Source organism: Phalacrocorax aristotelis, chromosome 19, assembly GCF_949628215.1.
Source record: "Phalacrocorax aristotelis chromosome 19, bGulAri2.1, whole genome shotgun sequence".
In the NCBI taxonomy this organism is placed as follows: Eukaryota; Metazoa; Chordata; class Aves; order Suliformes; family Phalacrocoracidae; genus Phalacrocorax; species Phalacrocorax aristotelis.
This window is the reverse complement of record NC_134294.1, coordinates 638,698-1,738,185: the sequence shown is the minus strand read 5'-3', so window position 1 is coordinate 1,738,185 and position 1,099,488 is coordinate 638,698. Positions and strand designations below refer to the sequence as shown.

Here is a 1,099,488-nt window from a genome sequence, read left to right as displayed (position 1 = left end):
AGCCCCGCATCTCTGCTCACTGTGAAAGAAAAAACCCCTCCGCCTCCCCCCGCGGCCGCCCTAGATGTGTAGGAACTGTTTACAAACCGCCCCGTCCCCGGCTTGCCAAGAATGCTGCTCAAGCCCCAACACCCGGGGACCAGCCACTGGCGCCCTCTCTGCTTGCGATGCTCCTGCAGAGCACTTCTGCTTTCGGACAGGACCTTTGTAGCATTAAAAAAAAAAAAAAAGAACCCAAATCTCTTTTATTTTTTAACTCTACTCCAGTGCATCGAAGCGTAAGTGCAGTCGGGAGAATGGCTTTCGGTTTCTGTATAGTGCTGTCGTGAGCGTTGTCTAATAAATTAACACTATTTTCTTGACCGCTTGCTTGTGCTGCCTGGCGTGGATGGACTGCTTGGGGCAGGACAGCGTCGACGGCGTGGGTGAGTGTTGGATGGAGATGGGGAGCAGGTGAAAGACGGAGTAGGGTCACCTCATTCCACATCTGGGCTGGAAGATGCTTTCCTCGATGCCTGAAAGCAGAGTGCGAACCCAGGGACGGCACCACTGGGATTTCGGCAGCCCAGACCGAGCATCAGCGAGTAAATAACCCCTGAGCCTGTTTCCAGCTGGAGTTTCCTAGAAAATAATAATAGTTGCTGGAAAAACCCAGGTGTCCTTGCCAAGACTGCAAAACCTCGCTCCTTCAGCGGAGGAAAAGCCGGTAGATGGAGATGCTGCATCCCAAAAGGGGAAGAGCCGATCCCCAGGGAGGGGGATGCACTGTCAGCGTCGCCCTCCGAGGCTGTTTCGGCCACCTCCAAGCCCGGCTCTTGGACTGAAGGCTGATTCTTGCGGGGACTTGCCTGCATGGAAAGTCTAAACCCCTCCGAGCGCCAGCGGCGCCTCTCTGCCCTCCGGGAGCTGGGGATTAGATCAGGAAATGAGGCACAAGCAGAGGTAAGAGGTTTCCTGAAATCCTAGCCAAGGCTTGAGTTATTAAACCAGGCTTCCTGAGCTTAAAAAGGAGGAAAAAAAAAAAAAGGAACCCACACAACCCTCGGAGGTTTTTTGCCTGTGCTTGGCAGTTTTAAAAGCAAAAGGGACCTGGGTGTGAGGGACCCATTTGCACCTTGGTTTCTCCCCCTCCACCGGTGTGTTCTGCTTGGCTGGTTTTGGCAGGGTGTTCCCAGCCTCGGGGGTCTGCAAAGTCCGTTTCATTATTACCAGGCAGCTCCTGCCCTTAGCTAGAGGCTAACAGGGCTGGAGACAAGGACGATGCTGAATTTGGGGGCAGGCAGAAGCTTTATGGGAGCAGCTATTAGATGTGTTTGGAGTCATTTGGATGGTTTTATCCATCCTTCAGCCTGGAAAACCAGGCTTCATATGAGATGGGAACACCTTAAAAACCGCTCTGTTTCTCCTTCAAGTCTGAAACTGTGTTTTCTCCTCGTTTTCAGAGCAGTCAGACCCCCTCCTGGCTGCAGAAATGCTCGTACCTCGGCACAACTGGTCATGGACTTGGTGTAATGGTGCAATCCTGCCCCACAGGTGAAAAATCACCATCTCCCCGTTGCTCATCCCCATCCCTGTGCATTCCATCACTGGAGAGCTTCTCCCGCCATCCCAGCCCTTGAGCACCCTCCGTTTGCTCCCTTACTGGTTTTGAACATGCCTAAAATTTGCAGGTTTTTAACCACCAGCGCCGGGCTCGGTGTCGCCGCCGGGCGCGGGGGATTTCGGGGAGCATCCCCAGCCTCGCCAGGATGCAGCCGGCATCCCGCGTCCTCCGGAAAGCCGCCAGCAAGCCGGGGAAAAGAGGGCCCCACGGTCAGCAATGCTGACTCCGCTGCCATGCAGGGGCTGCGGATCTGCTCCGCCATCCTCAGCCTGGGTGGGAAAAAAGGGGATTTCCGCCCCCCCCCCCCCCCCCCATCCTGGAATAAAGCTTTAAATCTGCTGCGGGGTTGCAGGCTCCGCGCTGCTGGGAGGGCAGATCGAGCGCTGACGCCAAGCGTGGAGTCAGGAGATGGGATTGGGATCCCAGATACCCAAATACTTTGGTGGGGGGGGGGTTTTATCCGAGATCATAAAGCAATGGCCTGACATGATCCTTTCATCTCACCCTCCGGCAGCACAAAACCCGGCCTAAACTGCGCTGGCGTGCTTGGCGCTGCACAAAATCCTCCTCTCTCCTTGCTTTTACAGTCAATTTAAAATTCATCTGGCTGGAAAGAAAAAAGAAAAAAACATGGCCCTGACAACCATTGGACCGATATGTGTTTATTGATTTTTTTTTTTTTTTTTAGTTTTAATTATTATAACTTTTCCCCCTAGCAGGCAGCAGTTTGGGAGGAGGAAGGGGCCGGCCCAGGTGTGGCATTAGGACCCAGCGGAGCCCCCATGTTGGAGGTAGGAGTGTGGATTTTTTTTAACTCTCATTTCAGAGTTTTTGAAAGCAGAGAGAAGAGACCAAGGCGGTGGGCAAGGGCAGGACCAGCACTAACACCCAGAGCGGTAAGGAGCAGGGCAGAGAGATCCCCCCCATCCCAGCCCCCCGCATCAGGCAGGGATGCTGGGGACCCCCCCAGCGGTGGATGGGGCTGAACCCCATCTTTGGCGCTTTGCAAAGTTGCCTTAAAAACTCCAGCGGTTGGGGCAGGCGAGCTCTCAAAAGCTGTTTTCAACCTTTTAATCTTGTAAAAAGAAACCCACCTTATTTTTGGGGTGCTGAAGAGCCAGCAGCTGCAGGGGGGACCCCATCCTTGCAGCCTGACAGCTGTTGTAGTAGATTTTTAACCACTTCAAAAAGTCTAAAAATACCATAACGTCTGAAGGAAGCCATATATTTTATTTTTCCATCCTGGAAAGAGACTGTAGAAAAGGGCTATTTTAATATTTCTATTTATTTTTCCCCCCTGGGGGGGGACGGGACCCTAATGAAAAAGCGATGTGTGAAAACGGGGATGGGGGAAAGAAGTTTTTCACCTTTGGTTGGGGGCCAAAAAAAATCTGAATCCTTTCGTATTCCCTTTGTTCTCCCACTCTCTGGCAACTGGAGAGCTTAAAAAAAAAAAAAAAAAAAAGAAAAGAAAAGAAAGGAAAAAGGGAAAAAAAAAGCGGGGGGAGGGGGGAAAGGCTGGGGGAAGGTGGGGTTTAGCAGAATGAAAGGGAGAGACTGTGGTGTTCTTTCTCCGGGGTTGATTGTTCCCAGATGTGCAGTTACAAAAACATCTGGCGCGGTTGGAGTCGCCGGACCCCTGCGCGGAGGGGAGAGGAGCTTGGGGCAGGGGGGGCACCTCGGGTCCCTGCCGGGGCGTCTCACCGGGCTTGCTCTGGTGGTAGGAAAAGCCGCGGGGGGGGGGAGGAGGAGGCTGGAGGTGGCCCCGTCCCCTCTTTGCAGACTTTTGGGCTTAAGGAAGATGTCGCGGCGACCCTCGGCATCGCTCCCAGCTGGGTTTGGGGGACGCGGCGGGCGCTTCGGTGTCCTCCGTCAGGAGGAGAAGATGTTGGCATCGCCACTGGGGGAAGACGTGACCCGTCTGTCCCCGTTCCACGGCCAAACCTCGCGAGCGCCGTCCAAGATCTCCGAGTTCAGGGGAAATTCAGGGGGAATTAGACCTCGAGAGAAGCCTTGGGCGCTTGCAGATTGCTGTGGGGCAAAAAAAGGGGCTGGCAGGGCAGGTTAATCCTGAGCCGTGTGGCCGTGTCCTGGGGATCGCTGGAGCGATGGGAGGATGGCTTGGGATGCCTCCGGAGGTGGGTGCCCACCCGGCCCCAGGCTGTCCTGGGTGGGATACAAGCACCGGGTCAGGGTGATTTGGGGCTGCAGGGTGTCGGTACCCGCATCCTGTGGTTTCCCGGCATCTGGAGAACCGGCGAAGGTCGGGATGGTCGTCTCCAACCCCTTTCTGCCACCTCAAGATAGCCCCAAACCTCCCAGTCCCCTGTTGCAGCCCAGTCCTGGCCAGGACCCAGCTGCTTTCCCAAACCCAAGGTCTGCCAGCAGCCGCTAAGGCTTGATAAAGCCTCCCAGTCCCCTGCCCAAGCGCCTGCCAAGCCCGGAGCCGCGCGCTGATCTCGCTCATCCCCGTGCAATCCCTTTTATCCCAGGACACATTTAGCCACGGTTAAACCTGGGTCTGGGGCTTCCTTTGCTGTGGGAAGCAGATGGAGCTTACAGGGACCCGGGTCCCAGCGAGGCGCAGCCGTGGGTGGGCGATGGAGCACTGCTGGGCGCTTTGTTTGGGACCACCAAACCCTGGCTGTAGGCTGAGCTTGGTTAGCTGATCCCAGCTCAGGTAGGGACCAGCTTCCTGGCTTTCCCAAAGCTGGGAAGAGTCTGGAAGTCAGTTGTCAACATCTCCAGTACCTGCGAGCCTGGGGATGGAGGAGAATGTGGTGCCCAGAAGGTGCAACTCTGGTGGTGGTGCAAAGGCACGATTGCTAGGAGGTGCTCCCCTTGGGTGATGGTGAGGACGTGGTGGCTAGAAGGTGCTCCCCTTGGGTGATGGTGAGGACGTGGTGGCTAGAAGGTGCTCCCCTTGGGTGATGGTGAGGACGTGGTGGCTAGAAGGTGCTCCCCTTGGGTGATGGTGAGGACGTGGTGGCTAGAAGGTGCTCCCCTTGGGTGATGGTGAGGACGTGATGGCTAGAAGGTGCTCCCCTTGGGTGATGGTGAGGACTTGGTGGCTAGAAGGTGCTCCCCTTGGGTGACGGTGAGGACGTGGTGGCTAGAAGGTGCTCCCCTTGGGTGACGGTGAGGACGTGGTGGCTAGAAGGTGCTCCCCTTGGGTGACGGTGAGGACGTGGTGGCTAGAAGGTGCTCCCCTTGGGTGGCAGTGCAGGATGTGGTCCTTAGAAAATGCAGGACTACGGTGGTGGTGCAGGACATGGTCCCTAGGAGGTGTTATGCTTTGGTGATGGTGAGGACACGGTTGCTAGAGGATGCCACATTCGGGTGATGATGCAGTCAGGCCCGTTGACCCCACCTTCCCCGGCGTGGCCTTAAACCCAGCAGGGACCGTGCTGGGGCCGGAGCTGCGTTCCCATCCCGGGTGCTGCACCCAGCTGTGGCTGAGCCGGGTGGGTGCCTGGGTGCCTCCTGGCACGGGGGGGCTGATGTTCCCCCTCAGCAGGGGTGAGATCCCAAGGGGTTCCGCTTATTCCCAACCGCGCCTCGGTTCCCCTGCTGCAGCAGCAGGGCCGGGGGTGCCAGGAGGGGTTCCCCATCCCTGCGGCATCTCGGTGTGCCGGGAATGCCGATGTGCTTCATCCTCGACAGCAAAACGCATTTGGTTGGATTTCCAAGGTTTTTTGAAATAATTTCTCTTCCCACCCCCCCCCAGTTTTCCCCCTGGGGCTGGCTCGGGCCGAGGGGGAAGGGCAGCCGGCATCCCTGCCAGCCCGCGCCGGGGAAGGGGGCCCGGCTCACCGGCGGCACAGCCGGCCTTGGCCCATCTCCCCGCCGGGGAAAGCAGACGCTCGACACGCAAATCGCCGCTTGGAAAGCGTCGGGGAGCCGTGAGCGCCCAAGGCTGCCAAACCCCAGGGCCGGCGCGGGATTTTTCTTGAAAGTGGCTTTTCCCTCCCCCAAATCTCCACATCCCCTTGGACTTAGGGGATGCCCGAAGAAACGCAGCATCCCCCGGCGGTGGGGACCCCCAAAACAAGCCCTTAGCCAAGGAGCGGGGCTGAAAACCCCAGGAAAGGAGCCCCAAACCTCCAGCTTGTTGGGTCTGTTATCGCCGGGGGGGGTCCAGATGCCTCCCCCCATGGTGGTGATTCAGACATCCCGGCATTTCTCATCCCTTGTCCTGCCCACGGGATATTTCAGGGCTTGGTCCTCGCAATTCCCGCAGGAGCGCGTGGTTGGGGCGGGAAGCCCAGCCTTCCTTTTTTGGGGAATTTTTTTTTATTTTTTTAGGGTTTGGGTTTTGGTTTTTTTGTGGGGTGTTTTTTTTTTTGAGTCAGCCCCTGGGGGCATCTCAGGCAGAGATGTGAGGGGCATCGTGCTGGGAGGGGGGCAGAGAGGGGCTGGGGAACCGAGGGGTTGGGGGGGCCACATGTCCCACCCCCCGTTCCGCTAACCCCTCTGTTTCCCTCTGCCCCATCCAGACGCCTCCGGCTGCATCCCGGCCCGCGCTGCTCCTCCATCGCTGCTGTCAGGATGAGAGCGGTGGGGCTTTTCTTGCTGTGTCTGCCAGGTGAGCGCCCCCTCCCCGGGGGACCCCAAGGCGAGGTGTCACCCCACTAAAGCCCAGGAGCTGGCCACCACCCCGTGATGCTTGGGTGCCTGCACCCATTTGGGGCAAGCATCCCCTGCTGCACCCCAAAATTAACCCAAAACCCCAGCCTAGGCTCCTATTTAGGCTGGGACTGGCTCTAGGTTGGGGGGCACGGAGGGCACAAGGGGTTTGGCACCAAGTGAATCCTTCTTGGGGACATGGAAGTGGCACCATGGGGTGGCACAAAACTGGCACCTCGGGACTGGGATGACATCCAGAAAAATTGCATTTGTAACCCCCTGCGGGGCTGGCAAAGGCGGGATGGAAACGAGGAGGGAGGTGACAGACCCGGGAGCCTGGAGCCAGGAAAACTTTGGGCGAAACCAGCTCGGCACAAAGGCTAACGAACAGATGGAAAACATTAAGCAGGCGAGGCTGAGGGAGCCTGGGGAAGGGGGGGCAGCACAGGGGGTAGTGGGCAGAAAAGATAAGTCCTCTCCCAGCCTCATTCCTGGTGGTGCTTTGCTCACGGATGCTGCCTCTTCCAAGGATGCGGCGGCTGGAGGGACCGTGGGGCATCGCAGCGTGTCCCGGGAATGGGTCCCTGCTGTGCCCTGGGGATGGTGGGTGACCCGATCCCCCACCACAAAGCACGCTGCCGGCGTGGTTACATCGGCTCATGCCGTTTGAACCCCGTGTGCCCCCCTGGATCCACAGTGGGATTAGCTCCCAGGGATGCCAGGGACGCCCTGGTACCCCAGGGTATCAGGAGCATCACTGGGCGCAGCTGGGTGCTGGCCCCATCTCCGGGTGGGGTTGTGGTACCCGGGTGCTGCGAGACATTGGGATCGCCCGGGATCGCCCCCAGCTGCCCCTGGGTATCGTAGGAATCCTGGGCTGGTGCTGGTCACCTCTCGGTGAGCATCCCGCCTTCCCCCCCATCTCCTTCTCCGGGCAGCATGCCCCTGAGGACAACTCCAGGACAATATTTTGGGGGACAATGTGAAGCTGGAGAGGTGGAGGCAGAGCAGGGAACCCCAAATTCCTGGGCTGGGGGCGGCCGTGCCCCTTCCAGTGATGCCTCTCCCCCCACCTCTGTCTCCCCAGCAGCGCTCCTGGTCCAGGGACAGTACAGCAGGTTTGAAGGCATCACCTACCCCGAGCCGGTACAATATTCCCAGTACGACCAGCAATCAGGTTAGAGCACCCTGAACTCATCTCTCTCCCCCTTCCTTTTTCCTTTCTTCTTTTTTTTTTTTTTTGCTTTCTCTGGCCAAATACACATCAGTCTGATGCCTCTTTCTGCTTTGATATCCTTTGCTCCATCCTTTTCCTCCTGCCCCTTAAATTTCCAACGTCTTCCTAACACCTTCCCATCTCCCCCCTTATACACATGCCTCCTTTCCCCTTTCTCGCACTGCCAATTATTTATTAAGCCTTTATTAGGCTTAAAAAGCCCTTGGTGTGATGTTGCCCAGGTTCATCTCTGGGGTGGCTGGAGGGTGTTTTCCCGTCACTCAGACCAACTGTAAAATTTTGGGGCGCTCACTGCCAAGTCCTGGCCCCCATGGGGTATGTTTTCTCCCTAAAACCCATCCTCAGCCTCTGTTCTGTTTTCTCTTTTATTCCCCAGAAATTCAGGATTACTACGACTATCATGGTAAGTGGCTCCCCTGCGGGATGCCGGGGCGGGGCGGGGGGGCAGGATTTCGGGCTGTGCCTGCACTGTCTCTGTCCTTGCAGATGTCACCCCCCGCGCCCCCGAGGAGCAGTTTCGGTACCAGTCCCAGCAGCAATCCCAGCAGGAAATCGTGCCGGCCCCGACCCCAGGTGGGTGGCAGCCGCCGGCCCCTTCCCCACCCCAGGGCTCGGGGTCTCTGTCCTGTCCCCGCACCCTTAGCCCAGCCATGCTCCCCCCGGCGCAGCTGCACGGGCGCCAGCATAAGGATGCTTCAGCCCTAAAACCCAGGGAGAGGGCAGTGGGATGCTTTGCTCCATCCCTAAATTTGTTCCCCCCATGCTTCACTCTCCCCACAGCTGCTGTCCCCGAGACTGAGCCCACGGAGCCAGGACCCCTCGGTGAGTGCTCATCCCCCCTCCTTGCTCCCCGGAGGGCGTTCATCCTCCTGGCCAGGGCAAGAATTTGCTTCCCCGGGGTGAAAATTAGGGTGGGAGGAAGGCATGGAGTGGCTGCGAAGCCCATCCCCGGCACGTCAGGCCTCCCCCCGCATTAGAAACCAGCTGCCTTTTCTCCTTGCAGACTGCCGGGAGGAGCAATACCCCTGCACCAGGCTCTACTCCGTGCACAAGCCCTGCAAGCAGTGCCTGAACGAGATCTGCTTTTACAGGCGAGCGAGGGGGAGCTTCCCCAACCCCGCCACCTCTATATTCTGGGCACCCCCTTTGCTTTTGCACTAACCACCCCCACCCCCCCCCCATCTTTGTTTTTTTTATTCCCCCTCCCCACATCCAGCCTCCGCCGGGTTTACGTGATCAACAAGGAGATCTGCGTCCGCACCGTGTGCGCGCATGAAGAGCTGCTGCGAGGTAAGGGGCGGGGGGGAATGCGCCCCAAATTGGGGTTGTCCCCATCCAGGTCACCCCTTTTTCCATGGTGGGGTGGGGGTGGAAATCCCAGGGACCAAATGAAGTTGCTCCAGGCATCGCTCCACAACCAGCGGACCAAACTGGGATCCCTTTTTATTTTTTTGGGGGGGGGGGGGGGGGGGGGGGGGGCTGAGCCACCGTTTGCAGCGTCGTTCTGTCCCCACGGCGGGGTCCCTCGCTGCTTCTCCCTCTGTTTTTCCTACACCCACGGACCATTTCTTTCCCGTTATCCCCGCAGCCGACCTCTGCCGCGACAAGTTTTCCAAGTGCGGGGTGATGGCCACCAGCGGGCTCTGCCAGACCGTGGTCGCGTCCTGCGCCCGCAGCTGCGGCGGATGCTGAGCTCGAGGGGACCCCCCTCCGCCGGCCGCAGCCCCGGGACCCCAACCCCTTCCCACCCTCCTCTCCCAGGTACCCGTCCCGCTCTGGATCCTCACCGTGGTGCTAAAGAAACTGTGCATGAAAGAGCATTTAAAAAGTCCATTTTTTGTGCACATAATAATTAAAAAACAAAAGGGGGGGGTATTATTTTTATTACTTTCTTTATTATATTGTAAAGGGGGGGTGGTGCGAGCCCCCGCCACCCCATTTTCTACGTAGAGTATCCAAGAGATAAAGCGTAAGGGTCGCTCTGGCTCCTGGCTCGTTATTTGGGGGGGGTTGTGTCCATTTTTGGGGGATGGATAATATTTTGGGTGGTTTTTTTTTTTTCCCATTTCTCAGGGTATTTTCCAATGATTTGAGTGATTCCCAGCCTTCCAGCCCTGGGCACAGGAGGAAGGGCTGTGGGTGATGATTTTGGGGTGCCTTAGGGTGTTTTGGGGCTTGTCAGATATCTGATTTGGGGGCAGATTTTGGGGGGAAAAGCACAGCTTGGAGGGGGCTTAATTTGGGGGGCTAGTTCTTATAGAAAAAAGTGTGGTATGTAGGCGTTTGGGGCAAATTTCTGAATCTCTTCTAGAAAATAATGGGTGTTTTGGGGTTTGAGTTGGGGTGTTGCCTGGTTCCCCTATAGAAAAGGGTGGAGGGTGGGTCTCTGCTGTGTTTAGGGCTGGGGTTCCCCTATAGAAAGGAGGGTGGAGGTTGGGGTTTGGGTCACTTATAATAGTGTGGGCTTTAAGGGTTTGGCTTGGGGAGTTTCTCCAGGTCTCTTACAGGCAATTGTGTAGCGTAGCGCTCATGTGTAGGCGGCAGCTCTCCTACAGAGCGTGTAGCTTGCTTATAGAGCACGCAGTTCTCTCGTACGGCATGTAGCTCCTGTAAGGTGTCACTGTCTTTGCGCAGCACGCTCACACAGGGCGCACAGCTCTTACATATAGCGTGCAGCCCTCCTATACTGTGCGGCTCTTACAGAGCAGGCACAGCTCTATGGCGTTCTCACATAGCGCGCAGTTCTCTTGCGGAGTGCGCGACCCATATAGCGCGCAGCCAGGGGTCTAGGTCTCTCCTACAGTGTGCAGTTCTCATATAGTACGCAGATTTCTCATATAATGTGTAGTTCTATACGGCGCGCAGCTCTATTTCGTGCACGCTCTTGCACAGGGTGCAGCCCTTACGTAGTTCCCTTACAGCGTGCAGCTCTCCGTATAGCGTGGCGCTCATATAGGGTGCAAGTCTCTTATACTGTATAGTCCTATAGCATTTAGCTCTCTCCTGCCTGCAGTTTTCTTATGTATAGTGTGGTTGTCTCTGGTATATACAGGGCGTAGTGCGGTTTTTATAAGGTGCAGCTCCCATTGGAGTCGATGGTCCCTTATGGGCGTGCAGGGCTATTCTATGGCACGGTGTTTATTTTACAGCGCAGTGTTTAATGTTGGGCAGTTTTCCAGTTCTATAGAAAACAGGCAGATGCGTTGGGGGTTGGGGGATTTTACTCCCATTCTCAGGGGTTTCAGCTCTGGGGGCTGCCTGGAGCGGAGAGCAAAGAGTCAGCGGGGGGGTGGTGTGGTTTTCTCCATCGTCCTTCCCCGTCCCCTCCCCGTGCTCGCAGCCTCGGGGACAGGAGGGGTTTGTCCTGCCCTTGGCGCTCAACCCCCCAAAAAGGCTTAAACCCCCCTAAAAAAGGCTTAAACAAGGAGAGGGAGGGCAGCAGCTCTCCAGAAGGATGATGCTTAATGGCTCCGATGCATCCCTGCGGCTCTCCTCCACGGCGGTGGTAATATTATTATTAATTACTCTTTATTATTATTGTTTTTTATTATTATTCAGGAACCTGACTCAACCCTGGTATCCTAATGGACACCCATTTGGGCATCCCCAAAACGCCACCCACCCCCCCCAAAAACACCTCATGGGCTGCCAGGTTGGGGTTTTATCCACATTTAATAGTGCCAGGACCGACCTGCGTTTTTCAGCTTGGCTCAGCCCCCCCGGCCTCGGGCTGCCCAGTAGCACCAGTAAAAACCTCAAACTCCGAAAATAGCAATATAAAAAAAAAAAACCTGCTATTTGCAAAAAAAACCCAAACCCCACCAACCTCGAGTAGCTTTTTTTTGTTAGAAAAATGGGAAAAATTAAGATTCCGGTGAATGTCGGGGCTTGTGAGGGCTGGAGGTGCATCGTGTATTGGGGGGAAATAAATCAGGTGGCTCAGCTGGTGCTGAGACAGGGCTCTCCTGGGGCTGAAAAAAAGGAGTATTTCCAAAGTTTTTGTTAAAAATTGCAATAGAAAAATGGGAAAAACAACCCATTGGGCCCCAACCTGTATCAAAAATACACGAGTGTCGTCATCTCGCTGGTAACGTGCAGCTTTTTGCTTTAGAAAAGGGAATGATGAGACAAAAATCAGTGTGGTTTTGTTTTTTGGAGCATGGGGGTGGCTTCCGCCCCCCCCCCCCCCCCGCCCCCCCCCAGTGAGCTGAGTTGTGCCGGTCTCTGCGGGCGGTGCGGGGGGGCTTTAAATGCTGGTGGGGGGACGGTGGAGCTCCTGCCCCTTCAGCAGCGCGATCTGGAAAGGGAGAGGGGATGAAAGAGGGGGAGCAAGGGCGGGGCACACGTGTGTCACCCCCGGGGGGTCCCCCCGCTCACCTGCTCCTCCAGCCCGCGGACGCGGTGGCGGTAGGTGCGCTCCCGCGCCTCCAGCGCCCGCTGGGCTTGGAGCTGGGCGCCGCGCAGGCGGTCGAGCTCCCGCTGCAGCTCCGGCGACGGCCCCGGGCTCGGCGGGGATGGCTGCTCCAGCACCGACACCTGCGCCTGGGGCAGGCAGGGGTGGCTGTCACCCCAAAACTGGGCAGCGGTGGCTCCCCTGGCTGGGAGGAGCCCCAAAAACGAGCCCAGGGCCCTCCCAGTGCAAGCACCAGCATCCCTACAAACTGCGATGAGCCCAGCACCGTCCCAGTACAAGCACCAGCATCTTCCCTGAACTGGTACGACCCCCAAAAAAAGAGCTCAACACCATCCTGGTGCAAGCACCTGCGTCTCCTCAAGCTGGGAAGCACCCCAAAAGGGGCCCAGCGCCATCCTGGTGTGCCAGCATCCCCCAGGCAAACGCAAACTGCGACAAGCCCAGGAACGAGCCCAGTGCTGTCCCAGTACAAGCACCAGCACCTTCCCCGAACTGGTGTGAGCCCTAAAAAAGAGCTCAGCACCATCCCCATACAAGCACCAGCATCTCCCCAAGCTGGGATGAGCCCAAAAGCAGCCCGGCACCATCCCGCTGCAAGGAAAGGCTGCACCAGGCAGGCGAGCAGCACCCACGGGTGCCACCGCCTGCCCCCACCCCACCTGGGTGCGCAAGGGGCCACCCACCTGCAGCAGCTGGATGCGCTGCTGCGCCGCCGCCAGCTCCCGCTCGGCCGTGCCCAAGGAGCGATCCAGCCGGCCCTTCTCCGCCGAGAGCCGCAGCGAGTCCTCCTGCGTCTGCAGCTTCTCCCGCTCCACCTGCCGCCCCGCCACGCCGGGGGAGAGGGGGGCACAGAAACGGGGGGGTGGGGTGTGCTTTACAGCCCCCCCCCGCTGCTGAACACCTTGCTCCAGCCGATAAAATATAGGGGTTTTTTTAACATAGAAAATATAGCAGATAAAATATGTATTTTTACATATAAGTATATGTATTAGATCTATTTTAAGTGCATATAGACTCTGCCAGTGGAGCAGCATGGAGCATATATATAGGTATATTAAAAAAGTATGTTTTATGCTTGAAAAATAATAACGCACTATAAACAAGCTGGTTTTAGGGCTTTGTAATTGATTTGCACCCAGTGCTGCCATCAAGGATGCATTTTCCTGTGTCCCCAGGGGACACAGCATCACATGATGCTCAGCACAGGGCCACCCCTAGGGGCACCCAAGGGTGCCACCCGCCATCTCACCTTGTCCAGGGTCTTTTTCAGGGCGCTCTTGTCCTTCTCGAGGCGCAGGGCGACGCGTTCAGCCTCCCGCCTCTCGCCCTGCGTGCGGGCCAGGGCACGCTGCAGGCTGCCCACCCGCTCCTGCAGCCCCCCGTGCTCCTCCTGCCGCTGCCGCAGCGCCTGCGCCGGGCGGGGGGGCGTCAGCCACAGCACCCCCTTAGGGGTGGGGCTGCGGGGGGGTCCATAGGGTGGGGGGAAGGATGCTGCATGGGGGGAGTAGGGTGCTGGGGCAGGGGGGAGGGTGCAGGGGTCTTCATGGGGGGGGGTCCATAGGGTGATGCTGGGGGGGGGGCAAGGGGAATGATGCTGTACAGGGACACAAAGGTGTGCAGGGGGCTGCATAGGTGGGGCAAAAGTTGCTGATGGGGGTAGGCAAAGGGTTCTGTGTGGGTGCAACAGGTGCTGCCCAGGAGGGGCAAAAGGGCCCAGGGTGCTGCCTGGGGACAAAGAACAGGGAATTTGGGGACCCCCCTCACCCGCCCCTGACCAGCGTGGGGTGCACCCACGCCACCCCTCACCTCCTGCTGCTGCCGGACCTGTGCCTCCAGCTCCTCCTTGCTCCGCTGCAGGGCCTCCTGCTCCTCCCGCAGCCCCCGCAGCTGCTCCCGCAGCACTCCCTTCTCCTCCCGCGCCTCCGCCAGCGCTCGCCGGGCCACCTCCAGCCCCTCCTGGGATGGGGGGGGGACACACCCCTGGTGACCCCCAAGCAAAGGCACCCTGGCGTCCCCTCAGCCGAGGGTGCCCGCTCCCACCTGCAGCGCCCGGCGGTCGAGCTCGCCCGCGGCCAGGGCGCTTTGGAGCTGCAGCAACCGCTCGTGGGCCGCGGTGCCATCGGCCAACGGCGCCGTCACGCTCCGTGCGTCATCCTTCGAGCCGCTCTCCGCCAACGCCGCGCTCAGCCGCTCCATCGCCAGCTGCAAAGCGCCGGCGCGCTGCTCGCTTTCCGCTAGCTACACCCCAAAAACGATCGCAAAATTAAATATGATCATTCAGAAGAAAATTAAAAAAAAAAAAAAAATCCATGCAATACGGATTTGGAGGAATTTGTGCCGTCACCTGTTTCTGGAGCAGCTCGGCGCGGTCTTGCATCACCCGCGCCTCCGCTTGCCGCTCGCCCAGGGCCAGCCGTGCGCGTTGCAGCTCGCCCTCCAGCACCCGCTGCTGCAGCTCCAGGCGGGTGCTCCGGCTCTCCGCCACCTCCAGCCGCCGCTTGGCGTCCTCCAGCTCGGCCTCGCCGGCTCGCACCGCGCTCATCCTCTCCTGCAAGGCATCGGAGGGCTGGCACGGAGCAGTCAGGGACGGGGACAGGGGCAGGCTGCGGCCCCGCCGTGGCAATGCCCACCTGGGCGGCTCGGCGCTCGCCCTCGGCGGCGTGCAGGCTCTGTTCCAGCGCCGTCACCTTCTCCCGCAGCACCTGCCTCTCCCGCTCGCCCCGTCGCAGCAGCTCCTCCTGCAGCAGCAGCGAGGCCTGGGCGCTGCTCAGCTCCCCGCCACCGCTGCGACGCCCTGCCGGAGCCGCCCCGATGCTACCCACCGCACCAGGGTGCGCACGGGGCGGGCTATGTGGGATGCACACGGGCTCTTCCCGTTTTATTGGGTTTTACAAGGGACACACAGGGACTTTTCCCAGTTTTATTGGGGTTTCTGGGGGATGCAGGGGACTTTTATCAGTTTTACTGGGGTTTATGGGGCAAGCACAGGGGGGTTACCAGATTTATTAGGGTTTACTGTGGATGCACAGGGGCTTTTACCAGTTTTATTCTGGTTTATGGGGGATACATGGGGAGCATTAACAGTTTTACTGGGTTTGCAGGGGATCCATGGGGGGTTTTACTGGGCTTCCAGGGGATCCATGGGGGGTTTTACCAGTTTTACTGCGTGTACAGGGGATCCATGGGGGGTTTCACCCATTTTATTGGGGTTTACAGGCAATGCAGGGGGACTTTTACCAGTTTTACTGGGGTTTATGGGGGATCCATAGCGAATTTTACCAGTTTTGTTGGGGTCTACTGGCACACATGGGGGGTTTTACTGGGGTTCATGGGGTTTGCATGGGACATTTTACCAATTTTACCAGATTTTTGGGGCCGTGCATGGGGTAAATCCCACTGAGCATCCTGCAGTCCCTGGCAGCATTGTCCTCACCCCCGTGCCTCAGTCTCCCCAAAAGCCCCTGCTCGCTGGAGAGGTGCCAGCATGGGACAAATCACCCCAAAACACCCCTTCATCACCTTCCTCGCTCTCAGCCACCAGCTTCTGGAGCTGCTGCGCCCGGGCACTGGCGTGGTCCCGCTCCTCCTCTGCCTCTGCCAGCCGCCGGCCCAGGCTGCCCACCTGCACCCGCAGCTCCTCCTGGGGCGAGAAAACAGGGTGAGAAAGGGGCTTTTTGGGGACGATGGGGAGGGGAGGGAAGCCAGAGCGTACCCGCTCCCGCTGCGTGTCCTGCAGCTCGCGCAGGAAATCCCGCAGGGCTGCCCGCACTGCCTCGGGCTCGGCTGCTGCATCGGGGTCCGGGGATGAGCCGGGGCTCCCCAACGCCTCCGGTCCCTCTCCTGGTTGGGGACAAACTGGGTGACACTGGGAGAACGGGGCACAGCACCCACGGGAGTATCGCAAGCTGGAGTGGGATGCGCCGCAGCAGGACGTGCTGCAATGGGATGCACCCATGGAGCAACGGAGTGATGCAGGACCCCCAAGGACACAGGGGGTGGAGCAGTAGGGTGATGGGGAACCCCCAGGGATGGAGCAATGGGCTATGGGGGGCTCCAGGGGTGCAAGAGAACCAGCAACAGGGTGATGGGGAACAAGGGATGGAGCACAGGGTGATGGAGATGCAGGGGATGGAGTAATGGGGTGATGGGGGACCCCTAGGGAAGCAGAGAATGGAGTAATGCGGTATGGGGGACCCCCAAGGATGCAGAGGACGGAGCAGTGGGTATGGGGGACCCCAGGGATGCAGGGGACAGAGCAGTGAGGTGATGGGGATGCAAGGGCTAGAGCAACATGGTATGGGGACAACTTCCCCCCCACACCCCAGGGATGCAGGGGATGGAGCAATGGGATATGGAGGACGCCCAGGGTGCAGGGAATGGAGCACCTCAGCGGGATGTGCCGCAGCGGGATGCATCCCCTTCCCCTAAGCAAGGTGGGGGCACCGGGGGTCCCCAGGAACACTCACCCTTGCCCGGGGAGCCGGCCCGCGCCCGGCCGATGCCCATGGTACGGCGTAGGGCAGACTGGATGCCGCCCAGGCGGGTTTCGGCAGCGCGGCGCAGCGCCTCGCCCCGGACCAGCTCGGCTTCCAGCCCCTGCGCCCGACCCTCGGCCGCGCTCAGACGCAGGCTCAGCTCGGCCGCTTCGCCCCGCGCCGCCTCCACCTTCAGCTGCAGGTTGCGGGCATCGGCCAGCAGCTTCTTCTCGTTGCCGCGAGCCTCCTCCAAGCTGCGGGCCAGGTCCTTCTCCCGCTGCTGAAATTCGCCCTCCACCTCCAACAGTCGCCGCTGCAGTTGCTGGAGCTGGGGTGGGTGGAAAGGGGGTGATGGGGAGGGGTGGGGTGCAGAGTGCACAGAGATGGGGTGATGGGGATGTGAGAGGTGGAGCACAGGGTAATGGAGATGCAAGGGATAGAGTAATGGGGTGATGGGGGACCCCCAAAGATGCAGGGGACACAGCAACAGGGTGATGGAGATGCAGGGGATGGAGCAATGGGGTAATGGGGACCCCTCAGGGATGGCGCACTGGGATATGGGGTACCCCAGGGATACAGGGGACAGAGCAACAGGGTGATGGAAGACCCCAAGGGATGTAGGAGATGGAGCAACGGGGTAATGGGAGATCCCCAGGGATGGAGCAGTGGGGTTTAGGGGACCCCCAGAGGTTTAGGGGATGGAATAATGGGGTATGTGGGATGCCTGGGGATGTAAGAGATGGAGCAACGGGGTATGGGGGACCCCAGAGATGCAGGGGACAGAGTGGTGGGGTGATGGGGACACCAGGCACAGAGCAAAGGGACGATGCACGGGACAGAGCAGAGACACAAGGGACCCCCCAGGGACACAGGGCAGAGAACAGTGGGGCAACAGGGACATAAGGGACCAAGCAGTGAGGTGACGGGGGCACGCAGGGACGAGGTGTCAAGCGAGGGAGTGGCAGGGACACCCAGGGACACTGGATACTAGTTATGGGGCGATGGGGATGCTTGGGGACAACAGGCACCGAGATATGGGGTGATGGGGATGCTTTGGGATGCGTGGCACCAAGCAACGGAGCACTGGGGACCCTTGGGGACCTCCCTACCTCTTTCCTGGCGGCCTCCACATCAGCCTCGCTCTCTGCAACCTTCTGCCTGAGGCTGAAGGCTTCGCGGCGGCTCTCCTCCTCCCGCTGCTCCTCCAGGGCCACACGCGCCTGCAGCTCACCCACCTCCTTGCTCCTCTTGCTGTTCTCACTGTCCAGGTCCTTCACCTGCCCAAGAAGGAGACGGGGTAGCTCGGTGGCACCCCAATGGGTGGGTGGGGTCCCCGCCATCCTCCTCCTCCTCACCTGCCGGCGCAGCTCCTGCAGCTCGCGGCGAGCATTGAGGCGGGCACGCTCCAGCTCCCGCAGGGTTGCCCGCAGCTCCGTCACCTCCCGGTCTGCCGCCGCCCGCCCGTCCTCCACCAGCGCCAGCTGCTGCTCCTTCTCCTCGCTGGCACGCTTCAGGCTGCGGGAGGGGGGAGAAGGGGCTGGCATCGCCCCCCCAGGGGCATCACCCTGGCCCTGAGCACCTCCTCATCCCCGGCATCGCCATGAGCATCACCCTGACCCAGAGCATCGCCCTCCAAGGCATCACACCACCCTATTATCTCCTAACTTGAGCACCCCCTGACTCTGAGCACCACCCCGACACCGAGCATCACCCTATAAACCATGGCACTATCCCATGTATCTCCCAACTCGAGCATCCCCTTGTCCAGAGCATCGCCCTCCGAGGCACTGCATTGCCCCACAGGAATCCCAGTTTGGGCATCCCTTTGTCCCAAGCATCCCACTGTCCCCTGTGTTATCTGAAAAGCGGATTTGTCACCCTGTGTGCAGTGAGTTTTATCAGTTTCTCAGCCCTTCTTCAAGGATACTGAGTGTCTATTCTTCTAATTAAAGATAGTTTAGCATCCTTTTAGTTTTAACATAGAAGCATTAAGGTTGGAAAAGACCTCTGGGATCATCAAGTCCAACCCCCAGCCCAACACCCCCAGGCCTCCTAAACCATGGCCCCAAGTGCCACGTCTGCACGTTTCTGAGCACCCCCAGGGACGGTGACTCCCCCACCTCTCAGGGCAGCCTGTGCCAGGGCCTGACCGCTCTGGCAGGGAAGGCATTTCCCTCACACCCAACCTAAACCTCCCCTGGCGCAGCTTGAGGCCGTTCCCTCTCGCCCTGTCACTGGTGACTTGGGAGCAGAGACCAGCCCCCCCCTCACTCCAGCCCCTCTCAGGCAGCTGCAGAGAGCGAGAAGGGCTGCCCTCAGCCCCCTCTTCTCCAGGCTAAACCCCCCCACCTCCCCCAGCCGCCCCCCAGCACACTTGTGCTCCAGACCCTGCCCCAGCCCCGCTGCCCTTCTCTGGACACGCTCCAGCCCCTCAAGGGCCTTCTTGTCCCGAGGGGCCCAAACCTGAGCCCAGCACTCGAGGTGGGGCCTCCCCAGGGCCGAGCACAGGGGCCCCATCCCTGCCCCTGAACAAAGCTAGGTTTCTTTCACCACTTGCAGCCCCCAGCTCGGGCATTCCCGCGTCCTGAGCATCGCCCTGACCCCGAACATCCAAATCATCACGCTACCCCATGCATCCCCCGACCCCGAGCATCACCTGATGCGCTCGCCCTCGGCGCGCCGCAGGGCCGCCCGCAGCTCCTCGTTGGAGCGCCGCAGGGCCTCCTTCTCCCTCGCCTCGTCTCCCAGGGCTCGGCGTGCCTCCTGCGCCTGCCGCCGCTGCGCTTCCCGGCCCTCCCGGCTCTCCCGGGCCTCCCGCTGCGCCTCCAGCAGCTCCCGCCGCCCCGCCGCCCGCGCCTCCGCCACCAGCCGCAGCTGCGCCCGCGCCTCCTCCGCCTGCAGCCGGGGTGCCCGGGGCTTAGCGGGGGGTATGTGGGGGGGTGGGAAGGGGTCTGGGGCTGGGTGGGGTGTATTCACCTCCCGCAGGGCACCGTCTCGCTGCTTGGCCGCCACTGTCGCTTGGTCGCGAAGAGTCTTCGCCTCCCGCTCGTGGGTCGCTGCTGCCTCCTCCACCTGCGCCTGCAGGCTGCGCAGCTCCGCAGCCAGGCGCTGCCGGGGGGCACGGAGCTCTGAGCCCCCCCAGCGGCACAGGGGGTCTCGGGGGGGGGAGGGGGGCGGGGATTGCAGCAGGGACAGTGCAGGGATGGGGATGTTCGGGTACCACTCCTGAGCATCCCCATCGCAAGGGGCTTGCAGTGGGGGCGGGGGGGGGCTTGCAATTAGGGGGCTGAAAGAAGGGTGGTCATTGAGGGGGTTGCAAGTGGGGGGGTGTAATGGGGGGGCTCACAAGGAGTTTCAGGCATTGGGGGGCTGCAATGCGGGGGCCATAGGGGATGCCCAGGCATGGGGGCTGCAACGGGAAGGGGTTGCTTAGGCATCGGAGTTTGCAATGAGGGGGGACACCCAGGCATAGGGGCTTGCAGTGGGGGCCACATGGGGCTCCGTGCCATTCAAGGGGGGTCCCAGGACCCCCCACCACACACCTGCTCCTTCTCCTGGTGGCTGGTGACCTCTCGCCGCTGCTGCTCAAGCTCGGTCGTGGCCTCAGCCAGGCTCCGCTGCAGCCCCTCCAGCGTCTCCGCCAGCGCTGCCCTCTCCTCCTCCTGCAGCGCCAGCGCCTGGGGGGGACACGGCTCAGCCGGGGGGGGACACCGCGGCTGGGACGGTGGGGACACCCCGGAGCTGGGATACAGGGGGCGACACGATGGAGCTGGGATACAGGGGGCGACACGACGGAGCTGGGATACAGGGGGCGACACGACGGAGCTGGGATACAGGGGGCGACACGACGGAGCTGGGATGGGGGAGACACGATGGAGCTGGGATGGGGGAGACACGATGGAGCTGGGATGGGGGAGACACGATGGAGCTGGGATGGGGGAGACACGATGGAGCTGGGATGGGGGAGACACGATGGAGCTGGGATGGGGGACACACAATGGAGCTGGGATGGGGGACACACAATGGAGCTGGGATGGGGGACACAGTGGAGCTGGGATGGGGGAGACACGATGGAGCTGGGATGGGGGACACAGTGGAGCTGGGATGGGGGAGACACGATGGAGCTGGGATGGGGGGACACAGTGGAGCTGGGATGGGGGGACACAGTGGAGCTGGGATGGGGGAGACACGATGGAGCTGGGATGGGGGACACAGTGGAGCTGGGATGGGGGAGACACGATGGAGCTGGGATGGGGGAGACACGACGGAGCTGGGATGGGGGACACAGTGGAGCTGGGATGGGGGAGACACGATGGAGCTGGGATGGGGGAGACACGACGGAGCTGGGATGGGGGGGACACGACGGAGCCACCCACCTGCTGCTTCTCACTCTCGTGCTGCCGCCGCGCTGCTGCCAGCTCAGCCGCCAGCTCCTCCTGCTCCCGCACCAGCCGGCCCCGCTCAGCCTCCAGCTCCTCCTGCTCCCCCCAAAAACCACCAGCGAACCCCAAAAATCAGGGTCACATCCCAAGAATCAACACTGCGCCCCATCACTCGGTATCGCACCGCAACAGTCAACATTGCGTCCCAAAAATCGGTATTGCACCCCAAAAATCAGCATTGTTCCCCAACAACCACCATCGCACCCCAAAACCCACCGCCCCCCTCGCCCCGTGCCCACCTTCTCGCGCTGCAGGCGGTCGAGCTCGTCGCGGTGCGCGTCACGGGCGCTCTGCAGGGCCACCGCCGCCGCCTCGGCCGCCGCCACCGCCTGCCGCCGGGCCTGCAGCTCCCGCTCGCGCTCCTGCCGCGCGGCACCCAGCTCCGCTGCGGGGAGACCCCCACACCCCGTCAGGGGGGGGGCCCCGGGAGGGCAGCGGGGGCACGGGTTAAGTGACAGGAGAAGGGACACGGGGAACGCGGTGGCAGAGGGTTTGTTGTGACCCTGTTGCAGGGGGATGGGGACAGATGGAGAGATGGGGATTGACGGGGGTGAGGATGATGATGGGGACGGACGGGGGTGGATGGGGATGAGACTGAGGATGACGATGAGGATAGAGATGAGGCTGGAGATGGAGATGAAGATGGGGATGGATGGGGATAGACGAAGAGGGGGATGATGATGAGGATGGATGGAGTTGGCCAGGGTGATGGCCAGGGACAGGCTGGGGATGGACCCCTCACCCTCCAGCGCCTCCTTGGCCTGGAGCAGGGTCCGGCCCTCGGCCTCCAGCTGCTGGTTGCGGGTGTCGAGCTGGGCCAGCTGCTGCTGTAGCTGGAAGATGTTGCTCTCCAGCCCTTCTTTCTCCGACCTGCCGAAACACCACTGGCCATAGCACCAAAACCCAGGGTCTGGCGGCCGGCAGAGGGACACCCTCACACCCCTGCGCTGGCACCCACCTGAGCCCGGCCGCCTCCTGGGCCTGATCCTGGCCATGCCGCTGGGCAGCAGCGAGCTGGACGGCCAGGCTGGCCCCCTCCTTGGCCAGCCCCTCGCGGGCCCGGCTGAGCCGCAGCAGCTCCTCCCGCAGCCGCTCCTGCTCCCCCCGCGCCTGCGCCAGCGCCTCGCCCGCCGCGTTCTGCTCCTGCACCGCCTGCCGGGGCATCCCCACCGCCCAGTTACCCCACCCAGCCTCCCGGTTACCCCACGCATCCACCATGGTCCTCCTGGTTAGTCCATGCACCCTCCCAGTTACGCTGTGCACGCCCCCATCCCTCCCAGTTACCCTGTGTACACTCCCCATCCCTCCCAGTTGTCCTCTTCACCCTCCCAGTTGCCCCATGCATGCTTCCTACCTCTCCCAGTTACCCTGTACACTCTTCCCATCCCTCCCACTTGCCTCACACACCCTCCCTATCTCTCCCAGTTGCCTTTTCCATCCTCCCCACCTCTTCCAGCTGCCCTATGCACCCTCCCAGTTGTCTTATGCATCCTCCCTACCCCTTCCCACTTGCCCCAGGTACCCTCCCCTCCCTCCCCAGTTACCCCATGCACCCTCCCAGTTGCCTTATGCATGCTCCCCACCCCTCCCAGTCACCCCATACACCCTCCCAGCTACCCTGTGCATCCTCCCCACCGCTCCCTTGTTGCCCTGGGCACCCTCCCAGCCGCCTCCTGTACCCTCCCAGTTGCCTTGTGCATGCTCCCCATCCCTCCCAGTCACATCTGCACCATCCCAGTTGCCTTGTGCATGCTCCCCATCCCTCCCAGTCACCCCATGCACCATCCCTCCCTCCCCAGTTACTCCCTGCATCCTCCCAGTTGCCTTATGCATGCTCCCCACCCCTCCCAGTTGCTCCATGCACTCTCCCAGTTGCCCCATGCACCCTCCCCACCCCTCCCAGTCACACCTACACCCTCCCAGTCACCCCATGCACCCTCCCCACCCCTCCCAGTCACATCTACACCATCCCAGTTGCCTTGTGCATGCTCCCCACCCCTCCCAGTCACCCCGTGCACTCTCCCAGCTACCCTGTGCATCCTTGCAGTTGCCCCCTGCGCCCTCCCTCCCTCCCCAGTTAACTCCTGCACCCTCCCAGTTGGCCCATGCACCCTCCCAGTCGCCCCCACCCCTCCCAGTTACCCTGTGCCCCCTCCCAGTTGCCCCCCCGGCCCTGCCCGTCACCCACCTGCCCCAGGTGCTGGCGCAGGCGCAGGTGCTGGCCCCGCAGCACCCGCAGCTCAGCCCGCAGCCCCCGGCAGCCCTCCTCGGCCGCCCTGCGCGCCCGCTCCAGCCCCTGCCGCTCGGCCGCCCCGGCCCGTCGCCCCCGCTCCAGCCGCCCCCGCAGCAGCGCCAGCTCCCGCCCCAGCTCCCGCGTCCGGATCCGGCCGCTCTCCCGCTCCTCTTCCAGCCGAGCCAAGCTCCGGCTCAGCTCCGTCTTCTCCCGCGCCAGCCCGGCCGCCAGCTCGCTCGTCTTGGCCAGGGCGTCCCGCAGCCGGGCCTCCTCCGCCTGCGCCGCCCGCTGCGCCGCCGCCAGCTCCCCGCAGCTCCCCTGCGCCTGCCGGGCACCCGCCGCGACGAGGGTTGGCGGGACTCTGCGCCATGCCTGCGCCGCCGCAGCGCCCGGTGCAGGGGGCACCCAGTGCGCGGGGGTCGCACCCGCTGCATGGGGGATGCACCCGCTGCACGGGCTGCGCCTGTTGCCTTGGGGTCGCACCCGCTGCATGGGGGATGCACCCGCTGCACGGGGGAGGCACCCGCTGCACGGGCTGCGCCTGTTGCTTTGGGGTCGCACCCGCTGCATGGGCTGCTCCTGTTGCTTTGGGGTCGCACCCGCTGCATGGGGGAGGCACCCGCTGCACGGGCTGCGCCTGTTGCCTTGGGGTGGCACCCGCTGCATGGGGGATGCACCCGCTGCATGGGCTGCGCCTGTTGCTTTGGGGTCGCACCCGCTGCATGGGGGATGCACCCGCTGCATGGGGGAGGCACCCGCTGCACGGGCTGCGCCTGTTGCTTTGGGGTCGCACCCGCTGCATGGGGGAGGCACCCGCTGCATGGGGGAGGCACCCGCTGCATGGGGGAGGCACCCGCTGCACGGGCTGCGCCTGTTGCCTTGGGGTGGCACCCGCTGCATGGGGGATGCACCCGCTGCACGGGGGAGGCACCCGCTGCACGGGCTGCGCCTGTTGCTTTGGGGTGGCACCCGCTGCACGGGGGTGGCACCCGCTGCATGGGGGAGGCACCCGGCCCGCTGCGCCTGTTGCCTTGGGGTGGCACCCGCTGCAGAGTGGGCTGCACCTGATGCAAACCCGCCAGGGTTTGCGACCTGCTGCGCACAGGGGCATGGCACCTGCTGCATAGGGGTGCGCCTGCTGCATGGGTGTCCCGCCTGCTGCACCCCTTCGTGCATTGGGCGCACCCACTTCTGGGGGGCACGAGGGGGGATCGGGGGACCCACCTTGCTCAGCGCCTCAGCCAGCGCCTCCCGCTCGCCCCGCGCCACCTCGGCCTCCAGCGCCGCCCGGCTCAGCGCCTCCCGCGCCTCCAGCAGCTCCCGCTGCGCCCCGGCCCGCTGCGCCTCCAGCTCCTCCACCTGCTGCTGGCTGCCGGCACCCGGGGGGGCACCCATGGAGGGGGGGTTTTGCAGCACCCACTCGGGGGAGGGGGGGCGTTGCAGCACCCACTATTTTGCAGTAGTCATTCGGAGGGGGGCGGTTGCAGCACCCGCTGGAGGAGGGGGATGCTGCAGCACCCGCTATCTCGCAGCACCCACCCTTTGCCCCCCCCCCCCCCGTGCCCCCACCTGCGCTCCAGCTGCTGGCGGGCGGCCTCGGCGGCGCGGGCGGCCTCGTCCCGGGCGTCCTCCAGCCCCTCGCCCCGGCGCTGCAGCTGCGCCCGCTCCTGCTGCAGGGCGCCCGCTCGCTGCTGCTCCCCCGCCAGCGCCTCCTCCGCCCGCAGCCGCTCCCTGAGGGACAGGCGGACACGGGTGGGCAGGCGGACAGACAGACAGGCGGACACAGACAGACAGGTGTGGGTGGGCAGACGGGCAGACGCGGGTGGGTGTGCCAGGGTGGAGGGGTGCACAGGTAAGCGCACAGACAGATGGACAGACATAAACCTACAGGGATGGATAGATGGACAGGCAGGCAGGCAGGCCAGGATGCAGGGGGACGGACATGCGGGGACACACAGGAATGGACGGACAGACAGATGGGATGGCTGGACAGACAGATGAGATGGGTGGACAGGGACGGACACACAAGGATGCATAGAGACAGCCAGACACAAGGAAGCAAGCACAGGGGCAGCCACGCGGGGACAGCCGGAGCTCGGGACAGACGGACGGACGGAGGGTACCTGCGCAGGACCTCGGCCTCGGCGCGCAGGCGGGCCACCTCGCGCAGGGCCTCATCCTGCGCCCGCCGGCACCCCCCGGCCTCGGCGCTGAGCTGCTCCAGCCGCCGCTCCAGGGTCTCCAGCCGCCTCTCGCTGTTCCCCAGCTCCCGCCGCAGGCTTTCGGCCACCTCCCGGCTGGCCTCCGCCTGGCCCCGGGCGTCCTGGGGACGAGGGGAGGTCAGCCTTCATCACCCTCCTCGTCGTCAGCGTCACCCTGCGTCCCGCCCCGGCGCCCACCTGGAGCTGGAGGTGGCGGCGGCGCAGGGCGGCGTGCACAGCGGCGGCGGCGGCGCTGGGCGAGAGGCTGCGGCGGGGGGACCCGGGGGCACGCGGGGGGGACTCCGGGGGCGGCGGTGGCTGCTCGGGGTCGTCCGCCAGCACCACCTGCGAGGGCACGGGGAGACACCCCCCCCCCCCCAACATTACCAAGGGGAGACCGAGGTGGGGAAGGAGACCCCCCTGGCTGGGTGCCCCAGCACCTGGGTGACGTCCTGCAGCCTCTGACGGAGCAGCTCCACCTCCGAGCGCAAGGCCTCCACCTCTGCCGGCGACGGCTCCTTGGCGCGCGAGGCCTCCTGCAAAGCCCATCAACGTGGCGTTGTGCCCTGGCATGCAGCGTGCGTTGCACCCCGGCACGCACCGTGCCCCGGCGTGCATCGTGGCTCAGCGTGCATCATATATCAGCGTGCATCACCCTCTATGCAGCATCAGGATTCAGCACGTGTCACGCCACGGTATGCATCAGATCCTGGCGTGCGCTGCACTGCAGCACGCATCATCCATTGCGTCCTGGTGTGCGGCCCAGCGTGCGCTGTGCATTGCACCCAAGCATGCACCACACTAACACGCACCGTGCATCACACCCCGGTGCACGTCACAGCCCAGCAGGCATCGTGCATCACGCTCCTGCATGCATCGTACCCCGGCCTGCATCGCACAGCACACTCTAGCATGCATCAGGGCTTGGTGCGCACCACACCCCTGGCTTTGGGGTATCACGCTCCGGTGTGCATCATGCACAGCACCCTGGCATGCATCCTGCCCCGCTGTGTGTCCTGGCTTGGCGTGCATCCTGCCGCGGTGCATCGTGCATTGCAGCTCAGCACGCATCCTGCCCCAGCATGCATCCTGCCCCACCGTGCATCACGGCTTGGCACGCATCCTGCCCCAGCGTGCCCCGGGCGTTGCACCCTGCCCTGGCGTGTACCATGCATTGCACCCCAGCGCGCATCACAGCTCGGCACGCACCCTGCCCGAGCGCGCATCCTTGCGCCCCCCGGCTCAGCATGCCCTGCACTCACCAGGTTTTGCAGCTGCAGGGTCAGCGCCTCCACCGCCCGCTCCTTCTCCGCATCCTCAGCCCGCAGGCGCTCCAGGGTCGCCGCCAGCTCCGCCAGCCTGCAGCGAGACACCGGGCAGCAGCGGATCCCCTGTGACCCCCCCACCCCACCCCGCCCCAAACCCCCGCGGTACCTGGCGCTGAGGGCGGCTTTCTCCAGGTCGGCGTCGCGCGCCCGCGCCGCCAGCTGCTCCTCCAGCTGCGCCAGCCGCATCGCCTGCTTCTCCCGCGCGGCGCCGGCCTGGCTCTCGGCCAGCCGCAGGTTGGCGGCCAGGTGAAGGCAGGCGGCGTGGGCAGCCCTGCCCGCCCGCGACGCCTCGTGGCTCAGCTCCGATAGATCCCTGCGTTGGGAGGCGCAGGATCGGACCCGGCCATCCCTGGGGAAGCCCCTGGTCCTCGGGGACCTCCAGGGACACCCTCCCAGGGATCCCCCTGACCTCTCGGTGGTGGCTTTCATCTCCCCGAAGTGACGCCTGAAGGCCACCACCTGCCTCCAGAGGGTCAGGAGGCGGCTGTGCTCGTTGCTGAAGTAGGTGTTGAAGGACTGCCCGCGGGACGGGGCGGCGTCGGTGCTCGCCGAGTCACAGACCACGGCAGCGAGGGGCCCTCCCCGCACGGCCACCCCTGCCTTGCAGCCCCCCCCACCTCCCCCGGCCCCCATCCCTCTCCCTTTGGGCCCCAAACCTCCACCCAACACCTCCATGATTGCACCCCTTTTCCCCGTGGGTCCTCCGCAGCCAGCGGCCCCCCACCCCGATTCCCTTCCACCCTTAACAGAGAGGGATGGGGAGGCATCCCTCTGCCTTGTGTCGCCCTCCCAGCCCATGCCACGTCCCCTGCACCCCCAAATTCTTCTCTGTGCAACGTCCCCCTTGGCCCCGCATTCCTCCCCACAGCCTCACATCCCCCCCTGCGTCCTTTCCCAGGCCACATCCCTGCACCCCTCTGCCTCGCGTCAACCTCCCATCGCGTGCTGCACCTCCTGCACCCCCAAATTCTTCTCCACGCGACATCCTCCATGGTCCCGCACCCTTCCCAGCGATCCTTCATCCCTCCCCGCATCTCTTTTCACGCCACGTCCCTCTGCCTCACACTCCTCTCCCTGCCAGCCCCCATCCTGCTCCCTGCCGCATCCCAGGGCCCCCCCAAACCTCCTCCTCGCGCCTCCACTCCGCCTCTCGCTGCTCCAGCTCGTCCCGCGCCCGCGTCCAGTCGGCCGTCAGCTTGCGGATGTCCTCGCTCAGCGCCGCGTTGGCCACGTTGGCTTGTTCCAGCTGCTCCCGCAGCATCGAGTTCACCTGCACCAGGCTGCTGCTCCTGGGACGGGGGGGGGGTGGGGGGGTGGGGGGGTGTCACACACGGCCGGAGCAGCCCCCCGGGGGGGTCCCGCAGCTCCCCAGGGACCCCTGCTCACCTCTGCTGCTCCTCTTCCAGCCGGATCAGGGCGTTCTCCAGCTCGTTGCTGCTCTCCTCCTCGGGCTGCGAGCCGCTCACATCCAGCTGGCTCTGCAGGGTCACCAGCCCGCTCGCCACCACCCCAATCTGGCGGGGGTTTGGCGCAGGGGCACCCCCCCAAAACCATCCCTCACCGTCAGCCTCTCCTGCTCCAGCTCCGTCGCCTTCTCCAGCAGCTGCTGCTCCACTTCGCCGCATTTCTTCTTATACTGTAACACCTGGGCGGGGCGGATAGGGTGGGTGATGCTGTGGGGGTCCCCAAAATGTCCCCGTGTCCCCCAAAAAGGATTTACCTTGGCTTGGAGCTTCTGCACCAGCTGGGCTTGCCGCTGCTGGCCCTCCTGGTACGCCTGCAGCTTGCGCTTGTAGGCGGCTTGTTCCTCCTCCAGCAGCCGCCGCAGCTCGATGTTGTGCTGCGCCAAGCTCCGGTTCTCCGCCGCCTCCCGCTCGCCCGTCTCCAGCCGCAGGGTTTGCTCCAGCTGCGACGGGACGCGGCAGATCCCAGGACATCCCACCCACCCATCGGGAGGGGAAACCGCGTCCGTGTCCCCCCCCCCTCCCAGCACCCACCGAGCGCCCCCCGACTTCACTCTCAACGCCCCACCCCCGACAAAGCGATCGCTTCAGGGTGGTCCTACGGCAAACCCCCATCCAGCCAAAGCTGAGACCCCCCGACAAATTTTGCATCCCTCCTCCTTTACATGCACAGGGAGGGGATTAATAGGAAATTTTGGGGGTGTTTTTAAAAATAACCCAACTTTGAGTCTGGGGGGTCTGGCAAAGCCCCATCCCGCTTTGCACCAGGCCGGCCGATGGATAACGGGCCCTTGGGCACAGCGGTGGCGATTCGCTTTGGGGTATTTTCCTGATATTTGCTCTTTTTTTGGTAAACAATCAGGCACAAACAGAAGGGCTGCCCCCCAAAAAGCCCAGCAGCCCCTTGATGCGGGCCTCCCCAGGAGCCACGCTCAGCATCTGGCCACTGCCCAAAGCCCTTATTTTGCCCCGTTGCCACAGCAAAGGGATGCAAAAGCGAGGGGTGGGACGTGGGGGGGGGGGGTCCCCTCTTCCCAAAAAGCAGCGGGATAAATAAAATAGGGAGAAGGGTGCTTTGTGCATCCCGCAGGGCAAGCCCCGGCAAGCCGGGACGGGTCCGGACAAGCCGGGTGCGCTGCAGCGAAATCCCCGTCGCCGGGACGTTGCAAGATGCCACAGAGTCTTCCGCTGTGAGCGTGGCGCCTGCAAGGGTTACGGCTTGTATCGCCTTGATTTCTGGGGCTAAAACGGGTGGGTTTGGGTTAACCCAGCTGGCGACTTACCCGCTCGCTGATGGCGTTGTACTTGATGGCCAACTCATCGCGTTCGGCCCGGCTCTGAGCCAGCAAGTCCTCGACGCGCGACAGCTCCTGCTGCAGGATGCGGTTCTCCTCCTGGAGGGACAGCAGCGAGGACATGGCCCCCGCGGCCGCTGCGGGACGGGGACGGCGCTCAGGGCGGCTCCGGGAAGCGGCGGGACGGGGATCGGCCCCGGGATGGAGCCACGATGCCCTTTGCAGCCAAGAGCTGCTTTGTTCCTTCGGCAGGGGAGGGGGGCTGGGCTGAGCCTTCCCCACGCACTTGGCCGAGGCCACAAAAAGCACCTCCCCCCCCCCCCCCCAAGCTGCAAACGCTGCGCCCTGTGCAACTCAGACATGCCGAGCAACGCGGTTTGCGGCGGCAAAACCGCTTCGGATTTGTGTGTGCAATTGCGAGAACACGGCGAATTTGTGTTTGCAACGGCAAAGCTGCTGCAGATTTGAAGTTGCAACCGCAAGACCGCTGAAGTTTTACAGTCACGATCACAAAACCACCGTAAATTTGTCATGGCAATCACAAGAGCGCTGCAGATTTGTGTTTGCAATCGCAGAACTGCTGCGCATTTGCAGTTGTGACCGCAAGAGTGCTACAGAATTGCAGTTGCAATCGCAAGAGCACTGCGAGTTAGCAGCTGCAATTAAAAAATCCCGCTGCAGCTTTGCAGCTGCCATCCCAAAACCGCTGCAAATTTGTGTCTGTGACCACAAGAGCGCTGCAGGTTTATAGTTATAACCACAAAACTGCTGCACATTTGCAGTTGCAATTGCAAGAGCGCTACAATTTACAGCTGCAATCGCAGAACTGCTGGTTTGTAGTTGCAACTGCAGAACAACCACAGATTTGCAGTTATGATCGCAAAACCGCTGCAAGTTTGTGTTTGCCATCGCATAACCTCTGCAGATTTGCAGCTGCAATCACAAAACTGCTGCAGATTTACGTTTGCCATCGCAAAACCCCTGCAAGTTTGCGTTTGCGATCACAGGAGCACGGCAGATTTGCAGTTATGATCACAAAACCCCTGCAAGTTTGCGTTTGCGATCACAGGAGCACGGCAGATTTGCAGTTATGATCACAAAACCCCTGCAAGTTTGCGTTTGCGATCACAGGAGCACGGCAGATTTGCAGCTGCAATCATAAAACCGCTGCAGATTTACGTTTGCCATCGCAAAACCCCTGCAAGTTTGCGTTTGCGATCACAGGAGCACGGCAGATTTGCAGTTATGATCACAAAACCCCTGCAAGTTTGCGTTTGCGATCACAGGAGCACGGCAGATTTGCAGTTATGATCACAAAACCCCTGCAAGTTTGCGTTTGCGATCACAGGAGCACGGCAGATTTGCAGCTGCAATCATAAAACCGCTGCAGATTTACGTTTGCAATAGCAAAACCTCTTGCAAATTTGTGCTTGTTATGACAAGAGCGCTACGGATTCACGGCTGCAATCGCAGAACCGCCGGGGCGGATTTGCAATTTGCAATTTGCAATCACGAAAGTGCCATTTGCACTTGCAAAACCCGCTGCAAAAGTGCCATTTGCAATCGCAAACCTGCTGCCGCCGTCGCCCCCCCCCCCCCCGCCGTGGTTCTGCGGCTGCTCCCGCGAGAGCGGCCGCCAGTTCCCGCCGTGGGGGGGGGGACCCACCTCAACCACAGCCTCCACCGAGGGCTCCGCTTCACTCATGGGCTCCCCAGCGGGGTCCGCCGAGCCCTTCGCACCCCCTTGCCGCGGCCTCCTTGCCCCGAAGCCCCTTCGTGGGGATTTTGGGGCTCCGTTTCGGCTCGTTGCCTGCGAGCGGAAAGCGGATGCGTGGTCGGGATTATCCCGAAACCCTCGCCTTCCCCTCCCGGCGTGACGGCGGGACTTGGGGACCCTCCTCTTCCTGGCCGCCTCGGGGGTCCCAACGCCTCCAGCAAGGCCACGAGCAGCAACGTTTTAGCATCCCCCACCAAAAATATCACCCAATACTCCCCCCGGCAAGCAGGGCTTTGTACACAAAAACAACCGACGAGGCTCTTGGCAGGGGGGGAATGAGCAAAATAAAGGAAAATATTAAAAAATAGCAACGCCCGGCGCTTCCCCGTGCCCAAAATCAGTGGAAATGTGCTTACTTTGCTGCGCTGTCCCCCCCAGGCAGGATGGTGCTGGCTCCCCCAGGGGAAAGGAGCTCCTTGGAGAGAGTAAGCCAGCGCTTTCGTTAAATCCTGGCCCTCGCTAAGCTCATTAAAGCCCAGAGGTTTTGCTCTGGCAGGAAAAGCCTCGGGGTGGAGCGTGCCAGGGTTGCTACGGGGCAAGGCGGCATTAAACCCCCGCCCCGGGGACGCGTCACCCCTGTGCCCGAGCCTCCGCGGCCACCCCGGGGCAGCAAATTTTACCCCCTGGGGTAATTAAGGGCTTTCTGCCCCCGCTCCAGCAAGGAAAGCCACCAGAAAATCCCCAACCCGAGCTCAAAATCCCCCGTGCTGGGGGCTGGAGGTATCCTGTCCCCGAAATAAACCACGGATCTGACCCCGAGCGACCCTGCAGAGGGTCGGCGTCCCCCAGCCGCTCTCCTCCCAACCCCGCAGCCCGGGAAAGTGCCCCTTCTCCTCCCCGAGAGCCACAGATTAACGGTGAGGGAGAGACAGCGCGGCGCAGGCAGACGGGACCGAGGATTTGCGGCATCTTGGGTCCCTCCGGCCAAGCAGGAGCTGCCGCAAGGCTCCCCCGCCTCACTTTGGGGACACAAGAAACCTCATTTTCCCCCCTCATTTCTTTCCTTACCTTCCCCTCCCGCAGTCCTTCACAACCAGAAAACCACTGCTAAGCAACGAGCGTCTGTTGTGCTTCACTGGCCGACACCGTCTCCTCGACACCAGCGAGGAGGGGGAAACACAAAAGCTCATCACAGCCCCTCCGAGCCCGCACGGGGCGGGGGAAAAATATTCATATTTGGCATCAAAACCATTTTATTATTCGCTTTGAAGCGTTACATCTGTCACCTGGGCTCGCATGCTCACTGCCAGGCAAAGTTAAGCTCTGAAACGGAAACGCTCGTCATCCAGTTGGAAATAATAAAAATCCGAGGCACTGACAAAAAATAAGCAGGACTTTGTACGTTGAAAGGCCTTAATATAAATAGGTAAGAAAATATTTATTTGTTTTAAAGAGGAATTTCAACCCCAGCTCTGTCAAAGAGACCAACTCCATTCTGTCCTTCATTGCATATATCACTTAATAAAATGTCCGCAGAAAGAAGTAAAAAATCTGCCTTCGAAATAGAGCAGGAAAAAATAAAACAACTTCCCAGAGCAAGGAATTTGCAATTTCAGCATGGAAACGCAGCGGTCCGGCTCCCGCCTCCCGCACCGCAGACTTAAGCGCTCAGAAAAAGAATCAGGGCGACTCTCGGCACCTCGGCGGGGCGTTCATCCAGATTTCGCAGGTGAGACGTCCCCAGGAGGGCGCTCCCCGCCGAGGGAAGGATTTATCCAGCCCAGATACGTGAGGAGAAAGCGGAGACGACTCCAAGGAGGCTCTATCGCATAAACCTTTAGCGAGAATTACCTGAATCGGGGCAGCGCTGCAAGCAAGAGTCCTCCTGCTCTGCGCACTCGCTCAACCTCTCGTTATTAAGGAAAGGTGATGAAGCTGATGGCTTTTTTTGCACAGCAGAGAAGCCGCAGGGGTTTGCTGTGATCCAGGTAGACAATAAAAGGCCCCCTGGTGCGGAGGGAGCTGGTGTGGAGTGTTTTAAGGCACGTGTTCGTTTGCTCTCCAGCACTTATTTCGGCATTTCAATGCCGGGGGTGGGATTTAAGGGCAGGAGCGGGGTGTCCCGAAGCCCCTGCTTTGGTCCTGAAGGAATCGTGACGATCCCAGAACCCGCGCGGGGAAGAGTGGATGAGGGGCCAGGGTCAGAACTGAACCCAGCCTGCGTTCGCCTGAGTCTGGTTAGAAGCTGACCTGGAGAAAGAGAGGGAGGGAGAGAGAAAGAGGGGGAAAAATTAGGTTTTAGACTTCAAAAGGGACTGCAGTACACAGGGAGGGAACTGGGCAGCCAGAAATGGGTCCTCCAGGGTCACCCCAAAACTCTCCCCGCTGCACAGAGCAGCCCAGAGCAGCCCAGAGCAGCCGTGGAAGACGGGGCATGCTGCCAGCACCCGGAGAAAGAGGAAGGCAGCACCCGCAGACCGGCCCTGAACTCTGACAGCAACATGCGCTGTCAGAGCTGCTTTTAAATCCCAAACGGGTGCGTGGATGGGGCAGGGCCCCCAGCCCCGCAGGGGTTTTCAGCAAAACCGGCAGGATTTGGTCCAGATGGGCGTTTTCTAACGCTGTGGGGATCGCCCACGCCACAAACCCCCCACAGCCTCACCCCGAAGCTTTGGCAAAGTCTCCCCAGACGTCGGTGGTAGTGGCAGAGGGAGCAGTAGCGGGCTGCGGCCAGGACAAGAGGGAGTCTGTTGGCAGCCAGGGAAGTCGGGAAGAGAGAAAACAAATATCAGGAGTTATTTCCCACTCTTATACCCAGATTCCCCCTCTGTTTTCCCAACTTTGATGGATGAAACTGGCTCTAAAGAGCTTTACAGCCATTGCTGCGTGACCACGGACCTGTGATGGGGGTGCCCGGGAGCTGGGTGGGTGCAGAGAGCAAAGACGGCCGCTCTCCGGAAGGACAAACCGGAGCAGAAGATTTTCCTCCGGGAGGTGGTGGGAGCAAGCTCAGGCCCCCAGGACCTGCGGGACGCGGTCTGGTGTTCCCTGTTGCTCCTTCCTTTTTCTTCATGTTCTGAAAGAAGAGAGAGAATTTGGGTGGCATCATGTTTAACTCCAGAGCCAGAGTGCGATTCCTCCCAGCCACAGCTCACAAATTGCTTTATTCTGGAGCAAAAAAACCTCCTGTGCTGCAACATCCCACCGCTGGAGGAACACGAGGGGTCAAATCAAGGATTATTTTTTTTTTTACACCAAATCCCCACTGTGAACCCACAGACCCAGTTCTGTAACTGGGAACTGTAACACAACCCCCCTACAAATCACCACATGTGGCGTTACCACAAAGAGCTCTGCACCAGGCTTCCCCCTGCACGGGGATTTCAGGGGGAAGCCACTACTTCCTTTTGTGCCACCCAAGGCAAAGGTTGGGAGTGGATTTAGCCAGAAAAGCCCCTCACCGCAATGTTGAGTTTGATGGTTTGCCCCTCCTTGAAGCTCAGATCCAGTTTGGGTCCCTGATCGGGGTTCTCGGCTTGTTTGGCCAGCTCGCTCTGTTGCCTCACCCATCTGCAGGGATTAATAAGCAGAAAAGGACTCGTGAACCACCGGCCTGAGGCTCTCCCGGACAAATCCTGACCCAAATCATCCCCCTCTGCCTGACAGCAGCTCTTTAAAGGCGCTGAATGTGATCCAAGACCTTGCCTGATGAGGCAACACACTTCGGGCAGCACCAGGGGAATGATTCCTAAGAGCAGCTGTCCGTGCTTGAGCCGCATGGATCCTCCAGCCAGCAGCATATCCCATCCTGCCCCAAAGCCCCACTGCCCGCCAGGAGTCAGAGCAGCATCCCAGCCCCTCAGGAGCAGCCCCTTGTCGGTGGCAAGTGAAGAAATGAAAAGGAATTAGGGAATTTGCCCAATTTTGGCCTGGGAAGCCCAGTTTGAGAGCCTGCAGGGCAATATTTGAGAGAGGGAGAGCTGCCTGTACAAAGCCTGCGCAGAGGAGCGGGTGTTTCCACCTCTTTACACCACGCTTGCCCGCTCAAGCACGACAGGAGCTCACAGCTTCCTCTCCCCCACCCTTTCTGGCGGACACCCGCAAAAAAAGTCAAGCTGAGAGGACACAGGGAGAGGCACAAACTCACTTAAAATGGTCTTGGAGAGCCACGTTGAAGTCAAAAGCATCACCTCGGTCAACAAAGCCGACTCCGATGAAAGCTCGGCGGCCTGGGGAAGGAGGAAGAGTAAGGGCTGGAATCGCCAAGCAGCAGAGGAAAAGGGATGGGATACCCTGTCCCGCGCACCCTCGTGCCTGCCGCCTTCTCCACCTGGAGCTGGAGCTCTGGAGACTGAGATACGGGACCAAAGATACCTTTGGTTCGTTGGTTGCATGTACAGGCTTAGTAAAAACAGATTTTCAATTAATATAAACGAGTCAAAGCAGAGGTTGGCACCACGGTGATGATCCTGCACACAGAGGCATCCTCACACTAACGCCAAGTAGCAAAATTAAACTGGGTTTGATTCATGGTGAAGGACAGAGCGCAGCTGGTGTGTGGGAGTGAGATAATTTGTCCCTTTGCCACGGTACACAGGGAATATTTATCCCTTGAAAGCAGAAATCCTTCACAAGTAGGAGCAGCGAGGGCACCGAAGACTTTCTGAGGTGATTCCCCGAAACCAGCCCCCATGTATCATGACGTACCATTCCCGTCTTCGATGCGGATGACAAAATATCTGCTGGAGTCCGTCACGCTCTCCACAGCGATGCCAGGGAACTGCTCCACCGGCGCCTGGGCAAACAGCTCTCCTGAAAAAGAGAAATGGGAGCGGGTCAATGCCACAACGGAACGTCTCTGCACCATCTTCCTCCCCATGAAGGGGCGTGAGCTGTCACCTCTCCTCCTCCTTACCCGAGGTCTTGTCCTCCAGCTTAATGAACGCGATCTTTCCCTTGGCCGTGATCCGCAGCCTGCCGCTCCACGCCGGCTGGTCCAGCTGCCATTCTGCAGCTCTGGTGAAAGAGGAAACGGCAACTGATGTCTGAGCTGCCCCTCACGTGCCAGGCACCACCACGGACCTATTTTAATGCTCCTATAACATGCCACAGAGTTATCCGCTTGACTCCCCTCGTTAACAGTACCAAAGCAGCACAAGCGACAACCTGCTTGCACCTACGCTCGCTGCACACAATGAGGTGGATTCGTCGCGACACCTCTCGTTTCACCCGAAACCAGCTGGTCCCCTGCAAAAACCAGGCATCGGGTCCCAGCAGCGACTGGGCCAGAATTGCACAAGAGGTTTCGCTTCCCTTTCCGCAGAATCTCCAGCTCGAAAGCAGTTTCTTGGAGGTGCTGAGCTGCGTTAGCTACAGCTTGGCTCTGCTAGGACAGGCTTTAGTCCAGGCTGAGGACTGAGGGGAGAGGAGACCCAAAATACACGGGGGAAGTGAGATACCCCGCTGGGGGCGTGGGGCCGGGACGGGGGGCAGAAATACTTCACGAGGGGCAGGTCTTGCTGCTCCACGGCGGGGGACAGGGCCCACACACCGCACGGGGAGAAGGGGGACCCCGCACACCGCCATGACAGGAGGGACAGAGGCCGGATGACCCATGGGGGTGGAGAGGGAGAGCAGAGGCACCCCACAGCGGGACAGGGCCCATGGGAGAGGGGCAGACCCCACCTGTAGCCGCGGTTGGAGGCCCGCGGCGGCACCCGGTAGACGTGCACCGCCGGCTTCACGCACAGCACCGCTTCGTAATCCCCTTCCTCCGCCGCCATGGCCGCCATCGCGGCGGAACTCCGCCCGCCGCCGCTCTGGCTCCCGCCTCGATGGTACGGCCCCGCCTCCACGGCCCCGCCCCCTTTCCCTCCCGCGGGGCGAGGGGAGGCGCTCCCGCAGCCGCCGCCGCGGCGCCCCCTGGCGGGCGGGAGGCCGCACTGCAGGGAGGTGCTGGGGAGCGGCGGGCGGGGAGCTGGGAACCAGCACGGTCAGCTCCCAGGCCGGCCCGTCAGGGCGCGCTGCTGCAGCACCTTCCTTCCCCGCTTCCTGACTCCGAGTCACGAAAAACCACATTTTTTTCCCTGATTTCACATTTAAAACAATTCTAAGAATAAGAACTAAAAGGGAGTCAGCGCCTGCGGGAGCTGCCAGCGCCCCCCGATCCCTCCCCGCCTCGGCTGGAGGCACCCCGAAAGCACAACACCTGAGCAGGGAGGCCACCACATGGCAAAAATAACAAGATGAAATAAAATAAAGACCACTTTTACCCTCCACAGCAAGAGGAAGCACAGTCACAGCTCACGCCCAGGTTTGGAAACCACATCTTCCCTCCCAGCATCACCACTTCCCACCCTTCTCAGAGCACATCTCCCCAGCGATACTAAAAATGGGGGGAAATTTCATCTTTTTGGGTAAATACCGGCCCAATTATGGCCAAACTCTCCCAGATTTTACCTTCCTGATGAATTTTTAAGCATCTACTCACGCTGGGAAACGTCCCTCTTGCAGCAGCCCCTGCGAGAGACGGGGATACAGGAAAGAAAAGAAAAAAAAAAGTCATTAAAAGTTTAAAGACATTTATTTAAAATACAATTTATAAAACATTTTCTCTTCGGTGCACGTTTTGGGGTGAAAACACGCGGTACCGTGTTTATCCTCCACCTTCCCCAGGATGAAGGGGCTTCCTGCAGGAACGCCGCCGAGCCCTGCCCGCGGGCGGGACGTATCCTGGTTGCTGCGACGGAGGAGCTGGGAGATTTTGGTGCCAAAGATGGAGATTTCGGTGCTGGAGGAGGCAGCAGCTTTAACACCAGCCAGCTACACCAGGAACTGGGTGGATTTGGGGGGGGGTGCTTTTTGGCCATTAAAAGCTATTTTCAGTAATAATTAAGGAAAGGCGTGGTGACTCGGGTTATTGCTGATGGCCTCCTCCCCTCCCGCTCCCCCCCAGGGGCTCACCCTGACCCCCAGCCTCGGGAGGGGGGTGGGGGGATAAATATAAGACACTCACCCCCCCCAAACAAAGCACTGGCGGTTGGGGTTCCCCAGGGGACGCCTGCCCGCCCGTCCCCACCATCCTCGGTGCTTTAATCAGCTTTCATCAGCTAATTAACGCTCTAGCGGATACTTTTGATACACAGGTAGTTTTATTTTACCAGTAATGGTTGCTTTTTTTAAGCCGTATTTCCATACACATCTTTTTGTACGGTCGCTTCCCTTTGGGTAGAAGACAAAGATTTGCTCGTTTACCCTTGAACCTACTGAGCACAAAGTAGCAGGGAAGGCTGCGCCCGTACAGAATAATCCGCCGATAACCAGAAATGGTTTTCTAGGTACCGTCCCCTCCAAGAAGAGCATTTAGTGTTCGTCTAATCCCTCGATATTAAGTGATATTAAGGTAGGTCAGCTTCATCCGGGGGGATGAAGTTCCACGTTCTGGCGGACCACTGGTCTCCCTGTCCTCTTCCTGGAAGCCAGAGGAGGAAAATCCCTTCCCTGAAGCCTCGCGGGGAGCCAGCTGCTGCCACGAAGGAATCATCCACTTTATCCAAGGCGGTTTTTGTTCCCCCGACGTCCGTGGTTTCCGGAGGCGAACGCAGCACGTACCGTGACAGAGAGATCGATCAGAGCCTTCGCTCCGTCGTTAAGCCACGCGGGTTCGGACCCTCGGGACATCCTGCTCCCTGTCGGGGCGGCAGCCGCCCAACGAGCGCGCGCCGTGCGGAGCGGGGCTTCCTCCCCACGTATTTATTTCACGGACCGGAACGGTGCCGGCAGTTCTCCTCGGAATGGAGCCCTAACTCTTCGCCCTCTGCCACAAACAGCAGCCGGGCAGCAGGCGTTTTCATGGGATCCGTCTATATTCCCTTCTCCCCAAATACAAAAAAAAAAAGAGAAAGAAAAAAAAAAAAAAAAGATGTATTTTAAGCTTTTCCTCACAGCCAGCACACAATACTAGCCAAGCTTTAACAGGTGCGAGACGTAAACTAGGTCGGACTCCGCCAGCTCCCAAGACGATCGGAAAGGCCAGGTATCCAGGAGTCCGCTTCCACACGCTTGGCAGCGGGAGAAATAGAGAAGGAGAAGCAAGAGCTTGCCAAACCCGAACCATTAAAGTCGCAGAAATCCATTGAAACTTGTTTTTTTTTTTTTTCCAAACACTTAACTACCTCTCTCAATTAAAACAAACAGTTAAAACCCTTCCCATGCACTCCGTTGGTCTGACGTACAGAAAACAAACGGGGGGGGGGGGGGGGATTAAAATAAAAGAGATCCTTTAAAACAGAACTTGCTCTTAAAGTGATGAGGACAACGTGCACGTCTGGGGAGGCTTCCCATTTTTTTTTTTTCCTTAAATCCCAGGTTACGAGTACAACAAACGTTATTGCTGGCGCTAGCTTCAACCCAAGTGGCACACACACGACTCCCTGCACCCCTTCCGAGTCCTTAATAACCCCCTCCCCTCGGCCCCTTTCCTTTCACAGCGACTCGGGGACAGCCCTTCTCGGTTTGCCGGTCACAGTGGGTGGAGAGGGGAGGTCACAGTGCGTGGGGTTGAAGGTCACAGTGGGCAGAGCAAAGGGGATCACAGTGCAAATAAACCAGGTAGTTCCCTTTGCTCAAGTCCGTTTGTCCGCCACGGCAGTGCGACCCGTGGCGGCGGACCCTGCCTTCCGCAGCAGCATTGCTCGCCCGCGTTTATCTGCGCTGTTTGAAGCCTTGTGAGCCATCGGGACCCAGGGGTTGCCTGATCACATTGTTGGGCTGTCTGGTGTCTTCGGGCTGGGAGATCCTCGGCGGCCTGAAAGGAGAAAGGAGATCAGAGGCAGGGGAAGCACAGCCACGCACGCTGCACGCCTTGGTGGGCAGGCGCTGCCACGGGACAATCGTCACACGTTGCTCCCTGGGATGGGAAGCTCTAAAACCAAACCAGCACTTCATGACTTTCCAAAGAGTAGCTGACACCCGCGCTGCAAAGAAAAGGGCGAGCTCAGTGCCTTCAAACAACCTGCATTAATTTAAGAGTGCTCATGCTTGACTCTCAGGTCTTTGGGACCTGAAGGAATGGCAGAGATGTGTGCCAGGGGAGGGTTAGGCTGGGCATTAGGGAAAGGTCCTTCCCCCAGAGGGTGGTGGAGCCCTGGCACAGGCTCCCCAGGGAGGCATCACGGCACCAGCCTGGCGATATTCCAGAAGCCCTTGGACAAGGCCCTCGGAGCCACGGTGTGAATTTGGGGTGTCCTGTGCAGGGACAGGAGCTGGACTCGGTGGCCCTTGAGGGTCCCTCCCACCTCAGGACATTCTGTGATTCTCTCCTGCCCACAGGCAGCAGCTCCTTTAAGTCAAAAACCTCAGGAAAGACGAGGATATCTCCTGCCAGGATAACTCTGGTTGTCCGCACTCCTCTCTACACCCCCAGCATGCTCTTCCAAGGCTCTAAGATAACCTCTATAGCCTTATCAGGCACTTGCACTTCCCTTAAGTCCTGCATATTTGAGATTTATGATGCCTCACTTGCTAACAAACCACTCCTATCTTCTGGATGGCCTCACTTTACCCTTCAAGAGGCTCATCCCCCTCCTTCTGATAGGAAGGTGTTTGCAAGAAGCGCAGGCAAAGCTGCTGCAGCACGAAAAGCTGCTCTCACCTGTCTAGAATGGGTTTCTCCTGCTCTTCTTCGGGGCTTGCGCTGCCCAATATTCGTTTCCTGGCTTCCGCGTACTCCGCCTCCCTTTGCGCCAAGGATTTCACAGGGAAGGCCGGCCTGCTGGCGGAGTTGGGATTGCTAAGCACACCGTTGGTCGTCGGCCTCTTCAAGATGCGGATCTGCGGGGGAGGACCTGCAGGAAGGCTGTCGTCCTGAATCACGATCGGCACTTTAGGAGGAGATTTTGACTTTCTACTGTTTAAAAGAAAAACATTTGGTTGGTACTTTTTTTCTACAGCAAGCATGTTTTTCACTGTGTGTGTGAATTCCTCTCAGTCAGATGTCATTCCTGTGATTAAGAGGCAGCCTGTAATAATTAAAGACCTCATTATATTTGTAACCCTAAACTAGAGCAGCAGGCAGGTTTGCAGATTAGCTCAGGAAGAGACAGAAAACCAGTCCTTGCTGCATTCGACATCTTTAAACTCAACCAAAGCAAAGGGAAGCAGACACTTGGCAAAAGTTTTAGCACTTCTATTCAAAGATATCGGTAACAGCGCCTTGATTCCATTCCTTGCCAGGAGTTTTAGGGCTCCTCTCACCAGGATGCCCGGTCTCCCACTGCAGCCCTGCCATTTCACTTCTCAGAGCCAGCCCTGACCCTCATCTCACCCTTTGAATTTTTTTTTTTTTTTTACGGTCCCTTCTCTGTGGGGAAGTCCCAGAGAAGTCATGCTGTGACTCTTCAGGTGGCCTAATAAGAATCAAAGGGGAAAAAAATATCCCAACAACAAAAGACTCATCAGGAGTGATTAGAAATATTTCTGCTAGAAGACAACAACACACACACACCCCTGCCCCAACCCAAAGTAAGCAGGAAAAGAAGGTCTTACTGACGCAAGGCACGGCAAGCCAATTTAGGGCTGCGAGCTGGGATTACCTGACTCACCCATTTCTTCCTTTGAGTGCCTTTTTCTTAAATGGCTTCCCCATAGCTGGAGCTACATCCAGTCTGGAAGACCCTGCTCTGAAATAAAATCCCTCTCAAGAAGCTTTCCGCTACCCCGCTATGGATCGAAAGGGCCATCTAGTGGCACGACAGAGATTTCCTCTTTCTGAACCCAAACCCAGTGCGCTCTGCTCAATCTGAAGCTGTTTCCCTGCTGTTCCCGCTCCCCAGGCCTTCAGATGTCCAACAGCACCTCAGGAAACAAGTTGTTGGGTTTTGTTTTGTTTTTACTTCTTTAACCGAACCGCGCAGCATCATTACCTTTCTTTCTGCGTGATCTTCAGCTTCTTTTCCAACCGTCTGTCTATTTCCTACAAAAGAAGGAGGTAGAAATCAAAACCTGAAGGCTCATCTTGGAGACTGGAGTTTGAGCCTGTGTGCGCACACATTTAGCTTCACTCTCCTGTACAGCGATACTATGAAGAGGGCAGAGAGAGCGTGTCTCTCCATCTGAGGATGACTTGCAAATCAAGAGGCAGAGAGAAGCAAAGCTGCCACGTATATTCTACCGTCGCCATTAGTACACCTACAGCAGGCTGTGGATTTTGCGTATCACGGTGAAAGGGCAGCTGCGAGGCGCTCATCCTTCATTTTAAGGACTTCAGCTGGCAAGAAAGCTCTATTAAGGGTAAAGAGCCACAGGAATACACAGCAAGGTATTCCCAGATCCGAGCAGGAACCAGCGCCAAACCTCTCCGGCAGAGAAACAGCAGCAGCAGCTGCCGGCTGGGGCGATCCACATCAGTCCACACGCTTGATTTCAGCGGGGCAGCTCAGCCCCAGAGCCTGAAGCCATTTGGAGGACTGGCCGGCAGGTCTGCATTCCTGCTGCTTGCAGCAATAACCCTCCTTCACAAAAAAGTCCCTGCCCCGCCTGACATGCACCCAGGGACTCGCAGGAGCTGAGCAGAGCCGTATTGTGCTTCTCCTTCCCTTTGCAATACAGCTGCTGAGTCATCAATCGGCGGAAAGATGTATTAATCACCCCCAAATGCCAACAGAGTGTGGCTTTAAGCGTGTCAACTTCTGTCCGAGGCTCGCATCTGCCTTAGCAAAGGTTTTGCTATCGGAGCAATTATGTGGAGAAACCTCGCTGAATAGAAAAATAAAGCCAGGTTTCAGCCCCAGTCTTCTCTTTAGGTAACCTTCCCCAACCTCGCTGGTATCTTTAGATTCTCACGACTGCGATGCTATTAAAAGAGCCTCTGAGACAGTCATGTGTTTTATTTAATCATCAATGAAGGAAAAACACTACCTGAGAGCGTCCTAGTTTCACCAGCTGATAACTGGCAATACTGAAGGAAATTCCAAGCTTCTGGCAGGACACACCTGCTCTACTTTTCAGGCCGGTTTGCTTAACTACACTGAAAGCTCGATGCCAGCAGAGCCTACCCTGCTGTCAAAAACCACAGCAGGCACAACCCGGCAAAGAAACTGGTTTGCACGGCAATTCACCGAAGTCCCAGTAAGCAGCGAATGAACTGAAGTCGCTACCAAATACCAAACCACGGTGTTTGCTCTTGGTCACACAGCTACACAAGCCCACGGTAGCCTCCACCTAGAAGGGAATAGTCACAAATCATTCAGGGAAGATAAATGGTGGGTGGGAGGCTGAATTTTCGATGAAACCCTGTAGTGGGAGGTGACGGGTGATTTGTAAGGACAAAACCAGCCAGGGCCTTGGTGTGGCATTGAGCTGAAGGCCAGGTCACAGCTAGAGCCTCCTGTTGAGGGCAAACACACCTGCAGTTTCCTTCAAGAGGACTGGGAGGAAAATCCCAACCCAATGCTGCTCAGGAGGGTGGAGAAAATGTGCATCAGCTGCCTGCAAAGACAGAATAAGGGCTGTCCGGGGACAGGCAGCAGGGAAACGGATATCCCGGCAAGGATGGAGACGTCGTAGAGTGGCTGGCAGCAAACAATGAAAGTCCAATTAAGGGGAAGGGGTTAGCTCATCTGTCCACACCGTGCCAGAAGAGGTTACATCCAGCTATAGAAGAGTCTTTAAAATACTTTTTCAAACTCAACTAGTTAACCGTGCCTCCCCAGGGCCTCCTGGAAGCAGTGGACTGGACGGAGGCTTCCTTAAATATTCCTTATTAAATACTTCAGCGCGTGGGGGAGAGGGACAACAGGAAGACAGGGCGGAGAGGCGGGGAAAGCACACTCGAGCGCCTCTCAACTCATTTCACTTAGTGTTTGGCACTGCAGTGACTACGAAGCCAGCTGTGGCTCAGAACCACAGTGCTGAACCACTCAACTGGGGCAGACAAGCTCAACGGCCCACAGTGAGGACTGTGGGGCACAAAGCATGACGATCCACATGGTAGCCACGAGGAAGGCTCCATTCCGCTCTCACCTCTCTCCTTCCTGGCAGAGGAGAGATTGCTTTGACAAAAGCCACTGCTCTACATTCCTGGTGGCTTTGCAGGTCAGCCCTGGGGCTAAAGTCGCGGTTCGTACATCAGACTACAAGATCCTGTAATTGCAAAGCGTCAGTTCAACCTCAGCATCTGAAAAACACTCTGATTAACACAACTGTCACACTGACTCTGAGCACTGCTGGACAGCTCTCCACGCCCTCACACGTGCCAGACTTCCTCTGACACCAGAACCTGCAGCTTCCCCTACCAGAAAAAAAAACAAACCCAAACATCTCTTTACTTTGCTCAACACATGCACACTTACTCAAAGGAATCCTTCAAACTCTGCCATCATGACACCCCTCGCCAAATGAGCCCTTTACAGTCTGTTTCACTCCTTCCTCCTCCTGTGCAGACCACTCCTTGCAGAATACTCAATATTTTCACCTCTCACCCCTCCGTAATCACCAGCAGTCGCTAAGCGAATGTGCAGTCCTGGTTCATAAGCCACCGCATGCAGGCTCAACAGCTGTTCTGCGCCTGGGGAGCTCCTCACCAAGGAGCAAAGTAATGGGCCGCTAAAATATCCTCTAAATTCTAACGTGAGCGGCTGTTAGAACCACGATGTACTCTCCAAAACAAGAGGCTTCCTCCACACGTAGAAATCTTGGCAGGATAATAGAAAACAATCTTCCCCACCAAATATACACGTATCACTCTCAACCCATCCAAACAACTGTTAGTCCTACATGATCCTCGTAATTCCCGGTGCTGCTGACCGGATTCCAGCTGCCTCCAGACATTCACTGAACTCTTGGTAGAAAAAGTTTTCCTTTGCATTCAAAGTGAATGGCTAGCATAAAAAAGCAGCTCCCCACCTCACACGCACCCCTCTCAATGTGTTAGAAGTTGTGTTTTCTTTTTGACCCCATCTTTTCTCAACAAAAGCCACAGTACTGCAAACTCCTGGTGTTTAATACTACTGTGTTTGGAATTGTAGGTACAGAGACATGGAGAGCATTGCCAGCTCAAATGGGCAGCCCTTAATCACCCCGCAAAAACAATCCAAGACATTCGCAGCCTCACACAGCTAGCAGATCGTGACAGGGGTTGCACTGCTTGAATTCACAAGCTTGAGAAGCAGAAACACCTTGACATGGCTTGCTTTTAATTAAAAAAAAAAAAAAAAAAAGAAAATCCCTGCTGCCGCTCTCCACAGATCTGTTCGTCTCCTGATGTCATTCCCTTACCACTGCGAAGTCACATTGTCACCAAGCTGTGAGAGTAACGAGATAAAATTAGGACCTGACTTACAGGGCAAGTGCCAGAAGCGCTGCAACAACCCAAAGGCACGGCTCACAGGAGAGGCAATTAGACTTGGCATTCGAGGACATCACGCTGCACGTACCCAGTAGCTGGCCAGGTCACACCATACAAAACCCAGTTATTAATCTTCTCAGGAGGCTCTCCTTGCTTTCATTTCCCAAACAAACTTATTTATATAACCCAAAAGTAAGCCTCATTTACACTCCCCCTTCAAAACACGCCCCCCCAAAGATTAGTAAAGAATCTTGACAAACTATTTTTAGTGCTATTATGTCTAGATGCTAAAAAGGACTCAAACAAACAGCACGAAGACGACGCTGTTCTTTGACATTTAAGGCGCATTTGTAGATGAGGACGTAATGGAAACTGAATTCCAGCCCCATCATAACCATCCTTCCTACCCTTTAACCTTGTGAAAAAGAGCGATGTATAGAAGGATCAATAAAATACCTCTTAGAAAACAGACACAGACACTAAGACACAAACCTGCTGCTGAGATCCCACAGCCTGTCATCCTAAATAAGAACCCACTAATACAGCTGCTAATTTTGCAATGTTATTGGTGAGTTGGAGATCAATGCTCCCCCCAACACCCCGGAAACGTGCCCTTCAGGAGGGGATGCCCCTGCGGGGGTCGGCTCCTATGGATCACGGCTTCACAGGGGGGTCTAGGCACCATCCCAAGCGAACCTGGTTCTCCAGTGTATCGCAAAGCACAAGCAGAGAGAGGCCCGAGTCAGCCCTAGCTGTCATCTAAAGAATTTTGTTGGAACAACTGTAATGCATCAGACACGTATAAAGAATTACCCTGCACGTCATTGCCAGCAAAGACTCTCTAAACAGACTAAATAAGAGCAGCTCCAAGCTCTGCTGATATGGGGGAAAGGAATAACAAGATAACTGCTAGCTATTTTTTATTTCAAGTGTTGTGCGTAACCACAACTGAATGTCTGAAGGAAGGCAGAGACTTGGGCTTCTTACAGATCCCTTACACTAGCAGGATTATTTTGCCCTCTACCTCCAAAATTTGGCTTCTTTGCAGAAGTCGAGGAGATACCTACCAGCCCTCCTGCCAGAGCACAGGATAGCCACTGATAAAGGAAGCTGTGCTCTCCTAGAAATTTGATAACATTTCAAATATGCAGCTCTAGAAAACCATTAGCCACATTCTTTGATGTATTTACTGGAAATTACTCCTGAACACAGCCTTCTACCCTCGCTCACTCACAAATAATGTGCAAGATCAAACCCAGAAAGAGGGAGTTTAGGCTAGAGTTGCAGCCTCCCACACCAACGCTAAAAACAAAGCCTCACCTGCTTATTAAAAGCACCACCAGATGCTCTGGCATTTTCTAAAGGACAGGAGATAAACTTCAAGGCCTGGCTAATGTTCTCTTCTTTAGAAAACAGAAATTAGATTTTAACATCTGAGATTACCAAAGCTGCTCATGGGCACCCAACAACTTACAGCTGCAGATATCTGACTCGCTGCTTCACCAAAAACACCATCAAGAAAGAGGAGTAGATAATCCTAAAACATCTCCAAGCTGACTCCTCATTAGTTACCTATTTCTTTCCTTTGAAGATAAATTAATCTTCTATTAATTACTGGAACATTCCAATTCCTGAGGCGACTGGGAATCAGACTGCTCCACTAATTAATTCTCCAAGATACCGTGCTTACGTTAAATCCTGGCAGTGGACTGTACCCAAGAAAGCCGCAGATGCTTTTAAGCTGCGCTGGCATTTACATCTTCCATAGGTAGATAACACTTCTCGGCAGCTAGAATACTGAGAAACAAGACACGAGAGTATTTTTGGGAACAAGCCTGGCAGGCGCCACACGGTATTCCCACCGCAGGCACGTTATGGACTGGGGGAAAGGCATTCAGGAGGGCCACAGCTCCTTCTCCCTCCCCAGCCTTCGCACCTCGTGTGGCAGGCGGGTTGCACGGACACTCCTCAGAGATCCAGATCGGGAATATATTTACACCCCTTATGAATCTAGAAAAAAAAAAAGAGGCTAAGATGTACCAAAAGCCCTCTCATTTCCACATTGTTTTGCAAAGGCATTGGTACATTCCTTAATGCACAGGATCACCCTTGCCTTCTGCACCCACGTCCCTGCACAGGGTCAGTCAGCACATCCAGGTGCTTGTCAAGGTCTGCGAGAGCAGGTACGAATCAGAGACCGCCCCCAAGTGACCCGGGCAGGGCCATACAGGACTTGCTGCAATATCCCCAAACCGAGACTCGCTTCACCGTCTCATGGCACCTGTTCATTCTCGACCTACAAGTATCACTTGTCTCATCAGAGAAACTACCTCTGCCAAAGCAACATGGAGCAGCAGGAACAGAAAGTTCCATTTCCCAGTTTCAAAATTTTTTGACTAATTACTAACACCTCAAGCAAATATTCAGTAAAAGTTTCACAAAAATCATTTTGGTCCGTGAAGTCAAAACCCATCCTCACAGCCAACCATCAAAAATCAGCAGTTATCCTCACAGGTTCCCTCCTGGGTACAGTTCCTGCATGCTAAAACCCCGCTAACTCAGCCTCTGATCACACGAGCAGTTACCAGACCGGAGGTCACAGCGTTACACTCTGAAATATTTCACTTTTGACTTCTCTGTACTTTGATCATATTTAGCAACTCAAAGCAATACCAGTGGAAAACCTCAATTCAGCCCTTTATAACCAGTGCCTTTGCTGGAGGGTGAAATCCAAGGCGAGCCGCCCTCTCTGCCACTCGCACACCGACCAATTTAGAGACGATAGAAACGAGGGGGGTTCTGCAAACCTCAGGTGAACGGTCCTCCCCCAGTGCCATGACACAAGCAGGCGACAATCCCCATCCCCGCACACGAGGGACAAAGTTCAGTCACCCACATTTGGCTGCTCACATCCTCCCCGAGCAGTCGGTTATCAGGTGATCGGGGGTTTTTCTCTTTCTCATGGCGATCAGCAAAGCAAAGCGCAGTCTAAACAAGGGACTTAGACTCTGGGCTGTGGCAGGGTAAGTTTTAAGCACCAGCGAGGAGGTTGCAGGCAGCAGCTGGGAGCTAACTGCCCTGCAAGCTGTCCATCAGCAAACTGAAGGGAAAAAAAAAGACAAGACACAAGGAGATCACTTTTTTTAAACTATTGTAAGGTTGCCAGGCTAATATTTCCATCTACACGGATTCTGACTTGAAATAAGTTACTAATTAAGAAGGCACTCAAATTCTAGTTAGCGAAGGAATAAGCAATCAATCCAGCTGAAGAGTGCCAATTCAGGGCTGCAAATTGCTTGTGGCCCTGGACGTGGGGCTTCCACCCCAGCTTTGGAGCCTAGCTTCCCACTTGATGCGTAATTATTAGTTTAACCAGGTAAAAAGACTCAGGTGTCACAAGCAGACCTCTCATTTGTGATTTCCCTCTTCCCTAAAGCCAGCTAGCCTTTAAGAAAAGAAAAAAACAAGCCACGCAGCCACTCATATTAGTGTCTACTAACCCAGGCTGGGTTTTTGAAGCCTGGTGCTTCAATCCTTAGTCATAACTTAGACAACTTGCTCGTTATTCACACACCCGTTTTCCATCTGTAACTCACGGACAAGCAAAACCTCCCTATTTCACAGACATTTCGAAGATTTAATCAGAAAGCATTTAGCTAACACGGATCCAGAGGCCCCACAGAGTTCCACTACACCAGCATCAACACTGCGGTGCCTGCGGGACTCCAGGGGTTGGTGAAGCTGCCGGAGCAGAAGGCATCTCCTTGGCACAACTCAGGGGGTGGCACGTACCCGAGGAGCTGCTCCTTTTTCTGGCAAGCACTGGGTAATTCTGGTGACACAGAGGCTAAAAGACAGAAGCCACATTAAAGACCAAAGGAACAAAAATGCTTGAGGATCTGTTTTACAGCTATTTGACTGACTGAACCAAAGTGGAAGGTCTGTGTCAGGTTTTTTGGGGTTTTCCCTCAACCTAATGAGATTTTAGTGCTGCCTGCTTTGGCAGGCAGATCTGCAAGAGGTAAGTGAAGTGATGTTATAACTTGGAGGCCATGGCACCTCTGGTCAGCCCAGAACTGCCTCTTGCTAAGAAGTACCTTCTTTAAAGATCTAGAGCAGAACTTCGCAGCCTAACACCAACACCTGCACACACAAGAAAGGACCAGTGCTGAAAATCTGATGTACTTTCTGTCCTTAAGAACTCTCTGGGTGGAACATTAAAAAATTACACACCGAGACGCAATGTATCTCAGAAGCCCACCACGGATCTCCTGCTACATCACTGCTGTTTCCTTAGGGGTGTGCTGAAGGGTCTAAAAAATTGACAACTCAGGTTTTCAACTGCATAAAGTGTTACAAGATTATGTGTTTAAAGCTGCCCCTTGGTGTCTTTTATGTTTTATTACATATTATTCTTGAGCACTGACCAAGAGAGTCGTGTCTTTCACCTTTATGCTGGCATCTGTCTCGTGCCACCTCATGCCAAATAAGATACAGATGGAAGAAGAAAGTAAAGGGAATTCCCTAAGACAAAAAAAAAAAAACCCTGCAATGACAGGACTAGGCCAGTTCATACGCTTTTCCTGCGCATGATTTCTCCCTCTCGCCCCTTCAGCAGCAGGCCCATCTCTTCGGGGCAGCTCCAAGGCCCACCGGCCCGATGACTGCAGCAAGGTTTCAGGCGCAGAGAACAGCAGGTGCACCCGAAATCTCTTTCGGCTGCTAACCAGCGAGTCGGTCACGCCACCTGCTCTACAGCAGAGCCTCTTCCTGCCCTCTCTTCCTCTTTTCTCAACCTGCCTACCTCCAGTAGCTTTGATTTCTGTAGCAGCACAGAGAGCTCGCAGTCCCTGGCCGCGCCAGCATCTATTTGGTCCTCAGAAAACAAGGCTGGGCTCTCCTCTGCTCCATCCTGCTTAGCTTTTCATTGCCTGCAGCCACCATCAGCAGCAGAGGGTCTCCTTCCTGCTGTCACGGTTTGAAAACGACCTTTCTAAACCATGACAGATGCCAGAAGGCAGCTCTCATCTCTTCTCTTACATAAGAGGAGCTCCTGCCGCAGACAGCTCACTTTCCTTGTTGCTCCAACTGCTTTTGCAGACATCCAAAGCCCCAACAACTGCAAAAGCAGCTGCAAGCGTGGCGGTGGCTCCTCAGGAAATCTCTCTGCTCAGCAGCACAAGACAGCACTGAGTTTATGAACACAGATTCTCAGCAGTTTGGACTGGAAAAGGATGTTAGAAGGAGCAGGTGACAGATTTTTTCCTTCTAAGGGCTTTAAAAGAACACCTAAAAGGTACAAGCTGAAAGGACAAAGAGACAACCGATGGCTGGGATTTGAGCAGCCCTACAATTTTAAACCATTACTCAAGGCCACAGCTATCACCAGCTCCCGAGACACAAGCTATGTCCCTTCATGGAATGATTTAACGAGCACTGGAATTAACTCTGCCACCCGGCACGAGGCTTCCTACGACTGCAGTCTCACAGTGTTGGCAAGAGGCGAGGGCGAGCGCTTCGCTTGTGCTGCCAGCCTGCTGCTGGCATCTCTCACGCTGCTGGGCGAAGGCGTTGAGTTACAGGCTCTATTTTGCTCCCCTCTTTCTAGCCAGGCCTAACCCAATCTCCTGACCAGAATCAAATTCGGTCTTTTCACCAAGTCATTGTTACAAAGCCCTTCTGCCCTCTGATCGTTAACGAGCCCACTGAATTTAATAAAACAGGAGACTGCCTGGCAGAGATGGTTTCCCTTCTCTCGTCACGCTGTTGTGAATACCCTGCAGATCACCCGCCCACGCTCCTGCTAAAATAATGATTTTATTCTGCAGGCGCAACACGCAGAAGTGCTTCGGAGTCCCCCAGCAGGGGAGACGTGACGAAAACTTCAGGTATTGAGCCAGCTAATGAAAGCGAGTGAGAACTTCAGCTACAGCACTGGAAGCTACGCTGGGCCACGCTGAGGCTCTCCACGTTTTGTCCTAACGAAGCACATTTGCCTCGAGCAAGGGGGAGAAATGGGTTTTGATGTGAACCCCGGCCACGCAGCCCAGCCTCCTCTCCCCAGAGGCCCTGCGAGGGCGAACGTTTTGTCAGAGCCCCTCAGCAGAGGAAGCAAGCCACCCGTCATCCCCACAGCGCCCACCGCACGCTCCCCGGCAGCGGGAGCTTTGTTCGGGGCTCGGCCACGACCCGCACCGACCAGCCGCTGCCGCCCTGCCCGCAGCCCCACACGGCTGGGGGAGGAAAGGGGTGGGTTTGGAGCCCAGCAGAAAGCGGGAGAAGGACGGGCAGGAAGGGGCTCCCCGCGGCAGCCCCGCCACCGGGGGAGAGAGAGGAGACGAGCAGAGGGGGCTGGGGCCGGGCTGCAGAACCCCACGCTGAGCGAGGCCGTGGTCCCTTTAAGAGGCCTATAAGGCGCTCCGGGCCCGCCGCGCCCCACCACCTTCCCGAAGCGCCGCCAGCGCCGCCTCCCCCTCTCCCCCTGCCGCCCCCGGCCCGCCCGCACCGCCCCAGGCAGGCGCCCTCACCCCGCTGTCGGCCGCCTCCTCCCAGCTCTCCGCGACCTCCTCATCTTCCATTTTAATTCCCCTCCGCCGCCGCCGCCAGCCCGCGCCCCGCGCATGCGCGCGCCACCCGCCACCCCCCCCACCCACCGCGCGCCTGCGCCGCCACCGCCTACCGGCACGAGCCCGGCGCGCCTGCGCACAGCGGAGTAAAGAGCGGGAGGCGTCATGGTGAGGAGCGCGTGCGCGATGGCCGGCTGCGGCCACGTGCGGCGGGGCGATGGCAGCGCAGCGCGCTTGCGCCCCCTAGCGGGCCGGAGGACCGGGCGAAAAGGCGGGGTGTTGCTCGCGCCTTGCACGCTCGCGCCTTGCACGCTCGCGCCTTGCACGCTCGCGCCTTGCACGCTCGCGCCTTGCGGAGCCAGCGCATTTCTCAGCACCCCACGCCAAGGTGCAGCAGCGCACAAACGGCGTCAGCAGCGCATAGGGTTCCACGCTCAAACGGCTTGGCGGTTTTGGTGCTTTTTTTCCTTAATTTAGGGATTATTGGCCAAAGGAGCCACTCTATTTTTAGTGAATCTTGTCCGTTGATCCGGCTACTCACCGCAGCGTCCCTCCTGAGGGCACTGAGGTGCCTGTGTGTCCTTCCATCACCGTGTTTTCACGTAAGCCCCCAGCTACTTTCAAGCCTCCAGAGGCGCAGGAGAGACCTCTTCAGCTCCAACCTTTAAAAACAGCTATTTTTCCCCCCAAATAAAACTAATTTATTATGTTTACCTCATTTGTAGCCAGGATATTCACCACACCGACATGTTACTTTGAGCGATACAAAGGTATCTGGGGTGAGGATCGCATTTAATTTTGTTCCAAGCAAGTTAAACCCCCCCTTCCTGCACCATAAAAAAATCAAACATTCACATAGGGAGCTACAGAAACTGCCCTTAAATCCTTACATTTTCTCCCAAGCACCCCACCTGAGTGCCACAGCTTGCCGGCAGATGGCGACGGGCTTCTTAATAAATAAATAAAAAAATAAATACTTCAGCTTAAAAAAAAAAAAAGAATCCTGACACGAGCACTGCGGTTTGCCCTCGCCCCCTCTGCAGCCACCTGGCCTCTCCCTCCCCTGCCAAGCCCAAAATCTGGGCAGGGAACCACCAAGCACCCACCCAGCCAAGTTTTGGGGGGCTGTTTATCGAAAGAGGAGCCGCTAGCGGGGTCTTGCGGGGCGTACAGCGCTCCGGGGGATTTATATCCTGGGATTTCAAACTTTTTGGCACCCTAGAGGGGTGGGAGACAGCGTCTCTCCTCCCTGGGAGAGGTGCAGGGCTCATGGGAGCGGCACGGGTGGGAGGAAAGGGTGCAGCAGCCTCGGGCTGCTCCTACCCATCCTCTGGGATTTTTCCAGAAGGAAACAGGAACCATGTTTTCAAGCAGCCAGTGCCCGGCATTGTTGGCTCGACCCACAGCCTATTCAGCATCCCAGCGGCATTATTCTTGGACATTTCCCTCCATCCTGCCGGTTTTGCCCACACTGTAAGAAATCCCATTCCTGGCCATGGCAGTTCGAGACAGAGCATCCCACAAAACTGTGCGGGAGCATCGCGGATCTTTTGGGAACATGAACTCAATGGTCGCACACACACGCCCAGGTGAATTCGGGGTTACTTACACGCTTATGGATGAATTCCACGTCTCCTTTCAGGTAATCCCAGCCCCCCGCAAGGCATCTGGGGCGTCCAATCCGGCAGGGAACACGTCCGAGAGGCTGAGCTCTGGGGTAGATGCAGGTCAGCAGAAGACAGAGGGGATGGCAGCGTCTTCCTCTGCCCCTTCCCCAGAGGAATAATGTCACCCCGCAACTCGGCAGCGCGACCGCGTGTCACAACACAGATCCCGGTGCACCCAGATACGTACCCCCACAGGGAAGGGCTCCTGCAGCACCAAGGGCTACCTCCCTTCCTCAACGCCGTGGTGAAACCGGCACCCGCTGTCTGTCCTTTAGGGATGGGTCCCCTCTCCTCTCCCTGCTGGGGATCCCCGCCTCGCCCCCATCCTCAGGAGGTGGCCATGCCTCTGTGGAGAGGCAAGGAGATGGCGGGGCTGCGGCGGGCGACGAGGAAGGTGCTGGCCCTGGGGGCAGGGAGGGCCCCCGGGCCCCAGCCGATGATGGCTGCGGAGGGGAGCTCGGGAAAGGTTGAGGCGTGAGAAGGGCGGCAGCCAAAGCCTGCGAGGCGGCCGGGGGGAAGAGGGAGCCGCCCTGCCACCTTCTCCACACAGCCGACCTGCCCAACATGGCGGCCTCGCCCGCCCGTCGCTTCCAACATGGCGGCGGTGCGGTGCGCGTGCCCCCGGCGAGACCTTCCAAACATGGCGGCCTCTCCGCCAGAGAAAGGTCTCCTTGCTATGGATGGGGCGGAGAATTGACCTTCCCATCATGGCACCCCTGCGCCACGTGACCCTCTCACCCCTCCCTCTCCGCGATCATGTGACGCGGGGCCGGCCTGCGCCTGCGTAGTGTGCTCGCCGCCGCGGCCGGAGCGGCGGCGGTGGCGGCAGGGAGGGAAGATGGCGGCGCCGGTTCGAGCCGTCACCCGGGCGACGCGGCGGCCCCGGGGTCCGCGGCCCTGAGGACCCGGCCCAGCCGCGGCGGGCGCTGGCCGGCGGCAGGTGAGCGGCGCCTTGCGGCTCCCCCGGGGGCGCGGAAGGACGGGAGCGGCGGCGGGCAGCGCCCCTTCCCCGGGGAGCGGGGTCAGGCCCCTCAGGGCGGGTCAGGCCTCGCCTCGGGGCGACCCCCCATTTGGGGGCTTGAGCCCCTCTTTCCCCCCCTTGCCTCAGTTTGGACGGTCCCTATGGGGCACAGAGCCCCCGGGGTGTTGGAGCCACCCCCATCGGGGGCTGCCCGTCCCGGTGAGGGGGGGCGGCCCCTTCCCTGCTCTCCTGGGGCAGCCCTGGGAGGGGAGCGGGAGGCGAAGGCAGAGCCCCGGCGTCTTCCTTAGCGCCGGGGGTGTGCAAAACCTGCCGATCCCCCCACCCACCCCCCCGGAAAAAAAACCCACCGAGAGAAAAAAATATAATCCTTAGGTTTACCCCAAAAATCCTGTGTTGGCGTTGGGCAGCGCCAAGGCAGAGGGTGTGGAGTCCGGTGGCTGCCCCGAAGGATCACGTCTCCCGTGTGTAAAAACAAAGGTGAGGTTCCGTCTCCAGTTATTCTCCAAATAACTCCATGCAGATCCGCATCTCGACTCACATCCGCGTTTCTGCCTCGCGTGCTGCTCGCTGTATACGTGTATATATATGTTTGTTTTGGTCCTGAAAGCATTGTATTAAATCCGTAGTGGTGGAGAGCTTGGTATTTATCAGCCCAAGAGGGTTTGGGGTGTTACTCCCCATTGTCTTCACTGATAATCTCTAGTCGGTAGCTTGATAATGGCTTTATTTATTACTATTTTTTTGTCACAATGGGGCTGGGCTGAGCAGACACTGCAGGGGCTCGTCTCAATGCGCGGGTCTCGCTCAGGAGATTATCTCATACTGCCTGCAAGATGCTGCCCAAACCTCTGTGGGGTGAAGCGCCTCACTTTAAGCCTGTTAGGGTCTTCAGATTGGACAGGGCATATCTTATGAACCAGGAGTGCAGGAGCAGAGCCTTGTTATCTTGCTCTTAATAAGCTAAACTCTAATTAATGTTCAGAGGAAGAACAAAAGAGAAGTCGTGCAAACTGAAATGCTTGTCTGCAGTACTGTGAATCAGTTGGTTAAAGTGAGGACTGTGTTCTGTTTGTCAGATAGCCCAGTTGATTGCAGAGGATGTTTTTTGTATTAAAATGGCTTTAATTATTACTGGTGAGACTGGCCTATACTGTAGATCAGCAACTGGAAGTCTTCACCTTTACTAAAGGGGATGGGAGTTAAAGTAAATTACATTTGAGATGTTGCTGACCTAAATTTGTAACCTGGGTGTAACGACGTCTTTTTACCCGCCCTGCCCTTCAAGAGCAGTGGAGCCCAAAGCCTGAATCGATCTGCTGCCTCGCGGGTGGCCTCGTGAAGCCCCGAATCAGTGATGACACTGCAGTGTCCTAACGAACTGCTTTATATCGCAACGCAGCGGTCACAGCCCAGGCTTGGCCCTTCTAGAGAGCCAAATCTCTGAGCTGGACGTTAATTGAAGAGTTAAGAGAGAATTGCTGTTATTTTCTCATTTCCGTAGCCCTGCTAGTTCCCACCACCATCTCTCCTTCCTTTTCCTTCCGCTGGTGCCGGAGAAAAGCCAAATACCGGTGGCTTTTCCTTGGGTTGTGTCCCTCAGGTTGTGCCTGGGGTTGGTCTTTTCCTGATGTCAGAACTGGGAGGGAAGAGAGCAAGATCCTGGGTGGGATCGTGGGCTATTTCCAAGGCAGGATGATGCCTCACTTGCAGAGGGAGAAATTACAGTTGTTACTGCATCGGGTTCAATCCTGTTCACCAGGGCTTTTGTATCCGCATGCTTCTAGCAGAAGCAGAATTGCATCCAGCGGTTGTTTTCGCATAGTGAAGATGTTTGCGTGTGTTTTTCCTGCTGTGTTACCTGGTATTTTAACTGACGGGTGACTCCACCCAAGCAGCATTTTTTCCATAGTGGGAAGTGAAACGCTTGGGTTTGAAAGGCACTGTACAGTTTTGATATTGCACTGGTTTATGACCCTGCTTTGATTTACTCACATGGACTTTTAAAGGCAGTAGGTTGAATTTTAAATTTTAACTTGAGTTTACTGTAGCCTTTAGCCTCTGGGACTCAAAACTTCTCTGTTTGGCTGTCGGAGAAGCCCTAGAAGAAATCTCGCCTGCAGAACAAACGTTATTGTCCTGCCTATGGTTGGTATAAGGGTCGGGGTGGTTTATTGCCACTGTTGAACATGCGTTACCTTTGACTTGGGGATTTCAATCCACTGGTGTTGCTGGCTGCTGCATCGGGCTCCTTCTGGTGGGGGTGTTTGTTCCCAGGGATAGCAAGGATGTGCTCAACTGGCCTGTCCTTAATCTCAGGAAGTTTAATGTATATAACCTTCACGTTTAACAGAAGAAGGGACACCAGCTGTAGCTTTGAAGTGGGAGGATGGGGTTGGTCTGTTCTCTGTGTGTTCCCAGCACGCGACTGAGTTGTAAGGGTCTGTTTTCAGGGCTTCGAAGAGGTGTTGGGTTTCGGTGCAGCCTGCTTCGCCCGCTGCCAATTCCAGCCACTTCCACAGGATGTGAGCGAGTGCTGCTGGAAAAGGCTTCCCACTTTCTGAGTAAACAGAGCTGTGCGTCTGAGGGAAGTTATTTTTCCCTGTCTATTTAGTCATGGCAGGCTTTTGTTGTAAAATATTGATTCAGGCTTTGCCCTAACAAATTTTCTGAAAGTTGAACGTAAATAAGCTTCAAACCCTTGGCTTTTGAAATGCAGCATCGCGTGGGGATGTCTGCAGAGGCTTATAAAAGGTGTTAGAGTCACAGCTAGGCTCAGATTTGGGCCAAATCTAGATAAAAGCTTGTGAAAAGAGGGCTCTGTTGGCCCTGATAATGTGCTCGATGGGTGTTTCTCCAGGTAAGAGCTCCTTTTGGAGTGTGTTTTCTGACCTGAGTGGGACCGTCTGCAGTTGGTGACTTCCCCGAGAGACACATCAAGGTATCTGGGCTGTGCTGCCATTAACAGCTAATGCAGGGTTTTGATGTAGTTTAGAAATCCAGGTCAAAATCCCTTCTGAACTCACTTGTGTCTTGGATTAAAGGAGAGCGGCGTGACACATCCGCATTGAAAATTGTGGCATGCGTTGAGCAAGATGCAGAAAACACAGATCTTGCCTTCGGGAGCTTGCTATTTCAAGAGCTGCAAATGTTCTTCTAGAGCTTTGGTTAATTCACATCAGACCATGCTGTGGACTGTATTTGCTTCCTCATTTCTATGGCAATTTTTAAAATATTTATCTTTGCGAGCTGAACACCTACTGAAACATCTGTGACTTAAAAATGTTCATTCCCCCCCCAATATAGTTCAGGCAGCCAGAACATGCTGTATCTCTTTGTATGTTTCAGACTCATTTTGACATGCTTGCCTGGCTTATCTTGTTCTATGCTTGTGCAAATTTTGTAGTAATGTGGGCTTTTGAAGGCTTAAGGTAAGTTGGTAAAGCTACTGGAATTTATTTGGGGCTTCTCGTTAGGTTAATATTGATGTGCTGTGGTAATGCTTCCTTCTGCCCCTGGTATTGTCAAACTTCAGATCAGCGGCCACAGCCCCGTCGGCACTTTAAGATGCTTTTAAGGACACCCCAGGTCTCCGCAGCAAGTCGTGCTTGGTGAAAAGATGCTTTTATTTGAGTTAGTTGCGAAGGGGCGATGTTAGGACGTGTCCTGCTGCCGGGCTGCCTCGTACTGGAGGTGTAAAAGCAAGAGGCTGTCGCTGAACGCTGCAAATCATTACCAAAAAATACACTGTAACCTTAGCAAAATCCATACTTTGTGATATACGTGCTGCCTAAGCAGAGCTCCCGGTGAAGCTGCAGAATTTATTGCTCTTGCCATTACCACCTGTGCGGTCTGTCTGCAAGTGACATATTTCAGCAGGCAAAAGATCATCTCTGGTTTGCTGAAGATTTTGGGTTGTCTGGATAAAAAGCAGCTCATAAATATAAAAACCTTGCTGCTAAATCGGGGTGAGTGTGGGAAGAAACGGTCCATCCTAGAACTTTTTACATCGGGGAATCTGTGATATGTATTAATCGTTACAGCTGGCTTTTTATCACGCTGGAGAGCCTGCAATGATATGAGTGATTTATCTGCACTTTAACAAAGGATCACCGAGACCTTAGATGCAGTTACCCTTGTGGGGAGCTTCCAGGGGAGGAGACTGAGCATATGCAGGGTATCAAACCTATTTAAAAAAGCATAATTCTGCAAAAGTCAAATATTTTCAGCGAATCTCTGGTTTTTCTTGTCACTGCTGTTGGATGCACGTGGGATTCTTTTGCGAACATGCAAAAGCGCCTGCCCAAAACACCTTAAACGAGAAAACCAAAGAGCAGCTACTTCTCTACCATTGTTGTCGCATCCATTCCGCAATTACTTAGTTCAGTTCCTCCGTCGAGCAGCCACCTTTAATCTGTCCTGTTGAGTGCATGCCCTTCCTGCATTTGTTTCTAGGCCGGCTGTTTTCTTTCCCCATCGCAGCTGCTGCTGGGGACTCCTGCAAACCTCCTGGTCTGGGAGCGGTGGTGACCAGATCCGCAGACACAGCCGCGCTTTGCGGCTCAGGAGGGGACGTGTGGGACGCTTTAGCCCGCTCTGGATCTGAGCCTTGGATGCTGTGAAATCCTGGGGTTTCATAGTATGTGATAATACGTGGTTTGCCCTGCTCTTGTGCTTGGTACGATGCCGGGATGTGCTTCTCAGTTAGAAAGGGGTGCCCGTTGGGGTGGTGGGAGCGCTCTCGTTTGGGATGTTAACGAAGGGAGATCTTGGGCTGGGGGGGGGAACTGAGTTTATGGTTAAGAGATAGGGATGAATTTAAAACCAGCACAATTTCTGTGACTTTCTGTTTCCGTATTAACATGATGTGGATTTGACATCTATGTTTTTCTTTCCTTTCTTAGTATTTAATACCTAGTATTTTTAAGCCTCACTAAACAACTAGACTTAAGGTACAGCATATGGGATAGAAAGATAACCCTTACTTTTCTCAGTGGTGATGCACCCCTAACTTGGCGATGCTTCCACTTCTCAGTGTGTTGCCTTTTTAATTAGCTGAGGAATAAAATAAAATAAAAAATCCTATAAAAAAGGAACGTAAATTCTTAAACTGCATGGAAACAGCAGCAAATCCTCATCCAGTCTGCTGGGTGGGTCAAACCCTAGCTCTTGTGAAATCTGTTTTAAATTGAATTACAGGGTTGTATTTTCCTGTAGGTGGCTCAGTTGCTTGTGAGGTTTGCTCAGTGGTGTTGCTGGTGCAACCCCTCACGTTGAGGCGCCTGAATCTTCCCTGTGGTTTGAGCCCGATTTCTTTGTCCTCTCAAGCCTTGGTGTCGGAGGGGACGCAGGGCAGTCCTTCCTGTTTTATAATAATAGGGTTACAATCACCACCACCCTGCAGGCTGTTGTGCACGCTTGTATCACCAAAGAGGAAAGTATTTATCCTTCCCTTCCCATCTGCTTCACCTGCTGAAGGATTTAAAGGAATCCTCCGCTCCTTGCTTCAAATGACACCGCTGTTTGCTGGGAGACGGTTGGCTTCCCCCCCACCAAGATGCTGGTTTATGGAAGAAATGTGTTTAGCGTGTGCTCGCCGCCAACACCACATTGACAGTGAATAAAAGAGATGCTGTCTAGACTGCCAGTCACTGAGCTAAGGACGGCTCCGTGGGGTTTTGAGTGATGAGAAGACACACTGCCTCAAAGTCAGTCCCGCCTTGAAGCCGCCGTTTACCTCTTTGCCGGGCTCTGGCGATGCCCTTCACCAACACGCACGTGTCGTGCTCGTGGACCCTTAGGCACAGTTCCTCTCTCATCCGCGTCACACAGTGCGACGAGGGGGTACGTAGTCTTACATTTGCAGAGAACAACGGGTGTTTGCCCTCCCCAGTTAATATCTTCTGCTAAAAAACCCATTACGAATTCAGGCACATTCTGAATTCACATGCTCGAACCCTCTGTACGGTGTCGAGGCAAGCGCTTAAGCTCTGTGCTTGCTTTTCATAAATCTTACTCTTTTCCATCAGCCTTTTATGTCTTGATTAGCGTATCTTTGTTTCCAGCAAGCCCGTCAAAAATAAAACGGAGCTCTTGGCGCTATCTGCATACTCATCTTAAGAGAGAGGCGGTGGTCTGATTTCTTCAGCGCAGGTCAGGGAGCCAGAAACCTCCGGTATTGTAATCCCAGTGCTGTCGAGGGCTTGCTTGACCTCGGCTTCTTGGAGCTTTTGTTCCTTTACCTATAAAGTGGGATTAATTACCGCTGTGGTGCTTACGAGCCAGGCACTGGGACACCCGCCGATGCTGCGCTTTTGTAATGTGTGAAGGCGTTTAAGGTTGCGTTGGGCAGGTACGTGCTACGTGGCCGGAGGGTTTCCTGGCCGGGTGCGCGTATATTGATGTAAATGCCTTTTTTTTTTTTTTCTACCATTGAGAGAGAAAATATTTTCTATATTGTTGCATTGCTGTTTAGCAAATAGATCTGCCTTTAAATTCTCTTTGGTGTGATCCAGCCCTGCTCCTGGGCAATATTTGCTAGATGGTTAACTCGGTAGTTGGCAGCTTTCATCAAAGGCTTTGTACTGGGAATTACACAAACTAGTTTGGAGGTGGCATACAAATTTATTTGATGTTATTAGACAAGTGGACATTGCAAAAACACGCAGTACGTGTTACGGCCGACCAGCTCATCTGCCAGGAGTTGGTATTGGGAGGAGAGCATCATTTGCAGTGCTCATACGCTGATAATGTCCGTGTCGAGATGGTATTAGATACCTAATATCTGGTACCCTGCTTGCTAACGAAGATAAAAACATTGCATCAGCGAACTGCTGCAAAGTCAGCAGTCTGTCTGAAAGCTGTGGATATCGATTTAAATTAAACCTTGGCTACCGAGCCTGCACTAATACACGGCTTTTCCCAGTGCATCCTTCTTTTTCTGGCCTGGAAGTCAGTACCCTTGAGCTTGTCTTCAAATGAAATGTCTTGGGGCAGCTCATGACTTACATTTCTTAGTCTGTAGAGAAGCGTTGCAGTTTGTGAATCCGGACTGCAAAATAACTTTGCTCTATCACAAACATTAAATTCTTCCCCACCCCTCCTCCCTCACGTGTGTGAGAAGCCAAAGACCATGTCACGGCAGGGGAAGCAGAGGCTTGAATGTGAGCCCTTGCATGACAAGTTGCCCCGCTGGTAAACCCCGACCTTGACCTAACATTTGCTTAACTTAATTTTCCTGAGCGCTAAAACTGTGTTCTTCATTCCCGCAGCAAAGCACGAAGCCTGAGTTTTCAGCAGTGTGGGAAACCTAAATCTTGACTGGTTGTCCTACTGCTCAAAGCAACAAGAGATTGCCTGATTTACATGGGCAGCATTGCAGCGTGGCTAGTAATGGTGGTTATTTAGGTCTCTTGAAGTGCTGATAGTTTCTGAAGGAAGTAGCATGGAGCAGTGCATTGTGTTTGCGTGTCTCTCAACAGGCTTTTGGTTTTTTGGGTTAGGTGTGGTTTTTCTTTTGGAAACAACTTCACGCTAATTCCTGATCCTATTGCCCCCTTCTGCATGACTCAGCCAAAAGATAAAGGTCTTAAAGACCCAGAGTTTCCCCAAGTTTCATGGGACAGGAAAGGGAGAGGAGAGATCCTGCCAAAGGCAAGAAAGCTCCAAATCTTGGAGACCAGAGGAGCTACCTGGGAGGAAGAAGGTCCGACCCCCATCGTGTGACCGCAGAGGCAGCGGCAGCTCACCCGCCAGCGATGCATCAGTAGGAAATGACATTTTGCTGCTTCCCGAGCTGCCTGTTCTGCTGGCTGAGCTGAAGGAGGTGGACGCGATCCAGGGCTTTCCCGGCCAAGGAAGTCGCGCGCCGGGTCGGACTCTGACACTTGCCGCGGGCTGCTTTCCTGTGGCAGTGTTTGCTTGACACGTGGGCACCTCGGGGACTGTGGTTTCCTCCGCGTGGGCAGCAGTTTAGTGGGAATTGTGCTGGGAGCAGCTGTTTGGATACATCGGGTTACACTGCGCAAGGAAAAGTTTATTTAAAAAAAAAAAATCCCAACCACACTGAATAAGTGTCTAATGCAGTCTGTCAGAAAATCGGGAATGAGGTCACCCAACACGTTTGGGTACCTCCTGGTTCTGTCAGCAAACCCTTCTCCAGGGTGTTATTTTGCCTGAGCAGGTTTTCTGGGCTGTTTGGACATAGAAATGGGCATGGGGCTATATGGAAATGTAAATCCCGAAATGATGTTTCAGAGTTGTGTTTTCAGACTGATTTTTCATACAGTCAAAACTAGACTGGTTTTTAGATCAGTTTCCCTCAGGGTTAGGCTGTAAATTTGCCTTCGTTTGCCTGAAACCTTTAGACAGATTAACCAGTCTTAGTGGCTTTGGTAGGTTTAACATGTGTCTAGAAACTAAGGAGTGCTGTGTCGTTTTTACAGGCTTTCCTCAAAATAATTAATTTAACTGCAGCTTTCCATGAGCTCCAGACCTGCTGCGCTGTCTTAGCGAAGGAGGGAGGTGACAATTATTTCCAGGATCTGCCATCATGTGTTTGCCTGGCGCTTTTGAGCAGGAGTTCTTGCTGATGAATTATTGCAGGCAGGTTTGGATAGGTACTGAAAACTGCATCGGATGTTTTTATCCGGACAGCCGCTGTGCAAACTGTTTATCCTCGGACAGTGTGTGTTATAACAGAAGCATCTGCATGTCTTCTTGTGAAATCCTCTATTTTCAAGTCTCAAAGCATTATATTCGCTTGTTTAGAGATCACTCTCATTTTCTGGCTAGCATGCAGTTTTTGCCTTCATTTTGAAATGAATCATGATTATTTGTTTTACTAGAAAAAGTTCAGGCGAGAATAATTTTAATTATCAGCTTGCAGGGAGCCGGTAGAGGGAGTGTGTGAGCCCAAAATACTACTTATTTACGTCCCTACAAAATTCAGGGTGATTTCAGCAGAGCGGATGGATCACAAGAGCAAACCTAGGAATGGTCCAGCCGATTATTGCACCAGAGCAGAACGGTTTGTAAAATGGGCCAAATTTGGGTCTCAGTGGCTGGAATGACCCTTTCTCAATTGGGAGAACCCCAGCCAGGGTTGATATTCAGACTTGTGAATTTATGGGGTTGGTTGCAGGGATGTAACGTCGTTGAGCGATTATTGAGATTTCAGAGCTGGAGGCGTGCACATGGAAGCCTGAATTTTTATCAGGGAAACCCGAAGAGGTGGTGCCCTGTGTGTAGATGCCTCGCCCACCCAGATCACCTTTTAACCTAAGGATAAATGTATTTAATGCCCAGTGTGATTCAACTGGAGGCTCGTTGGCCAGCACTATGTGTGTGAGCTCAAGCAGTACCTAAATAAGTAATCTAACAGCTGCTTTTGTGCTGCTAGCACTTATCGAGCCAGATTTCAGCAGGTTTTAAACAACTTAAGCTGGCTTAAGGGTAATAATACTGTCAGAAGAAACTAGAAAGTCTCCAAATCCCGTTTGTTGTGGATGCATTTGAGGGGTTTTGCTGGATGTTGGAGATCTCGGCTTGTTCAGCAGCGTTCTGCACAGGTATCTGGAGGCAGTCTTGGTGCCTTTGCTTTTTGGTCTGGTTCTTGGTTTGTTAATATTTTATTAAGCTTTTAGGCCAGTTCTGAGGTTTTTGTCCTGTTTACTCCATTATAGAATTTGAAGGACAGATTTTGCTATGTACACCTGAAGTGTGGCACCATTAACCTCTGATGTTTCCTCTTGTTCTCATGAACCATGCACTAGAGACAAATATATAGAACATGGACCACCTGGGTTTGTATTCCTAATCCAGAATAAACCTCAAATTTTCTTTCTCCTTTTCACTATTTTAATTTTGTAGGAAGATAGATCAGTCAGAATTTATTTTTAGGTTGCTGTGCTGTTTGTGCAATAAATCTTGCTGCGTAATGTTACATTACTATGTTTTTCTGAAAGCTCAGAGTAAAAATGAGCAGGAATCTAGAATAGCTGAGGGTTGGCCCATCACTGGGGTGGGAGGGATTTCTGGTGACTCTCTAAGCCTTTTTATTACAATAATATCAATTAAAATTCAGTTGTAATCATGCAGTTTCATTACAGTATGGTGCAGGTTATATGGTGCTGTAAAATGAAGTAGTGTAATTTTGAATTCGTCTCTGGAGTCTCTATAACTGGTTTAACAGGCAAAACACGTGGCAGGGAGGTAGTGCTGAAAGTTATATATTTGAATTTTCAAACTTGCAGGTGGAATTTAAGAAACCTTTATTTTCATGGGTAAAGCTAGGTCTTATATGAAAGAAAAAAAAAGTCAATTTCCTGTTGAGAGGCAGCTAAAGGGAAAAGCTGTGCTTCAAAGAACTTGTAATTGCATGTTTTGGAGGGATAAGAAGCAAAGCGTGGTGCAGGTGTCCCTGAGGTCTTGGTCGTTCATCTGGGCGCGATGCTCGATGGCAGTGCAGACAGGATATTGCTCATCGTTCGGTTTCCCAGAGGCTTTGTTTTCTTTTTTTGAATAAAATCTGCTTTTTTTTTCCCCATTGTTGAACTTGTCTAGCAGTTGATTTTCAAATGGGTGAGCTCTAACTGGTACAAGTCTTAGAGGACTGGAAACATCATGTTATTTAACAGTGTTTATCCCTTCCCCGAATCCCATGGCTCCCGCATACCTTTTGCTCCCTGTGCTGTTGCTTTCATAAAATAGTGTGCTTCTACCTAGGAAATAGTGCTTTATTTTTCCTCTTAGATCACTAGAAAAGGGCTCGGGGCTTCTGTTGGGCAACTGGTAGTAGCAAAACCTGAACGGTTTGGGGGTGGAAGCTGCCATTGAAGTCCTTGATGGCACAGCTGCATGAGACAAGCAATAAAACATCATGCAAGAATAATCCTTTCCAATACAGATAGGGATTTTTTTCAAGGAAAGCAGCCTAAGACTTCATATTAAATGTGTCCATCTGGTGGAATAGGCTTTTTTTTTCTTTTAAACCGAGTAAGAGAATAAGCCTAAAAGGTCTAAAAGTCTCCATGAATGCTACCCCACCGTGCCGATGGGGCTGTTGAGAAGCAGAATAAACAGTTGCAAAGAATGAGGAAGAGTCTGGAGTGGGTTAGAAGGAGTTGCTCTCTTCCACCCCTAAAATAATGCCGTAGCTCTTGGTTGCCAAGTGCAATTAATTGTTCTGTTCTGCAGAGTCCCTTTCTCCTTCCAGCAGAAGCAGTCATCCAGCCAGGGCTGGGCCCTTTCGTACACCTTTTTTTTTTTTCCTTCCCTGGGTGAGAACAGAGCTCTTACGATTATGTTTGGAGAGAGAATTTTTTGTGGCATGTGAAAATGAGCATTCCCTTATGACTAATGTGCTCTGACTCAGTACTATTACACGGCCTCTTGTTTTCATTCAAGAACTTTCCCTTGGAGGCTTTTTTCCCCTAAAATCTGTTGACTTCTTTTTTTTTTTTTAAAAAAAAAAAAAAAAAGCCAGGTCAAAACCCCTGTGGGTTCAAGCACTTCTTAAAACAGCTGAGAGTTGCGGAGACGAGGAGGTAGTTCAGGATGGGAACCACTGATGCCACCCACGCCTGTGAATTGGGGTCCATGGGACCGGCAGAGATGCCTGCAGGTAGGAAAACCTTCTTGGGTCGAGAGGGGTTTTGCAGGAGCAGGCTCCTGGCTGCCTGATGGCTCTACCAGGCTTCGAGAAGTGCTTAAACCTGGTGGTTTTTTTGCCTGCATTTAATATTTTTCATCTCTTTGTTCCACTGCAGCAGATAATTACTTTAGCAGAATAAATAGCAAGCTCTTAAATAATTTCAGGAGGGGAGAGAGGGAAAATTGAAGTGCTCTGAAAGGAGGAAAAGAGTTATAAAATGTTTTGCCAACTGGCAGAGACACAGCTTTTAGGACGGGGCCAGGCAAATTTGATCAGCACTGGCGGAGCTCTGTTTCGATTGCCCTTCTAGCGTTTCTTCGCGTGTTATTTTAAGCAGCTGCGATTCCTCTTTGGTAGAGCTTTAGGCTAATTTCTGAATGCCGTAAAATGATTCTGCCGCTGGAATATAAAGGCACTTCTCTGGGGCCAGGACGGGTGTAGGGTGCAAAGTGTAGTATGATGCTTCAAGGGGCTCGTGTTGGCCCTCACAGCGATCGATCCGAGCAGAACAGGGCTCCCGGATCTGTCCCGGCAAGTTAATTGAATTGCATGTACTTTTGGACGAGGCACAACTGCTTTAAATCCCTTTGCTGCGGCTTTTTAAGTGCTGGGAGATCCATTTTAGCCCGTGTACAGCTCGTGAAGTCCAGCTCAGTGCAGGCAGAGAGTGCCAGGACGAATGAGAAAGCACCTACTGCATCCCCCCAAAATGCCAACAGGACAGAAACGCTCTGTTCTGCTTGTCAGATTACTAGTAAAAACACTGGTGTGGGACTTTTTCTCGTGGATCTGCTGAATAATTGGTAACAGGAGTTGGCTGGGGTGCTTTAGTCTTACTGACTGCCTGGCTTTCTTTTCCCTTTTTCGATGTTGGAGCAGGGTTATAGGACAGGGCTTTTGCTGCTTTGCAGTCCAGGGGTGGTTATTCCTAGCCCACTGTTCCTATGCCATAAGACCAGAATCTGCATCCGTGGCAGGTCAAGCTTGAGGGGTTATTTTGACGGCAACTTGCCTTTTGGGAGTTGAGTTTAGTGCTAGTCTTGTTTTCCTTAAGAAAAATAACATGGCGTGGGTGTGAAAACATAGAGGATGGTTATTTTTTATGCTCAAATGTTTAGAAGGCAAGGACCTAGCAAAGTAGATGCATTTGACTAATATTATACTTGATCATGTAATATCTGGTGGTCTGGTAAGACCAGGGAAAACTCGGTGCAGCTTTTCCATCCCCAGATCTGCACGAGCACATGCTATTTGAGGCATTGAGGGCTTTCCCTGTTCCTTCTGCCTTTTTAAAATTGGCCTTAGAGATGCTTTTCTAACCCCCAAGCTGTTTTGTGCCTGTGATTAACTTGCTGTGTTGTGTCGTTCCCAAGTCTGCTCCAGAGGATTGGAATTGGGATTTAGTAATTGGGGGGCGGGGAACCCCTTCCTAGCTGGGTGATAGTTCCTGCACTTCTCAGCTGACTTCCTCCGGCAGGTTTTGGACATTATTTAAAGGGTAAATAAAAGCTGTTGGGAAACACACATAATCTTTGCTTTTAAACCTTAATAACACAACAGATGTCTTGTGTGAACCTGTCGAGCCAAGGCTTATGTTCGGCGTTGTCACCCGCAGGTGTCCCATTGTACCTGATTTGGATGCAAATGCACTTCTGTTTGGTTCTCTAGCACGTTTTTAGGGTGTGAAACACCTTCTGCTCCGCCTGGGTAGATGTGCTGCTCTGTCTTCCCAAGCTGCGAGCTAGGGACCAGCCCTCCTTCCCCCGACCTCCCCAGCTCCCAGCGAAACCGCATCCCGAGGTTGGAGTACCAGCAGCCTTTGGCTTCCTGCCATTCTGTGTCAAGATGGAAATCAGCACATACGCTTCATGACTATAGATGCTTTTGCCTTGGGAAAGACCTGATTCTCTGTTTTTTAATTATATTTTTAGTTCAGCTTGGCTTTTTTTTTTTCTTTAGTTTTCCATTTCTTAATCTTTGGGAATTTCTGTATTATCTGCTGCGTAATGCAGTTTGCTGGCAGCAGCAGCGCTTGTGCCTTTCTCTGTCATAACATTGACTCTAAGAAGGATTTCTGACACGGGGAAAACGCGCGGAGCATCTGTTAAGATGATAACTGTAAGTTTAATTTTGACGTGGTTTCTGCCGCAGATTGACAGCCCCTAGGATTTTCTGAAGCTGCTTCATCAGGGAACCTGACAAAACTAGAGAGTAATGCTGTCGAACGTAATTTCTCTGAGCATGAATTAGTTGTCATGGCAAGCTTTTCTGTCCCGCGTCTCCGCCGTCTGCTATTCCCATGGCTCTCCAGCTTGGTGTGTGCCGGGATGGGAAACCCTGGGTTTAGCTGGGGAAGATGGGTTGCATCACTGGAAGCTTGTAACAGCTTTCGTTTATTCCTGATAGCTGGGTAACTTAAATTCCTTCCAGCCATCTTTTCTGCGATACTGAGTGTTTAGTAAAAGTAAAATAATGGGGTTTATGACCAACATGGTACAAGTTTCTTGTATTTAAATATGTTGAGCAAAAAGCAGTGTCTGGTCTTCCCTCTTGAGGAGCAGGTTTGCTTCCTGGGCTTGCTGCAGGTGGGACTGTGTTGATCTGCATCCCACCATCCTGGTTGATCTGGGACCTGGGGATGGCTGGGCAGCCTCTGCCTCATGGAGCTGGGAGAAACTGGTGCTGAGCAACATAAGGGCTGAGAGCTGGCCCTGCTTTGGGTCCTTCATTACAACTTGCTGTGCTAGGAAAAGTTATAAAAAGGGAATTTGTGATTGCAGTTTCTGGAAAAGAAAGCCCCTGTGTTGTCCTCATGAGCTGTTAGTTTGTTTTGAGCTGTCGGTGCATGTGCAGTCACGGAGCAGTTGCTTTCCTTGGTCTTCACCCAGCGGCGTTGGAAGGGGAAACTGTCGCCGCTCTCACCAAAACAGGTCGGCTGCGTCCTTGGAAATAGGGTCCAGGGATTTGTTGTGCAGCGACGCGCATGGGTTTAACTGCACGCCACGCCAACTGGTCAAATTGGACACAGCCGCTTGTTAAGATGGATTTATTTCATTGCATGTTTGTCATTGGTACGTTATTTTATACTTAAGATGTTCTGAATAGCTGGAGATACAATACTGGATATTCCAGTTCTTTAATCAGCAGTAAATCCCGTGGGAGTATTTCTTTCCTCACCTACTGTCAGTAAGCAACTGCATGCAGGTACTTAATAAAAAAAAAAGGGGGGGGTGTTAAGGGAGAATGGGACAAGGATTTCCCCCCCCGCAAGCTGCTGAGAAGCTGCTTGGGGTAAAGCAGGCTCCCTGGTGAAACTGGTTTCGCAGGGAAGGAGGGGCTGCAAAGGTGTCGATCTCACCTTGGGTTGCTCTCGATTCGGTGGGGATCCCTTTCCCCATCGCTGCCCGGCCCCGCGGTGCAAAGCAGCTGGGACCACCCGTGCGGCAGCGTGATGCCTTCTGGTGCCCAGCGAGGGAGCGGGGGTTCGAGAGGCTGCAATTCCGCCAGCGGGTTTATTTTTTTGCTCTCTCTGGTACCATCTGTAGGCGACGGTAGGGCTGAGAGCAGTGAGAGGTGAAGTGAACCGGGAAAATGTTGCACTGATGGAGAACGGCTTGTTCCTAAATCATGTGCAGGCTCCTTCAAAGCGTTGCACAAGCCACGTCCTCGACTTGGAATTTGCAGGGGCAGAACTCAATAACCTTTGATGTAACACGCACAGTTTGCAGATGCATATCTGATGCTATTAATTTTCTTTGTGACCTTACTGTTGTCTTTCCTCCCCCCACCCCGGCCCCGTGAAGCTGTGAAGTGGAATGCCATGGCCAGTTCCTCGGACAGTGAAGATGACGGTTTCATGGCTGTGGATCCAGAAGACGCCGTGGTCGAAGGGACAATGGAGCAAGACGATGAGCCGCACGCTGAGCTGGAGGTCGAGGAGACAAGGCATAACAGATCAATGTTGGAGCTCCCAGAAGAGGTTTTGGAATATATCCTCTCCTTCCTTTCACCCTATCAGGAGCACAAAACTGCCGCCCTTGTCTGCAAACAGTGGTATCGACTAATCAAAGGTACAAACAGGTGTAGTGAGAGTGCGTGGTTTGTTTTTTTTTAACTGTGGGAACACAGATTCATATCCCAGCTGCTCTTGGCTTTGCTTTGCCTCGCCTGTTGTTTTCCCCTCAAACTCAGAAATGCAACTTCTGCAAAATGCCAGAAAAATAGCTACAGCCGTCGGGTCGCTTGCTTTGCTGAAGGCACTGCTAATAATGGCGCAGAATTGGGCCCCTCAGCCTCGCCTGTAGTTTAAAAGAGAGAAACCCCCAAACCCCCACAACAGAGCAGCTCGCTTACGTTGCTTTTGAATGTTCCCTGTGCGCTGCTGACGTGCAGCGCTGTTGACCTTGCTTCAGGCTTCCTCTCTACCACGCAGCAGCCCCCGTTGCCGGCATCCCATGTCTAATGTGGCTGTAATTGTGCTTCGTTTGCGTCTTGCTCAGTAATTAACATTCCCAAAGCTTACGCTTTCGGCTGGAAACAAAACCGTGTCTGGTTCTTACAGCTCTGTTGAAGATAAGTGGTATATAAAATCTACATTAATATAGATCTACATATTCACGCTTCCTGAAAGAGTAGCCCTGAGATACAGATACTTCACTTTGCCTCTGCAGCATTAATTCTGAAGCCTTATGGGGATATTTTAATGCTAGATATATATGATACGACAAATAGGTAGGTAAAGCTGGGACAAGGATACAAGCAAAGCTATCTGCTTCAGTATTTTTTGCATACACGGCATGATTTCTGTTACGTTTCTGTTGGGGACACACATTTTGATTGCAAGCTTAATTAAAAAACAGGCAGTTTAAGAGGAGACCACAGTTAAATCTGAAGGAAATGAGGCACGCTGCTGCGCGAGGGTAACTTGTTTCTTCTGGAAAATGCAGAGCGAGTGTCGGGTGAGAAACGCCTTTGGCAGGCGTGTGGGGTGATGTCTAATTTGTGGACTTCTCTGCACATGTAAAAGCATTGCTCAGATTCCAGGCATTTTCTGCCTTGCCCAGAGTTTAACAGGCCGGAGGTTAAAAAAAACAGAGCTTCTTCAGAAGGGAGCATCGCACAAAATCACTCCTTTTGCATAATTTTGGGTCAGCAGCAGCCCGCACCCCTGTTGAAAGGCTTTTCAAGTGTCCGCAGCCCTTGAGTCGCTGCTTGGGTGCACTTTCTCACGAGTGCTTTTTCCTGGAGTGGCCTTCAGAGATGCAAAGGATGCAGCTGGAACGAACAAGCACCTGGTGATTCACCCCAAAAGAGACTCTGCGGAACATCCCTGGAGCAGAGGGGAGGGATGAGCAGCCTGAGGCGCAGCATGGCGTTGCAGTGAGTTGTCAGAGTCTCAGGTTTCAGGGGGTGAGTGGTGCTGGGCAGCCGTGCCATTTTTGCAGCAATCATAGCAAAAAAAGAAAAAAAAAAAGAAGGGAGTGTAATTGCTAACCTGCTCTCCACAAAGCGGAGAGGTCACTTGAGGAAAATGCTTGATTTGTTTTCTTCTGGTTAATTTTTCCTGTTTGTCAGGATACATCTGCTATGAAATCCTATAGTTCGGGTTACATTTCCCGTGTGACTCTCGGGGACCAGCTGCTTGAGGACCCCAGGCTTCAATTTTTTTTTTTTTTTTTTTTTTTAAAAAAAACTTCCTGCTTTATATCCCAGAGTGTGATTTCTTGCTGGTGGTGTTCCTGGCACAGGGCTTTCAGTAAGCAAATCCTTGGGAAAAAACGTTGGCAGGTTGTGGCACCCTCAGTGTGAGGGCCGCTGTAGCATAGCGGATGCCACCGAGCATCTGCTGAGCTGCTGCAGCCATGAATCTTCACCTGACCCTTCTCTTTCCGCGGGGAGCAGTCTCTGACCCCTCTTGGCGCAAACGCAGACACATGTACTCCATGTGCAGAATTAATTGCAGCTCTGGGGCTGGCCTGCTCCGCCGGAGGAGCTGTCGTCAGCCAAATCCACTCCCTCACACAGCTAAGAAGGGATGTTTTCACCTAAGACACGCTGACTTTTATCACCAGTGTTTCCTCTTGTATTTATTTTAGATTCCTGTGCAGTAGCTGCGTGCACACTCTTAAAACTTTATGATTGCATGATATTTGTCCTCAAAGGTCCATTAAGAGAAGGGCAGCTGCTCCTCTGGGGGTGTGATTAGGGGACAGCAGGCTTGTGCTGCAGCAGATGAGGCTGAAAACCAGCTCTGCAAAGGCATCACACATGCTTACCTTTCACAAAGGCTTTGCTTTACCAAGCTAGAGCTGACAGATACCGGAAATGTAGTGAATCTGTTCAGTGAATGTTGCTGATTTTCCACATTTGCAGAGTCCCTCTTCTTTCTTCTCTTTAATCCTCTGAATTTCCACCAGCGTATTTATGATCTAAATGCAGGGCTTCTTTATAATTGCTGTCACGCTGCTTGTGCAACTGTGCAGGCATAGTTTGTTCCTAACGTGCCCCAAATTTTGCTGACATCTTGTTTTTCCCTAGGTGTGGCCCATCAGTGTTATCACGGCTTTATCAAAGCAGTGCAAGAAGGAAATATTCAGTGGGAGAGTCGCACTTACCCCTACCCTGGCACCCCCATCACACAACGCTTCTCACACAGTAAGTAGCTGCTGGGAAAAGCTCCGCTCACCCTCTTCAGCTCTGATTTGCACCAGAAAGCTGTAACGAGGGGTTTGCACTGTGTCACTTGCCATCTAGCAGTGCCACGCGTGCCTGCCACTGCGGCGGAGTTTCAACCGGTGGGTGTAACACACAGCTCTGCCAACACAAGCGCTTTGCACAAGAATAGGGATTCGGTAGCTCCTTGTCATGGTTATTGGCTCCTTGCTCCTAGGAGGTGTTAATGGAGCTAGGGCGGGATTTGTGCTTTCTCGTTTTGCACGTTTTATGTGCAGGTTTCATCTGCAGCTCCCCTTCGAGTCTGAGCTTTGTGCCCCCTTCCCCTTTGTGTCCCCTCACTCGGTAGTGACTTGAGTCCAGTGGCTGTGGAAGCCAGCGAGCCCGCATACGCGCAGCACTCGGATGTACGCTGGCTGCTTTTACAGCAGGTCGTCTCCATCTGTGAGCAATACAGTTTGGAGAAGGCTGAGTGTGGCTTGCTTCAAAATAAAACACAGAGCTGCACGCGAGAAGCGTTGAGGCAAGCGTATTTGCCGATAGAAGTAAGCAATTCGGTCGACAACGCCGCTTAACGTATGGGTGAATTTTTGCCCTGCTTCCAAGTTCCTGGAAGAGAACAGAAAAAGCATTCCTGTTGAGGGAAAGATATTTAAATCTTGTTATTTGTACTGCAATAGCATCGAGCTGCCTCAGCCTGCTCTGCCAGGCGACATAGTCAAATAGGACAAAAAATTCAGTCCTTGTGGCTTCGTCGCTGGGTCTGAGCCCTCCGGGAGGTGGTTCTTCCAGAAAGCAAATTTCATTTTTCTAAAGGTAAATAAACATGGTGTAAGCGGTGCAATTCCAAGAACGAGCAGGCATAAAATTTTCATATTCCCAAGTAATAATTTATGAAGCAACCAATGTGCAACTTCCTGCCAAGACAAGTACAGGAGACACTGCAGGAAGCTCTGGTGAAGTCATTGTGCTCTTCAAAGATCTCCTTGTTCTCCTAAAGAATAAAAAAAGACACCACTGCTTACAGCTTTTTTTTAAGCACCCGTGCTAATAAAGCGCTTATTGATGACTTGCAGATTTGCGTGTATTTCCCCCACAATTTTTGCAACCTTTTTGCAACTGGTGAGCTTTAAGGCTAGCTGGAAATTACCTGAAAAAGGGCCCAAATATTGCACCAAAGGCTGCTGTGTGCTCTTTATTCTGCTGCCCACGGGGGGCTTCCTCTGAGCATGCCGCTGTTGTACTTGATCCAAAATGAGTTGTCTTACCAAAGCTGCTGCCCTCGGAGCGTGTAATCTGTGTTAGCCTTGCTATTTGGCAGTGTCCTGGCTCTGGTCAGCCCTTGGTCACTACAGAAGCATCATTAACACACTCTATGCACAGAAAGCTAATCTAGATTAAGTTTGTTTGCTGAATTAAACTCTTTTTTTTAAGCAGTTTTCCAGATCTGCGGTATCTGCTTCCCCTACAGCAAAACGGTGTGAGTTTGTGGGTAGATTCAATATTAAAGCTATAAATGGTTAAAAGCAAAAATTCAAACTGAATCTCTATATCTATGACCTAAAATACTATGGTATGATGAGCCAAGGTGAAGTAAAAAAAGGAGTTTGGGGGGCGGGAGTGAGGGAGGATTCACAGACGCCTTTTTCAGGGGTGAGTGATGTGCCAGGTTTTGTGGGAAGAGGTCATCTACCAGGCATGAGTCGTTTGAAGTCAACAGGCAACGGTAACTGGCATCAAAGAAGCAGCTTGGGCGCTCACTCCCCCAGGATTTATTAGGAGTATCCCAGAAGTGCTGGTACGGAGCATAAAAGGACAAGCAAAAGAATTCTAAATAGTTAGAGGTCACTATGTCTTCTATCAATTCCGAAGGGAGTAATAGGAAAAAATGTTTGATAAGGAATAATTAATGGCAGTTACTGACGTTTCACGGGGAGGGAGGGTTTGGCAAGGTCTTTGATCAGACAACAACTGATAACAAACTTTACAGATGAGCTGTAGGTTTTCTAAAGGATTTGAAGCTGCAGAACATCATACAATATCAATAATGCTATTTTTTTTAGATACAAACTTACAGAAAGAAATACTTGGTCGCATAGGGTTTTGAGCCGAACACCAGGTATAGTTTGCAGTAGTCATCTCATTTTTTAGGCCTAACGTATGAACCTACGAATACCATAGCAGGGCGATGACTCATGTGGTTAAATAACTGGCCGCAATCAGAAAGCGATGTCGGAAGGCGCAGGAATGCAGAAACGGAAAAGCAGCAGAGGAATGCTGACCGTTGTGCCAGAAATATTGATCCTTTGATGGAAGAGTGACTAATTTTAAATACTGATTATTTTTTTTTTTCCATGCAGTCTGGGGAGCATGGCACCAACATGATGACTAATTAAAGCAATTTCGTGGGTTTACCCTGAGAGGCAGGGGAGAGGTAAAAGCTGGAATGTTGTTTGTTTTACAGGATGGGCTGCTTTTCTACCAGAGCTACAGCTCTTCAGATCACCTAGCCTTGCTCGATATATCGCTGCCTTTTGGCTGCACTGAGTCCCTGGACTCCAAGGAGCAGGAAAATAGTGTTTTAGAGAGTGAGATAGATTTAGGATTTTTTTTTTTCCCCACCCTGAAGACATGGAGGCACTTGCAGAGCTGAGTTTTCTGAGATCTGGAGCATTTTTATCGTGCCGTAACTTGCGGCGTAGTTGGTGTAAACACGTGTGCCAGCCGGCAGGACCGGGCGCTTTCATCTGCAGCCCTACCTCCTCGGTGCCGCCGTCCTGCCGGCTCTCGTGCCAAGCGCGGTTGGGCGCGGAGAGGTTACCTCCAAAACCCAGCCCCGCGTTGGAGGAAGCGGTGCCAGCAGTTCAACGTACAACGCTTGCAGCATCAGCTTGGCAGGGTCCTCCTGGGAACGCCAACACTGAGGGCTGTCAACCTTTAGCCGCAAAGCTGCGGCGCTGTTTTGAGCCGAGGGCTGCTTAGCAATGGTATTTCAATAGCCGGGCTTCTTTCCCCTCTCTCTGATGGGGAATACGACCTTTGAACTTGGATGGGTTACTTTATTTGATGTAGTCGAGGTTTAAAAAGTCAGTGCCCTTTAATTATCGCAAAGGGCATGTGTTTTGCATTCAGTTTTCCCTTCGCAGTTGATCCTTACTTTGGTTACCTTGCGCTCCGTGTGAAAGTCCCTGATGCTTTGCTGTGCAGTGGAGAGGGCAAAGAGAAATGCGTTCAAATCAAGCTGGCTTTGCGATCTGTTTGGGTATCAGTGTCTTCAAACACCAGAAATATTTATTCTCTTCATTTCCAGTTAAAAGGATATACCATCTCTGCAATACTAAAACTCTGGGACACGCTGAGTTTTACTGGGACTTAAGTGTTTAAAAAAGGGGGAAAAAATAAAAAAAACAAAACCTAAAAATCCACCCAGAGGTCTCCAGCTGGTTGTTTTCCATGCAAAAAAGAGCTAAAGGCGCCGGGGACTCGCACTTTCCTCCCCAACTTGTTCTACACCTTTGCAAGGCTGGTATAAACTGGAGTTTTCACTTGTGCTTTTTTTTTTTCTTCTAATTTCCCCCCCACCCCTTCCCGAACTGATCTGTCTTCCTCTGCTTCAGCAGCTTTAAACAGCTTGCTAAGAAGAAGTCGGAAAGCACAGTTTAAATTATTTTGTTCTAGGATTAAAATACACGCCATGTGGACGTCATGGTGCCTGTCTGGCTGGCCTGTTTTAAATCCAAATAGAGGAGAAGAATGCTGCCACCTCCCCTCAAAAAATAAGAAGTGAGTTGTGCTGTTGCGTGAAAGCCGTGCTTGCCACAGGTTTGGCGTGGGGAGGAGGTAGGAGGCTCTCAACCTGTCACGGTTTAGGTAGTGACTAGATTTCGAAGGAAACTAAACTTTTCAAGGAAGGTTGAGCAGAAAAACAGCGGCATTGCTTTGCACCAGGTTTTAATTGCACGTACTTAGGGTGCAAAGTGATGGTTGGTTCCTTCCTGGGTGGAGGTGACATTGCAGCCTACAACGGGTCTTACCGTGTAAAAATGAGATGGAGTCGAACCCTAAGGAGCCATAAAAATGCTGTTAATCAGCATTTCTTCCTCGATCCCAGCCCAGGTAAATCCACTACATCTCTCTTTATATATCCTCCACCCCAGAGAGCTCTCCGGAATGATGTGCCGTGGCATGTAGGTGTGTATTAGTTTGGCAAGATGTGGGCTGAGATGGAGACAGTTCGGTTGCACGTAACGACGTCTCGTGGATGCACACTGGGGAGAGCTGGGTGGTCTCACCCCACGAGCACCCCCCATGTCTCCAGCTCCCCTGTCCTGCTGTGTGGTCAGCAGAGCGCCCTGGACTTGTCACTAAAAGCCAAGGGCATGAGGGGTGGTGGCTTTTCAATAGAGGATCTGCATGACAAGCCCCAGGTCAGACAAAGGGACCCTCTGCAAAGGCCACCAGGCGTCATCGCATCCCCCGCCGAGCCATGGTATTGTCTGCAGGCGCTTGAATGTGCCGGTTTACGGCGTTGCGATTCATTCAGAGCAGCGAGATGAATATCGCTGGCATACGTATGGGTGGGCTGCGTTAGAGAGCTCTTTAACGCTGGAAATACGTACCTCCAGCCTGCAAAATGAGGGCTGCGGGGTTGGATCATTGGAAACCAGGGGCGTGCTTATACTGGTCTAGAGCGAAGCTGGAAGCAGGGACATCTTCACATGGGGATTTGCTCTGAATCGTTTTCTCTTGCTCCCAAAAGTAGGTTCTCAGCCTTTCATTCCAGATGTTCCTTTTTTAGGCTTTTCTTCTATCTTCTCGCTGCTGTTTAAAAAGATAAAAAGCCTTTTATGTCTGTACAAGCTCTGGAGCAGTCCTGTGTCCCCTCAGGTCAGCCCATCTTGGATCTATTTTTATTTTTTAACTGGTGAACAGCTACATACGTGTGGTGGAAAGAGAGGGAAGGAACGGCCAACCTGCACCCCTGCCATGTACCTACCTCTGCTTTTGCCTCAGCACAGAATAAATATTGGTTCTTTTTATCGAAGCCGCTGTACTTGCAGGCTAATCCTTCACCTTGTCGCTTCCCTTGTGCTGGTTATTCACGCCGGCGCGTGGTCCCCAACCTGGAGGTGCTCGGCGGAGGGGCTCCTGCTGAACCACAAGTACTTCTCCCCTCCGTCTCAGACCCAGGGCCAGATGCTGCCTGGGGCCATGGGCTGCCCACTTGAACTTTGACTTTTCCTCTTGCTTTTCGTGTTGGGCAATATATCGCTTGTCATCGCGAGGGTGATGACTCCTGCTCCCTCCGAGCCCCGGCTGGTACCCTTCAGTGTTCCCAGAGCATAAAACACTGCGGCTTTCTACTATGCACTGGTGCATGTGTGCACAGATGTGATTTATTGCAGGTTTTCGCCTCGCTAGACTTGATAATAGATGCTCAAGGAATCACTGGGGAGGCCTTGCTCATGCTGAAAGGGTTTATATTAAATTTTCTTATTACTTTTTTTGAGGGCACTTGTGTGTGAAGCTGGGCTTTTCAGAGAGGTGCTTTGGTTCTCAGTGGGATTCAGGCAGCGAGTCCTTTGAGATGAGTGCCGGTGCTCCCCTGGCTGGTGCTAAGGGCCTGCATGCAGGATTTAGTGTTTTGGGACCATCCGCATGTGTGCTGCTGAATTCCTGGTGTCTGGAGACCATTAAATACGTCCTCGGAGGCGCAGTAATGAGCAGAGCAACACCCCAACAGACAGCTCGAGGCTTCAGAAACAAGCTTGCCCTTCCTGCCAGCCACACTGTACTCTTTTACCAAAGCTCTGGGGGAAGAAAGGAAAGAATATTACAGAAAACCCAAGAATTGAGATTTCTCAGACTGTGTCAGGTCAAGGGAGGACTGAATTTCAAACACATTGCCGTGGTGTGCAGGTCAGCGGTGCGCACAGCACCCGGCCGATCGGGTTGTGCAGAGGCAGAAGAACCTGCTGCCCGATGGCTGAGACCAGCCCAGGAGCTGAAGTCACCTTCCCTCGTCAGTCCCCACTTGCAAGCTTAGGAACTGGCGTGAGTTTGTCTGTCAAAGCTGCCACCAAAGGACGAGGTTGCTCTTCCAGCATCGCCATCGGGCACTCGTCCCGCTTCTCATGCGTGAGGCAAGAGCTGGAAGAGATGCCGCTGCCTTGCAGGGATCTCGAGAAGGTGAAAGGCAAGGGGCCGTTGTACGAAGTCAGCGGGGCTTGTTGCGTTTGAGGAGGGAAACACAGAAATTGCAGGGGTTTAACTTTCTGAACACATTTGAATCTTGCTCAGCTTATCTGCCTTGGAGGAGAAGCAAGTCCTCTCTGCTCTATCTTATGTTTAATTTACTTCTCGTCAGAGGTGCCTGGGTACCACGGGACACTAACTGCCAAACTGCATATATTTTTTTGCTGCGGAGTTTGGTTTGGGGCCAAAAGCTCTTTATTTCCCCGAGTGTCTTTGAGGAGTTGTCAAGTGTCGCGTTCCCTCCCCGTTCCTCGTCTCGCTGCCTAATCCTTTCCCGTGAGGAGCAAAGGGAATGCTCGCGTAAGAGGCATGTTTTTCAGTGGTGCTTTTCTGCAGTGAGGTAGGATGAAACGCTGTCAGGTTTGGAAAAAGAGAATAAGCGACCAGGTCTAAGTACACAGGCCAGTTTCTTAGTCTAATTTGGCGACTCTATAAACTATGCGAACTAGCTTAGAGAAGGTAAGTGTGCTGAGTGCGTTAATCGTAGCTAATCTAATTAACTACAAGCTTCTAAGGCGGCTTTCTTTGCACTTTCATGAGGAGCTCTGCTTGAGGGGATAATTGTCTCAGGAGGTTCTTGCTGGAGGTTTACACTGGTCAGGGATACTCCTAAGCTGGCCCATGGTTTTATTGAAGTTGCAGCAGCCTGTCTGCTTTCCTCTCGTCTGGAACCCAGGAGGGGAAAGAAAACGATTGGGTTTTTTCACCCAAAAACATGAAGGTCAGAGAATTGGCTAACCTGCGTGTTTGGGTTTTCTGTCTAGGTGCGTGTTACTATGACGCTAACCAGTCGATGTACGTGTTCGGTGGCTGCACGCAGAGCAGTTGTAACGCCGCCTTCAACGACCTCTGGAGACTCGACCTGAATAGCAAGGAGTGGATCCGGCCCCTGGCATCAGGTGAGAGGTGGCAGATGGGCAACTCCCCCATCGCTTTATCAAAACTTAACCTCATCCCCAGGGCTGGCTGGTATGAATCTGGTTTCCCCCACATCTTTTATCACTGTCTGACCGGTTTTCAGGTTACATCCTTTCTTTTCTTTGCCGCAGACTATGCGTATCCTTGTGCCTGCAGCACTGCGCTGGGTTGTTTCTTAGTCTGGAGCAGCTGCTCAGCGCTCGTGCCACACAGGATGTGTGACACTTACCTGCGGCCACGAGAGCCGGCGTGGGTAACGGTTGTTGTCCCAAAGCTGAGATTTCATTTTTAATAACTTCGGTAGCTGCCACTTCAGGTATTTTGAGGAGTGGAGGAGACATGCCCATGCGGGCTACCCACAGCAACCAGGAGAGCGTGGGAAAACAGGTACATTCCTGCAGTCCACACGCTCTGAGCAGGGCAGGAAAACGCCACAAATGATTTCCCACACTGGTTTTTGTACTCCAAATGTCACACATGGCATGCTTGTTTTCCTTATATTTCTGAATTTGACTAAAATAACTTTGAGAAAAGCAGAAGAATTGGGGGAAGCTCTCGGAGCGGGGGAGGTGGTCAGTATTAAGCTAGCCATTTCGGCAAAAGCTTCACATTTTGATGGAGAAAGGGAAGTACGAAAGGAAAAGGAGGAAGAGGGGGGAAGTTGGTATTAAATCAGCCATTTCAGCAAAAGCTTTACATCTAATGAGGAGTAGGAAGAAGAGGAGGAGCTCAGCATTCACCAACCACTCCTCGCTGACTTGTCTGCTTGGGTGCAGACTCCCTCTGACCCTGCTTCATGTGCTCTAAGTACTGTGGATTACTCGGTTAGTGTTTAAAGTCATATTTTCTTGTCTGACACTTTTTACTTACACGAAGTCCTCCAAAATCCAGATGTTTCTGTGTACTGGTGTTATCTGGGAATTGGTTGGATGTCTGTTTGAAATGTTAACCTGTAACTTGGTGATTGATGGCTGCTCGCTGGATATCAGCCTACACAGCTCTTAATATTTTGGTTTGATTTTTGCGTCAACACATGCACTATATGATGGCTACAGGTGAGGATTAAGCAGTCATGGACTTAAAATGGAGGAAGAAAACAAACCACAGCCTACATGGATGTGGAAACCAGCTCTTGCTCTTCCGTGTTCCCTGCCGTAGAGCTCTCCCTCTGCTAAGGGTGGAGAAGAGGCCATGGGTAGCATAAACAGGATACCGGGCGATGCAGACCTCTGCTCTGACCCAGGACATCTATTCTTGCAGCCCAGTGAGTTCTTCCGTCGGATTGAATGCAGGGCACGACTCGCAGTCGCGTTAACGAGTCCAGCCGCCGGCACCCAGCTCTGCTCAGTCACTCTCTTGGTATTTCGCAAAGTCAAATTCCCACTGCCTTACTAACAAATAACACTCTTAAAAGAACGAGTCCTGTGGGAATATGTGTCAGAGTTAAGTCCCATGGGAAGATCCCCCGAGGAAATATTTCTGTATGCTGTCATGAGCGAGATGGGATCGCAACTGAAACTTCAGGCAGTCTCACCGAACAGAGAGCGCTCTTGTTCCTCCATCCTCAGAGGAGATGAGTCACCCTGCGCTTGTGCCGGTGGTGGTTTCTTACACATAGCTGCCTTTTTTTTTTTTTTTTTTTTTACTTTTTGGTGCCCTTAACCAAAGGGTTGGCACCCGCTGCCTGGGAAAGAATAGTGACTGGAGGGGGCAAAAGCAGAGAGCTTTGAAACTTGGGAGTCAGATGTAAATAAGGCAGGAGGGTTTGCCTTTTGGTTTTTTTTAAAAAAAAAAAAAAAAGCTGACATTGATTAATGCTTGATGTGTGTGCGGGCTAATTGCTCGTGGAGGTTGAGGAGGAGTTCCCACACCTGGCCCTATGGATTCTCTAGGGTACGTCTTGCTCCAGAATAAGATGGTGCCTTTTCCATAAGGCCAGTTCTAGCTTGGAGAGGTTCGATTGTGCTCTACTTGTGTCCTCATTAAGCACAGGCATCTTGTCTAATGAGACCTGGGTAGGGCTGCCTAAAGGAACAGGCAACATGGTGCCAGGGCCATGCTAAATGCCTTGGACGCAGCTCAGGTGAGCTGAAACGGCTTCATCCCATTCCCCTTCTCTGAAGGGCTTTTCCAGGAGAAAACACCCTTTTTTGTTGTTGTTTGTTCATACCTGTTTTCGTTCGGGTTTTCTTACTTGCGGGCATTAGATGACATCAGAGCTGGGTAATTCATCTCCAGCCTGAGCTGCTGCACTTCATCTAGGAGTAAATATTTAGCCTTCAAAGAAATAATTGGCCCATGTTTCTTTAGTCTCAGAGACGAAGGAGGGAGATAATTGCTTCCAAAAACCCTAATTTTTGAGGTTTCAAAGTATTTTTTTGCTTAGATCTAAAACAATGGCATTTGCTTTCTGCTTATTAGGCTGGAGCAGAACAAGAGAGTTAACGCCTAGCTTTTATGTAGCGCGCTTTACTGGTGGGGCTTAATGCTCTACAGGGGAGGGTAAGGCAGCAGGATCTCTATTTTAGGAACGTGAACAGGAATGCCTCTAAACTCTTCTCCCTCAAGCTCTTCTGGCCACTTTGGAGCTACTTTCTACCTCCTTCACTCCCACATACAAGTTGCTGGAGCAGGAGGGGAGTCGATAATTAATGGCCTGTATTTATGTGGGAAGCCTGCAGTGTTATCCCAGGGTAGGTGGTCCCTGGGAGGCAGGTGCCTTTCTCTGTGTGTTGGGGATGCTTTCTTTGCCTTTATTTGCATAATTAATCTGGGCCCTTCTTTGACTTTTAGCCTATCTGCACAGAGAACTGTGTTGGTTCTGAACTGATGGAGGACTGGAGGTGGTTTACACTAGAGTCTGTTTATCCAGCTAGAGGCAAGGGTTAGTCTCGACTCCTCTGTAACTCAAGCTGCAGCACGCCGCTCTTGCAGCAAGGGTGCAGGCAGACTGACTTTGGCAGCACTAGACCTCTGGTGCTCCCAAGAAATAAGCTCTTGTGCAGCTGAAACAGCCAGGAAATAAATAAAAACCCGTTTGAAATGGAGACTCCCAGGACTTAATGCAATGGGTAACGCAGGAGCTGCAGGGGTTCCCATGGTGAGGGATTTGGCATGGAGTTGCTGACGCCTGGAGTTGGCTAACCCAGGGTTTGGCCCTGGATCTGCTGTGCCGGTGGCAGGGAAGGTTTGTCCTATTTCCGTGCGGGTGTGTGAAACACTCTTGATGGGATCCCTTCCACCTCTCTGTCATGAAAACTGCTGGCAGGCCCTCGGAGAGGCTTCCTCAGCCACCAGCACTAACCCAGGCCCTTTACCGTCACCTGTCTCTCCTGTTTGTGTCATCCTCAGCCTGCAGCGGATAATTTATCGGCAGAATTGAGAGCGTATCCCCAGGCAGCTATCCTTCTGGCCCGCCTGTGCTATTTCAGACTGTGTTTCTGCAAACTTTCTCCCTTCCTGTATTTGTTAGTTTATATTCCTCAGGAGCCCTCTGCTTGGCCTCTGGCTGCCAGAACCCTACACTAAACTGGGAAATACCTTTTTTTAAATCAGGGAGAAAAATGTCGGTAGTTTGCCTGTGCTCCCAGGGGCTTACAGGACAGAGGTGGAAAGATTTATTATTTAAAAAAAAAAAAACCCAGATTCTTTTACTGTGCTTTTAAAGTAAGGAATGATGATATAAAGACCTGGCCTTCACAGGAAGAGGAGCACTAGTTGAAGTCCTGCGGGCTCTGCATCCTCCCTTTTCTGCTTCATCATCCTCAGCCAGGCACGATCCCCTTTGCTACCATCTTCCCTATGGCTGCCTTGGGAAGGCAAGAGAGCTGCAAAGACCCTGCTCCCTCCCTCGATGCCGCGTGTTTTCCCACTGCCGGGCTGTGATATCCCGCTCCGATATCAGCAGAGTTCAGGAGACTTGCGGCTCCGCTTTTCCTGTTTGCTGCGAAAAGGCTCGCCGTGCGGCCGGCCCCGCGTCCACCCTTCCTCCGGGGCGGGTAAAGCTCCCCTGGACTTGTTTCCTGGTGTTTTTGTCTCCCTGCAGTTATGCTGCATTCACTTTTGCTGGGGAAGTGGGAAAGCTTTCCAGCTCTTTCTCAAGATTTCAGGATAAAACCAGGCTTGGAGGCAAAACTTTTGTTAGATGCTCTGATCCTCTTTGTCCATGTTCACAGCATCAAGACACAGCCACATCAGTGCAGCTGATCCTCCCTGCTTTAGCCTGAAAATGAGTAGAGACCTTCAGCCTGAAGTTTGCACTTAAAACCTCCTGGGTAGCCTTAACGCGACGCAGTAAGTGTGCAAAAAAAACCTCTCCCAAGTCGGTTCCTCTTGGCTCTGTTCTTCCCCCAGGTCCCCTCTGTGCTTTGAGTGGGAGCCGCTGGAGTTTGAGGATCGGGTTTCCCCTTGTGAGCTGAGGGGAAGGTGCCTTTGATGGTGTTGTGTCAACAAAACTAACAGCCTAAAGGAGGTAGGAGAGACTCTGCTGTCACCTGCCCGAGGTGGTTGTATCAGATGTGGTCCCTCTGCGGTGGGAGGCTCTCTTGGCTGAGGGAGCCAAAAACCTGCCCGTTAGTCACTGAACGCAAGGAGAACAGTTTGCCCTTGATGAAGCTGTGCAAAAACCTTGCCCTGAGCGGGGTGAAAAAAAAAAAGCAAGCCTTGTTTTCATCATCTCCTTCTAGAAAACAAGGGCAAGTTTTCAGAACAGTTGGTGAAGCTGGTCCCGATCCAGGGCGAGCTTACTTGTTCAGGGCCTCCTCGGTGATGCGAGATTTGTGGAGCTGAAAGGAGATGTGTCCCCCAGCGAAGGACAGGGCTTCCCAAGGAAGGGGCACGGTGGCGCGGCTGCGAGCCAGCAGACACCCAGCCCTCTGCCTCCGCAAGTCGGTGAGGCGCCTTCACGCACGGCGTAAATAACACGGCGGAGCCATGGCTGCAGGGCAGTCCAGGGGATCGTTGGGGTCCCTAAATAGGAAACAGTTGTCAGAGTAGTGGAAACCTTCTCACTTTTGGATTTAAAACCCGCTGTGGCTGAAGATCTCCTGAGATTGTGCAGGTTGTTCAGTCCTTGGTTGTGTTTTGCATCTCTTTATCTGAATAGCGCTAACCAGCTGAGGCTCGTTACTGAAACACTCTGCTCTGACCCCGTACCACAGTTCTCCTGCTCCCACTGCAGGGTGACTTGCCTTGCGGTAACGTAGCGAGGGTCCTACGGCACATCCTTGCTTTGGGGATTAAAAAAAAGCCCTGCAACATCCTGACCTGGCCGTGCCAGTAGCCTCTCCAGAGCGGCATTTCTCAGTCTGTGGACTGCCGCCGGTCCCCGAGACACCATTTGCAAGATGCTTCTTAGCAAAAAAAACCCACCTTCCCATGTACGTAAGGAAGGAAACCAGGAGAAGCAGGTTTTGAAAATAAACTCTCAAAATTTAGCCCAACTCATTTCCGCAACAGCCCTTGAGGGGAGGACTGCAAACTGCCCTGCGTGTACCCGTGTGTTTCTGAATTAGTTGCGGTGCTGAACGGCCCTTTTTAATTGAAGGCACGTCTTTTTATTAAAATCTTGGGATCACCTTGAGCACGCTGAAGCCATGTTGTAGCTGCTGGCCTCCCGGGAATCAAAAGGAGTGAAAAGCTGATAGCTGGCACAGGATAATATCTCTAATTATGACTGCAGCTACTGGCTGCGGGTGGCTGCTACTTCAAAGTAGAACAGGTTAATGAAACGGATGGAAATCCCTCACAATGTGTACGGCGTCTTTCTGCTGTCGTGGTATTGAACAAAGCCTGGAAGAGAGGAAAACTTTTTCTCCAGCTCTTTTCCTGATCTGGTTTGTCTCTTCCTTACTGCCCTTTGAGTTCAGCAGCAGTAGGGCGTATTTCTGCCTTCGCAGAGCTAAAACTTTCCGTGTTATCATTGAAAAAATCCCTGACTTTCCCACCGCCATCAAAATGCTCTTTGCGCCCTCGAGCCCAGAGTGACTTGACCCCATTGGAAACTCTGCCTTAATTCCGGTGAGTCTGCTGCCTGACCGGAGCTTGCTTATCGCACAGCTAATTTCTGCTCTTCTGAAACAAAAACACGAGTTTCTGGGCTTCATTCATGCCATCCTTCGGGACGGATGCTGTCCCAGCATGGGTTGCTTGGAATTGCTTTCTCTGACTAAACATATTGAGGGTTTTTTCCCCTCTTTGGGCTCACAGGTTTACAAGGAGATGAGTAACCAGGAGCAGAATGGTAGTAGCCTTTGACAGCCGTATCCTCCAGCCTGGTGTTCTCCTCTTGGGCTGGGAGTGCCGAGGAGCACTGAGGGATGAAGCCTTTCTAAAATGTTAAGCTGTAGTGTGGAAATAAAAGGCAAAGTGCATCTTTTGAAGCAGAATCCTGGTAACTAAAGCTAGCTGGTGGTGCATATAGAAATGCTGCAAAGCACGTCAGGGTCGTCGTGTTGCAGGTACGTGGGGCGGTAGTTTGCTGCTCCCAGGTGAAAACAGCGCCTGTGCAAACCTTAAACAATTTCTGTTGCAAAACACGACTTTGCAGGGAGTGCGCAGGCAGCTGGGTTTGCTGTGTGTGGAAACAGCAAGCTACGCCCTGCTCTCCAAAGGGGAAGCAACATCCTTGAATATAGAGTTTCAACTTCATTACTGCCCTTCCAGAGAGCAAGCCCAGAGCTTGTTTGGCAGGCTCTGAGCTGTGGCTCCACAGAGCTCGGGTGTTTCTTGGTGCTTTTTCGGTCCCTCGGTTAGTCCGTGCAAGGCAGGCGGGACTCTAATTTGTTCCTTTCTTCACTTGGGCGGTTTTGAAAAATACCTCTAATGAAATTTTTGTTGTGACATATTTCAAGGGCAAGAGATGAAAAATCAGCAGGTGAAGGTTTTGGTTGGTTTGGTTTTTGTGGGGGGTTTGGGGGAGTTGTTTGGGGTTTTTTTTTGTTGTTGGGGTTTTTTTTTTCCCCAAAAGCACTGCTTGCGCATGGAGGGCTGGTTTCCAGGAGGCTAATCCATCGCTGTGTGGGTTCGGTAGGATCGCTCTGTGGTGGTGTTTAGATGCCTAATCTGAGTGGATTTAGGTTTACAACAGGCATCTACCCTCCCCTTGATGTACCAGGCGCTGTCCTCTGTCTCGCGGCCTCTCTGGCTGTTCCAGTTTAACCTCTGAAAGCTTTTTGTTGCCTGGATCCGTCGTCTTCTGAACCACGCTCATCCAGCGTCTCTGGATGCGGGGTAGCTCTTGCCCCTCGGGATGGACACCCTGCCGCCATGGACCCAGCAGCGTTGCATGAATTATGCCAGGGACGCAGAGGTAGAAAACACATGCAAATTGGGCGTGTGATCTGCTGTTTGCAAGGATCTATCCTGCAAATACCTTTGCCAAACCAGGCAGGAAAAGCTGAAAGATTCTCCGCTTCTTCCTGGGGGTCTGTAGAGCTCTTGGAGGCTTTCTGCCTGGGAATCTGCTCCCTGCAAAAAAAAGGCAAGGGCTTGGAGAGAGCGGTTGTTTAAATGCTTCAGAAGTAAAGCCCTTAAACTCTTAGCTGGTCATTGTGATGGGAAATGGATATGGAATACTGCTACCAGGGTTAAAAAACCCACCTGTGCCTCCTATTCTTGAGCACCGCATGTGAAAACTATCTCACTGCATGGCTTTCTCCACTTCCCCCTGCCCCTGATCGTGCCTGGCTGCAGCCTGCCCCTTGGCCCAGCCGACATCGAGTATGTTATCCTTATCGATGCACCCAAGCCAGGTTCCCGTAGCGTTTCCAAATGCTCCCAGTATCTGCAAAGGTCATTAAGTCACTCCATAACTTCGTTCCTCTCTTACAGCTTGAGGGTGGGGGGCAGAGTTTGTTCAGCAATTAAAATAAGGAGTGACTGGTCCTCACCTTGTCTGCAGGGACACTGGGGTGCTGCTGCCATCACCTCTCCGGCATCTGAGTGCGTGGCATTGCAGGAATGCGATGCCGGAGGCAGGCAGGAATTGCTTGAAAGAAGCCAACCCGCCCGCACGCAGAGGTGGGAACGGGCCCAGGGCTTAGGGCCGGCAGCAGCAGAGCCGGCTTGCATCTAATAAGCTGTCACGGTGGTGCTGAGACTTGGTAAAGATGGTTTTGCATCAGCAGATGAAAGCAATTGGTGGTTTCTCTCCCCCATTCCCTGCTCTCGGTGCGCCGTGATAGTTGGAAGTTCAGCAAATTTTTATCTGCAGGCAAAACATGGGGGGAAAAACAGTCCCAGCTGTGGGAAATGCGCTCCTCGGAGAGATGGCTCGCCTGCTTTCGTCAGCAGGTCAGCAAGGCGTGTATCTCTGACCATGGTGCTTCCACAGGGAAAGATGCTTTACCCTTTGGATGCCCTCCTGTCCTGCCTCGGACAGTTTGGCCTGACGTGGAAGGAATATGTAGGGGGGGAATATGGAGGAGAAAAGGCAACAGAGGAGGCTGGGACAAAAGTGGGAAATGGCTGTTTTAAGCAATGATCTGGTTTTCCTCTTGCCTCAATGCAAGTCCGGGGACTTGCGGTTCCCTGTAAGGCAAGGGAGGAGCCCAGCATCTGTACATTGGTGTAGAAACGGAGTCTGCAGGAGGAGATCTCAGGTATCTGTTCATCCTTGAGCCCGTGGGTTTGTTTTAGTCCATAGGATGCTGGATCTCTTTCACTGAGGTCTCTGACATAGAGGGCCTGGGGCTCTGTGTAGGCTGCACTCAAGATAGCCCTGAAAGAGGCTGGTTTTCTTTCCCTTCCCTGTTGCATTCCAGAGCTAGCTGGTTGCCACCCTTTCTTGCTCACGTTCAAAACGAGACACCCAGCTGGGCAGAAGAGCTGCCAGGGGTTTTTCAGGAGTGCTCGCTCAAATGGGAGCTGGCAACCTTGCTGTGGTAAAACCAGCAAGCCTGCGCATCCAAGAGAGCAAGAGACTTCTGATAAGGAGTGGTTTTGGTAATACTCTTGTCTCCTGGATGACGGGAGGGAGGGAGATTTATTCGGGACTTTAAACCTGCCTGTACAGCATTCATGTCTAGAAGCTTTCTCGTGTCTCTCTGGGTGGAGCAGCCCTTCTTAAGACACTATCAGCGTGGATCGAGCAGAAAGGCATGAAAAATGGCTTTGTTGGTTTAACCTTGTCTGATTTAGATTCTCAGAGAGAAGCTCCCTGGGCGCAGATCCCTCCAGAGATTAACGGAGGAATTTTTCCCACTATTGCCTTTATCGGCCTCCAGGACGGATGCAGAGAATTTTTAGCCTGGTCCCCGTTCGCGAAGCACAAAGGTAGCCTCGAGCAGGGAGAGGGCGGCTGGCTGTCGAGGGCTGGCTGATGCACGCCACTTTTCAGCATTGTGGGTAGTACACGCTCATTTTAAACATGACCCCAGGCCATCTGAAAATACTGCTGACAGTCATGCTATACTAAAATTGGGGAAAACTATTTGCAGCCCTGTTGGTAAATAAGCCGTCCGTGATCTGCAAAAATAGGTTCCTGGGGTTGGGAGTCCTTATATAGACAAATAAGTAGTTATGTCTCAATGGTGCTGAGCATCTAGTAGTAGCTCCCAGTGAGTTTGGAAACTTGAATGTCTCATATGCCTGAGATTTGGGTGAAACTTTGAGCACCTGCTGTTGAAATGATGAGTAGAAACCTCTCTCCTGCAGTACTCCTTCATCCGCCTTGCAAAGCCAGCACTTCCCTAAGCAGAAGTTAGGGTTGACTTTGCAAGAGGCTTTTTTTTCTATAAGCATTTTTTTTCTTTTCAGGGGTCTGACTTTTTCCTGAGGCTTGATTTCACAGCCCTGTGGAGAATTTAATTTCTTGCAGATACCTGCTCATCCAAGTTCGGCTGACTGGAGCCAAGGTATTTGCAAGCTGTGAGGAGGCTGCGAGACCGGCCAAGGCATCTGCAAAATCTCCTATTTTATTTCCTTTTCAGGAAAGGAGGCTTAAGAATATGCAAACAGGCGCTCCAGCCGCACATGCTGGTTGTTTACATTGGTGTTGTCTCAGATATAATTAACGCATTGCACCAGAGAGGAAGCTGATAGCTGGTTCAGGCTCCTGCCCGAGGCTGGTGCTGTCTTCCCGGACGCTGCCCTCAGCGAGAGGTGCAGGAGGTGCTGAGGTGTGCTGGAGGTTTGTCTGACCATGAGCTCCCCGGTCATTTTATATCGAGTTATTCCTTCCTGCTCCCGGGTCTCTCACAAAACCATCCCTCTGTGGCAGCTCCATTCACCTTCTGGGCCAGCTCCATTTTGGGGTCAGTGAAATAAAACACTGCTATCCCATGGCTCGATAAGTCTTGTCATCTGGGAAGGAGCTTTGAGGAGCCTTCGGAAAGGTCCTGCTCGGAGGCTTTGGGGCAGGCTGTGCTGACACCTATCGGCAAGAGCTCCTTCCAAGGCATCCCAGCCAGCAGGCATGCGTCCCGACTCAGGGTTTTACTTCTTTAAGCTGATGCTGCTGTTGTGCCTTTGCCTTAAGGACCCTGTCCACCAAGAGTATGTATGTAATACTCAAGATCACATACGCAATATTCACTCTGCAATATATACCCTAGACAGCACGATGTGCTTTCGAAGATTCTTTAAATCCTCACACTGCGTAGCCTGATTTTACATCTTTCACAAAAGCATCTGGTGTAAAATCTCTTTAAATGTGGTAGGCATGCGGAATGACAAAGCTCTAGCTCATGCTTGTCAGCAGTCCAAAAGGTGAATATTTATTCCTGACATGAAATATTTAGCGAGTTTGGCATTAAGTGCCGGATTTACCAAAACAAGAGGGGGAAAAGCGTACTCCTTGTGTGAAGAAAGCACAGCACAGGAAGCAATGGCTTGAAAATTAAAGTAAGGGGGAGGACAGCAAGCGAGAAAAGGGCTGGTTAAAAGGGAGATGCAAAGAGCCGGACCGAATATCCCTTTGTGTGTTGTTGTACTGGGGCTTTCAGTAGGTAGATGTCAGGCTTTCCGGAAAGTAGCTGCATTTTCCTTGCAGCAAATTTCAGGATGAGCACAGCCCCGCTCTTCCTAACGCTGAGCTTTTTGCACTTACTCAAGTAGACTTTTCTGACTGCCCACAGGATGCTTTAAAGAAAGGATGGTTGAGGTTTTTTTAGCCCCGTGGTAGCTGTAACCTCACCAAATTATACAGTAGCCGTTTCCTGAGACACCAGTAATTTTGGGGTTCTCCGACGTCTGCAGTGCCTCTGCTGCCTCCCTCGTGCTGTGGCAAACAAAACAGGAGCGTGACTTGAGCGAAAAGTGTGGAGCTCAGCAGAGCCGGGGCACGCTCATCCGCTAACCCACACATACCTCGGTCCCTTCCCTACAATTAGCCGGTTATTACGGCGTTGGGTAGTCTGATACAGCAATTTCCATCTCTCCGTTTGCCTCCTGGAGGGAAGAGGAGTCGCAGGAGCTGATCTACCCTTTCTCTCTGAGCACTGAGCTCTTTAATTAGCATCAGTGCTGTTTTGTGTAGGATGTCAGACTGTTACTCAAATCACTTGAAAGTCTGCAGGGTACAGTATCACTTAAGGGTGGGGGGGAACAACAAGTATTAAAGCAGAGAGGGGTGGATCTCTGGCTGGCGTTTTGATTCCACCCACCTAGAGGGAAAGGCAGCTTTTGCAACAGCAGCACCCTTTACCGTAGGGCCCAATTTGCATTTCCCAAAACCAGGTGAGGTGATTTCGAAGGGGAATAGGGGGTGACCTCACCCTAACGAGTACTTGGCACCTTGGAGTGATGCTGCTGCTGAGAAACACTCAGGAGAGACCCTAATGAAACCTCTCTCGTGGCATCGAGGTGCATGAATTGCAGCCATCCTCCTTTGCAGCTATTAAGAGAGATGGGGGCAAAGCCCTGGGGCATTCTGGCACTCTTATCTCGTTCGCTGTTTGCTCAACTTGCTGTGTAAGGACGTTTTTGCCAAGCATTAGCACAGAGTGACTCAGTAATCCTGTTGCACAGGGTTCAGAGGGCACTGCCTCTCCTTTTCAACAGCTTTATCCAGCTCAGAGTCGTGGCGTGTAAGAATTTCCCAGGTTAAAAAAAAAAAAAAAAAATTACTCTGACATTGCAAAAGCTTGGAGGTGACTTATCCTCCCCGGTGGGGATTTCTGCCTCTACCTTGTAAAGATTGCAAGAAACCAGAGCTTTGGTTCGACACTGTGGGTTTGACTGGGCTTATACCATGAGCCTGTGTCATTGTAGGGTGGAAATTCACCACCGAGAGCGTGGTGGAAACTTTTTCTGTGCGTAAACATCGGGGGCTGCTGTGGTTTGGTTACATACCCCCCCCTAACTTGCAAAAAAACCTCTGCAATGGTGCACAGATATTTCTCCTGCACTACCTGAGAGGTATTTTGTAGGCCTGCAAAAGTTTTTTGTCCCTGTTGGGGAGACAAATCGGATCTTGTTCAATTTTCCTTTTAAACTCTTGCAAAGCTGAATTCCTTGCTTGGAAGTAGACAGGAATTTTTTTTTTTTGAAGCCAGATTTGAGGGAACACTAAATCACATGTGGCTTTGGTAAGGGAAAATGATACTTTCCTGGCTTTTAAAGGCTTTAAGGTTTAGGCGGACCCAGTCAAAGCCGGTCTTGAAAACATTTGTAGTCCTAATGCCCTGTTTTGAATGTCTGTGGGATAAAAACAGGTGACTGTCAGATGCTGGATCCGAGGCAGCTGACCAGCGAGTCTTAAATATTGGGGTTTGACTTGGGGAAAGAGCCGGTGTGCAACATGCCAAGGAGATAGATGTCTGCAGTTCTCGTAGGAGCGCTCCTTTGGCGTCTCCCAAATCCGATGCTAATGCTGGGATTGCCAGGATGCTCGTCCTCTGCTGGTCGTGCCATATTCTGGCCTCTGGACCGCTGCTCCCCAGCTTGCTTCATCTTCCCTTCGTGAAACCTCACGAAGAGCTGGCAAGGGAAAAGCTTTTGGGTAAATCTGCAGAGTGCTGCGGAAAAATCCCGGCTGGCCTGGGAAGCAGAGGGATGTATTTTCCTTCTCTGGTTTCCCTTCCCGTTGAAGGGGAAAGATTTGGGGATTTCATGCTGTCATGCAAGCCTGGGATGGGCTTTCACATGATGGAGAGTAGGCTAAGGTAATCCCTCAGCTGGGGCAGATGATGGTGCTGGGGTGGATGAGGTTTCCGGATTAGGACTGCGATTTGGCATCTTTAAGTCTCTGCCAGCCCTAAAAGCCAGGCTAATAAATCCAGGCTGAGCATCGGGCTGGCTGCTGCCAGTCAGTCGGAGGCAGCGCAGCAGGTTTCACCCTCTGCCAAGTCACCAGGGAAGAGCATGAGCTCTCTGTTTTGCATGCCGCTCCCCCAGAGATGTACGTGGTTTAAAACAGCGGTGGGACAGCCAGCTCTTCCCCCGAGGAAAGGCCTGAGAGAGGGCTTTTGTAAGTCAGAGGCAGAGTGCAGTAAGTCCAAGCCATCCTTTTAGCCTCATTTCTGCTGTGACAGCTGACAGCTGGGTCAGTTTTTTCCCCTTCTTAAAAGGAATTTGCTTTTTACCACTTCTTTGTGACTCTCCCTAAGCAACACAAGCTCCTCGGGGTGAAATCCCGCAAAACTTTTTGTTCTTCTGCAGATGGGTTTTACTGAAACGCTCTGACTTTGCAGAGGTACAAACCATTTGGGAAACACGAGCACTGGTCACCAGCAAATGCTGCTTTTCATACCTGACTATGCAGGTTCAGCATCTCCCTCTGGCTTTTTTCTTTGGGATTATAATGTGCTCCACTGATATTGTACCCACCAAATTAAGTGCATCCTTGTGACGGGACATAATTTGTTGAACAAACATCATTTGTTCGCAGGGAGAGACTGGCTCTGCCGGCAGCTGCTGTGTTTCCAGTGTGGCTTGAGCCACAATGGAGCAGGACCATCGCCTTCCCCCTTTTTTGCTGGTGCAGGTAGTGGCTGTTAGCCCTGAGCCCTTCCCCAGGATGGTTTCCTATGCCTTTGGTGTGCAGATTGCAGGCGGCTTTTGAACCTGGGAGCTTGGCTTCCTTTACTCATTGAAATCCACTGGCTGCTGGACGGAGCTCACTTTAATTTCTCAGCTTTGAAATCGGAAGCGTGGCTGTGGGCCTGTTTTTGTTTATCCTGGTATTGCGTGTAAAGCGAATCGGGAGTCTAGGCAGAATAGCATCGTCTCGCTGGAGCTGAGGCGGCTTGAGAAATCCATCAGATCCGGCAGTAACGGCCCCCAGTTGTTATTAGCAGCTCTCGTCTCGCCTGTCTCCAGAAATCTGCTGTAATAAAATTCCCCAAAATTTATCCCCTTGACACAACCCCAGAACTCTTGCCATATCTTAACCTTCCCCCCAAGACTGTGCGAACCCTTGGCTCCGCTCCAGCGCATCTCTTTCACAATATTTCCCCAAATTATATCGATCTGAACCGATCCTTTCATCTGGGTAATCCCATCAAATCAGGCACTGCGTGATTTCTCCCTCCCCCCACCCCGCCCCCCTTCGTTTTTATTGTAAGCTCCACATGGTATCCGTTCGTGGAGTTGCTTGGGGCTGCGCCTACCGTAGGTAAAAGGCTGGTCTGGAAATTCATGTTACATGTGCCCTTACAGCCAGGTTTTTCTTTTGTGGTCGCAGAGCTCTGTGTGTGCTGCTCTGGTTGCATTAGAGGGCTGAATAAACGCGCTTTAAAAAAATGCTTATAAGGACAGATCCTAACTAAATAGCATCCAGAGCTTGTGTCAGAAGCGATCAGAGGCTAGCATTTCCCTTCCAAACATCCATGGAAGCTGGAGATCTTTGTTTGTTTGTTTTTTGAAAAGTATGTATCTGCTTTGTGAGCCAGGAAAATCCATCAACTGGAAAAAAATAGCTCAGACCAGCTTTTAGCTACTCGTTGCGACTGAATAAACAGTGTCAGCTGAAAAGAGATGTTGCCTTCTATGTTTAGGAGTAGTTAGTTGTGCACCCTCTGCATGCTTGAGTTTTTATCCCCAAGGAGAGGTAATCTGATGTTGGACTGGATGGCGTTATCAGGGTGTGGAGCCTGGAAACCCAGCCAGGAAGGGTCCTCGCTGCGCTCTGACCAAGGGAGCAGGTGAAGCCAGTGCGATCAGCTATCGATGTTCGGCAGGCACTTCGGTCCGCGGTGAGGAACAGAAGCCGTTTCATTTGCAAGCGTAACCCCAGAGAGGAAGCAGCCCTCCCATGTCAAGTATGTTCCTGCAAGCCTTTGAAACGCGGCTCGGCACATCCTCTAAAGAGCTCGGACTTTGAGCAGGTTGTTACGGGGCCCCACGTAATTGAGCCGTGTCCCTTTGATGTTCCTGCTGCCGTTGTCCCTGCACTCCTCCGCATACTTGAAACCTGAAGTCACAAAGGCTGCCGGTTGGTCGCCTTCCCCCTTCGCCTGGGCAGGGCAGGGGTTGCTGTGCCTCCCTCGAGATGCTCCTGCCCTTCCCCGGGACGGCGGCAGCAGCACCCAGCAGCTCTGCCCTGCTTTAGAGATAAGTGGTGTTAATTCTCCGGGCTTCAGCCGCTCTTTGTCCCCGTTTCTACTCAAGGACCGATCACTGAAGCCACCTCTGGTACGACACGCTTGTGGTGCGTCTCTTGCAGAGAGCATCTGTAGATACCCCAGCTGTCTGGCTGGAGGTGGCTTTGAGAGGCCAACTCTTCCTTAGCTTGTAAAATTCAAATTTTTCCTGCATTGCAGAATGAAACTCCGCTCATTTACACCCATACAACCTCCAATAACAGGCAAAGCTTCCTGAAAAACCAGGGCTAGCCTCTGCCTTGGGCTGTTTACGTTGTTGACTCATTTGGGAACCGTCTGGGTGTCTGAGGCTGGGGTTGACCTTCAGGTTACAGCAGTAGGAGGGTGGCTTTTCTCACTCTGCAGCAACCCAGACCTTTCTGAGCAAAGTACCAATCTGCTTCTCCATCCTGGGATGACTCTAGCTAAACCTTTTTGTTTAAAAACTTAAACCCAGCACCTTTCACCCCCTGCTGCCCTGTGGCATCCTCGATGGAGGAGCCCAGCCAGCCAATTCTCTACAAGTCACTTAGGATCGTTTCTAGCAATCTAGTTTGCGATGCCAGGCTTGGGAGAGCAACTTTGTGCTCTGCTGGGGAAATATTTAGGCTGGAAACCTGCTGGTGTGGATTAATGGATTGCATGCAGCCACGGAACAAGCCAGGACAACTGGAATTTGGGAACAAAGAGTAACCAAATGTGACCCTCTTCTGGCAGTCTTTAAGGAGTCCCTGGCCACACTATCTATGTGCCCCAGCATAAGAATTGTTTCCTGCAGAACTTCATTCCCTCTTTCCCCCACAGCCGTACACCTGAGAGCATCAGCAAGGTGTGCTTTGTCCCTGGAGAAAGGCTCAGAGACCCTGCAGCCATCTCCTCTGCGTCTGGCCGGGGCTTGCTTTTTGGCTGGGCTCTTACCACCCACCACCTGGAACCCATCGCAATCAAATTGCTTTTCTCAGCTGCAGCATCTTAAAATAGCTGCTCTGGTTTCTTTTAAAAATAGTCTGTTCTGCATGTCATTACCTGCTAAAAATGTTTCTCAGAGTCCTATTAGGACGTCGGAGGAGAGAGGTCGGTTTGGTGTATCAGCCTTTTTGGGAGGGTGACGGTGCTTCTGCGGCCACGTGGACGGCCTTGCCCTTGAGCTGCCCCTGGTTCCCGCAGCTGGGCACGCGCATCCGTGTTTTTTGGGCGATGTATTTGTGATTATTTTGAACGTGTGACTGCAGAGGTGGAGGAGTCTGCCTGGTGCTGGTGACGGCCGTGGGAAGGAGGATGCTCAGGCGTGAGCCCTGGCTGGAGAGCCTTTAGCTTTTCCTGGGAAGTAATTCAGTGCCTAACACATCAGCGAGGTAGTGACACAGCACCTCTGGCTGCTGGAGCAGGCAGGGTTTGTATTTTTGCAGCAGACCATGGCCGATTTCCTGACATAAATTCAAATGGGTCCCATCCTTTGATAGCTGCCCTCGCAAAGGGACTGCTTGCATTGAAGTTGCTCTTGCTCCAAGCTGCTTAAGGAGCGATGCAGCAGCCAGGGCACAGACCACGGGCAGTGGGGTCGTAACGGAGCAGCAGCAGGTTGACGGGTGAGCTCAGCGCTTTGCTGCGCTGCAGGAAATCCTTCGGGACATACGGCATCGTCTGAGCACAGCAAATCGCAATGGCACCGAGCCCAAGTTGCATCGTCTTGCTTGTGCAGGTCCTGCTCAGGAGGTCCTTGGCACAGGCAGAGCCTTTTGAACCTTGAACAAGGCAAAAAATCTCTTAATAATTTTTAGAGGAGCGCTTCCTTCTGCGGACTTGAGGAGTGGCTGTTAATTCACGCAGCAAAGCGTTCAGGGTTTAATCATGCTGCTTCCTGAAAAATGAGGTTTGGTGCGTGAGTACCCGAGCGATCTGCCGTGAGCGACTCCGGATGCATTAGAATTGGTATTCGTTCTCCCTCCTTCTTGGGGAGAAGTTACTAGGTATTTGGAGGTAATTATTGCTTTTATTCAGTGCTAAAGCAATAATTTCAAGGGATACATTAGAAAGCTAGCAATTTCCTGCCAGTGAGTGGCAGATGTTTTGCCATACATGAGATGTGCTTTCAGGCTCCTACTAATTACGATGACACAAATTGGCAGTAGTTTTTTTTCCCAGGCTCCCGACTCTAATTTTGCCTTCTTTTCTGCCTTTTTTTTTTTTTTTAGAAGTGGAGTCTCTGTCTTGTCACGCTTCCGTAAAATGGACGCAGAGTTCGGTGGCTGTGTTCAAGCGTGGTTTTCTAACCTTCCCCTTCTCTATCCTTGCCCAGGTTCGTACCCCTCGCCCAAGGCTGGGGCCACGCTGGTGGTCTACAAGGACTTGCTTGTGCTTTTCGGTGGGTGGACGCGGCCAAGCCCTTACCCTCTGCACCAGCCAGAGAGGTTCTTCGATGAAATACATACGTACTCACCCTCCAAAAACTGGTAAGAGCACATCTGGATTCAAAACCCAGGCTTTGATCCTGTAAAAATCTGTCTGTAATGCAGCTGGAGGAATGCTGGAGGGTGTCCTTCTGGGACTGGCTTGTAGGAAAGCTTGGTCTCCTAGGTGTGTCTGCAATGCTTTTACTGGAACAAAAAAAAATAAACCCAAAAAATACAAGAGAACAGCAGAGACCTGGCACGCTCCTGTCTGGCACCTCTTGGGTGGTGGTTACTTCCGTATGGCTCTCGACTTGTGCCTAAAATGTGCCAGACTCCCCAAGTGTTCCCCTCCAGCCAGGTGGGAAATCTGGATGTGGATGTTTTAAACACATAATCGATTTGGCTGCAAGACAGAGAGGTCTTTGAGGAAAGGAGGAGATAGAGCCTTCACTCCTGGATGTCCTGCTTTTAGCGATGGTCCAAACTCAAAGCTCCTGTGGCCCTCCAAGGGAGCCGTGATAAAGCAGGTACCTGCACATTTCAGTAAGCTCTCTGCCTTTACAGCTCCTGGACTCTTAATAAAGAATCCAGCAGTGACCACGGAGATGGCAGGAATTTTCCTTTTCCCTTTAAACACTGTTCAGCTGGTTTTAGACCAGGCTTTCTCACTGATGCTTGTGTGTGAGAAAGGAGCAAATGCTGTATCAAAGCGGCGATGGTTCCTGTTCCCCTTTCATTGAGAACTTTTCATCATCAAAAGCGTCAATTATCCAATGCACTTTTGGGCAGTGTCATTAGGACGCTGTAATTAAACCATGTTGGAAATAATTCAGGGCAAACTTAATTGAAAGGGGCAGTATTTCCAACTTGGCCTTGTGACTTTGTCATGCTTTAAAAATGTTTAGTACATTTGTATTTCTAATTAGTTTCGTTATTATTAGGGAAACCTCCAAAGATCCAGAGGTTTTCCTCTGTAAAATATTCCTGAGGACTTTGCCAGCCCCTGGGACTTTTTATTTTGCTGTTCATCTGGCACTTCACTTTCCGACCCGGCGGTGAATGTCTTCCTCCCTCTTTCCCCAGGTGGAACTGCATTGTGACCACCCACGGCCCCCCTCCCATGGCAGGACACTCCTCCTGTGTCATTGAAGACAAAATGATCGTCTTTGGGGGTTCGCTAGGATCTCGGCAAATGTAAGTCTGGGGTGAGGGTGTCTGACAAATGCTCCTGCAAGCGAGAAGCATGTTGTAGTGGTTCCAGGGTAGCTTGTAGCGTTTTGGAAGGAAATCTCTGCAGCGTTTTGGGGCCTGCAGGCTGCCTTAGCGCACCTTTCACATCTCTCAGCAAATCCCCTTGAGGCTTCAGCCTGCAGAAAAACTAATTCTGCCTTAAAACTCTGCCCTGAACCCATGCTTCAGACACCCGGAGGGCCTGGTTGTATCATCAACGCTTGTTGTCTCATCCTTGCAGGAGCAACGATGTCTGGGTGCTGGATCTCGAGCAGTGGGCTTGGTCCAAGCCCAACATCTCTGGGCCCAGCCCTCACCCGCGAGGTGGCCAGTCTCAGGTGAGCTCTCCTTCACTAGCTCAGCACCAACACACGCTGCCAAAGATAAGCCAGACACGGCTTAATTTCCAGCTTCCAGGCAGCTCTCTGCAGGTTGCCTGGAAGCTAGCGCCCAATTTCCAAGTTATCTTGGCAGCCTTTGCCCGACAGGCTCTTATTTTCTCTAGCCATCTGTTCCATGAGGGTGCACTTTTAATCTCCCTAACACTCAGGCAGGTACTGTGCCGTGTCTTGCACATGACTCAGAACTCTAATGAGCATTTCTAGAAAACAAATTGCTGTTTTCACCCAGCGATCATCCCCCGTGGCATTTAAGATCAATGAAGTGTTATCACAAGTTGGTTTGGCCTGGGGCCCTTTTGATCGCTCTGCTCTCCTGATTCAGTTCGAACCACTCCGGATTGTACCCGCTCAAAGCACAGGTCTGGCAGCGCCTGTTTTATTGCCTGCCCAAGGCAGGGAGCTCGTGGGAGTCACCCAGCTCGATGCAGGTGTCTCCATCACAGCTGGCACCCCTGCCTTCCCTTTATGGGTCCCCAAGAGGACCATCAGCGGTGCCCAGCATGCAGATCATCTCGGCCTAGCAGTGCGCCCAAAACAGATCGGATGGGTCATGCCTGAACATGCCTTTCTCTCCATCCACTGGAAGAGGAGGCTAAGGGACTAGCTTACCCACCACCAGCATCTAACCAATATTGCTGCAAGCACATGTCCCCCCAGACAATCCTTCCACCTTCACCTCTTTAGTGAAGAGGGGTGTCAAGTCCCTTGCCATTCAGCTCAGCTTCAGGAAGGGTAATTGCTTGCCTCTGTAGGAGGAACGGGTTTGTGAGCCGTTTGGGACAAGGCAGTGGGGTGAACCCTGCATCCCACTTTGCCTCGGGCCCAGCAAAACCGGCTCTCCATCCCAGCTCCACTCCTCATCCCAGGGCAGACAAAATTGGGCAGCGTCTGCACAGCTGAGAAGCCGTAACCTGGCTCTGCCTGCACTTGTAGGCTTTGCCGAAAGCACCAGGGGCGGCTTCACATCCCTCCCGGCCTGAAACGCTGTTCTTTGTCCCCTCCAGATTGTGATAGACAGCGAAACCATTTTAATCCTTGGTGGCTGTGGTGGTCCCAATGCAGTAAGTATCCTGGGGGGAGCGTGGGCATGAACTGCATGCGTCTCGCTGTAACTGAGCCCTGAGTGCTGGATTGGGAAGAGGGGGGACTCTGCACGTTACCTGGGTGGCATTTTATCCTGCAAATCTGGGCACCCACGCGGTAAATTTTCCAGAGAAGCTGTCTTGCTATTGCTAGAGCTGCTTTAATTAAGAAAAAAGCACCCCAGGCGCTATCTGAGCCGAAGTTAATTGAGCCTTGGAAGAATTAGCCCTGATTTTATACTGGGGTAGAAGATGGAGATGAAGGGATTTGTCCATGGCCATAGTAGGGTGTAGTCGCTCCTGTGTGGTCAGATCCTGATCTGGGTCACCATTCATCTGTCTGCAGCAGCAAAGCACTGCTCCTACCTCTGATGGAGTGATCTCAGCAGCAAACCAGGCTCCTAAATCTCAAACTGGGCTCCTAAATCTGTCACGCTTTTCTTCCCAGCTGTTTAAAGACGCCTGGTTACTGCACATGCACGCGAACCCCTGGACATGGCAGCCGCTCAAGGTGGAGAATGAAGACCACGGAGCCCCGGAGCTGTGGTGCCATCCTGCCTGCAGGGTACGGGCATGGTGGGGTCTCTGCTCTCTCATATACATCCATTCATCTTTATTGCCTGCCCGGAATGCTCCGTACCCCCTTATTTTCCCCTCCCAGTACAGTGCAAAGGGTCATCCTGCCATTTGTAACCTCTTATCTCCCCTTCTCTTTCAGGTAGGACAGTGCGTTGTGGTCTTTAGCCAAGCTCCCAGCGGGAGAGCCCCACTGAGTCCCAGCTTGAACTCCCGTCCCTCTCCCATCAGTGCCACACCGCCCGCCCTGGTGCCCGAAACGCGGGAATACCGCTCTCAGTCTCCCGTCAGGAACACGGACGAGGCTCCCTGCGTCAACGGCCGCTGGGGCACCCTGCGACCCCGAGCGCAGAGGCAGACCCCCTCGGGATCCCGGGAAGGCAGCCTCTCCCCAGCCAGAGGGGACAGTTCCCCTGTACTCAACGGTGGGAGTTTATCGCCTGGAGCCACGGTGGCCGGCGGTGCCTCCTTGGACAGCCCCGTGCAGGTCGTATCGCCCAGCACGCCTTCCGCGGCTGAAGGATACGACCTAAAAGTGGGGCTTGCCCTGGTGCCACGACGGGGATCGCTGCCGGAGCAGAAAGACCTGCGTTTGGGCTCCGTCGACCTGAGTTGGGAACAAAAACCGGGTTCCATCATCTGCCAGATGGACGGTGTGGAGGGCAGGACAGTCGGTGCGAGCGTGAGGAACCCCCCCGAGCAGACCAACGGCATCCACACGCCGCCCCACGTCGCCAGCTCCCTTCCAGGGGCTGTCTCCCCCAGCGCGCTCCGGAGGAGCCTGGAGGCTGTCAAAGCCCTCTCTTCCAAAGGCTCCTCAGCTTCTGCAGCGTTGAGCCCTCCCCTGGCTTCTTCCCCGGGGTCCCCGAGTGCCGAGACGGGCTCAGCGGCGCGTCCGGGCTCTACCCAAGGTGACGGCCATTCCTTACCTCCCATCGCCCGCCGCCTGGGCCACCACCCTCCCCAGTCCCTCAACGTGGGGAAGCCTTTATACCAGAGCATGAACTGCAAACCCATGCAGATGTACGTGCTGGACATTAAAGACACCAAGGAAAAAGGACGAGTGAAATGGAAAGTGTTCAACAGCAGTTCGGTGGTGGGGCCGCCCGAAACCAGTTTACACACGGTGGTGCAAGGTAGAGGGGAGTTAATCATATTCGGTGGCCTCATGGACAAGAAACAAAACGTCAAATACTATCCCAAAACAAATGCCTTGTACTTTGTGCGAGCAAAAAGATAATGCGGCCCGAGCCCTTCGCCGCCATCACCTTCTCCCCTCCCTCCCCGCGGCTCCTCCCCCTCCTTCCCAAGCCCTTACTCTGTCACGCAGGCGCTCAAACTGTGAATTAGGGAGCAAGAAACCAATAAAGTCCCAGCAAAACGTCCAGCGCTGCCCCGCCGGTTCCTGGTAAGACCCCAGTAAAGCGAATCGTGTTTACAGGCAGGGAAGGACCCGTGCCACTGCCATCCAAGCCAAGGATTTTGGCCCGAGCAGGTAGGGAAATCTGCCATCCGGTGTCCTCTCGAGGCTGGTTTTATTTTCCAGGGGTTTGAGAGGCTTCGTACCTCTCCAAAACTCCTCGCGGGATGTGAGTAAAAGTGGTTTGATACAAACCAAACCCCGGCAGCAGGCGGCTGCTAGCTTGCACGCACTGATTATTTCCGTGCTTGACTCCATAAGGGAAAACAACAGCAATACCCGACCAGGAATCTTCCAGCGCTGCGAACCTTTGCTCGACACAAACACGATGCCTTTTTTTTCTTGCCTCTCACTCCTTCGGCCTGGCACTCTCGTTCCTGTCCTCTGTACAGGACCGCAAGGAGGAAGGACAGGTTCTTTTGTGTCAAAATGCCAAAAATGTTAAGAATTAGCCGGGCGTTGGTATCCTCCCCTCCCTGCCCTGTGCTGGATCAGGCTTTGGGATCAACCCTGATCCCTCCTGATCAGCAAAAAAGCACCCCGTTCACTCTAAATATCCATTATTCCCCCAAAGCTGAGAAATTTGGCTGCCTGTTCCCTTCTAGACTTGAAGGCCTCATTTCATTCAACAGCCCAAACCTGTTCAAGGCTGAACCAGCACCTTGTAGCCTGGGAACAGGGGCTTTTTTTGCAGCCAAAAGAATGAATATTGGTAAATTTGAGGGCCTGAGCAGCCCCGGTAGCAGTAACTGCATCTCATCTTTGCACGTGCCTCCTTCCATAAAGATTAAAACAAATGAAAAGCCGAAGGGATTGAACCTGTGTGTCCTTCTGGGACAGCTTCCCTCCTTCCCTTTCCCCTCGAGGTGATCGGGGGGGTGGAAAAATGGGTGGATTCTGCCAGGTTTTGGTCAACAACCCGAAGCAGAGACCCTCCCCAAACCGGCAGTGCCATGACGTGGCCACTTTTCCCCTCCCTTTTATTTACCCCCTCCGTCCCCACTGAGCTTTTTGCCGGTTGGAGCCTTAAATCGCGTCCCAGCCGCATGGGGATGGGGAGGGCTTTACTTCAGCTGTGGCGTTTCCACCTCTGTAAATAAATCTCTGTTCAATCCAGGCTCTCCCGCGCCAATCCCAAACGTATCTGATTTGTCCTAAGGGAAGGCAAAATGCAATTTTTACCCCCAAAACCTCAGGAGCACCTAGGGTGATCTACGAAATATTTCTTCTCCTCTTCAAGCTTTGCCGCGGGGAAGGCAGTCGGGGCTTCAGCATCAATTCCCTCCTCCCCTTTGCACGTTTCTTATCATCCACCCTAATAAAGAAGAGTCAGAAACGGGATGGATGGCGGATCGGGTTGGGTTGACGTCCTCCCTCCGAGGAGCGCCCCTCGAGGGCTGTTTTCCCAACATTTACGTGGTCTCCGGTCCCAAAATCCCCCCAACTGGTCCCAAACCCGCCGAGCGGCCGGGGCCTTCCCTCCTCCATCCCTGTCGGTCGCGGAAAGGCATGTTCTGCGCCGGTAATGATAAATTCACCCCAAATTTTGACACGTGCACCCCCGCCCCTCCCCATGAGCTGCTGGTGCTGTGAGCGAGGTTTCCCCCCACCCCCCCTGCGACTCAGGTGTTCCCCCACATCGTCGCCCCCGGCTCAGCCGAGCGTAGGAATGAAAAGGGTTTTGGTGATATTTAAAATCTTGTGTACATTTGGGGGGGGGGGGGGTGGGGGGTGTTAATGGGTTCCTTCCCCTCGATCCCGATTAATTTTTAGCAGTTTAACAAATAAAAAGGAAAAGAAACAGATGGTTGGTCCTTTTGGGGAGGGGGTCGGGGGGGTGGAAATGCTGTGGAGGGAAACCCAGCTGGGCTCCCTGCGTGTTTGGGGGCAAAAGGGGGGATTTGAGGTCTTCGGGGGTAAAAAACAACAAAAAAGGGCAGTATTTCTACCGGGGAATGTCAGAGCCATGGATGGAGGTGGAAAAAGGGGGGCATGAGGCTGGGGGGAGGAAGGGGGGTCAGGAAAGGGGGAGGTGCTGGATATCGCCATAATCAGGGGTTGGGACCCCAAAGCGTGGCAAAGTATGGGGCTGGGACAACCCCCGTCCCCTATAGGGCTGGGGTCTCCTATAGCTGACAGGGCTGCCCCCCATCCCCTATAGGGCTGGGGTCTCCCATCGCCTATAAGACTGGGAACGCCCATAACCTGTAGGGTCCGGGTCCCCCATAGCCCCTCCCATAAGCTATAGGGCCGGGGTCTGCCCCGCTCCACGCGTTCCCCCTCCCGCGCATGCGCTGCGGCCAGGGGGCGGGGTGGACGCGAGGCCACGCCCCCTCTGACATCCTCCCGAGGCGGAAGCCGCCGCAGGTGAGGCGGCGGGGCCGCGTCTTAAAGGGACCGCGGGAAAGGGGGGGCCCCATGGCGCGGGGAGGGGTCGTTACATCCCTCCCGCGGGGTTTGGGGTGCAGAGAGCTTCTGGGGGGGTGCGGGGAGCCCGGGGGGTGCGGGGAGCTGCGTTGCCACGCCGTTTGCATGTTCGGGGAGGCAATTGGGGGGAGCAGCGAGCCTTTTGACGGGGGGGGCAGAGACACGGGGGGGGGGGACGGACACTGCGTTGCATCCCCCCGCAGGGTTTGGGGTGCAGGGACCCCATGGGAGGGTGTCAAGGACCCGGGGGGGGTTCAGGGACCCTGTCAGGGGGTCAAGGACCTCATGGGAGGATGCTGGGACCCCACGGGGGGCACAGGGACCCCGGCCGGGGCAGAGACCCAAAAGGGGGGACGAGGACCTGGGTGGGGGTCAGGGACCCCAGAAGGGAGGTTCAGGGACCCCATGAAAGGATGCTGGGACCCCATGGGAGGCACAGCTACCCGCGGCGGGGGGGGCAGTGATCCCATGGGGGGGTTCAGAGACCCCGGGGGGGGCAGGGACCCCGTAAGGAGAGGCGAGGACTCGGGGGGGCGGGCAGAGACCCCATGGCCGGGTCAAGGACCTCGTGGGAGGATGCTGGGACCCCAAGGGGGCAGAGGGACCCGGGGATGGGGGCAGAGACCCCTTGGGGGGGGTTCAGAGACCCCAGGCGGTGGGGTTAAGGACCCCCTGGGACCATGCTGGGACCCTGGGGGGGCTCGGGGCTCCCGGGTCAGAAGGGGATACCCTGCTCCCCCGAGCTGTGGGGTGCACTGACCCCATGGGGGGAAGGGCGGGGGGGGGGTTCGCTGCACCCCCAGGTTTCGGGGGGCACATGGCGGTGCAGGGGGGCTCCGTGCTGGAGCCGGGCTGGCTCCTCTCCTCCGCCGGCCGCCCCTACCTGGACTCCATCCTCCAGAAGAACCAGCGGAGAGTGTTCGGTGAGCCCCCGCACCCTGCCTTCCACCCTCCCCCAATCCCAAAAATGGGGTGCCAGCCCCCCAGAAACACATACACCCCCTCCCCAGGTCTGCTGGAGCGCCCAGCGCTGCCCCCCGCCTTGGCCGCCCCCACCGTCCCCTACAAACTCTTCCTCTCCGGCAAGAGCGGCGTCGGCAAGACGGCCTTGGTGGCCGCGCTGGCGGGGACCCCCGTGCCCCCCGTCCACCACGAGACCCTGGGTACGTCACGGGGTGGGGGGGCAGACACACAGCACCCCCCCGTGTCCCGCCGGGGTGACCGTCCGTGTGTCTGTCCCCCCCCCCTCCGCAGGCATAGAGGTCACCACCGTGTACTGGCCGGCCAAGCTGCGGGCCAGCGGCCGCCCCGTCATCTTCCAGCTTCATTTTTGGGATTGCGGAGACGGAGCCCTTAAAAAATTTGAGCATCTCCTGCCCGTGAGTCACGGGGGGGGGGGACAAACTGGGGGGGGACGGGACGGACGGACGGACACAGACAACACCCCCCCCGCCCCCATGATGGTGGTCATTCCCTCCTCTCCAGGCTTGTAAGGAGGAGGCGGACGCCATCCTCTTCCTCTTCTCATTCACCGACCGCTCGTCCTTCGAGGAGCTGCCAGCCCACGTGAGCCGGGTGGTCGGCCCCGAAGAAGAAAAACTCGTCAGGGTGGTCGTCGGCACCAAGTATCCTTCTCGGGGTGGGGGGGGGGGCAATCTGGGGGGAGGGTCTGTGTCACCCCATGAGTGGGTTTACACCCCCATATTTAGCACCATTTGGCACCTCAGGAGGCTGAGACCACTCACGCTTCGTTACACCGATGGATTTGCAGAGCCCACTTATTTTTAGGGGGTTTTGCCCTGCCCGAGGGGGGATTTTTCAGGGTGTCGGTGTCTCCCTTGACCGTTTGTCCCCCGCACAAGCGGTTTTGCACCCTGCCGCTCAATACCTTGGTAGGATGAGAACGTGCATACTTCGTTACACCAATGGGTTGGCAGATCCCACTTACTTTTATGGGGTTTGGGGTGATATTTTTCAGGGTGTCGGTGTCTCCCTTGACTGTGTCCCCCCTGCCCAGATTCGATCTGTCCCCACAGGCGGACGTGACGGAGGGGGACGTGGCAGCCTTCGAGGGGACGTGGGGGCTGCCAGTGCTGCGGGCGGGCAGCAGGCCGGGGGCCGGGGCGGGGCGCGGGGGGCTGGCCAGGGTCGCCCCCCTCCTCGACTCCCTGGCTGAGAGGCTCTGGCGTCGGGACCAGATCACTGCTGGCGTCACCCCGGGGGACGAGGAGTCCCCCCCTGCCTGACTCCCCTCCTGTGGGGGGTGAAAATGTGCCTTTTGACCAAAATTCATGTTTTTCCACCAAAAAGATCCCTCAGTGCCCCAGTTCACCTGATTTGGGGTGCTGGGGATTTGGGGTGCAACGGGGTTGTGGGGATGGGGGTGCTGGGGGGTGTTTGGGGGGATGGGGGTTGATGGGAATCTGGGGTGCTATGGGGTGAGGGGGAAGGGGGTGCTGCAGGATTTTGGGTGCTGGGGGATTTGGGGTGCTTCAGGGTGATGGGGATGGGGGCGCTACGGGTGATGAAAGATTTGGGGGGTGCTGGGGCCCGATCCAGCCCCCCGCCCCAGGCTGGGTAGACTCCCCTCCCCAGCGCGGTGGGAAACGGGCAGAATTTTTAGGCCGGAAAAAGCCGATTTTGGGTCCGGCCGTTTTCCGGCCCGGAGGGTGCGGGAAAAGGGGGCGCCACGCAGCGCCCCCCGCCAGGTTCCCTCCCCCCGCGCTGTCGGGGGGTGGGACGGACAGAGGGAAGCTCGGGTGGGCAGACGGACGGGCCGAGGGCTGGACAGACGGACAGCCAGCCGGCACCCCAACTGATCTCCCCCCTGCCCATCTAGCTGGTGGGCGGGGGGAGGAGCCGGTAGTAGCCGCCTGGCTCCGCCCCCTGCCGCCATTGGCTGGCGGGCCCCCCCCTTCCCACGCCGCTTCATGAATGAAAGGGGAGGGGGCTGGGGGGGAGGGGGGCGCGTTAACCCTTTCGGGGCCGGAGCTGGGGGGCGGGCCGGGCCGGGGGGACACGGTGCTGCGGGAGGGATCGGGAGCCCAGCGCCACGGGGTGGATCCGGGACCCCCCCACCCCAAACCCCCCGGCACGGGAGTGTCCCACCCCCCCAACCTTCCCACTTCCCAGCTTCCCATCCTTAGGCTCGTGGCCTCCCAGTTCCATACTGGTGGGTACTGGGAGCAGCTCCTGTCCCTTTAAGGGCGGGCGTGGCCGGGTGACATCACTCGGACATGAATGAACAGGAGCGGGGTGCTCAGCCCCACACGCCCCACAGCGCTGGGTGCCGCCGGTCGTGGGGTGCACACCGGGCCCCCCAACGCCCCCCCCCGCCATGGCGGGCACCCCCCCGGCCTTCACCCTCCTCTTCCTCACCGCCGTCACCTCCCTGGCAGCCGAAGAAGGTGAGCGCCGCTCTTTGGGGGGTGGGGGAGGCACCCCAAATCCCACTTATTGGGGTGCTGGGGGAGTGGGGGGGTGCTGGGTGCGCACCCAAAGGGGTGGGGGCATTTGGGGGTAAGTTTGGGGGGTTTGGGGAAAGTTTGGTGGTGTTGGGGGGCTGAGAGGTATGGGAGGGCTGGGGGAGCCCCCCAAAATAAAGGGTGATGGGGGGTGCCCCCCGTCCCTCCCAAAGGGCACCCATGGGTGCGGTGGTGAGTCACCGGCTGCCGTGGTCCGTTTTGGGGGGAAAAAGCTAAAACTGGGGGGTGTTAAAATGGGGGGGGGGAAGCTAAAATTGGGGGGGGAGGCTAAAGTGGGGGGGAGCTAAAATGGAGGGTGGAAAGCCAAAATAAGGGAGGGGAAAGGTGAAATGGGAGGAAAACCAAGAGTTTTGGGCAACTTTTCCCAGGCGGAGCAGCCGGCTCACGAGCCGGGGCCGGATCCTGCCGGGCGCCCCCCAAAAAAAGTCTGACAGGATGGTTGGGAAGAGGGGACTAATTAAAAAAATTTAAAAAAAAAAAAAAGGGGGGGAAAATCACCCAAAAATGGAGCGTTTCCCATGGCCGGCGATGGGCCAGGCAGGATCCAGCCCGGAGAGCTGGAAAACAATGTCAGGAAAACCCCAAAAAGTGCTGGGAAAAACAAGGAACGTCCCGGCCTCCACCTCACAACCCTCCCCCGGCTGGCTTTTGGGCTCAGTTTGGGGGGTTTTGCTTTAAAAAAAGGGAAAAGTAACTTTTTTTAAAAATATATATTTAATTTTTTGAAAATTAATGTTTCTAAAAACTCTGTCTGAAGGGTTTAAGCAGTTGCTTTTTGAGGGAAAGATGGAAGGATCCGGCCCCCGATGCAAATAAATCGGGGGCCGGGGGGTGGTTTGGGAAGGAAAACACTCCCCGTAACGATAGAAATGGGGTTAAAAAAAAACCAACCTAAAACAAGGAGTTTTTAAATGCTGGGGGCAGGCGGCGGGGGGGTCCCTGTGGCAGGGACCCCCCACCACCCCGACACGCTGCAGGGTTTGAGGCGCGTTCCTGAAGTGCCGGTTCCCGGGAGGGATCCTTGGGGGTATCGAGTGTTTGGGGCAGAGAAGGGGAAAGTGTTGGGAGAAACGCGGCCGGGGGGGGGGTGCTGCTTCCCATCACTTGGAAAGGGGGAAATCTGGTGGGAAGGGGAGGTTGGGGGGTGCTGGGTGCCCCAGCCGGATCCTGCCCGGCCCGGCCTGATGTTTGGGGTGTCCCCGGGGTGGGGAGGGGGTTCAGGGGGTGGTAAGGGGGGAAGGGCTGGGGGGAATGGAACAGGATGGTATTGGGGTTCAGATTGGGATTGGCGTGGGGACAGGATTGGGGTTGAGATTCAGACTGGGGTGGGCGTGGGAGGGAATTGGGGTGCACTTGATCGGGATTAAGATGAGGACAGGGATGGGATTGGGATGGGATTGGGGTTGGGACGGGGATGAAAATGCACCTGGGGACGGGGACAAGGATGCAGCCGGGGATGGGACGGGGATGCAGCTGCGGAGTGCGGTGGTGGTGATGGTGGTGATGGTGGTGATGGCAACAGCCGTGCCCGTGCGGAGGGAACAGTGACGGTGACGGTGCAGGGGCTGCAGGCGGTCGTGGGGCTGGGGGCGGAGGTGGTAACGCAGGCGCGGCCGAGGAAGAATAGGGTGTCATAGGGGCTGCAGGTGGTGATGGCGATGGCCGTGGTGGTGGCGATGGCCGTGAGGATGGTGACGGTGATGACGATGATGGCAATAGCAACAGCAGAGGGGGCGCAGGCGGCGCTGGGGTTGGGGGTGCAGGTGCCGACGGTGATGGCACCGGAGGTGCCAACGGCACCGGTGGCCCCGGGCGTGGGCGCGCCCGTGGGTGCTGCACCCCTTGACTCAACAGCCGCAGCCCCGGGTTTCTCCCCTGACTCAGCCCCGCCACAGCCCCAGGGTGGGTCGGGAGGGGACACCCTGCAGAGAACCCACCAACTCAGCTCACGCGCCAGCCTCCTGCCGGCTTTCCGCTCTCCGGAGGCGTGGGGGGGGGATCTCCAGCCACAGGAAAGCCGGGATATCCGCCCCGGCATCCTTCCTGACCCCGGGCATGGTGACGGGGGGGACGACAGAGCCACGTGTGTGTCCCCCCAACCAGGTCCTTGGGGTTCCCCCCTCCCCAGGCTTTACCCTCTTGGGGCATGTGATGAGTTTGCCTGCTCTCAGCGGGCCGGAGCAGGGGGGGCATATCCATCCCTGAGACTCCCCCACCCCCATGGGACCCATCCTGCCAGTGAACCTGGTGTCCGGGCACATTCCTGGGGGGTGATTCATCGAGGGGGGGGGGCCACCCGTCAGCACTTCCCTCCCGGCCCTCGGCGGCCTCCTCTTCCTCTCCCGGGCGCTGGATCTGGCCACCGCCCTTGCCGGGGCAGCCGGCGTGCCGCGGCAGGTCCGCCTGGCCTCGGCACGGTGCAGAGCTCTGCCTCGGTTTCCCCTCTTTTTGGTGGGGAGGGTCCCTGGGGGTCTTCTTATGGGGGTCACAGGGGAATCTGATGGGGCCAGGGGCATCTGTGCGTCCTGGGGGTATTTGCAGGTCCTGGATGTCCATGGGTCCTAGGGACATCTGTGGGTCCTGGGGGAATCCATGGGTCCCAGAGATGTCCATGGATCCTGGGTGCGTATGTGGGTCCTGAAGTACGACCTTGAGCCCTGGGGGACATCTGTGGGTCTCAGGGACATCCACAGGTCCAAGAGGTATCTGGGTCTATTGGTGGCATCTGCATGTCCCGGGGCCGCTCGTGGGTCCTGGTGGCATCTCGCAGGCTTGGCGCCCGCCCCACTAACGCCCCCTCTCCTCTCCCCACAGTGGTCCTGCTGGACTTCGCCAAGGCGCAGGGCGAGCTGGGCTGGCTCACCCAGCCCTACGGCAAAGGGGTGAGCACCCACCGGGGACCCAGGCGTCCGGCCCCGCCGGGCAGCAGCTCCCCAAGAGCCCACACCGGGGATGGGGATGGGTTCCATGGGGACAGAGACACCTACGGGAACAGGGACCTCCATGGAGATAAGGACGGGGACCTCCATGGGGATGGGGACCTCCATGGTGATGGGGATGGAAATGAGGACATCCCTGGGGACAGGGACCTCTGTGGGAGTGGTGATGGGGACACCCACGGGGATGGGGACATCCATAGGGATGGGGATGCCCCTGGGGATGGGGACACCTATGGAGTGAAGGATGGGGATCTCCATTGAGATAGTGATCTCCATGGGGATGGGGACCTCGATGGGAATGGGGACACCCACAGGGACTGGGACACCCATGAGGATGGGGACATCCATGGGGACCGCAGATCGGGACGGGGACCTCCATGGAGATACGGGGACATCCATGGGGATGGGGACACTCATGGAGATGAAGACAGGGACATCGACGGGGATGAGGACAAGTGCCTCCATGGGGAGCAGAGGCAGTGCCCACCCTGCCTCAGTTTCCCCCCCCATAGACCCCGCTTCTCTCTCTCGGGGGGGCAGTGGGACCTGCTGCAGAACGTGCTGAACGACTCCTTGATCTACATCTACTCGGTGTGCAACGTGCTGGAGGGCGAGCAGGAGAACTGGCTACGCACCAACTGGATCTACCGCGGGGTGGCCCAACGCATCTTCATCGAGCTCCAGTTCACCGTCCGCGACTGCAACAGCTTCCCCACCGCCGGCAGCGGCTCCTGCAAGGAGACCTTCAACCTCTACTACGCCGAATCCGACGTGGATTACGGCACCAACTTCCAAAAGAGACAGTTCAAGAAGATCGACACCATCGCTCCGGATGAAATCACTGTCCAGGATGATTTTGCTTCCCGGAACGTTAAACTCAACACTGAGGTGCGGTCGGCGGGACCTCTCAGTCGGAAAGGTTTCTACTTGGCTTTCCAGGATTTGGGAGCTTGCGTGGCGTTGCTTTCCGTCCGGATTTATTACAAGAGATGCCCGGCTGTTCTACGGGGAATGGCTCGCTTCCCCGAAACGGTGGCCGGCGTCGACTCGCAGACCTTGGCCAAGGTGCGGGGAACGTGCGTGGAGGCGGCGGTGGCCGACCAAGCCCCGGTGCTGCATTGCAACGCCGACGGCGAGTGGTTGGTGCCCATCGGGGAGTGCCTGTGCCGCGCCGGCTACGAGAAAGTGGGAGAGAAATGCCAAGGTAGGGCTTGGGCGGGGGGGTAAACTGGCATTGCGGGGGGTGAGGAGCCATGGTTGGGGGGATCCAGGGGGGCTGAGGATGCCCCAGCTCAGTGCATGCCAGGGGATAGAAGCAGCGGGGCGTGTGGAGAAATGAGGTGTTGGCCCCAAAATTCCCCATCCTGGATCTTCAACCTTGAGCGGCATTAGTGCAGCGAGTGCAGTAGGGCTCAGCTGGGAGAGGGGTGGGCTTGGGGGGGGGGGCTCCCAACAATAATAATGGAAGCTGAAAAATAAGGTAAAACACCCTAAAATTCCCAATCGGGGTTGGAGGAATGAGGTGGCAGCACCAAAACTCTCCCATCCTGGATCGTCCCCCTTGAGCATCACTAGTGCAGCGAGTGCAGTAGGGCTCAGCTGGGAGAGGGGTGGGGTGGGGGGGGGTCCCCATTAATAAAGAAACTGCAAAGTAAGGTGAAATACCCTAAAATTCCTACTCTGGGTGGTGGGGTGGGTTCATGCCTGCCCCCCCCAGCCCACCTGGGTGAGGATGCAGTGGGTAGGGAGGGGGGTTTGGGGGCCTTACTGATGTCATTGTGTGTCGTCCCCCCCGCAGCTTGTCCCCCCGGCTCCTTCAAGGCCACGGTGTCCCCGAGCAGCTGCCAGCCCTGCCCGCCCCACACCCTGCCCTCCCCTGCCGCCGCCACCGCCTGCCCCTGCCAGGACGGCTTCTTCCGCGCCCCCGCCGACCCCCCCGCCGATCCCTGCACCCGTAAGTGACCTTTTGGGAGGGGAAACTGAGGCACGGTGCAGCCATTCCCCTCCCCTGACCCCCCCTCTCTGCTCTCTGTCCCCCCCCCGCCCCACCAGGTCCCCCCTCGCCCCCCCAAGGTGTCACGGCTGTGGGGCTGGGGGCCACGGTGCAGCTGCGTTGGTCCCCCCCCGCCGACCAGGGTGGCCGTGGGGACGTCACCTACAGCATCACCTGCGAGCAGTGCTGGCCGGAGAGCGGGGAGTGCCGTCCCTGCGACGGCGGGGTCCGCTATTCGCAGCCCCCCCGGGGGTTGACGGGGACGGGGGTCACCATCACCGACCTGGAGCCACACGTCAACTACACCTTCACCGTCGAAGCCCGGAACGGGGTGTCATCGTACAGCCACCACCGTAGCGTAGCCGCTACCACCATCAGCGTCAACCAGACGGGTAAGGGACCACCAGCATCTCCCCTACCTTCCCTCCATCTTGGGGACACCTCTGTGACACCCCTGTCCCCATGGCAGAGCCACCCCGGGTGACATCGGTGAGCCTGGATGGACGGACATCCACCAGCTTGATCCTCTCCTGGACGGTGCCACCACGGCAGCAGAGCCGGGTCTGGAAGTACGAGGTCACCTACAGCAAGAAGGTCCGTCCCACATCAGGGCCTCAGCCCACCACCCCGAAACCCATGTCCCCCCCACCCATGTCCCCCCCACCCATGTCCCCCCCACCCATGTCCCCAGGTCGATGAGAACAGCTACTCGGTGCTGCGCTGCGAGGGCACCTCCGTCACCCTCCCCAAGCTGTCCCCTGCCACCGCCTACGTGGTGCGGGTCCAGGCGCTCACCCCGGACGGCCACGGGGCCTACAGCCCCCAGCACGAGTTCGAGACCCTGCCCGAGGGTGAGGACCAAAGGCGGGGGCAGAATTTTGGGGTGGGGGGTCCAGGGGGTGCATGATTCACCCCAAACCCCCCACCAAATTGTCCCAGCAGGTGCCGAGGCCATGGCATCTACTGCCATCATCAGTGGCTCCGTGGCTGGTGTAGTCTTCGTCCTCCTCCTCTTGGCTGCTCTCCTCTACGTCCTCCGGCGGTAAGGAGATAAAAAACACCCCCCCCAGAACCCCCCAAAAAACCCCCGAAATACCATTTTTCCACCACCAAAGAAGGACATGGGGTGATTTTTGGGGGCAAAACACTGCTTTTCCGCAGGAGGCGGAGGTCACGGCCACGTCAGTCTGCTGAGGACGTCTACTTCTCCAAGTCAGGTGAGCAGTAGGATGGTGGGGTGAATGGGGATGGTTGGGGGGTGACATGGATGCTGACCCCCCACCCGGCACCCCACAGACCAGCTGAAGCCCCTCAAGACCTACGTTGACCCACACACCTACGAAGACCCCAACCAAGCCATGCTCAAATTCACCACCGAGATCCCTCCATCCTCCATCACCCGCCAGAAGGTCATCGGCGCCGGTAGGTCCTCAGGTGGCTTCATCACCCCAAAGATGCCCCAAAGTTGGACCAGGGTGGGGGGGGGGTTAAATGTGTGTCCCCCCCTTTCCTCTGAGCAGGTGAATTTGGGGAGGTCTACAAGGGGACCCTGAAGCGTGGTAAGAAGGAGGTGCCGGTGGCCATCAAGACCTTGAAGGTGGGCTACACGGAGAAGCAACGGGTGGACTTCTTGAGCGAAGCCACCATCATGGGCCAGTTCTGCCACCACAACATCATCCGCCTGGAAGGGGTCGTCTCCAAGTGTGAGTGTTGTGTGTGTGTCCCCCAAAACCCCCAATTTCCCTGCAAAACACCCCAGAAAACACTCTACAAAAAGAGTGTTTTGAGCAACAATGTGTAGGGGGGAAGTTGGGGTTTTTTGTTGGTTTTGGGGAGGCTTGGGGTTTCTTTGTGGGCTTTTGGGAGGAAGGTTGGGGGGTTTGGGTTTTTTTGGGGGCTTGGAGATCTTGGGGGGTGTTGGGACAGGTTGGGAGGTTGGGGGGGTTGGGGTTTTTTGGGGGGGTTGGGAGGTTTGTGGGCTTCTTTAGTTTTGGGGGGTTGGGTTTTTTTGGGGGGTTGGTGGTTTTAATTTGGGGGGGTGTTTTCTAGGGGGGGCACGGGGAGGTTTTGGGGGAGGATTTTTTGGGGGGAGGGTTACCCATTTTGGGTCTTTTTGGGTTTTTTTTTGTACAGGCAAACCCTTCATGATCATCACAGAGTACATGGAGAACGGCGCGCTGGATAAATTCCTGCGGGTAGGTGACGCCTGGTGGCAACATCCCCCCCCCAGGCAAGGATTACCGGGGTGGTGGAACCATGGAAGGTGGGACGAGAGATGGATTCGAGGCCGGATTCTCCCCTTTTCCCAGGAAAAAGAGGGGGAATTTGGCGTCATCCAGCTGGTGGGGATGTTGAGGGGCATTGCTGCCGGCATGAAGTATTTGGCCAACATGAATTACGTCCACCGGGATCTGGCCGCCCGGAACATCCTGGTGAACAGCAACCTGGTGTGCAAAGTGTCCGATTTCGGGCTTTCAAGGGTGCTGGAAGATGACCCTGAAGCCACCTACACCACCAGCGTAAGCGCCACCAAGGCGGGGTGCTCGGTCGTGGGCTGGGGGAGGGTTTGGGGGCGTAGGTTTGAGCCCAATGTTGCCGTAGGGTGGGAAGATCCCCATCCGTTGGACGGCGCCCGAAGCCATCTCCTATCGGAAGTTCACCTCCGCCAGCGACGTCTGGAGCTACGGCATCGTCATGTGGGAGGTGATGTCCTACGGCGAGCGACCCTACTGGGAGCTCTCAAACCACGAGGTGAGCGTCCACCCTCCTCCTCCGACACCAATTTTTGGGGGGTGTTCTTGCAAACAGACAGCTTTTTTTTTTTTTTTGGAGGAGCATCACTCAACCTCCTCCTCCTCCTCACAGGTGATGAAGGCCATCAACGAGGGCTTCCGCCTCCCTGCCCCGCTGGATTGTCCGTCCGCCATCTACCAGCTGATGATGCAATGCTGGCAGCAGGAGCGCAGCCGGCGCCCCAAGTTCGCCGATATCGTCAGCATCCTCGACAAGCTCATCCGCGCCCCCGAGTCCCTCAAGGCGTTGGCGGACTTTGACCCCCGGTGAGCTGCGGAGGGAGCCGGGGCAGGGCAAGGGGGTGGGGGTTGGGGGGTAAGGAAGGGGGTTGCAATTTGCAGTATTGCACTTTTGCGTGCTCTTGTGGACTTTTGCATCTTTGCATTGCTTTTTGCATTGCGGTTTTTTATTTTGCAGGTTTGCATCCTTGCAGTCCTTCTTTGCACCTTGGTGTTCTTGCATTGCTTTTTGCATCTCTGCGTTTTTGCATTGGTTTGTGCGTCTCTGCATTCCGGCACTTTAGCGCATCTTGCGTTCTTGTGTCGCGTTCTGCGTCTCCGCGTCCTTGCCCTCTTTTTCACCTTTGCATTATTGCGTTGCTTTGTGCGTCTCTGCCTTTCTGCATTGCTTTTTTGCACCTTTGCGTTCTCGTGTGCTCTTTTGCATCTCGGCATTCCTGCGCTCCTTTTTGCATCTTTGTACTTTTGCATTGGTTTTGCGGTTTTGCGTCCTCTCATTGCTTCCTGCATCTCCCCTTTCTTGCGCCTTTTTGCACCTTGGCATTCTTGCGTTGCTTTTTGCGTCTTTTGATCCTTGCGCGTTTTGCCTTTGTGCTTTTTTAAATTGATTTTGCCATTTTACATTCTTGCGTTCTTTTCTACATCTTCACGTTTTTTATTTGGCTTTGCAGTTTTGCATTCTTGTGTTCTTTCCTGTTTCTTTGCATCTGTGCATTTTAGCTTTTTCTTTTCCCTGTGCCATTTTTGCATTGTTTCTTGCTTTTTCAGCATTCTTGCCTTATTTTTTGCGTTTCCGCTTTTTGCATTACTCTTTGCATCGTCAAATTTCCACGTTCCTTTTTACATCTGGGCATTTTTGCATCTCCTCTCATTTTTTTTATTTTTTTTTTAGCACTCTTTGCGTGATGCTTTTGCTTTCCTGCATGCCGTTTTGCATCAGACTTTTGCCTTTAGTTTTTGCATCTTTGCATTGGGGCGTTGTTTCGTGCATCTCCACGTCTTCACGCTTTGGGGTTGCTTTATTGCATTGGTGCACTGGGGGTTTTTTGCCCCTTTCAATTTTTGCACGATCTTTTGCACCCTTCCATTTCTCCGTGGATTTTTGCGCCCTTCCATTTTTTTGCATTAGTTTTTGCACCCCTCCATTTCTGCATTGGTTTTTGCACCCACCCACCCCCATTGCCGCCCCATTTCACGCCCCCCACGCCCCCCGCAGGGTCTCCATCCGCCTGCCCAGCACCAGTGGCTCGGAGGGCGTCCCCTTCCGCTCCGTCCCCGAGTGGCTGGAGTCCATCAGGATGCCCCAGTACACGGAGCACTTCATGGCCTCGGGCTACGGCACCATCGAGAAGGTCCTGCAGATGACCAGCGAGTGAGTCCGCGTCCCCGCGGCGTCCCCTCCGGCTCCCACGGGGACAGGGACGTGCTGGGAAAGGCAGCCGCTTCCGTGGCGTTGGCGTTGTTGGCCCGAGGGAAGGGGATAAAATTAGGCATTCCCTGGCCAGGATCCGGCTGGAGGGTCGGGATGAGCTGCGTCCGGCTGTCTGTCCCCCGGGAATGGCCCAGTTCGGGGCGGGGGGGAGGCAGTGATGGGCTCCCCTAAACCAGGGGGTGCCCAGGGCTGGATCCATCCCTGGGGGGATCTTTGGGGCAGGATTTGGCCCCATCTCCAGGGGGTCTTTGGGGCTGGATCCAGCACCACGGGGCGCCCAGGGCAGGACCGACCCCCCCATGGGATGCTCCCCAACCCCCCCCCCTCCCACCGGGACCCTTTTCGGACTCTTTCCGCCCCAATAACCCTCATTTTTAATTTCTTTTCCCTCTCCCTCGTTCCCAGCGACATCAAGAAGATCGGGGTGCGCTTGCCGGGGCACCAGAAGCGCATCGCCTACAGCCTGCTGGGGCTGCAGGAGCAGGCCGGCGCCGGGGGGGTCCCCATCTAACACCCCCCGCACCCCTCAGAGTACTTGAAAACAACCAAATGAAGACACTCCCCCTCCTCCCGAGGGGTTTATTTATTATTTCTATTATTATTAAGCGTTTTTTTCTTTAATAGTATTATTATTACTACCATCCCCGGGGTTGGGGATGAAGCCGGTGTCACCCCCAGTCGTCCCCCCGCAAAAAAAAAAAAACCCAAAATAATCATGAAAATTAAATTTCAAGCTCATTTTGGGCCGGGGGAGGGGTGTTTTTCTCTTTTTTTTTTTTCCCCACATTTCAGACGAAAGAATGGCTTTTTTTTTTTTTTTTTTTTTTTGCCTTTTTTTCCCCCTCCCTATTTATTCCTCTCCCGTCGGGTTTTTGGATGTGGTGGGTTTCCCCCCCCCCCCCACTTTAATGCTGATCTGCCAGTGTTACCTTTTATTTTTTAACCTAATTTATTCTATTTTTGTATATTTATTGTGAGGAAGCAAAGGTCCTGTCAGATCTGGGAGAGCAAAACGGGGAAAAATTTAAAAAAAAAAAGAAAAAGAAAAAAAACACCAAAAATCCCGTACCCCTTTTTGTTTTTTCTTGTTTTTCATGGATTTTCAGGGGTTTGGGGGATTTTCGTGGGGTTTTGATTTAAATAAAAATGTGCTTTTTGGTTTTTTTTTTTTCTATAATTTCGTTGTTTCCCACTGGTTTGCAGGAATTTGGGGGGGAAAGAGGGGTGGGGGGGGCGCTTTCCCCTCTGGTTTTAAGAGGGTTTAAAGGAGTTTTAAGGGGTTTTCAGGTTTTTAAAAGGGGTTTTAGGGAGTTTTAAGAGGGTTTTTAAGGGGTTTTAATGGATTTTAGAGGGAGGTTTAAGGGTTTTAAAAGGGGTTTTAAGGGTTTGTTTTTAGAGGGGTTTTAAGGGCCTTTTTATGAAGATTTCTAAGGGGTTGCACGCAGCTCGCGGAGCATTTCCCGTGCAGGACCTCTTTTCCTCAGCAAAACCCACGAGGAATTTGGCTTTTTTATCACCTGCCGCTCCCCCAAAGCCAAAGCCAAGCCGCAGCGGCAGCGGGGCCGGCTGCCCGGTGCCTCCAAATAACCGGGTGGAAAAAAGCCGGAAAAAGGTTTGGGTTTTGGTTTTTTTTCCAAAACCATTAAAAAAATGGGCGGGCGGTTTCGGGGGGGGGGGACCAGCCTCTTGCTGCGAAGGCTGCCCTTTGGGTGGGGTTTTGCCCCGCGCCGGGGTTTTCGGGCCGGTGGAGGCCCCACGCGTGTCACAAGTTCGCCGGTCTCAGCCCCGCCGCCACCCTCGGTCCCGGATCAAAGTCCGGCGGTGCCCGGGGAGGCGGCGGAGGGCGAGACACCGGATTTGGGTGCGTCGCGGCGGCGGCACCCGGCACCACCTTATCTCTGTTGGCCTCCAGCGGGGCCGGATAAGGGCAATGGGGAAACTGAGGCAGGGGGCGAGCGGGGCCTTTGGGGTGCTGGGGTCCCTACGAGCACCCTCACGCCGTGACCTGGGGGTGCTGCGGTCCCCCTCAGCTCACTGAGCACCCTCCGTGGGGCACGTGGGTGCTGCTCCCCACTCCCAGGGCCTCGCCCCACCCCAGCGCCCAGCCCAGCGCCCGCCCCGCTTTTGGGGTGTCTCCCTGGTGCTGACCCCGCTTCACCCCTCCTCCGGCTGAGCCTGGGCATGCCCGCCTCACCCAACCTGCCCCGCTGTGCCTAATCGCCCTGGCGGGCTTAATTACATCTTCGTTAGCGCCTGCCGCACCCTCCGCTCCCCTCAAAACCACTGTGCCCCTGTCTGGGGGGGCCCCACGAGCTGGGGGGGGCTTATCCCCCCCATTTCCCCCAGGATCTTGCAGTCACAAAGCACCCATCACCCTTATTAATTGCAATAATTAAGGATAATTATGTGCCGATAATTAGAGGGGGGAGTCCGGGGGGAGGGGGGGCGTCACTGAGACTGGGGTACTTCGTCAAGTGCTGCTGTGTGGTATCGGGGGGGTGAGACCCCCCCGAAATGAACCCCACAGGGCTGGAGGTGGAGGAGGAAGAAGAGGGTGCATTGATGGATTGATGTATTTCATGTAAGAGCACACTCTGCCGGAGAATATCCCCGTCCTGCCCCAGACTGGACTCCTGGGGTCCCCTGGCGGGGTGCAGGGGATCACCTGGGGGGGGCCAGGGGTCCCTAGAAGTCATCACTTGGGGTTGGTGAGCTCCTCGATTGCTCTCCGCAGCTGCAAGGGGACAGAGGAGGTGGGCTGGGGTCCCGTCCCCTCCTTGTCCCCCCCCTTGTCCCCCCCTCACCTCCACCCTGCTGACGGCTCCCACCAGCTCCCCGAAGCGGGTGACGAAGATGCGCTGCAGCTTCAGCAGCTCAAAGAGGTGATGGGCCTTGGGGAGGTGACAACGGGGACACGTGGGGACAAAGCCACCCCCCGCCACGTCCCCTCGCCGGGACACAGAGCTGGGGGGGGGGCTTGGTGGCTCCTGGCCCTGTGTTCCCCCCCCAAACCTGGTGCAGGGAGGTCCACGGCAAGAGCTGGAGCATGACGGGCTCGATGGTGCAGTTGTCCCCGAGCGTCCCTGTGGTGGCCAGCTGGAGGAAGGTGATATATTAATTTTTGGGTGGACAAACAGCATTTTTGGGTGCAGAGGGGTGCTTCCCCCCCTGCCTTGCCATTCACCTTCTGCCCCGGGGGTGCCCGGGGGTGCTCGTGGCTCTGGAGGAAGGCGACCAGCTGGGCTCTGCTGACGGTGCCCACCAGCGTGGGTGACCCTGGAGCACGGGGACAAGCCCGGTGATGTCCCCCCTGGTGCGGTCACCCCCCCCCAACACCCCCCCACATCCCACCTGCGCTCTCCACCACAGGGTATTCGGCAGCGGCGGAGGCATCCAAGGCCACCAGCACCTCCTCGAAGCCACTACCCTTGGCCAAGGCCACCACCCGGCGCTCCATGAACTCCTCCACCACCACTTCGTAGGAGCTGGTGAGCCATAAAAACCCCCAAATTTCCACCATTTCACAGCAAATCACCCCAAAATATGGGGTTTTTGGGAGGGGGGAGGCTTACGCCACGTGCCGGCTGCGGATGCGGGGCAGGTAGGGCAGCTTCTTGACAATGATGGTGCCGTCGTAGAAGGACGGTTGATGCTTCTGGGTGATGGCGTTGGCCACCAGCACGGCCAGGACGACGGGGAGGAGGTGGCCCAGGTAACCGGTGGCCTCGCACACCAGTAAAGTCGTGGAGATGGTGTGAGTCACCGAGCCCGAAAAGGCAGCTGCACCTGTCGTAGAGAACCAGGGAGGTGGTGGGGGGGGTTGGTGTATGGGTGCTGGGTGCCCCCCACCCGCGGGTGTCCCCCCCCACCCCTGACTCACCGGCCAGGGCGTAGCCGCCAGGGATGACGGGGCGGGGGTCCCCCTCCAGATGGAGGCCCCGGGGGAAGAGCAGGGCCACCGTCTCCCCCAGCAAGCGCCCGATGGCAGCTCCTAAAATGGGGGGGGGGGGAGGAAGAGGGGTGGGGAGACCCCAGCCTCCCCCCCCCCCCCAAATGGTGCAGCTGGAGGTGACCACCCTCCTGCAGCCCCCCAGGGCAGGACGCAACCCCCTGACCCCCAGGGCTGGATGCAACCCCTGTAACCGCCCCCAGGGCGAGATTCCTGCCCCCCCCCCCCGGGCTGGATGCCTCCCCTGTACCCCCCACTCCAAGGGCTGGATGCACCCCAGTGCTGGATGTCCCCCCCGGGGCTGGCCTTTCCCCCTGTCCCCCCCGGGGCTGGCTGTCCCCCCTGTCCCCCCCCGGGGCTGGCTGTCCCCCCATCCCCCCCCAGGGCTGGCTGTCCCCCCTGTCCCCCCCCGGGGCTGGCTGTCCCCCCATCCCCCCCCAGGGCTGGCTGTCCCCCGTCCCCCCCCGGGGCTGGCTGTCCCCCCTGTCCACCCCCGGGGCTGGCTGTCCCCCCCGTCCCCCCCCAGGGCTGGCTGTCCCCCCTGTCCCCCCCAGGGCTGGCTGTCCCCCCATCCCCCCCCAGGGCTGACTGTCCCCCCTGTCCCCCCCCGGGGCTGGCTGTCCCCCCATCCCCCCCCGGGGCTGGCTGTCCCCCCTGTCCCCCCCCGGGGCTGGCTGTCCCCCCCGTCCCCCCCCAGGGCTGGCTGTCCCCCCCGTCCCCCCCCCGGGGCTGGCTGTCCCCCCATCCCCCCCCAGGGCTGGCTGTCCCCCCTGTCCCCCCCAGGGCTGGCTGTCCCCCCTGTCCCCCCCAGGGCTGGCTGCCCCCCGTCCCCCCCCAGGGCTGGCTGTCCCCCCTGTCCCCCCCCAGGGCTGGCTGCCCCCCGTCCCCCCCCAGGGCTGGCTGTCCCCCCCGTCCCCCCCCAGGGCTGGCTGCCCCCCGTCCCCCCCCAGGGCTGGCTGTCCCCCCTGTCCCACCCAGGGCTGGCTGCCCCCCGTCCCCCCCCAGGGCTGGCTGTCCCCCCTGTCCCCCCCAGGGCTGGCTGTCCCCCCCGTCCCCCCCCAGGGCTGGCTGTCCCCCCTGTCCCCCCCAGGGCTGGCTGTCCCCAGCAGACGCCCAGACTCACCGTAGATGAAGATGGGCATGAAGTAGCCGGCGGGCAGGGGCAGGGTGGTGGCCAGGATCAGCATCCAGAACTGGGGGGGGGGGGCAGAGCCCAGCCAAAAAGGGGGGGGCCGTCATCCCCATGGGGAGACCGACTCTCAGGGAGGGGGGACCACAGGGACTGGGGGGGGCCACGGCTACCTTCATCAGCAGGAAGAAGGCCAAGGTGCCGAAGATGGTGGCGGAGGGGTGGCACCACTCCTGCCAGAGCCCCCGAGGGTCCACGCCGGTGGGGTCAGTGGCGTTGGAGACCAGCGTGCCCCAAGTGCGGTTGTCGAAGAGGGAGGTGAGGTACTCCTTCATGGTGAGCTGGGCGGACGGACAGACTTCCTGAGCACCCACTGGGATGTGTTGGGGTGCCCTGGGGAATGCCACGCTCCCCCCAACTCACCCTGGAGGCCATCAGCTGCCCCAGCCCGGGCGGGAAGGTGATGGAGGAGAAGAGCAGCACCACCAGCACAGTGTAGATGGGCTTTCTGGAGTGGGGGAGAGGCAGGGCTGGGGGCGCAGGGACAGACGGACAGATGGGGTACATGGGGCAGCCACAAGGACACCCAGGATGCATGGAGGCATGGGGGGAATACGGACACCCAGGGTGCACGGGGTGGACATACGGACACCCAGGGTGCATGGAGAAGGGGGGAAATACAGACGCCCAGAGTGCACAGGGTGGATGTTTAGGGTGCATGGGGTGGACTCACAGACATGCAGGGTGCATGGGGTGGACAGATGGACAACCAAGGTGTATGGGTGAGACACGCAGGGTGCATGAGGTGGGTGACTGGACATACGCACAGCACATGGGGTGTGCAGCATGGACACACGGACACGCAGGGTGCACGGGGTCGATGCACAAGGTGCATGGGGTGGACACACGGACACCCAAGGACGCACAGGGTGGAGGTGCAGGGTGCATGGGGGGGGACACACAGACACGCAGGGTAGACACGCAGGCTGCACAGCACAGACACACGGGGGGACGGGGACAGGCAGGCTGCATGGGGCAGACACACGGACACACAGGGCGCAGACAGACAGACACCCGGTACGGACTCGGTGGCCAGCAGCTTGGCTGTGAGCCGGTTCTCCCTGACGGCCGCCAGCAGCCAGCGCTGGCAGAAGAGGAAGGCGCAGCCCAGGAGCCCGCAAACGGCCCTGCAGAGGAGAGAGTGGGGTACAGGCGGGGTACAGGCGGGGTACAGGCGGGGTACAGGCGGGGGTACAGGCGGGGTACAGGCGGGCCCCCCCCCTTACCCCAAAATCACAAAAAAGAAGGTCTCCAAGAGGTCGAAGGGGAAATCAATCCTGAGGTCGCTCTTAAAAACAGCAACGATGGTTTCTGGGGAGGGGGGAGAGGAATGAGCACGTGGTTTGGGGGGAGAGCACCCTAAAAATGCTACACCCCACCCCCCACCCCGGGGAAGTAAAGGGGAAAGGGGGAGGGGCGCGCACCCTGCCTTGCCTTGCTCGCTGTTGAAGATGGTGAGGAGGCGAAACATGAACGCGCCGCAGGTCGCGGCGAAGAAGCCCCGCCAGTAATCCCGCACGGCGAAGTGGGAGGACATCACCTCGATGCTGAAAAGCACCCCTGCAAAAATGGGGGGACACCCCACCCCCCTTTAAGACAGGCTTTGGGGGTCCCCAGGGTGGGATGGGGGGGGGATCCTCACCGCTGACGGGTGCCCCGAACACTGTGGCCACCCCGACGGCTTGCGCTGCCACAAGCATCTCGTTCTGCTTGAACTTGTTCTGCGAGGAGGGGGCTTAGCCGTAACCCAGATTTTTTTAGGGGGGTAAAATAAAATCCCCCCCAATTTTGGGGGGATGTGGGAAATGCCCCCATTAATTTTGGGGAAGGGACAGCATCCCCACCTCATACTCCTTTGTGACCGAGGTCCGCATCTTCCCCAAATACGCGGCCGCCATGGCGGTGAGGTGGACAAAAGGCCCCTGGGTGCCGAGGTGGGGGGACACGGCACTGAGTGTGTGTGTCCCCCCCGCACCGCCCCGGTGCCGACCGAAACTGCGGGCAACACCAGGAGCCGGGCCGGGGGGGCGGGGCGGGAATTCCTCACCACTTTGCCGACGAAAATGGTGCTGCCGCATGCCAGGGTGCAGGTCAACCCCACCACCTTGGCTCCGAAGTTTTGGATGGCCAGGTAGTCCTCCAGCACGACGCCCGTCAGGATGGTCTTCAGCTCCGGGATGCCAGAGCCTGGGGGTGGGTATCCAAATTTTAGGGGACCACCTGCTCCCGGGGCGGGGCTGTTTTGGGGGGTGCTGGGGAGGTCGGGGTGCAGCTGGCTCACCTCCCGAGTGCGGGGTGATGCTTTGGGAGAAGCCGGTGGAGAAGGCTGCCAGCGCTGTGGGGTACATGCTCCATGAGAGGTACTTGAGCGCCAAGATGTCACCAACTTCTTGGTAAAGCCACAGGTGGGCTGGAGGAGGAGAGTTGGGAGGGAAGATGTGCCCCCCCAGACCCCCTTCCCAACCTTGGTGACCCCCCAAACACGGGGTGAAGCCCCCCCTCTGCCCCGCAGGAGCCCCTCGTTTACCCTGGTAGAGCCTGGAGGTGACCATGTCCATCACGAAGCTGATGGTGGCCATGAGGACCCCCAGGACGAAGAGGAAATACCAATCCTCCCCGACACGGAAAAGCTGCCGCTTCACCCACTCCAGGCACCCTGCGGGGGGGAGGGGGGGCAACGCGGTGATGACCCCCCCCAAATCACCCCAACCCCCCAAGATCCCCCCACGTTGGGTGTGGGTCTCACCTCGGAGCCTCCTCCGGGCTTCGGGGCAGGGTCTCCAGCTCTGCTCCGACACCAGCACCCTCTCCTCTTCCCGCAGAACCCCTGGGATGTTGCACTCCATCCCAGGGATGTTTTGGGGGGCAGGACACCCCCTCCTTTCTTTTTTTTTTGGGCACCCCCTCACCGGTCCTCCCACCTCGGCCGCTGCTGCTGGACTGAGTTTGCAAACGAGCTCATTAAAAACGACCTTGACGAAGCTGCCGGACCCGCTCAGGCCAGAGCGAGCCGGGTTGTTGTCCTACCCGCCCCCCCCCCCCCGCCACCTCCAACCTCCCAGTCCTCAAATACAACCCAGGGCAGGGAGTATTTAATAAGTATTTTAATTCATTATCATTATTATTCCTTAATAATAGGCAGGAATGCCGGCATCACATTCCATGGCGTTGAAGGGGGGTCTGGAGAAGGGAAAAATTTCCACTGTCTCAGGCGCAAGACCTAAATTTAGCCGGTTTTACAAGAGGTCTGGCAGGCGGCCGGGAGCCTTAACGAGGCTTTATAAAGCTCGTCAAGCTGCCCCCCCTCGAAATAACCGCTCCCGTTTTGCCGGGAGGAGGAGGACGAGGAAGGGGGCTTTGCTCTTCCTCCCCGGCGGGAGCTGGGGGTCAGAGGTGGGGGGCTTACACAGTGGATGACTGTGAAATCCTCGGCTGCTTTCCCATCGGAGCACAGCTTTCATCGCTCAGTGTCGCCCGCTGGCACCATGGAGCTTTTTGGGAGCTTCGTCCGGCCCCGTGGCGAGACTTTGGGGTTCCCAGGTGAGTTTGGGGAGGGGGGGACACCCCACTTATAGGGCTGGGAGCAAAGGAGGGGTCGGCGATGCCTCCTCTCCCCTGCCACGCCGGCACATCCCTGTCCCGGAGGGTTTGGGCAAGAATCGGAGCCATGAGAGCGGTGTTGGGGGGATCCCCCTGCTGCCAAACCGTGGCTGTGACCCCCCATCTCCAGCAGCTCGGCCTGGCAACACCGGCGCTGTGAAGACCTTGGGCAACACCTATCAGTTCACAGTGGACGTCAGTGACTTCGCCCCCGAGGACATCATCGTCACCACCTCCAACAACCAGATCGAGGTGCATGCCGAGAAGGTGGGTGCTTCCCTCCCTTCCCCACTCACCCCCAAAGCGTGGGGGGCCCCAAAATCCTCAGCTGACTCCCACGTGACTTCTTAACAGCCCTGGCCATAACCCTGATGGGGTTTAATTCACCATTTCCTCATCTTTGCCCCGTATTTTGCAGGAGTGAAGCCCACAAGACCCAACAATCTTGTGCCTTGTAATCACCCCTCTCCCGGGGGGGTGGGAACCGAAATAATGCACCATTGTCCCCCCCAGCTGCCACCCACATCCCACCCATCCCCTCGGGGAGATAAATATTAACACCACATACAAGGTGCCACCGCCAGCCTCACCCAAGGGCAGGGAACAACAAGCCCCTACCCCACCTGCACCCCAAAATCACCCTCTCTCACCCATTTTTTTTTCCCCAGCTGGCCACGGACGGCACCGTCATGAACACCTTCACCCACAAATGCCAGCTCCCCGAAGACGTGGACCCCACGTCAGTGTCGTCCTCGCTGGGGGACGATGGCACATTGACCATCCGGGCTCAGCGACAGCCCGCCAAGCACACCGACCACGTCCAGCAAACCTTCCGGACTGAGATCAAGATCTGAGGGCTCCGGGGTCCCTTTTTTCCCCTGCTTCTCCTTGTTAATTATTTGAGTAATTAGGGAAGGAGGTGGGATGTGGGGTAGGGGATGGGAACGCTCCCCCTGCAAGGTGCAACCTGTGGCAGGGGGCCGGCGTGGAGAGACGCATCCTGTCACCCACCGGAGAAGCTCCGGAGGGGAGTCCTGGCTCTGGTGATTTTTAGCCAGAGAGGGTTGATGGGGAAGATCCAGCGTGCCAAGAGTCCCACCAGGAGCGAGGTTCCCTTCCCCAACCCTCTGGCAGAGCTTGTCTCTGTATATACGGCTTGTGATAAATTATTGAGAACGCCTGACTGCTGCCTCTTCAGTTTCTAAGGTTTTCTTGATGCTTTTCCCCCAAAAGAACTGTGGGTTTAGCCCCAAGGGGCATCTCAGTAAGGGGTACCACGAGCGATTCCTCCCTCCTGACAAAAACGTGGGCGAGGAGCCGCCCCAGCTCCCCTCCATGCCCGCGGCCCCGTTTATTTCCAGCCTGGGGTGACTCATTTCTTCCCCGCCGGTCTATTTCTGAGCCATTCCCTCAGCTGTTCGGCCGCCGGCCCACCTGGAAGGTGACCAAATCCTCCTCCTCCCCTCGCCCACCCGCACCCATCGCCCTAGGGGAAGACCTGGGCAGCGGCATGAGCTGGGACGACAGGTCCCAGCCTGGCTGCCAAACCCAGGGGCTTCTTTTTGGGGGCCTAAATGCTCCCCCAAATCGCCCCCCCGAGGGCCCAGCTCCATCTCCCCGTGTGTACAAACAACAGCGAGGCGCCCGTTCAGGGCGAGCGGCTGTTTATAGCTACCACACGCCGCCCCCACTTGTGTTGCTGCTCCAGCTCTGAGGTCAGCTCGTCCCTTAACGACTCGTGACTTGCATTAACACACCTGCACGTCGGGGACACACACAAACACACGCGCCTTTTCTATCGTGTCCTCGGGTGGTTTGCCTATTGGCACTGCTGGTCACTCGGGGGACTCACTGCCACAGGCCGCTGTGAAGGAAAATCTTTTAAGTTATTAAAAAATCTCTTAATGGCTATAAAAGCCCCCAGCCCAGCTTAGGAAACTGGAGCCATGGGGGTGAGGAGCAGCGGCAATGCCCTGTCATGGATCCTCTGCGATGGGACGCGTCTGCTCTGCCCCGAAATGCCACCCCTGGGTGCCCGGGGCCCCCCAGCATCCAGGGAGCCACCCACCGCGGTCACAGATTGCCATCTAGCGGCGACAGGCTGCCGGGTGGCCCTCGCCCACCAAGCTCCAGCCAAAGGAGGAAGAAAAAAACCTTACTTTTTCTCCCCAAGGCCGGCTAGTTTTGCACGGCGATTTCCACGCCAGGGAGTGGGTGAAGGGACAGCTCAGAGCCCGAGCACTGACCACACCCCACAGCAGCATGGCCCTGCTTTGGGCTCATGGCTGGGAAATCCAGCCTTAGGGGGAAACAGGTTGATAGGAATAGGAATGTTATGCTTTTGGGGCTGTGTGCTCTCCAGCCTGCTGCCTGCACCAGGCCCAACGCACCAGCGCCTTACAACGCACGCCAGTCAGCAGCTGCCTTCAAAGCCCCATGCCACCAGGCCCTATACACCGGCCTGAGGGGGTTTGCCTGTTCAGAGACCCCAGTTTAGGCAACATCTTCAGCTCTTGGCCTGTGCTGACCTGCCGGGAACACAAGCCTGGGCCTGCGCCCTGTGGAGACACCCAGCCACCATCACAAGCAGCTGCCTGACACCTCAGCCTGCCGACACGCCTGAATGTGTGGTCAGCCTTATGGAGGGAACCAAACCCCTCAGGGGCATCCCAGCGTGGCGGAACAGGGCCCTTTAACCCCGCGGCTCGGTGCGGTCAGCCCCGGAGCCAGCCCCTCCCCGCCGCTCCGCCCGCACTGTCATGGCGGCGCTCTGAGGAGACGGGGGAGACACGCACAGCCACGTGACCCGCCCCACCGCCCCATCCGCACATGCGCGGCCCGGGCAGGGGAGCGGTGGGCCGCGCATGCGCCGTCGGTGGGCGGGGGAGGGCGACGCCGCTTCCGCCCGGCGGCAAGATGGCGGCGCCCTTTGTCTGGTCGGTGTCACGGTGAGCGTCGCGGGCGGCGGTGTGAGGCCCCCGCCGGGCCCGGTATGGCAGGTAACGGTGGGGAGGGCCGGGGAGGATCCCGGGGAGGAGCTGGGGGGCTGGAGGGGCTGGGGGAGCACGTGGGCTGTGAGGAGAAGGGGGCTGCGGCCTAGTTCCCTGCCTGGGCCACCTCTCCCCTCAAAAAGGAGCCGGTTTTGGGGTCACCCCGCTGCGCGAACCCTGGTTTTTTGCGGGGAGGCTGCGTGGGTGTCCCCCCATCCCCTTAGCACCCCAAGGGGGGCCGTGGTAGCCCTTTCCCCTCTCGCCCCGATTTGAGCCCCCCACCCCGTGTGACCCCACCCCACCCCCAAGCCGCTGCCGGGCTCTGTGCTGAGCCCCAGGGCGGCTGTCGGGGGGGGAACGGGGGGCTGCTGGGGTCCTGCCAGCCCCCCCGGCCACGGTGCTTGCATCTGCCGTGGGAGACATGTGTGTCGTCTCCCCCCACGCAGCTGTGGGGTGACTCGAGGCAAGGTCAGGAGCGAATTTTAGGGGAGCCTGAAAAGTTTTTAGGAGACCCACCACGTGTGGAGCAGCCGCCATTCCCTCGGGACACGGCAAGACATCTGTGGGGGACGCCACCCCGACAGCCAACGCCACGTGAGACGAGTCCCCTGGCGCCCCACGAGCTGTCTGTCAAGGACATCACCAACTTCAAAGCATTGCGCAGCAGCTCAAGGCAAAAAGGCTTTTTTTTCCTCCTCATCTAGCATCTTTTTTAGTGTGATGACAGCCCGTTCTGGCTGTACGTGCCCTCTGCAGGGATCGCTTTTTGGGTGCAGACGGCCCATTTCATGGACAAGCCGTGTTTCCTTGGTTGCATTTCTGCATCAGAAGCTTCTGCTGAAGTTTCAGAGATCGGGCAGCATTCCAAAGGCAGGGTTTTTTGCAAGAAGACAAAGGTTTCAGAGTTCATCACCCAGGCACTGTAGAAACAGGCGGTTTTCACAGCAGAGCTCAAGGTCCTGCGACGTCTCAGGAGCCCTGCTGGCTCCCTGCCCACTGCAGCCCGGGGCTCCGGTTACCTGCGGGCAGCCCTGCCTGCACAGCTGCATCAGGAACTGCACGAGCTTATCCATGTGCCTGAAAACTAAATAACTGAGGGGTCTGCGGGGTGTCTGTTTGCTGGGGGGTGTCCAGAGCATCTCTGCTCATCTCTCTCCTCGTGTCTTTCTCCTTTTATTTCCTTTCCACCACATTTTTTTCCAGCCTGTCATTGCTTGTGATTATTTTCCACCCCCTTCCAGCTGAATGCCAGCTCGCCTTCCAGTTTTGGTGCTGATCGTAAACTCCAGAGCCCTTCTCTATTTCATAGTTTGGATTATTAGTACATCTGGGCCTTGAATGTCAGATCAGCTCTTAACTGTATTTTTTTTAACTGAAAATGTTGCAGAATCGGTTACTGGAAATGAGGACAGACTCCTCTTCGCAGAGACTGAAAGGATTAGGGCTGCTTTGTTCCCTGAGCTGACACACAAGAAGGGAGATGACGGTAGGCAGAAAGTAAACCCCCTCTTCCTTTTTATCTTCTCAGCGTAAGATGGTGACAGCATTGAAAGGCAATGTTTAAACCACTATTTTTTTCCAATTTATCAAGGCTTTGGGGTGGTTTTTAATAGGTAGGTGCTCGGGTGGCAGGTATGGGGAGACAGGGAGAGGTTAGTGTTGTTAAGAAGTGAAGGAGCTTAGCAGAGCTCATGTGGGAAGCTCCTTGGGACAGTAGCTGCTGTATTTATCTTTGCGAGCGTGGGTGTTCTCATAACGAAGCTTTTCTGTGGTTAATCAGGTAATGAGAGACTCGACAGCCACATCAGGGAGAGGTTGGGAGGGGACACGGCATTTGTTTGCCCCTGACAAGGTGAAATCAGGGTGCCTGGTCCTGAGTCAGTGACGTCGGACCTTGGTGCCTTCAACACGCAAGGTTCGGGTTTTAAAATGGAGCTTTTCATCCCGTTTCTCCCAGGATGGCTGTGTAGAGACTGACCTGAGCACCGGGAGGGGGGAAAACTCTGGAGGAGACCCACAACTGCCTCGCCCACAGCCTCTGTCCTCCGGATACCTCGGCTCCTCGCAGCGCAAGGGTGAGGTTGGGCGCCAATCCTGGCTTATCTTTGTTTTTCAGGCGAGGAGCTCTGTCATGTGCCCTCAGATAGCACCGCTACCTTAAACAGCTGGCAGCGGTGGGTGTGCGCTAACAGGGACTAATTCGTCTGGTGTCGGGGGGAGCAGCAGTGCCTGATCTGGCATCTGCCCTCCCTGGATCCATCCCCATTTCAGCACATCCCATTTGGTCGGGGATGGAGACAGATCTCGGCTCTGGAACCACAAACTGGCCCTGCCCGAGCAGTGGCAAGGAACCAGGGCGGCATTTCGGGTGCACTGTGTGTGTTTTGATCCAGATATTTGGGATTTTTAAGGCTTGGAGTCAGTGATCTTAGTGTACGAAGGTCATCTCAGCTGCTGGGGGGCGCTGGGTTCGGGTACGAGGGCGATACGCAGCTCGCCCCAGCCTCTGCCCCGCTGCACTCGCCTGCTCTGATGAAGCTGTAATGTGACGTTGCGGAGGAAACTGCAGAAAAGATGAAGTTTTTTTGGGAAGAGTTGAGTTTCTTGGGATTTTGCTTCCTTCGCAAAGCTCAGGCATGATGCTGCAGCGAGGCCAATTGGAGAGTGATAAAAATCATCATTCACATGCAAAGTGCCTCCTACAAATTACTGAAAATAGCCTTTTAGTGCATCAAACCATCGTGATTTCTCAGATCCTGCTGCGCAGAGCTTTCCAAGCACGGGAGGCAGCGTTGTTTATCCTGCTGGGAAAATCCTCCCCACTTTTTTTCTCCAGAGCTTCCTTTGCAAACCTTACAGGGTCATAAGTGTGTGTGGGTTTAGACAGATTTTAATACAAATATTGAATTTTCTGGCTCTCGAGGGAAGTATTTTGGGACGGGCTGTGGGTGTTCGGTTAAAAAAATATCCCATGTTTTGGAGAGCTGGGGGAAAGTTGTGGTGGGTTATTAATTGCAAAGATAAACAGCATCTTTTGGGAGTGAAACTTTCTCTCTCCGTGCATGCTGTCGGAGGCGTCTGGGCTTCTCATCCCTGCCAAGAATGACTTCGGAAGCCAAATCGATCCTCGGGCGGAGGATCTTCACCGAGGGCGTTGCTAGCACCCGCTGCAGACAGGAGGAGGCTCCCTCTGCCCGCGGTGCTCGCCTGCTGCGTGCTTGGGCACGCTCGAATGGATCCTGGATCCGGAGGAGGGATGTGCTCATGGCTGCCTGGAAGCGACCGGTTTTCTGGATCCAAACCTGTCGCCTTTCCCCGACCTGAGACTACCTGTGCTGTTTTTAAGAGCTGGTAAAGTGGAAAAGCAACTGTTACGGGCTGGAAACCTTCAGAGAGACACTGAGCATCGACTTCGCATCAAAACCAAGAATTTCTCTGGCCATAACTTTGCTTCTTCCAGCATCCAGAGCTTTAGGGACTTCCTGGCCTTGGCAGGTTGAGCAAGAACTGTGGATAGTCCCCGTTTGCTTTCTCCTCCCTCCTTGCTCGTCGCTCATCCAGCAAGGAATGAAATGCTCCCTTCAGCCTGCAGAGGAATAATCTGAAAACGAAGCTGAGTGAAAACCCTTCGTTCTCTACCCCACAGCCCAGGAGGAAACCCCACGCCTGGCAGCAGTTGAAGCTTGTGGTGCCCCTCAACCTTTGCCAACAAGGACCTCGTAGGAAAATGGGCTTTCACAGTGTTCCCAGGAGTTTCCAGTGTTCCTCGGCCAAAGTTGTGCTTCGAACAGGGAGAATTCCCTCCGAACACACAACAAAAATACTAAAATCTCAGTATCATGATGCGAGTGCCTAAAATGAGCAGGAGCTCAAAGATTTTCATGAACGCTTTTCGCGCTGCGCCCTCGGCGGGAGCGGTGGCACAACCTGCTCACTGAAGGGGCACGTTTGCAGAGGCAGCAGGGTTCCCGCTCGGAGCTTGGGCCAGATGAAGAGCAATAAATGTATTTTAAAGGCTGTTAGGATGGCAAAAAAATATATTGACTGTTCAGTGAGGTCTCTGCAGCCCTGTGCTGGTGTTGTGCCTGTTATAGGAGAGGTTTTGGGGTTGTATTTAGTGGAGGAGGCGGGTGGCTGTAGCGAGGAGCTGAAATCAGGCTTTTTTGGGCCACATTTTTTAACAAACAGGGTGGTCAGGTTGCAGTTGATCCATGGCTTTGTTTGTGGTCCTCTTTCATGGCCCTTCCCGACACAGCATCAGGGTTTCGGCACCCATCTCACGCCCCTCCTGGGGTTTGCTTTTCTCCCCGCAGCCATGGATTTTCCCCAGCACAGCAAGCAAGTCCTGGAACAGCTGAACCAGCAGCGGCAGCTGGGTTTGCTGTGCGACTGCACCTTCGTGGTGGACGGCATCGACTTCAAGGCCCACAAAGCCGTGCTGGCAGCCTGCAGCGAGTATTTCAGGATGCTCTTTGTCGACCAGAAGGACGTTGTGCACCTCGACATCAGCAATGCGGCAGGTAGGCAGAGGGTTATCCAATATCCCTCTGAGCCGCTTAAATGAAGCGGTTTGGTGCTCAGGGTTTGAGGGAGGCTCCTCGGCCTGTTATTTCCTGTGCTTTGGGCTTTTCAAAATTGCACAGCTGAGATGTGAGAGCTTATTCCTGGTTGCATCGCCTCCCTTGCAGGCCTGGGCCAGGTTTTGGAGTTCATGTACACGGCTAAGCTAAGCCTAAACCCCGACAACGTGGAAGACGTGCTGGCGGTGGCAGGTTTCCTCCAAATGCAGGAGATCGTTAGCGCTTGCAATGCTCTCAAGTCCCTCGCCGTGCCGGCAGAAAGCCCCGCCAAGAGCCAGCCACCCCCCGCCGAGATCGGTACGTAACCTCCTCGCTTTCCCTCAGCTGGGGAGGCTGGAAGTCGCCCTCTGAAGCGACCACGCTCTCTGGTCACCGCCCAAACCCATGGCCCAGGCACCTCTGGTGTGCAAGGGAGTCTGGACAGGGTTTCATCCCCTTGTGAAGCATCAGCAGTTGAAGAACTGATGCTTCCTTGAACCTTTACGGGATTTGGGAACCCCCTAGCAGCTGTCAGGGTGCCCCTGCACAGGCGGCAAATGCTGGAGTGCTTTGCCTCTTCCCTCTCAGGGGCTGACAAGGTGACTGTCGAGGACAAGAGGCCGACTTCAGAAGCACTGGGTGATCTTGACAAAACAAAACTGGTTCCTCCCGACCCGGAGGGGAAGGAAGAGATGCCCGTGGCTGCAGCAGCACAGCCCGAGGCACAGGCGAAGTACCTGGATGGCCAAGAAGGTGAGCCCCTAAGGGAATGACACCCAAAATCCCCCATCGTTTCCCCCAGCACACCCTGTCCTGCTGCCAGGCTCTGCTGCGTGGAGCCTGATGTCTCCTCAAGCATGCCCGAGACGCTCCGTTGCTTGTAGGGGCAGGTGTTGCCATCCAGGAGGGCCCCAACGCTGAATTTCCCAGCCACCCGCAGCCGGCGGAGAACACGATCGGTGGCAGCCCCGCGACGAAGGGCAGCGTCTCTCCGGGTGCCGAAATGGGAGGTGTGTTGGTGAGCGGGGGCGGTCTTTGGGTCTTTGCAGACTTTTCTGTCCACCTACTCCCTTCAGCAGGGCTGAAATAAAGCAGGGCAAGGGTTGAATCCTTGTTTTCCATGTAATTAACTTTGTTAGCGTGAGTCTTGCTGTGCAAACAGTGTCTCCTGCGAGTCGCAGAACCCCCAGGAGCGGTTGCCTGTGGGGCAGAGGTTGGAGAGGTTGGGAAATGCTCTTCTCTCTGCACAGGCTGTTGGATTTTAGGCCTGATAACCTGCAAATTCAAAGTGACTCCAGGCAGAGGTCTTGGCACCTGTGTGGTACGATGGAGTACCGGGATCTCCCTGAGTACACTAGGGCAGGTCTAATCCCCAAAGCCTTAAACCCAGGCTTAGAGTTAGGAAATACGGGTGGGTTTTGTCTCTCTGATGCTGCTCCCAATCCCTAGCATCCCTGTGTTCTAAATGCCTGCAGAGATGGAGCTGGAAGGGAAGGAGGAAGAGGGGGAGATGATGCCAGAGGACGAAGAGGAGGCTAAAATCCCCGAGGAAGAGCAGCCCCGCTTAGAAAACGGAGAAAATGCTGAAGATAACGAATCGGGAAGCACCGACTCCGGGCAGGAGAACTCGGGTGAAACCCGTCTGCTGCGTTTGGGTACTTACAGCGACAGGACCGAGTCGAAAGCCTACGGCTCCGTCACGCACAAGTGCGAGGTGAGGCCGGCCGCGGCCTGGGCGGGCTCTCCGGTCCCTCGGGGCCGCCGGGCGTCACGGCTGCGCCTGTCTCTCTCCATCCCTAGGACTGTGGGAAGGAGTTCACCCACACCGGCAACTTCAAGCGGCACATCCGTATCCACACCGGTGAGAAACCCTTCGCCTGCAGGGAGTGTAACAAAGCCTTCTCCGACCCGGCTGCGTGCAAAGCCCACGAGAAGACGCACAGGTACGGCAGTGCTGGGGACTGAGAGGTGCCACCGGGCTGAGCTGGGTGGAGAAGGGCTTGTGACGATGCCAGCAGCTGGCCGAGGGCATCGGGGTTTGAGCAAGAGGTCGGTACGCAGCCAGCATCGCTCTGCCTCTCGCATTGGTCTGGAGAGGTCGGCGCTGCAGGGTTGGAAAGCTCCCAGCAGCTCGTTTGGATGGCGCCAGCCACAAAAAGACGCCGGCAGCACCTAAAAAATGTGGCTTTTGCTGCAAAACATCAAATCTTTGTGAATCCGGCAGCGTGGTGGGGTAGTCTGGGAGGAGATCTACCTTTCCGCCCCTGTCCTTTCCGTTTGCGTTGCTCCCAGACGTCCTGTGGGATCCCGACGGGTCTAGCTCGGTGGTGGTGGAGCTCGGATCGGGGCGGTGAGAGCTCGGCACGCCGGTTCTTCCCCGCGGCGTGACAGCCCCGTCTCCTCCGCAGCCCGTTGAAGCCCTACGGCTGTGAGGAGTGCGGGAAGAGCTACCGCCTCATCAGCCTGCTGAACCTCCACAAGAAACGGCACACGGGGGAGGCCAAATACCGCTGCGACGACTGCGGCAAGCTCTTCACCACCTCCGGCAACCTCAAACGGCACCAGCTGGTGCACAGCGGGGAGAAACCGTACCAGTGCGACTACTGTGGGCGCTCCTTCTCCGACCCCACCTCGAAAATGCGGCATCTGGAGACCCACGACACCGACAAGGAGCACAAGTGTCCCCACTGCGACAAGAAATTCAACCAGGTGAATTGGGGCGGGGGAGGGGGGGGGGAAGCCGGACCCAGCGGCAGTTCAGGTCCCTCCGGAGGGAGGTGGGGGTGATGTTGGGGGGGTTCTCTGCATCCCTCTCGCTGTCCCCAGGTGGGGAACTTGAAGGCTCACCTGAAGATTCACATCGCGGACGGGCCCCTGAAGTGTCGGGAGTGCGGCAAACAGTTCACCACTTCAGGTAGCGCGGGGCTGGTGGGTGGCGAGGTCCCGGTGATGGAGGTTTGGCTGGCCCTGGGGGGAACAGGGACTGCTCTGTGGGGGAATCGGAGCCGGAGGAAGGATTTCATCCCAGGCACGGGAGGTTTTAAACCTCTCACTGCAGCGCCACGGTTGTGGTGCATGAATTTCTCCCCCTCTGTGGGGCCAGGCTGGCGTCCCCCATGGGATCGCTCCTGGAAGGAGCCCTTGATCCAGTTTCTAGGGATAGAGATGTCTCCTCCCATCTCCCCAAACCTCTGTGGAGCTGGATGGGTCTGGATGAGCCTGAAGCATCTCTCCGTGCCCTCAAAACTGGGATGCTTGTTCTGGCTCTCCCCGCTGCCATGTTGCCACCCGATCCTCGGCTCTGGGGATCGGCGGTGCGGCACTCCTGTGGTCCCCGCTCTGTAAATAGCGATGAGGTTTCCTGATGGAGCTGCCGGGGCGCTGGGGAGGGAGGGAGGGTGCCGGTGTCCCTGTACCCCGCGGCTGAGCCTTGTCTGCTCTCAGGCAACCTGAAACGACACCTCCGGATCCACAGCGGGGAGAAACCCTACGTCTGCGTCCACTGCCAGCGCCAATTCGCCGACCCCGGGGCGCTGCAGCGACACGTCCGCATCCACACCGGTACGGACAAAGCTTTGCCACCCCCTTTTTCCCCCGAGGCATTTTTGGGGGATCCTCGTGCTCCCCATCCCTGTGTTGTTGACCCTCCCCCATCTCTTCCAGGAGAAAAGCCGTGCCAGTGCTTGATCTGCGGGAAAGCCTTCACCCAAGCGAGCTCCCTCATCGCCCACGTGCGCCAGCACACGGGGGAGAAACCCTACGTCTGCGAACGCTGCGGCAAGAGGTGAGGGCCCACCACGTGAATGTTGGGGGGCACCTCCACGGCCATGGAGGGTGGGTGGAGGTGCCAGGGTGTTATCGCTGAGGACGGGGATCGTGGTGAGGAACGTGTGGGGTTTTTTTCCTCACCCAGGTTCGTCCAGTCGAGCCAACTGGCCAACCACATCCGCCACCACGATAATATCCGACCCCACAAATGCACCGTCTGCAGCAAAGCCTTCGTCAACGTGGGCGATCTCTCCAAACACATCATTATCCACACCGGTGCGTATCACCAGGGCTCCCCGACAGCCCCCCCCATCATCTTTAACCACCCCCTAAACCTCTAACCACCCTCAAATTCCTCATCTCATCCCCAGGGGAGAAGCCGTTCCTGTGCGACAAGTGCGGCCGGGGCTTCAACCGGGTGGACAACCTGCGTTCCCACGTGAAGACGGTGCACCAGGGCAAGGCGGGCATCAAAATCCTGGAGCCGGAGGAAGGAGACGAGGTCAACATCGTCACGGTGGCTTCCGACGACATGGTGACGCTGGCCACCGAGGCGCTGGCTGCCACTGCTGTCACGCAGCTCACGGGTGAGCTTGGGGGGCCCCGGGAGCCTTCCCAAAAGGGAGGTTTATCCACAGGGTCCAGCTTTGGGGGCCTAAAAGCCATCCTAAGTGAGGCTTATCCACGGGGCGCAGCTTGGGGATCCCAAGAGCCATTCCAGAGAGGCTCGGAGGCTTATCCGTGGGGTGCAGCACCCTTTGCCGTGGCGGGGAAACATCACAGCCTGGCTCCAGTCCCCTCCTAAATACTGTGATGGGCACAATCCAGGGTCCTGCTCCTGCAGGGGTCTCCCCCCGTGCCCCCCTCGCCATCGCCTCCCCCTCCTCTCCCCCCACAGTGGTCCCTGTAGCGGCCGCAGTGACGGCGGACGAGACCGAAGCACTTAAAGCCGAGATCACCAAAGCCGTGAAGCAAGTGCAAGAAGCAGGTGAGATGGGGATGGGGAAGCGAGAGGAGGGGGGTCGGCCGGCTCCTGCCCCGCCACCCCCCCACCCCAGCGCCTCCCCTTTTCCCTTGCAGACCCCAACACCCAGATCCTCTACGCCTGCGATTCCTGTGGGGAAAAATTCCTGGATGCCACGAGCCTGGCACAGCACGTCCGCATCCACACGGCCCAAGCCCTCGTCATGTTCCAGGCCGACACGGACTTTTACCAGCAATACGGAACCGCTGCCGCTTGGCAAACGGAGCAGGTCATTCCCGCTGGAGAACTGCTCTTCCGAACCCGGGACGGCCCCCCCGAGCCCCCCGCCGCCCCCCTGGCCCCTGCGCCCACAGCCGGGGAGGGTCAGCCGCCCCCCGAGTGACCCCCCCTCGCCTTTATTTAAAAGACAGCTGCTTGGAAATGGTGTAAAAAGTGTATTTCTGGAAGGAGAGAAATGGAATAAATTGCAGTATTTTCTAACGGCTGATGCTCGTGGGGTGGGGGGAGATGCTGCTGCAGGCACAGTGTGACACCCCCCCAAGATGAGGATTTTTGGGGAAGAAGGGGGTCCCCCAGGCCCAGAGCCGCTGGGCTGGGCGGGAGGGGTTACCGAAACACTCCTTTAATTGCTAATGAGGGCTTGATGGATTGAAAAGGGGGATAATTGAGACAATAGAGGTAAAAAGGTGGTTCAGGTTTTGCCAGTGGGCTTTTGGGGTGAAAGAGAGGGGAGACCCTCACCCTGCGCCCCCAGCCCCGCCCAGGGCCAGCGGGGCCGCAGGCAGAGAGCCCCTTTTGGGTTAAAAGAAGGACAGAAAGGTGCTGCTGGCTCCCCGGGCTGGGAGCCCAGCCCTGCAGTTTGGGGCCACAGCTGGGGTCTCCCCCACGACCTGCTGTGGTGGAGGCGGGGACTGAGGGGGGCCAGGGGCTGTGCGTCTGTCTGTGTGTCTGTCCCTGTTGCCCTGCCCGGGAGCTGGGAGGATTCAGGCCTCTGGGGGGCAGCGCTGGCTCCAGCCCCATTGCCCTCAGTGCAGGGGCTGGGGGGGCTGTGTGACCCCAACGTGGGGGGAGCTGAGGAGGGAGGTCCAGGCTCGGGGCCCGTGGGGGGGAAGGGGCCTGATCCAGGCTCTTCTCAGGGCACCCGGGGCAGGACCAGGGGCACAAACCCACCGTGGGGGTGGGCTGGGGCCCTTGGAGTCAGGGTCAGGCCTGAAACCCCTCCCCATGGGAGGTGACGGACGCACGGATGGACGCACGGCCAGACGTGCAGCTGTCAGTGTATCCAGCTGGACGTGCAACCCCCTCTGTCCCCCAGAACCTCTCAGCACCTCGGGGTGGGGACAGACAGACAGACACACAGCCATGTGCATGTCCAGCCGGACACATGGATGGCTGCACAGCCATCCAGACACACGGACAGGCGTGTGGCCAGATGGACATGGGGACAGTTGTGCAGCCAGACAGTCACCGGTAGAGCTGGACACACGACTGTTGTACGTCTAGCTAGTTTTATGTCTGTCTGGACGGACAGACACCCATCCAGCTGCACACTCACTGCCTCCCCCCCCCCCACTGCCAATGTTTGTCTGTCTGTGCCCCATCCGTTTGTCTGGAGCCAAGATCAGGCCTGGCCTTGCCCCGCCCCATCCCTGGGATGGGTGATGGACACACAGATAGGCACGGACAGACAGACACATGGCTGCTGGGGGCTGGGCATCTCAAGGAGTCCGATCCTGCCCGGAGGTGGGGGCAGGGTTTTTGGTTTTCAGAGTGGGACCGTTGGGGCAAAAAAGCCCATTTTTGGGAAGGGTGGGGATGGTGATGCGAGACCAGATGGGCAGGCGTCTGTCTGCGTGGCCACCTGTCCATCCAGCTGGCCGCACAGCTGTCTGTGTGTCTGGCTACTGCAAGAGCAGCGCACAGCCAAGTGTACCGCACCCGTCCGTGTGTCCGTCAGTCTGTGCAACTGTCCGTCTGTGCGATTCGCTGTGAGTCCAGCTGGATTTGTGCTCGTCTGTGTGTCTGGTTGCACATACAGCTGTCCGTGTGTCTGGATGCCCCTGCAGCTGTGGGTTGCCACCAGCCACTCAGCCATCCATCCCCTCGGCCGTGTGTCCGGCTGGACATGCAAATGTCCGTGTGTCCAGCTGGACGAACAGCTGTGCCCCCAGTCCTGTTTCCAGCTGGAAGGTCACCTGTCCGTGCATCCAGCTGGATGTACACCTGTCCGTTTGTCTAGCTGGATGGGCATGTATCCGTGTGTCCAGCTGGGGGTGTGACTGCAGCGCCCCACCCCGCCCTGGGTCGGGGAAGGGGATGGGGACAGATGGACACACAGACGGGAGCAGGTTACATGGCCAGACCATGCAGACTGTTGCACGGTCAGCCACCCAGCGGGACACATGGACAGCGCTAGGTCCAGCCAGACAGACGCCCGCCCAGCCTCCTCACCCTGGCACCACTCCACAGCAAAATGGGCTTTTTTTGCCCCAAAGGCCCTGCTCCAAAACCCAGCAATTTCACACACACATAGCCTTTTTGTCCTGGTTTTTAACCCAAACCAGGCTCCTCTGCCGCCAGCCCGCTGGCCCTCAGCGGGGCGGGGGAGGGGCGCAGGTCTCCCCTCACCCCACCCCCGCTGGCCGCTCCGGCGGGGCCCAGACCCCAGATTTTCTCCTAAATTTCTTTTTTTAACCAGATCTTCTTGATTCAAACCCAGTCCCAGCAGCATCAGTGACGCAACCGAGGGTTTTGGCGGCTCCCACCAGCTCCTGGCGCCGCCTCCCTCCTGCGCCAGAGCACGGCCCGCTTTTGGGTGGAAAAGTGATGGAACCGTGAATTCTGGCGGTTGTTTTTTAAAGGCCTGTGAATATCAGAATTCAGGGGAATTTTTTTGCGAGTAGTTGGTGCGTAGCGAAATTAAACTTTGAATTTTATAGGAAAAAATTAGCAACATATTGGGTTTTTTTTCCAACAAATTAGTTACAACAGGCGAGGGAAAATAACCAAAGATTTGCATTTCTGCTGAGAAAATGTTCTTCTTTCTTCTTTTTTTTAAAGAGCACGGTGACGACTCCTGGGGGAGCCCCCGACCGTCCTTCCGCTCTCCCCCCCCCATCCCGAGCGGCCGAGGGACGAGATCCGAGCGCCGAGGTGTTTTGTATTTTTTAATAAAGTTTGTAATCCAATGGACACACAAAACAAAACTGCGCTGAGAAAAAAAAAAAAAAACAAAAACAAAAAACCAAAAAAACAGTTCCATAAATTAATAAGTGTTAGGGAAGGCGAAGGGGGGCGGGGGGGGGGGGGGGGGGGGGCAAAAGTCTTTTGTACAAGTGTATAACACTTCCACAGCTCATGAGACGAGGGGGGGCATGTTTAAATGAAGCGCACTTACAAATGAGTGACAATACAAAGTCTGAGTATGAAAATAAGATTTTCTCTGAAAACACATTTTTGGCACAGATTAAAAAAAAATGTATGTTGTGGGGATTTGATTTTTTTTTTTTAAAGTCAGTATTATATATATTTATATATATTATATATATATTTATATATACACACACCCACTGAGTTCTGCATATCCCACCAGGAAGGAAAATAGCTCTCCCTTTTGTGTTTTTTTTTTTTTGTTTGTTTGTTTGTTTTTTTCATTTTCTATTTTCTTTTTTTTTTTTTTTTCAGTGTAAACTGTACATCCCAGATGAAGAGAAGACGGCTGCAGCAGGGGCAAGTGGAGGAGAGGAAGGTTCACATCCAGAAAAAAAAAAAAATAAAACAAAACAAAACAAAAAAAAACCCCAAAGGGAAAAAAAAAACCAAAAACCAACCAATAAAATAAAAAAGATAATGTGTGAAATGCTCCTTGACCCACAGATCTCAGCAGAAGTCCCCAGGTCCTGCGTTTAGTCCACGGCGCGTGTTAATGTGTGTCAAGACATCCAGAACGTCACAGCGTGTCTCCAACTGTGCAAAGGTCCGAGTCACTAATTTAGTGCAAAGGCAGTTCAGGTTCTTTTTTATTTTTTTCCTTTTTTTTTTGTTAAAAAAAATAAGCCATCCTTTATCTTTTCCCCAAAAGGAGGCACAGAAACCCAATACCAGTCCGCCTGCTGAGTGCATCAGTTGTCCGTAAGCTAAAGCAATATGTAAACATACAAGGTAGCGGAACCACTACCCAGCGACAGTTTGATCGAGGCCGGTTAGGGCAGGAGGCTGGTAGTCTGGCAGCATTTTCTTGTTTCATTACTTTCTTTCTCTCTTTTTATTTATTTTTATTTTAATCTTTTTGGTGGTTTTTGTGGGCTTTGTTTTTTTTTTGTGTGGTTTTTTTTTTTTTTTTTGCTGCAGGGCCTTGGAAAAAAAAATTAAGTCAGTAACCGGTAAACAGCTCATACCGACGCGATGACAATCATCAGGTGAGGAGAGATGTTGGAGATGCTGGCGAGGAGGTCCGGGGCTAGGCGGGACAGGTGGCTTTCCGAAAATTCGCAGGGTGGGAAGATCTGCAGAACGTAGGCAGGCTGCGAGGGAGGAAAGAAAGGTGTGTGAGAGAGGAGCTAGGTGAGGGCTGGCCAAAAATGCAGGAGGTTTAACAAGGCCCAGGGCCGGGTCCTGCCCTTGGGTCACACCAACCCCAGGCAACGCCCCAGGCCTGGGGCAGAGGGGCTGGGAAGTGCCCGGTGGAGAAGGCCCTGGGGGTGCTGGCTGACAGCCGGCTGGGCATGAGCCAGCAGTGCCCAGGTGGCCAAGGAGGCCACCAGCCCCCAGGCTTGTGTCAGCACTGGGGTGGCCAGCAGGAGCCGGGCAGGGATGGGGCCCCTGTGCTCGGCCCTGGGGAGGCCCCACCTCGAATGCTGGGCTCAGGTTTGGGCCCCTCGGGACAAGAAGGCCCTGGAGGGGCTGGAGCGTGTCCAGAGAAGGGCAGCAGGGCTGGGGCAGGGTCTGGAGCACAAGTGTGCTGGGGGGCGGCTGAGGGAGCTGGGGGGGTTTAGCCTGGAGAAGAGGAGGCTGAGGGGAGCCCTTCTCGCTCTCTGCAGCTGCCTGAGAGGGGCTGTATTGGGGGGGGGGGGTGGTCTCTGCTCCCAAGTCACCAGTGACAGGGCGAGAGGGAACGGCCTCAGGCTGCATCAGGGCAGGTTTAGGTTGGGTGTGAGGGAAAATGCCTTCCCTGCCAGAGCGGTCAGGCCCTGGCACAGGCTGCCCTGAGAGGGGGGGGAGTCACCGTCCCTGGGGGTGCTCAGAAACGTGCAGACGTGGCACTTGGGGCCATGGTTTAGGAGGCCTGGGGGTGTTGGGCTGGGGGTTGGACTTGATGATCCCAGAGGCCTTTTCCAACCTTAGTGATTCTGTGATTTACTCTATGAAAATAGGACATTCGGATGGTTTTTGGGTGTTTAAAGGCTCATAAATGAACAGACTCATAGGAAAAGGGAGAGGCTGTCTGGCAGCCTCAGGTGTGGGTCCTGAGGTAGGGGGTTTTTCCACACCAGGGATGTAAGAACTGGTTTTATTGCAAAAGACAAAAATAATTCCCATTAACTATCATTTCAGCAGTTGTTCCACACGCCAATGCCTCATTCTGGGCTGTTTACACCCAGGGAACAGACTCAAGCTGATTCAATGCACCAACGCATCCGGAATAAATGCTCCCCATCACCAAACCCAAACGTTTTGCCTTTATGTGGCAAAGAGCAAGAAAACTCCAGGTGTCCTGGAAAAATCAGGGTATGATGTGAAGAAGAAAGAAGGGCTCTGGTTCCAGAAGAGTTGGAAAATGGGTTTGGCTTGTTTTCAGCCGAAGATGTAGGGCTGTGAAAAACAGAATGTACATTTGGGGTGGGTTTTTTTGGCTTTGCAGTTCGTCTTCATTAATTTTATCAATTATGTCGGTGCACTTTGGTGACGTAACCAGCCAGCATGGTAAACGTGGGGGCTTTATTTTGATGATAAAGACAGGCACCTCAACAATTTTAAGCGAAAACCTGGGTTGGAAGGCCGTAGGTCCTGTTATTTATCAGTTTAGTTTATCTACGGCATTTCAGGGCTCTCCCTGCCAATACCTGATTAGAGCCGGGGTTGGGAACGTTGATGATTCCTGCAGCTTGCTTCGCCTGCAGGTAGCTGATGAACGCAGCCTTGAGTGACTCCGTCTGATTCACTACGTCTTCCTGGTCTCGGCCACAAGGCAAGGCCAGTAGCAGGCAGTAATCGCTCTCCACCTGGAACGAAAATACAGGAATTCAAATGTTTGCTGGGAACAGGCCTGTTCCTGACGCACATTCGTGATCTGCAGAGGAAAATCCTCGCTTTGAACTCCTTCGAAGTTACAAAAGACGTGCTGAAAGCTCGGCCAGCCTAGACTGTGGTAAGGGCTGAAAACCAGTGATTTCCACGGCCGCCTGAACTCCACTTTCCACCTCACTCACACGTGTCGGAGCCCGCAGGAATTTATTCCGGCGCCAGGTGAGTTCAAAGGTTTCCCAACTCCACCATTCCCTTTTCTGTGATCGCAGAGCAATACCTACAGCTCACGACTTGCGGTCGGTATTTCACACTCTTGGAGACGAGGGAATCGCGCAGCGATTACCAGAATCCCAAAATAACACGACACAAGCAACAGGAGCCCAAGTTTCTGGGAGAATCAGTGGTGTTTTGTTACACGGCTGGTGAGAGCAGCACAGCTTTCAGCACGCAGGTATTAGCTCTTCCCAAACATGCGTCCGCACCCCGGCCCAACCCCTCACCATCATCCTGCGCGCGACGCCCTCCAGCTGCGAAGCCTCCAGTCGCATGCGCTGCGCGATTCTCAGCGGTGGCCCCCCCTCCGGCGCCGGCAGGGACCGGTGCGCCAAGACGTTATTACCGGAGACGAAGTGGAGCTGGACAGCGGCTGTGTCGTTTTTTAGAGCCAAAAGGCCCTGCCAGACAATCGGGTATTTCTGGAAAGAGAGAGAGAAGAAATATTGAAAGCAAATGAAGGACAGTGGGATCTTAAATCCCGCCTGAGCTGCTCATTTGCCTCTGATACTTTCATGGCAATTAAGACACCACTGCTTTGCTTTAAGGACTCGGTACAGGCGTAAGATCGTATCACTCCTCGTACGCACTGATCCGGGCTTGGGTTAGGTCCTGCTGTATCAGTAATTCAGTCCTTTTTCTTCCAGCTGGCTAAGATGCCTGGGTGGCTCCCTTCATCGTAACATCAGAGCGCTTCCCAGTCTTTCAGCCTCCCACACGGCACGAGGCAGAGCGGGGCTGTTACCGAACACTGTTTTCTCTTTTACAAATGGGAGAACTGGGAAACAGCAGCAGCAGGAGAGTTGCTCAATGTTATACGGGAAGTACTCAGCACCGAATGCAACCCTCAGTTCCTCGTCAGTGCCTGTTACTATCTCCCTCTTCCTCAGACTCTAGGCTTTGGGAGACTTTTATTTTTTTTCTTCAAATTAAATACACCATCACTCTCTCCTGCCCATGAAGAAAACCTTCCAAAGGAACAGCTGACAGTAAAAATGATGCAGCACTGCCTGCCTGAGCCTGCAGGCTGTTTGAAACAATAATGACAGAAACAGGGGCTGCTCTGCATTAGCAGCGCCTTATCTTGACACTCTAGGAAACGCCATATGAACGTGAACACAGCTTAAAATTCACTGGGGACAGAAAAAGCCCAGAAAGCAGACAGAAGATCGAGCGCCTTCTCCGCATCTGAAGCATTTGATGCAAGGGGGTCAGCTTTTCTCCCCGGATGAGGAGCATGAGGCTACTCGGCCAGGAGAAGAGGACGGAGCGACACTTACCGTCAGAAGCTGAACCATATCCACAGGTCTCTGCGAAACGGGGTGAGGAGACGGCTCTTGTTTGAGAGCAGACTGGGGCTCAGGGCGATTGAGGGGCAGCCCCGGCGGCGCCCCGGGACCCGACGTCGTCGGGATAAACATGGATTGCTTGGGCACCGCCTGAGGTTGATGTGGTGACGGAAGCTCCTGTTTCATCGAAATGGCAACGGGGGAAGGGTAGGAGGTCTGGCCCGTGTCCGCTTGTGCCCTCTGAAGGTGGACGTGAGGGTCTATCGGTGCCGCATGCCTATTTACAGTGGGGTGGTGGCTCTGTTCAGGCCCTGCTGCCGGCGGGCCCTTGGGATCCTGGGGGATCTGAGGAGTCTTGCTGCGTACCGGCTGGCTAGGGTGTGAGTGTTCGCCCTCCGGTAGACCCTGCGAAGCAGACGGCAGGGGAAAAAGGAAAGATTTTAGGCCATGGGCATATTGGAACTCGTTAATTCAACAAGGCTGCCAGGACACCAGCAGGTTGCTGCTGGAGAAACCTTGAGTGCGTCTCTGCACCACCAAACCAGCCCTGCTGCGCTGGTATCTGGACCAGCCTCTCCTTCCAAAGCCACCCCAGCAGCCCCTCACAGCCGAGAGCTGAAACACATCCCCTGAATCCTGCCCCAAGCCTGTCCTTAGCCACGCCATCGTCCAAGGGTGTCTGACCCATGTGGCACCTTGATGCTGGCAGTTCTCCCTCCAGCCCCTCTACATCTAGGAACCTCTAGGCAGCTTCACACCTTCTCGTTGGAGTCATAGTGTAGTTAAGAAAATGGAAGCTAAAGGCTTCCTCTAAAGCTAAGCAGTGTTCAAACCCTATTTCCCGAACAAAAATAGCTCCTCTTGTGCTGTGAACTCAAGCAGGGCTTGGAGACTAACCACAGAGAGCTGAACTCGGCTCCTGTGGCCGTGCAGAGCCACACTGGGGCTGTAATTAGCTCAAAGCACTCCAGATTTCAGGTAGACGGAGAAGAAAGGGGTTTACTTCTCACCTGAGATGGGGTCATGCTCCGGGAAGGCAACCCGATTGGCGAGGCACCCGGGAACTGAGGATGCCCGAGCTGTGCCGCCGTATGGTAATTCCTCATGTCTCCATACACAGACCGATAATCGTGAAAGGAGCTCCCCGCGGGGTGCATGATCTGTACCCCGTGCGGTACCACCACCGGCTGCGTCAAAGGCAGTCCAGGCAGCTGGCTGCTGGAGGGGACGCTGAGGAGCCGGGGTTCGCTGTGAGGAGAGTGTGCCATCTTGCCTTCGGAGGATTTTGGTGTCTCTTTTCCGGGCTGTGGGGTCTTGCTGACGGGGGGAGTTTTCACAGCCCCTTCAGGCGTTCGGGATTGTCTCGTTTCCGAGTGGTGCTCGCCCACAGCGGCCATGTGCGGGTGCATGATCATCCTCACGTCCCGGGGGACGTTGTACTGGTCGAGCCTGATGCTCGTGGGGTGCATACGGTAATCCGGCTGCATCACCAGGACGTCGGACTGAACGGGGGCTGGTCCCCTGCACACCGTGGTGTGGTGGTAGTGCATCTCCTCCTCGGGGGCATGCTGAGAAGACAAAGGAGGCATGACTATGTCCCGTATCGGAGCTGGCTGGGGCGTGCTGGAGCGCTGAGGTTTGATCTCTATCTGGGGTTGCAGAGCAGCTCGGGGGGAGTGGAGCGCTTCAGGGCGGATGCCGTAAGGGATGCCGGAGAGAGGAGGGGTGTTCATTCTCACCTCGCCTTGGGACAGATGGCCCAGGGACACAGTCTGTGTTACGCTGTGAGGGGGCATGATAACAGATTGCTCGGGGTGCATGCTGGATATGTACTGAGGAACGGGAATTCCCGGCGCCAGCATGACCGGGGTGCTGCTCGATAGAGCCGGAGATGAGGTACTGCCGGGATGACAAGCCCGGGGGAACGGCGATGGCGAGTGCCCGCTAGTACGCGGCGAGTGCGGCTCCTGTTTGGTGACCCCCAAGTGGGAAATAGCCCGGTCGGTTGGGGTGCTGGGTCCTGAGCTGACGTGGTTTGCTTCCGAATGCATTTTCCCAGAGAGGGAAGGATGGTGAGGACTAACTCCAGGACTCAGGTTGGAGGGCTGCAGAGTCTTGGTCTCCACTTTCAGGGCAGCTGGATCGGACAGTTTTTTGTTCACAACCATCTGGTTGTGGACGAGTACAGGTGGAGTGTTTACAGTCTGTGTGAGGACTTTACCAGGCTGAGACGCTGGAGTCTGGACAGAAAGGTGGGATGAGTCAGACTTCTCCAGCGCAGTGCGCTCTTGTTTAACGGAGGCGATAACAGGCGATGTATTGTAAGGTTGAGTTCCTAGTACCAAAGAAGAATGGGTGGAAACAGTCCCGTAGCCTGCCGAGGTCTGGGAGCCTTTCGGCGTTGGCTGAGATGGCGTGATAGGTTCCTGTTTAATCTGAGACTTGGATACAGACTGCTGAAACTCTATGTCGACAGCACTGGCTGGGGGAATCTGGCTGATCTTGGCACTAATTCGCTGAGGGCCTTCCGTCTTCTGCCCTGAGTAACTCAGAAGCACGACACCTTCCGAGGTGTTCACCCGCAGCCCCGGACTGGACCCAGTCTCTACAGGCCTCTCCTCAATAATAGACATTGACCCCGGATGAAACCTGCTGTTATCATTTGTGCTTGACCTCTGCTTAAATTTCGGCGAGGGGGCGTTGACGAGACACGTCTGGGTTTGGGGAGCTTGCTTCACCAAGGCGATCCTCGGAGCCTCCTCCAGATCCACACTGTGGGGCATCCTGCTTATAACAGAAGTGGCTTTGGGAGCAATCACAGTACTTATCTTTTCCTTCTCGCTGAACACCGGTGCTTCGGCCACCGGTGGGTCCAAGGCGTTGGTGACGGGAACTGCTGGCTTCTCCTCTGAAACTGGCTTTATGGCCTCTACTGCGGGGTGGAGGGGTGCCTCCTCCAAACGAGGCGCACTCACCGGCTCAGCGTGCGTTGTCGTCACGTGCGTGGAGGTTATGCTCGTCGCTGAGACGTACTTGGGCTCCATAAGTATCTTCCTCAAAGTGCTGGAGTTTGTATCAATATCTGATGCCTTTGTGTCTGGTGGGAGAGCGGGAGGGGGCGTGGAATGGGCACGGGGTTCCTCGTGCCTTACCATCCACTCTGGCACCTTGGCAGCGCCAGAGTGAAGGGGGACGATGGCGGTGGGCACCGGGGTGGGCAGCTTGGCTGCGGCCACTGCTGAAGGGACAGCAGGAAGGGCTGCATTTGGGGCGCTCGGCGGCGTGACGGGTGCGTTCTCCATGGGCGACCGTATCTTGAACCCACTCTGACTTCCCTCATCGAGGAGAACCGGTGGGGTGGCCAGGTCCAGAGGAGCCGGAGCGGGCGCTTTTGGAGAGTTGCTGCTCTCAGCGACAGCTTCGTGCACGGCCACAACGTCAACGGCTGCGGCCTTGCTGGCATCGGGAACGCTTGGCTCCATGGACACCTGAGCTGTGGTTTTAGGTTGCTTTTCCTCCTTTGAGGCTTCTTCAGGTTTTGTCTTTACTTCGTTGGCGGGGGGTGACTTGCTCTGCACCCTCTCCGGCTCAAAGGTGTTGACCTCAGCAGTGTCGCCCTTTCTGCCCGTGCTCCTTTTGCGCCTTTGCCGCGTGGTTTTCTGACGGCCCTTTTCCTTCCGAGCAACTTCAGCCTCCTGCAAGGTCTCGGCCTCCTGCGCAGAGTTGGATGATTCGCTGAAGCTGACTTCGGCCTCCTTGCTCTCTGTCTCTACAGCCGACGGGGCAGAGCTGGGAACCGTCTGCACCGTGGGCTCGATGGCAGCCTCAGTTTCTAAGATGTTATTCACCGCCTGATCAGTCTCGGGCTCCATCTCCTCCCGAGGCGATGGTAACACCAAGGGCTCTGCGGGGATTTCAGCTTCTGATTCAGCGGGATACGTCGGGGGTGCAGGAAAGCTTTCTGTCTCCCCAGAAATATCATTGATGATGGAGCCGATGGCCGCTGCCAGCTCGGTTTCACTAGCCTGATGAGCGGGTTTATCTCCTTCCTCCTCCTGACGAACTTCAGGCACATCTGCCGTCGGCTCTTTGTAGGCAGCAATTGATGGAGGAGTTTCGGTGAGTTTTGCAATGTTCTCCACGGCCTGCTCGAGTTCGATCTGTTTTGCTAATTGGGCAGCTTCAGGGGACTGCTTTGGTTCCCGCATCACCTCCTTTTCTGTTTCGGGGAACGAATCTTCTACCTCATTCTTAGCAAAATGGGGTGGCAAGATGTCATCTTTCTGGGGGCTCTTCATTTTGGCTGGCGACACTGCCACCGGCTCTGCCTCCTCCTCAGTTGGCCGCAGGGCGCCCTTGACTTCGTCCACATTGAGGCGTATTTCTACATTTTTGAGACACACAGATGCTTTATCTACAACAGTTTTGGTATTTTTATACCTTCCCCTTTTGGATTTCGTAACCTTTTCCGGTACCGGCTTCTTCTCAATGACCTCAACTGTGGGGATTTCTAGCTGGTTTTTCTCCGCATCCAGTTCTTTCCTATCACGTTTCTGCTCGCTCACTGCTGGCTCTTTCTCAGTGGCTTTTGCTTTATTACTGTTGTCACCAATGCTCGATTCCTGACCACTTCTTTCAGCAGTATCTTCAGATTCAGCCACAATATCAGCTTTCGGTTCGTTCTTCCCTTTCTTCCCCTGTTGGCTGGTAGCAGCTGATGAGTGACTGTGTGTTAGCTTCTGGGATCTAGGAGACCTCCAACCTTCTGCAGGCTTAGGAGCTTCCACAGCATCTTTAGTTTCAGCCTCCTCCAGCTCTTGCTGTACCGGTTCTGTCTTTATTGGAGAGATGTCTTCCTCTGGCTTACGGCGGGTCTTTGGAGGTCTTCCCCTCCTCGGGGTCGTAGGAACAGTTGTCACTGTCTCCTGCGTTTCCTTTTCCCCTCTCTTCCTAGTGGACCTAGTGACCTCCATGGAGTCCTTCACCGGAGATGGGCCTTCATTGTCCCCAGTGGTAGCGTAGACCGACCTGACGTTTCTGCGCCTAGTCCGGCCTATCGGCAAGCTTGGCTCCACGTTTTCTGGCTCTGCAGCAGAACTTGGAGATTTAGCAGCGTTCCTCGAAACCTTCTCTGCCTCCACTTTCAATTCGGAAAGCTTCTGCATCTCCCCACGGGGAGAACTTGACCTTTTGAGTTTTTCACGGTCAATTCTTTCACTCTTCCTCGTGACAGGCTTTTCTGTGACGTTAGCTGCAGCCGACTGCACGGGAGTCTTGGAGCGTTTACTCTTGTAGGACTTTTTATCTTTTACAACAACTGGAGGTTCGACTTCCATATCATTGTCAGAAACGGGTGGCAGGACCTCAGCAGCCGCCTCCACCTTTTGACTCGCACTAGCATCAGTGTTGGCAGAAGGCAGAGGGTTTTCTTCTTTAGGTTCGGCAGCCTCATCGGACTTCTGAACTAGCTTGGGCGGAGGTGGGATCAACTGGGCAGCATCAGGTTCTGGATCTACACTGATGTCTGCTTGGGGAAACGAAGCTCCGGGAGTAGGAGGCTTGGTATCCAAGTACGAAGGATGCTCTGTTGCCACAGCATCCTCCTCTGGTGCCAAGGTTGTAGCAACAACTTCTTTACTAGCTTCTGCGACTGGCAGGGGTTCGGTTTGCTCGGGTGGTTCGATTTTGACAGGAGCAGCAAGTTCAGGAAAAGGTTTTTGTTCCTCCGCTGTAGAAGCTGGTTCAGATGGTTTTTCTTCTTTCACAGCAGCTGTTTCCACCACTACCTTTTCATTTGCTACCTTCTCAGAAGCAACCGGTGCTGGTTCCTGTGGTAGGACAGCGACTGAAGAGGGACCAACCGCTGAGGAAGTTTTATGTTCTGGTTCTTTACTGTCAGGAACCGTTTCTGGTGTTTTCGGCCGGTTTTCTTTATCTTCCTGTTTTTCCGCTTCTTTTGGTTTCTGATCTTTCTCCTTTTCTTTCTGCTGCATTCGCGTTAGTTCAATGAACCTACTGTGGAAGAGAACCACCGGTTCTTGCACCAAATCTGCCGCACTGTTAGTCCCATCAGAGGAAGACTGTCTCCCATACAATCTACCAGAAATGAAGTCGAGATCATCGTCTTTTCTCTCTAAATGCTGCAGGCGCTTGGAGTCCTGTTCAAAGATTGAACTATGCAAAAAACGAGAAGCGAACAGTTCCTGTCTCTCTTGTTCCTCCTCTTTATGATCTTCTTTCTTATCATCCAGTTTCCCACCTTCAGAATCGGTCCTGATTTTTTTCTTTTTCATATACCAAGATGGAATAGGTCTCGGAGCTGAGTCAACCTTCTCTTTGTCTTTATTGTTTCTAAAACTAGCAAATCTTGAATCCCAATCTAGAAAGGACCAGTTTTCTTCTCTGGACGAAGAGAGAGATTTAGCTCTTTCCAGCAAGGCCTTTGTGTCTGGTGTGATTGTCTTGTCCAACGCAAAAGAGTAGAATTTGTTTCTTTCTAAGGAACTTGACAGTCTTTCATCTCTTTCACGTAACTTCTCTTCTCTGTCCCTTAATAAAAAAGACAACCTGGAACTCTCTAACAAGGATGAGGCTTTCGGGGAATGGGGTTTGTTTTCACTGTCATCATCCGAATCTGAAGGCACCTCCCCGGGTTCCAGGTCTCGGACAGACCGCTTGCGTATGCTGTCTCTTTTGACGATGCTGCTTGGAAAGCTGATATCAACTCTACCAGGCTCTTGCTTCACTTGTGTTTCCCACCTACTCGAGTCATCTTCAGAACTCAGCACGGATAGTTTTATTTTAGCCATTTCTGCCATCTGCTCCCTTCTGCTGGAATCGTACGGATTAAATTTCAGCGAGTCCTCCCTCACAGTCATGTTGGAGTACGAAAGGCCCTTTTCTTCTATTTTAGGCGACTCTTTGGTTTCCTTTAACGGCATTAGCCTTGGAGAATCGAGCGTGTCATCGTCCTCGTGGAAAGGGAAGTGTCTGATACTAGGGGAGCAGGATGTCCGTTCGGAGTCCTCACTCACCTGACGAGAACTTCTATAGTTTCTTTCTCTTTTAGTGCTAATTTCAAAGTCAAACTGGTCAGTCTTTTTCCTTTTACTTGGAGGAGAGTCATCGGTGACATCTTGTGGAGGTTTTCCCACCTCATGGACCAAGCTCCGTCTTTCATATTCATCCACATCTTTCTTTGGACTGCCAAACTTCTCAGACTTCGCTATCTCCATTTCCAGCTGCTGTTTTAACCTGCGACTTTGCTCCATTTGTTTCCTGTAGCTTTGCGTGTGGTCGATGTCAATGCCAATTTTCTCCTCCGTATCAGTTGACTGAGGCTTCTCTTGGCCAAGTTTATGGTCAGGTGTGTCTTCAGGAAGACCAGAGTAGTTCTTCCTTGTGTCCTCTCTCTCTGCTCCTTGGTCATCTAGTAGCTGTACCTGTTTATGCTGGGGTTTTACTGGATTCAGTTTTTTAGAAGAGATTTCCTGAACTTCCGCTGGTTCATCGGGTGTCTCCATTAACCTCGCCTGCAGATCTAGGGTAGGACGCATGCCGATCCCACCAACAGTAAGAGTCTCCTGAATTTCTTTGGGACTAGTAACAGGAAGAAGTCTTTCCAGTTTTAGTTTTTTAGATTCCCTTTTAAGCACCTCCTTCCGCAGGGGTTTTCTCTCCAATTCCCCTTCCCTTAACATTGTCGCTTCTCTAGACGAAGCCGTTGCATCAAGCTGCTTTTTCAAAACCATGCGTGCATCTTCCTCATCCTGGCTGCTTCTTTTTACTTCCAGTTTTTGCCTGTCAGGCTTCAGATTTGCATCAGCAAAACGTCTTTTACGAGCCTCCAGCTTGTCTAAATCTACTGCATTGGCCCCCTCAGAAGTTTGCTCTATCTTCAAGTGCTTTTTGGGCTTCAGTTTTCCCTCCTTATCCACCACTTCTACGTGACTGGCAAGGGCTTTCTCTTTTTGTACCTTGGTTCTGACAGGTTCCAGTTTAGACTGATCAGACTTGGTTTGCTCAGCTTGAGATGTCTGTGTTTTTTGTTCAAGAAGTGGGGACTTCATAGTGTCGTTATCAAGCTTTGCCCTCAGTTTCTCCAAAGCCGGCTGATCAATAACTTTCCCTTCCTTTTCTTTTACTCGGGTCAACACAACGCAGGGCATTAGTTCCAGGCGGTTTTTAGCTGTCCCTTCTTTGTCACCTCTCTCTTTACTTTGTTTGCTGTTGCCCTTCAATTTTTCAGGGCTGGGCTCTCTCTCATTCTCTTGATCCGTTTCAGAAGACTGAGAGCTGGGCGAATGGATTTTTGCTTTTCGTTTTTGCTTATCCGTTTTCTCCTTTTCTAATTTTTCTGGCTTCTCCTTTCTCACCAAGCGTTTCTCCTTGTCGACTCTCTCCTGGTCGAAAGCACGCTCTTTCTCTGTTTTTTCGTTTTTTGCATAACGTTCCACGCGGGCTTTGTCGAGCTTGTCGTATCGTGGAGGAGACAGAGAGCTGCAGCTGCCACTGCGATCCGATGACCTGCTGTAAATCCTCCTCTCCGAATCGCTCTGCAGCCTTTCCGATTGCGAGGGAGAGGCTCCAGGACTCTGCGGACGCCTGGAGTGTGTCGGACTCTGGCTCCGTTCAATGGGTCTCCGTTCGTGGTCTCTGTCCCGATCAGATTCGAACCGTTCCCTCTCCCTCTCTCTCTCCCGTTGCCTGTAACTGTACTCCCTTATGTCTTGCTCATACGGATCGCCCCTGTAATCCCTGTACTCGCGTGGGTCGTCGTAGTATCGTGGGTCATAGTAGTCTCCTTGGTAGGGATCCCACTCTGCGTAAAATTCTCTGCCTCGAGCCGGGTATTCTCGCCGAGGATCTTCAGGATACGTCCCTGGAGTCCGAACAGTCTCATAGTAAGTACGATCAGGGGCATATTCGTAAGATCCTCTTCTTTCATCTCTGCTAAATATAAGAATAGAGGTGTTAGTTTTCCTTCGCAAGCAACGTACTGCATTACCAATTCTTTATCATTTTATGATAATTTCTTCATACACACATTAAGGCAACTGTACACAGCTGCATTCAGAGATTTAACAACAATGAATCAGTCTGCAGTGGATTAAATACTTTGTTAGCTTATCAGACACTGCAAGGAGTTAACCGGTCATTTCCTGATGGCTCTGCCCAGTATCTTTTCACCACCCTCACTGCTTCGTTTTTGCCAAGTTCAAATCTCGCATTCAATTCAGGTCACACAGCACCTTGTGCGCAGTCTGTCATGGTGAAGACCACCCCATCCAAGAACCTGAAACCTACCTTTGAAAACACGAGTCAAGTCAAAATTCGAGATCGGAACCTCTCCATTACTAAGTAGTAAACTGGTAACAAGATTTCTTTGAAAATGCTAAACCCTGTAAGTGATGATTTAATTCCAAAATTAGCTCTTCCGCTGCCTGTGACATGCTGACGTTGCCTATTTACAGACCAAGTCACAAAAAAAAAAAAATCAGGTTGTTTATGAGGGCGGGTGAATCCATGGGAAGCATTCAGCAAAGTCAAGGAATTAGCGTTATCTCAATATCTCCAAACAGCAAAAATAAGCCATTTATAACACTGAACTTGCCTTTTTGGCATAGGGGTGGCATAGAGCTGGTGCTCCAATTCTCCACCACTACAGTGCTTTGCACGCTCTATTTCACATACTTTTCTTTGGCTTCACAGTTTATGCTTTATGTTAAAAGCTGACAGCTTCACGTTTTAACAAAGGTACAAAATTGGAAAAGAACACAAAGAAACAAAACATGGAGGACAAAAACCTCATTCTGCAAGAGAAGTGGGACATTGTGAAAGGCAGCTGTGAAGTTAAAAAAAATTAATCATGTTTCTTGTTTGGGGGTTTTGTGGTTCTTTTTCCTATTTAGACAGGGCTACAACTATAACCTAAGAGGAACTGGTTAGTGCAGATGTTAGCAAGGGACCATGAACTGCCAGTAGGAGCTCGGAGGAGGACTAAGAAGATGCAGAATCCCAAGACTCACTGCAGAGCTTGCTCAGTCACTCCGTGATTCATTCATTATTCCTAAGTATCTCGTAATGACTGCATGAGCATAATGACAGAAAAGGAAAAGCAAGACTAACGTGTACCCAAGCATCACGTTGTTCCAGAAATCAGTGTTCTACTCAGAAATCACTTCACAGCGAAGACAAGCCCAGCTGACTCCTGTGCCTTAAAAGATACTGCACTTCGCTGTTCTGAATATGGTGTAGTTCAGAGGAAATTATTACTGACTGCTTGCTGGCACATCACAACATCTGGCAAGGACTGGGGAACACACACATTCATTTCTATTCTGCAAATCCTGATTGCCAATTTCCAAACCCTCCTCGCTTTTAAAATCTGGCAATTTTGCGCATGTGTTAGGCCAATCTGTTTTGCTGCAAAAATCCAATGAATTTATTTAGCTCACAGGTACAATCAGTGTCACGCTGGGCTTACTCATAGGTAAACCAGAACCCTAACAATTAAGCCAGCCTCTGAGGGTAATAAAAAATGCACCCACACAAAAAGAAAATGCTTCCCATAGTCATTAGTAATAAAAACATGGGTGTTTTTTCAGCCACTGAAGGAAAAAAAGCACTAAATGCGAGCGCTTCAGTGCCAGGCTGCTCTCAGCCAGGGTCTGCGGAGGTTAAGCAGCTGTGCAGGGGGAAGACAAGCCTTTGCAGCATGTGCAAAATGGCCAGACACTGTCATGACAGATGCTGCACAAGGACATCAACACATTTTTCATGCCAAATAGCAAAAAACCAAATTGCAGCCTCACTCATATTTAATTATTTTATCAAGTTAACAAACTAAACTGTTGAAAAAGGGGTAGGTGGAATACCAAATTTTACTCTCTGCTCAGCAGCCGAGAAGCAGTAGTTTATCAGACTATATATACACCCATTAACATATGCACTTCTCTTGAGGATACGGGAAGGTATTACAGATAAGCTATTCTTTGCGTTCCTAAGAAATGATGACCAGCTCACAACTGTGTCCTGGCGACCCACCACAGTAACCAGATACTAGATACACAGAGCAGGCAGACGGCCGAAACCTCCTCCCAAGTACGAATTTCAGTAACCAACCACACTTCAGATGTGTGATATCCTGCTTTTTTAGTCTGCATGGTTTAAGTCTAACCACCTAAATTTGTTTTTAAAAAAAACATATTGAAGAGGTAAAAGACTTTAAAAATATGCTAAAATGTTGTTAATAGAACTTTAGAGAGAAGGATGAAGTTAGGAGGAACAAAAGCAAGTGTTTAATAATTATGGCCTGAAGAAAGTTTAATTGCACTTGAGACGATGCTGGAAAAGTAAAGGACTGTGATAAAGATATTGACACATGCCTTCTTTCTGCCAGCATTTCATAGAAGTCTCTGATATCTTGACCCGTTTTCTCCATGGAATGATAAAATGCCAACTGACTTTCTCGATTTGCAAAGTCCACCTGAAAAATAAAAGGTAAACCACGTTCAGTGAGAGAAACATCCCATTTTGACAACATTTCACTGCCTGCTGCAGAGTCTGGAGATGGGAGCAGAACTGAAAATGGGGATGATAATATTTAACAAATAAAAAGTCAAACCCTTCTTAGGACTGCTCCTACGCATCCCCAGGAATAAAGACCTTTCCCTCTTAACTCAGTGCAGCTGCATGGTGCTATTTAACTACCTCCTTACTGGGGTATTTTGTTGTAGCTGCCAGGCCAGAGCCTTCTGTTCAGTAAACCAGCAGGAAAAATATACCTTATTACCGTGGTATTGACATTTTTAATACTACGACTCCAGTTACAGTTCCAAAGTCCTTTTCACCTCAACGCAGTGCTACAGCAGGTCAGTATTATTAATCTATTTCAGACTCCACATTATTTGCCTGGGGTAATACAGCAAGGCAACAGCAGGGATGGGAAGGTAACCAAGCCTCCTGAATCGCAGCTCCCTATTCTAGCTACTCGAGGAGTTGATGTTTTCTAGCCAAGGGTGACAATATTAAGAAGCTAATGGCATAGCTGATGCAAAAAATTAAGGATTAGAGTGGATTTAGCTATGTGTATGCCACATAATGCAGTATTTTTAACATTCTAGTTCCTCTTTTGTTTTTTTCAAATCAGCCTAGACATTTGTGTAACCACAGCAGCGGAGCACAGACATACACATGTTAAGGGTGTTGCTTATTCCGAAGTCGCTAAGTAGCAAGACCCACAAACACAAGCTATGAAACTCTGAAATGATCACACAGTTTATTGCGTATAAAGGCTACTTATACTCAACCACCACGCTTAGAAACTACAGCATATCCAACTCCTAACCCCCACGGGTATGAAGTTGCTGGGTTAATACACCAGATGAGAGATCATGCTTGAAATCGTTACCCACTCTTTAGGAGAGAAGAAAGGAGGAGGAGGAAGATAATTCAGAGGGTTGGCTGACACCTCACGTCCCCAGTTAGTGGAACTGATGGGACAGTTGTAACAGGTATATCCACATTCTCCCAAATCCAAGACATCCTTGTAAGAATTAAGTGTTGCTCCAGAAAGAAGAACTTTCTATCTCTTTCTTTTAAAGTAGTGATTTTATTTTTTTAAATCTGTGACAAGGAAGGAGCTGCCACTGCAAGAGCAGACTAGGGCATACAAGGCACTGCAGACCGCCTCGGCCAGGTCAAGAGCCTGGACATCAGCACGGAGCTGCTGAAATGCAGCGATGTGTTACCCCGGAGGAACTCGCACCCTCAGATTTTGCTTTTCTAACCTGACAACGGACAAAAGTTTGCCTTGGATTTGGGTAAATGAGGTAGTAACACGGACACCAACACTCAGGAGCTTAGAGAGACAAGTTCAGTGAAACAAACGGCAGAATACTGGAAAAGGCTTTGTAAGTAACAGTTCAAGATACCCTAACATCTTGATAAGCCGAGTCTAAAAAAACTAGTTTCAGCCTTTGATGTGTGGGACATACGTGTCCCGCTAAGTATTCCTTTCAACTGGCAGTCTGCAAATGCCAGCATTTAAGGGGTAAGGCCTAAATACAATTTATTTCTCTCTCTTTTTTGTTTTTGTTTTGTTTTGGAGGTCATTCTGCACACCTTAATTTTATTCCCACCGATTTTCCTCCCCTTGGTCTCTTTTACAGCTGCTTGTGCATATTCAATCTCATTGTAGAGAACCAGGGCCATGCCTTTTAAGCGGTCAAACACCACCTGTAAAAAACAAAAAAACAAAACAAAAACCAAATAAGAGCCTCATCCACAGGACTTAATGTCAGTCCCAACAAAATCCTAAGTCATGAGGATACCAGTGAGAAAATAATTTTTAGCAAGGTAAATTTCCAGGCTTTTCTGATGAGGCATATTGTAATGAAGAGACAATAAAAGGACACGGGACTGCTTTGAATTGTGGATATTGTGGCTTGAGGTATATTATGCCTTTATTTTGTTTTTCTGTATTTTACTTTTTTTTTTCCTTTGGTGACTGAGTTTTGTATTTTCTCTTTGTTTACTTTCAGTTTTTTGAAAAATTTCCAATGTGTTTTAGGGGGGAAAAAAGGTAAAGGGAACATTTAATCCCAAAATGGAAACAGTTTTTGTTATCACAGTCTGCAGTACCACTCGTCAGTTGCTAAATGACCGATTTCCAAATATTAGCTTCCTTTAGCAACATAAACTTATTATTCAGGCAACAACAGCTACAATAAAGAATGTCAAAGCTGCAACACAAACCCACAAAAATCCTTTAAGGAGGCAAGACCCTGATCCTGCAAAGATTTACACACGCTGCTTAACTTTAAGCACATCGATGTCCAGCAGAAATACACGGGACAACCCACACACTTAAGTTTAAGCATGTGCCTCTAGCACCGACCCAGAGTGGGGCAGGTAACGTGCTCCCGCTGTGTGATGCCGGTGCGTTGCACAATCATTGACTTTCTCTCGTCTTTCACGTACTGTTGCCAGCGTGACTGTCCTAACTGCTTTTAAAAAGTCTTTTTTTTTTTTTTGTCTGATGAAAAAAGTATAGTTATGTCTAATTATGTAATTAGCACGCACGCGTGTAACTACGTAATTAGACTGCTGTTCCTCCAGTGTTAGCCTTCTAAACAAATTTTATTGGTGAGAGACTGTACTGCACAAGAGCAACAAATGGTTTCCAATACTCATTATCTCGGCTCATACAAAAGACTTTTTTTTTTTGTTTGCTTTCAAAACACCAGAAGCGACTGCTCTACGTATCGCATCAACAGGATGCAAAGCTACGGAGCCCTGTCGGCCAAATTACACCCCAGAGAGAATTTCTCTACCTGAGCTATAAAGCCCTGGACAGTTGGGGTTGAAAGGACAGGATGGGAAGAAAGGAAGACAGTAACAACTTCAAACCACACACCAAAGCCTCCCACCTACCTTTACCACAGGCCCGTATCGGCAGAAATGTCGAGTTAAATACTGATCCGTAACGTTTGTAGAAAGACCATCTAACCACACGCAGTTTGTAGGCATGCTCTTTCCAAAACCCAGCTGAACACAAAAGGGCAAAACTTCCATCAGTACAATTCACAAGCGTTAAACTAACTGAACAGAGCACGCCTAACTAAAGAGTTATTTGAAGAAAGCTAGTCATTTGTACCGATTTTCTAAAATTAGCATCTCGCGCAGGTGCAAGCAAAACAAAAATCAAATAGCAATTAATGAAAATAATTCTGCATGCTTAAACAAATACAGTGTTTGACAACATTTGTTTCTTCTAGGATTTGAATGTCTGGAAAGTGACAGGCTGACAGCTCTGGGGACTGACAGCCTCTCTTTACCATCCGTACTGGTACAGCCTCCCCGTACAGCCTCGCCAGATGCGGGCCTTCAAGGCCAGGGAATGTCAGTCCCTGAGTCTACTCAATCCTGGGGCTCCTTGCTGAGACAGCCAACAAGAATGCTGATTAATCCCAATTATGGTGGTGCTTGAAAGCACCATGCCCTGATCTGACCCACACATTAAAAAACACTTTTCTTCCAGAAGCAATGCTGCTGCAAAATATCCTATGATGTTGTAAAGCGAAGTAATGGGGAGAAGGATACAGTCCACAGGAGGATTTCTTTACCTTGAGCCGGTTATTTCCAAGATATTCCCCATCCATCTTCTTAATTGCTTTACACACACTTGCAATATCACAGTACTGCAGGAATGCATACTGGGGAACACCGTTCACCTTCTTAATGTCGATATCCTGGGTAAAAACACAGAACAGAACAACGGACAGTCAGCAACAGGCCAAAAAGGACATTCAACAGTGTCAGTTAGGTCTAAGCGGACTTTTCTTTGAGACACACACACACGGCATAGCAAGCACTCTCTAATTAATATTTTCTTCAGAGGGAGGATTTAAACAATGCAAGGCAGTTAAAACCTTCACTGTTCTGCTGTATCTCACTCAACGGCAAAAACCAAATCCTTACTGACACAGGGAAAGCTCCTCATAATGCAGATTTAAATTCAGCCCCACAGAAGTAAGCCTGACCTGATCGACAAATGGCGGCTTTCATTTGTTAGTATTACGTCAAGAAGAGACCACTCAGAATCAAAGAAATACAGATTAATTTTCGCTCACAAAAGCTGAAGAGAGAATAACCTGCTCCGACCCTCATTTCTGAGCCAAGAGGCAAGCAGGGTTTCTTTTCCAAATAAACACGATCCATCCTGTTCCTAGAAACAGAAAGTGATGCCGGACTCGTCCCTCGAACCAACTTGGCACTGACACGGCAAAGGCAAAAAAGATCCTCAACTTTTATCGCTGCTGGTATTTGATCCCAAGCCACCACAGGCCCATTCAAAAGTAAGCACAGTCATGAGAAAGCTACAAAAGCCTAATAAAGGCTGATTTTAATCAATTTTTAAAACCCAGCAAGCCTGGAGTTGACCTTTGGTTAACATTCAAGCTCAACACTAGTACTGGCAAATGTACCGAAAGCCTCTGAACAAACTCATGATATTATGATTCATTCAGAGCTGAAAATAGAAGGTGGAGTGTTTCGTTTTATTTGTTTAAATAGCACAAGTTTCCTTTGTGAGCTACGTGCCGATGCCAGCACACAAATTTAAGCACAAACATTCCAACATCCAGGACAGGCTAATTTCATGGTTAATAAATTTAGGCACAAGGCAGAAGTTTGGTAGAGTCTCACCCAAGAGATCTTTACCTGGCAAAACAGAAGTAAACAGGGAGATTTACACAACTATTAGACTTCTATAGCCCTGGCCTAATGCTTTAAGTAGAATACTAATAGAGGACTGCATTTCCAGGAGTCTGAAGAAGCACTACTGCAACCGTGGCAAATTATACTTGACCACTCACCCTGGGCAAGCAATTCCTTCTGACAGGCAAATAAAACATCATTACTTTGCTCATTATCCATCAGAAAGGTTATAAAGCTGGTCCTTTTTGCACCTGAGCTTGTAAGTTTTCATGGAAACTGTGCAAGGCAGCACTGCTGCCAAACTCTGACTGATTAATGGTGTTGACAGGACAGCACTATTTCACAGAAAAGCCAATTTACACGACAGTCCACTACCGCTGATAAGCATCTTTATCAGGACAGCTCTCCTGGTATAACATTAGAAATGGGTTTAAGCCACAGACACTGCATGAATTCATAAATCAGTGTTAATGTCAAGGATAGAGCAGAGGCTGGATGCATGAGAGCTGCCAGACATCATAAAATGTAAATATTTTATGTGTCCGCATCATATACGGAAGCACACCTCCCCTTCTTTTTTGGGGGGAGTATATATGGGGTTCCTGGTACGTGTGACTGATATCTCAATGGTTACGGAAGTATTTCAGAGCAGAATGAATAAGGCACAGCATGTTCATAAGCAGCCACAGCTACCAGAATAATATTGCACAGTGAGCGTATAAAACAAAACTATTGGAGCTGCAGCCTAGGTTCAATTAATTAAACTGACCGTGGATAGCTACTTTACTTTTCTGGAAAATTTCTCTTAAATGCAGTATTGATATGACTCGATAGAAAGTGGCATGAGGAGAGGAGAGGGGGATGACTGCTGCTCTATCATTCAGATAGACCTGCTCAGCTGAAACCCCAAATCCCACAGGTGTCGTCGCTAATCCATCCACTCTGCGCCTCTTCTGCCCTACTGTCAGGGCACAGGCTGCGCGAGCTGATGGCTACTTCCACACGCAGCAGCTAAACCCTTTGTTTCAGAAATCAACAGGAAACTGAGACTTCACAGAGTTGCACTGATTCAACATGAAAATAACATCAGGCATACTCACATCCCAACTACCTGGTTAGGCTTTTCTGCAAACACTCTGAGCTAGCAGAAGACGTATTTCTTGTAAATCCTCTGAGGACTGTTTCTACTGCTAAGTTATCCCCTCAATATAAATGAGCTAAGATTTCACTCTAAACACAAAGAAAAGCTTTCAGATATATTCTATCAAGACGAATGACTCAGATTATTATATAAAGACTGAATTATCTGTCACTGACGTTAAGATTTACCACTGCTGGCAGCGTTTTACAGGTCTGCGCAGCATGAACGGGCAGCAACACCCCACCTAGCAGAGAGAATTCACATACCACTATCCCACCGAAGCGCTGAAAGATGTTGCGAAGGTCATGGTAGGTGGTTGTTTTCTCCAGGTTGCCAATGAAAAGAGTTCTTGTTGCTTTCGGGTGAAATTCATCTATCCTTTCGTCCAAAGGACGAAATTCATTCTCACTTTCCGTTTCTAGAAGCAAAAGAACGCAAGGCGTTTGTAATGCACGGAGGTGTTTTTCATGTGGGTTCAGTTCACATTGATTTGTTTGTTCAAGTCTACTTCCTGACAAGCAGATACGATCTGAACGAGAGTAACCAGTGTCTTTGACAAAAATACGCAGTACTACACTTGTGAATTCTGTTATTTACATGGAATTTGGAATCTCTGCATCCTACCACTGGGTGAGTGCTGAGGAATCTGAGCATCCTCAGGAGAAAAGCAGCTGCATACTCCAAGTGCTTCTCTAGAATTTATTCTTTTAACAAATATTAACACCTACCATGAATTCAAATAAGGCTTCACTGTACTTGGGAGGGAACAGCACATGGAAGTTTGTTTTCACGAATCAATTTTTAAACAAGCAGCTGAAGTACAGACTAACAACCACGTGCTCAGCGCTATAGTTTTCACTGGTTGGTCATTGGGGCTATGCTGCCTTAGCCTCAAAAATGCAGCCATCGTTAGCCGTTTTAATTAAAAGCAGAAAAACCAAGCCTGTGAGGACTCAGTGCTGTGCTTACACCACCCACTGGCTTCTGCTCTGCTGAGACATGGAAGATGAGATTGTTTCTTCCAGCAGCCAACAGATCTCACTGTTTGAGAGGATGGCAGGTTTCCTTCTCTGAGGTTTCAGACTGGAACTCTCTCCCTGTTTGACCTAAGAGCATCCACTCATCTTGCTCTGGAATTTGTTCTGGCGTATTTCCCAGTTTCTGTAAATTATGTTTCTGCAGAGAGGCAGTTCTAACATTTCTTACTCCTATGCTGCCTCTTTACAACAGTCCGCAAATAAGCCCAGAGCGGCCACATGTCCAGTGCAAGAAGGGCATGGACCTTACCTGGCCCTATCCAGGCCGTGACTTCAATCTGCATGCCAAAGAAAAGTTTTCCTTTTGAGGCATTTAGTGCTTTTTCCTGGTCTTCCTGCTGTCGGAAGAACACCAGTCCATACCGTTCCTCAGAAGCCCCGTGAATCTGCACCGACGTCACCTTTCCGTACTTCTTGAATTCGTGGAAAAGTCCATCTTTAAGGCTTGTATCTAAACCAACAAATAGACATTAGTACTATAAAAACATATTTTTTTACCAATTTAATACCACCATAAAAGACATAAAGAAATCTGATCTTCCTTCTGGAATGTGACTTCACCCAGTTTAACCTGAATCTCAGTGTTCAACAGAAGTGCCTTTTTAATTTTGGGTGTTAATTTTGCCGCTGTCAAAAGCTTCTGGCTGATCTTTCTCTTTGCCTTGATTTTTAAACCCAAGAAACTACACATGCAAGGTGTCTATTGCTAAAGCTGGCAGGGTATGGTTATTACTTCTAAGAGGCATCCAATTCGAGTTGAAGAAGAAATAAACGTTGTTACTTCACTAATAATGCCACATGGATACTGCGTAGAGCAGTTTTCCAAAGCTGGGATGAGGCACCTGGAACAGAGATGAAAGGAATACTACAGAAATGAGATCTATAGAAAGAACGTTAACATTGCGAGGTATGCCGCTCTCGAAGTTAATACATATTATGGTAATTCAGTCAGTGCCTTTGTATCCATAAATTACAACTGTTTTACAAATGATCTCATGCTGGGTTTTTTTTCTGTGGGATCTCTCCTGCGTTCAGCACAGGGAACAGAGAATGATCATGGGCACTCCTCAGTGTGTGGTTTCTTGCATTATTTACCACGCAATATTCAATGCCATTATGAATATGCTCATGGGTGTTTTACAGCTCTCAACCCTGCAACAGAAAACCCTGGCATTTTTGTATTAAGAAAGAAACTGAGGCACAGCAAGACTAAACAGCCCGAGTTTTAAGTGAAAAATTTGAGATGCTTCAGGATTTTCCCCAGGGAAATCCACATTACTCTTTCAAAGCATCAGCTCCAGTAGCTGTAAGCGCTCAAGCCCCAGACCCGCACTAGGGACCCGCAGGACTTCTCACAGATGGTCACTAATTAAGCAACTCTCCCACCAAGGCAGAAGCAGAGAGAGAATCCTGTCCTTGGAGGCACCACACAGCTGCCGTGTCAAAGATACAATAAAGGTTATTTCACCAGTCCCTAACCTGCTTCCTAGTCCTTTTTTCCCTATTTCACTTTCCCAAGTGAATTTACCTGTTGAGCGCACTGGAAGATTTTGAACCTTGATCCCAAAACTTTTCCGGGGTTCATCTTTCTCCAGAGATGGAAGCAGCTGGGACGCGGGTGCTGGGACAGCTGTCGACTGAACTGACCGTGCTGGGGACTCGTCACTGGAGCTGCTGCTGGAGTCGCTGCTATAAACAGCATGAAGGAAACGACAGATGAACGCACGGAGACGCAAAGCGATCAGAGGACACAGGTAGTTTAATTAAAAAGCAAAATGTCAGGGTTTTTGCTCATCTGCAGGCCTTTCTCTCTCCTTTGCTTGATGCAGAAAATCCAGTTTCCATAACAGATCCCAGTTATACACAGGAATTCAGAGTCATTCTACAAATATTCTCCTACGAAGCCCTCAGAGGAGACAGTCAAGGAAACAGAATATGGGTAAAATGTCAGACAGATCCTGTTACGCGCCGTGACAATAGCGGAGATTTAATTAAGTGTAATACAATGTTGTATCAGCCTAGGAGCTGTGTGGGAAGACTGGAGAAATACAGAGAGGGTACGCAGGTCTGCCAAAGCCTAAAAATCCTCAGAGCTCTCATGTACAAAAAAAAAAAAAAAGAACTATTATCATGCTCTCAGGCGCTGCTGTCAATCTGAGAGTCAACCCTAGAGTTCTCCTTATTGCCTCCTGCACATCTTTTTAAAAAGATCCGTACCTCTGATGATAGGAAAAGCTCGCGCACGAAAATCACAGCAAGTTTTTGCTCAAGAAGAACCTAGGCAATGTATGAACCAGCAAATACCATTTACAGGCTCAGCCTCAACGGCCAACTTCAGGGTATGAAGAATTCAGATCCAAGAACATCTTTTATAAACAATAATTATGGCAGAACAGGATTTGCATATTAGATCATACAGGGAGTCAATCTAGTCTGCCGACTCTTGACAGTGCAGATCATTAGATGCTTCACAGGAGAGTAAGAAATACAGAGAATAATGTTATTAAAGCTTGCCCAGTGGGGACACGTCATCTTCTTCAGTGGCTGATTTCTTCCCCGAGGCATGAGGGCTTAGAACATCGCTAAAAATAATTTTGTCTGACATAACCCTGGAGACTCTCATTCTCCATTACACGAGCAGCCATCTAAAAAATTCTGCTGGAATTTTAGCTCGGAGGCTGGAGGGGGGAGATCTGCCACGTATAAAAATAACCCTGTCAGTTTTAAATTTGCTATTTTCCATCTAATTTTTATGTTCCTCTCCACACCATATCAGAAAAACGAGAAACAAGCTTCTCTTTGTTTTTACCTTAAATTACTTCATAGGCTTCTTATGCTCCCCCTTCACATTAAACCATTTAACATTTTCTAGCCTTTTCTCAGGGAAATAATTTCAGGCTTCTAATCATTTTCATTATTTGATTTTGTGACCTCTTCTACTACACTCCTTTTTTGCGGGTATACTGTTTATATAACGCCAGGGTAACAGCGAAAGAGTCGTTTTTCTTAAAACATTCCAGAAAACTGCTTTTTTTTCTGAACATCTTGGTGTAACGAGAGCTGTGGCACATTACTAAAAGCCCCTGGGCTCTGGCCCCATTATATTTGGAGGCACAGAAGAGAGGGCAATCTCTGTCCTGAAACGTTTACAAACAATGGAAGGAGGATATAAAAACACGGCAGACCAAAACAAAACCAAACAAAAAGGTCAAAAATGCAGAAGTAGTCATAAACACGAGAAACTCTCCTCGCAGTCTCACCCTCTCCTTACAACCCTCCCGTCCAGCTGACATCGAGCCACCTCAGAGGTTGGTGCCTTTCCCACGCACTCTCCTCCTACTCCTCCATCCCTGGAGGAGGAAGGTTCAGCGTTGCTTTGGGAGTGGAGAGAAAATAAAGCCATGCCAGAAAAGGAGTGAAAAACTGAGCCCTTCCTCTGCCCTTCTCTTCCGAGGCGAGCTCAGCTCTACGCTCGCCAAGGGGCAGCCGCCCTGCACCACCCAACCTGTTCCCTCATCTACAATAGTGTTTCCCCTTCTAGCCTGCAGTCCCTTGTGCTTCTCAGCTCGGAACTTCCTACTGCCAAGATGTCCATCCACTGCCTCATTTTCCTTCCAGACTTGTAAACCACCTTTCTTTTTGCCTCACCTGTATTTGTGCAACCTGCTTTCAGGCCCTCTGCATGAATAAACTATTTCATTGCTAAAAGTGAAGCACGCTGCAGCTCACTCTTCATCTTTTGCCCATTTATCTCGTTCCCGCTGCCTCCTACCTTTCTGCTAACTCTGGCAATGCTGGATCACCTCAAGTCCTCATTAAATTGAACTTCTTCTCTACAGCATCTTGGGAAAAGGAGGACAAACCCAGCCCCACATGAACAGCCCCTCAGTAGTCTCACGGGGTAACATCAGCAATTGCCTTCTACTACGAAATAAACTGGCAAGGAATAGAGAAACTTAGTTTAAAACACAAATATAGTCAGAGAATGCGTGTGGGGAGAATCTGAAAATAATTCCCAAGCTGAGAGCAGTACCGCGTGGCTTACCGTTCCCCTGGGGAGGGCTAAAATAAGATTTTAGGGCCACAGCCAGCCTCTGCCCCATGCGCGTTTTAACTTTCCCTTCTCGCGTCTTGACGCTTGGTATTATGATCAACTACGTACTTCCTAAAGCACTTTAAATATTCTACTTCACTAAGACTGTATCTTTTTAAGTAAGAGGCAGCACTGAATTTCTATTTCAGCAGTGCTTTAAAATGGGAACAGGCTATTTTTAGCTTTTTTTTTTTTTTTTTTTTTTTAATGAGGATGTTTAAAATATGGAACATGCTGTTAAATTCCCAGCATTCCACTGGGTAAAAAAAGATGATCTCCAGGTAACACCGTAAGACGTCCAAGCAATGAAAGAGCAGTCTAACAGGGTGACAAATTCTACAACAAGAGTTTGAATTCCACACAACTTTGAGAAACAAGGATCATGCTGATAATTTCCACTTCCCCAGGGAGTTTTAGGGATACGTGTCCCTCAGCAAATCAAGACTTTCTGAGACATTCCAGAAAAAAACTTCATTATTTCCTGACTCTGTTTTCAGAAAGCAAAAAAAACCTGGTAGCAAGAACAATTCCCCTTTCTTCAGGGAAAGCCTCATCACTTTTCCAATTGAAGAAACGTGGATATAATAATTCAAAAGTCAAAGGTTTTATGTTCTGTGAACAGAAGAATGATGGAAGAGTTAATTATAGCTGCTGTGTCATCCCGTTATAGCACAGAGCAGAATCAAAATAAAGCATCTGACAGTGAATTATGTGTAGTCTCAAGCAGGAAAACAGAACTCTTTTTCAACCTCCCCAGCTTTAAAAATACACAAAGCTAAAGCATGTAAGCCGCACAAGGACATGTTCCCAGAACACTAAAAGGAGAATATGGCTTTTCTTCTCCCTGTGAGTACTTTTGAAAACAACTCTCCTTTGCCAACTTGCAGAAAGTAAGTTATTAAAAATTCTTCTAGCAAACCTTACTTTAGAAGAAACAACTTGGGGCAATTGTAACCTGGGAATATAACAGATAGGTTAAAACAACAGCTCTGATAACCTCCTTCTTGAAAGTATTTCGAGTAATCAATAGGTCTTGGGGCAGACAAAGAAAATGGCTTTGTAACTTCATTTTGCGCTTCCGCTAACAGTATTAAAAGCGTGATGATTTTTTCCAGAAGCAGAGTGTGCTCTGGCACACAGCCTTTTCCCAACACGGGAAAACCTGCTCTTCAACATCCATGTAAACTCAGCGGAGCAGAATGCCAGCACGCAGCAAAACTGATCTCCTGAGCTGTCACAACACACGCCTTTCAACGAGAGGGAGCCTGTGCTGGGAATTTGCTTTTTTAAACACCTCAGGCTTACAGCTTCAGTTGCCTCTTTGGTGGTTTGCAGATTTTTTCTGGTGACGTACGCTCATTTATGAAAAACTTGGAAGTTTTAACCAGGAAGGATTTCAGATGCTCTTTCGTCCAGCGCAGAAAGCTTCTAAGATTAGTTTCACTCCAGCTTTTATCATAGCAATGTGGAGTAGAGATTGCTGATTTTACTGCTGGAGATAATTCTTACTTGAATAAGGAGGTGGACATGAAATCCTTCTCTTAAGCGTGCACTCTACTGCAAGCAGTTTACGAGCCCTTTTAAAATATTAATCTGCCCTACATAATTGCCTACAGTGTTTTACACATATATCGAATGTGTGCCGCCTTACTCACAGTATTTATCTATGTATCTATTGTGCATTAACCAATATAAAAATCTGTTAATAACCCAGTCTTCAGATTTTATCCATACAGGTTGCATCCTTAAGACTCAACGTGTGAGAACCTAGCAATGGGGTTCAGCTCACAAAAATGAGCCCCAAATATGCCTGGTTTTGGTACATGCAGCTAATCTAGCACACAGAATTTTCCTTTTCTTACTTACAACTACAAAGATGACATTTCAAATCCTGGTGCACACATCCCATATAACCAGTTTCCACAGAAATACCTCGTTTTCAAGTAATTGCATTTTGCAGTTCCAGTAACTATGAAGTTACATTCCATTTATGCATAAAAAATGTAAGCACTTGAGCAAAGAATACAAAGCGAGCCATTCTCTTTGATCCCCAGCAAAAAGGAGATAAAAGAGACTCCAAACCAGTCGATGTCACAGGATACCCGCTGCTTTTCATCAATGGCAGCTGCGCTGAATCAAGGGATCTCACAACCTGCCCTACCCTTTTGCAATTTTAAAATGTGGGACAATTGTCATTTCTGCGAATTGATTTGAGAACAGTGAGTCAGCCGTAAGGCCGGTGTCTACCATCCTTGTGGCAAGCAGGAAACACGGTGGCCTTTGTGGAAAATAAGGCAGAAAGAAGCAGCAACGTGCACCATGGGTGATGCGCGGCCGAACTTCAGGTTTAAAAACAAAACTAAACCAAACCAGCCTCCAATTGTCAGGGCAAGTTGAGAAACAAGCCACCTAAAATCACTGGAAACCTTTTTCATTTTTCAAGGCACCGTGTGCCCAATTTCAGCAGGGGAAAAAAGTAAAAATAAAATAGTTTTTTTTAATAGCTGCCTTCAAAAATGTTTAACCAGAACTGGTAAATGATCCAGGAGTCTTTTTATGGAAATATGCAGAGCGATTACCTTTTCTCCTGCCAAAATTAGCTGACATCAGGAACTCTGCCTAGATCAGCTATGATTCAATACCCTGTCAAAATAATCTCTAAGTAAAGATTATCTCCTAAAAAGATCTGTTCCGGACAATAACACAGGACAACCTCCCGCAGCACGCGTCCCAGCTGACGGCAGGTTATTCTCACGGCTGATGTCAGCAGCAGATTCCCAGGACGGGTCAGGAAATCCAAAGTTAATGTACAGTCAGAAGCAACAGGAACCTTTTTTTTTTTTCTCGTCACTCCCTTTCCAGATCCGAGTTAAGTCACCATAGATGATCTCTATGCAAAAAACACCAGCTGCAAAAGTCAGCTAGTGACAGCGCTGTGTGCTCATCAGCTCTACCCAGAAGACACAAATCCTTGTCATACTTTAGATATCATCAATAGGCTTTGGAAAGAAACTGCCAGTTAGATTTCCTGGACCTGGGAAAACAGCACCAGAAAATTGGTCAAAGTATCCTGAACACACAAATATCTTGACTGGAAAAAAAAGTTAGAATTAAAAAGACCCAATTATGGCCAGCCGACACCCAGCCCTCAGACCACACCGGGTCACTGCAGCAGTCCAGATGGCTGTTCTGCCACGTCTGAGGAGGAATAACCACGATGAAAATTCAGGAGGTCTGGGCAGAGGGTTAGCACCTCTTTGCTGGAGCTGATTCCAACACTGACCTAAATATGCAAGGGAGCAGCAGGTAGTTGTTTCGTACACACAATGCATCCTGCACACATCAGTGTATTTCTAAGGAGAAAAAAACATTTCTCACGTCTGCGGAAATAAATATGGAGGTTTTTTCCTTAGTTAAAAGGAGCTGTAGAACCTGAAGGTAAAGATATCAGAAAATGCAGTCTAACATCTGAAGTTTGTTTGTGTGAAGAGATCAAGAGGTAACAAGTCGTTACCATATTTTGCAGACTATGGACGAGCAGCTGAAGGGGCTCAGCCCACACGCGCATACCACAAAGAGCTTGAACTCTGCTCTTCCACTTCCTAACAAAGCTTTACATTTTAACTAAGTATATAAGCAGACTCTGGCCGCTCAGCATGAAAGGGTGGAGAAAGCAAGCCAGAGAGCAGAGTGTTACACCTAGTATCCTCTTGGTGTAATTACCCCGTGCCCATCACCCCGGCACCCAGCACCTTTGGAGCTCGCAGTACAAAGCACGCCGGCATGTGACTGCATGACATTCTTGGCACCCTTTCAAGCCGCTGAGAACTCGCCACCCAAGGAACTTTGGTTTGTACATATCACACACACAGCCTCAGAAGTATTTAACAACACTCAGCTACAATAAAACAACCTACTGAGGGGAAAAAAAACCCAACCTGCTGCATGTAAGCACATCACAATTTAAAACAAAGAGTTTACTGCTCTGAAGAAAGAGCATTAAATATTACAGACAAGTGAAATTAGGACATGCTCTTTCCCTCAACTTCTTCTGTCTTACCACACCCAGAAATGAGACTTAAGAAATCTCCTGCTAGGCTGGAATCCTAAATCGAAAGAAATTAAATTAAATTATGTTTAAAGGCCATGGGAAAGCAACACAACCGTGACAACGCACTGCCTTTCAGCTGGCCCAGTAACACTGGCTGTTTGCAGTACTTCTTTCAGTCTTTGACCAGTAACTTTTTTGAGATACAGTCTCCAGATAATATTTGCTATGTATTTAACCCACATCAAGTGACTAGCTTATTAACATCACATTTTAATTTCCGTGACAGAACATATTAATATATAAATATTAATATATTTAGTCATTTTATTATGATGACACCTGAACTTTGATGAGAAACAGCAGGCTGAAATGAATCACAGAAAAGACAGATGTTGCTCAGAAGGATGGAGGACTACCCTCACCCCCAGAACCACCCTTCCCCTGGAGCCACATGCTCTGAGAGCTTCAAGACAGCCATGGGCTTCTTTTAATTCTTTCCTGCAAATAAATCATCTATTATGATCACTAAAAATATATATGTTTATATTAATCGCCGTCTGGCTGTTGGAGACTGCGCCCAACCCACAGTTGGTGTTATCACCTCGCTCCTTGACCTACGTCCCTCTGTCCTCAGGCTTGAACTTCACACAGCCAAAAATCAGACACACTAACCTGGAAAAAACAAAATGTCTTGGTTACAAACACATCGGCCTATCTACGTAGCAAACAGCCAACTCAGCAGCCACAACAGCTTGCTACTGCTGGGAAGATGTTATCCAAGCCCTCTGCTCCCCGCGCTGGCTGTTAACTCAGCCGTGGATGGGTTTGGTGTTGAGCTTGGGAGCAGCTGGAGTTGCCTGCCTCCCCGGCTGCCGCCTGGTTGAAACACGGATGCTCCCGGGAAACGGTGGGACCGCTCACACTCAAAAAGGAAACTCCGGAGGAAATGCTTTCTCAGTAAACGGCGACGGTGGTGGAGCTTGGTGCTGGGAAAGATTAAAGTCATCAAGGCCTTGAGGGTGAAGCACAAAGCCAGCTCTTTGGTGTAGCTTTCCCACAATTACACTTCCATCCATGCAAAGAGGGAAGAAAGAGGGTAGGTGTGAGAATGTGCGAGCCCGAAGAGCCTCTGTTTTTTAACATTACCTTCATCAAGGGAAGCCCTGGGTCAAGAACCAGCCCCTGTGAGGAGTCCTGCTGCAGCCACCCTAAATTCCCACCCCCTCTGACCACACTGGGCTTCAGCCAATTATTTCAAGCACCACCAGGATCTGCCTGCAGAAGAGCTGCCGCTCAAGGCTGCCGGCACCGATAAGGCTGCAATCGCGGCGGCTTTTAAAAGAAAACAGCAGAGTTCCCTGCCACAGCAGAGGAACAGCTTGTTCGGTCTCGAAGAAAAATTGCTTTCAACCCTTTGGCCAAAATTAGCGTAATACTGTTAAAGTAAACAGCTTTTGTCAGCTCTCTGCACATGATCTAAATTAATATTTTGCAAGCGTCACCTCAGAGCATACGAAATCTTTTTTTAACAAAAAAACCAAACCCCAACATTTTAGTCCAAGACTCATGGGAGATAGGTATGTCTTAACATCCCTGCATTGCAGATGGAAAAATAAGGTAAGAGGAGGCCAAGGGCTTTGCCCAAGGTCATTCAATGAATCACTGAGGGAGCAGGCTGAGCAACTTGATCTCCTGGCTCACAGGAGGCCAAATCTTTTCAAAATACTAAGAAAGCAACATTTAAAGGCAGCTTGCTGAACAACAACTGCACTGCTGTCGTGTAGGGATCTACAAAGCATCTTCAAAAAAAAACCCAAACAAAACCAACCCTACTGCAAGTACAGTCTATAAGCCAGGATAGTAAAATGTCATTTAAAATGCAACCACTACTGCACTGAAGTATGTTACTACATGTTTACTTGAGTAAAAAGGAACTTCTTTTGCCTTAAAAGCGCTGTGAAATGATTTCCCAGGAAGAAACACTTCTTAATATGATGTTAGAAGCATTTGCTCTTAACTACACTGACATCGTGTTGAGCACTGGACATTTTTCAGAAAAGCCTTTTTCATACATAAGCTAAAAACAAAAAAGCATCAGCTCTGATTCCCCTCCAGGTTATTTCAGCCCTGGAGAGGTATAAATGTTTTTTTAACATAAAGCTGCTGGCAGATCACAGCAAACAGACCCACAGGATTCATTCTGTCTTTGTGTTTTAGAAAAGCATCACAACTTACCTTAAAAAAACCCCAAACCTGGCACTGTCTTTATGCCCTACATCCCTGAGAGCTCTCATCTGTCTGCCATCTGGCCCCATGCATGCCCCGTTCACTCCACCCTCGGCCGCTCCTTACCTTCCACTCCCCGGGGCCGCTCTCCCTGCCTGGGCAGGCGGCGAGCCCCTAACCCTGCGCTCTGCCCTGCCAAATGATGGGTGAGATCATCGCCTCTCTCTTCAAGGCACTGTTTTAGCGTTACACAAAACACCATTTGTTGAAATTCCTGATTCAGAGCAGTTTTGAAATGGTGCATCCTCTCTTACAAACAAATAGAATTGTTGTTCGGATGGGAGTTGCAGTGAAAGGCATGCCAAGATACACAGCTGATAAACAATGCCTCTTAAGTAAAACTGGGAACATGCAAAGCTTAATATAGAAATTCCATTTACGGCAGATAACGCTGTGGAAGTTTAGTACTTCTAAAAATGGTCACCATTGTCCAAAGAGCAAAATCTAGGAGAAAACGGACAAAGCGACCCTAGTTCTCCACCAGAAATAAGTACATTTATTAAGGGTGTTTTTCGAACAGAATTTCTATCTTCTACAGCCTTTTAAAGAAACACGAAAGAAATGAAGGGAAGAGTAATTTCGGAGGGTTTTGGTTTTTTTTTTTTTTTTAATACCCTTTTTTAGAGCAACTACAGCAACTGGAAGATGCTCACAAGCACTGTGTCAAACCGGAACGGTAGCTGTTATTCTCACATAAAAGGACTACTTAAAATGGAAGGCCTGGGAAAAAAAATGTCATTTCTGTGATCTCAGGCAGCATACGTTATAAAAGAGAAGACATTTGATGAGTTGTATGCTAAGGATTAATTTGCCATTTAAAAATGCAGAGAACAGATGGATCTTTTGGCTAGGACTATATTTGGGAATTACTTCATTTTCTGCCCACATGCAAATAAAAATACAACTAAAAGTAGAACTTTCTGTGAAATTTCATACGGGTAGAAAACACTTAAGTCACAAAAATGAAGAAAATGGACGATCTTTGCATGAAGCAGGTAAAGCGCTACAGCCTAGTGAACATGTATCACACTGGTGGGGAAAATGTGTCTTTAACGTTTTTTGAGCAACTCTATAGAGTAACGCCAGCCTTAGAAATTCAAAAAACCAAACCAGTATCATATGCGAGAGTGATCCTCGCATTTGTCTCTTCAGAGTAACTTCTGAGAAAGCATCCTGTTGTAATTTAGTCCAGCAGTATTTGTTATGATTTAACGATGAAACCTCCACATGGGCAGACATCCAGGGACATTTTTGTTGACCATCACATTAAGATGTACATCTTGCTGCCCTCCCCAAAAAGCCTAGGACAGTTCCATCATGCCAACCGGGGATCATAAAGCAAAGGGCAAGGACTTAGATACTGGCGGGAAAAATGCAAAAGCGGGGAAAAACGCAAATGAAAATGCCCTATGTCCTCACAACTCCCCAGCTTGACTGCCTTTACCGGGATGACCTCCACACCACATGGCAGCATATAGTTACTAGGGCTGGGAAAGGAGGAGCAGCACGAGGCAATGCAGCTGATATGCTGGAGATACGGGACAGAAGAAAAGTCCTCCGAGGAATTCCCACACGCAAAGCCCACGTGCCCCACCTGCGTGCTTCCCTTATGGGATTTAGCGCCGACAGAGAGCAGACTTTAAAACCTCCAAAGCATAGCAGCACAGCGAGGCACAGTCTGCAAGCCACACATACAGTATTAATTAAGCACCTTCCTTCTTTCACACGTGATTTCTAAAAGTTGCAGGGAAACTGCATACTAAAACGCAAACCCAACATAAACTACTTCTGAAATAATTGCTAGATAGCATCTATTTGTTGAAGAAACACGACAAGCCGCTCCTCACTTCCCTCCATCTCAAAACAAACAAACAAACAGAAAATTTACACACCAGCATTTACCCAGCAAAGCCTCGACCGGCACAGGACGTCTTCGGCGTATTCCCGGACTCTGACACAGGGATAAACACAGCTCCACGCGCATTTAGAAAGCGAAGAGGAATAGAAAATTTGTACTAACCCGATAGCTTCCTCTCTGTGACTATTCATCCTTCACAATCCAGACAACAGGACATACCAGGTGGTAAACAAACATTGAAGGGAGGGACTAACTTCAAAGCAACTGGGTAAATCTTACATAATTTGAGGGTTTGAGATCTTGCAGCAACCTCTTACCAAACGAGGTGTCAGATGATACAAGGAGGTCAAACCTGCAGCAGCCGGACTAAGTAGGGCACTTTGCATCTCTCCATCAGCCCAGTCCGGCACCATTTGTCCGTGGGGAGCCCGTGCTGCTCATTCTTGGGAATTCGCTTTCAGGAGGAGTACAGCGCCTTTCTTTCACACGTTGTCTCGCTAGGGAAGCTTTCTACTCTCAAACGGATGAAAGATAATAAAATAGGTGCCTGCCCTTGTTGCCAGGATCTGCTGGAGATGTGCCTTAATTATTCCCCTTTCTAAAGTGTTTGACGAAGCTTTTGTATTTTTTCCCCAGGTATAAAAACAATGAAGATTTCTGGACATCTGTGGAAAATATTAGGCAACTGTGGAAGAAATGAGACGGCCCTGAAAACCACTTCCCTCTCGTAGAAAGGATTCTCCAAAAGGTACTTCTGCTGCCATCCTAGAGTTCTGAGTGTCTTCTAGCCAAAAACATTGCTTTGAGCTGAATAATGCGACTGCACCCTGAACCCCAGACGTTTTTCAAAAGAGAAGTATCTGAAAGGCTCCACGTTTCACTTCTCCAAACAGGAGAGAGGGCTCGCAGTTGGAAGGAGACAGGGTGTTTCTGAAACCCAGTAAGCAGTGGGAAACGAAAGAACGGGGCCCCTACCTTTGTCACAGGATTCTTGCAAGGAGAAAGAATTCACGGAGAAGTCTTGTTTCTTAATGACCTATGCACCAAAAGGGCTATTTTTGTTCTTGTGTTAGGCACTTAGTAAGTAATAATGCAAGGTTTTCATGGTTTTTATTATTATGGCATCTATATAGGGCACGTCTCCCTCTGCCTCCTCTTGGAAACCCAGCTTTTGCTTCCCTTAAAGATTGAAAAAAATTAGGACTACGTCCTGGCACATATAAATTGTTTCTATACAACACTGAAGCCCTCACTTCTCTCTGAGTCTGTGATTTTCCACTCGTAAACATGCCACATCCTCTCCTCTGAGCGGCATTACCAGCTGACCGTAATGATCTGGAGGGGGATATCTAATCACCCCCTAAGAAGCTTTCATGCTTAAAACCATGGTGGCATCATTAGTGGTTTCAGCGCTTGCAACACCACAGCTGGACTGCACCCGATGCTCGGACGTTAGGGGCAAACCTAAGTGCATCCGTTACAGGGTTAATTCAATGCGCAAAGAGTGACGGATTATATTCTTTTTTCTTTTCCCCAGTAAGGTTTATTTTCCATTAATTCACATCCTGGTGACCTTAGTTTAAGCACAGCATCTTCTACCTGAAGTCGTTTTTAAGGTCTCACAAATACACCTCAAGGACAGCTGTTCTCCCAGTCCTTCGCTTTTAAGGGGAAGCCCTCCCGAAGACATTACAGTGCCTGCATCCACACCTCTGGCAGAGCCAGAAACATCCTCTTTGGGGAAAAAACCCAAATTGCTGTATTTGCAAGTCTGACCTTTAAGACACAAAGAGACGCTCCGTCTATGCTTTAATGGAAACACGTATGACTGAACACAGGCGGCGGCTGGGTTTTTCGTTTGATCATCATAATGACCAGCATTTTTTCAGGAAGCATTCAATACAGCCTTCCTCTTTTGCTACTCATCCCTCCCCGTGAATACTCATTAGAAATTATTAAAATGCCCATTATTGCAAAGGTCTTTATGATGGGAATCCTCTCCCCCACCTCCTGGTGCCCGTCATGGACGTGTCTCCATGCAAGCTGCCCAGACTCCATCATCAGTGGAGACAAGCAGCACTTCTAGACTATGATCCCTCTAATCTATTTTAGCAATGATTCACATCCAAGCTGTATTTCTCTCAAAGAAAAGGGAATCTGGACCATTTGCGCAGAGGGAGGCACCCAACACAGCCGTGTATCGCACTACGCCGTTTCCCTGTTTTGTTTGGCTTTTTCAGGGTTTGGTTTCCCCTTGCTCTTTCGGCATACAGCAGGAAGAGAACTGGAGGCAGATTTCTTCCTGCCTTCGGGATCCCTCCGACTAAGCCTGGCTTCTGAGAACTAACACGGGCAGCGTCAACTTCCCTGACCTCAGCTAATTCTTTCCTTCCCTCAGCCTACTCAAGATGATTAAGCAAAATACTTGGAAGGAAATCAAAGCCTTAAAAACGCAATTAGAAGTGACCATTTTGTTAATGTGTGCGTGCACAACCCCGAAGTCAAACCCAATCCACCAACGGCACCAGAGCTTCCTTGGGCTGCAGCATGCCCGCGGGAAGAAAATCAATTCTCGGGAGCTTAACGAACAGCCCGATGCAAAGCTCAGGAGGAGAACAGGTTTTTCCCACCATTCCTAAAAAAGGAGGTTAGGAAGACTTGAAATTGCCAAACCTCACACCAGATACCGCCTCCTGCTCCAGCAGACCTGCAGCTGTCCACAGGTGACTTAAACATGTTGTTTTTAAAACACAGATCTTCCTCCCCCTGCAGAGGAGAAGGCAAGTTCACATGAGGGTCTGGATTTAGCTACCAGAAACCCTCATATTTGCTAACAAAACTCTGATCTAACTGCAAGAAGCCTTTACAGCACTCAAAAATCAATTTTCTTTAACAGAATGCAAAACAATAAAGTTGTTCAAGATTATATTGATAATTATCACTGTAATAAAACAGACTGTTTTTGTAGGACCCCCTTCCTTTGCATCCATCCCCAACACAGTGCACCTTTAAGACTCCCGACCTGAAATTAATTTGGAAAAGGACGTAAATCTTTCTTTCTCTGCCTGTAGAGGCGAAGAAACCAAATGCACTTTGAAAAAGCAGCAGCAGCAGCAGTTAGGCTTCTAGGTCCTGCTACAGAAACAAAGACTGTCAGAGCAGATTTAGATAAACACCTACTTCTGCAAATTTAGGAAGAGGCTTAATTGCTTTGTCATTTAGAGCCAGCAATTACCAACCATTATTGGGAGTACTGCGGAGGATGGGGGGTTATTAATTGCAGCAAAACGTCCACTCTATTTTGGGCAGCTTGTGCAAAGAAAACTATGAATAAAATAAAAAAGCCACTTGACTATAATGTTTTAAAGGATTTTATTGTCTATTCATATAAAAGATGGGGGATGGGTTGTTCCAGAGAGGCTATCAGTGTTGAAATTTCTTTTTATTTCACAACTGCGTCCTACCTACCCGCCTCATACCACAGCAGTGGTGGTGTTAGGGTGTGGGGGCAGGCTCCAAAGCCACCCCCTTTGGGGGGTTTGGGGGGCTCATTCCTCCTGTGGGGAAACCAGTGCTCATTTCTAGAGCCGGCAGATCGTCGGGCGCTGAAAGAAGGTTTCAAAATAAAAAAGCGACCTAAAACTTAAAAGGTTGAGACTGAGAGAGCCCAGTTACCTCCCTCAGACCTCACTTTTACACGGGCACTACTGTTCCACCACGTAGCTGCGGTGCTTTCCTGCGCTGTGTGAGAAAAAAAATCATCCCCGAAGAGCAAAATCTGCTCCAGTGTTAGGGGCTGGGGGGATTTTTTATTTAGGAAGGGAGGGGAAAAAAAAAAAAAAAAAAAAAGGGGGTTTTGTAGAAAGCGGAGGTATTTTTAACCGGCGGGTTTCCAGGGCGGCTGAGGGGCGGCCCCGCCCTGAGGGCGGCGCGGCGGCGGGCCCGGCCGGTTCCCGCCGGTTCAGACCGGTTCTCGGGCACAAACAACCCGCCCCGCTGGCTGAGGCGGCTGCCGGCCCGGGGCTGCGCGGCCCCCGGCCCCTCACAAAGGCACGGCGGGGAGGAAAACACCCGCCTTTCGCTTCGAAACACCGGGGGAGGCGGCTCCGGTCCCCCGGCCGCCTTGCCTTGCACCTCCCGGCCGCGCCGCCATTACAGCGCCGGGACTGGCCCCCGCCGCCACCAGAGTCTATGGAGGCGACCGAAAGCGGTGGATTTTCAGGGCGAGATAAAAATCTTATTATGCAACGCACATTTTTAATAGATTACTCTAGAGTATACAGATGAGGTAATGCGAGTTGGCGCCCTCCCCCAGCCGCTCTGTCAGCAGCGCGGCGGCGGCGGGGCTCGGGCGGGAGAGCGCGGCTTCGCTCCCTCCGGGCGGAGGGGACGGATGGGCTGTCGCTGCTTCCCGTCCCGAGGGGACGGAGGCACCATTTGCTCGCCAGCTGCGAGGAGAGCTGAGATCCCGGGCGATGTGTTACTTTTCTTTTTTTTTTCTTTTTTTTTTTCCTTCCACAGGAGGATCTGTTTATGTGTAAACATGAGTGGGCGTGCAGGTAGTCTTTTTCGGCCGTTTTTGAGAAGGTATAAAGGTTTGCTTTCTGTAGTTAATCTCTTCAGCACAAAAATGGCTCTTTTCAAAGCTAGCTGAAGATTTTCTGCCCGTGTGCAATTTCAAGAAACTTGATATACTCCCAAGAGTAAAAAAAAAAAAAAAAAAAAAAAATGTTTAAGAGGATGATCTAGGTTATATTTAGATGAGAAGCAGCCCAGGCTGACATGAACAGAAACACAAGAAAGAACAAAGTGAAAATGCTCGACAGTTGGTAACAAAAACCTGAGAATATCTGAGTTGGATTTTTAAAATTTTCCTTTCCCTAATTCACATTCCCCTGCACAGAGAGAACATCAAAGCAGCACACGGCTTTATGTGAACAAAAGGTAAAGATTAGGTGTTTCACCTGACTCTTGCAGGATTTACTGTTGCCTTTGTGGTAACTGAAAAGCAGGCTTTCTACTCTATGCAATTTTATGTTGTGTTGTGTTTGTTTTTTTTTTTAATATCCTAGCCTAACTCTTTTTCCCATATAAATAGGAACGTGCTCAAAACCCTGTCATCCTACCAGAAAAGATTAAAAAATATTCAGGTGATCCCTACAGTGCAAAATTTATGTGGAATTACTTATCAGCAAAGGCCATCTCACCGATTCTTAAATGAAGACTGAAGAGCTACATTTTAACCTCCTTCCTCCTGATTTTTCAGCTGGCCCCAGCAGAGGCATCTCTCAACCCACTCAAAAACCCTAAATCCCATTCTAAGTCAGTGATTCATCACTTGCTGGCAGACAAACTAAGCGGGAAAGAGGAGATGAAGACAACGGTAGGGAAAGGTTTGCATTATGTCATGAAACTAAATTCACTTTTTTCTACTTTCACTTCAGTTGTTTAGACAGGCTAAGAAAGTCCCCGGCAAAATAAAATACACTGTAGCCGCCACGGGAGGTTTCAGGGAGCCTGGTTTTCCCATGATTAAAATTCTCTTGGCAGTATTTTTCATCAGTTTATTTCAATATTAAGACACATAAAATAACACATACGTATTCCTTTCCAACTGTAACTCATTGCTCCAGAAAGAATTTCATCACAGACAAATCTACAATTAAAAAACAATCTCTACTTACTTTATGTAAGCCCTGCCCACTTGTCATTAAAACTTTAAGTACAGCTATCACCATTACCAAAAAAAAAAAAATCCATTTTCAGACTTCTGTGTGTGCAACTTCTTACCATCGCTTTAATTCCACGCTACGGGAATGACTAGGCTCTCCTAAATCCTGGTGAAAATGAAGTGACTTTGCATCTAAGCTGAAGTTGCTTTTTTTAATTCCACAGCAAGATCTATTTTACATTCCAAGCTATAGGAAATAATTAATCTAACTTGTAAATCCTCCAGCATCCTTGACATCAGACAACCGAATAAGCACTCTTTAAAAATGACTTAAAAAAGAAGGCAGAAGGAAATCTCAGGTCACTCATCTGTAAACTTACGCATGCTGTGTTCACACTTTTCATGTTCTGGACATCACCTATAGGACATCAAATGCTTCTGCCAGGATTTTCTAAATAAGTTTAAATCCCATCTCAACAAGGTACTTCACCACATGCCCAGCTTTTAAGAGTGAAACGTCCCACTGCTCAGCGCCACACGGTTCAATCCGTTGCTGCAGCAAAGCTTTAAAAATAATCGCTAACACATGGAACACTAAGAAACGTGTAAAGCCATTTGACATTACCAAACTGACTAAAAATGCACTGAAAATTTTTTTTAGAACATTGCAACACCTCAACAAGCAGCCTAGAAAAGATCATTTTCTACAAAAAAAAAAAAGTGGGGGTAGGGAGGGGATGTTTTTTTCAGGAGGCTGGGCAGGGCACAAACAGAATCTGGCTTGTTTCCTATGGGATCCCACAGCTTCCATGCACGTTCAGCTTCTTCCATGACACAGTACAGAAAATATGTTTGCTAATATGTCATTTGTGGTGTGCGTTTGAATCAACAAAACAGAGAAATGAAGGCTTCTGGTGGCAGAAAATTAAAATACAATTTTTGAGGGTTTTTTTTACTCTTTCAAGGGGATCGAAAAAAGCAAAACCCAACGATCCTTTTCCACAACAGGGGTGGGGAATGAAAAAACTCAACATTCAAACAGACAAATTCAGACAACTTCAAAATGCAAACTCTTCCTCAAAGCCATGCGGGTGATGCCATAGGAGAAAGCAGCTCCCGCAGAAAGCACTCATGGCCCCCGGCCTCCCCACCTCGGCCTGGTGGGCAACTTCCAAGAGGCCATAAAACACACCAAATAAAGCCCAGCTTTGGAGAACCTGGTTTATTTTTACCATGTTCTTTTTGGTCTTATCTTCTACCTTACTACTATGCAGTTCCCATTACAAATCCCCTGTGAAGGCCTCCAAATGGACATTTAACGCTAAGCTTAGCTGAGACCCAACAACAAACTCCAAACCTTTCTGAAATAACGGGTTTTTTTCATGTGTGTGTTTTGGGTTTTTTTTAAACAATCTGCAGAACATCTTTCCTCATGTTCCTGCCCAGGAAACTCACCTCCCCTTAACGAAAGCTGTATTTCCTTCACACAAGCTATTTGAAAACCACAAGGAACGAAGCCCAGACTTCTCCTTCATCACCTTTCTGCTCGTTTTTCACAGCACCTGACAGATGGTGCCATGCACAAAAATTCTCACAAGCGCTTAACGCCCGCGGGCGTTCACAGGCTCCAGTGTTTGTCCCCAGACGCTCACAGGAGCATGGGTAAGAGACCCACCTCTCGAGGTGGACACAACTGGTTTTGCCTTTTCCACCCTGCCAGCTGAGACAGGACAAGACTTGAGTGACAAAGTTCTTCCAGACATACAATTTCAGAAGAATTCAGCGTCATGAAGACCTTAATAATTGCACAGCGTCACAAAATTGGCCATTTCCACTTAAAATAAAAGCCGTAAGAGGATCTCCACTTTGCTAAAACCCCTGAGAAATACTACAGAAATTGGAAGAAGCATTTCTTTGGACAATAACAAACTGCCCTTGGTTGTTCCAGATAAATCCCACTTTAGAAAGGAAAAAATGCATAGGAAATTTGGTAAATCCATCCAGGGATGACAAGCCAGAATTTACTGCCCAGGGTATGGAGGTGCAAATAAATCTCTGCCTGGTCTGGGTGTGTGAAACCCGAATACGCAGCACAGCCTGGGGGAGCACCTTGCCAGGAAAAAGGGGCGAGGTAGCTTTCCCTCCCCACCGGGTACGAGGGGCTTGCGTATTTATGTTGCTAAATTCAGAGTGGGTTAAAAATTAAACAGAAGAATCCATTTGTGCTTTAAAAGGCTTCAAGGCCAGGTGGGGTTTTGCTTTACAAACTAAAGGTATGGTTAAATGTTTATGAATATCTAACTCATTGTTCAGAAACATCTGAAACTCCTTTCTGATCCTTCAAAATGAAGTATGATCCACCAGATTCTACTACTTGCTCTACTAAATTTGAATTTACTGTATTAATAAGAAAAGTTTATTTCCCTTTCCTCGCAGAGCATCATCTAGTTTTCCATTACTACAACTAGAAATTGCCAAGAAAATGAAATGCTAAAGCACAGCAGACACTGCTTATCTTCTGATTAGATCTTGAAACTTTGTTCCAGTGGGATCATATTTAGTCTTCTCAAATGCAGAGCAGTATTTCATCCTGTCTCGACATTCCAACAATGACATTTTAAAAATATTACGAGTTTCTTGGACCACCTTCTATCCACTCTGCAACGAGCAAATGCACACCAGAGATATTCTTTTACTTCCCAGCTTGGGATTTTTTTTAAACCTTAAATATAACCAGGCCTCCTTTCAATTCATCTTCTCTAGGATAGGGTTTGTGTTTTTTTGAGACCTCTGGAAGTCTCACCAATGTTTTTTAAGCAGTAGTAAGTATGAAGATCTTTGGCAAAGGGTTGTCTTTATCTAAGCATTAAGATATCATCAAAGAGAGAGGTGTTGGAAATAAACAAACAAGGCTTCCAAACAGCCTAAAAGTTTTTTCAAATATTCTAGAGGTGCGCCTCTCTCCACCAGCCAAGCCAGGACCTGGATTTTTAAATCCAGGAGAAAAACAATAATTAAAAGAAGTAGTAAATAAATCTTTGCACGGTTCTTTAGACATTGTGGTGGGGGATATCAGAAGAGGAGAAACTGATTCCCTCTTCGTCACTTTTGCACACCCTCCCCAGTGTCAGCCCATCGAACCCTTCCAGAAGGTCCAACATTGGAGCAGGTAAGATTTTATGAGAATAATTACCTTGATTAGAGAGCTGCCAGTGGTAAAATTCCATTCCTGGTGATAATTGAACACCAAGTATTTATTACACCGTGTCATGGTTTTAGCTGGGATAGAGTTAATTTTCTTCACTGCAGCAGGCACAGTGCTGTGCTTTGGACTTAGTATGAAAACAATGTTGATAACACACCAATGTTTTGGTTGTTCCTGGGTAGTGCTTGTACTAGTCAAGGACATTTCCAGCTTCCCATGGTCTGCCAGGGGCACAAGAAGCCGGGAGGGGAGGGGGCACAGCTGAGAGAGTGGATTCAAACTGACCAAAGGGATATTCCATATCATGTAACGTCATGCCCAGTATGTTACCTGGGAGGGGCTGGCCGGGGGAGGGAGGCAGCAATCGCGGCTCAGGGACAGGCAGCATCAGTCGGCAGGTGGTGAGCGGTTGTATCGTTTGTGTTTCTGTTTTTTTTTCCTTTTCTCCCTTTTCCTTTTATTATATTATCATTATTGTTATTATCATAATCACTTATTATCATTATTATTTTCTTTTAATTATTAAACTGTTCTTAACCCATAAGTTTTTTTTTTCTTCTGCCCTTCCGATTCTCTCCCCCATCCCACAGGGTCAGGAGAGTGAGCAAGCTGCTGTGTGGTGTTTAGCTGCTGACTGGGGCTGAACCACACCACCGATATACTTATTTACTTAATGGATATTTTCAGTTTTGGAAAAGAACTGGTATGCGAAGGAAACGCTTCCAACTCTGGAAACCCTTCACCAAACAGAGCATAAAACATTTCCAGGTACAATGGCAGCTTGTTGGTTTCCGGTCTTAGGGTGAACTTACGCTTAAAAAGCTAAATACCTCAGAGACAATTCAACCTGAATTTTCAAATTATTAAAAGAAATCCAGTGCTTCGCTCTAGTACTCTTCTTTTTTCCTCCTGTACGTAGTTGATGAAGTCACACAAACACAGAACTACCGCGGCTATCACAGAACCAAGGACACGGGTGGATCTCTAGGACATGCATACTTGGATTTGTTTGGGGTTTTTTAATTCTTCCAGGTCTGCCCTTTGTGCTGCAAGGCAACAGTGGGAAAGGAATGGCAAGGCAACACATCAACCTTTTCAATGTTAGTGGCAGCAGGGAATGGGAGGAAACTGGACAATAACACTCATCATTTCCCAGCACTTTAAAATATATCCTTGTATTAAGTAGTTGGACCTTCAAATTTGCTTATTCCCTCACTTAAGGAAGTAAAATATTTGCCCCATTCTCCAACTGCACAGCCAGGGACGTAGCAAGGCCTCGTCTCCATACACCCCCACTTTGCCCAGCCAGCACCTCAGGGACGCTGCCCAGAGCCCAGAGCATGGAAAATAATTAACAACAGCAACAGCATTCCCTGCCGATCTGTTTCATGCCAACCTCATCTTTTTACATTTCACGCCAGTTTACTTCTACGTCAATGAGTAACGCTTTGCCACGCAACACGTATTTGCACAGCCCGGGCTCACAACTCCTCGCCGTGCCTCAGAAAACAACCCGCAAAACCCAAGGGACAGTCGCTTTGGGCCGGGCAACAACCGGCCGTGACCCTACCTGTCGCTGCTGGTACTGCTGCTGCTGCTGATGGAGTCGCTGCTGGAAGATCTGCTCCTGGATCCGCTGCCGCTGGGGGAGCGGGTGGGTCTGGACGCCTGGCTGGCCAGCCTCTGCGGGGACTGCGTCCTGGACTGGGATGAATGCGGCGACCGACTCCTGCTGTGCTGGTAATTCCTCTCTGGCCTTCTGCCTCGTACCTCCCGTGTAATATCATCCCTGTAGATATCCCTGTGTACCACACTGGGCAATGTAAACTGCTCCCGGGCCCTAGGTTCGTAACGGGGGTCGTGAGCATCAAAACGGTTTGGACTTCGACTCCGAGAAGTATAATAGAGCCCGTGTTGTAAAGTCCGCTCTCGAGGATCTCTATAGTAATCCTGATCGTAATGTCTTGTCCGATCAAATCCTCCCGTCCCCCGCTCATGGTGTCCATAGGCACTATGTTCATAAGCACGCTCCCTGTTATCTGAAGCCCTGCATTTAGGAAGGGGGAAAAATATTTCATCAGAGAGGGGCAAGCACAACTAAAAGCAAATCATGCAAACATTCATGTCAGCACTGAACTTGTTTTTGCGACTGCTTCTCCACTAAACAGCAATAACCTATCAAGCAAACACTGACAAACTTAAAAACATTTTACTTGACTCCAAAGTTATAACCGTATACGATAAAGCTGAGCAATTATTTCATTTTAATCACAATATCGGGCTTTCATGACCAGCGTCTTGCCTGCACGGGAAAAAAATGCTGCTTTCCAGTGCAGAATCCTCATTTAAGTGGTGCTTGTTTTTTTTTCTTTTTCTTTTAAATTCAGTAAACAAAAAAAACTTCATGTTTGTGGACATCATAATTAACTCCCCCCCCCCCCATCCATTTTTGCTTAAGAGCTTCAAAAAAGTTTTCTGGAATTTGGTAATTACTGGAGCTCTTCTAATTATCCTTCTGCAAAAATGGCATTGCAAATCGGGCTGTAGCCATGAAAGCCTCCGTGCAAAGCATGACCCAGAGGTAAGAAGCTGCTTTCAAAAGGGGTAGCATAACCCATAGAGAAGGCCCAGAAAATCAGGGGGTTTCTTGTGGTTGTTCTCATCCTATATATTTCATCCTCTTAGAGGGAATTTTGCTTTTATCGGGCTGCTACACTTGATGCTCATCAAAGCTGCGTACCCTCAGGAAACTTCTTGATTACTCATGTCAGAATACTTAAACTGCAAGGGCACAGGCCCCAAAAAGATGCTAAGACTCTAGGCAAGGAGTATAAATCACATTTTTCGGTAGGTGTTTTTGTCTGTTGAGACTACTACTGTTACTGCAATCACAGAACGTCTGCCTTCGCAAGCACGCTACCTGCACGTAGCTGAGGTCCATTTTGTTTCAGTATTTCCAACATTGTGTATGTCAATTGAGAAAGGCTCTATGTTCTAAGAAAGTTAGCGCAATCTCTCAAATAAAGAGATGGTAAAACTGGCAGATAAAGTTAAACAAACATTACAAATAATTTTGTAGTTTAATTTAGACAAGTACTGGGACAGTACGGCTAAGTTACGTCCGCAAAATAGAAGATGAAAAATTATTACATTGAATGGTTGAAAAATACTTGCAAAATTCTAAATATGTCAGGGTAGTCAAAGTTAATTTAAAAATTTAATTATCCATCTTACGAAGGACATTTCAACCTTTTTTTCCAGCCTTCTCTCTCAGATTCTTCCTTCAGAATCCATTATTAGTCACTTCAATCCCTCAAATCCTAATAACCCAATTCTGCCTTGCGCTTCCTCCTCCTCCTCTCCTGCATCACGAGTCTGTCTTCCATTTAAAATGGCAGAAGTATTTCAGGTATCTTTTATAAACTGAAAATGGAATTCGCATCTTTTTTGATTAGCATCTCAGGAAGTTACTTCCATTTCTTCTCCAATGAATCACTAGGTCCTTTATCCCCTAAATATATTCATCCTCTGTTGTTCAATTGGAACTCATTTTCAAGCTTTCTACAGAGCTAGCTCATGTTTTTGCCTGCGTTTTTCCTCTCAAATTATATATAAGAAACTACCTAACCAGTGCAACAGAATGTCATTAACTTATATATCTGCTTGAAATTCATTGTTGCCTTGCTATTTTTATTATCTCTTGCTCACAACAATGGCATTTTGAAAGATATTTCAGGATCTGGCACAGAAACATGTCTTTCCTTCCCCCCCCCCCCGCCCCCCCCCACCCTTTTGAAGGACCAAGATCAACAATTTCATCAACGATTGCATTTAGCATCCTACAAAGTGTTAATCAGTGAAAGCTGATTTAATGAGGTAAGAGAAAAAGCAGTATTTTCTAGAGGGTTACTGCTATATAGCTGACATAAAAGAACAAAGTCCTTATCCATGAAAAGGACACAGAAGACAGACAGAGGAGCTAGCAGAGCTGAAAATCTAATGGCTACAGTGCTTTTTTGATTTATCTATTAGTACTAAGTGCTACTGGAGTTAGTGGAAAGAGAGGGGTTGACTTGGGTTAGGAGAGGGGCTAATATACACAGGGCAGGACATACCAACCTTTTCCAAGTGTGGAAACACGACCTATATTCCCAATTAAATCTAGGGAGAGAATTGTGAACATAACTTCCCCAATTTTGGCCCCTCTTACAGGGGTAATCCACCTTCTTAATGGGCAAGGGTGTCAAATGATATTTTAGATGAACCAACAAGAAAAAAAAAATCTTAGTGACAAGACAAAAAAAAAATTCCACTGGAAGGAAGTAGTCCCAGACTGAAACCATAACTCTGAAACCCCCAGACTTCTTTCTTGAGACAGAAGGCACTTAAATAGATCCATTATTTTAATTTCCAGCCCTATGTCTGAATCAAGCAGCTGGTAGAAGATCACCCAATGCACGAGGGCACTCGGCGCTGCTGGCCAGCAGGCATCCTCTAGCCGCCTTTGTAACCATCCAGCCCAGTCATTTCTCACTGGCGTATCCACAAACTGGTATTAGTGCCACGTCCTTAAAACTAAAGTATGTTTAATGTGGAGTAGCAAAGAGCTTTTTTAAGAGACTAGATAGTAATCCACTCCCCGTGGCTACTGGCGTCTTGACTGTATACCATCCAATAAATTCAAGGCAGTAGTTCTTATCCCAGCATTTTAAAAAAACACACTATAATTTCCAAAATTTAGTAATGTCCATCATCTCTTTTTGCCAATACCATCAGAAAGAATAATCCCAATAACTTGGAAATGATGTAGATCCAAAATGGAACCATCACAAGCTGCCTTCGGTCTTCTCCATCCAAGCGTTATTTCCATGGCTAAAAGTTGTCTGTAGAATCCAAGGGGCCGCATCATTAAAGTCTACTAGAAATTTTGTGATGAACAATCCAATTAACATACCAACTGCGTACAGTGAGAACTGAGAGCTAGGCAGCGAGCTTTCACAGCATTTTAGGTTCTAGTATTCCGAAGATACTCCACAGAGAACTTCACCACATGTTGTAGAGTAAGATAGCTCCATCTGGCAGCAGGGATACATCCGAGCAAGGCCTTAATATTATCCAAGAAATGGAATCGTTACTTCTAGAAAAGAGTAACTCCAATATCGATGCTGGCCAAAGGAAATCTTCCATCTTAAAACACCTTATTTCAAGTGTAGATATCCAACCAGCTGCAGAAAACATCCTCTATGGATCCACAAGGTACCAGCCACTGGGATAGAAATCACTTCCGTTTCCAACCCAAAATAGGAAACATAGATAATTCCCAAAATTTTAAATCCATCTGGGGGCCCTAGATATGAGTTTGTGTTTCTCACCATATCAAATACAAAATACCTGCCTAGAGAAACCTTGGAACTTACCCATCAAGTCTCCGCTCATAACGTCCTTCCCGTGCATGAAGTGATGGTGGGGGGCCGTAAGTGGGCCCCCCCCCACCTCCTCTGAACCCAGAAACCTCTCTACTACGAGATGCTATGGAAACTGTATCATCCAATCCCCGAGCAGCACTGGGAATGGTTCCTGGTTCATTATAATCCGTCCGTAGGTCTCTATCTCCCATTTTGTTGACAGAGTTGTGTGCCTTCTGCGCACTTTTGATGTCCACAAAATCCACAAACGCTGCCACTCCGCCTTCCGACCCCCTCTTAGGGAGTATTTTGACGCTTTCGACACGTCCATATCTGGAAGAAAAGCAAAGCAGAGCACGTATGTTAGTGCTGGTAGAAAACGACTGTGTTTAATAACATCGCCTCGTGCAAAATCAACACCAGTTTCAAACCCTTTGCCCTTCCCACATGGCAGGAAAATCAATCTCAAAGCACAGCAGAGGTTGGCAGATGTGTCTTCAAAAAGTAGAGAGGAAAAGCCATTTACACCTTCTCATAGTAATTATCTCTCAACTCAACTCGAGCTATACTTGAAACTCCTCTCTTTTGGTTAGCCTACCACGAGATTGCCCTTTTTATAACAACAGAGCAACAGCAGCCAAAGAAATAGAAAGGTATTTGCAATTAGAGCAGCCCTCCTCATTTTTAATCTGACGAGCAAGACATAATTAAAACCAAACTGTGTCACAACAAGTAAAAATAAAGACATCCCAACAATTTTCTCAAGAAAAAAAATGACCTTGACATAGCAATTCCACTACTCCGATCTATGTTTAATCCATTCAGCGCTAAAACCAGACACTTCATTCTGATCCTCGTTCCTGATCTCAGACCCATTTATTCACAACTGCCTCGAAGGGCGCTTTTGAAGCGTGGCTGACACGGGCCCCCCCGGACTGGGCTGCTTCCGGGGTTCAGGTTTACGCCCCCCCGGCCGCAGACCAAGCTACGCAACAGGACACTGAGGAAAGCCGACGGGAACGTGACACCACCCTACTTAATGTATGTCAAATTAAGTAATTGCAACACAGGCGCTTACGGATGAGTAAATGTCTACGTAAAAAATAAATACAAACAAACATGTTTGTGCACATGAGAAAACACGCTGTAAAAGTGCTTTTAAATAACTTGCCTCAACTCATAGCAGAAAGGATAAAGCGGAAAGTACAAACACAGCAATGTTTTAAAACGGCTGAGAACTGCAGGTTGTGTTTTGGGTCCTCATCTCTCTCACCCAAGGGCTTTAACTGCAGCTGTTAATCCATGACAAAAGAGGCAAAACACATATTTTTGAGTGCACTGACAAATGGGAAAGGGACACGCACAAATAAAAAAACTAATCAAGAAATATTTGTAAACTCTATGAAGAATTACTGCAAAAATTTTTTCAATTCACAAAGGCAGCACAACGCTGAACAGATGTAAACAGACCTTAAAAAAGAAAAGCTGTTTTCAGCTACACACAGGAAAAAGCTAACACAGCTGCCTGCAGAGCAATGCTGTCAGCACCTGCACCTGACCGTTTTGTGCCTGCCACCTTTGTACCGGCGGGGACAGCACAGTGCCATGTCATTCTCTGGAGTTTCCTGACCTGTGATACCAAACTGGTCATTTTTTATTCTCATTAAAAGCTGCAAGGGGCAAATAACAGCAAATGGCACTGAAGGAAAGAGAATTCTCAAAGTCTGCACTCTGCCAAGGCTGGATCAGGTTATCTTACCTTGAAGGCAAGACTCAGAAAAAACAGAAAAGTAGAGGATATGGTTAATAAAACCTATGTGGTGAAAAAAATGGCCTAATTGGATGTGGCACATGTAAAGAGAGAAGAAACAGATAAGGAAGAAGGTGGAAGGAAAACAGGAAAGAGCCTGCTTGAAAAAATGTTCACGCCATGAATGAACGTGACAAAAAAATATGAAAAATAATTGGGTGCCCGAGTCAGCATCACCCTTTAACAGGAGTTTCGGTGCCGGTTCTCTACAGACAGCAAGGGAAAGGTGTAACCCGACAGAGTGCTCTAACTCTCACATCCGTTGAGTTTTTCTTCTAAATAACGTAGTTACAGAAGTGACTGGTTAGAACACGGACTTCCCTTTCGTTCAATGTTTACACATTTGGTTTCTGGCAACACAAGCCCATATTTTGTCTACAGTCTTCAGGGGGGGAAAAAAAATAGTGTCTTAGCGCTGCTCCGAAAACCTAAGATCCTAATGGAGCTTTCCGACTGCAGTCACCACAGCCTACTCAGGATGAAGTGCTGCCTGCCAGTTACGTCAGAAATGGGCTCTGAAAGACTCTTCCCACTCACCATCCTGACAATTCTTTTATTTCCTCATTCCGAAATCGTAACACGTATGTGTTATTATAACATACGTGCAGACCCCAACTATTTTTCTTCTGCTGTAGATCCAGAAATGCATTAAAATGTTCAAATATTTGAGCTAATGCTGCCCAGAAAGAGCAGAAGATACAGAACATTGACGTGATATGCTCCCCAGGTATCAATAAAATCACCCTTCAAACACACAACTCTTGTGGCCGGAGCTTAATTTTTATACTGGGAGAAGTGTACTTTGGTTACCATTAATTAACAAATTATTTGTGTTTTTTCCTCTAAATCAGAGATGGATGGGGGAGGCTACTACCGTATTCTACTGCAGCCACGGTCCTAAACCACCCCACTCGGAGATGGCACATTTTAGTCCATCCGTTATCCAGGTATATAAATATGTGTTGCGCTCTGGCGTCCTGCACCGTCCCCTTGATGAGCCCCAAGGATAATCTGTGACAATCGTCTTTGCTGAAAGAGAGGGAGGCAGGCAGGGGGAGGAGAAAGGGAGCAGGGGGAGGGGGATGAAAGAAAACCAAGGAGAGAGCCCTGAGCATTCAGGGACAGCTGCTGGGAGAGGAAGGTTTGCATTTTCCTTGCCCCAACGTGGTCCTGTGATTACACACATCCTTCAGTCCCCCACTGTGAAGATTAATCTGTCTGGTGATCCGACCCAGCCCCACCCGTTGGCGTCTCTCCGAGCTGCTCCCGTCTTGGCAGATGCTGCTGGGAGGAGGAGGAGGAGGAGGACTGCATCGAGGGGAGAGGAGGGGAGATCTGCAGTGCTGCATCACCAGACGGGTTTACTGCAGCAGAATAATACGTTACAAGGAGAGAAAAAAAAAAACCCACACAACCAAAACGTTACTTCTGGAGGGTCGGGGAGGAGAGGCAGCGATAATGCCACGTTTTGTTATGCGGATCGCACGTTCAGGCAAGATGGAGGCGAACACCGAGGAGCAACCTTTGTCCGGATCCCGAGGGCTGGGAAGAGGGGACAAAAGACAAGGGGAGGCATCACCACGACCTTTGGTAACGTTCGCAGAGCAGCTCCTCTCAACCTTCGCCTCGTATCTTTATACCCGTGCGTCAGCCTTTTCCAAGAAGGCTGCGTTTCACAACTGCTGGCAGACCCAACAGAAAACAAAGAGGCACGTTTGCTCAGCTCCGAATCCACAGACCCTAACGAAAACAAGGCTTTTTAGTGCCTCTTCCCGTCTGCAACTCATGCCGATTAATCATTAGCTCCACGCCGTAACAAAGGTGGCCGAGGCCGTATTTTCGGAGGGGTTTACAGTCCAACCAGAAGCAGAGGAGAGGAGGACGTGCGGGAGCTGTTATGTCACCAAGCCCCTCCACCAGCGCAGCACGATCACAGCACCCAGCTGTAAACACAGACCTAGCGGCCCTTTCAGAAAAAAAAAAGTTGCTCGATAATCACTGCTCGAACAAAGCCACGCTAATCCAGCTTTTCAGACAAAGAAAAGGAATTCATAATTTAAGCATTATCGGTTTATTCACTGTAGATCAAAGCACCTCTATAATCAAGCAGCTGAAATGTCTCTGGGCTCTTGGCATGGCTGCTCGGCATGTTTTCCTCGTTCTCCAGCCCTTCCTCCTCCCCAGCTCTTCCTCCCGTACCAGCAGACAGCGGGGCCGGGTTGGGAAACGCAGCCTCCGCCAACGCAAGGCCAGGCTGGTTCCTCCTCCCCAGGGGCGCGTGTCACCCAGACACAGCCAGAGTCATCCCTCACCCTACAACTTTCCCTGCGTGGGGTATCTGCACCCTCGGCACCCTCGCTTTTCCACTTCCAGTTAACCGTTTCACCTCCGGTGCTTACTCCAAACACTCATTTTTCCACACAGTCTCTACTGCTGCTGAGCAAAAGCATTTTAAACAAAGGACGGACTAGGAGAAAGCAGGCCAGCAGATGTTTAGTAAGCAAATGTTACCAGTTAGCTGCAATATTTTATAAACTGATTAGGATCTTTACAGGATGATACCTACACGATAGGAAATGGTAGGTCAAAATCAGGGCAGTTCGCCTTTTTAACTTCAACTGAATTGCACTTTACACCCTATTACCTGCTCAGCTCTCATGCTGATCTGCCCCTGAGCTCCTGAAGACCCTTTACACCTGCCCCTTCCATTACTGCACACTTCTGAAGGTCAGTTACATCCCAGCCCACAAAAACTTCAGATTTTACTTAGAAGTCGGCACGACGTTACGCTCCAGATACTACTAAATGCAAGACATATTGCAAGATCAAAAATAACGCGGGAGCTTTTGTGCTTGTTTCTGCACCGCTCATTAAGAGCATGATTTGACAAGACGTCCTGATACAGCAGGACATCGGAGTATTTTGGATCCGCTTGGATTCACTTTGACTAAAGCCAGATATCTTTAGCCATCTGAAAAGCAGGGATGGTTTTTCCGTGCCACGCTCAAACTCCTTCCTCCTCCATTATTATATAACCCAGGCAAGCCCCGGCCTGCGTTATTCAGTAAAACACTCGCACAGCTTGAAGCTTCTCTTGGCCAATCGCGCTCCTCTCGCATTGCTGTTATTTCATAACAAAGTGATGTGACCTGAAATAATACTTCTCCAGATGTCTGTGTCTCTTCTCCTCATTTTTAACTCCAAATCAGTCCAAGACCCTGCACTGGGACAACTCTGGCCCTCTCTTTTCCCCCTGCACGAAGCAGGTCTGCTCCAGATCCAGGGAAATGCACCACGTGCAGATGCGGAAACTGCTGTCGCCAGCTCCACGGCAGTTTTCAGCCAGACTGCCGATGGCTGTTGAACTCCATTAACGTCAGTTCTGGGGTTTTCTGCTGTCGTGGACATCCGCTCCATAGTCCAAGAACTTGCCCTACCACAACAGCACGTGCACCTACTTCCCATCCGTGTAATACAAAAAATAACACGGTGGCAGAGCAGCAGAACCCACCACACTGCGGACACCAAGCCATGGCGACAGCTATCCCAAAGAAATCCTGCTCCGAGTTAACCGCCAGCTTCCAGTATCACCAACAACATGTACTTCACAGCGACAATCCCTTCCAGAGCACCTCCAAAAGCAATGCTCGATATTCACCCCATGAGAGTTCCTAAGTCAGTAACACAAAGGGACCTGTGCCTTTACACGGGCGTTTGAAAGAACAAGGCGCTGTGATCGATCATAATGAGGCCATTGCTATAATAAATAAAATAGACCATATAATAGTTATAATATGCTTGGCCTAAGAAAATTACATACCACCATATTCCATGCTTCATATTCGTTACAGCCACATAGTTTACTGCCACAAAAAATATTTACATACTTCTGAATTTTATTATTGTTTTTTAAATGTGCCTAGTGTAGAAGGAAGACTCGGGAGCTTATACATAGAGAAGAATAAAGGAATTTAAACAAAAGGTACCCCAAAATGCACGGACTGCATTATAGGGTTTGGGCTCTTTCATACATACAGGTGTATGACAGAAAACCCGAAGACAGACCATAAAGATATGTGTACATGGGGCTGGGATGAAAATAATGCCACGTAACTGAAATATATTTGGTAGAAACAAGAAGCAGAATTCCAGAGTCCTGGAAAACTACACTTAAAATCCACTTTAGCAAACGTAGGGAACTGTCACCCGATGAACTACAGTCGCTTGTCTTTGTAGCGGTGTCACTCAACTCCGGAGAATTTGTCAAATGATATCTGAAATGCTTAACGACAAATATGGCAATGTACAGAGGGCCGCCGGCCTCCGCTGGCAGCTGCGCTTCAGGGAGACCAAAAGCAGTATTTACTATGAACAACTCGATGCCACATCTCATTACCGAGGACTTGATCCAAACGCGGCTGAAGGTAGGAGCCTGCATTCCCAAGGGCACCGGACCCCGCTCCGCACAGAGCCGGCACAGCGGAACGCTCAGGCCACCAGCAATCCCTCACATCAACGCACAGGCATTCCAGATCTGGCTGGAAAACTGAAAACTGGCTATTTGGGACTGTGGTAAAAATACTGTGAATATTTACCTAATATACATGCACACACCCCTCTTTGAGGAACCCACCTGCACAGTTTCATAACATTCCTCCAAACACCTCATCTTCCCCCCATTTTCTGAAGAAATAGGTTTAAGTGGCAAAACCCACTAGGGTACCAGCACAAAGGCTGCCAGCAACGTATGGAGCACTTCCAGCAGCCTCTAGAGGAGATGCAACGTATGGTATTGGCTCTCCTTATCTCCAGCTGCTATGCCACGTTAAAGGCTGCTAAAAATAAAACAAATTAAATGTCTCTATAATTCTACCTTTCTCGGCACAAAATTACTGTTTCTGTAACGATAAGGCATCAGGAGTGGCCAGGACAGCATTCTGAGTGATCATGAGTAGGAAAGCTCGTCGGCAAGCAATAAATCCACAGGATGCAAGGCTTTGAAAATCTTCCCAACGCCAGGCAAAATACATGCTCCTCCTATCACAAGGAGTGCTGGTTTTCAAGCCACGCCGAGAACAGACCTTGTGACAGCAATGATTCAGAAACATGCCCTAATTACCGAGCTCCCGTAATTTTCTAGATTGCAATCTGAGATGCTTTAAAACCTGTTTAGAGTGATCTTTATTGGCTCTGCGACCTTTGGGAGGGGGAAAACAACATTCTCCAGGGCATTCTCCGCAGCTCTTCTCCTAGCAACAAAGATCTTCAAGGGAAACCTCAAAATTCAGGAGCAGAAACCATCGACCAGGTCACAGAGCTCAGGCAGACAGCTTACAGGCACAGGGCGAGTCCTCAGCACGATGCTCCTCACCCTCCCCTCCTGCCCCAGCGCCCAGGTGAGTCGAACCCAGAGCTCTGTTAGGCTTCGCAGCTCCCTTTAGCCCCCAACAGCACTCAATGGGAAATCTCCCAACTCCAGCTACAAACGGGGGTTTTGTTAATGAGATACAGCACGTGTTCCTGCCACGCACCGAGAACAGCGAGGGCTTTGTCTATGCTCGTAATCCCTCCCTCAGAGATGACCAAGTAGGAAATTAAAAAGCTAGCATAGGCACATTCACCTATACTTCTGATACCTCTGTTATTTAAGAGCAACATGCTCGACATATCAGATAGTCTGGTAGATAACTCTGTGCTGAAATAAGCGCTCGCTTCTTGCTTTACAGCTCAGCCGAATGCTCCATTTTAAGACACAAAGTATGAGTGATCCCTAATTAAGACATTTTATTTAAGTCTTTATTGCAAAGTCACCGTTTGGATACTGCTGAGGTATTAATATACAAATGAAACTTTTATGTACCACCAGAGAGGATAGAAACAGAGGATTTAAAACCATTTATTCAGGACTGCTACTGTCAGTAGCAAGTACTTCTTCCAACAGTCAACATATGAGGAAAATTTTCCACAATCCTCATGACAAAAATTTTTGCCACAGGTAAGGTGTTCTGGCGCGTACGCACCAGGTGAAACTTGAATATAGATACACCCATGAGAGAGAGATCAGCTCCACCGCAACACCCCTGCAACACGAAACGGCATTCAGAAGGAGTCTCGGCAACATTTCCACCTGTAGAAGAGGACAGGGGAAGACAAACCCTGGACACTGGGATTACATGAAGCTGTATGAATAGGGGGGGAAAAAAAAAGCCTCAGCTTGACCTCAGCAACATCTAGCTGGGCTGCATTTAGTATCCTTGCCCAAGTCAGCAGTTCCGCTGCCTGCAACGTCAGGCGAACCCAGCGTTGCATCAGACCGTCCACAGGCTGCAGTCAGAAGGCAAATCTTGACCGAACTGTAATCAAGGGCTTAACGCAAAATTACCACATTAAAGTTGTGTAAACGTAGCTGAATGATAGAAGCTTCTCGTTCGCATGGCCACCTCGGCCAGCCAGAAAAGCAGCAGAAGCTCGGTTATTAAGGAACTTTTCCTCGTTGTCACTTCTGTACAATTAAGCATGCAAGCGTCCGCAGCAGGGCTTGTTGGTATGTATGTTATTAAAAAAAAAAAGAAATCAAAGTGGCTTTGTGAGCAGAAATAATAAAGACTCATTTCTTATGGATGCATGTCTTGAGGTCGAATTCTCCGGTGTCCAATAACTGCCAGTTCCCACTGCAGCTTTTCCCACGGTCAGGAACACCTCTCTCCCATGTGGATTCTTTAATGTCTAATAAGGGTTGCACTCTCGCTGCAGCTTTTCTCTCCATGGGGCCGCTAATCAGGTCTCTCTCCTCTATTAAAACTGCTTTGTTTTCACAAAACTCAAAGGAACGTTGTATCTCTGAGACTGTGAGTACCCCCTTTGCCTTCAAGTTTAGCTGAAACTGGCTAACGGCTTCAAAACTGATTAGGGAAGATATATATGTATGGCAAGATCACATCAATCTTGCTCTCCAAGCAGATGAGGATAAATATGACTATTCATACAGGCCTGAAAAGGTTACAAAAATTCATAGAAACTGCATGTTCAGCTGTGTGGTATCAAGTACGATGCACTGTGATTCTTCATCCTCCAACCTACGCAGATGCACAGCATCACGTTACTACGTGCTAGACACGGAGCCGCTGAATTTCATCTCCAGGGCATTTTTTCTTCCAGCTTAAAGCATAATCTGCAGATTTGCTTCAAAAATACCAGTGGTGATAGGCTACATGAAATGCCTTCTGCAGAGGAATTGCTCAAGCCTGATCTTTTGTGTGACTGGTTTTAGGATTTGTTTGGATTCGATTTTAAGAACATGCTGCATTGCAACTGTAGGGGAATCTCTTGATTAATCAAGTTTTACATTCTTACATGAAAGGGTAATCCCCCATCTCAGTCTTGCTTCTCCAAGCCCTGCTTTGCATGTATTCAGCAGCAGATGGAGGAAAATGCAGAGTCATAACATTATGGTCTCCCTGCCACGCTGCAAAGTATTTTAAATATGTATCATCTTAAGGCTTTTTAAGTCCTGGTTCATCCTTCTCTAGTCACACACTAACTTTATAACTTCTTCTCCAAGGTTTTGTACGTTTTCCAGAAAATGATATTTCAGAAGACAATAGAGTTTATCTGTTTCTTCGACCATCCCAAGTGACTGGATCCTTTTCTGCCTTGAACCACAACTCACTTTGCACAAGCGACCCGCTGCAATTCAGTTTGACAACTGTAAATTCATTTTGGATCCAAGGACTTGCAGCCATATGTCCCAAGTCACAACCCCAACAGCTCACCTACTCCTAAAAGGGTACGATCTTGAAACCAGGGAGGAAAAAAAAGTCCCACCACCCTGAAAAAAAGGTCAGTTCCCAGCCCATCCAGACTCCTCCACCAAGCCCTGTATTTAAGCTGGCCAGCTGCTCCCATACTGCCACGCCAGCCAGTCACCCAAATACAGATGTGCCAATGTTATTTTGTTGGTTTGTGACTCACCGCTACCATCACCTTGGAGAAAGTGCTCGTTCCTCTGACTAAAGCAACTGGCAGCGCAATACTCAGCGTGAGCCAGGTGTCAGCCCAAGGAAACTCATATTCCCCGCCGACAGGCGCCCCATAAGAGCCAGTCTCACACTCGGGTGTTTCGCCTGCAGTGACTACTTGTGCTCTGGGCAGTTTCTCCACAGGCAAGAGCTTAAAACCTTCCACAACTGAGCTCCTTGGCCAGCCAGATTTTATTGGCTTTTCTTTTGATGCAACTCTAAGTCATGATTTTGCAAAGCTGAGCTCAAGACAGGCCAGCTTGAATTTCATCACAATGGCAGGTGAGGTTTTTCACCTCATTTTTACAAGGCAACCTGAAGGAGGCCTCGCCGTACCAAAGAATTCAGCAGACCCTTCTCTCGAGGTGTGTGGGTACCACCAGGCCTCCCGGGCTCCTCCTGCGGTTTAAGTAGCAACCAGATACATCGTCCCATCCGCAACACAGCCGGCACATCACTGTAACTGCCAGGGAAGCTGCTTCCTAATTTTATGCAGTTTCAAAGACCAGTTTCACCTTTAAATGCTTCTTTTCAAAAATTAGTCTGACACAAGTTAGGCAAGAGCACGAACTGCCAGTAAAACCAAGACAGTGTGATCTCTGAATGGATGTAGAGGAAGAGATGCTTCCTGAGCTCAGCTGCTGCCAAAACCCAGCGTATCTCCATACCCACAACCAGCGTATCATCTACAACATCAGTGCTGAAGCCATTTTTGTTTTTTAAAGGTAGCGAAGCTTCTCTGCTACTAATACTTCCAACAAGTTGTTTCAGTTACGACCAAAGGTTTATTTAGACTTTGATTACAATGAGGTTACTGTGCACATCGTTAGCTGTCGAGATGTGGACTGGCTGGCTTTCCACAAGCAGTGTCTCACACATACAAGCACAGATCCCTGAAATTAAATCAGATGTTGATTACATATACAAGGGAGATAACTTATCCATCCTGAGCTTTTATTCTCCTCACAGTTAGGATGCTAATGAGGCCGGAAGACTGTTTTTCCTCCAAAGATTATGACTTTAAGCATACAACTTGGCAATTTATTTTCCTTATTTTGCCCTGTTAACTACTGCAGGTCACCCACAGCTGCCACAGAGAGCCTAAAGAGGGAACATTTAAATAAGCCTCTATGCGCTTTTTGGCAGCCGTCACTATTAATGAGGACAGGAGGTATTCACACCAGCAGCAAGAGCAGATGGACCACGGCTCAGTGCTTTGTGCCACGCGGAAGTGGCGAGCATCTCACCAAAGACATGTACACTGCAGTTGGGGAAATCTGTGACAGGGACATCAAGTTACTCTCATGAATCCCATGGATAGACAATATAACCAGCTCAGTTTTGTACCTGGAAAAAAAAACTGAAGGTGATTCACCACTTGCTAAAAAAAAAAAAAAATTTACAAGCTAGAAGTAGTCTTTTTATTGAGCTAAAAGATACTTCAAACCCAGCTCTGACTGCATACCTGACCACCTTCGTGACAAGAACTTGGTCTGAACCCAGCTCTGGTTTCCTACCACATCAGGGGATAACAAGAGGCATGCACGCTCCTCTGCTTGGCTAGGGGGATATCCAAGAGGAACCTACACACACTGTGATGGCACCGCCGCCTATGATATCCAACAGACAGCAGTGCAGGTCATCTATTCACACTCCTTCCAGAACACTTGGACTTATCCAGCTTTTCAGTGCTGAGAGGAGAGCACGTTCAGGGCATTCTGATCAGATCTGGAAGCTCAGCTTCAGATCTAAGTGTGCTTAAAAAAGAAAAAAAAAAAAAAAAAAAAAAGAAGTGCTTAAGTGCTTTGAATTTTAAGTTGCTAAGCTTAATTAAAAAGAGGAAGAGAAAGGAAGCAAAAAAAGCTCCCTTTTGTTCTCAAAAGATGCTTGAGTCTTTAAACAAAAAGCGGTCATTAAGACAGGCTGCTGCTCATCTCCCATGATTAGTTTGTCTGAGCGGAAAATTGATGTTCCTTTCACATCCGAATTCTGCTGCATTCTCACCCAAGTCTCCAAGAAGGTTTGGACCTTGGACAAGGCACGAATATACAAACTCTAGTCCAGGGCCAGCCACACGCAACACTACAGGACACACTTCCAAAAAATCTGTCCCGAGAAGGACATTGTTTCAACCAAATTCAGAGTCACTGCCTTCATATTCACTCTATCCAGCTAACAGATCAGACTGCAGCAGGCCCTGGAATATATCCTGGTGTATTTATGAAAAGTCTGTAACAAATGTTTATTCTTTTATTAAAGGATGTTATCTTCACACTGCAGGATTTTGCAGATTGCACAGGACGATTACACAGTGTTAGTAGGTTAAACAATAACTATGGAAATGCAGAAACCAAAGCAGTTGCTGTGTTTTATTCATCGTACAGAAGTCGTCATCACGTCTTAATATATTACTGCAGAACAGCACTGGAGTTGTTTTTTTCAGACTCGAGGAGACCAGAGCTGCCATTATTCACCAGGCAGACAGGAAGGTGAAACCTCCTGCGTTACCCCAAGATGCACAAGATCAGAAACACTACGGACTTGTTAGCTCGGGCAACAAAAAAAAATAGCAGCTTTTGTCTGATTTTCATTAACCATTCCAATAGACTTCAGAACATTACAAAGGCTCGTGCAAAGGTAAGCTGCCAGGCTGGTTGTATACTGTGAATTTCCATCTTCAGGCTCATATTCCTCCCACGAGATTTCAAATCAGCATGCCAAAGATGCAGCTAAACTCAGAATGTTATTACAGAGAGCAATCATATTTTCTAGTTTATTCCTCAGTTCATTGTTTAGGAGTGTTTGCCCTTGCAGTCTTTGGTTTCAGGGCGTTCTCAGACCTCAGCAAGTTCACTGAACTCTAATAAAAAACACAAGCAAAATATCTCACAAGCTCTTATTTTTGGAGGCTACCAAAACCAGAACATACCCACCCCACTAGCAGCTCAATAACTTAAATCCTTGTTGCCAGCAACTCTCCTGAAACCCTTACTTGTCTAAAACCAGCCAAGAGGGGTGGGTCACCCCTTCCCAAACAGCTTCAGAAGACCTTGCTTCAATATTCGTTATTCCTCAGGTGTGTCTTCATATGCAGAAAGCATCTCCTCCTCTTCTTCACAAGCTTACAACAGCATGAAACCACCTCAACAGCAAGACAGCCTGCAGTTGCGACGCACACAAAACAAAACTCCTGAGGAGCCCCAGGTTCACCCTGACTCACCGACTCAGCCAAAACCTGCAACCTGCCCTCTACTTATTTGGATGTTTACTTCCTTTTTTATGAAAAGCCAGCTAGCACCTCTTCGCCCTCAGCAAAGACAAGGACTAATTTTGGACGCACCTTACGACGGCAATAAGGTCATTTGCCAGAGAACTTGGCACGACTTTCTGTCCTATGAAAAGCAAGGAGGGAAAAAACCCAGTCAACAAGGCTATCACAAAACAAATTTAAGCCTTTTCTCACCCCGTCTTCTAACTTGGTGAGTGGATTTAACACCTGCATAAGCCTCCCAAGGCCTGTGAGTTCTCAACACGAAAGCCTGCTTTCTTGCAATCTGTGACAAAGGGCGCTACGATTACAGTATCACCATACCAAAGGAATTCAGAGTAAGGGCAAGAAATACTGAAAGCCAGCGTCACTTTGGAGCAGCTCTCAGCAACAACTGAGAGAAGCTGCTCTCGTCAAATCACAAACACACACAGCCAGGACCTTTGACAAAACTTCAGAGTATAAACAGTGCCAGAAAGGTTCAGCAGATGACAGAATTTTGTAACCAAGTGACATCAACTGTCTTCCTCACAGGGCCCAGTGTATAAAAACACTTAATAGAAGCTTAGCCTGAATCTGGGCTCTTCGCAGCTTTTCATTAAGTTTCTTTTAAATAATTATATAGGCATTTCCTTGGCCAGCGTGGCGTCAACAAGCTGCCACCTCAAGTGCATGCAAAGAGCAGAATCCGGAGCAGCCAGAGGACTCATGAATCTTAAACTGTTGAGGAGCCATCCTCTGCGTGACTCAGTCTCGGGAAAAGAAGTAGGTGGCTGCAGACACTCACTGCTCGGTAACATCCCCGGTACACCCCGGAGGTGATGCCTGGGCTGCTTTATGGTGCATGGTAAGCCTGTGCCAGGATCAGAATTATTGAAGGAGGTCTAGTGGAAAACAAAGACACAAGCCACCACCAGAACCAGCAGCAGCACCTCCCCCATCAGCCACCCGACTGATGAATGGCAAGACACCACAAGGCCAACTTTCACTAAGAACCGACCGAGACTCGAGGAGGCAGGACTCGCCTCCTGTCTTCCACGCCTTTCTTCCCCTTCTCATTCTTGGCAATTAATCTAATTCCCTTGCCCTAATCCCCCTGCCAACCATCCACCCATCGTTTTCTTGGGGTTTACGTTCTGCAAAACTAAGATTACCTCACTGGAGACGTTTGTAAAACACAGCACAAAAATGTCCTGATACACAAAAATGTCCTGATACTGCCCAACATTCTAGACATGGCTTCAGCAAAGCACGGGCATAATTTTTACCTTCCCCCTCCCTTCAAAGGCTCTGCACTGAAGAGGCAGGTACCTAATCTATCAAAACACCCTCACTTAAAAATTATATGAATCAAGAAAAAAAACAGCAATAATTCATTCTGTTGCCTTACTTCTGTATTTTCCTGAAATAAAAATACATCTGGACAGAGATCGCTATACGTGAAGCTGATTCAGAAGAACCATTCATGTGTTTGCATCCCAAGTGATATCCAAGAACCATTACTCAATTATAAGCAATAAAACCCTGGGAACATATTTGAGAGTTTTACTAGAAAAAACGGAGCGCTATTACTTCCGACTCAAGCCTGTTCCCGCGGAAAGGCACTGCAAGACCCACCGGCGTCATACGTGGGAAAAAGGCACCAGAAATGGCGCTCTTCTCACAGCCACCATCCTAACTAGGCACGGAGGTTTTTCTTCTCAGCGCTCAAGGCCAGCACACCAGCAGCGATCTTAGCCACTCTGCCTCGCGCACAATCTGTAGCGGAGCTGACCAAAATGCCTCTACTCCCACCTGTGTCCGTAGTGGCAACGGACCGAGCAAGGAAGCACAGGGATGTCATGCTCCCAGGCCAAATTTACACTCCCAGCCATCAAGACAATACATTTTGTTGTAAACTGACCAAATGTTCTCTAGAACTTATCGAAAGCCAGCATGTACTCGCCCTTATGACAGGTTTTTTGCTCCTCAGAGCAGCTGTGTTTGAAACGCAAACCACTTCTCCTGAAGGTACCCCCTGCGTCTCCTCAGAACAGAAATCAGAACAAGGTGCAGCCAAAAAAGCACGTCGTCCCAAGAGAAACCTTAACAGTCGTTTGTCTCCTCCAAGACCACTCTGATCTGTGACTTATTTCTAACAATTTTAAAGGAGCACGTTTGTTTCCTGAAACCCAGGGCTTCTCCTGGACTTGGTCGCCTCTCTGAACATCTTAATTCCCCCACAGAATAAGAGATGGCATACCAAAGTCACATGGCTCATAATCAAGAGGCTTTTACTCCTCCTGCCCTTTAAAACACCAATAAAGGAACAAAGCCACGTTCTTTCAGATAACTGGAAAAAAACACAGGGGCAAAAAAAATATGGAAGGCCAGCACTTGGGCTGGGGACAACTGTTACTATATTTAGTCGCCTTGTTCTGCAAGCTGCCGAGCATCTGTTTCAATGATGGTGAATGACTTTTTTCCTGCGAGTCAAGACAGCATTAATTAGGCAAACCCAAATGATTGCTACCACTGCTTCCCCGAGCGCCGAGCTCTCATCTCCTCTATCCTAACACGGATTTGCTGCTTATTCCATCTTAACGGCAGACCTCCAATCCTGGCACCGACTGCTTTCATATTCGGGAATTCCTTACTAAGGCATTTGAAAGAAAATACAGCACTTAAGAAATAAGTTTTTGAAAAGGGAGCATCTGGGTACCAAACAGAAAGCCCATAAGTTGTTAAAACACAACGAAAATCATTCTTTCGCAACACCCTTTAATATCAAGACAATAGATTAAAAAAAAAAAGGGGGCTTTTAAGGAAAAAAATAACACTGCTCACATAAGCCAGCGCTTCTTGAGACCAGCTTCAATATTCTCTCATTTGAGAGGAGGATTCCCAAGCAGAGAGCGTTATTTCAATTCACACTGAACAAAACACATCAAGTGCGTTTGGAAAAACAAAACCCCACAGTTTCTGCAAAACACCTCTTTCATCTTAATTCCTTCCTTAAAAGAATTACTTGTGAGACTGCAAACCCAAGCAAGGCTCCCACAGAAACTGGTTAACTGAAGGGGGGGGGGGGGGGGGAAGCAGCAAACCCCTTGCACTGAATGGATCTGCTGGGTTTTAAGTTTTAGGAGTCTTCCTTAATTTTTGCTTCTTTAGAAACAAAATGGTTCTGTTTCTCAAACTTGCCCCTAGCAGAGACTGTGCAACAGCAAGACCGCTCGGGTATAGGCTTTAATATGGAAATGAGAGTGTTTCCTAAGCGAAGTGGAAAAACAAACACTCCCATGGGCTGCACGGGGGCTGTAGGGGTAACACTATTCCCCAACCCTCCAAACTGAGATTCTAAGCGGTATTTCCCCCAAATTCCTCCTCCTGCTGCCATGGCTCAGCCTCTCCGCACTCTCTTCGCCCTATTCTCAGGCTGGGGGGATGGGTGGGAACTGGGTTTCGCCAAGCCCAGCTCCATCTGAAAAGACTTTCTCTCCAAACTCAATTGTCCTTTCCAAGGAGGTAGCCTTCCACACCCCCATCTCCGCGCTCAGGAGGCCGCCTTCCCTATGGATATATCCACCACGCTGCGAAACGTATCCCTTCCCCCAGGCGAGCACCAGCATACAAAGAAAGCCTTGCTCCATTGTCCACCTACAGCACCTATACATCCAGCCCGAGACCCGACTCGGCATACACCCCCTTTCCCAGCCACAGATATTGAGGTGTTTCCATCCCCAAAAGGGCTGCGGAGGTGGCATGTCATTTCCCCCTCCCCGTGCATCAGTACCTGCACCCGCAGCCAAATGTTTTGAAGCCTATTTTAACTGTGTTTACTTGCATGAGATCAGCCTCACCCAAATCCCGGCTAAAAAAAAAAAAAAATCAGTTTTGAAAAACAGCGAGAAATTGCAGAAATGAGGAGGGTTTGCCTGGCTGCAAATCTCCTTCCCAAACCTCCAACTACAACTCACAAAGGTTTGAAAAAAAAAAAACAAACTACCAAAATAAGGTAATTAACAATTCAGCGCCTGCCATTTTTTCCCATCCATCTCTAAGCAACAGTACCATAGCAACTTTTTTCCTGCTTTAATACATCTTACAAAAGGACGAGGACTGGACAAAATAAGACCCAGGAATGTCAAATTTCCACTTCGGAGTGCCTATTCCTTCAGCTAGCTACAGCTGGAATTAAACAACCAACCCAGAGCTGCTTTTCTTTCCCCAAAAACGCTTTCTTTGTACAACGCTGGGTCATATAACCCAGACTGATGGACAAGACAAACCACCTCCAACACAGAACCCCCGTCCCTCGCGCTGGCCCGGACCTTCTGGGCTCAAGAGGACAAAATAAAAGGTGAAGCTCAATTTAAAAAATAGGGTAATTTCTGGGCGCTGAGGTCGCCGGGATGGGGGCTTTGCTGCTGCAGCTGCAGCTCAGGCCGGGAGGGCGGAGGAGACCCCCGGGGGTTCCCCCCCACACCCCGGGGTGACCCCGGGACCCGCCGCCATTTTAGAGCCCGGGTGGCACCTCCGGGGGAGAGGGGGGAAACCCCCCGGCCCCTCCGCACCCCAGGAGCCGGGCAGGGGCAGCAGGGACCTTCCTTCCCCCTCTCCGTGTCACCGCATCTATTTTTCCCATGGTGAGTCATTATTAAGGACGCTCCATAATTTTTCCAACGCAGGAAGATTAAAGGAAGCTTCAAAATCCTTTTTGGGTTTTGGTTTTTTTTTTTTTTTTGGAAGGGGTTAAAACAACCCTGAGCTGAGCAGCCACCTGGGCTCGTTAGCCTCCTCCCCTCCCGCTAAAAAGACCAAAAAAAAAAAGCTTCCAGCGTGGGGTGCCGGGCATCAACTTTGTGCGAGAGCATTTCCCGAGGAAAAAGGTGTTCCTGAGGCGGCGGGGGGGGAAGCCGCCTCCTCCTCCTCTTCGCACGAAAAGACGAAGGGAGGAAAAAAAAAAATACAACCATGCAAACAACTACTACTTCCTTATGAGCAGGATTAATTTATGCAATGAAAAAAGAGAGGAAGGGAAAAAAAAAAAACACCAAACAATATAATAAGGAGTCCAGAGCGCTTCCCGCGTGGAGGGATCCGGGGAGCGAGGTGTTTTCTTCGTGGAATTGTGGTGTGGTTTGTTTTTTGGTTTTGTTTTTTTTTTTTGAGAGTCACGTTTTTGCAGCTGCAGGCGCTTCGGTTCCCACCGTCCGCGGCACCTCGGGGAGGGGGACACAGGCAGCATCCTCAGGGCCGGGGTAGCTCCAGACGGAGGAAAACACAGTTAAAAAAAAAAAAGGGGGGGGGGGGTAGGAGATAAAACTCCAAATGTTGAATAATTAAAACAACAACAAGAAAAAAAAGGCAATGGAGAAGCAAGATGGCCAGGCGTAGGGCTGCCTCCGAGGCACGGCGCTCCCCCCTCGCCGTGAAATCCACTCCGCGCAGAAAGCCGAGCCTCCACACGCTGCTCCTCCGTCTTTTTGCGGTTTATTTTTAGTTGTTGTTATTATTATTGGGTTTTTTTTGCCCTCCGCTCCGGCAGGTCGCCCCGCGGGTCCGTCCACGCCGCCAGCCCTCTGCGGACGATCCTCGCCACGGCGCGGGGGGGATTCACACGATTTTGTTTTCTTCCTCCTCCTCCTCCTCTCCACAGGCCGCGGGAGCATTCCTCCCCCCTTTTTTTCGTGTTTTTTTAGTGGGTTTTTCCCCTCATTTTCCTCAAATATAGGGAAGGGGGAACGGGGAAGCCGCGGAAAGGGCCTCCCCGGGGGAAGGGTGGGGAGAGCGGCCCGAAGACGCGGGAAGGACCGGCGGAGACCCCCCACACCCCGTTCCCTCCCTCTCCCCCTCCCCACTCACCGCTTGAAGTGCTCGATGATCTTCTCCTCACGCACGTTCTCCGGCAAGTTGCCCACCCAGAGGTGCCTGGTTTCCCGGACCATGCTGCGCGGCGCGGGGCGAGCCCGCCGCCCCTGCCCCGGCTCCCGGCCGCCGCCGCCTCCCCCCGCGCAGCGCTGCCGGCCGCCGCTCGCCGCCCGCCGCCGCCTCCTCCTCCTCCTCCTCCTCCTCCTCGCCGCCCTCCGCCTCTTCCGCCGCGGGGCCCTGCCGCCCTCAGCGCCGCCGGCTGCCTCCCCCCGCGGCGGCGGCGGCGGACGACACCATCCCCTCTGGGGGGGCCCCCTGGCTGGCGGGCCGGCTGGCGGGCGGCGGGCTCCCTCTCCGCCGCGGGTTTGCTTCCTCCCTGTTTCCCCCCGTCGCGGCCCTCGCTCGCTCGCTCCCGCTTCCTCCTCCTCCTCCTCCTCCTCCTCCGTCAGCGGCAGCGCGGCGCCCCCCCCCCCCCCCCGCCGCCGCCGCCGCCGCCGCCGCCGCCGCCTCCTCCTCCTCCTTCCCCCCCTCCGCGCTCCCGCTCCTCTGGCGGCCCCGCTTGCTCTCCTCTCCCCCCCCCCTCCCCTATCCCTTCCCCGCGCCTCTCGCAGCGCCACACGGGGGCCCCCGCGCAGGCGCACTGCGCCCCGGGGCGCGCGCCGCGGCCCCGGCCCGGGAGGCGGAGCGCGGGAATGCAAACGCCCCGCTCCGCTGCGGGGGGCGGCGGAACTGCGCGTGCGCGGAGCTGGGGGGGGCGCGGACGGCGAGGGGGCTGCGCCGCCAAAAATGAGGGGGTGCACTGGGAAAGGTAAAGGGGCTGCACCGCCAAAAATAAAGGGGGTGCGCTGCAAAAAAGAAAGGGGGGGCTAGGCAAAAAAGGGGGCTGCACTGCAAAATGAGGGGGTGCATTGCAAAAAAAAGGGGTGCTATGCAAAAAATAAAGAAGGGCTGCACTGCAGAAAACAAAGGGGCTGCATTGCCAAAAATATAAAGAGGTGCTATGCAAAACTAAAAGGGGGGTTCACTGCAAAAAATATGGGGGGAGCTATGCAAAAAAGGGGGGCTGCATTGCAAAAAATGAAGGGGGTGCATTGTCAAAAAGGTGCTATGCAAAATGGGGGCCGCGTTGCAAAAAATAAAAGGCCGCGTTGCAAAAAATAAAGGGGTGCATTGCAAAAAATAAAGGGGTGCATTGCAAAAAATAAAGGGGGCTGCACTAAAAAAACTACAGGCCTATGCAAAAAATAAAGGCATCACATTGCAAAAAATAAAGGGAGGCTGCAATGCAAGAGCAATGTCCTGTGCGTACCCAGCACCCTGTCCGCAGTCGGGCTTGGGCGGGCACAAGCCGCCTTGGCTCCCAGGTGAATGAAAACCCAGCTCGCTGCCATTGGCAGGAGCAAGATAAAAATTCTGTGCCCGGCCGTCTGGGTGCCTGTAGCCTGGTTTACCGGTAACAGCTCCAAAGTTCAGAGCTATAGGTAACCCCAAGCAGGGGGGGAGCTCACCAAATCCTTCCACCTGCCCAAAATACTTACCCCTCCACCAAAACAGGGAGGCCGTGTCACCCCAAGAATGGCAGGAATTAAAATGCCTGCTGGCAGAGACAGGGGACTGGGATGCGGGTCATCCCCCTCCTCTTGCCCCAAGTTTTTCTAGGGGCCTTTAATTAAAACAGGGCAAAGAAAATGCTCATTGTGAATACTACCCTGCTTGCAGAGTTACCTGAGTGGCGTGCTGCGCCCATCCCTGCTCAGAAGGCAGCTTCGCGATGGGGAGCTAAACCTTTTTCAAGCTGGGGGGTGTCTCATTTTCCACCAAAACGTGCCTCCGCACAGATAAAAATACACATTTCTAAGCCCAAAAAGGAGAACACCCAGCCGATGACCACCGCAAGGTTCCAAGCAGCGTGAGGTCAGGATAAAACTCAACACGCACACAGGGCCATGAGTCCTTTTTCCTTTTTAGAGGCCAGTTAGCCCTTTCACCAATGAGAACAGACCGTTATTTAGGTGTTTTCCTTGGCCAAAGCCTCCCGACAGTGCTTTTCAATTGGTTAAAACCATGTTTTATTTGTCGGGGCAAGCGGCGCTCGGCTTTGCTGCCTTTGCCACCCGAGTCCACCGCTGGTCAAAGCCATCAAGCTCTAGTTGGCTTAACAAACATGCAAATCTCCTCATTTAATCAGACCGCTGACACCTGTCGACTCGAGCCTCGGTGGACCCCAAGTCACCTCTAGCGCTGCCGGGTGGCTGCGAGCCCATCCCTTCACAGCCCCGTGCCTCAGTTTCCCCAGCGATGACGGGCGTTTCGCCGCTCCGCCAACCTGAGATCTACTGATTATTTAAAATCACCAAACTCCCAACAATTCTGCACGCAAACAATCTATTATTTAAAACATGTGACGGAGCCACGTGCATAGGAGAAAATGCCCTGCCAGCGCGCTCCACTGGTGCTTTCCACCACGTGTTTCTTCTCTGTGGAGGTGGGCTTAGCTCTCTGTTTTTAACCGGTCAGGAGCCCAAAGAGCAGTCGCTATGTCTCTACCTTGAGCAGCCTCTACAGGCACCCATTTCGGAGAAACCCAAACCATGCATCAAACAGCTTTTCGATGCCGAATTCTCCCCTCTCCGCCCGAGCGTGCTTGCTGTGACAGCTGTTTCCAACCGTTCTTCCCCTCCCTCCCTGCTTGGGCGGCACCTCCAAGGGACATGAGAAGACCACGGCAGCTCCCAGGTCCTTCAGAGAAACCTTGTGCAGGGTGAGTGCCGTCACACGGCCATCATGCCGGCGGGCTGGCCGGGAGGGACATCCAGGGATCGCAAACAAAGCCATCGTCTCTGTTGACAGAAGAGACAGTTGAAACGAGTGAAGGGCTCCTGTTACGCGAAAGCCAGCTGGAAGAGGAGCACAAAGCCTGGCCGGTGACGCAAAACAAAGCTCTGGACCATCCTGATACTTTTCAAATGCTTTGGTGGGAAACTGTTCCCAGTTGCGACACGCGACCACAGTGGTGATGCTGCTGTAACTGGATCCCTCCAACTCGTTTCAAGATTTTAAAGAACACAGACCCAGGCTAAGAGACCAGAATGAACATAACCCTCCTCTCAGCAGGCCAGAGAGGCCTCAACAAAGGACCAGTCTCACGCGGCAGCAACCAACACTAGCCTTGCTGCCGCAGAAGGGACGAGCATTGGCGCCAGCCTGCTGCCCTGCTGCTGGTGACAACACGACGAGCATCCAAGGGCGAGACACAGACACGCATCCCTCCTTGCTGCCCTTCCCAGATGGGCAAAGAGCCGAGGAAGAGGAGAGTTCAGCTGCTCTCCATCGCCCGATGGCCCTTGGCCTTCAGGAGATGCAAGGGCAGGGTCTGGCACACTGCGAGGCACAATTTAAATTACTCGCACCCGGGCGGTGGGTGTAGGCGAGAAGCTGGCTATCACCAGGCATCTCGGCCAACCCCGCAGTTAAAACTTTTGGACGTTTCTTATCGGCGCTTGTAGATTAAAATGCCTAGGTCGTGTATTAAAGAGGGAGCAGGTTATAAACCCATCTCAGCTTGAACACTATGTTCACGTCAAGAAAAGCAAAGCAAGAACGGGACAGATCAAAAGAGAGCCATTAAAGGCGTGAGAAAACAGTGCTGCCATATAAGGAGCTAATAAAGTTAGCAGCTCTCCAGTTTAGAGGAAAAAAAAAAAAAAAAGGGCAGGAGAATCAGAAAACATCCTTGGGGTCCACACAAACAGCCAGAGACAGCTTTGCATCGAGGAGGAATCGTCAATAAATAGAAGTGAGCAGACAACGCTTGAAAAGGCAAGTTTGTACATTTTTAATGCGGCGTCTTACCCAAGTGGCGGAGCTCGCTGCCACGTGTCGCCGGGATTGCTTGCCAAACATTTAAAAAAGCAAGATTAGATACCAAACAAGGACAGCAACCAGGGCTGTATTCGCTAAGACCGTAACTTCCTACACTTGCTCCTGGCTTAGCAATAGCTCCACATTTTGTGCCCGCAGCAGCGCAGCGGGAGGTGGGGAAGGGAGGTGGGAAGGGAGGCATTACGCATCTCCCCGGAGTTGGGGACACCAACCAGCTACAGCGACCGAGGACAGACACAAATTAGAGCGGTCACATTAGCAATGATTATTCCCCACCAGTGTCTAGGACACATCCAGCTTGCTTTGCTTTTTACAGAACCACAGTAGGTTACCCGGACAAGCGCTCTCGGACATCGCTAGAAACACTCAGAGCGTTTCTTTGTTCAAGCCGGCCAGCTCCAGCCACCATCTTGTCATTCTAAAATGTTATTTACGTGCCTTTCCTGCTCATTGACTATATTTATTAAAATGATGGTAAGGCAGCTGAATATCAAATTGCTAGCTAGGCTTTTATCTCATTTTTAAGCCAGCCTGAATTACTGGCCTAATTTTATTGCTTACCCATTACGTTTTATGCAACGGATAATTTTCTCCAAGAAGGAACTGGTGCTGTTTGATATTTGGGCTCATTTGTTGCCAAGACAGAGGATATCAGCTTACACGCTGATAACGCTTTGGACACGAAGCCTGGATCTTAAGCAACACAAAGTATGGGATTTGTATTAATAAAACTACTGATTTTGATTCTTTCCTCTTTGAATCAGTCAGTGCTCTGAATCTTCATGACAAGATGCCTCTGTCCAAAAAACTCCCTTCATGTTTTTGAAATGCAGTATTTAGTCATTTATTTTCAAAAGCTCTTCCTCACTAGAATTCATGCTCGTGATCTTATCCACACAGTACTGGGGATAGGGGCTGCCACAAAATACGGCTGCTCTAGCCGGTGGGTTAGCACCAGTTACCTTCTGCAGAGCAGTAAACACAGCTCAGGAGCCCCTGGAATGTGGTTTACACCGAACCCATTTGTACAGATATAAAAGCTCACTTCTCTTCAAAATACTTTGCTTACAAAACCAGACCTTTCTTCAGCAGCAGAGTCCGATGCGATTGCAACCAAAACACCATGTGCTGTCGCAGGACCACAAAAGAGCTTGCTCTGGGTCACTTGAAGTAGATGTCTTAGAATTAATGCCTGGGGGTTATTTTTACCTGTTGTTGGGAAAAATCCCAGCAGCGTCAGCTTCTGCCCTTCTTCCCCTTGCCCCCCAACTTTTGTGCGACTACACACCGAAGAGCTGCTCACCTCGCAAGGGTTTTTCCCAAACACGGCATTTCGCCAGCTAGACAGAGAGGACTTCAGTGTTCCAGGCTGCAAAATATTACAGGCTGCAAAAGCCAGCCCCACATGATTTGAGACCTGAACATGACAACTGCAAAGGATATAAGTACCCTAGGACAGGATAGATCACCTGTACTCCCATTTTTAACACCTGGTTGCTGCAGGACCACTACATAAAGGCCCCACGTGCAACGGCCAGGAAAAAAAAAAACCACAGAAATTACGCTGGAGACATTGCAGGACAAGGGTTTAACACAAAATCCCCAGTCCAAACCCGTGAGCTAAAGGCTGCTCTTCCCTACATTCCCCATTGGATCGATCGGCACACCCAGCACAAAATAAATACCGACCAGCCACCGTCAGAGCTTTTGCTTCGCTAAACATCATTTTGATACCAAAGCAACTTGATGGTGTTTTAAACAGAGCATGTTTGCACGGTTATTGCTTTTTCACTTCAGAGGAAGGCACAAAAGAAAAATACTTGTGCATCGAGACCCGCTGCGTTCACAAACCGCTCCAGCAATACAGCACAAGAGAACAGTTTCTCAGCGAGCTTTGGCTTTCACGTTACCTCTGCAGATCTCTCGATGCAGCTTTTTAACTCTTCAGGAAAATAGGAAAGCCTGAAAGGCTGCAGTCTCCCCCCTCACGGAGGAGGAGCGGAGGTTTCTATCGCTCGCTTGCTTTTTGGCACCGGAAATTCCGGTTTTGTTTAGCTTGGAAACCTCATGGATGGAGTTGTAGTTACTCTTCAGTCCAAAGCAGAGGGGTGTAAAAGTTCAGCGCTCACAAGGTAATTCTCACTCAGTTGTCCTAAACTGCCGAAGAAAAGTAATTCCGAGTCTCACAGGGTGTGCCAACCTGAAAAACGTGGAAACGTCCCCAACAGCCAGGTTCTTGGTCCGCTGTATCTCCATGCCAGCAAAGGCCTCTGATGAGCACGAGGCATATCTCCAAACCAACACATCCCTAACAAGAGAATAAAATTAACAACCCCGTCCACGCTGGTTTAATTTGAGTATAGACGAGGCTTTAGTCACAGGAGCTATTGGCAATTTTCACGTACACCACACACCGACTTTCCCCAGCTCTCCACCGCGGGGAGCTCAGTATGAAACCTGGCCTGGACACCTCATACTTACCCTCTGCTAAATTTTTGCCAGAAAAGCGTAAAGTTATAGTTGTGCTACAAATCACTGCAGCAACCAGACTGCCTCGCTGGCAGCAAAACCACTGTATTTCTCATGAGGCGTTGCTCCAGTTTAGCAGGGCAGGGCCTCTCCACTGGTCAGCCAGCGGCATTCATGCAACACCGATGCCAATATTCTCATTAGGGGAGGCTAATGAGAAGGCACCAATACCTAACACTCCTTGTGCACTAATGATTGCCGAGACTCTGCACCTTGAAGTCATGTGTGACCTAGGAGAGACCAGCACCGGGTGTTTTTTATTACCTTTTGCAACATAACAAAAGAAATTGCACCCAATAAGGAAGCATTTTCCTTCTTCCTGGTGAGTGAGCACAACTTGGAGGAATCAAGTAATAAAATAGCAGCATCTCGCAGGAGCAAGTTCACAGGAAAAAAAAAATAGTTCAAGGGGACCCTGATCTTCACCAGCACGATTTAGGATGTTGCAACACTCCCTCCGACAATAGCCCACTGCCTTTGCCTGAGCAAAATTAGGAATGATATACTATCATGTGTAGGACTGTTCGCTTCTAGGTAAAGGGGCCCCACAGTTTTACTCCCTGGAGGCAACCGTTCTCCCCACCCCTTTTGTGTGTATTTTTTTTATTTTAAATGTGCCACACATCAGCACAATGCTGACAACTGCATTGTATGTTTTCTGCCTATGCAGCAGTTCAAGAGCACACAACTCTGGAAGGTTTTTTTTTGAAAGGGGAAAGGGGGAGGGAGCTGTCCTTCACTATACCATTTTAACTGCACATGGCTTGCTCTTCTACGTGACCACAGGGAAGGGAAAAAAACACTAAGGTTTAAAACCAGTACCAATTTCAGCATCCAAAAGGGTCAAACTCTGTCTTCTCACAAGATACAGTGGAGCTTAGAGTAAAAGATACCACAGGCAAGAAAAAAATAATCTAAATCACCAGGGTTTCTCCTCTGGAATTGGAAGTGATCCCAGAAGACAGCTCGTCTGTCCTTGCTTATTGTTGTTACGGTCTCTACGTTTCCACACCTGCCAATGCCAAGATACTAGCACTGAAAAAGGAAAAATGGAGGGAAGGGTATGAAAAGCTGGACTGTCAGTTTTTCCACCTGCCAGCAGCAGCCCGATGGAGCCTCGGTGGCACTGCTCCAAAGAGCAGCGACCAGAGCGCGTTACCAGCCTTCGCAAATAAAGCTAATAGCTAATATCTCACACGCACATGCATTATACAGATAGGACTGGCAAACACTGCTTCCTTTAAAAATAAGGATGACTAATCCACAGCAGTTTTGCTTTATTATTTTTTTTAAAAAGGCCACAAGGCAGAGCTTTTTCCAGAAGCACCAGCCTTTGCTTTTGTGAAATAGTAAGCGGTGGGAAGGGGAAGCCCTGGGACCTACTCATGCTATCCAGACACAAGTAACCACAGAAACATTGTGGGTTTCTGTGGCCCATGTACAACACACACTTAAACAACCAGAGCCCTGTGCCCTACGCACCTCTTTAAGGCCAGATCCGACTGCCCGACGGCTCTTTGATTGCTGCGTGTTTACAATACTTACAAAGGTGGTATCTGCTGTGGAGAGGGGTTACACAAACAATCCTCCATTTCCCTGGGAAGGAAAAAAAAATAAGGCAGAAGACAGCTTTCACCCAAAATATTAAAACATCTACCTGGCTACCTGGGTCAGGGAAGGGATGCGCTGGGAAAAAGCGGCCTGCAGCATTCTGTGATGGAAGCAGAGCATCTGCATTAGCTCGGTGGGCCCAGTCCCTCAAGCAAGGTCATTGTGGCTCGCAGGGAGACACATTAGCACTAGCAAGCCTGCTTTAATGCAAAGCTGTGGTCAAACCACAGCGGAGCCAGTGCTAAAGGAGGTCACTCGGGGACTACGAAAAAAGTGATGAATTAAATCTATAAGGAGATGATTACGGACAAGCAGGCAAGTCCCCAGCTTCACTCTGGCAAAGAGCAAGAAGTAAGGGTCGTCTGCATGGAGCAGGCAGAGAAATAGCAGCCCAGTTCCCAGGACGTAGCAAAATACTCTTGCATCCAACAGAGAACACTGAACAGATTTAGGTTACAGCTTTTAGCCAGGCCCACATACCAACCTCTCCCGCCCCCCTTCTCCCCCCCGCTTTGCTTTGCAGTCCCAAAACCCACCAAATCTTTTTTTTTAAGCACTCAGAAATGGAGATTTGCCACCGACGTGATGATTTTTGGTGGTGGCACCATTAAAATACTTACCCACCTCACAGACAAGGGCTGTGAAGTCTTAAATTTGTGAGTGTTTGCAAATGATTTTGAAAGCCTTCCAAGGAAGGTGCTGTAGGATTGTAAATCCTTCCCATTATTAATAAAAAGGAGCTATTGTTCCAGCTCTAATCAAGACTTGTCTCCAGCTGGGCAATTTTAAAATGCGATTCAAAACACACACGCACACACAAAAAAAACCTTCATGAGGAAGCTTCCACCCACAGGCTACCAAGGGGAAAAAAAAAAAAAAATCACTGAAAGAGTAAGCTGTTCGGGAAGGGGAAGGGGAAAGAGAATAAAAAATAATAACCCTGCTATTTAAAATGAACTCCAAGCGGGAGCATGTCAGTGCGGGGGCAAAGCCTCCCTCCCACCGCCTGGGAAAGGTCACTTCTGCCATCGGTACCCTCGCTATGCCAGATCAAGGCTGCGGCAGCGCGTGTGAGAGAGCAACCCCATTGCTGCAAGCCCAGCCTCATCCATCTCCATCAGGAGAGAGCTCTGCTTTTAATTTATTTAGCAAAAGGGGAGGGCAAAAAAAGGATTTAAAAAAAAAAGCCCACCACCAAACCCTTGCAAACATCTCCCAGCACCCTTTTCAAGGATGGGGAAATCTAGCAAGGAGGAGAGGCTTGCAAAGAGGCTGCCAGCCGTGGAGAGAAGACAGGGAGAGGTGGTGCATCCTCCTCCTGCTCCTCCTCCTCCTCCCCCGGTGGCCGGGACCACGCCTGCCCGGCGCTGCGGCAAAGGCACCGCAGTGGGTGCTCCCCTCCCCCGTAGAAACTTCTGGAATAATCAGCCAAGCTGGGGAGAGGAGAGAAACCTTTATACCCGGGGAGGGGGGGGGTGGACGAGAGAGAGCAACAGAGCACATAATAAATGAGAGAGGATTGCACAAGGATCGGGTGCGTGCAGGAAAAAAAATACTGAGAGATATGTATATAAAAATTAAGCCCACGAGCGGCTTTGGCAGCTCCGGCTCAGCGGGGTTTTGCAGCCTGCTTGGCTTTAAATAAAACGCCCCAACACAAAGCACACAAAAAAAAAAAAAAAAATGGTGGTGTTTGGAGCGCGAGATGGTGGGATAAAGGAGCTGATCCCTCCTCCCGGATCTACAGCAAAGCCCTGCCATTGCAGTTGAACTAATTTGTCCTCTCTTTTTGTTGCAATGAATTGTCTGATCCGGACTATTCGATTGCATTCGCAGCTTCAGTTACTGGGGTTTGGTTTTGTGTGCTTTTTTTTTTTTTTTTTTCTTTTGGTTCTCTTTTATTGTTTTTTCTGGGTGTATTTTTCTTCCTCTGAATTTAAAAAAAAAAAATCCTCCCCAAATCTCCCAAGGAAAATCTACATCTGTGGAACAAATAAAACATTCAGGCACAAACTTCCACCATGGACTGTAAAAAAGAAATGGGTTGCTTTTTGGTTTTTTTTTTTATGGCATTTTTTTTCTCTCCTGCTTTTAGGATATATTGTAGTAGAAAGCCAATGGAGGAAAACAAAGGTAATATATATATATAAAATCAAACATATATATGGGCCAAAATTACAGGGGTTATATATTATTAAATCACAGTGTTTTAGGTGTGTGGGTTTATTTTATGTTCTGTAATCAGTCCCTGGAAGAAGACGATATTTATATGTAGTAAATATACAGAAATATTTCTATAGACGTAAAAATAAAAGAGCATCTGTATGGGCCTAAATCTGTAATTCCAGGAAAAAATAGCGGTCTTTTAGGCATGTGGGTTTTAACAAAGGGACGTTATAACGTAGCCTGTAACAACACTGGTGCAGAAGAAAGGTAAGGCAACATTAAAAAAATATATTTAAAGAAAAAGCGTACATGGTACCTTGGATGCAGCTGCCAACAACGAGCGTTTGTATGTTTTGGGTTTTTTTTTTACGGTATTACCACATCTGATCGCACAAAGGACATGCTTTTAATTAACCGAATGGCGGGCAGGTTGTCGTGAGGAGCAAGGCGAGCGGCGACGGCTTCTTCCGTGCACCACTCCGGCTCTGAAGATAAATCAATCCTGGGGTGTTTTGGCTTTTTGGTTTTTGTTTAGTTTTTTGTTGGTTTTTTTTTTTTTTTAAGTGCGTCTGGGTATTTTCCACGCTGTGAGTAGAGCGGGAGGTGGTGGTTTCAACCCCTGCGAAGGAGAAAAGCGGTGGAAGAGAAAGAATTAGGCATAAAACTACCCACCTTGGGGTGCGTGTGGTGATGATGAGGGGGGACGTGTGGAAAGAGCAATTCTGGGCCAAAAATCTTCATGCTGAGGAAAAAAAAAAAGCCAACTGAAATGCGTCGGTGCCGGCGGGCTGCGCCTCGAGGGGAACGAAGGGGAGAAGGCGCCGGGGGGCCCTGAAGGCAGCGATGCTGCCAGGTGGGGGGGACCCTGAGGCGGCGGGCGGGAGGCTGAGGCCTCCGCCACCCCCGTGGCCGAGTGGAAACGCGCATTTCTGGCCATTTTTCGTATCCTTTTGCAAAGGGGGAAGGTCAGGTTTCACCCGCAGCGTTTTCGCTGCCCGCCTGGAAGGGCTAGGCACATCAAGAGGAGTCCCTCCGCCGTGCTCCTGGCACGACTGAAGCCCACGATTGCCGCCCCAGCCCCCGTCAGCCGCGTATCGTCCATCCTTCCTCCCCGCTGCCCGCCCGGCGCCATTTTGTCGCCTCGGCGCCGCTCGCCGTGGCCCCGCCGGGCGGCCATTTTGTGAAGCGAGCGGGGGCGGGGGGGGGCAGCTGCTGCAGTACCGCGGGCGCGGCGGCGCTGTGGAGCCGGGGCCGGGCCTCCTCCTCCTCCCCCTTTTGTCACGCAAACACCTTCCCTTATTTCTTTTTCTTTACAAAACGTTGTGCCCTTTAAACGCTGGCTGGAGGCCGGTCGCCTCAGCGAGATTCAGCCTCGGACGAAGCAATCCGATAAAGGAGATTAAAGCAGATTCTCCCGGGAGGACTGTGAGGGAAAGTTTAGCCGCACGGAGAATTAAGGGATATATTTATATTTAGGAGCTATTCCCCCCTCCTTTCCCCTCCCTCCAACTTTTTTCCCAGCGATAAGTCACCGAGGTCAATAAGCCTCCTATGGGCTCTCATGGACGCTCAGCAAAATAAAGATGTAATCTAAACGGCATGAAACCAGGTCTGGGTGACAATTTTTAATTTTCAGGAAGTAGGGCTGCGGGATGCTGTAATTGCTGCTGATGCAATGAAAGAAAGCTGAGATATAAAATGTCAAAGACCTGCTTGCAGGCGTGTGCCATGCATCTATTTTCAGAAATAGGGTGGGTTGTTTTCTTTTTTCCCTTTTTTTTTTTTTAAATAAGCCAGTGTATCCCTCACAGCCTGGTAACACGCTTGCGTAACTGGTTGCATCGATTTTGCCTCATGTTATTGAAAACATGGCGTGCCTTAAAAATATATCATGGTGCTGGGTGTTTCAGTTTTGCAGGGAAAATGGGGGAAAAAGGAGAATATTGCAATTTTTTCTTAATACATCCCATCTGTGCTGCATTATGAAGCTGAAGAAATTCAGGGCTTGGGCGACTCCCAGAGTAATCCCTGCTGATTCCCCCCCTTCTCCCTTAGCCAGCAGGATCAGACCGCTTTTCATTTAAGAAACGTTAGGGGTTTTTTTAGGCTGTGTCAAAGACAAGAAAGTGCAGAAAACAGGTCTGAACACTAGGGTGACATAGCAGCAAGCTGTCTGGGATATGGTTGTAATTAACCTGGCTCTACCAAAGGAAGAATCCAGTTTTCCTCCAGCACTCTTCATCCCATTTTAAAAAAAAAAAAGAAAACCACAGGGAAAACCAAAACATCATCAGCACTAAGCACCCAACCCTCCTCCTCTCGGCGCCTTTTCCAGCCACCAAAGCCCAGGCGGCTGCTTCGGCCTCAGTTTCCCCTCCTGCAGCATTTTGCTCTCTGCAGCCAGCTGCTTCCCAGCACCTTCAAGGCGGTGATGGCAGAACGAAGGCATGCGAGGAATCCAGCCCGTCTCTCCCTCTTGGCTTTTTGCATTTCTCACGGCTGACCCGGGGGGATGCTGGGGAAGGCATTTTCCGGCCTGTTTCCCTTCACGGGCTTGCTTTCCTTGTGCCGCGCAAAAATCTTCAGCTTGCAAACAAAACCTGAAAAAAGGCCTTATTTGTTATGAAGCAACACTTAGGCCACTGATTTAAAAATATCATGGCCATGCCTGTCAGGTCCTCCTTTAATAAAAAAAGCTCTTTTTAAAAATCAGGCAGTCCTTTGAGTTGTGAGAAAGATAACCTTTGCTGTTTGTTTTTTTGTTGTTGTTTGTTTGTTTGTTTTCTTATGGGCTACACCGTTGTATTCCTGGGAGCAAATCAGGCTCGCAGTGGGGTAAGGTATCAGATGCTTTTGCTGGGAAAGCCCGGGGAAATTTTATCCCCAGGCCACACCCAGCCTGAAGTGAAGAAATATTTGCATTTGCTTCTCCTTGGAGGGCAGCCAGGTCCCTCCCCGTTCTCCTTGGCCTGCCAAGAGGGATTGCAAGAAAAGACAGGCTTATTGCAGCAGCCAAGGGAAGGGCAGGGACCGACTGGTGTGATTTGGGGGGGCGTATGGTCCTCTTTGCCCTTTTGCACTGCCACTGGAAGGAGACGAGAGACCTCGAGCGGGTTTTATGCCTGGGTGGTCTTGGGAGGCTCTGCAAGGCTTTAGGGTGCTCCCAAGGAGAGTAGGAGCTTCATATTGCTCTGTGCATGATACGTATTTATTTTATTTTTGCTAGCAGACCTGAGCACTTGCAAAAGCACTTGCGACAGGGCGAGGAGCCCAGGGGTGGGCTGAGCCGTCGTGGCTGACGTGGGCTTGCTCAGCAGCAGGATGGGACCCAGCTCCCACAGCACCACCCCTGCAAAATCTTCTCCATGTGGCTCCACTGGCTCTGAAAATTCCTCGAGATCCTCCCCGGGGAAAATGTGGGGCCGTGCTTTTCAGGCTTAGCGACACTCCCCGTGCCTTGACTTGTAATGCTTCTCCCCTTAGCCGAGAAGAAAATGGCTTAAATCAGTCTTTTATCCTCTTGCCTCCATAACCGTCCACCCCTGTCCCTTATCCTCCGCTCCTGGAAAAATAAGCAAAATCTGACCACTTCTGTGTCCCTTTGCCATGCCGCCAAACTCTCCAGCTGCACCTTGCCCTTCTTCTCGCCCTTCATCATCTTCTCCAAGGCTTCATGTCAATAAAAAACCTTTCCCAACCTGCCTCCGGCCAAAGATCGCTGCAGTCCCAGTGCCGATAGCCCATCCTGGCTTGCTCTGGAGTGGGAAATACCCTACCCCTTCCCACCATTAGCTCTGTGGAGGTGTAGTGTAGCTTGCTGAGCACCCAAGGGTGCTGCACAGAAGGTTAAAGCCAGCATGCAATGCAATAACAAATCCAAAACACTGCTCATCTTTGGCGATCCCATCCTTCCTGAATACCGCGCTTTGAAAAACAACCATATTGCCAAAAAACAGGGAACCTTTGCTCTCTGGGGCTTCCCTTCCCCGCTCCCTTTGGCCAGGGCCAAGTCTGCCCACATCTTTTTACTTTTTTACTATCATTTTGATGCCTGGTTTTCCCCACGGGACAAGAGGCTTTGGAAAGCAAGAGCTGACTTTGAGCACAGCACTTCCCCACTCAGCCTGACCCAACGCCACCTACTTGTGTGACCGGGACAGACCGCGACTTAACATCCTATTTCTAAATAAGTTTATAGCGAGTTATAACCTGATTGATGGCCTGTAGACACACATTACGAACATTGAGTAATAGGCTTTGTAGATGGGGAGAGTTGGCAGGAAATAGTTGTGGGGTCGGTGTGATTAATCAACCAGCCCGCCAGACTCTGGTGTGTACATTAACCATACATTAACCCTTTCATTCCTAAATACGGCACATGCTGGTGGGACATTATAGAACATGACCTAGAATTGTATGGCTGCTGGTTTGGCAGGGGTTTTTCTTTTCAGCAGCTCCCTTTTTTCATCAGGAAAGCATTAAACATCCTCTCAGCTGCTCTTGCTATTTTCTGCTCTCAATTTGTGGCTTTTTAAGTACTTTTGGTTAAAAGGAAAACCCCCCTTTCTCTGGCTGGTTTGCAACGCCCTCGCAAATAAAACCACTAAGCACCGGTGACATCGGTTGCGCAGATGTTGGGCATGCAGAGAAATGGTCTAATTTCTGCTGTTTTGGGGCTTGGACCAAGAGAAGATCAAAAAGCTTCCAATGGCAGAGCGATATGATCTTGGATAACATGCAAAAATGGGGCTGTCGTTTTTTCCCTGCATCCCAGCACTGTCGGATATAGTAGAGACAGCGTTTAGCTCGAGTTTTCCTGCCTGACTGGGGAATTTGTGTTCCGGCTGCCCTCTGCTGGCTCCAGGACCCGGCTGAGATGGAGCCCGGGCAGTGCAGGCTGTCCGCAAAAAAAGCCAACCAACCCCACCACCAAGCACCCCTTCATCAACACCGTGGCACATCGCAAAATCCCAAATCTGGCCCCAAAAAACGACCCTCCACTCTCCCCCTGGGGTGACGGTGGCATCTGCCAAATCCCCTCACCCCAAAATCAGCCATGTTATTGCCATGAGCGACCCGACTCTTGCCATGCCTATAAAATCTAAAGAGTGGCTTTTCTTTTTTCTTATTTTTAAACTCGTATTTTATGGGTTTGGAATGCAGGGCGGATGAAAGAAACAAGGAGTTTTAAACTCGGGGTTTTATTTAACTGTGAGTAACTGAATCAGTGCCCGCCCTCTGTGTCACCGCAGAGAGAAATGTTTAAGTGAAACCCCAAGGAAGCTCGAGAAGAAAGAAAAAACACCCAAGGAAACCAAACAGCCTCAGAAAAAGGAGTTTAAAAAAAGAAATAAGTGAACAAAACCTCAGCTCCTCCGCCACCACTGCTGTGCCAGGGCTTTTTATGTTTGTAATGAGCGCAGAGCCGTGCAGGGACACTACAGCTGCGCTTCTCCGCCTGGCCAGCCCTCGTCGGGGTCCCGGCTACGTTTCGGTGACAAAAACGCCAGTCCTGAGGCTGTTTTGGGGTGCAGCGGGCACCCAGGACTGGCCGCAGGGTGCATCCTGGTGGGTGCACCTCCTTTTTGGTGTCCAGCGCTGGAAGATGGAGGTTGAGCTGGGGGGTTTTAGCAGGACGACTCGTTCCGCCGGCGGATGTGGCAGGACTTGCAGAGGAGGTGGTCATCCAGGGGGTAGCATCCGTTCTCCGTCGGCTCTGGTGACAGGGGCGTCCCACAGCTCTGGGGGCAAAAGGGGAAAGGGAGGCCATGTTTTAGGGGTCCCCATGCTGCACTGCACGTGAGACACCACGCCATTGCATCCCACCTTTCCTGCAAAACCCACCAGCGCCCAGAAAAAGCAACAAACTACATCAAAAGTGTGAAAAGCTGAAGCTCTCCTGGCCGAACACATCGTAATTTCACTGGTTTAATTTATTTCCCACCCCCGTCCCCCCCGTTGCTTGCAAGATAAACTGGTGGCTAAAAAATAACCCCAGGGGGCTACAAGCCCCGTGGCCATGCTTCGCAAAGGCTCGGTGCCAAACCCCTTGGCTTTTGGGGGGCACTCCCAGCCCCATCGGGGCCATACCTCACAGCGGTAGCAGCTCTCGTGGAAACTGCGTCCCAGGCACTCGATCTTGTAGGTGTCCTTGTCCTCACGGGGGATGATGGGGTGCTCGCAGGCACTGCAAACCACTGCGTATTTCCTGATGGGAGCAAACCAGGGTGGCATGAGCCTTGTGGGGTGATGGGGATGAGCCAAAACCCCCCACCGTGGGGGACGCTTCCCTGTTTCTATCTTCCCCAACCTGTAGAAGTCGGCCACACAGTACACCTCATCCCGCTCGTCCACGGCGAAGCTCTCGGCGCCGATGGGCCGGCCGCAGGTGGCGCAGGAGAAGCAGCCGGGGTGGTAGCCCTTGCCCAGGGCACGGACGATGCGCTCCACGATCAGTCCCTGGCACTTGGCGCATTTCTCCAGCGTGGCCTGGCGTTTGGTGGGACGCACACCGTGAGATGCCAGCTCCCCCCCCGCAAAGGCACAGCATCTCCCACCCAACCCCCGAGGGTGCTGGGTGTCTCCAAGGGAGGACGGGTACCTGGTAGCAGGTGTCGCACATGGGGCGCCCATCTTTTTGGTAGTAGCGCTGGCCGGCCAGGAGCCGGTGGCAGGTCCGGCAGGTGAAGCAGTCGGCGTGGTACTGCTTCCGCATCGCCTCCACCGTCGGCTCCCGGGGCCCCACCGCTTTGTGGCAGAAGGCGCAGATGTCTGCGGGAAGAAGGGAGAGGGGTTCGGTGCTGCATGCCTCAGTTTCCCCAACTGGGGACGAGCCCGCACTGCACAGCTGGGCGCCCCCCCCCTTACCTCTGGAGCTGTCCCTCTCCAGGTATCCATTCGCATCCTGCCACTGCGGCTTGCCTGCTTGCTCCTGGCAAAATTTGGGCGGCCTCAATTCGGCAGGGAAGGCGGAAGGGGCCTGGTGAGCGGGGGAAAGCGAAGCCACATTACATTTATGCTCCTGTAGGTGGGGAAACTGAGGCACTGGGGTGATGGCACCCATGTCTCCTCACCTGAAGGGTGGCGGGTGCCGCCAGGTCCACTTGCTGCAGCGCTGAACCCAGTGCCTCTGCAGACAAGGGCTGGGGCGCTTCGGAGAGGACAAGGACTGGCGGGGACAAAGGCACGGGGGCCGCTGGGCGTGTTTCTGTGGCAAAAGCCAGACTTTTGGTGGGTTTAGGAGAACAATAATGTCCAACAACACCCCATCTCAATAATGCCCTGGCAGCTTTGCAGCGGCGCTCGCTGACCTGCCCCAAAAGCAAACTCTGTCCCAGCCAGAAGGGACAAACAGCACCGATAAGCACCCAGCGACAGAGAGTAAACACAGCCCTTCCCTGGCAGCCAGCTCCATCCTGGGATGGGTGCAGGGATTTAGGGAATAACGCCCCCCCCCCCAAACCCCACATCACCTCCTGCCTGCCCATGCATCCTTTAGCAAATCATCTCCTCAGCATCCTCGGCTCCATCATCATCCCCCCGGCACTGCTCACAGCCCCCCACGGACACCCCTCACCTCCGTTGGGCAATGCAGGGGGCTGCGGCGGTGGGGTCTGGGGGCGACGGGTGCCCAGGGCCTCAGCACCATCCGTCCGGGTCTCCCTTGGGGTTTTCTCCTTGGTGGCTGCCTCCCTCTGTGGCGGCACCAGGGTAATGAAGATGGACGAAGCGATCCTCTTCTCTGCTTTCCCCGGCAGCATTGCAGAAGCTGTGGAAGGGCCAGACCTGGGTTCGATTTGGGGGAAAATAAGATAAAAGGAAGCAAAACTCACGGGCGCACCGGCAGCTCCCACAGCCACGCCACCCTTCGGCCTCAACCCGCCTCCCTCCTTGCCCTCCCGGAAAGGGAGCAGGAACGAGCTTCCCTGTCCCACGTCATGGCAATAAATGGTCTCATGCCTGGGAGGACACAGGGTAAAGGGTCCCGGCAAAGCAGCATCAGAAATCACCCATTTTCATGCCTCTGTGGCCAAACCCCACCCTTTTGTAAGTGTTTTAACCCTCTTTATTTCTTTCCTCTTATTGCCCCCACCTGGGGTTAAATTCCCTGTAGGCAGCAGGAAAAACCCACCTTTCCTCTTAAAAATGGGGTTGCAATAGGATCTGCTTTTGCAAACCATTTTTTTGGGGTGTTTCTAATCCCCTGGCTCCGCATTCTCCCCCCATCACCCCCATTTCCCCACTGATCACTTCCAACTCAGGCCACCCCACCCTCCCACCCCCGCCTTTATTTTTGCAGATGGGGAAACCGAGGCACGATGCCGTGAATCGCTGCGTCCCCATCACCACAACGGCCCCCGAGCATCGCCTGGCGGCGCAGACAGGATGTGCCTGACCCCAATAAACCCCGCTCGGGAAGGAAAAGGCCTGTTTATTCAGCTTCCCAACGGGAAAAGCTGCCGGGGCAAAGCTTCCCCTTCCCAAACAGGATGGTTTGGGGGGGGGACACACACAGACAGACCCTGAGGCGCTGTACCGGTGAAGCAGGATTCATCCCGGAGATGAATCAGCGGCCTGAAAAATACCTGTGTGACGAGTTGCCTGGTCTCATGCCCCAGCACGGGGCAGCTCCGCTCCCCCGAAATCCCACTCACGGACGTCGGTGCATCCTTCCAGGGGACAGACAATCCCCCTGCGGCGGGGGAAAAGCTTCGGGACAGGCACGCTGGTGACTTCAGCCTCTGACTCAAGCAGGGGAAGGGATTAAAAAGAAAAAAAAACCCCGAGCGGCTTCGTTCCCTCCTTCCCTCCCTCCCCGCCGGCAAAACCCCAAACGGGCTCCAGCGCTGCCAGCCTTCGCCCGGCCGCTCAAATCCTCGCCCGCGGGAGCCACCGGTTTTCCTCCTCCCCGGCCGAGCTGCAGAAAATAAGGGGAAGAAAAAAAAAGAAAAGTAATAATCATAAAAAAACAACCCCAAAAAAAAGAAAAAAATCTCCGGGGCTAATGGGAACCATGTGCTCATCGCATTCCTCTTTGTGCCGGGGCTGACGGGATCCCGACAGCCCCATCGCGGCACTCCCCAGATCCCCCCCAGCCGGGGGCCGTTGGGGTGGTCAAGGCTTGAGGGGTGAGTTAATGGGGTTCATCCTCCCCCTTTTTTTATGGGGTTCCCCCTGCAGGAGCTCCATCCCGTTTCGGGATGGCCAAGGCCACGCTGGGAAGGGCCCCCCCACTTTGCTGCAAGCATCGCCCCCTCCCACACCTCCTGGGGTAAGAGCCCAGGTGGGACCAATGGGGATGGGGCCACTTATGGGTCACCCCCATGTGCCCCCCAAAATTGGGATGGGACATGGCCCTCCTAGAGCTGTCCCCCAACTCTGTCCCCTACCCTGGGGACCTCTCAGGGAGCACTTCGAGGATGCCCAAGGGAGAAGGGACAGGGTGGGGGGACACAGCCCTTGGTGTCCCCTTGTCCCTTCCCCGAGTGGCCTCGCTGTCCCCTTGTCCCTTACCTGGGGTTGTGGCCTTGCAGCCCCCCCACAATTCCCTGTCCCACACTGGGCAGCCCCCCAGCCCCCCTGTACTCTACCTGGGGGTGCCCTGTCCCCTAAGTGACGGTGGCCCCACCATGTGTCCCCCAACCTGGGAGCCCCCCATCCCCTCCCTGGGGGTGTCCCCCTTCCGCTGCCTGGGGGTGGCTCTGGGTCCCCCTGTCCCATCCCAGGACGGCTCTGCGGTCCCACGGTACCTGGGGGCCCCCCTGTCCCATCCTGGAGGGGTCCCGTGTCCCCTAGCTGGGGGTGTCCCCTACCTGGGGGTGGTCCCTGTCCCCTACCTGGGGAGCCGGTGCGGGTCCCTCCGAGCGCTCCGTGGGCGCGCCCTGCCCCGCACGGCGGGGGCAGCGGGGAGGCAGAGCCGCCCGGCATCACCGCCCCTTCCTCCCTCCTCCTCCTCCTCCTCCCTTCCTCCTCCCCCATGCCTGCCCCACGGCCCAGGGCAGAGAGAGGAGGGGGGCACATGTCTTTAGGGTGCCCCATGCACCCTGGGGTGCTCCACAGGTCCTTAGGGTGACTATAGGACGTGGGGTACCCCGTGCACCCCTCCCGGGTGCCCCAGATGTTCTCAGCATGCCCTGTGCACCCTGGGGTGCCCCGTGGGCCCCTCTGACTGCTCCGCGCGCCCCAGGGTGCTCTGTGGGGCCTCAGAGTGCCTCATGAACCCAAAGGTGTCCCATATACGCTCAGGGTGCCCTCTGAGCCCTCCGGCTGCCCCATGCACCCCGGGGTGACCTGTGGCCCTGCGGGTGCCCCGATGTGCTCTGGGATGACCCCCAGGACGTCCTATGGGCCCCCCGATTACCCCAGGCACCCTCAGGGTACCCCATGTCCCCAGGGTTCCTCGTACAGCCCTGGATGCTCCAACACCCCTAGGTTGCCCCATGTGCCACCCCATACACCCCCAGGATGCCCATGTGCCCCCCAACACCCCCATATACCCCCAGGACACCCCGTATGCCCCCATACAGCCCCAGCATGCCCCATACTGACCCAGCCCCTCTCCTGCTGCCCCTCCCCCTGCAGGGCCAAAGGGGTCTTGCCCACCACCAGGGCCTCCTTCTCTCTCCAAATCCTGCACCCCAACTGCGCAGGGCCAGATTCCCCACAGCGCGGCTGCCTGCTGCCAGGTGGGGAAACAGGCACGAGGCGGGACCTCTCAGCCAGAGGGTCACCCCCTCTGTGCCTCAGTTTACCTTCCCACGGAGGAACCGCACCACCCACCTCCTCCAAAAAGCTGCACCACAGCCACCCCGAAGTCCCTCTCCGGCTCACTCTGCCCAAGGATTTTGCTGGAAAAAACTTTATTTTCCAAGATTTATAAGCTCCCAGAGGCCCTTGCATCACAATGATGCAGCCCTGCAGCCACCGAGGATGGGGACATCTGTCAGCATCCTGCATCCCCGGCGGGACGAGGGAGCAAACCCCCACCACCGCCGCAGCCTTGTGGGGTCCCCCCAAAAAAACAGGGGCCATGTGAGCCTCCCCCCAACCTCCCCCACCCCGTGGGATGGGGTCGAGCACCTTCTGGGCACCCTTTTTCCTTCGTCCCCATGGGGGATCTGCGATGTGGAGGATTTGGGGGGTGTCTGTGTTTCAGGGAGCCCCCCTGAGTTTCTGATGCCTGGTTACACCCCGCGGCTTATCAGGATGCCTCTTCTGATCCAGATCCTGACCACCTACTCAACCGAGGCTGCTGGGTGAAATCCTGCGGGAGATGGAAGACGAGAAGCAGAAAGGCCCCTCACTGTGGCCTCAGGGCTGCCGCCAGCCCCTCACCCCGGCGTCGTGGTGGGGAGGTGACCCCATCTCACCTGCCGCCGGCATGCCTCCAGCATGACGCCGGCGCGCAGCAGGCACCAGAGCTCTCCCAGCAGCGAGATGAGGATGTGGAGGATGTCCATCCAACGGCCAACGGTGAGGAGGAGGATGAAGAGGCCGCCCATCCGTACCAGCACCGTCTGGTACACCGGCCACCCGCCGGCGCTCTGCCGCGGCTCCTCTGCAAGGACGCGGCATCGGGGTGGCCATGGCGGGGGGGACCCTGTCCCCTCCCCAGCCCCACGACGGGGGTACGCCATGCCTTTCAGCGTGCTACGGGGTGGCTTTGCCTATAGCCCCAGGATGCCCCATACTGCCCTATATACAACCCCAGGATGCCCCATATAGCCCCAGGATGCCCCATACTGCCCTGTATACACCCCCAGGATGCCCTATACTGCCCCAGGATGGCCCATATTGCCCCATATACAGCCCCAGGATGCCCCATACAGCCCCATACAGCCCCAGGATGGCCCATATTGCCCCATGTACAGCCCCAGGATGGCCCATACGGCCCCCATATACTCCCAGGATGCCCCATACTGGAACATACTCCCCTCACCCCTGAAAAAAAACACCCCCTAACTGGGGGCTTGGTCCCCCTCTCACCTTGCATGTAGATGACCAGCAGCGTGTAGCAGATGGTGAGCGGTGTCCAGAAGCGGACGGCCTCTGCCGTGGAGAGGAAGTCCCGGTTGATGAGCGCCACGGCGGCCAGGTCAGCCACGGTGAAGGTGACGGCCAGAGCGTTCCGGAGCAGCTGGGGGATGCCGTGACCAGAGGCGAGGAGGAGGATGCAGATGCCGCAGTAACGCGCTCGGCTGTGCAGCTCGTACAGGGTGCAGACGTGATGAGCCAGGCACCGGGCGTAGGCGGCCAGCAGCCCCGCCAGCCCCGCCGCCAGCGCCAGGTTGCAGGTTCCGTGGGGAGCCCCTTCCAGCAAAAAGCTGAGGCCGCAGGACACCCCGCAGCCCAGCGAGTACTGGCACAGCAGGTAGAGCTGGCTGCTGTGGGCACCCTGCGAGAGCGGGATGGCACCATCAGCTGCTGTGGGGGTTGCAAAGCAGCAAGGGGGATGCATGGCTGCAGAGTGATGCATAGTTTCCTCCATGCTGCAGCCCCCCGTAACCCCGTGGGTGTTGCAAACAGCAAGGCGATGCACGGCTGCAGAGTAACTCATGGCTTTCTCTGTGCCAGCCACCCCACACTCCCCACAGAGATTGCAAAGCAGCAAGGGGATGCACGGCTGCAAAGCAATGCATGGTCTCCTCCATGCCACAGCCCCTATAGCCCCTATAGTTGTTGCAAATCTGCAGGACGATGCAATGCACGGTTGCAAAGCAATCCTCTTGCAGCTCTGCAAGGGATGCACAACTGCACGGCTCCGTCCGCACCACCACCCTACCGTGCCTCGGTTTCCCCGCCCCAGCTCACCTTGCCGAGGGAGAGGATGGTGGAGACAGCGCGCAGGGAGAACTCCAGCACCACCAGTGCGGCCACGCGGGAGCCCACCAGTGCCAGCACGCCCGTCAGCACCACCACGTGCAGCGGTTCCAGCACCCACCACTGCGCCCGGATCGCCTCCTTCTCCGCCTGCCTCTCCGGGTTGCTGGGGAGAGCGAGGGGGATGCTGAGCCGGGCGGGATGTCCCCTTCCTCCTCCACCACCCTAAAATGGGGTGTCAGCCTCGGAGACCTCCCCGGTGCTTTGTAGCAGAGAGAGGAGGGTGCAACCCCTGCCTTGCTCAGGCCACTGCCAGCACCCATGGGTGCTGAGAGCCACCCCCTGATGGTGGATCCCTAAAGCAGATCCCAAAAGTGGCTCTCCAAAACAAAACCCCCAGGGACTGGAAGAAACGCCGGTGCTTACTTCAGGCACTGGATGTAGAGATAAACCTTCAGGAGGCTGCAGAGCACCGAGACGGCGCAGGCACCCACCAACCCTGCGGGAAAAAGGCAGCAGCGGGTCACCGGCGTCCCCCGGGGTGTCCCCAAGCCACCCCCGTGCCAGCCCCGAGGGCTCTCACCTTGCAGGAGCGCATCCAGCAGCGCCCAGCCCCACGCCAGCCCGGGCAATGCCGGCAGCCAGGACCCCAGAGAAAACATTTTCGGTGGAGAGGAGCCACAGCGTAGCCAGGCCCCGGCTCCAAGGTCCGCGGGGCGGAGGCTGGGAGCGGCCCCCCCGGCTAGTAAATCATTGCTGGGGCAAGTGAGGGCAGCTGGAGCCCTGGCTGGAGCAGCTGAGCTCCAGCTGCCCCGTGGAGGGGAAAATTAGGGTGGTGAGAGGAATGCAGTGATGGGATGCACATGGCAGGGCTCGGGGACCACCGGCAACTTTAAGTCCCCCCACCCTGTCACCATTATTCTTTCCAGCCTGATGCATCGCGACTTCTCAGGTCCTGGCTTTGCAGGGCACGAACCCGCCCCCCCACCGTCTCTGCACCATCCCAAAGACCCCGAAACAACGCCAAAAATAGAAAAACCCATTTATTAACGGCCGTGGCAGGGCCGGGAGCCCATCCTAGGGCCCCGGGGGCTGCTGGTGCTGCACCATCTTCCTAAGCTCATCCCAAAAGAAGAGGCTGAGGACGGTGTGGGGGCCGAGGCGGAGGTAGACAGCGCCGATGCCCTTGTACAAGCCCAGCAGCCCCTCTTTGCTGGAGATTTGCAGGATGCAATCCAAAAAACCCCGGTAGAGTTTGCCCTGGGGAGAGAGGAGCCGGCTGCGCACCCCTGCCGGATGCAACCCTGGGAAAAGCTGTGTCCCCCCTCCTCCCTCCGTCTTTTGCCGAATGGCCTTACTGTGCCGTCGGCATCCACCGGCTGATTGTAGAGGCGAGTGCTGACCACGTCGAAGGGCGTCATCGTCACCGCCACGGCCACGCCGCTCACCATGCCCCCCGCCAGCACCGCGGCCCAGCTGCCCTCTCCGAACCACTGCGGGAAGTGCCGGCTGTCAGCTCTTCCCCCCCAAAAAAAGGGGACCAGTGGCAGGGTGCTGGCGGCGGCCGGCTCTGGCACGCGTTCCTCCTCACCTGGCGCTCGCAGACCCAGTCCTTGGCGGAGGTGAAGGTGGCAAGCTGTGCAGCCGAGCCCACTGCCACACGGGGCACGGCGCCTGTCACCCCCCGCCACAGCCCCGCCACCCCGTGCTGCTTGTAGATGCTCCTGAAAGCCCCGGTGATGCTCTGGGGAAAAGAGGAAATTCAGGAAAAACGGGAACGGTGCATCCCACTCTGGGAAAATTTCCCACCCCGGCAAAATTTCCCACCTTGGTGTGTAAAACTCCAATGCTCGGCGGCGGCATGAAGCCACTGTGGCTCCGGCTGGGTGACACCAGTCCCGAGGGGTGTCCGGCTCCGGTGTCACGGCTCTGTGTCCCTCTCACCCCCCTCCCCATCCTCACACCGTTATTTATAGCCTCTCTACGGGGCTGAGCTGCCAAACAGCTGCTTTAAATACCCAGTGGCCAAAATAAGGTTGTCCTCACTGGGTCCCAGCACGTGCACGGCCAAGGTGCCACCGAACTGTGTGTGTCCCCCCCGCCGAGCCCATCCCGGCTCACCTCGTGGTTGTGCTGGTGGCCCACGGCCACGGCTGCCAGTGTCTGGGCTTGGAGGTGGGTCTTGACCTGGGGGGACACGACACAACCCCGAGTGAAGAAACATCCCCCCCAGCCCCTGCCAGGACAGGCCATGGTTCCCCCTCCCCACCCCCATCTCTTCTTAGCAGCTTTTTGGGGTGTTTTGAGCCCCCCTGGTGTATGTGGGGCACCCTCATGTCCTGCCCCCAGCAGCGCCTGCAGACTTTGAACCCCATTTCCACACATACCTCCTCCCCCGGGCAAAGGGCCCCCCCAAACACTCACTGCTTCCCCCCCTTTGAGCTCTGTGCCCCCAAAACAGGGGAGACCCAAAAATGGTGGACAAAACACCCGATTTCCTTATGAGGGTGTTCTCCCTCAGGTTCCCGGGCGGGGGATTTGGGGGAGAGCGTGCACAAAGCAACCCCACATTTTTGGGGGTGCAAAGCAAAGCGGGGGTGGGGGGGAAGGGAGGCAATGAGCCAGTGTTTATAGGATGCAGCCAGCTCCGGACTGGCCAAATCTTTTAAGGGGGGGGTGTCCCCAAAATCACCTCCCCCCCCCGAATGCCCCCCGCCCTCCCCCGATGCGAAGGCTCCCGGGGCAGAGCGACACTCACCAGGTACGCGGGGCTGCCCACGAAGGCTCCCACCGCCCCGGCCACGGCCCCGGCGGCCACAGTACCGCCGGGATACCCGGTCCAGCCGGCGACCTCGGCGTGGGAATAGCAATAAAAGCGGACGCCATTCATCAGCCCCTGGTAGAGGAGGCCGGCGGCCAGGCCCTTCTGCAGCCCCCGCAGCCCGTCAGCCCGGCACACGGCCCCCACTGCCCGCAGCACCCCCCGGTAGGGCCGGGGGTACGTCCCGGGGGGCTGCAGTTCGCCCTGCAACTGCAACCGCGTCTTGACCACCTCCAGCGGGTTGGTGAGGACGCAGGCCAAGCAACCGGCCGCCGCCCCCAGCACCAAATCGATAGCCGGTGGTACCCCCCCAGTTGGGGAATCCGGTGCGATGTGGGGTCTGTTTTGGGGGGGATAAGGGAATTCATGCAGGGAGGCGGGGGGGGGCCCGGGGAAGGGTGCGAGGGCCCCTGCACCCACCGCCATGCAGCACCTGCCTGCGGGGATGGCCCCGGGCTCCACCTTCCCCCCCACTGCGGGGAAAAAAAACCGGGTGAGCGAGCGCCGCCTCCTGCAAAACCCCCCCTCCCCAATCCAAAGCCGCCCCCCAATTTGGGAAGGGATATGGGGCAAAGGTCAGGCCTGGGGGTGGGTGTCGTCCCCCCCCCCGGCACCGACACAGCCAAATCCCGGCCGGGCGTCCCCGTCTCACGTGACTTGCGGCGCCCTGGCGCAAACGGGAAAAAAAAGGGCTGTTTCTGGGAAAAAAAAAAAAGGCGCGATAAAATTGAAATAAAAGGCGAGGAAGGGCAGTTTTGGGGGGCACGTGCGGCCATCAGCCCCCCCCAGCCAGCCAGATGAACCCCGGGGGCACGAGGACTGGCCAACTCATTGCACTTGTGGCCACAGTGCAGGGGGGTTTACAGAGGGGTGTCACCCCCTTCTCCCTGTGCCAGCCCCTCTTGGGGTCACCGAAATGGTTTGAAATCGGAGCTTCCCAGGCCAAAAAGCTGCGGGGGGGGGGGGTGTCCCCCTGTCTGTCCCCCCATGGCTTCCTATTTTTAGGGCTCCGCAGCGACCCCCCCACGCTGCAGGATCTGGGTTTACACCGTGGCTGAGGCTCTTCCGTGACTACTGAGGGTGGGGGGGGGGGGAAAGCCCCAAAGTCCCAAAGCCCTTCCCCCTGCAATGACTGCCCCATCCTCAATATCCCCCCCAAATCCCCCCCTTTGATCCCCAAAAGGTGAGGGGGGTTGGTGGGGAAGGTGGCTGACGCTAGGGGCTGGCCCTGTGGCTGTTTATTCCCCGTCTAGACTGGGAATATCTCCCAGATCCAGGGACAAACAGGTCGGGACAGATAATTCCTGGTTGAAGCTGCAAACGTGCCCCGCTGCAGGGTTAACGCCGCTGGGGTTCCGTGAGGAGCTGGGGTGCACGTCCTCGTCCTCTCCTGCCTAAATATCTCCTTCTCCCCGCCCCAAAGCAAAGCCAAGGCTCAAATATCATGGGGGGAGGAGGAACAGCAGCCCCCGGCACGGGACTTTCAGCCTGACGCATGTTGTAGGGCCAAATCTGAATTACCAATGAGTATTTATTTGGGGAGGGGGAAAGGAAGCAGATGTATATACATATACATTCAGTCACGTACGTTTCCTCCCAGAAAAAGGCCCCGTGAACATATATTACATGAGAAGGTCTCCAGATTATTATTACTTAAAAGCTGGCGTTGTGCCCCAAAGGGCTCGCTGCGGAGGGCAAGCGGCGGTGGGTCCTCACTGGCCCCGGACGCAGCGAGCCGAGGAGACGGGGACGCGTTTGGTGGCAGCCGTGTGACACCAGCCCTTGGGACACCTGAAGAACATGGGACTCGATCTCTTCCCTCCCCCAGCACAGGGGGCCAGCGCCCAAACCTCAGACTGGCTTCTGAGATCTCCTAAAACCACGTCAGGATGTTCAAGGCCACATTTTTGGCCCCAGTCCTTGCCCTCAAATCTCATCAACGGGCTGGGGAGTGGTTTTGTGATGTCCAGAGGCCCCAGGCGAGATCTCCTGGCCCTGAGAGATGCTAGGCGAAGGAGGAGGCGAAGCGGTGCCGTACTTGGTGATTGTATTAGCAAGGAGAAAACATGCATGGTAGCGATTTAGTGTTCCCATCTCGCCACCTCCGCGCCCCTACCCTGTTCTAAAATGAACAAGTCCTCAGTCCCGCTCCCCGCCGCCATGGGGGGATGCTCATCCCCAGCCCACCCCGCTCCTCCCCCCCCAATGCTAGGACGATATTATTCTGTGAAGGGCAAAATTATTTTGCCCCATGGCAGCTGGATGAGGAGGAGGGTGCAGGCTCGAGCTCGGCCTCGCCTCCAGCATGGTGAAGCGTCCGGCTGCTCCCCAAAACACACTGGGCTATCCCCAACTCCGTGGGGATCATGGTGGGGATGGGGGCGCGGGGTCCACACCTGCAGGCACGCTCCTGGTGGGGACCGAGCGATGGCAGGAGGGTTTGGGGTGCCAGCTGGCTGGGGGGCAGCCGGGTACAGGCCCTGCTCTCCAAATATGGGCCCCCGTCGGGTGTCCTTCCCCCTGGTCAGGGTTAACACCAGGGGTCCCGCTCCGCTCGCCCGCGGCAGAGGCTGTCGCTGCGCTGCCAGGCGCTGTCGATGAGGCTCTGAGCGTCCTCGCATTTCTTCTTGACAGCAGCATCCAGAATGGCCTTGTGCAGGAGGTCAACCTGAAACAGTTGTGTGAGGAAGGCAGGAGGGGAACAAAAGACAGCCGCTTCCACCCCTCGCTGTAAAACCACCTCAAAACCAGACACCGAAGTCACCTGTGTCATAAATATGGGTGACAGAGGGGGATGGGGCTGACCCACATTCCTCCCCACTGCCCTTGGCAGCCCCAGATGCTCATGGCCCAGGGACTCCCACACTTCCCAATTATACGGACATGGAGGAGCTCCACGAATCTCCTGCCCTTCATGGGAAAGCTGGGTTCACCCTGCAGGGAAAAATTCACCCCCTCCTTCCTCGGAGGGGCTGGCCCCACTCACGCTTCCTCTCTGGAGGAAGGGAGTGAGGCAGCCTCGCACGCTTACCTGGTAGATGTTCCTCCACGCATTGTTCAGCGCTGAGAGGAACCTCTCCAGTTCTGTAGTGCAACTAAAATAGAGGACCCAGGGGGGCAGGAACTGCTTGCGATCCTGAGCAAACTCCTAATCATCAAGAGAGAGGCCGGGCGTTACCACCGCGGTCCTTGCCCAGCCCTGGGCCGCCCAGCCCCGAAGCACCACGCTCACCAAGATACAGTACTCCTTGCCAGCCTCTGTGGAGATGGCGGTGATGTCCGTCAGCTCCACGGTGCCCAGCGAGCGGAAGAAGCTTGTCTGGCAGTCCTCGTGGCAGGTGAAAGCCTTCTCGTCCGTCAGCACGAGGCAACAGGGGACGCAGGGCGTAGGGGCAACACCCTGGGGAATCACCTGCACGGGGTGGGCGAAATCTAGTATGAAGGAGCCCCATCTCCATGGGGTGCCCCATGGGGAAGCCCTCCTGGCTCAGGAGAAAACTGCCTGCTCCATCCCTGCCAGACATCCCGCTCCTGTCGGCAGCTCTGGGCCCCAGAGGGGCTCTGAGCGAAGGAGGGGGTCAATGCATCCACGTTTGGGGGCCCATCCTGGCTCACCCCTTTGGAGACAGCCTGGCAGAAGTACTGCATCCAGTCCGCCATGTCTTCCTCATTCTCAGCACTCAGCTCCAGGGACGGCCGGTCTGTCAAGATCACCTGGAAGGAGTGGGGCCTGTCGGTGGTGTTGGAGCGCCGGCATCCCCCGCACTGCTCGCCGCTGGGAGAGAGGGGGGAGGATGGAGATCAGCAGGACAGACCAGCCAGTGCTAGCCTGAAAACAGCCTCCATCTGCCCTCCCTGTGCTGCACATCTTCCCCTTCCCCCCCTCAAGCACTCATTTCCCATCTGTGACATCCCCTGCCGTTGCTCCAAGGGTGGCCTCTGTCTCCACACATCGTGGTAGAGCTGGAGTTGAGCATGGTGGGTTTGGGGAGGTCGCCCAGCGTGGCTCTCGGAGGGGTACGTCAGCCCTTCAGAGGCCAGATCCCCATCAAAGGGTGGGCTTGGCACGCCAAACCAGGAGGAAATGAGCCCATCTCCAGCTACATGCACTGGAGCCAAATCAAACAGGCATCTGTGCCCAGCCAGGAGCAAGCAGGAAGTCCTGTGGCATGGACGAGATCTTGATTTTTTAAGTTGGAACACGGGAAGTTCCCCCTGAACATGAGGACAAACCCCTTCCCTGTGCGGGTGCCAGAGCAGGGGCACAGGCTGCCCAGAGAGGCTGTGGGGTCCCTTCCCTGGAGACATTCACCCCCTGCCTGGACGCGGCCCTGTGCCCCTGCTCTGGGGGTGCCTGCTCAAGCAGGGGTGGGACAGGGTGAGCTCCAGGGGGCCCTTCCAACCCCTGCCATTCTGGGATTCTGCGATGATTTGCCCTGAAAGACCTCCCTGAACATCGCACGGAGCTCCTGATCCCCAGATCCCCGCCGAATCTGGGCGCTACATCCTACCAGCCGCTTACCCCATGTTGATGGAGAGCAGAGGAGTGACGTCCGTGCGGTCCGGGTACTGGTACAAGATCCCGTTGCTGCCGAAGATGAAAGAGGTGGTAATTGGAGTCAGCTCAGCTTCGGCAACTGCACCAACACCCTCTGCCTTCGGTCCCGCAACCACTCCTGCCCTGCCCTCCCACCACGCGGTCCTGTGGGGTGGCATTCCTGCTGCTGGGCAGCCACAACCCATGGCTTTAGCCTCCCAGGTGACAAGATGGATCCTCTCCATCTCCCAGGCAGCAAACTGGTCCCAGCGCCTTCTCTGCCGAGCCCCGGCTGACCCCAGGCCCGACCCACAGCCTCAGTGCCCACCTGAGCACCACGAAGCAGGTCTTCCACTGCTCCTTGCCCAGGTAGGAGGTCCCCGCCTTGTAGTGCAGGATGCCGTCCTTGGTGACCGCGTTTTCAGCAGAGGTGTAGCTAGTGTTGGCGGGTCCCAGCGCCTCGTCCATGGGGTCTTCCCAGTGAACGAGGCCGTAGAAACGCACAACCACATCGCAGGCCTGTGAGAATCAGGTGGAGAAATCAGCGGGAGGGAGCCTCCCCGAGCCTCCGCCACAGGTAGCAATGGCTGCGATATCCAAACTCACCTCACACTTGGACTCCTGGGCCACGAACTTTGCGAGCGCCAGTTTCTCCATGGTGGCATCCGTGAGGATACTGGGGTACGGGGGCTCCCGGCACCCTTTGATCATGGCTGACTTCAAGGATACCAGGAAGAACCTGGGAGGGAGACAGAAATCTCTGACGAGGCCAGGGCAAACAGCCCCGTTTCCCTCACATGCTTTTGTGCCAAAGGGGCTTCCCTTCATCATGGGCCTCTGGTCTTCCAGACCAAAGGGTCTTGAAATCAGCCTGCAGACCAAAGGGGATGAGGGTTGCAAAGTCAGAGCTCCAAGAAGGAGATGGGTGAGACCGCGAGATGGACACCCATCTCAGCACAGACTCCAGTATGACCATCCAGGCCCTAAAGAGGTCACCTCCGTGAGCTGACAACACACAGAGAGACCTGGGGATGTGCCTTGAAACTCAAGACCTTGTCCCTACTCGTCCCGAGTGACACAAAGGACATGCAGCCTGCATCGCCTGGTGCCTGCAGGGTTTGGCCAGTGGCATCAAACCAAACCCTCTCTGGTAGCAGGACTTTGTCGTGAAGGGCTGTCACCAGAGGCTCCTGCATTCCCCGAGTCACGCCGGGAGCGCAAGGTGCTGGCCAGCGGTCCCGCACCGCGGGAGGAAAGTGCCATGGTTCGCCGCCCAGTCCCTGCTTACTCGGTGAGAGCCACATCTGCGGTGTCGAGCAGGAACTGCTTCCTCCGATTGGTGCACACCAGAGTCACCGTCTGCTGATCCAGCCCAACCTGTGCCACATAGGACCAGTTAAGGAAGCCAGGCGGGGGACGAGGGGCAGCGAAGCAGGACTGAACCTGGCTTCTGGCCCCAGGTGAGAAGGTCAGTGGTTGCTCTGCTGCCCATGTGAAGATACAAGCAAGCTGGGCATCCACAGAGGTGGCGTTTGAGGGGGGGTCAATTCTCTCAGCCTCAAAAGTTTCACTGGCCAAAATGCTCCTTGGGGACAGAGAGCCCCAGAGAGATACCCCACCGTGATCCTCCTGACACCCCTGCGGCCAGAGAGGTGAGGACCGACCCCCTTACCCACCTCCTGCTCCCCCCAGGAGGGCTGACCCAACCCAGGCTGCACTCACCGAAATGTAGTCCAGCTCGTTATAGGAAACGGCCTCCTCCACCATGTATGGCTTCTCTGCTGCCCCTGGCACAGACACAAAGAGCCAAGTGAAGGGGGGCAAAGGACCCCGGCGCTGCTCGGATCGGGGCCACCGCGCAGCAGCAGCGATGGACCTGTAAACCAAGCCGTGTCCCAGGCAGCACGGAGCTGCGGGGCACGTGTCCCAGGACTTCTTGGGGACAAAAACCGAGCTCCCTACTGTGACTGCCACTGCTCTGGGGGACATGAGGGAACTGGCAGGAGCTGGCAGTGAAGGTAGTGAGCTATGGTGCCCTTATGGGCAAGCCATGGATCAAGTGAGCCTCCCTCCCTGCAGCAGAGCACAGAGGCTATCAGGATGGGATACCTTTCCGGATCAGGTACACGTAGCAATCTGTCAGCAGCACGTAGATCAGCTGCAGGTTCCCTTCCATGTGCCCGGTGCTCATTCGGATCATCTGTGTGGAGAGAAAAAAGCAATCAGCCTGCAGCTGATGCAGGCACAGAGCTGGTCCTTCGCGGGAGACCAGTGGTGACCACCTTACCCTGAACAACTGTTCCTCGTTCTCCCGAAAGACGTGGATCATCAGCAAGAGCAGATGGTTGTTATCCACCCTGTGAAGAGAGACAGTAGAGGAGGGACATGGAGGTGGGGCTGGGTGAGGCCAGGAAGGGCAATCCCCTTCCTTATTGAACTTGTCCATGACTTGGGCACTTGTTGGCCACCCAAAACCTTCTCCTGACCCCTTGTGCCTCATCTTCATCCTGGAAAAGGATGGGCTTTGCCCCCCAGACAGATGACAAAGAGAAAAGTGACAGCTTGAGCTCAAGATTGTTTGGAAGATGCTCTCCCTGCTGAGCAAAACCCAGCCTCACCTGAACTCGGAGGGATGCGTCAGCTCTGAAGGGCTGCCCTGCCCTTCCTCCACACCAGAGTCCTCGGCACTGCTCGGGGAAGGGCTGGGCTGCTCCTTCTTTGGCTCATGGAGAGGCTGGGGGTTGGCAGTTTCTGTCTGGCCAGTTTGGGGTTCATCACTCGCCCCTCCAGACTCCTCTACTGCCCCAACTGCTTCTCCCTCTCTGCTTTCTTCCTCTTCAGGAGCCTCAGGGCTACCAGAAACATGTGGCGGTTGGCAAGGCCCTGGAGTGTCATGGTGGCCACCACCTGGTGCAGCAGTGTTTGGACTCTCAACGGTAAAGCGGTAGAAGTCCATGGGGGCTGAAATCCCCTTGCTAAACTCGCCAGAGGACGATCCATCTGGGGTCTCCCCTGGCGTGCCAGTCCGAAAGGACTGCCCGGGGGGCTCATGGGGGGCATTCCAGCCACCAGGGTCCAGCTGCCCGTTGAGCCTGTCCATCACCTTGCTCAGCGGCTGCCCCACGCTCTCCATGGACGTGTCCTTCATCTCAGGGATGCGTAAAGCCATCTGGCTGAGGGCAGAGCGCTCGCGACCCTCCTCCTGCCCGCTCGGGCTCGGCTCACCAGCCGGGCCAGCGGGATCGTCGTCTCTCTGCGGGTCTTCTCTGTCACTCAGCCCGTTCACACCGCTGTCCCCACTGGCCTGCTGGGTCTCAGGCACTACGGGCGCAGGGGTGTTCACTGGCTCCTCAGGCTTTGCTTTCTTCTTCTTGCCCGTTTTCTTCTTCTTGGCTAACCTGCATGTGAGAGACCAATAGAGATGTCACTCACCTGTGTCAGCTTAAACTTTTGCAATACAGAGAGGTGTCCCACCCTTTCCCAACCGCCTTCCTTTGCAGTTTTCACTGTTGCAGAGAAATTCTTATATCAAGAACATCATTCAATGTGCGGCCACACAGAGCCCCTGTCTCCATGCCAGCTGTCACAAGAAAAGCAGGGTATGGACACAGTTTCCTACCTATCCAAAAAAGAAAACAGGCATCGGCTGCTGCATGTATTATTTTGGCTACAAAGGGGATCACAGATGGATGCGGAGCTGAAGTGGCGTGGGAGAAATCCCTGTCTGAGAGCAAGATGCTGGGAAGGGAGGTTTCAAGAGGATGTAGGAATGCTGTGTCCCCGCCTGCCAGAAGAGGGAGATGCAGGCTGGAGCTTGCTCCAGAAGAACAGCACACCAGGATGCTGGCTGTGAAAGTGTTCAGGCCTCCCATGACACGCGAACTGCTGCCAGGTCACTCTTGTTTAGGAAGCGAGCACAGTGCTCCCCTTCCCGTGTGTTCCTTGCTCTCAGGTGTCATGTAACCCAGCTCCTCTGCTCCTCCCAGGAAAAACTGGGTGCAAGAACAAAGCACAGGCCTGCTGGGCTGGTTTTGGGTGTCCCCATCCCTGGGTTTGAGCAGACAGAGCCTTGAGCTCTTTGTCTGGGTTAACGGCCCCAAGGGACCCCCAGGGATCTCCTCTGCAAGAGTCAAACACAGGCCAGCAGGTCTGCAGAGGCATCTCCCTCAACAGGTTTAGCCGTGGCTCATTGGCAAACAAGAGGAAGGACGGGAGAGAAGATGTGAGACCCAGAGTTGCTGCAAACCTGCCACCAGCTGGAGAAAGCTTCAAATAAAAGCTCACGGCTTCCTCTGAGCTCTCCAATACAGGCTATCAGGCAAAGATGTGTATGTGGAGCCAGCCTGTAGCACTACAGACCCAAGGGACCAGCTCTGTTGATACCTACAGAGCATCAGTTGGTGTCTGAAGGCATAAAACTGCTTTCACATGATTGAATAAAGGCTACACCACAGATGCTCTCTCCATTGGGCTAGAAGGGGTGGCACATCATCAGCCTCTGGTAAGAGATGACACTCAGGGGCATGTTTCCAGGCCAGGCTACTCTGTCCCTACCTGATGACCTCCAGCTCTGTGCAGCTCTCAGACTGGTCTGTTCCCTCAGGGGTGGCTTCTGCTTTCTCCTGGGAAGCTGTGTGCACTGGCGTGGTCTCGGTGGAGGACAGCACATCGGCCTTCTCCTCGTTGAAGGGGTTGTAGCGCTGCGTTGGGCTCTTCACAGAGGCCTTGCTGCCGTTTGCCTCCGAGGCGGTGGAGCGTGGGCAGCTGAGCGTGTCCGTGAGGTCTCCATCTGCAAAGACAAAAAGGGAAGAGAGGGATTAATGTCAGCTTGGGCATCTGGAGCAACTCAAATTAAGCAAAGCTGCGTGCTGGGGGCTCGGGGCACTACGTGGTCACCATACCGCTCATAGTGACACCATCCCGGCCACTGGCAGAGCGCTGTTGGACCAGCTTAGCTTCAGAGATTGCTGCAGGCAGCAGGCTCTTTGCGAGGAGGGACAGAGAGGCCAGCACACGACCCAGCATCGCTCTGCATTTTGCACCCGCTGCAATTTAGACAATGCCTGGAAATAACAGCTCGGTCACCCAGGAGTCAGCAGCCGGATTAAGAAGTAGAGGTAGCATCCTTGGGGAGGAACTTGAGCGGTTCTAGGGCCACAGTGCTCCTTAGCAAGATGACACAAGCTAAAGAGGGTGCTGCCCCACATTGCTGCTTCTCCCCTGTTACTGGGTCTTAGGAAGATGCTTGCTCGGTTAGAACGGCAGAAACTGAGCCAGCCCGTAAAGCACCGATCCTCATGGAGCCGGCTGCTTTCCTCTGCTTGCACAAGACACACAACGGGGGGCTGGAAGTGTGGTGGGGGGCGTCACAGCATTCACCAGGGTTCAAGGACGGCAGGCTGCACAGGCAGGTTGTAGCACAACTGGCTTGGCCCATGTTAGTCTTCAGAGGGAAAAGGAGCAGTGGAGAAGGGCTACAGGAGTCATGCTCGGGGTTATCGATCCACAAAGTCATGGTTAAAGGAAGGTTACCCATGCCCTTCTCTTCTCCAGCACCCTTCATTTCCAAAGCCAGCTAGAAACCTCTTGCTAGGCAGGGAGGCCCCTCCCTGAAAGAAACCACAGCCCTGGCAGACTGATTCAGGGGCGTAGGTTTTGAGTAGCAAAATGAAACCTCTTATAAAAATCTAATAAAGGCTGTTTTGTGATGGCCGATTTCAAAATGCTGCTTTGTTCCTGCTGAAATGCCTGCCCCGCAGCGTGCAGGGTGTGAACCCTGTGAAGGGAAGTAAATCGGGTAGATTTTACATATCTACATTACAGGGAAAATAAAACAATTAAAAGCAATTTCAGCCCAGGCTTCTAGCCTGTATCACCAAAACTAATATAACTTCTTTTGCCTAAACCCTGCTGGTTCTGTTGAGACAAAACCATCTGTGTCCAAACTACAGAATTTTACCCTAAATGCGTTTGCTGAAAATGGGGAACTGCCTCAACTTTCTTAACCTCTTGCTCCGAGTACAAACAGCAAGGAATGCATCAGTAAGCTAACCTGGCGGAGGGTTACGATGAAAACTTTGCTATGGCCGAGGTTTGCTCAGCACACCGTAACCCAGCCCAGAGCAGCGGTGGATCACACCGGCACCGCTTTGCAACCGGGACCTGCACCTGGGAGCTGTGCGTGCCTCCTCGAAAGCCGCAGGGATCTGCCCCCAGCATCCCTTGGCTTCTCCCAGCCTGCACCCAACACCCACGGTTACATTGCTCGCTAGGTGTTGGGTTTGGAAATGTCATTTGTACCCTCTAAGTGTACACTCAAGTTTCAGGGACACGTCAAACCATCTCTGTGAGCATCTCTCTGCATGGGGTAAGAAAGAAGATGAGAGGGAGTGTTAGAGCCCAAGAGCCATCCACATGGAATTCAGGCAGAATTTCTCCAAATATTCAGGTGGTACCAGCCAAGGCAACTCAGACCCAAGGCTCCATCCAGCTTCTAGCTGCAAAGGTCAGAGTGTGGGTATATTTCCTCCAGGGGTAAAGCAGAGAGGTCTCCTACTCCCATAATAGTCATGTGGAGGAAGGAGAACAAGTTCCTATAAAATGAGCATCTGCTCGTGACCGTAAAGGCTAGACATAGTTGACAAGTTGTGTCTAAAAGTGGTAAAATAAAATAAAGTTTAAAAAAAGTGTAGTGACCCAAACAGCACAGTGATGTGCTGGATGTTGTGGGTTCAGGAGAGATGTTTTGATACAGGAGAGCAGGATCCAAGATAAACAAAACCTCCCAAAGTAATCCCTGCAAAAGGCCCAAAATTAAAGAAAGTGCAATTAATTTAGCTGCTTTCCCAGGCTTTCAGGAAATCAACGAAGGTGGATCAGTTTTTCAGTCAGCACCCTGCATGCTTTACCCCAGAGAGGAAATCTACAGCGTAAGGTCAGCTGGCAAGGTCACGCTCATTTTGCATGGCCACAGATCCCTGCCTGCCAGCTTCGCGGTGGGGGCGATTTTGCAGCTTTTCTTTGGTAACCTGGTATAAAGGCTCCTTTATCAACAGTGGCTGTAACGTGTCGAGCAGCCACAGCGCTGCACTTGAAGCTCCAGCCTTGCATCTGCTATGCCAAGTGCTGGGGCAGACACATCTAGAAGACACGGAGGCATCGTCAGAGGCAGGCAAACAGCCCTCTGCTCCGGGATATACAGCCAGGTGAGCGTGCCCACATATGCCACGAGTCGGGGAAAGCTTTGCACCTGGTCTTACAGATGAGACACACAACCTCCCACCTTGGGGGATCTTTTCCGCTCCTTTCTGCCTCTACCGAATTCCATCAAGATGTGGTTGCTTGTTAAAGAAATGAACCGGGGAGCATGCAGCAAGCTTCAGGTGGCAGCAATGCAGAGAGAAAACCAAAATGTTGTAACAGATGAGTATGTCCCACCTTCCCAGTCTCTGCTGGGCATGGTCTGCATTGCTGGAAAGACATCTCCAAAATCATAATCTACAAAAACGAGGGATAAAACTCAGGATTAGAAATACAAGTAGTGGGGGGGGAGGGGGGACAGGGGAGAGTACGAAGGGGATTTGGGGAGGGAGATGGGAAAGGAGAGAAACAAAACAATTTTGCACCGGTATTTGAAACGCATGAAAAAATAGTTAGGGAACATGGATGCAAATGGAAACCAGCTGCACTAAGGGTTGTTTCTGCTGGGTGTTTGCGTTATGGGAGCTACAATGGGGCCAGAGGAGGATGAAGGCTCCATTATGCAAGCTGCTGGGAAGTTAAAACAGAAAATGGTAGGTGTCATCCAGGGCTTCTGTACCTAATCAGGGATCCCCCGGGAAGCAATTTAATCGCTCCGTGCCTCAGTTTCCCCACTTCACACTCACCTCCCATAGACACTGTGATGTTTGACCCATTAATGTTTGCAAAGCCAGGGGTCTGATTAAAGGGAAAAACTTGTCCTCCGATCCTAAAAACCCCAGCTCCACCTACACTCCCAGGGTAGCAAGGTGCTCCTGTTGAAATGACGAGCAGTGAAATAGTTATTGAAGTTGAATTCCTCCACACTGGAGGAACAGTGGCAATGCCCGCTCTCCAGGGCTGCAACACCTCCACCGTCCTGGTCCTGCAGCAGGGGATGGCATTTCTACACCAGCACCAAACCCCTCTATGCACGGGGAAACTGAGACACAGATGACAACCGCTGCCCAGACACAACAGAATAGCTTGTGGCGATGCTAAAATCAAGATCTAGCTCCAAAATCTCCCAGATCTCTACTCCAAACCCTTTTTCCCTTCAGCATTAAGCTTCCATCCACCAGACAGGCTGGAGAGTATGGCCAAACCCAAGTGATAGCCCTTGCCCAGTCATTAGGGACAGGCAGGAGGTGCGCTGGCACCAAGATGTGTTCTGCTGAGGAAGGAACAGGAATACAAGCCCAGGGGGTGCAGCAGCACCAAAACAGCTGCTTATGCCAAACATCTGGGGACAGAGAATCTTCTTCCTGTGACTTTTATTGCTAGGCTCCTTGTGTTGTCTCCAACTTACCTGGCATGCTGGAGGTTTGGCATAAGCAAGTTCCCAAAATCAAACCCTTTCACGCTTACAGCATGAGCTCAGATGCTGCAGTGAGCCCAAAGCAGTGCTGCGCTTCAAAGCCCTTTACTGAAACGACACTAACACCCATCCCAGGCTGTTCCTTCTCAGCACCTTTAACGTCTGCAGTTTGTCTTGCACATAAAAGACAACTGGCAGACCCTTGTCTCAGAGGAAACTCATCCATTTGCGGACTCAGTCCTGGATTCACTGTATCCAATTAAGAGCACGCATCACCCCATCTACTCCAGAATCCCCTGATCTTGCTTTGTTCAAACTGACATCAAGAAAGGAACAGGGCCAACATATTTTGGATTAGGAACAGCAGCTGCAGAGCTGGTCCTTTATAAGAACATGCTTCCTGTGGTCCTTCATGTGAACGCAGTTCCTGCAGTGTAAGAGCTTCCTGCTCCAGTCTGAAGCAGGTTAAGGGGGCAGGCAAAAGGTACGCATCTTCTCAGTTCATCAGGAACACCACCCAGCCCTCTCTGATAGGGATAAGAGGGTGAGTATGACAACTTCTCAGACTGCTCAAGTTAAGATGTATAAAGAGATAAAAAACCAGCACCTCTGAGACCCCTGGCTGCCTTTCCCTCAGACTGCAGACATGGAGGAAAGACTGTGGAAACTATTCCCCACCATCTCCAGCGTATTTGGGTCCCTGGACTGCAAAAGAAGCAGTTAAAAAAGGTCCTCTGCAGCCCTGCATGCCTGCTCTGAACTGGAAGCCACGTTCAGATACAGATACGATTTTCACTCCATGGGGAGATTTCTCCAGTTCTTGCTAAAACACCCCCCCCAGGATGGAAACGTGGCCTGAGGTGACTAGCATGGGAAGTCCTCTCCTGGTCTGAGGTGAAGGGGCTGTCCACAGCTTAAATCCCAGCACTTCCCAAGGCAAGACGGGAGGGACTCACAGCCTAACTGCTGGGTCTCTTGCTTTGGTCTCTTCCAGCCCATCATTCGCTACCTCACTCGGCGTCTCATCCGGTGCAGCAGCTCAGCAAAGGAGGTGTGGGAGCACGGAGCCCTGACCGCACCTGTTGCCAAAAACCACTGACCTTCACTGGATGGAGCAATAGCGCTGTCGTCCCATTCCAGGTTGGTGGAGGTGACCGAATTGAAGGAGTTGAGGGACAGGCTGTCTGAGCCGTGCACAGAGCTGGGCAGGCGGTCCTCAAAGTCTAGCAGGTACTGAGGTTTGTAGTAATCTGGCATGTATGGGGCCAGATCCAGGTAAGGAGCATCCTGCAGAGCAGAGAGCATGGGGTGAGTCTGGCCCTGAGTCACTGCACAGAGTTGTTAGCACACTTGAAATGATGGGGCTGTCCTTGAATGCCCTCTGACTGTCCATTTCTGCTGCCTTTCAGAGGGAACCCAACAGCTCCACTGCGACACCAAGGGTTAGCCAGTGGCTTTGTGTTTACCTGGAAGGACGCCAGCATTTCATACCACACTTGCAGAGCTCAACTCCTTTATCCCCATCAATCTGCCCCGCAGCTGGCTTCCCCACACCTGCCTTGTTCCTCTTCTGAACAGTGTCGAGGAATAACTGAGCTGGATCTCCAAAGACACCAGCCTAGAACCTTTCCTAAAAGTGGTAGCTTCACGTTTTCAGCTGAAGACCGACAAGAAGGTACACCCCAGACCAAGCGGTGGGACCTGTGACACCCAGGACTCCCCATGCTCCACATACCCGCTCTCCCAGAGTCAAGACAAACAGATAAAATGCTCACCAGATCCAAGTCAAAGCGGATGAACTCCAGCCCAGACACCAGCGTTAAGAACAAGGTCAGATGATCATGACTGCAAACCAGGGCGTTCCTGCAGCATGGGTAAAACAGAAGAGCTTTAGAGATGTAGGAAAGAGAAGAAATAGCTACAAGCACTCTTCTGTTTTCTTGGTGGCGTGTCTCTGAGCTGCTGCATAAACAGCCTCAGAGCTGTGAGCCTGTTTTCCTCTTCCCAAGAGCAATGGCAGAACTTAAGGGCAGATATGTGTGGCTCAGAGCAGTTGGGCATCCACTACATGCTGTCCCCAAACCGAGCTACAGCCAGATTTCCACGCATCCACCAGAGCTGAGTCCCTGGACAAGAACTCAACAGCTTCTTGGAAAACATGGAAGAATATAAAGGGTACATCTGGGACTGGGAGTAAAAGTAGTAACTAGGAGAGATGCTTGCAAGCCCTCTTATATAGGACAGTGTGCCCACATCTGGGACCTTTAAATTAGTCACGCAAAACCTCTGCAAAACCCATAAGGAAAGGTCAGACTCTGACCAACTGCTCATTCCCCACTGGCAAATTAGGGCTCGCTTCTGACGAGGAGGAATGCCAACCAGTGCCCAAACGAGAATGAGCTGGGATACTCACTTGACATAGTACTTGTGCAGCAGGCTTAGGTTCTCCTGGAACAGCCTCAAATAGCTCTCCAAGGAGTTTTCGTTGAGTGCTAGGTACAGCCATGCCCGGCCTGAAAAGGAAGCAGCAAAGAGATTTATCTGTGGGGAAACAGCTGAGAAGCGAATCAAGCCTGGAAATAATCACAAATCAGTTAAAACACATCAGATCATTCATTCACATTTGTGTCATTTTCAGGGGAGCAATTGACCATTGGGGAAATCTGTGGGGAAAAAATGTCAGTGGGAGATGAAGGAGCAGATTGGTGATTTGGAGTGGGAAAAGAGACTGCATGGTAGCTGGTTGTGAAGCAGAGTCACAACTGTGTCTCTGCAGCGAGAAGGGAGCCCAGCTGGCATTTCCAGCAGGGATCAGGAGACAGGAGAGATGGAGGGAGAATCGCTCTGAATCAGCACAGGTGCAATTTGAGATATTACACAAATTCTGGTGCAGAGAGAGGTGATGGTGGAGTCTGCGCTCAGCTCTGCTCTCACCAGTACGGGGCTTGGGAGATGAAGGGGTGTTGGAATAATCAGGCAGAGAGGAGGTCTCTGGGCACTGTCTTGCATCAAAAGCGGCCTCGATGGTCCCAAACATCCACTACAGATAACTCGCAGCAGGGGAGAAGCAGCGTCACGCAAACGACAGCTACAGCGAGACGTTCTGGGGTGAGAGAGGTGATGCCTCCCATCTGCCAGAAACCCCTCCTGAGAGCACAGCCCAGCAGATCACTTTGGTTTCACAGCAGAAGAAGCAGAGCTACGTCTCTGACCAAACACCCAATCCTGAGACATGGTGCAATTATCTCTAGACTCGTCATGAGGTTACAGCAGGACTCCCACCTCCTTGGCCCAGGCAAAGCAACCTGGACTCAGGGGAGAGCTGCCTGCTGGCTCCCTCAATCCGCCTGCAGCTCCAGCCCTTGAACACGCAGCCAGCACAACCCGCCTGGGCCTCCTGCCAGAAGTCCCCAAACCAAGGTTTGCCCTCAGAGCCAGGGCAGCGTCTGCGAATACTCACTGCGTCCCAGGTTGGTGGCCACGTGCTGAAGCACTTCTATCTGTTTGATGGCTTCCCGGCGGGTGAAGTGAACGACCAGCACCCAGTAGCCCGAGGAAAGGTCTTGCAGGCTGGAAGAAGAAAGAAGCCGAGAGGAAGGTTAAGCAAGGACTTCGTTATCTCCATCCCAGTCCCTGCCTAGATGGCTTCCCTGTGCTGAAGCTACATGCTAGGCAAAGCATGGCAAAAAGCATCCCAGCAGCCCGGAGGCAGGCTCCACACTTACCCATAGAGCAGAGCATGGTCCAGATGTTCGCAGAGCCGCTGCAGGACCTTGTCATGGTTTCTGATGGCCGGCGTCTCGTCTTCACAGGCAGCAAAGTAGCTCTGCAGCTGCAAAAAGATGAGACGGGATGGGTGAAACACCCTTCTACAGCCCACTGAGGAGGCAGATGGACATGCCAACACACTCACAGCCAGCATTAAATAGCTTTTTTTAATCTCTCAGCTTGCTAAACCATGGTTCAGGTTACTTACAGGGTGTAGCAATTGGGTTTAAGAGTATCCTAAAGGCAGTAACTCATAGGGAGAATCCCACCCACAAAGATTCGTGCACTTTTCAGAGACATGCTGGCAGCGTGGCCACAGCTGCGCAACCAGCTTCCTTGTCTGTCGAGCAGGCGGGCTGAGCTGCACAGCCTCCTCCTTTAGAGCTAACACTACAGCGGGGTTTTGGTGGTTCCTCTGCAGCAGTGCAGCCATCGCAAAGCGGTTCAGAACAGAAATAAATCAGGGCTCTGGGCTCTGTTCCTGGCTCTGCCATGGACGAGTCCCCTCCTTGGTCTCAGGGTCTTGCCATGGGAAACCCTAGTTCGGGAGAGATGTTTCTTCCAGGTAAAAAAGATGCTCGGCGTCCAAGAGCCTCATTCTTGCAGCACGCACATTCTGGGCTAAATCCGTGTGAAACCTCAGCCCAGTTTCAGCATCCTGGGAAGAGAACAGAGGTTTTCTTGTCACAGGCAGCTCGAGTGACCGTCGCGATGCTGGGTATTGATGCCAGGCAGCTGAGAGCTGCCCCAGACTTTCAAACACAGGCTGGTACAGATTGCCTGGCCGCACAGCAGCGGGGACTCGGAGGGTGCAGAGGGCAGTGCAGATACAGACGGAGGCACGTGCATATGGGACAAAGGCAGCTCAATTAACCCCGAGCCCTTTGCTTCTGCTGGGGTGAGGCTACATCGCTACAACGCATCGCATCACGTAGCTGCCACTCTCTCAGAAGTCAGGATGGTTTGATTCATCCTCAGTTAACCCATTCACAGCTGCAAAGTTAGCTCTGAAGTCAGTGCTGGCCCCGTGCTCTGCTGACAACAGCCCTCAGAGGCTTGATGCAGTGTAAATTGCTGCAAAACCTGCTAGAAATCCTAGAAATCCCCCTACACCCAAATCCTATATCCCTTCCCAGCTGACCCTCCAGCCGCCTCCTGCCTCTGGAGCTTACAGATCTATTTAGGTCCCCATCTCACATACACTTGGCCTTCAGGCAGAGAGATTACTCACCCAGGATGTAATCTTAGCTGTATATGCCACGTTTGTTAGCTCTGGCTGGTGACAAACAAGCATGGTTCAGCTGATCCTACACACCGCATCACCTGTACATACGTTATTTTGGTGGCCCGATATGTCTTTGCCAAACATCGCCAGTTAGATGGTAGATTTAAAAATAAAAAACTTGATGACATTGTGCTTGTTGAGCCTGACCTGTCCCCAGAAACTGGTTTCACCTCCTGAATTATTACTCAGGCGAGAGAGGCTCCTTTAGAAGAATCATTCAACCTCAATGTAGACGTTATCAGGGGGACAGAGAACACCTCACGGCACCTGGGACACTGTTCCCAACAACCCTCTTAAAAGCATGAATATATCCAGCTCCAACACCCTCCTGGCTTGAAGGCCTTGACTCTCTCTGGAGTTCTTAGGTAAGACGGGAGAGCCAGGCCTGTTCCTGCACGGAGCAGGTCTCAGCCATTACGTGGGAAAGAACTGCTGAGACAGAATAATCCAGCCAAATTCCCTCATCCGATTGCATGGTGCAGTTCAGCCTGTCCCTGTCCCATCTAGTCCAGAAGGTAAGTCCCCTAGGGAAGGAAATATGCAATAACGTTCTGTTTGCAGAGCCACCCGTGGGTGCTCTGGCAACACACAGACTTTTTCACAACACCCAGGTGAGACCCGAAGCATTTCAGCTCAGCAGTTCTTACCCATTTTTGGGAGGAAGCTGTCCCAGAAGATTTACACTATTAATAGGCAGCCCAAACCCAAGCAGGGAGAAGAACGCCCTAAAATCCCACTATTCAAGAACTATTTCAGGAGCTACCTGCAGCCAGTGTTTAAAGCTCATTCCTGCAGCAAGGACACTATAAGAAGGTACAAATCATAATTTAGAGTCGTATCCCTCTGGCAGTGGACAGATGGAGCCATGGGGGATGCTCTCCAAAAGCTGTCTGGAGATCACTAAAATATCCCATTTTTGGGGAAACTGAGGCAGGAAGCAAAGCCATATGGGACACGAGCCAGATTCTGAAGGCAGAAATCTGCAGCTTGTCCCAACCAGGCTGTTGCCTCTGCAGAGGGCTGGGGCACCCTTGGAGGAGAGTTCATGTCCTGGGTGTTTCAGCAGGCTCTGTGCTCCCTTGAGGAAACGCATCTGTGGGAGACAGCTAGGGGAAAACAAAAATAACCAGGTCCTACATTAGCTTACCACTAAAAAAAAGGAGCCACTCAGCCAGCTCTGCACACACAGCTCGGGGAGGTTGTCTTGGAGGGAACTTGGAGCCTGTCTGTGCCACCAGCTGGAGGATTTCCCCATGACAGAGAGACTCCAAGCTTGGCCAGCAAAGAGATGAGCAAATAGAAGCATTTCCTCTTTTTTCTTTCCTTCCTTCTCCAAAAATAACTTAGAACTTTGTTACAGTCCTTCCTAAGGCCAGTTCACAGCTCCCAACCTTCTCTGTTGCTACATGGACACTGACCTGCTCCCATTATCAGAGGATGCAAACCATTAGCAAACAGTGGTTGTCTCATCTCAACATCTCTGAACATTAATAAGCACCAGGGAAATTTCTGAAAAACAGACTTCTCTTCCCTAGAAAAGCCAGATCTTCCCCCTATGAAGGGATCCAGGATTTGAAGGGCTCATTCTGCATTATATTAAGAGTTGGTGTTACTTTTAGCTGCTCTGCAAGGCGCACGCAGCCCCTGCCCTGCACAAACCAGCCACCCCTGCCCTGTACCCCCTTCCTGGGGAAGCTGCTGGAAAACCCAGCCCTATAGCGATGTCCAGAGCAAACCTACCCCAAAAGGCTCAAGTTTGCCCCTTTGCAACACCAGGAGGCAGGGGACGAGCTGGTGTGACTGTGCTTCGCTCTGAGTCACGAGGTCGTGCCAGCCCTGTGCACGTGGGGACCCTGTGAGCCAGAAACGTGTGCTCAGCAGTTTCAGATTTGGATTTGGGTACTCCAAGTCATGGCATTTTAGGATGTGTTGGTCACAGGGAAGCGCACCAAGGACTCGTTCCTACTCGCAGGCACAAAGATGTGCCACCACGTTCCCCAGGTGGTGCTGTGTCAAGGGGTGGTGCTGTTTCCAGCATCCCTCCAAAATAAACAGGGCCAATGGCTTACAGCCCTAAGCAAAGGACGTGCACAGCTTGCCGGAGCACAAGCCCCAAAAAGAGGTCAGCAGGAGAGGCTGGGTGAAACCTCACTAAGCTACCACGTTTCCAAGGAGGAAACAAGACAGAACAAGCCTTGGGATCTCCTGGGTGGAGTCATGCCTACAGCGAGGGTGGCGAAAGCCTGCAACTTGCAAAAGCTGATGGGGAGATATTTTCAGCTTGGGAAGAAGAGTGAAGACACAGAGGAAAGGTACGGTGAAACAGCTTTCCCAGTCAGGGAACAAAATCCAATTGCATCATTTCCCAAAGGGCTGCTGGCCTGCTCCAAGATCCACCTTGCCCAAAATCTGTAGGAATTAAGACCTCAAGCATCTTGGTGCAGAGGCACAGACCATGGACAGTCGCAGCATCTGACCCTGATCGTGCACAGCTCAGGCAGGGGTGATGTGGCACTGCCCTGAAAAAATGGCATTTGTATGGGGTGTTTACTTCTCTCCTGTAAATCGCTATAAAACACAGATGAATAATTTGAAGCCAACCTCTCCCTAATCACAGAGTGGCAGACAGACCTGTTTGGGAGGTGGCGACCAAACTTTATGAAGGATCCACAAAGCAGCTCCCTGCTATACCTGGGCAGCGAGCCGGGCTGGAGCCGGGAAAAACCGGAGGCCAGCAGTAAGGTTGAAAAGCATTAACCAAAACCGACATTGGCCGTCTCTCGGTTTTCCAGAGAGGTGCTCTTCCCCTGATCTCCTCTCCAAAACCAGAAGGGTTGGAGGCTGGCTCGGACAGAGGACTCGTATGGGGCATGGTGAACGCCTCGAGCCCTGACCCGCGGCTATTTATAGACATTCCTGTGGCCAAAATAAGCGTTGTCGGCATCCAGAAGGCATCCCCGCCACTCACCGAGACCACTCTGCAGCCCCAGCTGGGTCTGAGCATGGTATTGCAACAGCGTGGGACAAAACCTGCTTCGGTAAACTGGTTACAAAGCCCAAACACTCGAGGCTGGTGAGTTAGACACACTTAAGAAAGCAGAGCAGAAGGGCATTTGTCCAAAGGGGACAAAGAGCTGGTTTGCACTGAAGGGAACATGGGGTTTGTGCTCCTAACAATCGCACCTCGTCCCCATTGAGGAGAAGGTGGATTTAACTGCTGTTTATCAATCACTAGTTGATTTTTTTCTTTGCAGCAATACACCACACCCCACTCTGGCATGCACGAGAAAGGATGTTCCTTGCACAATTTTATAGCCTACTAATTGCACCCATTCTCAATGAGCATGAAGCTCTCCAGGCCTATTTGCAGAGGTCCTGTGTTGTAAGAGATGCCAAAAAACAATCAGGCAGCCACACTGTGAAGTCCACTCTCCAAATCTTGTGGCTCTCCTTTGAAATCTCTCCAGTATTTCTACAGCCTTACTGAAATATAGCCTCCTGACCTGTTCACAGCTGGCTACAACCCAACCAAATCTCCATCTTGCCGCTATAAATCTGGCCCGCAGATGTTTCACTAGCAGCTTTCCAACACCAAGTTACTTTTCCTTGTTCTGCTTGGTAATTCCCAGGCAGGACAAACATAGTGAAAGAAAAGCAAACAGCCCAGTCAGGCACCCTTTGCATTCCTCCGGCTCCCTAACCACAGTGCTCGCTGCATGGGAAAGGCAAGAGGCGCCTGAAAACCCATTTTCCCACCCACAGCACACGGGCTGGTGAGAGGTTTTCCCCAGCTGCAGGAATGCAAACAAAAGCAGTACCAGAAAGCAGCATGTGGACAGCCAAAACATAACAGAAACTGCAGCAGCCTTTTTTCAGCCTCAATTCCTGTCCTCTCACCATCTTCCCCAGTGGCTGGAAAGACACCTTCTCCAAGCTATCAAGGTGGTTTTCTCTGAGGGCTGTATTTGGTGAGCCATCCAGGCAGGCAGCTGGAGATGTAAACCCTTTGCTAGACCCAAAACCCTTCCCAAGCCTCCTCCCAGCACCTGCTTTTCCACCACGCTGCATGACTGGACAAGGATGGTGGCATGTTACTTACTGGACTGCACAGCCAGAATAACCCTCTGCAGCATGAGCAAATCCATATGGTTTCCTGTGAAAGCAGCTTGCAAAGCTGTCTAATGATGTGATTTAAAAAATGCTGATTAAGAAGCCAGCTCTGGGTCTTGGTGCTCAGTCTGGGGCTTCACCTGGAGCTGAGCAACTTCAGGAGCAAGCCTGGAGCTTGAGGAAGCACAAAAAAAAAGGCAGCAGATGACTGATCTTGTCCTGAGCAAGCAATGGCAGCTCAACCCCAAGGGAAGAGGCAATGGGAAGGGACAGGACAGACACATAAGAACCAGCACTCTCACACCTGCTCAGGGGAGTAGAGACATTCTGTGGCAAATGGATAAAGAGGAGGACGAACTACTCTGCCTGGAAAACCCCTAGTCTTCCATAACACCCATAAAAGCAGGCTGAATTTCAAGGCAGGGGTGTTACTCTCTCTTGTACACTTGTATAATACAAAGCCCTAAAACTTCAGCTCTAGCAGGATGTTTTGGAGGTGGCATACATGATCTGACTCAACATTTCTTACAACAAGCTTCCAATCCAGCACCAGCCTCAGCGCTCAGCTTCCCAACCCAGACTCGGCACACCTTGCCTGGATCTTGTGGCTTTCTCAATGAAATACATCTGCATGCTCAGTGTATCGGCATGATAAAGGCACCACGAGTGATGTTGGAGCAGCCTGGAGAGAAACAGAGCATGCTTGTGATGTGCAGAGACAGGAGCCTGAAACAGATGAAGCTGAAACCCACAGCAAAGATGCTCCACGCCTGGAAATGCAGAGCTCTGAAGCATTTGCAATCCAGCGCCAGCAAGGCTGTCACCTCCTGGGACACGTAGACTCGTCAGCTCCCACACCCTCAAGGTTTTTGCAGGGCTTTCCTTCGTTATTTCTGAGCAGCAAACCTTGCAGCAGGGTGGACCTGTGCATGGCTCAGCCAAGGACAGGATTTTTTCCAGTGGTGACATCTTGCAAGTTGCATGGAGCATCCCGCTCCTCTGTCACGGTGAGCATAGCACATGGAGTAGGGGACGGGCATGGAGGTGGCTGCCTGTGGAATAGGATCCCCGTGCTTGCTGAAGGCAGACCGAAAGGTCATATGCTCGGCACAACAGAAAAAGCAGATTTCATGGGAAGGAAAAAACAAGTCTGGTTGGTAAACACACCAGAAAAAGCGAGCACAGGGTGCTTGTGCCCTGCAAGTCTTGGTAACAGTGCTGCTGTTCCAGATAGCTGCTGCTTACTCACACGCTAGCTTTGAATCCCTCCCCATCAAGCAAGTCTCTGGCTCACAGTTATTTCAGTTTCTCCTCTTGGACCAGGACATCAGAAGTGGGGAAAGCTGAAATCGCTCAACAGCCGCTGACATTGTGCAATCGGAGGCAGACAGGCTCAGAGGCATTGCTTCAGCTCCTCATACAAAACCCACTGCTGCAATTCATCCTCCTAAACCAACTGCTCTCCCAGAAAATGCTTAGTATTAGTAGGAGAACAAACGGGATTTTTTTAATCCCCAGAAGGCTATGATGGCCTTGCCCACCAGAAGATCCAGAGCTGGTTTTGAGAAACACCTCCTCTGGGTACGAAGAGACAACAGCCATTTAGGTACCCGCAGAATCCAATGCCCTTGCAACTGCGGATGATGAACCTCTTATCATCACCAGGCCTGTGTCAGGATGCAGCATCAAGAGCTTCAGAAGAGATGAACCTTGAAATACTCAAGTAAGGCTGCAATCTCAGCAGAACCACAGCAAATGGCTTTGTTCACTTGTCAAACAGTGGCAAAGCCCTTAGAGGACCACCAAAACATGCAAGCTGCAAGCATTCACAGACTTCTTAAAGCACCTCAGTGACCCTTGTGTCTTCATGGCCAACTTACAAGCTCTGCAAGATTATTGCTAGCTTCGGCTGTGGGGTTCTGGCAGTCTGGCAAGCCTGGCCCATGTGGCAAAGGGACATGCCAAGACTGCCAAGGGGAGAGGAGTGCACGTACCGATGTCGATCCCTGCTGCGTGCTCCCCACAGCAACAGAGGATGTGGCCTGGAGCAAACATGACTGAGAGGAAATACCCTGGCAGAGATAAAAACCCCTGTGGTCTTAAAGCAAGCGAGGTGCCCCTCGATGGGACGCAGAAAGCAAGTTGCTATTTGGCTATTTTCACATCTCCAGAATTGCTACCTCTGCATCACAGCAGCTGGGCTAAATAAATCCACCCAGCTGGAGATGAGCAATTACCTACAATATTTGAGGAGGGATGCTCCACTGCAGTGCTACTTGCTCCTCTCCAGGTCATGGGGGCACTAAGTCATCCCCATATCTACCCTCCCTCGCCGTGCAGGAGAAGCAGAGATGCTGCAAGGCAGAGCTCAGGGAGCCCGGGGCACTGCAAAGACATTTCACTGGTACAGGGCTGAAAATCTGATCTGGAGACACGCAGCAAAGGCACAGCATTAATTCACTGTGGGGGAAATGGAAACCTTCCCAAAGTCATGCATAACCAGAGCAGATCCAGAGCTTTTGGCAAGAACTCCTGCAACATCGGCAAAAAACATCGCTCCACCTGATTGAGATGCACCAAGGATCAGCTGCTCTAGAGTTCATGGGAATGCGTGTCCTTCAAAGCCAGCAGGAAAGCCTGAAAAACAGAGAAGGGCCCCCAAATCTTGGATTCTGATCTCTTTTCTGATTTTAAGTTTAGCTCCTGGAATTGCCAACAATGAGCACTGTTTAAGGACTTCGCATTTTCACCACCTAATCACAAGCAGGACAGCAATAAATCTCTCTTTAACCCACTGCCATGTCCAGGAGGGCATGGAAATCCCACAAGAGAATACAAAACATCTATGCTACCAGCTTCAGCGTGGACCAAGTCACCTGTGATAGCTCTTAGCTACCAGGAGATGGTTGGCCACGGATGGATGTGAAGCTGTTGGCATTTCTAGCATGCTTATCATGGCAAGGGTTCAAACTGGGAGGCACCAGGAGGCAGCGCTCATCCTGCTGCGGCCGTGCACAGTAACCCCTCCTAGAAGAAAACAAGCACTTAGGTGAACAAGGGTCTGTACCCCACTGGGAAGGGGATGCACAGAAAGTGGTGAATGCACACTGAGCCATAACATGCCCATCCCCAGCCTTCTGCCTCAATAAAACCCTAATTCTTTAAAAAAAAAAATAGAAAGAAAGAAAAAAAGGGTCAGGCATCAGTTTGCACAGTACTTTGTGCTGGAGCACAGCCCTCTTAGCAGAAAGCAGGGTGAGGGAGCACTGGATGGGAAAGGGGAAAAGAATAGGTCACAAGACAGAGGAACAAGCTCTGTGGCATCAGACTGTCCACAAAATCAGAGCAGCAAGCACTACCCTCTGAATTAATTTGTGTCTCCCAGGGAGGACAGAGAGGACAAGCTGTAGATGGGAAATTAACACAATGCTCACAATTCCCTTGGACGGGTGCTGGAATTGAAGTGGGGACCCAACTGCCTACGGCTGAGCCCTCCCAACCTCTCCTGAAGCCACCAGGAGCAGCAGTCTCTTGACATCTCTCCAGCTGCAGAGGACAATTTATTGGGTGTCTAAATTAGATGTTCTGCCTCTCTCTCTGCAGTCGAGGCCCGGTCTCACACCTCTGCAGTCAATGGCAAAGCTACTGCTGATCTGAGATATGGGTGAAGTACGTGAATGATCCAGATCTGTCACTTGGGTATCACGCTGGTTTGTAATTACCCTCCCCAAGCAGGTTTGCAGCCCTACCTTTTCTAGCTGTGCTCCATCCCTCATATATTTCTAGGAAAATAAGAGAGAAACAGTCCTGTTCACTGGGGTTAGAGGGATTCAACTGTGATCGAAGCATTATCTTTGCCGTTGATTTGTACAGAATTTGCTCACTGCTTGTGCTGACCTCCCACCCCTGTAATTCAGAAGCACCCTAGAGAAACTGGTCACAGCCAGGTGAAGTCACAGCCACAGGTCCCTGTGGCACAAACCCTGCCCAAGGCTGTGCTGCTGCCACCAGAGGGAAGCTGACAAGCGTCTGGATAGTTTTCCCTAGGCCACTCGGTGAAAATAAGGTATTTTTGCTGCTGCTTCTGCTCAAAGCCTGACATTGTAACCAGATACTTCAGCCTTCAGTGGTGGTTTGTCCCAGTTTACCCAGTCTCAAGGTGGGGTTTAGTTCTGGCTGTCTTCTAAAATAACGTCTGACTTACAGTCCCAGACTGCTGAGAGTCCACAAACTTGTCTTTGGGTCTGAAGCTAAGAAAAGAAAACCTATCATCATTTGGCCAAAAAGTGGTGTGGCAAGGTGTGCACATCACCACAGCCTCATCCAAACCCTCCGCTCCACCACTCAAACCTGCAGCGATGGTGAAAGTAAGGAGCGAGCAACCTACACAGCTAGGAAGCTTTTGAAATCAGAGGCAAGATACTTGGAAAACTCCTCCACGCCCCATGACACAATCCCAGCGATGAGAAGTTGCTCAAGACGGAATCAGAGGTAGGGAGAGGAGGATGAACAAGAGCAGGATTTCCCAGCGCGCAGCCAGGGCGTGGGAAGGGTGTACCTGCTCCTCCCTTAGCCTACTACCTTACTCTTCCCACTAACACAGAGAAAAAGAGAAATAACAGTGACTTCAGGGCTGAATATCAGGGACGGAAGGGGAGCGATGTCCCCGAGAAAGGAGAACTGCATCCCGGGGGTAAAAAGCCGGGATGTGCCAGTGCTGGACTTTTGCCATGTGGTCGAGTTTGGTTTCACTGGCAGGGTATAATAGATAAGTCTGTCAGCCTGAAGTCGCACATAGGTTCCTACGTCTCCATGAGCTTCCTCGCTCTGAACTAAACAGGAAAGCAAAAGCAGCAGCACTGAAAAAATCCCCAAATCCCTCTTCAGCACTGGACCAAAACAGGAGTTGGCAGAGACTGAGGCAGTTCTAGGCAGAGGTGTGTTGGCAGAGCTGTAGTTGATGAGGAGTCCTGTTCAAGTACAGTAATAATTAAAATAACCACCATGTTGATTTTATAGCATTTCCAACAGGGATCCCCAAGGATTTTCTGAATGCAAATAAATTACGTCCAACGAATCCTGTGTAGGAAGTAGTACATCCTTATACCCATGGGGAAACCGAGGCAGTAGCGCTGCAGAGCATCGTAACAGAGGTTGGAGCAGGCTGAGCATCCACTGATTTCCAGGTAGATAAAAGTTTATCCGTAATTTTTAGAGGACAGAAAGGTGAGAGGCCAGAGGACAGGGTCACCCATGGAAGAAAAGAGAAAAGCTGGGAAAGGTTTGCACATCCATCCTATATCCCAGGGGCAATGTCAGGCCATCCCTTCCTCAATAGTGCCAGGAACTCACTTGCGATGGTCTTCGTAAGACAAGTTTTCATGGATGAATCTGTGTCAGGACACATTGCAGATCACAGGAAAACTCCTGTTCCATAGAGGAAACCCAACAACTGGAGAAATGTCAGCAAGTCCAGAAATCCTCCTTTACCCCCAAACTTGTGATGAGAACTGAAACAAGACTCCCTTTACCTCCTCAAACAGAGCCTGCGTTCTTTCTCAAAGATGGCTGGAGCTCACATGCAGCCCAGGCAGGACATGTGGCCCAACCCAAAACTTCCAGCACGTCCCTGCAACTCACTCCTGTGACCACCCCAAACAGACTCCAGCGTCCTGGTCCCCTCTGTGCCGGCATGCAGACACTCCCCACCAAAGGGATGGGCTTTAAGACACACTCTCACCGGCAGAAGATGCTGAGGGGCCAGGAGAAATGAGCGGCAAGCAGAAGGACAAGGTGAGAAACCAGGTATGATGACACACATCTTCAGAGCCCTCATTTTGAGGGCACAGACCAGGGCACGGCCAACACACAGGTATGACCCACACGTGCCCCGTGTCCATGCGGAGGGAGACCCTTCCAGGCCCTGCCCATCCAACCTGCGCCCCCCGCAGCATAGGCCTGGCTGGTGGGAGGGCTTCTGGAAAGAGGGCTTCATGCTGGACTCGTCCACATCCCCCCACCGCGCAGCCCCAGGAAAAGGGATCCCACCAGGATCCCCCCAGTCCTGTCCACAGGAGAAAGAAACTGGCGAAAAGGGGGAACCCTGGGGGGAACCCCACTATATCTCAACCAGCAGAGACAGGGCCTCCTGGGGGTGACCCCACATCCCCAGGGGTGCCTCTGGTGCGTCCCATGGCACCAGCAAAAAGGATGCCTCCAAGCTCACATCCCCAGCACAGGGGTTCTCTGGGGACATCCCCAAACCTACAGAGGAATCCCTAGAGGTGTCCCCTGCCGCGGGCAGAGGGGGTGGCGGGGTGGCCTTGACGCCATGCTCCTGTCCCGAAGAGTCACCCAGTGTCCCTGGGGTGTCCCCAGCGCTCTGGCTTGCGGGTGGTGGTGTGTCCCTAGGGACCGTCCCTCAGCCCCACACCTCTGCTGGTGGACTATGTCTGGCGGGTCCCCAGGAGCGTCCCCTAGCCCAGAGCAGAGGGGTCCCCGGGGCTGTCCCCAGCCCCACGGCCCCGGCAGAGGTGGGGAGGGATGTCTCCAGGGCCACCCCAGCCCCACACCGGGGCTCCCACCGCCCACCTTCTTGACGGAGAGGGAGATGTTCTCCAGGATGCGGTCTTTCACCTCCGCCGGCTCCATGGCGCCGCCGCCCGCCGCCGCCGCCGCCGCCGCCGCCCGCCGCCGCGCCCGCCCGGCGGAGGCCGAGTGCCGGCCCGCCCGCCGGGCCCGCTCGCCGCCCCGCCGCCCCCCGCCGGCCGGCTCCGTCCTGCCGGTTGCCCCGGCCCGGCCCCGGCCCGGCCCGCCGGCTGCGGGGTGGCGGCCTCCGCCGCCGCTCAGCGCGCCATGGCCGCGCCGGGGCCCCCCGCGGCGGGCGCGGAGGCGAACGGGGCCCCGCGGAGAGGAAGGAGCGGATCGGGGCCGCACTCGTGACGGGCACCGAGCTCCGCCAGGAACTGAGGTCAGGCGGGAGGGAGGGGAACGGCGCTGCCCGCCCCCAGCAGCCGGCAGCGGGGACCGCCCCGCCGGGCCGCCGGCTCCCGCCCCGAATGGCGCCCGCGGGTGCCCGCGGAGGCGGCGGGAGGGGCGGGGAATGGCGCTGGGTCCCTCATGAGGCAGTGAGGGACGGGAGGGGAGGTGGCGCTGGGTGCCTCAGGGACCTGGGCTCAGTGAGGGGATGTGGGGGGAGATGGCGCTGGGGACAGTGAGGGAGATGTGGGGGGAGATGGCGTTCGGCCCCTTACGATCCGGCGAGGAGCCAAGGGGCAAGTGGTGTTGGGTCCCTCACAGCCCTGGGCTCAGCAAAGGCATGTGAGGGGATGAGGGGAGATGGCGCTGGGTTCCCTCATGGCCCGTTGAGGGGACTGTTGGCCAAGGGAGGGGACATGAGGGGAGATGGCATTGGGGACAGTCAGGGGGCGAAGGGAGGTGGCATTGGCATAGTGAGAGGACACGAGGGGAGATGGCGTTGGGCCCCTCCTGACCCAGTGAGGTGACGTGAAGGGAGACGGCATTGGGTTCTTCTCAGCCCACGGTTCAGCAAGTGGATGTGAGGGGGACGAGGGGAGATGGCACTGGGCCCCTCACAGTCCCCTGAGGGGACAGGAGGGGACGTCGGTGTTGGCATCCACTGAGAGGACACACGGTGGGTCAGCAGGGCCCAGTTTGGAGACACCAGGCAAGGTGGCCACTGGACCCCCATGTCTCCTAGCCAGGTCCCAGCCCGCGGCTTTGCTGTGCTTGGGGGTGCTGGCCAGGGACAGCCTCAAAGGAAAGAGAAATATTCAGTGGCGTGAGGGAAAGATGGGGGGCATCCACACAGCACCCACCACCAAGGGCTTCAGCAACCCCTGAGTTGAACAGGGGATCCATCTCTCTGTGAAGGTTCATGTGCTTGGTGGCGTGGCACCTTGGAGCCAAAAATGGACCAGATAAGTGTTGCTCAAGCCCAAACCTCCATTGGTGGGGAAAAAATCCTAAAAAACCAAATACAAGCCCTGCTCGCTATCACAAGACAGAGCTAGAAGTTGGTGCAAAGGCTTAATGGAGGGGGGTTTTTAAAGAAATAAAAGATAAAATGAATAATAAACTCTCCTCCTGAGATTCAGGTGAAGGGTCCTGATGCTGGGGCTGTCCCTCAGGGCTGGCTTATCACCCTTGCAACTCAACCCTGATAACCGAAAATGGAACTGAAAGTAAAAACAATTTAAAAACGGAAAGCCAGCAGTTCTCAGGAGCACATTCCCTGTGCCATTCCCACCTCTTCCTCCGTAAATAACCTGCTGGCAGGGAAGGGAAGGTCTGAGCATGGACTTGGATGGAGAAAACAAGCCAGGCCAAGCCTGCTGTTTCCCTGCAGTCTCAGGAACGGCCCAGCCAGTTGAACAGCTTTGGAAACTATGGGAGAAACTCCCAGGGATGGGAAGAGAGCGCAGTTCATCAGTGCTTGGCTTAGAACTGAGCCAAACCATAAAACTCCTTTTCTCAGCTCCCCACCAGCAGCTGGAGAAGCAGGTTGCATCTCATGAGCTCCTAACAAGGATTGGAGCTTGTCTCAGCATCTGGGGAAGAAGGTAAAGTTCTCCTGCTGAACTGGGGGGAGATCAGAGGGAAATCACCCCACTAAAATGCATGCACAACTACTTAGTAGCAGTCCTGAGCGTGAAACATTTAAGCCTGATCTCTAACAAATCACTGGAGAGACCAGCAAGCTAAAGTCAGCCCCTTTTAAAGAAGCCCAACAGGTCCAACCATTTTATTCTTTACTGGTGATTTTTAGGATTTTAAGCATGCTGAGGGTACAAAGAAAACAAGCCGTACAGCAGGTAAGTGCATCTGTTTGCATTCTTCGTTGCTTTGAAGGCACCAGAGGCAGCACAGCGTATATGCCTGTATAATCCCATGGTACGGCAGACTTCCTGGTCTCCTACAGTTTTCCTGGATGTTTTGAATGCCCCAAGTCTCTGTTTTACTCCAAGTAAAATTAGTTGGTTGTAATTCCTCAAAGCACCCACCACGCAATTATGGATTTACATAGGACATTCCCTGCTCCCAGCATTCAAAGACAGCTCCCGTTCTCCGTGGACAAGCTCAGGAGGCACCATCCCACTCCTGCCACACGCTGGTCTGCTTCCTACCCTCTTCCCAAAAGATTTTTAACTCTGCTCAGTATTTGCAGCCTGAAGTTAGCATGAAGAACGTTACCCGCAAAGTGAGGAGCCATCAGGCATTTGTCACCAATGGCTAGCAAGGACAGACAGAATGAGTCACCGAGCCGTATCTCCTGCCGCAAAGCATGCTAAGTGCAAGGCACCATCCTCCTAGGAGACATACAGTGCATGCAGTGCAGTCGTAGGGCACCTCAGTAATGTTGCCAGTGATCAGGAAGGAAATTAAAGCAGTGCAAGAAATGTTTCAGGAGGTAGCAGTATAGATTTAGGCAAGAAAAAATTTTATATTAGGAAAAACCATGGAAGAAACCACAGGCTTAGCAGGCTAAGCAAACAGCGAGCCCTGCACCTTGTGGCCAACATGCAGCCCTGTGAGCACACCTCCATTTCCACAGCAAGGCACAAGTGTTTGATTTTAAAACACTTCCCATTTTCATTTGTTAACGAAGGGACTCAGAACTGGACGCTCCTTTGGCAGCTGCTATTGTGAGGGATTTCAACCACCAACCACTCACATCCTTGTCTGCGTGACTCAATGCTTTCATCAGCAATCATGACAGCACCTTGTAATTAGTAAGCTTGGTTGTCAGAGACAACTAGATAATAGTGGAACGATCATCACAGTGCACTTCCAAGGGGGTCCTTCACCCCCCGTTTACCCTCGAGGAAAGAAGAGGTACAGCAGATAATTGACATGAGGCCATAGTGAATCAAAAGCCAGGCTGGCCAGCAGGATTTCCCAAATCCCAGTCTGGTGACAAACCCACCCAAAAAGCAGTTCACTTGGCAAAGCAACACCAGGTACATGCTAAAACCATGAGCCTGCAGAGAAGTGAGGAAGTGGACCTACATGAGTTTACTGCATAATTAATGAGCGATTGTTCAGTCACGTCTCTTCTGTTGACCATTCTCTGAACTATTCTGGTGCAGGAAGCGGTATGATGCAATGCTCACCTCTCTGCATCCACCTCCTGCTCTTAATGAAGCATCTGCACCCACGCAACTACTCAAAGAAAACCTTTCATCTGTCATTTTAAACTCTAGACCTCTGGGGGGAGTCTCTTGTCCTACTCCTAAGCGTCCGTGAAAGATAACCAAGGAAGCACACCAACTTGCAGTAAGCTTTACATTTATTACATAGGGTCTGAACCTCTCTTGGCCATATAAGGGGCTGCAGATTTAAAAGTGCCGATGCCTCGATTCAGAAAGACTGGGACAATCTCAAACGTGAACACAGCTGTAACTGCAGTTAATTTGCAGTTGTGTACAGTACCAAAAGAAAACCATCTTCATAAGGCAGAACAGAGAGGCCCAAGCGCTCAAAATAGTTTTCAATCAGTCAGAGCATTTAGTCCTTAAATCATCTCCCTGCGGAAGCAACTACAACCAACTTTTTGGCTGTATGAACATGTTGAACGGGGCTGTAGCAGCCCACACATTAAAACCTTCCCCTTTCCCACCCCACGGCCAGGATTCAAAGTGTTCGTTTTGCCCTCCTAATTAATATCTGCCTTGATGACACGATTTAGCTATTATAGTGACAACATCATCACATGTAGAGCTCTGAACACATGAGGAGGAAACCACTGTCCAAGAAGTGCTCTGTCACAGCAACCGATTCATACCCCTTTGTGGTTTTGAGTGTCTCTGCTCATCTGGTCCTGACTGCTCTCTGGATAGCTGAGCTTTAAACCGGTGGGTACTGTCACTAAGCCACTCTCCATCATCTTTGAAAGGTCATGGAGCACAGGAGAGGTGCCCGAGGACTGGAGGGTAGCCAGTGTCACTCTAGCCTTCAAAAAGGGTAAGAAGGAGGACCCGGGAAACTCTAGGCCAGTCAGCCTCACCTCCATCCCCAGAAAGGTGATGGAACAGCCCATTCTGGGGGTCATCTCCAGGCACACAGAGGAAAAGTTTATCAGAAGCAGTCAACATGGATTCACCAAGGGGAGATTGTGCTTGACCAACCTGACAGCCTTCTATGATGGTGCGAGTGGCTGGGGAGATGAAGGGAGAGCAGTGGGTGTTGTTTACCTCAACTTCAGCAACGCTTTTGACACTGTCTCCCATAACACCCTCACAGGTGAGCTTAGGGAGTGTGGGTTGGATGAGAGGACAGTGAGGTGGATTGGGAACTGGCTGAACGGCAGAGCTCAGAGGGTCATGATCAACAGCACAGAGTCTGGTTGGAGGCCCGTAACTAGCGGTGTTCCCCAGGGGTCTGTGCTGGGTCCTGTCCTGTTCAACGTGTTCATCAATGACCTGGACGAAGGGACAGTGTCCCCTCCGCAAGTTCGCTGACGATACCGAGTTGGGAGGAGCGGCTGACGCACCAGAAGCTGTGCTGCCATCCAGCGAGGGCTGGGCAGGCTGGAGAGCTGGGCCCAGGGGAGCCTCATGGGATTCAGCAAGAGCCAGTGCAGGGTCCTGCCCCTTTGGGAGGAACAGCCCCCCGCACCAGCACAGGCTGGGGGGGACCTGCTGGGGAGCGGCTCTGCTGAGAGGCCCTGGGGGTGCTGGGGGGCAGCGAGGTGACCCTGAGCCAGCACCGGGCCCTTGGGGCCAAGGGGGCCAGCGGTGCCCTGGGGTGCATGGAAAGGAGTGTGGACAGCAGGGCGAGGGAGGTTCTCCTCCCCCTCTGCTCTGCCCCAGTGAGGCCACATCTAGGGTGCTGTGTCCAGTTCTGGGCCCCCCAGTTCAAGAAGGGCAGGGAACTGCTGGAGCAAGGCCAGCGCAGAGCTGCCGAGGTGATCAGGGCTGGAGCATCTCCCTTATGAGGAATGGCTGAGAGACCTGGGGTTGTCCAGCCTGGAGAAGACTGCGGGGGGATCTTATCAATGCTTATAAATACCTGAAGGGTGGGTGTCAGGAGGATGGGGCCGGAGTCTTTTCAGTGGTGCCCAACGCCAGGCCAAGGGGCAACGGGCACAAGCTGGAACACGAGAAGTTCCCCCTGAACATGAGGACAAACCCCTTCCCTGTGCGGGTGCCAGAGCAGGGGCACAGGCTGCCCAGAGGGGCTGTGGGGTCCCTTCCCTGGAGACATTCACCCCCCGCCTGGACGCGGCCCTGTGCCCCTGCTCTGGGTGTGCCTGCTCACACAGGGGGTGGGATGGGGTGATCTCCAGAGGTCCCTTCTGACCCCCACCAGTCTGTGATTCTGCTCTTCCAAGTCCTGCCTGAAGGATTCAACACCCCATCTCTGTAGAAGGGGAATACATTCATTTCTTGTGCCTGTTCTCAGGCCCTGCAAACTGGAATCATTTTAGCCACAGATTTCTACTCATTATGTTCAAAATAGCAACATTTACATTAAGGAAATTCTGTTAACTTTGGGAAAAAAAGCCAGAGAAGTATTTTAGTGCAGAGATGCTGACCTCAGAAATACAGACAGACCAATCAAGCAGCATTATGATAAAGTGTTTATTCATTTTTTTAAATATCAAATTTTTTTGTACACATCAATTTTGTTGATAAACAGTCCCCCAATATTAAAAAAACCAAACAAACCAAAAATCAAAAAAAATAATCAAGTGTGTATTACTTTGGGCAGAACCACATCCCATTCTCTGATGACACAACCACTCCTCCCTTCAGCCACCTGCGAGGACAACCGAAGTACGTTCAGCCCAGAAGAGTAAATGACACAAATGCAACCAGCTTTAGGATTCCTGAGTATTGATTCCCTCAAGTTCCTTAAATGAGTTTTAAAACTCTTAAGCTAAAAAGCATCAGTCAAAGAGTAACCCAAACCGCTATGCATTTGGATCACAGACTACGCCTCATCTACACAGTGCAGGAAGAAATCCCTTGAACGCTTCAGAAGGGAAAGATGTACATGAAACTGACCCCATTTCCCAAGCTGACTTCCGAGAGAGGCAGGCAAAAATACCTCTCGATTTCTCCACTTTGAATTCACGTTAGAGTTCTGGGGAGCCGTTTGGCAAGAAGTCCAAGTCTGGTGAAGAAACCTCTAGGATCTGTTCCTCCTTTTATGTGTAAATGGCATAGTGTTTTAAAGAAAACTTATCTGGAAGTTAAGCATTCACAGCAAGTACGCTTAAATATTGCTACTTTTGAGGAAAGGAGACTGCAAGAGGGAGAGACAAAGCCAGAAAGAAGGAACATATCTAGGAGGTACAAGGTTAACAGTCCTGGACGCCAAGTGTCTACGTAGAAAGTTGAACATACGTAGCAACAAGGCAGAGATTGTCACGATAACGCAGTGTAGCTCAGCTCTGTCCAGCAGCAGGTAAACATGCCAGGGACCGTCACCAGGAGACAATTTCCTCCTCTTGTCAGAATTATCTGTGCCCAGCAGCTTTCAGATGTCAATATTTCACTAAACATCACCTCTAAACTCACCTAGAGCCTCATGTACAGAAACACATTCAGCAAGGGGCTGAGTACATTCTTGCCGTATCTTTAAGGAAAAGAAATACATCTCAGAAACCAACAGCAAGGTACATGACCACAGTGGTCGGTCAGGGAACACCCAGAAACAAGCTCTGCAGACCCGCAAGGGTCCCCACAGGTGCTAGCAACTTTATGAAGGAGCTTCCGAGTGTTCCTTTATTCTCTATAGATGGACTTCTTATACTGAAATAATTTTGCTAAGCTGATGTGACATTAGTACATTAGAGCACTGATGAATGAGGAGGGAGAAGAGAGTGAAGAGCCTTATTTTAGGTCAGGGTACACGGCTCCTTGGAAACCTGAACAGCTTTTGGCATTAACTTTATCCCCTGCTCTAGCCAACAAGCTGTAGCAGTCTGCCTTCCCTGCTTAAACAGAAGTATTCCCACTTTGTGGGTAAGCAGAGAGACAGTTAAGGGACTGCTAAAGGCTCAGCAAAGGATGTGCGCATACAGCAGAGAGGACACACGTGCACGTTAAAACAGAAGACAACTGTTAGACAGCGTTTGCTAAGCACATATTCTATGACATTTTATTTTAACCTCGAATACCCACCACTGCCCAGATTTTCTCCAACATAAATCTTGCTTCTAAAAAAAATCATTCTCTAATTTAGCAGCATGTAGCCATTCACTCAAAGCAAGGCTCTGAAATGAAGAGATTTAAATCACCAGGCTTGGACCAACTTGTTAAATTGTTTTACAAGTATTTATCAGTTGGGGGTCAGGCTTTGTTTATAGCAGTTCAGAGAAAGTTACCCAGGAAATTCTAGCACTATTGATAAATGCTTCAGTACAGCTTTGGCAGAAGGGCAGATTTCAAAAATTATATTTGACAAAGAATAAAACTGAGCATTGAAGCAAGTTGGCTGATGCTCTAAAGCTTTTATAGCATAAATTCTTATATATGCAGTCTAAGTAAATGTGGCCATAAAACTAGAGCCTTTGACCAGTTTGGTGCAAAGCAGCAGTACTTCGTCTAGCGATTAGCAATTGCTTCCAAAACCATAAAGTGTAAATACGAAAAGGGTTTAACATTGAATGGCTAACATCCGATGCCTTGAGAAGCTGGCAGTAGGTGAACCTGCAGGCTAGGGGCGCAAATTCAGCGCTCGTGCATCCAAGAGGGCCAACCTGCAGCTGGTACCTGCGTACCAGGTTCGGGCTTGCTCCTACAACCACCTCACTGAGACATGTGGTGTGAATCGGGAGCAGATTCGTCTGTTTAGCTGAGGATGCTCTGGATCTGAGAGCTGGGAGCTTCATTCTTGTTGTTGCTTTTGATCGTGAACCAGATGCAGGTGGGAATGGGTCTACTTTATCTTATTTCCTAAGGCTTCTAGGGAGGGATCTGATGACACTGTACTCCTGTACCAGCCCAAGCATTACCCTTCACAGCGGGGGCTTTCGCTGATTTGAGGTGCTCGTTGTACAGAGAATATTTTAAAAGTACTTCAGCAGGGGTAACTCTGACCACCTGCACGGTAAGGATCATTAAGCTGTAGTCTTGCCTCAGTAACTCATTTTGAACAGAGCCTCAAGTGAATTACTCGACGCTGCTCTGGCAGGGGGTCCCCAAACAGCCAAGCACCGCTTCCTACATACGTACGGAGCAACGCCTGCTGCCGGCATCACAAATAGTGAGATGTGAGCAAAACGTGTCTGGGAGCCCCTGGCCCAGCTGGTACGTTCACAGCTGATGCAGAAGCTCCATTCAACAGACAGAGGAATGCCTTGAAGCTCTTCATTATTCTAAAGGACCTCCTGGCTGCCCAAGAAGAAAGAAAAATCTGACAACCACTGCTCACCAGAAACTCCTGCAAGTTCACAGATGAAACCAAATTTGTGTTGTTTTTAAATGCCACCCTACATGAAAAAAGCCTAGCACACACAGAGGCAAATCTGCTAAGCAACAGGGAAAACAAAACCCCAGGAACACAGCCTGAGACAATGATAACAAATGAAAGCCACGAACAAAAACATGTTTCCAGCCGCTGCTGACCAATCGCTTCAGGTTTAGCTCAAAGTGGAACGTTCAAGATGAACACTTGACATAAAACCACTTCAGAGATTTGCAAGTGGGGCTAAGTAAAAGTTCCTATTTAAAATTTGGTATCATGTTTCAGCCACACTTTCCTTCCCCCCTCCCCCAGCCCCAACAGGGTTTTGGGGCTTTACAGAGCAAATCACAAAGTTCATCCCCAAAAAAAGCATCTGGAAAGGGCTTCCTGCAGCACAGCCTCGGTGAGTCCTCATCATGCAGGCTACGCACCAGGGACCTCCCAGAAGGCCACGACGGTTATAATGCAGAAGCCATGTCAGTGCGTTTGTTTCATAAACCCTACTGGGGAGCCGTCGCTCTTTAAGAGGTATTGAATTAGTACCCCACCAGCCGCTCCAGGATTTCTGCAGTTTGCATTTCCACAGCTGAGAGGCTGATCATCCCCAAATATTGAGATAAAACTAGTGCAGAGCAGATTTCTTCATTCTGATCACACCTGTGCTCAGTGAATAGAGAATGCATCCACTGAAACAGTCCACCCTTCCAGGGGCAGAGGGGGATTAAGAACCGTAACACACGGTTGGTTTGTCACACAATTTCATCATTAAGGTTTTGCTTTGTGGTTGAGCTTGTTCTTTTGTATGGGGGAAACATGATGTGGGCAAAGCTAGAAAAAAACAAAAGTAAAAATATTCCTTTTCCCTTCCACCCCCCAGCCGCTACAATTAATACCAGCATTATCTTCAAATAAGTTAAAACGTCTCTTAAGTTTTGGTAGCACCAAATTCTGTCCCTCCCCTTCCTCTATCCCCATGTTGTAAACTTGAACACAGTGGCCCAAGAGCATAAAAGGGTTTGGCAGAAATAGGCATCAGCCTCCCCCATGCACACACAAAAAAGCACACGCTTCCCAAAGCCCCTCTCCACCCCTCGTTCCTCTTGTAAAGCATTACACATCTGTGGGCATCTACATACCTTTAGTAGCTGCCATAATAGTTTCATCAGCATCACAGATGGACATGGGGTTACAAAAGCGCAGCAGAGCTAAAACAAGTCCACAGAGTCCCTTTGGATGAGCGCCGTTTCATGCCTGCGCCATACCGAACTCGGCGTGCACGTCCTGTCCTGTGCACACGCACGGTCAATTCACTTCGCGATCTGCTTTGCGCTGGACAGGGCGGTGATATTAATGGCTTCTGCTTTTTATTCTTAACATTGGAGCTTATTCTAAAATTGTACATTTAAATAAAAACATTATTTTTAATCCAGTATGCATAATTAAAAGCTATCCCATCCACACAATGCTAGGACGTTTTCCTTCTTTTAAAAGGCCAAATCTAATGAGTGAAACAGAAGAGACAAGTTACTTTGGCTGCAAATAATTAAAAAACCTGGCTCAACATTCTGCTTGTACATTACGGTGTATAATTTAGATACGTTCTTTAAAAGAAAAGACACCCCAGTCAGCGACCTCTTCCATAGTTACGTAGGAACAACAATACTCTTGGCTAGCAAAATGAGAAGAGCAAGATCTGCGTTTCCATCTGCTTGTTCCAAAGCCTCTAGAGCTTCCCGTGTGGTAAAACCAGCGCCAAGGATCCGATCAACATCAGCCGCAGGAAAAGCAGGTGGTGGAGGAGCACCCGAGGTAAGTCCAGCAGAGCCAGCTGGTGGGCTCAGCAGTGGCTCCTCACGCCTACCCAACGGCCACGGACCTTCAGGAGCAGAACTGCTTCTTCTCCCAGGCGCTCCTGTGAACAGGCTCCCAGCACCCTGAGGTGCACCTTCATCCAAAGCGGGTGTAGAGGAAACGGATGCGTTTTGCTCTGAAGTCAGAACAGTTGGACTCTGATAACCTTCTGGCAAAACCTCCACCTGCTCAGGGCTCTGTTGCTGGTCAGGTGTTGCTGCAGAATTCACCACGACCAAATCACTCTTACCTGAAAACTTCTGAACCTCTAACGCACCTTCTCTGAGAGCTGACTCTGTGCGACTGACAGACCCAATGCCGATGTTTTCTATGCCAGAATCACAAGCCTGGCTCCCCTCTGCTCTTCCACCCTCAGACCTCGCCTTATAGAAGGAACAACTCTGTTCCTGGCTGGCTGGATCTGAGCCTTTCTGCTCGCCTTCAGAAAGCCCCTTCTGTTGTGCTGCTGGCTCTTTGTGAACCACTTCCAGCTGAGAGACTTCTTCAGAGGCAAAGATTTTACATTCTCCTTTCCTACTGAGGATCAAGAGTTTGTGCAGCTCTTTCAAGGCTGATGCTAGAGAGAAACATGGCTCTTCTGAAGGTCTTCCTGGATCTGTGTCCAGCCGATGGATGCTGGAGGGGGAAGAGCTGTCTTCAGCTGCTGAGTTAGACAACTCATTGTACTTTGCAGGAATTTCACTAGTGCTTTTAGACTGCGGGACAGCACCGGTGGGAAGTGGATCACTCAGGGAGGGTGCAGCCTTCAGCAACTCCACCTCCATAGAAAAGGTGTCCGAGTACAGGTCAGATACACTTCTGTTCTTGGCCTGCAGCTTCTGCTTGCTTGCTGAGCCGTGCGCTTCACCTACAGACTGCTCAGCTACATCTACCTCCATGAAGGCTTCCGTATGGATACAGCTACAGGAGGCTGACGTTTGGGTACTCCCTTTTGCACAGGAAAGACCTGCTTTCTCCTGTCGATCTCCTTTCATTTCTGTAGGAGGATTTTCTGGCTGGCCGGCTTCTTCCGCAACAGGTTTCTCAATGCCACCAACATGGCAAGTTGGTTCTTGGTCAGTTGTCTCAGTTTGCTCCTCTACATGTTCTTTCTCTGGTTCTGTGCGTGTCTGATGGTCTATGAGACACTCATGCTTTTGCTCCTGTTCTGAAGACAGACATACATCTTTATTTTGCCCGTGCTTAGCAGCAGTGTCAGTCAAACTATTTTCTTTTGTCACTTCCAAAGGATGTTCCTGACCACGGTCTTGTTCTTTAGCATTACATTCCTTTAGACTATCAGCAATAAATGTTTCCTTGTGTGTCTTCTGTGAAAGGCAAGCAGGATTGCAACAGGTTACCTCCCCTGTCTGGGGAGAAGGGTCGTTATTTGCCAAGGAAGCGTTATTGGAAAGATGCTGTAGTAAGAGAGGATGTTCTTCTTCTGGGGTTATCTGGCATTCAGTTGAAGACTCAAAAGACTTGACGGCTCTAGGATCAATGGGCTCTGCGAGGCTAAATTTGGATGAGCAAATTGAAGCAGGGGCAGAGACAGAACGATCAAGTAATTGATTTGTGGGATTACAGATCTTGGAATTTAGTCCTGAAGACTGGACTGGATTTTGAAACCCATCAGAAGCTGGTAATGAGGGCATTTCCAGTGAGGTAGTTTCTTTGTCACTATTCTCTAACAGAAGACAGACAAGAAAGAAGTAGTTAGGACACACGAGAACCACTGTTTTCACATAGTAGCAAAAACTCATAAACCGATGGCTCTAAGTACCTGGTCTGTGGCCCACTCCAGCTGCAGTAAACACACACTACATGCATCAAGGCTTCTGACGTTCTGTTTGGATTAGGAAATAAACACACCAAACTTGTGTTAGCATTCAGAGCACACCACATGCACAGTTATAGTCCTGTGACCTCGCAGCTCCCCTCCCAACTGTCCACCGAAGACAGCGTACGAGCAGCAGGAGCTCCTCACTTTGCTGCCTTCCAGGAGTTCCACCTAGGAAATTCGTTACATCAAGTCAAAAATAACTCTGCTGGAGAACAATTTAAAGGCTGTTCTGTACTATCTGCGCTGCAGGATGGTCCGTGGGTGATACTACACACTTGATAAAATATATGCAGCACAAGGCATGTGGCTAGCACCGTACCGGTGCGTTCTCCATACAGCTGGAGATATTCAGGAGCCGTGTTCAGAGAAGTGAGGATCAAGAGGGACTGTGCTCCCAGCAGCTATTGCCTTGCGATGGCTAGTGGCATCACAGGGAGGAGAAGGTGAGCAAACATCAGCTTGCTGCAAAAGGGAAGCGTAGAGATCCTAGGGCGAAAGGCAGAAATCCCCAAAAGGAACTGCTGCCTGAAGCTGGGAAGAGCAAAGCAAAGGAAGAGACAGCCAGAAGTCAAACCCAGCTCACTATTTCCTTCTCCACACGGAGAACAGATGAATTGCAGATCTCTATCAGTAGCACCAAACACTGGGTCTCGTTATCAGGACAAATTAAATAAGTGACCTTATCTTGCTAATAGTCTAATCTTGCTAATGTATCAGCTCTCATGCTCCTGTTAAATCGGTAACATGACCTTTGCTGTAAGAGCGCCTGTCCTCCCATTAAAGCTCTACTCTGCCCAGCGTCAGACACCCGAACGGCGATCCAGATTTTGTGCTGGGTCATTTGTTGCATTAGTTGCCTTCCACTTTCCAAAGGCCTCCAAATTCAGTGGTCTTAAACATATACCACTGTTCTACCTGAAGTCTTTCTTTTTTTTACAGACATCCAGGTGTACTGGCGGACAGGTAGCCACGCTCACACGTACAGCCAGGATTTCCTTTAGGTTTCACACGATGAAAGATATCTGCCTTTCTCACCTCAGCTACTTGTTTCTTTAATTTTCCCTTAAATCAAACTGGTGCACTACAGGCTGCGATACCGCCCCTCTGACCATACACTTTGATATAGAACACAGCGCTGCTGCAGGGAGCGATCCCTTGTGTTGGCTGCTCATCTGGTCTTAATGCAGCTACAACAACTTGCCGACGCTGGAGTATTAAAAAGCCAGAATTATCCTGCAGATTTTCAGACTGCTCATCTTTCCTAAGGGTGGCAAAGAGGCTCGTCACACAGGATATGGATGAGAACCGGAAGGATTTTTTTTCCGTTCTACGCGGTAGGATCATGTTCACGCTCTCTGCTCCCGAGCCAGTCCTTCAGAGAGGAAGCAGAACCGTCTTTTGAGTCAGTGGATCAGTAATAAGAGCCTGATCAAACACGTCAGGGATTTGCAACCATTTAGGCAGCAGAAATTGCTGGTGTTCTGCCAAGCGCTCCTCAGCGCCATCCTTCCCGAAACCCACTGTCATCCTCCTCCCAGGGTTCTACAGGAGCTGAACCCCAGCCCCATCAAGGATATCGATCCAGCTAACACCAGGAACAAACTGTTCTCCACAAAGTGCACCATCAGGGGTAAATCCCTCTCTATACTGGGAAAAGCCCAAGTTGTGTATGTGGTGGCAGTGCCTTTCTTATATCAAGGCTGTCTGGATGAAGAGCCGTATATGGGCAAGCTACCTGAATACGCTTCCTCCTGAAGCAACTGCAGTTTTGCTCCCTAATCACGGAACTTTTACCAATGGTGGTGGTGGGGAAAACACTGCATAGTGGCAGAAAAGAGCAAGCTCACAGACATAAATGAAGCAGATGTGGAGGATCCAGATCACAGTAAAACATACCAGGACTCCACTACCACCTCAGCTGCCTTGCCATGGGTGTTGGAGCACCAGCGAGTCAGCCGACAGAAAACATGAGGCTTGCTAAAGTGGGCTTTGGAAGATTAAATTAACCTCAAGGATAAAATAAGGATTAAATAAAGCTCAAGAATAATCCAGGTGCATTCAAAATGAGAACTTTAATAGCCTACAGATGTTTGCAGTGATTTCTGTTGTACCATCTACCAGCATGCAAAAATTCAGCAGCAAAAATTCCAACGGTTACGAGAGAACGCAGGCCTTGTGGGGTGCTGAGCTTCCCTGGTCCTGCATTACGTTCTCTCCCTCTCCAGCCTCCTGTTCCTTCACTTGGTTTTCCTGGTACCATCTAGCAGCAGCTAATAGTTTTGGAAGAGAGGAGGAGGGTATAAATCAATAATCTGACATCTTAGGATATAGCCTGTGAGCCAGAGGCTTGTAATATGCCTAAGACTTAGTCGCAGTCAATCTAAACAAGACCTGCCTTAGTTTTGTGCATGGGTGTTCTACAGGAATTAAGCGATGCACAAAATGGATTTCCTATTCTCAAAGATCTTTTACATTCCTGTAGGGCTCAGCATCAATGGAAAACAGCAGACTACCGATTAGTCTGAACAAAGCCACGTGGTCTTTACAACTGTAATAGTACATAAGCAGCTTTGATTTAAGTCATTTTAGGCACTTTTCATTTTGAAGCGCTCAACTAAAACGCTTTTATTCTAAAGACTCATCTATTTTGGGCTGAGGTTTGCTTTTTATTTGACCCCTTCAGCAGAGAACTAAATCCAACCAACTATGACGTCTGCAAAGTCTCATCCAAAATGGAGAGATATTGCAAAAACCAACCCAGGATTCATCAGGCTCCAAGTTTTAACAGGAAAAGAACTAATATTTACATCTGCACATTTTCTCTGCTGGGTGATGTGAAGAGACATGAGCCCAAGCTACCAAGTCTGACCTTTAGCGATGTCAAAACGGGGCAAGGTCAAATCTATGTTTGTGTTTCCCTCTACTTGCTGCAACTTAAGTTAAAAAGCATTCAAATTTGGCTTTAAAAGTCAAACGTCTAAACTGTTTTTTGCCAATTCATTAAAGCCAGGCCTTCCTTCTGAGGTTTCTACATCTCTGGAAAAGTTATATCCTTAGAATGGAAGAAAATTGGTCAAAGGGACCAACGAGTGCAGGTTCATGCTCCCCTTCATGTAAACAGCTTCATTATTCGCAAGGAGGTCAGTGCTTGCTCTTTGGACTATCAGGCAGCAATCGGGAAGCATTAAAGAAAGCATCCGTACATTACAAATATACGATATGGAGAGAGTTAAATCTGGTTATCGCACTTCAATTTTAAATAGGGACATGCTAGAGTCTTAAAAAATTAGCAATAAAAATGTTGAAGAAATCAACTTTATCAGCTTAAACGTGACCTGGCAAAGAGTTTTACACGTGTGTGGGAAGCAGAATCTTACTGTGTGCTTTCAGAGGGAAAAGTAGCAGTAAAACTCAGAAGTCTCTATAAAAGACTTGCATATAAAATGTTATCTTTAAAAGTTTTGGAAAAGGCCTAAGGAATACACTTTGTGAGGTGTTCACAGCTTCACTATAATAGCAGGGAAAAAATAATGAAGCTTTCCTCTAGTCAAAATCATAAGCTGAAGTTAAGGGAGGAGTTACACAGAAAATCCGAGTTTCAGGCAGTTTGGCTCATGGCTCCGCATTCAGCCCTGTTGGCATCCCCACCTGACTAAATTTTGCAGCTATCAAAATCTTCCGTAGCCCAGTCAGTATGCACCTGTGCGGCTTACGGATTCCAGGGCACAGGGAACAAATCCATGGCAAGGGTAAAAATTCTCTTTGCAGATCACATTTAAGGCTGATGATACACATTAGGATGTGAATTCAGCTGCCACTTTTGAAATTCAGAGCAACAGTAATCTTCAGTAAGAGAGGCAATTCACCTTCCAAGGGCACGAGCACCATTCTAAGGAAAAAAATGCTGAAATAGTGCTATTTCTAAAGATTGTAATGAACTTTTGTCAAGAGATTTATACTTTCTGCTACAGCTCCTCTATTTTTATATGCTGCAGCTATTAAGAACAGGATTTGCAGAAGACTCCACAAAGCTGTCCTTACATGAGGCTGCTAAAATATCACACAACTGAACCACGTCCCTGACTAGACACCACAACTCGACCCAGGTCAACGGGTGCCAGAGACAACCGATTATCTCCGCACCTTTGAAGGCCAAGAAACCAGAGCGGGTTGGAAGCTGCAAGGAGAGCACAAATTAAACAGCAAGCACCCCCAGATGCCTTCATGCAGACAGATTTTACTGTACAGAAAGGAAGAGAGAAGTGCAGTTAGAGTACACGAGTAAGAATAAAGCCCCTTTCTTTCCACCATTTACTCTCTGATACTGGATTAGACTATATCTCCTAGGAGGTGAGAAGGGGAACTGCTGACAGACATCCTGATGCACAGTAAGAAAACTATGCAGATTAATATTTCAACTGGCCTCCTCCCAGTACCTGCTTCCTCTACGGACTTCTGTATTGCTTCTGCTAGTTCCTGGTCTGCGATCTCCTCCGGCCGCATGTCCTCCCGCCCGGCCCCGTAAGCCAGCCGGGCACACTCTGGGAGCTCGCCCTCCGGGAGGAACGTGGTCTGCGAGCCAGTCGTGCCGATCACTAGTACATTCTTCTTGAGATCGATCGAACACTGTGGAAGAGCATCGAGACATCAGGGGCCTGCGTAAGAGGCAGTTGATTCCCAGAGAAGAAGGAGAAACAAGGTTAAACGATCCACTTCCAATGGGAACAGCTCATAGCAGCTAAGCAGAGCGGGCCAAGAGCACCGGCTATAAGCAAAGGGCTCCGTGTGACTTGATTTGTAATAAATCATTCAGCTGGAAAGCTCTGAGCATCTTTGATGAGAGCAAAAATATTCAGGGAGCAGCCAGACATCCTATAGCCAGACACCACAATGTATATAGTGTACGTACTTCTTTCATAACTGGCTGGAAGATAATCCACTATCAACTCTCCCCAGAGAAATCCTAATAAATTCACAGGCATGGCACTATGTTGCACTTAGCCTGGAAGAGCCAGTAACTGTTTCAGAAGATACCTGATGCCTCTTCAGCATATCCAGTCCTAGCAGCATGTCCATGGGCTGCTCTTCAAGGATTGAGAAGGAACATGCCAGGAAATCCCCTTCAATCTGGACCTGAGCTGAAATGCAAGGGAGAGAAGTTACCACCTCGCAACGCTACAGAGCAACAAATCTACTTCCTGCTCTTCCATCTCCTGGGAAAGGTCTGCACAAGCCTGCCGGGTAAATCTGAAACCGGCACTCTGATATACTGTTTGGGTCACAGAAAGTCGAGCTGTGCGAGGCCCAGGACTACCAGGCCTGCCTTGGTCTCGAGAAGTTAATTATTGTAAAAGCTGACCTGCTCTAGAGCCTGAAGGACTGCTTATCTAACCTGCCAAGCTAGAGGAGCTGCGTACAGCTCATTAGAGCACAAGTCTGAAAGCAACAACAGTGAAAAGAATCGATTTTTCAAGGGCAATCATCTGGCATCCAGAAAACCTGCACAAGAGCACGGACAGCCTTCTTTTCCCAAAGGAATAAGGAATATGAAACACTCCACTGTACCAGAACCCTTCCTGAGCAGCTCATACTGCCTAACAGTCCCACCCCAAACAGGAAAGATCCCACTATTTCACATTAGCCCTGTTTTTTGCACCCAGACTGAACACATCCTCTGAGCTGAGGATGCCCTCACCTAAAAGCGTTAAGGTAATTCCATTAAAAAAGCATGAAATGAGTCAGAAGCCAGAGTACCACGCCTGAGTCAAACATACATCTTGCAGATGCGCTTCCATTTTACTCTGCAGGAGTTTCTAGCAATTACAGCATTAAACCAGATACTCCTCGGTGCCAAGATTCTGAGAAACGCAATCAAACTGCCGCTAAAGCTGCCCAAAGAAGAATGCCAGTACTTACCTAAGTGCACTCTGCCAATTATCTTCTGCGTCCCTACACCTTTAGCAATGCCAGCCCATCGCCGATCTACCAGCCTCATTATGTTGCACCTTTCAGCACAAGCTTGGCTCATGATGGTCATCTGGGCACCTAACAGCAACAGAATCGGTGTTAAATCCTGACAGCTCATCACAAATTAAAATTCTCTCCTGGAAGGGCTTAAGATCTTGCACTCAGCAGCCGGGAAACCACACTGCATCAGCAACTACATTAGGGCATAGAGGCTTCCTGTGAATCCCACTGCGCTGAACTGACTGTGTATACACAGATCAGCACTGACAGTAAAGTACGTATTGCTGTAGAGCTGGAATAACCCCAAGTACTTTCCCTTTAAGGCTGTGGATGGGAAGCACAGCATTAAAGGCATGCAAAATCCCTCCATCTGTAAAATGAGATAAGACATACAAGTGGCAGTGACCTTTCTGCCATCGCAGTCCCAGAAATGCTCACAGCAGCCTTGATCTGGGGTATTCAAGCACTCACGCGCTCTGCTTCTTGCAACAATTTCCTCTGTTCGCCTTAAAACAATGCCCAGGCTGCTCTCAGGTTTTAATTAGGTCCTTCAAAATCTTGTAATGCACTGCTTTATTCTGGAATTTTTGGGCAAAACTTCTGGAGCATTTAGTCTCCCTCAGTGAGGGAAAGGAGAGCATGGAGAAAGAGATGAAAATGGGAGTAATTCACCTGAGTCAACAAAGGCTTTCACTGGATGTCCATTGACTTTGCAGTTAATATACAGCATCACCACCTGGCCAAAACTCTCGGGGGCCTCTTCCATTGCTATCGTCATGTTTTCTTCAATGTTTTGTTGCCTGAATTTAATGGAGAAGAGAGAGAAAAATCAGACCTTCCATGGGCCAAACCTTATAAGCATCCCCGACTTCCAAACAGATCTGGTAATCCCACCCACTGCAGCTCACCTTACAAACAGCACATTTAAACCACAAAAAGGACTGCTTTATTAGCTAAACATAGCCGCCTTAGCAGAGGGATTGCTAGTCATGATCTTGGCTTAATCCAGAGCCACCACGTCGCTCCCCAGCAGCCGTGAAGCCTGCTCCTTCCAACGCCTTGCCTAACTCACACAACAGCACCTGGCGACCTTCTGTTGGCAAGAGAAACCTGTCACCAGAGTTAACCTGGAGAACTTGTGAGAAAAAAACCTGCGTATTTATTAGTCACTCTAAAATAAAGCACTCAGGGCACACGATGAAGATGTTGCCAGTAGCTACAACGCTGGAATCCCACACAGCAGCTGAACATGAAAATCCTCCAACGTTTCCCTGGTATCTTTCCTTTTCCAGGCATAGGAAGGGAGGGAAGTGAGCAAAACTGCAGCGACACCACCATGAGCACAGGTCCTCACTGCAAATTCAAGCCTACAGAAGAAACGCTCTTCAAGAAGCCCATCACAGCCCCTACACTAACCCACCGCTTCCAAGATATCTGTAGCAACTGCATCCAAAATAGCTTTATCTACCAAAAGTGAAAAGGGCGTCCAAATTTTGATGCCATTTCCCTTTTCCTCCTCAGTATTCCCCTACTGAGGGGGAAAAACCCAAGCTCCTTTCTTACCTGTCTTCTGTACTGTGGTAGCCCTTCCCACAACAAGATGGGTAGACATGGTTTCTTGGTCGGCAACCGAGACCTGGCTTGCTTGGGAGCTACCCACTGCCAGCCTGTCCTGCTTCATATACACGTGAAACAAAGAGCCACACGTTGCCCTGTCTTTTATTATTTAAGCTTAAAGCGGATATACAGTGGTTAATCTTCAGTTTGTTTTCTTGTCAAATCCATTATTCTGTTTCCTCTGTGCTTGCCACTCTCTCCGCTTGAAGGGCAGGGGCGTGTCTCAGAAAATACGATGCTTGCAATAGCTTCCAATCAATCTTGGGCAGAGTGCATCTAATTAAGCAAGGAGTTCAGAGAAACTAAGTGGGGCGTGAAATCTGGGCACTGTTAGGTGCCCAAACTGTTCCCCAAGAGCTGCACAGCCTTGGGCACATCACCTTTATCTGTCACCTCATCTATGGAGGAAGGAAATCGTTCCTACGCCTGCCAGCAATGTTTTGCTACCTACAAGTGTATGCTAAGCTAAGCACTTATCCAGCACCAACACCTTGTCAGTCATAACGCAGGAATGGCTCTTACCACAAATGAATTTTGGTTATGACCAACTATGAGCCTGTATCACAAAGACATTTCTTTACTGGGGGAGAAAACCATCAGTCATGTTCTGACTCAGGATTTATCAATTTAAGAAATCAAGCCTCAGCCCAGTGCTGAAGAGAGCAAGAGGGAGTGAACGCTGATGAGCAGAATGTATTTCTACAGAACATCTCCGACAGCAGTGATGTTCAGAGCCTGGAATTAGCCAGAGAGACAAAACAATTAGCAGTACACGAAACCAAATCTCGAAGGCAGCTGGGAGAAATGACACCACATTGCTGTGCAGAGTGCTCAGCTTAGAGACTAACACAGGCCCAGCTCTTCAGTTCAAAACATGCCTGAGATGCCCAAGTGCCACTGCTCAAGAGGATCTCGGCTAAGCGCTATCCACAAGTGCTCTTGTTTCACAGCAGACCAGCTTAGACAGCTCTGGGACATCACATGCATGGACAGCGGTGCTGCCACCTCATGATCTGTGCTCAACTGCATACATCTGAAGGACGGGGTGTGCCTACATGTCTCAGATTCACAACCTTCCCACGTGCAAAGGGGGCTCAGAGGACTGCCTGTCGAGCATCTTAAGGCAGGATCTAAACACACCCCTTGTGTCCTCCAAGGAGAAATCACCATGGATGGAAGTGCCCTGTGGAAACAAGCGCTGGGAAGACGTCCAAAGCCTGTGAGCGACTTTGGTTTTCTACCTTATGTCTTCTTCTATCTTGGCCTGTGCCTCAAGATCAAAAGGGTCAGCTGAATAGAGTCGGATCCTCTCCTGCTCCCGCCGGGCTCTGTCCTGCTGTTGTTCCAGCAACACCCTGGTGAATTTCTCTGCAGTAACAATGAGATACAGAAATTCTTTTTACTGGTGATTATTCTTACAAATCAAGTTCTGGCACAGCAAACTCTTCTTTTTATGCCAGCGTACACTCGGGTAGACTCGGCAGCACGCACGAAAAAGGCTTCATCTGAGGGCAGCACGATGGACCTCAAAGGGTCGGTGGCAAACTGGGGAACCCACTGAGATGAAAAGCAACTGGGCAGAGATCTTTCTGCTTGTGTCTGCTACCCAAACAGCACAAGCAAGCTCAATTTCTTTCCACATACATTTTTATATGGAAGCAACATGGAGAAAAACATGAAGACAACACTATTTAAAACAAAGAGCTGCCATCAAAACAGGAATTCATTCTTCTATTGCAGCAAGAATTGCCTATGCAATACTCAAAAAAACCCAAGCCCCAGCTGCAAAACCAGCAGATAAATGAGACCCGACGCAGAAATCAGGACTATAGAGCTTGCACAATTCAAATTAAAAGCTTGAGCGCATGTGTCTTTTGTAAAAGCTTCAGAGAGAGAAGTGGGATTTCACAGCTCTCAGTTAGATGGCCCATCTACAAGACCAGCTTGTGAAATCTATCTTGTTTTACACTCAGCAATCCCCCATAAAAAAAACGGCCTGGAGATCCACCAAAGAGCAAATGCAAAATTACAAGATGTAAAAAAGCTAACAACAAAACTTACTGTAAACCCCAGCAACACAGGCAAAGACAGAGACACTATAACCCCTAAAGCTGAATGCCACCACCAAAATCAAAAGGTCCTAGACAGGACACCTGCTTCACAAAGTCAAGCAGCCCATTCTAAGGACACAGATTTTAGATCCCCACTTCTTCGATGGCCTCTAGCTATTTTTTACTCCTTGGATGTGATCATGTATGTTCCCAAAAGGACCTGGCAATAAATTAAGTTCTGTAAACACAGAAGGTTGTGGGTTTGCTTCCAGAAATGCAGCACCCATGAAGACGCTCTCTAGCTCAAAGGCTGTTCCATGTTCAGGAAGGCACTGGGTATGTTTCTTGTTTGTTTTCTTTAAATTAGCCTTCTGTATGGCAGGTGCCTTCTAAAGCGCTCGCGGTGCATCCAGCACAGTCACGTGGCACATATCTGCGTGTATTTGGGCATCAGGGCCAGAGCTGAACTGGATCTGCGCCCAAATACAGCAGTGTTAGCAGCACAGAATGATGAGAGCATAACCAGATCAAACCACTTCCTTCTGACAGCCGGCTGTGGCGATTTAGGACTAAAAATGCACATCTGATTCAAAGCTTAATGCGCACAAGACAAGACAGATCAGCAAATGAGCCAGTTCTGGGTGCCTTGGGCTTAATCTCTCATTTTCTGTGCCAAGAGCAGCACATCTTCTCAAGGTGATGGGAGAAACACCTGCACTATGGATGCAGCGCTTGCAAGAAGGATGGAGAAACTTGAGATCACAAAGGACATGGTTTTACCTCTGGATACGAACCAGAGTCAGAATTAAAAATTGAAATAGGCTGACAATACCCACGCAAGTTCCTGTCTGGCTTCCTTTGACAGAGAGAAATCACTAGGATGTAGCCTTGAAAGTGGAGAGGGGGGTACAAGTCTCCTGCTAAGGTTCCTCCATTCATTTCCCCAAACTCAACACGGTCTGTTTCCTAACTAAACATCTTGCAGAGGTTTAGCAGGACATCTTCTGATGCCCAAAACGCCACTCTGGTTTCATACTGAAAGGACACCAGAGTTCAAAGCTTTATAAAGAATGAGAGACCAACACCAGCTACTCGCCTGCAGAGGAAGCGAAGGATGCGGTACTAGGCTTCACCTGTGCCCAAAATACATTAACACTTTCAAGGTTAACAGAAACTTAAGCTCCCTAAAGACACTACGTATTCCTTTTCCTCTCCCTTTCCGACGCCCACTTCCATAGCAGCTAATCATTACGGACAGAGTTGGTTTGATAGCGTACCGCCCTCTGAGAGGTCTCAGTGGGCTCTGGGATGCAGCAAACATACCACCATCACTGGAAAACAGGCATTCAGGCAGTCTTAGCATACAAATCAGGAGCTGAGCCACTTGTCTTTCACAGAAACTCGACTCATCTGCGCATCTGCTATTTCAAAGTAGCGGATAGAGGATATTAAAAAAGCCAAGCAGGAGAAATATGCCCAACTTGCCAGAAACAGTCTTGTGAGAAGGAGAGGAACTCTGCTTCGAGCACTCCCAACTGGCACCTTTTACCGGTGTCACTGATGAGCTGGCAGCGAACATGCCAACTAGTTAAAAACCTGTGGCTGCCTTTTATTAGAACTGAGCTCAAACAGATTTAAAACGACCTCCCGCAGACTAAAAACCCAACTTACCAAGGTCTCCACTGAGCAACGCTTCCGCCAAGGGTGGATTGCGCTCCTTCAGCAGTGACAGCTCGTGGGGATTCGCAAGCAACATCTCCCGTAGCAGCGCCGGATTGTCCAAACCCTGAGGGAATGACGGTGCATCGGGAGGCGACGGGCGAAGACGCTGTGCTGGTGGCTGATGCTGCTGAGTGGATGTCCCAGGAACCGCGATGCTGCTGAAGTCTATCCTCGGCAGAGCTTGAGGGGGGGAAAAAAAGAGGTCAGAGGAGTCGGCGCTTCACGTTTACAATTCTCCGTGAAAAATGCACTGGAAAAACCGCAGGAAGGATGAGCTGGCTCTTAATCCGACAGTATTAGACTGGATTCTGCGACGAGCAACTCTTGTCGGAAGCACGGCCAGGTACTCAGGTTACTGGGTTAGGAATGCTAACACGTATTTATGTAACTGGTCTAGCCTTCTATCTGGCCCATTTTTAATCCCCTGAAATGCACTCAGTGAATGGCAGACTAGTTATTTCCAGCTTCACAAATGTGAATACCACAGGGAAGGATGGGAAGGCTAAAGCCAGTGACTCTAAGGCACTTCTGAATCTCTCGGATTAAGAAAAAGCAGGGAGGGGAAAGAAAAAAAAAAGTAGTATCTCTGCAGACCTGCATTGCAGGTACCAGTGCTCCAGCTGAGGCAGGAGGACGAGGACCTCAAGCAACGCTCCCACGTCCTTTTCAGCCAGCGGTACCTTCTTTTCCAGTGATATTTAACCATGGGGATTTGCTAGGAATCGCTGCAGAAGGCAGGGCAGAGGAGCAGGGCTCCACTCAGACGTTACTTGAGGAGCCTTTCGCAAGTACGCACAACTGCGCAACTGCGTTTGTCAAGATGCGGCTTCTCTGGGTGTTTGTCACTGTACAGATTCAGAGCACACATCGCAACAGCCATCTAATGTGTTTGAGCCGCACAGACCGCGTGTTATTGTGCCATCGCACTGTGCAGGAAGGGAACCAGCTGTTGTATGAAAATTCACACGGCTTTACCAAAAACTGCTGTCCTGAACCAGTTACCTTCCTCACTTTCTCTGTATTTCTCTAAAAGGACAGTAAAATGTTATTTGCTTCCTTGGAATAAAAAAAAACACCAACCAAAAAAAACATTAAACAAGCCCTTCAGGTAATTTTAAAAGCTCCCCACCTCATCCCTAGCCACCCTCCCTTCCTAAGCGTTTTGCCTAGCAAGGTGCTAAAGGAGGCTGACAAAAGATGGAGCTGGTGTTTGATAAACCTTGAGATCTTTGCAGGCTGAGAGCAAAAGTTAGCGCAAATCCATTCTCACCTGGGAAACGGATGGAGGGCCGTGGCTCTACGGTCTCCTTCTGTCGCAAAATCACCACGTCCCCATCTTTCAGGCCGTAGGAGGCCAAAGATCTGTTGTTGTCAGTTAGAGGCCGCTCCGCATAGACTATCTGTTCGTGGAGAGAGTGCACTGAAAAACACCATGCGTGATGAAGCGGACATAATCTGGCTTATTTTTATTTATTTGGGTTTTTTTTTAGGAAAGCATTCTGGTAAATCCTCTGGACCCGTCCCAAGCTTCAGAAGGGAAGGTGTGCCAGTCTCACCACGGGAACAGGCAGGCCCTGCCAAAGCACCCCACCTCAGGTGCAGAAAGACCTCAACAAGTTGGCGGTTGGACAATGACACGGAGTTGGTCTTACCGAAACCCGGCAGCGGTTTCTTGAAACCCAGCATCTCAGAGAAGGGCTGGTCTCCCTTAAGTAGAGGCCAGGATTTTTAACGGACAGCAAGCCTTGCGCCAGGGCTGTTTGCCACACATTTCCAACACCCAACCTCTACAATTACACAAGTCATGACCATCTTCTACAGCGTTATCTCCCCCCAAGTCAGCACCTACTGACCAAAGACCGGCTGTGTACGTGCAGGCAGCGCTGGTCAGGATTGATCCGTGGATGACCCAGCCCAATATCTATGATCTCTGCCTTTTCCAACAAGACAGTTCCCCAGAATAACCAGTTTTACAGGGACCTCAACAATTAGCTCAGTGAATTCCAGTCTACTTCACGAATGGAACTCTACGCCAGCTCAAAGGTTCAGCACCCAAAGACACCACTCCCAAGACTGCAGGCAGTCCACAGCAGGGAATTAACTTCTTTTGACTCTAAAACACAAAGTCACATCATTTTCTGTCACGATAATCTGATTTAAGAAGCGATCCATGGATTAAACACAAAAACGTATTGAAATAAAAATGAATAATCACCACGGGAACATCTCTGTTAACAGTAGATCTGCAATACCTACAAGTGTCATATACTACAGGGAAGCAAAAGAAATTAAATAAAGAAAAAAGCACTTTACGGGAACAAAAGTTCCCAGAAACAGTATCTGCTAAACATTAAGGTTTTGGTGCCTTCCTCGGAGCGCAACGAGACTAGGCAGATCAGTTCAACAGCCTCCTGCCCCTGGCGGGAGTCCAAAGCAAGAAGCGCCCAAGAACTCGGCCTAAACCCGTCAGACATACGATCAAATTTCACATTTACTACCTAGTTTAGTAAGACCGCGTGTCTCTGCCTCTGGAAAAGGCTGTTTCAGCAATGACAGGTTTGCTGCAGGTCGGGACTGGCAGAGCCGCGTGGGAGAAGCTTTCGCAGTCCTAGCCTGGATGGGCTCAGCTTTGCCTGATACTATCGCAAGCAGCAGACCCAAAAAGAAGACGCAAAAAAGCCCAGTTACTACGTGTCTTAAGGTCTGGAAGACACTACAGACTTTTACTGCAGCAGCTCAGAAATATTACACAGACATTACGCTAATGTGCTCTTACAGCAGAGATCCGTCATCAGCGGTGGTGCCAAAGGCAAGACAGAAAAAGCAAAAATAACAAGAACCACGTACGACGGCCACCAGAATTCGAGAAACAAGCACAAGCTTCCTACCTTCTCATTAATGACACACTTAACAACAGTTATTGTGGTGTTGCACCAAACTGGGTCCCTTCCAAAGCCAACACGGCTCCATCGCAAGCTGTATTAAGGTGTGCAGACTCTACTCCGATGGTTTGCAAGACATAATTACCAGCATAATTAAGGTTAGCTTCCAATGGGGAGAGTCCCAGCGCATCCTCTCACGATACTGGATGCGCCCCACCCAGCCTGGCTCAGTAATGCCACGGCCCGCGGAGAAAGCAAGCTTTTAATAAATCTGAGCTGCACGTGCAGATCTGAAATGGCAGTTCCCCTGCGCAGGCACTCTGGAAGAGACAAGTTAATCAGTTTAAGTGAGGTTTTACCTCTGTCATCTTGCTGGGATTGGATTTATGAGCATTCGGCCTTAACACCTCAGACAATGAATTAAGTGCCCAGCACTCACTCTACATCCATTAGCAGCATGGCTTAATGCGCTTTTGACCCAGTCTGCTCTGCTGTTAAAACAAACTGATTTAATTTTGCTGCTTTTTGTAGCATACTTTAGAAGGCAAGCTTGTAGGCTGGCCAGGTACCAGACACGGGCTCTTCTGGAGGTGACCCAGGCAGGGATGCCGGCACCGAGATGGCTCAAGAGTTGGATCTCGCATAATGCATAGGGTAGAACCTCCTTATGGAGCAAGGAGCCCCAGTCCAGGGTGCTAGATACCACCAGCAACCGCAAATCAAATCAACCCCAAACCCGTTACATCCTCCGGTGCGTGGCCAAGGGCAGGGAACACACAGCGCGTAAAGAAAGCAAAACAAAGGAAGTGACCGGCACTGCCAGGCGAACGCGGTGCTGCTGAGAGCCTCCCCGTCCCTCCTCCAGAAAAGCCGATGCCTCGATGCGTGGCGGAAACCACAATGAGCCAAATTATCTCCCCTCTCCTCGCCCTGCAACTTATCACCGCGCCCGCCAGCCACCATCCCCGTTATCGCACGCCGCCCTCTGCGCCTTGCGACCGCAGCCGTCCCTCGGAAACCTCGCAGCCCCCTGCTCGCCTCCACCCCAAACTGCAGCACCTGGAATTAATTTCACCAAATTAATAGAGAATAAGACTGGGATTAACGTGCCTCCACACACAGCTGTGGTTCACTCCACCCTGCGCAGTCCCTACTATCAAATTCATCCTCTCTTTTGTGCCAACGTGACACCTTTAACACAACGTGCGCCTTGGTTACGGAAAAACAGCAGTGAACCACCAAGTTTGGGAAATATAATTCTGCCTGCTTGCAGAGGATGGTTTGAGCACGCAAAAATCCTTTTACGCAACAAGCTGCTTCACTGATAACTTGTATTTTTGTTATTTTCTCTCTACTGAAGTTCCTCAAACCCCTTCATGAATGCTGGGCAGAAGCAGGAAAGAGAGGAATAAATATGTAGCTAAAAAACATTAAAAAAAGGAAGCAAGATGATGCAAAAACTCAAAGCAAGGGAACTCCCGGCAAAATCTAAGCAGAAAAATCCACGATCCCTCACTCTCCTCAAACAGAGCCAGATCTGGTGGGTGACCCTGACACAAGGGGAACAAGGCTGACGACGAGGAGTTTATGCTCCACGTGCCCAGAGATATCGAAGCCACTAAGCAGAGTCCCACGCGCAGAGGCTGTCCCCATCACTGGCCACAGATTTGGGTGCCTTGCTGGTGTCTGTGACCCAGGCACGGGGGCTTGCTGGAGCGTAGCAGGTGGGAGCCTTTAAATGAGCTGGTTTCTCTCTTTCTACCTACCAAAAATCAAGAGTTTTCCTCTAAAGGAAAATCCACTTCATTTTGATTTTCTACCCCTCCGCTGGGGACCGCTTCCCCCTCAAAACCAACCTCGCTCCCCAGAACAAAAGCCTTGCCAAAAGCAGAGGTAAAGCAAACGCCGCAGGTGAAGCGTCGGGAACCTGCTCGGCGAGGGAACGCGTCCACCTCAAGGGCGGCCGGTTCAGCCATTTTTTTCATCGCTGACTAATATTCGCCTGACTGGAAAAATACTTTATTAATTTAGACGAGGAAAAGGGTTGGAAAGCAAAAGCCATCGCTACAAAACTCCACCAACTCTGCCAGGCGTGGCCGGCGCCCCAGTAAAAGGAGCTGACATCGCCCTGTCCAGCACCGCGTCGCCGATAAAACAGGTAGAAATCACCAAAAGAAAACCAAACGTAAAATCAGAAAAAAACCTGGGACTGAACCCAAAACAGTGAGCAAACCCCAGACGGACAGACAGATGGACGAGAGCTGCCCCCACGCTGCAGCCTGCCCTGTGTTTTGGCACACTCACGACAAGCCAGCCCCGATTTTGGGCTGAAGGGGGATCTTTGCTGGAGGAACCCGGGGGGATGCGGGGGGAACCCGGGCAGATGCACCATCCGGTACCCGCACCTGTGAGAGAAAAAAAACGGGGGGGGAAGCCTCAATTTGCCCTTTTCCGCCCCAGACGCAGGCAGGAATTTGATGCGATACATGAAACCCTTTCCCGAACGTTTCAGCCTCGAGCCCCGGGGTTTGAGGGCACCGCGGGCCGCCACCTTTCCCGCCCCCCGACTCCCACTCCTCTCGCTCCAAACCCTTCCTCATTAAAACGCCAGATTCCCCTAAAAATTCACTTAAAAAAAAAACCCGAAAAGCCAAATAAACCATTTTCTTCTCATTTTCAGCTCCACCGCGGGAAGACGCCCAGCTTTTCCAGGACGGACACCGGTAAGACACCGAGCCGCCGGGGACCCGGAGCCCTCTACCCGGGGGAGGAGGAGGATTTTGAGGGAAAAGGGACGCGTTTCTCCCCAAAACACCCCCCAAACCCCGGGACCCGGCGGGGCGGATCCCCTAGCCGCAGGGGGGGCACAGACCCCGCGGGGGGAGAGGGACACACGGCCGTCCCCAGCCCAGGGGACCCCGGGGGTGCGGGAACCACCGGGCCCTCCCCCGGTCCTCAGCGGGGGCCGGTGGGCGGGCAGGGCCTGACCTGGCTCTCGGCCGCCGGGATGCCGGATTCCATCTCGCAGAGAGCCCGGAGGTTTTGCAGTTCAAAGTCGGCGTCCACCTGGAGGGAGAAGGTGAGCTCGCTGCGGTCGCGGCGCAGGCAGAACACGGTGAGCAGCATGGCCGCCCCGCCACCGCCGCACCCGCCGCCAAGTGCCGCCGCCGCCGCCGTCAAGCGCCGCCGTCGCAAAGCTCCCGCCCCGCCGCCTCAGGGGCCGGCCGTCAATCAGGGATGCTCGACCAATCAGGGGGCGCCTGGCGGCGGGGGGGATGTGCCCTCTCCCGAAGAGGCTCCGCACCTCAAACGCTGCCCTCCCCCCCCCCCCCCCCCATTCGCCCCTTTGGAGTCGCCCGGAGCAAACCCCGGCGCCCCCTCCCCGCCCTCCCCCCCGCAACAGCCCCGGAGCATCCCGAGAGCTGCTCACTCCACCCCCTGCCCCGCCGCTGCACTCCCAATTTCTTGGGATCACATCTTCCAGCCACTCCTTCCCCCCAAGACCCCTCAGTGCACCTTTTGGGGTGCTCCAAGGCCCTCGGTCAGCCTTTAGGGTGTCCCTGAACCCACCTGTTTGCTCTTCGGGGCACAGCGGGGCTTTTGGGGTGCCCCACCCTCCTCAGTGTGCCTTTAGGGACATCCTTGGTGCGCTTTTCAGGGTGCCCCAAGCCCCTCCGCTCCCCCTTTTTGCCCCTCAGCGCCGTCCGACTGTTCCCTCCCAGCCTGCCCCACGGCACAGCCAGCGCTGGTGGGGGGGGACACGGCATCCTGTGAGCCCCATGCGCTCAATCCACTTCGCTTCAACCCAGGAGAGGAACGAGACTTTATTTTGAGAAGGAATTAACCCGGAATCGACATCATTCCAACAGTGGGGTGAGCTGAACGCCGCGAGCCCACGCGGGAGTCGCGGTTCCACCTCTGCAGACGCTTCGGCGATGGGGTTTCTGCCCCCCCTCCTCAAAATGTCATTTTTCTTCATTATTAATCCCTGTCGCATGTAAAAATAAAAAGACCAAACGCAAATCCACAGCGCATCTGGCACCTACCAGTCCTCACGGTTACGGAGGAGGGTCCCGAGTGCCGCCCAGCCCTGCTGGCGCCGGGGAAAGGCCTCTTCCTCCCACAGGGAGCTCAGTCGGATTTCTCCTTCTCCTTCATGTGCAGGAAGACGATGCTGAACAGGAAGAGGCCAGCCATCATGGAGAAGGCGCCAGCATAGTAGGGGTACGCCGAGGGGATGAAACGTTCGTACTGCGTGTGCTGGAGGGGACGCACAGATACCTGCGGGGGGAGAGAGCAGCCCACTCAGACCAGCAGCCCGGGGAGCCCTTCCATCCGGGGCGACGGGCTCCCACCGTGCTCACCTGGGTGGAGGAGTAGAGGTGGGTGTAGCCCAGCCGGTTGTAATCCACTTTAAACTGAAACACGCCATAGACATCCGGCAGCTTGAACTGCACGCTGTATTTGCCACCTGACAAAGAGACACGGGTGACATTCAGGTGACACAAGAAGCTGTGGAGGGGTGAAAACATGCCAAGGCGGGGCGGGAAACCTACCATTCCTCTTCAAGAAGGTCCGCACAAAGGGGTCGATGCGGACGAACTCCAGCTGAATATCGTCTCCATCGAAGGGGACCCACTTGCCATCAGAAAGCTTTTCGATGACGATGCTGTACTCCTGGAACAAGCCCACAATGCACCAAGTCAACAAGCGATGCCTGAAAATGAACTGCGATCCGTTCCAGGTTCAAATTTCCCCAAATTCCTTTCCCAAAGGAGCTCCGCCCCGTCCCCCCTGCCCACACGGCATGCTCCAAGCGGGCAGCCTTACCACGAGGTCGGTGACGGTGTAGGCGTTGGGAGGCGCGAGTTCCCCCACGCGGTGGTGGGACACCGCTCCGACGCGCAGCACTCCCTCCTCCTTGAACACCCAGCGGGACAAGGCAACAGCCAGCTCGTAATTACCCGTCTGTGAGTACCTGCGGACAGAGGAAGGCTGAGAAAGGCTGGCAGCCATGCCGAAAAAACACGCCACGTGCCAGAAACCAAACCATTAAGAGCTGTGAAAGTGACAAAAAGCCAGCTGGCGTTAAAGGAGGGAACTGCTTCCCAAAATGCTTTGTGCCCCGAGGCCAAAGGAACACACGCATCACCCCTGATTTAATTCCAGTTTTCTGCCGTTTCCTTAAACACGAATAATTTTTGCCTGCTCCCCAGGACGTTCCTGACCAAGCAGCTCCCCAAATATTCCTCAGGCAGGGACCAGGAAGCCAACGCACCTCTTGGAGCCGGGGGTAGCTTTCTGCACAGCGGAACTGAAGAAGGCATCGCTGAAGAAATCCAAGGAGCCACTGAAAACAACACGGGCGTTGTTCCGTGCCTGGAGTCCTGCGATCAGGAGGGTGTTCTTCCCGACCGCGTGCGGGTACTGAAAAGGAACGTGTTTAGAAGAGCGTGGAGGCAGTGGAGGGGTGGTTACAGGAGAGTTAATCTCTGGGCGGCTGTGGGGTGGAACAGTCTGACTGTAGGTAGTGCAGACTGCAGTTCAGCAGAAACCAAGCTCGGAATAACCAGGAATGGATTCACAGCTTCTACCCTCTCCAACTGGAGCGAAACCCGGAGAGACACTTTGATCGGGGCTGGCCCTTCTTCCAAAGCATCCCCTGGGCACTTTCGCACCAATGAAGAGCAAAGATTCCCAGGGCACTGTCAGAAAGCAGCCGACAGCCTGACACTTCCACAATCGGGAGACTGAACACTCGAGGAATTTTCCACACTGGTGAAATGCGGGGGATTTAATCACAGAAGTACAGCCCTGAAGGGGAGAAAACGTAACTACCTGAGTAATGGGCTTATCCGGGAAGAAGGAGTACGAGGTGGAAGAGCCGGTCAGGATATCCAGCACCAGCGGGTTGTCAAGGTCAGCCACCATCCTGGCAGGGAGAGGCACGGTGAGCAGCACGGAGAACCCCAGGACCCCCCACCCCCAGAGGAATGTGCGGCCGCCAACGCGACTGCACGAACCTCCTCGCCCTTCGGACGTGGCAAGAAAACCGTGCACGCCAAGCAGCATTTCCTCAAGACATAAGGTCAGTCTTCACTGGTTTATGTGAAGAAACATCACTAAGTCAATAACTTTTGGAGATTTTCTTTTTATGGTTATCTGACATCAAGAGATTTCGTGCTCGCGTGAAGAGTCACAGCTGGCTAGCCTCACGCCTACCTCGCCGCAACACCGGTATTTTTTGCCTTGCTTCCCCAAGCACAGCCACCTCGCCCCACCTTGCTCCCCACACAGTGCCGCGCGTCGCTTACCCGACTCCTCGGAAAAGGATGGGGTTCAGCGCCGCCTTCCCCACGATGGTGGGGGCCTTCAGGAGGTTTTCCGTGTCTGCGACTATGAGCGTGTGCTGGGAGAAACGAGAGAGAGAGAGAGAGAGTGCGCGGGGTGAACGCGCTGTACAGTCAGGCCGATGGTTGCTCTGTCCTAACGGCAACAGCTTCTCATTATTTGAAAGTTAACTTTGGTTTCACAGACAATTAAGTCGGCTGTTGGATGAATGTTACACTCAATAAAAAAGCAGAAAACCAGCATTTTTTTGTTTTCATTATGATCAAATTAAGTAAATGTCGAAACATAAGGAAACGTAAACCATCTTTTGATAAAGACAGCAATACCTACAGTGTTTTACTTCCCTGTGTTTAACATCTTTCATCCTTAAAATTGGACAACATCCACATACTGCTTAGTTAAATTTAAATTAAAAAAATCAGCAGAGTATATTAAGTTCAGACCCTAATATAGATTTTAAAGTTAAAGTGCTGATGACACAACGGGAAAGAAGAATAATCACAGCCACGCGTACATTCCTGTACTGCTCTCTGGGACCGAGAATCCCCCTCCCCGCATCTGAAGCGTCGCACTCAGTATCTGACGCGCGTCACCCGCAGGTGAAATTCTCCCCTACGTGCTTCCGAGAGGTTCAGAACCAGCATTAATTGCAGCGCGGCCGCCTCAGACATGGCGACAACTGAAATTACTCAGGGCGGCGGAAAGATCAAACCCGGGAAATTCAGAGAGAGGGATTTGAGGGCAAAGACCCCAAACAAGAACAGCTTTGCAGTGTTATGTCATGCTGTCAAGCAGAACCATTTCTTGGGAGGAAGCTGAGAAAATAGAGAACGGATGGAAAGAAAAAAAGGCAAAACAAGGACAGAAGATTCATCCCCAAACCTTTACGCCTCAGTTCTCTTTAAAAACACCCGAAACATCCAGGCAAAGCTGTTTACCTGGCCTGGGTCGGATATATCATAGTTGTGATGGTCGATGACAGCTGTCTTTTCCTCATCAAACTCGATTCCACACTCGCTGCCCAGCTCTCGCAGCGGGTCACCTGGGAGGACAGAACAGATTCTCCGTCACGCAGCACATTCAGGTCGTGACACCAGCCTCAGCACTCAGATTAAAAAGTGAATTCAGCTCAGAGTCATGTGTTTGACATGCTACAAGGCGTGCCCCGAGGAGCACCACAACCTCCCTCATCTAAATTCCCACTCAAAATGTTAAATAAAGGCTATTTATCCCCCATTTCCTTACAGTAAAAACCCTGCAGTTCACAATGAGAAACGAGAAACAGTGTTTTCTCACAATGTTTGTTGCAGGAAACCAGAGAAGGATAAATAGACCGCATGCTCGCTGCAGAGTGTGAGCAGCATCGTTGCCTGTTACAAGAAGCAGCTGAAATGCACTAATTTGCTCTGATGAGCGTTCAGACTTACCGATGTCGGAGCTGGCGGCGACGAGGACGCTGCCGCCGCCGTCGATGAAAGCAGTGATGGTCTCCACGTTGATGTTTCCACCAAAATCTGAAAGTATACGCCAGAAATTCGCAACTTGTTCTCAGAAATAATACCACAGCAGAATGAAACCAAGTCAAAACACCAAGTCATTTTTATTGTGGCTGAAAGAACCACCGTTAAAGGCCTGGAAGCACCTGCAGTTTGCCACCAGGTACAAGATGCAAAGGCTAACATCTACAGTGCAAAATTTAATCAAAATTCACAAAACATTTGCAAATCCCCTTCCAAAAATGTCACCAAGCTTCAAAAGCGCTTGAGTTTTTCCCTCCTGTGTTTACCTTCTATGGATGGTGAGAAGATGATCAAGTTGTCATACAAAAACTCTCCATATTTTATCAGGGACAGGCCTGCATCATCCGCTGTCCGGAAAGTGAGATCGAAGCCCCTGTCTGCAGCCACAAGACAAAAATCAACAACTTTCACATTTCATGAAATCAACACCCATGGCAGCAAAGCAGCATCAAGATTCTGAGTTTTATTTCCCAAACAAACAGTGGTGTTTTTGGAAAAAGCAGCATGGGGGGCTTTAGGGCTTGGGTTTATGTGCCCCAAAAGAGTTCCTTTGATGCATGGATGCCCCACTGATGCCCATTAAGCGGGGACCAGCACTGCAGGGGACCCAAAATACAGGCATGGCTGGGGAAACAACCCCGATCTCCTCCCTCAGCCCAGCCAGGGGACCCCCATCTCCTACCTCAGTCTGACCAGGGGACCCCAACCACCCCTCTCACTCCCAGGAGACCCCAACCTCCTCCCTCAGCCCAGCCACGGGACTCCAATCATCCCCCTCGTCCCCAGGGGACCCCAGTCTCCTCCCTCTGTCTGACCAGGGGATTCCAACCGCCCCCCTCACGCGCAGGGGACCCCGATTCTTCTCCCTCAGCTCAGCCACGGGACCCCAAACACGCCCCCCTCGCCCGCAGTCTCCTCCCTCAGCTTGACCAGGGGACCCCAGCCGCCCTCCCCTCAGTCCAAGGGGACCCCAATCTCCTCCCTCAGCCCGGCGCGGGGTCCCAGTCTCCTCCCCGAGCCCTACCCGCGAGGCTGCGAAAGAAAAGCGAGTGCGTGTCCCGCAGGTTGCCGTTCTCCAGCAGCACCAGGGTGCGGGGTCCCCCCTCAGCGCCGGCGGCCGCCACCGCCAGGACCCACCACAAACGCAGCGCGGACGCCGCCATCTTGCTCTCCGGCGCCAAACTTCCCAGGAAGCGGCAGGGCGCGGACAACCAATCAGCGCCAGGCACCGCGCCCGCGCCTTCCAATCACCGACAGACACCTCCTCGCCGCCGGCCAATCAGTGGGCCGCCGCCGTGACCCCGCCCCCCGGTCGCGGCGCTGAGGAAGGAGGGAAGATGGCGCCCCGAGGAGGCGGGGTCGCAGTAAAAGCCCTCACAATGCTGGTGTCAGACTGGTTTATTGCGGTGGGGGGAGGAGGTTACAGGGCGCGGTGACCGCGGGCTCGTCGCCTTGTTCCTCCCCGCGATGTAGAGCCGAGAAGCGTTTTGGTGCAAAAGCAGAGATTCGGCGTCTTCCTGCGGCGGCGGGGAGTCAGAGCGGGCGGCTGTTGGAGCCGGGCGCGCCTTTTTTGTGCGGAGCCAGGGCCTGGAGGCGGAAGGGCCGGGGCTGGGGCAGGGCGGAGGCGAAGCTGGGGGCTGAGAGGAGAGGAAGGGGCTGCCGTGGGTGTCCCGCCGAGGGCGTCCCTCCTCACAAGGCACCAGAAATGGGCCTCGCCCCACAGAAACATCCCTGGTGAGGGAGCTGAGCCAAAAAAGCCCTCCCTCAAAAATAAAGAAATTTTAAGGTGAAGGCCGGCAATACTGGGGAAGAGGCAGGTTTACCTCGGTCCGTGGCCGGGTCGGGGTAGAGGAGGCGGCTGGCTCGCGTGGATCGGAAGTAGCTGCTGGCGATGGCCTGGCTGTCGCTCCTCTCCAGCGCCAGCTTGTAGCGGTCTTCCTCGGGCTGGAAGGGGAAGGTGCCGTCAGCGGCGCCGGGCGCTGCGCTGTTGTGTACCTTGGGTGAAGTGGAATAGCGCTGGAGTTAGTTAAGAAAGGATCACAGTTAGGAGTGGAAGCTAACGCCTGGGAATTGTAGAATAATCAAGGTATTAAATAATGCTTAGGCCAGGGAGGAGGGCATTCGCAACGAACACCTCACTAACAAGAACCTCCTAAAATAACACAAACCAGTAGAACTTCAAGGACCGACAGTGGAAACGTCCTGCTACAGAGCAGGGCTTGGAGGTAAGGGAAGGCCACACATCAGTGGTGAGAAAAGGGAACATCTTGCCCCAGAAGGCGCTGGAAAACTGGGCAGTTGGTGAAGGCCAGTAACTGAGGGGAAGGTAATTTGGGTGGGGGAGATTGCAACCACCAATTTGAGGGATGAAAGGACTTCCCCCGCGCTCCTTTTGAGCATGTGCGGTGAATTAAAATTGTACTGTAGCCTTAAATTTAAGCAAAGAAAATACAGGCCAATGGAAGAAGAGGATACTCAGTCAGGTCAACAGTTATGTATTAGATAGGTGTGGGGTGTTAGCTGTCACGTATAAATGTCAAAAAGGAATTACAGTAGGCGTGCACGCTGGGCAGAGAGATCCCCCATGCACCCGGCACTGAATAAAGCTACGCCTACTCTTTAACGTGCCCAGCGTTAAGGAGTTTTATTCCCGCTTTTTGGTGACGGCACCAGCCCACACGTTATGGCTTAGAAATATGGCAAAATCGGTAAAATACGATATGAAAATCACTGTACCGTTCGGTCTCCGCTGTTGGTTGAAGGGCTTTTTTGGGTAGGTTTGGGCTGTGGCAGGGCCGGAACCGCTGTGAGCAGAGATGGTGTTGAAGGGTCAATCCATACGCTCCCCGATCCCCAGCGCCGCCCCGGTCAGCCGTCACTGGGCTCACGGAGATTCCCGAAGGATCCGCGCCGCGCTCCGCATTACAACATGTTATTATTCAAATTTTTTAGAAAAACTTTCTGTCCGAGGAAGATGTCACAGGCGAGCACTGCCCCAACCTGATCTGCCGAGGCTGGAAGCAGCTGCGCGCCGGCGGCACCATCCAGGTGGTCCCCTTACCTGCCGGCAGGCGGGTTCGCTGAATGACAGGCTCTGGAATTTTCCAGCAACCAGTTTCTTCATCCCAGACGGATTCGCGCTTGATCTTCTCCAGATTGCTGTAGTTGCAGTCACGCCGGACGAGGGACTGCACCTGATCCAGCAGCTGCTGGAAGAGCATCAGGTCTCGCTCCAGGCGGCGGATGGTGCCGAGGTAATCGATCTTTTCCAGCTCAAACTCCGACTGCAGATCTTTGATCTCGGTCTCGGCAGCCCGCAGCTGGGATGTAAAAACAAAGTAAGTCGCTGGGATTGTTACAGAGAGAGACCAACGGTTGGTGTGAGTATGGGAATTTGTCAGGCAGATGGAAGGACACAAAAGCTTTGGCGTTTGAGACAGTTTCTAATTCATAATTAAGAATTAGGATGGGATTTGTGTGGGGAGATTATTCCTCGCCTGTTTTAATGAAAGATTTATTGCATTTCTGCAAAGCGCTAAGTCTTTGGATCTGAAGTTAAATGTAGTAGTGTGGTCTGGGTCCAGCACTAATGAACTCTTGGGAGCTCCTAACTTGCTGAAAACTGTGCAATATTTCTTTGGTAACCTAAAGAAATAAAGGGAGTTCTTAATGTGCAGACTGAGGACTGCACACACACACACAGATTTTTTTGGGAAGTGACTCTGCCTCATCTCACCAGAGCAAAACTGAGTTTCAAGTGTGCCTAAAATACCTAGTTATTTCCCCCCTCCCCAGAATACTTCTCACAGCCCCCGGGCGTGAGAGCTGGGACTACCAGACCTGGAGAAGCTGTGCAAGATGCCACAGGTCAGCAGAGGGAGTCGCATCCTCTCCCATCACCAGACCAGCCTTTAAAACAGGCGGGGTTTTGCGTTTCAGTAACTTAATTCACCGCCCTGAGGGCCGCTGCATCCGATATTTCATAAAGATACATGCAAACAACCTTCTAGGTACAGGTGCAGGCACGCGTATGAAATATTTCACGTGCAGCCGGAGTCATTCTCTAAACACACTGCCCTAAAACACCTCCTTCACCTAAAAAAACCCCAACACCCAGGTATGTGGAGGAGGAGAGATGCTCCCTGAATCTTCAGGCAGGGACACAAGGGACCTGCTCACCTTCTTCTGCATCTTCTCCAGAAGCTTACTCTTGGCTCGAACCTCCTCCTGGATGGAGTCATAGACGTTAAGCAGAACCCAGTCACCGCTGTCCTCGTTAGACTGCTGCAGCGCAGCCACCAGCTGCATCCTCCGCTCGTCCGCATATTTTTTCCGGCGTTTGTGTTTTTCTTTGAGATCCTTGTTTTCAGCCTGTTCTCCCCCCACCACTTGTTGTTCTAGCATCTGCAGCCTGGAAAAGGCAAACGCTTCTCTCAGCTCAGCAGCACGCAGCAGCGTCCTCACCTGAAGGACGTTTGGGAAGACATGAAAATAGCCATTTCTGACAAGATTTGGTGCCCTGAGTAATCGGGGCAAATTCCGCTTTTATTAACAGTTTCTGTCATAGATACGGCTCTGGACCAAAGGCAAAGCATGTGTTATTCTGAGCACCTTTGTCAACGAAGTACATCTAGAAATCTGTATCTACATTCACAGAATTCTTTTAAAAAAACCCCGTTTTGTGGAATTTCTATTTCAATTCTTATTTCTTGTTTTGAAAGACTCTTAAAGCAAACACAAAATGTGCCAAAATTATGTAAGCAAATATTTTAAATGGTGGTTACGGGCGTGACACAGCTGGAAGCCACAGTACGATTGCTTTTCTGGGGTGGTATCAGCCAGGGCTGATGACCTGGGTGATCTCAGCATTTCTGCTCAAGCGCTGGCACGAACCCTGTATATGAAATCATGCTTGTCTCATCTCCATGCCACACAGCCCCGGACACTCCAACACGGAGATAAAGCTGTGCTCCAGAGCTGTTCTCTGTCTGCGCGGGGGTCTGCAGCAGAGCAGATAGCTTGGGTTGGCCAGCGCCGGCGCAGATTGGAGAAAATACTCTTAATTATCTTCAAACCCATCCAAAAGGGCTCCTTCTCCACCAGAGATGACCTGCGATTCTAATGTACTGCACTTGCCAAGTAGCCTTCGCTTTCGTTTGCTTAACGCATGCTCGAATCCTTGCTCTGCTGCACGAGTATCAGAGCTGTCACAGCCATCCTGAAGTGTAAAGCTTTTACCAGGCTGCTTTGAAAATCCCCATGCCTGCAGAACCAAACCCTCCCACCTGATCTGCGGAGAACTTTGGTTTTAACAGTGGAATCGGAAGAGCATTTGTCACTTATTTGTCACAAAAAGGGACGCTGCAACAGGACAATTAAGTTTTTATAGTCAGACGAATGGTTTCTTTGGAAACCTCTCCATTAATAGACAGAATTGCCCCAAATTACAGACGCTGCTATTCTAGATTTGTTAATAGCTCCTTTTTCAGCTGGGAGCTTTTTCAACCGAGTGAGCACATGCTGCAGGAGCTCACGGTAAAGCTGAAAGACTGCTTAAAATACACAAGACTTGCCAGAATCAAACTCCATCACCCACAATACATCTCAGGTTGAGCATTTCTAATTTTAATATAATTCCACACAACAGAGTAAAAGAGAGAAATGAGCAGAATTTGCTTAAAGTATGTATTTCTAAAACAGCCCAGGCATCCCAGCCCTGCACTCCAGGCCCTGAGTCTAATGCTGCCCCTAAAATGTGATTATTGGGATATTTTGATGTCAGTTCTGGCTGAAGTCTTGCAAACATTGTCAGGTGTGTGAGTTAGAGGCAAAAGTAACAAGGGAGAGTTGTGGAGGACACGCTCTTGTCCACCCCAATGCACAGTGAGCTGCAGGAAGGCCTGCTACCTTCCTTGTACTGATGTGAAAGGGCTCTAAGTCCTTCAAGGACCTTCTGTAAGAGGAAACAGAGGCCACCTCCATAATCTGTTTGGGCACTTGAGCTCAGTCAGCAACTGCCAGGCTTAACTTCAGAAATTGCACCTGCAATTAGCCATAGAAGGAAGAGACTTCTGTGCCTACAGATCTAGGCAGGGTTTGTTATGAGGAATGCACACTGTTTTGCATGCACATCTGCTGACACAGACCTCTCCAGACTTTTCCCTTATAATTCTGGCACTTGGCATCATCCAACGCCACACCTAAAATGCTCTTTATAGAATCATAGAATCACTAAGGTTGGAAAAGACCTCTGGGATCATCAAGGCCAACCCCAAACCCAACACCCCCAGGCCTCCTAAACCATGCCCTGAAGTGCCACGTATACATGTTTTTGAACCCCCCCAGGGACGGTGACTCCCCCACCTCTCAGGGCAGCCTGTGCCAGCGCCTGACCGCTCTGGCAGTGAAGGCATTTTCCCTCACATCCAACCTAAACCTCCCCTGGCGCAGCTTGAGGCCGTTCCCTCTCGCCCTGTCACTGGTGACTTGGGAGCAGAGACCAGCCCCCCCCTCACTCCAGCCCCTCTCAGGCAGCTGCAGAGAGCGAGAAGGGCTCCCCTCAGCCTCCTCTTCTCCAGGCTAAACCCCCCCAGCTCCCCCAGCCGCCCCCCAGCACACTTGTGCTCCAGACCCTGCCCCAGCCCCGCTGCCCTTCTCTGGACACGCTCCAGCCCCTCAAGGCCCTTCTTGTCCCGAGGGGCCCAAACCTGAGCCCAGCATTCGAGGTGGGGCCTCCCCAGGGCCGAGCACAGGGGCCCCATCCCTGCCCGGCTCCTGCTGGCCACACCAGTGCTGACACAAGCCTGGGGGCTGGTGGCCTCCTTGGCCACCTGGGCACTGCTGGCTCATGCCCAGCCGGCTGTCAGCCAGCACCCCCAGGGCCTTCTCCGCCGGGCACTTCCCAGCCCCTCTGCCCCAGGCCTGGGGCGTTGCCTGGGGTTGGTGTGACCCAAGGGCAGGACCCGGCCCTGGGCCTTGTTAAATGTCATACACTTGACCTCGGCCCATCGATGCAGCCTGTGCAGGTCCCTCTGCAGAGCCTTCCTGCCCTCGAGCAGATCAACACTCCCACCCAACTTGGTGTCCTCTGCAAACGTACTGGGGGTGCCCTCGATCCCCTCATCCAGATCATTGATAAAGATATTAAAGAGAACTGGCCCCAGTACTGAGCCCTGGGGACGCCGCTTGTGACTGGGTGCCAAGCCAGTTATCTGCCCAAGTAGGACCAGGTTAATTTCAGGGTAAAGAATACGTGTCTGCCTAGTTTTGTGCTACGCTGAACTCACAGCTGAAGCTCCACAGTTGTAATATGACAGAAAAGTGTTGCTTCTTGCCTGTGTAGGTCGCAAGCAATGCACAAGAGGCAGCTAGCAGGAGCAGTGTAGTCACTCACCTGGCGAGCACCTGCTGCTGGTCTGCAGGGATGGAAGTCCCCTCAGCAGTGACGGCCACCTCTGCTCCAGTGCTCCCTGTGCTCACATCACCAGCGTCTTGGGCAGTCCAGGGTGCTACTGGGTCCTGAGGATGAGAGAAAACCAAAGGCCGCAGCTCTGAAGAGGCGCAACACGAGAACTGGGACAGATGAAGCACGACGCTGCAGCTTGGTTTTATTTGACCCATGGTGGGGGGAGAAGGACCCTGAAGGGTACCTGGGCTGGTGTTGGTTCTTCATCTGCTGCATCACCAGAGTCTTCGGGCAAAGGTGGCTCGTCAGGCATGGTTTCAGTCCTCATGGCAGCTGAAGAGTAAAAGAGGAAACACCCACAACATCAGTGATGAGCTCTGCAAAATCTGTGAAAACATCACCCAAAGTCTTCACCAAAAGCTAAGAACTGCACATCTGGAAGGGAAAGGTCTGTTATTTCCCTTCCTGTGCTGGTCACCTAAAGCCATCAAAGAGCCAGAGGGCATATCGGGTAAGGAATGCAGATCTTACGGGGTTGGGAAAGCCTGGGTCCGTGTTTGCACAGAAATGATCTATTTCAGAGGCCGGGGGGGTGCACATTTGTAATCAGGGGCAGGCGGGGAGGAGAACCTCTCACCCTAGAAAGTGATAGCATCAAAAATGAAGAATATAAGTTCAAGAAATAATACTGGAGAATAAGTGCTGCACAAGCACATTGCAAAACATGCTCTGAGGCACTGTGGAAGTATAAATGAGAAGTGGTAATGAAGAGAGCTGGCAACAGTTTATAGGTATGCGAGAGGAATATCCACCCTCTGGCAAAGCGATGGTGTTGATAATCCACCAGGAGACTGAGGGCTGCATCGCATTTGCATGCAATGGAAGAGACTGCAGCAGCCGCCCTCGTCTTGGGCGTGCGAGTTGTGCAAAGCCAATCGGATCAAGACAGAGCAGTGCCTGCCGAGACCAGTCATCTCTGCAGCTCACAGCTCTGCTCCAGAGAAACACTGTGCTAAGTCAGAAGAAACTCACAAAAATCACTTTTCATCGCCTCAAGGCTAGCAGGGTAGGGCCAGGCTGGTCCTGACAGGGAAAAGAAGTCAGAAAAATAGGGAAGAGGACAAAGCTGGGACACAGAGTCTCATGAGTGGCCCAGGAGAGCCAGAGTTACCACTCCTGCTGTTGATGAGGGAGGGTTGAAAGCAGGGACTGCTGTTGCTGCCAGGGAGCGCTTGCTGGGGTAGCAGTCACTGCCACTTTAAAGCTTGCAGCGGCGGCTGCCACAAATCTGACTTTGCAAAAACAGTCTGTGCCTGCTCGTGCCTAAAGCCAATCTCCTCACATATTAGCAGCACCAGGGCACCCTCCACCTGCCTTGTCCACACCTGCTTGCTTCCTGAGGTTCTCCTCGAGAGCAGACAGCTTGAGATCATAGCGATTCCTCAGGCTACTGATGTCCTCTTCGAGGCGGGCACGGGATGCCTGCTCTGCTTCGTAGCTGGCCTTCAGTTGGGCCAGCCTTTCTTCATACTCCTGAAAGGCACAGCAGACAGCCTGACGCAACAGCCTGTGCCTGTACGCAGGGTCACTTCTAGGTCCATTCTAGGTCATACCTTATGTCCACCCCAATAAAACTTTACCATCCTGTATTCATTGACTTTTTCCATGACTGAAGTCGACACAGTATTGATGAAAGGTGACTAGTTAGCCCTAGAGACTGCTCTCCTGGGTGGGTGTGGTGCCCTGGAAAGAGCTTTGTAAAGAGCAAGGAGAGAGTTTAATTTCCTTCTGGCCCCCAACTCATTCTTCCTCCCAGCTCCATATCCCCTCTTTATTTTTGTCCTTGTGCTGTTTCTAACACCTCTGACTACAGCTTTCCTCTTCCCTATTTCTCCCTCCTCTGACAGAGGGAATCTAAGTTTCACGTGTAGTCTCCTCTTGTTATATGCACTTCAAAAATTCTTCTTGGGAATCCATTCCAATTCACCTCCAGAGAGGGGGGGAACAATGCTGAGAGAAAGTGGCGTTGTAAATAAGGCCTCCATCAACACACATCCTGTCCATCGGAGAAGCCCAAGGACCAAAAAATAGGAAGAGAAGTGCTCTGAAAAGGCTGAACCACACAGCCCTATGCCATATTTGTAATGATTATTATAAAAACCCACACGCCTTAGTCAAAGATACTGCGGGATACCCACTCCTGACTTACTTCTCTGATCAGCTGCTTCTCTGCTTCCAGATCTAACTGGGGTTTGAGGAGGGGAGCTGGCTTCGCTTCCAGGTGAGCAGTCTCAGCAGGTAGAAGCCCTACAAAGCAAAGCAGAAATAAAAATCACTCTCAATTACTGGGTGGGATTGTCTGTAGAATGCCTGGAAACAGAACAAAGAGCCTGGCCGCCAGAAAAGAACATCACAATCCATGCGCTCCTTTAAACTGCGCTCTTGTGCCAGCATCTGTGCTGCCAAAACGCCCACCGGCCTGGGACTCCATAGGTGCAGGGAGAGGGGGAGTCAGCGCTGAGCACAGGGGGAGAGGTTTAAGCTTCAGGTATATGAAGGTGAATATAAATCTAATCTCTTTCACGGAATAACAACTTGTTTCCAGGGCTGTGCTAACAGATTTGGAAGATAAAAGATGCTGGTAAGAGGATGAAAGGTGCAAGGAAGTCACCTTCTTTTTTCACAGTTGTTTCTGCAAGGTGGCAGAAATGGGGGGGAAAAAAAAAATCTTACAGCCTTATTACTCTGCCGGGAGTTTCCCTTTGTTAGGGGATAACTCTCAAAAGGTGACGAGCTCCCTAAAGACTGCTCGTACGCACTGCTTCCCACATTTCCTATTCCTACTTCGCAGCAAAGAGCGAGTCTGCTGAGGCTGGGCTGAATCCTCAAAGAGGGGACAGTGCTGCTCTCCATAAGCAATGCCATCAGCAGGGCAAAACTTTTCTTGTAGTGTCAGAAATTCACAGCGTAGGGGCTGAACACTAAATTTGAAACCATAAATATATATTTAATACAGAATTTTACATTGTTATTTCTTTAGCAGCTCGTTTTTGCTCTGCCAGTTGAAACCCTTCTCCTGTGACTGACCAAACTCTAGCCACAATGACAAAGAACCACCAAGGATTTGAATCACATCAGCATTTTGTAACAGAATTTGTCATTATTGAAAATACTGGATAACTGAGATGATCTTTACCAGTGGAATAAGGTCAATTTTCCTCCTCCAACAGTTAAGAGACAGGTTAACATTAAATCCAGTGACTGTTTTTCATGTCAAAACCTCTTTTTTTCTGTCAAAGATAAATCATCTCTGGAGTCACTAAGGGCTCTCCTACCTGACAAGTTATTTGCACTCATCTGTTCAGCTAGAATGGCCTTCAGCTTCTTAATCTCCTCCTGATATTCCCTCAGCAGAGCATCCTTGGGGTCCTCATTGATACAGGGCTTGTTCTTGATGTTTTTTGCTCGACTGGCGTAGCGCAAAGTACTGAGGCTTTCGTCATAGTTGTTATCAGCTGGAGATAAGCACGCTACCATCAGCGTCTTGGTATTCCCTCCGAGGGAGTCTTGCAGCAGCCTGGTCAGCTTTGAGTCTCGGTAGGGGATGTGCTTACACCTGCCGTCAACCAGGGCCGAGATGACGTTGCCCAGAGCTGAGAGGGAGAGGTTGATTTTGCTGGCCTCCTTGAGCCGCTCCCCCGTGGCTCCAGTTTTTGACTGTCTCTCGCTTCCTGCCAGATCCACTAAATTGAGTTTTGCGGCCCTAAGGTGGTCCTGCCCTCGCTCATCTGCAAGAAGATAAGTCCAAGTTAAGATGTGTCCTCTTAAGAAGAGCCTAAGTGTCAAGAAACAGGACTCTTGTTCAAGTTCAAGCCCTGTTCTTTGTCTGCATTTGGGCATTAAGTAAATAAATACCTACTGAATCTTAGAACGACACGTTTTAGTGCTTTCCTGAATGAGCTCCTGCACAGTAAGAATTCATACCCATTCTTACTCTCCTAGTGAGCTCTGAACACACAGAGACACCCCCCCTCCATGTATTTCCACAGTGTTTAGATTTTCATGCAAAGTCCTCTGCAAATAACAAGGTCAGACTATGAGTTCATACAACTTTTTTCCTCCTCAGATTGTTTCACAAAGTCAAACAATGTCTGACAAGTGGAGAGGAAGGAGGGAGGAAGCATGAAATGAAGAGCCAACAGGCAGCAACTGGAGCAGGGCTGGTTGGAGAGTGCAGGCGAAAGAGCAGGCTCCCTGAACACCGACGTGACGTGGAGAGACAGGCAGGAAGGTTACCTCTACAGGCTACCGTGGAAAGGCTGGAGTAGATACTACGTCAGGAAACAGTTTTTCCACAAATTCCCGAACTACAGCTTTTCTCAAGAGTGGAATCCAACCTACCCTAATCAATGGATGTATTCAAGAGGTTTCTTGCTGTGCTTTGAAAGAAGAAGCACATCCCATCAGATACCATTGAGGTCCACCATCTGGCTTTCCAGCTCGAGACAGCTCGAACCTTCAAGAAGCCCAGCAGATCTCCCCTCTCGCCCAGATAGCTGTAAAACTGCGCCGTGACTCAGCACACAGGCATGCTCGGCGGCATCTGTTCCTCCTCAACTCATTACATTCTCAGTGAGAAAGTAAAACGAAGGAACAAAGGCAATAAACAGGAAAACGGCAAGAAATCAGGACTGCACTCAGCCCAAGCCACCTGGATGAGGAGCTGCATCTCAGCAAGTGAGGAGTCAGGCCCGGTGAGCTGGTACCATTCTCATCATGCCACTTCAAGGCAAGAGAGGGTGTAAGCTGAACTTAACTGCTAGCTCCCCAGCTACGTGCATGCACACCTCACACGTGTAATATCTGACCTGCATTTTGAGGCTGGATTAACGTGACAACACAAATCCCCTATGACTAAGAGAGAGCGCATTTGGTCGCTTTAGGAACCCCTCAGTTTCGCTGGCTACTTAACTTTCCCAGCCTCATGCAGAGCAAAGAGTTGGGCATGCATTCCCAAATCGCAGACTGCTGTCCTAATCGCTTTTGGATGTCCGGGCCCCAATCATCCCTCACCATTACAACCCAAGTTCAAGGGAAGAGCTCCCTTAGCGCCCCAAGCAAAAAGAACAAGGTTTTAACCAAGTCTGCTCTTTTCCAGACAGACTTCTACAAAACTTAGCCTTCAATTTAGTAAGAATTAAGCTTTACAGCTGTGGAAAATACCTAAACATGAGCAATGAATAATGTGATGCATTAGGGGAAGTTAGAACAAAAAAGCCTAAAAATCTATTGCCCCCGGATACTTCCCCAGTTGATAGCAACAGATCGTTAGCTGTGGAACTTAACATTTGCAGCACAGCAAAACTGTTGTTTTGCTCCAGATTTTTCTGCCATGTCAAGACGGGAGTTGGGGGGGGGGGGGGGAAGGGGAAACAGATAGAGCATAGAGCACCCCCTCACTATTCTTTCTGAGAGCTGGGGCAAGTGGAGAGTCACGAGTTTATGTAAACCAGTTTATGTAAACACTGTCAAGCAATTAAAAAGTTGTTTTGGTTCCTGCCAGTCTTTTTACCTAGGGCGGCTCAATGAGGAGCTCAGCGGTTTGGTTTCCATGGTGTAACAAGGTCCCCAGACTCTCCCTAAAATGCCTGCAGTGGCCCAAAAGTTTTGCCTGTCTTACTTCCCGCACAGCCCATCGGCCAGCTCTGGTGGCTTACGCACCGGGCACATCTACAACGTCTTTCTCATTAACAAATCAATCCCTAAGCACTGTGTAAAGGAATAAGGCATCTGCTACTCTAAATATAGTAAAAATACTGATGGGGACTTGCACATTTCGTACATCTGCAGCCAGAGGGCCCGGTATTTGCAATAATCCTGTTCCTGGATCTAGGTTGTTACTTTAAAGAGTCACTTTTGTCCACATAATTGCACAGAAATCCTTTAAAATACCAACTCCCTATAAATTATAATTTACTACAGGCTCAACTGGAAAATAAGTTTGAACTTCCCGAGGCATGTCTTCATGAAGCTTACAGATGACAACATAAATACCAGCAGCTTCATTAACTATTTCAGCTAACGATTACCCCAGTAGAACCATCAAGATACAGGGATTGTGCCAGAACCCCCAGCTTTCTCCTCAAATATTCCAGCTGTCTTCCATTTAACTGCCAAAACTGCACACTTCCCCACCTGCCATTCTGTTCCATGTAACAAGTTTTCAAAGCTTTAAATCAGAGAAATTGCTAAATTAAGCGCCCTGCACCCATCTGGAACACAAAAGATGAGAGTAAATACTTCTTTTTCCTTGTTAGGATTTAAGTTGGGATTTTATGACCCACATAATGCAAGGATTAGCATCCACCGCCTGTGCCAGTTGAGAAATTCCAAAAAATCACACACACACCCCATTTTGGATAAAGGAAAATGAGGTACTGTCACCAACATCTGGAACCACAAGACATTGTGTAACTTTCCCCATGACTGAGACAGCTGAGAAAGACGACGCCAAGCTGTTCACAGCCTCAGCCAGGGTCAAGGACTAGCCAGAATACAGGAGAATAATTCCTTTCTTAGTCCCAGAAAAAACCCTATCAAGGTCCATGTTCAGAGCCCACGAGGCAGCTTCATCAGCTAAAGAAACGCCAACGGAAACGAGACGCTCAAGAAAGGAAAATCAGTCATTAAAACATTATTAAGGGATTCTTTTAGTGCATCTTAAAACCCAGATTAGCTGTTTGCTTAAAAGACGTGCCCCGTCATTAAGCTCAGCGAAGGAATCGCTGGGCAAAATGATCTGACTTGCATTGTAAAGGAGGTCAGACAAGACAGATAGCAATACATGTTTCTCCAGGCTGTGCAGTGCATGAACTCCAAGCTGTTGTACGGGCTGTGAGATCCCTTTGCTGGAAATAAAGGTTTTAGACAATAAAGAAATGGAAGGAGAATTAAATATGTTCCCAGCTGGAGTGTAAGACATCTCTCTCCCAAGGGGAAATTGAGGAAAAACCAAAACAAACTTTGAATCCTCAGCCATTTCATGCTGTGAAGAATGTCCGGGTAAGGGCACAATTCTGATTTCTACTGGACCTAAAATCATTCAGGATCTATGTTTTGCTGTGGGATCACTGGTCAGACCGCACAGATTCTGGGCTCTGCTAGGTCCAGGCCTAACGCAGGACATCCAGCTACCTACCTACAGTGTAGATTTCCATATTGACAGTAAAGATGGAGTGGGAGCGGGAAGAGTCCTTATTCATGAGGGTGTAACCCACTGCTCGGTTCCTCCAGCCCGTCTCCATGATCCGCTCGCATTGCACCACGCTGCGCACCGTGTGCAGAGAGAGCCCCTTCACGTACACCCCTTTCTCCGGGTGCTCCTTCAGCTGCAAACAGGGACAACACAAGACAGGTTAGAACACGATGCGCTGCGACTGCGGGAAGGCACACTGGAAACTCCAGAAGCTTGAGGGTTACGCGAGTTTTGCACATGGAGAAATTAAATTGCAGTACGGCAAGAAGGTTATCTGGCTGCCACCAAAAAGCTTCAGTATTGCTGAAGCAGGAATAAAGCCACAGAAAAAGAGGGAACCACCTCCACAGCTCTGCAGGAAAAAAGAATTAAAAGTTCGCTGATTGATTCAGACATCTCCCAGGCCACAAGAAACCTGCGCCAAGCCGCCTTCTACCTCCCCTATTATTAAACTGCATATTTTAAAAAAAGAACTGAAATGTTTTTCACCTATTATGGCAAAGGCTCTAATATCTCTTCAGTCATAGGGAGCTTTTTAAAAATCCAAGCATAGATTCAATAGTCACAGATATTGTCACCAGTGCTTTGCTGAACCCCTCCGCTCTGAGAGGGCGTCTTGATCTCCCTGACGAAGTTCCCAAAGTCACACCCATCACGCACAGGTGGACTATAATAATTTTTCTCCTCGTTAGTTCATTTTTAAGATGCTCAAAAATCCTATTCAGGCACCTGGATAGAGACAGAGTGCTAAATACCTAACAGCATCTTGTCAGCAATTATCAGTCACACAGAAGAAAAATTTCATACAGCACGCTAATAAATGATTGAAGCGTTCCAAATCTTGAATGATCCATCAAACCTACATAGAAAGTACAAAACAATCGAGAGATGCCTGCACTCCTACACCAGCCCCCTCTGAAGCTCCTTCCACACTGGGAATTTTAAACGAGCTGAATTTGTCTCCAACAGCAGCGTTACGCCCCACATCTGCCGAGTTCGTAACCAAAACTCTCAACTTTATCATGTCAGCCGGGATATCAAGATACGGCTGTCGTGCCTCAGTGTCCCAGGGTGACAGACCCTGCCTTTGGCAGCATGACTTCCAAAGAAATCCTTACTTTAGGGATGCATGCGCCACAAGAAGCAATGTAAATAGTGTGTTTGCTTTTAAAAAATCCACACAGAACAGAGCAGAACTGGCTGAAAACTAAACTAGGCAGGATCTTAGTCTGGTCCTAAAGCCATGGCTGCCCAGGATGAATCCAGTTACAGAATCACAGCCAGACTGTCCATACACTGTGACTTTTGCCTGTGCTACAGGAGAACCCTGCGGCTGGCCTGGCTGTATTTGAGGGTGCTGCAGGGTCCCTGGGGAATACCCAACCAAGGATGTGACGGCTGTTTAACTTCACGACAGACTGATGAGGGCATTTTCCTTGCAGAGCACCTTAAAACCCGCTCTACACAGAGTTTCATGCCACAGGTGGTGACTGTGGGCTTCAGAGACACCAAAGAACAAACAGAAATGGGGTGTTGGAGGAGAACTGGGGGACAGACGGAAGCAGTAGGTCAGCCCCGGCTTTCGGTCTCTGCAGGACATGCCTCCCTTAATTACTTGGTGGAGGCAGCAACAGGCGGTGGCTGTCACCGGTGTGATGGTGTTACCCTGGAAACTGTTCTGCCCAGCTCCTGCCCTCCCAGTGCCAACTGCAGTCGTCATGGAAACCGGTGTCACTGCTAATGTGGAACAAAGGACAGGAAACTGCAGCAAGCGCCTTCTGAAACAGCGAGTCCCTTTCTCCCACCCCTCGCGCTCCACAGGCACATGCCAAGCACACTTGGAACACCGAGCGGGGAGGGTTTTGCCTCCCTGAAAGCCAGGAGCCTGTTAAAAAACCAGTCTGCCCCATAAAGCCGTTTGGGTCTGTCACCACCTCGGCATGTCTGTGCAGCAGATGGTGCTAGTGCCTCGGTTTTCTTCACAGGGGCAGCCCTGCAGGGAGGTAAATCAGGACAGATTTGCAGCTTCCCCCAGGAATACAAGCAAAAAGATCTGCAAAGCCACCAAGGGGTAAATCTTATAAAAATCAGATCTCTGGTTAGGATTTCAGGGAAGTTTACCCTCCCGCATCCCAGGAAGCTGCTCACCTTCCCCATGCTTTGTCCCTTCAAAAAGGGATCAGCCTTTTTTGTTTTAGACAGAAAATTAGATCATCCACAGCTACACTGGGCCAGGTTAAACATTTATAAGGCACAGAATCCCCCTGCTTTAGGGACAGCCGTGAGAGGAAGAGGATTAGGAAGAAATTGCCGCATGAGCACTTTATTCCATCATTGCCTAGTAACGATTTCCATGCAGCTTCTGCTAAGCTACTGGCTGCTATCAAGCGGGAGACATGGGACTGGATCCTGTTCCTTCGGCCACTAAACTTTCACTGAAGTCCCTCAAAATCTCCTCTTGGCTTCCGTATTCATCACTACATCTTCACATTCTGGCGTTCGGCTCCTGCCAGAGCATATGATTGCACTTCTGCAAGGCACTCGTGATAACACTTACCTGCGCGAATTAAAGCACTTCCTAATTAAGGAACATTGACTCCGCCTCACCTCCAGCTTCTGCTTGGTATCAGCTCCTAGAAGGTCTCGTATGTCTTCATTGTAAATCTCCAGGTAGGAAGCCCTCACCAAGAACTTGGCATTTTCAGCACACTGCACAAAACAAGAACGATTTTCAGGCAAGGTTCTCAAAATGAAGGCAAGTAGGCAGCCCACACAGATCCTCAATGCCAGCTGGGTGCCCACCTCCCGTCAGCACTTCATCAAGTCTCTCCTGGCATTCCCAGGTGTAACTACTCAACACATTCACTCCAGGGACTTTTGGTCCTTAAACACCTCAAGTGCGAGTCTTTAAAGTCAGCAGAGATGAGAGTGCAGCTCATCTGACTATACAGAGGCCTCAGCTTTAGGTTGAGAGGCAGCATACCCAAAAGCAGGTCCCCATTCTTGCTCCCGAGTGCAACTGGCACTCAGCCCTTGGGCTATGACACACAAAAAAACAATCTTTCTCAATGTTGCACCACCTTACAACGGGATCTTTTTCGCATCCTTGCGCACCTACCTGTACACTCTCAAAAATGTGTTCAAATGCCCTTGGTATTATCCCTTTCTGTGTGGAAGGATCCACGATTCCCTGCATGGTGAATGACTTCCCACTGCCAGTCTGGCCGTAGGCAAATATAGTGCCGTTGAAGCCTTCGGTGACACCCTGGAAATGGAGAAAAACCTAAGAAAAGAGCAGTTATCCTCACCCTTTGCATAACTGTAAGTATGTTGTCCAGATTCAGTCAGGTGTTTAAAGGAAGAGCTAGAAATAAACATCAAATAACTGCTTGATCTTCCTACGCCATCAGAGTATAACAATAATAACAGCAATAATAATAAAATTCTGGTAGCATATAAATTGATGGTTTTCTCTCAAAAATTGAAAACTTGAAGAAATGCAGGCATTGAAAAGCAGAAAGGCAGTTGACAACACTTAGAAGAGCAGAATATTTTTGCCATAGGGCAGAAAAATCTTACAAAACCCAGAGAGACAAGTAGCATGCTGGTTGACTGTAGGGTGGCCAGAAGGGTGGTCTCTAGCTTAGAATAATTTCCTCGTGGAAAGCTGGCTGAAGGAAGGGCTCACCTTCACTTGTTCTTGTTTCAGAGAAGCTTGGTAGGAACAGAAGATATTTGGATTTCTTAAGGTTTAAGTAAGATTTTAAAAAATAACCTATTAATCTCACTACAAGAAGGACACTGAGGTGCTGGAGCACGTCCAGAGAAGGGCAGCGGGGCTGGGGCAGGGTCTGGAGCACAAGTGTGCTGGGGAGCGGCTGGGGGAGGTGGGGGGGTTTAGCCTGGAGAAGGGGAGGCTGAGGGGAGCCCTTCTCGCTCTCTGCAGCTGCCTGAGAGGGGCTGGAGTGAGGGGGGGGGCGGTCGGTCGCTGCTCCCAAGTCACCAGTGACGAGATGAGAGGAAGTGGCCTCAAGCTGCGCCAGGGCAGGTTTAGGTTGGAGATGAGGGAAAATGCCTTCCCTGCCAGAGCGGTCAGGCGCTGGCACAGGCTGCCCTGAGAGGTGGGGGAGTCACCGTCCCTGGGGGGGTTCAAAAACATGTATACGTGGCACTTCAGGGCATGGTTTAGGAGGCCTGGGGGTGTTGGGTTTGGGGTTGGCCTTGATGATCTCAGAAGTCTTTTCCAACCATAGTGATTCTATGATTCCATTATTCTAGTCTAATAACGTACTGTTTCAGACCCTGCTTGTTCTCACAGTCAGGAACTTCCATCTTAAAAATATCACTAGCCATTTTATCCCTGTTTCTTTTAACAAAATTGTTTTTTTTAAGGGGGCATGTGGGTTTTTTCTCCCGTAACTAGTCCCTTTCCCACTCCAGCTGTTCACCATGCTGATGTGTTAACAAGGAAACAACATATCCCCTCTCATTTTGCCAGTCTAGAACAGGCTGAGGTTCCCTGTCCTCTCTAAAGTTTCTCGCTTGACAGTAAAAATGTCCCTGAAATCATCAGGAGTCTTATTTGTCTCCCTTCTCCTCACATCACTTTCCGCTGCAGTCTCTGTCCCGCTGCCATCTCTAGGGCCTGCTCAGGGCAGTTCATCTTTCACATAAACATCTGCCTAAAACAATTAGATGTAATTCTATCTCAGCGCCCTGCTGGCTGCTGGAAAAGTTTTGTTTCTTCCCGATTTCCCAGCCTACCGCCGGGACGCTGTTTTGCTCTCCTCTGCACCCCAGGGTTGCAGCTAAGCAAACAGGGGCTGTTTCTGTCCATAAATCGGCTCCACTTAGGGATCACCAACCCATGTAAAACTCCTCAGCCTGTGTCCCAAGCTACGTGTCAGCTGTGTCTGGCTTGCTTCAGGCACCACTCACCTCCACGAGTGGGTAGGCGATCTCGTTGTAGATCTGCTCCGTGTTGTGCTCCTGGTAGTACGCCCCATCAAAGGTGAACTGCTTTGGGGGCTCGCCGGCAACAGCAGGGTTTTGGAGAAAGCACTGGCCCCGTCTGCTCTCCATGCTGACAACCGCCTTGCAGCCGAGAGCCTTCTCACGCTCGTTCATGGGCCGGCAGCGCACAATCACCTTCACCGCCTCGGAGGCCATTTTTCAAGGCTCAGCTCAACCCCAGACGCACTCACTTAGCCAGGCTGGGGGGACACATCAGGGCCTGGGTAGGCCTGTGGGGTGGCAGGGGCAAGACTGACCCCAGGGCCTGCACCCCTCAGTGGGGTGGAGCGTTCGCCACTTGCTGGGGGCACTGAGGGGAAGGAGCCCCCCGCGATTTGGCATGAGGAAGGAGAGCTGAGGGGTGCTGCGAAATGGCTGGGGGAGAAGGGGAGACTAAGGAGAAGAAAAGCTTGGGAGGGATGAGGGGAAAGGGAGAGACTTGGAACAAGTCTGAGGGGGAAGTAGGGCAAGACGAAGGGAGGAAAGCTGAGGGGAGCCTGGGGGCGGGAAACCCTGAGGTAACTTTGGGAAGCCCAAGGGGGAATGGGCGAGGGAAAACCTGAGGTAAACCTGTAGGCGTCGGGCAAGCCTGAGGGAGCGGAGGGAAACCCGAGACGCCCCGGGGCGTGCGGAGGGAGCAGGGGGCTGAGGGGAGCCGGGGGGGCGGCGGGAAGGGCCGGCCGACCCACCGCGCATGCGCGCAGCGGCCCCACGCCGTTGCCACGGCGACGGGGGGTCGCCTGCCGCGAGGTCCCGCCCCTCAGCCCCGCCCGGCCACGTGACGGCGGGGACGCGCCCGCGCGCGGGCGCTTGTGCAAGAGCCTTGCGTGCAGCAAAGCGCTGGTGTGCAAGGGTTTTAGGGGGTTAGGGGGGCGTGGGAGGGCATTGGGATGGCGCACGCCGCGCCAGTGCACGAGCGTGACCCCCCCGAGCACGCAAGAGAGGGCAAGCGCGTGGGTGTGCGACAGTGCAAGCGTGTGCGAGCGTGGGCGCAGGAGCACGAGGGCTTGCGATTGCAAGTGCGTGGGAGTGCCAAGTGCGTGAATGCACACGAGAGTGCAGCACAAATGCGTGGTGTGGGGGTGCAAGTGCGTGAGTGCACGTGTGTGTGAGCGCCTGGTGCAATTATGCAAGAGTCTGCATGCAAGCGCGTGAGTGCAAGTTCACAAGGGTGCATGTGCATGAGAGCGTGCAAGTGCACGTACGCTTGTGCACTCACGTGCATGCTTGCATGCAGCGCCATGGTGGGGGAGTGGGAACAAAAAGCCGCCAACAGACCTCTCCTCCGGTAGCACAAGAGCCATTTATTGCACTAGGCGCGCTGTACAGCCCGCCAAGCGTGCACGCAGCCCGCGGGAGGGGAATAAATAAGGCAGACGGCAGCGATTTAAAGCTAAGTGGGGATTTTGGGGGTAGCCGTGCCTGAGCAGGGAGCGGCGAGGCTAACCCCGTTCATGCGGCACCCCAACGGGGGCGGCAGGGGCCCAGGCGGCCTCTCCCAGCGCGCTGGCCCCACCGCCAGGGTCCCGCTCCTCGTAGCCAGGGTTGCAGCGGCCGGGGGCCAGGCGGCAGAAGCAACCCCCCGGCGCCCCGGAGTAGTGAGCCAGCAGGGCGGCCACGCTGGCGAACTCGGCGTTGGAGTGCTGCCATGGGTGCCGCCGCCACAGGGAAAGAGGGGAGAGGTGAGCCCCCCGCACGGCTGGAGGCCGCAGCGGCCAGCGGGCCTTCCCAGGGTGCCCACGCACCTGTGCACTATGCACCCACCCACCACATACCTATGCACCCACGCACAGGTGCACCCATGCACCAAATGCACCCGTGTACTTGTGCACCACGCACCGACAAACCCAATGCACCCATGCACGGGTGCACACATGAATCAGATACACTGATACACCCCTGCGCCGATTGCAGCCATACACGCACATACTGATGCACCCGTGTGTCTGTGCACCGTGCGCCCACACGCAGCTGCACTCTGTGCGCTGATACACCCGCAACTCAAACATACCTGTGACCAGCGTGCCCGTGAATCAAACATGCTTACCAATGCACCCGTGCACCAGGTACCCATGCACAGATGCGCTTGTGTACCCACAAATCAAATGTAATTGCACACCAAAGCACGGATACACCCATGCACCCACGCCCACTGGTACCTGTGCGCTGTGCCCGGATGCACCCGTGCACCGATACACCCATGAAGCAAATGCCTCTGTGCACCCATGCACTTACGAAGTAAATAATAGAATCAATAAGGTTCAAAAAGACCTCTAGGATCAAGTCCAACCATCAAAATGCCTTTACACACCATTGTACCCATGCACTGATGCACCATACACCTGTGCACTGACGCAACCATGAAGCAAGCGGACCCAGGCATCCATGCACTGATGCACTCATGCATCCACGCACAGATGCACCAAACACACTTACACAGTGCGTCAAATGCACTTACACCCCAGTGCACCTGTGCACCGATGCACCAACAACCAGTGCACCCATGCACGGACACATCAAATGCACTCACCCAGGTGCAACCATGCACCGCTGCAACCGCAAAGCAACCGCACCCGTGCACTCATGCCTCAAGTGCACCCACGCCCGCCGCCCCCGCGCCCCGCCGCCCCCGCGCAGCACCCTCACCTCCACGCAGAACCTGCCCTGGTGGGTCCTGAAGAGGCAGTAGGGGACGACGCCGCAGGGCGCCCGCACCCACAGGCACCAGCGCTTGGCCAGGCCGGGCTCGGGGCGCAGGAGGAAGGCGCCGGGGACGTCCCGCCGCAGCAGCGCGATGCCGCCGTCCCTGGGGAGGGGACGAGGCGGCGGGTGGGCGCGGGGGAGGGTGGGGGTGACGGCGAGGAGCGGGGTGCTCCGTCCCACTCACCTGGCGATGCCGGCAAAGGCCCACACGCTCTCGGCGAGGACGCTCTCGTTTTCGGGGAGGAAGGCCAAGCTCCTCGCCCCTTTGCTCTCCCAGCCTGCCGCCGCTGCGGGAGCCTGTTAATCCCCTCATTGCCCCCAAAAAACCCACAAAATCGGGGTTACGTGCCCTCCCCCGTGCCTCAGTGTCCCCTCCGGGCACTCACCGGCGTCGCGAGGCGGCTGGTGGAGCTGGCTCTCGCCCCCGCAGTCCCGGTAAGCCCCCGAGCGCAGGACTTTGCTGCGGATGGCTTTTTTGCGCACCAGAACTGGGGAGCAGTAGGGGTTCCCTGGGCGCCAGGCGCCAGCTCTGCCCTCCGCCTCCGGCCGCCGCTCCTGGAGGGTGGAGGGGTGTGAGGGGGGGTTTGGGGGTGCCCGCTGTGTGAAATGTCGTGCAAAACACCGTGGGGGAAAAAAAAAAAAAAGCTGTACAAAAAATGCAAAAACCAAAAAAAGCTGTGCTAAACATCATGCAAAAATGCCATGCAATAAATGCTGGGGGGAAAAAAATGCCATGCAAATCACCGTGCAAAAGATGCCGTGCCAAAACCGCCAGGCAAAAAATGCTATGCAAAAAAACTTCTGTGAAAAAAACGTTTTACAAAAAGAAGCCATACAAAACGTCCCACAAAAAACTGCTGTGCAAAAAAATGCCATGCAAAAAACGTCCTGCAAAACACCATGCAGAATTGCTGTGCAAAAAAATGCTGTGCAAATACACCCCATGCAAAATGCCATACAAGAAAGGACTGTGAAAGACAAGGCTGTGCGAAATGATGTGCAAGAAAAGATCGTGCAAAATACTGTGCAAAAAACGACCCTGCAAAATGCCATTTAAAACAGGCTGTGCAAAACACCATGCAAGAAAAGGCTGTGCAGGATGGGCCTTGCAAAATGCGCTGTGCAGAAGTGTGCCATGAAGAACCATGTGCAAGAAAAGGCTGTGCAAAACACTGTCTATATACTGCTGTGCAAAGAAATGCTGTACAAAAAGGTTGTGCAACAAAATGCCATGTAAGACACCTTGCAAAAAACATGCTGTGCAATAATGTGTCATGCAAAATGCCCTGCAAGGAAAGGCCATGCAATAACTGCCACGCAAAATGCTGGGCAAAACGGGTCATGCACGTACGGCTGTGCAAAGAAGTGCTGTGCAAGAAAAGGCCGTGCAATGCACCATGTAAAAATGTGCTGTGCAGTAACGCACCGTGCAAAAATGCCATGCATGCAAACGCCCTGCGAGCAAACATTGTGAAAGGCCTGTGGAGCAGCACCCGGCACCGTGGCAGGGCGCACCTACCCCGATGCCCAGGGAGCCGAGGCTGGCGGGCGCAGGCAGACGTCGGAAGGAGACGAGGGCGTTGACGTTGCGCGACACCTCCTCGGGGTTGAGCGGCTCCCGCAGCACCCCGGCCCCGGGGGGCTCCCCCTCGCCCGCCTGCTCCTCGGGGTGCGCCAGGAGGTAGCAGAGCTGGAAGGAGCGGCAGAGCAAGAGGTGCAGGGTCTGGACCTGGCGGAGGCAAAAGAAGCTGCGTGCAAATATTAAAAATAATAATAATGGTGGGGGGGGGTTTTTTGGGGGAGGAGGTTGGGCCACACACCTCGCCCGGGGGCCCCACGAAGAGGTGGCAGAAGAGGGTGCTTGCGGGGCCGCGAGGGTTGCGGGCGACGAAGGCGAACTGGCGGTCGGCGTGTCGCCACGTGCTGTACAGGATCCGGCGGAGAGCGTGCGCCATCAGCAGCGTCTGCGGGGGACGAGGCGGCGGCGGCGGTGGTGTCACTGGGACCGAGCACCCCCGCACCCCCCGGGGCGCAAGCGACACCGGGGTCGCCCCTATATTTGCATGGCAGGTTGCGAACCTGCAAATGCGCAGCTGGTTGCAACCCTATTTGCAAATGCAAAGCAGGTTCCCAAGAGAAAAGCAATGATCGGAGGGGTGCAACACCCCTCCCAGCACCTCTCCAGCACCCGTAACCCCCCCCAGCACCCCCAACACCCCCCCCCCAGCACCCCCAACACCCTCCCAGCACCCTTACCTCCCCATCAGCCCCATAGACCTTCAGCCCCTGCAAGCTGAACCTCAGCACCACCAGCCTCCTCCTGGGGCAGTCCTGGCCAGGAGAGATGCAGCATTGAGGGGGAGGGTCCAGGCTGTGTCACCTGGGGGTCCCACCTACTATTCGGGGGCCCCCCGTTTCCTGGCGAGGGGGGACGGTGGTGGATGCCCAACCTTCAGTGCCTGCAGCTGCTCCTCCAGCCGCCCCGCTTGCTGCTGCAGGTCCAAGCCCTCCACCACGAAGGAGCCCACATACTGGGGGGGGGACAAAAACCCACCCATGTCAGCAACAACCCCCCACCACGCTGCAATCGCCCCCCCCGGGGCAACCAGAGCACCCTGAGATGATGGTTTTGGGGGGGGGGTCACGGGGATACATCTGCACCCAAACCCCATTTTGGAGTCCCCCCCCCATGGGTAAATCACCTCCGCCGGCTTGGTGATGCCCCGGGCTCGCTGCTGGGGGGCTGCAGGATCCGGCCCCCTCCCGTTGGCCGGCTTCTTCCTCATGGCAGCGGGGTTTCAGGGTGAAGGCGGATCAGGAGGGGGTTAAGCAGCTCCAGTGCCACATCCGAATTATCCGGAGCCACCCAGGGTGGCAGGGAGCCCGGATCTGGCCCCTGGTGGTGGTCCCTGTGAGGAGAAAGGGGACAGACACAACCTGCCCCCTCTATCCCCACCGTTTCCAGCCCGCTGAGCCCCGGGGAGATGCTGTGGTCCCCGTACGGTGGTCCCCAAGTCCTGGCCCCAGTGCAGACATCCCCAGGTGCTGGCCCCAAAGCGGGGCTCCCTCCATACTGATCCTAATAAAGGGGTCCCGAAGTCCTGACCTCAAACCCAATGCAAGGGTGCCCGTGTCCCCACCCCGAGCACCATGCAAGGGTCCCCCTGTGACCCCAAATGCCATGCAAGGGGCCTCACATCCCAATTCCAGCACAAGGGGCCCCCCGTGACCCCTAATGCCATGCAAGGGTCCCCACAGCCTGACCCCAACCCCAATGTGAAGGCCCTCATGTCCCGACCCCCCACCCACGGGTCCCCATGTCCTCCTCTGAGCACCGTGCGAGGGTCCCATGTCCCTGCCCCAAGCAGGGTGTAGGCAGCCCCCCCACGTCCTGCCCATGAGCATGATGCGAGGGTCCCCAGATCCCGCCCTCAGATGTGATGCACGCAGACCCCACATCCCAGCCCCAAATGAAACCCAAGCAAGATGCAAGTGGTCCCCACGCCCCCAGCAGACAGTCCGGACCCCGAGCAAGTTGCATGCAGTCCCACAACCCGAACCCCAGGAAGGTTTTGGGGTCCCCCCCCGGTGCTCTGTCCCACTCCCTGCCAGCCACGCAGCACCAAGACCCCTATGGCTGTCCTTCAGGGGCGATCCCCAAAACACCGGTGTTGGGGCAGCAGGTTTTGGGGTGCTTTTTCAGCCAGAGCACCCACCGAGGGGTGCGCCCAGCCCCTCTCCAGCCACCCAAAGGGGTTTTGCCCTCCGCAGCCCTCAGCCAGGCTGAGACCAGTGCAACTCGTGTCACAGAGGCCCCGCTGCAGCCCCCTGGGTGCAAACACATGGGAAAGGTGGCGGCTGGCGGCTCCAAGCGCATGCTAATGGGGGGCGGGGGGTCTGTAGGGTGTCCCCATACCCTTTGCAAGCTTAGGGCTGCCCCTCTCCTTTCCGGCACAATTTGGGGGGTCTCTCCCCCCCACCCCCCAGCCAATCCGCGGGCAGGCAGCCCCCAAGCACCGCCCCCTTTTTCCCACACTCCGTTTCTCAATGGAGCCCCCCAGCCCACCAGCCACGCTGGAGGACCCCCAGGGAGGGATGCTGCCCCCCAATTTGCGTGGGGGTGTGCATGCGACACCCAGACACCCAGCATCCCCAGGGACCCCCCCCATCCCGCTGAGCCCCCCTCCCCGGCTCACAGGCAGCTCGCTTGGATGGCTCCGGAGAAACGCAGGCGAAAATATTCCCCCTCTCCGGCTCTCGGCCTTCGCCGGTTGTTTTCCTTCCCCGGGCGGCTCCTCCGGCAGCTCCCGCCGCGGCGCAGGGATGCTCGACCCGTGGGCGTCAGGCCCTCGCCGCCAGCCAGGCCCAGGCGAGCCCGAGCCCACGCCGGGCATGGGGCAGGCAGCAAACTCTCATTTCCTGCCTCCAATCTGCCCGTGATGAATCACTGCAATTTACCTCCCCGGTTTTCCTCCGTTTCTTGGAAGTGACGGCGAGCAGAAACGCTCGGGCTTTTTGGAAAAGGCGGATGCAACTGATTTTTTTCCTCTCCTTTTTTCCCCCCCTCTCCTACGGCGTGCCCAGCGGAGAAGCGATTTCTAACCCTGACGCACAGATGCGGTTGCTCACTCGCCACCCCCTGCCCCGATGCTCAGACCCTTTTCACCCCAATTTCTGAATTCCCTGGGCAGTTTTGCCCACCGCTATCTGCTCTTACTTGGAAAAAATAAAGAGGGATGGCTCTGACCTCGCTGCAAAGTGGCCATGCAAACCCAGAGCCTCAGGTCTCCAAAATCCTCCGGGCGGCCAAATCCACGGGGCTGAAGCAAAAGCTGCCCCCCCAGTCCCGGGGACGCGCTTGGCTCCTGGACAGGGAAAGCAACAGTTTGGGGAGGAGTTGGGGTCTAACCCCCTCCGCGGGGTGCATCCAGAAATCCCTGTCTCACGCCCTGAGGGTGCGAGGAAAAGGGTCCCAGCAGCGGCGTCCAAACCTTGGGTCACCGCCAGCGCCGGCTGCTTCGAGACGCCGCGATACGCCCTGGCAGAGCCCGCCGGAAGAGTCAATAGCGTAAAAACGGCAGAAAAAAGGAAAAACCAGGACAGATGGGGCTGAAGAAATAACATAACGGAGCCCAGTCTGGCCAGGAAGCGGAGACTGGTGAAGAGTGAGCGGCGGAGCCGGCACGAACCTTCCCGAACGTGCAGTGGAGCCGCCGCTTGCTCTGCCAGCGATGTGATGCCGGTTGGAGACGCTCCTGTCCCATCCCGGCTGCTGCGACGCCTCCGGGGTGGCGACGATCAGGTCCTTTGGATTAAACACAACCAAACTCGCAGCTTTTTTTTTTTTGGCTCAGTGTGCAGAAATCATCTCATTAGCAATTAAAGCCATGACCAAAGAGAGTTTGGCGATGACCAAGGGAGCCAATCCAACAACAAAACTGGCTGGTTTTAGCACAACGCTCTAATTCGCAGCAAAATTAAGCCCTGCTCACGTGCGAAACATCGGCGTGATCCACACCAGGGCTTTAACCGACGTGGGGTTGTTGCGCTTGGGAATGTCGTTGGGAAGACGGAGGCTGCAAAATGCCCCACAGCTGGGCAAGGCCTCTTCGTCCCCACAAATATCCCATCGACGGGAGAGGCCGTTTCTCAGATTCGGCTCACCGCAGCGCCTGCCCGGGGGAAGACGCCAACAAACCCCCTTTTCGGTACAAGGAGCCTGAGGAAAGAGCCATTAACTAATGTTTCCACCTGCTTTACAGCCCCGCAGATTGCTCTTTGGGGCTTTCACCCTCCCAGTTCCGTATCGGCTGTGATTTTCGTTAACCTGCTCTTTGCACCCTTGTTACAGGGCTGGGAACAATTTAGGGCATTTCTATAAGAATTTTGTAAACTCCCAGTTGTCAGAGGTAGCACACCGCGATGGCAGCTGAAAAGGATAAATTCAATAAGGCTATTTTCTCCTTTTTTGCATTTTATTTCTAGAGGTACTCACGCTCCCCTCAGCACGGGGTGTGCAAAGCTCTTCCCAAAAGTGCGTTGCGCGAGCAGCCTGTCAGGTCACGTTGGCATCCCCGGCGCTGCCCTGTCCAAGGGAGCCGGGGAGCTGGCGGAGCGCGCTCTGGACGCAGGCGCCGGCCGCTCTCGTGAGCGGGGCAGAGGGGGGAAGCTTGCAGCGGGTCTTTTTTTGTCCCCACTGACTGGGGACACAGGGAGAAGAGGAGCAGCAAGAGGTTCAAACTGAGCTTTTTTCTTGCTCACCTTTGTCTCCAGAGAAAACGGGGAAGAAAAAGGTCACGAGTTGGTCCAACCACAGAGCTTGGCAGCTCAGGCTACAACAGCCACACTCCTTCATGCTGGCAACGTACTCTGAACAAAGATTTGCCTCTGCAGCAACCCACGGTGACGGTAACTCCCTGCTCTCTACATTTCCCAGAGGAGAAAGCTGTGGCGAGGAAGGCGAAGGACACACAAAGCACGCCTGGAATCTAGTTTCATTTTATTTTAGCAAACTGCATGTTCTTCACTTATCAACATCTCTACATTAGCAATTGTATAGCTCTCCAACTTCTCTTTAAAAAAGGGTAAACAAGAGGTGACAAAACTCAGGCTCTTCATCTCTTAAAAACATTTGCAAGTTGGATTCAAGAAGACTTTTATATATTTTGGTTTTAATAACAGATGTGGCGTGGAAACACTAATTCAAATCACCCGCCTAATCGAGAACTACCCCCTTTGGAGCCCCTGTGGCATCAGATGCTCAGTAGACGCCGTAGCCTCCGTTTACTGAAGATCTGACTCGCCGTCAAACAAACCTTGCTGGCCTGAAAGGAGCCGAACGCGCCGCCTCCTCAGCCTGTCGCAATAACGGCCGAGCAGAAAGAAGCACCTCCAGGACGCAGTGCAAGTGCTGTATATACACCGCTTCTTCACAGAAGCGTTAGGGACCTCGTCATGCAGGGGGTCTAGGGAGGACTCTTCTGCCGTTGTACCTTCTCATCAAGAATCTCATTCCCCATCCCCATCCTGTTCCTGCTGTCTAAAGATATAAAGATCTTCTCTGAAGAATTTTTTAAAAGCCAACCCTCCCCCCCAAACCCAAGAGGAACACCGTAAAATGTACAGATTATATATGTCCTAGAAAAGTCCTAAAATTATTGCAGAAACTAAAGATGACTCGTTCCAGGGGAGGGGCAGGCACGAGGCACAGCATTGAGGTCTAACAAATGCTCGGGTTGGTTTGATTTAGTTTTCAGCTTTTTCCCCATCATTCAAAAAAAAAAAAAAAAAAAAAATTAAAGAAGTGTTTAAGCATCAGAACTAAAATACAAATGCACGTTGACTTATAAAACAAGATTGTGGATTTGACCATGGGATTCCCTGACAGTGGAAAAATTTTACTTTTTTGCCCGGAGAGATTTCCTCATGGCGGATTTGCCCTTGGCAGAGGGTTTCACTTCCTTCCTCCCGCTGGCTGCTGGTTTCTTGGAAGAGCTGCCACCAGAGGGTTTCTTGATGGCTGGTGCTGCTGGTTTGGCTTTCTTAGCAGGGGTTTTAACCTTGGGAGGGGGCTTTGCCTTCCCCCGACGGGCTGCAGGGGTTTTTCTTGGCTTGGGCTTGGACTCTCTTCGCTTCATCGCAGGGGCCCTGCTCTGTGATTTCGGAGGTGGTCTCTTCTGCATCCTGTCAGAGAGAGAGACAGCGCAAGATCTCAGTGGAGGCGCAAATGCTACCCGGAGCAGAGCTGCTGTCATCAATTTGCATAAATGAAGCAGATCTTGGCATCCCTGTTCTTTACCGCGGGTGTTCCTTTATGCAGCAGTTCATTCCATTAGCTAAATCCCAAAGAGCAAGAACTCCTCTGGCGGATCTCGCCGCACTAAGCACTTCTCAATCCCCACAGTGCTCTGCCAGCGAGGTTTCAAACCCCTTTGCTGGGCATATGAATGCACAAATAACAACGACGAGTCAAAGTCAACTGTCGGAACAATTAAGAGACCTAAGCACTATCTCTCCTCTCTAAATGGAATTTTATTACTTAATTTAAATCCACATTCTGAGTAAGGCAGGTTTCATATCTGGCTACAGGACTGCAAATAATACTGTAGGGAAAAGTTTTCCTCAGGAAACGCTTAATAAATACAAAAAGTCCCGTGTGAAACGTCACACCTTTGTATCGCACAAAAGGTGACTTTAGGAGACCAAAAGCAATACAAAGAATAAATACAGGCTCTCTTCTCATCTGGAGGGGAAAAAGAGGTAAGCTTCAAAGTATGGAATGGGGGAGATCACTATTGCTGGAGCAAGGCATAATTAGAAACAACTTCTTCCGACGCCTCTGAGCAGCAGCCTCGTGGATAAATAACCACACCAAGAGACAAACCTGTGACTCTACAGCTGTGACAGACACTTATTTTATCCGAAGGAGCCCGTTTATCTCTCATGCTGCCATACCTCTTCTTTGGTGGTGGCTCCTCCTCCTCAGACTCTTCCTCTTCAGATTCTTCTTCCTCTTCAGATTCATCCTCTTCTTCCTCATCAGATTCCTCAGAGTCCTCATCCTGCTGCTTCTCTGGGTAGAGCACATCTGGGCTACAAGAGGGTTCTTGTCAGAGCGTGACTTACTTCTAAGGATACGACTGCAGGCTGAGCAAGCCTTGGGCCACCCTGGCTTTCATCAGGCACTGCTGCCCATCCTCCTGAACCCAGAAACACCCCCAAGACTTCTGTGTCTCTCTGGAACCAACGTTATTTAGTCTCTGCAATGGCCGAAGGGTGACAGACTGTAAGTAACCACGGGATGCCCCAGCCCTAAGCTGCTCTTTCTCCAGTTCTCTCCTCATCGCTCCTTCTGTGCAAACACAGGAAGGCAGACACCAAAGGGACAAGATGGGGTTCCAGCGACCCTGAACACAGGCTGAAGCCACTGAGGCCTTTGTACGTATGCAATAGAACTGTGGGAAGCAGAGACTTTACTGCCCATGCTGCCATTTGGCTCTTTGTGGGACACTAAGCCACCATCCCTGGGCTCCATGTGGCCCAGCAAAATATACACTCACAGCAGGCGAAGAAAGGCTGGTTTGGTCTTACAGAAGCTAACCTAGGTCATCTTCCCTCCTCCCACCTCTCCTCCACATCAGCATTAAGAGAGGCAAACAGCTCTTACTCCTTAGGAGCACCCTTGCATGAAGAACACCACACTCGGCCTGCTCGTGTGAGTTTGTTTTAGCATGGGAACACTTAAATATCCCCTATCTTGCAAAAAAAGCATCATGACAGAGTACCTGCGAAGACAGAGCCCAATATTTTTATTGCCCTTAAAAGCTTCCCTTGCCAATGAAGTCAGCTTTATGTTCCCTTACAGACATCCAAGTAATGTACGGGTGACAACGTGGTGGTTCATCAGTTATTAAACCCTCCACAAACTTCCCTGTAAATAGGGGATTGGCCTATGAACTTCAGCACTGCTGTCTGGCTGACCTGTGCGACACTCTTCTTGAACATCGTTTTACAGCCAAGCTCTTTACCTAGGATAATAAGGGAAGCAAAGCTGAAAGGTTCCACTGAAGCCCTTTCCAGAGATTTGCTCCATCCAGCCATTCTTCTCACATTTCTGCAGGGTTCTCTTCAGTAGGTGCACTGTGGGAAAAAAAATGTCAGAGAAAGGTTGCGTTACTATCTTTATCCACTTGTCTGACCTTAATGCTGTCTGCAGTGCCCTCTGAAATCAGAGATGGAGCGTCAGGATGGAGTCGCCTTTGCCCAGGACACCTGCAGAGGAACTGAAACAGCACTGAAGACTTGTGAAGACATCACTGCGTGCTCCTTTTTGCACTCAGCGAAGAGCAGCTGCTGTGCATAAGGCCTGGCTGGACCACTGTGTTTAGAAGTTTTAGTATGTCTTATTTAAAGGGAAACCCTCTTGCAGTTAATTTTCAGGAAGAAGATACAAGATGCAAGTGTTTGTTCCTGAACACTTAGCAAGAGTGGTTATAGATTCTCCAAAGGAAGAAAGGAACAGTACAGGTTTTTGATGTCACAATCAAGGGATCCTCCTTTATAAACACATTCAGCAGCACCATGTAACAACTACTGTCCAAATTTAACCCAAGTCCCAGCTTTCTTCAGCCTGTTCTCCAAAGTGTTTTTTAGAACAAGTCTTTACTCTGGTTTTGCCCTCCTGCTGTTCTAAATTTCACATGTGGTGCATCTTTCCCCCGTTCTGTGGTGATGGGGTTTTTCTAAGGAAAAATATTTGGTCTAGAAATACGACAAATGCACTTTTGATTTCAGTTTTCTGTTCCATTGTGCACTGTGTAAAAATGGTAACCGAAACTGCACAAGTACAGGGGACCTTTGTCTCTGGCAAAGGGCTGAAGTTGTTTGGTCAGTTCAAAACCATTTTCAGCTTGAATTAGAGGGACCATTTACATATTTAGCTCCCTCCAAACCAAGGGAAAGCAAGGCTTGCCCTCAGGCACATTCCAAAGAAGTTCACTTGAGGAATGCGAAGAGAAAAATCCAGAGAAACACAGCTGGCTGACCTGTCATCTGAATCTGTTCTGTACGATCAATGCAGAGGTATTCACTCCAACCACTTATTCAACACTCCTGAAATGGGCTTTTACCAAGAACGGACACTGCACAGCAAGAACCATCTGGGACAGCACCATACCTTCACCAGCTTGCAGGTTGCCTCTGCTGAGAAGTTTTACTCTGAATGGCACTGGAAGAGCTTGCACGGCAAATTGAGTCGATTGTAGCCATCAGTTACTAGTGTTGCAACATTAGGATTGTCACAGCTTAAGAACTCTTTAAAAACCCCACACTTTTATAAACAGGAGGAACACATAAAACAGGGCTGTTTTTACTCTAGGTACCAGAGATCAACAGCAGCACGTAAAGGATTTGACTCCAGTTGTTAAGTACGAGGTATAAAATGGGGAGGAGTGCAGAGCACCGGCTCTGCTCTGCAGTGCGTACCCGCCTGCAGGTCTTCCTCTGGTTGCTCTTAAAACAGAGCAGAGATCATCAAAATTCCTTTTATGTAATGGCAGGAGAAAGAAACCAACAGATTTGAAACTGACACTGAAACAGAAACTGAAATTTCCTTATCTGACTTGCAAGACTGACAAGCACTGGAGGCTGGCTAAACACACGCCTCGAAGGACATGGGCAGTTTCCAGTGGTCCTGAAAATAAATCGTGCACAGGCTTAGCAAGCCTGGAAACTCTCTTCCCTGCCCCAAGATTAAGAAGTCACACTTGACATCAGTCTCTAATCAGCAAAAGGCCTCAGGCAACCTCTTTAGCCTGCGTTCCTGCGAGGGAACATGCACTCCTCTGTATCAAACAGCCCTGCATCAAACAGCCGTGCTGATGCTGTGCTCCAGCTCCAGGTGAGGAGTGTGGGATCAGCAATCTCCTCTCCGGCCCCATGGCCTGAGGAATGGCACCAGCACCGTGACACCACAGTAACAAACTGATCTACTGTTAGTTTTGACTCTAGTGGAGACTGCTGTGAGCTCATCCTGCTTCAAATGACCTTCAGCCTCGGTTAAACAACCGCGTTGGGGCTCAGACCAAATAATGTAAATAAACCATTAGAAGATCTGCTTTAAAGTCTCTGTTAGTATTGCTTCTGCTAGTGCAAAAGTCAAAACAGACATTAGTGTCATTTCTGGGAACAAAGACATGCCAAATCCCTTCCCAAATACAACAGGATTAGTTTCTCTCCTCACTTGCTTGACCTTTTAAAATAAGAGCCAAAGGATCTCAAACAAATCAGTAAGAGGGGTGCTTGTGAATTTTTAAAAAGTTAGACTATGGAACTTCTCTAAATAAAAATCAACTAGGAACTGCATTTATGCCAAGCTGTAGCCTTTCAAAATAGAGTGAGACAGATGAAATCAACTTGGTGATTTAAGAACAACAAAATACTTGAATACAATTCCCTCTTCCTGGGAACTGCTATAGACAAGAGAAACATGCATTATGTCTCCCAAACTAGGCTTTGTCAGGCTTGAAAGGAACTAATGGGAATTAAAAACACTGAGCATCTCTGCAGCACAAAGAGCTGAGCAGCTGTCAGTTCCCCAGCAAGCTCAATGGAATAATTTAAAGGTGCTGCACAGACACATTTGCAGCTGCAAGACTCTTTTGGCATGTAAGAGAGAAGCGTTACGCAGGTCAGTACTTTACCCTGGAAGTTGGAGTTGGTCCCTGGGTGGTTTTCCAGGATATACTTCTTCAGCGCTGTGGTGGAGCAGGTCTTCGGTTCATTCATGGCCGCAATAGCAGACAGGATGGCGTCCTCCATCAGAGTCCCACCCAGCAGGGGCTTCTCCCCTGACTTCTTCAGCTATTTTCCAAGGAGGAAGAGAAAAGCATCAAGACAAAATTCTCCCAAACCAGGTCAGGACAAGCTCCTCTGCACCAGGTGGGTCGGCGCTCCTGCATTAGCACAGATATGTTTTATATTAAAACACTGCACAGGGAATGGGGCTCTCCCAGCTTTAAGGGGGAGGACAGGCCTATTCAACTGGGCTGGAGTGCTTTTTATCGGTAACACATTGTCCTAATCCCTAGACACACTGCAAGGATGTGGCAATCTAAGGGCCTATCACTCAGGGAAGGAAATAAATCAGATCTTCCTCCATCCCACAGACCAAATGTACCCAGGAGACTTCCATGGCATAGACAGGAAGAAAAGACATTTCAGACATCTGGGGTACCTACTGCACTTACAATTAATGATGGAAAGGAAGGCTTACCCCACCATCTCCCCTACTGTGCTAGTGAGTCAGAGCTGAAGCAGCGTGTGGAGCACGCTAAGCAAGGAAGGCAGGGGGGTCTGCTCCAGAAATGTAGACCAAGAGGAGAACAAGAGTTCTACTGCTTCACAGTTTGACAACTCCTGAATATGACAGGCTGCTAAAGAAAGGTGTACCCAATGAAACCGGGCAGGGAGAGGGCGTGTTAACTTATATCCAAGGCTTGTGGTCAATACAGTCAACAAAACAAGATGAACTCTGGCTCTGACCTGGAATGTCCCAGATGCTCCCTTCCCTGTGATCTGCTCTAACTGGCCCTTCTCTACAGCTCTCTGCAGGGCATTCTTCAACAGCTGGGGTCTGAAATACAGGAGGATAAAGCGTTACTGACACACACCGACAGCTTAAAAAACAAACAGAGAAACAACGCTTTATACAGAGCGTGAGCGGCGCAGTACTTACGAGTGGTACCTGCCTACATACAGACATTTTAAATGGAGATCTGTCAGCAAGCGCTGATTACATGAGAACAATGTACGTTAGCGGAAAGTCAACTGCAATGCTTTCTTGGTGTCACTGCGTATCCAGAAACAGACAAGCTTCCCTTGAAGGACTTACTCATCTTGAAAAGCATCTTTGGACTCGGTGGGCAATGAGTCCGTCAGCTCGCAGACAAACAAGGGACTGAGCAGAAGCCCCCGCAAGAGGTGACCTACAGGGTTTTCCTGGATTTGCTTCCTCCCCAAGCCTTGATCCCCTCTGTATGGACAAACTTAAAGACTACTGTAAGGGTGTGCCAGCTAAAGCATCCAGAACCAAGTGGGACAAGATCCCAAGGAGTGGCCGTCACATCCACGCAGCTAAAGTGACCTGGTTTTGGTGAAGGGCAGAGGTGTGTAGAGCAATGCTGATGTCGGCGTCAGGAACAAAGATTGGGTGTGGAAGGATGCAGAAAAAGGCACAGCTTTTCCTCAAGCTCGACAACACAGAGCACCACCTGTCTGCTGCCTGCTGAAATACTGAACTGAATCACTGAAGTGAAGCAAAGCCAGAGGAGGGCTGCGTTTCACTGCTCCTCTGCCGCTCTGCTTGCAAAAGCGTACTCCTGCACCTACCTGATATCTACTTTGAGTTTGGGGTAATACTGTGACACATATTTCTTGATCAGGCTGTAAGAAGCTTCCTTCGGCTCACAGAGGCGGGTGAAAGCCAGTGGCAGGATATCTTCCAGCTTGACTTGTTGCTCTGCAGTCGAAGCGGAAGTGCTTTTCTGAAATACACATACTTTTACACATCAGTGGGGCCTAAAACTCTGGGATTTCTGATCCAGCAATGCACAGGTGGGGAGAAGTGCTCCTGGCACTGGCCACAGATCTAGAACATCAAGTTCTGTAAGATAGTTCTTTAACAGTTTAAAAAGTTTAGCAGTTCAAGTAAAATCAAGCAAATTTGGCTGGAATTTTTATAGGAGTCTTAGGAAAGTTTTACAAATATGAGTTGCCGAGTATTTAACAACATCTGTATTTTTAATGGTTTCCTTCCTCTTTCTGCAGCCATTTTCCTCTGCTGCCCCTTAATGAGATAGGTGAAAATGATTCACGCTGACATGAAACATAAGAACCAAAGGCAAAGACCTGTTTACACAGGTCAAATCTTCCCAAAAATGAACAGCTAAACGGGAATGCATTTTTTTTTCAGATGATGGAATGAAATCTTGATTGAAGCCAACGCTCCTTTCTGAATTTTCCTCCATCCCTTTGTTACTATGAGGTGGGGATGATCAGGAAAAAAAAATGGTCTGTTCTTTATACAGAAAAGTCAGGGGGGAAATTTGCTGGAGTTTAACGATTTTGATGCTGAACAGCAGCTTTGCAGACGGTCAAACAGGTGAGGGTGCTCCTCACCCGGACAACTGCCTAACTGCTGGCTGAATTCACCCAAAACAAAAGCAAGCTATTCATTCTGCTGCACTAAGAACAAAGACACTGATATGCTGCACACAAGAAAAGTGATGTGTTAGCAGTTATCAGGTGCCTTGCTCAAACTTCTCGTGCAGCCAGTGAGCTCTATTTAAAAAGAAGTTACGCTGCAATTAGTTTCCTTCAGTGCCCTAGTGCCAAGGGTGTCAATGTTTCCTTCAGGTTTAGGACTTTTGGTCTCCCCAGTAGCCAAGAGATAAGCACCAAGGCGTTACAATACTCTCTGGGTTCACCCGTCTAAGGTGCAAGGGGATCAGCAATTCCAGCTAAGCATTTTGTAACTGCAGTGTTAGAAATGTGTTTCACACACCCAGCGCGGCAGGGAGTGGAGAACAGCGGTGCTGGAACCACGACTAATTGTGAGGACTAGGGTCAGAAAACCCCACATCACACTTTACTACCTCAGAACAATATACACCCAACAGTAGCAGCTTTCTTCCAGAAGCCTCAGGACATTTCCTTCTTCCTCCCTCTGCCCTCACAGCTGATGGAAAAGTGTTCAGCTGACAGCCCTGAAGACTGAAGTCTTCCGTTTATCCATGCAACAGATATAACAAACAGCAGTAGCATAAAGCTCTCTTACAATACCTGAGAGGCATCTCTCTCTACCAGGTAAAGACAGAAGAGGAGCTTCATGGTTATTCAGTTTTCTGCCTCTGAACCAAAGCCTAGGGGGTTAATGTAAACATTTTAAAACTAAGATTTTTATTATTCTACTTGGTTTTAATTTCTCACACTAGCTTTCTGATTCTGATTTTAATTGAACGGGTGTTTGAATAACTTCTTGGGGAGGAAAAGTACAGTAAGGAGGAGAACGCTCTTTGACTGGGGTCAGGCTGCATTTCGTAAGATACATGTGTTTCAGTGCAAGATTTTTCAGAGTATTGTTGAAAATATCCATCTTACCTTTTTGTCTCTGGCTTTTGGAACAGTTTTTCCTCCATTAGACACCACCACAAAGCTCCCAGAAGCTCCCTTTCCTTTCACCTAGTTAGAAATAATGACAGTTTCAATCTTTAACAAAGTAACTCAGAATTATAACAACTTGAAAGAGACTAATTGACATCGTTAGGCAGTTTTTGAATGCACGTCTCCCTGGCGATGGGCTGTTACGGCAGAGGCCCGATTTGAACCCACTGACATGTCACTAAGATTAGAAAGCACGGCCAGACATTAACAACATACTCTGCTGTCCTGACCAGGAGACCCTAACAGATACCACAGGCATACATTAGAGTGGTAAAAGAAACGTGCTGCTGCAGAAGTCACGTTGTTAGACTCAGTTTCAAGACGCATGCTGCTGCAATGCTACATGACACAACACCAAGAAACGGTCATAAATTGCACAAAAGACAACCGTGAAAAGTATCTGTTTGACAGAGCAACACAGAAATTCTGTCAGTATCTAACAAAGTGGAAACAGGGATTGATTAACCTCCACAAGGGAGAACCTGATCACCCCAGAGGCCTGCTAACGGAGTTTAAGAAACTCCTATGTAATTCAGTAATAGCAGCTCCAGTGCTGCTCCACAAAGCAGCTCTTACCTGTCTAATGATTCCTCTCTCCAGCTCCCTTTTCAATGCTTGCTTTAGAAGATAGCCTCTCCTCTCAAGCTCCAGGGAAGGGTATTTGTGGATGATGTATTTACGTATTGCAACGACCGATGCGCCACTCTTTTGGAAGCACGCCTGAAACAGAAGCAAAAAAGTTTGTAGAAACGACCTGCACTAAAATGAACCTGCTGTGGGTCTGGAAGAACAGAGACTGAGCGGATGCATACAGGCCAGCACTTTGGCACTGGATGCCAGGGCTGGCCTTTTTCCCCACAATGACTCAAGAGCATAAAGTAAGATAACAAGATACTTAACTTCCCCCTTCAGAGTAGCTGAAGAGCAGACAACACAAAAGCAGCACAGCAAGCACATTCAACAACTCCCCTGTCCTGAAGCACTTACACGTAATGGCTTAAGCACTACATGCTACTACAAAATACAGTTACCTTTTGGGAAACAATGCTGCACAACTGGTAAGGCATTTTACTAATGTCAGACAGAGTCATCATTGAGTCAGAACAAGTTGCCTGTTATTTTTTTAAGAAGTTGGAGGATTGACATCACTAAACTAGTAAAAAAACCTAAGGTGAAGTTCATATTTTGAAGATATAGCAGCTGAAAATTAAGACTGGGGGAGTCCAGGCCTCCTGCAAAGGCCACGTGTGTGAACCAAGCCTCAAGAGGAGAGCAGCAGCACAACTGGAACAGCACAGGTCTCTTCTTCCAACCAGGAGGGATACAGTAAACCAAGACCTACACCGCTCTGGAATGCAAGTTTACAGTATTGCTATATTCAGTTCATCATCATGATTGTTGTGCATGTATTGAGTTCATCAGTTTATCTGTCCTGAATTAGAGTAAGTTAATGCTGAAAAAATAGATGGATTAATCAGGTAAATCAAGTTAAATATGGCCCGAAGGCATGCCAAATTAACGATGACAGCAATCAACCGGGTTATGACATCCCAGCTGTTTCTAATAATATAATGGGGGGTGGGGGGGACAAATTCTAAACAAAGAAATAAGCTACAGGTTCCCTCATCATCATCATGGACTCACACTTCAGCAAGATGGGCCTCCAGGCAGAAGCACACGGGTCTTACACACCAGGTTTCCTGCTAACAGGCAGCACTACCATCCGTACCATCAGAAAGCTGAAACTGTGTTTTTAGGCGCACAAATTATTCTGCTTTGTGACAGATGAACAAGAAGAGAAACATTTGTCTCCTGCTTACCCTGATGGCCTCAGTTAAAATAGCATCCATTTTGGGACGTGAGGTGGCAGCCATCTGAGTTTGCTTCTGTGCTCTAGCTAGCTGGCTAGCAGAAAGAGTAGCCCACGCAGGAATGGTCTTTTTCACCTTCTTCTCCTTTTCCTTAGACTGATCCTTCTCGCTTAGGAAAAATACAAAGCAACAGTAAGACAAGAGACACTGTAAAACAAGCCGACAAGCAGAACAACAATGAAAAGTCCGGAACATCTGACACTGAAAATAATTTAAAGAACATTTGATGTTTCTATTAGAAAAAAGAGACCCTATCTTGATATTCAGCTTCACACATGTTCTAGAGCAGCACCTAGACTTGACCGGTAGCTTCCTCCTGAGAAATATGAGCACCTTTTTAAAGGACCCATCCTATTTTCCCCATCTCTCCCACCACCTTCTGTATCTGTAGAACCTGACTTTCTTCAGAATCCTACCCAGATCCCAGAATTCTGCACTAAGCAAGCCTTACTCCTTTTTGGTTTCTTCTGAGGCCTTTGTTTCCCCCTTCCCTTCATTCTCAGGTTCCTTTGGCTGTTCTGCTTCACTGGATGCAGCAGGCAGGGTTTCATTCTCTTGTTCTTCTCCAACAGAGGCAGATTCCTCAGAGGTGACTTCTGTATCTGAGAGATGTGAAAACGCATCAAGTTACTGCCTAAAACCAGCCCCTATTCTTCAGGACGGCAGTGGGGGGGTGGGAAGCTTAAGAACACACCCCCAAAATTATTTCCCACCAGACAATTTCTTTTCTCTAATTTGAACAGATGATTTGAATGTAACTTAAGTGAACAAAACTACTGAAAGTTTCAGTAAGGTGCATCATGTAGCATTTTCACAATGAACTAACTCCTCCAGTCTTCTCTTAACTCGAGAAGTTACTGTTGCAATCATCCCTCATCAGAGAGGCCTGGGTGGGGAAGGGAGGGGGAAATCAGTACCCTGAAACACTAAGATTTTCCCCTAGGTTGAGGCTTATGTGTTTTTAACTCGGAAAGGTGCAAAACTATACGTCTCCACAGGAAATTTACATAGATACATACAAGTAGCTTTGTTACGACCAACTTGTTTCAAACGCTGCTATTCCTGCATCCCACACTGCAGCACCTGAAGGATTTTAACCATTCAAATCACGTTTTTCCAGACTCGGCAAAGCTTTAGCTTGCACATGCATTGGCAGAAGCACTTGTCTATCAGCAGGATCAAATCCAGTCAGAAATCAACTCACCAAGCACACTAACTCCAGTATATTTAGCTGAGAACAGGCCTTAGAGATTGGGCTGCCTACTAGATAAGATGAATATAAACTGCCATTACCCGCTTTTTGGATAAAGAACTGTCCACCATGACTGCTCGATGCAGCAGACAGGTTCTCTATCTCTGAGAAGGAGCTTAAGCACTCCAGCTACGTTCCTGTGCATAGTTTTCCTATGGAGGCATTATGCATTTAAAATAGGCGGTGTATCAATAGTTAGTTTCGTACATAATTTATTTATTTGTGACACCAAAGAGGACAAAGTCAGTGAAACTAACTGAATATGATACCGAAATGACACATTCTGAGAAACTCAGGTGAGGCTGATAAGACCAGACACATCAGACTAGATTTCATGACACATTGTGGTAAAATCCTTTTGTTCAGGAAAAGAAAGAAAGAAAGAAAGAAAAAATACTTGTTTTTTCCACTCATTAACTCAACCTTTCAATCTTAAGCCATCTTCCTACTGAAACTTCACAGTTTCTACCTTTACTCTAAAGAATGCGCAAGCTTAAAAGGGACTATATTTAGCTATATTTTCATGACAGGAGTGTCAGGGCTTCACCACAGGATAGGAAGGACAAAACAAACGGGTTCAGACTGGAAGGAGTGGCTGCAAAATACAACTTCCCAATAATCCCAGAAAAGCCTGTGAAAAGAAGCTAAGCATCAGTAATATTTTAACCATACCAGTGAGGTTGTTTCAGGAGTTTCAGGACACATTCCTATGGTTGCATATATATTAACAATCCACTCTAGAACTATTACCGTACCCGCTTTGACCTCTTCACCTTCAGCAGGTTTGCTTTTGGGAGGAGTTTCCCGGGAAGAAGAATTCACCGAGCGACGGATTGGCATTGTGTCGTCTTCAACTTTCTAGAAAAAGTATACAAAAATCAGTATAGATGCTGCAAAGAATCAGAAAGTTTTTGAAATGGGATTAAAGTAAATCAAAGCAGCATATGTAGAAGTATCCTGGTTACATTTGGATTTTTCAGAATTTTAAAAGACAGCAACCCTCAAACCAGCTTCTTTGAAGCATACTAAGAGAGGACAGTTTCACATTTTACAGTTATAAAAGAGGTATCTTCTTTTCAATCCCAAATTAAAGGAGATGACCATTTGAGGATTTTGACAAATACAACATCTCAGGGAAAGCAGGGAAGGGGAAGGAGAGTGCCTACAGGGTTTATGAGACTCCCAATCAAGTTTCCTACAAGCAGCGGAGAAAGAATACTGAGTAACCTTCAGCAGGACTGGAAGTCAAGGACTGATCCAAGGGCAAGCTTGGAGAATGGGCCAGCCCCTACCTCACTTAACTTGTCCGTGTGGATCAGCTGAGCTCCCGTTAAGAGTGGAAGCGCCTTATGATGCACGGGTTCAGCTTCAGACAGATCAGTCGCCATTTAAATTAATTTCTAGCCCCAAGTGCAGGTAACACTGTGGAGCCCCAGGTTTTAACCCCAAGGACTTTTTCCTAATGGTTTTCACAGTGCAGTGAGGAGTCAACCTAAAGTACAGAAAAGATGTGGTGTGAAAATTAACAAAACAAAAACATCTACGTCCATGTATCTAACAAATTAAAGATCAAAAAGAAAAGAAGAATAAATGACTTACAGCTTATGACTAACATAACTGACAATCAAGACTTGCATTCAACAAAGATGCTAAAACATGTAGGCAAACTTGAGCGCTATGGATGTAGCAGAAATGGTAAAGGTGTAAGCCGGACCTGCAGCCTACTTCATTAAAACATATCTGAAAGAATAAAGAGGCTCTTTAAATTAACAGAAAGTGTTATCGAAAAGCAAGTATTGTACTGTGCCTAATGTAAGACGTTGCGGTAACTAGTAAGTCATTCACTTTGGGTTAAAGCAGGAGCTGACACACTGATCCAGCTTCTATCACTCTAAGGAATTAAACCATTAAACCTGTTAGAAAATATACACACTGGGGACCCAAACCATGCCCCTCCCAAACTAAACCACATGCAATTTATAGAAATTAATGAGTCCTTGAACAAGAAAATAACCATCAAAACAGCAGTCTCCATACCTTCTACAAAAAAAATTGAAGCTTTACAAAACTCTCCTCCAAACACATGCAATGCCATGGGTACTGAATGAGTTAAGCTTACTTTAACCCTCATCAGGTCTCACACCCGTTACTACCATTACACTTCTACAACCTTTCTTACCTGTTGCCCATCCTCCTGCATCAGCCTCTCCTAAGGAGAGGTGTTCCACTCTTTCATCGCACACCGGAGACTTTACTTGCTCATTCACTTCCTCTTCTCAGAAAGCCTCCTCTAAAAGCCTCAGAAGCAAAGCCTCACACCCCTAGCAAACCAGGGCTAGACCTGGCATCCCCCATTCCATCCAAAGATCAAGCTCCAGACTGCCCTCTTCCCCTCCATACAGAGAAATAGGCAAATGCTCTCAATTTCTACCTATTCTGTATGTTTTCTTCCACACAGACAAGGTGGCAGACACTTACCAGGAATTTTCACTTCTAGCAGGTATTTTCCCAGCCTTAGTGTCTTCCTCTTGAACGGAGACCTAACATCACTCCTGGCACTGTTTTCAAGACGACTTTCACCACGGTTTCAGCACTTTGCACTGCATTCTCCATTTTGGGGGGTGGATGCTCCATACCACATCAATACCACCTCAGTTACTCCGTATTCTTGCCCAAAAATACAGGCCTCTTATTACTCAGCAGTGGGGACCCCTAATCGATGGGAGGGACTCTCTCTACCTCAGTGATTTTCTCAGGCAAACCGAAACCCACCCCGTCTGCACAAAGCACTTCTGTTAAACCTCCAAGCTGTGCAAGTAGTTTCCATTAAGAAATCAGCCGCAGTGAAAGAAGAGTTGAGGGGAATGCGCGTCAAGATACGATGGTTCTCAAGGACTGGTGATGCAAGAGGCTACATCATTGTACCTACGAGATCTCCTTCCCAAACAATAAACCAGTAAATTAATAAACTAAATTCACTGCTGCTGTGGGTGGGTCACATCAGGGGCATACGCCTATGGCACAACCGACCAAGAGCCTTTCATTTCAGGACAACTAGACATACATGTCACTAGGCACCATTCCATGGGAGATGCTTTAAAAAACATTCATCTAGCTGGCCATCCTCAAAACGCAGCGCTTCTGACAGCTAAAGGCAGCCTATCCTCTCCTGCAACATCTACGACTTCTCCTTTGACACTAAACAGTCATTCTGAAAATCAACACTGACCGAGTCCTGCCTCAGCACCAGTAAAAGCAAAGGCGTGTAACAGTGCCAGATGATTTCTTCTGAGACAAAACAGAAAAATCAAAACACACTACATGCCAAAAACAAAATAAATGAGATGAATGAAGCTTTCTTATGAAATTTCAGGATGGGAAAAAAGTACTAACGGCCAACTAGAACAGACAAACTATGGCCCAGCACTTTTTTTTTTTTGGCCTATTTTAAGTGAAGAAAGCGAGAGGAAAAATGAAAACTTTCACCAGGCTTCAGCTCAGTATGAAATGTATTTTTTTTTTTAGCAAGCATAGCCTGAAGCTCTTTAAAAAAAGCCAGCGTTTTAAAGTGTGTCCTAAAATAACCAATTACAGATCCATCCTCAGGGCAATTGGTTGGGGGCTACAAAAGATGCTTTCCCTGAGCTCACTAACACACACATACAAGCACGCACTGTGGCTGACCTTGTCCTTGTATTTATTTTTAAACTGTGCAACCCGCATGTCACACACATGAAAACAAAGCACTCCCAACTTTGACTTCAAATTCCCAAGGTTCTAAAAATCCTTTTGTTTAGAGCACAGTGTAAACAATTTGAGTGTTTTTGCTCTGAAGAGTGCAACTTAGCACAGCACAATTCATAACTTCAGTGCCTAGGATACACGCAAATAAGCCATCATCCAGCAGTAATTCAGAGTGACCCAAACAGGAGCTCGTTGATTCCCTCTGCATTTCCATGCATAGATCATCTCCTGCTCAAAAGGCCAAGGGAATCAAAGGGGCAGGACGATTATCTCCTATTGACTTCAAAGCACCGATATTCAAGGGGCAAAGTCACAAGCACCACCTTGTGAAAGCATCACCTCTTTTAAGCCAGACTGCTCTTGCTTAGCCTATTTCTTTCCACAAAGGGATCAAAACTAGTTTTCTGGACTGAGTGTGAAATGTCAACTACAAACAGGCCTGAATTTAGTTTCTCAAAACATAAAGCAAAAGACTAGACGGGTTTGCAACAGCAATGCAGAAAAACTCTTCCCCCCCACCCCATCCCTCCAAATAAAACAGATTTATTTAATGGAAAAATCAAGTCACACAACCAACTTTTACCTGAACACCCTATTTCATATACGGGACACTAAGACATCTTCAAATGTGTACCACAGCTATGACTGCAAGCATCACTCTTAAACAACTGGAAAATAATAAATGTCTCTTGCGTTTACACAAATATCAAACAAACAAATATTGTGCTTAGAAAGTGGGAAGAGGCCATCAACTGAGGATGCAGGTTATCAAGGTGGTTGCTGGGTAACTCTCATGTACGCTTAAATCTGATCAACTGCCAGAAAAAATAATCACCATCAGCAATGAAACATCAGGACACCAATCTTTTCAAAATGTGGCTTGAAGTACAGCCAGTAACTCCTCAAGCTCATTTTCATAGAGTCGTTAAGGTTGGAAAAGACCCTTAAGATCATCGAGTCCAACTGCTGATGTATCACTGCCCAGTCCACCACTAAACCATATCCTCCAGCACCACATCTACCCTTCTTTTAAATACCTCCAGGGACGGAGACTCCACCACCTCCCTGGGCAGCCTGTGCCAATGTTTCACAACCCTTTCCGTGAAGATGTTTTTCCTAATATCCAACCTAAACTTCCCCTGGCGCAGCTTGAGGCCGTTCCCTCTCGTCCTATTGCTTGTCACCAGGGAGAAGAGTCCAACCCCCGCCTCGCTACAACCTCCTTTCAGGCAGTTGCAAAGAGCGATAAGGTCTCCCCTCAGGCTCCTCTTCTCCAGACTAAACAACTCCAGCTCCCTCAGCCGCTCCTCATTTTCCTATGGGTCATTTGAACTGCAAGTTCACAGATTCCCCAACCACCACGAACTAGATGTTTCAAAGCTGGTGAAGCAGCAAGGACCTGACAAGCAACAAACCCCCCCCCGCTTTCTGGATAAGCAGGAATGGCTGATAGTGTCCAGCCTCCCAGCTCAGTGAACAACCACTGACGGAAGATCCAGTCAAAGGTACAGGCAGCTTTCCATGAACTAGTATGAAACACTATAGCAATTTCCTCCTGAGCTATCGGCTCATTGTCAGGGAGAAAAAAAAAAAAAAAAAAAAAGGGAGGCTTCAGCTGAGACACACATGTTTTGGATAATATTTCAGGAGAGTGGAGACCCCCCACCAAGGTAACATGCACAAGAACCCTCTTTTTTAAAAAAAAAAGTCAATTTGAGGCATAGTTTGGCTGACTCCTTGAATTTCTGCTGGCCATAAGACTTTCCAGCTTATCTAAGATTTCAATCTCATTCGAGGGAAAATATTTCAGGATAAAATCAGGTCTCAAACATGGCAAGCCAACTGTCACAGGCTGGCGGAAATACCAAGTCACAAGGACTCAGGGTAGGGTGCACAGGCTGAGCTGACTGAAAACAAATATGCAATGGAAAAATGAGACAGCATATCCAACCCTGTGCCGTTAAGGGTGTCCACTTACTGTCACACGACACCGGTGATTGATGTACTCTTAGGCATGACTTGGTATGTGGTACACTACACAGGTCTAGAAATCAGGTCAAAAAGGGCTAGAAAAAAGTTTTTACGTTCTTGCAGATTCGAAGCGAGGGTGTCAAGGGATACAAAACCACCAACCTTACAGGCAACACAAGCAAGAATGACTTTATTATCAGAAAGGCTTAAAAAGCAAAATAACTGGATTTCAATAACAGGCTATTGATTATTGTGCAATTATCGACTAGTTTCTAAAGCTGAATTGAGCTGAAGAATTGAGAGAATTTGGCACATACAGGACACCCAGGTGATGGGGTGCCGTCAGCACAGGTTTATGAAAGACAGGTCCTGCTTAGCCAACTTGATCTCCTTCGATGGCAAGGTGACCCACATAGTGGATGAGAGAAAGGCTGTGGATGTTGTCTGCCTGGACTTTAGTAAAGGCTTTGACACTGTTTCCCACATCATCCTCCTGAAGAAACCGGCTGCTCATGGCTTGGATGGGCGCACCCTTCGCTGACTATAGCGCTGGCAGGATGGCCGGGCCCAAAGAGTCGTGGTGAAGGGAGTTAAATCCAGTTGGAGGCCGGTCACAAATGGTGTTCTCCAGGGCTCAGTACTGGGGCCAGTTCTGTTTAATATCTTTATCAATGATCTGGATGAGGGGATCGAGGGCACCCTCAGTACGTTTGCAGGTGACACCAAGTTGGGTGGGAGTGTTGATCTGCTCGAGGGCAGGAAGGCTCTGCAGAGGGACCTGCACAGGCTGCATCGATGGGCCGAGGTCAAGCGTATGACATTTAACAAGGCCCAGGGCCGGGTCCTGCCCTTGGGTCACACCAACCCCAGGCAACGCCCCAGGCCTGGGGCAGAGGGGCTGGGAAGTGCCCGGCGGAGAAGGCCCTGGGGGTGCTGGCTGACAGCCGGCTGGGCATGAGCTAGCAGTGTCCGGGTGGCCAAGGAGGCCACCAGCCCCCAGGCTTGTGTCAGCACTGGTGTGGCCAGCAGGAGCCGGGCAGGGATGGGGCCCCTGTGCTCGGCACTGGGGAGGCCCCACCTCGAATGCTGGGCTCAGGTTTGGGCCCCTCGGGACAAGAAGGACCTTGAGATGCTGGAGCGTGTCCAGAGAAGGGCAGCGGGGCTGGGGCAGGGTCTGGAGCACAAGTGTGCTGGGGAGCGGCTGGGGGAGCTGGGGGGGTTTAGCCTGGAGAAGAGGAGGCTGAGGGGAGCCCTTCTCGCTCTCTGCAGCTGCCTGAAAGGGGCTGTATTGGGGGGGGGGGTGGGGTTGGTGGCTTCTCCCAAGTCACAGCCAATAGGACAAGAGGAAAGGGCCTCAAGCTGCACCAGGGGGACATTTAGATTAGATATTAGGAACAGTTTCTTCACCAAAAAGTTTGTCAAGCATTGGAACAGGCTGCTCAGGGAAGTGGTTGAGTCACCATCCCTGGAGGTATCTAGAATACATGTAGATGTGGTGCTTAGAGACATGGCTGTGGACTTGGCAGTGCTAGATTAGTGGTGGGACTCGAGGATCTTAAAGGTCTTTTCCAACCTAAACGATTCTATGATTCCATGATTCTATGAGGAACACTTAAAAGTCTCAGAAGCTGCAGAAAAAAGCACAGGAAACGTTAATATTTTCACAAAGCAAAAATGGAAATCCAGACAAAACATGCCCAAATATTATCTACTAAATGGCAAGTTGGACAACTTTTTCCAAGAATTCTGGACCTCTGAAATCCTCAAAGCTCTCTCCTAAAAATCCAGCTCAGGTAGAAGATACCTTACCAAAACCCTCAATATCTCTAACATCACAGAATGTATCATGGAGCAACATCTTTGATACAAATTTGCTTTACAAAATGTATCTCTTAAAAGTTCTCAGCTGATTGCCTGCTTCACAAAGATGTTCCAGCATTTGCTGATCTCCCTTTTGTTTTTGCAGCTCACAGAGCTGCCTGTTGCCTTGATTAAGCCAGACCAGTAGTATTTAGTAATTTATAACAGCCTTTAAACCTGCAGAGGAATAAAATATCTCACTGAATACAGAATACAAGTTAGTCCCCACTTCTAATCCTTATTTGGCAACCTGCTCAGAAATTCACTCCCGTTTCACATCTGGCTGAGCATTACTTCACAACTGGCATTCCCATCAGTTTTGTTGCCATTCCACCAGTTTTGTGCCAACTCTGTCCCGGTCCTTGAGGACACCACACTGCATCAGTTTCCTGGGAGGTGTCCTAGTTAAGCAGACCTTTCAATCATGTGCCTCCTGATTAAGCTACAAGGGCCGTATTTGCAACCCTCTTGCAGTTGAGTCTCCCAGAGATCTGCTACAGGCTATCTGAGCCCCACGCTGCCACGAGCATTGAAAACCATCTTGTTTCAATTAAAGAAGAACTGGTCCAATACAAAGATCCAATAGCTCACCACTTGCCAGGCAAGAAATTCTTTGGCTTGACTAGTGTTACAGTTTCTATTTCCATCTACTCCTTCCCTATAGAGTGCTAAGGAGGGGAACAACAAATCCCAAGTACGTTAGTTAGGGTTCAGGGGAGCACAGTGAACACCTTTCACGACTCTAGTATCTAAACATGTGTATTCCTACATACAGAGACCCAAAGGAGAGTTTTTCTAAGTCTGAAGATACATCTTCATTTCAGGGTAGCACTGAATTCGGACCTGTGACTCCAAAGGCCGCAAATGCAACCTGACTTACACCTTGCCTATCCTGTTGACTTTTACAGAGGAGAACAAAGATTAAATAAACACTGCCCTTCTGCACACACAGGTGCTGCTTTCACTACTTAAAAAAAAAAGAAAGAAAAGAAAACAGCACATTAGTACAGTGAGATTGATGCTTTTCCTCCCCACCTGGGACTGAGCTGAATGTCTCGGCTAGGATATAACACTGGAACTCAAAGTCAGCTCAGTCTCAACAGATGTTTATTAAAATACAAGTAACAACCTGTGCCTCACCTCCACTATTTTTCACCACCAAGAATGTTGGCTCAATATAGAATCTGAAACCCAAGGTGGTTTTTTTTCTCCCTCAATCTTTGACCTACACAGAAGACAGTAGCAGCACATCATTTCCGTGGCCTGGATTATCTCCTCCTGTACCCAGGAGTCTTTCTTCACCTGCCCAAACACATAGCCAAAGCCAGGCAGTGCACAGCTTAAATTATGCCACCACCATACCGAGAAACTCGCAAGAACTTCTGCTAAGGGATTAATACAAATCAGAATTTCTGCTGGCATAGCTGTCTAAAAATAATCCCTCTCCGCACTGATGCTCAGGACTGCGACAATGACAACCTCTGTGGAACAACAGTTTTTGATCCTTGATCCAGATTCTCCATGTGCTGCCACTGACACAAGCAGCTAAGGAATTAAATAGCCTATATTAGAGTGCATGGGGTTCAGCTTCAGGTTTAGGTCACAAACTTAAAACTAACCCAACATGAATATCCACTGCTGAAAGTTTCACAGCCTTGGATGAAGTGTCTTAATTCCAGGATCCAACATAATGAACTTTGACAAACCACTGACACTTGAATGAAAATTCAGGCTGCTAACATTACATAACAGGGTAAGAACTTTTTTAGGCAACATCCTCCTTGCTTAGATGGATTAAACTTAAAACCACAATGGAAACCCTCCTCCCAAACTATTACTTGTTCAGCCATCACTTATTATTCTATAATTCAAAACTAGATGTAATAAAAGCTATGATTTCCTTACAGTCTATATAAAACCCACTCACACCTCGCATTAGAGTCCATTAATTTAAAACTGCTTTTATTCTCTCTCAGGGAAGTTAAATTCCTCAGAGCACCCTTGGTCACTTGTAACAAAACACTGACAAAAATCAACCCATCAGTTTCTATTGAAAGGGAACACAAAAGATATTCTGAAAACAAAAATAATTCAAGCAGCTACTACATGGGGAAAGTGCACGATGCACTGAAAAGCTAATTAATTAGGAGGCACACACAGGTAAAGGGGAGAAAGGCTGCAAAAGCCAGTAGATGTTTTCAAGGCTTATACACATTCCTCAGTTCTGAGGATCTCCCACTCTATCCACTAATCTCTTTAAGTCCCTCCTGAGGAAGGTTAAGTGTTCCCCAGTCCATCAAAACACCTCCATTCTGTAACCAAACTTATCAGCGATACCTTCCTCTGCTCTCATTCCCCCTACACACACTGTCCTCACATGGAGTGTAATAGCAGAGCATAACAGCATGACATTGTTTATAAACACGAGTACTTCTGAACCTTCCCCACCTCAATAAGATAGCTGCTTGCCAAAGACTGTTGGCCAACTATTTCTTGAAGATGCTAAAAATACTATTTATGGTAAAAACAAACAAACAAACAGTCACGTGTTTGGAAATCAGAGTGCAACTATTACTCCAAAGACCTGATTAGAACCAAGAAGTGACACGCTTGTTAACCCAGAAATAATTCAGCGGCCAAGTAAGACTCCTGAAAAGAGTAACCTGTGAAGTACCACAGATATCAGCAAACTGTCAGCCTCTGCTACCCTTTAAAAGGAGGAAACACGCCCACAACCCCACACTATCTAACTTTTATTCTCCTGCAGCACAGGCTGAGCAGTCCCTCATGGTTTGCAGACACTGGTGACTGTGAAAACAGCAAGAATACAGGCAGGAAGGATTTGTTCTGAACAGTGTCCTCAGGTACCATAAGCTGGTGGAGTCCCTCTGGCCTGGTAAGAGCTACACCAGCTTACCAGATTTTGCTATGCTGCTCCTCTCTCAAGTCTTTGCAAAGTTATCACCAAAAAAACAGTCCAGAGTGCCAATAAGGATAATGGCTCCAGAACGGAAGCCCCTCTGAAACAAAACTGTTCCAGACTGGAATCTAACAGGCTTCTCTACAGAGAAGCTGTTAGAGACAGTGTTAGAGACGCACGTCCAACAAGGGGAAGACAGAAATTAACATTCTTTAACCAGGCTGTGATCACCACGGGGTCTCGGGAAGGAATGCAGAAGCACCTAGTAGTCTCACGCTTAGGCCTGTATCCATCCCCAGCAGAACTGGGAGGGATTAAGAGCTTTTTTGGAAGCAGCACCCCACTGAAGTGTCAGAGTTTCTCCTCGAGCAGCAGCACTCCGGCCTCCGATGAAGTGGGTTTGTGGAGGGGGAAAAAAAACCCACGACCAAGCAACCAGAACGCGGGAAGGGTACCGCGGGAGCTAAGGCACTTCCTAAGTTTATAAATAGCCATTATTTATTGCGTCGCACCCCTCTCTGCCGCTAACCTGCCCCCCCCCCGCGACCCGTGGGGCACCCGCCGGTGCTTACCGCGTGTCAGCGGGACGGGGGCGGCGGTTCCGACGCCCTCACCTCCTTTGTGAGGGAGGCCGGGGGCCCGCACCCCGCCAGGCCCGGCCGCGGGGCCCGCACACACCCGAGGGCCGGGGCCGCCTCCGAGGGCCTGGACGGGGGCGAGCCCGGCGCACCGCGGGCCTCCCCGGGTACGCGGGGAGGGAAGGGGAACGCAGGCCGCCCACCGCGACAGCACCTCCGCCCCACGCAGCGTGTCGGCGACTCATCACGACATCCCCCCCGCCCGAGGCCTGTCAGGCGCTGAGGGGAGCTCCGGGGCCCCTCCGGCGGCCCCGCCAGGCCACCCCCGCGCCTCACACGCACCACTCCGCGGCCTACCGGGCCCGGCCCGGCCTCCCCCCCCCGCAGCGCCGGGGTGGGGCGGTGGGACGGGACTCACCAGCGGGCCCAGCGGACACAAAGCGGCCCCTCTAATGGCGGCGGCAGCGGCGGGAGGGGGAACCGGCGGGGGGGGGAGGGGGGTCCGGGGCAAAGGGGCGGGGGCGGGATCGCGGGGGGGGTGTGGCCGTGGCGCGCGGCGGGGGGGCGGGACCGCGGAGGCGCCGCCGGCCAATGGGAGGCCGCGGGCATTTTTCGAACACCGCCCCCCTGCCACTCCACGTCGCGCGGGCGGGGGGAAGAGCGGAGAGGCGGGGAAGGCCGCGCATGCGCAGTGCCTCCCGCGCCGCAAACACGGCGGCGACGCGGGGCGGGGCGCGCGCCTGCCCGCCCGGCGGCCGTTCGCGGCTTTGCGCGCGCGCTGGCCGCCGTCTCTCGCCTCGCTGAGGCGTTTCCCGCCTCCACCCCCCCCCCCGGGCTGTCACCTCAGCGCTGCCGGGCAGGGGCCGCCTCCTCATTCTCCTCCTCACCTTCCTCCGCCGCCGCCGTCAGAACCGGGCCCTCCAGTTTGGAACGTTGCCGCGTCGCGTCTTTCCTCCGGCTTCTCGCTTCGTTCCCCCTGCCGCCCTTCGCGATTTCTCTGCCTTCGTATTCCCTCACCTTATTCGTCACGCCCGTCACTCGCATTAGCTGTGTAATTCACTGCCTGCCTCAATTACATTAGTCCCAGCGCTTAGATCTAGCTGCAAGCTGGGAGTTTTCTGTCAAAACGCACTTAACAAGTTCTCACTTGTGGGAAGGATCCATTTTCTGGTGCTCCTTGCTGTCTTTCAGGCAGCTTTACCTGTGCCTCAGCTGCCTGAGGTGAGGATTACTGCAAGGAGGAGCAGAGGCATGACCCACACTGGTATTCTCACCGTCATCGTTATTTCAGGTCTGTGCAGGGTATGCCGAGAGGTAACAGAAGGATACCTCTAGCAATGCTCTTGCTCCAAGTTTGTTGCTTTATTTTTTTTGGCTAGGCCTGTGAGTAGTGGGTTTGGTTTCTTCTTCCCCCAAATCCCTGTACTTTCCTGTCACTTGAATTTAAGGTACAACTCCTCCATTCTCTTCCCTGCCTATTCTTATTTCCTTTCCCGCCACAAGTATGCTTTCTACAAGCTGTCACCAAATACACCACTGAACTTTTGACCTGTGGCCTCTTGCCCAGGCAGCTTCTTCTCTTTGTTTTCTGCACATAACCCTTACTTGTGGGCTGCCAACCTTTCTCCCCCCACCCGTGTTTTTACAATGCATTTATTTGGGCACCATGCTACCTTTTATCCCTCCTGTAGATGGGAAGCTCCTCTGTGATCGCTTATACCATTTGAAGCACTGTGGAGATGTCTCATCTCTGCCATAGTGCCTGGACTGTTTCTTGTCTAAGCTTTTTCCAACTTCTTTTTCCCCGCCCTTAGGTGGCTGCTGCAACAGTGTACTACACCCAAGACTGTCGCCTTCCAAAGACACGCTGTTGTGACCAAGGCCTGGCCTTGCTCAGTATCTTCTTCACTCCAGATTATTGCCGTGATGCTTTCCTTTCGTACAGTCCTTTGTCTCCTGCGCCGAACAGCCCTGGAAGCGCCTTAGCCAGATGGCTCCACTTTGCTGAACATTCCTGTCTTGCTTCTGAGTGCAAAACGACGACCTGTGCAGCTGCAGAAAAATATGTTATTTGGCGTTTCCCCCCTTGCGGTGCCTCTGGCAGGAGGGGAGGGATTGGAAGGTGGAGGAGAGGGGAGCGAGGGGGAAAGTGCTCCTTTACTGCCACCTTTTAAGACACCAAGAAGGAAAAGATGAAATCACTCCAGCTTCCCTCCCCTTTCTTGCTGCAAGCCTTTGTGCAAAACCCCAGCACCTGTGTTGGCTGAGCTGCAGAGCTACCCTGAGATGGAAGCAGAAGAGAAAAGCTTTTGTTGTTGCCTTCCCTGTTTTTTATCTCTAAATCCACCCCAGAGGGGAGCTGCGGGCCCTGTGCATTCCTTAACAGCCACATGCCTGCCTGACCAGAGTGGGCTCTTGAGAAAATACCACGCCGGGGGAAGGCAGCTGCATCCCGCAGCAAGATCAAACCCCGCTGCTCAATCGCCTCTCCCCTCTGCCCCCGCTTCTGGGGGGGGGCTTGTGCCATCTGTGCTCCCCTCCCTGTTCCCTCAGTGCTGCAAGCAGCAGGTGACGCTGGCAGGAACCTGTGACCTCGGCGTGAGGATGCACAGGAGGAAGGCAACGGTGCAGGACAGGGAAATCCATCGGGGAGTCTCGCTTCAGTGGGGGGCTGCTGTCAGAGTCGACTGTGAATGTGTAGAGCACTAGCATCATCTTAAAATACTTTTAATAAGTACTAAGCACTTTTAATAACCACTAAACACTTTCCGTGCCTTCCCCTCCCTCCCAGGTGCCATGCCCTGGTAGGGTTCCAACTGGTTCACAGACTTTTTTCCCTCCAAAAGACATTCAATTTTATTACCTCTTTCTGCAGCCCTAAAGCGTTTACAAGTTTGCCTCCAGCTTTGTGTTTCGACCGTCCAGCGCAGCTTGCAGTTTAAACCAGCTCATTTAGACATATGGCTGCCGTTCCCAAGGAGTAGCTGTACAAGTTGCATGTCCAGGGATGTACTGTTTCTACCCCGTATCCGGAGCAATCGGCATGGTTTTGTTCTTCTGTTAGAAACAAGAAACCGGTTGTGCTTCTGTTTTAAATACATCTGGTCACGGAAACTCCATTCAGGGCTCACAAGCCCCTCTATTAACTTTCTTACCCCACACTAACTCATATTTTCCCCATTTTGCCACATTTTTTTACTTAAAGTGAACACTTTTTTATTTAATAAGCGCCGCCCCTGTGTTGCTTCACAGCTACCTGCCACACAGAGTACAAAACACAAGATTATTATTACCTTTTTTTTATTACCCTTGTGCACCTTATACGTTGAAATCAGCTCCTGCCGCTGACGTTCTCGGCCCCGCCGGCTAAGCGAGCGCAGCGCCTTTGTCTCCAGATTCTCTTTTAATATTGACCCGCAGCTCCAAGCTTCATCTCCGATTATATTTAGGCCTTGCCTCTGGTGTCGTCACCCCAAGTTTTTGGCGAGTTCTTTCCTTTTCCATTTTTACCTCACCTTTGTGCATTTGTTTTTATAAAGACTTTCATACAGTTTCGGGCCACAGACCGCCTGGCTTAGATCTGTTGGTCCCTGAACGTGTACCTGAGGCAGGTTATTTTGGTTTGATGGCGTCGCTCGAGCAGGACCCTCGCTCCTCTGCCTTGGGGTTCCCATTCAGCCGGTGGCATGCCTGGCCGTGAGGGGACAGTTGCTGCTGTTTTCAGCTTGACCCGGTGGGTTTGCACCGGGCATGGTGCAGGGTTTAAACCACCACTGACTCAAACATTTAATAAACATGGGTGTCTCACATCCACAGTCGCTCTCCGCTTGTAGAGCCACACACAGGCTCCCAAGGGCCTTTCGCCTGCAGCCCATGAAGCCCGCAGTCCCACACGCAATTCTTGCCTTTACGCTTGAGCTCCTTTTTACTTTTGGGTTTTTTTCCCACCCCTTTCCATCTCCAGTGGAAATACAGACTTTCAGAAGAGGCGAGGCGACGTCCTTTAACCACAGTTTCCTCCTTTGTTGCTGGTTCACTCTAGCAAAGACACAGAACCGTAGAATGTCCTGAGCTGGGAGGGACCCACAAGGACCATCGAGCCCAGCTCCTGTCCCTGCACAGCACACCCCAAATTCACACCGGGTCTCTGAGGGCCTTGGCCAAGTGCTTCTGGAATATCGCCAGGCTGGTGCCGTGATGCCTCCCTGGGGAGCCTGTGCCAGGGCCCCACCACCCTCTGGGGGAAGGACCTTCCCCTAATGCCCAGCCTAACCCTCCCCTGGCACATCTCCCTGCCATTCCCTCGGGGCCTGGCGTTGGGCACCAGAGAGCAGAGACCAGCCCTGCCCCCCCTCCTCCCCTTGGGAGGGAGCTGCAGAGCGCCATGAGGGCTGCCCTCGGCCTCCTCTGCTCCAGCTGAACAAACCCAGGGACCTCAGCCACCCCTCGTACGGTTTCCCCTCTAAACCCTTCCCCAGCTCTGTGGCCTCCTCGGGACACTCTCCAGTAGCTTTATACCCTCCATGTCCTGCGGCGCCCAACGCTGCCCACAGCGCTCGGGGTGAGGCTGCCCCAGCGCGGGGCAGAGCGGGACAATCCCCCCCCCTCGCCCGGCTGCGATGCAGGGCTCGGTGCCCCCCAGGGCACGGCTGGCCCTCTGGCTGCCAGGGCACGCTGGGGGCTCTTGTTCAACTTGCCATCAGCCAGAGCCCCCAGGTCCCTGCAGAGCTGCTCCCCAGCCCCTCGCTCCCCAGCCTGTCTGTACAGCCAGGGCTGCCGTACCCCAGGGGCAAGACCCAGCGCTTGCCCTTGTTAAACTTCACACTGTTGGTGGTTGCCCAGCTCTCCGGTCTGTCCAGATCCCTCTGCAGGGCCTCTCTGCCCACAAGGGTGTCAACAGCTCCTCCCAATTTTGTGTCATCAGCAAACTTAATTAGTGTTCCTTCCAGACCTGCATCCAAGTCATTTACAAAGAGGTTAAAGACCCCAAAGGACATGACCAGTCATCACCAGATAATAATCTTTTCTCCACGCGTTTCCCGTGTCGCCCTACACCACCTCCCAGCTGATATCTGTTGCTGCCCCTCTCCAGCTACCCTTAAGGCTAAGTGGAAATGACGGCTCCCCTAAGGCAAGGAGAAGCTGAAGGCCACCAGCTTGGCGTTTCACCCTGGGACAACACACCTCTCCCAAAGCCGCATGTCCCCACTGTTAACGTCTGGCAGCAGGAATCTGCTAAATTCCTTTGCTCTCTGAGCCAAACACCATTTCAGATTAAAATCGGTTAGTAGCAGGCTGCAGCACGGAGCACGCAGCAGCCGCTCGCCTCGCCCGGGCAGGTAATAACTTACTGTGAGTAACGCCGCCCGCCTGGGATGCTTCTGCAGCCGCAAAATGCTCATTTTTGGCTGCCGCGCGTGCACCGTACACCCCTGCAATCAGCAGCACGCCCAGTGCATGCAGCAGCCTGGCTGGACTCGGGCCTCTGCGCCGGTCCTGCAGCCGTGAGGGAGCAGCGCCATGCCAGCGAGCCTTGCTGCGAAGGCAGAAAACCCTCGGGTTGAGCAGGAATTTGAAGCGTTTTTGGCAATGGCTCTTGCTTGAAGCATACGGTCAGCTCTAGTGCTGGCTCGCTCGCTTCTCTGTGGGAAATCACGTCGATTGGCTTTTCTTCGAGATGTCTCAGCCGCAGCTCAGGCTCCTGCTCAAAACATCCACCCTGCAGAGCGCTGAAGAGGCCGAGTGCCCGCTCCCTCCTCAGGCCAGCCACTCTTGGTGAAGTTCGCCGTTTCCCAGCACAACTGGCTCACCAAATGGGAGGTGGCCAGGACCGACAGATTATTCACTTTAGGCTGTCTTTAACAGCACAGAGCATTTAGACCAGATGCCATTTCAGAAGAGCTTATTCTGCAACACTGAAATGACCAATTTTCCTTCACGGGTGAGACCTGAAGGTACCAGCTGCATCCGCTGAGATGATCTTTTTAGCTCCCTTCCAGCTGTTCTCTGCAATGTGGTCATTAAACACTTCTAACAGTCCTCTGCTCCACGTTAGTTCTGTACCCTGCGAGCTTCGTAAAACTCTGCTTTGTGACAGTATCTGCTTAAACCTTGCAGGGGGCTGCAACGAGGCAACCAAGTGTGCCAGAGCCAGGCTTTACTGTTCTCCCCGCTCGCTCAGTAACACAAGGCTTTCCCAGCTGAACACATCGAATGCTGTCCCCAGGCCCCCTCTCCCCTTCCCAATTTGCAACCACGGCACAACCATCCCGGCAGCTGGGGCAGCAACTGCACGCTTGGACACATTCCCCTTTGGAAAGCGCTGAATGGAGCGGGAGCTGGTTTTATTTCTGTTGCCATTTCAGCACAGTTTAGCAGCTGAAAACGAGGAAGAGAAACCGGTGCCACATGAGCAAAGCTTTCCACACCCCACCATCAGGCATCCCTACAGCAGCATTTCAATAAGCAAGAGTTATTTCAGCCAACCACAGTTCCATGACGGTTACCTGCAGGTGGCAAGCAGAGCCCCTTGGAAAACATAAGGGTAGACAGCTTCTAGCGAAGTTCCCTCGGATATCGGCAGGGATTTAGTCGTGCTGCTGGAAGCTGAGGGGACGAATCGATCTCTCGCTGCGGTTGCTTGCCCATCGCCGTGGTTTTCCTGCAACGGCTCCTCGCGGGGTATCTATCCTCAGAGCTGGGCTGGGAGACGGGCGGCCAAGCAGGACCAAGCAGGACACCTCCTCATGCCCAGCCTCCATCCTGTGGTTGTTGCAGCTTGCACATGGCCCCCAGGCCACGTCAAACCGTTGCTTGGCGTTTCCATCAGCTCGTGGTGTCTCGTGCAAGCCTCCGGGTAGGCACCTTATTAAAAGAAAGTGGCGTGCGAAGAGGTCGCGCTCCTGCTGATGCTGCTTGGCTGCAGGTGCCGCTCAGTTGGCCTAGGATCAGGGAGCAGCAGAGGGCCAACACCTTCCGAAGAGCAGAAAGACCAAATTCCCTCTGCCAGACTGACTGCGTGACGCGGGAGCTCAGAGCACCTGCCAGCCTGAACGCCTCCTGACGCCTTCACCCCCACGTAGCGCACGGCAGCCCTGACCAAACTCCTACCACACAGCATCTCACCACCATCACATACCGACCCGCAGCCAAGGGACTTCAGTGCCTTGAGGCTGGTGGTAGCCATTTCCCTGGCGCAGTCCTCAGGGAAGGCGGAGGTGTTGGATCTAAGGGCATCAGAGCGCTCTGGGGGGCGTCCGATTTTTAGCTTACCACCCCTGGAGCTAAACCCTTTTGCATCTGTAAAATATATCAAGCGAGTGGCGCCAGGGGCATGGTTGTAACAGCTTTTCTGCTCTGCAGCGAACGCTTCTGACAAGGCAACCAGCTCCAGGTCCCTTCGTCTGTAAAAACGACTCACGCTGGAATGGAACGCAGCAGGAACGATCACAGCCACCCCTTTTGGCAACAAGATGCTGACATCTGCAATTGGTTTTAAACGTTTTCAGGATGCTCAGCGAGTTAACGGGAATTTTTAGAGGCCCTGTTCTTCCTTTACCAGAAAAAATGGTCCACAGGGTTGGAACCAAAAGCTCTGTGAGTCACAGGAATGCAGCAACAGCCAGTGTAAGTCACTAGTGGCTTAAACCCGCCTCACGGACACTAAAAGCCATCTCTGCAGAGGATCCCCTTCTCCTGAGCCTCCTCTGCCACATCGCCTCTTTGGCGACCAGCTCCTGCACCAGGGAGCGCTGATCCCGGCCCAGAAGGTTTTTCCACAGACCAAGGTCTGCTCCTGGACCCGAGGCTTCTTGAGGAAATGAGGTTAGCACCCAAACACGTTAACACAAGCAGACAGAGCGTCTGCTATCGGTGTAATTCCCTGACCTTGTTCACAGAAATGGCCGATCCATTTCTGAAAAGACTTTCCTAGAAAAAAACCAGCCTTAGGCAGACACCCGGCCTGGAAATTTGCTGTTTGACTTCTTCAGGTTTGGGGAAATTTTCAGCAATAAGCGGGGACACAAGCGATGCATCTGCTCCTCCTTGCCCGTGCCTTTGATAGCGTGCAGGCAGCCTTGGCTCCCAGCAGTGGAAATGGCTTCTAATGCAGCTCTTTCCTGCCGAGCTGCATTAACTCCCTGCCGTGTTCATGAGCCTGCCCAGAGGATGTGCTTAAAGGCCTGACAGGACCAAAACTGGGAAGAAAAAAAATCCAACACACCCAAACCTTTAGTATCCTTGGGGGAATTTGCTGTCCTCCCTGCTTAGGCTTTGCTGTAGTTACCCAGGGGTGACCACAGCTCACCTTGCCTCACTCAGGTAAAATGAAGCTCCCACAAATCCTGCGAGAACCTCTTTTTATTAATTACCCCCTTTTCTGTTTCACCAATCTCAGGTTTTTTTTGTATTTGAATACCCTTCAGGAGAAGACATGTTGCAAAGATCATCTGGGACCATGGGCTGCATCCTGAGGAGCCACAACTGCCCGTTGAGCTAGAAGGGGACCGAAAAACCACTGCATCTTGGTGCAGCTGCAGGTAAGCAAGCGGCACGGGGCAAACAGCGCAAGGAGAGCAGAGGCAGCCGTTTTGGGCCAAGACCGGTGTCGGATACGCTCCTTGCGGTGACATTTGTGGGAGGCTGAACCTCAAGGTAACACACCCGCAGCTGGAGACCTCAAGACCTCCTGCATGAACTGCCCACAGCACTTCACATGAAGCTTAACTGAGCTGGCTTAAGAAAACACACAGCTTGCCATGCTGCAAACCCACCTTTTCAGAGCCTTTGGGTAGTTCTAAAAAAAAACAAACAAAACAAAGCGACCCTTATAACCTCTGAAAACTGCCTTCCTGGCATTTGCAGGACATTAATGGGGCAAGTTCTCACCCCACTTAACATTAAAAGGCTCAAACAAGGAGGGGAGAGACTTTCCCACCTCTCCTCCACCCATGCGCTCACCAGTCCCGGGCTCTCCAGAGTTTTCCAACTCTTTCAGCAAAAAGATTCAACCTCCCCAGACAAATGTCCCTGCCCTGACAGGCTCAGATTCACGTGCCTGTTCAAAGGCTCCAGCAATTTCTTCCTTCCCGGTTCAAGGCAGTCGATAACCCAACGGCAGTCCTTGCACGGCACGCGCCGCTGTCGCACGCTCACGTTCCCAGCAGGGTCTGACACTGCCCGTCCTCAGAGAGGCAATTCATCAGGCGCCCCCGGCGGCTTGGCAAATATTTGGCCTCATTTACATATAAACTCGCATCCGTTTAATTGAATTATTTTAACTGCTACAAACCATCACGTACCCGCTCATGTTCTGGCTCGGAAATGACTTTTGCGAGAAGAGCACCCACACGGCCTTCTGCAGAGGTTGCACAGACGCACCAGGAGACCTGCTGGGTGGGGGGTTTCCATGCGGATGAGCCGTCCGGAGAGGTGGAGAGCGCCCATCGCCAAACCGCCGGGCCCAGCTGCGAGGCCGGGCGGGGACGTGGCCGAGGAGTCGCTCCACGGCGTGTAAGCCCATACGTACATATGGATGTATCAAGGGTGAATCTCTTTTCTTCTTTTTTTTTTTTTTTAACAAAGCATCAGAGAAAATTGGTTTATTGTTACTAAAAAAAAAAAAAAATAATAACCAAACCCAAACAATGCTCTAGTGTTTTAGGCCATGGATTCTCTAAGCTCAGATTCATGGCGTGGAACACACATTAACAGGGATGTCGCGGACCTCCAGCCATGACCAGACACCCTCCTCCCTTCCCCTCGGTGATCAAATAACATCCTTACGCAAGTACAGCAACCATTTACATGTAAAAGTAAGATTAGGAAAGTATCTAATGTATTTGAACCCTTTTTTTTTTTTTCTTGTTTTTCCTGTGTTTTTTTTTTTTCTTTTTTTTTTTTAAAAAGAAGTGATTTAGCAGCTGGAAAGAAAAAGACAGCATCATGTGAGCAGCTGGTGCTGCGCAGGCCACCAGCAAACGCTCCACAGGTTACTCGTGGTCCACGGACCAGAGTTCACAAACGACATTTTAGGGCTTCACAAACTTTGCAGACTGTGTTACGGTAGGCGTTTCTTCACAGTGAGAGCCTGCAGGTCATCTTTGGTTGTTGGAGAGAGAGACGCCAGAGACTTAACGTACTCAGCAGCAGCTCAGGTGGGAGGACTGCGGGGCGTCGGGGCGCGGAGGGGGTCCCTTCGGGCGCACAGAGAACGCGCTCTGTCCGCGCCGCGAAGCCAGCGCTGATCAGCTGTACCGGGGCTGCACTCGGGCTTCGGACACCGGCACGGGGCGGGCAGAGCCAGGAAGAGCACCGCAGCGCTTGTTCCACCTCCCGACTCGCGCAGGGCGCGCTTGTTTTCACCCGTACGGGCCTTCGGGCTCCTCAGGCACAGCAAGGCGGGTGCAGAGGGCAGCGGCGGGAGCTGGGCGGCGGCGAAGGGCTGTCGCTCCTCTGCTCGAGCAGCTCCGACCTCCGGAGCGACCGGGGCCCCCCCGAGTCCCCAGGACGGCGCCGCCGATCCGAGTCGCACGAGGGAGACCGCGGCCGCGTGGCTGGGAACAGCCCAGCCGGGACCGGGCACCGGGCGCCCCGAGGTCGCCTCGCGGCAGCGCGCTGGGAGCCCAGCGCGCCTACGCGGGACAGCAGCCCCGCCGGCTGCTCAGCGGCCGTCAAGTTCTCGCTGCAGAAAACGTCTCCCAAGCAGCAACCCCCTATTTTTTCTTTTTTTTTTTTTTTTTTTTTTTTTTTTTAAAAAAACAACAATTGCTCTCACCCCTCTTTTTTTGGTGGACACACATACATACACACGCTACATGTACAGTTTGGAACCGAGGACCTACAGAATGCAAAGGAAGCCGGCACCGCTCAGAGACGGTGCGCACATTCAGCAGCTGTCAAAGGAGAAGTCGTTTTACTTTCTTTTAAACTTGCAACGTTTGTCTTTATTTTGTTCTTTATATTTTTGAAAGTGAAAAGAAATAGTATTGAGTCAATTTCTTTTTTTCTTTTTTTTTTTTTTTTTTTTTAAATATTTGTTCTATGTATTTACAAGCCTTAAAGTTGCTCTAAAGGTTCTGAAAGTATCACTAGTACGGTTTTCCCCAGGGTAGCACTGTTTTGAATGAGTTACTTTCACAGAATGGAGCACTCTGGTCCGCAGCGGTTTTCTCAAATGCATTTCCTTCCGTTCCAAGGTTATGTACGTTTTGATTACTATTTTCTTTTTAAATTTCTGAAGCAAGCTGAGAGGCAGGCAGAAAAATCTGATGACAATTAAAACCAAAAATTGATCTCTTCCTCGTCTAGCTTACCCCAACCCCCTCGAAAGTTTTGTCTATTTATCATGCTTTGAAACAAAACTGAGGTGCATATGAAGGGGAGGGAAATTTATTTCTCTGCTTTTGTTCTATTATACAATTCGTTTACAGAAACTGCAAATTTAAAAATTACACTGGCATTTGCAGTCCTTAAAATAATAAATTAAAAGTTTTCAACTTTTTTTGTCTTTTTTGCTAAACAGATTTGTTTCGCTTTGTGTTTTTGTAAGTATGAGTCCTTGTTTAAAAAGAAAAGAAACAAAAAAAAAAAGATTAAAACGAAAATATTTTCTATAAATAATACATGTATTTTGGTTTAGTGCTCCCGCCCTCAGGTTTGAAGTTTACTTTTTTTTTTTTCAAGTACCTTTTTTCCTCCATGATCACCTCTGTGTTTATCTAGTTTTACCTCTCCCACTCGTGCACGTGTGGGGGAAAGGGGGGGTCTGCGCGAGAATTGGCCTTGCTGCACTGTGATTGGCGAAGACGTGAAACTTTTTAAAAAAATACTTAAATCGTTTCTTTTTTTTTTCTGTTTTGTTTTCTTTTGTTTTTCCCCCTCTGTATTTTAAGTTTTAATTATCCTCCGACTCCTCTTCGGCCTCCCGTAGCCACGTGAAGAACGCTGTGACAGATTTTAGCGCTACTCCTTTCCCGTTCTGCTCCGCTGGGTCCTTGCTGCTTTCCCACTTGTAGAAGGCATCCTCTGATATTACCTCCTCATCATACAGGCAATCAAAAAACATCCGCAACAAATCTGCAATAATGGAATAACGGGAGAGAACAGCTGTCAGCACTGCGCAGTCCAGGTCGGCGGACAAAGACGCGGTTACGGATAAGGGGATTAACGTGACCTTTCATGCAAGAGATGCAGATACAAGTGAAAGGAAAGTCTGCTCCCGAGTTACTGCCTCCCGGCTGGTTACGCACGGCTGAGAGGGAAAACGGGTCCCTCTGATGCCGTCGGATAACACGGGCTCCGTGGGAAAGGAGCCGTGGGAGCGTATTGTCCAGGGACTGGCCGGCAAACAGAGCCCACAGCAGCACCGTCCTCCTCTCCCTGGAGCGTGCAGCCTGGCTCCTCTCCAACGCCCGATGTTTCGCCGCTCGGCGGGAGGGACAAGGAACGACCAGCGCAAGGCCGTGGGTTGTTTTGGGCTCTGGTTTTGCGCCGCACACTCCCCGGCAATCCCTGTTTCTTTGGCAACTCCCTCGCCTCTTTCCCAGCACCGGTGTTCTGCAGTGCCTCCGGGACAAGACTCATCACTTGCCCACCTCATTTTATTCCCTCCGAGCCCACCGACACCTGTGGTGCAGCGATGCAGTTACGACGCCCGCTGCTCTCACACATCTAGGTATGGTAAACGCAATAGATTATTTTTCACTGCTCTTGTTTCTCTTCTCTTTCTATCGACAGAGGTTTGTCCTTCCTCCTGCATGGCTGCTTACAGGAGCAACCGAGAGAAGAGCTGGCCTCTGGCCAAGCGTCTGGGGACCTCCACTGCTCTCAAAGCTGGGGTCTGGACAAGCAGGAACCACCGTACGCAGATCTCGCTCATCTGCTCTGGACAAAAGTAAGGCAAAGCACATCCTCTCCCAGCCCCTACCTCTAGACCCTTGCAGAAACCACCTTCCCGTATACTGTCAGGGTTCAAATCCCCAGCAGAGAGGCGACACTTACTAGGAGGCTGATCAAGTTTTACTATTGATGCTTGTAGTGCATAAAGTGCTTGTAGTTCCTTCTCCGTGTCTGAGTCTAGGTACTTGAGTAAGATCGGCACTCTCTGTTTGACCACAGCAGTGTCCACACAGAGGCTAGAAGCGTCCGCTGAGGGGAAGAGGAGAGATCAGGGTCAGCTTTGGTACGCGGCAGCGGGGCGGATCTTTCATCGCCTTCATTTATTCAAATAGAAATCAGATACAGGTTAGTGAGGAGAGGAAAGAGGACAAGAAATGATGGGAATTATTTCTGATCAATGGCTTTTTCTGGAAGTCTTGTTTCTTCCAGTCCCCCTAAATCCACCCAAGCCAGCAACGCTGGCCCTAACCAGCCTGCTGACACACACAGAACGACGACAACCTTACTCTGCGGCGCAAATCGTTGTGTTTCCACAGGCCACTGAAGTCCAAAGCGCGTGCAATCTCTAGGGCTAAAATTTCAGTTGTATAGAACGTTTTTAGAAAATTATATCTTTTTTCTAAAAGTACTATGGAGGAACAGACTCACAAGCTGCACGTGATGTAGGAAATCAGGAATATATAACAATCCGCATTACGAGTCCCATCAGCAACATGGATAAATTATTCAGCAGCATTTAAGTAGATAATGCAACGCAATTAAGTGATATTTTGAAAACAAAAGGGAAAAAAAAACCACCCTCAATTAGAGGCAAGGTCAAAACGTAAACCAGAAGATGATGGTCCTGATACACACCAGGGAACCCTTAAACGTCCGTCACCAAACCCAGCGTCGTTTCGCCGTTAACACTAGGTGGCATCACAAAGGCTCTGTTCTCAGGGAGGAGAAAGGCGCCGGGCTCTTTCCCCTCGCAGCAAGAAGTTCTCTCCAAGCGTGACTCTTACAGCTACGAGCAGAACCGGCTGCTTTACAAGCGCAAATTTTTTGCCTTGCCAGACGCCAATAGTAAAGTTCAAGGAAACCAAGTGAACCGACCAGATGTTTCTGGCTGCAGCGCTTTAGTCGAGCTGCCCCGAGGGTCTGAGGCTCGCTCCTGACTTGGGAACCCCCCCTTGCCCCCGTTTCCAGCCAACTGCCGTGCATTCAAGTAATCCACATAAACCCTCTTTCCAAAATGGAAACTTTGGGACTTAAAACTATTAAGGAGACAGCGATGCAGGCTGGCTTCTCTTCTGCAGCCCACGCTTCCGACTCGCACGTGGCAATCTGCGATAGTAGGGCGCCCACGCGTACTTGCCGACACAGGAGTGGAAATGCTAATTAATTGTCTTAACATCTACGCGTTTCCACCTTCACTAGAAAAATCAATGAACAATCTGGCATTACTCAGAGTCGTCTGAAACGTCAGCTCTCGCAAGGTCACCGGGACACGCCAGAGCCTCGAGAGCTCCGCAACCGGCACAGCGCCTGGCCGCGCAGCGGGAACGGACATCCTGCTCTCGAGCACTAGGGTTCAATACGGTGCAAAAGTCCTAGTGCGTGATAAAAAACGGCCTCGGGGGAGGGAAAAGTGATATAAACCTGAAAAACATAAAAAAATTCTTTTCATGTTTGGTTTGTGTGGTGTTTACGCTGGGAGTTACTCACCTATAATAGCTGCTTTACAAACTGCTGTCATTAAAGCTCTAAGGAATGTAGGTGAACTCATCTGGCTTTCATCTAGATTAGCCTGAAATCGAGAGTAAATGGACCAGTTAAAAACACGTTGCCGCATGAGAGCAACCACTTCCAAACGCCACTGCTGAACTTGGCAGCAAGTCCGAGCTCACGGAAAGCTGCTGCCGTAGGGATCCAGCTCACCCCTCTGCAAAAAGGCTTTCCCATTCCCTTCCTGAAGCTAGCTCAGGTACCCAAACGTGCAACAACAGGCCTCACGCGATCGAGGCACCACCAAACTGCTCCCACAACTGGTCATTTGTCTCGATAAACAAACCGAACCAACAACGCTTGGCTTAGAAAATGCGTAAGGGCGTTGGAAAAGAGTTTTAGGCTTTTTCAAGAAATTTTACAGCATGCTCCTTGGGCGGCGATTTGATTGCTTTGTTCAGAGAATGGCTATTTAACTTGTCCAAGACTACAAAGAGCTTGTGGGTGTCCCCAGATTTACAGGGCTGTTTTCATTCCAGTATCGACTTCAACAGCAGCAGAAAAATGACTTTTCTAACGCACTGCTCCCGCAATGGAAATAACTGAAATGAAGCCAACCAGGATTTCCCTGTAAGCACAGATCTAAATGAACCAGACTGGGGATAACTTCAGGCTCTAGATTAAACATCTGGCTTAAAGGGTGCAGCCAGAGGCAGAGGGCAAAAAAAAAAAAAAATCAGTGGGTTGACATGGCTTTTTTTTTTTTAAAAAAAACCCTTTTTTTCCTTTTTCTTTATTTTCTCTTACAGTGCCCGGTCCATTGCAGTGGGGAGGGTACAGGTGCCCTCAGTGACTGCCCAGCCCGCTTCCGCAGCACGGCGGGGCGTGCGCTTGGGCAGGGCGGGATTTGGTAGGTCATGTTGCAAAAAGCAATGGGAAGCTTTTACCCCCTCTGTTGGGAAGACAGAATGTAACGGTGTGCTGGGTCTAAAATGCAGGAAGCGGCCAGAAGCAGCGTCCTCAGTGTCAGAAAGTCTACTCTGAAATAACAGACTGATTATATTTTAGATTTTAATTCTCTGGAAGCGTTGGTGGCCCAGACCTAATCATCCTCGAGTCCTGTGCCTATGGAGGAGCCTGCAGAGATGCTCCTTTAGGTGAGAAAATATTTACAAAGGCAGTTAACGGGCTGCGTGCAGGGAGGGTGAAAACAGTCTTTGTACCTCTACCCAGTCAAAGATCTGTTCATCGTTCGCCTTGTCCTCAACAATGAGTTTTTCTAGCTGCTTGTTCAGGTCTTCCGCAGAGAGTTCTTTCTCTGAAAGTGCTTCTGAGGAACTGGAACAGTCGGACTCCGTGAAGTCCAACTTCTGCAACATCAGAAGTGACGATGAGAATTAGTTAAATACACTTTCCTATGCTGAATTATACCAAATTGAGGCAGTAAGCTACACTTCATCCTGCTTTCTGGCATCTTTCAACGGCTAAGTTACCGTTACGACAATTTATAGACTTTTTCTGTTCCAAAGATTATAAAGCATTTTACAAACACGCGGGAACTGCATTATCCAGCGAAGACAAGCCGGCATCTCAGAGCAACTCCAGCCCTGCACGACACGACTGCACACAAAATAAAGCGCATATTGCTCAACTAAAACGACGGGGAGCTGGAACGCAATTAGCAGGGCTGGCATTCGCTCAAAGGAATTGCAGCTAACGCCCCAATTCGTTGCAAAATGTGACAGAGGATCTACAGTCCCCTCACCAAGCCCCGGGCCTTGGTAAGCCATTTCATTTCCTGCAGCGCAGCACTTCCTGAGTGCTAAACAAAACAGGGCAGGGGAGCACTCGGAGCTCCAAAGGGAGGCCTCCAGCTTCTTCCTTGGGAGCACCACGAGCAAGAGCTGCAAGGTGCATCAGTCCCGGCTCCTCTCGGTGGTGAAACCCTCCGGCATCGTCATGCAAGGTGGGATGAGTAAAAAATTGCTACTACTTATTCTGGCCCTTCTGCAGAGCGTCTGTCCTTGCTGCAAAACTCGTTCTCGAGTTCCTTCCCCCCAGCTGGAGAAAGAGATCTCCTCGAGGAAGCCAGCTGACAGGAGGTGTGCGCCTGGGATCGGAGGGGACAAGCCCGTCCTCCCGGTGTTTTGGAAAGAAGGTGCTGAAATAATCTAACCCCAGGTTGGTGAGGGAGACGCCTCCCCCACAGCCCACCTATATGTAAGGACAGGGTGGAAGAGGATGAACAAACGGGACACAGGGCCAAAAATCAGTGTGCCGAAATCGTTAAGCAGATGCTTGCTCTGAACTCACTTGTTCCATGAGAAAGGTATGTACATCCTCCCCTTCGGGCAAGTAGTCCTTCCAACTGAGGCCAGTCTCCCTCCATAAGGCTCCCACTTTCTTATGGCTCTGAAACACAAACAGTTTGTTCATTTTAAAGACTTGAGAGACGACCAGGGGAGCTTACGCAAGCCGGAGCGGTGCAGCTGTGTCAGGAGAAATAAAGAACCGTTCAGCCACCAAACAAGATGCCCAGCAACGAAGTGAAAACGCCTGGAAATCCCGTGCAAGAGAAATCACATACGCGATCCTGCCACAGGTACCCACATCTTGTCAAGTGGTCACACCGCGGTGCCGGGTAACGAACGAGGCATGACGTGACACGTGGGGTTTGCAACAACTTCAGCCAGAGATTACCTACGGCAAGCGACACGTCTCAGCCGGGCAGCTGCCCACGGCCGTGACACAGAGCTGGCAGATGACTTAGATTCTTCTCCTGACTCTGTCATTAACTTCCTCTGTGGCTCATTCTCCCCCTGCCTTGACATTAAGGCACTGGCAAATCAGCTACTTCCAGAAAATAATTATTATTTACAGGGCTGTTTCTGCGCAGAGGTCAAGCCTCAAATTCGGGTGCGTAATACCAAGTTGACCCCCTTCAATTCCTAGAATTTATTGCAAACCTTGGGAAAAGCTCCTTTGCAGCACATACAGTTCAACCTCCTGCATCCTCTAATGTCACGCTGACCTTCGGTAGCCTGCCTAATGGCGTCTATACAATTCTGACAAGAATAAAAATACTAGTGACGACCAGCTCTTTTCACCCAAAGGCTCTGCCAAAACCTTTATCTTGCAGCACCTGCGCAAGGGAGGTCACTGCGTAGCCTAAGTTAAGCACCGCCAAAAGCAGCCTGATTTTTAGCTTACAAAGCAGATTACGGTTTTAAGTTTATGATGCAGATCATCAAGAGCTAATTGTGCACAGTTCCTGCTACGATTCCTCAGGATCTGAATTGGATGACTGATCTTGCATTGAAATACCCGAGTCCAAGCGTTGGCATGGGCGAGATCAAATTAGAAAGCTGTGGCAGAAACAGAAACCCAGAGCTTCAACCTCCAGAGCATGGCAGCTTTTCTTTCAAAGAACAGAGAAGAATAAATGGAAGTCGACCATCCAGGCAAGCATAAGGCTCAAATAAATAAATAAAGTCACTATTTGCAGCACTAGACCGAAATGCTCCTGGAACATTCAACCTGATTTGAATGCATGCTTTAAAAATAAAAATAATAATAATAAAAAAAAAAAGGCAAGTGAGGGATTTTACAGGTTTTAAAATAGGCACTATCCAAAGTGCAGTATTTAGCTGGATTGGAGAAAAAATACCAAAACAAAATGACAAAAAATGGAGACAGAGTTATAGGGAAACCACCAAACTGTTTGGACACACAACTGTGACATACGTAAGGGAGCGCTAGAAGTTACAGGGTGAAAAGGTGTCACTACCCCTAGTGCTGGGTGAATCTTAAGAGTTGGCAGGTTTAGTTTGGATAAGCACCCAGAAGTCCGAGAGGCCATCTGAAGCTTATCCGAACTCTCAGAACCTCTCCAGTCTGCAAGAACAGCTCTCTCGCAAGATTTCCGGCACTTGCTGCTTCTGGTCAGCCCAGAAATACCTCGAGAATGTCCCTCTTGCAGTATTTCAGCACTCTAGCTTCTGGAAGAAGCCAGGTGCAAAGGTACCTGCAAAAGGGAAAAGCGATGAGAGAAAAATACCAGTTAACTTTTTGGAACATCATGAAGCTTGGTTTGAAGCTGGGGGCGAAGAGGCAGGTTTCCTAGGTTATCTGGACTGGTTGGCCCATCCCTAAATATCCTCACGTGGGAAACGTGGAGGCTTCACGCATAAACACGTACTCGCTGCACCCAGCTCCCATCTACGAACGGCGCACCTGGACACTTACCATTTGTTTGCATAGAAGGTGCAAGATTTCAGCAAGCAAGACGCCGGCTCTTCCCACAGGAAGCAAAGGTTTGCTAAATTCTCTAGAATGAAAGAAAACCAGATATTTTTATCTTGCGATATGAATTTGGAATGCAGGGGGTAGCGATCCAACCGAGGCGGGAAATCTCCTTTAACTTCTGCCAGGGATAAAGGATTTGGTCTAGCTCGCGCCGCCGACAGAACGGGCTTCAGGGATGCAGCGCGCTTGCCGCGACAGGGCTGACTACAGACACTGTTTATGTAACGTCAAATCCACCCATTTCAGCGGGACACTGCATTGGGGTAGCAGGACCCTTTCTGGGGAAAAGGCTGTTGTTTTCTTAATTCAGTACTTACAGGAAAAGGGAACCATTCAGCTGGCTACTAGTTAATCCCCAATTACACAAGGACATGTACAAAATACAGAAACTCAGGTCCTGGAAGCAGATCCCAGTCTTGCAGGCAGGGTTTGTGCCCGTTTAAGGCAATGCCCAGGCGGTAGTTATTACGCTCTGAGACTCCTTGCTCTCCTCAAATCCAGTTCTCAGAGCCTCCCTGTGCTCTCAGATGACTCCGACTGTACTGAACGGGGGTAAATATCTAGCTGAGCCAAAACAAACAGGATTGATGTAGATTTACAGATAAAACTTCCACCCCTGAATGGTGACCGGAGAGCAGCAAGCTCCCTGCCCGCCGCAGCTTTCAGGCTGGCGCCAGCCCTGAACGACGCGCAGCCACCAGCTTTTATCAACTCGCATGAGCAGCTGAGCCTCTAGCGCTAGTTGTCTTTTATCTACTGGTGGGAACCACGCTGTGAAAATCCTACAGCGTGGCCAGGCCGACAGCTCAGCTCGACCGCCGCTGAATAAGAACAGCATTGCTTACTGTATAAGTTCTCTCATAGAGATTCCTCCTTCTTTTAGCATGGGGGTCACCAACTCAGCTAGGTACAACCAAATATGGGGTATATCGATGGCCATGTCGTCCGCCATCTCCAAGGTATCTGAAAAACTTTAGAAAAAGGAGAGAAAAATTCAGGCATTAAATTTAATTCGATTTGAGACTCTAATTTGAGCACATCTGCGCTTTAAAAATCCTTTGTTACAGAGGAGAGAAGGGGAGAGACGGGAAGAGGAACACAAAGGTAACAAAACCCTCTATTGCTATAAAAGCATCAAGCTTTCAGTGCCTCAAAACTGCCAGGAGTGAATTTCTCTACGCGATAACACGGAGAGTACGTGGAAAAGGCATCGCCTTCTGTAAAACCAGCAGCTCCATCCAGGAGAGTTCCCTTTATAAACACTAATTGTTACATCCTGGTAACCAATGGTTTGCTAACTGGTAAAACCTGTAAAAGGGAAAAAACCATTCTTGTCTATAAATACAAAACATCTAAGAAATGGAGCCGCCTTAAAAATTTCCAAACCTTTACACGAGGGGGATTAATAGAAACAGAAGTCCAAATGTAAGGTAATCAGCAAAATGCCTGCAAGGATGTAAAACACCACAAGGAGAAAGGTCAGTACACCAGCTTCCATCCAGAGCAGGAGACGTGGCAGGATGAATTACAAAACAAATCGCCCCCGACTCTGGGTTCAGGTTCCAGAATCGCTCAATCCCCTTCTTCCCAATAAAAGCCTTGTAGGTGGCTTCACTTCCCATGCCTGGTACGAGAGGATCATTCTTGTGCCTCCTGCCACCTTTCATTGCAACTCATTTCTCCCTCTAAACCTTGAAAATTCCGCGCTCCAGTTTAGTAACTACAAACACATTTTTCTCTTGTGCTTCAAAACCAGAGACCGCCTCCTTGCTTTGCTCTTTACACCCTCTGCTACTGGTTCCACCTCGGTTTGTCCAAGCGTTTCTGCCAGAAATTGGTTTCCTGTTGTGTATCTCAGCCTTGTGCTGTGACCACTACTCATCCCATAACCCCAAATTACACAGTAATTTGTCTTGCGTGAATAAGTACAGTGGTTTTCGGTGCTCTTCTCATGTGCCCGCTGAACACCACTTGCCCTTTCATCATCTTCAGGAGCCGTTTCATTTTGTTTATGCCACATTCAGACCGCACGTCCCACTATTTCATCAAGATCCTACTTATTTGGCATCAGACAACCACTCATCCACACTCCAGGAAACACCGGAACGGCTTTAATCACAATCCATTATGGAAACGTATCACTTCCAACGAGTTGTTTTGACCATCAGTGACTGCATGGACACAGTCAAGTGTACTCCCTGTGGATATATATTTTTTAAAGGCTGTTCCATATGGTTTTCAACTCAGGCTTTTCCTGTGAGCCACTGGATTGCATCACGATGAAATTCACCGCTGGACATGGCACAGGGAGATCACCATCGGGGCGGTCAGTGGTGCCGTGCGAGACGTGATTCAAACACAGGCAGCAAGACGGAGCCAACTACCCCAAACTCGGTGTCTGAAGCACTATTCCCTCTGCCCGTCCCCTGGCTGCTTTTCATGGTCATCCCAGTTTTAATCATCCTGCTCTAAGCCCCAGCGAGGACTGAGCGGTGCCAGGGGCCTCCCTGGGAACACGGATCCTTTTACAGCCGGACACCAGCTCAAATCCAGGCTGGGAACACAAAACCCGGAGAGCTGAAACGAGCCAGTGGCTGAAACTCAGATCTGAGGAAGGTCCAACCTGTCTGACAGCCCATCTGGTGCATGTTCTCCTTCTCAGCCCCTCCAGGACACGTCCGCTCCTTAAAGTCGAGCTGCCCTGAGAAAGGGGCGAAGGCTTTTTTACCAGCGGGAGAGTGGCCGCAGTGCTGTGGATGCGCAGGGCTCCAGCCTACGGCGCTTCCGGGCATTAAATTCACGTGATGATCTTTGTCGTCTTCCTCCTCTTTTAATTGTATCCAACGATTTGCCAAAAGGAAAACATTGACAAGCGCAACACACGCAGAAACTGAACACACACATTTAAATATACACCTACGTGTCTGCTTAGAAGGAAATACTGGTATAAATAGGAAAATCTTTACATTCGCTAATGCACCTGAAATACTTAAAAAATATTACAATAATTACATTACTTATGAATACACCCAGGCAGAAATCCTCCTTCAGAAAGGATGCGTGGAGAAGGCAGGAGGCCAAAGCCAGGCAGGAGATCATTCTGCTGAAGAGAAGTACCCGTTTCCACGCGCGGAATACAAACCCCTTGAAGAAATCCTGCTTGCTCAGCTTTCCCGACTGCACCAACTGATGTAATAACTGGCCCATGTGATCCCTGGTGATCTGACTCCTCTCGAGCGTCGACTCCACTCCCACTCGCACGAAAACAGGCAGCAGGTTCTGGGCGCTCAGCTCCTCCACGCACTGCATCGCTTCCTGTTCGAATGACACACAGGAGCCGTTTGCCTCAACTGAAAACATCAAAAAACGGGGCAGAGGAGTATTTTCTGCCATAGTTCAGGGTGCAAGGCCTAGCTCCTGCTGCACGGGATGGGGATTCTTTTGACGGCAGATAAAAAGACTGTTAGCCTTGGGAAACGAAGCTGCCAGGCAAAGGTGTTGAACTAGGCTGTGGAACCTCATCGCAAATCACACTGAGATGGCAATCGAATAATAATAATATCAATGAGAATTTATACCACGCAGGCAACAGAATTTCACGATCAGGCTCCAGGGCACAGCTTGGCTGCTCAGGGAAAGGACGGGAATTGCCTTCTGGACGCCACCAGAACACCTATTATTTCATCAAATACCAAGCCAAGTCAAAAAGAGGACATTAGGTTTGATTCATCGCTGATCTGATCTGGCGCAGAAACACCCGTGTTACAAACCCACACCATATAACGAAGCCGAAAATATCTGGGTAGCATGTGGGGGAAAATCTCCCCTTTTCTAAAGCTTCCACTTTCCGGCACGTGTGTTTTGTAACCTCGGCAAATAAAATGCTCTTAAATGGAGACTTTCAGAGCAGCGCCCAATGTCCACTGTCGGCAGCAAAGGCCTTCCGCTGACCCTCTAGGCTCAGCCCAGCGGATCTCAGCGGGCTTCCTGACTAAAAGCACTTGCTCTTTGCCTTAGGTTATGCCTTCAGTTATCAAGACCTGGCAGCCCCGGACACATTCCGAGAGCCCAAAATGGCTTTTTTTATGCAGGTCACGAGCCCGGCGGTCCCAGCCCGCACGCTCGGGTCAGAGCTCTTCGGTCCCACATGCCCGACAGATCCCGGCGTCCCCGGGACGGGCGAAGGTGCCGCTGGTCGACCCTGCTGTCACTAGAGGCCGGCACACAGCTCCGCAGCTTTCATTTACAGTCAGGTTAAATACTGAAGACCAAACTCATGAGAAATGGCTATTCCTCTGCTATACGCTACATTAACACACTCACATACGGCCTTATTAATGTGAGTTTAAGCTGAATTAGTCAGAAACTTGAAGAGCGCTGAGAATTTACAGTTCTCACGTAACCCCCTAACGGAAGCTCAATCTGGTGTCCTTTTTTAAGCAGAGGTGCACCTGTCTAACCCAATTCAACTCTTATTTCCACCCAGTCATAAAAATACGTCATTGTATTTGCGAGCACAGAAACCGAAGCAGCCCCTGAGCCCCAGACATCCAGGGGTTTGACTTTGAAGTCTATCGCTAAAAGAAAAAGGACCGGAGACGCCTTTGTGAACCACCCCGCCGGCCCTGACTCCTCCTGCCGAGATCTGCCAGGCCAGCGAGCCGGGGGACGTCGCCAACCAAGGGCTGGGGCTTTTCCCCCCTCCAAACCCGGATTTGATAATTTCTCCTGATAACTACATGCGAACCCAAAACAATCCATCATAAGAATATTCCTCTTCCCGATGTTAATTGGAAGCGCTATGAAGTGCAAGCAGCAACTCTGCTTTCAGGGTGCCAAGCTAGGAACTCCCTAGTGCTGCCATTTCAAACTCGGCAGGTTTTTAAGGTTTATTTCAGCAAAATATAAAACCAATCAGCTTTGCAGCAAATGCAACACGTCTTGCAAACTCCCTGGACAAGCTAAAAATCCATTTACAAGGGGAACAAAATCTCAACCTTTACCTAGGAAGTGATGACAGCTCCTCAGTAATTTTCAATGTTTAGCAGAAATACTCTGGAGCGGTTTGTTCAATAATTAGTATTGCTTTATCTGCCTCCAGATCAGAACAGCACATGCTTTGATAACTGAATGAAAACCTCAGTTTATTTTCCCACTAGCTCTTCTGCTTCCAAAATTGCTGTTATTATGGAGCTGCTCAGTCATTCGTGACAAATACGCATACGTCTTGCTACTCAAAAACACGCAAGCTGGGCTATTTGTCCTATTACTAGCGGGACAGAAAACAAGTTTGGGAGACAACTCTCCTAAAAACGCTCACGGAGCTGCTGCTGCCCCAATTTTGGCAGGCCCCACCGCGTCCGTTCCCTCTGTGCGAGCTGGGCACTTCTGAAGACACCGTTCATGGAGAGAGAAAACACTCCAGTCCCACAGACCTTTCTGCTAAGTGAGCTTTTCATTTTGCTTACCTTAAAATCGTTAATATGCAAGAACTCATCAATGATAGATTTGCATTTTCTCTCTATTTCCTCTTCTGATAGCGAAGGCTTTTCCTGCGCTGGAGCTGGGGGAGCTTCTGGCTTGGCTGGTAGAATTATGAGGGAAAAAACATTTGGAAAAGGAAAATCAGCATCATTCTCAGAGACGGCATTCTGAAAGCAGAAGTCGCCGGAGCAAGGCGTGTCCCCCGTCCCGCCACCAGGTGCTGGTCGCTTCCTCCTCGGCTACGTTTCCCCCTGTACGATCTCCTCATATTTCTGTAAATCAACCTTCTCACAGAACCACAGCTGACACCGGACGCAACACCTCCAAAGCACTCTATCGACATTAAATAACGAACCTTTGAGCTCCTACAGCATGCTGCAAATTTAAACATGCTGACTGCAATGGGCAGCAACCCAAAGCCATCTCCTGACCCCGTCCCCAAAACCCTGCTCCCCACAAAGTTCTTGACAAAGTCCCAAAGCCTCAAGACAAGCGTGCGCTGTGCCGCGGCAGTCGAGGTGTATTCCTCACTGCAGCAGTTTCTAGATATTTCCCAGGGAAGGAGGAAAGTACTGTACTTGTCGCGGAGGTTCCGTCTCAGGGAACATTGCCCTAAGTGTCCTCAGTGTTTTCTCACTAACAAACCAGCTCAGGCCGGCCGGGGCAAAAAGCGGGAGCTGCAGCACTGACAAGGTGACGAGCCACCCCAGCGGGCGCTAACGCCACGCTGAGACCTGCTCGGAACGAGGGCTGGCAACAACGCGGCGCTGAACAGATACCGTGCGTGCTCTGTCCCAGCCCCACATCGCTGCTCTGGCCCTGGGAAATGTCTGGGCAGGGTAGACTCGGCCTTACTGGGCACTGAAGAGCCATTTCTGCAGAACTGACGCTGATTTTGGGGACTTCTAACCCAGAAACCAGCAGCAAGTGACAGGCTATGAGCAGGCAAGACAACGCCGCGGAGCGGTGTTTTTTTGGTATCTCCAGCCTCCCAACTCTGATGAATCCTAAGGAGAGGCTGGAGAGAGGAGATGACGCCAAGGCCTGTAGGAATCAGTTGTGTTTACAAACCTTTGGGAGGCAGATCACAGCTATCGCAGCTTGGCGATGCGTCACCGTGGGCCAAATATTCACACCGCTGCACAGAAATCTGGCACTTCTGCTAGATTTTTCCCCTATGCCTTTTCACACATCCGGCAGGACTCCCCAAGCACGGAAGAGCCACTCACCAGATTCCTTGGCTTTGTTCCTCTCTGCCTCTGTGCTGTTCCTGTCCATCTCCATGCCGCCTGTCAACTGCTTCACCGTCTCCAGCATCTCCCTCCGCTGCTCCTCTTGTGCCTGATTGTCGAGCAGCAGCTCTTTACTGCTGCTGCCCCGTAGGAAGGTGTTGGGACGGGAGAGGGAAGGTGGGAGAGGTTTGTCGTTCTTCTCCCTGCCCGTGCTCCCGCGACTGCAGAACGAAAACGCACGTGCTTAGAGATTATGGTACGAGCAACCCCCGCTCTCGGTGCTGGGATGGGGAGGAAAGATGCCGGGTAGCTTTAGAGTAACTGCAGGACAAAACCCCGCAGCCCAAATCCAGCCCAAATCCAGCAGGATTGCTGCCTCGATGTTTTACAGCTGTAGCTACACAGAATATAATAAAAATTAAGTCACGTCTCAGGGATGCACAAACATCCACAGAGCGGACAGGCAGAGCCCACGCTTCCTAACGAACACACGGAGAAGCAATAAACGTCCTCACAGCGCCCAATGCGTACCTAGAACGGTATAGTTTATAACATAAAGTCACTGGTTTACTGTGCAATGCTATGAGCGGTGTGGTTTTTCACCCATTTATTGAAAAATAGTTTCAGAATAGTGAAGGTTACCGGCAACAGGTGACAAGGATCTGTCTATTAACTGTGTTAATGAGTAAGACGGGCAAAACGACACCGACGTGGAATAACCTCCAGGTAAGCTGGAGTTTTAGGTGAAACAGAAGGGAAAGCAAAGAAACCCAAGAAAACAGACCAGCAGCTGGAAGCACTGGAAGGAGGAACCAGTGACATTTTAAATGAACTGTACCTTTATAAACCCTGCCCAGAGGTAATAAATTATTGAGGGTAATCCATGTTTCACACCTCAGGCTGGGGCGGCTCTAGCCCCGATGAAATCGGGTCGTGCGAGAGCACCGCGCAGCCTTACGCACGCGTCGCGGGATGCGGGGCGTGGGCGGGCACGGCCACACTTAGTGGGAAGGGTCAGACACCGCCAGAGGGTTTTAAGAGCCCTGTTAAATTTCTGCCAGTTTTTAGGCATGTTTTTCTGGATAAATCAACCTACTGACCTGGATGAATCCCCGCCCATTGAACCAACCGGCATACCTGTTCATTAGAACATTTTATCCAAAGAGTTTTTAACCTGTTATAAACCACTGGCAAACGTGTCCTTTAGATAAAGGGTGACTGAAAAGTGGAAACTAAAACGTTCACTGTAATGGCTTTCAAAATCAACACCACCTGTCTCTCCTATGAAATTAGAGAAGATTCATGTGTTTTAAGCTCGCTCGAAGTACACGGCGGGGCTGGGGGCGGGGGGGAAGGCCCAGCCGTTCCCGGAAACTCAATGAAATTCTCTTCTTTCCGTGCGCTGGTGATTAGAGCAGCAAGTGAAAAGCGTACAGACAGCGGAAGGGAAACCACCGGCGGATCGAAGCTTACCTAGTTAAGGCCCTGCGAGAATCTAATTCTGAGGATGCGGATGAGGCAGATACAGATGAGACTGAAGGCTGCAGTGCGGAAAATCTGTTCAAACTAGTGGCACTTGGTCGTAAGGAGTCTGGGAGATTGTAAAGACAACACAGAGAAGAGCGACAACAAGGTCAGTAGCCGGGACACCTCGGCATCACAAAGTCAGGCAATGGCTGTTTTTGGAGTGAGTGGGAGAGAACTGAAGGGAAAAGGCTGCTCCCGCCAGGCAGTCACACAGGGAGATGGGCACGCTCCCTGTGTGGGAGATGTGTTTCAGAAGGATGTGGAACTGCTTGAGCAAGTCCAGTGAGGAGCTACCAGGATGCTCAGGGTTCTGGAGCATCTCCCTTGTGAGGAAAGGCTGAGAGACCTGGGCTTGTCCAGCCTGGAGAAGAGAAGCCTGAGGGGGGATCTCATCAGTGCTTATAAATATCTGAAGGGTGGGTGTCAGGGGGATGGGACTGGGCTCCTTTCAATAGTGGCCAACGCCAGGCCAAGGGGCCACGGGCACAAGCTGGAACACGGGAAGTTCCCCCTGAACAGGAGGACAAACCCCTTCCCTGTGCGGGTGCCAGAGCAGGGGCACAGGTTGCCCAGAGGGGCTGTGGGGTCCCTTCCCTGGAGACATTCACCCCCCGCCTGGACGCGGCCCTGTGCCCCTGCTCTGGGGGTGCCTGCTCACGCAGGGGGTGGGATGGGGTGAGCTCCAGAGGGCCCTGCCAGCCCCCACCATCCTGTGATCCTGCGATTCCCGCCCAGACCTCGGCAAGGATGGCTGGTGGCAAAGCCGAGGGCGAGGACCTGTCTCGACTTACCCATCTCGCTTGCCTTGGCTCCACCACTGCTGCCCTTCCCCCAGCTGCCCAGCTGGGCTTTAGGCACAAGCTGAATCTTCTCATCTATTGTGGGCTGTAAAACACATTGAGACATACCATTACAAGGGAAAATCGTATATCTTAATTATAAACGGGGTATTTTTTGCAATCATCCCTGCCTTGCAAATGCCAAAATACGCTTCAACATGATTTTGGAAGCCCAAACCGCAGCCGAAGACAGACAACAGAGGGCATCGCAAACAGCCTCTCCCAAAGCGTCAGTGAGAGACACTCACTGGGAGCTCTGAAGCTCAGTAGGGAGGAAAAAGCGTGCTATATCAGTGCTTGAAAGGAGTTTGTGACGAGTGAAACGGTTCTGCTGCCCACCCCAGCCACCCGTCACGGCTTTGGGAGGAATCGGCACGGCAAGAAACGGAATTCAGAGGGCCAAGAATGACAACAGGTTGCAGAACTTGGAGGGAAGAAGTAGTGTCTGACAAGAAGAGAACGATGATGTTACAATGCTCAGTAGGTGAATTTATTGACGAGGAGGCTGCGACCCCGCAGGGGTCTCTGTACGAGTTCCTCTCGCCTTCCGACAAGGCAGCTGCTGCGGAGCTGGCTCTGTTTGTACCATATTTGTACTAAACTGAGTAGGACTTTTCCCAGATGAGCTGTAAGCCCAAACGCAGGCTGAATCCCTCCTGCTAATTAAGTTTTGGAGTTTGTTTTATGACCTTCAGAAGGAACAAACCGAGCTTGGCCTGCGGAAAGGCTACAATCCGTCCAGGTTCTGCTTTACAGCTCTCCGAGCATCCAGGCACCGAGAGTAAAAATTCAGGGAGAGTGACATTAACTGGGACGAGCGAATGTCTGGGAAACACCCTGATTTATGTGAAAGTCGGAGTTCTCCTTGGCGAGAAATCCCAAAGCTCTTCTGAAGGTCATTAAAAAAGGAGAAATCTCCAAGCTTGCCTAACCTGCAGCCTGGAACAAATGGCCCAAAAACCACTTTAATGGTAAAATAACAGGAAGACGCTCATCTGGAGGATGGCTATGGAAGTTTAACACATGCTGAGGGATGCAACCGCGCCGCACACAAGTCCAGAAGCACTGTAAAAGCGGACACAGTTCTCGTACTATTCGAACCTTTCAGGCATGGAGCGCTGCCATGTGGGATATGTCAGGAACGTTTTGGTTTCAAACTGAAGACAGCATCCTCATTCTACTAAGAAGCAGTGTCAGAACAGGGTCCGGAGAACTTGAGGCAGCAAAGGATTTCTATCAGACAGGTGTTTGAGACACCTCCTGCAGTAGCTGTGGATGGGCTCCAGCACCGTCACACATGAGACCCCAACTCACAATCTCTTAATCATTTAATAAACCCACCTTGGAGAACAACTGGGTCACTAAAAGGCCACTATAAACCTGAGAAGAAGTGTATATATACACCTTTCCCTCACAACAAGCAAAATAGGAACATTCAGAAGACAACAGTGTTTTCCTTTGTGCTTTATTTATGCACGGTACTAACTCTGGAGATTTGATGTCCCAAAAAACCAAGTTTTGACCTGTAAACACCATAAGGGTTTTCCTAGACAGACAGAGATGAGTAGGTAAGACCTTGGCATTTTTGTTGCTCTAAACAAGTCTTGTGCTGGCACCTACCTTGGTGATTTTAAGGAACTTGGTGGGGTCCAGCACTCTGCTGTTCTTCGCCCCCTGCACGGTGTTCCAACCGCCTTCATCGACCCGCTGGACACCTGCCAGACAACAAACGCAGCTGCCCTTAGCTCACCCCCGCTGCTCCAGCTGCGCCCCGTGAGAACGCGGGCGATTGTCTCCCGGTTCAACAGGAGGAGGAAAAGAAAATGGCTCGTTTCTGCTAAGCCTCAGCACAATTCTGTGCCGAAACCGTGCCCTTCGGAGCGTTTCTTCAGCCTAAGATGACGTAACTAGCTCACCTGACTTTACTATTACAATAATAGCCTTGACAGAAAATATTGCACTAATTTCAGGGGCTGGTTTTGGTAGTGATTCTTCCTGGTTAGATTTCTCAGCGTGTGTTCTTGCGATCTGGAATCGGCTGCGCTTGCTGCGCGTTCGCAAGCTCACAGAAGGAGCAGACGACATGCCTTTGCTAGCCCAACACCGTGTTTCTGGCACAGATTTCAGCAACGCTAGGCTAGTCTAGATGCAGGACCATTCAAGAGTCCCAGGTTCCTTACTTTCTCCTGATACCAGTTTTAGGTTAATTAAAACAAAGCCTACTTGTTTTGCATCTCCTTCCCCTGCTCTGCCCCACTCCTCATTCTCCCAGTCACTCCAAATTCCTCTTCAGGTCTACCGAGCCCCCTCGAGCGCCGGCAGCAATTTCAGGTAACGCCAAGACACTTTCTCCTGCTGAGTTAACGCCTCACGACTTTCGCAGCTAAAGACAACACGGCTGCTCTTGAAATTAGATGCTGCCGTATGCAAGAATGGATGGCAAATCTGACTCCTGCGTCGTAACTCGTAATGGATTTCTGGCAGCCTGTCACAAAATCAAATATGGCTCGCATGAATGTGAAACTTGAGCACTATTGGCCTGCGAGTGTTTATTTTTACCCAAGGGATTTGCCCGTGTAAAACCCACAGCGCCAATCCATGGCAAGGCTGCTCCTGCAGCCATAATCAGGCCCCCATTCCCTTTGCCCATTACACCTGGGGAAAAAAGACTTTTTTCTTTTACATGGGATTCCCTCTATGGCCGCTGGCTGTGAAACAAGCAGCCGACTCGGCTTTTACTTTACCCGGTCTCCTCTTCTCTTTGGTCATGAGTTGTTGGACCTTCCTCTGTTCTTCTTGCTCTTCAATCTTGGCTTCTTTATGAATCTGCTCGATGGTCTTCGGGCCCTGGTCTGCTCTCCGTGACACCCAGTTGCACTAGGGAAGCAGCAAACACGTGCTCAGGGATACTGCCAAATGAGCATCGTAAACGGGGTATTTTGGACACTGTGAACGAAGCCAAATCCTCCCACCCTTGTAATGTCTTAGAGGGGCCGCTCCCCGAGGGACTGGGGAAAATGTTCATAGAATCACAGAATGTCCTGAGGTGGGAGGGACCCACAAGGGCCACCGAGTCCAGCTCCTGTCCCTGCACAGGACACCCCAAATTCACACCGTGTCTCTGAGGGCCTTGTCCAAGGGCTTCTGGAACATCGCCAGGCTGGTGCCGTGATGCCTCCCTGGGGAGCCTGTGCCAGGGCCCCACCACCCTCTGGGGGAAGGACCTTCTCCTAAACCCAGCCTAACCCTCCCCTGGCACATCTCCCTGCCATTCCCTCGGGGCCTGGCGTTGGTCACCAGAGAGCAGAGACCAGCCCTGCCCCTCCTCCTGCCCTCGGGAGGGAGCTGCAGAGCGCCATGAGGGCTGCCCTCGGCCTCCTCTGCTCCAGCTGAACAAACCCAGGGACTCCAGCCGCTCCTCGTACGGTTTTTAATGTGGAGCTGGGGCACGTTGCAGACACGGTCGTCCCAGCACCACAGGTCAAAGCTGTGTACTCTGGTGTACAGACTGCGGTAGCTGTTTTGGTGCAGAATGGAGGCTGCAGCAAAGACCCAACTTTGGAGAGGAGTGACTGAATTCAAGACATTTTAACCCCTAGCATCCTGCACCTTCCCAGATTTCCAATCTTTCTAGGTTCAGAGGAAAGAGAAGGCTGCTGTCACTCTCTACCCATTTATTCATGACACTGTTCGTTGAAGCACTTCCTCCAAGCTTGAGAAAAAAAAAAAGAAACCCTGCAAACACAGAAGGAAGAAGCGACTGCATTTTATCAGGAGATGGTGCTTTGCCACCCCACGGATTGTGGCGGCCAAGACAGGAATGCCACAGAGAGAGGTGCAGCTGTCTCTGCACAAAACACTCCCACTGCTTGATGTGTCTATTCAACCACACACTGCCGAGATCCATCTATCCCCAGAATAACCAGACCGTCACTTGATCTTGCTACAGCCTCACTGCAGTTTCTGGGGTAATTTTCTTTGTATATCCTGCAGTCAAAACGGTGACTTCAGCCCCCACAAAACCCCAACCCAGCCTCAAATCGGCTATTTGAGGTATGAGTAAAACCTGCTCAGGACTTCAGTCAAGTGCTGTCTCACGGCTAAAGCCACGCTGCTCCCAGCCCCTACCCGTGTGAAATTACCAGTGCTGGGGAAGGTTTGTGCAACCTGCAGTCACGTCTTCAACCTCACGGTGTAGGGGCACCCTTCACTGTACGAGGCTCCAGCTTTAACACCTTGGCTATGGTTCAAAACCACTGTGTGGTGACAATGCGGGCAGGTACCCGTCTGCGCCCTGTGTGCGCTTGTCTACACCAAGTTATCTCCTGCCTGTAATTTTTGGAGCTTAGTGTGGTCCCACCATCATCACGCTCTGACAGAGCACAGGCTCCACTTGCTTTTGCCTGCACAATATGGCCAGCAATCAACCAGCAGGTGCTTGGTTGTGCCAGCAATACAGGCTAATACAGGACATCCTTCGACGAAATCCACGCTGCCATGAAAAAGAGCCCTCGTTTTTTACAGCCACGCTATCTGGTCCCCCTCACTTGTGGGGTACGCACCTCAGAGCGCAAGTAAGTGCTGGCAGGAAAGAGTTATACCCAGAGTGCATGGAAACGAAGACAGCAAAGCAGTGCGACTGACAGAGATGGGCACGGGAGATGCTGTCAGGGAAAAAAACACCCAAAACCTCTCCTGTGAAAAGAGCTCAGGCGTGTCTGCTGCAACGGGCCCGAGAAGCCGGGGCAGGCACGTGTCTAGCGTTAAGAACCAAGACACCCTACCAACCTTGGCCTTTGTCAAGGCAAAATGGAAAGACTTCTTGTCTTTAAACAGCTGGACTTTTGGGATAAGGGGCATGGATCCCCCGTAACACCCTGCTTCTGCTGTAAATACTGTAAATCCCTGCTCTTACGCGAGAGCTCTTCCAGCCTGGACATTAAAGGGAACACGCTCTTTTACTTACTCGAGGTGGCACCTACCAGCCTTAGGTCTATTACATCCTGAAGCATGAACCGAATCCTTGAAGACGTTTTCCTCTCTTTCACAATCTTCTCCATCTGATTAAAATACTGGTCCATGCGGGGCTACACAAGAGAAACACCATCATCGTCAACATGTCTTGGAAGAAAATAAACCCACTCCCGCAGGTGGGGAGTCAGCGGGTTCCGCGTTGCGACGTTGCCCTGCCAGAAGCGCCCCCGGGGACCCAGAGCCGCTCCCCGGAGCAGTGAGTGCTGGGGCTCGTCCGCTCCCCCCAGGGTGGGTTTGAGCGTGCGCAGTGCGGGACGTGCAGGGGACGAGGCACGAGTCTGCGGGCACCTCCTTCATTTAGCACACGCTTCCTCTGCCTTGGTCGTTACTTAAATAATCTACACCCTCTACATGGACATAATGAAGTTAGCATCCATTAAAAAAAAAGAAAAAAAAAAAATCCATGTGGGTTTTTTTCACGGTACAGCTAAGCTGATCTACCGGCTAGCTGCCACCGAAACGGGGAGCCCTGCTCTACCTCTGAGCTCCCCCTTTTCCAATCAGCATGTGTGCTCACCTCAGCCCAAGAAAAACCAGCTCATGAAACTAAACGGGCACAAAACTAACCTGCGAACATCGTTTCGATGCTTTACCTCCCTGAACTGCCTCAGCCGGGGTCAGGCAAGAGAAGCAGGGGCAGAAGCGCTGCTTCTCTCAGCAAGAAGCTGTGTAAGGGGCTTAGCTGTAGTATGAAATCCCACAAGCTCGTTTTCATCCAAAAAGTCGTGATCTGATGGAATCCAAATCAGTTTGCACTAAGACACGAAATGGTATCATTAGAGAAGCCTCCACTAGGTCTCATTTGACTTGCCAGGCTCCAAAAAGCCTTCTCCCCGCCCAGATGGGGGCTCTGACTGTTTTAAACAAAGAGTTTCAGGGCAGTTTTAGAAAATGTTTCCCACTCCCTTCACTAAAAGACTAGATAAATCCTTTCCCTTATATTTAAACAAACACAAAAAACCCTATTAAAATTTGGTCCTGGCCTTGCCTTGGAAAGTTTCAGCTCAGAGCAAATGTTTCCAGAGTTAAGAATGAGAGGGAAAATATTTAAAGTGGACTTTGTCCAGAAGCTTTAATTATAACGATCACTAACACTTCAGACTCTATAAAAACAAATAATAAAACGTCTCTCCTGTTAATAGAAAATAAATAAAGGATTCTTACTCAATCTTGATAGAAATAACAAATCACAAAGAGAGGACGCGGGCAGCTTCTCGTAAGGGGTACACGGTATCTGCAAGCGCTTCCCTGCTGCGTGCACGCTCCCTGCCACACGGTGCCGCAGCTCGAGGCCACGGAACCGGCCCGCGCACCGCAACGTTGCTCTTTTACAGCGTTTGCACGCTCGCAAGGACCAAGACGGCACCCAGGACTCATCCAACATGACCTCAGCTACTGCTTAGAGCTCAGACTCTGCTTTCTTCCCAAAGCATGTGGAGAAATTCTAATCCCTGCCTCTGGCACTTTCAAACCTGCATCAATAAGGCACATGTTGTTGCATTAACAGCGTCGGATATTTAGCCTGGGGGATTAGTGGTCGGCGACGCTGTTTTAGTCAATGCTCCACAACACAGTTTGGGAAACTGTTCCCCAGAAGGATCAGGACTGATCCTCCGTGATCCCTGCAACCCAGTGCCCTGTACGGGAACTCCCTTCCCCGAGCAGCTGAAAACAGTTAGCTCGGTTTGTTTCCAGAGCCGAGTCCAACTGATTTCTGGCAAAACCCTCGAATGGTTTTTCATCCCAAGCCTGGCTTTCGCGAAGGAGCAGCAGTTTGTCCGTGCCAAGAGAAGCTCATCGAGTGCGTAATGCTCCCTGCTACGTATACGTTTGTTGGAAAGTTGGGAGGAGGATGCTGGAGCGCTGCAGTTGCAAAACAGCTGCTTCATTCCAGCAGCGCTAGAGATGATGATGACACAAAATAAACCCATCCACCAAGGTTCAGGTGGGGGTTTAGGCCAGTTAATGAGGGGTGTTTTTTTAGATTTAACTCAAACAATATATTTGGTGGCAGATTTTGTAGGTAACATAGGCCCTTCAACGGCAAAGAAACAACTCTAAATGTTTTGGAAACTACAGACAAGAGGTAAATTCTATTTGGAAAAGAAACCCACAGGATATATTGAGCACTTCAGACCGTGTGAAGACCAGTCACACGAGTAGTGACTGGAGAACGCTGTTGAAAACGATACAGGCTCTATTAGAAAGGGGCAGGGAGGAGGGAGCAAGGCCAGGCCGTGATGAAACACGCACAGAAAAGTGGATGATTTCCTCATTCGGCACAAAAATTCCTGAAGTAAAAAGTAAAATCCTTGAATAAAACCACCCCACGCCCATTTTTCCATCCCTGCCCTGAAAACCTCATCTCCCGCTCCCGGTCCTGCTCTACCTTTGCTTTCTCGAAGTCCAGGTCCTTGCCAATGGTAGTTAGCAGGCGGCAAAGGCACTCGAGGGACTCCTCATCATGGTTTTTCAGCAGCTTTACCACACAGTCATGCATGATAGCCTCCGTCAGCATTTTTAGTTTGAAAAGCTCGCCAATGAATTTTATATTCCCAATGGATCTCCGTCGGGCTTTGTCCTTGGCCTCTTCCAGCTCGTCATGGAGCCGCGTCTTCTCCTCTGGCTGTAAAACAGAAAAACAGCTCTAAAAAAACATGTTCACAGAGCACAGAACTCTTCAAAAGATCCCATTTTACATTTACAGTTGCTCTTGTCCCTGTTTACTCTTTCTCTCCTAAAAAGAGGGTGGTATAAACCCATTAATCAAGGCAAATATTCTTTATTATACTCAGCCACAGTGACAGAATGAAACTCTGGACTCCAACATTCCCCGCAAATCGACGGCCGTCTTCAGAAGAGATCATTTGCAGAGGGAGCTCTGAGAATTTTTGGGGAAAAATACCACTTACAGTGGTAGCAGCTTCAAGTTCTTTCTGCTTCTTTTCAAAGACATCGTCGTCAGCCTTGTCCTTTTCAAACTCCTTCTGGCAGCGATTTAACAGCAACTTGCGGAAATTTACTGTGCTCCCAGGTTTGTCTGCCATGGGCACTTTCAGCTGTAGGAGAGGAAGGAAAACATCAGCAGAAATACGGCTGAACTCCAGATAGGAGCGAGGTTTCCCATCAGCCTTCTGTTGCATTCTGTTACGCGCTTCACACTGAGCAACGCGAGCCTGCGAGGCCGTGACAGTTACGCGTCATGACACGATTTCCAGCTGAGTTTTACATTTCACACGTAAAGCTCGGGGCTCCTCAGCACGGGAGGGACATGGACCTGTTGGAGCGGGGCCAGAGGCAGCCACAAAAGTGCTCCCAGGGCTGGAGCCCCTCCGCTGCGAGGCCGGGCTGGGAGAGCTGGGGCTGTGCAGCCTGGGGAAGGGAAGGCCGTGGGGAGACCTTACCGTGACCTTTCAGTGTTTAATGGGGGACTGTAGGAAGGGTGGAGGCAACCTCTTTAGCAAGGGCTGCTGTGACAGGACAAGGGGTGACGGTTTTAAACTAAAGGAGGGGAGATTTAGGCTGGATATAAGGAAAAAAATTTTTACAATGAGGGTGGTGAAACCCTGGCCAGGTTGCCCAGGGAGGTAGTGGAGGCCCCATCCTTGGAAACATTCAAGGTCAGGCTGGACGGGGCTCTGAGCAACCTAGTCAAAGATGTCCCTGCTCATGGCAGGGGGTTTGGGCTAGATGGCCTTTAAAGGTCGCTTCCAACCCAACCCATTCTGTGATTCTGTGATTCAAAACTCAGCTGACACCACCTCTGCCCAGAGACAGGTTACATTTCCATTCCTGGGATCCTTTAAACACTGCTTAAAAGCACTCTTGTTACGTGCTAAAGACTCTGGAGCCTTGCTCCTTCATCGCATGTCATGAAGGATCAGGAGGAAGAGGGGATTATTTTGTCCCAAATTCACCACAACGAGCTGTCGCAAGGTTGGCTCAGCACCTTGGGCTCCCCTTCGAACGGAGAGAGAGAAACCGGACTTTCCAAACGTGACTCACTGCATGTTGTGACCAGGCAGAGCGAAGTGTCAACCCCACACAACGCATCGCGCCACGCAAAGCCCTCTGCCTGCAGGCACGGCCAACGAGTGCCGAAGAAGAAATCCGTCATGCAAATTATTTTTATTTACATGCAGAAACTAACATTTAACTCTGCTCTCGCCACGCCTGTATTACTGCCAATCGGCTCATGGGGGTAACGTGCAGAACATTCACCCACGCAGAGGAATTTCCCATCTGACTTTGGCAGCTCTTACCGTTACAAGACACCTGCACATGTTGGCATATGCCACCGAGAAGCTCGGTTCGTCGATAGCCTTCTCGAAGACCAGGTCGATGACTCCTTTCAGCCTCTCTTCCGTGTCCACCGTCAGGTCTGTCACTTGCTTCATGAGCTGATTGAACATCTGGGGCGTCAGCTTGTTCAAGATGCTTCGTACCTTGCGGAACAGCTCCTGAAGGACGGGAAAACTTTAAGCACAAATGAGCAGGTGGCTTTCGGGAGCGAGGTAGGATGCGTCTCAAAGGTGAATGGAGATCTGTTGTACAGGGACTTCTAGGAAGCGGAGTTACACACAGTCCAGCTCCAGTTCTAGCTCAGCTACCGGCTGCCAAAGACCGGAGCTGTGGGGCAGGATTCTTGGAAACACCCAAGTGCTTTTTTCAAGAGCAACAGAGGCACAAAGCTCTTGCTGTCACCCAGCTGAAATATTCTTCTTGATATCAGTTTAGCCATGAGATATAAATTAACAGGGAGTAGCCCCCTTCTCCCTCAACTAGAGGAAATCAACTTCTCCTATATTTACTTTAAGGCACTTTTTTTTTTTCCTATCCAGAATGATAATTAGGTCAACAACGCTGCCGTTAGCCCCGAGAACAGAATTTCTGTGTCCTTCAAGACTATCCCAACTTATCCTACAAATTACAAGTTTGACCACCAGGCAAATACCCCCGCCCCGAGCAGCTGCCCTGCGGAGGAGAGGAGTGGGAGAACGACACAGAGAAACCTTCAGAGACGGCGCTGCTGGGCTGGGCAGGACAAACTGACAGAGGAACCTCAGTCTTGCTGAGGTTCAGGGCAGAAATGCAGTCTAAAAGGGGATGAAAAGCAAGTTCTGTGCTGGACGTTTGAGGTTGTTTGCTTTAGAGTGGAGACAGAAATATTCTAGTAAAATAGCAAGAGAAAACCAGTCCTGGAAGAGAGGTAGTAGGTTGTCTGGTGTTCCCTATTTAGACTCACTTAATATACAGGATTGCCATTTAAACTCCAGGTCAAGAATAAACACATGAAAAAAAATAATGAAGGGAGAGGAAAGCTGTGTTTCAAACTGGAATTCATTGCCCTTTTTCACTGTCTTACACAACAAATTACCATCCTCCTCCCGTTACAGGCTGCTGTACTCGGACGCGCTCAGCTAACGCTCTCACCTGGGTTTTGACGTTTTCTGGGTCCTCGGTTTGGTTTTCTCTCTTCAGGCTGGGCTTCCAGGCATTCTCTGCCTTCTTCAGGTGGACGTCCTCCTTCACACACACAGTGATGATCTTCCTGGGCTCTCTCCTCTGGCCTGGCTGAGATCTCCTCGGTCCAACATTCAACAACTAGGACAAAAACATTCCTTGTTATATCCCCTTTTAAACTTGCATCTTGATAAAACATTCCAGGGCACACGCCAACACCCGCTGATGGCAGCGCCGACAAGCAGCGACTCCTCCTAGGACTCTGAGGACTCCCTCCGACCCAACACACCGGCCCGGGTTGGTCAGAGGGAACATGAAGACATCAAACACGTTTCTCGCAGGCAGCTCTTCCCCAGTCAGATATGGGATGACCACTGCCTACAAGCATCGGCGATGCTCCAGATGCTGCTTAAGCGCCGCAGAACTCAACCCGGCTGACCGAAACTGTCCCCTGAAAGCCAGAAACCGCGTAACTGAGACATCACAGCAAAGGTGTATTTACGGATTAGATCGGTCCTTACAGGCGTATGTGAAACGTGCCATCCCAAGCAATTAGATAACAATAAATTAGCAGCTCTGCCAAAAATGTTAAGTTTTGCTGGAGATTGCTTCAAACAGAGCCATTTTGAGACAGGAATTCTATAAAACACACTAAACGGCGCATCAGCGCTGCTCTGGCATCGTAGAAACACTGATCCTAACAGATGTGGGTCAAACTCTTTGTAGTTTGACAGAAGAAAGGGAAACACAATGCTTTGTTTGTAACAGCATCAGGCGCTTCTCTGAGGTCCTGTATAACACGATGGTCGTCCTGGTCAAGCCAGGTATGAAAACTCCTGAAACCAGGGAGATTGTCATCGGCTGTACAAGCAATAGGGCACAAGACACCCGCAAACTCCCTCTTAATCATCCAGGAGCTTCTGCTTAAGGACTAAAGGTATCACATGCTGTCAGGAGGTTATTCTTCTCCTGCGCTCTTTCATATTTCTGAACTCCTGTATTAGAAATGTCCAACCTCAATGTAAAAATTAGCGCAGCAACAAAACTCCATTATCAAACCCCGTTACTTTCCACAGAAGTAATTCAACTCTCCAGTGGGCAGTAGGCAACCTCCACATGAAAGACGGGCCATTTAAAACATTTCTTTGTTCAACAAAGGGATTCAATGAGCATCAGAGAGGCAAAGACATCTCAGGTATTCAAACAGCCTCACTGAACACATGCGGAGGGGCTCTTAGCTGCTGCCTCTCGAGCCACGCATCAGCCCCAAAACCACCTTTGCACAATTAAAAAAGAAAACCCTCCTTAAAGGCGGGAGCTTGTATCTGTGATTTGAACGGCTTGGTTTTGATGACTTGAATATGTGCCGCCGATGACAGCGAACGAACGCAATCGCCGCCACTGCTGGAGCTCTTGCCTGGGCTTCGTTACGTGAAAACAGCAACAGAATAAGATGTTGTCAAAAGACAACGACCTCATGCCGTGATGTGCTTCGTACACCGAGGCGATGCACGGAAGAGGGCCACGTGGCGCAGCGCGTCAGCCTGCCGCCCCACCGCCCGCGAGGACGTGCGAGCGTTCAGATCCCGCTGGCACGCACAGAGATAACCCGCCGGGCTCGTTCCAACCTTGTCGGGTGCACGCCGTAACCGTAACGCAACCGCGCGAGTCGATCGCTCCCAAGGAATCAACGCGGAAGGACACAGCAAGAACGGGAAGCCTTCACGATGCTTTTGTGTGTTAGATGCCTTCCCAAAACCATTGTCAATCCCTCCCTCGCACCCAGAGCCCTCGGGTCGACAGCGGTACGATGCAGCAAACCCTACTTCGCAGCCCTGCGCTGAGACATCCACCTCTGGTTTTATGCAATTTCACACAATTTTGCTGCCCAGGTTCTACCCACGCTGCAAACGTATGGCTGTGGAAAGAAGAAATTTCCCTCCGGCTGAAAAAACAGACAATAATGCGACAGCCACGCGCACCAGACCTCGCCACACACCTCCTGGCCCACGGGAAGCTCGGTAACCAGAGCCAGACTGGCAGCGTGCCCTGAAAATCGAAACGTTTGGGGTATTCTCCCTGAGGAACACGGGCAAAGCCGGCGAGAGGTAGCCTGCAGCCGCCCCGACTCTCCTGCACGGGGGCAGCTCCGGTCTGAAGGACCTTCAGACCTGTCACCTTTGTTACAGCCGGGCTGTAACGCGGGAGGACGGAGCCGCAGAGGCACGGGTCCACGCAACGCCGAGGCGCGGGCTTTCGGAGCTCCCGCGCCTCCCTCGCTGACGGGACTACTGCCCTTGCAAAACTGACGGCCGCGAGGACCGCTCTCGCGCCTCCTGAATATCAGCGTGTTAACCTGGCACAGCCTTCTCAAACCAGGCTGCCTTTGAGACCAGACGCTTGTGCACTAACAGAAAAAAGACTTTTTTAAAGATAATATTTTTTTTTAAAAAAATATCTGTGAATAAACTCGCTTCAGACAGTTTGGACAGGTTTTAAAAGCAGTGAATGGAAGCCTCTGTTGGACGTGTAATAAAATAATATACGGATCAAACTTTTAACAGAAAAAATCTGGGGTTTTTTTGTTTCAAATTTACAAAGTGGCAAGATAAAGAGGCGCTTGAGCTCATGCCTGGCCTCCTTTTTGTAACTCAGTGCAGGTAAATAATAATGGTTCTGTAGCACCTGCGATTACAGCGCCACAGCTCGCACCGGTATTGGTAAATCGGTATTTTCCACCAATGGCCTGGAGAAGTGCCTTCCAGGTGTTACTACATTGATCTGAAGTACCCGTCTTCCGGATGAAGGGTGGGGGGGGGAAAGGAAAGCAGAAGGAAACAGGGAGAAGGCTCCTGCAGAGGAGCCAAAACCTCCCAGCAGCGCAGCACGACCTGGCGCTCCCCCTCACAGTCCGCGTCCGCTCTTGGCACACAAGTCACGCTAACGCTTTAAAAAACATCCAAGAAATGAAAGAGCCGCTTCTCCCTCTAGCACAGGCTTCAAATGCAGAAGGCGAAACTGAGGTTAGCTGCTAGGAGCGACCCTGCCTTCCAGGGAAGCGACTTGAGTTCCCATCGCCTCTCGGGAAGGACAAAAGCAGACGCGTCCCACCTCGGCGCACGGGGACGGACCCGTCCTCTCCAGCCCTACCTCTCCGTGTTTGCATCTCGTCACCCGCCGCACTCATCTACCTTCTTGTCTACACCAACAAGCGTCTCTTAGCTGTATTTTGTTCCTGTGTAATTGCACCCCTTGTGCTGTTTGACGCGACATTTGTTAGTTCTAAAAACAGTCATACAACACGCTTAAGCAAAAAGGAGGAAATAAAAGACGAAAGCCGAGGAAGCAAAACAAAAGACTCTCAACGTGCCGAAAGCTTGTTAGCGCTGAGCTGCTCGACATTATCTCGAGGGCAAGGAATAGGCAGTGGGGTTTAATGGTTTATGGGCATGGCCTGTGTAGAGGTGGAATGACCGAGGGGACAGACAGCGCACACGCGGGTTTTTGCCATGCTTTACGAGAAGATAACGTCTGCTTTTGCTCGGGGCTGAAACCCCGCTTGTCCTATAACCGCCGGCGTCGCAGGGCAGCGGGGCTTGTTAAATAACGTTACCTTCCGACCCTCCTCGAGAAAAACGCAGAGAAAGGCTCTGCTCTGTAAAGGCGCAAATGTAAGATGTATGTTATGTGCTGAATGCTCCAAATGAACGGGGTAAGCGGGACTTACCTTTTCTCCCCCTTTCCACAGGTCTGCAAAGTGCAGACCCCTCGCGGATCCCGCTCAGGCCAACGTCCCAGCATGCCCTCAGCTGGTGATGTCCCACCCACCACTGAAGACTGCCTAGAGGGGTACAATGCAAGTCTTGTTTCGTTTTTTTTTTTTTTTTTTCTTTTTTTTTTTTTTTTTAAACACTGTTGCACCTTTTTGTAAAGTTTTCTGCCAGTCGTGCTTTATCAACAGTGGGCGTTAGGGAAAAAGACAACTCTACAAAAAGGTGCAAAGACTTTGGGGGGAGAGGGGGGGATTTGGCTTACCCCTATCGGCAGGTTCCTCAATGGTGGGTGAGGCGAGACCAAGAGAGGGCATGCTGGGGAACCGCACCGAGCCAGGGAAGGCAATCCAGGGTTGCTCTGCACTTTGCAGGCCTGCGGAAAGAGAAAGAGCAACAGGGGCGTTACCACGGTGCCGAGAGGCTCGGGACATTCAGCGCATGAAAGGAGAGAAGGCGCCGGAGTACAACCTGCAAGTCCTAAATATAGGAAGCGATGTCGACCTCAAACAGCATCGAGGTTTCGGGACCGGGCGGTGCTTCGAGAGAAACCGCAACACCAAAGCTACTCCAAGACACGGACGCGCACCCCGGAGCCGAGGCACCGGCCACGGGACCACTCTCAAACCAGAACTATTGCATCAGCTCAGAATGGCCGGGTTCGACTCCGAGCCTCCTGGAAATCTGCACGCTTGGAAGTCACGGTTATCAGCGAGCTCTTCTAAAACCATCGGTTTTGAAAGATAAATGATGGCTATGTCGCTAGATTTATCCGGATGGATACAGTGCGTGTATCTGAACGGACGGGTGAAAGAAACCAAAAACATCAACGGCTGCACCTACTGGCGGCAGCATCCATCCCCCAGCTGCGGCTGACTGGGCGGTGCCGTGCCGGGGGGCACCTGCACCCCAACAGAAAGAGACGGCAAAGCCAAGAAGGAAGAACTGAGAGAGGGATTTCAGAGTTTGGGCAAAGCCAGACACAGGGAAAAGAAGACAAAGTGAAAGAAAAGCAGAGGAAAAGGCAGGAAAACAAGGAACGAGGGGACCAACACAACTTGTGGAAGCATAGAGAAAGCAAGAACACACACAGGCGCTGGGTATATTCTGGGTTTTTTTTACAGTTCTTAGTAAAATCCATTTGCTCTGCTGGCATGTTTTATAAGACAGACCCCTGTGACGACACACAGTGACGCCGGGTTGTTGTGTGAGAAACACGTGTTCGCACACGTGCGACTGCCAGGTCCTCGGCGTAGAAACACGTTTCCACACCTCTCGCATGGGGAACGGGGGGGGATTTAAGACCATTTAAGACCAATACGTACCAGTTAAAACCATCCACAAGGTTTTTCTAATTTGCCTACATTTTGACAGCCAAGAAAACATCCCCCTCGCATTCATCCTGACAAACCGAGAACCACCGGAGCATCGGAAGAGGCCCAGAAGCGTGAGGACGGACTTCATCGATGTTAAGGCCAGTTTTTAAATTAGCAAGTTGGGGTAAACTCACACTTCCAGGTACGTTTCTTCCACCGGAGGTTTGCCTCCCAAAATCAGCAAAGGCTGGCGTGAAGTCCGGTCCTCGAGGCAGTATCCGAGGGTCCAGAGTTCTCAGGGGCAATTTTGGCTGGTTGACCTGCAGCGTGGAGCGGAACAAACAAACGGGATCTGTTCAGCGGGTGCCGGAGCTACCGAAGCTCATGCAAGTCTACAGACAACCTCTGCTAAACCATAACAGTTGTATTTAACAGCCAAATTAATGCTTTTAACAAACTCTGCAAGTTTTATGCATCCACGCCTACACTACAAATAAGCATTTAATTAAAAATACGACTCCCGCAGGTGACTGTTGAGGAAACAGGTGGAGCTCAGAAACATTTCAAGGCTGAGCATGACTTAGGGAGGATAAAATTATGGCGACACAGGCCCGTCCTCTGCAAAACAAACGCGATAGTCTTGGTTCAGGTGGCAAAACTGCCACCTTCCCTCAGATAAACGTCTTCTGTGTTAACAAGACAGATAGCCGGCCGCGCAAAGGAAGCTCAAAAGCAGGCAGAGCGGTGAGAAGCAATCACGGAAAACTAGTAGGTGGATGAAATCGTTTTGGGAACAAAGCTGCGTTTTACAATTTGCCTGGGTATGAAATTCAGAGTGGAAATGTTTCTGCACATTAGAATCACCTATCTGCTGATCTGGGCTTCAATCTTAAGAGCGAGTCTGAAGCGGTTACATCAAAATCAATGAACTACAGAGTTCTAACCGAGCTGGGAATGAGGTCTTGGTGTCAGCACTTCAGAAATAACAAGGATTTCAATAAGTGCAGACATACAGCAGAGGAGATCTCATCTGTAATAAGGCTGGATAGAAATCACACAACTTCTTGAGAGTCAAGGTTTTAAAGATCTTTTATTAGATCAGCTGATAAACACGGACACAACCGTTTCAGACTAAAAAAACCTCGTTTGCCCAAAAGCTTGCCTGTACTTTCTAACTGTAGAATTGATCTAACAGGAGGCGCTGCCTCTCTGTCCAGTCTTGCTTTGCTTATATCCCTAGTTCCTCACGGTTATATCGTTTCAAATTTTAATAACAACCTGGTATAACCTAATCCAGACAGAGACCCTTAAAAACGCTTCAGTTTTTAGAACATCTGTGCACGTTCAGGAGGCACCAACGCCTTTATTTGAAGAATTTTGTGATGTGACATCAGCCAAATGTTTCCCCTTCCCCACAAAAGCCTGCATGGAAATGGTCAAGGAACAAAGCATGCATTAGGGATCTTTATTTATATTAAAAAAAAATAGCACGCACCTGTTTTATCGGCTCTCCTCTCACCTTGTCGAGAACCACATCGCTTATGGGAGGCAGCCCCTCCGGCTTTTGGATACAGGCAGGCATGAACTGGAAATCCAGCAAGAATTCCCGGTCGTACTGCTTCTTCCCCTCCGGGTCCAGGGGCTTCCACTGCTCTATAAGGAGAGAAGGTGCCTGAGATTCGTAGGTAACAAAACCCTCCACACTCTGAGACGCGTATCCGGTAAATCCAAAGGGAAGAGACTGCTGCGGCTGCTCGGGAAATTTTAATTTAACTTTATTTTAATTTCGAAGGCAGCAAGGAGAGTAATACACATCGTGTTAGAGCAACGCACACAACGGGGAGCATATGGCCAGCTCCAGCAGCAACCACACACGGGACTCATCACTAACTCCAGTTTTAACCCACGCCATCTCATTTTAACTCTCACTTCCACTCCCTTGCGCGATACGACAAAATGGGGACAATTCCCAGTTTCTGGGGGAAAATGCAAACGTTAAAGCAGGTGTTTTTGCGTAAGCCAGAGCAATAAATGCAGGGCTGAGGGGAGGAGAGCACTGCGCAGAGCAGAGAGGTCCTCTGAAAATGTGAAAACACTGTGTCTTTAACAACCCGTGCTGGAGACTGTGGCAGGGCCAAGAGGAAAACACAGAACCATAAGCCACACTCTAAGAATTACAACTTTGCACCCATTTTTTCCGAGGGCTTTCTGGGCAGGAGAACCGCCGTGTAGACGACCTTGCCTGATGCAAATAAAAAAATGTAAACCTACAGCCATTTCGGTGCAAGGAAAATTAGCGCCCGGCAGCCTAGAGACAGGGTTTTCTTTGCCGGCCGCAGAGTTTGTTTGAAGTCGGGAGCGAGAACACGACTCGCTCAGCAGCCAGGCTGGCTGTCAGGCCCCTAAGCGGGCGGCACGTTTTCATCTGAAGGAAAACATCCGTACGAGGTGCCGCCTCTGTATTTCACTGGTGCCAAACGGCGTCGCTTCACATTTATCGCGTCGTTAAGGTGTTCTATTATTTCTTTATTTTAGCCCCCGATCACCAGCTTTAGGTCTCTGCGTTCTCACCATCCTCATCCCTGCAGAGGCCACAAACAGGAACTTAATTCAGGTGATGGGTTTGAATAACTGGGAATGAAAATACGTAGAAGTAATTACAATTTTTAGCTCTTTGCACAGTTTTCTTTCTACAGAGCTTCAGGATAAAAGGGTGCAGAGAACGGTTTGGCTGGCTAGCCGCGTCCCAGGCAGAACTCCCGGCCAGCTGCCTGCCCACTGTGCCACACCACGCGCCGTTTATCGTGGAAAAGTACCGACAGCAACAAGAAACAGTTTCCAGTTTCCTTCTGGAAAGATCTTAACAAGCTGCTTTAACACGAAAAGCAGCTGGGCAGCGTCACAGACAGGCTTTCTGGGTCCCCAGTGAGGGGAGCGAGCGGGATCAAACGCCCAATTCCTCCTGGGCGGGACTGAGAGGCAAACCCCCCGGTTTTAGAAAGAGCAGAGCTGAAATCGAGGGTTATTGCACCAAGTGGCCAGGGCTGCTCTGCAGCAGACAAGTCCGACGCGTGCTGCTATCCAGGGGATCGATCCACCCCCTCCAGCCGAGCGAACGGACGTCCGGATCCGAGCGGCATCCTTCTGACTGCATCGAGTGGTTCGGAGAGACAGCTGATGAGTTACGGATTCGCTTCAAGATGTGCTTCCCTAACGAACTCGTAAGCTATCAGGAGCGTGCGGTGAACTATCGAGAGGCCTCTACGTTTTCTCCTAACGATACGACAGCACCAAATTAATAACAGAAAAGCAACTCGTGCCTTTGTCAGAACAAAGCAGCGCTGAAATAACGGCCTGAAATAATCACCGAATGGCAATGCTCCTTCCCCAAACCTTGTCCAGGCTCTCACCGCCCTTCCTTATTTTGATTTATACTCTTTTATTTCTGAGCTCTTAAGAAAACGACTAATTTATTTCGAGGGAGCTTCACCTGAATAAGAAATGGCTTCAAAATTGGTAGCAACTGCCAAGTCGGTCTCAAGGTCTCTCGTAATGAGGTGAATTAAGAGGTTCAGGTCTAAAAATTAAATATCTTAATAAGTAACAAACACACCCCTTAGGCAGACTATATCCAGTGCGAACCAGCAACGAACGGACCACATCCTGTGAGCCCACCCTTGAATTATTTTATCAAAAGAACTGCACGCTCGCAGTTCCATAGCGGAGCCTGGACTGAAAACCACACATTGTTTCTTTTCCTTTCCTTTCTCTTCTAGAAATCTGAAGATCTATGTAACTGTGTAGCCAGGGAATTAAATCTCTATAAACACACATACTTGTATTTAGCACCCAACCAGAACTTCCAAATCTCTTATTTAAGAAGCATGTCTGCTTATACGGAATTTCTTGGATCGCTCTCAGCCGCCGATCAGACAGGAACCAATTCCCAGCCAACATTCCCATGGGCAATAAACTCAAGGAATCGAGGATTTTCTCTTCATTACCACCAGCAAGAGAAAACCCATTTCCCTCTCGTGCTCGCCCAGAAGGTCTCTCGGCGTCTGTCGGTTAGTGGATCCCGGCGGAGCTGGGCACAGTGAAACGCTGTACCCCCTTCCAGCCCCACTGGAAACACCCTCCCTTCCGCGGGGCGGGTGCGCGGGCCGGAGCAGCCCTTAAGGAGCGTGGCAGAAAAGCAAGCGAGCTTGCAGGAGTCTGAAACAGGATTTACCTGGTTTATACTGGTACGCTGGCCCTTCGCTGGAGCCCTCTGTGAAGCCTGAGTTTGCATCGGTTCCTTCTCCCTCCGAAACACTCTCAGCACCGTTCCGCACAGGTTCTGCTTCCTGCTCTCCGTTTTCTTCCACAGGTTTCGCTTTTTTGAGTTCAGCGGGGTCCCTCTCCAGTTGAAACCCATGGCTCATTTTCTCCTGTTCAGATTCAAGTACTTTGTCACCTGAAAGTTCCTCTTCTACTTTAGGCTGAAGCAGAGACAGAAACACAGAGGTTATGTTAAAAACACCCTGCCAAAATTCGAAGCACGCAAAATGGCTCTTCGTTTATTCATACAGCATTTTCGTGTGCAGCAGGAATACATATGCATCTTAAGCAGCGACTGGAACAAAACACAGAACAACCGGATGATTTATCGGTTCGTTCCCAGAGATAACCCACCGCTAATTAGCGGCGCAACTGGAAAGACTTAGCGTTGCCCATGAAATCCCCAGGAGCTATTGGGATCGGATGGAAGGAACTGTGAAGCCCTAGAGCATGACAGCCGTGAGCAATCCCAGCCTGGAAAGGCGACCTCGCTTTTCCCCGCTCCTGCAGCTCGCCAGCCACCTTAGAGGCCCTGCCACGCTCCTTTTGGGGGATCCTTCCTTTAACTGGGCGCTGCTAATTAGAGCGGATTCCAATAAAGAAGGTAACATGACACGCAGCCACAATTTCAGCACCTTGGTTTCAGGAGAAAGCATTAATAGTACCCCCGGCTGTTCATTTTAGAGCTCTCCAAGGACACAGCCTTATTCTGCATTCAGACAGAGGAGGCGTTAGGAACGCGCTTCTCCTGGGAGAAACCCCAACACATCCAAGTGTTAAACAAAGGAAAGGCTTAATGGAGGATGCTCCGGAAGAGGCTCTCGATCCTGTCGCCTCCCTGCCTGAGGGCACTGCATCCTAAAATGCTTTTTGCAGATTTTTTTCAAGGGATTACTCTGAAAAATTAGCTTTGGTGGACTTGCCGAGTGGTCCAGGAGGCAAGACTTCCCCAGTAGATGACAAAATGTACAGCGAGTATAAACTCGCTGGCGCAGCCCCAGCGACATCCTTTTGCTCTCTGGCTTGAATACGAGCACAGGGATGCTTTTAATTTCCGTGGCTTACTCAATCATCCACTTTTCCGTTGCGCTCAGACCAGCTGTCGCAGCGTGATACCTTACACGTGAGCATTTTAAGCATCTATTCCCCCCCAAACAGTGGGGAGAGCGCTTATACACCATTCGTAACGCGTAAACAAGCCTATCTGCTGTTTCGGGGGAGAAACCGCACCCACTGGCTCACACAGAGGACGAGGTACCGTCCGCTGGACTCAGCGTTTACTCTGCAAAAACACGCTTTTGGAGCAGAAAGGTTCAATGATGTTTGTGGAAAGGGAAAGTGCAGACAAATAATAACCGAAGGAAAATTTGGAGTGAAGCAGCAACGCTTCTGTGTCACATCTGGCTGACATCAGTTTTTATCTATGCACAGGGCAGTCTGAATTCTTACATTTTTACTCTCTCAACCCCTCTGTGATCTATTCTAACACCAGTTTTACCCAGGACAGTAGACCAAGAGGTTTCTCCTGCAATAGCCCCACCAGAACAGCAGCAGGGGAGATTTCAGTTACTCATATAATTACTGTCAAGGTGGTTTTGCCTGAAAACTTCAACGTTTTCATTTCCCAGCTCCTCCATCAGGTGGTCATCAGCAACACTAACCTTCGGCCGTGACATCACAATGACATCACTGTGCAGCAGCAGAACCTGCCAAATGTCACCGCAGTGGCCTCGGGGACCCAAAACGGGGCAGGGCTAAGGGATTCCAACCCACTTTTCTCTCCTCCTTCACTGGAAGGACAGCAGTTACATGTTCTTGAATGTTGGGGGTCGTTACATTAAGCAAGGACGAAGAAAGCTTGAAGAGCTTCATCAGGGAACAGACTAAAACCAGTTCTCTAAAGGATGCTGGGGCACATCACAACTTCCCCCCAAAAGGTCTGCCCTGGATCCTCGCGAGACAACTAGGAAGCAACGTTTCTAAAATACAGTGTAAAGAGAGCAACATCATCATTAAATTTGGAGAAAGCAAGCCTGCGGTTCCCTCTTACCTCTGTCTCTGCCTCCATCGCCTCCTCAGTGGCTTGGGTCCGGTCTTTTGGTTTCTTCCACGTCTTTGGTGCAGTTACAGCTGTTTGGGCTGCAATATAAGCGTACATCTATTACAACACTAAATTACACGGAGCAGATTTGGCCGTGGGTGATGCGCTTCCCTCACGCACTGGTTTTACATACAGGAAAACGAGGCAGTCGCAGCCTTGCGGAGGATTCAGCTTGGTATAACCACTTCTTGTTTCAATGCCGTAAGAAGACAATCGTTAGTGTGACATTAAAACACGGTAATCGTTTTACAAGCCGCTCATTCAAGCTCGACATGGTACTTGTGATCGCGAGGAGTTTATTACCAAGAGTATAAGGATCACGCAGGGCAAAAGAAAACCTTCAGAAACTGATTTTCCTTCAAAGATCAAGCATTGGCTTGGGGTGAAGTTTGTTCTCGACATATTTGTCTCAAGGAATATTATAAGAACTAACCATCACCTGGCCCATAACCATCAGGAGGCCAAAAATTCCTGTGCCTCAATCAAAAGGACAACTCCTTCAATCCTGCAGCGCTGCTGGCTTTCCTGAGCTGGGTTTATATTTCAGTTTAAAAGCCAGTTAATGACTCCACCACTCATTACCTTCCCTGGCCAACTGATTCAAAGAAAACATATAATATTGCTAAGATCGGCAGTGATTTCCTCTAATCTCTTTTTCCGCCCCCCCGAAGGGTAAAAGAAACCACACAATATATTAAGGAAACAAAACCATTAATCCCATATGCTCGTAATTTGTTGCAAGTGCTACCAGCTCGGATTCTGATACCAGGCACACATGCGTATTTATCAGAGAGCGTAAACAGAATTGATTTCGTGATTGAAGTTTACTGCAAACAGATTGCCAGCTCCAGTCTCCAGTTTCTAGCAGGTACTGTGGAAAAAAACCCAGCGTGCGCTTGTTTTATCACAATAAAATACTATTTTGAAAGGCTCTTCAACTACAGGTAAGTGAAAGGAGTGGTAATAACGGCCTACTTTGTTCCTGTGGGCAAAGAGGAAACTGGAGTTGCTGCGTTCCCGCTGCCCCAAAAGATACGTACGAGCCTCAGCGGCTTCTTAACAGCGTTGCACCGTTTGGAGGGCGACTGCGGACCTGCAGAGAGACGGCAGGCTGCGGAAGTCACTACCGTCAGCACGCTGGCCCCAACCCAAAGCGCAACAGGGGCTATCGTCCCTGATAAAAGATTTTTATCTTCATGCTGAACACTACAAAAGCAACGGTTAATTAAAAAAAAAAAAAAGTCTAATTCCAATATTCAAACATCATCTGGTTGTTCACAGAACTGACGGTTCATGGAGGAGCTGGAAAAGTCACCCGGGTCTCCCAAACTCCGAGCCCCGCGTGCCCCATCCATCGCAGCACCCTACGGAGAAACTTGAAGCTTTAAGAGCAGGGCAGAGCCTGAATTCCGTAACCCTGAATTTCCTGGGGCTCAAAGGAGACCAGAGGCACGGATTGCAAAACGGCTTTGCCTTACACAACTGGGGACTGGCTTTTGTTACTGCTAACAGATGTTCTCTGAACCCTCCCAAGAAGAGCCGAGTTATTCTCATGCCTTGGGGTGAAATCGGGGCTGGGTAAGGACCAGGTGTCCACACAGGTGGTAATTTCCATGACTTAGCAGAGCGTGGACCTAAGCGAGGCTCCATGATTCCCTCCACCACAAAATCAGCTAAAATTTAGTGAAAATTTCGTGCTTTTCAAAAGTCAGCCCGCTGTTTGAAGGGTGGACATCAAGTCCCGCTGCCATGATATGATGCCTTCTTGTTTGATGATGCCAGTTCCACACTTTGGGGGGATCTCTTCAGGGAGGGGGTCACGTCTGCACGGTAATGCCCAAGATACTGCCAGAGCCAAGTAAGTTAATTGATTAACCCCAAAGATTTTAATTTGACAGAATTTCACTCCACTCAGCTCCAACTACGCTATGGAAGTCATCCACGGTGTAAAATAATGTTTCATTTTTAAAAGCACAGAAATAAACTCAGGGTCATGGATTGGGGGTTGGCAAAGTTTTGGGGCGCTCCCTTCCCCAGCTGTCAGGATGTGACCATTATTGCCTCTCAATAATACATTTTATTCCACCTTTTTTTGGCAGAAGATAGCTATATGAAGGACACAACCCTGCTGAGCCTCCCGAACGACTCTCACAGCTTGTGCTTTGTTTTAATCGTGCAGATCCTCTTCCTGCTCTGGGGCTTCCCTGCAGGAGGAGGCTTGGCCGGACGCTTGCCTTTACCCCCAAGACACGGCGGCAGCCTTCGCTTAGCCCTGTAGTTTTCCAGCCTGTAACTCCGTCCTAACACCCGACCGTATTTCAGAGCCGGCCAGGGTACACTGGCGAGATCTCCAGAGACGTTGCTCAATTTTTCCCCTCTTAAAATAGCAGACACCAGATTTTTTTTCCTGTTGAGTTCTCATTTCTGCTACAGGAACTGACTCAATAGGAGAATTCATGCTAATGTATGCTGAGAAAATTAAAGCGAGTTTAGGTGCCAACCCTCCAAAACCCGACCAGGACAAGGGCGCTATCTGGTGCCATTTGGAAATGGAGCTCCAGCTGCGAGGCACTCCATGAGCCGCAGGGAAACCAAAACCGAACCCGCACCGTTCTGCTCTCGGCAAGGGAGGTCTCGGGACACTTCTGGTCTTCCTCGCCATTCTCCTGCCCCCCACAAAATGTGAGCATTTTGTGCGCACACCAATCGTCAAATCTGTTCTCAAACGGAGGTTCAGTTTTGCCTGCATTCACACATCTCCCGAGCTTGTTTTCAGCCCACTTTGATGTGTTAGGCGGCAACCTCTTCCCGCTGGAAAAGGGACACCAGCAGACCCGGCGTACTGCTGAGCTCTTTGCTTGTTGCCGCTTACAAAAATATGAGGACCGGAGCGAATATACTGATCTACGTTAGAGGCCACATCTCATTTTTGTGTCCTTCCTAAAGTATTGCCTGTTTTATTACTTCTTTTTATAAAGATATTCCCCTCTTCTTTTATAATTTGCATTATAACAGAAGCACAATTCCATCGCAAAGCTCAACCGAATTAAATCCTCCAGCTGCCGTAGGACTGGGAAGAGTAGCAAAATCCTCTTCCAGACTATCCCAGACATCATTACTGGTGATACCCCACCACTGGAGAAGTCTGCTCAGCAGACCCATTTCTCCAGCTACATCGTGTTCTTCGGTGGAACATCCTCTGCAGGAGATACCAACCCCAGCAAGTCCGCAACCCATCAAGCGAGACAGAGAAGGCAGTCTCCTCTCTGATGTGGGTGCCAACTGCTAAGCATAAATTAGTACCAGCTCTTATATTTTTATTTTTTAGCCAATGTGCCATTAAAAACTAAAGCAAAGACTCACCATCGCCTTACAGCTCATGGGAAAGAAAATATATTCCAGTGGGCTATGGCAGCAAATCAAGAAAAAGGCGATACCTGATTCATGTTTCCAGCTCTCCGGCTTTGGGTGCTGGAGATAATTCTCCAAGATATTTCCAACTACTGCCCCAAGTTGCCTGTTACAGCCTCAGTTAAACCAGGGACTCGCAGGCAGTTGGGCTACTTTATACTGAAATACGTCTCATAAATTAGCTCTGCAAGAAACAGCCCTTTGAATCCAATGCGTATAAAGCTCTTTTGGCTTCCTATGCTCCTAGGAGCTCTGCCTGGGACAGACATCAATCTCTTATTTTCCTCTTTGCTTCTCGTAACGGCCATGATAGAAAGATTACATCAAAGGCGGGCATTCAGAGCATGCCCTAAAGGCTTCAAGTCTCTGGTAGCGCCGCCTTCTTTAGAAATTCTACTCCAGCAACAGAATTTTTCCTGTTTTGTTCCCTGAGAAGTGCTGGTCCTTCACCGCAGCCAGCAAAGCTACTAGAGAAAAACCAGAATTTAGTAACAAAAGCAACTGCGTGTCGTTGAGGACTTAACTGGAGCAATGTTTTCAGTAAGGATTGCAGGCTGAGCTGAGTTCCTCTCTTGATAATATCTGTATTTTATTTCCTTATAATGAAGATGAGAAGGAATTAATTATTTTAAAAGCTGCATGCTCTTGCCCTTTGCAGATAACAGCTCTGCCCATCCTGAAAACCTCAAGATAATCGTTCCTGAGCAGGCAGGAGCTCGCGGTAGGGTGAACGCGCCGCCTCTAACCCCACATTTTGGCAAATCCTCAGAACCGAAACACAGCTGGCAGCAAGAAACCATACAGCCAGGTACAACGTCCTGCTTGCAGGATAAGAAACCTGCAGTTCTCAGTGGTTTCATGCTCTGAAACCCACCAAACCTTCCCCATTTCATAGGGGATGACAAGCAAGACCAACGATGCCGATGAGCAGGCTACAGACGAATAGGCTGCTGTCAGACATCGAGACTGAACCACTAAGACGGCCACCTTCCTTATGCAGGCTGAGACAGCTTAAGAGTGGAGAGAATAAAGTGTAAAATAAAAAGGAAAACCAAGCGTATTCCAGTTTCTGCAAAATAAGAAGAATACAATGCAGGCGCTCCTTGTAGACAACCTCTGACCCTGGAAACGTGGTGGAGACCTAATGCTGGTGGAAAAGAAAGAGCAGAGGTTCCCCTGGATCCCGAAAGGGCAGTGGGGCTCTGCTCAGCTCCGGTCTCTTCCTCCAAACACTGAAAAATTCATTTTATTGAGCTGTACAAAAGAACTCCTGGAGAATAAAGATGTTTAAGGGAAAGCCTCTGCGGTCTGAACATATTTGTTTCTCTCTCTGTACGGAGCTTGATGGAACAAAAAAGAAAGGTATCGTTTCTCTGATGAGAAGGGGTACTCTGTGAAGCGCTCGAGGAACAAGCAAATAATTTCATTCATCCCTGAAAAGCTGTTGCCTCCACTGCAAAATATGGGGTCCACCTGCAAGTCTCAACAGCACTGCCCTGCCACGTCAGGGAGGAGGTGGGTTAGCGTCTCATTGCGAAACCCCCACATTTTCAGGCAGAGCAGATGATAAGTATGAAAAGGACAGCCAGGAGTAAGTCCTGCAGCAATTAGATTTTTCTTAGAGGTCTTGGGTTGAGTCGTCTCCCGGTCAAATCAGATCAGCTTCCATTAAAGGGAATAAAGTGGTATGATTTGTGGCCAACCAAAGAGTCCCTGTAACAAGTACACACTTCTGCTGAACCCCCACAGAAATAGTGTTAAAACTCAGAGCTCACGCTTCTCACCACGTGCTTGAGAAGTTTCCCTTATCCCAATTTCTATCATATCTCCAGAGACCATAAAAAAAAGACTCTTGGCCTTTAGCCCAAGAAAAAAAACGAAAAGACAACAATGCAGCCCCTTCTCCTTGCTCCTGAAGCTCAGCACCTGCGTTTTCCGGCGAACGGCAGAGACATGCGCTTCCTCGTTCAGCCGAGACGGACGCCTGAATTTGCAGTCGCCCTCAGATCACGGTACTTGAACCTCTCTTCCCATCTCCGAGGAAGAATTGGAAAATTATTGCTCAGAGGAAGGCTGGCAGAGAAATGCAATACAGCTGAACGTCATTAAAGAAGGGGTAAAGCACAAAAAACTGACTTGGGGAGTATTTTGCTTTCCTTGAAGTGTGGAGCTTTTAACAGTAATCGGAGTTTCCAGTGATCTTTTATGTGACTTAAGAAATATTTGTTTCTCTATTGCGGAAGCCAAGGTATTGGCTAATGCGCGCTGCCTAGCCTAATGACATTAGAGCATTAAAATTAATCCTCTGCATAATTAAAAGCCCAAAATGCTGTAATTTTTTTAAAAGTTTAAACTACAGGATGTTACAAAGCAAGCAATAATATTGCAGGCTGGAACCTGGCTGTGTAAAACCTTATTTACAGAAAGAGTCCCATTTCTCTATTTTGTAAGGAAATTAATTTGTGTTATGAAATAGCTCAGATTGAAAGAACAACAAGTGCCAGAGCAGTGAAGTGACCCGAGTAAAATAAAAATAGAAAAAGATTAACAGGGAAAAAAAAACCCTGTGGCTGGTACAGTGAAAGGATCTTTCTGATCTTCTCTAGATATTGGATTTTATTTAAGATCCAGCATATTGACCTAGCGCAGCATTACACAAATATGGAACAAGGCCAATCTCAGCTTTTCATTTAATTTAATCCACAGCAGAGTGCAGCCCTAGATGCTACTGATGCCCTCACACATCTATCACTCGCTTCTGAAAGAATAAACTCCAACCCTCCTATTTTAAATGTTACCTTTTGCTTTTAAGAAAAAAAACCACCAAAACCCAAATCGCAACCTAATTTTTTCTCCTTTGTTTCTTGTCCAAACTTCACCAAACACAAAGGATATATTTAAATAAACAACCTCAGCTTCACAGCTCTGCAAGGACTGCAAAACAGGGTATAAAAGATGTGACACATTTAAATGCTTTAACACTGCTAGGCGTGCGTGATAGCCACCGTTATGGTCCTCCCAGCAGCTAAACACAAGTAATTGATTTAACTTCTTTTTCACAGTTTCATTTCCAGGAAGTCCTGAAAAAAAAAAAAGCAGTTTTCTATAGAAAATACAGCAAATAAAAAACCAGTGGTCTGTATTAATCCATTAAAAGCTAAACCAGCAACGTGGCAGGACACCGAAACCCACGGCAGATACCAACACACAGAGGAGCCGCCTGGATTTTAACAGGCAGCTACAGAAATGTCAATTTTTAGTAATCTGTAACAAGCCCTTACGCCCCCAAACTAAAGCACCTTGTTTTCTGAAGATTTCAAGAACTGTGAAATAAGAACAGCCGAGCCGAGCGGGGAGAAGGGGAATTTTGCTTATGCACTACTTTTGCAGAGGGAAACCAGGTGCATGGTTGATTAAGGCTGGGCAGGCTGAGGTGTGTGCCACTCGTGCTCCGGGTGACTGGAAGAGCTTTAACGGTCCCTTTCATTTATCCACATCTAGTAACACCGTGACACATTTTTCTTATAGTTGGGAAAAAAACCCCCACCCCACCGGTGGGGCTCAAAAGGCTCACCCAGAGGGCTTCAAGGTCTGGTTAATCTGGTTTAGGCACAGGCTGATAAATCCAGAGCAACAGGTCCTCAAATCGACCGGCCATCTCAGAGAGAACCAGAGCAGCGTCCTCTGAATTCCCCCGTTAACAGCAGCTGGGAGTGCCGACCTGTGTCACCGTGAAAGCAGAACGCTGGCAGCTTACACGAGCCCAGCCAACCCCGGGACGCACATCCCGGTCGAATACCTCTTTTATGAACAATTACGAGGAGGGGTGTTATTGTCCCTGCAAACAAAGATTTTGCAATCACGACAGTCACGCAGCACGACCAGACTGGGGTTTTTCAGTGGATAGCAATGGAAACATCTGATGGAAGAACCACCCCAAAGGCCCCTTTCCTTCATCCTCCAGTCTACTGCACGCAGGCACGGTGCCAAACGCTTACCTGGGACAGGACTCTTGCTCGAGTTTACACTCTGAGCCTCCGTGCTCTCCTCCAGTTGCCCATCTGCCTCTGTCTCTTCCTTCTTTTCAATATCTTTTACCTCTTCATTAAGAGTAGTTCTTGTGCTCTCCTCTCCTTCTAAATCTCCCTGAACAACAGGGAGGGCACTAGGAGATGGAAGAGGAGGTGGAGAAGGAGTTGTAGTGGTAACAGCAGCAGCAGCAACAGAAACAGGGGGAGAAGGAGGCGGAGGGGTGGGAGGTGGGGTGGGAGGAGGAGAGGGAGCAGCGTGAAGAGCACTGGAAGATGGCACGCTTTCCACTTCTGCTGGAGGTGCTTCTGGTGTCTCCAACTCAACAGTCAATGGCGCAGCTTCCGTCTGGGCTACATCTACTACGCTCTCTGCAGCAGTTACTATTTCACTAACTCCGTTCATTTCATTAATTAGATTAGTACTAGCAGTCACTGGAATATCACTAGATGCTACACTACTAGGCTCCTTGCACACCTCGGCATCAGCCTCGTCCGCTGGCGAAGGGTCTGATGTGTCCGTGCAGGGTGCGGCATTAGATATAGGCATTGCCTCCTCTTTTGGGGAAGCGAGTTCACATTTCTCCTCTGAGTCAGCTGTGAATGTGGATTTACTAGAAACGGTGACAGCAGCAGCAGAAACGACTGCGACGGGGGCAGCTGGGGTTGGTGATGGAGCAAGGGGAAGTTCTGCCGGGGTTTCCACTGAGGTGCCCTCGGTCGTCTGGCCAGCTTGATCTTTTTTCTCCCCAGTAGGTTCTGGTCTGAGGACTGGAGAAGAAGGTTTTAATACTGGATCTGGTTTTGGCTTCTCTTCTGCGAAAGGAACAAAAAAATAAAAAAAGGCAGCGTTACAAACAGCAAGTCAACTCCATTTTCCTTCACTGCATCTGTCTAAGGCTCCTTCCCTCGGTTCCCCTTGCCTGTATTCCGCCCGCTATTCAAGAAGCTCCGAGGAAGGCACCAGAGGCACCTGAAGCTAACCTTGGCATCTCAAGGAAAAGTCCAGACAACCTGCAGCCGGCAGATCTGAAAGCGTAACCGCTGCTTCAATTTTTCTGAATGTAGCCTTTGCGGTAAATGGCAGTCCTTTACCGCAAAGGCACCTAAGTATGTTATAAAATGTAGATTTTATTTTTTTTTTTGCAGAAACTGCTGCTGGAAATAGAATTTTTCTTGACAGAAATTACAGAAGACAAAAATATGCTTTAGTTGGATTCTGCCTCAGAGGAGCCTGGGGTTGTAACAGGTAGCGCCAACCTGGAGCCAGGCTCTGCCGCTGCTCCCCCCCTGTGAATCGGGGAAATCGCTCCCACGACCAGGGAGAGGCCGTTCTCTCACGTACACCATGCGTCACGCCATTACTAATACGTGAGATGCACCGCGTTTATTCTTCCACTTGTTGCTTCTCAACTCCATCACCCTCCAGCGCGTCAGACTAAGGGAGACAACCCCCCTTTTTTTTGTTCTAGACTTCAGCAAAGATACCTTTTTCCCAAAGAAAGGAAACCCAAAAGGGATTTCAGCGCAGCTGCCACCGAAGGACAGCACCGTTACCTCCTGACGTTTGCGGGCTAAGGGTATCGAGCAGGGTGGGAAAAGCACGGCAAAATACGCACATGTATCAAAGCAAACCCCAGACTACCGTGCGCAGAGAAGTCCCTGTACTTATCTTGTGATTAGCCACAGACTTTGCATTACCATCCCTCCGTGACCATCGCGCAGCTCCCAGAGGTCTGCTGCAGCTCTCTTTACGCACTTATTCCCACTTCTTTTGAACAAAATATGAGCCAAGATCCTAAAAGACCCTTCTCCCGCCTCCGATTCGATGACAAGACGTAGACTGTGAGATCTTGCTTAGGAAAGGGCCTCTGTGCTACAGCTCTGCAAGATGGAGGAGATGGGTATCTCTCAAAGCCAATCATACAGATGGCAGGGACTCAACGGTCCAGTTCCTAATCATCATCTCAAGGTTTGTTCAGCCTTGAGAAAAGGAGGCTCAGAGGGGATCTCGTCACCGTGTACCAGTACTTAAGGGGCAGCTACAAAGAAGACGGAGACTCCCTTTTCACAGGGAGTCCCATGGAGAGGACGAGGGGGAATGGACACAAGTTGCTCTTGGGGAGATTCCGGTTGGACACGAGAGGGAAATTTTTCCCAGTGAGGACAGTCACCACTGGAATAATCTCCCCAGCGAAGGGGTTGGCTCGGCCACGTTGGGCACCCTCAAGAGTCGTCTGGACAGGGTGCTGGGCCATCTTGTCTAGACTGGGCTCTTCCCAGAAAGGTTGGACTAGATGATCCCTGAGGTCCCTTCCAGCCTGGGGTTCCGTGATCATTATAAGGGGTGTCAGCTTTATCTGTCCTCAGGGAGCTCTGCTCTGCTCCCTCAAGGCTTTCCGAGCACTGAAGCAACAGGGAACTCCTTCGGGACACTGCCGCAACAGCAAAAAGTAATCCTGGAAAAGCCAGAGGCACAAACGCTGCTGTTCAGTTAGGAAACTGAAGGCCAGAACCAACACCAACTCATCAAAATTCATGTAGAACTGCAGAGGTATGGCTTTTCTTGGTCCTTCTGAGCTCTGCTGGCTTTTCCATTTGGGGCTTATTCAACAGATAGGCTGAAGGAAAAGGGTTTTTGAAGGAGAACCCGTCCGAAACCACTTGGAGCATCAAACCCCATCTTTAGGAACAGCTGGAGCAATGAAGAGCTGTGCTTCCAGCCGTCGACAGCCCCAGCAGCGTTACACGGAGGACCACGGCCAAAGCAGTAGTTTATCAACTTAATGAGGCACGTAGGGAGATGACTTTGGAGGAGGATGACAAATGAGGAAAAAAGATGGGAGAAATTATCCCAACAGCTGATTTTGATTCTTAAGGCTCCGTGGAAGAAAAAGGACTTCGGAACTGCTTTAGAAAAGAACATGTGTCACCTCCTAGTTCTGGAACATCCTTTACAGACAGCTCATGGAGCATTCTTGACATTTACAGCTCGCTATAAACAACTGCCTGGATATTCTCTCTCGAGTCAAATGAGATTGCTCGGGGAAAAAAAAAAAGGCATTTGAAGTGTCTACAAAAACATTCCAAGGGATAAAAACAGAGCAAAAACATCCAACTGCATTTCAGAACCAGTGGTTCAAACACACTTTCTTATAACTACACCTTATTTGGGGAATACGTCAGCCACCGATACAGGCTGTGTGTGCAAAATTCAAGGAGAAGAGTCATTTTAGGAGGGGGGATTTCAGAAGAACGATGAGCAGATTTGGCTAATGAGAAGCAAATCTTAACTTGACTGACCGTCACGGAGAACAAATCTAAAAGTCCTGGCAAAGGAACATTCATCCCTGCCAACAACTACAGAAATGGTCACGTGAAACAACATACGGTTGGGAAGGGAAAGCTAAAAAATCAATGCAATTCATCGCAACTGAATCAGATCCCTTCTCCTAAATATGCCAAATCATTCCTCACATTATATTTAGAAAGTATTTACTGGAAGCGTGAGGCCATTCAGGAGGAAAGCTTCACTCCATCAACAGATATTCTTTAAAATCTCCAGATAAATACAAATCTTGCAAACTTACTCTTCATTAGAAATACTTTTACCAGCTCAGCAGGACAGATGCTTGCTGTCTCCTCCAAGCAAAGACATTAAAGCTAGAGAGGGAGCTGCCTTGCTGGGTGGTCGCGGTGGCAAAGACTGCCCAGAGCGGCGGACGGGGACGATTTTACGGGATACGGGACTTCGATTCTGCTTCGCCGTGTTTATCTGAAAATAATCGCTGGGCTTGCTGCCATTTTTCCATCTTTTGTCCCGATGCAAACATTCGCGAGGCGGTACTGACGCTGGCTTCGCAGGCAGTTTTTTGGAGCACACGTTACTGAGTCATAGTGTCAGCAGAGGGGCTGAAAGTTTTCCAGGCTTCAGGATCTGACATTAATCTATTTTCCACAAACCGTGTTATACATTCTCCATGCCTGGTACATTGCAGGATTGGGAAAGAAGTTTTTAAAAAAGAAATATAATAATAATAATGCTCCAAACATCCCACTGAACCTGTGTAAGCGGAGTAAACGTGGACAGCTCTGATTTCATGTACAATTATACCCCGTTACATCTTCTGCACCAGCTGGGCCTGCAGCCAGGTTCCTGCGTGCTCTGCCATCAGCTTGACCTAAATTCTCCAGCAATATCCTCGCCTTCTGTGGCCCTGCTGATATATATGCACCAGGGGCGCCTATAGGAACGACAGCTAACTGCTTGCCCCCAAATAATGCTACTTTTCAAGGTATTATAGCAGCAATTCCCATGTTCCTCCAAATCATATATAAAGCCTGAAGCCTGAAAAGGCAGAAGCTGCTGTAAAAGCAGCAAATGCAAACTGCTTGTCTTTTAAAGAAAAACCAAGGCTATTAAAATGCAACACAATCCCAAATTCAGCCTCGCTAACGGCTTCAACGCAAAAATAACAGGGACTGCGGATACTCGCAGGGAGAAGTAACAGAGGCCGGGTCTGCCGGCACAGCACACGTGCTCCGCTCCCGACCCCCAGCCCAGCGAGCGGGCCAAAGGCTGCGCGCGGTTATAAATAGCTGCAAAACGATCGCTGAATACCACAGAATTAGAATGACAGCTTTATACCAAATTTCAACGGATGCAAATGAGCGCACGAGGTGAAGGGCACATGGGAGAATCCGATCCACAGGATGAACATGGTGGAGGGGTCTTAAGGGAAGCAATAATACTGGTTTTAATAAACACTTGCTTAAGAAAGCCATGCAACCCTATCTGCAACTATTTATCTTCTGGAACGAAAAAACCAACATCAGGCACAAAGTGAAAAACAGTTTCAATACCTTGGCACGTATTTCTGGAAAGATGTGCCTCCCCTGGTCACTTGGGAGGGGCCTAAATAAATAATTTTCACGGTGTCTAAACTTCCTTCACCTTTAACTTGCCCTGTCCTGTGACTGACACCACTGCTGCTCTCCCCCACCCCAAGGCCACAGTCGAACGCTAATGGTGTTATTTCAGGGCTCGCTCTTTCTCTGCAATGCTTACATAAATGTGCTCTTTAGCAATTTTTGGACTGGAACAAATGTTTGAATCTTTCTGGGATGGAACGGAGATAAACACAGGAAAGCTCATCAGTGTTAAATCCCAGTTCAAGCCCTGATTTATATTTAAACCAGCACAGTCAGACCTGTGTAACTACTTAAATAAAGACCACTTACTTCCAGTTTACTTCCAGTTGCCTACGAAGGGATTAAGTTAAAGGGAGACAGGGAAGAGGGAGAAAGACCCGCTTGTCCTGGAAATACAAGTTTTCATACGCGAGGTTGGAACACGGTGATGTAACGGGCTGGATTTTATGGCTCAGCATCAGCTTGCTTGGAAGGGCAGATGCATTTTGGTGCCTGCGACTCAGTCATCAGTCGTTCAAGTCCCAGTGCCACCAGGCACCTCGGCGCGCTCCGAGCGCGTCCCTGGCCGCGAGTGGGACAAGAGCACATCGGCCCAGGGGAGACACGGACCTGGAGGAGCAGCCGCGCCGGAGCTGAGCAAGGTGCAGCTGCGAGCCGTGTTCGGCCAGCGCAATCGCAGTCCATTCGATGTATGTTAAGCCCCCCCACAACTTTTTCAGGTGACGGATGTCCAAGTTTTGCACAAAGATCTTGACAAAGCCACAGTCCCGCTTCAAGCGGGAGATGGGACCAGATGATGTCCAAAAGGTCCTTTTTCAACCATTTCTAGACACTGCAGCAGTCTAGAGATGTATCCGTGGAACAGTTTTCACTGAAGGAAAACCCTGAAGCCTACATTTTCAGTAAATTTTAGAATCTGATGCCAATTAGCCTCGGGGATACTCCCCTTTACTTTCAGACAGCCACCACGCTGCTATTTGGATCTGTCACATCTGGGGCATCAGAGGCACCATCTTTTCCTCTTTTCTACCTCTGTGCTTTTCTGGGGCTTAGTTTTCCTCTACCAAATACTCTGAAAAAAAGAAAATCTCGGCAGGCCCAAAGTTTACAGGCAACGCTCACGACTGGAGGATGGGGCTTCTCAACTCCCACGTGCACGCGGCTCTAGGCAGAAGCCCCCAGCGCTGCAACGCGGCCAACAGCCGGGAAGCAAACAGCGGCGCCGACCTGGTATTACAACGCCAAGTGTAAATGTGCGGGCGTAAACGCTTAGACGTGGCACTTCAGGGCATGGTTTAGGAGGCCACAGGAGTGTTGGGCTGGCGGTTGGTCATGATGATCCTAGAGGTCTTTTCCAACCTTAAGGATTCTGTGAAGTCCGTTAACACGACGGCAGTACACACATCATTAGCTACGGCTTTTTAATGGCTTTTAGGGGCTATAAAATTTCAGTGTGAGGAGAGACTTGGCACGCTCCATCCTCCCTCCTGGGACATCTCTTCTTTGAACAGGTTAAAGAAATCTCCCTTCAAATGTATATTCTTAGATATGAGAAGAAAACATAATGGCTTTTAGAAACTTCTTCCATCTGTGCCATTTTGACTAAAGTCAGCAAAATCTGTTGTAAGATAATTTGCACACTAACGTTTTTTTTTCCTGTAGGACAGGACACACAAGCAGCTCTGGAGAAGCCATAGGATGCTCTGGTTATGCGCCGTCGCTATGGCTGTTTGTCCAAATGATATAAAGCCTCTCTGGCTAAAAGCATTTTACTGACCTTCGTACACTTGTTTCGGAAGGGTGGCACAGGGGCGAGAGAGGTTGACACTTCTAGGTGCTCTGAAACAACGCTTAGGACGTACAAGCTTGGATACAATTATTTTTAACCAGTTTCACATTGGCAAATTTCAATTAATTCCCTTAGCAACACATTGTTAAAATGTTCCACTGGAGGAAAAGAAGTCCCTCCCCTCCTATTTCTGCTGACTCCTTGTCTCCGTGCCAAAAATATTCAAACTGAAACAAGAAAGTAAAAAAAAAAAAAAAAAGACTAAAAATAATCAGGGAGGAAATATCCATCAACAAACCTTGCTTCGGGTTGCTAGTCGCAGCGACAGGGGTGCCGGCAGCGAGATGGGTGTTCTCCACAGTCCCATAAACCACAGGGCTGTGCTCGGGGACCTGGCTGGACAGCTGCTGGGATTTGAAGTACAAAAAAGGGTGATAATGAGCGTGCGAACGTAAAAACTAGCAACATGGAGCACAAGCAAGCGGGGAGACGAGAATGGGGTGGGAGAGAAAAGAAAGACAAAAGGCAGGGAAAATAAAAGAGAAAAGATACACAGACCGATTGAATAAATTCAAAAGGTACATGGGAAAGGGAGGGAGGAAAAGGCAGCAGGAAAAGGGGAAAGAGAGACGATTTCTGTTAACAACAGCAAGAAAGAGACAGCACAGCACAGTTATTAACACACTTCATTCTCCAAATTCTTCTTCCAAGAGCAGCAGAAACGCTCCTCTGCATAGTCTGCAAAAGTCAGATCTACACCAAGGCCCCCGGACCCCTCCGTGATGTAAGTTTGCTTTCTGGACTTGTCTCCTTTCTCGACTTGGCAGTTATTTCAAACACCTTAGATATTTTAATACATATTTTTGTACTTTTCTATATATTTATAGGGATGTTCATATGCACCTATGAATAGTGTACATAGGTATCTCTATGCACACACATAGTAACTTGTATTGCAGTAATAAAATCTGGATTGGTTACACCTGTGTGGTTGTATGAAAAAACCACCCAATGCCTTCTGCAAACAGACTTACGGACGGTACCTGCTGGGTAACATGAGAATAAAACCGACTGTGCATCAGCCTACAGGAGAGCAGGAGGAGCTGGCTCCCAATCAATGCGGAGGGAGCCTGAGATTTCCTCTATATAAAACCAAAAATGCAAGACCAGCAAAGTCACAAGACTGAAAAAGCTACTGGCTATTGCAGAGGCCGCGTATTTTAACTACGCTCCCACCACTAATGGCACAAACGATGACTTCACTTGTGCTCACCAGGGCCTGATAACGACAAAACTCCCCCCCCTCAGTATCTCGCCTTGGAATCTAATGAAGACCTGGGTTAAGACTAAGTGACTACATCAAACTAAAATTTACAGGTGAAGCACTCGTGTGCATTAGAGTGACCATCCACTGGGCAAGCCAGCGATTCACATTTGCAAAATCCCCTTAAAACGCATCAGGGGCCACGCAAAGAAGAAAGTGGGGCTAAATTTAAACATAATACTCTACAGTGGAAAGCCACACAGCGTTTTGCAAGGGGCTGTTGTTATCTAGCCGTACACCCGTGCTGACTTCTCAGATCTCCAGGAAAAAGGATTTTTAAACAATCAAAACAAAGCAGAGTGCCCAAGACACGGGTGTCCAGTTCCATCTTTCGGACAGGCAGTTGGAAATCCATGCAAAACTTCTTTCCCTAAAAAAAGAAACTCTCTGGCAATCTGCTCCTCTTCCTCAGACTCTCTTTTTCTCTCATTCCCAGCTTTTTCAGCTACTGAATCTGGACAGTGCAGAATAAAGAGTGAAATATCGTCAATACACTATTTTTCACCATTTCAGGCAAGAGAAAGGTAAAGGAGAATGTGAAAAAGCACTCCTGGAAAAATCAAAATCTACGTGAGCGGCGTGAAAGGCTGAAATTTTATTTGGGATTGCTCCTTGTCCAGGACTGAGCCTGATGAGACTGGCTGGACTCTGGATGAAGAACTGCACCCCGACCTCCGGCCAAGTCTGAAGGAAGCCAAAGAAAACACAGTTTTACAAATGAGCCAGTTTCAAGGCTTTTCCCCTCAGCCTCAGTGGATCATTAGTTTCATTTTATGAAAAATTTATGGATAAAAGCAGAGGGGAAGGAGAATGTGATAAGGATCGCACCGACCAAGTGAGACTAGCAGACAAGAAATCTGTAAGCCTGGAAACTCCGTGGGTCAGTAAACGCGTTTTCCTAGGAAATCTGGAAAACACTCATTTATTTTGTGGGAACGATAAAAGCAAAGCAGTATAAATGGTACTGAAGGAGTGACTGTCACAGGCTCCCAGCTTCAAAATGGAGCATTTAGGGACTTTCTAGGAAAAAAGTCCCACTCAAAATTGCTCTCATGATTTATGATGCCAAAAGACCTGCTCTGTGCTGTTGCACCCTACCGCGGTCCATAGACAGAGCAAACACAAAACATGGCAAACTCATCGATACTTGGAAGAGGTTTGCCAGGAAAATCAGAGCATTTCTTATGCTTTAAAAGGTGAATCTTCTCTGTAAGTCAGCGCCGAGCAAATATTCTAGCCAGGTTCAATATGTGGTCCCGGGTTTTATTTATCTTCCCATCAGAAAAACAGAGTGTGAAAAATAGCGTCCTGCTAGAAACGTGTAAGTAATACCTCCGCTTACTGCCAGCTTCTCTTATGCAGGAACTTTAGAGCATTTTAGCAATTAAGCAACCACTGCGGAGGTGCTGGGAAGGCTCCACCTAAAGCACCTCTCGGTCAGTGACGCCGACTACAAAGCAGGGGATGGGAAAAGCATGGAAACGGCTGAAACCACGCAGCTTGAGGCTTGGCAGCAACGCTCGTCTTTTGGGCAGGTCCAGCATTTCCTTGACGTTAAGCACTTAATCTCCTGAGAGAAGAGGGTGCTTCGGGCTTGTGGTATCGAAGTTTTCAGTTGTCTTTGGGTCAGTTAAAAAAAAAATCCAAATATACGGGGTGGGGGGGGGGTAAGAAAATTTCGAATCAGGCAGCACAACAAGCCTTAGTATTATTATAAAATCATTTTAAAAAAGTAAAATTTGTGACAGGGGCTGGTCTACAGTGGTTCCTACACACTTCTGGAGCAAGTTTCTCCCTCTGTGGTTGTGTTGTCGAAATAACGGGATTAGACAACCAGATACTGGCCGTCAACACAAAAGAAGTGTTACTAGACTTTAACATGCTTTTAAAATACCATTGGATTGGGAGTCACTTCGATTGGATGATGCTTCGTCAAGCCCAGAGGTTGCATGTTCGCATTCTGGGTGTTCAACCCGACGAAATCTCATCAACCCCCGCCCACGTGCAGGCCTTGACTCAACGGGGCGGTGGAGCAAGACAGCGGCCACGATGCTCCCCTTGCACCTATTCCAGGAGCTGCCCTGACCTGGGAGCATTTCAAGAGGCAGGTATTTTCCCATGAAGCTCACACCGGCTGTTCACAGCTTTTATCAGCTGGGAAAGGGAACACAAAAAGCCCCAGCACGTTTCAAGCCAAGTTATGGCTGAATATTTAAAATGTACTGATTTTAGACTATTCAAAATTACAACATCCACCACTACTGGAATTCAGCCACTGAGCATAGTTATTAAGGCATCATCTAATTTCATCCAAGATACTATGCTTGTTCCAAAGAGATGAATCAGAGATGCTGTTGGGATGATAACAGACTCTCCTGGCTTAAGCAGGCTTAAATTTTCAGTGATGTTACACTAATGAACTTTTTCTGGTGAGCTCTATTTCAGAGCTCTTCTGTGATTAACAAAAGTGGTTCCAAGTACCTAATCAAAACGAAGCCTGGATATTAAACAATGAAGTATTTGCATACCTTAGAGTAGATGATTGGACATCACTGCTGTGCTCTGCATATAAATTACAGCTGATAAAAATCCATGCTTATTAACCTCCTCTTAAAAAACATCTATTTTGTCCTGTCTGACTTCATCGTAGTGTCTTAAAATAGATTTCAGAATGCAAAAATGATGCAGGAAGTGCCTGGATTAGCTGCACCATGCATAAACACAACCTGAAACCTGGCTGTTTTCAACTCTTCCCCACTTCCAATGGGGAAAGTCGTTTAGCATGAAGTAATGGGAAGAAGATCTCACCAACACTTCAATGTTCTACATCACTAGTATGTTCTCTCAGGGAAAACGCTTAGAAAAACGTTTAATTGATTCTATACGTGGCCAGCTCTCGGCTCTTCTCTCCCTCCAGCTGCAGCTGCTAATCATCAGACCACTCTCTGGCAGAAAAACAGCTTTTCCAGTCGAGCATTGCAGTCCTTGTTGCAAACCCACGGCTGGCCGCGAATTGCTCGAGCGTGGTGCCTCGCTGCTGCTTGCCCACGACGGAGACCAGGAGGAGAAAGCAGGTGACCAAAGCGACCGGTGATGTCGTCGTGTGACAAGAGGGTTCGACTGAATCAGGGCAACGGCCAAAAGCCGTAACTATCCCGTTGGTCTCAGCAGAGGGGAGATCTGCAGGCTGGGCTCTTCATCTCAGTGATCCCAGGTACACTGTTACTGGCTCAGCTGTAACCTCAAGGTCTCGCTCCAGCTCAATGGGTGTCTCAACACAAGCTCGTGCTTTCGCCTCGGCACAGGACAGTCAGCAGAAAAACTGTCCAGATGCAGAGGGGAAAGTAAGGTTTCAGCTCAGGAAAGGCCGTTCCACCTAAAAGCTGGCAAAAACTAGTCTCTGACATTAAACAGGGAAGAACTTAGAAGAAGAAATTGCACCCCAGCCTCAGCCAGGCTCCGATCTAAAGCCCACCCATCACTCAGAGAACCTTCCTGATATTTATTGTCTTCTTATCAGGTCCTAAGACGTGGACAACAACCTCCAATAAAACTCAGCCAATTCCCACGGCTTGTGCCAAGCCATAGAGTTTCTCCTTCTCCAATTGTTCAAAAACATTTGGGTTTAGCAGCCTGTGGCTTAGCACCATCTCTCCCAAAAGAGAGGGAGAGCTCAGACGATGTGTGAAGCAATCAGCTCTCCGTCTCCAGTGCTATGGGGAGATCAAGGAGGCATCACCTCTTCCTGCTGCAGGTGGGGAAGAGTTGGTCAGAGGAGAGAAATCATCTCCTCATGAGGTAACGCAGCCACTTCCAGCCCCGTCGGTTCATGCCGTGGTGGACTTAAGTTCGCGTCGGGACTGCTGGTCTGTAAGTCTGAGCGCGTTCTTTTCTTTTGGCCCTGGGTCGAAAAGGACTAGGACAGACCTGGATTTCCAATCAGTTTAATTTCCAGATATTACTCGTAGACTTCTCAGGCTTAGAAGGGGTCAGAAACTCAAAGATGTGAAACAAGGATTTTTTTTTTTTTTAAGCTACTTATGAGCTAAGGAAAATGTCACTTTGGGACATTTATGCGTTTTCCTATGTCAGAAAAATGCATTTTTAAGGTTGAACATGCAGAGACCACATCTCTGCCGTTTGAAGCTCTGTGATAAAATTCCTGAGCTACAGTCGTTCTGGTGACTCCAAAGCAACGCTACTAAAGCAGAAAGACATTAATATGGACAATGATGCAATTGAAGAGATACAATCAATCACATGCATGATACCGATTTTCCTCAGATACACAAGACACTAATGGAAATGTCACATTTCTCACATATATATTAGCTCCTCCTTTAACACTAAAAGCCTTTAGCAGATCTAAAAACTACTGCTGGTAATAAAAACAGGGAGAGGGAACTTGTAGCAGTGCTTCAGCTCCACAGTTTATAAGCTACAGTAAAAATGACCAAACTTGGAGAAAAATAATAATCCTTGAAGAACACGAACAATTTTGGACCATCCAGGTGTCTGAAGCAATCAGTGGTGTGGATGGGAGATACAGGAATTGACTCTAACGAACAGCAAAGCAAAGCAGACATCACTGGGAGAAGGCTTCGCGCCCATTTTGTTACCTGAGGTGGAGTAGGCGTGGAAGTGGGTCTCACGATGGGAGGCGTTGGGTTCCTGCTGCCCCCTCCAGACATTATTTCTTCTGTTATGTCTTTGCCCCCCTGGTTTGGATCCCGGATTCGGATCTACAGTATTGAACAAAGAAATAATTCAAACAAGTCTTCCCGTTACACGCTGTCCTTGGGGTTTATGGAGGGGACAGCGTGCACAGGACATAATTCCATTACGCTGGGTAGGAGATGCTCTGGGTTGAGCTGACGCTCTGCAGGAACGCTGGAATGCGGTTTGTTTCAATAACTGGCAATGCATGGTATGTCATCCCTTAATCTCAAAACCTAATTTACTCAAAACGCTCATCAACCACACCAGTTAGCTCTAAATATGTGCAACCCCAGTGCATGGCCCTGTAATTCAGAATACGGTCTCTACTTCTGGAAAATAAGCTTACTGCAACTGGGAAAATTTAGCAGTTCAGCTACAGAACTACGCTCGCCAGTTAGCGGCAAGCACAAGAATAAAAAAAAGGCCATGTTTTACCGTGATACGGAATTCAGTGACCTTGCCAACCCAGCTGCTGGCAAAGGGGGAAAGCAAATCTGCTCCGTCTCACTGAATAGGGGGAACAGTCAAGCTGCCTGGGTTCATTTGGAACAGAGTGTTTAATCTTCAACATCAGAATTGGAGATAAACCTGATGAAAGAGCTATCATTTGTCTGTCCACCTTCCCAAAGGCTCTTGGTTGGACTCGCTCCATCGGTTGCGTGCCGAAGTCCCCACTGTGCTGAGCGCAATGCACAGCCGCAAGGAAACCCAGAGACGCAATCCTTCCGAGGGCGGGGGCGCCACTGGAACCGCCGTGCTTCTTTCAATCAGCAACATATGAAGTCATTAGCTGCAGAAGGGTTTTGTGATTTGTCAGCTTCAGCATCGTGTGGTGTCTTCTTGACTCTTTGGGTTACGAAGACAGTACAATGAAGACTACACACGGTACTTTGGATGTTGACAAGATGGGGTCTTCTCTTGTTTTAGCAGAAAAACTTCAAAAACGTTCAATTAACCACAGCAACAAGGACTTACGAGTTGGCACGAATTCCTACCCTCTCCCCCTCCTGACAAGTAGTCAATAGCATTAAAACTCGCTTTCCCTGCCTGAAAGCTTGCAATACTCAGCTAATGGTGCACGCGGGTGTGTGTACATTTAATTTTCCTTCAATTTCTCTCATCTCTTCAGTTGCGACACAGATTAGCAAGTTGAAATAGCACATCCAGAGAAAAGCATCTCATGCATTTAAAAAGACCTTTTGCTTTTCCGCTTCAAAGAACTTAACTTCATTGGCACGAAACCGGTTTAACCACTGCTGAGTGTTTCTGAACATCTTTACATTTCAAACGGCATCAATGACCCGCCCATGTCATGTCGTGCTTTGTGTTTCGGACGCCGAAGAGAGACTCCTCAGGACTGAGGGGGATGGCGAAGAGGTGGCAAAGAGGAGTTGCATCACCCTATGCTGACAGCAGCTACACAAAAGGCCTTTCTTGCAAGCCCAGCTAAGGCATCGTTCAGTTCTTGCGGTTTCCCAAACCAAGTGTCGTCTCAAATTGCCTCCAAAAACATCAAAAGATACAGATATTCTGCATTTTGAGACATACCCCCCCCGGAAACAGTTCTTTTAATGTTTGCAAACCACCCTAACACACACAGTGCTGTGAAGTCATTTCCTTCGCAATCGTTCAGAACCAACTGTTCATTCCCAGGTTCGAGTCTGCCCCTAACTTTTTCTAAGTCTTACACTTGCCTTGTGTGTCTCTGCTATTCCCTACCACCATCCGCCTGCAAACGGGTTTAAATTCCATTAACCTGCGTCTCTCAAATTCTGACCAGTGAATTTGGAAGAGAGGCAATGTGGCCTCCAAACCTCTACCTGCTTTGATAACGCCATGTGTTCAGGTTCTTTCAATCCTGCAGGTATGTCCGCAACTTACTGTTTTCCTACTTCTTCCAAGGCATAATATTGAACAACGTCTTTCTTGTCAATTTGAACCAATTCCCAACAGTCTCCCAAACCGATCCGAGTTTGTTCCTTCCCACCTGGCTCTGCGGTGTAACTCTAAGCCGCAGTGCGGGCAGCCCAGGATCCCGGGCCTGGCGAGACGATGCTGCTTTTCTTTATGTTCGTTACAAAACTGGCAAAAACATTTTCCTTTTTGACTGGCTGAGGGGTCACAAACTCAGAGCAGAAAGTCCCCATAGAAAACTGAAAATCAGATAAACGTTGCAGCATTGTGCAGTGTTTAATTACACTTTGGCATGAAAGGTAAGACTTAACCTCTCTGTGAAGGTAAAGCTCAATTTTAAGCTTAAGATCATCATAATTTCCTTCAGCCTTAGAACCAGGACAATTCTCAGAAGGGATGTATCAGTTAACGATGGTCACTTACCGTTTTTTTCTCCCTTTTAGCTGGTGGAGGCTGCTGCTGCTGTGTAGGCACTATGATGGGTGCTGACTGATACACTGGCTGACTCGGGTAGAAAGGTGTTCCTGGGAAAGGGCGACACGATAGAAACAAGAGCGAAAAGATCAGTTCACTTGTTAATGAAACAAAACCAAGCGCAGGAGGTAAAACTGGCCACCTACTCCTCCCTCCCCTCAAAAACTAGAGCTTCCAGCTTGCCACCGGTCTGTGTTCTGCTCTTCCCAACTTCCACTAAAACAGAAGCTGCTACTCCAGCAAGACAAGCCAATAAGTCACTTCTTTTTTTTCCTCTGTGAAAAGAAAAATTCCGATCACGTGCATCCATTTCTGAGATGCTGCTGAAATCACCAGGGCATGAAAAGAAAAGTGGCCCGTGCTTAGACTCCTTTGACTGACAAACAGGTGGGTTTGTTGCTTGGGTTTGGTTCCCCCCCGCCCTTTGTAAAGAAATTCAGTCAAACCATTACAAAGAATTTGCAAGGTCAACTGTAACCTAGTTTGAAGCACAGCCAGGAAATGTAATTACAAGCAATGTTCTTCTCATGCTGCAACACAAAAAAAAGCACGACCACGGTTATTATTGCAAAATTACACGGCATTGTTGATTGCATTCATAATATCCAATATAGTTTCATTATGCTTTCCTTTATGGAGTAAGACTGGCCCAAAATGACCGAGTACTTAAAAGATGTGCCAGGCATCGATAAAAGCGGCATAGCAGCGCCGGCTTCTCTCTGTGGATCAGGTATCAGGTGAACTTGTAAGATGGTGCTGCTTTTTTTCTTTCTTCTAAGCTTTAAATGGGAATGAAAATCTGTGTTGCGCGTCTGTAACCAGAACGGGAGGTTATTGCTATCTCAAGCGAACGGTGAAACGCAAGAAAGCAAACGAAGCCAGCCCAGCAGAGTCTGATTTGCAACTTCAAAGGCCACGTTCCTCAAACTGGGAACTGGAAAGCAGAAGCTGGGCGCAGGCTCCCTGTCTGCACGCCCAGAGCAAGAACTCTGCTGCGATAGCAGGCAGGTAGCTGGAAGCGGAGAGCATTGCACGGCACCGCCATCAAGCTGCTGAAGCTCAGCCTGCTGCATTCACTCTCGGATGCTGCAATTAAGGTGGCCTAAATGATGCAATAAACTCTTCATTTTGAACTTCACGGTATGTAGCGTGACTTCAGGTCTGGCCTCAGGGCACAAATGTCTCCGTCAGCGTCCCCACCGCTGAGAACCCTCCAGCCTCTCTCCTTAGAAACAGTGATGAACTCTTCCAGCGAATGCTCTGGCCAAGCTGGCCAGGTGTACCACGTGAGTTTGCGTAACAGGAGAGGACAGGAGCAAGCCTGGGAGCCCTGCAATGCGCTCATTATCTTGATCTTTAGTTTCCTAGAAACCAGATCTAATCAGATAGTCTGTAACATGATCCCGGCCAGAGAGCAGCTACAGTCACTCAAGGAAGGACTCTTCCTTTGTGGAAAACACTTCCAAAAAAAAAAAGCAAATCCCGAAAAGTCAGAGTAACTTCTGGGAAGAACTATAGCTTCTGTGGCAACAAGCCAAGGCATATTTCAGTGCGACGCTCTTTGCTCTGCGCCCTGCCTTTTGATCCTTTCACTTCAGCGGCACCCAAGTTTTATTCTCCCTCCTTTCCGTTCATCATTTCAAGGCCTTTCCTAAGGCAGCATGGAAACTCGCTGATGGAAAAGAGAACAGTAAATTGCAAACCTCAGACAGTTTAAAAAAATGCACTGTCCATCTTGACAAGTTTTGCCTTCTGCTGTATCTTCCCTTATCACCTCCTTTACAGCCTGCCGAACTGCGGTGATTTTGACGCCTAGCAGCCACGCTGGCTACGACGTTCTGAGGTTTATGGGAAAGGCCACGGCCAGCAGCATTATCCGGGCCTGTACTGCACATTTAGTTGTCTCCCAACGTCACGAGCAGCGCCTGGTGGGAGACGGAACATTTCCAGTCCCTATATAAAAATAGCAGGGAAGCAACAGGAGGGAAAGGTGGACGAGTACAGGCAAACCTGCAATCATCCTCTTCCTCAGCTAAACCTTCCCTGCCTGGAAACGCCCTGCGTGACGGAGGGCTCCAGCTTCGCCCACTGATGCTTCCCAGACACAGCAACCTAAAACCAAGCTGGGACGGAAAGATTACACGCCTCTGTGCAAGAAAGCAGGCGCTTTCAGGAGTGGAAAGGAACCAGAAGGGAGCTTTATCCAAATTACAGAAGCAAAGACAAACGGTGCCAAGCAAGCAGAAAGTAAGAAAGCAGACCTGTAATAGCAGAATAAAATAAGAGTACTGGGTAATTTCCTCATTTAGTGGATCAGATTTAAAGAGCCATTGCAATATTTCATCTCTTTATTTTTTCTAGGATAAGCCAACAGGAACTAGCTGCCTTAAAATTGCTTTCCCTCCTTTTATTCAGAAATTGCATAACCAGGTCTGAAGGCTTCATGGCAACCATTCACAGTAGTCCCATTAGCTCTATATACACCAAATAAATAAATAATTAAATAAATAAAGAAGAAAGAAGGAAAAAAAAAATAGCCCAGACCTTTTAAAATGGTAAGCATGGAAGCAACTGGTGCTTTTCTCCCCTTTAAAAGGAATCTGTGTTTGTGAAGAGCAAACACGCAATTCTGCCGGCGGCACAGGGTTGTCGTTGTCTGTGTGGAAGGCAATCATTCACTTCGATGCTCTGAAATACCAACAGCTAAAGCCGCACGGAAAGCTGATAGTATCTCTGCCCCCAACAGGTTACAGAATGCATGTGGGCAGGTAGCAATCAGACTGGACAAAACACCTCACGTTTGATATCGAGAGGTGAAAATCCTTTGAAAAAAAAAAAAAAACGAAACCCATACAACAGGGTGATGACTAGAATAATTCTGGATTCTGGTGGACTTTTCAAATCTTCCCACAAGTGAGCAATGGAAGGTAAATTTTAAAAAGTAATAAAAAAGTGATACACGTGACTGCAGGATTCCTAATTCTGCATCTCATTCAAATACAGCTCGCAGGAGCTGATTTGTTTTACGTATCAAAACACACATGCCACAGAAAACCCCACAGGGGACTGTGATGTAAGTATGATATATATTGTACCTGGCAACACACTGGAAGTTATTACGAAAGGACTTAATTACTTATATGTAACAGATGACTGCCAGGAGGAGAGGCGTCACGGGACAGTGGAGGACAGTCACCCCCCCGTTACACGGGATCTGCAAACTGGGACCCAAACGAGGCAGTTGTGAGGCCCTGGAGGAGCCCAGGACCAGCGAGATGCAGACAAGAGGGATGCCCAGCACAGGACATGCAGCCTCTCAATTTTTAGATGCAGCTTTGAAGCTCAATACCCGGAGGAGTCAACCAAATCTACTGAATATAGCGTGCCAAACAACCACAGCACACGCAACAGTGCTGGGCGATCTCCCAGGCCTTTTGCTTGAGAAAAGACAAGGCCAGGAGCTGCCTGCTGAAAGGGCAAATTTCAGCCTGTGCACGGGTTACAAACTCTGCGACTGCACTAACTTGATCTTTGCAGCATAAGACCGGTGAGTCAAACCGCAGGGCTTGTTCTTCTCCCTCGCTAAATGCCGAACAAGGAACGCAGGGATAAGAAACATTCACTGCTGAATTGCTGTGAACGTGTTCAGGGCATAGCTCAGTGGAAACCAGGGCCTCCAGATGTATTCACAATACCTTAATAAATAATAATGATCGAGCAGGGAATAACAAATAGCCGCTATTCTTGTTCACATGTGATCGCAGGTAGCTCTGCGAGTTGCGGCCTTTCCTTAAGCACTCGTTCAAACAATACTCTCTTACTGTGAATTTTTCAGGAGTGAATAATAAGGGCTGTGACACAACCAAATTGAGCAGCTATTTGGAGTTCAAACAAATGCTAATCCATTTTGCTATTATAAATCTTCAGCTTGACAACAGAAAAACACACTCAGAAAATACTTTTTAAGAAATCTCTGAGCAGAACTTACCATAGGCGTTGGGGAATTCCCCAGGACCCGGTCCTGGATAAAAGGGTCCCGGTCCTGGCGGCTGAACAGGATACTGCTGCGGGGGCCCGACATACGGAGGGCCACTGTGACGATACTAGGAGGGGAAAAAGTAACCCTCAGTTTACAAGGAGTTGGGCAACTTCATGCTGTTGCATACAGAACCTGTAACCGAGCCCCCCCCCCCAGTCAACAGGGATCTCATTATCAAGCCGATTAATTACAGATTCAGAAATGTTACTGTCAAAACAAGTAAGCAAGGTAAGCTCTGTCACCTACAGACAGGACGGGGGGACACGAGAGCTGAAGTAGAAAACAGTCACTTCCCTGATTTCAGCAATATTGGGTTTTTACAAGGCCCAAGGTTTTAGACTAACTGTAGAGCTATTAAGACAGTTCAGATACATTTATAGCACTAAACATTTTCCAAGAGCTTAGTCTCACACCGGTTTTGAGGAGAACCTCAAAAACTAGAAGGGTGATTTATTCTTACTGCCTCCATGCACAGAACAACAAACGCTTCAGGCAGAAAAAGGACAGAGGCTAAATACACAACTGCCAGCTTCATTCCCCCTCCCTCCCAGCTCTGCGGCAGGTTTTGAGAAAATCCAGACGGGGCAGACGCTGCTCTGCGGTTCCTTACGTGGCCGGACAATGTATTTTTACCTGTGGTATACAGTACTGGGGGCCCTGAGGCATCGGGTAGGGCATTGGCAGGTGATTAACCATCATGATGTGCTGGTTGGTTTGATACACCGCAGTTGGCGTTTGCGCACCAGGACGGATGGAAGGGCTGCTGTTCTGGATGGTAGCTCTTGGAGGCTGTATCTGAGGCCTCTGAAAAAACTAGGGCAGGGAAAGGAGAGAGGAGAGAAACCAAAGAACCGGTCAGACTTTCTGGGAAAGAATTTGAAATTTCATTACAATATTATAACGCTACTTCCAAAGGTTTGCCACGCATTCGGAAAACCGCAGGACAATTTCTGTTTGTCTGGAAATCATGCTATAGCCTTCTATTTTACAAGATAGAAAAGAAGGTAAGAAACTTTAAACTCCAATAATTATTAGTTTGTATCTACCGAATTACACAGCTCAACTTTCAGAGCAAACTTTAGAAAAATTCTTTTTGTCAAATATATTTTTATAAGGTGGGTTGACTGCTCAAAAAGCCACCTTTATAAATTTGCCAGGGCAGTAAATGATCAGGGCAACTGTTCCAATGTATCTCCAGAAGAGCTAAAAAGGCAGATTTTTACAAAGGGCAGAGGCGCCTCATGCCTATCCTTTATGCAAACTGAGCTGGGTGGCTTGTCTTGCCCTCTGTTTTCAGAAAGGTGGCAACCTCTTCCAGGGTGGCACCAAACTCTTCTACCACGTTCGCATGAAGTGATGCCCCACGCGGATGGACCAGGTCCGGGAAACCAAGCAACCCGCTGGTACACGCTCCGTTCTCAACCCTTACGCGCTGGGAAAGGCATCAGCATCCACGGTATGGAGCATTCATGGCACTGGAAGACCTTGCTCTGGAGTCTTTGCAATCTCGAAACTCAGTCGCTAAGATATGCATCAGACATTAACGCATTCACTAACGGAGTAATGATACAAGTGAGAGAGACACTTATGCCATGCAGAACCAGGAGTTAAAATTACCTGTATAGGTCTGAATCCTCCCTTCAATAACGAAGCAAGAAAGCAGCAGGAAACAGAAAGAAAGCCAATGGAACAGCTTACAGATCAATAGGAAGGAATAGGATATAACATGCACCCTAATTGCACATAATTCCGTTCATCTTTCTATCCTGCTTTGACTCAACTCTTACAGAAACAGCAAGAAAGAGACACTGAACTGGTACCAAGGACTCTTTTACCAGAATCCTAAGGCAGGGGTCAGAAACTCATCAAGAAAAGTTTTATATGGAAGTATAAAAGTTAAAAAACAAAATTTTTAAAGGAAAAAAAAAAAGAAAAAAAAAAGAAAAAAAAAAAAGAAAAAAGAAAAAACCCCAAACCATGATTAACTGCAGGAAATACGACACTACAGAAAGACTTTGTTGTTTACTCTGCTCCTAAAACATGAAACATTTTTCCTATCTGGCCTCTCTCAGTGATACAGAGGCAGTATATAAAGCAGAAACCCCTGCTCAGATCATGGATTTGACCTCCACTTCGGCACCAAGACTGGAAGGATAAGAAACGCCACGTATTTAATTGTTAAGCAAAGAAAAACAAAAATTTAGGTCCTCGTACATCACATCACAGACTGCTGACTGATGACGTCATTCAGTGCAAACCGTCTGCGAGTAACTACATCATAAGCGAGCTTGTCCGCCTCGGTGTTCGGCGAATGGAGTAGGGCGGAAGGAAGCTATGATGCCTCTAGACTTGACGTGATGATGAACTTAAAATGGTCATTCTGGTGAGGACTTTATGACACCTAAGCTGTTCCCATCCCCAGTGATTTCTCCAGGAAAGCCACGGATGACTCCCCATCTCAGAAATCAAGATACCATTAAGATGAGCGTCATGCTTTCACGCCCAACCCTGTGAATCTGGATGAAGAGCTGTCACTGGCACACTGTACGGTGTGACCCGAATTCGGGGAAGGCAGCTCTCTGGGGAGGAAAGGCTGGTAGCGAGGGTGCAGAAAGAAAACCAGCAGAGCAACACACTGCCACGCTCCTGCGTTAGTAAAAGTTGTGGGGCTGTCTAGACGTGGGGGAACTACTCGAGTGTTGCATGAAACAAGGGCACATTCTCACATTCATGGTGAGAGTAACTAGAGTTTGCAATTGGTCAATACTCAAAGACACCAAGAAGTGCAAAAGTCCTTTCTTCTTTCACTGCAAATCGCTGAACAACGACTACTTCTAACCTGTTAGCAGGTTACAGCAGAAGTGTCCCGGGGGGTGGGAGGGGGGAAGCCAATAGCCACCATGAATCTGTATCTATGCAGAGGGAAACTGGGCTGGAGGTTGAAGCGAGACCCGCCTCTCTCCTGACAGTAACTACAGCCACAGGGCAGCACGGAAAAGCCTTTGCCGCAGAAGACGAGAATCCTCCACCGGTGCGAGTCACAGACGTGAACCCTGGTCCTCTCCTGCTGCACCCACGTAACCTGCTAATAACGTCACTGAACCCGTCGAGGGAAAACTTACAGCGACAGAAACTCCCGGCTTACAGATAGCTTTTCACCTCTGCCGCTGGTAACCGGCGCCTAAGAAACTCCATTTCGTGGAACAGAAGCCGGCGCTCTCCTGCCGTAGCAGGAGGAGGAGAGCACGCTCTGCGCACCACAACAGCTGGTGTGTTGCACAGGCTTGCTCTTCCATCAAGCATTGAACGCCACCATGGCAGCGCTAAGCTCTTCTACAGCAGGAGGACCCCCTCCGAACAAGAAACCCTCGGTTAAAAAACCCAACCTCTCAAAAACAGCTCTCAAAAACCTCTCCAATACTGCTCACACCATCGCAGAGGTGGCTCACATCCAGACATGAAGGAAAAAGGAGGAGCGTTTGACCACTGAAAGGAAGATGGACACAGTGAGGAGAAAAGCAGATGCATTATTCCATGCAACAAGGCCATCGGGAGCTTCTGGAAGTGCCAACCAGAGATCCCTCCGGCAAAGTTTGAGGTACTTTTAGCTACTCCACTTCCCGTAAGTCACACTAAAATTCTCGAGGAAACCAGGTATCACCAGAGCACCGTGCATCTGATTTGTACGTGGGTTGTACTGTTCAGAACAAGTATCATCTGGCTGGCAAACTGCTTTACACTCCATCCTTGTTCCTGTCCCTCCAAAGCTAAGCTAGCAATATTTAAAAGTCGTTCTTAGAAATGTTTCACTATTCTGACTTGATTTGCTAAAAAATCCGCCTTGCAAGGTCGAACGGATGCCTGCACAGACGACGCTTTTGAGTAACGCTGATGATGCCCCATGGGAGAGCACCAGGAGATTAAAATCTGAGACATTTTGCCTCAGTTTCTTCTAATAAGTGCAGGATTTGGAGTGAAGAACATACAGGACCCACTCAGGAGCAGAATGAAGGTACCCCGGACCACAGCAAGGCTTCTGATAGAAACCCTTTGCTACATCAACCCTTCCTTGACTACTTCCTTCAAAAATTAAGTCCTGCTACATCTAATGATGGTCAAATTAGTGTGAAACTTGCTACACAGTCGTTCAGCTACCAGCAAGGACCTGAGCCATGGTCCTCAAGTCAGGGCCCCATCCCTTATCTGCCCAGCTCTCTTAGGGAGGGATTTCTTGGATCGTTTTGGACTCAGTGTTACTGGTTAATAAGGTCTTTAACTTCTTCCTTCCTAGGGTTGCTCCCCTGATACACTTATAGAGGAGCACAAGTAAACCCCTCTCAAACATTGCTTTTATCGGCTGCCTCAAGCTCAACTCTTTCAGCCTGCTCATTTGATAAGTTTTCATCATCTCGGCAGCCCTTCATCTACCTGCTCAAGGAAGTCTTTCTGGAAGATAAGCAGAATTGCATACCCGCTCCAGACAGGGTCTCCCCAGTACTTCCCAACAGAGCAGTAACACCTCGCGGGCTCAGCTGGAAATAACTTGGGTGGTTCATCTAAAGATTGCGTTGCACAGGTTATTTCAGCTGATGAGCTCCCACTTTGCAGAATAAAAGCTCTCCTGAAGTACAAGGGCTTGTACCCTGCAACGCTGCATCACGCCTCGCTTCCATCACGCCAGTCCTCCGAGCACAGCATCCTTGTGCTAGCCACGTTTTCTAGCTGTGCACTCATTAAGTTTGCTGCAGACACCTACCTGCTATTTGTGCCAGAGTGATTAACATGAATATTAAGGAAATCCACTCCTAACCTCCTGCCTACCCTTCTCAGCACTACCCTGCCATTTACTTCTTAGTCACTCCTTAGACATACGTGCCTCAATATCTTTTTATTAACCATCACCTTCTGCTTAATTTTCTTCCCAGATGACCCTGTGTCAAAAGCCCCTTGAAAGCCAGCCAGATAAGATACCGTCATCTAGAAAAATCGATGACCAAAGAGCGCACCCACCTCCTTCTGATAAACCACCACTGCAACTTAATTGTTTTTCTATTTACTCTGTATTTCTAAGCCATCACTTCCAGTGAAATGTTTGTGGAGCACTTCCTCTGTGCTCTAAAAGCTTCACGGAAAAACAAACTTGTGGTGAGAGCACTGAAAACAAAGCTAAGCTTTGCCCATCGAGCGCAACGTGCCCAGGCACCCGTCTGTTTTGTTCTACATCGGCTCAAGGCTGGCAGCTGCGATGGGTCCACAAAGCCCTGCAGAACGTTGCGGAGGAAGGAAGCAAAAGGAAAATTCAACAAGTTGCCATCAATGCTAGCAATTCAAATAGCACACCCGAGCTCTCCGCTTCAGTTAAGCCTCTCGCACCCTGAGACAGCCCTCTTACTAATCTTTCGTCTTTTTGGTCCCACCAAGAAGGCTGGTGGGACAACCTGACCCTGACCTGGCGGAGGGAGGAGGGGGTGGCTGCCCAGGCAATACAGCAGGAACCACGCCTGCCTGCAGATGAAAGTCGGCACGTTGTATTTGATCTTTCGAACTTCAGCACAGGCACCGGGGCTCAGCTGAGGAGCTGCAGCCTTGAGGCATAAAGATCTGGTGCCAGAAGCAGGAGCCGCAACAGAGAGTCCACAGGTCCACGTCTCGCTTCCCCAGTGGCCACCAGCAACCTAGTGCCGCGCTCTGGGCCCAACACAAGACTTGGGTTTCCCCCTTGCCTCAGGCTTTCCCAGTTTTGTTATTTGCTAAATGATAAAACAGGGAGGGGGAAAAAACCCCGTTTTCTGTCAACCATGGGATTTAAAACTGGTAAGTCTTTACCCCCTCGTGGACAAAGACAGAGAAGTGACTACGGCAGCCGTTTCTGTTCGCTTTCTAACTTGAGATACCCCAAGCAGCTACAAAATGATTAGTCTTGAGTCAGCTGAGGGAGTAACTTCCCGACCTCTCCAAATCACAAGGCTTTTTAACAACAGTACACAGCCAAACCCAGTTTTCTGTTGTATAAGCTGTACCCAAAAGAACTCGAGTAACCCCAAGCTAAAACTGGAACACACTACACCAGCAACCTCAAACTGAATTAGTCTGCCATTACCAGTAAACTAATCTCAAATACAATTACAAGTCAGAAAGAGAACTATGACATTTCAGTTTATACTAGTTATTTCTGTTTTTAATTACATCGGCCTCTTCTGAGCATCCATTTTAAAATAACCCATACGCTCCTGAAGTCACTTCTTAAATTAAGGGTTATTCTACATTTTGGACTTCAGATTAGAAGAAAACTGCTATTTTCAATCGTGCTTTGTGAGGATCAGAAGCAACAAAGTGACTCAAGAGCCTCACTTAAAAAGATAAAAAAGGGATGCTCCGTGCACAAAGTGGGAAACGGAGCAGGACGCCGCGGCAGGGCAGCGGCTGCGCCCACTGCAGCGCCTGGAGAGAGACACAAGGCGACAGCATATTTCAAAATGCTGCCACAAAACACTTAGCAGGGCCCATTTTCTTTCTCCTATAAAGTGAGACTTCTCAGCCGTTTCTCAGGCAGCTGTGTTGCTGGAATCAACGCTCACTGATGCACATTTAACTTTTAATCAGAACCACGGCTGCTGTTTTCATTTGACTTCAGCCACTGCTAGAACAGCATCCTAAATCCCATTCTAGCATTTTCTCTGATACAGAGTTTGATTACGCTTTCCAAAGCATCAGCTGACTACCAACCACCAGGGCAGGCGTTCCCACCTGAAAAGCTGCTTATAAAGTTGCCAGTCAACTTCAAGCACTTAAATCGTGCTAATTTGAGTACTTTAAAGATCGAATAATTACAGGAAATAACATTAAAGAACAATCCATTATTTGATTAAAAAAGACACAGAATCAATACGAGGCATATGTTAATAAAATCACACTGGGATTGACACAGGAATCGTTGCAAACCTCATCGTGCTGCCGCCTCCTTAGAAGAGCGTATTATGTTGTTGCAAGAAATATTAGCACCACTACGGTCAATTTACTTATTTAGTACTTTGTAGGTTACCGAATCTCAAAGCCTGTTGCTTGTTACACAATTTAACTATTCCAGCACGTTAAAGGTCTTCCACATGAGAATAATAATTTATTTTGGCCTCACAAATCCTCTAAGGTTCGGGATGAATCTGCTTTGACAGCCGTGACCCTCCTGCACGTGTCAGTGGCAAAAATCCCCCTCTCCACCCCCCAGTCCGCACCACGGGCAGAGAGAGAGTTTTGGATTAAAAGAAATAAACAGCTCATCTACAGCCCAGGTTTCTCTGTGCCTCTCCCGATCCAGATATAACTGGGAATAAAGCCTGAAATGTTTTTCTAACAGTGACAGCTTCTCTCAGATAATTATAAGCAGACTTCAAATGTAACCGAGTCAAAAATCTAACTGCAGCCCAGTTAAATATGTAGTGATAAAATCAGGAAAACACTTGGAAACCACAAGTTTTTACCTGCAGGCAGGGTCATAACTGGGTCCAAAAGAAAGTTTTAAATCAAGTTGTGACAGATGGTGATAGAGTCGTACCAGTAAAACCACCAAGGGCTGAAACCGCTTCCTCCGGGGCTGCGCTGCCTCGAGGCTCGTGGTGCAAAACCAGCTCACAGTGAGTTCAGTAATTTTTATGAGAATATTAAATGGCTCACACTGAATATATCATTTGCCTTTAGTAACGCCCTGTGAAAGAACTACCGAGTTTCCGAACCGCGATGCATTTTCAGTATCACGTAATATAAACACAGACCTGAAGTTGAGGTCAAGAACGAAAGTATCTAAACAAGATACTAATTCCACGTTCCCTGCGTCGCCCGGTCACGCCGCAAACATCCCTCGCCACTGCCCGTCAACGCAATCGCTCGCCACGCACAAGAACAACTCTCTCTCTCACATGACGTTTGCCTGTGAGCAAACAAGTGCAAATGCCTCATTCTACTTTTTAAGCCTTTTTTTCTGTCCTGCTCTGGAAGGATGCCTGCCTCCCTGCTGCTCTCTGGGCTGGAAGGAACAAAGATTATCAGCTCTTTTGGGTGTCGGTGCCCACTTCACACACTTACCTGCTCTGCTCAGATAGTACTTTCCCAAAGGTGCTCGTCTCTACAGTATTAAACTGCTCAGACTAACAGGAGCGAAGCTGAGAACAAAAGAATTCTCCTGGAACAAACCTTCCGTGACTTAAGCCCCTGCCCCAACATTGCTGGAGTTAATGGGATTTTTTTCTTCCCTGTTAACTTGGGTGAAACAACCTGTTCCTTCCAAGCCAAGAGGAGGAAGAGTGATACGGAAACAACCAAATCCAGGAAAGCTTTCCTCCGCTTGTCACGCCTCTCTGCCTCTTTCCCACCCATCTGCGCCACCTCCGTCTCCCCGACAGCGACAAGAAGCAGCAAAACCAGTCCCCAGGGGGAAAAGGTTTTGGCAAAGATGAACGTAGGGGTTGATAGAACAGACAACTCCAGACACCCTGACTAGGACAGACGGGACCTGTGCATCTGTCCTGGCACTGAAGACGTCCTCGGGGTATTTCTGCCACCCTAACAAGCGCAGCCCATGAGCTTCATGAGCCAGAGCTATTCCTAATTTTCATTCTTCTTAATTAAGTGGTTCCTTACAAGGTCCAGGGCATGCCTCAGGAATACTACAAAGATTCCTAAATGTTTGGCTTTCATACATTGAATAAAAACAACGTCAGGCAATGTACTGATAACAGATAACCAGGCGTATCACACAAGAAATGCATGAATTGGAAAGTCATTTTTGCCTTGCTCTGAGTTTGAGAAGTTAGATTTTTCTCAGAGTTGAGAACACCTGGTTCTCGTTGCCATCTTCAGCTCAGGCAATTTAATCCACCGACTGGTTTGGGAAATATTCGACAAAGTTTCTAGCGACTTGAAAAGGCAACCAAGCCTCAGGAGTACCTGGCAGCGATCTCTACAGGTTCTCCTCTCCTAAGGAAAGGCGTTAAGTGGGGGCAGTTAACGAGGGCAGTGGCACCAACTGAGAGTTAAAAGCGTTACTCTACGCTGCAGGCGGCTTGTTAGCGGGGTTACGCACGCGCTCGTATCTGTAACGGGGCTGGTTCCGAAGCAAGCCTTCGCTCCGAGTTAGTGGGTGACCCACCTCCAACCTCCCGCCTCCCCCAGCCGATTAGTTTAGGATGAGAATGAAGGGGCAGGGTACTGTACCTGGTGATGGGCAGGTCGAGGCCCCGCTGCAAACTGAGGAAAGGCGGGAGAAACAAACACAAAAGGAAAGGCACAAAGAGTCAGAAACACCACAACGAAACCAAAATGTCACACTCTATGCAAAATAAACCCACAAGGAAAAAAAAAAAAAAAAAAGAATAACCAAAAAAACCAACAAACCACAAAACAGTCAAAAGCTTCGCTGCAGGACAGTGACAGACAGGTACTGAGATATAACGAGTGAACATCGCTACGGGGGGAAGTGTGCTGCTCGAGAGCTGGGAGGTAAACAGCCAAAGCTGCTAGTTATCTTAAAGGCACTCTAGTGTATGAATGCAGGCATTCTTAATCCTGCCTGGGAAGGAAAAAAGGAAAAAAAAAACAAACCAAACCAACCCAAAAACCAACTTAAAACAAGCAGCAGTGGAGATTTTAAACTGTTTAAGGTGGAGGTAAATGGTTAAAGCAGCTGGACTCAGAGCCGTTCCAAGTATTTGGTGGGAGCAGAGGATGGAGAGTCATGGCTGGAGAGCAGTTAGGAGCCAGGTAGGCACAGCTAGTGTCCTGCCGGCGAGGGGGCCGCGGGAAATTCCCTGCAAGGCAAAGATCAGCGATTCTTTGCACGTACACACAGTGCAGTTTCGTTTTCAGCTTTTTTATTTTCCCCCCATAACAATCACAGTATAACCCTCCCTAATGAGCTGGATTTGTCACCCCCATCTGAAAGCAGAGACACGTTAGCCCGTGGTGGCCCTGGGGAGCTGAGGGCATCAGCGGTAGAGCTCGGCTGCAGTACAGGAGCTCCTGGTTCCCAGCCCTGAGCTCAGGCTACTAAATCGCTTCCCACCCACTTGGGTTACACACAGAGGAAAGTAATCAGAATTTAACATGCTCGGTAAACATTAAAAGCATTTTCCAATAAGTAACTGATTGTTAAAATAGAAATAAAAATGAATGCAAGAAATGGAAAATAGAAATAAAGATGACAAGGTATCCTCTTCCAGAAGCCGAGTTGGGGCTTTAAACTCTTAATTCTCAGTGTAATCAGCAGAGCTCCACGACGAGAGCAGATAAATCTATTGATAATAGCTCCAATAATTAAACGGAGCAAATGAAACTAGACCCCATGGCGGCTTTTTACCCACCGCACGCCTCTACCTGTTGCTAGTTGTGACGGCTTAGTGACGTACGGCACGTGCCGAAGCACAGCACGGTCCACCTCTGCGAACTCATACCACAGGGACTCAGCACGTTTTACTTTCTGCCTGAGGAGGGTGATCAAAACTGGCTATTACCTATTGATTTTCTAAGAGGGTTTTTTTTCCATGAAGAAAAAGTGGCCCGGGGTTCACTCCCAGCCCTGCCTCTCTGCTATTTCAATGCCATCAGACGTGAGAAGCAAAGTATAAATATTCGCTGGTCCAGCGGATTTTCTCCTTTATTTTAATTTTAATTGCCTATATTTAAGATTTCCAAGAACTAGTCTACCAATACCGGTGTTTACATATCCCTTCTACCTTCACCTCATTGTGACACTTGGATGAAAAGTCATAAAAACCTTCAGAAACGAGAAAATATGCACACACAGACTATTTCTAGTACAAGAGTTTATAAAGAATGACCTGCACTGATTCAGCGACGTTTTCCCACCCTTGAAAACGTTCCCTAAGCCTTACATTAAAGAAAAAAAAAAAAAAAGAGCAAAGCATGATCATCTTGCACGACTAAAGAGCTAAATTTTCTATTTTAATAACAACCGCAGGACAGAAGCACTCAAAGACTCTCAGCGTCCTCCCAGGGCTCGGGGTGTGAAGAGGGCAGTGGCTCTGCCGACGGGTCCTACAGCGATGAGAAATGGGCCCCTGGACGAGTCTTGGGAGGTGAATGCACTTCAAGTCCTTATTTTCCTGAAGGAAGAACTCCTCAAAAGCAGTTCAAATGTCTTGTGTGTGAGAAAAGGGAATAAAGCTTACCCTGGAAGGGCTGACACCAGCCTTTCCGCTGGGGCTACACACTCCGTGTTGCACAGCAATGAAAAAAATGAATCAAAAGGAGAATGATGGGGTGCAAAAACCTTGCGTTGCTTAATTTCAGGGCTGAAGCACCTCTCTTATCACTGTTCCACGGAAAAGATTTGTTCTCGCTGTGTTTAAAACAAGAGCTGGAAGCTTATTTCTTAAGAAGCTGAAGTAAATCCCATGGTGGAAAGTAATATGTGTTACAAGGAAAAAAAGAAAGAAAGAAATAAAACCTCAAAGTTAGTGAAAAATACCCTAATCTGTTTTGCACTGGTCACCATTGGCTATTGATTTTTTTTTTTTTTAAATTTAAATTTTAATGAAAATAATTCAGGTTGATAGGATTTATTCCTATTGGTAGCTGTAAGCAACAGAACAAACTGTAGTCACTGCTGGCTCGGATTAAAACAGACACTTGGGGGTTTTTCCCCTCTGTCCGACAAAGGCAGTAGATAGAAAGGAAAACTTTACGAGACCCGGGTCCAACGTTCCCGCCACCCACGCTCTTCGTGGTCCTGCTCACTGCTTTGCGGGCAGCGGGGCGTGTTCTCTATCTGCTGGTGTTTTGCCGGCACACCTCAAGCCTTGCTGAAAATAACCACTTCTGGATCGCTCAGACGCCCTCTCCGGTCACAGGGGGTTTGGGAGACCTCCTGGAACTGGACAGGTGGTGTTAAAAGCACCTGGTGCTCGGGGCTGCCGTCGGCAAGAGCTAATGGATAATTTTCAGTAGTGCTGAACGACTCTGATGTCGTTTTCCTTTCCCCCAGCTGGAGCTGCACTTTGAAATTCCTGCTATCAGAGTGATGCTACGATGCTCATGGGGAGAGAACATGAAGCCAGTTGGATTGCAAAGGCAGCTGTCCTGGAAGGAACAGAAAAGCCTGAACCGTGCAATTGCCAATGGCCCTTGGATGCGGAAACAGGATGAAGGAAGCTCCGGCTGCTAGAGGAAGCGGGGTTAGGATCAACCTCATTAGTGCGACAGCCTACCTACCCACACCAGCCGTACCAGCCGCGTGACGGACGGGACTGTGCTACAGAAGCCTAGGGATGGCAAAGACATCCTGCCGCCTTCCTCGTCCCCGCTCCACCCTCCCCTCCCCACCAAAAAAAAAAAAAAAAAAAAAAAAGGTTAAAAAATAAATACAAAAAATAATTAAAAAAAAAAAAGTAAATCAAACCCAGAACAAAATGCAAGAGTAGTTCAGGACCGGGCTAGTCTTGCATTTGTTTTGGGGTGGGGAGGTGGAATGAGATGTTATGGGTGCGGCTCTCAGTGATGGGCGTGGAGATAGTCGCTAGCAGAGCGGATGGCAAAAACTGCACACAGGAGAATTGAACAAAAATAATAGAAAAATGGCTGACAACTGCAGACAAATTCCTACTCGGTATCTCCTCAATAACAGGGCCGAAGCCCTAGAATTTGATGCGTTCTGCGGCCAGATTTCCTGAAGACGTTGAGCGACAAACCCAAAGTCACCCTGCTCTGTCCTACACCAGGTCAGACCCTCCCAACTGCAGTTCAACTTCGGACCCTGCGTCGCCACTTAACCTGGCAGAAACTGCCACGGTAGCTCATGCTTTTAGCAAAGCAGCAAAAATCAGTGCATTTCTGTAGATCAGCCAACAAAAATGATGGGGTTAAAAAAAAAATAAAGGAAGAAAGAAATAAAAAGTGCCATCGGCACAATTGCCTGCAAGAAGGAGTACAGTTTGTTATATTGCTTACAATGCAGTATTTTATCCAGCCTCTTCCAGCCAGGGACCTGTAAACCGGACTCTGTTCCAAAACCTTCCTCCTCTTCCAGTTGTCTGTGCAATGTATTGGCACTGTTCTGCTGGGCTGTCAAAAAAACTGGTTTAGAGATGCAGCTCTTCAGTCAGGTTTTTGCTCCAGTTCTAACCATATAAACTTATTTGCGCTTTTCAACAATAAAAGATAAAGATGATTATACTTACTGAGAAAAGAGGGGGTTTTACCATCAGTATCCCACATTACTGATCAGAACAGGGGACTAAGGAGGCGGGGGGGGATCCGGTTACAGACTCACAGCTGTCCACATCACAGAAACGTATCAAAACTGGCATTAACTGGCTCGTTCATCACCACAGAGGTTAACGGGCCTCAGAACTAACCCTCCTGTGAATCTCCTAGAGGCAAAACCTCCAGAAGCAGGGCAAGCACATCGGTGCAGCTGCACACGGGGGAAAAGCTTGCCCTGTGTGCATATATATATATACCTGTTATGTGGACAAACAGAAGACTTCTGTCTCGGAGGCTTTCAGTTGCCGCGCTTCAGCAGCGTTCATCTTACTCTAAAAAGAGAAGAGTGCTGGGAACGGTGTAGTGGTTCTATAGGTAACCTGAAAGTGTTACGACGCGGATGTGGATTTGCAAGAGGTGCAGCGGCTGCTGCTCCCTTGGCTGACTGAGGCTTGAGACATCGCGATGGTAAGCTACCGTGCCTCCAGAAGCTGGGGCTAAGCATCTGATGGCCTAGGAGGGTCTCCTAGCATCGCGGGGAACTGTGCTACGAGTGGAGATTCCCCAAAAAGAGCCTGGTTTGGGGGAACCAAAGTCCTACAACAGCAGAGCAGTATTAAAACACACACACACGCACAAAAAAAAAAAGATCACGAAGGACAATCAAACCTGAAGTTGGATGAAAAAGGGGCTCAGCACAAAAAGATCTGGGTACGCAGAAGCTCTACGTTAAATGCGTGAGCACCTACAAGGTGCCAGGTCTGTAAATGGTTAGAACTGATCCAGTGGCACTGATTCAGAAGCAATGCCCAGAGGCCACTGGAGACTGAGTGCTGCTGCAGAGAATCGCTTTCGTTTACTGATCTTTGGTCTCTCAGTTTACAAAATACTTCCTTAAAGGGAAAAAAAAAAATGAAGAAAAGAGAATATTCCGGTAATGAATCTAAACTCTAAAATGAAGTGAACCTGAAAGCAACTATGCTAAAAATAAATCGTGTTATTTCAACGTAGATGAGGATCCCTCCATCGCTTCTTTTCCAATAAGCCACTTTAAAAGGAAAGTTATCCTACCAGGACAGTGTCTGAAAAATTCAGTCAAGATTTGCCATGTGGAACATGCTTCCAGTTCAGTAAAACAGGCTTTCCAGAGAACCGGCCCAGTGCTGCAGACACACACATACACACAGAGAAATACCCAAACGAGGAAGAAAGAACTTAAGATAATGCAAACACGGGCTCCCTTACCGGTGAGCGGGTCTGAGGCTGGGTGTTCATTGTTTGAGGGGCTTGAGGGTACACCAACGTGGTTGGAGCTGCATTCTGTCCTGAGGGGTAAGGAGCCTGCCAGGGAACAAGAGAAGTCAATTAAAAAATTAGCAAATCAAATGATTCATCCCAAAAGAGAGCAACTGGCCACGTTATCAGACGGACTGCTGATTAACACTGAGACAAAGACGACATAGGTGGCTCCGATGGAGAAAGCTGCCTCTGTCGAGGACCCAACCCATTTGCCAACACTACCCTACGCTGCCCGAGTGCCGCGGCGGAAAACAGAGTGCGGAGGCACGTCACCGCAACACCGTGCCACTGAAACCCTGCGTTGGCCGAAGCCCCGGCCACCTACGCTCCAAAAGCCTCCTCTGAACCCAGAAAGCTGGAACTGTAGGTATTGCCGACAAGAAACAAGCTCAAATATATTTAATGCAAGCTGCTGCTGCTTCAAAGCGTTTGTAACACCGCGAAATGGCCCCAAATCGTTACAGATGTGAGGCAAACCACGGGCTGTGCAAATTTTTCATAGTTCCACGGATTTCAATGGGCTATAACAATTTATACCGCCAGATGCTCTCCCCCATGTTATTTGCCCAAAGTAACAATAAACTGGAGCTGTAGCGTTATGCTGATTAGCTATTTTAACAAGATATTTAGAAGTAACTTTTCAGAGCACCTTTTCCTTTTTTTTTTTCAATTTTTAACAAAAAATCATAACTTACCTTTAAAAACAAACAAACAAACAAACAAACAAAAACCCCACAATCATTATTGTAATGGCATAAAAACCAGCCATAAGCCTGCAACAGCCTTTGCTTTCAAGAGGAATTAGGCCAAACTCCACGTGCTGCCCTGTAGCTCCTGCACAACTCCATCGCAAGCCGCTTCTCCAGCTCCTCAGCTCCTCCCCCTTCCCTGTCCACCCCCTGTGGTGCCAGCTCTGGATACTGGCATTACCGACGGCACCCACAGCCCCTCCTGGCTACACACCATCACATTTACTCAATGAATAAAGGAGCTCATCAGCTCTTGGGTCTCCTCTGGGAGAAGGTCTCTGGGCTCACCTCACAGATTATGGGACAGGATATGCTTAAAAACATTGCAATACCTCTCTGTAGACAGAACTGCCATACACTCACATCGCAAGCCTTGCTGAAGAATCCCTTCTCATCTCTGAATTTCATGGCCCCTGCATTAAGATTCAAGGGCAGGTCTAAAGGAGACTGTTTCGGTCTGTAATGTGGGATTGAGGGAAGAGGTTGCACTGCCCCAGCCCTCAGGCACGTTTCAGGCTATCTTTGATTTGAACTGAGCTATATTTGATTTGAATAATTTAGTTTTAAACAATAAAACTAAGTTATAGTTGGTAGGCCAAACCTGCTTGTACTGAAGAATGAAAAAAGAAGCTTATAAAACTTTAGCCATCAAGAATGGTGATCCAGCATAAGGCCTGAAGCTCTGTTTTAGGCAAGGAGCGCCTGTTCTAGGCTCAGGAAGTGGTGTGGAAACAACACAAAATGTACTGTTTCTAGAAAGAAACTCAGTCCTGAAACCTGCAAAATTTCCAAGTCTGAGTTAGCAAATAACGCCAAGTATAATCAGGCATGTTCTGGCTTCCAAGGGGGGATCAATCAGCCCTTACGAGAGGAAGGATGTGTGCTTTTAAGTAAAAAAAGCAATTTAAGAAGAGTTTTTCTTACCAAATGAAGCGGGCATAATAGCATGGCATTGGGTAAAGCATGTATTTACTTCTCACCTCCCAGGCTGAGTCCTACAGCAGGCACAGACCTTACCCACAGCTCAGCCTCTTCAGCCCTTTCAGTATGAGCAAAGGTAGGATGATTTTGGAGCAAGAACATGTCTTATTTTGGAAGAGCACTTAGTACATCTGATTGCTGAAAGCCATCTACCACCGAGTGCCCCAGCACCCACTGACCACTGTCCTGTGCCTCGCAGAGTGTCTAGGAGACAGCTGCCTCTCTGCGTTATTCTTTTTCATCCCTAGACATAAAATCCCCACTTGACCTCCTGCTGATCAAAATGCAATACAAGGTAAATGAAAATACAGTTTAGAAACAACCCGACCAAGGAATTTTCTAGTCTCAGAAAAATCAAAGAATCATAGAATCGTTAAGGTTGGAAAAGACCCTTAAGATCATCGAGTCCAACTGCTGATGTATCACTGCCCAGTCCACCACTAAACCATATCCTCCAGCGCCACATCTACCCTTCTTTTAAATACCTCCAGGGATGGAGACTCCACCACCTCCCTGGGCAGCCTGCGCCAATGTTTCACAACCCTTTCCGTGAAGACGTTTTTCCTAATATCCAACCTAAACTTCCCCTGGTGCAGCTTGAGGCCGTTCCCTCTCGCCCTGTCACTGGTGACTTGGGAGCAGAGACCAGCCCCCCCCTCACTCCAGCCCCTCTCAGGCAGCTGCAGAGAGCGAGAAGGGCTCCCCTCAGCCCCCTCTTCTCCAGGCTAAACCCCCCCAGCTCCCCCAGCCGCCCCCCAGCACACTTGTGCTCCAGACCCTGCCCCAGCCCCGCTGCCCTTCTCTGGACACACTCCAGCCCCCCAAGGTCCCCCTTGTCCCGAGGGGCCCAAACCTGAGCCCAGCATTCGAGGTGGGGCCTCCCCAGGGCCGAGCACAGGGGCCCCATCCCTGCCCGGCCCCTGCTGGCCACGCTATTCCTGATACAAGCCAGGATGCCATTGGCCTTCTTGGCCGCCTGAGCACAAAACCACCCCAAACCACCAAACCACCAAGCAAACCCACCCCCCCCAACACGTGGCAGAGGCATGAGGGGGCTGAGCATAGCCCAAAACCAGTGCCATCCCAAACACCTACTGCTGCAATACCTCCTACTGCTCCTTTGGGACCACACTCAAACTGATCATTAAAGAGCAAAACTTAAACACGAATACACAGACGCTTGAGGACAGCATTCCTACTACACAAACTAACTAAGCAGGACGTCCTGTTATTTTCTACCTGATTTTCACATTGCTTTTTGGGTCAAAGAGATGATAAAAATGTATGCCTCCAAGTGTATCACTAGATCTTTGCTGTGATCTAGGATGCCAAAGCACACTTGGTATTTGGCTGAAGAATGTTGTTCTGTAGTAGTTTATATCAATATGGCAGCAAGGACTCTGGTTAAAGAGCAATTAAATGCTTTAATTGGCTCCTGATATGGAAGCAGCAGCCTCCGGCAGGTAAGCAGGGCAGGTTTTCTGCTGCCCTTCCTCTCCTGGAGCTCATTTGGTCTAACCCTCTCCAGCCAGTGCTTCCCTCCCGTCTTACCACTGGTAAAACCTTTAATTCATGTTAACAACTAATTTGCAAGAAGGCTTCTAATTTTTTTGAGGTATCAGATGCAGCATCAAAATTTTCCCATTTTATTTAACAAGTGTGATTCTGCCTGAGCTGTTCATGTCAATGCTGTGCAATAAACAGTAGGTACCATGTATGTAACGACACCACAGCAGGGCGTAGAGTAACCGAGCACTAACGAGACGCAGGGAAATCTGGTAGCTTTTCGTCCACAACCTAGAGAAGTCCTGCGTCTGGAGTACCTTGCTGCTGCCCCTCTGCATCTGGGATCTGCCCAACGTGAGATTACGGCTTCTCCCCTTGGAGGGTCGGCGGCTTTCTGCGTCAGTCCACGCACCTCGTAAAGGGTCCTGGTGCTACTCTCATACCCTCCCACACAGCAGCGGCATGCAGGGTAGGCGACTGCGTCAGGAAATATTATGAACACTCACATGGACACGGGCCAGTCGACACCAGCTCCTTGGGACTCCAGCTCTGCGGCTCAGGAGAGGAGACCTTACCCCAGGCAGTTTCAACTGCTGCTCCCAGAGCATCTCAGCAAAAAGGGAGGAAAAGAGCCACTATTCTCCCTGTAGCTGCTATTCTCTCAGGCTCATGAAACACATTTTCTTCAGGCTTGATTTGCACGCAACAGAACAAAGCCTAAGTCAGATACAACTTCCCTGCTACCCCCAAAGTCCTCACTCACCTCCAGAACAGCCTGTTTTCTTTTAATCACCCAAGCAAAAGGAAATTCGAAAGAAAGGAAGTGCAGCTATCAGTAACCCTAAAAAACTATGAGTTTTAGCAGAAAGACCGTAAAGCAAGCATTTTTGAAAACAGTGCCAAAGACGGCCACCTCACTGGTAACAGATGTCATTCCTGACACTGGCAGGGCTGAGAGGCAAATGCAGGATGATGCAATTTGGTGTTAAATTTGCTTTGTATTTAAACCCTATCTGAATAAGTATAGCATTAAGTTATAAATAAAGAAAAAAGCATATGAAGGCTTGAACAGGAGCCACTGAAGGTTTCTGCTATTAAGCTGCCATCAAACAAGGAAATTTTGGACAGCCAGTGCTGTTTCTAACCCAGGCGACCGCTGCGGGTGCTAGCTCAACTGCAGCCTTGGGGAACAAGTGCAACGCAAATCCCACTGAAGACAACAAATATCACCTAAACAAGCACGTTTCACAACTATTACACAACAACAAATGCTTTTGCTCAGCACGCTTCAAACCAGGCGGAGGCGTGCCTTAGCTGGTATTTGTGTTCCAACCATAACGGCGGGGAGGAGGGAGGGAGGGAGGGAAAGAAAGTGCTTTATAAATTTTTGCAGGTACTTGAGTTCATGTGATAAATAAACTATCAAAACAGCTGACAGAAAAAAATCACAGCACTCCATTGCTTTTCAGACATGTCAGCTGATTAGAAGTATCGCATATACTCATCTGTCAAAAGGACTTTTTTCTGTGCCAAGCATCTAAATAGGTACACAAAGTAACACAGTCACATGCAGTCACGCTGGAAATACGTGGCTGAAATGCTGAGGGTGAGGTGAGCAAAGGAAGAGACCAGCGAAGAAATGCTCCACAAAATCCCCTAAATAACCTACCATGGAGGGGAAGGCAGGGAAGCAAACATTGCTCTGTATAAAGATTTTGGTTCAGAAGCATCTAAACGTTGGCACCAAAATCCCTGAAGTTCGGACAGCTGCAGCACCCCGAGCTGGAACAGAACGGGTGGCTGCCGAGCTGCCCCGCTTTTGAGGCAGAGCAATTTGCTTCCCTTAACGCTTTCGTCTTGGTGATTTTCTATTTCAGACGTGGCTGTTCGTGGCGGGAAGGCCCTGGGTTTATGTATTCCTGCGACTTGCTGGGGAAAGCCCTTTCTCTCCGTTCTCTGCGCAGTTTCCACCTTGGGCTGCTGACTGCGCTGGGGGGGGAAAAAATATCACTACCAACAAAACAAATGAAAAAAGTTATTCTTAGATGGGTTCCCGAGCTGGTTAATAAACACTGAGCCTGCTGCGTAACACGACTCCCTCGGTACTGACTGTACTGGGAATAAACAGGCAAAGTACACACATCAGGTTCAGAAAAAGCTGAGTCACGCAGCCCTCTGCTTCCCGCAGCCGGTGGAAATTGTTGGGGTTTGGTTTTTTTCGGGGGGGAACAAAATTCTTCAATCCCCAGGCAGAAAGGTGTCGCGTGCTGAGCCTTCGGCAGCGTGTCTGGGTTGGCGTGGGAAGGGGTTAAGCCCTGTCGCTGTTTCTTGAATCCTCCTGACTTAGGGCTGAAGTTCGGCTGCCTCTATATTTACTGAAGTTACATACGAGGAGGAGAAATGGTCTTGTAGTTCCAACACGTGACCGTGACTCAGGAGCTTGCCGCTCTATTACCATCGCTATCGCTGTGACCTTGAGTGAGAAAATCTTCGGACTTCCAGTTAATTCCCAGTAACACCAACGCAACGATCGCGTTCCTGTCCAGGGCGGGCTGAAACTCTGCTGAGTGCCAGCAAAAAGCTTTAATCTCTCTGGGAGGAACGTGGCAGCGTAAGCAAAACATTTTACAACAACACGAAGCGTGCTGGGGCCACAGGGAGCCCTCGGCTATCCCGGAGCAACCCCAAAGGTCGTTTTCCCTGTGTGGCTGCCGCAAAAAGCAATGTGATTCTCACACAGGATTTAAAAAAACCACCGGATACCTCGCAGTAGCGGTTTATCTCTCATTTGAGCGCTCGGGTCACTACACCCGCAAACGGGGAGCGCCAGATAAACGCTTACTGGAAGTGCCACCACATGGACTTTCAAAGAGATTTTTAACCAGTTTATGTTGAGACATAAAATATCAAAAAGCTCCATTGGATGGAGCTAGGACAAAACTGTTGCAAGATCCATCTCTGCCCCCAAATGACCCCCAGAAAAAGCCACACGTTTCTCTGGATGTAAACGTATTTCTGCACCGCAGTGATCTTTTACCAGGATATTCACCGACCCACTGAAATGCTCGGTATTGATGAAAGCCACACCAGGTGGGCACTTAAGAGTAGCGCTCAGTGTACTTTATACTGAAGGGTCCTGTCCCTGAATTTATAAATCCTTACTTATACAAGCTGCCTGACACAAAATGCAGCTGCCCCTGGAGCGACGTGCAGGAGAGAGCACGACAAGAAGCATCGGCGAGATCACTGCACGTCACTGCACTGTTTCCTTTTCATCCCCATTTTTAACAACCAGGCTCAGTTTTTCCTTCCAGCTGCTGAACTATTTTCCTCAAGGAAAACCACAACAGGGTACGTGGGACAGGCTATGTTGACGCACCAGCCCTTGAGGCTGCTCTTAGAAAGTTTTCCCCTGGGTCACTGGCCTGGACAGCAGGAGTTTGGCCTCGGATGCAGGTGAAGAAATCCCCTGCAGCAGCATAAACTGTCACTTGGTTCACAAGCGTGGAAGGATGGTGCCAGCAAGGATGCGGCTTTTAATTCTGAATCATCGTTTATTTGTTGAGTTGGGTTTGCTCTGCCCTCCCACAGCCTGGAATCAGATCACTGTACTACCTCAACGACGGCAACCGCGCGGTACCCAATAAGCACAAACCTCTCAGCATTCAGCTCGTAAAAACTAAGAGGATTATAATTTAAAACCTGTACCTTCATTTCTACCTAATAAACTCGCCCGCAGGCAAGCGCGTACCGGTGCAGCGGGTCTTTAGACTGCCCCTCCTACAAAGCCAGCACCTTTATTTTTCCTGAAGGTTTGGTTTCTGAATGGCCTCAATTTTACAAAAGGTTTGTATCAGCACGAACTCATGGTGTCGGCACCCGCGCAGGGAAGGGGTTTGTCCTCATGTTCAGGGGGAACTTCCCGTGTTCCAGCTTGTGCCCGTGGCCCCTTGGCCTGGCGTTGGGCACCACTGAAAAGACTCCGGCCCCATCCTCCTGACACCCACCCTTCAGATATTTATAAGCACCGATGAGATCCCCCCCTCAGGCTTCTCTTCTCCAGGCTGGACAACCCCAGGTCTCTCAGCCTTTCCTCACAAGGGAGATGCTCCAGCCCCTGATCCCCTTGGCAGCTCTGCGCTGGCCTTGCTCCAGCAGTTCCCTGCCCTTCTTGAACTGGGGGGCCCAGACCTGGACACAGCCCCCCAGGTGTGGCCTCACTGGGGCAGAGCAGAGGGGGAGGATAACCTCCCTCGCCCTGCTGGCCACACGCCTTTCCATGCCCCCCAGGGCACCGCTGGCCCCCTTGGCCCCAAGGGCCCGGTGCTGGCTCAGGGTCACCTCGCTGCCCCCCAGCACCCCCAGGGCCTCTCAGCAGAGCCGCTCTCCAGCAGGTCCCCCCCAGCCTGTGCTGGTGCGGGGGGTTGTTCCTCCCCAGGGGCAGGACCCTGCACTGGCTCTTGCTGAATCCCATGAGGCTCCCCTGGGCCCAGCTCTCCAGCCTGCCCAGCCCTCGCTGGATGGCAGCACAGCTTCTGGTGCGTCAGCCGCTCCTCCCAACTCGGTATCGTCAGCGAACTTGCGGAGGGGACGCTCTGTCCCTTCGTCCAGGTCACTGATGAATATGTGGAACAGGACAGGACCCAGCACAGACCCCTGGGGAACACCGCTAGTTACGGGCCTCTAACCAGACTCTGTGCTGTTGATCATGACCCTCTGAGCTCTGCCATTCAGCCAGTTCCCAATCCACCTCACTGTCCTCTCATCTAACCCATGCTTCCTTAGCTTGTCTGTGAGGGTGTTATGGGAGACAGTGTCAAAAGCGTTGCTGAAGTTGAGGTAAACAACACCCACTGCTCTCGCTTCATCTCCCCAGCCACTCGCACCATCATAGAAGGCTGTCAGGTTGGTCAAGCACAATCTCCCCTTGGTGAATCCATGCTGACTGCTTCTGATAACCTTCTTGTCCTCTACGTGCCTGGAGATGACCTCCAGAATTAACTGTTCCATGTCCTTTCTGGGGATGGAGGTGAGGCTGACTGGCCTAGAGTCCCCAAGGTCGTCCTTGCCCTTTTTGAAGACTGGAGTGACATTTGCTTTCCTCCAGGCCTTGGGCACCTCTCCTGTCCTCCACAACCTTTCAAAGATGATGGAGAGTGGCTCAGCAAGAACAGAATGTCACTACAATACCTGGAAACCTGTGCTACAACCATCCCTGGATGGTTCCTGCATCTGAACACAAACGTGACATTACTCAGCTCCAGGATTTCTCTTGAATAGACTTGATTTTTATTACTATTTCGGTAACTAGATGATTCAAATCTATCTTTTGGGGTTTTTTCCTGGCGTGCCCTGCAGTCAGCAGAACAGGGTCGCAGCAGACTTCGAAGCTGCTGTCTGCAATGACTTGTATAATGTGAATAATTTGAGTATGGTAGGAAAAAACCCTGTAGTATCTGTAATATATAGAACCAGCTCATCTGCAAATACTACAAATGATGTTGGAGAAGCCTAAATTATTAAATTTATTCATTTCAGGCTTTTCTGCACAGTGCCCTCTCAAATAATGCATAAAAGCATATTGTCACCCTACTCCTGTGAACTATCCCAGCTTTACAGCTTTAAAAATAGCACAACGATTAAATCAATAAATAAGGACAACTCCCCTCTAAATGCTCGTAGTTTGGCTTTCATTATTTGCAATGATACTTCAACTGCACATCAAACACACTATCAGATTATTCTGTTTAAATGTTAAGTCCTCATTCACAGCCACGTGTTCAAATACGCAGGTTTTTTGGTACACATCGCATCAAGAATGTCAAAATTTTTAAGCAGCTCATTTGCAAATTATCTGGCATCACTGAAATCAGCTTGTCCTCATCATAGCATCTCTGGGAAATAAAAGTACATGGCCGTTCTACTCTGCTGACTCTCTATAAGCCAGCGCTGCTACCCTGTAAGGCGCATCAGTAGCTTGGAAACACTCTGTTTTTCTGCATATATTGGTATATATTACTTGGAATATTCAAAGGCCCATTAAAATCAATGATGCAAGTACCAGAGCTCTTCTGTGACACTGAACAGGTTATGCAGATTAACGGCTTCCTCTTTTAAACAGTATTTAACACAATTACAGTGCAAATACCCTGAAGGCTGAAAGGGGCTGGGACACCGCTACGAAGTCTTTGCACATCAGATTTACAAGGAAGCTTCAAGGTTTGGATTTGGATGGAAGCAAAGAGTAAACAGGAACTGTGACAGTTTGGTGCGTTTATTTAGATACGTAGGGGGTTCTTCAAAAGCCATTTCCTGAAAATGCCAGATACTCGGTTAGCTCCAGGTGTCTCATCCTATAAAGGCAGCGTGGATTTTTGGGATTCACCAAACTGCAGACGAGAGGACCGAGCAGGGAAGAACCTGCACTGCTTGCAGCAGTCAGCATCCTCACTTCTCCTCCTCCTCACAAGCGCATCGGTTTCCACTCCCCCCTTTTTTCCATAAGCCCAGCCTTAAGGAGAATTCCCCAAGTTGGTAAACATTAAACTCAGCCTTTAAAAGAATAAAAACATTCTGACCCAGGAGGAAATACTTCTGTCCCAAATGTGGCTCAACCATTGTTATCTCTATTCCTCCGCCGCAGTTTGTCTCGGGGTGTATCACCTGGGTCATTACCTGCCCGGCTAAATTTTTAACAACCTTTTTTATGGCTTCGTATGATTTAGCGTCACGCATTCGAGCGGGCAAAGGCAGCAAGCTGAACAGCGAAGGAGAGTCCTGAGCAACAACCGCAGAACTACAGGCATTTTTCTTACTTGGACATAAATAATCGGATTCCCACCGAGGGAAGACGGTGAAGGAAACGTGGTTTCCTCTTCCCTGGACAAAGACGGTTTGTGCAACGGACAATATAGACACAAGATACTCGCTCCTTTCCTTCCGGCTTAAGACACTGTGGTTACTATTCCCGTAGGGATGTTACGAAGGAGGAGGGTGAAAAGGAAAAGCAAGACAGAAAGAGCCCCTGTTTGATGCGCTATCTCGGACTTACCCCACCGGTTTTTAACATAGTAAGTGCAATTATTTTATCAGCAGCTATACAGCTGAATGCAACTGCCCATTAACACCATGCTTCATGCAAAGCTAAATATGACACACTGTTTTGGGGAGGAAAGAACAATCTTTCTGCTTTTTTAATGAAACAAAAAAAAAAAGATAAGGCGCTCAAGCCGATAAGCCCATGCTTTCAGACCGCAGGGATGTGGTCAGCTGAAGATGCAGAGTGAAATATGTACACAAGTGTAATTTTGAGACACCGGGGTGGACAGATGTCCCGCTGCTGACTGTCCTCCTCCCAAAGACACTTGTTTATTAAATCCATCACACAGAATCCGCCTGGGTTCAAACACGTTGCTAACGAAGGCACGAGGGCAAGGATAATGCTACAGTAGATTATCATTTCATAACATCTGTAAGTACTCACATGGATTTACTTGGCTTCTTACAGAGGCTGAAATGACAGTCCCTGCCTTGACTGCAGCACATGGCTCGCAGCCTGGGGGTGGTCTGGAAACGAGCATTACATAATTAAGTGAACTGGTATTTTCCATAATAAAGGTACTCAAAAACACACAGTGTATGTATGTGCCTGCCTCTGTTGGGGGAGAAATTCCAGCATCTCCACTGTTGGGAGCAGACCTGTGGATAGACCCTGAGTTTACAAACTGTTTTTCATTTGTCCTATAAAATTTTGACCCAATTTAACCAGAGGATGCGCTTTGGGGACGAATGCTTGTGCTCGGGAACATGATGAGCAGTCAGCCGAGACCCCCACTCCATGTTAATGTTAAAGCAGCATCAGCAAGTCTGCAGCTTCCCTCCTACTTTCCTCCAAGATCCAACAAAAAGCTCCAAAAATTTGTCACTGTCTGTCAGTTCCCAAGGATGTTTCCATCCTCGGAGATACTCAAAACCCAAGTGGACACGGTCCAGAGCAACCTGCTCCAGCTGACCCTGCTTTGGGGGCACTTGCACTAGATGATCTCCAGAGGTCACTTCCAACCTTAACTATTTTATGAGTTTATGGCAGCCATCAGATTGATTGTTCAAGTTTTACTGTGTTACACTGAAGCCCAGAAATACCATTGCGTGTAACTTTGTGCAAATTCAGACAATTTAAAGCAACTAAATAAATTACTGGTTTCTAACGGCACCACGGGGAAGGGTCTATGGAGAACACAGGCACAGCCCCTCCAAGCTACAAGGAGCCAAAATGTGGAATTACTGCTCCGTAACCATCAAATCCTTTTGTGCTCTTTGTCCTGAGTGGGAAGCAGCACACCAAGACTTCAGCTTGCAAGAAAACCACACTGTCTGTTGATTTCAAGCCTTCACCCCTCTTGGGTAGGTCCTGCCTACGGAACTATAAATGGCTCCGGAGGTTATTCCTCAGTTCCTCGGTCTGACACAACGGCTAATGGTGGACTCCAGTAATTCAAGGGCTCCTTCTCCCCTGCTTTATCTAGTTGCAGGGATATTTTATGCCCTCTCCGTTTACAAAATGCAGACTGTGTAAAGCTCTGACTGTTGTGCTGACTTTGGTGTTTATTGGGACAGATTGCCTTCTGCAACACATTCTGTTTGTTTAAAAACTACGTATTTTTCTGGAGCACGCAAGAAAACGTCCATTAAATTGCATGGAACAGAAGGTATTGTTACAGAAGGAATACCAGAATAGAAATTATTAAACATAAGAAAATGGCAAGTTGCCTCACATTATTTTTGTCTTCCTACAGTATGAACAAAAATGTGGTTCAACAAGTGGTAAAGTCTGAAAAGCATCAAAATAAAGCACAGTCCACGTGAGCATGGGAACAGAGAACGTGCACAGGGAAGCCCTGAAGAAAGGCATCTGTAGAATTTTAAAACAGCTACAGAGGAGTTGGATTTTCTATTAAAAATGCTATTTCAATTTTAAAAAAAAAAAAAGCTACCGGGTATTTTAAAACTGCTTTTGATTCACAACAGTATCACAAGCCAGAAGAAAACTCTTCTGCTACATCATGCATCCAGGATGTGTTGCGTGGCCAAGACACCTACTGTGAGAGCTTTCTTGTTCAAAATAACTGGGATTACACCAGGGTGGACAGGCCAGGGAAGACTCGAGCCAGGCTAGGGTTACTCCTGAAAAACAATGCTCAAGCAGCAGCAGAAAAACCACATCATCTTCCCCCACTGGGCACACAAGGCCACACGGAGAACTATTAAACACACGTCTTGGAGCAGCAACCCACTGCAAGGTGTAGTAGCAGCAGTGAGGGGTGGGTCTGCAGGCAGACCTAGTCCTAGCTAGGCTCAGCGTTCGTGCTGCAATCCTTCCTTTGCACCTGTACCTGGTAAAACGGTAACAGATTCTTCTTTTTTCCCTTTCCTTGTTAGAAAAAAAGTTAAGGCTGTTTCTAGTCCTTCCTAAATGCACAGATATTAAAACCGATTAATTCATCCCACCCACCACTACGCCTGTTGAAAGTTAACTGTTTCCAAGGTTAAATAATTATTGAAGTTAATTGCGTTAATCGACATTTGAAGCTACATTACTCCTTCCCCACTCTCCCAGATCTCCCTTCCTGCAGCTCTTAAGCCCAGCTGCTCTCCCCAAATCAGAAGACACCCATGAGGTTGAGCATCCCTACGCAAAAGCACCCCGAAGCCCAAAAGGCACCAACAGCAGCTGCTGAGACACAGACGTGCTTTACATTTCCAGAACATATTTGCCCAGATTTAAACTGAGGAGGTAAAAAGCACAGCAGTGAATCAAAAATAATGCAATACGTTAGTTATATGAGCAAATACTCCCAGCATTATTAACCCAATCAAAAACCTACTAATCCTATTACAAACCGGAGTTCAGCTGCACTTCCAGCAGGTCTTTAACACAAAGGCCAAAAGAAGATTACGCTTCTCCTGGATTTATCAGCTACTAAATAACTCACATTTTCAGGTCTCCACCTGCAGTCACATTCACCTGCAAGCTCAGAATTAGCGAGCTGCCCTAAAAACATGCGTTGCGAAGTAGCCTGACCCGGATGTACAAAACATTGCACGAGAAAAGAAGCAAAGAGCACAGGAGGTCAAATTCTTGACTGCGCAGTAACAGTACATGAATGCACACGTCTGGAAGGCAGGTTCCTTGCCCACAAAGCACCATCAAGAGTTTAGTTGTTTAAATTTTCTTTATCCTCATTATCTGTCACAGACAGGAGACCCAAGAAACTGGAACGTGCTGTTCAGAGGGGCAGCACGCACATGTAAACGTCCCTCTTGGCCGGCGCAGCCCCGACTTCTTCGCTGACACAAGGGGAGTTTATCTTTCATTCCATGCCCACATCACTGTGGCCGCAAAGACGACTGCTAATCGTCACCCAGACTGACGACCACACCTGCTCTACAACTTACTGGATTCTGTGTGTTTTTAATCAGCATGAAATCCGCTATAATGGCACCTTCCATACAACAAGGAGGTTCACGTACAAAAAAGCTCTCTGGGTGAAGAGCTCCCCACAAAGCTTAGAGAACCGACTCCGACCAAGGTGCGCACAAGTGATGCTCTCCTAACAGGGAAAATGAAGGACAGGGCGTTTGCACCGAGACGATGCCATTAGGGAGCCCCTCGCGCTCCAGGGGCCGTGGAAGTCTGTTACCTGACGTTACACTTCGCGAAGTGCACACGGGCTTGGGTAACGGGGAATAGCCGCGTTGGGGGAGGACGAGTGTACCGCGCGCTTCGCAGCCCACAAAACACAGGAGGCAGCTGCCGGCAAGGCGGGGAGCGACGGCTACTGTCACGCTCACCGCATCCCAGCGCACCTGACTTATCACAGGGCACGAGCGGGCCAGGTTTCGATTCAATTACATTCCTCCTTCCGTTCCAATCCGTTAACAAACGTCACTTTATTAAAAGCATCTAAAAGTCTAAATTGGGCTACAAATGATGGGAGGGAGGTACTGAATAATCATCATGGTTACAGCAGGATTCCGGCTCCCATAGAAAGGATCCAAGATAATAAAAGAGGGGCTTGGGGGTTGCCTATAAACATGCCACAGATGGCACACAGACATGCTTCCCGGCACAGATTCCCAGACACTAAGGTACTGAGGAATGTCTCACTGCTATTACAAACGTTAATTTAGCGATGGTGACATTTTTGAGGACCAGAATGAGACCACAAAAGCCTTTTCACTTAAGGCAAAGAACCAGATGGTAACAAGTTTCAGCTGGTACAATCTGTTTTGGATTTAAATCAGCCACCTAAAAGTCAAGGTCTCTGTACACCAAGATCCTGAGAGCTCGTCCCTCTTGCACTTTTGTTTTCAGCGGGTGTATCTTGACATTGTCAGAAAGGGATAAGGGATTATTAAACACAGCTGTCAATAACTACAAGAGCTTCAGAGTAAGGTCTCAGTGGATGCCACAGGGTCCTCTCCTAACGGGGCACTCCATCACTTCAGCGTAAGAGGTAGCCATGGGCACACAGTGCCGATCTGCTCCACGCACAGCATGTTCTTAACAAGAGCGAAAGCTTTCCCTGATTACAGAGGAAATTCCTGGCGATTTGTTCCAAGTATGGTCAGTCGGTGCTTACAAACTGTGGTCCCAGGCTAAAAGAATCCCTCGGCATGTACGTCGGAGCCTGCGGTTTTAAAGCTGAGGCAGAGAAAAGCCGAGAGTCTTTTCCAAACCATTCCCCTCTTGCGTTGCTTCATCTCACATGCCAGAACCGGCTACACTTGTTCCTGGGGATCCTTCAAAGCACTCCTAGGTCACAAGGTGGGGATGAAATTGTCTTCTCCTCATGCCCTACGCTTCACATGCTGCCTCCTGCTCGTGGTACAACGGGAGGAGCCCTCTCCTTCTCTTTCGATCGCTCACCGGAGAGAGGGAAGCACTGTTCAGCTGCATCCTTCCAAGCCCCAGTGTGGTTGCTTTGGAAAGTCTCTGCTTTCTCGTTATTCCCATCTTAAGGCACGACTACACCATAAATTACTGTAACGTAAAGCCGGAGCAGGGGGCAGATTTACAGCGTTTCAGCTGCTTTGCGTTAGCTGCCTGTGTGAATGCTCTTTGCCTGCGCTCCTTGCACTGAACTATCTCACACCCATCGTGGGATGGGAGTGCTCAGGCAAGCAGCTACCCTGCGGCGCCGGGAACACCAAATTCAAGCCCTACCTGATCTCAGGATAACTTGCTCTGGTAGCCATACCCAACAAGAAACTTCTCTACTCCCTTTTCAATGACTTCTCCTTTCCTCTGTCTGCTGAGAAAGCAAATTGCCTCAAACAAGCCACTTTTGAAGTCTGCAAGCCGAGAGAGGAGGCAGAGGAGGTGTGCCCCTCCCCTCCCAGTCAGTACAAGGGGCCCTTTCACGTAAAGAACAAGAGAAATATGAAATTCTATGTACATGGGGCCACATCTGGCCATAACATCACTGCAGCAACATGTGCTGTGCATTCCCCAACGCCGGCGGAGTTCAACACATTCCTGAGAGCAGCAGTATGATTTCAAGGCCCTGGAATTTGGGAAGCAGAAACGTTCTCTCTTGCTGGGGAGACAGGGGTGTGGGACTGTTTCACAGCGCTGCCAAGCTCTTCTCGTTTTGCTGCAGAAACTAATTCCGAAGGGCAGCAAAGTGCCAGAGGCTGGTCATGATGAAAGGCTTTGGAGGAAGTAGAACGGCAAGCCCTTCTCTTGTTCTGGCCAAGGCAAATGGAAAAGGCAGAAGAACAGGGAAAAAGACACCAAACCACAGCACCACACGCCCATCTGTTTCTGTTTACTTCAATAAAGTAAAGAAAAGCCAGCTGCGAAGGTAAAATGTACATTTGCACCTGACTCTTCTTCCCACAGGAGACACTAAATATCCCATATACCTCCTGCGCTGTGGTTCCCAAAGTCTTTCTCACAGACCACTCAACATGGATGCTGTCATCTTGTCACGCAGATGTTTGCAGGCCTGTACAGCGGTCCAGCTCCCGGCGCCCAGAGCTTTTGTAAGGGATGGTGACTCCTTTTATCACTCACTAGCATTTTAAGATACTACCTAATCCCCCATCACGCAGCCTTACTGGAGCAGGCAGCTTCAGAGCAGCCAGGACAGCGAGGGTGCCACTTGTGGAACCGCAGCACTTATTAACTCCCTGTTCTCCTTCCCAGCACGGCTCCTGCAAGATCCCTGCTTGAAGAAACTGGTAAGTGGCTCTGAGCCCCAAGAGGAGGGATGCTGAGATGCCTCAGTCTGACACCTGTACTGAGCCCTGGACTGACAGTTAGACTCAGATTTGTGACCACACAAGCAAGTAACACATATTCTATCACTGGCAAAATTATTTCTAAGCCTAAATGATGTCTGAAGCCCAAAACCATACATAAATATTTTCATTCACTACTGCCCAAACAGCAGTCCCTACCTTGGAAAGACTCAGTTTTATGAGTATTCATTAAATCACGGTTCTAGTGGAGAAATCAGTGACCCCTTAATTAGATTCTAATTCAAATGAAGCGGTCTCTCCTTACCTTCCTGATTACTCTGTCAAACCCAGAGCAGAGACACCCCTCGCCGCACATAAACCCGCACCGCTACGTTAGGCACGAGTGGACAAACGCAAAGACAACCTTTGTTCAGTGTTCAATCATCAACGCTGCGTGGGTTGTTAAGATACAGTGTGGTTTGTGAAGTGTTATATTGCTGTTAAAGAAATCGGTAATAAACCATCAACAAAATACCACGTCAGCTCTGGTCCCTTTATCTGAAAGGGGAAACAGCAAGATTCAAGGGATCCAAGAATCAGACAAAAAGAACAATTACAGCATGGAAAAACTTTCAAGTGATGAGAGATTTAAAGGATTTTGACTGTTTACCTAAAAGAAATCAAATAAATGAAGTCATGATTTAAGTTCCCAAAACTACAAGCAGTCTGGAAATAGGAAACTTCCACTCACCTCGTTTCTTAACGCAAGCACAAGAGGACATTCACCGAAACCCACAGGAGAAAAATGATGGATGCAATGAGAAGGTAATGCTTTCATCCCACACTCTGCTCAGCTGGGGAATTTCTTACCATACTGTAATACTGAAACTCAACGCCTGACAGGGCCAAAGTGAGATATACACATGGATATTCAGAATTCTAGTGTTAAAAAAAAAAAACAACCCACCCTAAAGTTTACCCAAACCTCTAATAGTTCAGGGCTTTGGAAAACTTTCTCCGGGGACACGTTATCCTGTAACTGCTTATGCTGAGAGCCTTGAACCCCTCACTGGTGGAAGTGTCCCAAGCATAGGCACTTCCATTTTAACTCTTTACCTCCAGCTGCAAACGAGAGGGTCAACTGGTGGGAGACCACCAGAGTGGAAAGACCTGGTCAGAGGCGAGCAGGTACTGTGAAGGAACAGAAATCACTATTTTTGCTGCTTTGCTACTTAAGCCCAGCTTTGCAGGAATCCCTTAGGGAAAGCTCCCCAGACCTCAGTCCTCTATAGTCCCAAAAGTGCACAACTGACCGATGCCTCGCCTGGCTGACAGCCGTGGATCTTGCTTTTCCTTCCTCACACTAAGCATGCAAGGGCCAGCCCTGTACAGTCAGAGGACAAATATCTTCCTAGAGCCCTCGAGGATCCTCAGCTGACATGGAGGACGTAAGGTCAAACCGCTCCTACCAGCGGCATCAGAGTGACACAATCCGACGCTCATTTCCAAGACGATAAGAGCCAGCAGAACAGGAAACGAGCGTTTTCCTCGCTGGCTGGAGCAGCGATTTGGCACAGAGCCCACAGACTACGTACACACTGACTCAACAGGAAAATATTAAGGGAAGAAAAAAAAGCCTTGATTAGAATATTTTTTTAAAGAGGCTGCCTAGAATGTTCTTTCTTCCCCTCTTATCTGCCACATGATTAGCTTCCCTCCGTTGATGAAGTTTACCAGGAATGAATTTTTTAATACACGACACAAGCCAGACAACACTTTAGGGTTTGCTCTGAGCCCTGCTACGTTCTCCCTCCGTCATGTGAGGCTCAGCCTTCAAACCAGAGACTTCATTTCCAGCGACCATGCAGCGAGAGTGCAAGAAACGGCTCCGATACCGCTGACGAATGCCTGCAAGCTACTCACCATCCTGAACAGACACTTCAGCCTCTGATTTCCCACTCCATAAAGGATGAGGACTTGCACATTTTCAAACGTGACCCCAAGTTTCCAGTTTTCCCACCAAGTTTCACCTAGAATGTGTAATATCAAGGTGAAGTGTTCCTTACATGACCTTAGTTGTTTTCACGCATCTCCTAGTCCAAAAGGTCAGCTGCAGTTTAATATTTCATCCAAATTAAAGAGGCTGGCAGGAGGACTAGGAAAGCTTGCATTCCCCAGCGCTGCAATACGCTCAGGGCTCTCGCCGCCGCACGCAGCCGTTCCCAGCCCATCACCCTGCCTCCCCACTTAACATCTTGTTCAGAACGAAACCGCACTTCTTAATAGCCGACTGACTCGTGCCTTCCTACTTTATTCCATTTATTTGAACAAGCATAAATTAAACAAGAGCAAATGAAAGGTTAGCCTTTCCTCCATCTCAAACCTCAATGCTTTTCCATATCCCGCTTTGCCCGATCCTGTATCTTTTATCTCCCCTCTTTCTGTGCCACATTACCTGTCTCTTTTGCCCCTTTTTTAAGATGAGCTTCTCCACTCTCACATCTTCATCTAATAGACTACAAAAAGACCAATTTATTCCACATCTTACTAAACGCTATTTCTCCATTCTTATTATAACTCCTATTTATCTACTCTTCCGTACTTTTTTTGCAATCAGTCCTTTGTCTCATTCCTTTTATTAGCACTCATTTTTCCAAGCCATTTTACTGTCCCACTTCTTGGGAGAATGACAAAATAGCAGCATCCTGTACAAAATATTTGAAATAGAAAATCCCTAACGGAGGACATCAGGCAATTTTACGGTGTTTAAAATGGACGTCGGGCCATGCCCCAGAGCAGCCTAACCCAACAGCAAAGGACACTCCTTGTCAAGGAGTATTCCCTATAATTTTTCAAGTTGCTTTTCGTTTGTTACGGAATCACCAACGAACTGATTCCTCACAAACCCAAATGCTACCTGTAAGTCACTGCGAGGTTTGAGGCCCATAAAGACATCATTCATTAATCGTGTTTTAGACACTGGTCACAGACCAGACAGCTTCATCAAACTCTGAGCAGCAAAGCTGAGAATCAGACAAGAGGAAAAGCTGGAGGCTGGGAAGGCTCTGCTCCAGTGCCAGCTCTTACCTGTGAAAGCCCAGGGGACGATGCATGTCCCGGTGGTGTTGCAGCAAGATTTGGGTGTCCCTTATTTATTTCATGTGCAGTGTAAGGGGATGGGGCAGGAGGACCCGGTTGTCTTGCTACTTGTGTTACCTGTGTGGAGATAAACTGTTAGTAAAACATAGTATTAGTAATCCAATCTGTACAGACACTGTAATCATCTTTTTTAAGAAAGCAGCTAGCAGCATCTTTATATATGCCTACAAAAATAAAATAATATATATTTATTTCAGTGAAACACTGTACAAGGTATTTAACGACTTATATGATTCAGAAAAATGGGGAAGGATCAAAAACTAAGAGCACCAGCTGGAGTCACTGATGGAAACATGTAGAAACTGGATGAGCTTTACTGCTGGGGTCTTGCTTTGCAATATCCCTTTGACTTCACGCCTGGGATCTTCTGATCTTCCCATTATAAGCCATATCCAACAATACTGTGATTTTGCAAAGGGATACACGTTACCAGTGACCCTAAAAACAAAGTAAGGGGAAAATTTGCATACTTCTCTCCAAAAAGGGGAAAAAAAAGGACCGCACAGAGGCCCTGTTATCTGACGGGGTTGCCTCAGCAAAGAATGAAACACCAAAGCAGTTCTTGCATACACTTATCTCCTTTCTCAGCTTCTATTAAAAAACAGTAACCAAATCACACGAAGCAAAACGTTGTAAAATACATTCATGGCTCATATACTTGCTGCACTGTACTATCACCATGATGGAAGACTTTATGTAGTCACTATAATAAAAAAAGGAGTATCAAAGGAAAAATAGAAGCGCATAAGCTTTGGGTAACACCCCCCAGCAGTTCAACACAGCTACAGTTGATTTGGTTAAAGCTCCTAATATAGAAGTCCAGCATTCGCTTCTCACTGACCTCTTCTCAGACCTAAGCCTTGCTTGCTGAAAAGCACCACTTAGCTATAGGCACTTCAAAGCACAAAACCCGGCAGTGCTTAGGAGGGGACGTTGCCACTGTGTAGGGAGATGTGTGTGCGCACGCATTTCCCCAGCATCGGAAAAGAAGGCAGAAGGAAATTCCTGGCTCTTGACCTTTAATGGAGTATTAGCACCAAGCTCCAAGAGAGCAAAGCATGAGAGCAAAAAGTCACAGAGTTCATGACTAAATGCATTTTCCAAGTAATTTTATTGCACTCCAAGCATCGATGCCTGTCGTTACATCACCTAAACCACTAAAACAGCTGCACCAGCAACAAGAATGAAAACGTGCAATTTCTCGAGGCCTGGAAACAGCCCAGAATCGTTGGCCATGGGAAGATTTACAGCACCCTTGTGCTCATCAGAGAAAAGGGTGGGTCAGCTCAGAGAACCTCATCCTCTATCCCCAACGGGATCCTTCCCTTCCCCAGGGGGGAATCGTCTCCTCCTTTTGGCTGATCTAGATTGGCAGGTGTGCGCACACAGCCTCAGCTGGCCAAATCAAAACCAGCGTTACAGATTGCATCATAAAACTTTCTACATCCCATCCCCAAGAAAATCAAGGTCCCTTATATGACTCCTAAGACAGCCTTTAAAGGCCTGTCCTGTCAATCGCGCAGCAGTTGGTGTTTAGAAGTGACTACGTATCATGATGGATATAAAAAAAATGCAGTTAAGGGAGGGAGAAGGAAACAAAGGCAGCACCAAATACAAAGAAGTAATGCACACAAACAGCCCCATCGGTAGGTTGAGTGCGTGCTCATCACCAAGATGTCTCCCTGAATGTCGCTTCTTGTGAAGAAAGAGAGGTTATTTTGCAATAGCTGTGGTACTTCAAACGCTGCCAGCTTTTATCTCCCTACGCTTACAAGCGCACACACACTATTCCAGCTATTCCAGAGCCACCCGAAATCCGATCTCCAACAGCACCCAAGCCCACAGAGATGTCTGACAAGGGGGACGGGGACACTAATAATATCCCAGGTTAGTGTGAGCAGTCAGGAGTCCTCTTCAGAAATGAAAACATGCAAATGAGCTAGGCTGGAGGTCAATTAAAGACTGCAAGGAGCGCTGTTCTGAATTGGGCATGAAATCTGGAAGCCAAACCGAAAGGAAAGCTGTGCGGCTGCGTCAGCGATGGTCCACGGGACACCCTCGTGCAATGCAGCGGACGAGCAGCAGGTACATTAGACACAGGGCTGGACCTACTAAAACTTACTTGAAAGCCTAATTAAGGCAATAGAACGATCATAAGATCCTACCATCCTGATACCTTGGCAGCACCACACGCGGATGGTATCTAATGGGAGCCTACCACAGACCTGATAGGACTTCCTACGACTAACCAAGTCCAGCTTAGTGGACCCACAAAGCAATATCAGAGGCCCTTCCAGCACAGGCAAAAGCACAGAGTGCCTTTCACGCCAGCTACATCAACGCAGGTACTTCTAAGTGTTCCTCTTGGCTCCTACACCAAATTATTTACAAATAAACCAAAATGTTCAATACTGATTTGAATCTAAACAGGTGATAAAGGAAGACAAGCTTGCTCTATTTTTATGTTTATTTAGTAATTTTTTAATAAAATAAACCAGTGAGAGACTCTACTAGCTCATCGCTTGTGTTTTGGGATGTTTGCCCTCATAGTGCCAGGGGTTTTGTTTTCTGTTTATTAAATGGGATTCTGCACAACATAAACTTGGTCTGAGACGACTCCAGAAGCAAATATCCTTCTTAAACCTAGCGATTAAATTATTCTCCTAAAAACAGATACACAAAGTTACATATTAATTCGCTAGGGCATCACTTTTTTCCTTAACGGAGAAGCAAGGGGCTAACTTTAGTTTTCCAGAGGCTTTAATCCTGCGTTTTTAAGGAAATAATAACTGAAACATGAAAGAAACACTCAGGCTGGAATTCTCCCTTTTCCTTTTGAACTTAAGTCTTGGGTTTTTTAGCATCTTTCACAAGCTTTGGATTATTATTCCCCTTTCAGGTACCTAATTTCAGATACATAGTTATGTCCACGAAACATTCAGGTTCGATCAGAATGGATGGGGCATGCCACGAAAACCCCTCGGCTACGGGGACACGAGTTTATCGTTAGGAACTGCTCTTTTCCAAAACAAATTTTAAAAAAGGGTTCAGTCTTGGACAGAACCTCTTCCCTTTCAGCATTCAAATTATACGCTCAGGCTGCTGCAAACAGCTTCAAAGCAGCGCTGCCAACACCCGAGGAACGGAGCATCCCTCTTGCACGCTTTGCAGCCTCCACCGCAGCCGGGCAGGGGAGCGAGTCGGCCTCCTGACCCAGATCCTTCCTTACAGCAGAGGGTGGCTGGAGCAGCTAATCCTCCCTAATCTCTTTTCTACAGGATTCTCTTCATCGCAGGAAGAGCCCTGTAAAGGGCACAAAGGCAAATCACAGTACCTCTGCTGGGTGTGAAATTATCGGGGGGAGGGGGGGACCCAAACGGCTACCCCATTGCAGAAAAGCCACCAAATGAACACCCAAAGAAGAGAATGATGGAGTCAAGCCTTAGGCACTGCAAATTTGGGGCAAGTAGGCTCTTCAGCACCTCATTTTTACACTACCTTCTTTACCATCAGCTGGCACTGAGTTGGGCAACCTGGCACGAGGCGGCATCTGCTCCAAAGAGGCACGGCGAGATTGCAATTAATACAGAAAGTTTAAACCAGCGTTGGATCCGGCCACGCTACAGAAACTCTGCTCGAGGCTACACCCAACCAACTCACGTGCACTTCTCTCCAAACAGGTACATCAAATTAACACTTTTTTCTAATCAGTTCACATCCAGGAGTCGCTGTTGGTCTTTAGCTTATAAAAGTTTATCCCAAAGTGTTTTTGGTCCAAGCTTCAGCGCTTGAGATCACAAGACGTTACTGAGGCAGTTACGAACCTCCACCGTAATCCGCCAAAAAAGGTCTTGTGTGTGAGAACTGGAGGTACATTAACACATTTATTCCTCTTATCTGATTCCCAACTCGCGCCTCACGCTGAGTTTGGAGAGCACATCTGCTTCTGATCGTTCCTCCACATTCATTTCATTTCGATAGAAATCAGCCCCCGTTCCTCTGGGTGCAGGCACCCATGGTGGCCTGTGATAGCTAAGGTCACCTTTGCTGCAGTTCCCTTTCTGTTAGAAGTCAACATCTTCCCCAAATGCCAAGCCAAAGGGCGTCTTTGAATACTTTTCTTTGAAATGTTTTCCAACAGAAACAAAATCTCCTCCTTCTTCCGTTCTCCTTTCCAGATTCCACAGGTTTGGGATCTTATTTCTTGCAGTATAAAGAGTTCGGAAACACCACGCAAGAGGCTGCTTGCAGGACAAAACCCAAATCTTTATGTCCAAAAGTAGCTCTTATGATATGGCATTCTCCATTATTGATGAAGGGAAATTATTACAAGATTATTTCACTGAAATGAGTATGATTTGTCTTAAAGTAATTCTACTGCTGGATTTCTTTAAAATAAACAGAAAAAAACCCTACAAAAAAACAACAACAAAAACACAAAAAACAAAACCAACCCAGCCAAGCCCAAACCAAAAAGCCACGAAACCCTACCAAATACCGGTATTTTTTACAGTATACTACATAAAATAAATGAAGATGACAGGTGGTATGGGGGCTTTGTTGTTAATACCAGTACGGTTTCATTGAGAAAGAAGTTCTACCAAAGTCTTGTTGGGAATTTTAAGCATATCCGAGTTCTCGGACAAACTTCATTTAACCTGACGAATGACACTTTGCTTCTTCCTCACCTCCTCTCTCTGCCCTACAGGAAAATGGGCTCCTCCGATTTTATTTCCGGGGTGATTACTGGGGCTCGTAGCAAAAGCCCCATGATTTTTCCGCTCCCATTTTCGGCAAGCAGCACGGAGTTCTGGAAAAAAGGGAGCTCAGGAATGTGCAACTGAGGCCCTGAGAATACATGTGAAAAGGCATGGAAAGGACAACCAAATTATCTTTCATCTTTATTGCACTAAAAATAGTGGTTTCGTCTGTGGGTCGCCCGTATCTCAAATGATTCATCCTCCCGCCCCATGCATGACATACTCTATAGAGAGTACAGTATGCAGGGGAATATATAATTTCCCTGTGTACACACTACACAGGGAAAACACCGACGCAGCTCAGAGTCACTGCGCGGTGGTATCAGACCACAGACCTCTTCCTAAACCAGCCGCCCTCCGCCAAAATACACATATTTGAAAACCGCGGTGCGTAATCCGTGTGGAAAACCACACACGATGACCAAGCAAATAAAAAAAGCAGTTCCTGGGTGCTGAAGACGGTGCTCTCTTCCATACCTCTGTGCTACGCGACTTCTGTAAAACCTAGACAAACTACATAGAAAAATCATGAAGTACAAAATGACCTACTTGCTGCAAACCCAGATCTTAAATACGCGATGCCGCTACTCGGGTGATAAACCGCAGAGACCTTTGGTGAATGAATTTGTCAAGGCCCTCCGATCACGTGCCACTTCCATCCTAATTCATTTTTTTTTTCAAGGACTTACTCTAAATCTGCATCTGCCAAGGGCTTCATATAGAAGCTGAAAAGGAACCTAGCTGAGAAGTTTCTCTCCTTTCCCTGAAACATTAAATTTTATTTCAAACTTGTGTTTTCTTAAAGCCTAGAACCGAGATACTCCGAGCACTGGTGTCTATTCCTGTAACATATCAAGGAGTGATATTTTTTCACACTGAAAAGCTATTTTAGGTCATTCTTCACAGTTACTTTTGTATTTTACATTAATTTAAATTTTTACAGTCCTATTTTCCCGCAGGCATCTGGATTATATCTTTGGAGAAAAGAACTGGAAAACAAAACAAAAAAAAACCCAACCAAAAACCAAAACCAAAACCCCTTCTTTTTCCTCCAAAAATAATTCAGATATTTTTAAAGTGGTTTTTAAAGTGTTGTATGGGGTATAGAAAGGATCATATAAACCAAATTATTTATTACAAGTTTTTGTACATTTATGCTCCTTCGGTTTTGCTTTTTTTGCATACATACATATGTATATACGCACGTACAGACACATACGATATCGAGGACCGAGCTAGCAAAAAAAACCACCCCAAAAAAATCAAAAAACAGTCCGCAGCTCAAGCCTGTCGATCGCTGCTGGGAAAGCCACAAACCTTGAAATCGTAAACTCTCGTCAGAGCTGTACCCCAACCCTTGCGACTCACCTGGGGGGAAATCCACGGCCAAGCCTGAGCCTTCCTGCTACCACAGCTACTGCCCGAGTCTCTGCCTTTCTCGGCCCAACGGGCACCAGGCAGCACTTTTGCACTTAATCCTGCGCCAAGCTCGGCTTTGCAATCTCTTGAAAGCAGGCTCCCTGGAGGAAGGGACGATCACAAAACTCTCCTCTACGGCCCAAAAAAAGGATGGGGCCAAAGATGCTCCAGCCCCGAACTCTGCATGTGGAAGAGACGGAGCCGAGAACCCCAATCCCAGTTCTTCATGCAAACAGGGGGAAGGAGAAAACCCTGAACAGCAGCTTATGTTTTTCTATAAGCAGCTTATGTTACTGCATAAAGTACAGTTAATTTCTCCCATCTACAGCTTTTCTTCCTGTTTCCCAAATAATTAAAAGAGCAGCTTAAAAGCGGAGTTTTTGGCATTAAAAATATTTGCACTATCCCACCAGAAAAGCAAAATATTACTTTCCCAGGGCTGTGCTGAGCTAGCAAAGCTTATAAATAACACCGGGCTTCCAGCTATTACCCTTCGAAAAAAAGAAATGAATAAAAGGAAAACACTATCATACGCTCACAAATAAACATCGCTACGTTTCTAAGCTACATTTCCCCGATAATCAAGCTTTATAAACAAACACGTAGGACAGTGAGCCAAAAGCACCTTTCCCAGATATTCAATCTACCATCAAAACATTTCTTCCTCTGGATAACGGGATGTTTCACATGAAAAACAAACCTTCCTCGATTGGTTTCCAATAAGAAACTATTAGAAATGCGCAGCCACTAATATGCTCCAACAAGCCAATCTTCAAGACTCAGGAGGCAGGAAAGAGATGGAGCCAACGGACTGGAGATATGGCCAGTAACATTTTCACTCACGTGGAACTCTTTCAGGAAAACCCACTCTCATAGCTGCTACATAAAACCACAGACACTTAAAAAAGGACCCAAAAGCCCCCAATATTTCTTCTTTTCCCACTCACATGCAACAAAAAGGGTCTTCATCCAGCATCATTCATTTTAGGAGGCAAAAAAGTGTTGCATTTTTTAAATTTTATGGTTTTTAGGTTGCATGCTCTATAAACGTATTGCTTTTTTAAAAACTAGACAATTTCCTTATGCTTGGAAAGCGCGCTCCTTTCAAAAGCAACATGACCGCCGCGGCGCCAGCCAGATACTCACAGTGCTGTACACAGCGGAGACGGTCGGAGTGAAGATCCGGTCCTCGAGCGGCTGCTGAACAGGACCTCGGGGGATTCTGCAACACAGCAAGTTAAGGAAAGCAGCGTCGAAGGAAGGGTCGTGTTTTGGGCGACAGGCGCAGCCAACGCGTGGTCCATCAACGCAGCCGGTCACCCCCCACGCTCAGGCAGGCACACAAACATCTCTGAGGCACTCACACGCAACCAGGCAGCCACGACCCTTCAGGGTTTTCCAAAAGAGGAGCAAAGTGTGGCTTGTAAAGGCAGATGTCACCGACAAATCCAGTACAAGAAACTGAAAGCAAGCAAATCGCCAAACAATCTGCAAAACCTTCGTCCTGTCAAGAGAATCCCCCACCTCTTTGTTTTTTATCTATGGGGTTTTTTAAAGAGTAAGGGAAAAAAACCAAAACCCACAAGCCCTTCGCATTCAGCGAGACAAACCCTGCTGATCAGCAGGGCATTTTCGGACAAAGGCAGCGCCTGTTTTGCTAACCACGCAGGAATCGTGGTATAATTGTTTCCTTGTTTGCCTCTCTTCAACCAGTAACTCCCTTTCCACATCCACCCACCAAAATTGCGTCTAAAAGGGGCTGTCAGATTGATTTGAGGTTTTGATGCTCTGCTGCAGGGTTATTTAAAGGCAAATTGCAATAGTCGTCTTAAATTGGAAAGGTATTGTGGGAATCTAGGGGGGAAGAAGCGGGGAGGGGGAAGGCTTTATGCAACAAATAAGCCAGAAACTGTTTTACTTGCAGAGTAAATCAAGGGGATGCAGGTATTTAGAAGAACAAAGCTTCCTGCCTCAGCTAACACTTGCAGCCTGAGGTCCAGCATACGACTACCCAATTCCTGACACCCACCGTCATAAAGAAAAGCCACGCTTAACTTGCTGAAAAAAATTTCCACTAAATACCATATTCAGATTTCACCTTTTTGCTGTTTACACTTCATACGTCAAAGCCTCTTGGAAAACGAGCGCAGCCTGACTGAGGAAGTTTCTCACACACAAGCCAGCAACGCAGACCTCGCGTGTTAACGTGGCGGCAGATGCTCAAAAAAAAAAAATCAAATCACGAAAACACTTCTTGGGTTTTGTATAAAAGAGTAAAAAACCACTCATAAGTTAAATCTTCAAGCTAACCTGCGCCGGTCGTGCAGGAGTTCTCCCTTTGCACTGCAAGTCTGAGCTCCAAAGGAACGCCGCTGCCCAAACCTTTGCAGGAGACACCCTGCCAGCGCTGAGAAGGCTCGACAGCCACCCGAGCTCCACAGTCCCACCCGCTCCCCTTCCTTAAAACATACAACATTTTAAGGCTGAAGGAGGGAGTGCTCCGAGGCGACCTGCATCGACCGGTCGCAGCACTCCCCAGGCCGATCTCCTCCTCCCAGGCCAGTGCTAAGGCAGAGCAGAAGCAAATCTCCAATATCGCACTATTTTGATGCCAAACACACCCCTAAAAAGGTCCGCCCTCATGAAGCAGACCGAGAAATTGTCCTAAAAGCTTCCAGTTCTGTTATATATTTGCTGTTTGAACTCCAGACACAATAAAACCCCTGCACGATAGGATTACGCACGGAAAAGACCGCCCCTGACCTTCACAACACCTTTGCACATAAGTAATGTCCCCGTTAAAGCCTGGCAGGTGTAAAACAGGACGCCCACGGCCAGCTCCAGATTGAGAGAACTGAGATGAGGATCTGGCACCTCTGGCTCCCAAGACGGTGCTCCCTCAGCCTACATCTCTTTTTTTGCTTTTAAAAAAAATAAGTTTCAGGGTCTAAGGCTTGCCTTCGGTTTGCAGACTTGCCAGCTCACGCGTAAGTGGTATCAGTTGATAAAACAAAGAGGTTTTTAACAACAAAATTCGATGTTAAATCCTAACCTCAGCGAAGCAATGAGATTTGCCCCAGACTTAACCAGAGCCGAGGCGCCACTCTTAGCCTTCATCCTGAGGATCTTACATTCATTCCTGAGTTTCGGAAAACACCGACAGAAAGCCAAAAATCGGGGAGAGGAGGATTAGAAACACGCCGCAAGACAGAACGAAAACTCACAAGTTCCCTGCGCACCCACCCCAACCATCTTCTGATAGGACAGGGCGGAGGCTCGGTTTTACGCTGCCACCCTTTTGTCACAGCCAAGATTTCCAGTCTCGAGGCGGTTTTGACAATTAATTGAAGCAATCGCTGCTTCAAAAGGGATCGCTCCCGAGTTTGGAAAAACTGTTTCGTCCCTGAGAAGGTTGGGATTTATTTTCTTATTTTAGAACTTATATAAGCCAGGAGAAAATAATCTTCTTTGAGCAGAGTAACCTCTCTTTTTGTACCCAGGAAGAGCTGCCTCAAGGAACGAGCGGGTTAAATGAATTTTCAGAGTTTGGGGTTGCCATTTAAGATCACTTCTGCAAAGCGACGGTTCCCATCAAGATTAAAAAGAAACCTTTTCAGTCCTTTTTACCAAAGGACTTAACCTGGGTGCCAGACTGATAGGGACAAAAACCCTTTAAATTCCAGTAAGCCTTAATGAAATACAATGGTTGGAGAACGCGATTATTTCCAGTAACTTCTGGCATCTATAGACTGACTCTCTGCACAGAGCTGGGCCGGTGGGAAGGTTACCACTTCCCTGCAAGCCTCCTAGAGCTTGATTCTGCCCCCCTGGGAGAAGGGACTTCCCTCCTTCCCCTTACATCTGCCAAAGGAGTCCAACCCGGGCTAACAGTTGCTGTTATCACAGAAGTGAGCCAGGGTGACCGCAAAAGTTCATCAGCAGACTCTTGCTAACGAGGCTCTTTTTCCTAGAAGCGGGTTAAGAGCGACAGCACGGGAGGCTCCACCACGGGACGCGAGTGCGTCACGGCAGGCAGGTGGGAAGCGAAACCTCATCCAGCAGCATCTCCTCCACGTCCACAGCAAACCATCCTCCGGAGCACTCCTTTCACTACACAGAGATTTCGGTACCATCTAGAGCTGCACAAGCCGAGGTGCGATGCAAACTGCACGAACGGTGCCCTCCCGCTGCCCCCATCACACGCGGTAAAGTTTAAGTGTCAAACTACAACCCAGCCTGGCTCTATTGCAGCACGTAATTAACCACAGTGCGAAGAAAACAGCGATGTGCTGAATAATTCAGGCAGCTCTTTCATGTTACTGTTCCGGCATGCTTAGATCCAATTCAGCAGGATCCTGTGCCCTCCCTCCTCTTCCTCCCCCTATATCCTTGCCACCCCCATTACCCTCGTCAGCTGCACTGATTCAACCATTCGTGCAGCCACGCTCTGAAATGATCCGGGAGGGTGGGAAGGGAGGGTGGGCACATGGAAAAGCAAAGCCAAACCCAAACCTCACACCGTTTTCAGAGCTCCTTCCATTACCGCAGGGAAAAAAGACCAGGCGGGCGATGGATCAGAAGAGCAGGAGCAAGGGGAACCTCTTAAATCATATCGGCAGCCGGCAGGTTAGTAAAGTGGAACTACAGTCTCCGCTTTTCATGCTGTGTCGGGCTGAAAGATGCTTTACAGCTCTCCCTCCTCCATCAGCATCACACCAAAAACCAGAAGGACGGCAGCCAGTGGGTAGCACTGACTGGATTCTCTTCGTTGCTGTTTAGGGCTCATTAACTCATGAAATATATATTTAAAAATCCACGTAAGTGAGATACTTCTGGCAGATTAATAGAAGCAGGCACAGATGCAATGGGAGTTCCACCTAGTCCCCATCTGGCTGCAGCAGTGATTACAAGCCAGGGAATTTCAGGAGCTATTAAAGACCCAGTGGGAGAAGGCAGGCAAAGATAGTAACACCGGTCAGAAAGGAAACAGAATTTTTCTTGAAACCAAAAGTCTCCATAAAAAGAGGATCTCTTTTAATTAGACAGCCATAGCCACGCTCTGAGGAGAGGGAGAATACGCGACTTCTCTGTAAAGCGATTACAGAAAAAACCCCAGACTAGAGCTGCCCGTCAGCCAGAGCATTCGGAGGCACTGACAAACGCAGAGTCAAATAAAAGTCAGGAGGAACTGCGGAAATCCCTGAAATCTCGGCCTGTTCTAATCATGCTACAAAACTGAAATACCGCAAGATTTCTCTGTGCTTTTACAGCAGTGACTAACCTGAAAACATGCAGAAAAATTAGCTCTTACAGCAAGCATTTGTACAGGTTTTTCTGCTCTGTTCTGCTTCCAAGATGGGAGGCAGAAAGAAAAAATACTATTACATTTTCTCCCAAAATGGATTCATTTCCCCTCAATCAGTGCTGCTCACCTAAGCTCATTTTCAGCAACCCGCAACCATTTTATCCTGAGCATGCACTGATGGCCTCTTTCTTCTCTTCAGCTGACGGTAACGAGTAAGCACCTTCTCACCTGAATAAAAGTATCTGGGGGTACCCAAGGGCACGTACGCAATCGCATTACACAAAAACCATTCCAGAACTAACCATTTTTAACCCTGCACGGAAACGGAGCAAGTCTCCCACCAGCTACCCCTGGGGTTAGATAATCCCGATGCGTGTCCCTGCTCGTACTGAAATTGTGTATTAAATGACCGAAACAACACAAGATAAAACCATCAAGCAATATTACAGAAGGGCAAGAAACCACATCAAATTCAAGCACTTCTTTCCGCTTTTTGGTGCAAGGAATTTTTAAAAAACCCTATGAGTAGAGAGGTATTTGATGGCAGAGAGCTGTTAAAAGAACATGTTTCTCCTCTGCGGCCTCTTCTCTATTTAACATGCAATTAAAATGCAGGGGGTGAACATCCGAACGGCAGAAGCACCGAATTTAGCAGGTTCAGAAACCACAAGGGCTCGCTTGAAAGGTTAAAAGGGAAAAAGCTATGCCAGTCACAGCAGCTTGCTGAAACTTCCCCCGCACCACCCCATCCTTTGCAGCCCCTGTCCTCTGCTCGCTGGGCAGAGCCTTTTGTTCGGCATGCTCGACCCCACCTGGCAGCGAGCTCCCGGAGAGCTTCGGTAGCGAGCCCGCTCAAGCGCCGAGTCTTCTCCCCGTGTTCGCCGGCAGCGAAGCCCACGGCCGCATCCGCGCTGCCGGGGATGACTTCTGTCTCCTGCCCGCCTCTCGCCCTCGCAAGCAGAGCTCTCGTAGCACGCTTGTGGTCTTAAAGAGGTAGTGCAATGGGGGTCTTAGCGATACCTTGGTGGGGTTTTGTACCAAGCGCTTCCACGCTGCAGAAACCCCTCTGCTTCATAAATCTTTCTGCTGTGCATGCAGCGGAGAAGGGATGGCAGGTAGCATCAGGCTCCTTTTAGCAAGTTCATATAGGATAAAAATCAAACCAGGCTTACAAAAGAAAGCATGAGGTAAAAAGACAAACTCACCTACAGCATGTTGTGTTTTAGAAATCTGCATTGCAATGTACGAAGAGCTTGGAAAGCTTCAAGCTCCCTATTGGAAGGAGAAATAAATCGCAGCGCAAACTCCTCAGCAAGAAATTTTGCAACTTGTTTGCCTCCGCCTCCCGCTCGCTACCCCCAAACGCAGCAACGCACACCGCCACGAGCCCCTTGAATTAGCAAGTACTTGGTGAATCAATTTTCCCTTCCAAATAAATGCCTCTTTTGACAGGTCCCGTGTCAGAAGCCAAGGGAAGGAAAGCTGGTAAAACAAACTACAGCTTTAAAAAACAAAACCCAAACTCCACCAAGTGACATGTCACATGTGAAAACAGATAAATATATGAGATCGAAACAGTGCCATCCCTCTCTCTCCATGCTGAAATACTTACTGCAACCAAACAAACCTCATCCAAGGAGGAAAAAAAAAGTAAAGTTATAAAGCAAACAACTCCAGACGTAGGAAAAGGGAGGATTAATGTTGCCCGTGCAACCATAATTCAACCCCATGTACAGAGGGACTAAGGGCAGAATCAAGCCCGTAATTACAAAGACACATGCTGGCTTCCCCCGGTGTCCCTGTCGGCTCCGCTTTTTCAGCTGCCTTACAGGGATCTAGCACCTTATGCCCTTCATAGCTAAGCAGCTCTTGCTAATAATGAGAGATAATTAATACTACAAAATTTAATATTACCAATTCAAGGACTTCGGAAAATGCTTAAAGGCTTAAGAAGAACCTAATGAAATGGCAACTCACAGCTCAGCCCTCTCCATCCCTCCGCTGCCTATATCCAACGGCATATCCCAGCCCCAGGAACTGCACGCAGCCCAGACACCTAACATCTCCCTTCCTTGCCGACACCTCGTTTCATTTTAGGGTGGGTTTGGGTTTTTTTCCCCCTTGTTCAGGCTCTTTTTTATCTTTTGCTAGTGGATTCCTGACAAGGGGGCCATGCCTTTTGGTCGAACCTCAAAGGAATGAGCTGGCCCTCTGTGTTAAAACAGTGGGTTTATTTTAGTTTCCTTAGATGGATGCAACGGGTCTCACGCAACAGGATGAGATGTCAAAATAAAGTATGATTCAGAGCCCTGACTGTATCACAGGTCAAAACCGAATGGGGGGGTGTTTCAGTGTTTGCTGTTTTCTGTTATTGTAACAGGGGAAAAAAATAAATACAACTTTTTGCTGGCACGAGCACTCGGAAATATGGTCAAAGTTAAGAGCCACAGGTGGAGAATTCCTTAAAAGGCGGCGTCAGCTTCACACCAATACTTAATTCTGATATTAATGACATACTTCTGGCTAGTCAAGTGTTTTAGAAATAAAGGAACACGATAAAAGGTGTTTGTAAAGTGGCAAAAAGGGGGTTTATTGTTTAAAATTACCAAGCTACGTAACAGAGCAGTACATCATCGTGCTCCTATTCCTGTAAATAAATGCAAACCATACTTCCAGGATTCACCACCTTCTGTAATGACTCGTACCCAGAAGAATCTTATGGCAAAAGCTATTATTAAGCTTGTTTCAACGTTTTATGGCCTAATATAAAGCTCCTAACTGCAACACGTGTACTCAATGTTCACAGCTGAATTGCCATTTGTCAAACATATAAATTTTAAGTGGATCAATGAAGTGTTTGTGTAAACTGCCTTTTTAATCCTTCAGGTTATTTTGTGTATTAAACGATAACATCGAATCCTCTTTAAGTTCTCATTTATGGCCTATTTTATACTTGTAACAAATACCTTAAATAAGGTATTTATCTTTTGCTTTTGCCCCTGAAATGTACTGCCATAAATATTGTTGATCTTTCACGCAGTCTCACTGGCTCCTTTATGAACTGCAATTGCCTCGTCCAAAATTACCGACTGCAGGACTCTTTCCTTGCTCCCCGTTTGAACTATTTGACGGTAACCGAAAGCGATAAGGCTCGCGATAAGGCTGCCATTTAAGTGCTCCTCATTAAAGTATCATCTCCCGAACTTTGTCCAGACCCAAATGTTACAAGCAGCGAGGATTTCGCTACTCGTCCCAGCTTATGCCATACTCTAAACGAATACTCTTCCCATAATAAAACTTTTCTCGAAATTAATCTTAAGCTTTTTACCTAATTACGTGTCATTAATCTCAGCACTAGCTTTCAAATGATCCCAAACGCTTCCTTTCCCTGCTGCCTGCCACATAATGTCACCCGATCTGCGCCTGCACTGAACTGAATAGGAACGGGGCAGCAGCGAGAGCTTTCAGAAGAAAAGGGGGACACAAAGCCCAATGAACCTCAATAGCTGTTGGAAGACAAGCTTTCCACGGCTCCTCTGAAAATTGCAGCTTGGAAGGAAAACCTGACCTTCAAATGCTTCCTGAAAAGTGCGATCTCCCTCTGCTTCCTCCAGCAGCGCCGCTGCTGGGGTCCAGCATCCTCCAGCTATTCAAATTTCTCCTCCTTCCCCTTCATGAGTGAGTCCCGACACGTTTCGGAGGTGCTCCGATGAAGGCTGCTCTGTATCTGCGGATGCTGCCGTTCGCGGCTCCACGTCCGACTGCACCTCCAAACTTCAGGGTGGCACAAAACGCCTGACGCGTAACCCAGCGCTTCTTCCTGACTAAACTTGCGAAAGCTGCGCTGCAGCAGCCACCTTCAAAGTGCACGTTCTGTTTATACCCGAGCACATCTCCAAAGCCTCCAACTTACATGATTTTTTTTAAATACCCATTCCACAAAATAACTATTTCCAAAGTCTTTCTTCGCACGCACATCCACTCTGCAACGTGTTTTTGCCCCTCGCTCACCCTCCTGACGTGCAGGTAACGTACTGCGCCACGTTTTTTGCATTAGCAATGCCTTCACAACCCATCTAATACCAAAGCAGGAATTCGAGATACTACTTCCCATCTGGCTAATCATTAATGATGATAAATTAGATCAGGCCTTCCGTCAGTCTCTGATACACACCAGACATCATCGCTGTGTAATCCAACACTTTGCTACTTATCACCATCATTTCCTTTTTAGGCTTTGGTCCACGTGTGATACGTCTCATAGTCAAGCCAAAGAGGAGCATCAAAGTAAGGCTGGGGGTTAGAGGGAAGATAACAACAGGAAAAAAAAACCCTCTCTGTTGCAAATTAACCATTTCCAACATCTCATTCACTCCGTAATGCTTTCAAATCAAATCAGCAATATTAAAGAGCACCAGCTGTAGGCAGCTGCAATAGTTACACCTGCAGACGAGCACCTAATTATCTAGAGCTCATTACTTTCAGGCTCAGTTTTGCATCTCTAAATTAAAAAGAACTGGAGACAGCTCACCAGCACGTAAATCATCCCCAGACCTCACCCCACCCTGATGCATTTCGTTCAGCCAGCAAGCCGTCAGGAGTGAGCTATCAGGGGAGCTGTCAGCCAATATACCAGATCAGTGCAAACGCCACAGAAACCCAATCAATTATTTTGCCCAGTACAAATGCGTTTCTAAGGGCAACCTGATTTTGTTACTTCATCTCTGTCTTCTTCAACTGCAACCCAAGCAGCAACGCAAATCGTCTATTTTCAGCTTAGACCTAGAAAGGTTGTCTGAGGTAGAAGAAACTGTGTCTAAACCCCGCTAACCCTGCTGGGGTTTTCCTCGAAGCGTGAGGTTGTGGGTGGGGAGGCAGGTCTGGAAGCGGTGGACTGAATATTTCTGTAACTGGGAACCTTGTCCTATGCGTATTTTTAACCACAGCATCTCCAAGAGGTAGGTTTTCAAAGCACAGCCTGAATAAGGTTAAATCCAGGTTTGGACCAAGCTGCAAAATATATTGAAAGAAAAAATAAGCCACAAAGGCACCGTGGATCCTGTCTGTGCCAGCTCGGGTAACGCAAGGTGAACAACGTGCCAGGAAAGCATCTCCTCCTCAGCTACAGAAGACTTCTCAATAGCTGACTTGTTTTAGCCTAATGTAGTCCACTCTCCTCCATAAAACACCAGCCACTTCCATATTTTTTAAATTTATATTTTATTCTTACAATATATGGACTCTTCTAAGAGATGGAAAAGTCAATAGATTTCATCAGCTCCCTTCAGCCAGAAAGTCAAGGTATTACCTCTCCAGAGAGGCAATGGCATCATGGGGAATATGCCGATGTAGCCTTAAAATTCCATTTAATTTTAGGAGGGTTATTTATGATTGTACTTGTCCATGTTAATTAAAACTCCCATTACGCTGCAGAAAACAGGCTACGCTCAGGAACTCGCAACAGCCCCATTAGTCTTCAACAGTCCTGCCCTGCTCGGCCACCACTCCTACTGCTCGGAGTGATCTCTCATGGTCCTCTAGCCACAACCCCAGGACAGGGACCTTATAAAGAGCCCAAAGTATTAAGGTCGAGGAAAAGGCTCAACAGGGTGAGCCTTGGTGAGAAGCACTAAAACAGCCTGAGCTCTGGAGGGTCTGCCGTAAGTCACAGGAAAGGTGCCAGACAAAGCCTGCACTCCAAAACACACCAAATAAATCATGAGCAGGCATGTGTCATGCCGTGTGACACTGGGCTAGCTATCTCGTACTATTACACAGAACTGCTACAGATCTTATCTGCTGGGGGTGGGGGGCCCTGCTGCTCTGATCAGTTATTAAGCTTTTCTTTGCTTTCTGCCCAATGTAGACAGCAAGGCGTGGGAATGAGGGGTTTAGGTGTTGCTGCTCCCTACATCTGTATATTAAAGGCAAACCTGGATTTTTGTTTATCATCTGAAGATCTACACCAAGACGTCATTTCCTTATTTCTTAAAACACGTACGAACTGATCAATATGTGTAGTCCCAGCAGTCAGTGTATTTGTAAGCATCCTACAATGTGTACACGCACCTCTATAGGTGATTCATCGGTATATAAAAATGGGGAAGAAAGCCCGCATCCCCGCGGTGTTGGTTCGGCGAGAGCCGTGTGCCCCCAGCCACCATCCATGTGCTGGGAATAAATGACATCAAATGTGACCTGGGCAAGGTGTATGTCAACCTGCTATCAAAAATGGGGCTACGTGCTTGGAGAACCCATTTCCAGCTACTGCAACTGCAGGCCAGGCAACTGCAAAAGGTCTGTGGGTCAAGAAACCACCAAGGTTACCAGAACACCAAGACAGGGATGCGTAAGGAAATCAGTTTTTAAATTGCCCTCTCCCTATGGCACAGCAGTTCCATACCCGAACTCTCAATACTCACCTCCTAACGCTCAGTTCCTCCTCTCAGACTTTTCATTTCACCTTTTAAAAATCCAAATCCAGCACCAGGTTCCTTCCAGGGGAGGAACTGATTCAGAAAGCAAGCAACTCAGGTGACTGGAAGCACTCAGAGCTATTCCAAGCCAATCCCTAACCTGAAAGAGAGGACAGGCAAGACTCCGCTCTCAAGGCTCCTCAGGGCAAAGGAAGTCACAGATAGCATCTACAAGAAGTCAGGTGGCATTAAAGGCAAATTACTGTCATGAAGGTGTAATCTAAATAGCAGGCGCCTGCGGGCAGGACACAATATGAGGAGATCTAGTGTTAAGACATCATCTGGCAGCAGTGCTGCCAAAGAGGTGGCCCTGGCCTCTCACGGCTACTTGCCCCGTGCCAGCGCGAGCCCAGTCACCACCGCTCGGTCAACCAGAGCGGATTTGGATTAAAATGAACCTTTTCTTCCAAACTTTGTTCACCACCTAGCCACGCCAACAACTACATCGGCCTAAAGGACAGGACGAGGCAGGAACGGCGGTGGGGAGGTTGCACCATACAACGCTCTTGCTGTAGTTTCCCTTAGCGCGTCCTGGCGTATGGCAGAAGCTGCAGGGATGTGTTAAGCACAGAGGCAGCTGCTGAAGCTGACCTAAACATAATGATCCTAAACATTATTACAACTTTAAACCACTGCACAAAATGGTTTTGTCGAGGCTTGTTTCGCACTCCCAAATGGGAATGCAAGCAGATCCCCTTTAAGAAATTATTTTTCTGTAAGAGATGACGACAGTCTAAACCTTCAGTAACTGAATTCACAGCATGACAGCCATCAGAGCTTTACAAATCATGCAAGCCTTGGAAGATTTATTCGAAGGATGGAAGTTCGACAGGGCTCGGAAAGGAGGAGCAGGTACACACAGTAAGGAAACGAAGCATTGCTGCATTATACCACACGTAACGCTCTAACTTGAGGCCAGGAGAGGACTTTACTGAGGCATCACCCGAAATGAAGACGGTCCAGGAATTTCAGATGCAGCTCACATTGCATAGCTGGGGATAGCAGGGCGCTGAGCTGGGAAGCGATAGTTTTGACTGTCATTTGTCCGGTTTTGGGCCCCCAGTTCAGGAAGGACATGGAACTGCTCGAGCAAGTCCAGCGAGAGCTATGGAGATGCTCAGGGGGCTGGAGCATCTCCCTTGTGAGGAAAGGCTGAGAGACCTGGGTTTTCTCTTCTCCAGGCTGGACAGACTGAGGGGGGATCTCATCAGTGCTTACAAATATCTGAAGGGTGGGTGTCAGGAGGATGGGACTGGGCTCCTTTCAATAGTGGCCAACGCCAGGCCAAGGGGCACCGGGCACAAGCTGGAACACGAGAAGTTCCCCCTGAACATGAGGACAAACCCCTTCCCTGTGCGGGTGCCAGAGCAGGGGCACAGGCTGCCCAGAGAGGCTGTGGGGTCCCTTCCCTGGAGACATTCACCCCCCGCCTGGACGCGGCCCTGCGCCCCTGCTCTGGGTGTGCCTGCTCCAGCAGGGGGTGGGACGGGCTGAGCTCCAGAGGGCCCTTCCAACCCCCGCAATCCTGGGATTCTGTGATTCTGTGACTCCAGCTATGCTGGAGAGCTGCGAGGTGATTGCAGGTATGACAGCTGAGACCATAGTGTGGGTTGGGAAGCGTTTGCTTTGGGTTGAAGAGGCTGTTCCCCACGCTCACGCGCATCTCTTCTAGTAGGACGACCCATATTGAAAGCATCAGCTCACTCAGCTTAAAATAAGAGGGATGAAAAAATCTCAGTAGGATAAAGGTAATAACTAATAGCTTTAAGTTTCTTTTCTTCTCAGTTACAGAAAAGCCATCCTCCATTTGCACTCATCACCTGAGGAGGCCGTCCCTGCTAACTGGCAGACTTGAAGGCACCATCAGTTAACAGTCTGGAAGCTACAAATACAGATACAAAACCTAAAAATCACTAAACCTGCCTGAGTAATAGGCTTTTAGGTGACCAGTGACAGTGATATTTCTCCCAAGATTAATCTTGTAGTTTGGCAGCAGCTGCTAAATCACCTTCTGTGCTCCCAGAGGATCCAGACATGTGCACGGTCTCACGAAAGCAGCAGGTCTCCCACCCCCAGTGCTGGAGGGTCAGCAGTTTGTGGATGAGCTACTCCGGACGCTAACACTAACCCAAGAACTTGATTCAAACAGGAGAAGCCTTCATGATTTCTGATCAAGAGGCTCTTCCAGACATTCTCACATTGCAAAGTAATTAGCATTTTAGTGGCAGTTCACAAGCCTAAAGAGCTCAGCCGCTTCTTTTAATTAGAAGATTTTATGGAGCTCTTACACCCCTGTTATTCCCTGAAATGTGACACAGTTCTGAAGTTCCCGTCACCCAAATACTTATTTTTGTGGCCCTGACAAAAATAAAACCAGCCTTAGAGTCAGCCAGCAGGTTGTCTACCTCTAGAACAAAAGAGCTCACCTTGCTTAATGCAGCCCTTCTAATATAAAACCCCTCATCTGTCTGTTCAAGCAAAGTATCAGCTTCTCTAGCAGCAAAATTTATTGTGCAAGTGACTGAAGTCAGTGGCTCTTCCCCTTTTACATGGCTCTTACAGTGCTCATCTCACACTTCCATTGCGCAAGGGACAATCCTGGAAGAGAACCAGAATCAGCAAGGGAAAAGCCCAAGTCCTGCCTCCAGCAATTCCTCCATCAGTTCGTGTCTGGGTGGACAGGTAGGGGAAAGAAACGGAGACTTCAGGGATGCTGGAGCTTGCAGTTTAAGAGATCATTTAGCCCCACACTCCACCTCCCCTGGAGAGTCACTGGAAACCTTCTGGCAGCACTGCTAAAGGGGCAAAAGGGAACAATTCCAGGTCACAGAGTAGACCCAGTGTCTCCCCGGGAAAAGGGAAAAAAAAAAACCCAAAATCATTGATCTCTGCAGGCACGGTGCTTCCCTTGCCCCTGCCACAAGCACTTGGCTTCTATGGATCAGGTTTCATGGGATCCCAAAACCAACCCAGCTGCTAAATGGTGGCAAGCCACCCCAAGACACCCACATGCTTCTGCCACCTCCCTTCAGTAAGGACTAACGATCACGAGACACTTTGGTGTCCCAGCTCAGCCTGGTGATTCAACAGAAAGCGATTTTTTTTTCTTGGCTGGGTGAAGTTTTCGGTCGATTCCGTGAGCTGATGTAAATCACTGCATGCTCACATGATCGCTACATCCCAGGCAAGGGAGCTAGCATGAAGACGCAGCCCAGCGACAGCCGATCAATCCTTTCAGCTGCAGCTCACGGGTACATCTCTTTAATCCTAATGTGAAACTACATCCATCAAAGCACCTGCCTTCACCCCAGACATCCAAAAACCAACGTTTTGAAACAGAAGTCGGCACCTTTCTCAGCTGAGGCAGGATGCTCCGTCTTGCTCAGCGGCTTTTCCTCTTTTGCATTCGAGTAGAGGAACTGGGTATGGCACGAAGTTCAGCTGCGTACACACAACGCTCTTTAATGCTTCCTCACCTGTTCCCACACCTCTGCCAAGCTGCTGCAGCCTCTGTCGGAGCCAGGCGTAACGGCCCCGAGGGGCCAAAATGAATTTTGTAAGCTCTGAGAAAGCAAGCAAGCAAGCAAAGCAATGGGCATGTTCACACCAGCTGAAGTCACAAGTAGCTCTGTGATCCTCTCAGCTTATATTTGTCCTTCATGTGACAGAGCAGGGAGGTAAATCTTAGTAGGATGCAGCTTATTCCTGAGAGGGATGGAGTTTGTTTAGGTGAAGGAGATCAGTGAGCGCTCCTTTTCAGAGCAAACGGGCAAGAACGAACGCAGACACCCACACGGACCGTATGAGCTTCAAGGCAACATGCGCCAGCGAGCCCTAGGACAGGCACACAGAGCTTGTCATGCATTAACAAAAGAAAAGGCAAAAGGAAACAAGTGGGAAAAGTGACACGATCTGAGAACAGTTTTCCCACGGCTTCCCCTGAACACAGAGATTTTTCTCTATGGTAGTACCTGATTTGAAGTCTTAGAATTCTTTAATTAGTAATTCATTTCATTAGCTCGTTAACACACTGAATCTTTCAGATGTTTTACATACCACCTTGGACATGCCGGTTCTTGCCCACGTTCTGGAAACACGTTTTGGGGAGGGCCCTCTTCCATCGCGAGCCGTGTCCTGCGGTGCGCAACCCCATCCTGCCCTACTGAGCGGGTCCAAGTCCTGCAGCTACACCTCTACAAATGCTTCCATTATAGGCTAAAAACAGAAAAACCCACAAACCTAGCTGCTACAGTCAAGCCAAGCCACGATAGATGTTTAGGATCAGGCCATTCCTCCACCGACCCTTGACCAAAGACGTGGCTATAAACACGGCGTGCACTAACACCCAAGCGGTGACGGACAGCTGCCCCAGCGCAGCTGCGCGGGCGCCTATGTGCAAGGCTACGCAGCGACGCTCAAGAACTCGAACATAAGACAAGGTTACTCACGGGTCAAGTTGCATTTCGACGTTATCTGCCAAGCTGCAGGCGGCTACGCCAAGGAATTTTAAATTGTCCAGTTTCTGGTTTAGGGATTAAGCACGCTGGGAAAGGAGACTACCAGCACGGGGAACAGGGAGCGCAGACAGATCACAGACAAGGTTTAGCAGGGGTGCTGATGAATTACTGTAGCACTCCCTATCCCATCTAGTGCACTGGCAGGCACAGTATTTATGGGAAAGTGATATCAAGTGGAGCACTGAGCACTAAGTTACATGCAGGGTATCTTTTTAATGGACATCACAAAGAAAAAATAACCGTCAACACTGGAAAAAAGTAAAATCTAAGTATCTACCATAGAAATCTACACAGGGGGTTCTCAAAACTCAATATACGAGCCATTCCCAGCCGGCACAAAGAGCCACAGGGCACATGTCTCCACGTAGGCAGTTACCTCCAGTCATCTGAGGACTCCAAAGAGAAGGGAGGGGAAGGGAGGAGGTGGTCATCTGCGCCCAACTGAATGAGGTTCTTCAACAAAAATTCCTGAAGGTTTTAACCTAACAGACCTAGAGACAGAAGGCCGAAGTCCTCCCTCTCATCCCTGCAGAGGTAAACCAAGAGATAATTGTCATTTAGCCTTCCTCCATACGAGACTTCTGCCCAGAAGCTGCTGTGCACGGCATCAACGCCTCACTTGTAGCTGCTAAAAAGCTCATCTCCTCCATAGGCATATATGTTTAGGGTGCCTATATAATAAAAAGAGGACATGACCAAGGGACAAGACTTCTTAAAATAACCCCTAGTGCCAGACATATGGGGCTGCTACCCAGAGAGCTCCCCCTCTTTTGTGTTGTACAGACAGATCATTTCATATGGAGGTCTTCAAAGAAGGAAGCAATGCTGGTACCGGAGGATGTCAGGTCTAGAACTCCTTGCTCAGAAAGAAAGCTCCAGCTTGTGCTACTTCAGTGCACGGAGTTATCTGGCACAGCTTGAGAAAGAATAATTTATCAGCAGCTTGTGAAATTGGCTGCACTCTGTTCTAAATTTATGCAAGATATGGTGTATTATCTTGGGTACTGGGCCCATGTCTTCATTAGCTGAAGAAGTCCCTCGAGGTGGGAACCAGTTTTGAGGCCCAGGATCCCGCGGCGCCGACGGGCAGCTCCCCAGCGCTCATGCGCTGTGTGGCTCCCGGCAAAGCTCCTCGGGCGGAGCGGGACGGTTGCGCCGGGAGCTCCTCGGCAGAGCTGCAGGCACCAGGGACGAAGATCACCGGCTTGGTCCAAGCAGGGGAAGCGTTTTCAGGCATTTGCCCTCCTTGTAGCAAGTAACCGTATCGATCGCTAGAGAGGTCCCATGCACACAGATACTTAGATCATCGTTATGAACCTCCATGCTGGAGACCGTCTGGTTTATGGGGAGATATTAAAGCCTCTGTAATTCAGGAACAATTAAAGCATCCTCACGTTGCACAGTGAAAATATGGAGTGATGTAGATTTTTAAGCAGATTGAACTTTGAACAATTTTTCACGGATGCCCAAAACACCGCACGTGGCTTTCAAACAGTTACTGCATCCCTATCCACATAAAGAGCTCTCATTCCATAATCCTTTATAATACTTTAAGATTAAAAGCATCCCGCCCTTCCCGTTCCTCCCTAGCCATTTCACTCTTTGTCCTTCTCTATCTTCACAGCAAATAAAAAGATTACAATGCACTAAGATATTTCTCAGCGAATAATGTCATTTGATGGCACAAGAACTTAAAACTGTAATAACTACTTACGCAACCAAGCGGTTTTAACACAAGCCAAGCATTTCCGCGGTCAGCTCTTACCTGCGCAGCATGAACAGAGCCTTTATTTTTCAAGTGAGGAAAAGCTACGCTGAACCAGAAAGTGGCATAAAGAAAACGCATTTCAAGAGCAGTTATGCCACCCACTACCAGTAAACTAACTTTAATTTCCCCAGATACTTCTGAAATATATTCCTTAAATACTGTAACAGAAACAGCAATTCAGGAGCATTTATAAGCTTTGCATCCAAGTTTGAAGAAAGTCCTATCTAGACTTTGCAACACCTAATAAACACGATGGGTTTATGACTTTTCCACCTATGACTAAAAACCAATACTTTCTCCTTTAAAAAAAAATAAAACTGGGGCTCAGCACCAATACCTGCAGCATTTGGGTACCAATTCTGCCGGGAGACGTTTTACTAACCACGTCCTTGGACCACCCCGCAATCCTGCACCCGTTTCCTAACCTTGGCTGTTTTCTGCGACCGGCGCCGAGGGCAGGCACAGCCAGACCGGCACCCCTGTACACCCCAACCCAGACGAATCACCCAATCCTTCGCAACAAATGATCAGAATGCAAAAAGCAAGCTACCTTGAAGCTAGGCGAAACCTCACATTTTATCTAATGCGCTTCGGTTAAGTCTGTGTTCCAAAATGTCATTTTTAAGGACCTGTAGACAAGCGCTTTAATAAAATTTAAGATTCTGCAGAGGTAATGGAGTTTTTCTTAAGACAAAAGGGAAAATAGATTTTGCAGAATTCAAAAAGCATTTGAGAACAGCGTAACTAACAAAGCCCTTCAGAGATCATCTCGGCTAATTAAAACCTCGGATGTCCAAGCCAAGCTAAGCTCTTCACAACTACTTTTCACATGCATTCACTAAATGGATTAATTGAAAATATGGATAACGATAGAATAATTCACAGTAAACACACATGCAATGTCAAGATTTACTTAATTATGTCCACATCCGAATGCTTCTAAAGCATGCGCAACGCCTGTGGATTTGTATAAGGCTTCCTAGGCACCCAGCATTGGGTCAGAGTTTGCTGGAGAAGCTGCTTCTCCAATTAAGTGAAATATCAAGCACGATGTCTTTTCATATTTTAAATATACTCAGAAGTGACTGCATATACATCTTGTGATGCGTCCCTCCATATTTTACGAGCATATTGCCAAGAGAAAGTGTTTTGCAAGGTCAGCTATTTCATCAGCCATCTTCACTTTTATATAACGCCGCCTTTCTTCCATTTCATACCACGGATTATTAATCTTTACCGTATGCCGATCACAACCAACAGCGCTCCTGAAGGGGAATCCCAACTGGAAATCCCCAACAGGATCTCTGGACCTTGAATTCTGATTCATTTAATCAAAGTTGCTATAGACTGAGGTAGTTGGCCTTGCCTACATAAACAGGCTTTTTCTTTTTGTTGTTTAAATGGACACTTACATTTGAGGTGGCTTATACCAACCACGCTTAGAGACGCTTCTTAATGCGTCAAGGAGAACAGAATCAAGGCCTTTTATAAAAATGAGAAACCAAAAACCTTTTGCTAGGACCAGCGAGGATCTGTGCACAGATAAAGAACAGAGAAGTCTGTTTCCCAAGTAAAAGCAGTTACTCAGCTAGATGGGTAAAACGTAACACGAATAGGAGCTGCCTCGTCCAGCGAGCCTGCAATGCCACGCACCATCTCGCGGTAACAGCCCCACAGCAGCGGGGAAAACCACACCGCTTCACGACTTTGAGGACCACCTTTGTCGCAGGTCGGGTTATCTGGTGCTGTGGCACTTGAGGGAAAGAGAACAGGTATAAAAACCGGCTGATATCCACAAATGCAAGTCCCCGAGGCACCCCATGGATGATCCTACTGACAGGAGGGAGTTTCTTTCCACTGTTTCACTAGAAAATAAACTCCCTGTTACAGCACAGAAAACAGCCCTGAAAAAGAGAAATCCTTTTGGGCTTATCTTCCTTACTGAAGGGACTGGGGTAGTGAAGCTTTGACTGTTATTGCTGCTTCCAAGGGAAAAAAACCCTCCACCCAAGGAAAGCCCCCTTCCCACCCAAAACACAAGCCACGGGGCTCCCTCCTCTTAGGTTTCCATAACCAAAAAGCTGGTGAACTGAAGAAAGGAGTCAGCGCGGTTCTTTGGGCCGGCAACGGAGGCAGGCACTCTTCGAATGGAAAAACGTGAGCACTCTCTAGGACCCTCCAAGCAGCAACGGGAATTTGAGATGTGCTGAGATACGGAAACACGCACAGCGAGGCCATTTACTGCACAACAGGCGCAGGAACGGGGCCGTCGGCCAAGAGGAAAAAGAAACATTAAGGCCAAAGAACAGAGCTCAAGCAAAAAACATTAACGTTTTGCCATGCAGCTTCTATTAAATATTACCGCAAAGCATTCATTTTCTTATGGATACACTCCAATTTCCACTTGATTGTTTTAATTTCATGTTACTTTACCTGGCGTTTACCTGATCTACTACATTTTAAGGTGTCACCAAAATACATAGGGAAGGATCAGCTTTCGCATGTTTTTACTGCCGTTGGGTCTATCATACTCTTGCTGCTGCAGAAGAGGGACTGTTATATTCCTTAAAGTTAAAAATAGTAATAATAATCATCACATTTTTTCCTTCAGTGGCCCCTTGGCTGCGGATGTCATTGGAAGAGCACTTGACTCTAGACCAGAGTTTCTGTTTCATGACGTCTTTTCAGAGTGTAGACACTGGTTCATGCACTCAGAACAGACTAACACGTCTGTCTCTGACCCCGGACGATTCATGCACAAGCCGAGGTCCCACCTGGGCCTTCCACACAGGACTGGAGGACATCTCCTCTGTTTCAAGCCACCCCTGAGGCACAATGACTCACAGCATCCCCCCAGCCTTTTATTGCAAGCGCAGCTGAGCTGCGGGCACATCTCTATAACCTCCCGGAGACAAGGCAGGAGGAACAAGGCATTTCTTAACTTCCTAAAACTGTCACAGCAAGAACCATGAGAAACAAGGTTTGAAAGACAAGCTGAGCGAGCAGTTAAGTTTGTTCTGTTTAAATTTCAGCTACCGCCCTTTCTCCTCCTTCACCGTGAGTCTATCAATGCAGGCTGGGTTGAACACTGCCGGGCAAGCCACTGTCTCCATGCTGGAGCAGAGCATCCCCGGGTCAGCCCTCACATCCTGCCTTAAGACACGCTGCCTGCTTTTGAAGCCCAATGATTTTTAATGCTCCTCAGCCTTTAAGGGTGAAGCATGTACATGGATCTAGGTGCAAAGACGTGGAGCGTTGCAATGCCTTGCTGCCCAAATGAAAAGATTCGGCTCTGAGCCCAGTGCTTACACGCTTTGCACGGTGAATAATGAGGCAGGCGCTAACGACATCTCTGCTCATCCACGCCAGCCAGCGGGGAGGAGCTCAGAAGAGCTGTCTGCCTGAGAATCTGCCTTCCCCTCATGTTTTTGGGGCCTCCTCAATCACTGAATTAGCCGGCTCACAACACCACCTGCGACGGCTTCCGGGACTCGCGCGCTTCAGTAACTCCTTTGAGCAGGGACGGCTGGCTTGCTCTTTCTTTGGAGAGATGTGATGGTGGAGCATAAAAAAATGGGCATTTATGACATTTGGGAAAAGAGAAAATAAATTTTGGGTTCTCATCCCCAAAAAAAGCTTTGAAATACAATAGCTACTTAGTAAAGCAGGACTATGAGAATTAGTAAGAGGATGTGAAAAAGCAAGCAAGTTTATACGTATTTCCCGGCAGAAGAGCTGGAACTGAAAACAGAGAGACTGGGGGGGAAAGTAAGGAAAAGGATGCAAGGACCTACAAAAGGAGAGTTGATCAAATTCTTTGAAACATTTGAAAACCCACGGGGCTACCCCAGCAGCTGGGTGCGAATCCAGCCACTCTTTGTACGAGCCCACCGATAAAACAAAGGCAGCAGCTCATTTTGCCATTTTCTGACTCATCTCCTGCTTTCTGTACTTGAGCCATGTCAGGGAAACAGAAAAGCTTTCTCCAGGATCAGTCCAAATAGGAAGGCGACTGTTGACCCAGCTTTAGCAGCTGCAAGCATTTTTATCACCACATAAGTCAAATACACACATTTAATACGCTGGATTCTTCTACTCGGGAGGTGTTCCACGGGTGCTTCCGCCAGTTCAGCTAAGCTAGTATTAACATGCATGCAATTGGATTTTATGTTTTTGGAGTAGGAAAGGCTTAAGGGAGTAAAACAGGGACTGTCCCTTCCCTTGTCTGACGGAGCTGTCCCTGGTATAGTTTAGAGGGTCAAGACGTCACACAGTTTGGTCAAGACCCCTGCTAACCCAGCTACATCAACCCCCCTCCAACCATCCCACCGCTGCTTCCCACCTCCACATTCCAAGAACACTCCCAATAATTAATCAACTGACCTGAAAGTCCTGGGCCGATGGTTATAAATTATAAAAATCTCTCGTTACTCAAAACTAATCAAAACCGAGTCCGAGCACCGGCGTTTTAAGCCCGGAAGCACCACCACGTCTGCGTGAGTACAACACATGCCTGTGGAAATCGCCACAAATATGCGGCGCTCAGACATCAAAGACAGGAAAAGAAGAGCAGTAAAAAGGGCACCCAAGGTCAAAACGTACGCCAGGGCTTTTAAACCCAAGATTTTTATTACAACAAATCTTCCAAAAAGGCTTGCAGAGGAAGACAGCAGATTTCACCCCGCCACAAAAGAAAACTAAGCTGAACAACTCAGAAAACCTACTTTCAGCTGCCGTAATGAAGCGATCGGGTGGATTTTTGCAACAGGTGATGCTGAAGTGCTTCAAATGGGGCTAAGCATGCAAAAATCCAGCAAACTGGGTCTGATCCCAAGGTCCAAACCTTCTGCCACCGAAGGAAGAGGCTGGCGGGGCAGCTACATGATTTCACTCACTGAAGACGTGAAGAAAGCAACTTATTTTTACTTTGTTGGGAAATTTTGGGCATAAATTACAAAAAAAAAAATAGTAGAAGGGAAATTTGAGTGCCGTCTCACGGACACATTCCATACTTTTTAAGTAAAGCGAAGGCCCCTAGGCCTTCAAATTCATTTCCCTTTTGATCCGCAAGAGCCTAAATTTATTAGCCTTCTAGACACGCGGCAAGGCTCATCTCTTTGTACAGGAAATTGGAAGGAATTCAGACAAGGCTTTATTTAAAGTTCAGACTCCCCCTATTGGGCTACGCTGCCACACAGTGATTTTACCCCAGACATTTACTTACAAAGCTAACCCCCCCAAAAAAAAAAAATAGAACCAGACCGTCTGACAAGAATAACAGAATTAAGACAACACTTACCAAGGCGCAAGGCGTGTTTGCATTGCGTGGCCGACCAGTCGTGAAGTTTTCCCTGGCTAAAGTTACCCTTTCTGAGTAATTAATGAAATACTAGATTATATTTTTTTTGGTCATACGGTGAAGGAAGCCTTTCAAAGGCGAAGCTAAATTTGAGATGACGGAGAGCTTCCTCCCCAAGAGCAACAACACGAACCAGATCCACGTCTTATTGAGTGGCCTCGAAGTATTTCAAAACCTGTTTTATCCCATATAATGGGGTGGTGTCAAGAGGTGGGAGATAAGAAGAGAAGCACCGACTCCTATTTTGCACGTGTAGGTATACACTGATTTAGAAAACACTACAAAAAAGTTGTAGTAAAGCATCACTGAAATGATGAGATGATGGAGTGTACTGCAATCAGACAGATCCATGCCCCTCCAGATAGGTGGCAAAGAAATGCCAACCTAGGCACATTGTCCAATCTTACATCCCTGTGTTGCTGTATCTATCTGAAGTTGGTTTAATTTATTAGAAGACTATGGATCTTAAAGCCTTCAAGTCCTTAAAAAAAAAAAAGCGTACGCACACATGGGTACTTTCTCATCGGGAAAGTTGGGCAATCGCTCTTTCCCAACTGCGAGGCACAGGACGGCTGGTGGGGAGTGATGAACAGTCGTGTCTGGGGCTACTTTTTCCAGCTTGAAACTGTGTGCTCAGCATCCATCTATTAAAAAGTTAAAGTCATCCTCCATTAGAGGAAAAAATAAGTTGTGCTTACATGACAAGTATTTCTCCTGCCACTTGCTCGAGCCCCTCCATGGGTCTGAATGCCATTTTTCTCCCTGCTTGTCACACGTTCACTACAGAGCATTTCGTTATCCTCTAAAAGATGCAGAAATACAGCCTCACTTTTTTGTCTGAACTCCACAATTTACACACTGGTCAAGGAGATGTCAGCTGAAGACAATGCAGCTTTACATACTATTAAAAATTGGTTTAGAGCACCAAAAAACCCAACTATTTCTGGGAAAAAAGGGTGCACGAAGGTGCCTCAAAGCCTGGGGCAGTCTTTGGGGTCACCTCTCGATTGCGAGAGTATTACTGACACTATCTCATCTGCACAAGCCAATTCATCGCTGTCCTGTTCTCCCAGTTTGTTTCATCCAACAGAACATTTGATTTTGGGGCGCGCTCCCCAAAAATGACAGTCTGCACTTCACGATAAGGAAGAATCATTCCACCTCCATCCTTACTGCTGGCAGCATTTACATGCATTTTTGCATGCCTGCTAAGCCCCTGTGCTTTCCATCAGCTGCTTACTAACATTTTATTTCCAGGAATTAATTCCCATACTGATGTTTCATAACCATTAGAGTAGCTTTCAGATTTAGTAACAGGGAAGTGGAAAAGTAGCTTTCCTTTCGATCATCTCTACCTACTGGTAGGAAGAAACCCCCCTCCCGCATATCCACTCACAAAATAAAGTCAGTTTAGGATGATGCTGAATGAGTTTACGACTCTTGAACAATGCTCTTCAATTCTATACTGCCACTTAGCAGAAACAGCTGTTTTAATAAGAGCTTACATCTTTAGCTGGCTAATGCAATAAGAAAATTAAACAGGACAACATGGAGACTAATCCAGCCGGGGCGGGGGAAAGCCATTTAGTATTCCCAAGCACTGGAACAAGCCATTTAGTCTCCGCGTGCACGCAGCCCGCACAGGCGTTAACGCTCCACAACTGCGTTCCGCTCATGCAAGGGTTTGCCAGGATCTGTTTACACGATCCACTTTTCCCTGCTAAAGGCATGAAAGAAAGTACTCTGCAGAGAACGTAAGAGGCAACACGGCCTCTTCCCAGCTTTTTGCAACTTTTCCTGCGAACTGAGCAAACAAAATGAATTCAGAAATATCAGTGCTGCTCCCGAAATGTATTAACAATGAGAGTGAGGGCTGCTGAAAGAGAAAGGGGGGACTGAAAGTATTAACAAAAGCCCACAGCACACTGGCTGTGGCTAAAGCTAGAGCCTGAAAGACTTCTTTGTCTTTCTGGTCAATGCAAGCCTATTCAACAGCCCGATATATAGCAGAAAGAAAGTGAGGGTGGGAGGAAGAAGAGTCCTGTCTCTTTAGGGGACGTCTCCTCAGCTGCCAAGCTGCGAGGCAGAGAGAGAGGGGACTCTCGCATGAACACAGAGCTGCTTTCCAAGCGGCCCGTAACCCAGGCATTGTCTATTAACAAATGCCGACTGAAAGGACATGCTCTGCTCGCGCCCAACCTTCCTCGACCAAGGGACACACACTCCAGGGACTGGACATCTAGTTCCCAAAGAGCCTCCAAGTGCAATATAAATAGTAATCTATAGAAAATAAACCCCCTATTTCTGAAAGTCCGCTTGCTTTTCTGCAATCCCTTCCTCCTAACAATGAGCTATTGTTCCACTCCTGGTACTGAGGAAATGTTTGTGTTCCTTCTCCGGGTCCTTTACATATAGAGACCTGCTCCTCATTTCGAGATAATTACCCAATGCGCTACAAAGCATGCAAGTCTCTCACAGTTTGAAAGAAAATAAATTTAATGTTGATTTCACCAAACAAAACCCACATCCCCTTCCTCATTTTCTTAATGTTAGCATAAGAACTCAGCAGAGCTCCATAGCTAACCAAAATACCTAGAGAAAGTCAAAGGAGGGTCCCAGTTGATACTGGCGTGCCATTTAACATAGACACACGCGGCCACCAGTTTGAAAGACAGAGCAATGAAGGCAAGCGCTATCTCAATGGGACTGACACTTGCTGGGAGATATTTCTTCTCCCAGGTGTTGAAATAGGGGTACACACAAGCTCCTCACCTCGGCCCCGCAGCCACAAGCACTAGGAGCGCGTTCCCACACATCCACAAGGCTGGACCCTTCACGTGGTTTAAGACATGCCCATCATGTACCTTCTTGCAATCTGGACGTTCCAAGGAACAACAATACTCTGCTGTAAAAACCAAGCGTGGCAAACATGTGTGTGTCTAGGCTTGCTCCTCTTCTCCCCCGAACCAGGCACTCGGTGCTCGTTGACTGCTGGCGCCTATGGCCAAGGAGCAAGGTTTGAACCCTCCCTGCTTCTGAAGTCTTGACCACTGAGAAGCCAAGATTTTGATGCTGGCAGGACTGCTGCAAAGAGGTTTCTGCAGCAAGCCTCACACATAACCATACAAAGGAAACACTTAAATGAGAAAAAACAAACAACAAAGTGCGTATTTCCACCTCCGTAACATTTATTCTTCTAACCATAGGATGCAAGGGGACAGCATGGCAACCGCCAAATGAACCTACTCTAGAAGAGGGAGCTCTCACATGCTTCACCCGCAGGATGCAGAGGCTCGCGCAAAGGAAACCTGAGCGCGCAGGCTCCATTTTCCCACAGCAGCCTCACTTCAGATAACCACACGAAAGACAAAGCTGGTAAAATCCCATCTTCTTGCACCACCAAACACGCTAACCCATACCGCTGCGTTTGAGCACTTCACTTCTGGGGACTCCGCATCTATTTTTGAAGTTGGCCGAGGGGCAAGAAATTTCTTTATAAAAAGAAGCAAACTAATTTATTTGCCTTAAAAACAAGGGCTTCTTAACTGCAATCACAGCCATAACTTCTGCAAGAACAGCTTGTAAAGATAAAAAACTTTCTTCCCCCTGTGTCGTAGCTGAACTAAAAGTGAGTAAAACCCCACCGTAACCACAGTTTTAATTAAATTTGATTGATAGCCCATTACATAAGTATGCACAAAGCCACAGCTCGTACAGGAGCTATTTCCTTTCAGGTTTTTCGATACAGAAAGGACTCCCATTCTTAACATTAAGATAAAGATCTTTGTAGAAGTGCTGATCTGTTGCTTCACTGGAAAACAGTGGAAGGTCTCGTTAAAAATAGCCAGCTGTCCAAAAAGTTCCTGTTCTTCAGGCATCCCGCACGCCTCCGCAGAGAGAATCCACTCGAAGGGACCACGCACGCAGCCCCGCTGCAGACGGAGCCGTACCCGACCGTACACCTCGCAGCACAAAGGGGCATTTGAAACATACACACACACACGCTCCCGCCGCTCTCCCCTCCCCGAGCGCAGGAATATTTTTTGCCTCCTTTGTTTCTTCGCAGGTGGGGAAAAGCAATGTCAAGCAGGCGGCTCATAAAGCGGGGAAAAGGAACTTAAAAAACAAAGCCCTCTTGCACTGCAAACAGCAAAGTATCTGCGGCCACTGCCGAAGTGGGATTTCACTGCATGCTCTTGTATCACCTCTTTTTTCCCCCCTGTAGCCAGGGTGCTACATGCTCTCGGGTCCAACTGTCCAATTACTGAAACACCCTCAAAGAAGGCGAGAAAGAACAAAAAAAAAAAAAAGGAGAAAGACCAACAAAAGAAAGTTACCAGGCATAAATTCAGGTAATTCTTTGTGCGCTCGTAACTCTAGCGAAGGCAGCAGCTGTTACAATCTACAAGCTCGAAATCAAACTCTAAAGAAACGTGGAAATAGAGAAGAAACAAAGCAGCACGGTCCATGAAACACTATTTTTGATTGGCAATGACTTGGGCTTCAATTTGCAGCTCTGCCATTACAAGGCAGGTATATTGATAGGAAACTGTCTTTCACCTTCCTGACTATAAGTTAACATTGATGATTAAGAACAAAACATAGCAGTGTAAGTTTTATTTATTTATATTCCTGAACACAGCACGCATCAAGCAGCAACTTAAACAAAAACCCTTTATTCCAAAGCTTTCATGTTACCACCATAGATAGGAGAACATCAGTAATGTCTGCATGAAAGTACACTGTTTTCAGGTAAATCAAGATGTAAATATTTGTTCTACTTAATTCTGCTTTGTACAGTCCAGAAGGACTGATCAAAGATAACACGCATTTTGAGATGCAATTATGAAACGCCAGCATTTAGAAATCAAACAATCTATAATAGAAGTTACTCAATAAAACAACTAATGGCGGGGAAATAAAAGCAGAAGTTCTCACATACGCTATTACACGGTACATGAGAGCGATGAGTTGCTGCTTATCCCTTAATATTCACGTAGAAAAAAATTAAGACCTAAGAAAAGCCAGACAAAGAAGCTCATTAAGTTTATTGAGGCCAGTAAGAAAGCTCCAAGCGTAGCTGCCACAGACCAGGTAGATTTAAGTCCCAGCTGCTGGGCGCTCTGCCGCTTTCAGCATGAACACTGCAGCCTCGACACCCCAGCGTATAAATAGGCTTTAAGGGACAAGGAACCTGACCGAAAGATGTGTCAACCAAACCAGCCTCTTCAAAGTAGTGTCGGTAAAGGTTTCCTGTTTTTATGTTCCTTGCTGTTACTGAGCCATACACTGCAAAGGGGATGACGTACATTTTTGGTATAGAGATTGTAATCAATTCACCGACTTCAATGCAATCACGTTTCGCAGCTGCCTGAGTTAGCTCTGAGATTGGGACGCTCTTAAAATTGTCCCGTCTCCTGGCAAAACAACCTCATGAACGCTTTCTCCCACAGGCAGGGAAACGAGAGCCTGCCCTCTGACCCTCCCTGCTTCTAAAGTTTACAACGCATAGCACTGCAGGCCTCTCGTGTGGGTTGTCTCTCATGGGCAACTTCACACCAGCGACACTCCTACACTGTGGATCCGCTCACCTAACGACCCAGACACCAAAACCTATGAGCGGACATCACGGACACAGCACAGACAAGCCCTGCCTGGGAATAATGCACAAAAAAGTCACAATTCCAGCTTACACTTAAATAACTCCTTGCTTGAAGGCACCATGAGATGCACTCCATGCAAGCTTTGGCCTTTTTCTGCCCACATCGACAAAGGTTTAAGGGGAAGTTGATATTACTACCGGACATGACCAAAATTACAATACTGTGAAGCGCTTGCCAGGTACGTGGCCTGCTGATTTTCATTTTTTGGCCAATCACTTTTCAGTCCATGAAAGACTGTTTTGTTGCAGTTTCCCTGTTCTTAGGGGGAATTTAGCAAATCACGTGCTCTGATTCTCTCTGCAGAGTCAGGGCATGCCAAGAAAGTAAGGAAGCCCCTTTAAAACAATCCAGATTCATTCACCTCCCACGCAAGCAACCCCGCTTTCCTCCACTCCATCCCTTTCCAGTCAGGTTTTTCTTGGACAACGGTGAATGGCAAACAGCCTCAGCAATATATAAACTGTGCTGCTCCTCCAGAACAGCCCCTGAGCATACAGTTAACCTGGTAAAAGCCTTCACGCTGCTGATCTTAAAACTGTTTGATTTCTTGTAATTCACCAACAGACTCTTTTCAAAAGATGCCTGGATTCGGGAGCCCCATATCAAGCGTAGTTTCCGCATCTCATAGTTCCTCCTGGTCCACAGCTATTGCTTAGGCTTTAATCCAGGTAAAACCCACGATTTTCCTGAGCTGAAGACAGAAAGGTACCGCAAAGGAACAGTTTTGTTCTCGCCTTTAGGCAAGAGAAAGCACACAGCCACACACGAGCTACAACATACATCCTTTGCAAGACAGCAAGGGATGGCTTCCCAGTGCTCAGCAGCAAGAGCTAAGGTCTCGATTTCCACAAATAATGTTCCCCTTGAGGCACTCAGCTAAGTTTCCCCTTGAGCCAGCACGTGTGAAAAGCTCTGGACCTCACGCAACGATACTGGTGTCGAAGAGGGCAGTCCCAAGAGGTACGCTGATGCTCAGCAAGCTCTCGCGAGGATTTGGACAGCAAGCTTCCTGTGCTTTGAGGACAGCAGCAAGTCTCCGGGCTTGCAACACCGCGCCATCAGGCCTGCAAGCACGAAAGCCTTTCTGACGCTGCAATAACTAAAGCACCTGCTGAGGCATATTCCGAAGGTATGAAATACTTGTACCTTTTTCCTGCAAGACATCCAAAGAGCTGAAAGGCGATTAAGTGTTCAGCGACTCACCAGGCTCCCTCCCAACACAATTCCAAATATTTCTTGAATACTAAAGGAGCTGAAGTCCCGCCATCAATACCACCACGATGTTCCTATGTACGTATTTGAGCTGTATTTTGCGTAACAACCCTCAGTGCAGCACTGGAATTCCTTTGCTCCGAATTGCCAAGTTTTGGCACGACGCTTTTAATACCGGATGTGTTAATGGGACGAAGCAGCAAGCACAAAACTGGAGAAGATCCACTCTGTCAAACAGCATTTCCATCTGTCTGCCTTCAGAGCAACGGTACAGACAACTTGGGGAGTGGCACATACCGATCCCCATCTAAAAATAACCAGATTACAGGAGTGACAGTCAATTCTAACTCCATTATTCAAATCTTGATTAAATCTAACGTGGAGTATATTTCTTAATCGACCCATCTCAAGTGACTACTTGAAGGTTAATCTCTCAAAGCCTTTTTTCAGGGTAGAGAAGGTTCTCCTATAGCCTTAGCACACCAAGGAGCAGGTAGAACGTGAAAATGGTTATCCACAAAGCTTGTTCTTTCCAAAAATATTTGGCAAAGCGCTGGATTTTTTTTGGTCTGTTTCATATAAACATGATGTAAAACAAAGTTAAAACGAAAGTCTCAAAATGCCCTTCAGCATCTAAAAGTGAACCAAGCTCAGAGGGGAGAAAGTATCTTGAACAAGGCATTTCTCAGCATGGTGCAGCAAGAAAAAAGTCCTTTGGATACTGTTAACCACTTTTTTTTTTTATTATTTTCAATTACCTACAACAGAAGGGGAAAAAAATCCATTACCCAAAAGAGGGAGAGATATCTTAACACCACTTTCTTCAACAAAGTTCTTCTAGGCCAGCCTCTGGCTACCAAGCATTTCATAAGTGTTAAAAAAAACCCTGTGTTTACGTAAGAAACAGTTCAGCAGGGGAATGGTATGCCAGCTCCCAAGACGCCCCCAAGCACGCACATTAGAGGTGACTCTGCACGCTGCACATCTCCCTCCAGAGAGGATGAATGCAAAGGCGCTGCCAAAAAGCCACTCCAGCTGCTGCTCGCCGAAGACATTTCTGCCCCAGCTGATAACCACCACGGCCAGAGCTAACCACACCCCCTCGGTTTTGTCAGTTTAAAACCCACCCAATTCCTCCCTAACCAGCTTTGGTAAAGTGATCCTTGTTTAAAGCATTTAAAGCTGGAAGTGAACAGAGGGGTTGGGAGAAGAAGAGATGGGCTGGGAAAATCTCCTGGGTTGCTTTATCAAGCGAGGCCACCAAGCAAGCTAATTACAGCCATCGCCTGGGAAGAGGGAAGGTGCTCGTCCCCGACAGGCAGTGGTTCAGAGTGGCCAGAAGCATCGCTCCCAGCAGCCGCAGGAGTCTTCAGGGCAAAGAAATTACGTCATTCAAGAAAGTAAGATGGAAAGGGCGGGGGGGGAAAGCAGGAATCTTTAATAGGAGATAAGCATTCAGAGAGGAGCATCACATCCACAAAAGCCCTGAGCTGTGGCCAAGGAAGAGCTGGGTTACATGGGCAAACTTGATGCGAGCCAGAACGCGTGACGATTGTTGTATTTTCCTTCATCACATTTTGGTTCGAAGAGGGGGAATAATAGTAGTACTCTTACACTGAACGGCTGCTATACGAGACTAAGACTAAGCAAATGTCTTGGTAAATGCTGTAAAAATATACAAAGCAGGGCTGCACACAAGCCGGCTTGACGGGGATCACAAGGAGCAATCAGGAGGAGACAGCCACGGGAGAGCGAAGTTTTGATCTCCTGTTTGGCCAAGTGACACATACCAGCCCACTCCTTTCTGGAGTTACTTTGGCTTTTGGTCTATTCCAAAACTAACAGGCACGGTTCTTCGGCTGTCCTCCAGACCTTTGGTTGCACGTGATGCCTGCGCACACATCTAGTTGGGCAGAAAAAACTAGAATTTTTAATAAAATGCCACAGAAGCGATAGCAGAGCTAAGGCCATACCCATCTCCTACCTTCCACATTCTGTAACACAACTGCTGGTATAACATTTATTGTAAAATACTTCTGTATTTTGATCATTGCGCTTAAAACAATTCACACCACAATATCCAAAACACACAGTATCTCCCACAAACTTCATCACACTTCAAAGAAAACAAATATCCCCAAATTTAGCATACTTCTGTCCCCTGATTAACAGCTGAAACAGCAGTTTCTGGCCCGATACCAGCTGCGTGCACGCTCGCTCCGACCTGCTCAGCCACTGCTCGCGTGCTGCTTTGGGGTGACCTGATAAACACCCTTCGGGGTCTGGCATGCGAAGCGCGGAGCCGCTGTCGGCGCGCCTGGGGAGGAGAGTTCACACTGGGCGACACACAGAGCTAGCGGAGTAACTCCTCTTCCTCCTATGCCCAGTGGCCTCACCAGCAAGCGAAGACTGGGATTGTTTGCTTTGTGGGTTTGTTGGGTTTTTTCCTTCAGAACAGTTACTTAACTCACACGCAGAGTTATTTCTACACTGAGTTTATACTGCAAACACATAATCAGTTAAAAGTCCAAACAGAGAAAGCGGAGGGGGCCAGCTGACATCACTGAAAAGGCGCACAGATGAAGGCAGACCAGGAGGAAACCCACCTCATCACAGAGAAAGGTTACCAAGCTTTTACTCCGCCTTTGTTCAGCTTACGCCTGGAACAAACTTCCGCGTGGGTATTACAGTCTGCCTTCTCTCATACTGAATTCCTACAGTACAACCTTACATCTCCAGCTTCCCTTTAGCACCAGCAATTATCTGCATCTGGGGGCATGTTGTTACAAGACTGGGGGAAAAAAGTTCCCAATGCAGACAGAAGAACTACAGCGCTCATTTGTGGCAATTTTCACCCAAGAGTCTAAATTTGTGTAATGTACTAAAAACCAACTTACTTATTTTTATCTTCCTATGCATGCCATTAACACAGAAATCCCCCAGCCCACTTACCTCAAGCTTTGTACCCTAAAACCACAAATAAAACCACTATAGCTTACAAGGCTACAACCCACACACGCCTCTTCCCTACAGGGACAGCCGCTGCTTGCATCCCTCGGGGTTTGGGACCCTACAACAGCAACCATCTATTTCCAAGCCAGGCTTTCCATCTGTACAATAAGCATGAATACCAAACAGCCTGGTAGTTTACTGTCTCATTCACTCAGCTACATTTCCTACCGCGTCTCTAATACTTCATGCTGTGACTTCATGGGAAAATGTAATGCTCCGCTGGTCAATCTGTCAAGAAACATCCCGGTGACAGCGGTGTTGTCACCCAGACTGATGGCACTTCCATCAGCCGTGCAACAGATTCTAGAAGCGTGCTTCTCTAGAGTGGCAATGCTCATTTCAACCCCCAGTTTTGTAACGCCTTGCGATCCCCCCCCCCCGCCCATAACCTTTATTTCAGCTGTTTATCAAAATGAAATGAAATTGTAAGTACCCTCTTGCCACATGTGGCGCTTACAACATCTCCTGAGTTAAAAATCCATGTCGTATAAAACGAAACCCTGAGAAAGCAGGCATCCAGGGAAGACAGCGTGATGCATCTCACGCCGCTGCAGAAACCCCGTGGTTTACAGGCTGGACGGGAGCTCTGGGTCTCCTTGGTCTAATCCTCCACACGTTCCAGTTTTCCTCATAAGGACTCTCAGCTGCATACTTTACACACACCTCTACAGGGTACTCAGAGAAAAAGTAATAGCAACAATATATTTATCCCAGCTGAGCCTAAAGACAAGCAGTAAATCAGCCTCAGAGCATTTTTTATTTAAAGAAACGCTGGTTTTACTTCCATTAGCTCTGCCTGTTGAATTCAGGCCATGAACACAGAGGTAAAACACTGAGGGAAGGCTGCAACTGCTGCACGTGGTCATCGAGGAAGACTTCCAAGCACGCATCCCTCTCCTTCTTGCGCAAAGCGGCCTCTGAAGTAACGCTACACAGCTGAACCAACACAGAAGTAGAAGTCGGTGAAGATTTACCTGATGTGCTATCCTGGATGGGAAAGAAAGGTGAATTCCAGGACTTGTCCCTGCCTTCTGCTTGTTCAGGACTGTCTGCATCGACGGGACACTCCGAGCACCGCAGCAGGCAGGACCGCTCCTTTCCTGATTAGCATAAAACCCCTATTTTGCCGATTTCCAACTGCACAGAAACAGCAGTATTACTGCACCCGTAGCAGGTCTTCAAAGATTATGAACTTCTGAACAAGCACCTATGAACATTACCAACCACTTGGCTTTCATCATCACCATGGCAATGAGTGACATCACCCATTAAGACAAGAAAAAGGGTGCACCGAGGACCGCACTGGTTACCAGCGATAGTTCGGCAGCCTTTTATCAGATTAACCATAATCAAGACAAACACTAAGATACGGGGGCGGGGGGGGGGGGAGGAAGAGAAGACTAAGAAAAGGATTTGCTCCAGTACAAAAGCACTGAATTTGGTCTCAAACACTGGCATTTTGCTACACGTCAGAACAGGAATCAACCAAACCACATTGTAAGTTATCCCTAGTGCAGGGCATCTCAAATATTATTTGGGGCTGCAGTGCAAGCAGCCTGCACATACACAATTATATGGTTCGCCAGCTGACTCGTCAAAACGCATTTCCACTTTTCACTTTGCAATTCAGAGACACTTCTGACCCACCTGCAGCAAGCGGGGATGCTACAGGTCTTTTATGTCCCCTATTCGTAAGGAAAAACACCACGTTAAGTGCGACACAATGAAAACGAAGACGGAGCTAGACCACAAGAAGAAACAACCCAAGCCTGACAAATAAACTCTCCTCCTTTGCGAAAGTATTTTCAGCCTTCTCCTCCCAGAGGCAGAAGTCCAGCAGGCTTCTCCAAGATCGTCCAAACGCTGGGTGACCTTCTCGCATTTTAGATCAACCAGCAAGACCTCAAATTCCCTGACGGAGCCCAAGAGTTATCCCTGCTTCCAACACTTCCCAGCTTGGCTGCAATCCTCCCCCAACAAACTCCTTTCAAACAGCAGGACCGACCTCCGTTGCCAACTGAGAAACAGCTCTCCACCCCTCTTCGGTTCTCTCCCGCTCCCTTGTTTTATTGCTGTGCTCCAGTTTCTTTCTACACGCCCTTCACATGTTGATTAATACTCATCTCAGATGATCAGATGTCTAGTAATTCAGGCTTTTACACCACTCCACACCATAATTCCCATTAAGGCACACACATTTTACTAGAAAGCTTTTTGCTGACTGTTCCCACTCCTGACATCCAGGCCATTCAATAAGACATTCTGGACAGAGGTCCCAGCTATAAAATTCACATGTTCTTCAGCTGCCAGAATGGGAATTTGGTGACAGTGCAATTCATTCATTTATTTAATGATCTTAATGTCAGCCTGAGTGGATAAAGTGTGCTTTGGCTTCAGCAAGGAGCGATGGGGAGCGTGCCAAGTGCCGGCAACAATTGTTTCGGTGAATGCCTGCAATACTGGCTACCGCGGCCGCAGACAGAGCAACACAACAAAGGTTTTTCAGGGGGAAACGGGGATCATTTCAAGTCAAACTTGGTGCACAACCTCAGAACCAAATATTTAAACATAAAGTAGTTTATTTGTGCAGATGAATTTTTTTCTAATTAAAAAAAGTGGTTCAGAATGTAATCAATACAATTAAGCTGAACAGCCTAAGCTCATCGAAAATTACACTTCGTGATATTTGCATATCAACAAAAATTTTTGTTTTGTTTGAAGAGACAGACATAAAAGCACTTTGAAATCTACTTTAAAACACAACGCTGAAGCAAAACACAAAACCCGAGCTGCACGTACAGGGTGACAGCTGAATTAGTTGCATTTTGCAAGTCTAGAATAAAAATGCAGAGCCCAGAAAAGCGAAGTATTTGAAGATAGAATGTCCAGAAACTAGTATTTATATCTGCGTAGGCACTGGTGAGAAAGGGTGCCACAAACTGAAGCTACCTTTATATTCTGCAGTGAGTCGAACTCAGAAGATGCCTCACCAGCTCAAGAAATAGAACATCCAAAAGAGCTTTCTACAGCAACTTCGCCAGGCTAAAACCGGGCATAAATCACCACCTGCTGAAATCCTTTCCCACCGTACTCCGGAGCATGAGATGTACCATGAATTTCACATTAAAAGTTACAACAAACATGTTTTAATTTTTTTTTTTATTTCAGTTCTTGACTCACCCCCAAATAAGTGGTATCCACCCTCAGCTATAGGACCCTGCCGAGTTCCCTTCCAATTTATCTACGATACAGATATTGAGTCCGTCCAATTCACCAGCTGCATGCTGCAAAACAAAGTGGCTGGTCTCAAGCCTAAAGCACCCTGTACATACAAGAATTCAAAACTCCTGTAACGCTTTCAGACCACGTTATGCTCTGAATTTCCATTGGGCTTGATGGTTCTGTACAAGATCTTGTGGTAGCCCAAGGACAGAAGGGCTGGGTCTCACCAGTTAGTAGGAACACACTTTTTTTTACAGATGTGTCCTTTCTTCAGGATGTTAGGAGCCTTTCAAAGACAGCGGCTGACTACAAAACCAAAGTTGTAAGTAGTAACCCTAAAAATCTTTCCCTTTGATGCTTATAGGAAGAGTCTCCTGCTTAGCCTGAAAAGACCGAAGACTTCTGTCGTTTTTGCTTTACAGTGAAAGAATAAAATAAACCCAGAGAAATGCCGGTTGCAAGGTACGGTAACTTCTAAGACTTCTTAATAATGCATAAAAGAGAAAAATATCTTTTCCAGACCACCATTAGCACAGCCATAGCGTTAGTTCAAATGGATTTTCAAATGCCACACAGACACTGAAATCTGACTACTCTTAGTAATTCAGTAACTCACACACAGTCACCCTCACATGTAAATCAAACCAAAACACAAACAAATACGCAATCATCATCTGCCAACCCAAGAGAGAGAATCGTGCAATGTTTATTAGTTTCCACCTCCCAAAAGCTTTCCAAACTCAGGAAAATCTGCGTTAAGATCTTTAACTGCATTAACTCTTCCTTGCTCAGTGTTTCCACAGCATCAAAAGCAAACTCAAAGATGAGCAGCAAGATCTCTTTTCCTACCACTCTGAGGATGTACCACGTGAAGTCCACTCCCCTGGAAAGAGCAGGGATGGTCTTCGTGTTTGCGACTTTTACAGAGTTATTCCCGGGCAGATACTCTTACTCCAGAGCATGAGAGCCTCATTCCTGCCAAGTTCAACCACTCAGAAAGGAGCAGCTGCTCCGTGCATCTCAACAAGTCCTAACCCATTTCAACACTTCACTGATGGTTTTGGAGAACGCTACTGGTATCAGTCAAGGACTGAATGCTTTTCTTTCAAGATGCACGTCTTAGAAGCCACTTTGCTTTTCTTCAGGCATATTTAAAGCTCTAGAAATATTTTAACTCTCATCAAGATAAAGGATACACAAAGCTGTTACAATCAACAGCAGAAACGTATTATTTTTGGTAGCAGAATTGATTTCAATCTGATACAATCCCAGTGTGGGGAAACTCGTCCTTTTCTCTCCCCCTCAGACAACTACACAGCAAGCAAAGGTAAAAACAGTTCTTAAGGAACAATCAGAATAGGGAGCACATCACTTTCCTTTCAGGAAAGAACAAAAATGCTGTCCCATTAACCTAGTTACATGCCCAGCAGCAATTTGACTCAAGTCCCATCAGCAACAGCGTGCCATCACCTACTACGAAAAGAGAGAGCGCATTCTGGGACATCTTCCAAATGTATATAATAAAACATAAGAATAACATGTACTAGAAAAATTCACTAGCCTAAAAGCTTATTTTGCTCTCCTCCCTTTGATCCTTTTCTTTTGTAAAGAACCCATTCTATTTTCTTCTTCCAGCTGTTCCACATCATCATTTCCTATTCGGGAGGCAAAACGAAGTCCACAGTTTCGAAAGGAAAGCTGTACATAAGAGGTGTTCTTGGAATTGCCACCGAGTGTAAAACACAGCACTATGAGAAGTCACATCAACTACGTTCCCTTAATAAAAAAAGAAAAAAAAAAAAGAAAAATTAGTTCCCCTGGTTCCTCCAGACCACAGGGCACACGACCCCACCACCACCATCTTCATGCCCTGTATCAGTCGCCAGTTTTCTCTTCCCCATTCATTCCAGAAGAGCCTTTGCAATTGCTAGCAGACATATTCGAGTCACAGATAAAGTTTCCTACCAAAGAAATGCCTGTAAAACAGTGATATTACCCATCTGTAATTCCCCAGAGTAAAAATTCCAGCAACTCTAATCACATTAGCGGATTTACACACAACTGAACTTGACAGTTGACTAGCCCTGAAATTGCTGGATTAGGGAGAAAAGGAAAATATAGGTTACCTACGACTTCTGCAGAGAGATCGTCACTGCGAACTCTCACTATGAAACAAAAACGGAGCAAATGCACCAGCTCGACACCTCCCAACATTTGCTAACGCCATGAAAAAGCCTTTCAGCCCCAAGATGACGGACAAAACCTGCACACACAGATGAAAATCCTTCTACATCCCAACATCTAAAAAGGAAGTTCTTTGTTCCAAGTCTCCTGTTACTCTCTCACCTACTTCTCACCATAGATAAAAACACAAACTGTGTTCCAAAATCAGTACTGCCCGTTAAAGACGCATACATTTAAATGGCTCAGGTAACCTGCTCCCGCAGACTTCTGCCAGAGAACATACACAGTCATGTCCGCAGATATGAGGAGAAAATAAGCTATCTGAAATCAGTTTCTGGAAGAACAGTTTTGTCCAAGACATTTCACTACAAAAAAAAAAAATCTTACAAAGCTGGTGAAGTGACATATCTGCACTATAACATGATCAGCTTTTGTCCTTAAATGAATTAAAGCTATTTCTGCTTGAAAGAACGCTAAGATGTGCCAAGGCTGGGGAACATCAACAGGGGAGATGGCAGAGAGGTCTAAAAGCACTTAATTTTTTGGCAATACGCTTACAAACCCTGCCTGTTCCTCCCCTGCAGAAGAGCCACTACCACGGAGCGGCAGGGAAAGTCTCTGCGCTTTCCAAAGCTTCTCTCCTGCCGCATACCCTCCCAAGATGTACGATCTCCACGGCTGCAGACAATTCCAACATGGAAACAAATGCTTCTCAGGCAACACCGCTGCCCCTTCTTTCCCTTCATCCAGCTGCGGTTTCAGAAAATTCACTCCTGAACTCAAAAAAAAAAAAATCAGAGAGCAAGAAACACCTCTGATCTCGGCCCAGTTCCTCCCCTCCTTCCCACCTCTCGCCACTCCTTCCCTTTCACGACCGTAAGGTTCTGAACACCCTCCCTCATGAGCGGCCGCCACGGGCATCTGGAAGGGGATTTCCAACCGTGCTCATGTTTTAGCTCTGGTTGAATGTCAAAGCCGGAGCTGATCCACCCAAGGCGCAGGGAGACACAGCGCTTTACACAAAAAGCATGATCACGCTCTCCAAGATGACTTTTATGCCCAAGCAGCTTCCTGACGCCTGGGTCCTTATCATCAAAGTCATCGACAGGTAAACCCCAGAGAGCAGAGAGACACTGCATCACCTACTCTGGGAAAAAGCCACTTGTAACAGAAACGAGCAGTGAGGGAAGACGGCGTGGGCTCCAAACTCGCAGAGACCATGATCCTTCAGCGCACGCTGGAGACGTTCTCCTCGGAGAAATTCTTGGGCACTTTCCCCTCCAGCTCAACTCTGCTCACTAAGAGAAAATAGAAAACCTCATGCACCCAAATCCTCCTCAATGGTCTTAATTTAGGTAGAAGCTCACCAACGCAGGCCTACTCCAACGGCACCGCCTGGTCCGCACCCGAACACCGGGTAAGCGCTGCCAGAACCTCACCCCATTTCACACGCTGCCTCTTACATTCCTGAAAGCGATGCTGCACTTCTTGCCGTTCTCCCGGGCTTTTGGGAAGCCGTTGGCACCCAGAAGATGCCACCCAACAGAGCAGGAACCGGCACAGCGCTTTCTGAAAGGGACTACAGCAATTTGCTAAAGTCACTCCTTAAAACTAAAGCAGACACTCAATTACTGAGGCAATGTTAGCAAAAGCCACATTTCCACGTACAGCAACGATGTGCTTCACACAAAAATCCCCCCCAAAAGCTGACCCTTTCCCCTCTGCTTCTCAGAAACATAATTAAAGCAGGGGAAGAAAGATTTTAAACGACCGCCTGTTACAGCCCATCCTGAACCTGCCATGACTGCCCCACCGCAAAAACCTGGAAAATACTCATGTCCAGAGACACCCAACCCCACACCAAGACAGCTACAGTTGCACATTAACATCAAGTTTACCAGCGCCTGCACAGAGACCATCACCAGCCAGGAAGCTGAACTTCCTCCAAATACAAGGAAGTTTGGAAAAGAAAACAAAAACCTACTGCCACCAGCCCAGAGCCCGAGATGGCTCATCTGGCTCCAAGGTAAAGTGCTATCTTAACCCTGACGAGCCAGCAGACGCGCATTACCTGAGTTCAACATAAATCAATGTGTTTGTCCTTTACAGTGCAGTGTTTGCCCACGTCTGGGCTGGGGCTGTGAAGAAACTGGTGACCTAATCGTATCGATCCACAAAATTTGTTCACAGCATGGGGACTTTTTAAAGAGCGGCTTGTTATGACAAACACAAAAAATACTTTACTCTTAAGCGGGACCGTGAGGGAGAGGAAAGAAACATGAGTCAGAAGCACCATCAAGTTAGAAACACAGAGCTCTACAGCTTGCAGCCCAGAGGGCACCTTCATTATTTTATATTTTTACAGAAGAAGTCTTGCTACAGAACGACCAACTTCATCTGGAACTTCTTCCTCAGAGGCCATCTGAAAGCCAAGGCAAAGGTGGGCAGATGGGGATTTATTTTTTATTATATCCCTCTGCGTGTCGTTTCACAGTTACACCCTCCCTTGTCCATCCCTCCCAAATAAGGGTCAGAATCGAACTGGAGGATTTGTCCATTCTGACAACTTTTAAGCACAATTTCTGCCTGAAATCAGGTTTGACTGACTACTCACCACCACCAGAGCCACAAAATTATCCCCACTTACTTTTACACAGAAAATTTAACTCCCTGATGCCTTTGTGTTAAGGAAATTTCTCAAAGCTCTGTCTTGTCTTACAGCAGCTCCAATAACTTCTTGTTCAGCATGTAAAAGAGTGAAACTCCCACCAAAACACTTCTGTTCTTTATGGCCATCACTCTCCAGCTTTGCTTTCCTTCAATAAATATTTTTATAAAAAATCCCTTCTTCCCCCTGCATTTTTCTTTCCCCTTGCTCATGCCTTTCCACACAGGCGTGTGAAGGAAACAGCCCTTTTTCCTCTACAGTTCTCTCTCACCCAATTCTTTTTTTCAATTATACAGATAACCACTTAATTTCATGACATATCAAGTACTAAAACCACACGTATTTCCAAAGACACAAATTTCACCACACGGAGCCTGTTCTAGTTAAAAAGCCCAAGTCAGAGCTTCAGCCTACCTACTAACGTAGAATAATCCTTCCCATCAACAAATAAACCCTCGCACTGCCAGGAGAAGGAGACCTTGCAGCGCTCTGCTCGCTCCGAGTCGCCAGAAGAAACCTGCAACGATCTGCTGTGGGGCATCGTCGCCTCAACAGTTGTACCAAAACAGAAAAAAAAAAAAAGAAGCCAAACAGAGCTAAAAATAAAGCTGAACTCAGATGACCCTCCGCACTCCAGTACATCACAGATGAACTATGCTCCCCAAGCCTCACTTCTGCAGCAGCGCTTAGAAAAGGTAACGGCTTTTGTTTGCTACCTGGAAGCACATACAAGTTTTGGTGGAGGGAAAAAAACATCCAGGACACCTGACTACAGGTCACGGAAAAGGTATCAAGAACCCACTGTTTGTATATATTACAAGGACAGATTATTAGTTTAAAAGTTAAGGAGCGGTATCGGTCAAACACAGTATGTTTTCAAAACAGGCACAGCTATAAATAAAAATTAGACTGTATCATTTTAACCTCCCCAGCCTTGATAACGTCAACTTGTCATATCTACCTCATGCTTCCCTGGTCCTCGTTACCTCTTGCTCTGGGTGCCCAGTTGGGTCCCCACCGTGGGACACGCCGCCATGTCAGCTCCGGCTCCTTTAGGGTCTTGCCCATTCCTTCCAAGGCTTTTCATTTTTAGGCTGCACTCAGAGGTAAGCCGAAGCTTCATCCCGCACGTGTGCGAGGCATTTCGTGACAACACTCGCCAAAAGCAAGGGTGTCCTCCTGTCTTAGCTACAACGGCACGACCACTCTTGCAAACCACTACCAAGCTCGCCCTCAACAGCGTCGGTGAAGTAGTTAAGCCCCTCCACAGCGCTTCTAATGATTATTTGACGATAAAGTGCTTTACAAAGCCCAGCACACTCCTGATCCTAGACCCAGGCAAACTTCAGCCCTTCAGCTGTCAAGGCACCCAAGCATCACACTCCCCATGAAAAAAAGACCCTTTCCAGAGAAACCAGCACCTTGCTGGAAAGATGAGCCCAGCAGGAACCCTGTACGCGCGTGCCGGCCGGCGTGCCCACCGTAACGCTTGGCACATCGCTTGAAACTGAGCAAAAATTTCCCCTGAGCAACAGTTTCACTTACCACCACCCCGACGACTCCGTCACGACAGCACCTTCGCGTTTTTTTTCCTTAAGTAAAGCACGCACCAGGTTACAGAATAGCACAAAGCTAGCCAAAACCACCCAACGGAGAGCACATCCCTCCACAGCACTCTCTGAAATCTTCAGAGGTTTTTCACTTGACCCAAACAAATCAGTAACGTCAACAGTCTCATGATTTAGGCAACCTATTAGTGGTCATAGCAAGAATGATTCTTGCCGGAAGCTCGAGAAAACAATGGACCTAAACTGATTATAAAAGGACTCGATTTTCCCACCTCAAAAATGAAAGTGAGAGCAATAAGACGCTTATACCCAGGGAACACATTTCTTGAAGAGCGCAGGCATCACCGCACAGCTGAAACAGCCCTCAGCCAAAAAAACAACCACGCACCCTGCACTTCCACGTTAAAACCCAAGCCGCCGCTGATAAACAGCAAAACACACTCCTGACCGTCCCCTGGCTGCACGCCGCACCGTCCCCGGGTAACACAGCAAGGTGATATTTTGCTAAGTATGTTTTTAACTTCACGCTCCCCCCTAAAACTTCGGGGGGGGGGGGAGGGGGAAGAAGAGAAAAGCCAGTTTGCCAGGGGATGCTGTCCGACGCTGGAAACAAAACCTCGTCCAGGCAGGCTGGCCGGCCACCCCACTTTCCTGCTGATCCCTGCAGTATTTACCTCCTGACTTGGGGCCTAGTCACAGCACAGAACTGAAGACCTTTAAAAAACATTCGCAGCAACCGCCGGCCTCTCTTTGTAGCCGTGGCCCCTTCGGCGGTGGGATTCTGGGGTTTTTTTGGAGTGGGAGCCTTCTCCTCCCCGTCACGCGTGGCCTCGTGGGGAAAGCCGCCCAGCGCGACATTCCACCCTGAGATCTATTTCCACCGGCCAAGTAAGAAAATTTTTTTTAAAATTAAAAATTAATCGATAAATCACAGGAAAAATCGGCCCCGGCTGGACAAAACTGGGTTTAAATTAACCTGGAAAAAAACCCAACAAAACCAAAGCACTTACCTGGGCAGGACCGGAGGCGAAACTGAGGAGCAATTTATAATTAAAAGTTTACCCTTGGGGGTCACCACTGCTCTTGGGGGGGGGGAGGGGGGGAAGGGGGCTGTGGGACCCCCTGCCTTCCCGGGGGGATGGGGATGAACCCCCAAACCAGCCCGTTAGCAGAGGAGGGGGTGAGGCACCCCCTTTCCCCACACCACCCCGGCAGGTGCAGCCCCTCCTTTGAGGGGGGGGCGCATCCACACACACACACACACACACACAGAGAAAGGAGCGCGGAGCCCCCAACCGCCACCCCCTCCCCACAGCCCCCCCTCCGGGACCCTCGGCCCCCCCCCTCCCCGGCCCCGCTCGCAGTGGGGAAGGGGGTGTCTCCCCCCGACCCCCCCCGGGGCAAAGGATACTGCTGGGGCGGCTGGGGCGGCAAGGCCCTGATGTTGGGGTGAGGCGCCGGCGCCGCCGCCGGGTGAGGGGGAGCCGGGGGGGGAGGCGGCCCCGCCGCCGCTGCCGCCGCCGCCGCCGCCCCGCTCCCGGGGCCGGTCCCCGCCGCCGCCGCCGCGCCGGGTTTCAAAGCCGCCTTCTGCGGTAAACTCATCGCCAAGCGGAGCCACCACCCCCCGGCGGGGAGCGGGGCCGGGGCCGGGGGGGAGCCGGGGAGCGGGCCGGGGGCCGGTGCGGCGGCCGGGGCAGCGCGGCGGGCCGGCACCGGCGCCGGTCTCCGTGACAACGCGCCTCCCGGAGGGCTCGGCGCGGGGAGGGGACGGGAGAGGGGCCGGCGGGGAGGGGAGGGGGGGAGGCGGCTCAGGCCGCGCTGCTCATGAGCCGCCGGCGGCGGGGGGTCTCGGTCCCCCTCCCCGGGGGCAGCGGAGCCCTTCGCGGTGGCGGCTCTCGGGCGATGCCGGCGGATTTTCCTCACTGAAGTAGCGGAGCATCAAACATGGCGCTGCGGCCGCCTCCAGCAGTCCGGCAGGACGGACGCTCGGGCGCCTTCGGGCCGCTCCGGAGCCGCTCGGCCCACCGGCGCTCGGCAACCTTCGGCTCTTTCCGGAGCCGCTCGTTGGCGAGCGGCGTTCGGGAAACCTCGGCTTCTTCCGGAGACCTTCGCGGACGCACGCGTCCTCCTCCCCGTGTTTCCCCCCTCCCTCCGCGCTCAGACCGGCACCTCCCGTGACCCCCGCGCTCGGGAAACTTCGGCTCTTTCCGGAGCCGGAGAGCGTGGGGGAGTTCGGGAAGCTTCGGGCGGGCTCGGAGGCGGGATTCCCGCCCAGGCGGAAGGTGCTCGGGGCTCTTCGGTTCCTCTCGGGACTCTTCGGAGACTCTCGGGAGCGGCGAAGCCGCGGCTTCGGGCACTTTCGGCTCGCCCCGGAGAGACTTCGGCAACGCTCGGCTGTGAGGGAAGGGTCCGCCGGCCCTCGCAGCACCCCCCCGAGGGCGCGGGGCTTTCCCCCTGCCCAAAAACTCACCCCCAAGCCCCGTTACCGGCCTTACAGTCCCCAGCCGCACCCCGTGCTCCTGGGGCGGCTGGCAGGGGCAGCCCCGCAGCCCCTCATGAGGCGGTGCGAGGACTGGTAGCCCGGAGCGTGACATGGCGGCTGAGGGAGGCCCAGCAGCCCCTGAGGGAGCCCAGCTCTGGCGATGGGGACTGGCGCGGGAAGGGCCCCGGGGCCCGCCCTGCGGGCAACATGAGCCTTCCTCACACCCCAGCACCACTGCCTTCGCCCCCCCAAGGGTTGCCACCCTGCCACCATCCTCAGCATTTCACAGCCAGGCTGCAGCACCCTCCTTGCAACCACCACCGGGCTGATCTTGGCAGGGGCGAAGGCGGTTTGTGCTGTCTTGGGTAGATAAAAGGGACCTCAGAGCAGATCCAAGCAGCCACTGGGTTGCCCTGACTTGTCCTGCCCCGCCACTGGCTCCCGAGGGCTCATTCCAGCCGCTGGTTCCTGCCACGCCGCACGTCCCAGGGAAGCGCTCCCAGCACCTTCGCTGCACCGGCGGGGATCGTCGCCCCATGTCACCCAGCCGCTCAAGCTGCCACAGTGGCCTCCAGCGAGAGCAGCTGTGCCACTAGAACAGCGTCTTACTAAGGTGCTATCTACAGGGTACGGCCACACCAAGCAAGTCCCCTGTGTAGTCCCAGAAGATCTTAGGGCAGCCGGTGGCAGAGGGAGGAGGACGAGCAGGCTATTTAGTTTCCCGTTCTGTGCTTTTCACTCTGCACTGGGGTAAGGGAAATGCCTCGGATGAGGTGAGCTCGCATCTACCTCACACTGCTTGTGGGAGATGGGGTGAAATGGAAAACTATGAGATTTTTTTTTTGAGGGGAAAAAAGCCCAACCCAGCCACACCAGTCTGTAAAGAAGTCCCGAATGGGGATTATTTCCATCAGCAGCCAGGAGCAAATATTTAGAGTGGGCTCAGGGTATTTCTCTTCTGAGCCAGTTTTCCTCTGCAGCCTACCGCCTGCCAGATCGACTGCTGATTCCCCACCAGGAAAACTAAAGACTGATGAGAGAAATGAGAATGACCTCAAAGAAAGGCCAAGTACTCCCCCACTCCCCAAAAATAGGAGAAAACAGGAGGAACTTTTATCATGGTAGGGGGTTTGCCCGAGGACCGATAGATCTCCAGACATCCTGGAGAGCTGCTGTGCTCACAGCGCATCTCTCTTGGCTGCAGCCTGCTGGGAGGATGGATCCCCCTCCACATCTTGTGAAGACTTCGCTGTAATAATTTTGAGGGTGCAGGTAAAGCTGTGTGGTCTGGGGGGGGTCGCTGCCCAGCGCCATTCCATCAGCTGCCTCCCAGGCGCGGGGCTCCTCCAGGTGCACCCCTTCACACGGAAGGAAATTCGTACCAAAAGCAAATTGACATCTATGGCTCCCTCTGTTCTGCAGAAATAGCTGCCTGTAAACACAGCTGTGAAAGCCTCCTAGCACGAGTATCTTTAGATATATCACTTCTTCTTACTGTTTAGAAAGGAAAAAAAACCTGCATTTTCACCATATTGTCTGCTGAAGCTCCCAAACTGTGCTAGCCGTGCAAAGGAGCCAGGCTCCTGGCTCTGGCTTAAAGCTCCTCCAGAATCTATGCCTCCCCTAGCCATCTTTTTTTATATTTTTTTTTCTTTTTTCCTCCTAAGAGGAAAAAGCAGACAGGTCTCTCTTCCATACCACCCCACATAGGACGATTTGGCCAATGAAGCCTGCAGATTTGGTGAGCCTGAGCAAGTGCCAGCTGGACTCACGCCCTCCCTGCCGCCTCTGGTTCCTCCATTTTTCCCTCCTATTTTTCCTGCTAGCTGTATCAGCACCTGGGAACTGATGTGTCACTGCTTGAGGTTACAGTGCTGAGCTCTTGTTTCGGAGCGTCACCAACCCTTTTTCCAGTCCCGCTGGTCTCACATGTACCTGGCACAGCAGAGGCACTCACAACCACATGGTGAAGAGTGTATTAGGAGCACCAGAGCTGTTGGTGAACTTAAGAAAAGAGAGTAAACGATAGGGATGTCACTGGAAAAGGGCTATTTTCCTGCAGGAATTGTTTGAGGAAGCCTCTGGCTCGTTCACTGCCCTAAAATCTGACAGTCCCATAGGTGAACCCAGCACTGCCGTGATGTGTTGGGGGTTAGATCCTGCTTGGAGGGGGAAAATCCAGGAAGAAGAAGAGCAGTTGGGATGGTTGGGTTCAGCCTCAGGCACCGGGAAGGCTGGGTCGGCCCCAACAAACCTGTGAACAGCCACCATTTCCAGCTCAGTGTGGAGGCTCTGGCATGCTCCAGGCGCCCGCTTTCACCCGGCACAGCACAGCAGCCTCCTTCTTCGGGCTTCTCCTGCTTTTCCCCTCACTGATCCCCTTCCAACATCCTCCAGGGGGAAAAAAAAAATAAAAATCCCAAAAAACTCAGTCTTGCTTGGAGCTTTCCCCATTCCTCCTCCCACCCAGGCTTAGCCCTCGGCAAACGTCTCTGCCCTCCGGGGCATGGCTGAGTGCAAAATAAAGCAAATACCACCCAGGATCAGGCAAGCCCACGCCAGGCGCTGGCACGCGTGCGGGATGAGTCACCTCCTGCCTGCTCTGCCTACACCCGGCAGCTTCCCAGAGAGGCAAACATCCACCGCCGGCGCCAAGCCCAGCCCGCGGAGCCTTGACCGTGGCGTCCCCCTGCCATGACGCAAGCTGATGCTCACCCTCAAAACCCTGGGGTTGTCCCCTCCGCGGTGGCCGAGACACCACCTGCCCGGCCCCTCGCTCTGAGTAAACCCCAGAAAGCCAAAATATTTCCCTTTTGGATGGCTAAACTGCCTCTAGCAGCATCCTACCTCTCCTTGAGAGGGGCTGTGCTCCTCCTCTCCCTGCTTCTTGCGGCTGGGAAAACACCCTTTCACCCCAGCCTCGCTCTCCCCACTCCATTCCTCTTTGCCTTAAACCCACGCCTCTCCTCTCTTTTCCTAGGAACTCTGGCATTTCACCACATTTTAAACACACGGGGCCAGATCCAGGCCAAAATACCATGCCAGTAGCATCACTGACTCCTGCCAGCCCAGGAGCGGGGATTTCTCAGCTCCACTGCCCTCTGCGGGTTTGTGCCACCATTTCCAGCCAGATCCCAGGGAGAAAAAAAGAAAAGACCGTGGCCGGTCTCCCAGCTTTGCAGGAAACAGAGGGCCTCACGCCGAGTCATGCGAGCAGAAAGCGTTTCCATTCAATCTGGGAGAGAAAACACAGTAAAATCAGCAAGAGGGAAATTTTACTGTCTTATTTATGTAACACTCTCATCCCCTGAATGCCTCTGGCTCAGTCCTGCCCATCCTGGCGGCAAAAACACTCTATTTCCAACAGCTCAGTACAGAATGGACAAAACCAGGGGGGTGCAGCTCAGATCCAGCCCCCAGTAACCCAGCACATTGCTTGTTTGATGGCCAGCAGCCCTCCCAGGTGCTGGGGTGAGGCTCTCCAGGGAGCCTGCGGCCCAGGTCCTGCCTTGCATTTTTATGGGCAAGCGTGACAAAGCCACGGAGCAGCTGCGGGGGAGCCCACGTTGGCCTGCGTTATGGGCTGGCACCATCCAGCCGGCCCGGCAGAGCCACAAACACAGCCGTTTGGAGAGCAAGCTGTGCGGGGCCCGTGCCGCTGGATCCGAGCGCAGCCCAGCCCGCCAACGACTCACCCGGGAGGAAGGAAAAAGCATCTGGGGAAAGACCTCCCTGCTGGGGAGACGTGTGGGGCCGTGCTGTAGAGGTGGAAAGCAACCAACCACCCGCAGCGAGAGTGAGGGGTTTTTTTGGGCACAAAAGCCTGGCTTTAGCCTCCCAGAGAGGCAGCAGATATCAAGCACAGGCTGGGAGAAGCCTCCTCGGCTCAGTTTTGTCAGCACAGAACAGTCTCATCAGTGTGGATGGGGAGAAAAATGCAGATAAAGGGATGCAAGGCTATCCAACTAAGAAAAAACACATTGTGAGCAGCTCCAGACCCAGTAAAAAGTATTTATTTCAATTACAATAAGCCCCAGCCATAGGGTGAAAAAATAGTTACAAAAGAAATCCCCCCCCCCCCTTTTACATATAAATATTAAAAATCCCTCTACATATTTGCTTTCTGACTAGAGCAAGAAGGCGCCCCACGACACAACACGCAGCACCTGAGCTACCGTCAGTGGCTTCCTCTCAAAACCGCAAAAGGAATATTAAAAAAAAAAACCAAACCCAAACCTTTAAGCAAGCCCCTCGCCCCCATCCCGGCCGGATCTCACACCGCTGCCAAAGCGGCTGCAGGAGGATGGAGGTTTCAGGCCGTGCCGTGAGTTTGGGACTTGCGGTTTCCCCGGGCGTAGAGGCTGGGCGCGGTGGCGAGCGAAGCAGCGGCAGGAAGCGCCTGTGCTTGTCTGGGGAAGCTTTTGGGCTGGGAATTCATGGCTGACCTCGTGTCAGAGGGGACAGGAGGGAGAACCAGGTGCTTCATCCCCACCATCACCACCTTGGTTACATCTTTGGCACGTCAACTTTTCCCTTTGCACTCCAAAATTAAAGCTAATCCCAGGAGTCGTGGCATCCCGGCAGAGCCTTTCTGCAACCCGCAGCATCCTCCAGCCCCAGCCCCGCTGTCCCCAATTTCCCCATCGGCATTCTCCGAAGATGGTCCCTGCCAGAGAACCCCGGGATCTGGGCCCAGCTAGTTGCATCCGCAGCCTGGGCAGCCGAATCCAGCTTCCCCAGCCAACGGACTGTCACCACAGGGTGCATCACCTACAGCTGTATTGAGTAAAAAAATTAATAAATATTATCTTTGACTAAAAAAAGGCTTTTAAATGCATTTTCCCTGAACTTTTCCAGTGTATTCTACAACACATGAAAAAATATATATTTTCCCCCCCCAAAAAAAATATATTTTAAAATATTTTCCATCCTCGTGTGCGCATCTTTGGAGAGAGGAAGGTACGTCAGGTGTATTTAGACACGCAGCCGAACCCTCCAGCACCACGGCGTTCCCTTTACTGCCTCCGAAGCAGCTTTCTCCAGGGCAGCAGAGCAGGCTGGAGCGCTGCGTGTATAAATACAGGGTAGTGCCCATGGACACACCTGCCTCAACACGTAGCCCCGTCATGGTGGGAAAGACAACACCCCCAAACCAAAGTCATTTCACAAACGCACGAGGGGATGAGGAGTTTTCACAGTGGATCGAACCTTGGATGATACCGGCGCCATGGGGCGCCGCTCCAGCTGAGAGCTGGGCAGTTCATTGCATGGAGAAGTGGTTTGAGCCTCTCAAAAAGGACCAGGGAAATTCAGCCATCAGCAGAGGACGAAGCAGCTGGTTCCCTCAGGCGCTTGCCCATCACCAGACTTCGCACTTCTTGGGGGGATTCATAGGGGAGCCGAGGGGGCAGCTGAAATGTTCTGCAAACTCCCGGGAGTTGGAGACTGTGCCGATGACACGGAAACGTGAAGGGCTGTGGGGGTCGGTGATGAGTCCCTCGTGCGAGCTCTCCGGCGTGCGAACCGAACACCACACCTGCAAGCAGAGGGCAAGAGGCACGAGTGTCCGCGACCACAGGGCCCCACTCGGTGCCAGATGGGGCCTCCCCGCTTGCATGATGGGCACCAACACATCTCAAGCCCCAGCTTTGTCTCACTTCTTAACCAGCACCACCCCAATCTGGTTCTCCAACCACCACGCAACATCTCTGGAGACCTCAGTTTAGCCATCACACCCTCCCAACACCGTCCGGGTGCACTTCCACCCTGCAAAACCCTGTGCATCCATCCTCACTGCCCACCACCAAGTGACCTACCTGGGCAAAACCAACAAAGAAGAGCTGGTGGTTGGTGAGGCCGAGGGTCGGGAGAGTTTCCTCATTCCCATTCTTTTTCAGCCAGTTTTGGTATGCCTGGAGGCCAAGGACCACAGTAGGGTCAGGGGACGACACTGACCCCACCATGCTGTGCCACCCACCACACGTCCTCAGCCCCGCAGCCCTACCCGGTAGGCAGCCTTGAGGCCCCCATTGTCAGCGATGTTCTCCCCGAGGGTGTGCTTGCCATTGACGGCCTCGCCGTTGACTGTGTAGTTGCCATACTGCTCCACCATGCACTCTGTCTGTCGCTTGAAGGCTTCCACCGAGGAGTTCTTCCACCAGGGACGCAGGTTGCCGTCCTTATCATATTCCCGGCCTGCCAAAAACCACAGTAGGTCCTTTGTCACCTCAACAGCCACCCCACTGGCAGCCCACCCGCCCGGCTGTGGCCATACCTTGGTCATCAAAGGCATGTGTCAACTCATGGCCCACCACCACGCCAATCCCACCAAAATTCAGTGACCTGCAGGAGGGCGATGTTGAGGTTTAGAGAGCAGCCACTGCTCCCCACAGCCGTGAAATGTCACCTCAGGTTTTGGGGCAGGAGGAAATTTGGGAATCCTGCCCTCCCTAGGGTCTTACTTGGGAGACGCACGGGTGTAAAAAGGGGCCTGGAGGATGCCAGCGGGGAAGACAATCTCATTCTTGGTGGGAGAGTAGTACGCGTTGACCGTCGGAGGTGTCATGCTCCACCTACGGCAACACGGACACAGCCAATGTGGCAGCACAAACCCATTGCTGATGTTTGCTCTGACACCATGCGCTTATCACTGTGCACAGCATCGGCCCAAATATAACTCCCAAACCCAGCGTGGTCTGGTGGACACCAAATCCCAGTGCTCCAGGTACTGTGATGTCCCCCGCCAAGCGCAATGGGGAAGCAGAGCTGAGAACTTACTGGTCCCGGTTCGGCGGTTTCCGGAGCTGGTCAGCAGTGACCCTGGCTGAGAAGTTGTAAAACTGCATGACATTCTCAAAGTAGAGGTCAGACACCGCCTCGTACTGCAAGAGAGCAAGGTGTGAGTGGCATGTGGTGATCGCCTGGCCCCGCTCTTGCTTCCATGGTCATGTCTGAGCCTCTGGAGCCAGCTGAGTTACAGCCACTCTTGCTTCTCCTCCTCTCCAACATCTGCGGAGTCTCGGGAGGGCAATGAATCACCATTACAGGAACCAGCTCCTCCTCTTCCCGGGCAGGGATCCTGAGAGCCCCAGCCACCCCAGGACTGGCCCACAGCTCTCTGGGAAGTTCCCAGAGAAGGGCCAAGGACATCAGTGAGACCCTTCTGGAGGAAACCTGGGGTTCAAGGCTGCCTCGAGGCCATGGTGATGGGCACATGTCCTGCACATGCTAGTGGAGGGGGGAATAGGAGACCCAGGAGACATCTGACCAACTCACATCATTAAAGACTTTATCCAGCTCCTTGGGGTCCATGATGAACTTGGGGTAGCCGATCATGTTGTAGATGGCATCTGCCTGGGGGGTTGACAAGGACCAAAGTGCTTTTGGTGCCCGGGATAGGAGGACAGGCTCACCCAGCTCCACCACCCTCCACCGTGACCCTCTCCTCCCCAGAACTGCTGCCAGCACCTCACCTTCTCTTTGGCTGATTTCCTCGTCTCTTCGTCCATCCACTGCAGGGTCTCCAGGCTTTCCTCAAAGGCTGTTTTGATCTCCGCAATCATTTCCTCTGCCTAGACAAAAACAAGGTGACGCAGTGTTGGGCCAGAGAGGCAGCTTTGCACCCTGGAGAGTTCAATGACCCTTCACACCGGTGGAAAGGAAGAGGCTGGGATGCCAAGACGGCATATGGACCGGTGAGAAACCCAGTGAACAGAGCTGTGTGGTGGACAAAAGGCGGGCAAAGAAACACTGGCTGCCCTAACCGTCCACCATCGTGGTGGCTCACATGCTGCTCGCTTGGGGACGTACCACCTGCTTGCTGTCCTCGGCAAAGGTGGCCTTGACGAACATGGCCCCCAGGGCGAAGCCCAGGTTGTTGTCAGTGTCACTGATGCAAAATTTCCAGCGCGGGAGGCAGGTCTGCATGGGACAAGAGATGGCCGTTAGCAGTGGCACGGCCAAAGCCCCCCACCTTCCCACCCCATTGCCCCACTGGGAGATGAGGTCTACATCCATCCCCCTGCACTGGAGCTGCGATCCCAAAACCTGCCCCGCATCTCTATTTTTTTTGATCCAACACGATGGGGACTTTGCTTAAAAAGCTATCACCATTTTATGGCCATTCAGGGGTGTTGAGGACTCCCGTCTCACCTTCTTCGTCCCGTACATCACTTCCATGAATTTTTCCTCAGCATCCTGGAAGCGCTGGTCGAGGAAGGGGCTGGTTTTCCGCACCAGGTTCCAGATCATGTAGTTGTTGAGGAGACTGTGGCAAGAGGTGGTGAGCGGGCAGCAGGACACACCTGACTACCCCAGGCACCCCGCTGCACATGGTGGGAGCTCTCACCATTTATCGGTGGCCAGGATGAGGTCGGAGACCTGCTCCAGGTACTCCTTGGCATAGACCACGACAGGCTCCGACTCGTTGAGCTCCACAGGGTAGAACACTGTGGCGAGGAAGGGCATCCAGTCCACAGCTGGCGCCAGCTCCTGCAAAAGCCATGCCGCTGCTTCGGACCCAAAAACCATCAGGAGCTTCCCAAGCTGGAAGCCGCTGCTTCAGCCCCCGTTTGAGGGATTCAGCCTGTTCCCATAACAGCAGCATCCTCCAAAGGTCAGAGGGGAGTAAACTATTTCCTCCCGCAAAGGAAAAAGAAAGTGGGGTGGGTGTCAAAAATGTTGACACAACCCATTAGGGCTCCTTTGGGGACATGGGGAGGCGACCGGCCTGATGTCTTGCAGCCGGACTGCAGGCAGTAGTGCTGGGAGAGCATTAGTGCCACGGCAGGACAGCCGCCAGCCCCAGGGGTGGTCCCGAGGCCGGGAGGAGCGGGTCAGGGTGGGATTTCCCCAAGGAGGACACAGGCCAAGCTATTGCACAAGAGCTTCCCAGGCAGTGTTGGGCTTCCTCAGAGAGGAGCTGCGTCACCTCCACCCATCTGCCCCACTTCCCAAACCACGGCAGAGCAGGGAGGCTCACCAACCCCATCCCACCTTCAGGTCTCCAGCTGTCATTTTATGGTAGATGACCTCCTCATCCCGGTGTTTCTCCTGCGGGATGGTAATGTTGGCCAATGCTGTCTCGAAATCCAAGATCTGCTGCATCTGCTGCCGTGTCGACTCCTCGTCGGTGCCTCCCAGGAACATCCCCAGTTGCACCATGTAGTTCAGGTAGCCAGCAAGCACCTACACAGTGGGATGGGGGGGCATCAGCATGGTGGGTGCCACCCACCCACAGCACCTCCCTGGCAAAGCCAGATTCCCCCCAGTGACCTTACCTTCTCATTCTCCGTCTTGTTTAGGTAGTAATCCCGCGACGGCAGGCCTAGCCCTGACTGATCCACCTGGATGACGTTGCTGTTGGAGTTTTTGGAGTCGGCGCTCACGTAGACGGAGAAGAAGGGTGAGGTGCGGTAATGTGCCGTCACCTCCCGCAGTGTGGTGTTGAAGTTGTCCCCTGCCCAGGGACCCGTGATGTTCCAGCCGCCCAGCTGGGGACAGACAGCAACCAGCTTTTGGTTAAGGAATGACCACCTGGAGTTCCTTAAATATATCCTCAACACCCATCCTGGGGGAAACATCTTGCAATGGGGCTAAAAAGGCCAGGAGAGGCAAGACCTGCCTACAAAGCCCTGCTTCTCTCTGCCCGCCTACCATGGGGGATACTCTGCCCCAGGAGCACCGGGAACAGGGTCTGGAGGGTGCTTGGGCTGCCCATAAATGAGCTTGTTCCCCTCATTTTGCAGAGGGAAGACGGCTTTTCCACAAGGAGGGGGATGAACCTTTTGGATGAGCTCCATGAGCGGGGCAGCGCGCAGCTCCTCAATCTTGCTCTCATTCATGCAGGCTTGGTAATAACGCTGTGCCTTGCGCTCCGCCTCGCTCGACACATTGGCCGTGGTGTTTTCTGCGGGAGGTACATGGGGGGGCTCGCAGGAGGTCTCCGAGGACAGGCACCCATACCCCCACAGGGCTGCTAATGCACACTGAAGCCCCCATCCTTCCACCGGAGAAATATTCAGCCCCATTTGGGGCAAAGCCATGCTCTGAAAAGGCTCCGAGGATTGCCCCACCAGCCCCCTGCATGCCCCCAAGAGCATCCCACGGTCCCCAGCCCTTCCTGGCCTCCTGCCACCATCTCCTCTCCCACCCGCAGCGACTGCTCCGGCTCTTTGGGGCAGAGAGATCAAGAAAGAAAAAACAAAAAGCATTTTTCCAGGAGCCCTGATGTTGCCAGCATCATCCAGCCCCCTGTGCTGCCCTTGCCCCTGTGCTGGCACTCTTCAGCCCTCTATTATTTATTCCTGCAAGAAGGAACAATAAACCCATTTTTGTCCTCCACCTCCAAAACCATCATTTTATTCCCCCCCTTAAAATTCTGCTTCCCCAGAAGTTGAGGGGTTTTGTTTTGTTTTTTTTTTTTTTTTGTTTTCCTCATGACACAGCTTGCACCTTTGGCTTCCCAGCTGTGTGGGTTTATTAACTAGAGGTCCCTCAGTTCTGAGGAATTCGAGGAAATGCCGAGCATGACCACTTGGCTGGAGGCCCAGTCCCTTCTCCCAGTAAAACCAGTGCCAGATTTCTGCAGGAAGAGCTGGGGACGAAGCCATTCCTGCACCACCCCCCTTCTCCCGAAAGACACCGCTCTTCCCAGACCTTCTCTTTTCAGATAATCAGTCCCAGCACAGTGGAAAGTGCTGATAAGGAGCCAGTTGTTTGCTCAAAGCTTGAACAAACCGTCCCCACCAGTTGCTTGGATAAGCTGTCCTGCTTCAGTGTTCACAATCCTGGCTGAGCCCAGGATCCTCCCTCCACTGGGGGAGTTTTGGCCCCCCAAAAATGGCCCGACTGGCAGCCAGCCCCCAAAAAGGCTGCTCACAAAGGCTGGAAGCTATAGCAGGAGGGAAAAAAACCCATGACCTTGGGGTGATACGGCTTCTGGGTGTAGCCTGGGGTGCAAATCCTGCATTTCAGGGCTCTTGGGAATGCTGCCATGGGGTTTGCGGACCCAAGGCCGGGACCCTTCCCCTGCTTGGCACTGAAGAGCTGCAACACTGCGGACAAAAATCCCAGGGGCATCCTGGAGAGCAAACACAGCCAGGATCTGCTTCCCAATGTTCTCACAGCGCATGCATCATGGCTTGGTTTCACACTCATCCAACCTAACATCCCCACGGGCATGTTTTCAGCATCCCCTAGACCTAATGGGGCTCCTTGGCACCGTGGTGATCCCACCACTCCCCTGTACTCACCCAGCAGATGCTTCATGATGGCCTGGTTGTGCTCCCAGAGGTTGTTGAAGGTGCCCCAGCGCGAGTGGCCGTCGGGGAGGGGGTTGGCTTTGATCCAGCCCCCGCAAGCGTAGCCAAAAAAGTCCTCGCAGGGATTCACCGCCCGGTCCAGCGAGCTGAGGATGGAGCTGGTGACGGAGATGCAGGCTTCCGACAGGCACACAGCGGGTGGCCCTGGGGGTGAGCACGATGGGTTCAGCTCCTCCGTCACGGAGCGACAAGCTGCACCAGGGAGCGCCCTGCCCCGTGTCCGAGCATCCCACCCCAGGGCGAGGGATGCGGGCAAATATCCCACTTAATGCCTGAGCATCCTGCCCTGTACCTGAGCATCCCTTTCCAGGGCAAGTGATGTGGGTGAGCATCCCATCCCATGCCCAAGCACCCTGCCTGGCGCCCAGTCATCCTGTCCCAGGGTGAGGGATGCGGCAAGCATCTCATCCTATGCCCAAGCATCCTGTTCCGCGCCCAAGCATTCCTGCCCTGGAGTGAGGGATGCACGTGAGCATCCCACCCTGCACCCAAGCATCCCATCCCAGGGAACCCCCCAGTAACCCAAGGTCAAGGGAGCAGAATCCCTGTGCGGTGCAAGAACTTACGGGCTCTGTACTGCAAGATGAGACCCAGCAGACACGCTGCCAGGACGGCGGCCAGCACCCCCACCAGCACCACAAGCTGCTTCTCGGCGCGCGTCCGCTCAGCCCAGCATCCAGGGCTGCTCCTCGAGCTGCGGAAGTTCACCTGAGGGAAAAGCAGCGACGTTTCCCCACTGGCAGAAAAACCCACTGACTCATCCCCCATTTTGCTTCCTACAGCCCACGGCACAGATTTGGCCCTCGGTGAGGGATCCAGCGTGGTTCAGGCTGGGAAAGGCAGCAGCTGCCTTCCAGAAACCAGCCAGGAAGGGCGGCACAATGGCAGGAAAGGGAGCAGGACGAGTGTTTCGGCAGGCTCACCTGCTTCCCTGTGCCACCCCAAACCCCTCCTTGAGCACAGCTATAACCCCCCGGGTGGTCCCCATCCCCACCACTGGCGCTGAGACAGGGTGGGGGCCACGGCGGCGGGAAGTGCCATAACAGGATACACCCACTCGTCCGAAAAACATCCCCAGGAAACATCCCGATGCAACGGCGAGCAGAGATGGCCTCACCAGGGAAAGCAAATCAGTGGAGCTCTGAGTTTTGGGGCAGAAAACACCATTCTAGGCAGAGACCAAAGGGGCTGGGAGAGGAGCCAGCACTAAGAGCATCGCTCTGGCCCCAAATCTTTCCGGGTGAGGCTGGATGCTGGCAGCAGTGGGGTTTTCTCCTCGCCACCCTTGGCCCTTTTAAAGCCGCTTTCCCGCTGCTCCGGGAGGAATTAACCTAATCCCTTTTTGTGCGGGGACAAAGCTCCCACCACCATGATAATTGCTCACCGCGGCCACACCGGGAACAGGTTTGGCCAGCAGAAAAACTGGGTGCTGTGGCATTGCAAACAGCTGAGCCAGGTTCTGGCCCCACGGGCTCCCCCACCGCTGGCGCCGGGTGCTGGGAAAGGCGCAAAGGGCAGCGGCGGCAGGAGCCACAGCTCTGCTCACACTGGACTTTGCCCGATGGAAAGGCTGGTCCCGGGTGGAAAACCCTCCTGCAACCCCCCGCTGCTGCTTGCCAGGACCTAAAATACCCTTTTTTCCCCCCACTAAAACACCCATGAAGCCCTACCTGGAAGCCGTTGGGGTACCCATCACCTTCACCGATGGAGTCCAGGGGGTCTTCATCATCCAGCGTTGCCCGCTTGTAGGTCGACATCTGCACAGGGAGATCGGCAAATGAAGGTGCTCAGTGGCTCCGGGCCAAGGAAGAGGAGGAGGAAGGAGGGTGAGGAAGGAATACGCACCCTCTAAAGCTGCTTCCTCCTCCGGGGAGCTAAATCCCGAATGGCTCCGGGGTAGCAAAGCGCTAAACAAACGCCGTAGGAAGGTTATGGAAAGCAAGGAGGGCCGGAGCCAAAAGCTGAGCGAAGACCGAACCCGCCTCGCTTTCCCCTGGGGCCAGGTTGTGCAACCTCCCCTTCAGCCTGGAATAACGCTGGTTCCTCCTCCACCAGCTCCCAGCTCCGAAACGGGGAGAGGGACCCCCTCAGTGCCAGCAACACCCCCCGTCTGCTGGGGACCTAAGAAAGGCTGGTAGCGGAGAAAATGGCTTTTCACTCTGAAACTACCGGCTTGCTCGTGCTCCACGCCCCGTCTGCAAACCGTGCACACCCCGAAACACCCCGTACGGTCCCTCTGAGCACCCAAGGGCAACGGCACCTTGAATTCAGGCTGCCAACAGGCTCCCTCCCAGCTCACCAGCCCCCCGGGTGTTATTGTGTGCCAGTGCCTGCCTCTTATCTTGCCGCCCCCCCCCCCCCCCCCCCCCCGAAAAACAAGGCAAAACCTCACGTGTTGGCGGCCAGCCCTTATCGTGCCGCCGCCGTTTCCTTCCCCCCTGGCACAGCCCTGCCATCCAGCTGGATTGTCTCCCGTCGGGGAAAACAACCCTTTGCCCGCCGCCGAGGGGGGTGAGCATCCCAAAACCTACCCCGGCCCCTGCCACCGATGTGCCAAGTGGCACCAGTCACATCCCTTTGCCCCCAAAGGGGTGCAGGGCAGGGGTCTGCGCCCATCCAGATGTCCCCATCCTGCTGCCGCTGTCCTCAAAGGGACACTGAGCTGATCCGAACCACGCCTCAGTTTCCCCTGGTGCAAAGGTGCATGCAACAAAAGCGCCAGTTCTCAGCCCTGTTTCTCATAAGGGCCTTCCCAAACCTCCCCTTGCATGACTTAATAACAAATCCCATCCTCTCCCCGGGTCCCAAATCACAGCCTGGGTTTAATTAGCCACAAAACCCACCTGGGAAGGAAAACAAAGAATTAAAAGAAAAAGGCAGTTTCCCTCCTTCGTTGTGCAAAAAGCTCCATTTCCAGCCCCAAAATCACCCCTGGGTGCCTGCCTTGAGCCTGCAAACCGTGGAGGGAAAAAGCTTTAACTGCAAGATTTTATCGCTGGTGAAATCTGATTTTAAATTATGGTTTTTTCCATCCCCTTTCACTTCCCCCCCCATTTTCGCACTTTGGCTGAAATTTGCAGTTCCGGGCATGCAGGGTGCAGGGGTCCACAAAGCCCCCATCGCTCCAAAGCGCCAAATTCCTGGAGTCCCAGCTTTCGGCCAAGGCTTTCACTCTGTTTCCTGAGGAAATGAGGTTTTTGGGTTTTTTTTCAGTGATCCCCCACCCCACCTGCCTGCCCCAGCCTGAAAGCAGCAGGAAAAGTGGACCAAAAAAAAAAAAAACACAAAACAAAACCAAAACCCCACCACTTCCCCTCCCCTCCCCCAAGAGACATGATGGCTCAATCCCATATTAGACATCAGAGAATCCAAGGTGAGCTTGACCTGCCCCCCGCCAAACACCCCTGGGAGGGCACCAGGATCAACCCCCAGCATCCTTAATTTGGGGGAAATTGGACCTGGGAGGTATTTTTAGCACCCACGCTCCCCCCTTTCCTCCAGATGGGGGGCATGGGGGCAGAGCAGCACCCATGGGTGCTCCCCACCCTGCAACGCCCCTTTTTGGATCAAAAGAGTGAGGTTTTTTGTTTCCCCCCTGCCAGCTCTGTTGCGAAACCACAAGAAAAACGCATTTCCCCAGCTCCAACGGGGTGGGGGGCACCCAAGGGCGCCGGGGGCACCCACACATCGACCCCCCAGCCAAGGCACTTCCACCCTCTGTATAAGTTATAAAAGTCTCAGCAGGGCCTTAAATCGGCTCTTTTCTCCCCCAAATCGCCCCTTGGCCTTACAAAAACCCCACCAGACGCCAGGCGCCCGCGGGCCGCAGGCGCCCCCCGGCCGGCTCGGCCCCCCGCGGGCAGCCCCTCACCCCGGCATCGGGGCGCCCGAGCCGCCGCCGCCCGCCCCCGGCTCCCGCCCGGGCGCCATTTCGGAGCCACCATCGCCGCTATCGCAGGTGATGGCGTTTCTCTCGCCTCCCCCAGACCCATCCGCCCGCCCCTCCCCAGTTTCCTCCCGAGTGCCCCCCCCCCCATCACCACCCCACCCCGGCCCAGCAGCACCCGCTCCCCAGCACCCATGGGTGCCCCCTGCACCTCCGCGGCATGGAGTCGGCGCCCGGCGCGGCTCAGCCTTTTAATTAGGATGCTCGGGGGGAAATTAGCAATGCCTGGCGTTAATTAGGGGTGCGGGGGGGGAGGGGAAGGGGAGGGGGCTCACCTAGTTTTGCAGGGGGCCCTGGCTGCAGATAAATTTTAAAAAACTTTAAAAGGAGCAAAAAAGGGTTAAAGTTTACCAAGAAAAAAAAAAGGGGGGGAGGGAGGAGCCCAGTTTGGGGTTGTTTGCAAACAGCCCCCCCCCCCCCCCCAAAGGTGGGTCCTGCTGGGTGGGGGGGCACCCCTGCACCCCTCTGCTTGCCCACGGAAACCTGGGGGTTTGGGTCGAGAGCTGGGTGCTGGGGTGGTGATTTGAGCGGGGAGCACCCACTTTTGGGGTCCCCCCCACTGTGGGGACCTACTTGCCACAAAGTAAACCCAGCTGGGGGAGTCGGGGGGGGGGCACCCGGGGTGCAAGGGTGGGGGGGTCCCTTGGGGGGGGTCAAGGGGGATCCCCTGGGGGTGCAAGGGGGGTTCCCCTGGGGGTGCAGGGAGGTCCCTTAGGGGTGCAATGGGGTCCCTTGGGGGTACATGGGGGTCCCATGGGTTGCACCGGGGGTTCCCACGGGGTTGCAATGGGCATCCCATGGGAGATGCATCGCCCCGCGCCCCGGATTGGCCAAGTGACCCAGAGCCGAGCACCTCCGGATTTGGGGTGTCGGGAGGGTCCCCCACTCACCATGGCTGCCACCCTGCTCCCACCGGCCTCAGCCCCCGTTGGGGCGAGCACCCGCCTGAGCCCTGGCGCAGCTCGTTACGCCGCCGCGGCCTATGGAGGGTGACGAAGGGTGACGAGCAAAGGATGTACCTGGGATGGGAAAACCAATGGGGCCGACGGGAGGGACGGGCTTCCTTGCTCGCCTCCTTTAACTCTTTCGGGGGGCCCCAAACCCAGTTTTGGGGGGTCCCCATGTTCCCCCACAGCTGCTGAAAGCATCCCCCCCCCGGTAAATCACCGCAGCTCACCCGCCGGCAAAGGGATGGGGCGTTTCTCCTGGGAGTGTGCGATCCTGCAAGCGTGAGATCGTGCAGTTTGCAAGTGTGCAGGCAGACAATGGTGCAAGCGCCCAGTTCTGCAAGCGTGCTGTTGTGCACTCGTGCAAGCACGTGGTTGTGCAAGTGTGCAACCGTGCAAGCAGCGCCTGTGCAAGCAAGCGGTTTTGCAAACAGCCAAGCACACAGTTGTGCAAGGGGGCGCACAGGAGGTTTTACAAGCATGCGCGCGGGCGACTGTGCAAGCGTGCAATGCACGCTTGTGCAAGCCTGCAGTTTTGCAAGCGCGCAATTGTGAAAGCTTACAAACGTGCAAACATGCAAGCGTGCCAGCGTGCTCCTCGGGCTGCAGCCTTGCCCCCCCCCCACGGGGTGTTTAACAGCCCCTCGAAGGGTTCTGGGGTTCAAGCCTGGCCAGGTTTGTGCACGTGGCCTTGCAGCGAGGAGTTCCCCAGGCTGCAGCTCTCCCTGCGCTGGGCTAACAAGCTTTTTAATTACCTTTTGATCACCGGCAGGCACCCACAGCTGTGCTGCATGTGCGGGGATGGGGACGGGGGGGGGACACACGCACAGTGCCACCACCCCGGACCCCTGTGCCGGCCGGGCGGGCTGAGCACTGACACACTCATCTCACGCATGGAACTACAAACCTCTTTGCTGGGCTGGGAAAGCGCGGGGGGAGGGGGTGGGGAGGGCCGGGGGCCGGGTGGGGGGGTGTCGGAGGGATCTGGGGAGCTGTGCCCATCCCCGTGGCGTCGGGGCAGCGTCGGGGCGCCCTTGGTGGCACCCCCTTCGAAGCTTTCGGGGTGCGGATTTTTGGGCTGAGACCGCCACCTTCTGGGAAGGCACCCACGGCGCCGCGGGGCACGGAGCCCCACGGTCCCTCACGAGGGGGAAACTGAGGCAGGGGAGGGCGTCGCCCCCCGCCCTTGCGGCGAAGCCTTGTTTATTGTAGGACCTACAGTAAAGCCCTCGCAGGCAGGGCGCCCTCGTGGGCTGCTGCAAGAGCCCGGGTGGGGAAACTGAGGCAGGAGGGACACCCCCGCACACACACATCACCCCGACCCCAAACCCACGCTCATGTCGCTGGCACGATTTGGGTGAAAAAATGCAAAATCCGGCAAAGCAGAGATGCACCCCCGCCAGGGGTGCACCCCACTCCCCCGGGAGTGGCGGGGAAGCCCAGCAAGCAGAGCGAGGCTTGGGTGCACCCCAGTCCTCCCAGTCCTCCCAGTAAAACCCGGCAGAGGGCACCAGTAAGCCCAGTTTGTTGCCTCCCCCCACCCCCCCGGTGCTGGCAGTGGGGGGAGGGTGGAGGAAAAGGAGGAGGAGGAGGAGGAGGAGGAGGCGAAGGCCGGGTGCGGGGGGGATTTAAGGGCTCGCTGTCCCCCCGGCCCGGCCTCCTCCCGCCGCCCAAGAGGGACGTGGGTGTCGGGACCCAAGTTTGTGCGGGTACGTGTGTGTCCCCCCCCCCAGCGGTAAGGACCCCCCCGGGGCCACCGCTGCCACCCCCGGGGGAGCGGGGGGTCCTGGGGAGCGGGGAGTGGGGGTGGGGTGCAATGGGGAGGGGAGGGTTAGGTGGGGAGGCGGGGGTGTGACGGGGACACGGGGGTGCGACGGGGACACGGGGGTGTGATGGGGACAAGGTGTGCACAGGGGACACGGGGGGGCAACAGGGACACGGGCATGTGGTGGGGACACAAGCGTGCAACAAGGACACAGACATGCGATGGGGACGCGGGGGTGCAACAGGGACATGGGGGTGTGATGGGGACGTGGGCGTGTGGCGGGGACACGGGTGCAACAGGGACACGGCGTGATGGGGATGTCGGCATCTGGCGGGGACACGGGGGTGTGACATGGGGACACAGACATGCAGTGGGGACGCAGGTGTGCGAGGGGGGCATGGGCTTGTGATGGGGACATGGGAAGTGGTGGGGACACAGGTGTGCAACAGGGACAGACGTGCAACACGGACACAACGGGGACACGGGTGTGCGACAGGGACATGGACACGCGATGGGGACACGGGTGTGCGATGGGATGCAGACACGCAATGAGGACGTGGGGATGGGACAGGGACACAGACAGGGCTGGGGGCACACATGTGATGGGACATGGGTGTGCAATGGGGACACGGCCATGTGATGATGGGGACATGGGCATGCGATGGGGACACATGACAGGGACCCAGCCACGCAACGGGGATCCCGCTGTCCCACGTGCATGTGGGGGCTGTGCCGCCGTCCCCTAACCCCGGGTTGGTGCCAGCGAGGTGACGCCCCGTGGGAGCGGTGCCGGCAGGGGAGCTGGCACGTCCCCAGGGGGTCACATTGGTGACCGCACAGGGAGGGGACATTCTCCTCCCGTCCTCGCTTGGCCGAGCCCCAGGGCAAAGGTCTTGGTGGGGAAACTGAGGCATGGAGTGGGTGCTCCCCCCCCCGCAGCTCTCTCCTATCCAGCACCTGCTCAGCGCCACAGCATGAAGGCTCTCCTCCTCATCCTCCTCACCCAGCTCTGCTCGGCATCACTGGTCCCCGGTAGGTGAGGTTTGGGGGGGGGCTGTACCCCCCAAAGTGGGTGCTGTTGGGTGCTATGGAGCCTGGTTTCCCCCCTCCCACCCCGCAGAGAAGGAGAAGGACCCCGAGTACTGGCGGCAGCAGGCGCAGGAGACCCTGCGGGCTGCCCTGCGGCTCCAGCGCCTCAACCAGAACGTGGCCAAGAACCTCATCCTCTTCCTCGGTGATGGTGAGATGGGGGCACCCGCCCCAGGAGGGCTGGGGAGGGGCTGCAGAGGATGGGAGCAGTGATAAAGTGGGTGCTGTGGTAAATTGGGCATGCAATAAATTGGGTGTCACGATAAAAAGGTGCTACCATAAAGTGGGTGCTGTGATAAACCGGGTTTGCAATAAGTTGGGTGCCACAATAAACTGGGTTTGCAATAAACTGGGTGCTGCGATGAATTGGCTTTGCAAAAAAATGGGGTGCTGCGATAAAGAGAGCGCTGCAATAAATCGGGTTTGCAATAAATTGGGTTCATGGTAAACTGGGTGCTGGGGTAAACCGGGTGCTGCAATAAACTGAGTTTGCAATAAATTGGGTGCTGGGATAACTTGGGTGCCCGCCGGCGCTGCGCAGCATCCGTGCGGCGAGCTGGCCCGTCCTCGGCCGGGAGCTGATGGGTGCCCCGGCAGGCATGGGTGTCTCCACCGTCACGGCCGCCCGCATCCTCAAAGGGCAGCTGCAAAACCGCAAGGGTGAGGAGAGCCTGCTGGAGATGGAGAAGTTCCCTTACGTCGCCTTGGCCAAGGTGAGCCCCCCGGGGCGGGGGGTCGCATCCCGGATTCCCCCGGGACGCCTGTGGGGAATGCGACACCCACCGCAAGGTCACGGGCAGGCGGCTGGCATCGACCGGGAGCTGAAATTAGGTCAGGGGCGGGCGAAGGGAGCTGGCTCTGGTGCCCGCTGGCCGTGCCAGGGTCCGGCCGTGGGAATGGGGCGGGGGGGGGGGCGGGATGAGGCTGCCCGGCCGTGGGAAGCCACGGGACCCCCCTGCTTCTCCTGCGGTCATTTTGCTGAACAAAAGGCTTTTTTTTTTTAACTATTATTATTATTATTAAATTGGAAGTCCCCGCTGCTCCCAGCTGGCTCCCTTTGCCCCGCGGGGGACGCTTGTGGCAGCGGCTTCTCTCTCTCCCTGCCTAAAAAAACAGGCTGAAAAAAGGCTAAAAGCATCAAAATGCAGCGAGGGGGTGATGTGCAACCACATCGTGGGGGGCAAGGGGGCAAAATGGGGGGCCAAGGGGCAAAAAGAGGATGGGGTACAGGGTGGCCGAAGAGCAGCGGGGAGGGGAGGGGACCTCCAGGAGTGGGGATGGGGATGGTGGTGGTGGTGCTCATGGTGGTGGTGGGTGGGGTGTGGTGGTTTATTTATCTCTCCCCCCCGCCCCAGACCTACAACACCAACGCGCAGGTGCCCGACAGTGCGGGCACGGCCACCGCCTACCTCTGCGGCGTCAAAGCCAACGAGGGGGACGGTGGGCTGTCAGCGCCGGCGTCACCCGTGACCACTGCAACACCACCAAGGGCCAGGAGGTGACCTCCATCCTCCGCTGGGCCAAGGATGGAGGTGAGGGGTTGGTAGGGGTGGGGGTGTGAAGGGCTGGGGTTTGGGGGTCTTCCCACCATTACCACCTGAATTCGTGGTGCAGGCAAGGCGGTGGGCATCGTCACCACCACGCGGGTGACCCACGCAACGCCCAGCGCCGCCTATGCCCACTCCGCCAGCCGCGACTGGTACTCGGACGGAGAGATGCCCCCAGACGCGGTTGGAGGGTGGCTGCAGGGACATCGCCCGGCAGCTGGTGGAGAACATCCCTGACATCGAGGTAGGGGTGGGGACTAGGACGACCAGGGATGTGGGCTGGAGCCCACCCAGGGACAGGGACGGGAGCACCCAGGGGGTGAGGACAGGGCCGTGGGCAGATGTGCGGCGCGGGGCTAACAATGGGTGCAGGGCTGGGACCCCCAGTAGATATCGGGCTGGGGCCACCAGCGGGTAAAGAGCCAGGATCCCCAGGAGACGTTGGACTGGGACCACCTCATGGCGCTCTGCAGCTCCCACGGGGGGGGGAGGAGGAGGGGCAGGGCCGGTCTCTGCTCTCTGGTGACCAACGCCAGGACCCAAGGGAATGGCAGGGAGATGTGCCCGGGGAGGGTGAGGCTGGGCATTAGGGAAAGGTCCTTCCCCCAGAGGGTGGTGGAGCCCTGGCACAGGCTCCCCAGGGAGGCATCACGGCACCAGCCTGGCGATATTCCAGAAGCACTTGGACAAGGCCCTCAGAGACACGGTGTGAATTTGGGGTGTCCTGTGCAGGGACAGGAGCTGGGCTCAGTGATCCTTGTGGGTCCCTCCCAGCTCAGGGCATTCTACGGTTCTGTGAGTCTATGATATGGGACCAGGACCACCCATGGGTGCAGAGCCAGAACCCCAAACAGCTGTGGGACCAGGACCACTGATGGACCCACCACCAGGACCCCCATTAGCTGTAGGGCTGGAACCACAAGCACATATAGGACCAGACCCCCAAATTCCGCTTACCCCGCCTCCGCCCACATCCACAACAGCCCCCTCCTTTCTCATACTTCCCATACCCAAAACCCTCCATTTTCCCCCCAATTCTGCCCCTTGCTGCGGGTTTACGCAGAAATTCAGCCCTGTAAATAAATACTCTTCTGTCCTTCAAAACAGCCCCAAAGCAAAACATTTCAGCCTGTTATTTAGCTCTTTAATAGCCTCTTCTTCTGTTTTTTTTCCCTTTAATATAATTTTAACTCTGTCCCAGGCTGGAAATAATTATATAGTGGGGAAAAGACATTTTTTTCCCCTTCTTTTTCGCTTAATAATTTTGGCGGCGGTGTTTTGCAGCTTTATAATTCACCTTCTGCGTGGAGAAAGTGGGGGGGGGGGGGGGGATAAAAAAAAATAAATCTCTGCTTGGTTATAAATAACGGAGGCCAAATAAGTTGGGCTCCAAAGCAAACAGCGACAGCTGCGGGATGGGGCTCCGTCCCGGCGGGTTCACACGGGGACCCCGATGTGGAGCATCCCTCCCACAGATGTGAAAAAAAAAGAAGATAATTTTAAAAAAGCCAAATTTGCTGCTGGAAATGGTATTTTTGTCCTGGATTTTAATTAATAGGAAGAGATTCAGGGTTATTTCGAGCGAGGTGAAATTCCTTGGTGGTTTTGCCTGCTTTTTTGTGCAGCGCCAGGGTTTTCCTGGACATCCCGCTCCGCCTCATAGGGGTTTTCCCCCCTTTAAACCCAAGTTAGGGGGGAAAAAATTAAAAATAATTAAAAATAGTTTTTAAAATGCACTTCCCCCCCCCCATTTCGCAGGTGATCTTGGGCGGCGGGCGGAAATATATGTTCCCCAAAAATGCCAGTGATGTGGAGTATCCCCACGAGGACAAGCATCGGGGTACCCGCCTGGACCGCAGGGACCTCGTCCAGGCATGGCACGATGCCAAGCCCCCCGGCAAGGTGATGGGGGCTGTTTTTCGGGGGGCGGGGTGGGGGTGGGGGTACACGCACATCACCCCACTGTAACCCTACAAAGCCATTCCTGGGGCGGGGGGTGGATAATTTGGGGAGGGGTGTATAAAGCACCCCTGTGGTTGGCAGAGACGATGGGGAGGTGACAAGCTGCCTGTCCCCCCACCCCCAGGTCGCCAAGTACGTGTGGCACCGGCGGGACCTGCTGGCGCTCAACCTCAGCCGCGTCGACTTCCTCCTGGGTGAGTCCCAGCACCCAAGGGTGCCCTGGCCTCAGCTGGGTGCCTTGGGGGTCCCCTGGGCTGTCCCAGGGTGCTGGAGCAGCTGGAGTGGCCAGTTACCCCACCAAGGGCTGCTGGTACCCCGAAGGGATGGTGTCACCCCCATGAGGGATGCTGGTACCACCAAGGGATGCTGTTAACACACCCCCCCCCAGGATGCTGGTACCCCAAAGGGATCGTGTCACCCCCCCCAGGGATGCTCCTACCTCCAAGGGATGCTGTCACCCACCCTGGGGAAGCTGGTACCCCCCAGGGATGCTGTTACTCCCCACCCCCACCCCAGGGATGCAGTTTTCACCCCCTGGGGATGCAGTTTTTGGGGGGAGCCCGTGCTGCAATTCTCCAGCCCAGGCGGGCTGCAGGCTTTGGCCAGGCCAGAGGAAGGAAGGGCTGGGAGCGTCCCCCTGGCTCCTATCTAATCACCCTGGATCCGGAGGCGGGTGAAATGCCTGAGCCAGTGCAAGAAGCAGGGCTGGATTTGTGCGTGTGTGTGTCCCCTTTTTTTTTTTTTGTTTTTTTGGGGTGGGGAAAGGATGTCCCCAGCAGTGTCACTGTCCCCAGGCCTCTTTGAGCCGGGCGACATGGTGTACGAGCTGGACAGGAATAACGAGACGGATCCGTCCCTCACTGAGATGGTGGCTGTGGCCATCAGGATGCTCCAGAAAAATCCCCGGGGGTTTTTCCTCCTGGTTGAAGGTGGGGGAGAAAAGGGAGGGGTAGGTATGGGGAGTGCCAAAAGGGGGGGGGGTGAAGGGGATGATGGGGGGCATGCAAAAAGGGGGGGGAACGAGGGGGTGCAAAGGGGGGGTAAAGGGATGATGGGAGGATGCAAAGGGTGGGTTGAAGGGGATGATGGGGGATAAAAGGGGGCTGCAAAGGGAAAGAGTAGGGCGATGCAAAAGGGGGGGATAAAGAGGGTGATGGGGAGGAGAAGGGTGACAGGGGTGCAAAGGGGGGGTGATGGGGATGCATGGGGAGAAGTGGGGGTGGGGAGGAGGGTGATGGGGGATGCCAAGAGGGGTGATGCCAGATGGGGAATGCCAAGAGAGTGCTGGGGGGAGCAGAGGGCGATGCCGAGCAGTGCCGGGGCCCACAGGGGGCCGCATCGACCACGGGCACCACGAGGGGAAGGCGAAGCAGGCGCTGCATGAGGCGGTGGAGCTGGACCGGGCCATCGGGCTGGCCACCCGCCTCACCTCGCCCCAGGACACCCTCAGCGTCGTCACCCGCTGACCACTCGCACGTCTTCACCTTCGGCGGCTACACCCCGCGTGGGAACCCCATTTTCGGTAAGTCCCAGCCATGCCGTGGCGGGGAACGCCTTATGGGGGTGTCCCTGTCCTGCTGATGGTGCCGCCGCCGCCAGGTCTGGCTCCGATGCAGAGCGACGTTTGACCGCAAACCCTTCACCTCCATCCTCTACGGCAACGGCCCCGGCTATAAAATCGTGGCGGTAGTGCGAGCGAGAAAACGTCTCCGCTGTGGATTTCGGTGAGTGCATTCTGGGGTAAAAAAAACCCTGACATTATTACTGCGTGGTTAAATTAAGAATAATTTTTAAAAAGCACTCATTTTTGGCTTTTTTTTTTTCCCCCAGCGCACGCCAACTACCAGGCGCAATCGGCCGTGCCGCTGCGCCAGGAGACTCATGGCGGCGAGGACGTGGCCGTTTTCGCCCCACGGCCCCATGGCCCACCTCCTCCACGGGGTCCACGAGCAAAATTACATCCCCCACGCCATGGCTTACGCCGCCTGCATCGGCTCCAACCGAGCCCACTGCAATGCCGCCAGCCGCCCCCGCTGCCGCTGCCTCCATCCTCCTGCCCTTCCTCGCCCTCCTCTTTCTCCTCTGCTAAAGCACCACCTCTTGCAAACCATGGAGGGGGATTTATTTTTAATTCCTCCCCCCTTTTTTTTTTGGATAGCAGCGCCCGGGAAAGAGGAGAGGAAAAAAAGAAAGACTCAGCGGAGCAAAAGCAGCCGCCAGTGGTTTCGTGCTGGGAGCTGCCTCTGTAAATACACGGTTCCTTCCCCTATAATTAGCATCGCTGCCTGCCCCATCCCGAACCCACCGCGGGATTTGGGATGGGAGCCGGAGCCTCGGCGGATAAAACCCCCTCTTTAAGCGAAATGCGATGGGGCTGGGTCCCAAAATGCCTCCTGGTCCGCTTTGGCTGAGGACTGACCCGGGCGCCCAACTCATCACATGTGTGGCTGCCCAGAAACCACACGAAGACAGGAGAGAAAAAACAAAATTAACTCAACGGGTTAATTTGTCCCCAAAAACATGGCGGGGCTTTTTGCCTCCTGGCTGATTTATTTTGCTTTAAAATCCTTCGGTTTAAGGTAATTTGCTGCGCGGGATGGGCCTGGGGGTGGTTTCAGGGGTTGGTGTTGCAGGGAGAGGGGAGCGAAGGGTTTGGTAATTAATTAGGGGAGTGGGGCAATTAGGGGAGGGGGCTCTTGCAGCTTGCAAGGTGCTGGGGGGGGGGGGCAGGATTGAGACCTGCCATAGCACCGGAGGGGGGCCCTGAGGGTGCAAATGGTGCTGTGAGGGTGCAAATGTGTGTGCAAAAGCTACCGTGCACATGCATAGTGCCTTGCACGTGCAAAATGCCCCTGTTCCCCCCCCACCGGTGCACGTGCAACCACTGCCCTGCCTTGCAACCACCACCTTGCCCGTGCAAATCCCGTGCACAAGCAGCCCCTTGCACATCCCAGCTGCATCATGTGTTTGCAACCCCCCCCACGCCCCCCCGAGCACCCCCAAAATCCCTCTGCGCCCTCCAATCTCACCCCCCCTCCCCTTTTTATTTATTTACCAGCTTTATAAATAAATCTCTGCTCCGATTTCTTATTAACTGGCAAACTGTGGAGCGGGTGAAGGCGGTGACCCAAGGAGCGCCAGGTTTGGGGGCTGGGGTCAGGGGCGGGGGGGGCTGCAGCAACACCCCCACTTTGCTCAGTGCTCTTTGCACCCACGCCGGCATCCCCAACCGCAACCCAACCCCTGGCGCTGGGGCTTCCCAGAAACCAGGCGGTACCGAGCTATGTTTAACCGGTCCCGGGGTGCTTCGTGGTTTTTGGGGGTTCGGGGGGGGACAACAACGACACACACCACTTTTTCTTGGCTGGGGATTTGGCGTGAAGCCGGCGGCCACCAGTGCTGCCGGCCAAATGCCTCTCCCGACGCCAGGTTGGCCACTGAAGCTAAAAAAGAGGGGTTTTTTCCTCTTTTGGAGGTGGGTGGGGGCATCTCTTGGCACATTTTGGGGTACCCACAGCACCCCAGAACTAGCAAAATTAAACAAAAAAAAAAAAAAAAAAAAAAAAAAAGCAAGGCTTTGCTCAGCCCAGCTGTGAAAAGGCCCCAGAATTTGAGGAAGTGCTCCCCAAAATGGGTGGATTTGTGTTGTTTTTAAGACTATGTGGAGCATAAGCCCCTGCTGATGCTTGGGGTTTTGAGGACCCCTGCCCAGATATGGGGACACCCCCACCCACCCCACCCCAGCACCCCCCAGCCATAGCGATAAATAAACCTTTATTTTATACAGGACTTGGGAAACACAAACATGATTTGGGGGGACTTGAAAAAAAATAATTCCCACCACCCCACTCCCCCAAATTCCAGCATCCGACCCATTCCGGAGCTTTCTTCCCTTAAAATAAAAGGGGTGGGCAGGGGGATCCCCACTTTGGGGGAGCTCCCCCCTTTTTTTAGGGGGGGGATGCTCTGGTTGGACCGGCTTTTCATTTTTGGGGACCTCCCCCCACCCAAGTGGCATAGGAGCCATGGTGGGGGGGGGGAAACGACACACAACCCTTTGTGGTCCATCACCCCCCCCAAGGGGTATTTGGGGTGACAGAGATTGTCGGGGGGGGGGACACCCCCATTTTTGGGGGGGGTCCCCCCAACTCCTGCACCGGGGACGATGGCTTTGGCTCCTGGCACGGGGGTGGCACACGGTGGGGGGGAGGGGCAGTGACACCCCTCCCCCCAGGATGGGGGTGACTATGAGCCCTGTGCGGATGGACATCAGTGGGTGCACCCCAGTATGGGTGCCCCCATACTGGGGTGCACTGGGAGCGGGGATCACAGTCTCACCGGATTATGGGGGGGCCGCTCCAGCTGGATTTTGATCTCGGGGCAGGGGGGTTCAGGGGGGCGGCAGCCTGCGGGGAAATGGGGGGTCATGAGCACCCCGGGGGGGGGGGGGAGTCCCCCAGCCCCGCAGCAGCCTGACGTCCCAGTGATGGGCTACCTGGGGGGGTTCCGGGGGGGTCATCCGGCCAGGGGGTGTCAGTGAAGGCGTTGCAGTGGGTCCCCGAGGGCGAGCGGCTCTCCTAACGGTGTAGAGTGGGGGGGGGGTCAAACGGGTGCTGCCCCCCCCCGCCATCACCCAGCCCCCCGCCTTCGGCACCCCGGTACCCTGCCCGGCTCGCTGGGCTCCTCGCTGGCGCTGCCGAAGCTGCTGGTGCTGGATGAGGAGTGGGAGAAATCCGGCGGCTCCGGCTTCTCGGCCCTGCCGAGGGACAGTCCCAGAGCCAGGGACAGGCTGGCACCGCCAGGCCGCCGCCATGGCCCGCCGCGACGCCGTGCTGGCCCTGTGCCACCCCGTCCCCACGCCAACCCACCCTGTCCCCACGCCATCCCCGTGCCATCCCACCCTGTCCCCATGCCAACCCACCCTGTCCCCACGCCATCCCCATGCCATCCCGCCCCGTCCCCACGCCATCCCACCCTGTCCCCACGCCATCCCCATGCCATCCCACCCTGTCCCCATGCCATCCCACCCTGTCCCCACGCCAACCCACCCTGTCCCCACGCCATCCCCATGCCATCCCGCCCTGTCCCCACGCCAACCCACCCTGTCCCCACGCCATCCCCACGCCATCCCACCCTGTCCCCACGCCATCCCCATGCCATCCCACCCTGTCCCCACGCCAACCCACCCCGTCCCCACGCCATCCCACCCCATGGTGTCCCAGCCCCATGCCACCCTGTCCCCATGTCCCTTGTCACCACACCAACCTGTCCCCATGCCACCCACCCTGTGCCACCACAGGCCCGTGCCACCCAGATGTCACCCCACCCCACAGCACCCCTCTGCTACCTTGTCCCCGTCCCTGTCCCTTGTCCCCACTAGGTCCCTGGGTGTCCCTGTCCCTGTGACACCCCGTGCTGTCCTGTCCCCATGTTGCCCCGTGCCAACCACTCTGGTGCCACCTTGTCCTGGTGTCATCCCGTCCCAGTGTCACCCTGCCCCATTGCATCCCTGTGCCACCCTGCCCACGTGCTGCCCCATCCCAGTGCCCTTCAGTCCCTGTGTCACCCCGTCCCAGTGCCACCATGTCCCAGTGCCAGCCCGTCCTTGCGCTGCCCCACCCCGGTGCCCTCCGGTCCCCGTGTCCCGCCGCGTCCCCCCGTCCCGGTGCCGGTGCGGGACCTGTCGGGGTGCCGGCGGCTCTCGGGTGAGCTGTGAGCGGAGCTGGCGCCCTCGGGGGCGGCGGCGGGGCCGTCCCTGGCGGGGGGGGGGGCAGTGAGGTGACACCGGGAGGGGACGGCGGGCGGCGGCAGCCCCGTGCCCGGTCCCGGCGCTCACCTGCCGGCCGGCGCCTCCTGGATGCTCTCGATGCCGATGGCGCTGGAGCGGCGGGAGCCGAGCGGGCCGGGCCGCCGCCGCGACGGGCTCTTCCCGGGCACCAGCAGCGCCTGCGGGGCGCCGTTAACCGGGACCGGGGCGGGGGTACCGGGGGGCAGGGGGGGAACCGGGAGGGGGTTCCGTGCCAGGGTACCCACCTCTTCCACCGAGCCCAGCCCGATGGCGCTGCCGCGGCGTCCCCGGCGGCTCCCGGGCACCAGCAGCGACTGAGGGCGGCACGCGTCACCCGCCCGGGGGCACCGGGGGACCGGGGGGCACCGGGGAGAACAGGGGCGGCCGGGGGGCACCGGGGAGAACAGGGGCGGCCGGGGGGCACCGGGGGGAACTGGGGCGACCGGGGGGCACCGGGGGGCACCGGGGGGTCTTGGGGCGCACCGGGGGTCCGTTGGGCAGCGGGGGAACCGGGAGGGACTGGGGGGCACCGGGGGATACCGGGGGGCCGGGAGGGACCGGGAGGGGCGGGGCCGCGCGCGTGAACGGGGCAGCGGGGAGGGGCGGGGCCGACGGGATGGGAGGAGCTTGCGTGAAGGGGTGGGGCCATCTGGACGGTAATCCAGTGGAAGGGGTGGGCCTTGTGAGTGGGGCGTGGCTTACGGTAAAGCGGGGCTATCAGGGGGTGGGGCTCAGGGGAAAGGAGGCGGGGCTGGAGGTCTTATGGGGCGGCCCTGTCTATGGAGGGGGCGGGGGCTCCCGGAATGGGCGTGGCCTCAGCCAGGCGCCGGTCGGCCGGCTCGCTGGGCGGTGGGCGTGTCCAACACGGTGGGGGCGTGTCCAGGGGGCGTGCCCAGGCATTTCCCCGGGGCGCCGCGGTGGGGACCGGCGTGGGAGGGGACGGCGCGGGGCGGGGGGGGGGCCCGCAGCAAGGCTCCGCAGCCCGGTACCGGTACCGCCGGGCGCCCCCGGCCCGGGGGGTGCGGAGTGTGTGTGTGTGGACCCCCCGTGCCCCACCTTGAAGGACTCGAAGAAGCCCGGGGCGGCGGCGCCGTTGTCGGGGCGCTCGTCGTCGGGGCCGAGCCCCAGCATGGCCTGGCTGCGGGCCTGCAGCTCCTCGTGCAGCGTCTCCAGCAGCGCCGCCCGCGTCCGCTCCTGCGCACCCCGCACCGCTACGGCGGCTCCGCGCCCCCCCCCCCCCGCGCGGGACCCCCCGCCCACGGCGTGACACCCGCCCATGCCCCCACCCACCCACGCTGCCAGGGACCCGCAGCACCCGCCCCCACCCCCACCCTCGTCACCCACGACGTGACCCCCCCACCCCCCCACCCCCCTCCCCCTGCACAGCCCCACGGTGCGCACGGCACCGCACCCACGTCACGCACAGCACCCAGCATACACAGCACCCCCCCACCCAGAGCACGCCTGCAGGTGCAGCACCCACGTGCACAGCACCCGGCTGGTGCACAGCACCCACATGCATGCCACTGCTGCAGGCACGCCCCTCCCCCTGCCATGCACAGCACCCACATCGCGCATGGCACCCAGTGTACATGGCCCCCACGTGCACGGCGTCACCGCAGGCGTGGGACCACGTCATGCACAGCACCCAATGCACGTGGCACCCACATGCACAGCCCCACTGCGTGCGCAGCACCCAAGGCATGCACAGCGCCCACTTACAGGCACAGCACCCACTGCAGACATGGGCCCCACAGTGTGCACAGCCCCACTGCAGCACCCATGGCATTCACCACTCCACGTGCACAGCACCCATGTTGTGCCCAGCCCCCCACGTACCCCACAGCACACCCGGTCCCCTTGCAGGCACCCCCCACCCCCCAGATGCCCAGCACCCCTGTGCTCAGCACCCACATTTGCACCCACCTCCAGCTTGGCGAACTTCTCGGCCTTGTAGCAGGCGTACTCGGCGTTGATGAGCTTCGTCAGCAGGAACTCCTGAAACTCGGGGCCCTGCGGGGACGAGGGGCAGCCCTGGGTGGGTGCCACCCGGGGAAACCCTCCCCAGCAGCACCCATGGGTGCTCACCTTCCTGAAGATGGCCGGGTCAGGCAGCGGCGGGCCAAAGAAGGGCACATCATCACGGGCGGTGACGGAGACCTGCGGTGGGTGGGCGGGGTGGGGGCTGACTGGGCGCCCGGTTGCCCCCTGCACCCTGTGGGGGTGGGGAAACTGAGGCACGGGGGGGTACCTTGTAGAGGGTCCCCTGGGAGCCGCCCTGCTCCAGCTGCACCACCACGAAGGCGTGGAGGAAGTTGGAGGCGATCATGTCGGGGACGAAGGGGGTGTTCTCGTCCTGGAAGACGACGGCCACGATGTCGTTGCCGATGTGACGCTTCCGCTGCAGCTGCGGGGACGGGAGGGACACGGGACACGGGGGGACATGGAGGGACACGGGGTACGATTACACCAGGGGGGACAAAGGGAGTGGCAGACCCTGTGCCCCACAGGTGCTCTCCAGCACCCGCAGGTGCCCCTGGAGGTTTTGCATCCCATAGACACACTCCCCCTCAGCACCCAGGGGTGCTCTGCTAGCCCCTGCATCCCATAGATGCTTCTCAGCACCCATGGGCGCTCCTGGAGATTTTGCATCCCATAGGTGTGTCCTGCTCCAGCATTCATGGGTGCCTCAGGAGCCCCTGTGCCCCATAGGCATCCCCCAGCACCCATGGGTGCCCTGCCAGCCTTTCCACCCCATAGGGGTGCCCAGGACACCCTACACTCCCCATTCCCCAAGCACCCATGTGTTTTCCCCCCAGCCTTTGCCCCCCCCGCCTTCCCCCATCTCCCCCCAGCACCCATGGGTGCCCCACCTGCTGGGTGTCCCCCTCGGTGTAGGGCAGCTTGGTGGAGACGTGGAACATGATCTCCTTGTCGCGGAAGTGGCAGTAGACGGACTCGCTGCCCGTCTGCCCGTGGGTCACGTCCAGCCCCCCCCGAAACCTGGGTGGAGGTGGGGGACAGGCACCCTGAGCCTGGGCTCCATGGGTGCCCCCCCTGCCCAGCACCCCATCACGCACCCCTTGAAGTCCCGCAGCTGCACCCGCTGACCCAGGACGTCGAGGAATTCGGTGAACGCCGGGCTCTCCTCCGTGGTGCCAAAAAGCTCCTCCTCGGAGGTCTGCGGTGGGGTGGGGATGGGTGCCAGCACCCACCCGGAATGCCCCCCACCCTAACCCCCCCACCCCACCCCATACCTGCCCCAGTTTTTGGTAGATGACCCCAAATTTGAAGTGGTTGCTGAGCACATGCTCGTCGAAGGCAAGGATGAGGCGGGACGCCTGCAGGGTCAGGAGGGGACAGAGGTTGGGGGGGGGGGGGCACCCCAGGGTGCCCCCCACCCATGGGTGCCCATGCCCGGCCCCCCCGCACCCTGTTCACCTTGGGGTAGAGCACGGGGTAGAAGCGATCCACATTGACGTCCTCGCACACCAGCTGCGGGAAGGATGGGTGATGCGACGGGTGACCCGGGCTGGGGGGGCACCCATGGGTGCTGCTGGATATGTTGCACCCACCTTGGCCATCTGCACCACATTGGGGAACTCGGCCAGGCAGGAGATGGGCACCACGTCGTGCAGGGTGCGTGTACGTGTGCTGCAGGGCGAGGCGGGGGTCAGGGTGGTCCCCTACCCCCACCCAGCACCCACGGGTGTCCCCTGGCACCCTGCTCACCGCAGTAGCAGGTGGAGGTGCTCCTGCTCGTCGTACTTGAGGGAGAAGACGAGGTGGCCCAGCGCCGGGTCCAGGGAGTAGTAGTTGAAGTGCTCCTGTGTGTGTGGGGAGGCCAAGCACCCATGACAGCATTAATGGGTGCTCTTGCTGGCAGGCACCCATGCCATGGAGCACCCATGCCCACGAGCACCGGTCTCCATGAGCATCCATGCCCATGGGCCACCCATTCTACATACATCTGGAGGGTTCCCATGCCCATGGACAACCACGTCCGCAAGCACCCATGCCTTGGGGCATCCAGATCCCTGAGCACCCATAACCCTGAGCACCCATCCCCACGGGGCACCCATGTCCCTGAGCACCCCTGCCCCCACTGATACTACCACCTATTGAGCGCCTACACTGATGGGCACCCATGCAATGAGCCACCCACCCCAGGGACACCCATACTTATGGAGACCCCATGCCCGTGCGCACCCATGTCCCTGAGCACCCATGCCATGCCACCCAGGTCCGTCAGTACCCATACCCATGGGGCTCCCGTGCCCATAGATACCCACACCCATGCCCATCAGCACCCATATGCATGAGTACCCAAGTTTCTGGGGTCTCCATGCCCACCCACACCCACGGGGACCTCCCCCACCCCGAGCACCCACGGGCCCTCACCTTGCCCAAGAAGTGCTTGCGGTAGATCTTGGCCGTGTGGTTGCCCTCAAGCCTTGCCCGGGTGCTGGGTGCCGGGGTGGGGGGGGAGTCGGGTGTCCCGCTCAGCTGGTGGTTGGTGCCCTCGATCCAGTAGCCCCCGAACTGCGGCAGGAGGATGAGGGGGAACGGCCCCTCCCGGCCCAGCACCTGCACCCACAACCGAGATGGGTGCTCCGGCCGCCCGCCCCCCAACGCACCCGGCTGCCCGCCTGCCCTTGCGCCCATCTCTGGAGGGGAGCGGGTGCTCTACCTCGTGCACGCTGGGGTAGGGGATGTAGTCCTCCTCCGTCTGCAAGACAGTGGGGTGAAGGCCCTGCTAGGACCCATGGGTGCTGGGGTGGGTGAAGGCCGTGCTGGCACCGGGTGCTGGTGGGGTGCGCCCACCCCAGCGACACCTACCTTGAGGGGTGGGGGGGTGGCGTGGTGGTGCTGGGCCATCCTGCTGCCCTGTGGGAAATGGGGGCTGTGGGTGCCCGTCACCCTGCCTCGGGGTGGGCACCCTTGGGTGGGGAGCACCCATGGGGGCTTACCTCGGGGTGGGGTGGCCAAAGGGGTGGCGGTGCTGGCTGGCGATGCGTCTAGGTGGCGCGGGGGGGGCCAGGGGGGTCCATGGCGCTTCCTGGGGGAGAGGAGAGCTCCCCCACAGCCCCTTGCCATGGCGCCCGGCCGCTCAGGCAGCGGTGTTACCCCTGAAGCCTACTGACGGCAGCAAGCCAAGCGCCGCCTTGCTGGCTGCCAGGAGCCAGCGGGCCAGGAGCGGCGGGTGTCGGGTCACTACCTGGGGGCGCCCGGCTGCTGAGGCCCCCCCCCCCCCCCCCAAAACTCATCGCACCCCCTCCCCCACGCCGAAGGGCGCCCTCTGCTGGCGGGAGGCGGCGCCGCGGGGGGCAGCACCACGGACAGCGCCGGGCACGGCCCGCGGCGGCGACACGGCGACACCGGCCCCGGTGCAAACCCGCCCCCGTGCAAACGCGGCCGTGGTGCAAAGGGGTCACCCCCACCCCCACCCCCGTGCAAACACAGCCCGGCGCGTGCCACCCTCGCGCAAGCACGAACGCTCGTGCAAACGCGCCCCGTGCCTGTGCAAAAGTGGCGGCGTGCAAACGTGTCCCTGGTGCAAAAGGGGCTCTCGTGCAAATGCAGCCCAGCCCTGTGCAAACACCACCCTGGTGCAAACACGACTGCGTGCAAGCACACCCCTGCTGCAAGTGTGACCCACCCCAGGTGCAAGGATGACCCTGGTGCAAGTGTGACCCATGCTTGTGCAAGCATGACGCTGGTGCAAACACGACGGCGTGCAAAGACAACCCTGGTGCAAATGCGGCAATGTCACCTGTCCCCGTGCAAACGCGACCCTCGTGCAAACGCGGCCTGTCTCCGTGCACCCGCGGGCCGCAGCGTGACCCCGGCGGGCAGCGGGGCTGTGCAGGGTCCTGGGGGGCTCCCCATGGCTCGCCCCCCAGCACTCAAGGCGGGGGCAGGCCCGGGGTGTGCGTGTGACCCAAATGTGGGGCCAGGCTGGGGGGGGGGGGGGGGGCAGGCTGGGGGGGGTTGGGGGGAGCAGATGATGGGGCCGGAGGGGGCAGAAAAGGGGGGACAGATTTAGGGGTAGCTGGGGGGGGGGGGGGATGGCAGGTTTGGAAGGGGAGGTTGAGGGGGGTGTTAATGTGGGGGGGGCAATTCATGGGGGGGGATATTTTGGGGAGCGGCAGGTTGGGGGGTGCATGGGGGGCCGATCACCCCCCGCTCCCCCCCGGGTCCCCCCCGCCCAGGCCCGGAGCATCCCCCCCCTCCCCACCCCGGTACCGGCTGAAGGTGACCGAGGGACGGGCCCCCCCCCCCGGGGCTGTGCCGGTGTGGGGGGGGGTCTCGGGGAGGACCCCGGTTGCCGGTGCCGGCGGCGCGGCACTTACCGGAGGGGCGGCGGGGCCGAGCGGGGCCGGGGCCGGGGCCGGTACCGGAGCGGAGCGGAGCGGGGCCCCGCCGCTCGCAGCCACGGCGCCGCGTCACGTGCGGCGGGGCGGGGCGGCCCCTCCGGGGGCGGCCGGTACCGGCAACCGGCACCGGAACAACCCGGCAACCGGTACCGGGAAACGCTACCGGAATCGGGAACTGGGCTGCGGCACTGGGAGCTGCCCCTGGCGCTGGCGACGGCATCGCCGCCAGCCTGGGACACCCCCCCCCCACCCCTTCTCTGGACCACCTGGGTGCCCCCCGCCCCCTCCCCGGCACCCCGCTCCCCCCCCCCTCCATCCCCGGGGGGGCCCCGACCGCACCCCCCCGGCTCCCCACGGAGCTGTCTCCATCCACCCACCCAATGCCGGTACCCCCGTAACCCCCTGTCCATCGCCTGCAGCCCCCCGTCCTCCCCATTCGCCTAGCGGGGGTCGCCCTCATCCCTCCCCAGTGACCCAGGTACCAATATCTGCCCGTCCGTCCATCCACCCCGAGCACCCAGGGCGCTCCCCCATCCCTCCCTGCTACCCCGGGTACCACCTTCTGTCTGTCCACCCCCCTCCCCAACCCTGAGCACCCACCATCAGCACCCATGACTTTGGTTACCCCCCCCCCCCCCCCAGCACCCATCTCCCCCCGGGGCCATCGCGGCTGCGGGAGGGACACCCGGCCCCGGGGCCCTCGCGGAACGGCTGGCGCAGGCTCCGGGTGCCAGCGGGGAAGGAGTGGGACGCGAGGTGCTGGCACGGGGGACACCGAAACCGTCCCTCACACGCCGGTGCTTCCCCCGCGGCGCGGCTGAGCACGGCCGAGGGTTCAACGACAACCAGCCCGGCGGGCCAAGGGTGCCGGGATGCCCGCGCCGGAGGCATCCCGCTCGCTCCCAGCCCGGCCCCGCGGCACCCCCACCGCCTTTTAGGAATGACCCGGAGCGGCATGTGCAGCGTAATAAAACCCCATCCTTTAGGTGAGGTGTTAAAATACAAGACAGACGACGTGTATGTGCTTTAATAAGGCTTCCACAGCTCAAAAGACAATTTTATTTCGATAATGTTCGCAAATAACAGACAAAACGGTAACTGGGCCTTTGATCACATCTTGTACCTGCGGCCTGCGTGAGAGAGGGCGATGCCGCGGCACCGCTTCTCAAACAGCGGCCCGGCCCCGGCTCATTCCTTCCCGCTGAGTTTAGAGACTTTAAATTTTGTAACGTTATAAGCTCAAGGAAGAGAGTTTTTGTAACATTTAGAAAAGAAATTAACAGCAAATTGGAAAAAAAAACCCAACATAATTTCCAGGAAATATGTACACAAGCGAGTGCTTCCGTCTGGGAAGAAGAAAACCTCCTGCCCCTTCCTGAAGGATGGAGGGGCTTCGGCGCGCCAAATTCCTGCCGACATCTTTACCTTGGGAAAGAATACGCGGGTCCAAATTGCCCCAAACCCCCCCAAAAAAGAGCCCCACTGCCCCAAAGGCCAGCTGCTCCGGCGGAGCCCCCGCGCTCGGCCAAGGGCTGCTGCGATTCTTCGGATAAAAAGGTGACGTTTATTTTAAATGCTAGCGAGGTGGTGGGGCTGGGATACGCGTCCCCCTCCCCTCTTCTCACAGCCCCGAACTCCTGCAGTCTTTTAAAAAAATAAAGCTGATATGGCAGCAACCCGACTCTCCGCATCACCTTTTGCCGTGGAAACAAGTTTAAAAGGCTGAAAAGGAAGAGGAAACGTCTTAATTTTGTTGGAGATACCTTGAGAGTGCCCTTATTTTTAAGTCTGGAAGCAGTACGTTATTTCCTGCTACTAACAGGCAACGGGGAGGGATCCTTTGCGGGAGCTACAGAAGTAAAAAACCCAAAGAATTATTAGTGCATTCCTGAAAAACAAGAATAGAGGGGGGAAAAAAACCTCTTCCCATGGGAGACACGCCACCCACCCACGCTCCCTTCGCCCCCTCCCCAAGCCCTGGGGAAGAGCGCTCCTGGCAGTCCCGGACCGGAGGAAAAGATGTTATCAAAAGTCATTAAAATACCCCACGTTCCTTTAAAAAAAAAAAACAAAAAAAACCCACAACAAAAAACCAAGCACAGTTCACAGAGAAAGACCAGGCGGTTACTGAGAGATCATCAAACGTTTGGAAGTGAAGGCGAACGGCTTTTTCAGCCGGCGGGGGCAGCGAGGGAGGCGGCTCCCCGGCCCCTCCGCGCGGGAAGGCTTTCGGAGGCAGAGCACATTTTGAGTTAAATAGATGAAGGGTTTTTGTTCTGAAAGAGCTAGACATTCCTCACAAGTAACAATTTCTTTACTTCCATGCTGTACTGAAAGAGTAATAGTGGATCAAAGACAGGATTATCTGTAAGCAGGTTACGCCTAAAGTTACTCGAGAACAGATCAAGATGTTTTTGATCTACTGGATTACGACCCCTTTTCGACGAGCGCAGCGCGGGATGTGAGTCGGGGAATACACGAGAATGCCTCCGTCTCCCTCGCCTGTAAACACGATATGCTCTCACTGCTGCTAAAAACTTTCCAACCTTCCTGTTGCTTTATTAAATATAAAATCGGGAACGTTCTCTCGAAGGCAGGGTGTCCTTCAGTGCAATCTGCTTTGACATAAGGCATTTTTTTCTTTTGTTTTGTGGGGGGGGGACGACGACCAGTCATTTCAGAATGGGTTTCTGCCTTCTGGAAGAGTCAAAGAGTTCGGTCCTGTATCCACCTTTTGATTTTTTTCTTTTAATGCCCTACCATGTCAAAATCCTCTTCCCTTCTGGTCGCTCCTCTGTTGCCAACGCTTAGAAAACCATCAGTGTCCAAGTAAACCAGTCCCTGCGGCGAAAAGACAACCGGTGAAAGATGATGGCACTGACGGGATGAAGTTAGCGTGGGTTTAAATAAAAAGGGGGGGAGAAAAGAAGCCCAGACTCACCTTTAAATCCTTCTTCAGGCATACAAACTGGGGATGGAAAGAAAAAGGCATGGCGTTAGAAGTCTCCTGATGGTCGCTTCTAAAAAGATCTTTGTCTGAGCAGCGGCGTACCGCCGAATCTCCCGTTGAGAGCAAGAGGGACACCTTCAACACCTCCGTTTCCTCCCTTCACAACTCAAACCCACCGCAGCCCTTGGCCACCACCACCTCCCCCAAAAATCACAGCGGCGAGGCACCTTCCCCGAACCCCAAAGCCTTCCAGGGCGTGTCGCCCCCCGCCCCACCCCTCACCTTGCATAACGTCGTCCATCGCCGCGTAATCTGCGATTGGTTCATCAGCCTGGAAAACAGCGGGGCAGGGGATTAACGAGCAGGGCACCTCGCTTGGGAGTTCAGGTCTGATCGGGTCACGGTCCTGCTCGAGGGGCGTGGGGAACGGGTCTCTTGCCCAAACGCTGTCTGGGAACAAGAGGGGAGGACTCGCTCCCTAGCGTAGCTGTATTCTGGGCCGCTACGCGCACAGCTCGGCAGCAAAGGCCAGCTAAGAAATCCTCTCTAAGAGAGAAAGAGGGTTTTCCTCCTCCAAGGAGGAGGAACTTGTTAAATTAGGCTACCAAGCAGCCACGCGTGGGCACGTCCCACGCCTGGTGGTTTTCACACTCACCACCGTGCGTTTCTCTTTGGTTGTACAAAAACCATTTCAATTCCCTGCTTTATTGGATTTTCTTTCGGCAGCCACACTCTCACGTTACCTTTAATAAAATGACGGACTCGGGGATGACTCCCAGGCTGCCGAGCGTTGCGGTGTCGTCGCTCAGTATCTTCCCGTCGATCGACAAATTCTGGTCGAAGGGAGCAACTGAAAATGCATGCATGATCTGTGCCAACACAATGAGACACGCTGATTTTGTGCGGAGGGAAGAGAAACCATACCGCTGAGCTACGCAAAAACAGCACGTTTAGAAGAGCAACACGCACCTTGCGACGCCCCGTGGGATTTTTATACTCTTCCCCCCCGTCCCCTCCCAGTCACGCGCTCCTCATTTTGTGTTTTCTTACTGGAGACGACTCATTCTTTGGAGGAAAAACACCTTACCTGTATTTTCAGCTCCTTCAGTGTTTGATTAGCAGAAACAAGCAGCGCTTTCTCCCCTCTGACTTTCCGGTGCCGGGTGCTTCGCCTGATGCCTTGCTTTTGGTACGTGACGTAGCTCTGGTGCGAGATCTTCTGGCGCTTTGCACCACCGTTGGTCTAGAAACAAGAGGCAAAAACCAGGAGCTTGAGTCTGGGATCAGCGGGAAGTACAACCTCCCTGTACCCCGGACTGCGCTTTGGGAGAGTTGGTCATGCGAGGGAAGGCGCGAAGCGTTGAACAGCCCCTTGGAACGCGAACCGCCGCATGCAAGTATCAAGAGGACTGGAGGACTTGCCTCGAAACCTCGGTTCCTGCTTCTAGCACTAGCGTGGGGTGGGTGCACAGCCAAGCATACGAGTCACCATCCCTGTTTGATCTCTCCAAAACCAAAGCGATGGTGCGGTATGACCATTAAAATGACAATTTAAGACTGTTGGTTTTGCCTGCTAGCGGTAAACAGAGGAGGGCGGCTATCCCATCATGCTGACTCGAGAGGACGATGCAAAAACCAAGTAACCTGGCAGTATGTTTGATCTCTACCTGGTTAAAATCTGGGTCTTGTTCCCCCTCTGGCTTGTTTTCCTCCCTTTCCTCTTCAGCTTCTGAGCTGCTCACGTTCAGCTCTGGAGCAGCATCCTTCATTACCTGAAGTCATAAAAATCATTCTCCATAACTAACCCGACAGCATCAACCCAGACTGCCACATCACGGCAAAGAGCTTGCAGAGACCTCCAGGATGGCACCTCGGTGCAAGGAACGGAGGCAGAGCAGGAACCACCCAGGGATCTGCTCCACGTGCTCTGCAAAGTCTTCTCCACCCCTCCCCAGCTGCATCAAACCACGGGGGGATTCGACTCAGGAGAACAAGCTTCTCTCTTGAATTGCAGGTGCTTCCTGTGGTTCAGGACCTACCCTCCTCTCTAGGCAAAGGGAAAGTCTCCAGGGGCCTGGACTGATTTCTTTCCCATTAGCTGGCTGCTTCTCTGGTTCATTTAAGTGTATTATGAAAGCCCTAACATGGAGAAAGGAATATTATCTGTAAATTAGACACTTATCCATCCCTGCAGCAGACCGATGGAGGCACTCAGCACCATTATTTATGGGTCTGGAGGTTGTAAGTAAATGAAATCTAAATAATTTATACCAGCATATAAATAAAAAGGACATTCAGTTCTGAATAAGTCACTCCAGGAGGTGGGGATCTGCCGGATGTGAATTCACATCCACGCTTCGGCTGGAGCTGGGGTTTGCAGGAGCCCAGGAGACCGGCACGCACTCCATCCTGGACGCCTGAGAGCTCGCTTCTCCCTTTATGTATTTGCAATTAACGATGCAACCCCAGCTCCCAAACATCCAGCACCAACCGCAGCCTCCCCAGAGCCCTCCGGATTCCAGCAGTGCCGCTCTACACCGATTTTGTACGGCCGTGACTTCCCTCTCGCAGCCGAAGGAGGTACCCGGGGGTTGCAGAGGGGGGAAGAGCAGGGGCGACGGGATGGGAAACGCTCCCTGACTTTGCAAATCAAAACCAGCAGCAGGGAAGGAAGCAGCAGCTTCGAGCACCACCGTCCGCAACCCTCGCTGGCAGTGCTGCCGCGCTGCTGGCGGGCGTTATTGCTGCTTCGCATCTCGCCGAGCCTGCCCTGTTAATGAGGGATCTCGCAGGCGAGCTCTCGCCCCCTCTCTCCAACTCCAGCTGCTCAGCAAAGAATAGCTGCCTGTTTTTTTGCCAGCCCCACGTGTGAGCGCAGTTCTGTCCAGCACCAGGAAAAAAAAAAACAAACCAAAACCCCCAAACGCACAGCCCTCCTCTGCACCAGAGCCAGGATACAGCCCCAGGATTCAGCCTCGAGTCAGGCTGAAAGCCTGTAGCTATGGCTCAAGATGTGCTGCATGCTCTGCATCTCACAACCGAGGCAGAAACCCGCCCAGGCTCCGGCGCCCTGCAGATCTCCAGGCTCCGGCTCCTCCCTTAGATCGGCAGGGAGGTGGAAATCAATGAGAAGCATAAAAAAAAACCAACCCCACGCTGCAAAGATGCAGGGAACATCTTTGAGTTTGCCCACGAGCCTTGGTTTCCCCCTTAAAGCATAAAACAAGCCCTAAGGAGGACTGACTTAACTAGCTTTCGGGTACCTGTAAAGCCAATTCTACACCTGATACTGATCCCTTAAGACAGCGGTAAAGCAGAGACATAATTCACAGCTTCGTAGGGGATCTGGAAAACCATCTCTAAGTTCACTGCTATTTCATCAGCATGGAGGTTGAAGAGCTTATTTCTATCTAGGAATAAATGTCACTTGAGCAACCAAGAAAGTAAATGACAAATATTGGAGGGGGAGGAGAACAGGTAGAGCCTGATTAACACGATTATGAAGACAGAAGCGCTTACAACGTTCATAGCTTTGATTATTTTAGGCAACATCCGTGAAGATGCCTGATAACGCGAAGGGTTCGGTTTGGCAAAAGGAAGCCTCAAGGAGGCCAAATTCTCAGAGCAGCTACAGCCAGAATTTTCCCATTTGCTATTTTTGCCAAAGCGATCGCTTCCACGGGTCGCGGAGCTGGGTGCTTTTTGCCCGCAGAGAGCAGCCCTGCCCACCGCCACCGGCCAGCCGGCATCCCCCCCAGCAGGTCCCAACCCCGCGGGGCCGCGGCAGGCTGCGACGGCCGGCTCGCCGCCGCCTTAGCATCGTTATTTGGGTACTCGGTGCAGCTTCCGTGAAGGGAAACGGAGCCAGGATGAGCAAGGACCGAGGGAGAGAGCCCGTACCTTTTTATTATCCACCACTTTGTGGATGTAGATGGTTGCTTGGGTGTACTCACGCAAGTCCCGCTGCTGTTGGCATAACAGCCCTTCTCTGCACTCTGGACAGAGTTCTGGGAAGGCACAAAGGAAAAATGCATTTAATTGCTTCTGCTCCTTGGAGGCACCTGCCTGATGCCTCTCACCACCGACCCGGAGAGGATCACATAACCAGGGGAATTGCCAAGCTCCGTGTTTACCACTGATCCCCTCAGATCTGACCCTTTATCCAAAAAAGAGCCATTTACCAGGGAGTCTACACCAATTAGCAAAAGAACAGAGCACAGACGGTGGGTAAAAATTCACTCACGGGGCTCAGAGGTGTAAAGTGCGCTCTCAGGGTCTGCCCCGGCAGCCTGCGTTCGGGTGATTTTGATGACGTGATCCACAACGAAGAGTTTTTGAATCCTCTCCCACTCGCTGGGCCATATTAGAGCTATACTGTGCAAAGGAACAAGAACGTGCTTTATGACATGGAAAAGCCAAGCCCCGCGTTCCTGAACAGCCTCCCCTTTTCTTTTCAGTCTGTTAATAAAAGAAAAGCTGCAAAATCAATCTGTAACTCCAGCTACACGGGAGGGTCTGTACGCCCAAGATAAGGGCAACAGTAGCGCGTTATTAGTGACTCTGTTATGCTCCAGTCACGCTGGAGGGAGGACGGAGGAGGAGAGTGGAAGATCTCCTACTTTTAGTTCTGCATCATTGCAGAAGCAACGCTACGGAGCATGAACTCCAGCTCAGCGTCCAGCGCTCCAGGGGCAAGTCTCACGGAAAGCAAATCATAAGGAAGCCGGATGTTCCGACGCCCCGGTCAAATTCAGGGTAATTTATTGTTAGAAACTAGCCAAGCTGAAGTAAGCTCTCTCTCTTCCTGACCCAGCATCCTCTGACAACATAGGTCTTTCCTTACATGAAGGCTAAGGTGGGCCTGAAAAAGTGACTGTTAATTTTGTTCACAGGAAAGCATTTGCTCCTCGTGTCACTGCAGCTCAGCGAGCCTTTGGGAACGTTCCCCGAGGCTCGTGAGAGCCGAAGGCACCGGGCAAAGGCGGACACGTGAAGAGAAGAAACTCACAGTTTGGAGTCTTCTTTGGTCATGGAAGCATAGGTGAACATGAGGCCCCCGTGGGGACAGAGGAGAGCGCTGTTCCCTACCGAGGACACGGGGCTGCATCGCGTCGGCCTCCTGCGCGGGCAAAGGGAAGAGGTTTGCGAGCTTGGTTGGGTTATTTCACAAACCCCATGACTCCGCAGGCAGCCACGAAGAAGTCACAGGTGAACTTTTACAGAAGGCACTCCAGCAAGGAACGTTAAACTACTACTGACGAGGAAATCAGATCGGCGCTCCTGTGCGTTGCAAAATTACTCTATCGAGCGGAGATTTCCATCTCCTACCACCAACAGCCCGTGGAAACAGGACGGAGCGGTGACCTTTGCTTATAGGACACAGCTCCAGACAGATGAAAACAGTAATCAGGTTACCATCTAATCTGACCATCTGGTGAAGACATGGTAAACAAGGAAACTCAGTTTCTTACAGTGTGTTACAACTGATACGAGTCCTGCAAAAATCGGCTTCCTTGTTTCCACAAGGGCAAACCACAGGTAACTACACACCGCACCAGGATTCAAAAGCAAAATCATTATCTGCAGCCCCCCCACCCCCTTCCAAAAGGCATAAAAAGCACCAAAAACCTCAAGCCGAGTTACCTGACAAATTTCCTCCATTCTTCTACAAAGAACTGCGAAACAATATACAGCTCATCTGTCTCCTGGAGGTGAAAAGAAATAAAAAAAGGGTCTTTTTTAGAAGCAATGGCTGTTCAGCTTTTTCTGCAGCGTTCATTCTCTTAGAGACCTCGGTGTTTTACCATGACAACTCCAGCCGAGTGCGCTGGGAAAGCCAAGTAAAATAATTTGGGATCAAGTACTAAGCACTTACATCACTAATCTCGTGTTTATTACAAAGTTAATTTAGCCTTAGATGCAATTATCTTTAACTCACAGCAGGAAATGGTCATTTCCCCGGAGCAGCACCGTGTTTTCACTCACTGGCTACTCGGGGGCTACAGCAGATGCAGCTCCGTGCCCCCACAGGCCTGGGGTGAGACAACCCCTACCTGCCTCATTTGCTTCACCCATCAAAATCCCGAAGCTGCTCCTTTTGGCAGCAGCACCGATTCAAAAACTGCAGCTGTGCACCCTCCTGAGGCAGCGGTTTTAGGATAAAGCGTTGTTTTCCTGTCCCAACTGATCTGCCATTAGATAATCTGCTCCTCGACAAGAAACCACCCAGATCCTGAGAGCTGGGTGACAAAGTCACTTCCCTGCTCACCTGTCCTCACCACTTTCCCTGACGCAGATTTTGGGGCTCACTCCATTTTTCTGCAGGAAAATTCAGCACACCATAGGAATATATATATTTTTTTAATCTCCCTTGATCTCCTCTAGATTAAACCGCTCCGCTTATTTTCTTCCCCAAACCTCAACTGTTTTGGATGAGGAATTTTCAACAAAGCTCCTTTTTATCACGCTCCCTTGCAAAATCCAAAGAGAGTGGAGGATGTAGCTTAGCTGCCTGGAGACACCCTTGTATTTTGAGCTGACCCACAGTGATGGGCTCCAGCTTTCCATCACCTACTCTAGCCACAAAAGCAGACCTAACCAGACGCTACCCTTAAATACCGCCGGCAGGACCTGGCAGCTCTCCCGCTCAGCACAGAGCGTTTCCCATTTAAACCCTTTTGGGGCTCCCCGGTTCTGAGACACGGATCCGTGCTGACCTCAATATTTATTCGCATCTGGAGAAGGCACCCGAGAGCAGCAGGCTGCCCTCACACGTAGCAGCGACCGCGGCAGGCACCTGCCAAAGCAGCTTGGCAGGGTCCGAGAGTCAATCGCTAATCAGCGCCACGAGACGTCCAGGAGCCAAGGCGTGGTGCCAACAGCTTGTGCCATTTCTTTTCAGCCACTTCGAAGCCCCAAGAAAGTCCTGGAGAGCTGCAGGCTCGTACGGGGGAGAAGCCGGTACGAAAGCTCTTGCAGGACCATCACTCCTATTTCCAGGACTTTAGTGTTTAGGGGAGCTCCCCCTGAGCTCTCAGGATGCAGGAGGATGCTGGAGCATGCAGGAATTTTGTCTGACCGGGGAAAAAAAGCCTGGCCTGGATGGGAAGGCAGACGGAGGGCGGTGTAAAGCCGCCTCCACCAGCACAGCTACACCTTTTCAGTCCTTCTAGGGACGGATGTAACCGCAGCAGCAATATTGCTGCTGCTTATCTAGCTGACTCCGGGCCAGCGACAGCTATGTTGGCACACGAGCCATTCTCGTGTATCTTTAGCAGGGCTTCGCGCCAGCACGGCTAATCGGGGGAAATCACACCTCGGCACAACACAGCGGTGTGAGCTCCGCTGGCACGGGCTTCCCAGCGCAGGCATGGTCTCACTCGGACCAGGCGAGCGGTTATCAGGCAATCCTCTCTCTTGCAGGTGAAATAAGATTTCAGAGGGGGATAAAAGCTAATAAAACCCTCCCCCAAGCCCCGCTACATTCCCCCCCTTGCACTCCTCCCCATACCTGAGGCCAGCTGCCCAGGCAAGGTCTGCACTTATCATGAAACAGGTTCTGGAGAGAAGTCTTCTGCTCGCTGGCCATCATCTTATGCAGAGCTTCGTTTTCCTCCCCTTCACGCTCCAAAATCTGCATGAAACAGTTAATTAGACCACAGCTTCAGCTCCTGGCTGCTCTTCAAAGGTGACGTTACTTTCCTGCACTGCGCTGGGTCATATTAAAAAGAAAACCAGAAATACAACCGTGTATTTACAGTCAACAAAAGCGCAACGTTATTTGGCAAATACCTTGCACTGGGAACAGCACTCTCTGTTATTTGGGAATTCAGGGGCCTTTGGAAAATATTGCTTGAGTTTCTCCCAGGCTTCCTTTGAAACCACCCTCCGTTCGTTTTCGGATATGCACAGGTCACCTGCAGAGAGAGCCGAGAGAAGGGCTTTGCTCTTGACGCACTCGGCGATGTTTTGCAGCCCTAACTAGATTTACAAGATTACGGGGTATAAATGTGGGGGAAGATATTCACGCACTTATCAGCCAACACCATGTCAGCAAAAAAGAGCGCAACCAATACACAAAGTCACCTTCAACTTCTTTATCATTTCCTTGTTTAAACATGAAAAAAATAATATGACTTTAATTCATAAAAATGTCCTTTAGATTTCAAAGCTCACGAACCCAGGCAGCTGATCAAATACAAGCGGCGGGAACGAGATGCTCAGAAAAGCACGGACAAGCCAAAGAGGGCACAGGGCTACTGTCTTCTGATCTTGGCTGTCCACAGCCATGTTTTTATGGCGACTCCATTTACCAAGCTGCAGACTAACCCCGTGCCCCAGGAAACAGGAGCCAGGTACTTTCCGCACCCTTGAAAACCAAAACTACTGCTGTATAATCTCAGGCGGCTTCAGGTGCCTTACCCAAGCACCTCAGAATCTGCAAAGGACAGATTTCGCCCCCTAGATCCGCTCTAGGGAAGAACTGGGGTGCGAAGAGACGAAGCAAGGTTTACCAGCTATCCCCCAGATGACTTGCCCGCTGTATTATTTATCCTGATGCTCAAGTAGCTCAAAAAAACACCCCCGAAGAAGAGTTTAGCATGAGGCATTTGTGCTTGTCATTTTAGCGACAGAAGCAGCAGAAAGGTCACGCTCGCGCATTTGGACACCATGTGTACGCACGGCCAGCGGACAAACAAGGCTTGGAACAAAACCAAAAGCGGAGAAGGCGAGGGCTCAGGGATCCAACCAGCCACCCGCCTGCAGGCTTGGTGGTTGCTGAGGGGAAAACAAAACCGTGTCTCCCTACGAGACAGCAGCTGGGAAGTCAAGGCACGGCTGAGCTACACGCAGTCGCAGCGAGAAGTAAGAGGAACGGTCGTTGTAACACCGAGAGGCAAACCGGATTTGGATGCGGCATGGGAATATTCACGCCTCAACATGGATTTCACCAGCAAGAGGAAAGGAAAACAGCAACCGCAAAGTCGCGGCGCTGAGCAGCGTCCAGCAAAGGGCACGATACCTTATTATCTGCTTTTCTATAGCCTGAAGAGCTACAGAAAGAAGCCAGGGAGAAAAGGCTCCTCCTCCCCACTCTCCAGTAGCTCTTTAACATTACAAGCAGCTCCTCAGCCCACGGACCCGCCAGCCTTCCTCGCCCCAGCCAAGCCTGGATTTCTGCCAGCCCCGAAAGGAAAAAATAGCAACGCTCCCCTCCTGCTTTTCCTCTAATAAACAAAGGTCGGGCTGGACCGCCTTGATGTGGCACTCGGCCACTTCTTCTTCATCAAACATGACCAAGTGGACCAGCTTTATCATATGAGTAGGCAGGACCAAGCTGCTTTCCAGAGCCAGCAAGGATGGGGGAAAAAAACCTGAGCTTGTACAAATAAGTTCCTTGACACCACGTGATTAATGAAAACAATTACCACGCTGTTGAGTAAAAGAGGTGGAAAAATCAGATCTGGGTGTGTGGGGAACAACTGCTTTGCCATCTGGAAGATGATGATCCTAACCGCTGCTGACCCTGCTTCCCCCTCCCGCGGTCCAGGGAGGTGTTTTGGGCACGGATCAAAGAAGCCTTAACGCAGTATCTGGAAAAAATTATTCGCTGGTGTCGGGCGGCTACTGGGGAGCAAGAAATTGCAGCAAAAGATGCGAAGGGAGTTCTTAAGGGAAGGCCCGGGTGGCATTTCTGGAGGCCAGCCAGACCTCACAGATAAAGCGCTGGCTTTTCCAGAGCCTACCATGAAGGCAGGAACTTCCTCCACGGCAAAATGAAGGCTGTAGGGCCGAGACTACAGATTTGCTGATACGCTCCAGCGGGAAATTTTAAAAGGTGGAAAGGTTGTTTTCCATGAGTACTCAGAGGTTTGCTCCGGATGATGAAATCTGACCTGCCAGCGGCCACCATATTTAATAATATTTATTCTGATATGACCCAAAGTCACAGATCAACCAGCGACTTACCAGCATAATATTTTCAAAGGCCTATTTGCCTATTTTTATGATGCCTGGCTACATTAAACGTTTCATCACCACGCTGCATGCTTTTCATTTAACAGCAGCAGCCTCGCGGCAACGGGAAATACAGCATTAGAAGCTCTAAAAAACAGCTAACGCCGTGACAAAGTGCTTAAACACTCTGCTTTAAAATGAGGCTTTATCAAGCCATTACTCCACATCCTTGATTAGCCTTGATGACAGGAGGCGTGTTGCTAATCTATGGCATGTTTCTTTCTTACTAAGAACAAGATCGAGCATCCCTGGCAGGGAAATTGATGCCTCCAAACAGGAGCTTACTAGAACAGAGTTATGTCTGGGAGCGACATACAAGCTGAAAAAAAAAAAAGGTGAGATTTAAACAACAGCGTAGCCAAGGATGTAGTTAACGAACCGTCACTTAGCAAAACAACTAACATCGGGCAAAGCGTTATGTAAACAGACACCAAAGCACAGCAGGTCGGTAAATCGATACCCTTCGCAGTGCCCGCCGCTCACAGGTAAGCCCGCAGTTGTTCGGTAAGTGCTCCTGTTTTAATGTAAACCGAGAGAATAAATGGATACTCTCAGCTCCCACCTGGACCGACTTACACCCCCCTTTTGCTCCTAACACTTTCAGAGCTTCCAAGTGGCGGCAGATCCTTGGTGCTGCCCTCACGCCGTCACGTCGCTGCGTTAGCGAGAGGAGGAGGTGCTGGCTTCCGCAGCCCGGCATTTCCCGCAGCATCCAGGCTCCGCTGCGCTTACACCCCTTTCGCTGCCTTACAAAACCTGGACTGCAGACTGACAGCGCTCGCAAATAAAAGGTCGCAGTTTGAGTGTCAAGATAGACCAGGCAAATGAGAATTAAGCACATTTCCTCAGTAACTATTCATGTCGGCCTTAGATGGGGCAAAGGCTACAAGGTTAATGTCTTGAGCAGTGGGCAACAACAGATACATTCAGCTCCATCCCCCGTAGAGACTTACCATGTGGGCAAACAATGTCTTCATTAAAATTTAACTCCTCTTCCTCCTCTCTCTTCTCTTCATTTGATTCACCTAATTAAAGAAAACACAAGAAGATTGCACAAAGTTCCTCTTCCAAGGAAAGGAAAATTCTTGGGGGGAAAGGAGCGCAGTTGCCTTTCAAATGGCAGCAAAACCCTTAACCCAAGGGAAACTTTGGAAGGAAATTTGTTATTCTCAAATGTCTTGGCCTCTGGGCAGGCGGGATTACAGCCTACAGGCCACGTAGGAGTGCTTTGAAGCGCTTTGAACTGTGTGGAGCACAAGCCGGTCCTTTGTGGGATTACAAAGGACGCATTTGTTACAGCTAAAACGCCACAGGGGTTCAACTGCTCCCAAAGATCTCGGAGTTTAACCTAAACACAAGTCTTGGTAAGAGTGCAGGGAGCAGAAACCTTCCTGGCAAAAATATTAGTCCACTCTTTGCCTTGAGGATACTGATCTAAAACAGATGCTGCCTGACAAACTAAGGGGAGCCTGCCAGGGGTTTGACAAACCCCACATTAATGTATAAATTATAGTTAAGAACCATAGACAGAAGCGCTGGCCACTGAACTGGAGCGTCATAAACACAATAATGGATTAGTAAGAGTCTCTAACGACCTGCCTAACGAGTTGGCTTGTGAGCAATCCAAGCTGTACTACTGCGAGCTGCAACCTGTTGTGAAACCGAGGTTGCCACCGATGAATGAGGAGTGGTAACTCAGCAGAGAAGTGCCCCTTTCTCAATGAAGCAGCACCAGCTCACGGATATTACCAGGAAGGCTGCGGTATCTACTGTTTTCAGAGCCTTCAACCAGCCCGAGATCAATGCCATTAGCGGATTGTCTCTGCTTTCCTTCAAACAAGGTTCTTGCCCTCAGTTATGAAACAAAAAGTTCAACAAAATATCCTATTTCCAAATGTTTAAAGAGCACAAGCCAAATTAAAAAAAACCCCATCTATTCTCACAGACTCATGGACATAGAAAAGAGTCCAATTCGTGATTTTTTTTTCCCTAGGCTGTGTTTTGCCAGAGCTGCTTTACCAGCTGCGCTGTTTCACTCACAGACCTTTGCAATAAACATCTTCATCCCTTCGCCAAGGTGATCTTCATGTTTCTTCCTCCCCTGTGCTCTCTCATTCAGATAAAAGCAGATTAAAAGATCACGTGTAGGGGGCAGTAATTTTACACAGCCTTGCGAAACTACCTATTACCTCATCTTCTTCTCTGGGTATGACGACCACCCAGCAGTTTTGAAGCTTATCATATAAAAAGCTCCATAAATGAAGGAGTTTTTTTACTTGATTTATTATCTTTCCCTCCCTACTCATACAAGGGAAACAAGACAGCTACAGGAACACCTGATGTGTCTTTTGTTAGGAGGTATCAGTCAGAGCTGGTGGGTCTCTACAAGCAGCAGAACTACCTTTGTTTTGCGCATTTCCATTCATTTTTCCATTACTGTGCTCTGCGTCTTCGTCTTGCTCATTTAATTGCTCCAGAGCCAACTGACGCCAGCTCCGCAAGGACGCCTTTCCAACCCAAAACCCATCATTCCTGCAGAGAGAGAACAGTGTCGGCAACGCAAATCATAACTCTGGTCTCCTTCGGAGCCCGGACAGTAAAATCTTTAGGAAAAGCTATTTAAGCACTTCTAAAAAACCTCTGACAGCGTTTGAAAGCGTCGGGACTTACGTACCCCTTGACTGTTATCTTCAGCAAGTTCGTAACAGTTTTGTAGTCTTCATTTAACTGGTTTTTCAGTCGCAGGATTCGACACCTTTCTACCACGCAGTCCTTGCAAAGTGCTTTGACTGGGGTGGGGGGAAGAAACAACAGTTTATTGCACGTGTGGCTGAGGTTCTCGCTGGTTTGAACACACTCAAGACAGGTATGTACCAACTGTCCTGCCTCATGACTGGAGATTTCACATGTAAATGAGAAGATCCCTGGGGTTCCTGCCAGATCAGGCCACATCTGAAGCTTAAATAAGCGTAAGACGCTTCAGATGAGGTGTGATCCGTTCCGCTAGCTTCACGGCTCTCCACTGCCAGTATCACCAGTTTGCAATTACAGCTGCGAGCCAGGTCACGCCAACACACAGACATGGGAGTCAAAAGGCACGACGGTTTAGGCATACACAAGAGAAAACCCCTGTATCATGGCAATTTGCAAGCTAAACCCAGGAAAAAAAAACCCTCCTGCAAAGCTACACTAGACCAACAGTGGTGGAAACCCTTCAGCTGGCATTTATTTTCATCTGGGAGCAAGAGGGTCGCAGGCAGGGAAGCAGGTCGGAGAACACGGCGCATCTGATCCATCCCTCCCAGCCGCACTCAACGAAAAAACCTGCAGGCGATCTTCCAGTTGACTAATAAACGCTGGCCTGCTTTTTTACAAAGGCTGCCTGCGTCACAGCAGTTTCTGCTGGTTGCGTTTCTTCCTTATAAGCTCCTAGCGAGAGTTGAGCTAATTTGGTCTCAGTGGGAGTTACTGAGCTCCTTTGTAAAAGAAACTAAGCGTGGGGCTTGATTAAGGGATGTCCAAAGACCGTAGGGGCTGGGCTGACCCCAAAAATCAAAATGCGTGGCAGATGCGTGCAACACAAGCACACAAGCTAACAGGTACGTGCTTCTCTCGGGCGAGGCGGCTCGGGACAGGTTAGAGGTGAAAGACAATAAGCGACTCTCTTGGCCCGCAGACGTCCGTGCTGCTCCGGAGCGCGGGCTGGTGGCAAGAGGCAGCACAGATCCACACGCTCCACGAAACGCGATCTGCGCAGGATCCGTAGGCGCTGCAGGCACGGAAAGTCATTTTTGAGAGTCTGGGGGGTTGCACGTGCAGGTTTTGTTGTTTTCTAGAACCAACTTCATAAAACCATCCAAATATTATGTTTTCTAACCTAACTGCACCACTGCTTTCTCAGAAGTTCCTCCACGCACAGCTCTTCCTAGACAGAGCAGAACTCAGGTCTGAAACAGACCCTGCAATCAGACTAACTGTACTTGTTTGAACACTAATGTAGTTAAGTGGTATTAAAAGAAAAATCACCTGGAAATACCGGCAGAGCACAAAAGCGATGCGCAGAAATAAAGATACGATAATAAAGGATGGGCCAAAATGGGGCTGGGACCAGAACACGGCTCCAAAACACGTTCAGCGCACAGGAATGTGCTTTGGAGAGGGCGTTTTCTAGCCCGACACCTTACCGTTCAGCCGCGGCCCTCCTCCATATCTCCTGTAGAAGAAGTCAGCCACGTACTCTGATATCCTCTTCATAATGGATATTTTATCAGGATGGAGTTTGCCGTGCGAGCACAGGCAGGCTGTGTTGTCTATAGGTTTTGGAGGAGTAGACTCATCCAGCCATTTCTGCAGCCATTCGAGGGAGATGAAGTCGTACGGGGAACCTGGGAGGGGAAAAAACACAGAGAGAAACAAGCCCGTACGCGTCAGCTAACGCACAACGCAGCGGATGGTATTTTGTAATTACTCTGATATTCAACGGTACTTTTAAAAATTAACAGGCTATTGCTGTTGATTAAATCTCTGCGGTACAAGTTTTCCAACATCCGATACAGCTTCCCTCATCCAATTCTCATCTCCGCACCGCAGATTTAGAAGACAGGAGCTACGTGGAATTAAGATGTGCAAGAACAAGCGGTCATTTCGCATTCATGCAATCAATATGAAACAGCAGAGCACTCCAACTAGGAAAGGGAGTGCTTTCAGCCTGCTAAACCTTCAGGGGCTTATTGGAGAGTAGTCGAGGAAAGGGGAAGGTTTTCCTATCGTCCATCAAGGGACAGATAAAATATTTAAATTATGATCATACATTAAAGGCTCTCTGTATAACAGAGTGAGCTCATCAGGGTAAAGTGAAATATAAAAGGCAACCGCAGCGAAGAGAGGAGGTCAGCGCTCACCCCGTCCCTTCAGCGCCCAAAATTTCTGTGTTATTCTGGGCTGCTCTTACAACTCTGGGCGAGAAACATTCGCACACTGTAAGGTTTACAGTGCAAACGGAAACTTGCTCCAATTTTTTAGGGTGAGCCTGATTTTTTTTGAAACAGAGCAGCAGGCTCGCCCTTGTTTGCTAAAGGAGAAACACCTCCCTCAAAGCCAAGGTTCAGGAGCGGGTCAGCATCTGTAAGAGCAGTGAAATGGCTTTGGGTGAAACCCTTGTATCTCGATACCCAGACCCAGTGTTAATGTGGAAACCCTTCTGTGAGATGATTGGGAAATTGAGAGGAAATTAAACCCATTCGGCTGACACGAGGCAGGCAGTTCTGAAACCGAGGGGAAACATAACCGTTAGTTACATTTATCGAACAAACACAAATCCTTAATGTTTCATGCAAAGGAGCAACAGAGGAGCTAGAGGAAAATACTCTGTCTTCCAGCTTGCACTGGATCTTTGTGAAACTGGGCTTCAAATCCTCTCCTCTCTGCAGGATAAATCAGCAGTATTTTAATCTTATGCAACACCATCAGAGATACACAGCCATGACCTCCTGAGAACTGCAACGCTGTCAGAAATGGTTTGCTAGTTTGGGATAAAAGCTGCCTCCCCCGGAAAGTACGTTTTTCTGGGGCAGGCTACACAAAGCTGGCAGAAAACTCGTCTGCACAGCTGCAGAGAGCGCCCTGAGCTCCTGCGGGATCGGACCCAGAGCAGCACTGAGATAACACTGCCTCCAGCTGTGCTAGCAAGCTGCTGTGCCCAGGACGTGCCCAGCAGCAGGCTGTGGGTGCCCTCAGGGCACTTCAGGTCCTGCCGTCTTCAAACTGGGGCCGAGGAGCTTTACCTGCACTCGTAAAAAACATCTTTTTGAGGTTTATTCCTCTGTCGTGTTAGAAGGCCAAGAGAAAAACTCTTCTGTTTCTGCTAAGGGGGAGAGAAAACACACTGGAGTTGTGCTTGCTGCTCCTATTTAATGGTGACTCACAGCAGATTCATGCCTCCACCACAACTTTGATTTAACGGTGACATTTTAGCACCACTCAGGCTTGCGGGGACTCGGCAAGATGAGATGCGACACCCTCCTGTTCGTGAGTTAAGCACCCGTTGTCTGCAAAGCCGGGTTCATAAATTGAAGAGGCAGACATTTATGGGAGCCATGGAGTCTGCTGTTCGGCTACTCGAGTCTCACTGCCAGTTCTGAACATTGGGCAATGAATATTAAAAGCTAACAATCAAATTGTCTAACGGGCTACACAATTAAATTGCATTTTGAAGACTTTAATTACAAATGTCCTGGAGTTTTTAGGAGTTGCACACAGTGGAGAGAAATTCCCCATGCTGGATGGACAGAGCAAGTTCCCCTACACTTGTTTTGAAGGAGATGGGAGAGGAAAACAAGGGGGAGGAATAAAAATCCTTGTGCTCAGAACGCTAAGGGGACAAGACACAAGGAGTAGCAGGAAAGGATTAACCTCAGGCCCTCATTGTATGGGCTATGAAGCTTAGATGCTTCGTGGTGCTTCAAAGCACTGGCAGGGATGAATCAAATAATTTTCTGCTGGAGGCCAGGCATTCTCGTGCCGTTACCTGCCGATTAATTTGGATCAACATCTCCCAAACTTGACGTGAGCTGGGAACCTGAGATGGCCAGTTATTCTGCCTCGATGCTACTAACACTAACGAGACCAGCTGCTCACCAGGCAGAAGAAAATGGTCACAATGCATGGAAGCACACAGGGGACTGACTGACGGGGAAGGAGCAAGAGGGAATTAGCAGTGCCAGAGGCCGTTAGAATGAGCAAAAGAAGGAGAAAAATAGGTTAAGGCAGAAAAACAAGAGAGGGGAAGCAGATCCTAAGCATGCACACAGCAACAACAGACAGCGATCACTCTCCTCTTCCAAGCAGGCTGCAGCTAATGCCTTCCAGCGAAGCGTTCAGGCCACAGAAGCGAGTTGTGGGTTAGTTACAAAACATTACTAATCTTAACAACGGTCTACTACAAAATACTACCACAATATCTTACAGACCAGCTTCAGCGGGTAACCTTTTGTAGAGCTCCTTCACCTCTTCGTGTTTGATTTTGCCTCTGGCCACGCTCTGTTTGCGCATCTCGGCCATTTCGTTGCACCACTCCTCAAACTTGCAGTTATCGCGCTCTACCAGCTCCTGCAGAAAAGCTGTGGGGAAAGAAGAAAAAGCAGTCATTTCAAGGTAAAATGCTAATTATGTTAATTATCCCTGCGATCAGTTATCTAGGGATAACAAGCAAGCCTAAAAATTCCCCCATGCAGCTACTGACGTACAAGGTCTTTCCGAAAGCCAAGCGCCTGGACGTCGCTCTCTCCAATATTTACGGTGGCAAATGATTAAATGCAACTATCCTGCGCAGCACAACAGCAAGAAAATCATTTACTCGGTGTCGGTTGCTGCGTTAAGAGAAATCCTTTGCTTGCTAACAAGGCTACGCCGAGTGCTGGCAGTCGCGCAAAGTGCAACGGGGTTTGGCGAGAGGCTGCAGAGCCAGAGCACAGCAGGTCGCTTTGCTGCCTGCTTCAATCCTGCCCTGCTCTTCCTCTCGCTCCAGCCATTTCTCTGCCTCCCACCGAGAGCAGCTCCTCTCTGCTGCCAAGGACCCGTCATTCCCAGGGCAGAAGCAAGAGCTTCTCGCCCTACTGCTACACCTGAAGCCTGTCCTGACACGCAGCCACACAGGCACGCGTGATCTCAGCGAGAGGGGTTGAGCACGATGCGAACCCAGAGGCAAAAAGCTCTCAGGAGGCGGGAGATAAGCTGGAGCAGATCCTGGCATCGACAGAAAGGTGAGGGAAACGGGAATTTTTGCTGTTGCCGATGGAAAAAAAAACAAAAGGCAACCACAGCAAACCTCAGCAGGGGGAAAAAAAAAGAAGATAAAACACTTTCCTTGCAGGGCTGGTGTAAGGGAAGGGGAAAGCACTGCTTATCTGAAGCCCCTCCTATTCAGAAGTATTCTGAAAAGCTAAAATATTTCCAGAAAGGTTAACACTCATGCAGCCAGAGAGCTCAATATCCATCTTGGGAGAACACTCAGCATTAAAGACCAACCAGCTTGACCCCCTCGAGGCTAGAGCCAAGTTATGTCTCTCCACCATCCTGGAAAAGCCGCTTTTAACAGCATCAAAGCAAAATGCCTCAAATTTACAGTTGCATGAAACCTCCCCGCAACCGCACGGCTCGACTGCTGCCCTTCGCTCCCTGTTCCCTGGCAGGCTTCCACGTGAAACAAAGGCAACCGCGGGGCCGCGCAGGAATTTGGAGCTGGGTGGAGAGACTTTTGCCGAGTTATTGTTTTGGGCAGAGGGGTAGGATGAAAGGCAGCGCAAGAGGGCTCAGGAAACAGACTGAAAGCGCAGATCTGAGGCAGGAGTTAGCACTGATTCCCCAAGCTGCGTGGCTCGGAGGGTGGGTTTTAGTAGTGGTGGGGCTGGAAAAGGTTTGGCGCCGTTGTTAGGTGGGGGGAAAGCTCTACGAGCGACCCCCTCCGCACCCAGGTAGCCTGAATAAAGAGCAGAGGTCCAAAGGGGACATGCCACCTCCACTCTCCTCGCCTCGCAGAAGAGGGAAGAAGGTAGAACACACCTCCATCCCCATCAGCACCAGGGGCCTAATTAATCTTTCCAATCAAGTAGCACACAAACACGAAGCATCATTAAATCCACAGGCCAAACCTACAGGGATTTCTGCCACCCCCAGTAATTCTAAAGCGAGACACGAACACGCTCATACAAAACCCCTGTTAAGGGCTTGCATCCTCTGATTTTTTCATGCCATTTATTCTCAATATGGCAAAGATTAAGCACTTGCAGAAGAAACCTGACATCTGTCAGGATTATTCACCTCCAGCACAGTACATGCGCCACCAATGGCATTTATCCACGCTGTTCTCCTTCACCTTCAGGAACCCGAGCGGCTCCTGCGGGATCGTGGTTGCGAATCCCAATGCTCCCGCCGCCGCATGCGGCTCCCAGTGGGACGATCTCCTCCTAACCCCTTCGCACCTCGCCTCGCTGGTTAAGACAGCAAGGTCTGAGTGGGCATGGGGGTGGGATCATCAGGCTAATATTATTTAGGTGCTAGTAAAGCCTGGGGGTTTCACCAGTCATGACGCTGAGTTGCCATACGGCACCTTTGGGGGCTCACGGACAGCGGTCACAGAAGCGGCTTTGAGCAAAACCCCGACTCCTGGCCCATCTGGAGCATCACAAGGCAAGACAGAGGCCAGGAGAGTCAAAGCTCACTTACCTGGTACTTCGACTGTCAGAGATTTCTCCCGGGTTTGCAGCCTGTATACCAGCATGTAAGCATTGCGCGAGCAGTGAGTCCCTTTCCCACACTTCGGTTTACGAGTCTGGGATTTAGAAGGTTCCGCTGCGGTACAGAAGGCAAAACATAATGAACACACAAGCTCGCTTACTGATTCTCCATTAACGGGATGAGTTTGCCACCTAGCCGGCTTCCCTCTCTCTGCTACGCTCTGCCAGGCCTCGTTTTGCCAAGCACTTAGCATGAGCCAAAACTGTGTCCCAAAGCAGGACCCAAATCCCTCCAGCATTTCTGGAGGCAGGGTAATTCAAAGGGTCTAAAATTAGGAGCCTGCTCTGAACCGCCCTCTAAAGAGCCTTTCTTCTCTCCCCAGTAAAACCTCACAGAGCCAAAAGCAGCTCTTGCAAAAACATCCTTTCTCCCCTCTGCCTCTTGTTCTGGTGTCCTGACACCAAAGAACAGAGTCAAATCATCAGGGAAGAAAATCTTATTTACAGGTGATTGCCTATGTGAAAAAAACCACGGGGCCTTCTCTGGGGTAAAAAGCTCCTATGGAGCAAAGAGCCGTGAAAACAGTCACTTCAGAGCAGCTGGTGGTGTGATATAAACTCACGGTGCCAGGGCTGCCATTTACAGATGGACTCCAGGCAAGGAAAACACACCTATCTACAGCTACAGCTTCAAAAATCAAAAATCAACCAGTTTTTTTATTTAAAAAACCTATAAAGGAACAACCCTCCATAGGTCAAACTCTAAATGGAACACTGACATATTAAGTGTCGGTCTTTCCCAAATTCTGCAAAAATTCACGTGCCTCTCCCACCACACCATCCAGGGGATTTCCTAGACACTCTTTATTTGCATTTTCCCCAAATACTTTCTAAATCGTTCCCATCTGCGTGGCCAGGCCACAGGACCCTCCCCTCAGCAGACCTCTGCTTTACGCTACCGACCTCCTCCTGCTGTTCAAACGCTGCTGTGTTTGTAACAAAGAGGAGTCTCAGTTTTGCTTGGGTAGGCAAATAACATCAACACTCGATAAAAATATTAAGGCTCCCCGCCCGCAGAGGCTTCTAAACACGCTTTATTTATATCCTTCAAGCAGCTTTGTGTTTCAGCAAGAATACTTACTTACGGTTAAGCATAAACCTTTACAAGATTGAGGCCACAGCGATTTATTTGCATCTTATTTTGCTATGCTGGGTAACTCGGGAGGTTGAAAAGAAAGGCTGAGCAGCTCTTATTTCCTTTTAGGGCTTATTTTTCTATCTTACACCACTAGATGTCTAGCCAGCTTCACAATTTGGTTGCAAGCAAGCAGTAGTCAAACATTAACAGGATGATAAAGCTGCTCTGGTGGCAGCCAGCGTTCATGTACGTCGTGATGAAATGCAAGAAGGTGTTTACTAGCAAGAGAGCTGAAAAATAAAGCAGCACCGTGCAGATGCACGTGCAGAAGGAAATGGGAGAGGGAAGCTAGTGCCCCACGCCTGCTCAAGGCCGCGCGCAGGCTGCTGTGGCTTTACAACCAAGGGAGCAAATCGATCTGAGGGTGGCTTTTCATTAAGCTGTTATTTAAGGATGCTTTAAAGAAAAGCAACTTTTCATAAAGTCCAACTGCAGCAAAGCACAAGCTTCCTGGAGGGCTGGTGCTTCTGGAAATGGATTGTTTGCCTGATAAATGAAATTTCCAGCATTAACTTCCCCATTTCCCAACACTGCAAAGCATCCTGCACTAAGGAACGCCAAGCAACTGCAAATCTGAGCACTCAAAATGCCAATTTAATGCTGAACCACTCCTGTATATCAACTGCAGACTGAGAAACCGCAGGTCCAGCGTCAGCCCAAGCACTCAAGAAATCAAGATCCCGTCCCGTCCAGGGAACACAGTTATCTGGGGCAGTGCAAGGACAAGACACAAGGTCAAGGCAGCGCCAGACAAGCTGACAACGGCAGAACAGAGGAGCGCAAACAAGAAGTAAAAGTACAAAGCAAAAAGGTTGTTTTGGCTTCCAAGCCATTATTTGGCTCAAGATATTTTTTACAGAAACTCTTTACCGCCTCCAAGTAAAACACCTCAGTGGAAATAAGTACATAACGTATTAGGGAAACTTGAAAATCTTCTCGTTATCTGTTCCTAAGCCTCCTTTTGCACACTGGCCAAGGAAGCAGCAACTGGCCTGTTTCACCCTGATAGACTATGGCTGCCTGAGTTATCAGCGTCTTATCTGCCACGCAGCAGGCAGGAGAAACACTAGAGCAGAGGAACTGATCACGAGGTGTGCGTAAACGCTCACACGGGGCCGAAACGAAGGAAATCTGGCTGCAATTAACAGAATTGCCGTTTCATGTGTTACTCCTAAGACGTGACAGCGTGTGGAGGAGCACTTCTGTTTTAAGAGTAACACGGCCTCCACGCATTCGGCCTCTGTGGTTTTGGTGAAAAGAGTTATTTTAAAAGGGCACTCACAACTTAAAGGTTTTACCTAGATCTTCCTCAATCCCCAACTGCAGTTTCTTCCCCTCCATCTTTTCTATGTCTTCGTCGTTAAACTTGTACCACTCGCCCGTCTGTGGATCCTTCACGTGGGCGATGTAGTGCCCGGAGTACGCGCTCACGCCACGGTGTATGAGGACGGCACTGAGTTCATACACGTAGACGCTGTCTGGAAGGAAAGCGGCAGTTATGTAGCACTCGGGATGAAAAACAGCACGGATCTTTTCTTTCCTAGCGCTTAATGTTTTTGCAAGGCAGCAGACAGAGGTTGCACTTGAACTTGCATCTCTCCAAGACCTCGCTAAGTAGGTTGTAGCTTTCACAACCCACTTAGTGAGGTGGTTATTTGAAACACGAGCTTCAAACAACTCTTGACATAATTTTCTGACAAAAAGGGGATTCAAAGGAGATCTCCTCTCATCTGCCGGGGGGTGGCGGGTAAAATTAACAAAACACAGTGCACAAAACTCACTTTTTTGTTCCATAAAAGGCTCCATGTCAAGCAGCTCGGAGAAGCCGATGTAGGTGTTCAGCTTTTTCTTATGGCCTGTTTGTCTGTGCAGAGGTAAAGCTTCGGTTCAGGGGACAGCAATAACAGCTCGCATCTCAAAATAACTCCCCTTGAAACCCACCGAGCACCCCCAGAGAAGCTCACGCACGCACTCAATCCTCCACCTCTCAAACCAACCGAGAGAGCAGAGCAGATGACTTTCCAAAGAGCTTCCACGCAACCCAGGGCGCTCCTGCTTTCCCAGCACACGCTCCAGCGAGAGGCTTACCTGTCAAACACGAAACGCATCAGCTGCAGGTTGAGCGTGCAGGGAAGACTCAGCAGCCTGATCTTCCTCGTGGCGTTCTGCTTACTCTGACAAGTTTCGCAAAAATAACGATTGTCCCCTTCTAGTTTTTCTTCCTGAGCGGGGAGGGGAGGCAGAAAGAAAGGTCTTGAGAACAGGTGACCACCAAAAAGCCAAGCAGTCCGAGCTACTCAACAGCTGAGGACTGAAAAGCACACAAGTTATTTAACCATTTAAGTCTCTACCCGGCTGCTTTCCAAACTAATCTCTTGGTTATAAACGCACACTAATAAAGGCGCTTTACAGCGTGGCCATAGTAGGCTGCTCCCGCTTTAAGGATAATTTTAGACTGAATCAAGGATAATTTTAGAGCGAATCAAGCCCTGTTCTCGGGTCACTTACAAGACTGTCAGGTTTGCTCTCCACTTGACTGAGTTGGTTTATACTGAGGGTTATGGAAAAAGAAAATAATTAAATCGCCCTTTTACGAGCTCACAGGGACGAAGTTAATGTAAAGCCATGTTTTAGCCTGGGAACTACAACCCTCTTGCGCTCAGCCACGCAAACATCACTGTGTAAGAGTCACTGTCTATGCCTAAGTAGATCCAGTGGCAGGATTAGGCCAGAGGAGAGAACTCCAACTGCCCTACCTATGCAAGGTCACCAGGCTGTTTCCTTTGAAGGAGGAGCAGACAAACCTGAAGTTCACCTTTCAGAGGACTTTAACACGTGTACACAAGCCAGCCTTTTTCATAGCAGACCTTCCGCAAGCAGAGCAACCGGTTTGCTGAGCGCATCAGTGAAGCTGCTGCCCAACAGCCAGCCAGCTCAGGTAGCCACGTCTCAGGTTAGTTCTGTCCTAAATATTTTTAGTTGAACACACAACCTCAAACCTTTAATGTGCTGGATCTTAAGTTAAGATCTAGGCAAATTTTCAAGTGAATTAAGAACACTTGCAGCTGTTCCTGCAGCTATTCCCAGCCCTCCCTAGTATTTTTGAGAGCATATTTTAGAGCGGGGAACGTCTCCTGTTGCTATGCAGATGAGCACCGATATAGAGAACACAGAAAGCAGCTATTCTCCAGTGCTACACATGACAAAGCACACAGGGACTTTTTGTCAGACTTTGAGGACTTTTTCCGAACTTTTCTGGGAAAGTATTTAATCTAAACATGTGACTTCCAAGTGCTTTTTAAAGCCATAACACGCGCATGTGCTACGCTCTGGTTCAGAGCCACTCCTTGCTTGCATGACTCAATCCTCATTTTCTGGGTCTGCAGAAGAAAAATATCGCCTTTTGGATGCATCTCACCAAGACAACTTGGTCGCTTCGCTCCGATAGAGACCTCAAAGGCTGTTAATTGAAGGAAGGAATTAAAATGCCTTGGTAAGAATAGCAGGACTCAAAAACCAATGAGCTCGTACCTTAAGAAATTCCGTTATACAGTCTGTCAACTGCTTGTGCCCTTGGATGTTTAACTCCAGCTCATAAAATTTAGACACGAGTTTGGACTCCCTGCCACACTGGTTGCAGCTAGGATTAAAGAAAAAGACAAACACACATGAGGACGGTTCACTGGTTCACGTGTCTGAACTCCCCAGCTGCTAGTGAACTACTCCCAGAGCTACAAAACCAGGAGAAAAAGTTGTTTAAGCCAGAATTCACATGGTTCACGCCTCTACACCACAAACACTCTGAAAAAAGGTGGTAACGAGAGAATAGTATCTACCAGGAAAATCAGGAACACCCGCTTACAACTTGCATACATCATTTTGTATCATTTTTGAGCTGAAATCCACAGCTCAGGGAATGCAGGAATGAAAATACAACACCCCAAGTACTCTGTTTTCTGGCTGCAGGACTTCACATTCCATTAACTCACTTGCAGGCTTAACTGGTAAATTTTGATTAAGGGATTACAAGCAGCTGGAGAACTGCAACCCCACCATGCACACAGAATTGGGAAACCTCTAGAAAAAAAGCTAAAGAGGTTTTTTAGAAAAGCTGAAAACCTCTTACAACGTGCTTTGGCAGAAGCTTACCTGCCTGCTCCAGCTGTTAGGAGGGATCTTCCCCTGCACCCCAACTTCTTCTAAAAAGTTTAAATATTTACAGAAAAGTTCTTCCCAAATACTTACACCGTGACATAGGCGTACTCTCCACAGAACTGCTTTTGCACTATGTTTCTGACATCTGGGTTTTTTTGTTTGGATAAAGTATCTTCCAGCAGGGACATGAACAGCTTTGAGAACTCCTGAGCATCCTAGAAGAGAAATCCAAGTCCATTAATAATATGCCACAGCACAAAGGCCAGTCACAACCTTGCCGCTAATTTACTGCAAATTACCCGGAGCCCTACACACAGGCTGCACGGAGGCTCCAGCGTGCACTGAATAGGAAAAAAGACCAGTCAGAAGAACTAAAGAAAAAGAGGAATTTGTCTAAAAGGAGCGCGAGGCCCCCAGCGTGAGACCACGGCATGAGCTAACCTGGCTCCCGGCCAGCCGCGCCGGGTGGTTTGACTTCTGCCCTGTTCCTCACGGGGCTCTGGAAGGGAAAAAAAAAAAAAAACCCAACCTACTCCTGCAGAGCCTTCCATCCCCTTAACGCTCATTTTTCAACGTGCGGTATGCAATTCAAGCTGTCACTGCTTGCATTATAGGTGAGAAGAAAAATAAAAACACTCCCAAAAAATGAGAGGCTGCCCTGTGGATTCACCCTTTCCTGCAAGGCTTGTGAGCTTCTCCACACTTATCTCAGGGCCTTCCTCTCCCATCCTCACTCTCCTCTTCGGAAAACAAATGGGCTTTGGCCTCTCCGAGCTGTGCTTTGCTATCGCCGGTCAGTAGTGACCGCTTCCTTCCCCTCCCCATCCTCCTGAGGAAACGCACGCCAGCGCTCGGGCTCTTCCTCCAACAATCTCCCTCTTACTTCTCAAAGTGCATTTTCAAGCCGTGCCCCTCTCCTGAGCTGTCTTTGGCCACAGCCCTGCAGGATGCATCTGGGGCACTCACGCCTCTCTAACCGTGCCTCCTCTGCCCCACATACTCACATCAGACCTTGGCTGCCACTCGGTGACCCAACAAAGTATCTTCTCGCCCTGTGAGGGCCCTTCAACCCCCACCGAACTAAGTATCTCCCTGTGCTGGGAGGAGCAGCCCATAAAGCACCTGCAAAAGGACCCTCCTGGCAGCTTCAGCTCCCACCCTGAGTCCCTGTCACTCCCTGGGCTCCTCTTAATCTCCCACAGGGCCCTGAGCACTGCTTCTCCCTTTGTGTTTGTGCGGAATAGCAGATCCCAGCTCAGAGGTGCAAAAATAACATAAAAGGGCAGTTTCACACTGCTTTAGAGAAGGTAATTACTCAAAAGACACGCCTCAAACCTACCTGCTGCTGTCCTGTGTCCAAGCCCAGCGCTTTGACGAACCCAGAGGGGTCAATGTATCGCCTTTTGCTGTTCTGCAGCAAGGCAAACAAGTACTGGAGGTGTTCACAAATGGTCTGAGGCTCATAGTCTGGTAAAAACAACAAGTTGCACAAGTTACAGCAAGTAATTCAACGCAAGAGATAACTGTTCCACGTAACTCGCTTGTTCTTTCTTTGTATGGGTAAATTTAATCATTCGAAATTGATTTAATCATTAGAAATGTTTTTTTAACACTGTTTTAAGTTATCGTGAGAACCAAAGCCATTCATGTCAGTGATGACAGTGAAGCCCCAGCGCAGACCAAATATTATAGAATCATTTAGGTTGGAAAAAGACCCTTGAGACCATCAAGTCCAACGATAAATATCCCGCAGTGCCTCGACCGAGCTGCCAGCAAGGTGTTTAAGCAGCCACGCGCCTGTTACCCTGTAGCAACAGCTTCTAACTTACCCTAAATGGTGAGACACCGCTTAAAAATACCATAAAAACAGGAACAGAAGAAATCAGGTGGCTGCCCTGACCCAGAGCGCACCCACGGTGCCCTACCATACACACGGGAACGTCAACCGAGGCTGTTGTGGCCCCTGTGCAGGCAAGCGGGAGCCTCGTTTGTACTGGGTACCTAAATATTTGCCCTCTCATGGGTCGAGCGCAGCTCCATGGTAGCGCAGCTCAGCCAGAACCCACATGCTTCCACCCCCCAGCGCCATCACTGAGCTGGGAACCAGTTTGGGAAGCGGCCCGGCAAGAAACAAACTCAAATTGGATTTTTCAATCAGATCAGATCACTCCAATTTGAGAAGTAACTCGGGTAAAGGATGGTTTGTTCCTAAAAACCAGGTGATGAAAAAAGAGCCGAGCGGAGATCAGGCAAGTGGTTGTAGCTTCACCCACCAATTCTCCTGGCAAATGTTACCCCAAAGCCGATGCCAGCGTGTAAAATTTTAGAAGGAAATGAGCAAACCCACCCACCTTTGTCTTTCGGGATGCCCTCTCCAGCCACGTACTCGCTGCAGGTGGTGGGACACAAGTAGAGGGCTTGTCGCAGCTCCAAGTTAAGAAACCACATCTGCAAGAAAGTGTTCACGTAGCACGTGGCGCCGAGGTTCGTTAAGCCCACGAACGCGTTCTGGCGTAAGAGAGAAAGCAACAGTCATCACTCGCCGCTGTGGAGGAACAAGCAGAAATCCAGCAGCTGGGGGAGCCGCTTTACGACTGTTTGTCGGGAAAGTGCCGCTCCGGCATCGGACAAACAGCCGCATCCCAAACTCCCCGGCTACAGGGGGACACAGGGCGTCACCTCCCCATCTTCCCCTGGGAAAGGCAGGGGGTGCTTTTCAGGGGGAGGTTGGGGGGGGCTAACCTTCTTGCGGCGCTCACAGTTGGGGTCATCGATGTTGTGGAAACTGTTCTCGTCTATCTCGCCCAGCCAGACGTGCTCCCCGATGCCCACCAGGCAGTTGGGGTTCCCCCGGCAGTTCCTCCTGTAGAACCAGCACCCGCCCCCACTGTCACCCCGCAGAAGGGACGGTGCTGTCCCACATTGTCCCTTGGGGTGGGGGTGACCATGGGGGATGAGGACAAGGGGGACCCCAAAACGCTAAACAGCGTGAAGGGAGTGGGACAGGGGTCCCACAAACTGTGGTTAGAGAAGAACAAGGAGATCCCAAGGGATGGAGAACTGGTGGGGGGAAAGAAGAGACCCCAGGGAAGATTGCAGGAGCCACAGAGTCCCCTATATCTGGGGAGCCAGGTAGAGGGATCCCCACAACCCTGGGGGGGCTCCCCTACATCTGGGAAGCTATGGAGAAGGACCCCCCAGAACTCTGGGGACTGGGGGTCCCAAACAAAGCAATACGGGCGAGTCCCCACCGACCCTGAGGGACCCGGGAAGGGTAGGGTGCTTCCCCAAACTCAGGGGAAGGGGGGGGAAGGGGGAGGAACGTGGGGCCGCCCCCTGCCCTGGGGGGGTGAGGGCCCCGCAGAAGGGGACCGGGGAGCCCCCAGACCCCAAACGCGGGGGCGGGCGAGGGCGGGGAGTCCCGGCGGGGGCGGGGGGGGGGGGTCCCGGCGGTACCGGCAGGCGCCGCGCTGGCAGGGCTCCAGCCCGACGCGGTAGGCCGCTTCGATGTGCTCCTGCGCCACCGCCTCGGGCGGCACCGTCTCGGTCCAACGCCACGCCGCCTTCTCCAGCTGCAGCCGCGGCGCCATCGCCGCCGCCCGGCCCGGTCCCGGTCCCGGTCCCGGTCCCGGTCCCGGTCCCAGCCCTGCCCCGGCCCCGGCTCGGTCCCGCCCGGCCCCTCCCGCCGCCGCCGCCGCCGCCACCGCCGCCGCCGCCGCCGTCAGGGCCGGTGACGCTACGCGCGCGACGCGCTGACGGGCGCGAGGCGCTGACGGTGAACGGGCCGCGACGCGTGCGACACGCCTAGGGGCGGGGCCTGCGCGCCCCGCGGGGGCGGAGCCCGGGGAGGGGTGGGGGCGGGGTGTGTGTGCGCGTAGTGCCCCCGCCCCGCCCCCGTGCCCCGCCCCGCCCCTCGCCCCGCAACCCGCACACCCCCGCACCCCCGATACCGTACCCCTCTACTCCCATACCATACCCCCATACCCCCTGCACCCCCACACCATACCCCATACACACCAGCACCCCCATACCCCGCTAAATCGTCACTATACGCCCCCCGTACCCCCCAGACCCCCATATCGCACCCCATGCCCCTCCCTGCACACCCACAACATGCCCCCTCATAAACCCTCCACACCCCAGCACCCCCGTACCCCACACTAAACCCCCCCACCCCCATATGATATCCCCTCTATACCATACTCCCCACCATAACCCCCCCCACCCCATACCATACCCCCCTGAATCTTCACACTACTCCCTCCAAACCCCCATACATAACCCCCCCACACCCCCATACCATATGCCCCCAGACCCTCAAACCCTCCACGCCCCCATACTGTATCCCACCCAATCTTCACCCTACTCTCTCTGGACCCCCATAGCATATCCCCCAGTCCCATACCCCCCACACCCCCATACCATACCCCCCCACCCCTTGCCGCACCCGCATACCATAACCCTCACCCCCCACACCATACCCCCCCCCACACACCCCAACACCATAACCCTTCCATACCATACCCCCCATACCCCCCATTACCCCCCCATACCCCCCCGCGGTGCAGCCCCCCCAAACACGGCAGACACACTGGTTCTCTCTCCTTTAATAGCTGTCCCCGCGGGGGGTCCCCGCCAGCACCCCGATTGTCCCTCGCGCCCCCACCCCGCTGCCACCCCGGGGGGGCACCCGGGCGGCCCGGCCGCCCCAGCAGAGTTTCAGGGAGCCGGTGGTGGTGGTGGGTGTAAACATTTTTGGGGGTCCCGGCCCCCACCCCCCGAGTCACCCCGGGGCAGCGAAGCACCGTTTCCTCCTGGGTTGGTTTGTGGTTTTTTTTTGGAAAATAATAAAATTGGCCAAATTCCCCCCAAAATGTATTTTGGGGGGGGTTAAGAGGGGCAGGGCGGGACGGGGGAGCCCCCCACCGCGCCGTGCCGCAGGTCGATGGGGTGCCGGGGGGCCCCGGCGGGTGCCAGCGCCAGCCCCCGCAGGCACCCGGTGATGCCGGAGGTGAACTTGCCGGCCGTCAGGCTGCGGGGGTCCGGGGCGCCGCCTGTGGGGGGGCGCAGGGGACATGGGGGGGCACGGGGGTGAGGGGGCACCCCCTGCGCTCGCCCAGTGTCCTGCCCCGTGTCACCTGCCCGTGACCACCCCACCTCCCAGCAGGTGTCCCACCCATGTCCCACCCACGTCCACCCCATGTCCACCCCACGTCCATCCCATGTCCCACCATGTCTCCTACCATGTCCCACCCCATGTCCACCCTGTGTCCCATTGTGTGTCCCATCCCGTGGCCACCCCGTGTCCCATCCCATGTCCTGCCGTGTGTCCCAGCCCCTGTCTGACCCTGCATCCCATCATATGTCCCACCCTGTGTCCTCCCTGTGTCCCATTCCATGTCCATCCCACGTCCCATCCCCTGTGTCCACCGCACCCCTCCTCCCATGTTCCATCACATGTCCCCTTCCCGTGTCCCCATCCCATGTCCCACCCACACCCCATCGGATGTCCAATCCTGTGCCCCCTCCCATGTCCTACCCCTTACCATGTCCCACCCCACATCCCCTCCCATGTCCTGTCCTGGGTCCCATCCCAAGCCCCATCATGTAACCCCTCCTGTGACCCATCCCATGTCTCACCATGTCCCACCCCACGTCTCACCCCGTGTCCCACCCGTGCCCCTCCGTGTCCCCCGGGTGTCACCGTACCCACGTAGATGCTGCCCTGGGTGTTGGCCATGACGTTGGCTCCCGGCGACTCCCCACTCACCGGCTCCTCCCCATCCACCTGCAGCCGCCCGTGCCGGCCCTCCCTGCACAGCACCGTCAGCACCGCGCCCTGGCCCACGCCCACCCCGCCCCCCACCCAACCCCCACCCACCTCGTCACCATCACCCGGTGCCACTCGCCATCGTTGACGGGGTCTTCGGAGACAATGGTGGCCTCGCCACTGCCCAGCTGGTAGCTGCAGGGGTGACACTGGCTCAAGCACAGGGGGCACCCGGGGGTGACAGGGGGCACCCCGGGGTGACACCGGGTCCCCCCGCTCACCTGAACACCAGGTGCCCGTCCTTCAAGCCGAGGCCGATGAAGTCTTTGGCTTTGCCACCCTCACGGGGCTCCTGCGGGTGACGCGGGGCGGTGAGGTGGGGGGGCACCCTGATCCCCGCCCTAAGTGGGCTCAGCACCCCGGTCCCCTCCCTGGTGGTGTCCCCCCCACCCCGCTCACCGCCCCGTGCCACAGCAGCAGCCCGTCGGCGCTGCCTGTCCGCAGCTCCAGCTCGATGGTCTCGGGTGCCTCGGGTGGGCTGTAAGGAGAGGGGGACGGCTCGGTGGGTGCAGCACCCCAAGAAGGGTGCAACGACCCAGGAAGGGTGCAAAAGCATGATGGATGCAGCACCCCAGGAATGGTGCAGAACCCCAGAAGGGCGCAGCACCCTGGGAAGGTTGCAATATCTCAGGAAGGGTGCAAAAGCATGACGGATGCAGCACCTCGGGAAGGGTGCAGCACTCTGAGAGGGTGCAATGCCACGACGGGTGCAGCACCATGGGAAGGGTGCTGAGCGGCATTGGGTGCAACGCTGCGGGAAGGGGTGCAGCACCCTGTGAGGGTGCAATGCTGTAGGAAGCGTATGCACATGTGCGCACCATGGGTGCAGTTTGCGAGCAGATGCATGCATCTGCTGCACACGCGTGTGTGCGTGCAGTGTGCTGGGGGGCTCCTGGTGCAGCACCCCAGGTAGGATGCAATGCTACGCGTGGGGGTGCAGCACCCGGCTCAGGGGTGCCCCGTCCCCAGTGTCACTCACCCGCGGGGGAAGAGGTGACCGGGCAGAGCCAGGTAGGAGCCGTCCCGGAAAGCAGCGCTGAACTGTCCAGGGGCATCTGCGGGGTGGGGGTGGGGGAGAGGGGGAAGTGAGGAGAGCCACACCCAGCTGCCACGCCCACTGCACTGCTTTTGGGTGCAAAAAGTGGGAAAATGGGTGCAGGGACCTACCGCCACCCCCGCTGCCTTCCTGCCAGTCCTGCTCCAGCTCTGCCAGTGCCAGGTCTGCGGGCAAGAGGGGGTTGGGGACGAGGTGGCACGTGTCCCCCCCCACGTCCCCAGGTATCCCCTCCCCGTCCCCCCTATGGTCCCCGACTCACTGTGCTCGCAGTAGGGGCCGGTGTAGCCCGGTGGGCAGAGGCAGGCGTTGCCCTTGCAGGTGCCACCATGCAGGCAGGGGTTGCGGTGCAGGCAGCGGTCCTCCTCCCGCTCACAGCGCGGCCCTGGGGACACGGAGGGTGACACTGGGTGACATAGGCAGGCGCGAGGGTGGTCACCAGTCCCCCACTCGCCTGCCGCCCTGGGGTTTGCCCCTGCATGCACACACGTGTGCAAGGTGAGCATGGATGGGAGGAGCATGTGTGCACAGCATGTGTGCACGCACAGCACCCACGGTACATGCTCCTGCACGCCATGCACATGTGCAAACGGCACACACATACATGCACAGCAGATGCACGCACACAGATGCATGCGTGGCAGATGCGCACACATGCAAACTGCACCCAGTGCATAGCATGCGTACAAGCATGCCAACTGCACACACCACACGCGTGTGCAGCATATGCACAGCAGGTGCACACAGTCCATGCTGCGCACACATGTGCATGCGGCAGATCCATCCACTTGCAAACCGCACCCATGGTGCACACACGTGTGTATACACCAAGGGATGCACACACGCATGCACAGCACATGCACAGCAGGTGCACCTGCTTGCAAGCCGCATGCATGCACACGCAGCGCACGTGCACACGCGTGCACAGCACATGTCCCTCTCTGCAACACACATCCGCGCACAGTGCACACGTGCAGAGCACACTTGTGCACGCACAGTGTGTGTGCATGCACCGCACACGTGCACAGGCAGCACACGTGCACGCCCGGTGCCCACGCTTGCACGCTCAGTGCTCAGGAACACAGAGCGCCCGCGCGCGCAGCGTGTACGCCTGCACTGTGCACATACACGCACGCACACAGTGCACACACATGCATAGCAAAACCACAGTGCGCACGTGCAAACTGCACACTCTTGCACGCCCAGTGCCCACCCCGCGCACGTGTGCACACGTGTGTGAGCATGCCAAATCCCTGCCAGACTCACCGCCGAAGCCGGGTGGGCAGAGGCAGCGGTAGGCAGGGCTGCCGGCAGGCAGGGGCAGGCAGCGGCCCCCGTGCAGGCAGGCAGCCTGCGGGCAGGGCGAGCTCTGCCTGCACTGCCCCACGCCCCGGCTCCGCAGGAAGCTGTAGGACAAATCCACCTTCTTCCCATTGATGGAGACCTGGGGGGACACCAAGTTCAGGGAGGGGGTGTCAACCCCTGACACCCCCCAGCCCCCTGCCGAGGGGACCCAGGTGTCCAGGACGGGGTGGGGGTCTCACCTCTCCGATGCAGCCCCGGAAGGAGGCGTTGGTTGGGGGGTGCAGGGGGGGTTCGGTGCCCCCCAAGTAAAGGGGGGTGCGTAGGTTGAGACCTTGGCTCTTGCCAGGTGAGGAGCGTTTCACCGGCGCGGCGTCATCCACCACCAGTGTCCCATCCTTGTGCACCCGCTCGGCCATCACCCGGTGCCAGCGGCCAAGTGTCACCGGCTCGGTGCTCCGGAGCACCGCCGGGCCTGTGGGGATGGGTCGGTGGCATCACGGAGGGCTGGGGGACACCAGGGGATGTTGGGGATGCTCGGGGACCTGAGAGGTGACCTCGGGGGTGCTGGGGGACTCCAGTGATGCTTGGGGACCCCGGTGTTGACAGGGGACCCTGGTGACACCAGGGGACCCCACTGATGCCCGGGGACACTGGCAATGCCTGGGGACCCAGATGATGGCAGGGGACCCAGGTGACACCAGGTGACTCCAGTGATGCCAAGGGAGCCCCAGAGATGTCCAGGGACCCTGGCAGTGCCTGAGGACCCCAATGATGCCCAGGGACCACCAGTGACACCAGGGGACCCCACTGATGTCTGGGGACCCTGGCGGCACCTGGGGGCCAAAGAGATGCCTGGGGACCCCAGTGGTGTGACAGTGATGCTTGGGGACACTGGCAGTGCCTGGGGACCCAGGTGATGGCAGGGGACCCCAGTGAAGCCAGGGGACCGTGGTGACGGCCAGTGGACCCCAGTGACACCAAGGGACCCCACTGATGCCCTGATACCCTGGCAGTGCTTGGGGACCCCAATGAGGCCAAGGGACCCTGGTGACACTTGGGGACCCCAGTGGTGCTGGGGGACCTCAATGACACCAAGAGACCCCAGTGACACTTGTGGACCCGAATGATGCCAAGAGACCCCAGTAATGCCAGGCCACCCCGCCTATACCCAGCATCCCTGGGGCCACCAGCACCCCGTGTGGCGCCACCAGGACCCCCATCACCGTGCCCGCCTACCTGAGCCCAGCTCATAGCGGAACTCGAGGTGGCCGCCAGCCATGGCCAAGGCGACGAAGTCCTCGACGGGGGCGGCTTTGCCGGCGCTGAAGAGCAGGAGCCCGTCGGGTGCCAGCGGCAGGAACTCAGCCTCCACCCGCAGCTCGTGGTGGACGTTGGTGAGGGGCGGGTAGGAGACAAAGGCGCCCACCTCGCCGAAGGACGGCACGCTCACCGCTTCGCCTGCGGCACCCCCAAATCAGTGTCTGGCTGGTGGCACCCCATCCTCCGTCCCCACGGCGCCCCGCTCCCCAGGATGGCACCCCATCCTCCATCCCCATGGTGTCCAGCTCCCCGGGGAGGTCCCCAGCCCTGTGCCCGTGCTCCTGGTGTGGTCCCCAGCCCCGTGTCCGAGTCCCCAGCGTGGTCCCCAAACGCCACCCCCATCGTGCCCACCTCCCTGGGATAGCACCCAATGTCCCACCTCCATCACATCCATGACGCCCAGCTTCCCAGATGGTACCTAGGCCTTTGTCCCCATCACGCCTGTGTCCCCAGGGTGGTGTCAGCCCTGTCCCCATCTCCCCGGGGCAGTGCCCAGCCCCTCGTCCATGTCCCCAGGGTGGTCCCCAGCCCCATGCCCACGTCCCCAGGGTGGTGTCAGCCCTGTCCCCATCTCCCCAGGGTACCCTCCAGCCCATGTCCCCAGGGCAGTCCCCAGCCCCACGCCAGCCCCGCCCCCGTGTCCCCAGCTGTGCTCACCCTCGGTGCACCTCTCCCCAGCCTTGCCCAAGTGGCAGCGACACGTATAGCCCTGCCCGTCCGGCCGGTTGACGCAGGTGGCATCAGACCCGCACGCCTCTGTAGGGTGACAAGCCGTGAGCACCCGTCCAGAGAGGGCCATTGGGGTGACGTCCCCACGGGGTGGGCACCCACCTGGGTGACAGTGCAAAGCCTGCGAGTACTCGCAGTTGCTGCCGGTGAAGCCGTGGGGACAGCGGCAGATGTAGGTGCCGCTCTCGGCGTCCTGGCACACGCCACCGTTCTGAGGAGGGGGTGACATGGGTGTCAGTGATGGGCGGTGATGGGTGGCAATGGGGGGGCATCAGCCACAGCCTCACCTGGCACGGCCGGTCCTGGCAGGTGGGACAACTGGTGACACCATGAGCCTGCAGGTCCATGTCCCCAAAGGCCACCTCCTCCCCTTGGATGCGGAGCTGGCGCACGCAGCCTGTGGGGAGACGGAGATGGCGGGGGGGGTGTGACACGATGCTCAGCGTCCCCACCCCGCTGCCCCCCAAAAACCCATCGCTCACCTACAAAGCCGCGGCTGAGCCCCGTCTTAGCCACGGCACTGAAATCGGGGTACCCGCCCAGGTACAGCTCCTCGTTCAGATCCAGCCCTTGAAACTTCCCCTGCAGGCACAAGTGGGTGGGCACCACGTCCAGCACCCTGACCTCCACCCAACACACATCAACCCTCCCCCCAAAAAAATACCTGGGAGGTCCCGTTAACTGGGGGGTGCCCGTCCAGCGCCAGCGAACCCCGGGTGAGGTTGCGGAGGAGTCGGACGGTGTGGTACTCGCCCAACCGCAGCGGCGTCGGGTGCCGGATGGTGGCCATGCCTGAACCGGCATCAAACCTTATTTTTTGAGGGGAACAATGGGTGTGAGAGGGTGCTGGTACCCATCTACCCCCCCCCCCCCCCCAGCACCTACTCATGGGTCTCACCGAAATTCGGGGCGGCCACCCACCAAACCAAAGGAGATGAAGTCGGCACCGCTGTTTTTCCGCTGCCCGTTGTAGAGGAGAAGCCCTGTGGGGTGGCAGTGGGTCATGCAGGATGGTGCCCACCCCAGGGGGGGTGTCACATCCTGGGGGACCCCAAAATACCCCCAGGATGGACAAGAAATCCCCCATAAAGTGTGTGGGGGGGCTCAGTTGAATAGAGAAGGAGAACTGAAGGAGGGAGAGGGCAGGATGGATGGAGGGATGGAGAGGGGAGGGAGGAGGAAAGGATGAAGGTGACATGGGGACACATGGGGACATGCAGGGACATGCGGGGTCCCGTCAGCGCTCACCGTCAGCAGCGTCAGGTCGGAAAGTGATGACGATCTCAAACCTCTTGTAGGCGTCCTTGATGGTGGGCAGGGGGAGGAAGGAGCGGGGCGTCTGCCCGAAATAGGGGACCAGGCGCTCTGTGGGGATGGGGGAGTCAGGAGGAGTGGGGGTACATCGCCCCCACATGCTCCCTGTCCATCTGTCCATCCATCCGTCCTCACCTCGGACCTTGAGGACGTAGTAAGCTGTCTCCTGGCCGCGGCGGTTGGCAGCGGCACAGGCGTAGACGCCGGCATCCTCGTGGCGCGCGGCCGGCAGCGTCAGGACGTTCCCCTCCACCCTTGCACCTGCCGGCAGCTCCCCCTCCAGCTGCGGCAGAGCGGGGTGGGGGGGTCAGCACCCATAGGGTGCCCACCCTCCCCTGCACCCCCATCCCTGCACCCGTCCATCTCACCTTGCTCCAGGTGATCTCCGGCACCGGGAAGCCGGATGCCAAGCAGGGCAAAACAGCTGCCGAACCCACCGAGACCTCCTTCACCTCCGGCTGCCCGGCGATTTGGGGGGCGGCTGGGGACACACGGAGGCGTCACCACCCTGCTGTGATGCCGTGCATGTCCCCAGTTCCGTGTCCCCATCCTCACCTTGCACGTGGAGGATGACGTGGGACTGGACGGTGCCCACGGCGTTGGTGGCGGTGCAGCGGTACTGGCCGGCGTCGGCCTGTTCTACCCGTTCGATGGTGAGGATGCCGGCACGGACCAGCACCCCGGGTCGGATACGACCCCCCACTTTACTCCAGGTGACGTGGGGACGGGGTTCGCCCAAGCCCAGGCACTCCAGCTCCACTGCTGTCCCTGCCAGCACCGTCTGCACCGCCGTCCGGATGTTGATCAGAGCCCTGGGGAGAGCTTTGGGGGGATAGTAGGGTTTTGGGGTACCCCTTTGGCATGGGGAGGCATCATGGTTCAAGGTGTGAAAGGGAGGAGTGAGAGATGAGGGAAATGGGGTGCTCGTGGGCATAGGGAGAGATTGGGGGTCCTGGGGTGCCTGCAGGCATGGGGAGAGGTTGGAGGTATTGGGGTGCCCATGGGCATGGGGAGAGATTGGGGGTGGTGGGGTGCTCATGGGTGTGGGGAGAGATTGGGGGGTACCCAGGGTGCCCATGGATGTGGGGAGATGAAGGGTATTGGGATGCCCATGGGCATGGGGGATTTGGGGGTGCCCATGGGTGTAGAAATAAATAGAGGGAATTAGAGTGTCCATGGGCACAAATAGGGGGTATTGGGGTGCTCATGGGTTCAGGGAGAGATGGGGAGTACCAGGGTGCCTGTGGGTGTAGGGAAATAGGGGTACCAGGGTGCCAATGGGTATGAGGATGGGTCAGTGGGTGCCCCGGGTTTGGGGAGATGGGGTGCCAGTGTTTGTGAGGGACAGATTGTGGGGTGCCCACATGCCCCTGGGCACGGGTGCTGCTCCTACCCTGAACGGTGAGGGTAGCCCTGTCCTCTGCCTGCCCGCCCGGGGCGCTGGCCCGGCACACGTACACCCCCTGTGCCCCCCACGTCAGCTCCGGCATCCTGTGGGGACACAGCCGGTGTGGGGGACCCTGCGGGGGCAGGTAAGGGGGTCCCCGCAGCCCTGTCCACCCCCCCTCCTTACCGCAGCACCCCGTCCCGCACGCTGTGGATGGGGGGCAGCTCCCCACCGTCCTTCAGCCACTCCAGACGTGCCCGGGGGTCCCCCGAAACAGTGCAGGCGAATTCGGCGGTGCTGCCCACCCCCTTGATGAGGCTCCCCGGTGTCACCCGTACGGTCAAGGGCCCGCCGCCGGCATCCCCACCGTCACCGACATCACCTGGGCAGGATGCAAAGCCCTGATGGTACCCAGTGGCACAGGCATCCCCGGCGCATGGCGTCCCTGGGGTGAGGGAGGCTCACCATGGACGACCACGTGAGCAAAGGTCTCGGCGGTGCCGACGCGGTTGGTGACACGGCAGCGGTAGGTGCCGGCGTCGGCAGGCAACGCTGGGCTGATGCGGAGGAGGCTGACACGGTGGATGGCGCGTGCTGAGAGGCTGCCGTTGACCTTGTCCCATGCGTAGAGGAGCGGCGGTGTGCCATGGGCCAGGCACTGCACCTGCAGCGCGTCGCCAGTGCGCACCACGGTCTCCTCCGGCAGGCTGGTGGCATACGGCGGCGCTGTGGGAACAGCCGGTACCATCAGTGACTGGCCGCAGCTGGGATGGGGCAATGAATGGGTCAATGGGGGAAGGAGGGCATCAGTGGGAGGGTGTGGGTGGAGGTGGAGGTGGGCGTGTGTTGGAATGGACCAGAGATGGGATCCATGAGGAAGAGATGGAGAAGTCTGAGAGATGGGCATGTGCTGGGATGGACCAGGGATCATAGAATCACAGAATCACTAAGGTTGGAAAAGACTTCTAAGATCATCGAGTCCAACCCCCAGCCCAACACCCCCAGGCCTCCTAAACCATGGCCCCAAGTGCCACGTCTGCACGTCTTTTGAACACCCCCAGGGCTGGTGAGTCCCCCACCTCTCTGGGCAGCCTGTGCCAGGGCCTGACCGCTCTGGCAGGGAAGACATTTTCCCTCATCTCCAACCTAAACCTCCCCTGGCGCAGCTTGAGGCCGTTCCCTCTCATCCTGTCACTGGTGACTTGGGAGCAGAGACCGACCCCACCCCTCACTCCAGCCCCTCTCAGGCAGCTGCAGAGAGCGAGAAGGGCTCCCCTCAGCCCCCTCTTCTCCAGGCTAAAGCCCCCCAGCTCCCCCAGCCGCCCCCCAGCACACTTGTGCTCCAGACCCTGCCCCAGCCCCGCTGCCCTTCTCTGGACACGCTCCAGCCCCTCCAGGGCCTTCTTGTCCCGAGGGGCCCAAACCTGAGTCCAGCATTCGAGGTGGGGCCTCCCCAGGGCCGAGCACAGGGGCCCCATCCCTGCCCGGCTCCTGCTGGCCACACCAGGGCTGACACAAGCCCGGGGGCTGGTGGCTTCCTTGGCCACCTGGGCACTGCTGGCTCATGCCCAGCCGGCTGTCAGCCGGCACCCCCAGGGCCTTCTCCGCCGGGCACTTCCCAGCCCCTCTGCCCCAGGCCTGGGGCGTTGCCTGGGGTTGGTGTGACCCAAGGGCAGGACCCGGCCCTGGGCCTTGTTAAACCCCACACAACTGGCCTCGGCCCATCGATGCAGCCTGTGCAGGTCCCTCTGCAGAGCCTTCCTGCCCTCGAGCAGATCGACACTCCTGCCCAACTTGGTGTCACCTGCAAACGTACTGGGGGTGCCCTCGATCCCCTCGTCCAGATCATTGATGAAGATATTAAAGAGAACTGGCCCCAGCACTGAGCCCTGAGGACACCACTCGTGACCAGCCACCAACTGGGTTTAGCTCCCTTCACCACAACTCTCTGGGCTCGGCCATGCAGCCAGGTTTTACCCAGTGAAGAGCACACCCATCCAAGCCATGAGGCATCAGCTTCTCTAGGAGGGTGCTATGGGAGACTGTCAAAGGCTTTACTAAAGTCCAGGCAGACACACCCGCAGCCTTCCCCTCACCCACCAGGCAGGTCACCTGGTCATAGATCAGGCTGGTCAGGCAGGACCTGCCTTTCATGAAGCCACGCTGGCTGGGCCTGATCCCCTGGTTGTCCTGCATGTTCCTGGTGAGCTCAGTCAAGATGAACTGCTCCATAACCTTCCCCCATACCGAGGTCAGGCTGAGAGGCCTGTAGATCCCTGGATCCTCCCTCCAGCCCTTCTTGTAGATGGGCGTCACACTGGCAAGCCTCCAGTTGTCTGGGACCTCCCGTTACCCAGGACTGCTGATAAATGATGGAGAGTGGCTTGGCGAGCTCCTCCACCAGCTCCCTCAGCACTCTCAGGTGGATGGATCCACAAAGGAAGGGATGGATGGAGGGTGTGAATGGAAATGGAGAGGTGGATGTCAGCTGGGATGGATGAGTGACGGATGAATCCACCAGGAAGGGGTGGATGGAGAAATTTGAGAGGAGATGGAGAGATGGGTGTGTGCTGGGATGGACAAGAGATGGATGAATCCACAAGGAAAAGATAGATGGAGGGGTGTGAGCAGAGATGTAGAGATGGATGTGAGCTGGGATGGACAAGAGAGGGATGAATCCACAAGGAAAAGATAGATGGAGGGGTGTGAGCAGAGATGTAGAGATGGATGTGAGCTGGGATGGCTGAGAGATGGATGAATCCACAAGGAAGGGGTGGATGGAGAAGTTTGAGAGAAGATGAGAGGGGAATGTGCTAGGATGGTTGAGTGATGGATGAATCCACCAGGAAGGGGTGGATGGATGGATGGATGGATGGAGGGGTGTGAGCAGAGATGAAGAGATGGGTGTGAGCTGGCATGGTTGAATGATGGATGAATCCACAAGGAAGGGGTGGATGGAGGGGTGTGAGATGGTTGAGCGATGCATCCATGAATAGGGGATGGATGGAGGAGAGAGCAGACGTAAAGATGGATGTGCACAGGAATGGGACTAGTGGATGGACACATCTACAGGGGCTGGATGAAGGAACTTGAGAGAAGATGGAGAGGAGGATGAGTGCTGGGATGGAGTGAGGATAGATCCACAAGGAAGGGCTGGATAAGAGGATGGGAACAGCGATGGAGATGGCCACGTGCAGAGGAATGACAGAGAGGAGCCAAGGATGGGTGAAGGCAACAGTGGGGGTAAAGGAGATGGTGAAGATGGCAGGAGAGACCCAGGGGCACCCCGATCCCCTGCCACCCCCTTACTCTCCACGTCGAGGGTGACGAAGACCTCGGCGAAGCCGGCGGGGCTGCTGGCGTTGCAGATGTACTGGCCCGAGTCCTGCTGCGCGGCGCGGGGGATGACCAAGCTGCCGTTCACCACCCGGTGCTGCCAGGGCAGGGGTGCCCGCAGCTTCGACCACTCGATCCGGGGTGCTGGCTCACCTACAGGCAACACCGGTGCCCATCACCACGGTGTCAGGGTACCGTGGCAGGATAACCCTCCTCTGCCACCATCCTCCACCCTCCCCGTACCTCTGGCCATGCAGTGCAGCGTGGCGGTGTCCCCGGCCACCACGGTGACAACGGGCGGCGCAGTGACCTCAGGGGCACCGGGGTGCCGCTGCTCTGTCTCCACGCTGATGTCCACCCGGGCTTGCGCCGAACCCAAGGCACTGTGCGCCGTGCAGACATAGGTCCCAGCGTGCTCCGGCTTGGCCGGCGAGAGCTGGGGGAGGGAGGACAGGGTGGGTGGTGATCACTGGGCCCTCGCCAGTACCCCGCGGCATGCTGGGGTGCCCCGCTCACCTGCAGGATGGCCTGGCTGTCCATGTGCAGCAGCGTTTGGTGCTCCACCTTCTGCCGGGAGCCCGGCCGGCTCCAGCGCACCAGCGGCCGTGGTTCCCCCCGGCCAAGGCACTCCACGCTGAGGGATTTGCCCTCTTTCACTGTCACGGGGCCTGGTGGCATCACTGACACTGTGGGGGCACCTGGAAAAGGGGGAGGACATCAGCATGGGGATGGAGACACCACCCCTAAGGACACTGGCATGGTGATAGGGATGCCACCACCCTGGGGGCATCTAAAGCATGGGGAGGACATCTGCATGGGGATGGGGACACCACACGCCAGGAGCACATGGAGGACATGGGAATGTGAACGCCACCCCCCCCAGGAACATCTGGAGCACATGGAGGACATCAGTACGGGGACAGGGTACACCACCACCCTGGGGGCACCTGGAGCACATGGGGAACAGTGACATGCACAGGGTGAGGGGGACACTGCCACCTTTGGGGCACCCGAAGCACACGGAGGGCATGGGGATGGGGAGACCACCACCCCAGGGGTATCTAGAACACATGGGAGACACCACTCTGGGGATGTCCATAGGGACACCACTGCCTATGGGGCATCTGGAGCCCGTGGAGATGGGGACAGGGACTCCCCAGCCACCTCGCACCTTGCACCAGGAGGTTGACAACGCTGCTGGCAACGCCGAAGCGGTTGGAGGCCACACAGTGGTAGGCGCCCTGGTTGCCCACATGGGCACCAGTGATGGAGATGACCGAGCCGTTGGTGCTGATCTTCACATTGTCTGGACAAGGAGGGGCTGTCAACACCAGGGTCACCCTGGGGACCACACCAGGGCCACCCTAGGGACCACCATACCTTGGAGATGTTGGCCAGGTCCCATCCGCCAAGTGATGTTGACAGGCCGGGCACCGTCGTGGATGCGGCACTTGAAGGTGGCATCCTCGCCTGGTGCCACCGCCATGCTGTGCGGGTCAATGGAGATGATGGGGCTCTGCAGACCTAGGGGGACAAAGGGATAGGGAAGCCACCAAGGTCACCCATGTCCCCCATCTCCCCCCAGCATCCTCCCTTGCCCTGTGGCTGCACTTACGGTAGCTGGAGCTGTCATGGGAGGTGACGGTAACAGTGACGGTGGCCTCGCGGGAGACGCTGCCCGTGTCTGCCCGGCACACATACTCCCCCGAATCGGCCACCGAGAGCTGTGACAGCCGCAGGCGGGACCCCGAAACCTGGGGACGCAATGGCAGGGGGTGGTGGCATCAACCAGCCACCCACGGCCGCCATCCTCCACCCCACCGGCATCCCCATCTACCTGGTGCTTGGCCGGGAGGGACCCCCCGCGCTTGTACCAGGTGATGGTGGCCTGTCCCTGGCCGGCCACCATGCAGTCAAGGTCCAGGGTCTGCCCCTCGGTGACAGAGGACGCTGAGGACTCAATGCGGATGGGTGGCATGACGCCGGTGGCTGCACGGGCAGAGTTAAGGGTAAATGTCCCCACTGGAGCCAGGGACCGGAGGGGAACCATCCCCCAAAGGGTGGCACTCACGGTGGGAAGGGCTGGCTCCATCATCGATGGTGACGACGAGGGACGTCTCCTGTGTGACGCCCCCCAACGTCACCCGGCACACGTACTCCCCTGAATCAGCTGCTGTCACCTGGGGGATGCGCAGACGGGAGCCCGACACCTGGTGGGGACAATTTGGGGACATATCAGCGCTGGAGAGCCAGGGACAGAGCAGGATTTGGGGTGACACCCCCCTCTGCACCCTACCTGGTGGCCAGCGGGCAGGGAGCCACCGCGCTTGTACCACGTTACGGTGGCAGGGCCGGATCCTGCCACCAGGCAGTTGAGGTCCAGGGTTTGTCCCTCAGCGATGGCCGAGGATGAGGACTCGATGCGGAGGGGCTGGGAGATGCTGGGGGCTGGGGGGACAGGGAAAGGGGACATTTGTCACCGAGGTGGCACCCATCTGTCCCCAAGTGCTGCCCTCTTGCTTGAACTCACGGTAATAGGTGCCAGTGGCCCCAGGCACGGTGACGATGACAGATGCCTCCTGCATGACAGTCCCCAGGGTCACCCGGCACACGTACTCCCCTGAATCAGCCACTGCCACCTGGACAAGGCGCAGGTGGGTGCCTGACACCTGGAGAGGTGACAAGTTGGGGATACATCAGTGTTTGACAGGGGGCTGTGCCCTGAAGGGTGACACCACCTCCCCCGAGTCCCACCTGGCTGTTGCGGGGTAGAGCCCCCCCACGCCGGTACCAGGTGACGTGGGGGTGACCCTGTCCTGCCACCATGCAGTTAAGGTCCAGCGTCTGTCCCTCAGTGACGGCGGCAGATGAGGTCTCGATCCTCACCGGCGGTGTGACGCCGACAGCTGGGGGCGGTGGTGGGATCAGTGGGGAAGCCATGGCGTCCCTGTTGTGTCCCCTTGTCACCTCCCACCCATCCCCAGTACCGTAAGAGGAGCCAGCGCCTGTCTGGATGGTGACGATGAGGGATGTCTCATGTGTGACACCACCCGATGTCACCCGGCACACGTACTCCCCTGAATCGGCTGCCGTCACCTGGGGGATGCGCAGGTGGGTGCCTGACACCTGAGGGGAGTGACACACGTAAGAAGGGGGACAGAAAACCCCCAAAAAACCCTTTTCCACCCCAAATCACCCCTCCAGTGTCCACTACCTGGTGCTTGGCTGGGAGAGACCCCCCGCGCTTGTACCAAGTGACAGTGGCCTGTCCCTGGCCGGCCACGATGCAGTTGAGGTCCAGGGTCTGTCCCTCGGCCACGGAGGAGGATGAGGACTCGATGCGCACCGGAGGGGTGACACCAATGGCTGGGGACAGAGATGGGAGAGTCACCCCAAGGAGACCATGACACAGTCACCGGGTCCCCTCCTGATCCCCACTCACGGTAGGCGCTGGCCCCACTGGGCTGGATTGTCACCACGACGGAGGTTTCCTTGGTGGTGGCCCCGCTGGTCACCCGGCACACGTACTCGCCCGAGTCGGCTGCTGTCACCTGCAGCAGCCGCAGCCGGGAGCCAGACACCTGCAGGGAGGGGACGCGGAGGTCACCGGGGCCATTCAAGCTTGCACAGGGTCATCAGCGCTTGCATGGGGCCACCTGGGATTGCACTAGGCCACTTGAGCTCGCACAGGGCCATCTGGGCTTCCATGGGGCCACCCTGGGCTTGCAAGGGGCCGTCTGCACTGGCATGGGCCACCTGGGCTTGCACGGAGCCATGGGTCAATCCCAACCACCCCCCAGGGGTCACCCCCCTCCTTCTCCCCTACCTGGTGCTTGGCCGGGAGGGACCCTCCACGCTTGTACCAGGTGATGGTGGCCTGTGTGGGGCTGGCGATGACACAGTTGAGGTCCAGGGTCTGGCCCTCGGCCACGGGCGATGACAAGGACGAGGACTCAATGCGCAGTGGGGTTGTGCTGCCCGGGGCTGGGGACCGAGACGGGTTAGAGACCATGGCCACCACCATGTGTGACCCTCCAAGGGACACCAGGATCCCGGGAAGCCGGGACAGACATGCACATGGGTGATTTCCCCAGGGAGCGATTCATGCCAGACCCAGGGACACCACAGGGCAGTGTCACCCACCCATGGGGAATGTCCCCCATCCACTCTGGTCCCCACTCACGGTAGGCGCTGGCCCCACTGGGCTGGATCGTCACCATGACGGAGGTTTCCTTGGTGGTGGCCCCACTGGTCACGCGGCACACGTACTCTCCCGAGTCGGCCGCCGTCACCTGCAGCAGCCGCAGCCGGGAGCCGGACACCTGCAGGGAGGGGACATGGGGCACAGGGGCCTTTTGGGCTTGCACAGGGCCACCTGGGCTTGCAAGAGCCACCTGACCTTGCATGGTCTACTCAGGCTTGCATGGGACTACCAGAGCTTGATTGGGGCCACCTGGGCTTGCACGGAGCCATGGGTCAAGCCCAACCACCCCCCTCCATCTTCCCTACCTGGTGCTTAGCTGGGAGGGACCCTCCACGCTTGTACCAGGTGATGGTGGCCTGCGCGGGGCTGGTGATGACACAGTTGAGGTCCAGGGTCTGGCCCTCGGCCACGGCAGAGGATGGCGACTCGATGCGCAGTGGCGTTGTGCTACCCGGGGCTGGGGACGAGACAAGGGGGTGACACCAGTGACTACGGCAGACCCCGGCCGGCACAGGCATGAGAGACATGGCTCAGTGCCATGGGACATGGAGACCCCCGCTGGCACTGTCATCCCCCTGATCCCCACTCACGGTAGGCGCTGGCCCCGCTGGGCTGGATTGTCACCATGACGGAGGTTTCCTTGGTGGTGGCCCCGCTGGTCACCCGGCACACGTACTCGCCCGAGTCGGCCGCTGTCACCTGCAGCAGCCGCAGCCGGGAGCCGGACATCTGTGGGGAGGGGACACGGGTGTCACCGGGGCCACTTGGGCTTCCAGGGGGCTGCTGGGGCTCGCACGGGGCTATCTGGGCTTGCACGGGACCGCTCAAGCTTGCACAAGAGCCATCTGGGCTTGCATAGAGCCTCTTGGGCTTGCAAAAGCACCGGTTGGGTTTGCATGGGGCCACCTGAGCTTGCACAGGGCCATGGGTCAACCCTGACCACTCCCCTGGGTGACATCCCCCTCTGGTGTCCCCTACCTGGTGCTTGGCTGGGAGGGCCCCCCCACGCTTGTACCAGGTGATGGTGGCCTGTCCCTGGCCGGCCACCACGCAGTTGAGGTCCAGGGTCTGTCCCTCGGCCACAGTAGACGAGGACGCCTCGATACGGACAGGGACACCCGAAGCCGGTGGCCCTGGGGGGGAGGATGGAGCTGTGACCGCCTGTCTGGGGCCAGCACGTCCCCCCCAGTGCCACCGAGCCCAGTCTCACCGTAGGACAAGCCGGATCCAGCCACGACGGTGACGATGACGGATGCCTCCCGGACAGTGGTCCCCAAGCTCGCCCGGCACACGTACTCCCCTGAGTCAGCCACTGTGATGTGGGGGACACGGAGCCGGGACCCCGAAACCTGGGGTTGGGGACATGCATTGGTATCACATAGTGGGGGACAGGGCAGGATTTGGGGTGACACCCACACAGCCCACACCCTACCTGGTGGCCGGCAGGCAGGGAGCCGCCGCGCTTGTACCACGTCACAGTGGCGGGGCCAGATCCTGCCACCAGGCAGTCGAGGTCCAGCGTCTGTCCCTCGGTGATGGATGGCGACGACGACTCGATGCGGACGGGCGGTGCTGTCCCTGCAGGTGGGAAAATGGAGAACACGGGTGGGATGTGGCCCCCCCAAAACCATCCCCGAACCCCACTGGCATCCCCCACCCGCCTCACCTGGCACCACCACCACCTCGATGGCCGCGCGGGCTGTGCCGGCCGCGCTGGTGCCCACGCAGAGGTAGATGCCGCCGTCGGCCGCCGTCACGGTGGGGATGACCAGTGTGGCGATGTCACCATGCTCGGCGCGGGACTGCAGCACAAGAATGGGTGTAAATGGCACCCCCGGTGCACCCACGTCCCCCTGGGAGCACCCAAGGGTGCTGGTACCCAGCTCACCTGTGGCGGCAGCGTGCCCCCCTGCTTCTCCCAGGTGATGGTGGCAGTGGGTGATCCCGAGACCCGGCAGTAGAGCCGCACCGTGGAGCCCTCTTGCACCTCCGTCTGCTCTGGGCTCACCTGCACCCGGGGTGCGCTGGCAGCTGCGGGAAGCCGGGGGTCAGGGTTGTTCTGGGGGGGTGGGGGGTGATCGGGAGGGTGGGGGTGATGGGGGTAACATGGGTGATGCAGACAATGAGGATGGTGGGGACAACAGTGGGGACGGGGATGATGGGGATGATAGGGATGATGTAGATGATGAGGATGATGGGGACAATGAGGGTGATGGGGATGATAGGGGGTGACAGAGATGATGGGGGTGACAGGGTTGTTGGAGACGATGCGGACAGTGGGGGCGATGGGGATGACGGCGACGAGGGGGATGGATGATGGGAGATGACAGGGATGATGCAGATGATGAGGGTGATGGGGCAATGGGATGATGAAGATGGACGATGGGGATGATGGGGGGGTGACAGGGATGACAGACAATGATGGGGACAACAGGGGTGACAGGGATGATGGGGACAATGGGGGTGATGTATATGATAGTGGTGATGGGGGTGATGGGGATGATAGGGATGATGTTGATGAGGATGATGGGGACAATAGGGGTGACAGGGATGATGGGAGATGATGGGACCACGGGAACGACAGGGATGTCGGGGATGATGGTGACGATGGGGGCAACACTTACCTTGCACGTGGAGGAAGGCCTGTGCCGTGTGCTGCCCGGCGCTGCTGCGCGCCCGGCACATGTAGTGCCCCTCATCGGCGGGCTCGACAGCACTGAAACGCAGCGTCCCGCCCTGGACCACCGCCCGCGGCGGCAGCGTGCCTGCAAGGACACAGCTCGGCGTCACCGCCGGTCACCGTGTCCCCACGCCAGGTGCTGGTGTCCCCCCCGCATCCCCGGTGGGCACCTACCGAGCCACTCGAGGGTGGGCGGGGGGCTGCCGGTGACCACGCAGCGAAACTCTGCTGGCTGCCCCGGTGCCACGCTCAGCTGCGCCGGCTCCACGGCAGCGGTGGGGGCGGCGGCGGCAGTGCCGGCTGCGGTGAGACCCAGGGAGGGGGCTCAGGGCTCGCCGGGCCCCCCCCCGTGGTGCTGGCCCCAGGCGGTGGGAAGCAGGGGTGGGGGCGGCATGGCACAGCCAGTGGTGGGGCGTGTGGTGGAGTCCTGGCATGCAGCGGGCAGTGGGAGGAGCACATGGAACCCCCCCCCGGACCTCCCCCACAGCAACTTACCCGGTCTGTGCCCCTCCATGAACTCAACAGGTCCATAAAACATCTGAGTCTTCGAGGGGGCTGCAAGATGGTGTGGGTCTCAGGAGAGCATGCTCATCGCCCCAGCGTCTGGGCGCCAAGCGCGCCCGTCCCCGTGGCGCCTGGGCGCCCGGCAGCCTCACCCTGGACATAGAGCGTGGCGGTGCCCTCATCCATGTCCAGCATGTTGGAACCGGTGCAGACGTAGACGCCGGCATCCTCGGGCCGCACGTTGCGCAGGGTGAGGATGCCGTTGAAGTCCACGGCGCCGGCCGGCAGCGTGCCGTGGTTCTGCCGCGTCCACACCAGGGTGTAGGCAGGTGACTGGTGAGGAGAGAGGGAGAGGCCTGAGGCCGTGGGGATGGGCTGCTGGGGACTCGGGGGGGCTGCACACCCACAGGGGCACCCGCATGGGAGAGGTTGGCACCCAGGGGTGTCGGTGTGTCACGGAGAGGCACGTGGGCACCCAAGGGTGCTCAGGGGGTCCATATGGCCGGACGGCCACCCAGGTGTGCCCACGTGCCCTGCATGACCCTGTGGGCACCCAAGGGTGCTCACACGCGCCCCGCCATGCCGCCTCCCCACCCCTCACCTTGCTCCTGGCCGTGCAGACGAAGGTAACGTCAGCCCCGGGCTTCACCCGCTGCACCCGCTTCTCCTCCACGGTGACAGTGATGGCTTTGCCAGGGGTCTCTGCACCAAGGCGGGAGAGCTGAGCCCCGTTCCTCCCCTCCGTCCCCGTGCATCCCCCTGCCCGGTGACAATGACCTACCGGTGACAATGACCTCGGCGCGGCTGGCGTTGCTGTGCCGCAGGTTGCGGCAGGAGCAGATGTAGACGCCGGCTTCGGAGGGCTGGATGCTGGCGAAGTGCAGCTCCTCACCTAGGGGGGGACACGGAGGTGACATCCCACGTCCCCCCACCTTGGGGACACCCCGGTCCCCCCCGAGCCACCCAATACCTTGTCGCCGGCTCTGGGCACCCTCAGGGAGGGGCCGCCCGTCTTCTCGCGCCCAGTGGTAATAGAAGGGGGGGTCGCCGCTGGCCTGGCACCGCAGGGTGACGGCGCTGCCCTGCGCCACCGCGGTGCGCGGCGGGTGGACACGGACAGCCAGCGGGACTGGGGAGCCCACCGGGACGCAGGCCTGCCCGCGCGCCGTGGGGTCGCCCACGTAGCCGGGTGCGCAGCTGCAGGGGAGAAAGGGGGTCAGCGTGTATGGGGGTGGGTATAGCGGGGTGAGGCCATTGGGGTGGGTATATTGGGGTGATTATAGCGGGGTGAGCACTTCAGGGTGAGCATACTGGGGTAGGCATATCGGGGTGAGCACACGGGGGTGAGTATTATTGGGGTGGGTATATTGGGGTGAGCCCATGGGGTGACTGTATCAGGGTGGGTATAAGGGTGAGCACATCGGGTTGGGTATATCAAGGGGAGACCATCGGGGTGAGTATATAGAGGTGGGTATATTGGGGTGAGGACTTTAGGGTGGGTGTATCGGGGTGATTATAGCGGGGTGAGCATATTGGGGTGGGTATGTCAGGATGAGCGTAGCAGGGTGGGTATATCTGAGTAAGCATATTGGGGTGCATATGGAAGGGTGAGCCCACTGGGGTGAGTATATCAGGGTGAGCACATCAGGGCGGGTATATTGGGGTGAGCCCATGGGGTGACTATATCAGGGTGGGTATAAGGGTGAGCACATCGGGTTGGGTATATCAAGGGGACCCCATTGGGTGAGTATGTGGAGGTGGGTATATTGGGGGGACTATATCGGGGTGAGCACTTTGGGATGGGTGTATCGAGGTGAGCTCATTGGGGTGGGTGTATGGGGGTGCCAGCTGCCCCCCCACGGGCCTCACCGCTCGCAGTACTGCCCGGCATAGCCTGGCTCACAGGCGGTGCAGCGGTACCCGCTGCCTCCCAAACTCTCACAGGTCCTGGAGAACCTGCGGGGACAGGACGAGGTGGGGGTGCGTCCCCCCACCCCCGGCATCACCCCACCCTGGTGCCAGAACTCACTGGTTTTCGGGGTACGGGAGGGGACAGGCACAGGGCTGGCAGTCCTCAGGGGTACCAGCGGTGGCATCCCCGTAGAAACCAGGGGCACACTGGTCACAGAAATCCCCTGCCGTATTGTGCAAGCATCCCTGGGGGGAGGACACAAATATTTGGGGGTACACAGCTGGGATGAGACCCTAGCCCCCCAGAAAAACTGCCTAATATAAAGACTTACGGAGCAGACGCCGCTCTCGGGGTGGCAGCTCTCCGAATGCCCGTTGCACTCGCAGAGCTCGCAGTGCCCCAAGTACAGCCCCCCCCCAGTGCGGGTGTAACCAGGGGCACAATCCTGCCGGGGAAAGAAAAAAGGGGGGGTTCAGTGTTATGTGTCCCCCCCCAAATGTCCCTGGGATGGGGGGTGTTGATGGGGGTGATGGTGGGGCTCACCTGGCAGGACAGCCCGTGGTACCCAGGGGGGCAGCGGCATTCCTCCACCTCGGGGGCCGGGGGGAGGCCGGGTTGGGGGGGCACGGCCATATCCATGGCGACGTCAGTGATGCTGGATGCGGCCGTGCTGGTGGAGTAGGTTGCTCGGATGAGGATCTCATCCAGGTCGGCCAAAGCCATCAGGAGATGCTCCCGCGTCGCCGGTTGCCCGTCCGGCCGTTGCCAGTATTGCTGCGGGTGGAGCGGGGTGTAAAGGGGGGAGACACTGGGTTGGCATGTTGCGGGGACGGGGGACATTGGGCACAAAAGCCCCCCACCCGCCTCCTACCTCCCGAAAAATTATCTCGAAGGCCTGGGGTGTCCGGGGGGTCAGGTCGGGCTGGTACGCCACCAGCGTGATGTCGTTGCCCTGCGGATATGGAGGGGTCAGGGGGGGTCCCAGTATCACCCCGTGTGTCCCAGCCCCCCCAGACACCCCCATACCGTGATCTGAATGTCGGCGTCAGGCAGGGAGGCTCCTTGCCCCCCCGGGGTGTAGGTCAGGGTGTAGCGGAGGCGCCCACCGTAGGAGCCCACCTGGAGGGGGAGATGGGGTGGTGGGGATGGGATGGGGATGGGATGTGGGCGATGGGAAAGGGAAAAGGATGAGGATGGGATGGAGATGGGGAGAGGGAAGAGGAAGAGGATGATAATAGGGACGGGGGTGGGGATGGGGAAGGTGATGGGATGAGACAGGGACAAGGAAGGGGAAAAGGAAGGGAAAAGGGAAAAGGAAAAAAAGGCAAAAGGCAAAAGGCAGGAGATGGGGGAGGCTGCACCCACCTCCCCCGCCGAGAGAGCCATGGGGAGAGCTCCCGGGGTGCCCACGGGGAGTGGGTGCAGCCAGCAATGGGCTGGGTGCTCCCGTGGGCACCCCTGTCCCCCGGGGCAGGAGCAGCCCCGTTACCTTGTCCCCCTGGTAGGGGGGTGGCAGCTGCCAGTAGTAGGAGTCGGGGGGCAGCTCCCCAAAACGGGTGTAGGTCAAGCGGGGTTGGGGGGTGCCCGGCTCCACCCCGAAGCCGGTGGCCACCCGGGTGCTGCGCTGCCGGTTGACCAAAGCGAATCCCTGGGGATTACCAGGAGCGAAGGGCGTCCGGACCTATGGGACGGGGATATGGATGAGCGGCGTCGGGGACATCTGGGGACACCCTGGGGACATCGGGGGGGACACTCACAGTGCCGCGGGCGTAGGCGGTGCTGGTGCAGTGCTGGACGATGCCCATGCAGAAGCAGGGCAGGCAGCCAGCCGGCTCGTTGGCACTCAGGTGGAAATGGTGGGGACGGCAGGTGGCACAGTGGGGACCCTCCACGTTGGCCTGGCGGGTGGACACGGGGTGGGTGACATCGCCCTGTCACCCCCTCCCAGGGCTTGGGGACACGCTGGGGGGGGGATGGGGCTCACCTTGCAGTGGCACTGCCCGTTGGAGTCACAGCCTTTGTCGACGATGCCGCGTGGGTCGCACTGGCACTGCCCGCCGGGGACACCTGGCTCTGCGGCGCAGGGTGACGGCAGTTAGGCATGACCCACCCCCTCGGTGCCACCACGGGGGACACTGCTTTGTCCCCTCCCCATGACACTCACCTTGGCATGGCTCTCCCCGCAGCGGGTCCCCCACGTACCCGGGCAAGCACCTACGGGGCGGGTACCAAAAAAACCCAATGAGGCAGGGGTTGCACCCCAACAAACACCCCCCGCCCTCCCCGGGTTCCCCTGGCACCTCTCACAGAGGCGCCCACTGTGTCCGGGGGCGCAGGCGCTGCAGGTGGGCTGCCCGTCCGTGTCCTCAAAGCAGCTCTTGGTCACCCTGCAGAGGGGACAAGGGGATGGGTGAGACTCTGCCGGTATCCCCAGGGATGTAGGGGACCGGGAGTGGCACCTACTGGGTGTCACCGTGGGGTCCATGGCAGGGACAGGGCTTGCAGTCATCCGGGGTGCCCCGGGTGGCATCACCGTAGTAGCCGGATTGGCACTTGTCACATTGGTCACCCTCCGTGTGATCCCGGCAGCCCTGCAAAGAAGGGAGGGTGACGGTGTTGGCAGCACCACCACTGGGGTCCCCAGGGTGTCCCTGCTGTCCCCAGCTCACCTGGCAGACGCCGGTCTCGGGGTGGCACTCGCTGGCATGGCTGTGGCACTGGCACGGCTCGCAGGTGCCCAGGTAAAGCCCAGAGGTGCTGCGGGTGTAGCCGGTGTCACAGTCCTACAGAGGGGACACAGGGACAAGCAGGGTGGGCCCTGAGCACCGCTCAGTGTCGCCAGCGCCAGGGTGAGGGGACACTGAGGGTCTCACCTGGCAGGAGGCTCCGCGGTAACCGGCTGGGCAGGCGCAGTCCTCCACCTCCAGCGCCGGCGGGAGGCCGGTGGCATGCGGCACCGCCACGTCCAGGCTGACATCGGCCAGTCTGCGGGACGAGAGGGGATGTCCCCACCGCCCTGCCCACCCCCGTCCCCATGTCCCCTGTGTCCCTTCCCCTGTCCCCAGCACCTGCTCTCCTCCGGCTGATCCGAGTAGGATGCCCGGATCATGAAGAGGTCGACGTCGGCCAAAGCCATCAGGAGATGCTCACGGGTGGCATCGCGCCCATCTGCCCGGCGCCAGGCACGCTACAGGCACAACCGGGGGGTGACCACTGTGTCGCCAACCCCATCCCAGGGTGGGGGGACACCCGCCAGTCCTCACCTCGCGGAAGGGCACGGTGACAGCGGTGGGGACGCCAGAGGCAGGGTTGGCATCAGAGAAGTGCTCCAGAAAGATGCCGTTGCCCTGCAGCAGGACGTCGGGCTGGCGCAGCAAAGGCTGGGCACCCGCCGGTGCCCGGTGCGTCACCGTGTACCGCAGCTCACCGCCGTATGATGTCACCTGCGGGGTGGGATGCGGCGAGGCTCAGCCAGGCTTGGGGACATCCACCTTGTCCCCCAGGCGGCCCTGGCACTGGCACCTTGTCCCCGGTGAAGGGTGCGGGCAGCACCCAGTAGTAGACATCGCGGGGCAGCGCCTGGAAGGCAGCAAAGAGCAGCTCCCGCGGTGAGGAGAAGCGGGCGCCGTCGCCCACCGTCTGCGTGCCGGCCAGGTTGGCCAGGCTCAGCGGCGGCGTCTCCTCGGCGGTGAGGACAACCTGGAAGGGGAGCGGGAAGGGACTTGACGGTGGGCACGGCATAGCCCAACACGGCGCTATGCGGCACGGCGTGGCACAGCAAGGCATGGCACGGCGCATGACAGCACAGCACAACGCGGCACAGCACGACACTACGTGGCACGGCAAGGCACGACGTGGCACAGCATGCATTGCACAGCGCGGCACAACGCGGCATGGCACAGCATGACGTGGCACTACACGCCACAGCATGGCAGGACATGGCACAGCGTGGCATGGCAAAACACAGCATGGCATGGCACAACGTGGCACAGCATGGCACGGCACGGCACGGCACGGCATAGCAAGGCATGGCACAACATGGCATGGTACGACACAATACGGCATAACGCGGCACATCGCATGGCACGGCACAGCTCCACATGACACAGCATGGCCCGGCATGGCACGACGTGGCACGACGCGGCCCGGCGGCGGTACCTGGTGGCGGTTCCACGCGGAGCTGGCGCAGTGGCGCGAGACGCCCATGCAGAAGCACTGCAGGCAGCCCTCGGGGTTGGCCGCGCTCAGGTGGAAGGTGCCGGCGGCGCAGGCGTCACACAGCCGCCCCCGCACGTTGGGCTGCAGGGGGGGCACAGGGTGGGTGCTGTTGGGGAGGGGTGCATGGGGGGGGGGGGGGGGCTGATGGGGAGTGGAAATGGGGGGGGTGGGGAGTGGGACTGGGTGCTGGTGGGGGGTGGAAGGGGTGCTGGGGAGGTCAAACTGGATACTGGGGGGGGGTTGGACTAGGTGCTATGGGGGGTTGGACTGGGTACTATGGGGAGGGGTTAGCAGGGGTGCTGGGCTGTTGGACTGGGTGCCATGGAAGAGGGTTGGAATGGGTGCTATGTCGGGGTTAGACTGGGTGCTGGGGGTTTGGACTGGGTGCCATGGGAGGGGGTTAGCAAAAGTGCTACAGAGTGGGTTAGACTGGTGCCATGTGGGATAAGACTGGGTGCCCCAGGGATCAGGCTGGGTGCCATAGTGGGGATCCCCCAGGATGCCATGGGGGCGGGGGGGGGTCACTCTGGGTGCCCCCAGCCCCTCCCTCCCGCTCCCCTGGCCCGCACCTTGCAGCGGCACGTGCCACCGACGTCGTCCTTGCCCCCGCGGGTGTCGCACTTGACGAGCTCCTGGCCTGTGGACAGGGAGAGTGAGGGGAGAGACACCCATGGGAGGGGGAGCAACCCACAACCAGGACCCACCACTCACCGATCGGGGTACACTTGCCACCTGGCTGGATGGGGTCTCCCTCGTAGCCCGGGGCGCACCTATGGGGATGGGGGGGGTGATGGGTCGGGGGGTCTCGGGTGGGGTCAGGTATATAGGGACCCCACCCACCCACCTCTCGCAGCGGCGGCCGGCATAACCGGGTGCGCAGGCGTCGCAGGTGGCTTGGCCGTCCGTGTCCAAGAAGCACGACTCTGAAAACCTGCGGGTGATGGTGACGGTGACACTGGGGAGGTGACATCTCGGGGTGGGGGGGGGTGTCCCCTGAGGTTGGCACCCACCTGCGAGACGGCTCGGTGTAGGGACAGGGACAAGGGTGACAGGCAGTGGCCGTGCCCTTGGTGGCATCGCCGAAGAAGCCAGGTTTGCACTTCTCGCACTGGGGACCCTCCGTGTTGTGCTGGCAGTTCTGGGGGGGGACACACAGACACGTGTCATGGGGGTGGTGACACCACGCCATGTCCCCATCCCCTTGTCACCCCCCGCTCCTTACCAGGCAGTGCCCAAAAACGGGGTCACAGGTGCTGGAGTGGCCGTGGCAGCCGCAACAGAGCAGGTCCCCAGGTAGGGTCCCCTCGTCACCCGCTCGAAGCGGGAGGCACATCGCTGGCACGACAGCCCCACATAGCCCACGGGGCACCTGGGGACACAGCGGCACGAGGGTGGCATCGCAGCAGCGCTGGCACCGAGCCCGCGCCCTCGCCACCGGCACTCACCTGCACTCCTCGACGTCCCCGGCCAGCCCCAGGCCGGTGTCACTGGGGCTGGTGACATCCATGGCCACATCGCTGAGCCCCACACTGGCCATGCGCCCGTCATAGACTGCCCGGATGAAGATGCCCTCGAGCCCCTGCAGCACCAGCAGCAGCAGCTCCCGGCTCACTGGGGCACCCTCCTCATCCTCCCAGTGGTCCTGCCGGGATGGTGACACCGATGTCATCCTGGGGTGATGCCACCCAGCATCACCCGTCACCCACCATCACTGCCATCACCCCACCACCACCACTGCTGCCATCACCCACCCACCGCCAACAATATAACTCTACCACCACCACCACCACCACCCTCCCATCATCCACCCACCACCACCAGTATCACCCATCACTCCAGCATCACCCTCCAGCCACCACCACTCCCCACCCACCCACCAACCACCACCATCACCTACCCACCACCATCAACATCACCCATCACCACCAGCATCACCCTCCCACCCACCTACCCCCCACCGCCACCCCCTTGCCCGGCTCCCACCCACCTCGGTGAAGGGCACGTGCCGCCGGTTGAGGATGTCGGGCCGGGTGGCTCCGGCACGCGCCCGCAGCTGCCGCCCATGGCCCCGCAGCACCACGTCGGGGTGGGTGGTGGGCTCAGGGGGTCCCCGCCCCAGCCCGGTACCGCACCCTGTAACTCAGCGCTCCCCCGTAGGCATCCACCTGGCAGCACCAGCGGGCTGTCAGTGGCCGTGCCACCAGCATCCCCAGCCCTGTCCCCACCCCGGTGTCACCTTGTCCCCAAGGAAGGGCTCTGGCAGCGCCCAGAAGGCATCGAGGGCCAGGAAGCGCCGGGACAGATCCAGGAGCTGGAATTCCTCAGCGCCCACCGTCCACGTGGAGCTGGTGGCCGACAGCACCGGCCCGTGGACGGCGCCGCCGGCACCGTCACGTTGACACCTAAGAGGAGATGCTCAGCCCCGGGTGTGCTCCTTGTCCCCCACCCCTTGTCCCCATAACTCACCCTTGAAGTCGTCAGGGCGGTCAAAGTGGAGGCGGAGGCGGTGGCGGTGGCGGGCGGTGGCGCGGCAGGCGGTGGTGACACCGAAACAGAAGCAGGGCAGGCAGCGGGACGTCCCCGTCACCTGGAAGTGGCCCTCGGGGCACGGCCCTGCAGGAGACAATGAGTGACGGTGACGCTGCCGTGGTGGTGGGGGGCGGTGGGGAGAAGAGGGCGGGGGGACGCTCACCGGGGCGGGTGACGGTGAGGATGCTGTCGGGGATGCCGAAGACCATGCCGAGGTTGTTGATGGCCTCACAGGTGTAGGCGCCTTGGTCGGCTTCTTCACATCCCGGATGGTCAGCGTGCCCTGCCCGGCCTCGCTCACGATCGACACCCTGTGCGGCACGCTTGGCACCTGGCACGCCCGGCGCCCGGCACACCCAGTGCCGGGAGAGGGGCGCAGCCCTGCTGCGGCCCAGGGCCCGCCCCTAATTGCATGCCCCGCCCCCTCGTGCAAGCCCCGCCTGCTGTGCGCAGACCCTGATGGCCATTGGCTCCGCCCCCTTGCTGGAGTCCCCCCCCCAAAAGACCCACCCACAACAGCAGGTCACACCCCTGTACAAGCAACGCCCCCAAGTGCAAGCCCCTCCCACCACTGGGTCCTCCCTAGTGTAAGCCCCTCCCACCATAGCCCCACCACAAGCCCTAGTCACCGCCAGAGACCCCGCCCCAAAGTGCAAGCCCCACCCAGCACAAGCCCCTCCCCTAGGTGCAAGCCCCTCCCACCATTACAGGCCCCGCCCCAAGCACACCTGCCACCCACCACCTCTACCCAAAGCACGGGCCCCGCCCTCCACATGCCCCGTCCCCCAAGGGCAAGCCCGTCCCATCGCAGGACACACCCATGGACAAGCCCCTCCCCCCAAAATAAGTCCCTCCCCCAGATCCCCCCACGAGCTCCCCTTGTCCCTACGGGCCACACCCTTAGGCCCCGCCCCTTAGGCCCCTCCCCAGAACCACGCCCCCCGATGCCCCGTCCCCACCTGTGGCTGCTGGGCGTGTGGCCCCAGTTGAGGCGCCAGGTGATGATGGGGGTGGGGACGCCGGTGGCCACGCAGGTGAAGGTGACCGTCTGTCCCGGCACCGCCCGCACCGACTCCCGGGGGAGCGTCACCACCTGCGGGGGCACTGCCCACGCCGCGCCCCGTCACGGCACCACCCTGCCACGCCCGCCGCCACACCCGGCCCCACGCCGCCGCACCGCCCAGTGCGGGGTCCCCAGCGCCGTGACAGAGGGTCCCCAGCACGGCACGGGCTGGGCGCAGCGTCCCCGGGTGCAGCGTCCCCAGCCCGGTGCCGCGGCGCGGGGTGCCCAGGGCAGCTCAGGCGCAGTGTCCCCGACAGGCTGGCACAGCACAGCGTCCCCCCGCCCTGCGCCCCTGGGACAGCTCAGGCCACGGGGTCCCCAGCCCGGTGCCATGGCATGGGGTCCCCAGCAGTGTCCCCAGGCACAGTGTCCCCAGGCACAGTGTCCCCTGCCCGGTGCCATGGCATGGGGTCCCCAGCAGTGTCCCCAGGCACAGTGTCCCCAGACACAGGGTCCCCTGCCCGGTGCCATGGCATGGGGTGCCCAGCAGTGTCCCCAGGCACAGTGTCCCCAGGCACAGGGTCCCCTGCCCGGTGCCATGGCATGGGGTGCCCAGCAGTGTCCCCAGGCACAGTGTCCCCTGCCCGGTGCCATGGCATGGGGTCCCCAGCAGTGTCCCCAGGCACAGTGTCCCCTGCCTGGTGCCATGGCATGGGGTCCCCAGCAGTGTCCCCAGGCACAGTGTCCCCTGCCTGGTGCCATGGCATGGGGTGCCCAGCAGTGTCCCCAGGCACAGTGTCCCCAGCCTGGTGCCACGGCATGGGGTCCCCAGCAGTGTCCCCAGGCACAGTGTTCCCAGGCACAGGGTCCCCTGCCCGGTGCCATGAAATGGGGTGCCCAGCAGTGTCCCCAGGCACAGTGTCCCCTGCCCGGTGCATGGCATGGGGTCCCCAGCAGTGTCCCCAGGCACAGTGTCCCCTGCCCGGTGCATGGCATGGGGTCCCCAGCAGTGTCCCCAGGCACAGTGTCCCCTGCCTGGTGCCATGGCATGGGGTGCCCAGCAGTGTCCCCAGGCACAGGGTCCCCTGCCTGGTGCATGGCATGGGGTCCCCAGCAGTGTCCCCAGGCACAGTGTCCCCTGCCTGGTGCCATGGCATGGGGTGCCCAGCAGTGTCCCCAGGCACAGGGTCCCCTGCCCGGTGCCATGAAATGGGGTGCCCAGCAGTGTCCCCAGGCACAGTGTCCCCTGCCCGGTGCCATGGCATGGGGTCCCCAGCAGTGTCCCCAGGCACAGTGTCCCCTGCCTGGTGCCATGGCATGGGGTCCCCAGCAGTGTCCCCAGGCACAGTGTCCCCAGGCACAGTGTCCCCTGCCCGGTGCCATGAAATGGGGTGCCCAGCAGTGTCCCCAGGCACAGTGTCCCCTGCCCGGTGCCATGGCATGGAGTCCCCAGCAGTGTCCCCAGGCACAGGGTCCCCAGGCACAGGGTCCCCAGCCCAGTGCCATGGCATGGGGTGCCCAGCAGTGTCCCCAGGCACAGCGTCCCCTGCCCGGTGCCATGAAATGGGGTGCCCAGCAGTGTCCCCAGGCACAGTGTCCCCTGCCTGGTGCCATGGCACCGCGTCCCCAGCACAGCTCAGGCACAGCATCCCCGGCGCACAGCCACAACACAGCGTCCCCAGCCCAGCCCCGGGCACCACGTCCCCACACCTGGCCGATGTGTCCCCTCCCGGTGTCACTCACCGCAGCCGACCTCGTCGGAGCGGTCGGGACAGTCGGGCTCCCGGTCGCATTGGTAGCTGGCACGGATGCAGGTCCCGCTCGCCACGCACCGAAACTCCGCCGGCCCGCACGCCGCATCGGGTGCCTTGGTGGCTGCAGCGGTGACGGTGACACGCGTCAGCCGGGACCGCGGCACCGTGCGTGTCCCCAGCCCGGCCATACTCACGGCAATCGGTCTCATCGGAGCCGTCGCCACAGTCGTTCTCGCCATCGCAGCGCCAAAGCTTGAGGGCGCAGTGCCCGTTGCGGCACTTGAATTCGTTGGGTTCGCAGGGCGAGGGGGTGCCTGGGCGATGGGGGAGGGGGGTGTCAGCACCCATCGGGTCCCCCCCACCCTCGCCGCATCACCGCAAACTCACCGCAGGTTTCCTCGTCGCTGCCGTCGGCGCAGTCGGGCTCGCCGTCGCAGAGGTAATCGCGGGGGATGCAGTGCCCGTTGGCGCAGGCGGCTTCGTTCCCCTGGCACCCGCCCACCGCCGGTTTGGGGGGGCGCGGGGTGAGCGGGCGCCGCGGCGTGAGGGTGGCGGCGGCGGCGGCGGTGCTCACCGCACGGGTGGTGGCGGGGCGGGCGGTGGTGGGGGGCATCCGCGTCGGGGGTTCTGTGGGGATTGACGGGTTATATGGGGGAAATGGGTGGGTGCGGGAGGTTAATGGGGGGGTTACGGGGTGGGGGTGGGGGTCTCACCGCAGCCTTCCTCGTCGGAGGCGTCGCGGCAATCGGACCGGCGGTCGCAGCGGTATTCGCCGGCGATGCATTCGCCGCTGCCGCAGGTGAACTCCAGGGGGGTGCAGGCGCGTGGTTCGGGGGTCACTGGGGGGTGGGGGGGGGCACAATGAGGATGACACACCCCCCCCCAATATCCATCCACCAGATATTTGGGGCTGGGGGGTGGGGTGGTTCGAGACGCACCACTACATGGGACCAGGTGATGTGGTGGGCTATGGGTTAATATCAGGTGCCCTGGGCACCCCCACCCCATAGCACCCCCAAACCCCCCCGGGACCCCGCCCAGTGCTCACCGGCCCCCAGGCGCCGGAACTGGAAGCCGTGGGGGGAGGTGAGGTAGGAGGCGATGGAGCCGGCGGCCAGCAGGTCCCGCAGGACCCCCCCCAGCTGCGCCTCATCCCCGTTCCCCTCCGAGCCCACATCCAGCTCCACGAAGACGTCGCCTTCCAGCTGCCTGGGGAGGGGGAAAGGGGAGGCTTCAGCACCCCAAAATCTCGCTACTGCACCCCCCAAACCTCTCCAACACCCCTAAAAGCCACTGTGGCCCCCCCAAACCTGCCTATTCCCCCAACACCCCCGCAAACCTCCTCATCACTCCCATTTCCCCAACACGCCCCTACGCCTAAACCCCCCAGCCCCCCAACCCATCCTGCACCCCCAAACCTCCCCATCACCCCCAATCCCCTCCATCACCCCTGAACCTCCCAATGGCCCCCCAAACTCCCCATCATCCCCAATCCTCGCCATCACCCCTGAGCCTCCCCAATGGCCCCCCCAGTCCTCCCCACCACCCCCAATCCTCCTCAATGGCCCCCCAATCCTCCCCACCACCCCCAATCCTCCCCGTACCCCTAAACCTCCCCATCACCCCCAGTCAATCTCCCAATGTCCCCCCAAACCTCCCAATGCCCCAATCCTCCCTATCACCCCCAATTCCCCTGCACCCCTAAACCTTCCCATCCACCCTTGCCCCCCCAAAAACCCCCCAAGTCCCCCCCAAGCCCCCCCCAGCTCACTTGATGAAGACCACGCTGACCACCTGCTCCCCCGGCACCTTGGAATACTCTGACTCCAGCTGCGGGGGGGGAAGCAGAAAATGGGGGGTCAGGGTGCTCCCTTGGGTGCCCCCCACCCCCAGCACCCCCTGCCATGAGCCCCCCCTCACCGTATCCACCACGGCCTCAGAAACCTCCCGGAATTCCTCGGATTCGGGGTCCTCCAGCTGCGGGGTGAAGTCGATGCTGCGGGTGAAGTTCACCAGTGCCCGGAAATAAACTGGGGGGGGGGTGGGGGGGTGGGTGTCAAAAATAGGGGGGGATGTCAAAAATGGAGTGGGTGGCACCTGCACCCCCAAAAATACCCCCCGTGAACCCCACCCTCCAGCTGTGACCCCCCCATCCAGCTGCCCCCCCCAACGTTTGGGGGTGCGCCACCCAATGTACAGCACAGGGAGAAGAAAAGTGGGGGTGCAGCAAGGGGGGGTGTCCCCCAAAAGGTGTCACTTACTCAGCGGGGGGTCGTCCTCGGACTCGGCCACCACCATGCCCGCCGGTGCGGGGGGGGGCCCGGGCGCTGCCCGCCGAGGAGGAGGAGGAAGAAGAGGAGGAAGAAGAGGAAGAGGAGGATGGAGACAGAGATTGAGAGCGGTGACACGTGGGTGACACCCAGGGGACAGGTGCCACCCCACGGCGTCCCCTTACCCGTGGGTGCCAGCCCGACGCTGGGTACGAGGGTAGCGCTCGCCGGCAGCCAGGTGACACCGCTGCCGTCCTCCCCGCTGCCATCTGCGACAGGGACAGCGCGGGTGGCACCCAGGGTGGCACCCACCCCGAGTGGCACCCACCCACGGTGACAGTCATCCACCCGCGGCACCCACCCAGTGCCACCGTACTGCCGGGTGCCACCAGGGCCCGCTGCCATCCGCATGGGGACAGCGCAAGCGGCACCCATGGTGACACCCACCCACAGCACCCAGTGCCACCTTACTGCTGGGTGCCCCCAAGTCCTGCTGCCGTCCTCAACAGGGACAGCACGAGTGGCACCTATGGTGACACCCACCCACAGTGACACGCACCCACGGCACCCAGTGCCACCTTGCCACCAGATGCCACCAGGGCCCGCTGCCATCTGCATGGGGGCAGCGCAAGTGGCATCCAGGGTGGCACCCACCCATGGGGGCACCCACTTATGGTGACACCCACCCACGGTGACACCCACCCACCCGGTGACACCTTACCGCCGGACGCCACCAGGTCCTCGTCATCGGAGAGGTGCGCGTAGTACAAGCGTCCCCGCGTCCCCCCGACGTGGTCGGCCACCGTGTCCTCGGGGAAGGAGGTCTCGGCCAAGCCCCGGGTGCCGTGGGTGACCTGGGGGACACCGTCACCCCCCCGCTGGGTGCCAGGCCACGTCACCGGCACCGGGGGGGGGGGAAACACGGGTGGGTGCTGGCAGGGCCAGGGCTGCATAGCTGCGCGGTGGAGTCACGGCCGGCGCGGCGCGGGGGGGGGGGGGGGTGAGATGAGCTCATTGCCCACCCACCGCATTCCTGTGCCGCCACGGCACCGCCACGGCGGCGGGCACACGCGTGTGCGGGCACACGGCGGGGTGCGCGTGCGGGGGGAGCGCGGGCCGCGCACACCCGTTTGCACCGCTACGTGCGTGCACCGGCGCGGGGACACGTGCGCACACTGACACGTGGCTGTGCACACGGGTTTGCACCGCCACGTGCATGCACCAACACCGGGCCGTGTGTGCACAGCAGCACGCGGCTGCGCACGGCGTTTGCACGACTACACATGGGCACTGACACAGGGACACGTGTGTGCAGCAGCACGGGGCTGTGCGTGCGTGCGTGCACAATTGCATGCGTGTGCTGGTGTGAGGATGCGTGTGCACAGCAGCACATGGCTGCGCGCGTCTTTGCACGTCTACACGTGCGCGCTGACACGGGGATGCGTGTGCATTTGCACTGCTACGTGTGTGCACCAACACAGAGATGGATGCACGTGATCATGGTTGTGCACGTGCATTTGCACCACTACACGAATGCACTGACACAGGGATGCGTGTGCACACCAACACGCAGCTGTGCACGCGTGTGCACCATTGGATGTGTGCACTGATGCGAGGACATGTGCTTGCACAACTACACGCGTGCACTGACACAGGGATGCGCGTGCACACGCATTCGCACCACCACATGTGTGTGCACCGACAGAGATGCGTGTGCACACCAACATGCAGCTTGCACACGCACTTGCACCGCTCTGCATGCACCCCAACACGTGACGGTGCACACGCGTTCGCACACGCATGCACCAACACAGACGCACGTGCACCGACGCACGCACGCGCATGTGCACCAGCCCCACATCTGCGCACACGCGTGTGCCGCGCCCCGGCGGGTGCCCCCGTGGGTGCCCCCCGCCCCCCGGCGCCTGTCCTGGCGAGGAATCCGTCGGGGCAGCACTTTGCTGTGCAAACAAGCGCCGGGGGATTAAGCGGGCGCTGGGGGCGGGGGGGGGGACACAAGCGGGGGGACAACGGGGGGCTGCAGCCACCCGCCTGCGGGGTGGGGGAAACCCCACACCCCAAGGGAGCCTGGCTCTGGGTGGGGGCACCCTGTGGGTGCCAGCCCAGCCCTGGCTGCTTGGGAGGGGGAGGGGGGCTGGGGGGTGCAGAGGGGGAAACCGAGGCATGGCGGAGCCCACACATGCACTGAGTGTGTGGGTGCTCTGCCACTGCTCCCCCATGCATGCACTGAGTGTGTGGGTGCTCTGCTGCAGCTCCCCACACATGCACTGAGAGTGTGGGTGCTCTGCTGCAGCTCCCCACACATGCACTGAGTGTGTGGGTGCTCTGCCACTGCTCCCCCATGCATGCACTGAGAGTGTGGGTGCTCTGCTGCAGCTCCCCCATGCATGCACTGAGTGTGTGGGTGCTCTGCTTAGGCTCCCCACACATGCACTGAGCATGTGGGTCCTCTGCCATTGCCCCCCGCCATGAATGCACTGAGTGTGTGGGTGCTCTGATACCACCCTACACACATGCACTGAGCATGTAGGTGCTCTGCCACTGCTCCCCACACGTGCACCGAGCGGGCGGGTGCTCAGCCCCAGCAGGCCGCAGCCCGGGCAGGCGGAAGGGCAGCTGCCTGTCCCGTCACCAGCGCCGGCCGGGGAAGGGACAATCACCCCTCTCCTGTTACCGGAAGCCTCCCCGCGCCGCGGCCCCGCACCCGGACGCCTGGGTTCCCCCCGCCGCCGGGGCACCGCGCCCGGCCGGACGCTGCCGCCGCCGCTCACATTTTCCACTCGCCGGCCCAAATCCTGCCCCGCACCCTGGGGAAAGGGGGGGGGGGGGGGGGGGGGCGCGAGGAAGAGGAGGGTGAGGAAGCACCACCCTGTCCCACGTGCAGCTTCGCTCGACGAACCCTGTGCCCCAAAACTGGGAGGTGGGGGGTGACCTCAAACACCACCCCCCCATTTGTATGGGGCCTCTTGTCAAAAATCTGTCTGTGCCCCCCCCAAATCTGCCTGGGTGCCCCAAAATCTGTCTGTGCCCCCCCCAAATCTGCCTGGGTGCCCCAAAATCTGTCTGGGCCCCCCCAAATCTGGATGTCCCCCCCCCGTTACTTCATCCGGGTGAGGAAGAGGAGGTGACGCACAGCAGGAATAATAACCGGGGGGGGGGGGGGGGTGTTATTAATAGCAGCCCCCCCCGTCTTATTGTTCCCCCAAGGTCGTGGCTAAAAGGTGTTTCCCCGCCCCAGGACCCTCTTCCTCCCTGGGGGGTCCCCCAGAACCGAGGGGACCCCGCTGCGGTGCCAAGCCACCCCCGGGTTTGGGGGGGGGAGGGGGAGCTGGGTCTCCCCCAGGTTGGGGGGGGGGGGGGGGGGGGGGCGCAGCACAGCTGGCGGGATGCTAGTCCCGGGGGGCATGGGGGGCAGAGGCAGCTGCCGAACCCCCCCCCCGCTGCCGCCCAGCCCCGGTGATTTGGGGGGTGAAAACAGCTGCGGGGTCAAAATCAGTCCCGGGGGGGCACAAGGGGGGGCCCCAAATTATGCGTGTGCCCCCCCCGCTGCATTCCTCCCCGCTGGCATTGCCTAATTTATCCCAAAAGAGCCGGGTTTGGGGGGGGGGGGGGGGAGGGAACGCCCCGGGGGCGCCGAGGGGACCCAGGCGTCCTGGCGGGGACCCAGGCGTCCGGGCTGGCCTCCTGCTCTTCCTCCTCCTCCTCCTCCTCCCGGCCAGGCCATCTTTGGCGATGGGAAAGAGCCGAAGCGCGCCGGGAGCGCGCGGGGGCCCGTGTGCGTTTGGGGGCCCTGGGTGGGCCTTGGGGTGTCTCCTGCGGGGTGGGGGTGGGGTCCCCCCAAACAAAGTGTCCCCCAGGGTCCCCAAGGCTTCCCACGGGGGACACGAGGCGTGGGGGCGAGCGAAGCCGGCGCCGGCGTGCACAAGCGCGCGTCGGCACACGCGAGCGTGCGAGAGCGAGCGTGAGGGCACGAGGGGGCCCGGAGCGCCCCGGGTGGGTGCGTGTGCGGGCACACGCGTGTGCGTGTGCCCCCCACCGCCCCTTTTCCCCACCCCTTCCCCCCAGGCCTGGCGATCTTATCGCACATTCCTGCTGCGCCCTCGCCCCCCCCCCCCAACATTAACCCTTTGCAGTCCTCGAGGGGGGGGGACCCCATCACCACCACCCCCCACGCTAGCACCCCCCGTGGAGTGGGTGGACCCCCCCGCGCATTTTGGGAGGGGCACATTCCTCAGCATCCCGGTGCAGGGAGGGATATTGGGGTGCCGCCCCATCAGGGGTCCCCAAATCCTCCCATCCCATAGCGGAATGAGGCTTGGGGGGAGTAAAACGGGGGGAACCCCCCTTTGTCCCCACCAACCCCCCCACCCCACCCCCCGGGACGTGGGTGGGAGCCCCACGGCGGGGGGGGGGGGCAGCCCTGCCAGCATGGCCCCGAGCAACAAGGCCCCCTCTGTTCTCAGCCCCGGGCACCAGCCCAGCCCCAAACCACCCCCCTGCCCCCCTCGGCACGAGGAGGGGCCCCCCCCACATCACCACCAGCTCCCCCACCCCGCTTGGGGACCCCCCCCCTCAATTAAGGGGTGCCCAGCCCCATGGTGCAAAGCCACCCTGCACCCCCCTGGGGGGCACCCAGAGGTGTCACCCCCCACTCCCCACCACACCCCAGCTGGGTGTGACCCACAGACACCCAGGGGCACCCCCAGACACGGCTCCCTCCCCCCGGGGGGGGGTATTTTGGGAGAGTTATTTTTAGGGAGACCGGCGCCACCCGTCACCCTTTAAATTTAGCTGGGGCGGGAGAGGGGGATGGGGGATGCGGGGGGGCAGAGCACCCCAAAAGCTGGACGTGTCCCTATACGTGACCCCCCCCAGGGTGAGGGGGGCAGTGGGGTGCCGGGGTGCACAGCTCGACCCCCAGGGTTAGGGGCCCATGGGTGGCTTTGGGGGATGGTGGGGACCCCCCACCCCCACCCCCACCCCAGGGCCTGGGGGACCCCAGTTCCCGGAGGGGAGGGGACAGGGTGACCCCACGTGCCCCTGGTCCCTGGTTGACCCCGAGTCCCTGTGGGGACAGGGAGGGAGCTGGGGACACCACACACCCTGGGTTCCTGGGGGACCCCAACTCCTTAAAGGGACAGGGCAGGGGGACCCCATGCGCCCGTGGCGCCTGGGGGACCCCAAGTCCCTAAGGGGACAAGACATGGGGACCCCAGCTTCACGGGGGACCCCAGCTCCATGGGGGACCCCAATTCCCAGACGGGCTGGTGCATGGGGAGGGGGACCCCACACCTCCTTGGTGCCGGGGGGACCCCAACTCCCTGAGTGGGTAGGGCAGGGTGCTGGGGTCCCTGCATCCCCCGGTACATGGGGGGGACCCCAATTTTCTTAGGGGCCAGAGCAGGGTGATGGGGATCCCAAATGCCCCCCGTATGGGGGGGGAACACCCCAATTCCCTTAGGGACCAGAGCAGGGTGATGGGGACCCCATACGCCCCCGGTACGGGGGAGGGGACCCCCATCCCTTAGGGAATGTGGACTTGCCTCTCCTTGGAGCCCGGGGGACCCCAATTCCCTCAGGGACCAGAGCACGGTACTGGGGACCCCCTATAGCTTGGGGGGGACACCCCAATTCCCTTCGGGGACATTGCAACCCCCTCAGCTCCTTCAGAGGTCCCCAAGCCTGCGGGGGGACCCCAACTCCTTTAAGGGTCCCGAACTCCTTTAGAGGACCCCAACTCCGTGGGAAGGAGGGGGAGTCCCAACTCCGCGGAGGGACCCCAACTCCTTCAGGGGACTTCAACTCCTTCCGGGGACCCCAACCCCTCCGGGGGACCCCAACTCGTTTCGGGACGCCCCCTCACCCCGGGGGGACCCCGACTGCCGAGGGTCCGGGCGGGGGGACGCGGACACTCACCCCGAGGAGGGCTCCCAGCAGCAGGAGGGCGCCCGGCGCCGCCGGAACCCGCCGCCCCATCGCCCCGCTCCGGCCCCGCCGCTCCCGTCCCGCTCCGCTCCCGGTCCCGGTCCCGTCCCGCTCCCGCCCGGCGCCGCCGCCCGCCGCGGGGCCCGCTCCGCCCCTCCCCGATACACGCGCGGGGCGGGGCTGCCCGGGAGCGCGCCCACGGGGGGGCACGGGGGAAGGGGGAGCGGGGGGGCACCCCTGGGAACTTGCGGGGGGACACGGGGGGGCGTGGGGACACCGGCGGGGCACCCCTGGGAACTTGCGGGGGGACACGGGGGGGCGTGGGGACACCGGGGGGGCACCCCTGGGAACTTGCGGGGGGACGCGGGGGGCGTGGGGACACCGGGGGGGCACCCCTGGGAACTTGCGGGGGGACACGGGGGGGCGTGGGGACACCGGGGGGGCACCCCTGGGAACTTGCGGGGGGACACGGGGGGCGTGGGGACACCGGGGGGGCACCCCTGGGAACTTGCGGGGGGACACGGGGGGCGTGGGGACACCGGGGGGGGCAACCCTGGGAATTTGCGGGGGGACACGGGGGGGCGTGGGGACACCGGGGGGGCACCCCTGGGAACTTGCGGGGGGACACGGGGGGGCGTGGGGACACCGGGGGGGCATCCCTGGGAACTTGCGGGGGGACACGGAGGGGCGTGGGGACACCGGCGGGGCACCCCTGGGAACTTGCGGGGGGACACGGGGGGGCGTGGGGACACCGGGGGGGCACCCCTGGGAATTTTCGGGGGGACACGGGGGGGCGTGGGGACACCGGCGGGGCACCCCTGGGAACTTGCGGGGGGACACGGGGGGTCGTGGGGACACCGGAGGGGCACCTCTGGGAATTTGCGGGGGGACACGGGGGGCATGGGGACACCGGGGGGGCACCCCTGGGAACTTGCGGGGGGACACGGGGGGGCGTGGGGACACCGGGGGAGCATCCCTGGGAATTTGCGGGGGGACACGTGGGGGCGTGGGGACACCGGCGGGGCACCTCTGGGAACTTGCGGGGGGACACGGGGGGGCGTGGGGACACCGGCGGGGCACCCCTGGGAACTTGCGAAGGGACACGGGGGGCGTGGGGACACCGGCGGGGCACCCCTGGGAACTTGCGGGGGGACACGGGGGGTCGTGGGGACACCGGGGGGGCACCCCTGGGAACTTGCGGGGGGACACGGGGGGGCGTGGGGACACCGGGGGGGCACCTCTGGGAACTTGCGGGGGGACACGGGGGGTCGTGGGGGCACCCCTGGGAACTTGCGGGGGGACACGGGGGGCGTGGGGACACCGGAGGGGCACCCCTGGGAACTTGCGGGGGGACACGGGGGGCGTGGGGACACCGGCGGGGCACCCCTGGGAACTTGCGGGGGGACACGGGGGGTCGTGGGGACACCGGGGGGCACCCCTGGGAACTTGCGGGGGGACACGGGGGGGTGTGGGGACACGGAGGGGCACCGATGTCCCCGGGTCGTGGCTGTGGGAGGAGCCCACGGAGACGCGGGGGTGACGCGAGTGCACCCACAGCCCCCAGGCACGTGGGGCAGTATGGGGGCTATAGGGGGCACAGGGGTTATAGGGGCTATGGGTGGCACCGGGGGCACAGGCCGGTATGGGAGCTATAGGGGCACAGGGGTTATAGGGCTGGAGGGGGCACCAAGGGCACAGAGTGGTATGGCGGCTATAGGGGACATGGGGTTATAGGGGCTATGGGCGGCACCAAGGGCACAGGGCGGTATGGGGGCTATAGGGGGCACAGGAGACTACAGGGCCTTTGAGGCGCCAGGGGCATGGGGCAGTATGGAGCCTATGGGGGACATAAGGAGCATGGCACATATAGGGGCTATAGGGGCATAGCGTTTATAGGGGCAATGGGGGGCCACAGCTGCTATGGGGGGCTCAGGTGTTTATCGGGGGGCTCTGGGGCACCAGGCGCACGGGCGTGATGCAGGCGGTGGCGGGCACTGGGGACTGTGGAGCACACTGGGACAGCAGGGCTGTGGGGTGCATGGGGGGTATAGGGGCTATGGGGGTAGGAAGACATGAGGGTATGGTGTGCACAGGGGCTCTAGGGCGGCACCAGGTGCCAGAGGGGTATAGGGTCTATGGGGACCACAGCGGCTATGGGGGACACAGGGGCTGTAGGCAGTATAGGAGCTATAGGGGACACAGGGCTCTGTGGGGCACAGGGGTTATAGGGTCCGTGGTGTGCACCATGAGCCTATAGGGATCCTGAGGGGGAAAGGGGCTACAGAGAGCACAGGGGCTATGGGGTCAGGGAGGGAGGATATATGGGACACTGAGTCCATGGGGCCCTAAGGGCAATAAGGGCCATATGGGGACACCAGGGGCATGGGGCAGTATGGGGTCACGGGGGGGTCATAGGGACTATGAGGGGCACCAGGGGCAGGAGGGTATGGGATCTATAGGGGACACAGGCGGCGTCATAGGGACTATGGGGGGCATCAGGAGGTGTATGGGGTCTATAGAGGACACAGGGGGATCATAGGGACTACAAAGGGTACCAGGGGCAGGGGGGGTATGGGGTCTATAGGGGACACGGGGGTCTATAGGGGACACGGTGGGGTCATAGGGACTATGAGGGGCACCACAGGGACCATGGGGACCATAGGGACTATGGGGGCAGGGGGGTATGGGGTCTATAAGGGCACAGGGGTCTATAGGGGACACAGGGGTCTATAGGGTCCCCGCTGGGTGGCCCCCCAAGGCCGAGGTTAATGGTTAACTCCGCCCCAGCACCCCCCCAGGACCCAGGTGGGTGCCAGGTGCCCGTTCCCAGGGGCGCCCTTGGGTGCTCCCGATAGCGGGGGGGATTTAAGGCCAGCGGCCGCCCCCGGCCGCCCTGACTGAGCCGGGCCCACGATGCTGTGCCTCCTCCTGCTGCTGGTGGCTGGCGGTAAGGTGTCCCCGAGCCCCCACCCGTGTCCCCCACCCCGCAGGTGTGACGGGTGCCAGTGGGTGACGGGTGCCCCGTCCCGCAGGTAGCCGCGCCGCGGTGCTGCTCGACCCACGGGTGGTCAATGGGGAGGATGCGGCGCCCTATAGCTGGCCCTGGCAGGTGAGCGGGCAGAGGGAGAGGGTGGGGGGCGGCACCCGTGGGTGCTGTGGCACCCACCGGTGTCCCCGCAGATCTCACTGCAGTATGAGCGGGACGGCACCTTCCGCCACACCTGCGGGGGCACCCTCATCGCGCCCAACTGGGTGATGACGGCCGCGCACTGCATCTCGTGAGGGACCCCCTGTGCCCCACGCGGGTGTGGGTGGGGCAGGGTGCCGGAGGGACCGCAGGAAGGGTGCAGGATGGGTGCACGGAGGGGATGGGGGTGCTGGGGTGCATAGAGGTTGTGCAGGGTGCAGGGATGGGTGCACGGAGGAGACGCAGGGTGCGGGGGGGTACGAGGGGCTGCAGGGTGCAGGGGTGGGTGCATGGAGGGGATGGGGGTGCAGGGGTGGGGCGCAGGAGGGGTGTGGGGGGTGCAAGGATGGGTACAGAGATGGGGGCAGGGGGATGTAGGGGGGTGCAGGGTGCGTAGAGGTTGTGCTGGGTGCAGGGCTGATGCACAGTGCTGGATGGGGGGGTGCAGGGATGGGGTGCCGGGTGCCGGGATGGGGTGCCGGGTGCAAGGATGGGTGCAGGGGTGATATATTGTGCAGGATCGGTGCATAGAGGGGGTGCTGGGTGCACGGAGAAGGTCCAGCGTGCATGGAGGGGGTGCTGGGTGCAAGATGGGTTCATGGGGGTGTGCTGGGTGGAGGGAGGGGTGCTGGGTGCATGGAGAAGGTGCAGGGTGCCTGGAGGGGGTTCTGGGTGCAGGGAGGGGTGTGGGTGGGACTGCAGCATCCCCTGATGTCCCCATCCCCCCCGGGGCAGCTCCACGCTCACCTACGAGGTGGTGCTGGGCGAGTACGACATGGGTGCCAGGGAGGGCCCCGAGCAGCGCATCCCCGTGGCCTCCGCCGACATCTTCGTCCATCCCAAATGGCGAAGCTCTTGCGTGGCCTGTGGGTGAGTGGGGTCCCTGTGGGGGGGGGGGGGTGTCCCGGGCCGGGGGTGGGGTCCCACCCAGGACCATCCCCCCCGTGACACGTGTCCCCATGCGGCAGCAATGACATCGCCCTGATGAAGCTGCAGCACCCGGCGGTGCTCAGCACCCAGGTGCAGGTGGGGCAGCTGCCGCCCCCAGGCTCCGTCCTGCCCGACGGGTACCCCTGCTTCCTGAGCGGCTGGGGGCGGCTGGCCAGTGCGTGAGGGGCCTGGGGGGCGCGGGGGGAGGGTGGGTGGGGAGAGGGAAGAGGGAATGGAATGGGAGATGGGTGGGGGGTGGAAGGATGGATGGGGAGATGGCTGGAGGGATGGAGAGATGGGGACATGGATGGAAGAACGGAATGGGAGATGGATGGAGGGATGGATGGGGAGATGGATGTGGGGTGGAAGGATGGATGGGGAGATGGAGGGATGGAGAAGGGCTGAGGGAAGGGTGGAGGAAAGAATGGAGGGATGAATGGGTGGGGATGGATGGAGGGATGGATGAGGGAGGAATGGGGAGATGGAGGAAGGGATGGAAGGATGGATGTGGAGATGGAGGGATGGAGAAGGGCTGGAGGGAATGATGGAGGAAAGAATGGAGGGAGAGATGGATGGATGGGGATGGAGGGAAGGACGGAGAGCTGGAGGGCTTGAAGGACACAGAGGGAGGGAGGAAGGGAGGGAGGGAGGGAGGTGGGCTGGATGTGCACTGGACAGATGGATGATGTGGAGTGGACAGACACATGGATGGAGAAGGGACGGATGGATGGATGGATGGATGGATGGATGGATGGATGGATGGATGGATGGATGTGCGGGCAGCTGGCCATGGATGGTCAGGGCCAGCAGGCAGGACAGTGCAGCCCCCCCGGCCCCCCTAACTCCCCGTTGGCAGCGGGGGGGCCGCTGCCGGAGCGGCTGCAGCAGGCGCTGCTGCCTGTGGTGGCCTACGACCGCTGCACCCAGCCCGACTGGTGGGGCGCCTTAGCCATCCGCCAAACCATGATCTGCGCTGGCGGCGACGAGAAGGCTGGCTGCAACGTGAGTGTCGCGCTGGGCCGGGGCAGGGAGACACGCTGGGCCCCCCCGGTGCTGACGCCCTTCCCCATCCTGTACCCCAGGGCGACTCCGGGGGTCCCCTGAACTGCCAGGCGGCCGATGGGCGCTGGGAGGTGCACGGCATCGCCAGCTTCGTCTCGGGGCTGGGCTGCAACGCGCCCAAGAAGCCGACGGTCTTCACTCGCGTCTCTGCCTTCGAGGACTGGATTGCCGAGGTGCGGGACCGGGGGACAGGGTGCTGGGGTGCTGCAGAAATGGGGTGCCAGGGTGTCAGGGTGCTGGGGTGCCAGACACCAGAATGCTGGGGCGCTGGGTTGCCATGCTGCCAGTGTACCAGGGTGCTGGGGTACCAGGGTGCCGGGGGGCTGGGGTGCCAAGGGGCTGAGGTGCCAAAAGGCCAGGATGCTGGGGTGCTGGGGTACCAGGATGCCAGGATACCAGGGTGCTGGGGTGCCAGACTTCTCCCTGATCGGCTTCTCCCTTCCAGATCATGAGCCAGAACTGAGCCCAGCGGCGGCGGCGGCAACGTCCTGTCGTGGCATCAGGCAAATAAACCCACAGCTGTGGCAGCACTCGTGTCCCTGAGCTGGGGTGTGGGCACGCATGCGGGGTGGCCAGCGGGCAGGGACGGCTCGGTTGCCAGCATGGGGTGCAGGGAGCACCCAAGGGTGCCCAGATACCATGGGGGTGAGCACCCAAAGACACGCAAGTGCCACCAGGACTAGCACCCCCGAGGTGCCCTAAAGCCATGGGGATGGGCACCATGAGGCACCGTGATGCCAAAGGGACAGGCACCCTAAGACACCCTGATGCCACAGGGATGGGCCCCCTGAGGTGCCCTGAGGACAGAGGGGTGGCCTCAGCCACGTGCCCTGATGCCACGGTGATGGGCACCCAGTGACATCCTGCCACCACAGGGACGGCCCCCACCCCAAGGTGCCCCGAGGCCACGGGGATGGCCCCCTCCAGGCGCCCCAGGGCTGGACGGCCGCGGCCCTGGCTCTCCCCTGGCCGCCTCCTGCCCTCCCAGCCCGGCCGTCGCTTTGCAGCCGCTGCCACCAGTGCGTGACCGGCAAACAAAGAGCCCTTTCACCAGCCACCCCACCATGGCCAGCACCCCTGGGACCCCTCAGCTGAGGCACCTCAGGTCCCCCCAGCCCCACCCAGGCGCCCCGCGGGGATGGGTGCTACATTCACCCTCAATTCCCCTGAGGATTCCGGTGGAAAATTCCTGCCGGGGGAAGTTTTCTTGGCCCCGTGTCACCATGTCCCTGGGGACCTTTGCTCTCCCCGCGGGGGCCCAGCATCACCGCCGGTGTCCACCAGTGCCGCCCCAGCATGCTGCGGCCCCGCTGCTATCACAGGCCCTTTGGTCGGGGATGGGGGGGGGGGGGGGTCGTGCTGAGGCTGCCCCAACTCGTGACACCCTTGCACAAGTGGGTGCCGCCTGCCGGAGGCCCTGAGGGGTGATGGGGGGGGGCCTCACACGGCAGCACCCGGCTGAGCCATCGGTTTCTTGTCAGCATTGCGGGGGGGGGACACCGGCTGTGACACCTGCCCCCGGCGCCGGCGGCGTGAATCGGCGGGGATATGGCACAGGGTTGGGTGTGACGGTGTCGTGCCCGCGGGTGGCAGCAGGCGCAAAGAGGGTGGGACGCGGTGGTGCCACGGTGCTGTGGGCATGGCATGGGTGCTGTGAGCATAGCATGGGCACTGTGGGCTTGCTGTGGGTGCTACGAGTATGGCGTGGGTGCTGTGAGCATGGGAATGGTGCTACAAGCATGGGATGGATGCTGTGAGCATGGCGTGGGTGCTACAAGCCTGGCACAGGTGCTATAAGCATGGTATTGGTGCTGCGAGCCTGGCATGTGTGGTGCAGGTCTGTTGTGGGTGCTGGGAGCCTGGCACAGGTGGGCGCAAGCCTTGTACGGGTGCTCCAAAGCATGGCAGGGGTGCTGCAAGGTGCAGCACGGACGCTATAAACCTGTTACGAGTGCTACCATTGTGGCACGGGTGCTGTCAGCCTGATATGGGTGGTACAAGCCTGGCATGGGTGCTGTGAGCCTGGCACGGGTGATTCCAACCTGGCATGGGTGCTGCGAGTGCGACACGGGTGCTGAGAGCCTGCTAAGGGTGCTACAAGGCTGGCAAGGGCGCTGCGAGTGTGGCACAGCTGGTCCTCACATAGCGCGGGCGCTGCAAGCCTGGTAGGGGTGCTGTGAGCCTGGCACGCGTGCTGCGAGGCTGGCGCGGGTACTTCGAGCCTGGCACGGGTGCTGTGAACCTGGCAGGGGGCCTTTGAGGCTGGCATGGCCGCCTGGCCCCCCCCCCAGGGCAGCTCCTCCCTCGCCGGCAGTGCCAGCCGCCTCCGAAAACCCCCGTGTCCTCTGGCCAGACCCACCCCCGGCGGGGTGACTCAGCCGGCGAAGCCTTTCCTTATATAACGCGGCGTCGCCGCCGTGCCGGGCGAGCGCCCGTCGAGCCTCCCCTGCCTCAGTTTCCCCTTTGCCGGGGCGTCACCACCGCTGCCACCACCGCCGCAGCCATGTGGATGGTGTCACCGCCGGTCGGTAAGTGTCACCTCGATGCCCCCAACACCGCTCAGCCCCTTCGCCAGGTGTCTTCCTACCCCCAAAAAAATTGCCATTTTGTGGGGTTTAATGGAAAAATAAGGGTCGTTGGCCGAGTGCTGCTCACTCGGCTCTGTGAATTGGGGCAGAAAAGCGTAAAAACAATGAGGCAGTCCCCCAAAAATAGGTTAATTCGGCACCTCCTCCAGCTGAATGTCCTTCTTCCCTCGACCCTGGGCAGGGTGAGACGCCCTGGGGGGCACAAGACACCTGTAACGCACATGGGGTCACCCGGGAAGAGCCAAAAGCACCTTTTATTCCCCCAGAAATAGTCATAAAAAGCACTGGCAGCGGCACAGGGCTGAGGAAGTCCCTCCTGCCGCAGCCCTTTGCTTTTGGGGCTAGAAACACCACAAATGGGCAAGTTCGGGCACCACGGCGATGCCTGGGTATTGTGATGCTCACCAGCGCCACGGGTAACTCCCCCCAGGGGCCTGATCCTGCCCAGTGCCGAGGAGGGTGGGGATGCTGACGGTGAGCCCCAAAACTGTCTGGTTTTGCCCCTTTTTTGCCTTTGGGGACCCCAAAACCCACTGGATTAGCCCCAACCAAGGAAAAGAAGTGGGGGATGACACAGGGCACGTGCTCAGCCCCGCCAAAAAGCCCACCAGATGTGGCAAAATCCAAGGTGGCGGAGCGACCGTCCCAGCGGGTCGAGGCGGGATTTTTCCATCCCCAGCCGCCCGGCTCAGCCCGTACCGGCGCCTCGGGGCGCGGTGTCCAAAGGTCATCCGTCCCACCGCCGGCACATGGATCCAACCACCGCAGCGGGATTCCCAAAACCAGGAATACATTTTAATTCCACGCAACCGAGGTGGATTTTGTTTGTTTTTGTTTTTTTTTTTTTACACCTCGGGAGCCGTTTTCAGCAGTGTTTTGCTGCAGGGACGGTGATGAGTTGGCCCGGGCTCAGCTGGGAGCGGGTAAAGGGGGGCGGCGAGGGGAGGGGGTGGCTTTTGTTTTGCTCTGACGTGCTGTTTTCTTTCAGATGAAGGATCTCACCAGCTTGCCTGGCTTTGGGACCACGGCAAAGGCAGGGTGCAAAGCCCACTAGTAGGACATGACCCTTAAATTCTTTCTCTAAAGCTTAGCTCTATAGGTATTTAAGATGAATAGAGCTTAAAACCGGGGTTGGCTTTTAGTCTAAGTTTGGGTTTGGATTTATTTTTTTCTCTTTTTTTAAAATTTTTGCAGTTCTTTTATTGGTTTATTTGGTTTTATTTTCACTTCTGGAGGGTAAAGAGGCAGGTCTTCCAAAAAAAACCAAAACCCAAAAAACCATCCAGCCACTTGCTGGGGGCTTCGGTTTGAGGAGGGGAAGAGCCAGCGAGGCTCTCGCCATCGGCAGCACCCCCCCCAAAATCTTCTCCGGCCCCTTCCCAGTGCTGGAGAGGGGGACAAAGCTCCCCAGCACCGACCTGCTACCTCGGGGAGGGTTTAAGTAACCCCCCGGTTGGAAAGCGGCCGTCGGTCCTGCCCTTCACCGCCCGCCTCGGCGGGTTGCAGGTATTTTCCAGTCCACGAAGAAGCTGTTCCTGAGCGAGCGGGCGGGCCGGGATCGGACGCTGGAATTCATCCGGAAAAACGCTGCTAACGGGCTCTCCGTGGCCAATCTGGTGGCGGGGCTCTCCTCCATCCTCTGCAGCCTCAACAGGTGGGGGAAAAAGGGGGAAACAGGGTGAAACAGGGGGGATTGTAAAAGGTGGGGGGGGTCACCCCAGTTTTGCCCTCTCCATCCTCCTTCCCCAGGCAATACCAGCACTCGTGCTGGCTGCTGCTCATAGGGTTTCTGCTCGATCTGGCCGACGGAGCGGTCGCCCGACAGCTCGACGCCTGCTCGGCGCTGGGTGAGTCCGTCCCGCCGCCCTGCGGACTGGCCAGCGGGTTCTCCCTGCCCCTGTTACCCCCCTGGCAGCTGCCCGCTCGCCACCCCCAGGTGCCAAACTGGATGATTTCGCCGACTTCACCACCTTCGGGCTGGCCACGGCGCTGCTGCTGCAGCCACAGGGTGTCCTGGACGGGCTACTGGCCATTACCTACGTGATGGCCGTATTCACTCGCCTGTGCTTCTTCTCCAGTGGTAAGCTGAGCATTTTGGGGGGCATCAAGGGGGTTTTTGGGAGTGATGTTCCCCCCCCACCTTGGCTGAACATGTGGCACCCAACAGGGATCCCCTTCACCTACCGGGGGCTGCCCTGTCCCTACGCCTCCTCACTGCTGGCGGGCACCTTCCTGCTGACGGGGGGGAACGTCACCCTGCTGCGCGTCACCGCCATCGTCATGACCCTCTTCATGGTCGATCAGGGTTTCTACCCCCACGACAAGGTGCTGGAGTCGCAGCTCTGGAAGAAACTGGTTTATGCTGGAGGTAAGGACGGGGACAAGGTAATTGACCCCACCCAGATGGCAGCAGAGGAAGAGGAAGGAGCAGATCCCAAAGGCTTTTCCCAATCCGCAGGGGTGGTGGCTGTCCTCTTCTCGCCGGCGGCGGTGGCTTCCGTCTATTGCCTTGCCTGGTCAACATCCTACATCGTTTTCCCCTTTGCCATCTGGAGCTGCAAAGCCTGACCCCTGCCTTCACCTAACACCTAGTAAAGCCTTCCTCTTCCTCCTCGCTCTCGGGTGCCATCTCCTCCATTGGGATCTCCCTTCACTCTTCTTGCTGAATCCGAGACGCGGCGGGAGCCCGTTTAGGAAAGAAAAGGGAAATAATTGAGCAGTAGGAAAGACTCCGCTTTGGCAGAGCCCCAAAACACCCTCCCCACACCCTGTCCCTTGTAGGGGGTGAGCAAACCCCCACCCCCAGTACAACAGCTGCACTCTGGAGACCTCCAAACCATTCCCTGTGTGGGAGAACGTGGAGTTTAGGGATCGCTCCCACCACACACTGTTAATTTATTATGAGGGGGAGGTTTACACCCCCAAAAATCCCAACTGTAGCAAGGATGCCCCCTCCCCAGGCGCAGGGGAAAGCTGCTGATCAAATCACCAGAGGGGTTTTGAAACCTGATTCACCAGCGGCGTTTTGGTATTTATTATTCTACCCATCGCTATAGGGAAATAATGTCTGTAATGTATTTTATTTCCGCCCCCCCGCCTTGGTGTTGGCTCGCTGGGGCACGGGAGGGAGGTGGACGGGGAAAGGAGGATTTGAAGCCAGCGATCCGACCTCTCTGGAAAGCTGGAGGATGCCGGACAATGGCAGCGGCTGGAAAGCGGAGGGCGTGTGGGTGGAGGAAGGAAGCGAAGGTCAAACCTTTCGCCGAGTGGCGGAGAGAAACACTTGGGGTCTCCGGGGAGGCTCCTGCGGCACAAGCAGCTGCGAGAGCTGGATACGGCCGTCGCCGTATCCCCGCCGGCAGCCTCGGGGAGCGGCCAAATCCAGGCTCCAGGAGGGCAGGACTGTTCCCCTTGGCAGGGAACCGGCAGGCCGCGGTCTCGCTTGGCGCAAGGAGGGCCGGAGCTGGCGACCCACGGTCACAGCTGCTCTGGCACCCGGCCCTATCCAGCCTCCCCCACGCCATTCCCACCCGGCACAGGGCCGGGACAGAGCCACCGGCACCGCTGAGGGACCAGGAGCCAGGGAAACGTGGAACCACCACAGATTTTATTTAAAAAAAAAAAAGCAGTTATTTGGTAATAAATAACAAAGGAGTTAGAAAAGGGGACAGACAGCAGATGGGGGGTGCCTGGGGTCAGTTCGGGGGGGCCGCACATGCTGCCTCACTCGCCGGAGGTCTGCATCTGCTTGCAGAAGGAGTCAAACTGCTGCTGCTCCAGCTCCGTCATCACTCGGTTGAGGGCGTAAATCTGTGCAAGGTGGGGGCAGAAAGAGGTGACCGGGGTGGGGGGGGAAGGTGACGGGGGCGGAGGGGGAGATTCGGCCGCAGTGTCGCAGTCGTCGTCACCCCGCAGTCGCTCACCTCCGCCCTCTGCCTCTGCTTCAGCTCCTGCTGGGCTGATTTCTGCTTAGCCTTCTCCAGGCGGGCCGCCGGCTCCCGGGGCTTCGGCCTCTCCTTCCGCCCGCCCCCGCTCGGCTCCATGGCTGGGGCGGTGGGGGGGGTCACCCCAGGGCCCCCCACTGCCCCTTCTGCCAGCCCCGCTACCCTGAGCCGCACGGCCAGCCTCCCACCCCCGCAGCTCTAGCCCTGCCCCACAACCCATAACCTAGGGCCAGCCTAGGGCTCCACAGTGTCCCCCCCCCGAGATACTGAGCTCCACCGGTGCCTCCTGCACCCCCAGACATCCCGAGCCCCACAGGTGCCCCCCGCACCCCCACAGACTCCCTAAGCCCCACAGCCTCCTCCCCATAACAATCCACACGTCCCCCAGCCCTCACCTGCCCCATCTCCCCACATTCCCCTCCTCACCCCCCACACCACCCTACACCCTACAAGCCCCCCAAGTCCCACACACCGCCGTCCCAGCACCCCTTCTCCATCCCCACAGTCCCCCCATACCCCACAGACCTCTGTGCCCCATAGCACCCCCCTCAGCCCCCCGTTCCCCACAGCCCCCCGTGCCCCATAGCCCTCCCAGACAATCCTGTCCCACAACCCCCTCTCCATCCCCACAGCCCCCCGTCAGCCCCCCACTCCTCTGTGCCCCATCGCCCCCCCTCAACCCCCCCAAGCCCCACAGCCCCCCTCAGCCCCCCGCAAGCCCTCCATGCCCCCCAGACAACCCTGTCCCACAACCCCTCTCCGGCCCCACAGACACCCCCCCCCCCCCCCCCCGCCGCTCCCCCGTACCGGCGGGGCCGTGCCCGGGCCAAGATGGCGGCGAGGCCCCGCCCCCAGCTGCTCAGCCTGCGGCGCACGCGCGGACGTGCCGCCTGCGCAGAGCCGCGCGCGCGCACCCCACACACACCGCGCATGCGCGGACAGCGGCCGCCGCGCGCCCAAGCGCAGCTAACGGAACGGCCATGGGTACAGCGCCGCCTGGCGGGCGGGCGGACCACCCGCCATTTCCGCCGTGCCCTGTACATCACATCGCACCCACCATCCACCACACCCCTCTGTGTCACACTCCCATATAGCCCACCCCCTATAGAGCCCTAACCCCGGATATTCCATCCCCTATACAGCATATCTCTCTCTATATAGTCCATCCCCTATATATAGCCCACCCCGTATACAGCCTGACACACCCACAGGGCCCTACAGCCCTGCTCTCCACCTCATATACACATATACATATACCTATATGGACATGTGTGTATATAAATATATATACATATATACACACATCCACTCCGTACGTATACCTCCCCCAGCCCAGCCCCTACACTTGGCCCAGCCCCATAGGCAGCATCCCCTACAGGGACCCCTCCTCGTCACGCTGGCGTCCCTGGGGCTGGGACAGCACGGCACAGCACGGCGCGGCACACCCTGGCACGGCGCAGTATGGCATGGTCCACTGCACATATACTGTGCAGCATATATGGGGTGGCACAGCACAGCACAGTATGGCGCGGCACGGCACAGCACGGCCGGTGTCACCGCACCCCCTTCTCTCCAGATCCGTTTATTGCAGCAGCCCGGCCCCCCCAGCCCGCGCCAGCCCCCCTGGAAGCACAGGACAGAGAGAAGGGGGGGTGACGAAGGGGCCAGATCCTGCCCAGCATTGGGGGCAGTTCCAGGGGCAGCATCAGCCCAAACCCCCACCAAACAGCGGGAGAACACCCGGGTTGGGGGGGACATGCCGCATCCCCAGGGCTAAATCCCTGCCCCCGCCCGTCCCCTCTGTCCCCCCCATTAGATGCGAACAGTGTTGATCCGGAGGGGTTGGACGTTCTTCCCATTGGCATGACTCTGCCCGGGGCTAAAATAAGAGCAGAGCTTGCCGGGAAACCTCTCCCGGAAGGTGTAGAGCCAGGACATGTCGTCGGCGTTGTAGAAGATGAGAAGCCCCTTGTCGTAGTCCAGGAAGACGCCCACCTTCTCCAACTTGCTTTTGACATTGAGCCTGGTCCAGGGCTCGGTGCAGGCGCTGTACTGGTTACCATCGTGCATGACGATGCAATAAAACCCTCGGCTGGGTTGGATTTGGATGCTGCCTTTGCGGGTGACGGCTTCGTGCGCCAAACCGATCATCCACTGGGTCTTCTCGGAGACAACCACCTCCCAGTAGTGGACCCCGCCGCCAAACGCCTCCGAACCCAAAACCGAGACCTCCACGTCGAAGCGTTTGGGGGAGTCCTGCAGCGGTTGGGGGTGCAGGTTGCCGTACGCCACGATGGTGCAGTCATCGGAGAGGATCAGGCGGTGGTGAGCGGTGCCAGGGTCCAGCGTCAGGGCTGCCGGCACTGGCGGGGAGGGGGGGGACGACACAAGATGGGGACAAAGTGGGTAACAAACGTCAACACGGCCCCCGGACCCAGAGGCTCTGCCCCACCGCTTTGCAAACCCCGCCACGCAGAGGTCACCAGCGCCGTCGCCATCCCTGGCCCTCACAGGGAACGCCCCCCCCGGATCCCGCAGCCGGCCCTCTCACCGGGATGAATATCCTGGAAAAGGGATTTCCAGATGGTGTACTGCAACGGCCCCATGTATTTGGAGGTGGGGAAGTCCTCGTAGGTCAGGTTGGTCTCATGGATCTTCCCCTTCAGCCTGTGAAGGAGAGATGATGGAGAACAGGGGGGACATGACTTGGAAGGACCCCGGTGTCGCCCCGGTGTCACCCACCTTTCGGAAAGGGAAGCGACGCCAGCTAAAAATACATGTTTGTCGGCTTCGGCCAAGCGCTCCTGGAGGATCTGGCTGCCCTCCTGCACCTTGCGGAGCTGCTGGCTGTAACGCTGGATCTTCTGCTCAATGTCGGTCAGCGTCCGCGCCGTGTCCGCCTCCAGCTCCTCCAGCATCGCCTTCTGCCGCTCCCGCAGCAGCCGGTGCAGCCGCTCAAAAGCCTCCCCAATAGTCACCCGCAGGCTCTTGGCTGAGGACTTTTGGGGTGCAGGGAGGGGTGTCAGGACCCCCCCAAACCTGCCCCGACCCCTCCATGAATCCATAATTCCCAACATAAACCCCTACAGCCCTGCGAACTCAAATGATTCTGGATGCTCCAACCATCCCAGGATGGATATTTGAGCCCACATCCCGACAGAAAACCTAAAAAACTCCCCCCGTCACTGTTGGGGATGGAGGGAAAGTTGAACCTCGCTGAAAGCTGCACCCCTGAGCAAGGAGAAGATAAATATAAAATAAAAATTAATTAGATAATTAAGATAAATAAAAGCAGCCCTGGAGGAAATAAAAGAGGGATGAGCAGCCTGACAGGTGGCTTCATCAACCTGCCGGTGGGTTTTGGGGTACCGGAGAAGGAAAAAATGGGGCAGACCCACGGAACTGGGGAGTTTGGGGGGTTTGGAGGTGCCGAACGGGGTCCAGCGAGGCTTGGAGGATATCAGGGGGCTGTTGGGGGCACAGCCGCATCCCTGCTCGTACCTTGGTCTCGGCCAGCTGCCGTTTGAGGAGGTGCAGGGCTTCGGTGTGGCCACGCTCGCTCTCCTGCAGCCCCTGGAGCTGCTCCTTCAGCTCCCGCTGGAAGATGGGAAGGAAAAAAAACCCATCAAATAGGGAATTTGGGGAAAAAAAGGGATGCCAGGAGGCAGCTCTCCTGCCAAAGCCCGGCTCGTGGGTGACTGCGGTCGTGGGAAAGGGGGTGCAGGGGCACAGGGATCCCATCCGGGGCAGAGCTGGGGGGTGGGAAGTGGCTTGGACGGGCCCTCCTTGGGGAGCAGCACAGCAGCTCCTGGGGGGGCCATGGGTTTGGGGGTCCCAAATGACCCCCAGGGTGGACAGACAGACAGATGGGCAAGGGGGAATCCCATGGGGGCAGCTGGATGTGTAGATGGTAGCGTTGGGTTGGCGGTTGGACCTGATGATCCTAGAGGTCTTCTCCAACCTTAATGATTCCATGATAAGAACATGTGAATCAATGGACAGACGGATGGGAGGAAGCCATGGGGCTGACCCCAATGGGGACAGAAAGGGTGTGAGGACAGGCAGATGGGAGCTAACACCAAGGGAAGAGGGGACAGATGGACAAAGGAGCTCAGAGCTCAGGGCAGGGGATCCCAGAGGGATGATGCTTCATGGCCAGGGACGGATGGAGGGACGGACACACCTGCAGCTCCTCAAAAGCGTCATCCACGTTGGTGACCTGGTGCTGCTCGTGCACAGCAGGCTCGTCACAGAAGAAGCAGACGACGGCACGGTCGGTGAGGCAGAAGAGCTTGACCTTCTCGTGGTCCTTGCAGGGGAAGGGGCTGCGCTGGGCGCCCAGGATGGCGTCCAAGGGGAAGGCGCTGTAACGCTCCACGATGTTGGCCAGCTTGAGGCTGGGGGCCAGGGTGGGTTCGGCGAAGGTTCGGCGGCACTCGGGGCAGTCGCGGGTGCCCTGGGGCTCCTGGCGCACCCAGTGCTCGGTGATGCACCGGCGGCAGAAGTAGTGCTCGCAGCCGAAGCTCACCGGGTCTTGGTAGATGCTCAGGCAGATGGAGCAGAGCAGCTCGTCCTTCAGGCTGCACGCCATGGCGCGGGGCCGGGCAGCGGCGGGGGGCAGGCGGCCGGGGGGGTCTGGGGGGGAATGGGAGGCTGGTAATGGAGGGGGGCGGGGAATGGGGGGGAACTGGGGGGTCTGACTGCAATGGGGGGGTGCAATGGGGGGAACTGGGGGGGTCAGGCTGAAATGGGGGGGTGCAATCAAGGGATCAGGGTGCAATGGGGGAAATTGGGGGGGTCAGGCTGAAATGGGGGGGTGCAATGGGAAGAATTGGGGTGTCAGGCTGCAATGATGGGGTGCAATGGGGGAATTAGGGGTCAGGCTGAAATGGGGGGTGCAATCAAGGGATCAGGGTGCAATGGGGAGAATTGGGGGGTCAGGCTGTAATGGGGGGTTGCAGTGGGGTAATTGCAGGGGTCAGGCTGCAATTGTGGGGTGCAATGGGGGAATTAGGGGTCAGGCTGAAATGGGGGGTGCAATCAAGGGATCAGGGTGCAATGGGGAGAATTGGGGGGTCAGGCTGTAATGGGGGGTTGCAGTGGGGTAATTGCAGGGGTCAGGCTGCAATTGTGGGGTGCAATGGGGGAATTAGGGGTCAGGCTGAAATGGGGGGTGCAATCAAGGGATCAGGGTGCAATGGGGAGAATTGGGGGGTCAGGCTGCAATGGGGGGTTGCAGTGGGGTAATTGCAGGGGTCAGGCTGCAATGATGGGGTGCAATGGGAGAATTAGGGGTCAGGCTGAAATGGGGGTGCAATGGGGGGAACTGGGGGGGTCAGGCTGAAATGGGGGGGTGCAATGGGGGGAATTGGGGTGGTCAGGCTGCAATGTCAGGGTGCAATGGCGGGGTTGCAGTGGGGGCAGTTGTGGTGGTCACAATGTGGGGAACTGGGGTGTCAGGCTGCAATGTGGGATGCAATGGTGGGAACTGGGGGGGGTCACAATTGGAGGGAACTGGGGGGGCCAGGCTGCAATGGGAGGCTGCAATGGGGGGAATTAGGGTGAAGCTCATATGAGAGAGCTGTAATGGAGCGGGCTGGGGGTGAAGCCGACACGGGGGAGCCCGGGGGTGGGGGCTGCACCGAGAGCACCCCAGGAAGCGGCTGCAACGGGGGGACGCGGGTTCGGCGCCGCCCCCCAACCCACACACACCCCCTCACCCCCCGCGGCAGGACCCCGGTTCGAGCCCGCTCCCCGCTCCGCGCCCCTCCGTGGCCCCGTGTTCGAGACCGGCCCCCGCCACCACCCCGGGTTCGAGGCCGCCCCCCGCAGCCGCCGGTGCCGCTGCCCTCACCCAGGCGGTGCCGGTGCCGGTGCCCGGGGCGGGGGCGGGGGGCGCAGCGATCCCGCCGCCGCCTCACAGCGCGCCCCGCCGCGACGGGCGGGGGGTGGGCGAGGAGGAGGGGGCGGCGCCGCGCGGCACTTCCTGCCCCCCCCCCCCCGGCGCGCACAGTGGTGCCGCCCCCGCCCCATTGTCCCCCGCGCGGCGCGGCCCACCGGCGCGCACCACCGCCCGCGCGGGGGGGGGGGGCGCTTAAAGGGGCCGCGGCGCTGGGACGGCCCCGGCGCCCTTCCCCGGGCTCCGCCGGAGGCTCCATGCCGACCCTCGGCCCCGCAGCCCGCTCCTCCCGCGGCGCCCCCACCCGTGTCCCGTCCCCCCCAGCTCCAGCCGTCTCTCTGTCAGCCGTCCCTGTTCACCCACCCAGCCCTCGGTCCGTTCCTCCGGCCGTCCGCCTGTCCCTCAGTCCCCCGTCCTGCGTTCTCCCCGTCCGCCCCTTAATCCCGCCATCCATCCTTCTGTCTGTCCATCCATCTGTCCATCCCTCTGTCCCTCCGTTCCTCTGTCCATCCCTCCGTCCATCCATCTGTCCGACTCCCCAGCTTCCTGTGCCCACCAGTGCTGCCCCCGTCCCCCCCGCCCCAGCAGAGCAACAGGCCACCCATGGGGACAAGGGACAGGGGCCACCACGGGTGACACTGGCACAGGTATTGCTGAGAAAACACCGGGTTTCCCCAAATTTTACTAATTCGGCCAAAAATCACACTGAGAGGAGTTGTGGGTGACGGGCTTCCGCTGTCCCCTCTGTGTCACTGGGATGCTCGGCTGCGGTGGGACCTTTGGGGTCCCATAGGGGCCTTTGGGGACCTGTGGGGACATTTTGGGGACCTTTTGGGGACTGGAGGGCTTTGCCAGCACCGGTTGTCCCACGACAAGGTTCCCCCACCACAAAAAAAAAGACCCTGGAGAACCCTGGGTTCCCCCCCAAGGGCCAGGCGAGACAGAGGACAGGTCCCCGCAAAACCCTGGGGTGGGGGGCAAGGGACCCTGGGGCCAGGAAGGTGGGGGCTGCACAGGGGCACATGGGGTGGGGGGGAAGCTGCATATTTCGGAGGCGGCGTGAACGCCTGGCCGGGAGCCAAAGGGAACAAACGCTTCGGCTTTCGCCGCCAAATCGCCCCGCTCCGGCTGCCGGCACCCCCCTTTCCTCCATCCCGCGCCCCCAGCATAACCTGGGGATCCCCCTGTATCCCTTCCCCTCTTTTGGGGAACAACTGCCCGCTTTGTTCCTCTTCCCGACAGGCCCAAAAAGCTTGGAAAAAGCCACCCCCCCTCCCCCCCCAAAAAATAAACCCACATGGGTTTAGGTTTGGTTTTTTTTCTCCTTGTTTTTCTGCATTAGGAATTCAGGTCTCGTCTCCCCTCTGGGACCCACCGGGGACCGAGGAACGGCTGAAATTAAATCATCAAAGCGCCGCGCCGGCGAGCAGAGATGGGGCCAGCTCTGCCAGAGGGAAAAATACAAACCCCTTTTTTCACCCCAAATCCAGCCCCGCTCAGATTCGGAGCTGGGGGGGTCCCATGCGGGGTCGTTAAGAGGTTATTATTGCATTTTTATGTTGAGCGTGTGGCCAAAATACCCGGGAAATTTAGGCGACTGCGAGCGTCGTCCCGCCGGACCATGCGGCCATCAGCCGGGATAGCCGACGCTTGTCCCGGCGGCTCGATAGGCAACGAAGGGAAACTGTGGGGCGGGTGTGTTTGGGCAAACAGGGAAATTAATCCCAGTTAATTAGTAAATTGGCTTAGTTACCTCCCAGTAACCCTGGTGCGAGCTGGCGGGGGCTCTGGCATGCCTTGATTCTGGGGTTTTTTGGGGTCTGCGGCCCCTTTCCTGCCCTGGCTCTGGCATGATGGGGGATGCCGGGATGGAGCGAGGGTCTGGGCGATGCAGCAAAGCATGGCGATGCACCCGCTGGGCAGGGAAAACCCAGCTCCTTCCCACGTGTGCCGCGTGTGCCGGCTCTGCCCGCAGGATGCCGGCGGGGAGGGAGGCCCCTGAGCCGCTGTGCTGGAATTTTCCCCCCGCCGCCGGATGAAACGGCGCTGCCGGCAGTACGGGCACGCCAGGACGTGCCCGCTTGGCTCTCAGCGTGCGTGCCTCTATCCCGGCACGGCTTTTCCCCTTGCTGGAGCCAAGGTGGAGCGCCGGGAGCTTCCCTCACCATTTGAGACCTCTTGTTTTTGGAGCCCATCGTCTTGCTGGGTTTTTAAGCCCGGCCTTGCTAGGCTTGGCTTAAGGAGTCCCCTCCTAAGGGTGTCAAGGGGAGGGGATTTTAGCCAAAGCCTCCGGAACCGCTTCACTGAGAGGACGAGGATGCACAAAGCCGCCCCACACTGGCGCTTTTCATCTCCTAAGTGCTTTGCAAACATTAACTAATTAATCCTAATTAACTCATTACCTAATTAGAACCAAACGGCCCTCCCTGTTCATGGGGAGAAGGGAAACTCACGCACCTTCACACACACACCCCCCAAAAAAACCCACACCCCAAAACCTCTGCCGGCTTCACGCCAGCATCGGTGAGTTCCTCGGCGCCCAGCCCTCCCGATCACCGCCAATCTGGGGTGGAAAAACCCACTTTATGGGTTCGCTAATCCCAGGAATCTGGGAATGAGGATTTTCACCCATCCGCCCCCAAGCAGCACCGGGAATGCCAGCGTCACCGATCCCCGACATGCCCACCTCGTGGCAGGGGGAGCTCCTCTGGGGCAGGCGGCAGATGTTTTCACTGGCTTTTTATGGAAAACGAGGGATTTCTTGCAAAGGAAATGAGCAGGCAGTGGGGACAGAGGAGTTTTGGAGAGGTGTTTCCCAAAGGATCTCCTTCCCGGTGTCCCGAAGGTGGGCACGAAGGCTTTGGGGACACCAAAAATGCCCTGCATTGCCCCTCAGGGAGCACATTTTCCCCCTGGGACATCCCAGGTCACACTCCATAAACATCTCCCTTTCTCCACCAAGTCACCATAGGGGTTTTTACTTGGCGCTGGTGCTTGTGCCGGACAGATCCGGCATCACCGTGATGCCAACATGGGAAGGAGCCACCATTCCCGGCGCTTCTCCCGGGCACAGGTGTAGTGGCCCCGTGCCTCCACTAAAATCCCTGCAGCGGTGTTTTACGGCAGTGATTTACCTTCGCTCCTGCCTTTCCCTCCTTTTAATTGCGGTCGGATCTATCCCGGGGGCAAAACCAGCCTTGGAACCGTATTTTTTTTGAAGATGAGCGCTTATTTCCTCCATTTTGCAACCCGGTTTGGAGACGGGCACAGGTTTATTATTACTATTTTATTTTTTTTTTATCCCTGCATACCAACCACCTCCCCAGGAAAGGGGCCCCTTTTCCACACCCAAGATTAAATCCACCCAACGACGTAGGGTCGGAAGAAAAGCCCGGAGCGTTGCTTATCTCAGCCAGTCTCAACAAAGATGGGCCCAGGAGATGTTCACCAACCCTTGATGGACACCCCCAAAACTCAGGGGTCCTCCTACTGTGGATTTGGGGTTGGACAACACAAACCCCCCCCCCCACCCCCCCACCCCCCCAAAAAAAAAAAAGTAAAAAATCACCTAAAATGGTGCAGAGGTTTAAAACCACCAGTTTCATAATCACAGCAAAACAAAAAATCCCGGCGGCTGAAAACCCCGGCGCTGTGGGAGGAAGCGAAAGCGCCGGTGAAAATAAACCCAACAAGGGGGAACCCGGTGGTGTTGGGGATGGACACCAGTGGCTTGAGGGACATCAGGGAAGCTCTTAGATGTCCCAGTCCCTCACGGTGTCCTGCTTCAGGGTGACCCCAGCGTTGAGCGGCAACTGCGAGGTGTCAACATCTGAAAATCAGATAAAAAGGGAGTTTTGAAGCTGCTGGCTCAGGTTCTTGGTTGAGTCATGGATAATTAATGGATCTGGGGACCTTCCAAGTTGAGGAAATGTTGGGTGACGGGGGGATCCCAGGCTGGCGAGGCGGTGGTTGTGCTGAAGAAGTGGTGGGGACATGGGGAGGGGACACAGCCAGACCCGGGAGGTCCCTGGGGGGTGACAGCGCCTCTGCCTCGGCACCAGCACCTCAGCCAGGACCTTCCCTGGGGTCTTTGTGCCCCTACACTCACCCAGGGCAGCTGCAGCTGGATGCCCGCACCTTGGTGGAGACCTCTTGGAAGCTCATCCCAAACCATGAGATTACCAGGGCAGTTGCAGACAGATGCCCACACCTCAGTGGAGACCTCTTGGAAGCTCATCCCATCCCATCTCATCCCAACCCATCCTGTCCTGTCCCATCCCAACCCAACCCATTCCATTCCAACCCAACCCAGCCCAGTCCAGCCCAACCCACCCCAACCCATCCCCATCCCAACCCAACCCATCCCATCCCAATCCATCCCACCCCATCCCATCCTGGGTCCTTCCCCGCTCCCCACCTCTCTCTCGGAGGCACTGTTTAGGTTTGCTAATTATGGGTCCGCCTGTTCAGGGCATCCTTCTCCTCTCCATCACCATCCGTGATGGACCGTTTTGGGAAAGCATGAAAAAAATACCCGGTTTTGGCTTATTTTTTTAGTTATTTTTAAATTGGAAACTCAGAAGCACCGTCATCCCCTGGACCTTGGGGAAGAAGGGGAACCAGGTGGGCTTTGCCCCCTGTTTTGGGCTATATCTGCTGACTGGGGGCACAGGACCAAGATGGGGGGGAACACACATAGACAAAATGGTGAAAAAGCAGGAAAATAAATGTAAATTGAAAAAAAAAAAGGATGGTCTCTGAAAGGGATGTGGGGAGGAGAAAGCAAATGGGGAGGCCCAAGGGGCTGAAGAGATTTGGGGGGGCTGAGAGGATCCAGGGGGACTGAGGGGACCTGGGTGGCTGAGGGGACTGATGGGATCTGGGGGGGCTGAGGGGAATGAGGTGGGGGGGGCTGAAGAAATTTGGGGGGGCTGAGGGGATCCAGGATGCTGAGGGGATCCAGGGGGGCTGAGGAGAACTGGGGGGTCTGAGGGGTATGGGGGTGTGTGTCTGAGGAGCTTTTGGGGGACAACTGAGGAGAATTGGGGGGTCTGAGGGGTATGGGGGTGTGTGTCTGAGGAGCTTTTGGGGGACAACTGAGGAGAATTGGGGGGTCTGAGGGGTATGGGGGTGTGTGTCTGAGGAGCTTTTGGGGGATGACTGAGGAGAATTGGGGGGTTTGAGGGGAACCAGGATGGGCTGAGGAGACCTGGGGGGGTCTGAGGAAAATTGGGGGGTCTGTGGGCGACTGGGGGGTCTGAGGGGAACCAGGGGTCTGAGGAGCTTTGGAAGGGCCTGAGGGGATCCAGGAGGCTGGGGGGAACCGGGGGGAGCTTAGGAGACTTGGGGAGGACTGAGGAGAATTGGGGGGTCAGAGAAGCTTGGGGGGGGCTGAGGAGAATGGGACGGTCTGAGGGGAAGTGGGGGCCTGAGGGGCGCCATGGGGTCTGAGGAGCTTGGGGTGGGGGCTGAGAATTGGCAGGTCTGAGGGGAGCCAGGGGGGGTCTGAGGAGAACTGCGGGACTGAGGGGAGGTGCGGAGAACCAGGGGCGCCCGGGGGCCCGGGGGGGGGGGGGGGGGGCTGAGGAGACTCGTGGGGGCTCGGGGGCCCTGGGGGTGCCGAGGCGATCCGGGGGGGGGCTGCCCGAGGCGATGAGGGGGTGCCCGGCAGCCCCAGCGCCCCGGCCCCCGCGGGCAGCGCGGCCCGAAGGCGGCGCCGGGCCGGGCCGGGCCCGCCGCGTCCCGGGGCTGGGCGGGCGGTGGCGGGGGCGGGCGCGGGGGCGGGCGGGCGGCGCGGGGCGCCCATCTTCCTCCGTGCGGCGGAGCCGGCGGGACGCGGCGGGGGCAGCATGGCTGTTGGTATAGGAAGTGTCTTTTTTTTTTCTCCTTCCCCCCCCCCCTTTTTTTTTCTTTTTCCTTCCCTCTTCCCTTCCTCCCCCTTCCCCCCCCAATCCATCCCTCCCAAACACCTCCCCCCCAGCCCCCCCCCCCCCACCCCGGTACGAGCGGGGGGGGCGGCCCTACACCCCCCCCCCCCCGCGCTGCGTTTGGCTTTTTTTATTGTTAATTTAAAATATTTTTATTATATTTTTTTTTACATTTTTTTCCCCTCACCCCCCCCTCTTTCCCCTCCTCGCAGATCTGCAGAATATGGCGTCCCCGTCCTAGCGTTTTAAAAATAAGCCGGGGCTGCCATTTTTGTTTTCCTTTTGTCTGCGAATTTTAATAAAACCGTCTGAGAATGTGGGAGAGGCGGCGGATGAAGGGGGGGGGAAGCTCCCGGCCGGGCCAACCCCCCCCCCCCCCCAGCCCCCCCCTCCATCCCCATCCCCCGGCCTTTTTGTCTGAAAAAAAAAAAAAAAAAAGAAAAAAAAAAAAAGGCCACCCCCCCCCCCATCTCCCCTCCCAGGTCGAGGATTTCAACTTCACTTAACGCCAAACTTCGCCTTTTTCCACCTCTTTTTTTTTTTTTAATTAATATTATTTGATTTTTACCCCCCCCTTCACCAAGGAAGAAGAAGAAGGAAAAGGGGGGGAGGAAAGGGGGGAAAAAGGGGGGGACATCCAGGAAAATACCCATTTTGCTGGATTTTCTCTTTTTCTCTCCCTCTGGATGGTCTAATGGAAAAGTTAATTGCAGCTGAACGTACCTATTTTTGTGGATGTTGCATGATTGGGGGGGTGTTTGCTTTTTTATTTATTCGTGGCTTTTTTTTTTCTTACACGGGGGTGGCGGAAGAAGCGGGGGGGGGGCTGGTTATTATTATTATTATTACCAGTATAATTTTTATTCCTTTTTTCATGTCCCGTCCCCCCCCTTTTCTTCCTTTCCTCTCTTTCCGCATTAACCGGTTTTGTCTAGAAAGTGGTCTCGCTGGCTGGAAGGTCTAACGGGGGAATATTTTTGCATCGCGCTTTGGCAGGAATGCGGCAGCCTTAGCGAGGGACCCAAATTTCCGTGGCGGTGCTTAGAGAGGTCTGTCTGTCTGCCTGGACGTATATTTAGCCATATACTATTTATACATCCATAATCTCCCGGCCACGTCGGGGGCCCGGGGGGGAGCTTAGAGCCGGCGTGGCCGCGGCGAAGGCGGACGAAGATGCGTTTTAACCCAGGGATGATTATATTGCTGATTTTATTTCTTTTTCTCCAGCAAATACCCTGCAAGGTCGGAGGATGCTCCTTGGTTTCCCCCCTCCCCACCCCCAGCCCCGCGGTCCTTCGGACATCGGCCGGGTTTTTTAATCCGGGGAGGATGGAGCGGGCGATAGCGGCTTCGAGCCCGAGGCCGTTTGAGATTATAAAGTGATATTTTAGCGGAGAGGTAAAAAAGTTTTTGGTCCCTCCCGGCGTGCAGTTTGCCGAGAGGCGGAGGGTCCAGGGCGAGGGGATGGATTTCAACCCCAATTTTCCAGCCAGCTCCCCATCCTTCAGCTTCGCAGGCAGCTTCGGGGTGAGCTGAGCTAAAAAAAAAGAAAAAAAAAAAAAATTTCTTTTTTTTTTCTTTTTTTTTTTTTTTTTCTCTCTATTTTCAGGAAAAACCCCACGTTCCCACGGGTCGGGTAGGTCGGAGCCGCTTCGCTTTTGTTCCTCTGCTCTGGGATCTCGCGTGCCGGGGGCTGGCGGTGGGTTCGGGGTGTGTGAAGTTGTCCTCCTTGTCCCCCCGTAGAAAAACGCCCCGCGTGCAGCACCCGGTCTCAGCTAGAGCTGGAGATGGACGCGGATAAGGGGAAGCAACGCCAGTACTCGCAGAGGTGGGCATGCCGGCTTTATTGAGGGGACCGGGGAAAAATAACCCTGTATATGTATATTTACATCGTACAATAATGTATATGTGCATAAGAATGTGTATGTGCGTAATTATATATATGCATCTAAAAATAATATATATATGCACATAATAATGGATGTGTTATCATGTGCATAGATATATTTGTGTATAAGCGGGGGCAGGTTTTGGCCCTCCCCAGGGGATTTTGGGGGGTGTGGGGGGCCACCTGCCCACCCCCCCTGTGGGGAGGGGAACAGATCCGGTGGCAGAGGGGACCCTGCTCATGGTGTAAGTGTCACCGCTTGAAATTTCCATTTTAAGATATGTGTATGTGTATTTGTGAAATAATTGTTTTCTCCCTTGACCCCCTCCCCCGCCCCGTTATTTTTATTTTTTCCCTTAAAAAATGTGGATTTTCGGTCGGCGGGTGCGGTGTCACAACAAGTGCATGTTGGATTCGGTTGCGCTCTTGCTGCCTCCTCGGGGCGAAGCCCTGCTAAGCTGCCCGTGCCTCGGTTTCCGCGCCTGCCGCCCCGCTGCGGTGGTCCCATCAGCATCACCCATGGGTGCTCTCCAGACCCCCACTCGCTGCCGTGGTGGGGCCAGCTGCCCCCCACCCCGAACTGGCTGGTTTGCAGGCGCCGGCTTTGCCGTACGGGTGCCCGGCTGGTCTCTTTTAGGGGAGGGTGGATGTATTTGGGGGTCTGGGGAAGCAGGGAATCCCCCCCAGTGCTGGGGAGTGGTGTGTTTTGGGGGGGATGTGGGCCCCGTGTTTGGCGCGAGTGTCACCCCGCGGGTGCCGGGTTCCCCTGTGGGTTGTCCCCGTGTCCCCTTCGGTGGGTCCCGTCAGCGATGGGATGGACGGACGGCGTTTACACCCCGAGGATTTGGGGTTGTGCCGCCTCGGCCCCCATCTTTTGGGAGCAGTGCCTCCCCGGTTCCCCGCTCCTTTGACCCGGGGGTGGGGGACACACCACGGTGGTCCCCAGTGTGGCTTTGCCTCCCCTTTTGCTTCGCGCCGGTGCTTGGCTCCTTGTCCCTGTGCCCGTGCACCCGCTTTCCCATGCAGGGACCCCCACACCAGGATGGCCTTTATGACGGGGCTCATTTTGTGTTGGTTTTGCTGAAAATCTGAAGGAGAAACACCAGTTAACGGCCCTTCGGGGGGCGGAAACGTGGGGTTTAATTGGTTCCATCTTGGGTGAATTCTTCTGGCGCGCGGTCGGCCCCCCCTCCCCGAGCAATGGGGGTTTCGGGTCTCGCCTGTCGTTTCTGCTTCCCCGGCCTCGCCTGCCTTCTGCCACCTCTGCTTTGGGGTAAACCCCTCCTGGATGGGGACAATCCGGGCGGGCAGGGGTGCGGGCTCCCCGAGGATGGAAGCGGGACGGTGCCGGATGCTGCTTCCCACCCTGGCGGCTCTGAGATGGATTTTTTTTGCGGAGGGGCACTCACTTTCCCTTGGAAAATCCTCCTGCTCTGGCCAAATCCTGCTTGCACGTGGTAGGAAGCCTGTCCGTATTGGGGGGAAGAGGGGCTGTGGCCTCGTGTTTTGGGGGAAACTGAGGCACAGTGGAGGGCAGAGCCGGGTTCTGCCCTCGCCCAGCCATGGGAGGTGGCAGGGGGATGGATACTCCAACATCACAGTCCCTTGTCTGTCCCACAGTGGTGAGGGCGTGCTGGGATTTGGGGTGGGGGGACAGACACAGGGGACCTCACCCCGCTTGGCTCTCACCTGCCGCGCCGTCTTGGGCCGCCGCCGGCTTTCCTGCGCTCGCCGCTTGGTGGGGGGAATCTCTGCCCCAATGCTGTTGCCGGGACCCTCGGGGACAGGATGCTGCGGTTGGGGACACTGAGGGCTCGGCTTCTCACTCGGCTGAGGGCATGTTTAGACACTCCGACCGCTGCTCCGGTCACCCCAAATCCCTCCCCTTGCCTCCCAGCCCCCTGTTTGCCGGCTGTACCGGGTCGGTAATCGCTTGCTGTCCTCAGGGTTGCCGGTACCCGGGAGCTGCCCCTTTTCTCTCGGCAGTGCCGTGAAAAGAAATCTCTTGTTTCTTTTTATTTCAGCGAAGGCGAGACAGAGAGGGCTGCCAAGGTAGAGGCGTTCCCTAGAGAACTGTAGCTTGACTTAGCGGCAGTTGGGTAGGAAGTTGGAAGGCTCTAGTGAGCTCGTGCCCACCCGTGCCATCATCTACCTCCCATCAATCTGGAGCCTCATCGACACGTCTCCCCAGGCAGCTGCGGCCACCTGGCTTCTGAGGCCAGCCTGTGAGTACCAAAACACCGGCGTCCGACCATATCTCGCCACCGCCGACCCCCTCGCTGCCGCCGCCGCACCCCTTTCCCCCATGGCATCCCCCCTTGCCCCAGCTTGCCGGCTTCTCACGCTCTCTTCCTTCCCCGTGGGTGCGGAGGTGATGATTTTTGTGTCTTTTTAGGGTCGCCCGAGATGCTGCCACTTCCCCCCTTCGCCCGGTTGAGTGGCGATGCCGGGTACTGCGCCGTTCTGTGGGAATTCGGGGTTCGGACCCTGTTTCTGGGGCTCCGTGCATCCTCCCGCTAGCTCTTCCGACATCCCTTTCCTCCGGCTCTGCCTGCTCAGGCGGCCGCGATGCTTTTTGCACCTACCTGCGTCCCCTGGGACAACCATCGGCGTCCCCTCGGTAGGAGTTGGCCAAATCTGGTGCCCGTCGGGGATGCCAGGGGCTCTCCCACTGGATGCAGGACCCCCGCACCGCTGGAGAGCCCTTACCGCGTGGGGCGGGGGTGTTTCCCCCTGCCCAGCCAAAAACTGGGGTCACGGAGAGCCCTAACACGCCTCCCGTGCCCCCAGAGCCGGGTCCCGCAGAGCCAGGTCCCGCACAGCCGGGTCCCGCGCAGCCGGGGGGGATGTGCTGCAGCATTCCCCACCCTTCATAATTTCCATTTTAATGGATTTTCTTCCTTTTTTTTTTTTTTCTTTGCTGCATGTCAGCTTCCATTTTTCATAGTTAGCTGAGAATATAGAAAAAGGGAGTTTTTATATATATATATATTTTTTTTTTTTTCCATCTGCTTTATATCCCCTCCCGCTCCCTCCCCCAGCCATCCCAGCCCTGGGAGAGGGGGAAGCCGCTCCCTCCGCTCCTGATGAAATACCGCATGATTTATAACATTAAATCGGGACAGGAACAGGGATTTTTTTTTTTTTTCACTCATTTTTGGCACGCCAGCCATTTCTTCCCTCTTTATTCCAGGCAGGTTCGTCAAGCTCCAAGTGTGGTGGTTTTGCAAATAATTCATGATTAATTTAATTTAATAAGACCTCCTCAAGTGGAGGCGGGGGGGATACACGCAATGTTTGCACTTTTCTCCTCAAAATGCGCGTTGTGCCTTTGCCAACCCCCACCTCCAGCTTTGCACGAGGGGTCCTGGGACTGTCTGTAGCGCTTCGTGCCGTGTCCCCGCGATGCTTTGGGAGCTGCGCCGGCGGTTTCGATCCTTCTTGGTGCCACCGATGGCTCCGGCGGAGCCTGGCAGATTGTCGGGACAGGGAGGACGGATGGATGGACGGACAGACAGACGGGAAGGACGGAGGTCGCAGGGCACCTGCTGTGACGGGGGAGCAGCTCCAAAAAACCCTTTTCTAATCATAGCTCCGGCTTCCTGTTTTCCCACGCCACGGGGCTGCTGCTGGCCGAGCCGCGACAGTGGGGTTCGTGCTGGGGTGCTTGGCCGCGTTGGGGGGGACCCAGAGCCCTCCTGCCTGCGCCCCTCCACCCACCCCGCTCCTCGCTTCCCTGCCCGTCTCCGTCACAAGGGCTTTTCCCTGCCGCGACCTCCTCTTTCGGCCACGGCTCCCCGTCCGCCGGCCCCTCGTGCCGTCACCCCGCTGTCCCCCATCCCGCGCTCATCGTCCCCAGCAATCCTCCGGACGCGGAGCTGGTGGGTAAATGCGCAGCGTGGGCGGCGTGCGGGCACATACATCATCTATATAAAATAGCCGGTGGCGGTTGTGTACGTGTACGGGAAAGTGCATTTAACAGCCCCAGCGATTTCCCTTTCTGCACAGAGCGGGGCTCCCGGCTCTGCTTTTCGCCTGCCTGCACCACGGAGATGGGTAAATATGGCAGATTGAGAGAAAACGGGAAAAACAATTCTGCCTGGGGATATCGCGAGAATCCGGGTCTGCTTTCACTTGAAAAAGCCTAAAATTTGGTGCATGGAGCAGTTCCAGGCAGGGAAGGGGAATTTCCGAAGCCGGTTGGGATGCTCGGTGCCTGGTGGTCTCCCGGCCTGGCTGCAGCGTTGGGGTCTGCCACATGAAATGGCTCCCGTTCCTGGGTGCTGCCGACAGCCGCTGGCGTGTAGGTCTGAGTCGCCCCAAAATGCGCCTTGTCCCACGCTGTGCTGCTCTGTACTGCGGGGGTCTGGCCGTTCCCTCCTCCCTGCCTCAGTTTCCCTCCAAAAAACAAGCCTGGAGGGGCCCAGCGGCGGCTTTCTCAGGCTGGGGCGGCCGTATGCGTGCGAAGTCCCTGGTGGGACCAGGACCCGCTTTTCGCTGGGTGCTGCCCACCTGCCTACGGAGAGCTCGGGCTCTGATTTACACCGAGGGGCAGCGAGCGAGCGCGATGAGGAGGAGGAAGGCTCATCACCCGTCCCAGCCCCAGTCCCAGCCCCAGGGCGCTCGTTTTGCTGGAGCAGGGATGCTCATGCTCGTGGACAGCAGCGGCGCCGGCGCCGTTCGCAGGGGGGTGCCCCCCCGGCAGGCGCGGGGCCGCGTCCTGGTCCGTGCAGCCGTGAGCTGTGGCTCAGTTTCCCCAGCTGCCAGTGCTCTGCTGGAGGCACCTCGCCCCCCAATCCCGCCACCCCGCAGGCTTTCGGGGACCCGCTTTGCCGAAGGTGCCGACCTAGTTTCTCCGGGGGTCCTGGCCATGGTGTGGTTTATATCACAGACGTTGCTCCTTGGGGACCTCTCCGATACGTTCCACGAGGGTCCCTTACCCACTTTATCCTTAAACCCCCCCTGCATCGAGGTTTGCTGGCATGGCGATGCCTGTTCACGCTGGGCCGTTACGCCGGTGGTGTTTGCTCGCCGTCCCCCTTTCAGATGTTTTCTATTACCCGAAGATGGATTTAGAAATAATTTTCTCGACGTGTTTTAAGCGTCTCTATAAATCTCCTAGCCCCGCTGCAGCTGGGTTTTCCTGCTGAGCTGCTCGCGGATGTCGCAGGTTGCTTTGCTTTGGATCAGGGGTGGCTTTTTTTTGAGTGGGGGGATGGAATTCAGCTGGGGTTGGCTTTGGGTTCGATGTGCCGCCGCTGTGCTGGCCCTCGCTCCTGCAGCAGCATCCTGTCCGCCTCTGTAATCCCTCCTGGAGATACCGGAAGAGCAGCGCAGATACCTGTGGGGATTGGGAGATTTGGGGGGGTGTGTCCCCAAATTCTCACCCCCCCGACCATTGCCAGATTGTGTCCTTGTGCGCTCACTGGCGTTTTGGGGCCTTCGAGGGGCCGGGAGGGTGCTCGGCATCACCCTGATCCTGCAGGAGTTTCCAGCTGGGAAGATGCTCGGGGGGTCCCTAGCCCTGCCTGCTCCCTGCCTGCTCCCTGCCCTCTTTTGGAGCCTGGGTGTTGCTTTTTGGGTGGGGTTGGTGGCGGTGGGGTTCCAGCCCCCAGGGGAGGCGGGAGGGGGGTGTCCGTGCGGCAGCTGGTGCCACCCCGTAACCCGCCCCCTCTCTCCCCACAGGATGGCGGAGCCTCGTTTCAACAACCCCTACTTCTGGCCGCCCCCCCCCACCATGCCCAGCCAGGTAGGACCCCCCGCCACCAGGACAGCGGGATTTTGGGGAGGAGGGAGGACAGACAGACATGGGGGATGCCCAGGGGGAAGGCTGAGGGTCCCAGGCCTCCTCCACCACTGACCCTCCTCTCTGCCTTCTTCTCCCTTCTGCCCACCAGCTGGACAACCTGGTCCTGATCAACAAAATCAAAGAGCAGTTGATGGCGGAGAAGATCCGACCCCCTCACTTGCCCCCCACCTCTGTGGCCTCCCAGCAACCCCTCCTGGTGCCCCCCTCGCCCGCCGAAAGCAGCCAGTCCATCATGTCCCTCCCCAAACTGCAGCAGGTCCCGGGTCTCCACCCTCAAGCTGTCCCCCAGCCCGACGTGGCCCTGCATGCCCGACCGGCCACCAGCACCGTCACAGGTACTGCTGGGGGGACGGGTTAGCGGCTCCCAGCAGATTTTGGGAAGGGATCCCTCCCAGTTTGGGACTCTGCTGTGAGAGAAGAGGGGAGGGAGGGTGGACCCCCACGCACACCAACGCCCCCCTCTCTTTGCCTGCCAGGGTTGGGGCTGGCTTCCCGCGCGCCAGCAGTCAGCACCTCCGAATCCAGCACGGGGACGGGGACCACCACCCCTTCGACTCCCACCTCCACCAGCCAGAGCCGCCTCATCGCCTCCTCGCCCACCCTAATCTCAGGAATCACCAGCCCCCCCCTCCTCGACTCCATAAAGACAATCCAGGGCCACGGCTTGCTGGGGGCACCCAAGGCGGAACGGGGCCGGAAGAAGATCAAGGCGGAAAATCCCTCGGGCCCGCCGGTCCTGGTGGTCCCCTATCCCATCCTGGCCTCGGGGGAGACCGCCAAAGAGGGGAAGACGTACAGGTAGGCACCCACCCGCCCGTGCGGGGGGCCGGGGTGACGGTGGGGTGCCCCCCCCGCCCCAGCCCGGTCCCTGCGGGGTTCTCCCGCCCCTCCAGGTGTAAGGTCTGCCCCTTGACGTTCTTCACCAAGTCGGAGATGCAGATCCACTCCAAGTCGCACACAGAGGCCAAGCCCCACAAGTGCCCCCATTGCTCCAAATCCTTCGCCAACGCCTCCTACCTGGCCCAGCACCTGCGCATCCACCTGGGCGTCAAACCCTACCACTGCTCCTACTGCGAGAAGTCCTTCCGCCAGCTGTCCCACCTCCAGCAGCACACCAGGTGGGGGCGCGGCGACCCCGCGGGGCTGGGGGGGCCCGGGAGGCTGGGGGGGCCCTTCGGCCCTGTCTGCCCTTAGGGGGTGGTGGGGCGTGCACCCAGCATCTCTCGTGCCATGCATGTTGTCCCCACCACGCTCGTTGTCCCCACCACCTCCTTCATCCCTGCCACGCTCCTCTGTCCCCACCATGCTCATTGTCCCCACCGCTTTCTTCATCCTGACCATGCTCATCCATCCCCACCACACCAAGCCATCTCTGCCACCTTCATCATCTCCACCACATTCATTGTCCCCAACGTGCTCATCCGTCCTCACCATGCTTATTGTACCTGCTGCCTTCATCATCCCCACCACCCTCATCTCCACCACCTTCATCATCCCCACCACACTCATCCATCTCCACTGTGCTCATTGTGCCCACCTCCTTCTTCATCCCAACCATGCTTATAGTCCCTTCTGCCTTCATCATCTCCATCATCTCCACCACCTTCATAGTCCCCACCAACTTCATCAACGATCATGATTTCCACCATCTCCCATCATCCCCACCACACCCATAATCTCCACCATCATCCCCCCAAGCTCATCATCTCCATCTTCATAAACCCCACCGCAATCATGGTTTCCACCATCTTCTTCATCCCCACTATGCTTATCTCCACCACCTTCATTGTCCCCACCACGCTCATCCATCTCCACTGCGCTCATCGTTCCTACCACCTTCTTCATCCCACCACGCTAATCATCCCCACTGCCTTCGTCATCCCCACTATGCCCATCATCTCCACCACCTTCATCATCCTCCCAAGCTCATCACCCCCACCACACTCACCATCTCCACCTTCATCATCCTCCCACGCTCACCATCTCCACCTTCATCGTCCCCATGGGCTCATCACCTCCAGGCCTCCTGCCCAGCCTGGAGCTGAGCCCCGTCTCGGCCCCGGGCCACCCCCTTGCCCCCGCCCACCCCCCCCGGGGCACTTTGCCCCCGTCCCAGCGAGGCGCCGACGCCACGGCCCCCTCCCCGCGCGCCCCCTCCGCGTGGGGACACGGGCCGCGACCTGACCTCCGCCCGCCCTCCGCAGGATCCACACCGGCGACAGACCCTACAAGTGCCCGCACCCCGGCTGCGAAAAGGCCTTCACGCAACTCTCCAACCTCCAGGTCAGCGCCGGGGGGTGCCGGGGGGCGGCGGGAGAGGAGCCCCGCACCCCGCGGGGCGGGGCGGGGCGGGGCGGGGCGCCGGCCGTAACCCCCCCGTCTCCCCGCCGCCATTTCGCAGTCTCACCAGCGACAGCACAACAAGGACAAGCCCTACAAGTGCCCCAACTGCTACCGGGCGTACACGGACTCGGCCTCGCTGCAGATCCACCTCTCGGCTCACGCCATCAAGCACGCCAAGGCCTACTGCTGCAGCATGTGCGGCCGCGCCTATACCTCGGTGAGCTGGGGGGGGGCCCCCACCCCGAAAACCACCCCCCTCACCCCAAAACCCACCCTCTGGACCCACTCACCTTCCCCCCCCCGCCCCCGCAGGAGACCTATCTGATGAAGCACATGTCCAAACACACCGTGGTGGAGCACCTCGTCAGCCAGCACTCGCCGCAGCGGACGGAGTCGCCCGGCATTCCCGTACGGATCTCCCTCATCTAAGCGGGGGGACGCCTTCGGCAGCGGGGAGCTGGGACGGGGAGGGGGACCACACACGCGCGCCCCCCAACCCCGCACGGAGGAAAAGGAGGAGGAGGAGGAGGAGGAAGCAAACCCACCCGCAGCACCCCAGCGCTGGCCGGGAGCCCTGCGGGACGTGCCCCGGGGCCGTGTCCCCCCCCGCTCCCCGCTCCGGGTCCCCGCAGGTTTGGTGACATCCAAAGACGGTTTCAGAGCACTTTGAATCTCTGCGGTTTGGTTTTTTTTTTGTTTTTTTGGGGGGGTGGGGGAAGGCGGGGGGCAGTGGGGGGAGGGGAGCTTTTTCCTCCCCCCGCAAGTCCCTGCCCCCGCCCCCCCTCACTTTTTGGATACAAATATATATATATATTTATTGGCCAAGAACTTGGTGCTGCTAAAAACCAGAAATACGACCCAAAACGAACCGTGGATGGAGAAAACAAAGCGGGGGGGGGGGGGGTGGTGGTGTGTGTCCTGCTGCCGCCTCCCCCCCACGGACTCTCTGGCGGGAGCAGACGGGACTCGGGCTGGGGGCCGCGGCGGCCGCCACCTCCCAGGGGACAGTTGGGGTTTATTTTTAACCATTTTTTGGCGGGGTTTGTTGGTTTTTTTGTTCGATTTTTTTTTTTTTTTTAATTATTTTTTTTGGCGGTCCCTTTTGGGGGCGAAGCCGGCGGGCAGAGCCGCGTCCCTCCGGGGCTGGATCCGACACCCCCCCCCTTAATTCCGAGGATGCCCCCCCCCAAAAATCCGTCTGGGGCGGGGGTTAAATCGCTTTGCCTTGTGCCTGTACATAAACCCGTGTATAGAGCCGGGGGGGGCGCGCCCCCGCCGAGCGCGACGAGAGAGAGAAAAACTCATCTATATTCTGTACTCTTTGGTTCCGGTTTTGGATATTAACTGCGTTATTTTTTTATACACTTTTTAAGCCTTAACTCATTGTTTATTTTGGTTTTTTTTTTCGCCAGGGTGTTTTATTTACCTTGTTTATTAATTTTTAACCCCTCCCCGTTATTTTTTATTTCCCCCCGCTCCCTCGCCCCCCCCCCCTCGATGTTGTACGATACTCAATATTGTAATCTTTTTTGTCAGCATGTTAATACTGTGTAAATACGCCTCTTATACACTTAACGCCCCTCCTTGCCCCCCCCCCCCCGCCTCGTTTTGGGGCTTTTTTTATTTTCCTCGATGGAAATCCAGGCCACGCGTCCCTAGAGCTAGTTCTTACCTTATTAAAAAAGGAGAAAAAAATGAAAAAAAAAAGAGAAAAGAAGAGAAAAGAACAAAAAAAATAAGCCCTTCCCCCCCCCCCCCGCTGTCTTGCATTGTGGCTCATGGAGGAGCCGGCGGGGGGGGGGAACCGCGGCCTCGCCGGGAGCGTTCGCGGTTGTTGAAAAGGAGCGAAACCCCCCCAAAACCGGCGCCCGTTTCCAGAAAAAAAAAAAAAAAAACAAACCCAAAAAAAAAAACCCCCGAAAAAATTTACAAAAAAACCTGAAGAATAAACCAGAACAACGACAAAAAAAAAAATTAATACATTTTGTTTGTGTTTGTTGTGGAAAAAAAAAACCAACACCCAAAATTCAGCCTAGAAATGGAAGCGGTGGCGGTGAGCCAGGGGCTGCGGGGGGGGGCCGGGGGTCCCCAGGGTCTGGGGTGGGGGCAGGAGGGCCTGGCCCCGTGGCTGGGGGTGACGGCCTGGGGTGGGGGGCCGCCCCTGGGGTCCAGCGGGGCACTGGCTCTGGGGACACCCCACCATGGCCACCCCCCCTGGGGACACCTCCCCACCCCGGGCACCAGCTCCAGGGATCTGTCACCAGCTCTGGGGACACCCCGCCACTGGCAGCAGCTCCAAGGACGCGTCACCACCACAGGAACCAGCCCTGGGGACATCCTGCCGCCGGGCCCACCAGCGCTGGGGACATCTCGCCACCAGGGCCACCAGCGCTGGGGACATCTCACCACCAGGCCCACCAGCGCTGGGGACATCCTGCCGCCGGGCCCACCAGCGCTGGGGACATCTCGCCACCAGGCCCACCAGCGCTGGGGACATCCTGCCACCAGGCCCACCAGCGCTGGGGACATCTCACCACCAGGGCCACCAGTGCTGGGGATATCCTGCCACCGGGCGCACCAGCGCTGGGGACATCCTGCCACCGGGCGCACCAGCGCTGGGGACATCCTGCCACCGGGCGCACCAGCACTGGGGACATCCTGCCACCAGGGCCACCAGGGCCCCCACCTCTGGGGACACCCCACCACCACGGACACCAGCTCCAGGATGTGTCACCACAGGAACGGGGTCTGGGGATGCCTCACTATGGCCCCCAGCCCTGGGGACACCCCACCACAGCCCCCCGCCCCACCAGCAGGTGTCCCCTCATGTCCCCTGGCCCCTCCTCACATACCTTGGGGCCCCGCGTCCCCCAGCGCTGAGGTTTCAGGGTCACTCCTCAGGTGGGGGGGTTCCCACCTCCACTGTGGGCTCCTGGGGGGTGGGGCGCACCCCTCAGCCCCCCACCCCTGACCTGGGGGACAGCAGGACCCCCCCCAGGGTCACACAGGCACCAGGGAGGTGACACCAGCCCCGTCCCCACTGCCCTCGGTAGCACTTAGGGATGGCCCCACAGCACGCCTCAGTTTACCTGGGAAGGAATCGCGAGGGGGGAGGAAACCTGGGGGGCCCCGAGTGTTTTTTTCCTCAGTGTTTATTAAAAACAAAACAAAACAAAACAAAAAAAAACCAGGAAAAAAAGGGGGTGGGGGACAGGCCGTGTGGTTTGGGTTTTTTTTCCTCTTTTTTTTTTATCTTTTCCTTTTCTTTTCTTAAAAAGACCGCAGTGGCCAGGGGGAGGTGTGTGGGGGTCCTTACCTGCCCGGGGGGGCCCCCCGCCACCACCATCCTCCACTAAGGTGCCCCCAAACCAGCCCCATCACGGGGGGGGGTGATGTCTCCTCCACACCCAGGCACCCCCCTGCCGCCCCCCCCAGGGCCGATGGCCCGAGTCCTGGTTTGGGGCTGGGGGGGGGCACACGTTAAGGCAATCATCCTGCTTCGCCCTGCCGTTTTGGGGAAGGGGGGGGGACACACGTGGGGGAGACGCGGGGACACCCCCTCCCTGCCGGAGAAGGGGGGTGACCCCCCCCTACAGGGGGACGCTATAGCTACGGGCTATATACACACCCCTGGGGGCGACGGGGGGGGCTGCCCCGGGGCTGGGTTGTGCTCACAAATGGCTTCCCCCGCCCCGCAGCCCCCTCCCCATGGCCGGGCAGGGGTTTGGGGGGGTCCCACGGGTGCCCCCCCTGCCACCCCCCCGCCCAACCGGCTCTAGGAGTCCTTGAGCATGCTGATGCGGGCGTAGATCTTGAGGGCCGGCCCCAGTTTGATGTTCATGGTGCTCATGAGATGATCCTCCTTGAGCAGCAGCAGCGCCTGCCCGTCGATCTCCTGCGCCCGGAACTCCTCGGCGATCTCCTGGCAGCCTACAGGGAGCGGGGGGAGCCCACGCTCAGCAAACCCCCCCAAAACACGTTTGAGGGGAGCCCGTCCCCCTGAACGACTATTCCTCACCCGGCAGCGAGCGGATGAACTCGTAGACGTCCTCCACGTTCCACTTGCTGGGCTCGCTGGGCAGGAAGCGATGGCCGATGCTCGCCAGGTCGCGGACGTGGACGTCGGGCAGCTCCATCTCGCGCAGCTCCAGGTCGCGCTCGCCCTGCCGCCGGCGGGACGTGGAGGAACTGGCCGAGATGGGGGAGAGCGGTTCCTCGTAGCTCGAATTATCCGAACAACGACTCGAATCTTCTTGGCTGTGGTTGAGCTGCAACGACGCCGTCACGGAAAGAGGCACCGAACCCGGCGGGAGAGAAACCGGCGGCTGCGGGACGGAGCGGCGCCGGCCTCAGAGCCCACCCGTGCGCGTCACCGCCCCCTCCCCCCGAATTTGGGGACGAATCCTGCCTGTCCCCTGCCCTCACCTGCTTCTTGGCGTCTTTGCTGAGGGTGGGCAACGTCCCCTTGCAGGTGCGGCGGCGGCCGTGGGGGGGGCCGCCGGGTTTTTGCAGTTTGCTGCGATCGGGGTGGAACAAACCCACCCGCTTCGTGCAGCCCACGTTGTACCTGCGGGGTGGGGGGTTGTTGGTGGTGAGGGATGGGGGCCCAGATCCCGCTGCGGGGGGTGGATTTTGGGGGGCAGGGGTCTTACCTCTTGGCACAAGCCATGGAGCAGAAGCGCTTGGAGCGCTTGAACTTGTAAGCGAAGTCGACGCGGCCGCAGAGCTCGCATTTCAGTTTGGGGGGGTTCCCCTCCTCTTTGGATTCTGGGGGGCGCGGAGGGACGCCCAGAGAGAGAAACACAACCAGCTCAGCCGTGGGGTGGGGGAACCCCCAAAAAAACCCGGGGGAGGGGGGGCAGCTCCAGCAACCTCCAGCTTGGTGAGGGACTCGTTTCGGGGGGGCCGGGCGCTACCTTGTAAATAAGGTTCCTCCATTTCGGAGTCGGTGGTGGTGGTGTTGTCCTGCTGCGGGAGTTTCTCAGCCAGCAGCTCCTGCGCATACTTCTTCTTCAGGTTCCCCACCAGCAACGAGGAGCGCCCCACCTGCGAGGGGGGGGGGAAAAAACCCCACGAGTGGGTGCCCCCCACCCCCCTCCCCAGAACCCCCAAAGCGAAATAAGGGGGCGGCAGGTGGGTGTTGGGGTGGGTGGATGGGATACGTTACCGGGAACGGTTCTGCCCCTTCCTGGATGACGAAGCCCTCGATAACGTGGGTGAGGATTTGGGGTTTCACAATGGCCTGGGGCGGTTTGTTCTCACCATTGTGGGGGGCAGCGCCGGCGACGGTGGAGGCAGAGCTCCCGGTGCCCGAGGTCATGCCGGGAACGCTGGGCAGGGGCTGGGGCTGAGCATGAAGGCGGTCGGCGGGCGGCTCTGCGGGGCGAAGTGCCGGGGGACACACACACACACACACACACGGCGGTGGGTTACGGGGGCTGCGGTGACGCCGGCGGTGACGCTGGGGCCCCCATTACCATACAGCTGGGCTGCTTTGGGGAAGGCGGGGGGGGGGGGGCGGGAGCAGCTGCTGCCGCTCCCAGTGCGGCCCAGTGGGTTCCAGTAAGCCCCGATACACCCTCGCGAGTCCCCGGAGAGCCCCCGAACCCTCCAATTAACCCCCAAATACCCCGGCGGACCCCAGCCAGCCCCCAAATACCCCGGTAGGCCCTAAAGAGCCCCCAAATGTGCCCAGTAAGGCCCCAGTACGCCCCAGTAAAACCTCAATAAATCTCGGTGAGCCCCCCAGTACACCCCATTAAGGCTCCAGTACACCCCAGTAAGGCCCGATATCCCCGGGAAAGACCCGATCTCGCCCAGTGCGCCCCAGTAAAACCTCAATACGCCTCAATAACGCCCCAGTATATCCCAGTAAAACCCCACTACACCCCAGTAAGGCCCCAGAAAGGCCCGATCGCCCCCGGAAAGGCCCGATCTCCCCCAGTAAGGCCCTATCCATTCCGGTAAGGCCCGATACACCCCAGTAAGCTCCCACCTCCCGCAGTACAGCCTCACCCGCCCCCGCGGGGCCCGGCCGGTGCCGGGCGGGCCCGGTCAGGCCTCGCTAGGCCCCGGTAGGCCCCGCCACCTTTGTCCGGCGGCGGAGCCCGCTCCCCCCGCCCCTACCTGCGCCCGGGCCGCGGCGCCGGGACGGGGGCGGGGGCGGGGGGGGAGGGCGGATGCGGAAGTGAGGTCAGCGCCCGCCGCCCCGCCGGGCCGGGCCGGGCCGGGCCCAGGCCGAGGCTCCGCGGGGCGGGCGGGGGCGGGGCCGGGCCGCACTCACCGGCGGCGCTCAGCGGCTCGGCGGCCCCATGGCGCGGACAAAGGCGGGCTCGGGCGGGCGGCGGCGGCAGCGGCCGAGCGGGGACAAAGGCGGCGGCGGCGGCGGCGGGGCCGGGCCGGGGCGGCGGCGGCTGCGCGGGGAGGGCGGGGCCTGCCGCGGGGCACGCCCACTGCGCCGATTGGCCGCCGCCGAGCGCGCGCCCACGCCGCCGGCGGGCGTGGCCTCGCTGGGAGGCGTGGCCTCGCTGGGAGGCGTGGCCCGGCCCTGCCAGCTGCCTGTGCCTCCCCGCTCCGTGCCCACGCCTCTGAGGCGCCCGGGGCGGACACCCCCCCCCCCCCCCCAGTTAAGGGGGGGGGGCCCCTGCATTCTGCCCGAACCCCCCCTCCCGCCCCGTGTCACCCGTGGGCTGAGGGAACCCATGCGGGGCCCCCGCACGCCCACCCGCGCCTCAGCGTCCCCGCGCTGCGCCTCACCAGGGGGTTTGTGTCTGTATGTATGTCCGGGGGGGGGCGGGGGGAGCCAGCTGCACTCCACGAGTGGCTGGGTGGGTGGGTGGGTGGGGGGCGTGGGGCTTACCGTGCGTGGGGGGCCGCTCGCCTTCGGGGGTGTCGGGGCCCGGGGGGACGGCGGGCGGCGAGAGGGCAGGGGGCTGCGGCGGGGCAGCGGGCGGGCTCTCGGTGCTCCTCGGGGCAGGCGGGGGGTCCCGGCGGGCACCCTCGGGGACCCCGAGCGGGGGCTGTGGTGGTGGGGGATGACACACACACGGGTGGGGGTCAGGTGGGCACACACGCATGCACAGGGTGGGCACAGGCACAGCTTGAGCGTGCGCACGTGTGCAGGGGTCCGGTACACGCATGAACACGTGTGTGTGGATCCAGCGCGAGTGAACACACACAGAACACACACATGTGCGGGCCTGGAGCAGGGGCACACGCACACGCATGTGCAGGGAGCAGGCAAACCTATGTACACACACGTGCAAGAAGCAGACACACATGGATCATGCCCACACACGTGCAGGGATCAGACACATGGCTCATGCATACATGCCCACACATGCGTGGGTCAGGCATGTGCACCCCCCACATGCGCAGGTCAACTGCACACGTGTGCACACGTGCACGGATCAGGCAAAGGCACCCACACGTGTGCACGGACCAGGTACGCACCTGTGGCAAACCTGTGCACATGGACCTGGCACACGCACGGGTGCATCTTGAGTGTGCACACATGCACGTGTGGACACATGGATTAAGCACACGTGCGCACACACATGTGAACCTGGCCAACTGGCACAGACACACGTGCATGGACCAGTCACACACATGCACACACGTGGCTTGGGCATGAGCGTGCACAGCTGTGTGCATGCAGACATGTGTGGATCAAGCACCCGCGCAGGGATCAGGCACCTCTGCACCCACCCCCTGCACGCAGATCGGGTACACACGTGCGCACACACATGTGCGGACACACACGTAGAGATCCACACACAAATCTGGTACATGCCTGCACACACGCGCGTACACGCACGCCCAGGGAACTGCGCAGATCTGGTACACACGTGCAAGGATCCACACGCAGATCCGGGACACATGTACACACACAGGGATCCACGTGCATGTCAGATACACACGTGCACACGCGTGCAGGGATCAGGCACCCACACACCCCCCAGCTCCCCACACCCCCCATGCATGTACACAGATCAGGCCCCTCCAACCACCCCTTCCCCTCCCCGCCCCAGCGCCCCCCCCCCACGCCGGGGGCCCTCCCCACCCCTCACCGTGGCACCGGCCGGCTGCAGCTGCAGGATGACAGCCGAGGCGTGCTGGAACTTGCGGGGGGCCGCGTGGCACCCGGGGTGGCCGTTGGGGGGGCCGCCCTCACCCCCCGCTCCTTGGGGGACCCCAACTTTGGGTTGGGGGGCCGGGCCGGGACTGGCGGGGGGCAGGGGTTGGAGTTGGGGGGCGGCGGGGGGGCCTGGGGGGGGCTGCCCACGGGGCGCCAGCTGCTGCTGCTGCTGCTGGATGACGAACTGCTGCTGCGGCTGCATTGGCTTCGGCGGCTGCTGCAGGAACTGGGGGGGCTGCAGCGGGGCGTAGGCTGCGGGGACAGCGACGGGGGACAGGGACCCCCCCATGTCACCTTAGCCCCAATGGACCCCAGCCCCAGCATGCCCACCCCCACCCCATCCCATGAGGCTGCTCCTTGCGCCTGTTCACTCTGGTGCCTACTGACAACCAGGTGTGCCAGCACTTGCTGCTGCTGCAATAGGAGGCTGGGCTCAGGCGGTCCCGCGGCAGGGGGCGGCTCCCCCCATTTTGGGAGCTGCACCAGCACAGCACCCCTAGGCTCCATCACCCTGTGGGGTCCCCCGACCCATGCCCTCAGTGCTCCAGCCCCCACACCCCACTGCAGAGGCTCATCCCGCAGGGCCCCAGGACCCTACGGGTGCTGCATCCCTTCCCACACAGGGCCCCTGCGGAGGTGTGCAGGCCCACAGGTCCCAAATACAAGCAGGACGCACCATCACTAGGTTTCAGAGTGAACGCGCCGCAGGCTGCTCGGCTGAGGGGGGCACCCACCCTTGCTCACCTCACTCTGACTTTCTGAGCACCTGAGGCAGGGTGACATGCCCCTGAGGTGGGTATATGGGGCCACCGTTCCCACGCACAGGCAAGAAAACCAGAAGGCCCATCATTAGGTTTCAGAATGAACGCTCCACCTGAGCGCCACGGTCCCTCCCTGTGACTTCCCCCATCACCCATGGGTGCCCCCCCATCCCACCACAGACAGCGCCTTACCTGGGGTGACGAGTGGGTGGGCAGCGGCAGGGGCAGCGGCACGGGCCAGGGGGTGGGCACGGGCGTCGGCACCCTCGGCTTTTTTGAGGTGCTCGGCGGGGGGGTCGGGCGGGGGCCCCCGAGGGGGGCCGGCCCGGGGCGGGGGGCCACCGGGGGGCTTCATGGCCAGGGCGGGGAGGTGGGGGCCGGCAGGGCGCAGGGCCAGGCCGTGCACCTGCAACGGCAGCGGGTCAGGGGGGGCCCCGGAGGGGGCCGGGATTTTGCGGGGGGCTGGAGGCGGGGCGGAGGGGTCTCACCTGGGGGGTGGCAGGTGGCGCGGCAGGTGGCGGGGCCGGTGCCGGCGCAGGGCTCTCAGGGCGGACGGCGCTGACAGGGCCCGTGGGCGTGAAGATGAGCTGGGGGAGGGGCACAAACAGTGGGTGCATGGCCCCCAGAGGTGGGGGGGGCCCCCATGGGTGTCCCTGTGTGTGTCCCTGCCCCATGTCCCTACGGGGTGGCACACGCGTGGGGCACGGGGTGACGCGTGTGTCCCCCCTACCCGTGTCCATCCCCTATGAGGTGTGGGGGCACCCCGGCTGGGTGGGGGGCACCCCATGGCTCTGGGCACTCCACAGCAGAGCAATAGACATCCTATGGGGTCAGGGACCCTATAGGGTCCTCACTGCCCCACAGCCAGATGACGGGCACCCTGTGGGTCCTGGACACCCCACAGAGGGACGATGGGCACCCCATGGGTCATGGGCACCCTGCAGCTGGATGGCAGGCACCCTACAGGTCCCAGCTGCCCCACAGCTCGATGACAGGCACCCCACAGGTCCTGGGCACCCCACAGCAGAGCAATGGGCACCCTATGAGTCCCAGCCACCCCACAGTGGGATGACGGGCACCCAGTGGGTCCTGGACAGGGACAACGGGCACCCTGCGGGACCCAGGCACCCCACAGGTCGACAATGGGCACCCCATAGCAGGACAATGGGCACCCTATGAGTCCCGGCCACCCCACAGCGCTGTGGGGCAGGGCACTCCTTACCATCTGGGCCCGCAGGTACATCTGGGCCTGGCTGGCGGTGAGGGCGGGCGAGGCGGCGTTGCCCAGCAGCACAGCCTGCTGCGCGATGCCCGAGGCCCCAGGGGCGACGCTCTGCGCCCGGTTCAGGAGCTGCGCAGCCGCTGGCGACGTCGCCAGGTTGATCTGTAACGGGGCGGGAGGGCGAGGCGGGGGCGTCGCACCTGGTGGGTGGGTGGGTGCTGGTGGGGCGGGTGCTGCAGGGGACCGGGGACTCACCGTGGGTTGCTGCGCCGGTGCCGGCTGGGCACCGTTACCACCCGAAGAGCTGCTCTGCCTGTTCGCTGCCAAGCTCGCCTGGGCAGGAGAGAGCCGAGCATCACCCGCGGTCCTGTGCCCGCAGCACCCATGGGTGTTCCCGGGGCGGCATCCCGTACCTGCTGGACGGCGGCCAGGCTCTGGAGCTGGGCGCTGGTGAGGTGCTGCTGCTGGAGTGCAGCCGTCTGCAGCATCAGGTGCTGCTGCTGCGCCGCGTACATCTGCTGCAGGTACTGCGCCGCCGTGTTGGGCTGCCGGTGCAGCGCTTGCTGGATCACCTTTTTTTTGGGGGGTTTGGGGGGTGTGGGGGTGCAAACACATCCCCGGGCTGCACCCCAAGCCCAAGACGCCATCCCCCCAACGTCCAACCTCCCCCCGAAATCTCATACCTGGACGGTCTGGCGGTCGGGGATGCCGCTGTAGACAGAGATCTGGGGAGCAGGCGGGCGGGCGCCACCGGCGCTGCTGGGCGTCGCGGGGGTGCCGCCGGCGCTGCTGGGGGGCGGCGGGGCCGGCGGCTGCTCGTTCTCCATGGTGGTTTGCCGGGGCGCCACGGGGCGCCGTGGGTCAGGCTAGAGCTGAGGGGGAGAAAGGGTGAGAGGGGGCACCCTGCAGCACCCAAAGCCCTCCCCAGGGTCGTGCTGTACTTCCACAGCCCTGGAGGGGGTCGCAGCCCCCTGCCTGCTGCTTCCTGCCTGCCTCCCCCTGTCACCCTGGTATGGATGGAGGAGGAGGAGGATGGCGGGATGGAGGAAGGGTGGCGGGAGCCCCATGGTGCATTCCCCCCCCCCCCCCCCCCACCCCAAAGAGGGGTCCCCTCCACAGCCTGCCCCAGGGGGAAGGGGAGGGGCTGCATCCTGCCCTGGGTGCTGAGGGAGCAGTGGGGTGGGAGGAGTCCCAGGGGAGGTGGGGAAAGGATGGACAGACAGAAGGAAGGATGGACAGAGGAATGGACAGGAGGAAGGGAGAGATGAAGGTAAGGATGCAGGGACAGACAGAAGGATGGATGGGAGGAGAGGGGTGAAGGAACAGACGGACAGAAGGACTGACAGACAGGAGGAGGAGAGGGATGAAGGGACAGACGGGCAGAAGAACAGATGGGAGAAAAAGAGGGATGAAGGGACGGACAGAGGGACAGATGGGAGGGACAGAGAGAGGCACAGACAGGAGGAAAGGGATGAAAGGACAGATGGACAGAAGGAAATGAGGGAAGGAAGGCTGTAGGAAAGGGATGAGGGACAGGAGGGAAGGACAGAAGGATGGACGGAAAGAGGACAGGGAGAGAATGAAGTAGGAAAGGGATGGAAGGAAGCACAGAGACCAAGGGAGGGAAGGAAGGACGGAAGGAAGTAGGAAAGGACAGACAGATGGAAGTAGGAAAGGGATGAAGGGAAGGATGGAAGGACAGATGGAATGACAGACAGGAGGAGGGAAAGGACAGACAGAAGGACAGGGAGAAGGATGGAAGGACAGGGACCAAGGACGGAGGGAAGGGAGGGACTGAGGGATGGATGGACAGAAGGATGGATGGGTGCGAGGGAGGAAGGTTGGACAAACGGAAAGAGATGAAGGGAGGGAGGGAAGGACAGATGGAAGGAAGGCCGGACGAAGTAGGAGAGGAGACGTAGGGATGGAAGGAAGGATGGACAGAGGAAAGGGTCGAAGGGAAGGCCGGACGGAAGGAAGGAAGAAGAGAGACAAATGGGTGGAAGGAAGGGGACAGACAGGAGGGATGGAAGGACAGGAGGATGGGAACAGAGGAAAGGGTCGAAGGGAAGGCTGGACGGAAGGAAGGAAGAAGAGGGACGAATGGGTGGAAGGAAGGGGACGGATGGGAGGGATGGAAGGACAGGACGATGGAGACAGAGGGCCAAGTGCCATGGTGGCTCCAGGCGCCCTGAAGGACCTCTGGTCCTCAGCCCGTGAGCCCCGTCCCCGCCAAGCCCCTGTGCTGCCGGGTGCCGGGTGCCCCTGCCGTGGGTGCCGCCGCCGTGGCAGGACCAGGGACAGCAGCGTGGGGTGCTGCAGACCATGGACAGCGGCCATGGCGGGTGGCCCCGGTGGCCACCGTGGGTGGCCTCAGTGGTCACACCATGGCATGACCCCAACCAACCCCGCCAGCCACCTCCAGCTCCAGCGGTGGCCCGCAGGATTGTGTCCCCATATCTGTGTGCGTCCCCAGGGCTGCATGTGTGTCCCCCTGGGGACGTCGCTGCCCCGGCCCAGGGGGCACACGCGCGTGTCCATGGGGGCGGCAGCACGTGGCCCCAGCGCTGCTTCCTGTGGCCCCCGACGCTTCCCAGCCCCACGTTCATCTGCCATGGGAAATTCTGGGAAGCACTTTCCCCCACTGAGTGGGCACAGACCTTCCTCCCCCTCCCCCAAGAAGAGTCTCGTGGCACCGGGGTGATGCGGGGCCACCACGGTCACTGATACAGAGGACCCACCAGGAGCCAAAATCCCCCCGGGGGAAGCACGGCACAGGACGCCCCCCGCAGCTCCCACCACCCACCCACCCACCGTGGGTCGGATGCCCCCTGTCCTCACCTGCACCCAACTCCTGTGGACTTTGGGGTGTCAGACAGGGGGACACCTCACTTTTGAGCTGTGGGTGACGCAGGAAATGCGCTTCCCACCCCTGCAAATCCCCCCAAAACCATTAAATCCACCAAAAAAAAAACCCAAAAAGGGGAAGAATTCCGGCACCTCTGGGTGACAGCCGGGGGTAGGGGGGTCCCCATAGCCGCTGTGGGGAGCCATGGGGCTGGGACCCCCTGAGCTGAGCCCAAAATGGGGGTGCAATATAATAGGTGTGTGTGTGGAAATCATAGTGGGGGGTGGGATAGGATGGGGGCGGTGAGGTGCAATAGTGAGTAGCGGGGTGGGACAGTGGAGGGTGGGGGATAATGATGAGGGGGGTGCAAAATCAGAGGGGGTGTGCAGGATGGTGGGGAAACACTGGTGGGGGGTGGGAGAGAGTAGAGGGGGGTCGGGTGTGAGAGATGGGGGTCAGTGGTGGGGTTATGGGTGGGGGGATAATAAGGGGGTGCAAAATGAGAAGGGGGGCACAATGAGGAGGGGTGGGATGGGGAGGACCATGAGTGGGGGGTGAAACCATGGGTGGGGGGAAAGGAAATGGGAGCTATAAGGGGGAACACATGGCGGGGGGCAGGAAATGGGGGCTATAAGGGGGGACACATGGTGGGAGAGGGGAGAACCACAGGTGAGGGGTGGGAAATGGGGGATATAAGGGGGGCACACACGGGGCAGGGGGGAATCAAGGGTCGGGGGGTGGGAAATGGGAACTGTAAGGGGGGAAACATGGCAGGGGCGGGAATTGGGGACTATAAGGGGGGGACGCATTGGGGGGAAACACGGGTGGGGGGGTGGGAAACGGGGGCTATAAGGGGGGGACACACGGCGGGGGGGGAGGATATGGGCATAAGGGGGACACACGGCGGGGGACGCACGGCCACCGGTGGGCCGGGGCCGGGCCGGACGGGCGGCGCTGGGTACCAGGGTGGGGAAACTGAGGCACGGCGGGTCGCGGGGCGCATGCGCGGCGCAGCCCCCCACACCCCCCCCCCCCCTCACGCCACCCCCACCCCCCCCCGGCCCGGCCCAGACAAAGCCGCGGGGCCCGGTAGCGGCGGCAGCGCGGTACCTGCGGCCCGGGCGGAGCGGCTCCCGCCGGCCGCGGCCATGGCCCAGGCGGGGGGCGGGGGGGTGCCGGTGCCGGTGCCGGTGCCGGTGCCGGCGGGGCCGGGCCCGCGGCCGCTCCCTCCTCCCTCAGGCGGCGGCGCGGCGGCGGCCCGATGCCATAACTCATTTGCATTCCTCCGCGCGTCACGTGGGGCGCGACGGCCAACCACCGCCCCGCCCGCCCCGCCGGACACGCCCACCGCGCCCCGCGCTCGCCGCGACGGCGGCCGCCGCTCGCGCTCGCCATGGCAACGTAGGGAGGGGAGGGGGATCACCATGGCAACGGGGAGGGGGAGCCCCGGCGGATGCGCCCGGGGCGGTACTGGAGGGGGGGAGCTGCGGGGGGGGGTGGGTGTGTGTGTCTCCGGTCCCCGGGGCTGCCCGGGGTCGCCCAGCGTCACCCCGGGGTGCCGGGCCGGGTACCGGCGGGGTGGGCACCGGGGGGATCGGGAGCGCCGGTCCTTGGGTCCCCCCACTGCTGCCCGGCGTCACCCAAGGGTGCTCCTGGGGGTGTTCAGGGCCGTTACCGGTGGGATGCTGCACCAGAGGGGTGGTGGCACCAGTCCCTGTGTCCCCCCGCTGCTGCCTGGGGTCACCCAAGGGTGCTCCTGGGGTGCTCAGGGCTGGTACCGGAGGGATGCCACACTGGGGAGACAGTGGCACTGGTCTCCGGTGCTGCCCGGGGTCACCCAGCATCACCCCGGGGTGCTCAGGTCTGGTACCGGAGGGGTGCCACACCAGGGGGGCAGTGGCACCGGTCCCTGTGTCCCCCGCGCTGCCCGGGGCCACCCAAGGGTGCTACTGCGGGTGGTCATTGCCGGGCAGGTGCCGGCAGGACGCGGTGCTGGCGGGGTCCTGTGCCTGCCCCCGTGTCCCCACTGCTGAGTGGTGGCACCCCGAGTCCCGCCCGAGGTACTGCACCGCAGGGACAACGGCCACCGGTGGGGACGTGATTTGCGGAAGGGATTTTCGATGCCAGAATTTGGGCAGTTAATTGCACCTCATCAGCTGGGGGCTAATTAACACCCCTTCACTGGGGGTACCACAGAGACACCTGCAGCCCCCAGCCCAGCAGGGCACCCCCAAACTTCCCTGGGGCTGGGTGGAGCTGGAGGCTGGTGGGTTCATCCCTGTTTTTCCAAGACCGAGGCAGGAGCTGGACTTCGGACTGGCAGCAGGTTGGAAATCAGGCTGGCGAGGAAGAGCAGTGCCGGGCCAGAGAGGGAGGCCATGCCATGAGCTTGGCCACGCCACCCCAGGGTGCAAGATAAAAAAAGATAAAAATACCTGCTCCTAAACGGGCTTGGGGGTTTGCAACGGGGCCTCGAGGGTTTGCAACGGGGCCTCGAGGGTTTGCAACGGGGCCTTGGGGCTTTGCAACGGGGCCTTGGGCATTTGCAAAAGGGCCTTGAGGGTTTGCAGCGGGGCCTTGGTTTGCAAAAGGGCCTCGAGGGTTTGCAACGGGGCCTCGGGGGTTTGCAAAAGGGCCTTGGGGGTTTGCAGTGGGGCTTGGGAATTTGCAAGGGTGCCTTGGGGGTTTGCAACGGGGTTGCGGGTTTTCAACAGGGCTTGTGGGTTTGCACATGGCACTTGAGGATTTGCAAAGAGGGCTGGAGGGTTTGCAAGAGGGACTCCAGTATTTGCACATGGGGCTTGAGGATTTGTAAACAGGACCCAAAGATTTGCAAAAGGGAGTTGAGGATTTGCAAAGGGGACTTGCAGGGTTGCAATGGGGACTTGTGGGTTTCCAAAGGGGACTCGTGGGTTTTCACATAGGACTCGGGGGTTTGCAAGCAGGATGTGGGATTTGCAAAGGGGACTTGAGGATTTGCACGTGGGACTTGAGGAGTTGCATGTGGCACTTGAGCATCTGCATGTGGCCCTTGAGGATTTGCAAACAGGGCTCAAGGATTTGCAAAGGGGGCTTGTGGGTTTGCAGCAGGACTCATGGGTTTGCAAAGGGAACTCGTGGGTTTGCATGCAGGACTTGAGATTTGCAAACAGGAGTTGAGAGTTTGCAGCAGGCCTCAAGAATTTGCATGCAGGGCTTGTGGATTTGCAGAGGGGGCTCGTGGATTTGCAAAAGGGATTTGTGGGTTTGCAACAGGAATCGCGTGTTTGTGAAAGGGACTTGTGGGTTTTCACCTGGGACTCGAGGATTTGCAGTGGCACTTGTGAGTTTGCAATGGGGCTGGGGTTTGCAAAGGGAGCTTGTGGGTTTACAAAGGGAACTCAAGAATTTGCAAAAGGGACTCAAGGATTTGCAATGGGGACTCATGGGTTTGCAACAGGACTCATGGGTGTACAAAGGGGACTCGAGGAATTGCATGCGGCACTCGAGAATCTGCGTGTGGGGCTTGAGGATTTGCAGAGACTCGAGGACTTGCAAAGGGAGCTTGTGGGTTTGAATGTGGGGCTTGAGGGTTTGCACCCAGGACTTGAGGCTTGAGGGTTTGTGACCAGGATTTGCACATGGGGCTTGAGGACTTGCAAAAGGGACTTGAGTATTTGCAAACAGCACTCGTGGGTTTGCAAAGGGGCCATGAAGATCCTCAGCGAGGCTTGAGAACTTGCAAATGGTACTTGGGGGTTTGCAAGTGGGGCTTGGGATTTGGAAAGGGGACTCGAGGATTTGCAAAAGGTTCTTGCAGGTTCGCAGGGAGAGTCCAGGATTTGCATGTGGGGCTCAGGGGTTTGCAGTGGGACCCGAGGGTTTGCACCTGGGGGGAGCAGCCCTGGGGAGCAGCAGCAGGAGCCTCCCGGGGTGGGGGACTGGGGATGGGGCCACCAACCCCAACCTGCATCGGGGGGGGGTCCATCCTGCTTGCGGGCACTTGGGGCTCCCCCCGAACCCTCTGGCCTGGCTTTGTAAGGGCAGGGGCTGCCCTCTCCTGCCTGCGCTGGGGGTGGCAGCGAGCCCTCGGGGGCTCTGGGGGTCTGTGAGGGCTCTGGGGGGCACTGGGGGGCTGTGGGTGGTGCTGGGGGGTCTATGTGGGCTATGGGGGTACCTCAGGGAAGCCTACTGGGGGTACTGGGAGGGACCTGAGGGGGGATACTGGGGTCACTGAGGGCGGGGACGTGCCACGGGCTGGGGAATGATGAACCCCCCTTTGGGCTTCGCGGCTGCTGCCACGAGGGGGCGATGCCGCCCCTCCCACGCCGAGCCTGGAAAAGGCCTGGACGAGGCAGGATTTATCCCCTTTTTCCCTCCCCGCCTTTCTTTGCCTTTTTTCTCCCTTTTCCCCTTTCACCCCCTTTCCCCCCTCTTTTTTACCCCCCCTTTTTCTTTCTTCCTGTTTTCCCCAGGACCTCCCAGGGTTCAGGTTGCTCTGGGACCACCTGAGCATCCCTGCCCGCACCAAAGCCACTTCAGACCAGTGTATGACCCAAACCGTGCCCTTTTTAGCCCCCACCCAAAAGCAAGGCTGGCTGATGACATCATCAACCGCAGCAGAGGTGGGGCAGGGGTCCCTGTCGGGTACCACCACGGGGATAAGACGATGCCCATCAAGCAAACCTCCGGCATCCTTTGTCCCTGGAGATGCGGTTTCATTTTGGGGTACCCCATCCCGCATCCCACCCCTCGTCTCTGGCTCCGTATATGTGCATTGAACGCCCCCCCCCCCGCCCAGAACAAATCCCAGTGATGCCAAGATCCAGGCATCCCGATGCTCCCTGTGCATCCCGCTGGCTCCGCGCCACGGTGATGCTGGTGGGATGTAATTCCTGATCGCTCCAGGGAACCGGGCAGGAAAAGCTTTTAAGCAAAAATCTGTATTGTTTCCACCCAGCAGGGTGACCATTCAACCTCCAAACACGCTCAGGGTTGGGTTTCCAGCCGGAAATTTCCCTCCGAAGGTACAAAAAGCCACATTTAGCCCCCCAAAAATGGGGGGGGGGGTTATAGAGAAAAAAATTCCTCCGCCTCCCCGTGCGTTTGGGCTCTGCAAATATTTATGTGGTTCAAAAAGGTCCCAAGGGAACAAAGCACGGACACGGGGCGTCCCCCCCCAAACAATGAAGCCGGATATTTTCTGATGTGAGCGGAGCCGAGGCCGGAGCCGGTTCATATCCGCCTACCTGCGGCCTCCAGCTCATTTAAATCCCTTGAAAAAAAGGCAAAATCTTATTTTTGGGGGGAATAAAAGGGTGTTTTGAGGGAAAAATGGCTTTTTTTGGGAGAAAAAAAGGGCTTTGCATGAGCACCAGTCTCCCAACCACGTGCGAGCACCCCTAGCGCGGTGCGGGGGTCGCACTGTGGTGGTCCCCAAGTTGCCGTCGCGCGGTGTCACCGCATCGTAACGAAGGTGGGCAGTTTGACGAGGCTGGGAGCTCGTTATCGCCCCCGGGCCGCCGAGGGACCCCCATCCCTCCCCGCCTGCCCTGCACAAGCACCCTGGGGTGCAAAAGTCACCGTGACGGCCGAAGCGTCACCTCACCACCACCAGAGACCCCCCCCCAACCCCGAGCATCCCCCCATTCCAGGGCAGCAGAGCGAGAAAAAGGGATGACCGAGGTTACACAAATATTTCGAGTCAGCTTTGGGGGTTTATTTCATTTATTTGTGGTGGATTCGGGTATTTTTCCAAAGGAAATCGTAGGCTGACGTGGTTCCCCCGCCCCCGCCGCCCTCCCCGGCTTCTTCTGGATGCTGCAAATTGCTTTTTTTTTTTTTTTTTGTACAATTTTGCCTGGTTGCAGGGTGGGGTTTTTTGCAATCCCCTTCATTTTTTGCCCCAAATCCTCTGGTTTCTGCTCACCGAGCAGAAATTGCAATTTCTGTCCACTTGGTGTCAGCTCCAGCTCCCTCTCGGGCTCTGCCGTCCGTGCGTCCATCCCAAACCATCCCAAACCATCCCAAACCCATCCACGTTGGCTTATTTGGGGGGATGCATTCACCTCCCTGCAATTAAAGCCTTAATTTACCACCTTTAACGATTACTAGGTCACGAACATCCTACAGGATCCATACAGGAGTGATTCAGCCCGTTTTTCAGCTGGAAATCCTGCCAGGTGCCGAATCGGCACCAGGAACCGAGCACCTTTTGGTGCTTTAAACCTGCTCGTGTCCTCCGCGCATCATCTCCTTTGGCAATTAAATCACGCCAGTTAGTTTGGAAACAGCTTAAACTCCGGGATGGGGGTGGGGGGTGGGCGAGTGTCCCAAAACAGAGCTCTTGGTTGCAACGTGAATTATTTTTTCTGGCATGTCAAATGAGCTGAGCGCTGCTGGCGTGGGTCTGCAGCCTCGCGTGTGCTGGGGCATTTAGCTCTGGGGTAGTTAGTGTTGGTGCATTTAGCATGAGGGCATCTAGCACCCGGGTATTTCAGCACTGGGGCATTAAGCATCGGTGCATTTAGTGATGCTGTATTTAAGTGTTGCTGCATTTAGCACCAGGACATTTAGTAGCGGAGCATTGAGCGTTGGTGCCTTTAGCACAGGGGCATTAAGCAGCAGGGCATTTAGCTCTGGGGCATTAAATATTGGGGCATTCGGCACCGGAGCACTTAGCGTTGCTCCCGGGGTGCTGTGTTGCACACCAGCGAGGCCCCGGCAGCAGCTCGGGCACTGAGGAGTTTACAGGTGTGAGGGATTTTCATTTTTCATACCCAGACCCCAAGAGAAAACCCAGTGCTGGGGCCGAGCCTGGGTTTTCCCACTCTGTGAATCTGGTGCCCCTGGTGCTTCCAGCACCCTGGGAGAGAAGTGGCTCCAGCTGAGACTGCAGCGGGCACCGATTTTCTCAAGAGCAAATAAACCTTTCCCGGCGGATTTTGAGCCTGGACACATGCAGCCTTCCATGAACTGCAGTGCTGGAGAGAGGGTTGCAATGCTGCAGGGAGGATTGCAACACTGGGCAGAGGGTTGCCATGCTGGACACTGCACCGCTGCCTGCAGGGCTGTGGGATCTCCATCACCTCCTGTTTTTCACCGGCTGGGGATGCTCAGGACAGCGTTGCTTTTTCTCCTCCTCCCCGGCTCCAGCCCGGTGGTGTCTGGCTTCGGCTCCGGCTGCGGGAAATGCAGCGGGTCCAGCAGAGAGCAGTGGTAACGCGCCGGCATCCCGCTGCCTCCCCCTTGCCCATCCCGGCCTTTCCAGCAAATTTTGATTTCCCTGGAAAGAGAAAAGCAGGATTTGCCAAAAATTTTAAGCTTAATTAATAAAACCCCCCAATTTTCCTGGTGGTGGTGGGGAACGGAGCAGCTGGAGCTTGCAGCAAAGATTTACACACTGAAACGAGACTGGTAATAGCAAAGAAAATTTTAAAAACTGGTGATAGCAAAAAAACCCACCACCCTTGTAAAAATAAATGATAAGCTTCTCTATTAAATTATTCTGCCCCGCTGGAGCTCGACACCCATCGCCTTTGATCCTCCTGGTCCCATCCCGTTCCCAGCCCGCGGGACGGGGTGAGGGAGACCCGGACGGTAATGGGCACTGACAGCTTGGAAAAGCGAGACGGACGCTTCGTTAATGAGCCCTAACAAGGCCGAGGGGCCCGACGAGGCCGTCGGCGGGTTCTGCTGAGCCGGCTGGGCTGGGCGCGACGGGGTGATGCCCCGGCGCCGCGTTGGGCTTTGCCGGGGGGAGGCTGCGGTTTGGTTTTTCTCTTTTGGATTTCGTGCATCCATCGTTTTTCCAACAGGAAAGATTTCATTAAAGAAAATTTAACTAGAGATATGGATCGGCGAGCTGGGGGCTTGGGTGGCTTCTGCAATAGGGTGGGATGCAGAGCTGATAGTCCAGGCTTCCAGGGAGCTTGCGATGAGCTTGCAACACCTTGCACGGCCTTGCAACAGGTTTGCAAGGGGTTTGAAATGGCCTTGCCATGAGTTTGCAGGGGGTTTGCAAAGGGCTTCGAGGGTTTCCAATGGACTTGCAGTGGGCTTGCAACGGGTTTACGTTGCAAACCCTTTGTGATGAGTTTGCAGTGAGCTTGCAAGGGGTTTGCAATGGCCTTGCAATGAGTTTACAATGGGTTTGTCGATGAGCTTGCAATAGACTTGAAAGTGGTTTGAAATGGAGCCAAATCCAGTTGGCAGCAGGTCACAAGCGGTGTCCCCAGGGCTCAGTGCTGGGGCCAGTTCTCTTTAATATCTTCATCAATGATCTGGACGAGGGGATCGAGTGCAGCCTCAGTAAGTTTGCAGGTGACACCAAGTTGGGCGGGAGCGTCGATCTGCTGGAGGGCAGGAAGGCTCTGCAGAGGGACCTGCACAGGCTGCATAAATGGGCCAAGCTCAGCTGGGTGAGGTTCAACAAGGCCCAGGGCCGGGTCCTGCCCTTGGGTGACACCAACCCCAGGCAACGCCACAGATTTGGGGCAGAGGGGCTGGGAAGTGCCCGGCGGAGAAGGCCCTGGGGGTGCTGGCTGACAGCCGGCTGGGCATGAGCCAGCAGTGCCCGGGTGGCCAAGGAGGCCACCAGCCCCCGGGCTTGTGTCAGCACTGGTGTGGCCAGCAGGGGCCGGGCAGGGATGGGGCCCCTGTGCTCGGCCCTGGGGAGGCCCCACCTCGAATGCTGGGCTCAGGTTTGGGCCCCTCGGGACAAGAAGGCCCTTGAGGGGCTGGAGCGTGTCCAGAGAAGGGCAGCGGGGCTGGGGCAGGGTCTGGAGCACAAGTGTGCTGGGGGGCGGCTGGGGGAGGTGGGGGGCTTTAGCCTGGAGAAGAGGAGGCTGAGGGGAGCCCTTCTCGCTCTCTGCAGCTGCCTGAGAGGGGCTGGAGTGAGGGGGGGTTGGTCTCTGCTCCCAAGTCACCAGTGACAGGGCGAGAGGGAACGGCCTCAAGCTGCGCCAGGGGAGGTTTAGGTTGGATATTGGGAAAATGCCTTCACTGCCAGAGCGGTCAGGCCCTGGCACAGGCTGCCCTGAGAGGTGGGGGAGTCACTGTCCCTGGGGGGTTCAAAAACACGTAGACATGGCACCTGGGGCCATGGTTTAGGAGGCCTGGGGGTGTTGGGCTGGGGGTTGGACTTGATGATTCTAGAGGTCTTTTCCAACCTTAGTGATTCTGTGATTCTATGAAAGGGGCTTGCAACAGGTGTGCAATGGATTTGCAAAGGGTTTGCAATAGCTTCTATCCATACAGGCAGCCAGAACTACGAGCACATCTCAGGAGGCCAAATCCCAGCGCCTGATTTTTACACCTTCTCCCCTAAAGCAGACTGGCCAGAGCTGGCGCTGAGGTTTCCCAACGCCCTCGTGATGCTTCCAGTTTTCCCAGGGTTGTCTCTTATTTTAGACCATCCAGGGAGAGGTTTTATTTCAGGCGGCCCCCCGCCCTTTGCTTTGCTTTCCATGATTTAAGGAAAAGCAGCTGCAAAAGTGGGAGATGAAAGAGTTGGCTGAAAGCAATGGGGGTGGAAAATCCCCACGGCGTTGCAGAGTGGGTCCCCGAAGGTGCGATGGCTGCAGCTGGTGATGTGCAGGAAGGCAGGGCGGCCAACGTTGAGGAAGCCCTGGAGCCTCTGAGTAACTGGAAGCAGACGGGAGGGGAACCCAGGCTGGGAAATTCAGCCCAGGGAGGCTTGGAGCAGTGGGGTTTCTTTGATCCGGGCATTGGTTCCTGGCTTCCTCCTTCCCGCGGTGGTGGGGATGCAATGGGCTTGTGATGGGCTTACGACAAGCTTGCTACAGGCTTGCAACAGGCTTGCAGTGGGTTTGCAAGGAGCTTGCGAGGGCCTTACAATGAGCTTACAACAGAACAGGCTTGTAAGGCACTTGTAGCTTTACAATAAGCTCACAACAGGCTTGCAATGAATTTGCAACAAGCTTGTAAGAGGTGTGCAGTGGGCTTGTAATAAGCTTGCAATGGGCTTGCAATGAGCTTGCGACGGGCTTGCAACGGGCTTGTAATAGGCTTACAATTGGTTTGCAAGGGGTTTGCAATGGGCTTGCAGCGAGTATTGCAATGAACTTGCAAGGGGCTTACAGTGGGCTTGCAATGGGCTGGTAATAGGCTTGCACGGGCATGCAAGGGGCTTGCAAGGGGCTTGTAACAGACAGCTGGGGACAGAAATTAAAGAGCATTGCTCCGTGCTGTTTTCCACCCCAAGGGAGGCCACAAGTCCAATTTATGGTGGGAAATGCTTGGATTTCTCCTGGAAGACACCAGCAGAGGGTCCCAGCGTGGCCTCTGAGCCGGGATGGTGCTAAGACAGTGGAGGTGAATCCCCACAAATGGGTTTGCAGATCTACGACTGCCATCAGCAGCGACCGCCAGGTCCGTCTCCGCTTCTCCCACAGCGTCACCTGAGGTTGGGATTTTTGGGGAAGGGCTGGAAAATGATGCTGTTTTCCTGCTTGGGCCATCCTGGGCTCACTCTCACCTGCCACCAGGCACTGCTTGGCTTCAATTCCCCTTTGTTTATAACAGGAAATATTAACCATCGAATTCATAAGAATATATTTTAATTTTAATTTTGAAAGAAGACCTAAATACACACATAAATGGGGGAAATTATTTGCATTTTTACCATTTTGGAAGGAATTTGATGCTACTTTCAGCCTCTGTTACAGACTTGTATTGCAGCTAGAGGAAACCAGCCCTGCTAATTGCAAAAATTGCTTCACTCCAGGCATTTATTCCAATGCAAAAGTCAATAAAATCCCACCATGGCCCTTGTCTGATGAGCCATCCCATGTCAATTAAACAAATTAACACAGATTTGGGTGGGAGAGCTCTAAACCAGCTCCCAGCTCTGCAGCGTCCCCTCCTCGGGGCCAGCTCAGCATTGACCCAACCCAAACCCAAGCGTGCTTGCTGTGCCCCTGCTTTTCCTGGGGCTTTCTCTTGGGAAAAAAAATAATCCATTTTCCCTTAATTAGGATTTGTTGCTTTATTCCCAACCCTAATTTATGGCTTTTCCACCTCTTGATATGGTATCGCATTGGGAACCACCAACCTGCCAGTGATGCTGAACCTCTGTTCCCCATCATTTTGCCCCAAATTGAGGACAAAATGCAACAAGCAACATATTTTATAATAAATCCTGCGTTTCTTTCTATATATTATATATTTCTAATTTTTTTTTCTCTTAACAGGGCCGCTCTACCAGTGGGTTTTCACTCTGCTTTTGAACTTTTCCCTATTTCCAGTGGGATGTGACGGTGCTCTCGGTCCCCGTTTTGCACCGTGGGGGATGTTCAGCATCACCCCCTGAAAATATTGCACATATCAAGGTCGAAATTGCAGCAGATCAGGGGTGGAAATGCCTTTTGGTGGAAATTTCCCCAGCCACCCTATCTGCAATCCCAAATCCTTATGGCCGGAGCAAGATGCCGAGATGAAAGCACCGAGGAGGGCTCATTTTGGGATGGCGTGGAGAAGACATTGCACAACTGGTCTGAAGAGGTTCCCAGCCCATCCCAGCTGCTTGTTTTCATCCTTGATATCCAAAATAAAGGAAGAGGAGTTCGGGTTGGAGGGTTTTCACCCACATCGAAATGCAGTGGTTCACCCAACCCCATAACCAGTTGCATGGGTGCCGTCACCCAGGGGTGCGTGGGAACCTCCTGCGTGGAATTTTACCCTTCAAGAAACCTCCTGGAGAACCTGCTTCTGGTATTTTGATTTTTTTCTTTGAGGAGCAAAGATGTTATCGCCAGTAGGTCCTGGTGAACTCATCCAGGTTTGCTTCCCGCCCAAGCCAGAAACACTGCCCAAGTCAAGCAAAGGAGGAGATAGTGCATGAAAAATAGACACCCCCGCAGAAAAACACTCCTAGATTTATTTATATCACCGGGGAAAAACATGCTGCGATGGTGGATCTGCCTCATGCTTCGGATGTAAAGCTAAAATCCCCTCAATTGCTAGGTGGAGCCATGGGATTTTGGTGGAGCAAATGGAGCAAATGGGTTTTGTCCTGTGCATACGGGGTGTTTATCCCTCTGTGTGTGCAGCGAGCAGCAAGTTGACGCCTTCCCCGTATTCCCCACCGTGACCCGGGATGCACGATGATGCTCTGACGCTGCTGGAGATGCTTCGCAGCCCCTTGCCCAGCTCCTGGGCATCTCCCAGGGAGATGCTTTGCTGGAGAAACCATCCAAATTTGCAAAAAAGCCATCTTCTAGAGCAGGGATGAAGCGCTGCTGCTAGTTAATAGAGGATTGGGGCACATTTTAAAGCCCACCATGACGTTGCTTGGCCATCCTGCTAGCGGATGGTGTTGGGGAGCTGCAAAACTCTTGTTCTCCGGGTGCCTCCATCATACATTTGGGTGCAATCACCTCCAAAATCTTTACACACCAAAAGCCCCGCACTCATAAAGATGATACAAGTCCCATATAGTTGCTCATCACTGGGAATTTCTCCTCCAGCCACCTCCCGGATGGTCCCACAGCGCATCAGAAATGAACTGCATGGATCTTGGCAACGCTGGAGAGGAAAAATAAACATGGTGAGCTCTTTCCAGGTTATTGAACGTGGCAGCGAGCCAGGCTCCGTATCACCTGGGCTGGTGGGCACGGTTCTGTACCTGGGCTCTTATCTCCAATTACGGAAGGTAAACAGTGGATTTCGGACATAAGCTGGGCTTGGGTGGAATGGGCTTCGTTGTTAAGACTGGCATCAGCACGGTGAGGATGTAATGAGCTGGAAATAAGTCTCTTGTCTATCATCTATAAATATTGAGTCTATGAGTCTGTGAGTGGGTGACCGTATCTCATTGCTGCATCCTGCCTGATTTCCCATTGCTTTTAGGGCAAAATAAGCACGGTGTCAACTCCAGCCACTTTACCCAGACACATCATATGCGTCTGACACCAAACCAACGCAAGGTTGAAGCTCTTCCCTCCAAGACCTTCATGGATGATGCTCCGATGTCCTTCCTGTATCTCCTCCAGCATGGGACAGAGCTGGGATGTGGCTGGAGCCATGCAGCCCCGTCCACCCCCGCTCAGCTCCTCTCCAACCAGGTGGTTTTGAGCCACCTTGAGGTCGTTGACACAAAGCCTTCCACCAGCTTAAGTCCTCCTCGTTGCTCTATTAATGGATTTGGGGGCCAAAAGCTGCCTCCATCATCTCTGGGTGCAACGGGGAGCACCTGGGCGTGCAACGAGTACCGAGCTGTTGCTGGTTGAGTTTCTTCTCCAGCTTCATTTTCCAGCTGATATTAAAACCATGTGGGCCACTGCTTCGAATCGCATGCAAACGACAGCTGGGAGCATGCAAAAATGGGGATGCAAAGTTCCTGTTGGCTTTGCATGCAGGTTGGTCCACCCAAAGTAATTGAGATCTTCAGCGTTAGCTCCAACTCCTCCTTTCACGGCTCTGGTTCTCCAGCCGTTGCACCGCTTGCTCACACCAAGACCTTCATCGCTTGCTCACAGCAAGATCTTAATCTCTTGTTTACACCAAGACGTTCATCTCTTGTTTACATCAAGACCTTAATCTCTTGCTCACACCAAGACCTTCATCTTTTGCTCACACCAAGAGCTTCATCTCTCGCTTGCACCAAGAACACCGCGGGTTGGATCCGCAGTGCCAGGTGAGATGCGACCCCATTCCCACCACTGTTTCCATAGCATTGCATCCTCCTGCTTTGCTCCTTTGGCCGTGATTATTTGTCTACCACCCGGCTTCTTCCTTTTCCTACCCTTTGAAACAGAGTTTTTGCTTCCTTTTGAGTCAGCCTGGAGTTCCTGCGCTCTCCCGGCAAAGATGTGAATACCGTAGCGTTGGATGAGCCACACTGCTCTGGGGAGAAGGACAAGAGAGGATAGGTTAAGATACCAACCAGGCTTTCTCCTTTCTCCTCTGGCCAGGAGAACTCACAGCCCCATGACCAGGGAAGGTGACAGCGCTCTTCTTGAGGAGTAGGATGTTATTTCCAACGTGTTCTTGATGCTCAGAGCACGGCCAGTCAAGACATTTGTCCCTTGGGTTGGTGGCACCTTCTTGGGATGATGCGACCAGTTTGGGGACCCCTCGGTCAAGAGAAAGTGGAGAAGGACCAGTGTGGGATCACCAAGACGCCCCGGCCAATGCATGTTGTGAGATAGGGGGGAGCTGGGCTGGGGGATGCTGATGAAGAGGAGGGTGAGGGGAGGATGTAACCACAACCGTAGCGATGTGGAGGGTGTTCCCAAAGAGGACGGCACCAAAACTGCCTGAAAATCCTAATTTACCTTAAAATAACCTTAATTCCAATGCGCTCTGACACACCATCTCCATAACATGGGGCAAAGCAAGCCCTGGGGTTGCAGAAAACCCTCCACTTTCAGCCCTCCTTCCCCTCGCCTTTGCCTTTTGTAACGTGGCACCAATAAATCCCTGATGAAACCAGGGGAACCTCAAACAAAAAAACCCTGCAAGTTATTTCAGCTCAACAGGTCGGAAGGAGGCCAAGGTAGTGCCGGAGCTGTCGCTTTCTATTTTCCAGCCCTTTGCACCAGTGGGAGAAATTTAATGTAAATAAAACCCCTCACATCCATCCTTGCTGATGCTATTGAAGAGCCGCAGAGACTTGGTACGGTGCGTGTCCAGCTGCAATACGGGCTGCAGCAAAGACCATCGCCTGGCTCCGAATCCATCCGGCTCCAGCAAAGCCCTTGGCAAGAAAATCCAGAGCAAACATCTCAGCTGACGGGGTTTTTTTTTTCCCCCCAAAATCCTTCCCGGCAGAGTTTTCTGGGAGGTGACCCAGCCCGGGTTTGTGTCTCAGCATCCCATGTAGCAGCGGGTGCACATGGAGGGGGAAGATGCCCAACACATTGGGTCCACCCCGGTATCTGAAGTGAAGAAAAAAGGGGGATTTATGTTGTATTTATGATTTCTGAAGCTTTTAACTATCGCAGCCTGAGCTATCCTAGGGGTTATACATTATATATATATACACACATATCTAAACACACACACACACACATATAAATAAAATTATATATATGCATATACATTCATATATAAAATAAAGTTATAAATTTATAGCCCCTTTTCCCTGCAAAGGGGCTGACTTCGAAAGGGGCTTCAAGCTTAGCTGCCTCCAGCTTAATCCCCCACCAGCTCCTAACGAAGAATAGACCCGTTATTCATTAAACAGCAAAATAAAACTACAGATGCTTGAAAATATTTCCTGCTGGGGCACGTGCCCCTAAATCCCACAGCCAGGTTTGCTGCTTAGCCCAGGTTTATCTTAATCTCAATCCATAACACTGCCCTCAAACATCCTCCTGCAGCTTTTAGGCTCGGTTTTATAGTTTTTAAGGTGAAATAAGTTTTTTTTTTCCCATCTGGAAATGGGAAAATGCGCCTGGGAGTAGAACTGGATGCTAGAAATCCAGCAAAATTTTAATTTTTCAAGCTAAATATGAGCTCCTGGAGACAAGCAATGAGCAGCGCCAGCCTTTTTATTTCTAAGCAATGCTTTATACATAAATTGTGACCTGTTTTTTGCTTTTAAGATGCCCCTTTTTTTAAGGCCAGGAAGGTGAGAGAGGTGCAAGCATCCCTTTCTGGGGGCGGATGTGATCCTTGCGGTGAAGATATTTGGTGCCGAAGCCGGCTGAGTGCGGGGACTCGGAGGCAATAAATTTTGCAGCCCTTCTGCTTTTCAGAGGGGAAGCAAAAGTGCTTTGCAAAACGATGCTTGGCCAAAGGGGAAGAGGTAACGGAGCTTCAGGTTGGAAAAAAGGGTCTCCATATTTGGAAAAAGGCACCCCAAGATTGCAAAACGGGGTCCCAGGTTGGCAGAAGGGGTCCTAGATTTAAGGAAAGGCACCCCAGCTTTGCAAAATGGGGCTCAAGGTTTGCACAAAGGGGTCTTGGTTTGCAAAAATGGGACCCCAGGTATGAGAAAAGGGATCCCAGGTTTGAAAAATGGGGCCTCAGGTTTGCAAAAAGGCACCCCAGGTTTGAAAAATGCGGTCTTGGTTTGTAAAATGGGGTCACAGGTTTGCAAAAAGGGTGCCCGGATTTGCAGAAATGGACCCCAGGTTTGCAGAAAGGTGTCCCAGATTTAAGACAGGGCACCCCAGGGTTTGCAATACGGGGCTCAAGGTTTGCAGAAAGGGGTCTTGGTTTGCAAAATGAGGTCACGGGTCTGCAAAAAGGGTCCCCAAATTTAAGAAAAGGCAACCCCAGGTTTGCAAAACGGGGTCCCAGGTTTTCAAAAGGTGTCCCAGATTTGCAAAAAGGACCCCCAGATTTAAGAAAAGGCGCCCCAGGTTTGCAAAATGTGGTCCCAGGTTTGCACAAAGGCACCTTGGGTCTGCATCGAGCAGCGGGTGTCCCGGGAGGATTTCCCACCCCATCCTGTGCGGGAAATGCCCTTGAACCCCCAAATAGGCATTAAAAATAAAAAAGCCTGGTTTTGGGAAATGATTTAATAGGCAGCAACCCCTCGCTGAGTGGCTCAAGGGCTATTTTTCATCCCCGTGAGATTTTTTTTCCCCAGCTAATCTGCTAATTACTTGATCCTTGTGCTGTTATTTCAGCAAAAATAGTGTGAAAAACCCACCAAAACCCCCCATTTGAAGTCCCCGAGAGGCCCGGTTTTGCAGCCTTGGGGCCTCCGAAGAGGCACATCTCTGCAGTACGGGGTCCCCCAATAAACCCATTTTTGCAGTGTTGGGGTGTCCCAAAAGACCTATTTTTACAGCACGGGATCCCCCAATAAAGACCCCATTTTGCAGCATGGAGGTCCCCCAAGAAACTAATTTTCCTAGTGTGGGGTCCCCCAATAAACCCATTTTTGCACCATGGGGTCCCCCAAAATCCATTTTTACAGCGTGAGGTCCCCTGGGAAGCCCATGCTTCCAGCAGTGGGGTCCCCAGAGAGACCCGGTTTCACATCATAGGGCCCCCCCAGGACCTATTTTTTTTTGCAGCACGATGTCTCCCAAGACACCCGTTTTTGCAGTGCAGGGTCCCCCAAAGAGACCCCATTTTGCACCATGGGTCCCCCAACAAATCTATTTTCCCAGCATGGGGGTCCCCAGGGAACCCCAGCAGGTCTCGCTGCCCTGACCCCCCCCTGGCCTGTATCCGATCCCCCTCAGCTATTTTCTCCAGCCAGGGGCCCCCAAGAGGGATATTTTTGCAGCTAGTGTCAGCCTAAAGATATCCAGCCTGAAGATAAACCCAGCCTAGAGCACATGGCCCCTTCATGTGGCCCCCAAAGCCCCCTTTTCTTTCCATCCCCCATCGCCCAGGGCCCCACCAGCCCTCTGCAATAATAATAATAATGATGATTTTAATTGTAATTATTGCAGCTGAGAAACGAAATGTTTCATGTAAGTGTTTTAAAATGGGGTTTTGAATGGATTCAGCCTCATTTTTTAGTAGATTCGGGAGGCAAAATGTGGAACGTTGGAGGATGAACATCAGCTGCTGGGGGTGGATGCGCCTGGGCAGCCAGAAAGTGCCCCGCTAAGGCTGGATGCCTGGAAAAAGGGCTGAAAATGGGGAAAAATTAATTGTTTTGCTGGAAGAATAATATGAAAAGAAAAGAATAAACACCATTAAAATGAAATAACAGAGAAGTAAAATGGTGCAGAAGGAAAACAGTGCAAAAATAAATGAAGGCGAAAAGGAAAATAATAAAATGAATAATGCAAAAATTAATGAATGAAAGAATGCAAAAATGAAAATAATAAGATAAACAGTAACAAGATAAAATGAGTAAAAAAAGGAATAAAAAAATTAAATAATGCAAAACCAAGGTAAGGCAAAAATAATGCGATAATTAATGCACAAATCAAAATGCAAAAATAAAAATAGTAAACAAACACTTCAAAGGATGCAAACCTAAGATAATAGAAAATAATGCGAAAATACAAGAATACAAAAGTAAAAGAACGCAAAAAGAAGAACAATACGATAATAAACCTTATCAGAGCTATTATTTTACTGTGCCCCCCCCTCCAGGTGCTCCTGTGACGTTGCTCTGCCGGGAGCTCCGGGGAGGGAATGACTTTGCGCTGGAGCAGATGAGGAGCGCTCACACCTCTTCTTCCTCCTCCTCCTCCTCCTCCTCCTCCTCCTCCTCCTCCAGCCCACCCCGCGGGGGGCTCCCGGCCACTTTGTTCCCCCGCGCCCTTGGCGGGGAAGCGGAGCAGGGGACCGGCCGGGCACAATGCACATCCCGCCTTCAATAACACCGCGAGGAGCTGCTTTTTTGGGTTTCCTGTATTAAATAAACACGGTTTTTTTTCCCCACCTTTCTGGAATTTTCCTGACCCCGCGAATGCCCCCGTCTGTAGTTTATTTTATTATTTTTTAATTTTGTTCTCCGGCTATTCCGGGAAGAGGAAAACAAACCGTGCAGGCATCAAAAAAAAAAAAACCAACCCCAAAAAATCCCCCCAAACCTCCTCGGATGTCAGGTGACGGCGGAGAATAATATCCGAAAAATGTTAATGCCTGGAAAAAAAAAAAATCCACCACGGATTAAAGGTCGTTAGAGGGGCCGCCCCGCCGGGCGCGGGTGGTGGGACGCGGGACGCCGCTGCGCCGGGGGGCCTTCCCCCGAGCCCCTCAGTCCATGGATCGGGCCCTCCTGGACTTTGGAAAAAGGCCCCCAGGTGCCCCCGCGGTGGGATTTAAGTGATGCTCCAAAGGCTGGTGGCCGGTGCCGCGAGTGTCAGGAGTTTGCACGGTCTCAGCCTTGCCCTTGGCCGGGACGCGTTTCGCTCCGCGTCGCCTTAGAAAAAGGGACTAAAAAAGTGTTTTTCCATGGGAAGGATTTGAAAGATTAAATTGTCTCGCTAGTCATCTGCTATTAGTAGTTATTTAGTATATATATAGGTTCTATTTATTTTAGTTCTAGTTATAGGCTATTGTAATATTTTAATATTCAGTTCAATATTATTTAATATTTGATATAATATAATTCTATTATTATTATAGTATAGTATTGTATATTTGATATATAATATATAATTATATAAACACATCAATATTATATTTATATCATGTTGTGCATATATATAATTTTGCAGCTTTCTAGTACAAAAAAGTCTCCACCCCCACATATATTTTTATACATAATTTTGCAGCTTTGTGGTGTAAAAAAGACCCCAAAATCTCCACATATACATTTATTTGTTATTTATATCTTTATATATGATTTATAATTTTGCGGCTGGCGTGTCCGAGCACCTCTGCCCGGCTCAGCCCCCGCACGCCGGCCTCCCGGCCGGGTACCAGCCTCGGCTCATCCCAAACCAGCATCCTCAGGGATTTCCTCCATAAGGCAAACACCACCCAAGTGCTTAGATCTTATACTGGGAAAATAAAAACCCTTCCAGATGTTCCCTGGCATCACAGATCCAGATGTTAATTCCTTTTTGATGGACGCAACGCTACAGTTGTTCCAAAATTTTTGGAAAATTTGTTATTTTGGGCAAAATCTTCTGCGCAGAATTACATTTATTAACATTATTTTTGTTGGGTTTCTTCCTCCCAAATTGATTTTCACACCTTCCCAACCTCATTTGGAAATGAATTTTACGGATTTGGCGGGAAAAGAAATGCGTGTTTTGTGCCTATAAAAATCGCAGATACGTTGTTTTATCGGCGGGACATTAACTTTTCAGGCTGGCGACGCAGGAATTTACGGCATCGCGTCGGGTTCGGAGCCTCGATGGAAAATTACCATGGGGCGAACAAAGAAATCCGCCATTTGGGAGCGGGAAAGGGAATAAACAGGCGGGCCAGGAAGCTGGGAGGAAATCTTGGGCAGGGGAAGGGAAGGGAGAGAAAAGCTGGCGCTGCGGGGGGCGGCGAAGATAAACCCCCTGGGAGGGGTGGGGGCCGTGGGAAAGGGGGCGAGCAGCGTCCGTGCCCTGAAATCCTCCCCCCCCCCCCCAAAATGAGGATTGTACGGCTGGAGCGGGACGGTGACGGGGGCGAAGCGTGCTTCCCGCGCTCGAGGCCGGCGGGGCGAGGGGCCGCTCTCTGCTTTGTCGTCAGCGGGGGTTTTCGCACGTGCAACACCCCCCCCCCCCCCCCAGCACCCATATTTTGGGTGATTGCAGGGGGCAAAGGGGTGATTTCTCCTCCCCCAGGTTTGTTCAGCCTTATAGGCCTTTGCAAGCACTAAGCGTGCAAGGGGAGCGAGCGCGCGAGGGAACGAGCGTGCAAGGGGAGCAAGCATGGAAGGAGAGCATGTGTGCAAAGGGAGTGAGTGTGCAAGGGGAGCAAGCTTGACATGGGAGCAAGCGTGCAAGGGGAGCAAGCATGCAAAGGGAACACACATAGAAGGGGAACAAGCTTGCTAAAGGAGTGAGCGTGCAAGGGGAGAAAGAGTGCAAGGGGAGCAAGCATGGAAGGGCAGAAAGCATGGGAAGGGAACAAGCGTGCAAAGGGACAAGCGTGCAAGGGGAGCAGCCCCTCGCCGGGCTCTCCGGGCTCTCCCGCAGCCACAGGCTTTGCGGCGCAGCCGAGCGCAGCGGGAGCTGGGCTTTGCAAAGCCAACACAGCCCGACCCGCTGCCCTGACCCTGCAGACGCAGCACAAACGCCCGCCAGCAGCTCCCACCACTTCTTCCCCCGGGGCAAAAAATCACCAGGGGGTTTTATATTTAATTTTTCTTATTTTTTCCCTTGCCTTTTAGAAAGTGAACTTTAAAAAGAGATGTGAAAAAAAAAGCTGCTTGCAAGCTGGGCAAGCACCCAGTTTTAGCACCCACGTCCCCCATGTACCCAAGGCTGGAAATGGTTATTTTCAGGGGTATTTTGGGTGTAAATTGTCCAAGTTTGGCTCATGTACAGGCGGATGGAAAGTGGCATGAGCCCCCCCCCAACCCTGTGGTTTGCTACCAGCGAGCATTTTCAGCTGCTGGAGGTGACCATTACCCCAGGAAATTATCTTGGCTACAATGCTGGTCCCACATCCCAGGGGAATTTCTCCACCCAGGGGGATAAATCCAGCTCTGGAGCATCCCCAAAAAGTGGGAAACGGGGGGATGCAGAGCCCGGGAGAGGCAGGGAGGAGGCAGCTGCCTGGGCCCGGGCAAGACGGTGCCCATCACTCCGGCGTCAGGCCGCTACACGCCCAGCCCTGCTGCCCTCCACCTTTGTGCAAGAGCTTGGTATGAGGAAGAAAGTCCTTCACCTCCTCCTCTTCCTCCTCCCTGAATCCTGGAAGGGGTGCCGGAGCCTGGCTGGGGTGTCACCCCAAAATTCAACCCACCGCCCCGCAGCGCCCTGTCGCCAGATGTCCCCATGCAGTCCCTCCCTGTGGCGGGGTCCCTGCACAAGCGGTGCTCCAGAGCATCTGCTGGGGGTCACCATGGTCACAGATGTCCTTCCCCCCACCGATGCCCTTCACGCCCCCCTGGGACCCCACCAAACCCACCAGGAGCTGGCGCCTATTGGTGTCATGAGCTGCCCAGGACTCAGCCGCCGCTTGCTGCCAGCCGGCAGCCCGACGTGCCGGAGCAAAGCTCCGCCGCCCTCCCCAGTCGCCAGCCAGCAGCGGGCCCCAATTATTGCAACAGGAGGCAACAAGCCTTGGCCTGACCCCCCCCGCCTCCCCCCTCAAAATTTTGGGGCTTTTGTGGACCAACGGGAGGGCAGGTCCCTGCAGCGCCGGGATGGATCATTTTTGGGTGGGTCTTGCCAGGACTTGACCTTGGCTTTGGGAAGCGAGAGATTTGGTTTTTTTGCTCCCCTTGCAAAAACCGAGTGTGTCATTTTTGGGGGGGGGTCCACGATCAATGGGGGGGTGGTGGTGGGAAGCCCTAAAATATTGACCCCCCACAACGAGCTGGGGCATGTGGAAAGGAGGTAAAAATAAATCAGAAATCCAGGGCAGGGGAACGCAGGGTGTAATTCAAAAGCTGCAAGAATTTTGGAGGCTAAAAATCAGGGAGGGATCAAAGCGGCTGCGTGGGAACCTCGCAGGCCCTGGCAGGATCCGAAGGTGACCTTGCTTTGACATCCCCAAAAATTCTGCTCCGTGCAACCGGCATTGCTCACCATCCTGGCGAGCTTAGCTGACCCCCTCCTTGGCCCCAAAGTGGGGGCTTGAAGCACCTAAAGGACCCCGCTGTGGGGGTATTTTCAGACACCCGGCTTTTTCAGGATGCTCTGAGCATCCCCTGCGGCTCAGCATCCCCCAGACCCACCGGCACAGTTGCAGCCCAGCCGGTTTTCTGGCATGCCGGGACGTGCTGGGAAGCACTCGCTTTTCCAGCATTTTCCTATCTTGCTCCGCTCCTATGCAAAGAATTTTGTGCTAAAAAACCGGTGCCGGGGGGTTTGCTGCAGCTCAATCCCACCCTCCCTGGGGGGTGCAGCGGTGATGCTGCCTGCAGGGCCCAGCTTTTGGGATTGCATGGCAATTGCATAGGATTGCATGGAATAATCGCATGGGGTTGCGTGGGATTTCATGGGATTGCATGGCATTTCATGGGACTGCATGGGATTTCATGGGACTGCATGGGATTTCATGGGGTTGCATGGAGTTGCATGGGATTTCATGGGATTTCATGGGATTGCATGGGATTTCATGGGATTTCATGGGGTTGCATGGGATTACATGGGGTTGCATGGGATTACATGGGGTTGCATGGGATTACATGGGAAGCAAAGCCTGAAAACAGAGAAGGAGCCACTTCTGCAGGTGCATGAAGGATTTCGAGGGATGTGGGATTAAGACGAAGGGGGATATTTTGCACCCGTGCACTTTGGGATGGACTCGGGCCCTGTTGCAGCCCCTTGGCAAATATTCAGGGCTTTGAACTGGTCCCATCACGTTTCCAGCCCGTGGGGATGGGGAAGGGAAATCCAAGCTGGGAGATAGTGGGGCCTGTTTGGCTGTCGGGGACTTTCAGGCTCTATCAGAGCCTCGAAACTGAATTCAAGAGCACTAAACCTTGCAAACTGCCCAGATAAGGTGCAAAAAGCCTCTTGACATCCCGCCTGGCTGAATCCAGCCAGGGATCCCCCCCAGATTTCGAGATTTAATGGTGAATGTCGTCGACGCCCCTTCCCCATGGCCGCAGCAAGACCCTCCATGTCACCCCACACTTTTGGGGGGTCCGAGCCCCCCGCTCCGCCGCCTCCGCTTTCTTCTAATGAGCGGAGAATTTCCCTTTTCTTCTGCTTTTGTATTTAATCAGCCACTCATTAAAACCTTAGGCTTTAATTACTCCAGACGAGGTGCAGCGGGGGACACATTTCCAATTTCCTTACTGTAATTCTTTTAATTGGGAGAAGCGAGGGGCCGGTGCCCCAGCGCTGCAAGAAAATCAACTAAGGAGGGCTTTTTTGGGGCTATTTTCCACCAATTTTGTCCAACAGCTTTGCATCACCCCCCGAAATAGGGAGAATATCCCCAAATCTATGAGCAAAGGTTGCGAGCTCTGCTTTATCTTGCCCATCAATGCTCAGGGCATGTGTCTGCTGACTCTTCACCTCTCCCAACCTGACGCAGCTAATAATAATAATACAGATAATTTCTATCCAACCTTTTTATTCTTCAGCATTTATAAACCCTAAATAAAAATTTGAATAAAACCCAAAGCTGACGAAGATGGTTTTGGGGAGGTTTTTTTTGGAGGCGAGCCGGCGGCGTGGCTTTTCTTCTTCTCCGACTTGGAAAGGAATGGGTCAAGTCATGAGTTTTTGCAATCCGCCTCCTGAATTTTTGGGAGATGCTGAGTCATGAGTTTGGGGAATGGGGTTATTGGGAGGGTGGGTGAGTCTCTGTGAGATGGAGAGATGCTGGGAGCACCTCTAGAAAATCAGATTACATTGTCGTGGGAGGAGGGTGACCCCCAAAAAATCAAATTGTGTCATTGTGGGAGGATGACGACCCCCCCAGAATCAAATTATGTCACCTTGGGAGGATGATGACCCCTAAAAAATCAAATTGCATCATCCTGGGAGGAGGGTGACTCCCCAAAAATCAAATTATCATCATGGGAGGACGCTGGCCCCCCCCCAAAAATCATATTGCATCATCCTGGGAGGATGAAGACCCCCTAAAAATCAAATTATGTCACCTTGGGAGGACGCTGACCCCCAAAAAACCAAATTACATCGTTGTGGGGGGATGCTGGCCCCCCTCAAAAAAATCAAATTGCATCATCCTGGGAAGAGGGTGACCCCCCAAAAATCAAATTGTGTTGTTGTAGGAGGATGATGACCCCCCAAGACCCCAGCCCCGTGGAGCCGGAGCCAGGGGGGGTACGGGGCAGCAGGATGATGCTCGCAGCCCCGGGGCAAGGGTGATGGTTCTTTTTTGCTTCTGAGTTAGCAGGAACACGTTTGAAGTGCGGGACCAGCTTTAAAACATGCCCCTGCAAATGTTTTTATGAGTGAAGAGCAAAGAAATACCTGACTAATTATTATTCAGCGAGTTAATTAGGTAATGGGGATTAATCTGTCTTCCTGCGGGGTGGTAATTGCCGATGCAAGCTTGCTCTGACATATTCCCAGTCCAGAAACTGGGCACTTCCCAGTCCAGTAAGGGGATGGGGGGACAAAACTCATCTTGCCTGTAGCTGGAGGGATTTTTAATGCAAGAATGAGGATTTTTGAGCTCTAGGACGAGGGTTTTTTCCTCCCTTTCTGGTGTTTCACAGCTTGGGCCGTTACCGGCGCCCAGTGTCCAACGTGCTCCCCGTGGGTGCGAGGGGGAAAAACTCGACTGGCTTCAGGATTGTGTGGGGGAGGGGAAAATTATTAATAAAATAAATTAATTAAAAATGGTATGGCGGCCCGTGGAGCGTCCCTAAAGCTCTTCAGACCTTCCTTCTCCATCTCAAGTGGGATGCATGGAGACCCTCGCCAGCACCCCACCGGGGAGAGGCTCGGCAGCACCCGGCCCACCCTTGCGTTTAATATTGCAACAGCAACGATGCTCCCGGCTTCTAAGACCATATTTATGCAACCTCCTTGTCCCCAAAACCGCTGAAAATCACCCCAAAAATTGCCCTGCAGCCTCTTTCCAGGCTCCCCACAAGTGACCGGCTGCAGAAAGCCCATTTTGGGGATGGTGACGGGGATGCTCCCCCTGCGCCGGCAGCCCCCCTCGCCCGGCTTGCAGGCTGTCAGGATGCCTTAAATTAGCCAAACTGGGCTATTTTGGGTAAAAAAAAAAATCAGCATTTTTGGCTTTACCAAGGCCAGCTGGAAACAAGGGACGGGCAATCCAAAATCTGCCTGCAACCAAAGCCACTGAGACCCAGAATTTCTCCGGGCACCGCGGGATGCCTGGCGTCAGGCAGGATCCACCGCTGCAAAAACTCCCCCAAACCCGGAGAATTCCTAAACCCTGAGCAGTTTTGGGCGGATTCCCGCTGGGCTGGTGATGCCAGGGAGGGGAGGATGTTCTCTGCAGGGTGGTGGGGTGCAGGGGGTTTTGCTGGCAGCAGGTTTCAGGGCACCGCCGTCATGACTCTTGCTCGCACATCCCTTATCGTGGCGACCTTGAGCCAAGGTCGGCGGCCTTGGGGCTGCACCGGCCGCCCAGCCTCGGGGCAGAGAATGGGCAAAAATGTCCTTATTCCACCCTTTTTCTCCCCGAGGCGGAGAAAATCCGGTTGGTTGAGACCCAAAACGCCTGCAACCCCGCTCCAAATCCTAAACAGCATCATCCATGCCATGGGAATGGGATGAAAAAAGTAACTCAATTCATCCAAAATTAAACGGAAAGGAAGATCCCTGCAAATTAAGACACGGGAGTGGCTGTTATCTGCTTATTATCATTAATGATTAATTATTATTGTTATCTGCTGCTCTCCTTTTGCTCCTAAAACAGCTCCCGAAGAAGGCAGCTCTGGTGAATGGGAATTATTTCATCTCGATTTAATGGGAAAGGGGAAAAAACCCCCCTTTTTCTGCAATTTTTGCTGTGTGAGGGTAGTTTGTGAAGTCCAAGGGGTTTTTATGGGCAGGAAAAAGCAGCATTATATACCTGCATCTGTGCGTGTGCTTATATAGGTGCGTATAGACGTGTCTGTGAGGGGGGGTGGGGAGGGTGTGTGTGGGTGGGGGGGGATGTGTGTGGGGGTGGGTGTACCCCTTTTCTTTCTGCTTGGAAGAGGGATCCACTCGCATGCATGTGCGAAGCCGAAGGGAGAATGGATGCCTCCCCCCGCTCTCCGTGGCTCTCGGCTCCCGCTCCGTCGGCACGACACCTCCCAGCGCCGCGGCGTGACTCACCCGGTTATTTTTAGCCCCGGCCTCTTTTCTCCCCACGTTTGCCACGCACGTCGGGTTGCCCTAAAAATGCGAAATAAGGGCTGAAATGCAAAATCAACCTTTGCAAGAGCCGGGGCTAGGGGAGCATTTCCCTCCTTTAATGGATAAACCAGAAATTCCTTTTTTTTCCCCAATCTTTTTGATCCCAAAGGGGTGAAAAGCCACTAAACCCAGTGTAGTTTAGGACTGGAAAGTCGCTGCCTAGCCTGGAAAAGTTTAAACGAGGCTCGCTGCTTATTAATTGGGGTAAATTAAATGACAAGAATTGTTTTTATTCGGTTCAGCATTCCTGCTTTCTCAGACGCGGAGCATTTGTCTGTCCCACTCTAATCCAAGGGACTGGAGGCGTTAATGCACTTTAATCCTAGCCTAACAAGGAGAGGGGTTTAACTAGTCCTGGTTTAAAGATAAAGAGTGAAATATGGCTGGTAAATCCAAACCTGATGGATGTTAAAGAGCTTTGAAGTCTTCAGGGTCGGGATGATGGGGCTGATGCTTCAGCGCATCCCTTGAGCGGGGCCGAGCGGCGCCCGGATGCGGCAGGACCACCCCCTGGATAAGGACGGAGCCGAAACCCCCTCCGGGAGCAACACAAAATCCCCACGGAAGAGTCAACCCAAGGTATTTTAGGGCTGAAAACCCTGGGGAAGGTTGTGCCGGCATCGCCCAACCCAATTTTATTACAGACCCAGTTTCCTTATGGACTTTGCCCCGAATTTCATCACCTAGGCCGATGTTTTCAGGCTTCAGCCACTTCCTGGCCCGTCCCCGTCTCAACCCGCACCTTCTGAGAGCCTCGGGGTGGCAAAACCACCGCCCTTCCCCCCGATTTACCAAAATTACCCGGCGCAGCTCCGGGGTCACTGGGTTGTGGTGCCGGCCAGATGTTGACAGCTGCTCCCGGCTGTTGGGAGCAGGGCCGGTGTGCGAGCGGCAGTAAGAGTTACAAGCTCCAATGGAGTTTTTTCTCCATGATTTTTGGGGATGGGGACAAATGGGGATGGTGGAACTTGGGAAATGCCATTTTGGGGGATTTTTGCCTGAACTTTTTGGGTTCAGGACTTATTTTAAAGCCTCTTGAGGCTCAAACACATTGAAGGATGCTGGAAATACTGAAATAAATTTCCCCCTGGAGCAGTTTAACTCTGTCCCGAGGACGCTCGGCGTCGGAGGCCAAGTGCGAAAGTTTTCCCTAAATTTTTTAGGATTTTTGGCTACGGAGACACCAACAGCGTCAAGTTCCCGGTAAAGCTAAATTCTCCCCTTGCACCATCCAGTGGTGCTGATTTTATCACCCCAGGACCGTCCCCGGACAGGCTGTCCCAGCCTGGACTTCGCCCAGAAGAACAGGGGCCGCTGCCCCAACCCCCCCCCCGAAATCCTGCGTGTCACTGGGACACCAGCGTCGCCAAGGCCGGGCCGCGTGTGGGGACGGGAGAGGCCGTGCGATGATGGCCTCGGACGACACACGAGGTGACATGGGGACGGGGTATAAAAGGGACCGGATATCCTTGTTTTTTGGTCAAAGTCCTGCCGGCCCCGTGCCGGGGGGGAGGTTTGTGCTGCGCCGGTGAGTCAGAGCTGACACCTCAGTGGGGAAGAGGGCGAGGACAGAGAGGTTGAGCCCATCCCTGTGGCCTCCGGCCTCCATCACTGCTCGGATCCCCAAGCACTATCCCCATGGCCTCCAGCCTCTACCACAAACTGGATCCCCCAGCCCATGTCCCCAGCCTCCGGCCTCCATCACTGCTCAGATCCCTTGGAGAGGCTCAGCCCATCCCCACGGCCTCCAGCCTCCACTGCAACCTGGATCCCTGAGCCCATCCCCGCGGCCTCCGGCCTCCACCACAACCCAGACCCCTCAGCCCATCCCCGCAGCCTCCACTACAGCCCAGATCCCTGAGCCCATCCCCACGGCCTCCGGCCTCCATCGCTGCTCAGATCCCTGGGAGAGGCTCAGCCCATCCCCGCGGCCTCCGGCCTCCACCACAACCCAGACCCCTCAGCCCATCCCCGCGGCCTCCACTACAGCCCAGATCCCTGAGCCCATCCCCGCGGCCTCCGGCCTCCACCACAACCCAGACCCCTCAGCCCATCCCCGCGGCCTCCACTACAGCCCAGATCCCTGAGCCCATCCCCGCGGCCTCCGGCCTCCACCACAACCCAGACCCCTCAGCCCATCCCCGCGGCCTCCACTACAGCCCAGATCCCTGAGCCCATCCCCGTGGCCTCCGGCCTCCACCACAACCCAGACCCCTCAGCCCATCCCCGCGGCCTCCACTACAGCCCAGATCCCTGAGCCCATCCCCACGGCCTCCGGCCTCCATCGCTGCTCAGATCCCTGGGAGAGGCTCAGCCCATCCCCGCGGCCTCCGGCCTCCACCACAACCCAGACCCCTCAGCCCATCCCCGCGGCCTCCACTACAGCCCAGATCCCTGAGCCCATCCCCGCGGCCTCCGGCCTCCACCACAAAACCCCGCTTTGACCCTTAAAAACAATTTCCCAGTTTCCCCTTCTCTTCCCGCATCCCCCCCATCCCCCGGATATTGTTTTAACCCGTTTTGGCCCCGTTCAAAAGGCCGGGACAGACAAAACCTCCCCTAAATCCCGCTCCCCGCCCGGGATTATCCCTCCTCCGGCCCTTTCCCTCCGTCAGCGTTCCCGCTCCGACACCAGGGGATTTCTCCCGCGCCATAAAAATGCCAAATCGGCAAAAAATGTCCCTGTTTCCCACTTGGGATGGAACAAAAAAAAAAGGGAAAAGAATTAAAAAGGGGGTTGGGTTTGCTAAAATTTATGTTTGTGGGAGTTTAGAGTTGAGGATTCACGCGAAATGGCCAAATATGAAGCAAAATTTTGCGGCTTTTTACAATTTAATTGAAAATTAATTGTTGACTCTGATTTTTTTTGAATTTTTACCCAATTTCTGATTTTGATTTTTTCTTTTTTTCGCTTTTTCCTTTGGTTTTTTTTTTTTCTTTTTTTTGCGTTTCCCTCCCCTTTTTCAGCATTTTTTTCTTTTTCGGCATTTTTGGGGGTATTTTGCTTTTTGTTTCCTTTCTTTGCATTTTTTCTGCCTTTTTTTTTTTTCCTTTCTTTTTTGTTCTAGCGAAAACAATGCAGGGAATTTAATTTTTTACATGATTTTTAGGATTTTAATGATTTTTAATGGTTTTTAAAAATGGTTTCGGGGGCGAAAGGGGGAGATTTTGGGGCCCAAGGGTGGACAAAGAGCTGCAGGCGCGTCTCTGCGCGGGACCCCCGGCATCACCTTTTGTGGCCTGGCAGTGGGACGCCGGGGTGGGAGGAGCTGGCGGACGTGCACGCCGGCACATCCACCCCAGAAGCCCCTGCCCTGCTGGTTTTCCCTCCGGGTTTCCAGTTGTGTGCACCCCAAAAATTCGTTGCACCCAGGAAAAGGGGGAGAGGGGCACCCGCCCTGCTCTGACCCAGCCCTGCGCCTTGCAGGGGGGCTGCATTGTGTGCGGGGTGTTGCACCAGGAGCAGGGTTTTGCTCTGGGTCCAGCGTGTTGCACAGGCCACGGGGTTTTGCAGCACACGCAGGGTTTTGCACCATGACCAGGGCATTGCACCGGCCCTGGGGTTTTGCACCAGTGTAGGCTATTGCACCAGGTGCAGGGTTTTGCACCAGGCCTGCAGTAGTGCACTGCCCATGGGGTTTTGCACCATACATAGGGTATCGCACCGCATGAGGAGTATTGCACCATGTGCGGGGTTTTGCACCATGTACAGGGCTTTGCACTGCGTGCGGGGTATTGCGCTAGCTGTGGTGCGATACCAGGGCTTTGCACCAGGCCCAAGGTATTGAACCCGGTGCAGGGTATCGCACTGGCCGTGGGGTTTTGCACCAGGGTGATGCTAGAGGAGGAGGCTTGCTTACGGACACCTTCTTCCCCTGCTGTTGGTGGGAAGGAGGTCGGGGTTTGCCCAGCAGTGGGACTCACGGAGTTTTTATGGATCGAGGCCGGTGGAGCCGGGACCCCGAGGGGTTGCACTTTGCAAAGGGGATGGGTGCAAGGAGGGGCCGCACACCCGCTGCACTGGGGGCCTTGCAGGGACTGTGACACACGCATGTGTGCTCGCCAGGGCTTTGCAGGGAAGCTCTTGCATGCACACACCATGTATATGCACACATGTGTGTGCGCACACACACACACGTGGAACGGTGAGCACGTACAGGCAGTTGCATGCACATGCACGCACAAGTGCATTCACCTGTGCAGATGCACTCGCACCCCGATGGATTGCACACATGCACACGCGTACAGGTGTGCACACACATGTGTGTGTGCGCACGGGACCACATGGGTGTGTGTGCACACATGCACACAGGTACACAGACACACGCATGTGCACCCACACACAGCTCACAGGGGCTTGCAGGAAAGTGCTTGCACAAGCACACACATGTGTACAGGTGCACACACATGCACACTAATGTGCAGACGCAGAGGCACGCACACATGTACAGACATGTGCACACACAGACACACTCATGTTTACACACACACATACAGGCATACACATGCACAAGCACACAGACTTGCACGCTCACAGGTGCACGTACAGAGGCACGCGCATACAGGCATGCGCACACTTGCACACTCACGTGTGCACACATACAGGTCCAGGCCCACACACTCGCATGCTCACACATGTGCAAACACAGGTGTACACCCACGCATTTGCACACTTGCATGTGCACACGCACACACATAGAGGCATGCACGCTTGCGTGCTCGCACGTGTGCAAACATGGGTGCACACTCACTTGCACACACACACCCACAGAGGTACACCCATGCACTTGCACACTTGTGTGTACACACAGACACACACACTTGCACACTCACATGTGCAAACACAGGCTCATGCACTTGCACGCTCACCCATGGGTGCACCCACAGGCGAACACCCATGTACTTGCACACTCGTGTGCGCACACACACAGACACACACGCTTGCACACTCAGCCGTGCATGCACAGACATACAGGCCCACACACTTGCACTTACACGTGTGCAAACACAGGCTCATGCACTTGCATGCTCACCTTTGTGCACACCCACAGGCCATCACCCATGCCCTTGCACACTTGTGTGTACACACAGATGCACACACTTGCACACTCACGTGTGCAAGCACAGGCTCATGCACTTGCACGCTCACCCGTGGGTGCACCCACAGGTGTACACCGATGCACTTGCACACTCGTGTGCATACACAGACGCACACGCTTGCACACTCACCGATGCATGCACAGACATACAGGCCCACACACTTGCACTTACACGTGTGCAAACACAGGCTCACACACTTGCATGCCCACCTGTGGGCACACCCACAGGCCATCACCCACGCCCTTGCATGCTCGTGTGCACGCACACACGCACAGCTGCATGCCCTTGCACACTCGTGTGCACACCCACACACAGCTGCAGGCCCTTGCACGCACACGCACCCACACCCACCCACTCGCCCGCCCACCCGCGGGCGCACCCGCGGCCCCGCCCCTCCCTTGCACACCCGCGCGCGTGCAAGCAGGCGCGCCCACGTGCACACACCCCCCGCGGCACGTGCGCACCCCGCCCCCACGCCCACGTGCGGGCCCACACGCGCTCACCCCCCCCCGCCCCCCCCACACCCCCTCCCCGCCCCTCCTCGCCCCGCCCTCTCCTCCCCCTCCCCGCCCAATGGGCGCCCCGCCCGCCGCCGCCGCCCCGCCCCCGCTGCCCGCCCGCTCTCTTAAGCCGGTTCAATGCCCCCACCGCGGCCGCGCGCCACCGCTCCGCTCCGCCGCGCGCCGCTCCGCTCCGCCACCCCCCCCGCCCCGCCGCCGCGCGCCCCGCCGCCGCCTCGGGGCCGCCATGGAGACCGGCAGCAAGGTAAGGCACCCCCCCCCCCCCCCCCCCACCGTGCGCCGGGCCGGGGACATCCCCGCACCCCCCTTCCCCCCCCCCCCCCCCCCCCCCCCGAGCCCTTTCCCCCGCCGCGTTACACAACCGGGAAACAACGACCGATCGCGCTGAGGTGTCCGTGAGGGGGGGATCGGGCCGCTTGCGGGCTCCTCGGGCCGCTGGGCGCCGCCGCGCAAAATAAACCTTTCTTTTTTTTTTAAGAAAAAAATATCTCAGAAACCAGGGGAAAAAAAACCCAAACCGCCCCCCCCTTCCCGCCGGCGCTGCACAGCGCGTGCCGGCCCACCTCCCCCACCCCCCTCCTCCCCCGAGGTGAGAAGACGTGAGGGAAAGAGCCAAAAAAGAGACTTTTGAGCCCATTTTGGGGGTGAGGAAAGAGGCAACGTGGTCCCCGAAGTGCTGAGTTTGCTGTTGGAGGGTGCCAGGCCCGGGTGGCCCTGGGGGGGGGGGGACCCGGGGACCCCCCCCCCCCCCGCCCCCGGCCGTGCTGGGGTGCGACTGGGTCCCACCGCGCCGTGAGCTCTTTGCGCCGCTCTGACCCAATTCCCATCAATTTACCCCCCAAAACGCGAGTTATCAAACAACCCGAACTCACCCGGCCCCTCGGCAGTGGCCGAGTCCTCCTGGCGCCTCGACCTGCCTCGGATAAATTGATTTATAATTATAAAGCTGGGCTGAAGTGAAGTGATGTCAGGCCCTAAATGGGGAAGGTGAGTTAATTACGGCGGGGTCGTTAACGTTAGACCCCGGGGTTTGCTTGTCCCGGCCTCGCCTGGGGATGCTGCCCCCCCCCCCCAACACTCCCGCCTGGGACTGTTTTGGGATTTATTCAAGTATGTAGGGTTGGTTTCTTTTCTTTTTTTTTTTTTTTTACAGGGAAGGGAATAAAAGATTCGCTCCGTGGCAGTGCAAAGCAATGTGTAATTAAAAACAAAAATAGTAATTTTATTACAATTAAAGGTGTTACTGGAGCGACTCCACTTATTTTTCTCCCCAGCAAACACCTTATTTCTTCCCCCCCAGCTTTAGGGTGTACTTGGGGGTTTTAAAATTAAAATTTATATCTATGATACTCTTTTATTACTTTATTTAAAGCTGGCTCTACTCCAGCACCTTTTTTTCCTTGGGCGAGGTGCGGGTTTGGGGCTGGGAGCCGGGAACGTGACAGCCGGCAGCGCGTCTATGGGGGGAGGAATTAAAAAGAAATTTGCTCTTGTAACGAAGAAATCTGATGCGCGTCCAGCCGGCCTTAACTCCCGGCTACCGAAACGGAGGTGGAGACGTGCTCCCTCTGTTTCTCCAGCTTAATAACTGCCCCGTTAGATAAACTTGGGTTAGAAAGGATTCTTTTTTTAAGGTAATTAATTGCAGGAGCGATTTGCTGCGCTCTCATGGGTGACACTTCCATCCAGAGTGTGTTTTGCAAGGGGAATAAAAAAAGGGATTTTTACTGAGGCAGCCGGCAGTGGGGATGGTGGTGGTGCTGGGAGGTGGGGGATGAGCTCAACACACCCCACCCCCCCAGCCCCCCTTAAATTTAATGTTTAATATTATTAAAGCAGGATGTGCTTTTCTGCCCGTGGAGCTGGGCTGCTCTGGCTCTTTGCTTGCAAAAACATCTCCTGGGCTCGTTGCAGACGCTCCTGCGGTTGCAATACTCGGAGGGCTCGTGTCGCCGTCCCCAGCTGACCTTTAAGGGAGGAAAAAAAAAAAGGGAAAAAAAATCCCCAGCCTGCCGCTCTGACTCCTCTTCCCCTCATCCCAAGTGTTCTCCCATGCCGATAATCCCCCCAAAACCTCGGTGCTGGTGTTACCCCCAGCTGCAAAACCTCCCCCTGCCCCATCGGTAAATGCCGATGCTGTGGCACATGCCGTGGCTTTAGGAGCAGGTTCTACCCGGCCCTCGGTTGGTGCGTAAGTTTTTCCTGGGCTGGGAGCCAGCGTGCAGCCCTGTTATCCCGGGCAGTGGCTGGATCCAGTTATCTTTGCTCCCGTGAGTGTGCATGAGCGTGCAAATGCAAGGCTGCACCCCCTCCCTGCAACAGCCCCCTGCACCCATCCCGGGACAGGACCTTGGCCTCTGGGATGCTCCTTAAAGCTTCATGGCTAATTTTTCTGGGCTCTTTAAATGTGGGTTTTCCTGAAGTTCTCTCCTGGGACACTTTTAAAAAAAAATATGATTTTTAAAGGGATTGTTAATTTCCGTGTTCCATGAGGCAGGCAGCATCCCAAAATCCTTCCACACTAGAGAGAGAGAAAAAAAAAAAGGGGTAAAAAGAGTTGTAAAACCTGACACGGCCTGCTGGGGGTTTGGGGGGGCTGCTGTTGCCCCATGGGTCTGTAGCTCTGCTGAGCGTCCTGCCTTCCGTGTTTGAGGGCTGAAGGAAGCAGGAAGCAGCAACCCCCCCCCCCCCCCCCCCCCCAAATTTCTTAAAATTACAAGTGCTGCGCTTACCTTCTGATAAGGTACAGCAGTGAGTAGGGAAACAAACCACAGGGGCTGGGGATCTCCAGGCTGTAAAAAAGTTTGTTGCACAAAAGCAAGAAGGGGAGGTACGGTGGGCTGCTTTTTTATTTCCTAAGCTCCAAATAAAGCTGCTGTTTTCTGCAAGCAGTTAAAAAAAAAAAAAACCACAAACCCAAAAAACAAACCCTGTGTGGTTTTGCAGGAGTTTCCCATGCAAGGCTGCCCTTAGAAATCAACTTTATTTATCCCCCCCACCCCCCAGCCCAACTTGACATCTTAAGCCTTTCCTTTAATGGCAAGGCTAAAGCCGAAAGGCTCCTGGATCGGGCTGGGCAGCGTGTTTGGAGCTGGGAAGCCCAAAGCGAGCAGGAGGAGCTGACTCACTGTGACCCTGCCCGGGAAGAGCCTCCAAAAATGCCAGCAGCCTTCCTACTGACTCTGTCCCTTCCCCTCTTCAGGCTGCTGGTGCTTAATAGAAATATAAGTGTGTTTTTACTAAAGGTTAGAAATATAACTTCTTTTTGCTAGCGCTTAAAAATTTAATTCTTTTTAGTGGTTAAAATTGCGAAAGTAACTTCATTATTTAACTCCTGGTGGGGCAGGGCCTGGCACTGGAGTGCAGAGGTGTTGCTACCTGCCACCTTCCTCGAGCAGCGTTTCTGCCGGCACGACGCATCCCCATCCCTGCGGCCCGGAGCCGCTGTGACTCACCCGCGCACTCACCCTATGTGGGGAATCGCCCGTCGGCCTGCCTGGGGCGGGCGAGCAGGCCTTTACCGTGCCAAGGAGAAATTGCTACCCCAGAAAGTGAGGGGTGGCCCCCAAAAAGCAGAGAAGAGTCACCCAAAAGCCCATAAACACCTCAAAACAACAACAACAAAAATGCCCCCAAACCACTCAAACCCCCCATAACCCCTCAATTTTTAATGTTTATTGACGGGCCGGTTGCTTTCGGCATTCCCGGTGTCGCCTGCTGCAGCTTTGTGGAGCAGTGGGTGGATGAATGAGGTCGGAGTCAGGATTTCAGGTTTTTGTTTCGGGGCTTTTCCTCTGTCTGGGATGCTGGCAACTTTCCAGCCTGCTTTTGCCCTCCCAAGCGGGGCATTTTCTTCTCAGGGTGGGTTTATTCAGAAGCACCGAACAAGACCCAAGTGCCAAAACCTCCCTGATTAGTTGCGTTGGGGCCAAGCCTAATTAATGAGCTTCATTAACGGGGCTGGCTTTATTCCCTGTTGCTTTTTCCCTGCAAACTTTAACGTGGGGGAAGGTGGCTTGGCCAGAGAGCAGCACTTGTTTGTATTTATTTATATTATTTATTAAAAAAAAAAGAAAATGCTTCTTAAGTAGGAAAATATATTTCTCTTTTTGTATGTTTGCCTTGTAATTTGCCCTCCTGATTTGGGAGTTGCATTTAGGTGGGGTCTAACCAGCCCTAATCCCTTGGGAATATTAATCTGAGAGGCCAGGGGAGCATCCCTGGGTTGGGGTGGGATGTATACCTGGGATAACTGCGGAGAGTCCAGCCCCCCCCCCCTTAAAGGGCTTATAACTTTCATATGGATCATCCCAAAGCTGATTAACTGGGAATGTCGGATCCTGGTTCTTGGAGCTGAGTGCTGGGAAAATCTCCTGCCTGGGATAATTGGGCTGTTAAAGAAGGTGGCTGGAGCGCTGGCCTGCCCTGACCCCGTTCCCAAACAAGGCTCTGATTGTCGCTCTAGCTTAAGCAGGAGGAAGAGGAGGCGGGCAAAGGGTTTGCCAAATAGCTGGGATTTTGCTTAGCGACTGGTAATTAGGCTCTGATACGAAAACTTCGTTAGCCGGGGCCGGCCGGGGCGTCCTTGCGCCGATGCCGGGATGATGCTTGGCTGGCCAACGGCATCCCTGAAGGCATCTTGTGCTGGCGTGCTGCCCAATGGAGCCCTTGGAGGGGACCCTGCGAGCCCAGATAAAACCTCCTGCCCCACTCCAGAGGCAAAAAATTCCTGAAATTCCCAAACAGTATTTTTAAAAATTATTTTCTTCCCCTTGCCTAAGTGGATGCCATAAAAAAAGCAAGTTTTCTGTTTTATCTTGCATATTCAACACTTGCAACCTTAGGGGCAGCCCTCTTCCTCTTGCTGCTCCCTGTGGAGTAGGACCGGGGGACCCCTCTGAGTGGGGGGGGGGGGATATAGTTGGGACCCCAAGTTTAACCCCTCTTTTTTTATCTTCCCCCTTTTCCTGTAGATGACAGCTCGCCTGATGCTCGCTGTGGGAGGAGCGGTGCTGGGTTCCTTGCAGTTTGGCTACAACACTGGTGTCATCAACGCCCCACAGAAGGTGAGCGTGAGCCGAGCCACCTCGCGGTAGTGAAATTCCACCCCCCGCCCCCTGCCCGAAAACAAGCCCGCATCTGCCGCCAGCCTGGCTAAAATAGTACATCCCGCTAGGCAGCTTACTGCTGGTAATGGGATTTGCGAGGGAGTTATTTAGCTCCCACCTTCCCAGGAGAATTAGCTTCCTCCTTGCTGAGCGTTTTTGCCGGGAAAAATCCCAGGAACGTCTGCAGAATGCTCTCTGGGTGGGACCGGCCTAACTCTTAACCTCAGCTTTTAGCGGAGGTCTGGGACCTAATTAGAGTTTGAGTCATTCCGAAAGGGGGGAATGACCGCTCCGCTGAGAGCTCTGCCACCCGGAGCGCCGGGGGCAGGATGTCCCCAGGAGCAGAGGGTCGGCTGGGACAGGCTGCGCGCGAGGGGGAGTGGAGAGAGGAGGCGTTTGTTCCGTCCCCGTTGTGGTGCCAGCACCCTCCAGTGACTGCTAGGTATGCCAGAGCCTTGAAAAACTTGACTTTCCCCAAATTCTGTGGCTTTTTGAGCTGTTAAAGGCTTGCAAATGTTAGCTCGGAAATCCCACGTGGTGCTCAGCTGCTGGGGTCAGGTGTCCAAGGACAAACGGGTCCAGCTGCTGCTGCGTGAGAGCGGAGCCTGTCCCTGAGCGTCGCGCAGCCTCTGGTGAACCATCCGAAATAAATAAAACCACCAAGGCAGGATTCATGCGGCGAGGTTATTAATCCCATTACCAGCAAATGGGCTGCAAAATCTCGCCTCAAGCGCTGAGAATACGTCCTTGTGGGACAGAAGACCCCATGCAAAAACCTCTCAGAATCCCATCAGTGTGGAAAGAGCAATAAAGACACAAATTGCCTTTATTTGAGGTATTGCGTTAAGCTGTATTTCATCCCGGGGAGGGGCCTGAGGGGGATTTCACGCTGCAGGAGGCTGTCACTCCCGTCCAGCACCCTAGGTGCTGGCACCCATGGCCACGGGGCACACATCTGTCTGCTGGAAGTGTCGCCCTGCTCCGAAAGCCCTGCTCGCCTTCCCCGGACCGATCCGTGCTGCCGACATTCACGCCTGGCCAGCGGCGGGTGTCCTCCTGCAGAGACAGGAGACAGGAGTGGCGTTGGGAACAGCATTGAGCTGGGAAATGCCTGCAAACATGCTGAGGAGCTGCTTTCTGGCATCCGCCCCTGTTTTTTTCCCCCCAAGCTCTGGCACTGTGGGGAGCAGGTGCTCTGTAATTACCGCCTTGCGCTGGAGCTTGGCCCCACGTCCCAAGGACGCATGTGGCTTCCCTGCAGCTGAAGGGCTTTTTTCCATCCTCCCCTGATGCAGGAGATGCTGCTCTGGGCAGCGTGGGCAGCGACGCGCCCGAGCTGGGCTCTTCCCTCAGGACTGAGCTCTGGCTGCGGCGGCCCCTCAGCAAAGCAAGATCCCCCTGTGATGGGTGCTGCCTCAGTTTCCCTCATGTGTTTTAGGATAAAACCCTTGGGGCTCAGGCCAGGAATGGGCTGTGTGTTTTAGGGGTGAGTCACCTGGCAAGTGATGCTGTGTTTGGGGTTCAGAACTAATGGGGGAAAGGATTTGGGGTCCTCTGTATGGGGGGCATGAGGGGAGGCCAGGTGGGTGTTGTCCTGGGTAGCAGCAGGATGCTCTGGGCACAGGGGTTCATCCCGCCTTTAGGGGTGGGGGGGATACAGCAGGGCTTGGGACTGGGACTAGGGACACGTTGGGGTGCGGGACTGGGGTGGATCAGAGTTGGAATGGGGATGCGTTGGGGTGCAGGATGGGGATGCATCGAGATTGGGATAGATCGGGGTGCAGGATTGGTGTTGGGATGCAGGATGGGGATGCACCAGGGTGTGGGATTGGGATGGGGACACACTGGGGTGCAGGATGGGGATGCGTCAGAGTTGGGATGCATCGAGACTGGCATGTATCAGCATAAACTGGGACGCAGGATTGGGGTTGTGGTGCAGGATGGGGATGCATCTGGATGCACTGGGGCAAAGGATTGGGACGGGGATGCACGGGGGCGGAGGCCTGGGGCGCACCGTTCCCCTGGCCTCAGCGACGCAAGTGCAGCGGCGTTTGCCGGCGTCAGCGCCCCGCGGCCTCGCACGAAGGCTCCTTTTGCACACTGAGCGCCAGTTTTGTGGTCCTCTTGATGTAGTCCTTCCCGCTGCTGAAACAGCGGCTTGGTTTGTGGGGAGTGTGCAGACGTGATGTGTGGAGGGGATGGCCCGAAAGGAAGCGAGGGCTGGTAGGAAACACTCAGCTGAAATGAAATGAGGGTGAGAGTGGGGGGAAAACCCCCGACTTTTGGCAAATACAATGATTTTTTTCGTACTTGTCACTTTAAACTTGTAATATTTCATCTCTCCTCCCAGCAACCCGATGTGGTGGGTTTTTCCATCCATCCTTTTTTGCAGGAGGAAAGGGAGCAGGAGGGGGTGGTATTTGGGTATGTTTTGGTAAGCCAGAGCGCAGCCCCACGTTGGGGCATCTGCTGTCGCTTGGATTGATTTCCCCCCCGCCCCCCACGCTTCAAGGGGAGAGAGCTGGAGGCTTTTGAGGAAGATCGGGAGGAATTTAGAGCACCGCAAGGTTTGGTGGGGGGTGTGCGGGGACCTGCTTACCCCCACCGAGAGCCTGAGCCATTCCTGGGTTTTCCAAATAATAATAATACCAGTTATTTGTTATGTTAGAAAAAATGGGAAAAGCCCCCAAAGTGTCAAAACCTCCAGGCGAAGCTGGAGGCAAATTGAAATCGCTTAAAATCCTAATGGTTTAGGGGCTTGGTAAAAGGAACAACTTTAAAAAACCTCACATTATTGAAATCTCTAGTGAGGCGCGTGGCACGGGGGTGTTTCTCGCGCTGCCCCTGCCAGGGGCTCTCGTTTGTGCTCGAAGTGATGGGAAGGCTAGAAAACAGAGCGAGATTGTGCCGATGTGTAAAGGGGAGCTGAGCGCCTGCGAAACCCCTCGAAGCAGCGAGGTCTTTGAGCCGCCTGATGTCTGGCAGCAGCTTCCGCTTCTTGCACGAAATCTCCGCTCCTTCCAGCCGGGCTTGGTCAGGCATGTTATCGAGCCTTTGCCTTTGTGTTTTGGGTGTGGGTGACCCTTAAATAACTTACCTGAAGCTTTCAGCAGTGCGCTGGCTTTAAAAGTATGTTAAAAACGTATATAAAAGTTTTAAAAAGGGTATTCTGTGATGATGTTAATTAAAAAGGAGTGCCTGCCTTGGATGTGTTGGATGCGACGTTGTGGTGTTGCAGGATTGTAGCAGAAGAGTTGCGCTGTGGAAGTATCGCAGGAAAAACCTCCTAGAAATTAAAATCCAGGGAGTGTCCAGGGGGATGGGATTACTCTGCTGTTTTCCTCACGTTCCTCCACCGTCTCTGCTGTCTCGCCCCTGTGATGGAGGTGTCCCTCCTTGCCTCCTGTGCCCTGGGGAGGAGCCTGACCTCCCTGCGGCCACCCGGCGAGGCGAAAGAGGTATTTTGGCAATGCCAAGCGTCTCTCGGCAAGGCAAGAGCAGAACCTGTCCGGCTGCATTTCCCCCCCCCGCGTCCCATCAGGTTCCTCCCTTGGGTTGGAGCCAAGCCGCCGGCCCCGCGGCTGGGCGGCTCCCGGCTCAGTGACGCATCGTCTTGTGAGCCGCACTCGTCGGCCAAGGGTCTGTGTCTGGGCTGAGGCCGGGCAACTCATAACACGTGAATGCTCATCAGCGCAGGTGAAATGGGGATGGTTTTAACCCACGGCTTCATTTCACCCCTCCCCCTCTTTCGCAGGTGATCGAGGACTTCTATAACCGCACCTGGCTGTACCGCTATGACGAGCCCATCAGCCCTGCCACCCTCACCACGCTCTGGTCCCTCTCCGTCGCCATCTTCTCTGTCGGAGGCATGATCGGATCCTTCTCCGTGGGGCTTTTTGTCAATCGCTTCGGACGGTGAGTGCCGAGTGTGGGGGACCTATCAACAGGGGGGCTGTGCAGCCTCACCCCGCCCTGGTGTCCCGGGGGGGCGGTTTTGGTCACCTCCCTCTGGCCAGGAGCTGGTGTCTGGGTTCTCCCGACACCTCTTTAGCCTCTCTGACCCCTGTGGTCCTCCTCCCTTCCCTCCCCAGACGCAACTCCATGCTGATGTCCAACATTCTCGCCTTTGTGTCCGCCATCCTCATGGGCTTCTCCAAGATGGCTTTCTCCTTTGAGATGCTCATCCTTGGCCGCTTCATCATTGGCCTCTACTCAGGCCTCACCACTGGTTTCGTGCCCATGTATGTGGGCGAGGTGTCGCCCACTGCGCTGCGGGGCGCGCTGGGGACCTTCCACCAGCTTGGCATTGTCGTGGGCATCCTCATCGCACAAGTAAGTGCTGGAGAACTGGCTTGGGGAGGGGGAAGTGGGGTTCCCCACACCTGCTGACAGTCGTTGGGGTCCGCAGGGGATGGTGCTGTGCAGCAGTGCAGGGCGTTGCCTGTGCCGTGCATCCGCATGGTCCTTTGGAAGGAGATGGGGCTGGAGGGAGGGACCTGGAGCTCAGCAGGAGTGGGGATGCTGGGAGAGCTTAAGGTTTGGGCTGGGCAGCATCAAAACACGACGTCTGTTGGCCACCTGGAAGCAGCACAGCTGCCTGTGCCCCTCTGATGGGCATCGGAGCCTGCCATCAGCCTCGATCACCCATCAGCAGCAGAGCTGGGCCCAGCTCAAGCTGGGAAAGGGTGGCTCAACCCCTTCTCGTTCCCAGGTGTTTGGTTTGGACTTGATCATGGGAAATGAGTCGCTCTGGCCGCTGCTCCTGGGGTTCATCTTCATCCCCGCCCTGCTGCAGTGCGTCATCCTGCCCTTTGCCCCCGAGAGCCCCCGCTTCCTCCTCATCAACCGCAACGAGGAGAACAAAGCCAAGAGTGGTGAGTGCCATGCCTCGTCCCTGAGCTCTTCCCACCGTGCGGGAAGGTCCTCAGCTGCTCCTGACCCCACCTCGTCCCCGTAGTCCTCAAGAAGCTGCGGGGCACAACGGATGTCAGCAGCGACCTCCAGGAGATGAAGGAGGAGAGCCGGCAAATGATGAGGGAGAAGAAAGTGACCATAATGGAGCTCTTCCGTTCTCCCATGTATCGCCAGCCCATCATCATTGCGATTGTCCTGCAGCTGTCCCAGCAGCTCTCGGGGATCAATGCGGTGAGTTTTGAGAGGGCCCCCGGTGCCGCAGGTGCAGCTTGTTTCCCCCTGAACTTGGGTTGTGCTGGGTCCAGGTGAGCGTCACGTGGCAGGTTGGTGCCGACCTGACGTCACTGCCCTTTGCAGGTCTTCTACTACTCCACCAGCATCTTTGAGAAGTCAGGTGTGGAGCAGCCCGTCTACGCCACCATTGGCTCTGGTGTGGTGAATACGGCTTTCACGGTTGTTTCGGTGAGTTTTGGCCCATCAAGCTCTCGCCGGGGAAGGTGGAGAGAAGGGGCCTTTCCTCCAGGCTGGGGCTGTGCTGACGGACGCCTGTCTCCATCTGACAGCTCTTCGTGGTGGAACGAGCCGGACGCAGGACCCTCCACCTCATCGGCCTGGCAGGGATGGCGGGCTGTGCCGTGCTCATGACCATTGCCGTGACGCTGCTGGTGAGTGGCGAGCGCTGGGGTGACGGGTCCCGCATGCCGCCCCTCACTGTGGTGCCGGGGAGGGGGGAGGAGGAAGGGCTTGTGGGGAGGTGGTGGCTGAGCTGCCCCCACTGCCCGGGTCTCTCTTGAGGTCCCAGAAATCCAGCCTCTGATCTGGAGAAACCTCACTCTCCACTGCCAGCACCACTCTTGCTTGAGTCTCGCCATCTGGGGAGGCCAGTGCTTCATCCTCCTGCGCTGAGCTGACCTTCTCTCTGCCCCTCGGTCTAGGACCAAATGCCCTGGATGTCCTACCTCAGCATCGTGGCTATCTTTGGGTTCGTGGCCTTCTTTGAGATTGGTCCAGGCCCCATCCCCTGGTTCATCGTGGCAGAGCTGTTCAGCCAAGGCCCTCGTCCCGCTGCCTTCGCCGTGGCCGGACTGTCCAACTGGACCTCCAACTTCATCGTGGGCATGGGCTTCCAGTACATCACGGTAACCCTCCCCTGCTGCTGCTGGAGCTCGGGCTGGGAGCGTGGCCGGGGCTGCCAGGCCTCACCTTGAGCCCTAAAACCTGGCCTGAGCCGCCTCGGCTGGGCGAAGGGCCCTGGGGAGGAGGGGTGGGGCTGGGCCCTGGGAGCTGGGCTCTGATCCTCCGGAGGGGGAGGAGGAGGAGGAGGAGGAGGAGGAGGAGGAGGAGGAGGGGGTCCAGGTCTGGGGTGCTGGTGGCAGGCGTGGGGGTCCTTCAGCCGTGGTCCGTCGCTCTGGCACCGGTGACGGCGCACCACCTCCGGCGCTCACCCCTTCCTCCTCTTCTCTCCTTCCCAGCAACTCTGCGGCTCCTACGTCTTCATCATCTTCACGGTGCTGCTAGTCCTCTTCTTCATCTTCACCTACTTCAAGGTGCCGGAGACGAAGGGTCGGACCTTCGACGAAATCGCCTCGGGTTTCCGTCAGGGGGGAGCGAGCCAGAGCGACAAGACCCCGGACGAGTTTCACAGCTTGGGCGCCGACTCCCAGGTCTAACCCGCCCGTGGCCCCGCCCGGCCCCGCCCAGCCCCGCCCACCTTCTCTCCCGAGTTTGTTGGGTTTTATTTTTCAAAATGCTTTGTACAGAAACCAGGACGGAGGGAGTGGGGGGGTGGCTCTTGGCCTGCACCCCTTTCCCACACTCCCCCACTGGTTTATCGGGGACAGACTGACCTATTTTATTATTATTATTGGTTTTTTTTTTGTTCTGCTAGAAACGATGTTTTTTTTTAGCTGGTTTCGCGTCCAGGATTTCAAAGCCAATAGGTGTTTTAAAAACCTCCGCCAGCGGGAGAGCAGCTCCCTTTTTTTTAACGACGCGATAGGTTATTTAACGAGAAATCACGTAGCGGAAGTTTTTAAAGCTGGAAACTTTTTTTTAATATTCTAATCTTAGGAGAGAAAAAAAAATCACGTAAATTTGACTAAATTTTAAACCAAACGAGTTATTTTTTAAAGCAACCCGACTGATTTCAAGCCCCCGGTGGGTTGGCAGGTGGGGATTTCCCCGCCCTGGGGAGTGGCGAGGACGGAGCAGTCACAAAGGTCAATACCCCGTAGCCGGTTGCAGAGCGTTGTCTCCGCCAGCGGCTTCTCCTCTCCCTGCCTGCGTTTTGGCCGGGGGAGGAAACGGGGAGGAAAAACATCACTTTTTTTTTTTTTTTTTTACCTTTTTTCCTTTTTTTTTTTTGGCTTAATCTTGGCAATATTTGCCCGCCGGTGAAGCGCTGGCAGCCCCACGACCGCTGCCGCCCCCAGCCCCGGCCTCACCAACCTTCATCGTCAGGTGGATGCATCCGTTTCCTGCTCTTTGTATAGACTGGAAGATATTTATATTATATATATTTTTGTTCAATGGTTGTTAATAGTAGACGTTTAAGTTATAGCGTTTCTGATTTGCCAGAGTACTGTAAATATTCTCGGAGTATATTCACGTTGTATAATGTATACAAAAAGGTACAGACGCAAAGGTATAGTTTCTATAGCGGAGAGAGCTTGTACAGGGTTAGGATGACTTTTGTATAGTTCATTACCTGCACTGTAGTCGTATCTATTGCACTGAACGCCAGGCTGTAGTATGGTTAAAAAAAACCCACAAAAAAAGAAGAAATACTGTCCTTTTCCACCAAAACTGAAAAACAAAAAGCCCCCAGACCCCCTTGGGAAGAGCAGCCCCGCCCACGCTGGCAGCTCCTGCCACATTCCCAGGCACTTATTAATTTTTTTAAACAGTATCTTTTTTTTTTTTTTTTTTGGTTTTTAATTTATTTGTCCGTTTTGTGAGCGATCACGCTCGACCACGCGTGAAAAGACAATAAAGGTGGCGGTGGGAGGACAAAATGCATCCCTATACAAAACCGCCCCGTGCTCGACCCGTCGCCTCTCGGCGCCGCATCCCCGCAGCCTGCACGTGTGTGGTGGTTTTATATTTAAAAAAAAAACACAAAACAGAACACAAAAATACGTAAGTGCCAAGAGGACGGTGTGTGGTGTGCTAGCAATAAACGCAAATGTATGCAGCCGCCGGCCCGCCGCGTCCCGCGCCTTCATTTCGGCTTCGCTGGGCGTTGCCCTTCCCTCGCAGCAAGGGTTGGGGGCCCGGAGGGGTCCTCGCTCGGCGGTGGGTCTCCCCGCCTCGAGGCTCGCAGGGATCAGGGGCTCCCCCCGCCTCGGGGGCGGGTGCGTGGCCTTGCAAAGCTTTTGCTCCATGGGAACAACCCTCCCAGTTGCAAAACGCCCTCCCTGGGCAGAGAACTGGGCCTTAATTGCCCTGCGCAGCCCCGGAGCTGGTGTCCCGGGGGTACCAGGCGGGAGCCTCGACCCGCTCTGTCCCCTCGCTGGACCCTAAAACTTGCCCCCCCGGCTCTGCCCGCGGGGTTGTGAAGAGCATTTGCTGTGGGACAGAGGTCTTGCCTCTGGCTGCGATCACCTGCGCAGGGCAGGGAGGGAGGCCGCCGCCACTTGGCGGGTTATTTTTATTTCCCCTTGAACAGACAAAGTGCCAAGAGCTGCAAGTCTGAACACTTTTGGGCAAAAATCCTGCTGATTTTGGTCACTTCAGGCTTTTTTTCTATTTATTGAAACGCCTCCTTGCCCTGAAGTGCACGCACTGGAAATGGCTGTTGCAACATGTTGTAGGAAATAACTCTTAAAACCTTTCAGAGCTCCCAAAGATGCTCTTTAGCTGCCCAGGGCTATTCTCATCACCGTTTCCATTCCCAGCCCTCACCCGTTGCCGCTCCCAGAGGTGCTCGGCTCCGCGCAAAGTTAATTTTCATGCCATCTTTCATGGCGTTAGACAGCCGGGAGTGGCAACACGGACCCGCTGGCCTGGCACGTCGGCGGGCTCAGCCTGGCTGCAGCGCGTCCTGAGGGATTACTGCCGCCGTCCAGCCCGCGGCTCCAAATCCCCTGGCCACGGTGACCCAAATCCTCGGTGCCAGCAGGCGCTATCCCCCCTCCGGTGTCCCCCGTCCTGCGGGGTGGTCGCTCCGGCCGTGGCGAGACCCGGTGAGGGCGGATGCATCCACCGGTGTCTCCCATAGGAGTATTTGGGGGTCTCCCACCCGTTACCCCCCAAGGCTGTCTCCCCTTGGGCCCCTTGTGCACCCCAGCGAGCGCTGTTCCCCTCTGTGTGGTGCCTGTGGGCTGAAGTGGAGCCTTTCCCTTTACTGGCAGCATCAACCCCTTCTAATTGCTCAGGTCCCAGCTTGACAGTGTGTTTGAAAAGCGTACTTGACTCCATCCCAATTCAGCAAGGCAATTAAATGCACTCATAAATCCTCCTGAAGTAAATGAGACTTAATCGTAGGCTTAAAGCTCAGCTGAATTCAGCCCTCAGCAGCAGGGCGAGTTTCCCGTAACCTCTTTCCCAGCTGTGCGAGGCCGTCACGTGCTTTGGTGTCCGAACCATGCAGCCTGTGCCCGGTACCGCTCTCCCGGGGTGCCTTTGCCGTCACGCCGAGGGGCAGAAGCCCGCGGGAGCTGCAGGTCGGGAGCGCGCGTGGGGCGGGTCTGCACGCCGATGCTCATGGTGACACCGGGGGCTGCCTCCTCTTGAGGCTGGTGTCGGAGCTAACGGGCTGCCGCTGTGCTGGTGAGCTCTTGGCTGCGAGGAAACCACGTCTCCTTTGGATTGGAAGCTCTGACTGGCGCTAGCAGCGTTTTAGCCCTTTCCCTCGAGACTGCTGCAGTCTGTCACGCTGCTCTCGTGCTCCCCCCGGATGCAAGTTCTTCCATGGGTGGAACAAGTGAGTCCCTCGTGCCCAGAGCTACGAGCGCAGCAGGAAGGGCGAAGGCAGCTTTGGAGGCGGCGGCGCGCTGTGCAAGGCCTGGCCAGGGCCCAGCAGGTCCTGAGGAGCCGGCGCCAAGCACCTGCGTTAGATGTGCAGCAAAGACCTTCCCTGTGTCCCCTCCCTGCATCGAACTGAAAAGCAAATTGAGGAAAAGAGTGACAAATACACCTCAGCTGGTTTTATCTTCTGGACAGGCAATGTGAGGGCGTAAGCAGCTGTTTGCTCATTCATAAATCATTGGATAATCTAAAATAAATAAATCATTAGAACATGATTTATTCGTCATGTGTTGGTTGTACTTTTGTTTCCCACCCTCACGCTGTTCCTCTGTAACGCTCTGCTGAGGTTGAGCAGCACATGAAAGCTAACTCATACCAAAAAGTTTAACTTTCAAACACCTCGAGGCAGAGTGAGACACCCGCAGAGGTGATGGCAGCAGGAAGCACCCGTGGCTCGCAATGCTTTTTGTTTTCAGCAGCCTCCTTCAACAGCTAACCCAGCCAGACCCCGCTCTGGCAGAGAGAGTTCTTTATTTTGCGTAGGAAGGCTTGGAGTTGATCAACTCCAACAAATGGCCAACGGCTTCTAGAGACTCTCGTTGGGGCAGTTGTTTCATCAGGCCAAAGGCTTTCATCCCCGCCTCACGCGCCTGGAGTGAAACAGAAAAGACAAGGTAATTGTCAGGAATTTGGATTTTCTTAAGGGGCAGCTAAAGCACCTGCCGAGGCTCGCTGGCGTGGCTGCACTGGAGCAGATCCAGGCTCAGCCGCCCGCTTCAGAGGGTGACCTGCACAAGCCGCTTTACAGGAGAGAGTAAAGCTGCCAACAGGTATCATATTTAGGATCCAGTGGTGCCCGCAGAAGGGATTACCAACCCCGTCCCCACTGTGTCGCAGATCATCACCTCCCGCCCGATGCAGCAGCTCATCCCAACATTCCCAAAGCTATTTCAGGGAAAAACTGGCTGTATTGACTCAGTCTGAACAAAATCCCTCGTTTGCCTTGGTGGCTCTTCCAGGGATTAGACATTCTCACAGTTATAAAGCTGTGCCTTTTTTTTCCCCTCCTTTGAATTTGTTTCTTTGTGTCTTCCAAACACTGGCTCACATCATCCCGGCTTCCTCTGATACAATGACGAGGCCATTAGTAATCTCTATTTTCACCCTCCAAAACAGAGGCAGAAGAAACTCGGGCTTCTGAGCGCTTGGCCCGAACAAGGAGGCCTGATTTCCAGATGGTTTCTGCTCAGCACTTCCTCACAATCAATGATTTTTAAAGTGGAGAATTGGGCACTCTGAAATGCGCAGTCACGCCTGAAAGTTTTAGTCAATAAAACAAGGGTGGGAATTCAAAACTGAATTACGGGGCCCAGCAGAGCGAGCCTACGTTAATATAAGGGGAGTTCCAGGGAGCCCGGCTCAAGGAGAGGCACATGCAAGGCCCACGTCTTGCTTGCTCTGTAAGACCCGACCTGGTGCCTAAGTGCAGCCTGGGACAGGCAGCAATGCTGCCAAGGTATCCCAGATAAAGGAGGAACCCCAAAAATGTGGATAAAACGTGGAGCCCTCAGCACAGGACAGGCATGGACCTGTTGGAGCGGGTCCAGAGGAGGCCACAGAAATGATCCGAGGGCTGGAACACCTCTCCTCTGAGGACAGGCTCAGAGACCTGGGGTTGTTCAGCCTGGAAAAGAGAAGGCTGTGGGGAGACCTTACTGTGGCCGTTCAGTGCTTAACGGGGGACTATAGGAAGGGTGGGGGCAACCCCTTTAGCAAGGCCTGCTGTGACAGGACAAGGGGTGACGGTTTTAAAGTAAAAGAGGCAGATTTAGACTAGAAATACGATTTTTTTTTACGATGAGGGTGGTGAAGCTCTGGCCCGGGTTGCCCAGAGAGGCTGTGGATGCCCCATCGCTGCAAACATTCAAGGTCAGGCTGGATGGGGCTCTGAGCAACCAGATGTAGTTGCAGATGTCGCTGCTCAGGGCAGGGGGTTGGACTGGATGGCCTCTAAAGGTCCCTTCCAACCCAACCCATTCTGTATTCTGTGATTCTAGAGCTACAGTATCCCCCATGGACGGCCTGGCAGGGACCAGAACAGAGCCGGGGCGCTTTAGCAGCCTTGGCAGAGCGCAGATCGCCCGCAGGCTTCGGTCAGCGCTGCGAGGCTGCTGCGGGCCTAGGAGAGGTGCCAGGCGAACACAGGCAGCTGCCTTCGTGAGACGGGACGAGCACTGGAACACAGTCAGGCAACCCGCCTGGGCCCTTCCACCAGATGAAACGTACCTTTGATAGATCCACGATCAGGTAATAAAGCATGGCGAGAGCATGCAGAACTCTGGCAGTTTCCCCAGGTTGTTGCTTTGGTGCCCGCTCTCTGATATCTAATACTGCATTCAGGACTCGGATGGCTTCTGCTTGCCAGGTTTCAGCTGCATCGAGGATGAAATAATCTAGTTGGCTGTATGTGCGCACGCAAGATAATATATTCAAAACCATCCAATTATCTCCTCTAGACATCAAAGCATTTCTGCTACAAGCATCAACGCGGTATCCCAGCTCCATGCAAATTCCATACCCATTAACAGATATCTTTTCATCCACTCAGTAATTGTGTTGATTAGCCTTTAGTAAGGATGTGGAGTCATAACAGCTGCATGAAAAGAGCAACTTTCATACTTCTGTCATAACCGATGATGGTATCGCATAGCCCTGTCTTGGTGTGGTTCCCACTGGATGGAGACAACGCCAGGTAAAGGGATTTACCAAAGTGTTTCTCTTCTCTGACAATATTCTTATTAGCATAGATGGTAGAAAGAAGACGAGTCCAGACCAGAGTCCAGCCTGGCTTCAGAGCAGTGTAGGGCAGCACACGAGCGCGTTTCCTAACGCTTTGTGCACCTTTATGGCCCAGTGAGAGAATCCCCAGCTTCTCTCCCCAGAGTATTCTCCAGATTAATACATCCAATTATCAGTACACGCCATTCGGTCGTGTCCTGCTGCTTCAGGGCTGTAAACCTGCCTCAGTGGGATGAAAGGTCACTGTCACACAATGAAATGGAGACAAAGGAGCTGCAGAGAAATGAGAATGTTGAAGTGGAATTGGATCCTGAAAGGCAAAATCTTGTATTGTTACAGTCCCTGCCAAGGGCCCCGTAAAAAGGAGCGCGTAAACAAAAAGGGCAAAGCCGCGTTTCCACTTGAACACCCTCATTCCTAAAGCGGCCTCGTTCCTTTCATCCAGCACAATCCACCGAGCACCAACACCAGAAATACCCGTGATTCCGATTAAATTTGGTCTACGAAATGGCGCGCGAAGCCCCAACGCCATAAATATGACCGGTGGGATGTACGGATTCGTTAAAATCCCATCTTGCAAAGGGCTCTGCACAAGAGCGGTGCTTACTCAGATGGTCTTCGCTGCCTTCCTTGTCCTCGGTCAATGGAGACATTTCCGGCCGTGACTTGAGAATTTGCTCCTGCGCTTGAACTGACTTCACCAGAAAGGCGTGCCAGATGTCGGTTACCTATCAGGAAGCACATGAATTATTTCGCTTGTGTGAATACATGGCATTTAGCAACTAGTTGTTCTATAAACAATGTGTGCTGCAGTGCACGCCCCTGCCACAACAACCGGCGTGCCGGCTGCTCGGTGAGCTGGCTGCTGCCAAGCTGGGTGCTTCACGCAGAGGTCTGACCGCTCGTCTCCCAGCGGCAGCCTTAGTTGGAAGCTCACTTCTCTACCTGACCATTAATTTTCATCCAGCTTGAACAAATATAACTAAATTCTCAGACAAATGCAAATTTGGCTGAGGTTTGCCAGAGGAACGGAGGCAGATCACACAGCGGCCAGAGCCTTGTTTCCACAGAAAATCAAGCTAAACAAATGAAAGCTCATTTTTTTCTCAGCAATTAGTGCGATTAGGTAATTGTAACCTCCCTTGCTTTATCACTCTGTTGTGACGATCTTTTATCAGCCTGACTTTTCATCGATTCTCTGCATAAATTTTACGTGGCTTGTTTGTGTCCCAGTACCGCTCGGCAGCTCTTCCCTGGCCACGGACACTCCTTGGCCACCCTCTGCTCCTGTGACTCCCCTCAACCTCCGGTGCAGAGTATTTGGTAGCAAAGCTGGTTTTTAACAAGGTTTGGCTGCCCGAATTGAAGACAAGTTGAATAACAATTTTTAACCGAGTACAGAATGTCTCTCTTCCGGTTTTAACTCAGAGGAATATTTCATGAGAAAAGGGTTTCTGAGATTGATCCTAAAAGGCAATGCTGGCACTTGATATGGTTGCCGTCATATTAAAAGCAGTCAGAAACAGGAGAAACATTGGAAAAAGCACAGAAAAAACCCAAGAAATATATAGAGGATGACCTTTGCTTTTACCAACCTCAGCATAGAGTGAGTTTGCTACGTCCATTTTGTTCTGGCGAAAGAAAACATTAGCCATGTGGAAATACCCTCCAGAGGTCTCAACAGATTTTAGTCCAAACGCAGAACTAGCAAGGTAAACCTGAAATAGATCAGTATTTAAAAAAAAAATGCAGAAGTTTAGTGTTCCTATCAAACCTAGAAAATGTTTCATTATGGATTAATAATATTGCAAGCATTCAGGTTTTTTCTGTGTAACTATAGTGTTAGTTATACCTGATTTTGACTGTAAAATGTGGTACTAAAAAAAGCCATATTTGGGGTTTTACACAAAGGAATGTGGCGGCCCCAAACCCCCGGCTCGCTGGGGCAGAGCAACCTTATCACAGCGTGTTACCCTGCTGAAGCATGGGGCAGGTTCCCCACACCTCCTCCTCTCCCTGTACAACCCTCATGCCTTCAAATGCACAACCTGCTGCCGCCTTTCAGCTCACCAGTCCTGCCCGCGGCGCCTGTTTCTCCCCCCCGAAGCCCCGGCCAAAGCCAGGGGAGCGGGGAGGCAGTGGTGCATTCCAGCTATTCTGAGCTGGCGTGTGACTCTCAGCAGATCTCAGACACGCAGCCAAAGTTCAGGCAGGTCTTGGGCCGCTGTGACGTAGACCAGGGGTTTGCTAATAGCAAGAAATTATTACCTGATGCCCTTTCAGGCAGCGGATTTGGGGTACCTCAAAAAACAATGGCACAGTGGGGAACCTCTCCCAAAAGGTTTACAGACTAAGCAAAGGCAGGGTTCTATATAGTATAGCAGAAAGGATCTAATTCTCCTCAATCGTATGTCATCATTAACACCCACACAAAGCTACTATCACATTCAACAGTAGTGGGTACACATCACTCTGCACTGGATAAATTTAGTCTACACGGGACATAAATAGGATGTCGTGGAGTTCATCTGCCTTTGGGGGATCAAATGACAGGCAAAGCATCCTCCATAGCTGTTTCAAATCTGACAAACTGCTCGCGGGGCTGAAAAGATTGAATGGGGGAAAACGCTATTGAACCAGACTTTTAGGTAGTTAAATTTGTTAAATAACCCTGACAGAGAACTGCTCTCTAACAGAAAAGTATAGAGGAAAAATGACAGCCAAAATAGGAAGTAACTTATCCATTGAATAAAAGGCAGCTGTACCAGTCTGGGGGAGGAATGGCTGTTCATCTCAGGACCGTAACTGAGCTGACCGATAAATCTATAAGCAGATGCAGTAAAGACAAGGATGATGTTGCTCCAAGGGAATAAGGATAACTGGTAAAACACAACTTTGGCAACACGGGGCTGCGCAGGTGTTTTAGGTCTAGAGAGTTTAGGTGTTCATAATGTGGATCCTCTTGGTACTGAAAAAATCAGGGTTACAAATCTGGCTGCCGGCATTTTCCTATTGACCTGGAAGTGTCGGAGAAAGAGGTAAAACGGAAACGTTTCTGTATTTGAGTGGGCTTACATCGTTCGCCAGGTGATATAAAGCCTGTTCAAAGTTTCCTTTGGCAGCACAGAAAAGTCCCAGACTACGCTGTAACTTATACTGAACGGCAACACTGCAGCCTGGAGTACTGAGGACAATCCACTCGGCTTGGGAGAGATACTTGGACGCCTCTGGAAGATGGCCAACACCTGAAATGACCCACAGAAATAAGCAGGATAAAGAGCATTTTAAAAATGTAGATCAGAGAATACTGCCCATTAATCCTTTGCAGGAGTTTGCTGTGGAGACCTAGCTCGTGGGTTCCCCACTTCTGAGTGCTCCTTAGTCCAGCAGCCATTCAGAAAATAATTTACAGACTGGCTGAGCGTCTGGAGCTCCAACAGAAGCCAGGAACTCTGTATTGCATTCAATATCGCTGAAGCATAAGTTCAAAACAGGTTAGCTACAGGTGGCCGCTAATGACTCAGGTATTATCACACTAGAATTACTCATGGGATTTTTTTTGCCCTTCTCTCGCCACACCATTTACGACAACCCTTGAGATCGCTCAGTTCTGCCAGCAGAGCATTGTGTGGCAATTGTTTACAGGAATTTCTCAGCCCTTTACGCCGGCAGCTGAGGAGAGTGGCTGTACCTGCAAAGTCCTAGCCTGACTTTTTTTGTAAAGCATACAGTCAATAAGAAAAAGCCCCGCTTCAGGCAGAGTGCACTTTTGTGAATGAACGGAGGCATTCCTCTGATGCAATGCCCTCAGAAATGTTTGCTGGTTCCCTGAGATAAGAGAGCAGGCAACCACCCTTGGGAATTTAATGCTCTGGAAAGTCATACGAAGTCACAGAGGTAATGAATGGATTTTCATACTGCTTTTCTTGTGGGAATTGGTAGAGATGGAGAAAACATTTCATTTGCTTTCATTGACCTTTTATCACTGATGAGTGATTCTTTTCCCCAGACGGACACAGAAAAGGCCAGAGGGTGGTGGTGTGTGACTTCTCAAATCTCTCTGAAATGCCCTTGAGGCAGGGCTGGGCAGAAGCACGGCACAACATTGAAACACAGAGCTGGTCCTTCCCTGATAAATGGTGAAAGGAAACCAGAAACCTGACCCAGGGGAGGTCTTGCCCTTGCCAACGTTACTATTTAGACAATACTTACCAGTGGAGGCCTCAGCCAAGAGGAGATAAACGGGCACCAATTGCACAGAATTTGAGCCGTACGCTTCAGCGCTGAGACGCAGCGCACGCAAAGCTGCGGGCACCGCTTCTTTATGCTTTCCATCCAAAACAAACTCCCGGGCTGTGCTGTACGCGAGATCGATGGCAGATTTCTGCAGGGAAACATAGCAATGGGACAGAGCGAGAAAGGAGAAGGAGAAATAAAATGCATGGCCTCTATTTACATTCAAGTTCGCAAACTCTAAAAGAGCGACTGTAACTTTTTTGTGTCAGTAATTAACAGATGGAAATTAAAGCTGTCATATTAGAGCCTGGCTTTCACTCCTACTCCTAGCAGGAACAGCTTTGGACATCCTTGTAGGTCATGCGGTGTCTTACGAGATGAAGAATCCTTTATGCCTATAAAAAAGGGCTAATAAGGCTGCAGCAATAAAAGCTGTGAAGCACGGTAAATGATCATCACAAGACCATAGAAAAGATTAGGCAAAGGGGCTACGGCGAGGTTTTGCTGACGGTAATAACGGTGACTCATAGCAGGCAGCGGAACGGATGGCTTGCCAAGCCGGTGCCAGCATGGCACAGCTCCAGCTGCAGGAGACGTGGTCTGGAAGTGAGGAGAGAGCTCCTCACATGGTGCTGCAGCTTCCCCCCACCCTACCCCGGCCAGTTCTGGGCCCAGTGTTTTGGGCACAGAGTCTGCAAAGCCAGTCAAAATCAGAACACCTGAAGGTACTTGCACTCCTGTGTATCCATCACCTAAGCCAGGTTTGGTGGTCAAGCAGCTCCTGCAGCATTTGTTTGTTGTCAGAATCCACGTTTCCTGTACATAGAATTGCTTCCTGCCTCTTGCTGCATCCAGAAGCCCATGCTGCATTTGGTCTTTTCACCTTTGCAGCACCAGTTCTATCCACCAGCTCCAGAAACGCATCTCTGCTTGAATGCCTGTTCCCTGCCAGGAGCTCTACAGCAATTATAGATGTTGTGCCCTTACAACATGCCGAGGGATGCCAGCGAGAAAGAGCCAGGATGCTTATGTATCTATTTCTCTTTGCTTTCAGTGTAATTATTGCCAACTCCCAACAGTTCTGCATTGGCTTTTCCCACAAGCAGTGCAACGGGAAAGCTGCCTGGAAACAAATCCTGTTGCTGGTGTGCCTAGCAGTGCTGCCACGGTGAGCCAGCAAGGCACTCGCTCTCCTCTTGCTGCGAGGCCCGGGCAGGCCTGTGCAGCGAGTGCCGGCAGAACATAGTTTTACCTCTTTGTTGCCTTCTGCTTTACAGCTGTGGCTGAGCAGAGTGCTTTTGGAGGCCAGGCTTTGGCGTTTTGCTGAGCTTTAAGTGCTTGGACAGAGGCAGAGGCAGAGAGCGTCGTGCCATGTGTGAAGGAACAGCTCAGGGATAGGGAACCTCAAGGACAGTCTGCGAGTATTTCCTGGAGATCCTGGCTGAGATACAGGGATGTCCTTTCTGGGTAAATGAGAGCTTTGAAGAACACACCTCAGAGCGATAGCACCCTGCCACAGCAAGGGGAGCCAAGAGCTAGAAAACACAGCAGTCACCCCCTCTCTAGCCCGCGAGCTACAAGCACGTCGAGAGCAAAGAAGGCACGCACCAAAGCCAAGCCACGCAGGGGGAGCGTGTGGCGCCCAGGAGAAAGTCAGCACATGCCCAGGGCAAGAAACACTGAAAGCTGTTATTTATCAGGCTGCCTCCTCTGCCCATGCCACTCTGCAACCGGCACCCGCCTTGGTGCGTGTGTACCAAGCCATTTGCCATCTGGGGAGGTGCTGGAGACCGGGATCATTCTTTTGTTACTCCTTGTCAGTCAGATCATCGCTGCTTCCCATGACGTAAGCGGTCTTGAAACATCTGCAGTGACGACAAGCTAAGGGCTAGACTCTTGCACAGCTCCCAGGAGAAGAAAGGGCAGAAGACAACAAAAGCCCTGCAGCGCTGAATATTTAAGGCTGCGCAGTTACAAGCCTTGGGGGGATCATTAGCTTTGGCCCTGCACAGTTTTATATCTTGCCCGTTGCCTCACGCCCCCGGAACCGCACACTTTGGGCTCTTTTCATGTGTGTTGCAATTACAGAGGTTTCTCTGAAGATGCCCCCACGCAGTTTTCCCCTGGTTGGGGTTTGGGGAGGCTGAGGACCCCAGCTCCGCTCCAGGTGGATGCAGGGGGTTGGGAACATGCTTGGGGTTCAGTTCCACATTCATTTGATCCCTTGCAGGCACCAAAAACGACGGCATGCTTGAAGAAATGACGATTTAAAGAGAAAAGCAGGCTTCCAGTCAGTTTGAGCTGAAACCAGCTGTCGGCAGGGCTAGTGTCGGTGCTGGAGGACTGCCGCAGCCAGCTGAGGCACAGACCTTTTCCCGTGCCCAGGGGCTGCGGTAAGCTGACATCACGTGGGCAAGCGAGGCTATTCTACAAACAGAAACTTGGAGGTTTGTCAGTGTGGAGGTACTGTCTGCAGGCACACCCCCGGCTATGTTGACAAAAGCAGATTTCTATCAACAAAGCTTTGGAGTACAGACCACGACACTCCTCACCTCCTGGCTCTCAGCGCTGTGCACCTTCCCTTCAACCACAGGGCATTTTGATGTTCACAACCTTCCCTGTGTCCCGACTGAGGCTTGAGCCGCGTGTTTTCTAAACAAACACCGTGCAGGAGTTTGTGAAGTACAGCAGAAATGTTCAAAAAATAATAAACCTATGGGCAAGCTTTGGGCAGAAGGCTTTTTCTCTGATCGTCATGAGACCATGTAGCCGCTCCCTGAGCACCAAGGCCTTCTTTAAAGTATTTTTGTTGGCTCTGGGAAAACGATGAAGCCACCAAGACGCGGCAGTAGAGAACCTCACCCTCTCCACGCTGCTCTTCCAACGCTTGTCAGCCCAACTAGGCCCGACGCTGTCTACCCTATAGCTTGCTGCACATAAAGGCAGGCTTTGTTTGTGGGCTGGGGGCTGCAGTCTTGCTGTGAAAGCAAGCAGGTAACAAACAAGATGTCTCCACATTTTCACTCCTTTCTTAGGAGAGAATGAAGAGAAAGTACCCCTGCACATTCCGTTCCCAGAATCTATTTTATTTAAATAGTCTGGAGACAAAGGTCAAAGAACAAATGTAAAAGGGTTGTTAAAAATCCTCTACTTCGAAAAAAAAATCGGAGTCTGCTCTCTATGACTTTTCCCACGAAATCATTCCAAGCCTCGGCTCAAGCTGCAGGTTTGCAGTTGCCACCTGCTAACCTAGGTGTGTGCTGCAGTCAAGGGGAGTGACTCTCACTCCTCCACCAGCCCCATCTTCCTGCTGTCTTCCCCTGGAACCTAATAAAAACAAATGATTAGCTTCCAGCTAATCAAGGAGTACTTCCCTGATCTGGAAGTCTCATGGTCTTTTGTAACATTTATAGCACAATTTTAGTTGCTATAAAATCGATGATGTAATAGCACGTGCTTTCAACATCAGCATTCAGTATGTAGGTAAAGCATCTTGGACAAGGTTTAAGCAGTTCAGGATGCAAAACAACCCCACCACCACCTGCAATAAGAACAATTTTAACTTTGCTTCTTTGCAGACTTCATAAAAGCTCAACTTAAACGTAACCTGGAAAAAAGGAGCTTATGCATTTTTCCTGACACTTCTGGGACGTGCTGTTCTAACACACCTTTTCTGGACTTCGGTCAACAATCTCACCAGCGCTTTTCAAACAGGTGGGATTTCAGTGCCTAATTCCTACAAAGCCTAAAGGAATCTGCTGCCTAAAGACTGTCATGAGCTTTCACCAAGCAGGACTTTTGTCTATGCAGGTTCCACCCCTTTTAGACTTTGTCTTTCTGGATGCTCCCAGGAAAGACCATGGCAAGGAGCCGGTCACCAAAGTACTAGCACCTGGCCCAGAAACAACCTTAAAAATAATACATGATGTAAAACCCATACAATTAATGTTCTTCTCGGTGGCACTGTTTGATCGCTACCAGCTCACTTTCAGCTGTTCTGTCATCCTATTACTCTGCAGTCAGGAGTTACACAATGATAGAAGGATAATTTATTTTTACGGGCAAGATTTTAAGTAGCAGATGTATTTGGGCGGGTTATTTTATTTTATCAACATAGTGGAAAAGCAGATCCTGCCACCCCATAAACAAACAAACAAACAAAAAAGAGTTCAAACCCACTTGGGCTGGAAAGGAGCTGCACATCTGCACCGCCCACGAGGCCAAAAAGCAGAGATAAAAGACTGTACATAGTGGGAAACAGCGTTTAAAATTGGCCAGGTAAACAAAGGGAGGGGACTTGATTTTTGGCCAGGTAAACAAAGGGAGGGGACTTGATTTCTTTGCTCCCCTGCTTGGAGGAAGGGGAATCCCCTTCCTCAGCAAAGGATGCGGACACCCTGTAAGAGGCAAAACGCAGCTGGATCCCCGACTAACTGGGGAGATGGACTAACTGCCTGGAACGGCAGGGGATCCAAGATTGCCGCTGCCTAAGGAAGCTCAGGACTTTGAGTAAGGGCTGCGAAAAAGGCCAGAGGCTCGTAGAATCGGAGAGAGGATGCTCCCAACCCCCCCTTATTGTAGAGTTTTTGTTTAAAAAAAAAATTAAAACTCTGCAGCTAAGTCCCAATCAACCAATGAGGTGCCCTCCCAACGCTACGTACATCAAAATATCAGAAGAAGAGATCTAATAAAATTTCACTGGCAGCACTTTGAAGTGGCACTAGTTTCTCTTGTACATACCTGCTGCTTCACCAGCTGTTTGTTCCACGCCATGTTTTCTTTCTTTTTCAGAAAGGAGAAAAGGGAGGGATGTACGGACTGAAATCAGCAGCTGGCACATTCGCTCCTGGATACTAACCCCCCCGGCTTTTTGATGATCTACATCACTAACAAAATAAGGGAAGAATGGTACTTTTGTCTGCTTGGAAATGATGTAAAGGGAAGATTATTGCCTGTTATATCTTCTGGACTTTCACCACAAGAACTGCCCACAACAGCCACCAGCCCTCAGCCTCCTCACAGCGTACGATTATACTTGCTATTCCCAAACGGGACCACAGCACTGTCTTGCCCAGTGATCGTGATTCTGTATGCTGAAACCTTATTTAAATCACTCACAAAACTCCTCATACAGTTCAGTTTGAGCAAATGCCTGGCCTTCAACACTGAGGTACATAAAAAACCTCAAAGCCAAACCAACCCCAAGTCATTGTGAAACCGATGAAATGTGTAGTAAAGATATGACGTCACTGAGGGCCCTGTGTAAGTGAAGATGTTTGTGTAAACATCCAGAAAGCTCACTGCGCTGCTCTCTGTTTGATGCGGGCACTGTTGGAAGCGAGGAGGAATGCTCCAGCTGAGCAATTGGTGAGCATGCTCCAGTTCCTGCTACCCTGCCTGTTGAGCTTCATCCTGGGCCTTCTCCCTGTCTCCATCCTGGGCCTCGTCCCTGCCTGCTGAGCTTTGTCCTAGGCCTTGTCCCTGCCACCCAGGCTTCATCCCTGTGTCCAATATCTTGTCCTGGGGCTTGTCCCTGTTATCTGAGCCTCATCCCAGGGCTAGTCCCTGCCTCTTGCCTTGTCCCTATGTCCCATACCACATCCCAGGCTTTGTCCCCATCTCTCAGCCCATGCCCTAGACCTGTCCCTGTGTCCTAGGCCTGTCCCTGCCTACTGGGCCTTGCCCGGGGCCCTCTCTGTGTGCCGTAAGCCTCGCCCCAGGGCTAGTCATATACTCATAGAATCATAGAATGTCCTGAGCTGGGAGGGACCCACAAGGACCACCGAGTCCAGCTCCTGTCCCTGCTCAGGACACCCCAAATTCACACCGTGTCTCTGAGGGCCTTGTCCAAGTGCTTCTGGAACATCGCCAGGCTGGTGCCGTGATGCCTCCCTGGGGAGCCTGTGCCAGGGCTCCACCACCCTCTGGGGGAAGGACCTTTCCCTAATGCCCAGCCTAACCCTCCCCGGGCACATCTCCCTGCCATTCCCTTGGGTCCTGGCATTGGTCACCAGAGAGCAGAGACCAGCCCTGCCCCTCCTCCTCCCCTTGGGAGGGAGCTGCAGAGCGCCATGAGGGCTGCCCTCGGCCTCCTCTGCTCCAGCTGAACAAACCAAGGGACTTTAGCTGCTCCTCGTATGGTTTCACCTTCACCATCTCCATGGCCCTTCTCTGGACACTCTCCAGTAGCTTTATACCCTTAATGTCCTGTGGTGCCCAACACTGCCCACAGCACTCGAGGGGAGGCCACACCAGCGCGGAGCAGGGTGGGACAATCCCCTCCCTCACCCTGCTGCAATGCAGGGCTTGATGCACACCAGGGCACACTCTTGGCTCGTGTTCAACTTTCCGTCAGCCAGAACCCCCAGGTCTCTCTGCAGAGCTGCTCTCCAGCCCCTCATTCCCCAGGCTGTCTGTACAGCCAGGGTTACTGTGCCTCAGGTGCAAAATCCAGTGCTTGTCCTTGTTAAAATCCATACAGTTGGTGACTGCCCAGCTCTCCAGTCTGCCCAGAGCCCTCTGCAGGGCCTCTCTGCCCTGTCCCTGACCCAGACCACATCCCAGGCCTTGTCCCCATCTCTCAGCCCCTACTCTAGGCCCATCCCTGTGTCCTAGGCCCAGCGCTGCCTCCTGGGCGTCGCCCGGGGCTCTCTCTGCGTGCCGTGAGCCTCGCCCCGGAGCTGGTCCCTACCTCGTGCCCCGTCCCTGCGCCTCGGGACCGCTCCTGCCTCCTGGACCTCGCCCGGGACCTTTTCCCCGCGCCCTCAGCCTCGTCCCCGCCTCCGGGGCCGCCTCCCGGGCCCGGCCCGGGGTCCGCCGCCCGCCGCTGCCAGCGACGCTTTCACCACCACCACCACCACCACCACCACCACCACCACCACCACCACCACCACCACCACCACCACCAGCAGGGGGGGGGGGGGGGGAGGAGCAGGACTGGAGGGGAGACGGTAGAGACCCCGACACCGCGCCCGGCCCCGCCGCCTCGCACAACCCTCCACGCCGAATCCCCTTCAGAGCCGCGGCCGCGTTTCCAAGGCGACGCTTCCGGCGAGGGGGCGTGGCTCGCCGCACTTCCGGCGGAAGGGGTGGGGCGGGGATGGCGGCGGCGGCGGCGGCGGGCGGCGCGGACGAGGCGGCGGCGGCGGCGGAGGCGCGTGTGCGGGCCTGGGCGGCGGGGCAGGCGGCGCGCGGGCGGCGCGTGGCGCTGGTGACGTCGGGCGGGACGCAGGTGCCGCTGGAGGCGCGCGCCGTCCGGTTCCTGGAGAACTTCAGCAGCGGGAGGCGCGGCGCCGCCTCGGCCGAGCGGCTGGTGGGGCTGGGCTACGGCGTCTGCTTCCTGCACCGGGCCCGCTCCGCCTTCCCCTGGGCCAGGGCCCTCCCGCCACCCGGGCCCGCCCTGCTCGACGCCCTCCGCCTCACCCCCGGGCCGCCGCCCGGCGTGGCCGCCGACCCCGCCGCTCTCCCCGCCTTGCTGCCCGCCCTCCGCGACTACCGCCGCGCTACCGAGGCCGGGGCGCTGCTGGCCATCGAGTTCACCGGGCTCGCTGAGTACCTGGCGCTGCTGCGAGCCGCTGCCCGCGCCCTGGCGCCCTTCGGTACGGGGCGGCCCCGGGGGGGAGGGGCCCTCGTGGGGACGGGACGAGACAACCACGGAGGCCTGGGCTTGAGGGGATGGGGCGGCCCCAGGGCTCAGGTGTGAGGCGACCAGGTGGACCTGGGGGGACTCCAGGCATGAGGAGCCGGGGTAGCCCCGGTATGAGGGGACCAGGTGGCCCTGGGGGGACCCAGGCATGAGGGGACAAGGTGGTCCCGGGGAGGTCCTTAGGCATGAGGCAAGGAGGCCCCGGGGGCCCAGGTGTGAGGGGGACAAGGTGGCTCCGGGGGAGCCCAGGCGTGAGGGGATGGGGTGACCATGAGGATCAGGTGTGAGGGGACAATGTGCCCCAGGGGAGCCCGGGCAGGAGGGGCTGGGGTGGTCCCAGGGGAGCCTGGGCTCCGGATGTGCCCAGGGACAAGGTGGCCTGGGGGGGACTCAGGTGTGAGGAGACAAGGTGGCCCCATGACCCAGGTGCAAGGGATGGGGTGACCATGGGAGAGCCCAGATGTGGGGGGATGGGGTGGCCCCAGGGACCAAGTGCAAGAGGACAAGGTGGCCCCATGGCCCAGGCTTGAGGGGACAAGGTGGTGCTGGGGGACCCCAGGTGTGATGGGATGAGGTGCCCCAGGGACCACGGTATGAGGGGACAAGGGGGCCCATGGGGGCTCCAGCACCCTGGCATGAGGATCTGGGTCATCCATGGGGGCTTGGTGTGAGCGGACAAGGTGGCCTGGTGGGGTGACAGTGTGTCTGAGGGACCCCAGTGTGGGGGATCAGCACTGCCCTGCTCAGGACAGTGCCAGTAGGTGTCGGGGGGGATCTCTGAGGGGGGCCCTGGGCTCCCCTAGTTGGTGTGAGGAGCGGATTGGAAGCCCAGCTGGCTCTGGTCCACCCTGGGGGTCACTGTGGTGAGAGGGCTGGGCTGCTTGGTACATGCCAGTGGCGGCGGCTGACTGCAGTTGTGTTTCTCACAGGCTCCAGCGTCATGTTCTACCTGGCAGCCGCCGTGTCGGATTTCTACATCCCTGCCTCGGAGATGCCCGAGCACAAGATCCAGTCCTCGGAGGGGCCGCTGCAGGTGCGGCGCCCCTGGGCACAGACCCCCTCCGCTGCCCCCTCTCCCTGTCCCGCCATCCTGACTGTCCCAGCACCCTGCTGGGGTCACAGCTGTCTGCGGACAGGCTGCGGATAAGACCTGGGGAAGGCTGCAAAGCAGTGGCTTACTGGCCAAAAAAGCCTGTTTTCTCTGGGAATGGGAGGGTGTGTTTCCATGGGAGCAGAATCCCATGGGAATATCCCTTTAAAGCCATCTGTGCTTATGGCGTCGAGATGAGTAGATGGTGAATCTCAGATGGCTAAAGAATAGTTGCTGCTGGAGAACTCCTGTCGCCTTCTTTCTGCTTAACACTGACAACAGCCCAAAAGCGTAGCACGTGTCTCATGTCCAGATCCCTTTCAGCTACGGGAGCAGATGGATCTAGAGCTCTGTATATAACAGATACCAAATTTCTGTAGTTTAATTAGCTTTTAACAAGTTGCTGGGCTTAATTTTTTATCCTTAGCGTAGGAGAAATGAGACCCTGCCTGATTCCCAGTGGCAGAGCTGGAGAACAGAGACTCCTACTTTTTTCCCTGTGCTTTGGTGTATTTATGCTTCATGTGCCTTAAAGAGCTGCTGGAAAGAAGGATTAAGATTCGATAAGGTGCCTGGATTTTGGAGAGCTGAAAACTCAGACTTCTGCAGCTATAATTCTATTTTTTATCTTCCTCTGCTTATGTTTATATTCCCGGAGTGGGTTTTAGCTCTTAAATAACAAAATGTTTATGCAGTTACTTTGGGCCTGTTTCATCACTTAGCAACACCCTCCTTATTTTTAATTCCAGACTGATAATTTAATTTAATTTTACAGTGCATGCCAGTGACATTTTACCTTGTTTGGTGAGATCTGACCAAATACTGCCTTGGAAAACTTTCCAGGGTAAAAATGAAGCTGGAATTTCCCTAGTGTTGTTGTCGTCGTTCCCCCCCAGTCTCTTGTAATGTTTTTACTGAAACCCTTTTCTGTTGTCTTTCCCTGATGTAGATCACAATGAAGATGGTGCCAAAAATGCTGTCTCCTCTTGTCAAAGAGTGGGCCCCAGAGGCATTTGTTATTTCCTTTAAACTGGAGACGGATCCCTTGATCTTAATTGATAAATCACGGCAGGCTCTGGAGAAGTATCGTCACCAGGTGGTGGTAGCAAATATCCTGGAGTCCCGGAGAACCTCTGTTATTATAGTAACCAAAGACTCACAGACTCCGTTATCCCTTTCCGACGAGGAAATAGCACAAGGCATGGAAATAGAGGAAAAGATAGTGAGCTACCTTCAGGGCCAGCATACAGCGTTTATAGAGGAGAAAGTCTGAGGATCGGCTCTGAGTGAAATGAGTGAAATTGTACTAGGGAGGGCGTGGAACTGGAGCGGTTCTCTAGCCCAGGTAAATAAAACCATCCTCAGTGAAACGCTGTGGGAAAGTCTGCCGTCCAAATCCGTGTACCTGTTCTGCAGCTTGGTAATGGTTATTGTCGCTTGCTTTGAAAAAGAAAAAAATACAGTGAAGTGAAAACATTCCAAAGGATGATACTTGTTCTGTTGTCTGATGGAGGAAAGGGTATATTGCTTTGTTTCTGTCCCACGGGCTGGGAGGACCGGGAGGTGGAGGAATGGTGTAAATGTCTGTATATAAAAGATTTTTCTTGAATCTGCCTCTTCAAATTTTCTTTTCAAATTGCCGGGTGGAAGGAATGGTGCTTTGCCAAAAATAAGATGTTCTGTTTTTCTGACTGGAGTGGAGCAGCAGAGCCGGCAAGTGGCTGGTATTGCAGTGAAACAAGCGTGGCGAAGGATGAAGGAGAAATGAGGTGGTGGCGGCGGGTGACTTTGGAGAGCGTCTGTTGCTCCAGGGGAGATCCGGTGGACCTACGCTTCGAGAGCTCTGCTCAGAAACACGGTTCAGAAAATAGGTACTGTAGCAGCATCCCTAAAGCAGCTGTTTCACCGAGGTTTTCCTTCCGTCATGGGCGTTAGGAGGTTGCTGGAGGGGGTGAAGGCAAGGAGACCCATGGTGCAGAGCACACGCGGTGGTGTCTGAGCATGGCCTGGGGACAAGAGGTTGGAGGAGGAGCAGCAGCGGGGGCGGGGAGGGAGAGTGGATCAGGGCAGCAGCGATTGGTCTCGGGAGGAGAACCTGGTGTTCTTTAAACCTCAGGGATTTCTAGGCATATATTCCTCATGCTTACAAGAAGCAGAGCGTGCAATTCTGTGGTAGAAAACTTAACTGCGGCTCTCCCGCTGTCCGTTGTGTGTCTATTTGCATGCTTCCTTTGGCAAGAAATTTATTTTCTCCAGGAATAAATTCATGGGAAGTCTGTAAAGAAAGACACTGAGGCACAAGAATGCGGTTCTCACACTGAAGCCTCGCCAGAGGTGAGACTCTGCTCTACTTAGAACCACTGAGCGTTCAAGAAGGCAACAATGCTTTTGTAATGACACCGATCACCTGAAAATCAGGCTCATAAAATGAGGATAAGAAACCCAGAGAGCAAGAAAAGAGCGTGAGGGTGAGCTCAGGGGATCAGTGGGGAGCGCTGAATGCTGAAGGACTGCTACGGTGTGCAGGGAGGATGTGTTTAGTGATGGGAGGAACAGTCCGGCTTGGTCAGGAGTGCTGAGATCCAGCCAGTAACTGAGTCGGGAGAAGGAACTAATAATGTCTACACGGCCGGGACTGATAGGTGGAGACCGTCCGTAGGGACCTGCCTGCTGGAGACTTGCAAATAGGGAAGGAGAAGATGGTGGTGTGTCCTGCGTGCATGTTGTGTGCGCTTGGGGGCTCAGAGAGCTGCCTCTCTTCACCTTCCTGTGTGTATCAATGTGAACGTCGAGTCCTGCTGGTTCCGGGCTTTCAGTTGTCTTATTTGGAGCCTTGCGCTTATGAGCAGGGGCAGGGACAGGGGTATAAAAACCTTTGTAAAGGGATCTGGGAACAAGGGGTGGGAGAAGCACAACGCACGCTGGCTCTGGAGTGTTCTGGCCTGTCTCTGGAAGGTGATTGTGAAGGAGAGAATCTCAACTGTTGGAGGAGGAGACTCAGGCATTGCCTGTCTCAGGCCCTGTGGGAGGCTTGGGGGGCTGCATCGTTCGACTCGGGAGCATGGCTCTGGACTTCCCTGCGCAATGTCTGCCCCTCCTTCGGGAGAGTGGTGAAGCCCAGGTCGGGGAGACTTCCAAAGCTCAAACTTAGCCACAGCCATCCCGTTCCGGTGCCGGCGCTGGTCCTGTTTCGAGCAGAACGTTAAGCTAAGACCCGCGGAGCTCCTGTCCCACCGACATCGCCTTTGGGCGCCAGCCCTTCTCTTTCAGGGGTGCTGGTTGTGGTACCGTGGGTAGGAGGTGGCTCCTACAGGTCTGGGACCGTCTTGCCTTTTGCTTTGTTGGGTCCTCGCTGCGTGCTGCAGTGTCCCTCTTCTCTTGTCCTTCCTCTGCCATCCTCTTGCGCCGTGCCTTCAGCCCGTGACTCAGCTCTGCAGGATGAAGCCTTCTTGACCTTGCAGTTCCTCCATGTCAGCCTCGTGTAGGTGCTTGTGTCGCTTTGGGGGAAGCCTTTCGTCTCCAAGCAGCTTTGCCTTGGGTTTAGAAGAAAAATGGGAAAAACCACGGGCCCTCTTTGCCGGGTTTTTGGGGCTAGCGGGCATGGCTCGGCAGGTCCTTTGGTTGCGCAATGGACTCGAAGCAGTGGCCTGGTGAAGGCGCCGTAGCCCGAAATGCCCCTGGTTTTATGGCCAGGAGGGGGACGGGCCTTCCTCGGTCACCGGAGGAGCGGAGCCACCGCGCCGGTGGGTGTCGCGGCCCCGCCGGGTGGGGGGCGGGGCCTTGGGCTACGGGGCGTGTCCCAACGGGCGAAGAGGCGTGGCTTAGGCGCGGGGGGCGAGGCCTCCTGGCGGTCCGAGGGGCGGGGCGCCGGCGGCCGCCGGTTGCCATGGCGGCGGGAGGGGCCGGGCCCGGGCCCGCGCCGCATGGAGGCGGCCGCCGCCGCCCCGGTGGGTGCCCGGGAGGCGGGGTAGGGGGGTGTCTGTCCGTCGCTTTCCCCGTCCCGCCTCCCCCACCCCCCCTCCCGCGGCCCCCGTCGCTCATGGCTCCTCTCGGTTCCCCGCAGGCGGAGACCCCGGTACCGGCAGAGACCGTCCGCCGCTGGCTGCAGGCGGAGGGCGCCGACCCCGCCGCCCCGGCCGAGGAGCAGCTGGGCCTGGCCTGGCGGCTGCTGCGGCGCGCCGAGGCCCGGCTCGGCGACCTGGAGCAGCGGCGGGCCGAGGAGATGAGAGACGTAAGGGCGGGCCGGGAGAAGGGGCCGGAGTCACCCGGGCCGGGCCGAGGCGCCCCCTTCCCGCCCCGTGCAGCAGCCGCGGGCTCACGGCGCTCCCCGCTTTCCTCCCGCCCTCAGGAGCTCACGGCCCTGCGGCCCGGGCCTCGCGTGGGGCACCGGAGAGCACCCAGCATCTCCCACAGAGCGCCCCGCATCCCGGCACCGCCGTACCGCCACCCCTCCCGCCTTCCAGGCCTTGCAGTCAAGTGTTTAACACCCCCAGATGTTACAAAAGCATAAAGAAGTAGCGTCCTACAAATGTTTGAGGCTATTCTGTAAATACTGGGGGATCGAGAGCTATCTGTGCCGGCCAGGCGTTGATACAGATGCTCGGGTATAGCCGTGTTTTCTTTATTCCTAGGTGGAGAGCTATGTGGGCCACGTCCGTACCCTGACGGAGGAGCGGGACGCTATCACCACCGAGTATGAAAAAGAAAACGAACAGCTCAGGCTTGAGCTGTCGCGGCTGCGGCTGCAGCAGGGTAATCCTTTCCCTCCGAACCACGGTCCGAGGAGATGCGTTAGCAGGTAGCGGCGTACGGGTCTTTCGGCAGAGCTGGTTTAAAGCCTCTTTGAGAGCAGAGCAGCGGTTCTTAGTGAGTTCTGCCAGATCGGCGCACGTGGTGTGTTGTTTGGGAGGTTGGCAGAAGCATTAATGAAATATTAGAACCGATTTGTAATTGATTTAGAGGCTCTTGTCTGCTTTAACTGCCTTGATTTAGCCGGTCAGGCAGTTTCCCACCCGTTTTTGCAGTTTTTCAGAGACTGTCTGAAGAATAGAACTGATGGTGCTCTTTGTTTCCCAACTCTAAATTATTTGGCAGTGGCCCCTCAGGGAGCTGAGCGTTGAGCTGAGCTCCCACTGAAGCCAGTGAATTTGCTGTTGGCTTTGGTTTAGATAAAGTCCACGTTTTTGAAAACAACTTTGAAGGATGGTGGTATGTTTGTGATGGTGATTCAAAACCCGTCCTGTGCACTTATTTTAGTGTAGTCATTTTATTTACAACAAATTCTTTCACTTCAGATGATTTACTTTCTCAAACCCTGGAATCACCTCCAGTAAGGGCAAATAGGTTTTGCTGTTCTTGACTTTCTTCAGTCTTCCTAGTCTTCCATTGTGCCTTGAGTACTGCTGATCGCACACCGTTATTGTTAACTCCTCCTTTTGTGGTGTGTGTTATCCTGGGCTTAAGGTGAATTTGGGGGTGATAGCACAGCTTGAACTGTTTCTTTGTTATGCACACTTTATCTGGGGAGGCAAATACAGGAATTTGGAGAAACTGATTGCAATTTTGAGTCTCTGGTTCAGTTTTGGCCAGCCTGCAGGTTTCAGGGAGCACATCTAATGGCAAAACTTCTCGAAGATGGGTGTGCTTAAGCACTGCCTGAAAATATGGTTCCTCTGGGCACTTAAAGCCATCGTTCAGCATTGAAAATGCTGGTAAGCAGGGGCTTCGAAGACTAATGAGCCCCCCAGAGCATTGCTGTGGCGGAAAACTTTATTACTGGTTCTTCTCTCAGCTTCCCCACAAGGTGGCAGACGAAGGACAGAGATGTCCCAAAAGCTGGCTTTGCATTTATTTCCTCACAGTGGCTCTGCTCCTTTAGACTTTTTCCTTTTTTTTTTTTTTTTTTTTGAGGATTCTTGTGGCTGTTGAGCAAGGATTAATGCTCGTGTGGAAGCAGAGGTCTGTGTCCATTGCCCTCGTGGGTTGTTAATTGCGACCAAACCGTCCCCGAGGGGTTTTTGCGGTTCTGTGGTGCTTTGGTGCCAGATGGTGTTTCTGAGCAGCTTTCTGGGGGAGTTTGCTTTGGGATATCACTGTCAGACTTTGGTTTTTAAGACTTGTTATTACCGTACTGGTGGCATTAGCTGCGGTCCTGTGGTGTGCATTGATAATTGAGTGGTCTGGGCAGTGGGTGAAACCCTGCCTTCCAGCAGGCCGTCCTCCGCAGTGAGGGACATCAGCCCTGATGTGTTCTGGGATGGTTGTAGATCATTTTCTTGAGGGAGAAGCCTTTTGCTTCATAGGTCAGCCTCTTCACAAAACAAAACAACCCACTGGCTGTCTCTGGCACAGAGAGGATGGGTGTGCTTGTGCTTGATCAAAGATTTCTGTCAGGCCTTTTTCTGCTCCAGGTCTCCAACGTACCTCTGCCACAGGGTTTGGTGCTGCATCGCTGTGTCTATTCCCTGGGCCTCTGTTTTCCATCAGAGTTTGTGCAAACCAGCCCAGAGATGCCTCCTGAGCCCTGTGCGGTGCAGGACAGGCTGAAGGTCTTGAAGTAGGTCCCGCTCCCCCTCTCATTTTTGCAGGGCAAAATGTTATTTTATTATTTTGCTGGTTGTCTTTAGTAGGACCAAGATGATACTGCAGATGAGGCTGGAAGCAGGGCTGGAGAAGGACCTTGTGGAAAGGCAGACCCCAATCTAAGGGGATTGTTAAACAAAATGTGGGGGAGGCAAGAACAGGTGGTGGTAGGGAGCTTTTGGGAGGCTTGAAATGGTAATGACTTCAGATGGGAAAGGGCAGATGAGGACAGAGGCTGGTTCGAGCCCGTGGTACAAAGGAGGGGCCTGACCTGTGAACAGTGACGTGCACGTGGACAGGATCTGTCCTGATCTTGCTTGTAGTGACAGTTGGGAGTTCCAGCTCTGGGGAGCTGAGGGGTCTGGAAGGGAAGAGGCAAAGACTTGGGTAAACGCGGGAGGTTGCTTGGGTGGGCTCTCAGGGCTGACCATGCTCCCTCTTCCAAAAGCAAACAAACAGATCTGGAGCTCTGCTTGGTCCCGAGGGTCGCTGGGAGGAATTAGATCTGCTGAAAGCTGTTTCTGATGATAAAAAGTAAGTTTCTGCTACACGTTTTCTTCTGGCCTGGAATGCGCTTGAAGGGTTACTGTGGAGAGCAGCCACTGCTGGTTTTATGTTGGGCTATTGATCTGAGCTTTACCTCATTTGGTACCTCTGCCCAGAGTGAAATTTTTCCTTTCCTCGAGGCAGTTCGTAATCTGTTTCCGATGGTTCATGTCGAATACGCCTTGATGTTTTTGGAGGGCAGATCGATAACTCACGCGCTGGGTTACCAAAAGCCTTTCTGAAAAACAAATGTAATGGCAGTAGAGCACAACGCTGTGGGGGGGCTTGCCTTGATTTGTTTAAAAAGTGAAACAAAAAGAATAAATGGTTGTGGCCTGAGCTTGTTTATTTTAAGAGCTCTATTGCTTAAACATACCCAGCGTGGACGAGAGGATGCAGCTTCTGTCGTGGGTGTGAGGGTACCGGTGAGCTGCTTATTTTGGAGAAACTTGCTGGGGTAAGAGGCCTTTGCAAATACAAAACTGGCTTCCAAAGAAGCAAGTGCGGAGGCGGCGCAGGAGATGGCTGGGGGGGCACGTCGGTGCGGTGGTACAACGTTGCTTGCATGAGGTGTTTGCCCTTCTCAAATGGGACGTGTTGGACGTGGTAGGGAAGGTGTTCGAGATACTCCTAAGGAATTAGTGGGCTTTTACAAGCAGGTGGTCTGTGCTGTGGAGGGCAGACTCCCCTCATCCTCCCAAATCCTTTTCTTCTTCAGCCTGGGGAAAATTTCTAGGTCTTGCTTCCCCAAACTGTGCTGCTTAGGTGTAGGGGGAAGTACTTGAAAATAAAACTGTCAGCGTAGGAGCTGCCATATGAGTTCAGAGCATTGTCCCTAAAGGGAGATGGTTGTCCCATTTTTGGCCATAAAGCAGAGCAGCTTTCAGCTTATTTTAGATGCGATTCGGCAAAACTGGGAGGAAACTGCAAGGTAAGGGGGATTTTTCAGTTGAGCACGAGCTGTGGACTCTTCATAATGCATATGGAGCAAGCGGCCAGCTATTTTTAAACTCCAAAACGCCATATTTTGCTCTGCTTCATGGAGGAAAGCTGCAAGTCAGCCATGTTTGACATCTTCATTGAACAGTGTGTAATTTGTAACCAGAGGGGAGGGCGAACGGGAAACCGCAGGGTGTTTTCCATCCACAGGGCTGGACAGAGCTGGCTGCAAAATGCAGAGTGGAAACATGCGATTGATTTGAGCCTTAGGATGTGATTGCACTGGGTCCTCTGTTAAATCCAGTGTATGGAAGTGAGGAACAGACTTGTCCAGAGCTGTGTGTGTATCCTGTGTAAGAGTATGAGGAATATTTGCTCTGCTTAACTTCAGGTGTCTAACTCTAGCTCCCTAAGCAGCGAAAAGAGTGTGAATATCCCTCCTTCCTCCATATGAAACCCACAACTCCCCCCAGTTCCCACCCTACGGCGCTTGGAAACCTTTATAATCTGGTTTGGGCTACAAATTGGAAGCAGGGTTTGTTGGTTTTCTTTTTAATATGAACTACATAGGGAGGTTTTGAAAAACCCTTCCTTATCTTAGCAAGCCATTGGATCCAGTGCTGCGGCCCCAACCACATGGGAGACCAAAGGTTCCTCATAATCTCCTGCCAGATAAATTTCCAGCCATGCAAATGAGGGGCTTTTTTTTAACAACTGTTTGTTGCACAAAGACAACAGTGCCTAACCATAAATCAGCTTCTCTTGCAAGTGCTGTTGTCGTCTAGAATCATAGAATAGAATCATTAATGTTGGAAAAGACCTCTAGGATCAGCAAGTCCAACCGTTGATCAAGTCCAAACTATTTGCCTTGGAGGCCATTGAATCTTGAAGTTTTTCCCGGTACACAGTCTTCCTAGCTATAATTTTGGGATAAATGGTGAAGAGTTGACAGTTTAATTCCAAAAGGAATTTTTAATCCTACAGGAGACCTTCAAACAACAGGTCTGTGTTAGCAGAAGCAGGCCTTGGCCTGGGTTTGTGGCTGGTTTTGGAGGAATGGGTCAGGATCGCTCTTCAGGGAGTGATTTCTGGAGTCATGTTTTAAGAAGTACTCCGAGTCCCTCTGTGCCCATGGGGTGCTGTTTCTCCAACTGCTTCAGGCTCTTGCTGGTTCCTGGCCGTATCATACCATATCATGTGTGATCCAACAGCCCGGCCTCTACCACGGGCTGTGCACGATGCACCAGGTGCTGCTGTGCATCGCTGCTGTGTGTGCGTAAAAATAAGGTATTCAGACCCACCTCCCCACCAGACAGTCCTTAGGGAAACAGTGATGTTCTGCTTATATAAGTGATAGGGTATTTTGTGTCTCTTCTTCCAAATAAAAGGTCTATGTGATTGCCGGTCCGTCTGGTGTCTCTCAATCTGTTGCTTAATTTCCACCAAACTGTATTAAGGGGTGGAAGGGTTGGGGATAACCAAGCTGCTGGGTCGAGGAAAATGGTTGTAGTAACTCTCCCACTGACAACAAGGCAGGAGAACTCAGTCGAGGCGCAGCAGAAGGAAGGCGCAGCAGATGGGGGAAGCAGAAGAGACTACAAATGTTTTGTGAGCTGTTGGTGAGCTCCAGGGCTATTGTGGTGGGGAGTGTTTAGAGGAGCTAGGATGCAGATCTAGAAGGAGTCGGGCTTCATTTGTTCTTCTGTTCACAGAAAGCCTTGTCTTGCAGAAGCCCAGCTGAAGGAGGTCGAGGAGATGCTGGAACAGGAAGGATTGTCCGAAATAGCTCACAGTAATGCCAGCGAACAGATTGCCTATTTACTGGTAGAAAGAACGACGCTCCTGGAGAAACTGGAGATCGCGGATCAGAAGTTGAATTCACACAGCTACGTAGACAGGCTGTGTGCGGCACAGCTTCAGGTACCTCCCGCTTTAGCTGCTCAGGCTGACTGGAAGCATGCTGCGGAAAAGGTTGTCTTTGAGATATTTTTTTAAAGTCAAAATGTTTCTCCTGTCTGTGAGGACATTGTGGATTCTTAATGCTGAAGCTAATTAAGAAATTTGACTTGCATATTTACACTTGATTTGCTCCCACATCTTGTGCAGCGATAGTGAATAGGATTAATTTTAAAATGTTGAAGAGTTTTTGATACATCTGGTCTGAGGATCTGCACTGGGTAATAATGACTTTCTACTAATCCAGACTTCCTGATGATCTAGTATTTAATTTCAGATGGCTGAGTTCCCCGAAAAGCATTAATTTAAGAAAAAAGCCTTCTCTCTACTTCAGGTGAGGTTAAAACTCATTCCCTTGTCTTCTAGCTGCTGAGCTGGAGAATGGAAGTTGACCAAACCTCTGGTTACAAACTGAGCTCAGTAAATGAATTTCACAGCATGACTTGATGGATTGGTAGGTTAAAGACTGTCCGTATCTTGAGTTTGTTGCTTTCCAAGATTGAGGTGAAGAATGCTGCCAAATTGGAGGAGGAGCAGCAGCTACTGCATGTTGGAGAGACAGTCTGTGACCGATCATCTCAGTTAGGGAGATCTCCCTCCCACCAAGGCCACTGATCTCCACCTGCTCCTCGATACGGCCATTTCACAGAACTGGAGCCCAGGAGCTGCTGTAGCTGTTTCTCCGGCATTGCTGTGCTTGCTGGCCTCATCCATAACTTTTTTCTGACAGCAATGGCTGTTGGATATACAGGAGCATAGAAATTGTTGCACTGGGTCAGGTCTAGAGCCTGATTAGCCCTGCGGTATTTGTGATACAGAGCATTAAATTTTTTCTTTCTCCTAGTCTCCTGCCACTCCAGAAGTGGCCGGGCCAGGCTGCCCCTCTGGAGGGAGCGGGGGTGCTCCTGCCTGGGGAACAGTGAGTGAGCTTAGGGGAGGAGGCTCCAGGCTGCAAGGCGGATGTGAGAGGGCCAGGAGCTGCAGGCCCTGCAAAGAGCAGCCAGCCAGGACTGACAGGAAAGCCCTCCCGGGGTCAGAGGGGACCAGCAGGGTTTGGTGACCTCTGAAGTTGGGCTTGGCTGGAAGCCAGGGGCTGCCTGCTGGGGCACAAGTAGGTGGAGAGCTTCTTGCTTCGCTTCTGTCTCATCTTCTGTTGCTGCCTTGAACTTTCTAGTGTTTTAAGTTTCTAGTTTTTCATTCTGATAAAACTGGTTTGGAGTTGAAGAGCTTCCTGGCCTTTTTTGGGCGAGCTCGCTGGAGGAGGGAGGCTCGGCTTGGTTTGAGCTGTGTTGTGCCATCTGACCAGAAGCCAAATGCAAAACCTCGGAAGGCAGCGCCACGGGAGGGCAAATATGTCGTGGCAGTTCATCAGAAATGCTCCCCTTGCCTCCAGTGGCATGCAGTGTCTGAACCAGGGGTGCTGTTGTTGGGTCTAGTTTTTTATTATTTTTTCCCTTCCATGAATTTGGCTGCTTGTTAAACCCATGTAGTTTTCTTACATCCTCAACATCTCCTAGCAAGGACTTTTGCAGTTCAGTTACTGTCACATGAAGGTTCCTTTGTTTCAACTTACCATCTTCTGGCTTCGTTCGAGGCTCTCTAGCTCTTGTATTAGGAGGCAGTGAACAATTGCCTTTTTGTCTGCCTTTTCTGTGCCACTTGGTATTTTACTGTCCTCAAGAGCATCCCTTTCTGGCTGGAGAGGCCTAGTCTGCCTAAATGTTGTAGGGTTGGGTGTCATTTGGGATTCATCCATGGTACAATAACACCTTCAGATGTAAATATCCACCTTGGAATCAAAGAATCTGTTTGCAGTGAGGCAGAGAAACTTCCATGATATGCTGTCTCCCACTCTGGGACAGAAAATGCCTCTCTGCAAATCCTGAATAATCTGCCCGTGAACGCCTGTCACTTGATACAAATGTTTGCTGCGGGTTTTTTTTTCTACAAAGCAGTCTAATAGAAACCCCACTGTAGTTAAAAAGGGGAAGCAGAACTGCAACCTCACAATGAAATGCCGGGTAACCACTGCTTCTACTGAGTGTTTACCGGGTGTGATTGGATTTGCTCTTCCTTCAGTGCCAAGGGAAGTAGGGCCAGGTCAAATGAAGGGTGCAGATCCTGCAAGTCTGGCGTTGAATCCAAACCTCCTTGTGCGGAGCTCGTCCTTCTGAGGATGCAGCTGACTTGTCCTAGCAGTCCCCTCTCAGGATTGTTCTTTCTAATGATCCTGCAATAAACATGTTTCTGTAACAAGACTGGTCTTGAATGGTGGATGAAGATGGAGAGTGTGTTGTTGCAGCTGGGCTGGGCAAAGGGCAGAGCCGAGGCAAAGCCTTGTACGTGGAGATAACATAGGCTGTCTGTGTGTGAGGAATGACGTGGAGTTTACTTGAATCCCTCCTGGTACGAGGTGCCACAGTCCCCTGGTAGGTGGACAGGCCTGTAACTACCTGACTTTTACCCAATTTTCATGCAGATGTTTAGAGGAGTGAGGCTTATTAAAGGAAAAGGTATTCTTGCATGATCAAAATACATTATAAGCTTAATGCTCCTTGTTGCTAATCGAACACAACTTCTGCGCGGTTCATATACATGGCACCTTTCTCTGTTTTTAAAACCAGGTGAAAGACACATTTTTCAGGAAAACAGTTTCTCTAAAGCAGACTGGTTTTTCTCCCCAGATGATGTCATTGCTGTCCATGCCTGTGAACTAGAAACTGTTGATTAAGTGCTCCATTGTTTGGGGTGGCATCACACTTGTCTTACAGAATCATTAGAGTCACAGCAGTGTTACAGGTTAATAGGTTAATTGCTGTCGTTACTCTGCTTACTGGAACGTGTAGCCTTTCTTATTCTCAAATGACCTGTTACGTGCTTGTTTTACTCTTAGACTGGAGGTCCAGATACGGTCCTGTCTGTTACAGAAATGAATGCAGCTTTTAGCTGGACTGCTCAAGCATAATTGATTTTTTTGATGCATCCTCGCTAATGCAAAAGGGTACAAACATGCGTCTTTGTGTAGTCACCTCTATTATATACATGGGGAAACGCTCTCCGAGCTCTGGTAGAAGGCATGGCATGCACAAGCGTGCTCACCTCTCTGGAGCCGAGGTGCAAAATATCCATGACAACCAACCTCCTGAGCATTAGCAAGCCCTTGATGCTGGTTCATGTGCGCAGGCTGCAGGGGAGCAGGAATCTGTTAACTCGATAAGTGGCTCGAAAGAGAGGGACATGGGGAAATAACCCAGTGTTACTCTGATGAAGTGAGTCAAGCATACTTGGCACCAACACATTTCTTTGGGCAAAGCCGAGCCCACAGGCTCAAAAAGGAAAAAGCCAAGGAGGTCACAGGTTTTAGAAAAACCATTAGTGAACCCCCAGAGTTCCCAGTACTAATGGAGAAAACAGGGATTTTCACAAGGATTTGGGGTAACTCTGGTTAAAACGTTCTCTTCAAATATAAGGTATGATTACAACCCCCCACGTGTCAAGATAGGTTGAAACTGAAAATCCTACACGCTGGTGTCAGGATACATGGCAGCATGCTTTCTGGTGGTGCTGACTTGTTAACTCTCTCTCTGTGCAAGGATGAGTTTGATCACATTTGTCAGACGTTAGAAGACGAACTCCCACCACAGCATGAATCCACGCGGCCTGCTGGAGAGACAATTAATAAGGTAAAACATTTGCACGTTTTCTTGCTGATGACGTGGCGTGTAGTCGAGATTTCAAGCAGTTGGTCTGTTCCTAAGCACGCTGTGAGTTTTTTAATTGTTTTTAGCTGATGGGATGTGAGTGAGCTCTGAACTTCGGGCTGCGCAACCACATCAGCCTGGGGGCGATGCATGAGTGAATTGCTTCTGCTGAGAGCCAGGGTTAACATCTCACCAGCTTTGGGTCAGGGCTGGCCATGTAAGCACTCATGTGCCTTTGATGGTAGCCACAAAGAAGTGTCATTGGAGATGAGTGGACCAAAGTTGAGGGGTGGAGAAATAGCTCTTTTTATATCAGCTGAAATGACTTTTCTGCAGAATCACGGGTCACTAGGACCAGTCTCTGGCTCCTGCGCTCTAGGAGCAAGTGGAGACTGGAAGAGGAGGTTAGCAGTGCTGGGCTGGCTTGGGGCTAGCTCTCACAATGGCCACGGGACCGCAAACGTGTGGAGTGGGCTTGTCTGTGGAGCAGCCTTTCACGGGGTGTGGTGGAGCCCTCCCCTTGGAAAACCTCATATATTTTGTGTTTGAAAATGCATCGTAATTAATGGCATTGTCTCAGGGAGGGAAAAACAGAGCCTTGTGTAGGGCAACAGGCACACCACGCAGTTCCACACCTGTGTTTTTGCACATGTCCATGGTGAAGAGGGTTATTGGCTGTGTGTCTGTCTCCTGCCTCTGCAGTGGCTTCCCCAAGCTCACCTGCTTTCTGTTTGTGTTGCCACCCTTGTTCTGGCGGGTCAGGAGCAGTGTGGAGGGGGGACCTGCCTTGGTCACATCACCGGGAGCGTTGTCTCGTTTCCGTTGGAGCGTTAGCCCTTGTGTTTCAGTCCTACAGGGAAGAGCTGGAGAGGGAACAAGCATCACGTGCAAGAGTTGAACGAGATCTGGATGAGGCCACACAGAAGCTGATGGTGGCCCAGGAAGAGATCCGGAGGTTGACAGACGAGCTGGATGCACAAAGAAAGGAGCAGAGCAAAATAGGTAAGTGCTTCTCTTGTGGCCACTCCTCATTACTGGCCTGCACTTAGCCCACTCCTGGTTAGTGTAAGCCTTGCACTTCTCACCCAGGGGAGTGGGAGGCAGGCTGTCCTGTGCCCTCTCTGCTTGTAATTTGGAAAAATCAGTGTCAGATGTTAGCCTGGTACCTAGGAGATCCGAATGCCGTCATTAATAGTCACAGATCAATTAATTCTGAGTGGGGAAAGCTGAGACATGGGGTTATCTGATCCCTGATTACAGCAGCAGGGTCTTGACTGGCTTCCTCTCCCTGGCTCACATACAGAGAGAAATTCATGCCCCAGGAGGGGATGGAGAGGAAATGACGACTTGGTCCAAAATCAGAGTAGCTAAAACAGCATGTACATAGTGTTAGGACAGCTGGGCCGCTCTTCTCTAGGTTCTTCAGATGTTGCCTCCATAGGAGCCGTTAACAAGCGCTCATAACCAGAGCTTATCAGCAGTCTTCAAGTGACTGGTTAGATTCTTATCACTGCTAATATTTGCTTAACCTCCTTATTGAAATAACTGTTGTTGACCAGCCCTTAAGTGTTAACATTTTTGTAAAATACTGACTATAAAAGTTAAAGGGTTTTCTGGAGGGAAATCAAACTACTTGGTAAAGCTCCTATCAGAGTAGTTCCTCAAGCCAGGTGCTTCACTGCTACTTCCTACAAGAGATTTCCTGAGCAAAACACTGTTTTCTGGATGCTTTTTCTCTGGGTTATTTACATTGTCCCAAAATCTGTGATGCAGAGTTTCAGTGGAGAACCCCAAAATGTGATAACACGCTCCTGCCCCATGTGCCTTTGCAGAGACTGATACACTTAAGGAGGCTGGTACCACCTCGGTACGGTTTATGTGTGAATCACAGGTCCTGATGCTGACCTCGCAGCTCACGCACAACACTCAGACCTAGCTAAACCTAGACCTAGCTAAACCTTCTAGCCAGCCTCCAAAACCATCGTTTACAGCCTTTTAATCAAAGGCAGGGAAATGAGCGCTCTGCAGGCGTCTGCTCTGTGTATCGATTGATCTGCGTACGCCCCTGGGGATGGAGCGAGCCCTGGGGATGGAGCGAGCGTGGTGTTGCAGCCTCCAAACAGTGCTGCTTCTCTGGATCACGGATGGGCTGCAGCGTGCGACTGCTCTCAATGGATCGTAGTCTGCATGGGGAAATCTGTGCTTTATGGTTCTCGTAACCGTCAAGTGAACATAAGGCCTTCCAAACTGTGAGTAAGGGTTTAATGCTTGTTACGTTGGCGCAGTTTATTATGCTGTGAGTATTAGTGTGCAAAATTAGTGTTATAACATCTTAGCAGCTTCCCTGATGATGTATATCTGCGTGCCTTTTCCTCCCGATGAGCTTCTGAGCCAACTGTTCTATAAATAAATTGCTTGTATAATAAAAACCTAAAATGAAATCTCTGATCTTTAGTAAAACTCCACTTAAACAGTGTATTTTGGCTCAATGATAACTTGCAGCTGCTTGCTTGGGTTGAAGAGAAAATATGAAATTGTTCCTGGCCAATTTGTAGCCCAGTTATTGGGTCTTTGGTGACGGTGAGCAGAGATTTTAAACTGTGTGTCTAGTGGTCTGCTGCATTAATTTATTTTTCTTTCGTTTTCCTTCAACTGTATTTAACAAAGCGCATTAAAAATGTTGCTGAGTTTTGTGCTCAGAAGCATCCAAAGAGACTGCCACAGCACAACTTTCGCCATTATCCTTGTAGAATCGGACTCGTGGTCAGCCCTGCAAGCACCCGAGAGCCGGGAGGAAGGGGTGAACGCATGCAGAGAGAGTGGTAAGTCATGCTATGTACGAGCAGAGAAGATCCCGAGTTCTATCAAGGCTTTCTGTAGCGGTAAACAGGCTTTTCAGCAAAATGAGCACTTTGGTAGAAGGTGTTCCTTGCCTCTTATTTTAATTTACGAAACTGAAAATCCAACATAGAAATTCTTGTTTGAAATGGGTTTGGGCTTTGTGGGGTTTGGGTTTGGTGTTCCCCCCCCCGCCCGCCCCGAGATTGGGACCAAGAAAGAAGGTATGTTTTTATTTTTGCCTGAATAAAAGTCAAATTTAAGCGGAAATTTCCTGTGCCCGGCGTTAAGCTGAAAAGGGAAAAATCTTCGTTCACCTTTTCTGTAAGGAAAACTGTTTTCTCACTAGTTTTACTTGGGATTAGGATACCAGTGTATATGTGGACACATTTCTGTCAGGGTGCTCCTAACACAAATAGCTTTTCCTACTTCTTGCACTTGAAATAAAGATAGTCTGCATTCATCAGTGTGATGGTTGTGTATGTTTATTAACTCAGGCTTGAAGGGTTGGCATATGACCCGAAGTTTTGCAGTACTGGCCATTTCATAAACATTAATGCTAGCAGAGCACTGATGTGTTAACTGTGATCGTGTTTCTGCTTGCGGCAAGTTATGAATTTTATGATGAAAATAAGAAATACGGCTGTCTGGGTTTTTAAAGGCTCACCCTAGTTGGTTGTGAAACCCATACCTAAATACCTGAGGCATTTTCTGTGATGTAGAGGTAAACTGACTCCCTGGAATAACTGTGGAGAGACTGCTGTGCTCTTGTAATAAACATAGTGCTGCTATTGAGCTTGGATCTCCAGAAACATAAACCTCTGTTATCTGAGGAAGAGAATGTGTTCCCATATGTATGGGGAACTCGCTCCCCTCTCTATTGTCGCACGCGTTCACCTGTGCATAAGGGCAATGCAATTCCAGAAACACTGTTTGTGTGGTGGCTCCCCTCTGAGCTTGGCCAAGGTCCAAACTGGTGTTGGTGACCAGATTTTGTCGTTCTGTACAGACAGGACTGAGCTACAGAAGGCCATGGAGCACAACAGCAGACTGGACAAGGAAATCCTGGCGCTGCGAGCACGGGTCCAAACGCTTGACTTGGAAAGAAAAGCGTTCCTCGATCTGGTGAGTACCCGTCTCCTGCTGCTGGGTCTCCTGCTCTGCCATGGCACCAAGGAGCCTCTGCGTGGCCAGCACTCCTGGGCTGGCTCCTGACATTCAGCCCTACTCCTTAACCCCCCCCCACCTCTCTCTTTCCCCTCACTTTTCTATAGCGAGTCTTTCTAGAACTGTGGTTCTGATGTTTCAGGGCTCATGGAGTAACAAACTTCGGGGAAACAGGCAGAATAAATAACCAAAGAGTGTTTTAAAGCAGCTGCTGTTGCTGCAGCCCTGAAAAAAAAATTTCAGCTCTCCTAGCATCCTTCAGCGCAGGAAGATTCGGTGCTTCGCTGAACGCGGAGGGGCTGTGCCCGCTCGCTGAGTACGTGCTGCGGGGCTGGCAGCTTAGAGCCCTGGGCCACGTTTCCCTGTGCCCAGGGTACAGGATCAGCTTGATGCTTTCTGTTCCTGGTCAGCGCTTGCACAAATCAAGAGGGTAAATGGAGTAAGCAATAAATATTTCTACCTTTTCTTGGGGACCGTTGTTAAAGACAGCGAATAAGTTTAGTCTAAAACCCAATGCTAGCTATCTTTTAAAGAATTTTAAATTTATGCTCGTGTTTTGATACCTCTCAGCTTCTTTGGCGTTTTAATGTGGCTACGTTGATTTGCTCAGTAGAAGATAAACTTATTCCTTTTCATTTTGCATGGGCTTTCTTAAGTGGATGCCATTACTATTAGTTCAATGTGTGACATAATAAGTTTAGGATTCTCTAAATACAATAATCTTTATCAACAAGATAGTTCCTTACTGAGATTGCCAATACTGAATTAATATAACAATCTGTTTTCCATTAAAATGTGTCATTTAGCACAAACACTGTTTCTGTTCGTAACTCTCAAACTCTCTATATCAGTCCATCAGCAGCCTATAAGTGGTTGCCAGCCAGTCGATAATTACTTATGCCATCCCAGCACAGATAGCTCAGCAGCTGTCTTGTGGGTCTCTTGGATTAAAATGAGTATTTTTAAATTAATGTAAGAATCTCTGAGAACACCATGCCCATCTCTTCATGATAATATTGAAGACTTACTTGCTTGAATATAATTTATTCACATTTGAGGATTTAAAAATTTTACTATGTAGTTCTGTTCCTTGTGCTTAAAAGAAGTTGCTGGTTCTTCCTTAGCGTAGTGTCTAAGCATATTTGTGATCTCAAACCTTGTATTTACAGGACAGCCTGTTCCTGGGTCTGCAAAAGGAGGTTTCATTCGTGTTCCTTGCTTTACATTTTTTTAAATTCCAAATAACATTTTCTTTGCTTTAGGACATCGATTCTTTCAGTCACTATGTATACATACACGTACGTGTGTGTATATATATTTTTAATATATATATTAAAAAAGAAATATATATACACAAAAAATATTCAGACCCATGTAAGGTATTGTTTTCTCTGTATGGAAGAAAAATGTAGCCAGACTGAGATCACTTCCAACCATCTGTGCTGTAAAGCTAAAAGCAAATCACCTTTATTCCTTAGGAATGAGGCTGAACTGTTGGCATAGAAGTTAGAAAACCCTGATTTTTCATTTGTAGAAGCTGAAAGTGTACTTTATTATGAGCCACAGGAATTCTGCACTCTGAAGTCTTCCTTTTTTCTGCCTGTGTGTTATGGACAGCCGGGTGAGGAGTGGGCTTGCCACTTGGCTCTGCTTTGGTGGTCTGTGGGACACTGACCTTGTCCCTGCCGTGTGCTCCGCCAGTTGGAGTACTGAGCCTTCACCGTGCAGGGTCCAGTGTCTGTGTGGCAGACGTGAGTCTGGGTGGGCTCTGCAGGTGTGTGGGTGTGGATGGAGGTGAGCATGAGGCTGAAGGAAGGAAAAATGCATGCTGAGAGGGTGGTGTGTGAAAGCTTTGCAATGGCTGATAGCTCCAGAGACCAGCAGCGCTGTTAGATCTGTAAAAAATGGCAAGCCAGTGGTTCGCTGAACCTGCGCAAGGTCCCTGGCATCGACTGCGTGAGGCTCAGGTGGCATCCACACGTGCTGCTGGGCACGCTTGAAGAGTTGGGGATCATATCTGCACCTGGCGAAGGTGAGCACTGTCTGCAGGACTTCAGGAACACCCATCCCGAGCCAAGAGTGAGTGTGCGGTGAGCGACCGTGCGATGTGAGCGGTTCCCTGCTATCGACAACAGCAAAGGCTAAAAGGTGCCCTCAGAAATAGCGGTTGTCATCTCTCTACCCCTCTGCACTCAGTCCCGTTCGGTAAAAAGGAACGTATGACATGCGCATGGTCAGTAGTTGAAGTAAATGAAGAAAAATCACTTACCCTTTGATGCAGCGCAGCATTCCCCCTTTTACTGCTCTTTACCTCTTTAAATAGTCTGAGGCCTCCCAGCTGGAGCACCCACGTGATCTCAACCAATCCCTTGAGCTGAGTGGTTAATATTAATATATCTGCAGTTTATCTACAGCAGATTTGAGGGGAATCTTAATTCTCTAAGACAGCAAGATGAGTGTTCACCAAAAATAAAAGCAAATGGTTTCTTTTTGAAGGTTGAACAGCTCAAAGAGGAGATCTCTGAGTATCAGAAGAGCGAAAAGCAAGGTCTTCCATTGCCTGGACCAACCGAGACTGAAGAAATAGCAGGGTCCTTGCTGCAGGTATTCTCAAGGGCTTTTTGTTTGCTGTTCTAGAAAGCGAATTGAGCAAACGGGCCCCACCCTGCACTTCAGCCCCATGCTGTAAATGAAGACGCACGGCCTGTGGTGCAGAAACATTTGTGTTTTCCTTTCTAAGTATATGTGAGTGCATCCTGTGCAGGCATGGCATAGGATTTATGCTGGCCATAACAAATACACTGATGTGTAGAGCATGTCTGTCGGCGTAAGCTAATACCCACTAGTGCCTTCTTATTATTATGGGTCTTGGGCGGTTTTGCTCCTATGGCTATTGGATTATCTAATGCAGGGAGATGAAGCAGATATAGCTCATCTTTTCTAGCTCTGCCGTTCATTTATGAGAGACTCGGGTAGCTTTGCAATCATGTTGTGCTAAGCTTTCGGTCTTAATTATGTGCTAACTCTTAATTTTCTCTTCAGCCACAGGGCACAAAGGGTGAAGGGAGGGTTGAAGGAGACCACGTTTCAGGCAAGGTTGGCTCCGATGAAGAAGACAGATATCAGAGTAGTGAAACACTTCATAAAAGGTGAGCAATCTAGAAATCCTCCTTTGCCTGTTGTATTTTCATGGTGGTTATCTGGCGCTCTGGTTGCTGGTATCCTGTCTTGCAGAGTGCATTTAAATATTGGGTTCTTTAGAACACTCTTGGGCACCAGCTTTGTTCCTCTGCTCCCAGATCAGAAAGTTCGGAGGTAATGCAGTCCTGAGGGGGTCTGTAGCCTTTGGTATCAAGAATGCGGGCTGATTTCTGGTACTTTCTCCAGCTTGTTTTTCTGAAAGAATAGGCTTGGGCTTTTGTGGCTCTCTGCAGACAAAAGTGTTGTTTTTGAAATTGTTTTGCTGCTGGGAAGATTTCTCTGGATTTGGTTCCTGTCTAGGGTGTACAGAGACAACTTGGCTTTCAGGCTTAAATATGTAAACTGGGATATTTAAGGGAAGTCAAAGCTTCGTTCTCCTGTGGCCTGCTCAGGAAGCTGCTGCTGAGCCTCTCCTGGCAGGTTCGAGGAGGAAGAGGGGTGTGATCCCATCCCTCTGTCTGGTTTTTTTCCCCTTCAAATGCCCAAGCCTGTTCTTCCACCTAAAGCAGTTGAATATGCCGTTGCCTCTCAGCCCTTAGCATCCTAGCACCTCACCAGTTTTCTCCCCGGACCTTCATTGTTACCTGTGTAGAGCCCATCACCAATAATTCCCATGGTCGCCACCTAAATCAGAGCAGGCACAGGTTATGCTGGATGCAAAACTCAACATTAGCAGGACAGCAATATTCCATAGTGAAAAACACATTGGCTCTTCCTCGCCAGTGGTGAGCCGTTGGGATGTGTGTCAATGCTTTCACGTAGCAATTCTAGCCTTGGTGATGTTGGTCTTTGGTGCGTAGGTGCCGAGAGGTGATTGAAAACATCGAGGGCCAGAACTCACAGCTCCTTCACAAGCTGCAGAAACTGGAGCAGGAGCACGAGGATTTGGTTGAGCGCAATGAAGAGCTGGAATCAATTCTGGGAGAGACACAGATCCAAACCAAGCAGGAGAAGGAACAGTTTGAGAGTGAGATGGAGGGACTTCACCGGAAAGTAAGTAAGAAATGGAAGAAATACGATGTGGTTTTGTTTAATTCTAGTTGTTTTTCTCTCTGCATATTGATTAGTAAAATAAAATTGTTTGACCTAAACCTGCATGCTCCTTTGTTTAGTTTGACAAGAAACGCAACTAACAAAATCTGCTGGTTTCAGAAAAGAGGGGAAAAGAAGGAAAAAATTCCAGCAGTGAGTAAATGACGCTTGCTTGGAGGTGCAGATTCCCCCAGTGTTGCAGCAGCGTTGTTTTTGCAGCTCCTGGCCCCTCTCCTTGGTGCTTGGGCAAGCAGAGATAACTCGCTAACATACCTCCTGCATCCACAGGAGTGAGATCAGGCAACGCCCCCTTCCTGTACAGCCTTTATGTATGCGTAGGCTGTGCACCCTTCGGTTTCTTGGCTGAGCTGAAGCAAAGCCTCTTTGTTTCAAATTCAAGTTGCATCTTTTTTTCCCTGGAGCTATTTCTTCTGAACTTCTTGTAGCTCTTATTTCCCTTGAGAGGCTGTCCTAGATGGCATCAGTGCTCCTGACGGACGTCAGCCTCTGTCTCCTGCAGGAACTGCTTTTCCACATTGGACAGTTGTTTCTTCTGCCTGCAGTTCCCAGTGAGGAGCAAGTTCCAGGAAGCCCCAAGTCCTCTGGAGGCTCAGAAGAGAGGCAAGAGGTTGTTCTGAAGCCCATGAGCTGTCCAGTAACTTGGCACCCGTGACAGAAGCCCAGGCTTTGACTTGAATGTCTGACCCCTTTCCAGACCTGTCTGACAGATGAAAATTGCCAGTGTGGGACACTGATGGTCCTTAATCCCAGGAAAGGTCACCAGTTAAGCATGCTGATGACAAAAGATTGCAATTTTGGCTTTTCCCCAAGCACAGCATCTTGGAGACCTGTCAGCCTGTGTGACAAACGCTGAAGCTCTTCTGGGCGTGGGGGACCAGGATCTGCACTGCCTGGGGACATCCCTGCTGGAAATGACAAATTTGAGGGGACAGCGAGTTCCTCATCACCTGCTATCTCTTGCTGCAGCATCTGCTGTTGAGTGGGGCAGGCTTGGCTGGACACACCTGTCTGAAGGGCTGTGGTAAGCTGAGTCATCTGGAGAAGCTCTGCTCAATCTTGATGAAGATGTGATCTCAGCAGTTTGTCTCTCTCTCCCGTGTCTGTCTTGATTTTTGGGCACCCTCAACCCAGGGCAGTCTGGATCTTTTCCTGTTAATAGGACAAGAACATTCAGATCATCCTTTGACTTCAGGAGGCTGATAGGAAGTCTGTTATTTCCACTCATTTGCATGTGACAGTCAGGGAACCTCTGGGAAATGGCAGAGATGAAGCACCACGTTGATTATCTGGTTTACCAGAACCATGGCAACATTAGAGGTCTCCTTGCAACACCTGCAGAGCCATCTCCATCCAGGTTTTGAGCTGAAGCTTCTTAGCCTGATGCTGCCTTTGTCAGAGTGGTCTTTAGCCTCGATTTCCTGGGTGGATTCTCCATTCCTCTGGGTGGCTTGTGACTGCTGGCTCTCAGGGAAAATACCGTCTGCAGCATCACTACCAGAATATGAGATCCCTTACAGACAGGGCAGCTGAAGAATTTATAGCCAGAGAGAACAGAGGAAGCCAGAAGTTGGTCTTGCTAGATGGGTAGGTGGGCTTTTCCCTCCAAAGGCTGGCTGAGGGCGTCTTTTCCTTTGGCCAAAGCCCTGCTGCTTGGCCAAGAGCTCTTCCTTGGGCGGAGTTGCCCTCTCCCCTCTGTCTGTGGTTAGAGATGCTCTCTGTAGTGGTCATGGTCCTGGATTGCCAGGCAGCAGGACCAGTCCGTACAGGACCTTGGATTTCTGAGGTGAGAAGGAAGGGCACACGCAGGTTTTCAAGGAGGAGTGAGCAGTGCTCGGATGTGTCCGTATGCTTGCTGTTGTGTTAAAACACGACGCAGGAGGTTGTACAAGTGAATGTTGAAGCCACACATTTCCAAGGTGAATTGTTCAAAGGAAGAAAAGATGAATTATTTATCAGTAGCCTCTGGTTGTGAGGAAAAAGTCTCTCAATACAGTGAAACAGACTGAAGGCACGTTCAGATATCTTAATTGGAGGATGCCAGCAGGCATCATGTTTCCAAGCGTGTAGCTGAGGAGCCAAGGGCAGGCTCTCTGATGGGAATGGCAAAAGGTCTGTGCACTGCGATTGTGCTTCTGTTTAAATGAGGGTTTTTTCAGCACACACTAAAATGTTTCCCACTTTCTCACTGAAGTAGAATAAACACAACCCTCCGCACATCAAACAAGATGCATTTTCAGTTTGGAGAAATCCCTTCTTCGCTCAGTGCCTTGTTAAACAGATCCCTGGGAACACTGCTCTGGGGGACAGGGAGCGCCAGGTAGCCAAGGAGATACAAAGCATTTTGGCTGGCATGGGCTTGGCAGCCGCTGTAGCTGAAAAAGAGACAGAAAAGAGGCACACAGGGCAGTGGAGGAGAGATGGGCAGATTGTGGGATGGAAGAGGAGGAGGGTTAAACCTCAGCTAAATCCAGCATCTGCTCGGATGGAGGGCTGCAGAGCTGCACCCTTCCACTCCAAGGGGCTTTCGGGTGCCCTGGAGGTACTGAGGGAAGGGCTGCACGAAGGCAGGTGCGCTGGCGCCTGGAGAAAGGAGTGCTGCTGGGTGTTTGCCAGGCAGCCCCATGCGAGGAGGACTTGGAAGTCGTTTCTGTTTTGGCACGCCTACAAAAATCTTGGCTGATTAGGCCACTGGCTCAGAACGAGGACACCAGGATACAATGTGAGTATTGTTCTGCTGTTGGCATGAAACTTATGTACACAACTTAAATGGTTAGAAGTTAGGGGCTTGGAGGAGAAATTAGCAAAATGATGGAAATGCATAGCTGGGTATCAACTTTGACCTTTCTGTTGGCTGGGGGCTGGGGAGAGGAGGTTTATTGTGCTTTTGAGATCCCTTCCACAGCTCTAATGTCCTGTTGAACCTGAAACTATCATGTAGTCATGCAAGAGGAGAGGGGTTTATTGCCCCCTAGCTCTTTTGTAAGAGGGCTGGTTGTTTCACCCCACCGATTGCCTTTTAACACCTAGGTTGGATAACATCATCTGTCTTTAAAAAGCAGTATCGCAGCAGCTTTCCTCTTAGAGGTGATTCCCTGCTAGGAGCTTCAAGAGAGCCATCTCGTGCCTGAAGCCTGTTAGTGAAAGCAAAGCTCCCGGGCTTTGACATGCTGCTTTGTAATCACTTTAAATGGACTGGGATTGGCGGAGACTTGGCACTTCTTCGGCTTTGGCTTGCCGTTGGAAAGGAATGAAAAATGATCTCTGAATAAGTGCAAAGAAAGGAGTGTGAGAAAGGCATCTTACACGCTTCACCATGCACTCATCTGTATGAGCGGGACGGTGGGTGGTGTTTGTATGGGTGCAGGGTATGCTGTGTACAGATGAAGCTGAGCTCCATCAGCAGCTGGACTTCATCTCCTTCCAGTGTCCCCGCTTGCTCTGCTGCCTCGTTCAGTGAAAGCCCAGCTCGGGCAGGGGGGAGGCCAGCTTGGTGGTTTAGAAATAAGAAAACCAGCACAAACTTTCTTCTGAGCATAAGGAGCTGAAAGGAAAGGCTGCTGAATGCCGTGCTGGCTGGCGGCGGAGCAGAGTGGCTGTGAGCGCCAAGACTTGGATTTTGCAAAAGGGGCTGCAGGAACTGTAACTGGGAGGAAAAGTTGGACTGCTCCTAGCTCCTTTAAGCCCTTTAAAACTGCAGGACTAATAATCATTCCCATGAGATCCCCCACAAGGGTAGAGGCCTCAGGGGGGATGGTGTAAATGCAGAGTGAGCACTTGTCTAGACAAACTCTTTTCTGCCAGGAGAAGTACAGAGGTCAGTGTTTTGCTGGCTCAAGTCGAAGAGTCCTTGTAGCATTGCAGGAGGGAGTTACGGCCCCCTTTGGGAGGTGGAGAGACCAGGACTTGTGCTGGTGGACCGGGTCCAGCATCTGCTTGGATGAGATCAGCTGCAGGGAAGTGAGTGCTGCAAAAGCATGGGCAAGGAGGATGGCCCATGATATAAACCAGGGTCTCGTGGGGTCCTCTGTGTTGGGAGAGCAGCATGCAGACAGCCCACAAGCTGTGGAGGCCTTCAATTTTCACCATATGTCTGGGTTGTTTCTCTCCTTTTGTGGAGCAGGGATTTTTCATTTTCTGACTTGACCTTGGATGGCCTCTTCACTCTTTGAAGCAGCAGGATGAAAGATGTGAGCAGGAGTTAGCCCATGCTGGCGGCTCTCCACGTCCCCTCCTACTCCTCGCTTCCAAACATGGGGCTCATTCTGTAATAGCAGCGCAAGGAGCAATTTAGTAGTAGTTGTGCATTTAGTACTAGTGGTGAGTACTGGTTTGGTTTTAACGTGTGGTTTGTCTATGTTAAGATCACAAGTTTAGAAACAGAGTTACTTGAAGTGCAGAAGAGCAAAGCTGACATGAGTGGGGAAGAGCAGGCATCGTCTGGAACACAAGAGATGCAAGAGGTAAGAGGCTTTCCTTGGGAAAGTGTTTTGTTTAGAAACATATTAAATGAGCATCTCCTGTGAATGCTCTTTGTCACCATCTTCTGAGGGTTTGTAGCCCATCAGCTCATGCAAGACAGGTGGATGCCTGTGGAGGAAAGTAGCTAACATGCCAACATTGTCCCCCTGCTAACTCATCTCTTATGAAGTTGTCTTGCCTTCAGCGCCGCGGAGCTTGCTGACTTCCCGGCCTGGGGGCGAAGGGTTTACACGTGTAAAGGTGCTTGACTCTTGTTTAGTGAAACCTAGGCAGTGTGTAGGTACATTTACAAGGCTGTTTCCCAGCTGGTTTTGGACTGACTGCTGTTGATTTGTTACTTGCCAGCCAGACAATTGGATCTGCCAGGTGTCTAAGCCAGACAGAGCTTGTTACATGTGGGGGAACACCTTCCCAAGGTATCTTGGGTCACATGGAGGCTCCAGGCCTTCAGAGATGTCCAGCTAGGCCTGGGTATAAGGTGCAGGAATCTTGCTGGCAACTTTTGAGGATAGTTTTTCCTATCCTTTTTCTAGAAGACATGTTTTCTACAATTTGTTTCTTTTTTGCGAGAATAAATGATACTGTAAAAGTGACTCCTAATTTTGGTTGTTCCAGATGCTGGAAAGCTGTCAGGAAACAATAGAAAAGTTGGGAAGTCAGCTGGGAGAGCGGAGAGAACGGAGGAAGCAACTTGCATCTGAGCTTGAACTGTTACGAGAAGATCTGAAGGCTGAGAAGGTGGTATTGGGCAGCCAGGTACATACAGCTCCTATGGTGGGACTCCCTGCAGGAGGCAGTTGCCTTTTGTGACTCCATAAAACATCCCCAGTTGCCCCCTAAGAGTGTTGCTTAACTTCTCTTGATGTGTTTCTCTAGTCCAGCCAATTTCAAAGCTGCTTTTGTAGATGGTTTTAAATCCATCTGGCTTAATAGAACTGTCTCTAACTCCCTAATTCATATTTCCTTTCAGTGAATATAACAACAAAACAGTGATTCAAAGTTTGTAGCCAAAGCCCCCTTCTCTAGAGGGCAAAGTGGAAGTTTTCAGACTCAGGTTGCAGAGTTATTTGTGACCGTAAGGCTCATGTGCACTTTGCACACAAAGCACACTTTGCACAAAGCGATGTAACTGCTAGGTAGACTGCTGGCGGGTTTATCTCTGCCGGGAGAGCTGCTGGTGCTCTCGCCCTCCAGTTAGGCCATAGAGGAGACAGAGCGTGTGATGCCAGCAAAATTACACAAGGGCTGGCACAGACACAGGCAGGATAGGGGCTGAAAAGTAGGCTAAAAATTTAGGAAAGCTGCAGATCTGTGGCCTGGATCAGGCAGACAAGGGGGACCTGAGGGAGACTGGCAGAGGCAGGGTTTACATCTATTACAAATCCCAGTTTTTAGCTCTCTGAGAGGCCTTAAACCATATCACTCCTTGAACGTTAAGTCCTGAACTGTAGGCGCAACTGCACATACGTAAGAATTTTACTGGAGGAACAGTGGCATCTAGAGGACAGGACTTTTGTAGTGCTGTTAGGCAACACATTCACATTGTGAAAGCTCGGGACGCAGACCAAGCCTTGCCAAAGAGCGGATTAGGAAGGGACGAGGTCGGTCTGTGAATGTACTTATGAAAAGGAATTGTCTGATTTGGGGGATGATGGGGAAAACGGCAACAGTCACTCTTGAACTTCTGAGATGCAAAGGTTAAATCTACTCATGGTCCAGGGACCTTTTAATCAAAGTCATGCATCCCTGTAAGTTTGGTTAGAATCCAGCCACCAGTTGCCTAAAGTTGCTTAAGGTGGTTTTGCCTAAGGAGGGGACTGTTTTGCAATCAAGAGGATCATGAGATGAAATCCAAGGACCTGTTTTAGACCGGACAGCTGTATCGGTCTTTAAAAAAAAAAAAGAGAACTTTGCATGTGCATGGTGGGATTCCTGACTTCACAAATGGCTTCATTTCCTTTTGCTAGAGTATCTGTATTGGGACGAATCATTTACTGAGAGCTGGAAGTTAGCTTGGTGTGAAGTCATCGGGTTCTCATGGGTGATACTCACCTGGAGGACCCGATCTGAGCTTGTTCAACGTTGTGTTTGTCAGTACATGCAACACACAGAACGGGCAAGTAAATTGGATAGTATTTTTTTCTTGTAAATTTTAATGATGCACTATGAACTGATGCTCTGCACAGGGCTCTTTGCATTTGCTTGGAGGTCTCTTCTTGTTTTTAAGAGGTTTTTGGGCATTTGAGAGGAGAAAGCTTTTTCTGAGCTTGTAGTCAGTGGTGTATTACATCTGCTAACTCCTCTTGTTTCCTCACCAGGAACAAACTTTGCCTGACTCAAAATCAGAGTTTGCAAACCATTGTAATAACTTCCCGAGTCTCCAAAGAACACCAGCAAGCAGGGATCTCATTATTGTACCCCACGAGAAGCTACAAAAAGATAATGCTTTGTTAGATACAGAGGTGAGAAATGTAAAGAAATCCCCGCTGCTCTGGTGCCTGGTGCAGATGGGAACTGCTAGTGTATTGCTCAAATACAAATAAATTTATCTTGGTGTAGATAAGAAGACCTGGAATTGAAATATTTGTGGTAGCATACGCTCAGGAGGAGCTATTGATTAAAAAGCTTTAGGAATCAAAGTCATTGCTAGCGTGGACTTAATAGCATTTTTCTTTGTAGGATTTTGTTTCACCACTGCTTAGAAGGGGATATTAGTCTAGGCAGATTCTGGTTCCAGTCCTGTCTGGGAGTTGCCTGGCGCTAAGGAATTAGGTGACATTGACAGCAGAGAGCAGCTGTCTGTAGAAAGTTGTTTTGGGCTGACTTGGATGGAGGATGCTGTCTGTGAGAGACAGCGAGTACGTACCTTACACTCTTCCTGTTTTTTCCAAGAATTGCTAGTTTTGTAAAGAAATATGGCACATGATATAAACCCCTGAGAACAACAGAAGAAATCAAATACAGAAATGTGATTTGATCATAGTTTACATGCAGCTACTTCCCATGCAGAAAAAAGGACTTGCATGTGTATCTTCGGGGGTGAAGAACTACAATAATTTAGCTACAGAATCACAAGACCTGTCTGGATGAAGTTCCCAGATTGCCTTGTACTGCTCGAAAGGTTTCCACGAGACCAAAGAAAATCAAAGTCGTGGTGTTTTCTGACCTTACAGGTCTCTGAACTCCTACAAGAAAGAGAACAGATTAACAAACTCGAGCAGAAACATGAAGAACTATGTACAGATGAAAGGATGTATGAAGAACAGATGGCTAAAGTAGTATTTTTGGAAGAACAGATCAAAAACTTGAGGGATGAACAAGAACTGCTCTGGTAAACCTTAACAAGGCCTGTGGTACTTTCTGCTCATTATCTTTGCTGACTAATTGTTTAGTCTTTTAAAAATCCCTGTTGTGCTGCTTCTGGCAAAAATGGGCACAGCAGCTTTGTGTCTTCCTTATCAGGTAGTTGTCTCTCTGTAGAGATTTTGGTGAATAAGCATTTCCCTCAATGCCATCATGATCAGTTAGGAGTAAACCTTTTTGGTTTTTTCAGCTATTCCAGATTCTGAACAGCATAAATGAGAGCTGCCCTTAGGGAGGAGGTTCTGCTCTTGGAGAGAGGTAGTATTCGGACTAAGACGGTCCCAAAAAGCTCCCATCCTGGGCTTGGGCTCCTTGGGGCTAACTGCTGCCAGCTGCCAATGATATGCACCCTGCTGTGGATTTTGGTTGTCCTTGGAGGGCAGGTGTCATCAGGCGTCAGGGCTGGAGATAGAGCTCTCATGGGTCCCAACTCCCCTTTGTCAGCAGAGCAATACAAATTTGGAGTGGGAGCATCCGTGCTCAGGCTCTTAGTAGTAAGTAAAAGCTTGGATTAAGTCCAGTATATTCAGCTCAACTACCTGGATACCTACCTACTGAGATAAAGTAAAACCAGGATAAGACAGGTAGGTTGGCTTACAGGGACGTGTAGTTTGGATTGAGATAAGTGAGACAGCTCGGTCGGGAGACCTGAGCCCGTGCTTCCATACAGCGAGGCGTTGCGCGAGTGCTTCTGTGCCGCTTGTGAGCGCAGACAGCTCACGCGGCCCTTCCGAGCGTTTCCTTAGCCAGCAGTTAACCTGCTCATGAATGACCGAGAGCTGACCTTCTGGACACATGGGTTTGTTTTTTTTTTGTGGGTCAGTGTCCAGGGGAGACTGACCCTTGCCCAGAACTGCTAGATGCAGGGCTAAATCCCCTTTGGAGCCTCCTGAGACAGTCGAGTGTTGCCTTGAGTGTTTCACTGGACTCTCGTATTCCAAATTTTTTCCCTTCAGAGGGTTGTTTCCCTTGGATGTGCGTAGTTATCTTTCTCCTTTACTATTTCTCCTTCAAGTTCTGAATTACTAGAAAGCAACAAGAAGCGGGAGGAGCTAGAAAAGCAGCTAAAAGAGAGCAATGAAGAAAAACGGTTGTTACTGGAGGAAATTGCTCAGCTAAAACAAGATATCCTGACTACCCAGGAGCAGGGCAACAGCACGCTTGAAGAGACTTTGGGGATGAATCAAGGCATGGCGCATAGAGAGAACAGGTTTCTCGTGTTGCGGAGCTCTGCAGGCAGTTTAGATGGGAGCATTGAACAGGTATGGGCAGCTTTGCCATCTGCACCGTACTTTTTTTTTTTTTCACTTATTTAGTGGCAAAACCTAATTAAAGTGTACTGGAAGCCAGTCCTTGCAGTACTGTGGTGTTAGTATGCTGGGGGAGATGAGAGGCTGACTGATTTGCTTGGGGAAAATGTTTGGAAATTAGGAATGTCATAATTTCATTCCGTCATGTTTTTGGACATAGAGGGAACTTGGATAAACTGAACGGCCCCCTTAATACATGTGAAAGAAATAAGTTATACAGTCCTTAAAATGACATTTTAAAAACTTTTGGAGCTCTTTCTCAGCTCCTTTTTGGAGTGTGAGCGATAGAGCTGGCTTGCTGTTCCCACAATGGTCGTGCTTTTGCTGTAGGCAGAAGCTGTTCCGCTTCCCTGCTGCTCCTTGTGATATTCTGCTCTTACAGTGCTTGAACCCCTTCCACAGCCGCTGCCCCGCAGTGGCAGCTCACAGGCAGCTGGGTTTTGCTGCAGCCCTGTCCCTGTGTCTCAGTTACTGCTCTCTGATTGCTCTCCCAGCTGGCAGGCAAGACCCCTGTTAGTCACTACGTTTAGCTGTGCTTTAAATGCAATTTCTTCAACTTTCTTACTGCGTGACATAAAAAAGAAGAGCAGCTAGCACTACCAAAAGGGGAAGAAATGATGAAGGTACCCAGGATGGGGGGTCTGAGGAGGAGCAAGGTTTATATGCAAGCAAGGGTTTGGAGGAGAAGAGAGGACATGGTGGACTGTAGGCAGGAGTGGGAGTGGAAAGGAGAGGATCAAAGTTGTGCTGATACCAAGAAGAAGCAAATCTGTACAGTTAGAGCAGACCAAAGCAAGATATGAGGAGCAGAGGGGATGCTGAAAAGGATCCTGATAGAAGCAGGTGGGGGAAAGAAAAAAACCTACAAAACCTAACTGATCTCAAGGACAAGTGACATTATCAGATCACACAGTGCTGGATCAAGATTTCCCAGCTTGGGAATTTATCTGGGGATTTACCTGAGAAGGGAAGCTTCCTCTTCAGTGGATTTCATCTGGTCCCAAGAACAGAGGGTGAAGATGCAAAGTGGGAATGCAGATCAACAGATGGCTGAAGTGACGCTGGGCAGAAGGGTTTTGGTACACCAAATATGGGAAGGACTTTTAGTCTGTGTACAAGGCACTTGGATGAACCAAAGAGCTCGATTATCTTCTGAAAGCTGTCGGTGATCACCTCGTGGTGTCCAGGCTGCTGTTGCCTTGTGCCAGCATGTCCTTTCCTGTACCCCTGCCAGGACTCGCTTTGTTCCTGCTGCCTGTGGGAGTTGGGGCTGGATGTGGCCCTCCTGCTTAGTTGCCATAGTGAGACTCTGGCACAAGAGTTAAGAGTAACCCGGGTGGTTTTGCTTTTGCTTGACAGGTCAGTTTTAACAGGGTTTTGTTCCCTCATCTGGGTTATTGCATCTTCTCCCTCGACCTCAAGGATTGTATCGGCTTCTCTGAGGGGATGGACAGGGTAGGGAGCAGGACCTAGTGCGGGGCAGAAGAAATGCTTGCCTTCACTCATCATCCTACTTAAATGCCCTTAAATCCTACTGGCGTACCTGTACCTTTCTTACTTACCAGTCTTTATCCTTCCTTGAAGTTAATTTCCATGTAACCTTTGTTGTTCTGCTGTTCCTGCAGAGTCTGTCCGACGAGAGATTCCAGCAGCAGGAGGAAAAAATGCAGCAACTGCGGCAGGACTTGCGTCGCGTTCAGAACTTGTGCAGCTCAGCCGAGAGGGAGCTGAGGTACGAAAGGGAGAAGAACATCGACTTACAAAAGCAAAACCTCTTGCTGCAACAGGAATGCACCAAGGTAGGAGCAGAGCAGGGAGGTCTGTTTGAAGACAGCATCACGTTGTTTTACAAGCTATGGGAGGTCTGAGGTGCTGATTTCGACAGGCTGAACCTCATTTACATTTGACTGCGCAGTACCTGGGGCTCTCAAGCTGCTCTGTCTCAGGTTCACCGAAATGGCACTGCCTCCACATAAAACTTTGTGTGTGTTGCACTTGCTCCCTGTATTTCTCTCTTTTTCTTGTTCACTCTCTGGTAATCCTGTTGCCCCTTTCCTAACCAGGGAACTTGAGATGGTGTACGTTGAAGTGCAAACTTGATTTCTTCTTTTGAAACTCAGGTCAAAGCTGAGCTGAAGCAAGCCCGGTCAAAACTTTCGGACGCAACTGAAACATGCTCCTCTCTCTCAGCACAGTGGGAAAAAAGCCAGCAGAAGGTCAAAGAACTCGAACAAGAGCTCTTGAAGTGTTCCCAGGCTGATAAACTGCAGAGCAGTCTGCAAGAAAAACTTGCACAGGAGAAATCCAAAGTATGTGAAGCACAAAAAAAGGTAACTCATCAGTGTGAACTAAGTTAACGGGAGGTATGTTCTTAGCCATTTCATGCAGCTGTAGTTCAGAAAAAAGCATGAGCACCAGCACCTCATGAATTGGTTTCCTCAAGTCCATTTTGAGATCACTTGGATAAATATATTAGGAAAAATGTCTGTTATTAGTGGGAGCATAATCAAGACAATAGAAGCCAAATCTGGTGGCTCAGGTCCTGTCTCTAAAGCTCTGAGAACACTGGCGGTAGGGCTGGCAGGCACCGGGAGCCCAGATCATGTTCTTCCTGAGGAGATGTGCTGCTGTTTGCTATCTGGTATACTGTGAAAGCTTGTGTTTTCCATGGCATCGATTCTGCTGCGTTCCTGCACTAACCGTTGGATTTACTTTTGAAGTGTGCAGGGTCATGTCAGGTGCAAAAAGGATTGCTGCTAATTCGTGACACAGTATCTGATCCGAGATCTGGTAGCCCTTGGAAAGGGTTTACTTTTAATGGACTTTGTTGCAAGTCAGATGCCGAAGTACTTTTGAGTAGAAGCAAGCAAATCTTTCATTCCCATGACTCAGATATTGAGGGATCAAAGGGATCTGAATCCTTTGGATTCAGATACTGGCCTATAAATACAGAAAGTTTAATCCGTGTCCAATTTTAATCCGAGATTTCAAAACTCCAGCAAAAGCTAAAAGATTCCCAACACCAACTCCTGCTGGCAGAGGCTCATGTTTCAGACAAGAAACTCCTGGAGGAGGAACTGAAGGAGGCCCGAGAAAATGAAGCTCGTGTGCAGCAGGAACTTCACGAGGAGCAGCTGAAAAGGTACCCAGAGCTGGGTAAGACCTGTTCTGCGTGTGGCAGGCAGGTGTGTGCCAGCAAATGCTGCTGTGCCAGCCTGTCAGCAACCTCCTGCCGCTCCATGCCTAGCCCAAGGTGGGCTCACAGGCACTGCACCAGTGGTTTTGCTTCCTATCTCTCCTTTCAACCTGCTGGTGTCCCTGGCAGAGCTCCACAGGGTCCCTTCTTTATGAGATTTAAAAGATTTTTGGGGACTTCAGCTGTGTCAGAAGGTGTGTGGCTGCTCCGGCCAGCCCAGGGATTTGGTTTACCCTCTACATGCCAGCAGTCCCCTTCCTTGTGCAGCTGGGATCGATGATCCCCGATACTTCATGCACCCTTGCACGTGCCATTGCGACACGGGGACAAGCAGGAGGTAGGGATTTCTTTCAGTACAGTTGTCCAGTACTTTCAGTACTGAATTTTTTCAGTGCTGCCCAGGGAAGGTGCATAGCAGTGTGGTGATGTGTTTAGATTGCAGCCAGCCTTGAATTCATGGTGGCACATCACGTTTAGCCTGGAGAAGAGGAGGCTGAAGGGAGACCTTATCGCTCTCTGCAACTCCCTGAAAGGGGGCTGGAGTGAGGTGGGGGTTGGTCTCTTCTCCCAAGAAACAAGCAATAGGATGAGAGGAAGTGGCCTCAGGATGTGCCAGGGGAGGTTTAGGTTGGATATGAGGGAAAATGTCTTCACTGCCAGAGTGGTCAGGCCCTGGCACAGGCTGCCCAGAGAGGTGGGGGAGTCACCATCCCTGGCGTGTTCAAAAAACATGTAGACGTGGCACTTGGGGACATGGTTTAGGAGGCCTGGGGGCATTGGGTTGGAGGTTGGACTTGATGATTATAGAGGTCTTTTCCAGCCTTAACGATTCTGTGATTCTATGATCACGGGCTGGCCTCCACATCAGTGTCTCACTGTCACGCCAACATGCTTTTAGGAAGCTCCTGGAGCAGCAGGTGGAGGAGCTGCGGCAGCAGCTCCGGCATTCGCGGGAGACGGAGGCGTCGCTGGCCAAGATGCACGTAGAGCTGCAGGCCAAGACTCTGCATGTCCTAGAAGATGAGCGGAAAACTGACTCAAGTGAGGTGAGCTGCAGCATGGATGGATCCTCATCACCCAAGGGGATGCTGTGCTGGTGGGTGACGCCAGAGCAGACCACTGAGCTCTAGAGGGAAACGGTACCATCTAAGTGTGAAATCTGTCCTGGGAACTGCTGAAATAGGGTCAAATCCAGTCAGGTGCTGAGCCTTATGTAGGCTTCCTGTGGATGCAGCACTGAGGGCGCAGGAGGAGGGCTTGATGGCTTCTCCCCTCCTCCCTTTCCCTTTTCTTGCAGAGCAGGGAGCTTTTTGCAGGAAAATTTTAGCAGAGTCCATTGTCTGGGAGGATGCACTACCTCTCTCTGCCCTCTTGAAGCCTAGAGCCCCCCAGCAGCACAGACATTCATGCTCCCCTTCTTTAAGGGGAGGAGGCAGTGGCCTTGGCATGTAGAATGGATGGATATTATCTGTAGTGGGAACCACTAGGATGACAGAGAAGCTTTGTTGACCAGACTGAAAGGAGGCAGAGGGACTCCTACAGCTGAGGACACACACACAAATGAAAAATAGTTGTTTTCCAGCACCTCCAGTGTCAGAAGGAGAACCAGAAGCTTTCAGAGCAACTTTCGCTGCTGAAGGAGGAAAACAAGGCCCTTTATGAGGAAGGAGTCCGTCTCCTGAACCAGAAGGATCTATTTGTCAGGTAATGACTGAAGCAGCCGGGGATATGTAGACACAAAAAAACCTACCCAGGAATTGCTGTTTATGTGCTTGGATTTTACTGTTCTGCAGCCTTTCTTGTCTCTCCTGTTCAAGGCATTTAGACCTGCCTTAACTGCATTGGGGGGAGTCAGGTTATGCTGTCCATCGCATGCCTGCTGTCTGTTCTCCTTGGCAGCTAGAGGCAGTGCAGAAAACAAGGGGCTGCCTAGGGAGGGCTGCGGGTGCGGCTGTTTAGGGTCTGGCATTGGCAGAGATGCTCCATGGAACTGCTTATTTCTCCCCAGAGTACTTTTGATCTAATTTGAAGCACGGTAGCCTTTTTGTCATAAGTTTTTTTAAAACTTGGGCAAATGTCCCTTATATGGTAGAGATTTATCTTTTTTGTGACATTATTTTCCCTTCTATCCTGGCTGGATAAAAATAAACAAGAGCACTGCCTAAATGGGACAAGTTTGAAGGGAAGAGCAATGATCACAAGTCTCAGCAGCCACAAGTATTTAACCCCAGTGTTGCAGCTTTAAGAAGCACCCACTGAAGCAGCTCTTTCTGCAACCTCCTTTGCCTGACCCTTGCTGTTTAGGATTCTTCTTTGTCTGCCTTTTTCCCCCAGACACAAGTACTTCCCCTTAACCACCCACATCCCCACCCAAACAAACAGCTTGCCCCCACTTACCCTTTCCCTGTTACTTCCAGTTTTGGTGACTTTATAACCCTGTTTTGTATAAAGGGCTGAGGAGGCGAGCACAAGGATTTGTAAAGCTTGGAGTCAGTTTTAGGAATGCTTTGGGTCTTTTTCCCTCAATCAATTTCCATTTGGTTGACACTTAACAATATAACCGTTGCAATAAAAAAACTCCCCCCAAACTGATCGATGAGAGATATAGTCCAGAAAGTCAGTGTGCTCATTCTGCCTTTAGCAGCGCAGCCAAAAGGAGCTGGGTAGGTGGCTGAGGCTCCCAGTTCAGGCTTTGAAGAGCCTGAATCCCCTGCCATCTCCTGCCTTGCTCTTGACCCAGAACACAAAAGCACTTCACAGCCTGATGCTTGTCTCTCTGCCTCAGGAAATATAACGAAATGCAGCTCCGCCACAAAGACAAGATCCGCAGAGCCAAAGAGACCTTTATCCACGAGGTGAAACAAAGGGACAGCAGAATTAAGCAGCTTGAAAATGAGCTCAGCGAGTCAAAGCTTCAGGTGGAAAAGGTGAGAGGGTTTCTCCCATGAGGGAAGGCAGTGGATGATGTCTACCTCTATTTCAGCAGGGCTTTTGACACTGTCTCCCATAACACCCTCACAGGTGAGCTTAGGGAGTGTGGGTTGGATGAGAGGACAGTGAGGTGGATTGGGAACTGGATGGCAGAGCTCAGAGGGTTGTGATCAACAGAGCAGAGTCTGGTTGGAGGCCCGTAACTAGCGGTGTTCCCCAGGGGTCTGTGCTGGGTCCTGTCCTGTTCCACATATTCATCAATGACCTGGACGAAGGGACAGTGTCCCCTCCGCAAGTTCGCTGACGATACCGAGCGGGGAGGAGCGGCTGATGCACCAGAAGCTGTGCTGCCGTCCAGCGAGGGCTGGGCAGGCTGGAGAGCTGGGCCCAGGGGAACCTCATGGGATTCAGCAAGAGCCAGTGCAGGGTCCTGCCCCTTTGGGAGGAACAGTCCCCCGCACCAGCACAGGCTGGGGGGGACCTGCTGGGGAGCGGCTCTGCTGAGAGGCCCTGGGGGTGCTGGGGGGCAGCGGGGTGACCCTGAGCCAGCACCGGGCCCTTGGGGCCAAGGGGGCCAGCGGTGTCCTGGGGGGCATGGAAAGGAGTGTGGACAGCAGGGCGAGGGAGGTTCTCCTCCCCCTCTGCTCTGCCCCAGTGAGGCCACACCTGGAGTGCTGCGTCCAGTTCTGGGCCCCCCAGTTCAAGAAGGGCAGGGAACTGCTGGAACAAGGCCAGCGCAGAGCTGCCAAGGGGATCAGGGGCTGGAGCATCTCCCTCGTGAGGAAAGGCTGAGAGACCTGGGCTTGTCCAGCCTGGAGAAGAGAAGGCTGAGGGGGGATCTCATCAGTGCTTATAAATACCTGAAGGGTGGGTGTCAGGAGGATGGGGCCGGGCTCTTTTCAGTGGTGCCCAACGCCAGGCCAAGGGGCAACGGGTACAAGCTGGGACACGGGAAGTTCCACCTGAACATGAGGACAAACCCCTTCCCTGTGCGGGTGCCAGAGCAGGGGCACAGGCTGCCCAGAGGGGCTATGGGGTCCCTTCCCTGGAGACATTCACCCCCCGCCTGGACGCGGTCCTGTGACCGTGCTCTGGGGGTGCCTGCTCACACAGGGGGATCAGGGTGATCTCCAGAGGTCCCTTCCAACTGCCACCATGCTGTGATTCTGTGAAGGCAGCGGAGCAGGCTACAGTGTGCCTGCAGGAGCATCTCTTTTTCCAGAAAGAAATGCAGTTTAGGAAAAAAAGGAATGAGGCTTAGGAGCAGCTGGTTTTCAGGCAACAGGGTTGCACTGTTGAACAGCCAGACAGTTGCAGCATGGGGAGCTCTGCCTGATGTGCTGCTCCTGCTCTGTGTGCAGGATTGATGCTGCCCTGGGAAACAACCAGCAGTGCCAAAGGGCTCCAGCCCATCCTTGTAGGAACAAAAAGCCAAAAGGGAATTCCTGGCTCAGGTTTGCCCTCAGCGGGGAACCCACGTCCTCAGATCCCATTCAGAAACTGCCTAAGCTCCATCTTCTTTTGCCTCAGAAATATTGCTGCTGGGAAGTGGCTCAAAAGCCTCTTTTTGGGGTGTGTTACATGAAACAGCATATCACTTCTAGGAGTGAACATGCTTGATGGTGACTGCTTTGGTAAAGTGCTCTAAGGTTTACAAAGGACAGGGAAGAGCGAAGCGTAACTGCTGGTTATAATTTCCTTCTGCACCACTGCTCAGGGGAAGGTGCTGATTGCACAGATCACTGCTGAGAATGAGAAATTACTCCAGGAAAGAAGACGGCTCCTCCAGAAGATAACTGACCAAGAGGAGACCCCTTGGAGCAACCGGTCTACGACTGCCACCCTGCAGAGCAGGTAGGCAGTTAATGATGTCCACACCTCTGGGAGCCTGCTTCTTCCCAGTGCTTCTCTGGTTTTATGCCTATTTCTCTTAAGAAATCCAGAGGAAAGCCTGAACTGTGCCCCAGGCACTAGTGCTGTGGCTTTTAATTGCTGTGGGATAAAACTAGCTCCTTTCCCCATCAAAGCCCTCATCATACAGCTGAAGGTTGTGGAGGCCAAAGGGTCTGAGGATGAAAAAGAAAATGCCCCTTTGAAAACATTGCATGGCCAGAAGGGAAATAACTTGTGCCTTGTATGTGTGATGTGCTCAGAATGAAGATCCTGGATGAGGAGAACGTGCAGCTGCACGAGAGAAAACTCCAGCTCTCCGGACACGTGCCCACCTTGCAGCGCACGCCGAAGAGCATCCACGCTCCCAACACGGAGGTGAGACTCTGACAGGGCTTGGTCTCAGCAGACAGATTGTAGGAGCTGACATCTCCTGCAAGCGCGGGTTGAGTTTGTTGCAGTTGAGGGTGCTGGAGAAGAGCTGAATCGATCCTTTGGTTGGGATGGAATGGGACACCAAACACACAGTGGATTGAAATGGCTTTGTTGGTGAGGAGGGACTTCGTGGGGAGCTGAAAGCTCAATGCACTTGCCATACCGCTCCATCTCCGTGCTGCTGCGCAATGAGATCCTTTTTCACAAGGACAGAAATTTCACTTTGGCTCTTTTGCAGATTTAGGGTTGTAAAAAGACCTTAGTTTTAAAGTTAGCTCTAAAATTAGGAGAAATGACCCAAAGCACTGCGGCTGGGAATGTTACTCCTGAAAAGCAAAAAGCTTCAGAACAAGCTGACTGATACTATTGACTACATGGAACTGAATGAAGATGCGCCTTACCTAAAAGCTCAGTTTCAGATTGACCAAATTAATGGAGAACATTGGGGAGAAATGGAGAGAAATCCAGGAAAGTAAAAATCGGTGTTTCAAAAACTCTTCAAATAAAACCGGTGGATGTGGAAGTGTATTGATACACTTTGAAATTTGGGGGGAACCCAGTTTGGTTGGAAATGAGCTGTTAAGGATGAAAATTTTGTGTCAGCACTGGTGTGGCCAGCAGGAGCCGGGCAGGGATGGGGCCCCTGTGCTCGGCCCTGGGGAGGCCCCACCTCGAATGCTGGGCTCAGGTTTGGGCCCCTCGGGACAAGAAGGCCCTTGAGGGGCTGGAGCGTGTCCAGAGAAGGGCAGCGGGGCTGGGGCAGGGTCTGGAGCACAAGTGTGCTGGGGGGCGGCTGGGGGAGGTGGGGGGGTTTAGCCTGGAGAAGAGGGGGCTGAGGGGAGCCCTTCTCGCTCTCTGCAGCTGCCTGAGAGGGGCTGGAGTGAGGGGGGGGCTGGTCTCTGCTCCCAGGGAACAGGTGATAGCACAAGAGGAAATGGCCTCAGGCTGCGTCAGGGGAGGTTTAGGTTGGATATCAGGGAACATGCCTTCACTGCAAGAGTGGTCAGGCCCTGGCACAGGCTGCCCAGAGAGGTGGGGGAGTCACCATCCCTGGTGGTGTTCAAAAAAACGTGTAGACGTGGCACCTGGGAACATGGTTTTCGAGAACTGGGGGTTGGACTTGGTGATTTTAGAGGTCTTTTGCAGCCTTAATGATTCTATGATTCGATGAAAGTGCCGTTTGGCACCTGGCAGAAAGAGCCGTTTGTGCGTTCCACTGTGTTTTATTTCATAGAACCATTGCTTTCTGTTTGTTTCAGCTGGGCTAGTTAGGGGTTATTATTGTTTAGTTTAAATTCAGACCCAAAGGACAGACCTATGATTAGCATGTCTGTGTGGCCGGAGTTCTCGGGGAGATCCGTCAGTGGAGCTGGGGGCATTTTGAAGGCCAAGACTCTGGTGGTTGAAATTCCGGGCCTGACGTGCACCTCCTCCTTTGAAAGTCTCTCTTCCTCCTTCCAGGACTCGAAGAGTGCTAACTTCTCTGAACGCCAACTACAGAGTAAGGTGTTGCCATCTCCCTGTACCAGGTACCGTGGGGTAAAAGGAAGAGGCACAAAATGCCTCTCTGCATGTGGTGAGGGAGATACTGAGTGTTTTGCCTTCTCCACCCTGTGATTTCACCTCCAAGGGCCCTTTTTTTTTTTGTTATTGTCTATGAGGGAAAATGGTATTAAAAGACTCTATGAAACTGGTGGGATGGAGAAGTTAATTTCTCAAAATATGTTGGGAAGCAGCGTAGGATTTCCAGACCAGCTTGGTGCCCAGGGGTTTTGGAGGAGCATCTTCACACGAGGTTATGAGGCTTAGAGGGCCACGGCTGCCCGGAGCTCTATGACCCGTGTCCCAGGCTATGCGGCAGGAGGGAGCGTGAGCTCTTTCTCCACCTGTGCAGCCAGGAGCACCCTGATCTGTGCCAAAATGGGCCAGCGGGAGGCAGAGAGACCCTGCAACTCTGGTCTCTGCTTGCTGGAGCCCCAGCACAACGGGCTGCTTACAGCCTTCAGGTGCTAGGGAGGCTGACGGACAGTCTGTCCCAAGTCAGAGGAGGTTCTGGGGTCGATGGGGGCTGTCAGCTACTTGGCTTGAGGAAGAGTATCGGAGCCTTAGTCCAAGTGAAAGGTGTTGCCCGTAGCCCTGCACTGCCTGGCAGAGATGTTGGGAGGGGCGCTGGGGCTGTGCAGGTGGCAGAGGGTCAGACAGAGTTTGCAGAATGACTTAAGAGAGGAAATTTGTTTTCAGCTTCCCACCGCGAGAAGCGCCAGACTCTCTCAGCACCCTGAAGGCCACGCAGGACGCAAAGCCTGGAGGAGAAGCTGAAAGCCAAGACTCACCCTTTTGCTTATCCCCCTCTCAACCTTCGGAGATCGGCTACTTAAATGTAGCTTCCCCTGGAGACACCACAGCCTCCCAGCTGCAGGGGCAGAGTCAGAGCATCAGCTCTGAGAACTTCTAAACGGGGAAAGAGGTTTGTAAAATATTAGCCGGACTGCAAGGCTTTGGGCTCCTCTGGCTGTGAGATAACAAGGACCGACCGCAGCGGGAGAATTGCCAAATGGACGGACCTGGTGATCTCTGTCATGTATTTCAACTAAATCAGTCAACAGCTTTTTTCCAACTTGCCCAACTCTGTGTGTGTGATCCCAGATCCACCTGGTGGCTGGAAATTTTAGATAAACTCAGTGAAGTGGAAGAGGGGTGGGGTGAAGCCTATCTTCACCTGAATCCTAATTTCTTGTCCAGTCAAAAACTACAAGCTTTGTAAATAAAACTCAGCAAAGTTCATGTCTGCACTCTCTGATCCTAACCAGTCCCTGCCATGTGTCCATGTTTCTCTGTTCCCCTTGGTCTGTGCACATGAAGGAAGATGGAGGGGAGGAGGGAAATGGAATAAGAGCATGCGTGGAGGAGAAAGGAGGGGATCTGAGCACCCAGAGAAGGAAAGAGGGTACACCTTAATGCTTACTAACAGTGGTGGAGGGTCTACGAGGATGCTTGGGTGGGAGTAGAAGGAACCGGATCATGCAGAACAGGGGTGTAGAGGGAACAGGTGTGCTTGCAAGAGGGAAGCAGAAAGGATCAGAGTGTGAGCTATGGGGAAGAGAAGGGATCGGTACATATTCAGGAGAGCATGGGATGACTCGGAATCACCGTTTGCATGAAGAGGAACCATGGAAGCCTGAGATCTCGCAGGAGGAAGGGGAGAGGTCCTCCAAAATAGCGGATCAGCCTGGAGGGCATCTGAGCACGCCTGGAGGGGAGCAAAGGGGACCTGAACTGGCACAGAGGGCCACGGTGGGGATAAGAGCGGTCCCCAATGGGCAGAGAGCAGCTCTCTTCTCCCAAGGGAGGGAACAGAGGGTCTTTAAGGAGAAGGAGGAGGATCTGAGCACACATCAGTTGACATTTATTCAAAGCTGACTTGGCTCCAACCACAATTCCAAAATAACGGGGTTTTTACCCAATCTGCCATGCTCGCTTGTATCCGCACTGAAATCCAACGTTAAAAATATTTCCTTGGAATTTGTCCTCTTGCTCTCTACACTCAGGCTTCTTTTCATACCCACCTCAAAACAATTTTGAGCAACCTTTCCCAAAAGCATGTGGTCCCCGGCACCTAGACGTTCTCTGCTTGGGCTACCTGGGGACAAGGACGCCTGGGAATTTGGGGGAATTTTTAGTTTCAACTTGATTTTGTTCACCCTTCAAGTCTCCTAATCTTGTCTCTCTGGCACGGTCTTGGTGTCCTTGTTCAGCAGCCCTTGCAGGCGACCCTTTGGGTCTGCCTGTGGAGAGGGCAGCGGGTGGGTGGGGACAGCTGCCCCAGATGCCCTCTGTGGCAGGGGCTGTGCTCACCTGCAGCCCCTCTGACACGGGCCGTGGTCACAATGGGGCACACCCCCTCACCGGGACACCTTGCCTCTCCCCACGGCACCCAGCCCGCACTTCCCTGCCAGTCAGGGAGGAGCTCAGGTGTGGGGGGCTGCTTTGGCCACTGCTCTGCTCTTGGGAGCTGCTTTGCAGCCCGCAGGGGGAGGCGGAGGCAGGCAGTGCCACAGCGCCGGTGCTGTGTGGACAGGAGGAGCGGAGGGGCTCGGCCAGGAGGAGCTGCAGCCATGGAGTGGTTCTCCTCTGCCTTCCTCCATGCGCTGTCTCCTCACCTGGCGGATTTCACAAAGGAGGGTAGGTGCTGCCAGAAGGTCCCGTGCTCGAGGCTCGGAACTCGGAGACACCTTCGTGGCGTGGATCGGAGCCCGTCCTTGTGCCAAGCCTTCTCCCCTCTTTCTTTCAAGTACAGAGCTGTGTCCCCAGCACGGGACGCCTTCTCATGGGGACACAGCTAAAACTCGGCTCTGCAGGGCAGTTCCTGCATGGGTGGTGTGAGGGGGGAGGCGGTGGTGTAGGACGACGCCTGCACCTGCTGCCTTGGCAAGGCGCTGAGCTTATTGACGTCACGCGTGCCCTGTCTCGCTCTTCTTCCCCAGAGATGGCCAGCATTTGGGATAGCGTGTCGGAGTGCTATCGCCAAAAGCTGCTGCTGAACAAGGTGGGCTGCTTTCCTTGCTGTCCTCCAGACCCTGCTGTGTCCTGGCCCCTCCCCGGCCTTTAATTCCTCCCCCCAACGGCTTAGGAAGCAGAAAACATGCCCCAGAAGGATCCTGCTGAGGACAGCTTTGCCACAGAGCAACTTCTGAGTGGACGGAGAGAAAAAGCAAAGCCCCGCTTTGGACAAAGAAGAACGTGGGCTTTCTTCTTTGGAGGCTTCCCTAGGCCTGCTGGCAGGGTGTAATGAGCGGGCAGAGAGCCAGGGGCAGTGTCCAGGGCTTGGCCCTCCTCGGGCCCTCTCAGGCTCTGGGTGGTGTGTTCTGCTTGTCCTTCACCTTGCGTGGCCTGGGCAGAGGGTGGGAGGGTAAAGCGGAGGGAGAGGGGAACAAGGTGGAGGGCAAGGCTCTTCCCCAAAGCTTTCCAATGGGGCCCCACCTTGTCCCTGGTGACCACCGGGGTGGGCAGGCCAACAGAGAAGCCTTAGTGTGCCTCGACGCTCTTCTCCCACCGGAACAATTCCAACGGCTGTTTCTTTCTCACTCTCGTTGGCAGGCTGTCAGGCTAATGGGCATGGCCACCGTCTACATCAGGGAGGAGGACTTTTGTCATGGGAACAAGGCGAGTGTCAAGGTCCAGAAACCCATGTTCCACCTGGACAAGCCAGTTCTGCTGGAGAAGAAGCTCCGCTATGAGACCAGATCACGGCCCGGTAAGAAGAGACCTCCAGGGCTGGGCTTCCGAAGCCTTGAGTCAGAGCTGGCGTTTCCCTCCTGCTCCCCCTTGACAGGAGCAGCGGTCTGCGTGGGGACAGGGTGCTGGCCCCCAAAGGCAGGCCGGGACGCTTGCTGCTGCGTGGGGAGTCGGTGGGGTGGGAGGAGGCTCGGTGGGCTCTTGATGGGTCGCGGTGCTGAGAGCTGATGTGAGTCTGCTGAAGGCTGAGCAAGTGACTTTGTTGCCGGGCGGTTTCTTTGCAGAGGACTTAGAAGTTGCAGAGCTGATCTACGCCGAGGTCGCCTTCTACCTCTCCATCCCCAAGAAAAAGGTCTTGAAGTGCGTCAAGGCTACCACAAATGTCATCGCGTGGGCCTTGACCGAAGGCAAGGACTTTGACTTTGTCTTCAAGAACTTTGGCATCCTGGTGTGCCGGGGAAGGAGAGTGGTCATGCGGTTCTTCGAAGACCTGCTGCGAGACGTGGACAAGACCGGCATCCTGGCAAACACTGCCCTCCGAGTGAGTCTGTTGTCTCTTCAGTGCTCCCTCTACCTCTCTTGCAGCCAGGTCGAAGCCATGACCTCGGGCACATTCACTCCCCTGCCTCTCTCCTCCTTGCAGAAGTCAAGCCTGAGGCCCTTGGTCATAGCCCGCAATGAGACAGCTGTTTTCCAGATGCCTCCTGGGGGGATCTTTGTGTTCCCACAGTGAGTATGTTTGCTTCTGTCGCCCCGGGCTGACCAAGCGAGCACCTTCTCAGCCCCTCTTTGGTGCAGCCGCCCAGAGGTGCCAAAGGCCGAGTTCCTGGGGCTGCTCTCCTCGGGAAGCTGCTGTGGAGTAGCTGTGCCCAAGGGGTGCTTCTCCGTGAATTGCATGGCCACCCCTCGTCCTTTGGGAAGCGGGGTGTCGTCAAGTGGAGCACCAGGGGAGAGGGCCTGCTTACCTTCCCGCCCGTGTGGGGCGTGGAGAGGCAGTGAGGGACCCTTTCCCATAAAGCTTCCTCTGGTCCTCCCCTCTCCTTTGGGTGAGAATGAAATAGAGAAGCACCCAAACAAAACAAGCCCAAGGTGTCAGCATGTTCACGCGGAGTTTGCTGACGCTCCTTTCCTAATGTCTATTGCCACCTTGTTGTATGTTGTGCTCTGCAAACCTGGGGACTTGAGAGTAGCTCAGCTCTCGAGCAGCTCTGGCAGCAGCTTCTTAGTGGGGGCTGCAGGGGACTCCATTGCCCCTTATTGAAACCACCGGCACCTTCTTATTTGCAGGCTTGTGTACAAAAGTGCCACGTCTGAAAAAGAACTGGCTGACAAGGCGGCCCAACGAGGTACCGTAACAACGCACCCACGCCATGTAGAGACGCAAGCGTGTCTTCCCCACATGTGATGCCACCTCCCCGGGGCGAGAGGTTCTCCAAAGTGACCAGCACGTCCCAGCTCACCCCCTTTTCCAAATGGGGCCCCAAGGAAGGAAGCAGTGGGGCAGGAAGTGCTCAGGGAGCAGCGTGGCCCCGTGGGAAGGGAGGGCTGGGAAATAGTGGTCGTCGGGAAAGGGCCAAGACCACCCTAGGAAGCCCGACGGCAAGGCCTGGGGGTCCAGGCCTGGCACTAGTAGCAGTCGCGTGCACAGATGGCATGTCCGTCTTGCGGGAAGCGACCCAGAGGTGCAGCTGTGAAGAGCTTCCTGGTCTTGTGCTTCCAGGGGCTCGTCCTGCTGAGCGCCTGCTCTCCCGAGGGCGTCTTTCTCCCATCCGGACAGGGGGCCTTGGTGTGACGGGAGAGAAGAGGGGCAAGGCGGGGACTGCAGCAGGTAGCGTAAGGTGAGACTCTTCAGCCACCCCTGAGCGGCCACAGCTCATGGCCGTCTCGTCCTGGCTTTGACTTGACTCCTGGCCTAGGCATAGCTCCCGTGCAGAGCTGCCTTGTGCTGCCTGCACGGGGCTGCTCCCTGAGCACCAGCTGAAGAACAGGCGCCTGCTGTTCTCGTCCAAGCCCCGTGTGCGGTGTGTTTGCAGCGTGCTGCCGCCAATAGAGGGGACCCGTGCAGAGAAACGCAAGGAAGCCAGAGCGACGGACCGTCCTCAAGTCTGGCTGCCTCCTCTGGACAGTCGGCTGGGAGCAGCAGAGGTACGTGGTACAGGTGGACGTAACGATGGTGTCACGTGTAGGAAAACATGGCTCTGTGGAGAGGGTGTCCTCAAAGACAGCCGCGACACTGCGGACGTGTTCATCCCGTCACTCCTCCTGCCTCTGCCTTTCGGCCTGGCCAATGACTCCATCTCTTGACACCACGCTTGGCTTCCACGTGGACCCCACCTCCCGGTTCCCCCATCTCCTGCACCGGGGTCCCCGCCGGGGGCTTGCAGTCCCTGGCGTCTCTAGTGCTGCCCTGTCCAGGGGCGGGAGAGAGGTGTGACCTGGGCTCTAACGTTCCTCTTCGTCCCACCCAGGCCAAGAGTCAGTCCGAAATACTCCAAGTGAAGTGGTCTGACTTGTACGCGCGCTTGCCCTGGCCCAAAAGTAGCACGCAGGAGAGGGCCGAAGTACAGGCAGGACAGGAGGAAGTCATCTCCTGGGCCAAAAGGGATGGGGAGGAGATTTCTTACTGCCATCCCCGGGCAGAGAAGGGGAAGATACCGGCCCCTCCGCTGGAGACGCCACAGCCAGAGTAAGCGTGCGGCAGCTCCCGGCAAGGCTGGGGAGAGTCGAGCGGCAGAGACCGCCCGTCTGCGGCGTCAGGGGCCCGGTTTCCCCTGACACGGGCATGCCTGGGGTCAGCCCCGATGCCTGGGGTCCCTGGGCAGCCCCAGCCTGTGAGCAGGGGCCAGGGCAGGGTGTGAGAGGGAATTTGTCCCTACTGTTGCAGCATCAGGTCACCACGAGCAAGGCAGGTCTTGGCAAAACTGGAGCGGTACAGATCCAGCCAGCAGGTGTGGAAGAGGAAGACAGAGCTCAACCGGCTGCAGGCAACAGTCCCGAAGGAGGTCCACTGGTAAATATCTCCAGGCATGGGAGGCATTTCCCTGGTGCACATTTTCCTCCCTTGCCCGGGCAGCGGCAGCTGGGAAGGACTGTCTGTACTGACAGCCGGGTGGCAGGAGAGCAGCGAGGTCCTGAGGCTGTGCCCCTGAGTTAGAGCTGCCTTCCAGCCCCAGGGAGATGTCCGCAGGCAGAACAGGGGCAGACGGGGACATGGCTTTCTTCCTCTGGGATTGGCTCTGCCTTTCCACCCCACAGACACTGTCCCTCCTCTGCCACGGCACCCACAGCCGGACACCTTGCCCGGAGGGCCCTACCTGTCCGCTGCCAGGTCTCAGCCCTGAGCTGATGGGCCTGGTCCAGTGGAGCAGGGGGTGTCTCAGAGACCACAGCAAGCCTCCAGGACCAGGCCTGGCAGGCAGGAGGTCTCTGCCCTCCTCTCTCTACTTCCAACTGATGTCAACACGCTTTTGGTTCCCCCTCAGCGTCGGGAAGAAGATGGAGCTGCACGGCCTCAGAGAAAAGCACGAGGCCAGCGCGACAGCATACGGGACGTGTGCGCAGTACGGCCAAGTCGCACCACGCAGACCTGCAGCCCGGCGTTGAGGAGCAGAGCCTGAGGGGCCCAGCAAGCCCCAAGCTTGTCCATCGTGTCAGACTCGAGCGAATGCGTGTTGGTGCTGGAGCTCCCGCTCCTGCTGCCAGCGCTGCCTGCTCTGCAGCAGCAGAGCCCTCAGCAGAGTGGGACCTTTCCAAACATTGCATTCCTCCTGGAGATGCCAAATAAAGACGCCAGGGTCACCAAGCCCTGCCCGGAAGGACATTCATTGGCAGGGCTTTGGAAAGGACGGGCAGCTCCTGATCCCGCGTGCTGGCCCATCCTCCTGCAAAAGCAGCCTGCGTGCACAGTGCCTCCCGTCGCCAGCACCCTCGGTGTGACCGTGCACATGCAGCTCAGCCTGGTCTTGCCCAAAGTGGGAACTGGGCAGCACTGGAGGGGAGGAGGGGAGATGTGGGCGTGCAGGAAGGGGAGAGGAGAGGAGGGCAGTGCCCAGCAAGGTGGAGGGAGGGCGCCTGAGCACACGGGGATGGGGATTGAGGAGGACATCTAAGGGCGCCTGCAGGGAAAGAAGGCACTCTGAGCCTGCCAGGAGGGCAAGGGAGGGCACCCGAATGCCGCGGGTGGGACTGAAGGGGATGTGTGCATGAACCAAAGGGCCAGGGGAGTCTCAGAACCTGCAGCCAGGGTCACAGAGGAGATGCAAATGGGCACTGTGGGGAATGGAGGGGCTCTCAGTGCTCTCCAGTGCAAGGTCCTGCTGCTGGGAGGTCGTCAGACAGAGCTGTCTCTGGTGCACACCACCTTCATTTTTACATCCGCACCGCTCAACAAAAGCTTGTCAGGGGACAAGTCACAAGGCCCATGGCCTCACCGGCTCAGAGGATGGACCCATCAGATTTTACAAGCCTGACTTGCTGTTCTTTTTCTTGTCCTGCTCCAACTGTTCTCTCATTCCTTCCTCTTCTCAAGGCTCAAGGGTGGTCCTTCCCTCTGGGGGCTCTACTTGGCTCGCTCTTTTAAGGCTTTCGCTTTGAATAGAAGCACTTTTCTAGTGCTCCTGCGCCTTTCCAGCTTATCCATGCTGACCATGGAAGCATGTTGCTTGCAATATCTTGGGTGGTGCTTTCCACGTGTGACTTAACAATTGCCAAACTTCTTTTCAACACAGCCTTTCTAAACAGGCCATGGACTAGGCCCCCGACACCTGCACCGCTTGTTGCAGCAAGGCTGTTGCTGGCTGGGCTCTGTATTCATGGCCAAGCACAGGTCCCCATGATTTTAAACCACCCCCGTTTTGGTGTGGTTTCTTGACATATCAGAGGCTTCCTGGGCTGAAGATGAAGCTTCACAATCTCATATCCCAAAGCTAAATGAGACGTGCCTGTTCCGGTCAGTCTTTATTTCAATGCTGATCCTGTCAATGTGCTGGCAGTTTACCAGCAAGTAGCGTTGGCTTATCACTGTCAGGATCTTCTTATCGCCACCAGTCGGAACATAGCACAAGAGGAGAACCGCAGAGTCCCCAGAAACCTGGTGCTACACCCCGCACGTGTGTAGAGGTACAGTTAAACCCTCCAGAGAACCCTGCTAATGATGTGCCACATCCCCAGCCATAGCACAAGCGTAGGGCTCTTCAGCCTTTTTGAGCTCTCTTTTGCCCTGCCACTGCTGCCGAGTTGACAGCTGAAGCTTTGTTGTGGGAGTTAAGAAGATGATTCCGATATTCCATCAACGTGGAGAGGGACGGATAATAGCCCTTCTGCAAAGCAGACTGCCATGTCTGTCCCTGCAGTGCCATTTCAGACATGGTGTCTTTGCTGATGCCATGTGCTGATGCTGTGTGCTCCTCTTTTCCCACCAGCTCCACCTATCTCTACTCAGAGCTCCAGGGGCCTCCCCTGGGCAAGTGTGGTCAAGTTCAAGCACCCTGACTTTGGCTTTTTTTCCTATGGAATTCCCTGGAGTGCACAGAAAGGCACACCCGGGGGGGTTGTGGGTGCAGCAGAAGGAACATGGAGCGGTCCAGGCTGCCCACGGGACTTGCAACATGCCAAAATGTACAAGAGTGGGGGCTGGGCTGGCCCTCTGACAGATAAGCAGGGGGCTGCAGGGTGCACAAAAGGGCACACCGAGGGGTTTTGGGTGCACTGAAAGGCACATGGAGGGGTGCGAGGAGACCCCACAGGCACACCCAGGGGTCCAGGGTGCGCCCAGAGGCATGCTCAGGGGGGCCGGCCACAGCAGAAAGCAAAGCAAGGGGAAGTGGCCAGTCCCAAAATGGACACTGGTGCCCTCAAAGGGACGCTCAGGGCTCCAGGGATGCAGAGAGGGGCACACTGACGGGCCCAGAGTACCCCCACAGCTCACACTGAGAGCCCAGGAAGCACAAAAAGGCACATGGCGACGTGTCCAGCCACTCACTGTCTCTTGTGCTTCCCGGGAGCCTTGATGGCAAGAGCCTGCCATGGTGAGCCCATCCATCTCCCACACAGGTGGGTGCTGTGGGGAGCTGGGAGATGAGGACGGTGGTTGTGCAGAGCGTGCGGGAAGGTGGGTGCCTTGGAGAGGTGGCCTTGGGCAACCCTGTACCCCTGGACACAGCACACCTGGGGCTGTTTCCCTTGGCCACGTGGCCTGTGTGCACGCAGAGAGGTTCTGAGCACACGGGGCCCCTCTGCCCCTGGCCCCGCCCAGCCCCCAGCACCTTATGATGTCACTGAGCTGTTCGTGATGTCAGCACACACGTTCACTAGACCTGAGGTGCTGGCGCAGGCCCTGCACACACAGTACCGGGTGGTGCTGCTGGTGCTGGCGGTGCTGGTGCTAGTGGCTGCTGCTGCTGCTGGTGGTGCTGGTGGTGCTGCTGGCAGTGGCGGTTGCTGGAGGTGGTGTGTTGCTGCTGGCACTGCTGGTGGTGTCAGTGCTGCTGGTGGTGCTGCTGCTGCTGGTGGAGCTGGTGGTGCTGGTGCTGCTGGTGCTGGCTCAGCCCGTAGGCAGCTGCCCAGGCTCTGCCGCTCCTTGGGGCTCGGCTCCTCAGTTCGCAGCTGGCACCCGGCAGCGCCTGCCAAGTCCTGCTGGCCACCGCTCCCCAGGGAGAGGCGAGGCAAGGCAAGGCAGAGCACTGCCCGTTCCCGCTGGGCCATGAAGAGGTGGTGGTTCCTGCGGAGGAGGAGGGCGCGGGAGGGGCCCCCCGTGTCCTCCGGGAGTGGCGGTGGTGACCAGCTCCAGACGGAGGGCCGGGATGAGCTGCGTCCAGAAGCCGTCAGGGAGAGCAAAAGCTCTGGAGGGCAGGTATGTAAAAACATCAATTTAATTTAGAGTCTTCGTTATAAGATTATCTTGCACGTTAATGCCAAGTAAGATTTTTCCACAAATAACGTCTAATGCAGTTGTTGAAAACTCTTTTATACCCTGACGTCACGTTGGTGACAGTCCTCATCTGGTTATATGCAATGCTGCCACTATCTCCTGTTTTGTGCTGGTTTCCTAAGTTCTGTCAACCTGTGGTCTTGAGCAGGCAGAAGATGTCAGAGCCCAAATGCTGAAGACGGCAGGGTTGGATTCATCCCTTTCCCACCTGAGCCCTGGAAGTCATCAGACATCAGAAAATGTCAATGTGCAAATGTGTCTGAGAGCATATGAGCAATGGCTTCGAGTGCAAGAAAAGGTCAATGAGGACATTGTTGAGATGCAAGAAACCAACAAGAGCTTGTCTCAGCAGTTGAGCAAGGCTGAAAGAAAAGCTCGCAGGCTGGAGAAGGAAGTGGAGCAACTGAAGAAAGCCCTCTGGGAAAAGGCATTGGCTTTAGACATGACAGAAAGAGAATTACGTCAGGCCCAGAAGCAGGCAAAGGAGCGGCATGCTCTACACCTTGAGAAAGATCAAGAGAGAAAAGATGCCGTCAAGAAGGCAGAAGGGCTGCAGGAACAACTGGCCCAGCTCCAAAGTGAAAACCATTTACTCCGGCAGCAGCTGGGAGATGTAAACAAGAGCACCCAACTACGAATGGTGAGTGATGCCTTTACACGCAAGGCCGACAGAGTAGGAAAAGAGGTGAGGTGGGCCCTGGCCCAAGAGTGACTCAAAGCAGAACACTTCCCAAGGCTCTCTGGTGCTTCTAAAAGGCGGCAGGTATAAGCTATGTGCCTGGCAGTCCATCACTCGGGTTGCTTCTGGTTTGTCCTGGTTTGTGGGAACTGTGGAAGGTTCTTTCTCAAGGACATGCTTATAGGCACATACGTATCTAGAACGGCTTCGGCATGCGTTGGTTTTCATGTGTGTAGCAGAAGAAGAGCCAAAAGGATGATACACAGAGTTGGCTATAGGAAGCCTCGCTCTGATCACTGGAGAAAGGGCTGCAGCCCACCCCACAGCGCTTGCACTGGCATCCCGTCACATTTGAGCATTATCTTAAGACACAAGCAATACCCAACAAAGGCACAGTCTCAGCAGGTATAGGAAATTGAAAGTAAAACTACACGTTTGGGCTTCTTAACTCTTTCTTCGTACTCCTGTGTCATTGTTTCCCTAGAGAACAGTGGGACAGCTGCACAGAGAGATCGCTGAGGCTTGCCAGAAGCAGTGGATAGCAGAAACGTCACTGAAAGCGGCTACACGCCAATGTGATTACCTGAAGCAAGAAAACTCCCACTTGCAAGAGGACTTGCACAAGGCTAAAGCCGAGGTATACAAAGTCTGTAAACATGTCAGCATGAACGATGCTCTTCCTTTCCTTCAGTGGCCACACGAGAAGAAACAAATCTGGGAGCAAATCCAGGACAGATTTCTCCGGGGACCTTTTGAGCTTCAACAGGATTAACAATTGTTTTCCAGGCTAGAGGGGGTGCTTTTAGCTCCTTTCTCCTCCCGCCTCCTCCCATCTCACCTTGAAAATCTTCAGGGAGCTCGTTTCAAGGCCGAGGGGCAGAGCAGTGGGTTGCAGGCAGCACCTGGGTGGGGAAGAACGAAGCAGCTCTGCTCTTTTGAGACTTGCTTCTGTTCCGACACCATCCAAAAGTTGTGGCCGTGCTGCGGTATCAGAAGCCACACGCTCCCAAATGTCTCTAGGCTTGGTTGGTTTGTTTGCAAGGTTTTTCTTCTCTTGGTCTCTGCACAAAGATGTTGCCTAGTTCCCTGGCGGTGGTGTTTTTGGGGAAGGAAAGCAACCTTTTGTTTGCCCTTGTCTTGTAAGCCAGGCTTCACCCTTCCTCTAAGTGAGGCCTTGAACCTCTTGCCTCTTCCCTCTGCACCGTCCGCCGCAGGCATTAGCACAGGGGGGGTGCCCATGAGGGGGAACGGGGCAGAAAAGGAGCACGATGAAGCCAAATGAAACGCTGTGAATGCGATGAAATGCAAAAGAGCCCCTTCACAGGCATGGGAGCTGTACGGTGCTGTAGAAGGAGCTGAGTGCCTTTGCCATGGTGCCTGTTGGACAGGAGGGGTGGATGGGAGCTGGAGCAGCCTTGTCAGCAAGGGCTTGAAAGGCAAACTTAGTTCCAAAAAAAGCCAAGCGGCTTTTCCCTGGCTTGAGATACAATCTTGGTGGATTACAGCTCTGAGCTCCGTCCCTACATTTGATTGAGTTTCACAGAGATTTTAGACCCCTCTGCTTAAGGCAGCTTGTTTTCTCTCCGCATACAGCTGTGCGACCTCTCCGCGCGGCTGGAACTGGAGTCCCAAAATGCTCTGCACCTCAAAGCTGCAAACCAGGAGCTGCAAGGGCTGGTGGCTCTTCTGCCACATCGCTTGGCGACTCCAGGGGTGGATCATCCCCCAACAGCGCTTCATGGAGGAGAGCGTGAGCAGCGAGCGCAAGAAGAAACGAGAGAGAAGCAACATCTCGGGGAGCTTTTGCAGGTCAGTTTAGGTACCATTTGTCTCTGTAGTGGGCGCTGCATTCATTTGTGGTTGTGGTCGCGGCTTTTAGGTGTTTTGCCTGGAGCACCTGGCTCTCTTTGTTAGTGTTGTGGGATTGGCTTTCCTATAGGGAAGCTGGGGAGCTGCAAAAGGCTGCATCAAAGGGCTTCTGTGTGCGTCAGGGGAGCCATGTGCAGGAAAAATATGCAGCCTTTCCCTCATCCTCATTCGTACAGCCTTGTGGGCTGCTTTACACTAGCTTTCGTATGAAAATGGCAGAAGGAGCAGGTTGTTTGAGGTGGGTGGGCATTGTCTTTTTCTTCCCGTTCCCCGAAGTTGCATCTTCTGCTTTAGACTCAGGCAGCCGCTCAAGCCAAAACAGAAGAGGCCAACACCACTGACGCTTCTTGGAGAAAGCTGCTGGAGCAGAGAATGAAAGCGCAGGAATTGGACCTGGAGAGAGCACGGAGCCTGCAGGAGGCGAACGCACTGCAACTGGCATGGGCGCAGGCAGAACCAAAAAGCTCCGAAAAGCGTTATTTGGCGGGCCGCAAAATTAGAAGCTGCCTCTCAAAGAAACTAAAAAAGTAAGTCCAAAGGTTTTCTTTGTTTCCCCATGTCATACAATATGACCCCTTTCGTCGTGGCTTTTCCATCCCACATCCCTTTCTTGCACCTGCTCAGCATGGTGTGTGCACCTTCAAGACAGCGTTCTTCTCCAAAGAGTACACCTTGGGCTCTGCCATTCCGGGGGCCTGTTTCCCTTTCTCTTTACTGGCCCTGAGGTAAGAAAACCGATGAGGCCTGTCTGGAGGATGGTTTCGTTAGTTTTCTTGTAAGAGTTTTCTGTAGCCACCTCCTCTTCCTGCAGGTAGGGTGGAAAGGAGGAGCTTCACTTCTGCTGCTCTTATCCTCCCACTTAGGAGAGGCACACTTGAAAAGGCAGAGGGGCCAGAACAGGAGCCCGTGAGGCAAAACTACTCCATTCAGCTGCCGTTATGATGGCGCACCTTCAGTTTGCGTTTATGCTGGGAGGAGGGGAAGAGCCCGAGTCCTTACTACCTCCTCGGAAAGGTCCTACAAAGCCCTAACACAGATTGCTTGGAAGCCTGAGAAGCAGTACATTTGGATGGCTCAGAAGTCTACGTGCATAAGTCCACCAGCGTACTGTCACACGTGGCGAACCACTTGGTGCCGATACAAGCAACAGTCGTCCTTACATGCTCCTGCCTTTTTTGCAGGGCTAATGAGACGCTGGCGGAAGCCAGCGCTGAGAGCCGTCAAGAGCAGCAGCGCAGACTCGTCAGTCGCAAGGCCAAGAGCCTGAGCCAGAGCAGGGGACAGAGCGGAAACCCATCGGGCTCAGGTAAGCAGCTCCAGATGCGATTCCAAAGAAGATGCCATTTGCGGGTTCTGCTGGGGTTTAGTAGTGGTGCGCCGCCTCTGGAGGTTCCTTCACGGGCTTTAGAAAGCCAGTTGCCTGATGGTCAAACGTGCAAAATCTGGTTTCTTCCTTTGCGCAGGTCCCTTTCATCCTTTCTTTCCTCTGGCGGGCTTGCATCTTTGCAGTGTCCTCTCACACTTGATTAGAGGCCATTATGGCCTTGGGTTAGGTCTGCTGTAGCACTAACCCTGGATCTCGCTTTTTCTCTCCCAGTCACTGGTGAACATGAAACCGGATCTGCTGGGGATTCTCTCTGGACGTCTCCTGCTCTTCCGCCAAATTGAAACAAAGTCCAGGCTATCCCCTTGCAGGGCAACACCGCCCGATCGTGATGCTCTGAGAACAAGTATTAAACTGGTAGAACACACGCATGAACCTCTGTGAAAAACCTTTCCCTACGCCCGCCTCCCGTGCTTTCCCATCGCCGTCCCTCACGGGCTACCTCAGCATCGGGCTGAGCAAGGTTTTGTGGCTGGGACAGCAAAGCCCTTGGACACCTGCCCTTCCCCGGCTCCCCACCGAGGCGGGCCTCAGGGCACCTGGAGGGGCTGCAGGTGCCATCCCGGCTCTGGGGACCGTGGCCAGGCCTGTGGGACTCTTCTCAGCCCAGCAGCGGTGCTGGGGGCCGGGCCGCCGGGGCAGCCAGGGCCGTTCCCTGCGCCCGCAGCCTGCACCCGGGCAGGGTGTTGGGGGAGGCCCCCAGTCCCAGTCGGGGCGGGATGGGGGTCTCCAGGGGATCTCCCTGGGGCTGGAGCAGCGCGGCCCTGCCTGGAGCTGCTCCCTCCTGCTGGGCTGGGGGCTTCGGGCCCGGGCAGGGTGGGGGTTCCATGGACACCAGCCGGGAAGGGGACCCAGCCTGCCCTGGGTGCGCCCGGGGCTCAGTGCGGGTGTGCAGGCCCCAGGGCACGCTGGGCGCTCTGGTCCCTCCCTTGCCACGTGGCGTGCTGGGAGCTGTGGCTTGGAGACGGACACGGCGTCTCCTGAGCCGTGCTCACCGGCGCCTCTGGGCTGCTTGGGAAGAGCTGGAGCTCAGGGGAAGGACGGACATGCCTTGGCAAGGACTCGGCCCTCAGTGGCGCCAAATTCTCCCCAACACCCAGGCAGACAGGGCTAACGCCAGGCTGTGCAGAGACGGTCACCCGCTTCACTGAGCTGGGGTTTTTCTTCCCCTAAGAACACTGCAGGAGCAGAAAATATTCTGGGAGGAAATACAGGAGAGTCGTGCCCAAGGACTTTGCAAGCGGCAACGTCATTCACGATCCTTTTGCCAAAGAGATTGTGCTTTTATCGGAAACGTGCAAAACCCAACGAGTTTGAGTCGCAAGTAAGGAAGCAACCCAGCAGCCAGCAGGAAACAAGGCTGCCTGGGTCTGTTACGGGCTGTCATCAGCTCTAGGAGTAAAGCACGCTTCAGGGTTTCTGCAGGGAAACCAAGCATGCTTTCCCCGAGCCTCGTCCCTCCTCGGAGCCTTGGTTGGAGGAAGCGCTTGCTGGTCAATTGTAGCACAGAGATGGCCAGGCCCAAAGACTTGTGGTGAATGCAGTTAAACCCAGTTGGCGGCCGGTCACAAGCGGTGTCCCCAGGGCTCAGTGCTGGGGCCAGTTCTCTTTAATATCTTTACCAATGACCTGGATGAGGGGATCGAGTGCAGCCTCAGTAAGTTTGCAGAAGACACTAAATTGGGCAGGAGTGTTGGTATGCTGGAGGGTAGGAAGGTGCTGCAGAGGGACCTGGACGGGCTGGATCATTCGGCGGAGGCCAAGTGTATGCGATTCAACAAGGCCCAGTGCCAGGTCCTGCCCTTGGGTCACACCAACCCCAGGCAACGCCACAGATTTGGGGCAGAGGGGCTGGAAAGTGCCTGGCGAGAAGCCCTGGGGGTGCTGGCTGACAGCCGGCTGGGCATGAGCCAGCAGTGCCCAGGTGGCCAAGGAGGCCACCAGCCCCCGGGCTTGTGTCAGCACTGGTGTGGCCAGCAGGAGCCGGGCAGGGATGGGGCCCCTGTGCTCGGCACTGGGGAGGCCCCACCTCGAATGCTGGGCTCAGGTTTGGGCCCCTCGGGACAAGAAGGTCCTTGAGGGGCTGGAGCGTGTCCAGAGAAGGGCAGCGGGGCTGGGGCAGGGTCTGGAGCACAAGTGTGCTGGGGGGCGGCTGGGGGAGGTGGGGGGCTTTAGCCTGGAGAAGAGGAGGCTGAGGGCAGCCCTTCTCGCTCTCTGCAGCTGCCTGAGAGGGGCTGGAGTGAGGGGGGGGCTGGTCTCTGCTCCCAGGGAACAGGTGATAGCACAAGAGGAAATGGCCTCAGGCTGCGTCAGGGGAGGTTTAGGTTGGATATCAGGGAACATGCCTTCACTGCAAGAGTGGTCAGGCCCTGGCACAGGCTGCCCAGAGAGGTGGGGGAGTCACCATCCCTGGTGGTGTTCAAAAAAACGTGTAGACGTGGCACCTGGGAACATGGTTTTCAAGAACTGGGGGTTGGACTTGATGATTTTAGAGGTCTTTTGCAGCCTTAAGGATTCTATGATTCGATGAAAGTGCCGTTTGGCACCTGGCAGAAAGAGCCGTTTGTGCGTTCCACTGTGTTTTATTTCATAGAACCATTGCTTTCTGTTTGTTTCAGCTGGGCTAGTTAGGGGTTATTATTGTTTAGTTTAAATTCAGACCCAAAGGACAGACCTATGATTAGCACGTCTGTGTGGCCGGAGTTCTCGGGGAGATCCGTCAGTGGAGCTGGGGGCATTTTGAAGGCCAAGACTCTGGTGGTTGAAATTCCGGGCCTGACGTGCACCTCCTCCTTTGGAAGTTGTTGGGGAGCAGCGTAGGATTTCCAGACCAGCTTGGTGCCCAGGGGTTTTGGAGGAGCATCTTCACACGAGGTTATGAGGCTTAGAGGGCCACGGCTGCCCGGAGCTCTATGACCCGTGTCCCAGGCTATGCGGCAGGAGGGAGCGTGAGCTCTTTCTCCACCTGTGCAGCCAGGAGCACCCTGATCTGTGCCAAAATGGGCCAGCGGGAGGCAGAGAGACCCTGCAACTCTGGTCTCTGCTTGCTGGAGCCCCAGCACAACGGGCTGCTTACAGCTTTCAGGTGCTAGGGAGGCTGACGGACAGTCTGTCCCAAGTCAGAGGAGGTTCTGGGGTCGATGGGGGCTGTCAGCTACTTGGCTTGAGGAAGAGTATCGGAGCCTTAGTCCAAGTGAAAGGTGTTGCCCGTAGCCCTGCACTGCCTGGCAGAGATGTTGGGAGGGGCGCTGGGGCTGTGCAGGTGGCAGAGGGTCAGACAGAGTTTGCAGAATGACTTAAGAGAGGAAATTTGTTTTCAGCTTCCCACCGCGAGAAGCGCCAGACTCTCTCAGCACCCTGAAGGCCACGCAGGATGCAAAGCCTGGAGGAGAAGCTGAAAGCCAAGACTCACCCTTTTGCTTATCCCCCTCTCAACCTTCGGAGATCGGCTACTTAAATGTAGCTTCCCCTGGAGACACCACAGCCTCCCAGCTGCAGGGGCAGAGTCAGAGCATCAGCTCTGAGAACTTCTAAACGGGGAAAGAGGTTTGTAAAATATTAGCCGGACTGCAAGGCTTTGGGCTCCTCTGGCTGTGAGATAACAAGGACCGACCGCAGCGGGAGAATTGCCAAATGGACGGACCTGGTGATCTCTGTCATGTATTTCAACTAAATCAGTCAACAGCTTTTTTCCAACTTGCCCAACTCTGTGTGTGTGATCCCAGATCCAGCTCTCTGCACGCGTGGAGAAGAAAGGAGGGGATCTGAGCACCCAGAGAAGGAAAGAGGGTACACCTTAATGCTTACTAACAGTGGTGGAGGGTCTACGAGGATGCTTGGGTGGGAGTAGAAGGAACCGGATCATGCAGAACAGGGGTGTAGAGGGAACAGGTGTGCTTGCAAGAGGGAAGCAGAAAGGATCAGAGTGTGAGCTATGGGGAAGAGAAGGGATCCGTACATATTCAGGAGAGCATGGGATGACTCGGAATCACCGTTTGCATGAAGAGGAACCACGGAAGCCTGAGATCTCGCAGGAGGAAGGGGAGAGGTCCTCCAAAATAGCGAATCAGCCTGGAGGGCATCTGAGCACGCCTGGAGGGGAGCAAAGGGGACCTGAACCGGTACAGAGGGCCACGGTGGGGATAAGAGCGGTCCCCAATGGGCAGAGAGCAGCTCTCTTCTCCCAAGGGAGGGAACAGAGGGTCTTTAAGGAGAAGGAAGAGGATCTGAGCACACATCAGTTGACATTTATTCAAAGCTGACTTGGCTCCAACCACAATTCCAAAATAACGGGGTTTTTACACAATCTGCCATGCTCGCTTGTATCCGCACTGAAATCCAACGTTAAAAATATTTCCTTGGAATTTGTCCTCTTGCTCTCTACACTCAGGCTTCTTTTCATACCCACCTCAAAACAATTTTGAGCAACCTTTCCCAAAAGCATGTGGTCCCCGGCACCTAGACGTTCTCTGCTTGGGCTACCTGGGGACAAGGACGCCTGGGAATTTGGGGGAATTTTTAGTTTCAACTTGATTTTGTTCACCCTTCAAGTCTCCTAATCTTGTCTCTCTGGCACGGTCTTGGTGTCCTTGTTCAGCAGCCCTTGCAGGCGACCCTTTGGGTCTGCCTGTGGAGAGGGCAGCGGGTGGGTGGGGACAGCTGCCCCAGATGCCCTCTGTGGCAGGGGCTGTGCTCACCTGCAGCCCCTCTGACACGGGCCGTGGTCACAATGGGGCACACCCCCTCACCGGGACACCTTGCCTCTCCCACGGCACCCAGCCCGCACTTCCCTGCCAGTCAGGGAGGAGCTCAGGTGTGGGGGGCTGCTTTGGCCACTGCTCTGCTCTTGGGAGCTGCTTTGCAGCCCGCAGGGGGAGGCGGAGGCAGGCAGTGCCACAGCGCCGGTGCTGTGTGGACAGGAGGAGCGGAGGGGCTCGGCCAGGAGGAGCTGCAGCCATGGAGTGGTTCTCCTCTGCCTTCCTCCATGCGCTGTCTCCTCACCTGGCGGATTTCACAAAGGAGGGTAGGTGCTGCCAGAAGGTCCCGTGCTCGAGGCTCGGAACTCGGAGACACCTTCGTGGCGTGGATCGGAGCCCGTCCTTGTGCCAAGCCTTCTCCCCTCTTTCTTTCAAGTACAGAGCTGTGTCCCCAGCACGGGACGCCTTCTCATGGGGACACAGCTAAAACTCAGCTCTGCAGGGCAGTTCCTGCATGGGTGGTGTGAGGGGGGAGGTGGTGGTGTAGGACGACGCCTGCACCTGCTGCCTTGGCAAGGCGCTGAGCTTATTGACGTCACGCGTGCCCTGTCTCGCTCTTCTTCCCCAGAGATGGCCAGCATTTGGGATAGCGTGTCGGAGTGCTATCGGCAAAAGCTGCTGCTGAACAAGGTGGGCTGCTTTCCTTGCTGTCCTCCAGACCCTGCTGTGTCCTGGCCCCTCCCCGGCCTTTAATTCCTCCCCCCAACGGCTTAGGAAGCAGAAAACATGCCCCAGAAGGATCCTGCTGAGGACAGCTTTGCCACAGAGCAACTTCTGAGTGGACGGAGAGAAAAAGCAAAGCCCCGCTTTGGACAAAGAAGAACGTGGGCTTTCTTCTTTGGAGGCTTCCCTAGGCCTGCTGGCCAGGTGTAATGAGCGGGCAGAGAGCCGGGGGCAGTGTCCAGGGCTTGGCCCTCCTCGGGCCCTCTCAGGCTCCGGGTGGTGTGTCCTGCTTGTCCTTCACCTTGCGTGGCCTGGGCAGAGGGTGGGAGGGTAAAGCGGAGGGAGAGGGGAACAAGGTGGAGGGCAAGGCTCTTCCCTAAAGCTTTCCAATGGGGCCCCACCTTGTCCCTGGCGACCACCGGGGTGGGCAGGCCAACAGAGAAGCCTTAGTGTGCCTCGACGCTCTTCTCCCACCGGAACAATTCCAACGGCTGTTTCTTTCTCACTCTCGTTGGCAGGCTGTCAGGCTAATGGGCATGGCCACCGTCTACATCAGGGAGGAGGACTTTTGTCATGGGAACAAGGCGAGTGTCAAGGTCCAGAAACCCATGTTCCACCTGGACAAGCCAGTTCTGCTGGAGAAGAAGCTCCGCTATGAGACCAGATCACGGCCCGGTAAGAAGAGACCTCCAGGGCTGGGCTTCCGAAGCCTTGAGTCAGAGCTGGCGTTTCCCTCCTGCTCCCCCTTGACAGGAGCAGCGGTCTGCGTGGGGACAGGGTGCTGGCCCCCAAAGGCAGGCCGGGACGCTTGCTGCTGCGTGGGGAGTCGGTGGGGTGGGAGGAGGCTCGGTGGGCTCTTGATGGGTCGCGGTGCTGAGAGCTGATGTGAGTCTGCTGAAGGCTGAGCAAGTGACTTTGTTGCCGGGCGGTTTCTTTGCAGAGGACTTAGAAGTTGCAGAGCTGATCTACGCCGAGGTCGCCTTCTACCTCTCCATCCCCAAGAAAAAGGTCTTGAAGTGCGTCAAGGCTACCACAAATGTCATCGCGTGGGCCTTGACCGAAGGCAAGGACTTTGACTTTGTCTTCAAGAACTTTGGCATCCTGGTGTGCCGGGGAAGGAGAGTGGTCATGCGGTTCTTCGAAGACCTGCTGCGAGACGTGGACAAGACCGGCATCCTGGCAAACACTGCCCTCCGAGTGAGTCTGTTGTCTCTTCAGTGCTCCCTCTACCTCTCTTGCAGCCAGGTCGAAGCCATGACCTCGGGCACATTCACTCCCCTGCCTCTCTCCTCCTTGCAGAAGTCAAGCCTGAGGCCCTTGGTCATAGCCCGCAATGAGACAGCTGTTTTCCAGATGCCTCCTGGGGGGATCTTTGTGTTCCCACAGTGAGTATGTTTGCTTCTGTCGCCCCGGGCTGACCAAGCGAGCACCTTCTCAGCCCCTCTTTGGTGCAGCCGCCCAGAGGTGCCAAAGGCCGAGTTCCTGGGGCTGCTCTCCTCGGGAAGCTGCTGTGGAGTAGCTGTGCCCAAGGGGTGCTTCTCCGTGAAGTGCATGGCCGCCCCTCGTCCTTTGGGAAGTGGGGTGTCGTCAAGTGGAGCACCAGGGGAGAGGGCCTGCTTACCTTCCCGCCCGTGTGGGGCGTGGAGAGGCAGTGAGGGACCCTTTCCCATAAAGCTTCCTCTGGTCCTCCCCTCTCCTTTGGGTGAGAATGAAATAGAGAAGCACCCAAACAAAACAAGCCCAAGGTGTCAGCATGTTCACGCGGAGTTTGCTGACGCTCCTTTCCTAATGTCTATTGCCACCTTGTTGTATGTTGTGCTCTGCAAACCTGGGGACTTGAGAGTAGCTCAGCTCTCGAGCAGCTCTGGCAGCAGCTTCTTAGTGGGGGCTGCAGGGGACTCCATTGCCCCTTATTGAAACCACCGGCACCTTCTTATTTGCAGGCTTGTGTACAAAAGTGCCACGTCTGAAAAAGAACTGGCTGACAAGGCGGCCCAACGAGGTACCGTAACAACGCACCCACGCCATGTAGAGACGCAAGCGTGTCTTCCCCACATATGATGCCACCTCCCCGGGGCGAGAGGTTCTCCAAAGTGACCAGCATGTCCCAGCTCACCCCCTTTTCCAAATGGGGCCCCAAGGAAGGAAGCAGTGGGGCAGGAAGTGCTCAGGGAGCAGCGTGGCCCCGTGGGAAGGGAGGGCTGGGAAATAGTGGTCGTCGGGAAAGGGCCAAGACCGCCCTAGGAAGCCCGACGGCAAGGCCTGGGGGTCCAGGCCTGGCACTAGTAGCAGTCGCGTGCACAGATGGCATGTCCGTCTTGCGGGAAGCGACCCAGAGGTGTAGCTGTGAAGAGCTTCCTGGTCTTGTGCTTCCAGGGGCTCGTCCTGCTGAGCGCCTGCTCTCCCGAGGGCGTCTTTCTCCCGTCCGGACAGGGGGCCTTGGTGTGACGGGAGAGAAGAGGGGCAAGGCGGGGACTGCAGCAGGTAGCGTAAGGTGAGACTCTTCAGCCACCCCTGAGCGGCCACAGCTCATGGCCGTCTCGTCCTGGCTTTGACTTGACTCCTGGCCTAGGCATAGCTCCCGTGCAGAGCTGCCTTGTGCTGCCTGCACGGGGCTGCTCCCTGAGCACCAGCTGAAGAACAGGCGCCTGCTGTTCTCGTCCAAGCCCCGTGTGCGGTGTGTTTGCAGCGTGCTGCCGCCAATAGAGGGGACCCGTGCAGAGAAACGCAAGGAAGCCAGAGCGACGGACCGTCCTCAAGTCTGGCTGCCTCCTCTGGACAGTCGGCTGGGAGCAGCAGAGGTACGTGGTACAGGTGGACGTAACGATGGTGTCACGTGTAGGAAAACATGGCTCTGTGGAGAGGGTGTCCTCAAAGACAGCCGCGACACTGCGGACGTGTTCATCCCGTCACTCCTCCTGCCTCTGCCTTTCGGCCTGGCCAATGACTCCATCTCTTGACACCACGCTTGGCTTCCACGTGGACCCCACCTCCCGGTTCCCCCATCTCCTGCACCGGGGTCCCCGCCGGGGGCTTGCAGTCCCTGGCGTCTCTAGTGCTGCCCTGTCCAGGGGCAGGAGAGAGGTGTGACCTGGGCTCTAACGTTCCTCTTCGTCCCACCCAGGCCAAGAGTCAGTCCGAAATACTCCAAGTGAAGTGGTCTGACTTGTACGCGCGCTTGCCCTGGCCCAAAAGTAGCACGCAGGAGAGGGCCGAAGTACAGGCAGGACAGGAGGAAGTCATCTCCTGGGCCAAAAGGGATGGGGAGGAGATTTCTTACTGCCATCCCCGGGCAGAGAAGGGGAAGATACCGGCCCCTCCGCTGGAGACGCCACAGCCAGAGTAAGCGTGCGGCAGCTCCCGGCAAGGCTGGGGAGAGTCGAGCGGCAGAGACCGCCCGTCTGCGGGGTCAGGGGCCCGGTTTCCCCTGACACGGGCATGCCTGGGGTCAGCCCCGATGCCTGGGGTCCCTGGGCAGCCCCAGCCTGTGAGCAGGGGCCAGGGCAGGGTGTGAGAGGGAATTTGTCCCTACTGTTGCAGCATCAGGTCACCACGAGCAAGGCAGGTCTTGGCAAAACTGGAGCGGTACAGATCCAGCCAGCAGGTGTGGAAGAGGAAGACAGAGCTCAACCGGCTGCAGGCAACAGTCCCGAAGGAGGTCCACTGGTAAATATCTCCAGGCATGGGAGGCATTTCCCTGGTGCACATTTTCCTCCCTTGCCCGGGCAGCGGCAGCTGGGAAGGACTGTCTGTACTGACAGCCGGGTGGCAGGAGAGCAGCGAGGTCCTGAGGCTGTGCCCCTGAGTTAGAGCTGCCTTCCAGCCCCAGGGAGATGTCCACAGGCAGAACAGGGGCAGACGGGGACATGGCTTTCTTCCTCTGGGATTGGCTCTGCCTTTCCACCCCACAGACACTGTCCCTCCTCTGCCACGGCACCCACAGCCGGACACCTTGCCCGGAGGGCCCTACCTGTCCGCTGCCAGGTCTCAGCCCTGAGCTGATGGGCCTGGTCCAGTGGAGCAGGGGGTGTCTCAGAGACCACAGCAAGCCTCCAGGACCAGGCCTGGCAGGCAGGAGGTCTCTGCCCTCCTCTCTCTACTTCCAACTGATGTCAACACGCTTTTGGTTCCCCCTCAGCGTCGGGAAGAAGATGGAGCTGCACGGCCTCAGAGAAAAGCACGAGGCCAGCGCGACAGCATACGGGACGTGTGCGCAGTACGGCCAAGTTGCACCACGCAGACCTGCAGCCCGGCGTTGAGGAGCAGAGCCTGAGGGGCCCAGCAAGCCCCAAGCTTGTCCATCGTGTCAGACTCGAGCGAATGCGTGTTGGTGCTGGAGCTCCCGCTCCTGCTGCCAGCGCTGCCTGCTCTGCAGCAGCAGAGCCCTCAGCAGAGTGGGACCTTTCCAAACATTGCATTCCTCCTGGAGATGCCAAATAAAGACGCCAGGGTCACCAAGCCCTGCCCGGAAGGACATTCATTGGCAGGGCTTTGGAAAGGACGGGCAGCTCCTGATCCCGCGTGCTGGCCCATCCTCCTGCAAAAGCAGCCTGCGTGCACAGTGCCTCCCGTCGCCAGCACCCTCGGTGTGACCGTGCACATGCAGCTCAGCCTGGTCTTGCCCAAAGTGGGAACTGGGCAGCACTGGAGGGGAGGAGGGGAGATGTGGGCGTGCAGGAAGGGGAGAGGAGAGGAGGGCAGTGCCCAGCAAGGTGGAGGGAGGGCGCCTGAGCACACGGGGATGGGGATTGAGGAGGACATCTAAGGGCGCCTGCAGGGAAAGAAGGCACTCTGAGCCTGCCAGGAGGGCAAGGGAGGGCACCCGAATGCCGCGGGTGGGACTGAAGGGGATGTGTGCATGAACCAAAGGGCCAGGGGAGTCTCAGAACCTGCAGCCAGGGTCACAGAGGAGATGCAAATGGGCACTGTGGGGAATGGAGGGGCTCTCAGTGCTCTCCAGTGCAAGGTCCTGCTGCTGGGAGGTCGTCAGACAGAGCTGTCTCTGGTGCACACCACCTTCATTTTTACATCCGCACCGTTCAACAAAAGCTTGTCAGGGGACAAGTCACAAGGCCCATGGCCTCACCGGCTCAGAGGATGGACCCATCAGATTTTACAAGCCTGACTTGCTGTTCTTTTTCTTGTCCTGCTCCAACTGTTCTCTCATTCCTTCCTCTTCTCAAGGCTCAAGGGTGGTCCTTCCCTCTGGGGGCTCTACTTGGCTCGCTCTTTTAAGGCTTTCGCTTTGAATAGAAGCACTTTTCTAGTGCTCCTGCGCCTTTCCAGCTTATCCATGCTGACCATGGAAGCATGTTGCTTGCAATATCTTGGGTGGTGCTTTCCACGTGTGACTTAACAATTGCCAAACTTCTTTTCAACACAGCCTTTCTAAACAGGCCATGGACTAGGCCCCCGACACCTGCACCGCTTGTTGCAGCAAGGCTGTTGCTGGCTGGGCTCTGTATTCATGGCCAAGCACAGGTCCCCATGATTTTAAACCACCCCCGTTTTGGTGTGGTTTCTTGACATATCAGAGGCTTCCTGGGCTGAAGATGAAGCTTCACAATCTCATATCCCAAAGCTAAATGAGACGTGCCTGTTCCGGTCAGTCTTTATTTCAATGCTGATCCTGTCAATGTGCTGGCAGTTTACCAGCAAGTAGCGTTGGCTTATCACTGTCAGGATCTTCTTATCGCCACCAGTCGGAACATAGCACAAGAGGAGAACCGCAGAGTCCCCAGAAACCTGGTGCTACACCCCGCACGTGTGTAGAGGTACAGTTAAACCCTCCAGAGAACCCTGCTAATGATGTGCCACATCCCCAGCCATAGCACAAGCGTAGGGCTCTTCAGCCTTTTTGAGCTCTCTTTTGCCCTGCCACTGCTGCCGAGTTGACAGCTGAAGCTTTGTTGTGGGAGTTAAGAAGATGATTCCGATATTCCATCAACGTGGAGAGGGACGGATAATAGCCCTTCTGCAAAGCAGACTGCCATGTCTGTCCCTGCAGTGCCATTTCAGACATGGTGTCTTTGCTGATGCCATGTGCTGATGCTGTGTGCTCCTCTTTTCCCACCAGCTCCACCTATCTCTACTCAGAGCTCCAGGGGCCTCCCCTGGGCAAGTGTGGTCAAGTTCAAGCACCCTGACTTTGGCTTTTTTTCCTGTGGAATGCTCCCGGCATTGCTGGGCAGTGTGATGTAGAAACCCACAGCTGCTACCCTTCTTCTGGATAAGGAACTGACTGGGTGCTCGCCTCTAGAGGGTAGTGGTCAAGAGCTCAATGTCCAGATGGCGATCAGTGACGAGTGGCATCCCTCAGGGGTCTGTACTGGGACCAGTCATGCTGGAGAAGTGCACACATGTGAATCTCAAGGGGTTCAACAAGGCCAAGTGCATGGTCTTGCACCTGGGCCGAGGCAACCCCCAGTATCAATACAGCCTGGGGGCTGAAGGGATTGAGAGCAGCCCTGCAGAGAAGGACCTGGGGGTACTGGTAGACGAAAAGCTGGGCATGAGGTGACAATGTGCGCGCGCAGCCCGGGAAGCCAAGAGTCCCCTGGGATGCATCTAAAGATGTGCACGGTTTGACGGTTGGACTCAACGACCCTACAGGTCTTTTCCAACCTTAAGGACGCTAAGTGTGGCCAGCACGTCGAGGGAGGGGATTCTGCCCCTCTATTCCGCTCTGGTGAGACCTCCCTGAAGTGCTGCGTCCTGCTCTGCAGCCCTCGGCACAGGACAGGCATGGACCTGTTGGAGCGGGTCCAGAGGAGGCCACAAAAATGATCCGAGGGCTGGAACACCTCTCCTCTGAGGACAGGCTCAGAGACCTGGGGTTGTTCAGCCTGGAAAAGAGAAGGCTGCGGGGAGACCTTACTGTGGCCGTTCAGTGCTTAATGGGGGCTTATAGGAAAGATCACAGAATCACAGAATCACAGGTTGGAAGGGACCTCAGGGATCATCTAGTCCAACCTTTCTAGGAAGAGCACCCTCTCCAGATGACTCTTGAGGGTGTCCAACGTGGCCGAGTCAACCCCTTCCCTGGGGAGATTATTCCAATGATGACTGTCCTCACTGTGAAAAATTTCCCTCTCGTGTCCAATCGGAATCTCCCCAAGAGCAACCTGTGTCCATCCCCCTTGTCCCCTCCATGTGACTCCGTGTAAAAAGGGAGGCTCCATCTTCTTTGTAGCTACCCCTTAAGTACTGGTACATGGTGACGAGATCCCCTCTGAGCCTCCTTTTCTCAAAGCTGACCAAACCCAGCTCTCCCAGCCTATCCTCATATGGCAGACTTCCCAATCCTTTATCATCTTGGTGGCCCTTCTCTGGACCCCTTCCAGCCTGGCCACATCCTTTTTGTACAGCGGGGACCAGAACTGCACACAGCACTCCAGGGGTGGCCTGACAAGCGCTGAGTAGAGAGGGATGATGACTTCTTTCTCTCTGCTGGCGATGCCCTTTTTGATGCAGCCCAGCATCCTGTTGGCCTTCTTGGCCGCAGCAGCCACTGTTCGCTCACGTTGAGCTTTCTGTCCACCAGGACCCCCAGGTCCCTTCCCACAGAGCTGCTCTCCAGCCAGGTGGATCCCAGTCTGTGCTGCAATCCTGGATTATGTTTTCCCAGGTGCATGATCTTACACTTCTCCTTGCTGAACTTCATAAGGATCTTGCTGGCCCAATCCTCCAGCCTATCCAGATCTCCCTGCAGAGCAGCTCTCCCTTCTGGACTATCTACTTCCCCACTCAACTGGTGTCATCAGCAAGCTTCATCAGGCTACACTTGATGCCGTTATCCAGATCATTATAAAGATGTTGAACAACATTGGGCCCAATATGGGGACAAACTTCTGAGCAGGGCCTCTTGCGATAGCACAACGGGTAAGGGTTATAAAGTAAAAGAGGTAGCTTTAGACTAGAGATAAGGAAAAATTTTTTTATGGTGAGGACGGTGAAGCTCAGGAACAGGTTGCCCAGAGAGGTTGTGGATGCCCCATCCCTGCAAATGTTGGACAGGGCTCTGAGCAACCCGATGTAGTTGCAGATGTCCCTCCTCATGGCAGGGGGGTTGTACCAGATGACCTTTATAGGTCCCCTCCAACCCAAGCTATTCTATGATTCTGTGATTCTAGGATGCCCCCAGAGCCCACAGAATGCCCTGGGGTGCACTGAAAGGCACACCCGGGGGGGTTGTGGGTGCAGCAGAAGGAACATGGAGCGGTCCAGGCTGCCCATGGGACTTGCAACATGCCAGAATGTACAAGAGTGGGCTGGGCTGGCCCTCTGACAGATAAGCAGGGGGCTGCAGGGTGCACAAAAGGGCACACCGAGGGGTTTTGGGTGCACTGAAAGGCACATGGAGGGGTGCGAGGAGACCCCACAGGCACACCCAGGGGTCCAGGGTGCGCCCAGAGGCACGCTCAGGGGGGCCGGCCACAGCAGAAAGCAAAGCAAGGGGAAGTGGCCAGTCCCAAAATGGACACCGGTGCCCTCAAAGGGATGCTTAGGGCTCCAGGGATGCAGAGAGGGGCACACTGACGGGCCCAGAGTACCCCCACAGCTCACACCGAGAGCCCAGGAAGCACAAAAAGGCACATGGCGACGTGTCCAGCCACTCACTGTCTCTTGTGCTTCCCGGGAGCCTTGATGGCGAGAGCCTGCCATGGTGAGCCCATCCATCTCCCACACAGGTGGGTGCTGTGGGGAGCTGGGAGATGAGGACGGTGGGTGTGCAGAGCATGCAGGAAGGTGGGTGCCTTGGAGAGGTGGCCTTGGGCAGCCTCTGGAGGTTCCTTCACGGGCTTTAGAAAGCCAGTTGCCTGATGGTCAAACGTGCAAAATCTGGTTTCTTCCTTTGCGCAGGTCCCTTTCATCCTTTCCTTCCTCTGGCGGGCTTGCATCTTTGCAGTGTCCTCTCACACTTGATTAGAGGCCATTATGGCCTTGGGTTAGGTCTGCTGTAGCACTAACCCTGGATCTCGCTTTTTCTCTCCCAGTCACTGGTGAACATGAAACCGGATCTGCTGGGGATTCTCTCTGGACGTCTCCTGCTCTTCCGCCAAATTGAAACAAAGTCCAGGCTATCCCCTTGCAGGGCAACACCGCCCGATCGTGATGCTCTGAGAACAAGTATTAAACTGGTAGAACACACGCATGAACCTCTGTGAAAAACCTTTCCCTACGCCCGCCTCCCGTGCTTTCCCATCGCCGTCCCTCACGAGCTACCTCAGCATCGGGCTGAGCAAGGTTTTGTGGCTGGGACAGCAAAGCCCTTGGACCCCTGCCCTTCCCCGGCTCCCCACCGAGGCGGGTCTCAGGGCACCTGGAGGGGCTGCAGGTGCCATCCCGGCTCTGGGGACCATGGCCAGGCCTGTGGGACTCTTCTCAGCCCAGCAGCGGTGCTGGGGGCCGGGCCGCCGGGGCAGCCAGGGCCGTTCCCTGCGCCCGCAGCCTGCACCCGGGCAGGGTGTTGGGGGAGGCCCCCAGTCCCAGTCGGGGCGGGATGGGGGTCTCCAGGGGATCTCCCTGGGGCTGGAGCAGCGCGGCCCTGCCTGGAGCTGCTCCCTCCTGCTGGGCTGGGGGCTTCGGGCCCGGGCAGGGTGGGGGTTCCATGGACACCAGCCGGGAAGGGGACCCGGCCTGCCCTGGGTGCGCCCGGGGCTCAGTGCGGGTGTGCAGGCCCCAGGGCACGCTGGGCGCTCTGGTCCCTCCCTTGCCACGTGGCGTGCTGGGAGCTGTGGCTTGGAGACGGACACGGCGTCTCCTGAGCCGTGCTCACCGGCGCCTCTGGGCTGCTTGGGAAGAGCTGGAGCTCAGGGGAAGGACGGACATGCCTTGGCAAGGACTCGGCCCTCAGTGGCACCAAATTCTCCCCAACACCCAGGCAGACAGGGCTAACGCCAGGCTGTGCAGAGACGGTCACCTGCTTCACTGAGCTGGGATTTTTCTTCCCCTAAGAACACTGCAGGAGCAGAAAATATTCTGGGAGGAAATACAGGAGAGACGTGCCCAAGGACTTTGCAAGCGGCAACGTCATTCACGATCCTTTTGCCAAAGAGATTGTGCTTTTATCGGAAACGTGCAAAACCCAACGAGTTTGAGTCGCAAGTAAGGAAGCAACCCAGCAGCCAGCAGGAAACAAGGCTGCCTGGGTCTGTTACGGGCTGTCATCAGCTCTAGGAGTAAAGCACGCTTCAGGGTTTCTGCAGGGAAACCAAGCATGCTTTCCCCGAGCCTCATCCCTCCTCGGAGCCTTGGTTGGAGGAAGCGCTTGCTGGTCAATTGTAGCACAGAGATGGCCAGGCCCAAAGACTTGTGGTGAATGCAGTTAAACCCAGTTGGCGGCCGGTCACAAGCGGTGTCCCCAGGGCTCAGTGCTGGGGCCAGTTCTCTTTAATATCTTTACCAATGACCTGGATGAGGGGATCGAGTGCAGCCTCAGTAAGTTTGCAGAAGACACTAAATTGGGCAGGAGTGTTGGTATGCTGGAGGGTAGGAAGGTGCTGCAGAGGGACCTGGACGGGCTGGATCATTCGGCGAAGGCCAAGTGTATGCGATTCAACAAGGCCCAGTGCCGGGTCCTGCCCTTGGGTGACACCAACCCCAGGCAACGCCACAGATTTGGGGCAGAGGGGCTGGAAAGTGCCCGGCGGAGAAGGCCCTGGGGATGCTGGCTGACAGCCGGCTGGGCATGAGCCAGCAGTGCCCAGGTGGCCAAGGAGGCCACCAGCCCCCGGGCTTGTGTCAGCACTGGTGTGGCCAGCAGGAGCCGGGCAGGGATGGGGCCCCTGTGCTCGGCCCTGGGGAGGCCCCACCTCGAATGCTGGGCTCAGGTTTGGGCCCCTCGGGACAAGAAGGTCCTTGAGGGGCTGGAGCGTGTCCAGAGAAGGGCAGCGGGGCTGGGGCAGGGTCTGGAGCACAAGTGTGCTGGGGGGCGGCTGGGGGAGGTGGGGGGCTTTAGCCTGGAGAAGAGGGGGCTGAGGGCAGCCCTTCTCGCTCTCTGCAGCTGCCTGAGAGGGGCTGGAGTGAGGGGGGGGCTGGTCTCTGCTCCCAGGGAACAGGTGATAGCACAAGAGGAAATGGCCTCAGGCTGCATCAGGGGAGGTTTAGGTTGGATATCAGGGAACATGCCTTCACTGCAAGAGTGGTCAGGCCCTGGCACAGGCTGCCCAGAGAGGTGGGGGAGTCACCATCCCTGGTGGTGTTCAAAAAAACGTGTAGACGTGGCACCTGGGAACATGGTTTTCGAGAACTGGGGGTTGGACTTGATGATTTTAGAGGTCTTTTGCAGCCTTAAGGATTCTATGATTCGATGAAAGTGCCGTTTGGCACCTGGCAGAAAGAGCCGTTTGTGCGTTCCACTGTGTTTTATTTCATAGAACCATTGCTTTCTGTTTGTTTCAGCTGGGCTAGTTAGGGGTTATTATTGTTTAGTTTAAATTCAGACCCAAAGGACAGACCTATGATTAGCACCTCTGTGTGGCCGGAGTTCTCGGGGAGATCCGTCAGTGGAGCTGGGGGCATTCTGAAGGCCAAGACTCTGGTGGTTGAAATTCCGGGCCTGACGTGCACCTCCTCCTTTGGAAGTTGTTGGGGAGCAGCGTAGGATTTCCAGACCAGCTTGGTGCCCAGGGGTTTTGGAGGAGCATCTTCACACGAGGTTATGAGGCTTAGAGGGCCACGGCTGCCCGGAGCTCTATGACCCGTGTCCCAGGCTATGCGGCAGGAGGGAGCGTGAGCTCTTTCTCCACCTGTGCAGCCAGGAGCACCCTGATCTGTGCCAAAATGGGCCAGCGGGAGGCAGAGAGACCCTGCAACTCTGGTCTCTGCTTGCTGGAGCCCCAGCACAACGGGCTGCTTACAGCTTTCAGGTGCTAGGGAGGCTGACGGACAGTCTGTCCCAAGTCAGAGGAGGTTCTGGGGTCGATGGGGGCTGTCAGCTACTTGGCTTGAGGAAGAGTATCGGAGCCTTAGTCCAAGTGAAAGGTGTTGCCCGTAGCCCTGCACTGCCTGGCAGAGATGTTGGGAGGGGCGCTGGGGCTGTGCAGGTGGCAGAGGGTCAGACAGAGTTTGCAGAATGACTTAAGAGAGGAAATTTGTTTTCAGCTTCCCACCGCGAGAAGCGCCAGACTCTCTCAGCACCCTGAAGGCCACGCAGGACGCAAAGCCTGGAGGAGAAGCTGAAAGCCAAGACTCACCCTTTTGCTTATCCCCCTCTCAACCTTCGGAGATCGGCTACTTAAATGTAGCTTCCCCTGGAGACACCACAGCCTCCCAGCTGCAGGGGCAGAGTCAGAGCATCAGCTCTGAGAACTTCTAAACGGGGAAAGAGGTTTGTAAAATATTAGCCGGACTGCAAGGCTTTGGGCTCCTCTGGCTGTGAGATAACAAGGACCGACCGCAGCGGGAGAATTGCCAAATGGACGGACCTGGTGATCTCTGTCATGTATTTCAACTAAATCAGTCAACAGCTTTTTTCCAACTTGCCCAACTCTGTGTGTGTGATCCCAGATCCAGCTCTCTGCACGCGTGGAGAAGAAAGGAGGGGATCTGAGCACCCAGAGAAGGAAAGAGGGTACACCTTAATGCTTACTAACAGTGGTGGAGGGTCTACGAGGATGCTTGGGTGGGAGTAGAAGGAACCGGATCATGCAGAACAGGGGTGTAGAGGGAACAGGTGTGCTTGCAAGAGGGAAGCAGAAAGGATCAGAGTGTGAGCTATGGGGAAGAGAAGGGATCGGTACATATTCAGGAGAGCATGGGATGACTCGGAATCACCGTTTGCATGAAGAGGAACCACGGAAGCCTGAGATCTCGCAGGAGGAAGGGGAGAGGTCCTCCAAAATAGCGAATCAGCCTGGAGGGCATCTGAGCACGCCTGGAGGGGAGCAAAGGGGACCTGAACCGGTACAGAGGGCCACGGTGGGGATAAGAGCGGTCCCCAATGGGCAGAGAGCAGCTCTCTTCTCCCAAGGGAGGGAACAGAGGGTCTTTAAGGAGAAGGAAGAGGATCTGAGCACACATCAGTTGACATTTATTCAAAGCTGACTTGGCTCCAACCACAATTCCAAAATAACGGGGTTTTTACCCAATCTGCCATGCTCGCTTGTATCCGCACTGAAATCCAACGTTAAAAATATTTCCTTGGAATTTGTCCTCTTGCTCTCTACACTCAGGCTTCTTTTCATACCCACCTCAAAACAATTTTGAGCAACCTTTCCCAAAAGCATGTGGTCCCCGGCACCTAGACGTTCTCTGCTTGGGCTACCTGGGGACAAGGACGCCTGGGAATTTGGGGGAATTTTTAGTTTCAACTTGATTTTGTTCACCCTTCAAGTCTCCTAATCTTGTCTCTCTGGCACGGTCTTGGTGTCCTTGTTCAGCAGCCCTTGCAGGCGACCCTTTGGGTCTGCCTGTGGAGAGGGCAGCGGGTGGGTGGGGACAGCTGCCCCAGATGCCCTCTGTGGCAGGGGCTGTGCTCACCTGCAGCCCCTCTGACACGGGTCGTGGTCACAATGGGGCACACCCCCTCACCGGGACACCTTGCCTCTCCCCACGGCACCCAGCCCGCACTTCCCTGCCAGTCAGGGAGGAGCTCAGGTGTGGGGGGCTGCTTTGGCCACTGCTCTGCTCTTGGGAGCTGCTTTGCAGCCCGCAGAGGGAGGCGGAGGCAGGCAGTGCCACAGCGCCGGTGCTGTGTGGACAGGAGGAGCGGAGGGGCTCGGCCAGGAGGAGCTGCAGCCATGGAGTGGTTCTCCTCTGCCTTCCTCCATGCGCTGTCTCCTCACCTGGCGGATTTCACAAAGGAGGGTAGGTGCTGCCAGAAGGTCCCGTGCTCGAGGCTCGGAACTCGGAGACACCTTCGTGGCGTGGATCGGAGCCCGTCCTTGTGCCAAGCCTTCTCCCCTCTTTCTTTCAAGTACAGAGCTGTGTCCCCAGCACGGGACGCCTTCTCATGGGGACACAGCTAAAACTCGGCTCTGCAGGGCAGTTCCTGCATGGGTGGTGTGAGGGGGGAGGTGGTGGTGTAGGACGACGCCTGCACCTGCTGCCTTGGCAAGGCGCTGAGCTTATTGACGTCACGCGTGCCCTGTCTCGCTCTTCTTCCCCAGAGATGGCCAGCATTTGGGATAGCGTGTCGGAGTGCTATCGGCAAAAGCTGCTGCTGAACAAGGTGGGCTGCTTTCCTTGCTGTCCTCCAGACCCTGCTGTGTCCTGGCCCCTCCCCGGCCTTTAATTCCTCCCCCCAACGGCTTAGGAAGCAGAAAACATGCCCCAGAAGGATCCTGCTGAGGACAGCTTTGCCACAGAGCAACTTCTGAGTGGACGGAGAGAAAAAGCAAAGCCCCGCTTTGGACAAAGAAGAACGTGGGCTTTCTTCTTTGGAGGCTTCCCTAGGCCTGCTGGCAGGGTGTAATGAGCGGGCAGAGAGCCGGGGGCAGTGTCCAGGGCTTGGCCCTCCTCGGGCCCTCTCAGGCTCCGGGTGGTGTGTCCTGCTTGTCCTTCACCTTGCGTGGCCTGGGCAGAGGGTGGGAGGGTAAAGCGGAGGGAGAGGGGAACAAGGTGGAGGGCAAGGCTCTTCCCCAAAGCTTTCCAATGGGGCCCCACCTTGTCCCTGGCGACCACCGGGGTGGGCAGGCCAACAGAGAAGCCTTAGTGTGCCTCGACGCTCTTCTCCCACCGGAACAATTCCAACGGCTGTTTCTTTCTCACTCTCGTTGGCAGGCTGTCAGGCTAATGGGCATGGCCACCGTCTACATCAGGGAGGAGGACTTTTGTCATGGGAACAAGGCGAGTGTCAAGGTCCAGAAACCCATGTTCCACCTGGACAAGCCAGTTCTGCTGGAGAAGAAGCTCCGCTATGAGACCAGATCACGGCCCGGTAAGAAGAGACCTCCAGGGCTGGGCTTCCGAAGCCTTGAGTCAGAGCTGGCGTTTCCCTCCCGCTCCCCCTTGACAGGAGCAGCGGTCTGCGTGGGGACAGGGTGCTGGCCCCCAAAGGCAGGCCGGGCCGCTTGCTGCTGCGTGGGGAGTCGGTGGGGTGGGAGGAGGCTCGGTGGGCTCTTGATGGGTCGCGGTGCTGAGAGCTGATGTGAGTCTGCTGAAGGCTGAGCAAGTGACTTTGTTGCCGGGCGGTTTCTTTGCAGAGGACTTAGAAGTTGCAGAGCTGATCTACGCCGAGGTCGCCTTCTACCTCTCCATCCCCAAGAAAAAGGTCTTGAAGTGCGTCAAGGCTACCACAAATGTCATCGCATGGGCCTTGACCGAAGGCAAGGACTTTGACTTTGTCTTCAAGAACTTTGGCATCCTGGTGTGCCGGGGAAGGAGAGTGGTCATGCGGTTCTTCGAAGACCTGCTGCGAGACGTGGACAAGACCGGCATCCTGGCAAACACTGCCCTCCGAGTGAGTCTGTTGTCTCTTCAGTGCTCCCTCTACCTCTCTTGCAGCCAGGTCGAAGCCATGACCTCGGGCACATTCACTCCCCTGCCTCTCTCCTCCTTGCAGAAGTCAAGCCTGAGGCCCTTGGTCATAGCCCGCAATGAGACAGCTGTTTTCCAGATGCCTCCTGGGGGGATCTTTGTGTTCCCACAGTGAGTATGTTTGCTTCTGTCGCCCCGGGCTGACCAAGCGAGCACCTTCTCAGCCCCTCTTTGGTGCAGCCGCCCAGAGGTGCCAAAGGCCGAGTTCCTGGGGCTGCTCTCCTCGGGAAGCTGCTGTGGAGTAGCTGTGCCCAAGGGGTGCTTCTCCGTGAATTGCATGGCCACCCCTCGTCCTTTGGGAAGCGGGGTGTCGTCAAGTGGAGCACCAGGGGAGAGGGCCTGCTTACCTTCCCGCCCGTGTGGGGCGTGGAGAGGCAGTGAGGGACCCTTTCCCATAAAGCTTCCTCTGGTCCTCCCCTCTCCTTTGGGTGAGAATGAAATAGAGAAGCACCCAAACAAAACAAGCCCAAGGTGTCAGCATTTTCACGCGGAGTTTGCTGACGCTCCTTTCCTAATGTCTATTGCCACCTTGTTGTATGTTGTGCTCTGCAAACCTGGGGACTTGAGAGTAGCTCAGCTCTCGAGCAGCTCTGGCAGCAGCTTCTTAGTGGGGGCTGCAGGGGACTCCATTGCCCCTTATTGAAACCACCGGCACCTTCTTATTTGCAGGCTTGTGTACAAAAGTGCCACGTCTGAAAAAGAACTGGCTGACAAGGCGGCCCAACGAGGTACCGTAACAACGCACCCACGCCATGTAGAGACGCAAGCGTGTCTTCCCCACATGTGATGCCACCTCCCCGGGGCGAGAGGTTCTCCAAAGTGACCAGCACGTCCCAGCTCACCCCCTTTTCCAAATGGGGCCCCAAGGAAGGAAGCAGTGGGGCAGGAAGTGCTCAGGGAGCAGCGTGGCCCCGTGGGAAGGGAGGGCTGGGAAATAGTGGTCGTCGGGAAAGGGCCAAGACCGCCCTAGGAAGCCCGACGGCAAGGCCTGGGGGTCCAGGCCTGGCACTAGTAGCAGTCGCGTGCACAGATGGCATGTCCGTCTTGCGGGAAGCGACCCAGAGGTGCAGCTGTGAAGAGCTTCCTGGTCTTGTGCTTCCAGGGGCTCGTCCTGCTGAGCGCCTGCTCTCCCGAGGGCGTCTTTCTCCCGTCCGGACAGGGGGCCTTGGTGTGACGGGAGAGAAGAGGGGCAAGGCGGGGACTGCAGCAGGTAGCGTAAGGTGAGACTCTTCAGCCACCCCTGAGCGGCCACAGCTCATGGCCGTCTCGTCCTGGCTTTGACTTGACTCCTGGCCTAGGCATAGCTCCCGTGCAGAGCTGCCTTGTGCTGCCTGCACGGGGCTGCTCCCTGAGCACCAGCTGAAGAACAGGCGCCTGCTGTTCTCGTCCAAGCCCCGTGTGCGGTGTGTTTGCAGCGTGCTGCCGCCAATAGAGGGGACCCGTGCAGAGAAACGCAAGGAAGCCAGAGCGACGGACCGTCCTCAAGTCTGGCTGCCTCCTCTGGACAGTCGGCTGGGAGCAGCAGAGGTACGTGGTACAGGTGGACGTAACGATGGTGTCACGTGTAGGAAAACATGGCTCTGTGGAGAGGGTGTCCTCAAAGACAGCCGCGACACTGCGGACGTGTTCATCCCGTCACTCCTCCTGCCTCTGCCTTTCGGCCTGGCCAATGACTCCATCTCTTGACACCACGCTTGGCTTCCACGTGGACCCCACCTCCCGGTTCCCCCATCTCCTGCACCGGGGTCCCCGCCGGGGGCTTGCAGTCCCTGGCGTCTCTAGTGCTGCCCTGTCCAGGGGCAGGAGAGAGGTGTGACCTGGGCTCTAACGTTCCTCTTCGTCCCACCCAGGCCAAGAGTCAGTCCGAAATACTCCAAGTGAAGTGGTCTGACTTGTACGCGCGCTTGCCCTGGCCCAAAAGTAGCACGCAGGAGAGGGCCGAAGTACAGGCAGGACAGGAGGAAGTCATCTCCTGGGCCAAAAGGGATGGGGAGGAGATTTCTTACTGCCATCCCCGGGCAGAGAAGGGGAAGATACCGGCCCCTCCGCTGGAGACGCCACAGCCAGAGTAAGCGTGCGGCAGCTCCCGGCAAGGCTGGGGAGAGTCGAGCGGCAGAGACCGCCCGTCTGCGGGGTCAGGGGCCCGGTTTCCCCTGACACGGGCATGCCTGGGGTCAGCCCCGATGCCTGGGGTCCCTGGGCAGCCCCAGCCTGTGAGCAGGGGCCAGGGCAGGGTGTGAGAGGGAATTTGTCCCTACTGTTGCAGCATCAGGTCACCACGAGCAAGGCAGGTCTTGGCAAAACTGGAGCGGTACAGATCCAGCCAGCAGGTGTGGAAGAGGAAGACAGAGCTCAACCGGCTGCAGGCAACAGTCCCGAAGGAGGTCCACTGGTAAATATCTCCAGGCATGGGAGGCATTTCCCTGGTGCACATTTTCCTCCCTTGCCCGGGCAGCGGCAGCTGGGAAGGACTGTCTGTACTGACAGCCGGGTGGCAGGAGAGCAGCGAGGTCCTGAGGCTGTGCCCCTGAGTTAGAGCTGCCTTCCAGCCCCAGGGAGATGTCCACAGGCAGAACAGGGGCAGACGGGGACATGGCTTTCTTCCTCTGGGATTGGCTCTGCCTTTCCACCCCACAGACACTGTCCCTCCTCTGCCACGGCACCCACAGCCGGACACCTTGCCCGGAGGGCCCTACCTGTCCGCTGCCAGGTCTCAGCCCTGAGCTGATGGGCCTGGTCCAGTGGAGCAGGGGGTGTCTCAGAGACCACAGCAAGCCTCCAGGACCAGGCCTGGCAGGCAGGAGGTCTCTGCCCTCCTCTCTCTACTTCCAACTGATGTCAACACGCTTTTGGTTCCCCCTCAGCGTCGGGAAGAAGATGGAGCTGCACGGCCTCAGAGAAAAGCACGAGGCCAGCGCGACAGCATACGGGACGTGTGCGCAGTACGGCCAAGTTGCACCACGCAGACCTGCAGCCCGGCGTTGAGGAGCAGAGCCTGAGGGGCCCAGCAAGCCCCAAGCTTGTCCATCGTGTCAGACTCGAGCGAATGCGTGTTGGTGCTGGAGCTCCCGCTCCTGCTGCCAGCGCTGCCTGCTCTGCAGCAGCAGAGCCCTCAGCAGAGTGGGACCTTTCCAAACATTGCATTCCTCCTGGAGATGCCAAATAAAGACGCCAGGGTCACCAAGCCCTGCCCGGAAGGACATTCATTGGCAGGGCTTTGGAAAGGACGGGCAGCTCCTGATCCCGCGTGCTGGCCCATCCTCCTGCAAAAGCAGCCTGCGTGCACAGTGCCTCCCGTCGCCAGCACCCTCGGTGTGACCGTGCACATGCAGCTCAGCCTGGTCTTGCCCAAAGTGGGAACTGGGCAGCACTGGAGGGGAGGAGGGGAGATGTGGGCGTGCAGGAAGGGGAGAGGAGAGGAGGGCAGTGCCCAGCAAGGTGGAGGGAGGGCGCCTGAGCACACGGGGATGGGGATTGAGGAGGACATCTAAGGGCGCCTGCAGGGAAAGAAGGCACTCTGAGCCTGCCAGGAGGGCAAGGGAGGGCACCCGAATGCCGCGGGTGGGACTGAAGGGGATGTGTGCATGAACCAAAGGGCCAGGGGAGTCTCAGAACCTGCAGCCAGGGTCACAGAGGAGATGCAAATGGGCACTGTGGGGAATGGAGGGGCTCTCAGTGCTCTCCAGTGCAAGGTCCTGCTGCTGGGAGGTCGTCAGACAGAGCTGTCTCTGGTGCACACCACCTTCATTTTTACAGCCGCACCGTTCAACAAAAGCTTGTCAGGGGACAAGTCACAAGGCCCATGGCCTCACCGGCTCAGAGGATGGACCCATCAGATTTTACAAGCCTGACTTGCTGTTCTTTTTCTTGTCCTGCTCCAACTGTTCTCTCATTCCTTCCTCTTCTCAAGGCTCAAGGGTGGTCCTTCCCTCTGGGGGCTCTACTTGGCTCGCTCTTTTAAGGCTTTCGCTTTGAATAGAAGCACTTTTCTAGTGCTCCTGCGCCTTTCCAGCTTATCCATGCTGACCATGGAAGCATGTTGCTTGCAATATCTTGGGTGGTGCTTTCCACGTGTGACTTAACAATTGCCAAACTTCTTTTCAACACAGCCTTTCTAAACAGGCCATGGACTAGGCCCCCGACACCTGCACCGCTTGTTGCAGCAAGGCTGTTGCTGGCTGGGCTCTGTATTCATGGCCAAGCACAGGTCCCCATGATTTTAAACCACCCCCGTTTTGGTGTGGTTTCTTGACATATCAGAGGCTTCCTGGGCTGAAGATGAAGCTTCACAATCTCATATCCCAAAGCTAAATGAGACGTGCCTGTTCCGGTCAGTCTTTATTTCAATGCTGATCCTGTCAATGTGCTGGCAGTTTACCAGCAAGTAGCGTTGGCTTATCACTGTCAGGATCTTCTTATCGCCACCAGTCGGAACATAGCACAAGAGGAGAACCGCAGAGTCCCCAGAAACCTGGTGCTACACCCCGCACGTGTGTAGAGGTACAGTTAAACCCTCCAGAGAACCCTGCTAATGATGTGCCACATCCCCAGCCATAGCACAAGTGTAGGGCTCTTCAGCCTTTTTGAGCTCTCTTTTGCCCTGCCACTGCTGCCGAGTTGACAGCTGAAGCTTTGTTGTGGGAGTTAAGAAGATGATTCCGATATTCCATCAACGTGGAGAGGGACGGATAATAGCCCTTCTGCAAAGCAGACTGCCATGTCTGTCCCTGCAGTGCCATTTCAGACATGGTGTCTTTGCTGATGCCATGTGCTGATGCTGTGTGCTCCTCTTTTCCCACCAGCTCCACCTATCTCTACTCAGAGCTCCAGGGGCCTCCCCTGGGCAAGTGTGGTCAAGTTCAAGCACCCTGACTTTGGCTTTTTTTCCTGTGGAATGCTCCCGGCATTGCTGGGCAGTGTGATGTAGAAACCCACAGCTGCTACCCTTCTTCTGGATAAGGAACTGACTGGGTGCTCGCCTCTAGAGGGTAGTGGTCAAGAGCTCAATGTCCAGATGGCGATCAGTGACGAGTGGCATCCCTCAGGGGTCTGTACTGGGACCAGTCATGCTGGAGAAGTGCACACATGTGAATCTCAAGGGGTTCAACAAGGCCAAGTGCATGGTCTTGCACCTGGGCCGAGGCAACCCCCAGTATCAATACAGCCTGGGGGCTGAAGGGATTGAGAGCAGCCCTGCAGAGAAGGACCTGGGGGTACTGGTAGACGAAAAGCTGGGCATGAGGTGACAATGTGCGCGCGCAGCCCGGGAAGCCAAGAGTCCCCTGGGATGCATCTAAAGATGTGCACGGTTTGACGGTTGGACTCAACGACCCTACAGGTCTTTTCCAACCTTAAGGACGCTAAGTGTGGCCAGCACGTCGAGGGAGGGGATTCTGCCCCTCTATTCCGCTCTGGTGAGACCTCCCTGAAGTGCTGCGTCCTGCTCTGCAGCCCTCGGCACAGGACAGGCATGGACCTGTTGGAGCGGGTCCAGAGGAGGCCACAAAAATGATCCGAGGGCTGGAACACCTCTCCTCTGAGGACAGGCTCAGAGACCTGGGGTTGTTCAGCCTGGAAAAGAGAAGGCTGCGGGGAGACCTTACTGTGGCCGTTCAGTGCTTAATGGGGGCTTATAGGAAAGATCACAGAATCACAGAATCACAGGTTGGAAGGGACCTCAGGGATCATCTAGTCCAACCTTTCTAGGAAGAGCACCCTCTCCAGATGACTCTTGAGGGTGTCCAACGTGGCCGAGTCAACCCCTTCCCTGGGGAGATTATTCCAATGATGACTGTCCTCACTGTGAAAAATTTCCCTCTCGTGTCCAATCGGAATCTCCCCAAGAGCAACCTGTGTCCATCCCCCTTGTCCCCTCCATGTGACTCCGTGTAAAAAGGGAGGCTCCATCTTCTTTGTAGCTACCCCTTAAGTACTGGTACATGGTGACGAGATCCCCTCTGAGCCTCCTTTTCTCAAAGCTGACCAAACCCAGCTCTCCCAGCCTATCCTCATATGGCAGACTTCCCAATCCTTTATCATCTTGGTGGCCCTTCTCTGGACCCCTTCCAGCCTGGCCACATCCTTTTTGTACAGCGGGGACCAGAACTGCACACAGCACTCCAGGGGTGGCCTGACAAGCGCTGAGTAGAGAGGGATGATGACTTCTTTCTCTCTGCTGGCGATGCCCTTTTTGATGCAGCCCAGCATCCTGTTGGCCTTCTTGGCCGCAGCAGCCACTGTTCGCTCACGTTGAGCTTTCTGTCCACCAGGACCCCCAGGTCCCTTCCCACAGAGCTGCTCTCCAGCCAGGTGGATCCCAGTCTGTGCTGCAATCCTGGATTATGTTTTCCCAGGTGCATGATCTTACACTTCTCCTTGCTGAACTTCATAAGGATCTTGCTGGCCCAATCCTCCAGCCTATCCAGATCTCCCTGCAGAGCAGCTCTCCCTTCTGGACTATCTACTTCCCCACTCAACTGGTGTCATCAGCAAGCTTCATCAGGCTACACTTGATGCCGTTATCCAGATCATTATAAAGATGTTGAACAACATTGGGCCCAATATGGGGACAAACTTCTGAGCAGGGCCTCTTGCGATAGCACAACGGGTAAGGGTTATAAAGTAAAAGAGGTAGCTTTAGACTAGAGATAAGGAAAAATTTTTTTATGGTGAGGACGGTGAAGCTCAGGAACAGGTTGCCCAGAGAGGTTGTGGATGCCCCATCCCTGCAAATGTTGGACAGGGCTCTGAGCAACCCGATGTAGTTGCAGATGTCCCTCCTCATGGCAGGGGGGTTGTACCAGATGACCTTTATAGGTCCCCTCCAACCCAAGCTATTCTATGATTCTGTGATTCTAGGATGCCCCCAGAGCCCACAGAATGCCCTGGGGTGCACTGAAAGGCACACCCGGGGGGGTTGTGGGTGCAGCAGAAGGAACATGGAGCGGTCCAGGCTGCCCATGGGACTTGCAACATGCCAGAATGTACAAGAGTGGGCTGGGCTGGCCCTCTGACAGATAAGCAGGGGGCTGCAGGGTGCACAAAAGGGCACACCGAGGGGTTTTGGGTGCACTGAAAGGCACATGGAGGGGTGCGAGGAGACCCCACAGGCACACCCAGGGGTCCAGGGTGCGCCCAGAGGCACGCTCAGGGGGGCCGGCCACAGCAGAAAGCAAAGCAAGGGGAAGTGGCCAGTCCCAAAATGGACACCGGTGCCCTCAAAGGGATGCTTAGGGCTCCAGGGATGCAGAGAGGGGCACACTGACGGGCCCAGAGTACCCCCACAGCTCACACCGAGAGCCCAGGAAGCACAAAAAGGCACATGGCGACGTGTCCAGCCACTCACTGTCTCTTGTGCTTCCCGGGAGCCTTGATGGCGAGAGCCTGCCATGGTGAGCCCATCCATCTCCCACACAGGTGGGTGCTGTGGGGAGCTGGGAGATGAGGACGGTGGGTGTGCAGAGCATGCAGGAAGGTGGGTGCCTTGGAGAGGTGGCCTTGGGCAGCCTCTGGAGGTTCCTTCACGGGCTTTAGAAAGCCAGTTGCCTGATGGTCAAACGTGCAAAATCTGGTTTCTTCCTTTGCGCAGGTCCCTTTCATCCTTTCCTTCCTCTGGCGGGCTTGCATCTTTGCAGTGTCCTCTCACACTTGATTAGAGGCCATTATGGCCTTGGGTTAGGTCTGCTGTAGCACTAACCCTGGATCTCGCTTTTTCTCTCCCAGTCACTGGTGAACATGAAACCGGATCTGCTGGGGATTCTCTCTGGACGTCTCCTGCTCTTCCGCCAAATTGAAACAAAGTCCAGGCTATCCCCTTGCAGGGCAACACCGCCCGATCGTGATGCTCTGAGAACAAGTATTAAACTGGTAGAACACACGCATGAACCTCTGTGAAAAACCTTTCCCTACGCCCGCCTCCCGTGCTTTCCCATCGCCGTCCCTCACGAGCTACCTCAGCATCGGGCTGAGCAAGGTTTTGTGGCTGGGACAGCAAAGCCCTTGGACCCCTGCCCTTCCCCGGCTCCCCACCGAGGCGGGTCTCAGGGCACCTGGAGGGGCTGCAGGTGCCATCCCGGCTCTGGGGACCATGGCCAGGCCTGTGGGACTCTTCTCAGCCCAGCAGCGGTGCTGGGGGCCGGGCCGCCGGGGCAGCCAGGGCCGTTCCCTGCGCCCGCAGCCTGCACCCGGGCAGGGTGTTGGGGGAGGCCCCCAGTCCCAGTCGGGGCGGGATGGGGGTCTCCAGGGGATCTCCCTGGGGCTGGAGCAGCGCGGCCCTGCCTGGAGCTGCTCCCTCCTGCTGGGCTGGGGGCTTCGGGCCCGGGCAGGGTGGGGGTTCCATGGACACCAGCCGGGAAGGGGACCCGGCCTGCCCTGGGTGCGCCCGGGGCTCAGTGCGGGTGTGCAGGCCCCAGGGCACGCTGGGCGCTCTGGTCCCTCCCTTGCCACGTGGCGTGCTGGGAGCTGTGGCTTGGAGACGGACACGGCGTCTCCTGAGCCGTGCTCACCGGCGCCTCTGGGCTGCTTGGGAAGAGCTGGAGCTCAGGGGAAGGACGGACATGCCTTGGCAAGGACTCGGCCCTCAGTGGCACCAAATTCTCCCCAACACCCAGGCAGACAGGGCTAACGCCAGGCTGTGCAGAGACGGTCACCTGCTTCACTGAGCTGGGATTTTTCTTCCCCTAAGAACACTGCAGGAGCAGAAAATATTCTGGGAGGAAATACAGGAGAGACGTGCCCAAGGACTTTGCAAGCGGCAACGTCATTCACGATCCTTTTGCCAAAGAGATTGTGCTTTTATCGGAAACGTGCAAAACCCAACGAGTTTGAGTCGCAAGTAAGGAAGCAACCCAGCAGCCAGCAGGAAACAAGGCTGCCTGGGTCTGTTACGGGCTGTCATCAGCTCTAGGAGTAAAGCACGCTTCAGGGTTTCTGCAGGGAAACCAAGCATGCTTTCCCCGAGCCTCATCCCTCCTCGGAGCCTTGGTTGGAGGAAGCGCTTGCTGGTCAATTGTAGCACAGAGATGGCCAGGCCCAAAGACTTGTGGTGAATGCAGTTAAACCCAGTTGGCGGCCGGTCACAAGCGGTGTCCCCAGGGCTCAGTGCTGGGGCCAGTTCTCTTTAATATCTTTACCAATGACCTGGATGAGGGGATCGAGTGCAGCCTCAGTAAGTTTGCAGAAGACACTAAATTGGGCAGGAGTGTTGGTATGCTGGAGGGTAGGAAGGTGCTGCAGAGGGACCTGGACGGGCTGGATCATTCGGCGAAGGCCAAGTGTATGCGATTCAACAAGGCCCAGTGCCGGGTCCTGCCCTTGGGTGACACCAACCCCAGGCAACGCCACAGATTTGGGGCAGAGGGGCTGGAAAGTGCCCGGCGGAGAAGGCCCTGGGGATGCTGGCTGACAGCCGGCTGGGCATGAGCCAGCAGTGCCCAGGTGGCCAAGGAGGCCACCAGCCCCCGGGCTTGTGTCAGCACTGGTGTGGCCAGCAGGAGCCGGGCAGGGATGGGGCCCCTGTGCTCGGCCCTGGGGAGGCCCCACCTCGAATGCTGGGCTCAGGTTTGGGCCCCTCGGGACAAGAAGGTCCTTGAGGGGCTGGAGCGTGTCCAGAGAAGGGCAGCGGGGCTGGGGCAGGGTCTGGAGCACAAGTGTGCTGGGGGGCGGCTGGGGGAGGTGGGGGGCTTTAGCCTGGAGAAGAGGGGGCTGAGGGCAGCCCTTCTCGCTCTCTGCAGCTGCCTGAGAGGGGCTGGAGTGAGGGGGGGGCTGGTCTCTGCTCCCAGGGAACAGGTGATAGCACAAGAGGAAATGGCCTCAGGCTGCATCAGGGGAGGTTTAGGTTGGATATCAGGGAACATGCCTTCACTGCAAGAGTGGTCAGGCCCTGGCACAGGCTGCCCAGAGAGGTGGGGGAGTCACCATCCCTGGTGGTGTTCAAAAAAACGTGTAGACGTGGCACCTGGGAACATGGTTTTCGAGAACTGGGGGTTGGACTTGATGATTTTAGAGGTCTTTTGCAGCCTTAAGGATTCTATGATTCGATGAAAGTGCCGTTTGGCACCTGGCAGAAAGAGCCGTTTGTGCGTTCCACTGTGTTTTATTTCATAGAACCATTGCTTTCTGTTTGTTTCAGCTGGGCTAGTTAGGGGTTATTATTGTTTAGTTTAAATTCAGACCCAAAGGACAGACCTATGATTAGCACCTCTGTGTGGCCGGAGTTCTCGGGGAGATCCGTCAGTGGAGCTGGGGGCATTCTGAAGGCCAAGACTCTGGTGGTTGAAATTCCGGGCCTGACGTGCACCTCCTCCTTTGGAAGTTGTTGGGGAGCAGCGTAGGATTTCCAGACCAGCTTGGTGCCCAGGGGTTTTGGAGGAGCATCTTCACACGAGGTTATGAGGCTTAGAGGGCCACGGCTGCCCGGAGCTCTATGACCCGTGTCCCAGGCTATGCGGCAGGAGGGAGCGTGAGCTCTTTCTCCACCTGTGCAGCCAGGAGCACCCTGATCTGTGCCAAAATGGGCCAGCGGGAGGCAGAGAGACCCTGCAACTCTGGTCTCTGCTTGCTGGAGCCCCAGCACAACGGGCTGCTTACAGCTTTCAGGTGCTAGGGAGGCTGACGGACAGTCTGTCCCAAGTCAGAGGAGGTTCTGGGGTCGATGGGGGCTGTCAGCTACTTGGCTTGAGGAAGAGTATCGGAGCCTTAGTCCAAGTGAAAGGTGTTGCCCGTAGCCCTGCACTGCCTGGCAGAGATGTTGGGAGGGGCGCTGGGGCTGTGCAGGTGGCAGAGGGTCAGACAGAGTTTGCAGAATGACTTAAGAGAGGAAATTTGTTTTCAGCTTCCCACCGCGAGAAGCGCCAGACTCTCTCAGCACCCTGAAGGCCACGCAGGACGCAAAGCCTGGAGGAGAAGCTGAAAGCCAAGACTCACCCTTTTGCTTATCCCCCTCTCAACCTTCGGAGATCGGCTACTTAAATGTAGCTTCCCCTGGAGACACCACAGCCTCCCAGCTGCAGGGGCAGAGTCAGAGCATCAGCTCTGAGAACTTCTAAACGGGGAAAGAGGTTTGTAAAATATTAGCCGGACTGCAAGGCTTTGGGCTCCTCTGGCTGTGAGATAACAAGGACCGACCGCAGCGGGAGAATTGCCAAATGGACGGACCTGGTGATCTCTGTCATGTATTTCAACTAAATCAGTCAACAGCTTTTTTCCAACTTGCCCAACTCTGTGTGTGTGATCCCAGATCCAGCTCTCTGCACGTGTGGAGAAGAAAGGAGGGGATCTGAGCACCCAGAGAAGGAAAGAGGGTACACCTTAATGCTTACTAACAGTGGTGGAGGGTCTACGAGGATGCTTGGGTGGGAGTAGAAGGAACCGGATCATGCAGAACAGGGGTGTAGAGGGAACAGGTGTGCTTGCAAGAGGGAAGCGGAAAGGATCAGAGTGTGAGCTATGGGGAAGAGAAGGGATCCGTACATATTCAGGAGAGCATGGGATGACTCGGAATCACCGTTTGCATGAAGAGGAACCACGGAAGCCTGAGATCTCGCAGGAGGAAGGGGAGAGGTCCTCCAAAATAGCGAATCAGCCTGGAGGGCATCTGAGCACGCCTGGAGGGGAGCAAAGGGGACCTGAACTGGTACAGAGGGCCACGGTGGGGATAAGAGCGGTCCCCAATGGGCAGAGAGCAGCTCTCTTCTCCCAAGGGAGGGAACAGAGGGTCTTTAAGGAGAAGGAAGAGGATCTGAGCACACATCAGTTGACATTTATTCAAAGCTGACTTGGCTCCAAGCACAATTCCAAAATAACGGGGTTTTTACCCAATCTGCCATGCTCGCTTGTATCCGCACTGAAATCCAACGTTAAAAATATTTCCTTGGAATTTGTCCTCTTGCTCTCTACACTCAGGCTTCTTTTCATATCCACCTCAAAACAATTTTGAGCAACCTTTCCCAAAAGCATGTGGTCCCCGGCACCTAGACGTTCTCTGCTTGGGCTACCTGGGGACAAGGACGCCTGGGAATTTGGGGGAATTTTTAGTTTCAACTTGATTTTGTTCACCCTTCAAGTCTCCTAATCTTGTCTCTCTGGCACGGTCTTGGTGTCCTTGTTCAGCAGCCCTTGTAGGCGACCCTTTGGGTCTGCCTGTGGAGAGGGCAGCGGGTGGGTGAGGACAGCTGCCCCAGATGCCCTCTGTGGCAGGGGCTGTGCTCACCTGCAGCCCCTCTGACACGGGTCGTGGTCACAATGGGGCACACCCCCTCACCGGGACACCTTGCCTCTCCCCACGGCACCCAGCCCGCACTTCCCTGCCAGTCAGGGAGGAGCTCAGGTGTGGGGGGCTGCTTTGGCCACTGCTCTGCTCTTGGGAGCTGCTTTGCAGCCCGCAGAGGGAGGCGGAGGCAGGCAGTGCCACAGCGCCGGTGCTGTGTGGACAGGAGGAGCGGAGGGGCTCGGCCAGGAGGAGCTGCAGCCATGGAGTGGTTCTCCTCTGCCTTCCTCCATGCACTGTCTCCTCACCTGGCGGATTTCACAAAGGAGGGTAGGTGCTGCCAGAAGGTCCCGTGCTCGAGGCTCGGAACTCGGAGACACCTTCGTGGCGTGGATCGGAGCCCGTCCTTGTGCCAAGCCTTCTCCCCTCTTTCTTTCAAGTACAGAGCTGTGTCCCCAGCACGGGACGCCTTCTCATGGGGACACAGCTAAAACTCGGCTCTGCAGGGCAGTTCCTGCATGGGTGGTGTGAGGGGGGAGGCGGTGGTGTAGGACGACGCCTGCACCTGCTGCCTTGGCAAGGCGCTGAGCTTATTGACGTCACGCGTGCCCTGTCTCGCTCTTCTTCCCCAGAGATGGCCAGCATTTGGGATAGCGTGTCGGAGTGCTATCGGCAAAAGCTGCTGCTGAACAAGGTGGGCTGCTTTCCTTGCTGTCCTCCAGACCCTGCTGTGTCCTGGCCCCTCCCCGGCCTTTAATTCCTCCCCCCAACGGCTTAGGAAGCAGAAAACATGCCCCAGAAGGATCCTGCTGAGGACAGCTTTGCCACAGAGCAACTTCTGAGTGGACGGAGAGAAAAAGCAAAGCCCCGCTTTGGACAAAGAAGAACGTGGGCTTTCTTCTTTGGAGGCTTCCCTAGGCCTGCTGGCAGGGTGTAATGAGCGGGCAGAGAGCCGGGGGCAGTGTCCAGGGCTTGGCCCTCCTCGGGCCCTCTCAGGCTCCGGGTGGTGTGTCCTGCTTGTCCTTCACCTTGCGTGGCCTGGGCAGAGGGTGGGAGGGTAAAGCGGAGGGAGAGGGGAACAAGGTGGAGGGCAAGGCTCTTCCCTAAAGCTTTCCAATGGGGCCCCACCTTGTCCCTGGCGACCACCGGGGTGGGCAGGCCAACAGAGAAGCCTTAGTGTGCCTCGACGCTCTTCTCCCACCGGAACAATTCCAACGGCTGTTTCTTTCTCACTCTCGTTGGCAGGCTGTCAGGCTAATGGGCATGGCCACCGTCTACATCAGGGAGGAGGACTTTTGTCATGGGAACAAGGCGAGTGTCAAGGTCCAGAAACCCATGTTCCACCTGGACAAGCCAGTTCTGCTGGAGAAGAAGCTCCGCTATGAGACCAGATCACGGCCCGGTAAGAAGAGACCTCCAGGGCTGGGCTTCTGAAGCCTTGAGTCAGAGCTGGCGTTTCCCTCCTGCTCCCCCTTGACAGGAGCAGCGGTCTGCGTGGGGACAGGGTGCTGGCCCCCAAAGGCAGGCCGGGCCGCTTGCTGCTGCGTGGGGAGTCGGTGGGGTGGGAGGAGGCTCGGTGGGCTCTTGATGGGTCACGGTGCTGAGAGCTGATGTGAGTCTGCTGAAGGCTGAGCAAGTGACTTTGTTGCCGGGCGGTTTCTTTGCAGAGGACTTAGAAGTTGCAGAGCTGATCTACGCCGAGGTTGCCTTCTACCTCTCCATCCCCAAGAAAAAGGTCTTGAAGTGCGTCAAGGCTACCACAAATGTCATCGCGTGGGCCTTGACCGAAGGCAAGGACTTTGACTTTGTCTTCAAGAACTTTGGCATCCTGGTGTGCCGGGGAAGGAGAGTGGTCATGCGGTTCTTCGAAGACCTGCTGCGAGACGTGGACAAGACCGGCATCCTGGCAAACACTGCCCTCCGAGTGAGTCTGTTGTCTCTTCAGTGCTCCCTCTACCTCTCTTGCAGCCAGGTCGAAGCCATGACCTCGGGCACATTCACTCCCCTGCCTCTCTCCTCCTTGCAGAAGTCAAGCCTGAGGCCCTTGGTCATAGCCCGCAATGAGACAGCTGTTTTCCAGATGCCTCCTGGGGGGATCTTTGTGTTCCCACAGTGAGTATGTTTGCTTCTGTCGCCCCGGGCTGACCAAGCGAGCACCTTCTCAGCCCCTCTTTGGTGCAGCCGCCCAGAGGTGCCAAAGGCCGAGTTCCTGGGGCTGCTCTCCTCGGGAAGCTGCTGTGGAGTAGCTGTGCCCAAGGGGTGCTTCTCCGTGAAGTGCATGGCCGCCCCTCGTCCTTTGGGAAGTGGGGTGTCGTCAAGTGGAGCACCAGGGGAGAGGGCCTGCTTACCTTCCCACCCGTGTGGGGCGTGGAGAGGCAGTGAGGGACCCTTTCCCATAAAGCTTCCTCTGGTCCTCCCCTCTCCTTTGGGTGAGAATGAAATAGAGAAGCACCCAAACAAAACAAGCCCAAGGTGTCAGCATTTTCACGCGGAGTTTGCTGACGCTCCTTTCCTAATGTCTATTGCCACCTTGTTGTATGTTGTGCTCTGCAAACCTGGGGACTTGAGAGTAGCTCAGCTCTCGAGCAGCTCTGGCAGCAGCTTCTTAGTGGGGGCTGCAGGGGACTCCATTGCCCCTTATTGAAACCACCGGCACCTTCTTATTTGCAGGCTTGTGTACAAAAGTGCCACGTCTGAAAAAGAACTGGCTGACAAGGCGGCCCAACGAGGTACCGTAACAACGCACCCACGCCATGTAGAGACGCAAGCGTGTCTTCCCCACATGTGATGCCACCTCCCCGGGGCGAGAGGTTCTCCAAAGTGACCAGCACGTCCCAGCTCACCCCCTTTTCCAAATGGGGCCCCAAGGAAGGAAGCAGTGGGGCAGGAAGTGCTCAGGGAGCAGCGTGGCCCCGTGGGAAGGGAGGGCTGGGAAATAGTGGTCGTCGGGAAAGGGCCAAGACCGCCCTAGGAAGCCCGACGGCAAGGCCTGGGGGTCCAGGCCTGGCACTAGTAGCAGTCGCGTGCACAGATGGCATGTCCGTCTTGCGGGAAGCGACCCAGAGGTGCAGCTGTGAAGAGCTTCCTGGTCTTGTGCTTCCAGGGGCTCGTCCTGCTGAGCGCCTGCTCTCCCGAGGGCGTCTTTCTCCCGTCCGGACAGGGGGCCTTGGTGTGACGGGAGAGAAGAGGGGCAAGGCGGGGACTGCAGCAGGTAGCGTAAGGTGAGACTCTTCAGCCACCCCTGAGCGGCCACAGCTCATGGCCGTCTCGTCCTGGCTTTGACTTGACTCCTGGCCTAGGCATAGCTCCCGTGCAGAGCTGCCTTGTGCTGCCTGCACGGGGCTGCTCCCTGAGCACCAGCTGAAGAACAGGCGCCTGCTGTTCTCGTCCAAGCCCCGTGTGCGGTGTGTTTGCAGCGTGCTGCCGCCAATAGAGGGGACCCGTGCAGAGAAACGCAAGGAAGCCAGAGCGACGGACCGTCCTCAAGTCTGGCTGCCTCCTCTGGACAGTCGGCTGGGAGCAGCAGAGGTACGTGGTACAGGTGGACGTAACGATGGTGTCACGTGTAGGAAAACATGGCTCTGTGGAGAGGGTGTCCTCAAAGACAGCCGCGACACTGCGGACGTGTTCATCCCGTCACTCCTCCTGCCTCTGCCTTTCGGCCTGGCCAATGACTCCATCTCTTGACACCACGCTTGGCTTCCACGTGGACCCCACCTCCCGGTTCCCCCATCTCCTGCACCGGGGTCCCCGCCGGGGGCTTGCAGTCCCTGGCGTCTCTAGTGCTGCCCTGTCCAGGGGCGGGAGAGAGGTGTGACCTGGGCTCTAACGTTCCTCTTCGTCCCACCCAGGCCAAGAGTCAGTCCGAAATACTCCAAGTGAAGTGGCCTGACTTGAGGGTGCGCTTGCCCTGGCCCAAAAGTAGCACGCAGGAGAGGGCCGAAGTACAGGCAGGACAGGAGGAAGTCATCTCCTGGGCCAAAAGGGATGGGGAGGAGATTTCTTACTGCCATCCCCGGGCAGAGAAGGGGAAGATACCGGCCCCTCTGCTGGAGACGCCACAGCCAGAGTAAGCGTGCGGCAGCTCCCGGCAAGGCTGGGGAGAGTCGAGCGGCAGAGACCGCCCGTCTGCGGGGTCAGGGGCCCAGTTTCCCCTGACACGGGCATGCCTGGGGTCAGCCCCGATGCCTGGGGTCCCTGGGCAGCCCCAGCCTGTGAGCAGGGGCCAGGGCAGGGTGTGAGAGGGAATTTGTCCCTACTGTTGCAGCATCAGGTCACCACGAGCAAGGCAGGTCTTGGCAAAACTGGAGCGGTACAGATCCAGCCAGCAGGTGTGGAAGAGGAAGACAGAGCTCAACCGGCTGCAGGCAACAGTCCCGAAGGAGGTCCACTGGTAAATATCTCCAGGCATGGGAGGCATTTCCCTGGTGCACATTTTCCTCCCTTGCCCGGGCAGCGGCAGCTGGGAAGGACTGTCTGTACTGACAGCTGGGTGGCAGGAGAGCAGCGAGGTCCTGAGGCTGTGCCCCTGAGTTAGAGCTGCCTTCCAGCCCCAGGGAGATGTCCGCAGGCAGAACAGGGGCAGACGGGGACATGGCTTTCTTCCTCTGGGATTGGCTCTGCCTTTCCACCCCACAGACACTGTCCCTCCTCTGCCACGGCACCCACAGCCGGACACCTTGCCCGGAGGGCCCTACCTGTCCGCTGCCAGGTCTCAGCCCTGAGCTGATGGGCCTGGTCCAGTGGAGCAGGGGGTGTCTCAGAGACCACAGCAAGCCTCCAGGACCAGGCCTGGCAGGCAGGAGGTCTCTGCCCTCCTCTCTCTACTTCCAACTGATGTCAACACGCTTTTGGTTCCCCCTCAGCGTCGGGAAGAAGATGGAGCTGCACGGCCTCAGAGAAAAGCACGAGGCCAGCGCGACAGCATACGGGACGTGTGCGCAGTACGGCCAAGTCGCACCACGCAGACCTGCAGCCCGGCGTTGAGGAGCAGAGCCTGAGGGGCCCAGCAAGCCCCAAGCTTGTCCATCGTGTCAGACTCGAGCGAATGCGTGTTGGTGCTGGAGCTCCCGCTCCTGCTGCCAGCGCTGCCTGCTCTGCAGCAGCAGAGCCCTCAGCAGAGTGGGACCTTTCCAAACATTGCATTCCTCCTGGAGATGCCAAATAAAGACGCCAGGGTCACCAAGCCCTGCCCGGAAGGACATTCATTGGCAGGGCTTTGGAAAGGACGGGCAGCTCCTGATCCCGCGTGCTGGCCCATCCTCCTGCAAAAGCAGCCTGCGTGCACAGTGCCTCCCGTCGCCAGCACCCTCGGTGTGACCGTGCACATGCAGCTCAGCCTGGTCTTGCCCAAAGTGGGAACTGGGCAGCACTGGAGGGGAGGAGGGGAGATGTGGGCGTGCAGGAAGGGGAGAGGAGAGGAGGGCAGTGCCCAGCAAGGTGGAGGGAGGGCGCCTGAGCACACGGGGATGGGGATTGAGGAGGACATCTAAGGGCGCCTGCAGGGAAAGAAGGCACTCTGAGCCTGCCAGGAGGGCAAGGGAGGGCACCCGAATGCCGCGGGTGGGACTGAAGGGGATGTGTGCATGAACCAAAGGGCCAGGGGAGTCTCAGAACCTGCAGCCAGGGTCACAGAGGAGATGCAAATGGGCACTGTGGGGAATGGAGGGGCTCTCAGTGCTCTCCAGTGCAAGGTCCTGCTGCTGGGAGGTCGTCAGACAGAGCTGTCTCTGGTGCACACCACCTTCATTTTTACATCCGCACCGTTCAACAAAAGCTTGTCAGGGGACAAGTCACAAGGCCCATGGCCTCACCGGCTCAGAGGATGGACCCATCAGATTTTACAAGCCTGACTTGCTGTTCTTTTTCTTGTCCTGCTCCAACTGTTCTCTCATTCCTTCCTCTTCTCAAGGCTCAAGGGTGGTCCTTCCCTCTGGGGGCTCTACTTGGCTCGCTCTTTTAAGGCTTTCGCTTTGAATAGAAGCACTTTTCTAGTGCTCCTGCGCCTTTCCAGCTTATCCATGCTGACCATGGAAGCATGTTGCTTGCAATATCTTGGGTGGTGCTTTCCACGTGTGACTTAACAATTGCCAAACTTCTTTTCAACACAGCCTTTCTAAACAGGCCATGGACTAGGCCCCCGACACCTGCACCGCTTGTTGCAGCAAGGCTGTTGCTGGCTGGGCTCTGTATTCATGGCCAAGCACAGGTCCCCATGATTTTAAACCACCCCCGTTTTGGTGTGGTTTCTTGACATATCAGAGGCTTCCTGGGCTGAAGATGAAGCTTCACAATCTCATATCCCAAAGCTAAATGAGACGTGCCTGTTCCGGTCAGTCTTTATTTCAATGCTGATCCTGTCAATGTGCTGGCAGTTTACCAGCAAGTAGCGTTGGCTTATCACTGTCAGGATCTTCTTATCGCCACCAGTCGGAACATAGCACAAGAGGAGAACCGCAGAGTCCCCAGAAACCTGGTGCTACACCCCGCACGTGTGTAGAGGTACAGTTAAACCCTCCAGAGAACCCTGCTAATGATGTGCCACATCCCCAGCCATAGCACAAGCGTAGGGCTCTTCAGCCTTTTTGAGCTCTCTTTTGCCCTGCCACTGCTGCCGAGTTGACAGCTGAAGCTTTGTTGTGGGAGTTAAGAAGATGATTCCGATATTCCATCAACGTGGAGAGGGACGGATAATAGCCCTTCTGCAAAGCAGACTGCCATGTCTGTCCCTGCAGTGTCATTTCAGACATGGTGTCTTTGCTGATGCCAAGTGCTGATGCTGTGTGCTCCTCTTTTCCCACCAGCTCCACCTATCTCTACTCAGAGCTCCAGGGGCCTCCCCTGGGCAAGTGTGGTCAAGTTCAAGCACCCTGACTTTGGCTTTTTTTCCTGTGGAATGCTCCCGGCATTGCTGGGCAGTGTGATGTAGAAACCCACAGCTGCTACCCTTCTTCTGGATAAGGAACTGACTGGGTGCTCGCCTCTAGAGGGTAGTGGTCAAGAGCTCAATGTCCAGATGGCGATCAGTGACGAGTGGCATCCCTCAGGGGTCTGTACTGGGACCAGTCATGCTGGAGAAGTGCACACATGTGAATCTCAAGGGGTTCAACAAGGCCAAGTGCATGGTCTTGCACCTGGGCCGAGGCAACCCCCAGTATCAATACAGCCTGGGGGCTGAAGGGATTGAGAGCAGCCCTGCAGAGAAGGACCTGGGGGTACTGGTAGACGAAAAGCTGGGCATGAGGTGACAATGTGCGCGCGCAGCCCGGGAAGCCAAGAGTCCCCTGGGATGCATCTAAAGATGTGCACGGTTTGACGGTTGGACTCAACGACCCTACAGGTCTTTTCCAACCTTAAGGACGCTAAGTGTGGCCAGCACGTCGAGGGAGGGGATTCTGCCCCTCTATTCCGCTCTGGTGAGACCTCCCTGAAGTGCTGCGTCCTGCTCTGCAGCCCTCGACACAGGACAGGCATGGACCTGTTGGAGCGGGTCCAGAGGAGGCCACAAAAATGATCCGAGGGCTGGAACACCTCTCCTCTGAGGACAGGCTCAGAGACCTGGGGTTGTTCAGCTTGGAAAAGAGAAGGCTGCGGGGAGACCTTACTGTGGCCGTTCAGTGCTTAATGGGGGCTTATAGGAAAGATCACAGAATCACAGAATCACAGGTTGGAAGGGACCTCAGGGATCATCTAGTCCAACCTTTCTAGGAAGAGCACCCTCTCCAGATGACTCTTGAGGGTGTCCAACGTGGCCGAGTCAACCCCTTCCCTGGGGAGATTATTCCAATGATGACTGTCCTCACTGTGAAAAATTTCCCTCTCGTGTCCAATCGGAATCTCCCCAAGAGCAACCTGTGTCCATCCCCCTTGTCCCCTCCATGTGACTCCGTGTAAAAAGGGAGGCTCCATCTTCTTTGTAGCTACCCCTTAAGTACTGGTACACGGTGACGAGATCCCCTCTGAGCCTCCTTTTCTCAAAGCTGACCAAACCCAGCTCTCCCAGCCTATCCTCATATGGCAGACTTCCCAATCCTTTATCATCTTGGTGGCCCTTCTCTGGACCCCTTCCAGCCTGGCCACATCCTTTTTGTATAGTGGGGACCAGAACTGCACACAGCACTCCAGGGGTGGCCTGACAAGCGCTGAGTAGAGAGGGATGATGACTTCTTTCTCTCTGCTGGCGATGCCCTTTTTGATGCAGCCCAGCATCCTGTTGGCCTTCTTGGCCGCAGCAGCCACTGTTCGCTCACGTTGAGCTTTCTGTCCACCAGGACCCCCAGGTCCCTTCCCACAGAGCTGCTCTCCAGCCAGGTGGATCCCAGTCTGTGCTGCAACCCTGGATTATGTTTTCCCAGGTGCATGATCTTACACTTCTCCTTGCTGAACTTCATAAGGATCTTGCTGGCCCAATCCTCCAGCCTATCCAGATCTCCCTGCAGAGCAGCTCTCCCTTCTGGACTATCTACTTCCCCACTCAACTGGTGTCATCAGCAAGCTTCATCAGGCTACACTTGATGCCGTTATCCAGATCATTATAAAGATGTTGAACAACATTGGGCCCAATATGGGGACAAACTTCTGAGCAGGGCCTCTTGCGATAGCACAACGGGTAAGGGTTATAAAGTAAAAGAGGTAGCTTTAGACTAGAGATAAGGAAAAATTTTTTTATGGTGAGGACGGTGAAGCTCAGGAACAGGTTGCCCAGAGAGGTTGTGGATGCCCCATCCCTGCAAATGTTGGACAGGGCTCTGAGCAACCCGATGTAGTTGCAGATGTCCCTCCTCATGGCAGGGGGGTTGTACCAGATGACCTTTATAGGTCCCCTCCAACCCAAGCTATTCTATGATTCTGTGATTCTAGGATGCCCCCAGAGCCCACAGAATGCCCTGGGGTGCACTGAAAGGCACACCCGGGGGGGTTGTGAGTGCAGCAGAAGGAACATGGAGCGGTCCAGGCTGCCCATGGGACTTGCAACATGCCAGAATGTACAAGAGTGGGCTGGGCTGGCCCTCTGACAGATAAGCAAGGGGCTGCAGGGTGCACAAAAGGGCACACCGAGGGGTTTTGGGTGCACTGAAAGGCACATGGAGGGGTGCGAGGAGACCCCACAGGCACACCCAGGGGTCCAGGGTGCGCCCAGAGGCACGCTCAGGGGGGCCGGCCACAGCAGAAAGCAAAGCAAGGGGAAGTGGCCAGTCCCAAAATGGACACCGGTGCCCTCAAAGGGATGCTTAGGGCTCCAGGGATGCAGAGAGGGGCACACTGACGGGCCCAGAGTACCCCCACAGCTCACACCGAGAGCCCAGGAAGCACAAAAAGGCACATGGCGACGTGTCCAGCCACTCACTGTCTCTTGTGCTTCCCGGGAGCCTTGATGGCGAGAGCCTGCCATGGTGAGCCCATCCATCTCCCACACAGGTGGGTGCTGTGGGGAGCTGGGAGATGAGGACGGTGGGTGTGCAGAGCGTGCGGGAAGGTGGGTGCCTTGGAGAGGTGGCCTTGGGCAGCCTCTGGAGGTTCCTTCACGGGCTTTAGAAAGCCAGTTGCCTGATGGTCAAACGTGCAAAATCTGGTTTCTTCCTTTGCGCAGGTCCCTTTCATCCTTTCTTTCCTCTGGCGGGCTTGCATCTTTGCAGTGTCCTCTCACACTTGATTAGAGGCCATTATGGCCTTGGGTTAGGTCTGCTGTAGCACTAACCCTGGATCTCGCTTTTTCTCTCCCAGTCACTGGTGAACATGAAACCGGATCTGCTGGGGATTCTCTCTGGACGTCTCCTGCTCTTCCGCCAAATTGAAACAAAGTCCAGGCTATCCCCTTGCAGGGCAACACCGCCCGATCGTGATGCTCTGAGAACAAGTATTAAACTGGTAGAACACACGCATGAACCTCTGTGAAAAACCTTTCCCTACGCCCGCCTCCCGTGCTTTCCCATCGCCGTCCCTCACGAGCTACCTCAGCATCGGGCTGAGCAAGGTTTTGTGGCTGGGACAGCAAAGCCCTTGGACACCTGCCCTTCCCCGGCTCCCCACCGAGGCGGGTCTCAGGGCACCTGGAGGGGCTGCAGGTGCCATCCCGGCTCTGGGGACCATGGCCAGGCCTGTGGGACTCTTCTCAGCCCAGCAGCGGTGCTGGGGGCCGGGCCGCCGGGGCAGCCAGGGCCGTTCCCTGCGCCCGCAGCCTGCACCCGGGCAGGGTGTTGGGGGAGGCCCCCAGTCCCAGTCGGGGCGGGATGGGGGTCTCCAGGGGATCTCCCTGGGGCTGGAGCAGCGCGGCCCTGCCTGGAGCTGCTCCCTCCTGCTGGGCTGGGGGCTTCGGGCCCGGGCAGGGTGGGGGTTCCATGGACACCAGCCGGGAAGGGGACCCGGCCTGCCCTGGGTGCGCCCGGGGCTCAGTGCGGGTGTGCAGGCCCCAGGGCACGCTGGGCGCTCTGGTCCCTCCCTTGCCACGTGGCGTGCTGGGAGCTGTGGCTTGGAGACGGACACGGCGTCTCCTGAGCCGTGCTCACCGGCGCCTCTGAGCTGCTTGGGAAGAGCTGGAGCTCAGGGGAAGGACGGACATGCCTTGGCAAGGACTCGGCCCTCAGTGGCGCCAAATTCTCCCCAACACCCAGGCAGACAGGGCTAATGCCAGGCTGTGCAGAGACGGTCACCCGCTTCACTGAGCTGGGGTTTTTCTTCCCCTAAGAACACTGCAGGAGCAGAAAATATTCTGGGAGGAAATACAGGAGAGTCGTGCCCAAGGACTTTGCAAGCGGCAACATCATTCACGATCCTTTTGCCAAAGAGATTGTGCTTTTATCGGAAACGTGCAAAACCCAACGAGTTTGAGTCGCAAGTAAGGAAGCAACCCAGCAGCCAGCAGGAAACAAGGCTGCCTGGGTCTGTTACGGGCTGTCATCAGCTCTAGGAGTAAAGCACGCTTCAGGGTTTCTGCAGGGAAACCAAGCATGCTTTCCCCGAGCCTCGTCCCTCCTCGGAGCCTTGGTTGGAGGAAGCACTTGCTATTCAACTGCAACACGTAGTGAAAATATATTAAAGTATCTGCTATTAAGAGCGGGAGCTCCAGCACCAACACGCATTCGCTCGAGTCTGACACGATGGACAAGCTTGGGGCTTGCTGGGCCCCTCAGGCTCTGCTCCTCAATGCCAGGCTGCAGGTCTGCGTGGTGCGACTTGGCCGTACTGCGCACACGTCCCGTATGCTGTCGCGCTGGCCTCGTGCTTTTCTCTGAGGCCGTGCAGCTCCATCTTCTTCCCGACGCTGAGGGGGAACCAAAAGCGTGTTGACATCAGTTGGAAGTAGAGAGAGGAGGGCAGAGACCTCCTGCCTGCCAGGCCTGGTCCTGGAGGCTTGCTGTGGTCTCTGAGACACCCCCTGCTCCACTGGACCAGGCCCATCAGCTCAGGGCTGAGACCTGGCAGCGGACAGGTAGGGCCCTCCGGGCAAGGTGTCCGGCTGTGGGTGCCGTGGCAGAGGAGGGACAGTGTCTGTGGGGTGGAAAGGCAGAGCCAATCCCAGAGGAAGAAAGCCATGTCCCCGTCTGCCCCTGTTCTGCCTGCGGACATCTCCCTGGGGCTGGAAGGCAGCTCTAACTCAGGGGCACAGCCTCAGGACCTCGCTGCTCTCCTGCCACCCGGCTGTCAGTACAGACAGTCCTTCCCAGCTGCCGCTGCCCGGGGAAGGGAGGAAAATGTGCACCAGGAATATGCCTCCCATGCCTGGAGATATTTACCAGAGAGGCGGCTTAGGGAACATTGCCAGAAACTTGTTGAAGTCTACAGTCCTCCGGCGCTCCTCCTGGCGGTACCTGTATGGCTCCAGGTTTGCCAAGACCTGCCTTGCTCGTGGTGACCTGATGCTGCAACAGTAGGGACAAATTCCCTCTCACACCCTGCCCTGGCCCCTGCTCACAGGCTGGGGCTGCCCAGGGACCCCAGGCATCGGGGCTGACCCCAGGCATGCCCGTGTCAGGGGAAACCGGGCCCCTGACCCCGCAGACGGGCGGTCTCTGCCGCTCGACTCTCCCCAGCCTTGCCGGGAGCTGCCGCACGCTTACTCTGGCTGTGGCGTCTCCAGCGGAGGGGCCGGTATCTTCCCCTTCTCTGCCCGGGGATGGCAGTAAGAAATCTCCTCCCCATCCCTTTTGGCCCAGGAGATGACTTCCTCCTGTCCTGCCTGTACTTCGGCCCTCTCCTGCGTGCTACTTTTGGGCCAGGGCAAGCGCACCCTCAAGTCAGGCCACTTCACTTGGAGTATTTCGGACTGACTCTTGGCCTGGGTGGGACGAAGAGGAACGTTAGAGCCCAGGTCACACCTCTCTCCCGCCCCTGGACAGGGCAGCACTAGAGACGCCAGGGACTGCAAGCCCCCGGCGGGGACCCCGGTGCAGGAGATGGGGGAACCGGGAGGTGGGGTCCACGTGGAAGCCAAGCGTGGTGTCAAGAGATGGAGTCATTGGCCAGGCCGAAAGGCAGAGGCAGGAGGAGTGACGGGATGAACACGTCCGCAGTGTCGCGGCTGTCTTTGAGGACACCCTCTCCACAGAGCCATGTTTTCCTACACGTGACACCATCGTTACGTCCACCTGTACCACGTACCTCTGCTGCTCCCAGCCGACTGTCCAGAGGAGGCAGCCAGACTTGAGGACGGTCCGTCGCTCTGGCTTCCTTGCGTTTCTCTGCACGGGTCCCCTCTATTGGCGGCAGCACGCTGCAAACACACCGCACACGGGGCTTGGACGAGAACAGCAGGCGCCTGTTCTTCAGCTGGTGCTCAGGGAGCAGCCCCGTGCAGGCAGCACAAGGCAGCTCTGCACGGGAGCTATGCCTAGGCCAGGAGTCAAGTCAAAGCCAGGACGAGACGGCCATGAGCTGTGGCCGCTCAGGGGTGGCTGAAGAGTCTCACCTTACGCTACCTGCTGCAGTCCCCGCCTTGCCCCTCTTCTCTCCCGTCACACCAAGGCCCCCTGTCCGGACGGGAGAAAGACGCCCTCGGGAGAGCAGGCGCTCAGCAGGACGAGCCCCTGGAAGCACAAGACCAGGAAGCTCTTCACAGCTGCACCTCTGGGTCGCTTCCCGCAAGACGGACATGCCATCTGTGCACGCGACTGCTACTAGTGCCAGGCCTGGACCCCCAGGCCTTGCCGTCGGGCTTCCTAGGGCGGTCTTGGCCCTTTCCCGACGACCACTATTTCCCAGCCCTCCCTTCCCACGGGGCCACGCTGCTCCCTGAGCACTTCCTGCCCCACTGCTTCCTTCCTTGGGGCCCCATTTGGAAAAGGGGGTGAGCTGGGACGTGCTGGTCACTTTGGAGAACCTCTCGCCCCGGGGAGGTGGCATCACATGTGGGGAAGACACGCTTGCGTCTCTACATGGCGTGGGTGCGTTGTTACGGTACCTCGTTGGGCCGCCTTGTCAGCCAGTTCTTTTTCAGACGTGGCACTTTTGTACACAAGCCTGCAAATAAGAAGGTGCCGGTGGTTTCAATAAGGGGCAATGGAGTCCCCTGCAGCCCCCACTAAGAAGCTGCTGCCAGAGCTGCTCGAGAGCTGAGCTACTCTCAAGTCCCCAGGTTTGCAGAGCACAACATACAACAAGGTGGCAATAGACATTAGGAAAGGAGCGTCAGCAAACTCCGCGTGAAAATGCTGACACCTTGGGCTTGTTTTGTTTGGGTGCTTCTCTATTTCATTCTCACCCAAAGGAGAGGGGAGGACCAGAGGAAGCTTTATGGGAAAGGGTCCCTCACTGCCTCTCCACGCCCCACACGGGCGGGAAGGTAAGCAGGCCCTCTCCCCTGGTGCTCCACTTGACGACACCCCGCTTCCCAAAGGACGAGGGGTGGCCATGCAATTCACGGAGAAGCACCCCTTGGGCACAGCTACTCCACAGCAGCTTCCCGAGGAGAGCAGCCCCAGGAACTCGGCCTTTGGCACCTCTGGGCGGCTGCACCAAAGAGGGGCTGAGAAGGTGCTCGCTTGGTCAGCCCGGGGCGACAGAAGCAAACATACTCACTGTGGGAACACAAAGATCCCCCCAGGAGGCATCTGGAAAACAGCTGTCTCATTGCGGGCTATGACCAAGGGCCTCAGGCTTGACTTCTGCAAGGAGGAGAGAGGCAGGGGAGTGAATGTGCCCGAGGTCATGGCTTCGACCTGGCTGCAAGAGAGGTAGAGGGAGCACTGAAGAGACAACAGACTCACTCGGAGGGCAGTGTTTGCCAGGATGCCGGTCTTGTCCACGTCTCGCAGCAGGTCTTCGAAGAACCGCATGACCACTCTCCTTCCCCGGCACACCAGGATGCCAAAGTTCTTGAAGACAAAGTCAAAGTCCTTGCCTTCGGTCAAGGCCCATGCGATGACATTTGTGGTAGCCTTGACGCACTTCAAGACCTTTTTCTTGGGGATGGAGAGGTAGAAGGCGACCTCGGCGTAGATCAGCTCTGCAACTTCTAAGTCCTCTGCAAAGAAACCGCCCGGCAACAAAGTCACTTGCTCAGCCTTCAGCAGACTCACATCAGCTCTCAGCACCGCGACCCATCAAGAGCCCACCGAGCCTCCTCCCACCCCACCGACTCCCCACGCAGCAGCAAGCGGCCCGGCCTGCCTTTGGGGGCCAGCACCCTGTCCCCACGCAGACCGCTGCTCCTGTCAAGGGGGAGCGGGAGGGAAACGCCAGCTCTGACTCAAGGCTTCGGAAGCCCAGCCCTGGAGGTCTCTTCTTACCGGGCCGTGATCTGGTCTCATAGCGGAGCTTCTTCTCCAGCAGAACTGGCTTGTCCAGGTGGAACATGGGTTTCTGGACCTTGACACTCGCCTTGTTCCCATGACAAAAGTCCTCCTCCCTGATGTAGACGGTGGCCATGCCCATTAGCCTGACAGCCTGCCAACGAGAGTGAGAAAGAAACAGCCGTTGGAATTGTTCCGGTGGGAGAAGAGCGTCGAGGCACACTAAGGCTTCTCTGTTGGCCTGCCCACCCCGGTGGTCGCCAGGGACAAGGTGGGGCCCCATTGGAAAGCTTTGGGGAAGAGCCTTGCCCTCCACCTTGTTCCCCTCTCCCTCCGCTTTACCCTCCCACCCTCTGCCCAGGCCACGCAAGGTGAAGGACAAGCAGGACACACCACCCGGAGCCTGAGAGGGCCCGAGGAGGGCCAAGCCCTGGACACTGCCCCCGGCTCTCTGCCCGCTCATTACACCCTGCCAGCAGGCCTAGGGAAGCCTCCAAAGAAGAAAGCCCACGTTCTTCTTTGTCCAAAGCGGGGCTTTGCTTTTTCTCTCCGTCCACTCAGAAGTTGCTCTGTGGCAAAGCTGTCCTCAGCAGGATCCTTCTGGGGCATGTTTTCTGCTTCCTAAGCCGTTGGGGGGAGGAATTAAAGGCCGGGGAGGGGCCAGGACACAGCAGGGTCTGGAGGACAGCAAGGAAAGCAGCCCACCTTGTTCAGCAGCAGCTTTTGGCGATAGCACTCCGACACGCTATCCCAAATGCTGGCCATCTCTGGGGAAGAAGAGCGAGACAGGGCACGCGTGACGTCAATAAGCTCAGCGCCTTGCCAAGGCAGCAGGTGCAGGCGTCGTCCTACACCACCACCTCCCCCCTCACACCACCCATGCAGGAACTGCCCTGCAGAGCCGAGTTTTAGCTGTGTCCCCATGAGAAGGCGTCCCGTGCTGGGGACACAGCTCTGTACTTGAAAGAAAGAGGGGAGAAGGCTTGGCACAAGGACGGGCTCCGATCCACGCCACGAAGGTGTCTCCGAGTTCCGAGCCTCGAGCACGGGACCTTCTGGCAGCACCTACCCTCCTTTGTGAAATCCGCCAGGTGAGGAGACAGCGCATGGAGGAAGGCAGAGGAGAACCACTCCATGGCTGCAGCTCCTCCTGGCCGAGCCCCTCCGCTCCTCCTGTCCACACAGCACCGGCGCTGTGGCACTACCTGCCTCCGCCTCCCCCTGCGGGCTGCAAAGCAGCTCCCAAGAGCAGAGCAGTGGCCAAAGCAGCCCCCCACACCTGAGCTCCTCCCTGACTGGCAGGGAAGTGCGGGCTGGGTGCCGTGGGGAGAGGCAAGGTGTCCCGGTGAGGGGGTGTGCCCCATTGTGACCACGACCCGTGTCAGAGGGGCTGCAGGTGAGCACAGCCCCTGCCACAGAGGGCATCTGGGGCAGCTGTCCCCACCCACCCGCTGCCCTCTCCACAGGCAGACCCAAAGGGTCGCCTGCAAGGGCTGCTGAACAAGGACACCAAGACCGTGCCAGAGAGACAAGATTAGGAGACTTGAAGGGTGAACAAAATCAAGTTGAAACTAAAAATTCCCCCAAATTCCCAGGCGTCCTTGTCCCCAGGTAGCCCAAGCAGAGAACGTCTAGGTGCCGGGGACCACATGCTTTTGGGAAAGGTTGCTCAAAATTGTTTTGAGGTGGGTATGAAAAGAAGCCTGAGTGTAGAGAGCAAGAGGACAAATTCCAAGGAAATATTTTTAACGTTGGATTTCAGTGCGGATACAAGCGAGCATGGCAGATTGGGTAAAAACCCCGTTATTTTGGAATTGTGCTTGGAGCCAAGTCAGCTTTGAATAAATGTCAACTGATGTGTGCTCAGATCCTCTTCCTTCTCCCTAAAGACCCTCTGTTCCCTCCCTCGGGAGAAGAGCGCTGCTCTCTGCCCATTGGGGACCGCTCTTATCCCCACCGTGGCCCTCTGTGCCAGTTCAGGTCCCCTTTGCTCCCCTCCAGGCGTGCTCAGATGCCCTCCAGGCTGATCCGCTATTTTGGAGGACCTCTCCCCTTCCTCCTGCGAGATCTCAGGCTTCCATGCATGGTTCCTCTTCATGCAAACGGTGATTCCGAGTCATCCCATGCTCTCCTGAATATGTACCGATCCCTTCTCTTCCCCATAGCTCACACTCTGATCCTTTCTGCTTCCCTCTTGCAAACACACCTGTTCCCTCTACACCCCTGTTCTGCATGATCCGGTTCCTTCTACTCCCACCCAAGCATCCTCGTAGACCCTCCACCACTGTTAGTAAGCATTAAGGTGTACCCTCTTTCCTTCTCTGGGTGCTTAGATCCCCTCCTTTCTTCTCCACACGTGCAGAGAGCTGGATCTGGGATCACACACACCGAGTTGGGCAAGTTGGAAAAAAGCTGTTGACTGATTTAGTTGAAATACATGACAGAGATCACCAGGTCCGTCCATTTGGCAATTCTCCCGCTGCGGTCGGTCCTTGTTATCTCACAGCCAGAGGAGCCCAAAGCCTTGCAGTCCGGCTAATATTTTACAAACCTCTTTCCCCGTTTAGAAGTTCTCAGAGCTGATGCTCTGACTCTGCCCCTGCAGCTGGGAGGCTGTGGTGTCTCCAGGGGAAGCTACATTTAAGTAGCCGATCTCCGAAGGTTGAGAGGGGGATAAGCAAAAGGGTGAGTCTTGGCTTTCAGCTTCTCCTCCAGGCTTTGCGTCCTGCGTGGCCTTCAGGGTGCTGAGAGAGTCTGGCGCTTCTCGCGGTGGGAAGCTGAAAACAAATTTCCTCTCTTAAGTCATTCTGCAAACTCTGTCTGACCCTCTGCCACCTGCACAGCCCCAGCGCCCCTCCCAACATCTCTGCCAGGCAGTGCAGGGCTACGGGCAACACCTTTCACTTGGACTAAGGCTCCGATACTCTTCCTCAAGCCAAGTAGCTGACAGCCCCCATCGACCCCAGAACCTCCTCTGACTTGGGACAGACTGTCCGTCAGCCTCCCTAGCACCTGAAGGCTGTAAGCAGCCCGTTGTGCTGGGGCTCCAGCAAGCAGAGACCAGAGTTGCAGGGTCTCTCTGCCTCCCGCTGGCCCATTTTGGCACAGATCAGGGTGCTCCTGGCTGCACAGGTGGAGAAAGAGCTCACGCTCCCTCCTGCCGCATAGCCTGGGACACGGGTCATAGAGCTCCGGGCAGCCGTGGCCCTCTAAGCCTCATAACCTCGTGTGAAGATGCTCCTCCAAAACCCCTGGGCACCAAGCTGGTCTGGAAATCCTACGCTGCTCCCCAACAACTTCCAAAGGAGGAGGTGCACGTCAGGCCCGGAATTTCAACCACCAGAGTCTTGGCCTTCAAAATGCCCCCAGCTCCACTGACGGATCTCCCCGAGAACTCCGGCCACACAGACGTGCTAATCATAGGTCTGTCCTTTGGGTCTGAATTTAAACTAAACAATAATAACCCCTAACTAGCCCAGCTGAAACAAACAGAAAGCAATGGTTCTATGAAATAAAACACAGTGGAACGCACAAACGGCTCTTTCTGCCAGGTGCCAAACGGCACTTTCATCGAATCATAGAATCATTAAGGCTGCAAAAGACCTCTAAAATCATCAAGTCCAACCCCCAGTTCTCGAAAACCATGTTCCCAGGTGCCACGTCTACACGTTTTTTTGAACACCACCAGGGATGGTGACTCCCCCACCTCTCTGGGCAGCCTGTGCCAGGGCCTGACCACTCTTGCAGTGAAGGCATGTTCCCTGATATCCAACCTAAACCTCCCCTGATGCAGCCTGAGGCCATTTCCTCTTGTGCTATCACCTGTTCCTTGGGAGAAGAGACCAAACCCCCCCCTCACTCCAGCCCCTCTCAGGCAGCTGCAGAGAGCGAGAAGGGCTGCCCTCAGCCCCCTCTTCTCCAGGCTAAACCCCCCCACCTCCCCCAGCCGCCCCCCAGCACACTTGTGCTCCAGACCCTGCCCCAGCCCCGCTGCCCTTCTCTGGACACGCTCCAGCCCCTCAAGGCCCTTCTTGTCCCGAGGGGCCCAAACCTGAGCCCAGCATTCGAGGTGGGGCCTCCCCAGGGCCGAGCACAGGGGCCCCATCCCTGCCCGGCTCCTGCTGGCCACACCAGTGCTGACACAAGCCCGGGGGCTGGTGGCCTCCTTGGCCACCTGGGCACTGCTGGCTCATGCCCAGCCGGCTGTCAGCCAGCACCCCCAGGGCTTCTCCGCCAGGCACTTTCCAGCCCCTCTGCCCCAAATCTGTGGCGTTGCCTGGGGTTGGTGTCACCCAAGGGCAGGACCCGGCACTGGGCCTTGTTGAATCGCATACACTTGGCCTTCGCCGAATGATCCAGCCCGTCCAGGTCCCTCTGCAGCACCTTCCTACCCTCCAGCATACCAACACTCCTGCCCAATTTAGTGTCTTCTGCAAACTTACTGAGGCTGCACTCGATCCCCTCATCCAGGTCATTGGTAAAGATATTAAAGAGAACTGGCCCCAGCACTGAGCCCTGGGGACACCGCTTGTGACCGGCCGCCAACTGGGTTTAACTGCATTCACCACAAGTCTTTGGGCCTGGCCATCTCTGTGCTACAATTGACCAGCAAGCGCTTCCTCCAACCAAGGCTCCGAGGAGGGATGAGGCTCGGGGAAAGCATGCTTGGTTTCCCTGCAGAAACCCTGAAGCGTGCTTTACTCCTAGAGCTGATGACAGCCCGTAACAGACCCAGGCAGCCTTGTTTCCTGCTGGCTGCTGGGTTGCTTCCTTACTTGCAACTCAAACTCGTTGGGTTTTGCACGTTTCCGATAAAAGCACAATCTATTTGGCAAAAGGATCGTGAATGACGTTGCCGCTTGCAAAGTCCTTGGGCACGTCTCTCCTGTATTTCCTCCCAGAATATTTTCTGCTCCTGCAGTGTTCTTAGGGGAAGAAAAACCCCAGCTCAGTGAAGCGGGTGACCGTCTCTGCACAGCCTGGCGTTAGCCCTGTCTGCCTGGGTGTTGGGGAGAATTTGGCGCCACTGAGGGCCGAGTCCTTGCCAAGGCCGTGTCCGTCCTTCCCCTGAGCTCCAGCTCTTCCCAAGCAGCCCAGAGGCGCCGGTGAGCACAGCTCAGGAGACGCCGTGTCCGTCTCCAAGCCACAGCTCCCAGCACGCCACGTGGCAAGGGAGGGACCAGAGCGCCCAGCGTGCCCTGGGGCCTGCACACCCGCACTGAGCCCCGGGCGCACCCAGGGCAGGCTGGGTCCCCTTCCCGGCTGGTGTCCATGGAACCCCCACCCTGCCCGGGCCCGAAGCCCCCAGCCCAGCAGGAGGGAGCAGCTCCAGGCAGGGCCGCGCTGCTCCAGCCCCAGGGAGATCCCCTGGAGACCCCCATCCCGCCCCGACCGGGACTGGGGGCCTCCCCCAACACCCTGCCCGGGTGCAGGCTGCGGGCGCAGGGAACGGCCCTGGCTGCCCCGGCGGCCCGGCCCCCAGCACCGCTGCTGGGCTGAGAAGAGTCCCACAGGCCTGGCCACGGTCCCAAGAGCCGGGATGGCACCTGCAGCCCCTCCAGGTGCCCTGAGGCCCGCCTCGGTGGGGAGCCGGGGAAGGGCAGGTGTCCAAGGGCTTTGCTGTCCCAGCCACAAAACCTTGCTCAGCCCGATGCTGAGGTAGCTCATGAGGGACGGCGATGGGAAAGCACGGGAGGCGGGCGTAGGGAAAGGTTTTTCACAGAGGTTCATGCGTGTGTTCTACCAGTTTAATACTTGTTCTCAGAGCATCACGATCGGGCGGTGTTGCCCTGCAAGGGGATAGCCTGGACTTTGTTTCAATTTGGCGGAAGAGCAGGAGACGTCCAGAGAGAATCCCCAGCAGATCCGGTTTCATGTTCACCAGTGACTGGGAGAGAAAAAGCGAGATCCAGGGTTAGTGCTACAGCAGACCTAACCCAAGGCCATAATGGCCTCTAATCAAGTGTGAGAGGACACTGCAAAGATGCAAGCCCGCCAGAGGAAAGAAAGGATGAAAGGGACCTGCGCAAAGGAAGAAACCAGATGTTGCACGTTTGACCATCAGGCAACTGGCTTTCTAAAGCCCGTGAAGGAACCTCCAGAGGCGGCGCACCACTACTAAACCCCAGCAGAACCCGCAAATGGCATCTTCTTTGGAATCGCATCTGGAGCTGCTTACCTGAGCCCGATGGGTTTCCGCTCTGTCCCCTGCTCTGGCTCAGGCTCTTGGCCTTGCGACTGACGAGTCTGCGCTGCTGCTCTTGACGGCTCTCAGCACTGGCTTCCGCCAGCGTCTCATTAGCCCTGCAAAAAAGGCAGGAGCATGTAAGGACGACTGTTGCTTGTATCGGCACCAAGTGGTTCGCCACGTGTGACAGTACGCTGGTGGACTTATGCACGTAGACTTCTGAGCCATCCAAATGTACTGCTTCTCAGGCTTCCAAGCAATCTGTGTTAGGGCTTTGTAGGACCTTTCCGAGGAGGTAGTAAGGACTCGGGCTCTTCCCCTCCTCCCAGCATAAACGCAAACTGAAGGTGCGCCATCATAACGGCAGCTGAATGGAGTAGTTTTGCCTCACGGGCTCCTGTTCTGGCCCCTCTGCCTTTTCAAGTGTGCCTCTCCTAAGTGGGAGGATAAGAGCAGCAGAAGTGAAGCTCCTCCTTTCCACCCTACCTGCAAGAAGAGGAGGTGGCTACAGAAAACTCTTACAAGAAAACTAACGAAACCATCCTCCAGACAGGCCTCATCGGTTTTCTTACCTCAGGGCCAGTAAAGAGAAAGGGAAACAGGCCCCCGGAATGGCAGAGCCCAAGGTGTACTCTTTGGAGAAGAACGCTGTCTTGAAGGTGCACACACCATGCTGAGCAGGTGCAAGAAAGGGATGTGGGATGGAAAAGCCACGACGAAAGGGGTCATATTGTATGACATGGGGAAACAAAGAAAACCTTTGGACTTACTTTTTTAGTTTCTTTGAGAGGCAGCTTCTAATTTTGCGGCCCGCCAAATAACGCTTTTCGGAGCTTTTTGGTTCTGCCTGCGCCCATGCCAGTTGCAGTGCTTTCGCCTCCTGCAGGCTCCGTGCTCTCTCCAGGTCCAATTCCTGCGCTTTCATTCTCTGCTCCAGCAGCTTTCTCCAAGAAGCGTCAGTGGTGTTGGCCTCTTCTGTTTTGGCTTGAGCGGCTGCCTGAGTCTAAAGCAGAAGATGCAACTTCGGGGAACGGGAAGAAAAAGACAATGCCCACCCACCTCAAACAACCTGCTCCTTCTGCCATTTTCATACGAAAGCTAGTGTAAAGCAGCCCACAAGGCTGTACGAATGAGGATGAGGGAAAGGCTGCATATTTTTCCTGCACATGGCTCCCCTGACGCACACAGAAGCCCTTTGATGCAGCCTTTTGCAGCTCCCCAGCTTCCCTATAGGAAAGCCAATCCCACAACACTAACAAAGAGAGCCAGGTGCTCCAGGCAAAACACCTAAAAGCCGCGACCACAACCACAAATGAATGCAGCGCCCACTACAGAGACAAATGGTACCTAAACTGACCTGCAAAAGCTCCCCGAGATGTTGCTTCTCTCTCGTTTCTTCTTGCGCTCGCTGCTCACGCTCTCCTCCATGAAGCGCTGTTGGGGGATGATCCACCCCTGGAGTCGCCAAGCGATGTGGCAGAAGAGCCACCAGCCCTTGCAGCTCCTGGTTTGCAGCTTTGAGGTGCAGAGCATTTTGGGACTCCAGTTCCAGCCGCGCGGAGAGGTCGCACAGCTGTATGCGGAGAGAAAACAAGCTGCCTTAAGCAGAGGGGTCTAAAATCTCTGTGAAACTCAATCAAATGTAGGGACGGAGCTCAGAGCTGTAATCCACCAAGATTGTATCTCAAGCCAGGGAAAAGCCGCTTGGCTTTTTTTGGAACTAAGTTTGCCTTTCAAGCCCTTGCTGACAAGGCTGCTCCAGCTCCCATCCACCCCTCCTGTCCAACAGGCACCATGGCAAAGGCACTCAGCTCCTTCTACAGCACCGTACAGCTCCCATGCCTGTGAAGGGGCTCTTTTGCATTTCATCGCATTCACAGCGTTTCATTTGGCTTCATCGTGCTCCTTTTCTGCCCCGTTCCCCCTCATGGGCACCCCCCCTGTGCTAATGCCTGCGGCGGACGGTGCAGAGGGAAGAGGCAAGAGGTTCAAGGCCTCACTTAGAGGAAGGGTGAAGCCTGGCTTACAAGACAAGGGCAAACAAAAGGTTGCTTTCCTTCCCCAAAAACACCACCGCCAGGGAACTAGGCAACATCTTTGTGCAGAGACCAAGAGAAGAAAAACCTTGCAAACAAACCAACCAAGCCTAGAGACATTTGGGAGCGTGTGGCTTCTGATACCGCAGCACGGCCACAACTTTTGGATGGTGTCGGAACAGAAGCAAGTCTCAAAAGAGCAGAGCTGCTTCGTTCTTCCCCACCCAGGTGCTGCCCGCAACCCACTGCTCTGCCCCTCGGCCTTGAAACGAGCTCCCTGAAGATTTTCAAGGTGAGATGGGAGGAGGCGGGAGGAGAAAGGAGCTAAAAGCACCCCCTCTAGCCTGGAAAACAATTGTTAATCCTGTTGAAGCTCAAAAGGTCCCCGGAGAAATCTGTCCTGGATTTGCTCCCAGATTTGTTTCTTCTCGTGTGGCCACTGAAGGAAAGGAAGAGCATCGTTCATGCTGACATGTTTACAGACTTTGTATACCTCGGCTTTAGCCTTGTGCAAGTCCTCTTGCAAGTGGGAGTTTTCTTGCTTCAGGTAATCACATTGGCGTGTAGCCGCTTTCAGTGACGTTTCTGCTATCCACTGCTTCTGGCAAGCCTCAGCGATCTCTCTGTGCAGCTGTCCCACTGTTCTCTAGGGAAACAATGACACAGGAGTACGAAGAAAGAGTTAAGAAGCCCAAACGTGTAGTTTTACTTTCAATTTCCTATACCTGCTGAGACTGTGCCTTTGTTGGGTATTGCTTGTGTCTTAAGACAATGCTCAAATGTGACGGGATGCCAGTGCAAGCGCTGTGGGGTGGGCTGCAGCCCTTTCTCCAGTGATCAGAGCGAGGCTTCCTATAGCCAACTCTGTGTATCATCCTTTTGGCTCTTCTTCTGCTACACACATGAAAACCAACGCATGCCGAAGCCGTTCTAGATACGTATGTGCCTATAAGCATGTCCTTGAGAAAGAACCTTCCACAGTTCCCACAAACCAGGACAAACCAGAAGCAACCCGAGTGATGGACTGCCAGGCACATAGCTTATACCTGCCGCCTTTTAGAAGCACCAGAGAGCCTTGGGAAGTGGTCTGCTTTGAGTCACTCTTGGGCCAGGGCCCACCTCACCTCTTTTCCTACTCTGTCGGCCTTGCGTGTAAAGGCATCACTCACCATTCGTAGTTGGGTGCTCTTGTTTACAACTCCCAGCTGCTGCCGGAGTAAATGGTTTTCACTTTGGAGCTGGGCCAGTTGTTCCTGCAGCCCTTCTGCCTTCTTGACGGCATCTTTTCTCTCTTGATCTTTCTCAAGGTGTAGAGCATGCCGCTCCTTTGCCTGCTTCTGGGCCTGACGTAATTCTCTTTCCGTCATGTCTAAAGCCAATGCCTTTTCCCAGAGGGCTTTCTTCAGTTGCTCCACTTCCTTCTCCAGCCTGCGAGCTTTTCTTTCAGCCTTGCTCAACTGCTGAGACAAGCTCTTGTTGGTTTCTTGCATCTCAACAATGTCCTCATTGACCTTTTCTTGCACTCGAAGCCATTGCTCATATGCTCTCAGACACATTTGCACATCGACATTTTCTGATGTCTGATGACTTCCAGGGCTCAGGTGGGAAAGGGATGAATCCAACCCTGCCGTCTTCAGCATTTGGGCTCTGACATCTTCTGCCTGCTCAAGACCACAGGTTGACAGAACTTAGGAAACCAGCACAAAACAGGAGATAGTGGCAGCATTGCATATAACCAGATGAGGACTGTCACCAACGTGACGTCAGGGTATAAAAGAGTTTTCAACAACTGCATTAGACGTTATTTGTGGAAAAATCTTACTTGGCATTAACGTGCAAGATAATCTTATAACGAAGACTCTAAATTAAATTGATGTTTTTACATACCTGCCCTCCAGAGCTTTTGCTCTCCCTGACGGCTTCTGGACGCAGCTCATCCCGGCCCTCCGTCTGGAGCTGGTCACCACCGCCACTCCCGGAGGACACGGGGGGCCCCTCCCGCGCCCTCCTCCTCCGCAGGAACCACCACCTCTTCATGGCCCAGCGGGAACGGGCAGTGCTCTGCCTTGCCTTGCCTCGCCTCTCCCTGGGGAGCGGTGGCCAGCAGGACTTGGCAGGCGCTGCCGGGTGCCAGCTGCGAACTGAGGAGCCGAGCCCCAAGGAGCGGCAGAGCCTGGGCAGCTGCCTACGGGCTGAGCCAGCACCAGCAGCACCAGCACCACCAGCTCCACCAGCAGCAGCAGCACCACCAGCAGCACTGACACCACCAGCAGTGCCAGCAGCAACGCACCACCTCCAGCAACCGCCACTGCCAGCAGCACCACCAGCACCACCAGCAGCAGCAGCAGCCACTAGCACCAGCACCGCCAGCACCAGCAGCACCACCCGGTACTGTGTGTGCAGGGCCTGCGCCAGCACCTCAGGTCTAGTGAACGTGTGTGCTGACATCACGAACAGCTCAGTGACATCATAAGGTGCTGGGGGCTGGGCGGGGCCAGGGGCAGAGGGGCCCCGTGTGCTCAGAACCTCTCTGCGTGCACACAGGCCACGTGGCCAAGGGAAACAGCCCCAGGTGTGCTGTGTCCAGGGGTACAGGGTTGCCCAAGGCCACCTCTCCAAGGCACCCACCTCCCCGCACGCTCTGCACACCCACCGTCCTCATCTCCCAGCTCCCCACAGCACCCACCTGTGTGGGAGATGGATGGGCTCACCATGGCAGGCTCTCGCCATCAAGGCTCCCGGGAAGCACAAGAGACAGTGAGTGGCTGGACACGTCGCCATGTGCCTTTTTGTGCTTCCTGGGCTCTCGGTGTGAGCTGTGGGGGTACTCTGGGCCCGTCAGTGTGCCCCTCTCTGCATCCCTGGAGCCCTGAGCGTCCCTTTGAGGGCACCGGTGTCCATTTTGGGACTGGCCACTTCCCCTTGCTTTGCTTTCTGCTGTGGCCGGCCCCCCTGAGCGTGCCTCTGGGCGCACCCTGGACCCCTGGGTGTGCCTGTGGGGTCTCCTCGCACCCCTCCATGTGCCTTTCAGTGCACCCAAAACCCCTCGGTGTGCCCTTTTGTGCACCCTGCAGCCCCCTGCTTATCTGTCAGAGGGCCAGCCCAGCCCCCACTCTTGTACATTTTGGCATGTTGCAAGTCCCGTGGGCAGCCTGGACCGCTCCATGTTCCTTCTGCTGCACCCACAACCCCCCCGGGTGTGCCTTTCTGTGCACTCCAGGGAATTCCATAGGAAAAAAAGCCAAAGTCAGGGTGCTTGAACTTGACCACACTTGCCCAGGGGAGGCCCCTGGAGCTCTGAGTAGAGATAGGTGGAGCTGGTGGGAAAAGAGGAGCACACAGCATCAGCACATGGCATCAGCAAAGACACCATGTCTGAAATGGCACTGCAGGGACAGACATGGCAGTCTGCTTTGCAGAAGGGCTATTATCCGTCCCTCTCCACGTTGATGGAATATCGGAATCATCTTCTTAACTCCCACAACAAAGCTTCAGCTGTCAACTCGGCAGCAGTGGCAGGGCAAAAGAGAGCTCAAAAAGGCTGAAGAGCCCTACGCTTGTGCTATGGCTGGGGATGTGGCACATCATTAGCAGGGTTCTCTGGAGGGTTTAACTGTACCTCTACACACGTGCGGGGTGTAGCACCAGGTTTCTGGGGACTCTGCGGTTCTCCTCTTGTGCTATGTTCCGACTGGTGGCGATAAGAAGATCCTGACAGTGATAAGCCAACGCTACTTGCTGGTAAACTGCCAGCACATTGACAGGATCAGCATTGAAATAAAGACTGACCGGAACAGGCACGTCTCATTTAGCTTTGGGATATGAGATTGTGAAGCTTCATCTTCAGCCCAGGAAGCCTCTGATATGTCAAGAAACCACACCAAAACGGGGGTGGTTTAAAATCATGGGGACCTGTGCTTGGCCATGAATACAGAGCCCAGCCAGCAACAGCCTTGCTGCAACAAGCGGTGCAGGTGTCGGGGGCCTAGTCCATGGCCTGTTTAGAAAGGCTGTGTTGAAAAGAAGTTTGGCAATTGTTAAGTCACACGTGGAAAGCACCACCCAAGATATTGCAAGCAACATGCTTCCATGGTCAGCATGGATAAGCTGGAAAGGCGCAGGAGCACTAGAAAAGTGCTTCTATTCAAAGCGAAAGCCTTAAAAGAGCGAGCCAAGTAGAGCCCCCAGAGGGAAGGACCACCCTTGAGCCTTGAGAAGAGGAAGGAATGAGAGAACAGTTGGAGCAGGACAAGAAAAAGAACAGCAAGTCAGGCTTGTAAAATCTGATGGGTCCATCCTCTGAGCCGGTGAGGCCATGGGCCTTGTGACTTGTCCCCTGACAAGCTTTTGTTGAGCGGTGCGGATGTAAAAATGAAGGTGGTGTGCACCAGAGACAGCTCTGTCTGACGACCTCCCAGCAGCAGGACCTTGCACTGGAGAGCACTGAGAGCCCCTCCATTCCCCACAGTGCCCATTTGCATCTCCTCTGTGACCCTGGCTGCAGGTTCTGAGACTCCCCTGGCCCTTTGGTTCATGCACACATCCCCTTCAGTCCCACCCGCGGCATTCAGGTGCCCTCCCTTGCCCTCCTGGCAGGCTCAGAGTGCCTTCTTTCCCTGCAGGCGCCCTTAGATGTCCTCCTCAATCCCCATCCCCGTGTGCTCAGGCGCCCTCCCTCCACCTTGCTGGGCACTGCCCTCCTCTCCTCTCCCCTTCCTGCACGCCCACATCTCCCCTCCTCCCCTCCAGTGCTGCCCAGTTCCCACTTTGGGCAAGACCAGGCTGAGCTGCATGTGCACGGTCACACTGAGGGTGCTGGCGATGGGAGGCACTGTGCACGCAGGCTGCTTTTGCAGGAGGATGGGCCAGCACGCAGGATCAGGAGTTTCCCCATCACAGGTGCAGGAACTTGTGCTTGGCATTGCTGAATATCATGAGGTTCTCCCAGGTCCACCTCTCAGCTTGTCCAGGTTTCTCTGGATGACATCCTGTCCTTCTGGCTTGTCCACTGCACCACTCAGCTTTTTGTCACCTGCAAACTTGCTGAGGGTGCACTCGTTCTCACTTTGTCATTGATGGAGATATTAAACGGCACTGGTCACAGTACTGACCCCTGTGGGACACGTTTGTCATCAGCCTCCATTTGGACATTGAGCTTTTCAACACTACCCTCTGGATGTAATCATCCACCCAATTTCTTTATCCACCAAACAGTCCACTCATCAGAACTGTATCTCCCAATTTACAGAGAAGGATGTGTGGGAGACCATGTGGAAGGCTTTACAGAAATCCAGAGAGATGACATCTGTTGCTTTTCCCTTGTCCACCGATGTAGTCACTCCATCATAGAAAGACACTAGGTTGGTCAGGCAGGACTTGCCTTTGTTGACGCCGTGCTGGCCGTCAGGTGCCACTTGCCAGAGCCCACAAAAATCTCAAACCAGACATTGGAGATTTCCCATTACCCTCTGCACTGCAGCATGTCTCCACAAACCATGGAGGAGGCATGCTTCAAAACCAAGCCCTGAACCCTGCTGAAGCACAGCCCTGCAAAGCTTCCCAGCAAAGCCCCAGTGGCAGAGAACCATCTTGGAAGGAGCAGGCAGGGGCTTGTCCAGTGGGGCCAGCACCATGGAACAAAGGGCAGCAGCTGGCCATGGAAATAAGGCCTTTGCTTAGAGCTGTCCATGAGGGATAAAGGACTCCTCTGCACAACCAGGATAATGCTAGCATCCTAAATCCCCAACTTGTCTGTGACACCCTCCCAGCATTGTGTGGCATCACACGCCAGTAACTGTTGCAGGACCGAGTGCAGGGATGGATAGGTCCATAGACAACACACCCTAGAATCACCAGCTCCCTGCAACACCGGCTGTGGGGCAGCTGCTGGTGGTGCTTGCTGCCGCTGCTGCCTGCCGTCTGCCTACTGCCACCTTCTGCTGCTGCCTCCTAGCTCCTGCTATCAGCCGCTGCTGCCGCCGCTCTGCTCCCCCCGCGCTGGACACGACCGCAGAGCGGCCGAGGGAAAGCCTGACTTCCGCCCGCCTCCTGCGCCAGTTCCGCTTCCGGTGCCATTTCCGCTTCCGGGAGAAGGGGCCGCAATGGCGGTGCTGGCGTCCAACCCCAACAACCCCGTGGTCTTCTTCGATGTCACCATCGGCGGGCAGGTAGGCGGGCGTGCCCCGGACCCGCCGCGCCGCTCCCGGGCCCCGACGGCGGAGCACCGCGGGCTGTGGGGGTGTACCGGCGTGGGGAGAGGCTGAGGGGGCACCCAGGGGGCGGCCGACGGCGGGGGGGGCCGGGCTTGCAGGCGTTAACTAGGGTGAAGGAGCGCTGAGGGGGGAGGTGGAGGTGCGCTGGGGGATCACAGGTTCTTTGTGGGTCTTGCGGGGCGCAACTGAGCGCGCTTGCAGGGAGGCCGCGGGAGGGGGATGCAGGGTGCGCTGGAAGGGCTTGTAGCGGTGCTGCAGGGAGGGGTGTAGGGGAGCGGGATTGCATCACGAGGGGGCTTGCTGGGACGGGGGGTCCAGCAGGAGGCTGAATTTGTGGGAGTTCCCGGGTGCTGAGGCAGGGGGGGCTGCTGTGTGTGAGCAGGGCCCAGAAGACTGATCTGGCCACCGTCTCTCCAGGAGGTCGGCCGCATGAAGATTGAGCTGTTTGCCGATGTTGTACCCAAAACGGCAGAGAACTTCAGGTAAAGAGCAGCTGGCATTCCTGTGGCTCAGCTGGAACCTGGGCTGCAAAGGCTTTATGGTGCAGGAACGCCTCTGGTGGCAGCCTGCCCCCACCCTGAACTTCTGCACTTGCTCTGCTCCTCTCTCGGTTCCCAGCGAGGTGTGACCATGCAGCATCCTGATCCCTCAGGGGAGCCCACCTGGCTGGAAAGTGAAGGATACCATTCCCTCTCCGCTCCCTCTGCAGAGTTTCTGGTACACTCCTTTATAAAAGGCAATACCTTAATGTCACATTAGGGTTCTCTGCCACTGGCTGAAGGACATACCACGTGAACATCCCACTTCCACAGGACAAATGAATATACCCTGTTCCCTGTGAAATACAGTGCTTGCTCCGTGTTCGGTTGCGCACACCTCAGTATTGAATATCTGACCTCCTCAACTGCAGAAAGTGCAGAATCATAGATTCGTTAAGGTTGGAAAAGACGCTTAAGATCATTGAGTCCAACCACTAACCTACCGCTGCCAAGTCCACCACTAAACCATATGCTCAAGTCTGTTTTGAAGTGGAGGTGGGGGAGAGTTACTGCTGGTTCCCATTTCACTGGGGATATCCCTGATGCAGTAAGGAAAGTCTTTCACAACAGCCAGTGCATGTTTGCTGAATGCAGTTCTCTGTGTCCTCGGAGCTCAAATGCGGCTCACGCTCTGCTCTTGTTTGTTTTCCAGGCAGTTTTGTACGGGTGAATTCAGGTAAGTGGGTTATAGTGTCCTTTTAAGTAGCCTACTCAGGGAAACAGGGCTGGGTGAGTAGGAAGAAGGCTCGCTCGGAAGTTTTTCTTACTATACCAGTACAAAACAGGAGAGTTACAGAAGCCTGCTCTGATGAAATTGCGACGGGCTCAGTTGGTCACAGAGATGGCAAAATTCTCCTTTTGGGCATGACTTTGTTCATGCTCAGGTTGCTCTAAAAAGCCTTGTCTGCAAATCCCACCTGCTCATGCTGCAAATTGCAGTGGGATCCCATTAAGATGATGGGATAGATGTTGTAGGGAACTGTCATTTAGCATGCAGAGCCCACTTGAGGTTTGCCTTAGCCTCTGATAGCAGCAGCTCACAGAGCCAGGCCCCAGCAGGTGGGTTGCTGGCTGTATATCAAGGCGGCTACTAACGTCGTATAGGGCAGCTCTTTGGGAGTCTGAACTCCTGGGCGGGGGTTGTGTTGGAATATCCAGTGAGCTGCAATGATTTTCCTTCTTTTTTCCTTGCAGGAAAGATGGTGTCCCTATAGGTTATAAAGGAAGCACTTTCCACAGGTAATTCTTCTGCTTTTGTTTAGGCACTTAAATAGGAGTCTGAGCTAGATGTGGTTTTGAGGCATCCCTCAAGGCATTATTGGCCAAGGAGGCGTTTGTAGGTCACAGCTAATCCCGTCCTTCTGTAGCTTTGGGGGATTTGGGGGTGCTGTCAGATCTGTATGCTGGGATCACTGGGAGTGACCCCCCTGTTCTGGTGTGCCAGGTCAAAGAGCACTTCCTGGCATTTGTCACCAAATCGCTGTCCCTGGTCGAACAGCAATGGGTCCCAAATCACCTGATAGCAACCAGTTGTTAATATTTGTTGTAGATTTTAGACTGTAGCATTCATAGGCCCTGATAACTTCCGTTGTGCTGTGAGGCAGAACTTTTTACCACATATTAAGCTTCTTGAGGCATTTGTCTGCTGAGAACTAAGTATTGTTTCACTTCTTTAGGGTAATAAAGGATTTCATGATCCAAGGAGGTGACTTTGTAAACGTATGTACTTCTATATTCCTTTTGTACTTTTCCCACACGGTATAATATGCAACTGTTTCCAAGGGTCCATGCTGATACATGGGATGTGTTGGCTCTCTTCTGAGGTACCTAGCAGTAACTGGAGGTTTCCTCGTAGCATTGCTGCTATCTTACTGCAATAGATTATATGACTTGAAAACAAATCTGGAGCCTTGGGTGAACATACCTTCTCCTTCCCCAAATATTTCTTCTCTAAAAACAAACATGGCAGTGCAGCTAGAGGCTTTTCAAACTTGCAGAGCTTTTTTTTTTTACCTTGTGGTTCTTCTCCCATCTGCCCCTGCAAACAAGAAACCCTGGAAATTTCTACTGGGTTTGAGGAGAGAAACCCTAACTACAGAACCAAGCATCTAGTGCAAGAGAGAGTTTAAATCAAAACTAACTTTCTGGTAGTGAATTGTCTCAAGGCAGAAAAGACTTTTTACTGCAGCAGTGGTTGTGCTCCAGAATATATGGGGAAGGCTGGAGGACTGGTGGGTCTCTTCACTGTCCTAGGACCCAGTAAAATTATTTCATTTCTGGAAGTGTTTTGGAATATGAGGGGGATGATAAAGCCTTTTTTAATACAAAATTTCTAAAACTTGGTTGCATGAAAGTCACTGACAGAACTGACTGCACATTGACCACTAAGGTAGGATATATGTTCCCACCTCAGAGCCGACAGTTTGAGTAAACCACAGAGAAGAGGAGGAAGAGAAGCAAGGGCAGAGCAAAATATGTGGAGCTGCACATAGTGTATTACTGGCATCTTATTTGCCTGTTAAGAAAGTATACGTTAAGTAGAAAGGCAATGAAGGGAGACAGGTTGCAGCAAGGCAGAAGTCAGGCTGAAGTGGCACAGAAAGGGAGAATCCACACAGAAAGGGAAATTACTGTCAGAATAGTAGATTTAACTGACCGTGCCAGAGGTACCTGTCTGCCCTGCTGCTGCAGCTTTCCGTGAAGGGTTCCTCACTGCAGCATCTTTAACACTGTTCTACTGAAGGGTCCCTGCTCAATCCTGTTGGCAGCATACAGGAGTGGCTCTGCAATGCTGGACCAAAGAGCAGGGTGGCTTTTCAGCAGTCCCACAAGCTCTGTGTCGTATGTGAACCGTGCGTCAGCCTTCTGCAAAGTTATAAACTCATTAGAAGTCAAAGCTTGCACTCTGCAGCTGTTACGGGCCACGCTGCTTTATTTTACAAGTGTCTTGAGATCTGAGCGCTAAGGCTTGTAGTAAGTACAAAATGTCTCAACTTGGTAGAAAGGACAGCAAAAAGTAGAAACTGTATTTTAGAAACTGTCCTTGCTAATCAGAGAGATCACTTCCCTGTTTCCAGGAAAGTCATAGAAAATAAGGTGAAGTAAGCATGCCATCAGCCAACTTCTTCGATACAACCACTTCTGCTTTCCTTGTCACACCAGCCCATGCTTCTGCGTCCCCTCCCTTTTCCCTGCCAAGTCCAGGTGCGTTGATACCAAGCAACCTATAGCCTGCATCTCACTCTGGGAGGCTTGGACTTAGTCCTTATGATCTCCACAGGTTTCTGCCAACAGATGGCAAACAATGTACTATGTAGTTAGAAACCAGTTGCTGTTTCTCTTCAGAAATTAAACACTGAATGTGTTTGGTGCTGGTGTACATAAATGGCAGTACAGCATCCATTCTGGGCTGAGTTTAACCCTGTCCTTTTGCCTTGGGATTTTAAATTTAATTTTTAAATTGAATTGTTTTGTAGCAGTTGCTACAGAACAAATGCTGTGGCTGACTGGGCACCTGTCTCACACAGGGAGACGGCACTGGCGTAGCCAGTATATATAGGGGTCCTTTTGCAGATGAAAACTTCAAGCTGAAACACTCTGCTCCTGGGCTGCTCTCTATGGTGAGTATAAAATAATGATGCTATAAGACTGAAAAGCTTTTGGTACTTTCTCTGTGCCCTTTTCCTTAGTGTATAAATTATCTGCCAGACAAGAGAAATCTCCACCATTAGATACAAGGTCCAAAAGACCTGCTTTGTAACTACTAGTCAGAAGGCTGCTCATGGGTTAATGTGTTGAGTAACACAAAAGTCCTGATCCTGCAGCATCCTTTCTTTTTTTACCTGTTGGAGTGCTGGGGCAGGCTTTGTTTGACCACCTTTCAGTATAGCTTGATTCTTAGAGTTTTCATACGGTGGCAAGTGGTGGTGTCTTTTCTTCCCTGATGCTGTTATCAAACACTGACCTCAGCAAGGATGAAACACAGAGATTTGGGAGTTTCAAAGCCATAGCAGTGTTACCATGGTATCTTTTATAACGTATGCTTCCTGTTCAACATTGTAGGAAAAACTGCAACCATTGCATGTTGTCTGGTAGGAACAATACACTGACTTTTGCAGTAGAAATCAAGCGGAGCCAGTGCTTCAGCGTGTCCCTATCAACAACTGCTTCTTCCCCAGAACTTTCAGCTGCCCTGTCCTTAAAACCAGTTGCTTTGGGCATTTACCGTTTGGATTAGTTATTCGTCTGGCTCAAAACATGGCCCAAAAAGAGGTGGCACGACACAGCTAAGCAAACAGTGTACTGTAGCATGGGGGAAGGGATCCTATGCTGGTATTGCCAGTTTTGTGTTAAAGTGGCGTGGCTCTGGAGTTGTTCTGCTGGGCCAAACCATGGTCCATCCCAGCTGGATCCTTCTGAAGCTGGCTAGCAATAAGTAAAAGATCCGATGTGACCATGTCCTGTGCAGTCCTGCAGCTGCAGAACTTGCCCAGTTCACTTGCCAGCACGGAAACATGCTTTAGTACCTCCTGGCTGTTAAAAGAGCTTTGAAAAATTGAAATGGACTTAAGTGTTGTGGAGATGTTTTTCTTGGAGCGCAAATGCTCTGGGTGTTGTACTTGGGTGTGAATTAAATTTCACATCTGCGTGACACTGTTCGTGTGATCCTTGTGGCAATATGATTGTTACCTTTCTCGTCCTAATCATCAGAAAAGACACCTGTGGGGTTTTTTTTATTCTGAGGAAACCTTCGAAATAGCAGATATCAGCTTCTTTTTTTTTCTGCTCTGGTTCCTGGCTTTCGGTTTTCCCCAGGACAATACTGCAGCAGTAAGTACTCGTCACCAAAAATTCTAGCCTTTTTTCGGGGCATGCTCTAGGGCCCAGATTTCCGCACAGTCTTGTGCGGAACGTGCCTTCATAGAAGTATAATAAAAGTTGGTAGCGTGGCTCTTGCGCACACTGGCACGACCAGACTTGGTGGCGTGCCACGTCCCAGCACAGGGTACCCTCCTGCAGACGTGTATCTTGCTTCCTTTGGTTTGTGTAGCAATAAGCTAAATATAAGCTAGGCTAGGTCTAAAGCGACAGCTCTTTCCTATGTGAGGTGCATCTGCCTTCAGTTTTGGGAAGTCCCAATTTGTACATTTTTCATATTTTGCCATTCTCAACCCTCAGGCAAACAGTGGTCCCAGTACCAATGGCTGTCAGTTTTTCATTACGTGCTCCAAATGCGACTGGTTGGATGGAAAACACGTCGTGTTCGGTGAGTACCTGCAGCAGAGGCCTGGCGTACCAGCTCAGGGACGATCCCTGTGGTGCAGCTGCTAAAATAAACAGCCGTGGATCGCTTGTTCTTCCTCCCTCACTTGTGCTAGTGGAGGTATCTGTGCAGCCAGGTGCTGAGATGGATCAGTATTGAAATGAAACATTTTTTTCCCAGGTTAGCTTTAATCCAGATCAGTTCCTTCATCAGTGTATCATGCTACTACCTAAATCCTTGTGCCAGTGCAGAAGGGACAGACAGATGAGTGAAGGGATGCCTTTATTTTCCACTACCAGAGAGGACTGAGCCTTCAGCAGAGTTAGACAGTAATTCTATGAAACCACATCTAACTTTTCACGTACTGCCACTTGAGCTGTAGGATTTCGAGGCCAGCCTTTAAGCTGATGTGCTACTTACTGCTTCCTCCAGTTCTTCAGTAACACTGATATTGTTCATAGCCGGTTTGCATCATTACAAAGGTGGTGTTGATAGAAAGGTAGTTCATGCTTTATTTTAGCTCAGCTGGTGGCAGTATGTCTCAAAACCTAGATACCTACACGTGCCATCCCTGCGTTGGGAAAATGCACTTAATCTGTTCTGAAAGTGGGAAATGTTCTAAGAGGGATTGTTTCCTTCACCAGTTCAGAGTGCCCAATAGCCGTACACTGCGCAAGACTTTTCAGGAGGAACAAAAATGCACGTACCTGTGATGAGTTGGGGGGAGCAAAGGTGAAAACTGGACATACTGAAGTGGATATATTTTCTTATTCTAGGTAAAATTGTCGATGGGCTGTTGGTCATGAGAAAAATCGAAGTAAGTTGAAATCACCTATTTCTCTGTGAGTGTTGACGTTGGAAAGTCACATAGAAGGTTAACAAGGGTTGTTCTGTTCTCTCCTGCTGTCTGTTTACAGGATACCAGGGAATACCAGTGTTGATAACTGGTATTATTGGTTGTCACCATTATAAAATAGCAGGAAATCTGTTGAGGCAAAGGCTGCCATATAGATTGACCTTAGAAATGCTGTGCTCTCACGGTTGCTGGTTAGTCTTTGAGTGGGGATTGTGTTCTTGTGGCTTTATTTGCAATGCTCTGCATTTGTTCAGGAAGCCAAATAGAAAAGCTGTTCCATCAGCAACTCAGACAGGAGTGTAAAGCAGATCACTTATTGCCTGGGATTATTCAGCGGATGCCAACTCATCAGTTCTGCTGATCTGTGATCAGCATGTTTAATAAGAAAAATTAAACTAATCTTTTGACGAGCTTCCAGAAGCTGAAGATAAATATAGTCAGGGGTGGTGGTTGCTACCAACGTTGTGACTGGGTGTCACGGCAGGGTCATGAGTAGATCTGACAAACAGCAGTGAGTTCTTCAAGACAGATGATGCTGAGTTCGTGGCAGACATATCGGATAATGTGCGCAAGGGCATCTGCCATAAGTGAATCCAAAAAGTGGGGCAGAAACAGCTGACAGCTGTTAGGTGTTGAGAAAAGGTCGCGTTATAATCCATCCTCTTCACCAAAAGCACTGATGGAAGGGCTGTGGTGCGCGTCACTGCAGCAAGGGGCAAATTAAAGGAAATAAGTAAGAGACTCATGAAAGAACAGCTGAGTCCAGCAGAATGAGGTTCAGAATGAGGGTTGCTTTGTGCCTATCTCTTATTTGGATTTGCCTTCTGTACAAATACGATTTTGCTTTGCATGTTGCAGCTGTAATTAGTAACTTTAAGGATTTAAGCCAGAGCAGCCTCAAGTGACATGATGCCCGCTGTATCTCCTGAGGAGCTCTCCAGTTTTGCTCTGTGTTACTCAGAGCTGTGTCTAGGTTTCCCTGATGTTCCTGATGTTGTGCAGACACCTCTTAGCCAGTCTTTGAGAACCTGTCACTCACTGGATTTGTTGTGCTTTTATAAGGTTTAATGTAATATATTTGTTTGTCCCCAGAATGTGCCTACGGGTCCAAATAACAAACCCAAGCTGCCAGTTGTGATCTCTCAGTGTGGGGAAATGTAAAGCAATGAAACAGAAATGTGGTAAGTCTCCGTCTTCACAGGCACCCAGTGCAATGGAACTGTGGGCTGCTCTGCTCCTTACTTTTCTCTTGACTTATTTTCACATTCGAGTCTGCAGAGAGCTGACTCAGCTCAGTGAAACACCAGAAAATGCCTCTCCAACAGCATTAGTTTTTTGCCAGCTCAATACCCTGAACTGGCTTCCCTCCGAGCTACGTGAGCATCAAAGACAGTGCTAGAGGGATAAGATTTTGCAGCTGCAATCAAGGGGAAGATGGGGTTGTGGGAGCTGTGCCATGGATGGGGTTAGGCTGCCTTGAAGCCTTGGCTTTAGAAACCAGTGGATGAAAGGAAACTGCAACAGGAATCCAGCTGGTATTACCCAGGCAGTCTAGGGGGTGGGGGGCTTCACTGTGACCTGCAGATTGGTGAACTTTCCAATTGCTACGGAAAGCAGAGCATCCATGTGTGGGGTAGGCCGGAATCCAGAAAAGAAGATGAGAAACAGAGGACTTGAGCCTCCTTGCTCAGTACAGCCATAGGACTGCCACCACTGAAGGGCCAAGGAATTACCATGTTACATAGTCTTACCTTAACTTGAAAAAAGATACCACTGTCCTCATCTGAAGGGAGACGTTTCCAGCATTTACTATAATTCAGGCTTCATTTTGGTTAAACCAATAGGCTCAAGACAGAGCTCCAGCTAATGTACAGTATTGTGTTTCCATTTGTCCGCCCACTCCACTGTAAAAAACACAAGCATTTAAACAAATCTGTCTAGATTTCAATGTGTCAGGCTGCAGCTTGTCAAAAATCTGCTGTTTTAGCCTTTTGGTTGCTGATTTTTCAAATTTCAGCAGGCGGGTGGGCACTGATAAAAGCAAATCCCCACAGTTTTTGACCTTCCGTTAAATGATTTCCAAAGACACTTGGAATTACTCACGATGACACGTCCCCGGTTCCATAATAGTCTTTCGGACCTGCAGTGCTTCAGAGTCTTGGGAGCTCCTCCTATTTGATGAAGTGACAACATGGAATGTAATCATTCTTTCATTTCCCTGGTACTTCTGGTGGCATTTATAGGCTTTTGAAATAGGAATGCCCTTGTTAACAGGCTTTGTTGCAGGTGGGCAGACCCATGCTGATGGGTCGGGTCTCCTTTAGGGTTGTCCTCAGGCCTAGACTTGTTGATCATTTCAGTTTGGAGTGCGTGATCTCTGACCAACATCCAACTTGAGACTGGAAGCTTTTCATTTCTAGGTATGAGGCTGGTGCCTCCTTGTTTGCTTCGCAGCCATGTCTTAGGAACTGCCTTTCTGCACCCTGCTGCCTCTCAGCTGCCTGTAGACAAGAACGGCATTTGTCTTACCCAAGTTTAGACAGCTAAATCTGTTACTTGTCAAGATGCTTTAAAATCAGCCAGGAGAAACAGGCACTGTTGGTTTTAAGTTCAGAGGTAGATGTAGGTGCCTGGCATGGAGACTTGGGAGGACTAGTGCATGCAGCAAGTGGCACTGACTTAAATACCACTGTAGCGGCACCCAGTGTCACTGCACAGTCCTGCTGTTGCAGGATGAGTTGGGAATGGCTGTTCCAGCATTTCAGACCTGTTTCTTCTCCTTTGTTCCAGTGCTCCTTCGCCGGTGGTTAGGCCTGTGCTGGCTCCATGCAGTTCCAACTCGAGCCAGTTCCCACCACCACCCCAGTCTTCTCCATAGGCCAGATCTGTGCTCTTGATGTTCTTCTGAAATTATTTAATAATTGGCATCTAATTTTTTTTATGTTTTGAAATGTAAATAAAGAATTTTGTTAAATATGTGTGCAGTGCACATCAGTTAACATGCTTGGGAACAGAGTCGTCAGGTGAGAAGGACCATAGCATCTTTAGCAACGTGTGTTATCCCTAGCTGGTTCAGCAGGGACCGTTTACGGTGTGTCGTATTGAGGGGCATTGCTGCTGGGCATTTGGAAAATGGGAAAGGAGTGAAAGGATCGCGGCAGCGCTGTGCTCCACCAGCTCCTTTACTTGGCAGGTAAATAAGGCTGCCTGGCAGAGATGTTCTTGGCGTCTTGGGCATCTCCAGAACCTTTCTAAAGGTGCAGCCTTATTGAAGAAAACTGGTATGGCACAGGCTTCCATCACCATGAGTTTCCTGGGCTGTGAGGTGAGGTATGTTGTAAATGAGTGTTTGTAAAACCTCCCCGGCACATCGTGGCACTAGGCCATCAGGCTGTTATATGCCGTGGGTGTTCAAGGCGTTTACCTGGGTGCTACAAGGGTGTTAGAGCAAGGCTTTGGGCTCGGAAGCGGAGAATGATTATGCTGCAGGAGGGCTCCTTATCCTGCATGGTTACAAAGAGCGCAGGGGAGGCCGCAGGTTGGTGGAAAAACTGGCTTTCTTCTCCCAGAATCAGGTTGTGAGCTCAGCTACCTGCTGAGGAACAAGAAAGCACCCCTCATGGGGGCTGGGCTACAGCATGAGTTTTCTCATCCAGCCAATTAAACATAAAGGAGTTGGGACAAAGTCTGTTCTGTCACGTGCAGGCGCTTCATCCCATCCAGATGCATCCCATCACTCCCTGGGCAGCAGGAGTCTATTGCGTGGGGCTGTCCCAGGTAGGTGCAGCCTGTGTGCTTAGCTCGTGCGTTACCCAGTGCGAGAGCTCAAGCGCTGACATACTGGAGGACAGGTCCTGCAGGTGTGCTTTGGTGTGCTCTGTTATCTCGTGGCTGTTTGAAGTCCTTGAAGCAGGCTCTGGCTGTCAGGATTTCCAGGTCTCCATTCCTGGGATTGCGCAGCTGCTGAGGACACTCGTGCTTACTTCTCTCCAGCCTGAGCCATCTCACCTCCTTGCACCTGCAGAATATCAGGTGATGAAAGAAACACAAAGTATGCCATCCCCTTCCTCTCCAGGCCCAAAAAGACTTTGCAGAGGGCTCTTTCCTGTGAGATGGGTGTTGAAAATTCCCAGCAGGGAGGAGAAAACTGGACCCAGATGACAGCTGTGAGAGAGAGGTTACCGAAAAGAAACTCAGCTGCTGGTCCGGCTCAGGAAGCGTGTCCAGGTGGCCTTTCCCTGGGGGGCTCAGGCAGGAGCTTGGCTCCCGGCAGCTTGAGGGAGCTCGGCCTGCCACCTGCAGTGCTGAGGCTTGCAGGTCTCGCTGCAGGTAGCCAAATTCTTTGGCTTCCATACTTTTTCACCAGGGAAAGCAGCTTATTTCTGGGTTCACTCAGCAGCACTTTCTCAGCTATCTATGTCAGTGCAATCACCTAGTCTCACTTCCCGCATAGCAGGGGTCACAGAGCTTCCCCAAATTAATTAACAGCAGCAAATCCATTACAACCTTTTTGAAAGTTGTTCCAATGGCTAATTATATCCCATTACCTTTCTTTGACGCTGAATGTGCAGAGTTTCAGCTTTCAAGCTTATGTATGTGGCTGTTCCTCATCTGCTGGCTAAAAGTTTTCTCAAAGACCACATTTTGAGGTTTAATTCCCCAGTGATGAAGCCCCTCTTCAGTTTTGTTTTATGTAGCAAGTCCTGGAATCTCCTGTAGACAGGTCTTCTCTCTCCGAGCTCCAGCGCCTTCCTCCAGCTGTGGATGCTGCAACTGGAGACAGTGTTTCTGATTGCCTCTATTCATCTACGGTTAGCCTCTGGGCCCTGCAGCATTGTCCCCCGAAAAGACATTGTTAGCTGTTGAGTAGCCCGCATTTTCTTCTGTAGGTGCATGGCCCTGGCATCCTCATGGGCTTCATCACTGAGATTTGAAGTTTCCTCCCAATTTTCTCCCTTTAGGGTCTCTCACATGGTGGATTCCCTATTTGCCATTATATTTTAAGATCTATTTTTCAATCAACTTACTGAGCATCATCCAATTTTGATATCATTCTAGTTTCTTCATCAAGGTCAGAATTCTGATGCAGATCCCCTGCGGGATTGTATTGTTTTAAAGCTCTTTCCCTTGTTAGCTGACTTGCAGATCTCATGGAAAAGCTACCAAGATAGCGTAACAAGACCTACGTCCCTAAACCCACGTCAGTTGTTGTAATAGGCTGACCTTGGCCCCATCTAAGCCTGGCCATGGTGTAATGTGGGGAACTGCCATCTGTTCTTCCTGCTGGGATGGGGAAATCAACAGTGATTTGCGTGTGATGCTGGAAGGGGTGATCCCAAGGGATACTTGTTGGTTGCAATGATGGTGGGGTGATGGGTCAGCTCCCAGAGACCTTCTTGGTGGTTGCTGGTGACCTTTCCTTCCTCTTATCTGGGAGGAATGACATAGCCGAGGGCAGGGCTGTGAATCTGTGGCCAACAACTACATTTTTCAGGTGCCCGAGGAAAATAACTTGGACAAGAATGCTGGGTTTCCCCTGGACCTTCCCTCTGGGGAATCCAGAAGAGATCTTGGATCCCTCTGAGCAGCTGTATGGTGAAGAGACAGGTGGTCGTTAGAGAAGGGCTCCATCAAGATAAAGAACCCAGCAGTGATGCTTTCCCAATTGTCCAGGTGGGGAGAAGGGCTCAGTGTAAGGGGAGTTGCCCCACAGTCTTTCCCCATCCCTCTGGAGGAGAAGTTCCACAGGGAAGGAAGGATGGGGTGCTTCCAAAAAGGCTAATTGAAGTCAAGACTTTTAAGAGACCTCTGACCTGGGGCTACAGCCTGGCTCTTCAACGGCTCAATTAGGAGGCATTTATCTTGAGTCATTACCAGGCAGGTGCAATCCAGGGAGCTCCTTGGGAAGCAGGGCTCCTGCAGACTGCAGCACGGAGGGGCTCAACGAGTGCCTCAACCAGGTCCCAGATTTCTGCAGGCCAAGCCCAGACCCTTTCCCTTCCTCACCAGGAGGGCTGGCAAAGGGTCAAGACGTCGTGTGCTGCCTGCACCCTGGGGTGGGGGGGTTACACCCAGCTGCGCGCTCCCTGGGGTGGGTGGGTCAGGCCCCTCCACCCCACCGCAAGCGCCACCGGGCCCGATCGTTTCCCGCCGGCGCAGCCCTCCCTCCCCGCCGCTTCTCAGGAGGGCGATTACAGCGCTTTAACGCACGTAATCACGCGTTTGAAGCGGCTCCACCATGCCCTCAGACCCGTCATTTCCCGCCGTTAATTAGCGCTCCCGGGCTCCTTCCTTCTGGTTATTATTTAAGGGGAGCCGCGCGCCCCGGGGCAGCGCTGGGGATGCACCCAGCCCGTGTAACGGCGCCGGGGCGGGGGCCCGCCCGCATGATCGCTTTAAACCGAGGGGAAACGCCGCGCAGCGCGTCCGCTGGGCCGAGTCCCGGTAATACCGGGGCTGGGGCGGCCGCTCCGCGGGGTGAAGGGAATGGGGAGGCCTCCGGCGCGGGAGGGCCCGGGGGGCCGCGGCGAAGCAGGGACAGAGCGGCCCCAGGCGCCGCTACCGCCACATGGTCGCGCGCACTTCCCCAGTCGGGCCCGTTGGGGGCGGGAGTGGCGGCGGCAGCCAATCAGGGGCGGGGGCGGGGAGTCCTCGTAGGCCGGTGAGAAAAGAGAGCCTGGCAGACGCCGCCGGAGCGGCCAATGCACGCGCCTTCCTGCGGAAAGGCAGGTGTCGCCACCAATAGGCGTTCCGCGAGGGGCGGTGGCCGGGAGGGAAAGAACCAACGGGCTCGCTGGTCTTTTAACGGGCGGGCCGAGCGGCGAATCGCGTCGCGCGTGGGCGGGGCGCGCGGGGTGGCTAGCCGGTGCGGGCCGCCATTGTGGCCAGTTCGATCGGTATCGGGAGCGGAGAGCGGAGCTCAGCGAGCCCGGAGCAGGGAGCAGCCCCCCCACGGCCGGCCTCAGTCACCATCACACCGCGGGAGGCGGCGCAAACAGCCAGTCACCACCACCGTCCGCACCGAACAGCCGCCGCCATGAGCAGCGAGGCCGAGACCCAGCCGCCCGCCGCCCCCGTCCCCGCGGCGGCCCCCGCCGCCCCCGCCGACTCTAAGCCTAACGGCGGGACCGGGAACGGGGGCAGCGGCCTGGCCTCGGCGGCGCCTCCCGCCGGCGGGGACAAGAAGGTCATCGGTGAGGGGCGGGGGGGGGGGATCCGCGGCGGTTGGGAGGCCTCGGCGGCGGCGCGCGAACCCCTCTCCCCCCCCCCCCCCGCCATCGCTGAGGGGCGGCGCGAGCTTCCCCCTCGCTGAGGGGCGGCGCGCGCGCCTCCGCCGCCGCCTCCCCCCGGCGCGCGCGGCCCCTCGCTCGCACCCGCACGGCCGTTGGGCGCTCCCCCACCCCTCCGCGCTCCTCCCGCGCGCGCCGCCGGGCCCCGCGTGTCGGCGGGTGGGGGCGGGGCGGCTCAAAATGTCCGCCACGCGGGGCCTTTGTGTGCGCCGCCCCGCCACGTGCCGCCCTGACGCCGCCGCCTCTCTCTCCCCCATTTCCCTCAGCAACGAAGGTTTTGGGAACAGTGAAATGGTTCAACGTGAGGAACGGTTACGGCTTCATCAACAGGTGAGGGCGCGGCGCGGCGGATCGGGCCGTGCGGGCGGTGGGCGCGGGGTCAGGCGCGGGTCCCGCCGGCAGTGGGGCCGGCCCCGCTGTCACCTCTGTCACCCCGCGCGGGGACACATGGCTGAAGCGGCCCGTGGGGTGCAGCCTGCCTCCACGCCCGGGTCTCATGCCCAGTTGGCTCCGGAGCACCTGAACCTCGGCCTTGCTCTCCTAGTGAATTTATTTTCACGGCGATATTTCTTACCTTCAGCTTTTTTGGTTTATGGTGGTTTGGGAGGGTTGTTTTTGGCTCTTAAGGGTGTAGAAGTCTGCTTGTTAGCACAGGCAAAATATTTGATTAAACTGCGTGAGGTTCAGTCGCATCCATGCAAGCAAAAATTGCTTCAAGTGCTGGGCAGTTAAAAGCGCACTTTCTTGAGGAAGCCCAAAATGTACGGGAAAATGGACAAAATCCAGGTTTCCTTTGTATCGTGAGGCTGGAGTGTATAAAAAGGTCTCAGGAAACAAGTGTCTAGAAGATTCTTTTTATGACAGTGCTCGATTTTAACAAAAAATTTGAACACTTAGAGAGGTGTGTGAATACTTGAAATAGGCACATCAGTTCAGTAGGAGTCCTGGGCTTGCTCCGCAAACCAGTTCTGGAAGAATGTGAAATGCCTGTAGCCATCAGTTCTGGAGGGCCTCCGGGTTATTTTGCAGAGGCCATATTTTGGAGGTCTGTTCCCCTTTACGCACCTAGTACCTCAAACCCACAGCATCAGAATTTGACAGAAGACTTGAGAATCCCTCTACAGGGAAGCAGGCATAGATACTGTTGCTTTTATTGGGCCTTTTATTAAGGCTTGTTTTAAATATGGGATTTTTTTTAACTGTCTGTTACCTTATGACCCCATCCGAAGGGTCTGCCAAGCTCCTTAGTGGTTTTTGTGTCTGCAGCTTTAAAAACTTGACCATGAGTCTGCCCAGTTTGCATTCTTCCTGTAGGTTTTGACTTCAAATGTCATACAGTTGTTGGTGATGTAAGCTTTAGCATCATTGGCTTTTGTAAATGGGTATAAAGTCACAGGCCACAAACCCTACCTCTAGGGAAGGCTTTTTTCCTGTTTCCCTCAGTAGTGGAAATGCTTGGTGATGTGAGTCAAGCAAGGAAGCAGCAGCTAGTTAAGACATCCGAACGGCTTCCCCAGTCATTAATTTGGCAGCTGTTTAATCCCTGAGGTTGCCATTTTTAATGAGAAACCCAGCATGATCTCATGTTATCAAGAGATTAGAGCTGCAGCCTGAGAACCGAACCAGAGGATGATTCCTCAACTCTGGAATCTCTCTGGTGTGCTGCAAGGGAAACTTTGCAGGAGCTCCTGCCCTTGCTTGTCTTTGTGTCCGCTGGGTCTGCTCGCAGCTAAAATTAGCTTTGGAACCAAAATTTAGCATTGTAGGTGCACATTAACTTCGAGTATTTCCTGTGGCTTTTTTAATGTGAAAGTGCATTTTTGTTCTGAAATATTAGTTTGGATTCTGAGTATCTGTCAATTGTTTCTCACAGTTGTCAAAAAAATAAATGGATGTGCCGCCACTGGCTTGGTCGCCTTACCATAATTGGAGCTGCATGTTGATGTCTGGCTTTGCTGGTCTCGACAGTGGTGTTTTTGTGATCTGTCTGCTTGTCTGATGGCTTTGATTTTATTTTGGGTGTTAAAGGTGTTGAGAAGGGAATCATTTAGTGCAAAGATAAGCTAAAGGGCTCATTAGGCCTTAAGAATGGGGATTTCTCTTGTCCCATTTCAAGTTTTCTTTGAGAAAACGGTTGCTATTACTACTGCACTATCCAGGCGGCCTCAGGCCTGCTGCTTCCAGATGTGCTTGCTGGTAAACACCATCAGGAGTCCCGTGGCAGGCACTGGGCTTCAAAATCAACCAGTACATTTTTTGGCTGACCATGTGTACACCTTGAGCTCTATCTGTGTGACCGAGTCACTCGTTGATCTGAAACCCCATTGTCCTCTCAAACGGGAACTGCGTTTTCCAAAGGACTTTAGAAACAAGTGTCTGGTGTGATGGTCCAGCGTCAAACTTGGGCGAGAGCACAGTGTGTCCGCGCTCACAGAGCGTAGACGACAAGCTCTTCTTACCACCATTTTTCAGTCGAGAGTGAAGGAATGTGCTAGGCAGTTTTTTTTTTTTTTACTGTAAACCTGTTACTGGGCTGTTCTGAAAGCTTTCAGCTTCTGGAGCATCTGGTGAGAGATCTTGTGTTGTGAAGAAAAGTATTTAGGCTCAGGCTTTGCCAGGGCTTCTGGATGCCCTATCGGGGGGCCTTGGAGATAAGCTGCCTTGTGATGGACAGGCTGGCACTGCCTTGTTTGCCTCTGACTACCTTTTCCCACTTTGAGGCTGGAAGGCATCAACTCCATGAGGAAACAAGGTGACTTATTTTTACTGGTGCCATCTGACAGAGCCACCATAGCTTGGATGGGGTTTTTGGAAGTGTCTTAATTGTCATCCTCCTGTTTCAAAGCCAGTGATGAGGAGAACCTTGCTTTATCTTTCATAAATAAATAAAAGTTCTTTATTCTGTTACCCATAGCTGTAAGCTCTCCACTTCTGAGCACGCTTTCACACAAGCTTGCTCTGGGATGTCTTTGACCACTCATTCTAGGAAATAAAAGCCGCTTTGCTATTGATTCAAACCATTCCACAGACTAATGAAACTGACACCTCAGCGAGGTTCAGTTGGCATGATGTGAGCTTGGATGTATGCTAAGTTTGTTATGAGTGGTGGAAACGCACATACAGCCCTCAAACCAGCACAGAGGCTGCTTGGCTGGGCCTCTTAATTGCAGAACAGAAACTTTGGTGACTTCAGTTGGTACCGGATTGTGGTTGTCCAGCCTCACCCAGCGTGGCAGCGGTGGAAACTGTCGTGATCATGCTGAAGGATGCTTTTGGGTTCTTGTAGGTACAGACTTGAGCTGTTTTCCACTTCTTGTGAGGGAGGAACCCAAGCTCTGTGCACACAAATGCAACTTGGATAACCCTGCTGCCTTTGGTGGTCAGGTGGTGGTGGTGTTACTCCTTAGCTGAGGGAGACGTTGAGAGATCACACAAGGCTTGAGTGGTGGTATCTTGTCTTGTTTCAGAGGTCGTGGTAGCTGATCTCCTGCACAGCCCCTGTCTGCAGTGCTGTCAGGCATTCTTTCTTCAGGCATCCCCAGCTGCGGAGGGTAGAGGGGTGTGCAGGAGGGAGGAAGAATGCTTTCACATGCGACGTACTGGACTTTGGCCTGTGTTCCGCACCTTGTGGAGGCTGCCTGCCAGCCTCCTCGCTTGAAGCAGCAAGCTAGAAGGGGACTAGTTGAGGAGCAAGGCTGATGCCAAAAGCTAGTTGTCTTGACAGCTCCCTGTTTTGTCCCCTCCCAAACAAATGAATTTGTAAACTGAGCTACTTCATACATTAATTTCAATTTCCTGTTGTCTTGCAGGAATGACACCAAGGAAGATGTGTTTGTCCATCAGGTAAGACTTCTGTGAAACATGCTACCCCTCTGAAAGTTGCTGTGCATGATCCCTGTAAGTAGGACTGAAGTTGTGAAAGAGCCTCATCTTTTCCAAGAACTGTTACGTGAACACAGACAACTGTTTCTCACTATTGGGTTGCAAGTAGAGCCTGCTCATGCTTGGGGGCTTTGCATACCTGCATACGTCCATCTGGAGGACATGAGTTAGATGGGATTGCACAGCTGGTGCTGTGCAGTGGTGAAAACTGCACTGCCCGCAAGCATGCTCTGGCTCGGGGTAGCGGTTTGAGGTCCAGTTAAGTTGCCTTGTGGATTCTTACAGTTGTTAGTAAGCATGTGGAAATAAGGTTAAGTGAAAAGCTTGCAGCCGGGAGAGGAATTAATTGGGCTGTAATAGGGATGAAGTGCCAGCAAAGGGTCCTTTTTAGGCAAAACTCTTCTGGAATTTATAGCTCTGGGCTTTCAAAGAAAGCCTAAAAACATTTTAATAGATACTTTTTCAATTAAACAGGTATTACACTTAAATATTATCTCTGGGGAGCATGTAAACCTCTGGCAACTAGACCAGAGTATGACTGGACACTGCTCCTGTGGTTTATTTCATGGAGCAGGTTGGCCTTAGTGTTTAGTCCTTTGTGCTTGACTTTTAAGCCTGTGTGATCAGCAATATGTTTTTACCTTTTCTGCCTTAGGATTTCTCGTTGTAAAGCAGCTGGCAAAGAGTCCTGAGTGGAGCATGGCTGGCTTCTGGTGTTTAGGAGCCCATGGATTGTTCTTTTGTTTCGAGTTAGGGATGTGCTGCTGATGTTGTAAACAGAGGGAGGGAAAAGTAGCTCCTGGAAGGTATTTTGACTTGAGTTTGATTTGCCATCTCTCAGCTGCTTGCTTGTGCTCTGTCTGAATTACCCGCTGTTAAGGAGTAGAGGTGTTCATTTATGAAAGGTTATTCTGTAATGGGCAGTGGGGAATGGCCAGGCGGCTCTGCTGGGTCCCTGTGTACCGGGGCAGGAATACATAGCCTGCAGGAAAGCTTTTAGGCTTTGTTACGTGGTTTGCAGTAGGGTAACCTGTAAGTGACCTTGACTTACAAGTCAGATTTCAGGGCTTGTTGTGTAACTACTGTCTATGTTTCTAAAAGCACAGTTTGGCAGTGATTTGTTTTAATGGAATAATTTTCATTATCAAACAGTTCTAGGGGTCTAATCCAAAAGAAATTGGCTTGTTTTAAGAGTTATACCTGTGCAGGCTTTTTCCCATCCCCATTATCAAGCATGGGGCTCATGAAGAGCTGTTACGCTCAGCTATTGTAGTTACAAGGTTTCTTCTTTCCCTAAACCCACTGCTTTATGGGCTGAGACTTGTGGGCATGTTTTTCCATAGACTTTGTTCCATTTGGGGAAAAAAAATATAGTCAAATTCTGTTGCTGGTATATTTTGTAAAGTTGTTACACTTGTATTACTGTTCAGTTAAAGTGTTTGATAAGCAGAACGTGGCTGAGAGCGGTGCGTATTGAGTATTAACTCATCTGTCAAACTTAATCCACTGCTGAACAGCACAGAAAATTCAGTGTTTTCTAGTAATGTCGTTCAACGTGCAGATACCGGTACAAAGGCTTGTCTGGTGCTGACACCTTGGAAGGGCTAATCCTTGGTGTATAATACACAGCTAGAGTAGATTTGTGATTAACTGGTAAATACTGTGGCTGAAGCGATGCTGTCGGGAGCCTCAGAGAAAGAAATCTCTTGATTTATGGCCATCAATATGTTTACATAGCTTGGGACAGCCGCATTGGGATGTAGGCCACTGCACGCTGCAGTGGTGTGGGTCGTGGTAGCAGGCTGGAAATCTGAGCATGTGGTGGGCCAGGCTTAGATATTGGTGTAAAAATACTGTGGGGGTGTTTAGTGCCAAAGTCTGGTGAGGAATAGGACAGTTGGTGTGTATTGTAGGGTGCCTTTGTTTCTTTTCAACCTGCTTTTTCAGCTAACAGGCAGCATGTTGACAGGTATTTCTAGTCAGCTGTTACACAGTTCAGATGGGCCAGAGCTATAGTAATACAGGTAAATTTTATGGCTTCACGGTGTCTTATTGCTTTTTCAGGAGTACAGGTCTTCCTCTAAGACATTAAATAACCAAATTCTTTAATCTTAAAAAAAAAAAAAAGTCTTCAGATATGCTAAGTAGTATTTTCACTCTGTGCCTGTAAATGTAATTCTGCAATGTTGTGTTGTCAGACTGCCATAAAGAAGAATAACCCCAGGAAGTACCTCCGCAGCGTAGGAGATGGAGAGACTGTGGAGTTTGATGTGGTTGAAGGAGAAAAGGTAAACACATCTCTGGGGTGTCAGAGTGTGCGTGGAAAACTTGGTCTGCAGGCTTTGGTGTGGTGCCTGTGGTTTGAGTCAATGCCTAATGACATCCAAGGAGATGAGTGGTTTTTCATTGCTTTAGAATGTGGATGTAAATCGTTGCTCCGTACTGGGTTATACATGCTGGCTGTTTACCTGCCTAACACTATCCCCACTCTTTAGGGTGCGGAGGCAGCTAACGTTACAGGTCCTGGTGGAGTTCCAGTGCAAGGCAGTAAATACGCAGCAGACCGTAACCATTACAGACGATATCCACGTCGCAGGGGTCCTCCACGCAACTACCAGCAAAACTACCAGAATAGTGAGAGTGGGGAAAAGAACGAAGGAGCAGAGAACATCCCAGAAGGCCAAGCCCAGCAACGCCGTCCCTACCGCAGGCGGCGGTACCCACCTTACTATATGCGTAGGCCCTACGGGCGTCGACCACAATATTCCAACCCTCCCGTGCAGGGAGAGATAGTGGAGGTAACGTTTGCTTCAAGTGTGCTGCTAAACTGGCTTGATGGCTTTGGAGTGGGGTGATGGGATGCAGCTTTCTACCGCTTTTTGTAGATACTCAAGATGTTTTTGGTAAGATTTGGCAGCAGGAGGAAACGCCGGAGCAGATGTCAATAAGCTGAAGGTTTTGATGTTACGACTTTTAAAAAACAGCATGTTTGAATTTGTGTTAACTTCCTATACAATCACCTGGAAGAAACACAGGTTCTGATGGTGCCCCAGGCCCCCTGCCCACCTTGTTGTACACCTCAGACGTAACCTGACGGGCCCCTCGCAGCCCTCTTCCCCATGGCTTGGCTGGTTGTGGCATTAACGGGCTTTTGCGTGTGCCTGAGATGGTTTGTTGCCCAATGTCTTCCAGGGTGCTGACAACCAGGGTGCAGGAGAACAAGGCAGACCAGTCAGACAGAACATGTATCGAGGTTATAGACCACGATTTCGCAGGTATGCTGCAGATCAACTCTAGTTTTCTTAATTTTCCCTTTTAGCAACAGAGACAGAACATGGTGATGGTCAGATGCTGCATTGTTAAAGCCTAGCTTGACTTTCAGGGGTCCTCCTCGTCAAAGACAGCCTAGAGAGGATGGGAATGAAGAAGATAAAGAGAACCAAGGGGATGAGGCCCAAAGTCAGCAGCCACCTCAACGTCGGTACCGCCGTAACTTCAACTACCGACGCAGACGCCCAGAGAACCCTAAACCACAAGATGGCAAAGAGACGAAGACAGCCGAACCACCAGCTGAGAACACGTCCGCTCCCGAGGCCGAGCAGGGCGGGGCTGAGTAAATACCGGCTTACCATCTCTACCATCATCCGGGTGCGTGTCCTGAGGCTCTTGAGGATATGATTTGATGACCAGCCTCTTTTCTTTCCATGCTTTCCTTTAATTTTTGCCTTAAAGGTTTGGACTATTCTTTGCTCATGTATGTTGTAAGCGAACTGGCCGCGCTTGCAGGCGTGCTCACGAATGCCTGCAAAACCAAACTGTGAGCCTTTGCTGTGCAAATACTGATTAATCGGGAGGGCTCAGTCACCAGGCTTTCACCTTTGTTGATGGAGTCACTGCCTAGAATACTGTTAGTCTTAATCTTGGCTGTGCTCAGTAGTTCAGGCTTTCGGCAGCCTTCGTCCACCCAGAAATGGTAATTCCAGCAGTGCTGGTGTGGTGACTTGAGGGTAGCTGGGAGAGACGCATGTGGAGCTTCCTCAGCTCTGTAAGCGCCCGAGCTTGTATTGCTTGGTCCCAAAGGGGGAGTGAACAGCATTAAGGCCTCTAGGCATTAACTTCTAGAGAGTTGATGTGGAATTTGCAGGTGCGTCTCAGTAGCAGCTTTTTATCCCAACAAAAAAGTGCTGGAAAAACTGGCTGGGATGCTGCTTTTTGTGGAGAGTCCCAGGTGCCTGTGGCCGAAGCCCTGTAGTGCTGGCATGGCTCAGTGCTCGGGGGTTGTGTAAGGGTTGGTGTTAAAACGTTGTTCTTGTGAGGTGACCGGCTGTGATTCAGCACTTGTTTGGTGCTGTCTCCTGGTGGACAGTTTTGCTAATTTGGGAATATTTCCATTGCTAGGTCTCTTTCTGGCACCTTCCTGGTCTCTTCCTCTCTCTTTCTCTGCTTTCGTCCCTCACTGGTGTTCCTATCCCATTCCTGTTGTGTCCCACTCATTGCCTGCCACCTGGAGGGCAGAAAGGGAAAGAGAAGGCGGATTTAGGCTGTGATGGGAGTGGCGGTGAATGCTTGCACTACTGGGATGAGCGGGGAATGCAGTAGCTGGGCCTGGGTGGGAGTTTGGTGTCCTCGTCATGCCGGTGGATGGACGCTGCTTCGAGCCTTGCTGCAGTGTTTCCTGCATGCTTGATGGAGCATTGGTTTTATCCTGGTGTTCATCTGAATGGATAACAGCTGCTGATGAATTCTTAATGTCCTGGGCTTCGGAGGAGCCCCGGGATGACACTTGGTTGCTCCTTCTGACTATTGATAATATTGGAGAATAGAGTTGTGGTTTCTGCGGTCTAGCTCTGTGGGGAACGGGTAGAAATCTGCTCCTCAGCCATCTTCTGGAGGTCATTGGTGGTCCTCCTGCCATCCCAGGGGTTGGCTCGGAGTTCACCAGCTCCGTTCCCAGACCCAGTCCCACGGCGCTGCATGTGCCTGCAGAGCCTGATGTGAGCAGCTCTTCCCAGGGGGCCGGTGTGGCGAGCGGCATGGATAGGCTTCCTCTGCGTTCAGATTTAACGTCTGCCCTTTCTGGAGTCCTTCATTTGTTCTGTGCGGAGGGTGGCAGCTTTGGGAAGTGGGCTGATGGCGGGAGTGCAGTGGGCTGATGAACGAGCCATAGTCGGGGAGGTGGTTCTGTGTGTAGGAGAGTTACCTCGGTGAGAACTTGTGAGCTGCTGGTGCCTCTTGGCAGCCAAAGCACGTGTGAAACCCTCTGACACCTGCCTGATCATCCTTTTTTTTTTTTTCCCTTCTTTTTTCCAGTTTAGTCATCAAAGAAAAGACTTAAGAAATGAAGAAGAAAAGAAAATGAAATTCCAGCAATAAGAAATGAACAAAAGAATTGGAACTGAAGACCTTAAGTGCTTGCTTTTTGCTGTTGACCAGATTACTAGAACTATCTGCATTATCTATGCAGCATGGGGTTTTTATTATTTTTACGTAAAGAAGTCTCCTTTTGGAAACTATAAACACGTTTTTTAAAAGCCTGTTTTTTCTCAATATACCTTTAAAGGTTTTTAAATTGTTTCATATCTGGTCAAGTTGAGATTTTTAAGAACCTCATTTTTAATTTGTATGAAATATACACCTGATTTTTTCAAGTCAAACTGCAAGCATCTGTTAATAAAGGTCTTAAAGAATTAACCTTGTGTGCTTGGTTGTTTTAAACCTACTTTTTGCCTGGAAGGTTTTAAGTTCAGTGTTCATAAAAGGTTTCGGGGGGGGAAAAAGGGTGCTTTATTTTTTCAGTGTACAGGCTGTTGGGGTAAAATGCAAAAATTTAAAAAAAAAAAAAAAAAAAAAGAAAATTAGAAAGTAATTGAGCCCTGCTGCAATGGGGAGGTGCTTGGTGTCTGCCCAGGGCGTCTCCAGGAGCTGGTTGCTGTGTCCCTCCAAACCTGAAGTGGTGTGAGGGTGCTTAAAAAATAAAAAGGGGGGAAAAAAAACCCAAAACTTGTCCTTGGAGATGTGCAGAACACAACTGCTCTTGACTTCTTAGCTCACAGGGGTGCTTTGACAGCAGGGTTACTGAGAGTTGCTGGTGTGCAGGAAGGGGGAAATCTGGGGAAAAAATGGGAAGGTACAGGTTCGCAGCTGGGTTTGAAATCCAGAGCCTCGTGTGTGGTTGGCTGGGTCTCGCTGTCACACCAGGCTCTGCGCGTGCTCCTGCCCTGCTGGAGAGCCCGGGCCGCAGCCTGGAAGCCTTCCCAGGCAGCAACAGGCTCTTCGTGTCCCTGGGGCTGGGGCAACCAACCGCATGGTCCCCGTCAGGCGAGGGGTGAAGGAGCGCCGAAACTGAGCTGTGCCTCGCAGCAAGCGTGGCTCCTGCTGCCTGATGGCGGGGCGGCTCTTCTCCAGGTCGCTGCTCGCTGAAGCCCAGCAGCTCTGATCGCTCCCATTACTAACGACCAGTAATGCACAGGGCTGTATGGTTGTCTGAGGGCAGTTTTGACAGCTTCCCCCTCTATGCGCTAGCGAGCTCTAGCCGGTATCATGCGTATGCTTGCTCTTTTTAATTGTTCTCCGGTGCACTCAAGTGTCAGCGTTAACAGCCCCGAGCATCCTGGGTTTGCTCTCTCTAAATACCTTCTAGCGTGCTTCAGGGCGCCCATCCTCTGGATGCGCCAGCTGTCTGTCGGTTGGACCATGCTGTTGAACAGCAAGCTGTCAGTCAGGCTCTTCAGTTCTGTGACACAGCTTTAGCAGTCGGATTTCTTCATTTTTCAGGTCCCTGCGGCACTGCTTTAACCTGTGCTGACGCTGACAGACTCGCTCCCGTGCCGCAGGACACAGCAGCTGGCAGCGGGAGCTGCAATAATTCAGCTTCGTGTGAGATGAGAAGTGACGTCCTCGTCTTGCCTGGTGGGGCACAGCTTGGCTGGGCCCTTGCAGCCGTGCTGGGGGGGGGCTGTGGGTGTGCCCCAGGCTGCAGAAGCGCCACTGCCAGTCTCTCCTGCATCTTTCTGTTGCAGCGACTGTCTGCAGCCCTGCAGCAACATCTGCTCAGGCCAGGGGCTTGGCCTGCTGCCCTCTGGGGTCACAAAGCCCCTGCAGGGAGGTCTCTGCCCAGCTTCCCTGCGCTGTGAAGGTTTCTGTGCACTGACCCTCGCATGAGAAGTAAGGTGTAAGGGCAAAGACAGCGACTCGTGGGGTTGGTGGTGGTTTTGGGTTCTGGTTTGTTTTCGTGATGGTTTGCAAGTGAAGAAAGATAATAATTCCCTTGGAAAACAGAATTCCCTTGTTGTGTGGACTTAAAAACCCACCTTTACCTCCATTAGGCTTCAAACTGACCCACCTCCTTTTGCCTGATGTGCATGGCTGCAGAATTCCTCCGCTGATAACCCCATGGTAACGATAAATGCTCCAGGCTACTAGCTTTACCTGGTTTTTAAACGCAAACCATGTGCTGCCAAATTTCTGAGTGCAGGGCGGGTTTCCAGCAGGCTGGTGCATGAGTGATCAGGGCCACCAGCCATGTGGAGTCAGTGTTGCTCTGTGCAGAAAAGGCTTTCTGCTAAATTCCTCCGAAGCAACGACTGAGCAATGTCAGAGCTCCTTTGCCCTCAGCATCCCAACAGCTTCCCCAGGGGACTTGGGGGGGGGGACACGACCTTTTCTTAAAGCAACACTTTTCTGGGATTTACTTTTGTGAAACCTGGCTGGAAGTGGGGGAAAAAAGCTTCTTCTGTGAGTGACTTCTGCAGCACCCTTGCTCTTTTGCAGCCACTGATGCTACAGCTCACGCGGACCCTGCAATTGGGGCCTGAAAGCAATCGCAGAGGTGTCCCAGGACCGGCAACAGTGCTTTAATGGGGTCATGCTGGGGAGGGGGACAGCAGCCCACGGCAGGGCTGGGTGCAGGAGGTGCAGCTGCCCGTCACACGCGGGAGTCCATGGCGTACATCTTGCCGGTGGCAGTTCGGCCCTGGGGCTGAGGAAGCCTCTGAGGTTGCCAGCGGCTGCTGGGGTCTGCCAGGAAAGAGTTGGGGTTGTGTCATGGCCGGCAGCAGCAGGGGTGCTTGGGGGTGCCACAGCATGGGGGCGCGGCAGGAGAGATGTACCCGGGCAGTCAGCACGGGGCAGTCGACTCCCACCCCGTGGGAGCAGGTGTAAGGGCTGGAGATGACATGTGGCGAGGCATCACCTGCCCCGCGTCCCTGATGGTGGGATGGCCAGATTTCCACCAGCACATCCTGCGGCCCCTGGCTCAGGCTTTGGCTGGTCACAGCAATAATGCTCCAGCTCAGCCGCGGCTTTGGGTAGACATCAGCGCACCTTTGCCAGGACCTTAAGGTCCCACGGATGTGGAGGGAGCATTTCTGCAACCCCTCCACGCCCTTACAGGATTTGCAGGGTCCTCGCTCAGCCCAGTCCTGCCTGGCATGACCCAGGCTCCCCAGCTGCAGTGCACAGGCCAGCTGCAAAGGGCATCATAGAATCATAGAATAGCTTGGGTTGGAAAGGACCTTCAGAGGCCATCTAGGCCAACCCCCTGCCATGAGCAGGGACATCTGCAACTACATCAAGGTTGCTCAGAGCCCCGTCCAACGTTTGCAGGGAAGGGGCATCCACAACCTCTCTGGGCAACCTGTTCCAGAGCTTCACCACCCTCATCGTAAAAAATTTTTTCTTTATATCCAGTCTAAATCTCCCCTCCTTTAGTTTAAAATCATCACCCCTTGTCCTGTCACAACAGGCTTTGCTAAATTGGTTGCCCCCATCTTTCAAGGATCCCCTTGATATGGCTGGACCCTCTGAGCTGGTCCTTCACCCCACATACCTCCCTGCAGGGCAAAAAGCTGCTTAAGGTGGGAGGGGGCAGACTGACCTGTGCAGGCATAGAGGCAGCAGGTCAGCAGGACGGATGCCACGAAGCAGCCCATTGAGCCAGCCATCCCCAGCCAGCATGACCACCCAAAGTCGTAGTGGACACCCAGGAATATATTGTGCGACACCAGCATGGCTCTCTCCATGTAGACGTCCACTGCATACCACACGGAGCCCACAAGACCCAGGATGCCTAGGAGGAACGGGGATGGTTAAGAAAGAGCCATGCAACCCCCCCATGCTCACAAAGACCCCTCTGAGGGGGTGCCCCTCATGGCATCTCCCTGGCTTCCCATGGGCTACAAGGCCCATCTGCTCCCTGGGCTCTCCCAGTCACGCACTCCCGATGCTGAGGATGACACCGGCCCCGTAGCACATCTTCAGTTTGACACGAGGCTCTTCCTTGAGGAACTTGATGCAGTCAAGCCCAAGGAGCAACATAGCCAAAGCCAGGCCAGCCAGGAGGTCCGCTGTGATCAGCAGGGTCCGCGTCACCACGATCTTCACTGGGCAGGGAGGGAAGAAGAACAGAAAGGGGACTGAGGAATAGTCAGAGGAACTGGTCTCCCTGCTCCAGATTGCTGCCTGTATCCCTGCTAGAGTCATCCAGCTCACCAGTGGGCATGTCCATAGGAGACAGACACCTACATTGGGACCCACCAACCCCATGCCGGCCGTCTGCTGTAGACAAGGTGCTCACCAGGCTCATCTGAAACCTTGCAACGGGACTTAATAAGCCCATTATTAGACCAGCTCAAGAAACCAAACAACTTCAGGTGCACCAGTCAGCACCTGGGATGTGGTCACCAACTCCAGACCTTCTTGCACAGGCTTGGACTGAAGATGCTGCTGTCCAGACTGTCTGTTTTTTCCTCCAAGTTGTGTAGCTGGAGTTTTGAACAGCAAATATCAACATACCAGTGAAAAATATGAGCTGGCACAGTTCACATCACCAGCTGTGTGCAATGTGACTTTTCCCTACAAAGCTTTCTCCCCAGAGCAACACAACAGCCCAGATTAGTCCGTGCTGACTTCTTGTTCCCTTCTCTACTGTCCGAATCCGTGTTGTCCCATGTCATCACCCTATACGAGAGTGCAGGGCCTGATGCGTCCTGTGCAGGCCAGGAGAAGTCCCCATACCACAAGATGACTGTCCATGAGCTGAGGACACAAGTCCTTGGCCAGTGGGAATGATCCTCAGCCCTGGCATGCAACATCAATGAGGTTGCAAATCCCACCACGCAATGTGGGGTAGGAGCTGCACCTGGGCTCTGTGTGCCAAAACACCTTTGTTGCAAGGTGGCACAGCTTCCTGGCCTCTCTCCTGCTCAGTGACCCCATGGCAAATCTGGCTGGCCCCATGGGTTGCTGTCCAGGCTGTGTTGGTGGGGTGGGAGACCAGGAGAAGCCCTGGGCCTGCGTTGCTACCTGATGAAGGTCAGCCCTTTACAATACAGCCCTTCATCAACTCAAAAAGGGAAGAAGGAAAACTGTGAACCTAAAAAATGCCTCCAGGCCATGCCAGCTTACCTGGATGGTCTGCCAAAATGGAGTCATACTGGTCACAGGTCCTGACCCCGTCCTGCATGTTGGTGACACACTCCCTCCAAAGCCCCCGGCATTTGTGACTTACCTGGAAACAGGAGAAAGACACTCAAGCAGAAGGCACCAAAACCACCCCAGCTCCCCAGGGATACCCCAGCCCAGCAAGGCAGATCTTCAGGCTCTCACCACCACAGCTGGACATGTCCTGGTGACTCCCTACCCATGCCTTGCTCTCTGTCTCCTCCTTCTGCTCCAGCATTTCTCTCTCTCTAATCCTTTAGTCCTCCAACTCTTGCAGAAAGCAGCAGGTTTGTCCCACCACGTCCCCTTTCCAAGCATGTGGAGACATGATGCAACCCCCTGGATGTCAAGGTACCCACCTTGCTCCCAGCTGCTAACCTTGAAGAAGGTTGCTCTGCTCACCTCCAAGCTGTCATCAGCATTCACCATCCAGCAGTCGGTGCATGTGGCAAGGAGCAGGAAGAGGGTTGAGAAAAGAGCAAGACCAAATGCTGTCATCTGCAAGGCTGCGCTCATGGGGTTACCTGCAAGGGCACAGGGATGTCCACCACCTCTGCTCTGGCCACTTCCCAGGTACTTGATCCACCAAGGACAAAGTGCCACCTAGGTCAGGGTGTCCTCTGGATCCCTGTGAGCCATTTGGAGCCCATCTCATGGTCCTCAGTGCTGCCAAAATGCTCTAATACCCTCAGCTGAAGTTGAGCCACCAGGTTTGCATGTAGAAAGGGCCTTCAGAGATACATGAGTTTTGCAGTGGAGACATACCCATATCAGGTTGCTCTCTAGATGTCCTCTCTTCCAAACAGACCAGCTGAAGTTGCCAACCATCAGTACATTAGAATTAGGGTTCTGGTCGATGGCAAGTTGAACACGAGCCCCCAGCGTGCCCTGGCAGCCCCGAGGGCCAGCCGTGCCCTGGGGGGCATCGAGCCCTGCATCGCAGCCAGGCGAGGCGGGGGGATTGTCCCTCTCTGCTCCGCGCTGGGGCGGCCTCACCCCGAGCGCTGTGGGCAGCGTTGGGCACCGCAGGACATTGAGGGTATAAAGCTACTGGACAGAGTCCCGAGGAGGCCACAGAGTTGGGGAAGGGTTTAGAGGGGAAACCGTACGAGGAGCGGCTGGAGTCCCTGGGTTTGTTCAGCTGGAGCAGAGGGGGCCGAGGGCAGCCCTCATGGCGCTCTGCAGCTCCCTCCCGAGGGGAGGAGGAGGGGCAGGGCTGGTCTCTGCTCTCTGGTGACCAACGCCAGGCCCCGAGGGAATGGCAGGGAGATGTGCCAGGGGAGGGTTAGGCTGGGCATTAGGGAAAGGTCCTTCCCCCAGAGGGTGGTGGAGCCCTGGCACAGGCTCCCCAGGGAGGCATCACGGCACCAGCCTGGCGATATTCCAGAAGCACTTGGACAAGGCCCTCAGAGACACGGTGTGAATTTGGGGTGTCCTGTGCAGGGACAGGAGCTGGGCTCAATGGTCCTTGTGGGTCCCTCCCAACTCAGGACATTCTGTGGGTCTATGATTCTGCTTGCCCTTTGGAAACCAAATGCTGCTGGAAAACGTTGTCCAAGAACTACTGTTGTCAAAGCCTGTTACCTGAGCACGTGTCTCCCGATATCACAAGGTTTTCTTGATGCCTCCATCCCTGCACCCATGTGATTCAGTGGGAAGATCACCTGCCTTTTCTTGCTTTTTTTGGTTTTTTTTTTGAAGAAAAGCAATGAAGTGTTGAAACATCCAGGCTGGGGCACAAGCGAGTGTCCCATGGAGATGTCCTAATCTCAAGCGGCAAGCCCAAAGAAAGCATCTCTCATTACAGAGGTGGATGATGGCTGCTGGGGCTTGTTGTGGGTTCCCTTGGGTGCTGCTGAGACTTTCCAAAGACCAGAGGGGATGGGACCGTCTGTTTTCCATCCTTGCTAGAGATGGAGGGACTTTGCAGAGAGGGGAGCCATGCCCAAGGTATGGAGCAGAGGACATCATATCTCTGCAGCCTGGCCATGAATCCCACTTCGCTGTGTTTTGCAGCTCAAGATGCTGAATATTTTAGCGCCTGAAGCTACAACCACTGCGGCAGCCCTTTGGGCAGAGGGGTTGACTAATGGGACTGGATAGGTCTCTGAGCTGCACAGGTTAATTATCGTAGGGTGATGACTCTTCACCGTGGCAGAGTTTGTGACCTTCAGCCAGACGCTGCCCACCCTGGCATGGCACAGGCTTCCCTGCGGGGCGGAGGTGGGAAGGAGGGTCACGGTTCCCACACCCTGTGTGCAAGATCTCCCACCACACCCTCTCTTGGCACTTCACTGGGAGCAGAGGTACCTCTCACTCCGTCTCTTTGAGCATTTCCATCAGCTTCACTCTGAGAGTGTATGTTATTAACAAGCAGCCTCTTAGACCCCAATTTACAATGTTTTTTTAATTTCTCAGGCTCCCTTCTGAGCTAACTCTACATAACCTTGATTTTTTCCACTAGACCCTGGCTGTTTTGGAACCTTTGAAGAAAATCTGTTCAGCCATTTGAGTTATATGAGCAAGAAAAAAAAGAAAAGCAAGAAATCCTTAACCCCAGCAAAAACCAGCTCTGAACCTGTTAGCAATAAAAAGGGGCTTGGGGGGAAGCGTTACCTTCACCGCAGGCTCATCCTTGCAGCGCTGGGATGATGGCAAAAGCTTTTTGTCGCTGATGACTGGGGCTGGGGACGTGGGTCTTGAAGGCTTTCAAGTGCCGATGGGATTTGATCCTGACCCACCTGATGGGGTTGGGAAAATGCAAAGCCTGCTGCAGCCTGTGCTGGGCTATTTAAGGTTTTACCAAGGCATGTCATATGGGCTTTGTGCTCCGAGGCGTGATGGGCATCCCTGTGGTTAAAATGCTAAAAGGTTGGAAATGGAGCCTCCCTAACAGAATATCACATGGGGAAACCTGTGGGAACCTGCTGGGAGCACTCCCTGGGTGGGGGACTCTGTGTCCCGGGCAAATATCCCACATTTTTTAATTGGACCTTTTAATTACTGCCTTAGGAGTGAGTGGCGTAAGGTATGTTGGGTCCCCAGGACTGGTCCAAGAGAGTCAGAGGGGTGAAGGTGGCCAGGGAAAGAAGCTAAAATACAAGAAGGATAATTAAAACCCTTTGGCCAGGAATGCAGCCAATAATTAAGTCATGTGTGTGTCACCCCCCCATTAAATGGAAAATAACCATCACCACTGCAGTGGTTATAGCTCAGATAATGTGCCTCATCAGCCCCTGAGGAGGTTTTTGTGACCCTGGAAAGCGGGACCCCATATGCCTCGCACTTGGAGCTGCCCTAAAAAACATGTTTTTCTTCCTTGACTCCTTATTATTTGGAAAAAAAAAAAAGTTGCTTTTGCTCTCGCTTTCTTACAAAGCACCGTGTTGCGGCATCCTCTGAGCACCCCTGGGATCAGCTGTGCCCCACGGCTCTCAGACATCGCTACACCCTCGTCTCTGACACCCATGGAAAACACATCCATATTTCCATTTTATGGATTATATTTAAGAGATGCACTTGGGTTTTTAGGTTTGTTTTGGGTTTTGGGGGTTTTTTTTTGCCCTCTAGATAATCCTCTGCAGCGCTGAACTGTGGGGATTTTGGCAACGCACCAGGGTCTTGGCAAATCCTCGCGCTTCAGCCCCGCGGGGGCATCCAGGTGCTTGACGTGTGCGATTGCCGTGGCTTGATTTGGGGGTTATCCTGTTTTCCCAGGATTTCAGCACGTGGCAAGTCCAACACTTGGGCATCAGTACTGAAAATATCCAGGAGGGTTTGGGTAGCTTCGTTTTCCAACATTTACAGCTCAGGAATTTATTGGACATCTACGATGTGAAATTCTGGTGTGACCCCAAGCCATACGAAACAGCAGCTGCATGCCCTGGCCACATGTATAAGATAGGTTTATTTTTATTTTCTGATCCTTTAAACAGTCAGTTTATTCTACATCAAACTAATCTGCCCTGTTGATTCTCAGCTGAAACCTTTCAGGGGGTTGAAAAGAGGCAGGCAGAGGGGCAGATCTATCAGTAGCTGAATAACTAAGATCATTCCCCTGGTTAATGAAGGTGAAAATCAGACCTTTTGTCCCACTAGGTTTGTAAAACCTGCGTGTTAAAAAACGGTGCTGACAAAAGACCCAAATCTTTGTGTTTTAGCACAAGTTTTGCAGCATAAACCTCCCACAGATGGGTGGGGAAAAAAAAAAAGAGAGATAAAGATGTTTTCTTTGATGGAACCATCTCACAGAGGTAGCGAGGACTCTGTAGATGCTGGTGGGACAGGCCAGCAAATAAAAATTAATAAAAATTAATAAAAATACCATCAAATAAAAACAGTCACAGCTCAGAGGTGTGAGAAAAGCCCCTCTGCGTGCAGACCAGCTGCAGCCCCTGGCCAAAGGCAGCGCTGCTGCAGAAACATCTTCATGCTAAATATAACAAGGGGTGCTGAAATGGATTTTAAAATTATTTTAATAATTTTATTTGTTGGTTTTTTTAAGAAAAAAAGTTAATTTTTTTTCCTGCTCTATTATTTATGTGGAATTTCAGCGCCATGTCAGTTTGGTGAGATTTGCTGTGATCTTGGCATCTGGGGGGATCATTTTCCCTTTTCCCTCATTTCTGCCTATTTGAAAATGAGTATAATTTCCGAGGGTTTTGGATGCAAGCAAGAAGTGTGACCAGAAACCTAAACATTGTTCCTCATACTGGTTTTACTAAATAAAATCAAAACCATGTTTTAGCCTGGCTGTGATGTGGACGGAGGCAGAGCCCACGTATCGCAGCGAGCCCGGCATCCCATTCCCGTGTTTTATCCCCATTTGCCTTGTGCAAAACACACAAGGGATTGTCTGGAGGACAGTGGGGGCCTTTATACCCCCAAACACATTATTGCCACTCAGCTATTTCCCCACCCCCCACCTTTTTGGTGTGGTTCCAGCCCCAGCGTCCATCCCCAGGGAGCCCTCCAGTGATGCGTGGAGATGTCACGGGAGCCACCGAGACCCCCAAATCCCTGCTTTTGGCGATTGGATGGGGTGTGTTTGTGGACCAGGTGCCACGGGCAGGACAAGGATGCTGAGATGAGACACTGGCCATGCAAAAACCTGGACGGAAACCATCATCACCCTCAGAAAACCAGGCATAGCATCACAGTGAGGGGTGGGGTGGGGGAGGTCCTGCCCCTCTGCTGGGGAAGCAAAAATCAGCTTAATTTAGCAAAGTGCTCAATGAGGCACAAGCCAGCTCTGAATGTGTGGAAAAAGGGAGAAAATAAGGGAGAGCCGAGCTTTGCAGGTCTGTAAGAGGGACAATAAGAGGAGGATGCTGGTGGCATTTCGGCCCTGGGCCCTGCAAAGGGACCAAGCGGTGACAAGCAGGTGATGCTGGGTGCAAGCCCGCTGCATGGCATGTGTGGGCTTTGCCATAGCTTTAGTCATAAATTAAGCAATCTTTAAGGCCACACCCCCTCCTTTGAGAGCGCCACGTGGCAAAAGACTCGAGGTATTTGCCCAGGACCTGCCCAGGGGGGCAAAAATAGTCCAGCATGGGGGAGACTCTCCTGCCTGGACCATGCCGCAGAAGTTGCTTGAACCCAGCAAAGGAGTCACTCGCACGGGACCGGCCCAGATTTGGAAAAGGGGAGAACAGAGACACGATTTTAGAAAGATGCCCATGATCGGAAGTATTTTAATACCACTGAGTCACAATTTTTAGTAAAAACCATCAGCAAAAAAATGCATTTAAAAACCCCAACTGGTCTCATTCCCGCAGCCATGTATCCCATAGAAAAGTTAATGCAATTTTATATTAAAAGAATAAAAACATTCTTACACACAATGCTGTGCTCTTGACATAAAACCGCCTTTTTGATTGATTTTTTTTTTTAAGCACAAGTTTCCTTTTCAATCCTCACTGCAGTAGCTTTTGGTGTGTATTTTTGGAGGGGAACCCCGTAAGCTGGGTTCAGCCAACCAAGCCCCTGATGGGTGATGACAGACTACAAGCACTGCTCTCCCCTGATGGGTGAAGAAGACATTTTTACAGGGGGTCTGCAATTTAAAAGAGAAAGAGGGCTGTTAGTCCTGTGTGAGAGAGAGAAATCATCACCCCAGGGATGAAAATGCATCACTTCCCCTCCAGCACAGACCAGGGCCCGAAGTAGTGCATGGGCATGAAATAGAGGAAAAATAAAATAAAATAAAATAAAATAAAGGAAAATGAAATAAGATAGGGCAAAATAAAACACAATCGAGTAAAATGAAAAAAATCAGCTACTTCAGCTAGCTAGCATTTAAAAAGTAATAAAAAATATATATCAAGCTCTTTGGATCATTTCCACTGTTTTTTTCTGCAGATTAGCTGGCACAGCACATGCAACATAGACAGACGGATGGAGATATGGGCTTTGGGGGGGATTTACAGACGAAATAGGAGCTACGGCATTTGCAGAGCAGTTAGTAGCGGTCGAGACGAGGTACAAGGAGGTGGAGGTAATTAGCACGTCGGTGTTTGAAGACTTCACCACCTGCTCCAGGGGATCCTGTCAGGGGGGAGAGGGGTTCGGGCACAGCAGGGAGGCATCAAAATTCATGGGTCTGTCCATCTGCTACCCAAAATAGCTGTGCTGGACCAAAAATAAAAACAAGCCACTGCTCTGTGTTCAAAGCGCCCTGTTTGCCTTCTTTAATTTGCCCAATGCCATTTATTCTTCTGCTTAACAAGGCCACATACTTGTGCCTGGTGAGAAATGAGCCCAGGGCAGATTTTAGCTGGCAGAGCTCAGCTGGAGCACCAGCAACCGGGGGGGTTCTAATTCCTCATCTGCTCGAATCAAGAATTAATAATAATAATATAAAAAAAAAAAAGTTGCTTTTGGGTAGCAATGAGGTGGGGGAACGCTTGCACCTCAAAAGCATCCCTCTGCCAGAAGTGGGGGTGGAGGGATGCTCGAGTGCTGGGTTGGGCTGGGTCTGACGGAGGCGGGGAGCAGCTCCCCGCTCGCTCCCAAAAGCAGGGCGGCAGGACGCAGAGGCGGGGGGGGGTCACAGCACAAAGCGCCTCTGTGCAGCACACCCCCGCGGGACCCGCACCGTGCCCCCACGGGGACCGGCATCACCCTGCACTGCTGTCGCTCCGCAATATCTCTGTGGGACAGACGGACGCAGTCCAGACACCCACAGTCCCAACCATGCCGGGGAAGCCAAACCCCTGCCCGTGGGGAGCCTGGCAAGGATGGATATGGGAGCTGTGACCCAAAACCCCGCTATTTTAGAGGATGGCACTGCAAAACAGTGCTGAAACCTGGAAGATGAGGAGGAAAAAGGTCTCATGGGGCATCCAGGGACCACGCAAGGTGGGAGTGCCAGGGTCTTGCCTCTTTTTGGGAGGGGAGGGAGGCGCTGGGCGGCAGGAGGGCAGGGTTAGGGATCAGACGTACTCCCGAGTCGTCGACGGCTGTGTCTGCCGGTAGTACTGCTGTCCTCGCCGCTCCTTGGCGGGGCAGGAGCAGCACAGGAGGGAGCCCCCCAGCATGGTGAGGCTGGCGGCCCCCCAGCCGATGAAGAGAGCCGAGCCGAATTCGTACCTGCGCAAGACAGAGAGAGCGGGGAGCATCAGGGAGTGGGGGCAGACAAGGCAAAGGTGCAAACTGAGATGAGGACACCACGGACACAAGGATGCCCGAAGGCCTGATGAGGTGACGGGTGATGTCGAGGCAGATATTGGGTTGTCTTCTCTCCCTCATCTTTCACATTGGCCGGATCCAGCTATGAGGTTTCCCTGTGCTTTAATCTTCTCTTGGGCTGAAACTCCGTGTGAGTGCTCTTACTCTGTCCCAGCGCAGAGCTGGTGTGGTACCGACTAAAGCTTTAGCATCAGGGAGATCTTCTGCAACATGGCAGCTGTGGGGTGGCACAACTCCCACCCCGCGTGGCACATCTCCCTGCGACCCCATGAGCTACCAAAACCGGCAAGGGAATATCCTATGGGAAGCACAGGGACAAGCTGGGATTTAGGCAAGGAGCATCCCCCCACCGGGCTCGTACCTGGCGTTGATGGGGACGGTGCTCTCTCTGAAGAACTCGTAGGTCACCTGTGTTGCGTACAAGGACACGGCGGCCAACGTGCACAGACCTGGACACAGAATCACAGAACGGTTTGGGTTGGAAGGGACCTTTAAAGGTCATCCAGTCCAACCTCCCTGCAATGAGCAGGGACAACTTCAACTAGTCATCAAGTGTTGAACATCAGCAACACCAGCCCATCACCAGACCTCTCCCCTTCCTTCCTCCATCAAACAGCTTTTAAAAGATGTTTGAGGTCTTCTCCATCAGAGAGGTGCAAAGGCTGGAGCTGCCTTACCAGAGAGGACAAAGAGGACACCTCCAGCAACAGCGATGCGGCTCTTGGTAACAGGATCCTCTTCGCCAACCTTGGTGCATTTCATGCCCACCACGCTCACAATGATGCCGAAGAAGCCCAGGAGGAGAGAAATCACCATGAGAGCCCGGGAGGTCTGGATGTGAACTGCAAGGCAGGGGAAGAAAAGCCACTCGCCAGCATGTGCTTTCAGCCACAGCCGGTCTCTCCCAAAGCAAGGTCACCTCGTCCCACGCTGGGGATGGACCTGTCCTTAACCCTGTCCTCACTGCGTGGCTCCCGTATCACCCCCTCCCCGCAGGGCTGGTGGGCAGACCTCAGCTTGACTCAAGGCACTGCTCCCAGTGCCTTCCCTGACCTTCCTCCTTGCCACACTCATCCTCACCATGAATTCCTGGGCTGGGAATCACCTCGCCCACAGCAGCACCACAGTTCCCAAATGCCCCAAGGGTGATACACAGCCCCGTGGGTCGTGATGTCCCCATGGGACACTGTTGGTTCCCAAACATGATGCCCACCCTGGAGCTCAAACCCACAGGAGCTGGGTGGGATCTCAGACACACAAACGGGCTCAAACCCATGGGGACAAGAGGGGCTCTGACCTGGAGGGGTGTGTTGGGACCCAAGAGGGGCTCAGACCCACGGGGTGGAGGGCGGAGGCTTGGACCCACATTGTGGCTCAGATCAGTGGAGGGGTAAAGGGGGCTCAGACCCTTTTGAGGGGGGCTCAGGCACATTAGGGGGTCTCAGACCCATGGCTGGGGGGGTTGTCCAAGAAGGACTCAGAGCCACTGGTGGGGCCAGGGGAGCTCAGATCCACAGGGGCACTTGGATGTGGAGAGGGTACAGACCTTGCGGGGGGGGGGGTGTATGTCAAACCCACAGAGGGGCTCAGACCCATACAGGGTGGGGGTTTGTGTGTCAAACCAACAGAGGGGCTCAGACCCATACGGGGGGAGGGTCAGACCTATAAGAGGGGTTCAGACCCACAGGCGGGCTCAGACCTGCAGGGGGACAAGGGCAGCTCAGACGCACAGGGGAACTCAGACCCACGGAGGAGGAGGGCTCTATCCTACGGAAGGAAGCGGGGCTCGTCCCCACAGGGCCCCGGCGCCCGCCCCGTACCCACCGTCGAGAGAGAGGAGAGAGTCGTGGAGCCGGCACTGGACCTGCCCGGTGCTCTGCGCGGCGCAGCTCATCCACAGCCCCTCGTGAAGCCCCACGGCCGTGATGATGGCGTCCCCGGCGTACGAGCTCTGCCTCCACTGCGGCAGCACGGCCGCCGCCAGCGCCGCCACCCACCCGCCCAGCGCCGCCAGGTACCCGGCCAGCTCCCGCGCCCCGCCGCCCATCGCCGCCGCCTCCCGCCTGCCCGCGCCGCGCTCCCCGCCGCGGCCGCGGCCGCGCCCCTCCCGGCCACGCCCCCGGCCACACCCCTGGGGGGACCCTGGGGCGGAGGGAGGGCTGGGGAGGGGGTTGGATCGGGGGATGGTGGGATGATATGTGTCCCGAATGAGAGATTTGGGGCCGGGGCGGTGTGATTTGGGGCTTGGGTGGGGGAAGATTTGGGGTCTGAAGGGGAGATTTGGGTCCTCGGGGGGAGATTTGGGTCCTGGGGGAGGAAGATTTGGGTCGGGGTGGGTTGGAGATTTAGGGCCTGGGGAGAAGAATTGGGTCTTGCAGGAGAGATTTGGGGCATGGGGGGTATTCGGGTCCTAGGGGGGAGATTTGGGTCTTGAGGCAGATGGGAAAATGAGGGCACACAAGGGAGGCAAGAAAGGGGGGACTAGGAGAGGTGAGCCCCCACCCCATCTATGACCCTTCACACTCCTGCCAGGGGCCAGGACCCCCCCTCCAGCTGCAGAGGCCCCGGGGGTGGCTCCAGGAATTCGGCATGGGAGAGGAGAAGGGGGTCATGCCCCCACGCCGCCAGGCCTGACCCTTGCCACTCTGTGGGGGGAACCCGGACATGCCACCGCAGCATCAACAAGAGCCAGCATTGACAGCAGCATCCCCCCTGCAGGAGGGGGACATGGGCTGTGGGGGGGATACGTGCCACCACCCTGGTGACACCAAGCAAGCGGCAGCCCCAGGACCTGGCAATCGTTAACCACCCCAGCCTCATCAGCAGTCTGCTCACGGCTCGGCCGGCCAGGGTCAGACATCAGGATGGTGGGCAACCACCAGCGGGACCATCCAGTCATCCTGGAGCAACCATCCCTGGAACCCCCCTCTCCTATCCCAATGCTGAACGGGACCTGCCCTACGCCCTCTCCAAATATTATGGGGGTGCGAGGCTCCAGTGGCGTGGGGCAGGATTTATTTACTCACATTCCCCGAATGGTTATGGTAATGGCTGGGGCTGGACACCCACGGGAACAATTTGATGCCCTGTTCGGGGGTGCTGCAGTGCTCAATGTCCTTCTTGTTCAAGGACGGCTCCCTCCTCCCTGAAATTGTGGGTCGCTTCCCACGCTGCAAGAGTGGGGTCCAGGGGATGCTGTGGGGCTTATGGAGGGGGTTGCAGCACCCATGGGACCTGCTTGCCCCTCAAAAATAACCCTTGTCCCCAGAAAATGCTTTCCTGGGGTTGCAGAGCTGCAAAACCCTTAGGTAAATGTTTGCAAGGAGAGAGGGATGCGTCCCAACACCTGACAACAGTCAAGGGGTGGGGGGTGGCAGCCACCAGCCCCCCACTCAGCAAGCCACAGCTTTATTAAAAAAAACACCTTTATTCACCCATTTTCTGCAGAAGGCACTTAAATAGCCGCAGGTTCAGCCGAGTGGAAAGGCATGTCTGCTACCGTGGCACCGGGTCCTCACCCCTAAAAGAGCATCCCTCCCTTGTCCCTCATGTCACCCCCCCCTCCGAGTCTCTGTGATACCCCAGGTCAGGTCCACTGGGGGATGCTGGATGCCGCAGGGGTGGTGCACGGCGTCCCCCAGGTCCCCATCCCACGTTGGTTGGGGGCAGAGGGGGGGTCCCATCTGGCAGCCTCACGGCTGAGCAGCCTGAAGCCGCAGCCCTGGTGTTGCTGGTCCCGGTGGGGATGTCCTGGTCCCCCACGGGACGTCACAGCTCGTCCTTTCCCACAACAACAGCAGCCGGCGCTTCCTGTTCTGGCTCCATCTCCCGCAGCAAATCCCCCTCTTCCGCACTGAAAAGCATCTTCACCAGGTCATCTGCCTGCACACGCTCCTGTGGGGCAGACCCATGGGGATAAGCATGGCCATTGTCCCCCCAAAACCACCCGCTGCTGGGGAGGGAGCTTACCCGCTCGCTGTGCCGAGGGTCCAGGGTGAACCAGAGGGCGATGGCGCAGCGTTGGCCCTTGGTCACGGCTTTCACCCCGTGGGGGTTCTCCGAGCCAGACGAGAAGCCCACAGCACGGCCGCACTGGGGCTGAACCTCTGCCTGCATGGGTGGGAGACCCTGGTCAGGATGCACTCGGTGGGTGAGGGAGGGACTTGGTCCCCCCACCCCAAGTTCATCCCTTGTGGTGGCGCAGGGGATGGGGCCAGCAGGAAAGAGTTGGGTTTCGTGCTGCAAGCGGGTCCTCACGGAGCTGAGCTACTTACAGTCTCCGTCTTGGCATCCAGCTCAGTGAAGTAGAAAGCTCCTCCTTCAAAGTCCCCATTGAGGTAGAGGATGGCACTAAAGGAAGTAGGGGACAAGCAGAGGTGGCGACCATCACCCCAGGCCACAGCTCCAGCAACTGGGAGCTCCCCTATCACCATGGCGAGAGCCAGAGGCAGGAGAGCTCAGGTTGGGCTGCTCTCCCACCCTGCTCCTCCTGACCCAGGTGCCACAAAGCCGTGGAGCCCTCGGGGGGGAGGCTCTGGCTGACAGACACCACCAGTACCTGTAATCCCGGAAGGTGTAGGCTGGAGGTTCCTTCACGCACACGAGGGCCTCTGCATTGAGGATGCAATTGTCCACATGCACCTCGTGGCTGTTGTCACTCCGGCCTTCTTGCTTCTCTAGAGTAGAACAAGACCTGGCACGTGAGGACCCCTTTGTCCCTGCAGGGCCAGGGTCTCTCCCCAGGCACCACGTGCTTGGAGGTGACAAGAAAGTCACCTGTAGCCTAAAACCCTTCCATTCGCTGGAGCAGGGACTGTGAGAGGCCATTTGGGTGGTGCAAGTCTCTGCTGACTTGTCCCATGGCATCTCCATGGCCCTCCAGACACTGTCTCTCCCAGCACCCGACCCCAAATGCCTCCAAGTGCCCTGTATGGTGTGAAGCTCCCTCCCCACTGGAGGCAACCAACAGAGCTGCTCATCTTCCCAAACTGGGCTTAGGGACAAGCTCCTCACACCTTCCTTGTGGGAAAAGGCGCAGGTTAGGGAGCAGCAAGGAGGCCTCCAAGGAAAGGTCCAAGATCAGACCATGCCAGTTGTTGGAGGGGACCCAGAAAGAACAAGAGGCCGAAGAAGACTTGCTTCTCCTTGGGTTGTCCTCCTCTGAGGCCATGCTCACCATCGATGGCTGTGCGGCACACCAGGTGGGAGTAGGAGAAGTGGAGCGGGACCTCCAGGCGGAAGTAGGACTCCATCATGTGCCGCACCTTCTCTGTCACGTTGTAGTAGAGGTAGGCGCTCTGCAGGGGCACCTTGCCCTCCTGGCCCAGCTGCGGGGACAGGCAGGACACAGGCTCAGCCCCAGGCAGGCTGGGCAAGCACGGGCAGCTGCCTGCCTTCGAACCCCCTCCTCCCTTGTCTCCACAGCCTGTTTCTACACCCACCCTGTGGCCACCCTAACCTTGAGGGCCTTGAGGACAGTCACGCCGTAGAAGGTCTCACTGGGGGTATGAGGAGATGTCTTCCCACGATAGCCATCCCCGGCCGAGGCAGCTGCCTGCAAAACCCAGTCGGTGTTACTGGTCTGACTTCTGAGCCGCAGGATAGGACCCTCCAGCACCCCCTGCCCCACCGCTGCCCACTCCTCCTGCCCCTGTGCTCACGTTGGTGAGTCTCTGCAGCTCCCGGCACTCCTCAGCAGAAAGGACCCCATCCACCACGACACGCTGGGAGCCGTTCAGGGTCTTGGAGTTCATGGTGACACTGGCTCCTTCGTACACCAAGGGGCCGCCTGTGGCACAAATGGGATCAGGAGGACACGGGGTGGGTGCCACCAACCCTGGGGTACAGCGCTGGGGCACGCTGTGCTCCTGCCACCACCCACGTGGAGGGACTGTGAGCTGGCAGCGAGTGACGTGGAGGTCCCCATCCCACCTCCCCTCCCAGTCCTCCGCACCTTCTCGGATGAACTTGCTCATATCGGAAGACTCCTTGGCCTTCTCCTCCACCAGCGTCTCAATCTCCTTCATGAGGTTGCCGATCTCCTCCGAGATCCGTGCTGCTGTTTCCCGCTCCACCCTGAGCACATGGCAGCCATCAGCTCCACTGCCCGACTGTCCCCATGTCAGGAACGAGGGGCACCAGGACAAGGGCAGGACAAGTTGTCTCCAGGGGCCAGTGACAAAGCCCAAGGCTGGAGAGGGTTACCTCAACCTATCCCTCACCCTGAGCTGCTTGGCATGACCAACCCATCCCCATTACCCCAAGGGCTGTTGGGGAGCAAAGTTCTGCCCTCCAGCAGCCTCTTCCAGCCCCAACACCAAAACACCTCCCTGGCAGCAGCTCCATGGCCATAGCCTTTGGCCCAAACCCCGTGGAGGAAGAGGAGTACATCCCACTGGTCCCCCCATTGAGTAGGCTTCACCATCAGCTTGGGAGAGCGCTCACTTTTGTTTCTCTCGCAGCCTTTTTGGTATCACCTCTTCGGGAGTCCAAGTGTCCTGCAGCCAGAAGAACAACACCAGGAGCTGGATGAGGACCTGGCTGGGATGCAGGCCCCTTGTCCCCTTCCCTTCTGGCCACTGTGACCAGCTTGGTCCAGCACCGCTCACCGGGTCCACAAAGGGGATGCCGAAGACGTCATAGCTGAAGAAGAGCAGCTCCTTCTCCATCAGGCTTCGCTGGTGGTACGCCTGGATCTCCTGCGGCAAGGGGGCAGAGGGACAGGGTGAGGGCACAGCACGAGGGCTCTGGAGATACGCTGAGCAAGGGCAGGAGGGTGCTGGGTTTACATCATTCCTGCGGTCCTTGCTCCAGACCCGCAGCCCTGGTTTCCCGGTCCCTCTGGCAGCCGGGAAGCAAGTGGCTTTCCCCATTCTGCATGAACTTCCCTGTCCTGTGTGGATGAGCCCCGGGGAGAGGACGGGGGAGACAGAGGCACAGGCACATCCCTTCTGCAGAAAGCTCTTTAGAAGCAGATTCCCTTCCCTGCTCCACCTGACATGGGCAGACCTCCATTCCTGCCTACCACCTCCCAGGCAGCACCCGAGCATCGGATCCAGCTATTTTGAAGCCAAATACTCTCCTTTTTAAGCAATTGCACTTCGGTTGTGAAAGTCTGTAGCAGAGGTGGGCTCAGATCCTCCTGCCTGCCTCTTAGAGACCTCTCCCACAAGAGCTGGTCCATTTGTACAAGCTATCAAGCCTTCACTTGGCCAAAGATATTTTGTCAATAATGTTCTTCACTCAGCTGTTTTCCAGCTCACTGAGCCTTGCATCCATCCATTCCTCTCCACCTTGCCACTGAAGCGTGGCTGGACCAGAGCAGATCCATCCAGAGCAGACCTAAAACCTCTGCAAAGGTCCCCAAGGAGTGGAGATGATGTCCTTTGAACGGCTCATCCCAGCCAGTCACTCACCTCTCGGGGTTGGATGGGTCCTGCCAGGTTTTCCCCCAGGACAGCGGTGTAATAGGCCAAATTCTGGTTCATCACCTCGTCATTTGGGAAGAAAAGCAAATAGGTTTTGGCGCATTCAATGGCTTTTTCATAATTACCGTCTGCAAAGAGAAATCGGGCTCTTATGGCACATCCAAGAGCATCAGAGACAGAGCAAACATGGATATGGAGGAGAAACAAAAGAAAAAGTCCTTGTTCTCCAAAGGGTCTCCCAAGTAGGGCAGATAACCTGGAGCAAGGACAACTGCTGCCACAAAGGCAAAATTAAGAGTCTGAGGTGCTCCCCTGCCTCCAGAAATCATCTCACCAGAAATCAGGGCCACTGCTTGGGTACTTTTCTCACTTGGAGAACATCTTGAAGCCTATTCTGGGCAGCAAGACCCAACCATTTCCAGGCTAACCTGCAATTTTCAGCCACTTAAGCACCCTGACCCACTTTCACGGAAAGGATTGCAGCCTTTCAATCTTCTGGAAGTTTGGGTTTTTTTCCTCCTTTTGGAGAGAAATCTGCACAGAAACAGTTTAATTTTTCTAAGGAGGTGAATACAAAATAAAATAAAATTGGGTATATTTGCCTGGGTTATAACTAACTGTTTTGGAGGGGGAGGGTGCCTCTGTGGTTTGGAGCGAGAGGTGGATAGCTGGCAGGAGAAAAAACCGAATGCTTCTCTAGGCTGTTATTTCACTTGGGAAGCAAAGCTGCCTGGGAACTGAGCATCTCAAGTGACGTGGAGGGTTCTTGCAACCAGGCGCTGCAAGGCCCAGCTCTCCTGTGGCACCACTTCAGGCTGGAGGAGTGGGGCTGCATAAACATCATGAACATCCACAAGGCCAAGCGGAAGGTCCTGCATCAGTATCAGTAAAGACTGGGGAATGGATGGGTTTAGACTAGCCCTGTGGACAAGGACTTGGGGGTACTGGCGGGTGAAAAATTGGACGTGAGCGGGCAATGTGCGCTCACAGCCCAGAAAGGCGAGCATATCCTGGGCTGCACCACAAGAAGTGTGGCTGGCAGGGTGAGGGAGGTGATGCTCCTCCTCTATTCCACTCTCATGAGATTCCACCTGGAGCACTGCGTCCTGCTCTGCAGCCCTCATCACAGGACAGACATGGACCTGTTGGAGCGTGTCCAGATCAAAAATGATCTGAGGGCTGGAACACCTCTCCTCTGAGGACAGGCTCAGATTGTTGGGGTTGTTCAGCCTGGAGAAGAGAAGGCTGTGGGGAGACCTTACCGTCACCTTTCCATATAGAAAGGGGGCTTACAAGAAAGATGGAGACAACTTTTTACCAAGGCTTGTAGCGACGAGACAAGGGGCAATGGTTTTAAACTGAAAGAGGGTAGGTTTAGGTTGGTCACATGGAGGAAATTTTTTATGGTGAGGGTGGTGAGACACTGGGACAGGTGCCCAGAGAAGATAGAGATGCCCCATCACTGGAAAAGGTCAAGGTCAGGTTGGACAGGGCTTTGAGCAACCTGATCTGCTGCAAGATGTCCCTGCATCTTGGGTTAGACTAATGATCTTCGAAGGTCCCTTCCCAACCCAAACCATTCTGTGAGTCTATGATTTCTGCCCATGAAGAACAGCCCATGTAGAGCACGACGTCCACCACCGATGGCCAACAGAGGACGGGCAAACGAGCTGCTTACTGTTGTAGTAGGCAAACTGCAGGTAGTTGAAGTGCGAGGGCAGGAAATCCTCCAGGGGCTTCTCTCGGCCGGGCTGGGAGGCCAGCTCTGTAACGCAGCCCTGCTTGCAGCTTAGCACCTGCATGTAGTGATCTGGTGGAAAAAAACCCTGTGTCACTGCACGTGGTGGCCCAAGGGGTGGTGGACACGACCTTGGGGGTCTCCACTCCAACCTCCTGCTCGCAAACAAGGCTGTTGACAGCTTTTCAGTGGTGGAAACCCCCAAGGATAGTGGCTGCTTACAGAGGCTGTGCTGTTCTCTGGGGAAGGAGTGACCATCCTCACCCTCCCACCCTTGTGTCCTGGTGGCCCTCTGCTAGTCCCTTTCCCATTTCTCCACATCCCTCTGGAATTTGGGGGGTTCCTGGGCATCACCCCCAGTGCTGAGCGTGGGCAAACAACTCCTGCCACTTACTGGCCACGCTCCTCCTAGTGAAACCCAGGATGGGGTTTGCCCTCTGTGGGGACCCACAACCCCCAAGGTGTTTGGGGACCTCTTTGGGGACCACCACCCCCCAGGATTGTCCCCAGCTCTTGAGATGGGGTGCAGCACACACAGCTCCCACCTGTGATGGCCTGGAAAAGGTCTGCGTTGTACTCCAGGTAGTTGTAGCCCTCGTAGTCGTAGGGTCCCTCGCAGAGCGCACGGCACTCGGCGTCCGCCACAAAATACTCCTCCAGCGCCTTCTCCAGGTGCAGGATGGCAGCAGCCGGCTGCTCCTCCGTGTAAAACCGGACACCCAGCCGAAACTCGCTCTGCGGAGGGATGGGGAATGACAGCGGGGGCTCAACGCCCCGCTCCCAGTGACAGAACACCCGGGGCGCCTTGTCCCCACGGGATGGACCTCACAGCACCAAGGGGGCATCTCAAGAGCTTGCTGAGCCAACAGCCGTGGTGTGGCCTCCCCAGGCCTGGTGGCGGAAGGGTGTTTTGGGAGGGGTTGCCCAAGGTGGGGGGCGGGTGGGGGGGTGTCTCACCATGTGGGGTTTGGCCTCCAGGTCAGTGAAGTCCTCCTCGCGGATGCCCGCCATGGCTTGGTAGTACTCCAGGTTCTGCCTCATCTCCTGGTGCCCGGGGTTGGCCGCGAAGAAGGTGTGTGCGGCCGCTGCCGCCTGTGCCGGCCGGTTCATCTGGGCGGGACGGAGCGGGGGGGTGAGACAGCACCCACCCCACGGGGCGGACCCCCCGATGGGGTGCGGAGGTGACCCCATCCCCGGGGCACCAGGGCGGCCGGGGGTCCCGCAGCTGGGGCAGAGGGCGGTGACGGGGGGCGGCTCCGGCGAGCTCCGACGTGGCACTGCGGGGTGGGGGGGCTGGAGAGGGACGGGCAGGGCCCAGGGCCGCCGTCCGACGGCCCCCACCCCACCGGGGCGGACAGCCGGACCCCTCCCGAGTCCCGGTACACCCCCCCGCTCCGGGACCGCCCCCGCCCAGTTCTCTGGGTCCCATCCCCCATCCCCATCCCCCCCCCGGGCCGGGATCCTTCCGGCATCGCCCCCATCCCGGATACCCCCGCACGACGACACCCCCCTCCCTTCCCGGGGTCGCTCCCGGTCCCGCCGCACCCGGACCGACCCCCCCACACCTTCCGGTCCCGCCGCCGGTCCCGTACCTTGAAATAGGCGACCTGGAGGTAGTTGTAGGGGCTGCGCTTGCTGAACTCGCGGTCCAGCTCCTCGCCCAGCCGGTACCGGGAGGGCGCAGGGGGCCCACAGCTCCGCAGGCAGGCGGCGCGGCGCAGCAGCCCCCGGAAGAAAAGCAGGTCACGGAGCACCGGTTCGGGCTGGGGAGACTCGGCCCCCTCCGCCGGTCCGGCCGTGGCGTTGGCGCAGCGCAGGCGGCACCGCACCAACCGGGAGCGCACGGCCGCCCGGGCCCGCAGCGCCCGCTCCATCTGCAGCACCACGGCGGGCCAGTCGCCCCGAGTGTACGCCTCGGCGCCGGCGGCGAACAGAGCGTCCGGAGGCTGGGCCGGCAGCGGGGGGTCGGCCGGTACCGGCCCCGCTCCCGATCCCGGCTCCGGTGGCGCGGCCGCCCGCACCAGTAGCACCAGCAGCGGCAGCAGCAGCGCGGGCAGCGCCATGGCCGAGCCTCGGGGCCGCGCCCGCGCGCACCCCGCCCCTCCCCGCGCCGGCCGACGCCCCGCCCCCGAACCGGGCACCGGGGCCAGCCGCGCCCCGCCCCTCCCGCCTCGCCCCGCCCGCAGACCAATCAGCGCCCGCAGCCGCGGGCGCCTGGAGCCCCGCCCCGCAGCGGAAGCTCCGCCTCGCCGCGCGGAAGGGGCGTGGCGTGGCGGGGCCGGTGATGGCGGCGGAGGGCGGTGCGGAGCCCGGCGGCGCGGGCCTGGGCCCGGGGCTGGCCCTGGTGGAGGGCGGTGCGGGCCGCGCCGCCCGCGTTGGCGACCCCGGGGACCTGGTGGCCCTGGCCCAGCAGGTGCAGCAGGTGAGGGCCGGGCCCCGGCGGCGGGACCGCGGGGGCAGGGCCTGGCCGGGCCCGGTGTCCAGCTCGTACCCGGTGTCCAGCTCGTACCAGGTGTCCAGCTCGTACCCGGTGTCCCGCTCCCTCCCGGCCCTCTCCGGGGGCTCCTCAGCAGCGGCGGCCCTGGTGCTTCCCAGCACGTCCCGATGCTCTCCGGTGTGACCTGCGGTGCCCCCCAGTATGCCCCAGCGCCCCTCCATACCTTCCCGTGTCCTCCGGTGGGCCGCACTATTCGCACTTCCAGTGTCTCCCGTTGCAGCGCAGTGCGCCCCGCTGTGTCCCACAACATCCCGGTATACCGTCCTGCTTCCCAGTATGTTCCACTGACTTTAATCCACCTCAGTGTGTCCAGGTGTGTCCTAATGCCCACTCTCCCGGTCCATCCCAGCGCCTTCCGATATGTTTTATTCCCCCTTCAGTGACTCCCAGTCCATCCCACTTCCCCCTGATATGTTCTACTGCCCCTCCTAGTGCTTCCCAGTTCATCCCAGCATCTCTCAGCCCACTGCAGTGCCTCCCAGTATGCTGTGCTATCCCCCCAGTGCCTCCTAGTACATTCTACTGCCTTCCAGTACTATGCCTGAGTCCAGTGTGTCCTCCATAGCTCCTCAGTCTACCCAGTCTAACTAAATCCCAACCCGTAAGTCCACTTGCCTCCTCCCAGTGCATCCCACTACCTCTCAGTGGGATTGCCTCCCAGTATGTCTTACTGCTTCCTTCCACTGCCGCCCAGTGTGTCCAGGTGTGCCCCAGTGCCTGGTCCCTGCTTCACAGCCATTGCCCCACTGCCCGGAGGTGCCGTGGCCGCCCCTCAGCCACATACGGGGCGGCTCCTGCACCACCCACGGCCCCGCTAAAGCCTCAAGCGAGGCCACGACTGCTGCTTATCCAGCACACACCCAGCACAGCGAGGTCTGAAGGGTCGTGGCTCTTCCCCGTCCTGAACAAGCGTCATTCTACCTCACAGGCAGATGACTTCATCCGAGCAAACGCCTGCAATAAATTGACCATCATCGCCGAGCAAATCCGGTACTTGCAGGAGCAGGCTCGGAAGGTGAGGACACAAGCTGGGCAGAAGGCTCATTGCCTTGTGCTTGCAAGGGGAGGGAGGTTAGCGTCTGTCTTAACTGCTGGATGCTGGGGAAGAGCTGTGGCCTGGATGTGAATCGTGGCCAGGGGCCAAGTAGAGAAGATTCAGGGGGAAAATAATGAGGGTTTATTGTCCGGTATCAGCTGGGGACACGGGAGGATGTTTTCGGTGCTTTCCCTGAGTCCTCTGTGCATCAGGAGGACTTCTGTTAAGGCAGAAGAGCAAGGGTGGCTCATCAAAAGCAGCTCGGGTGTCAGGAATGTGACTCTGGCTTTGGGACAGGCACCTCCTGTCTCTGTAGTGTGTGTGCTGTGCTCCTGGGAGGACTCGGCACAGTGTGGTGACGATGTGGCCATGGCTGGATCTGAGCCTCTGGGAGAAGATGAGCTGTTACCTGACGATGGGCTTGGCTTTGCAGCTTGTCCCAGCTCATTTCCTGGAGCAGGTGGCTCCGGCAGCAAGCCCAGCAGGGCTCAGCTATCCTTTTCAATTCAGACTTCACCCTTGGGGGTGAAATCTCAGAGCCTGAGTGAGAAAGGATCTGCCAGTCACTGCGACAGGCCTGCTGCCATCAAGGCCACTATGTCATGCAATCATTAACCGGTGGAGCCGGAGCTATGGAGCAGTCAGCTGGTGGAGCTGGGAAGATGAATTCCCCTTTGTTTGCTGTCCCTTCGCTTCGGGACTGCAGCAGGGAAGCCCCCAGGGTCCAGCAGCTGTTTATGGAGACAATGAACAAGACCAGCACGTGGTGGGGTCAGGCACAGATGTGAACCAGGGGCTGTGGTGAAGAGGTCCTTGGTGCATGGAGGTATCTCCACCTCTGTGGAGGGGTGTAGGAGCTCTGAGGTCCAGCTGACAGGGGAAACTTGGGGAAAACTTCATCTCTTTGGAAAGCATCTCCTTTATGGGGCAAATAAAGATGTGCCGCATGAAGCCAGACAGGCACTGGGGAGGATGAGGCCTCGTGAACAGTGAGTCAAGTGATGTATCTTGGGCTCTGGCTGAGAGGCAATAGTCGGCTGTCATTTTATTTCCTCTGTGGAAATTTTAAATTTGGTTTTGTTTTTTAGGTCTTGGATGAAGCTAACAGAGATGCTGATCTGCACCACGTGGCCTGCAACCTCGTGAAGAAGCCAGGAAACATTTACTATATGTACAGGCGGGAGAGTGGCCAGCGATACTTCTCCATCCTGTCTCCCAAGGTGGGTGGTAACAGCCCCTGAGGAAACAGGGAGGGGAAAAAACCCACATTTCTGCTGCTTGGGCACTCCTGGACCTCAGACAAAAGCACCAACTTGATGGAGGCATTTGTTGGCTCCTGCTCAGTTGGCGTTTGTCCGTGGTCTGAGTTACTCTGCTGGAGTAAGAGCCATATTATGAAGTTCTCTTAGCACTTGGTGGATGATGGGCAAGAAGACCTTTGGTGCATGGTCCTGAATTCTGGCTTTTGGTCGCTGCAGTTCTTTCTCTGAAGTAAAGACATGCAACATGCCCTGGGCCCTCCCTGTCCAGTGTGGCGGTCTGGCAGTACAGTCTTCTCAGGGGCTTCAGTCCAGGGAGTGAGTTTGTCCGCAGCTTGGTGAGGGTGTCTTGGAGGTATTCTCCTTCCAGGCCACCTGCTTTCTTATGTGCTGGGTGAAAGCTTCAGAGTAAAGCACGGAGCACGTAGACGAGCTCTGTGCAGGTCAGGGAGATCTGGTATCCCCAGGCCTCCCTGGGTCAGCAGCACTGTAGCTTGACCTGGTCTTAGAGTAGTTGGTTAGAAAATGGGATGTTCACATAGCTGGGACTGCTTCAAAGGTGGTAGGGCTATCCAGCACGGGCAGAGGTTGGGCTGAGGGCCAGCGCAGCCCAGCTCCACAGGAAACTGAGCAGCGATGTGAATCTCTCCTTTCTCTTCCAGGAATGGGGGACCAGTCCCCATGAATTTCTCGGTGCCTATAAGCTCCAGCATGATATGTCCTGGACTCCGTTTGAGGACATTGAGAGACGAGATGCTGAAATAAACATCCTGGATAAGCTGCTGAGCCGGCAGGCAGCGCTGCCCCCGTGTACAGAGCCCAACTTCCAGGGCCTCACCAAGTGACACAAGTGACCAAACGGGACCCCCTGCGCAGCGTCCCTGTGTGAGGACACACGCTGCCTGCACGCTGCCAAAGGCGGAGCAAGGAAAGAGACCAAGAAACAAAAATGCTGATGCTGCCAGTACTTGCTCTGTGCTTTAATGAGACTAATTCTGCATTCAGTCTTACTGGATTTTCTAGAATTGAGTAATTTATTTCTTTGATTTATGCCAAGCTTTAGAGAGAGGCAGATAGTATCAGGAGGAGTCAATTCCAAAAGGGCTTGGGGCAAAAAGCAAAAACGCATGGGGCAGATGTGATAAAGCTATAGAATATGTCCTACTTGTCTGGCTCTGGTGTACCTCACTCTGACGACCTGCAGCAGGTAATGATTTCAGGGCTGGATTTTGCCCCTCGATAAAATGCCCGTATTTAGGAAGCTCTGTGGCCTGGGAAGAGCGGTTGAAGCCTGCACAGAAAGGTCTGTTGGTCTCTGTCCCAGCTGGTTCAAACCCCTGAGCCTGTCACACAGGGTGACCCGGAGCTCTCTCCTCTGGGAAGAGCATCCTCAAAAGTGCCATGAGGACTTCAGGTGCTCTGCAAAAGGTGGGTGTTTCACAGTCCTCGTGTGTTCCCTGTGGCTTCAACTGGTTGAGCTGCCAGGGTGAGACAGGAACCTGCAGGCATTCTGAATGCCTCTGTGCCAGAGTATTGAAGAAAAGAAAATAAATCAATCTTGATCTCAAATGTACCTCCGAGACAGGCCCTGTGTCCTGCCTGCATGGCAGGCATCCCTTTGGCTTTTACCAGGGAGACTTGGTGGCATGTAGGGCTGGTAGGACATCCCCATCCTCTCTTTTTCCACCAAGAACTGGGGAGAGGCAAAGATCAGAGCTGCTGAGGAGATGTCCTCCTTCTGCCCAGCCACACAGGGCTCCTCTAGGAGCTTGCCTGCTCTGTGAGAAGCCAAGATGGGAATGTACTGATGGAGAAGGGCATGTCCAGGTTGGATCCTGGTGTGTAACATCATAGAATGAATCACAGAATCATAGAATGTCCTGAGCTGGACAAGCTCCATACCTTGGGCACGCCTCCCCTCTCTGCAAAGTCCCTCCATCTCTAGCAAGGATGGAAAACAGATGGTCCCATCCCCTCTGGTCTTTGGAAAATCTCAGCAGCACCCAAGGGTACCCACAACAAGCCCCAGCAGCCATCATCCACCTCTGTAATGAGAGATGCTTTCTTTGGGCTTGCCGCTTGAGATTAGGACATCTCCATGGGACACTCGCTTGTGCCCCAGCCTGGATGTTTCAACACTTCATTGCTTTTCTTCAAAAAAAAAACCAAAAAAAGCAAGAAAAGGCAGGTGATCTTCCCACTGAATCACATGGGTGCAGGGATGGAGGCATCAAGAAAACCTTGCGATATCGGGAGACACGTGCTCAGGTAACAGGCTTTGACAACAGTAGTTCTTGGACAACGTTTTCCAGCAGCATTTGGTTTCCAAAGGGCAAGCAGAATCATAGACCCACAGAATGTCCTGAGTTGGGAGGGACCCACAAGGACCATCGAGCCCAGCTCCTGTCCCTGCACAGGACACCCCAAATTCACACCGTGTCTCTGAGGGCCTTGTCCAAGTGCTTCTGGAATATCGCCAGGCTGGTGCCGTGATGCCTCCCTGGGGAGCCTGTGCCAGGGCTCCACCACCCTCTGGGGGAAGGACCTTTCCCTAATGCCCAGCCTAACCCTCCCCTGGCACATCTCCCTGCCATTCCCTCGGGGCCTGGCGTTGGTCACCAGAGAGCAGAGACCAGCCCTGCCCCTCCTCCTCCCCTTGGGAGGGAGCTGCAGAGCGCCATGAGGGCTGCCCTCGGCCTCCTCTGCTCCAGCTGAACAAACCCAGGGACCTCAGCTGCTCCTGGTACGGTTTCCCCTCTAAACCCTTCCCCAACTCTGTGGCCTCCTCGGGACTCTGTCCAGTAGCTTTATATCCTCAATGTCCTGCGGTGCCCAACGCTGCCCACAGCACTCGGGGTGAGGCCACCCCAGCGCAGAGCAGATCTTTTTGGATCCTCCCATGACTTGTTGGCCTCCCCAGGACGACTAGGTAGTGACTGCATGTGCTGCTCAAGGTGTTGCACCTGCACACTGGCCTTAGCCTCTCCTCTGCTGGGGCATGTGAAGGTTGGGGACCATCTGTGAAAGGGGAATTGTGACCCCAGGGTCTGGACCCACCAAGGGTGGAGCTGGTGCTTCTTGGTGGAGCCAAAGTGCCATTGCAGTTGGGCTCCACCAAGAAGCACCACCTCCACCCACATTTGCAACTGGGATCTCCTCACTTCTGAGGAGGTGATGGAAGGGTGGTGCCCTCTGTTCCCCATGGCATGGCCTTGGGTGCAGTGGTTGTTTGCCTTCCCCAGGGCTTGCTTGTTCCAGCTGGTCAGTCAACTGACCTTCCTGGGTGTTGCCCCATCTCTCCTTAACCACTGCCGAAAAAGACACCGCTGCCTTCAGCTCTGCTGGGTGATGCCTGACTCAATTTGGGGCTAAGTCTGTGTGTCAGGCTTGGGTTGGTTCATGCATTCGCTCTCAAAATAATCCCTTTAACTCCTCTAAAACTCCTTGTTCCCATTCTAGCATTAATTTGTTTGTCTTACACCGAGTCCCCAGAACATCCTGCTCCTCCTGGCCCTTACCTGCACCTGGGAGGGGTTTGGGTGCCCCACTGGAGTCCTGTGGAGGAGGATGCTGCAGCACCATGTTCTCACTCTCAACTCATGCGTCTCCATCTCAATGTCTGAACCTCCTGCTTCGGGTTAGTGCTGCAGTGTCTCCGCCAAAGGAGGGAGGACCTCTTTGTATCCCCAAGAGACCCCTGGGGACCAGCACCATCACTGGGTCTGGCCATCACTGCTGTTTATTCCCCCTGGCACACCCTGGGAGTTGCCTCGAGAGGCTCTTGGGGCTGCTGGCACCACCGTTTCCCTGTGGGCAGAGCCGTTCCCTGCTGGGATCCCACAGCGATGGGAGGTCTGAGCTCCCTGGCAGCTCAGAACACTTTTTGTCCTACATTTTCTTCTCCCAGCTCTGCCAGATGCGGTAGCTCAGCCCCATCCCAGCATAGTTAAGCCTCTGTTTGGCCGGAACCTGATCCTCGGAGTCAATGCAGGACGGTTTAAGCACCGTTTCCCAGCTCACCCCCCTCACTCGGAGTGCAAGAGAACATGAAAAGCAATGTATTATTATTATTATTATTAGATCAGGGTAAAATTAATTCCTTATCAAGTCACAAGTGTCTAATTTGATGGGTTTTTCCCTGCTTGTTTCATTGCCCCAGGTCTTATTTTACTGCATGTTATTAAATCTTAACTTGGAAGGAAGTAAGTTAATTACTGCATGGGCTTTGCCATGGCGCTAATTACAGCAAGCAGAGATCTTCACATGTGTTGATTTATGCTCCTCTGGGAAGAGGGGATTCCTGCCCCAGTTTTATCTGTTTCCCATCATTAAAACCTTTACAATGACATGTGCGAGGGGATCGGGTGATGTCTGTAGACCTCCGTAGCTTGTGATTTCACACACTAGCCTTTGTGGGATTTTACACGTGCTTCCCTACACCTCCAGCAAACACCCCTGACCCTCTGCACCCCGTAACTCCCATGTCCCGCAATTCCTCTGGGCGCTGGCAAGTCTTTCTCTTGGATTTGCCCCAAAAAAGCAAAATCGCTATGGATGTAGCTTTGTGTGGAAATACAGAGAAGGTATCAAGAGGCAAGATGTGGAGAAAGTGGGCTCATGGTCAGTGCTCTCTGCGCTGCTGGAAGAGGGGCTGCAGCTGCCAAGTGGTCCTGCTGCGGAGCAGGGGGGCGATGCTGGAAAGAGGGAACCAGCCCCAAATGCTGGCTGGTTACCCTGGAAAGGCTCACCCAGTGTTGCCATCCTGGCTGGTTTTTGATCTAATTAAACCCAAAGAGCCGAGGCAACATCAGAACTACTGGAAGGTGCTGCTGCAGAGCCGAGCAACCCATCTGCTGGAAAATGGGCGAGGTTGGAGTCTGCTGCAACGCTTGCGATGAGGATGAGTTTCTGGAGAGCTGAGGAGTCGGGGCTTGGTGGAGGATTTCCTGAGTCCCTCAAGGCTCACGATCTCACCTGCTCAGCTCAGCCTCTACCGAGCTGTTGCCTTTATGGGCTTTTGGCTCGATGGGGTGGGGATTTAATCCAAAAATGAGCTGGGAAGAGTCAGCAGGATGCAGTGCCGGAGGGCGGAGGTTGTCCGCAGATGAGGCATAGGCCACATCTCACTCCTACACGTTTTTCAAGCCTTTATTTAGGCGAGCGCGTGCCCTCTGCTTTGCTTGGAGGAACAACCACGCAGGCAAGGCGTGAGCGAGGCAGACCCAGAGGCTGTGGGTCCTGCTGCAGTACGTAATGCGTTTCCCAGATATAAAAGGTAAAAATCAGCTGTCTCCTGCAAGGCTTCATTTCCATTCACAGTTTTATCTTGAAAATTCATTTTGAAATTATTCCTCTCCCTTTTGTGAGCGCTCAGGGCAGCAGTGAGCCTGGTCCAAAGGCAACGGCTCGCTCCAAAACCCCCAGGGATGGATGATGTTTGCAGGAGATGACAGAGGTGAGCTGCTGACACCAGTAACGCCGGGCAGAGTGGATTTTGCTCCATCTTTGGACATGCAGATAAACCAGGGCTTGTTTAAAAGAGCTGGCAGAAAGATGCTGTTAGGAGTCTGATCCTCTCCTGGAAGCTCCCCAGAGCTGATGTTTGCTGACTTGTACGGCTGCCGTGAGCCTTATCCTGTTCTTCTGGCCCTGAGGGGTGGATTTATTAATGGCTCCATGTCACGAATGGTAACTGAGTGGGGGACAACACCTCTCAGTTGTGCTAAAATTGCAGGAGGCACCAAAACAGGGCAAAAAAATACCTCGGGCAAAATTTAAAAAGCTATAGAGCATTTTTTTTCACCCTTTTCAGATGATTTTCAGCTGCCCACAACAGGGATTTTTAACCATAGCCTTTCTGCTGCTTCTACGTTGCCTTCTTGAGGCACGCTACAAGACCATCAGGTCTTCCTGGCTTTTAAAAATTGAATTAACTCTAAAGTTTTCTGTTTCGGGCCAGATTTTGGCTCCTGCTTTTCAAAATGGCAGCTCCCGGAGATTTTCTTCTTGTGCTCTTGTTCCTGAAGGGTAGTTTTTATTTCATTTGTGGGGTTTAGAGGGATTTGGTTATAATCCGTGCAAGTGCCCACTGCACCACGGGGTCGTCTCCCAGCAGGAGGAGTTGTGGCTCTTTGGCCCTTTTTGTTTCAGCTTCAGCTCCAGGTAAAAAAAAAAGAAAATAAAAGGAGGAAAAAAATGAGGGAATTTGGAAATGGTGATGCAGGGGTGCACGTGCACCCTGGAGGGGAGACTTTGTGCCCACTATGCGCTTCTACAGCCACAGGGAGCACCCACGGCGGTGCAGGTGCGGTGTGGGGTGCGGGTCCTGCAGCCTCTGAGGACGACGCACAGGGGTGCAGGTGCGGTGTGGGATCCCGCAGCCCCCGGGGGAGCACGCACGGCAGTGCAGGGGTGGGGTGGGGGTCCCGCAGCCTCTGAGGACGACGCACAGGGCTGCAGGTGCGGTGTGGGATCCCGCAGCCCCCGGGGGAGCACGCACGGCAGTGCAGGGGTGGGGTGGGGGTCCCGCAGCCCCGGAGGACCACGCGCGGCGGTGCAGGTGCGGGGTGGGGGTCCCGCAGCCCCCGGGGTGCACGCACGGCGGTGCAGGTGCGGGGTGGCGTGCAGGTCCCGCTGCCCCCGGGGGAGCACGTACGGCGGTGCAGGGGTGAAGAGTCCTGCAGCCTCTGAGGACCACGCACAGGGGTGCAGGTGCGGGGTGGGGGTCCCGCAGCCCCCAGATGCACGCGAGGCGGTGCAGGTGCGGGGTGGGGGTCCCGCAGCCCCCGGGCGATAACGCACGGCGGTGCGGGTGCGGGGTCCCGCGGCCCCGGCGTGCACACGCGGTGGTGCGGGGTGGGGTGCAGGTCCCGCAGCCCCCGAAGGAGCACGCAGAGGGGTGCAGGTGCGGGGTGGGGGTCGCGCAGCCCCGGGGTGCACACCCCCCCCCAGCCCGGCAGCACCGCCCCGTAGGCAGCAGCGCGCGCGCCCGCCGCGGGGCGGGGCGTGCCGTGCGAGCAGCGCCCCCTGCCGGCCGCAACCCGCCCCTCCCCCTCCGGCCGCACCCTTGTCCCCGCCCCGCTCGGCTGCGTGATGACGTCATCGGCAGCGTGCCCCTGTGCCTGAGCCGAGGAGACCCCGCAGCGAGCTGCCAACGCCCGGCGGAGACTCTGAGGTGAGCGGCAGCGCCGGGGCGGGTGCGGGGCCGCCGCGACCCCCGCCGCCAACCCCCGCGCCCTCCTCCCCATCGCCCGGCCCGGCGCCGCCGTGCGAGAGCCACCGCCGTGCGGGAACCGCCCTGCCGGGGCCCGCGGCGTGTGTGCAGGGCCTCCCCGGGCAGCGCCAGCGGGGGGTGCGGGCCCCTGCGGAGCCCCGTGCGTGTCCCCTGTGTCCCGTGTCCCCCCCACTCCCCCCACCCGGCCCCTCTGCGGGGGGTCGCGGCCGCTGCGGGGCGGGGGCGACGGGTCCGGGGGCGGCGGTCCGGGCCGCCGCCTTCTCCTTCCCCTCCCCCGCTTCCTGGCGCGGCGGGCGGGGGCCGGACCCTCGGCGCTCGGGAGCGGCGGCAGGAAGCGCTGCCGCTCCCGGGCCGAGGGCATCGGCCGCCGCGGGGGCCCGGGCCCCGCTCCGCCGGCCTGCCCTGCCCTGCGCTGCCCTGGCGGCCGCCGCTTCCTGCTCCTCGGCGGGGCCGGGCCGCGCTCGGGGTGCGGGGGAGAGCCCGAGGGGCAGTCTGTGCGTGCGGGGCTCGGCTCGGGGCTGCGGGCGCTGTGCAAGGCTTCGCTTTAAGCTGTGCGCGCTGCGAAGAGTCAGGTCCTACACGAGGAGGAGTCGGGCGGCGCGCCTTGCCTTTCTCATCCCGAGGTGCGAGGTGGCTGGCTTGCCTGAGGTCCTTCCCGAAGCCGCTGTCACACGGCGCCGTGGTGTCGCTGGTTTTGGCTGGGGTAGGAGCCAGCCCTCCAGATGTATATACTACAGTAGCGTGTCACCTGGCTGTGTTTTAAAGGTTTGCTTCAGTGATCTGGACTTAGTGTTTTTTCCTATAAGCGGGTAGAACTTGGAGCTTGGTGGCGACAGCAGGAGACACTCGTACAGCCAGGTGGCTGTGAATGTAACAACTGGCATTGTGAAACCTTTGCTTAATGAAGAATTGCAAAATGGTCAGAATTCCTCTTGCCCGGTCCGTGTGGGTGCTGCAGCCGCTGGAGCCAGGGCAGCTTTGCTACCCGCTACTGACAAAAGCATGGGGAAGACGAGGCCTTGGCGAGGAGGCCATGTTAGATGACAACTGTGTAGTCGGAAGTAGTTTGGTCCGGCCATCTGTGTTTGTCTTTGTCTCGTGTTCATCTGTGCTTCTTCCCTCCTAGGAAAGGAGGTGCTGGCTGTCGTTATTCAAAGTGCTAAATCACAGGGCCCCAAATGTCTTTTTTTTTTTTTTTTTTTTGTTTTGTTTGTTTTTCTGGAAGGGTGTTTAAAACCTGGATCAAGCTCCTTGTACTGTTAATTGGAATAACTCAGTAAAGCACTTAAAGCTTCTCTCTACCAGTTAGCAAAAGGTTTTTATGCAAAACCAACTTTAGATAGAAAGTCTTTGTAGTTAGCGAGCTACATGTGGAGAATCCGTTGTTCTGCTCCATAAACTGTTCCTCCTCCTTCGTGTAGGATTATGGGGAGGGCAGTACAGGCAAATGTGCATTTGAAACAGGTCTTAGGGGCGCACGTAAGACTTGATCAGTGCATTGCTAACTGCAGAAATGGTTGTGTTTAAACTGTTCGCTTGTTCTGTGCTTCAGTAACGATGAGGAAAAGGATTTTTAAGTGTTGGCAGGGAATAAACCTACTGTGATGCAAGATAAAACATGTTTGCAGTTTGGTAACGTGTTCTAGGCAGAAATTTTAATCGTTAGATTTGCATACTTTGAACTTGGTTATTCATGGCCTGCAACTGATGCTCTTGGTTCATTATGTGCCCTGCTTTGGGGATATTTGTTTGCCGGAAACTGATGGCCGCTTTTGGGAAGTTTGTTCTGTTTTTACTGTTAAACAGAAAAGTTCTGGAAGTTTTAGAATGTCTGGTGAATCTAAAATAGACACCGTAGATCTCCTACTAAAAGAACAATAGTAAACAGAAATGGAGCCTGTCTGAAACTCCGAGGGATTTCCCTGGTGAGTGTGTAACTGCCTTTCTTACTTGCCTGCAAATCATGTGAAAGGCCGATACAGTATGAAGCTGACTGCTAATCCTGATGTAGAAGTTCCCTCTGGTTAAAATGCAGCTGCAGTACTAAAATAAATTTCCAAGCCTTATGAGCATAGACAGCTGGACATCTTAATTAAAATCTTTTCAACAGCTCTCTGTTACCCTACAAGCTTCAAAGTCAATACAGCATATTGATGTAGCTGGGTTCCAATTCTGCTTCTGGCTCCTGAGAACTTGTACAGTAAATGAATGTGCATCGTTGCAGTTGAGGTGTGTGTAATCTGTTTTATGCTAATGTGAGTGCTCGCAGCTTTTAAAAAGTCATCCGTGGGCTTGTGTATTTTAGCTCCCTCTTCCCTCTCCTGCCTTTTGTGGTCAGCTGAGCTTTCACTATGTCATTAGGCTCGATCATTATGAATTTCAGTGATCAGAGCTTCTAGAGCAACAGCCTGCAAGGAGGAATTGTAGGGGGGTGTAGTTATCCTCGCTCTTGAGGCTCCGTTCCTGAGGAAAGAACAACACTTTTTTTTTTTTCTTCTGTAGAAGATGAAGGTGCTGCCAAATTAAGTGGAAGTGAAATTGATTTCTGGTACTCCTGGTAACAGGAAGCTCTCTTTAACCACTTACCCTGTTGTAGACTTATGCCTTGGCTCCTTTCATCCCATTGTGCTGAATGCAGATGAACCTCCCCTTTATTTTTAGTATTTAATATATGACAAACCAGTGCAGTGACTATAGATAAGCATTTATACTGAAGCTTTGAAGAAATTTAAAGTATCTTTACACTTCTGCAGCATATCATCGTTTAACTAGGTGGCTTCTTTCAAGTCCTGTTGAAAATAGCTTACACCATGCTAGCTAAGGGTATCCATCGGAAAGGATTACTCCTCGAAATGGCAGGTAAGCCCCTTTCACCAGAGCATCTCTCAGGGCTAAAGCCTGGCACAAAGTCATCCCTCCCTGAGCATGTACGGCCATCCATCTGTAGCGGTTAGCTGCCTCTCGCTGCCCCTGCTGTGTCTTCGTGATGGTGTGCAGGTGAATGCCTGAGGTAAGCGACAAAAATGGCATTAAGGCAAGACATTCCCAGCTTCTGGTGGTGGATCCTTTAGATCGGTGTTGGAAGGACTGGGTTTGTTTATGCAGTCCTGGCTGTGCAGTAAACTGAAAAATAGTGAATGTGAGAAGTGGGGTTTCAGCATTGCCGTCATGTATTTGGTCTTTGTAATCTTCCCTTTGAGTTTCAGATAGTGATTTCTATTCTAAAGAGTTTTAAAACTGCAAAATACTGTTTGGCTTGTTTTCTCACCAGTAAAGCAGCTTGCCCTTTTCTTGAGATGTATTGACTTTTCTTCTAAACAAATAACATTTTACAAAGAGAAAACAAAGAGTTTTGCAAAAGCTTTTAAAGTCTGTTGTTCTATTTTAAGCTCTGTGCTGCTAATTCACCCCGTTACTTCTGAATGTTACGGTGTAATTCCTGGCGTGTGAGCTGTTCCATGCGCTGTTATCTTGTCTCGTGAAAAAACAGAACAAAACCTTTTTTAATGAAGTAACGCAGGGGCTTCCTTTGAGCCTTTCTGTCTGGAGGTGGTGTGCAGATACCGCCCCCATCTGTACTGAGGCTTCTTTGCCTGTGGTCACATTGCGTGTTGTCTAAGCGTAGACCAAACTATGGCCGGGTGAAGGTTTTTACCCAGTTAACACAGTGTTAGAGCAGACCTTAATCTGTGGAGCGTGGGGCTCTCCAGTCCCACTGGGCAGAGGCCTGGGGACAGCGGGACGGGATTGCTGTCACTTGCGGTGCCAGACACGCAGCAATAGCTGAGGCTGCCAGAATTGTCTTGGTTTGTAACAAGCTGTTTTGAATTGCTCAGCTCTTCCCAAGTTGAAAGATGCTGTGCTGTGTTTTTGGCCAATGATGAGTGTACTGTTTTGGGGGGAAAAAATGACAAAAATGCTCCTGCAGCTTTGGATGCGAGGACAGGAGGCATCTGCCACTTCGACTGGCGCAGTTGTTTGCGCTGGGCCAGCTGTGGGTCGGCAAATGGCTGAGTGCAAAAGGACTTGTTGTGGGAGGGCTGTGTGCTGGGCTTGGGTTTGACGGCAGACATCCGCTGCTTGTGGTCCACCTGGATGCATTTGGGCAGCTAGCTCGAGCTTAGTGACTTGTTTTTTAATGGCTGGGCAGTGTTGCTGAGCTAAAGGCTTAGTTCCTCTCAGAAGGATCCTCTTCCATGTCCTGGAGCGGGGGCTGTTACTTATTCTTGAGCATCTTCTGCATTTACCTACCACTGAGAAGCTGCCAGCTGCCCAACAGGCCCGTAGTCACGGTGCTGCAGGTGGCTTATCCTATGCCGTGCGAAGGAACATGGTTCCAGGTCCTCCGGTTCCTTTCTCCGGTTGGGTGAGTGAGTGCAGGGCAACCTCTCCCTCTTCAGTCCTGGTGTTAGCGAGCTTCCAAGCTACTTTTAGTTTTAATAGCAAGGTAGCGCGGTTGGGAAGTCTCTTTGGGAGTGTTTTTTTAACAAAGCTTCAGCTCTTTAGTCCTCAGACAATATGTTGCTGCTTGGCCCAAGCCATCCCCCCTGAACACAAGCTTCCTCAGGACACCCTTCAGGCTGTGCGTGTGGTCCACCTGCAACTGTCCCATTCCCTGAGCATAACAGGAATGAGGAGCGATCTGTTGCAACCGATGTGCATGCTGGGTGCTTCCCATTATGCAAAAATGTGCCTCAAAATAGAGGAACTTCTGCCCGTGTCTGTGTTACCACTGTTAAATGTAGTTGGCCATGGGTGTGGGGAGAGAAACATTAAGGCTAGCGCACACCATGATTCGTTAGCATGTGCGAATGGGAGTGTAGGTGCAGCTCGTATTTCTAAAAATTAACAGTATGAAACTAAGCTAATAAGGAGAGGGTTTTTTTAATGTGGTATGAAAATAATGGACAGGATTTGGTTACACGGTAGGGTAAAATAGCTTCTGCAGAGTATGAAAGTGAAGAGTTCTAATGTAAGATCAAAATGCTTTTGACAGGAAAGGCGTCAATGTAAGCCCGTATACTTCCAGTGTTTAATCTGGGACAGGTTTTCCCAGTGCTGACAGCTGTCTTTGACAGTGTAACCTTAAACAGAGCGACGACAGGGAAGCTGATGCTTCTGCTTTTTTCCGTTGAGTTTGTGATAAAGTTAAGGCAGTTGTTCTGAGCTGCGAGGTGGCCCAGCCGGCCAACACCAGTGCCAAGGCAGGTGGGCAGATGCCGTGGTGTAGCTGCTGTAGCAGCAAAGAGCCCACTGAGTCATACTTTCTCTCTGGGCTGCATGGGCAGCCTGCAGTCAGTCTTGTGGGATGATATGGCTTTCCCCTTCTTTTTTGAGGTTACAGAACTTGAAACGTGTTGGTAGTTTAGGTTCAGGCTTTTAAAATTTCCCCACCCAACTGCCTTCACTTCCTGTCTTGTGCATGTCTTCACTTTACCAGTTTGTTGTGAGGAGCCTTTACAAAGATGTGCAAAGTAGCTCTCAATTCTGACATAATTAGAAAAAGAAAGTTGCTTTAAGTGTCAAAAATATCAGTTGATCTCAGACATTTGCATTTTGAGATGAGATATTGCTTCTTTCTTTGTAATTTGTAGTAACTTGTCCAGAAATGGGTGCTTCAAAACCACAGAGGTGTTGGGATATGCAAGCTCTGTCATATGGCAGACTTAGGGATGCTCCAAGATCCCAGACACATGCTTTATCTCGGACAGGATTCCCGTAATGATAACAAATTTGGTGGGTTTCAAGAACAATATCAGCTTGAGAGCTCAGTTAGGTCTGTCATGGTGCTGGTGACGGCGTTCCTGTGTCTCTTCATACAGTTTGTTTTTGTGGGCCTGCCTAAATGTTTCCCATTCCTGCATCCAGCATCAGTTTGAGACAGTGGATGCAGATGTGTGAGATGGAGCCCGCCAGCGTGCTTTGCTGCTGCCAGTCTCTTCATCTTCAGATTTGAGACCTGCTGGCTGCAGATCTGGATCTTTACCTGAATTTTTGTGTTTGTTTTGATGCCAACTTGTAATGCAGCTGAGGTTTTTTGGCCCTGTGTCTTATAATTAGACACCTTCCATATAAACCAAATAGTAACTCCGTTTTTTGGAGATAGTTCTCCCTTGTGGAGGGCAAATTCTGAGATAGGATTTAAAGGATTGTCTGACTTCTTAGTGGCAGTTTTAAAAATAAATGCTTAAAAAGAAGGGTATATTTTTCAAGATCCTGAACTGATGTGATACAAGATTGTTTCTTCAGTCTGTCCCTTCTGCGTTTTACAGGTTTTGCCCTGGACTTCATGATGTGCAGTGTTCTAAAGGAGTGCAACTCCTGTGCTGGTTTGTAGTCTGACAGCCTTTCTAAGCTCTGTTTAAGAAATTAAGTACCCAGGCTTTAAGCTCAGTTTGGAACACTTGGGAACAAATGCATGTCTGTATATAGCTTGTGTGCTTGCAGCGGCCTGAGCTATGGGGAAGATGGGCCGGTGATCTTGGGTACCAGGTAGTTTAGAGGATGTGTTCTTTTAAATTTCATTTACCACATGGAAGTGGTAGATGTGTTTAGTTCTGGGGTGAGATCTCCATTAAGAAGATGAATCCTAGCAGGCTGAAAGGTGGGCTTTGGGCTGGAAGATCAAATAACTTCTGTAATGGCTGCTGTACACCTGCAGAGGAGAATACTGGCCATGGTAATGCTGCTCTTGAAACCAGTTTTGCCTTCTGTGCCAGTTAGAGCTGAACTCCAGAGAGACTTAATTGGAGAGCAGCTTCTGCTGGTGTTTTGCATCACAGATTTGTGACAATATCAGTGTACTTAGAGGTTCAAGGTCTTTTAACTCTACGGTTGACAGCTGAACTCGTGCGGTCTCTCCGTTAGCAGTTTGCGATCTTTGCAGAGAACTGGTGCATTGTACAGAGCGATCTTTGCAATGAAGTGTTTGTTGTGCCAGGTTTGTAATACAGATGTGCAGTTAGTACCTTCTGCCTGTAGTGCTCGTAGGTGTGTCTGGTGGGGAAAACCTGATTGCTTGGGTTGTGGTCGCGGATTATCTCTTTGGTGCCCCTGATCTGGGAGACTTCTCTTTTAAAAGTAAAAGTGTTAGTTTGCTGTAGGGATAGAGGAGGTTGCAGAGGGCAAGGACCTTGCAGTGGTAGGGCAGAGGTGCCTTGGAATGGATGTGATTAATCTATTAGTTCTATTCATCTACAACCTATCAAATAAAAACAAATACTTAGAAATGTGGGGCTTTTACAAGGAATGAAAGTAGTGTGGAAGAGTGAAAGTGGTTAACAGATACCACAAGTAAAATCCTGTGAATATTGTTCCTTTCATTGGGAGTCTTCAAATGCTTTGACCCCACAGAAGTTAGATGAATAACCTGTTTACTCTAAAATTACATTGTTTGGGGGGAAGAACATGGTTTATTCTTAGTTTTCAGAAGTGACTCTGTTTTCTTGCAGTGTGGAGCAGGCTCTCAGGCAGGATCTGGAAGCCGTGCCGGACTGGTTAAGTGTTGACTCCTGAGTTAGTGGTGTATACTAAAGAGCATCATGAAATGGTTCTTGGTCATCGGCTGACGGTTGCTTGCAGCAAGCTGTGTTTAGCCGGTACCTGTGATGAAATGGCAGCAGTTTCAGTCCCGCCTGAAAGAGGAAGTCGTGGTGCTGCTGGGGCTTGACAGGAAACTAGTGCAGGATGTGTAGACAGATTTGACAGCTCGGTTTCCTTTGGCTAGGAGAATGTACACATTTTAACCTGAAAACAGACTTCAGTAGTTTAAAAATAAGAGGAATCTTAGCAGGCTTGGAGGCTGCGGTTTCTGCATCGAACTGCTTGTGCGGAAAGAGTGGAGGCAAGATCAAACAGATTCTTACCTTTTGGTTTAGGAGGGAACACAGATTGGGTACAAAGAGCCACAAAATTTCACTTAATTCTTCACAGTCAGTAGCTCATATTGCTGCTAGAAGGTATTGCAAATACTCTGCATTACAGGCAGTTTTTAAAACTAAGGAGCTCCTATAGTAATACCATGTTTCATGTCCTTGCCATTAAAATGGGAAAATGAGGCCCTCGGTGTTAGGGTGCGTTTGGGACGGCATTTCTTGCACCTTGTGCTTAGTAAATGTGAACCTGCCATAGGTGCCATGGATTTTTTCAGGCTTTTGTGATCTGTTGGTGTCTTCTGGTGTGTGTGCACAGGCTTGTGTGGAGAAAGTGTGGTATTTCAAATGCTCCATTGCACTGGGAATGATTACCTGCAGCCTCCCACTGGAGACTTCAGTTAGTCGTTTGTTTCAACGCTTACATCTCTCTGTAACCACTTTTTGGGATTAATCATGAAGGCAGATCAGCTGCTTTTCATAATATGTAACCGAGCTTTAAAGCAAAATTCTGTAAAATGGGCCTGTTCATCAGATGGTTCTATTCCAGACTGAACTTGACAAAGTTTACAAGGCTTTGTAATCTGCAATTTCCAGGATGCTAGGTCCCAGTTTTCCAGGATACTGTTGAGTTCTTGAAATCCTGCTGGTGTGGTCACATGCAGAACAAGTTAAAAATCCAAACATTACTAGAAGTCTGATCAGTTAATGTGTACTTTACTGAAGCACTTGAGTTTTTGATTACAGTACAGAGAGGCCTGAGAAATTAAATCAATGCAGCGTTGTAGGTTTTTTTTTTTTTTAGAAGCCTTTAGATCTTCCTGAACAGAACCAAGTCATATTGACTTGCATTACATTCCCAGTCTTTATCAGCTCTCCTCTCTGGCCTTGGCCAGATGGCTCAAAAGCCGCTCACAGCACTCAAACTGGGATGACTTCAGCGTTTTCCAGTCTGTTTCAATTCCCTCAGCTACTTAAAACTACTTGGAGAGTTTTTTGGTCCTGCTGGGTGTTGGAGATGTATGTTCCCTTTTATGAGGCTACTTTGGAGGGGGGACAAACCCAAACCCCTTGTACCTCCTTTGTTTCTCCCTCCCCTGGTGGTGTGCTCTGGGGGTGAGTTACTCTCTAGTCGTATCTCAGATTGCACTATGTTACTGTTAAACCACAAGTCCATGATGTATGCGTCTTTAAAACTTTTCCTATGGAAGAGTAGGTCCCAGGGCTACTAAGGACTACTAGGAGCACCTAAGCTCCCTAACAATGAGCTTGTTTGCACTACTGCTCTGTGGACCTCTTAGAAGTGGAAAACATAAAGCAGCTCATCCAGCTAATCTAGAAAGCCTACTAATCCAAGTAAAATAACTTATTCAACAGCTCCACTCTCCCACTGTAAGACTTTGGAGGCCTATGCTTAAGACTCTAAATCTGTTTTAAAACTTAGGCTATCTTATCTCAGTATTTAAAGATAAAGTTATATATCCATAAAAAAAAAGGCTGAGGGGATCCCTTTACCTGAAGATGTGTTCAAATGCATTTTTGTCCTTTAAAGATGTAACCCTGAAGTGTCTGATGGGTGAGGGGGCAATTAAACAACTGTGTGAGGGAAGTGGTAGTTGCTTGGTACATAGAGAACTTCTAGTGGGCCAGTTCAATGTTTTACGCGATAAGTTTTGTTCATTTTTCCTTTAGGAGGTAAAAAAAAAACAAACCAAAACCCAACAGTGCCCCTCAGGCCTTTCCAGGTCCCCTGTTGGGCAGTTCAGGTTCTGCTGTACACTCCAGAGCGAGGCCTTGGGTTATTCGCACTCTGTTCCCGCTGCCGGAAAGCTTAAAGGATGGGGTCTCCTGGTAAGAAAAGGTGGTGGGTGGTTTGGGTTCAGAGCCTTTGCCTCAATCCCACACCCACTGCAGGGTGGTACGTGTTTGAATCTGTGATGTGGACCATACCAACCCTGTGAATCTGAGGTACAGGGTGAGAGTAAGCAGTGCTTTTTTGGGAAATACCCGTAATTTGAACTGCTGGCGTTCTCTACTTTATGGGAGTAATTATGTAGATAAAGTCGATTGTTCACCGCAAGAGTCAGAATTGACTGTATGGGAATAATGCAACCTGTGTGCAAGGCATGTGTGTGCAGCGTGTGCTTCGTCTTAGCTGGAGTCTTTGACCTGCACCCTTACCAGGGCACAGCAGCTGCTGTCCTGGAGCCAGCGTGGGGACTTGGCTGTGTCTGAGGACGGGAAAGAAGTGGAGGCTTGTAGTACACTCGTGATCTCATGTGCTTTCCTGATACTGTGGGTTCATTTTGTTGATGCTGTCTGGAGTAATGAGTTTTAAAGAATAACATTAAACACACTTTTTTTTTTTTTAACAAAGGCATATGTGAGCTGTTCTTGTATGGGTGCATATACAGAATTTTAAGATTTATAGTTAATCATGGGTTGGCACGCTGCAATGAGCATAGGAAGTGCTTCAGAGTCTGGATTTTTCCTCTGGTGTGCTTTCAGGGTTTGGAAAGGCTGTGTTGAAGTGGATGTGTAACCTCCAAATTATGAGTAAACAAGGAAATACAAACAATTGGGGCAAAAGGGTAGAAGAGGAGGTAGAACAGGAAGGGAGGGGAGGAATACAGAATGGAGGAGGTGGTGTCTGCCGGGGGAGGGCAGGGAGGAAAGTGAGATGAGGTTTCTCTAATGGGGTGGCTGCCCAGGGCTGTTAAGCTGGAGGTGGACGTGCTTCTCCTCTTGTGATAGCACTTGGGGTCAGCAAGGACAGCCGGAGCAGAGATTTCCTGAGTTTGGGTGGCACTGTAATGACTTCCAGTTGAAACTGAAGAAGTATACAAGAAGTGGGTGGGAAATGCAGTGTGGAGCATTGTTTTGAACTTCATATATGAACTCTGAGAGGAATTCACGAAGGCTGCTGCCTGTGCTGTGCAGCGACACAGCTGAGTGGCTGTGTTTGGGTAAATCCCAAAGCAGAAGGCAGAGGATGGTGCTTTACTGCACTGATAAGGCTGGCAAAATAGCGAGGCATGCTGGTAACTTAGGCTGGCTTTAGTTGGAGTGTGCTTGAACGTGTTTTGATGCGTTTTCTGTTTAAAACCAATCAAATACCTGACACCCCTTTTCCACCTTTATTTTGAATGTGAAGCCTTTCTTAATTGGGGTCTGAGGTGTGCTGTTCCATTGCCTGCCTTCTTTCCGATGACTTTGTGATCAGCACCACCAGCGTGGCAAGGCACAGCTATGTGAACACCTTAGCAGCGGAGGCAATATTGACTAATATTACTTAGATATAAACAGTTGAGCTAACCTGAACACAGAAAATGTCTTTTGAAATGGAAACAATTGCTTTGGTCTTCTGAGTAAATGTGTGTTTGCTTCAGGGCCAGATTTCAGAGCTTTGTGTAGTATTAATGAAGGACCTGTTGATATTGTTTTGTGCATGCTGCTGTTCATCCTGTGTGAAACTGAGGTCTGCTGCATAAATCATCATCTTCTGTTATTGTAATGTTGAAATACGGCACCGAGTAGAAGACTGGTGATAACACCTGATGCCTCCGCAAATCCTTCATCTCTGTATATGTTGCAAGATGTATAGATAGCAGTACTGTGAGTATGTGGTGTACCAGATACTGGCCAATCTCCTGCTCTGAGAAAGAGTCTTTGCTGCCATTTCCAAAAAATTGACTGCTTGTGGATCTCTCCGTGGCTTGTGAGAACGGCGGTGATTAGTATTCCCCTACAAGTACTCTTTTTAGGAACTTCTGAGGATGTCTGTTAATGGAGGTAGATGGTGCTGTCTCAATCTTTGAACATCCCTGCAGCATCTGAAGAAAAGCCAGTGGTTATAAAGTTTGTTTTGAGTCACTAGCAATCACCTTCCCTTGCAAGCGTGGCAATGTGACATGCGGTATCAAATCACGTTGCTAGCTCTGACTGGAGCGCTCAAAAACCTGGAATTGCACTGTATTTCTTCCAGATCAATCTGAGAAGTGAAATCCCCAGAATGTACCCAAATGCATAGTTCAGTGTGGATCAAATCAGCTTTTTTCATGCAGTTACCCAGAACTGAGAGCTGTGGCAACACCCTTGCTAGGCAAAAGCATTGCCACCATTCTGAGGTTAAATTTGCTGCAATCGATGTCTCTTCACCCCACCCCGAGACTCAGTTTGCAAGGCTTTGCTGCTGTAAATAAAAGTACTTCCAATAATATGGAAATGTTGAAAGTCAGTGGGAGCTTTGCCGCTATGCGTGCTGGGGTCAGGATTTCACACCTGTATGGGAATGAATGGCTACAGGCCTGGTGCTTTTCTAATTGAAGTAATATATTAATGAAGGGTAGCTGTGCCTGGCACTAGAGGTAGCTAAATAATGTTTGGAGGAGGTGTTGATAGCAAATATTGCTTTAGTTCATGTGCTAAAGTCTGTGCTGGATCAGTGTCGAGGTAGCTGGGTGCATCATGTTTTTGTAATGGCTGGAGAGTGACAGGATTCCTTGGGAGCGGGATGCCCCGCTGAGCTTCTCAGGGCTGTTAGCTACTTCAAAGTGGGGATAAAGTACTTGTTAAGTAGCAACGTTAACCAAAAGATTGTAGAACTGTTCTTAGGCTTTCAAAGAAAACCAAAAAAAGGCAGGGGGAGGAGGAATTAATTAAGTTTACTTCTGTCTGTATCTGCTTATTTTTATACCAGAAACTAGTTTCAAAGCTTTTACTGCTGTGTTTCCTGATGAGCTTTCTCTGCTAAAATCTTCTCTGGAGGGAAGACACCTTGGGAGGCCTGTACATTACTTAGCAGCTATCAAGTCCCAAGCTTACGCTTTTGGCTTTCGGTGCATCTAAGGCTGGATGCTTCCGTGCATTAAAAATGATCTGGAAAGACCTTATGATGTTGTTTTTTCTCACTTGTAGGTTACTAGGAAAAAACCATGCTGAATTTACCTAGCCCTTCTTCCCAGCGCAGAACAGTGACCGTGCCAAGCATAGTCTTAGGAGGTGTTTGGCAGTTGTATGCAGTGGGAGGGGTCTAGCTGCAGGCAGGAGGTATTTGCATTTATGAGAATAAGCAGCTTCCTATCTGTGTGTGGCGGAGCGAACAGATCTACCAACTCACCTAGGAACGTCTCATTTTCAGACCCCACACGTGCTGTTAGTGGTTTGAGCTCCGGTCAGAGCTCATCGATGACATGTACTGTTACCTAGTGAGAATTAGAAACATCTAAATGTGTGTGTCTTTTTTTTCTTCTAGGTTCTCACTGGAGTTGATATTCTAGTAGACTTCAGCTATGCAGACGATCAAGTGTGTAGTCGTGGGTGATGGTGCTGTTGGTAAAACCTGTCTCTTAATTTCTTACACAACAAATAAATTCCCATCGGAATATGTACCAACGGTAAGTGAGAGAATGACTCTGGTTGTTCTTTGGGCATGGTGCGGTAGGGCAGCATGAGTTTCCTTCCTAACTAACCTTTGTGGCATGCATGCGTTAATACTTGTTCTTATAGCCTGCTTTCCTGTTGGAGGCCCACTAATGTGCCGTGGGAAAGTGATGACCAGTGTTTGGTACGCTGCTGCTGCCGCCTGGCTTCTGCATTACTTGGTAGTGCTGGGATGCTCTTCTGTATCTGGTCGGTTCTGTTTGATGGCCAGCACCTGGGTTCTGTGAACAAGATTATTGGCAGTTGTTGGGACTGCTAAGTGGAGAGCGAGCAGCAGGAACACCTTGCTCTCAAGCTTGCTCTCTCGGTTCTTGCCACATCTTTTGGGAAAGTAGTATTTTATGTCGCTAGAATAGTTGGGGACTATAATTAACATTTTATGATGCTCATTTTTGCTTTGCAACTCTGAAAGATCCAGAGGTCCTGCAGTCAGCTAGGGAGTGTGGCTACTTATTTCTCACAGGCTTAGCTGAAGTCATGTTTGGATCTAGACTGCCCAGTCTCACTCATTTGTGCTTCCGAACACTTTCCAACTTTGTGTGTGGTCCGTGACTATTTCTAAGTAACCTTTTTTGAGTCTTACAAGCTCAGTTTCCTGAGATATTAAATCCCTTGGCTTATCTAAAGAGCAAGCAAGGAACATGTGCGTTTTCTTTCTATTAGAAAAGTGCTTTTCTTGTTAATATTGCATATGCGAGATCAGCGTGCTGACACCAAGGTGGTTGAGTTTTTTAGTGAGGCTGTTGCCAGAGGCTGACATCTGGATGTTCTTTTTACTAGTTTTCTTTGTGATGGGCCTGAACAGGCCACCTTCTCCAGGTATGCAAATCAAGGAGTTTGTCCAGATACTTCAAACAAATTTAGATCTGGAAATGCATCACAAAGAGGTTGAATGCCTTTTGGTGAAACAGTCAATGAACTCTTCTGTTATTATGAAGAAACTTAAAAGAACAGGTAGCTCCTCTGAGATGCTGGCTAGCTCCTGCCTGATAGCTCTTTCAGAACAGCTACTTTATAAAAATAACCTCGCTGTGGAGAAGTTGCTGTGAACTTCACCGCCTCTTTTTGAGGTGTCGGTTTTGTACACCCCCCAGAGATCCTCAGCATTTGAAGTTTGTTAGGAATAGGACAGACTTCCATAGAACACAAATGTTTGTGTTTAGTTGTAGATCTGGAACTAAAGATGAAAGGACTCCCAAACCCAGGAGTATTCAGGTTGGATGCAGTGTCCAGGTCCGAGTGTCAGAGACCTGGACAGGCTGGAGAGCTGGGCCCAGGGGAACCTCATGGGATTCAGCAAGAGCAAGTGCAAGGTCCTGCCCCTGGGGAGAAACAACTCCCCGCACCAGCACAGGCTGGGGGGGACCTGCTGGAGAGCGGCTCTGCTGAGAGGCCCTGGGGGTGCTGGGGGGCAGCGAGGTGACCCTGAGCCAGCACCGGGCCCTTGGGGCCAAGGGGGCCAGCAATGTCCTGGGCTGCATGAAAAGGGGTGAGGCCAGCAGGGCGAGGGAGGTTATCCTCCCCCTCTGCTGTGCCCTAGTGAGGCCTCATCTGGGGTGCTGCATCCAGTTCTGGGCTCCCCAGTCCAAGAAGGACATGGAACTGCTTGAGCAGGTCCAGTGGTGAGCTACAGAGATGCTCAGGGGACTGGATAAGAGAAGACTGAGTAGGGATCTCATCAATGCTTATAAATACCTGAAGGGCGGGTGTCAAGAGGATGGGGCTGGACTCTTTTCAGTGGTGCCCGGTGACAGGCCAAGGGGCAACGGGCACAAGCTGGAACACGGGAAGTTCCACCTGAACATGAGGACAAACCCCTTCCCTGTGCGGGTGCCAGAGCAGGGGCACAGGCTGCCCAGAGAGCCTGTGGGGTCCCTTCCCTGGGGACATTCACACCCCGCCTGGATGCGGTCCTGTGCCCCCTGCTCTGGGTGTTGGACGAGGTGATCTCCAGAGGTCCCTTCCAACCCCTGCCAGTCTGGGATTCTGTGACTGCTGTTACGAACTTGAGGGTTGTGCTGTAGGCACGGAGACCCAAGCACAGCCTCTCTCACGGAGATCCTCTCATTATGGACGGATAGAGAAGAAAACGTGCTTGAAGCTGCATTTTGCCATTCTCAAGTTTGAGAGTGGTGCCGGGTATCCTGGTGTGATGCGTCTAGGACGGCCACATCCCACGCTGAACCTGTAGGAGTCTGCTTGTCCTATTCAAACTATTCTTTATGGTCAAGACAAAAATGAAAGTGGTCAGTGAGTTGAAGCAGTGAGCGTTTCTATACTTAGCCTTAGTGAGGTGACCCTTAATTATATTGAAAAATGTTATAATCTTAAATGTGTGTTTTTGAAACCTTGTGGGTTTGCCTGCTGTCCTGCAGGTGGTAGTACTGTCTATAAATCCCTGCTAACAAGCAAATTGGAAAAGCTACTCAAAGAAACAAAGTTCCTTGCTGGTCAAGTGTGCTCAGGGTGTGCTGAGGTTCATTTGTGGTGCCTTTTGAAACTCTGCCATGTTTCCAGAGTAGTATTTACCTCTTAACTCCATGGCTTGATGAACTTGCTGTTCTGGGGATATCACAGAACAGCAATCTGTGGGTGTATCCTAATACACCTCGTGGTGTATTTAAAACTCTGGAAACTGGTGTGTAACCTCTGATATTCTGGCTAATTCTTCTAGTAATGAACAAGTAAAGAAATACAACAGGTAGCATTGTTCTTAAAATGAAAGCAAGCGGTCTGAGAGTTGACAAGCCGTAATATCCCCAGAATGTTTGTGGCTGAATAAGGGCCCTGGGGCAAAGCGGGCAGGACTCGGTGGTCCATGGCACACAGCAGTGAGTGGAAGGTGGGGTGCTTTAGGCAATCAATGACAGTCTGCCTTCAAACTGAGCTCCTCGGTGTGTGTGGGCACTGGAGTGGCTAGTGCAGACAGCTTGTGCTGTTGCCCTCCATGGCTGTACTCATGCTCTGTGATCAGCGCAGCGCTCTGCAGCAGTGGGGCCAAAGAATCGGTGGAGAATGCACCAGCTCAGACAGGTAGATTAGTTTCTTTCACTTGGTCCTGTGTCTTGCAGCTCTTCCTTTTTTTTTTTTGAGGATATTTACCAGTGGGAGATGGGTTTCATACTGGTGCTGCACGTGGTTTGTCACCTGCGTGTGTTTGATGTCACTGCCATTCCCAAAGGAGGCAGTGAGGGGCATGTCTGTGGAAAGGTGCTGGCGACACTTGGGTAGTGGCAGATCAGGTGTGAGTCCTGTAGCACAAAAGCTCATGTGACCTGCCTGCAATGGGCTGTCTGGCACTGGTGGGAATTGAAGCTTCTTGTTGGGCTGGCTGCTGCTCTGTTTTTCAGCCTCTTTGGCACAATTGTGGATTATGCAATGAGACTCTAGTTGCCTGAAGGCTAGCCTTGTACCCCTGGCCACCTTAGGGCTGAACCCCAGACCTTTTTGACAGTGGGTGTACCGGGGCGGGAAATATCCTCCCATTTTGCAGATAGGGAGTTTAAACAGAAATGTGAGGGGAAAATGCATGCTAATCCACCTAAAGGGCAGCTACAAGTATTATTGCTGTTCGCTGGGCAAAATGAGGGGATGTCTTTGGGAGATTAAGCTGCTGACCACCTTCTGATGTCTCAAAGAGCAAATGCTCTGACCTTCAACGCGGAGCGCTCCAGTTTCTTGTTCTGAACCTGCCCTTTGGAGTCTTGAAGTTGTAGTCACTGCATATTGATACGCCATGTGAAATGCCTTCCACCCTTCTCCAGCCCGAAGATCTTTTTTGTGTCTGGATGCTTTCTGGGGAGGCAGACTCGGCGCAATGTGTGAAGGTTTGGGTTGTGGGTGACAGAGAAGTGTTGGAATCTTGTGCAGTACTTCAAAGTCTTGAATGCTAATCCAAAATAGTATGAGAGGTGCATTCTAGCGGATGTGCCTGGGGATATGCAGCATGCTGTGGCCGTGGCTGCTTTCTCAGATGCTGTGAGTTGTGACAAGCTGAAAAAATCAGTGTGGTGTCAGGTATTGCTTTAACCAGCGCAGTCAGGTGGAAAGGAGACAGATCTGAACTCTGGGAAGCTCAGCTCTGAAGTGCTGTCTTGCTGGTCTTACCTCAATTTTTAGTGGGATTTTTTCAAGGACCTAAGCTCTTATTAAAGCCCTGTTAATAGATGCATGTGACTGCTTATTTCTCCATGTCCCCCCCTCCTTGCCTCTTTAATGTCAGGGTTTACTTCAGCTGCAAGAGCTGCTCAGAGTTCAGTTTTGTGTTGAGGCAGAGCTTCCCTGTCCTTATTCAGAGATCTCAACTGTTCCTTAGTAACCTTGCAGCACAGTATGCAGGGGCGGGTTGGGGTTTTTTTACAGTGAGAAGGATTTTTTGCTAAAGGTACTTCCTGAAATACTGTCTGTTGCGGTTCTGAAGACAAAAAATGGTTATTGAAATTAAGGATGCTGACCTCAGTATACTCCTTTATGCTGAGGGTGTGGGTGTTGAAGGTGGCTGTGGGTAGGTCTTCATGCTCAGCTGTGTTGTAAACAAGTTACTGGGTGATACATTGATGGTAGTGTTAGCTACCCTGTGTGCTAGGTCTGCCCTTGATGACAGGACTATTGTGCCAGATGCTGTACAGAGATGATATAACTTGGTCTTCTGGAGATAGGTTCTCCATTTAGATGGAGAGTGAATTTCACACAGACTGATTTTGACCAACTCTATTGCTTCCTCCAAAGATGGAGGAAAAACTGCTATTGAAAAGATGGACTCTGTATTCCCTAGGTGTTCAGAAGGATGAACTTCAGAGGACTTGGGTCCCGTGAGGAGCCCCATAGCCCTGTGCCCTGAAGGGCAGGGCTGATGTTTATCATTTTCGTCTCTGTGGGGACATGTTCACTGTGTCAGACCAAGTGTGAAGGTTGAAATTTTTGTGGCAGTGTGGGAAACCTCTGCAATTACAGGCAAGAGCTGTTGCAGGTGTTTTACTCGGTGGCTTTTACCCAGTTACGGGCAGCGGTGTACCTAGTGTGTCTGTGCTTTAGATTCCTTGTGGAAACAGCTCTTGCATCCCTGTTCCAAATTGAATTGTCCTGTTAACAGCCTTAATGGTAACAGCATTGCAAGCCTGCTGGCTTCTGTCACCCTGTGCAGATGACCCTTGTACAAATCTGAGGTGGTCTGGCAAGGTGAGTGGGACGATAGTTTAAAAGATGGCTTATTCACATACTCTTAAACGTGTTTCTCTTTTCTTACCAGGTTTTTGATAACTATGCTGTAACAGTGATGATTGGAGGAGAGCCTTACACCCTAGGCCTCTTTGATACTGCAGGTGAGAAATCAAGTGCTTGTGTCATTGTAACTGCCCAAGATTTAGTTGGGGTGATGTTGAACATGAAGACACACAGTTGGTTCTTTTTTTTTAATGAAAGGGAAAAACCTTTCTTGATTCTTCTGGCCTTGGGAAGTTGCTAAATTGAGTTTAACCCCTCCCACCCCCCACCCCCAATAAAAACACCCAAACTAACAAAACCCAACCTGGAAAAAACCCCACCAAACCAAGAAAACCTTCCACTCCTTTTAGAGCTGTTTTGTTTTGTGATACCAGATGACAAATTTCAGGCTTTCACCTCTAATCTAGGGGAACCTGAAGGATAAGGCATTTGTTTTTAATCAAAGTTATAGGAGAAAATTGTGTTGAATAAAACATGGATTACATGTGGGTTTTGTTTAGTAAGTAGGCTATTTTTTTTTGACCAAATGTCAAGACAGAATGACTAATATTAGAACATCTTAGATGTGCATGTGGTTTGTCTGTGTTCTTAACATAGAAGAAGTCAGGATGTTGTGTGCAGTTTCAGAAGCCCTCTTGCTGTGTGCTGCTGTTAAAGAAGCCTGCAGATTTATTTTTAATTTATGGTTATTAGACTGTATCTCAGTTTCTGGCTGGAGAAGTGTACAGTGATTAAACAGTGTTGCTTTGCACATGTGAAAATTTAGCAAGAAAGAGTAGAAACTGGTTCAACTGCTAGTCCCCAACGTGTAATAATCCCAAAGTGGTATGGCAGCATCTGGCATTGCAAACTATTCTTCAAGAGAGCTTAGTTGATAAGCTGTTACCTAAAATTGTCTTGCCAGAACTTAATCTGGCTGTTGCCAGCTGTATTCTTTCAGTTGCATCATTAGTGTCTTGTAAGATTGTTTCATTAATCATATGCTTCCAATTTAACATTGTAGCTTCAATTAGTTCTTCACATTCTTCTCCCAAATGTGATTTGTGTTAGTTATTGCAAACTCCTTAGTTCATGGAGAAGAGTTAAGTGGAGATGAGAGGCTCCTTCCTGACACGCCTGTGTGGGCTGCTGTAGGGCCCGGTACTCAGATGGCTCTCAGCTGCACTGTTCTGGTACCTCTGTGGGTTCAAGCTGTGTTGGGTCCTTCTCTGCTGAGCTCCTCTGGGTTCAGGCCTCTGGAAATTGGCGTGTGTGTAGATACGCGTATCCATGTACTGTCTGTCAGCATGGGGGCAGTAACCCCTCTGGTAGTCCTGAAAATTTACTGAGTGGCTTTAGTGCACGTAGGTGATTGTGCACTTGTGAGTATAAAGGCTTTCCTTTTGGAGCTGGGCTTCTGAAGTGGGAGGCTTTTCTTTAAAGGTCACCTGCTTTTTGCCACCTAGTAGCCAGCACAAGTTACAGAACTTAAGAATGGATAAAACCCCTATTACTAGCAGTCAAATTCAAAACAAAGACCTTTTTTCCTTTTCTTTAAGACATTTGTGCTATGAAGACAAAGCTTTTTGGAGTAGTCTGTTAACTCCAACATCTTTTGGCCAGTGCTTAGCTCCCCTGTGTCCGGCCAAGCATGGTAGCTGTAACAAGCTGTTTAGAAGTCCTTCTTCGAACTGTAGATCTTCCTCTCCTGAGATGTCCCAGGTGTTGAGTCATCTCCTTTGAGATCTCAGAGGTCTCTGTCCTGTATGATAGGCGAGAGAGCATCGATTGAAGTCTGGGGCATTTTGAACAAGTGTTTGATTTGATTGCCAACAAGCACAGCAGCTCCTTTAGTGCCGGGTTTGTTTTCTAAAAACAGAGTGCACTTGAATTGAGCAGAGGAAGTTTTAAGAATGAGCTTGGGCAGGGTCGAGCCAGTGGGTCGGTGCTAGTGGTCGGTGCCCTGCAGAGACTGTCTGTGCTCGTATGGACTCAAAGGGATGTGAAGCACAGCCTGCACAGGGGCTTTGGTGTGTTTTTAGCGAATGCTGCTGGATGGCCTGAACACACTCACCTGTAACAGCAGCATTTTCCTCAAACTGCTTGGAGGATGCTTCACTGAGTGTTCGCAAGCGTAAGTCAGAATGTTCTAGTGAACAAAACTGCTGCTTTTTTTCCCCTCTCCGAACTGCAGGGTTTTTGCAAGGTAATGAAATTTGATGACATGATACTTTCAATGAATGGACTCGGTGCAGAAGACCTCATCTATAATCAGGTCCGTGTTCTGCAACCTACCATTACAATTGAGGAGACTGTTATGCCGTCTGAGGGTGTTTGATCTAAAAACTTATTGGAGCGTACTCCTGTCAGACTTCCCAGCTCTGTGACTTTAAGCAGGTCGTTGTCACATAGCAACTGAGTGAATTCTGTATTAGAAAACTAGGATCTTCGAATGTTTGGGTTCAGGGCATGTGTATTTGCTTAAGAGTTAGGATTAATCACAGTAATGCTGTTGTGCTGGAATATGCGTTCTAACCACCTGTAAAGGGTAGTATTTCATTGTCTGGTCTAACACTGTGTTAACTTTCTCCTCTTCTAGGTCAGGAAGACTATGATAGATTACGACCCCTCAGCTACCCACAGACAGATGTGTTTCTGGTCTGTTTTTCAGTGGTGTCTCCTTCTTCATTTGAAAATGTGAAAGAAAAGGTTGGTCGAACTCTGCTTGAAAAGGGAGCTGCTGCAGTGATTTGAGAGACATCTGAGGAGTTATCTTAAGTGGTAAATAACAAACACTGTCTTCTCTGTCTTTAGTGGGTACCTGAAATTACTCACCACTGTCCAAAAACTCCTTTCCTGCTTGTTGGGACCCAAATTGATCTAAGAGATGATCCCTCAACAATTGAGAAACTTGCCAAGAACAAGCAGAAGCCCATAACTCCAGAGACGGCTGAAAAGCTGGCCCGGGACCTGAAGGCTGTCAAATACGTGGAATGCTCTGCACTTACGCAGGTGAGGGTTGGTCTTTGACTATTTTTGTTTGCTTGTATTCCATGCTTTCTTCCAGTTAAGGGGAAAATCAGCTCACTATAGATGTGAAAGGGTATGAGCTCTGTTTCTGCTGGTGGCACAGTAGCTTTCTCCATGTCCTGTTTTTCTAAGGCACGAGGAGGTGGCATTGGCAGAAAGAACATCAGCCTGTGAAGATTAGGCATAGTGTAGAGGGGTGATGGAAGAGGATGTGCTTGCTGTTTGCTTTTGTGTTGGAGGAAAATAGCTACTGAAACCTTAGAAAGGTGTGTTATGGACAACAAGTGGGTTAGGACACAGAACACAGCTTGCTGCTGAAGAGAGCAGGCAAAGAAAAAACCTCTCAGAAAAGTCAGTTGTAGTATTTGTAAGACTAGAAGCCTTCATACTTGTAAGAGCTTCTTTCTCTTCCTGTGCAGTTGGCGGTGAGCTACGTTTCCTGTGTCTGCCTTAAGATGGAAGTTCTGTTGAAACGCAAAATACAATGAAATAGTTCTTAAGACATAAATGTGGTGATGTTGTGTGAACTAACTTGTGAACATGAGTCTGAAGCCAACTAAAACAGCTGATTTGAGGCCAGGAATCATGATTATCCTTTCCCTTTAAGTTAGGACTATTAGAGTGGGATGGATGGGAGCCATTGGCTGGCTGCCTGGCATGTTGCCTTGACTTCAGATGCCCTGGGAACTTAATCTTGCATGCCTACTCTTGCAGAAATGACTATGACTCTAACAATTTCCTTAATGCTACTCTGTAAAGAATTTGTCCCTACCTGATGTGCAGGGAACGAGGGGTGCACAGTATGAAGTCACTCGTTCTTTTCAGTTCTGTTGTGCTTTCATCTCTAGTGTCTTGAGCACACAGCTTTATTGCTGAACTTCACGAAGCCTGAAGTTCTGCTTACCTTGCACCTTCTGCCCAGATTGCATTTTGACTCTTCCATTTGGGATCCTGAGACCTTTTTTTGGTGACAAAGCTTTGCCTGAGTGTTTGCTGAGAAGGAAGAGGCTTTTGATGGAATTGTGCAGGGTGCCGGCACTGGAGGTGTTGTGGCAAGGCACACTGCAGTTCATCCTGGGAACGCCTGATCAAAAGGTGGCCTTGGCTGTGTTTCCTTACAGCCCACATGCAAGCTGAGGGTTATTTGGGCTTGACCTGTAGTTCTCTTAGATCCATTCAGTCCTGAAATACCATTTTAGATGGTGTCTGACACATCCTGAATGCTGCTGCTAACTAGGCTGTAGAACCTGCTAATTGGTTAAATACTGTATTGCTCACTTGGAATTACCAGAGTAAGAGCTGATATGATTAAAAATTTCTGTGTTTATCCATTCTTTTTAATTCCAGATAGACTAAACTGTATCTGTTGCAGGGAACAGCTTTTTGCACTTGGAAGCTCAGCCTGAATTTCTTCCAGAGCACTAGTGCTTGTATACTCATTGATGGTTTTAGGAAGCAAGAGTAACCTGGTACCGAGGGTTCAGAAGCCTTCTCACCTGGAAGACTAGTTGATCTGCATCTGCTCTGTTCTTCTTTCTCTATTTGTTGTTGACTTCCCTCACAAAACACCTTTTTCTCAGCCTGACAGTAATAGCTGCCAAACAGAAATGTGGATTATCTGCGAAGGGTTGTTTGAAGTTCCCGGCAGTGATCTAGCTGGCAGCTTGCTAAACACGGAAGTCAGCTGGCTTTCCTAGCCAGGAGGGTTGTTTTCCTACCTGCGAGGCAATGTTGTAGTAGCTGGTTTGAACTGAAGCTAGACTCAGCTGGGTAGTTCGATCTCTCTTTACCTTGGCTTTCATCTACACAGTTCACCTCAGCAGTCTAGGGTGTTTTTTTCCTTCCCAACTAATTTACAGATGACTGACACCACAGTAGCAAGTAGTCATGGAGCCAGAGCATGTTTTTTTTCCTGGGAGGAAGAATTTGCTTGTCTGTGTGGAAGAGTCGGATGTTCTGAAAGTCCTAGGCAAGCCATAAGAGGCTGAGTTTGAGTCTTTTCTGTAAAGACAGAATATCCTCCCCTCCCTGAGCCTGGGTGACTGCAGCACTGAGGAGTCAGTTCTGTTCCCCCTTTCCTCAGGTTGTGCAATTCCTTTTTGTGACTTCCAATGTCTGCCTTCAACCTTTCTCTACAAAACAGTACCCAATACTGCTGTAAAAATTGGATAACACTTTCCTGTTAGGAGAGGGTGACTGACAGGTTGTACTTAAAATTATTTTGGCTTCTGTTTACACTTGAGTTAAATCTCTGAGCGGACTTTCTGAAGCTCAGTGTTCCAGTACCTAACACAAGGGAGAACTTTTTAATTCAGTTCCTTTTTTCCCCATGATGCTGGGTTGACAGTTTTGATGCCATCAGATTTATAATGTGTCCTAAACCCCCTGTGAGTGGAGGGGGTAGAGGGACCCTGAGTTCAACCTGTTCCCGGGGCAGCACAGGAGCCATGTTACTTTAACGGGACTATGGAGGCCTGCATGCCAGTGGTATTGAACACACCTCCCTTCACGTGGTTACTCTTGTATCATCCAGGCTTTTATTTTATTTATATATTTATATGGGACCCACTCCCATTTTCACAACAAATTTGTCTCTGTCTTGTCTCTTTCCTACTCTTCCCTTATCCAAATTTTTTGCTAGATCCTTTAAAACAAATCCCACATTCTGTTCGCCTGAACTAATTAATTTCTCCTGTGCAATAGGAAAACAAGAGGAGTCTCCCAGTAGGAGAATTAAGGAAGCACATTTTCTTGACTCTTGCCCTGCCGGGGTTCTTAATCTATCTAACAGTACATAATTGAGTTTGTACTACGGCCTTATTCTTGCAGAGAAAAACAATCTAATTAGTACTCAGGCTTCACATAGGCATTATTTATTTGAAGTCTCTAGCTTTCTTGTCAGTCTGGGTTGCAACTCATTTAAAAAAAAGTTGCTGGGGAGGATGTACAGAGTGATTGTACATGGTGATTTCCTTAACTTCTGTTCTTTCAAGTATAATCTTGCATGTAACACGATGGACTTAAATGCTTCCAGATGGGATTGCCTTAGAGATCTCCCATGTATGTGTTTCAGTAAAACAAGATTAAAGACCTTCTAAAAGGGATACACCCAGTCTAACCTGTGAGGGAGAAACCAGTTACATTTGAATGATTTAAAAAAAAAAAATCTTAATTTCGCAAAGGCTACAATTGTTTACAGGAAGTAATTTAAGCTTTTCTGTTTGTCTTTAGCTGGGACAAAGCAGTTCTTCTGAACTTACAAAGGTTGCGCTCATGACAGTAGATTTAGGCGAGTCCAGTTAGCATAAATGGAGCCAGGTTTCACTTCTGCTGTTAGGTGTAACTTGGCAGAGTGATGTGGGAGTGGTAACACGCTGCTGTGTTCCTGTTGTGCTTATAGCAAACGCAACGCATGCTTTGTGATCTGGTGTAATCCCTGCGGACTCCTTGCAGCTCTGTGACTGCTTGTCTGGTGTTGGACCTCAGTTATTCCAATCCTAATTCCATTTCTGTCTTCCTGTGACTCGAGTTGGTTATACTTGCTTTGGTAACTGAACTGAATAACTGAAATGCACCATTGCCATGCTGGCTCTCGATGTCAAAATAGCAGCACTGGTAAGGTATCGCATCGCTTCAGACATTGGCTATCAGTCTGGTAAGAAGATGATGATGGCTTACCAGGGAGGTACTGCTCTGATCCCAGATCATGTTTTCCCGGCCATCTGGAGAACTTCAGTTATTCAGGGGCTGAATTCACAAAGCAGAGGAGTTGTCCGGAGCCTTTGCTGTGGACTAGCTGCTGCTGGGGTGATTGGGAGCAGTAAGTCTGTGTATCTGAGACACTTGCTTTTCCACAGCAGGTCACTAAAAAAGATTTACCTGACCTTTTGGATCCCTGTGGTGAGACAAGCTGCTCTCCAAGGTGTTTATTCCCCTGTAAACTCCTTAAGTGTATACTCAGCAGCTAAGTGGAAATGACCCTCCCACCCCCGTGTTCTTGCCAGTTGCCGCTGTGTTTGTGCCTCTGCCCTTCTGGGTGTTCATTTTGTCTAACTTGGTCCATCACATGGTCTGTCTGCCTCTGACATTGACTTCTGGGTCACCTAAATGAGATTTTCTCCTGCGATCTACTTTGTTTTTTGCAAAGTAAATCTGCTTACTGCCTCTGTGAATTCAGCCTGGTCTATCCTGAATGCTCTTTGTATCTGCTTGTTTTTCTCTAATCCTCTAACCTGGCTGCTGTTTTTTCTCCTCCCCTCTGTCTTGTAGAGAGGTCTGAAGAATGTGTTTGATGAGGCTATCCTAGCTGCCCTCGAGCCTCCGGAAACTCAGCCCAAAAGGAAGTGCTGTATATTCTAAACTTTCTCCTTCCCCTCTTGCTGCTGCTTCCTCTGTCCCACTACTGTAGAAACCTGGTTAAAAAAATGAATAAAACCACCTTGATTGAAAGCTGTTGTGTCTGCTTACCATCTTAGAGCAACCTCTGTATTAGTTCTTGGACTGAAAACAATACTTAAGATCTTTAGTAAAACTTTGTGATTGTGGAACATGAACTGGACTCGCTTAACTCTCTGCTGCTTGGGTTGCCAGATGTGGGTAGCTTTATAATTCAGGCTGTTGGGGAAAGGATCTGGTTACATCATTATTTAAAGAAAGATCAAAAGACTAAGACATGATGTTTGATCTTCCTGAATCCAGCTGGAAGAAACAATGCGTGTTTCTTTTTCAATTTCTACTTGTGACTCTTGTTAACTGTATTTGCATGACAAAAGTACATGAAATGGTGATCTGCAAGTTACACTGTAATGTGAAGGGTTTTCTGGTTCTCCTTTGTGCAGTGAGATGTTTTTCTGTTGCTGTTGCTTTGGCTGTCTGTGCTGTAGTGGAGTATTTGTCAGTCCTTGGGGGGAAGGAAATACCAATGTACTTGCTACTGCTTTATGAACTGTTAAAATTCTTGCTTTCACTAACATGGTAGACCTCTTCATTTCAATAATAGATCCTTAAAGCCTGTTACTGTAAGATGTAAAGCTGCTTCTTACTCTCATGCTTCTGACTTTTATTGTTTTAAGGAGAAAACATCCATTGTAGCTTGTCTTTAAATTTTGAAATTAAAAATTGCGGTTGTTTGTATAAATGACTGATGAAGCTTTATTCCGATTTGCACTTCCTGGCTTCAGCTTAACACTTAATGCAATGTACAGTACCTGCTTCGTACTCCTCCTATCTTGACTTCTGATACCATGCACAGCTTCTGGGCTCTACCTGGCTGCTTCTAACCGTCGGGTGTTTGGGGCTGGAAGCCCGACCACAGCGTGTACCGGACCGATTTATCGTTGCATGCTTGCCTTGTCTCTTCTCTCCCCTGACACACGGGTGCCTGTGCTGCAGTACCTGGTGTGCTCCAGATCGAGCTCTTCCATCTGAATGCAGCACTTTCTGCTTTGTCATTAGCATGTGAAATGTGTTAGTAGCCAACTAATCATAAAAATTGCCTTAAGGAAATGACTTTGGTACGTGTGTTTTGCTTCTTGTGAAGTATACTGGTCTGCTCTCAAAGGATTCACGTTCCTGTTCGGAAAATCAGATGCTGTGCTAAGAAACTGCTGACCACAGCAACGCAGCTTCGACAGAGTCTAGCTGGGCCAAGGAGACTCTGGGAGTTGCAGATGGCAAACCTCGATTTGTCATTAGAGGGCTTTGTCTGCCACTTGGCTTTCTGTGGTTTTGTTTGTGTGAAAACTCAAAAATGAGACTGCCCCTTTCTCTCTTTGCCCCTTTTCAGAAAGGCCTAAAGAATGTATTTGACGAAGCGATATTGGCTGCCCTGGAGCCTCCGGAGCCGAAGAAGACTCGCAGGTGTGTGCTGCTATGAACGTCCTCCAGAGCCCCTTCTGCAAAGCTGGTGTTTGATGTCATACTAAAAGCAATGTTTAAATCAAACTAAAGATACAAATTTTAAAATTTGTTTTCGCAATAATGACAAATGCCCTGCACTCCCATCTCCCCCACACAATCCCTGTGTGAGATGAGAATGTTAGTGTTCCCCAGTGCCCCCTCAATTCAGTTAAACTAGTTAATTTTGAGTAATTATGTATTACCAGAAAACACTGATCAGTACTAGGTTTTTATTTTGTTTACTGTTTCTAATTTTTTTTTTGTTTAAAATCCAGGCGTGCTTGTGATGACTTCTTCTGTAACAGACTAATGCTAGGCTGTTTTACTGAAGCCTTGTCCCTTACGCCAATGTGGCAGAATTTGTTTCTAGTTTCAAGAACTTCTAGGGCTGTTCTGCAGCCAGCCAGCAGCCTGGGTGTGAGCAGACTGTAGTACTAAAGACAAATAGAGGAAAGTAAAATGTCCCAAGCTGGTGCTCCTCGAAGGAGGAGTGTAGAAGATATATCTGCATCTCCTCTGAAGTTGCCTTGTATCTCTTCCCCTGGCTTTCCACTGTGCAGGTCATAAATTTCTACCCCATCCTCTAACTTATGAAGCCTTAGGAGTAGGAGAATCCTTTTCTCTGGATGCACCATTGGACTTGAAACTAGCTTGCCAGTCTCTCCCTTAATCTTGACATCATAAGATTTTGTCACATGATGAAGAAATAACTGCACCTTTTTAAGCATGCCCAATGGATTAAGTTGACTTTTAACAAATCCATCTTCTGCCAAACCTTAATGATTAGAGAAATGCTTAAAATGACCAGAATATACGCTGCTGTTTGGACACTCTGAAAGGACCTTGTGTGTGAGTTTTGGAGCTGGCCCTGGTGGTGCATCTCTTACTGGATGGCTTGGCATTCTTCAGGGAGGGGTGGAAAGATAGACCTGTGTCAGGAGGAAGGAACTGCAGAGAGGGTTTTCTCTTGTTTAGTGTGGCACCATGTAGGGACCAGTTAAGGGAATCCCCTTTTTTCTGCATTTTTGCTCTGGAGTAACCTTGAACCTGTAAGATGGGCTCCAGTCCACTGAGGATTGTGCACAGGGTCTTCACGTAGACTGACTGCAGTATCGTAGGGATTTTACCAAAAATATATTTTGGCTTGCAAATTCAAAGTTTTTTAAGACCTAGGGAATCTTCTCCATCTTCCAAAATTCCGATTTCTTGTAGACTCATTAGTGTTGAACCAATGCTTTTTTCATGTCTTTGTATTTGCATTCTTTTCAGATGTATTAAACATAAAGGATCTTCACAAGCCTGCCTGAGGGTAGTTATTTCCCTTGCCTTTCTCTTGAGTGTGAAGGACTTGTACATATGGCTTTTATCCTTTGTGAGCCCCACTCTTTTCCTTGCAAGTTAGTTTGGGCTTTCCTTAATGCTTAATCCTGTCTATTTGTGTCTTCCCTCATCTCTGCTACTGGCCTCAGTTCTGTCGAGATTGCTCTGATCTTTGATGCAACGTCTTTGCTGTCATACCCAGCTCTGAAGAGAGGAATACTCGTTGTTGTGCATGTTCCCAAATATTAAAAGTTGGCTTTTGGGGGTTGTTGGGCTCTTGCACCTCTTCTGTCAAGAAGCTAGCCTTGAAGTTTCCTGTTGTCCCCTGTTTGATAGCAAAAACCCTGAAGAGACAGATGACATCATACCTATCTCCTTCCCAAAACTGCACAGGATTTATGACACCTTTTTGTTAATTCTCCAAAGAAATGGTGAAGTCTTACACTGTTGATGCATAATTTGTATTAATTATTAAAACACATTCCAAAGAGCCTCATTAAAGGTCACTTTTATTTTAAGAAGCTGACTTTTGGGTGCTGTAATCCAAAAACTTAGTGTGAACTGTGTGCTTTTCACTTTTCGTAGTGATTAGAGCTGCTGTCCAACTTTGCAGTTCAGTTTTTAATCACTGTCTTCTGTGGCAAGGCTTGGCTGTAGGTCTCAGGCTCCCAGTTGAAGGTACTGCTTGTACTTGTAACGCTTGGTGACAGCTGAGCATTGGTGACTGCTCCATGTGCTTACAGCTGACTGAAATGGGCTTCTGCACTTTCTAGTAGCTAAACCTAATTCATATGTCTCAAGCCAGCAGCAAGACTGGTGACCGAGGGATTACCTGCATGAAATCAGGCAGGAAGCTGCCCCTCAAGTGGAGGGAGAACTCTTTAGGACTTCTGCTTTAAGTAGCAAGGTTACCCTGTCAAGCTTTTTCTGCCTTGGATGCATCCTTATGTGGGGGTTTTCTATAGCTCTCTGGTCCCTCTGCATATGTTTCTGGCAGTGACCTGTGCCAGTCCTTTCATGCAGGTCCATTTGGCTGAGCAATAGAGTGTGCTCTGCTAAATCGATGCCACAAGGTTAAACTTGGCTCTGAAGGGAGTCCTGGAAGCATTGGATCATGGAAAAACATCCTTTTCGAGGAGCGGTGCTGCTTCCTTCCTCTCAGTGCTGCATTAGCTTTGCAAAAGTCTGGCTGATAGCTCCATGACTCTGCTAGTGCATAGCTGTCCCAGTCCAGAGAGAGGACGAGATGCTGGAGGTGGTTAAACAAGCTCAGACAGCTTAGCCTGTGGGCTGTTTAACACCGTGCCCTTTTTCCCTGGAGCTCAGTAGTGAGGTGTCTCTTAGGCTGGGTGTGTGAGATGTGCTCTGCGTTGCCAGGTTGTATGAGCGTAAGAGCACCTTGGTGACTGGCTCCCTTCCTGTGTGAAGGCATGCAAAATGGGCAAAAAGCAGGCAAAACCACTGCTTTCTTCCCCTTCTGGGAGTGCCATTTTCAGCAGGTTTGAAAACAAGGGTCTTTGAGGCAGGTGGGAATACTTGGCACTTCCCTTGATAGCACATACCAGCTTGCCACACTGCTGTGGGCTGGGAGTGCCTCATGTTGCTGCTTATACAATAAAGGACTCACCTGCCTGAAGATGCACCCGCAGCTCAGCGCTGTCTTCCTTCTCACCTGTGAGGATTCTGGAGGTACATATAGTAGCTCACCAGCACAAATAGCATGAGGCTGGCACCTTAACCAACTGCTACAGGCATTAAAGGTGTCTCTTGTGAAGGACCAGAAGTCTCTGATGAGAAGGCATCTGAGAACTGTATTAAAATACCTCTGAGGACTGAAGGCTGCATGGACACTGAAGAGCAGCTTTTTGTTTAAATAGCTGGGATGCACAACAATTTCTTAATGAAATCTTTTGATTATTCATGTAACTTCTATTAAACAGCCACTTGTCCTGCACAAGGCCTAGGTCAGTGATTTGTTTTCTGGCTGGCTCTCATGTGAATCTCTAGTTCCTAACACTAAATTAGTTTTGCTTAAAAGCAGGTAGTGAGCAGAGCCCTTGCTTCTGTTGGCTACTCCAGATGGTGGCTCTGTGTATCTTCAGCAGCTGCTTGTTGTCTCTGAAGCAGTGCTCATCCCCTCTCCCTGCCCTGGCTGTGTGTTCCCACCCCATCCTTCACACTGGTTCCGTTAAGCTGTACAGGGAGACGATCACGTTCACTGGTTGCACAGAAATGTAACATCTTGCAGGATACTTTCCTGCTGAACTGGTGGCCTCTACTGCCTGTTTTCTGTGGTCAAGCTGATGCCAAAATGACTGCAAGGGAGGATGTAGGAGAGCAGATGTGGTGTAGAGGCTTAGGAAGGAGGTGGGAGCGTGCACACAGTCTGACCAGTTCAGCTGTATCAGGTAAACGCACGTATGCTGTGGTGACAAATAGCATGAATCAGTTTGTTTTCCCACTGTGCTGTTGTCAACAGAGCTGAAATATGGAAATTGAAGACTATCAGCTAAATAGGCAAGTACTTAATGTGGAGGGAAATCCTGCCTCTCTTGTGGGGGAAGTACTTGCATGAGAAATGCAAAACAAGAGGTTGGACTCTGGGGTTGATTACTGGTGGGAAGAGTGCTCCAGGGTGGCAGTTGCTTTCCTGAGCAGGAGGTAACTTTAAACATGTCCTTCTGCTCAGTCCATCCCTTGCTATTAACATGTGGAACTTTCCCACAGTGTATAAGCTGATCTAACTGACCCTGCTGTTTCTGTAGCTCCTGGTGCGGGCATGTTCTCTGCATGGCTGCTGTAACTCAGACTGGTGCTAAGATTATGTTAAATTGATGACTTTTTTTTCTCTCCAAGCTTCCCGATGCTGTGCCATAAGGAACACGTTGGAGGCATGAGCTTTTTCGTGCTCTCCCTTGTCTCTTTCCCTGTGGGGCCATGGGAAGCTGTGTTATGCCTTGGAAGAAATGGTGCTGCTCAACAGCAGCAGCGTTTGGGAGATGGCTTTTATCAGTGAGACAGGCTGAGCTCTGCAGCTTTGCCAGGAGGATGTTCATCTGCTCATATTCTTTATTCCTCTCCTCCCCAGTAATGTGCTGGTTCTTGCTGTCAGCGCTGTGCATTATACTTACCTAGGTGTGGCCCTTATTAAAACACAGGTAAGGTATCACGTAAGGAAAGATGAGCACATTTGATAAGAGCTCTGAGAGCGAGGTTTTTGGAGCAACTGCATCCTCAGTGGCACAGTCACTTGGGCTCCTTAGCAGTTTGTATCGTGGCATTGCACAGACTGCAGTACACCACCGGGCAGACGCTGCCCGTTGCCTGAAAGGCTTTCCAAGCAGAGTGTTGTCTCATCTGACCTGGGATGGTCCTCTTCACTGTTTCCTCTCTCTGCTTGGGTTACATCTACCTGCCCTTTCTTAAGGTGCTCGCAGAAGGGAGATTTGACAAGGTGCAGCTACTTCAGTGTGTTAGGTCAGATGGATGTGCAGATCTCCAAGTTGTCTGTACTTGACGTTCTCTACTTCACATCCCAGAGTGTTTGAGTGTGCTAGTTGGATTTGCACTAGGTAAAATTTAAACATCTGCTGTCCTCTAGCAGCTAATGGAGTTTGGGTCTTTGGGACCCAGCTAGGGTTAGTTTGAAGGGCCCCCTGAAGAGCACGCAGTGTTGCTATTGGGTATGGTTTCACTTGGCAAATCTGCTCCTACCATCTCTGCCGTTCGCTGCTGTAGGCACAGCTAAAAACAGACTGATGATTTTGGCGTGTTCCCAAGAGGCAGCAACGTCCTCTGTTATTTGGCCACCACCAGGTCTCATTTTGCAGCTGGTGGCAGCTGCCTCCTTTTAAAAACAGACTTTGAGTGGGATTTGTGAGAGCTTTTGTGTCAGCGCTGCCCCTGACCCAGCCTTCCTGTTGCCTTAACTTACGCGAACCACTCGCTCTCTCACTGTGCAGCTATTTTATAAGGGGTGCTTCTGGGGTCCTGTGCTGGGGAGGTACACTGCTTTGCTTTGCCTGGCTGCCCATGCTCCGCTTCCTCTGAGAAACATTCCTCACTGTTGTTCCTCCTCAACCCCTGGTCTGCTGTCTGAGGGCTGCAAGTCACCATTTGGGTGCCCAGAGACCTTCCTGCTAGCGAGTAGGAAAACAAACAGAGAACGTCAAGCATGAAAGAGGAAAGTAATGCTTCAACGACTGTAAAGAAGAATCCTGAAGTGGTTAAACTAAGAATAAATTAGTTGTAGCTGATGAAAGGAGCAGGCTCCTGCTCCTGGCAGTGTATTTCTGCTGGTTTTGTTACCTTGGTCCTGTGGTGATCTGTCCTTTTCATGAGCTGAATCAGTTCCTGAAACCCAGCCTGGGAAAAAAGAAACCATGAGCAGGGAGTCGTTGGTTGGCTGGAGCTCTCCTGTGAACTCCTGCCCTGAATGACTCGTCCAGGATTGCGCAAGAAACTGGTAGCAGGGAACAGGCTTGAGCTCAACAGCAAGGTTATCTTAACTGGAGATCCTGCTGCCCTGTCATAAACACACTGGCAAGTTCAGGATCTCCTCCCTCTTCTTCCCCTGTAAGCTGGTATCGACCGACGGACTCCTGCTCACTATAGTGAGGTGAGATAAAAGTATAATTTCTCATGGGCTTTGGACCAGGATAAAAAGCCTGGATCAAAAAGAAACAGGCTTCAGTTTGGACAGAGGAGCCTGGATGAGGGGCAGGGGAATGAAACTCCCAATGCTGCAGCAGGGCTTCTGTCTGGTTTTGAAGACTCCCTTGGTTCTAGATTCTGTATCTTAGACGTAGCCTCGTGCTGCTGCCCTCTGCCTGCTTCTCAGCTTTGTCGGAGGCTGAGAGTAACAAAGGCAGTGTATTTGTCTGATCACCCCTACTGGTCCCTGGAAATCAGTAAAGTCTTTTTCTTCTTGGGCCTGAATTGTCAAAGGAAGCATCACTGCAAAGAACAAAACCAACACAGACCCTCTGCGCTGTGTGCTGGCAGGCCTCCAGGCCTGCTGTGCAGCAGGGAAGAGGGGCTTCCCTGAGCCACTAGCACTTGTGCCATCGCTCACCGAAAGGGCAGAGAGTGCGTGGTGGGGTGTCCTTAGTTCCTGTGGGCCAGTAGCTGGGTAAGCAGGTTTCAGTGCTCAGAAATGGAATATTTAACGTGGCCAAGCGTGTAAATGGTTACGTTTCAAGCTGCCCTCTGGTGGCTTCAGGCAGAAGGACCGAGATGAAAAATCAGCCTGCGTTATTGACGCCAGCCACTCGTAAGAGGCTCTGCAGCGAATTGGACTGAGCGCTCTCTGCACCACACCCGGGGAGCTTCTGGAGCCGAGCGGTGCTCAGAGCAGGAGCCGCCAGGGTGGGACAGAGTCCAGCTGCCCTCTGGGCCTCCTGGATGGCCTGCGGCAGTGCCTGGCTCCTGTGTGCTGCTGATGCAGCCTGACGAGGGACTAAGCAAACCAGCTGTAGGGGGTCACACAGCTTGGTATCTGTACGGGAGGTGACTGGGTGTGTCGGGGTGAGGTGGTGGAGTACTGGATCAGGAAAACATAGGCTAAAGGCCTTACAGCTGCTTCTTGGTGGGCTCTCTGATAAGAAACTGGCCTGAGCGCTGAAGCACAGGTTTACTATCCCCTTTAATCCCTTAGCACCAGTATTTGGGCTGGGATAAACTACATAAACCTAAAATTGAGCTAGATATTTACTAAGTTCCTGACATAGACTTTATGCGTGTGTGAAAATACTTCTGTTAGTTTTGAATTTCCAGCTTTTCCTTGGTTTAGAAGAAATCAGGACCCTGCTGAGGGCTGTGTAGTGCAGCCTGGTGTTCCTGCCTGCACATATGGGGAGCATGTGTGCATCTGCTCGCTCCCCTTGGCCTCTGCTTGCTGCACCTCTCTAGCCAGAGCGGTGCCCGTGTGAAAGATCTATTTGTAAGTGTGCAAGCAAAAAGCCTAAACCCCACAGTACAAGGGCATCTGTACACTCACTGTACAGTCACGGGAGACACTGGTTGGAGTTGGACCAACACTGTGCAGGTTTGTGCAGTTTATTCCTGGCGGGCTGACCCCAGAGATGTCTGCCTGTTGTCTGACGGGCTGGTATTTCCCTGGTAGCAGTTACAGCTGGTGAGCTGTATAAAAACGTAGGACATCCACAGGTACTGTGCTACCATCTCAGAAAATATTGCTGCTGAAAAGTCCAGCTCTTTCCTGAATAAAAGTGGTTTCTGCACAAGTCTGGTACATTGATGACCTGCCAACACTCAACATGTGAGAGGACATCAACCTCTCTTATTTTGGGGTGATGATGCTCACCGAAGCCTACCTGTGATTGCAGGGGGAGGGGTGAGGATTTTTCACATTCACATGGAGGGGAAGGGTTACTTTATCTGACATACAGCCCTGGAAAGGTGGAGGGGTAGTAAGCAGAGTGCTGCATATGTCTTCCTTGAATTTAGCATGGGGTCTAGAGTCTAGGGTGCTATTCCTCGCATATGTCACCTCCCCGTGCTCCCAACGACATGGTTACAGCTAGAGGGAGCTTACCCAGGAGAAACTCGCAGCTCTTGACCCTTCCTGAATGCTTTGGGAGCACCAGGCAGGTGGGGATGTTCCCTCGCCAAGAGCTGTGGCAGCAGTGAAGCAGTTGGGTATCTTGCCCCTTCCTTCATAATGCTTTGCTGGTTTGAAGGCATTTCTCTTCACCTTCCCGTAAGGTAGCCTTCAAAGAGTCCCGCACTTCTGCTGTGTGGCTAGCCCTGCTTTTGGTCATTTGTTTCCCGAATCTCCCTTTCACAATTTGATACCCAAGGGGAACTTGAGGTGCCAGCACAGAGCCAGCATGCTTCCCAGGTCTTTCAGCAGGGTGGGCTCCTACTCCTTGATGCTTTCTGAGTTGTTTGCTGTCTTTCACCTGCCTGTCCCAGTTCTGGGCTGCGTACCTTCCTTATATCCAAGGGTCATGTAGGGCGAGGAGCAGTTCCTTTTAAATGCCACCAAGGGCACAGAGTGGGGGTAACGCGGGTGAAACGAGAACATCGAATGGCAGTTGGGAGCTCACAATGAGCACCTTCATGCACAGCGTGAGAACTGATGTCTTCCAAGCGAGGTAAGTGACTACTTTGGCCCTGCAGGTGTGTTTCAGTCTCCTCATCTGTGGCCTGCCAGCAGAGTCAGCTCTTTCCTTCGTGCCCTGTGTGGGCTGTACTTCTACAGTGGAGGTGCAGGGCTGCACTGGGTGTAGCGAGGATGCTTGAATATATGTAGGAGCTAACAGCATGTGAAAGGCTTGCCCTGTAAACATGCTCTGGCTTCTTCCTTTCTCCTGGGGGATGTCTGACTCGGGCGCCGCTTTTAGAAACTGCTGAGGCCAGAAACTTGCCCTGCCAGCCAAGAGGCTGTTGCTCATTTCCTGCAAGGAGACGTGAGGGCCGGGTCTCTGGTGCGCTGCTGTGCTGATGGGGAGACCTGGCCATGTCCAAGCAATGCAGTTGGGAGGAAAAGCCACTCTGCTTTCTGAAAAGCAGAAGCAGGAATAGGCAGAGGGGCTGGTGGACAGGAGAGGGGGCTGTGGTATGGTTGCGAGCTCAGTGCTCTCTGTTTTTATCCGAAGTTTGTTATTAAGAGGTGTTGGCTGGCCCACCCTGAAGCGCAACAACCCTGGCTTCGTCCCGAATGGTGGCAATGCTGGGATGTGCAGGTGGCTGCTGAGGTCGCCACTGGCAGCTGGGGATATTTGGCAACCCGGGAGGTGGTTATGGCTAATCCCTGGAGGCGTTCAGCCCTGCTTAGGAGTTGGAGTCTCCTGTGCCAGCAAAAGGTGAGCTATGAGTATTGATTCAACTATGAATTTGTCCTGGCCCTGGGTCAGATCCTGGTGGAGGATGGGGTCTGCTCAGCTCTCCAGGCATGGTGCATCACTGTGTAACAGCGACGGGACACTCAGTGGCTCCTGTAGAGTAAATCAGAGATATCGTGGGCATAACTGGTGTGGCACTGCACCCCTTGCTGTCAGGATCTGCCTATGGGTAGCTCTGAAGCTTGTCGGGTATTGCATTGCCTTCATTCAGTCTAACTCACCAGAGCATGTAGCACCAAATATCTGTCTCTGAAGCACAAGGATAAACCTTTTCCATGGCGCTGCATTTCTCTGCTCCTGTTCCACATCAAGGGGTAAACCAGGCAGGTATCGCTAAAGGCACGGTTTTTACAGGACTGGGAAGTACTTAGGGTGTTTTTTGGATTTGGGGGCAAAGAAATGAGCCCAGCAACCCTTTATGAGGATGGCCAGCTGCGTGTTTATCTCAGGCAGATAAATCTGGGCTCCTGCACTGGCTCTGCTTTTGGTAGCCAAGCTCCACGAATGCTGTGAGTGTGCCTGACACCTGTGGGAGACCAGCAGCCTCGAAGGCTGGTGCAGGTCTCTCCTCTGCCTGGCATGGAGAGCACCTATGGTGCAAACTGGCCTCTCTTGGGAGCTCCGCATGCTGCTGCAGGGTGCGGCAAGGCCAGCCCTGTTGTTGCTTGGGGGTTGAAAAGTGTTGCCTTCCGTGTACAGGCAGGGATTTAGCCTTTGCTGCCTGTATTGGGCTCACGTGGACAAGGGCAAGCACAAGCTGTGTATAAGTCATTGCTATGCAGCAGAGCTGGTGTTGCTTAGCACAGTGTTTGTCCTCTGATGGGATGGGCATCTTTATTGCTGCCCCTGGAGGCAGCAGGCTTTTTTATTTCCTTTGAATTAAAAGAAAAAGGAAGGAGGGAAGAAAAAAAAAAGAATAAAAATAAGTTTCTTATGGCAAGCCAGGGCCAACCATCCCAAGTGGTGCTTATGAACCTGGCACTGACTGATATTTAAAGCCCTGTTAAAATAAACCTTGCAATGTTTTACGCAATATATTTTTCTTCCCTTATTTGACAAATACTGATCACCCTGATTTGGTATGTGCTCAAATAACAGAGATGGTAATTTGTCACCTATGTGCAGTGGGGGACGGAGTCAGCTGCAAGAAATAATCTGGAATTTCTCACTGCTGCTGGGTACACGGGTCATTATGGCCCGTGCAGCTAACCTCCCCGTGGTGTCCTGCCAGCCGGGATGCTGTCCCCTTCCTCTGTTCACAGCAGCTTTCCCTGGGATCAAATCCAGCGTCTGCGATGGACGTTTTCGGTTTTCCTGATCGCTCGCGTTCCTGAGCGTGTGAGGTGGCTCCGGCACCGTTACCAGAGCTGTGGGTGAAGCTGGACGAGACATGGGCATCGGGGTCTGAGGGAGGCAGTGCAAGCCTGGCCTCTGATGTGAGTGGATCCTGCAGGGATAAACCCTGGGGGTGTTTTATCCATGTCAGTTATGGGGTTGCAGGGGTGGGCAAAGTGCCCCTTTTCTGTAGATGCTTATTGCCTGCTCCTTGTGGACTAGTTGGCAAATCTTTGTTGGCCTGAGAGGAGCAGTTTAAGACCAACCCGGTGTTTCCAAAGTGGGTGTCACTACTCCGGTTAATCCCAAGTGAGCCCTGTGCTGCAACGAGCTGTCCCTGGGAGGTTGGAGGAGAGGAGGAAAAGGCTCCTGCTGACTTCCCTCTGCCTTTCCTTTCCCACTGGCAGTTGTCTACCCATGTCTTGGTTCCCCACGTGTCTTCCCAGTATCCTCTGACACTGCTCTCTGTTGTACCTCTGACCCCTTCCACCTGTCTCATGTCTTCTGCACTGCTTCCTTTCCATCTGTCCCTCCCTCTGCAGCTTTCTTCTCTCCCCTGCCCCTATTTTGCCCTCTGTCCTTTTGAGCTGCCTCTTCTTAGGTCCCCCTTCCCCAGAGGGGGACCTCTTTATGGAGCAGCATGGAGAGAAGCCGGCAAGTACTGTCAGGAGCCGCAGCCAGGCAGCAGATCCCATGTGCTCAAGCCTTCTTACAGACATCTCGGCGTGCCATAGGATCTGTCAGCAGTTGTGCAGCTGATTCCCGCGGGGTCACGTATCGTTGAAGCCTTTTGGAGGGTAAAAACGCGCTGCCAAAGCTGGGCTGGCCTTGCTGCAGCCTCCCAGGCTGGCCTGGGGAGAGCTGGCTGCTTGCTCCGGGTTACAGCGAGACTTTCCAACCCCTCTCTCGGCGGGGGTGAAGCGGCACCAGCTCTTCAGAGCCTTCCCAGGGGCTGAGAGTTGGTACTGTTGTGTTTTTGGTTTGGATTTTTTTTTTTCTTTTTTGAACGTGACACTCCTGTAGAGCCTTTCCCAAGAGGCAAAGCAAAAATGATTAGTGTTGTGTTTGCTCAACCTTAACTACAGCTGAACAAACTTTATTTTTCCTCCTTAGGAATTATTATTCGGGTGAAAATTAAAACAGTTTACTTGTTAGTGCCGTTACATACTATCATATGTTTTTCTTTCTTTTTATGTCCCCTTTTCTTTACGATCCTAAAGACGATCCGGTGGCCTGTGGGGCAGCAGGCCTGTGTGGGTCCATACAGCCCAAATGATTTTTAATTGAGCTAGCAGCCAAGTTGGCTGGGAGCACGGTGGAAATGTTAAGCCCCTTTCCCTTGAAACCACTGATTTTAAAAATGAAAATATTATTCCTAAAAAAAGTATTTGGCCTCTTCTGCGAACAGGCGAAGCAGATGTAATGCAGGTGGCATCCTCGCTTTCCTGAGGTGTGGCCACCGTAGCTGTCCTGGGGTGGATTTTCAGGCTCTTACCATGAAGGTACAGACCCCTTGCCCTGATGGATGTTGTCTTTTCCCAGGACATGTTATCTCCAGAGGAGGGGGTGTCTCATCAGCAGGATGCTTTGCAAGGTCCTGGTCCACCCCCCCGGCCTTGACTCCGATGCAAAGCATCAGTGGGCTGACGGTGACCAAACAGACCCGTCTTGGCCAAATCGCAGAGGTTTTGTTCCAGTCCTGCAGCCTGGCGAGGCTTTGCGCTGCAGGGCAGCACCTCTGTGCAGGCTTTTCCAAGCCCACTAGATGGCAAACACGTAAAAGCTTTGCTCCTCCGCTCCCGGCCAGCGTCAGGCCCCGCTCCCAGTGCCAAGGAGTGGGCTGGAGAGAGTGTTTTTTTCCTTCTTTTGCCGGGGGCCGTCTGCACCAGCAGCCACCGGCTGTAGGTCTAGTGCAATCATTTACATTTCCAGCTCCTTTGTATAACATCAATACTGGAGAGTGTACAAACTGCTGAGCTGTTTACAGCTGCGCAGGGGCTCACCATCAACAGAGCGCGGCTGAATTAGCAGCGTCCAGCTGGGCTCCGACTGCTGCCGGACTGCAGAGAGCAGCCCAGGCTCTGTTGGTTTTGGCTTCCTCCGGATGAACCCGGCCTTGGTTTAGAGAGGATCAGGAGGAAGAGAAGTGAGGGGGTTTAGTGGGAGAGTTTGTTTCCACTGATGGGCTGTGCTGAGCAGCCTGGATTTCCCTGCATCTCCCTGGCTCTGGAGCAAGCTCGTCCTGAGCACTGTTTGCCCCAGAGCTGTGTCCCTGTGGGGTAGTTTCTGCATGGGGACAGGGGAATGGGCAGAAAGCACTGAGCCCCTCTCAGGTACCCTCATCTGGGGTTTGTAGAAGCCTGTACCAGCTGCGACACTGCCCAGATGCCCCATCCCTCTTTGTAGATGTCCTTCAGTGTTGGTTTCTGTTCCCCAGTGTCTCAGCCCTGGTGAGCCTGGGGTGGTTTGGTCTCTTTGGTGAAAGAAATTGTTAAGGTGGATGGGACAAACCTGTCCCAGGGTGGATGCTGCCACCAGGCTGATGCCTCTCCCCAGCTTTGGCATCTGGGCCATTTGATGTTCTCGTGTGAAGGGAAGGTGCTGCTCAGGTTTGTGAGCTGGGACTTCACTTTCAAGGGTTCAGCGAAACAGCGGGAGCATCTTTTGCCTCCTGAGAGCGAGGAAACATGAAGCTGTGGGGCTGGCGTGTCTCGTGATGTGGAAGAGCAGCCCAGAGAAGCTGGGGACATGGCTACCAAAGGAGTATCTTTCAAGATGTCTGAGTAATTCAGGAGCTTGATGGATGCAAGTGCTGAGGTGCCCAGAGAGCTGCCTCTGAAACCCCCTCCAGGACTTTAATCTGTATCTTGAGAGGCTGAAATATCTTTGAAAATCTGGCCATGGTGTCTGGCCAGAGCTCGGCCGCCGTGCTTCGAAAGCAGTATCGCTTTTGAAGATGGGGCTGTGTTGCTCGAGGGGGCTTTTGGAAATGTGAGTTTTAACCCCATGCCCTGATCAAGCCTATCCCACTCCTGAGCGGTGTCTGGAGACAGGATGGGGGATAACTGGCCCTGGGGCTGCCTGCTCTGACGGAGGTGGGTGTTTGGATGCACTCACAACCCTGGGAGGAATGGGGAAGGGCCTGGGCTGTGTGATGTGTCCACAGCGCTAGTGTGGCGTGCGTGGAGCGCATGCAGTACCTGCGCCTCCCTTCGATGATGAACTTGGCTGTGAAAGCAGGAAAGCCTTACCATGGTGCTGTGGCATGTACTTTTTGACCTGGTCCTTCCTCGGACCCCTGTGGCAGGGTTACTGCCGCACTGCGTGCTGCAGGCTTCGCCTCTGCAGAGGAAGAGCACGTGGATTTTGATTCCTGCCTCGACCTCGCTCATTTTAAGTGTCTGCCCTTTACTCTGCTCCCTTCTAGTTTCATTCTGGCTTGGCTCTAGCCTGGCTCCAGCATGGGTTAATCTGTCAAACTGTTTTTAACAAACCACCCAGACAATAAACCATCTCGGATCTCTGTCCCCTCTCCCCTCCTGTGACTGATGGCAATTTGGGTTTGAGAACAATAGTCCTGGTCTAACAGACCTGATTTCATTCTCTGGGGAGATTGCAGGTTTGGTTGCTAAAGATAACTGAGTTTACGTGGTACGCTTCAGCTCTGCAAAAGGTTCAATTTACTCTCGCGGTGTTTAAAAATTAGCACAGCACACTGCAAAATGAATGTGTAGCTCACTCAGCCTGATGCTCATGTCCTGTGCGGGATCAGCCTGCAAAAGGGAGCAAGGGATCTGGTGGTGGACATCCCTGCCAGGTGGGGCTGGGTGCTGATGGGGTTAGCCTGGGTTTCGGCCATGCTTCCTGAAGTGCAGAGCCTCGGGGTGCTGCCTCAGAGCGGTAGGATTGGGGATGGAGCACTGTCCATCTCTGCCCTAGGGCGCTCCAAGGTGACAGCAGTGTCTGAAATCACTTTGAGTCCCCCAGCAGTGCCACTGCTGTGACTGGAGGTGATGTTCAGCACCCTTTCCCAGCTCTCTATCTGCAGAAGGGCTTGCACGTGTGCTCGTGGAGGTGCACTGCCAATGCAGCAGTGCTCAGGGAAGCTTTCTGGAGGTGCAGGTGAGCCTGGCTCTCGCCTTGCCTTGCCCAGCAGGGGTCACAGCCCAACCCCAGAGCCTGGGACTTGCTCCAGGCTTGCTCTGCGCAGACATCGTGAGCGAAGCCAGGTTTCCAGTCCCTTCCTTGCCTGCCCCCTGCCTTCAGGGAGGGAGATCTAATCGCGTGCAGATAACGAAGCCCGAGAGCTACAGCCGAATTATTCCCCTTCTGCGCCAGATGCGTTTTATTACTGTCTTGGGTGGAGTTAGCAAATGTCAGGCTGGAGGGAGCAGAGTGCACCCTGCGGGTCCTGTCAGGGCTGGGGTTGTAGGGGAGGCCCCACATGCTGTGTGTTCATTGCCAGATCCCCTTCTCTCTCAGTGGCTTACCCCCAAGGTGCCCCAAGAAAGCCGGGGGGACCAAGGCTCCTCCCTGGGTATCCAAGCAATGCTGCAGCTTTCCATGGGTGATGTCTGTATCCAAAGACCGACACTGGGTCCTGGAGTCTTGGAGAACGAGGATGAGAAAGGGGGGAGCGTGAAAACAAACCACTCCGGAGGAGCTTCTGCGGACTCTGATGACCCATGGGAATGTCTCAGGACCGAGGTGTGCTGGTTTAGGAAGATCTGTGTCACTGTATTTTCATTTCTGGGAGCAGCTCAGAGAACCACGGCTCTGGTATGCAGCTGGGTCTGTCAGTCTTTTGAAACTGTCCCATCCAAAAAGCCCCTGAACCTGCTGGCTTAGCTTACCAGCTCTGGCTCCTTGCCTGCTTCCCTCCTGAAGGCTGGTTGGGAGGCACAGACACGGGCAGAGCGAGCACTTGTATCTGTCATGATGTCTCTGCAGCGACAAACAGGATCGTTTTGGTCACTGCAGGTGCTGTTAGAGCTTGAGGGACCAGAGACCCACACCATGGCCAACACCAGGCTGAGGCCTGGCTGTGTCTCGGCTGGATGGCTGGGAAGGTCCCCTCTGTCCTGGGGAGGTGCTGGCAGCTGGGGAGGTAAGACAAAACAAAAGCATTGGTTTGTCCAAGCTTTCCCGAGCCTGGGCAGTGGTTGCAGCAGGCCCTTGGTTTCAAGGGACATCAGTGGGTGGCAATACACTTTGTGCATCCTATCTGCAGTTCGGTGATGCGAGGGTAGAGGTCTGCTCGGCGGCACTGCTGGTGGTGGAGAGCACTGGGTCAGTCCCAGCTGGCCTGGAGCTTGCAGGGCAGGCTGTTCATTCATGGCTTTTGGAGGTTTGTTCCTCCGTGGCTCTGGCTCTTCCTGTGTCCCTGCAGACCTTGTGTGGGTAAGGTGGACATCTCATGGGTAGATGTCCTGGGAGTTCTCCTGTCTCCATGACATTCCTGAAATGAGGTGGCACTGGTGTGGCATAGCCTGCCTCAGGGCATGCCTCATATTTTATGGCTTCTTTCCTCCTCCTGGCCACTCTGCTGAGGATGAGACCCTGGGGATGTGGCAGCAGCTGAATCCCAGCCACTGGGTACACCGGAGCAGTGGAATACCCTGAGAAGACACTGAACAGTGGGCTGAGCCCTGCGGCCTGGGGTAAGCGCCCATGAACAGCCTGGTCCTGCGAGGTACAGCTGGCTGGCTCTCCCAGTGAGGCCAAAGAGTGCGTCCACCCGCCCCATCCATCCACCAGCCTCTGCCCTGGCCCCCTTGCGTTTTCCTCTCCTGTGGCTTTGCGACGCATTCAGGGGCTGGAAGCTGCTGGGCCCACGCAGGCATGGTGGAAAGGAGCCCAAGGGCTGGGCAGAGGTGAAAAAGGGGCTGCTTTGTGCTGTGGGGCCTTCCCAGCCTGCTGGCAGCCCCCCAAGCCCTCCGCCTCCTGCCACTCCCCCCAGTCCTGGCAGCCCCCAGTCCTTGGCTCCTTGGGGCGCTTGCATGAGGTATCGTTCGCTAAACACCCCTCTCCCTCCCCACCATGGGCTCCAGCATGGGGATGCCTGGCCAAGATCACAGGACAGCTTAAGGGTTTAAACAGATAGGAGGCTTAATAGCTTGACCCCAGGACCTCTCCATCGCCTGCTTGGGGCAGCGGCTGTGACTTTGCAGCGCGTGTGGGAACGTGTCCTGAGCCAGGCATTACTCTGCTGGGGTGGATCTCCGGCTGTGCGTTGCAACAGGGGCTGGACAGACGTCTGCTCACAGCAGAGGACCAAGCATTTGTGGGCCAAAGGCTCATCTGTGCACTGTGACTCTTGGAGATGTTGGTCCCTGTGTCTAGACAGGCTGTGTGAGCCTGACTTCTGCAGAGGGGATGTGGTTACCCCTCTGCTGGGTCACAGAGCTGGTTGGAGGAGAATGAGCAGGATGGGCAGCCAAGTCCCTGCCTGTCCGAGTGTACTTGAAGGGGTTTGACCCTGGCCTCACATGGGAGATGTGGATTTGGGCTGATGGTTGGTGACACAACTCTCCTCTCCTCTGGTGGGTGCTCCCAGCATGATCCCGGCCATGTCCTGGCACGGGTGATGGGTGGCAGAAATACGGCCCTAGCTACAGGAGCAGTGAGCACTGAGGAGGAGCTGGCACACCAGCGTCACAGCCCCTCTGATGCCACCTGGGATCCCCAGTACATGCTGATCCCAGGCGAGACATGGTGCTCAGCGCTGCCGTAACCCCGTTGGCTGCTGTCCTGCACCATTCCCGACACGTCTCCTCATGTGCTGGCTCTGATGGGTGCTCGGCTGCTGCCCTGAGGCTGTCTCGGCATGCTTGCACAAGGTGGGCAGCCCTGACCTGCTCGGGGCTGTGTGGGTGGCATCCTGGCCTGGCAGCGGCAGCGTGCTGCCCTGTGCCAAAGGGCTCCAAGCAGAGCTGGCCCAAGGTGGGCTGGCGTGCCAAGGGGAGGATTTGTTGCCATCTACCCTCCTGTCTTCAGCCGTCAGTGGGTTTGTCTCCTGGAGAGCAGCCTGGATCCCTTCGTTGTCACAAGATGTGTCCTGCATTCTTTCCTTGGTGAGATGGGGTCCGATTTTAACTCTGTAAACCTGTTGCAACCAAAATCACAATGCATCTCAGGAAAGCCTGTCAACCCTGCTTGCGCTGCAGCATTGTGATATTTAAACAGGAGCAGGAGCCCTTGGGTGAGTCCCAAAACCCTGCCAGGGGCTGTCACCAAGCCCAGGAACATCCCTGGCTCCAGAAGGGGTTGAGCGATGCCTGTGGTGGCCCGTTGGCCTCTGTCCCAGCAGCACCCGAGCCGAGCAGCAGGGACCGGTGCTGGGGCGACAGGGCCCAGCAACATTTCCCCCCCCCCCTTCCCGAAGTTGTTATTTCAGCTGCCGGAGCCTCTGTGGGGCTGACAAACACCCCGCAGGTGCTGTTTGTAAGTACCTTCTCCCCTCTGCCCCGAAACCCCCAGCTCCCTGGCTTGGGACTCCCTCGCTGCCTGCCCCCAGACCTCGCGCCTCTCCCCCTCCCCAGTCCCCCGGGACAAGTACGGCATACACGAACCCTTGTTGCCTGCCTCCGTCCTGACCTGAGCTGTTAACAGAGGCTGCTTTTCTGCCGGCTGCGGAGCTGGCGGCAGTGTGCACGGCCCCGGCCACCAAGCTCCAGCCCTCCAGGGCTGCCTCTTAACCTGGAGAAGCAGCGGGTTATTTGTGTTGCTCTTGGCAGAGACGCCCTGGCCCTCCGAAACAGAGGTGAATGCACGCGGAGGTGTGGGGCGCGGGCCAGCGTGCACTGTTTGTGTTGGACCCACCACGCGGGGAATTAGTTCAACTCGGCTGCTAATTGCTTCTGAAGTGCGGGGCTCTGTCAAACGGACGTGGACACATGACGGGGACAGCGAGTGCAGCCGGGGAGGAAAGCTGGCCCCGTGCTACTTTGCTTGGGGATCTCAAGACCTTGATACCTCCCCTCTCCCGGCTGTTTCAGGCCCACGTAACCTGCATGGAGCAGAGGTTTTTTTGGCTGTGACCCAGTTCCTTGGGAGCCCCCAGCCTGAGATGCGATGCTCTGCTTTTGGTGAAGAAGGAGCAGTCTTGCCCCACATCGTCTTTCCTGGGCTGGAGAGGGGGAATTGGCAGGGAAGAGGAAGAGACTTCCCCTGGCCTGAATCCCCGTGCTGAGCCCTGCTGGCTCCCTCTGCCCTGTCTTGGCCCAGCGTTGCTCTCATACTTGTTTGTAAATCTCCCAGTGCTCCAACTGGTGGGACCAGTGGCTGGGAACGACAAGCGGTGCGAAAGGAGAGTTTTGCCCCACAGAAGGGCTTCCCCCTTTCTCAAGCATGGGCTGACCCCCTCCATCCCTAAACCTTCACTGTACCTGGTCCTGCCATAGCTTTGGGGCTGGATGGTGGTAAAAAGGGGTCTGGTTCCGCCACCTCAATGTGAGTCCAGCTGAACACAGGCAGGAGAGGGGAGACCCTGAAGGCGCCACCCTGTGTGTTGTACAGAGCATTTCTGGGACTTCCAGCCATGCCAGCACCAATGCCCTGGGTGCTGGGTGTTTCCCTTTTGAGGCTGGACATGGCATCGTTCACCATCACTCCCCTTCAAGGAGGCCAAATTCACCACAGCACCAGCTGTCCATCCATAGATGGACATCTCCCAGAGGTGGGTGGGAGGAGGACCTTCCAGATGCTCTCCTGGCCTTGGGAAGAGGTCACCAACTGTACCACTGCCTTTCATGGAGCCATGACCATGCTGTTGACCCACGGCACCCCCAGGGTGATGTGCGGGGAGAGGGCTCTGGGCCAGGTTAAGGACAGAAAGCCCCAGGCACGCTAAGGTCCCTGGGGTGGACATGGTCCCCTGGTCCTCATCCCTCTGAGATTTAGCATTGGCTGTTGCTTTGAGCCTCTGTGGGCTAAACCAGGGTGCCTGTCCAGTGCCGGCATGCCCGCTGGATGCTGCGCGCTGCCCGGCTTGCTGTGCCGCCGGCCTCCGTCCTGCCTGCGCCCTCTCCCACCCCTCGCTGCCTCTCCTCCCTCTCCCTGCTTTCATTTAGTAATTGTCGTTTAAAAGCCCAAACGTCCATTGTCTAAACCGGGATTAAGCACCATCTGTGCAAACTTTGAGGCCATTTTCGGTGACTGGGAGGAAACAGATGACTCAGACATTGCGACACAGATCGGCTGTGACCCCGGGCTGAGCGGGTGGATCTCTGCGGAGCGGCCCTGTTAACCCAGGCTCCTCCCAGAAGCCTTTTGAGGATCATGGCAAGGGAGCCAGCAGCAGTTTTTGGAGGGCTGTGGGTTTCCTCCTGAACTGTGAGGTGTCCCAGCTATCCCTCGTGTCAGAGCTTTAGTCCATCTGGTCCCACCAGTGGCTCCTGAGTGCTGGTTTTGAGTGGTGCTGGTGGGAAGGGGATGTTGGCTCCATGGTGGAGCACTGAGGCCAGGAGGTCAGTCTGCATTAGTATGGCCCCCCAAGGACCCTCGTGTTTTGGCCCTTTTCCCCCCAAATGATGTCAGAAGGATGGTGAAGGTAGCCCTGGAGGAAGATGACAGTAAGCGCAGATGCTTTCATGTGGGAGCAAGAAAGTTGTGCTCCAAGTAGCTTCTCTCTGTTACCGCCTCACCTGCCCCATACGTGATATGCTCCTGTCGCCCGTCCGGACTGGGATGACACCCAAACTGAGGGCACGGTGGTGGTGAGGCACATAGGAGGCAGAGGAGCAGGCTGCTGCCCGTGGTGGCCCAGCGGTGAGGAGCACTTGGCCAAGGTGGAATTTTCAGCAGGACCCAGTGTGGGTCGCGCTGTTGCCAGGTGAAGGGGGAGATGTTCAGTGCTGGTCTCCTTTTAGCACACCTGAACGGCTGCTGTCGGCTCTTGGTGCAGGCACTCCCTGCAAGGTGGCTGGCTTCCCTGCAAACTCCAACCACACCCCCATTTGGTCCAGTGTCCCGAAGTAAGAAGTCCACAGAAGGACAACAGATTTTAAGGTGGTTAAGGTTGGGAAGACTGAGGGGATCAGATATTTTGAAGGATAGTGATTTAGCTGATCCCATGAATACAGGAGGTGGATCTGGGTCCTGAGGAGGGCAGGCACAGCTAAGCCCAAGGAGCTGAATGGGGATCCCTGGGTGATGGATGTGAGAATGATGAGCGAATTGCTCCTGATTTTTTTTTAATAGGGGAAAAAGGCATTTCTAGCTTGCAACTTTTTCCCTTTGCCCCATGTTTTTGTTGTTCCCCAGCTGCACCATGGCTTGTTTCTGGCTCGCCAGGATGCTGCTGATGTACAAGAGGTGATGCTGGAGCAACTCTGAGCTCTGGTGCAACAGCAAGGACAAGGCAGGGCTGGACTTTGAGTGCTGGTAGTGATATGGAAGGAGCACCAGGAAATGTTCCTCATTTGGGAGCATTTTGCTCAGCTCCTGCTCATGGTGCTGTCCGTGCTCACTGCATTGGGATGGAAAATGGGTGTGAGATGTGTCAGCTCCCTGCTTTGCTTGGCGCATGCCTGTATCTAAATCTGGTATCCTGTGCACAGCTCGGGGGTCTTCAAATCCTGAGAGGTGATGGTTGGGACAGGAAATAAGTAGCCCTCAACAAGGAGCTGTGATTAAGATGGCTTTACACCACAGGCCAAGCCTGGACAGATACAATAACCCCAGAAGGTGGTGAAATTATTAGGCAGAGCTTAAGGAAAATGATATGAAGACAGTGCTAAGGCAGGTGAGATTTTGCTTGGCTTAACACACAAAACAGAGAAGAAAAGGAGAGGAAAGAATTTCCCCTGTGAAAGTCTCGGCAGGTTCAATTTCCAGTGATGGTCAAAGAGTTAAAGTGATATGTTGGGAGTTATGAGTGTTTATCTAAAACAAAAGTGGCAGGTGAAAGGGATAAAATAACACAGTTTGTAAAGCAATGCAATATGTTCAAATTATCCAAGGATCAGAGCTGGAATTAGGAAGGTAATATTGGATAGAAGGAAATGGGAGATGGAGACAGAAATAGGATGGGGAAAAAACAGCTTGAGGTGGCTTCTCCATTGGTTGCTACAAAGGAAAAAAAAAGGGGTTGGCATTATTAAGACTATTGCGAATTTGTTTATTAGAGGGGATTTTCATTGTACTTTCAGAATTAAGCTGAGGGCCTCTGCTGTCTCAGGGTGCAGAACAGACCCTCCCCAAGCTGAGTTTGGCTGGAAACAGATGGGCAGAGTCTGTTGCCATGCCCGAGAATGTCCCTGGAAATGGCTGTTGTGCTCTGTTGGCCTGCAAAACACCCAGTGCTATCCCTGACCGAGTGCTGGATCCTTCCCTTCATCCCTCAGCTTGCTGGGCTGCGGGTGCGCAGCCCCATGGCAGAATTGGGCTCCCCCTAAACCTCCAATAGGCTGGGCGCTTTCTACAGCAGCAACGGAACTTCTCTCCTCCTGTCCAACCAAGCATCTCCTCCTGCTCTTGCCTCCATAGCATTGGGGGATCTTCGTGAGGAAGCACACGGGCAGTTGGGTCTTGGCACTGGGGGAAGATGCAGAGTTTGCAGCTGGGAAACTGCTCTGCTAAGAGAGCTTGGGCACCTCCAAAAAGCTCCTCTTAAAACTTGCAGAGCCATGAAGGAAGATTTCAGGTAAATTTGTCCCACTGCCCTCACTCTTAACTGGCTTTTACAGACTCACAGCATCGTTTGGGTCGGAAGGGACCTTCAAAGATCATCTAGTTCAACCCCCACTACAACCTCAACTTCATCTGCTCTCCAGGCACCATCCTCACTAGTCCAGAGCTCAGCTCCTCCTGGGCTGTTTGCCCAGTTGTGGGAGATTTTCAGCTCATGCTGGCTGTGAAACTCAGGGCTTGGGGAAGTCGCAGCACCTCCACCACTGCTTCTGCCCTGAGCCTCCTGCCTGGACAGGCTCCCTAGCTCCAAAATCGCTGTTTGCCTCATCAGCCACATCTTTGTCCTCACCTCTGCTCCTCTGGATGCCTCCAGCACCTTCACCTGCTAAAGCCTTTATGTTGGCAGTTCTCTCACGACCGTGCTATTGGGAAGTCCCCTCCCTTTGCATGACTGTCCTCTCTTATCAGGGCTTCTGTGCTGTTGACGCTCACCGAGGAGACCAGGACTGTGTTCAAACCTCCGTGTAGTTTGTAGGTACAACAATATACACCAGCCTTCTCTAACCAAGAGGAGGCAAAAGGAAAAAACCCAAGAGCGGAGTGTAATTGATGCATTGACTTCCTGAACCTGCAGACAGCCCAGAGCAAGGACTCCGAGGTGTACCATCCTGCCAGCGTGCTTCTTTATCAGCCTGACTTTTCCTAGTTGCAGCGCATGGAAAACTGAGATGGCAGAGTGACTTTATTGAGAAAAAAGACGCAAAGGACTGATTTATTTTGCATCTAATTCAGTTCTGAGGCCCTCACAGATGTTCTGGGTTTCTTGGTGGAAATGAAACGGCTGCAGATTTTCCAGCTGGCCACAGAAAGCAGAGCACTCACACCAGGCCAAGTCCCAAATGAGCTATCTGCAGGGCTTCCACTGCTGCTGTTTCACTTTGGCTGTTCTGCCGTTCCCCATGTTCACCTCAAAGTTCATTTTTCTTAATAGCATCCTGGAGTCCTGTCTGCCCCACTCTCTCCTTTGTGGTCCCAGTCCCCTGGAGAGTATGCATCTTCCTGCTGTGCCATGGGTTGTATGTTTTCTTCCTTCTTTCACCCCATTGGTTACTTGCTCATCCTGCTTTCCATCCAGGCCTGGTGTCGTTCTTCACTTGGCTTTGATGAAACAGCAAAGATGTGGCACCGTCACACCAGCTTCCACGAATGCAGAGAGGCAGCCTGGAGCTGCAAGACCTCCTCTTCTGTGCTCATACCCAATTATCTTTATTGGTGCAGATCTAGTGAGGTCTGCTGATGGACTTGGAACAAGCCTGCCTTTTGCTCTAGAACAGAGCAAACCAGGTGGAAGGAAGCGTCGCTCATTGCTAATGAAGCAAAAGATGAAGTGCTTGAGTTCACCTGCCTCTGACTTTCCAGAGAGACAACTTTGGTCTAGCATAGAAAGCTGCACCATGAAGCCTTCTGAGATGTTTCCTACAGCCCCCATGAGCCTGGAGAGTGTTGATACCATGCAAAATAAGTTAAATATCCTGCTGGAGGTAGAAACTCCAGAACATCTTCACGGTGTCCTTGGAAGTGGCTGCAAGCTGATGGTCACTCTGTGGTTGGCCTCAGACAGCCTACCTGTACAAGGGCTGTTACCCCGGTAATTCTGCGAGGCAGCATGAGTATTGATGTTCCTTTTTTTCCAGAATTCCAGATTTTTTTCACTCTTCCAACTGAACTGCATATAAACCACAGTGCCTTGACCCCTGGCACTTCTCTGAACATGTTTTATATTTCCGTCGTCTTTCGTGGACATCTTGTTTTATAGCCAAGGTTCAAGTCTGAAGGTATCTATAATCCTGCCACACTGAATTTTCTGCACAACTTTCTTCCTGGACAGCAGCTCAGCAAGCAGCTTTTTGCAGTACAACAGAGCGCCTGAACTGTCATCTTCAGAAGCAGCCTGAAAACTCCCTTTTAAATTTTGAATTATTGGGTTCAAGAGTCATTCACTAATAAACTCTCACATGCCAACTTTCCTTCAGAACAGTTGAGGTTTTGAGGCTGTAAATTGCATGCGTTGTCAGGTGCTGAGTCTCTTGGGTTTCTTTGGTGGAAACTGTACATAAGAGAGGAGATGCAGTAGCACTTCTGGTGTCCCACATCCTTTCCTGGCCTTAGCAATTTTTCTGACAGTTCCTTGACACGTGCTGGGAACAGATCATGCATCTCTTGTTTCTGGACCAGCAAGGATATCGTACATATGTGTAACTGAAAGAATCTTGCAGGCCAAAAGATGGGAACTGGACAAGCTGATGGCTTCTTGGGTTATGGTGTGGGGAAGAAGACACAGTTTTGCTGAGCCCCTGCTTGGTGAGCAGTGGTCCTGTTGAGGCAAAGAGCGCATCTTCTGGGCACCGGGGGACGACAAGGCAGGTGAGAGAGGTGACCAGCCATCACTCCTTCGGTTCCTGTTCTGTGCACCAGTAGTCACTTGTGAAGGGGGTTTATCTAACTGGTGGTTGCCTGCTCTGCAACCCTGCTTGACAGCCTTCTTTTGGAAAGGGCTGGAGGCAGTGGTGAGACCTTCCCATGGACAGAGTTTGGCTACCACCCAGCTCAGGGAGGCTGGGACATCTGAAGAAACAGAACATTGCATTTTCCAACCCCTTCTTACTATGCCTTGCTATATAATAGCTCTCACTTGTGGTGTGCATGCGGAGGAGCTCACGTGGATGTTTCTGTCCTGTCTAGCCTTTGCTTTGTGTGGCCGCAGTTACAGGAGCAAAGCTGCGATAGTGTAACAACCGTCCTAGATCAGAGCTGGAGGAGCAAGTGGGCTCAACAGCCACTCAGGGGTTTTGGGTGGCTTTTTATTTTGCACTGCTGATGCTAATTAAGGCTTGCAATTTGTGCTTTTGGAGGTCTGGAAGGAGAGGACCCCTGATGTGTGATTCAGCTGCTTTGAACCAAGCGTCTGGCACTGAGGCACTGCCCAGGGTGGGTTGGGGATCTGCAGTGGTATGGAGACGCTTTGCAGTCACCCAGCTGGCATGCCTTGCTCGTGTGCTCGAGGAAACCTTAATGGTCAGAGTTGGGATGGGGGAGATTGTCTTGCCAGGTCAGGAGGCAAGCTTAGGGGAGCTTGTGGCTCTTGAGGTCTGAGCATGGGCACGAGGACAGGGCTTGTGTGTGGCCGCATCTCTGGGACCCCTGAGGAGGGGCACTGCGGCTGCGGAAGCATCCCAGGCATATCTGTGAGAGACGGGGAGGGGAGCGCTTGGCACAGGCGCTGCTTAAGCACCAGATGTTAGCATGGTCCAGCCTAAATGCTGTGATGCAGGGCCTGATCCTCATCCCAGCTTCTGCCCCTTCTTCCCCCTCTGCCTGTTCGGGGTGTTACGATCCAGGCTAAGGCAGGTTGCACAATTTATTTTCTTGTACTTAAAGCAGGATTTTGGCAGTCAGGGTTGGGAGGCCTCTCTGAGGAGTGCTGGCTGGACGCCCTCCTGCTGTCACGGGATCACGCTGCTGTCAAAGGCTCTGCTCCACCGGGCATCCTTCAGCATGGACTTCTGCCGCGGCTTCAGGGCTGATGGAGGCAGTGCCTGGGCGGCTAAGACGCCACTGACAGCTTCAGTATAGCTCTCTCTACAGCTACCTGAAAGGAGGTTGTAGTGAGGTGGGTGTTGGTCTCTTCTCCCAAGTCACCAGTGATACAATGAGAGAAAATGGCCTCAAGCTGCATCAGGGGAGGTTTAGATTGGAGATTAGGAAAAGTTTCTTCACTGCAAGAGTGGTCAGGCATTGGAACAGGCAGCCCAGCGAGGTGGGGGAGTCACCGTCCCTGGAGGGGTCCAAAAAACATGTAGATGTGGCACTTGGGGACATGGTTTTGGAGACCTGGAAGCGCTGGGTTGATCGTTGGACATGATGGTCCTAGAGGTCTTTTCCAATCTTAACGATTCTATGATTCTATGATTCAGCACGTGTAGGTGGGAGCAGTGGTCACCCCAGCATGGGTGCTCTTATGCTGGACAGAGGTGAGACCCATCATTTCCAATTCCCACGATGCGGCAGCTGTAAGGAGGACTCCTCCTTTTCTGCCATGTGCCCATGCAGAGGGACCATCCCATCCCATCCCATCCCATCCCATCCCATCCCATCCCATCCCATCCCATCCTTAAATCATCTTTTCTCTGTGGTCCCAGGCTCTTGTTTCCTGCTGTCTCCATCACCTGGCTTCCCTACAGCCAGCTGGTAAATTGATGTGGATAAAGGGAGAGCAGATGATATAGGAAAATTACTAAGTCACCACTGGGGGAATATGCAGTAGGATTTGCTATTACGTTCGCTGACGGTGTAAGGGAGGGAAAGGATGTGAGTGTTACTTCGTGCTCTGCATGAGCACTATTAATGTCATCCATGGTGATGTAATTGCTTTGCGAGGAGAGCGGCGGGTGAGGCCGAGCATGCTCAGGGAGGGAGGATGATATAGTTGGGAGTGATGAAAGTGTTCATGGCCAATAAAGGGCATGAGGGTGATGTGGCCAAAACAGCTGGAGAGAAATATCAGATCTGCCCGTGAACTTGGCTGTGTCATGCTCAGACCGCAGGGTGGAGAGTTGGCAAATGTTAAAGCCCAGAGCATGGAGTAGCTGAGGTTGGGGTATGTGACACATGTGGTGGGTTTTCCAGGAGAAAGGTGAAGAAGAAAGAAAGAGCAGAAGGTGGTGGTGAACTTGGGAGTTTGGGGAATGGGAAAAAACCATGGAGTTACCTATCACTGGAGCAGGGTGGGGAGGACTTGGAGGGGGTTGTCCTGTTTTTGCCATGATGATCTTGAGTTGGCAGTGGGACATCCAGGAAGGTTTATGAGTGGGAGAGGCTGGGTGGAGATGTCGGCCTGCGAGTCCTTGGAGGAGAGATGAGCTCACCAGGGAGAGGGCGTCGAGGGGGCCAAGGAGGAAGGCCAAATGCCAAGCCTGTGGGGCTAGCACAGGGGCGAGCTTGTGGAGGGGTGCGGTGCTGGGGAGGGGCTTAGCAGGATGTTCTCGCATGTGTGGGGGATGTAGGGGACAGGCTGAGCGGGTGGGGGGCACTGGAGGAGGGGGACATGAATGTCTTGCTCCGTCTACGGTCACAGCAAAGCTGGCATCTCCCTGCACCTTGTTTCAGCACGTGGGTGAGGCACATCTTAGTTTCACCACCATGCTGGGAGGTACCGTGGGGGGAATGGAGACAGTCCCTTGCCTGGGGCTGAAGCTGGGGTGGGGAGGGGAAGGGGTGGAGCTGGGAAATTGTGGGGTGGGATCCACCAGGGCAAGAGAGGAGCTGTTTGAAGGAAGGGTTTTTGGGAGGTTTGGGGCTCATTTTGTCCCATCCTAGCATCCCATTTCTGCAACAATAAACTTAAAAAAATAGCCCTCAACCCCTGCCACCCATGGAGGCCAAAGTGAGAGAAGCCATTGGTTTTACTATGAACCCTGTGGAAGGGTCAGCTTGGAGAGCCCAAAACCGGAGAGCTACAACTGAAGAAAGGTGACAAGGCAGAGCATTGTGCAGCCGGGCCCAGCAGCAGCCCGTGCTGAAGTGAGTAGCTCCAGACCATAGGGAACAGCATGAAAAGGATGCAGCTGAGTGCCCCTGGCTTGTGGAAGGACAAGGGACAAGTGAAATGCAGAGGCTGGAGGCAGCTTGGAGCGTGCCGGGCACCTGGCACCACATCCCCTCCAAATCCAGCACCCTGCAGCACAGGGATGGAGGCAAGAGGCGGCAGCTCCCTGACTCTGCATCTAAGGGCAGTTCTTGCTCCCTCCCAGCTCAAATGCACCTTGAGACCACTGGAAAGATGTTTCCAGCAGCACATGTAGCAGCTGTGGCCCCTTGGCTGCATGCAGGGGAAGAGAGCACTGTTTTAAGCAGATGAATATCAGCACCCTCTCAACAGGAGGAAGTCGCAGACTTACTGAAATCTAAGACAAGTGGTGTCTTAAGCCAGTGGTGTGTCAAGTGGTTAAGGCAGAAGATTAGCAAGCAGGCTCTCCTTCCACTGATGGGAAAGCAGGGATGCAGCCTGTGGTCCAAATACCAGCATCTCCCGAGGAGAGACAGGAGGAGGGACAAGGACAGCCTTAGTGTCCCCTTTACACTGTCCAGAGGCACCACCTGGGCACCTCTTCTCCTAGCTAAGGACTCTCAGGAGGAGACCAACAACTGTTAGGGATTTGCAGCACATGCTGGTTTTACACAGCCCAGTAGAACCTCATTGCTAGGAGAAGAAAAGCCTGCGGCTCATTCAGCACAAACTCATTATTTAATTGACAAAGTAAATACAAAAAAAAGTCATTTCCCCCCTGCTCTGGTGCTGAAATTTACAGTTGTGAGACAAGCCAGAGCGCTGTGGAGCCGGGGTATCTCTGGGTGACATTTACAGGGCTCAGCTTTCATCACAGCTTGAAAAAATCCCTTGCGCAGAGATTATCTCCACACTGATCTGGATTGTCTTGTTCAGCTTTGGCCTTCATCCTAGATGGACAACGAGCAGAAAACTTGGCCAGTGGCCTGAGGTCTGTGGCCTCCTCTGCATGAGCTGGGAAGAGGAGGAACAGTCTCCAAGGTACTTGAGGACTTGCAGCCTTGGGGGCTGAAGAGATGGAGCTGGTGGAGGGGGGTGAAGCTTAGTTCCTCCCCTGAGGATTTAATGCCAACTGAGCCGCTGAGAGAGGCAATCCCTGCTCTGTGCTGCTCTGGTGAGGAGATCTCTGGTTTGCATTGAATTGGGTCAACCCAATTCAGTCAGTGTCAGCCCCCCCGCTGCCTGGTGCCCTGTGCTGAAGGTTTTTTGGAGCTGGGGCTGGGCAAGCGGGATGGAGGCAGCTGGCGGGTATTGGGGGGAATGCCTCGATGCAAACCTCCCTTGTCCTGCACTGCTTCGAGTCAGTTGTCAGCAGCCTTCCAGCCGGATGGTGTCTGGAGGCCTTCCAGCTACCACAAACTCTCCCCCAGCCCATCACTGCCACAGCACAGACGGGATTTAACGTATGTCTGCACGTCCCCCAACCTTTCCCCCCTCCAGATGAAACAATGAAGAAAAACAAGGCTGCAGGTTTGCAAAGATCCCCCAAGCCCAGAGGGTGATGGTTTCTGCTCCGGACTTCCCTGGACCATGCAGGAGGACTCAGCAACGCCACCCCAGGCCGACTCCTTGCCGCACCGCGGGCCAGTGTTCCTGTTGGCTCGAGGTGCCGTTTTGAGGTTTTTCTCTGCTCCCTTTTTGCCTCTCGACTCACAGACAAGTGGGTGAGGGAGAGAGGAACCGGTTCGCTTTCCACCTCCCCTCGCAGTGCCCCTCTGCTTATTAGTTCTCCAAATATTTCGTCCTGCAGCCCGGCAGCAAGGACTCTGCACTAACCTGATCCCAGGCAGAAGGGAAGCCGAGCGGGTAGGACAGCGCGTTACCCTCATGGCATTGCTCCAGGCCAGGCTGCAGGGAGCGAGACAGGGCAGCTGGGGCCCTGCTGCACTAAATCCCAGTGGTCGGGGCACACATGGCAGCATCCCCCTGGCTCATCCCTCCTCCCTGCTGCCTGAGGGTAGCGGCAGGGCATGAGCAGTGCGTTTCCCCCCAGCAGCATCTTTCCCCCACCCCCAGCAATTGCTCCACTTCATGCTTTTGCCTTTCTCAGAAGCCAACGGGATGGGGACTGTCCCCAGAGCCCTCACTGAGTGTGGGAAACAAGCATGTGGAAGAAGAGGAGACCTGGTTATGGGATGCTGGTGAGCAAGGTGGGGGCAATTATGGGACAGAGGAAAAGAAATCCCTTGGGATTTCCTCCCATCAGCTCCCAGCTCCATTAAGAGTTATTGGATTGCAGGTACCATGGCCTCTCTGGACCCTCTTTACAGTCTCCAGCTGAACAAGATGCTGGAGAAGTGAGGGGGAAGGGGAGCATAGTGGGAACACTGTGTCCTCTGACAGCCCTGGGCAGCTGCTGAGGACCTTCTGTAAATCAGAGTGGCCACTGCAGCTGCTCCAAAATCTATCCAATGCCCAGGAGGCCATCGAGCATCCCACAGCAAGGGGATGCAGGAGTGTCCCACATCCCCCTCATATACTGATCACCCTGGCTGGGCTCTCCCTGCATCAAGCTTAACGCCTGGGGAATGTGCCACCCCGTCACCATCTGCCCATCCTCTGCAATGCATGCTGGCTGCGCTCCATCCCCTCCCTGCTTTCAGCCAAGGAAAGCAGTGCTCCGGGATGCTCAGCGCATGCCTTAAACAAATAAAAATAACTGCGATAGAAGATACCGAGTGCCTAACGTTAGCCTCGGCTTAAACACCTCCCGTTTGCAATGCTCTGGAGTCAGCAGGAGCTCATCCGATGAGAGCAGGCATCACGCAGGTCCCCAGCCAGCCGCTGAGAGCGGACATGTCCCTGCTGGCGCAGGACACCAAGGGACTCTGGCTTCAGCAATAAATAACGCAAGCAAACAAAACAAAACAAAAAAAGCCAACAATGATCGATTTTTTAAAACTTTAAATATTTTTTTTTCTTTAAAATCTGTTTTCCTCTGGGGCTCTGTCTCTGTAAAGCGCTGCGCTCTCCCTGCAGCATCTGGGTTACTTCCTCAGTCCTGGCCATAGGGCAGGGGAGAAGCAGGGTCAGTTAGAGAGGGGGACAGATGGGCACTCCCCTCCGTGCATCACCGGCACGTATGGATTTCCACCACCCGATGGCAGGGTTTGCACTTGACGGAGCAGCACCAGTGGAATTTGCAGCTGCACCTTTCCACAACCTCCACTTCGTCCGTATGAAAGCCCCGGCCGCAGCACATCAGCTCGCAGCCATCAATAGCCTTGGAGGTCTTGTTGCACTGCCGGCCGCTGGTACCCAGCACACCGTTCTTGAGGTCGTGGTCACAGAAGTCAGGACTGGAGTCCAGATAGACGAGGTCCTCATCCGTGTGCGGCTTGAACTGGGAGTTTTTGGGCACCAGCACTTTGGTGGATCCAATCTCACTCTGCTCGACCTCTGTGGCACCATCAAATTTCTCCTTCAGAACGTTGCCCACTTTGCGGAAGGGGGGCATGGCTTTCCAGCACGTCTTGAACTCACAGGAGCCTGACACACCATGACACTTGCACTCCACCCGCATGTTGTTCAAGATCGCCTGGAGGAACAGACACAAGAAACGAGATGGGACAGTCAGCTCAGGATGGACACAGCGAGAAGAGTGCAATGCACAGGGTCTGGAAGGGTTGTGCAGAGAGTGATGCTGATGCACATGAGCTGATGGGGTTAAATGAAGCCAACCAGGCCCCAGCAGTGGCTGCAGACCCCAGCTGGGATGCTGCAGAGCCGCACCGGCTGCCCAGCTCTCCCCCTCACCATTACCTTCCTCCCTGCCTCATTGTTGTGGAGGTTCATTAATGCTCTGTTGGAAGAAGCCCCTTTGCTCCTTTCGCGGACATCGACAAAGGACTGCGAGAAGGCCACGCCGTAGGCGATGTTATCGGAGCAGCCTGACCACTGGAAGCCTAAGGCAGAGAGCACAGATGAGACAGATACAGTCAGCCAGCCTTGCTCGTCCTCTCCAGCCCTCCTCTTGCTAAAATACAGCTGACCTGCCCCCCTCTTCTGTCTTGCTGCCCACTAGGCTGGGCTGCCTGGGGGACTGGGGAAGCTGGGGAGTGTGGACGTTGGCGGGACACGGACAAGATGCTTTCTGCATCCCATGGGCGATGCTCCCAGAGGCCTTTTTGAGTGACTCATGTAGACTAACAGAAGGCTTTTTTTTTTTTTCCCTCCACTTTCACCTCCTTTCTGGATGGCTCCAGAGAGTGGGCATTTCCATGCTTGGCCCTTTTGTATCCCCACTCGAGTGTCCCATTCCCCCCGCCCTTGCATGCTCACCCTGTGGGCTGCCCCCCTGCACCGTGCGGTCACATCCACACTTGTCCAGCTCGCCACTGCTGCAGGCTCGGGTCACTGCAAAGGCCACCCCTGCCGAAGAGATGGCATAGACGAATGCTGCCTCCCGCGTCCCTGCAACAACACAAACGATGGTGGGAAACATGGCCGTAAGTCTGAGACGTGTGAGGGGGCTTTCTGGAGAGCGTGCAGACAGGTGGCCAAAGGCCCTTGATGGGCTGGTATGTGTGTCTCTGCTCCTCTTCCCTCCTAATGCTGGTGTTGCACATAAACCCCCTTTAAAAGCTGATCTGAAAACTAGCTCTCGGCAAAACACGCTATGCAGAGCTGTCAAGTCAAGAGCTTTGCTCTGTCTCTTCCTCCTAAGATGGGGTAGCCCACCCAGGACACCCATCCTCATCCTCCCCGCTCCCAGGCATGCCTTTTGCTTAGTGCCAAGCCTGGACAAGTCTCAGCAGATGCTGGGAGATCGTTTACAGCAGTGAGAGCCCTGTCTTACAATAGTGAAGGAGCTGGGAACTGCCTCACAAGGTTAAAAACATGAATGTGATGGTCAAATTAGAACCTGGCAATGAGGGAGCTGCAAAGGCTGTATTGGCAATGTGGGGAGAGCTCTCCAGAGCTTATACAGAGACACTGTCTTGCCTGGTGCTTGCAGGGCACCTCTGCCATGAAATCCCTCCTGCATCCAAGATACTTGGCTGCTTTCCACATCCAGGAACATCCCCTGCAGCTGCAGATCCTTGCTATCCTCTCACACAAAGTCCTGTAGCTCCCAGCACCTCCCAGTCTGCCCTGCAAAACCCCACTCTGCTCCCAAAGCACTTTGCAAAGCCACACTGGCCCCCAGTGCACAGCCCCTTCCCAGCTCTTGCGCCTGCCTATGTGGTGCCACAGTTAGGAAGAGCTTGTTTGGGAAGTTGGGGCATCCCTGGGCACTAACACACAGGGCGGTGTGGCCAGGGATCAGCTCTTGCAACACCCGTATCCGCACCATTCTCCAAGGCTGGCTGAGGACACAGCCCCTCCGTTTCAGAGCAAGGAGAGTTGGCGTTTGGGGTAGTCCCATGCCAGGGGTCGAGGGGGGTATAGCCTGCAGTCAGACATTGCCCCAGCTCGCTGGTCGGACAGAGGGCAGCTACTTTGGTGGTCGCAGCCCAGACTTTGGTGGTCGCAGCCCAGACTTTGGTGGTCGCAGCCCAGACTTTGGTGGCCCAGCTGTAATCTGGCCTGGGCGGCAGTGGCTGGGGAGGACCCAGCCAGCGCGGGGACTGAACCGCCTCCAAGTTAATCGAGGTTAATAGTAGGATCGTGTTGGTCGGTTTGTGCTGTGGCTGCCTAAAAAGAGACGACTTTTAGTTTCTGGTATTTCTGGTATTTCCAGTCCCTGAACCTTCACAAGAAGAGATCTTCACCCCTGTGTTGAGGGGAGGAAAGTCAAACAAGGAGCCAGGGAGGAGGCTTTGGTCTATGGGTCATGGGATGGGAAGTGAGATGGTGCATCATAGATGGCCGTGGCACCTGAGAGGAGGCAAGGGCCGCTTCGGTGGTCTCCAGGAGGTTGCAGAGGGGTTTTCCCCTTCATCTCCTCACCCTGATGCTTTGGGTCCTTGCTTGGTTTGATCACAGCCCTTGCCTCCGGGATGCCTGTGTGCAGCTGGGATTGGAGGGGCTGGGGGCTGCCCTGGCCATAAATCCCGCCTGAAGACTGGCAGCTGGGTGGTGGCAGGCGATGATGCTGTGCTCAGAGGGTCCAGCTGCCGTGTGTTTTACTCACATCGGGCGGCAGAGGGCTGTCCTCCCAAGGTCTCACCCGCAGACAGCTCTGCTCGAGAGCGGCGCGCCAGTCTGGCAGCAGTCACCGCTTCAGGGCTGCCCGGAGAAGAGACCGAATAAATCCATCATCCTGCTGCAGCCGTGGCTTTGCAGAGCGAAGCTCCTGGGCTTGGCGGGGCAGAGATTAGACCGCAGGGTGACTTTAGGGCCCTGCTTGAACTTAGTGTGTCCTTGTAAAAGGTCCAGGCTCACTGGATGCCCTGGGCTGGTGCCTTCATGTGATGGGCACCTGCTGGGTGTGAAAACAGTTTGGGAGAGGAAGCACCCAGCAGCTGCAAGGAACTGCAAGGGTCTGGATATGCTGCCCCTATTACAGTCAGAAGAGCCCTGCTGACATGCCCAGGGAAGACTCGTCAGCGCCAAGATACAACATTGGGTCATTCCCTACTTGCCCCAGGCACTGGCTCAGGGGCAAGCAAGCAAAACCTGCCTGCAACCCACCGGACTGCTGCTGTAGCCATTCCCCCATGCAGCAGCACCCCAGGCATGCATCCTCCCAGCTCACCTTGTGTTACCACCTTGCCAAAGACGGGCAGGGTGTCCAGCGTGGAGCAGTTCCAGCGGCGGTTGCGGAACTGGTATTGGCACTCCTCGATGGCCAGCTGAGCTCCGCGCCGCACCGAGTCCATCACCTCCAGGTTCCTCTTGCACATCTGCACCTGGCGCTGGATCAAGCCCTTCAGCTTTTCACAGGTCTCCTCCTCGGAGATGCTCCCCACAGAAGACAGCTTTGCCAGGTACCTGCCACGACAGCCAGCACAACTGGTTAGGAGGCAAGGGTTGGGGGAGCATGAACCCATGTTCAGCTGGGACACCCTGCACTGCAGAAAGCAAGGAGACCTCGCTTCTCATCCCCTCCATAGCTGAGACATATAGCTGTGCCCATCTGGGGTCGCCTTAAATGTGCCGCTGCGGTGGCTACACAGGATGTGCTTTTGGCTGGCAGAGAGCGAGCCCAAGCGAAACAACCATCCCTCTGCAGCCCGGTCCCCTGTCTCTGGGGGAGCCCAGCTGCTGGCTCCCCTTTGCCTCTGTTGCCTGCAAGGAAGATATTTTCGGCCTTGTCTGAATGTGCCCGGTCAGGTCTCCTGAGTACCGGCACATCCAAGTGCTACTAGGAGAAGCCAGAGGTCTCTGAAGTCAGCCAAAACAAGCAGGACAGGCGCTCGGCTGCCAGCTCCAGCTGCCACACTGCTCCCGCAGCGTGGCTGTGTGCTCATCACTGACAAACATCACCCTCCAAACCACTTCCCTCCTGGATCCTGCTTTTAGCTCCCCCCGCCCTCAGCAGGCAAGGATGGCCTCTGGGAGCTGCCAGGTTTCCCATCACTTGGGATTCAAGCAGGGCTTGGAGTGGGGAGGACAGAGTCAGGAGCCTGCACGTGCTGGGCACCTCTTCCACCAGCCCAACTCCTGAACATGGCCACAAGGTCTTTACTAACCTGGAAAAGACTGGCCCTGTGTGGAGGTGACCATGCGCTCTGCTTTCCATCACCCCATCCTCAGCAGAAGGAGTTAGAGCTGCTCTCAAGTGACAGCATTGGGAGGAAGAGGAATCATCCTTTCAGGGCAAGCACCCTGCAAGCTCTTGTCATCTCCCCGCTGAGCACAGTCCATCCTGCACATCCCAGTAACCTGACCCACCATGCCCTGCATGAGTGCGTGCTTGCGCATTTCCCAGGTCCATTCTCCTGCCCCAGTGTCTGGATCCTAGAGGGGTTTTAAGATAGACCCGTACAGCTTGGTCAGGCTGTTGGATAATCCCAGATCCTCTGTCTGTTCCTGTGTCAGCATGCACCTAGCTGAGCCCTCCTCCTTCCCGTGGCTGCTGGCACCCACTTGAAGTGACACTGCCACTGGTGGAGCCCCATCCTGCTGTGGAGAAGGGAGATCCCTGTATTGGACAGGCAAAACTCACGCTTGCACCCGCTGACCACACTGAGCTTTAACATCCTCAGGAATCACCAGATTCAGCTCACGTTGCTACCTTGTCTGCACCAAGAGATGTGAGTACCAAGCGAAGGCTTTTTGGAAGCCTCATTCCTTGACTCTGCATTTCCCAGCCCTGCAGAGTTTGTGGGTTTTTTTGTTTGCTTGTTTTTTTTCCTCCTCCTCCCAAGTTGCGACATCCTGCTAAGAATTTTTCCTTTGAAGCCCTGCTCGCCTCCGAGAAGTGACTGTGCAAAAGTGGCTCCTGCTCCCTCTCTGTTCCCATGTGTCCCAGGAGCCAGATCTGCTGACTTCAGCCACAAAATCCAGTTGTCACAGCCTCTTCCTCCCATTAGCCCTGCCAGTTTGCCCCAGGAGGAGAGACAGGATTTTCTCTTCTGTGCATCAGCAGAATTATTCACCAGCTTGGTTTCACGCTTACAACTGGGGGGCCATGGGAGACGGTGAGAAAGCTGGCTTGGCTTGCAGTGTCCGTGGGGAGTCTGCATGGCGAGCCGTCAAAAGCATTCAGCTTTCCTTGTGCGTGGAGATCACTTGATGCAATGCCTCTCGGACAGCGGGAAGTGGCAGGCTGCCGTGGTGTCAGAGCCAAGTTCTTTTCTAGCCTTTATACCAGCTAAGCATCTTTGCCCAAGGCTTTCTGCTCCTCCAAGGGCACAGCCCTGTTTGCAGAGGACCAGCTGTGTGGCTCCCTGATGCACATGGCTGGCTTGGAAACCCCACCGTGGCCAAACCCAGGGCTGTCACCTTTCTGCTGGCCCCACACCGTGCAGTGAGCATCCCCATTCCCGTCCCTGACACAGGGTGCAACCATTGCTATTCGCACATCTCACTGCACTGACCCAGGATGAAGACAGGAAACCACCCTTGGGAGCTTTGAGGCTGTTTGATGCTGAGCAAGCCCAGAGTGACTGTGACAGCTCTGTCCACTCCCAGGTCCAGCCATCATTTCAGTTTCAGCATGGGGAAGCTGACACACAGCAGAGTGGTAAGATTCATCCCAAGACACTTTGGGTCGGTTGATCAGCTTTGAGCCTGGAAGCCAAGAAAACCACATTCTGCCTCCAGCACTAACCGTTTGTGCTGATTTGGCTTTTCCCCCCTCCTGCAACTTAAGCAGCACTTATCATACCGGAGAACCAGCTCTGGCAAAGCAGCATGGCTGGTCCTGCTGATGAGTCAGTGTCCAGTCCAACTGCAGGCACCTTGGCAGGAGAGAGCCATGCCGCAGGTGTAACAGCCACATTAATATCAGCTCTGCTCAGGATGGGGACATTTTCTCCTTTTCTAATATACTTCCCAGCTCAGTGGGTTTCTCCAGGCGATGGGGAGCCAAACATTCAAAGTACACATGAAGAAAAGTGTGACAAGAGCCTTTCAAGCCTTTCCAAGTAGATGTGCCTGATAAGATGCCTCCCCAACAGGCATTTAATACTGCTTGGGATGATAAAACAAAGGCCAAGGATGCTTCAAAGATAGGTACACTTCCCCAAGAACAAGTCTGGTAATTTGTTTTGCAAGGCAGGCGAGTAAGATGAAGCTATCCAGAACAGTGCTCTGGCCTCTCTCCCCCATGACAGATCCTCTGTATGCCATCATCCCTCCTCAGTCCATGCATGTCTGCCTCTCCTTGGGGATGGAGGCAGCTGTGCCTCAAATACCATGGCCCCATCAAACTCCTGGCTTGCTACTGGTCTCCTACATCCCACAGGTACCACCACTACTTTCCAAAAGAGGTGCTTTTTTTGGTGGGGGGAGGCTCCCATCCTGGTCCCTGGTGCAGGAAGGATCCAGAAGTTGAGCCAAGGATGTAAGGAAGGACCTTTGCTGAAGGACCTCAGCTTTGTGGCTTTCACATGGCATCTCTCCACACCACATTCAGGGGCACCTGGCAGGAACATCTTGCCTCTCTTCCCCTCTCTGGGGCAGCTGGAGAGTGAGATAAGAGCTGGGAAACATGCTCTGCCCTCACCAGCACTGAAAGGTGCTTCCGCCCCGTGACTCACAGTGTGTTTCTCAGGGCTGTGGAGCCCAAGCAAGACACCAAACCCATCCGCAGCATTCCACAGTCACCATGGAAACCAGTCTCTAGCACTTTGTCTGGTCCTTAATGAGGACCTTGCTCCAAACTTTGTTTTCCTGGACTGAGGTGGTAGAAACCACAAAGCCTTTGTCTACCTGCACACCCAGCAAGACAGGCACAACAGGAGGAAACCCAACAGCTCCTGCGCTCTGCGAGGTCTCGGTGCAGATCCTCCTGAGATCACATCTTGATTGCTGTGCAGAGCTCTAGATTATGACTTAACTCACATGCAGCCTCAAAACAGCCCTGCTTGTGGAAAAAACCCAAATAATGGTGTATTTTCTTCCTTTTCCAAGATGGGGCAAAGAACGTTTCAAGGGGTGAGCTGCTGCCCGAGCCATTTGTTCCAGTCTTGTCTTCTTCATTGTGGCATTTAGGTTTCTTTTCTCCTGCCTTTAAATCCAGATGAGCCACTCGCAGAACAAGCTCCCTTTTAATAAAAGTCAGAACTGACGGAAAACCCTTTCTTTTTTTTCCATCCACAGTAATAGATCAAAATTGAAGCCCCATAATTTAAGCAGCTGCAGTTGATCCACCCTGCAAGATGGCAAATAAGGAAACCTCAAATCCAGGGAGCTTTGAAAAGGCGGGGCGAGGGGGAAGCCCTACTTAAATAAAAATGACGACACTAATTTCAGGAGGAAGAATAATTGGTGGAATGACAAGACGACATTGGAAGAGCCACAGCGGTTGGCAGATAGAGCCAGAAGGAGAGGGGAGGGGATTCCCTGCTGTGGGAAGGTGTAGAAATTTTAGTCTTTGACAAATTCTTGATAGAGGTGGGTCAGGGAAGATGTAGCAGATGTCTTGGAGTAAGCAAAAATCTCCGTGTTTCTTTTATTTAAACAAATGAGACAATATAAAAAGAGTTCCTCTACTTGAAACTCATTTTGGGACTATTTTCCTGAAGACAACAGTCAGTGGCATCACTGATACATCACTTAAGGACGCTGAGAAGTCAGATGAGCCTGGAAGCTTCACCCTGTTCAGGAAACACTCAACCTGCCTGGGATACCTGCCTGGCCAAGGCCACAAAGGGCTTGTTAAATTGCAAAGCTACTTCAGCCCTGCTGCTCTCTGAGAGACAGCCTCTGCAAACAGCCTCCCTGTTCACGGAGGAACAAAGTCAGCCTGGATCAGCAGTGCATCTCTGTGCCGCTTGTGGCTGGACATAAGGTCAGTGACTCAGGGTTGTACTTAGGACTGAGACTGCCTTGTGCAGACAGGTTTCTTCTGAGGAAAAAGAAAAAGGCTTGTTTAGGATGGAAAAACCAAAAGTGCATGAAGATAGACAGATGCTTGCAGAGAGGTACCGACCAGGCACCGCAAGGAGCCATCCTGTGGCTATGGAGAAGGGGATCATCTTTTCCTTGTTGCTTTCCCCTTCCAAGCAGAGAGGAAGCATGGAGACATGTCCCAGGGTTGACAGGTCAAAGGATGCTTTAGGTGGGCCTGAGAGCCCCTGTGCTTTCTTGTGTGTCCCACACTGGGCTTCATATCACTGTCCCTGCGTCAGCAGGGACAGGCTCGTAGGTACCACCCTCATCCTTGGCATCGTCTGCCAACTTGGGCATGCTCCTGTCAGGATCTGCTGGAGACCTGCAACCTGCAAGGTTGCCCTTATCCAGCTGATGGCTCTGCAGCAGGGTATGTCCCTCCTGGAGATGAGGCATCCCCCTCCTGGGATTAGATATCCTGCCTTTCCATCCCTTCTGAGTGTAAACCCTGATTTACAAAGTCATAATCTGAGAGCCTGTCTGGTTTCTTCCCTGGAAGAAAAGCAGCTCTCTGGCTCAGTCCTTTCCGTCACAGTTACTGCACGTTTCATCTCTTGGCTGAAACTGTGCTTTTCACACCCTAATCCCCACCTCCAATTAACAGCTGCCAAAACAGTCTCGCAGGAGGAGGCATTGCTGTGCTCACCATTACCTGCCTACAGACTTGAGAGTGCCGTTCCACTGCCTGAGCTCAAAGGTGAGCCTACAGCTCAAACCCTGCCCCCCCCCCCCCCAGCAACACCTAGCAAACACCCTGCACACCTAGCAAACACCCATCTACCCATGCCCCAACCACTGATGGTGGCCTGCCTCCCCCTGCACAAGTCTCTGGGGACAGTGTGATGAGCCAGCTGATGGTCCCAAGCCAGCGCTGCTTCTTGGCTGTCTGAGCATCCGGGGGCAGCATTTCCACTTCGTGATGGGGAAGACCAGGGTGGAAGCTGGGAAGACCCGAACATTAGCATCCACTTTGGAAACCTGCTTTGGATGTGTAGGAAATATCCTTCACTGCATCTTCTTTTATAAGTCAGTAGAAGCTACTCCTGGGCTTGAGAACAACAGCAATGCCTTGTTGCAAGAGGAGGCAAGTGCAGGCCACCAGCATGAACTCTGTGGGAATTCCCCTTGCGCAGCGCTTCAGGCTAGACCTGGTTGGAGAAAATCTGATGAGTCTTTAGTTTCGATCAGAATTTGCAAATATGTGGCGAGAGAAGCCGCCTTCTGCAGGATTAGTTTGATCTCGCCCAACTTGCAACAGACCCAAGGCGGCTCTCCATCGGCCAAGATACTAAATTAATTTTTTCCCCCAAGTAACTTCATGAAAGCACAATACCGGCTCCAGTTCCGCTGAGCCAGCCTGATCCTGCACGCCACCCTCCCAGCTGCATTCGAGCGGCTCCTAGAGAGCCTGGAGGATGCTGTTGGGGGTCACCCACAGGCATGGGGGGCGGACACCCTGGGGCTGGAGCCAAACAAAGGTTACCTGCACTTTGTATCCAGAGTAGAGTCTGCCGTTCGAGCACCCTTGGCTGGCTGAGATTTTTATAGATTCACAAGTCTTTCGAGCTTTAAGAAAAAAAAAGCACCGAGTACTGTAAGAACCAGCATCGTTGCACTTGTAAGGAAACATGGAAGAACCTCCTGGAAACTGTTAACCTCCAGGATTGCTCAGCAATTTCATAATTTTGAGAAAGCCCAAATAAATGGCTCTAATGCATTTCTCTCCATCCACAGGGATAAATAAATTGAGAGGACAGTAGCTCTCAGCAGAGTAACATAAAGATATTTTGTTTCAATGCCAAAGTCCAGTTCTGACTCGTGGAGTTACAGCAAATCATTGCAAAAAAGAAATACGCTTCGTGCTGTTGCTCGTACCTGGAGCTGATCCAACTCTGCACAACCTGGGGTGCAGGTGGTTTTATCTCACTCATGTCCATTCGCCCTAGGATAAGGCTCTGCTGCTAAAGATTGGGGTGTAGTTTTATTTGAGGCTTCCTTAGGAAAAGACAGAAATGCCCATCACTGCCGAGGAGACAGAGAGCACGAATCCCTCCTACACCCTGGCAGTTGCAGCCCTGAAGACTTCCTGCCAGACTGGACCAGAGCTCAGGGACAAGCCAAACAGGTTGGAATTCCAGTGCCAAGATTGGCAGAGGTCTCTTGGCTCTGCAGGATGCAACCCTTAAAGCCAGTCTGTTTTCACTGCTGAGCTAAAATGAGCTGATTTTTGTCAAAAGTGGCAAGACTTATAAATAAATAAAATAAATACTTCCAAAGGAAGCTGCTGGTCTCACTCTCCCCCTCCGCCCTTGGGGAATGGGTGTCTCTGGTTGCATGCACCAACCTCGCAGACCCTGCAGGATCCCCCAAGCAATGCAAAGGAGCCCTGGGCACCCCAGGAGCAGAGCGCTGCTCGTCCAGCCCACAGCAGCCCTCAAAGCAAGGAAATTCTCCATCGAACCCCATCGGTGCAACCCACCATCCTGCCCACCACAGCAGAAGTGACCAGGCAACCTGCTTAACACTGTCCTTGCGCCAGAAAACAAGAGCGCAGGGAGGGGAACGGGGCTCGGCAGGAGAGCTCTGCCCCGGAGCTAGCTGCACCTGCTGAATCAGCGCCACGGCAGCACGGCATCCGCTGGGAAAATGCTGGACCGGTTCCTCGCCAGGTGGAAAATGGGAGGGTCGCAACGACAATGCAAAGAATCTTGTACAAAATTCAGCCAAGCCAGGCTCAAAGTGAAGTTACCCCTCCCTGCTACCAAATCTGGGGAGACCACCTTAAAAACATCAAATCTGGTTTAAAAACAGGGATGCAAGTTTAGGACCCAGGCATACTTCTTCACAAACCCTCTACGTTGTACAACAACCCAAACCAGCACAAGATGAGCTTTCAGTCTGCTCTTGCAACATCCCCACTGCAAAGCTGGCAGGGGCGAGCTCGGAGAATCGGCCCCTGTGTCTGCAAAGCACCTTGTGATGCTCAGATGAAAGAGGGCCAGAGAAACCCAAACTCCTTTTGTCCCTCCCTCTCCAGCACTCAAAAGTGGTTACTATTAGAGAGCAGCTGCTTAGCCAAGCTTGTTCGGACACTTGCAAGGTCTTCAAAATTTCCCAGAGTGCTCAGATTCAGGTTTTTTTAAAGGGTTTAAAAGCCCATCTGTGCTCCTGGCCCTTTAAGCCAAGTCTCAAGCCCAGACGGAAGTCTTAAACCCCTGTAAATAGGGGGGTAGACAGAGCTGCTGGTGGCACACCCTGCCCTGCAGCGGCATAACCGCATCTCAGGCTATTCCGCGTCCATATGGAGAGCCTCCTCCAGAGCCAGTTTTAGCTGCAAGAAAATGGAGAGAGGCTGTAATGATTCCCAGATACCTTGATAACCAGGAGTCTCACCCATAATGGACCCCTATCCTGTTGTATCTGATGCTTTCCAGGCACGGGACTTGACTCTCATCATTCAAACCACCCAAACAGCTACAGATCACAGCAGCCCCAGTGCCATGTGCTGTTAGCGGATGCTTACATCCACACCCCACTGTGCACATTTTCTAGTTCACCTCTTCAGGTGGACTTCCCTCCCTCCAAAATATATAACTAAACAAATAACTGATGACTGCTTGCCCCTTACCTCCCACTGGAAGCGGAGCCCTGTGCCCTCATGCTGGCTTCAGAGAGGTGCTCATCTGGCTGAAACCCTCTACAAAACACCCCCAGCATCGGGACGGTTTTAGACCACTGGGAGAACATGCTTCCAAGTTCAGCCGTATTACTGCACGTGCAGATTTGAGAGCTGAATCGAGTCTGTGAAATGTGAGTTGCTTTGGAACGTAATTCGGCTGTTTCCCCTGCGTAGAGCACATCCCTGGACTCTTCCAGGGATAAAGCAGAAGCCAGAGGGACCTTCCTGTGCACAGCCAGCTAGTTCTAAAAGGCACTAACTACAGCCATTCATTTAATTTTACAATTCTGTGCCTGAAGAGGCAGGAGGAAAAGCTTTATAACTCTCTGAGCCTCCAAAGGCAGGAGGAAGAGCAAGCCTGAGGCTTTCACAAGGGGGAACAGAGCATCTCCTCAGATTTGGAGAACAGAGGATTAGGATAGGCAACAAGCCAAGCAGCGACTCCCAGAACTCAGGACACTGAGAAAACACACCTGAGGGTTGCTTCCTAACCAGAGAGAAAGTAGGTTGATCTGTTTAATCAAAAGATTTGGCAACGTCCCTTCCAGCTCAATGGTTGCTGCAGCAGAGCGATCCCTCCGAGAGATACCTGCGCCGACTCCTGTTTCTATGGGATGGGGTGGCTCAGAGGACACCAGCTGCATGGCCAAAATGAGCCCTTCCCCTCCAAGCCAGTCTTACAGAAAACCATTCAGCTCAAGTGTTGCAAGCGGCATCTCTCCGAAGCACTGGGGGAATGCGAGTCCGGACAGGTCGAAAGAAGCTTTAAGGTTGGGGAGAGGGCGGGAAGTCACAACTGAGCTTAATCACTAATCCAGCAGGTTTCTGGAAAAGCAAACTTCACCACGCGCTGCCACCCAGCACACACACCTATGTGCAGAAATATGCGCCCAGCGAGGCTGGATCCGGCCCCGGTGTGCTGGGCGCGGGCTGGCAGCGCCCAGGCAGCTCTGTGATAAAGCAGAGCACACCGGAGCCCACGCGCGTGAGGCTTCGCGAAGACGTACGAGGCACACTCATTCCTCGAATATCTGATAACTCCTGGGATCCTTCTAACTCTGTTTATTGCCTCCGGCAGCCTTTGTTTCTGATGTGAGAAGATAAACAATGGGAATTGTCTTAATCCTAAAGGCAAAGAATAAAAAGCACTGAGCGGGGGACGATCCTTTTATCACGATACATTTGCAACATCAAAAAAGTTGACCCCCTTCCTTTCAAATGCACTGAAATGTATCTGCTTTTCCTCCCCTGTTGGCAGGAATGAGCCCTCCGCTCTGCCGCGGCCGAGCCCCCCGCGCCCACCCCTCACTTCGCCAGCACGGACGGCTGCACACAGCCCTCCCCGGCTATTGCGGTGAGCCACCCCTCCACCTCGGCTTCCCAAGTACGCTCCCAGCTGTGCCGGGGACTGCAGGGTCCCACCTCAGCGCATCCGTGCTGGGTGGCTGCCGACCTTACTCGTGAATCTCCCCATGCCTGTCCTGGGGCAGCCGAAGCTGCTCCTCTCCAGGGACCTGCCATCATCCCGCAGGGCTTCCTCAGCAGGACTTTCTCCCTGCAGGGAAAACACTCCCACACTTCCCAATATACCTTCACCAGAAGCATGACAGCTTAAAAGACCACCTTGATAGCTGCTATGATCCACCCACCACTTGCCGGAGACGTGTGGCGCTCAAGTTGCTCCATCTGGCAAAGGAGGAGGGGAGGAGGACTAAGCGCTAACGCATCCCCAGCAGCTACCGATGGGCGAGCACCTTCTCCCACAGGCAGGACACCTGGAGAATGCTGCTGACCTGGTGCTTTCCCTGGGTGTAGGGAACACCCTCGAAAACCCCCTGGTGTCCCACAGCCTCCAGTGAGGCAAAGGTAAAGGCAGGGGAGACAGGAGCTGTATTGGATGTGGAGAGGACTCCTCGCACAGGCAGTGTGCTTGTGGGACTGTGCCCACCTGGGTGCAGGTGTCGGGAGAGGCACAAGCCACTCGGGACCTTTCATGCTGACAGCCCCCGGGACTCCCCACCTGGCCACGGTGTACCTGCCCGTGCCGATGGAGCCCCGGGGAGGGGAGATGGAGGTGGCTCATATTCCCAGCCTGAGCAGGTCCGCTGGGTGCATGCACTGGGAACTAATTAGCTCATGGCAGCCGGCGACTCTGGGAGCAGGGAAAATGCCATCTTCCCCCAGACAAGACTAATTAGGAGTAACTGATGTCTTCACTCAAAGTTAGGTGGGAAGGTGCTGTCGTGCTGCATCCCCTCTGACCCAGGGGGGGTCTCCCCAGAAGACAGTCCCACCTCCTTGGCAAACACGCAGGAATTTTCCAGAACGATTTCCGCCCCTGTTTACCTTACACATTATTTCAGTGTTTGTTCAGCGGGCTCCCAATGTCACCAGGCTCCTCCGTAGCATGCAACAGCCCCCCACCACCCATCCTCCCACCAGGAATGGGGGTCCACGGCACAGGCAGCCCTGCCTGCTGCAAATCCCCAGGGCCGGCATGCTTGGCCGCCTCAGCCCTGCCAAACCCTCCCCTGGACTGCTGGCCCTTGTGCGGCACCTTGCCAACCCCCGGGCCCTGCTCTGACCCGACGCCCCGACCTCCATCCTCCCCCAGCATGGTCCGGACTCATAACTTAGCAACAAAAAGGGGATGGGGGCTCGATAACCAGCCCCTCTCCAACCAGCCTCGACAACCCTCCCGAGCGGCTGGGGAGGGTCAGCATCCCCTGCAGCCCACCTGCCCGCGGACGCAGGCTGCGACCCCCGACCCCCGCCACCGCCGCTTTGGCGGGACAGCGGGTACCTGGCACGATGGGGACGGAAGCCCGATGCCCCACCGGGTACCGAGCAGCATCGTTGCGGGGGGTCGCGACCCGATGCTGCCCGACCCCGGCGGCACCTGCTCCGCCGCCCCCCGGGGGTACCGACAAGCGGCGGAGCCCCCCCCCCCGCCCCGCGGCTACTCACAGCCAGTTGCTGGCGTTGGCCGAGAAGGTGGCGAGGATGATGAGCAGCAAGGAGCGCAGGAAATACTCCGGGCTCATCCTGGAGGGCAGGCAGGGGTGGGGGAGCGGAGCCGGCGGCGGCAGCGCCCCCCGCCCGGCCCGGGGCAGCCGCCGCCGCAGGTGGGCGCCGGGCAGGAGCGGCGGCGGCGGCGGGCGCTGCCCGGTGGATGCGCCCGCGGCGGCCGCCGAGCCCGACTGTCAGCTCGGCCGGCCCATCCCGGGATGGAGCGGCGGGCCGGGGGCGGGCCGGGGGCGGGGGCAGCCCCGGGGGCCGCCCCAGCTCCGCCGCTGCCTGGGCGGGACCCGCCGCCGGGGACACCCCCGGAGGCGGGACGGCGGCGGGGAGGGCACCGGGGGCTCTGCCGACGCCGCCTGCCACCCTGCACCCCCCCGCAGCGTCCTCCGCAATCCCCTGGGTGGGTTGGTGGGTGCGGTGGGACCGGGGCGCGGGGGGGTTCGCTTTTCCCTGGAGGTGCAGGGAGAGGCGCGGGGGGGGGGAGGGCATCTCGAAGAGGGGAGGAGGGTTTTTCTCTCGCATTTTGATGCTTTTAGGGTAATTTCCGCGTGGCTGTGGAAAAGCAGAGCCCTCGGGATGGGGCCTGGCGCTGCCTCGGGTTTCTGTATTGCTGGGAGCAGCCGAAGCATTGCCGAGAGTGCATCCCCATTAACCACCACCCACTCGATCGAGAGGGATTTCCCAAACCCCAGGTTCTGAGGGTTCACCGAAAATGCCAAATTTTGGCATTTGAAAATTCACAAACAAGGAGAGGGGTCTGGGGGATTTCTATCAGGAGGGAATAGCAGCCGGAGCCGGCAGCAGGAGCCACAAGGTAGCAAACCCTCTTGGTGTCTCAGCAGGGCTGCCCCCGTGGACAGCGGCTGGCCGCGGTGCCCCGGTGATGGGCTCCGGGCTGTGCGCATGGAAGGTGTTGCTTGACCAAGTATCGAGGCTTGAATCCACCCCTGATGTTGTCTAGAAAGGTCAACTCTTGGGAATCCCAGGAGCTACTGGCAGCATGGTTGCCCACCCTGGAGGCCAAGAGGTGCGCTGGGGATCCCCATCTCCTCCCCCGTCCATCATGCCTCCATCTATCCCCTGCAGTCCACGCGGGCACAAATGACTTAATTTAAAGCCAGGAACGACATGAGATGGCTGCTTGGTGTGAAATCCAAGATGCCAGGCAGCCAAAAACCGTGCACCAAATCTCCTGACAACGTTGTTAGATAGGTCCATTACTAAAACCTCTTGCTACCATCTCTAAAATCTTGCCAAGCTGGTTTGGAGCTATTCAAAATTCCCTTTGTCTTTTCAACTCTATTTTCCTGCGCTCAGTGTAGCCGGGACACACTTATTCAAGGCATGGCAACTTGCACCGGGCTGCACGCATGCCTGTCTAAGTGTATTACACCTACTTTAAAATCTCTGCATTAGTTCCCTGTCAAAGCGAGGATTTAATTTCAAAGTGCTTTGACTTATATTCCAGCTCCTGACAGGCGGCAGCCCACCCTCACCTAGTCATTCATCTGGCTTTCACGTCCTTGCTGATTATCCCGGTTGAAAGCAGGATGCTGGCTGCTTTGCCGGTGAATCGGAGGTTGTTGCTGTGAGCCCCGACTGGGTAATTCAGTGCAACTGGAGCTGATTAATCTGGCTCATCATTTGAGACAAAGCCGTGTCCTTCCTCTGGCTTCTAATCGCTCCGGGTGTTGAGTGAAGTCGTCAGGAAGGCAAGAGCTAATTGAAAGGCTAAGGGGAATGAGAGGTAAGAGGGCCATGGCTGGCTGGCCAAAGCCACGTGGGTCCATGGGAATATCATATTTTTGGGCCTCAGATGTGTTATTCCCCACCTCAAGGAGAAACACCAGGGAGTTCAACAGAAGCCAGAGGGGTGGCCATGGTCCCATATTTCTGCATGGCTCGCAGGGGCACCCTGGCTGCTGTGGGCACCTGCAGCCTGAGGAGCATCACGGCCAGGGCTGGCAGTGCTGCTGGCAGGCTCAGGGTACCCTGCGCCTCTTTCTGGGGTAGCTGTGACGGCAGGATGGGGGGGCGAGTGCCTGACATGAGCTTGTGCTAAGGGCGGGTTAGGTGGGTCAAGGAGGTGCTTGGCAAGGCAGATACCCTGGTCACTCGCTCCTCATCCCCCTAGAAGCAGCGGAGGTTGCCAGCCACTTGGCCCCAGCACCCCTGGACATGCTGTCCCCTGGGTCCGCTCCCTCCTCCCTTTTACTTCCAACCTTCTGCCTGCAATGTGCCTGCCTTGATGCCTCTCCTGGCCTGGGCAGGGAGTTGTAGAGCATGTTCACCTGCTTCTGCAGCAAGTTCAAGCCTCTGTCTCCAGCACATCAGGACTTACCCAGCAGGAAGGGAGGTATATGCAGAGGGCACGAATGCCAGGCCATTTGCAGCAGTCACAGCGCGGGATCACGTCCACGGGGTGCGCTGGGACTAGGCTGTCCACGGGGTGGTGGGTGGGAGCCCCGTGCTGGAGGAAAGGCAGATGCAGGCACATCTGGAGAGAGTCACCCTGAAGGGAAGTGCAACGTGAGCTGTCTGCAGAGATGATAACAGTGTGGCATGGCAGGAGGGGTGTTTATGTTACAGCCTCTGCGGTGGAGGAGATGATGAGTGTGAACGGACAGGATATGGAAATGGGTGCTCACCAGGAGAGGGGGGACCCTTGGCCTCTCAGAGATGCCCATGAAACACTGCTCCGTCGTTACCTGCAGACTAGGCACTTCCTGCAATCTGGCCTCTTATTCAGAAGGTGCCAGGCTCTGTAAACACTTCAAAGCACTGATCTGGAGGAGAGGAAGGCCCAGATCCAGGAGAGCATTTAAGGAGGTACCAAGTCTGCTGGCCTTGTGCATCAGTGCAGAGCATCCTGCAGAGCGCAGCCCTGCCTTTGCCACCCTCTCAGGACAGCAGCCTTGGGCGAAGAGCCCTCGTCCCATCCAGTGTGGCCTGGAGCTCAGCGCCTGCTGACCACCCCAGCGCTGGAGGGCATCGGTTTTTATTGCTGCCCATGTGTTGCTTTAATGAACATCAAAACCCCATTAGATAAGAAGGCTCCCTTTGATGTGTAAATATTTCAGCGGATGGGAAGAGGAAAAAAATGCACCTGAGGAGTGTTTCATAGGCCTTCCCAGGTGCTTCTCTATTCAAAGGCTGCAGAGAAATTACCATCGCCATATCACAGGCGAGGAAAAGGTCCCAGCAGTCGTAGCAGTACGGGGGTTTCCAGCTCTGAGACCAATGTGAAAGCACAAAGCTTGCAGAGCTCCATGGAAAGGTGTAGCCAGACTCTGGATTTAAGTGATGTAAACACAACTACACTGAAGAGTAAGTGCAGGCAGGTAGCACTCTTGCTCAACTCCTGGATCTGACCAGTGCTATTAGTCATAGAGGTTGTGGGAGATATTTTACAGGTTCTTTCTGACTTTCTGATGCCCTGGGGCTTACCAGGTGGGATTGAAAGTGGGGTAGCCTGCAGTCTGGATGGTGGTCTCAGCTGTGCGATGGGAGAAGAGCTGTGAGAAAGAGGGAGGCAAAACTCTTGAGTGAATCTGAGGCTGCAGGGGTTGACGCTGAATAGAAATAAATTCTGTTTTCAACTTAATGGAACATAAATATCAGACACTTAGCAACAGTGCATGTATTAATCCTATCCTGGAGAAAGGAGAAGCTGTTCTGAGAGCCTCCATACCAGAAAACACAGGACAATTGTACTCCTTTATAGAAACCTGTGGTTTTTCTGATGAAATTTATTTCAAACTATCCAAACATTTCAGAGCGGCGCTGATGACTGCTCAGAGAAGGTGCTGTATAGGAGTGCAGTTCACAAACAGAAGCAGCTTTGCAAAGATGAAAATCGCTCTAACAAAAGAACTGTGTCCAGTGCATTATAAACAGAAGGTGCGTGGTTGCTGTAACCCGTGCTCACCTGGTCAACTAAATACAACATGATGGTCACTAGAAAATCAAGACGGTCCTTTTCCAGTTTGTGTGGATTGCAGAGCACTTCAACACGCGTGCTTCAGGAGGTGCATTTATTCATGAGAGTCTTCAGAAACCACAGGCGCAGAGGTTCAGTCCTAACAAATCTGCCATACCATCACCTGAAATCTGGTGCCAAGGCTGGAAAAATTCACTCCTCTGAGTTTATTGTCAAATATGGCTTTGGAGAAAAAGTGGAGTGGCTTGGGATTTAAGGTCTTTGCTTTTGGATGTTGCCTCTGAACACACCATGAAAATTTCTCTGGGGAAAGTGGGTGTCTATGGCAAATTTGTGGGTGCTGTCCATGCAGGAACTTAAAAGCATCTCTGAATAAGGGGAATGCTTTCAAACCATACCGGTGCAGAACGAGCCAAGTTTTCCACCAGCCAAATATATCCTTTTTCACAGGGCTGTGAATCAATTGTCCCCTGGCTTGTGCTATCTTCAAAGGAGATTGTGTCATGATTCCAGGCTTTGGGGTTTAAAATATCACAACTGACTTCACCACTCACCTGGGTGCCGTCCAAACCAAACAGGTTGTAGCACTGCTGAAACAAATCTCGATCCAGGTGCTGGACAAGTGGTCATAAACGGCGGTGCACGTGCAGCGAGCCAGTGACGCAGTGACAGCCAGCTACCGCAACCTTTGCCCTACTCACCCTGCCCAGGCAGAAAAGGAGTTGCAGGCTGGTCGGATATATAACACCATGATCGACTCCTCTTCAGTGCTTATTACACCTCCAGGCATTCAGGAGCACCGAGACTTCATCCCCCGTTGCAGGAGCTGGAGGGGGAACCACGCTCAGGTGAGCAGGGTGGGAGGAGCGAAGGTGGCCACCAGGATTGCAAAGGGTCTTCCAGGCTGGTGATGGCCAGGAAAGGGCTGGGCAGGGATGAACTCTGACCGTTCGTGACTTGTGGTGGAGTTGTCTTCACTTCCAGCACATTGCAGATCAGGCCTGCTCCCACACCAGGTGGTGTTATCAATGTCGAGGTGCTCACCTTAAGTGATGTCTGCAGGTCTCTTCCCATGTATGGCTATTTTCAAAGGAGGCTGTGGGGATTTGTCTTGCTCCAACTCTCTCCTGCCACCGCCCAACATGTTAGTGCTCTTGCTGGTGTGGTTTTGGCCCAGCTAGCTTGCACCCTGCCAGGCAGTGGCTAGGCAAAGTTCAAGGGAGGTCTTGTCCCAGGGAATGGGATAGATGAGACAGCTTTGTTTTAGACTTAGCTGTATGGTTGCTAGCAGGTCCATACCATTTAATCCTCTGCGCCACCATTCCCTGGCCTGTTTTGCTTAGTCATGCAGCCATAGCCTTTTGGGGATACAAACCCAGAGGTGGGAAGGAACAGAAGAAAATCAAATAAAAGAGAGGTGCTGACTGGGATGTTGGGTCTGATGGTGAATAAAATGTTGCTGGCAAAAATCCTCTAAATCTCAGGCAGCAAGAAAAGCTGCGTACTAGAGCCTGGAAAGACCCTCCAAGCTTCCTCCTGGGACAAGGGTGGACAGAGACAAGTGAGCTTGTCTGTGCCGATGGAGAAGTCCAGGACCAAAGTCCTCTGCTGCATCTTGCCCAAGGCATCTGCCTTCTCCGTGCATAAATCCCCCCTCTTTTCTTTGCCAAAGAGGCTGTGGAGCTGCCTTGGCAAAGCCCTTTGAAGACCATATGGAGTATCAGTAGGGAACAGAGTTTTTTCTGTCTTTGGCTGTCAGACAAATGACGACACACCAGCCTTACAGCAGGGCATGGCTATGTGTGGGGGACATCAACCTGTCTTCCCCTTCCCTGTGCAGGGGATGTTTTAAATGCAGACAGCATTCCCCCTCCACACCCATCTCCAGCACGTCCCAATGTTTGTGCTGGACCATCTCTTCTATCAGCTCAATGTACAATCTGCACCCACAAAGTGGAGGGAACAGGAACCTGAGGTATGAGCAGCATCTTCTGGAGAGCTCGTCCTTTGCTTAATAGGGCCTCTCAGGTGCACATGGAGGAAAATGTTGGCTTTGGCTTTACAACTTCTTCATGCTAGTGGCTGGTAAAGGTCACCTGGTTGGGAGGAGGATGCGGGGCTGGACTTTGGGAGGTAACCAAGGCACAGGTTCTGCACTCAGACCAACTTTGAGTTTGCTGCTTTGCCAAAATGCAGTTGATAATTGAATCTGATACCGTACCCAAATCCTTCTTTCTCCTGAAACACATCAGGAATGAAGGTCACACAGCAGTGCTGGTCTGTCTGGGGCTCTTCAATTTAATTTTCTCTTGTACTGGGAAACTTCTTATTTTAAGTAATGTCCTTTTCAGAAATGACTAATTAAACAACAGAACAGGAAATGTAAGAGACTGTAAAATCCCCTCAGCTGTCCAGCGCATTTTTACGTAAATATGGTGGTAAAATGATGAAAACAAAACCTTTTGGGGACAAAGGCGAGTGAGAGACCTGGTGACGCAGCACTGAAAAATCTATACTTTGTTATAATAAAGTGAAATCACTGTGTTTATCCTGTGTCTTGGAGGATTTGGCACAATTATTCTTAGGCAGGGAGAGAAGCCACACAGAAATCAGAATAGTCCAGATTTTTGCTAAAATATTTGTACAAATCAGGTTATTCAACTACAGCAAAGGACTTCTTTGGGGGCTGTTGCTTCTGAAATTATCCTGCAAAACTGGAAGGACCGTAAATGCTTGGCTTTAATAGCTAGCTACATACAATGCAAACTTAATCAGTGAAGCTTGAAACGTCTGTGGCAGGGAAGAAAGGCAGTTTTATGGCTCTGCAGAGGTGTACAGAAAACTGGACAAAAAAGCCACCAAACACATGGAGGAAGGCAGCGGCTGATCTCCCTAAAAGTCTGCTAAAAGTCACTTTGTGGTCAGAGACAATGGGGCAAATTTTCCATGCTGACGTGAGCTGCCCATTGCCTGGGTTGGTTGTGGAGGCTGTGAGGAGCTATAGCACAGGACCCCCCTTGCACCCGACCTCCCCCAGGGTGCTCGGCAGCCTCCTTACCCCTGACTCCCACCCGGACTGCACGGCTGTGGGGCAGGGACCCAGCAGAAACCACCCCAGCAATCTGGGGAAGAATTAGGGTTGCACTGTCTAACTTTCGGTTTTGCCTCCAGCAAAGGCTAAAAATGTTCCACATCACTTAGAGGTGTCAGGTTATTTAGCTGTAGGCTGGGAACGGCCCTCAGAACATCTCGGTTACACATTACCCTGAATATCTCAGCAAATTACTTGCAGCTAATTGAAATAAAGGAAACGCAGTTGCTCAGTTTACCCATTGGACTGTATATAGCAACGCAACCACTGCATTTTGCATTGATCATAAATCAGGATTTATTATCCCACCTGGCAAATATTGACTTCATTTTTTTTTTTTCTCAGTAGGTACTTCCTTCTCACGTCAATATAGCAGTGTTCATCCCAACTAAAGTCAATAGTTTCTTATTAACATTTCATCTGTAGGAGTGCAGAGCCTCTGAATCGTCTTAGACATTCCCCAGAATCCCAAAACCTCTGGTCAGTGGTTTTCAACCTGCTTCGGTTTGCAGAGTCTGAAAAATTTTCCTGTGGCAATGCATCCCCTTCTAAAGCAACTGAACTGTACTGATAACAGACACCAGGTTGATGAGTTACTTTCTGTGGACCCCGCATAAGTAGGGATTTGCAGATCAGAGGTTCAAAAGTGCAGATCCAAGAGATACATGGGAGACAGTCAATCAGTTAGGCATGGATTGTTTCGCATGTTGAATTTAGAGGGGTTCCTGAGTCATGGGGCAGGTATGCTCCAGAAAACCTCTTAACAGAAATCAACAAGAATGGGACTGCTGAGGTGAGTGGTGGCTGTGGGTTCTCTCATATGTTTGACCTATGAATATGCATCTATATCTATATCCATATCTGTGAATTCAGCTTGAAGTCAGGAGAATGTTGCATGGGCCAGAGGATGCGAAACCAGTCCCGCACTGGCAGTTCTGCATCCATCGCTGTCGCCTGTTCATGGGAAAGCTCCTGGGCACAGTGCGGGGCTGCAGCCTCGGGAGCCTGGCCAGACGAGCCTGCAGCACTGGGATTTCTCCTGAGCAGAACAAAGAGATAGGTTGAAATACCATAGAGCCAGGCAAATAGGGGAAATGCAGAGGGTCTCAGACACAGGAAATTTGGGGAGGAGACGGGATCAGAAAGGCACATGTTCATGGTCTCACATGGGTTAGTAGGAAAGAATGAAATGGCTGAGGGAAAGGGAGGGGAAACTCCACATGTTTGGGGGACAAGCCATGGGCAGGTGGGAGGAGCCAGAGCTCCTTGGAAAAGGTTAAATAGCAAGTGGAGAAGAGATTAAAAACAATAGACTGTGTTGTCCATGTACCTGCGTTTCTTGTACTCAGTAACCAGGTGGTGACGGGTAGTGGAGCAACATCTTGTCTCCCTGATGAGGGGAGCTGCACCTCCAGAGTAACTCCTGGGGGGTTTCTGGGCAAAGGCCAGTGAAGGGTTGGCTGGTGGGGGATGAGGAGGAGCTGAGCACTGTTTCTAGAGCTGCTAGAGCCAATGTCCTCTCCCATCGAATGGGTAGCACTTGGCCTTTGTGGCCTGGACACATGGAGAGAGCTGTGGGCTGTCAGTGTCACAAGTGTTGAGCCACAGGATGGACCACTGAGTGCTGAGATGCAGGAGCCCTACCAGGATGATGTTAGTGAGGCAGGCATAGAACAGTGCTCTGGGGCTACTTGCCAGGACTGTACTAACAGAGGTGCTCTTGAGTCACAGCCAATGAGGAAGAGGCGACAGGAGCAGGAAGGCACAGCACAGAAACCCTGCAGTAGAGATGGAAGATACAGGGCTTCCCATCACCCCTGGGTGTCTGGGTAAGCAATACCTCAGGGAAGAGGGATGTTATGGGTACAGGGGCTTCCTAACACAAATATTTTCTGAGGCAGATGATCAGCATCAAGGGAAATGTCCTAGGTCAAGACCTTCGAGGCAGAACCAACCTGGAAATTGAAGCTGAGAGGTTGGCCATGTTCCTCCTCCCCAGGGTTTCTTCAGTGTGCTGACTTGGACCCCAGTGGGTTCCTTCGCCCATGGGCTCCTATTCGTCCCCTGGGGAGGGATAAATAGCAGAACCTATGAAGGGAAGGAAGGCCTTGGGGATGCTGAGGTTTCGGGTGGGGACGCCATGCTGAGATGTGAACACACTACAGTGGTCTCTGAAAGACCTGAGAGCCTGGAGGGCATTGCTAGCCTGCTGGACCCCTTTGAGGTCCTTAGACAGGTCCTGTGTTGTGATTTGCAGGATGCACCATCCCACAAAGGCCGGATACCCAGCACACTGTGGGGAGCTCAGGTACGGCTGCCCACCACTAAGGTTTCAACACATCTTCCTTCAGTGTAACCACCTGAAAAATGGGTGTCAACTATAAGAAAATCAGCCAGGGTTCCTTCTTAATCTATGGAGAAATGCTGGCCTCTCCAGTGGGTGTTCACCCCATCTCTCCCCAGTGGGTCGTTCTTGCAGAGCCTGTGGCCATGCTTGGCAAAGCTGTAGAGAATCATAGAATCATTAATGTTGGAAAGGACCTCTAGGGTCATCAAGTCCAACCACCAGCGCAACACCCGCATGTAAGTTCTCAAGACTGGACTCTCTTTGCGGTGAGTGGGTGAGATGAATTCATCCCTGGCAGCCCATGTGAGGAGGACTTAAAAATGAAATTTGTGACCTGTTTGCTGATTTGAGGCATTTTACCTGTGTGTCTCCAAAGGGGAAGTTACAGCAGCAAGTCAGGCTACCCAGGCCCACAGAGCTGCTGTCATGGATGCCAGAATTCATAAGTGCAGTCGTGGGTGACTCAAGGGTCTCAAAAGACTCCCAGTTGTAAATGTTGACGTTGATATATGGGTCATCTTCCATCCTAGAAACACTGTACAAAGTGACAGACTTCATACATCCCAAAAATGTTGCATGATTCAGGAAATACCTTGGTGCACGTCTGGCATCAAGGGAAAGCCAAAGGGAAGATGTTTAACCATTTCTCTGGCTTTCTACCAAGCTGAGACAAGCAGTACAGAGTGGCCAGTGTGCATGGACCCAGGGCTGCTGAACTCAGAAAAAATACTGAAAAGTTTTCATTTTTTTTTTTTCCTTCTCAAAGTGCATTATTTTTTAGTAATGTCTTCATTTTTCAGATTACTGGTTTATGTCGCTTAGGGAATTTTCTAGTTTTCAAGGAAATTGGGAAATATTCAGAGCACTGATTTCCAAGCAGTTCCTCTCCAGAGGTGAAGGAGATGATGGCAAGAGCCTCAAGTGAACCACTAGCAGAGCTTGCAGCACTCACAGCACCTTTTCAGCAGGCACTGATGTTAAGTGTCCAAGAGTTCCTAGTTTGGAGACCCCACTTTAGAAAGAAGTTGAAACACACTTTGTTGAGACGCACTTTTAGGGATCTGGCCCAATCCCAGTGTGCTCAGCAGATTCCCAGGGTGTCCCATCGTCTCTTAGAGCTCTTACAGTCACATGCACCATTTCAAATCCAAGAGTGGGTCTGTGCTCCCACCAAAGGAACCGGTGTGTTGATTCACTACAGTTCTAGTCTCTTGAGAGGATCAGTGCAAACTGCTTACTCTACCAGTACATATGGAAACACGAAGCTGTGAAACAATTACAGTTGCTTAAGAGAATCAGCCAGCAAAATAAACACTAAATGTTTAGGAAAGCAAGAACAGCTACGTCCCATGGCATGCACAGAGCTAACAGGGAGCCCGACCTGCTGTGTTTTTCAGGACTAAACACAATCTTCAGCCATAAATGCAGCAAGGAAACAAGTTCTGATCCTGCCCTGTGGTGATACTATGGACAGGAAGAACATGAAACCAGAACTGCTGAGGAAGTCCAAGTTAACAGTGATGCAGAGTGCTACATCCTAGTTGTGGTGAGGAGGCATCTTGCTATCTTCGCAGCCTGGATGACCGTAACTCATCTCTTCATCTGCAGGCAGCAGCTGCCAGAAATGAATTCCACTTAATCCTCCCAGGCTTCAAAAAAAACCCCTTCATATGAGTCAGGGGAGCCATTACAAACTCTGGTACCTGTGACTGGCTGTAATGTTGTCCTGCTTGGCCAAGCCATCCTCCAGCCCTTCCTAGTCCAGCCTCTGGAGATGTTTGGGGGACTGGGAATGCCCTGGTCATCGTGATGGACCAGCCCTTCCCTACAGGAAAACGTTGCCCTGCCATGGCTGATGGAGGCTGGTGCTCTGTATGGGGCAGCAGCATTTTTCCTTGGAGGTCTTCTTTGAGCATCACAGGTCTGACCATGCTGCCACCCAGCACAGGACCACCTAGGAATCACGGAGCTGTGAATTCATGGTGACCACGCCAAGGGTGAGCACGTAGGGCTCACCACAGTAGCCAGGAGCGTGCTGGCTGGGACACGCCACTAGAGGGGGACACAGCCACGTATAACAGGACGTGGCCACTGGCCACGAGGGTGGACCTGTGGGGCAGACTCAGTGGCCCAGTGACCGGGTGGCCAGAGCAAGCCATTGCTGTCTCAGAGCGTGTGGACCTCGGCTGCCCATGGCACTTACAGCCAGCTCATACCCAGCCACAGGAAGGCAATGTGGGTGCAAGAGTCTCTGTCCTGTTAGTTGATGGTGAGGCCAACGGCTGTGGTGTGGGATGGGTGGACTTTGCTCTTCACTCTTCCCACTCGTCATTGGTATGACTCTGGAGGTTGGATGGCATTTTCCAGGTCTGCAAATCCTGGAAACCCTGCATTGGGTCTGCTCAGTGCATGGGGTGGGCATATGGCGTGCTGGGATGTGACCTGTGGGCAAGACCCAAAAATTACTCAAACGAGAGGAAGAATTTCAAGAGTTTTCCACTTCATCTTTCAATTTACTGTGGCATCTCTTTAAGAAGAGATCACTAATTTGGGGTAACCAGGCTGTGTGTGTGCCTGGTGGTGTGACCTGCAGCCTCCTGCTTCTCTTTCCTTACAGACCTTTTCCTGGGGACTCCTATCTGCAGTGACCGCTGATGGTACAGCTAGTTTGACCTTTGATGTACATCTATGTAAAGACCTGAAGGTAGAGCACGGTTTCAGAGGAACCTAAAGGAGGATGGGACATGATTCCTACTAAACTGTTATGGGACCAATGGGTAATCCTTGAGTCAGCTTTGAAAGCTACGATTTTGTGGATCAAATTCCCCCAAAAAGGATTATACCTGGGCGTGAATGATGCTGCTGATCTTCTGTTCATCTGGAAGTGAGGTAGCTGTTTGCTTGGCTGCAGGGTCCATCTGCCAAGCAGAGCCCAGCTATAGACACACAGTGGAGAGAGGACCATAGTGTTCAGAGAGGGATGTAGGGGTCCAACCATGGCATTTGATGCCCTGGGTGCATTTCACATGCTCATTCAGCATGGGTGACCTCTGAGGATGGGACGAGGAGGGGTGTCCCTCCCTGCTGCTTGTGAGTGTCAGTGCGGCATATGTGGCTTTGGTGACATCCTGTTGTACACCTGCAGTATGGACACAGGCGGTCCAGATGGATGTGGGAATTGGGTGTGTGTGTTTGTGTGCATCTGTTTGAAGGGGATCAGCTGACTCCATGGCACATCTCCAGTGAAGGTGTTTTGTGTGGCATTTCTAGTCCTGTGCACCATCTATCCCGTCCTCGGCAGACCACGCAGAAGGGTGACAAGGGTGCCTGATAACAAATCGAACAATTTCTGCAGGTGAGGGGTGGTGGGGGATCCCGGTACCTGCAGGTGCATGCAGATATGCAGAAACTCAGCAGAGATGCCTAGGGAAGGCCAAAGTCTCTGCATCAAAATCGCTCCGGGTTATGTTTTTCCTCTGGACAAAACCAAGGCTGTTACAAGAAGCAGTGGTCAATGCAGTTTGATTGACAGCTCATGAATTTGTCAAAAACCATGCAAACCCCCACATTTTCCTCAAATGTTTTTCAATCAGCCACAGAAGTTCCACTTTCATCTGAAGGCAAAAATGACTTAAAATTCAAACTAGAGTAAATGAATTTAAATTGGTGGCTTGCAATTCCCAGCAGACAATAAGAAGTGAAATTACTTTGCATTGTGTTAACTAATTTGCTGAATCTTACAGTCATTTCTCCTACTCAAATGGTAGGTACTTTATTTACTAGATTTATTGCTAACTGAAACCCTCCGTAGCAGTGAAATTACTTAGGATTTCTTTAGTATAAATTATTATGCATTTCTGCAATTGATTGCACAATGAATAGCTCTTTTTATCACTCCAGAGAAATGTAGGTATGGGATTTCATGCCATTAATTTTTATGGGAATTCAATGTCAGGGCTCCTCGGGGAGCTTTGAAAATCACAGCCCTTAATTTTTAATTTTCAATTTTCAGTCCTTATAAACAATGCTATTTATTTGGGTGTGCCTGTGAGCTGAGGGCCAGTCAAACATCGGTTCTTCGTAGGCCCTGCCAAATGCTGGATCCCTCTGAGTTTATTATTTTAATCTGTAGTTACAGGGGAAAAGCTGAGCCCTGATGCACAACCCGATCCTGCACCGTCCTTCCCCTGGTCCCTCACCCTGCCTGGCTCTATTTGATGCATTTGACCAACAACCCATATAAGGGCTCAGAGACGTGACATGCAAGATCCAAAAGGGTAGTTTTGGGAGAGGGATTTGCTCCTTTTGAGCCAAGCCTGGGCACCTGGGCACCTACAGCAACCGCATGGGCTTGGAGGAGCCAGACTGGCTTTTGGAGGAGCTTGTGGCCGCGGTGATCCCTGGGAGGGTCCAAGCTCTCAATGCTGCACTGGGCTGAATCCCGGGATGTGGGAGTAGCTAAGAAAATTGGTGGGGAAACATATCTCTGGCTGTCCCAGAGAGGGGTTAGGAGGCAGAAGAAGTTGGGGAAAGTCTCCCTGCAGCATTTGGTCCCGTGGAGATTGTCATGTGCAGCTAAGATCAGAGCTGGCACCTCATGCCTGAAAAATACCTGCAGCTTTGGAAATCAGAACCCATACCATGACTTTCACCTTTCTCAAGAGAAATGACATTAAACCCCATTGTTTGCCCCAGGGGACAGGCATCCGCCCAAAAGTGTCTTGCGCGGCTCCCACTGCAATGACCTTATTGCCCTGACTCACATCTTCCTGGCCTGGTTTCTCCTCTCCCTCCCTGCCTGCACTACCCGTCTGCTGGCGGGGTGCTGGGGCCCTGCAGCTGCCAGCACCTCCCTCTGCAGTCCTGGGTGATGGGACCCATTACACAGCCTGGCACCACCTTTGCCATGCTGTCGTCTGTCAGCTGAGGAGAAAACCCACCCTGTGCCAATGCTTGTAGCCAACCCAGCTTCTCTCATCCTCTGCAGGAGCGCTGCGGCTCTGGGCAAACCCAGAGGTGTTTGTATCCAGCTGAGTAGTGGCCATGGGTTAAAATTGATTGAAAAGATTGGGAAGGCCACAAAAAAAAGGCTGAGGGAAAAAAACACAGCATCATTCCACACCTAACAAGGGCAAAGCCCAGGGATGCAGGCTGACTCCTGTCCCTTGTCTGCAGCCTGCGGTTCACCACAGCATCTGCTGTACCAAGGGGACAATTTGCAGCATCCCTGGTTTGGGTGGAGAGGAGATTAAGGGGGTTCCTCACCCCATTCAAAGCCAGTCCTGGGTGACGGGGGGAACTGGGGGCTTGCAAGGAGGGGCTGGGAAGTTGTAGCATCTGAGGCCAGGAGGCAGTGGGATGCAGGGACACGGTCCTTGGCTGGTCCTTCTGCCCTTTGGCAAGGGGCGTGCTGCTCTGGGCCTTTGGATGGCGCTGAGGGACGGGGATACTAGAGGAGTCTGTGACTTTTTTGCAACAATGCGGAATGGAGGAAAGAGCTGGCACATGATGGGGGGGCATTTGCCCTGACAAGGGAAGCTTGCTTGGCTTGGAGGCAGCACCATCCATCCTGGCAACCCATCAGCTGACAGTCCGTCAGCTTGTACCTGGCTGCAACGTGCAAGTCTGATGTCTGCTAGGCTGGGCTGATGAGATCCAGGACCCGAGGGAGGCTTTAAGGACCAGGCAGCCCTGAGCATCTCCCACCAACACGTGCCCCTCTGTGCACAGTGGTCTCAGGTGGGAGACTCTTCAGTGACCCCTTACTGCCAGGTGAGCCCTTGTTTGTGCAGTTGCCCGGCGGATGAGATGTATTTATAGCTGTTCTTAAATCATAGCCGTGCAGCTGAGGGACTGGGCTGCTTCCAAGGACTGCTCACGCTGATCTGGCAGGGGATGGAGGCAGGTTACATATTTACACATTAGTTTAAAATGTGGATTCTTTCCCCTGGGGGCCCAGAATGGCTCATAGGCAGCTGCTCCAGCCATCAGCTCAGCTCATATTTATTTGTGTTTTTCAAACATTTAGTCAGTATTTACACAATAGACGCAATATTAGTAATATCTGCAATAATTTATATGATACCAAATGGGATTTCTCACGGCCAATGGGCTGCCTGGGGACTTGGCCCCTGCTCCCTGTTAAAAGCTCGAAAAAGTACAAATTAACAAGCTGTAAAATAACGTCTTCATAAAAGAACAGGGCAAAAAAGGCCAGATCCTGGGAGGCGCTGAGTGATCGTGACAGCCCTGAGGGCCACTGGGGATGCAGGGTGCTCAACACCTGTGCAAATCAGGGCTCAGCTGCCCTGCAGGGAGCAGGAAGGGCTGGTCCTACGTGGCTCTCCCAGTGTGGACATCGGCATTCCTCCATGCCACGGTGGGAGCTGGAGCGAACCTACAGCTGGGTGTTGGTGGCAGCAGGGGAATCCCTTTGCCCTCCAGGCAGTGGCCATGGATGATATGCCACCAGGGTGGAAAGCTCCTGGCTTCCCCATCTCCCACTTCTCCAGGTGCTCAAGGTAAGAGGAGATGAGAGGAGGCAGATAAGCTTTGGGGCAGGGATGGCCTGGGGGCATGTGCCAGCATCAATGCCCAGGAGGGAAACCAGTGCACGTCCATCATCTCCATGGTGGGACCCTGCTTCCACCCCGGTCCTTGGGGCGCGGTGCTGCTGCAGCAACCAACAAAGTGAGCACCACAGCTTGGAGGCACATTTCCCTGCGAGATAGACTAAAATGAGAATGTAAGGGCAACACCATAACGTAGACCAATTTTTTCCCATCTTCCTCCTGAAAAACAAGGAATGGAAGCATTGCAGGGAGGGAGGTGGAGTTTGGGCTTGCTTTCAGTTTATTAATGAACTTTTGGGTCATCCATGAGCAAAAGCTGTTTTGCCAAACCCCAGTGTTGTGCCTCCACTTAACATAAGACCCATTTTTTATTTCCTGGGTATGTTCACCCTGGGAAAAGTGGTTTCCCAGCCTGTATCTTCTTTAACATGTGCTTCCCTCTGCCAGGGTGCACCTTCACCAAGCATTCTACCCTGCACTAGGGGCACCTGTGCGTGGCACCATCACCATGATACAAGGGGCTCTATGCAAGCAGCTCTTTCAGGCTCCAATGTCATCATGCAACATTGCAAAGCCCTGGTGGATCTCTCTTGCTCCGCTGGCACCCCTCCAAAGTCCCTGACCTGTGCTAGCTGCAGACCAGGGTGTGAATACAGGGGGAATAAGGGCATCCTGTGCTCTCCAGCATTGCTGGTGCAACCTCAGAGGCTGCTCCCGGCACCTGGCAACTGCAGCCAGTGATGTTAGACCAAAGGTTACTTTCCTCCACTGAAATTCTGCTGGCATCAGCTCCACCTCCTCCTGAGCCAGCCTCAGCACCCTAGGGACAGTGCCGCCGCCAGTCCTTTCATGTCCCACACGCTGCAGCCCCCACAGTGATCACACACTGCTGCTCATGGGCTGATGGGGGGCTCTGGGGAGGGTTAGAGAAATAAGCCTTTGGCAGCCACGCTGCTTTCTTTTCCCTTTGCATCTCCCCTCCCTCTTTCTGCCAATGCCAGGGAACATCGCCATTTCATCTGTGTCATCCACAGCCTGGCTGTCACAGCCTACCCTACGGACATCACTGCGTGCTGGTCCAAGGGGTTGTCCTCCTCCTCCTCCTCCATCTCCTGCTCTTGCATTTTGGCTAGGGGCATGGCCCGCCTGGCAGCGGCAGTGGCCTGGGCCAGGGTGACAGGATGGCGTGAGGAGGTGGTGGCAGAAGTCTGGGGATGCAGGGTGGGGTCTTGCAGCATAACGTAACTGCAGGGCACATGGTGCAGGGGGGCCGGGAGCGTGAGGAGGCGTGTGTTGTATTTCAAGCAGCTCCACACTGTCTCTGCCTCTGCAGCCACTTGCCATATTCAAACCAGATGCAATATCCGCTTGTCAGCAGCGTAGCATGCATGGGGGGATTTCATTCATATGTTTTGGACCTATCCCAAGTCAAACAAATGATGGAAAGGCGCAATTAACCCAATCTCAAATCTAATCCGCTCTGAGTGCCTCTCTGTCCTGGGCTCTGCCTGCTCCACATGGTGGTGACTTGCCTCCAGATATGTGTGAGGAGACGTCGGACACTTGGCCGATACAGCAAATGACGGGAGCTGGAAACTGGGGGCTGGCGATGGTGCTGCTGCTGGGGCAGGCTGAGCCCGAAGCAAATGTCACACGATTGGGCGGCAGCAGCCTTGCATGAGCATGCGGATGGGGAAGGTGTGACACAAGGTTGAGATCATGAGTGGGAAGGGATCACATCACACACCTCACCATCTCCAAGATCACGGTGATGATGGCTGTGGGACATGAGAGTAGGGACAGAGAGGTGATCTACAGAGAGCAGGAGGTCTGAGGTCTTTGGTGAGCTATGGCAGATCCAAGGTGATCACTAGAGGCTGGATGGTCTTGTGTGGACTCCCCAGGCCCATTCTCCACGTATGTTGCCATGGCCAAAGCGGAGGAGAGACACGCCTGTTTCCACCAACTGCTCTGCTTTGTTCAGGGGTGACTCCAGAGAGCCATCAGATGTCCTCAGGACCAAGCTGTTCCTCTGAATACTTCCTGGCTTGGTCACAACAGTTCCCCTTTGGATGTCCCTCTTGCTGTGAGCCACTTGGGTCCTCTACCTCTGCCAGCCCCCACAGGAACACCCTTCCAAAAAGGGCTTTTGGCACATCTGTAGGCTTTGCTTTCTCTTCAGCAGGGTGTCCCTCCTAGAGGAAAGAGGAGAGGCTCTTGCACACTTCTTCCGTGGCTCTTCTGACAAGGGATGTCTTCTAAATGCAAACTCCCTTCCCAGTTTTACAGCTTTCTATCTCTTTGTTTAGGATTGTCTGAGACACCATCTACTGTAGAGGGCCTTGAGCTCTGAGTCTGAGTCCATCTGACTCTCATGAGTTATCCTGCGGGTTGCTCAGGGCCCTTTCAGGACAGTGTCACTGTGGAGAGGTGTTACGTGAAGAAGCTGGCTGTGGTGCTGCACAGGGAGCACAGTGGAAACACCCCCAGGGGCACCACTGGCTTCCCCCCCAACCTCGGAGGTTCTTTATCCATCTTGGGTGGACTACAGGCCTTGGGGCTGTTTCTGCTCAGGTCCCAGGGAAGGTGTCTGGATTTGGGATTTGCAGGTGCGGAGGGGGAGTTGGCATTCAGCTGGGTTGGGCTTGCCAGATCAGAAATAGCTCAAATCTTGCAGCACAGAATTTCCAAGCTGCTGTCAGAGCTCAAGGAACCTCCTGACCTGGTGCACGGCTGCCATGCATGACAGAGACCCTTCAGCCATGCCCTGGGTCATGGGAAGGGCCTTTCTCATTCAGCCCTGCTCATGATAGGAAAGCACATCACTGGGAAATGGAGCCAGGAAGCTCATCGATCCATCACCCACCCTGACTTCACGTTCAGCTACCCACCTGCTGGGCCAGGCATGCACCTATCCCACCCCCTCTGCTTACACCTGTGATGACAAACCTCCATCTTTTCCTGCAGACCATCTTCACCCGGCTCCATCCTGTGTGTCCCTGCTCTCCTGCCTCTCTTGCCCAGCACAGGTTGCTCTTACTCCCATACCCTGCCTCTCCTGCTGTCATTGCCCTGCGTGCTCTCTCTCCCATCTGCAAGGGGTGGTCCTGCTCTGAAGCCCTGAGCTCTGCTCTCCTTTCCCAGCTTCTTGCAATGCCAACAGCTCCAAGGAAGGCCAGAACAGTCCCTTCAGCTCATGTCAGCCTTGCTTTCTGCCAGGGCCTGCCTGCCACCTTAGCAAGCGCTTTGGGCTGGATTTCTCTGTCTGGGTCTCTTTATAGCTCATGTCAATACATCCATCTAGATGCCTGGTGACTGAACAGGCATTGTGGCCCAGTGATGGCAGCCAGCAAGGCTGCTGTATGTCCTATGGCTATTCTCCTGGGTTAACGATCCTGCTCCAGCACACATGCTCTTTCCCTGAGTTGTCCCGTGCAGGGGTGGCTTGGGCTGGTGCTAGGGACACATCTAGCCCTTGTCACAAGACCCAGTGATGTTAAAGATACTGGTTTCTCCCTGGGAGCTGGCCAATCCAAATGCAGATCAGAAATGTGGGCGACTAGCTTGAAGCCCCTCCAGGACCCTGCTCTCTTAGAGCCTCTCCTTGGGTAGAGGCTGGGCTCTAGCAGGCAACAACTTTTATGGGACCTCCAGCAAGGGCTGGGTGATGAGCTGTACCCATGTAGCACCTTCTTTTCTCACCTGGGCCCCTAACACTTAAAGCTGCTCTCCAAATCCCTCCATGGGTCCTGAACCCCCTGAGGTGAAGCCTCAACATGCAGGAATGAATCTTCAGAAATACATTGCCCAAGCCTTCTCCTGAATCTGATGTCCACAAGGACCACTGCCAGGCCACCTTCCTGGGCTGACTGTGGACTGTTATGACAGAGTCAGAGAGGGATGGGGGTTTATCCACACCATGCTCACTGGTATGGGTCATAACTGGTATTTCATCCAAACTGGATGAGTTTCTCTGAGTCTCCCTCTGCTGATGCTCGGGGCGATGGGAGCAGGAGGGTAGATGTACTTGGGAGTGGGATGTGCAGACAGAAGACAGACAGACAAACACTCCAGGGGATAGGGAAAACAGCCCACACCCCCACACCTGGAAGTGGAATGAGAAGTTGTATGTTTTCAGAAAGTGTTTGCTCTGATGTGAAAATGCTCCTTGGCATGATGGTGTGATCTGTCCCGATGTGGCTCCTCCTAGCATTTCCATAACATAGGAACAAAACATCTCCATAACACCTGTGGCTAAATATGTGAGGGGACTACTGCACCCTCACAAAAAAATATACCAGTGTGTCATTTGCAACCATGCACATTCTGGGTAACGCTTACCCCCATCATGTTGCTGTATTTGAAGATGCATGCGCACTTCTCCCTGGGCACACTTGGGGACAAACTCACACGCAAGCAAAGAATGCTAAAGTACTTAAATGCCAAAGGTGAGGAAATCACCAGCGCTCTCAGGAACCAGGTGAGCCTGCAGGAGGACTATCTTTGTTGTTCCACCCACATCCCAGCAGACAAGCCTGTGGATGCAGTTTCTAGCTAGTGCTGTGTTCCTTGTCCCCCAGTTCGCCTTCTTCCTCATCTGTGCTAGTCCGCTCCTGTAGCATGGTTTCACAAGCTTGCATGAAGAATGCCAGATGAGGTGCCTCCCAAGTAAGATGCAGTTAAGGATCCCTTGTGAGCCTGCCTCCCTGCCACTTGCACTTCATTACACCAGTTCCCAGCCCTGAGGAGTGACTCTTCAACCTGTGTCTGGTGCACGTGGCCACATCTGCCTGAACCTGCAGGCAGCTCAGCCAGGGGACAGTGTGTCACCCATCACGTCTTCCCTGCCTCCAAATCCAGGGAGCCACATGGAGCCCAGCAGGGCCCTGCAGAGGGGATGCCAGGGCATGGCACCCCACAAAGATCAGGGGGTCTGCTGGCTCAGGTGAGCGGGGGTCTGGAAAGGGTGAACCACAGCGCATCTTTCCTCTGCCAGGCGGAGCAGAGTCCATGTGGGGAGGGAGCTAAAGGGAGCAGGGAGTTTGCAGTGGGGAAAGTGGCTCTAACATGCCCTTGCAAGGCGTTCATAGGCCTGGCAAGTCACAAGTCTGGCTTTAAAAATGAGATGAAAGCAAAGTATACACTCTGCATGCTCCTTAGATGGCACCTGCAAGTGCATGCTGCCAGAAAGTCCTTACGGATGGGGACAAAGAGGAAGAATGCAGCCTTTCTTCGCTAATCCCCTGACTCCAGCAGCTGTGTCTTGAAGGAAACAGCAAACCCTGCAAAATGCGTGCTAAGAGTGGGCCAGACTGCAGTGTCCTTGGAAGCCTGGTCTCTTGCTGCACTGCTGGGCATTGCTTGGTCCATCCTGACTAGGGCTTCTGGGCATGGCCATGGCTGTTGGGTCCCTTCATGCACATGGGGCTGTGGTGGATGTTGGAGCTTCCTCTTGAGTTTGAGCTGGTGGGAAGGTGCTGGATCAGATTTCCACTCTAGGAAAGGTGTCGGACACCACAGGGCCTCTCTGCCAAGAGCACATGGCGTGACACTGGCACATGTGCATGAGGAGGGGATGATTTCCACTCTGGTGGGGCTTGGAGTCCTTTGCCAGTGCTGGACCTCAGAAATGCCCTTCTCCCAGTGCAGCCAGAGACCATCTCCACTGGGGACCATCTCTGCAACCGAAGAGGGATGCGGGGCTATCTCACTGTCAAATTCCATCTAGTGGCATGTCTGGGCCTCAGCATGGCCAGACCTTCTCTATCCCAGCCGCCCCACAGCCTGGACACTTGAAGCAACCAGCTGGCCCTGTCCTTGGCTGCAGGAACCGAAACACCAGCAGATTGCTCCCTGGTCCTCTTCCCCGTCCCCAGGCTGTCTAGCCATGTGCTGGGTGGTTTTGGAAGAGCGTTTTGTAGTAGTGATCTGTTTATGAGCAAGGTAAACAGCTGATGCAGCAGGGTGTTTGCAGTGAAGGCTTTGCTTCATCATCCAATGGGGAGAGCCAGCGAAAAGCAAGTTGGGATTTGGCCATTTTGATGGGACAGTCCAGCTGGCAAGTTGTGTGGATTTGTCCCTTCCAGGGGTTACAGATGTGTGCTGGACACTGTGGGAATGGGATTTTATAACAGTAATTAGTTTATTCCTGAGGTAAGCAGTATAAATAGGAGAAAAATTTGTTTCCTGTTCCAACGCAAATAACCAACTGGCAGCCAGTTGGATAAGGGCCATCAAATATCAAAAGACGAACAGGGGACTGTGTCAGCTCTATATCCCCTTCTGGCTTATTTGCATGCTGGTTGGTAGAGGAATGTTTCTCTTTAGGTTACTAAATTTACTAGCTTACTATATTTTTTTAGCTTGGGGCTGGTTATTTGAGTGGCCACTAGCCAACTGGCTGCCTACTGTTTATTTGAGTGGCTGATGGCCAGCATTTGTCACTGGTCCTCTGATCATCCCAAACCCAATCGACGTTATTGACCCAGGAGAAGGGGCTTCTTCTCAGCTGGGCTGACCCCATGTCAGTGGCAGAGCTCTGCGTCACGTCCCGACAGGCTTCTCTTCCACCAGCCATGAGCCTCTTGCTGCTTTTGCTCTTACAACAACTGTGTGGTTTCTTTCTGCCTTTCTTGCTAGCTTTCAGATTTCCCTACAGTGGCATTAGCCATATCTAGAAAGAACTCCCGCTCCATGGAGCAGCTGTTCTCTGCTGGGTGGTGCTTTCTAATAACGCTTTGGCCTGTCTCTGCACTAGGGGTATGAGGTCCTCCTCCTGCTCCAATAAATGTTGTATCTGTGCTTTCCCCAGGCTTCCTTCATGTCCTGTCCCAGACTCGTATGGGATTGCCGTGATGTCCAGGTGGACAAAACTTCACTCCTCTTGTGGAGGAGAAGTAGCTGATTGTTGTCCCATCACCATTCAACCAAACCAGATGTCCCTTGTCTGGCTACTGATGTTGGATTAGTAGAATGGTGCCCTGCTTCCTCCTCACCAAGGCCTGCAGCAAAGACAGACTTTCTTTTCCTTCTTGTTTATGTGGCCATTTTTCTTGGACTTCTTGGCCATCTTGCTAGCCACTGGGTTTTCCTCCTCCCACTGGTTCTTTCACATGAAAGGGTGCAGCAAGATTTTGGAGAGCCTTGGCAATGACTGTTTCCTCAGGCCCCAGGCATGCCCCTTCATTTCTCCCTCCACTGCACCTCTTAATCTGCTGTCCTACTTTCTGGACAGCTTTCTTTAGCAGCTTTGCAAGGACAGGTAACTTTTTGTGCCAGGGCAAAACAGCAGCCCACCTTCATCTTCCTCCCTCTGTAGTTACAGTCCTGTGTGTTTGGGGTCTCGCTCTTCTCCATCCCTATATCTCCCCGATAAGTTTGCCCAGCTGGAACTCATTTGATGGTAGCAACTGGATGAATCTCCCTGTCATTTAATCTCATTCATGTGTGATCTCTCTGTGGGGCCAGCCCCCCGGTTCATGCAGACCCTTGGCCCTTGAGGGCAGCACTGTAGGTCATGTCTTTCCTGTGGCTAGTGACGAAGACATTTCATGGGAGCTTTGCCCCAGACTGTGGCCAGGTCCATAAGTTCCTCCTGTTTGCCTGGAGAAACTTCACCCATTGCATGTAGGTGACTCAGTGTTTACCCCAATTTGAGACTCAGCATTGAGTGCTTCACAACTCTCCTAGCTGAGGCTGGAGGTGACCCCCAGGCTGGTGTTTGGGGTTTGTTTTGCTAGAGAAAGTGGGCAATTTGGTAAAATTAATCTCTCAAAGGTCAGGAGGAACGCACTGTGTGACCTAGGTTAGGAACAGGGTTTGTGCCTCTGGCTGTGCAAAGCTTGGTAAAGGAAGCTCTTCTTCATCATCCTCTTGAATGTTTCCCGTACCTGGCCAAGGGCCATCTTTTCCATCTGTCTTGTCCTGGAGATGGATATGGTGTGTGAGATGTGACCTCAGCCCCCAGTCTGGACAGTGCTTCCTTGGAGGCCTTGCAGGGGACAGGGTCGCTGTGGTTCAATGCGAGTAGTTCTCCATAGCCCGGGGGGACTGAGGTTGGTGCAAGGCACTGCACAGACACCACCAGGCTGAGCTCCCTGGGGTCTTGAGAGGGCCTAACAGCAATCCCTTTGACTTGCCTGGGGACCTTCATAAAATGTTCTTCATGCACCTGTGGAAGAGCCATGTGCTCCTAAATGTCACCTCCCTTCTCCTGCCTTGAACAGGCACTGCGAGAGATGGATGCTCCCATGATGGCTGATGGCACCAAAGATGCACAGGATGATCCCTGTGCCCCCTGTGCTGCAGACACAGCAGGGAATCGTTCCAGTGACACCAGCTGCCAAAACCCAGATTCATGAAGGTATTTGGGTGTGTTGTAACATCTAAAGCCCCTTGTGAGTCCAAGCCCACTTCTCCAACTGCTCTGGAGTGAAATGAAGAGATGCCTTCATGCTAAAATACTCCAGGAGAGGCTTTTTGAGTCAGTCTCAGAGGAGCCTCTCCTTGCAGCAATGGTAAATCACAGACCTTGCAGGGTTGCAGTGCAAAGAGGGAGGAACTGTGGGCTCAAGTCCCATTCACAGCTCTGGTCAGCAAGGCTGCAGATGCCTGTCAGTGCAGCCCATAGCAGAGCACTTTATTTTTGTCCCTGCTGGTCTTGTGTCCCAGGTCATGCCATGACAGAAGGAGGGTGGCTGGGGCATGCTTACACCTTTGGGAAGACCTGCTCTGAGAAGCCAGGGGATGGTCATGGTCCCGGGGCCAATGCAGGGCTGTCTCTGGCCGGGATGGGCTTTGGAGTCGCTTGGCCGCAGTGTCAGAGGTGGTCTGGGCTCGGCATGGGCTAGCGGCTCCTCTTTGTGTCCAGCTGCTGCCACTGGTGTGAGCTCAATGAAATGCTTCCTCGCTGTCCTCCCATTGAGCAGAGCCCCCCACCAAGATGCCTGGTGAATGAGGAGCTGCCACCACCAGCCCAGTGGCTGCAGGAGACGAGATTTCATCTCCTTGCCCTTAATTCCTCCAGCCGCTCTGCCAAATCCAGCCTCCATCCCGCCTGCTGCTGGCTGGCTCTCCGGCGCATTCACAGCCCGCCATACAAACCCGCTTGGGATTGTTTTGATTTTAAAATCCTATTAGTCTTAAATTAATTGCCTTTTCTTGAGGAGCAGCGGGTTGGAACTGGCGGGCCTGGCTTGTAATTATTAACTGGGGAAAGGCTTGTCCAGAGAAAAGCTACTTCTCTCCTGCTGGGTTGTGCTCTATAGGCGCAGCCCTTCTGTCCTGCTTTCTTCTTCAGCTTTTATTAACCAGCTCATCCCCTTTTGCTGATCACCCTTTTATCTGGGAAGGGATGGGGAAGCTTTGAACCTTGGAATTAAATTCTCCTCAGAGCCATGACGAAGGGGCAAGTTTTGGTTCATTTCACTCTCGGCAAAAGTGGGAAAAGCCCTAATGGGAACTGAAATGTGTTGGTGGGGATGTCAAGGGGTTAATGCAGGGGGAAGGACTGCAGCACCTGGGGAGATGATCCGTGTTCATGCTGGCTGTGCTGAGCCTCCATGTAATGCCAGGACCCGGCATCCCTGCTTGCTTCATGTGGGAGAGCTTTCCCTGGGGCCAGGATCCTCTCCCTTATTCTGGCATAAAGACCCCTGGATCAGGCACAAAGCAGGAGGAGCCTCGGGCTGTTACTGCAAACAGCTTGGGCATGATGGCAAGTGACACTTTTTTTTTTTTTTTAAGATTAAATTAGATTTTAGGAAATTTCTGGCACCAAGACCTGGCACTGGAGCACCGGTGGGATTGAGATAAAGAGGGTTTGCAGACCTGGGTCCAGGTCATGTGAAGTCATGGGTCTCCAGACCCGCTGTCCTGTGATGGCAGGATGGTGGCCAGCCCCAGGGAAGGGTCAGGATGACCAGGGCACCTCTGCTGTGTTGCTGCTTGTGGTCTCACCTGTATGAGGGGCAGGGGCTGGTCCCAAAGCACCCATGGGTGCCAGTGACTGTGCTGGATTCAGAAGGGTGCTGGGTACAGAACAGCCTGTGCCAGGGGAGGACACCTCCTGCCTGTGGCAGGGGCCGTGCTGGTCACATTAACAAACTGCTTTGGCTTTTTTCCCTTTCGGGTGGAGCTGAGGGCTGGCTGTGCCAGGTCCCATCCCGGTGGTGCTGCCTGCATGGGACTGGCTCCTGCCAGTCTCCCTCTGCTCAGGAAGGCTGGAGATGGCCGGTCCTGCTCTGTGGGTCCTCTTGTACCAGAGACACCCCAGGTCACTCCTGCCCCTGGGACGGGTGAAAGCAGACTGATGGGATTTTGCCATTTCCCCAAGGACACTCGGGTTGTCTTAGGGAATATCATCATACTTTAAGCCCGAGTGACCAGCTGGAGCAGCATCAGTCAGCAGGGACCACAGCAACAGAAATTGCCCTCCATCCCCATGCCCAGACAGGCAGCAGGGCGGGGGAGAGCGGTCTGGTAGCAGGGCAGCAGTGGCCTGGACTTTTACAGGATTTTTTGATTCCCGGCGACAAATCTCTCTTCAAGTCTGTGCATGACTGAAATTCATCTTGGCTTGTGGGAGCTCAGCGAGTCCAGCCAGGGAGGAAGGGAGGGGAGGCTGGGCAGTGGGCAGCAGCTCAGCTCACCCAGCCTGCCTGCTGGATTAGGCAGAAACAGCTCTTGCGACGACGGCTCATGGGCAGGGTGAAACAGGAACTCCAGCTTCACAGACAAAGTTATTTTGGTAGCTGTGCGCAAGCCCCCCCATTGGAAAATGTGACGCTCTTCTTATCCCCTTGAATTTGCTCACAAAACACTAATTAAGGCATGTAATGAAGACAGCAGCATCCATTAATAAAGAATCATTATGGGGACGGATTAGTGAGCTTATCGGAAACAGGTGGAAGTGAGCTGGGAGTCTGCTCTGGGTGGCATGTGCGAACTGAGGCTTTCCCAGCCCGGACAGCGTGCCGGGAGCCTCAGAGGGATGCGCCCTGCAGCCCTCCACCACGGGATGGATGGGGCAGGCTGGGGGATGTGTGTTCAGGGAGCTCCCCCGTGCCAGGGTTCGTTTTGGGACCAAGCCCCACACCCCTCCCCAGGCTGCTCTGGCTGCCTGGGATGCTGCCAGCGGTGTTGGCTCCTTCCCTCCCTGTGGGAAGCCACATCCATCTGGTGCAGCAGATAGGAGCTGGTGGGGACAGTGAGACCCTTCAAGCCCGTCAGGAAGGAGGGAGGTGGGTGACGGCTGGAGCACAGGAAATATTCCCTCCTTGGAGGAATAATAACTTCTCAGGCTAGTGGAGTGTGGTGTCTATCGTGGCCCTGTCAGTCCCTGACACCTGCCTGCCTGCTGGCCTGCTATTAATACAGAGCTGACTCACGGTCTCTGCAGCCCCTCTGGGCAGGATTTAGGCTGCAGAGATGCTCAGCCTGGTTATTTGAAGGTGTGTTGCATCTATTTCTGAGCAGCTCAGCTATGGCCAGTGATGAAGAAAGGAAGCTGGGCTCTCCCTGACCTTTGGCCGCTGTTCAGGTGATATTCCAGTGTCATCCTGCACCACTGCTTGTGTCGCTGGGGCCACCTGCCCTCCTGTGAAATGGGGATGTGGCAGCCCTGCATCCAGCCACAGACCCTGGTGGGACACCCTTCCACCCCCCTCTGCCACCAGCTCTCGTCATGTTTGCACAGGGAACCCACCAGCCACCTCTGGTCCTTTACCAACCGGGGACTCCCATGCTCACTCTGTCTCCTCCTTTGAGCTCTTCACCCACACAACTCTCCCCCTACCCACAGTTATCTGCCCAGGTTCACCTAACCCACCACCCCACGTCTGACATCCTTCCACGTCCTCTTTCCTTACCAACTGGCATCTATTTCCCACAGGGTTCAAACCCACCTGGGGTGGTCCTGGCTGTGTGGTCTGATCTCCTGTCCCATGGAGGGCTACACCTGGGCTGGAGGTCAAGTACACCTTCAGGAAAAGGGCAAGGAGTCCTCACTTATGGACGTGTTGGGGAAAGCTGCACTTTTCCTGTCTCCTCCATGGGCAGGCAAAAAGTGCCTCTGCTCTCACAGTCATCCTCCTCATGCTGCTGCTTGCAGTATCGTTCTGCCTGGACTGGTGGAGCTTCTTAAGCATTGCCTGGGCTGCAGGGGAACCTGGTGGGGGCTGGGGCTGTGGTCCCTTGTGGGTGTCTTGGGAAGGAAGCCAAGCAGCAGGTGTTTTTTCTCGCTCAGGCCATGATGCCCCGTGAAGAGCAGAGGAAGGTGTGAGCCAGCAGTTTGGCCTCATGGAAACGGAAACCAGAGAGGGGAGATTTATCCACGGGCATTATGTGTGGTCTCTACAGAAAGCTGGAAATGCAGAGAGGTCATGCGTTTAGGAGGAGGGATGTTTGGCTGACGACTGGGGATTATTTTGTGTATGCTGGTTTTTTGTATACCTGTTACCATGGCAGAGGAACTGGGTTGGGCAGCCCTTCTGCAGTCCCGGTGCTGGATCCCAGAAGAGCATCACTTACCCCCATGCAGGCCACCCATTGCCCTGAGACGGGGAATGCCCTGGCTTCATCTGGATCACCTGGGACGTAGCATGTGAATGGAGGGACAGTCCATACCAGCATGTAGAAGGACAGGACTGTGCATCCCATGGCGGGCCCAGACCCTGCCTGGTTTTTCAGGCTGGGAGGATGCTTCATCGTCAGTGCTGAGCCCCCTGCTCTGGTGTACTGGCTCAGCTGGATGGGGGACACCTGGGCAGCTACCTAGTCCTCAGGTGCCAGGAACTTTGCCTTTTGGTCTCAGGTTGGTCCCTAAAAGTCTAATTCTAACCCTCCAGCTCATCTGTGTTTTGATAACATTGCCAGGTATTGGGTGAACTGTGACAGGTCTCACTCAGGTTTGCTGTCAGAGTAATGCAAGGTGTGGGCAGCCTGGAGACCTCTGCACCACAGAGAGAGCTAAGGGAACCCAAAGGCAAGGGGATGGCAACAGCACCGGTGGGGTCTTTTTTGCCAGGTGCTCCTCTTTTTTTGGAAAGGAGTCTCCTCCAGCGAGCAATGCCCACCATCCACCCTACAAGGACCTACTGAAGCTCACCCAGGCCTGGGAGGGCTGGGGCAGGAGTGCAAAGGCCAAAGATATTATTTTGATTGTGCTTACTTCCACTTCTCCAAAAGAAAAGCAAAATCTTCTGTTTTGGTGGTGTTTACCCCTGCCGGGAAAGCCGTGGCTGGTTGGCAGAACGTTCCCAGGAACCGATTTCACGGAAGATCTCGTAGCAGTGGCTATCTCCCAGCTCAGCCTCTCTGGCTACGCGTTCCCACCGGCCGTGCTGTGGCTGGGATGTTCAAAGGAGCCTCTACTCCCACTGCATTCCTGTGCCAGCACTCATCTGCGAATCTGCTCCGGCAGACCAGCGTGGGGCTGGTCAGGAGGCGCTGGCAGGAAAGGAGGAAATGCCTGCAGTTTTCTTACTCCAGACCATCTGCACGTCCTCAGTCCAATGCTCTCTGAAAAACCTTTGCTGGATGAAAGTGGCTGTCTCCACTCAGCCCGTCTCACGGCATCCTCCCTTGTTCCGTTTTGTGGGAACTGGGCTTTCCAGCAGGAACCAAACCTCTCCACCAGTATGGCTATTTCCAAAGTATCTGCAAGACCTTTGGTTTCTTGGAGCTGGAAGGAGCTGCAGAGCCTGTTGCTGGCATGCGGAGCTTGGCCACCATCCCTGTTGCCCTGGGTGCTTGGACCCAGTGGTAAATCTCCATGTGCTTCTCCACGCACCTCGGCACAGATGTCTCACAGAAGTGCAGACTCTTGGTGGGGCTCCTGCCTGAGCTTCATACCGCCAGTTTCTGAGCTCCTCCTTGCAAAATTTGCAAAGATGACATTTCCCAGGCAGGGAAGACAAGGGGAGGGCCAGGAGAAGAGCAGCAGCCCCTGTGATTTACTGACTTGCTTTCATCTCTCCTGGCAGATTTTCCTTTCTCCCTTTGGCTTGTTGTTTCTCTCCTCTCCTGTCTGCTCGTGGTTTGTGGTTTCCCTCCAGTGAAACCTGAGTAGATTATGTGTTTATCTGCGATTACACGACACGTTTTGGCTGCCTCCTTGGTTTCTGAGGTTATTTGTGGAGCCTTAGCCCTGGCCAGCCCCAGGCTCTTTGGGGTCCCCCCCGCATGACATCCTGGCATGTCACAAAAGGGTTTCAGTGCCTTGTCTTGCCCTGTCTCAAGCATCTGTGGGAAGTCAGAAGTGTCCTGTGGTTGCCTAGGCCAGTGGGGAAGACCCTGGATTCCCCAGGCATTGCAAGGTATCCCTCGTTGCACCATGCAGGCTCTTCCTCCCTGCAAAACCTCCTTCTCCAGCAGGCTCTGTCCTTTGCTGCTGAGCCTCTGTCCTCCAGAAAACCCTTCCTGCTCAGCCCCAAAATGGACTATTGTCCTCCTCCCACCATTCAGCCCTTGATCCTCCTGCCAGAGAGGCTGGCCAGCCCACCCCAGCGGGCAGCTGCCTGACAGCTCTCAGCTGTGGGCTGCCGGCTGTTGGTCCCTGCCACCGGCTTGCTGCTGCCTGCGCCCTGCTCGCACCGCTGACAGCCCAGGAGCCTGCCTTCACCTGCGCCAGCCCTGCGGCAGGGGCTGGGGGCTGGCTGCTGCTGCTGCTGCGGTGCGGAGGTGCCGGCATCTGGGCAGGGAGCGGTAGGAGCACTCTGAGAGCAGTGGCATAGGCTTTCCCTCTGGGCTTCTTTGCACCTTGTAGGGCTTCTCCTGGCTGAGCATGTCTCTGGCTCCCAGGTCCTGTTGCTCTTGAGGACCTCTTTTGTCCCCCAGTAGAGGACGAGTGGATAGAGAAGGCTGTGCTGTCCATCTCAAGCTGTTGTTTTTTTTTTTCCTTTAGACACCAAAGGAGCTGCAAGCCAGCAGTTTCTTGGACTCCCTGCACAACATCAGCTCCTCAGGGTGAAGCCAAGCTGCGACCTGGCAAGAGGCACATGGTCCAGGTCTCCCGCTGAGAAGGTCACCATGATCTGAAAGATCAGCCAGCAAGCTCCTGCCCTTCTGCTCCTACTGTCCTGCTAAATGTTCCCCCAGCATCTCACCCTCCAGTATCCCTCGCTGCAATTTGTGCCCCACGTTGTAGCCCTGGGGGAGGTTTTGTTTTCTTTGCAACAGCCTTTTAGGGGCTTCCCACTTGGTGAAGAACTTTCATCCCATGGTTTGTGCTGGTGGAGGGCAGGCTGGCCCCATTGCTGTCTGAAACCATCCCATCCCTGCTCTCCAAAGGGGTAGCCGAACAATACACTGACCAACACTGTGCCTGCCCACAGTCACAGGCCTTTTTTCTTTGGAAATATCTAGTTTTTTTCTGTTTAGGAGGATAAAATGAAGATACCCTGGGTTGCTGTGATCTAAATGAGAGAAAGGAATGCAACCTCCGCAAATTTGAGGGTGACACCAAATTGAGGGAAGTGGATGACATGTTGAAGGCCAAAGCTGCTGTTCAGAGGAATCTCGCTACACTCAAGAGGTGGCAGGAAATTTGTGAGGGTTGGGGCAAATGCAGATCCTGGTACCTGGGATGGATTGTCCTCATGTAACAGGACACCGGGAAGGACGAATTGGGACCCTGTGCCCAGGTTTGGGCTCATCTCAAAAATAAAGGTCTCTGCAAGCTGGAGTGGGCCTGGCTGAGGGCCACAGAGGTGTTCAGGGACTGGAGGATCCGATGTCTGAGCAGGAGTAGAAGGAACCCAGATTGCTGGGCATGGAGAAGAGGAGCCTAATGGGAATCTAATTGCCTGTGCCATGACCTAAAGGTGACCTAAAGCCAACTCAGATGCACAGAGAAAGGACAGTGGCAATGGGAACATGTTGCACCATGCGAAATTGTTATGGGACATAAGGAAAAATGTCTTCATCCTGAAAGTGGCCAAGCCCTGGAACAGGGGTCTTGAGAGGCTTTGGCAAAAAACCCGCCCCATCCTTGAAGGATTTTCAGCACTCAACTAGACAAAGCCCTGAGCAATCAGATCTAAATTCAGATTGAGCCCTGTGTGGAGCAAGGGGTAGGAGAAGAGCCCTCCAGAGGGCCCCTCTGACCTACATTTTTGTTCAATTCCATAATTCATCATGGAAAATTATTTGGAGATTGCTTCTTCCAAGGTAGCTTTGCTTGTACACGTTCTACCTTGCAAATCACAAGCCATGCAGCTAGAGGTGTAACCTGCAGTTTTGTGCAGAACATCTGTAATTACTCAGTGCAATTCCAAGGTGTGCATTAAATGAAAGATAGCAGGAGAAAGAAAATGGGCTGGAGTTAAGGCATTAGACAGGAGCGCCCTACAGCTTAATTCAGCTCCTGAGTTTGTCATTTGTTCCCTGAGGGATTCTGGACAAGTTTCTAGGTAATAATACTTTTTATCCTACACTGACTGGAAGTGCCTTTCCAACACCTAGCAAAATGAGGCCTGGATATTTTTTTTTTGCACAGTAGGGATTGGAAAAAGTAGTGTGGGAGCATCAGGAGACAATTTTTCCTAATCTCTTCAACACAGAGAGAAGGTTGTACCTAGGCAGTGCTCTGCTTTGCATGGGTGAGATTCCCCAGCAGCCATGAACACACACAGGGAGACGGCACAGAACTACACCTCATCTCTACATAAGATGGAGATCCTATAGATCTTATAACCTTCCTTATAACCTGTCCTGTGACAAACATAGTAATAATAAATCTGGCCGGTTTCACTGCCTTTCAGCTTAAGTCATATCTGGACATTCCCCCCCCCCCGCTGTTCAAGTCATGATTGGCTTTTCAGGTGCATCAGCCACACCTCCACCCCTGCAAATGTTGGTTTGTCATGTGGGAAAGCCTGTCAGACTGCCTGTCCTGCACTTCAGCATTTCTGCTATTTGCCTTCAGTCTCCAGCCAAACCGACCACTACACTGGCCAAGGTGCTGGGAGGGGGAGGGGGAGATGCCACAGCTCTCTCCTGGGTGGCAGGACAGATGTTGGACTGCGCATCTCAGCCTTGGTAGAAATATGGAGACAGCCTTTCAGAAGGATGAGAGTGAACCCCCTTGAAATCTGCCATGTCTTCTCCATTTCCTCCAAGGTCTGCTTGCTTTCGGCTCTCATGTAGCTCTGCTAAGAGGAAAGGAAGGACTGGGGTGGGGGTTCTTCTCCATCCTTAAGTGCAAATGATGCATGTGTCGTTCCCCATTACAGCATCTGCATGATAAGACTTGCAGATGCTCCCAAATCCTATTAGAGCCACCCACCTTCCGGCACTGCCCCCTCCCCGGAGATGCAGGGATGAGGGCACAGGGTGCAGGACCACATCGCTGATCCTGAGCAGAGATGAAAGGTTTTTCATAAAAAACAGCTTTGGGCTGGGATAAAGGGATGTTTTCAGCCTGTGAAAGGGATGCTTAATTGCATAATTCTGTCTACCTGCTCCTTGCTATCCTTTTATTAAAAATGACCTTAGTGTTTCCATGTAACCGGCTCATGGGATGGGTGCAAGCAGCACTGGGGGTGAAATCTCGAGGCAAAGGCCAGACTGCTGCTTCTGCCCCTGCCGAGCTCCTGGCCTCTCAGAGCTGATCTGGGAATGGAGATGGACACAGAGCAGGTCTGTGGCCATTCCCAGACAGTGGGACATCTCCTGTCGTTGACCAAATTAGAGCAGAGGTCAGGCTCTGAGCAGAACAAGGCCACTCACTTGCACGGGCTGAGCACCCGATGTCCATCTCGGGTTGTGGTGCATTCATTGTTAAATGCTGCCAGGCAAGCGACATGGGAAACAGGGAGGAGGAGGCAGTGTAAGGCTGTTTGATACCATTTTCTCTTTGGTAAAGCTGCTGCATAAATCGCCTGTGGGCAGCACATCGGTCAGGGTAGGGGCGTTTGTGATTTAGAGAGTGTCTCCTCAGGCTTGTCTTTGAGTGGATGGGCCTGGAGCAGCCCAGATCTGCATGCAAACCCATCCAGACAGCCTCATTCACAACCCACCTCCTCACCAGCTGTCTCTAGGGATCGCTAACACACCTGTCTCAACGCCTCTGTAACATACCCTGCAATCACGAGCCAGTAGAAAGACAGAAGTCTTGCATGTTGTTGCAGTGTGTGGGTCTGGCTGGTTTGAAATCCATCTCTATTTGCCCAGGACAGTCCCTCCGGGGTGGGGGGGTGTAAGAGTTGGGAGCTTAGCCATCCCGCATGGCGGGCAGCATGCAGACATATGCGTGGAGATGTGGCAGGCACCGATATGCCCTTGGCCTGCCTCCCTCCCTCGTGCTGTACGCATGTATGCAAGAGAAATTCCTCCCCAAAGCACCTGGGGACTGGAAGAACCTATCCAGAGAGATTTATCCTGCTGGAAACAGATTTCACTGAAAAATATGGTGTGTTAACAGAGGCACTTCCATAGCATTTTATGTGCATGCATTAAAGTGTGAGGAAAAGGAGCTGGGTGAGCAGGAAAGACCTGGCAGTGGGTAGTGCCTGCATCTCTACGTGGTGGAGAAATCACCACAGGAGTGGAAAAGGATGGAGGAGCTTACGGGGACAACAGCAGAACCTTCCCAACTCTCAAGAGGCTGCCTTAGCCACTGTGCTGGCCGGCTGAGCTTTGCCTCTGCAGCTTGAAGGGTTGCCGTGGTCTCCAAAATTGTGTCCAATCGACCTGTAGTTCAGTGTTGCAAACACCAGCCATCAGGTCCTCAGAGCTGCAGAGAACAGAGAATCCCTAAGGGTTGTCCCTTAGGGATTCCTATTTTCAAGATCTGTCTTCTCACAAAGTCCAGAAATCTGGGTTTTTTCTTTTTCATGAAAACTGTGATTTCAGGCTGTTGCAGGGCTCCAGAGGCTGGGTTCTTAAGGGTACCTACAGTTCTTCAGGTGTAAGAGGCACCCAGAATAAATCACCCTGTGTTAAACTCAGCCCTGTGGTTGCTGTCAAACCTGTCTGGGGCTGTAAAAAGCAATCACACTATATTGAAATAATCTTAACTTGTTCCTAGTGAAAGGTGCCGGGCTAATTCAATTAAAGGCCTAGTGCAGATGGATTTAGGAGCTGGGGTGGAGGATGAAAGAAAGCAGAGAAAGAGGCAGAGATCCCTGTGGATGTGGAGAGTGGTGCTCCCTGGGCTCTAAGTCCATCACCTAATTGCCCTCTGCTTTGACTCAAAGGGACAAAGGCTGCCCCTTGCCTCCTGCCCCCAGCACGGCCTTTTGCAGGGGAGAGATTCGGGGGTGCCCCCTCTGTGAGTGCAAGGAGAGAGCTGCTTAACTCCCCTTTGGTCTGAAAGGATTTCCCCTAATCCTGACCTCTCCTGGTGCTGCTCAGACGCCGCTGCTGAGAGCAGGGCGTTAGTGCTGGCTTTAATCCCACGCCACCGCTCTCCCCTCTGCGGGGGCACTCGCCCCTTTTCAGCCTCTGTGTTTGGGATTGAAAGGCTTGCAAAAGCCTTTGGAGTTCAGTTCAAGAGCCACATTCCTCAGGACACAGCCCGCTCCCCAGGAGCCGGATTGCAGCGGCGAGGATGGAGCTCTCCTAGAAACCCTGCTCGGATGCCACATCTCTGTACATCTTTCCCTGGCTGAGGTCTAGAGCGGCACCAGGATTTGGCCTTTCTAGTAGTGGAGCTGGATCCTGTCTTTTCTGCTTGGGATGCTCTGGATGAGCTGTTTCCAGCTCCTTCCGTGGTGTTTTGTCCCAGGAGCAGCAGACAGAGCCCTCGCAGGATGGTGTGATCTGGCTAAGCATGCTCTGCTGTCAGATTTATAAAGCTCATGCTGCTGAGGCTGCTATTGCCAGACACAGCTTCTCCTACGCAGAAGTGTTTTGTCCCCTGCAGAGCCTGGCAAGGAACTCTTACCAGATCAAAGTGATGCTTGCTCCATGGACTTTTCTGTTATTTTTCACCTGGTTAATTGCTGTCTATTAATGTGCGAAGTCCTGGGCAGTATTTGCCATGAGAGGACAGGCTGGTCAGCTCGATGTGCTGTCAGGCACTACTAAGCTGATCCATGGATACCCAGAGGTGTCCTTAGGGATGCATGTCACTGTGCATGTGATGGTGCATGCATGCATGCATGCAAAGGCTAGAGAAGGGCAGCATCAGGGCTGTGGGATGCTAGGAAATGGGGTAAACAGGACGTTTGCTCCATGGTTCCCTGGCAGATCTTTCTGACTGCAGTCTCCCAGGCTGGAAAGGGAGGAGGCAAATTTATGGGCAAGCAGAGAACTCTACAAGACCATGACGGGCCAGCTATGAGCTGGGCAGGGACTGAAGTAAGCGGAACAGCACCAGGTTCCTCATGGAAGTGGCTGGTGGCAGAAAGGACACGCAGCACCTTCCCAGGAAGGTCCCACAGCAGTGCTGTGCTACCTGCTGTGCCGGTGTTAGCGACTGCAGGTAGGGGCGAGGTCGTTCCGTGAACCACAGCTGCTCATCCCCACACTGCTGCCTTCGGGTTCTGATCAGGCCCAAGCCTGGATACGTGTGCTGCGTGAAGCATTTTTCGTGTGGATGCAGCAGTGCGGTTCAACTAGCAGAACTGCATCCCCTGATCTCCAGTGAGCACAGGTGGGTGAGAGGCTATGCCTCTGCTCAGCTCTGCTGCCGTAACATGGATGGCCATGGAACAGGGAGGGACTCAGAGGCTTGAAAGCTGCCTGATCGGCGGCAGCAGGAGAGCCTGTGAACAGGGCACACGTGCCAGGCTGCGGAGCCCCCGGGTCCTCCAGGGGTGCCTGCAGGCTTTAAGGCATATGCTCTTTCCAGAAAGCCAACACCGGTAGTGGTGGGGAGGAAATGCTGTGGTCTGCACTGCAGTGCCAGACTGCAGCATATTCTGCAAGGCGTATGGAGAGCAGTTCACTGGCTGGGTTCACATGCCCTGAGCTGCTTGCTCACTGCAGTTCACTTTGCCCTGAGCAAGGGACAACATTGCACCATGGGCCCAGCCCTGGGGACCTCATGACATCCAAAAAGAGGCATCAGACCTACTAGGAGAGGAGCGGGCTGCAACATGAGGAGTCCATCTGAGACACTCCTCCAAGTACAGGGATGGCACGGGGACATTTCAGGAGTGCTGCAAGCTCTCGGTGATGCTGGGGAGCTGAGTCGACCCTAAATGAATCTGCATGGGCAGTGTCAGGTTGTGGTTGGTTCTAAGTTAGGGAGTCACATTCAGCACGTCCGGTGGCCAAGGCGCTCTTTGTCTCTTCTCGTCTGGGCCGTTGAAGGCTGTGGAGATCAGGTTTCCGAGGTGCTCTGGGCTGTTCAATAAGGATGACCCATGTGTAAAGCTGCAGGGTAGTTTTTCTGCTGCCAGCCGTGCTTCACCCAAAGACATTAGATCGGGCTCTGAAGAGATGGGGGCATTTTGGACTTGGGCCATACCAGCACATTCAGCTGCAGATGGTTACAGGAACAGATAACTGGTCCTGCAGAAATTCCAGGAAGTCTGATCACCCTGGAACATAGATCCTATTCACATCGTCTGTAACCTGAGAGCAGCTCTTCGGAGCTGGGATTAGCAAAAGTATTTGGCTTCACCTGCCCTACTCCCAGGGAGCTGGTGGGCCAGTGCTAAACCCCTGCCGATAGGGAAAAGGAAGGGCTTTCTGCAGGCTAGCGCTGGTCCTGGCATGGGAGAAACTCACTTCTGCTCTGGTAGTAGCCATGGAGAGCTGTGAGCAGGGGCTTTACCTGGATAATTCCCTGCCTGGATCAGTGAGAGGTACAAAAATCTATATATGGTGGGTTACCTATACACCTTGCACACCCAGATGTGTCTGCAGGGCCAGGCAAATGCACGGGTGTGCTCTTGCCTTACCACCCCAAAACATCACCGCCAGCAGAGATGTGTAAAGCAGGGGGCTGCATGGTGGGATGGGGTAAGCAAGGCCTATGAATACAAAGCACACACTGCCTCTGCAGCCACTAGCAGGGGTAATGCTGAAATCTGCACCTGGAAAATAGCCTTTTCCTTTGCTGGGGTTCATCCTGCTCCCTGAGACTAGGCAGGCACCTGGTCCGAGAGCAGATCCGAGGAGGGTCTGGGGCTCTCTCCTCAAGGAAGTGGGTATTAGGCATCCCAGAAGCGATGCACAATTCCTGCAGGCTGGGCAGGGAGGTGCCCTGTGCCCACCACTGGAAAAGGTGAGCGCAGCTCTGTGGGAAACCCCTGCCTGTCTCCGGAGTTTGCAGCATTGCTTCTCAGGAAAAAGAGCTGAGAAGTCACCTGGTGCCGAGAAATCAAGCTGGAAAGCTGCAAAATTAACTGATACACTGGACACAAACAGTCACCAGGGCATGCCGCACTCACCAGGGTTGGAGCCGAGTCGGATGTTCTGCGGGCCCTGCTGTCTAAATTTCTGTCCCAGAAGACGGGAAGCTGGTAAATATGATACCAATCTTTGAAAGTATGACCTGGGAAACTAGAGGTCGGTGAATCTGACTTCTGCACTAAGTGAATTATCAATATTATAATAAAAGACCAAATGAATAGACATGTGCATGTTAGCCTGTGAGACAATTCAGATGACTTCTTGCTGCAGAGGTGGGGCGTCTCCAGTGCTGCTAGCTGAAGGAAGAAATGCGTCTGTAAATCAGGGAGAGTCTCTTGAAAAAGTGTCCTTCATTTTCCAAAAGCTCCTGACAAGCTCCATCACTAAAAGCTCATATTTTGTCACAGCCTGAGCAAGAACATAATTTCATAAGGTAGGAATGGGTAGAGAAGCAGGCTTTGCAAAGGGGAGATGCTAGCAGGTTTAAATCTGGCTAAAGGAAGTATTTTTTCTGTGGTGTGTAACTAAACAGTGGCACTCACCAAGTGCATTAAAGGCTCCAAAAAACAAGTAGATAAAGTCATGGGGGACAGACTCATCCAACATCCACTGTCTGTCAGTGGCTGGGAGGTATCCGAAACACAGCCGGGACACGTAGTTCAATTTCTGCGATTTGTGCTGACCCCTATCATGTCTTACTGGCTGTGAAGGGCTGGGATGGGATAAATGAGCTTGATTTTTCTTTGTGTCCCCCAACCCCAGCAGTGGTTTATTCTGATGTTCCTTGGGCTTTTCTTGGCATCTCTTTCTCTTGCTCATGCCTGAGCCAATAGCTGGATGCAGAGGCAACCCTGCCCTTCTCGAGCAGTCCTGCACGCTGATGGGGCTGAGGCAGGGGATGCGCATGGGCAGATGATGGGAGCAGGCTGGCGTGGTCTTCCCAGAGCCTCTGGAAGGGCTCAAGCATGATGATGCAGTGGCTCAGCCCCTGCAGGGCTGGGGGTCCCATGGGGGTGAGAAAAGATGCCCCTTGTGCACCAGCAGTGCTGCTACCCTAGTGATTTATTTCCTCGCAAACCGTGATGGACAGCATGGGCCCCTGCGAAACCCGAGGCCACACTGGGTTGATAACAGTATCGGTGAGATGGCTGCAGGGTCCGAATACCAGCCCCAGCCCCTGCCATACCAGGAGGGCTTCCAGACACCCAAAACCAGCTGTCAGAGACACGCTTGGCTGAAAAGCAGGCGCTGGAGAAGACACAAGAGCAGTCTGGGCCATGGGGCCCACGTATCTCGGGAGGGACGAGCCTCTGGATCAGTTGCCAGACAAAGGTGGGCAGGTTTGAGTGCTTCACCCTGCTCTGCTCCGGCAGACAAGCTTGTAGAGAAGTTGGCCTGGGGGCAGCAGCTGTGTTAATCCTGGCCCTGTTCTTCTTCTAAGGCTCTGTCCGAAAAAATGAGTGTTTGCCTTGCACACCCTCACGAGCTTTCTGTTCCCCTGAGCCGTGCAAGGCAGAGAGCATGGCACAGAGGGACAGGTCTGATCTGGTCTCCTATTCTGCCAGGACCTTGCTGAAGAAGTGTATGTCCAGCCCAGATCCATGGCCAAACCTGGAGCAGGGCTTTGAAAGTGAGATGACCAGCCTTGAGTTCAGAGAAGCATGAGCAACCAAGTCCCCAAGACGCTTGTTCCTGTATTTTATTGCTTCCCCTGCTGCAAAGCATGTGTGTCTGCTGCATTTCACCATCTGGTCTCCACAGAACTGCAACTCATCTGCTCTCAAGAGCCTCCTTGCAGGCGCGCAGGTCGAGTTGCACCTCGAGCATCTCTCTGACAACCCAAAGCCACTGCTGTCTTTCGCTCAGAAGCAGCGTTTCTAGACCTTGAATTGTGCCTGTGCCCCTCTCCAGCATTTCCTCCACATTGCTACAACTGCTTTGAAGTGCAGACAACAGAGCCATGCCCATATCATAGTGATGGACTTGCTTCTGCCATGCAGAGAGACAGGCCGCTTCCCCTCTATTCACTGCCCCTTTGCTAAAGCCCGTAAGACTGTTTGGCAGCTAAGCCTCCTTTTCTCCTGGGAGCTTATGCTCACCTCATGTTGTTTCTACAACTGCCTAAGGCCCTTTCAGTGCTGCTGCTTTCTGAGGGAAAAGACCCTGTCTTGTAAGCATGACCCCCAGTTGTCCTTCCTAGGGGCATTTTGCCACGTTCAATGTGCAGACCCTGCAAGCCCAGGTTTCCGTCGAGTCCGGAGCAGTGGGGAACCTACCTTGTGGTGTCACAGCTTATAACTCTACCAGGTTTCAACCCTTGCGTTTAGATACTGCACAACACCCTTCATATAACATACCCTTAGCATCTGGTCTGGCAGCCTCAGGAGGGATGGATTTGGGTTTGAATGGCCAGGTCAATAACACTGTGCAATAAATGGGTAAAATAAATGGGACGTATGGCCTGCAGAAAATCCACTGTTGCGGTGTACAGTGTTGATTAGTCTCAGAAAGGATGGAGAACTAGAAAAGGCCCAGAGGAAGGTGCTGACTATGATCAGGGATGTGGACTAGCAAGCATGAGGCCAAGCTGGTCCAAGTCTGGACCAGCATGGGGAGCCTACTGCTTTGGAGAACTGAATATTTTGTTACCTCAGAGCTCTATGTCTCTCCATCACCCCCAAACTCGTCACTAGGATGGAATTACTTACAAGCACGCCCCTGCGTCTGAGCCCCTGTGTCTGAGCCCCATGTCCATTTCACATGAGTGACTTGCACAAATAATTGATTATGCGAGGTGGTCCCAGACGGGGAGACCCAGACCTGGGGTGTATTATGTACATCTTGTAAGGAGGCTGAAACTAAGCTGAGGACTGAATTTGTGGCTCACTGAGCTCTGGGATTCAGAGCTGCTGCCTGTCCGTCTGCACTTGGGGCAGTTTCCTCCGCCTTTGGGCAGACTGTTCCCTGTCACAGCTGCCCATGCCAAGCAGAAAGCAAGGGCTTTATACATCACCTGCTCCACCCAGGTGTAGGAGACACCAGTTCGTTGGTCTTGATATTCTCAGCTTTGGCTGCAGCTAAGCCAGACTAGAAAGAAGACAAACCTCTGTGACCGCTGGAAAGCAAGATGTTTTGGTTTTGATTTTAGGAGGACACATTACATCAAAGTGGGTGACAGACAGCTAGGGGGAAGCTGATATGCCTCTGCCCCACAGGTTAATCAAACTGTTTTGACCCTAAACAGAAGAGATGCTAACTCTGCCAAGTCTTGGCTAATTCTTCAATCCCACTGTTCAGCACTGTTTCACTTTGGAATAACCCCAAGGAATGGTTGGATGGTGATAGTCATCATGGCTGGGGTGCTGCCAGGCTGGATGGAGACTGAAGGCCAGGGACAGGGATCTCATTGATCAGGGACTGTGTCATTGTTTGATGAGGGCTTTCCCCTGCCACTGGAGCCATCCCTGACTCAAATCTCCTTGGAGCTGGGCAAGGAGCCGCCATCCTGTCCATGCAGCCATACTCAGGCTGCCCATGCTTGGCTGATAATGATTTTGAGCTGCTTCATGGAGGCTTGGAGAAGAGGTGGGACAGAAGGAAGCACAGACCTGTGAGCCAGGAGGATGGGTGATTGCAAGGCTGGACGTCTTGGCTTGTAGAGCTAAGGTTCAGGTTTGTGCAGAGCTCTTCAGCCTGGCAGCGCTAGTCAATGACTGGGGCAGCCCATCTGGAGTGCTGTGTCCAGTTTTGGGGCCCCCAGTTCAAGAAGGACATGGAACTGCTGGAGCAAGGCCAGCGCAGAGCTGCCAATGTGATCAGGGGCTGGAGCATCTCCCCTGTGAGGAAAGGCTGAGAGACCTGCGTTTGTTCAGCCTGGAGAAGGGAAGGATGAGGGGGGATCTCATCAGTGCTTATCAATACCTGAAGGGATGGGGCCAGGCTCCTTTCAATAGTGCCCAACGCCAGGCCAAGGGGCCACGGGCACAAGCTGGGACACGGGAAGTTCCCCCTGAACATGAGGACAAACCCCTTCCCTGTGCGGGTGCCAGAGCAGGGGCACAGGCTGCCCAGAGGGGCTGTGGGGTCCCTTCCCTGGAGACATTCACCCCCCGCCTGGACGCGGCCCTGTGCCCCTGCTCTGGATGTGCCTGCTCAACAGGGGGTGGGACGGGGTGAGCTCCAGAGGCCCCTTCCAACCCATAACATTCTGTGATTCTGTGATTTGCTTTAAGGGCTTGAAAACTTCAGAAGAAATTTGCTGGAGCAAATTCAGTGCTACTGTAGCAAGTAGCTGTTCACTGTGGGATGAGGACCAGGCCTAGCTGCTGGACCAGTTTTGGTTCCTATTCATTAAACTCTTTTGTGTTGCTCATTTGGGTGTTACTAGCTGAAGGGCTGAGTTAATGATCACTCCAACCCTGGGATCAAAGGCAGGCCCCAGGCTTCCCATGTCTCTTTGCAAGTGCTAGAAATCACCTTTTTCCTTCCTTCATGGTCCCTTCATGGCCATGAGCCCAGTGCTCATACCTGTGTGCCTTCCTGTTACCAAGAGGCTGCAAAGCATCCAGATCTAGACATAATCCTCAATACAGCTGGGACAAATACTGGTCCTGGATCCGAAAATACTTCTGGGTGGGAATGAAGGCTCCTTGCAAATGCTGGGCAGATACCACACAAATAAATGACCACAAATATTCAATTACAGTTTGGAATCCATTTGCGCCAACGTGCTCTCTTGAGAATGAGCTTTCCTAGGCAAACACTCAGAAAACCCACATAGTAAGTTCAATTGCTCCCTGAAAACAAATTTCTGAATCATTTAAGTAACTACTAATGGTGGGAACTGGGGATCTGGCATCTGAGACTGTCTTCAAAAGGCAATCAGATATCCCTGCTTGGAATGGATAAGTGGGGCAAACAGCCTTCCTCACCCCGGACCTGGTCATCAACCCATCTTGCCCCATCCTCTTGTCTCATAGGATGGTGAGAGTAACACCCGGGCTGAAGCCATCTCTTTGGAGTCCTTCTTTGGTGTGTTTCTGCTTCTGTGCTGGCCCAAACAGGAGGCCCTGCATATGAACGATGAGCCAACAAGCGCCTGGGCAGAACCAGGGAGGATTCCATCCAAGTGGATGCCTCTAGCTGATCTCTGAGGGATGCAGGCACATTTCTTGCTTGTCAGTCCCCCCAACCCTGGTGCTTTTCCATGCTCTGGAAACCCAGATCAGCCCCCTGCCCAGTGCCCAGCACCTTCCCAGGGTGGATGTCTAAGGGACCTTCTCCAGACCATAGCATGGTGGGGCATTTCCCCTGGACAGGGAGACTCAGAGCCCAGCCCTGCCACTGCCTTGCAGAGCCAGCTCTGCCAGTGGGGGGAGTGTGACCTTGTGACTCCCCACAAATCCCAAATTAATTAATCCCGGGGACGCTGGGGCGGCATGAACAGCCCGTTTGATTTCTCTGCAGTTTTTTCCTGGGGCTCAAAGGGATTAGTGCAGGCGGGAACAGGGAAACATAACAAGGGGCTCAGCTTTCAGCTCCTGCTCCCAGCCAGCAGACTTCTGTTCTTACCAGAGGTATTAGCAGCAGTAATCCACAATGTCTCCGAGCACTATCTGTGTGCGGCATCCTCTTCCTCTCGCCCGCTGCCCCCCACAACTGTGCTCCCATAGTCAGCTCACTTGTGTGTGTTCACGCCCTGCATGATGAACTCGCATGATCACAACCCTAAGGCATACACAGTGCCCCATGCAGCGCTCACCCAACTATGGGACCACTCACTTCTTGCACATCTTTCCCCATGGCCTAACACACTTTATGTGCAACCCATTGATGTGTGCTCTCATGCATATGTTCTTTACAATGTAAACCCCACTGGGCTTGGACATGTCTGCATCCCTCCCCATGCAAGTGTGTCTCACACACGTAAACTCACATGTGTGCTCACAGCCTACCCGTCACAGTCTCATCATGCTCCTCACATGCTTCGCACCAAATACTGGCTCGTCTCTGCAAGGTCAGCCTGCTCATGTTGTAGCCTGTGGGCTCAGGTAATTTTTCTTAGGCCATTCTTCCATGGCTCCTTGTTGAGAGTGTTAGGCATGCTGGTCCCCACTGAGAACTACATCATGGGAGTGGTACTCTAGAGTCAACATATGATGCTCAGAAAACCCTTTCTTAGATGGAATTTCATCACAGCCTGAGCAGGTACCAACTACAAGGACCCATTAAGACATCTGGGCTTTGTATCAACTCAAGGCAAAGAAGTCTTCAGTGGAAACGGCTGAGATGACACCGCCTGCCTCTTCTGACAAATCTGCTAGCACCGTTGCTGTCTGGTGCTCCTTTTAGTACCCATGGGGAGCAGACAGCATCGCTATAGCCCAGCTTTAGCATCTCTAGCAACACTTGGGGTCACTTGATTTCTAGGAATGATGCTATCCCCATGAAGCTGAGTCACCAGCTGCAGTGCCTGGTTGTGACTGCCGAGGTCCCAGTTAATAGGGAAGTGAGGATGGATGTAGTTAGTGGCCTGTGGGTCCCATTCATTGCCTGGTATCCAGTGCTTCTTCATCCCACCAGGAAGACGTGAAGACCTAGAGAGTCCTGAGCACAGTCACCCTTAGGATAAGGAGAAGCAGAAATGCGTGGAGAAGGCAAAAGTAATACGATTTTGTTAAAACATCAAATCACAGGAGTGTAAGAAGCACCCCTGACGGGGCAGGGAGGACCAAGCCCTCCAGAACTCAGCTGAGCTCACGTGCCTGCTAACTCAGAACAGATCCGTGCAAGATCTCACCCCTGTGCCTGAAGACACAGTAAAGCATCACTGCAGATTATTGGGACCCTCCTGAAAATGGTCAAGTTCTCCACCAACCACAGCTTTGCTCAACATGTCTGAAAAAGCAACTGTTAAAACAGTAGAGGACATCTGTGAAGGTAGATGAAAAGAGTGTCTCATGAATCCTTTCCAAATGCAAATGGACCAGCTGAGTGTTGATGAGGGAAGGAGGGATGGCAAAGCCACAGATGGATCACGTACATTGGCCTGGCTGTGCCTTGTCTTTGCGGAAGCACCAAGTGTGGGTGGATGAGGAGCCCCAGATGGGTTCAGTAGCCCCAGGGGTCCAAGCAGACAACTGGAGAGGAGACGGCTGCTGCTTTGGTATGCTCTGCCAATGGGCGCACTGGGGGTGCCACCTCCCAAAAGGAGGCCACCAAGGAGCAGCAGGACCTCTAACAGCAAGAGCTGTTGAACTACATCTCTGGAATTCATGTCACACCTCTGAGGGGAAGAGATTCCTGCTGGGGGATGATTGTTTAATCCTATTAAAACAAAAAAAAAAAGAAAAAAAAGAAACAGGGTATAACAGGACCTTGCAGCTTGAAATTGAAGCTTATCAAAATCTGACTAGAAATAAGGAAGAGATGTTATCACCCAGGGGATTAACCACAGCAACAATCTGCTGAGGGATTCAGGAACCCTGCAGCACAGTTGAGGCCAAGTTGTCCTGCACTTTATCCACACCCTGGGTCCAGACTGGTGTCTTTTTTACAAGAAATTCTCTGACCATTAATGTCTCAGTGACAGGAAAATTGCTATACTCAGACAGCCTGCCTTGGCTTTATTGCTGTGTGCTCACATCCCTTTTGGGGTGGGCTTGCTTATCTCCTCCCTGAGGTATGAGGATGGACAGCAGAGGCATTTGCTGATCTCTCAGCCACCAAGGGAAGCTCACAGTGATGGATGCTTTCCTTTCCCTGTCTTCCCACATGGTTGCTCCACTCCTGTGGCAACCCCAGGCCTATGAAACCTGCAGAGCAAGAGCCAGTGTGAGGCTGATGCCTACTAAAGGGCACCAGTAAATCCTCCACCACCACTCTAGACAAAGGCACATGGGAAGAGATATGCATTCCCCACTGAGAGAAAGTCAACCTCCAGAGCCCGGTCAGCAGTGCTTGGGCTGGGGCAGAGGACAGCACAGCAGATGGTGATGTTAAGCAGAGTTAGAAACTCCATGGTTATGGGAATTTAGTGGAATGCTAATGCCAGGGTAAATTCAGCCTTAATTAAACCTCTTGGAGGCAACAGATGCATGTCTTCCTTGGGCTGCCTTGCCTGCTCCCATCCTCTGTTGCAGTCAGAATTGGTATCTCAATTCCCTTTTGTCCCTCCTCTATTCGGGAGAATGACCCATATCGAGTCCTTCAGAAGAAGGACCCACCTACCCTGGACCCTGGGTTAGGCAGGGGATTCAGCTGTGCAGAGGACTCTTGGATGCCAATGTGGGCTCAGTAAAGCTGAGAAGCAGGTGACTGTAGGAACCACTTAGCGATGTGTTTCTTCACATGCTGGAGACGACATACTCTGCACCCAGGTTGTGGTAGAGAAGACATGAGGGCAGGCATCTGCTTGGCTGCAGGCACCTGTCTGGTGGAGGCACCTTCTGGATGGCCTCTGGTACCTACTGGTCCTAGACACGTCCTAGCAGAGTGGGGGAGTCTGAAGGCAACATTAGAGGCTGTTAAGCTCCAGATAAGCCACATGGAGAAGCAGGATCCCCATGTAGGTGTTTTGAACTGCTCTTCAGAGATACACATTGTCTATCTAGAGAGCTCGGGTGCTGGGCTGGACCAGATGCCTGGCCCAAAAGCACTTCACTGCCCATTTGTAGTGTGGCCATGAACGTCAGGATGAAATAAATAAAAATGCACCCCAAAAACTTACACATGAGCTGTCCTTGAAGGCATTTTTTTCAGTGGGTGAGTGGGGGTTGCCCAGCTGCTTTCCTGTGGGCATCTCCAGAGGACGGAGCCTGAGGGAAGACTTCTTGTGGCCAAGAGGGCATGTCATCATCGAGCGTGAGGGGTGACTGGAGGTGATGGTCACAGCACAGGATGGAGAAAGTCAAAACTGCCTCCTGGGGAGCAGACTGGTGCATCGTGGGGCTAGCACAGTGAGCTCACGATTGCGGAGAAGCCGCTGCAAAGGAGATGCCACCAGCTTCCTAAAAGAGAAAGTCCCCCACCAAGGAAGATTTCTTTTAATGCCTTTTTCCCAGGGAAAAAAAATTAAATTCTCCAGTTGTCAGTGGGAAATTGCAGGATGAGGTGGAAAGTCCAATTGTGTTTCAAACTCAGCTTTTCAGTTTCAAAGCCTTTCTTCTGAAACTGGAAATGGGAAGTTTTCCCTCTTTCATCTCAGTTTGCTGCTGAGGGCAATGAGATGACTCATGTCCCGGAGTTTTTCTTCTCTGCCTTCTCCCCATTTTATTTCCCCTTCATTTTCTCCAACTGCAAGGAAGTTATCGAGTAGAAAAAGGAACATTAAAACTGTGACACCTTGTCACTTGGTGACTTCCCCAGCGCTGCTGAAATTTTGAGACATTTTAAATGGAAAAGAACCAAGAAAGAAGGAGGGGGGACTGAAACTGGTCATTTATCAGAAATAAAGAAACTTTTCGGAGACCAGAATTTATGTTTTCATTCATTTTGAAGCAAAATAGCTTTTCTGATTTGCTTCACACCAAAATTTGTCTCCCCACAGGGAACATTTTCTAATAGAAATGATCTCACTTTAATATTTTGGCAGGATTTTCTTGTGTATTTTTTTCTCCCTGGAACTGCACTAATGCTGGGCTGTAAAAGATGATGGACTGGCAAGCTGTGTGGGTGCTGAAAGGGCTGAAACTGCTGCTTTGTAGCTGCAAAACTCACTTGTACATGTAACTGGTGGAGCCTCCTTGAAGGTTTTGCAAGGCCAGGGTTATGCACAAGTCAGGAGCAGCTGGGGCTGCCTGCACTGCCTGGTGCAAAATCTTCACAAGGAGTTCGGTGGTGATGCATTTTAAAGCAGGACCCATTTCCCTAATGGAGAAGGAGCCCAGGAGCGACAGCTCGTGGAAAACAAATGTACCCATCTCCCCCCACCCAGCACAGAGCGAAACAGCTGCAGTTTTCCTAGGAATTTTCATGGGTACTTAGTGCCGAAGGGCCGCAAGAAAGGGTTAAAGTGTTTTCGGTTACGCAGTGCACAACAAACAAAGGGGATGTGGTAATCCCTCCTGCCACAGAGTGAAAAGTTCACTTGATATGCTACTTTACACTGATTCTCACAGACTCTGGGATTAAACTGGACACACTCTGACGTCCAGGTTTTCTAGCAAAGGGCTCCAGCCCAGCCTGCCACATTCACTTCATATTTGGGAGCATATTCTCTGAAAATCCTGCTGACAGATGAAGAGCAGGAAGACAGCCAGTTTCCCATGGAACAATAACTCCATGCAAACTGCATCTCGTGGCGCCCAACCTGGCCTTGCTGGGGCGGCTGCTGGGGATGTCGGCTGGAGCAGCATCTCTGGGTCCCAGCCAAGCCCCAGGTGCTGTCAGCCAGGATTGTCCTTCTGGTGCATGTTGCAGGGTCTTGCTTTTACGCCCTGGCACCCCGCCAGGGTTTGGGGCTGAGCTTTGCACTGCGTTAACGAGTTACATGCCAGACAGCTTTTGCTGAGTTGAGGGGCAGAGGATGTGGGAACCCTGCGCTGGGGTGAAGCAAGACGCCTTGTGTGGTGGTTGGGCTGGGATGCTGAGCAAGTGGCTCTCCCTGGATGCCCCTGGCATTGCCCATTTCCATGCTACTATGTCTTAAAAAGTTCTGGCAGAGTGGCCTCGTGTATAGGAACAATTATCAGAGCTCCCCTAGTTGCACCTCCATCAGTGCTGCCAGGTCCACAACAGTTCAAAGGCCAGTGGCATGTGAGCGTGTTCAGGACATTTGTTTTTACGAGATGTTTGAGCTATTTGGCAAAAAAAAAAAAGACAATGTGACTACTGGGGAGGGAAGACTCCTTTCAGCTACAAGAGGATGTTTGCCCTTCAGGTGTTTTGGGTTTGCACTCTTCAGCTGGGTGGCAGGGTCTACCCAGCTTTCCCTTTGCTGAGAGATGTTGCAGTGGCTTTTTCAAATTCAATGCTTTTTCTTTTTTCCGATGAAACACTGAAAAATTCCTCTAAAAGCAGATGTTTTAATGAAAAGGATGCATTCAGATGAAAATCTGATTATGTCTTGAAAACCTCCCTTTGGTGGGTGATTTCTGACCTGTTTTTCTACAGATGCTGTTCAAGAAACAAGGTGCAAAGCTTCCCTCTTGTTCAGTTCTTCAGCTATTTTCCTACGTAGGGGCACCAGCATTAGCTCTTCTGTCAGATTCTGACCCAGTGAGTGTGAGAGTAGAAGAGAAGCTTCCCTGGTACCCATGCAAAGGGATGTCACGCAAGGTCCCTTTTTGGTTGTTAACATGAGCCTGCCCACGTGGCTGTTCCCAGCTGCTCCCTGGAGCAAATACTTTGGGTTTGAAAACAAGGACAAAAAGAAAGGCCTCATGGAGAGATGTTCATGAAAGGCTGCAGCCTACAAGGTTGGTGTGACCAGCACAACCTGTGGGAGGCTCTGCTCTGGTCCCAAAGCTTGCCGTGGACATGCACAGGATGAGCCACAGCCACATTTTTAGATTAATAATAATAAAAGTTATGTTTCCCCTTCATAGATGTCCAGAAGTATTTGCTCAAACATCTCTTGAGCTGAGATGAAGTCAAGCTCCAAATTCAGTCCAAGTCACAGCAGTGATCCCAGTGCTACCTGATGCCCTTTTACATTTACCTCTGGGGTGTCAGGGGGAAGAATACGTCCTGTTTAGACCCTTCTTTGTGGCACAACAGCTCTGAATGAATCTCCTTCCTAAAACGGATCTTCTCTCATCTCCTTCTAGACCTACAGGGGCTGGGGATGACTCCTGGGGACATCCAGGACATCTGCCTCGCTGAAACAGGAAAGGAGATCACTCTGGCATGGGAGATCTGCATGCTGTGGGGAGTTTAAGACCAGTGGAGGGGGATTGGATGGGGACAAGACCTCACCCCACAAACACCACAGAGATGGGATCTCCAGGACCATGCATAGTGCAGCCCCTGTGATCTACCACCACCTCCCACCCCCTTGTACCACAGCTTGGGTGATGCTGAAACCCAGCCTGTCCAAAATGGCAGGACCTTGATCCTGCAGAGCCTGGGCAAAGCCAGGCTCAGACCTGACCCTGCTCCATGCTTTGTGCCCCTAACCCATGCCAACGGTAAGCTGAGCCGAGTGGGCTGGAGGCTTACAGACCCTGCCCCATCACAAATGTGACAGGCACAGCCACATGCGGACTGCTCCCAGGATTGATGGAACTGGGGTGGCATGGGGCGGCTGGGGTTTTTGGACAGCCGAGGCTCTCCAGCTGCCTCCCCCATGCTGTCCCCTGGCTGGGGAAGGAGAAGGTGCTTGCTAACCTCCAGCTGTCTGTCCTGTCCAGGCCAGGGTATCTCTTGTTATGGGGTTAGTGGGGCAGCGAATTGTAAAATGCAGCCGCCTTCTGCTCCATCCTCCTCCTCACCTGCTCCCTGTCCTTCCCCCATGCTCTTCATCACTTGCCTCTTCCCAGGGTGGGCCACCACACTCTATCGTCTCTCAACAAACCTCATCCCTCACCCTCACAGTCTTCCCCCCATCATCATCACAAGGATGGGACATGACAGAGAAAATGGGCAAACAGGACAAAATAGGAAATGGGGAAATAGGATGAATAGGAAATAGGTGGGGAAGAAGTGATGAGAGACCTGCTTCTCCTATCCCTTCGTGAGATGCAGGGGAACATCTGGCTTCCCAGGAAAAGGGAGATTGGGAAGGAAATGGCAGTTTACTCCCAGCTGAAAAACCTCCTGGAAGGACGACACTCCACCCTAAAGCCGGGCTGTGGAAACCCCCTCCGCCAAGGCATTCCCACAGGTGCAGCCCCGCATCGGCCGGGGTACGTGCGGGCACACACACAGACACTGTGAGAGCTGGCTGGGGGCTTCCGAGCCCTTTCGTCATCCTTCCAGTGGCACTGCTCCAGCTGGGGCTTCAGAGAGCGCCCTTCAGTGTCGGGAGAGGCAGCTGCAGCCGGGTGTTCGGGGACACGGCGGGAGGGAGGAAGGGGAGCTGCACGGCTCCCAGCTGGGGAAGGCAGCCTTAGGTTTTGGCTGGACCTCAACAGCAGCTCTGCTGGCAGCGTCAGTCTGGGAGATGCACTGCGCCTCATCCTCTGGCCAGATCCCGCCCGCTCCCGGCCCCCCGCACAGCCACTTGTGCTACTGTGTGCTGCCAATCCCATGCTGAATGGCTGCAACGCTGGGCTGATGCCACACACGCAGATGGGTCCTGGTGACCCATCTCCCCATCTCTGCAAGCAGGAGGGGATGGTGAGCATGGCCACACTCCTTGCACCCTCACCCAGAGCGTCTGGGATGCCTTTGAGGTGCACGGTGGGGGACTAGCTGGGGTGAAGAGTTTGTGCCTGTCCTGCCTGGGACCTGAACAGGGCAGCACGGTGGAAGCACAGCACATGGGGCAGGTTTCTACCATGTCACCTATTGCACCACTGGGAAACATTCTGATGCTGCAGGTGAAAGAGAGGGAACAGACCCCACAAGGAAGCACATCCCCAGCCCTGGCTAGGTCCCAGTGCCTGGGTGACAGAGCCGCTGTCCTGCCATCCCTGTGGCCGAGAGGCCTCGCAATGCTCCGATGGCACTGCTGAGAGAGTGCTGAGGGGATGTGGGAACAGCTGCCGGACAATGCCGTGCAGCTGTGTGCTTTCACGCTGGGTAATGCACCAGAACCACACTGCAGCGGGCTGCTGTCCTGCCTGTTCCTATGGAAACTCCTTTCAAAGGAGAGAGGCAGACAGACAAACATCCACCAAGTGGTGCTGGGTGCTGGCAAGCCCACGTGAGAGCCGGGGTTTCGGATGCTCTTGCAGTCCTGGTGCTGGCGGGCTGCTTGCAGCAGCCGCTGTGACCCCAGCGTGGGGCTGTGGAGAGCACATCCAGCCAAGGGGGGCAATATCCATTGTTCCCAAGCCCCCTGGAAGGACTTTTGCTGAATCCCCACAAACTCAGGGTAGCAATGCAGGTAGTTAAATAGGGAAATGAGCTATTGAAGGAGGGGGCGGTTCACAGGTTTGAGGACTGGAGCACTGTGGCAATGGGAGGGAGGATGTCTGGCCATCTACAGCTGTACAGGCAGTCACCGGAGACCAGAGGCAGCAAGGAAAGATTTGGAAGAGGGAAGGGATCTGATGTGTCTCTTTTCCTGGTGCATGGCACTTTCCATCCCTGGAGGTGAAAATGTGCTCTGTGCATGAGAGGCCGGGGTGGTTATCCACCACCCTGCAGGTAGAGCTGTGCTGGGGGATTGGGCTCCATCTGTCCGTACTTTCTGCAGGGTGCAGGGACCAGACCATGGGAAACCACTAGAATTTCCATAACAGGATGGTGGTTAAGTGTGGCAACCGTGGGGCCTGCCTCAGAGAGCAGATCTGTGGAGCAAGGGAGGCAGACGTGCCCCCAGGGAAGAGCTGCCCTGCTGCCCCGGAAATTGCAGAGGTTTAATTAAGTCCATGACATGTTGTAATGCAAGTCTTCCCTGGCCCAGGGAGCAGTTACAGGATGCTCAGGGCTTGGTACTGAGGACAGCGATGCTGAGACCTCTCCTTTCCTCTTTCTTTTTCATTTTCCCTTTCCCTTTCCCTTTCCCGTTCCCTTTCTCCTTCTCTTCTCCTCCTACTGGAAAACAGCCCAAAATAGAGTTTGTCATCTGAACACATCAGTGCAGGCTCTGCCAGTGGCCAACATGGCTTTTTGAGCTCCTGGTCTTGCAGGTGTCCTAGGGAGGGCGGACCAAGGGAAGCAGAGGTATCAGGTCTACACAGTGAGGCGAGAAATGCAGTGGTGGGACAACCCCCATACAGGGCTTGGGGAAAAGGCTGACACATGCTCTCCAGTCGAACCATGGTCTTCCGCACCCTGTCCTTCCAGACCAGATCAGCTCCTGCCAGCGGGTCAGCGGCAGCTGGCAGTGCAGAAGTGCAGCATGATACCTCAAACCGCAGCCCCAGGGGTCAGCTCTAGCCGGGGGAGAGCATTGCAGGTAATGCCAGCCCCAGGAGGATCCTGGCAGGGACAGTGGGAATCAGGGCGGACATGAGGGTGAGCTCTGGCATTAAACATTGCTTGGAGCCTCCTCACTCACGTCTCTGTCAGCAGCACTTTCTGCTCGTTGGTTGTGGGGTGTATACGGGACCTCTGCAAGCTAGCGTGGGACAAGGCTGACAGCATCCGCCTCGACAACCCTGCACTTGTTGTGCACCCTCTGAGCTCAGACCACCTGGTTTGGCTTCCCAGGATGAGGGCAGGTGTCCTATAAAGATCTAATTTGCCCAGAGTGCACTTGGAGCAGCAGTGCCTCGGGCCAGCAAGTAGCTGCTTGGGGAGCCTCCTCCCACGCCAGCCTAGGGACAGGGCAGTGCCACGGGGACACTGTGGTCTCTCAGAGCGGGACTTTCCTGGCCCAAGCGGGGACTGCAGCTGTGTGGGATGGGTGGCAAAGCTGCTGTGTCTTTACTGGAATGGGGGTGTGGAGGCACCTGCTTGGGCTGAAACTAAACACAAGTGATGTAAGGCAATGAGTTAATACCAGCTTGCCTGGGCTGCCAAACAGCTTCAGATGGGCCTTTCCTTAATGAACCCATTTCTCTGAGCAGAGGGTCTGGACGAGAGGTGGGTAAAGCCATTTCCTGGACACATTTAATTGAGTTTCTGTGTTGGTTGGACCTCTGACTGCTTCTGAGGACTGCTGGTCAGTCTCCATCATTAGGATGTACATGGCATGCTCCTCAGACAGCTATTGCTGACCTGCTTCATCACAGTCCCACTCGGACAAGGTCCTTACCTGGGTGTGGAGGTGGTGAGTAAGTCCTTCAAAATTCAAAATGAGTTTTAGCAAGCAGGGAGATCAGATGCTTCTCAGAAGATTGGTACCTGATAAAATCTGAACTGGTAATAAATTTTAATGAGGCTTCAGCAGGTTGAAACTGTATGAGCATACATTGGGTTTCTGCCTTGGAATAACACTCATATTATTCCCGGTGAGCTCTGAGATATCTGGGCAGACAAGCATGCCCACAGGCGACATTGCTGCATGATCATACAGACACAAAGTCAGGGGGCTCCCTGATAGACTCAGCAAATTATTTTGGGACCACAATGTCCTTGAGAACCTTGCAGATGTGCTGCTGAGGTCATGCATCAGTCATGAGCCTAACAGTTCCAAGACTATTGGAGATACCCCAAGTCAACTGTGCAAACTTGGGCAGAGCTCACCTATAAGCTCATCCATTTCATTTGAGTTCATTTTTCTTTCACTCCTGAAATAGGCTGGTTGCCACAGAGCCCAGCAGCAATAACTTTTGATCACACAAATGTCTTATCTTCTACTGCAGTTGCCTGTGCAGCGTTTGAGTGGTGCACAGAGACACCTTTACGTGGGAAGCTTTCTGCTGGAAGGGATTGAGCTGCATGTGAAGACAGCTCAGCTCCTGTTGCCATGTATTGTGTTGTGGGGATGTACTCTTACCTGCTATCATGTTAGCTTGGGTAGGCTTAAATCTTGTGTTTGCTTGATTCAATCACATCCAGCCTTGGAAGGAAAGTGTCCTGAATATATAGTGACACAGGACTAATAAGTATAACTGATGAAGTTTCTTTGAATTTCTTTTGCAAGCTCAGAAGACTTCCATCTCAACAAACACTAAGTCAGGCAAAAATGCCAGGAGGTCTGCATGGATAAAGAAAGAGCTCCTAGCCAAACTCAAACATAAAAAGAAGCATGCAGAGGGCAGAAGTAAAGATGGATAACTGCAAGGACTACAGAAATATTGTCTGAGCATCCAGGGTTGAAGATAGAAAAGCTAAAGCCCAACTGGAATTGAGTCTGTCTGGGGATGTCAAAGACAAGAAGATGGTCTTCTATAAGTACATAAGCAACAGAAGGAAGACCATGTAATGTGGGTTCGTTGCTCTACAAGATGGGGGACCTGGTTACAAAGGACATGGAAAAGGCTGAGGTTACAAAGGACACAGGTCAGGTACATGATAGAAAGAAAATCATCAGGAGTGGTCAGCACGGCTTCCCCTTGGTCAAGCCATCCTTGATCAACATTATAAACTTCTACAATGAAAAGACTGGCCTGGCAGATGAGGGGAGAGCAGTGGACATTGTCTGCCTAGACTTCAGTGAGGCCTTTGACTGTCTCCCATTAGATCCTCATAGGCAAGCTGTGTATGTATGGGCTGGGTGAGCAGACAGGTGGACTGAAAACTGGCTGAACGGCCAGGCCCATGGCTGGTGATCAGTGGAACAAAGTCTAGTTGGAAGCCAGTAACTAGTGGTGTACCCCAGGGGTCAATGTGCTGGGTTAAACCTGGATGCACCTCTGATCTCCCAGAAATGTGTTGATATCCAGCTCCAGGCAAGCACCTGCTAAATGCTGAAATCTTCTTGGGAAAGCCTTGAGGAAAAGCTCCATCATCCAGTGAGCATGTGCTTTTCGTGGGACAGTTTGGTGACCCGAGGTCTTCAACACAGACTTCTGTAAGTCAGTGGTAAGGAATATAGCCCTCCAAAGAGTGATCCAGCTCATCCCAAGACAGATACTTAAAAGAGGTCACCGCCATGTATAAAGGGAGCTGAGGGACATACTTAGATACAGGCTTTTAACTTTTGGGGATTCGTGGCTGAGAGAAATGGAAATAGTGAATTTACAGACAAATACTCATAATTTCCAAGCATGTGATAAATCCAGTTAATGCACAGTTACAAGTAGCTGATGTTTGCCAGCTGCCTCTCTCCAACTAATTGCTATCAGACTTCTGACTGAGTTCAAATGGTCAGTGGCTTAGGGTGGATGGTGGGTGTATGGAGGGGAGCAGCCCCTGTAGAGTGAAGGAAAGAGTTAATTCTAGCTCTTTTGCATAGCATATCACTTGCTAATTTTCAGCTGCCTGCTAAGACTTGATTTTAAACTGCCTTTCCAGTGTGGGTATCATCTTCTGACAAGCTGTGAAGAAGCAGGCGGGTGTGAGTGAGGCTGTCCAAGGGGAGGTGAGAAGTGGAAGAAATGCAGAATATTGTCTTCAAACACAGCACAGAGAAATTGAGGACACCCCTCACAAAAACATCCTGGAGCAGGTTGGGTATGGAGTGCCTGCCCTGGTTGACCCATACAACCTGTTCCAAGAACCAGTCACAGATATGTCTGGGACTGCAGACCTTGCAGGATCACTGGGCTCTTACAGTGGGCTCAGCTGGGACAGGGATCTTGCTTGATGCTGTCCTGTGTATTATCCAGCCTCTCCCTGTCCCACCTGTGGGATGCTTTCCTCCAGGTGGTGGTAAGCCCTGATCTGACTCTTCCCACAGGGATCTCTGGAAAACCAGGGCTTGGCAATGCAGTGAAAACTCTTTGCTGCTGGTGTTTCCCCTGTTAGTGCCTGTTGTCCTAACTTACCAGGGCACGTGCATGAAGCAAGGAGGAAAGACCTACCAGAAGTATGGGATAAGGACAGGCAGCCCAGGTCATCCCTGTAGGGCCAACATGGACTGGTGGGCACCTGCTGCCTCCTGGCCTTTCAGCACTTGCTGGACAAAGCCCATCTCCTCAAGCTGAACCCTTGGATCCTTCCCTCACAGGCTCTGTTTTCAACTTAGCCCCACTGTGACCTGAGATCAAAGGTGTGGGTCAAAGCGGCCTTCTCCTTTCATCGAGGTCCAAATTGGAGCCACCTCAGGGTTGCATCACCTGGTGCTTCCTTTGGTGTGGTGTTGAAGATAGCCAGAACATGGTACCGCTCTTTCTGCCCAGGTGAGCCCCCTCTGTCAGGGCTGGGAGCAGGACCTGGAGCAGGCACGTGGGTCTCTGCAGGATGAAGAAACATCCTCCAGAGTGCCATGCCGTAGCATCGTAAGGGCTGTCCCATGGCATGAGCTCATGGCTGCCAGGGCTGCCCCCCTCCAGGACCTCCCACCCTAGGGAAAGGAGTGAGAGCAAGCAGCAAGGGAGGGAGTGGGAAGGGAGGGGGCAGGAGTGGGAGAGGAGCCCTGAGAGGGAGGTTCGGCAGGTTTTGGAAAGAGCTTCATTTGCACAATTCAAATGGCCTGAAAGGAGCAGTGAAAGGAGGGGGTAGGGCTGGGCAGCAGCTGCCGGGGGAGTGAATGTCCCCACTCCCTTTCCCTTAGTCTGCCTTTGTCACCTGCCCACAATTAGCCACAATTTATCACCCCAGGAGCCTGCAATAAGTCACTCGGCCGCCTGAGACTGCCCAGCCCCAGAGTGCAAGACTCCTCTTTCCCATGGGTAGGCAATTAGGCAACTGCCTACCCTTTGTGTGAGCTCAGGGTGGAGGAGGCTGCTCCTTCCCCACCATCCTGGGCTCCCAGGACAGGCGAGACCAACTGTCCTCACCACACTGTTCGTCCTGCTCATGCTGGGCTGCAAACCCTGGTTGGGACTGAGGTCTCTGCATAGTCACAGGGGAGAAGCATGCACTTTGGGTAATGTTCATCATACCTCACCAGAGAAGGTCCAGCCATGGTTCATGCTAGGCAGGTTGCAAAGCTCTCTGGGCTCCTCTCTCCACCATTTTATCCAGCTTGTTTTGTGTTCTTGGGCTCAACACCGTGGACAAGGGTCTTGGATTAACATACTTCTTCCCCTCATACAGAGAGAGGTCATCTGGCTGAGTTTACCCAAAGACTCATGTGAGGAGAGCTAGGCTCAATGAGGATGCTGATGCAAAGTGATGCTGTGACAAGATGCTCTCAAAGTCCAGCCTTGTTTGCCAGCCCTGTTTCCACATTTTGTTGATGTTCTCTGCTACAGAAAAGCAGCAACTGAGCGTAAAGGCTGATGAGACAGTGCATGACAGGACCAAGTTAGGACCACGCTTCACACTAGCAAAGGCTGCCCTGGGATAGGAGTCGCAGTCCATTCAGCAGGGCCTACAGAAAGCTGGGCTTTTTCCATACCTCTGTCTGTCCATCTCCATTGCAGCCCTCATCTTGCACTGCATATTCCCCTGGGACACCTGGTCCAAGCAGGGCTTTGTGAACCACAAACAATGGAGGTAGGATGGGTTGATCAGGTATTGGAGCGCATGCAGAGGGAGGCTTACATCTGCTGTCCTGCTCCCCCGCATACACTAACGGCCCCCCCACCCCCAGACCACTAACCACCCCCCCCCACCCCCAGACTTTCATGCAGTGCTGCAGAGAATGGCATGGCAGGACTTTACTCCTTGCATGGATGCTGGGCCCCTGCCACTGCCTGTTGCTGCATGGGTGAGGGGATAAGGGGTGCCCAGGTTGCTACAGACCCTCCAGCCCTTGTAATGTGCTCTGTCAGCCTCCAAGAGGGGCCAGAATGGGAGAAAGCCCTGTCTGCCTGTATCTCTCATCTCCATACTGAAACCCTGTCCATGGGGATGCTTCTTACTGAGTCCTTACTGGGACCCTTACTGGGTCCTGGGCTGGGTTTTGCAGGACTCTGCATACCACAGGAGTCTGCATGTTCGGGCTGCTGTGGAAGGAGCTGAGTCATCCTGAGCAGCAAAAGGTATGGGATGAGGAGTGGGTCTCTCACTGCACCTTCATGGCAACGCATCTGGCATGCCACGTCTCTGTGCCTGGCACTCAAAGAGGTGATGGGCACATCCAAGGGTGCACGGAGTGATGGCTGGTCCAATTAAAGGCGTGGGTAAGCAGAGTTCCCCAAAACCATGCTTTCTCTGCCACACCTCTAACCCACCAATCCTTCGCCCCAGATCCTGTTCCTCCACAACCACCAAATTGCCTCTTGCCTGCAGGAAGAAGTCTTGAGCTGCCTCTGTTTTCACCACAAACGCCATGGCAGCGGGGAAGGATGGGTGGTAGCCCTGACAACGCAAGCAAGCAGCTTGTGCTGCGCAGTGTGACCAGCAGCCAACTCATCCCACCAGGTAGACCCCAGGGCAGTGACTCATAGGGGTGTCACAGCCAGCGCAGTCCAAGCTTATGTGTGGGAAGTGCCCATGGTGCTTGGCAAAGCCTTGCTGATTGATGGGATGAGTGCTCTTCTGCTGATAATATTTATGGCTGCCTCCGGGGAACATGTCCAAACTTCTGGTTTTGCTGGCTTGTTTCTTCCCTGCCTCTTTCCAGTGGTCATGTTGCAGACACAGGCTGTGGTTAGTGTCTCAACCAAGGACTTGGAGCCCCTCCTTCCTGCTTCTTCCTCCATAAACTGGTCATGCAGTGGGTGGCCTTCAGTTTTCATGAAGCTGTGTGTGCCCCATCTCACCCCATCCCATCCATCTGCTCATATCTATGGTTGCTACTGGTGGCCATAAGTCACTACAGTGACACTTATTTCATCCTGCAAAGGGAGGGCCTGAATGGGAAACAGAGAAGGCCCTGAGGTGCTCCCCTGAGCCACTGGTGCCTCTGAAAAAGCATATTGCTGTAGTCATCAGAGAGGACACCTGGAAGAAGGTGTGACCACCAGTCTAATAAGAAGGCTAGTGTCCTGTCCCTCAAGCTTTCCCTCCCCAATGTGAGCATGAGCTTCTGCCCTTGGCTGTTGGCTTCTGGAGCACCTTAGGGATGTGGGTATGGGGCTGCCCTCCCACTGCATGTTGTTCAGGTGGGTGATCTCCAAATCCTGCCCCCCCTTGCCCCTGAGAACCTGCACCAACTCTTCTCCCATCCCAGGGCTCCTCTTGTTCTCATGTCCAATGTGGTCTTTGAGCACCTGCTGCCTAGGGGGTCCCAGCATGGAGCCAGGTGAGGTGCAACAGGGCAAGGCTCATCTCTGACAGGTCCCAGCCCTTGTTCAGGCAATATCCTAGTTTGGGGAGATCTTCCTGCCCTCTGCACCGTGCCATGCGGGAGCCAGGTGGTTTCCTATGAATCCACAAGGGGCCGGGCTGCCCTCCTGGGGTTCGGTGGCTGCAGTCAGAGGCCGCCTTCCCCACCCTGCGGAGGGAGGTGGTTAGTGCAGCCCATGCTGAGAGGTGCTGGGTGGTTTTTCCACACCTGCCTCTGACACACGGCAGAAAGGAGAGCAGCCACCATATTGTTCCCAATGCCATTCGATCTAAAGAGCCTGGGCGGGGACAAAGCCTGCCAGAGCCACCGTGCAACCCCACCCGGTCTCTGGTTACCAGTACTTGAGATGATCCCAGCTGTGTGCCCAGGGCTAGCAGGAGCAGAGTGGGGGGAGATGCACCGGCCAGGGTGTGACCAGGCAAGTGTTAGTGGTTCCCTCTCCCTTCCCCAAAATAACTTACTCACAGGGGAAACCACATCACTGCAGAGTAACTCCCTCCATCCCATCCTGCTGGCTGGCTGCACGTCCTTGCTGGTGCTTGTTCCTGGGCAAGGCACTCAGGACCCAAGATCCCCACTGGGCAGGCTGAGCCAGCGTGTGCAGCCAGTCACCCTTCCCCATCACCGTGGACATTGGTATTTAATTTATTACCTATTCAGGAGGAACTCTTAAACTTCCCTTTGGAGCTGGAGGCAGATCTGAGCAGCTGTGTTTGTCATGGCGGGGTCTAGTGGTTAGAGCCGGAGACGAGACGGCAGGACTCCTGAGCTCATTTCTGTAACAAAGCTCAGGGAATTGGTTGTTGGTTATAGAGCTTTCCATTTAAGGAGGCCAGACTAGATGATGGTCCCTTCTGGCCTTAAAATATATGAAGCTACAAATTACTCAGCCAATAATTAGAAATCTGAGTCTCATTCCTGTGAATATTACAGGCTCGTTGGACTAGAAGCTACAAAGGCTGAACTGAGCTTTCCTCGTGTTTAAAGAGAAGTCATTTCCTAGTAGTGGGTCCCCTGTGCAAACCCCAATACTGATGTCATCGGTGCTGGTATGGGAGCACGTGCAGGTAAACGACATCACCGTGAACTTGTGTCATGCCCCACGTCATCCAGATGTGACAAATAAGGATAGTAAAGAGGGAAGGACCAGACCTCTCACGTTCATGTCTCCTCTGTAGTTTGGACTGACTGGCACCGCTATCCCAACCCCACAGAGCATGGGCAGAGCCTCCTAAAAAGCAAAAGCAATGCTCAATAAGAAAACTTGGAGGAGGAAATGCTACATGGTCACCATGCAACGTTCACCCTCCTCACCTGCTGGTCAGGGCACCTCTCTGGAGAAGTCTTGTGTCCCTACCATGTCCTGCCATTGCTTTTGGTTATGCTTCCCACCCTCCTCACTTTGTTATTGCCTTTTATTTGCTGAGGTCAAGTCTACGTGCAGGGTCACATGGTGCTAAGGGCACAGGCAGGCCTCGAGGTTGGACACATATGCAGGGGCTTGGGTGAGGAAGGTATGGCTGAGGAAGGCATGAGGACCATAGGGACTCCTGTTGTTCTCAGCTCCAGGTTCATGGACACCTGAGCCTAAATGGAACTGGGAGGAGAGGTTTGATAGCAAATTTTGGGAATCTGCCACCAAATACGCCCCACTCAGTATTGCCTGCATCCTCTCCCTTTTTCTCCTCACGATCCATGCACATAGCTTGGTTTCACACAAGACACTTCAGATTTTCTTCTTTGTTTTTTAACCTTGATTCTTGCACTTATCACCATTTCTTCTTTCCCTCCCTGGCTGGAGGAAGATGCTGCTTCCCCAGTGCTACAACCCAGCCCTGCCACTGCCTCCTCTGCTGTACAGAGTGGCCCTGGCTGATGGGGCTGAGCTCAGTCAGTCAGGGTATAAGTCTGTGCTCAGCAGAGCTTGGCTGACCATAACCAATATCCTTGTAAAATATAGGGAAAGGCTACAGTGAACCTGAAGACCAAGTTCCTCTCTTCTTGCATTCCTCAGTACACACATATATAGCCTCCAAATGGGAATCAGCCATGGCAAAGCATGTCCCTTGGGATCAGGGTAAGGAGTCCCAGGCAGAGAAAAATGCACAAAGGAAGGGAGGAAAAGGAGGTGGCCATGTTACCTAGGGGATTTGCTCCATAACAAACAAAAAGGTGTGACGAAATGCTGTGTTGCACATATGCAAACAGCAGCCAGAAGTATTTCCTTGAGCAGGACCTGAATGCTGGGGCTGAGATCTCAACAGCTCAGCATTGCACAAGTGAAGGGCTGGAGTCTAGTCTGTTCTTGTTTTCCTAGTTAAATGCCATTTTTGAAATGTTTTATCCTTTGTGTTGTTTAATCTCTGCCATAAACTATACAGGACACGTCATGAATTAGTGCTACAGCAGACGCCTCAACCTGGGGAGTTTCCATTTGTTGAATAAAACATTGCTTCCCTTTATGGTTTTGCAGTTTTGGCACACACATCCCTCTTTTAGATCTAGAAAGCAAGGGTAAAACCAGGGGTCACAACAGCCATCGAGACTCTTTCATTCATATCTAAAAAGACCTGAAAAAACCCTTCCTATTCATGTCAAGCAATCTTCCTGAGAAATCCTTTCTGCATTGTTTTTTGCTGACATCTGTACTGCCTCAGGTATGATTAATTCTTCTGCTCACAATAAAATGCTTCTCCTTTGCCTCTGGAGCAGCCTGCAATTTCACAATTAGTTGGTAAAACACACCACGTATTCACCTTAAGCAGCAATGTGAACCCAGGCGGCTTTGCTCCTGACAGCACGAGGGAGATTTGCCCTCGAGGGGAAACCGCTTGGCACTTGCAGCTTTCTGACAAGGATGTTCCTGACAGAGTTCAGAGGTGTTGGAGAAAGTGGTTTAGGTTTCTCAAAGGGTTGGTTGTTCTTGGGAGGCTTTTCCTGGGGTCTGCGAGGCTCAGGGTCAGCTTGGAAGGAGGGTGCATTTGGGAAATCACTGTGGGCTCCGGGATGGGCTGATCCCAGCGCGGCCCCCAGCGCCCCCCACCCGCCTTTTCATAGCATACCTCTCATTCCTCCCGCCTCAATTACTGCAGCTGATCCCTTCCCCACCAGAGCCCCAAGGACACAAACTGACACCCGCTGATCAGGCTTGGGCTCCTCCGGATCCCCGGGGCCCTGTGGGAGCAAAGGGACCTCCACCAGTGCTCCCACCCATGGCACCCTGCAGCTCCCCACTGTGACAGCGGGGATCTGGGGGGCCCTCCAAAGTGAACCTCAGGTGTGGATGCTTTTGCAAGAGAAAAGAGGGTGTTGCGGGGCTCGGGGATGCTGGAGCACCACAAGGTACTTGCTACCTTGTGCAAGATTAGCTGAGGACAGTGGGAGCAAAGCTGGTGCCAAGGTTAGGGCAGGCTGGGCTGGGACCGGGATCCCTGGGAATCTCTCGCAACTCTCTGGGTCCAGGGAAGTTCTGTGGTGCTTGTGCTGGGGTCACGCAGTGCCTTGCAGCTGGAAAGCCCTCCCATAAATCCTGCTGCAGGGAGCTCTCAGTCCTCACTTGCACGTAATGGTAAAAGATACTTGTTTGGGGTGGGGGGGAGCTGGCAAATACTGCCCCATTACCTCCAGGAGCACTTGTGGCAGGTCCGTGGGGTGGTCTGTCTGCGGGGGGAGTTAATTGGGGTTAACGCCGGGAGGCTGCAGCGTGGGGCTGTGGTAGGGCGGGTGTGTGCAGCCTGGCTGATAATTTATCACTTTTGTTAACTGTGGAGAGCAGGGCCTGATTACCCAGCAAGTGTGTGAAGCCAATGCAAAGCTGCAAGAGCTGGCTGACCAGCGCTGAGTGTAAAGCTCCCCTTATGGAGCCCAGCACTCTTGTTAAAACTTTAGGGCTCGACTTCTTGTCGGCTGCTGCAGCCGCCGAGTGTGCAGCCTGCTTGCAGAGAGGTGTGGAGGGATGGATCAGCAGCTATGTCCCACCACAGAGCTCCTGGGATGGTGCCAGCCCTGGTATCTGAGCCCCCCCGGGAAGGCTTGGCAGAGGGAGACATAAATGGGTACCCCCATCCTGCGTGGCTACTGAACCAGGACCCCAAGCCTACCTTTGTTCCAGACGAACTTGTGAAATGAACTGAACCAGAAAAGCAACACTTTCCTGAACCCACAGAGAACCTGGACCAATTGCTTGAGGAGATGTGAGTTGCTTCAGCAAGGACCCGCTGAGTCCACGTGCTGGCAACTGGGTGTTTTCCCAAAGCGCTCTGGTTGCAACCAGTGCTGTGCTGCAGGGAGCATATCGCTCATGAGGGCAGAGAGTCACAGCTAGTAGGACCTGGCTGCTAACACACCCTGGCCACTGCTGTGTCGAGGAAGGTGCCAAGAAGGGCATCTCTGAGCACTGGGAATCGCCGAGCACAAAGCGACAGGGAATCATATAACCCAGCTTCTCCAAAACAGGTGTCTTCTGCAGCGAGGGAGATGTCAAAGCTTTAGCAGGGCCACTTAATGGGAAAGGTGATGCTGCACTGAAGATGCTGCACAAAACCTTCAAATATAGCGCAAATGCAAAAGATGGTGACCTGAGGCTGGACTTCCCATCATGTACACCCCCACAGACCCTCAGCCCTCCCATTGCCCCAGGCCATAAGCCCCAAACCTGTGGCAGAGCCACTCTGCAGGTAGGCATAGGATCTTTTTTCAGTGATATTGGGGGCTCTCTCTAAGGTGAGTCTCCCTCTGTACCATTGTAACCTGCCTTTATCATCAGTCAAGCCCATGGTGGCTTGTGGCTGCCCTCAAGGATGTGTGCCTTGGTCATGTATTTCCTGGTCATGTTTGCCTGCTCAATTTCCAAACCCCCACTCTCCCAAGAAGTATTTTTCCCCTCCAGATAATGCATGCAAATTCATATTTTAGGAGTCAAGAGAAGGCTGGTAGTGCATGGGCCCACTGGAATGATGTGGAGGAAGAAACCTGGGAAGCAGAAAGAGCTGTAACATGGCAAAGTGAAAACAGTTAAATCTGCAATATGATCTGCCAACAGGATAAAAGACAATGATATGGGCATGGATGCAGATGGAAAACTCACAGCCCCCTGCACTGAAAGACCTCAGGAGGGACCAGCCTGGTGGCTCCTGGGTACCGCTTGGTGACACTGGCAGGGAAGGGCCGAGGGAGAACTTGGCCTGGGGAGCTAGGTGAAAGGCTAGCGGGACACAACCTGCAAAGGGAACAAAACAGCCTTGGCTGCCATCCCGCCCTGCTGTTATCACAGGAGCCGATGGTCTGAGAGCTGCTGTTCTGCTCCGTTCCCTTGTTCTGTTCCCCCACCTCTGACTGGATGTTTGCGTTCGCGTTCTGGTCCTTGTTTAGGCTGGGAGACTAGATGATGACAAGGGAAGCACTGACACTGCTGAGCCAAAGGGGATGAAACCTAAGGTACTTGTAGTGGAACTGGGCTTTTCCAGACTGCTTTATCTGAGGTTTCTGGGAACTGCAGTGGCCTAATTAATATTTTGACTAAAGGGAGCCTTGAAGGACAGAGTCTTCCTACTTGTCACAGAGCTGTGAAGACACAACATGCAGCATCCCCTTATTCCTCTTTAAAGCCTTGAGTCAGCTTGACTCACCCAGGTGGCCCCATTTCCACCTTCCCAATATTTCTAGGGGGAAAACTGAGAAAAACACTCTCTTCATTAAGTGCAAATTCCTGCTGCTCTTTTTCCCAGTATCAGAAAGAAGGAGGGAGAGGTGTAAGCCCACAGCATAAATCCCTTGCAAGTCCCCTACCTGGCTCACTTTTAATTAAATGTTGCTAAATTATCCTCCACATCAGCAACCTGGTGGCAGAGGCTGGTGCCTGGAGCAGCAGAGTGGAGAGCCTCAGGAAGGGCTCATGAGCAACACAGGCTTTTTGTGATGCAGACCTCACTTTAATTTCCTGAGTTTTTTGAATTCTTGTGCTGTCAGGTAATAAAGGCAAGGGGACAAAATAAAGGCAAAAGGATGGCTTTTCTGCACAGCCCTCATGTGGTGGAGAGTCACGGACATGTCTTGGTGTGCCTCTGGTCTCCCGTGTGGAGCCTTGCGATGCTACTTGCTCTGCAGTTGCACCCCAGGTTTGCACTTGTGTTGGAAATGGCTGGAAAGTGGATAGCACCAGCAGGCCGAAGGCTGGGGCAGACATGTGGCTGGGGTCTCACTTCTTGCCCTTGCCCCGCCTGGGGCATGTGACGCATGTGATGTCCACCCTGGCCCAGTGAGCCCTGAGTCAATTTGAGCATCGAGCCCACCATCCAGCTGGCTGCTTTGTCCTCCCTGTGCTGTCCCTGCAGCCTCCCCGGGGAAGCTGCTTCCTCCCGGTGCTATTTGGGGTGTTGCTGTTGGAGACTCAGCAGATTCCCTGGGGCTGTGGCTCTCCAGGAAGCCAGATACCAAAACCTCTCCCCTTCACAGACCCTCCCAGAGCCAGAGCCTTGCCTCAGCATCTGTTTATAACTGCTGGAGCTGGCCAGGCTGTTTGGTTTGGGATAAAGCTCTGTCTGGCAGGGCTCCTCCCTGCCACCGCAGTGGCACGCGGCCGCCTTATCTCCCACGACAGACCCTTTCCAAGAGCCCTGGGAGCTGGGCTGCCCTCACTGGCCCCAGAAGGCGTATGCCCGGGGATGGGTGTGGGAGGAAGACAGCAACACCAGCCAGGTTTAATCATCCAGGATGTGCCGAGGAGCTGGGTGGGACGGGCTGCGGTGGCAGGCGATGGCGCTGGAAGCAGGGAGATAGCCCCGGGCTGGATGCACCGTGGGAACCTGTGTGGGGAGAGCTGGGGAGGAGAGCAGATGCTGGGCTTTCTGGGCATGGTGGCTGCAGGGAAGTCTGGATATCAAATCCCAAGCAGATGAAAACTCCTCTGCAACCGGCTGAGTTTGGGGATGGGCACCAGCACTCCAAGATGAGCTTGGAGGCTCCCAAACACTTTGGGGGTGACTGGCCAAGCAAGGCACTGGGCTGGCCACTCACTGGCATGAGGACCTTGTGCTAGGGTGCTGGGGTACACCCCATGAGGGGAGCAGCTGCCATCATCAGGGGAATGCACAGGGGACATGGGATGCTCTGCCCCTTCCCTTGTTCTGCCCCATGGAGAGCATGAAAGGGCTCTTCCATGGCGAAAGCAGCACCGTCAAGAGTGCTCCTCCACCAGGACAGCCCAGGCACCTGCAGGAGATGCTGAGGTCCATGGGACAGTGTCGGCAGCACGGATACGAGCTTTCCCTGGCCACAGGGGTTTGAATCTCATGACCAGCCCCTTTTGCACAGTTGTCCTAGAGCACCCTTTGCACAAGGCTAGAGCTGGTCTCCTCCCCTGGTAAAGCATACGGTGCTTTGCTGTGTGGATGGGACAGGAGGGTGGACAAGCCACAGAGAGCTGGTGGGCACAGCTTTGCCTGCTGGCTTAAATGACACAGATACCCTCCTCCGCTCCCCAGATGTGGCAGTAGCAAGAGAGTGGTGGCCTTACCACCTGCATGGAGGATGCTATTGAAGCTGTGGAGCCCCAGGTGGCTCCAGCCCATCTCTGTCACCCTCTGTACGCTGGGTCAGTGGTCTCTCAGACCTGCAGCACAGGGCACAGCCCCTAAGCACAACCTCCCACAAGCAATGAGCTATGAAATTCCCTCTTTTCCCAGGCTGGCAAAGGGGCAGTGGCTGCCTCCTGCTGCACTATCAGCACGGGGTGATAAAGGCAGCTTCCTGTCACTGGAGGCACTTGCTTTCATCTCTCACATGAGTTTATGGACAATATTAGCATGAAACAGCTTTTAACCCTAGACTTTCTGCTGCAAAGCTCCAGCCCTCATCTGGGCATAAGGCACTGGGCCAGTACCTGTGATTTAACATGCTTACGGGGAAAGCAGAGCCCAAGGTCAGCCTGGACCTCCTGGAGGAGGGCGAGAATCAACCAGCATTCACTTGCAGGCAAGTCACAAAACCTGCCAACACCTTTGCTGACTCATCAAAATTGAAGTTTTGGAAGAGAGGGTTCGGTTTTCTGCATTTCTGATGGGAAGCAGGCAGAGGGCCAAAGGAGACGTGCCTGAACCCTTCCAGCCGCCCAGCTTGCTGAGGGCTGCCTGCCAGACCTCTGCCTGGCTCCATCATGGGCACCTTGGTGATTTCTGGATCTGGGTCCAAATCATGGTGAAACCAATATTGACATGTCTCAGTGCCATGGAGATGGGGCCTGCTGCCTGTGCACAGCTCTCCTTGCTCCCACACAGCTGCCAGCAGCAGAAGGCTCCCATGGTGAAGTGCCCATTTGCCCTGAGCTGGACAATACTGGGGCTGATTCAGCCCTGCTTCTGGTAACTGTCTCCTCTACAAAGCCTTGCAACCTGTCTTGCTCCTCAAAGCCACTGCCTTACTTGACCTATGAGATTCTGTGCTTCCACACAACCCCCACATTACACCCTGGTGGAGTCTACTTCATGTCAGAAGCACTCTATATAAGTACCTCTCATGGGATAATGTTTCCTTGCAAACCTGGGAGGCTTCTTTCTGATATAGCACATGTGTGAGCCCTCTGCAAGCTCTTGGGATGAGTCACTGGGCTTGTTTTGCAAACCCAAGATCTGAGTTTGCTAAGACACGCAGAGGCTGGGGTCTCTGCTCGTTGGACACTGAGGTTACTGCAAGACTTGGCTGAAGACATCCTTACGGAAGCAACTAGGAGATGTTTGTCTTTCAAAATCTGTCACCATCTGCAATTACATTATTCCGACCAGCTGAGTTGCTTATGCCTTATGTGCAATTTTTTCACTGTGTTTGCAGACTGGGGACAAAACTTTTCTGTCGATGCAAAACACAGCACATAAGAGGCCAGTGACATGTCCCATCTCACTGTGCAGGTGCTGTCAGCTGAAGGGAACAGTTGGGCTGTAAATCCCAATGCAAACTAGGGCAAGGGATGCTTGGACAGCCAAGGGCTGGAGGGAAGACTGAGGTGAAAGGGAGGTTTGCTGGGACCAGTCTCTGTGGCCCCAAAAGCCTTGAGCTGAACGTTATCGGTGCGAGACTAGAGTTTGTTATGGAACAGGTCATACAGACAAGGGACTGGAAAAAATATGACGACTGGGAAACCAGGCAGGAAGGCGAGAGGCAAAGAGCCACAGAGTGAATCCCCTTTTTTTTTCCCCCACAAAACAGTGTTTTTAAATCAGCCAGTCTGTTGAGGGGGTGTCCACAAGCAGCACCCCTGCTCTAAAGATCTTCTCCAACTCTTTGGTATCCATAGTCTACTGCCTCCGGTGGTGACTCATCTGCCCAAATGTAGATGTACCCCATGGAGGTGTTTGTATTCATACAGCTCCTTGCATGACAAGGTGTTGGTTTGGATGGCTTCCACATGAAGCCATTTTTTAACATGTCAGAAAATAGTCCTGCTGCTGAATAAACTCCACCATGAACCCCAGAGGAAGATTGCTACCTACCTGCAAATGAAGGCCATGATAGCACAGCCCATGTTGAAAGCCCAGCATGAAGCTGTCTGGTTGTGCCAGCTGGAGCAAAAAAGTCACAGCAGAAAGACTGCAGCCAAACACGCACAGAGAGGTGGCTGGCATAGGAGTTGACATGAGAGGTCTGAGTAGGGCATAAGGTATCTCTGCAGGATAACTCTTTCCTTCTTTCCCCTGCCAGGCCTTTCCCAAATCACAGCTCAATGGGACACTGGAAGGAAAAGTCCACTTTGGTCTGGCAGAAAAACAGGAGCTCAGGACATTGCGTGGGATGGGGAGAAAAAATTGAGATGCAAAAAGTCCCTGATCCTCCAAGGACAAACTCCTTTGGTGTGAATGAAGCTGCATATGGCAGCAAAGGGGATAATGGCTACATGGAGTGATGACCTACACCAAAACCCAGGTTCTCTGCTGGGGGCACCAGGATCTGCCCATCTTCTCCAAGCAGCCCAAGTGGTGGGAAAACGGATCAGGGCCTCAACCGTGGGAAGGTCTCCAGTTGTGTCAAGCAGGTCATGCCAAGCAGGCTGGGATCAAGGTCCTATGGGGCCAGCAAGCAGAGGCATCAGCTTTGGAGTGGGCAAAAGAGGCCAACTCCTCATGGGGAAGGGGGTCTGAGTTCATATTGGACAGTTTTGAAGAAGATGGAACCACAGCACTGCAGGAAGACCAAGGAGCTCAGGGCAACCTGTTGGTGGAGAGAAGAAGAGAGAAACTCCTGAACCATCATGAAGCCATGTCCTGAGCCACTGTAGCCCTGGCCAGAAGACAGGAGGGATGGGCACCTGAAGATGAAAACCCAGATGTGAAGTTGAATGGTTCCATCCCCACGCTCTCTGGCTGCAGGAACACAGTGCAGCTTCACCAAGCACAGGTGCTGGGACATTGCACCGTGACAATACTAAGCAGCTATTGCACTGCTTCTGGCCAAAAAAATTGAGGCACCTTCTGCCTCTGGCCATGAGCTGGTTAATGGTGAGCTGTGCTATGCAGCAGTTCTGCTGGAGCAGGACATGGGAAGCACCTCAGGAGCACTGTGAAATGCTCACAGGGCTTTTCAGCAGAGCTCACATACGAAAGGTCAGTGCTCCATTTTGGGCCTTGACCAAGAGGTTCAGATGACACTCAAATGCTCTTTCTCCTACATCTCTGCCCAGGCATGAATCAGATGGTAAAAAGTGAAAGAGGGGTTGGAGAAATAAGCCTGATGGGGTTCCAGGAGTGTTATTTCAACAGCTCCAGAAAGCACAAGGCCAGCAGTACTTTGCAAAGATGGGACCATATGCTGACCAGACACCTTCTGTCAAGCCAGGCCTTCTCCAGGTCTTCCAACTCCAGCACAAGGTATTTTTAGGACAGAAATTGGAAGAGGTAAAGAAAGAAAATGCAGACCATTAAGTTAAATGATGTCTGTAAAACCATCTCTCCTTGCCCTCTCTGTCCTTCCCTTAGTACTCAGTGACTTTGTGGCAATCCCTCTCTGTGTCCCTAAGAAGTCTGGCTCTGTTGTCACCCCTGAGGCCAGGCTGTCAGTCTGTTCCCTCCTTTTCTCAGCATTTTCACAGCCTTTGCTAGGCCATAGTCTCCTTTCCTTGAAATATTGTGGTCCCGATTATGTCTTTCTCCACCGTTCAATTCTGACTCATTCCCCAAGCACAGTGTCCCATTGCCCCCAAGGGAGGACCAATCTCTCCTCCTTTAGAAGAGCTTCACTGCTCTTGTCTGTCCCTTTTTTAAGGACCATGAGGGCAAAGAAGCACAACAGATCCCCTCCATCACAGATGGACACCTACAAGTAAGCTCCAGGTGCTCTGGAGGTGACTGAGGCTGGGACAGGAGAAGGGAGCCTTCAATACCCACTGCCTTTGGGGTAAGCACAGTGATCCAAAGAGGTGTAAGTGCAGTGGGACAAGCTGTCACCGCCAGCTGGAGTGGGTGCCACAAGCTGGAGCTACCACTCCCAGAGCCCCTAGCAGGCTGGGAGGAGATGGAGCTCTCTCGAGTATGGAAGGACACCTCCTGGCTGGTGATAGGCAGCTTGCAGATACATCAGAACTGGTACAGGACCCTGCAAGGAGCAGGATGGTGACACCAGCAGCCAAAATCACCCCAATGTCTCTGTGAGCTTGTAGGGGGTGCTGGAGGGCAATGGAGGGGACCTCTGCCCATGAAGCTGACCCCCCAGGCGTGAGGCACAGGGCAAGCCTCTGGGTGCCCCAGTACTGTGTAGATGTCCAGGCGGGGTGGCTGGGGAAGACAGCCCTGGTCACCACGACTATTTTCTTCCCTGGCTTTCTGCATCCCCAGGCTCCAGCATTTGCACATCGTGGCACTAATTCAAACACAAACATTTCTGCCTTCCCCAGCTTTCTGCAGCCCGTTCAGCACCTTCCACCTCTCCCGCACCATGTGTTTGTTCACCAGCTTTCACCCCATTCCTCACCACTGAGCTGAGGGGGATCTGGACACCAAGCCCTGCTAGGGGCTTTATGAACTTCCTACTTCATAAACCTCTTTGAGTCATTCTGCTCCTGCCTGACATGTCCAGAGCGTCACCTTATTTCAAAGCTGTGGTGGGAGCCTCCATGCATGGGCAGGGGTCCTGCTCTTGTATTTTCTAGGTGGGGTGGCTTTTTCTAATTTTCATTATTTATTTTGAAACTGCTCACACTGTTCCTGTAGTCAAAATATTTGGAGCCCTGCACTTAAAATACCTGCAGGGACTCTCAGGAGCTGCCAGTGTAGTGCAGAAGAGACTCAGGCTCACAAGCCTTTAACTCACCGTGGGACTATTTGTCCTTTTGAGCGCAGTGTTGGAATGCTTCAAGGTGTTTAGGCAAGGCCAAGGCCAAGGCCAGGGCATGGGAACACAGGGCTTTACCAGGCTTTGCCTGTAATTGCCTCCACGCCTGCACTCCCATGTCCCCCGCAAAGCCGAGAGGAGGGAGCTGTGCAGAAGGCCAAGGAGAAAGGTGAAGGGGAGGAACTGAGCTCCAGTCCTGGGAAAAGCAGGACACAGGGTAGAGGGCTTTGCAGACACTTGGCGTGTGATAAGATGTGGCACTGATGCACGAAAGCGGTCCCTGGTTATCTTCACAAGCAAAGCCCAGCAGAGAAGAGCTGGAAGGGGGATGAGGGAGCCTGGGGAGGACCAGGCGCTGCTCGGCTGAGATGCTGAGCACCTACCGGTGGCACTCTGTTCTCCAGAGCTGCTGCCTCCCCAGGCTGAGGTCATTAAAGATGTCAAAGAGATGTTTTTGACAGGAGGGGGTGTTCAGCTCAATGCCTGGCTCTGTTCCAAAGGGAATAAAATCACAAGCTCCCTGCCTGTGCCACGTGCAGCTGCAGTGCCCCGCGCCACCGATGGAGGTGTTTTGGAGGCCCAAGGCAGCCCCTGAATTTCAACAGCCCCCCACCAGGGTCTCCATGGACCCAGGGGGATGCTGCAATGTGAAACATGGCCAGAGGGTGCCCAGGTTTGGAGCCACTTTGGCTGCACCTTGGAGTGACTGGGGCCTGGCAGGGGTGCACCGGGCAGCACGCAAATGCAGCAGAGGGTCCCTACGGCGCGAGGGGAGGTGTGGAGGGTTCTGGGTGGTGCTGGAGAAGGCTGCAGAGCCTGGGGACATGGTGGAAAGCAGAGGGGAATGCAAGTGGGAGTGGATGCTGTGGAGAAGGGAAGGGTAATTCTTCCCACCTCGTGGATGACTGCAGGAGGACATCAGGGTGCCGGCGGTGATCCCAGTGGCTGAAGCCACCTGAGCTTTTGCTGGTGGCTCTGTGGGTGGAGACCTGCCCATGCTGGCAGCTTTGCACAATGGACTCAGGGTGGCAGGTGCAAGCCCTGGATGGGGAGACAGAAACCAGCTGGGGTGGGGAGAGGGCTTGCAGAGGGACAGGAGTGGGGGACCTGGCAGGACAGGGTGCAGGCACCGCTGAGGCACCCCAAACTGCTTCTTGCAGGGGTTGCTGGCATGGGGAGGGGAAAGGGTGCAGTGAAGGGGACAGGGACAGGCCAGCAGTGGGGGGGTGGAGGGGGCAGCCCCGCACCTGCAATAACAAGCTCTGGGCATAGGGCCTGACAGCGGGACGGGGGCTGAGCTGGAGTTACAGCCCCCGGGGGAGACCCTGGTGGCTTGATGCCCGGGAAACACCTCTGAGCCAGCCCCCCCTCCACCAAGGAGCCAGGCGTGCAGGGGCTCTACCAGCCCCACGCGTGCCCGGCTGGGAGCTTTGCTCCCCTGCTCCAGCTGCCCCCGTGTACCCACAGTGCTGCACAGCCCCTGGAATCCCCTCTCCTTCCCCCCTGTGGGAGGCACCTTCTTCCAAAACCTCTCTGCTCCCCCCTGCACATGAGGCACCCTACAGCTGCCTCTTGACCCTGGACAGACTTGTGCCCTATGTATCCCCCCAAAATCACTCCATCACACGTAATGTCTTCTACCCACAGCTTTTCCATCCCTACCCCAAACCTCTCTCCACTAGAACACCCCAGTATGAGTTTCGCCCCACTCCACCCTCCCTGCAGGGGTGAAGCCCTCCTGCTGCCCTTCCTGCCCTAAATCCTGATGCTCCTACTCCAGCTCAGCAGGCCATTGCTCCCACCATGTCCCTTTCAAAACCAACTCATCCCCCACCTTTCTCCCAACACCTCCCTCCTGTCCATCTCCCTCCGTGCTCCCTGGTCAATCTGTCTGCAGAGCTGAGGTAGGCAGGGAAGAGCCACAGCAATGCCCTTCACTCCTTTCCCATTCTCACAGGTATGCTCACACTATGGAGGACATAGAGAAAAGCCCATCTCACCCACTTGTTCCACTTGCCTTGACATGTTCTCAGTAGGGTCTAGAGCTGGTCCTCACCATGGGGGTACAGCAGTCACCCCTAAGCTGCAGCCAGGGCTCCATCTCCTGTATTGACCTGCCACTGCTGGGCCTTTCCCAAGGGGTGGAAGGGGATGCACACTACTCCAAACCTTTCCAACATCAGGAGAAGCTCCCAGACTGTCCCAGGCCAAGGGACTCATGCAAACCCTTTGTCTCATGCTGACCCTTTGGTCATGCCTTTAGCCTTTCACCTGCTGTGACCTTTCCCAAGCCGAGTTTATGTAGGTGCCTGTTGCCAGCATCAATCCAGCATCAGTGTTACCCAGCCGCTGTGTGCGGGGCCCAACGCGTGCCCACCCCGTTCCTAAGGAGCTGTCTCTAGTGGTGGAGATACCCTTGGTGTCTCCTGGCTTTTCCCATGCAATGAAGCTTTGGTTGTTTACAGCAAAGCTTTAGGGGTTCTCTTGTTTTGCAAGAGACAGGCCAGGCAGCAGATCCCGGCTCCTTTTTTAGAGATGAAGGCTGTAACCACAAGGCTGTCATGTTTTTCTGCTGGATGATGTGAACTACATTCCTGGCAGTGTCACAGGCCAGGTTCTGTGGGATGAGGAGATCCCTCCTTCTTCCCAGCCTGCACCTCAAATGTCCTCAGAGCTGGGGCAACCTTGGGAGATGGACTGGGAGAGGATGGTGGAAGCTGGGTCTGAGTTTCCCACCTCTCAGCCATGCCAGGTTTGGAGTGCCCATCATGTAGCCCTGCCACCGTGCTGAGCTGGAGGCTGAGTGTTTCAGGCTGGATCTGCAGATGGTAAATGTAGGCACCCCCTTTTGGGTCACTGTCAGCCTTTGGGAATCTCTGAAGCTCAGAGAGCTTCACAGATTGAGGGACACCAAGCCAGTGTTAAACACTGGAAAAAAGACTTGCCAGAAGTCTTAAGTTAATGTCTTGGCGGGACGGTGCAGGTTAGATAGTGTTCTCTGGGAAGCTGTCCTAGATGCAAGCTCCTTGCTTGCCTTTTAGGCAATCAACTGCCTGCTTGGACTTTGTCCAAAATTCCCCTGGTCACTCAAGCTTCGGGAGGGGCACTGGGAGGTGTGTGGAGCTTGGCTGTCCCTGGGCACTGGATCTCACTGTGGTCAGTGCTGCTCCCACTGGTCTCTAATCCACCTCTCCACACAGGAGGGGATCTTGGAGCAGTGCCTGAGGATTGCTATAGACATGGTGGCAGGTTGTGTAAAGGAAGAAACAGCAATCCCTCCCACCCACCGTGACCCGGTGCAGAGACATGGACAGCCGCATACGACTCACTGGGACAGCTGCACGATTAGAATGACCTGGCTTGCCCCAAAAACCCTCTAGGCCCATCTTGCAAGCCATTTACATTACGAGTGCAGACCCAGCACCAGAAGGAGAACCCCCAAACGCAAAATGTGGCCTGTTGGGAGCACGCGGTTTCATGTTGCTTTACAAAGTTCCCCATGAGAGTGTGCTCCAGGCAAGCTCCAAGGACTGTTTGTTAGGTATAATCTGCAGCTATTCCCTCAACAAGGTTTCCACTCACACACCCTAACAGCCTGGTTATTCCTTCTCCTGCAATTAACTGCAGGTGATCAAAGGAGGGAATTATTAGAATTTAGGAGATAGAGCTCCCCAGTAGGACCTGGCAGCCTAGTCCAGCCTAGTCGGGTAAAGATGGTCACAAAGTCCAGATCCTACCCAAGCAGGTGATATGAGCTTTCTGAGTCAGAAAGCCAAGAGGGTCTAAGTCAAGAGCTGCCTGTGCCACATGGAAGTGGGGAGATGGAGCATGACAAAGCTTCTGCTTTCCTCTGGATGAAGACAAGCAAGGAGGAGAGGCTGGTGAACATGACAGCTGGTGCAAGCAGCATGCAAGTGTCAAAAAGGAGATGCATCCTTTCCTCATGGTAGTTTAGTTTGTCTTTGCTGGATAGGTGATGAAGCTGGGGAGGGTCAGTCTGCTCAACTGGGGTCAGGAGTACCCCAGGCATGGTACTAACAGGGGGTGCCACTCAGTGTTCCCCACAGGCACCCCCTCTTTCCTTTTCCTTCTCTTTTTGCCTTTGGGCTCCTGTTCCTGCCTTGAGACCATACTAAAGCCCCTTAAATCTTGATACACAGACCGGGGTTGTCGGCACCTCTCCTCCTGACCCACAGCCCCGTGGGCATGAGATCTTGCCCAGAAAGGCCGAACATAGTTTGTCTGCCCAGTAACCTGGCAACTGCACTAATGCATGCGTGCTCATAAAACATCCCCCTGAACCGGAGCCAGCACCCACCGAGGACTGTATCCCCTTACACCGGAGACATGCTGCACGCCCTGTGTTGCTACTTCACTGTGGGCGCTTCTGAAGGGCAAATCCTGCCCCACGCTTCTATCTTATTCCTGACATGTCTTCTCCTCAGCCATCTCCATACTGCACCCCACACTGCACTAGGATGCTCAGAGGCAGAGGAGGCTCTGGCTATGGAGGGGAAGGAGCCCAGCTTGGCATCAAAACCAGCTTGGCATGTCTGCCATTGGGAACGCCTACCCCAAATCCACCCACCTGGGAAATGCATCTCAGCATTAAAACCCAAGGCTGGCTCACCCCTGCCTGCCTGGCCGTCAGGAGGACAGGCAGCTGTCCCACACCAGGGAGCAGCTCCTGACGACCATGGTGTAAATGTCCCTGCAAGACATGTGCCTAGTGCCCAGGTCTGATGCCTGCTTGGTAGGTGCACAGGGCTGAGCTCCGCTGGGGCCGAAGCCTCCTAGCCCTGTATTCGACCTCTCAGATTTACAGAAAAATGTTCCAGTGGTAGACAATAAGTCTGAGGATTTTATGGCTGATTTGACTTTTCTGGAAGAGACTAAATCTGGCACTTCAGATAAAATCTTCAGCCCTGGAGAGAATGGCTCGCGCTCCCCACCCAGCATCTCCATGAGCTGGGCGGCATTTGGAGAAAGGCTTGGGGGCTGCGCTGGGGCAAGTGCCTCGAGGAGGATACGGGAGGAGTCATCTGGCTGTTTGAATTTGTGTCTTGCGGTTCCAGGGGTTTCCTGAGCCTGGAGGGCAGAGGGAGGGAAGTGAAAAGAGAGAGGTGGCTGATTTATAGCTTACCATCTTCTCTGATCTTGATTGCCCTTTGTCTTGGGAGTCTCTCTTATCCAGACATGGAGATGGGAGGAGGGGATCTGTTTCAGAGATTGCTGAACTCTGGGTGTTTGCTGTTTCCTGGAGATCTTTTGATGTTCCCTTTGCTTTAAAACATTTTCAACGTTACGTTTCTCAGTCTCCCGCTGCACCTCGACTCTCGACATCGGGGCACGATCCATCACGACTTACACAAACAATCTCCAGCAAGGCGAGACCTCCCCATCTCCGGGGCTGGCAAGACAATCTGTCCCTGCAAGACTAAGCGGCAGGCCTTCTGGGGCACCTCACCCCAAGACCACGGGCTGCTGTGGGCTACCCATTGCTCGTTCCCTTTCAGTGTGGTGGGGGATGACGGGTGCCAGGGCAGTCCTGAGAGATGTTGGGAAGGCTGGACTGCAAACAGGCAGTGTGGATTGAGGTCTGCCTCTCGCTTCTCTCCAGGGCAGCCCAGCACAATGACTTCTAACAGGATGAAACCCACCTCTCTAGGTGAGATATCACCAGGCTTGTGCCCTTAACTGAGTCCTATAGATATTGCTAAAAGCTTGATTTAGGACTCACTAGAGGAAGAAGTGCACAAAATAAACCCCTTCCAGACCTGAATCTCTACTAGGCTGTGAAAGGTCTCCAGCTCAGAGATGATCTTCCCTCTTGTCCAGCATGTGCAACTTGTCAGCTCTGGTAATGGACATCAGGTCTGTAATTAAAAGACCATCAAACAGTCCTTTTCCGTAAATCCTCTCACAGCACTGTCAGTTAATAAAATTGATTTCATTTAACTGGTGCCATTTTCCAGAAGAGACAGGCCAAAGAACAACATCGCCTGTAAAACAATCTTTTTTGTTCTGTGAATGTAATTACTTTTGCTTGGACTTAATGTGCTTGGGGGTTAATTATCCTAAAACTGCCCATGAACTCCCATGATGTGGGGATATTTGTGCTGGGCTGCCGGAGGTGCCAATTCTTGCAGCAAGGCTCTTTATGAGTCTTGATGATGCTCATTGCTTTCCTTCAATTCTCAGCTTAGTAGTGTTGTGTGCTTGCATGGAAATTTGCTTTCATAGCCTGTGCCCCAAGAAGTTTCTAGCCTTCATGGTTCAAACCCACAACCGGAGAGCACCTGGGAGCAAAAGACAAATAAGATTTAATTGTTTATTACTGGTATAATCATGTTTTTTATGTCAAAGTCATAATTTTGCAGAGCCTTGAGTTATGATTTTTCATGGCTGGGGCTGTCAGTGCCAGCCTCTCCTTACAATAGTCCTAGACAGCTTTTTTTGGGTGAAAGAAGAGGCCACAGAGGGATATGGACCCAGGTTTATTTGTAGTAATGTGCTCTCCAAGTGCACGGTCTGTAAAGGTGAGAGCGTGTCAAAGCTGCTGGAAGTTGAGCTTCAGCTCAGGAGGGGCTTTTGGGTGGAAAAAGGTGAGAACTCCTGAACTTTCACCACATGTTAGGGTAGAAAAAACCCATGCAACCAAAATATCTCATAAACCGTTTTTCTTTCTATTATTTTTTTTTTAAAGAAATGGCTATACATGGCCGTTCTACTTGTAACACAGCCAAGAATAATTTGTGGCAGGAAAGTTTGAGCATTTGTAAAAATAAAATAAAAATAAAAAAAAAAAATTGAAAGCACATTAGAGTATTTTAGCGTGAACCCAAACAGAGAGGCGGGTATTCAGAGGGCAGAATAGCCCCGATAGCACGACACTCTGCATTTCTGGCCATGTGTTGAAACAGAGGGTTTTTTTCATGTGTTTGTTTTATTAATCACACTACAGAGCTCAGTGCAGCACTTGCTGATTTTTGTCTTGTTAACATTTTTCTGTCCCACTGCCATTTGGTCTCCATTTGAGCTCTACACCTGCTTCCCACGTGATAAATAGGAGCCTCACACAGTGTAGGAGCAGAAAGCCACTTCTTACCCCTGTTCTGGCAAATTTTGGTAACTGTTTACCTTTTGCCATCCTATTGCACGGGTGCCTTTGACCCCAGGGCTACACTGACCAAAGGGGGCTCAGTGTGCCATCCTTATTCACTTGGGATGGGTCTTCATCATGCAAGCACTTCCTACACTTCCTACTCTGCTGTGAGCAGATGCATTGCAAGCAGCAGAGCAAACAGCCGGGGCAAGTTGGGAAGGCAATCCATATCGCACTGCGCTTTCCCCAGCCCACCAAAAAACACAGAGTTTTGCAAAAAAGGGCCACAGCCAAAATTTTGCAGTGTCGAATACAGAGCGGGGCAAGGGAGGGCGGTGGAGGGCTCTGCTCTGCCTGCAGGGTAACGCAGGAACGCAGCGAGATGAACAGGTGGTGCCCGGGTCTGATAAACAGGAGTGTCTCCGCACGGAGCAATTTGCCACAGGATGTTGCTGAAGCTGAAAAGTTAAGTGAGATTCCAGCCCAGGCTGGACATTTGCATGGCTAACAAGAATATCCAGAATTATAATAGTTAATACCAACACTGCGCTCGGAAGAGATATCAGATCCGCGGCCCCAGGGCAAACACGGACTGTAACAGATTAGGAAGAGGCCTCTGGTGGGGGATGGATTTGGGGGGGTGGATTAGACACCTGCCTGAAGTGGGGACTTGCACCTTTCCTGATCACTGGACATTAACCCCTCCAGTGGGCAGCCCGACTCCCACCAGAGACTGCTGATTCATCAGGATGGAAATATTCCCCAGAGATCCATCGCTGTGGATGAAATCCTGATGGAAAACTGCCCGGTTTCCTGCCAGCATACCCTTGGCAGCCCGCCTGACCAGCTGGTAGCAAGAGGAGAACATGGGAGCCCGGCTCCCGAGACGTTAACCTCCTCCGACTCCCGTGCAGCCCGCTGGGTGAGGGATGGCGGGCTCCCAGCTGGTGGACCACGGCATGGTGGTGTCTTCCAACCTCCCAGCTTGAGCCCACCAGCTGGGGGAAAAGGGAAGCAAGGGGCCAGACTGCTTTGCCTTTTGCAAAGGCTGCTTCTGGGTTTTCATCCCAGATTGGCCCCAAATAAATCTTGAGTCACTGAAAAGCAGTGGCAGGGCTTCATGGCCTTCCTGTCTGCTGCCTTACCCTTTTCATCCACTCCCTCATCTTTTCTGATTTTTCTGATCTCTGCTCATTGCCTAGGTGACCAGATGTCTCCCAGGGTTGCAGAACATCCTGGTGGGCTCCTTGCAGGCTCTCCACCAGGCAGAGCTGGTGTGTGTCCAGCTTTGCTGATGGACAGAGGAAGCTGAGTTGGGTCTCTCAGGGTTTGGCAGCCCCAAATCCAGGTCCCCGTCTCCCACACCAGCACTGGCATAACAGCGTGGGGCCATCCTGTCCCAGAGCTCCACTGTGAAGGGACCCTTGGGGGTCCCTCATTCATCTTCCTCCCAGGGTGGGGGGCATGGGTAACAGGAGACGAACATAGGGCTCTCCATAGATGCAATAATATGAGCCCACTCTTAGCCTGACTCCTCAAGTCCTGTCTCTGCTGTCTGCAGGTGGCTGGAGATGGTATATTTTTTTTTCTTGCTTCAAATGCACACTCATCTTTGCTAAGACTATTCCGAAACAGAAAACTCTGCCAGACTTTTCCCCCCCTGAGAAGGTCGCCTGTGCCCTGGCTGTGACAAAACTCCCAACAGCCCACGCCATCCCTCAGATAAGCCGCCTCTCAGAGGAGAGGTTCAACAGCGACCGAAAACACTTGGGATATTAAATTCTTGGGCACGAAAGCTCTGCTTGGACATGCCACTCCTGGAAGAGTACACAGTGCCATCTAGCCGCGCTGGTCTGAAGTACAGAGCTCTCTGCAGGTACCTTCCCAAGCCCAAGCCCCAGCCCTCTGCACCCCCGACCTCAGGAAGCCTTGCCACCCCTTGTCCATCGCTGACCAATCTTCAGACCAGGCTACTGGGAGTTTAACCCTTGGGTGGCGGGATGTACTTATCTCAGACATCTGCTTTTGTTTTTAGCTTATGGTGGGGTTTGTACCTAAGCAAACCTGCCTGGCTGAAACAGTGATGTCTTTGGTGAAAGCTGGGGCTGGAACTGACAGGCGCCATTTCTTCATGGTCTCCTCCAGGTGGTGGTTATGTCTGCTGGTGTCTCCCCTCCGTTCAGTGCTAGTGTGACCTGGTCTGTCCCTCACTGTTCCCTTTTCTGCACCTGATGGGTGGGAGGAGCACAGGGAGGGACTTGTCGTGGATTCAGGCATTTTACCAAGTAATCTTTTCTGGTCCTGGCCATTATTTCCCTTCTTCTCCACCTGACAGATCTCAGTGCCAGCTCTGCCATCCAAATCTGGAGAAAGATCAGAGACATGAGGACAGCTGTAGAGTTTGGGGTGGCTTTGGACTCTGTCTAGGAATATGCTGAGCTCTCCTGTCCAGCACAACCATGCTCACAAACACCTACCTCAGGTGTCTGAGCCTGTGTCCTCCAGTTGGCTTCAGTCAGGGGTTTCCTTTGACGCTGTGGCATTTCACCTGCAGGGAAACTGTGGGCCTTGCTGGTGCTGAGTGTTGGTTCTTTAAGATTTAAGACCTGATCTAGCAGGACTAGGATTTCACTAGGACTTCTACTGGATGCCCGACAACCATCTTCAGCTGAGCTTCATTCTAGCTGCCATCACCAGCCAGGAACACCTGCAGGCTTTGCTGCTGGACACCTCACCTTTTTGTAGTCGCCTCTGCCTCTGATCCTTTGCTACTTTTCTGCCCTTCCCAAACCCCAGTGTTGACAGCATAGGCCTTTATCACCATGCTGTGTCAACTATATTAACTTGAATCTCACCTTATATTGCTTTTTTTATTCTGGTCCATTTCTATCAGCTCCTTCTCCCACCTACTGCTCCATTGCTGGACTATGTGGAGCAAGTGGAGGATCTTGCATAAATCTGGGAAGAGTTCTTCTTGAGTATGGTGTCTATTACCCTTGGATGTGCCTGTGCTCAAAAATGCTCTAAGATGCCCTTCACTAGCTAAGCTCCAATCACCATGAACTGTAGAAGAGGATCAGAAAGATCAGCTCCTTGGGTCTTCTCTAGTTACGTGTGTACTGAAATCTTTATGATGCTCACAACTTGGCAGAAGTTGTGGCAACACTGGGACACAGGCACTCACATACACACAGACAAATTCTTTAAGCAAAGACCAAACACTGTTTCTCCTTGGCCCAACCCTTCTGGCTTAGGTTTCCCCTGCAGACAACCCAGCCCAAAAGAGGACGTGAGAGTGGGATTAATTGGATCATCTGTAGACACCAGATATCTATTGGAGAGACAGTTGTGTGGGCACCTTCTACAGTTAATGCCAAGAAACTTCGTCCTACCTGCAGTGCTTGCCTCAGGATGATGTGATTTTTCCCCTAGAAGCCCCTATTTCTCTCCAGTGACTATAAAGGCAGGCAGCTCTGTAGCTGGCTGAGATGGAAAATAGCCCAGCGGTTAAAGTCTGGTGAAATGTAAGTAACTGAAAACAGTGTTTTATAATAGGAAACGCTGCCTTAACACCAGACCTTGCTGTGAGACCCACCTGTGACAGTGCAGGAACGGAGGAGGCAGAGCCAGGTCTCAGTTACATCCTGCCTCCTGGGTATTTTCGTGCAGGGCTGGGTGTTCAGCTGCAGTTTTATGTTTATTCCCTGCTTGTGCTGTTCATACCAGTGTGGTCTCAGAGGAGAGAAGAGCAGGACACGTCTCGCCTTTGCTGAGTATCTCTTTGGCCACACTGAGATATCCTTCAGCTGGGGATTCCTGTCCACCATGGGTGGCTGGTTGGGTGTGGAGCTGGGTTGGACAACAACATCACACTGTTTGGCGGGAGAAAATGAGAAGAATATGGAGAAAATGGGAGAAAATTAATTTAATCCAGGGCTATTTTGCATTATCATTAAGGAGAAACATCAACGACGCAGATGGAAATATGAAAAAACCAGGAAGTTTTCATCCAAAAAGTGAAATTTTCTGAAAGCTCTGAAAAGCGTTAAAACCCAAGAATGAAGCTGTGGCTGCACTCCTAGCTCTATCAGGTGTAACACTGCCAACCTGGGTGATATTATTGCAAGTCTCTCTAAAATTAGCATTTTCCTTAAAGCTCTGGCTGCTGGAGACAAATAAAAGCATCTGTTAAAGAACCATGATTTTTAAGCCAATCTCATGATTTCTGGAGCATGATGTTTTAAAGACTATTGAATTGTTTCACATCTGTGACTGGCAATCCTGTAGGTGCCAGAATACAGCTGGGAACTCCCAGAAACCCCTGAACATGAGCACACATGGGTGTTGGTGCGTGCTGTGGTGCTGCCAATACGCATGATTTCAGCCAGTAGTTGTTTCCCTAATAACCCGAGATGCTGGAGTCCTGTGAATACCTACGCCTCTCAGCTTTCATTTCAAATAAAACTCCTTTTCTAATTCTCCCAGTTGCAGAGGAAAAAAAATGACAGACTGTTTTGAAAGCAGCTTAAGCACCCTGAAAGCAGAAGGCCTATAAACCAAATTAACAAATGTAATATTTAAACAAGATTGCAAGAGGCTTAAGCCAATTCCATGCTATTTTGAAGTCCAACTGTGCTCTGTGCCTAGCTTGGCTATGGTTGGGGTGGGAGGTGATGTGGGCGAAGGAAAAGCTATTGTCTGCTCTGTAGCTTAACTCTGTTTCTGGGTCTTGTTCCTTAAAAAGCCACCTCTGGGGCACCTTTCTAAAGGGGTCTACAGGAGTGAGGGCCAAATGCATCCTTGGGGAGTGCAGGGGAATTTTAATTTGGGTACATTGTGAAATGCACAGGAAGAGGGGCTGGATGGACAGCTTCCCTGGTGCTATGCAGACCCCAAAGGAACCAAATGGGACCAAGCAGATCTGGCTCCTCTGAGGCTCTACATTCACGGTCTGCACCTCATGCTCTGCCTCTTGGCCTGACACCAGGGCAGGCATGCTGACTGGCTCTGAACTGACAGTGCACGTTATAATAGCATTTTGGAAACAATTAGGAGCGTCTTACTGGAACCCCACCACTGCTTCTGGGAGGCTTTTGGCTCTAAGGCTCCAGTTGTAGCTGCAGACATTCAGGTCAAGAGGAGGTCAGGTTAAAAATACAGGATACAAGCACACAGCCCAGACAAGCTCCATCTGACACTCATGGCGACTGGGCTGCATGGCTGCACACAGACCCTTGACCTTGCACAAATACACAGTGAGTACACTGGAGTGCCATTGTTGCTGGTGCTGTCATGCTCTAAGGGTAAAATCAAGGCAAAGTTTGTGGAAAGCACCTCATTTGTTAGGCAGATTGCTCTATGCAATCCTGTATGCTATATGCAATTACTGTCTGCACACAACCACAGGATCACAGGATGGTTCAAGTTGGAAAGGACCTCAGGAGGTCTGTGGTTCAATGTCTTGCTCAAAGCAATATCACTTATGAGATTAGGTCATCTTAGTCAGGGTATTATCCAATCTGGTCTTGAAACCCTTCAAGGATGGAGACTGCACAGGCTCTCTGAACGACGTGTTCTGCTGCTGGACTGTGCTTAGAGGGAAGAGAGGTTGAAACCTCTCTTAAGGAACACATTACACACACGGACATGCACAGATATGTATGGACACACACACACACACAGGCAGGTGGGTGCTCACATTCACTGTGCTCATCTTCTGAGTTAAAAGCTTGCATTACTTGACCTAAAAAGCCAGCCTCTGTATCAAGACCCCCAAATTCAGACAGTTTGACCCCAAGGAGACCTCTTAATACCCCCAGACCAGGTATTTGCATCCATCGCTCTGCCAGCACCACCACAGACACATCTGCATGAAGCCTGGGTGGAAACTCAGTGAGGAAGGAAAGGAGGTGAAGGGCTCAACAAGGACAACAGTACTCCTGGGAGCTGTTGTGTCCACAGCATGAGAAGATAGTCCATGCTGATTTGATGGGGAGCTGAGGTAGGACAGCCAAACCTTGGGGAGGGGTTTGTATAACACCCTCCTGAGTACTTTGGACTGGAGCTGAGTGCAGAGTGGAGGAGGGCTGAGTCCAATGTCCCCATCTTATACCTCTCTGCCCCTTTAGATCCAGACCTGGATCAGGTTTCTTCACATTTGGTCATTACTCAAAGCTCAAACTCTGGAGCAGGGCTTCAGCCAGTGGCAGCCAACCCCAACAGCAGGTCAAGAGATTGTAGAGATGGACCTGACAAGAGGTGCCCTCAGAGAAGGTGGGACTCAGTGTGCCTGCCCATATCCCAGTTTGGAAAGGATCTGAGAGGGAGCTATAAAACGCATTTGAAAGTTCCAGGTACTTTGGGAGACAAATGGACAAGTCAAGGAAGAAGAAAAAAAATAAAAACCATGGAAGTCCAGGCACACCTCCCTGGCAGTCTCTCTGACTCTTGCATCATTTGCAGTGCTCTCAAATGGTTTTCAAAGCCAGGTTTTCATTCCCTGACTGACAGCAGGGCTGGTTTAACTGAAATGCTTTTAAGCTATTTGGTGTAAACAGGCATCCAGCCTGGGAAACTGCAGCCAGGACAGTGAAAGTTTGTCAGAGGCCATAACAACTTTAACTATAGGCTTCCCTAATTCTTCTGCCTCTAACAAGCCCATCCAGCTCCCCTCCAATCTGGGACCTACCATCCCCTTGTTCCTGTCTAATCTTATAGTAATAGGACCCTTTGAAGGAAATAAGTTTCTCCTTGCAAAAATTGGGCATGAAAGCCATTGTTTCCTGTTAGGATGATTGCTGTGAAGGGTCTTTGGGCTGCTATGAAGTGAAGGACAGAAATCAGCATGACACAGAGGCGGCTTTGGCCGAGTAGGACCTTGTCCTGTGAATAATGCTGCTGAGAGCAGAAGAGGAAGGTTCAGACTGAAGCAGGTGCTGGTGGACACTGGAGTGATGCAGATTAGTTTGGAAATGAGGAATTCACAGGTTGATGGTGGCAAAGATCAATGAATGCATCAACAAATAGGAACTGATCCATAAAACAAGCTGCCACCACTCAGGAGAGAGGCTGTGTTGGGACCTCCCAAAGAGACAGTGATAAATGGAGCAGACATCCCACTGGTCTGTGCTATCAACAACAAATGCTTTGACCCCCCTCTGCTTTTGGCCAAAGGGTGCTGATATAACAGAGAACCCTCTCATGACCATAAGGGAGCTATACTGGTTTATAGTGGCTGAGACCCACATTTCCAGATGGTTAAAACACAGAATGGAAAGAGGAGCTGGTCCCCCATGTGAACTCATGGCTCTAGTTGGCTGGGAAAAAGCTTGTGAAAACTGTTTCAACACAAATAGGATTTATAGACAAAATAAGCAGAGTGGGAGAATGAAGAAGAGGTGTGGGGCATGTAGGAGAGAAGATCTTCCCCAGGCTCTCATATGAGCCCGGTCACATGTGAATGAGGGTTTGCTGGGGAAGAGTGCCCAACAGGGAGCATCGCACGGCCGCTGAGACAGATGTTCACAGACACTCATGATTCAGCTGTGATGAAGCTTTGCACAAGTGCATGAAGGAGTCTGAAGGGGGCCACTGTAGTGCCATAGGCTCCTTTGGAAATCCCAACCTTTCTGAACGGCCCGATATCACGGCCAGTCCTGCAGGGTACAGAGGAAAGGGTTAACACCTCCTAAAACCCTTTTGTGCTGGGAACGAAATAGAAAATCTGAAAGCAGGTCAGTACCTCAGTTGCTTCTGAATTCTCATTAATTTGCGTTCCCCTCTCATTTATTAATGGGCTGACTCACACTGTATTTGCTTTCCCTTTGCTGCAATTTGCAAAATTCCTTCCTATTCCCAGTAGCCCTCTTGGCAGTGTTATTTTTCTCTGTTTTTCCCTGGCCTTTATAATTTCCTTGCAGGTCTTAGCTGAGTTTGCATATTCTTGCTCAGTTCCCCATGCTATTTCTTTTCAGCCTTTTTCTTTTCATCTTCAGGCCTCCTAAAGCATCCCTTGGGGCTATTGCAGTGTCTCTCGGTGCAGCTGGGAATACCCTGCCACCCACTGTGCCCATGAAGGGGATTTTAATAGCTCCCTTGGCCCTCCATTCCCTTTTCCTTTTCAGTCCCATGTTGGGACCCAGATGCCCTCTCAAAGGCTTGGAAGCTCCCTGGGCTTGGAGCAACCTGGGTTTCCAGACAGGGAACCACAGATCCCAGAGCCAGCAGGTCCTGAGGAGATGCTGCTCTGCTTTTCACTGCTGTCTGGTCCCAAGTGCTCTGTGGGTCGGTTATTGCAGTGGACAGACTGGTTTCATCTCCTGTGCCCCGGCCAACACTGACCATCTTGCTCTGCCTGTGGTAGAGCCTGATCTTCTCCAACCCAAGGGCCAGACAGCCTGTTGCAGATGGCCCAAGACTGTGGTCCGTGCACCATTGTGCATCCTTTGCTTCCCTCATTTGGCTCAGTCCAGGATCTGCACCCACAGAAGAGCAAGATCTGATTGTGCGAGCATGGGGGGGGAAGGGGGGGTACTGTTTGGCTGTATGAGCCCACCACCAGGGTCTGTGTGGCTATATGAATCTTTTGGGGCTCGATGCATTTGTTTTCCCGGATGCTGGAGAGTGCAGCAGGCCTGGCGGGGGTTCACCATTTGTTGTGGCAAATGGGGGAGGGAGGGTGTGTTTTTGTGGGTGCCAGCCTTGCCAGGGCTCCTCGGGTGCTCCCCTTGTCCTTCCCCAAATTTGCCCACAAGAGGGAGGCAGCGACTTGCTGTGTCCGCTCCCACGCTGAATGGGTGTCACGGGGTCCCAACCAGGACACCTGGGCTGCGTGGGGGTCCCTGGGCTGCATGGGGCCGTATCCACCCTGCTCCACACTCATGCACTGCTGCAGCCCAGGCGTCTGGATGGGATGGCCAACGGTGGGTGGCTGGGGCTTGTCCACAGCACATCTTGCCCTGTGTGGGAAGAGTCGAGGGAGAGCATCATCTTGCCTTGCTGGCTTTTTGTTTTGTGTGTGTGCATCAAAAAGTGGAAATATGTTAATTTTTTTGACCTAAGTGAGATTTCTGTCCTCTGCCAGGGCTGGTTGAGACCTGCCATGGTGTTGTGTCCATTAGCAGAGGATTGCTCCTTTGCCTGTGACACAAGCAGTCCTGTTGCTAGCAGCAGACAGGAGCTGGAGGGTATGGCCCTTGACAACCCTTTTCCGTATCTCTCCAAACCATCCGCCCTTGTCTATTGTGGAGCAAAGAAGCCCAAAGGGCAAGGCTGAGGGACTCCCCAGCATATTTACCAAGGTGATCCTTGGAAACTGATGCCTTTCCATGGACCTGGAGGAGGCAGAAAATTCCTGTACGTGCAGGGACCCTGTTCAGGAGTCCTGGACCCAGGGCAATAGCCCTGTTCCCAAATAGTCCTGGGACCAGGGTCCAGGCAGCTGGACTCCAGTGACAGCTTTGTCTCCGTGAAGCTTGCCAAGACCTTTCCCACACTGCAGACCTGTTGAGATAGTGTGGTTAGCTCTGGTCAACCCAGGTGGATGGGAGGTCACCCTTTGTTCTGATATCAAAATAACAGGTTCATCACACATCATTTGCTCAAACACTGTCTGGATGACTTCAAAAATAAACGTGTCCCTTTGGGAATTTCAGGGGAAGTTGATAGCAGCTAGGGATTTCTGTCCCAGGCCCTGTCTTTCCATTGCCCAAGAGACCCCTGGCTTTTTGGGCTGGCCTCATGCAGTTGCAATGCCCTCCTGGCTACCAGGGGCAGAGCTGAGGCTTGAAGCTGCTGTAAGATGGACCATCCCAGATCATCCCTCCTGGTGGGCAGCGGGCTCTGGGGTCACCTCACCCCATATAAGCAGTTCATTCTTCCATGCAAAGTGGCCTCACTCCAGCAAGGGCATGGAGATTTCTTGCCACGGAGAGCTGTAACTTCAACAATGGCTTCCTTTCTCCGAACCGTGACACAATTGTTGGAGTTAAATAAATCTGTCATGCACAAAGCAAACTGCGTTAAACAGCGTCCTCTCCCACTCTAGCTGGATAAAAGCTGGGCACTTTGGAAAGTGTTTAAAAAGCATTTTTCATTCCCTTGTGTTCACTCTTCCCTCCTGTTGCATCCTCATTGCACTCACTCATTCAGGAGCCCGCACAAGGACCTGAATTTCTAATAGGAACAAAAAAAAGAAGAAGGGGAATAAACCCAGTGTTAAATCCCATTCACAGCTTCTATTATTTGGGACCAAAAGGGGAAGGTCCCTTGCAGGTCACTTTTAAATGTGTCTGTCTAGAGGCAAAGAGATTCAAAGTGCATTTATCATCCTTCTTATTCACCCTCTCCGTCGTCCACAGCAACCCAGGGATTTTTTTCCTGCTTCATGATGCAGTGATTGCTACAAATGTGGCTGGGCTCAGCCACCATGCGAGGAAGGAGGGCTCTCCTCTGCCTCACACATCATCAACAGGGCTATGAGCTGCATACCGCTATTGCACTCAGCATTGGTGGTGACATGCAAGGTGGAAGGGGCCTGGGACAACTTGTCCCAAAACTCAGCTGGGCTGCAGGGCAGTGAAGCCTCAGGCTGCAGTGGGAACAGCCAGCTGGAACCTTTTACGCGTAGTAATTCACCAAAAATGGGGTTTCAGCAGGACCAAAAGGAGCTGTAAGTTCATGTTTCAGTCGTTTGGATGTGTGTGAAAGTGTCAGCGTAGTTCTGCTAGATGTTTCCAAGGTAAAAATGTCTCATTTCAGAAGTGCCGGGGTATTTCATTAGACAGCCTTGAAACAAAACTCTTTTCCTATTTTCATAGGGCATTTTTATTTAAAGGCTGACCCAAAGCAGGAGAATATGAGGCTAAGCAAAACCACTGGGTATCCCAAAGGAAAGGGTTCCTTTTGGGTCAGGGGGACAAACGACTCCAGAGAAACCTCTCGTGATGGTTCTGATCCCTGCACTTGGTCTCCAGCCCCAGGGTCCCTGACCGAGATATAGGCTGGACATGGGGAGAAACCACTGGTGCGGCACATCAGCAGAGTCATGGCAAACTTCAGGACTGGAGGGATGGTGAGGAATAGGCAAAGAGGGAGCCACGGGAAACAGAATGGACAAGGGAGAGGAAAAATTAAGGGCAGCATGTGGGTGACAGTAAAGGAGGAGGAGAAGTGTGAAAGGCAGACGTTCTGCTTAGCTTTCAGGGGTGCAAAGGAAGACATAGTGTGAGCAAAGCCCACGGTAAGGCAAACTGAGGTATGGGTTGGAAGAAGAAGGGTTGGAAGCTTTGGGGTTTCCTCCCTCTTACCCTATGGAGTTTTGCTGGGAAGAGGACCCCATGGCCCATCCAGGGGTGAGGTCCATGAGGCTGGTTGAGCTTCACTGAGGTTTAGGAGAGGAGTTCAGTGTTGGGCAGGCTGTGGAGGGAGCAGGGCAGCCAGGCTGTATGACCCAGAGCCTGGGGAGTGCATTGGCCATGTCCCTGGTGGGCTGTTGAGACAGGTGGGACCCACATGTGCCAGTGATACAGAGAAGGAGTCATGGGGTGGTCTCTTCCTATGGCTCAACATCACCAACCCTCCAGGATGCTGGTGTGGGACGGGGTCTCTCTCCTCTTAGATGCATCTGCCTGGTGGCTGCCTGGCTGTCTTTTCTTTTGCCCTGCTAGGAACAGTCTGGCTTCATGTCTTACCCCCCTGGCATCTCTTGCAGTCTTGTGTCCCTTCATGTACTGTGTGGGGCTGCTCTTCTCACTGAGGCCGACATTGTCATCTGTCACTCAACATGGTGTTACCCCAGCTCTGGATCCAGGCTGGTGCCTTTTAGGTCCCCCCATCTCTTTCCAAACAGGTGGCTATGAACTAATGAGGTCTAGGGATAGTTAGAGAGTTATAAATATCTTCTGAGATGATTAATTTTAATCAGGAGCCTCTAACGAGCACAAGATGAAATCAGGAATGAGAATGATGGTCCCCCAATGGATCTTCATTAACAATTTAAATGACTGAGGTCTTAATTAAAGGGCTCAGGACTTAGCTGAGGGATTACAGTTTGCCCAGGGGGAGAAATCAAAGACTTCAAAACCCCTTTTTACACAAGGTAATGAGCTTTTAAATTAGATTTTAAAAAAAAATGAACAAGGCTTTGCTGTTTTATCTGGCTTCTTCACTCATTTAAGTGATGCTTAGATCTTGAAATGTGCAACCTTGGCCTCACAGCCACCCTTCCTGTGCAAGTCCCCACAGTGCTCCTGTCACCACTTCAGTCCCACTAAACACTGACCCTTGGGCATGGGACAGCACGATGGTATTCATGTCCCCCTTAGGAAAACCCCCAGGATTCCTGATCTCAGGGGAGATGTCTGCAGGGAGACATTGAGATGGGCGCGATCTCCCATCAGCTTTACGATGCTCCCCTCTTGCTTAGTTGCTCTGGAATATTTTTCCTGGAGGAAAATACTACATATGTTCAACTTGTGTTTGTAAGGAGTTTCAGGATGTACAAAACTATATCTTTTTGACAATTGTAGTATTTGTTCATGCTCGACCCCAGGCTAATTGTCTATGGCACACAGGCCTCCAGACAGCAGTCTGCCTTCCTAGGTAAGCATTGATCTTCTCTGCGATACCCAACTAGGAAATTGCCCTCCTCCCTGGGATGGAGTGACCCTCTTGTCTCTATTCCTAGCTGCCACCTGCACAATTCCACCTCATCCAGGCAGCCCGTTGTGTGGGTGGCTCTCCTGAGGCTGAATTGGGTGTTACGGTGGTGTCTGAAAGCTGGTGATGCTAATCCAGCATGGTGACCTCTGTTAACGCCAGGGCCTGCCTGTGGGTGTCACGTCTCTCTGTCACATCTAGTGGACACAAGGGAGGGCATGCTTGGAGGTGGTTGCACAAGAAAGCTCTAGGACAGAGGAGAAGTTTCAGACCGTGGGGCAAAGATGAGTGCTCACACCTCCTGATCCAGTGCTTCTTTCCAAGGAGAGGGACAGAGGGTGGTGGAGCCAGACAGGAGGATGCTGCAGAGAGATGGATGGAAAAAGACACCCAGGGTGAATAGTCAAGGTGGAAGTGGCTCCAAAACCCATGGCTGGGGCTGGCTTCTGGGTTCGATGAGTCTCAGGAGCAGGTCTTGCACAGCGGGAAGGGCACTTCTGTGCCATGCTTCACAGAAGCTGTTCTTCACAAGCATCTGCATTCCTGGTGGCTCCTGAATCTCTGCTACTGCCACAGCAGGAAGCTCAAGGAGGGCTTGAGCCCAGGTGGGTGGAGGAACCTATATGAAGAATAAGCCATTTTGGAAAATCAAAATGCTGTGGCTGGTTTCCTGGCTATTTGTGCCCGGAGAAACAGCCTCCACGGAGATCCTCTGCTGGCTAATAAGTCTGAACTTCCCCATGCAGCCTACAGGCATCTGTGAAGTCTTAGGTCCTGCACCCTCCTCCCAAAAATCTCCCAGGAACATCATATTGCTGAGAACTGCTTGGAGATGAAGCTGGGCAAGCTTTCAGAGGGCTAAAGGAGATATACAGAGGCACAGAGTGCTATCCCATGACCTCTGTTTCATTAGGAAACTTGGCTAAAATGGATGGATGCACTTGGAAACTGAAGCAGGAGCCCTTTCCAAAGGGGCTGGCCTAGCTGAGCGCAGTCTGTTTTGGAGCTAAGATAAAGGGCACTATAAAACCTGCAAAAGCCCCTGAACTGGCGTGCTGAGTCTCACCCTGGGCTCCAGGTCAGAGAGCTACTGTACTAACAGCACGGCAATGAAACTGTGGCTGGGAGCTTTGAATGGCTGCAGGATGGGGCATCCTCACCTTGGAGGGGGACACCTGGGAGCCCAGAATGTCTCCGTGGACATGGTGCCGTCAGGCTCAGACACCTCTGCATGGCTCCTGCAGGAACCAGGGGTGACACCAGACGAACACCAGGTCCTGCACAGCTCCAGGTACGAAGGTGGAAGGATGGGATGCAGTAGGACTGAGCATTGGTTCTGGCAGGGTTCTGCAAGGGAGCAGGACTGGGTACCAACCTGGGGTATTGCACAGGGGGTTTGGCCTTGAGAAGCATGGGGATGCAGAGAAACTGCCAGGGAGTCCTCCCTCTTCTTCACACTCTCATAAAAGAGCTCAGCATGTAAGGCATAGTCCTTACATGCTGAGCACATAGCCTATGTGCTTCTGCCCTTGTTCCCTGACCCAAAGGTAGCAGAGCCCCAGCTTCTTGGCTTGTCCAGCTTCAGGGATGCTGGAGGGAGACGCTGGCTCCTCTCAGGAGATAAAGGGCCATCAGTGACCCCCAAACTGTGTCCTTTTGGATGGAGAAGTGGGCTGTGGGAAGAACAGGCAAAACTGTGGTGTCCTGAGGAGATGAGCAAGAGAAAACAAGTCCTTCTAGGGCATGGCAACACAGAGGGAAGGGGATGCTTTGCCTTCTGTGCCTGCTCACTTTTCTGCATCCTTGCCCTTGCCCTTGGCACTCTGCTGCCCAGGGTGGCAGGATGTGGGGCTGGCTTCCCCCCACCAAGATGCCCCCACCATGGCTGACCCATGCCACCCTCCCTCCTGCCTTAGTCCCTCTCCTGGTGAGCCCTTGCTGCAGCAGGCAACTGCCCCAGGCTCCACAACTGGCCCGTAAGTTGTCCCCATGGCAGGCATGGGCGCACTGAGGGCTCCTCGCTACCGAGCTGTGTCTCCAGACAGGCGCGCGGGTTTCTGTGGAGGTGGGGGAGGCAGCTGGACTGTTATCTGCCTCAGACAGCAAACATCTAGCAGAAGGGTCCTTGCTTATTCCTTCATTGGATACTGCTGAGGATCTGGGGGATTTCAGACACTTCCTCTGCAGCAGAGTGGGTGGAAAGATACTAGTTTTGGGTCTGTGCAAGGGCAGAGAGTGTCTCCCTTCCATTGCTTCCCAATCAGATGTTGGGACAGAGTTATTATCTCAGGATCAAGGCTGGTTTTGCTGTGCAAAACGCCATCTCCAAAAAGGGAGATGTTGGGGGTGAGGGGGGGCAGGAGTTGCTCTGGGGATGAGGTGGGAGGGGGATGAATGGGGCTGCAGAAAGGGTGGATGGGAAGTGGTGGCCCCTCCCAGCCACAGAAAGCTGATGTTTTTATCACCCTCAGCGCAGCAGGTGCTTCCCAAACTCAAGGACAGCCTTGTCCGAAAGAGCCGCTGTCTGCAGATGAGGACAAGTGGGGTGGTGAGGGCTGAGACCTAGCACTAGGCAGCATTAATGGAGATATTAATTACTTTAAAGGGATCCTACCTTGGTTTTTCCTCCTCTTGCTCATCTGCTCAAGGCTTGGTGACCATATGCGCTTGTGAATCCTTTGGAAGGAGCAGCAATCTCCTGCCTGAAGGGGCAAGCTGTCCATGCATCCGCAGGGCTCAGGATAATGGTCCTTGTGGGCAGGAGGTGGCTGCAAACAGGGAGTGATCCCTGGAAGACCCTACCAGAGAGGGTCGCCCAACTGGCACCTGGAAGGGGATACTGGGGTCAAACTGGACCCTCCTCCACCTTTTTTGGTAAATGAGCCCCATGCTTCTCATGGCTGAGGTCATGCATCCCTATAAAACACCCATCCATTCAGTTGTGATGTTGGCCCCCAGTGCACTTCCAGGTGCTAGGGGTACCTTGCATGCCCCCAGCTCCTGCCCATGCTTGTCCTGTTGCAGAAACACAGCCGGAGCGGTGCCCGTGGGGCACCCATGATTGCCTGCACTGGCCCAGCCGCCATCCCCACGGGCCAAGGTGCGAGGGTGACTTCACTGGCTGCCCGGGGCTGGCTCGGGAGGGGCAGCAGCTGCAGGTCTGGCGGGGGTTTACACCTATCACTCTGTAACTTCTGACGGAGGCTGGATTTGCTGAAATGTTCACTGGATTTTTTCCAGCCTGCTGGGGCCCATAAATCTGGCTGTGCAGAGGCCGCTCCTGCTCCTTCCCCTCAGCGAGCGGGGCTGGTATTTTTCTTGGAGGGCGAGACTGGTTGCAACCCTCCTTCCAGCACCTGCTGCTCCACCTCGAGCCACATTCCTGAGTGGTGGCGGAGAATGGATCCATCTCCGCCAACCAGGGATGCTGTGGCCTCTGAGCTGGCCCCACTTCCCCCAGCTCCCCTGCAGCAAGGCAGTGAGGAGGTGCTGGTCTTCTCCCTGCTCTCACAGAAGCCTCTTTTCTCTGCCTGTCAGTCTGCTTCAGAGCCAGAGCCTGGCTGAGTGCGTGTTAGGGGCAGGGCTCTGAAGACCATCTCTGATGGCCTCTCCTTGGACAGAGGGACCAGAAACACCCTGCAGATGCTGAATGCCCTGTTCCCTGGGGAACTGCCCCAGCTCAGCTCAGGGTTTGCTGTGGAGCATGGCTCCAGAGCATTTTGTGGGGAGTCTCCTCCCTCTTTTGGCACGGGTCTCTCTGTGCCTCTCACCTGGAGCTCAGGAGATCTTATTGCTGGCACGGGGAGCTCCCAGATCTCAAGAAACAATCTGGGATACCCAACATGGAGGATCTCCCTCCCGCATGGGTCATCTTGATCTCCAGGTGGACAGGGTACCAGCTGCAGCCGAGGGATCAGCAGAGCTGGCTGGGGGTCACAGCAGGTGAGGAGGAGGGAGGAGGAGGAGGGAGGTAGTTGGGCTGGGGCAGCCTGGCTGTGGCAGGTCTGGATGCCCATCATTTATGGGCACACCCATCATTTAACATCTAACAGGCCGGGATCTGCAACGTCCCGGCTGCTTTTCATCCTTTTATCCTTTACCAGTTCCTCATGCCCCACTTCAGAGATCACCTTTGAGTGGGGAGCTCTGCTCTGGCCCTCATTGTGATGCATCAGAGAGGATTGTGGTGCCACTGAGAGATGCTTCAATACTGAGTAAGTGTCCAAGCAGCTCCTTCTTGCTCATCTCCCACCACAGTTCTTTTGCCCCCATCATCCTGACAGTTTTTCCTGTCTGTTGTCAGCGATTTCCAGATCCCCCAGGGTCTCACTGTCAAGTACGTGTGAGCACTGAGGGATGCAGGATGCAGAATGGCTGCCCAAGGGATGCTGGGCGAGTACCACGGCTCTTCTTGCTGAAAGCTGCCTGGGGTGTCCAAAGGGAAGCGTGTGCATGTAAGAGAGGGCACTGAGACGCACCCCTGGGCAGACCGTGGAAAGCTAACACGGTGAGATCTTCCATACGCCAGGATCGTGTTACACGCCTCGCTGTAATTAGCCTCTGGCTTTCCTTGCAGCATGAGCAATCGTTTCTGTAATCTGCCAGAGCAGAGTTATGGACATGTCAGGCTGGCACAAGGGGGCTGTAAAACCAGACCTGCCTGACCCGTAGTCATCGTTTGTCAAAAGGAAACCACCTGGCCAGAGAAAAAAGGATTTATTTGCTTCTTCCTTCATCCCATTCTCACAGGCAGAATGTTGGCTCCTTGGGGAGTCCCCAGCCTTGCTGCCACAAAAAGCAGCCATTTGTGCCTTGTTCGGCTCTGTTCCCTGGTGCTTCTAACCCAGCATCACGCTGCACCACAGCTGTCCTAAAAACCTGCACTTTCTGGTCCCAGAAACATCCTGCACTTGTCCCCCATAGCTCAGGGACAAGTTAGGAGAGTTTTGCACTGGCTTCAAATGGCTCTGTTTCCAGGCCTGCTCTGCATGGAGATGGGGTGCCTCTGCAGTGGTTTGCCCAGGTAAACACCCAACACTTTCCCCAAATCTTTTTTGTTCTCTTTGTTTCCAGAGATGTTTCATAGGAGGTGTCTGAAATGCAGCTGTAGCCAAGGATCATCTCCAGTAACATGGCTTTTCTAGTGACCATCACCACTGAAGATTGTGAACTGGGAAAAGGTCACGTAATGACCCCACAAGGAAATCCCTTGTTCCCCAACACCCTCCTGTAAGATGCAACTTCATTCAAATTTAAAAGCACATTTCCTTGAGCTGCCGAATTTGGCCTGAAAGATTCAGCCAAACTTCTGGTCCTCCTGGTGCCCTGTGGACCCTCCAGCTTCTGCCACTTTCTGCCCACACCTGTTCTCCCTGTATCTGACCCTATCAACACCAGCAGCACTTGGCCACCTTTGCTCTGTGCCAGTTTGGATGCCCAGCACATGACAACATCTTGTCTCATGGTAGATGACTCATTTGGGACCTGCCCCAAGTCCCACTCTGAGTTTTCCACACCAGTAATGTTATTAGCTCCCAGCCTTGATGGATGGGATTGTTAGCCTTAGGTTAGTCATGAAATATCTTTATTCTGTAGTTTCTGATTAAAAACATCTTTCTGTTTCATCTTTATGGGAAGTACAGCACTTATTGCTGGGCTGCAGCTTCATTTAAACTCTTTGGCCTAAGTTAGCTAAAAATAACTAAACAAGCAGGTTTTCAGAAATATAGCTACCTCCCAGCTGCCTCTTCTGGATGTGGAGTTACACTGTTCAAGCACTGGCTGCTTGCCTCCCAAGAGACCCCACTTGTCTGGGCACTGCCAGCACACCTGGGTGCTCTTTGCCCTCAGGAACCTTTCGTGGTTGGGTGTTCATGAAGGTTGGATTCAACAGAAGCCTGGGGAGGCGGATGTGTGTTTGGGGTGTCCCCACCTGCCCTGCTTGGATACCCAGCACTTCAACACCTGCAGTTGCCCCAAGACTGTGTCTCACCTGAGGTCAGCTTGGCCAAAGGCTGCAGAAACCATCGTACCCCATCACTGAGCAGTGGTGGCACTGCTCAGTGTGCACATGGAGTCTACTGGTCGGAGCAGATGGCCTGTAACCAGAAGACCAGTTTTCTGCTGGCACCAGAGGAAGCTCCTGGGAAGGGCCTCACGTACAGCTTACACAGCTCCCTGAGGAGCCTCCTTGTTGGAGAGGAGCAAAAACGAGGATGTCAGACCTTGCTCAGGGACGTCAAGCAGCTCTTCTGACCCCTAAGTGAGAACCTATGTGCTGGAGAGGTGCTCCAAAGGACCGCAGTGCTGCCTGATCAAAAGGGAAAGCACCGGTCCCTGTGCCAGGCACAGAAAGTTCTCTCCAACTCTGGTCAAACTCCTCATGGTCTGGCGCGCATTGCTGAGACCAGATGAGAGATAGCTCCAGCAACCATCCTGCCTCCGGCATTTCCTACCATGTCCCAGCACAGCGTGCTGCCCAACCTGAGCCAAGCCCCACGTTTCATGCACAGGACGTGCAGGTGCCTGAGTCTGGTCCTAGAGCTGAGACCTCCCACTGGGTTCTGCCTGGTGAATCACTGCAAGGTGGAAGGTCTGCAGGAGAAAGCTTTGTCCCACGTTCAGCTCCAGCTGGAGGAGTGTCAGGCCAAGGCAGAGGAGCTGCAGGTGAGTGTGTGTATGCAGGATACTGAGGCTGGAAGAGCTGGGTTTGAGGGGGCTGAATTACAGCATGCACCCAGACTGGTATTTCACAGTGGCTGGAAGTGCCGCCTGGCATTTGCTTCCTTTCTTTCACCACTTTCAGAGCCAAAGAAACAGCTGAAATCTCTGAAAACAGTTAATTTAGAAGGGTAAAAACCAAAAAGATCAAGGGAGCTTCGAAGGCTTTATCTTCAAGAATCTGGGATTATTTTTGGGAAGGCAAGTGGGGCAGAGCAGTGAAAGGCAGCAGATAGCCCCTGCCTCTCATCCCCTCGGACTGTGGGTGTTCTAAGGCCAGCTCATCTCAGATTCAGCTGGGCAGATCCCAGGCTGCAGAGAGCCAAGACTCGGATTTATTTCTGCAGTTTCCCATTATCTGAATGTCCTGCTGGAACAGCACCAAAATGCAGTGCTGGGAGTTTTGTAACACTATTTTCTACTGCAGTGCATGGTGCTTGCACATCCTGCGCCCAGCCTGGGCTTCTGGGGGCAGTCAAAGGGCCAGATGAGGCCAGAGGGATATTACCTCTCCTATGGCACCCCGGATATTCAGATACTCAGGTCCAAGATAAACAGAAGCTCCCTCACAGTGTCACCAAGAGGTGAGAGAGGAGACGATACAGTGGGATGCTAGCCCCAGAGGAGAGGACATGTCTCAGCTTCATTGCTCTTTCCTGGGGTATAGGCTCAGATCGTGTGGGGTGATTCACACCTCTGCCCTGACCCTGGCTGCAACTTTGCCCTTCAGCTCTGAAAGCTCTCCAGAAATATTTCTCCAGCAGGGGAGCCAAGATCTAGCCACAAGTATGAAACGAGGCAAACTGCCACCCATTGTGCCCACAGTTTAAAGATGCTGCAGTGAGAGACAGTAGAAACATGACACTTCGGGGCAAATAAAGTCACAGTGGCCGGCAAAGGATTAGCTCCCACCAGCATGTGAGCTAAAGGCAGAGATGTGAAATCTTCCTCTAATGCTGTCACTTTTCCTGTAAAACTACAGCATTGCTTCGTTCAGTGACCCCCTTCCACTGGGTCACACACAGCTACTCTACAAAGCACTGCTGGCCTGGCTACACCTGCTGGGAAGGTGGGAAAAAATCACCTTGCTGGCCAGGGCATGTCCACATATGTTTTCCTTCAATGTTTGCAGGTAGAGGAGCCCTCCAAGGGTAGCAGCTGGAGAATTTTCTTGCATATCCACAAAGCAATGCTGTCTGCAGCCAAAGGACTTTTCTGTAAAGGGTTTCCGAGATGGCAAAAAGTGGCCACTCTGTGAGTTTCTGCTTGTACCATATTACTTTTTAAGAATTATGACACTGCTTTAGAGAAATAACTGGTTAAAAGCTATCACCTTCTCACCCTAAACTCTAAAGCATCCGTGTGAGGCAAAGGCATCTTGTGTTTGGCCGGTCCCAGCAAGGTAGGTGATTCACCCTTGCCCAGAAGCAGTGTGCTGTTTGCTCCCCTTGCCAGGAGGCTGCTCTGACTCCAGACAGACGCTGTTTTGTACACAGGTTGCACAATCCTGCTTGGCAGCTCAGGCTGCCGGGTTGCAAAACACAAAGCTGTCCACAGCAGTCACACTCTGGCGACTCATCCAAGGGCCAGCCGTTGAGCTCATCTGTCAGGGGTGCCAGGCTTCCCAAAAGCACAGGCAAAGATACCCATAAGCAGGGTTTTAATAAGCAGTAAATTGGGAAAGTCCATATTTCCTACTGAAACTGGGCAAGAAGAGTATCTACTACAATGCCCCCAGTATTGCAGATGTCAAGGTATGTGCGAGGTGCTGCCTTCTGGCAGGGAGAGGGAGGGACAAGGAGGGATCATTTTTCATTTTCCAACACATTTTTCATTAATAAAGCACCTGTGCAGGCGCACATCGGGCCCCCTCTGTGACGGGGAGCGGGAGCAGCGCTGTGCTGGGTGGTTGTGCTGGCCCCTATCACCAGGCAGGGCTGTCCTGATCTAATGCGGTCAGAAGTAATCCCACACAATTATTCTGAACAAGCACTGTTTTCCTTGGAAATAAAAAGCCTTCTTTGAAAATATCCCATTTTTATGAAATATTGTTTTTCTGCTGCCAAGTTTGATTGGGATTTTTTCCAAAAATTATGATTTTTTTAAATTCTCTTTTTTTTTTTTAAATGTGAAACTCTCCAAAGAAACTCCATCAGAGAGAGTGGAAAGAGCATGGAGAGAATGTGCTTTCTGTTGGCTCAACACTGCACCCAGACTCAGCGTGATGAGTAACCTTGGTTTATTAACAAAGATACTGTGCCATTCCGGAGCGATGCACTTGCTGTTACTGCGCACTGAAGCTTGCTGCAGACTCTGCCAGTAAATCTGATGCAAGCTGAAAAACCAAGAATCGAACCTGAATTTTTTCAAACCTCTTCTGATTACTGTTAAGAAGCTAAGCAGCTTTCCCTGAGAAATTATGTGAAAGTACAGCATTTAATCTACGTGTGGTGGGTCGGCGGGGGTCACAGCCTGTACACAACACTCTCTCTGCCTGCTGGGATTGCAGACCTGACTTTCTCATTTGCACTGATTTCTGCAGCGTCCCTGAGGTCCCCAGGAAACATTTCTCTTTCTTTTATCTCTGAGGATGGGCTGTGTCTCTGCTCCCTGCTCTTCCCAGAGGTCTTTTTTCCCCCAGCTTCTCCCAGATCACAGCCCCAGTTGTGGCGTTCTCCAGCCTGCGTCTACCTCTGCCACCAACGATCTCCCCCTCCTTCAGGCAGCACCAGGGAGGTGCAATTTGACTTGTCCCCCAGAACAGTTTTCCTCCCTGGAAAGACCTGCAGAATAGGTTGCAAAGAAGCAACTCTCAGCCATGCAGGCATGGGGCAGGAGAAGGGCATGTGCGGTTGTCACGTTGCCCACTGAATCCAAACCAGGACAGTCCTGCTAATGAACAGTGCAGAGAAAACTGAAGAGGAGGAAGCCACAAAGTGCTGGTGCAGAGGAGGAGATGAAGCATCCTTTCCTGGGTATTTCCTCACCGCAGGGAGATGGTGGAAGAGGAGAAACAACTCATGTGGCTCCAGCTCGTGGCAGAGGAGAGTGGGCAGCTTCATGCTCAAGCGTGCAATATACAGCCAGTAATGCTGTAACAGAGCGGCAGAAAAACACAGGGAAAAAGCAAAATCCGTCGGAGTCAAATCATCAGCACCCACCATAGCATGTTCAGCACTCTTGCCTAGCATACAAAAATTGGGTTAGCAATCTCTTCCAGAAAAGGAAGGTAAGAAAACCTCTTTCTCCTGGGCTAGCTTCTCCCACACAGCGAGGGGGGGATTGTTGAACTGGTGCAAGGATAGCTTTTCCAACCACAAGACAATGCCAGGGTCTCTGTGTCATTAAAACAGCTAGCCTATGCTTCAAATGGCATATTTTGCAGGCTGAACTTTAAAGCTCCTTGACTGGTCATTACAAAGTTTCCTAGAAAATTCTAGCATGTGAGCTTGTTGTTGGCATCTAATACTGATAAATAAGCCTTGATGCTGGTGCTTTCCATCCCCAACACTGCAAGTGAGAACATCAGAGGTTTCACTTTCCTGTGAAAAGCCCATAAGCCAGCCAGGTAATTAATTTTCTGCTTTTGAGGAGAGCTTAGCCTGGCAAGGAGTTCAAGGCAGGAGCATTCGCAGAGCTCAGCTCCCACTGAACCCTGGGAGAGATGGATGTAACTTCTCCTGGGGTCCCACTCAGCTGGGAGGCAGCTAGCGAAAGCAGAATAGGCTTCCTAAGAGGAATCACATCCTGAGTCATTATTTTCAGATACTTGAGTGTCAGCCAAGGACATACAGTGAGTATGTCCCAGCATGAGCTGATTTTATCATCCTGTTATTCCTCCATGCACGAGGTCTCTGCCTATCCTGGGCTTTGTGTGATTGACCCAGCAACGCCTGACTTCTCACCAGACCCTGGTGCCATCCAGCAACAAGCAGAGCCCCGTATATGTCTCAGAAAACCAACATGATGAGGAGATGTTGTTGCATCCCAAGGTAGCAGCATTACATCTTTTCCCCATCCAGCATGCGATGTGTTGGGGTGTCACCATGTGGCATTTCCATGTGGGACATCCTCCGGGCAGGGGCAGCCCTGGTTACTCAGGGACACAGGGGTTTTTCCAAGTGCTCTTACAAACCAGACGGGTTATTGCACAAATTGCAGCAGACGTTTCCACCTTCTCCTGCCCACAGCTGCGTCAGGAGGTGCAGAGCGGAGGCTGGGGTGCTGTTTCTGCCCCCCTCATTGTTGCAGTAGCTGTCCTGAGAGAGCAGGGTAAAAGCTTTCTCCACATGCTGGGACTGGTGACCTGCAGGTCTGTGTGAGGTGATTTGATGAAAGAAAAACACACATTTTGCCAAGTCTTTTTGCACCATTTGCTCTTCATTGACAACTGCTGACCGTGCCCCAACCAGCTCCCCTGAGCAGGCGGGTTGGCTGGTGGCAGCGGGTCACCGTGGAGGCTGCATGCTGAGCGCAAGAGCCCTGACTTCATGGAGAGCTGGTGGAGGCCTCTGTGCAAGTCCGCATATTGCTCCCAGGTCGTCTGGGCTAAACTGGCCAGCTGAGTCAAGAGGCTGGGCTATGCCTGCCCAGCACACCGGTCCTTTCATGCCCGCAGTCTCCGTGCCGTGCCAGCTCCCCCAGAGGCACGAGCACCATCTACCCCGCAGACCTCACATCCTGGGTTTAATGCCTTGTGCAGTATCCAGGATGGGTCCCTTGGTCAGGCCTGGCCTTTCGATGATGCTGCCGAGGTGGACACACACACCAGGAGTTTTCTGTGGTCCAATGCAAAGGTGGTACGTCACCCTGGGGACAAATGCTTGTCTCCAAGAGGTGACGCATCTTCCCTCCATTCTGTGTCTCCCCTTTGTCTCTTCCTTTGCCCCATTCTGCTGAGCCCAAAGAGCAGAAAATGACTCTGCAGCAGCTTGCTGCATTTTTGCAGGGGCTGGGGGATCCCCTCCCCCCCTGCGGCTGCTGCTGTGTGTAAGTGTTTTATTGTTTGCCTGTTGAGGTGTGAATGAAGTAATGGGCTTTCTCTGTCACTTCATCCGTCTCCGGCTGACAGCTTTGCTTAGACACATTGTGCTGTTCTGTATAAACCCTGTCACCTTGCCATCTCCAAACAGACAGCTTCCTCTGGGAAACTGTAATCAAGCCCTCCTGAGCACTCAGCTAGCACTGTCCGCGGCTCGTAAATCATGGCGGCTTTCCTGGAAAATTGCGAGAGGAGACAGACGAACCAACACACACGCACCCAGCCGTGGGGTCCCACAGCTCCTGGGCAGGCGGGTGGGCAGGAGCTGCAGGGCTGGCCACGGGCAGCAGGGCTTTCCGGGAAGGAGCGAGACTTTGGCTGCTGATGTGAGCGCGCCTGGCTGAGGTGTGAGGACCTCAGCAAGGTGAGGAAATGTTTCTGCTGACCCCAGTGCTGCACGAGCCTGTGCATTGGCTGGCACTGCCACAGCATCTCTAATGTGCCTGAGGTTGGAAGCACCTGCTTTGGGAGCCGGGGCTGACCCACTGGCAGTGGGGATGCTTGCTGAGGGTCATTTGCAGTCTCCGTGCCCAGCCCTTAGATGTGCAACACCTTCCCCTGGTGGTATTGAAGTCTCCTCTGATACCATGTCACCAGAGGGATCATGAACGTGTCTGGGTGGCTGTTCCTGAGTGCTCAGCCATCTCAGGGTGGTGCTGGGCACCCCTCAAGCCCCCACGCTGGAACAAGCATCCCCTGTGGAGTGCAATGGGAGGCAGCACCCAGCCTGCAAGGACCAGCTGCCTTGGGGTCACAGCTCCACTCCTTCACACCATACTCTCCGCTCATCAAGTCCCAGCTTCAAACTGCTCTGCTCAGGCATCGCCCTGGGCCTCCTGGCAAGCTGCCTCTGTTCGGGTCCATCAGTCCCCCCGGGAGCCCAGCCGTCAGTGCGTCAGCAGCAGAGCTGCTGCATAAACCTCTCAGCACCAGGAGAAAAATGCACAGGGCTTTTCTCCATCCACCTGGGTTTAAATGCTGTGTCAGGAAGACAGACGCCTGCTCCCGTTAGCAACACGTGCCTCTCAGTTATTCTGGGGAGGATGCTCTGCCAGCTTTGGCTGAGAGCTGGTGGGAGGCGAGACCTGGCCACTGCCATGAGCTGCCACCACCATCCCTGGAGTTGTGTAGGCACCCATCTAAAGCATCCACCCGTGCATGCTGTGGGACCAGCATGTCCTGTCTGACACGGGCTGAGGGTTTTGCCCTCTCAAGCACTCACTTCTCCAGGGACCCTTCAGCTGGAAAAAAGTTCTGTGTTATTTTTTGCCATTTTTATCCACTGGCTTGGGAATTTCATGCAGGTGGGGGCAGAAGCAGGGTGGGATGATTGCTTCAGCACTGGCTGGAGAAGGTCTGTCTTCCTTCCGAAGGGACCAGTCTCCCCACTTCCTGACAGACCTCTGTTGCCATCAGAGACATCAATTTTGGAGCACAACAAGACTTTATGGACCAGAGTCCTCATTTCATCCCCCCCTTTTCCTTGGAGTCCATCATCAGGCTATCAAGCCTCCCCTTGCCCTACACCAAACCTGTGGCAGAGGTGCTGAGCTCCAGAAAACAGGCCAGGAGCTGCCTGTTTTGCAGCCCTGGCTGCAAAGGAGATGAAGGCGAATCGTTGGTCCAGCACAGTTGGCGGGGAGGCATATATCTGGCCTGTGATGATGAAGCATTAAATACCAAGGAAGCAGGAGAGGACACAGACTGAGTCAGAGTCAGGGCTCTCTGTGAAATACAAGATGACTTTATGTCTCTTTTAGGAGCCTGCAGCAGCAGGCTGATGTTGAGCTGCATTAACCTGGGATTATGAGAAGACTAATGATCGGCCACCCTGCGCTGTCATCCCTCAGTGTGACGGATGCTTAAAGACTTGCCGGCGCGGTCCTGGAGGATGGACCAGTGCAGCCAGTGTGTGTGCGGAGAAGCTGCCGGTGGGAGAGGCAGTGAGCCCAGGCCCCGAATCCCCAGCCCAATTCAGGAAACCATCAGCATGATATGCAGCCCTAATTAGGGGAATAAACTTAGCAAAGAATTCAAACATAAATTTGCTTTTGCTGATTTCAGACTTCACGCACGTTCACTGAGTGGACGGGTTCCCCCAGGACCCCATGCTGAGCTCTGCACTGTCTCTGATTTATAAGGTCCTCTTGGACATGCTAAATATAGTATTAAGTGTAATAAATGTAGATCACTTTCCTAAATATTCTGTGATTTATGCCCAGGCTTGTTCCCCTGAGAGCTGGGCTCATAAATCCTCTGTGCAGAGCTGTCGTGGGGGGCACATTTCCTCGGGCAGGTTGGAGAGTTAATAAGCGGGAAGGGAGCACCAAGCGTGAGAGGGAGCAGGGGAGAAAAGCCAATATGGGGAGGCTCAGAGAGAAAGCGGAGGCAGCTGTGGGGAAGGAGGGAGGGTTCCCATTGCCCTTTTTTTGGGTGCATGTGGACCCCCATGTTGGGCAGTGGGATGCTGTGATGCTCCTGCCAGGAAAAGGGCTGTGGATGTGTCCTCCATGCCAGGAGTCTGCAGGAAGGGTCCTGAAGCTCTGGGCACTGTTCCATGGGTAGGAAGCTGCTGCTGTGGTTTGCAGGTTTGCTTGGTTGACCATCCTTCTGTGCCAGCTTAAAACCAGTCGCATCCTACCAGCACGGGCTGCTCTTTGCTCCCCTTCTCTTTGCAGCATCCATCGTGAAGATTAAACAAGGAAAATGCTGACACGAAGGCTGGAGGATGTGCTGGGAAACCCCAGAGCCCAGCTGGAGGGAGTGGGAAGGGTCTTACCTACATCCAGCAGAACACAGCCTGGGGCATATGTGCCCCTTGGGGTGCCCAGGGCAGCTCTCTACCCCTGCCCTGGGGACCACACTGAGACCTGCACGCCACAATGCTGCCTTCTAGATGGGGCAGCTCCAAGAACCTTGCAGTGGCATTAACCCCACCACAGCTTGGAGACAAACATTGTTGCAGAGAAGGGCCCAGGGGTGTGAAACAACACAGGAAGATGCTTTGCATGTTTCCCGGCAGGGCTGTGGCAGGGGCTTTCCTCAGCTGAGCTGCCTTCTTCAACCTTCCCTTGACACATGTGTCTGCTGATGCAGTCCTTCCTCGCTGCCCTCCCTCCCCTTCCCACCTCTGGGCACCTCTTTTTCCTCCTCTTAGGTGTGACTCCCTCCCCCTTTTCCTCTGTCCTCCTCTAGCAAGGTCCAGACTCCTGCCCACAATCCCATCTTTCACCCAAGCCCTCACAGACCCTCACTCTCCTCCCCGCCGACCATCTCTTCCCACCACTTTCCCCAGTGCCACTCTCCATCCCCGTACTGGAGCACATCAGCTCATCACCCTGGCCTCTCCCTCCCGTGGGACCATCCTCTCTGAAGCTGTTGCTGCCGCTCAAGCGCTGCCTGGGCAGCGGAGGGACCAGCAGCTAAAACTGTGTTTCCCCTGAAGAAGCCAGGCCATCCTTGCAGCTACCCAATGAGAAAGCAGCCTAGGATGAGGTGTGCTATCTGATGGGAAAGCAACGCTGCGGGCTGCGAAGGGTTGCGAGTTCAGAGGAGGAACCTTTGGGCCAAATGAGAAGGGGACCTGTTCAAAAAGAGCCTCCCAAAGGGAGGAGAAAGAGTAAAAAATTGAAAAAGTGGAGGAAAAAAAAAAAAAAAGGTGCAGATTGACATCAGTGTGCCCTGCAGAGAAAGGCTCATTTGTGATCACGGGCCGTGCTTCCCAAGGAGGACAAGAGGGTGATTTATCTGCAGGAACAAGAGATGGGTCAGGCAGGAAGAGATGTGAAACGCGGATTTGGTCAGAGAAAATGGTCCCACCAGCCCTCGGCACAAGGGAGGCTGTTATGGGAGAGAGGATTCAGCAGTCCCTTGTTTTGGAGATGATCGCACCAGTTTGCCTCCTTGGTACACGCAAGGATAATCTCAGTGTTCAGCTTTATTGCTACTCGACCACAGCCAAAGCAGGAGGGCCAGAGCGGGGCACGAGGCCAGCTCTTTAATGACCGTACTCTGCATTACGGATTTCCAGTAAAAATCCATCATGATTAACGCGTTGAATTTGTCACAGCCTAGACTTTCATGACAAAAAACATGACTTTTTGGGTTTTCTCACAACAAGTCATGTTCTTTGTAATCTAATAAGCGCTGCTCCCCCACAGTCCTTTACAAACTCAGCTCTGTTTAGTTCCCGGGTCGTCACAGATGGGAAAATGACCAGAGCTGTGAAACACTTTCATGCCATTTGTCAAGTTTTATTAAATGCCTTGGAATATTTTTATTACCAAACAAGGGTTTCTCAGTGGGGCTGGGGACCCCGCCTGGGCCCTCCTCCATCTCCAGGGCTTTTGCGTGTTTTGTGTGACTCTTTTCACCCATTTCCCCCCCACAATCAGGCAGCCTTAATGAGAATCTGAGATTTCTCAGCAGCCTCGCATCAAGCAGAGGAAACCTAGAGGAGCATTTGTATTTAGCTGCTTGAGGTATTTCAGCGCAAAAATGTGGACTCAAAAATAATAGCAAACAGGCAGTGAGGTACAAAACCCCATTAAACCACTTCTCCCCTACCGGGGGGGGAGAAGAACACCCCATGCAGGTTTGTTCCCATTAGTATCATCAGGTCTGATGAAGAAGGTCCCACAGATGAGGATGGGACACACAGGTCACATCACTCGCATCACACATCATCTGGCCTGCATCCCTGACCATCTCTTGCCTGTGCCACGCCGTTTCATGGCATGCCATGTCACCCTGCGCTATCTGATCTCATCCCATCTTGTGTTTGTCAGTGCTGGCTTCCTCGTTCCCTGCTTGCATTTAGTTTGTAAGGTCAGCGCAAGGACTCTTGCATGGGGAACGCATCCTGTCCGGTCAAAAAGTCTCTTGGTCTGAATTGTTACAATGAAAATTGAGGAAGAACATGAAATCCTGGCAACTGATATGAAGCAACATGCTGGTCTCACAGCACAATATGTGTGGGGCCACCAGGTATTTGTGATCTGCGCTGTACAGCCCACATGCGGTTTAGCTTTGTATTGCAGAAATTGCAGTGGTTTGGCAGAGAATGATAAGGAGGATGCAGGCTTGGAAAGCCCTTCTGGCCACGGGGCTTTGCAAGGAGAGGTGGGGCCATCGTGGTCACTGAGGAGGGTTTGTCTGGGAGACAAAAATACCTTGATCGCTTTGGCCAGACTTTAATTTCCAGGCAGGAGGACGGGTCTTGCCTTGGGGCAGCCTATCTGCTCCTGGCAGGTCAGGCAAGGCACAGCCAGGACCCCAGGTGACCTGGATGTCTGGGGTGACTCTGCAGCACCTCTGTGATTCTGTGTCCTGGGCAGTGATGATCTGGGCAGAATTTAATGGCAGAAGTTCATTTTTCTGTCTCTGGGGGATTTTCTTCCTGTGATGACAGCAGGGGTGGGCTCTCTTCCTGGACTGGTACCAGTCTGGGGGGATGAAGGTGAATCCAGGGCCAATGGAGTACAGGTGAGGGGCCCACCAGAGGAGCAGAGGATGCTTCACAGCCTGAAAGGAGTGGTAGGACAGTCCTGAAAAGATCTCCCTGCACACGTGGCATCAAGCACAGACCACTGCTCAGTGCCTATGCCTTAGGGCACTGAATGGCACTGATTTACCCCATAAATCTTGGCACAGTAAGTTCTGCAGTACCTTGAAGGCTGGGGACTCTGTAAGATTAACTCTGGAATCAATAACCAGTAACCCTGGTCCAATAAACCAGGGTCTGTAACGTAACGGCTCCCGAGTCTCAAGGGCCAGGAATGTGGTTTGGATAACACAGCGTACGCACAGCGCCCAGTGGAAATGGGCAGGCTGCTGGGGAGTCTGCGCACTGGGCGCTGCATCATGTACTGTGTGAGATGCGTGATGGGATCAGTTACCCAGAAACAATGCTTTCCTCTCTGTTAGCCTGAAAGCAGTCATCGCTCTGTTGTGTGCATTGCCCTGCTCAGCAGAGAGCAATGCGCCCTCCAGCCTAACCTGTGAAAAAGGAAGAAATATCTGAATTTTATTAAAGTCTCAGTAGGTTGAAAGGCAGTTTATGGGACCAGATCCAGCATATAATACTGGAGTCTGCAGACTAGTTTGGTCAGTGAGGAAAGTCAGGCTAATCTCTTAGCGCAATGTATTTTTTCGTATTACAGGTGTCAGTCTCCCATCACACGTATATAAAAAGTATCCAGACAAACCCAGGGAATGGTCTTCTTCCAGGAACGGTTGCAGGTAGATGGATGAGGAAAGGACAGACCAAGTCTTTTGTCTAGAGTCTTTGGTTGTTTCCTGGGTTGAGGGTGACGCTGGGAACATGGCCTCGCTGGGGAGTTCATAGAATCACAGGCCTGGCAACCAAATTCCCCCAAAGCCATGTCCAGTCTCCCTCCCTGCAGTAGTGATGGATCTCCAAGAGGTCAGTGGATTGTACTGCATCCAAGCACCTTCTGTCTACTCTTCTGCCCAAGCCGCTGAATCTTCACTGAGCTGCAGATTACCTGGTTCTGCCCCTAACAAACTTGCTTGTATTTCTTTAGAGGTTTGCTCTGTGTTTTCATTTTGCAAATTAATATTATTTCTTTCTGCCCTTAGTCCTAAGCATGCTCAGCTCTGTGACTCTCCCCATCCTATTTGGTGCTGGCAGTGTGTCAGGTTGTCTCTATCTTGTCAGGATAGTAACTTCTCTCTCCACATATGGATGTGTTCAACCTGCCTGTTTCCCTTCTCACCAATTTAATTTGCTTCTAATCTTATGGGTAGTTTCAGGGCTGTTCCTCAAACCACTTGGGCCCTTCTGTTGTCTTTTATGGTACCACAGAGCGATACATGCCCAGGCTTACAGAAGCCTGGGGATATTTAACCTGCTTCACTACCAGCATCTGCTAATTTGTTGGCACAAGCAAAGTGAGCCAAGCTAGGAAACACGGTTGTTACAGATCTGTACCCACCATTTATTTCCCTTTGCCATTTTGCAAGCACCATTTTGATGATCTGCCCCACTGCTCACCTTTGCTTGGAAGGGGATCCTGCAATGCACAGTTACAGCAAGCAGTCTCTTGCCCCATCCAGTGCAGCTTCTGACAGCCACTCAGTTTCTCATGACACTGACACTGGTTTGGTGCATCACGCATCATTGCCCCCCTGCTGCCACAGGACATGCTGCAGCATACCCTGTTGCCACGTAAGGTTTCAGGTTTTAATCTTTTTTATTTTGCTTAAACTCCTGTTTCATACTTAGTAGTAGCACCGGAAAACACAGTCACTTCTGAAGGGTGTGAGCTCTTCCATCTGGTTTGGGAAGGGGGGGGTATTTTCTTGGAAAAGATGCATCTGAAAGATGTCTAAAGGGGCTGTGTGCAAGAGAAAGCAGAAATGTCCTGGATAAGGACAAGGATGCCTGGGGGGAATGTACTGCTGGAAACACAGGATCCCAGCAGGGCTGGTGGAAGGGGGCTCAGGGGTCTCCAGACCAATGTTCCACCAGCAGCAGGACTATCTCCAGCACTAGATCGGGGTTGTCATGGCTTTGTCTAGCTGAGTCCTGGAAAACCCCATCCTGCACCGCTCTGGGGTCCTATCCCAAGGCATGGGTAAGAAGAGTTTCCTCAATGTCCTGCCTGGACCTGTGAAGCCCCAGTAGGCAACCATTGCCCCGGTCCCATCAGTTTGGCTCTGTGGCCTTTGTAACTGCCCTCCAAGTAGCTGCCGCTGCATCTCATCGCAGGGTGAGGTGGCTCTGTCAGGACAGCGCCCAGGTTTGGTCAGAGCTCAGAGACCCCGGGGTCAAGGTGTCCAGGCACCAGCCCGCATACATCCATGTGGCAGGCTCCCAGGGACCCCGCAGCTGTCACTTGTGTGAGCAGAGGTGATTTATGCTGACTTTTCATTTTGTTTAGTAAATCAGGAACTTGGAAATCAGCATGGTTTCTTGTGCGAGCCTTACTAACGTCCGAGGTTATCACAACAGCTATAAATCCCCCATGATTCTGGATAGGAAATCTCATTATTCTCCTCTCTCCTCCCCTCCCTGGGCCATGAGACCTGGCAGAGCCATGGGAGAGAGGAGTTGATTCAATCCAGCTCTGGCTAAAGTGATCAACCATGAATCATCATCTCCTGGAGACCCTCTCCTTTGCTGAGCCTTGACTCCCAGGGAAGCTGTGCTGGCTGGTCCGTGGGCAGGCACTGCTTCCAAGGCCAAAGCAGAGAGTGAGGTGGGACATCTCCTGCCTTGACAAAGGCAGTTCGCCATGCAAGGGAGGTGGAAACCATGCTGCTGGCCTTTTTTTGTCCAGTCCTGCACTCTCTATGGGGACACAAAATGGCCAAGAGAGGTGGACAATGATGCTGGATAACTACCACGATGAGCTCTTCTAGGTCTGGATGAGACTATAAAAGGTCTTCAGCCAGCTAGGACATAATGAAAACCACTTATGAACAAAGACAATTCCTCTCCTCTCTCCTGTTGCCTTCCCATCCGTCTCTGCCCCCTAGGAGGGGAGTGTTTCTGCAGCACCCTGCCCCATGGGCCCCACTCTCCTGCTGCCTGCACCCCTTCTCCTGCATCACCTGGCCCTTGGTGCTGTCTTAACAGATGCTCCAAAGCCTTGCAGTTCACATGTGGGAGGGCATCTTCCTCCTTGCCAGCAGCCCAAGGGAGTCAGATGGTTTATGACCTTCCCTTGCACTTGGCAGCCCTCTGGAGAAGCTGTGGGTGTCCAAGTAAGTCCTTCTTAGCTGGTACATCTTGTACGAATTGCTGCTAAAATGACTGCTGCACCACAGCACATCAGTGAGCCCCACAGCAAGATGTCTCCTTTTCATCCACTGCAGTTCTTTCTCTGCCACCCCATTTTTGGATAACAAAAGAGGGTGAGATGGAGGATACCAAGTCATGTGGGTATCCTCCTCCCAGTATCTCCTCCTCGCCTGCTCGCCCCATCAAACCATCCTCCTTCCTAGTCTCCCTGGAGGATTCCACCGCTGCTCCCCCCAGCCTTTCTGCTCCCCCATATCCCATGAGGCATGACATGAGCACGGGGAGGGCACTGCTCCAAAGGAGGACACCCCGCTGGCTCATGTGATGGTTTTATAATATATTGCAGATTCCCCTCCATTCCCATCCCTGCTGTGTCCCATCATTTCCCTGTGGGGTTCTTTTTTTTATTGTTTGCTGCTGAGCACAGATCTTTGTGTGCATATTTGTGTTAGCAGCTCTGTCATTTCATTCTTATGTTCCTACACAAGTCTTAGATGCATCATCAGGGCTCAGTGACTTACTGCTCTTCAGTGTGTCAATGTATTCCACCATCTTCTTCTGACACCACCATCGTTGCTCATTTTATAACCTGAAATGAGCAGATCTTAGCTCTAGGAAGCTAAAAAGCTAGAAGGGTGGCTTTCTCCCCAGCACCCTCGGTGGTCCTGAATGATTTGAAGAAACCACTCAGCTCCCCATTGCTACTTTTTGCCATCACCCTCTGTTTCTCTCCCAGGCTTCCACCTACTCTGAAACATCAGATGTTATGTATTTTTATCTCTTTTTATCGCTTATTTTTATACCTTTTTTATTTTAGAACTTTTTTTGCTATTCACTCTGATGAAATCCCATCCTAATTCCCTTGTTAGGTAATCCCTGGCATGCTTTACGCTTGCTTCTATTGCCTGTGCTAAGGCTGGATTTCCTTTTACTGAAGTACTCTGTTCAGCTCAAATACGCAACGAAACCCTGCCATTTCAGCAAATGCTGTTGATTTTCTTTCCCACATGGGCCTTTCTGCTTTTCCTCTTAGGATATACAACCTTCAAAGCCTCATTGATAGGCACATACACGACTTCCATATCAAAGCTATGCCCTTAAATGCATTTGCCTTTAGGGCCCTTTAAATGAACTCTCCTCGTTTATTTATTTTGAAGTAAGTTCCCACTTTCTAACATTGAGCAGCCTCCAGCAGTTTTGGAGACAGCACTTCCCCCAGTGACTCTGGCTAATTGCGTTGTGATCACTGGAAGTTAATAGCTCACCACTGGCAGCTTCTTGAAGTAAAACCTCTGTGCGACTTTGGAGTAAGGGCAGAAATGGCAAGATATCTGTTAAAAAAAGCCCCAAGTAAACAGCCCAGGCAGTAGTCGTAACTCTGTGTGTTGCTGTCTGGCTCAGATCAGTCACCACTGCCTGAACTGGAACCCAAATCGTTCGTACTGCGGTTGCAGTTATTTGTGGGAGGAATGTCAATTTTGATAACACTCATTACAATCAGTTTTCAAGGACACAGAAACTTAATTATGAATTTGAAGCAGCTTTCTCAGATGGATTCTGGATTCCTTGACTCCAAACTAAAGACATAAAAATGAGGCTTCAAGCACCAGATATTCCCCCAAATACTGCAGATTCACTAACTTTTCAAACCAGAGTAAACTTGCAAGCACAATTATATGCATGCCTGGGCTGAAATGTATGTCTTAAAAGCATCCCTTGCGAAAATATCCCGTGTGTGTTGTGGTGAGACACTATTCCTCTAAAACACGCCTTGCTGGGCTGTCCCCTCAAGCTGCCCAGGTGCTCCAGGGCTTGTGTCGAGGGTTTGCAGACATGCTGCATCGCCGATGTGTCCCCACCTCCCGCGCAGCATGGGCTGCAGGGTCTGAGCACAGCATCCTGCCCGAGATGCCCTGATCAGGACGCGCCTCCCAAAGCAGCAGGGCAATTTCTCGCCCTTGAGGGCTCTCTGCACACCCGCTTATTTATAAATAGCGACTTCATTCCCGTGTCCCCACAGAGAGGACAGTGCTCCTGCTGCCCTCAGCCCCCAAATAGCTCCTGGACAAGGAGGGCGGGCTGCGGGCTTTATCACGGGACCGCCAAGCCTGGCGCAGGCAGGTCCCTGCCAGCTCCAGCCGGGAGCCAGCATTCCTCAACCAGCAAGCCTCTCTCCTGATGAAAAGCCCCAATTCAGCTGCCTGCGTGCCGAGTACCTGACACCTTCTCCAGCACAAAGAGGGCTTTCTGCCTCCCGCACCCGGCTGCTGCCGGGGAAGCAGTGGGCACAGAGAGCTGCCTCTCGCCAAGAGGGGTCACCGAGCCACATCCTGCACACACGCCGAACAAAACCCGCTTGTCTGGGGGGGGGTGGTGGAGAACACAGCCCGGGGCAGGTGGCTGCCAGCTGGGCTCGTGGCTCCAGGTCTGCCAAACTTCTTGACAGGATGGCTCTCCAAGCCTTGCTCAGGTCAACGGCATGGCAAGGCTGAACTGCAAAGGTTTTAGGACCAGTCCCATGGCTGGGCTCCTGTCCTGGGGCAGCTGGTGCTTCCCTGTCCCTGTGCTCTTCACAGCAAGCCCTGAGCTGGGATGAAGCGGGTGGTCATGCCGAGGCTGCCACGCTGGTGGGTCGGACGGGGCGTGATGATACACAGGCTTGGCTGGGAGGCGCGGGGTAATCCCAGCCCTGAAACAGGGTTTGTGATGGATGGAGGGTAACTCATTTAGGGAGGTACCCACTGGGGAAGCACTGGCGAGGCTGTTAGTCTTCATATTATCTTCTTTGCTCTTCCTGTTCCCCAGGAGACCCAAAGTTGGAAGTGTTCCACAAAAGCTCCCTCACCCACCAGTGCCAAAATGCAGGCCACAGTGTGTGACACAGACCCTGCAGGATGTAAACTACTCAGCTCAGAGACCCTGCATCATTTCTGCTTTTCATCCAGCGACTGTCAAATGCAGTGTACATAAATCACCTAGGCAGAGAGGACCAGATCTCAGGGCTCCCATGCTGCAGTTGGGAGCCAAAGCTTCTAGACTTCAGCCAGGGCCTCCCGTGCCTGCTGTCTGCCTGTGCCTCGGAGCCTCTCTCCTGCTCATCAATGGTCTCCCAGCCCAATGCTCCCAGTGCTGGATGTGGGGAAGCTGCCTGGGTCCCCTCCCCAGCTTCCCTGTCCATCACAGAGGGAACCCAGTCCTGCAAATCCTCATCTTGATGCAGACGCCTAAAGCGCAGGCTGTGCAGCGCAGAGCATTGCAGCAAACCCCCTTCTTGAATCTGGTCCTGTGAAACTCAGAGTTAGTGGCATATTGACTTCAGCTGGGTTTGGTTCAGACCCTGCGGTCACCCTGCCACTGAAGCACGAGGGCCAACCAGCTTCCCCAGCTCTGGTGTCCCACAAGCCCCAGGCGCTGCCCAAAGAGGCTCAGCCCATTACGAGACCAGGGAGGTGCTGGGCGCATTCGCATTCCTTCTGAATGCGAGTCAGATGTGACGTGAAACGTCACAGTTCAGGCAGATTGGCCAAGAAACCAAAACCAAGATTGCTCCCAGCAAGATGTGCAAACCCTTTCCTGTCTCCCCTAATCATCGGTCTGCCTTTTATTGCTCTCATGAACTCTCTTGCAGAAAGCACATGTGGCTTAAAAACCCCCAGATCCATTCTAGGTTATTGTCCACGTTTCCAGAGAAGCAACTGAACACTTTGAAGGGGAAGCAAGAAATCATCATGTGGGTCTAATGAAGGGGTAAAACACTGAAGTCCCAGGTAGGTATCAGGGGATACCTTTCCCAGATGTGTGCAAATTTTGCACAACCGTGTATAAGCAGGTACCCCAGCACAGCTCACACGTCTCATGGCCACCATCTATCTCTGGCAGCAGCACTGTGTGCAGACTGCTGGAGGGTGCGGTGCTTTTAGAAAGAAATGGAAGAGCCTTGCTCCATCTGTACATAACAGCTGGGAAGAGCAAAACAAATCAGGGTCCAAAGCCTTCCCTGCTTCTCTGCGTAATGCACTGAAGGCCCTGGGCTCCAAGCTCTCAAGCAGGTGTTTTATCAGTGGCTTCACAGAGGCTGCAGGAGTTTCTGATCCCCAAGGAAGCTGGTGAGTAGTGCAGAAATGACACTGTGAATGGAAAGCACTGCAGTGCTCACAGCCTAGGGCACGTCCCTCCATCACTAATGCAGCCCCCAACAATAGCCCAGTTGCTCTGGAGGTTGTAAGGCCTGATCCAGGCTCTCCCACGTGACCAGCAGGCACTTCTGCTGGGGAGGGGATGCTGTCGGGACCATTGGGGGAGACACTTAGCTGTGCTGCGGCTGCTCTCAGTGTGAGGTGCTCAGAGGTGGCAGCAGACATCTCTCCACCTCCCTCCTTTCCTTCTACATCTTGGCGTCTCTCCCTTGACCCTTCTTCTTTCTCTCTCTTCTGCTTGGAGCTCCCCCATGCAGGCACCCAGAGCAGAGGTGCTATAAACAGGATACGGTCTCTCTGGAAATCTGCAAGCAGGAGCGGCTGAAGGTATTTAATAGTATCCCTGCAGTAAACAGGGATAAAGGGGGATCAGCTGCATGGAGCAGGGAGGCGGTATCAGATGGAGTTGCTCTGCCATGCCGACTATTTACTGAAACAGGAAACAAATATTTTTTTGGCTTTTGCCAAAGAAAGTTTTCCTTAAAAATGTGTTAATATTAGAAGTTAAAATGTAGCTTTTAGACATGTTAAGTGGCCACATTCACTGGAGTTTTATTTACTATATAAAGGTTAACATTGGTCTGTTTATCCTATGGAGGAGATTTCCAGCAAATTACAAGAAGGGTCATGTAACAGTCAGCTCCTGCTTGCCTGAGCTTATTTGCCAGAGCCAAATCCCTGGAGCCTGCAGAGCTGGAGCAGAGAGAAGGGATATTCAAAAGGACTCTGAGAACGGGAGAAAAGAAATAACAGAGCTTTAAGTTGCTTTGAGTTCACTCACCGGAAGGTGGAGGCTTGGCTCATCCAGGTGCCGGGGTGGGGTGGTGAGAGGCAGAGATGCAGTGTCATGGCCCCCACCCCCTGCCCCGCGCCATCTGCAAGAGCGGCCAGTTGGAGGAAGGCTGAAGAAAACCCATCGTCAGTGCAAGCAAGCTGCCTTCCCACTAACCCCAAAGAGCCAGTTTAAAGCCTGGATCAGTAGTTTTTATTCCTTGGCCAACACCTCTTATGTCGTTTTACTATGATTGCACTGCTCCAGAGAAACATCCAGTCTCTGTCCTTCATCCAGGAAGAACATCCTGGGCCTCCTGCTAAGGGAACACGATCATTTAAATTTCTCTTGCAGACACACTGTCCCTTTCCTGAGGGTTCAGGCTACCTTGCACCTCGCCCTGTCCCCCATGATCTGGCACTCCCCTGCCTCGGATGGGCTCGATGAGGTTGTCCCATCTCCTGCCTTCCAGTTTTGGGACTTGCTTCTGCCTGTAGCTTCCCACACTGCCCCATGGGAAGCCAGGTCTCAAAACAGTTGTGAAAGTCCTGGAAAATGATTATGTATTAAAAAACAAAACAGAAAAATGGGTACATTATTAATGGCCTTGCTGTCAGCACCATAAAACCCCAACTGAACAGCGAAGCAAGGTTTTTGTTTAATGAAGCAGTGCTGGTGCAATCAAGTAACACCGATATCTGGAAGAGGTGCTTTAGACAAATTATTAGCCCTAATACAGAAAAATCAAGGTGAATATCAAAGGCTTGAGATACCTAGGAGGCTGAATTAGGTAACGTATTACTTTTCTGGTCTTAAACCCAGTGATTTGCATAGCCTTATTAGTGGAATCAACGTGACCTTACAAAAGTCCTTGCAGAGGATAGGCAGAGAGCAGGCAGGGGAGAGCCTGGCTGCAGTCCAGAGGTCTTGGCTCTCAGCTGTGGCGTGGGAGCCCTGAGATCTGGTCCTGGTAAATGGCTGTTTAACACCTGGGACACCTTGGCCACTGATTTGCATGGCCATTCCTCAAAGTGGTTGGCACCAAAAGGTGCAGTGTGATGTGCTGCTCATTCACGGCGTGAAGAGGCACACTGGCCCCAACTCGCTGTGTCCGGCCAGCACTTCCACTCCACGTGTATAAAACCTGGCATCGACATAGACAGTGGGGGACGGGTGTCCGGAGGGTGCGGATAGCCAAAGCAAGTTAACACCAACCTGTGTATGTCCAGAAAAGGGCCAGGCTTTGCACCTACCACCATGTGTGGTCCCATCTGGCTTCAGGAGCTAGGGGATCATCTTGCCCAGTCATGATGGGTTTTCATGGAGGGGGGCAGTTCATTTCTCCCTACCACACTTCACTATCTACCCGCACCAGTGAGGTGTAGGAGCTGTTTAAAATAAAAGATAAATTCAATGTCACTAATATCACTTCAGCTCCAAAACTGAAGGCTGGAGGCAGCCGCACGCCACTCCACAAGGGTGCACGGTGGCAAGCCTCCAGCAGCGTTAGCCTATCTGCTGCTATATGCATTGGATATCACAAAAGGGAAGATCTGAATCACAAATAACGAACCAGGAGACCCACGGATGGTAAGAGTGGAGATGAGCATTCCCTGAACACCAGGAGCATCCCAGCATCAGCCTGAACGGGATCGTCCCTCCCAGGTGAACCTTTCCAGGGCCAGTCCTCCTCAGGGCTCAAACTTCTTGCCTTCATTGCCTGATGAATAAAGAGGGTCCTCCCCAGGCCCTCATTCTGCTAGACAGGTAGAAGCAGCTTTCCATGACCTCCATGGATCTGTTTCCTGTGCTCAGTGAGCGGGAAAGCCGAGCTCTGTCCTGCCCCAGGGAGCCACTGTAAACAGAGGGGCCCTGAAGGAAATCTCCAGCATGCCAAGTTTCCTTTCCACCTCATGATGGAGGGGAAGCCTGCACTGTAAAGCATGGGGAGAAAAGTATCTATGCAGTTACATCCCAAAACATCAGGTTAACCGGGGCCTGTAGCTTCTCTGAGGGATCAGCCCAACATGCCATGAGAAAGGATGGGTTTCTGACCTCTTCTTGGAATAGGAAGCTGGGACTTTCCCCTGCTACATGCAAATGTTTCCCCAGATCTCCCCATATATTTCCCCAAATCTGTGAGAGAGGGTTTAGAAGGAAAAGGCTATTTTATTAAAAAAAAAAACCTTTTCACGCACTCATTGTCTCATACACACACACTCACAGCACCAGGAAAAGAGTCCAGTGTTCAGGCACTGAGACATCTCCAGGTGGTCTGTGTAGAGCTCCTTGCAATGACACAGAAGAGAAGAGCTGCCAGCTAGCCAGTCCTCACATCTCCTGGGCTCTCAGGCTGGTGACCATGCACTGCCTTTGGATATACCTGACATACCTTTTGGTACCACTTGGGAATTCACCTTTCTTTTCATGCTGGTCCACCCCCGTGAGTCAATGGGCAACACTGCTGATTTACACACTTTCAACTCATTTTTTTTAAGACTCCTTCAGGCTCCGTTTTTTGGACATAGTCTGTCCTTAATTAGATGCTTCTTTGTTTTGTGCAGCTATTTGTTCTCCCAGTTGGTCTGTCCTGAATGTGTGTGTCCAGCACTCACAGATGTGCTGTAATATGAAACACCTGCTGAACTTGGTGCCATCAATGCCCAATATTCTTTTATCCCCTTTTGACATTTCTTCCTGAGCTCTGAATCCCCATTCAGACTTAATTTTTCTACAGCATATCTCCATAGATGCTTACAGACAGGTCTTTTGAAGGAAGCCCAGAGTTCTCCTGTCCTCTGCTCTGATCAGGGAAGGTTGTGTCAATAAGGCGTGACTTTTGAGAGCTTTTCGCCTTTTCCTACACCCTGCCACTGGGCAGCCTTGTGAGGATTGTGGCTGGCACATGCTCAGCCAAGGGGGACACAAAAAATTTTGCATGCTGCTCAGTCTGGCGTCTGCTGGTGGTGATGGACAATCGTGGCATTACTTCTCCTTTCCAAACAAGCTCCTCATACTCTGAGACAGGACAAAAGGCACAAGGTGGTGGATACCAGAATAGTAATTTTATTCTGCCTGTGTAAAGCTGGCATTGCCCTCAGTAAAAGCCTTTGTCTTCCCAGGAACAGCTGGCACAGTCTCTTCTGTCTTCTCCCCCAGGGAAGGCTTGCATCCATGTTTCTTTGACAGCTGGCAAGGTGGTGCAGCCATGGTGAAGAGAGGAGTCATTTGGCTCCCAGCCGCTCACCCTTCTCCTGCCCAGCTGGTACAACTCTAATGGAATGTCCCCTCTTTCTGACCATTGCCATCTTCACACCATTGCTGGAAATGGAGGATTAATAAACCACAGCTCAAAAATGTCGACGAACGTGTGGGTTGGCTGTGTTGGACAGAAGATAATTTGTGGTGAAATCCACAAAACGTCTGGGATTTGTAAATGTTTTCATGATGACTTGGCTCTTCTCCAAACACTCCCATCTACTGACAAACGCGAGCCATGAATCACCACGCACAGGAAAATCTTCCAAGCCCTTGACTTACTCCTCACCCAGCTCTGCTAGACTGCCGGCTCTGATAGCGGTTGCTGCCCAGCGGGGAACGAGGGCTTCAGGGTCAAGGTGAAGGAGATGTTTGGCAGCCCCACAGATGTGTAAGTCCCTGGGCAAAGGAGGTGGAGACTTGGCACACTGGCTTTTCTGGGCAGCAGCCCACAGGACAGAGCAGTGCTGGGACTGTCCTAGCTGATGTCAAGGCTGGGCTCCTTGACAT

At 53.1% G+C, this 1,099,488-nt stretch overlaps 52 protein-coding genes and 3 long non-coding RNA genes across 158 annotated transcripts in view; 25 read left to right on the top strand and 30 right to left on the bottom strand.

The window, feature by feature from the left end:
* ATP13A2 (ATPase cation transporting 13A2) overlaps nt 1-362 on the top strand; it is a 17,313-nt gene extending 16,951 nt beyond the window's left edge. For both annotated transcript variants that reach the window (XM_075113718.1, XM_075113719.1), the window contains exon 29: nt 1-362. This exon is cut by the window's left edge and continues 577 nt beyond it. The gene's annotated coding sequence lies outside the window, so the exon portion shown is untranslated.
* A 42-nt stretch (nt 363-404) lies between these two features.
* Nucleotides 405-9,444, top strand: MFAP2 (microfibril associated protein 2). Of its 6 annotated transcripts, none has more exons than XM_075113727.1 (12): nt 452-942; nt 1,443-1,533; nt 1,671-1,876; nt 2,320-2,394; nt 6,100-6,188; nt 7,320-7,406; nt 7,843-7,869; nt 7,953-8,039; nt 8,247-8,288; nt 8,470-8,557; nt 8,683-8,756; nt 9,055-9,444. In XM_075113727.1, exons 5-12 carry the CDS (start codon nt 6,152-6,154, stop codon nt 9,156-9,158), a joined length of 546 nt encoding a protein of 181 aa, XP_074969828.1. In that variant the 5' UTR covers nt 452-942; nt 1,443-1,533; nt 1,671-1,876; nt 2,320-2,394; nt 6,100-6,151; the 3' UTR covers nt 9,159-9,444. The 6 variants fall into 6 exon arrangements, with proteins under 6 accessions (XP_074969831.1, XP_074969828.1, XP_074969829.1 ...); XM_075113728.1 differs by having other exon boundaries at nt 486-942; nt 2,323-2,394; XM_075113730.1 differs by lacking the exon at nt 1,671-1,876 and having other exon boundaries at nt 405-942; nt 2,323-2,394.
* An 819-nt stretch (nt 9,445-10,263) lies between these two features.
* Nucleotides 10,264-32,192, bottom strand: CROCC (ciliary rootlet coiled-coil, rootletin). Of its 3 annotated transcripts, XM_075113717.1 has the most exons (36): nt 31,451-31,575; nt 30,984-31,127; nt 29,306-29,454; nt 28,280-28,465; nt 28,121-28,204; nt 27,946-28,037; nt 27,683-27,848; nt 26,969-27,075; nt 26,666-26,872; nt 26,494-26,590; nt 25,672-25,767; nt 25,430-25,576; nt 25,154-25,353; nt 24,600-24,761; nt 24,255-24,399; nt 22,986-23,354; nt 21,756-21,949; nt 21,540-21,667; nt 21,037-21,182; nt 20,732-20,833; nt 19,898-20,032; nt 19,332-19,463; nt 19,012-19,250; nt 17,711-17,870; nt 17,465-17,632; nt 16,347-16,683; nt 15,593-15,720; nt 15,400-15,520; nt 14,511-14,674; nt 14,225-14,428; nt 13,921-14,118; nt 13,687-13,836; nt 13,130-13,288; nt 12,564-12,695; nt 11,844-12,008; nt 10,272-11,763 (listed from the first exon to the last, which is right to left on the bottom strand). In XM_075113717.1, exons 3-36 carry the CDS (start codon nt 29,438-29,440, stop codon nt 11,713-11,715), a joined length of 5,406 nt encoding a protein of 1,801 aa, XP_074969818.1. In that variant the 5' UTR covers nt 29,441-29,454; nt 30,984-31,127; nt 31,451-31,575; the 3' UTR covers nt 10,272-11,712. The 3 variants fall into 3 exon arrangements, with proteins under 3 accessions (XP_074969816.1, XP_074969817.1, XP_074969818.1); XM_075113715.1 differs by lacking the exon at nt 31,451-31,575 and adding an exon at nt 32,103-32,192 and having other exon boundaries at nt 10,264-11,763; nt 22,986-24,399; nt 29,306-29,416; XM_075113716.1 differs by having other exon boundaries at nt 10,264-11,763; nt 22,986-24,399; nt 31,451-31,578.
* A 71-nt stretch (nt 32,193-32,263) lies between these two features.
* Nucleotides 32,264-38,332, bottom strand: NECAP2 (NECAP endocytosis associated 2). 2 transcript variants are annotated; one of them, XM_075113725.1, is made up of 9 exons: nt 38,195-38,332; nt 37,494-37,553; nt 35,950-36,050; nt 35,742-35,846; nt 35,182-35,263; nt 34,496-34,604; nt 33,933-34,110; nt 33,697-33,781; nt 32,264-33,284 (listed from the first exon to the last, which is right to left on the bottom strand). In XM_075113725.1, the coding sequence occupies exons 2-9, from the start codon at nt 37,514-37,516 to the stop codon at nt 33,236-33,238; spliced, it is 732 nt and encodes a 243-aa protein (XP_074969826.1). In that variant the 5' UTR covers nt 37,517-37,553; nt 38,195-38,332; the 3' UTR covers nt 32,264-33,235. The 2 variants fall into 2 exon arrangements, with proteins under 2 accessions (XP_074969826.1, XP_074969825.1); XM_075113724.1 differs by lacking the exons at nt 37,494-37,553; nt 38,195-38,332 and adding an exon at nt 36,720-37,378.
* SZRD1 (SUZ RNA binding domain containing 1) lies at nt 38,167-52,034 on the bottom strand. 2 transcript variants are annotated; one of them, XM_075113734.1, is made up of 4 exons: nt 51,906-52,034; nt 41,957-42,006; nt 40,687-40,938; nt 38,167-39,840 (listed from the first exon to the last, which is right to left on the bottom strand). In XM_075113734.1, exons 1-4 carry the CDS (start codon nt 51,954-51,956, stop codon nt 39,738-39,740), a joined length of 456 nt encoding a protein of 151 aa, XP_074969835.1. In that variant the 5' UTR covers nt 51,957-52,034; the 3' UTR covers nt 38,167-39,737. The 2 variants fall into 2 exon arrangements, with proteins under 2 accessions (XP_074969835.1, XP_074969834.1); XM_075113733.1 differs by having other exon boundaries at nt 40,687-40,941; nt 51,906-52,033.
* A 2,385-nt stretch (nt 52,035-54,419) lies between these two features.
* On the top strand, nt 54,420-104,514 carry FBXO42 (F-box protein 42). Of its 3 annotated transcripts, XM_075113723.1 has the most exons (11): nt 54,430-54,551; nt 54,966-55,070; nt 70,047-70,313; nt 72,781-72,897; nt 79,935-80,069; nt 97,909-98,062; nt 99,086-99,196; nt 99,474-99,570; nt 100,638-100,694; nt 101,164-101,280; nt 101,434-104,514. In XM_075113723.1, the coding sequence occupies exons 3-11, from the start codon at nt 70,064-70,066 to the stop codon at nt 102,529-102,531; spliced, it is 2,136 nt and encodes a 711-aa protein (XP_074969824.1). In that variant the 5' UTR covers nt 54,430-54,551; nt 54,966-55,070; nt 70,047-70,063; the 3' UTR covers nt 102,532-104,514. The 3 variants fall into 3 exon arrangements, with proteins under 3 accessions (XP_074969823.1, XP_074969824.1, XP_074969822.1); XM_075113722.1 differs by lacking the exon at nt 54,966-55,070 and having other exon boundaries at nt 54,420-54,551; XM_075113721.1 differs by lacking the exons at nt 54,430-54,551; nt 54,966-55,070 and adding an exon at nt 66,113-66,213.
* A 1,404-nt stretch (nt 104,515-105,918) lies between these two features.
* Nucleotides 105,919-107,449, top strand: CPLANE2 (ciliogenesis and planar polarity effector complex subunit 2). The gene is made up of 5 exons (XM_075113820.1): nt 105,919-106,061; nt 106,149-106,301; nt 106,393-106,517; nt 106,624-106,763; nt 107,156-107,449. Exons 1-5 carry the CDS (start codon nt 105,956-105,958, stop codon nt 107,382-107,384), a joined length of 753 nt encoding a protein of 250 aa, XP_074969921.1. The 5' UTR covers nt 105,919-105,955; the 3' UTR covers nt 107,385-107,449.
* A 939-nt stretch (nt 107,450-108,388) lies between these two features.
* EPHA2 (EPH receptor A2) lies at nt 108,389-119,189 on the top strand. Its single transcript, XM_075113714.1, has 17 exons — nt 108,389-108,545; nt 111,438-111,505; nt 112,103-112,766; nt 113,361-113,516; nt 113,615-113,947; nt 114,025-114,149; nt 114,247-114,406; nt 114,498-114,597; nt 114,717-114,772; nt 114,852-114,977; nt 115,076-115,258; nt 115,689-115,750; nt 115,865-116,074; nt 116,157-116,306; nt 116,421-116,614; nt 117,804-117,959; nt 118,425-119,189. The coding sequence occupies exons 1-17, from the start codon at nt 108,476-108,478 to the stop codon at nt 118,528-118,530; spliced, it is 2,919 nt and encodes a 972-aa protein (XP_074969815.1). The 5' UTR covers nt 108,389-108,475; the 3' UTR covers nt 118,531-119,189.
* A 1,389-nt stretch (nt 119,190-120,578) lies between these two features.
* Nucleotides 120,579-126,127, bottom strand: LOC142066429 (chloride channel protein ClC-Kb-like). Of its 4 annotated transcripts, XM_075113828.1 has the most exons (19): nt 125,904-126,106; nt 125,685-125,813; nt 125,439-125,567; nt 125,205-125,344; nt 125,002-125,079; nt 124,800-124,878; nt 124,592-124,717; nt 124,384-124,468; nt 124,183-124,284; nt 123,521-123,605; nt 123,271-123,438; nt 123,092-123,161; nt 121,900-122,010; nt 121,592-121,805; nt 121,371-121,504; nt 121,204-121,295; nt 121,032-121,115; nt 120,824-120,910; nt 120,579-120,753 (listed from the first exon to the last, which is right to left on the bottom strand). In XM_075113828.1, exons 1-19 carry the CDS (start codon nt 126,001-126,003, stop codon nt 120,715-120,717), a joined length of 2,052 nt encoding a protein of 683 aa, XP_074969929.1. In that variant the 5' UTR covers nt 126,004-126,106; the 3' UTR covers nt 120,579-120,714. The 4 variants fall into 4 exon arrangements, with proteins under 4 accessions (XP_074969929.1, XP_074969932.1, XP_074969930.1 ...); XM_075113831.1 differs by having other exon boundaries at nt 125,685-126,127; XM_075113829.1 differs by lacking the exon at nt 124,183-124,284.
* Nucleotides 126,128-126,446: 319 nt separating this feature from the next.
* HSPB7 (heat shock protein family B (small) member 7) lies at nt 126,447-127,940 on the top strand. Of its 2 annotated transcripts, none has more exons than XM_075113859.1 (3): nt 126,447-126,697; nt 126,888-127,024; nt 127,426-127,940. In XM_075113859.1, the coding sequence occupies exons 1-3, from the start codon at nt 126,571-126,573 to the stop codon at nt 127,609-127,611; spliced, it is 450 nt and encodes a 149-aa protein (XP_074969960.1). In that variant the 5' UTR covers nt 126,447-126,570; the 3' UTR covers nt 127,612-127,940. The 2 variants fall into 2 exon arrangements, with proteins under 2 accessions (XP_074969960.1, XP_074969961.1); XM_075113860.1 differs by having other exon boundaries at nt 126,449-126,697; nt 126,891-127,024.
* A 1,646-nt stretch (nt 127,941-129,586) lies between these two features.
* On the top strand, nt 129,587-139,539 carry ZBTB17 (zinc finger and BTB domain containing 17). 6 transcript variants are annotated; one of them, XM_075114116.1, is made up of 17 exons: nt 129,587-129,756; nt 131,135-131,233; nt 131,705-131,822; nt 134,061-134,267; nt 134,436-134,624; nt 134,895-135,059; nt 135,191-135,316; nt 135,782-136,020; nt 136,107-136,249; nt 136,715-137,015; nt 137,133-137,220; nt 137,751-137,867; nt 137,970-138,090; nt 138,220-138,350; nt 138,446-138,661; nt 138,973-139,062; nt 139,155-139,539. In XM_075114116.1, exons 2-17 carry the CDS (start codon nt 131,228-131,230, stop codon nt 139,439-139,441), a joined length of 2,544 nt encoding a protein of 847 aa, XP_074970217.1. In that variant the 5' UTR covers nt 129,587-129,756; nt 131,135-131,227; the 3' UTR covers nt 139,442-139,539. The 6 variants fall into 6 exon arrangements, with proteins under 6 accessions (XP_074970217.1, XP_074970219.1, XP_074970215.1 ...); XM_075114118.1 differs by having other exon boundaries at nt 129,605-129,747; XM_075114114.1 differs by having other exon boundaries at nt 129,605-129,747; nt 139,133-139,539.
* Nucleotides 139,540-142,213: 2,674 nt separating this feature from the next.
* SPEN (spen family transcriptional repressor) lies at nt 142,214-211,220 on the bottom strand. 7 transcript variants are annotated; one of them, XM_075114068.1, is made up of 15 exons: nt 210,779-211,220; nt 191,848-192,168; nt 188,001-188,477; nt 166,795-166,955; nt 165,517-165,717; nt 164,496-164,647; nt 161,996-162,121; nt 161,304-161,417; nt 159,993-160,106; nt 158,255-158,355; nt 147,878-155,819; nt 146,859-147,272; nt 145,806-146,000; nt 145,122-145,280; nt 142,214-143,582 (listed from the first exon to the last, which is right to left on the bottom strand). In XM_075114068.1, the coding sequence occupies exons 1-15, from the start codon at nt 210,859-210,861 to the stop codon at nt 143,451-143,453; spliced, it is 10,692 nt and encodes a 3,563-aa protein (XP_074970169.1). In that variant the 5' UTR covers nt 210,862-211,220; the 3' UTR covers nt 142,214-143,450. The 7 variants fall into 7 exon arrangements, with proteins under 7 accessions (XP_074970169.1, XP_074970170.1, XP_074970174.1 ...); XM_075114069.1 differs by having other exon boundaries at nt 147,878-155,816; XM_075114073.1 differs by having other exon boundaries at nt 147,878-155,816; nt 190,550-192,168; nt 210,779-210,864.
* Nucleotides 181,524-194,403, top strand: LOC142066591 (uncharacterized). 2 transcript variants are annotated; one of them, XR_012663743.1, is made up of 3 exons: nt 181,524-182,498; nt 182,653-186,394; nt 187,021-194,403. It is a non-coding gene; the product is annotated as an uncharacterized LOC142066591 (long non-coding RNA). The 2 variants fall into 2 exon arrangements; XR_012663742.1 differs by having other exon boundaries at nt 181,524-186,394.
* Nucleotides 211,221-216,413: 5,193 nt separating the features above from the next.
* On the bottom strand, nt 216,414-221,636 carry LOC142066590 (uncharacterized). Of its 2 annotated transcripts, none has more exons than XR_012663741.1 (2): nt 221,282-221,636; nt 216,414-218,906 (listed from the first exon to the last, which is right to left on the bottom strand). It is a non-coding gene; the product is annotated as an uncharacterized LOC142066590 (long non-coding RNA). The 2 variants fall into 2 exon arrangements; XR_012663740.1 differs by having other exon boundaries at nt 221,289-221,636.
* Nucleotides 221,637-226,154: 4,518 nt separating this feature from the next.
* On the bottom strand, nt 226,155-230,920 carry FBLIM1 (filamin binding LIM protein 1). Of its 6 annotated transcripts, XM_075114179.1 has the most exons (9): nt 230,809-230,912; nt 229,558-229,889; nt 228,549-228,757; nt 228,046-228,179; nt 227,840-227,951; nt 227,574-227,743; nt 227,283-227,461; nt 227,063-227,180; nt 226,155-226,713 (listed from the first exon to the last, which is right to left on the bottom strand). In XM_075114179.1, exons 2-9 carry the CDS (start codon nt 229,581-229,583, stop codon nt 226,600-226,602), a joined length of 1,062 nt encoding a protein of 353 aa, XP_074970280.1. In that variant the 5' UTR covers nt 229,584-229,889; nt 230,809-230,912; the 3' UTR covers nt 226,155-226,599. The 6 variants fall into 6 exon arrangements, with proteins under 6 accessions (XP_074970280.1, XP_074970278.1, XP_074970282.1 ...); XM_075114177.1 differs by having other exon boundaries at nt 227,063-227,461; nt 230,785-230,920; XM_075114181.1 differs by having other exon boundaries at nt 228,046-228,140; nt 229,558-230,919.
* An 894-nt stretch (nt 230,921-231,814) lies between these two features.
* TMEM82 (transmembrane protein 82) lies at nt 231,815-235,237 on the bottom strand. Of its 2 annotated transcripts, none has more exons than XM_075114182.1 (7): nt 235,150-235,237; nt 234,375-234,598; nt 234,218-234,290; nt 233,783-233,957; nt 232,958-233,366; nt 232,342-232,529; nt 231,815-232,235 (listed from the first exon to the last, which is right to left on the bottom strand). In XM_075114182.1, the coding sequence occupies exons 1-7, from the start codon at nt 235,161-235,163 to the stop codon at nt 232,173-232,175; spliced, it is 1,146 nt and encodes a 381-aa protein (XP_074970283.1). In that variant the 5' UTR covers nt 235,164-235,237; the 3' UTR covers nt 231,815-232,172. The 2 variants fall into 2 exon arrangements, with proteins under 2 accessions (XP_074970283.1, XP_074970284.1); XM_075114183.1 differs by having other exon boundaries at nt 232,187-232,274.
* SLC25A34 (solute carrier family 25 member 34) lies at nt 234,820-237,272 on the bottom strand. Its single transcript, XM_075114197.1, has 5 exons — nt 236,550-237,272; nt 235,913-235,978; nt 235,383-235,535; nt 235,150-235,284; nt 234,820-235,051 (listed from the first exon to the last, which is right to left on the bottom strand). The coding sequence occupies exons 1-5, from the start codon at nt 237,036-237,038 to the stop codon at nt 234,869-234,871; spliced, it is 1,026 nt and encodes a 341-aa protein (XP_074970298.1). The 5' UTR covers nt 237,039-237,272; the 3' UTR covers nt 234,820-234,868.
* Nucleotides 237,273-238,125: 853 nt separating this feature from the next.
* On the bottom strand, nt 238,126-265,890 carry PLEKHM2 (pleckstrin homology and RUN domain containing M2). Of its 5 annotated transcripts, XM_075114104.1 has the most exons (21): nt 265,461-265,890; nt 253,432-253,538; nt 253,167-253,276; nt 252,120-252,219; nt 251,482-251,569; nt 250,807-250,993; nt 249,036-249,164; nt 248,587-248,646; nt 245,704-245,938; nt 243,768-244,547; nt 243,437-243,506; nt 243,259-243,349; nt 242,872-242,936; nt 242,438-242,526; nt 241,756-241,888; nt 241,478-241,668; nt 241,135-241,200; nt 240,228-240,387; nt 239,845-240,024; nt 239,644-239,760; nt 238,126-239,280 (listed from the first exon to the last, which is right to left on the bottom strand). In XM_075114104.1, exons 1-21 carry the CDS (start codon nt 265,518-265,520, stop codon nt 239,143-239,145), a joined length of 3,156 nt encoding a protein of 1,051 aa, XP_074970205.1. In that variant the 5' UTR covers nt 265,521-265,890; the 3' UTR covers nt 238,126-239,142. The 5 variants fall into 5 exon arrangements, with proteins under 5 accessions (XP_074970205.1, XP_074970206.1, XP_074970209.1 ...); XM_075114105.1 differs by lacking the exon at nt 249,036-249,164 and having other exon boundaries at nt 265,461-265,884; XM_075114108.1 differs by lacking the exons at nt 248,587-248,646; nt 249,036-249,164 and having other exon boundaries at nt 265,461-265,885.
* Nucleotides 265,891-271,452: 5,562 nt separating this feature from the next.
* Nucleotides 271,453-295,417, bottom strand: DDI2 (DDI proteasomal shuttling factor 2). Of its 3 annotated transcripts, XM_075114143.1 has the most exons (10): nt 295,226-295,417; nt 290,626-290,755; nt 289,305-289,535; nt 286,824-286,950; nt 284,638-284,765; nt 283,915-284,043; nt 283,033-283,136; nt 282,435-282,624; nt 277,939-278,001; nt 271,453-277,842 (listed from the first exon to the last, which is right to left on the bottom strand). In XM_075114143.1, the coding sequence occupies exons 1-9, from the start codon at nt 295,361-295,363 to the stop codon at nt 277,985-277,987; spliced, it is 1,194 nt and encodes a 397-aa protein (XP_074970244.1). In that variant the 5' UTR covers nt 295,364-295,417; the 3' UTR covers nt 271,453-277,842; nt 277,939-277,984. The 3 variants fall into 3 exon arrangements, with proteins under 3 accessions (XP_074970244.1, XP_074970242.1, XP_074970243.1); XM_075114142.1 differs by lacking the exons at nt 271,453-277,842; nt 277,939-278,001 and adding an exon at nt 280,052-280,268; XM_075114141.1 differs by lacking the exons at nt 283,033-283,136; nt 283,915-284,043; nt 284,638-284,765; ... (2 more) ...; nt 290,626-290,755; nt 295,226-295,417 and having other exon boundaries at nt 282,435-282,512.
* Nucleotides 295,418-296,042: 625 nt separating this feature from the next.
* Nucleotides 296,043-301,575, bottom strand: DDOST (dolichyl-diphosphooligosaccharide--protein glycosyltransferase non-catalytic subunit). The gene is made up of 11 exons (XM_075114168.1): nt 301,133-301,575; nt 300,375-300,485; nt 300,016-300,102; nt 299,527-299,630; nt 298,552-298,646; nt 298,076-298,169; nt 297,516-297,664; nt 297,068-297,215; nt 296,794-296,914; nt 296,602-296,708; nt 296,043-296,518 (listed from the first exon to the last, which is right to left on the bottom strand). The coding sequence occupies exons 1-11, from the start codon at nt 301,269-301,271 to the stop codon at nt 296,369-296,371; spliced, it is 1,305 nt and encodes a 434-aa protein (XP_074970269.1). The 5' UTR covers nt 301,272-301,575; the 3' UTR covers nt 296,043-296,368.
* Nucleotides 301,576-301,641: 66 nt separating this feature from the next.
* On the bottom strand, nt 301,642-320,515 carry KIF17 (kinesin family member 17). The gene is made up of 14 exons (XM_075114120.1): nt 319,707-320,515; nt 317,887-318,033; nt 317,376-317,477; nt 314,712-314,901; nt 310,849-311,301; nt 309,723-309,820; nt 308,899-309,046; nt 307,758-307,846; nt 307,502-307,626; nt 304,288-304,519; nt 303,170-303,428; nt 302,845-302,912; nt 301,932-302,103; nt 301,642-301,745 (listed from the first exon to the last, which is right to left on the bottom strand). Exons 1-14 carry the CDS (start codon nt 319,935-319,937, stop codon nt 301,642-301,644), a joined length of 2,418 nt encoding a protein of 805 aa, XP_074970221.1. The 5' UTR covers nt 319,938-320,515.
* Nucleotides 320,516-320,565: 50 nt separating this feature from the next.
* Nucleotides 320,566-328,873, bottom strand: SH2D5 (SH2 domain containing 5). Its single transcript, XM_075114174.1, has 13 exons — nt 328,746-328,873; nt 327,674-328,203; nt 327,476-327,522; nt 326,681-327,349; nt 325,187-325,393; nt 324,935-325,015; nt 324,741-324,815; nt 324,305-324,448; nt 324,004-324,213; nt 322,871-323,039; nt 322,669-322,771; nt 322,428-322,587; nt 320,566-321,424 (listed from the first exon to the last, which is right to left on the bottom strand). The coding sequence occupies exons 5-13, from the start codon at nt 325,268-325,270 to the stop codon at nt 321,224-321,226; spliced, it is 1,227 nt and encodes a 408-aa protein (XP_074970275.1). The 5' UTR covers nt 325,271-325,393; nt 326,681-327,349; nt 327,476-327,522; nt 327,674-328,203; nt 328,746-328,873; the 3' UTR covers nt 320,566-321,223.
* Nucleotides 328,874-328,966: 93 nt separating this feature from the next.
* On the bottom strand, nt 328,967-352,920 carry HP1BP3 (heterochromatin protein 1 binding protein 3). 6 transcript variants are annotated; one of them, XM_075114153.1, is made up of 14 exons: nt 352,395-352,750; nt 342,927-343,067; nt 342,620-342,819; nt 342,083-342,185; nt 340,527-340,677; nt 340,025-340,184; nt 338,781-338,924; nt 338,142-338,222; nt 336,372-336,526; nt 335,526-335,616; nt 334,685-334,844; nt 332,012-332,123; nt 330,939-331,076; nt 328,967-330,167 (listed from the first exon to the last, which is right to left on the bottom strand). In XM_075114153.1, the coding sequence occupies exons 3-14, from the start codon at nt 342,713-342,715 to the stop codon at nt 329,882-329,884; spliced, it is 1,677 nt and encodes a 558-aa protein (XP_074970254.1). In that variant the 5' UTR covers nt 342,716-342,819; nt 342,927-343,067; nt 352,395-352,750; the 3' UTR covers nt 328,967-329,881. The 6 variants fall into 6 exon arrangements, with proteins under 6 accessions (XP_074970254.1, XP_074970252.1, XP_074970250.1 ...); XM_075114151.1 differs by lacking the exon at nt 352,395-352,750 and adding an exon at nt 343,806-344,678; XM_075114149.1 differs by lacking the exons at nt 342,927-343,067; nt 352,395-352,750 and adding an exon at nt 352,819-352,920.
* Nucleotides 352,921-361,986: 9,066 nt separating this feature from the next.
* Nucleotides 361,987-514,245, bottom strand: EIF4G3 (eukaryotic translation initiation factor 4 gamma 3). Of its 13 annotated transcripts, none has more exons than XM_075114075.1 (36): nt 513,724-514,051; nt 470,505-470,580; nt 463,108-463,251; nt 443,486-443,581; nt 441,986-442,099; nt 438,236-438,268; nt 429,662-429,841; nt 428,978-429,092; nt 424,939-425,039; nt 422,502-422,624; nt 416,857-416,965; nt 409,808-410,653; nt 402,348-402,436; nt 400,209-400,458; nt 397,473-397,630; nt 396,172-396,297; nt 394,927-395,037; nt 390,862-391,032; nt 389,691-389,888; nt 388,341-388,487; nt 387,818-388,054; nt 385,377-385,481; nt 383,139-383,271; nt 382,015-382,109; nt 380,347-380,440; nt 379,502-379,619; nt 378,026-378,249; nt 376,781-376,896; nt 374,455-374,627; nt 372,158-372,283; nt 371,253-371,334; nt 369,321-369,419; nt 368,231-368,377; nt 367,008-367,089; nt 365,403-365,549; nt 361,987-364,478 (listed from the first exon to the last, which is right to left on the bottom strand). In XM_075114075.1, exons 1-36 carry the CDS (start codon nt 513,912-513,914, stop codon nt 364,297-364,299), a joined length of 5,538 nt encoding a protein of 1,845 aa, XP_074970176.1. In that variant the 5' UTR covers nt 513,915-514,051; the 3' UTR covers nt 361,987-364,296. The 13 variants fall into 13 exon arrangements, 12 of the variants coding, with proteins under 12 accessions (XP_074970176.1, XP_074970177.1, XP_074970179.1 ...); XM_075114076.1 differs by having other exon boundaries at nt 416,857-416,962; XM_075114078.1 differs by having other exon boundaries at nt 463,108-463,236.
* A 4,546-nt stretch (nt 514,246-518,791) lies between these two features.
* On the bottom strand, nt 518,792-531,423 carry ECE1 (endothelin converting enzyme 1). Of its 10 annotated transcripts, XM_075114131.1 has the most exons (21): nt 530,952-531,043; nt 529,178-529,295; nt 528,959-529,065; nt 527,961-528,022; nt 527,786-527,872; nt 526,682-526,823; nt 526,047-526,259; nt 524,577-524,701; nt 524,073-524,285; nt 523,789-523,980; nt 523,142-523,284; nt 522,946-523,060; nt 522,604-522,714; nt 522,267-522,365; nt 522,070-522,147; nt 521,572-521,675; nt 521,256-521,366; nt 521,069-521,136; nt 520,799-520,989; nt 520,611-520,706; nt 518,792-520,330 (listed from the first exon to the last, which is right to left on the bottom strand). In XM_075114131.1, exons 5-21 carry the CDS (start codon nt 527,870-527,872, stop codon nt 520,154-520,156), a joined length of 2,265 nt encoding a protein of 754 aa, XP_074970232.1. In that variant the 5' UTR covers nt 527,961-528,022; nt 528,959-529,065; nt 529,178-529,295; nt 530,952-531,043; the 3' UTR covers nt 518,792-520,153. The 10 variants fall into 10 exon arrangements, with proteins under 10 accessions (XP_074970232.1, XP_074970237.1, XP_074970234.1 ...); XM_075114136.1 differs by lacking the exons at nt 527,961-528,022; nt 528,959-529,065 and adding an exon at nt 531,239-531,419 and having other exon boundaries at nt 530,952-531,080; XM_075114133.1 differs by lacking the exons at nt 528,959-529,065; nt 529,178-529,295; nt 530,952-531,043 and adding an exon at nt 531,239-531,255.
* Nucleotides 531,424-532,632: 1,209 nt separating this feature from the next.
* ALPL (alkaline phosphatase, biomineralization associated) lies at nt 532,633-539,545 on the top strand. The gene is given in 19 exon segments (XM_075114155.1): nt 532,633-532,717; nt 533,713-533,805; nt 533,894-534,013; nt 534,460-534,575; nt 535,218-535,307; nt 535,310-535,394; nt 535,477-535,592; nt 535,594-535,653; nt 537,168-537,311; nt 537,496-537,565; nt 538,166-538,300; nt 538,701-538,831; nt 538,833-538,893; nt 538,971-538,996; nt 538,998-539,060; nt 539,062-539,095; nt 539,202-539,281; nt 539,283-539,405; nt 539,407-539,545. Coding segments are annotated over 18 exon segments (1,566 nt in total). The 5' UTR covers nt 532,633-532,717; nt 533,713-533,747; the 3' UTR covers nt 539,461-539,545.
* A 1,993-nt stretch (nt 539,546-541,538) lies between these two features.
* RAP1GAP (RAP1 GTPase activating protein) lies at nt 541,539-549,607 on the bottom strand. 3 transcript variants are annotated; one of them, XM_075114146.1, is made up of 22 exons: nt 549,513-549,607; nt 548,130-548,331; nt 547,999-548,046; nt 547,850-547,888; nt 547,561-547,746; nt 546,892-546,986; nt 546,735-546,813; nt 546,601-546,654; nt 546,417-546,500; nt 546,240-546,340; nt 546,033-546,162; nt 545,411-545,566; nt 545,248-545,319; nt 545,086-545,172; nt 544,216-544,353; nt 543,405-543,473; nt 543,208-543,317; nt 543,052-543,126; nt 542,034-542,127; nt 541,867-541,948; nt 541,710-541,777; nt 541,539-541,625 (listed from the first exon to the last, which is right to left on the bottom strand). In XM_075114146.1, the coding sequence occupies exons 3-22, from the start codon at nt 548,035-548,037 to the stop codon at nt 541,617-541,619; spliced, it is 1,767 nt and encodes a 588-aa protein (XP_074970247.1). In that variant the 5' UTR covers nt 548,038-548,046; nt 548,130-548,331; nt 549,513-549,607; the 3' UTR covers nt 541,539-541,616. The 3 variants fall into 3 exon arrangements, with proteins under 3 accessions (XP_074970247.1, XP_074970245.1, XP_074970246.1); XM_075114144.1 differs by having other exon boundaries at nt 543,208-543,473; XM_075114145.1 differs by having other exon boundaries at nt 543,208-543,473; nt 548,130-548,218.
* A 949-nt stretch (nt 549,608-550,556) lies between these two features.
* On the bottom strand, nt 550,557-580,751 carry USP48 (ubiquitin specific peptidase 48). Of its 3 annotated transcripts, none has more exons than XM_075114110.1 (27): nt 580,546-580,751; nt 579,832-579,952; nt 579,441-579,597; nt 578,429-578,556; nt 577,180-577,304; nt 576,466-576,574; nt 575,023-575,156; nt 574,716-574,798; nt 574,233-574,412; nt 571,726-571,851; nt 569,472-569,621; nt 566,688-566,888; nt 565,178-565,292; nt 564,905-565,035; nt 563,457-563,528; nt 560,278-560,402; nt 559,997-560,119; nt 558,130-558,191; nt 557,495-557,605; nt 556,730-556,860; nt 556,387-556,493; nt 554,154-554,258; nt 553,574-553,729; nt 553,230-553,355; nt 552,769-552,817; nt 552,478-552,504; nt 550,557-552,377 (listed from the first exon to the last, which is right to left on the bottom strand). In XM_075114110.1, the coding sequence occupies exons 1-27, from the start codon at nt 580,677-580,679 to the stop codon at nt 552,355-552,357; spliced, it is 3,111 nt and encodes a 1,036-aa protein (XP_074970211.1). In that variant the 5' UTR covers nt 580,680-580,751; the 3' UTR covers nt 550,557-552,354. The 3 variants fall into 3 exon arrangements, with proteins under 3 accessions (XP_074970211.1, XP_074970212.1, XP_074970213.1); XM_075114111.1 differs by having other exon boundaries at nt 579,441-579,537; XM_075114112.1 differs by lacking the exon at nt 554,154-554,258.
* Nucleotides 580,752-581,681: 930 nt separating this feature from the next.
* Nucleotides 581,682-620,501, bottom strand: HSPG2 (heparan sulfate proteoglycan 2). The gene is given in 98 exon segments (XM_075114066.1): nt 581,682-582,143; nt 582,799-582,902; nt 582,971-583,054; nt 583,141-583,211; nt 583,319-583,397; nt 583,899-583,974; nt 584,087-584,140; nt 584,236-584,358; nt 585,240-585,417; nt 585,518-585,750; nt 586,515-586,736; nt 587,256-587,354; nt 587,430-587,538; nt 587,615-587,724; nt 587,810-587,909; nt 587,992-588,136; nt 588,226-588,310; nt 588,576-588,692; nt 588,777-588,924; nt 589,010-589,122; nt 589,197-589,463; nt 590,035-590,132; nt 590,215-590,410; nt 590,494-590,754; nt 593,338-593,517; nt 593,608-593,800; nt 593,881-594,062; nt 594,536-594,670; nt 594,745-594,888; nt 594,980-595,118; nt 595,202-595,353; nt 595,436-595,574; nt 595,661-595,812; nt 595,895-596,033; nt 596,119-596,270; nt 596,352-596,490; nt 596,579-596,730; nt 596,807-596,945; nt 597,191-597,348; nt 597,548-597,686; nt 597,874-598,025; nt 598,159-598,297; nt 598,547-598,701; nt 598,779-598,917; nt 599,001-599,146; nt 599,235-599,370; nt 599,457-599,599; nt 600,193-600,333; nt 600,423-600,548; nt 600,744-600,803; nt 600,905-601,085; nt 601,354-601,454; nt 601,534-601,644; nt 601,723-601,949; nt 602,622-602,708; nt 602,782-602,909; nt 602,996-603,109; nt 603,208-603,438; nt 603,536-603,616; nt 603,691-603,783; nt 604,154-604,345; nt 604,422-604,562; nt 604,649-604,737; nt 604,829-604,878; nt 604,965-605,051; nt 605,128-605,255; nt 605,334-605,447; nt 605,538-605,649; nt 605,733-605,851; nt 605,928-606,107; nt 606,187-606,363; nt 606,823-606,963; nt 607,452-607,519; nt 607,594-607,652; nt 607,727-607,813; nt 607,893-608,020; nt 608,105-608,160; nt 608,163-608,251; nt 608,328-608,524; nt 608,870-609,001; nt 609,003-609,047; nt 609,119-609,247; nt 609,250-609,284; nt 609,349-609,495; nt 609,575-609,670; nt 609,673-609,722; nt 610,371-610,515; nt 612,158-612,289; nt 612,363-612,482; nt 612,556-612,795; nt 612,882-613,007; nt 613,217-613,377; nt 613,940-613,998; nt 614,089-614,198; nt 614,430-614,495; nt 614,624-614,707; nt 615,160-615,292; nt 620,376-620,501. Coding segments are annotated over 98 exon segments (12,645 nt in total). The 5' UTR covers nt 620,436-620,501; the 3' UTR covers nt 581,682-581,979.
* A 1,282-nt stretch (nt 620,502-621,783) lies between these two features.
* CELA3B (chymotrypsin like elastase 3B) lies at nt 621,784-626,096 on the top strand. The gene is made up of 9 exons (XM_075114196.1): nt 621,784-621,948; nt 623,172-623,331; nt 623,417-623,493; nt 623,565-623,662; nt 624,307-624,441; nt 624,540-624,676; nt 625,358-625,503; nt 625,584-625,736; nt 626,009-626,096. Exons 2-9 carry the CDS (start codon nt 623,298-623,300, stop codon nt 626,024-626,026), a joined length of 798 nt encoding a protein of 265 aa, XP_074970297.1. The 5' UTR covers nt 621,784-621,948; nt 623,172-623,297; the 3' UTR covers nt 626,027-626,096.
* A 1,843-nt stretch (nt 626,097-627,939) lies between these two features.
* Nucleotides 627,940-630,765, top strand: TMEM269 (transmembrane protein 269). 3 transcript variants are annotated; one of them, XM_075114188.1, is made up of 7 exons: nt 627,940-628,091; nt 629,140-629,184; nt 629,658-629,805; nt 629,901-629,998; nt 630,088-630,231; nt 630,319-630,519; nt 630,610-630,765. In XM_075114188.1, exons 1-7 carry the CDS (start codon nt 628,067-628,069, stop codon nt 630,717-630,719), a joined length of 771 nt encoding a protein of 256 aa, XP_074970289.1. In that variant the 5' UTR covers nt 627,940-628,066; the 3' UTR covers nt 630,720-630,765. The 3 variants fall into 3 exon arrangements, with proteins under 3 accessions (XP_074970289.1, XP_074970288.1, XP_074970287.1); XM_075114187.1 differs by lacking the exon at nt 629,140-629,184; XM_075114186.1 differs by lacking the exons at nt 627,940-628,091; nt 629,140-629,184 and adding an exon at nt 628,602-628,965.
* Nucleotides 630,766-631,737: 972 nt separating this feature from the next.
* On the bottom strand, nt 631,738-633,112 carry SVBP (small vasohibin binding protein). The gene is made up of 3 exons (XM_075114207.1): nt 632,903-633,112; nt 632,075-632,196; nt 631,738-631,961 (listed from the first exon to the last, which is right to left on the bottom strand). Exons 2-3 carry the CDS (start codon nt 632,192-632,194, stop codon nt 631,875-631,877), a joined length of 207 nt encoding a protein of 68 aa, XP_074970308.1. The 5' UTR covers nt 632,195-632,196; nt 632,903-633,112; the 3' UTR covers nt 631,738-631,874.
* Nucleotides 633,113-633,578: 466 nt separating this feature from the next.
* ERMAP (erythroblast membrane associated protein (Scianna blood group)) lies at nt 633,579-638,073 on the bottom strand. The gene is made up of 6 exons (XM_075114158.1): nt 637,950-638,073; nt 636,279-636,730; nt 635,597-635,692; nt 634,838-635,094; nt 634,647-634,762; nt 633,579-634,458 (listed from the first exon to the last, which is right to left on the bottom strand). The coding sequence occupies exons 2-6, from the start codon at nt 636,684-636,686 to the stop codon at nt 633,908-633,910; spliced, it is 1,428 nt and encodes a 475-aa protein (XP_074970259.1). The 5' UTR covers nt 636,687-636,730; nt 637,950-638,073; the 3' UTR covers nt 633,579-633,907.
* A 40-nt stretch (nt 638,074-638,113) lies between these two features.
* Nucleotides 638,114-639,545, top strand: LOC142066592 (uncharacterized). Its single transcript, XR_012663744.1, has 2 exons — nt 638,114-638,641; nt 639,337-639,545. It is a non-coding gene; the product is annotated as an uncharacterized LOC142066592 (long non-coding RNA).
* A 4,228-nt stretch (nt 639,546-643,773) lies between these two features.
* Nucleotides 643,774-655,668, top strand: ZNF362 (zinc finger protein 362). 8 transcript variants are annotated; one of them, XM_075114160.1, is made up of 10 exons: nt 643,803-643,853; nt 645,531-645,557; nt 645,665-645,749; nt 651,495-651,558; nt 651,707-651,953; nt 652,095-652,416; nt 652,512-652,736; nt 653,823-653,901; nt 654,020-654,178; nt 654,274-655,668. In XM_075114160.1, the coding sequence occupies exons 1-10, from the start codon at nt 643,844-643,846 to the stop codon at nt 654,388-654,390; spliced, it is 1,335 nt and encodes a 444-aa protein (XP_074970261.1). In that variant the 5' UTR covers nt 643,803-643,843; the 3' UTR covers nt 654,391-655,668. The 8 variants fall into 8 exon arrangements, with proteins under 8 accessions (XP_074970263.1, XP_074970261.1, XP_074970266.1 ...); XM_075114159.1 differs by lacking the exon at nt 643,803-643,853 and adding an exon at nt 644,399-644,640; XM_075114163.1 differs by lacking the exon at nt 643,803-643,853 and adding an exon at nt 644,711-644,970.
* On the bottom strand, nt 655,358-668,220 carry PHC2 (polyhomeotic homolog 2). Of its 6 annotated transcripts, XM_075114122.1 has the most exons (17): nt 668,040-668,220; nt 666,923-667,013; nt 664,765-664,953; nt 664,495-664,653; nt 664,337-664,414; nt 664,082-664,243; nt 663,348-663,446; nt 663,052-663,265; nt 662,031-662,350; nt 660,821-660,980; nt 659,129-659,337; nt 658,879-659,007; nt 658,614-658,750; nt 658,387-658,528; nt 657,980-658,286; nt 656,660-657,891; nt 655,358-656,330 (listed from the first exon to the last, which is right to left on the bottom strand). In XM_075114122.1, the coding sequence occupies exons 3-16, from the start codon at nt 664,906-664,908 to the stop codon at nt 657,737-657,739; spliced, it is 2,415 nt and encodes an 804-aa protein (XP_074970223.1). In that variant the 5' UTR covers nt 664,909-664,953; nt 666,923-667,013; nt 668,040-668,220; the 3' UTR covers nt 655,358-656,330; nt 656,660-657,736. The 6 variants fall into 6 exon arrangements, with proteins under 6 accessions (XP_074970223.1, XP_074970222.1, XP_074970225.1 ...); XM_075114121.1 differs by lacking the exon at nt 666,923-667,013; XM_075114124.1 differs by lacking the exon at nt 666,923-667,013 and having other exon boundaries at nt 664,495-664,626.
* Nucleotides 668,221-698,993: 30,773 nt separating this feature from the next.
* On the top strand, nt 698,994-712,115 carry SLC2A1 (solute carrier family 2 member 1). The gene is made up of 10 exons (XM_075114156.1): nt 698,994-699,136; nt 703,866-703,958; nt 707,755-707,915; nt 708,092-708,332; nt 708,712-708,874; nt 708,958-709,145; nt 709,272-709,376; nt 709,478-709,579; nt 709,850-710,053; nt 710,387-712,115. The coding sequence occupies exons 1-10, from the start codon at nt 699,119-699,121 to the stop codon at nt 710,582-710,584; spliced, it is 1,473 nt and encodes a 490-aa protein (XP_074970257.1). The 5' UTR covers nt 698,994-699,118; the 3' UTR covers nt 710,585-712,115.
* Nucleotides 711,825-727,966, bottom strand: ZMYND12 (zinc finger MYND-type containing 12). Of its 4 annotated transcripts, none has more exons than XM_075114193.1 (8): nt 727,912-727,966; nt 725,658-725,803; nt 720,894-721,065; nt 719,757-719,926; nt 718,277-718,399; nt 717,289-717,409; nt 716,169-716,314; nt 711,825-714,532 (listed from the first exon to the last, which is right to left on the bottom strand). In XM_075114193.1, exons 2-8 carry the CDS (start codon nt 725,688-725,690, stop codon nt 714,413-714,415), a joined length of 885 nt encoding a protein of 294 aa, XP_074970294.1. In that variant the 5' UTR covers nt 725,691-725,803; nt 727,912-727,966; the 3' UTR covers nt 711,825-714,412. The 4 variants fall into 4 exon arrangements, with proteins under 4 accessions (XP_074970294.1, XP_074970293.1, XP_074970295.1 ...); XM_075114192.1 differs by lacking the exon at nt 727,912-727,966 and adding an exon at nt 727,609-727,797; XM_075114194.1 differs by lacking the exon at nt 727,912-727,966 and adding an exon at nt 727,609-727,797 and having other exon boundaries at nt 725,658-725,699.
* Nucleotides 727,967-727,983: 17 nt separating this feature from the next.
* Nucleotides 727,984-731,261, top strand: PPCS (phosphopantothenoylcysteine synthetase). Its single transcript, XM_075114191.1, has 3 exons — nt 727,984-728,515; nt 729,492-729,595; nt 730,602-731,261. The coding sequence occupies exons 1-3, from the start codon at nt 728,017-728,019 to the stop codon at nt 730,923-730,925; spliced, it is 927 nt and encodes a 308-aa protein (XP_074970292.1). The 5' UTR covers nt 727,984-728,016; the 3' UTR covers nt 730,926-731,261.
* A 127-nt stretch (nt 731,262-731,388) lies between these two features.
* Nucleotides 731,389-772,031, top strand: CCDC30 (coiled-coil domain containing 30). 9 transcript variants are annotated; one of them, XM_075114099.1, is made up of 26 exons: nt 731,389-731,523; nt 733,716-733,883; nt 734,284-734,450; nt 739,449-739,639; nt 743,269-743,358; nt 744,225-744,378; nt 746,127-746,198; nt 747,224-747,339; nt 749,878-749,985; nt 750,424-750,530; nt 751,383-751,575; nt 755,997-756,095; nt 756,730-756,870; nt 758,433-758,576; nt 759,288-759,445; nt 760,493-760,739; nt 762,413-762,586; nt 762,908-763,117; nt 763,772-763,929; nt 764,882-765,029; nt 765,566-765,687; nt 766,769-766,910; nt 768,632-768,768; nt 769,068-769,182; nt 770,701-770,768; nt 771,481-772,031. In XM_075114099.1, the coding sequence occupies exons 3-26, from the start codon at nt 734,348-734,350 to the stop codon at nt 771,692-771,694; spliced, it is 3,411 nt and encodes a 1,136-aa protein (XP_074970200.1). In that variant the 5' UTR covers nt 731,389-731,523; nt 733,716-733,883; nt 734,284-734,347; the 3' UTR covers nt 771,695-772,031. The 9 variants fall into 9 exon arrangements, with proteins under 9 accessions (XP_074970200.1, XP_074970198.1, XP_074970196.1 ...); XM_075114097.1 differs by lacking the exon at nt 731,389-731,523 and adding an exon at nt 733,517-733,599 and having other exon boundaries at nt 734,284-734,404; nt 762,908-763,096; XM_075114095.1 differs by lacking the exon at nt 731,389-731,523 and adding an exon at nt 733,517-733,599 and having other exon boundaries at nt 734,284-734,404; nt 763,787-763,929.
* Nucleotides 772,032-774,316: 2,285 nt separating this feature from the next.
* Nucleotides 774,317-778,298, top strand: LOC142066585 (coiled-coil domain-containing protein 81-like). Of its 3 annotated transcripts, none has more exons than XM_075114202.1 (8): nt 774,317-774,493; nt 774,759-775,015; nt 775,118-775,203; nt 775,762-775,820; nt 776,508-776,619; nt 776,943-777,160; nt 777,359-777,484; nt 777,957-778,298. In XM_075114202.1, the coding sequence occupies exons 1-5, from the start codon at nt 774,349-774,351 to the stop codon at nt 776,522-776,524; spliced, it is 564 nt and encodes a 187-aa protein (XP_074970303.1). In that variant the 5' UTR covers nt 774,317-774,348; the 3' UTR covers nt 776,525-776,619; nt 776,943-777,160; nt 777,359-777,484; nt 777,957-778,298. The 3 variants fall into 3 exon arrangements, with proteins under 3 accessions (XP_074970303.1, XP_074970304.1, XP_074970305.1); XM_075114203.1 differs by having other exon boundaries at nt 776,943-777,181; XM_075114204.1 differs by lacking the exon at nt 776,943-777,160.
* Nucleotides 778,299-781,706: 3,408 nt separating this feature from the next.
* Nucleotides 781,707-785,695, top strand: LOC142066573 (putative coiled-coil domain-containing protein 144C). Its single transcript, XM_075114184.1, has 6 exons — nt 781,707-782,042; nt 782,566-782,718; nt 783,675-783,890; nt 784,245-784,477; nt 785,132-785,256; nt 785,548-785,695. Exons 1-6 carry the CDS (start codon nt 781,722-781,724, stop codon nt 785,616-785,618), a joined length of 1,119 nt encoding a protein of 372 aa, XP_074970285.1. The 5' UTR covers nt 781,707-781,721; the 3' UTR covers nt 785,619-785,695.
* Nucleotides 785,696-791,251: 5,556 nt separating this feature from the next.
* On the top strand, nt 791,252-795,234 carry LOC142066567 (coiled-coil domain-containing protein 81-like). 3 transcript variants are annotated; one of them, XM_075114169.1, is made up of 9 exons: nt 791,252-791,429; nt 791,695-791,951; nt 792,054-792,139; nt 792,698-792,756; nt 793,131-793,248; nt 793,444-793,555; nt 793,879-794,096; nt 794,295-794,420; nt 794,893-795,234. In XM_075114169.1, the coding sequence occupies exons 1-9, from the start codon at nt 791,285-791,287 to the stop codon at nt 795,011-795,013; spliced, it is 1,242 nt and encodes a 413-aa protein (XP_074970270.1). In that variant the 5' UTR covers nt 791,252-791,284; the 3' UTR covers nt 795,014-795,234. The 3 variants fall into 3 exon arrangements, with proteins under 3 accessions (XP_074970270.1, XP_074970272.1, XP_074970271.1); XM_075114171.1 differs by lacking the exon at nt 794,893-795,234 and having other exon boundaries at nt 793,879-794,117; nt 794,295-794,380; XM_075114170.1 differs by lacking the exon at nt 793,879-794,096 and having other exon boundaries at nt 791,253-791,429.
* A 10,222-nt stretch (nt 795,235-805,456) lies between these two features.
* Nucleotides 805,457-809,440, top strand: LOC142066641 (uncharacterized). The gene is made up of 9 exons (XM_075114384.1): nt 805,457-805,635; nt 805,901-806,157; nt 806,260-806,345; nt 806,904-806,962; nt 807,337-807,454; nt 807,650-807,761; nt 808,085-808,302; nt 808,501-808,626; nt 809,099-809,440. The coding sequence occupies exons 1-9, from the start codon at nt 805,491-805,493 to the stop codon at nt 809,217-809,219; spliced, it is 1,242 nt and encodes a 413-aa protein (XP_074970485.1). The 5' UTR covers nt 805,457-805,490; the 3' UTR covers nt 809,220-809,440.
* A 10,225-nt stretch (nt 809,441-819,665) lies between these two features.
* On the top strand, nt 819,666-823,646 carry LOC142066568 (uncharacterized). 2 transcript variants are annotated; one of them, XM_075114172.1, is made up of 9 exons: nt 819,666-819,841; nt 820,107-820,363; nt 820,466-820,551; nt 821,110-821,168; nt 821,543-821,660; nt 821,856-821,967; nt 822,291-822,508; nt 822,707-822,832; nt 823,305-823,646. In XM_075114172.1, exons 1-9 carry the CDS (start codon nt 819,697-819,699, stop codon nt 823,423-823,425), a joined length of 1,242 nt encoding a protein of 413 aa, XP_074970273.1. In that variant the 5' UTR covers nt 819,666-819,696; the 3' UTR covers nt 823,426-823,646. The 2 variants fall into 2 exon arrangements, with proteins under 2 accessions (XP_074970273.1, XP_074970274.1); XM_075114173.1 differs by lacking the exon at nt 822,291-822,508.
* A 5,932-nt stretch (nt 823,647-829,578) lies between these two features.
* LOC142066640 (uncharacterized) lies at nt 829,579-847,445 on the bottom strand. The gene is made up of 10 exons (XM_075114383.1): nt 847,231-847,445; nt 833,163-833,319; nt 832,641-832,897; nt 832,453-832,538; nt 831,836-831,894; nt 831,344-831,461; nt 831,037-831,148; nt 830,496-830,713; nt 830,172-830,297; nt 829,579-829,699 (listed from the first exon to the last, which is right to left on the bottom strand). Exons 2-10 carry the CDS (start codon nt 833,305-833,307, stop codon nt 829,579-829,581), a joined length of 1,242 nt encoding a protein of 413 aa, XP_074970484.1. The 5' UTR covers nt 833,308-833,319; nt 847,231-847,445.
* LOC142066560 (putative coiled-coil domain-containing protein 144C) lies at nt 838,895-844,490 on the bottom strand. Its single transcript, XM_075114148.1, has 7 exons — nt 843,276-844,490; nt 842,558-843,049; nt 841,882-842,034; nt 840,710-840,925; nt 840,123-840,355; nt 839,344-839,468; nt 838,895-839,052 (listed from the first exon to the last, which is right to left on the bottom strand). The coding sequence occupies exons 1-7, from the start codon at nt 843,834-843,836 to the stop codon at nt 838,982-838,984; spliced, it is 1,851 nt and encodes a 616-aa protein (XP_074970249.1). The 5' UTR covers nt 843,837-844,490; the 3' UTR covers nt 838,895-838,981.
* A 14-nt stretch (nt 847,446-847,459) lies between the features above and the next one.
* Nucleotides 847,460-857,236, top strand: PPIH (peptidylprolyl isomerase H). Its single transcript, XM_075114206.1, has 10 exons — nt 847,460-847,555; nt 848,018-848,082; nt 848,792-848,815; nt 849,334-849,378; nt 849,816-849,858; nt 851,667-851,759; nt 853,318-853,405; nt 854,179-854,219; nt 855,351-855,439; nt 857,049-857,236. The coding sequence occupies exons 1-9, from the start codon at nt 847,490-847,492 to the stop codon at nt 855,417-855,419; spliced, it is 534 nt and encodes a 177-aa protein (XP_074970307.1). The 5' UTR covers nt 847,460-847,489; the 3' UTR covers nt 855,420-855,439; nt 857,049-857,236.
* A 3,859-nt stretch (nt 857,237-861,095) lies between these two features.
* On the top strand, nt 861,096-871,120 carry YBX1 (Y-box binding protein 1). Of its 2 annotated transcripts, none has more exons than XM_075114190.1 (8): nt 861,096-861,451; nt 861,814-861,877; nt 865,357-865,390; nt 867,628-867,717; nt 867,925-868,227; nt 868,622-868,704; nt 868,812-869,077; nt 870,740-871,120. In XM_075114190.1, exons 1-7 carry the CDS (start codon nt 861,295-861,297, stop codon nt 869,044-869,046), a joined length of 966 nt encoding a protein of 321 aa, XP_074970291.1. In that variant the 5' UTR covers nt 861,096-861,294; the 3' UTR covers nt 869,047-869,077; nt 870,740-871,120. The 2 variants fall into 2 exon arrangements, with proteins under 2 accessions (XP_074970291.1, XP_074970290.1); XM_075114189.1 differs by having other exon boundaries at nt 861,130-861,451; nt 868,800-869,077.
* A 2,233-nt stretch (nt 871,121-873,353) lies between these two features.
* On the bottom strand, nt 873,354-876,385 carry LOC142066589 (claudin-16-like). The gene is made up of 5 exons (XM_075114208.1): nt 876,206-876,385; nt 875,834-875,936; nt 874,645-874,809; nt 874,305-874,496; nt 873,354-873,445 (listed from the first exon to the last, which is right to left on the bottom strand). The coding sequence occupies exons 1-5, from the start codon at nt 876,383-876,385 to the stop codon at nt 873,354-873,356; spliced, it is 732 nt and encodes a 243-aa protein (XP_074970309.1).
* A 5,163-nt stretch (nt 876,386-881,548) lies between these two features.
* CLDN19 (claudin 19) lies at nt 881,549-885,720 on the bottom strand. The gene is made up of 5 exons (XM_075114198.1): nt 885,383-885,720; nt 884,236-884,400; nt 883,920-884,007; nt 883,313-883,459; nt 881,549-881,924 (listed from the first exon to the last, which is right to left on the bottom strand). The coding sequence occupies exons 1-5, from the start codon at nt 885,603-885,605 to the stop codon at nt 881,873-881,875; spliced, it is 675 nt and encodes a 224-aa protein (XP_074970299.1). The 5' UTR covers nt 885,606-885,720; the 3' UTR covers nt 881,549-881,872.
* Nucleotides 885,721-886,909: 1,189 nt separating this feature from the next.
* Nucleotides 886,910-894,846, bottom strand: P3H1 (prolyl 3-hydroxylase 1). Its single transcript, XM_075114140.1, has 15 exons — nt 894,316-894,846; nt 893,681-893,833; nt 893,269-893,458; nt 892,664-892,795; nt 890,974-891,113; nt 890,167-890,256; nt 890,003-890,055; nt 889,512-889,633; nt 889,219-889,346; nt 889,017-889,112; nt 888,735-888,885; nt 888,117-888,234; nt 887,833-887,908; nt 887,528-887,668; nt 886,910-887,452 (listed from the first exon to the last, which is right to left on the bottom strand). The coding sequence occupies exons 1-15, from the start codon at nt 894,784-894,786 to the stop codon at nt 887,327-887,329; spliced, it is 2,187 nt and encodes a 728-aa protein (XP_074970241.1). The 5' UTR covers nt 894,787-894,846; the 3' UTR covers nt 886,910-887,326.
* A 119-nt stretch (nt 894,847-894,965) lies between these two features.
* Nucleotides 894,966-898,679, top strand: C19H1orf50 (chromosome 19 C1orf50 homolog). The gene is made up of 4 exons (XM_075114205.1): nt 894,966-895,145; nt 896,149-896,235; nt 897,345-897,476; nt 898,178-898,679. The coding sequence occupies exons 1-4, from the start codon at nt 895,008-895,010 to the stop codon at nt 898,358-898,360; spliced, it is 540 nt and encodes a 179-aa protein (XP_074970306.1). The 5' UTR covers nt 894,966-895,007; the 3' UTR covers nt 898,361-898,679.
* A 5,915-nt stretch (nt 898,680-904,594) lies between these two features.
* Nucleotides 904,595-933,489, top strand: CDC42 (cell division cycle 42). Of its 2 annotated transcripts, none has more exons than XM_075114199.1 (6): nt 904,595-904,689; nt 917,875-918,016; nt 923,311-923,383; nt 925,864-925,973; nt 926,079-926,276; nt 932,080-933,489. In XM_075114199.1, exons 2-6 carry the CDS (start codon nt 917,912-917,914, stop codon nt 932,167-932,169), a joined length of 576 nt encoding a protein of 191 aa, XP_074970300.1. In that variant the 5' UTR covers nt 904,595-904,689; nt 917,875-917,911; the 3' UTR covers nt 932,170-933,489. The 2 variants fall into 2 exon arrangements, with proteins under 2 accessions (XP_074970300.1, XP_074970301.1); XM_075114200.1 differs by lacking the exon at nt 932,080-933,489 and adding an exon at nt 930,564-931,799.
* Nucleotides 933,490-962,859: 29,370 nt separating this feature from the next.
* WNT4 (Wnt family member 4) lies at nt 962,860-978,283 on the bottom strand. The gene is made up of 5 exons (XM_075114185.1): nt 978,064-978,283; nt 966,613-966,848; nt 964,254-964,385; nt 963,735-963,877; nt 962,860-963,510 (listed from the first exon to the last, which is right to left on the bottom strand). The coding sequence occupies exons 1-5, from the start codon at nt 978,138-978,140 to the stop codon at nt 963,043-963,045; spliced, it is 1,056 nt and encodes a 351-aa protein (XP_074970286.1). The 5' UTR covers nt 978,141-978,283; the 3' UTR covers nt 962,860-963,042.
* Between the last annotated feature and the right edge of the window lie 121,205 nt (nt 978,284-1,099,488).

Bases quoted from the DNA above. Each gene is read 5' to 3' on its own strand.
- MFAP2 (XM_075113732.1), top strand. From the start codon at position 853: ATGGAAAGTCTAAACCCCTCCGAGCGCCAGCGGCGCCTCTCTGCCCTC. The intron at 1,534-2,319 runs GTGAAAAATCAC...TTTTCCCCCTAG, and splicing joins GGTGCAATCCTGCCCCACAG to CAGGCAGCAGTTTGGGAGGA. The intron at 8,289-8,469 runs GTGAGTGCTCAT...TTCTCCTTGCAG, and splicing joins CACGGAGCCAGGACCCCTCG to ACTGCCGGGAGGAGCAATAC.
- CROCC (XM_075113715.1), bottom strand. From the start codon at position 31,022: ATGAGTGAAGCGGAGCCCTCGGTGGAGGCTGTGGTTGAG. The intron at 20,033-20,731 runs GTGGGTGGCTCC...TGTCCCCCCCAG, and splicing joins ACGAGAGTGAGAAGCAGCAG to GCGCTGGCGCTGCAGGAGGA. The intron at 17,633-17,710 runs GTGAGGAGGAGG...CTTCTTGGGCAG, and splicing joins TGCAGGAGCTGCGCCGGCAG to GTGAAGGACCTGGACAGTGA.
- NECAP2 (XM_075113724.1), bottom strand. From the start codon at position 36,826: ATGGCGGCCATGGCGGCGGAGGAAGGGGATTACGAAGCGGTGCTGTGC. The intron at 35,264-35,741 runs GTACGTCATGAT...CTCCTTCCCCAG, and splicing joins CCGCATCGAAGACGGGAATG to GCCGCCGAGCTTTCATCGGA. The intron at 33,782-33,932 runs GTCCGTGGTCAC...GGCTGCCAACAG, and splicing joins CCCGGGCACCCCCATCACAG to ACTCCCTCTTGTCCTGGCCG.
- SZRD1 (XM_075113733.1), bottom strand. From the start codon at position 51,956: ATGGAAGATGAGGAGGTCGCGGAGAGCTGGGAGGAGGCGGCCGACAGC. The intron at 42,007-51,905 runs GTGAGGGCGCCT...CTTCTTTTGTAG, and splicing joins AGGAGGCGGCCGACAGCGGG to GAAATAGACAGACGGTTGGA. The intron at 40,942-41,956 runs GTAATGATGCTG...TCTTTTAAACAG, and splicing joins AAGATCACGCAGAAAGAAAG to TAGAAAGTCAAAATCTCCTC.
- FBXO42 (XM_075113721.1), top strand. From the start codon at position 66,147: ATGGGAACCACTGATGCCACCCACGCCTGTGAATTGGGGTCCATGGGA. The intron at 66,214-70,046 runs GTAGGAAAACCT...GGCCCCGTGAAG, and splicing joins ACCGGCAGAGATGCCTGCAG to CTGTGAAGTGGAATGCCATG. The intron at 99,571-100,637 runs GTGAGCTCTCCT...TGTCCCCTCCAG, and splicing joins CGCGAGGTGGCCAGTCTCAG to ATTGTGATAGACAGCGAAAC.
- CPLANE2 (XM_075113820.1), top strand. From the start codon at position 105,956: ATGGCGGTGCAGGGGGGCTCCGTGCTGGAGCCGGGCTGGCTCCTCTCC. The intron at 106,062-106,148 runs GTGAGCCCCCGC...CCCCCTCCCCAG, and splicing joins GAACCAGCGGAGAGTGTTCG to GTCTGCTGGAGCGCCCAGCG. The intron at 106,764-107,155 runs GTATCCTTCTCG...CCCCCTGCCCAG, and splicing joins AGGGTGGTCGTCGGCACCAA to ATTCGATCTGTCCCCACAGG.
- EPHA2 (XM_075113714.1), top strand. From the start codon at position 108,476: ATGGCGGGCACCCCCCCGGCCTTCACCCTCCTCTTCCTCACCGCCGTC. The intron at 114,598-114,716 runs GTAAGGAGATAA...GCTTTTCCGCAG, and splicing joins CTCCTCTACGTCCTCCGGCG to GAGGCGGAGGTCACGGCCAC. The intron at 115,751-115,864 runs GTAGGTGACGCC...CCCTTTTCCCAG, and splicing joins CGCTGGATAAATTCCTGCGG to GAAAAAGAGGGGGAATTTGG.
- LOC142066429 (XM_075113831.1), bottom strand. From the start codon at position 126,003: ATGGAGTGCAACATCCCAGGGGTTCTGCGGGAAGAGGAGAGGGTGCTG. The intron at 125,568-125,684 runs GTAAACGAGGGG...CTCCTCCTCCAG, and splicing joins CACCTCCAGGCTCTACCAGG to CCCACCTGTGGCTTTACCAA. The intron at 123,606-124,182 runs GTCCGTACCGGG...CCCCCACTCCAG, and splicing joins GCCAAGCTGCTGGCCACCGA to AAAGCCCATCTACACTGTGC.
- HSPB7 (XM_075113859.1), top strand. From the start codon at position 126,571: ATGACTGTGAAATCCTCGGCTGCTTTCCCATCGGAGCACAGCTTTCAT. The intron at 126,698-126,887 runs GTGAGTTTGGGG...CCCCATCTCCAG, and splicing joins CGAGACTTTGGGGTTCCCAG to CAGCTCGGCCTGGCAACACC. The intron at 127,025-127,425 runs GTGGGTGCTTCC...TTTTTTCCCCAG, and splicing joins TCGAGGTGCATGCCGAGAAG to CTGGCCACGGACGGCACCGT.
- ZBTB17 (XM_075114114.1), top strand. The intron at 134,268-134,435 runs GTAGGCAGAGGG...CCTCCCTTGCAG, and splicing joins CGACATCAGCAATGCGGCAG to GCCTGGGCCAGGTTTTGGAG. The intron at 138,662-138,972 runs GTGAGCTTGGGG...CTCCCCCCACAG, and splicing joins TGCTGTCACGCAGCTCACGG to TGGTCCCTGTAGCGGCCGCA.
- SPEN (XM_075114068.1), bottom strand. From the start codon at position 210,861: ATGGTCCGGGAAACCAGGCACCTCTGGGTGGGCAACTTGCCGGAGAAC. The intron at 192,169-210,778 runs GTGAGTGGGGAG...CTTTTCTTCCAG, and splicing joins ATCATCGAGCACTTCAAGCG to ATATGGACGTGTCGAAAGCG. The intron at 146,001-146,858 runs GTAAGTGTCGCT...CTCTCTTTCCAG, and splicing joins ATATGGTTCAGCTTCTGACG to AAATACCCGATTGTCTGGCA.
- FBLIM1 (XM_075114175.1), bottom strand. From the start codon at position 229,583: ATGAGACCAGGCAACTCGTCACACAG. The intron at 228,758-229,557 runs GTATTTTTCAGG...AATCGAACCCAG, and splicing joins CCAGGCAACTCGTCACACAG to GTCTGGCCCTTCCACAGCTT. The intron at 227,462-227,573 runs GTACCCGTCCTC...ACCAAACGCCAG, and splicing joins TGTGCGACACCTGCTACCAG to GCCACGCTGGAGAAATGCGC.
- TMEM82 (XM_075114182.1), bottom strand. The intron at 233,367-233,782 runs GTGAGCTGGGGC...CCGCTCTCGCAG, and splicing joins CCATCCTCTCCCTCGGCAAG to GGTGCCCACAGCAGCCAGCT. The intron at 232,236-232,341 runs GTGAGATGGGGT...CATCTCCCGCAG, and splicing joins TGGAGGCATGCCGGCGGCAG to GATTTCACCCAGCAGCCTCG.
- SLC25A34 (XM_075114197.1), bottom strand. From the start codon at position 237,038: ATGGCGGTGGGTGCAGGGGCCCTCGCACCCTTCCCCGGGCCCCCCCCC. The intron at 235,536-235,912 runs GTGAGCCGGGAT...TCTTTTCCCCAG, and splicing joins GCCACCAGCACAACCACGAG to AGCATCACCGGGGCTTTCAG. The intron at 235,285-235,382 runs GTGAGGAGGAAC...CACTTCCCGCAG, and splicing joins ACTGGGTCTGCGAGCGCCAG to TGGTTCGGAGAGGGCAGCTG.
- PLEKHM2 (XM_075114104.1), bottom strand. From the start codon at position 265,520: ATGGAGCCGGCGGAGGTGAAAGACCGCATCCTGGAGAACATCTCCCTC. The intron at 243,507-243,767 runs GTGAGGCTGGGT...CTCTCTTCACAG, and splicing joins ACGCATCCCTCCGAGTTCAG to GGTGGATAACAACCATCTGC. The intron at 243,350-243,436 runs GTAAGGTGGTCA...CTCTCCACACAG, and splicing joins ACGAGGAACAGTTGTTCAGG to ATGATCCGAATGAGCACCGG.
- DDI2 (XM_075114141.1), bottom strand. From the start codon at position 277,810: ATGCCCTCATTACCAGCTTCTGATGGGTTTCAAAATCCAGTCCAGTCT.
- DDOST (XM_075114168.1), bottom strand. From the start codon at position 301,271: ATGGCGGCGTCCGCGCTGCGTTTGTGGTGGGTCCTGGCGGTGGCGGCC. The intron at 300,103-300,374 runs GTAAACACAGGA...GTATACTTTCAG, and splicing joins CTTCTCACCATCCATAGAAG to ATTTTGGTGGAAACATCAAC. The intron at 296,519-296,601 runs GTGAGCACGGTG...CTCCCCCCGCAG, and splicing joins ACCTCTACTCCTCCACCCAG to GTATCTGTGCGTCCCCTCCA.
- KIF17 (XM_075114120.1), bottom strand. From the start codon at position 319,937: ATGGCCTCCGAGGCGGTGAAGGTGATTGTGCGCTGCCGGCCCATGAAC. The intron at 311,302-314,711 runs GTAGGTAGCTGG...ATCTTCTTGCAG, and splicing joins TATGGAAATCTACACTGTAG to ATGAGCGAGGGCAGGACCAC. The intron at 301,746-301,931 runs GTAAACCTGCCT...CTCTCCTCTCAG, and splicing joins CGACCCGGCCACGGACCGAG to CCCCCAGCTTCGCCTCCGCC.
- SH2D5 (XM_075114174.1), bottom strand. From the start codon at position 325,270: ATGAGGAAGAAGCCGGCCAACGGGAGGGGGCCGGATCCTGCAGCCCCC. The intron at 324,214-324,304 runs GTGTGTGGCCCA...TGCCTCCGCCAG, and splicing joins TCGTGGGGCCCCCGGGCGAG to GTCCAGACCCTGCACCTCTT. The intron at 322,588-322,668 runs GTGAGTGGGACG...TCCCCTCCCCAG, and splicing joins GCCTTTGCCGGCATCGCCAG to GGACGGCGGCATCGCGCTGC.
- HP1BP3 (XM_075114149.1), bottom strand. From the start codon at position 342,715: ATGGCGACTGATCTGTCTGAAGCTGAACCCGTGCATCATAAGGCGCTT. The intron at 338,925-340,024 runs GTAAGCAGGAGA...CTTCTGTTTCAG, and splicing joins TTTTAACTGAGGCCATCAGG to GCGTGCTTCCAAAAGAGTGG. The intron at 331,077-332,011 runs GTAAAGAGCTTG...ACCCTCTTGTAG, and splicing joins TGCTTCCCTTATTATCCTAG to CCCAGATGTGCTCTACCCAG.
- EIF4G3 (XM_075114075.1), bottom strand. From the start codon at position 513,914: ATGAGTTTACCGCAGAAGGCGGCTTTGAAACCCGGCGCGGCGGCGGCG. The intron at 429,842-438,235 runs GTACAGTACCCT...TCCCTGCCCTAG, and splicing joins CTCGACCTGCCCATCACCAG to TTTTTTCAGAGGCCTCAGAT. The intron at 396,298-397,472 runs GTGCGTGCTATT...TCCACGCTGCAG, and splicing joins GAGGAGAGCCGATAAAACAG to GTCAACCAGCCAAAATTGCC.
- ECE1 (XM_075114128.1), bottom strand. The intron at 523,061-523,141 runs GTGAGAGCTCCC...CTCTTGCCACAG, and splicing joins ATCCTGGCCACCGATAAATG to TCTCCTCAACAACTACATGA. The intron at 521,137-521,255 runs GTAAGACCCTAG...GCCCTCCTGCAG, and splicing joins TACACCCGTGCGTCTCCCAA to GTCACTGAATTTTGGTGGGA.
- RAP1GAP (XM_075114144.1), bottom strand. From the start codon at position 548,037: ATGGCCCAGCACCACCACGCCACCCCCCCACCCCTCAAG. The intron at 547,889-547,998 runs GTAGGTGTCGCT...ACTGTCTTGCAG, and splicing joins CCACCCCCCCACCCCTCAAG to ACGGAGGAGGACTACATCCC. The intron at 545,320-545,410 runs GTACCCCCCCGT...CACCCACCGCAG, and splicing joins CCCAGGGGACCCTCTACAAG to GTCTCCGTCACCGCCCGTGA.
- USP48 (XM_075114110.1), bottom strand. From the start codon at position 580,679: ATGGCGCCGCGGCTGCAGCTGGAGAAGGCGGCGTGGCGTTGGACCGAG. The intron at 557,606-558,129 runs GTAACTCGGCTT...TTGCCCGCGCAG, and splicing joins GAATGGAGGAAATTTGTCAG to GAGGCCGACGCGATGCAGCC. The intron at 553,730-554,153 runs GTAGAGATCAAA...TCTTGTTTCTAG, and splicing joins AAGACCCAGATTTTAACCAG to ACCAACGGTGGTGCAAAGCG.
- CELA3B (XM_075114196.1), top strand. From the start codon at position 623,298: ATGCTGTGCCTCCTCCTGCTGCTGGTGGCTGGCG. The intron at 623,332-623,416 runs GTAAGGTGTCCC...CCCGTCCCGCAG, and splicing joins CCTGCTGCTGGTGGCTGGCG to GTAGCCGCGCCGCGGTGCTG. The intron at 624,442-624,539 runs GTGAGTGGGGTC...CCCATGCGGCAG, and splicing joins AGCTCTTGCGTGGCCTGTGG to CAATGACATCGCCCTGATGA.
- TMEM269 (XM_075114186.1), top strand. From the start codon at position 628,617: ATGCTGACGGTGAGCCCCAAAACTGTCTGGTTTTGCCCCTTTTTTGCC. The intron at 628,966-629,657 runs GTGGATTTTGTT...GGCGGGTTGCAG, and splicing joins TTTAATTCCACGCAACCGAG to GTATTTTCCAGTCCACGAAG. The intron at 630,520-630,609 runs GTAAGGACGGGG...CCCAATCCGCAG, and splicing joins GAAACTGGTTTATGCTGGAG to GGGTGGTGGCTGTCCTCTTC.
- SVBP (XM_075114207.1), bottom strand. From the start codon at position 632,194: ATGGAGCCGAGCGGGGGCGGGCGGAAGGAGAGGCCGAAGCCCCGGGAG. The intron at 631,962-632,074 runs GTGAGCGACTGC...CACCTTGCACAG, and splicing joins AGCAGAGGCAGAGGGCGGAG to ATTTACGCCCTCAACCGAGT.
- ERMAP (XM_075114158.1), bottom strand. From the start codon at position 636,686: ATGGCGTGCAGCCTGAAGGACGAGCTGCTCTGCTCCATCTGCCTGAGC. The intron at 635,693-636,278 runs GTGTGTCCGTCC...CCCATCTTCCAG, and splicing joins ACGCTTTTGAGGAGCTGCAG to CGGGAGCTGAAGGAGCAGCT. The intron at 634,763-634,837 runs GTGGGTGACACC...TCTCCTTCACAG, and splicing joins GTCGCTTCCCTTTCCGAAAG to GCTGAAGGGGAAGATCCATG.
- ZNF362 (XM_075114159.1), top strand. From the start codon at position 644,616: ATGGAAAAGTTAATTGCAGCTGAAC. The intron at 645,750-651,494 runs GTGGGCATGCCG...CTCTCCCCACAG, and splicing joins CAACGCCAGTACTCGCAGAG to GATGGCGGAGCCTCGTTTCA. The intron at 653,902-654,019 runs GTCAGCGCCGGG...GCCATTTCGCAG, and splicing joins CGCAACTCTCCAACCTCCAG to TCTCACCAGCGACAGCACAA.
- PHC2 (XM_075114122.1), bottom strand. From the start codon at position 664,908: ATGGAGAACGAGCAGCCGCCGGCCCCGCCGCCCCCCAGCAGCGCCGGC. The intron at 663,447-664,081 runs GTAAGGAGTGCC...CCCCTCCCCCAG, and splicing joins TGTACCTGCGGGCCCAGATG to CTCATCTTCACGCCCACGGG. The intron at 657,892-657,979 runs GTGAGGAATAGT...CGCTCCCTGTAG, and splicing joins GTTCATCCGCTCGCTGCCGG to GCTGCCAGGAGATCGCCGAG.
- SLC2A1 (XM_075114156.1), top strand. The intron at 709,377-709,477 runs GTGAGTTTTGGC...TCCATCTGACAG, and splicing joins CGGCTTTCACGGTTGTTTCG to CTCTTCGTGGTGGAACGAGC. The intron at 709,580-709,849 runs GTGAGTGGCGAG...CCCTCGGTCTAG, and splicing joins CCATTGCCGTGACGCTGCTG to GACCAAATGCCCTGGATGTC.
- ZMYND12 (XM_075114193.1), bottom strand. From the start codon at position 725,690: ATGGCGTGGAACAAACAGCTGGTGAAGCAGCAG. The intron at 721,066-725,657 runs GTATGTACAAGA...GTTTCCCTGCAG, and splicing joins AACAGCTGGTGAAGCAGCAG to AAATCTGCCATCGATCTCGC. The intron at 717,410-718,276 runs GTTGGTAAAAGC...GCTTCCTGATAG, and splicing joins CAAACTCACTCTATGCTGAG to GTAACCGACATCTGGCACGC.
- PPCS (XM_075114191.1), top strand. From the start codon at position 728,017: ATGGCGGCGGCGGCGGCGGCGGGCGGCGCGGACGAGGCGGCGGCGGCG. The intron at 728,516-729,491 runs GTACGGGGCGGC...TGTTTCTCACAG, and splicing joins CCGCGCCCTGGCGCCCTTCG to GCTCCAGCGTCATGTTCTAC. The intron at 729,596-730,601 runs GTGCGGCGCCCC...TCCCTGATGTAG, and splicing joins CCTCGGAGGGGCCGCTGCAG to ATCACAATGAAGATGGTGCC.
- CCDC30 (XM_075114094.1), top strand. From the start codon at position 733,576: ATGGAGGCGGCCGCCGCCGCCCCG. The intron at 734,405-739,448 runs GTAATCCTTTCC...CTTGTCTTGCAG, and splicing joins GCGGCTGCGGCTGCAGCAGG to AAGCCCAGCTGAAGGAGGTC. The intron at 743,359-744,224 runs GTAAAACATTTG...CTTGTGTTTCAG, and splicing joins CTGGAGAGACAATTAATAAG to TCCTACAGGGAAGAGCTGGA.
- LOC142066585 (XM_075114204.1), top strand. From the start codon at position 774,349: ATGGGCATGGCCACCGTCTACATCAGGGAGGAGGACTTTTGTCATGGG. The intron at 775,016-775,117 runs GTGAGTCTGTTG...TCCTCCTTGCAG, and splicing joins TGGCAAACACTGCCCTCCGA to AAGTCAAGCCTGAGGCCCTT. The intron at 775,204-775,761 runs GTGAGTATGTTT...TCTTATTTGCAG, and splicing joins GGGATCTTTGTGTTCCCACA to GCTTGTGTACAAAAGTGCCA.
- LOC142066573 (XM_075114184.1), top strand. From the start codon at position 781,722: ATGCAAGAAACCAACAAGAGCTTGTCTCAGCAGTTGAGCAAGGCTGAA. The intron at 782,719-783,674 runs GTATACAAAGTC...CTCCGCATACAG, and splicing joins TGCACAAGGCTAAAGCCGAG to CTGTGCGACCTCTCCGCGCG. The intron at 785,257-785,547 runs GTAAGCAGCTCC...TTTCTCTCCCAG, and splicing joins CGGAAACCCATCGGGCTCAG to TCACTGGTGAACATGAAACC.
- LOC142066567 (XM_075114169.1), top strand. From the start codon at position 791,285: ATGGGCATGGCCACCGTCTACATCAGGGAGGAGGACTTTTGTCATGGG. The intron at 791,430-791,694 runs GTAAGAAGAGAC...GTTTCTTTGCAG, and splicing joins TGAGACCAGATCACGGCCCG to AGGACTTAGAAGTTGCAGAG. The intron at 794,097-794,294 runs GTAAGCGTGCGG...CTACTGTTGCAG, and splicing joins CTGGAGACGCCACAGCCAGA to CATCAGGTCACCACGAGCAA.
- LOC142066641 (XM_075114384.1), top strand. From the start codon at position 805,491: ATGGGCATGGCCACCGTCTACATCAGGGAGGAGGACTTTTGTCATGGG. The intron at 805,636-805,900 runs GTAAGAAGAGAC...GTTTCTTTGCAG, and splicing joins TGAGACCAGATCACGGCCCG to AGGACTTAGAAGTTGCAGAG. The intron at 807,455-807,649 runs GTGAGACTCTTC...GTGTGTTTGCAG, and splicing joins ACTGCAGCAGGTAGCGTAAG to CGTGCTGCCGCCAATAGAGG.
- LOC142066568 (XM_075114172.1), top strand. From the start codon at position 819,697: ATGGGCATGGCCACCGTCTACATCAGGGAGGAGGACTTTTGTCATGGG. The intron at 821,169-821,542 runs GTACCGTAACAA...TTGTGCTTCCAG, and splicing joins TGACAAGGCGGCCCAACGAG to GGGCTCGTCCTGCTGAGCGC. The intron at 822,509-822,706 runs GTAAGCGTGCGG...CTACTGTTGCAG, and splicing joins CTGGAGACGCCACAGCCAGA to CATCAGGTCACCACGAGCAA.
- LOC142066640 (XM_075114383.1), bottom strand. From the start codon at position 833,307: ATGGGCATGGCCACCGTCTACATCAGGGAGGAGGACTTTTGTCATGGG. The intron at 832,539-832,640 runs GTGAGTCTGTTG...TCCTCCTTGCAG, and splicing joins TGGCAAACACTGCCCTCCGA to AAGTCAAGCCTGAGGCCCTT. The intron at 830,298-830,495 runs GTAAGCGTGCGG...CTACTGTTGCAG, and splicing joins CTGGAGACGCCACAGCCAGA to CATCAGGTCACCACGAGCAA.
- LOC142066560 (XM_075114148.1), bottom strand. From the start codon at position 843,836: ATGTCAGCACACACGTTCACTAGACCTGAGGTGCTGGCGCAGGCCCTG. The intron at 840,926-841,881 runs GTATACAAAGTC...CTCCGCATACAG, and splicing joins TGCACAAGGCTAAAGCCGAG to CTGTGCGACCTCTCCGCGCG. The intron at 839,053-839,343 runs GTAAGCAGCTCC...TTTCTCTCCCAG, and splicing joins CGGAAACCCATCGGGCTCAG to TCACTGGTGAACATGAAACC.
- PPIH (XM_075114206.1), top strand. From the start codon at position 847,490: ATGGCGGTGCTGGCGTCCAACCCCAACAACCCCGTGGTCTTCTTCGAT. The intron at 848,816-849,333 runs GTAAGTGGGTTA...TTTTCCTTGCAG, and splicing joins TTTTGTACGGGTGAATTCAG to GAAAGATGGTGTCCCTATAG. The intron at 849,379-849,815 runs GTAATTCTTCTG...TCACTTCTTTAG, and splicing joins AAAGGAAGCACTTTCCACAG to GGTAATAAAGGATTTCATGA.
- YBX1 (XM_075114189.1), top strand. From the start codon at position 861,295: ATGAGCAGCGAGGCCGAGACCCAGCCGCCCGCCGCCCCCGTCCCCGCG. The intron at 861,452-861,813 runs GTGAGGGGCGGG...CATTTCCCTCAG, and splicing joins CGGGGACAAGAAGGTCATCG to CAACGAAGGTTTTGGGAACA. The intron at 868,228-868,621 runs GTAACGTTTGCT...AATGTCTTCCAG, and splicing joins TGCAGGGAGAGATAGTGGAG to GGTGCTGACAACCAGGGTGC.
- LOC142066589 (XM_075114208.1), bottom strand. From the start codon at position 876,385: ATGAGCGCAGCCTTGCAGATGACAGCATTTGGTCTTGCTCTTTTCTCA. The intron at 874,810-875,833 runs GTAAGCTGGCAT...CTCCCTGCCCAG, and splicing joins CATTTTGGCAGACCATCCAG to TGAAGATCGTGGTGACGCGG. The intron at 874,497-874,644 runs GTGCGTGACTGG...CGTTCCTCCTAG, and splicing joins TGTCATCCTCAGCATCGGGA to GCATCCTGGGTCTTGTGGGC.
- CLDN19 (XM_075114198.1), bottom strand. From the start codon at position 885,605: ATGGGCGGCGGGGCGCGGGAGCTGGCCGGGTACCTGGCGGCGCTGGGC. The intron at 883,460-883,919 runs GTACGAGCCCGG...TGTCTTGCGCAG, and splicing joins ACCGTCCCCATCAACGCCAG to GTACGAATTCGGCTCGGCTC. The intron at 881,925-883,312 runs GTACGTCTGATC...TTTAAATTGCAG, and splicing joins CAGCCGTCGACGACTCGGGA to ACCCCCTGTAAAAATGTCTT.
- P3H1 (XM_075114140.1), bottom strand. From the start codon at position 894,786: ATGGCGCTGCCCGCGCTGCTGCTGCCGCTGCTGGTGCTACTGGTGCGG. The intron at 893,459-893,680 runs GTGAGACACCCC...ATCCCTCCGCAG, and splicing joins TGGAGGCCAAACCCCACATG to AGCGAGTTTCGGCTGGGTGT. The intron at 891,114-892,663 runs GTAAGCAGCTCG...TTCTCTTTGCAG, and splicing joins GCAGTTTGCCTACTACAACA to ACGGTAATTATGAAAAAGCC.
- C19H1orf50 (XM_075114205.1), top strand. From the start codon at position 895,008: ATGGCGGCGGAGGGCGGTGCGGAGCCCGGCGGCGCGGGCCTGGGCCCG. The intron at 895,146-896,148 runs GTGAGGGCCGGG...TCTACCTCACAG, and splicing joins TGGCCCAGCAGGTGCAGCAG to GCAGATGACTTCATCCGAGC. The intron at 896,236-897,344 runs GTGAGGACACAA...TTTGTTTTTTAG, and splicing joins TGCAGGAGCAGGCTCGGAAG to GTCTTGGATGAAGCTAACAG.
- CDC42 (XM_075114199.1), top strand. From the start codon at position 917,912: ATGCAGACGATCAAGTGTGTAGTCGTGGGTGATGGTGCTGTTGGTAAA. The intron at 923,384-925,863 runs GTGAGAAATCAA...CTCCTCTTCTAG, and splicing joins AGGCCTCTTTGATACTGCAG to GTCAGGAAGACTATGATAGA. The intron at 926,277-932,079 runs GTGAGGGTTGGT...GCCCCTTTTCAG, and splicing joins AATGCTCTGCACTTACGCAG to AAAGGCCTAAAGAATGTATT.
- WNT4 (XM_075114185.1), bottom strand. From the start codon at position 978,140: ATGAGCCCGGAGTATTTCCTGCGCTCCTTGCTGCTCATCATCCTCGCC. The intron at 963,878-964,253 runs GTGAGCATGCAA...TCTCTGCCTTAG, and splicing joins GCAGGGGGGCAGCCCACAGG to GCTTCCAGTGGTCAGGCTGC. The intron at 963,511-963,734 runs GTAATGGTGAGG...CTGTTCCTCCAG, and splicing joins ACAATGAGGCAGGGAGGAAG to GCGATCTTGAACAACATGCG.